The sequence below is a fragment of the Tenrec ecaudatus genome, chromosome 6 (genome assembly GCF_050624435.1).
Source record: "Tenrec ecaudatus isolate mTenEca1 chromosome 6, mTenEca1.hap1, whole genome shotgun sequence".
NCBI classification, from domain to species: Eukaryota; Metazoa; Chordata; class Mammalia; order Afrosoricida; family Tenrecidae; genus Tenrec; species Tenrec ecaudatus.
Genome location: NC_134535.1, coordinates 49,803,714 through 50,957,146, shown reverse-complemented (window position 1 = coordinate 50,957,146; position 1,153,433 = coordinate 49,803,714). Strand labels below are relative to the sequence as shown.

At 39.5% G+C, this 1,153,433-nt stretch overlaps 2 protein-coding genes, 1 long non-coding RNA gene, 2 other non-coding genes and 3 pseudogenes across 8 annotated transcripts; 4 read left to right on the top strand and 4 right to left on the bottom strand.

Annotated features, from left to right (window-relative positions):
* Positions 1–44,010: 44,010 nt before the first annotated feature.
* On the bottom strand, positions 44,011–44,319 carry LOC142450804 (U6 snRNA-associated Sm-like protein LSm3 pseudogene; annotated as a pseudogene).
* A 202,312-nt stretch (positions 44,320–246,631) lies between these two features.
* Positions 246,632–874,161, top strand: SYT1 (synaptotagmin 1). Of its 2 annotated transcripts, none has more exons than XM_075551237.1 (10): positions 246,632–246,964; positions 361,641–361,771; positions 612,360–612,542; positions 685,446–685,630; positions 691,394–691,507; positions 694,816–694,983; positions 697,541–697,708; positions 759,003–759,120; positions 864,670–864,803; positions 871,149–874,161. In XM_075551237.1, the coding sequence occupies exons 3-10, from the start codon at positions 612,377–612,379 to the stop codon at positions 871,353–871,355; spliced, it is 1,260 nt and encodes a 419-aa protein (XP_075407352.1). In that variant the 5' UTR covers positions 246,632–246,964; positions 361,641–361,771; positions 612,360–612,376; the 3' UTR covers positions 871,356–874,161. The 2 variants fall into 2 exon arrangements, with proteins under 2 accessions (XP_075407352.1, XP_075407351.1); XM_075551236.1 differs by having other exon boundaries at positions 691,385–691,507.
* LOC142450803 (GTPase NRas pseudogene) lies at positions 677,075–677,949 on the top strand (annotated as a pseudogene).
* On the bottom strand, positions 690,445–968,061 carry LOC142449908 (uncharacterized). The gene is made up of 5 exons (XR_012784895.1): positions 967,447–968,061; positions 939,198–939,300; positions 765,380–765,506; positions 703,412–703,453; positions 690,445–691,867 (listed from the first exon to the last, which is right to left on the bottom strand). It is a non-coding gene; the product is annotated as an uncharacterized LOC142449908 (long non-coding RNA).
* Positions 968,062–1,002,223: 34,162 nt separating this feature from the next.
* PAWR (pro-apoptotic WT1 regulator) lies at positions 1,002,224–1,122,396 on the bottom strand. 3 transcript variants are annotated; one of them, XM_075551232.1, is made up of 7 exons: positions 1,121,972–1,122,243; positions 1,120,809–1,121,470; positions 1,039,187–1,039,318; positions 1,024,159–1,024,193; positions 1,009,180–1,009,321; positions 1,005,372–1,005,476; positions 1,002,224–1,003,380 (listed from the first exon to the last, which is right to left on the bottom strand). In XM_075551232.1, the coding sequence occupies exons 2-7, from the start codon at positions 1,121,325–1,121,327 to the stop codon at positions 1,003,294–1,003,296; spliced, it is 1,020 nt and encodes a 339-aa protein (XP_075407347.1). In that variant the 5' UTR covers positions 1,121,328–1,121,470; positions 1,121,972–1,122,243; the 3' UTR covers positions 1,002,224–1,003,293. The 3 variants fall into 3 exon arrangements, with proteins under 3 accessions (XP_075407347.1, XP_075407350.1, XP_075407348.1); XM_075551235.1 differs by lacking the exon at positions 1,039,187–1,039,318 and having other exon boundaries at positions 1,121,972–1,122,396; XM_075551233.1 differs by lacking the exon at positions 1,121,972–1,122,243 and having other exon boundaries at positions 1,120,809–1,121,595.
* LOC142452173 (small nucleolar RNA SNORA28) lies at positions 1,031,120–1,031,245 on the bottom strand. The gene has a single exon (XR_012785208.1). It is a non-coding gene; the product is annotated as a small nucleolar RNA SNORA28 (small nucleolar RNA).
* LOC142452258 (small nucleolar RNA SNORA48) lies at positions 1,059,233–1,059,376 on the top strand. Its single transcript, XR_012785281.1, has one exon. It is a non-coding gene; the product is annotated as a small nucleolar RNA SNORA48 (small nucleolar RNA).
* LOC142450549 (large ribosomal subunit protein eL30 pseudogene) lies at positions 1,059,895–1,060,319 on the top strand (annotated as a pseudogene).
* Positions 1,122,397–1,153,433: the final 31,037 nt, after the last annotated feature.

The window sequence follows — 1,153,433 nt, the reverse complement described above, 5'->3', positions numbered from 1 at the left end:
AACTCCCCATTTTCAAAGAATTTCTTTCCAAAGACCATGGGAAAATAAAAAATTACAAATTTTACATACTGGCATGACTTGTGAAAAACTAAAGTAGAACGATAGGATAGAAAAAGTACTGTGGAAACTAGGACAGTTGCCCGGGTGGCTTGGAGAGGGCGAAGGTCCGAATGACATGAATGGGCCAAAGAGTGAGCCTAGCTTGGGAAGAAAGACCAGAAACATTGCCCATGCAGAGATACAATATATACCCTCTCACTACCGTTGAGTCAGTGTTGACTCATAGTGGCTCCCTGTCGGTTTCTGAGACTGTAACTGCTTATGGGAGTAGAAAGCCCAGCCTTTCTCCAGTGGAACTGCTGGTGGTTTCAACTGCTGACCATGCGGGTACCAACCCAATGCCTAACACTGCACCACCAGGACTCCTTATAATACATACAGTAACTTTAAGAAAAATCAGCAAGTCCAGCTTTGTAGAATCTTTAAAAATTTTATACTGGATAGAACTTGATACTTGGCCAGTTGACCGCCCCCTAAAGACATGTCCTAGATTTGTTCTGGGGGCAAGTATCTCTTCAATGTTCCATAACACAAACTTCTTCCCTGGCGTCTTGAATGTTGATGGCGATCTTCTGCTGCGCATGACATTGTTTGTATTTTTGCCTTTATGCTAATGTGATCGTATCCTTATGACGTTAGTGTAATTTGTTTTTCATTGTTTTCTGTGGGGTTTTCCAGCTGTGAAGGGCAGGAGGAGTGAACGTACAATAATAATAGCTGACACAAGGTGCTACAGGGAATGTAAGGTAGGGAGGGGAGACAAGGAGGGGAAGGAGAGTTTGGGAGTAAACGGTGAAGGTGGGAGTGGGGAGGGAGCACTGGAGCGGATCATGAGGGAATGGCTCCGTTTGGGGGGAATCAACCGTGCGAGTGGGCCTGGGATGCTCTAGGATGGCTGATGGGGATTGTACAATTCCCCCTTTATGTGTTTGAGTGGCGGAACCGTTCAATTCTGTGATATGTAAATTATGTGCCAATGTAACTCTTGAAAAACAAGCTTAAAAAGTGTGTAAGTGTGAATCTTATCATTTCTTAAAGTTGTTTGATTCAAGGTAGTTACTGTTTGGGTTGTTTTTCCTTAAACATTTAGTGATGCCTTATTCTTCCAGTATCTGTCCCTCTATAGCTAATATATAGAAACATGAGGCTGTCTGCTTCTGTTCAGAGTAAGGCTAAGAATTTGAAAGGAGGAATTCTACTCTACCCTGTAGGATTTCTGTGAGTCAGCACGATATGTTGATTGATCATATGAGGTAAAATTAGCGTTGGCTTACTAACAGCGTGGTCTGTGGTTCAAATCCACTCGCCGATCGGCAAGAGAAAGATGAAGCTGTTTGCTGCTGTCCAGATTTGCAGCTTCAAGAACCCTGTGTGGGGTCGCGATGAGGTGGACTTGATTTCGTGGTAGCAGTCGTAGTGATGCTATGGGCGCGCAGGTGGGAGAAGTGGAGAAGGAAAAAACAAAACACGTGAATGCAAGTAAAATTGCCAGAGCCTCGTACATTGGCGTCTCCGCCGATGCCAGCGCTATGTTGGGCCTTCAGTCTAATTCAGTAACACAGAGTTTCCTTTCCGCTGCCATGGCTACCACACTGTTTTAATCACTTTCAACTCATCTTGAAACCACCTTCCAACCTCTCTCTGTTCCCTGCTGAATCCATCACATTCTACAACTCCTGCTGGATTAATCACCGTGAAAGGAATTCAATCTGGTTGCTTTACTGGTAACCAACTGGGGCTACATTGGTTACAGAATAAAGTTGAAGGGTTATTTTAAACTTGATACTCAAATTTCTATACCCAATATGGCCCCAATATACTTTTTAAATTAGCTCTCATATTAAACCACCTCGCAATATGCCACCCATAACTGGGCTCAGAGTTCTACATCATCTAAAGTAATGTCTTCCTCCCACCAGTATAAATCTAAACAATGTTACTCAAATTGCAAATTCTTTCAAAATTTATTTTTATCAAAATTTTATTTTAAGTCTTTATTTCTCAGCACAGCGCACAATTACAATCTTCTCCTTCACATTGTTAATGGCATTTTTGGACTACTATTATATATGTTAATCTTTTACCAACCAAGGGTTATAGATATGTGATATAGATATATATGAGTATCTATGTATATTTGCTTATATTACAATTTAATATTTTATTTATATGTATCAACATATATCAATAAACATAAATTATAATATAAGAAATATACATATATACACTTATATTTATATACATATTTATCACCCCTGATTATTATAATATTATATGCATACAAAATAGTAGTACTAATTTTTCTACATGGTAAGAGACCATGGTGGTATTGTGGTAAAGTGCTTGACTGGTAACCTTGAGGAAAAGACTTGCGGTTTGTTTTCTTAAATATTTACAGCCTTGGAAAATTATTAGCACACACATGTACTTAATATGCATATGTTGATTGATGTATTAAGCACACATATAAAAATTTTAAACACATATAGTTCATGAATTTACTAATCAAATTGCTCTTGTTCTATTATTATTCATGGCTTAGCTTGTTTCTAATACTTTCCTATTTTTCTATCAATAAATATTGTTTAAAGTCTGTTTTGTATCTACTCTCTCTTATCATATATATACACACACACACACACACACTCACACACACACACACTCACACACACACACTCACACACACACACACACTCACACACACACACACACTCACACACACACTCACACACACACACTCACACACACACACACACTCACACACACACACTCACACACACACACACTCACACACTCACACACACACACACACTCACACACACACACACTCACACACACACACTCACTCACACACACACACTCACACACACACTCACACACACACACACTCACACACACACTCACACACACACACACACTCACACACACACACACTCACACACACACACACTCACACACACTCACACACACACACACTCACACACACACACTCACACACACACACTCACTCACTCACACACACACTCACACACACACACACTCACACACACACACTCACTCACACACACACACACACACACACTCACACACACACACACTCACACTCACACACACACACACACACACACACACACATGCCCAGACATCTACATAAGAAAGGGTTTCAGAAGCGTGTGGAAAGTTTTCATTGTGCTTTAGTTCCATTGTCCACAAACACTCTGAAGCCCTCGTGCAGTCTTTCTTTATATGTAACACGCGAGATGTTAAATAGCATGCTGCAGCACTGACTTGGAAATATGAGGATGGGCAGGTCACAAAATCGAAATGAAACAAATATACCAAAATGTGAAACGATTGTTTTATTTGGTATTTCCCACTCTATACATTTCTTCCTCACCCCACCTGCTCCATTTTCTTTTCCTGCCCTGAAATTCTATACACTTTTGCAGTCAGCGCCTCTTCTCTCTAACCCTTCCCCAAAGGATTCTGTGCCCTTCCACTTAAACGTCACGTCAGGCATCATTGAGGGACTTGCCTGGTGTTTCTGGTTTAATTTGAGCACTAGAAACAAACGTCTTTCAACAGAACCACTAGAAGGGGCGCGATTAGGCTGGAGGAGTGATGGCGTGCACCGCAGCCCTCGAGACCCTGGAAGAACAAGCAGGTCCATCGTCTCATCAGGAACATTATTTTGCTTTGGTCCAACGGTCCTGGGCTTCTCCAAAGAAGGCTTCAGTTGTCTTAACACGCCTTCCTAATGAGCTTCTATGATCATCTCGTGTCACTGAGACAGCCCATCAGGATTGCTCTATTGGACTCCCAACAGGCAGCTGCCATCACCTTGTGAGACTTCTTTGCCTTGAGGGTCACTGGTCCATCAGGTGCTCTCGGAAAGCACGGTTTTGCCTGGTCCTTTCTTGTGGGGGCACCCTGAAAGACTAAGACAAGTGCGTTGAGAGAGCTTGTCTCCAGCCAGGCACTGACTGCAGAGACCTGTCTGAACGCATGTGTTTACAGTCGGCTTGTGCATGTATGATTGGGAACGCCAGTAGCAATAGTCTTTCCTTATCCTGGTGTAAAGTCACATGCACCACCACCTATGACATACCATTAAGTATTCATTAAATCCAGTGCACTCTATATTTGTTACATAAAGATTTCTTGCATATGGGCATATTCATTTGTTTATTTCCTGTAGGTAATTTCCTGTTCGAAGATGGAATTGACTAGTTGCCACATAGACAGTGTAGAACATGAAAACACAAAATATAAAATATTTGCCATGGCTGTTTGAAGAAAAACATGTTGGCTGATGCTTCACTAAATGAAAGAAAACAGTGTAATGCTATTCTTTGTATAGCTCCTGAGACTCAGGTGTCTTGGGCTGCTTGATGTTCTTTTTGGCATTTCCATTTATTAAGTTGTAATAGGAGTTGGACACAAGAAACAGTCACTCAATGGAGCATTGTTCTGTTGTTTGAGACATGTGGTTTAAGATAAACTCTATCTTGCAAAGTGAAAACCGTTACAACGAGCTTTCAGAAGGTATAGACACTGAGCTTAATCCAGAATTATTTTCTTCCAAAGTTCCTTTGATTATGCAAGGCCTAATTAGCCAGCTAAATCATAACACGGAAAATGTGTTTGCTTTGCGAAATAAAATCAATTGCACAATTTATGTTCCCTGCAGCTGCTGCTTCCCATTTTTATAGAAGCAGATCCATTCCAGCTGTGGGTATGAACAGCTCTGCCTTCTCATTGATAGCTGAAATGGTTTATACTCATCAATACACAGGCCGACAACCACAGCTTGTAAGTTTCCTTTTTAAAAAAAAGCTGTGTATTTTGGAACTCAAAATTGACTAAATTTTACACACTATAGGTGTTTTGCAAGCCTGAAGAAATTCAGCAATATTCATGACTGAATATAAATATATCCATTTCAAGATTATTCATTTAATTTTGAATTTGAGGTATGATACTGTTTTATGCATTAAATAATGACACTGTATTTCTAACTATTAGACATTTAAAAACAATGATTTTTTCTTTTATAACATTAAGCAGCTAAAGAGAAGGTCAACTTTATTTTGAAAGAGACTCATTAATGAGTTAACAAGTGAACCCATTTGAGATTCTCAGTACATTTGAAAGAGTGCCATATTCAAAGAAACCCTGGAGATGTATTAGTTAATCCTTTTATTACTTGTGGGACATATATCGCCAACCAGCATTTTCAGCCTCTGGCATTTGGTGTTAAGCTTTGGGCTGCTAACCTCAAGGTCAGCAGTTCAAAACTATTACCCAATCCATAGGAAAAGATGAGACTTAATTCTCCTGTAAAGATTTATAGTCACAGAAAACCACAGAGGCAGTTCTGCTTGGCCCTGTAGGGTCATTACGAGTCAGCACTGACTCAATGGCAGTGAGTTGTTTTGGTTTTGGTTTTGCTGTTGCTTTGAGTTTTCAGGTTTCTTGAGAAGCTCCTATAAGAGCTGTATGTAGTACACTCTACCATCTGGTAGGAACCAATTTACCTGCCTGAGCTTGAAGAAATATGCCTCATTCCGCTAATTTTCCTACCAGAATCCACTGGGACCCAGGAAGAGGTTTCAAACAGATCTTAGAAAAATGGAATTGAAAGATAATGACATTTTCTCATGAATTTTTTGAAGCTCCCTTGTATGCATCCCATATAATCGTATTGATATAATTATTATATTATATAATATACAAGAATTATATTATAATACACTGTAATCTATATTATCTCAAACAAACAAAAAAGGAGGTCTTCCCTTGATTTTAGCATTACTGAAAAGGCATGGGAGGGATCAACAAAAACTCAAAGCAAAAAATATGAGAGGGTACCTCCCGAGACAGACTTTTTTAGAGTTATGTTTTTTTTTTTCTTTTGCACAATAAACTTGTCACCTTCAAAGTACTCTCCATTACCCTTAATACATTTGTCAAATCTGTGAATCCATTCTTGGAAATGTTTTTCAAGCTCATCTGTCTGGAAAGCTGGCAGCACCTCTCTTGTTTTTATCTTGACCTCTTCTAAGTCATCAAATCACTGTCCTTTTATGCATTCGAAGAAACAAAAAGTCACCCGGAGACAGCGCAGGTGAGTAAGGTGTGAAGGACAAGAGAGGCAGGCTGAGATGGCTGTGTGAGCAGGCACATTGCCTTGGTGGCAACACTAGTCCCCAGTCTGCCACTAACCAGGCCTTTTTGTCACACACTGTTCCACAATCTTTGAAGAATCTCTAAAGAGAAAGCTTAATTATTAGTCTGAACTGGTGGAATGAACGCCAAATGAATTACATGTCCTTATTTTTGTCCTTTGAGGAGGTTGGCCAACATGCAGAATGAGGTTTGTCATCAATGTTTCACCATTAAAAAAATCATTTTATTGGGGGCTTATAAAGCCCTTATCATAATCCATACAACCATCCTTTGTGTCAAGCACATTTGTACATTTGTTGCCATCATCATTCTCAAAACAGTTTCTTTCTACTTGAGCCCTTCGTATCAGCTCCTCATTTTCCCCTCCCTCTCCCACATTCCCTTCCTCAGAAACACTTGATAATTTATAAATTATTATTATTTTTTCATCTCTTACACTGTCTGATGTATCTCCCTTTACCCACTTTTCAGTTGTCTGTCCCACAGGGAGGAGGTTATATGTAGATCATTGTGATCCGTTCCCTCTATCTTCCCCACCTTCCCCTGCCCCTCCTGGTTTCTTTAATCTCATTATTGGTCCTGAGGGGTTTATCTGTCCTGGATTCCCTGTGTTTATGGCTTTTATCTGTACCAGTATACATCCTCTGATCTAGACAGATTTTTAAGGTAGAATTGGGATCATGATAGTGGGTGGGTTGGGGTAGGGAGGAAGCATTAAAGAACTAGAGGAAAGTTGCATGTTTCATAGGTGCTATACTGTACCCTGGTTGGCTGGTCTCTTCCCCTTGACCCTTCTGTAAGAGGATGTCCAGTTGCCTACAGATGGGCTTTGGGTCTCCACTTCGTACTCCCCCTGATTCACAATGATAGGATTTTTTGTTCTTTGATGCCTCAGCCTATCAAAACCTCATGATCACGTAGGCTGGGGTGCTTCTTCCATGTGGGCTTTGTTGCTTCTCAGGTAGATGGCCTCTTGTTCATCTTCAAGTCTTTAAGACCCCCAGATACTGTATCTTTTGATAGCCAGGCACCATCAGCTTTCATCACCACATTTGCTTACGCACCCACTTTGTCTTCAGCAATTGTGTTGGGAAGGTGAACATCATGGAATGCCACCTTAATCGAACAGTGTTCTTGCATGGAGGGAGTACTTGAGTGGAGGCCCAATGCCCCTATGCTACCTTAGTACTAAACCTATAAATATATGGGGAAATAGATCTATTTCCCCATCACCATGCATAAATATATTTATATATGTACATACCTATATTTAAACCTCTATAAGTGCCCTTTGCCTTCTACTTGTTTCCTCTATTTCCTTTTATTTTCCTCTTGTCCAACTGTCATGTTCAGCCTTCATTTGGGTTTCAGTAATTCCTCTTGGTTACACTGCCCTTGAGCAAGCCTACCAGGCCTCCTATGCCCCCCTTGCCATCCATTTTGGATCGCTGGTTGTTCCCTTGTCCATGGGCTTGTTAACATCCGCATCCTTTCCCCCGCCTCCTCCTCTCCCATGTCCCCCTCATGCCGTTGTTTTCTCCTCCAGGTTGTTTATCCTGTCTTATCTAACTAGACCTGCAGAGATAATAATATGCACACACACAAAGGACATAGCAAAACAAAGCAACAAAGGAAAACAAAACAACAGCAAAAGACCAATGACAAGAAAGAAAGAAAGAAAGAAAGAAAGAAAGAGAGAGAGAAAGAAAGAAGAAAAGAAAGAAAAGCCCGTAGTGAATTCAAGGACTGTTGGCCTTTAGGAGTGTTTTCTGGTCTAGTCTGATGGGGTGCCATGCCCTGGCCCCACAGTCTATTTTTGGTGCTCCCTGGGGACGACAGTGTTGTTAGGAGGTGGAGCCCTCTTGAGGACAGCGGGTTTGGTCATGGTAGAGCATGTATGCATAGGGCAACAGCTGAACTATTAGCTTTGAGTCAGTAATTTGTTCATTCTTTTCCATATATATATAAATATTATCTCTAGAAAATTGCCCAAGTTATCGTTTTCTAGGTTTTCACTCACTGTATTAATATGCCATCAGGATTGGATTAGGTAGGACATTGAGTGATAAGAAGCAGTCTCCGATTTGTGAAGACGTGAACTCTTGTCAAGGAAAAGAAAAGGCTAAAGAACCCCGTGTTGTGGAGCGTTACCAGAATCACACGGGGAACTTGGCTGATATATGTAATGCATCCTGTTTACAGAGCAGGACTCTGGATACAATCACTAATGTTTCCTATGTTTTGAGAAAGGAGACAGGTTGTTACATAAAAGGGAGGTCGGTGGATCAAATCCACCAGCCACTGCGTAGACCCTTCCTTGGGAGAAAGGTGAGGTTTTCTGCGACGTTAAGACTTACAGCCTCTGAAATCCTGTTCAGGATCACTGTGAATTGACTCAGCATGGATTAGGTTTGGTTTTGGAAATGGTATACTTCAGTAATAACAATTTATTATGAAAAGGACAAAGTAATAAAAAGAGGCCATATACTCACTTTAATAGTATGCAAATTTTTGAAAGTCTGATAGATTCTGGGCTTATGCATTAACATATGATTTTTATTTGTGCATGCAGCCATTATTTTTGAGCTTATGTGTTAATTTAAAATTTAATTAGAGAAGAATCTTCATATGGCCTCTCTTATAATGTCATCAGTCCCAATTTTGGAAATGTTCCTGAGTTTCTATCAGTATCTGAGTCATTCAGGCAAAGTTGTGAATTTGAGACAGAGAATCATCTGATGAAAATATCAGGGGTAGAAAAAAAACAGTGGTATTGATATATTTTCTAACGTGCTATTTGTTCTTCAAAATATCCATACCTCTAATTACACCATATACATAAAATAAAGAATTACAGGCTTCCCTGGCTGAGTGACTTGGGGTAAATCATTTCTGCTATAACTTCACAGGGTGCGTTTGCTTTTATTAAAATTTTTGAGACCCTACTCTCATTTCGGTTTTGTTTTACTTAGTTTTGTTTTATTTTGCCCTCTAGTCTCTGGAGTTATTTGGTCATAAAACATTTTCCTTAAGAAATGAATATTGGCATACCCTGGAGCCCAGTATTCCGAAGATACTTTGGGAGAACCCAAAACAGAGATCGGAAAGGTGAAGAACACAAAGGGTTGTACCTGCCAGTCTTTCAGAAGGTGACATTTCAGGCAGGTGCCAATGTGAGTTCACTGCACTGTTGAAAGGGGCCTGTGCACACAGAGCCTCACAGAAGGCAGCTGGGAGTCGAGCAGTGGTTCTGAACCCTCCGAGATGGGGGTACAACTGGGAGGCACCTCTGTGCTCAAGTATTTTCTGTACTCGTCAGGGAATTGCTCTCTGCTAAGAACCCGGAGGGCATAGTGGTTAAGGGGTGGGCTGCTAACTGCATGGTCAGCAGTTCGAAACCAAACTCTGCCCTTTTGGAGAAAGACAGGGCTTTCTATTCCCATCAAGAGTTCCAGTGTTGGAAACTCACCGCAGCAGTTCTTTCTTGTCCTACAGGGCATCAGCTTGCGGACAGCGAGTATTTTTGTCGTGTTTGTGTTTTAAGAGCCACCTACTCCCTACAGTAAGTCTTGAAGGACATCGTTTAACAATAAACAGTGAAAGACTACCTATGAACACATTTCTATGGTCCTTTGGTAATGCGATTAAACAATTATTTCTGGAAACATTAACATGTGTCTAACTCCGTGTTAAGGCTGGAGGTAGGAATATAATAATGGGAGGGCTTCAAAAGGCAATACCCTCCTGCATAGTACAGTCTATTGGAGCTCAAGTTCTGAGAACTAGGTTGACGAAAGCCTAAGTTTGACAGTGGGTGCTCTACCTCCAGTTTACTTGTCCATTTAATTCAGCTTCCACTGGCTTTTGCTGACCAATGGTTGGCAATGTAAAATGCTTTCCTCTCAGGCAATGTATTGGAGAGTAGATTGCTGGAACTTCACTGGCCAGCTAAGGGAGGGGCAGTGTCACCCTCAGGGACTTTACTAGGTGTACACTTGATGGAAACTGGGGTACCAGAGCCACAGGTTTCCGAGTTGGTCAGAAGGCCGCCAGAACCAATCTTGTAAGCTTTTCTGATCGGCACCAGTGTACAAATCCCACTCATGGTTCCTTCCCCACTCCTGTGGTCCAGCCTGCGACTAGGATAACTCAGTTCCCAACCAGACTCTGGGATGAATATCACAGATTAGCCATGTTACCATGAACCTTTTGCATGTCGTTAGAGCCTCACCTGATGGTCTCCTCTAGCTGGATGTCTTGTCCTGTCTTTCCTGTCCTGTCTTTGTCCTGTTTAAGGCTTCATAACAAGCTCACTACCATCAAGTCAATGATGACACGTAGTGACCCCATGTGGGTGTCCGAGACGGTAACTATTTATGGAAGTAGAAAGCCCAGTCTTTCTCCTGAGGAGCTGCTGTGGTTTCAAACTGCCGACCATGCAGACCCCAGCCAGCGTGTAGCCAGTATTCCACCAGGGCTCCCTAAGGCTTATTAAAGAGGTCTCCATAAAATTTATTCAAATTTGGAGACTTCTTTCACTCTAGAGCAATATAGTAAGTTCATCACAGTCACAAAGTGGACTTAGGGTTGCCAAGGCCAAAAAAACCCACTAAACTCATACCAGATCTACCCCTTTTTGGTTTCTGAGATTGTAAACCTACGACCTCAGAAAGCATCATTGTTCTTTCATGGAATGACTGGTGACTGAAAACTGCTGCCCAGCACACAACCCACAAGGTCACCAGCAAGTCATAAGAAGATAAACTAAATGCTGTATAAGTGGAATAATTAAAGGGCCATATAAATGGAGGGGATGAGAAATACATTCTGCTTATGGAAGACAGAAGTAGAAGGTAGCCCAAATTTCACAAAATAGGTGACATTTGAGCAAGGAACTAAAAATAATTTACTCTATAAAAATTGGTTTTAAGTAATCTGTTCTATAGTACAACCCCCCCCCCACTTTCAGTAGGGTCACAGACGGTCAGAAACAACTTTATCTGATACAGCTTTGTTCTACCCAAGGGCTCTTTGAGCAGCTTCTCTTGAAGATTTCCTAAGTGCACGAATGTGCTTATCAAATACTATACTTACGAATGTACTTGTCAATAAGACATAAATTGTAGCCTCAAGACTCTAACAGTCTAATGGGGGGTGCAAGATATGAAAGCAATAAAGTATATGTTATTATGTAATGAATGTTTCCAAAACTTTACATGACCTGATAATTTAACCATCATTATGGATGGTCACAGACATGTTGGTAGTGTTCCAATGCTAGGATACAGCGGTGAACAAAACATTCTGGTTGTTTTCTTCAGAGATCTATGTATTCTCATAGATTTTTATGGGGATCTGATTTAATATGTTAGACAAAGGTATAGACATAAATGTATTTGGAAGAAATTCATATATATATTACAAAAAAAGGTATGTAAGGATAGTTATAGAAATAGATACTAGTGGTGTCAACTTGATTTCGATTCTGACACATGGTGGCATCAAGTGCATCCATTGCTAAATGATCTCTCACAACAGGTCTCTAACAAAGGAGGAACGCGCTTACCCCTTTTGTTAAGTTATCCTACAGTGGGTCTCAAGCTTTGTACAGTGGTATAGTTTCAAACTTCAAAAGGATCATGATGAGTATCCTTGATAAAATGGCATGTTATACATATAAATATGTACGCTTATGCATAACAGGTTGTTTTCTTACTAACTGTCCTACTTTACTTGGCATTGGCAAATTTTTCTTGATGTGTTACTTATGCTTTGGATGTTTTATTAAATATCCAAAAGCCGATACTAGCTCATAGCTACCCTACGTAGGTTTCTAAGACTGTAAATCTTCATGCCAGGAGAAACACCTTTCTCCCTCAGGAGGGCTGGTTTGTTTGAACCAGCAACCTTATGGTTAGTAACCAGTGCTTCGCCCACAGTGCCAGCAGGGATCTTTTAGTAAAAACTAGGGTTCTTCTATTAAAAGATGGGAATGGGATTGGTAGACACAAACAATTTATATCATTTTTTCCCTTAAAATTTCGCACCTGCCTCAAGATGTCATTTTGAATTCTCCATTCTATTTTCCAAGGTTGTGTGGCCTGCACAGCCTCTGCTAGTGTGTTGTATGTATTTAAGTAAGGTAATTTTTAAAATTGAGCAATTAGCTGCAAACTCAGTAACATATGGTGAGGTGTGGGTACATTTTGAAAGAAATCAAAATGTGTATGCATACACGCACAAACCTTTCTTACAGTGTACAGAGCATTTTTCCTGGAAGCAGTCTAAAGCAAACCTGCTCAGTTTCATGAGTTCATCCTTGTGAAAAGTCATCTTATAAGCAATGACTCATTTATCCTTTGATTCGTAGCATTGCAAGAATGCCCTGAAAGGTCCATTGCTACTTCATAATTAAGGTGTGTTAACTACCTTGGGGGAATCCTACTCTTAAAGGTTATAGAAACACAATGTGATGTGGCAAAGTGCATGCTATCAGGTAACAGAAGCGTATTGAGTCGATGTTAACAAGCTTAGATCATATGTCATCTCATGACACATTCTGTAGAGCCATGTGTGGCTGTCTTCCAGCTTGGCCCTGTCTCTCTCCTGGCTCCCTCCACAGCTCAGCACAACCGCAGTGAGCACAGAAATAACCCCTGGGCTGTCACATTCTTTTTGTACTTTCTGTAACGAAGAAAATGACAATTCAAAAAAACATTAATCTGCTGATAATGTACCAGTGGCAAAAACAACAACAACAACTAAATGGTTCCGCTGAGAGACCATGTGATCCCTGCATTCTGGACTTCCTTGCCTACATTACTTTAAATACGCAAACGATATTTGGGGCTAAGGAGTAACACTGGATTCAAGCTAAGGAACTAGGGCTCAGTGTTGCTCTACAAGCATATGGAGCCAGTGATGATGTAGGAGACGCATTTGTGAAAGAGTGGGTGAGACTTTTACAGGCCTCAGGACGGTATATAGTCTCCGTCATGTACATAGACTATGCACCTTTGTTCAAAAGTTTATTACTGGAATGGAAAGCAGGCTGCAACCTAACAATAGCTCTTGGGGCACTGGAAGCTCATCTTTTCAAAAAGTCTGCTTCCCTCTCCTTTTCTTAGTTCTTTCTTTACTTGTTTTTACATTAATTTGTCCCTGTTACTTGATGAACAAAGTAGTGACCGTTCTATTCAGCTCCGTTTCATCACGCTCTTTCAGTCAGTGTTCTCAGAGGCTGAAAGGAGGCCTCCGAAACAACTGAGACATAGCCCCAAAGCAGCTGTTGATTATTAAATCCCCTCTTGTTCTTTGCTTATTAAGTTTCAATGTTAAAAGTATTCCATTGTGTCCCTCAGTAATATCCTAGTAACCCTTCATAAGTCTGCGTGTACAGAATTACAGACTTTCAGTTCTGGTCTGTTTTTAGACCAGAATTCGTTCTGGTCTCTGATGCAAACTAGATTCACTGAAAGAGGTACATAACACTTACCTACCTGGACCATTGAGAGGAAGGACTCTGCTAATGGGCAAAGAAAATATTTAGAAATATGCCTTGGGTGTTTACTAACAGAATGCTTTGACAGAAATTGTTGTAATTCTTCTTCATAGAGAATCTTTAAAGGATCATAGCTCAGAGATTATTAGATGATCAAAAAATGCAATTTGGATTATGAAATTACAAACATCTTCCTTGAGGAGTAAACAGGGAGTCATCCAAAGAAAAATGGAATCTCTGCAGAATTACTATTTTCAAGCAAGTATATGCAAACAATTTAGAAGGAGAATAAGGCCACACATGATTAAATCTCTGAATTTTAGGCTTGAAATTCTCTTTCCTTACAAACTGTGATTTTTAAGCAAGCTTTTTAAGCAGTAAAAGCATCTGGTTTTTCATCAATAGGAATAATGTAATTATCTCAAAGTGTTATTTGGTTATTAAATTACATAAAGTTTGTTCTTCAATTATCTCAGTGCCTGGTTTATCAGTCACAGGGAACCCTTGCGGTGCAGTGGATTTTGCATTGGCCTTTTAATGGCAAGGCCAGCAATTTGACCCTGCTAGCTGCTGGGCAGAAGGAAAATGAGGCTTTCTGCTCTGCTAAAGATTTACAGCCTTGGAAACCAGGAGGGGAAATTCTATTTTGTCCTATAGTGTAAGCAGAGCAAGTCAGAATCAACTCTGTGGCCGTGGGTTTGGTTTGATCAGTAACTTGATTTAAAATCAAAGGGGGTGATGGAGAGTGGCGGTAGAAAAGGCACTGGTCAAAGGATAAATTAACTTAAAGTAAAGTCAGGATAATTAAAACATGAATGGTTTTGAATTTTAAATATATTCTAAAAATAAGCACCTGACCTATAACGTCGCATCCTACTGTTCACTCTCCTAGTTTCATGTTCCCCGTGAGGCCTTTCCTGACCGCCCAGTGTAAGATTCTACCACTCTCTATTCTACTTCCTTTCTTGATTTTTTTCCACCTCACTAATCATCACCTCATGATTCACATGTATATATTTTTTGTGGTATTCCCTGTAATGAAAACTACTTGGAGACAAGGATTATGTTTTATTTTGGTCTTTACTGAATATCCAGCATCTAGACCATTCATTACCTGCCCCACAGAAATTGTGAACATTTTTTAATTGACTGGATGAATGAATGAATGAACAAAGGGAAGACAAACTTGCTTTGGAAATGTGATATCGACAGAAAGAAAATAGGACTAGTAACAGTGACATTTATCTTCTTCCATAATGAAGGACATTTTCAAAATGGAAAACATAGATAACTTATTAAAAAGTAAATGGATTTTTGTACCACTTGTAATCCCCAAGTTATGCTGGAGTAAAATAATCCCCCAAATTTCCCAGTTCAACGTGGGTCTTGGACACCTCTTAGCACAGTTTTGATAGGAGTATCAGCCTTTCAGGCACTTTCTATCTTGTGTTGCTTCTGCTTCAGCCGGCAGCGCTGAGTGTCAGAAAAGGAGAGCGGGAAGTTGCCAGGATTTTAATGGCCAGACTTTACAGCATGCATTATGGGTCTCCCCATCTCACCGGCCGAAATTCTGCCGCATGGTTCAGCAGAAACTGAGGCATAGCAGGTAACTGATGTCCTCAGTTCAGCTAGCTAGTCACCTGGCGAGTTGAGGGTCAACGCTCATCTCTTACCTCCGTGCCCGCCTGCCTTCACTACCTGCAGCCACTGTCGCAGCCCTCGACGCCGTTCACACAGCCACGGCTCTCACTCACCGGTGTGCTGTGCAAACCGATGGAAACTTTTAGCGACTTCCCTCTGCGATCTTTCAGGCGAGGCTGTCTTTCCTGGACTCCAGTGCTCTTCTCCCAAACGATTGTCCAGGGAAGCGCCGCGCTTCATTCCAGCTTCTGCTCACAAGTGCCTCTCTCGGCTTATAACTTCTGCGGACACAATTAGTTCAACGTCCTCGTTCTGTGAAAGTACTGTGTGCTATCCCTTAACAAAGTTTCTCAATTTGAATGAAAAGGAACAAATGAATGAGATGCTCTGTAAAACAGTTCCTTGTAGCTTTGGGGAAAGGCTTCTTTCCATCATTTCTTCACAGACCTTGAAAATAACGCAGTGTATTTTACATGCTCAGATAAGAAATAACGGAATCTGCTTCGTTTTGTACAGTTTCCCGGAAGTTGAAAATAGACATTGAGCCACGATTCTGGTAAAATGCTTTTGAAGGGATCCCTTTAAAATGCTACACTATTAGCATGATTTTTTCTAAGTTGATAATCTTTTTCCATGCCTACACCTTTCTCTGAAGTGTTACAGTGAACATTTGCTGTTTTGACTATTCAATGTGGAAATACACTTTTCATTTGGAGTAATCTTAGATGATTGGGAAGTAGGACATCAGCTGACACCACGAGAGCAGAAGTGACTATATTTCCTCTGGCCATCTGATGGATAATCATATCTTTCGTCTGGAAATTTGAAATTTGAAAAAGAATCATTCCGTAATCCTCAAGACTATACATGGGCAGCGCCGAGTAGCCGCCGGGTTTGTCAGTGGCCAGCAGTAGGAGGGCCCTTTCCCTCCTTGTTTAAACTCTTACTGGATAACCAAAGGCCAGACATCTCCGTGGCATGAAACAACAGTGTTTGCCTCTCACTCATGAATTTCATATTGGCTGAGGTTCATTGATCCAGAATGGGAATGGTTAGACTGCCATTAGAGCTTCAGGCCATGGCTAATATTAATTCTTCTCTAAAATTTTACATTTCTCTAAAAACAGTAGGTTATCTGGAGCATGCCCACCTATCCAGGCATATTCTAGTAGCATCATGTCCACGAAATGGGCATTGTCCAATCATGCCCATTAAAACATTTTCCCCAAGTCAAGCCACCTGATCAAACCCAAAGTTAAGAAATTGGGAAATGCACTTTGCCTATCACAAAAGTTTGGACATGGAAATGGAGACTTGAGATGGTAATATAATCTGCTATACGTTATTCTTAGCGCACCATGTCTGTGACTGAATCTCAGTTGAGCCTTAGCTCTCCTGTTGGAGATTGGTTTTCCCATTGATACCTTTCAGATAAACTTCTTTTCTTCTTAAGATAAACTAAAGTGATTTCTGCTCTTTAAAATTAAGAATTCCACAGAGGAAAATCATAAAGTTTTGACTATTATATTTCCATGATCTACAATAGTGCAAATGCTTATTAATATGTATTGAATAGTAGAATTTCAAATGGCATAGCAACATAGGAGAGAAGTGGAGTAAATACATGGTCTATCTGAGAATATCTGAATCTTGATGGTAAATCTCCAACAAACACTTTTTTTCGAGACACATTAACCGTTCTGTAAGTTATGATATTTTATAACTATAGTTTGCAAAGAACTCCCTCTTCATCAGAATATAAATCCCTTAGTGCTTTTTTGTTTCATTCCAAATTGTTAGTTTGGATTTTGTCAGTTATTTTATATCTCATTATAGTTAACAGTAATATGTTTTAAACTAAGTCTTTCAACAAAATACTCTCTTTCATTGGAAATAATGGTGTGTCTGATTTTCGGTTGGTTATTTTCCTACATAAAGTCGAGTTCGGAGGGCAGACCAAACCACAACCAGAGCTATGGCCCTCGAGTCAATTCCAACTCATAGGAACCCTAGAGAACAAGGTCAAAGCTTTCCCTTGGGTTTCTGAGGCGCAACATGTTTACAGGAAGATAACATTGTCTCAAAATACACTCATTAGTGAGAAATAATTGAGCTTTAAAGGATCATAATAACCTCTGCCCGCTCCCTCCAAACATACTATTCCAGAGGATATGCTAAATTATATAATTGGTGCATCATGAGTTTTAATATTGAAAAGAGTGCTCTTTTACCTCAAGGTTGACAATATAAATTAGACATCAATAGAAAGCTAGTTGACACAGAAGTACGGCCACTAAGACCTGGATAAAGAAGCTCGCTAACGTTCTGTGGGAGGCACGAGCAAGCCTGAGGTCAGTCAGGTGTGAATTGGTCGCAGTACTGCCCCTTATGGCCTGAAATTGGAGCCTGCAGAATAATGCACCTGCACCTCTTTGACTGCTGGAGGGGATTGAATGAAAGCACTACTGTCTATCCCAACAGAAAATGGCATTTAAAATACCTTGTAATGCAAGACAATGAGCTGAGATGATTCCAAGCTACTCCACTGCATGAGGGGCCACAGGATGGCCCTGAGGTCGGCTGACTCTGACTCCTCTCCCGCTCTAGCTGCCACTTGGCTGTAACTCAGCCCTCTATTTACTGGCAGTGTTAAAAGAGTGTGTTCGGGGTGTTTTTATTCCAAAAACTTTCGCTGAATTCCGGTCGAGATTTGTATTGGATGTCTGCAAAGCAAGCATGAAAGCAAGGGTTTGTCAGCTCTGGGAAAGAGTGAGGAACCGAAGCGCTACTAGAGTGACCCAGAGGCCTAAACTCAGCTAGCCCCCTCGGAAACAATGCTTCTGCTCCCAACTGTGAGAAGGTTACCTTTTCCTCTACACAAGCAATCCTTTGTGGCAAGTTATAACCATAGACGCTGTATCTGTTCAATTTGGGGGTTAGCTGGCTGAGACAGAAAGCACAAGCAATAGTAGTTAAACAAGGCAGGAGTTTCTCTCTCTCCAAATAATAATGAAATCTCATGGGTTACAGACTCGGACTGTTCCAGAGTCTCTTGACTGTAATCTTTTCACGAAGCAGATAACCAGCACCCCCCCCTCCCCCAAACCATTAGTGTCACCAGCGACCTGAGGCAGCTTTCTCTAATGTTTGTGCTGAGTTTGGGGAAAAGTCACTCCAGGAGGTAAAACCCGCTCTGGTTCCCTGATTAGGGCCTGACACGTTGGGCCATTCTCCCTGAAAAGCAAGAGCTGGAAATGCAGTGGAACACTTTGTGGGAAGACCAGGACCAGGAGGTCCAAATAAAGCACACAGGGTGAAACCTGAAACCAAAACACCAATAGCAAAGAGAGCCCAGTTGCTCAGCATGATTCAGCATATCAAACATTATAACATACCTAAAAGAAATCAAAGAAGGAAAAAAACACTTCAAATTGAGAAAAGAAACAAAAATAATGGTTGGCATAGAATTTCATTTTATCAGAATACTGATGTGCCCCAGGGGCTGGGGAGAACAGAAGTATTTTATTCCACTGATGTTGTTTAGATTTGTTAGATTATAATGATGATAAAAAAACAGATTTTTAAAATTCTCGACAGAGTATTGTTAATATCATAGGGTATGTTACTGTAGGTGAGATTAGTTTTAGGTTTATGAATTAGTCCTTAAGAATTTTAAATATGTATTTTAATATTATCAGAGACTAGCAGAAATAGTATGTTCATTAAAATGGAAACAATGTTATGAAATAAAGACATGCAGAAATGGAATAAAAATAAGTGAAAATAGAAAAGAGTAGTTAAAATTATTGGGAATGAAAAGTATAATGATTGACATAAAAGTTCTAAAAGGTTTAATACTAAACAAGTACCAAATTGCAATCTGGGGCTAAGCTAGTCAGTGCCAGAAAGTGCACAGAGGAACTGAATAGCTACTACTTGAATGTTACCTTGAAAACCTCCAATATACACCAATGTAATAAAATTAATTTCTATATGGTTTTTTGCCTTGGTTTTTGTGGAAGACATTTTGAGAGATTTGCGCCCTAAACTATGCGGAGTTATTTCTGCCCTATTTTTCGGAGGGTTTGTTACTCTTGCTTACGTTGATGGACGTGTCCTGGGTACCCTGTAAACTGCGTGGTTGATATTTTTTTCTGGCTCTGGGCTGCAGTCTGCCCTGTCATCTGGCATGCACCTTGCACAGATTGGGCAATAGGTTACTTACATAAAGGATCTGTGCCGACTATGCAGACCAAGCGTCTGCAGTTCACCAAGATGAATAGCTCATGCCTCAAAATGGACAAAGACGTGTGCATAAAGCATATACATCAGCCCTCCCAGACGAAAGACGCTGGAAGAAAAGCAACAGGAAGACGCAGAGGATAAAACGAGGAGAGGTGAAGCAAACATAGGCACAGAGCCCCTAAAGTAACAGGCATCAAGAGCTATGGAACAGAAGACCGCGCCAGTGCGAAGCCTGGAAGGGACAGATGCAGAACTAGGAGGAGCTGTGTCTGAAGGGACTGAGTGGAGCTTCTCCTGGGGGAGCTGAGAAAAGGCTGCGAGGGGTTGAGAGAGCTGTTCAGCACTGGAGAGGCTTTGCCTCTGTTTCCTGCTGGAGTTCTGTTCTGTTACATCCTTAATAAGCTACCCCACTGTAGGCATGGTCCACCACTCGAATTCTTGAACCCAGCAGAGAGGTAGACAGTGTCATGGGAGTGACAGAATCGGAGGAGGTTGGAGAGTGAAGGTATGGCTGACCCAACCTAATGGAAATCAGCTCCACACTGATACTGATGGCGACTCTCTTCCCTGACTCAGGTCGGGGGTGGGGGTGGGGGGCAATCTTGTGACACATCAGTTTTGCAATCTAATTCAAATTCTAGATTAAATGATTAGAGGAACTGGTGGGAATGTAATACTGACCTGTAAAATTGCAGAACTTAAAAAAACAAATGTTCAGATTAACAAATAATTCTAAGTAAATTCCAAGCAGGATCAGTCAATAAACAATTTTACTTCTGGACATGTACTGAAACCAAAGAATGTTAGAGATTTACAGACAAATCATAGAAAGCCATCAGTGCAAATTCTGCTTACAAACAAATGAATAATAATTAGACCATGACCGAGAACTCGTGGGTAGGCATCTTAAAGCGGTGAGACACGATCATAGTGAAATTGCAGTTTTGTAGCCTGGTAAATTATAAATTCTGGACACAGACAAAATAAAGATGTTTCCAGTAATACAAGACCTAAGAGAGATATAGGTCATAACAAAGAGTACACAGGAAACAATGTTAACCACATGAACTGAAAAACTGATTTTATAAATTAATTATAAAATCGTGATGAGAAGTTTTCTATTTAAACAGTAAACCAAGAATTTCTACCAAAATTACTAGAATGGTAACATAAAATAGATGCAAATATATCATCACAGTTTATAATTAAGCAAGTATGTTTCAAAAAGTAACAAAAGAATTGAAATTCAGTCCATAGCTTTCAGATAAGCAGAGGAAAAAGAGTTGGGGAAAGAGTAAAAAGTGTTATCAAACCACAACAAAGCAGGCAAAGTGAAGAAAGCAAAGACAGGAAAGTAAAGGAACACGTGCCAAACAATGGGCCGAAGGCTCCAGCAGAGTGACGGGCCCACCTTTGAAGCGTCAGATCGCTGTATCTAACAGTTCTTGGGAGTGCTTCCCCTGCTGCAGGACCTAAAGGCTCTAGACTTGCATAGCTTGGATTTGGTTAGAGGACAGACAGTAAGGGCACCGAGGTCACCTGAAGGACATCAGAGAAAGGGGGAGACTGTTGGAACTGAGTTTTAAAGGACGAATAGGACAAGGGAAGGAAATGCATTCTAGGGAGAAGGGAGAACAACGGTTAACAGAGAGGTCTGAATTAGGCGGGCGTGGTTGAGGACATTCATGAACTTCGGAGTATATGTAGAGCAAGAGGTAAGAAATGATACTGGAAAGGTAGCTGGAGTAATTCTACACCGTTCAGAAGTCAATGATGGAGGGAGCTTTAAAAAAATACAATGCCTGGCCCCCAACCAAGGCTAAATTTAAAACCCTGTGGGGCGGTGGGAAGGAAGATATGAACACTGATATTTTCTTTCTCTATTATGTGTGTGTGTGCACACACACACATACACGCATGCTTAAGCTCACTGCGGTGATTCTAATTGCAGTCATAGTTGAGAATCAGGGCCCCGGGCAAAATAGATGTAGGAAGCAAAAGGCATGATCAAATTTGTACTTGGGAAAGAACATTCTGGCAACAGTGCAGAAAATAAACTGGAGGTTGGCATAGCAGGAGGGAGAGAAGCAGTAAGACTGTTGCAGTAGTCCAGTCCGGAGATGATAAACTCTTAAAAAGTACTTTTCAAACCTTTATGCCTCTACATTAACGATCAAAAACAAATTATCTGAAGGGTCTTTACATGTTTCTCTTCATAGCTTCTTTTCTGTCAGTGTAGGTATTAATGCTGAATCAAATAAAAAAGATGGGCCTACAATACAAAGCACAGTTTTGATAGTAAAAATGAGCAGAAAAAACAGAGGGCTCCAAAAGTTCATGGAAACAAAGAATACAAATATAAAAGAAAAATGCCCAGGACTTTTTGTAGCCTCCTCTATATAGAAAATAGCAATATAAGTCAAAGTTAAACTCACTTATTAAATGATAGGTTCAAGTGCTCAGGTTAAATATCCACCTGCGTTCTACTTAAGTAGACAGTCTAGGAGAATCTGTAAACTAGGATAGCTATTCTTTCTGGAAGGTAACGATGTGTCATGCTGACCTTTATAACTTTATAATCCTTAGCACTGTGCACTCAGCAGTGCATGCAACACTGCAATTTGTAGGTACTCAAGCAATGCTGTTGTTTAAATAAGGAAAATAGCCAATAAATCAATGTGTGAAAATTTCAAGTCTACGGCACAAAAGATATAATAACTCAAAGGAGAATTACAAAACAAAGTTGTCAATCATCACAATGAAAGAGAATCATACTTAAAAGAAAACCCAGACCCACGGTCAATTCCCCGTCACCATGCCCCGCACAGGTTTCCAAGACTACACGTGCTCACAGCGATAGTCCACATCTTTTCTCTTCAGGACTGGCTGGTGGATTTGAACCTCCAGTATTATGGGTAATAGCTCACAGCACCACCAGGGAGAGCCTTACAGCAAAATGGAAATTGTGGGTCTTCTACTTGCTAGCTGTGTGATCATGAGGAAGGTATTTACTCTTTCGGGACCTACGCTTTTCTAAGTGTTCTGAGGATAAGCCTGTTTGGCAAATGCACTCATGAGGTCATTCTGATTCCCTTTCCTCCCACTATCTTATTAATAACATGGGGCTTCCAAACGTTTATGGAAATATACAATGTGAAACCATTGGTTTTTTCCCATGAACATTTGGAAGGCCCTGTGGTAGTTACATAATTTCCTGTCAACTTGATAAATGTAGGGGTGGGGTCTCTCCTGTCAATCAGGTCACAGCCTGATTATTCCCAAGCCTTGTAGGCATGGCCTTTTCAGAAGGATATTGGAAAGTTCCTCTATTTTTCCCTGGAGATGGATCTCTCTCTCTCTCTCTCTCTCTCTCTCTCTCTCTCTCTCTCTCTCTCTCTCTCTGCTTTCATTTTCAACTTGCTGAGCCTGCCAGGAGCCACTCCCTCTGCTTCAGCTTGCTGTTGAGGAACCACACTCAGAGAGCTGGAGGAGCCCCGCGGAGACCCACACCAGCGCTGAGAGGCTTCCAATGCCACTGGATCCACAAGACTTTGCATCCACCAGCCAGTGATTTTCCTGCATTTTGCATCATTGCAAGTAGTTACATGAGTCTGAAGAGGAATTTATGGACTAGTATCAAATGTATGGGCTAATATCGGACTTATGGACTTGAACTGGACTAGGCTGGGAAATGTTCTCAATATACAATTCCTCTTTGATATAAAACCCTCGTTTACACACATATGAGTGTCCCTGGATTTGTTTCTCTAGTCAACTCAGACTAACACAGACCCCCTGTGTTTTATCAAGAGGCCCTGTGCTCCTCGGTGACAGAGAACTTTGCTCATCTTTGTCACTTTGTCACAGCATGTGACAGTGTTTAGCACAAAGCCCACTCCCAATAAATAGTCTTTGAATTAAAGAAGAAGTAAGATACAGTTGTGAAGCAGATCAGATTTTGATACATACACATATAGCAAGATGGTGAAAGAGATACTGAGACAAAATACAGAGAGCAGAATGATGAGGCAGAGGGCTGGAAGAGAGTAAGAATGGGAGAAGAAGATGACTAAGTAAGACATTTAGTGGATCAGAGATCAGATAGGAAGTTTATATATTAACTGTGCATCAGCTAGATTATGAGAAATGTAGGCATTGCCGGGGATCCCAGGTGATGTCGCAGGTTAAACATTGGGCTCTTAACCTCAAGGTTTGCAGTTCAAAACCACTAGCGGCACTGCTGGAGCTAAAGGGAGCTTGCTTCTCCCATAAAGTTCTAGTCTCAGAAACCTGAAGGGCAGTTCTACCCTGTCCTATAGGGTAGCTATATGTCAGAATTAACCCCATGTCCATGAGAGACTACCCTGTAGATCATGGGAGCCTGAGAGTAAGTTTAACAGAAGTGTCACATACACTCTGGCTACAAAATTCAAGATTTCCCCCCAAACTTAGGTAGGATAAATTCAAGGTAGAATGTACTTTAAGTGCTGAGTATATGTAAGAAACATACTGTTATTATTAAAATTACCTATCCAGGCATCTATGAAATGATACAGTCCTCCTATGGCAAGAAAGGAAGCAGGACGCCTTAAGCGCCACTCCTATTACACAGTAGATTAGTAGAGCATTATAGGGTAGGACACAAAAGAACAGCACACTAACAAAAAAGAAACTTGAGGACTGAGAGGAGTTGGAGGAAAAAGTCATTCAATGTGAGATGCTTGCAGTACGCCCAAGCACAAATGCCCAGCGGACGTTTGGAGAGGTGGAGTTGGCTGAGTCCCTGCAATGAGGGAATGGCTACAGAGATGGGTACCAGATTAGCGTGAAGGTACCTCTTTGGACCCAAATGCACAAAGACGAGAATAGAATGCCAGAGTTTCACATGCTAAAAAACAAACTCTTCGCCACTAGGAGCCAGAGTAAAGGAGCACAACCATTGTATGTTTTACAGAATTCTGTGTTTTGTTTTGATGAGTAGGAACTTCAAGATGAAAACACTCCTCATTGGATTTATTTCATTCAATCATTGCAGAAAGAGCATTTGATCAGTGGTGTCTTCATATATACGTTTACTATTCCTATTATGTTACGCTTATCAGTGATTTACTTCCTTTGCCCCACATACTCATGTGGATTTTGTGCATTCAATTAGGTAAATTAGTAATGTTGTTCCCTATATTTATCCCAAGGGTCCTCTGTTGGAACAGTGGTTTACTCTTTGGGCTGCTAAGTTCAAGATCATCAGTTTGAAACCATCAATCACTCCAAGGGAGGAATATGAAACTTTCTATTCCCATAAAGGGTTACAGAATCCAAAATCCCCAAAGCAGTTGTGCTCTGGCCTTTATGGTCACTATGAGTTGGAATTGGCCCAATGGCTGTAAGATTTTGTTTTACTTTGTTTTCAGTATTTAGGGTACCTTATGTAGAATGGAAACAATTGTATATACATTTTACCAAGCACTAGACAAATAATTTTTGGATTTTCATTTTTGTGAAACCTTTATTTCAACCTGAGTTAATTTCATTTTATCCAAAAGTGTCACATTCAGCATTCTCACATTTGTGCCCTTGATTTAGATGAACTGCTAAGTGTTCCATTCTTTACAAATTAATCTCCAATTAAAAGATGACCCTGAGAATGTGAATGCTGATAATTTTAATCAAAGGCCAGGAAATGCCTCATTTCCTGAATTAAAAGATAATGGGATTTTCCCATTAACTTTTTGAAGGTACCTTGTAGTACTTGAATGTAGTCGAATTTTAGAGATTTCTAAATTTTGATTAAAATTTTTAATAAAAAGATATTCTAAAATAAAATTCAAAACTAACTGAAAACAACTGGATATTACTTTTAAAGGGCCTCAGACAGAAATGTATTTTCTGTGTATCATTTTATGTCTTCCCTGAAAATTAAATGCCTACATCCTCCCTAGGGGAATAGACTCTTGAGTCTATCATTGCTTTCTTTTCCTGCTCTTCCCTCACCCCCAGAAGATTGTTTCCTTTTTAAAATGAAAAACACTGAAAACTATAAAATAGTGGGTTTAGTTTCTTTTAAAGTAAAAAAGGAGTGGAAATTTTGAAGATTAAAGACACTGATTACACAATTCAGGGTGTGTCTGAAAGTTTCTTAAATTAAAAAAAATGGTAACAGGAGGAAGAGAGACTTTTTCCTATGGAGCGGACAGTGTGTACAGCCCCAGATGCATGGAAGACTGTCAGACTGAAAGCTGATTTCGACAAACACAGGCACTTGCTCAAATGCCAAGAGACTCTGCCAAGCTTCCCACAGTCGTGCTTTAGTTGACAGATGCTAAACAAAGCTCTCACTCTGTGACTGGCTATTGATATGCTTCATAAACACCTTTCTTCCTACAACCATGGGCAGAGAAAACCTGGAAGCCTTCTTTGCAATCTATCCATGACAAAACTGCCAGTCCTCGTCACAGGTCCTTACGCGTGTTTGTCCTTCAACTCTCAAACTATATGACACAATAGAACTTGTAGAACTCTGCTTCCACACATGCAAGCCAATGGTGAACCAGCAAATTAGATATCTGAAGAGAAGTAATAGAAACATGGGTTCAGGACTTCACAAATTCTGGTGTGCTGTGACAGGTCAGCTACTGCATAGCTCGTCATGAAGTTAGCTGGTCAAACCCCCCAGCCATTCTATAGGAGAAAAGAAGAGGCTGTGAGTCCCTTAAAGATTCCCCAAAATTTGATGGAGGGTCACTGTGAATCAGAATGGAACAGATGGTAGTGGGTTTGATTTGGGGTTTTGGTAGCAAGATAAAGGAGTGTTGGTGGCACAGTGGCTTAAGTGTGGGGCTTCTAAACACCAGGATGGCAGTTCAAACCCTCCCACTGTTTTATATGTGGAGAAAGATGAGGCTGTTTGCTCTTATAATTATAAGCCATTCTGGAAACCCTATGAAGCAGTTCTACTCTGTTCTATAGGTCACTATGCATGGGAATCCACTCAGCCGGAGTGGGTTTGGTAGCAAAACACCATTTGAGCGGGGCAAGAATAGTCAGAAACTAAGTCTAACTAAATGTCATTAGTGATTTTCATTATTGTGATGGGAACAGACAGATGCCTGGAGTCAAACATTGTTCTTACACGTATTTTGCAGTTTCCCATGATCCCCCCCACCTCCACCCCTGTGCTTGTACCTTTCATGTCCCGCCGCAGATGGTTCTCCCCGGGATGTCCAATTTGCTCTGAGTTTAATGGACTTTGAAAGTTCAGTGACGGTATTGAAGTAAGCGTCACTCCCTCACATTTCACCGGACGAAGGTAATGTTCTATAACAGAGTCTACTTTTAGCCAAGCACAAAGGGAAAAAACGGCTAGCCCAGACTTTAAAAGGAAGCCGCATGGACTGAGGACGAGTGAAGAGGGGTAGGGGAGTTGCACTTGCCCCTCACGGGGGCGCAGGTGGTCGGCACTCCTTGCTCTCAGGCCTGGCGGTGGAGCCCTGACATCACTTGCCTCGCACACCGCCCCATGGTTTTCTTAAATTTGTAAAACAGACATTTTTCGTTTTCTTTTCCAAGAAATGAAGTTTTAAAGGTCAGCTATGTTGGAGAGGATGGAAGGCTTCTTGGGTAGCTGTGTTTTGATAGATGACAAACAATCTGGTATTTTTGTCATTGAAATCTATTTCTTTTATTTAAAAAAAATCTTTTACTTCTACACTTCAGAAATGCTTGACGTCTGAGAAAACCCGAAGCTGCTGTGGGGTGCATTTAAAAGCTGAAGTCCACAAAAACCCTTCTGATTATTTTATATGATGGGTTTGATTAGCCATCGCCTGCCATTTCTAGCAATATGAGAAAGATCCTACAGTTAATTCTTTGTATGGAGTCTGTAAAATTCCTTATGGAAAAGGACTTGGTAGCATAGTTCCTGTTTGAGGAGTTTTGAGGGAGAATCAGACTTACAAAAAATAAACAAAGGATCGTCTCACGAGTGAATTAAGGGCAACTAACTTGTATTCCATAGCTATGTGAAGCATGATTAAAAAGCAAGATTGAGGCAGAAAGAATTGATCCAAATCCTGAGATAGCACTATTGAATATTTATCAAATGTCTCAACTTCCCACAAGACTGCACTGACTTTTTACCCTGGAAACGTCTCGATGTCTTATCACCAAGCTGCCTGGAATAAAAAGCTAGCGATAGTGCAGAGGCCAGACTTTTCCCTCTTCCCCCTGCCTTAACAACCTAAATTCCAGAATCCCTTTCTTTTCTGCCTTAAACTCTTCTGTTAACTTCACAACCAGCCCTTCTGCCCAGTCACCCAGTGGTCTACAAGACACGGTATTAATTCAGTGCCTTTTCATTTTCCCACCCAGAAGCTCACCCTAAAATTAACATTTCAAGAATTAGAGCAAGTTTGAAGTCTCCCACAAAGGTAAAGAAAAAGTGGACACTCTAAGCTGGCTAGGGAATCTTCATAGGAGCAGCCGTTTCTAGTCCACCCTCTTCAAACAACCTCAAGAAAGATTTTCATTACTAAGGACAAGAAGTGAAAGGATATCATTTTTGTCGCTGTGCTAATGATTGGAGAATTCCAAGCAAAGAGATAAAAAGTCTAATGCATGTGAACATTGCAACACTTCTGGGCTAAAATTGATACAAGGATACTAGAGGGAGAGAATTGATGTGGGTTGTTTTTCCTTTGAGAAGGCTAATTATTTCTCTCACTCTGCTTTCTCTGTTTCCCTTTGACTTCTATAAACAAACAAACAAACCCCTTTCTGCCATTGCATCTGCTACAACCCATAAGGACCCTACAGAAAGGAGCAGAACAACTACTTAGGATCACTAGGACTGTAAATCTTAAGGGGAACAGACAACCTCATCTTTCTTCTGAAGAGCTGCTGGTTGCTTTGAACCATAGACCTTGAGGTTATCAAGCTTCATAATTAATCCTCTGTATCACAGGGACTCATTACCTGCCTTCGTGCCTCCAAAACAGGATGATCCTAGGAGATATTTTTGCCCGTTAGATTTAAAAGAGAATGTTTGTCTAGTTTGTCCTTCTTTTGCTGATGCGCGTGTGTGTGTGTTTAAGAAGGCAAAATAAAAAAGGTTCACTTGGTCAAGTTTGTCTTGAGAGTCATAAATAAAACCTTTACTTAGAATGAAAATGATCTGTAATCAAAATTTTTCATGATTATTTTTCTTCCAGGGACTTCATGTAGAAGAGTGGTTAATCAGAAAGAAATCTAAATATTGTAATTTCATTTTACTTTTAGGCTTCACATGAAAATACTTATTTTGATGCTTACCTTGAGTTATCCTTAATTAGTTGTTTATAAACATTACTTCAATCAACCAACAGTATTTGACTCTTTCGCATAAGCAAATTATTCATTTAAGCTTGAGAGAAGATACAATAATTCTACCTAGAGTAAAATTATAGCATAGTTGGAAAGATTAAATATGTACATAAATAATAAAATGTGGTGTAGTGACTAAGTGCTAGACTACAATCCACATGGTCAGTAGTTCAAAACCATCAGCAGTCCCATTGGAGAAAGTAAACAGTTGCAGTCTCAGACACCACAGGAGTCACTAGTGAGCAGGATCGATTCAATGGCAGTGAGTTTTTTGAGAATGATAATCAGACCACTTAAAATGGAGTTGCCTGTGATTCATGGCACTCTTATGTGTGCCAGAGTAAAACTTTGCTCCCTAAGGTTTCCAGTGGTTGGCTTTTCTGAAAGCGACTGCCAGCCTTTATCTCGGAGGTGTGACAGATGCACTCAAACCTCCAGCTGATATCTCTATCAGAGGGATGAAGGATGCTGATAGAACGGTCAAGTCGGGAGAGGAAGAAGGGAGCAGGCACGTCTGGGAGAACACAAGTACTTGTCTGTTAGTAGAAAAAGGGGACCAACTCCAAATTGGGAAAACTGACTAAAAATATTTTAAAAGACTCTAAGGGGGAATATCCCTGGGAATATGTCAGTGGGTAGATAATCATTGACTTATTTAATCAATGTCCCATATGCTGTATTAAGATATATATTATTCCAGAAAACATGTGACTGACATTGTCAATGAATATTGTAAGTTCTTGCTGACACCAACCTACCAATGCTTATGTAAATAGAGTCCAGTACAAAAGGATTTATTCTGTACAATGTAAATAATTCAGATATTGTGCTATGTAGTTAGCCTACTGTGGCCTTATACCCCTCTCTCAACTGTATTTGGACAACAGAAAAGTGACTGAAAGGAGACATCGGACAGTGTAAGATATGACAAAATAATAATAATTTATAAATTATCAAGGGTTCCTGAGGGAGAGGGGAGTGGGGAGGGAGGAGGAAAATGAGCTGATACCAAGGGTTCAAGCAGAAAGCAGATTTTTTGAGAATGATGATGACAACAAATGTACAAATATTTTGACACAATGAATGTATATATGGATTGTGATAAGAGTTGTATGAGTCCCCAATAACATGATTTTTAAAAATTTAAACCTAAAAAAGTAACTCATAATACACTCTATGTATTCATTTATCATGTATGTAACATACTGAGAATAGCTTCTTTGAAAATAATAACATAGCCAATAGAGGTTAACTTATTGTTAAAAAAACACATATGTCAACTAAGTCCACATGGAAGAAGCACTCAGTCGCTGAAGGATTGTAAATCCTACAAATTTATGCCGAAGATAGGAATAGTATCAGAGCCTAAATTGTGAGAATCGGTTTGCAGAAGGCTATGGATGACAGTGACAGCCAAGATACATTTGTGAGAGAGTTCTACACAGGAAACAAGCCTCTAGTGATTTCCCTTTACTCACAATGGCACAATGGGCATGTGCTGGTAACAAAATAGAGTGGATTGGAAAGATGACTATAGAAAATCAAACTATAAATCTGACTTGAATGGTTAAAAATGGGTCAGTTTATCTCCTCCATGCACATTGGGCCAGATCTGGTTTTCAACATTGTGTGTGTGTGTGTGTGTGTGTGTGTGTGTGTGTGTGTGTTTCGTATTGGGGTTTGGATCCGATGTATTTTGTCATTGGGGCTGGCCCTCTAAAATTTTAGTTATATGCTTTTCTGTTTTTCGATATATGAAATCCTGGATTGATGAACTTACAGAAACAGCAAGTAGAATGGGGGTCCTTGGGGGGTAGAGTGGAGAGAAGGTAGGGGTAACAGGGAGCTAAGCTGAGATCAAAGGGTTCCAGAAGAAATAGAATGTTTTGAAACCGATTGTGGTAGCAATTATGCAACACTGCCTGATGTGATTAAACTATAATGACATGGTATCTGTATTAGCTCCCCGAAGAGTGGTTTTGGAAAAAATATATAGAAGAAGTTTATCCAGCCAGCCAGGCTCCAGAAAGTCTGGGATCCATGAGTATTTTAAATTCTGTTCTACATTTCCCCACGTTTTGATGATGATTCTTATATAGTATCTTGATCAAAATGATCAGTAATAGTAGTAGGCACCATATAATTCTTCTGACAGCATGAAAAAGGGGACAATTCATGGAGGCAATTAATCACAGATTCCAGATCCTCCTCCAATTAGTATTTCTCCTTCTTCCTCTTTTACTCCAGGGAATAAATTGTGCCTCAGATGGCTTCCAGTAAAATTTGAATCCCCTTGTGCACCGAGCTAGGAGGGAGAACAAAAAGACTACACATATTAATGCTGTTGTTGTTAGGTGTCATTGAATTGGTCCCACCCCATAGTGACCTTATGTACAAAAGAACGAAACGCTTCATGGTCCTTCATCATCCTCACAACTCTTCCTATGCCTGAGCCCATTGAGGCAGCCTTTGTGTCAACCCATTTTGTTAAGGTCCTTCCTCTCTTTCCCCGCTTTCACTTTACGAAACATGATGTCCTTCTCCAAGGACTGGTCTCTCTTAACAATATGTCCAAATGATGTAAGACAAAGTCTTGCCATCCTTGCCTCTAAGGAGCACTGTGGCCTTACTTCTTCCAATGAGGATAACTGTCCTTTAGCAGTCCATGGCACTTTCAATATTCTTTCCCTCCACCACAATTCAAGTGCATTGATTCTTCTATGGTCTTCCTTATTTAGTGTCCAACTTTCACAGGCATTTAATGCAAGGGAGAATATCATAGCTTGGGTCAAGCCCACCTTCTCAAGTAACATCCCTGCTCTTCAATACTTGAAAGAAGTCTTGTGTAGCAGATGTATGAATGCAATACATCTTTTGATATCTTGACTGCTGCTTCCATGAGCATTGATTGTGGGCCCAAGCAAGACAAAATCCTTGACAACTTCAACCATTACTCCATTGTCCATAATGTCACCTGCTGGTCCACTTGTGAAGATTTTGGTTTTCTTTACATTGAGTTGTAACCCTTACTGAAGGCTACAATCCTTGATCTTCATCAGCTAGGGCTTCAATTCTTCCTCACTTTCAACAAGCAGGGTTGTGTCATCTGCATGCCACAGATTATTAATATGCTTTCCTCCAATTGTAATTCCACATTGGTCTTTATATAAGCTAGCTTTTATGATGATTTTTCAGCATACAGTTTGAACAAAGAGTAATAGGATACAACCCAGATGCACACCTTTCCTGGTTTTAAATCATGTATCATTCTCTTGTTGTCGTCCCACAACTGCCTCTGGATTAGTGTACAAGTTATTCATGAGCCCAATGGCGTGTTTTGGAATCCTCATGCTTCTCAAGGTTATCCACAGCTTATTAAGGTCCACACAGTCGAATGTCTTTGCATAGTCAATGAAACAGAATTAAATATCTTTCTGGCATTCTCTTGAAACACAATTAAATATCTTTCTGGTTTTGAGTCAAGGTCATTTAACATCTGCAATGACATCCCTTGTTCCAGGTTCTCTTCTGATTCTGGCCTGAACTTCTAGCAGTTCCCTGTCAATGTACTGCTGCAACCATTGTTGGATGGTCTTCAGCAAAGTTTTACTTGCATGTGATATCAATGATGTCGTTCTATAGTTTGAGTGTTCTTTTGGGTCACCTTTGAAATGGGCACAAAGATGGATCTCTTCTAGTCAGCCGTCTTCCAAATTTCCTGGCACAGAAAGCTAAGTGCTTCCAGTGCTTCTTTAGCTTTCTGAAACACCTCAGTGGGCATTCCATCAATTTCTGGAGACTTATTTTTGGCTAATGCATTCAGGGCAGTTTGAATTTCTTACTTCAGCACCAAAAGCCGTCGTATCTGGGGTCTAAAACTTGTAGTTAAGCAAGCAACCACCTAACAGGGAAGCAACAAAGCCTGCATGGAAGAAGCACACCAGCATGTGTGATCATGAGGTGTTGGCAAGAAGAGAGATCAGAGGTTCAAACACAAACAATAAAATTGATTTGGAGAAACAGACAAAATGGAGACCCAACACCCACCTGTAAGATAATTGGACAGTCCCTCAAAGAAGGGCCATATGGGAGGGACGATATATCCAGGGTGTGGTATAACACTGGTGAAACATGTAGTTATCCTCTAGTTCTTTGATATTTCCTCTCCTTTCTATTATGGTCCCCGTTTAATCTCATTTAGCTTGTTAGATGTGTGAATATTCGTTTGTATAATGAAGATCACTTAAAGCATAAAATTCCAGATAAATAAACCCATCAGAAATAGTAATGGGAGCAACGATTCCCTGGGGGTACGGTAAAGGGGTGAGGCGATAGCAAAGATGACTGTATAACCCCACTTGAGGGGAACAAATAATGGAATTGTAGGGGAATGGATACAGTGGATGGTGTAAGATATGGAAAATAATAATAATTACTACGATTTATAATATAAGAATAAGGGTTCCTGGGAGGTAGGGGAGGGGAGGGAATGGAAGGGATAAAGGATAGCTGACGTCAAAGAGTTCAGGAAGAAAGAAAATGCTTTGAAAATGATGGTGGCAATAATTTTACAATTATGCTTGTTATAGTTGAATTATGGCTTGCTATAATATCTGCTAGAGCTCCTAAAAATGTTTTGCTTTGTTTTTTAAAAAGCCTTCCTCCGGGACTTTGTGGCTTTGTTCCCATTGTTGGCCCATTGCACTCCCCTCTTGGTTTGCCCCATGTGGGCAGGCCAGGGCCGCTGCCCCTCCCCGCCCTGTATCTGCAACTCTGTCCTCTGTGGAGGGCACGTCATGTCTCCAGCTGAGGCCAGCCCTGCAGTCCTCTCTGTGTTTGAGATGTTCTGAGCTCATGCCAGAGTAGCTGGTCTTCAGCGCCAGAGCTGTGCAATATGTACACTTCCCCTGTGCCCGTTCTGCTGTTTGAACTAACCTCAGTGGACTCAGGTTGTACTTACCCTTTTGTGCTTGGCTAACTTCACTCAGCATAGTATCCTCCAACTCTTTCCATGGGACAAAGTGCTTCATCGTTTCGTGACTCCCTTTGTGTATATACCAGACTTTTTAAATCCATTTGTCAATTGAAGTAAACTTAGGCTGTTTCCAGTTCTTTGCAATTGTGAACTGCACAGCAATGAACATTGGAGTGTAGAAGTCTGGTTGTGGCCTGTTATTTATTTCTTCTAGGTATATGTTCAGTAGTGGAATCGCTGGGTCATAAGGTAACTGGATTTCCATCTGTTTTAGGTATCACCAAATTGCTTTCCACGGTGACTGTATGTATCTACAAGGCCACCAGCAGGGAATGAGAGTTCCTATCTCATCCCTCCTCCTCCAACATTTGTTTCTTTCTGTTTTTATGAATTGGGCTAGCCCTCTGGGCATTGGTGGTATCTCATGGTTTTTTGATTTGTATTTCCCAGATGGCTAATGATTGAGACCATTTTCTCATATGTTTATTGGCCATTCAGGTTTCCCCTTTGTGAATCTTCTGTTCAAGTCTTTTGACTACCTCCTCAGTGAGCAATTAATTTTTTTTCTTATTGTAAGGTTACAGAATTCTGTAGATTTTAGTTATAAAACCTTTTTTGTTCTAATAATGTGGCAATGTGTGATACTCAGCTTTCTGACAAAATGGGTGTATAAGCCAATGTGATGAAGAGAGCTGATGCCACATTCCTCTTAGCTTCCCCTCTCCCATTCTGGGTGCCACAGGGCAGTGCCAGAGCTGGTGCCGATCTCCGTCCTTAGAAGGAGGAGTAAACTGTCTTCTACACACTCTAAATTCCACTTGTCCCTCTTACACACACACACACACACACACACTACAAAATCTCTGTATGTAGGTAGAGCATAGGCTTTCACCAAGGAGTAGAAGATCCCTGGACTTCAAATGATGCTACTTTTGACTCTGCAAGGCTTTCTAAAGCAAGGACGTGGTGAGCCAGGCAGCACGGTCAGAACAGAGAGCACAGGGAACAACAGGAAGCAGTGGAAAATGTCTTTTCTGATACATGTACTTGTCATTAACATTACTCTCTTGCTGTTCTTCTGCTTTTCAAGTGACCTTCAAAGAGAGAATGTATATTTATTTACAGTATTACATTTTACTGTATAAAAGCACAACTAGAGATTTTATAGATATGGATGGTCATACATATATGTGGGTCACTTAAAATTTACAGCTAAGCTGAAAAGCTTTAGAAAGTATTTTCTAATATGTATTTGTCCATTTTCATCTTAAGGCACCCTTATGGTCTTCTATAATAAGCACTGGGCTGGTAGACTCAAAATCAATGGTATAAACTCGCCAGTCATTATGTAAGAGTAAGATGAGACTATGCTCTTATAAAAATGTACAGTCTTGGAAATATCAAGGAGCAGTTCTATTCTCCTTATAAGTTTTTAAAAATTAATTACAGTCTCTAGTTATCAAAGAAGTAATATTTAACCAAAGTGCTTCAAATGAAAATAATCTGCCATAATATAATGAACAACTTCCAATGAATTTCTTTTGTCATCTTGATCGGGATGTTAAATATACAGCATATAAAAGATCAAGATACTTTGGACTATTTGTGCAAGCTAATGCTGATTTTCAACCCCAGAACCTTAAACTATGAAAACTAAAAAGTTGTCCACTGGCGGGAGGCTAATTTTTATTTAACTGCTACTGTTGATTATGTCCATTGTCCTCTTACCGTGATATCAGGGATGCATCGAGGAGTGGATGCTTTAAAAGTCTGTGACTGGCTTTGCAATTATTATAAAATAATTTCAGAGGAACCCTTGTGGTGCAATAATTGAAAGCTCAGCTGCTAACACAAAGGTCAGAGGTTCAAACCCACCAGCTGCTCCACAGGAGGAGGACTCTGCTTTACTAAGGATTTACATCCTTTGAAGTCCACTGAGTCTGTCCTCTCTGCCTTACAGAATTATTATGGTTCACAATCGATAACAACAGGTTTTATAACATTCATAAATTGTATAATAAATATATGTGAATATGTGTGCATTTATACACTGCAATGAAATGACTTGCTATGGCTCTTCTTTCCGTAGTCTTTATAAATTCTACCAAATGACTTGGTAAGAGCAGGCATTTAAAAATAAAGGTATGGAGGATTATAAAGAAGGGAGTGGTTGATTGTATTATTCCTCTGGGTCTAAAGTGAGCCCTCTTTGAAGCAGTGAGATAGAAAACCTCACAAAGTGCAAGAAATCAGAGCCAGGAGTGAAAACATGTCTGAGGTCTAAGACATATGTTTAGAGAGGAACCAAGGTCATAAAACAGAGATACATCACCAAGACCATGAGGCAGAACTACAGGTCTTCCAGCCCATGAAACAAGTCAAGCTATGCATGTGCCTTTGAGCAGGAGGCTGGTGTGGGTCAAGAGCACCTTCGGCCTCCCTCACAGGCACGCCACTGCTCTTTAACACTTTAAAGAGGCCTTGTGCAGCAGGTTTCCCCAGTGAAATGCATTGTTTGGTTTCTTGGTGTTGCTTCCATGGGTGTTGATTTTAGATCCAAATAAAATGAAATCCTGGACAACTTTAATCTTTCTCCATTTATTGTGATGGGGAGTTTTGCATAGTTGGCGTTCAGCCGTAATCCATATTGAAGCCTGTATCCTTGATCTTTTCCAGAAGGCACTTCAAGTCTCCTTCCTGGCTTGCATCAAGTCAAGGTATGCCACCTGCGTACCATAGATGGTTAATGGGACTTCCTCCAAATCGGATATGACATTCTTCATCTTGGAACCCAGCTCTAGAAATATTTGCTCACCTTGCAGACTGAAGAACTATGAAGAAAGGCTACAACCCGGTGCACATCCGTCCATTGTGCTTATTCAGTCTGCATGCGGAACAGATGATCTGAGGAGCCGCACCTCATGAAGAGGAAGGCAGCCTCATGATCGACAGATGGCTCATTAGCAATTTACATCGGTTGATGACACCACCTTGCTTTCTGAAGGTGAAGATGACGTACAGCAATTACTGATAACGATTCAACCCTAAAACTCACAAGAAAACAAAATCTTTCAAACTGCACAAATAAGCAACAGCAAGATAAGTGGAGAACATATTGATATTGATTTCATCTTTCTTGGATCCACAATCAACTCTCATGGAAGCAGAAGTCAAGAAATCAACTGGCATTGTAGAAAATCCCTTAAAAAACACCACATGAAAGTGTTAAAAACACAATGCTGCCCTTGAAATAGGTGTGCTTAGCTGGAGCCATGATACTTTCAATTGCCTCAGATGGATGTGAAAGATGGACAAGGGGTAAGGAAAAGTGAATAAGAATTTGTGCCTGTGAATTATGGGGTTGGTGAAGAACATTGAATGGACCTTGAACTACCAGAAAGACAAATAAATCTACCTTGGCCGAAGCACAGTCAGTGAGATCCTTAGAGGAAAGACATGTGCACACACTTTGGGCATGCTCTCAGGAGGGACAGTCCCTGGAGAAGGACATAGTCCCTGGCAAAGTAAGAAAAGAAGGCGCTCAAGGAGCTGAACTGACACGTGGCTGCATTGAAAGGCCCCCAAATAGCACTGACTGTGAGGGGGCAGGACTGAGCGGTGTTTCACTCTGTTGCTCAGAGGTTCCATGAGTCAGAATTGCGTTGGCCTAATAAAGACAATAACATTTACTAAGAAAATGAAATTTAGTCTCCTATGCCCATCATAGGAGTAGTAAGCTACTTAGGCTTCAGCAGGGACACATAGGAAACTGGATTTTGTTCTAGAAAAAAAAAAGACTTTGTCTGCAATCTGTAATTATACAAACCCAGTACACTGGTTTATATGTAGGGCTACTAACCTTTATCCTCCTTGTTGATTTAATCCTTTAGCCCAATGCTTAACCATAAAACAAATTATAAAATAAACATTTGGTGAACATGAGAATAGACATATTTTGTTTCCAAAGGTAAAGATATTGACCTGCTTACAAATTACCTTCTGAAACATGTTCTACATCATTAATACTTTGACTGTTACCAGCATTATGCTTTCAGAAATTTCCATCTCTCAGAAGAACTCTGCACAGAGAAGCTGAACATATTGTGCAGTCGTGTCCCGAGGGCCTAGCAAGCCACGCAGCTGTGAAAAGCTCTTCTCTTGAAGTGATTTGGGCTGAACTAGAAAAGTTTATTTAGGCTCATATATGAGATGATTCAGGAGGGAAGTCATTTGCAACCAATTGCCACCAGATAAGTTGGAAAATAGGTCTTGATACCTACTTCCAAGTCTTTCGATATTTGATGCTTCATGAAAACTAGGGAGTGTGGTTATGATATTTAGAAAGTAAAATATTCAACTATGTCTCACACAAATTTTAGACGCTTCTGATTGATGAACAAAGTAACTCCATTAGTTATAGTGACATCAAGAACCCAATGAAAATCAAATATATTTTGATGCTTCTTGAAGCTTCAAACAGCATAGCAGAGAATTAACCATGTGACTAACCAGAGGTAACTTCACAATTGACAGTTTTCCAAACAGGGAAGCCTTCCAAGAAGCCATCTGCCATGAGAAATATGTCTGTCACAATTAACAACTGAACCTAATGCTTGCTTTGAAACTAAAAGAAATAAGGAAATGCTTCAGCTTTCTACTGGAATTCTCTCCTGTGTTCAATTAAATTTTTATGTTATTGAATGCTCAGAGGGTACAATAACGAAGAGGTAGAGATATGTAAGTAAGTTATTAGGAAGAAAAGATCTTAAACTTAAGAAGCAAGTAACAATATTGAAACCCAGTGGACAGTATTATAATAAATAGAAGTATCTTAAATTTTCCTACTTCCTTAGGTCTTAATTCTTAAGTAATAATGCTCAAGCTTAAGAGAGGTAATGAGAATACATGCAGAAAACGTAAATGTGTCTGTGCTCCCAAGGCCATTTGCATGTTAGCAGAGGCTGAGGAACCTTGAGTCAAAATAATGGCCCTCTAGGGAATTACTGTGAGGCATGAGTGAGGACGAAGGAGGAGTCTATCGGAAGGTAGTGGATCCTGTTCCGCTACCTAAACGGATGATCGCTCCAGTTGCACTTAATGATGATCCCCAAACTGAAAGCAACTGCTTCTAATTGCCCACAGAACGAAGACTTATGTCATCCCAATTAAAAATAATAGCCAAAATGTCACTAACAAAATACTGTAGTTGCAGATACATCCTTTTATGTAATCTTCACAACACCCAAAACTCAGTTCCACAGAGTTCAGATTGCTGGCTAATAAATTTTAAAATATATATTATGAAGTGGAACTGCCTTCTTGGATAAAGAGGCCCAGTTCTCCGTGGTGATAGCGCTACATTTGAGGCTGAACGGAATGAACTTGTTTACTGAATGGAAAAGAACAGTAGCTAGTGCTATGAACTTGGAATGTGGGGAAGGATTCGCATAGAGAGAGCTAATATAATGAGAGGACATGAAGAAAGGAGTGAAAATTAAAGGAAACAAAAATATCCAGGGGTCCTCTAATAATTTATTGTGGCAAAAGAGAAAATTGCTTAAAATCACTGGTTTTCATATATAAATGTTTTATTTATTTTACTGAATTACTCTCCACAGCTATAGACCTGGAACTGGGAAAATTAAGAGTCTTAAAAAAAGAAAAAAGCCCATGTTTTGGGCCAAAACACTTGGCAAAGTATTATGTAATGGCTGACTGAAGAACTGGCGAGAGAGAGATTCTATTCCCCCTTTGGTACTTTTAATTAATGCATTTATTTATTTTTAATTTTACTAAATCATTTCATTGAGGGCTCTTACAGCTCATATAATGATCCATACATCCATGGGTCAAGCACATCTGGATATATGTTGCCAACATCCTTTTCAAAACATTTATTTCTACTTGATCCCTGGGTATCAGCTCCTCTTTTTTCCCTCCCTCCTTCACCCTCCCACCCCCATGAACTCTTGATAAATTATAAATTATTGCTATTTTCATATATTATACCATTCACTGTCTCCCTTCACCCATGTTTCTGCTGTTCATCACCCTGTTGGGTGTTTATATGTCAATCATTATGATCAGTGTATCCTTTCTCCCCAACCTTACCCTTACCCTCATGGTATTGCTACTCCCATTACTATTCCTGAGGGGGTTACCTGTCTTGGATTCTGTGTGTTGAGAGCTCTTATCTGTACCAGTGTACATGCCAGATATTTAAGGTAGAACTGGGGTCATGATAGTGTGTGTGTGTGTGTGTGTGTGTGTGTCCGTGTGTGGGGGAGGTGAGGGGTGGTGGTGGTATTAAATAGAGGAACATTGTATTTTTCATCAGTACTATACTGCACCCTGACTGGCTCTTCCCTTCCTGAGACCCTTCTGTGAAGGGATGTCCAATTGTCTACAGATGGGCTTTGGGTCTCCACTCTACCCTCCCTCACCCCCCCCCCATTCACATCGATGTGACTGTTTGTTTTGGGTCTTCTGATGCCTGATACCTGATACTGTCCACAGCTCGATCATACAGGCTGGTGTGCTGCTTTGCTTCCTTGCTTCCTAGCTAGATTAGTTGCCTGTTGATTTTCAAGTCTTTCTTTAAGACCCTAGATGCTATATTAGCTTTTTTCACCACATCTGCTAATGCACCCATTTTGTCTTCAGAGATTGTGTTGGGAAGGTGAGCATCACAGAATACCAGGTTATTAGAATAAAATATTCTTGCATTGAGGGAGGACTTGAGTAGAGGCCCAATGTCTATCTGCTATCTTAATACTTAACATATAAAATATATGTATATAGGCCTATATTCCTATCGTTATATATACATAGAAATATATCTACAGATGTACATGCCTATATTTATACCTCTATAAATGTCCTTTGCCTCCTAATACATTCCTCTATTTCCTTTACTTTCCTCCTGTCCTGCTATCATGTTCAATCTTCATTCAGCTCTCAGTAATTCCTCTTGGCTACATTGCACATGATCAAACCCCACCAGCCATTCTGTGCCCTTCTCTCTCTCAACTTTAGATCACTTGTTGATCTTTGACCCTTCCTTTCTCCCACCTTTCTGTCCTGTCCTCCCACTATCATCAGTCACATTGTTCTCTCCTTAGGATTGTTTATCCTGCCTATTTTGTATAGATAGACATGAAAAAAAGGTCTATGTACAGTTCCAGGTCTATTACTTGGCTCCCCTTGCTGTTCTGTTGTGCTCCCTTCGTGGTTTGCCCCAGTGTGAGGAGTTCAGACTGGGCACAATTCTTGTACTGTCTCCTGTGTTGTCCCCATAGCACTATGGGTCAGTGAGGAGACATCGTGTCTTGTGGGGGAGCCAGTCCTAAGGTCCTCTCTGAATATTGGCTGCTCTGAACAGGAATATTGTCCTCAGGGCTTGGTGGGTCAGGATGCAGTCCACTCTGAGAGAGAGATTCTGACATAAAACTCTTTCTCCATGCATAAATAAAAGTTCGTCATTAGGATCAAGCCCGTGAATTTGATTACTTCAACTACACTTTATAATATACTCTGATATTGACCATTAATGATATATAGCCACAGATATATATCTAGGATATATATATATATATATCCTAGAAAAGTGGAATATTAGAGTAGCTAGGCAAAGCACGATAAGGAGGGTTAGTAATAGAATGCTGACAAGGATCCATAAAATGCTGATGTACTCACAACTCTTCCTGTATTTGATACTCCACTTCGCTACCATATTCCTACATACACTCTGACTATCAGCTCTGACTTGAATGGTTGATAACATAACACCATAACGGAGCGATCAAAACAACTGATTCTGCTATGCCTTCTAGCAGCAGCACGGAGAGTTGTAGCAGGAAGCTTCATGCAGATTGGACACAAATTTATCTAGACAGGAGAGGGAAAAGTACATTAGGAAGTTGTGTCACAGTAGCTAAAACAAGATGCTCCCATGTTACCGCCACACATATCTAGATTCTGGGTAAATGTTAGCGCTCCATTAAATGATAACCTAATTAGTTAACACGATTATTGATATTACTCATTTTCTGTTGTTCATGCCAGGCTCTCGGAGGGATAATAAGCTTAGTTGCAAGCAGAGGAAGAAGAGGAGTTCTGAAGGTTAATGACACCGAGGGTAGCAGGAAAGGAAGCTGTTAGTTGTGGCACCAGCTGTGCATTTCCAGCGCAGGAGCATCTGTCTCCTGTCTGTACGCCTATGATGACTGCATTTGTCAAAGCAACCGCACCTAATGGACCGTGCCCCACGCCCAGTAGAAGGACGGCTCTTAGACAAAGTTGAAAGGAGCTCCTTGACTTCATAGAGAACTCATGCTTTTAAAACCTAGTTTCTTTATAGGTAGCCTGACCTTAGACCTTTCATTTCTCGCCTTCATCGAGTCTTACTACAAAGCTCTCAACAAATGTGAGTCTAGCTGTCCAGGGCGCGTCCATGGAGAGCCGCATCTATGACGGACTGCACAGATACAAAAGGGCTAAACCCCAGCTCCAGTGAGTTAGCCGATTACTGAAGGCTGGAAAATAAAACAGCCCAACTAGAGGGCAAAATCTCAATCTCGTTCAAGAAGGGAACGAAAAGTTACAGCCACAGAGCTAGAACTGAGCCAGGAGAGGTGACCTAGATGCCTCGTGGTACAGAACAGGTCAACTCCCTCAGCTCTAGTACTGGGACATCAGGAAACACCCGTTGTCTTTGAAATGATTCTTTTCCTACGTGTCAGGCAACGTGCGTGTCTGCTAACGAAAACGTTGGAGGGTATCTGCCCAGAGGCACCTTAAAAACAAGGCGGAAACCGAGAGCATCTCCGAGTCACCACGAGGTGCAACGACTCCACAGCTGCTGGACGGGGTCCCGCTGACGCCCGAAGCAGAATGCCATCACACTCTGCGTACTTCGTGAAGAAGGCACCCTATGTGGTGAAAGATAAATTCTGCAAAAGGCTTCATCGTTAACAACTATGGTACAATACTCCTACGTTGAAGTAGAATTGTTGCGGGAAAGCACCTATCCTAAGCTTCACTTACCAGCCCTGGAGCCTCGTCGGGTCTGCTGCCTGCCCTGCAGCCACCGGAAAATGCACCCAAGTGACCAACACTCCTTCTGGGTCCCCCCCAACCCCCTCCCCCCCATCCTAACCAGGTACATAACCCCCCACATGCAATCCTGGCTGCCTCCTTCCTTCAAGAGTTTGTCAATGTGAAGGGAAATGAAAGCTGTCTATAGAAGATGGCAAACTTCCTTATGCTGGTTTTAAAAAATCGTTTTATTGGCATATAACTCACATATACAATTTAATCATTCAACCATATTAAGAAGACTCGTGTAATCATCACCCGAATCAATTTAAGAACATCTTCTTCTTTGTAATATTCATTGTTGTTAGTGCCCAATTTTCCCTCAATCCTATCGCTAGTGATTTACCCCTCCTGGATTTCATATAGACAACATCATGCATAACAAAAACAAAGGGAAAATGACCCCAGAAAAACTTAAATGGAAAAGAAAGCAGAAAATATTAAAAAGCAAAACAGCTTTAAAATGGCTCAAAAGGGTATCAAATAATCAGGTTCACAGTGTAAGTTTCACGACAGAGAGCAAGCAGTTTTAGTGACAGAGTGAGTTCTGCCTGGGATGCTAATCACACACTCAGCAATTGAAAACAAAATAGAAAATGGTATAAATAAAATTCAATATTTTCTATATTCAGATAGTAAAATTTTCAATTTCATACTTTTTGTTGACTAGAATACAAATAAAAACATGTTACAGAGTAATTTTCCTAAGCAAAAAGAAAGTTAAGTCTATAAAAAGGTTTTTTTCTTTTCATTTTTGTGATTACATTTATTGGAAGGGTGGGGAAAAAATTAAAATGTCATTTGGTTTGGGGCAGCAGACCGACTTATTTCAGGAAAGGGCAAATCTTTGGTTACTTCTGAGCATCAAATCTTATGTAGGTTTCTCTTCGGAATACAGCCTCCATTCAGGAGGCTCCTCTCTTCCCCTCTGAACAGATGCTGGGTTTCAGCCAACTCTGAGCGGAGGAGCAACTAGCATAACACCGTCGCCCTGCACAAAGAGCATTGGAATATTCCGTTTCGTTGATTTATATATCTCTTCATCCGTCTCTTCATCAATTTCTATAGTAGTCACAGTTCCTTCCACATCTCCCAGTATCATATTTAAATGCTGATCATAAGCATGCAATCTTCCTCGAAGCTCTCGGTTATTTTGCATTTTCAAATCAATGTGTTCATCCAGGCTGAGCCGAATGAGATCCAGAGGCTCCTCTACCGTGTTGGTAGTTTGTTGCTGGTCCACATCGTCCGCCATGCTTCAAATGCCTATAAAAAGTTTTAAGAACACTATCCTTACTATTTTATTTATACAAGTGAAAAATAGGAATCAATATAAATATTTAGCAATATCAATTAGATAAGTGGCCTCTTAATACAATCTCATGTAACAACAACCACTGATGTTTATATTAATTCAACATAACAAAGCATGATAATACATTATATAAAATGCATGTGGCTATGGCAAATTTAAAAATACAGCACACAAGTTTTTATGAGTATCTTCAAAAGTTCATGGAAAAATTCCATTTATCTTTTGATTAAAAATTTCCACCCCTTTTTTGAAAGCCTCTTGTACAATAGCAACCAAAATCTAATATACTAGGAAGAAAAATCAAACACAATACATAGAAAAATAGTGCACCCACTGTCTTCATTATGACTACTTTTATATGATGAGAAAATAGATGTTTCAGTCTTTATCTCTTTAACTGAGTTGGTTTTTTTCTCATAATTTTTGATGATAGAAAATATCTGTCCTTTTATTTCAAAGAGTGGGGGAGAGAATTATATTCATAAAGAATAAGAGTGATTCATGCAATTATATTGACTATCAGCACTCGAAAAGTATCTTCTATTGCCTACTCAACAAATGCTTAATCATGAACTTCTGTGATATAATAAACAGCTCCTTAATCCTCATCAAATTATGGAGTCCTTATCTATCTCATTTTAACCTGGCTTTGTAACTTTCATATCTATGAAAAATTCATTTTCTAAACTTTTTAACAGTTAATGTAGGGCATCATCATCCTCAACCCTGTTCCATCATTCTCTCACGTTAGCACCACCTCCATCCATGATAAGAGCAACTCATTTCAAAGTATACAATGGAATCCAGACTTGACTCAGTATTTTCCATTTTCATTAACTCTGAAATAAATGATTACAGATGCAGCCCGTACTTCATATTTAGTTTTAGTCTAACCTTTTTAAAAAATCCTGATATTGTGGGCAAAAGAAATAAGCAAGGTTCTATGTAATGCCAGACTCAAATTTTATTTGACATGCCAAAATTGAACAACATTCCACCTGACTGTCACATACACAGCTAATGATCCAACACTCCTTTACTAAAGGTTCCCATTTATTTACTTGATTTTGTTTGAAAACTCAAATTTTTTCATACTTGTAAGTTTGTATCTGACTAAAATGCAGGTTACCCAAGTTGGCTTCTACCTTCTAAGCCTTCTGTGACCCAGATCGAAATCATATAAAAAGGAATATGGCTACTATTTTTTAGTCATGAAATTCCCAGTGTGTACTGTTTTATCTAACTGTAAAGTTGTCTGAAAAGTGTTAATGTGACTAAAACTACATAACTAATTTGTCATACCTGTCCACATTGAGAAGCAATCAATCTTGAGGCCTTTAAGCTTTAAATGTCTAGTACCCAATGCACATTCCCATTATTTCCTAATCAACCTTGTCAAACATGACTAATCACCTCTTACATGCAGAGACTGGATAGATCTTAACCTCAGAACATATAAATTGCACCCACTGCTCACTTATCACCATGACTAGGTTCTAAAGACAAGGTCATTATGCTAAAATTGTTTTAATGCAAAAGTGGAGGGTGACTATACCATATCACAAAAAGGAAGATGACCATATCATTACATATGAGCAAAATTACATAACTGCCAAATCACAGTTGTTAATGTGTTTTTAAAAAGTCAGATAGTTTTTTCACTATTGTCAAAAATGTTAGATGTCAAATAATTACATCGTTGATAAGTGAGGAATAGGGGTAGATCATACAATATACAATTATTGTAGGCTTATGTAATCCTATAGTAATTGTCTTATAATATGCAACCATCATATAACATACAAATATTGTAGAATAATTATAGGAGATGGGACAACTGAAACATCTGATGGAATTAAAAAGATTAAGGCTCAGAGACAAGTGCATGTGGGTGTTTAGTTCTTTGTTGTACCCTAGCATCTCCAGGGTTTTGTGAAGTCTTGTCTTTTTCTTGCTCAAGGTAAGCGATAGGAGAGAGAAGCAAGTACTAAGGTCCTAAGATTATACTTAATTCTGGCTTTAGAACCATGAAAGCAAGATCCTCCAGAGAACCAATACAAAAAGGTGGCTAAAAATCACATCTAACCCAATTCTTTCATTCTTTGCAAATGCCACCATCGTGAGCACGGCAAAGGGGTGTATTCAATAGAATGGTTTAGTGCAGTTTTTAACAAACTGATCAGGGAAACGCTGGATGAGGCAGAGAAGAGTGAGGATCCTTTAAGGAGTATGTCAGAGAGGATGAGGACACCAGAGCGATCCAGGCGCTCTCAGGAACCTTCCAATAGGCCCTCCTGTTTCTCTCAGGGGAAGATGGCCAGAGTTCATGCAGCATTTTCCGTCAGAGTCTCTAACCCAGTTAGCACTGTCTCTGGGCCTGGCCTTTTGTTTGTTTGCCTTAAGCCTGCGCTTGATTCACTTAGACAAGCAGCACCAGCCAGATTTTTGTCTTTCAAAATGTCTTCCTGCATTTTTCACTTATTAATACTATTAGTCTGCTCATATAAACATGTAAATTCCAAGATAAATTTAAACGTGCTACTTAAGCTAGGGTCTTATAATATTTAAATATATTTAAAACTCACAAGGTAAGATTTCAATTTAAAAGAATGGTAAGGGAAGATACTTTGTGAAGCAAAAAATCCTGAAAATAAGCAAGGAGCTTTGTGTTGGGAAGAACTTTAGGAGTTAAATGATGGAGACCTGGGTCAAAGCTCTCATAAGAGGCTTTTTTTAATCCCAGTAATCTCAAGCAAGTCATTTATTTTCAACTTCAATTTATTGCCCTTTACTTCTAGAGTATTGAATGATCTCCATGTTTCCATTACCTTTAAAATGTTATTGTTTTATGCTTCCAACCTGAATTATGAGTTTTTCAGCTTCTGTAGAGCTAATTAGCACCAATGACCCATGACATCACACAGCATTCACCAGTGGCACCTATCAATGACACCTTTCTCCAGCCAATATTCCCACAGAAAGTTGCAGTTTTCATCTGCGTGGAGACAGTTGTGGCTTGTGAAATGAGGTCTTGCTTAACTTTCTAGATCTTCTGTTTTAGGAACATGAATTCCTGACCTATAAGACAGGGAGATAACCGTTCTATTTTTCATAGACTTATTGTAAAGATTTATTAAATAGCATGTATTTTACACATAGACACTGTTGCATTAACGTCCACTGCGATACTTTTCACAATAGCTATAAGCTTGAAACAAGGTTGAAAGCAAAATATCCATCAACAAAGGAATGGGGGGAAACGTAGTATGTACATACCTATAAAGAGACAAAGTCTTGATGCATACCACAACATGGATGAACTTTAGAAACATCACTCTGAGCAAAGTAAGTCATATGCAAAAGGACAAATATATCATTTCATTTGTATGAAACAAACAAATAGTTTGCAAACAAAGATTATAAGTGGTTATGAGGAATAGGAGAAAACTGAGAAGGTTTATTTTCCTTAGGGGCACTTAGTGTTAATGGTGGCAGAATGATATAGAAAAAATAGGATAAATAGTGGTACCATTAGGAAAATGTAATCAATGGCAATGAATTGTACATGCAGAAATTGTTGAGATGTTTAAATGTGAGATATATATATATATATATATATATATATATATATATATATATATACCACAACAATAGCAACAAGAAGGTATTTTGGTAGTAGTATATCTGGAGAAGAAAAGAGTTTAATTTATGGTTTAGATAGAATTTCTATAGATCACTGGCTGTTCTTGCTCAAAACCCCAATAGTTATTGAACTAAACAGGAAATTATTACAATTTATTAAATCTAATAGTAATATTACATATCACAACAATAATAACAAAATGCCATTCCAACACATAGGGCAGAGTAGACTGGCCCCTTCAGGTTTTCAAGGCTTTAAATCTTGATAGGAGAAGTGTTTCTGTTCTCTCTCCTGCAGAAGATCAGCCGGTGGGTTTGAACTGCTCACTTTGCAGTGAGCGACTCAACATGTACCACTGGGCTCTTAACTATATATGTAACAGATCTATTCAATGATTTCTTTTTTTTAATTCTATTTTTCATGAATATTTTGAAGTTCCCCTTGTAGCTTCTTTTTCTACTCGACTCTCCGTTCTCCACCTATGTGCATTCCTGCATAGTAGAGATCATGCTCAAAATTGAATTTGCTCTAGTGTTTATGGTGGTTATCACATCGTAGAATTCCAATTTTTAAAATCATGGGAATGAGTAATACTCAAGAAGACATAGGTTAAGAAAAAATCAGGAAGGCCAGTTAAAGGCTAGTAAAGTCGTACAATAAAGTGTTTTGTTTTACTTTGTTTACTTAGAAAAGAGTGGTAGCAGTGAGAATCAGGTGATATGAAAGTATTTGAGGGATACTGACAAGCGGAATCCCAGTGCTCTTGGCCTAGATGAAATGAGAAGCAAGGAGGGAGAGGCATCAGGACAGCTTCTGGGCTTCTAGCTTGCCTTGGGTGGAAGGTTGTGTCATTTACAGAGATGAGTAGAGGTTTGGTACATATTAAGTCTGAGATACTGTGAGCTATCCAAATGTCAAACAGATGGTTGGAGAAGAGAATCTTGAGGCAATTTGAGAGTTCTAGAAATACAGCGTGCAGATTATAAATCATGAAAGTGCACGGTATTCCTGAAATAAAAAGGTATGGAAGGAGAAGGGAGCACAGAGAGGAGCCTGATACTTCCTAAAATGTTATGGTCTAGTTAAGAAAGGATTTAAGGGCACCTGACCCAACCCTTTAATTTTCAATCACCTCATATGCATGTGAAAGTTGGATAATTAACAAGAAAGATCAACGAATAATTGGTGCATTTGAATTATAGTGTTGGCAAAGAATATTGATTTTACCATGGACGCCAGAAGAGCAAACAAATCTTGTCATGGAAGAGGTACAGTTTGAATGCTCCTTAGAGGCAAGGATGGTGAGACTTCATCTCATCCACTTTGGACAGGTTATTAGAAGAGACCAGTCCCAGGAAAAGGACATCATCCTTGATAAAGCAGATTATCAGATAAAAAGAAGGCGACCCTTAATTAAAAGACTCCAACAAAGAGCGCAAACATAGGAACAGTGGTGAGGTTGGCTCAGGAGCAGACAGTGTTTTGTTCTGTTGTACATAGTCACTGTGCATCAGAACCTTCTGGACTAACAAGGACATTGGGTTTCTTAGCTACTATGTTTACCGGGCAGGATCATCAGGACTTTCCTTCAGAGCAATACTGAGTGGGTTCAAGTAAACCACCTGTGGGTTAGTCATCAAGCCTGAACTGCGTGAGCCTCCTAGGGGCCTTTGAAATACAAAGAAAGGTAGAATCTTAGTCCCCCATGGATACATGGGGGTTTAACAACAATAAGTCAAGGTAATTTTCATTCAGTGGCCTCAGGTGAGAGCGAGAGGGAAGAGTGGGGGAGTCACCGATTTGAGGAGAATGTTACAGAAGAAGAAAATGGACAAAGCTAAGCATTCCACGAAGAAAACAAAGTAAAATGGAAACAAAACTAAATGGGAAAACAAAAAAGGGAGCAATTTAAAAACTAATGAAGAAACATGGTCAGTCGAACAGACAAATGAAGTTGCCATCCACAAGCGTCCATCTGTAGTCTTTCAGAAACCTAAAGAAAGATGGATGGCTTGCTTCTGACAGCCTTGCTTTCTCTCTGCTCTTCCAATTCAATAAATGGACCTTACAATTATAAAGTCATATTTTGCTGAGAATCACTTTAGGTTTTTCCTTCCACGTCACTCTTTTACATTTGTATTTAGAAAGCTAAAGTGTCAGCATGAACAAAAACAGCAATAGCATCATACATGGAGCAGAAATATTAGCGTCACTCTCAGGGGAATTAGGAAGGCTGCGAGGCCAGGGATAGACATCTGTGTGTCGATGCTGATGCTTCTTGTCTTGCTCTGGCCACTCTGCAGATGCTAAGGAAGATGCAGACATCATGTTAAAATATTACCTGGCACCTCTGCATATGTGATGCCCTGCAAGCTCACTATTAGAAAGAACAATTCTGACTTACTAAAACCTCATCTTAAATTCTTTATGATTATGCCAATTAGAATGGATTCTTTGACTTTATATTTACTCCTTGAGGACTACAGAATGGTGCTACTCAAAAACATAGTAAGATTTTGACCCCAGGAAGGAATTCAAGACATCAGCTCTGAGATCCATACATCATTGCTGGTCCTTTCGAGTGGTTAGATAGCAGAGCAGGAATGTGTTTCAGAGAGATGGGTTAAACCTTTTTTGCTGTTTTTTGACTAATGTTTGCCATTTCTACTCCCTCTCCCTTTCCAGGAGCCTGCTCCTAGAGTTTAAGTGTTGAACACACTGAGTTGAAATTTCTGATCTTAATTTTTCTTCCCCTTCTCCAAGGGGGCAATGCCAGAGAAAATCAAAATGGCCAAAAGATGTAGGGGGCAAAAGCACGAAGCACAAGTTTGAATCCTTTTCAAAGCACTAATGATGGGATTTGTTTTAGCAGATGCCCACTGAAGGGGCAGATCATGTTTTCTTATTTGGCAAATTAGGCCATTTCCTTTCTTAGTTGACGACAAATAACCAGTCAAACTTTATGAGCTTCCTTTTATTTTGCAGCTGAAATTTGTAGAGCTCTGGACTTTGCTATGCTGCTTCCTAGAGACCAAAAGTAATTAGTCATGGTTTTCCAAAACCCAGACTCACAAGCTGAATATTAAATTAAGGTGACTGAATCTGCCCCCACAGTTTGGAAACTTAAGCAGCAGAACAGATAAAAAGGGAAAAGAAGTTCTGCTCGGTTGGGTAGATTAACAGCTAGCAGTGATGCTTGAATTCCAGGGTTGAGCTCTGCCATGTCCTTCTTATCTGTTTACCATAAATTCCATTTAAACCTGAAAGGCCCTAGGACACTGGTTCTCAACCTTCCTGATGCCCGGACCCTTTAATACAGTTCCTCGGGTTTGGTGACCCCCAACCATGAAATTATTTTTGTTGCTACTTCAGAACTGTTCATTGGCTACTGTTATGAATCTTAATGTAAATATCTGATATGCAGGATATATTTTCATTGTTACAAATTGAACATAATAAAAGTATAGTGATTAATCACAAAAACAATATGTAATTCTATATTGTGAAATATTTATTTCTAATTGCAAATAAGTGAAATGTTGTCTTGAAGCATGGTGCAGCGTGGGCAAACGTCTTTGTGCCGGATATCTGCATGTGGGCGGACCCGCCGGGAGACGAATCGAGGAGCGGTGTCTCGGTTCCTAAGACCATCGGAAATATGTGTTTTTCCATGGTCTTAGGCAACCCCTGTGAAAGGGTTGTTCTACTCCCAAAGAGGTCATGACCCACAGGTTGAGAACCACTGCTCTAGGAAAAAGTATCATTCCCTTTGTTTCTACATTTACCCCCAGCACCCCACACATCACCTGCTGCCTCCTTTTAAAATCTAATTCCCATCAAAGTGAAAGTGAGCTGATATTAGTGGGAGATGTCTAGAATAAACAAAGTTTCACCAAAGGAACACGTCTCTAAGAGAAAACGGGACCCATGCATATTTCAAGACAGCTGAGTTTTGAAGTGTTTTGCAAATATCCCTGTGTTAGACGGGGTTTTCTAGAGAAACAAAACCAGGACGCTTATGATTACATATATATCAGGATAGGTTTATACAGCAAAAAGGAATATTACAGCTAATTAGTCGACAGAGCAGTACAGAGGGCTCAGTCCAACTCACTCTCATGGAACAGTTAATGTACTGGAAGTCCTTCAACTCATGTGGCCTGCCGGGTGCAAGGTCAAGGTCATGGAAACTGACAGAGTAGTCATCCCTCAGGGAAGACTGGCAGCGTCTACCCGAAGGCAGCAGACAGCTGGGTGGGTCAGCAACAGTCAGTAGCACCGGAGCTTAGTGAAGCAGGCCCTGAGGGGATCTTGAGCTCAAGTAGTGCACGATGGACAGCGACCGGATTCACCAGCCTCAAACTCAAGTCATGTACACGCCAGCAGTGGGGCAGAGCAGATCTCAGAGGAGCTCCAAGCTCTATCAACACGATCCACTGGTTGGCTTGGTCCACAGGGAATGTAGCACATAGTTTGGGCAGAGGACTCGCTAAAGCAGCAGTATGCTGGTCTGATCACCAGGGAGCAAGAGAGACGGGGCGGGCCTGGCAGTCACTGATCTCTTTCGTTGCCCTCCAATCAAGCTGCAAGCTGATTGATCTCTGTCCACATGTTCCTGTTGGCCTAGTTGGCACAAAAAACCTATCACAATAAACCAAGTTGACACTTGTAAAATAATTCATTAGCCATATATAATGTCCAGACATTAATGAAATCACACTTACACCTAGCATCATACATCTGTCATTCATATAAATGAAAACACACCGAATCTCTTTGTATCTGGTATCTTGCACATGGACAAAGGAAAGATATTCAATAAACACATATAAAGAAGAAAAGCTAACAATCACAAACCTTGCGCTTGCAATTGATCACATGGCCATACTTTCTTCCACTACCCGTTCTGTGTTATCTTTGCCCTCAGCCAAGACCTCAGCTGGCCATGGTTCTTTGCCTGGTGGGGTGACCTAGATCTTTACTCCTGGGGGCTCTGGGTCATTAGACATCCTGTCACGATTGGGTTGCTGTAATTTACCATTTACTTTAATCCCAGGGCATGGTAGCACGAAGAGACGGCCTACGGGGTATCCTTGATTCCAAACATATTCTCCTTTCCCTTCCTTATGTAGCACCAGTCCAATTTCTCCTTGGTACTCGGGATCAATCACACCACTCAGTCCAGTGACACCCTTCTTTGTCTGTTCATCTGAAGGCATGAGGAGCTCAACGTGGTCAGGCGGGCAATCTTAGCTGCTAGTTCTTAGGAATCCATGCCGTGTTTCCAGCTGGGAGAGTTCCTTCCTTGGGGACTAGGACCTCCAGGCCTGAAGTGCATAGGGTTACTGGGACAGAAAGCAACAATGCTGCAAGGGATCATTAGGAATAATAGTGAGTGGTGCTATGCCAGCTTCCACCCCTTGGTTCCTGGACCCATGAACCCTGGCTATTGGAGACACAGCACCATATATTGACCGCTGGTTTAGAGCATATACAGCTTCCTGGAGAACATTGCCCCAGCCCCGCAAGTTGTTGCCACCTAGTTGGCACCGTAATTGTGTCTTTAGGAGCCCATTCCATCGTTCTATCAAGCCGGCTGCTTCAGGATGATGAGGAACATGATACAACCAGTGGATTCCATGGGGATGGGCCCATTGCCGCACTGTATTTGCTGTGTAGTGAGTTCCTTGATCTGAAGCAATGCTCTGTGGGATGCCGTGCCGGTGGATGAGGCATTCTGTAAGTCCACGAATAGTAGTTTTGGCAGAAGCATTGCATACAGGGAAGGCAAATTCATACCTAGAGTAGGTGTCTATTTCAGTAAGAACAAAATGCTGCCCCCTCCATGATGGAAGTGGTCCTATGTAATCAACCTGCCACCATGTTGCTGGTTGATCTCCCCAAGGAATGGTCCCATGTCTTGGACTCAGTCTTGGCTTCTGCTGCTGGCAAATGGGGCACTCAGCCATGGCAGTGGCCAAGTCAGCCCTGGTGTGAGCGGAGGTCCATGTTGCTGTGACCATGCATTACCTCCATCCCTGCCACCATGTCCACTTTGTTCGTGTGCCCATTGGACAGTGACAGGAGTGGCAGAGGAAAGAGGACTACTCTCCAGAGTGTGTGTCATCTTACCCACTTGATCGTTAAAATTCTCCTTTTCAGCGGTAACCCTTTGATGAGAGTTCACATGAGACATGATTATCTTTACTTTCTTGACCCATTCAGAGAGGTGTATCCACATATTCTCCCCCACACCTTCTTGTCACCAACTTTCCAAAAACATGTTCCTAATTCCCTGACCATCCAGCCAAGCCATTAGCCGCCATAGCCCATAGATCAATACACAGTCTCTCCCAGGTGTGTGTGCACCAGGTGCTGGCCCTTCCAGGGTGTGCACTCTCTCTAACCCAAGCTTTGCTTGCTTTTTCGGTTCAGAACCTCTTTGGTTCTGTGGACTCCTCATAAAGGCCCCTTTTCCATGTGGGGTTTCTGTGCTCCCCTGAAGTGGCCATTTTCGGTTGTGAACATTCTCAGGGTCCCTGCCACGCAGCCTGGCATGCTTTCCAGAGACAGAGTGTGCTACCTGAGACTGTGCTTTTACCTAAACTACCCTTTCCCTCACAGAAATGACTTGGATTTACAAAAGTGCTTCTGCCACATGAATTCTTTCAGCATTGAGAAGCAAGAACCAAGGGAAACCATCTCAGGAACCTTGCAGAAGCACATCCAGACGTTCCTTAGAAGCCAGAAGAGTGACGCTTTGGCTCAAGCACTTAAGAAGGGTTATCGGAAAGGACACTGGAGAAGGGCATAGGCTGGTGAGCTGGAGATCAGTGGAAATGGGAAGGCCCTGAATGACATGGATTGACACATCGGCTGCGCCGATGGGCCTGAACACAGCAGGAATTGTGAGCATGGCAAAAGACAGATGGTGTTTGGTTCCGTTGTGCACTGGGGCACTAGGAGTTAGTCGGAATGACTGCAAGGCACCTAACCATACTCATTTCCATCTGGAAAGTGAGAAGTCTACCGTGGAACTACTGTGCCTCTATTCATTCAGTTTTTCAATTCCTTAACCTTTTTTTAAAAAACATTTTATTAGGGACTCATACAACTCTTATCACAATCCATACATACATTAATTGTATAAAGCACATCTGTACATACTTTGCCCTAATCACTTTCAAAGCATTTGCTCTCCACTTAAGCCCTTTGCACCAGGTCCTCCCTTTTCCCCTTCCTCCCTGCTCCCCCCTCCCTCATGAGCTCTTGATAATTTATAAATTATTATTTTGTCATATCTTGCCCTGTCCGGGGTCTCCCTTAACCTTCTAACCAAAAACCAGCTTTTGGTAACTGACTCCCTAATATTTTCTATTCATTTATTATTTTTTATTTACATGGGGGCTAATTTTCTATCTTCATATGGTGACAATTAGATTGAAAATTTTAGAATTGTCTTCTTTATAAATTTATAACTTTTCTTTAGGAAGCTGCTACTATGCTGTGGTAAAGCTATGAAAGTTTTTCAACGCTGCAATTTAAATCATGCCGTTTCTTTGCAAATGTTGCTTTTTTCTAATCCCATAGAAAGTCATGAGTTTTTCTTATTCACTATGGGATAAAAAGTCTTGAAAATTCTTCTACATTTTAGCTGGTAGTGGAATTCTTGTTAATGGTTCTTTAAGGTAATTCAGGCTCTGTTAATTCCTAGTTTATGCAATATATATTCATAGCATCTTATTACTACTAACGAAAATCTTACCATATGAAATATGAAAAATTTCTTTAAACACACAAATTATTACTCTAAAAGTTTAGCCTTTCTAGACAAGAAAGAAACCATTGACATTTAATTCCTTTCTCTAAATGGGCCATTAATTTGTTAACTTCCAGTATAAGGCTGTGTAAAGTATCTCTGACACATCTTTTTTCCTGCTTACAATAATAATAATAAAATTTATAAGAGTAAAATATCATAACACCAAAATAGCTGAAGATTGAAAAAGCATTTTATTTTACCATAAGATTCACTTGTGAGATATTAAAGCCTCACGTGAATTTATTTTTAGTATTTTCAGTAAATGATGGCTATTATCTCTACTCTGGAACAAGCGCACATTTCAATAGTCAGAGATGCTGCCTTTATCGTTTGTATTAATCGTGTCAGATCACCCTACTGTAAGAAGTGAAACCCATGCCCACTTGATGATTATATTTCAATAGATTTCATCTTCTTTTTGTGACCACCACTTCCCTCTCTATTTGTATTAGAAAAAGGCATGGTTAAAGGAGTCCCACTGTGAAGAGAAAACAGGAAAAAGCTTTGCTACAAGGCAGGAGCTAATTCACTATTCTGTAGGGACTGATATTAATCTATCCTTCAATAAAAGCTAATGGTTCAATAGACCCAATGCACTCAGCTAATCTAAGAAGAAGTTGATGCTTGGGAACTGGGATTCAATCAAGTTTCATGCATAAGTGTTATTACAGCATATAAAATATACTTCTATGCCTATTTGACATAAAATATCACTAAAATTTCTTTTTTTAAATTAGCTAACCACTTTCACCTTGTCAACATTACATAAACCATTTGAAAATGTCGCAATTTTGGCTGAGGAGGTACTGCATATCAATTTGGGCATTAAAACAAATGATCTCGGCTAATGAGTCAAGGACAACAACACAGAAAAACTTCTGTCCAGTGAATCAGCCTTACACTACCGAAGCTCTTTAAAGAATTAAAAATGTTTAAGAAATACTATGTAAATAAACGTACTATGTAAAACAGCAGTCATATGCTATTTAGTATTCTGATATTCTAATACGAGAAAATAAATTTCCCCATGAAAAATATTTTTGCCAAACATTCCCAAGAGTAGGAGCAATTTCCTTTTTGTGTGACAAATGTGTTGGTTAAATAGATATCACATTATGAAATTATGAATCCAGTTATGAATTTCAAGTCCTGCCAGCAGACTAGCAATCAGGAGCAGAGAAAGCGACCAAGCTTAAGGAATCAGCCACAGAAAATTAAAAGAAAGTCAAAGCTCCTCTGTAGGTCACGGGCACAGTGGATTTGGCAGTACCGGTGACCCGTGCCACTCATGATGGTTATGCCCTCCTTGTATGCATTAGGATGATCAGCACAAAACAGAGGTCCCCAAATATCTGCTTTTCACTCGATCAGGTGTTATTTCTTTCAATGCTTGGTTTCTCCTAGTGAAAACAGAAACACCATAATGTTTAACAGTTTCAATTGCATTGTTAAAGTTTGAAAACGGGTTTTAGTTAGAAAATGCTTGCATATGCTTTTATTTGTATAGTTTCAACCTCAAAAACATCTACTTTGAATTGTATTTGGGATAATATTCTTCAAGTAGCAGGAAGAAGCTTAATTTGTAAAATTCCCTGACCCAATGACGTGTTAAATACAATCATATTTATGCATAGGCATGCAGGGGATTTTTAACATAAATTGCATGCATTGAATAAATATTTGTTTACTTTATGTCCTTTTCATAAATGTTTAAGTGTTCTCTAGCATGTAGGTGTTGCTATATGTTATTGGATTTTTTAATTAAATACTTTTATTAGGGGTTCTTACATCTCATATCACAATCCATGCATTCATTCATTGTGTCAAGCACATTTTCACCAATGCTGCCATCATCATTTTTTAATTTATTTATTAGTACTATATTTTAATCATTTTATTAAGGGCTCATACAGCTCTTTTAACAATCCATACATACATCATTTGTGTCCAGCACATTCGTACGTATGTTGCCATCATCATTCTCAAAACACCTGCTTTCTACTTGAGCCCTTGGTATCAGCTCCTCATTTTTCCCTTCCCTTCCCTCCCCACTCCTCCTTCCCCCAAAACCCTTGGTAATTTATAAATAATTATTATTTTTTCATATCTTACACCATCTGACATCTCCCTCACCCAGTTCTCTGCTGTCCGTCCTCCAGGGAGGAAGTTATATGTAGACCTTGTCATCTGTCATCCCTTTCGCCCCAACCTTCCCTCCACCCTCCTAATATCGCCACTCTCACCGCTGATCCTGAGGGGTTCATCTGTCCTGGATTCCCTGTATTTCCATTTCCTATCTGTGCATCTTCCGGTCCAGCCAGTTATGTAAGGTAGAATTGGGATCATGATAGTGGGGGCGGGGGGGGGAAACATTTAAGAACTAGAGGAAAATTGTATGTTTCATCATTGCACTCTGACTGCACTCTGACTGGCTCTTCACCTCCTCACAGTCCTTCTGCAAGGGGATGTCCAATTTCCCCCAGATGGGCCCTGGGTCCCCACTCTGCATGCCCCTTCATTCACAATGCTATGATTTTTTTTTTTGTCTTTGATGCCTGATACCTGGTCCCTTAGATGCCTTGTCATCTCACAGGCTAGTGTGCATTTTCCATGTGGGCTTTGTTGTTTCTCAGTTAGATGGCCCCTTGTTTATCTTCCAGCCTATGGGACCCCAGATTCTATATATTTTGACAACTGGACACCATCAGCTTTCTTCACCTCATTTGCCTATGCACCCGCTCTGTCTTCAGCATTCGTGTCAGGGTAGGCTGGTGTGCTTCTTCCTTGCAGGCTTTGTTATTGGATTTTTAATTGTTTATACTAAAACACAATTAATATTCATCTAAGCAGGTACAAAGTACAATATAAGTAAATTCTGTCTTTAAAATTAGATTCAGTCCTTAGAGTTGTGTCACTCATTAAACATTGTTTTAGAAGCTCTCTGCTACATCATCTATTTACTTATCATAAAACAAGAAGCAGCTCTTATGCTTTATAATTTAATGTGTGATTTAATGTGGCTTCTTGCAAAGGATAGAAATAGAAATAGTATCTTTACCAAAGCAAGCTTTGTTTGAAAAGTCTCAGATGGCTGAATTCATCTTCAGGCATTCATGACCTTTGAGAGATTTAGGAGTATGAAAAACATTTGATAGTCTTTTATTTTATATGATCAAATGTGTTTTTATTCCCTGAACAATTTAAAGAATCTGCTTTTACACTCATTACAAAATTTGTTCTTCTAAAGGAGAAAATCCACCGGATGTTTTGCAGCACGCTATCTACTTGACTTGGAGGTGAAGCTTCCCTTGTGCGAATCCTAAAAGGAAGCTGTGCAATTTCACAATTTGTTAATAATATCTAATATTTATTGATCACTGATCACCACTTGTCTGTCAGTTTGTCCTACTGTGTGTCTTACATGTTGCTGTGATGCTGAAAGATATGTCACTGGTGTTTCAAATTCAAGCAGGGTCACCCCAATAAAACCATTTATAACAGAGTTTATAGACTAAGAATAGATTATGAAGAAAGAATAGACTGTCCACTTTCTTCTGATAACCTTTGAATAACAGTGAAACATTGTCGGGTACTGAAAGCCTCACAAATGGAGGAACATTATCAGATGAGGCCCTCAGATCAGAAGGTACTCAAAATATGATTGAAAAAGAGTTGTTTTCTCAAAGTAGAATCAACCATGATGAAATAGGTGGAGTAAAGCCTTCAGGACATGACTCAAAATAAAAAGAAAAAGCTATAAACATCTATTAATAACTGGCAATTGGAAGGTACAAAGTATGAATTTAGGAGAGTTGGAAATCATCAGTAATGAAAGGGAATACATAAAGATCAATATTGTAGGCATTCATGGATTGGCATTTGCCATTTTCCATCACACAATCATATGATGTGGGAGGACAGACAATAGAAATGTAATTGCATTCATCAGCATAAAGGACATTTCAAGATCTGTCTGTCAAGTAAAATACAGTTTGTGCTAAGATAATATCTATCTGAACAGCAAAATATCCGGCCAACACAACTATTGCTCTTATTTATGCACCAATCGCTAAAGCTAGTGATGAAGTTGAAGAATTCAAACAATGTCTTAGGTCTTAAATTGATTGAACATGTGTTAGGCCAGGTTAACTAAAGAAACAAATTCAGAGACACTCATATATGTATTGGAAAGAGGTTTATATCAAAAAGTAATTGTATATTAAGAAAACATCCCAGCTCAGTATAGCTCAAGTCCATAAGTCTGATATTAGCCCATATGTGTGATACCAGTCTAGAAATCCCTCTTCAGACTCATATTGCACATACAATGATGCTGAATGCAGGAAGATCGGAGTCCAGTGAGTGAAAAGTCTTGTGGATCCAGTGGCAGTGGAAGCATCTCAGTGCTGGCATGATGCTCCTCCAGCTCTCTGAGGGTGGGTCCTCATGGCTTGTCAACAGGAAGGTGAAGCATAGAGAGAGAGAGAATGCCCTGCCTCCAGGGAGGGAGAGAGGCTGTGCCCTGATTGACAGACTAGACCCAACACCTTCATTCTATTTATCAAGTGGATATGAAATAGTGTAACCATCACAACATGCAATCTGGGTGCATTGATAATTATTGGCTTCTAGAATATAAAATTGGAAACAAAAATAATGAACAGTGGCTGGGAAATTAGACCTTACTGATAGAAATGAAGTTGGTGATCACATAATGGAATTGTGCAAAACCAGTGACGTTTTCATTGTTACCACCTTTTTCCAACAACACGAAAAAGCAACAGTACATGGGACTTCTCCAGATGGAATACATAGAAATAAAATTGGCCACATCTGTGGGAAGAGACGATGGAGAATTTCTATATCAGCACCTGAAAAAGGCCAGGGACTGACTGCGGAACAGTCCATTAATTGCTCAGATATAAGTTCTAGTTGAAGCTGAAGAAAACCAGTCAATGAAAGTCAAAATATAAACTTAAATATTTGCCACCTGAACTTTGAGAACATATCAAGAACATTAATAATGTAAGAACTGATGCATTGTGGGATAACATTAAGAACATCATACAGGAGCAAAAAAAAGGTCTTTAAAAAGAGAGGAAAGAAAGAAGAAATCAACGTGGATGCCAGGAGGGGCTCTAATAACTCATCTTAATCATAGAATAGTGAAGGCAAATGAATGATGATGCAAAAGAGCTGAACAGAAAATTACAAAGCAGCCCAAGAAGGCAAAATAAAATAATATAACAAAATCTGCAAAGACTTGGATTTGGAAAAACACTGAAAAAATATCAAACTGAAATAATAAGAAAAAACTGAAGAATTCAATCCTTGAAGTTTAATTTTGAAAGGTTCTATAGACAAAATATTGAATGATTCAAGAAGCATCAAAGGAAGTTGGAAGCAATACACAGAGTTATTGCGTTGAAAAGAACTAGTTGACGTTCAACCTTTACAAGAGGTAGTATATGACCATGAATCAATGGTACTGAAGGAAGAAGCCCACGCTGCACTGAAGACAGTAGCCAAAACCAAGGCTCCAGGAATTGATGGAATATAAATCAAAATGTTCCAACCAGGTGATGAACCATTGAAAGCACAGCACTTACTAGTCTATGCCAAGACATTTGGAGGACAGCTACCAGGCCAACTGACTGGAAGAGATCCATATTGTTCCCAATCCAACAAAAGATGACCCAACGGAATGCACAAATTATAGCTCAATATCATTGCTATCATATTCAAGTAAAACTTTGCTGAAGATCATTCAACAAAGGTTGCAGCAGTAGCTTGACAGGGAACTGTAAGAGGTTCAAGCTGGATTCAGGTGGATGTGGCATAAAGAAACAAGGGTTATCATTGCTGATGTCATATGGATCTTGGCTGAAAGCAGAGAATTCCAGAAAGAGGCTTACTTACCTGTGTTTCACTTACTATTCTAAGGCATCTGACTGTGTGAATCTTGACAAACTATAGAGAGGCTTGAGAAGAATGGGAATTCCGGAATTCTGCTCCCGCAGAACTTGTACATGATCAAGATGCAGTTATGGGAATGGAAAAGGGAACACTGCCTGGTTTGCGATCAGGAAAGGCGTGCGTCAGGGTTGAATCCTCTCGCCATCGTTATGCAGTCTGTATGCGGAGCAAATCCTCAGAGAAACTGGTTTACTGACAGAAGAATACCCTTAAACAAAAGGGTAGAACGTTTGCCTGCCGGCCATGAACTATACGCCACCTCCCTTATATGCATTTCATAAGAATCACTTCCAGAGAGGAGACCACACATCAGCTGGGGTCACTCCTTCAAGAAGGGGGAAGAGGGAGAAGATTATCCACTTGATGCTACACAACACTGAGAGAAGACTGCAACAAATTAACAGACCTTCCACAAGAATGACAGGAGAACCTTATGGGAAAATCAAGTTAAGACCAGGGGTGAGGAGGACTACATTTCAGAGCAGGCACTGATACTACTGTTGATGGGAGTGGTGGGTAAATGGGGAGGAGCAACCTCATATCGGGAAGGGATGCTAATAAATAACCACAGGAAACCAAAGGGGAGAATGAGCCGATTTTATGTCCTGGGTAGACACTATGAATATGTTTCTAAACAACCCTTGGTGAGCTGCACCATGCACTAAGCACTATGATAACTTGGACATTGGTCTTACAGGCAACATAGCCTCACCCAAGGGCCTTGGCCTTAGGCCTGAAATACTCCAAGGGGAGAGGAAGCAAAGGAAGGCCACCCCAAGGGGATAGAAATGGCAGCCATTGGACCTTGAGTGGGACCCCTTGCCAGATGAGTTTGAAAAACGTTTCCAAGAATAGAATCACAAATTTGACAAATGTATTAAGTGTAATGGGAATTACTTTGAAGGTGATAAAATATTTTGTAAAATAATTTAAATACATAACTTTGAAAAATCTGTTTTGGGGTATGCTCGCTTATGTTGTGTGCCTTAATGCTCTCCTTACATAAATATGACCAGCAAGGATCTGCACATATAAGGATTGATACAGGAAATTTTCCCTTAGCACAAACCCTCATCCTCAGTGTAAACAGATCTCATAACGAAACCTCTCTGTACAAAGCTGCCACAACGCATGGATGGCAGCTTACAGTGAACTGTACTTACATAGACTCCGCATAGCAACAGTATCTTAAGTTCTGTCATTGGATAATTATTGATGTTATCAAAGCAATTGTCTTATTCGCCAAGGGGATGATTGGCAAGGCATATCTTTTTTATTTCTTTGGGTTTTTTGCTTTTCTTCCTTTGTTTGTCTATCTGTTTTTGTTTTGTTGCTGCTAGTAGTGGTTTTTGTCATGCTATGACCACCAAACGATGGGTCTTTCATAACCCATGGATGAGCAGATGGAGTCTGGGATCCCACTTAATCATAGCCCCAATCCAAGAACAGATTGTTTTTATAACATGACCCTTCTTGACATTAACTTTCATGCAGAGGGCACTGAAGATAAGTGTGCTAGAGCGAAGTGTAATGAAGAATGCAGATGGTGCCCAACAATAAACTGGAATAGTGTCTGGGGTTTTAAAGGCTTTTAGTTTATAAAGAAGCCATCTAAGTCAGGTGCCAACTAAGTCACATCAAAAAAGTGCACCAACCTGTGTGATCCAAAGACGACAATAACAATATCTAAATAGAAAGGGGAAAGTATCAGAGATGAAATTCTGAACTCTCAATTTGTAGAAGACTATGGGGGATGGTTGGCACCTAAAATCTATCTGCAGAGAATCTGATTTAGCCTCTGGCAGATCCCCTCTAGCCACAGGTGAAAAATAAGAAAAGCTTTATTTTCGGACATATGTATTGTAAACTTGATTATGGCACATCAAACCATGGTATAATATGATACTTGGTCAGTTGACCTCCCTCTTGGTTCAACCTGAATTTTCTCTATGCTTACTTGTTCCAAGATAGAAATTTCTTCTCTGGGTTTTTTGGTGGTGGGGTTTTTTACCCTCTTACTTTTTATTTTGAATCTTTATATCATTGTTACTATTTTCTTCTTGCTATTTCATTTTGGTTTGGTTTTATTGTTGTTGTTGTTTCTATTGGGTTTCCCAGTGTGTGAAGCCTAGACGGAGTGGATGCATGAAGACAATAACTGATGTAGTGGTTTATCTGAGATGGGTTCTGTGAGGAGGGTGAGGGGACATAAGGGACATACAATGAATGGGAGGAACGTTAAAACTGATTATGATTATGTATATACAACTCGTTTTAAAGCAAATTTAACTCAGGGGGGGGGCCCAGAATGCAGCATCAGGATTGAAGGAAGACTTATTAATACCTTTAGACATGTAGATGAAACAAGCTTGCTTGCTAAAAGTAAGGAGGACTTGAAGCATTTGATAAGGAAGGTTAAAATTTTTAGTCTTCTCACATGGGTGCATAAGAAAAAGTGGTGAAGAGAGATGATGGTGCCCTGCTATCAAAAGATGTAGCATCTGGGGTTTTAAAGGCTTGAAAGTAACCAAGTGGCCGTCTAGGTCAGAAGCAACAAAGCCCACATGGAAGAAACACCCCAGCCTATGTGATCATGAGGTGTCGAAGGGATCAGGGATCAGGCATCAAAGAAAAAAAGAATCAAATCATTGTGAAGGGGAGGGAGTGCAGATTGAGGTTCTAAGACCCATCTGTAGGCAACTGGACATCCCTTACAGAAGGGTCGCAGGGAGGAGATGAGCCAGTCAAGGTGCAGTGTAGCAATGATAAAACATACAACTTTCCTCTAGTTCCTAAATGATTCCTAACCTCCCCCTCCCACCCCCCAATCACAAATCGAGCTAGACCAGAAGATGCACATTGGTACAGATAGGGACTGGAAACACAGGGAATCCAGGACCAGTGATCCCTTCAGGACCAGTGCTGAGAGTGGTGATACCGGGAGTGTGGACAGAGGGTGGGGTGGAAAGGGGGAATCAATTACCAGAATGTACATATAACCTTCTCCCTGGGGAATAGACAACAGAAAAGTGGGTGAATGGAGTGCGTAAGATATGACAAAATCATAATAATTTATATATTATCAAGGGTTGATGAGGGAGAGAGGGAAATGAGAAGCAGATACCAAGGACTCAAGCAGAAAGCAAATGTTTTGAGAATGCTGATGGCAACACATGTAAAAATATGCTTGACACGATGGATGGATGTATGGATTGTGATAAGAGTTGTACAAGCCCCCAATAAAATGAGTTTTAAACAAGAAGAACTTCAGTCTGCTATATCTAACATCATGATAAATGGAGAAAAGATTGGAGATGTCAAAGATTTCATATTGCTTCGAACCACACTCAGTGCTCATGGAAACATCAATCAAGAGATCAAAGGACACATTGTATTGGGAAAATCTCTGCACAGAACCTGTTTAAAGTGCTGAAAAGCAAGGATGTTTTTTGAAGACTAAGGTGTACCTGACCCAACCTATAGTATTTTCATTTTTCTCACATACACATGAAAGTTGGACATCAAATAAGAAAGACTGAAGAATTGACGCATTTGAATCATGGTGCTAGTGAAGAATACTGAAAATGGCATGATCTGCTGAAAGAACAAAGAAATGTGTCTTGGAAGAATCGCAGTCACAATGCTTCTTACGCTACTTTGGACGTGTTCCCAGGAGAGAGCAAGCGCTGGAAGAGGACACGAAGCGTGGTCAAGGGAAGAGCAGCAGAAAGAGGAAGTCCCTGGCCAAGCTGGCTGACAAGGTTGCTGCAACAACAGGCTCAACGAAGACAATGGCTATGAGGATGGAGCAGGACCAGGCAGTGTCCTTTCTGTTGTACATAGAATTACTGTGATTCAGGAACGTTTTAAAGTACACCACAACAATGGAATACTAAATTTGTGTCAATAATTTTTTCAGATGCTCTAGTATATAAATTTATATTATTTTTACAACTCATTCTATGAAGTAAATATTTTTATTATATTGGAAACTAAGTATACAAGATCAATAACTCATACAATTACTACTGGTGGTATAGTGGTTACAAGTTGGGTTGTGATCCCCATGGTCAACAGTTCCATACCACCAGTAGCTCCTCTGGAGAAAGACCAGGCTTTCTACTCCCAGAAACAGTTACAATCTAGGAAACCCACAGGCGGTCACTATGAGCCAACGCTGACTCAGTGACAATGAGTTTGAAGGTGTTCTTGTTGTTGCTTTAAGTGGCACTGAGGTCTCAATCAAGGCATTCTGACTCCAGCGCTTGCCTTTGTGAACACTGTAGTGTTTCTACGTTAAACATGTTTGTGTGTGCACGCACGCGCACACACACGCAGGGATAAAATTGAAAACTGATAGCTATATTTCAGATGATAACTTGTATTATTTACCCAAAATAAATAGCACGAAATGTCTTAGTGACAAGCCACAGTTGAATCATCCTTTTTCTTGAGGTGATGCCCCATACTCTGGTTTTCCTTTGTTTATTTACATACCTGTTCAGCTATGGAGTGTTGACCACAGACCAGGTCGCTACCGAGGATAAACCAAACTCACTGTCACTGAGTTGATGCGTTGTAACCCTACAGGGCAGCGTAGCACGGCCCCTGTGGGTGTCAGAACCTAGAAATCTTTCTGGACGTAGAAAACTCTATCTTTCTCCCATGGAGCAGCTGGTGGCTCCAAACTGCTGATCTTGGTTGGGGTTAGGAGCCTGGTCCATAACCCACTATACCACTAGGGTTCCTGTTTCACTGAGGTTACAGTTATGAAAAAGCAGACAGGAAGCCTGGCTATGTGGGGCTTCTAGTCTTATGGGGAAGATAGATAGTAAACAACACAAATAAAGTAAGTGGACAGCTAGATAGCAGTAAGTCTAGGAGAGATAAAAAGCAGGAAGGAGGGCTGAGTATTGGATGGGAAGGGATGCTAAAAGTTTGCATGGCTGCTCAGGAAGCCTTCTAGAAAGTAGACTTTCTACCTAATCCAAATGGGTCCTGCCAGGGAAGAGCCAATGCAAAGGCTGCAAAAGACGCAAATCTGTCCTATTCAAATTAACAACACAGCTTTGTGACTGAACTCATGCCAATTAAAGGGGAAATTGTAAAGCATTAACTGGAGGGCAAAAATTGCAGAGGGCGCTGTGAAGGTCCTTTGAAGTCATAGTATGAATGTGATCGTTGACTGTGGAGAAGATGGAGCAACTGGAGGGCCCTAACTAGAGGAGAGCCGTGGTCTGACTTTCCTTGAAGACACAGACACACATCCTAGCTTTTCTGTTGAACACAAACTCAGAGACCAGGTAGGAGGCTATTGTCTGTCAAATTGTTAAAAGGGATTAAACAAATGGGTGCTAATCATACCTCATCTGAATTGGTCAAATCTTTGTTGGTGGCACAGAGAAAATTTGAATGTGATTTGAATATTAATTTTGAAAATTTTCCAAGGAAGTTGGTGTAGTGCACCATGCACTAATCTCTTGAAAACTCTTTGAAAGAACAAAAGCAATACCAGCATTCTATTTCAAATGCATATACATGGAACTCAATAGTGGCAAAATCCATTAGACTTAGATTGAGGTTCTATGATTCAACATATGCTATCTATAATCCCAAGTATGATGGAGAGTTTAAATCAGGGGTCCTCAAACTTTTTAAACAGGGGGCCAGTTCACTGTCCCTTACACCCATCGGAGGGCTGGACTATAAAAAAAAACTGTGAGCAAATTCCTATGCACACTGCACATATCTTATTTTGAAGTGAAAAATGGGGCAAAAACACCCTTAGGGGTGGATAACTGTCCTCCGTGGGCCACATGTGGCCCGCGGGCCATAATTTGAGTCTGCCTGATGGGTGGGAGCATTCTGAAGACAATGGTGGGGCTAAGTAAACAATATAGTAATAATAAAGAAAGAAAGCCACCAAATTCACTTTCATTGAGCCAATTCCACGTAAGAGCCACCCTTTAGAACAGAGTAGAATTGCCCTTTCAGCTTCTAAGACTTAACTCTTTACTCGTCTTTCTCCTGTGGAGGTGCTGATGGTTCCAAAGTGCTAACCTATGCGTACACCATCACTTCTAACCCTAAAGATAAGTGGTACATTGTAGAGATCACAGGAGAGACAAGCACAGAAAAACATTTTGAGTTCCATAAAGGCATTCTGTGTAAAGATTCAACAATAAACTTCCATGAGCCACGGAAATGAACAGGATTGGAACTCTTTCATGGGAAGCCAAAATGTGAAGTTCCTATTGTGGCATCACCAACATTTGACAAGATGCCATGAGGAGATGACATTGAAAGACATTGAGTTTAAGAAAAACTGACAAGAGCGTGAGTCTGCTGTTCTGGATCCCTTGGAACTGCCCCATGGGAAGAGCTGAAGAAGCTAACTGGTGTATGAAGAGTAAGACAACGTTGAACCTTTCAGTTTATTGTATCGAAAGGACAACAGGGAAGCAGTCAATATTAATCTCTACCCCACGTTTGGGCCACATGTTGGCCTCAGTTACCCCAAACCTATGGGCATTGAGTAAATTACAACTCATAATGACTCTACATGGGGTATATAAGATTGTAAATCTTTATGGAAACAGAGATCCTCATCTTTCTGTCTATAAATATTAAAGGAAAGATTAAGAATAAATTCAGTATTAAATCAATGCAAAAAAGTTACAAGCAGGAAATACTTCATGCTTGTAAAATCTGGGAAATTTCAGAAAATTTTCTTTACTTTCAAGAAAGTTAACCATTTTGAAGATAATGTGCAAAAGATAAAATACATGATCAGTTAGAGAAGGAGCTGGCAGAGCACCGTTGGCGAGTCGATGACAACTCAGGCCAGGTGCAGAGGAGGCCTGTTCCAGAGCGTCTTCAACCTGTGACATTTCCAATAAATAGATCAAGTTAAAAGTAGATAAACTCATTCTGGAAGCAACAAAATGCTATTAGTGTTATTCACCAACAGGCTGGACAGATGGGAGAAGTACACAAAGAATGTTGAGGAAAGGGGGAAAGACATACAGCAGAGATGCATACAGCTGTTACAGAGGTCAATGGTGACTTGGCCCATAGACAGAGACAATCCTTTAAAAGACAATGGAGCAACACTTGTGAAATCAAATTAGCTTGAATGAGTTCATAAAGAACTATGTTATAAGGAAAACGAACACTTTTTGAGATTAAGGTTTATTTTGATGAAATAACTAAATCTTGGGTTAAAACATTAACAACAGCAGCAGAAACAGCAAGTACTTGGGGAAAATACTTACCAGGTCTCCGTCAGGCCTTACATCAGAGGCATCTTCAATATTGTGTGAATAACGTCAGAGAATAATTAAATTGTAGAAAGTAATATCTGCCAAGATGAGAAATTTAGTCATTTTATGTTAGTTTCTCCCAGCTGGCAGTTTCTTGGGCTAGTACTTTGATCAAAGACATTACTTTGAAGATTCATTTTATATATTAGCACATGAAAGTCTTGAAAAGTTCTACAACAAAATGTGTAACTTTTAGAAATCCATATCTTCCCCAAAACCTTTGACAGTAAAACCTTTTTTTGAGGAACAACTTTAAAACTCTATCGAACCAGAGTAACATTGTTTAAAAATGCTGCCCTAGATCACGTGACAAAAAGATGGACTTCGGTAAACGGTGTTCGGGGTCCTTGAGCCCTGCGCTTGGGAACAGAATGGATTGGCGTTTGCCAAGTGGAAAGCTGTCGAGCGAGCTACTGCCATCAGCCTGACTGGAAGAGGTGTGAGCCTGCAGAGTTATAAAGAAAGACTTGACAGAACTCTTTGCTTCCATCCATTGGCCTGAAATGTCCTGTTCTCTCCTCTCCAGTGTGAGTTTCTATGTGTTTTGCTGTTGTAGTTAGACTATTTAATAACTGCAATAAAGTGCTAGTATTTATTACTGGAGAAATTGTAAACACTGTACCCTATTTCTGCAGTCATCTAACGTCTTTTATTTGAATTGACATGAAACTTGTTCTCAACAGATTAGCTAGTTCCAAGGAATATCGTCGTTTTGATGTTAATACTTAGTGTTGGTAAGCTCTGCCTCTAAATAAACACCATTGTTTATTCTAAAATCTGGGTCAAGTTTCACTCTTTTAAAGACCAATGGAGTTCTGGTGGCACAATGATTGAGTACTGATTTGATATTTGGTGCACACCAGCTGCCGCTCTGGGAAGAAAGACCTGCTCTGGGGAAGAATAACCAAAATGGAATCTGAAAGTTGGAAGAAAAGATGGACGATGGGCATTTGGAAAGTAGAGCCTTGATAGAGACAATGCAGATCCCACAAGATAGAATTTTGAGAGGTTAATGTCTTATTAATTGAAAATACATTTTAATAACAAAAATGACAACTACATACATGGATATTACTAGATGGAACACATAAGAATCTAATCAACTACATTTGTGAAAAGAAATCATGGAAATCTCCCCAGAAGAATTTATTTCAGAAGACAACACTGAAGCTGCAGCTCAGGGAGAGGGACATGTCTAACCAGAGCACACAGGAGCAAATGAAGGGAGAGGAAGAGCAAGTGGAGCACATCCTGGCTCACCAAGCCTTGATGACAATATTCCTGCTCAGAGAAGCCAATCCACAGAGAATACTATATGACCGGCCCCACTATGAGACATGGCATCCCTCACTGACCCATAGCCCTATAGTGGATAACACTGAAGACACAGTGTGGAAATTCCACTGATCTGATCCCACCACACCGAGGCAAAACACTAAGGGCATGCAACAGAGCAGCAAGGGAACAAAGCAACGAAGTCCCCAGGGGATACCAAAAATAGACTTTGGGGCCAGGACTTGGTGCTCCAACAGACTCGACTGGAAAACACTCCTAAAGGCCAACAAACAGCCCTTGAACTAACTACAAGCTTTTCTTTCTTCTTGTTGTTTTGGTTTGTTTTTGTCATTGGTTTGTTGTTGTTTTGTTTTTGTTGCTTGGTTTTGCTCTATCTTGTTTTTGTGCATGTTATTATCTCTGTAGGTCTGTATTAATAAGACAGGCTGGATGAACAATCTGGAGAATAAAACAATGGGATCAACAGATCCAGGGGACATGGGAAAGGGTCTGCGAGGGAAAAGGTGGTGGTGTTAACAAACCCAGGGACAAGGAAACAACAAGTGATCCAAATCGGTGGTGAGGAGGGTGTAGGAGGCCTGGTAGTACCTGATCTAGAGTAATGAGATCAAGAGGAATTACTGTAACCAAATGAAGGCTGGGGATGATGGTGGGACAAGAGGAAAGTCAAAGAAAATAGAGGAAAGAGCTAGGAAGCAAAGGACATTTTAAGAGGTCTAAAAAAGGCATGTACATATGTAAATATATATATATATGGATGGGGAAATAGATTTATGTGCATATATTTATAGGTTTAGTATTAAGGTAGCAGATGGACATTGGGGCTCCACACAAGTACTCCCTCAATGCAGGAATACTTTGTTCTGTTAACCTGGCATTCCATGATGCTCACCTTCCCAACATGATCGCTGAAGATAAAGTGGGTGCATAAGTAAATTTGAAGAAAGCTGGTGGTGCCAGGCTATCAAAAGATATAGTGTCTGGGTTTTAAAGGCTTGAAGGTAAACAAGTGGCCATCTAGCTCAGAAGCAATGAAGCCCACATGGAAGAAGCACACCAGCCTGTGTGGTTACGGGGTACTGAAGGGATCAGTTATCAGGAATCAAAGAACAAAAATCATATCATTGTGTGCTCACCTCCCTGATAAGATCACTGAAGACAAATGGGTGCATAAGCAAATGTGGTGAAAAAAGCTGATGGTATCCAACTATCTAAAGATATAGCATCTGGGGTCCTAAAGGATTGAAGGTAAACAAGCAGGCATCTAGCTCAGAAGCAACACAGCCCACATAAAAGAAGCACACCAGCCTGTGTGATCATGAGGTGTTAAAGAGACAAGGTATCAGGAATCATCAGAACAAAAAAAAATCACATAATTGTGAATGAGGGGTGTGAGGAGTTGGAACCCAAAGCCCATCTGTAGGCAACTGGACATCCCCTTACAGCAGGGTCACAGGGAGGAGATGAGCCAGTCAGGGTGCAGTGTAGCAACGATGAAACATACAACTTTCCTCTAGTTCCTAAATGCTTCCCTACCTCACACACACACACTATCATGATCCCAGTTCTACCTTACAAATCTGGCTAGACCAGAGGATGTACAGTGGTACAGATAGGGACTGGAAACATGGGGAATCCAGAGCCAATGATACCTTCAGGACCAGTGGCAATACTGGAAGGGTAGAGGGAGGTTGGGGTAGAGAGGGGGAACTGATTACAAGGATCTACATATAACCTCCTCCCTGGGGGATGGACAACAGAAAAGTGGATGAAGGGAGATGTCAGACAGCGTAAGATACTACAAAATAATAATTTATAAATTATCAAGGGTTCATAAGGGAGGGGGAGCAGGGAGGGAGGGGGGAAATGAGGAGCTGATGCCAGGGGCTCAAGTAGAAAGCAAATGTTTTGAGAATGATGATGGTAACGAATGTACAAATGTGCTTTATACAATTGATGTATGTATGGATTGTGATAAGAGTTGTATGAGGCACCAATAAAATGATTAACAATTAAAAAATGAAAGCATGGAGAAACTCAATATTATCAGATATAACAAGGCCAATGGCTGACTTACAACTAACTGTTTACAAACAAGTTGAGGTTGAAATGGAAAAATATTAAAGCAGACACATGGGAGCCACAATATGACCTTGAGTGTATTCCAGCTAAACTTTAGAGACTATCTAAAGAATAAATTTCACACATCGAACAGAACAATTGTGGAATGTCATGGCAGGTATCATGCATGAAGAAACTAAAAGGGCATTAAAAAAGGAAAGAAGAGACCAATACAGGCATCAGGGGACAAAACCACTCTGAAACTTGCTCTTGTCTACAAAATAACAAAGTGAAAGAAAGAAAGGATGAAGTGAAACCGTTTCACAGAAGATTCCTCTTCAGAGACGTGAGGAGACTCAATAAAGCACCACTAAGACATGAAGGACCAGCGGCTGGAAAACCAGGAGAGATCATGCTTGGCATTTCTCAAGTGGAAAGAACTGAAGAGATAGATCAAGTTCAATTGAAATATTATGAGTTGTTGGGGGGGGGGCGCAGAGAATGACATGGGAAGCCTAAAGAGAAGGTAGAAGGTTGAAGAGTCACATGTACTACCAATAATTTGTCCATATTAAATCATTTCAGGAGATATTGAGCAACACTGTAACACACAATGTCCCATTACTATGTAACGACAGGATGCTTGGTAAATAGAGGGGCACGGGGAAAGGAGAGGAATATTTTCAATAAGATGATTGACAGAGTAGTTGCAACAATGGACTCGAACCTAACAATTGTGAAGACGACACACTGGGTAGGGTTTTGCTCTGTTTTGTGAAGTGTTGCTATGCGTCAGAGCCAACTAGAAGGCCACTAGCACAACCACATTGTATGCATGCAGATTTTGCTGACGGTAATACAAAGTCTCTTGCAGCAGTAGTTTGAAGGGGTGCTGCAGAAATTGAACCTAGATTCAGAAGAGGATGTAGAACAAGGGTACCATAGCTGCTATTAGATGAACCTTGAGTGGAATCAGAAAATACTAGAAAGATGTTGGCCTACACTTCATTGACCATACACTGCGAAGATCATAGCCATTTATGGATAATATTGAGAATGGGAATTCTAGAATACAGATTTGTGCACATGAGGATCCTGTACCTAGATTAAGAAGTACATACTCATATTTAAGTTGAACAATGCATAACTTAAAATGAGGAAAGGTGTGTGTGTCAAGGTTGTATCCTTTCCTTAAATAATCCAAGAAGTTAAACTATATCAAGAAAAATAAAGCATCAAACTTGGAGGAAGGCTCATTAAGAACCTGTGATAGACAGAAGACACAGCCTTGTTTGGCCAAAACAAAGAGGAATTGAGACACTTACTGATGAAGATAAAAGATTATAACCTCAACATAAAGGAAACAAAACTCTTCACAACTGTATCAATAAGCAATATTTCAATGACAGAGACAAAAATGAAGTTATCAAGAATTTCATTTTTACTCATATCCACAATCAATGTCCATGGAAGCAGCAGTCAGGAAATGAAACAACTTACTGCAATGGGAATATCTTCCAAAAACTTTCTTTAAAGCGTTAAAAAGAAGAAATGTAACTCTGAAGACTAAATGTGTTTGAACCAAGCCATGGTCTATTCAGTGGTCTCGCATGAAAACAGAACAATGAATAAGAAGGCAAGAGAAGAGCTGGTGCCTTTGAATGACAGTTTGGGTGGAGAAAAGTAGGTGTGCCGTGGAGTGTCAGAAGAATAAGCAAACCTGTCTGGAAGAAAACCAACCAGGATAGTCCTTAGAAGCAAGAATCCTGAAATTTTCTCTCAGACGCTTTGAGCATGCCATCCAGAGGGGCCAGTCCCTAAAGCAGCGGTTCTCAACCTGTGGGTCACAACCCCTTTGGGGGTCAAACAACTCTTTCACAGGGGTCACCGGATTCATAACAGTAACACAATTATAGTTATGAAGTAGCAATGAAAATAATGTTATGGTTGGGGGTCACCACAACATGAGGAGCTGTATTACAAGGTCGCGACATTAGGGAGGTTGAGAACCACTGCCCTAAAGAAAGACATGCTTTGTTAGAGAATCAGCCAAAAGAAAAGGATGACGCTCGCTGAGGTGGCTTGACGCAGCGGCCGCCACATGAACTGAAAAATATCAAAGATGATACAGCCCTGGCCGCACTCTGTTCTGCTAGACTTAATATCACTAAGTTGGCACCTGACAACAACTACGGAGAATAACCAGAGCAGGTGTGCTAGAGCGTCAGACACTTTGGTTTGCAAGGACTGCTTTACTACTGTACCACAAGAACTCCTGCAAAGTTCCCAGTGGAGGCAACCCAGTGGGACTGTCCGAGACGTGGGGTCAGCAGCCCTGGGAGGGTCGCAAATTGCATGTCCTGCTAAGCACAAGGTCAGCAGTTCAAACTCTACAGCTACTGGGCAGGAAAATGAGGTTTTCAGTTCATGTAAAGATCCGTAACTTCAGACACTCAAAGGGATGGTTGGACTCTGTCCTAAAGGGTCTTGATGAGACAGAATCAAATTAATCATGAGCTTTTATTTTAATTTTTGTTTTGTAGGGTCACTTCTATTTAAAGCAGATTTGACAGCACACAACTGTGAGAGACATATTCCAGACAGCAAAAAGCATGCTTCGCTGAATTACTTACTTCATGTTGAGAGAAAGTATTTTAGACTCCGTAATGTTTTTAACTGAATTTTAGCAAATAATGTTTGCATAGTCTAAAGGACAAATATTTTCTCCTGTTTTTAAATTTTATTTAGCTTTTTCTGCTTTTTTTCTCTCCCCAGATTTTTATAGCTTTAGGTTTTACATTGAAGTCTATTGACTTTTGAGTCAATATTTTGGGGCAGATTTAAGGGGTTTTTTGTTTCTTTTTTTTTTTGTTTGTTTGTTTGATATATGAGGAGTCAAAAGGTATTATAATTAGGTCCAGCTCATACATGCACAGGTTATACGAAGAACAAATTCTGTTTAGACATGTTCCTGTGATCACTTAATGACTGCAGACAAGTTCTTTCAGGAGTCTTGGCGGCACTCTCAGATATGTAGAGGGTTGCTGAACTGCAAGGTCAGATGTTCAAACCCACCGGTAGCTCCACAAGGAAAAAGATGAGGCTACATGCTCACATCAAGATTTACAGTCTCAGAAACCCGACTAGGGTCTATACATCAGAATCAGCTCGATGGCAATGAATTTGATTTTGGTTTATTCTTTAATATGTTACCCTGAAACTTCCATTACTTGCATTACATTTATGACAAAGTTAATTGTTTCTATTAGCATGAAAAACTGATAGTTCTACAAAATAACTTTGAATAAGAGATAGTAAGACCTACAGAGAAATTATCACCAATTGCTATAGTTCAAAATGAAATTCAATATTAAATTGTTGAATATCCTTGAGAAAATCAGTGGAGATCCTTGAGAGTTAAGTTATTAAATTCTGTAATATTTAAAAACTTCACAACCAGCAATTTCTTTTTTTAAAAATGTTTTATTAGGGGCTCATGCAACTCTTATCACAATCCATACATACATCGATTGTGTAAAGCACATCTGTACATTCATTGCCCTCATGATTTTCAAAGCATTTGCTCTCCAATTAAACCCTTTGCATCAGGTCCTCTTTATTTCCCCTCCCTCTTCCCTCCCCCTCCCTCTTCCCTCATGAGCCCTTGATAATTTATTATTATTTTGTCATATCTTTCCCTACCCGACGTCTCCCTTCACCCCCTTTTCTGCTGTCCGTCCCCCAGGGAGGAGGTCACATGTAGATCCTTGTAATCGGTTCCCTCTTTCCAACCCATTCTCCCTCTACCCTCCCAGTATCACCATTCACACCCCTGGCCCTGAAGGTATCATCCGCCCTGGATTCCCTGTGCCTCCAACAACTGGCTATTTCTTCCAAATAATTCTGTGTAGGAATTCTGCCTGCTGTTTGTTTATCTCCCAATTTAGTCATATGCCTTCCAAATGTTAGTAAGCTTTTGATTTGAGATGAAGTGGCTGCTTACCCAAATGACAGGTCTAAATTATATAGTGCAATAATTAATAAATATGCACTGATTTAGTCTCAAGGATTCAATTAGTAAATAAAATGCTTTTAGTAAAATAGTTATAATTTGGAGGAGTTCCCTGATTCTAAGGTGAGACAATAAGCAAACCTCTCCTTCGAAGTCTATTTTTAAATCTAAAGTGTTTCATTGTAAACCTGTTAATATTTAAGTTACTCACACACCTAGAAGGGAAGGTAAACTGCACCATTCTTTATAAACTGCTGTTGCTATTCATACACAAGAGTAAATAATTATGTGAATGGACTATAATGCATTTTATTAATAAATGCAGGACAAAATACTATTTATCATCTGCTTTTGTAGACACTACCTCCTTTGCTTTTAAAATGTCATCCATATTTAACAGACCGCATGGTTCTTGACATTTAGATTTTAAAAAACCCATCAAATTGTAGCTGAAGCTTTGACAACAGGAGCTAATTATCAAGGGACTGAAGAGTAACATTCCCTATCCCACCCCCCAAGCAGCAGGCTGCCGTAGAAGTGTGAATTATCAGTCATTTGTGATCCTCTGTAGCTAAGACTCTTATTCATTAATGCAGTTAACTCTTTCTTAAAGCATGTCCTTGGAAGTTTTCACAGAAAACTTTAAGATGAAAATTAGTTTATTAGACAGAATACTTTTACATAATTTCTAAGGCCTCAATGTACATCATATTGGAAAATCATGTAGGAAATCTTTCACAATACAAAACTTCCACAAAACAGACATCTAATGGAAATAATCACTTCCCCTTTTACAATGTATTAGAACAAGCATTATAAGTCCCCAATAAAATGATTTAAGAAAAAGCATTATAGTGCCTATTTTTGGTCTTTTAAATTTATCTTTTAAAAGTCCACTTTCAAAGCCTATATATCTACTTATCACATCAACATGGTTAGTTTACAAAGACAAGGTTTTTATGCAAAAATCAACATTACATTAAAATGAAGGATGATTACATCAGATCATAAAATGGAGAATGACATGCACAGTTTCTGTATCAACACAATCAAATATCCTGGGATGCCCATTTTTCTCAAGAATGTCCATAATTTATTATGATCCACATAATCAAATGCTTTGGCCCAGGCAATGAAATATAACTAAACATCTTTCTGGTATTCTCTACTGTCAGCAATGATCCATCTGCCATTCCGAGACCTTTTCTGAAGCCAGCCTGAACATCTGGTAGGTCTGGGTCAATGTTTTGATATAACTACTGTTCGATGACCATCAGCAATTTTTTATTTGCATGTGATATCAGTGATAGTGCTCTATAATTCGTGCATTCTGTTGTACTAACTTTGGGGGGAGGGAAACAAGTATGGATCTCTTTGAGTCAGTTGGCCAGGTAGCTGTCGTCCAAATTTCCTGGCCGAGATGAGTGCTTCCAGTGCTTCATATGCTGTTGAAACATTTCCATTGGTGTTCCATCCATTTCCGGAGCCTTGTTCTTGGCTAATGTCGCCAGTGTAGCTCGACCTTCCTTCAGAATCATTGGTTCTTGATCATGCGCTATCTCTTGAAGTGGTTGAATGTAAAGGCATTCTTTTTGGCACTGGGCATTATTTCCACTTTTTTTATGTTTCTTTCGTTGGTCGATATTTTGCCCATTGAGACTTTAAATATTGTAACTTGAAGCTTGTATTTTTTTCTTGACTTCTTTTAGTTTCAGTCATGCTGAGCATGTTTTATCTTCTTTGGCTAAGCTTTAGGATTTTGCACATTTCATTATATTCTATTTGTTGTCTAGAACTGAACTTTGAAATTCTCTGTTCATTTCTTCCATTTCCCTTCACTACTCTACAATTAAGAATAAATTGATGAGTCTCTTCTGACATGCACTTCAACCTTTTTTAAAATTTCTTTTTAGTGTCCTTTGTTTTCTTCATGTATGATGTTCCTGATGTCATCCCACAGCTCAGCAGGTCTTCTGTCATTAGTGTTTAATGTATCAATTCTGTTCTCTCGAAATGTTCTTAAAATTCATGTGGGAATAAGCTCAAACATGTACCTTGACCACAAGTCTAGTTTTCTTCAGTCTCAATCTGAACTTATGAGAAATTGGTGGCCTGTTGATCCCTGGCCTGATTTTAGCTGGTTCTTCCTCATATCTTGCCATAGATATATTCAATTTTATTTCTTTGCATTCCATCTGGAGAACTCCACATGTATCATCACTGTTTGCATTGTTGGGGAAAGGCATTCGCTATGAAGAAATCATTGGTCTTGCACAATTCTACCATGCGATCTCCAGCTTCATTTCTGTCACCAAGTTCCTATTTTCCAGACAATGTTCCTTCTTTTGTTTCCAATTTTTGCATTCCTATAACCAATAACTATTGCAGTTTTTATTAATTTGAGACTGAAGACATTGGTAGAATTCTTCAATTTCTTCATCACTAGCTTATAGTTATAATGGTTAGATTTCCTTGAGGTAGATAGATAGATGTAATCTTGTCAGAGACCACATTGAAATTCAAGGTAGATCTTGAAATGTCCTTATGAAGATAGCCGGGGCTTGCCCGCTTGAATTTGTCACCCACTGTGCAGTGACCCATCTGAATTTCTAACTCAAAATGGCCAACACCTGTGCAAGTCAGCTTACTGATTCTGAGAATGTCGATTTTTATGTGGTTCACTACATTTTTAATGACTTCAGTTTTCTTAGATTCATATTTTGTACATTACAAGGTCTGAAATCAGTGGAGGCAAGGCTGAAAGTGATCATTCACCTATGCTAAGAAATTTGGAGGACAGATGCTCAGCCAACAGATTCATAGAGATCCACAAATGTGTCCATTCTAAAGAAAGATGGTCCAACAGAGGGTGACATTACAGAGCCACATCATTTACATTGCATGCTACTGAAAGTTTCAGAATGTAAGTAAAAAAATATTGCAGTACTATATCAAAAGGAAACAAGCAGAAATTAAAGCCTGATTCTGAAGAGGACATGACATAGAAAGAAGGGTATCATTGTGCAGATGGTAGATGAATTATAGCTGAAAGCAAAGAGTGCTATAAAGATGGTTTCCTGCTTTTTACTAAAGACACAAGATGTGTAACTCTGCAGATTGTAAAACATTATGTATAACACTGGAAGGAGTGGAAATTTCAGAGCATTAATTGTCTTATATGAAACCTGTACATAGACCAAGAAGCAGTTGTTTGAACACCTAAGGAAATACGGCATGGTTTGAAATCAAACAATGTCTGTGTTATGTATCCTTTCACCATACTTATTCAATCTCTAATCCTAAGTGTATCTTCTGAGAAGCCGTGCTGCCTAAAAAGAACACGGCCTCGTGGTTTCGGGAGACTTGTTTAAACCTGGGATGTGCAGATGATGGCACCGCCTTGCTTGCCGAGAGTAAAGAGGACAGGGGCACGTACAGATGAAGATCAAAGACGACCGCCTTCTGTATGGGTTATATCCATCTAAAGAACACACGAAAATCCTCCAGACTGCACCAATAAGCAACATCACCATCAAAGTAGAAAGGAATGAGGTTGTCAATGAATGTTTTCTAATGAGCAACAATCGTGCCTGAGCTCTGCTCTGAAAACGGCACAATATGTTTTTCTTCAAAGATTGTAAACAAACTTGCCCTTTGCTCTGGAGAGAAACACTATCCTAATCTTTCCTTTTTATTTTTTTTTTGGTTTGTTTGCTTTTTGCCAGTTCATATCATGTAATCAAAAACAAAGCTAGTCAGTGTTTTCATTCCTAAGACAAGCACAAAATGAGAAACCCTTGGATAACTGCCTCCAAGTAACATTTTTAAAAATCATTTCATTGGAGGCTTGTACAACTCTTATCACAATCCATACATACTTTCATTGTATCAAGCACATTTGTATATTTGTTGCCATCCTCATTCTTAAAACATTTTCTTTCCACTTGAACCCATGGTATCAGCTCCTCATTTTTCTCCTCCCTCATGAACCCTTGATAATTTATAATTTTTTTTCATGTCTTACACTGCCCGTGTCTCCCTCCGCACACTTTTTTGTTGCCAGTCCCCCAGGGCAGGGGTTATATGTAAATCATTATGATCTGTTCCCACTTTCTCCCCTACCTTCCTCTTCCCCTCCTGGTATGGCTACTCTCATTATTGGATCTGAGGGGGTTATCTGTCCTGGATTCCCTGTGTTTTCAGTTCTTGTCTGTACCAGTGTACATCCTCTGGTCTAGCAAGATTTGTAAGTTAGTATTGGGATCATGACAGTAGGGGGTGGGGGAGAAGCATTAAAGATATAGAGGAAAGTTGTATGTTTCATTGTTGCTATCCTGTACCCTAACTGGCTTGTCTCCTCCCTGGGATCCTTCTGTAAGGGGATGTTCAGTTGCCTACAGATGAGCTTTGAGTCTCCACTCAGCACTCCCCATCATTCACAGTGATAATATTTTTTGTTTTTTGATGCCTGATACCTGATCCTATTGACACCAAGTAGTATTTTTTCATGATGTATCTTTATTTACTCTACATAGTAGCTCCTCTGAAGATGATTGGCAATGTGAATGACACTAATTATTTTATTCTCAGTATATTGAGTTAATGCATCAATTCACTTACCATAATTTGGACATTGTGTATAAAAATTCTCACATTCCTACATCAGGGGAAAGCTTATTTTTCTCAAGAGCATATAAACCAACAGTGTCTCTTTGGCTTAATAATTCTAATTTGTTCTACAGGGTCACTTAGGAAATGCAGTTAATCATCTTATTGCCATTGTTTAATGAAACTTTCAGAAATAGGAATACTGTATCTTTAAGATTACAAGTGGTCATCTATAATTAAAATAATGGATAGAAATGAGACTATTAAAGTCCACAGCCACGTGTTCCTTTGTTAACAAACCATACTTCTTAAAAGAGGTCTGCTAAAAATCTTTTCATTTGATTTAGGTATTGTATATGTGTACAACCAGAAGAATATTTCTTACTTTTAGGAAAATTCTGAGAAGCAGCTATGCACTGGGGAAATATTTAGTTCCAAAGAATTATACTAGAACCAAGCATATTTTAATGCGTTACACAAAAGTAGATAAAAAACCATTGCTGCAAAATGAAGCTTTATTAATCCAAATATAAAAACGCACATCCATTGCTTCTCAACACGTTTTCCATCTAGGTCTGTGCACTTCTGAAGGCTGTGTTACTGCCTCCCCACTTCTTCCCCCAAAGAGCTCTGTACACTTCAGTTTATACGATGTCGAAGAAGCAGTTTGGGCAGCTCCCTCAAATCTTCCTGCCTTTACAGGGAAAATACTCATTACCTACAACAAACTAAGTACTTATCTTCCTTCTAAGATAGACGGAATGCCCACAACTAAAGCAACATAGAGTTATTTACAACTAATGATCTGTTGTTGTGGTTGTGGTGTGAGGTAGCCTTGAGATAGCTCTGACTCGGCCACCTTTTGTGCAATGGAAATAAAGACTGCCCCGTCTCTTGTCATCCTCACAGTTGTTGTTGTTTGAGCTCAGTGCTTCAGCCACAGTGTCGATTCATCTTGTGAAGGGTCTTCCTTTGTTTCTATAACCCCCACTTTACCAAGCCTGCTGTCTTTTTCCAGGGACTTGTCTCTCTTGACAGCATGTCCACAGAACACAAGATGACATCTTACCACATCCTTGCTCCGAGGAAGCATGCTGGCTATGCTTCAGAGACACATTTGCTTTGTGCTGGTAGTCCATGGTACTTCCAGTATCCTTTAGTACCGCCATTATTCAAATGCACCAATTATTCTTTGCTCTTTCTCAGTCATTGTCCAACTCTCATATGCCTAAGTGACAACTCAATATACCATGGCTGGGGTCAAGTTCACCTTAGTCTTCGAAGGGACATCCTTGCTCTTCAATACTTTGAAGAGGTGCTATGCAGTAGGTTTGCTCAATGCAATCTTCCAGTTGCTTTCTTGACTGCTGCTGCTAAGAGGATTGATGGTGTATCCAAATAAAATTAATTCCTTGACAACTTCAATATTTCCTCTGCTTTCCATGGTGCTGTCTATTACTCCAGGTGTGAGGATTTTCTGCTTTCTTTCCATCGAGCTGCCAGCCATGCCGAAGGCCACGGTCTTTGATGTTCGCCAGCGAGTGCTTCGAGGCCACTTGTTTTCAGCAAGCACGGCTGTGTCAGCTACAGAATATTGCAGAGGCTTAGTAAGCCTTCCTCCAATCTTGATGCTGTGTTCTTCCTCATATAACCCAGTTGCTTGGATTATTTTCTCGGCATACATATTGACTATACAAATTCATTATAATGAAAGAATTTTAAATCATGCAGTATTCCCTGGCTCTGTTTGAATGTGTCTGTCTCTTGGTCTATGTATACATTCCACATAAACACAATACAGTATTGTGGAATTCCAATTCTTCTTGGTGTTAGCCATAGTTTGTTATGATCCATAACAGTGCTGAATGCCTTTGCATAGTCAATGAAACATAAGTAAATGTATTTCTGGTATTCTCTGCTTTCTGCTAAGGCTCTTCTGAGGTCAGAAATGATATACCTGGGGTGATAGCCTCGAATCATTAGCATCTCAGGAATCTGACTTAGATTTCTGACAATTTCTTTTTTTGTTGTTGTTCTGTTTTTATCTATTTATTTATTTATTAAAACATTTTGTTAGGGACTCATACAACTCTTATCACAATCCATACATACATCAACTGTGGAAAGCAGATCTGTACATTCTTTGCCCTCATAATTTTCAAAGCATTTGCTCTCCACTTAAGCCCTTGGCATCAGGTCCTCTTTTTTTTCCCACTTCCTCCCTGCTCCCCCCTCCCTCATGAGCCCTTGATAATTTATAAATTATTATTTTGTCATATCTTGCCCTGTCTGACATCTTCCTTCACCCCCTTTTCTGTTGTCCTTCCCCCAGGGAGGAGGTCATATGTAGATCATCGTAATCGGTTCCCTCTTTCCAACCCACTCACCCTCTACCCTCCCAGTATCGCCCCTCACACCCCTGGTCCTGAAGGTATCATCTGCTCTGGATTCCCTGTGCCTCCAGCTCCTATCTAGACCAGTGTACATCCTCTGCTCTATCCAGACCTGCAAGGTAGAATCCAGATGATGATAGCTGGAGGAGGGGGAAGCATTGAGGAACTGGAGGAAAGCTGTATTCTTCATCTGTGCTACGTCGCACCCTGACTGACTCATCGCCTCTTCTAGACCCCTCTGTGAGGGGATCTCCAGTGGCCTACAAATGGGCTTTGAGTCTCCACCCTGCACTCCCCTCTTCATTCACTATAGTAAGATATGACAACCTCTTGTACTGTTGCAATCAGTTTTGGATTATCTTCATCAAAATTTTATTTGTATGTGACATTAATGATATTATTAGATAATTTCTGCATTCAGTTGGGCCACCTTTCTTTGGAATTTTCACAAGCACGGCTCTCTTCCTGTCAGTTGGCCAGGTTGCTGTCTTCCAAATTCTTTCCATGGACGAGTGGGCGCTTCCAGGACTACATCACTTGCTGAGAATTTCAATTGTCATTCCATCATTCCAGGAGCCTTGATTCTCTCTAAAGCCCTCAGTGCAGCTTGGACTTCTTCCTTCAACACCGTCGGTTGATGAGCATATGCTACCTCTTGAAACGTTTGATAGTTGATCAATCTTTTCACTGTAGTAATTATTACGTATTCATATCCTCTTCTTTTGATATTATTCCATTTACTATGTGAATAGTTGACCTAATGACAAACATATGCACAATTTCTTATGCTGGATATTGTGAGAATCTTCACTATGACAGAAATGGAAAATGAGCTTGTTTCTTCTAATGGAAAGGCTGCAGGTACATTTCACCAGGGACAGCTCAGAAGCAAGGTCCGGCGATCACCCTCAGGAAAAACCAGCAATTAAAAACCCCGTGGAGCGCAGTTCCACTTTGATCCACAGGAATAGTCCTGAGTGTGAATGCACTCCACAGCAGCCACATACGACGAGCCTGTGATCATTCTGTGGAGACTGATGGGGCTGTGCGCAGCCAAGCTAACGTCCGCGATGGACGAGAGTGGTCTAGACTGTCATCACCCAGGGTCTCTTCTGTGTCTATGACAGTTCTCCAGAACACATTTAATCGCAAGTTGAGAGCAGTACATTTCTAGATCCAAGGCTGCTTGAAGATCGGGTTTGAATTATAAAGGCCTTATATATTGATCTATATGTTGCTGTTGTTTTCACCTGCAGGGTTGAGTTTTGGAAGTCGATTATAAAGCCTTTCTTGCTAGTCTGTCTTAATCTGAGAGTCTTCCTGAAAGCTGTGAACTGAGAGCAGTCTTGTTGGCATTTAAAATACCAGTGGAATAGCTTCCAGTATCAGCACCATAGACAAGCCTGGAGGCAATGCTGTTATTTTCTTAACTTAGTAAATGTAAGACGGGCTATTTCCCTTCTTTATGGTGTCCAATATGTCGCCTATAAATTTGACCCCAAAAGGCTTGTTGGACATTCCAATGTGCTGTTCTTTTTCTCCCTACGAACAATTTGCTGGTAGTCGTAACATCACTACAGCAGCTCTCTTTCCACTTAAATCCGGCCCCCTTTATCCTGTTCGGCATATATGGGAGGAGATAACCTCATAGGACCCAACTTGAAAAATAATTCCTATCTATAGAAAAGTCATATTTTCTGTATATCACTATCTTTATCACTACTTTTTTCTTTCTTATTCTTTTTTGTAACTATTCATCTAATTTTAGTAGTATCTCCTCAACTTCATGACACCAACTTTATTGTTTAATTATTTCAAGCTTTATGGTGTGAAGGCTGTAATTTTTTTAGTATAATTAGGTAAAATTTCAGCTATAACTGCTCTGTTGATGTCTAGAGCAGAGGAAGGGGACTCGGAGCACATCTACCAGTGATAAAATTATTTTTCTATTTAAGATGGAATTGAAAGTATAATTTTTGACCTTAACACTAAATGTATTTCATATTTCTCAACCCAGGATCTGCTAAAGAAAATATAGTTTTTGTTTTTGCCCATGATGCAACTGCACAATTTAAAATACGTTTCTAATCATCTGACTAAAACTGGGAAGTAAACCATCATTTTAATGAGAAGAGTATGGAATTTGGAATCATAAAAATTGAAACTTAAATCTTTGTCTCTCTGCTTATTATTTATGCATCAAGCTTTACACACTTTGATTTCATCATGATAAGATAGGAACAATGTTCATCGTTTTAGAATTGTTTTAAAACTTATACTATTACGTATTAAAAGACATCATGTTTGTTTCTTTGCCCTCAATAAATATTTTTTAAAACCTTGATATAATAATAAAATTATTGTCCATCCCATCCATATGATGAATTTTTCACCTTTGCTAATCAGTCACAACACACCAAGTTATTATTTAAATAAATGCAATGCAATTTAATTAAAATATATTTATATTACTGATATAATATAATTTGTATATATTTAATAATTTATACTCTTAAGTTATATAAATTTATATTAATTAAACAATGATGTTTAATTCTTGCACACAGACCTTTTTATTTCTCTGATATGGTTAGTATTTATATCTGCTTTCTTTAAATTTCCATGATAATTTGCTTTGCTTTTCTCAGTGAATCATTCCCTGAATTATCAGTAGGACTCCTGGAAAGTTTTATGTTCTTAATATCTAAATTTGTCCTTTGAAATATCTACATGAAAAAGTTCTTATTTTTTAAATTATTCTTCTCAGTGTCTCTTTTGAAATTTGCAACAGTTCTAAGAATTAGGTAATGAATCTATGAATACTTTAGACTTTAAAATAGAATTGTTATTGCTTTATGGTAATGTGGTAATGTCTCTGTATGCATATAAGAAATAGGTAAATTCTTGTGGTCTTCAGTTTTCTTCTGTGTAAACAACTCAAAAGTCAGTGGTCTTTCAGGTTAGTGCCTTCTGGGTCATGCATTCTAAAGAGTTGTTTTTAAAGCCATTCACTCACCAGTGTATGAAAATTAGGCCTTTCTCTTCAGCAGCCCAAAACTCCATTTTATGTTAGAATTAAATATTGGAAAGGGCTTCTTGTGTCTGTTCTGACATGTTAAGAACTGGGAAATTGTTATTTCCACCCTCACAACACAAAGCTGAATAATTGCAAAATGAAAGTTCTTAAATACATAAGAGAATTAGGGCTACAGGGCAAACACCTGTTTCTGAAGACAGAAGACACACACATAATCAGAAAACTATAATTTCCTGGGAGCTAAAACCATTGCCTGCACTAACGTTGGGTAGAAATTGAAATGGGCAGTTGACTGATTGCTGGACATTGGGGATTACAGTAGAAAATTTAAAAACTGTGGGAAACCCAGCCCTGGGGGATCCCCCACACGTTTGTAAATTTTACTTCCAGGAACGCAGCTAGGGCAAATAGATTGTCATTGTGAAGCTTGGATGACACAGATATCTCTAGAAGTTTTTGAATATCTGGCACACTCATAGTTTTGAAATTCTCTCTGGGGAAGAAAACCAATTGAAGCTTAAGCAAGGAGATGGAAGAGTAAAAGTTTTAGTTTGGCCTCAGCAAAACATCAGAAAACCACAAACCTGAAATGCGATCCCTTTTACTGTCACTGAAATGTTTCATAAAGTCACAGAATCTGATAGGCCTGATGGGATTGAAGTTTCTGTAGTGACCCATGATGGGACTGCCTTTGCCCCAAGAGCTCGTGGTCTGCTTGAAGGCAGAGCCGGTGCGAGAGGGAGCTTTGAGAAAATAAGGTCATGTGACCACAGAGAGGTTGACTCAAGTGCAGCAACTTGTCCTTTGAACTAGGTGTACTCATCTCGATTTCTGAATGCCTCAGAGGACCTCTCAGTTACATGGATGTACCCGATGTACCCCGCGAGTGTAACATTACAGAGCAATAAATACAGAGTAATGTGATTTTGTCGTATTGAATTTCTTGAATGTGCCTCTTCTAGCGATAGTTTTTGTGATTCCCACAAAATGCCTGGGTGGGACAATGCAAATAAAGTAATTGTGGCCCACTAAGGGGATGGAGCAGCATGCTCATAATGCAAATACGATGCAGGGAATAGATGGATGGGTGGGACCATGCAAATAGATGGATGGAACCCTAACCAGGAGATTGGAAAATCTGCCACCCCACTAGCCTTAAAAGGAGTTGTTTCCAGAAGAGAGGGGAGGAGACCTCTCAAACATCGAGAAGAAAATCCAGAACAGTGTATCTTTTTGGACCCAGAGATCTTGTGCTGAGAACCTTCCAGACCTAGGAACAGAGACAACTGTATTACAAGGTGGCATGTGAATGGTGGAAGTAAAATCATCAGACTGGGGCAAGATGTAATGGTGAGTTTCCTGCTCCATTCATTGAGGAGGCTATCATTGGTTTCCCACGCCACTGAGCGAGAGAGCCAGTCTTTGAGTGGGAGACTACGGGCACGAAGGGGGAAGGAGGTGCCTCTGGGCCTCTGCAAACACAACTCATTGCATTGGGTTGATGCTGATTCATACAACCCATAAACACGGTAGCACTGCCCCCGTGGGTTTACTAGGTTTACTGTGGAGCTGCTGACCTTGTGGATTTGCACTGTTGACCTGGTGCTTCACAGCCCTAAGTATAACCCTACAACACCAGGGTTCCTCTGGGCACCAGTTAGTGATACTAAACGGTTCTGCTGGAGCAGGGAAGAGGCCAGGGCAAGAGACAAAACTGGAAGGCTGCAGGGGCATTAGCTAAGGGGCTGAGAACCAAGAGAGAAAAAGTGGCTTTTCAGCACAGCTAAGAGCTCTCTTAATTGAAGACCTGTATCCTGAGTTTTTCCTAATACTGAATTGTAAACTCTTACTTCCATAATAACCCCATATTGTAACTATAGACGAGCGTTTCTCAACCTGTGGGTCATGACCCCTTTGGGGGTTAGAACAACCCTTTCACAGGAGTCACCTAAGACCATCAGAAAACACATTTCCAATGGTTTCAGGAACCAAGACACCACTCCTCTGTCTGTCTCCAGGTGGGTCCGCCCACCTGCTGATATGCCCACATACGAGTTCCCAGGGTGAAGACTATTTATTACCCATGCAACACCATGCTTTAAGACAAAATTTCATTTATTTGTCATTAGAAATAAATATTTCACAATATATAATTACATAGTGTTTTATGATTAATCACTATGCTTTAATTATGTTCAATTTGTAACAGTGAAAATACATTCTCCATATCAGATATTTACATTACGATTCATAACAGTAGCAAAATTACAGTTAAGAAGTAACAAAGAAAATGATTTTATGGTTAGGGGTCACCACAACATGAGGAAATGTATAAATGGTCATGGCATGATGAAGGGTGAGAACCACTGCTATCGACTGAGACCTGTGAGCCCATACAGAGTTGCTAAACCTAGCAGAGAAGTAGAGTGCTGTGGGCAGGATTGGTTTAGGGAAAAAAATAAACGTTGGAGATAAGAGTTGTGTCTGACTTCTAGCTCCTAGGAATGCTGTGGACTGTCCTTTAGTGTCCTCGCTCCTTGTGAAGTTAGATGAGAAGGGTAGATGCCATCATACTATTTTTACAGTAATTTTTGAGTTGGGAAATATCCTAGCGATTATTCCATAACTACAAAGCCCATTACTTAACTCCATTGTCTGAATACCCACCTACGTGTCCTTCTTTAATCAGTACCAACTACTATCAGGCAAATCAGTCTTATGAAGACCCTAGGTAGCAGTGTTCTGTATAGTTTTGAACAGTTGATTGTTTGATGTTTAGAGCACCAGGCCGTTCTTCCAAAGAGTTGCTATATGGATTTGAACCACCAAATTTCTCTTTACCATAAACCTTTTGGTTAATAGATAGATAGATACAACACGAAGAAATAAATTATTAGTCCACAGAGCAGTACAAATGGCTCAGTTCAACTCACTTCCATGAGACAATTAATACACTAGCAGTCCTTCAACTCATGAGGTCAAGGCAGGTCACCAACAGTCAGCCAGATGATGGGGCCCAACAGTAGCCAGTACAAGTGATGTATATACCAGCAGTGTGGTGAAGCAGGTCTCGAAGGAAACTCAAACTACAGTGTCACAGTCCATGTGTTGGGTGTTCCACAGGTAGTGTAGCTTACAAGTTGAGGCAGAGAACTAGCTAAGGAAGCCGCACACTGGCTGCATCATCAGAGAGCAAGAGACAGAAAGGTGAGGCTCTCCAAGGCATTTATCTCTTTGCCCTTCAATTAAATTACAAGCTTACTAATCCCACATGTGTTTATTGGCCAGTTGGCACAGTAAACCTACTCTGTCACACAGGCAAAACCTAAAACGTTTGTGTCTGGTGTCACAGGCACAGAAATGGACTGCAACTCTCTCCTTTCCTCTTCTTCAAATGAGGGTAATTCTCCAAAATAGCCTTACAGGGTGCTTGTGAGGCCTAACTGCGTGGTTGCATAGAGATTATCTAGAATGGTTTCTGACACAAAGAACTCAGTCAACATTCGTTGTTCTTGGTGTTAACTAAGCTGTGCTCTTTTGTAGTGCTCTCATTATAATGCTTTTTGATGAAAGGATAAATATACACAGCGTATTAAATCTTGTAATCCTTGAGCAAATAAATATTTTGATTAAAATTTAGGAAACTTTTGATCTTAGAAGCCTTTGTAGAGAATATTTCCTGTTTTGATTCGTACCAAAGAGGCATACTAGCAGAAACAACGCGGAAAATGAACTAATCAAATGACACAAACAGCACCGTGAAATGCAGGAGGCGCCTTTGCAATTCCCTGACTTCCCAAGCTTATTTTGCAAATGGAGGTACTGAAGGTCAGATAGAGTCATGGCAAAAGAAAGGCCTCAGGATGCAAATATTCAGATTCTACCCTAACCTTCGTTCACCACACCACATAGAAATACAGAGCGCTAAAGGGCATGTTTCATTCAGGAGGAGGTAAAAAGAGGTGCTGTAAAAACAACCAACCACAAACCTAGTCCTGTGTGAGAGTGAGAGATGGGGGTAGACTTTTTCTTGCTCTTTTCCTAGTTTTTTTTTTAAGACTTAAATGATTAATGCACTTGTTCACTAACTGAAAGTTGGGAGGTTTGGGTTTATCCAGAGGTGCCTCAGAAGAAAGTCCTGCCACTCAGTTGCTGTAACATCAGTCATTAAAGACCTATGGGCACAGTTCTACCCTGATTTATATGAATTACCATGAGTCAGAATTGACTCAGTCAGCCACTGTTTTATGTTTTTAGAAATCTAACCCAAATATTCAAAGTTATTGTTTATTTCCCTTGTCTCCTCTAAGCAGGATCTCTGTTGTTGCTATATATATTATTATAATTATTATTATTATATATATAATCTGAAGTCAGCAAGCTGTTTGTGCACTTCACACATGTGTGTCCACCCAAGTATAAGGTCTGGTGAAAATCGTTTCCACAGGGAAGTTGCTAGCCCATAAACTAGCAATGATTGGAAGGGATACAGTTATTTTAGCTTTATACAATATCAGCATATGTAGTATGAATTTTATAATAGTGAGTAGGTTGTATTTTGCTATTGATACCTAAACTTACACAGAATTCAAGTTTTATGATTTTACTCTTTGATTTGAAAACATTAAAGTTCTTATCAATCCCAGCTATCTTCTAAAAAGAGCATTTTCTTTTGTGCCCTAAAACCTAGAATCCACCTATTTGTCTCGTATCAGGAGACAAAATCGCATTGCCTTATTATTTTAATTTATTGTTTTCTGCTTCTTCATTCCTCAATAGGAAAATTGATTTTAAACTCCACACTAGGAAGAATCTACTAACAAAAGAAAAAGCATGATATCGAGTCTGTAGTAGATATTGAAGTTTATTATAGTACGAACAAGCACTATACAGCAATGATTTTCTTTATTTAGATTGTACATGGTCATAAACAAAAAATTGATTCCACACAAGTCTATTTATGGTTCTTATGAGTCCAGAGAGAGATTATGAAGTAGCTACTACCACAGTGCAAAGATTTCAAACGCAGTGTATTATTCATAATATATTACACTTTTGTCATCTCCAAGGAGCCTTTCAAAAAGAGCTTTTATTTATGGCAGGCTTACCTGCGCATTTTTTATTACAGTGTAACTGTCTTCCTCTTTATCAAACCTTTCAAAGGCAGTAAAACCTGAATTCACAAAACAATGTCATTGTTACTGTTTACTATGTAAAGTAATTTTAAAAAACAATAAAATTTTTATTCTTATATTTTATTCCTAAGTGCTCTGCATTCAAAGCAGAAAGGATGCTCAGCTCATATGCTGTTTACCACCATGCCAGATGTCCAAGCATTCAAATATTTGACTATTTCCGGGCAGTAGCGACATAGTTACACCCTCAGGCACTTGAGCATTGCCCCTACATTCTGGCCACTCTGTCGTGATTTCAAGTTCCAGAGCTCTCAAAGTAACACTTGAAATTGGAGAGTGCCCTAGGATTTTACTTTAGGTCTTCCTGATTGGTGAAATCCCAAACAAACCGAACACACTGCCATCAACTCAATCCCAACCCAAAGGACGGAGTAATACTGCCTCATCAGCTTTCTGAGGCTTTACATCTTTATGGGAGTGGGAAGCCTCATCTTAGTTATTCAGAGAGGCTGGTGGGTTCAAACTGCTGAACTTGAGGTAAGCAGATTAACATATAAACCATGATGCCACCAGGACCTCTTAAGCCTTGTTATGTATTTCAAATACTAAGGGATGTTGTGAGACAATTAAATATCCATTACAAATTGGTTTTGTTGTTGTTGTTAGAATTCTTGATAATGGTAGTTTCTAGATCTCCAGGTTCGTGACTTCCCAAAGCAGAGATGTACTGTGCCAGGCACAGAATGGGGGTTTCTGGGTTGGAGAAGTTTGTTGAGAGTCTCCTGCAAGTGAGAGAAACCGCTCAACCAGGCAGCAGCATATGGCTTCTCCGGTGCTTCTCGGTCGGCCTCCCCTGAAACCGCCTTTTACAATGATCACCCTGAAGAGACTGTTGGGGAACATGCAAGGGGGTGGCAAGGGTTTCTGGGAAATGTGGTCCCAAGATATCACACAGATTCCCTGCACCCTGAGGCCATATCTCCACCGTCATTCTCGTACCCTTCACGGTAGAGAAAGTTCATGAAGAAAATCTTGTTAACTAAACTCCAGAATGTGGGCTACGACCTCATCACCTTGGCCTACTTTCATTGACATAGTTCAGGTTATTTTTTGGACTGTTGGGGTTCTCGCTGCTCATAAATGATTCCCTACACACGATTAAAATAAACAAATAAACTCATGAGATCGGACACTGTTTCTGAGATTGTAACTCTTTACGAGAGTAGATAGCCTAGTCTTCCTCCTTTTAGCCACTGGGGGTTTCAAACTGCTGACCTTGGTGGTTTTGAATTGCACTTAGCAGCCCAACTCATAACCTCTATGCCAGGCGGTCTCCCTTTCAGACATAAACACCGCAGTTTATAGTGAAAATGACAGGATCTGGCATTAAGGCTCCCGGGATTCAAATCCTGGTTTAGATCATGATGGGAACATTGCCCAGAGCATCTGCTTTGGACACATCATTGGCGGAATCAGTCACTAACAGAAGATATCTTGTTAGGTGAGGTAGTGGACGTATGCGGGCAAGGGAAACCCTCAAGGAGAGAAATTGGCACCGTGTCCATAGCAATATATTCAAACATCCGTTCTCACAGGATGATGCAGCAAGCAGCATTTCAGTCTCTTGTACATAAGGTTGCCAGGAGTCAAAACCATGAATCAAATCTAACTGGACATGAGACCTTAGGTAACTTATTTACGCCTTTTCCTTATTAACCATCTTGTCATTTGACATTTTGCACTTACAATAGTAGAAAATGTATTACCTGGCTACTTTGCTCATAAACTAACTACTTCTGGCCATTGCTAAAGCCAAGGGGCTAGACTAACGCCGTGTTAACTTGGCTGAATCATTAGTCCAGCAATTTGGTGGTTACGTAATGATGCAATTTGGAGTCCTCTAATCATCGGATTGTCCTCTATTTTGTTATCTGACATGATCAGCTTCCATTTTTGCATAACATCTGTTTTCCATAGCATCCTGGTCTTTAGAACTTAACCATGTTGGTGTGTGTGTGTGTGTGTGCGTGCGTGTGTGTGTGAGCGTGCACATGTACACATGCACCTACTATGCTTATTTGACAGTCACTCTCTGCCTCCAAAAAGTATTTTCCATAAGCACTGTTATGTCCATTTTTACATATTACTTTAAAATTAGCATAGTGTAATTACAAAAGCACCTCCCCAGGGGAGGGGGCTATTGGCAAACAACCTGACACAGGCACATGTGAGTTTACACAAATATGTAGTGACTTTTCTACTTCCCATCTGTTAAATTTACGAAATTGTAAAGTATCTCATTGAGTTGTTATCACAATTAATATGGTGCACGAATAAAATGGCAGTGATAACTCCTGTTAAAAAGCTATCAGTTGTCGCCAATGTTTCCGTGGTCAGTGTTGTCACTGGGCCATGTCACTTCGCGGGTCCGAAAATCTCTGTGACTCATACACTTAGACTTTGCTTCCAGAAATTCTGTGCGACTGTGAGTGCGAAGCCTATCCTGGAACAAAGGCCTTGAAAATAAGGTCCCCTGCAGTCTATCGAACAAAATGTCAGTGTCAAATCATCTTTAATAAAATGGCCTAGAGGTATAACATCCCCAGTTGGTGAAGATGGCTTAGATTGGGCTACTGACCTGAACGGTTGGTAGTTCGAATTCACTCAGCAATGCCCTGCAAGAAAGGCCTGGCAGTCTGCTGCAGTGAGAGTGGTGCTGCTGGGTGCCCTGGAGCGGATTTGAACCCAGAGTCGCTCATCATGACAACATAGAACTGACTCAGAGGCTTTTCTTGGTTCTAATTTTTATGGAAGGAGGTCGCCGAGTCTTTTTCCCATTCAGCTCCTGTCTGGTTCCAATTGCCAACCTTTCTGTTAGCAGCTGAGTGCTTACACTATCGTGTACTAGGGCTTCTTTTCCTGAGACTGAGTTTAAAACAAAGATTATTTGAGAAACTGTAGCTGACATTTTCCCTGACTGATAATAGTTTGAACCACCCAGAAACACCTCAGTGAAATGGCCAGGCTACCTGCGTCCAAAAGGTCACGTACTTGAAACGCTGTGGAGTGCACTTTCCTCCGTCATCTCTCTATCCCGTCACCCAGGAGTCAGACTGACTGGCTGGCACCTGGAACTGGAAAACAAAAGTATGCCTAATAGCTAAAGAAGTGACTTACAAATGGTTTTGCTTTTAAATTTACAATATATATATTCCTGTAAATAAAGCAAGAAAAAGTAAAGTTGTTTTCAAACATATTTTTGTTTAGCGGCTATGGACACCAATTTCATTCAAGTTTATTTTCATATTTTATCTTGCATTCACAGGAAACCCCTCTTGTTGCACCCTTTTGAGTTTTGTCACTGGAAACAGTTCAAAAACAGGCAATCGCAGGATAGTCTTGCATTTCATTGAACCAGAAAAAAGAGCTTTAGTTTCACAGTGAAACTAAATAGAAGGAATTTCAGTTTAATCGTGAGAAAATTAATCACAATTTAAATAATAATCTTGTTTAAGTGGTTTTAAAATGAGAGAGGAAATACCCACAAATTACAAAAACTATCTATGGATTACTTGCATAAAAATATTTTACAAGTTTATATGACATCAAATTAATGTTTGAATAAAATGTATCTATATAATTAAATGTTTATTTAAATTAAATAAATTTAATAGCATAATAACTTTATCATTATAATACAGAGTTTTATTATCATACATATGTAACCCAATAATAAGCTATACATCTGTTATAATACATTATATTAATTTAAATTAATATTTTAATATAATCAAATTTTTTTGTCATTTTCTTTTTTTTTAAATTTTTTTTTTTAATTTTAACAATTTATTAGGGGCTCATACAATTCTTATCACAGTTCATACATATACATACATCAATTGTATAAAGCACATCTGTACAGTCCCTGCCCTAATCATTTTTTTCTCCTCTTTTCTTTTTTTACATTTTATTAGGGACCCATACAACTCTTATCACCATCCATACATATACATACATCAATTGTATAAAGCGCATCCATACATTCCCTGCCCCAATCATTCTCAAAGCATTTGCTCTCCACTTAAGCCCCTTGCATCAGGTCCTCTTTTTTTTTCCCCTCCCTCCCCTTTCCCCCCTCCCTCATGTGCCCTTGGTAATTTATACCTCGTTATTTTGTCATATCTTGCCCTATCCGGAGTCTCCCTTCCCCCCTTCTCTGCTGTCCCTCTCCCAGGGAAGAGGTCACATGTGGATCCTTGTAATCAGTTCCCCCCTTCCAACCCACTCACCCTCCACTCTCCCAGCATCGCCCCTCACACCCTTGGTCCTGAAGGTATCATCCACCCTGGATTCCCTGTACCTCCAGCCCTCATATGTACCATTGTACAGCCTCTGCCCTATCCAGTCCTGCAAGGTAGAATTCGGATCATGGTAGTTGGGGGGAGGAAGCATCCAGGATCTGGGGGAAAGCTGTGTTCTTCATCGGTACTACCTCGCACCCTAATTAACCCATCTCCTCTCCTAAACCCCTCTATGAGGGGATCTCCATTGGCCGGCACTTGGGCCTTGGGTCTCCACTCTGCACTTCCCCCTTCATTTAATATGGTATATATATACATATACATATACACATATATACACACACTTATATCGTTGTTGTTTTTTTTGCATGATGCCTTATCCTGTTCCCTTGGCACCTCGTGATCGCACTGGCCGGTGTGCTTCTTCCATGTGGGCTTTTTTGCTTCTGAGCTAGATGGCCGCTTGTTCACCTTCAAGCCTTTAAGACCCCAGACACTATCTCTTTTGATAGCCGGGCACCATCAGCTTTCTTCACCACATTTGCTTATGCACCCATTTGTCTTCAGCGATCCTATCATGGAGGTGTGCAGTCAATGATATGATTTTTTGTTCTTTGATGCCTGGTAACTGATCCCTTTGGGACCACTCGATCACACAGGCTGGTGTGTTCTTCCATGTGGACTTTGTTGCTTCTGAGCTAGATGGCCGCTTGTTTATCTTCAAGCCTTTAAGACCCCAGTCACTATCTCTTTTGATAGCCGGGCACCATCAGCTTTCTTCACCACATTTACTTGTTCACCCACTTTGGCTCCAGCCGTTGTGTCGGGAGAGTGAGCATCATAGAGTTCCAATTTAATAAAAGAAGGTATTCATGCATTGAGGGAGTGTTTGAGTAGAGGCCCAAGGCCCTTCCGCCACCTTAATACTTGACCTATAAATATAGACACATAGATCTATTTCCCCATCTTCCTATATATATTTGCATGTACATGTCTTTGTCTAGACCTCCATGAATGCCCTTTGACTCCTAGCTCTTTCCTCCATCTCCCTTGACTTTCCTCCTGCCCTACTACCATGCTTCATTGCCACCTGGGCTAGAGTCTACCTCTTCTCTAAGCAACCTTACCCTTGATCATTTCCCACCAGGCCTGCCACTCCCCCTTCTCTGCCATTTGGGGTCCCATGTTTTTCCCTTGTCCCTGGGTTTGTTAACACCACTTCCTTACCCCCCCTACCCCCCCACCCCAAGTCCCCCCGGAACTGTCGGTCCCGTTGTTTTTCCTCCAGATAGTTCATCCAGCCTGTCCTATTCAGACAGACCTGTGGAGTCACTAACATGCACGAAAACAAGACAGAGGAAAACAAAGCAACAGTATACAACCAGACAACAAAACAACAAAAACAAACCACTGACAAAGAACAGAACAAAACAGTTCACAAGAGAAAAGCTTGTAGTTAGTTCAGGGATCGTTTGCTGGCCTTTAGGAGCGTTTTCCAGTCCAGTCTGTTGGGGCACCACGCTCTGGCCCCAAAGTCCACTTTCAGCATTCCCTGGGGACCTTGCCACTCCATTCCCTTGCTGTTCCGCTGCACTCCCCCAGTGATTTGCCTCGGTCTGGTGGGATCAGGTCAGGTGCAATTCCCACACTGTGTCTCCGGTGCTGTCCCCTGTATCGCCCTTAGTCACTAAGGGGCATCATGTCTCATAGTAGGGCCAGCCATGTTGTTCTCTCTGTGGACTGGCTGCTCTACTCAGGAACATCATCATTTAATTTTAATAAAATTAAATGTTTTCTTGATAAAAAACAACCCATAAAAGTATAACAATTCATTTGATTCATACATAGCATAAACCTTTCTACAATGTCTCTAGCCATTGATCTGCTTTGCTATGCTGTAGTTGATATACCTTCTCTTTCCTTACTCGTTTTCCCAATTCTCTTCTGCCTCCACATTGCTGAACACTGGATAGTGGTCTATTCTATCTTTGGGAAAATCTTGACAACCAGAATTTCTGATGATGCTTAAAACTAATTCATATCTCTGTGATAAATATAAGATTTAATTAGGAGCAAGAGAACAAGTCTAAAGGGAAAATAATTGAATGTCAAGGTGAAAATCCTACTTTTTTTCCCCCGATTCTTTCTATTTTAGTTTTAATGCCAGAAACAGTTCAGCGAGAGAATGTCTGCTTTACAATAATTTGGGTTAATTATTTTGCTTCTCTGATTTAAAAAGAGAGAGTGATTAATTCACAAAATTAAATCAAAGCTAAATGCAAAGTTAGAGATCAGTCACTAATGCTGAATCCTCCCTGAAATGACCATCTCATTATATCTACCCATACCATAGAGATTAAGTGAAATAATTTCTTCTTCAGTTTAATGGGAATATTTAGTGAATCGTTTTTTAATGATTATTTGTGAAAAGAGCTCACCTCATGAAAGTGAGCAGGCTTAATGAGTCCTTTAAATAACTCCTCTGAATAAAGAAAGGCTAGCCGACCTGCAACTATGAAACTTTCCCAGTAAAATTAGTTGGTGAGGCCTCTTAAATTTCTGAAATATTTTGCATTTTGAAGATAAAATATTCTCTCAACTGCCAAAGTTCATCTTTATGCCAAGACAGTAAAGTGCTAAAATTAAATGCCATTCTCCTTTTAAGCAATTGAAAAGGAAAGCCATGCCAGCTTTCACCGAGTCAATTAGACAAAAAGACTTTGACATGAGAGAATCACAGAACAAAATCCCAAACAATAGCATGTGCAGTGTTAGTCTGTAATTCCTGGAAAAGCCACGACCAAAGGCAAAAACATGTTGTTGCATTTTAAGATGCTGTGGAATTTTTTTCAATTTACATAAAATGGATTAAAAGGCTTTGAAGTGTAGGTGGCTTTATTCAATAGCTTCTCTGTGAAAACAACCAAAGAGAGACAGACATCTTTGTAAACTGTACCTTTTCACAGACCTTCAGCAGTGAACAAGTGTAGTCTGCTCAGAGATTATGATTCACCAAGACCCGTGCTGTGGCTTGACCCTGCAGAATGCAGGAGCTATGGCGGTATCCTGGTGGTGAGGCCTCAGATGCTCTCTGCCCAGACTAATAACAGGTGGCCATGCAATGCAATCAGCAGGGTCCCTTGAGACTAAGGGAGGAGGAGCTACCTATGGCATTGCTTCATTATTCTTTGCACCATGGAGTCTCTCACCCTAATTTGATATCTGAAAACCAACGGGTAGAATGAAAGTATCAACTGCATCGTCTCAAAATATATGAGAAGAATTATTCCGTCTCAGCAGGAAATTAATCACTGGATCCTACTCAACTCCAGCCAGAAAGCATGGAGTTTGAGCAAAACAGACCAAGGGGCATGTTATAATTTCAGGAACTCTCAAAGATTGCCCTCATACAAAATAAAGTCACTGAGTAGCAAAAGCAGTGATTTTGATCTAGGTAGGATAGGCTATGAGAGTTTCTCATCTTAGAATTTGTTTCATCTTGTACATTCTTTATCCTTTGCAGGTCATCTCTGAGAGCATTGTCCATTAATTTGTTTATCGTCCTTAGCAACAGCATTCAATACTAGACATTTAAGTGAAAGGCATCATAAAAATATTTAGATTCCTGTCCTACCTATGATACATGCAAGTGTTTTAAATGATGCAATGAATCTCTTTGAGCCTCAAAATATTTTTATTAATCTCTAAAATAAGATCAGATCAGGTAAATCAGACCAGGTACTTTCTACCACCCTTCGTAGCTTCGAATCTCTGTAAGGTGTTTTGAGCCCACCGTGGTGGGTTTGCTGATCAATACGCTCCAAAGTCACCTTTTACTCCATGATGCTTGGGGTTGGGATTCTGCAGACAACATTTCTCCTTTGTGACTTAATTTCTTATCATATTCTCTCAATTAATGTTTCCATGGGGAGACCGCAAGACTGAAGGAAGGACGGGCCACTTGCTCTTTCCTGTTCATTTCTGTTCCATGAGCAATGTTCCAGTTACTGGTTCCAGGCCCCCTCTGCTTTCATCACTTACTGTTTGGGCCAGTTCCCTCTTCTTTTTTTTTCCCAGACTTTCCACTTCTGTTTGAGATATCTGATACCTGTTCAACTATTTTCCCATATTCAACTCCCCACTATAGTTTTCACTTCCCTGCTTGGGTCCAGACTGATACTTAGATCATGATGTGATGAATTATGTACAGAAAGGATATATGTACTGAAAGGACAGGTACCATGTTTAAATCATTTACCCTGTTCACTGCTAAATTTAAACAAAGTGTGCTCTCAATACATATTGACGGAAGGAATTAGACTTTTAGAGCTAGATCATCTTGTTTCAAATCCTTACTTGGCACTTGAAATTTCTGTGATCTTCAGAAAGTTCTCTAACCTCCTTGATTTGCAACCGCATCATCCAAAAGACAAAAAAGTAGGACATCCTTTTAATAATATTGGGTCACTTACCACTATTATGTCGAAAAACCTAGTGGGTTACATTTCTCTTCAGTGTTCCAGTGTGGCACAGGGGCAGTTGTGCCCAACCCTGTGAGGTCACCATGAGTCAGAATTGATTCCACGGCAGAGAGTTTGGGTTTTTGGTTTTTGTGTCCCCAGTATTTGGGAGACTGGCTCATGATCGTTCAATAAATTTGAGTTGATGGTTTAATAAGTAAGGTTGGGTATAATAAAAATGGCCAGCATGTGATATAACATTTTGAGTGATGCCTAATCCATGGTTTTATAAAATAAACAACTGTGAATAAATCTACTCCAGCATATGCCCACAATATGTGGAAGAGTAGTTCTCCGTGGGTTTCAATGGCTGACCTTTTGACAATGGATTACCAGCCCTTTTTCGAGGCGTTTCCAGGTGGACTACAACTGCCAGCGATTTAGTTAAAAGCAGAGCACATTACCAACTACTCCCTCCAGCCAGGCAATCCTGACACATAGTATTCACTCAACCACGTCAGTTATTACTGCATAGCCACTGGGAGCCGATACAGTCTTACTTGGAAAATGGGAAAAGCATAGGTTATAAAGGAATAGTTGGATTACCAATAGTCTGGAGACAACGTTAGTTGTCAAATGAATATCAAATGGACATAATCATGTTAAGCCCATTATTCTCTCAAAGGATGGTAAAAGGATAAAATATAATGCTAATAATATCAGGTGTAGATGTGACCCTACACATGGGAACATATTTATATTGTCTAAATCCTAGAAGGAATACAAATTATACTTCATATTTTGCGATAGTTTAGGTTAATACAAAATAAACACTAAACTTCTGATGTCTTTGCAGCTGATTTAGTCATGTCTTGATATTGATATGTATTCTTGAGCCCCACAGGGAGCCTGGTGGAACAGTGGTTACCCATTGGGCTGCAGTTGCAAGGTCAGCAGTTTGAAACCACCAACCTCTCCTAAGGAGGAAAAGGAAGATTTCTACTCCCGTAAACAGTTACAGTCTTGGAAACCCACTGGAGTAGCTCTCCCTGTCCTATAGGGTTGCTCTGGGTTGGCATCACCTCAATGGCAGTGAGCTGAGTTTACGTTTTGGAATAGGTACACTACATTTTGCCAGTAGACACATAAAGTGGTGTCAGGTTCCTGCAGACACCTGAACCAGAGACTCAATAGTCTTTCCGATGCTCATTCTGCATGTCTAACTGGTGACTGAATCCTTTTCATTCTATGCCTGTTTTTGAACCTTTTTACAACGCACTACCTTCTATTTTCACCCTAGCTCTAATTGCTGTAGTACATGATTCGTTCCAGGCTTCTGTAATGGACTTCTTCTTCTTCTCCGCCTCCTCCTCCTCTTCTTCTTCTTTTCTTAGAACAGACTTCTACTGATTTCCTAGCCCAGTTCTATTCTCCATAGAGCTGTCAGAATGATCCTTCTCAGACATAAACACAATCATATTATGCACTGCTCAATTTCTGTCGTTGTTGTGAGATGTCCTCAAATGGGTGTCGACTCATAGCAACCCTGTGTGCGACAGAACGAAACATGACCAGGTCCTGCACCATCCCCACATTGTTCTTATGTTGAGTCCATTGTCGCAGCCACTGTGTCCATCCGTCTTACTGAGGGCCTTCCTCCTCCCCACAGCCTTTCTCCTTCACTGAGGACAATGTCCTTCCACAGGGTCTGGCCTCCCCTGATGACATGTTCAAAGTATAAACACTGTGGTATAGTTGAATTGAAGTAAATTATAGGAATGTCTAAATCTAGACTTTAAAAACAAATAACATTTGCATATAAATACAAGTGGGAGGGAGGTTCAAAAAAGATCGTGACAGAATTCCATTAATTTTTAATTCCATGCTTCCCAGAACTGTTGAAGCTTCCTTGCTTAAATAATAATTAAAAATACAATTAAAAACATAACATTATAAGTTGTAAAGAACCGTGGGAAAAAGACAAAAGAACTAGTTTTTAAAAGGAGACAAATTACTAATTACTATTCCAGGACATATAAAAGACCCTTAGAGAAACCTTCAGAGATTCATTTAAAACAATAATTTAGATGTAAATGTAAGCAAAACATAATAGAGGGATTCTCAAGTAGGTTTGTGTCATTTCCATGTTTATAAAAAATCACTGCTACTGATTTACAGTCGTCTGGTACTATACTGATATGCAATAGTCAAAAGATACAAAATTGCTACATTATAGTAGAATTGAATACATTTTACAAATGTGATAATTGATATTCTCAACCTAACAAAAGTTATTTAAGTTAACTGAAGTCATTTGCAATTTCATAGCTGTCCAGTCAAATTCTCCTCATAGAACAGATTAGAACTGCTGCAGAGGATTTCCAGTGCTATAAATCTGTCTTTTATTTAAATTTCATTAATTTTGTTATTGTTGAGAATACACACAGTAGAACATATATTGTCATGTATGCATGTGTTCCCCCAACTAGGTGTCAACTTAGCTGGGTCATGATTCTTTTGATTTGGCAGTTATATAAAAATACAATCATCCTCCAGATGTGATCAGATAATTATTTGTAAGGGGATGAGGGTAGGATGCAGCATCATTAAGGGAGGTTTCAGAGTTGTGTGACCTACATTACCCTTTAGCTTACATGAGATAAAAGGGAGCGAGAAGCAAATACAGAGAGAGGAACTGACTTCCACAAAAGAGAAGAGGTAGGTGGGAGTAGATCACATGCTTTGGACCTGGGACCTCTATACTAGGAACCTTCTAGACCCCGGAAGGGAAGGGTTCTCAGACACATGGAGACTTCCAAGTAATGCCAGGTCCACAAACATTGAAAGGAAATAAGAACATATAGAAATTTTCCTGAGAGTCAGCATTCTGATTCAGACTTCTAGCTGCCTAAACCGGGACAGAATAAATATGTCTGTTAAGACTATTTACATGTGGTCTTTCTGTTACAGTAGCATTAGATAACTCAGCATGTACCAATTCACTAGGTTCTACCTGTACAATTCAGTGACATGGATCCCATTCTTCCAGTTATATAACCATTCTCGCCCTCCTCTTAGCTATTTCACTCCCTAACATACATGTATGTCCTTTTAATACATTGTTGTCTCTAGAAAATAGTTATCTCTTGGCTTTACCAACTTCCTTCATGATTAAATGGTATTTAAAATTCTAACCAGTTGTGGCTCAAAGGTGTAATTAAATGTAATAGTAAAAAAAGATCAGTTCTTCAGTTTTCTCATTGGTAAAGTAGATACTAAAAGGAAATACTATATGTTCATTGAAAAGATAAAATTATCTATGTAAACAAGTTAGATGAATTCCTGACTCACAGTAACAGTCAATAATATTAATTATTATCATTAACCTTAATAATAGAATATAATGCCTGACAAACTAGAAAATCATATGTGTGTGTTGTGTGTGTGTATATAGATAGATAGATAGATAGATAGATAGATAGATAGATAGATAGATAGATAGATAGATAGAACGCGCACCAGTCAGGGGTTAGTGTAGCAATGGTGAAACATGCAACTTTCCTATAGTTCTTAAATGCTTCCTCCTTCAAAACAATCCTGATAATAAGTCTAACTTACAAATCCGGCTAGACCAGAGGATGTACAGTGGTACAGATAGGAACCGAAATACAGGGAATCTAGGACAGATGATTCCTTCAGGACCAGTGATGAGAGCAGTGATACCGGGAGGGTTGAGGGAAGGTGGGGGGAAAAGGGGGAACCTATTACAAGGATCTACATATAACCTCCTCCCTGGGGGGTGGACAACAGAAAAGTGGGTGAAGGGAGACATTAGACAGTATAAGATATGATAAAATAATAATAATTTATAATTTAGCAAGGGTCTATGAGGGAGGAGGGAGTAGGGAGGGAGGGGAAAAATGAGGAACTGAGACAAAGGACTCAAGCAGAAAGCAAATGTGTTGAGAATGATGAGGGAAACAAATGTACAAAAGTGCTTGACACAATGGATGTATGAATGGATTGTGATGAGAGTTGTACAAGCCCCCAATAAAATGATTTTTAATTAAAAAATAATAAAACAACCAAGAAATAGAAAAAGTGAGACAAAATATGGCAATACTATTTTTCATTTTATGTTTTTTTATCATATTTACTGCTGTCTTGCTGTAAAGGAACCTGGTAGGACTGTGAGATGGGCTTGGGGGAAGTCACTACATGACTGTCCATTCAAAATGACCAGTTACTCTGCATGAGAAAGACAAGCTTGTCGGTTACCATAAATATTTACCATCTGGGAAACCCAATATTGGATCGTGTGGCTCAAAACAAGGTCAAAATAGGTACAATAGATGTGGATAAGGTACAAATAATAGATATTAGCTATAGAATTTTTGGTAAACTGTTTTTTTTTATAATACCTACTCAATTGGTAAACTTGAGGTGTTTCTGAATGCTCTGCACCCACCTTGTAAATTGTCAGCATTGTTTGGATCTGCATACATGTATTTATGGTTCAGAGTTGATCGCTAAGAGTGGAAATACTTGTCTGAAGATAAAAGAAAATGACCTGGAGAAGCAAAACACCATTTTGGAAAAACAAACAAACAAACAAACAAAGAAACAGGAGCTTTGGAATAGAACACAGATAATTGTTTGGATATACCCACTGGCATCGAGTAGATTCTGACACATAGCGAAGCTGTAAATCTTTACTGGAGGAGTAGGCAACCTTGACTTTCTTCTCTGGAGCAGCTAGTTGGTTTGAACACTGACCTAAGCATTAGTAGTTCAACATTTACCCTATAGATTCTACCACTTACCAACTGTGTGATCACAAATAAGTTAGTCGAAGTCATTACACAGAATTATTATACCACATAGGATTTGTCAATTTTGTACTGTTCTTGTGTGGATCATAAAAAATTATGGATAAAATTTCAAAGAATTGGAATTACAGAAGACTAAATATTGGTCATGCAGAATCTTTCCATAAACCAATATGTGGTAATTAAAACAGAATGTGAGCCTATTGTATGATCTAAAATCAGGAAAAAATATGTGATGGTATTGTATCCTTTTACCATACTTATTCAATCTCTGTGCTGAGCAAATTATCCAACAAGCTGACTATATAAAGCAAAACTTGGCATCAGGATTAGAAGAAGGCTCATTAAAATCCTTCTATATGCAAACACTGTGAGAAGAAAATAACAGGACCAACCGTCCTGGAGGGACATGAGAGTGTGGGAGGTAGGGGAAAGGAGGAGGTGTTGGCCAAACCAGGGACAAGGGAAAAGCAAGTGGTTCAAAACCAGTGCCAGGGAGGGGAAGGAAGGACTGGTAGGGAGTGACCAAGGTCGAGGTAACTGAGAGGAATTACTGAAACCAGAATGAAGGCTGAACATGGTAGTGGGACAGGAGGAAAGCATAAGGAAATAGAGGAAAGGAGTAGGACGCAAAGGGCATGCATAGAAGCCTAAATACAAACATGTACATATGTAAATATATTTATGATTATGGGGGAAATAGACCAATGTGCATATATTTATAGGTTCAGTAGTGGGGTAGCAGGTGGACATTGGGCCTCCTCGTGCACACTCCCTCAATACAATAGCACCTTGCCCAGCTAAACGGTCATTCCATGATACCCACCTTCCCGACATGATCACTGAAGACAGATGTGTGCATAAGCAAAGATGGTGAAGAAAGCTGATTGTGCCTGGCTATCAACATGATACAGTGTCTGGGGTCTTAAAGGCTTGAAGGCAAACAAATGGCCATCTAGCTCAGAAGCAACAAAGTGAATCTGAATGCCTATGTGACATTGTCAATAGTGGATTTTCAAGCTAAAACAAAAGTTTTAAAATCATCTATTTAAAAAATCAAATCTTGAATCAACCATAGTAGTGAATGAGCTATTGTTTCACTTTTTTATAGAAAATGGATTTACAAAATAAGAAATATGTCACCGAATTATGTAGAATCACATATTTCAGAAGTAGAGTGAGCCAATTAATAAATATAAATTGTATGTTATGGCTTCCATTTGTAGTCTCAAGCAACTTGGAAAAATAAAGCAAAAATTCTTTATTGGTATTTGTTTCCTCAATAAAAACTGACTTTGTATCTATTTTCGATCAAAATTCTGTGTTCTTTTCGTAAAAAGAGACCTCAAATTGCCTCAGCTTAGGCGTCTCTTTCCTAGATATCTTTATTATCCCTGATTACAGTTGAAAACACTGAAGCATAGAACTCAAAGTCAAATGGCTAGTAAATGTCAGCCCTGAATAATTGCTATCATGTGGTGAGTGTAATTTTGAATTAGAAAAAGCTCAACTGGGCACTGGGATGGACAAGAACACAATGAAATAGTTAATTCTAGTCTGTCTTGTGCACTGAAGAGGTGGAGGGATAGAAAGAGATTTGTAGAAGTTAAAAAGTAGAGTAAGGAGATATTCGGAGGAAGATTTCAGGAGACGTGGAGAAGCAACAGCAGAGAAGAAAAAAGTAAAATGTTATCACAGAAAGATGAATATAAATGGAGCTATAGAGAGAGGAGAAAAGATTCTGGTTTGACTGAACAATCTGTTCAGCTTCTGCCTCCAAAGAATAGCTGCCCACGTAAAAGTTTGTTTTTGAATAATATTGTGTGAAGAACATATGTGAAGGATCCAGTAAAAAATTATTATTTGGCTGCCTTAATGTTAGCTTACAGTTAGAAAAATAAGAAGCTTGAGCACCAAAGAGATGAAATAAAAACAATAATTATTCCCGGTCTAATAAAATGACCTTATTAATTGAAGTTTTAAGTTAAAGTTCCCAATATTTGAGAAAACTTTGTTTACACTAAGAAAATAAAAAATATTTGAACAACTACGAAGTTCAATAATACTCTCTTACAAGCTGCAGCACACCACCAAAACAATGGTAATCTAACGACAAGAACATATTTTATCTACTGTTTAATTAACTGTTCACCTATTTCTTCTATTTTATTCTTACCCTAATCAGTAGATACAAGATAGCTATCTTAGCCAAAGGCTGAGAAGTATCCAGAGAGATGTTTAGAGATCTGGTATTCATTCCCTCATTTATTCCTCATTCATTCATTCAAATGTGTGTGTGTGCACGTGCGCGCGCACGCACGCACTTGGAGCGCATATATATATTCCATACCAATTGGGCTCCAAGCATTATGCTTTGTGTTTAGGAGAAAGTGGTGAGCCAAGGCAGACACTATAGTGGCTCTTAAGAAATTTACAGAGTAACAGAAAGACAGATTCTAATCTAATAAAGGCATCAGTGCATATTTGAATACATTATGGAGGAAATTGTATGAAAGAAAGCCGAAAGGGAAGACATCCCTGAGAATGTGTATATATATCCAAAGAGTAGTGGTAGTGAGAGAAAATTCTAACAGAGGAAATTTGCCATGGTAAGAGCACTGTGATTTATCTTAAAACCAGCTATTGAAGGGTATAGGATAGATTGAAAAGGGGGTAATGTAAAGGATGAAAAATTAGTTATAGGGGTCCACTGAAGACAAATAATAATAGAGGATTAGGTGATAGTATGGGCAATGGAGAAAAATAGGAAGCAAGGTTTAGGAGCTAAAAATTAGAAGATGTAGTCATAAATTAGGCATGGGATGGATGGGGGTGTGTGGTAAATTTTCACAGCCAACTCTTATCATAGTTCCAGTTTGTGCTTCTGGCGAAATGATGGTTGTATTTATTGAGACAGCAAACAGCAGCGAGGACAGAGAGAGTGCATGTGGGAAAGAGAGGAGGGAGGCAGTGTAGGGTTATCTTGGGATCACGCCGGACTATTCCGAATAACTGTTGCTAAAACTGCACTACTCTTGGACTCAAGAACTTACACGAAATTCTAATTAGACCTCTAATGATAAATGACCACACAGGCATAAATCATTTAGTAGTGAGCAGTCTTTCATCATCTACAGAGATAATTTTATAATAGGGCCAAAGAAAAGTGTAGCAGCAAAAATTATATTTTGCACTTCCATTAGATGGTTTCTTCTGGTTCACATAATTACTAATTTGGTAGCAGATTGTACACAGAAATATGCAAACATATGTGAAAATACAAAGTTGGCTTTTAAAAATCTATGTTAGCTATGTTTGTCTTTACGTTGTTCCTAAGTAGCTTTCCTGGAAAATGGAGTCAGTTTACTGATCTCATATTCTAACATAATCTAAAACAGAGTAAGAAATGTCCACATAACAACAAAACAAAAATCTGGCTGCTTTTTCAGATTTGGCTATGAAGTTGTTTCTTTTCTTTTTTTTTAAAGTTATTTATTTTCTAAGACAAATATGAAAAGAAAAACATTCTTGTATATACAAGCAAACAATTTTTTAAATCTTTTTATTGGGGCTCATAAGGCTCTTATCACAGTCTGTACATACATCAATTGAGCAAAGCACCCTTATACATTCGTTGCACTCGTCACTCTCATAATTCACCTTCCACTTGGGTTCCTGGAATCAGCTCGGTTTCCCTTTTTTCCCCCCCACCCTCCTCCCTCCCCGATCCCACCCCTAGTCCCTTGATAGTTTATAAATAATTATTATATCTTATCTTACACTCCCCGGCGTCTCCCCTCACCCGCCTCCCCATTGCCCATCTCCCAGAGAGGAGGTTACACATAGCTCTCCGAGATCGGTTCTCCCTTTCTACACCCCCTTCCCTGCTGGTGTCGCCACTCCCACCGCTGGTGTTGAGGGGTTCGTCTGTCCTAGATTCCCTGTGCCTCCAGATCCCCACTGCACCGCTGTACATCCTCTGGTATAACCAGGTCCGCAAGGTAGAATTGGGGTCATGATGATTGGGAGGGGAGAAAGCATTCAGGAACTAGAGGAAGGTTTTTAGTTTCATTGTTTCAAGCAAACAATTTTATATCTCTAAAAAACCTTCCTTATATTAAAGGCATATAAAACAAATAGAAATTATGCATTTGTATTTAAGAGATTTCAACTCCTTTCTGAACATAATGTATTTAAATGCTAATGTACTTTCTTAAATATAATCCAACTATTACTGTGCTATAGTTTTCCAATTTTTTTTAGGTCTTTAATGTGAGTTTTTAAAAAAGGAATTGAATACAGGCCAGATTTTATTCCATCAACATGTTTTCCACATTTCTAATAATCCAATAACTCGTGAAATTTAAAAAATTAGAGTTTATTTCAGTTGACAAACTCAAATTCTAGAGAGCTGAAGCAAGATATGAAGCATAACACAGAATTTCCTGATCTTGCCAGATATTGAACTACCCTGTGTTTAAGCAAGTGTTAAATCCATTTCACTACAGTTGCAGTACAAAGGACACATGTGCTCTTCTCAAATAGCAGGTCATACATGAAGATAGTAAACATCTGAGACCACGAGCACACTATGTGCTCACACCCAGCTTGTGCATGGTCATTTCTCTCTCATGTAGCATGGCAAAGGACCTTTTGAACATGTTGAAAAGCAAGGTGGTAATTTTGAGGACTAAGGGGCACCTAACCCAAGCCAGAGTATTTTTCATCACCTCATACACATGTAAAAGTTGAATATTGAATATGGAAGACTAAGAAGAATATATGTGTTTGAATTATGGTACTAGCAAAGGATTTTGAAAGTACCAGGGACTGACAAAAGGACAGATCTGTCTTGTGTGTCGTGTACTTTAGACATGTTTTCAGTAGAGACCAGTCCCTGAAGAAAGGCATCATGCGTGGTGCAGTAGAAAGGCAGCAAAAAAAAAAAAAAAAAAACCCCAAACAAGTGGAAGGTCCTCAACAAGATGGATCGACACAATGCGATCAAATATAAGAACAGTTATGACGATGGCATAAGATTGGTGTGTCTCTGTGATAGTGGGACAGGAAGAAAGTAAATGGAAATAAAGGAAAGAACTAGGAAACAATGGACATTTATAGAGGTCTAAATGTACATATATAGGCATGTACATATGTGAATGCGTTTATATATCATATTAGGGAAATAGATCTATGTACATATATTAATATGTTAAGTATTAAGGTAGCAAATGAATACCGGGCCTCTATGCAAGTACTCCCTCAAGCAAGAACACATTGTTCTAATTACCCAGCATTCTGTGATGTTCACCTTCCCGACATGATTGCTGAAGACAAAATGGGTGAATAAGCAAATGTGAAAAAAGTTGATGGTGCCCAGCTATTGAAAGATATAGTGTCTGGGGTCTTAAAGGCTTGAAGATAAACAAGCAGCCATCTAGCTGAGAAGCAATAAAGCCCACATGGAAGAAGCACACCAGCCTGTGTGATCATGAAGTGTTAATGGGATCAGATATCAGGCATCAAAGACCCAGAACAAAAAATCATATCAATGTGAATGAGGGGGAGCCCCTCTGTAGACAATTGGACATCCCCTTACTGAAGGGTCACAAGGAATAGATGAGCCAGTCAGGGTGCAGTATAGCACTGACGAAACACACAACTTTCCTCTTGCTCTTTAATGCTTCCTCCTCCCCCTACTATCATGAACCGAATTCAACCTTACAAATCCAGCTAGACCAGAGCATGTACATGGGTACAGATAAGAGCTCTCAACACAGGGAATCCAGGACAGGTAAGCCCCGCAGGACCAATAATGAGAGGAGAGTAGCGATACCTGGTGGAGTAAGAAAAGGGAAACCGATCACAATGATTGACATATAACGCCCTACCAGGGGGACAAACAACAAAAATGGATGAAGGGAGACAGCGGTTGGTTGAAGACAGTGGTTCTCAACCTTCCTAATGCCGCAACTCTTTAATACAGTTCCTCATGTTGTGGTGAGAAAATTATATTCAATGCTACTTCATAACAGTCATTTTGCTACTGTTATGAATCAGGCAACCTCTGTGAAAGAGTCATTCGACCCCCAAAGAGGTCGCGACCCACAGGATGAGAACTGCTGGTAAGACATGAAAAAATAATTTATAAATTATTAAATGTCCATGAGGGAGGGATGAGGGAGCAGGGAATGCGCTGGTACCAAAAACTCAAGTAAAAGAAAATGTTTTGAGAATGATGATGGCAACATATGTACAAATGTGCTTGACACAATGGATGGACATACGGATTGTGATAAGAGCTGTAAGAGCCCTAATAAAATAATTTTTTAATTGGTGCTTTGTTCTGTTGTACACGGGGTCGCTATGAGTCAGAACCGATTCAGTAGCACCTAATAACAACATGCCAAAAAGTAAATAAACATGAATTCCTTTCTTCTTTTGAGGACACCTCATGGTACTTTGTCAATTTTTACAAATAATGTATGTTTTTATGTATAACCACAGAGATCAGTTAGCAGCTGAGTGCTGAGCTGTGGGGCCAGCAAGGACCCGTGAGAGAATAACAATGTCTGTGAAGAAGATAATCGAGGCCTTCAATATACCATTATAGTTAGAAAATAGATCTGTGAAATGTGTAACAACGTAGCACTCTGTAAGTGGGTATCACGAGGACTTATGAAAATGGCAAGGAGGTGAGATCTGACCTACTGGGACTTTGCGAAGAGGAAGGCGAGACAAACTCAGCAGCAGCAAAAGTTCAATTTTATGAGATGGGTCAGACACGCCTTCAGCCTCCAGTCTTCTCTCTGGCACTCTGTCCTTCTCAACTGGGTCCTGTAATTCATTGCGATGGCCACACAAAACTCACAGTTAGAGGATTTATTAGGGAAGGTATCAGGATCAGAAATGCTTAGGATACAATTATTTCCTTCAAGACAGTCTCTTCTCAGGCGTGCTTCTCCCTGGTACCTGGCTTCTCAACCACACAGACCTTGGGGGCTTCCCAGTTTGGGCAGTGTTCCAAAGCTGTCTTAGCACTGCCTCTACATGTCAAAACAACATACCACCCCGCTATAAGACTCAGTCAAAAGATGATAAAATCTAGTTCCGTGGGTCAGCAAATGAAGCTCCCCTCCATTGAATGCCGTACGGCATAAGCAAGCCTTCCCGTCAAAGACACTCAGCTTTATCTGCACTGTGGATCAGGAAGCCCACTGCTCCGTCTTGTGTGCTGCCTCTTGGCTCAGCTCCTGATGCTTCTCTGGTGTCACAGCTTTCAGTCCCTGCATCAAGGAGCTTCAATATGCAGGCATCTTAGTACAAAAATGTACTACATTCCTGGCTCTTTTTTCTTGATGGTAGTGAGACTCCTCCCCACCCCTGCCCAACATTTTATGAGATGGATCATTTTAGAACTAGTAGTATGTCCAAACTGACCAATTCCCATGTTAGTGTTCAAAGTATTTGCAATCACAATTCATCTTGTCAACAGCCTCTGTTGGTCTCAGTTATCTAGAAAACCAAAATCGGTGTGAGAGAGATGCAGAGAGAGACCGAGGCAGAGGAAGAGAGGGAGCTTTATAGCAACAAAAAAAAGGCTCATGCAGCGTTAAAAACGGACCCGTCCTTCTGAGTCTCCTTGGGCTGGCAGCTGAGAGGTGGAGGAATCCAAGGTAAGCACATTAGGTTTATGACCAGAGAGAAGAATGAACCTAGGTCCAAAGATCAGAGGTCAGGTTGATGATGACTCCAGGAATTTGCAAACAATATATAGGTTCAAGTCCAAAGAAGCAGAGGTCAATGAGCCAGAAGCAGGATCCTGACCCTGCAAAAATAAGTAAACATTCCCACAGTGTTCACATATATCGGAAACAGGTTATATCCCAAGAACACTTCCTTTCAACGCCCTTGTCAGAACTTTGACCTGAGTAATAGGGTTGCTCTCCACCCCAGTCTTCTTACAATTGCTTGGCTACAGATCCCATTATGGAATTGATTACATTTTGTTAGGTCACTCCATAGGGAATTACTAGGTCTTAATTGCTCAACCAGCAAAAGTCCTGGCCCTGCCAAGTTGACAGAAAACGTAACGATCACACCATCCCTCATGACGGAATTCTAACAGTTCCCCCCACTTTTTCTTAAGGAGACCCATCTCGGAAAGAGGAAACACACAAATTTTTCATAATATTACCCAGTTGTTTGGGGGAGTTTCAAGAACTATACCAAGTAATTCATCACACTATAAATACTATTCAAATTTTCAAATGTTAAAACAGCAATTATAAAACAAGACCTCATATTAGGCCAAAAAGATCACCTTAGAAAGCATGAATTTTAGTGGTTATATTCTTTGACCACACTAACACGACATTATGGTATAATTAAAAAGAAAAGATTAATTTAAAATAATTGTATTTGAGTTTTCTAAAGAAAAAAACCAGTGATACTCATGTATGTATGAAAACTTACTTTATAACAAATAATAAATCTATGTGAAAGAAGGAGTGTAATCCAGTTCCATTTAGATCACATGCTAGTTGGAGGCCCCATCTTCCTGGTCACGGAGCCACCCACCAATGAGACAGGAAGATGAAGAAGGAATCTGGGTGCAGAATCACAGGATTCAAGGTTGTCGGCAACATGGCAGGGCACCAACAGCTCCCAGGGTTGGCGAACCACATGGCCACCAGCCCCAGAAGGTAGGCAAAGGATGTAAGTTTACAGGAGGGAGATGGGCAGCAGGAGAGAGAAGAGTGCCCCTCAGAGGTGCTTCTAAAAAGGCCTCAGACCCGAGGATACCTCATCAGGCTTACCTTTCCACAGTGTAGCCAACTCGATACAAAACCGAACTGATCACAACAAGGCATTACAAAGCATAAAAATACAGTTTCCAATAAGTCTTCATTGCCAAAAATATGATGATGACCATAACTTCATTTTAGAATACTCCATATGGGACCCTATGCTATACTATTATCAACTGGGTCAGCACTGGACCAAGAGAGTCCAGTGGTAAAATCTATAGCAATGCTGCCCAATAGAACCTTTTGCAATGGTAAAAATGTCTACTATTATCAAGTAAATGCGGAGTCATAGTGACCCTATTCAAGTTTACAGGGACCGTAAATCTTTATAGGTGTAGTCTCATGTTTCTATAAGGTGGGTTTTAACTGCCAGCTTTGTGGTTAGAGGTCAACTGCCTAAACTACAGCGCCGCCAGGGCTCCTTCTGTATACATAGACTCAAATACACACCAAAGGAGTTCTCATGTGTATATCATATATGCAGATACATATACAGATATATAGCTCCTTTTGTGTGTGTATATCTACCCATACATATATGCACACATACATACAAATAGATACATATTTCCCTGTATATATATAATTGTGTGTGTATATATTGTGCACCTATGTGTGTGTATATCCTCTCCAGTCAAGTTGACACACAACCTTAAAGAGCCTCTTGTCTATATGAACACATATATATACACACACACACACACATGAATATATATACTTATATAAGGTATATATGTATGCATGGTCACACAAAAATCTCATTCTATATATAGCTAAATATAGATATATTTTTATATTTATATCAGTATACATGTATACTAATATATCAATATAGATATAGAGGTTGAGATGAATAGATATATCTATAATAAATATATATATAAAATTATAGCTCTATCTATCTACATATATATAGAGAGAGAGAGAAAGAGAGATCTATATATGCATGCAGAGAGAGAAATAGAGATTGGTTTGTCTCAAGGAAAAGGCTCACATTTTTTTAGAGCCAGATGTCAAGCTGGAGGCATAGTTTGACGCATGTAGCTGATGCACTCAAGAATGGCAGGCCGTATGGCTGGCTACTGAATTTAGATGAGGATGAATCTAAAGTCAACTTGTAAGCTGCCAGGGTACTGACTCACAGGCTGGAAAGGCTAACGAATCCCAGGATTTCAGGAAATACGGCAAGTTATTGGATCAAGTCCAAAGAACTAAAAGTTAGATGATGCCATACCACATGAAGGGTCCAGATTCAGTGAAAAGGGAAAAAAAAGCCATAACATTCATATATATTGGAGGTAGGTCTTATCCGTAATGAAAACTCCCTTTCCAGTGATTGGCTGTTCCTAGCAGATCTCATCATTGAAATTATTACATTATAAGTACATCACAAATACCAAACCAATGAAAATTATGGTCCAGCCAATATGACACACAACTTTAAAGATCACCCTTGGCTATAGTTACAAATGCTATTGATCACTTGAAATATGATTAATGACATTGAAGAGTTAAATTTATAATTTCATTTAATTTCAAAATAAATTTAAATACAGGTGGCTAATATATTAGAGAAATCAGGGTACTAACAAAATCTCAAATTTATAAAGAAAACAAAATTTGCCTATTATTAACCTATGTTTTTCTCTCATTTTAAAGCTATGTTAGTCAATTTAATAAAATAAAACATATGAGCTGTATATTAGCAAGGAACGACTGGTTTTAACAGTAAAATTTTTATGCAGAGTACACAAATCAAAAATATAGAATAAAAAAGTTAGACAAAGATTCAAGAAATTTGTAATAATGTCATTGTGTTAGCCTGGGTACATTAGAGAAACAAATCCACAGAAATTCATATATAAAAGAGAGTTTTAACCATCCAAACCCAGTGCTTCCCAAGCCCACAAGTCCAATATTAACCCATATGTCTGACACCAATCCACAAAGTCCTCCTCCATCTCACAAAACACCCACAATGATGCCAACTGCGGGAGGAAAGCCGAATTAGTGAGCGTGTAAGCATCTCAGTATTGGCAGGGCTGCTCCAGCACCCAGGGCTGCATCGGGGTAGGTCCATGTGGCTTCTCCTCAGGGATGTCTTGCAGGAAGTGAGCCTTGACAACTGAAGCAGGGAACTGGGTAAGGCAGCTTCACCCTGGTCTGACCATCACAAAGCAAGAGACCTGCGAACTAGAAAGGCGAGGCTCACTGAGCCATTTATCCCTCTGCCCTTTAGTTAAACCTACATGTGTTTATCAGCCAGGTTGGCACAATAAACTACCTCAGTCATTATTGCTAATGATGACATTTTCCATTTGAGAAATAAAGGGCAAAAACTTTCAATACTATTTAATGAGGTTTCCCTAGCAAATGGAAGTAGTTTCCTTCATGGAAGTAGTATACTAATTGTGTCTTAAATCATATAATGAAAAGGTCCAAGTTATTTGAGATTCGAATATTGAAACCCATAAAATTATCAATTCAAAATACACATATGGAGTATCAACTAATTACCAAATACTGTGCTATAGGACTGCTGTGTGTCAGCAGTGACTCAATGGGAGAGAGAGCTATGTTCTGAGGATACAAGAATGGTTGAATTTAATTAATTCCTCCCTCATTCTACATATCTGAATGTAATTAACTCTATTATTAAGACTTTTTGTGAACCTGCTCTTGATATGTTGGTATTTGAGTAATACATATAATCTAAAAGGAAATGCATTTTTACTTTTATATAAATAATAGTCCATTAGAACAAAGCTTCTTGAAGCCTTGGATTTTCTTTTGCTCTATATTGTATATGGTTGCTTGGAATAGAATGACAATTACTTCAATAAAATATTGAAGTATGCATTGAATAAATATATGAATTTAAATAAAATTTGAATTGAAGTAAAAAAGATACATTCAGTTCTTCAGTATCATTAGTGTATTTAAATAAAAAACAGAAATAAAGGGGGACAAAAAGGTAATTACAAATTTTTTGCAAAGTTGAATTATTATTGATATTAAATTATCTGATATATGTAAATAATGGTAATATAAACAATGTAAGTGTATATATAATTAGGTTTTCCTAGTAATGATCTACATATAAGACAAATCACTATCAGTTAGTCCAAAGAGATCATGCCAAATTTTAATAGGATGTTTGAGACATTAATGATTTTTTTAAAACATGTTAGCAAAAGGATATACATTTCAGGGGTTTCTACTTCTATTAATTATCAATTGTGTGGTTTTCAGGTAAAATTAACTGGAAAATCAATGGACATAATGATGTATTTAATATTACTTTTTGTTTAACAGTTTTAAAACAAAATTACTAAGTACACAGAATAGAACAAGAAGGAAAACATGGAGGACAAAAAAAACAAGTCATTTGAGAGTTAATGTTTTTCCATAATCATATATTCTTAAAGTGACAAACTTTTAGAGATCTAAAATTCAAGTGAATGCAGGATTCCTGTTCCCTAAAGTATAAGATAGAGCACATGCATGCATGTGGGAGTCGAGTTGATCTCCATTCCAACTCCCCTCTGTCAAGTACTAACTCTGTGACCTTTGTGTTCCCCTCACAAGTGGTGCCCCAACAAGAAACAAAAAAGTGCCGCCGAGAGGAGCTTTTCATAGTACACATTTGTCCTGCTAGGCAAGCATCAAATAACTCACTCTGAGTTAGTGTACCCAGTGGTTTTGCCTGGGAAGTTTCTCTCTCTAGTCACGGTAATTTTTTTCGTAAAAGTGGATGCACTCAAACATCATATTTTTGTGAAGGCTGACTTAAGAGAACAGTGTGCAGCTGTGAAATTTTGTTTCCTGCTCAGGAAAAATGCCAAAGAAACTTCTGTGACATTGAACACAGCTTACAAGGACAGGGCTATGGGAAAAACTGAAGTGTATGAGTGGTTTTCTCATAAGAAAAGAATATGAAATGTCGACTGATGACAAACCTCTTTCTGGACATCTATCAATTTCCCAATAGTGGGAAAATGTCAAAAAAAAATCCATGTACTTGTGCTCAAAGACTAACAACAGACTGTTGAAGAGATGGGAAAGTCATCTGACTATTTTGGAACTTGGTTCAGCATATGGTAATGGAAGATTTGCTGCAAAATTTGTGCCTCAGTATCAAGCATCAAAGAACAAAAATATCATATCCTTGTGAATGAGGGGAGTGCAGAGTGGAGACCCAAAGCCCATCTGTAGGCAACTGGACATCTGCTTGTGGGGAGGAGATGAGCCAGTCAGAGTGCAGGGTAGCAACAACATACAACTTTCCTCTAGTTCCCAAATGCTTCCTGAGTTAAAGTTTACTGTGCCAATTTGTCTGATAAATATATGTGGGGTTAATTGAAGGGCAGAGAGATAAATGGCTCGGTGAGCCTCCCCTTTCTAGTTCTCGGGTCTCTTGCTTTGTGATGGTCAGACCAGGGTTCAGCTGCCTTACCCAGTTCCCTACTTCAGCTTGCAAGGTTCACCTCCTGCAAGACATCCCTAAGGAGAAGCCACCTGGACCTACCCCGATGCAGCCCTGGGTGCTGGAGCAGCCATATGGAGACCCCTGCCAGCGCTAAGATGCTTACACATTCACTGATTCAGCTTTCCTCCTGCAGTCGGTGTGTGTGTTTTATGAGATGGAGGAGGACTTTGTGGATTGGTGTCAGACATATGGGTTAATGTTGGACTTGTGGGTTTGGGCAGCACTGGGTTGGGATGTTTCCTTGATGTGCACTTAACCTTTATATAAAACTCTGTCCTATACATGAGTTTCTGTGGATTTGTTTCTCTAAAGTACCCAGACTAAAACAATTCTGCACCACTACTATCATGATCCCAATTCTACCTTAAAAATCTGGCAAGACCAAAGGATGTATACTGGTAGAGATAGAAACTGGAAACGCAGGGAATCTAGGACAGATCAACACCTCAGGACAAGTGGTGGGAATAGCGATGCCAGGGGTGGGTGGTGTGGGGGTGTGTGGAAGGAAGGTGGGGTGGAAAGGGGGAACTGATCACAAGGATCTAAATATAACCTTCTCCCTGGGGATGGACAACAGAAAAGTGGGTGAAGGGAGACATCAGGCAGTGTAAGACATAACAAAATAATACTAATAATTTATAAATTATCAAGGTTGAAGGAGAGAGGGAGGGTGGGGGAGGGAGGAGAAAAATGAGAAGCTGATACCAAGAGCTCAAGTAGAAAGACAGTGTTTTGAGAATGATGATAGCAGCAAATGTACAAATGTGCTTGTCACAATGGATGGATGGATGGATTGTGATAAGAGTTGTACAAGCCCCCAATACAGTGATTAAAAAAAATTGTGCCTCAGGTTCTGACTGAGGAACCAGTAAAAAGAGTGTTGAGTGGAAGCATGTCATGCTTTGAAAAACAACTCCGAAGCAACTCAGATTTCTTTCGCACACATTTTCTCCATCATCACCGGTGACGAGACACGGCGCTATTCTGATGACACAGATGGCAAACGTCAATCAAGCCAGTGGAAGACGTCATCGTCACCTCATCCAAAAAAAAGCTCATCAAGTGAAATCAAAGATCAAGACAATGCTCACTTGCTTTTCAGATGTTAGGGAGATAGTGCATCTGAAGTTGGTTCCACCAGGTCAGACTGTTACTCAAGCTTTCCTTTTAGAGATTCTGAAAAGTTTGAGTAACAGTGAGAGATGAAAAAGTCCTGATTCATGGCAGAGAGAGGACTGGCTTTGCCAGCATGACAATACATCTGCTCATGCAGCCATCTCAGTGCACCAGTTTTTGACCAACAACACCATTTTTTTATGCCTCACTTGCCCCACTCACCTGTATCATCTGACCTTGCTTCGTGTGACTTCTTTTTGTTTCCATGAATGATGAGAGACATGAAAGGACAGCGATATGATGACATGGAAGAGGTGAAGAAAAAATTGAGGAAGGTGCCAGCCATCCAAACAGGTGAGTTTGAAAAATGTTTCTAAGAATGGAATCGCAGATTTGATAAATGTATAAAGTGGAATTGAGAGTACTTTGAAGGTGATAAGTTTGCTTTGTAAAAAAAATGTAAATAAATTACTTTGGAAAAAATTGTTTGTTTATGTAGCCCTTGTTCATGTTGATAGTATTTAACCAATATTTCTTCAATAAAATATTGATATAATTTATCAGTAGGCCTGGCACTGCGTCTGACTCCTACTCAGCACTGAATAAATGCAAATTCCAAAGTGGGTACCCGGAAACCTTGTGCAGTATCTCTACAGTTTTTGCACAATGTTGTCTCCCAGATTTGAAAGCATTTTGAATTACTATACCAGGACAGTTTTTTGTTTTGCTTTTCCCCCACATCTACCTCAAACTTCGTTATAAGCACATAGAAAGCAACACTGTTTATTGGGATATTTACAAACATGCTTAAAATCACAGAACCTCCTGCCTTTATCCATCCAATAAAAGTGCGACTCATTTCTGCCAAAGATTGATTATGGAAAAATAACGAAGAGAAATTTATACTCTGTTTAATAGAACTTTTTAGCATAAACTGATGAGATTTTTCCTTGTACATCAGATCCTGTGGCCTTCTCTAATATAAGTGAATTATATCAAATTATATTTTTTGCTCAGCAAAGTTCTATCTATACAGAACACTTTTGAAGAGCTTCCTCTTTGACCTTGACTGACTCTTGCACTATTCCTGTCACAGTCTTTGATTGATCACAGGAAAAAGTAGGTTGGGATGGAGAAATTAAAGATAAAATAGGGTTGGGAGAAAATCTGACCCAAATTTTACTTATAACCCAGGTTGTAAAAATGGAATGAAAAATTTTAAATGCCAAATATTCATTTTTGAAAATAGATTTCAATGAGGTAAGAACATGATGTGTGAACTTCTCACTGAGATGTAAGGAAAGGAAACTTTAATACTAAAAGAGTTACTAGGTGGTCTGCTACAAGCTCTTTCATCTCCCTCTCTAAGCATGTCACGGAGTCTTTGGGCCCAGGAGATTAAGTGTTTGGCTGCTAACCCAAAGGCTGGCAGTTTAAATCCACCAGCTGCTGCTGTAGAACCATGGGGCTGTCTGCTTCCAGAGAGAGTTACAGTCTGAGAAACTGTATGGACCTGTTCTACTCTGCCCTGTAGGGCTGCCATGACTCAGAATCGACTTGGTGGCAATGGCTTTGGTGGGTTTCAGTATGAGGATGACAGGAGGAGAAAGAAAAACCGACGGCAGGAAAGTGGGTTTTTCCTGTGGATGTGAGCTTTGGACTGGGGATGTGGGCTTGGATCTGAGGAAGGAAAAAGGGGGGTAGGGAGGGAGAGGGTATCTTCTATACTTGATTTTGAGATGGTCTGTTCCATTTTCATCTAAAGTTAAATTTTGTTTAAGACTGACAATATGGCCAGCCTTCATAATGCATTTTTCCCAAAAGCAGTGAACTTGAAGAACATTGCAGTGTTGGTTCATTCTACATGGCGGATAGCGTGACTGTATAATTAGAAGAACTGTGAAGAAAGCTTTCACACCTCTACTCTAGTTGAAGAAATAAACAGCTCCCGCAGATAAATCTTTAAAACATTAAAGGATTTAAAAAATAAGTGTTCTGTTGTGATTCATGCAGCCCATAATAAAGTAGGTTACATTTATTATTTAGCTATGTAGAAGGATACATGATTAAGGATCCACTTTCTTGGAGAAAGATAAGCTTATATCTAACTCGACTTATAACTAATATCAAAAGTCAATGATTAACACATAAAACTGTAATGCTCAGTCTTGTCTATATATCAACCACCTGGAGATCTCATACATGCACATTCACCTGCCCCACTTGTTTATGTTATAATTTAACAGGCCAGATCTAGGATTAGAAATACAATTTGTCAACAAATTCCTGAGTCTTGTACTCTTTTGATAAAGATGGCCTAAGGATCAAATGTTGAGAAACACTGAAGTTGAAAACAGTCTTCTTCATAAAATGAAGTCAAGGAATTATATCAGTATTTCAATTATAATGAGCATAAATCTTTACTTTATCTTAGAAAAAAATTAAATATCCTTGGAATACAGCTCCAATGCCACATTGAACAACCCTAAAAATAATTTTAATAGAGTATTTTTAATACTGGGGAACAATCTAATAATACAGAAACATAAAACTAGTCCACCATGGCAACTCTGAAATGTAAGGCATTAATCAGAAATCCAAGAAACTTGAAGTAAGCAGCCATTCCTGCTTCTACTTTGCCCAAATGAGAAGCATAGAAATAATAAGAAAAATCAGAATACAGTGATCTGGTTGTTGCTGGTTTCAGTTCCAACATGTAAAGAACAAGAAGCTCAAACTTCCATCCATATAACAACAACAAAAAAATCAATCATGACCTTGAACCCGTCAAAGAAATTGGGCTTCAGTGCAAACCAACACCTCAATATCTACAGAGAAAGACATGTACAATCACAGCTGAAATTTGCTACTTGAAATAGAAGCCGGGCACCATAAATGGACTGGTGGAACTCTAGCATAGTAATTGTGACAGGTTACTGGAGACTGAGTGTGGACTACCATGAGATTGAGACTCTTCTGAGGCCTGTACTCTTAGAGGGCCCTGCATTTGGAGAGCTTTCGTTCTAGGCACCTACTGGGTTCTCTTTTCGAAAGTCTGAGAACTGTTCTTAAATGTGCTCTGCAGAAGTGGGTGTAAACGTTGTGAGAGTACACCAGGAGCTCCTGTGAGGAACAAAAGCCTACTCTCCAGGGATCCATAATTTGGCAGGACTTTCTCGGAGTGGTAGAACCGGCACTAGACTACAGGAAAGGCGCTCTGATGGCTAGTGGGTTGTGCACTGAGACATTAACCACAAGGTCGGCAGCTTGAACCTGCCAGCCACTCTGCTGGAGAAAGATGAGGCCCATCTGTTGCCATAAAGACTTATAGGCTCCAATTTAGAAACCCAAAATGGTACTTCTATTCTGTCTAAAGGGTCTATATGAGTAGGGATTGATTCTATGGCAATAGGTTAGAGTCAGTGGTCTGTAAGTTAGTGTCCACTCTACAGCAACGATGCTAACTAGCCTAGTGATGGGCACTTTGAACTTATCCTGCAGCCCTCTAAAAGAAAAGCCTGGGAATATGATTCCACAAAGCCTTCAGCCAAGAAAAACCTATGGGGAAGCTCCACTCTCTGACTCTTATGATTTCCATGAGTCAGAACTGAGGCAATGACAACATAATGAGCTTGAGTTTTTTTTCAACTTAGCTCAGTGAAGGCCACCAATCTCACATGGCTTTGCTGGTGAATTCTACTAATTATTGAATCATTAACACCAAGTCTCCACAAACTTTTTCCAAAAGCAAAAGCAAAGAAAATACTTCTTAGTATATTCTTTAAGGTCATCATTGCCTTAATACCAAAACCAGATAATGGTATTACAAGAAAGGAAAAATTCAAGCCAGTATTGATCAAGTAGTGGTAGCTGGACTTCACAAAATCTGAGATTTATAGAGTCTAAATAAACAAGACTAGTTTGTCTATGAAGGAATAGCAGTTACATGTCAGGCTGCTAACTTCAAGGTCAACAGTTTAAAGCCACCAGCCACTTTGCAGGAAGTCTTTCTAATCCTCTAAAGAGTTATTTTTATTAGGTGTCATCCATTTGCACTCATAACAATCCTAAGCACAACAGGATGAAACACCTCTGGTCCTGCGCCATCCTCACAATTGTTCTTACGCTTGAACGCCTTGTTACAGGTGTTCTGTCAATCCATCTCTTCGAAGGCCTTCCCCTTTTTCAATGCTTCTCCACTTGCCAAGCATGAGACCCTTCTCCAGGGATGGGTCTCTGCTGACAACATGTACAAGGTACATGAGATGAAGTCTCGCCATCCTTGCTTCTGAAAAGCATTTTGACTGTATTTCTTCCAAGATAGATTTCTTAGTTTGTTTGCTTGGTTGGTTGGTTGGTTGGTTGGTTGGTTGGTTGGTTGGTTGGTTGGTTGGTTGGTTGGTAGTCCGTGGTATTCTCAGTACTCTTTAGCCACACTGTAATTCAAATGCGTTTATTTGTCTTTGGTCTTCCTTATTCAATGTCCGATTTTCATATGCATAGGAGGCAATATACCCTGGTTTGGTTTAGGCACACCTTCATCCTCTGAGTAACATCATTGCTTTTCAACACTTTAAAGAGATCTTATGCTGCAAATTTCCATTTGATCTTTTCGCTGCTGCTTCCATGAGCTTTGATTGTGGACACCTTCAATCTTCTCTCCATTGATCACCATGTTACTGATTGGTCCAGTTGTGACAATTTTCGTTTTCTTTACATTGCATTGCAATCCACACTGAAGGTGACAAACCTTGTATAACAGCGAGTGTTTCAAGTCTTTCTCGATTTCATCAATCAAGGTTGTGTCCTCTGTGTATTGCAGGTGGCTAATAAACCTTTCTACAATCTTGATACTGCATTCTTCACATAAGCCGTTTTCTTTGATTGTTTGCTCAGTGTACAGACTGAATAAGCATGGTGAGAGGAAGCAACTCGGATCCACACTTTTCCTCATGTTAAATCATGCACTATTCCTTTCTTTTGTTCTCACAAGTGCCTCTTGATCCATGTATAGGTGTCACAGTAGCGCAATGAAGTGTTCACCTTTTCCCATTCTTCTCAAGATTATCCCTAGTGTGTTATGATCCACACAGTTAATTCCTGGACACAGTCAAGAAACCATTAGTAAACATCTTTTTGCTATTCTCTGCTTTCAATCAAGATCTATCTGACACCCGCAACCATATCCTTAATTCCAAGTCCTCTACTGAAGCTGGCCTGAAGCTCCCTGTCCCTTTGAAGCGTGTCAGGCTTAGAAACTCACAGGGACAGTTTGCCCTGTCCTATGGGCTCACTGTGAGTCAGAAAGGGCTTGATGGCAGTGAGGTTGGGGGGCTTTATTGCTTACATACAATTAGGACACACATAAGATTTTAGAAATAGATTCTATTTGTGGGTTAGCATTTTATAACATTTACATGAGTAGAAAGTCTCGTCTTTATCCCACAGAGCATGTTATGGTTTCCAACTGCCTAGTGGTTAGCAGCCCAACCCAAAACCCACGACGCCCCCAGGGCTGCTAATTGGAGCATAGATAACGCTAAGCATCAGTAGCAGATCAGGAAGTTGCAAAAGTACAATCTCATGTGTTTTCAAAGTAAGTGAAAAACATTTTTAAGAAAGTTAAAAACTTTCTCCATGAACCAGGCATTCAGTTATGAGTTAATTATCTATAAACAAGTTTAATGCTGGAGGCTAAGCTGCAAATATTAGGCCAGAAGTTTTGCACACTCTTCCATTCCCTTTGGTATACATGTAAACCCATGTTACAGCACCAAATTACCTAAAAGATATTCTTTTTGACTAAGATAGAAACTATTTATTATCATTTTTAACTTCCTATTAAAACACTTGAGATTTTTATTTTACATCTTCTTGAACCGGTACTGATGATTAGCTTTATCTACACTCCACTTGGCAGCCCTAGTGGCGTCATGGGTTATGGGTTGGGCTGGTAACCACTAAGTAGGTGGTTCGAAACCACCAGCCACTCTGTGGGATAAAGATGAAGCTTTCTAATCTCATAAAGATTTACAGTTTCAGAAACTCACAGAGACAGTTCTACTCAGTCGATAGTGTCAATATGAGTCATAACCAACTTGATGGCAGGGAATATGCCCTGGCTAACAAAACAATAAATTTAAAAGAGAGACGTCTATTCATTCATTTGTTCATACATTCACTCAACAATAATTTATCATATATCTTTTGTGTGCCATGAGTGTTCTATTCGGAGGATAGACTATAAATAATGGTTTCATGAACTAATGGGGAAAACATAGTAAAAAAATTATATATTTACTCTATATACATAAAATATTGATATATTGAAATTCTCTGAAGACAACTAAAGGAGATTTTTCTTACCTTGGGCCAAAATTTCATAGAGGAAATATCCCTTGAGTTATTGTTTGATAATTGTCTATATACTTCCCACCCATCTCCCAAATCCAGAGGTGTCTTTATTCATTCCAGTAGGCACTTGAGTCAGCAAATACTCCTTGATACCTATTATACTTCATATATCCCAGAAAATAGTTAGAAAGCCTCATTTAGTCTCTTATTCAACATGTATTGTGGTACAACTGTATGCTTAACTCTATACATTTCTAAGATGAACTTAGTCATGTTTCCCATTCTGAAATAATAGTTTACTATAATGAGTGAAATGCAGTGAAAGGAACACTTAAAGCGCTGCAGTGTGGTAAGACACGCACAAAGCATCATGCAAACAGGAAGCACAAAACATAATCTTCCCCGAAGAACCAAAGGAGGAGGTCCCTGAAGGAGGTGTACACTCTAAGTCTGTGCTTTGCCTAGGATGTCAGAGTCAAAGTTTGAGGCGACAACTAAGCACCAGAATCGGGCAGAAAGAATATAGGTCTGGAGGACAGATGATAAAGTGGAGAGAGTGTGAGCGCTGAGAAAAAGAGCACGTGGGATAGGCCTGGAGCTGCGAGCGGTTTGTTGTACTCTTGCTTCAGGGAGAAAGCACTAAAGGAGGAAAGTAAAGCTAGAGAAAGAAGATTCCAGGTCATGGAGAGGCTTAGGACATGCTCTTGAACTTACGCTTTATTTTGTAGACAGTATGGAATCATGTGGATTTCAAGCCAGGTAATGATTTAGTCAGGCTCAGAACTTAAAGGTCTCTTCTTCTTCTCAAGAGTCTTGTGAAATTAAAAGTTAAAGAAAGATCTTCTTACAGGAGACATAGGCATGAAGAAATCAATGTTAGGCATCGTGCTAGTGCAAGGTAGAGATACTTAGAGCTCAAGGAGAGGAAAAATAAGCAAAACAAAACAGGGATCATTTTTATCTTAGTAAATTTCCCTTTTTTTTTCATGCATCCTTTTTTTCCCCAAAAAGAGTTGGGACTGTGAATTTTGAGTTCGGAAGCTGATCTTTAGAAAGCTCTATTTTAAGGGCTGGAACATTTCGAGAGCAAGATGTCTGCAGCAGGTTGGCATGTGTGGGAGGAGAGTGTGCGGATTCTGCATGACTAAGCAGGATCTCTCGGGTGGTCACAAGCAAAAGATGATCATTATAGACATTAGTCTTTCAGTTGTTTCTCTTACTGATTATGTGCCTTGGAGTTGGGATAATAAAATGCCTAACGCACGAAAGCACCTTCTTTTGAAGTTGCTACAGAGATCCTAAAAAAAATATAACTTTCTTCTTAGTGAACTAAGTGAAGCAAATTATAGTGAGGGCTACGAAGAAGAAAATTACATGTTGTCACCAATTTTGGCAATAGAATAATATTTTAATAAAAACTTTCCCTTTTAATTTTGTCAGTCACTTTCTTATGTGTTACTGTTGCGTAACTAACCGGCCCCATGGTCTAGACAGGCCCACATTAAAAGTTTTGTTCTTAGGCAAAGGTTCTCTAAGAGTGCCTATAGAATTTAATATTTCTCATCCAGTTACCCAAAATACAATGAAACTGGCATGCAATAAACTCAAATTTTTTATAAAGATCATTTTATTGGAGGCTCTTACAGCTCTTATAACAATCCATACACCAGTTGTATGAAACACATTTGTACACATGTACATTATATTCTAGACATTTACTTTCTATTAAGCCTTTGGTATCAGCTCTTCTTTTTTTCCCCTCCCTCCCCACCCCCACCATTGTGACCCCTTGATAAATACATTATTATTATTTTCATATCTCACACTGACCGCTGTCTCCCTTCCCCTGCCATTTATCTTGTTGATCCCCCGAGGGGCGTGGGGGAGGGGAGAGGAGGGTGGTTATGTGTCAATCATCTTAATCGGTTTCCCCTGCCTCCCCTCCTCTCCTACCTTCCCCCGACCCTTCTGGTATCCTACTCCCTTTCCTGTTCCTGGATTCCGTGTGGCATGGGCTCTTATCGCTTAGCAGTGCCAGTGCACATGCCCCGGTCTAGCCTGCAGTGAAAGGCAGAGCTGGAGTCATGATAGTGGGGGGTGGGGGGGGGTGAGTAAGCGTCAAGGAACCAAAGGAGTATTGTGTTTCATCGGTGCTTTACTTCATCCTGATTGACTCATCCCTTTCCTGTGACCCCTCTGTGAGGGGATGTGCCATTGTCAACAGAAGGGCTTTGGGTCTCTGTCTCGATCCCCTCTTACTCAAACTCAAATGTCTTGAGAAGAGAAAAATTGGAAGTCATAGGAGTGTACTGATCTCAAATTTCATGTCATATCATAATTCATAAAAAAAACAAAAACGTGTATTATATATAAATTGCTCCAGTCCTTGCCTCTGTCTGTCTCTAGTGGAAAAGAAGTACCTATGCTTTTCATTAACTGTACAGATTTTTCTGGTGCATCATGAAGTTTGAGAAACTGGAGAACAAATAATGAAAGCTTTCATATGCCAATTTGAATTATTCATGTATGTCAAGGAAAAGAATGCCTTTTCTGAATGCTTACGTGTACAGATTTTCTAATATGTGGGGTTTTCTCTTAAAGTATGCATTTCTTCTACAAGCTCTGAATATACAAAGACGTACCGGCTCATACCAGTTGCCACTGCATTCATTCCATTTCATGTCGATCTCATGTACATCAGCATAGAACTGTGCTCCCTAGTGCTCTCAAGCATTAATTTTTCAGAAGTGGAGCTACAGGTCCTTCATCTATCTGGTCCCTAAGCAGGTGAACATGTTAACTGCCTGCATCACCCAGGTACGCTGTTGGGCAGGTAGTAACCGGTATGTGTGATGAACCCAATACGGTAAAAGTGAAGTCGACGAGGGGTAGACATTCCTGAGGTAGACACTCCTGTGGTTTGATATGGGCTTGCTAAATGCAAACATTGCTGTGAGCGTGAGCGAGGGAATTGGAACTGCATTTTGTTTCTGTGGATGCAGAAAGCAGTATATCTGCTTGAGGGCTGTGCCACTGGATCAGAGGAACAGGAGCTAGAAGGTGTGCGGGGGGAATGAGATCGTGGCTGTGCAAATGATGCGAAAAGAGTTGCTTTATACTTTAAATTGAAACAAGTACATCGAAATGATACTGAAATAATCTATTCAGTGAGTATGCATAAATACAAGGTGCAAAAATATGATTCTAACAGAACAGCCATCACCTTTAAAATGATATTTCACTTCCCTAGAACTTTGGATAATATGCCTTTCCTATCTTTTCCTTAAATTTGTATATCCCCAAATAAACAAATATACCTTAAGAAAAAGACCTCACTCTTTTAGGTGTGAGTGCAATGAAAATTCAGACACACAGAAGTATACATAATTAGACCAAGTATATTAGAAATGATCGTACATGTAATATAGTGCTATGGAAATGCACTCCCCACCCCCAGTATTTAAAATACTCTAAGACATGCAGGGTAATTTCTATTTACATCTGCAGAAATAATGCATAAAACTCAACAACAAAGAGTATTTCAGTGTTTACGAGAATATGCATAGACCTGTGAAATCTGATTGGTTTAATGACCCCACAGTTGCCACGGTCCTATTTTTTACATAACTCATGAGGTTGACATGATCCTGGTTGAGCTGGCAAAGCACTATCAAATAGAAAGGACGGGTGAGTTTAAAAGGCCAGGATCCCCAGTCAACTCCTGCTCGGCTGAACAATCGGTCTGCTCTGTCAGATCTGTTTTTGGATATATGTCTCCCCAGGGCTACTGCCAACTTCTGGCCTCAGCTCTTCCAAGCCACTGTGCAATCTTCAAACAGATACAGTGGATATGTTTCTGAGTACACAGAAACAAAAGATGAAGCTTGAAACTTTTCGACATTTAAACGTGTCAGAATGATTTCCCCAAGGCCTGCACACGCTATCACTCTGGGCTGCAGTGAAACACAGCCCGTCATGTGTTTATACTGCAGTGGCCAGGAGCTAATGCACTGGCCCGAGTATTTGAAGCTTCTGAGGTAAAAGTCATGGCATAGTGTTCCCAGCATTAAAGTATAGTGAAAACCCTGGTTTAAAATCCTAGTTCTAATACTTTCTGTGGCCTTGGCTGTTGTCTCAGAGCTTTGCTGCTCATCTGAAAATGGTGATAGTAGTGATAGTAGTTTGTCATCTATATGTTCAGTTTTTCGCGTGTGACATAATTTACATAAAGTACTTGAAAACTATCTGAAGCTAACCATGTCTATGAGAATAAGAAATGTGCAGGGAGCATCCAGAATCATGCATTATAAATATATTTAGCAAGCATCTCTTTGTTGCAGTGGGGATGCTAAGTTCTGTAATATGTCAATAAAACATCTCCTTGTTGCAATGGGAATGCCAACTTCTATTAGACTTGTTTGGGAAAGACCCTCTGGTAGTACAAGTCGTTAAGCACTCAGCTGCTAACCAACAAGTGGACAGCGAGAGTCCGCCGGGCAGCTCGCAGGAGCCTCGAAATATGCTTCTGTTAAAAAAAAAAAAGCCAAGACAATCCTTTGGGGCATTTCTACTCTGTCACAAGAGTCAGAATCACCTTTGGGTCAGAATCACCTTGTCAGCACCAGAAACAGCTTTCCCAGGTGAAAAGAAACCTAAAGAGCCATTCTATTGTTTAATAAAAAATAATTTGAATGTTTATATCTCTGAAATGTTGAGGAGTACTTGAGGGAGCTTTAGAAACCTGCAGCTAGGGATGGTTGAGTTGCGGAGGAGTGAGAAAAAGGGGCGAGACTGTGTCATAGGGAAAGAGTATCAAGTAGCATTGAGAAATCACCCAAAAAACAACCTCTGTTTACAATATGGCAAAACGTCGCAAACCGCGCGATTCAGCTGTACTGAGAACTTAAGAGAAAGGAGCAAAAATAAGGTGTTAGATTACTTCAGGACTAGAGATTTGTTTGGTTATGTTTTTTTTTTCTTCTTTTAAGCTGATACAATAGATCAAAATGACACAAAGGGGGGAGGAGGAAAGACACAAAAAGTAAAGTGTGGTTGACATCGCAAAATATGAATTAAGAGAACTGTATATTAGAGCTTAACATTTAGATGCAGAATTTTGGAAAAATAAGTATTACCAATATTTAGCTATGTGTATGGGTGGTTTCAGTAAAGAGAGATGGCACCTGAGTTGCGATCAAGAATTCCAAGGCAAATATGAAGAAGAAAAAGTGTTTATTCAAATATATCTCAGTCACTCAAGATTATGTGGGACTAGTTATAGAGCGATATTCTCTGGGTCTACTGTAAAGTCCTCAATTCCTATAGACTTGAATAAGCTAGACTATAACAGTATCAAGCAAGGATGATAAGATATTATCAGTGGATATCATGGATATCAAAAGAGATCTCATGAAATGAAATATAACATCAGATGTAAATTGACAAAGGGTTAGAAATGCTAAATGAATGTTGAAATCACCACTATCATCATCACCACCAATAAAATGCATCATAAAAATGATAGAGAACTGGTCCATGATAGGAGGACTTGAGCTGAGAGGAGACAAGAGAAGTGAGCAAAGGCCACATAAAAGAGCAGGAATCAGCATGCTGTAAAGCAGCGGTGCTCCACCTGTGGGTCGCAACCCTTTTGGGGATCTGTCGGACAACCCTTTCACAAGGGTCGCCTGATTCATAACAGTAGCAAAATTACAGTGATGAATCAACAACGAAAATGATTTTATGGTTGGGGGGGTCACCACATGAGGAACTGTCTGAAAGGGTCGCAGCCTTAGGAAGGTATAAAGAAACTGAAGATGTGGGGACCTGCTTTATCAAGAGAGGATCATTCTAGAAGCTAAAGCAGAAAGAGCTAGAAAGCTAACAATGAAAAAAAAATGATGTAGGAAGAAGACATGCAGAATGAACCCATGCAGAGCAAACACATGCAGTAACAAACACACAATACTATTTGTCAACAAGGAAGTCACTGGAACCCTGGACTTAAGAAACTGAAATTAAACCAACTTTCTTCGAGACCTTAGAGGTCAGATCATCCTGTGCTATATACATATCTCATCCTTGAACGTCACTGCACCCACCAGGCCCTGAGGACAATGACCCAAATTAGAGCAGCCAGTCCACAGAGAAGACCACATGGCCAGCCCCACTGTGAGACATGATATCCCTCACTGACCCATGGCCCTGTGGGGGAAAGCACCAGAGACACAGTGTGGGAATTGCGCCCGACCCGATCCCACCACACCAAGTCAAAGCATTGGGGGAGTGCAGTGGAACAGCAAGGGAATGGAGCGGCAAGGTCCCCAGGGAATGCTGAAGGTGGACTTTGGGGCCAGGGCGTGGTGCCCCAACAGACTAGATTGGAAAACACTCCTAAAGGCCAACAAATGATTCGTGAACTAAGTATAAGCTTTTCTTTCTTGTTGTGTTTTGTTTTGTTCTTTGTCAGTGGTTTGTTGTTGTTGTTTTGTTGTATATTGTTGCTTGGTTTTGCTCTGTCTTGTTTTTGTGCATGTTATTATCTCTGCAGGTCTGTCTAAATAAGATAGGCTAGATGAACAAGTTGGAGGAGAAAACAATGAGACTGACGGTTCCTGGGGGAAATGGGAGAGGGGGAGGTGGGGGGTAAGGAAGTGGTGTTAACAAACCCAGGGACAAGGGAACAACAAGAAGATCCAAATTGGTGGTGAGGTGGGTGTGGCAGGCTTGATAGGGCATAATCAAGGGTAATGTAACAAAGAGGTATTGCTGAAACCCAGGTGGGGACAGAGCAAGATAGTGGGACAGGAGGAAAGTCAAGGGAAACAGGAAAGAGTAGGGAGGCAAAGGGCATTTATAGAGGTCTAGACAAAGACATGTACATATGCAAATATATATAGGAGGATGGGGAAATAGATCTATGTGCTTATATTTATAGGTTTAGTATTAAGGTGGCGGAAGACATTGGGTTTCTACTCAAGTACTCCCTCAATGCAAGAATACTTTCTTCTATTAAATTGGGATTCTGTGATGCTCACCCTCCCAACATAACCACTGAAGACAAAGCTGGTGAATAAGCAAATGTGGTGAAGAAAGCTGATGGTGCCCGGCTATCAAAGGATATAGCGCCTAGGGTCTTAGAGTCTTGAAGATAAACAAGTGGTCATCTAGTTCAGAAGCACCAAAGTCCACATGGAAGAACACACCAGCCTGTGTGATCATAAGGTTCCGAAGGATCAGTTATCAGGCATCAAAGAACAAAAAAATAATATCATTGGGTGCACACTTCCATGATACAATCGCTGAGGACAAATGGGTGCATAAGCAAATATGGTGAAGAAAGCTGATGGTGCCCGACTATCAAAAGAGATAACATTTGGTGTCTTAAAGGCTTGAAAGGTAAACAAGTGGCCATGTAGCTCAGAAGCAACAAAGCCCACATGGAAGAAACACACCAGTCTGTTCAATCATGAGGTGGCGAAGGGATCAGGTATAAGGCATCATCAGTTAAACAAACAAACAAAAAAAGTCTTACCATAGTGAATGAAGGGGGAAGTGCAGAGTGGAGACCCAAAGCCCATTTGTCAGCCACGGCCACTGGAGATCCCCTTGCAGAGGGGACTAGGGGAGGAGATGAGTCAGTCGTCAGTCAGGTTGCAATGTAGCACCGATGAAGAATACAGCTTTCCTTCAGTTCCTAAATGCTTCCTCCTCCCCCCCCTCCCCGCCAACTACCATGATCTGAATTCTGCCTTGCAAGTCTGGATAGAGCAGAGTTTGTACACTGGTGCAGATAGGAGCTGAAGTGACAGGGAATCCAGGGCAGATGATACCTTCAGGACCAGGGGTGTGTGTGGCGATACTGGGAGGGTAGAGGGAGAGTGGGTTAAAAGAGGGAACCGATTACAAGGATCTACATGTGACCACCTCCCTGGGGGACGGACAACAGAATAGTGGTGAAGGAAGACGTCAGACAGGGCAAGATATGACAAAATAATAATTTATAAATTATCAAGGGCTCATGGGGGAGGGAGGAGGGGGTAGCAGGAAGGGAGGAGAGACAAAAGAGGACCTGATGCAAAGGGCTTAAGTGGAGAGCAAATGCTTTGAAAATGATGAGGGCAAAGAATGTACAGATGTGCTTTACACAATTGATGTTTGCATGGATTGTGATAAGAGCCCCTAATGAAACATTTAAATAATAATAAAAAGAACATCACTGCAAATGCTGGCTTTTCATGAGGACTATGCGCTCTTGTCTCACACCTTATCTCGTTGTCCCACGTCTTGTCTCTTGGGCTTCCCTATATTATGATTGCTGGTTTCTCAAAGTACTCCAAATAAGGCTGCTTATTGGTATTAATTGATATGATATAGAGTCCAAAGGTATGTGATGTCACTTCAAAAGTCTTGAAAGAAAAGGGAACTAGATTCTACCTCATAACGGAAGCATGCAAAAACAAATTGTGAATATGCTTTTTAAATCCCCATACTGAGCTTCTGATATCTTTTAGCACTGAAGCCTCTAAGGACTAATCTCTTGGTATCTAGGCTATTTTCTGTGTATAATGTTCTAGTGTTATTAGACCAGGGGAAACATCAGCAATAGGAGAAGCCTTTAGAAGTTATGAAGCTGAAGAAGGATATAGGAGGAAGAAGGTAATGAAAGAAATTGTCAAGGACCACAGTACAATCTTGGCCAGTTTGAATTATATTATCTGGATATTCTAGATTCCATTCACACAAAGAGAAACTAAGCCTATAATGCAGATCAGTCCTTTACTTGGAAATGAATTAATCTTTCAACTCTGTGACTGTTCAATAAGGTCGAGGTAATTCCTTCTAGAAATCTTTGTTCCAGAACAATTCCCCAAATGCAAGTATAATAGAGGAAATAATTTGCATATATGCACACTGCCAAAAAGGAAAGCCCTGCAGCATGCTCTTAATCAATTAAATTATCATCAATAGGACAATTTTCCTGGAGAGGACTAAGATAAGGAATGTGAAGATGTGATAAATTGTCTTCAATGACTTGAAAACTAATTGAAGTGACAGTATTTACATTGAAAGAGAGTTGAGGAAGCATGGTTAAGCTGTACAATGTGCAAAGGGACAATCAATGGAATGGAAATTTTTGGGAGGAAATACTTAAAATGTAAAGACAATAGGGTTACTGGCAAGACAGGATTTTATAAATCCTTTTAGACACTGGCTATTTTATCTTAAGTTACTAAATCCTTCTCAACCACTACATTTCTAAACTACCACTGAATGGGCTTATGTTAAAAATTAAATCTGAATATTGTAATGACTGTTAGGATTCTAATATAGTATGAGGCACACTGTAGGTTTCAATTAATGTTAATTCCTTTTTAGCAATTGATTGATCTTCATCTTTAAACTGGAGAAGGGGAAAATGGGGATCTCTATAAAAGAGCACTATAGTTTGACATGAGATAGGGATCAGTAAATATTTTCTGTGAAAGGTAGAGAATATTTCTGACTTTGCAGGTGACATGGTCTCTGTCATAATCACTTCCCTCTGCCTTTGTATTCAAAGCAATCAGAGGCAGTACATAAATTACTGAGGTTCAACTATAAACTTTATTTTCAAAGACAGGCAAATTGGCCAGATTTTGACCTAACGACGTAAGTTGTCACCTTCTGTTCTAGGACAATAATCATGTTGTTGGTGGTGGTGGTGGTTGCCATCAAGTCAGATGTTACCCACAGTGACCCTATCCACAACCGAATGAGAAACTTCACAGTGCTGTGCCATCCTCACAATAGTGCCCATGTGGCAGCCACTGTGCCAATCCATCTCATTGAGGACTTCCTTGTTTTTTTTTGCTGCCCTTCCGCTTTACCAAATGATGCCTGTCTCCATGGTAGACGAAGTCTTGCCATCCTGGCCTCAAAGGAGTGCTCTGGCCTTACTGCTTCCAGTCCACACGCGTTTGTCCTTGACGCAGCCCAGGGTACGTTCAGTATTCTTTTACAGCACCACAATTCAAATGCCTCCATTCTGCAAAACTCTTCTTTATTCAGTCCCACTTCCACATGCATTCGAGGCAATGGAAAGTAACGTGGCTTGAGTCAAATGCACATTGGTCCTCAAAGTAACATCCTTGCTCTTCCACTTTCTACAGAGTCTTTGTGCAGCAGATTTACCTAATGCAACACTTATTTTGATCTCTTGGCGGCTGCTTTCATGAGCATTGATTATGGATTCAAGCAAGACAAAATCCTTGATAATTTCAAACTATTCTCCATATAACATGATGTTACCTATTGGTCCAGTTGTGAGGATTATGGTCTTCCTTACATTGAGTTACATGTAATCCGTACTTCAAGCTACAATCCTTGATCTTCATTAGCAAAGACTTCAATTCCTTCTCAATTTCAGCAAGCAAGGTTGTGTCATCTGCATACTATGGGTTGTTAATAAGCCCTTTTCCAGTCCTGATACCACACTCTTCTTCCTATAATCCAGTTTCTCTAATGATTTGCCCATCAAGCAGATTGAGCAAGTAAGGTGTGAGGATATGCCTTTCCTGATTTTAACCATGTAGTATTTTCTTACTCTGTTCACACAACTGCCTCTTGATCGAGATGCAAATTCTGAATGAGCACAACAAAGATAATAATCTTAATGGTTGTTCCGGAACAATCCAGAACAGAAGCCTTCAAAGGCATATTGATTAGATGATGGATTTGGGTAAGAGAGCATGTACGTTAAGATTGACAAGAAAACTGTTCACTAATAATGTAGGTCCTTGAACACCAAAAGTGACAGTTTGGAAGTTATTGTGAAAGCAAAGTGGCAACGTCTGAAAAAAGGTTACCTGCTTATCTATTATTAAATAGTAATATAACAAAATAAAGACCATTCCTAAGGAGAATGTGCTCTTTTTAAGGCAGTGACTATATGTTCTTGGTGTTCCCTGTGGATTCATACCTCTTTCTGTGTTGTCTTAGAGCAAATTGTTAGTTTCCTGATTCCTGCACCTGATGGCAGAGCTTCTAGCACATAAACAAGCTGACTGTTATCTGTTATTATACCTTTATCAGTGAGCATAGACTCTGGTTTTAAATATATGTAGTTAGAGTTACATATACATATGTACCTTCACATTTGTATATCAGCCAGCCAGCTTGTCGTGTTGTAGTGAGTTGCCTGTGGCTGAGATTTTAGAAGCTATCCCATCAGTATTTGAAAAATCAGCAGTATCACCAACCATAGTGAATAGACATTGGCAGAGTTTCCAGACTCAGAACAAACTAGGAAGTAAAAAGAGATACTCCCTTTGGGGGCTGGGGGAAGTCGCTGAAAGCATTATGAATAGCAGTAGAATGTCGCCTACTGTAGTGTCAGGAGAGGACTTGGAAGGCATTCAGAAGAAGACTGGGGAGAGCTGCTTCTTCAGAACAGAGTCAACTTTAATGAAATGGATGGAGCAAAACTTCAGGGACCTTCATTGGAAGATGACACATAATTCAACAAAATGAGGGGAAAAACAGCTGCAAATATCCATCAAAAAGTCAGTACAAGGAATATCCAAAGTAGGAATCTAGGAAAATTGGAAGTTGTCAAAAGGAAACAGCATGTACATAGATCAATATAATAGACATTAGTGAGTTAAATTGGCCATTTTTTTCATTTTAATAAATCATTTTATTGGCGGATCTTACAGCTCTTATAACAATCCATACATCAATTGTATCAAGCACATTTGTACATATGTGTACAAATGTATACATATTGCATCATCATTTCCAAACATTTTCTTTCTACTTGAGCCCTTGGTGTCAACTCCCCTTTTCCTCTCCCCCACTTATGAGACCTTGATAATTTATAAATTATTTCTATTTTTATATTTTACACCATTCACAGTATCCCATCACCCATGTTTCTATTATTCGTTCCCCTGAAAGGTGGGTGGGGTAGACGTCGATCATTGCAATGGGTTTCCTCTTTCTCCACCCCCGACCTTCATGTATTGTTAACTGATTATTGATCCTGAGGGGTTTTATCTGTCCTGGATTCTCTGTGTTGAGAGCTCTTATCCAAACCAGTGTACATGCTCTGATGTAGCCAGATTTTTAAGGTAGAACTTGGTGTCATGATAGTGGGGAGGGGGGGAAGCATTAAAGAACTAGAGGAATGTTGTGTGTTTCATCAGAACTATACTGCACCCTGGCTGGCTCATCCCTTCCTTGTGACCTTTCTGTGAGGGGATTTCCAATTGTCTAGAGATGGGCTTTGGGTCTCCATTCCAACTCCACTCTATGCATCAAAGTCGTTGTTTGATAGGAGTCTTCTGATGCCTGATATCTGATCACATCACCACCTCATGATCACATGGGTTGGCGTGCTTCTTCCATGTGGACTTTGTTACTTCCTTGCTAAATGCTCGTTTGTTTAACTTTAGGCTGCGTACCATCAGCTTTCTTCACCATATTTTGTTTTTGGTGACCGTGTCAGAAAGGTGAGCATCACAGAATGCCAGGTTATTAGAACAAAGTATTTTTGCATTGAGGGAGGACTTGAGTAGAGGTTCAGAGTCTGTCTGCTTCCTTAGTCTATTAATATATGTAGATAGACATATACCCCTAACATTATATATTAATTTATTAACATGCTTAAGTTTATACTTCTATAAATGTCTTTTGCCTTCTAGTTCTTTCCTGTTTCCTTTTACTTTCCTCCTGTCCCACTACCTTGTTTGACCTTCATCCAGTTCTCTGTACTGCCTCTCCGCTACATTGCACTTGTTCGAACTTCACCAGGCATCCGACGCCCTTTTGCCATCGATTTTAGATCTCTTGTTTTCCCTTGTCCAGGGATTTGTTGGTTCTGCCTCCTTTTCCCCAACCTCCTCCTCGCCCCTGTCCCCCCAGAACCATCGATCTAGTTGTTTTCTCCTTGGGTTCCTGCCTATCTTATATAGATAGACATCGAAAAACAAAAGAAGAAATAGCCTATGAATAGTTCCAGGTCTGTCTGCTAACCCTTATGAATGTTTTCCAATCGGGTCTGATGCAGTGCCAAGCCCTGCCTCCCGAGTCTGACGACTATTTTCAGAATTTCTCAGGGAAATTGGTGCTTTGCTCCCCTTGTTTCTCTATTGTGCTCCTTTTGTGTTATATCCTGGTGTGAGGGGAAGGGGGTTGCCTGGGCACAATTCCCACACTGTGTCTCTGGTGCCTGTGCCCCTCCCCCACTGCGCATTGTGCATCAATAAGGGAACTTATTGCACCAGGATGAAGTCAACTCGCTCGCGTGCTCTCGCTTGCTCTCTCTCTCTCTCCTCTCTCTCTTTTCTTCTCTTCTTGTGTAGGTCTGAGTTGACTAGAGAAACGAAACACAATATGCTATGCCTAACAACTGCAGTTAAGTGGACTCCTACATGATAATACTATGAATATATTTTCCCACCTATGAAAGTTTGTAAGCCTTTATCTACCCCATTTTGGGTATCCAATTTCTACACTGCCCACTTACATCAACCCAGTGCTCTGAAGAGACAATCATCTTCTTTGATGTGAAGAATCTTCTTTCCAGTTGGAACCTTGTGAAGATTGCATCCATAAGCAAAGTCAAATCAGGACAGGACATCCATAAAGTCAGCAGCAATATGCACCAGTTCAGAGGCTCAAAAATCTCCTCATCTAGTCGTCTTCTGGTCAGTTCAATGTGGGCTGCCTCACTTAGCTTCACCAGGGTGTCCATTGGCTGCCTTGCCTTTCGACCATGGGCCCCCTCACACATTCTCAACAACTCTATTTCCCTTGTGCTAGGTCATGAACTTAAGACCAGGCAAGTCTATTCACCTTCAAATGTCCTGAGCATTCAAGACACTGGGTGGGGCTTATCTTTTCACAGCCTTCTTTACAGGGGTGTCCTAACCCATTTATATTCCAGTTTAATGGCTGAAGGCAAATAGTCTCTATTTTTACTTCCCAATAATCATTTATATCAATCATTAGATCAATAATAATAAGCAGAAGAAATTGGTATAAACAAAGTAGAATCAGATCCTAAACTCAATTTTAAAACAGTCAAGTTCAACCTTTATCTAACTTATCTATATATTAATCCCTATCTAAACTATTACATTAATCCAAAATAAGGCCTTAGGTCTCTGGCTTCATTGCCTCAAGGGAGGGAGGGACCTTCTGTCAGACATTTTGACCTCAGTCAGCCATTTTCTCTAAGCAGCAAGGCCTCTGAGAAATTCAAGGGGTGATTTCACCTCCAGAACTCAAAATAATCACATTAATCATATTCATTTTTGCCATTTCAAACAGAAATAACCAAAGATAACAATTAAACAAAAAAATAAAAACTTTAACATCCCACATTCTTTGTAGCAAACAGCCCAGCATACTACATGGCCATATCTGACCTCTGACTAGCCAAAGAAGAAAAACTACCATGAGGCAGGGGTCAAACAAGCACCTAGTCTCCATCTTTATGTTTTGTTTCTCTAGCAACCCACTCTTGGTACCATAATGTGTTAGTCTGGGTTGACTAGAGAAACAAATTCATAGACACATATGTGTGTATAAGAAGAGTTTTGTATAAAAAGTAATTAAATATTAAGAAAACATCCCACTCCAGTCCAGATCAAGTCTGTATGACCGATATTAGCCCATATGCCTGATACCAGTGTATAAATTCCTGTTCAGACTCATGCAACACATACAATGATGCAGAATGCAGGAAGATCACAGGCCAATGGTGGAAAGTCTTGTGGATGCAGTGGCAGTAGAAGCATCTCAGGGCTGGTGTGGGTCTTCATGTGGCTCCTTCAGCTCCAGGACTCTGACCCTATCAGCGTAGCCCCAAATAGCTCGTGAGCAGGAATGTCTCACAGGGAGAGTCAAGCAGAGATTTTTTTTTTCTAGCCTCCCGTGAGCTATTTATCTCTTTTGTGCCTCCAAATAAGGTCATCAAGCTGAGACCTGAATGATAGGCTAGACGCCACTCCTTCACAAGTTGACGAATTATGTAACTGCCACAGACCACCCCTTATCAATTTGACACTTTTACACAACTCTTTAACCGTACATAATTTTTAACAAAACAATAATCAAAACATATCTGTACCTAACAGGATAAAACTAAAATGTATGCAACTCAATGTATGCCTAAGCTTCATTTAAACATAATATTCTATAAATGAACAATAAGGGGACATGGTGTCATGTGGTGGGACCAGCCTTATGGTCTTCACTGTGCATTGGCTGTTCCAAGCTGGAATGTCCTTTTGAAAGGCATGTCAACAGGAATGCCTCTCAGAGAGAGTCAAGCAGAGATTTAACTGGCCTCCAGTGAGCTATTTATCCTTTCATGCCTCCAAATGAGGTCATTAAGAATTGACCTGATTGACAGACTAGATCGCCCCCTTTCCAAGTTGACAGGAGATTATGTAACTGCAACACTTCTCTCTCTCTCATCTTATTTTGCTCCCATGTGGTCTAGGAAGATATGCCACCCCCCTTGGGCTGTATCTTCAATGTTGTCCTCTGTAGTGCATTCTTCTGGGAAGAGGGGGTCAACAGACCTCTCTGTTGGTTTAATGTTTCATGCCAGTATTATGCCCTCAAGACTTTGAGCACCAAGTGGACATCTAGTCCCTCATTCCCTTTCGTGTGGAGTCATAAACAGTATGTTTATTCACCCCATGGTGAATTAGTGCTCTGTTCTCCCCAATACCTTCGTTGTCCCCACCCTTTTTTCCCTGTCCCCTGCCACCCATTTTCCCCTTCCTTATGTTGATACACTGTATGCATCACTCAACTTGGTCTGTCCTCTGCCTGTGTGTTTATCCCTCAACCTCTAAATTATGTATTAAATAGTTTTTCTTCTGATCCAACTGAGTTGATTGGACCTACCTCAGTGGACTCATCTTGTACTTGTCCTTTTGTGCTTGGCTAACATCATGTGTTAGTCTGGGTACTTTAGAAAAACAAATCCACAGAAACTCATGTATAAGAGAAAGTTTTATATTAAGGTTAAGTGCACATCAAGAAAACGTCTCAACCCAGTGTTGCCCAAGCCCACAAGTCCAACATATCAACCCATATGTCCAACACCGATCTACAAAGTCCTCCTCCATCTCACAAAACAGATGCAATGATGCCAACTGTAGGAGGAAAGTCGAGTAAGTGAATGTGTAAGCATCTCAGTGCTGGCAGGGGTTTCCACATGGCTGCTCCAGCACCCAGAGCTGCATTAATGTAGGTCCATGCATCTTCTCCTCAGGGATGTCTTGCAGGAAGTGAGCCTGGCCAGCTAAAGCTGGGGACTGGCCATGGCAGCTGCACCCTGGTCCGACCATGAGAAAGTAAGAGACTCAAGAACTAAAAAGGCAAGGTTCACGGAGCCATTTATCCCTCCGTCCTTCAATTAACCCCACATGTACTTATTGGACAGGTTGGCATAGTAAACTACCTACCTCACTTCACTTAGCATTATTTTCTCCAACTCTTCCCATGAGACAATATGCTTCATGTGTTCATCTTTTAGGATGCATAATACTCCACTGTGTGTATGTGCCAGTTTTCTAATCCACTAGTCTATTGATGGAAATTTAGGTTGTCTCCAGATCTTTGCGATTGTGCATTGTGCCTCAATAAACATTCGAGCACAGATGACTGGTCGCAGTCTATTTCTTACTTCTTCTGGGGGTATATGCCAAATAGGGGGATTGCTGGATCATAAGGTAGCTCAATTTCCATTTGCTTTAGATATCACTATATTACTTTCCACTGTGGCTGTATGAATCTACCAGCAGTAGATGATAGTTGCTATGCTCTCTGATTTTTTGAACTGGATTATCCTCAGGTAAAGCAAGGCCTCCAACTTTATCCTTCTTCTTGAGTTCTCTGCTAATTCTGGGCTTGTTCCCTCTCCATATGAAGTTGGTAGTCAGTTTTTACTTTTGTATAAAGAAGGTACTTAGTATGTGTATTGGTATAGTGTTAAACTTATATAGTGTCTTGGGTAGGATTGACATCTTTGCTATATTGAGTCTTCCAATCCAAGAGCATGGGATACTCTTCCATTTGTGGAAGTCACTTTCAGTTTCTTGTAGTAGGTTTCTGTTGTTTTCCTCATACAAATCTTTTTTTACTTTTTAATTAGGTATATCCCTGGGTATTTCAATTTATGCTCGGCTATTGTGAAGGGCACTGCCTTCTTGATCTCCTCTTCTGTGGTCTTGTCTGATATACATTGCAATCCAGTAGATTTCTGTTTGGTGATTTTGTATCCAGCCACTCTTCCATATTCCACTACTGCTGTCAGCAGTCCTGTTGAGGAGCATTTGGAGTTTTCAATGTAGAGAATCCTGTCATCTGCAAATAACAATAGTTTCACCTCTTCCTCCTCCAGATGAATGCCTCTAATGTCTTTTTTGTTGTCTTGTGTTGTTAGCTAGGACCTCCAATACAATGTTGAATAGAAGTGGGGACAAAGGGCATCCTTGCCTGGTCCCCATTTTCAGTGGGATTATTTTTGTCTTTTCTCCATTGACTATGACGTTGGCTGTTGGTTTTTCATAGATAGCTTGTATTAACTTGAGGAATCCCCCTTCATTCCTATCTTCTTGAGATTTTAATTAGGAATGGGTATTGGATGTTGTCAAATGCTTTTTCTGTGTCTATGATATTATCACATTTTCTTCTAAATGTGATGGGTGATGTTGATGGACTTTCAGATGGTGAACCATCCCTGTATCCTTGGAATGAATCCTGGTCATGATGGATGATTTGTTTCATATACTGTTATATTCTATTGGCCAATATTTTGTTAAGGATTTTTGCATCAATGTTTATTAGAGATAACGGTCTGTAGTTCTCTATTCTTCTGGGTATCAGTGTTATGTTAGCTTGTTAGAATAAGTTTCAGAGTTTACTATCTTTTTAATGTTCCACAATAGTTTGTGTAGGATCAGTATCAGCTCTTCCCTGAATGCTTGGTATATTTCTCTTGTGAAGTCATCTGGCCTGGGAGTTTTTTCACTGGTAGTGTTTTGAAAACCATATCTGTTTCTTCTATTGCTATGGGTCTAATGAGGTTCTTGACTTCTATCTAGGATATTCGCAGGGGAGGGCTTTTTTTCCAAGTATTTGTCCTGGACTTCCAGGTTGTAGAATTAATTGGCATACAGAGTTTCATTGTAGTTTGTAATTATACTTTTAATCTCATTAGGGTCCATTGTGACTTCCCCTGATTCATCCCTCATCCTGGGTATTGATGTTTGCTCCTTTTTTTCCCTTGGGTAGGTTTGCCAGTCGTCTATATATTCTATTAATCTTGTTAAAGAACCAGCTTTTTTTGTTGTTGCTGCATTGAGTTTTTGCATTATTCTCTTGTCTTCCAACTCCTTTATCTCCATCCTGATTTCATTTATTTATTTATTTTCTTTTGGTATAGGAGGGATTGTTTCTGTTGACTTTGCTCTAGTTGCTGAAGATTTTGTGATAGTGTATCAGTCACAAGTTTCTCTTCCTTTTTCATATGTGCATTAATTACTATCAAACACCTTATGATAACTGCTTTTGCTGGGTACCATAGGTTTGGGTAGATTGTGTTCTCATTCTCAGTATTTTTTTAAAACTTCCTAATTTCCTCTCTAATTTGGGCCCATACCCACTCACTCTGCAGAAGATCATCATGCAATTTCCAATGGTTTGTCCTTGTGATTTTGATCATCCTTTCGCTTATCTACAGCTTTATGGTGTGGTGGTCTGAGAGGAAAGTCAGAGTGATCACTATGTGTTTGAATTTACTCAGGCTCGACATGTGCCCAGCATGTGGTCTATTTTTGAATAAGAGCCATACGCTCTTGAAAGAAGGTGACTATTTTTGCATTTGGGTGTAGAGCTCTATAAATGTCTAGCCAGTGAGTCACCTCATTGTGGTATTTAGCTCTGTAGCTTCCTTGTTGAGTTTCTTTCCTGGAGACCTTTCACTAATAACCATATATTAAAGTCACCTACTATGATTATTGAGTCTGTGCTTTCTGTTTTCAGTTTTTGAAGAACTTGTTTGACTAATTTCACATGTCTCTCATAAATAAATATATTTATTATATAATAGAGGTTATATATTTATTTAAATTATTTTATTTTTATATTATGTAATATAAATTAAATAAGTAAATATATTTATTATGCTCACTGTATTTTGATCTACTGATCCTTTTAGCATTACACAGTGACCAGCCTTATCTCTTATTTTGATTTGCACCTAGAGATCGATTTTGTCCAAGATTAGGATTGCAGCCCCTGCTTTGTTGTTGTTGTTGTTGTTGGCTTACTGGGTACATTTTACTTGCCTTTATTCTTAGCCTATTTTTGTCTGCAAGCTGAAGATTTGTCTCTTGCAAGCCAAGTTATGTTTTCTGAGCCAGGCTGAACGCCTTTTTGTTTTAATGGGCAAATTCATACTGTTGACACCCAGAGTTATTGCCACCAATGGTGGATTCCTTGTTTTCATCCCATACCTTTTGTGTTCAGTGTTATCCTATCTCCTCTTATGTGGGTGTTACCACATAACATTGTGCTAAGTATATGTGTGCGGGGGATGGGGCTTCATTCTTGCCTTCTATTTGCCATTGAGATGATGTTATCTTGGTGGTTGGTTTCAGCACATAGACTTCCAGGTGGGGTTGCACTATGTGGTGGTCTCCTATTTTTATTTGTACCCCTAGTTGGTAAATTTTGACCTTCTGACCACAGTGAGTTGGCAAGGATTTTTCACAATCTTGGGTATCTTATAAAATATTCTTTGAGTTTTTCCTTATCTGGGAAAACTCATCTTTCCATCTATCTTGATAGTTTTGTGGGATAGAGGATATTGGATTGGCATCATTCTCTTTCAACTTTCAGAAGATGTTACTCCACTCTTTCCTCCTCTTATGATATCTGCTGATAAATCTGAGCATATTCTTACCTAAGTACCATTGTTTGTGACTGTCTTTTTTCTACAGCTGCTCTTATGAGTTTTTCCTTTTCCTCAAAGTTGGATAACTTAACTATTATGTGCCTTTGTAATTTTGTCTTGGGGTTTAGTCAGCTTCCTGTATGATTGTCTGATTCTCATTCATTAAGTTGGGGAAGTTTTCTTCCAGTAATTCCCTCACTATTTTAGCTTTTGACTTCTTCACTGTGTCTTGTTCGGCTAGTCTTATTATTTGAATATTGTTCCTATTCATATCATCTGTCATTGACCTCGGGTTTTCCTCCATAACTTTGATTGTCTTGTTTAACTGTCTTTACAGTTTGTTGAAGTCTGCCTGGTTGTCCTCCACATCAATGGTATGATTCTCCATCTCTTCTAGTCTGTTTGTGAGGTCTGTTATCTTGGGTGTTTTTTTTTTCTTCTGTTACCTCGCCCCTTAACTCTTGTACCATCCTTTGGTGCCTGGACTTCATCCCATCGATTGTAGACTTCATCTCCTCAGTCTTTGTATGCTTATTCTTTATTGCTTTCCTCATCTCCTGCACAACTCCAATAAGCATTCTGTGGTTTCTTTTTGTGGCATATCAACATCTGTTTTTTTATGAGTGTCATTAGGTTAAGGACTACTTCCAAAATTTCATTTCTTACTTCTTTTCTTGTTAATGATGCTGAGGTAGGTGGCTGTTTTCATGTCATTTTGATGGTCCTTGGCACTATATTCCTGAAAGACATAGGTGCCCTGAGATTTCTCTTTGTGGGGCTGATAAGAGTGATTGTGGGGCCTACCTGTGGCCTACTGTGTTTGGCTATCAGGATATTACATAAAGGAGTTTCTGTGGCAGTTTGGCTACTGGCAGCAGTGAGGGAGCTCTGAAGATGGCCTGCAGCCAGCACCTGTGGCTGATTCTGGACCAGGCCAGGGCATGCCTAGGCTGGCCCAAACACCACAAATCTGGACCAGATGCTGCAAGATCACAGAGATACCATTGGAAATCCCCAGGGTCAGTTTCTGCCAGGCAGAGAGCCCACAGATCTACAGCAGTGGACCAGGAAAGACCTGGGGTCGGGGATGGGCTGGTAGAGACTCTATTCTGTCATGGTGTTTCCATTTCTAGGCCCCCGGGACCAGAAGTGACCTGACGAAGAAGTCATGAGTTCAGGACCGATTCATAAAAGGGCAGTGGTGTCTAGAATAGCCCTGTGGGACAATCTGCAGAGGAAAGTGGATGGGTTCTGACTGTGGCTTTAAGATCCATGGTCATTCACTGCAGAGGGATCTGGCTGCAGGCTAAAGGGTCATGGTTTGACTCCATGTAGTTATTGAAGTGTTCTGTTTGTCGCTGTTGGAGCCTCACACAGATAGCTTGTGGGCTCCAGCCTCAGTGGCTGCAGTTGGTGAGTGAAACCAAGGCACAGGCTCCTGAGCTACATGTGAGTGACAGGGGTAGGAGTGCATTCCAACCCCAGTAGGTACAGCCATGGCCTGGAGGTGTGTGAGTGGCTATACGCTGCGGACCTTGCCTCATGTGGACTATGGACCGGGTCTAGCTGCAGCCTCTTGGGCTACGGGCTGGCAGTGGGAGGGGACCAGGTGTGGGTGGCAGCATGTGGAAAGGAGGGGGCTGCTTATAGTGGCGAGTGTTGCAGGTGAACTTTGGGCAGAGCCAAGGGGCTCCTGAGCAAGGCTATATGTGGAGGGGTAGAGAGGTCAACTCCCTGGCCTAGTGAATACTATGAATTGCTACAGGAGTTAATTTACTTACCTGAATCCCCCACTTGGCCTCCTAATTGGTAAATTTACTGATCTTCATGGAGCTCTCAATGTAAGCTGCTTACCTGGGCGCCATCTTGCCGGAAGTCTGAATTGGCCATTTAGAATCAGACAGTCATATGGTTCACTGTTCTCATATTCATTATCAAAAAGAACATTCAGGATACATTTTGAAATGCAATTCTATATATACATGGAACACTGTTATTTAATTATGTGAATATTTTAATACAACTATTATTCCAATTGACACACCAATCACTAAAGTCAATGATGAAGAAACTGAAGAATTCTACCAATTTTCAATCTGAAATTGTTCAAGCATGTAGTCAAGATGCCTTGGTAATTACTGATTATTTCAATGTGAAAGTTGGAAACAAAAGAAGAAAGATCAGTATTAGAAAATATGACCAAGGTTATAAAAATGAAGATAGAGATTTCATGAACAACATAAATGTAGACTAAGCATGTAAACTTCATTAGATGGAATGCACAGGAATCAAACTAATTATAACTGTAAAAGAAGCCACTGAGAAGCTCAATATTATCAGCCAAAAAATGACCAGGTGCTTAGTGCAGAACAAACCATCAATTGCTCCTATGTAATTTAGGTTAAAACTGAAGAAAATTTAAAGAAATCCAAGAGAGCCAAAATATCATCTTGAATATATCTGTAAGTTACATGATTTGTTGTCAATTTGAGACTTACGTGTGAAAGGGTGGAGTTTAGCCTGTCAATCAGGTCACAGCTTGATGACCTCATTTGGAGGTGCTAAGAAGATAAATAGCTGGTTGGAGATAGGACACACAGGCTCACTCCTAGAAAGACATCCCTGTTGAGAAGACATATGGAGCTATACTAGAGTCCAGGAGCTGAAGGAACCACCTGCCAGCACTGAGATATTTGCAATGCCACTGGATGGACCCACAAGACTTCCCACACACTGACCTGTGATCTTCCTGTATTTCATGTCATTGCATGCGCTTTGTGAGTCTGAAGAGGACTTTATAATCAGTATTGAACATATGGGCTAATACCATACTTATGAACTTGATCTGGACTGGGCTGAGATGTTTTCTTAATGTACAATTTCTCTTTATATAAAGCTCTCTCAAGAGGCAGCATATGAACAAAAACTGAGATTATTGAAGGATGAAGTTCAAACGGCACTGAAGGCATTGAAAAAGCTCCAGGATTTACTCAACACCTGCTAAAATGTTTCAACAATCTGACACTGAGCAACTGAAAACACTCATTTGTCTATGGCAACAAATTTGGAAGACTTGGGCTATTACCTATTTGAGATCTATATCTGTGCTCATTTCAAAGGAAAGTGTGTCAGGCTGGGCTCTCTAGAGAAGGAAAATCAGTAATACTTGTATGTGTATGTATATAGAAAGATATTCATACCAAGAAATGACCTGCACAGTTGTAGAAATAGGTAAGTCCAGTTCCGTTCAAGTCCACAGATCAGGTATAAGCCAGAGGCTTCTCCTGACTGATATAGATGTGGAAGCTTATGCACTGGAAACAGAATGATGAAGGAGGAGGGCCATAGGCAGGTAGATGCAGCAGTAAAGTAATCTGAGGTTGACCAAATGCATTGAAGTTGTAGTCTGCTGACTATTCCCGGGATCAACAGGCAACAAAACAGGATGTAATCACACCTGATGCAGGATCCAGATCCAGCAGAAATCAAAGGAACAAGAGCTTCCAGTCCTGCTCTGGTTCTCTCTCGTATGTAAAATGCCACAGCCTGGAAGAGGTGTGATCAGACTGTGACATAACTGATAGGTAGTCTCCACCCCATCCTGCACCCAGGAGTGTCTAGTTGACAAAAACTCTAACCATCAGAGAAGGCATGTCAACAGAATGAGGAAATTATCAAACAATATCATTTATATCATCTGTAAGTGAAATCTCATTGAAAATAATTGAAAAATGGTTACAGCAAGACATCGATAGATAATTGCCAGAAATTCCATGAAGATTCAGAAAAGAAAGTGCAACAAGGGTTTTTATAGGTGAAAATATATATCTCTTAGCTGAAAGTATAGGATACAAAAGAGATGTTTACTTGTGTTTTATTGACTAAGCAAAACCATTTGACTAAGTGTATCATAAGAAATTAAAGATAGAATTGCAAAGAATAGGGAAATGAGAACACTTAATTGTGCTCATGTGGATCAGAAAGAGTATAGTGTGTGTCAGTGCTTTAACTTTTCCTCACATGTGTTCGATGTATAGCATCTTCAAATTTATTAATTCTGTAAATAATTCAAGAAACAGGGCTTTATGAAGAACAAGGAATCAGGATTGGAGGGAGACAGATTTAAAAACCTGCAAAATAACCCAGCCTTGCTTGCTGCAATTGAAGAGCACTTGAAGAACTTATTGACAAAAGCTCAAAGGCAGTAGCCTTAAATATGGATTACACCTCAACATTGTGAAAGATAAAAATTCTCCCACCTAGATCAATAAACAACATTATAACAAATAAAGAAAAGATTTATGTTGCCAAGGATTTGGTTTTACTTGGATCACAATCAACACCCATAGAAGCCGAAGTTAAGAAGTCAAATGATGTATTCCATCAGGTAAACTGGCTGTTAAAGACTTCTTTCACAAGAAGCAAAGCTGGAACTTTGAGGACTGAAGTATACCTGATCTAAGACAAAATATTTTCACTTGACTCATATACATGCAAAAGCTGGACTATTAATCAGGAACACCAAAGAGGAATTGATGCCTTTGAATTTTGATGTCAGTAATGAATATTGAATATACCATTGCCTGCCAGAAAAATTAATAAATCCATCATGGAAAAAGTACAGCTTGAATCTTCTTACAAGTAAGGTCAGGCAAGACCTCAGTTGAGGTTTTTGGATATATCAGAAGTGATCAGTCTCTGGAGAATGGCATTGTGCTGTGCTTGGTAAAGCAGAAGGTCCACACAAAAAAGAGGAAGACACTCAATCCAGTGACATGGTGACTTCAACAATAGCCTTAAACCCCACAACAATTATGACACTGATGCAGGACTGGGTTGCATTTTGTCCTACTGTACCTGGTGTCCGTTTGTCCTGTTATGAATTGTAACTGACCCTGACACTAGCAATAACAAAGTGAAGAACTAAAGATGGCTCCTTGGAAATTTTGATACTGATATCTGAATGTGTTTATTCTGTAATATGTAAATGCATAAATATAAAAAGGGGATTCAAAATTTTCATGAAAATTCTGAATTGAAATACAATGGAATTTCCCCACAAACTTTTAAAGCTCTCTTGTATACTTGTGTGCGTATATGAAACATTATACTATATGTTGCACTAGAGTTGATTTTTAACTCATAGCAATCCTGTAGAACAGAGTGGCTCTGTCTCGCAGTTTCCAAGGCCACAACGCAACATAAGAAAACTGCTGTGTTTCTCATAGCACATGGGTGGTCGGTTCAAATCATAGACCTTTCTGTTATCAGCCAAGCACTTAATCAGTGAGGCAAATTATAATGTCATTTATAATACATATGTATAATATATACATAATATAATGTATACATAATATATACATATGAATATAAATGCCTGCTGTCAGTTGCTAGAGGCTTTTAACTCATAGCAACTATATACACAACAGAGCAAAATACTGCCCAGCCTTGCACTATCCCCACAATCGTTGTTATGTTTGATGCTATGATTGAAGCCCTGGGATCTGCTTCTTTTTTGTTGCTTTTCTACTTTCAGAAGTATAATGTTCTTTTTCAGGAACTGGTCTCTCCAGACAACATGTCCAAATCTGCGAGGGTCTTGCTGGTCTTGCTAATAAGTAGTATCCTGGCTGTATTTCCTCCAAGATAAATGTGTTTGTTCTTCTAGCCATCCATGATTCTTTCAGCATTCTTCGCCAACACTGTAACTCAAGTGAATCACCTTTTCCCCAGTCTTCCTGACACATTGTCCAGCTTTCACATGTATATGAGGTGATTGAAAGTACCATCGCTTAGGCGAGGTCCACATTTCTTGTCAAAGTGTGAGAGCTTCACTTTTGAATACTTTAAGATGCCTTGCTGGTACATTTCCCAATGTAATGACTTGCTTGATTTCTTGACCACTGTTTTTGTGAGCGTGAATGTGGATGCAAGCAAGATGAAATGCTTGATCACTTCCGCCACTTTATCATGATGTTGTCGATTGTTCTAGTTGTAAGGAGCTTTGTTTTCTTTCCATGTAAATGTTACCTATAGAGGGCTGTATTCTTTGATTTTCACTGGTGGGTGATTCAAGTCCTATTGGCTTTTAGCAAGGTTGTGTCATCTGCATATCACGGTTTGCTATTGATCTTTCAATTCTGATGCCACATTCTTCTTCATGTACTGCACTGTCTCAGCTTATTTGTTCAGCATACAGATTCAATAAGTGTGATGAAAGGGTACAGCTCTGACTTGATGCATCCTTTTCCTGATTTAAAGCTGTGCAGTATGCCCTTGTTCTGTTCCAATGACTGCCATTTGGTCCTTGTACAGGTTCCACAGGAGTCCATTAAGTATTCTGAAATACCCATTGTTCAAAATATTATTCATTTTATTATCCACAGACTTGAATACTTTTACATAGTCAACAGAACACATGCCAAAAAAAATCAGCTTTCTGGTATTCTTTGCTTTCAGCCAATTTCCATCTGATATTAGCAATGATACCGTTTGTTTCATGTCTATCCAAATCTAACTTGAATTTTTGGCAGCTCTCTGTTGATGTATTATTGCAAACATTTAAAAATTATCTTCAGCATAATTTTACTTGCATGTGATATTAATGATATCAATGGTATTCTTGATAATTAATGCATTCTCTTGGGTCACATTTCTTTGGATTGTATAAAATATCTTTTAGTTGGTTTGCAAGGTAACTGTCTCCAAGATCCCTTGACACAGATTAGCTTGTAACACAGCTTCAGTGTCTTGAAACATATAAATGCCTAACTACAGTAAAGAATTAAGTAATAAATAACCATATAGAAAAGCCCTCTATGACTTCACAAAATCAAATTAGTCTTATGAAAGGGATAGTACATAAGGAGGCTTCAAAAAAGTTCGTGAAAATGGAGTTTTGGTTAACGACTATGGTTTCTAAAGGTATAACTGCTTTAGAAAGCCGTGGGTCCACGATCAGTGCTATGGAGCAGCGGTCACGAAGTCAAACACAGTATTACATCGAGCAAACCACTGTGCAAGGCCTTTGCACACATTCAAAAGCAAGAATGTGACTTTGAGGGCAAAAGTATACCCATCAAAACACAGTATCTTCAACCACTTCATCTGCATGGGAACATTTCATAATAAAGCAAAACAATAGAAGAATAAAGGCATGTGAATTGTGGTGCTAGCAAAGAATATTGAAAGTACCATGAAACATACAGAAGAACACAAAAATCTGTTCTCAAGGAAGGACAACTAGAATGGTCTTTATAGGAAGAATTTCAAGACTTCTTGTGTACTTTGTTAATGTTGTCAAGCGAGGCCTGTCTTGGTAAAAGTATACCATGTATTTTTTCCTATTCAAAAATTTGTAAATAATGCATTTATATGACTGGATAAATAAACTAGTAAATTATGAAGAGGTATAAAAATAACTCCAAAATAACAACCTCCTTTCTGGAAAAGCAAATGAGTTAGAAATCAGACCTGACCTTTTCCAGCTACAAAGAGAAGAGAGTCCAACTTCATACCAACCTAATGCCAATTGTCAGGAAGCAGAAGTTGGACATGCCTCCATCCTCTAACTTCTTTAACCTGCTCTGACAATAACCACCCCTCCCATAAAATTCCTTCTCTATGGAGTTTCGTTATCAGTTGCAAAGGCAACAGAAAACTCAAAGATAATACTCAGGATTATCAGGTTTATTACATGGTAACAAAATATTCAAATATAGTTCTTTTATCCACAGTCTTTCTCAGCTATGTTAGGGGGCATATCTCTCACAGTCTTCAGACTCTTAGCTATGCAGACAGTCCCTTGACCTCTGCCTTGCTCAAGCAAGTATTACAAACCTTCCAAACCAAACTCACAGTCATAGAGTTGATCCTGACTTACAGAGGCCCAAAGGGCACCCCATTTTGTAAGCCAGCCTTAAGCTCAGAGACATGCAGTTTTTCATGGGGATTGGGGAGCCCACCACTGTGCCTCATCGTCTTGGCCCTGCTCTTGTGCCCGATGTTATCATCTCAAGGTTGTTTCTCTACCATGTCTCCACATGGGGACCTTGAATACCCAGCACTCCTAGTTCTTCTTTCTTGCTGCTCATGAGGTTGTCTTTTCCTCCTTCTGAAATGACTCACTTCAGTGGAATAGAAAAAAACAGACCAAGTCCCTCCATCAGAGTTTCAGACACCCTGGTAGCCTGACCCCACCCAATCATTTGAGAGGAATTACAAAGATTAAGCAAAGAAGAGCCTTCCCCAGCCATTGCATTTTACTGCAAAACCAAAAATCCTCTCCTTGCAATGTCATCTGCTTACTAATGTGCTCTTTGGCCAAAGAGAGGTCTAGGAGCAGTCGTCTTCCAGAAAAATACTGAACGATGGCTTACAATTGACCTTTTTGATATTTATTATAGCTTAGTTGTCTTGCTTCCTACCTTTCTTTAGATTCTGAAATATTGAGACTATGCTAATTTCAGCAGGAACACTAAAGCTTCAACAACCCCACGGATGAGTGCATTTGCATAGTGTGAACTTTATATGGACTCAAATCCTCAGATGAAATGCCTCTGACATATTTTCAAATGAATGATGTCCATTTCTTACAAAATTAAGATAAAAATTAGAGGATTTGTTGTTGTTGTTGTTGTTGTTAATTTCATTAGTTATAAACCTTAAAGCACCATCTTGGTACACCAAAACATTTTTTTGAAATGTTGACTTCTGTGTATTTTATTCTTCATAGATCACCCTAAATGAGTAATTATTCATTTTAATTTTTTTCTTCATATATGACTTATAAACTTACAATTTTAAATATCACACATAAGAATGAGCCCATCTAGTTTGTAGAAAATAAATAACAATCCAATTAAGGGATATCATAAAGAGATAAAGATGGATATTAAAGATTTTAGTAGCTGAAGAAAGGTTTTTATCAACTTTTTCATCTGCACATGTCTATATTTAGAAAAGATGCTTCACATAAGGCTCAATATTTCAGAAAAACATAGTTGAGGCAGGAATGATAATTTGATTTAATAGCTGCTATTGCTGCTGCGTGTATTAAATAAATTATGGTGATTGCTCAACCATTTTTCCTTTTTCTCCTTGATGAGATGAATTATATGAATCTATTTCTTAAATTACAAGCAATCTCTGAATATATACTTTAATGTGGGGCATTTAAATTGGTCTTAACAAACAAACAGTAGTCATCAAGTTGATCCCAACTCCTGCTATCCTCATGTGTGTCAGAGACGAGCTGTGCTCTGTAGAGTTTTGAAGTACTCTGTTTGTTTGTGTGTTCTTTAAATGTTTTATTAGAGGCTCATACAACTCTTATCACAATCCATACATCCATCAATTGTGTAAAGCGCATCTTCAAGTACTCTGTTTTGAGTAGACAAAAAGCCTGGTTTCTGAGGTAACCCTTAGTGAACTTTTGATTAGAATGAACGTTTGTACCACACAAGAAGTTCTATTTAGCATTTTAAAACTACCCCAACTCACTGCCATCCAATCAATTCCAACTCAGAATTTCTGAGGCCGTAAATCTTTGTGGGAGTAGAAATCCTCATCTTTAACCCAAGAAGCAACTGGTGGTTTTAAAACAATGATCTCGCGATTGGCAATCCAACATTCATGTAACAGAACCACAGGGATCCTTAGTCAGCCATTTAGCATTAAACCCCAAACCCAAACCCGTTACCATGGAGTAAGTTCTGACACATAGCCACCCTCTGAATGCCCGCTCTGGTCTTCTGAGAATGGAAGCCTTGAAGGAAGCAGAACCCCCATCTTAATTCACAGAGTGGCTGGTGGGTTTGCCTGCCAACTGTGCAGTGATTAACCCAACTCTAACCCACTACCTGCCAAACTTGCCAGGGCTTCTCAATAGAGCATTAAATACCCCTAAATAAGATTGGTTTATAAATTTTATTTTTATTCCCTCTTGATGGGTTTTGGTCCTAGGTTAAGAGTCATAACATTAATTAAGAAACAAGTAAAATTGTTTTTCCCAGTTTGTAAACTTTTTCCTGAAATTTCTATAGTAGTGGTCTCATACAAAATGTATCCTTCTGTGTCACAAGTTTCACTCAGCATAATATCTTGTAGGTTTAGACATGTTATAAGGAGCTTCCCAGTCATTATTGTTCTTTCATGTGTCAAGTTTGAACTATTCATTCATTTTCATTTTTATACAATTGAGTATTTCATTCTTATAAAAGGTGATGTGACATAAAATAGCTAGCTTATTACAAGATAGCCTATAATAATTTAACAATACAATCTATGGGGTTTTGTCACAATGTATTACATAGAGAATGAATATTAAACATGTTCATATCCAACTGTTGTCTTTCAGAGATGGTGGCTCATTGACTTCAGACTCTTACTACTCCCTGACCCAAAGTTCCAAAGAGATTTTAAAATGGCTTGGTAAGGTTTTTGTTTGATTGTTTGCTTTTAACAGTTTTATTGGCATCTAATGGAACGGTGTTAAAAATGGTACAATTCAATAGCTCAATCATATCAAGAAAAGTTATACAATTATCACCCCACTCAAGCTTAGAACATTTTCCTCATTCTTATATTCATTGTCATTAGTTCATTTCAGTCCCCAACCTCCTTTGCCATAAACCCCAGAAAACATGAATCCAGTTACCATCTCTATAGATTTATCTATCCTAGATTTCACATGCAGAAAACATTCTTCCTTTGATGTGCACGTATACTTCCATACTCTGCTCTTGTGAATTAGGCTGTGATGAACATGCCTAATACTTGTGCTACAGCTTTTACTCTGTAGGCGGTGCCTGCAGCTGTGGAATTGCTGCTTCACATGGCAGTTCTTGTTTTTAAAGAAAATATCCGACTGTCTCTCACTTGGGCTGCATTAGTTTGCAGTCCCACCAGCAGAACATAAGGGTTCCAATCTCTCCACACCCACCCCAGCATTTGTGGCTTACTGACTAAACAAAAAATCAGAATCATATTTTTATTTGTAATTCAAATGCTAATAAGAATGCCTTGTGAGTTCCATTCATGTATTACGTTTACTCTGGTGAGCCTATGTTACAAATGAAAAGTTTTCATGATTTCCAATTACTTTGGCCAATTATGAAAGCAGTAGAATCAGCGGGTCTCTTAGGTACACATTCCAATAATTATTAACTTCATTATAAGGAAACATCTTCATACCTCATCTAAATCCTTAGTGCTTCAGTTCCCACCAATTGCTTTCTACATTATCCTCCATGAACTACAGTTGTTCTTTCAACATTTATTTTTCCTTTAGTAAGTTGTATTACACAGTATTTGAAAACCTAAGTTACAATCTCACCGAATCCTCAACTCTGTTAGTTTGTTGTTGTTTTTTTAATCATATGGTACTTATCAGGTGCTGAAATCTCAGAAAAGTTTTATTAGATTTTGTGTCAAACAAGATGGTGTGTCATAATCTTTTCAAATGCTTCAGTTAATCAATATATAAAATATCATATTTGGAAGCTTTTCTAAATGATAAGCATAACAGAGGAGTTGAATAATGTAGGCTGCAAAGGCTACCATGTTCTGGAATGTGTGCGCACAAAGTAAAAAGGAAAATCATTTCTCAAGTGTAGGTATGCTAGATTCGGGTGGCCTTGAAAACAACAACAAAAATACGGAGCAAAAGTCCTAACAGGGATCACTGACTGGAGTCATTTTAATGTGAAAATAAAATGAAACAAAATAAAGTAAATACAAATTATTAAGACATGGAATAGAAAGATAACCAATTACTAATGGAACATATTAAAGATTAGTCTTTTAATATAGTTCATACATTCATATCTTTCTTCTAAGTGACAAATAAGTAATGAGAGTTTAGAATTTACACATATGGAGAAAACATTGGTGAGATTTATGATATAAAACTTTAGACAAAATACATTTAATTTTAGCTTTCTAGGCAGGGTTGCATTCATTCCTTTAAAATTTTGATTCTATAATTTATATGAGCCTAGATTAGGCAGTAAGATATAATCTAGATGTCAATGTGTTTATCAGGTACTTCATTAAAGAGTCTCAGATTCATTTTATGATACATTTCTGGCTAGTTATACTTCATTTGAAAATTGTTGACCTTTTAAAAATTCTTTCATGTTCTTCTAAAGTGCCATAGAGTTGGTTCTAACTCATAGCAACCCAACACTGATTGGTTCTTCGTGCTATTAAAAAATTATTGTCATATATTTTAACCCATTGTAGCCACCATACCAGTCTATCTCATTGAGGGGTAGTTTCCTGTTCTCTGACCCTTGACTTTACCAACATGATATCTGTTCTGGGCTGAGTCCTCTAAAGAAGCAAAATCAGTGAATTTTTCATATGTATATATCAAAGATAAAAACTAAAATTTACTGTTATCGAGTCGATTCTGACTCATAGGAATCTTATGGAGCAGGGCAGAACTGCCCCTTCGAGTTTCTGAGACAGCAACTCTTTATGGGAGTAGACTCATCTTGTCCCCCTGGAGCTCACAGTGGTTTTGAACTGCTAGCCTTAAGGTTAGCAGCCCAACACATAACCATTACACCAACTGGGATACACATATATATAGACAGACAGACAGAGGAAAGTTTATGTCAAGGAAGTGGCTCACACAGTGCATGAAGCAGGAAAATTCCATTTCCATGGTTCATATATTAGGCTGGAGACTTCTCCTGCCTTGGAAAAAGCAGGAGCTGATGAACCCCAGATTAGGGTTGACAGGCTTCTGGTTATAGAGGAGAATGAATCCTACGCTGGCAGGTCAAGCTGCAGCTGCAGAGACATGTTGGCAGATAAGATGGCAGGCTAGGGGTGCCTCCAGGGTTTAGCAGTCATTATGGTAATCCATTGGCTAAAATCCAAACAACTGCAGGTCAATGAACCAGATTCAGGATCTAAACCAAGCAAAAAGAAAGCAATCCCCCACCTCCACCCCCCGCCACCCCCACAGAATATTTGTTTATATTGGAGCAGAACACTCCAGCAAGGAAATTTCATCAAGTGGAGCTGGGGGGGTTGGGGGGTTGGGGGAGGCACGTGGTCTTAACTGCCAAACCACTGAAACCCTAGCTCAGCCAGATTGACATAACCTCATGAATCACACTGTCCTTCTTCACAGAAGGGTCTCTCTTGACAACATATCCAAAGTACTTGCAATGAAGCCTCCCCATCGTCACGTCTGCACAGCATTCTGGCTGTGTTTCTTTCAGTAGTTTCTTCTCATTTTTACTCATGTCCCATCTGCAAATAAAGGCACTGGGCATTTTATTTTATCCCCATAATGAAGTAGACCCTGCTTTGAGGAAGCAGTTCCTCTGAATTTGTATTTTTAGTATTTTGAGAGCCGTCCAACTTGAGGAGTTCATGTCTGGCAATGTATCAGAAAAGGCCACACTGTCATTCATAAGGTTTTCAGTCTCCAATGTTTCTGAAGTGGACCACCCTTTCCTTCTTATTAGTTGACTCAGCTGGTGTTTGAAGTCCTGATGGCATGTCTTTGAGCAACACAGCAGCATACAAGTCACCCCAAACTATAAACGGACAGACTTGTGGTGATGTTTTTTCATATACTTCAAAAATATTTAAGTGTACTGATCAAAGACACATGGAATGCATTTGAATTACCATGATTTCTTCCAGTTCTCTTTTATCAACCAGTCATGTTTGAGAAAATTCCTAGTGGCACTTGGTCTAATACTTCAAATTATTTAGTAGTAAAAATAATTATGAACAAATATTATAATTTTACACTAAAAAGTAATTCAATAAAAGGAAGCTCTTGTGAAATGTGATTTCTGACTTAAAAGTTAAATGTGCTTAGAAAACTAATCTAATTTTTTATATATTAAAAATTCAGTGTTTTATTGTTATATACTCCCAACCAGCAGTTTCCATGTGGTTTAGATAACTAAATATAAGATCATTAGCCAGAGATAAGTATAAATAAAAACTTTTGTGTAATTTAGAATCAATCTGTAGATAATTACATAGCAAAGTAATAAAAATACTGACAACATGAAAATTATTTTCAACTTACGCCAAGAAGGACATGGTATGAAGTTTCAGCTTCAGATAATGATAGCTTTCATGGCTCACTTTCCTGAAGATAACAATAATTAAAGCTGAACCCAACAAACAAGCTCATGTAGTTGAAAGTGCTTGGAAACCCTGGTGGTAAAGTGCGCTAAAGGCTGGGCTTCAAACCACAAGGTCAGCAGTTGGAAAACAACAGCCACTTTGCCGGAGAAAGTATGGCTTTCTACTCCTGTAAAGAGATACAGCCTGAGAAAGTATGGTTTTCTACTCCTGTAAAGAGATACAGCCTGAGAAGCCCACAGGGACAGTGATATTCGGTCCTGTAGGGTCACTATGAGTCAATAGTAGTGAATTTGGATTTGGAGATAAATGCACGATAAAAGCTCCACAAGCAACTTGAAAAACTTGTGCTTGAAAAACTAACAGAAACAATGAAATTAGCATATTCCAAGTTTGTGTGTGACAACAGAGGGTGACAAGCTCCTGGCTTGAATTTTCAGATGATATTATTAGGAAAGATAAAAAAGTAATAAGTTAGGATCAAAATCATGTAAAGAAGAGACACATATATATTTCTCTAAATTCTTGATTAACAAAAAAATTATGCAAAAGCCGAGAGATAAAAACATCACAAAGAAGGGGGGCAGGGGCAAAAGGAACTCACAAGAAATTATAGCTAATGCCCAACACAGGGGATGAGGTTTGATTTAAATCCAGTCAAGTGTTACTTTTCAGAGGCACATACCAAAACTCTAACAATGCATACCACCACAAATCAGAAAACATGTGAAAAAATAGGATTCTATTTTCCCTATGCAGGAAAATAAGAAATAATAGAATTATGACCCAGAATGACCCAGGTATACTATCACTAGACTAGCGATCTGTAGGAGCTATCATACCTATAATTAAAAAGGAATATGCATAGTGAATGAAGAGAGAGCCAACCTCAGCAGAGAATATAAATTCTAGAGCTGAAGCGTAAGATGTATTACGTCCACACATATTGGTCGGGGTGGTTGACATAAGATTAGAGACAGCATAAAAGACTACTACTTCAAAATGTTTCCATTCTTAGTTGTTGTCGAGTCTGCTCCCAGTCAGAGCGACTCCGGGTACAACAGAAGAAAACACTGCTCGGTCTGACCCATCTTCACATTCGTTAGGTTTGAGCCCGCTGTTGCAGTCCATGTGTCAATCCATCTCAGCGACCCTATAGCTTTTGATAGCCAGGCACCATCAGCTTTCTTCACCACAAGTATATAACTCTTTAGGGAAGTCTACTTTTGCATTGCTTTTCACTGGAGGAACTGATGGGTTCTGACTGCCTACTCTTTAGTTGGAAGACAAGTGCTTTACCACTGTACCACTTGTCATCATCAAGTGAGTTCAAACCCGTGGTGATCCTATGCACAACAGAACAAAACCTTTCCCAGTCCTGTGCCATCCTCACAATTGTTCCTATGCCGAAGTTCATTGTTGCAAACACTGCATCAATCCATCTTGCTGAGGGCCTTCCTCTTTTTTACTGTCCCTCTAGTTTACCAAGCATCATGTCCTTCTCCAGAGACCAGATTCTCCTGAAAATATGAAGTCTTGCCATCCTTGCCTCTTGGGCACTCTCTGTTTGTACTTCTTCCCAAACAGATTAGTTAGTCCTTTTAGCACTCTGTGGTATTTTCCCACTAGACTGCCTTAATCAGATCAGGTTGTACTTTGTCTCTTGTAGACTTGTTTTATTTTTATCAACTTCAGCTTGAATCTGCATGTGAGCTATTGATAATCTGTTCACCAGTCATGCCCTGACCTCAGTCTGACTAATAATACTCGCTTCTCCATTATCTCTTTCCACAGATGTAGTTCATTTGATTCCTGCACCTTCTATGCATTAAGGTCATGTATCTATGCACCATCAATATTGTTGGGGAAAAATGGTGTTTGTGAGGATTAAATTGTTGGCCTGGCAAAATTATGTCACTGAATGTCTGGCTGATCTTCGATCACTAAGGCCATACTTAGCCTCAACTACTCATCCTTCTTCAAAGTTTCTAGCTGTTGCATTCCATTCACCAGTAATTACCAGTGTATCTTGATTTCATTTTTGCTCAATATCAGATGGAAGAAATGTGAAAATCTTCTATTTCTTATTTTCAATATTAGTAATTTGTGTGTTAATTAAAATAATAGTGATATTAATTTGGTATATATTTTAAGTTTATGGACAGCATTTACTTCTGGAAAATACTGGAATTTTCTTTTTAACAATTTGTGCAATCTCTTCTTTATTTCCTATTCTCTGGCATAGTAGACTATGATTATCTGATGCAAATACTAACAGTCCATTTGAGTTCACTAATGCCAAGGATATTCATCTTTCTGTATTCCATTTCATTTTTTGCAATTTCCAATTTTTCTAAATTTATTTTGTAATTCCATGTTCTACATAGTAATAAGTTAAAAAAAATTGCTTTTCTGTCAGTATCTCATACTGTGATGGCGTGCGTGGTGTTGAGATACTAAAACCTGTGTTATTGGATTTTCAAATACTAACAAGGTCATCTATGGTGGGAAGATATCAGCTGAACTTTCAGATTAAGACAAAGTAGTTAGAATAACCTGGTGATACAGTTTTGAAAAGGTGAAGAATATCGGCTGATATAGTGTCAGAAAATGAGCTCCTGAAATTAGAACACACTCAAAATATGATTGGGAAAAAACTGCTTCCTCAACATGAGTCAACCTTAATGAGGTGGATGGAGCAAAGTTTTCAAGACCTTCAGTTGCTGATATTGAATGAATCAAAATAAGATGATTCTTCTAGAATGGCTAAAATTACATTTTTTTCAATAAAAATTAATATTGTAAGGATGAGAACTTAAAAATGTCATACTTGACTGGAAATAATACAAAATAGTTGAAAAACACTTAGGAAATATATATTTGTATTTCCCAAAATAAATATTTCCTAAACATATAAATATACATATGCATATATGTGTGTGTTTTCTAAAATGTTTATGACACACTGGCAATATTTCAACAGCATAATTTGTTTAAATATCATTTTAGTTGTTTATTAAATTACTAAGTATTAAGTTTTATGAGGTTGTTTAATAAATGATGTTACATCCATATCATAGATGTAGTAAACTGTAACAATCCTAATGAAAGGACATGTGTGCATATATGTGCACATAGCACAAACTTAGAATGTTATGGGTACATTTTTAAGTTAAGCACAAACATATCACACAGAAAAATATACCTTTGTTCAGCACCTATATGTACCTCTCCACCATTTGTCTCTCAGTTTGTCGCACTGTGATGACTTGTGTGTTGCTGCAATAACTATGTCACTGGTATTTCTAATACCAGCAGGGTCACCCAAAGTGGACAAGTTTGGGAACTGAGGAGCTTCCAGACTAAGAACAGACAATGAAGAAGCACTTGGCACCCCACTTCGGAGTAAGAAGCTGCTAAAAACCTTCTGCAGAGATTCAAACCACAGTCAGGAGGAATGGAGTGTCATTCAATGTCAGAAAGGATCTGGTTAAATCCATCATGACAAACAATGCTCTCTGTGATGGGATTATATCTACCCACCTTCAGGGACATTCAATCAACACAACTATTACGCAAATTTACTTACCAACCACAAAAACTAGTGATAAAGAAATTGTAGAATTCTACCAACTTCAATCTGCAATTGATCAAATATATAATCAAGATTCATTGATAATTATCGGCAAGGAATACAAAAGTTGGAAATAAAGAGGGAGAAACAGTTGCTGGAAAATATGGACTTACGGATAGAAATGAAGTTGGAAGTTGCATGATGGAATTTGAAAAACCAATGACTTTTTCATAGCAAACACCTTTTTCAACAATACAAAGAGTGACCATCCATGGGGACTTCACCAGATAGAATACACAGAAATCAAATTGACTACCTATGTGGGAAGACGTTATGGAGATAATCAGTATCAGCCAATAAAGCCACGCCAAGGGTATATGGAGAAACAGACTATAAATTGCTCATATGTAAGGTCACGTCGAAGCTTAACAAAATGAAAACAAGTCCACAAGAGGCAAAATATGACCTTGACTCCAACTCATCTGCGTTTTGAGAACATCTCAAGAAGATTAGACACATTCAAGACTACTGACTGATGAATGATGGGAGAACATCAAGACCATCACTCATGAAGAAAACAAAAAGTCACTGAAAAGACAGGAAAGAAAGGAAAGATCAAAGTGGATATCAGAAGAGACTCTGGAATGTCCTATTATTCATAGAGTATCTAAAGCAAATGGAAAAAAGGTGAGGTCAAGGAGTTGAATAGAAATTTCGAAGGACAGCTCCCGAAGTCAAGGCCAAATATTATAATGAAATGTGCAAGGTCCTGGAATTAGAAAACCAAAAGGGGAAAACATCCTCAGCATATCTGAAGCTGAAAGAACTCAACGGGAAAAAAAAACAATGCTCAAATTGCAATTTTGAAAGATTCTATAGCCAATATATTGAATGATCCAGGATACACCAAGGGAAACTTGAACGAATACACAGTCATTTTATCTAAAAAGAATAATCAATATTCTATCATTTCAGGATATAGCATATAAGCAAGCACTAATTATGCTAAAGGAAGAAGTTCAAGCTGCCTGAATGAATTAGCCAAAAATAAGGCTCCAGGAATTGGTGGCATACCCACTGAAATGTTTCAGAAAGCTTGGAAAACAGCCATTTGGCCAATTTGACTGGACGAGAACCATATTTGTTCCCATTGCCAAGAAAGATGACCCAACAAAATGTTCAAACTATAGAACAATATCATTGATATCACACGCAAATAAAATTTGGTTAGAAGCATCCAACAACTGTTGTAGCAATACATTGACAGGAAACGGCCGGAAGTTCAGGATTCAGAACTCAGAATTCAGAGGAAGACATGGAACAAAGGATACCATTGCTGAGAATGCCAGAAAGATGTTTACTTGTGTTTCATTGACTATGCCAAGGCATTCGACTGTGTGGATCATAAAAAACTATGAATAAGAGTGAGATAAGAATGGGAAGTCCAGACTACTTCATTGTGCTGATGAGGAAATGGTACTTGGATCAGCTATGAGAACATAACAAGGGAATACTGCATGGTTTAACGTTAGGAAAGGTGTGGGACAGGACTGTATCCTCTCAAGCATACATGCACGTGTATGGAAGCTAGCAAATCATCAGAGGAGCTGGATTGTATGAAGATGAATGTGGAGTCAGAATTAGAGGAAGGCTTATTAACAAGCTGGATATGCAGGTGACACAGCCTTGCTTGCTAAAATTGAAGAGGAATTGAAGCACTTGCTGATGAAGATCAAGGATTTCAGTCTTTAGTATGGATTACAACTCCATGTAAGGAAGACAAAATCCTCACAACTGGTTGAATGGAAAACATCATGATAAGTGGAGGAAAGTTTGAAGTTGTCAAGGATTTCTTCTTGGTTGGATCCGCAAGCCATATTCTTGGAAGCAACAGTCAGAAGATTACCAGTATTGACAAATATACTGCACAAAATCTCTTTAAAGATGTTACTTTGAGGATTAAAATGAGCCTGACCTAAGGCATGGTATTTCCCATTGCATTATATGCAAGTGAATGCTGGACACTGAATAAGGAAGACGGTAGAAGAATAGATGCATTTGAAATGTCCTGCCAGAGAGGAGTATTGGAAGCACCATGGACTGCTAAAAGGACAAACCAATCTGTACAGGAAGAGGTAAGGCCAGAGTGCTGCATAGAGGCCAAAATGGCAAGACACTGTTTCACATCCTTTGGATGTATTGTCAGGAAAGACCAGGCCCTGCAGAAGGACATCAGTTTGGTAAAGTGAAGGGCAGTGACAAAAAGGAAGGCCCCCAACCACGGGCTCAGGCACAGGAACAATAGTGAGAATGGCACTGACCCTGCAGTGTTTCTTCTCTTGTGCATAGGGTCACTATGGGTCACTATGGGTCGCAGTGTTTCTTCTCTTGTGCATAGGGTCACTATGGGTCACTATGGGTCAGAGGCAACTCAAAGGCACCTAACAGCAGCATATGTCCATCCATCTATCTGTGTGAGACTATACCTAAAAATATATCAGTTAATCTAGAATTTGGTGGGGGTAAAGTATGATTTCATTGTCATTGTTTATTTTAAAGTTTCTTTAAACCAGCTTTTGTTTCTGTCGTGTTTTCTTAAAATTAGAATTTATTGACGATTTTAGGTGAGGCTTTACAAAGAAGGTTCCTATTTACAATTTTATACAAAGTGTTCTATGAAGTTGGTTACAATGTTCCCATTGTGGCAGCGTTCTGTTTGTTCCGCTTCCTTTGAGGCAACTTCCCTTCTTTTCCTGGCCTTCTCATCTGTCCTTTAGGATAAATGGTACCCATTTGATGGCATATAGTTAATTGCTTAAGAGAGACATTGTTCACGTTACATTGGTGATTTTATTATCAATCTATTATTTGGTTGAAAGTTGATCTCCAGTAGTGGATTCAGTTCTAGGTCAAAGTAGTATTATAAGGTGATAGCTTCAGGGATTCCACTTGTCTCCTATCAATTCAGTAGTTCTAGTCTTTTTATGAATTTGAGTTTGGTATACATCCCACCTCCTAAAACAGGATTTGTTTACCTGATCCAGTGCTAGGTAGTGGCAGCGAGACACCACATCACTCTTCTGATCTGAGATTAGAACAAGCTGTCGTTCAAAGGACATTTTGTCCTGTGCACCTCACTCTCCCCTGGGTTTTTGGTTTCCTTCATTCTCTTTTATTCCACATGAGTACAAATTAATAAGTGATGGTCACTCACAAGCTTTTAGGACTCCAGGCACTAATCAACAAATAGGGTGTAGAATATTAACTTTACAAACTGTGTTATGTCAATGGACTAATTCACGACATAAGATTATGGTCCCAAGCTCTTCAACCCAGTTAAACAATTCCATGATTTGTCTGAATATGTCCAGAAAGTCTCTACATCTCTTCTCCTTCAGTGCAGCACATACAAATATGCATTAACATATGCTTTTATTTACACTTAAATGTTGTGAGATGTATTCATGTCTACCTATAAGTATATGTGAATACATACCTACCTATGTAACCAAAAAATCATGTTATCACTGTTCTTGAACAATTGAATATATTGCAGCATTTAGCAAAGTTGTCCTCTTCTGGTACACTACGTAGTGTTTTCATTTACTTTAATCAAGTTGTGAATACTTCACATTTATTTGGTACTGTCTGAATCATCACCAAAAATAACAGTACTTAATATTTAGTAAGCGATTCCTCTTCCCGCCCCTCCCCCCACCATCTCTGGTAACCATCAAATATTTTTTCTGTGAGTCTATCTTCATTTTATAACAGTAGATCTGTACAAGATGTGTTCTTTGTGATTGACTTAATTTACTCAGCATAATGTCCTTCAGACTGATTCATATTGTTGTGTACAATTCCATTGTGGATTGTATGGATGTACCACCTACCATGCATCCACTGATGTACATTTTTGCTACTGTGAACAATAATACAATGAATATTTGTCTGTATAAGGCTGTTTGTGCCACTGTTCTTACAGATAGGAGTAGCATTTCTAAACCATGAATATTTCTATTTCCAGCTTTTAGAGAAAGCACAAAGCCATTTTCCATAGTGACAGCATTATTTTCCATTCCAACAGGACATGTGTAAGAGTTCTAATCTCCCCAAAGATCCACCTGTATTTAGTGTTTTCTGCTCCTATTGTTTTATCATTTCCATTTTGCTGTAGTGAGATGCTATATCATATTTTTTCATCTGTTGGCTATTATATCACCTTTGTGAAGTGTCTATTCATGCCTGTTACTCATTTTTATTGGGTTTTTGTCTTTTTCTTGTTGAGTTTATATCTATTTTTTTTAAAAGAACAATTCTTTTTGAGACAAATATTGTTGGGCAGTACAACAAACATGAAAATGAGGATTCGATTGATATCGTATATTTTTTATATCCCTTTCAAAAATTCTCAAGACTTGTTTTTTAAAAATAGGTGGTTTGTTCTCATCCATTACTAATTTTAAAACTGGGTATAGTAAGTACTACATAAAATTGCTGAATTAATGAATAAGCCTGCCCATGTATTGTTAGCAGCTAAAATGGTTTTATGAGAGACGATTCTGAAACAAAATTGTAAGAATTGAAGGGCTTTTGTTGTCTTCCTGTACTCGGAGCAGACTCAGGCTCATAGTGACCGGGCAAGCGGAGTCGAACGATCTGCCGTTTCCTAGGCTGAAATCTGTATGGGAGCAGAATAGCCAGATCTCTTCTCCCTTGAGCCAATTAGTGGGCTCAAAGCGACCAAGCATTTGGTTACCAATCAAGTGCTTGACCATTGGGACACTCAAAAACAAAACAAAACAACCCTCAAAAGCAAACTCACAGCCATCAGGCTATGCCAACTCATAGGAACCCTACAGGACAAGGTTGCACTGCCCGGGGGAGTTCCCAAGACTGGAACTCTTGACGGCAGTAACGAGCACGTGGTTTTGCCGCGGACCATCTTGTAGCGTCAAACTGCTGACCTGTTAGCAGCCCAACCACGGCTCCTTCGGAGTTCATAATCTCTTGTCAATGTCACAGTTCTTGTATTTTTCTTAAGTAACTTAATTAAAATACCTGGATCATACGATTTGACTCGCAGTCTCAAGAGAAGAGAAATGATGTTTCCTTTTCTCTGTTCTGGCGTTGAGCATGCATAATAAGCGGCTAAAGGCAGGTCCGTGGGTTGAGCCCACCGGTCATTCAAAGTGAGAAGGTAGAGATCATCGGTTCCTGTAAGGATGTTCAAGTCTTGGGAGCCCAGATAGGCAGTTTTAAGGTCGCTTTGAATCAGAATAGATTCGATGGTAGTGAGAGACGGAGATGAATTCTTCAAGAATATGTGTCTTCTTCAGCATTTATCTACATAAGAATGAAATAAGAAATCTACAGGACTGTCTTTATTAATATACACTCTTGGCCTAAACAAATACAGGTGTTCCTGCGTCTACGTGTGTGATGAAAAACTATTCTTCTTCATCAATTACCATGGATCTAAGCAATCACGCGTGTGCTCGTCCACACACACAGAAAAAATTGAGCCAGTTTCAGCAATCAAGTAGAAGAATTTGGTATTGAACTTCTAAACATCTAGTCTGCCATGATCACCCATCACGATTAAAATTAGAAATCTTTCAAGTGTCACTAATTTAAATAGAGCTTTTGTTGTTTTATAAGATCCAATGGACCATTCAGAATGGTTGACTCAATTTCTTTTCCCTTATCACTTCACGAATGATCTAATTCAGTCTTTCTAACACAGTTCTTTTAGGTTCCCACAGCCTGAGCAAAACAGGGTTGACATTTCAGGGGAATTTGAATAGAGTTTTAAAAAGAGAGAGAAAGAGAGAGTTCACTCGACTTTTGCTTAATCATTCTTATTAACGTGGATTTTTTTTTTAATGAAAATGAATTGCAGAGCAGTTGATAAATGTGCCTGCGGGTTGGAGATGTGAGCACTGAAGATGGATCTGTTGGCTTGGCTTGGCTTCCTGGTGCTGCTTTCGCAGAATTGAGGGCTGTATTTACAGCTGCTTTAAGCTATTAGTATGCAACTGAAAAATAAAATTTTACTTTCCTCGTCCTCAGGTTGTTCTAGCTAAATCACAAAGCTATAATTTTGTGTTTTAGTTATACCATTTCCATTTTATGTGTTCCATTTGTTAAGTTTATACAGTTTATGTCCGTTTTTAATCCCATGATAACTATCTCATTTTCTGGAACTTTTGAACTCATATTTTCCATAAGGGTTTTAAACTACATTTCTTTATAAAATTTTAAAATATTTTCTTTTGACCGGCCATGTGAAGATATTGGAAGTTAGTAATAATAATAAGGCTATTTCTATGGAAATGATATAGATATTATGGAATCAATCTGGGAATATGCTGAGCGATTCATGAACTGCTTGTTGAAATTCAATAAGCAGTTCTCATGAATACTTGGATTGAGGGATTTTGTTTAAAACCAGAGACATAAATACCATCAGTGGCAAATTCTATTCCATTGAATTCCAACTGGTTAAGAAACATCTCACTTTTTAAACTCATCCTAAGCCCAGTTACAACACTATGGAGATACAAGGTATAAACTTCAAGGTAATGAACTTCAGTTTGTGATTTGTAAGGTGATGCTCTGCACACAATTCCAGAGGTTTTTTTTTTTTAAGGTTTCATGGCATGGTATCTTCACTACAATCAACATATAGTCTGCAAGGTGATCTCCCAGAAGGTCAGCACCCATTGTGGTAGTCCTAGAAATTGTTGTCATTTTATTGTTGTGTATTATAAGTTGGTGTAAAGTAAGACACTCGGATGTTGTTGGAGAGGATAGTGCCAGGCACCTCACAGGAAAATGAAAAGAAAATTTCACTGCTGTACTCTTAGCGTGCATCTTTATTGGATCATAAATATATTTTTAATTACTCTTCTTGATCCAAGAGCCATTGAAGTAAACATCTCCCTACCATTATCCTAATATAAGTGAACAGCTTCTCAGTCCTGCCTTGATTTTTATAAAGAGAAGGACATTTAGAAATTTTTATGAAATCTAGTTTCTACTAACATTTTACTAGATTTGATCTCTCTAGTCTATTAAACATGTGTTGTCACACAGAGTTTGCAATATGGAATTGCAAACATATTAGCACAGTGTGCAATCTCTTTGCTCAGAAGGTATCCAGCATTCACAGTGAGCTGATTTTCAGAATTGTGCTGCACCAGCTCTCTAGGGAGATAAAGCTGCCAGTCCACCCTCCTGGCTCCCTTGGCAGAGAATAGGTGGGAGCAACAATCCACGTGGGTGGAATCGAAGAAATGGAAGAATAAAGTCGAGGAGGAGGGGAGGTGGCACAGGCTCAGCATGATGGAGTAAATGACGCAGCTTCTTTTCAACCGTGCTCTCTTCCGTTTTTAGACTGATGGTGTGCAAAGATTTCCCCTTCCTTTATAAATTAGCAAACATAATCCTTACTAAGCACCTGGCTGCCTTGCTTCTCGAGCGCATCGGTGTTTGTCTTTCATCTGTCATTTTAATACAAACTGTGAATGCCGTTTCACTGCTTTATGAGATTCACTAGGTGCCTACTGATATTTTTCCAAAGACAGAATGCTTAAAAATACATCTTTGGATCAAAACTTCAAGTATTGAAATACTAAAGGGGTGAAGGAAAGAATAAGCAAACAGCTAGGGGGGGGGAGCGGAAGGAAGTCATGGTCTACTTTCCAAAAGTAACATTGAAGACTCCTATTTCCCACACAGATGAAAAGAAATAAACAATTTCCTACGGAATTAAAAGAAATAATAGAGTATGCTAACAAAATGTTACACTTGCAGTTTTTCCTTTTCTATCTCCAAAAAGGTGGAAATGTAGAATACAGAAGGATTTGGTGGGACTTACAAAAATAGTTCAACTATACAAATATATTTTGGTCATTTGGGACAAGTATTGAAAATAATATTATATCCACATATCAGTAAGTTCTTTGCTTCAATAACATGAATATTTAAATCCCCTTTGGTTGTTATGTGAAGGCCAACCACCAGAGCTTCCGCATTGTTACAATTGGCTCTACACACATAATCTCCAAAGGCTACATCTTAAGCTTTGGGATAGACAATCAGCAGGTTATAAAGGTCCAATTTATGTACAACCCTTGTTCCTGAACCCACTCCCACCCCGACTTAATGCAAAGTCTAATGTACTAAATTTTTGAGGTAATGCAATGATCTGTAATAATAAATGAGTCCTACTTGCTACATGTGACTAAACATGTTTTGGGTTGACACAGTGGCTTCAACAATGGCCTTGAGCATAAGTACAATTGTGAGGCTGACTCAGGACTCGGCAGTGTTTTGTTCTGTTGTTCATAGGGCTGTAGGTAACCTACTCAATGGCACATAACAACAGCAAAGGATGTTTAGTGCATCGAGAAGTGTTTCTTTACTCTTTTATGCCCAGTAAGGTGCATCATATACCATGCACTGAGACAATCATTTGGCTAGCTGGCATTAGATATGAACCATATTTAACTTCTTCATTACAAACAAATTTGATTTGTAGATTGATTTAAGAGAACCCATTCACTACAGGCGGTTTCTACTGAATACACACAATCAGTGTTACTCATAACAACCCTGTGAGACTTTTCACACAGGAACGTGCAGCGACAATAATTTCAGATCTTATGTACATTCTCCATAAGATAATCACTTGTTTTTTCTTCATTACTTTAGCTGTCTATAAGAGAGGAAGATGTAAACACCTTAAAAGTTTCCATTTCTGTTGGGTTTTGAAAGCAATGAGGAGAGAGGCAGTTCAGGGGACCGCATATCTGACTCCCATAACATGAATCACAACCTCCTATCATCGAATGTACTCAGTTCCTCTTCCTCGTGAAAGCTCAAATACGCAAAGAGAAGGCAATGGCCATCTAGGAAAGATGGTAAATGAACAAATATGAATGGAAATGTTGATGTCTATATCGAACTTAAATAAACTAAAGTTAAACATACACATATAACTGTCAGGATACTTTGTAATTAAAAACAATTATGAAAACAAGTGATTAAAAGCAAGTATGAAATTAATAAAATACTAAATAATTAGACACTGGGGAAATTTTCAACTATGTGGATATTTCAGACTACTTTTGGAAATTCTTCATGGAAGGTGCCATTGCGTAGGTTACAACTCAAAGCAGAAACAATGAAATACTATCATTTCTTGCCCTATTCTCAAAATCTTTGCTATTTGAGCTCATTTTGAAGACCTACTCTCAATCAATACCTTCCTCTCTTTTGATCATCTTCTACTTGACCAAGTATGATGTCTTTCTGAAGAGACTGGTCCCTTGTGATAACATGTCTAGATTCATGAGACCAATTCTAAACACCCTTGCTTTTAAGGGATTTTGACTGTAATACTTCCAAGATAGATGGGTTCATTCTATAAAAAGAAAAAAAGATTTTAAAAACTGTAAATTAAGTAGAGGCTTACATGTGAGGTCAACTTTTTATTCAACAGTTTAAACTATTAATAACGCGCCTCTCCCTGCCCCCACCCCAACCACCACCACCAATAGTTTACCCTTGACCAGCTCCTTGATTTTACTTCTTTCTCTTGTGGACTACTAGCTTCTATTTTACCCACGTTAACACCTCACAATACTCTAGCCCATGACTTTGTTTTCCCTCCTTTGCCCTTCCCTCCCACCTGACAATTTCTTAAGTCTGTTTCCTTTGATATGAGAGCCTGTATCTTGAGTGGCCCCATATAATATTTGTCCTTTTGTGATTGGCTAATTTTGTTCAGCAATAATGTCTGTTAGGTGCATGTATGTAACGAGGTGCATGCTGATGTCATCAATGTTTTTTAGGGATGCAAGGTGTCCTACTCTGCGTCTATACACCGGCGTTTGTTTATTTCTTTTTCTGCTGATGGGCATTTAAGTTATTTCCATCTTCTTGCTTTTGTGAGCAGTGCTGAAATGAACATTGGTAAGCATATGTTTGTTCATAGTATGACTCATACTTGTTCAGGATATACCCAGCAAATGGATTGTACAGATTTCTATCCCCAGTTATTTGAGGAAGGGCCATATTACTTTCCATAGTGGTTGTACAAATTTACAGTTCCACCAGCATGTATGAGGGTTCGAATCACTCTAAAGCCTCTCCAGTGTTTGCTGTTGCACTTGGCGGTCACTGTCTGTGTAATGTAGTATCGCGTTATTGCTTTAATTTGTGTCTCCCAAAGAGCTAGTGATTGTGTGGCCATTTCTTTATATGTTTTATTGAATTTGGAAAACTGTCTGTTCTTGTCCTTATCTCACTTCTTAATTGGTTATTCATCTCGTTTTTATAGAGATGTTGCAGTTTTCTATAGGTTTTAGCGATTAGTGCCTTGTCCATTGAGTTGCTGCCAAAAATTTCCCCACTCTGTGGGTTTTTCTTTTACTCTTTTGATGAAGCCGTTTCGTGTGAATATGTGTAGTTTCCAATTATCTAAATTTCTACCTACTGGGTGTGTTTCCTTCATAATATTTGATGCCTTGCAATGGGGTCCTTAAGTTTGCCCCAATTGTCTGACTAGTAATCTTTATAGCTTTGTGATAGATGTTTAGGTATCTGATTCATTTGGGGCTTGGATTTTGTACATGAGTGGGTTATGAGTCGTGATTTATTCTTCCACAGGTGAAAATCCAATTTTTCCAGCACCCTTTGTTGAGGAGACTTTTAATATCTTTCTTGTTTAATATTTGTTGACCTTTTGTCTAATATCGGTTGTGCGTAGGTGGAAGAATTTATTTCTGGAATCAGTATTCTGTTCCATTGGTATATGTGTTTATCATTGAGCCACTACCATGATGTTTCAGCTGCTGTGTTTTGTAATAGGTTTGAGTTTGGGGAGTCCCAGGCTGCCTCCTTTGTTCTTTTTAGACTAGTCCATTCTTTTGGCAGTTCCTGGTATATTCAATACTCTTTGTTAACACAGTAATTCAAATGCATAAATTTTTATTGTTATTCATCATCTAGCCTTTACATGCATACATGGTGGTTTCAGATGTCTTGGAGTCAGGGGCACCTTAGTCTTCAATGTGATAACTTTTTTTTAACACCTTAAAAAAATCTGTTGCAGCAGATTACCTAATGCAAAATGTCTTTGGCTTTCATACTTTCTGCTTCCATGCACATTGATTGGGGATCCAAACAAGATGAAACTCTTTTTTAAAAATAGTCTTATTGGTATATAATTCACATATCATGAAATGTAATCATGCAATCACATTAAGAATATTTGTGCAGTTGTCATCACAATCGATTTCAGAAAACTTTCTTCTTGTACTCATTGTTAGCTCCCTATTTCTCCCTCCCCTGCCACAGCCCTAGGCATTGATCAATTCAGTTACTGTATTTGGATCTACCTACCCTGGATTTCCTATACAGAAAACCATACAAAATACAAACAGAAAGCAAATAAATAAATAAATAGCCTCAACAATGACTAGACACAAAACATAGAAAGACCTCAATTGAAAAGGAAACAAAGGACATCAAAAATGGAAACAACTTTAACATGGGCCAAAAGGGAGATCAAATGATAAGATAGTACATTTTAACCTAATGACATCTACCACAATCGACTTTGCATGGTTTCTGCCTGATAGCAAAGCAATTCACATCCCTTAACTATGATCATAGGGGATTCACCCGCAGCTCAGTCCACAGGGGGACCGTGCACATGGATGTGGGGCTCCTGCTGTCCTCCACAGCCTCTCCACCGCAGGTGTTCAGCATGTAAGCTGTGATGTCATTCCCTCCTTCAGATTGAATTTGCAAATTTCTAAAGACTATTATTTAGAATCATTGGATCATACAGGCTGGTGGGCTTCTTCCACGTGGATTTAGTTGATGCTTCACTTGGATGGCTGCCTGTTTTAAGAAAAACCTTTTAGATCCCAGATGCTATTATTTCTGATAGGCAGGAGAGCACTCAGATCTTCAGCGATCTCTTCATGAGGGCAAGCATAGAGAAGGCTCATGCTATAAGAACTAGTTGTTCCTAGATCGGGCTGTGCGAACACAAAATCTATTCATATAGACCATATATACTCGAGTATAAGTCGACACGAATATCAGCCGTGGCACCTAAATTTACCACATAAACTGCATTAAAATGTGCTGAAAAACTTGGCTTATTCTTGAGTATATACGATATATGATTTATATATGTCTGTATTTCACTTTAGAGACATCAATATCATTTTATGATAGAAAACATTATAAATCATGCCCCTGGGGCATTGATAACATCATTAATTTAGCCAAAAGGATGGAATTTAAAACACTTCAAGAAAGAAGAATTGTACAAATATAAGCCAGCTGTGAACTGTGATACATGAATATTGGCGTGCACAGATTAAACTCTTAACTGGCTGGACACTATTTACACAAACAATGGGGTTGGTTATAGGGCAAAACGCAATAACATTCAGAAAGGCAGAACCATGATTAATACATTTCATTAGAAAACAAGGAGCACATCACAATAGTAAATATATGATATTCCTGGGCCACTATTCTTTGGGCATCCGCAAAGCAAGAAATATGCCCCAAAGTCCCCAAACTGACAATCCCATAACTTTGGGGTAGCATTCATTTACTTCTCACATGAGGCAGTTTCAGCCTTAAATCCAAAGGAGTCTGTTGGTTTCTTAAACTTTCTACAGGGGAGTTTGAGCTGACTTAATGAGTTAACTTAATGAGGTTTTTCACATCTAGCTCGTCTGGTGTGGCCTATGAGGGGTGTTGTGCACCTCCAAAGGACAGAGTATGAAGTCTGTAGGGTGGATAGAAACTAAGGCAAAAGTGTCAAATTAGGAACGTAATACTTCGTGTTGGAATACGAACTCAAACTCACTGCAGTAGAAACGTGCTATAGTGACCCCATAGGACAGGGCAGAATTGCCTTTGCGAGTTGCTCAGGCTGTGACTCTTCATGGGAGTAGAAAGCCCTGTCTTTCTCCCGTGGGAGCAGCTGGTGGCTTTGAACCTTGCATATTGCAGCCCAACACGTAGTCACTATGCCACCAGGGATCCGTAAATGCTCTTTCTCCCATAGGTTGCTCCTTCCAGTTTATCCACCATCAGTAATGAGTAATGCAATCGCCTTCTCTGAGACATACATACCCCATTCCCAGATCTTGACTTGAATTTTCATTAGGGTTTGCTTCTCTCTCTTAAAGGAGTGTCTGGTGATTGAGGGTAGCCTTAGCACAATGTTGATGGCAGCAAATGAATGGTCTTCTCCCTCTCTCCCCATCTTGAATATAGACGGACCCCACACAAGGTGAGGTCTCCTCTGTCGACTTCTTCTTTAAAGATGCACATCTAAAGGAGTGATATATAATTCGTCGATGCAAAAATCAAAACCAAATTCACTGCCATCAGTCGATGCCCACTCACAGCGACCCTGGAGACAGGGTAGAGCTACCTCTGTGAGGTTTGGAGATGGTTACTGTTTATGGAAATAGAAAACACCATCTTTCATTCTTAAGAATGCCAGAGAGGCACTACAATGAAAATCTCGACAACTTCCATCTTTTCTCCATTTATAGTTGCTTATTGGTCTAGTTTTGAGGGTTTTGATATTCTTTATGTTGAGGACCAGCCCATTCTGAGGTGGTCAGGTTTGATCATCCTGAGTAAATGCTTAGACCCTTTGTTGCTTTCAGCAACGTTTTGTCATCTGAATATCACAGGTTGCTAAAGACCCTTTTCCTATCCTGTTGCATGTTCTTCATATGGTCTAGACATTTATTTGCTCAGCATACAAATTGAATAAGGATATAACCAAGGATGGTGTCTTTCTCAAGGAACTAGTTCCTCCTGCTAACATGCCCAAAGGCAAGAGACCAAGTCTCACCTCTCTGTGATTCTGAAGAGCCTTCTGACGGTATTTCTTCCAGGGCATATTTTTCCATTGTATTTTTTAAGCATTTCTTGTATTTAAACTATATGTGGTTGGTGGTGTTTCAGACCATCAGCTTTGTATTAAGCAAATTAAACTAGTAATAAGCCAGTAGTTTACCCATAACCTGCTCCTTGCTTTGCCTTCTCCCTTTTGTGGACTGTTATCTTCCATTTCATCCAAGTTATCACCCCTCAACCGTCTAGCCCATTGCTTTATTTTTCCTCCATTGCCCTCCACCAAAGGCAATCTCCAAACTCTATTCCTTTGAAATAAAAGTCTATATCTTGGTCTTGCTTTTTTCCCCCTTTATAATAGTGGTCTCATTTGCTTTCCTGAATTTAAATCAGGAAATATTCTATTCTTTTGTTTAAATTCCTGCTTTTAAATCTATGTACAGGTTCCCATGAACATAATTCTGTATTCTAAAACTCCCATTCTTTGCAACTTATCCTAGTTCATGATCAACACAGTCAAATGCCTTTGAGTAACCAACAACACGCTCCCAAACAAAAACATACAAATAAATATTTTCTGGTATTCTCTGCTTTCTATAAAAATCAGTCTGACATCAGCAATGGTGCACCTTTTTCACATCCTCTTTATAATGTAGCTTGAATTTCTGACAGGTTCTTATCCATATATTGCTAAAACTGGTTTTGCATCGCCTTCAGTAAAAATGTACTTGAGTGTGATTTTATGTTGATATCCAATAACTTCCTCATTCCGTTGAATAACCTTTGTGGGAACAGACCATATATGGAGCCCTTCTGGGTGCTTGGTCAGGTAGCTGGCTTCCAAATCTCTTTGCACAGATGAATTAGCACTTCCAGCATCACATCAATTTTTGAAACTTCCAGGAATTCATCAATTCCTGCAGCCGTGAGTTTCATCAATGACTTCAATATAGTTTGACCTTTTTTCTTTAATATCATCAATTGCTGAACGTACTCTAACCTCCTTATATGCTTGGGCATTGAGCAATTATTTTTGGTACAATGATTCTGGGATACCTTATATCTTCTATTCATACAGCCTGTGTAATTCACTATTGCCTATAGAAACCTGAAATTCTGAAACTCAAAGCTTGACTTTTTTCAATTCTTTCAGCTTGTGAAATGTCAAGATTTTTCTAATTCCTATACTTTGCATATTGCATTATAATACTTTATTTCATCTTTTTCTCTTTATTATTAATTGGTATTTAATACATATACCCAATCCTGGGTTTTATATTGGAAAATGGAAAAGCATATAACACAGCTTCAAGAGGGTGACCTCCATTGACATAACATCTTTGAGATACACTCTAATATGAACAAATAAAAACCAAACACCATAATATACACCAAAAATACAGAAAGTTTTGGAAACTAGATCAGGTCCTGCCTGTGTCATAGGGAGGATGGACTGACAAAGTTTTAGCTGCTCAAGTGAGATGTATGCCTTTTGTCTTTTATACTCCTCTCTCCCAAGCACTCTGTTGAGTGACCACTTTCCTTCCATCCCTATTTTAGCGAGGGGGAGTTCTCTGGAGGCTTATTTCCTATGCAATTCTACAAATGAATCTTGGGCTCACACTGTCATCCATCACCTCCTGAGCACTGGATTCTCACAATTAGGCTCTGATACTGAGCCATTTCTAGACCTCAAATTATATGCATTTCAAGCCTTCAGTGACTAATGATGGTGTGCTTCCTCCATGTAGATAGACTTAGTTGACATCTCATTTAGATGGCTACTTATTTGGAGATGAGCCTTTAAGACCCAAGACACTATTTTATATGGTAGCTGGGCACCATCTAAATTCTTCACCACAATTTGCTATAGCACCCTTATCTTCTGTGTTCCCTTCCTGAGGGTGAATATCAAGCAGGGTCATAAAGTAAGATCTATTCATTCTTTAGGTGGAGCTAGGATTTACCCCAAACCCCATTCCTGGATTTATGTTTTTGGTTTTTCCTTTTAATTGGTGTAACGGGAGTTAATACATATATTATCTCATTCCATAGTTCAATCATGTTAAACAGAATTATACAGTTTCTTCCATTATCAGTCTCCAAATATACTTTACCATCCTGGACTCCTTGACATCATCTCCCTCTTATCTCACCCCTCATTTCTCTCCTCCTTCCAAAACCCTTGTTCTAATTGCTTTCCCTATAGACTCAACATTCCTGTGTTTCATTTACCAACAACAAAACCAAATAACACAACTTCAAGAGGGTGACCCCCAATAGCAACACACTTCTGAAATACACCCTAATATGAACTAGAATAAGCAAAATAAAACAGAATGTCCTTCACAAGGTTGCTGGAATAATACATATCTTAATACAGCATATAGGGTGTTGATGTAGCAAGACTTTGCTTGTCTGCCAACCAACAGTACACCACTCTTGGTACAGCTGTATTCTGCTTCCTCAGACACCATGTGTTTTCCAACTTAAGCCCACAGGTGACAAGTGTGTCTGAAGTAGACTCCAGTTCACCCAGGGGACTTCCCACATGGACTCTCACCAATGCAGCCTCTGTCACATGCCATGTGCCCTGAAGACCCAGGATTCAGTGTCCCGCATTCCACAGCACCCAGTCTCAGTTCCCAGGATAGTCTCAGACACCCTAGTTCAATGTTACCCACCTGCTGCACACCACTAAAGATACTCCCAATCTAATGCCTCCAAAAGCATCCTCATTCACTCCTCCCTCCACCTGGGGGTCAGCTTCCCCTCACAGACATGCACCTATGTTCCCCCAAACATGACTGATCCCTCTCCCCTCTCCTGCACTGCCGCTCCATCAGTAAGCCTCATCCCTCTGACAGGGCCCCTTCCTTTCCAAGGGACCTCATCCAGATCCACATGGCAACTGCTCAGTAGAGCATCCCCACCTCCCCCACCCATTTGATCCCAGCACTGTACTTCCCTGGAGCGGACGATGAGTGGTTCATTGGCTCTCGTCTGACTCTTTACCAGGCTGTCTGGTCTTTCACCAGAAGACTGAATGGCCTGCACGCTTGAGCTTGTGTCCATTCAGCTGCTTGTTCCTACAGCAGTGGACTCAGACAGTACTTGTCCTTTTGTGCTCGACTAACTTCACTCAGCATAATGTCTTCCAGATCCCACCATGAGTTGAAGTGTTTCATGGTCTCATTGCTGTTTTTTAGAGATGCGTATGATTCCATTGAGGTACTTAGTTTATTGTGCCAGCCTGGCCGATAAACACATGTGGGATTAATTGAAGGGTGGAGAGATAAATGGCTCAGCGAGCCTCACCTTTCTTGTCTCTTGCTCTTTGATCATCGGATCAGTGTGTGGCTGCCTTGCTTGTTCTGTGCCTCAATTTGGAAACTACACTACGTGTGGGACCCATAACCTGTGGACTGTGTCCCTTTAATTTGAGCTTCCTATAAGCCCTTTTTAGGCACACAATTGGAATTTACATCTCTTGAGCTGGGGACTGACTCTGGGTGACCTGCCTTGCTGTTTGCTGCCTGTGCCAGGATAGCCTGAATTTCTCTACAGAGGACTACCTGGTGTCCCGCAAGACTTGAAGGATTGCCAGTGTCTCACAACTCTCTCTGCACTGAGTCAACTGTACTGCTTTATAATTTAACTGTTCATTTCTTGTATTATATATCTATCTACAAGGGAACACCCAGCTTTTCTAACACCTTTATTAAAGAGGGCATCTGCTTCCCATTTAATGTGTTTATGGACTGTCAAAATCAGTTACCTGGATTTGGATGTTTTCATTTTTGGGTTTTCTGTCCTGATCCATTGGTCTGATTATCTGTCATTATGCCAGTTCCAGGTTGTTTTGACAATTATGGCTATAGAGTTGGTTTTGAGGTCCGGTAGTGAAAAACTATCTACTTTGTTCTTCTTGAGGAGTTATTTGCCTATCCTGGGCTTCTACCCTTTCCGTATGAATTTGTTAATCAGTTTTTCCATATCCTGGAAGAATGATTCTGGAACTTGGATCAGGGTTGCATTGAATTTGTATATTGCTTTAGGTAGTATTGACATTTTCACACTAAGCAATCTTCTAAACCACAAACACGGAATATTCTTCCATCTGTGTAAAACCCTTTTGGTTTCTTGTAATAACATCCTGTAGTTTTTCATAAAACCTTTTGTTTTTTGGTTAGGTTTATTCCTAAGTATTTCAGCTTTTGTGTGGCTATTGCTAAGGGTACTGAATCTTTGATATCTTTTTCTGCATTCCTGTTACTGCTATAGAGGTATCCAATTGATTTTGGCTTGTTAATCTTGGATCATGTACTCTACTAAACTCCTCTATTGTTTCCAGCAATCCTATTGTGGACACCTTAGGATTCTCAATATATAAAATCTTATCGTCTGCAAATAGCAAAAGAATCACTTCTTCTTAACCCAATTGTACACCCTTGCTATCTTGCTATTGTCTTATGGAATTGGCTAGGACTTCAGCACAATGCTGAATAGAATTGGGAATAAGGGACATCTTCGTTGGGTGCCTTACTCAGTGGAAATGGTTTCAGCTTTACTCCATTGAGTATAATATTGGCTATTTTTTTTTTGTGAATGGCTTTTATTGCATTGAGGATTTTCCTTTCTAATCCTATCTTCTTGAGAGTCTTTATTAGGAATGGGTGTTAGATATTATCAGATGCTTTTTTTCTGCATCAATTGATGATATGGTTCTTGCCCTTTTTCTTGTTGATGTGGTGGATTACAATAATTATTCTTTAAATGTTGAACCATCCCTGCATCCCTGCTATTAATCCCACTTGTTCAGGATGCATTGTTTTTTTTTTTAATACATTGTTGAGTTCTACTGATTTCTGAGTTCTACAAGATTTGTTGTGAGAATTTTTACATCTATGTTTATGAGAGATATCAGTCTGTAATTCTTTATCCTTGTGAATTTTTGCCAGGTTTTGGTAGCAGAGTTATGCTGACTTCATGGAATGAGTTTGGGAGTCTGCTGTCCTTTTCAGTGTTTTGGAAAAGTTTGTGTAGGGTTGGTGTCAGCTCTTCTCTGAATACTTAGTAGAATTCTCCTGTGAAGCCATCTGGACTGGGTTGTTGTTGTTGTTTTAGTTGGGAGTTTTTTGATGACCTTATCTATTTCTTCTTTTGCTACTGGTCTGTTCAATTTCTTAATGTCCGTATGCATTAATTTAGGGAGAGAAAGATTTTCCAGGTATTTGTCCAACTCCTCCAAATTATTGAATTTGTTAGAATACAGTCTTTCGTAGAATTTTTATTTCATTAGGGTGTGTTGTGATTTCCTCTTTAATCCCTAATCCTAGATATTGGTGTCAGCTCCTTCTTTTCCTTTGTTAAGTTTGCAGTTTGTCCATTTTGTTGATCCTTTCAAAGAAGCAATTGTTTGCTTTGTTGATTTTTTCCATTGTTTCTCTGTTTTCGATTTCATTATTTCTGCTCTAATTTTTATGATTTCTTTTCTTTTGCTGTTGAAAGATTTATGCTCTGTTGACCCTGTTCTAATTGCTGGAGGTCCTGTTAGGTACTGAGCATGGTTCTCTCCTTTTTTGTCACGTGTGCATTAATTGCAATAAAGGGATCTCTGATAACTGCCTTTGCTGTGTCCATAGCTTTTGGAATGTTGTATTTTCATTCTCCTTGGTTTCTAGGAACTTCCTAATTTCCTCTTTAATTTGAGCTATTACCCATTCTTTTTTGAGAAGTGTGTTACTGATGCTCCAAGTGTTTGTTTGTTGTTGTTGTTGTTCTTTCTATTGTTGATTTCCATCTTTAGAGTGCCGTGGTCAGAGAAGATGATTTAAATGATCTCTATGCATTTAAATTTCCTCAAGCTTGCCTTATGTCCCTGCATGTGGTCTATTTTAGAATATGAGCCGTGCGTATTGGAGAATAGTGTTTTTTTTTGCTCTTTGGTTGGAGTCTCTGAAAATGTCTAGGATATCAAGTTGTTCAGCTCTTCAGTTTCTTTATTGACTTCCTTACCTGTTGATCTATCTTTCTTTGAGAGCAGTGTATTGAAATCACCCGTTATAATTGTTGATCCATTGATTTCTCTTTTCTTTGAGTATTTGGTTGATGAATTTCAAGGGTCTTTCGCTGGGTGCTCATATGTCTGTTATATTTATGGTATCTTGATCTATTGAACCCTTAAGCATTATGTAATGCCCATTCCTTGCCTCTCATTACATCGTGTACTTGCTGTCTATTTTGTCGGAGATCATACCATTAGCTTGATAAATTTTTCACTGTTCTTTGACTCTTAGTACATTTTTGTCTGAGAGTTTCAGATGTGTCTCCGGAAGGTAGCAGATTGATGGGTTTTGTTGTCTAATCCAGCGCTACCCTTTGTCTTCTGATAGGTGCATTTAAACATTTACATTCAGTGTAATTCAATTAAAATGTAGATTAGTTGCTCTCATCTCATACTATTTGTGTTTGACGTTTTTCTTTCTTCTCCTTTTATACGGTAGTGTGTGTTCGGTATTTATTCTTGTCATCGTTTCCCCATTGGATCTGTAATGTTCTGCATACTTCAGTGGTTGGTTTCTGGGTGGTGTTATACCTTGTGGTGGTCTCATGTTTGTGTGCTACAGTTGTTGGTTTTCTGCCCATAAAGAACTGGAAAGCATTTTTTGTAAAACTGGTTTTGTTTCTTTTATTTCTCCTTCAAATTTGATGGAGAGCTTTGCTAGATAAAGGATTCTTGGGTTTCAGCTGTTGTCTTTCAACTTTTGGAACACATTGCTCCAATTTCTTCTTTCCTACATGGTCTCTGCAAAGAGGTCTGGGTTTATTCTCATCTGTTTACCTTTAATTGTAACTGCTTTTTTTCTCTAGCTGCTCTCATAATTCTCTCCTTTTCTTTGAAATTTGGTAATTTAAAAAATTATTTTATTGGGGCTCTTACAGCTCTTATAACAATCCATACATCAATTGTATCAAGCATACTTATACATATGCTGCCATCATTATTTTCAAACATTTACTTTAATTTGACTACTATATGTCTTGATGTGTTTTCTAGGGGGGGTGTTTGATCTAATTGGTATTCTCTTTGCTTCCTGAATGGTTATTATCTCCTCCTTTGTGATATTGGGGAAATTTTCATCCAAGAATTTCCTTACTTTTAAACTCTAGACTTATTTATTTATTCTACATCAGGCACCCCAATAATTCAAATATCATTTCACTTCGTGGAATCCCACAGAATCCTCAGGCTTTCTTCAGATTTTTTTGCTTTTGTATTTTTCTCCGATTTGCTGTATTCTGCTTGGTTATCTTCGAGATCGCTGATTTGTTGTCCATTTCTTCCATTCTATTGGTAAAACCATTCATTTGTTCATATATTTCCACTACATCATTCTTAACTCCTGGATTTCTCTTCAGTGTGAGGATTCTAGTATCTTTATTTGTTCATCAGTTTTCAGTATTGATCCCTTGATTTCTTGTATGACCCTAAACACCATTCTCACATATTCTTTCTCTTGAAACTTAAGGGCTGCTTCTCTGTGTAAACCGTTGGATTTGGGTCATCTTCAGAAATTGACTTATTTCTCTAGATATTTTACAGTAGCTGCTGGTGTTGGCTGTTGCTTGTGTAGCATCCTGGTTGATCTGAAGGTAGTGTGCCATCTTCTGGAATGTGTAGGGGGGAAGGACTGGGTCTTTAGGTTAGGGAGGATCAGACAGGTTCTGGAAAACATATTGTGTGTAGATGAGGATGAAATCGTAGTTAGGTGAGTAGGATAATTAGGGTACAGGTGCTCAGGGGTAAGTTTTAAGTGGTGATATTAATTATAGGAAGCCTTCCCATTAAGTAAAGTAAATTTTACTGAGCTGGAGAAGAGGGTTGTGGGACATGTGATTCTACTTGGTAAATTAAAGGAGAGTGTGTGTTACTGAGGTGGAGGGACCAGGTTCCAGAGATGATAGTGGCTGGGGCAAGTGAGGGGTTTAATGAATCTAACAGAGTCCTTTATCAACCCTGTATAATATGTAGGGAGAGTGTAGTCTTTCCTTTATTGTGCTTATAACAGCGGATTCCTTCACAACTCAGAACTATCCATTCCTTGTGTGTGGTCCGAGGATGCAAAAGGGCTATCATAGTGGATGTTCAGGGAAGAGGAGCTTCCGATTGTCGGCGATCTGCTAAGGACCATGGGCCCCGGTTTCGCAGGCTACCTAGCCTGTAGTTGGAATGCTACCAAGAAATCTGGAAATGCCTGGTTCCATTTCCTATGGCAGGTAAGGAGTTTTGTTTGTCCTTTCTCAAAAGAACATAAGAACAAATCTAACAAACTCATGGAGCTTGCTGTACTGTGGGTTCCACCGTGCCCCTGTCCCACTGGTGCCGGATTCCCTCTCCAGAGAGCTGGAGCTATCTCTCTGCAGACTCCTGTCACACCTCTGCCACCACTGAAGAGAGCTGGTCTTGGCTAGGGACTATCCCCAATTGGAACTCCACTCCACAGGCTTCCCCACCTTTCAGTGTCCAGGGCCAACAGGAGTCCATGTGGGTGTCCGTGGGAGGTCCCTGAGGGATAGACTGTCCTGGGCCACCTCCCCACACTGGCGAACAGGAGTTTGGGGAGAAGGGGAAGAGGCTGGCAGTTGCCAATCTACTGGCAAGGGAGGCAAGGCGCAGGTGGGAAAAGTTAATGTCTGAGCGAGCTCCATGCAAAGGGACTACAGGTGCGACAAGCACAGCTGCGCTCTCAGAGGGAGAACACACAACCGAGAACCCCCAGGTGCTGCGAGACCCAGCCTAGTATCCTAGTCCCCCAACTTGGCCTCCTCTCCTGTAAATCTGATGGTCACACAGCGAGCTCTCCATGTGGGCGATTCTACATCGGTGCTACCTTCCTAGAGGTCTCTCTCTCTCTCTCTCTCTCTCTCTCTCTCTCTCTCTCTCTCTCTCTCTCTCTCTCATCTTGAGCTGCCATTGAAATCACTTCATTCCTTATACTTCATAATTTCTTCTACTCATGTTAGCTGTTCTGTATTCAAGAATAAGTTTCAGGGTTTCCTTTAGCATCTTTTGTATATGTGCGTGTATTCTTTCTTGTCTTTTTAAGTGAATGACCTGTTTTCTTCATTTCTTTCTTATTATTAATCATTGTCTTGGGCGGCTTTTTACAAATTTTATAAGAATCCATCATTCATATGTTGCCATCAACATTTCCCAAACCATTTCTTTCTACTTGAGCCCTTGCTATCAGCTCTTTTTTCCCCTCCTTTGCCCTCTCCCACCCCTGTGATTCCTTAATCAATTATATATTAGTATTGTTATTTTGTGTCATACACGGTCTGTTGTCTCCCTACCCCCACTTTTCTGATATTCATCTCTCTGGAGGGGTGGGGGACTGCTACCTTGTGATGGGTTTCCCCTTTCTCCCTTCCCCACCCCTATTGCGTTACCCTCATGATATTACTACTCCTACTACTGTTACAGAGGGGGTTATCTGTCCTGAATTCCATATGTCAAGAGCTCTTATCTGTACCAATGTGTGTACTCTGGTTGAGCCGGATTTGTAAGGTAGACCTGAGCCATGGTAGTGGGGGGAGGAAGCATTCAGGAACTAGAGGACGATGTGTGTTTTGCCGGTGCTATATTTCACCCTGTTTGAATCGTCCCTTCTTTATAACCCCTCCTGTAAGATATCCACCATCCATCCCACAACTTCTCTGGCCTGTAGTCACTAGTATGTATTCATCAAATCACTTCTTGAGATGCTCTCTAAACCTAGGTGGTATTATTCAAGGTCATACTTTGGCTATGATGAACTTGTTTTAATTTTCTTTAGCTTCAACTTGAACTTGCAAGGAGGAACCGATTCCACAATCAGTCACTAAGCTTTCCTATCATTTCTTACAATCAAACCAAAAGGGGAAAAAAATGGAAACTCACTGCCATAGAGTCAATAGCCACTCATAGCAACCCTATAAAACAGGGTAGAACTGCCCTGTGTGTTTCTGAGATTTTAACTCTTTATAGAAGTGGAAAGTACCATGTTTCTCCCTTGCAGAGGCTGGTGGTTTTGAACTACTGACCTTGCAATTAGCAGCCTAACTCATAACCACTAGGGTTTTTCCAGTTTCCTGTCTTTTTATCACAGTTACAGTCAATTGGATTCCTGTGTATTACATTGGGCAAGTTCCACTTTGATTGTCACCAGTTACAATATTTTAAAAAAGATACTCACAATGAATGGCACTCATTTAGAAAAGTTATATCTTGCAATCATTCTATCACCAAGGCCATATTTCCAATTAGTGATCCTCATTCATTTCCAATTGCACATTTCATTCACCAGTAATTATCAATGCATCTTCTTTGCATTTTTTGATCAATTTCAGAACACAGAAGTTGGTAAAAAATCTTTCATTTCTTTATATTTTGCTATAATTATTGGTATGTAAATTTGAGTAGTAATCATATTAGCTGGTCTTCCGTATTGGGTATTGATATTATCCGAACATGACAGCATTGTGCTTTTGGCTAGATCTTGACATCTTTCTGGGAATGAATGCAATTCTATTTCCCTCCAATTTGTCATTCCTAGTAAACCATTATTGTTGTTTTTGTTAGGTTCCATCAAGTCAGTTCCGACCCATAGCTATTGAATGCACAACAGAACAAAACACTGCCTGGTCCTGTGCCATCCTCACCATTGTTCCTATGACTGATCCTATTGTTGCAGCCTTGAGGTCAATCCATTTTGAAATCAATCTGTCTTTCAAGGAGATAGTAAATTATGTATTTATCCAATTAAAAATGACAATACTAGTTCAGTGCAGGGTACCAATGTTTAGGATAGTGATTTTTATGCATTACATGTTATGATGACTCCAAATTCTCATAGATTCATGCATTGTCATTCTGTCCCTATCATTAGTGAATGCTTTCAGTTGTTTCTTCTCCTTTTTAGTCATGTCGTAATATCAAAAGAAGGTTCTGAAAGCTCCCCATCCATGTCATTAATATCCACTCTACTCTGAGCAGTCAGCTCACCACCTGTCGTGCTGTAGCAGATTATAGTCTGCCAATATTCATAGCATTTTCACTGGCCAATTGTTCTAGCAGTAGCTCTTCAGTTCCTCCTTCTCAGTCTCTGTGTCAGGCCAGGTTGACTAAAAAAACAAAGCCAGGGGCACTCATATGTGTAAGAAAGAGCTTGATACCAAGCAGTAATTACATATCAAGAAAACATTCCAGCGTAGTCCCACTGAAGTCCATCAATCCAATACTAGTCCATAAGTCTCTCTTCAGACTCGTGCAGCCACATGCAATGATACAGAATGCAGGAAGATCACAGGCCAGTGACTGCGGAGTTGTGTGCATCCAATGGTGGTGGAGGCGTCACAGAGCTCTGGCAGGTCTCAGACTGACTCCCCAGGAGGAAGGTGAAGGCAGAGAGATAGAAGGGGCATTCCCAGTGCCCTCCTGATGAGAAACCCATTCCCATAAGGAGGCACCATCAGGCTGTGACCCGATTGACAGGTTGAATATCACCCCTATACTTTTATATATCTTCAAGTTGACACCAAGTTATGTAACTAGTACAGTCTGTCTTAGTCCAGATGTCTTGATGAAACCTACTCACCGTGAATGACCCGGCTGATACTGAAGAACTGGTGGCATTGCTTCCAGCATCACAGTAATATGCAAGAGACCCTGTATGACAGATTGACAAACACCTGGTAGAAGTGTGGGTGCCGCTACAACTAGTCTACTTTAGATGTCTTTTTATAAGTACATTTCAATGGTGTTCTAAAATCGGTGCTACGTAGCTAATATGAAACTAGCCTAATTCTAAAATTGTACTCCTGTTGCTGTTACTGCATGAATCTAGTTTCCAAAATAATTAAATTGCTCAATCGCTAGAAAAGTTATATTGAAAAAAACCCCATGAATAACATATTCACTAGGATTGCCATGTGACAATGTGCGAAGTAATGGATCCCAGTACCATATTTATGTTATAAAATTGTAGTTTCATTTGAGGAAAGAATTTGAGGAAGAATTTTCCCAATACAGACTAATGTTACTCTGTATATAATAATAGTTTAGCTCTTGGCATTTATTTTACTTATTTATACTTTTAACAGTAGACTGGGTTAGTTTACCTCCCTGAGCCTCAGTCGTCTCATCTGAAAGAAGGCATGAATCGGAGTGGCAGGTACTCAGGTTTTCCAGTACCCACTCTTACTGGGAGACTGCTGTACGGCAGTGTCTTTTAATTATTCATTTATTTACTTTAATCATTTTATTTGGGGCTCTTACAACTCTTGTTACAAACTATACATCAATTGTATCTGACATATTCATACATATATTCCATCATTCCTTTCTAGACATTTACTTTCCATTTTTAACCCTTGGGATCAGCTCCTTTTTTAAAAATCATTTTATTGGGGCTCATACAACTCTTATCACAATCCATTCCTACATCATTTGTGTAAAGCATATTTATACATTCGTTGCCCTCATCATTCATCATTCTCAAAATTCACTTTCCGCTAGGCTTCCTGGAATCTGCTCCTCATTTTTCTTTTTCTCCTCCCCCTCCCTCATGAACCCTTAATAATGTATAAATTATTATTTTATCTTATCTTACACAGCCCGGCGTCTCTCTTCACCCACTTTTCTGTTACCCATCCCCCAGAGAGGAGGTTACATTTGGATCCCGAGATCGGTTCCCACGTTTTAGCCCCCTCCCTCCCGGTATCTCCACTCTCACCGTTGGTCCTGAGGGGTTCATCCGTCCTAGATTCCCTGTGTTTCCAGATCCCAACTGCACCGCTGTGCATCCTCTGGTCTAACCAGGTTTGCAAGGTAGAATTGGGATCGTGATAGTTGCGGGAGGAAGCATGTAGAACTAGAGGAAGGTTGTGAGTTTCATTATTGTTACACGGAACCCTGAGTGACTCATCTCCTCCCCACTACCCCTCTGCAAGGGATGTCTAGTTGTCTACAGGTGGGCATTGGGTCCCCATCACACACTGCCCTCATTCATGATGATATGATTCCCGCCCCCCCCCCCCCCCCCCGCCGTTGTTGCTTCAAACCTGGTTTCCTCACCTCTTCATGATCACACATGTTGGTGTGATGCTTCCATGTCAGCTTCTCTTTTTTTTACCTTCCTCCTCCCGTCCCCTGATACCCCACAACCCTTGTGGCCTCCTGATAGATTTTAGATTGTTAATTATTTTCAAATCCCACACCAACCACAGTCTCCCTTCCCTCTGGTTTCTGTTGCTCTTCCCCCTGGCTGGGGGTGGTTATGTGGCATTCCTTGGGATCGGTGCCAGCTCTCGGCATTTAATGTCATTAAATCATCATGGGTTTTGGTAAAAGCTTGCTTGGTTGAAGGTCTATTTCTTCATATAAAAGAATTTAGTTTATCTAAATTCCTATAAGAATTAATTGGATTTCTTCAGATTCAGAAAATAAATTCTAGTTTTCAGATAGGTTAGCTATTTCAAAGGCAGTTTACATATCTTTTTAGCTTTCAGTCAGTTGGATTTTTTTTTTGGACAGTAGTAACATGGTTAAGATCATGGAGAATAAATTCAGGCACAGTTGTATTTAATTTCTGAGATAACTTCTCACTTATTTACTTGCTTTTTAGGCTTGGAAAAACCACCGTAAGTTGCCAAATTTTGATTTCCATTTTTATTAAGTGGAGCTGACAAAATCTTATCACGTAAATTTTTGGAGAGAATTTAATAATATAAATAAGTTATTTAAGGACAGTGTCTGCCTCATACGAGATGTCACTATTATTATAAATAAAAGTAAAGTTTAAATTGCAATGTATTAAAGTACACTTTTAGTAGTGATCATCAGATAAATTGCAAACTCACAATATCATCAAACTGTGGTGAGAAATTAACATTGCCTTTGTCCAAATTTGAAGTGTACCTAGGAACCAATATTATTAAATCTTGAAGGAAGATCTTTAACTGCTAAATTTATCATTTGAGCTGCCTGGGTATTGGTATAAAATCAGGAAACTTTCTGATTTTAAAAGAAACTAAGGTAATTTAAGATGTAAGGGAAATTAAGTCTAGTGAAACAAACAAATAGCAAGCAACAAATCTTATTTCCATGAAATGACCATTAAAATGACAGCAGTAGTTAAAATAAGATCTTCTGGTTGTTAATAGGACATGGTACCTACGGTAATTATTTCTATAGACACAATGTAACCGCGGAACTACTCCACGGAGTTTTCTAGGAGGCTCTGGAAAAAACCTGGAGAAGGTGACCTTGAACTGCCACTCTTTGGCTTAACCTTTGTACCACCAGTGCACCTACAAAATTTAGATCTCACTCTCTACCAGTAAAAAAATGTAAAAATATGGAGCGAAGAGGCAAGACTAAGTATTAAATATTCAATGTTTCTTACTGGAAGTTTATAATGGTCAAGTCAGTGGATCAAATATGATCTCAGGTAGTGCAGGATATTCTAAATATACCCTGAGCTTCGGCGGTGAAAAATACAGAATATGATTGAGTTTGCACCGCATCCAGGTCTCCACCAGACTCACCCAGGAATGAGTCGCAGCTATGCACTGATTGCTTAGAACCCCGCCAAGGCAGTGATTAAATAGCTCAGAGTTTGGACCTGAAGGGAACCTCAGTACTAATTCTCCTTCATGCTTAAATTAAGGCCCATGCTGGAGGAGATCCAGGCATTTCTGAGGGCTTAGGAGGACGGTCTTCGGTAAATCATCCAGAGGAACTGACGCCAAGAGGCTCTCCACTGAGTGGCTGAAGCACAGACTGGGGAGCTCTTGGGCTAATTTGTTTTTCATATACGGTGAATGTTTTCAAATATAAATTATTAATGGTACTTTAAAACTTGACAGAATAAAATGAATTTCAGTTAATCTACCCTCTAAGTGGTGTACAAAAGTAAACAACCCGCAAACCTAACTGTTTTTTTGCTCAACATATGACTAGGTTATATCTGTGAATAAAGCATTACACCTCCAGGCTATCGACTTTCATACTTAATTCTTATTTTAAGGCAGCTGATGAAATCATTACAATGATGCAAAAAGATATTTTCCAATCTGCTCAAAACGATGTATTTTAAGTTACTGGCCCTAGAGGGTGATAGTGGATGATATTTGGTTTCATTGGTTGAAGCTTAGTAGTTTTGTGTATCTTTGCTAGCAAATATGCAGAGAAAAATCTCAATTCTACAATCACTTTTGAGCAATTTCACAACAAATATGAGCTTCAAAAACATCCACCACATTAACTATGTTGGAAGCACTCAGCTCATCACTACTGTTAGGCATTACTCAAAGTGGGTGCCTTTTTAGGAGTTATAGGGACAAAATGCACTTATGTACGAAATGACTCTGATACATCGGATCCTGAACTGCTATGTGCACAGAATCCAAGACTGGTGGGCAGAGAAGTTATATGATTTGTAGTGCAAATAGTCTTATCATGGTGAAACCATCAGCAGCCTATTTAAAAATCCTCTTTCTTCTTTTGGGATGAGGAATATATAAAAGTTTACATTAATTAAAACCTTCCACATTAGTAAGTAACTATGTTTCCAGTTTGATTTGGATCAGGGGTCAGGGCCTTGATCGAGCGGCTCCATAGGACTAGCCTTGGACTTGAATTCAGATCAGGGTGCATATTCTGGAATCTACTTCCCAGCTGTCTCATTTGGGGCAAAGATTTAACTCCTCGGCATCTTGCTCTTCTCGTTTGATCAAACAGTTTGAAAGCTGTAAGGGATTTTTAAGACATAGGTAGAAGTGTTTCTTACATTCCCTTACCATGCCTCACCAAGGTAGTCAGTGAACACTGGTTGTACAGTAACATTGTTTATCCGTTTAAACCATACATTTGTATTTTACAAGTGGCTCATATACCTGTGATTGTCTTTAAAAATCAAATGATGTTCTATTATTGGATAAGAAGGAAAATATAAGCTAGAATAATATTGACAAGTAAAGCTTAAAAGAAAAGATTTGTCAGTGATTGGTAGAAACTATGGATTTCTTTTCTCCACCTGGTACAGTCATTTAAAGTTTTAAAATCGAATGACCGCTGTTTTACCTTTGTGATTCAGTATATTGGCCACCTTACAGTACAGAAATATAAGAATAAATATCTTATGAAATTGTAAATAAACCCCACAGATGTCTTCTCACTTGTTAATGTCTTTGAGCATCAGATTCATTGATACCCAACACTACAGCTGTATTGAAAATCATTCATTTATTTAAGGATTTTGCATGTTCTAGATCAAGTCCTGTTTCTGTTACATGATATTGTTTAACTTGAAAGGGCAAACTTTAGGAATAGAATATTTATTTTTAAAGAATTACAAAAAATAATTTCCATCCTTTTCGGAAACTCACCTTTCAGACATGAATGCTGAAGGCTAAAGGGGTATATATGTTGTTAGGTAAGCAGGACCCAGGATCTGCAGCTCTGAAAGAAAGGGGAACTGGACTCATTGTTTATAACGCATCCTTCTCTCTATTTACCAGGGAGATAGGAATCTCATCTATGTCAGGATCCCTGCTAGACTTGTGACTATATGTACATTTTTGTATTTGTGTGTGTTTATCTATGCGAGAGAAGCAGTACAGGCAATCTTATGTAGACTGGGACTGGACCTATGATTCCTGGGGGCGTATGGGAGGGGAGGAATGGGGGGAAGTTAGCAGAGAGTCAACAATGACAGGTACATGGGACAGGTACATGAGAATGGCAAATGTTCTAAAATTGACAGCAAGGAGGGTGTAGCTTTTCTGGTTGTGTTTGAATGATGGGTAAACTTAATAGTGGAGTAGGAGAAAAGGAAAAAGAGGGAAAATATATAAATATAACTGTATTTGTGCATGGAATGTCTATTATTTAAACTTAATTATACTAGTAAATTATAATATTGGAACTCAAAATATTACAAACTTTTTCACTTTTGGTCATTGCTTTTGTTGTTTTGTTTTCCTTTGTTGTTTTGTTTTGCGCTGTCTTGTTTTTGTGCTTTTTACTGTCTTTGCATGTCTATCTAGATAAGATAGGTGTGATAAACAATCCAGAAGAGAAAACAAAACAACAGGATGGTTCCAGAGGGACATGGGAGAGGGGGGGGTGGAGGGAAGGAAGGAGGTTGTCAACAAACCCAGGGACAAAGGAACAACAAGTGATCTAAAATTGATGGTGAGAAGGGCATAGGATGACCAATGGGCCTCATTCAAGGGCATTGTAGCTGAGAGGAGTTACTGAAACCCAAATGAAGGCTGAACATGATAGTGGGACAAGAGGAAAGTGAAAGGAAATAGAGGAAAGAACTAGGAGGCAAAGGATATTTATAGAGGTCTAAATAGAGTTGTGGACAGACATATTTATATATAATGATAGGGAAATATATCTCTGTACATAAATTTATGTTAAGTATTAAGGTACTAGGAGGATATTGGACCTCTACCTAAGTACTTCCTCAATTCAAGAAGACCTTTTTTCTAATAATCTGGCATTCTGTGATGCTCACTTTCCCTACATGATCGCTGAAAACAAAATGGATGCGTAAGCAAATGTAGCGAAGAAAGGTGATGGTGCCTGGCTATCAAAAGATATAGCATCTGGGGTCTTAAAGGCTTGAAAATAAACAAGCAACCATCTAGCTGAGAAGCAACAAAGCTCACATGGAAGAAGCACACCTGCCTATGTGATCGTGTGTTGGTAGGATCAGGTATAGACATAAAAAACCCAGAACAAAAAAATAATATCAATGTGAATAAGGGGGAGGGTGGAGTGGAGACCCAAAGCCCATCTGTAGATAATTGGACATCCCCTTACAGAAGGGTCACAAGGAAGAGACGAACCAGTCAGGGTATAGTATAGCACCCACGAAACATATAATTTTCCTCTAGTTTTTAAATGTTTTCTCCCACCAATTATCATGACCCCCAACTCTACCTAACAATTTGTATAGGCCAGAATATGTACACTGGTATAGATAAGGAAATCCAGGACAGATAAACCTCTCAAGACCAAGACTGAGAGTAGCAATAACAGTAGGAGAAGGGGAAGGTGTGGGGGGAAATGGGAACCCATCACAATGATCTACAATGATACCCTGCCCAGGGGGACAGACAATAGCAAAGTGGGTGAATGGAGACAGCAGCTGGTGGAAGACATGAAAATATATTTATAAATCATCAAGCATTCGTAAGGGAGGAAGGATGGGGAGGGAGGAAAATGAGTTGCTACCAAGGGCTCAAGTTGAAAGACTATATTTTTAGAATGATGATGGCAACATATGTACAAATGTGCTTGATACAATGGATTATATATACAGATTGTGATAAGATCTGTAATAGTCTCCAATAAAATGATTTTTAAAAAGAAATAAATAAAAGAGGAAAGAAGGAAAAAAAAGATAAATATATGTGTATTTGTATGTGGAATGCCTACCATTTATATTTAACTATAGTAATAAATTATAATATTGGAACTCAAAATATTATAAACTTTGCAAGTTAGGTTGGGATATAAGAACAATATACATTTTAAAGATCTACTTTAACTAAACTCATAAAAATTCAATATTAGTACATTAATGTGTTAATTGGGACTTTTCAATATATTATTCTCCTAGTCAAATTTGAGTTTTATTTTTATTTTGTGTCACTTGGCTTATTTATTTTAAAATACTATTTACTCATATGTCTGCTTTTTCAGGAGATACCTTGTATTTTTCCATTTTTATTCCTATTTATTCCACTATGTGATCTGCTTTACATAGTGCGAGAGTGAAAATTTTGTTTATTAAAGAAAAATGAAAGAAAGAAAAAGTGAGGAGTAAAGAGAGGGAAGAAAAAAAGAGACACTCATAATTATACCATAGCCTTTTTTATGGGTATCAAAATCTGTGGAAAGATATCATAAACAAGATATAAAATTTCTGTAATCATAAACACAATCCTACTTGAATGTAGCAGTGTGTATATATATGTATATAATAAATATTAGATGGTAATATATCACAATAGTTTTTCCACATTAGAAGGTGAAATGATATATATGTATCTACTTCCCCATATATCTCTGTAGTTTCCAAATTTTCTATAACAGCTACCTGCATCAACTTGATTCTGACCCATAGTGACTTTATAGGACAAAGTAGAATCTCTCCTGAAAGATTTTAAGACTAACTCTTTTCGGGAACAGATAGTTTTAACTTCTCCCTTTGTTGTGGCTGATGGATTTGAACCAATGACTTTCCAGCAACACTTTCTTATTAATAGGCATTCAGTGTTATGTATTTAAAATATTTATACCATATATTCATATTTTAAAGCCAAGACATTGTGTGGGGTTTTGTTTTTGTTTTAGGATAAGACATATTTAATTTATAACAATCTGATCTAGTGCCTATAGGAGATAACAGCATTAGCTCTCACTATTTTACCAATAATGGATTATACGCACCCTCCTTGTTTAGTAATACAAAGTGGGGGGATTAATTACTTACTCCACCATCTCCTAATTATGTCACCACATTAAAATTGCACATGTTGAATAGAAAAAGTAGTTATGAACTTTTAGTCAAATTTAGAGTATTTCAATATATAGAGAGCAATGTAAATAAATTTTATCTTAGAAAAGGTTGCTTTCACTACTGTTGGTGAGAGGGAAAGGCTTTTCTAAGGTTGATAGAGTATAGGATGGAATAATATTCTAATCTTCTCTTTTTAACCTTCATTTGGGCTTTAAATCAGTTCACCAAAGTTTTTCAATTTTTATATATTTTTTCCTTTCTGGAAGTAATAAATGTTGAAAGGTTTTGTGAAATACAAGTGCAGTTTGATACGTCAATAAAAAAAAGCTACAAAAGAGCATACCACACGGACAAGATCCAATTGAGCATGAGTTTTAACTATAATCTTAGCTGACATTTATCTAAAATTGTCTCCTACTTTGTCATCACACTATTACAGGAACAAGTTTGAGTGGCCCATAAATCAGAGTTCTCTAATTCTGTCTGAAAAATCAAGGCTGATATATTTAAATTTATCTGAAATCCCAAGGCCTTTAGAGAATGGGTTATTAAATAGAGATGTATGGCTCTCTGAGAGGTGGCAGACATACACTATGGTCTATAAAGCACTCCACTTGTGGGACTATTTTAACTTACCAAGGTGCTCTATCTCAGAATAAAAGGAACAAAGCAATCATTTCTATTGGCAAACGTGTCTTAAACTGACCCCGAGGAGCTTGTTACAAAAAAATCTAACTATATATTTACACGGAATCCTTAATCCAAGATTCCTACCCAGAAGGTTTAGAAATGGTTTACTCTCTCTCTATTACCAGTATATGACCGCAGATGTGGCTAGCTAAGTAGATTTTCTAGTCACTTGTATGGGGCAGTGACAGATTCCCGTCTCTCCATTTAAAACTCCAATAGCACTTCTCTCTCAGCATGTATGGATATAAGAGGAAAATGACATATAAATCCACATTAAGGCACTGCCATCCTTTAGTATACTCATACTTCTAAGTGTTTTATTTTTTATTTTAATTTAGGATCTTTAAATAGGGTTAGCAAAAACACCAAAGATTGCAAAACTCTAAGCATGACCTTAAGTCCTAAAAAAAAAAATCAGAAGTTTAATATAACTGATATGTCTATAACACCTTTTGATTGATGTATTCGATTTTGGGGTTTTGTTCTGAAAACCTTCTTATACAGGATTTTGTATAAAGAGTAAATTCAGTTACTTTTCAGTTTTATTTAATGCCTCAAAAATGTTTTGTAACTTCTGAGACTCCAGGTAAAAAATGTATTTCTGCCACTAATTATACTTTAAAAAATTCAATTCCTATTCTTTTGGAACAAAATGCTTTTATTTAACAAGGTTAACCAGAAAAGAACATATGTTGATGAGATATATATATCTTTTGTTATTTAAAATATTGGGGTAGGTCTGCCATGAATGTCTCTTATTAAAATAATTGTTTATAAATGGGTCTTCGATAAACTTAAGAATTATGCCAATTGCAGTAATCCTCCATAAATATGACAGCGCTTACAATCTGTGTTTTGTTGACACACCATTTCAGTGAAAGAACCTTTGTTGGTTCCCTTCGATTAGATTAATACAGGCTAAAAAAAAAGGGGCATATCCATAAATGGAGAAAACCACACACACACACACACACACACAAACACACCCCTGCTGGGGTTCTGATTTTACTAGTGTGTGCATCCTGTATCCGCAGTTAGTGAAGCAGGGTAGGGAATGCTGTCTTTGTTCTAACTTCAAAAAAGAAAAAACAATAGTAATTGATTATTACTCACTGAATATATCAAGATTTCCATTAAAAGAAGGCATGGAGTTGGAGATGAAGGGGGTGGGGAGGCTAGGAAAGAAAGAAGAGAAAGAGGAAGAAAATCGGAATCTCTTCAGCACATTCGAAAGTCAACTAATTAATGGAAAAGTGATGGCTTCATTGGAAAATAACCATTTTTATATAAATATAATTCTTTATACAGTGATCACCAAATGTTACTAGACATAAAGGGAAGTGGATTTAGCTTTATTTGAAGTACCATTTCAAGGCAAAACCAACTGCCATTCAGTGGATTTGAACTCATAGTAAGTCTATATAGGCTTTCCATGGCTGTAAACTTTTATAGAAATAGACTCACTTTTCTCAAGGGAGCCAGTTGTCAGGTTTGAACCACAGACCTTGCAGTTAGGGTCCCATGCTTACCCACTGCATCACCGTGGCTTCTTATTAAGTTTAAATTAAGTCCATCACTGTTTGTGTAATTATGCACATGAATAGTCAACAGAATCATTTTAACTTATTCTAAAAATCCAAATAGTACTCCCAAAATTTTGGAACATTTCCCTGAAAGTTGTATTTAAAACTTAAGACACATTTTATTGGATATTTCACTTGTATATTTTAAATTTTTTGAATGGTTCATAAGATGGTTCATAGAGCTCATCAATATTTTTATGCAGAAATATTTTAAAGTTAATATTCTTTTAAAATAAAAATATAGTTCAATATAGTGATATCAGCATTTAGTTAATGACCCAAATGACAGTGGTTAGAAGAAGACTGGTTGGGAAAGTAGATGAAATGAAACATGAATTAATAAGGTGTTTTCCCTGACAATGTTTGTAGTATACAAGAATCAAAAGAAAACACCAGTAAGAGCCATGAAGGAAAACATAGGAAAAGGAATTAAAACAAAGATGGCTGAAGTAGAGCAAAAGTGTAAACATGTCACTTCTGGGATTCCAAGTGTTATTCTAAAAGTTACAAGCATAACTACAGAGGCTTAGGTATTTGTATTAACAGATAACATACCAGGAGTCTTTGTAAATTATGTCTGCTGACAGCAATTTTAAAATATATATAATTAATGTGAAAGAGATGGGAAGGTTTAAGAGGAAAGGTATTCACTAAATGTTACAGTATCACCCAATGTATGTATGGAAAGAAAAGATAGAAGTCTTTCCAATGGAGATCTATGACAACCATGAACTCAAAGATGTCATCATTACTAGCAGTGATAGGACCTATCCTACTCCACTATTACCTCATTAACACAACAAAAGGAAATTGTTATTTCCAAATGCATACAATTTGTCTCCTGTTGGTACATGGTTATGAGGTACATATTTTCAATCATTTAAGACATTGTAACAAAAATCCAATCAAGTCATCAAGCATAGCATATGTTTTTAGGAACTATAAGGGGAACATAATAAAATTAATGGCTTTAAAATGAATTATAATGATATTTAAAGTTTATATTTAAGTAATATATGTTTATACATGTTATGTATTGACTTGTGACAAAATCTATGTTGAACTATGACCTGCTTCCAATATAAGTTTCCCTGGTGCTGTTCATAAGGTAGTATTAAAATAGAGTAGGTTCTAACCCTAATGACCATGGAGGTATAGAGAAAAGAGATTAGGCACAGAAGTACTAGCAGGGACTACCGTTCAATTACTATTATTATTCATTGATAACCTACGCTATCTCTACGCAACATACGTTTGTGTTGGAGTCGTCCCACTGGGTGTTTAACTATTCAGATTTCAACCAAACAGTCAGAATCCCACATTAAATGCAATATGAGGCTGTAGAAAAGGATGCAGGAGCAAACTCTTGGTGAATCAAACTCAATGCAAGTTTACTTTTCACTTATTATCCACATTCACTCAAGAAAAATTTCCTAGTCGTTGAGCAGTTGTTTTTGGTTTTGTTTGTGGTTTTTATAAGTTGTATGAACCAGAATTGAATAGAAAGCAACTCGTTTTATTTTTGGTTTTGTTGTTAACAAGCAAAGAAGATATCCCTATATCCCAGAGTTCCACTCCACCACTTTTTTTGTCATTTTATCAAATGGTAGTGGCTTGTGTGTTGCTAGACTACTGCACTACAACAGGCTATGTCATTAGGTTTCAGAGCTTCCAGACTGAAAACAGACTAAGAAGGAAAAAAAAATAAATGTTCACTTCTAAAGAATTAGCCATGAAAATCCTATGGATAGCATTGAAAAATTGTTACTTACTGAAAACCTACTGAATAGAAGCTGAACACTGTCAAGGTAGGTACCAGAGGATGAGCACCTGAGATCAAAAGGCACTCAAATGATGGAGGAAGAGCTGCCTTTTCAAAGTAAAATTAACCATTATGAACGGGGGAGCTGGGGGGGAGGAAAGCCTGTGGAGTAAATCCTTTCGGACCTTCATTTGCTGATGGGGCACCACTCATATGAAGACTAGCTGCAAACATCACATAATAATTTGAAATAGGAATTGTACAAAGTGTGAATCTAGGAAAAGTGGAAGTCATTACAAATAAAGTAGAACACGTAAAGATCGATAAGCTAGCTATTAGTGAGGTGAGACAGAATGCTATTGGTCATTCTGAATCAGAGAAGCATATGGTTCACTGTGCCATGATAACATAAATGATTGAAATGGCATAGCATTCATTTAAAATGACATTTCCAGATTTATCTTGAAGTGCAATGCTGTCTGTTATAGAATAATATCTATCCACAGCAAATAAATCCAATCAGTAGCACCAATAATTAAACTAGTGATACAAAAATTGTAGAATTCTGTCAACGTTATTAGTTTGAAATAGTCTCATATATGCATTTAAGATGCATTTATAATTATTGGCTATAGGAATGTAAAAATTGGAAACAACGAGGAAGACATGGTAGTTAGAAAACATGGTCATAGTGATAGGATCGAAGTTGGAGATCACATGAGAGAATTTTGCAATTTTAGGGACTTGTGCATAGAAAATACCTTTTCAACAACCCAAATGGAGCATGTGCACAGGAATTTCTCCGGATAGAATACATAATAATCAAATTGGAGACATCTGTGGGAAGAGATAATGGGAGAAGTTCAATATAGGCCGCTAAAACCAGGCCAGGGACCGGTGGTGGCACAAACTATCAATTTCTCATATGTAAGTTCAGATTGAAGCTAAAGAAAAATTTAAAAGTCCATGAGAGCCAAAATACAACATTCAAGATACCCACCTGAATTTTGAGAACATAGAAAAACAGATTTGATGCATTAAACACTAATTATACAAGACCCGATGAGCTGTGGGATGGAATCAAGAGCATCATACCTAAAGAAAGCAAAAAGTCATTAAAGAGACAGGAAAGAAATACAGGATCAGTATGGGTGTCAGAAGAGAGGCTAACTTTTGTTCTGGATCATAAAGTAGTACAACAAATGGAAGAAAGGATGATGACATCAAAGAATGATCCAAAATTTCAAAGAGCAGCTCAAGAAGACAAACTCAGATATTGTAATGAAATGTGCAAAGACCTAGACTTAGAAAACCAAAGAACATGTTCAATATATCTTAAACTGGGGGTGGGGGGAGGAAACAAACCTAGACAAATTCAAGCCTCTAGTGCAGCGGTTCTCAACCTGTGGGTCGTGACCCTTTTGGGGAGTCCAATGACCCTTTCACAGGGGTTGCCTAAGACCATCAGAGAACACATAAATATTTCACAATATATAATTACATATTGTTTTGTGATTAATCACTATGCTTTAATTATGTTCAATTTGTAACAGTGAAAATACATCCTGCAAATCAGATATTTATATTACAGTTCATAACAATAGCAAAATTACAGTGATGAAGTAGCAACAAAAATCATTTTATGGTTGGGGGTCACCACAACATGAAGAACTATATGAAAGGGTCGCAGCATGAGGAAGGTTGAGAACCACTGTGGTGGGATCATTGAATAATTATATGGGAAAAATATTGAATAATGCAGAAAGCATCGGAAACAGATGGGGAAAATCACTGCACCCAAAAGAACGAGTCAGCATTCAACCATTTCAACACTTAGCATATGCACAAAAATCAATGGTGCCCAAGGAAGATGTCCAGTCAGTACTGAAAATATTAATCAAAAACAAGGACCCAGGAATTGATGGAATACTAAATGAAATATTTCAACAAGTGGGTGTAGCAGTGGAAGCAGTCACTCATCTATGTCCACAAATTTGGAAGAAAACTACTTGGCAAATTACCTAAGAGATCCAAATGTCTTGGGGAGGGAGGGGGAAAAATGAGGACCTGATGCCAGGGGCTTAAGTGGAGAGCAAATGTTTTGAGAATGATGAGAGCAATGAATGTACAAATGTGCTTTACACAATTGATGTATGTATGGATAGTGATAAGAGTTGTATGAGCCCCTAATAAAATGATTTTTTAAAGGATAAACACCAAAAAAGAGAGAGAGATCCAGATTTCTACCTATTTCAAAGAGAGGTGACCCAACAAAATACTTATACTTTTGAACAATATCAGTGCTATAAGATGCGAGTAGAATTTTGCAGAAGGTCATCCCGAATGACTGCAACACTACACTTGCAGAGTGCTGCCAGGGGGTTAGCGGGATTCAGAAGAGGAGGAGGAACAAAAGATACAATGGCTGATGTCAGATGGATCTTGTATCAAAGCAGATAATACCAGAAAGATGTTTCTTGTGTTTCAAAGACTATGGAAAGGCATTCGACCGTGTGGGTCATAAAAAAACTCTGGATATTGTGGAGAAAAATGGGAATTTCAGAATACTTCATTGTGCTCATGCAGAACCTGTACATGGAACAAAAGGCAGTTGTGCAAACAGAACAAGGGGATACCACATAGTTTAAAATCAGGAAAAGTATGAATCAGGGTTGTATCATCTCATCATATATGTCCAATCTATATGCAAACAATCAGCGAAGCTGGCTTATATGAAGAAGGATGTGGCATCATGATCGAAGGAAGGCTTTCTAACAACTTGTGACATGCAGATGACACCAATTTCCTGGCTGAAAGTGAGGAGGACTTGAAGCACAGACTGACGAAGATCAAGGACTGCAGCTTTGGGGATGAATTACAAGTCAAAAATAAAAAAAGTTCCTCACAACTGCACCAATAGGTGACATCATGATCAATGGAGAAAGGTTAAGTGGTCAAGGATTTCATGGAAGCAGCAATCAAGAGATCAAAGGACACATTGCATTGGGTAAGTCTGCTGCTCAAGACCTCTTTAAAGTTTTGAAAAGCAAGGATGTTACTTTGAGGCGTGCCTGATTCAAGCCATGGCATTTTTCATTGCCTCATATGCATGTAAATTGGACATGGAATAAGTAAGACTGAAGAAGAAAGCCCATCCATTTGAACTCTGGCGATCTTGAAGAATATTGGATGTACCAAGGAGTGCCAAAAGAACCAACAGATTGCCTCGGGAAAGGACAGCCAGAACGCTCCTTAGAGGCAAAGATGGCGAGACTTCCTTTCATATCTTTGGTTATGTTTTCATACTTGGTAAAGTGGAGGGACAACAAAAAGAGGAAGACCCTTGACAGACAGGATGCACTGACAAGCTGGATCGACACAATGGCTGCACCAATGGCCTCAAACAGAAAACCAATTGCGAGGCATATGCAGGCTCGACCAGTGGTGTTTCGTTCTGTTGTACATTGCGTTGCTATGAGTTGGAACCAACCCAACCACGCCTGACAAGAAAACAACATAGTTCCGCCCCATTGTAGAGTCTATTTATCAGTTAGATAGAGAAAGGAGAGTGTGGGGAAACCCGTCATCTTTGTAAGCCTTAGCATATCTGGCATATAGCACTTTTACTTCTTTTTATTGGCTAAACCCCACTGATACAGTCACGTCTCCGTATAAAAGTCTAGAACATGTAGTGCAAAGAAGAGAAAATAAAGAGCAGTAAATAGATACCAGTCTCTGACATGTAAATGAATTCTATGTTATATTTTAACATTTCAATGCATTTCAATGAAAAGGATGCGTTTCTCTCTGGGAAAACATATATAGTACGGTCACAAAAGAAGAGGATGAATTAGGACTCATAGCCAGGCCCCATTCTACTTCAACCTTTAACAACTGAGAAAATAGACAAATCACTAAACCTCAGTGAAACACCATACTGAGGAGCTTTGAAACTGAATTATCTCTAAGATTAGCTGCAGCACTAAAACGCTATAATTATACTTTTGACAGTTTATGCACCGTACAAGAGCCACTTAATCAATTACACCAGTTAACTTGATGTTTGTGTATAATTCAGCCTCCTCCAACTGAATGTTGGCTCAATGGGTTACTAAACAAAGTGGCCATTTGGCAGTAAGGGACAATACTCATCAGCTCAGCAACACTCAATCATTTGCTGACCGAGCTGGACCAAATATAAGAACCTGATTTCCCAGCAACCACCATCCCTGGGCCTTCACTTCAATACTATACCAGAAGGGGTGCAGCCAACTCCATAGCCAATGTTGAGCTTATACTTCTACACACCGCCCATTGTGGATGATATGTAGAATGGACATGCCTTTAGATTTTCCTTCTCTGGCCGCTGTATTATTCCAGCCCAAGTAACCTGGAAATTTCTAGCCCTGGAAGTATATTTATCATTGTTTCCACCCAAAAAGTCCTGTTGTGGGAAGAAATAAAATTCAAAACTACGCAATTAATTGACTTTACCAGTTCCTGAACACCAGGAATCAGCTGGTATTGTAGAATACTAGAATTGTTACTTAAAATTAATTTATCTGTCAATGGGTGTCAAATTATTGAAGTTTGTATATTATCTATCCTACCACCATTTATCATTTGCCAGGTAATGACATGTATATTGCTGTGATTCTTGAAATGATGCCACCGGTATTTCAAATACCAAAAGGGTCCTCCATGGTAATGGGGCTTCAATGGATCTTTCAGACTAAAACAAACTAGAAAAGAAGGACTGGTTATCTAAAAATGTTTGTTGTTTTCAGCTGCCAATGAGTCTACTGTGAGTCATAACAACATTATATCCATCAGAAGCCTGGTTTTGCATTATCCTCCTAAGGAACAGTGTGCTTAAACCAGAACTATGGCTAATCCATAGCTGAGGATTGCTCAGGCCCTGGATGACTTAAAAAAACACGGTGTCCTACTGTAGAAAATTACTGATTCAAATAATGAGTCCAATGTAAGTCAGTTACACAATATGCTACAGTGGTTGATGACGTTTTCATTAACCCATTTTCAGAAGTAGATTATTGAGATTTTCTTTTGAAAATTAGCCAATGAAACTCTATGAATCACGAAAGAATATTGTTGCAGCCACCAAGCTTGGAAGGTATGTAAAATATACAGTAGCTGCAGCAATGGACACAAGCATAGTGATGATTTTAAAGGTGACACAGAATGGGGCAATGCTTCTTTCTGCTATACACAAGGTCAACCATGGTTGGAGCCAACTTGAATGCCAATTTGGATTCAGATGTTAGTGAAGCATATTGAACATATGATGGACTGCCAAAACAAGTAAATGTCTCTTGGAAGAAATCGAGCCAGAATGCTCCTTAGAAGTGGGCATGCAAAGAATTCATCACGTGTGCTTTGGATATGTTATTAAGAGAAGCCAGTCCCGGGGAGCAGAGGGCAACCAGGAGAGGAGGGGTGTTTAGCAATTACATTTGTTTGGTAAAATAGTTAGTCAGAGGAAAAGAGGAAGATTCTTGATAAGATGTGTTGATAGAGTGTCTGGAACTATGTCCTCAAATATAGCATCAATGGTAAGGACAGCACTGGATTGGGAAGTGTTTCCTCTGTTGTATGTTTTGTCGCTTTGAGTTGGTGCCAATGAAAGGGTACGTAGTATGAGAGTGCTTTGTGATTTAGAGAGATCTTATATGAAGGAGAATTGTCCCATGCTCTTTGCTGTTATGTTGTCAAGTGCTATTGACCCATAGTGACCTTGTGCATGAGAGAATGAACCACTGCCCAATCCTGTGCCGTCCTCACAATTATTCTTATACCTGAGCCCCTTGTTGCAGCCATATCGTCAACCCAGCTCATCGAGGGCCTTCCTCTTTATCAAGTAGCTGCCCGTCCACTTTTCCAAGCATGTTGTCCTCCTGCAGGCACTGATCTCTCCTGACAACATGGCCAAAGATATAAGAGGAAGTTTTCCCATCCTTGTCTCTATGGAGCACTCTGGCTATACTCCTTCTAAGACAACTCAGTTTGTCCTTCCAGAAGTTCACAGTACTTTAAATATTCCTCACCAGCACCAAAATTTAAATGCATCATTCTTTGGCCTTTCTTACTCATTGTTCAACTTTCACTTGCATACGAGGCAAAGGGAAATACCATGGCTTGGGCCAGGTATTCCATCATAACCCTCAAAGTAATATCCTTCCTTTTCAGGACTCTACAAAAGACTAGACCAACAGATTTATATAATGAAACACATCTTTGATCTCGTGACTGATATTTTCAGGAGCATTGTTTGTGGATCCAAGCAAGACAAAAATCTTTGACAACCTCAACTTTTTCTCTATTGATCATGTCACCTGCTGATCCAGTAGTGAGGATGCTGCTCTTCCTTACATGGAGCTTTAACCCACACTGAAGGATGAAATCCTTGCTCTTCATCAGCAAGTGTTTCAAGTCCTTCTCACTTTCAGCAGGCAAGGCTGTGTCATCTGAATATCCAAGTTGTTAACAAGCCTTCCTCCAACCCTCCAATCCTTATGCAGTAGTCTTCTTCATTTAAGCCACCTTCTCTGATTGTTTGCCCAGGGTACAGATTGAACGAGTGTGGGAAGGATACAACCCTGATGCACAGAGCTCCTGATTTTAATGCAGTATTCCATTGTTCTCTTCAAACAACTGCCTCCACATCTGTGTATAAGTCCCTCGTGAGCACAATGAAGTCTTCTGGAATTCTATTGCGTCAATGCAGACTCACGTTGTTGTCATATTTAGATACCATCAAGTCAGCTCGGACTCATCGGGGCCGTAAGTACAACACGATGAAACAATGACCTGTACTGTGCCGTCCCCACTATTGCTCTTGTGTCTGAGCCCGTTGATGTGTCAGTCCATCTTGTTGAGGGTCTTCCTCTTTTTTGCTGTCCTGCTACTTTATCAAGATGATGATCTTTTCCAGGGTCTCTCCTCATCTCTACTGACAACATGTGACAGAGTGACATCTTTGAGACAGAGTGGCATGTTTGCCTCTAAGGACCATTCTGGCTATACTTCTTAAAGATAGAATTGTTTATTCTTTGGCATTTCATAGTACTTTCAAAATTCTTCACCAGCACCTTAACTCAAATAATGCAGTGTTTTTTTGCAAGTCTTCTTTATTCAATGTCCAACTTTTACATGCATATGAGGCAACTGAAAACACCATGGCTTGAGGGAAGTGTACTTAAGTCCTCAGTGTCACATCCTTGCTTTCCAGCACTTTAAAGAAAGCTTATGCAGCAGATTTACCCAACACAATGCAGTACATCACTTGATCTCTCAACTGCTGCTTCCATGATCACTGATTATGCATTCAAGCAAGACAAAATCCTTGACAACTTCAATCTTTTCTCTGTTTATTATGATATTACCTACGGGTCCAGTTGTGAGGATTTTGGTTTTCTTTACATTGAGTGATAATCCACATGGACGTCTTCTATCTTCATCAGTAAGTGCTTTAAGTCTTTTGTCACTTTCAGCAAGCAACATCTATATTGAAGTACAATTCTGTCTATGATATGATTACATCTACCCCAATTCAAGGAAATCTAATCAATACAACTGTTATTCAAATGTATGCAACTACCAAGCTAATCAAAAATAAGTTGAAGAAATATACCAATTTTTATGTCTGAAATTGATCAAAGTGCAATCAAGATGCAGTGATAACGTCTGTGACTTGAATGCAAAAGTTAGAAACAAAGAGGGAGAATCAGTAGTTGGACAATATGGCCTTTGGTTATAGAAATGAAGCTGGCGATAGCATGATAGAGTTTTACAAGATCACCAACTTCTTCATCACAAATATTTTTTTAACAACACAAAGGCTATTAAAGACATGGACTTCTCCAAATGGAATATGCAGAAATCAAATTGACTATAACTTCTGGAAGAGAGGAAGAAGAAACTCAATGTCATTAACTAAAATGAAGACAGGGACTGACTGTGAAACAATTAATTGATCATATTTAAGCTGAGGTTGAAGCTTAAAAAAAGAAAACAAATCCACAAGAGCCAAACTATTCCACCTGAATTTGAAAACATCTCAAGAATAAGTTTGAAGCATGGAACACTAATGATAGAAGACCTGAAGAGCTGTAGGATGGCATCGAGAAAAGCAAAGGGTCACTAAAAAGTCAGGAAGAGAAAAAAAGACCAAGGTGGATGTCAGCAGAGACTCTGAAGCTTGCTTTTAATTGTATCATAGCTACAATGAAATTATGATGTCAAAGAGCTGAAGAGAAAATTTCAAAGAGCAATTCTAGGAGACAAAATAAAATATATAGTGACATGCAAAAAAACCTGGAGTTACCAAAAAAGGAAGAACCTGCTCAGCATATATTAAACTGAAAGAACTGAAGGAAAACCGAAGCCTGTGATGCAATACTGAAAGAGTCTAAGGACAAATGTTGAACGATGCAAGGAGCATCCAACGAAGATGCCAAGAACAGAGTCGCTGTACCAAAAAGAGCCGGTCCACATTCAACCATTTCACGAGGTAACCTATGAGCAAGAACCAATGGTGCTGAAGGTCGAGGTGCAAGCTGCACTGGATGCCATGTGTTAGCCACAAACAAGGCTTCGGGAATTGATGGAACATCAATGGAAAAGTTGCTACTTGGATTTATCGCAGTAAGGTGTTCGAGACAATGAATCTTTCCAGGTATAGATAGTCTCATCAGTTTTCCACGGATCATCTGGTGAAGCTGAACCACTGCCATTCCAGTTAGCAACCCAATGTCTAACCCACTGTGCCACCTGCGAGTCCTTCAGTAAACAAATGAATTCACTTATGCCTATAAGTGAATGAATGAATATAAAAAATAGATATTGGGTACTCATTATTATAATTATCCCAAATAAAGCCTAACATTTACAATACTCTTTCAAATTCTACGAAAATATTGCTATAAAGAATATATATATACTGCCATCAAGTCAATGCTGACTCATAATGAGCCTTTACACCTTTATGGGAGACAATCTTTCTCCCTCAGAATTGCTGGTGGATCTGAACCACTGAGCTTGTAGTTACCAGACATTGTTAACCAAAATCACAGCCACAAAGTCGATTCCAACTCATAGTAACCCTTAAGGACAGGGTCGAACTGCCGCTGTGAGTTCCTGAGACTGACTCTTTACACGTGTTGGAAGCCCCGTTTTTCTCCCTTGGATAGGCTGGTGGTTTCCGACTGCTGACCAACTCCCCCCAGACGGCTCCTTTCAAAAACCAACCTCAATGCCATCAAATAACTTTTGACTATTAGCAACTCTGGGGCTGAAGAGAAGCGCCCTTGTGGGTCCCTGGCTTGTAGATCCTTATGCGAGCAGAAAGGCTCATCTTCCTCCCACAGAGCAGCTGGTGGGTTTGAACTATTAACACTGACATGAACAACTCACGAAGGAAATGCACTCTAAAAATTCCATACTTAAAAAAAAAATTCTCCATTAATTTAAAAGTGTTTTCAAAAGCACTGTCTGAACATTTGGAGCTCTGTTTTGAAGATAACAAAAGGAGTTTTGACAAACTAAGGCTGGATTTAAATTTGATAAAGCTGTCAGTTACTTTCCAATTTGGTTGATGAAAAAATATTTAGACAGTAAATTCAAAGATCTTAATAACTATCAATGGAAAATTGTGTTTTTCCCCCAAATGTCCTTTGTACGTAGAAGTATGCGATGACGCAGAGGACTGCCGCTTTCTGTGTAAAGTGTCTGGAACTCAGTGAAGCAACGTCGAGAAGCAAGACAGCACCTATTGCAACTTTGTGATTCAGTGTTTCCATACTTGTCTCTATGTCAGATTCGAATGTTTGAAAACTATCAAAGCAGAATAATCATAATTGAACCCATTACATTGCAAGTCATAGAGAATTGCTTACTACTTGAATCAAGTGAGCTTTCCAATAAAATAGTAAATACAGTTCGTAAGCAAAAAGGAGCCCGACAGACATAGTGGGTTAAACTTAACTGAAAGGTCAGGAATTCAACCCCCTTAGCAGCGCCTAAAGAGAAAGATGAGGCAGTCCGCCTCCTTAAGCATCACGGCCTTTAAACCGTGCCCTGCAGGGTCCACATGAGCAGGACCCACTTGACAGCACTGGGTTCGGGATGCTTGCTGCCCAACAGCAACCATAATCTGTCAGGTTTTGGGATTCGCAAGATGATGTGAGACTAAGAGAATATGGGGAAGGTGATTTTTCTTTAGGGCCACATACAACACAGAACCTATGCTTATTAAACTTCTTTCTTATACAGAGGAGCTGGGTGTATTAATTTTCTGTGTGTGAGTTTATTGTAATTTTTTCAGTCATGCTAAATGTAGTAATTACTCCATTCTGCTGAACAGAGAATAGTATTGACTTTAGGGCCATTGTTCCTAAGTAAGTTTTGCCAAAAGGTCAATACATTCTTATCTTAAAAAATATTTGCATGTTTTCGATAAAGAAGGATAAATTAACATATGCAAATCTTAGAGCATTCCTTTGATTACTGATCTTCACTATCTGAACCTATTGTCTAATCTATTTAAGCAAGGTTTGTCCCTTTGTTTAAGGTCTAATAAGATTGCTAAGCAAGGACCTTTGCTTAGCAAGTTCCTTTGAGAATAAACCCCAGGGATGCTAGGCATAAATTTTCATCATTAGCTTTGTCTAGGCACGCTGTAAATTTCATTATAACCTCTCCTTGATAGAATAAGGGGTCTGGAATTTCCTTGCCAGGGAATTAGCTAACCTCTTTGCTTTGTTCCCAAGTAGAATCAGGCCTGACAACTGAGCTACTGAGGATCACTCAGACTTGAAGGTGTCAGCTGTCAGTCAGGGTCCAGCTAAGCATGGTCGGGCCTCACCATGCTTACAGGAAAACATAACGTAAGCACGACCTGACTTCAATGGCTTAGTCAGTCCCCTCAAATGTGGAGACCTCAAGGCAATGAGTTGATGGCACATATCCCGAGTCTAATGACAGCGTCCTGAAATATGAGAAACTGGGATGATTTTTCACCTTTGTACAACATATATTTCTCCAAGAGGGAGTATTCAAGGAACATGCTGAGTTGTTGTTGTTTTTTTATTGCTGGTTTTAGAAATCCATGGATTTCTATCTTATGGATGGCTTTATAAATCTAAATGCATTCTATAGGATTATTCTATGGAAAAGGTGAAAATGTAAACTAACAAATATTAATTACAAACTAAGATAATCTTTAAAGTCTATTACTTAGGCATCTAAATGAATAGAGAATATGATGTACAATTCTATTATTTATTTTCCTGAAAGAATAGGAAAATATAAACATATAGTTCTAAATCCCAAATTATATGGTTCCTGGGGTTGAGCCCACTAATCCATGACAATGTGATACAAACTGGCATTGGTCTAAACCTCTGAGAAGAAAAAAGCAAATATATAATGAATATTAGAATATAGAATACAGAATATTAGAATATAGAAATTCCAATGAATTTGTATTGGAAGAAAAGAGATTCCCCCTAAAATGAAACGATGCCATCAAATCAATTCTGACTCGTAGAGCGCCTCCTATAGGACAGTGTAGAACTGCACCCCAGTGACTACAAGGCTGGGATCTTGATGGGGGCATAATGCCCTGTCCTCTCTCAAGCAGCACGCGAGAGCTTCATCACTGCGCCACCAGGTCTCCTTAATATCTCCTAGCATCTTGAAACCTGGTGTGTGTGTGTGTGTGGTTGGGGTGGGCATGGGGGTTGGGGGGGCCTAGGATCTTGAAATTGGGAAGTTCAAGTGTAAATGGCTGAAATTTAGCTCATAAATACTATATAGCAAGTTCCTTCCTACAGGTTTTCAGTAAACCCACAATCCACAATTACTGCTTGGTTTCTTTCCTCTTTGCTCAGTGCACTTGCTTATTTTTCTTGAACATTCCCTAGTGACTGTAGACATTTTTCGTAAAGGGTGATTTTTCAATGAAATGTCATTTTGGCTTTGTGAGTGCCCTTAGTGGCGTGTACCAAATGACGCATTTCATTTGTGACCAGAGCCAAATTCAAATTTAATTTTCCAGAGGGGACAAGTTAATGTATAACCTATTGTGCCACCTGGCATCCTAAATTAAATTTCCTGAATGGCTTTCATTGAAAACAGAACCAGGTATATGGCTTTTGCAAAGGCATTTTCAACTGTCAACTGTGGCTCCCACTGCTTTTATAGTTTTTTAATTAATCCATTTTTTATCATTAATAAATAATAACTAGCCAGGATGCTTACTTTTGAAAATGCCAATTCGCTTTTTTAGCTCTATGGAATTTCACTGGCCTATACTCAAACAGTATAGGAATACTAAAAGCACCCATTTAAATTTCTATTATGTAGAAATGTTATACCTGTTCTTTGAACTTATGAATATTATGCTACAGTGAAATATTATTTTGAGATCCAAACCAATTTAATATCAAAGTCAAAATTCTTTCCAGGACACCGCAGCGTAGTTATGTATGTTTTGCTAAAAATTTTTCTAGACTATGTGAAAGTTAGAAAGCTTGAAAGAGTTTTTAGACCACTTCAAAATTGCATCTAGACAGACATCACATGTGGTTGTTCTTGTGGCTCTTGGTTACCGTGGAGTTGACCACTGATATAGACTTTTAAAATATGGTGAATCTTAATAAGATTCTGTACATATGGAATTCTGATTACCAGGATACTTACTATCCAGAGAAGTTTGGCATTTCACCATACCACCATTAAAGAAAGCTGTAATTATCTACAAATTAATGTGTCTCAAACTCAAACTCACTGGCATCGAACTGATGATGACTCACAGTGATCCTGTAGCACAGGGTAGACCTGCATCTGTGAGTTTTCCAGATTAACTGTATGGGGTCAAAGCCCCATCTTCCATCCATGGAATGGCTGGAGGTTTCGAACTGCTGACCTTGCAGTTAGCAGCCCAACCCATAACCACTATACCATCAGGGCCTCCAAATGTGTCCTATAACTCACCAATTTCACTCTAGCATCTCCCTGCTCATTTCTGTCCAAATAGTCAAATCTGCGCCAAAAGGTTTTACTAAACCTGAAATGAGCCATTTCAAATAGTCAACAATACATTTCAGAGTCTTTTAAAAATATTCAAAGGGTGAATTTATGAATGACATGTTTTCTTATTTATCCTTATTTTCGAAGCAGTTACTCTCGATCTTACTCAGAAATTAAGACTACAAATTTATTAAAGCAAGGTTCAAATCCGAAGTCTGCATTTCTTAGCAGAGTAAGTTTGAAAACTAGTTTAACATTTTGGGTCTATATCTATAAAATGGGTCATAATGCTAATACTAACCTCATTAAGTAATCATGAAAATTGGGCCATTTGATTTGTGTAAAATACTTCAAATAGTATATTCATGTAGTGAATACTAAAAAAAAGCATAAGTATGATTTTTAGTTGTTAAAGACTCAATAGTTAGAATGCTTGGCATGATAACTGAGCATCTGTCTAATAGTCGATTGCTATTGTATTTTCTTCAGACTCTAAGTAAAAATAATAGCTAAATTATTTTGGAAATTATACTATAGCAAAAGAAAAAAAACATATGATGTCTCTACCCAAGAACATGTACTATAAATGCCTAGACTCTAGGCCCTAGAGTATTTCTTCTCTATCTTTTTTGTTGGTGTTGTTCTTATTAGTTGCAACTTTATGGTGATGCAATATACCAAAACACCAATCTCTGCTTATCTTGGACCACCTTCACCTTGGCTGGCATACCCTAGGCCATTGCTGGGTCCACTGTGTGCTTGAGCCCCTCTCAATGTAGAGGGACTAGTACTCTTTCTGAGCATGGTCAGTTGTGATCTGTGGGGTATTTATAGGTTACCTTTTAGAAGAAAGACCTAGTCACATACTTCTAAATATCGACACGGCAATCGTTGTTTAACTCGCTGGATTTGGATATGTGATTAGGGAGATTGATTTCTAAAGGAAGACACAATGTCTGGGGAAGCAGAGGGTCAAAAGGGCATGAGAGGACCTTGGTGAGATTGCTTGGCACCACAACCACAACCGAGTTGAACATACTGGCAATTGTGAGGGTAAGGCAGAACTGGGCAATATTTCTTTCTGTTGTACATCAATTTACCATGAGTAGGAGACAACCCAATGGCGGCTAACTAGAACTATTTTCAAGTTCTAGAACAAGAACGATGGCAACTAACTAGTCGATTTGCACATCCTATTCCCAATCTGTCTTCGTCTGGAAGTTGTGTTGAAGCTGTGTGTGAAAACTCCACCATGGGTGATGGGGCTGGGATTTGACAGACTGGTGGCATAGCTTCCAGTGTCATAGCAGTATACAGTCTACCAGAGCGCAGCAAACTGATGGATGCCTTTTTGTATGACTTTTCAAGACAACTTACAGAAATTCCTTTTTTTTTTTTGTAATAGAAAATTAAACAAACCTCAAGTGCTCTGAGGTCAAAGTGTCATGCTTTGTTGTACCATACAAACCCAAAATTTCAATGTAAGAATCTGATCAGAAAAGCTTAACCTTGCCTCAATTAAAAAAAACGACTACCTAATTTCCATTAAACTTTCTCCTTGCAGAAGCTGAAAACATCCATATGAGTGAAATATCCCTGAAGGTAATGCCTATCGTCATTTTTGGGTTAAACAACAAGATTGATTTCACTTTATAGGAGTATATTTCCTGACATTTGTCGTATTACATTATTATCAAAGGTTGTAGTGCTGACTGTGGGAAATTCTCCAGAAAGGCTGACTGTAAGTGATTATGTAAACTTCTAAGTAAAGGCAACCTCTATTATGCAGTTTGACTGTCATAAATCCTGTGCAGGTTACCCTTGCTGAATATAACAGGTTTCTATCTATTAGGGTTTCATAGGAGAATTGGGATTGTTTTATAAATATGAAAATATATATGCATTCTATTTCCAATTATTTGAACCCAAATAGATTATTCAGTTAGACTAATGCCCATCACTATTGCTCATATTTTCTATTATTAATAGATGGTGATGACTTTGCTGAGAAATACGGACATAATGCTCTAACATGCTGGGTGAGAAAATTGCCCAGAGTAATCATACAACTCTCTGAACCTAGATCAATTGGTAAATTGAATATGCTCATTTTGCTATTGCTAATAAATGTTATATTGTGTTAATGAGTGCTTGCTCAAAACTGATTTTAGAATATGGCTTCAAATTGTTTCTGATTTTCAGTCATTGCTTTTTGTTAACTTAGAGAATGATAAATATTCCAACAACTTTTCAATCAAAAGTTTACATTCCCGAAATGTTTATGAGTTAATTTCCACCTCATTAAAATCTCCTTTCAAATATTTCCTACTTAGAAGATATTTCCAAAATCACCTTGTCTAAAAGAGATCCTCCCCACACCCCTCCATATCTATATCTTACCTTAAAGTTCTCCAGAACACATGCCATTGTTTGACCTGAACACCCAGGCTTTGGTTTATTTCTTACTCCTTCCTGAGTTGGAAAGTTAGTTCCACAGGCAAAGACTCTATTTCCCCTGTGCCTCCTTACCCTTGTTACAAAGACAGCTCTCACGTGGTGAAGAAATGAATCATAGCCTGATCTTTAATGATGAAAGTAAGCTAAATATTCTATACTAGGGAGCTAGCTAAATAACTATATATTCAAAACTCAAATCATTCTACAAATATTTTAAAGGATGGCTACACATTTCTTTGTAAAGAAATACTTTGCTTTCGGAATATCAAAGTAAGACTCAAAAGTACATATTCATAATATCACAATTTAGATTAGGTGCTCAATCTTATAGAACAAAGTTAAGCAAAAAGTCTTGCTACTAGAGTTCCCTTCAGACTCACCGGGGTTTATGTCGAATAGAATATGTTCAAACATGTCTGTAGTCAGAGGGTAAACGCCAACAATTGCTATCAGTAGTACATCTGTCTTAGTTTCGTTAGCATGCCTTCCAAAGCGGATACTTTTTGTACAATGGGAAAACCAAAACAAAGCTGCCCCATCGTTTCCCCAAGGCTATAATCTTCCAGAAAGCCAACTGTTCCATCTTCTATCTCCTAGAAGGCTGGTCAGTTTGATCTGACAACTTTTCCTTTAGTGGGCAAGTTCTTAACCACAGAACCACCAGACCTCCTGTCTGCTCATGAATTCACACAATTTAAAAATCCGAAATTGGCATTGTGAGTGCCAGGCTTCGGGCTTAGCTGCTCTCGTGTCAGCATTTAGCAGACTACCAGGTACCTTATCCGTCCTGTGGAGTAAGTGTGCCACATAGTCAGCATCGGAGTAAGAAAGAATGGGTAGGAAAGGCGAGTATGTGAATTTTTATGGTGACATTACCATGTAGTCAAACAGAGTGACACTGTCCTCTAGGGTTACAAAGGTTATACTAAAAGAAGCTACCTGACACACCTGTGTTTCACAGAGCGGCTCCTAGATTCAAATTAACCCCCTTGCCGGAATTGCTCAGTGCTGTAAGCCCTAGCCACCTGCACGTCTTTCGTTCTATAGTACCAACCCAAAGTCACTGCCCCCCAGGCGATGCCAACTCCTAGCCCCTCTGCGGGACAGAGTAGGACTGCATCCCGGTGACTTTCAGAGACGGTCACCCTTCTTTGTCCCGCAGCGCAGCTGGTGGTTTCCAACCGCTGGCCGTGATGAAAGTTAGCACTTCAGTGTGTAAACCCTATGCCGCCAGGGCCCCCTTTGATTGTGTGATACGCATCCATAAACATACCACGGACTCACTGCCACCAATTACATTCCCACCCATAGCCACCCTCTAGGAAGGTAGCGCTGCCCCAGGCCAAGATTAGAGCTCTTAAGAGAAGTAGAACCCCTCCTCCATCTCCCACAATGAAACCGGGCAAGCTCTATTACATATTGCAGGCAACAGAAATAGTGACAACAGTAAGCACGGTCGAGACCTGTGCTGTTCATTTAATTTATTGAACAGTCAATTGATATTTTCATTCAAAAGAAATGTGTTTCTTATTTACCAAGAATCTTTTTACTGTGTGAAAGACCCACATTAGGATAGATTAGCATAAAACAGCCAACAAAATACAGTGGCATTACTGGGGGTGGGGTGTGGCCTTGTAGACTGTACCACCTGACACTGTCACATGGTCTCCTGCACTGGAGGTGGGAGCGCTGGAGTTGTGGGACTGTGTAATGGGACACTCAGCTGGGTGTCGGGGCTGTGCCACTTGACAACCACGAGGTAGGGTTTGCAGGTTGTCTCCACCCATTGGGAAGAAGGGTGCCACCATGAGTCACTGACTAGTCATGCCACTGAAAGACGTATCCAATACACCTAAATCTCAACGTTAGATTTCTGACACAGTGCAATAAATGTCACCCTTTGGGTTACCAGCTCAACACTTAGGATAAAAGAGATCAAAAGTCGGCATACAGAGAACCAATATATCTTTATTGCAGATAAAGGTTGAATAGAAGATAGAATGCTAGAGTTAAAATTGCGTTGGTCATTGCACCACTAGAGTAGTACCCACTTATAAAGAGGTAGCTCTGCATTGGGCCAGTCACCACTGCAGAACCCAGCCCCAGAAGTGAGCTCTCAGTGGATCATCTTTGAAAGACAAAAACAAAAATTGCTTCCCCTGTAATACTAAAAAGTAAGGCACACAAGTCTAAATTTTGATGAGGAAGATGTACCAATACTAAGACCAAAGTATCCATGAATTATAAGGAAAGTGAGGTTCAAAAAGTTTTTCTAAATTTTCTGTTGAAAGATTTGAACTCACTCATTAATGATGACATTGATAACTGCTTATAATTAATACTTCATTACAGTTTGTGTTTATTTTTTAATGACAACAGCTTAGGCTTTGATTATAATTCTCCTATAATAATGTAGTGGAAGCTATCCAATGGCAGTCTATTAGATTTTTAAAATTAAATTAGCATGATGGTCTTTTAATGGATCTCTTAATAAACATTATGGGTGATCAAGAATATTGTGTGTCAAAATAATTCTCAATGACTGTTCTGACTTTGTATAGTAACAGCCCCCATAGTCATTGATCCTTGTCCTCGGAGAGATAACTCAAAATGCATTATTAATATATCTCTGTACTGTTAACAAGAACAGGGACAAAATGACATACACTAAGCTACATTTAACAATATTTAAAAAATAAGTTATTTAATTAAGTCTTCTAACATTTTCATTGTAATTCTTCAAATCAGTGCTCTTTCTCAATAAAATAGAAGATGTGAACTAACCTAATTTCAAAATGGCATTGCCTCTGGGTTGTACATTCTTAAGACCTTCATGTCCAACGAGTAGTTATGTCCCTTTGCTGTTGTGGGAGCAGCCAACTAGAAAACGTGAATTAGCGAAAGGCAGGAGAAACTCAACAATTTCATATGATTTGTGTCAAGAGATAAAATTGCTCAGCTGCTTGCTTAAGTGCTCCTAGGACCTAGCTCAAAGGCATGTCTGCAGGTGGCTGAGAAGTGTGTCCTATGTAGCTGCAGTAATGGGATTGGATTGCCTACTCTGGGAACACTGACTATATCATCCTCAAATTATCTGTTCATTACTAGACTCAAGATTATATTTTCCTCCCCCTGCTATCATGATCCGTAAGCACTGGATAGTTAATGTAAGAAAAATGCAAAGTATACCATGTTTTTAATTTAAATTTTTCATTATTTTTATTGCTCATGTAATATATGATCATTTAAAACTGCAACATATAGGTAAAGACAAGTATTTTAGGAAATTTTTTCCTGTAGTCCTACCACAATATAGGTTGCTAATCATTTAGTTCATAACCATTCACATTTGTTTCAATTGGGATATTTTATATGATATGATGTGTGATTATAAAACCCTATAACTATATTCTTCTTATATATCTTGTCAAATGTGTTCAAATATGACTATTTAAATAAATAAATATAAATTTAAATAAATCTTTTTATTGGGAGCACTTACCATTCTTATAACAATTCATACATCCATTGTGTCAAGCACATTTGTACATATGTTGCCATCATCATTTTCAAAACATTTTCTATCTACTTGAGCTCTTGGTATCAGCTCTTCTTTTTTTTAACCTCCCTCGTCCACCATTCCACCCTTATGAACCCTTGATAAATTATAAATTATTATTTTCTTTTAAAAAAATCATTTTATTGGGACCTCTTACAGATCATATCACAATCCATCCATCCATCCATTGTGTCAAGCACATTTGTACATATGCTGCCATCCTCATTTTCAAAGCATTTTCTTTCTACTTGAGCCCTGGGTGTCAGCTCATGCACCTCCCCCACCCTCTTTCCCTCATGATCCCTTGGTAATATATAAATTTTTTTTCTCATGTCTTACACCGACCATTGTCTCCCTTCACCCACTTTTCTGTTGTCCCTCCCCCGGGGGAGGGGTTTTATGTCAATCATTACAATCAGTTCCCAGTTTCTTCCTTGCCTTCCCCCTACCCTCATGGCATCACTACTCCCATTATTGTTCCTGAGAGGGTTATCTGTCCTGGATTCTGTGTTTTGAGAGCTTTTATCTGTATCAGTGTATATTATATGCTTTGGTCTAGCCAGATATGTAAGGTAGAACAGGAGTCATGATAGTGGGGGGGGGGGGAGCATTAAAGAACTAGAGGAATGTTGCATGTTTCATCAGTGCTATATTGCACCCTGTCTGGCTCACATCCCTTTCTTATGACCCTTCTGTGAGGAGATATCTGTCTACAGGTGGACTTTGGGTCTTCACTCTGCTCCCCCTCACTTGCATTGATATGGTTGTTTGTTTGGGGCCTTCTGATGCCTGATACCTGATCCTGTTGACACCCCATGATCACACAGACTGGTGTGCTTCTTCCATGTGGGCTTTGTTGCTTCTCGGCTAGATGGCTGCTTGTTTACCTGCAAGCACTTTCTTCACCACTTTTGCTCCTGTACCATTTTGTCTTCAGCGATTGGGTTGGAAAGGTGAGCATCACAGAATGCTCAGTTATTAAAACACAGTGTTCTTGCATTGAGAGAGTACTTGAATAGAGGTCCATTGTCTGTGTTCTCCTTAATACTAACATATAAATATATGTACATAAACCTATACCCCTATAGTTTTATATAAATATGTTTACATATGCATGTGCCTATATTTATACCACTATAAATGTCCTTTGCTTCGTAGTTCATTCCTCTATTTCCTTTTACTTTCATCCTGCTCCACTATCATGTTTATTCCGAAAGAACAAAATTAGGGTGTAAAAAGAACAAACAAGATGAAGAACAGAAGACCTAGAAGTTTTCCCTCAGCTTTAATTTATATAGTTCAGAGCTGCTGTGTTAGGGTTCTCTAAGGAAACAAAACCAGGACTCTTATGATTAGATAGATAAATAGATAGATAGATAGATAGTTAGATAGATAGATAGATAGATAGATACAGCATGAAAGAATATAACAGCTAATTAGTCCACACAGAACAGAGGGCTCTGTTCAACTCATTTCTGTGGAATAGTTAAAATACTGGAAGTCCTTCAACTCACAAGGGCCGCTGGGCCCAAGGTCAAGGAAGCGGACAGCTGAGTCTTCTGTAGTACAATACAGGCAGTCCTGCCACAGGCAGCAATCAGCAAGGTGAGTCACCAACAGTCAGCAATATGACAAGATCTGACATGCTCAAGCTCCAGCAATGTACACACCAGCAGCATGGCAAAGCAGATCTCAAAGAAACCTCAGGCTCTACTGACAAGATCCACAGGGTGGCAGTCCCACAGGTAGTGTAGCTCGTGAGCTGAGGCAGAGAACTAGCAGCTGCACACTGGTGTGATCACCAGAGAGCAATAGAGATATACGTGGGGCTTGCTGAGCCATTTATCTCTTTGCCCTCCATTCAAACTGCAACCTCATAAATCCCACATGTTCCTACGGACCAGCTTGGCACAATAAACCTACCTATCACAGGTTGCTTTGAGTTAGAATCAAGTTGGTGGCAGGTGTGGTTCATTTGTGCAGACAGAGGTAATGATGCTATCCACCCCCTTAAAGAGGTAGTCTTGCAAATCCACGGGGTTGCTATGACTCATAACTGACATGGAGGCAGTGAGTTTGGGTTCTGATTGTTTTCTGACGATGGAGGTCTGCACTGTGTCCTTCTAAAAATATATCAAACTTGAACATGGTGTCTAAAAAGAGCTTGGGTATAAGAATGTTTCTGTAAATTTCCTAACCAACTGTTAAATTTAGGCTGATTTTTATATTTTATAAAGTTGCTTTATTTTTAAATTGGCTCTAATAATTTTACTATGAATCCTATAGGATTTTAATTGTATAAAACCCTGTCATCTAAGAATAGAGATGGTTTTACTCTTTCCTTCCCATTTTGAAAGTTTTCCATTTCTTGAAATTGTCTATGTGCTTGGCATAACACTTCCAGTACTATACTGGACAGAGTTGAAAAAAGAGACTTTCTTGTTCTAGGCCCAATTTTAAAGGGAAAACTTTCAGTCTTTCACCATGAATAATGTCCATCTGGATTTTTAAAAAGCTTCCTTTTATCTTGTTATATAAGTGTCTTTCTCTTATTATTATTATGGAAAGATTATGGATTTTATGAGCTACTTTTTCTGTATATGCCAAGATTATGTTTCTTTTAAACTCCAATATTAACGTGGCAAATTGACTTAAAATATTTTTGGGGGGCCTCATACAACTCGTATCACAATCTACACATACATCCATTGTGTTAAGCACATTTGTACATTTGTTGCTATCATCATTCTCAAAACATTTGCTTTTTACTTGAGCCCTTGATATCAACTCCTCATTTTCCCCCTCCCTCCCCGCTCCCCCATCTCTCATAAACCCTTGATAATTTATAAATTATTATTATTTTGTCATACCTTATACTGTCTGACATCTCCCTTCACCTACTTTTCTGTTGTCTGTCCCCCAGGGAAAAGGTTATATGTAGATCCTTGTAATCGGTCCCCCCTTTCTACTCCACCTTCCCTCACCCTCCCAGTATCACCACTCTCAACACTGGTCCTGAGGGGTTCATCTGTCCTGGATTCTCTGTGTTTCCAGTTCCTATCTGTACCAGTGTACATCCTCTGGTCTAGCCTGATTTGTAAGGTAGAATTGGGATCATGATAGTGGGGGGAAGGGGGGAGGAAGCATTTAAAGAACTAGAGGAAAGTTATATGTTTCATTGTTGCTACCCTACATCCTAACTGGCTTGTTTCTTCCCCAAGACCCTTCTGTAAGGGAGTGTCCAGTTGCCTATAGATGGACTTTGGGTCTCGACTCTGTACTCCCCCTCATTTACAATGATATGATTTTTTTATTCTTTGATGCCTGGTAACTGATCCCTTCTACACCTCTTGGTCACACAGGCTGTTGTGCTTCCTCCATGTGGGCTTTGTTGCTTCTGAGCTAGATGGCCGCTTGTTTACCTGCAAACCTTTAAGACCCCAGATGTTATATCTTTTGATAGCTCGGAACCATCAGCTTTCTTCACCACATTTGCTTATGCACACATTTGTCTTCAGCGATTGTGTTGGGAAGGTGGGCACATGGACTTTTATATGTTGAAACACTGTTACTTTTGGGGGAGAAATTTCATTTTAATATACTATTCAACTGTGTTTGTCAGCATTTTGCTACTCTATTCATTATGAAGAGAAAGTAGTTTCTCTTCTTTTCAAAATGGGTCAGTTTTGGTGCCAGGAGATGACTCCCTCAGACTGGAAGGCACTCAAAATAAACAGGGGAAAAACTGCCTCCTGAAATTACAGTTGTCCTTCCTGACATGGATGACTCTGACAATGCTTTGGCGCACAATTCAAAAAGAAAAACACCATTGTAAGTACTGTGGAAGTTACATAATTTCATGTCAACTTGATAAATAAGTGTTGGGGTGGAGTCTAGCTTATTGATCAGGTCAAAGCCTGATGATGTCTCCTTGTGGGCATGACCTTCTCACGAGGATTCTGGAAACTTCCTCTCTCTCTGCTTTCTTCTTCCTGTTGACAAGTCATGCTGAGGCTTGCTTAGACCTGCAAGCAGTCCCTCTCTCTGCTTTCACCTCCCTGTTGACAAGCCATAGTCAGAAAGCTGGACATGCCAAGTGGAGACCCACACCAGGGCTGAGGTGCTCCCACCACCATTGGATTCACAAGACTTTGTAACCACCAGCATGTGATCCTCCTGCATTTTGCATCATTGCATGTGACTTCATGAGTCTAAAGAAGGATTTTTGGACTAGTATTGTACTTATGGGTTAATATTGGACTTATGGACTTTATCTGGACTAGGCTGGAATGGTTTCTTAATATATAATTACTCCTTCATATAAAGCTCTCTCACACTTATATGAGCAGCTCTGAATTTGTTTCACTAGTCAACCCAGCCTAATACAAGTACCTATTAATAATCAGAATATAGAATACTTAAAATATAAGTTTAGGAAAAATTTAATTGTCAAAATTGTAAGAAATTCATAAAGATTGACAACCTAGGCATTAATGACCTGAAGTAGACGGTTATTGGGCATTCAGATAAGTCAGTTTTATGGTTTACTATGCTGGGAATCACGAATGCAAGAATGGTGTCATATTTATTGTCACAAAGGACATTTCAAGATCTGTCTTGAATTATAATGTTTTCTTTGATAGGATAATATCCATATGCCTTTGAGGAAGGTAATACGACCAGTGAATATGATTATTCAAATTCATGTGCCAACCACTAAAACCCGTGATGAAAAATTAAAGAATTCTACAAACATCTTCTATCTCAAATTGTTCAAAGATGTAATCAAGATGCATTGGTATGTACTGATGAATGGAAGGAGAAATTTGGAAATAAAGAAGAAGCAGCAGTTTAGAAAGATGGCCTTGATGGCTGAAAAGAGGGAATATTGACTATGCAAAGATATTCAATTATGTGATTCATAACAATCTATGGATAATATTATGAAGAATGGTAATTCCATAGCATTTTAATTTGCTAGTGTAGAACCTGTTCATAGACCAAAAGACAGTTGTTCAAACAGCCAAAGGGATATTACATGTTTTAAAATCGGGATTGTATTCTTTCAACATATTTATTCAAAATTCATCAGTAGCTCCACAGAAGAAATATGTGAATGTCTGCTCTTATTTTTTACAGCCTTAAAAAATTCTATATATGATTGCTAAGCCAGAATCCATGAGATGCCAGTGGTTTTAATTCAATCTGTATGCTTAACAAATAATACAATATGTTGGACTCTGAAAAAGAAGGTGATATCAGATTTGGGGGAAAGCGCATTAACCTATGGTATTCAGGTGGGCAGTTGTGAGGCATTTACTGATGAAGATCAAAGATCAGAGCCTTTAGTGTAGATTGCAACTAAATGTAAACAATACAAAAAATCTTCATAGTCAGACCAGTAGACAACATCATGTTAAATGAGAAAATGATTGAAGTTGTTAAAGATTTCATTTTACTTGGATCCACAATCAACACACATGACAACAGCATTAAGAAAACCAAATGACATATTGTGTTGGGTAAAGCTGTGGTGTAAGATCTCTTTGAAATAAGAAAGAATGCCACCAGGGGTCTGGGGAAAATGTCTGTCCTTTTATTATTTATTTTTGTGTGTGTTTCTTATATGGTCTTTGTTGCTTTACTGCTTCATGATTACATTCTTTTATATTTTTCATTACACTACCTTATTGCACTTCCATTTGTTTATATATTTTAAGCTATTTTCTTAATGATTACCCTGAGGGTTACTATTTTGAATTTATATTTGTACACTCTAGCTTGAATTAATATCACTTAAGCTTCAGAAGTGTACAATTATGTTCCCATACCTGCCACTTTATGTTGTTATTGCCACAAATTAAGTCTTTGTATATTATTTACACATTTACATAGACTTATAATTATTATTTCATGCATTTCCCCTTGCACAATAGTGTAAATATCCTGAGTATCATTTCTTTGAAATAGAATTTGACAAGGTATTTTTACCTTATCTACGGAGCTGCAGTGGCCAAGCACTCACCTGCTAATGAGCAGCTCAGTAGGTGGAGCCCAACAGCTACTCTGAAGAAGGAGGAGGAGGAGCAGGAGGAGGAGGAGGAGGCAGTCTGCTTTAATAACATCACAGCCTTGGAATGTGTACTCTGTCCTATAGGGGGTGCTATTATTATTCTCTAATTGATAGTCTATTAGCAAGTTTGTGCTACTATTAATACAAGTTACTGAATGACTTCAGAAAAGATGGCAGACTAGGCAAACAAGCTATTCAGACCCTCTCTGACAAAAACAGGATAAACCAAATGAAACAATACAGATATAATCCTAAAACTCTGAGCTCTAAAGGAAAGGATACATAAGTAGTCTTAATACCCAGTGTAACAAGAAACTGCCTGAAAATACAGCCAACAAAGAAACCAATAGAGTGATGAGTTTTCAGCTCACCTGACACAATGTGGTTATTTTGAATTTTTGCAAGCAGTATTTCAATCAGGGCAGAAAGCTGATAGTCCACCTGGATTAGTACTACACCAGTACCACACCAGTGACCGGCAGCCAAAGGTGTGTGATTCTCCCCTTATTCTTCACATACTCCTGGTGACCAGAAGTCGACCTACCCAGAACCGCTCCCCCGATTGGAAATCTCTGCTTTACCTGAAGTTGAAAGTGCAACTTGATGGATTGAGTTCTGGACACATGCCAGACCCACAGTTGGAGGCAAGTACCCTCTACTTACTCAGGCTGATGGTGCACAGCATCCGATCCGGGCACCCCATGTACTTGGCCACCTAGGCCAATAGAGTCCACAGAGCCCTACCGTTTACCTTACACCCCACTACTTGGCTGACTGGCTGGCAAGAGAAGCAACTAGATGCTTGCTCCACTCAATTTTTGTCCTTTATATGTTTTTTCCTTTATTTATTTCACTTTGTCTTTTTTCTGTTTTATGGTTTCAGAAATGTTTTTCCTCTGTGGTTTTCTCTCTATTCCCTCTGTTTTATTTTTCCCTATACTGCTTTTGTTTTCCTGTCGAAATGGTTTTTTCACTTTATTATCCATTTTGGTTCTTTATTTGCTTTTATGTTTTATTATTTTTTTCATTTATTTATTTTTCTTTCCTTTATTGTTCCTTTATTCGAATGTACTACTCATAGAATAGAGCAAAAGCAACTGCTTTCATACAATCATCAGTTACATACAAATATAACAAAACTCTAATGTCTCAGAGAGAACAGAAAACCTCAGATCACACAAAGAAACAAGACAGTAACTCAAACAAATGACAAAGCCAGAAAAACTTTTGGAAGAAAAACATGGCACTAGAACTTCCTGCCAAAAACCAAATGAATAATATGAGTGCCTTCAAAAAGTTTAGGGACGATGGAATGTAAAAATAATGGAATTTTTCTCCAAATTTTTGACCTGCCCCCTGTCCTACCCTACTGCATGCATAGGCACCTTCAATAAATTGGGCCAAAGACTAATAAAACATCGATAAAACTCTAAAAAATTTCAAGGAAACAGTATAAGAACAAAGTAACAAAATAAATGGAAAGTAAGAAGTCATAGAAAAACAGAAACTATAAAACCAGTTATTAATACTAAGATTTCAGAAAAAGAAGACACATTGAAAGAGCAAGACAGAATTAGTGACAGTGAGCAAACCTCTGCTATACTGACCTGTAAGAGGAGCAATCAGTAAAGAAAGAACAACAACAACGAGGAGCAGGAGGAGAAGGAGAAAGCCTGGGAATTGTGAAGGACCATGGAGAGGAATAATACATATCGTCAGAACTCCGGAACACGAAACCGAGAGAATTGTGAAGATTTGTTGGAAGAAATCTCGAACATTATAAAAGACAAGAAGATATGCATTCAAGGAGGTCAATGAACCCCAAATAGGATAGACCTCAAGAGAAAATAACCAAGTGTGGCCGTTAGATTTTATGCCAACTTGATGGTACCTGTGTGGAGGTAGGGGTGGAATCCAACCTGTCAATCAGGAGGTAGCCTGGTGATGCTTCTTTAGGGGTGTGGCCTTTTTAGAAGACTCTCAGTGAGAACTTCTCTCTCACTTGCCCTTTACCTTCTGACTTGCTGGGATTCGGTGATTGCTTCCGGGGTGGCCCCATAGGTCCCCATGCTCCCACCAACCTTGCATCTGTGCAACTCTTCACCCACTGGCTTGTGATCCTCCAGCTTCCCGATTCCCCTCTTTATGTCCCTTGCCTGCAGCTAGACAAGTCTGAGGAGGGCTCCAGCTAGCACCTGACAGACATGAGCTGGCCTGGGCAGCAATGCTTTCTCGATGTAAAGTTATTTCTTATATATGAGTGCTCCTGGCTGGTTTCCATAGATAACCCAGCCTAACGCAGTTTGGTACTAAAAGACTTGTGTTCCAGAGAGACAAATTATAAGGATTAAGGGTGGATGTTTGTCTCATGGCAATGAGGTAGAGCTGAAACCTTGGTAGTACAGTGGTTATTGGTCGGGCTGCTAACTGTGAGTCAGCAGTTCAAAACCACCAGAAGCTCTTTTGGAGCAAGACAAGCCTTTCAACTCACATAAAAAATTATAGTCTTCTAGGTTCACAAGGGTGGTTATCCCCTGTCCTTTAAGGTCACCATAAGTAGAAATAAGCTGAAATTCAGCGATTTGGGATTTTGTTTGGATAGTCAGAGCAGGTCAGATATGGCCATGTAGTTAACTCAGTTGGTTTCTGGAAAGGAGATGGAAAGTACAACTTTTGAGTCTGAGAAGTTGTCTTTGATTATTCCTACCTGAAATGGCTGAAAGGAATGTAATGGATGTTAAATTGCAGTGCGGGGGTGGTGTGAGGAAGCAGCTTTTTTGAGTTCTCTGAGGCAAAGTTACTCAGTTTAGACAAAATGACTGCTAGAAGCCTAGGCCTGCTGGATGCACCCGCCATAAGTCAAGGCCAGATGTATATGAATGAGATTGTCTAATGAGATCATTTTTAAAGTAAATTGTTTAGGATCTGTCTTTTTAAAAGAAAATTATTAGGATTATATTGATTTATCCTACCTCCTGTTATTGACATAGTGTGTGATAGAATTTAATATTGGAACTTTTGATTAGAGAGACCTTGAAAGCCTGGCTGTCGTCAGCGTTTATAAATACAGTTGCTAAAAGGAGAATTAGGCATTTCCAGAGAGAAATGGCTTTTTGTTTGAAGCCAATGTAGATGGCTAACTCAGTACCTTGCATGTCAGGACACTTGCATTTGGAAAGACAAGCAACTAGAACTGTTGAAAAGCTAATTATAAAGTTAGTTTGGCTTTTTAAATTTTGAGCAAGAAGTTTGCCTGTGGATATTCCTGAACTGGGAAAACCAGTGCCTATTACAGAAACCCCCTCTAGGACTGACAGTTAAAGGGGGGCTGTTGACAGCCTGAAAGGCTCACTAGGTAGCCATCTGGATTCACTTGTTGAGTAGAAGTTGGGGAAATGCAGCAATGGAGAGTTGGGTTGAGTCTGGTCACTGATACATGTAGTGCTGATCTACAAGGACTAGATCAGAGAGACAAATGGGCTGGCTGATTGAGGTTTAGAGTTGTATGGACCCTGAGTCTATGGCAAGACCCAGACCGAGAGGGCAGGTTAGTGTTGACAACATGGGAAGGGGTCAGTGCTCTGAAGTGGAGGGACATGAATGTGAAACTCCTGAAGCACTCCTACAGCACCCATTGGCCTAGCTTGGAAGAGCTAGGTCTGAATTGACCAGAACCTAACTGAATGAAAAGAAACGTGTTTGACTCATTGCTTTCGGACTTGACAAATGGCCTGCTCCAGATTTGACTTTGCTTATGGATGCAAACACACAAGGTTAGCAAGAATGAAGAATTCACCTCAGAGAACATGCCTTTCTCTGTAGAGCACTGGATTGATAGAAATGAGCAGTTCAGAAATTGGATACCAAAATTGGGGGAGATAAAGGCATGAAGTGGTTGGCTTACAAAAGCTCACGGTGTTTTTTAGTCTCAAATATATGGAACAAGAGAGGATTCCTACTGAGTAATTTTATTGTTATCTACAGGATCTAGGGAAGAAAGTGCTGGTGGGATGAAAGATGTTCATAGGATTATAAGATTCAGGTGTAGGTTTTCACAAAATGGCAAGTTTTAGGCACAAAATATTTTTGTTTAGTTTCCTTATAGAATATCAGATGTTAATGGAGCTGGTGCATTTTCAGTTGCATGTGCTTAGTTGTGTGTTTTGTCATTTAATGTCTTTGTCTGGAGATTATGTATGGTTAGAGAGCTGTGCACAGGGTCAGGTTGTTGAGGGCTGGACTGCGGGGGTGGATGATAAGCCAACTTCATGGTACTTGTGTGGAGGTAGGAGTGGAGTCAATCAGGTAGCAGCCTGGTGATGCCTCCTTAGGTGGATGGCCTTTTTATAAGAGATATGGTGAGAACCCCTCTCTCTTTCCATTCACCCAGCTTGAATTTTATATTTAGGGGTAGCGTCAAGTGGGGAGCCAACCCTGGAAGCTGTCATACCCTTCTATGCTCCCACGGACTCTGTATCCACTCAACTGTGCACTCAGTGGCCTGTGATCGCCCTGCTTCCTGCTTCACCTCTCTGTGTCATGGTGTTGAAGCTGTGTGGGTCTGAAGGGGACATCAGCTAGCGCTGGACTCTGGGACTTGAGTCGGACTGGTCTGGGATGCCTTGTTGATACAAAATTATTTCTTAATATAAGGCTATTTCTTATACATATGGTTGTCACTGTACTTGTTTCTCTGGATAACTTGGTCTTACACACCAAAATATATCAATATTGAATTTCCAAACCAAAAGACAATAAAAACATCCTAAAAGCTTCTCATGAAAAACTAAAAATTACTTACAAAGAAGACCAATAAAACTAAGCAGAAACCATAAAAATAAGAAGGATGGGTTACATAAAACTCTGAGAGAAAAAAATGTCAGTGAGGAATTATATATCCTGCAACATTGTATTACAAACACAAAACACCAAAACCTTTAGGACAGAGCACACGTAGTAGTCAGATAACAATTTATAGGAATAAACATGCACATTAAGAAGAAGAAAGGATGGACATCAAAACCAAACATCTCCAACCATTAGAAAAAGAATAATAACAACAGCAAAAGTATTAGTCACTAGAATAAGAAATAAATATTAGAGAAAAACAGAACAACAGTATAAAGATTTAACCAGAGTAGAAGCTGATTATATGAAAGGGTTAATCAAATCAATAAACCACTAATACATCAAGCAAAAGTAAAGAAGGCAAGGATGCAAGTAACACAAAAAAGAAATGTAACGAGTGGTGTCACTTTAGATCTAGCCAAAATAAAGGGACACAACACTGGGCAAAATCTTACTCCAACAAATTTGAAAAATTAGAAGAAATTGAAGTGTTTATAGAAACACTACCTACCAACAATAACAGAGTGAGGTAGGAAATTTGTTCAGACCCGTAAGAAAGAGACAAACAGGTCATAAAAAATTACTCCCAACAGAACAGTCATGACTCAGACAAATTCACTGGTATGGTCTATCAAACATTCCAATTCTACTAAACTATTCCAGAATACAGAAAAGGGGGAAATTCTGAAACTCATTCGGTGAAGAGAACCCATTGCTGATACCTAATCCACACAAAAACATTCCCCCCCAAATAATATTTTAGATGAATATTGCTTATGAATACAGAGGCAAAACTTCTCACCCAAATCCTAGCCAATAACAACATATAAAAAATACTACTTCATGACCAAGTGTGAGCCCTGGTGACCACAAGGTCACCAGCCCTGCTAACCACAAGGTCAGCAGTTCAGAGCCACCAGAAGCTCCTCGGGTGAAAGATGAATCTTTCTACTCTCGTAAAGAGTTATAGTCTCAGAAACGCACAAGGGCAGTTTTACCCTGTCCTACAGGATTGGCATGAGTTGGCATCATCTCAATAGCAGCGAGCTTGTTTTTCTTTTATTTTTTTTATATAAAGATGGTTCAACATGAGAAAAACAGTCAATGTAATTCACCAGATAAAGAATCACATCATCATACCAAGCAACACACACTCTCTCTCACACACACACACACACACACAATTGGCTAATCCAGCACCCATTCCTAATAAAACAAAGTAGAAATAAAAGGGAAATTACACAACATAATTAAAAGAGGATACACAAAATCCATGACCAACATTTGTCTCTCAATGGTGAGTCCCTTTGGGAATGGGAATGGCGAAGGGTGCCTTCCCACCACTTCTCCTGACTGTTCCAGGAGGAGTCCAGCTCAGAGCAACGAGGTGAGAAGAAAACGCAGAAGGCAGCCAAAGTGCTAACGTGGCAAAAGCATCTGTTTGCAGATTATCTGATCCTATCCATAGAAAATCTATGTGTATAAATTTTGGAAAAGCAATCAACTTCACATGGAACAGACAAGACCCAGACAAGCCAAATAGTACCAAGAAGAAGAGAAGGGTGTCTCACAGTTCCCCTCTCAAAACTTATCCGCCTGTCCAAGTAGTCGAACAGCTAGGAGGAGGACATGGACCAATAGAAGATAATTGAGAACCCTGAATTAAATTCATTTCTCTATGGACAAGTGGTCTCTGACAAAGGGCATAAAGTCATTAAATGGGATTGTGAAATAGTCTTTTTCTGCCAAAAAATGCTACTCATATAACTGGATTTCTGTCCATTTGTGAAAATGAAACAGGACCTACATCTCACATCATGTATCAACAATCTCAAAATGAACCCAACATCAAAAGGTAAAGCCTAAAACTACCAAGATCATCAAAAAATAGATGAAGAAAAGCTTCTCACTCACTCACTGCCATCGAGTCAGTGCCGACTCACACAGACCTTCATGGACCGGTCTGAACTGCCCCTGTGAGTTTCAGAGACTTTATTTATTTAGTTCGTTTTGTTTGGGAAGGAGATCCATTTGGAGAGTTATAAATTAGCCCTGCACAGAGCACAGGAACTGGTCGACTTTTCCTTTTACTAAGCAGTATTTGGAAGGCTCCCTTCTATTTCTTAACTTCATAGAGGGGTGCTAAGCAGGAGGGAATGATCCCCTTTTTCAAGGAGTTGGTGATAATTTTACCAGTCTTGTTCCACACGTTTCACCACACAGGACACTGGAGGTGCTTAGGTATTTCATAAAGGTTCTTTGCTGAGAGTATTTTTGACACACCATTTCTTAATGCTTCTGCTCAGCTGGTAAAGTAGGCAAAACCTTCCCAGGGGAAGACTGAAGCACACGATGACTGTGGTCTCCAGTCACCTGCACTCTGTGTGGCTCTGAGATCCAGAGCAGCCACACTGGTTCCTGGACATGTGTGCACCTGATGGTTTAGCATGCAGACGATCAACCAGCCACTGTGGCATAAGAGTCAGCTCCCAGAGGAGACCACACTGGCCTTTAGGATGGTGGGACTCATGGGTTTGTGGATGTGACTTTCTGGTGTGCCAGGATCTCCTGCACACGGCACTCAAGCAGTCCAGCCAGGGTTACTACTTGGGATATCCCACGTGGTTCCAGTGGGTCCCTCAATAAAAGGCAGAGAGAGTAAGTGACCTTCCCCGTGTAAGTAGCCTCGTTAATGAAAATATCCTTCACCTGGCCCATCTCAGTCAAGGCAGTTCCTGAGGGGATCAGTGATTAATAGAGTCCCCCGATCCATCTTCACAAGATGAAGGTAACCAAGCAAGCCTAAGAGGGTTGGGAAGACGGCACATGGTGTTCTCGCAGGGTGCAGGTGGCCGTGGGAGCAAGCGCAGTGAGAGCTGAGGGCACTTAAGGCAGAACTCCTGGCAGGATGGACAGGAGTAGCAGCCCTATAAGGCCAGGTGGCCCCATGGCCACTGACGTCCTCCAACCACAGGAGATGGTTGGTTTCAAACAACTCTTCACGGGAGTAGAAAGCGCAATCTTCTTCCATGGCGGGGCTGATGGTTTTGAAAGCTTACCTTGCACTTAGCAGCCTGGTGTGCTAACACAGCACCCACAAGACTTATTGAGATCAGCTAGGGAAGCCTAATACGCTGCATAAATTTACATATAACTTTAACAATCAAAGATAAAGAGCCCCAAATGAGAGAATATAAACCAGAACTTAAATATCTTCCAATAGAGTAAACATTTAAATCACACTTAATATAATAATATTTTATAAATATACTATATAGTTAGTTAGATATGCATATTCAAGTATATACATACATGTGTAAGTGTGTGTGTCAACCAGGTAAGGATGAGAATTGTTTTCCAGAATCTCTGTGTATGATGGATGCTAACATACAGTTTGTCCAGAGTACCCTATGTGACCTGTAGGAGACAAACATGATAGCTAGAGTGTGGATTCACCCAAGGTCCCCATAGGTGGGTGTGGTTTCATGAAGAACCTGGCAGGTCTGCCACAGACACACAGAAACATTTGGTTTTTCTCCATTAACATGTCCACTGTTTCTTCCAAGCACCATTCCTGATCCATACTCAGATTCTTAACTGCAGCCTAGACAAGCAATAGGCACATAATCAACAACTTAACACAACCCTCTGTGAGTTCCTATTGTATTTTAGATTCTAACTATAAAGATTACCCAAACCTCTAACAATTTTGCAGAAAAAAATCAAATGAAAAAGTATTGTGAGATACTCAGAAGAAGTTTTTAATAAAAAGGATATAAAATGGGGCTTTCTTATGTTAATATGTTTAAAAAGGTATTACAATTGGGTCTTGAGGCAGTGTATAAAGAGATATTCATTGAAGATAATTTTGACAACAAAATATCCTCACGATAATAACCAGTGTGTTCTATATTTTAAAGTAAATACTTATCAACTATTGGAGATTTTAATACTCTACACTGATTATTTTCATCCTAGTTGTATGCAATATGAAGTTAATGAACAGATTAAATGCCACACAACATTTATAAATTACATCCTACACAACAGGATGTAAAATTAAAACTCTATATTTAATTTAAGTTTGAGTTTAAAAACATCTAATTGCATTAATGACAATTTATGGTTCATTTTTTAATGTGGTCAAATCTCTTCAGTTTAAAAGAAAGTATAAACAGAGGCTTGTTCAGCTAAGAAGCCCATACTTCAGCAAGAAAATAGAGACATATTGAAAAGAATAAAATAGTTATGACCATAATCTTCGTAGATGATGTGAGGCTCTTACTTCTTTCAACATGACTGTTTGCATTAGAGCCGACAAAATATTTAATTTTGATAAAAGGTTCAAGAAAGCTGCATCTTACAGTCACATTATTTAAATAAGATCAAATCACTGGAATCTCAATTTACATGAGATTTATATATGAGTTACTGTAGTCAACTCTTATCAATACATATCTAAACTATGGCTTTAGAAATAGGTAGCGAAGTTAAGTTCAGGCCACTCTGAACTTGCTTTAACCTCTATAATTATTGGTTCCTTGGTACTTACCCCTCTGAATTTCCTTTCAAAGCAATTCTTATTCTTTCTCATTGATCTCGTTCCAATCCATTCCAAAGTCCTATACTCTGATCTATTAGCTATATTTAGAATCTACACATCATGTGCTCAGCTGATGCCAGAAATGTTAGAATTTTCCTCTTTAACCTCACATCACACATTTTCATCTCTCAGAATTTTTTTCTTATTGTTGAACTGAAGCAGTAATCTTTGCCATGCTGTTCCAAGTTTGTTCATGCTTACTGGAATACTGAACCTAATCCTCCCTAGCCACTCCTTCTTGATACACTGTGATCGATGTGTTTCTCTGAAACTACCAATGTAAGCAAGACGGAGGAGGATGAGGAACAAGAAGGTGTTGCTTCAGCGGAACCAAGTTGCAATTCCTAACAGCGAGCTAGAACACAATGGACTGAATTTCTAAAGACTAAAACCATACACACACATACATAAAATCGTATATAACTAAAAGTTACTAATAAACGATTAATAAAATAAAATGATTAATAAAATATCATTCCAACTCTTTGAAAATTAAAAAGAAAAATACACCCACAAAATATCCATGAATAATCTGTGGTGGTGCAGTGGCTAAAGCAATACCTATCCAAATTGAAGAACTATATTGTAAGAGTCTTTTGAAGAATATTTTTATATGAAATGGGAAAATATTAACTCTCTGAAGTAGGAATATCAGGAAAAGCAGTTACATAACTCCCACTCTACTTGATCAAACTGTCTAACTAAATAACACCTATTGCAAGCCAGTCAGAAATGAGTTTAAATAGGTGAAGGAAGGAGAACAGGGCCACATTCACGAACACAACTGAGTGACTGCAACCATGGGCTCAAGCATAGGAACAATTGTATGGATGGCTCAGGAAGACTTTGTTACTATTTATATCCCATTAATTCCTTGAGACCAAGTAGGTTCCTCTAGCTTCACCTACCATATAAAATGGGGACACATATACAGGACAAATAATTGCATCTCAACTAAGCTATGACCATTGCAAGTGGTCACAAACCAAGATACTAGGGACTCATCCCCTCCTACTTCTGCTAAAAATCTTGCCTATCTGAAGGGCAAATATGCCTAAATTCGAACATTGTGTCTGATGGGGTAATGGTGAGAATCTTGTGTCCTTTTACATTTTTCTTTGGGTTCTGTATCCAAGAACTTATTTTCCTTCAGGGACCCACTCCTTCCATGGAGTTTATTTTAGAATTTGGTGGACTGAGAACAAGTTGATGAAGCTGCATATAAATGATTGTAGCAAACCTATATAATCCATTCTTCAAAGAGTCTTTCACACTTGTTCTAGAGTAGAGCAGACCTATCTGTGAGTTTGTTCCATCCTACTCTGAACACTAGGGACCATTTCAAAGTGAAATTTTGAAGTGGTGTCTTGAGTCTGCCAGACTTCTCTTCCAAATGATATTATTAAGACATTTTAGTTTATTGAAACCATAGAATGTGTCCTCTCTGTGGCTTCTGGTGGCACAGTAGTCAATCACTTGACTGCTAATGGACAGGTCAGTGGTTCAAATCCACCAGGTGCTCCAAGAGAGAAATATGGTGGTCAGCTTCTGTAATGGTCATAGCCTTGGGCAGGTGTATTCTATCTGTGGGGCAGGTGTATGCTAACCTTTAACATCACTACTATGGCCATGGGTAATTCAGTTAATCTCTCTGGATGCACGTTTCTCATAAATGGAATTGTGGAGTTGAACTAAGATTCTCCATATGTCCAATTAAATAGAAACCTTCTGATTTCAAAGGGAATTAATATAAAATTTAATGTTGCACTTGTTTTGTTAGCAAAGTAGTTTCTACCACAGTATATTCCTTGTATGAAAGAGAATTTGAAAAATATATCATATGTTTTCTCTCCAAGACCTTTGGCTAACATTAGTTCAAACTTCTTTTATTTTGCCCTGGAGACAGATTCACCTAAATAATATTTTCCTTGCTAACCTCAACAGCCAGACACAGTATATTACTTTTTGAGTCACTGCCTCCCTTTTCATTTCTGATATTTTCTTAGCCATAACTTTTAAGAAAAGGCTTTTGTAAAGCCATATTGAATACTGCTAGCTCTTTTTCTTTTCTTTGAAAACTGTAAAGTATTGTAGTTCAATTATGGGACTCTTGCTCTCTGCCCCAGAGACAGGACTCCCATGTGCATTCATTTTCTTCCTTCCTTCTCCCAATTCTAGATCTCTTTCATTAAACACACTGTGAGTGCTCAGGCTAAGAACCCATGTGGTTAATTTCTCTAGATCTCATTCATATACAGAAAGCCTTGACGCTTTTCCCTTATCAGTCAGCTATAAAATCAGGTAGCAGAATGCCAAGCTAACTCATATGGAGAGAGATAAGTAAAAGGAAGAGCAAATGAGCTAAAAGGTATTTTTATTAGAAAACAAAAATGTCAGTGCTCATGGACTTTTAATCACTAAATTAGATATTTCTTAATTTGAAAGAGTAATACAAATTAGAGTTAATGAAAAAGTAACATTTAAGTTCATGTTCGCTAAAAGTCAAATTATCAGCTCCTAGAAACTACTCTTAGATAAACACATGCAACATAGATGACTGTGGCCATCTTCTGAATGAGCCCTTCTTAAAATACACTCGTTTTCTTCTGATCTTAATCCTGAATACCGATATGGTATGCATCCACCCAGTCTCCTAGAAATCTGCGGTGAGAGAAAGCAACCATCGCACTGTCATTTAGTCGATTCTCACTGATACTGTCCCTCTGTGGATTTTCTAAGGCTGTAAAACTTCATGAGAACAGAGAGCCTCAACTTGCTTCTGCAGCGCAGCTGACCTCCTCGCTAGCAACCCAGCACGCACCTGGCAGCGCCGCCAACACTTCTTATCGTGGCCACAGCAGCTTTGATCATGGTAAGCAGTAGTTGTTGTAAATAAATAATAGTTGTTGGTAGGCGCTCTCGAGTAAGCGCCCACTCTTTGGGCTCCTAGGCACAAATAACATAATTAATATTTCCTATGCTTATAGTCGAGCTCATTGTGCCAGCCCTTGTACCAACCTGTCTTATTGGGGGTCTTCCTCTCTTTTGTGGCTCTTGTGCTTTCCAGGGACTGATCCCTCCTGATTGCATCTCCAACGTACATGCGATGAAGTCCCACCATCCTTGTGCCTAAGGAGCATTCTGCCAGTACTTCTTCCAAAACAGTCCTTTTGGCAGTCTATGTACTTTTGACATTCTTCACCAGAATCATAATTCAGATGCATGAGTTCTTCTTTGGTCTTCTTTATTCCATGTTCGCCTTTCACATGCATCTGTGTTCGGGTCAAGCACATCTCAGTCCTCAGAGTGTATTCTCGTTCATTAACACTTTAAGGAGGACTTGTGCAGGGATTTGCCCAGGAACTGCATGGGTCTTCGATTTCCTGACCACTACTTCCATGAGCATTGATTGTGGATAAAAAAATGAGGAAATCCTTGAAAATTAAAAAAAATGTTATCCATTTATTCTGATGTTATCTAGTGGTGAAGATTTGAGCTTTCTTTACACCGAGTAATAATCCATATTGAAAACTACAATCCTGTTCTTCATCAACAAGTGCTTTACGTCTTCATTTTCATCAAGCAAAGTTGCATCATCTGCACATAGCAGGTTGTCTTCTTCCAATCCTGATGTCAAATTCATAGTTAATATAATCCAGTTTTTTGGATGGTGAGTAGATATAAACCTGATGCACACATTTCCTGATTTTAAATCATGATCCCTGTATAAATGCAACATAAACACTCTGAAACATCCTGGAAATTCTATTCTTCGTAATGTTAGCCACATCCGTAGCTTATAATACACACAGTTGAATGCCTTTGAATAGTCAATAAAACACAAATAACATTTTTCTTGTACTCTCTACTGTCAGCCAATTTCCATCTGATAACATCCGTGATATTCCTTGTTTTAGGTCCTTTTCTGAATCACACTTGAATTCCTGGCAGTTCCCTATTCATGAATTACTGCGCCTATGTTGAATGGTCTTCAAGAAAATTTTTATTTTCATATATTAATGATACTGTTGGATAATTTCCACATCTTGTTGTGTCACCTTTTTGGGGTCATAAGTGCAAATATAGAGTTCTTCCAATTGGTTGCCCAAGTATCTCTCTTCCAAATTTCTTGACATAGGTTAATAAGTGCTTCCAGTGCCTCATAAGCTTGTTGAAACATTTCAATTGGTATTCAATATATTATTATCTCAATTCCTGGAGCTATATTTTTCATTAATACCTTCAGTATTGTTTGAAATTCTTTTTTCAGTACCATTGATTCTTGATCATATGCTACTTCTAGAAATGGTTGAATGTAGACTAGTGCTTTTTGGTAAAATGATACTGTTTATTCCTTATTTATTGATGCTTCCTTCATAGTTCAATATTTTGACTATAAAATTTATCAATGTTCCAACTTCAAACTTCATTTTTGTTCATTTTTCATAAATAATAACAATTATTAACTAAGACCCAACTATGTTAGGGACCACTTGTGGCACAGTGAGTTGAGTGTTGACGTGTGAATTTGACTGTGTGGATCATAACAAACTATGAGTAGCTTGAAAAGAATGGGAATTCAGGACAGTTGATTGTGCTCATGCAGACTTTGCACACGGGTCGAGGCAGTTGTGAAAACAAAACGCGGGAGTATGCATGGTTTAAAATCAGGAAAGGTATGCAACAGGGTTGTATCCTCTCCCCACACTTACTCACTGTGTATGTTGAGAAAATAATCACAGCAGTTGGCTTAAATGAAGAAGAATGTGGCATTCAGATTGGAGAAAGGCGTTTTGACAACCTGCAATATGCAGATGACGCAACCTTGCTAATTGAAAGCAAGGAAGCCTTGCCACACTTGCTGATAACGATCAAGGATTCAGCTGTCAGTATGGATTGCAACTCAATGTGAAGAACAGCAAAATCCTCACAACTGGACCAATAGGTAACATCTGAAATTAAGAATTTCCACGGTCAGTGCTTATGGAAGCAGGAGTGAAGAAATAACAAGAGGAGTTGGATTAGGTTGCAACTCTGCTGCACAGAACCTCTGTAGAGGATTGAAAAGCAAGGATGTTACTTTGAGGTCTAAGGTGTCCCTGGCCCAAGTCATGGTATTTAAATTGCCTCACATGCATGTGAAGAGTTGGACATTGAATAAGGAAGATCAAAGAAGAATGGATGCATTTGAATTGTAGTGCTGGGCATAAATATGGTAAGTATCATGGACTACTAAAAGGACAAACATCTGTCTTGGAAGAAGTATGGCCAGAATACTCTTTAGAGAAAAGGGTGACAGGACTTTTTTACATGTTTTTGATATGTTGTCAGGAAAGATAAGTTCATAGTTAAGGACATCATGTTTGGTAAAGGAGAAGGGCAGCAAAAAAGAGGAAGGCCGTCAATGAGCTTGATCGATATAGTGGCTGCAACAATTGGCTAAAGCATAGGAACAATTGTGAGGATGACCCAGTGTTTAGTTCTATTGTGCGTACGGTCATAGTGAGTCAGAGCACATTAGATGGTACTTAACAACAACAACAACAACAACTGAAACTTCTAAATATATACCTTCTCTTCCGAGGTACATGTTGCAGATATGAAAGTTGGGTTGAGGTGTTTGTGTATTTTCCAAGGCCACATAGCCAATTAGTGTTGAACTTGTGATTCTTACCATAAGCTCACCCTTTTATTTATGAATCCCTTATTGTAGAAAGAAAAAACATCTTAAGATAATGGTAGTAAAAGCATAAATAAGAAATAAAAAGATACAATCTAGAAATCAAATGAATAAAAATAGACAAATTTTAGAAAGGTTAGATTAAAACATTTAAATACTACTGGACTATATGTTATCTATTAATTATTAAGGTTACTAAAGGTATAAATATTAATGATATAGGAGAAAACCCCAAACCCAACTCACTGTCAGGGACTCAAAGTGACCCTATAGAACAGGACATAACTTTGCCTGTGGGTTTCTGAAACTGTAACTTCTTTACAGGAGCAGAAAACCCCCTCTTTCTCCTGAGGAGTGGCTGGCAGTTTGAACTGTTGACCTTGTAGCCCAACATATAATCACTATGCCACCAGGACTCCTAGTGATGTAGGAACCTTGATTAAACGGGATTCTTTAGTACTACTGACAAATTAAGATAAAAAGATTTCAATCAGTAGACAATATTTTTTTGGTATCTGTCTCATGAAAGTGCTATTTCATGGTCCACAGAAAACCTTGTCTAAGTTTGCACTTAATGAATTTCCAGTTTCTGAAATCCCTAATTCCCACTCTTGCCATAAGACACACTTTTCTGCTCAGTGCCCCAGACCAATTTAGTTTCTATTCTGATCCTGTAGCCTGACATAGATGGCAAAGGAAGCATTAAAGTGGTAAATAGATGAAACCATTGAAAGAGGAAGAAAGAAAATGATAACAATGAAATCTAGAGCTCAGTGGGAATGCGAAGAATTAGTTAAATATTTTTTAAGTAAAGAGAGAGGGAGGAAGAGAAACTAGTAACCGCACTGGTTAAAGACTGATCGTGAGAAAAACAGACGTCTAAGACTATATAAGCAGGCCATGGATGAAAGTAGCGGGGCAGTTCTACCCTGTCCTCTACCGCCACTGTCAACCAGAATCAGCTCCCTGCTGGTGAGTTTTTGAGAGCCCAAAGTCACAGGTTTCTGGATAAAAACCCACAAAACAGACGGATTTGATGCTTGCACTCAATTCTAGTGTCAGTCTAAGAACAGTTGGTTCCATGACATGGCCTCACTTGATACCTCATGAAGAGATCACTGAAGATAAGGGTGCCAGAGCAAAGAGGAGTGAAGAAACCAGATGGTATCTGACAGAAAGAAGAGTCTGGGTCTTAAAAACATGTCTTCAAACAAGCAGCAATCTAAGTGAAGTGGCAACCGAGTCCTGTATGATCAAGGATTGTAAATAATAAAATCCAAATCCACAGGAGGGAATGGCATAGGAGCTAAAATCCTTAACACAGTTTGCAGAAGGCTGCAGATGATAGTGTCAGCTAAACTCCATTTGCGAGCCCTCACATGGTTTGAGCCTCTGGTGAATTGCCTCTGACCATAGTCCAAGAAGGTGAATAGTCTTTCTATTTTCCAGAGATCACTGTACAGTCAGTGATGACAAATGCAGTTAGGTTAAAAGGGTAAGAACAGTCTCATCATTTGATCTACCTTTCGATCCATTTGAACTTTGTACTTGTTTTTACTATTTTCTGCTTCTTATTCCATTGAGGCTTTTTCTATGTTTTTTTTTAAACAATTTATTAGGGGCTCATACAACTCTTATCACAGTCCATACATATACATACATCAATTGTATAAAGCACATCTGTACATTCTTTTCCCTAATCATTTTTTTCTCCTCTTTTCTTTTTTTACATTTTATTAGGGGCTCATATAACTCTTATCACAATCCATGCATATACATACATCAATTGTATAAAGCACATCCATACATTCCCCGCCCCAATCATTCTCAAAGCATTTGCTCTCCACTTAAGCCCTTTGCATCAGGTCCTCTTTTTTTTTCCCCCTCCCTCCTATGTTTTGTTTTATGACATTGTTCTAGAGCTTTGTTGATTTGCTTCCTGTTTGTGTCTTGTTTGATTTTCTGTATCTGAAGCCCAGGATAGGTAAATCTATAGAGACAATTACTGGATTGATGCGTAACGAGGGGCACAGCTGTGGAGATTGGGGGAAATGGGTAGCTGACAACAATGAGTACATGAAGGAAAATGTTCGGAAATGGATTGTGGAGATGATTGTGCAACTCTTCTCAATATAATGGACTGATTGAATGCTGAAATGTGAATTATATACCAACAAAACTATTCTTAAAAATAATTCTTTTAAAGGACCAAAGAAAAGGAAAGTCAGAAGGAGAGAGAGGGCAATTAAATTTATCCTCTTTTTAATGGAGATGGATCTGAGATAAAGAGCAAAGAGGAACTATATATTATACCATTAGCAACAGAAGAATAGGATGTTGTTCAACCAGTAATATTAGTTGGAAATATTCCTTCATTCATTCATTGCCACATTTTGAGGAGAATGTAAGGCGAGATGATGAAACTTTTAGTGGTGCAGAATCTAAAGTCTATCACTAGGGTAGCTGCATAATTTCACGTCAACTAAAAAAAAATGTTGGGGTGGTGTCTAACCTGTCGATCATGTCACAGCCTGATGCTGCTTACTTGTGGGCGTGACCTTCTCACCAGGAGGGTGCTGGGAACCTCCCCCCTCTCTTTCTGCTTTCCCCTTCCTGTTGAAGAGAGACTTGGAGACCTGCACCAGCCCTTCTGACCCACAAAACTTCCCACCCACTGGCCCGAGATCTTCCTGCATTTTGCATCATTGCTTGCAGCTGAGTGAGTCTGAAGAGGGATTTAAGGATTAATATTGGGCTTAACGATTTGATCTCGACTGGGCTGGGATTTTTTTTGTTTGTTTTTGTTTTTTATATATAACTCCTTCTTGATATAAAGCTCTCATATGAATGTCTCTGCTTTCGTTTCTCTAGTCAACCTGGGCTAACACAAGCAACATTCAGTATGTATGTTTTCTTAGTATCCACAAATATAAATACTATTACTTCTAAAGTTAAAGACAACATACATGTAAAACCCATTTCCTATTTTAATTGTTAGCCTCCTTTGGGCAACTCCAGCGTAGCAACATCTGGTACTACTCATGTTGTCTGGGATTTTGAACACTGAGATAGAAACATTATTATGTAAGATGGGATGTGGGGAGGAAAAGAAATAATCTTAGAAGTATATGATAAAATCAGGACTTGCAAAAGAGACAACTTATCTGTATCATACTCAGTTTATTATAATCTAACATATTTTACTATTTTATATATGAAGCGATTGATGAATATGAATACCAAAGATTTTTCAGTATTAGAATGTAGGTAGTGAGTTTAGCATATTTATAGGATAAAGCTCTCTACTAGGTGGTAATTATAATCATCTCTCCTACAAATACATTTACTAAAGAACGAGAATACTGCTTCTTTTTCATTTTCACTTTCAACAAATACTTAAGAACATTTTAATACCAACATCTATTATCTGTTTACTAAATATCAAACTATATTAAAATAAATATCTGAAGATATTCTAGAAAATGGAAAAGGAATATTTACAGAGTTAAAATTTTAGGGTTCATTCTTTTGATGCCCCTTCCGATAAACGTAGCCAAAATAATGAGTATTCGCCACTTCGAAGCAGATGTTAATTTCAAAGTTGTGTCCTTTCCCCTTATACTCAGAGTACGGCATTAATCTTAAACATTACATAAATCGGAGAGATTTAATTAAAAACTTGAAGAAACGTGTTACCGTTAATTGAATTCTTGCTACAGTTACCTTTGCAAACCAATGTTAATAAAACTCCAGTTCAAAGTGGATGGGGTTGGGGAATTGAGATAGCTATTTATTTCCTTACCTGAGACGCCAACATAATCTGCTCAGTAAAATAAAGAACCCAATTAGTGGAGTTCTCATTCGCAGCTATTGATCAAGTTTACACACACTCCTAGGATTTGCCAAACAAAACCAATAAGAGAGTTAAAGGCCATTGGACAAGGTCAAGTGGAGTGAGAAGAGGAAACCACGCCTGGCACATCTGAAAGCCTTTCACCTGTGGAGCAGCTAATGGACTTGCTCCTCCGCAGGGCGGGGCTCCGCTCGCGCCCCCGCCCTGTTCGGCCTCCCTCCGCTTCACCTGGCTAAAAATTGCCAGGGCTTAGAGGCAATCCTCACCGGCTTGCTCCCGGGGGAAAGCTGCTTACTTCAGGGCAGAACTTCCCCGGGGAGGGAGCGAGAGGGGACCCCCGCCTCGTTGCCGCCGCGCCGACGGGACGGAAGACGGGCAGGGGGCGGCCAGAGGGAGCGTCCTCCACGACGGCGCGCGCCACGCGAGTCTGCAAACTTAGTGGCCGCTGCCGTGGAAACTCCGGGCGCACTCTCCGCCGCCCGCCTGGGTGGGGTCCGCCCCGCCTCGAGGAAGGCGCTTCCCCTGCGCCTCGGGACCCAGAAGTCCAGCCACCCGAGGACGCGTTCGTTCCCCACTTGCATCCCGAACCCCGCCCGAATCATCATCGGAGCCGTCGCCCGTGGCGCTGGGCCCCCTCCCTGGGGCTCAGCCGGAGGACACTTGCTCCGAACCCCGTCGGCTCCTCGCCGGGCGCCGCCTGCACAACTCCGCCGGGTCAACGACCACAGACAAACTTCTGCCTCGCCCTGCCCGCTCCCAGCTGGGCGAACCCCCCAACCCACCGGTAACCCCCCACACAGCGAAACTCCTAGGGCGCTGTTGCGGTCTGGGCATGCTCAGTACCGGCAGGTTTTGATGGAAAGTAAAAAAAAAAAAAAAAGCTTTGTATTATGCTGCCTCCTCCTTCGGTGCCCATGGCTTGCAGAACAGGTTGTGGGGCAGCCCTGCGCCTACCCAGAGGCTTGATCTGCCGCCGTTGGCCGTGTCTCCTTGGCATGTGTCCCCCCTCTTAGTGTCCCTCCTCCCCGGGCCCTCCCCAGCCCCCCGCCCCGGGTCCCAGTCCGCGGTGGGGATGGAGAGACACTCAGAACTGGGATGGGCGCTGCTGGCGGAGCGGATCCACCTATTATGAGTGTGCGTTGATTGGCTCCTGCGCCCAGCGTCCCCGCGGCCCAGCCAATCAGGGGCCCAGGGCTGGGAGCTGATGGGCGGCCGCCTCCTCGCGGGAGGGATTCCTGGAGAAGCTGCAGTGTGGGGATGCTTTAGCCCGAGAACTGCCCCCACTGTCTTTCCACCTTCTCCTCCTCCGGCGGCGGCGGCGGCAGTTAGCGGCGGCAACTTGAGGCTGCACCCCGGGCGAGCCCCGCAGGGTGCTGTGCAGCAGAGCCAGGGGCTCAGCGCCCCGAAGGGGTGTGTGTAGGGTGGGGGCGGCCAGCTGGGACCAGCTGGTGGCCCTGGGAAACCTCCCACACACCCACACCCACACACCCCTTTTGTGTTGCAGACTGCCCCTCCGGGAGCAAAGGCGTCAGGAGAAGGCGCGTGCCTCCCCCGGGCCCGTGCGGACGGCAGTGGGGACTGAGACCCGGCACCACCTCCCGGTTCTTCCTCCAGGTAAGGCAGCGCGGGACTGGCGGCGCGGCCACCTCAGCGGCGCCCGAGTGCTTGGTTTTCTTCTCGGTACACTTGGGTTTGGGTGGTTGGCGACTGGGAACTAGGAAGAGAGCCGCGGGTGGCCTATTGTGAGGGTTGTAATGCGACCACATGTGCCTCTCCTGGAACGGCACTTTGTACAACGCCCGTGATTTTGAGCCTGGAGTTGATGCTGGGTATCTCCCATCTTCTCACTCCCTCTTCTTTCCTCCCTTCTCTCTCCGCTGCCCCCAACCCCCAAGCCCCTCCTCTCTGTCTGTCACCCTTCTCCCATTCTAAACTGGGGCAGTGTATCTTTCTCCACCTTGGGCGTGGGGTGGGGTGGGGTGGGTGGGATCGCCTTTTCTGAGATGAAATTGAGGGGGGAGGGTGGTGGTGGTGAAGACAAGGGAAAGATTTCGTCTTGCCTAGTGGAGGGATAAAATAGAATACAATCAACGGGAAAATTAGAGTGCAGAAAGCAATTAACCGGAATAGGGGGGTAGACGAGCTCCCCAGCTCCGGGCTGCCTGAGGAGGGGAAGCATCAAGTTTGATTTGATCTCCTTGGAGTGGCTCCGTCTCTCACTTCTTTTCTTCAAATGGAACAAAAATAAACCCACCATCCAACCCACTTTCAGCTGCTTAATTGCTGTTGCTTGTAAGCGCTGGCCATCTGACTTCCCCTGATTCCATCTGTCCTGTGGGGCTCTTTGGTATTGCACAACACTGTTAATGTCTCAACTTTGAGGGGCTTTTGAGTCAAGAAATAAATTTTTAAAATAAGCATCACTTCGCTGAGACTCTCTGGAGTGGTCTGTAGGTTGATGAGATGGGCAAAATGTAAAGTTTCCAGACGTTTATAACCAATACCGATATTCTCAGGAGGTTTGGATTTCTACTTTGAGGAAGCTAATCTTCTATTTCGCTCTGTGTGCAGGTTGAAATTCACTTTGTCGAATATTTAGCCTTGGGGAAAATTAAGCAACCATTTAACTTTTACGTAAAAGCCACCTTTGTGCATGGATATTCAGTTCATTTTACTGTTCTACTGCCGACTTTATTTTTTCTGCCTAGCGTTCAAAGCCGTGCCTTCGCTTGTTTTCTTTCAGCATGATAGCATGCAATCGATGTAAACATGATGTTTATGCAATTCCAGCTCTCCTGTAGAAGGTACGTGGAGGCTCAGTTGTTCAAGAATCTCTTGCTCAACAAAGTTTAGAAAGTAACGGTAGGAAGAGAGCCTCAAATAAAAAATAAAATCGTATAGGGGAAATGTTGTGCTTGTGTCTTGTTTTAAGAAAGAGGGAAATTAAAAAACACACACCGAAAAAACAGGTGTCCCTGTGGCCTTCATAACAGGTCATGTAAACGGTACTTGGAAAGAGTCTTGAAGGTAGCTTCCATAATCTCTAATTCTTCCTTCAGTGATATAAGCTGTCTTTTCATATTACTCATCAGAGACAGCTAAGTTATTACTGTCTGGTGGGAGGAGAGAGAGCAGTGCCTGGTTAAATATAATGGGAAAGCATCCCAGGTCGGTCCTAAATAAGCCCTGAAAAGCCAACAGATGTTAGTAATCCAGATAAATTCTTTGTTGACCGTCAGGGGAAATGCTCGACCTCATCTTTTTATTCTTCCCTAGATGTCTATAGGGATGCGATAGGAGTGGGAATCCTTGTAACTCTTCCTGACCTTACGGACTTAGGGTACATAGCCCAGAAAGTCTTGTTTCCTCCACATATTTTTAGTGCTTATGTTTATACTTTAACTTGACTAAGAGTTGACTTTGTCATTAGTGCAATGTGTATTATTTCCTAAGCCATTTTCTGTTTGAGTCAGTTCTCTCTCCTACCTCAGCAGGCGCCCAGAGTCAAAATGCTAGGGCTTTGCCATGAAATGACTACAACCTTTTTTTTTTTTAATGTAGCATCACAGTTAAAATGCTCACTCCAGTTTTTAGAGACGCCACCTTTTGGTTACAAGGACAAAAGGACAAGCACTTAATTACCTCATGTGTATATACTACTGAACGAACAAGTTTAGACAGGAAGAGATGTACCAAAATGAAACCAACCACTTTCCATGACAGCAAGAGAAGGTTTTGTTTGCTTCTTTCTTCACTGTCTTAAGAAAAATACAAAAGTTTGGCCTCGATCTGAGGTATCTGTTTTTATGACTTTTTAATAAATGTTAATTATGGCAAACATCGGTACTAGAAATATACATGAGTGTTGAATTTCATATACATATGGGAATTTAAGCCTTTATATATTAGAAGTCAGAGCTAACACCAGTACATAGTGATGGACTGAGGAGAGGCTTTTACAAAGGACCCAAAAGAAGAAAGTAATGGCTTAAGAAATTATTGTCCTGTCACCTCACAGAAAACCTTCTAGCATGACAGTTCTATCTCTCCAATCGCTATCTCTTTAAAGGGGATCTTCATAAATCTCATTAAGGTTTCCAAGCAAATATATAGTTATATTTTGGGTTATTTTTACCAGAACTAAAGATTGCTATTATGCAGAAAAAAACTAAAATACTAATTTCACACACAATAAACACCAATAGGGATTTGTTTGAAAAATAGTCTTTAAACTTCATTTCATGAAAACACTAGTTATTCTATCTGGTCAGATTATTATCATATGAGTCTGATAAGGAAACCAGATGATGGATAGGTTGGTATTTGCATTGTAAGATTTGCATACCACACTTGATCCTAAGTGAAAAGAAGGCTAGAATATAATAACTTGTCTTAATTATTTTTGCAAAATGAACCAGAACAAAATAAATAAAATGCAAAACATGTTAACCATCTGAAACTTACTTTGAATTTTCAGATAGCCTAATAACATCTTGGACATAATATCACTTCATCTCATTTGATGTCAATGTATTCAATAAACTTAGAATGAAGTCACAGAATAGTAATCTTAAGGGCCACAGAATTAACATGGACATTTTTTGAGCCTGAGATGCTACTACTCATGTGATTTTGAGTTTGTGCAACAGCGGGGAGGAAATATTATTAGTTCTGAATTGGAGCTTAATTTTTTTTCCCTAACGGTAGTGATTAGATGATTTTTCAGGTGAGAGCAAAAATAAAAGTTTTATAACATAATGGAACAAATTTACTGTAATTTTACAGAAAATCAAGAATGCTGTTAGGCTTTCTGCCATAGGATAAAGGATTTTTCAAAATACTTTAAAAATTAAATATTGAATCCAGTTTTGATATATTTTTAAATGGTTTATTACTCATAAATAGATCTGTACCAATAGGTTAAGATGCTTGCTGGCTAAACTTGTTATCCAATGAAGTTGGTCAAAGCTATTAAAATAGCAATGAAATATAAAGCAGTTTAAATGAAATTTTAATTAGCATTTATATATTTAGAATACATTATATATCTTCTGAAAATATGTACATTTTAAGAAAATGAGTTTATAGACTAATAAACAGAATCAGATAGGTAGCGGAAACTCAAGGGTACTGGTGTCAAAAATACTATTCAAAGAAAGATAATGCTTTTGGCTGCTTTTAATGGGTCTTACTTGAAAAGCTAGAGCTACTCAGACATTATATTAATGGAGACATAGATCTTTTCTTTAATTAAGTTCTTCTGTGGATTTGGGAAGAATTAATTTTTATATAGATCATGGATAAAAAGATCTTCAATAGACAAAGGTGCATTCTTATATCACTATACAGGTAACAAATACATGTCTTCTTTTCTTTACATGATTTGGGCAGGACAGGATGCTAAGATTTTTGTCTTTCTAAAGCTTTCAGTGGTGTTTCTTTCGATGTTTACTTTAAGTGTAATGTTCTTAATATCTTACATACTTTAATGATATGATTATCATTCCTTTTGCAGGGAAAGGGAGGTGTTGATTGTGTTCTTTTCACTTATTTTCTTAAGGAAAGAAACGTTTTGGGTTTTTTGTTTGTTTTTTAATAATCGCTTTGTAATCTTGATTTATCTTTCTTTACAGAATGTGGCCATTTTTAAAGCAGGAATTGAATTTTTTCAGTGTAGATGAAACGGAACTTTTGCTTCAGCTTCTGAGTCTTTTAGGAGAGATCTTTAAGAGCTTTGGTGTTGACTAAAAGATAAACCGATAGCAGAGCATATGAATGTCATTACACTATATACTTGTATATTATCAAAACATAGTGAAAGGGGTGGTAGATGGATGGACATAGTGGCTGCAAGAGTAAACTCAAATGTAACAATTTTTTGGACCACAAACGACCAGGCAGGGTTTTGTTCTGTTGTGCAAGGTGAGGCTATGAGTCAAGCCATACGTTACGGTACCAAACAAGAACAACAGCGTTTATCAGTGGGGAAACGAACTTATTTTATGTTATATTTTTTAAAATGTTAATGTTCACTACTGGAAGTATGGGAGCAGACTGTTCTTGCCTGTATATCTGAATAAAACTAAATTTATTGTCCTATTAAAGAAAGAAAATATCTTACTTTAAATGTCCAGTGAGAAATACTGTCACGTTGTAGGTAGGAATAGTAAGCTTTGGGAATGTTCTTTCTGTGGTTTTATGATCACTTTAGAGGTCTGATTGCAGCCTCCTTTCAGAAGAACATATGTATTTCATTAATTTAAAAACAATATTTAAGAGTTTATTAACAAATCAGAACCTAACATAAAATGAAAAGAGTACATTTATGGTTATGTTGAGTATGAATGCTATGTGTCTGAAAATGCAAAAGTGATATTTTAAAACATTCAGTTCTGCAATAGCTATAATGTTTTTCTTTAGACAACTCAACAACGCTGTTAGAGAAGTAGTTCTGCCTATCTTTCAGATTGTGTTGTATCTGTTGGTTTCCATAGTTTAGCAGTATGCGAATGTGGCACAGGTCAAAGTTCATCTCCTGGGTTACTGTTGAAGTAGAAAAGAGTGCTCATGATGCTGTGGACTAGACCTTTGGCTGCTACCCACACGTCTCTCCCAGTGAAAACCCACCGGATGCTACAGCAAGATGAGATTATCTGATCCTGTAAAGATTGACAGCCTCAGAAACTCTGAGAAGCAGTTCCATTATGCCCCATAGCAGCGGTTCTCAACCCGTGGGTCGCGACCCCTTTGGGGGGCAAACGACCCTTTCACAGGAGTTGCCCGATTAATAACAGTAGTAAAATGACAGTTATGAAGTAGCAACGGAAATAGTTTTATGGTTGGGGGGTCACCACAATGTGAGGGACTGTAGGAAAGGGTTCAGGGATTAGGAAGGTGGAGGACCACTGCGCTATGCTAAGAGTCAGAACAGACATCAGCCCGTGGGTGGGTGTGTGGGTGTGTGGGTGGAGTCTTTGTTACAGAGCTCAACCGCTGACCAGAAAGATCGGGGTTTGAACCCACTGCTACTAAAGGAGCTCCGTGGGCTACGCTTTGAACTCCTAATTACCAATCCCTTGGCTTTCAAACTTCCCAGCCACCGTGTAGGTGACAAGATGAGCCCCTGCGCTGCACCTGTAAGGATTTGACAGCTTGGAAACCGCTCTGGGCCAGAGATGCACGCTGTGCTAGGGGGCACTATGATCCCGTGGCAGCCACTCCATGGCAGTGAGGTTGGGCAGTGAGGTTTTGCTTTGTTTTGTTCTCTGGCTGTAAGAGACATAGAAAGAAAATATTACTGGTCATTTCTGTAACTTTATGACATATAGTATTTTGAAATAGTAATTAAATGCATAGTTAGTCGTTTTGTTTAAGGAAGATCTCTGGAAATTGGAAGTAATAATGAATGTCTTTTACAATTTTTTTTTGTATGAAATGAGAACTGGGAAATTTCAATGTAAAATGGGAATCCCCTCTTTAAGCTTTTATAAGAATCTGGTGAAGCTATTTACTTAAGATGTCATTTCCGGGGGGCGGGGGGGGGGGGGCAGTAAAAAAAAAGATGTCATTTCCTAAATTCCTCAGAGCCTTTTGTATATTTTATAAATGATAACAGATTTCTACCAGGCTATTACAATCACACTACTTGCCACAAGAAGTTTAGTTAAGTAATCAAGAATTATAATGTGATTGATACAGCCAATAAATAAAATCCATGTATGATCCTGAAACATGGTCTTACTTTGCCCTAGTGAACCTGTTTCAACACTGGTGTGTTGCTTTAGAAATTCAAATGATATATAATTCTGAAATGCTCTTTTTTGATAAAGGGTATTAGATAACAAGTAAAAATATTTGTCTTTTTCCTGTAGTAGATGAAGACTTCTCTTATAAATTATTTCATTAACCAATTAAAGGGAAAGTGCTCGCATGCATTTTAACCCAAATGACATTGGATACTGTAAAAAGTGAAGCATTTGGGCAGTTTGCCCACACCCTCCTGAATGGGAGCCATTTTCCCCAGTCACATAGGAATAGAGGAAAAAGCAGACAAACTCACTTCCAACACCTGGCGACAGTTCCCCTGATCTGACCTCCAGGTTTCTTGGCCTCCTGTTTATCTGAGGTGGGTTTGCTCTGTGGACCAGGCTCTTGGTGAAGTAGTGCCCCATGCCTATATGGTGCCCTGTTACTCTGGGGAGGAAGCAAGTAATTGGTTTACTAATTGCTACTTTGAGATTTCTGGGATTATTTCTATCAACCTCAAGACAGACACACAAGGAAACATTACCTACTCAAAACCTGCAATACCAAACTTAATGTTAGCAATTTAAAAAATGTGATGTGATGCTGACTCTTAGATTGATTTATAAAATAGCTTTCCTGTCATGGCATCTTCTCCCTTTTATGAGGACTCAGGTGTGAATCCGCGTAGTGCTTTTACTTATTAGCTCCACAGAATAAAACTGAAATAATTGCTTAAAGACTTTGAAATCCTTTCATCAGCTTTACAACTTGAAAAACCCAATCTGGCCCTTTGCTATGGATACCTATAAGTATGTCCACCTCGTCATCGTCATCGCAGACGGGTGAGAACTGCTTTGTCAGTGCACGGTGCTTTTCGGCATTCCACTGTTGTGAAACATCCCATTCGAGTGCTTTTAGGATGGATTATTAAAAATCTATTTTTATTCCTAGCTTCGTGTGAGAGTCACTGCACGTGGAAACAGCAGAATGCCGTGCCAGCAGCTGGACAGAGTCACCCAAATGCTCATTGAGGGTGCTCTGTTCTCTTTCTGGGGGCGCTGTGAGGTGGGGGTCGGGGGAGACAGTGGAGTGTCTTTTTTTCCTCTGGAGGCTCCGTTCCTGAGTATTCTATCCAATGCAAACAGTGGGTAGGTCTGGGTTCATTACTGAAAACAAAATGGAAACCACTATCTGCTTTCTCCTGAGGGTAAAAATCATCTAGAAATAGCTTTGAGGCAAATTATTTAAAGGCCACGTAAGCAAGGACAAGTGGTATATCACGGACCAGTTACCCACAGCTGAGATCCCCTTGTAGTCAGGTTTCGAGTTAGCAAGGTTATTAGGAAGAAAAGTTGACAGTTTCTCGTGAGTAAAACAAGGTAGCAGCAAAGCAGTGAAATCTGTCTCTGACTTGCAGTGTCTGCCAGACCCTGGTTTACATGGCTGGCTTTCTGCCTAATCCCCAGCATGCTCATGAGATTGGAGGGCTGAATAAAGAGAACCACTGGGCATTACAGCATATTTTTGGAGCACCAGGGCCTTGTTTATAAATGGAAGAACAATCAACAGCCTTCTAAACCAATGTCTAGAATTCAGGGCTGCATGTTTTATGTTTAAATATCGTACATAAACCAGACTCTTCTCTTCCTAAAAGTGCTTGAGTTTGTCACCATGTATGCAGAAAATTCATGTATATTAAAACCTTAATTAACTGTGTGACATAATCAGTAATGCATCTATTTTTTCAGAGTTTTTATTAAATTATCTTAAATTTTAAAAGTCAAGCAATCACCTTGAGCTACATCTGAGTTTAATAATTCAAGAAAGTGACATTTCAACAAAAAGTCAACTCAACCTTTAATGGACCAAAACTGCTCTGCTTTTCAACTGTTAAAAAAGGATTTGATATGCAAGCTTCCTACGTTTCTTTCCAGGAGAATTGTAGATACTTTCTGAACCACTGTAAGACACCACAAAATGAATATTGATGATGGGACATTGTCGACTCCTTCAGGAGAAAGTGGAGTAGACAAGGTCTGTCATATCTTTGAGAGTTGTTTCATCATTTATAGATTGAACACACAGCAACAGATTTATTTCTCTTGACTTCTGGACTTTGAGGCCTGTACTTAGGCCGTGAAGCATATTACTACTCACTGCTTGAGTAGAGAGATTTGCTCGGTTCTCTTGCTATCTTCCTAAACGATCACTACCTGGAAGCTTGGGATCTCTGGCCCTGTCCAGCTACCTGCTAGCTGAATTTATTTTTTGTCAATGACCAAGAAAATTTAATTCCTAGTTTGTGAACATTTTAGCTTCGCTTCACAAAGCATGTGTATAGATAAACAAAGGAGCGACTTCTTTAATTATATATATAGCCAGTGCATTTGAATAGAATAGTCCATGATTTGAATTTTTTAAGATCTTACAAATAAAATCTAGTTTTCTAGTAATTTCTAGACCATCTGATTACAGGGTTAGCGTAATCATATTTAAAATCCAAAGACATGGCCTGCACTATTTAGTGCCATTTTTATTGTACTCTCGGGGTTTTAATAATCAAGTTAATATTTTCATGACAGTGTATAATGTATATTTTTAAATATATTATTGACTTATTTGATCTTGATAATGAAGTAATTTCTATTTTACAGTTACTAAAGTAGACTTATAAGGGAAGTTACTTGCCTATGATTATTCATTTACCAAGTCTTTTATTTTAAGGTTTATATTTTAAAAGGGAAAAAAGTAATGTAAAGTATGTTTAGTAGTCTTCTCAGTAGATAAGAACTAGTCTGTCATTACTTACCTAAAACAAAAGTAGCCATCTAACATCATGTCTGAATATTGGTTACATGGTCTTTATTCTCTCTTTGAAAAGATAAGTAAAAGTTATTATCATTATTTCTGTGGTTCTCATTCTGTAACTCAATTTGTTTCAAATTATCCAGAGTTTTCTAAAATATAAGAAAAATTACTCAGTGTGAGTCACTAGGAGAAATTAGACTTTAGCCATTGCTGTATCACTACGATAATAATTAAGTAACTTTATTGGGTTATTTACTTGTAGACCACTTATTTTTTTTCTTTTTAACATTTTATTAGGAACTCATACAACTCTTATCACAATCCATACATATATGCCCTCCACTTAAGCCCTTTGCATCAGGTCCTCTTTTTTTTCCCTCCATCCCCGTTCCCCCCTCCCTCATGAGCCCTTGATAATTTATAAATTATTATTTTGTCATATCTTGCCCAGTCTGACGTCTCCCTTCACCCCCTTTTCTGTTGTCCGTCCCCCAGGGAGGAGGTCACATGTAGATCCTTGTAATTGGTTCCCTCTTTTCCAACCCACTCACCCTCTACCCTCCCAGTATCCCTCACACCCCTGGTCCTGAAGGTATCATCCGCCATGGATTCCCTGTGCCTCCAGCTCCTATCTGCACCAGTGTACGTTCTCTGCTCTATCCAGACTTGCAAGATAGAATTCGGATCATGATAGTTGGCGGGAAGGAAGCATTTAGGAACTAGAGGAAAGCTGTATTCTTCATTGGTGCTACATCGCACCCTGACTGACTCATCTCCTCCCCTAGACCCCTCTTCAAGGGGATCTCCAGTGGCCGACAAATGGGCCTTGGGTCTCCACTCTGCAGTTCCCCCTTCATTCACTATGCTAAGGTTTTTTTTTTTTTTCTTTCTGATGATTCCTTATATCTGATCCCTTTGACACCTCGTGATCACACAGGCTGGTGTGTTTCTTCCATGTCGGCTTTGTTGCTTCTGAGCTACATAGCCGCTTGTTTACCTTCAAGCCATGACAGTGGGACAGGAGGAAAGTCAAGACCACTTATTTCTAAACCAGCTCCTAGGGCAGCACAGGGCTGTGATGAATAATAAGGGGTGTAGCTTTATCACTAGTTCTTTACCCCCCTCTCTGGTCCCCAGTAGTACTCAGACAATACCGTCACACTCTCAGCTGAACCAAGTATGAATGGGAATTGTTGGGTCTACTGATACATTTTTCTCTTCTACTCCAAAGTAAGAATGGATAAAAAAGACTATTTAAGAGAATAATACATCCAAACTTTAAGAAATTATATTCAAATCTCAATTATTCAACCCTAATGCCAATATTTTTAAGTGTTAAGAATCAAACACATTTAGGTGTGGTAGCCTACAATTATAAATATTTCTATGTGGATTGATATAAGGAAAGAGGAATTTTAATGGGAGAGGCCTATAGAAATAATGTAAGATTATCTGGAGCACAGGACAGAAATATATGGGTATTTTCAGGTGAACATATTTTCAGGTGAATCATAATGACTTTTGAAGTTCTTACAACATGCCATGCACTTTTCGTGTGCTTTTCATATGTTATCCTATGTAACATTCCTAATTACTCTATGGAATTAGCATCATGCTTCCATATTTTGAAATGAGAACCCTTTTTCAAAATTAAGTAACTCCCCCAGGGTCACACAACTATTACGTCAGTACCCAACCATAGGCAATAAAATCACTAAGCTCTTAAACTGGAGGAGAAGGATATATGTTGGCCAATAAGCAGAGGTGACCAGAAGAGACTGAAGAATCAGAGATGAACTTTACCACTTCATGTTGTGTGGCAATAAGATTATAATGGCAATGTTATAAAAACATGGAACTTGGAAACTTATAGATACTTACTCTGTCTTAATGAGTTTCAGGGAGATGTACCAATGAAGTTTTCATTCCTGTAGAGAAAGAGATGAAATTATGTTTGAAAATTGGCTAGAACCCCAATGCTATATGGCAGAACTGACTACCCTGCCCTTTCTGCTTTTTAGTAATCAGAAATATTTTCACTGGTTAAAATACCACCCAATTGCCTAGACACAACAGGGACTTGTGGAGCTTAGGTTCCCCAGAAGTTCAGAGAAAATACTGCTTTATTCACAGCAGGAAACAGGAAGCCGACTATATGATCAGGGCTAAGTCCTTCCAAATTCTCACTCCCATCTGAGGTTTACTTTGTCTTATTTGGTGCTAGGCTCGCTCTTTACAGTGATGAGCATGCTCCCTGTCAACTGTCTAAGCTATAATACTAGCAACCCCTCAGGAAAGGGTGTCTGTTTTACAAAGAGGTGCAGGACAACCTTGATGGGAGTAACTTGAGCCCATAACTACTTATTAGGAGTGGGATATTTCCCTAAGTCTGGGCCTCCTGGGTCTGCTTTCTTTTCCTCCCTTGCTTCTTCCTGCCTTCTTTCCTTTGTATTTCTTTTTTTTAATAGTTTTATTGGCAAATACGCTTCATGCGATTTAGTTGTTCATTCATATTAAAATGAGTTGTGCCATTAACACCACAATCAGTTTTAGAACATGCTCTTCTTGCACTCGTTCTTAGCTCCCCATTTCCCCCCAACTTCATCTGTCATGTCCCCAGGTAATTACTTACCCAGCTACTTTCTTCATAGGTTTACCTATCTTGGATTTCATATACAGAAAATCACATAAAGCACAACTGGAAGCAAACAAACCAACAAAAAAGTCAACAACAATGACTAGACAATAGACAAAACATGGAGAAACCTCAATAAAAGAGAAAGCAGAAAATATTAAAAGCTGGAACAACTTTAAAATAGGTCAGGAAGGAAATCACATGATAAGGTATATTTTAATCTAAGTGTATGTGCTCTAATCAACTATACGATGCTTTCTGTCTGTCTGGACTATGTTCAGAGGGGTTCACTGGAGGCTTAATCAATAAGGGACCCTGTAAATGGATTTTCGTGTTCCATTGGCATCCACAGCCCCCTGCAAAGGGAATGTTCACAATTTAAGCTCTGCTCCCATTCTCTCCTTTCGATTTGGATTTTATTATTTACAATCCTTGGGTCACACATGCTGCTGTGCTTCTTCCATCTAGACTTAGTTGACGCCTCACTTAGATGGCTGCTTGTTTGAAGACAAGCCTTTAAGACCCTAGACTATTATTTCTGATAGCCGGGCACCATCTGGTTTCTTCACCGCATTTGGCTTTAGCACCCATATGCAGTGATCTCTTCTTGACATAAGAACTAACTGTTCTTAGATTGGGGCTTGAATTAAGTAAAAGCCCCGAATATGCTCATATGTCTATGGTTTAATACATGTCTGTGATTACCTTTAGAGACATTATCATTTGATGATAGAGAACATTATAAATCATCCCTTTGAGGCATACGGTAATTCTATTGATAATCCCATTAATTTAGCCAATGGTATAGAATTTAAAACATTGCTGGGAACAGGAAATTATACAAGTATATACTGGCTTCAGACCGCAATACATGAACTGTTGACTTGTACAGATTAAATTCTTAAGTGACTGCACATTGTTGACATGAATAATGGGGTTTGGTGATAGGGAAAATTTTCAGTGACACTCATTTACAAAGGCAGAATGATATCTTCCTGACTAGTACATGTCATAAGAAAGCAAGGAGAGCATTAATATAGTACATATGTGGTTGTCCTGGGCCACCATTCATCGAGCCCCCTCAAAGCCAGCGATCCAAACTGAAGTCCAATGAGCGCCAAGTCCAGAACCATGGGACGGCAATTGTCCCTGCCTTTTCACATCCTGTGCCGTTCTTAGTTGAGGGATGAGAACCGGCATCATTAACTACAGTGAAAGAGCGTGCTGCTACTAGAGGAAGGCCAGTAATGACTTCATGGCAGGCAAAAGCCCCAGGCAATACAGAAACCTTCTGGTTTCAGAGCTGGGGAAATCTTCTAGAGGACCCCTACTGTTCCACACCAGAACCCCTGGCTTATAGGCCCTGGGAAGATCCCCGTGGTCCCAGGAAAGAGTCCATCGTAGTTGTGGAGGTGAGAATGGGGTCATGAAGCAGGGACCATTTACCAACAGGTGTGGTCATAGGAAATAGTCTAATAGCTGACATGACTACCCCAGTGTGAAAAGACTGAAGAGCAGAGGCTGATGAGTGAATGGAGTTTAAGCAGACTCTGTTTAGACCCATGTCTCATTTTCCTTTGCTTTCTAAGGAAAAGGGTGATAGCTATAGAATGTGACAATTCTTAGAGGGATTCTGTTCACTAAGCTAACTACGATCATCCAACAGAAGATATGTGCAAAGACACCTGTGTGGAAGCCAGAATTTGGGAATAAATTGGGCTATTTATTTCAAGGCATTTACAAAGTTTTATTTTACTACAAACTCAACATTATCAGTTTTTATGAGAGTATTCCATATTTTTCTACTTTACTAGACTCGACTGAAAAGGAATTACTTGGGAATAATTTATTTTTCAGTAAGTACTTGGACATTTCTAGTATATGTCAGACCCTGCTTCAGTTGCTCGGAATAAAAAAAGCTAACACTGCAAACAGATTTTCTGCATTCAAGGCATTTACATGGTAGGGAAGGAGAGAAAGTAATCGCAACATAACATAACGAAGATAATTTTAAATCGTAAAATAAACTAATGAGTACTCCAACAAATTGAGGATGTGGTCTGTTAATAACACTCTGGCCTCTACACACTTCAGTATTTTAGATATTTTATGTAAGTCGACTCATAAAATGCTTGCCCGTTTGCGAATGGTACATTTCACTTAGCATGACACTTTTTCAGGCCATGGCAGTTTTGAGACAGGTTTGAAACAAAGCAGGTCTGCGTTCATTTCCCAGCTGTGTTACTCTCTGAATGGGCGACTTTCCCTGGATGGAGCTCGGTCTCTACCAGGAGGGAGCGCCCAGTCCAGGGCTGCCGGCAGGCGCAGGGAAAGCCTGTACTGTGCGGTAACTGCCGGTAGCTTTCCGCTTAGCCGTCCGGGCTGTGTGGGGATGGTTCGTGTCCATGATGTCTAACCACATAAAAGCTGAACGTGTACATGACCACATGACAGGGACTACGTCTTAAATTGGCTTGGAACCACCCCAAGTCCTTGTGTCTTGGTCGAAGTTTAGTGCACAACATATGCCCCGCCCGCATTATTAGATATTTGTGTTATCACCAATTTTTATCAATTACATTTTTAGCAGTTGTATCATTTGCGTAGGGCTATTACAACAATCAGCTTTTCATCCCTATCCTTGAATTATGCGATGGATTTTATTACCACTCATCCTCCTGCCCCTCCCTCCTGCCCCTGGAGTCCACCGATGTGCTTTGTTCTGCGCACGCTGACACGCGGAGGCCTTTATTCCATTTGAAATTAGTTTTCCTATGTGGTGTGAGACATAGATGTTGTTTCCTTTTTCCGCATGTGGAAATCTAATTACTCCACCATCATTTAGTGATAGCAAACACCCTTGTAAAAATCACTTGACTATAGATGGCTGGGCTTATTTCTGGACTATTGGATTTCCATCAGTACAAGTGTATATTATCATTTGAAAGCAGTACGGGGCTGTTTTGGGTACAATCGCTGTGTGAAAAACCACACTCACTGCTGTTGAGTGGATTCTGACTCAGAGGAACCCTCTAGAGTTCCATTAAGTTCCATTTGAAGTGTGAGCCCTCCTTGATTCTTCTTTGAGCGTTGCTTTAGCTTTTGTTGTCCTCTTGCCATCCAATTGAAAGTTAAGAATTGGTTTTACTAATTTTATAGAGAAGGTTGTTGTAATTTCTATAGGAATTGAATCTATAGATTTCTTTGGGTAGAACTGACATCTTAACAATAGTGTCTTCTAATCCAGTTCATATCTGTGAGCATCTTTCCATTTACCTAAGTCTTCTTTGATCTCTTCCTATAGTGTTTTATAGTTCATACTTTATGAACCCTTCACATCTCTGATTAGACTAGAGTTAGATCCAAACACTGCAGAAAAATTTCATTATCATTTAATTCAATTATTCCATGAACTTTTGTAAAGTCCCTTCATATTCCTAGTATTTGGTTCTCTTGGATGCTATTGTAAATGGAATTGTTTCCTGAATTTCCATTTCAGATCTCTCACTGCTGCTGTATAGAAACCAAATTGATTTTTGTTTGTTGACCATGCACCCTGCAACTTTGCTGAATCCCTCTATTAACTTTAGAGATTTTCTTCCCTCTCTCTGGGAATTCCCATCTCTAGGGTCATATCCTATCCGGCATTCTTATCTCGAAAGAGTAACATTTTTGTTTATGGCATATACTCCTGAGCTGCTCTCTGCATTGTCGTCAAGTCAGGATCTTCTTTCTTCTGGTGCTGTCGTTTCCTAGGGATGGAGCATGTGACCCAACTCTAATTTTATTATTTTGAGTTTAAACCAACACCTTGGATTTCTATCACAGTAATGATTTTTTTCAGGGTAATTTCCTTTTGAGATAGATTTGATTATATTTTACAAAACGTTAATTTAGAATTTGAAGCAAAAGTAAATAAACACTGAAAATATCATGACACAAATAATTTTGTGTCGATTGTAATTTAGACAACACGGTTCCAAAGCACGAGCAGGAAATTGCTTTCCCTCTATCTACTTTCATATCCTGGTTTCCAGAAGTCAGTAACCCACTTCTACCTTGGTCACCCCATGGTGGTAGTAAGCTAGTTGCTTATGGTGGCATATTAACATTTGTACAATAAGCTGGAGCAGTAATGAAGTAATAATTAAACCGTCAATCCTCAATGGCACGCTCTTTCTCCTGGATGTTACATACTGAAGACAGCATGCTTTGAAAATGGAGTTTCCCTCACTGAAATATTCTGTTCAATACTGACACCATCTTTGTTTTGCTTTCCTTGTTTGTTAAATTATGGACTAAGGTCTTATGTAGGGTATATGTATATACACATATATTTATATGTGTGTGTACGTATCTCAGAGGGAGTGTGATAAACAATGTGGTATTGAGGGGATTGAAATGAATATGCTACAACTAAATTTCTTTAATTTTTTCATGTAAAACTGTTATTATGCTCTGTAAACTTCCACCTACATCACAGTAAAAAATAAAACAAAAACAAATACATGAACTTCCAGACATCCGAAACCGTGTGTGCTTGTTGGTAGAAGCATCCACTCTACCAGCCACATTGCCTAACACGTAATAGATATTGAATGAGTATGTGTTGAATGAATGAATGAATGTGGAGATGCATAGTTGTCATCTCTAATTTCAATAAATGCTTTCTTCTCTTATTTTAAGGAAATGTTGATTTATTATTCTCTGTAGAAAAGAAAAAGTAGAGTTTAGGTCTTGAGGGAGAATCGAAAGTTAAGTTTTCTATGGTAACTGGGCCAGGTCTAAACAAATTTAATCACTACATGTATGTGAGTGCTATCATTGGCAGATATTAACATTGTAAATGCAGAAATTTGTACAGTTATTTAAAAATGTTTATTATTCATGTATGAGAATGTGTACAGTTGTTCACATTACAGGAATGAATATTATCATTATAGGAATGAATATTATCATTTCCAAAATTCCTATAGATCTGTAAAAATTGGCAAATTATTGTGGTCGATAGGGATTTTGAGCAGTAATTAAAACTTTTATATCTTGGGAAGCTAAGTGGAATCTAAGTTAGAAATTTTTGAATACTTAACCATTTTAAAATGAGAAATGTATTTATAAATTCATATCTTATAGAAAAGGATATTGATGAGACTAAGTTGAATTGAAGGAAATCTTAAGTTTGATACAGAAAAAAACTTTAAATATATATTGTTAAAATTTTAACCGAGGGATTTTTATCCAATTAGTTTTGTGGTTTTTCAAAATCGTGGCATCACAGATATTTTAAAATTTCTTTTCCTGTTTTTTTGTTTTTTTTTTTGTAATGGGAACAGTCTGTGATCTTCCATCCTCTGGGTGTGAAAACACATTTTCAGAAAACTTCTGAAATAAGTACAGTGAAAAATAAATATTCTAGATAAAGATAAAATGGTAACACTGTGATAGAAATAGACTGATGTGATAATTTAAAAATATTTGATTATTATTTTTAAGAATAAATATGCTGAATATCTGTGAGATTATACACATACATGTGTGTATGTCTTTTTGTTGTTTAAACAACAATGGATTAAATTACAAAACCTAAGATTTCTTATTTATTGTCAGAATGTGAAAAAAAAATCAGAATAAGCGTAAGGGCTGTATGAGTGCCAGGTAACTCTTATATTCCGAGTGCTGCTCTAGTCGTAGTTAAAACTCAAAAATGCTCTATTAGTAAGTAGACTCTGGCTCATACCTCTCATATAGGAGAAGGTGGAACTCACCCCTGCGGGCTTCCGAGACAGTGACTGTTTACAGGAGGAAAAAGCCACATGGTTCTCCCACTAAGTGGCTGGTGGATTTGAACTACTGACTTGTGGTTAGCAGCCCAAAACACAACCCGCAACACCACTGAACACATTAAAAAAAGGAACAACAAAAAATCCAACTTTAGTGAATATTGCTAAATGAATCATCAGTGTTGATTTTTTACTATTGTTTCTCACTCATTTGCGTTTTCTTCAAAACTAACAAGGTAATAGGTGCCTTTGAAAAAGTCTTCATGAGTTCAAATTTATCTCATGTTTATCCAAGGTGAAATCTGACTCCCAGTCTTGTATCAGTCTGTAATTTTCTAGAACAAATCACCAGATAGCTTACTATTTAGTTCCAAACGAATATATATAAATTTAGATACCCATTTTGTGATAGGTAATTAAGAATAAAATTGTGCTAGATGATAAAACACTCCAGTCCCACTTTCACAGGACCACTATTTTGGTTTATCTGGGTTCATGCTACCTAGCTTTAAAACAGACAGTCATTCAGTCTCTTCACTGATTTTCTTCCACTTTCTCTTTTCTTCCTTCTCTGATTTCATCTAGTTTGAATCTATTTCGTTTCCACCATACTCAAAGCACCAAATGGTTCCTTTTCTCTTCCTTTGAGTTGATTCAGACTCATAACCACCCAATAGCAGAGAGCAGTAGCCCCACCAGGTTTCCAAGTCTGTAAATCTCTATGGAAGCAGACTGCCACCTTGGGCCACAACTGGTGGATGCAGACAAAACACTGACCTTTCCGTTGACAGCCAGGCACTTTCCCTGTTGCAAACCAAGGTGCCTTCTATTCAAGGTGCAGTGGACTTCTAGTCCTGAGAAACAGGTTTGTTTTTTCTTGTGTAAAATTTCAATATACAAGTAATCTCTCTATATATAAGTGATACTTTTAAGAAAAGGTATGGTTTGGGGCTAGCAAGGAACCATCTTTTCAAGGAAACATTTTAATTGGACTTTTAATTACAAAAGTAATCTAGGAAAGTATTAAATGTGTTCAAGAAAACGCCCAAAATGGGGATGAAGGTCATGTTTGAACAAGCATATAGCTGAAGAAGATAAGGGTCCGAGCTGCCCCAGAGGTGGGGCCACGCCTGTGGACTGAGGGGGCCTAGGGACCCACTGAAAGCATAGGTGGAAAGGTGGTGCAGACCAGGCTGTAGGACACAGAAAATCGGGGGGTTTTATTTTGGAAAAAAATGAGAATCCATTGGAGGGTTTTGAGCAGAGGTAACACATTCTACCTTTGATTTTCTTTTAAGGATCATTTTGAATAAAATATTCTTTAGGTAATAAGCGAGGTTGCCTTTCTAGAAATTAAAAAAAATCAAGACTTCCTATTTTAGAGAGAATGCAAATTAGTTTAAGAATAAAGAAAGGCCCATGAAACTACTTTCAGAGTTTAAGAAAAGCCTAAGACTATTATATATTGTGTAAGTGAATTGGTAGTTAAAAGGTATGATGGATATAATAAATCTGTTGGGGGAAAAACCAACCAAACAAAAGGCTTTGATGGATAAAGAGATGTTAGGTATTTGAGTTATGCCATTGAATGCCTTCCTGATTTAATGGTGTATTTAATCACGTGATTTGGGAATCTGACTAATCATTAGGCTGGAAGTCCATTTGATGGATGAAGTGTGAAGAAAGTATTTTTCCTTGTAATTTATCAGACAGTGGCCTCCAATGCCATTGTATTTTGGTATTGTTATATAGTTACTTATATACATTGTCCTACTTGCCAGTAGGAAGTATGTCTTCATTAACTTTATGTCCCCAAATAATATCTCACATGTATTTGATATCCAATAAAAACTTATTAATGGAAGGAAGGTCATGTGATTTTTTCCTACAATTTTGAAAAATAATTTCTATACTTTTGCTTTAGGAGAAATAGGCTATTGTTTCTTATTTGAGAGAGTTTATTATGTTTCTCAAAAGTGATGTTCTTTACATTGAAAATAAGGAGCAATTATACAATTATGCTTGATCTAATTGAATTATGGATTGTTATAATATTTGAAAGAGCTCCCAATAAAATGATTAAATATTTTTAAAATAAAAGAAATATAAATAAATAGGCTTGTCTTTTGACAATTTAAGACTGATTTCTATTTCTAAATAGGATTGCTTTTATACTTAGATTTGTACTTAGTTATCCTGAAGTTCTAATTAGTAATAAACTTCTTGTTAGATGAGAAAAGCTACATGCCTATTAATATCAATGCTAGTAGTCATAAATTAGTATATCTCTGATATAGAAGTATTTAAAAAATATATTTTTAGAAATAGGCTTTATTTATTTTTTTGCCCTTGTTTTGAGAAGACTATAGTTTAGACTATGTAAAGAGAGTGTATATAAATTGCCCATAGTTTAATTGATATTTTCCATTTACCTCTCTGGATATCATGTGTCCAATGCCCTTGGTAACCAGGAATATGCAACTCCATTTTATAACTCTTAATTAAACATATTCAAGTAACTGCCATAATAAAACACATTCAAGCTACTAAGATAATGCATGTAAACTGCTTACTTTAGGGCTAAGAGAAATATTAAGTGAGAATTATTTCTATTATGATTACAAATTTTTTAAATCTAGTTGTTCCCTTTTTGTAGTGCTTCAGAAACTATTTCTTCCAGCTACTTTCTGAAGTCCCTTTATTTTCAGCCCACCTCTGTCTAGTGATTGGTTAATATGTTTGGTAGCTTCTGAGTCATGGCTCATCAGGAAACCAAGGGTGTGATTTGCATGCCGGCATATCCTCCTCCTTCCTCCTGCTCACTGTCACTTCTATTTTTACTTTGGAGCACAAGGTTCTTTAAGGCATCTTGTAGTCTAAGGCTTCCACATCCACAGACTTACTCCCTACTTCTCTCTAAGAGATGTGTACTCAGTAACCAATCTTTACTGGGAAACTGGAGTTAGATTAATTCCTAAGGCCAAAGCTTTCATTGCCCTCTAAATCCCCTGCTCTATCTCTTCTTTGAACTATTATTAATTTTCTGTCTCTGTTCTTCGAATGGCTGATCAATTTGTGTTAACCATTCAAAATTAGATGAATATATATATATATATACAATCAATTGAAAAGCATATATTGAATCCCTACTTTGTTAGAGATTAGACTGTTTCTTAGTAGTAATTCTGGATCTCTTAACCAATATTCCCTAAAGAGTTTCAAAAATTTTTTTCTTTGTAAATTATGGCAAGATTGGTACATGGATTTGCATATGCATTTTCTGGGAAACTGTCAAAAGGTTGACTTCAAAGAGGTGGAAATTCACCTACCTAGATATAAAAAAAATGAATAAAATATATTCCTCTGTGTCTCTGCCTTTCTTTAGAGAAACAAAACCATGGCATGCACGTGTGTGTGTGTGTGAAATTTATATCAAGAAAATGTCTCATACAGTTGTAGAATTGGGCAGGACAAGTGCAAGAAGGTACCAAATGCCAGTCTGGAGGCTCCCCTAACTCAGCTTCAGGCTAGTGAACCTAAGAGCAACCTCTGGCTTTATAAATGATTGAATCTAAGGTCAGCAGGTCAGACTTATGGCTACCGTGGTTAATAAATTCAAGGTTGACCAGTCAGATAGCAGGATATTGATGACCTCCACATTTGGCAGGTGATAGATACAGCAGGCCATTGGTTCAAATTCAAACAAGCAGAGGTGAGTTAGTTGGATGTAGGTCCAGACCCAGCAGAAAGCACCCAAGCTTTCCACTGTCATCCATGTATATCAGAAGCAGACCACACCAATATGAAATTCCTTTCAATTGATTGCACCAGGTCTGTGATATGAGTATAAGGGTGTTGCATTCCACCCAACTTTTCTTACAGCAGATGAGGCTTCTATTATTGACGTGATTACGTTCGGCAGATCACATCACTGGAAATTACCAGGTCTTAACCACCAAACCAGTGAGATTCCTGGTCTAGCCCAGTTGTTACAAAAGTAAACTATCACTTTGTTTGAAGTGGTTGAATTGGAAGCAAAATAATCTTGATACTTATATATTTCCTCCTACTTGAACAATAGTCATCTTGTGGATTGGTTGAATTATATTATTGTGTATTTTTGCTTGTTTTTGTTTTATTTTGCTTTGCTTTCATTTATCACAGTGATTCTCAACTTTACTAATGCCGCAACCCTTTAATACAGTTCTTTGTGTTGTGTTGACCCTCAACCATAAAATTATTTTTGATGCTACTTCATAATTGTATTTTTGATACTGTTATGAATCATAATGTAAATATCTGAGATGCAAGTATATGTTTTCATTGTTACAAATGGAACATAATTAAAGCATAGTGATTAATTACAAAATAATATGTAATTATATATTATAAATATTTATTATGACAAATGAAATTTTGACTTGAAGCACGGTGTAGCATGGGCAACAGTCTTACTATAATAACAGTAAACTACATTTTGTGACAGTATGTGTAAAAAGCCAATGTCAGTGTGAAGGTTGAGCTAGCTTTCTCACCGAATCATAAATTCTCAGGGCAGTCTTTGCAAGAGCACACTAAAGATCACCACAACAAGTCTACTTCTGTACTTAGACTTGATGACCACCAAGCTGGAAAACCCTGTTTCACAAAGATGTGTTGTTGGTAATGGAAGAAGGTGCAACACAGTCTCAGACAGAATGGGATATGACTGCAAACACTTTATCCAGAATTTTGTAACTGGCATTGTAGAGAAATCAGTTCTCGCTGCATCACTGTTAGTAAGTTCAATGAACTCCTCTTGTGCTGTCTCAGGAACATCTTCAACTTTGTGAATGGGCTTTTGGCAAGTGAAAATGGAGTGTCAGGTAGATTTGGAAAATATGATGAAATCTCATCTGCAAGCATGAACAAGTGTTCTTTTACAGAAATTATCATCATCATCCTTTTATCTGGTTCAATGTCATGTTCCTCAAAGAAAGCAGATAAGGTAGGCAACATGTAAATTTTATTTTAATCCAATTTTTTTTTTTGCCAGAGCTCAAGTTTCATTTGGAATGATTGGACCTTTTCAGACAAATTGAGGCATGTTGCATTTGGTCCTTGCAGTAATAAATTTAACTCATTCAAGATGGCAACCAAGTAAGCTTTTTTCTGTAGTTCACTTTTATTGCTGAAAAGTGCTTCGAACTTCCGTCTTACTTTCTGACTAAAAAATGTTTTGAGTTCATCACGAAGCCCAAAAACACATTTTAAAACTTTTCGTCTCTACAACCATCTCATTTCAGTGTGAAATAGCAGAGCATTATTTGGCGCATCCAACTCATCGCACAGTTGCAAAAACAGTCAACTATTTAAAGTGATCGTTTTCCCCCTTTTCCCCTACCCTTCAGAAGGGATAAAGGGGGAACGGATCTAAATGATCAATACATCCATACACCCCTTTACAGGGGGAAGAACAACGGAAAACATCAGGGAAGGGAGACAGCGGTCAGTGTGAGATGAAAATTATAACAATGTACAATCTATCAGGGGTTATGAGGGTGGGGGAGGGAGGAAAAGCTGATGCCAAGGATTCAATAAAAAGTAAATGTCTAGAAATGATTGAAGGCAACATTTTTACAAACATGCCTGGCTCAATTGATATAAGGATTGTGATGAGTTGTACGAGCCCCCTATAAAAGGATTTAAATATGAAAAAAAAAATTTAAGTGCTCGCCTTTACAAAATTGACAGAACTTATGATGCTTTTCATTACTTATTGTAACTATTGTGGCAGCGTCTTCATTGCTAATATTTGTCGATGAATCATACAGTGAATTCTGATGATTTTTGGTGACTCATTCAGTAACAAACGTTGAAATCCAGATCGACATCCTAGCATAGCTGGAGCACCATCTGTGCAAACACCACAAACCTTTTCCTAAGAGATCTTATGTTCTTTCAGAAATGAACCAACTCTGTCAAATACATCACATGCTGTAGTTGTCATTTCAAGAGGTTTTCAAAAAAGAAACTCATCTTTAAAGTCACCATCATTAATATACCTCACGTAAACCAGTAACCTTGTACAGTTTGCAATGACTGTAGATTCATCAAGCTGGATGCTAAATACTGGAGTGGAGCAGATTTAATATCCTGGATTACCTGATCAAGAATATCGGTAGACATGTCATCTATTCTTCTGCTGACAGTGTCATTAGAGAAGGAAATTACACTCAATTATGTAACAAATTCATCTCTGATCATAACTTGAACAATGTCTCTGACTGCTGGCAACAGTAAATCCTCAGCAATGATGTGAAGTTCATGGCTCTGGTGAGTCTGAGGGCCACCAAATACAAAGCTTCTATGACTGCTACGTTTTGTTTGTGGTACTTGCCTCCAGTGTCAAGTTTGGCTTTTATTGAGTCCATCAGCTTTGCTTCTGACATGGTAGCTTTGCAGGCAAAGCTTGGATGCTTGCTATCGAAATGACATTTTAGTTTGTTCGATTTCATAGAGTAGGCTGACAGAACTTCACAAAAAATAACACATCGCAGCTTCTCAATTCCTGTTGTAATTATTGAGGTAAAACCATAATGTAAAAAATTCTCACTATATTTTCTTTTTTTAGCATTAATCTCTACACGATCCATTGTCATGAGCTGGTTTGCTAATGATATATAACAATATATTACTATATGTAATGATATATAACAATAGATAACAATAGCTTTAATAATACAAAAGATGATACATGGCATAGTTCAGTCTATACAGTTCATTAAATTTCCTATGACTTACCATTCTGTGTTGTTGTTTTTACATACCAGTTACTATCACAAAGGGGCAGTCTTCACATCAACCACAGCTGAATATAAAGTGACCAATTAGCATTCAGGTTAAGTTCCCATGGTGTTTGCAGTAGTTGATGATTTTACAGTACATGATTTTACATTGACCCGGTAATTATAATTCATGAAGTGTTGTTTTACCTCTCATACTGCTGCTTTCAACACATTTGCTGTTTTTGATGGAGTATCTGCTATCAACACAGTAGCTGCTCTCTACACATGTGAATGGTCCACATAAGTACATTATGGTGACAACCCCGTCACATACACCTGTATTTTCACAGGGTGTATGTGATGGGGTTGGTGTGATGATGTAATTACGACAGGTACTTGTATGTGAGCATATTTACATGTGGGCGGACCCGCCTGGAGCCGGATAGAGGAGCGGTGTCTCAGTTCCTAAGACCAACAGAAATAGTGTTTTCCGATGGACTTAGGTAACCCCTGTGAACTGCTGATCTATCAGGACATTTGGTACAAAATAGGATGTTGGTATGTAGTTATTCATTAAGATGTTAGTAAGATTTTATGAGGATGGCAATGATCAATAAGCACTGTTAAGTACTGCATTGTAAGGCCTAAATATGTATCAACTTGGCTAGGCCATCAATCTCAGAATTATGTAAGTATTCTCTATTTTGTGATCTTAAGTCATTATCCTTTGTGTTATAAATCCTAAACTTCATGATGTTAATGGGACAGAATCGGAGACAGCTATGTAAATGAGGCAAGAAACTATCCACAAAGTTAGGTTGTATCTGGTGTCAATCACTTTTAAGATTTATTTATTTATTAAAAGATCATTTTATTAGGCGCTCTTACAGTTCTTATAACAATACATACATTAATTGTATCAAGCATATTTGCATATATGCTGCCATCATTATTTTGTAAACATTTACTTTCTATTTCAGCCTTGGTGTCAGCTCTTCTTTTTTTCCATCCCTACCTCCCTCTTACCCTCATGACCTCTTGATAGTTTATAAATTATTGTTGTTTTCATGTCTTACACTGACAGCAGCCTCTCTTCCCCCACGGTTTCTGTTGTTCATCCCCCTGGTGGGGGGGGGGCGAGGCAGGTGTTATGTGTCAATGTGTCAATGTGTCAATGACTGTGATCAGTTAGTTTCCCCTCCCACCTTCCCCCTACCATCCTGGCATAGATAGTCCCATACTTGTTCCTGGATTCCATGTGGTGTGAGCTCTTCTCTGTACCTGTGTACATGCTCTGGTCTAGTGGTCTAGTTCACATTGAAAGCCAGGACTGGGGTCATGATAGTGGGGGATAATGAAGCCTCAAGGAACCAGAGGGGTAATGTGTGCTTCATCGGTGCTATATTGTGCCCTGGTTGTCTCATCTCTTCCTTGTGACCTTTTGTGAGGGGATATCCATTGTCTAACAGAAGTTAAACAAATGAGCGGACATCAGGACGAACTCATTACCACCTAGAAAGAAGAGCCCGTTGCAGAGGAAGACCAAGACACGTGGAGATCTCCCAGGAAGATGAAGCCCACACATGTTTGAGAAGCAAGGATCTTCCCACAGAGCTCCCAGAGAAGAAAGCCTCTGAGATTTGACACCCTGAATTTGATCTTCTCACCTCCTCAACTGTAAGAGAGCAATTTTCTGTTTCTTAAAGGTATTCATTTATGGTAATTTTGTTAGAGTTGCTCTAGATAGCTAAGATAGCCACTGATGAGCATTGTCATTTATGGCAACAACACACTCTTCTAGCGCCTTTCCTTTATTATTATAACAACACTGCCATTCATTTTCTACCCTCATTTGCCCTTCCTAGTTTTACAGATTAGGTTACAGGTTTAGAGGGGCTCAATGACTTAGGAGTAAGCTACTAGTAAATGGCTGTGTTGTAGGATAACAGGAAATGCTGTGAGAAATGTCTCTGGAAATCTGTGAACAATAGAATTGAGTTCAAGAAGATGGTCACCAATCACTGATTTAGTGATATTCATAAGCATGCCTCATCCTTCACTCATGCAGCGGCTGGTGGTTTCAAACTGCTGATTCTGTGAATTGCAGTCCAACATGTAACTAACTCATTATACCAACAAGCCATTTATGCTTTGTGCTATGCGTCCAGTAGTAACTAAATTGTAATTAAGTTGATCTGTTGATGGTTCTTGCAATAAAATGTTTACCAAGCTCTAGTCAAATCGAAAAAAGCCTCACTGCCATTGAGTCAATTCTTACTCATAGTGACCCCGTAGGTCAGAGTAGAATTGGCGCTGTGGGTTTCTGAGGCAATAACTTTATTCAGGAGCAGAAAGCTCCATCTTTCCCCCCAGGAGAGACTGATGAGTTCAAACTGATGACCTTACGGTTAGTTAGTAGCCCAAGTTGTAATTCACTAAATCAGCCAAGCTCCACTAGGATTCTGCAAATCAATGTATGACCCTCTATGTTGCAGTATGTACACATTACACAGAGGATAAGCATGAAAAAGAAAATCAATCCCTGAGAATTTGTCGGCAATAGCTACATAGAAATACAATTGACCACTTGTAAGTAACAAGTTACTTCCTACTACCTGTTCATAATGAGACTGGATGATTTTTTTTTTACTATGGCATGAAGTCAGAGAATCTCCAAAAATTGAGTGTAGACTCTGACTTTTCTCTTTCTAGAAACTTGACTTCTAGAAAGTACTTACCTTGCTAACTCAACTCACTGCCATGAGTCAATACTGGTTCACAGTGACCCAATAGGTCTGAGTAAACCTGCCTTTGTGGGTTTCTGAGACTAACTTTTTATAGAAGTAGAAAGCCTCATCTTGTACTCTGAAACCACCTGGTGGTTTCCAACAATGTTACCTGCTCAACTTATAACCACTACATGACCACTAACATAGCAAGATCCAAACAAAGGATTGTAGTGAAGTGTAAATAATTTTTTGATACCTTCTTTCAAGTAAGGAGTCGTGGTACCGTAGTGATTACATGTTGGGCTGCTGACTGTGAGTTCAGCAGTTCAAAACCCCCAGCTGGGCTGTGGGAGAAAGAGAAGGCTTCCCGTGCCTGAAAGGAGTTACAGTGTCAGAAACACACATGGGCAGTTCTACGCTCTCCTTTTGCTTCCGTGTTATGACTACAGTGCTTGGATCCACAACCAGTGCTCATGGAAGCAGCAGTCAAGAGATCAAATGACCCATTTCATTGGGCAAATCTGCTTAACAAGACCTCTAAGCATGTTGAAAAGCAAGGTTATTACTTTGACGACTAAGGGACATCTGACCCAAGCCATGATATTTTCATTTGCCTCATGTGGATGTGAAAGTTGGACACTGCATCAGGAAGAGTGAAGAGGAATCCTTGGATCTGAGTTATGGTGCTGGAGAAGGATCTTAAAAGGACCATGGACAGCTAAAAGAACGCACAACTTTGTCTTGGAAAAGCACACTCAGACTACTTCTTAGATGGAAGGATGGCCAGACTTTGGCTCCTGTCCTTTGAACATGCTGTCAGGAGAGACCAGTCCCTGGAGAAGAACATCATGGTTGGTAAAGAGAGGGGCAGTGTGAAAGAGGAAGGCCCTCAAAGAGGCAGGTTGACCAGAGGCCGCAACAGTGGGCTATATAGCCTAAGGACACCTGGTGCGGACGGCACAGGGCCCCGCAGTGTGCTTCTGCTGGGCACAGGGTGTGCAGAATCAGAAGCAACTTGGTGACATCAAACAAGGACAGCAATCTATCATATATCAATTCTTACATCAGGATTTTCTTTTTAGAATGTAGCATTCAGCAAAGTCCCTTGAAAAACAACTGTTTATTGACATAGTTATTCCTAAGGAAATTGACTATTTTATTTTTGAAACATGAGTTTTAAGGACAAAATGAGAAAAAAATCCAAATTCTTCTTAAAAAACAAATGATTACATTTATCATTGTAGAATTAAGTAATCAACATATTAAATAGTAAAAATATATTCTTATACTATGATGTTTATTCTATTAAGTGCTTAATGTAAAACCATCTTTGTTTTAGAATTGGCCTTTGCCTGCCTCCCACATAATAAACAGACTGAAAAATAGAAAGCACACACATTGGGTTGCTCAAACCCTGGCTTTGAATTTGAAAATTAAAATCTGTTATCATAGAAAAATTTTCATTTCTCTATAATTAATATATATTTAAATATTTAAAAGACTTTATTTCTATAAACATATGTCTTTGGTTGTCGCTGATCTGTATTGGTTAGTAAATCCAAAATTCTTTCAATAAAAGGAGACTTTTGAATAAAGAGGACACCTAACTGAATCAGAGTGACGGGTGGGTAGTTTTTGACTAAGGAGAGCTAATTTTAATTTGGCATTGAGGGCAGGGGTGGGACAGGTGCGTACTTCAATGTCGGCTTTGGCTGTGATGTTAACTGTTAGGATCAGGATGGGAAATTTCATGTGTGCTCTTCAAGATTCTCAATAAGGTACTGGAGATCAACAAAGATGATGTACAGTAGCTGCCCTGCACCGTAAAGGGGTATCGTGAATGTCATCAATCATCAAACCAAAGTGTTAGCTAATAACTCTTCCTTGGTATTTGTGAATTTAGGCTGACCAGAATGGGGAATGCCTTGAAGGCCATAGAAAGTGCCAACCAACAAAGACATAAGTGTTCAGTAGGTTGGACCACCAAAATGAATGCTTAGCGGAGTACAGGAATCCTGTAGCCAATTCCCAAGATGATCATGATAAAGAATGAAAAGTAAATCTTCCAGCCATTGTTGCTGCTCAAAGAAATGGAGAAAAAGTGCTCCAGAGAATGCAGAGCTCCAGAAGACACCCAGGAATGGTGCTATAATGCTGCGTGGGCACAGACTGGACTGGGCAAATGGAACCAGACAACAAATACACTACAAAAAGCTGAAAATCTTTGCCGCCATAAACTAGCAGAAGGATTGATGGGATTGAGATTTATAAGCAGCACTATTCATAGGGTCATACAGAACTTCAGAGACAGTTATTACATCTAAAGTCAACAGATGTGGGATTGCAAATTGGAAATGCAATTAAGATCTTTTCTGTTAACAGGGGTCAAATTTTCTTTGATTCATAGAAGGTAAAATTAACAATGCAGAGAGTACAGTTTAGACTTTCCAACTACAAGTTAAAAAATTTAACAATGTTAAATTTACTAACTGTGTACAAGAGCCAGAAGAGGAAAATCCACAATATATCTTCTAGTTTACAGTCCCCCGATCCTGAGCATCTCTTGCCAAACCACATTGTCCAACTCTGCGGAGAACAGCACATGAAAACAATGGAACTCTTTCAGGAATTTTCAGGTCACTATCCAGATATTAAAGTGACTATCTCACCACTGCCATCCCTGGACTGTCAGTTTGTCATATTGTAGCGGTTTGTGTGTTGTTATGATGCATGAAGCATGAAGCTATACACTGGTATTTCAAACGCCAGTAGGGTCACCCAAAGTGAACATTTCAGTGGAGTTTCCAGACTTAGAACAAATAATAAAAAATTACTTGTCTCCCCACTTTGAAGGAAGGAGCCCATCAAAATCTTATGCATAGCTTCTAAACACCGAGATACCGAAGGCCTAATGAGTGGAAACAAAGCCTTGTCAACATGGTGCTGGAGGATGGCCTCCATGGGTGGAGGGCACTCGGAATGCCACGGAGGCGGACCTATCTTCTCTGTGTGGGCTTGACCCCGGTGACATGAGCCTGGAAAAGGCCGCAGGTGTGGAGCCTTCAGGATCTTTATTTGCTGATGGGGCATGACTCAAGGAGGGAGAAAAGCTGCAAAAATGTGTTACTGATCCGAATTTGGAATGTGTGGAGTATGAATATAGGAAACTTGGAAATCATCAAGAATGAAAATGGAACACATAAAGGTTGATATCCTAGGCATTTATGAGCTGAAATGGACATCAAGAACATCATTCATAAAGAAAATAAAAGGTCATTAAAAAGAGGCAAGAAGAGATCAAAGTGAATGTCAGAAGAGAGTCTGAATCTTGCTCTTAATCATAGACTAGCTAGAGCAAATGGAATAAAGGACGAAGTCAAGGAGCTGAATAGAAAGCTTCAAAGAGCAGCTCAAGAAGACAAAGCCAAATATTATAATAAAAGGTGCAAGGACCTAGAATTAAAAAAACAAAGGGGAAGTATATGCTCAACATATCTGAAACGGAAAGAACTCAAGAAAAATTTCAAGCCCCAAGTTGCAATACTGAAAGATTCTATGGGCAAAATATTGAATGATGCAGGAAGCCCCAAAAGAAGATAGAAGAGATACACAGAGTCACTCTCCCAAAAAGAACTAGTCAACACTCTACCATTTTAGGAGGTAACAGATGAGCAAGAAGAAATGGTGCAAAAGGAAGAAGTTCAAGCTGTACTGAAAGCATTAGCCAAAAAAAAAAAAAAAGGCTCCAGAAAGTGATGGAATACTCAAGGAAATGTTTTATAAAGCTGAAGAAGCACTGGAAGCACTCCCTTGTTGATGGCTGGAAAATTTGAAGACAGCTACTTGACCAACTGACTACATGAGATTGATATTTAAACCCATTCCAAAGAAAGGTGACCCAGCAGAATGTTCACATTATTAAGTAATACCACTGATATAGCATGCAAGTAACTTTTGCTTAAGATCATCCGACAACAGTTGCAGCAGTCTATTAACAGAGCAGACAGAGGTTCAGGCTGGATTCCGAAGAGGACATGGAAGAAGGCATATCATTGCTGATGTCAGATGGATCTTAGTTCAAAGCAGAGAAGGCCAGAAAGATTACTTACTGTGTTTTATTGACTTAGCCACAGCATTTGACTCTGTGGATAATAATATACTTTTTATACCCTTGAGAAAAATGGGAATTCCAGAACTTTGGATGCCCTTGCGAAAAATGGGAATTCCAGAACTTTGTGCTCATGCAGAGCTTGCAACGCGGATCAAGAGGCAGCTAAAAGAACAGAATCAGGGAATCTTGCATGGATTAAAATCAGGAAAGGTGTGCAACCGGGTTGCATTTTCTCACCACACTTATTCAGGCTGTATGCTGAGCAAATTATTAGAGAAACCAGGTAATATGAGGAAGAATGTGGCATCAGGATTGGAGGAAGGTTTATTAACAACCAGAGATAGACAGATGGAACAACCTTCCTAGCTGAAAGTCAGGGAGACTTGAAACACTTGCTGATGAAGATCAAGGATTGCACCCGTCAGTATGCATTACAGCAAAATGTCAAGAAGACCAAAATCCTCACAAATGATCTAGTGGATTGGGTAAATCTGCAGCACAAGACCCCTTTAAAGTAGTGGAAAGCAACAATGTTAGTTTAAGGACGAAGCTGTTCTTGGCCATGGTATTTTCAATGGCCTCATATCCAGGTGAAAATTGGCCACTGATTAAAGAAAACCATAGGAGAATTTATACATTTGACTTGTAGTGCTAGAGGACCAACCAATCTGTCTTGAAAGAAGTGTGACTAGAGTGTTCCTTAGAAGGAAGACTTCTTACATACTGTGGACATGTCAGGAGAAATCAGTCCCTGGAGAAAAACACCATGTTTGGTCCAGTAGAGCGCAATGAAGGAGAGGAAGGCCATGGATGAGATGGATGGACACAATGGCTATAACGATGACCCAGGACTGGGCAATGTTTTAGTCTGCTGTGCATAAGTTCACTATGAGTCAGGACTAACTCAACAGGAACAACAACAACAACAAAGTCACAACAGAAAATCCCTCAGGAAATATTTCCAAAGCATGTCTACTATTGAGATCCTTAGAAGACTTAAAGCATAAACCAGGCATGTTGTCTGTCTTAGTTGTCTGTACAAATAGACTTGAGGGAAGATAGTGATTGTGCCAGTGGGATATTCACATAAGTTATGCTGTGATATCAAACCTTCTATTGTCATCTGCTCATTTGCCATCGATACAAACAGCAGCAAACAATCAACTCACATGCAGGCAGAAAGAGGAGGTAATTAGTCACCCAGAACAGCTACAGAACCACAATACAAAGTATATTCATATCATTGCAAAGCTTATTTCTGCTCACTGACTACTAAGCAAGACTTCTTAGCAAATGCTAATTTTCAAAGAATTTTCAAGTAGGCTTTCTACACTTTAGGAGATAAGGTCAAAGGAAAGTATTTCTTCCTTTCTGTTTATCATAATCAGGATTCGTGGTGGCATCTAAAGGACATGCTTTCTGGAGATATGAATTATTTATCATGATATAATACTTTCTGGCTCTAAAGAAAAATTTGTTTAGTCACAGTGATACATTTAATCCTTAATATGTATCATATTATTCAGAAAGGATAAACAATTGTTAAAAATTTTATGCAGTATCGATTCAATTTTTCTAGTGAAGCATAATCCTAACTTTCTTCACTAAGCCTCAGAGTCTTAGTGAAAATTAACCATCATTGAAAATGGAATCCCTATTTCACCACGAGGAAGCAACTGAAACTTTAAATAAATAAATCAAAATTGTCACAGAAAGTGGAAACATGCACATGAGCTTTACCGTTTGGGATATCTTTGGTGACATATATATATACACGTTTGTGTGCATATGTACATTTGTCAAAGCCAAATGGATACATCTATTCTCTGTGTCACATTTTACAATAGAATATTCTCATAGAGAATATGAAAAAATAAAATCAATAGTAATAGTAACTATGGCAAAAAGCCTTCTTAAATTTTAGTCCCTCTCTCGCTATGAGAGCTAAGTTGCAATTGCTTGTTGATATGCCCAGCTTGATTCCAAATTAAAGAGGCCTCTTGCTCCATAGGACCTTATGGGAAATGTAAATGACTTTGGACACCAAAAATACGAAAGGAAATGTAAGGACCGAAGGCAGGCTACATTATATAGTTAGCATGCGGTGGATGATTATTTGACCCTGGTACTTTTTCTTCAAATGCAACGTGAGGATAATAATACCAACTTCATCATACTGTGGGTCGATTTCTAGCACACGGTGACTTTGTGGAATGAAAGAATGAAGGAGAGCGTTGTTCCTTGAAACTCCACCAAGTCCCGTCATCATGCTGCTTTGCCTAAACATTTAGTATAACATTAGAATGGAATCTGTTCTTTGATGCCAGAATAATTTCAATTGCCTCTCTGAGTGGAGAACTGCTATTTCCAAGGTTGACCTACCCAGTAAATAAACAATGTCTTCAGGCAAAATCTAGAAATATAGAATAAAGAACTGAGTAAGAAACTACTTAGTGTACACCACAAAGGTAATATTTTAGTTAGCATTTTCTGAGTTAGACTCTTACCTTTGCACAATATTTAATATATGCTCAAACTTGAGCAAATTACTTACCTCCTCTGTTCCCTCATTTTTCTTACTTGTGAAAGGGGTTAACAATAACACCATTGGTAGACTTATTTTGAGGATTTAAATATGCCAGTATTCTTATGATAGTGGCTGGCAACAAATAGTAAAAAAATGTTAATCATTACAGGTACTATTTTTTTGTTATCCCCTCATTTATAGGCTATTTCTGTATGATGCCCAAATATTTTAATCAATTGGGAGTTGAGAAATTTGTCAAAATAATAGGTTGGTACCTGAACCTTACTTTCATTTTGGTTGCTTTGTCATTTTGTTAAAAACAACAACAACAACAACAACAAATAACGTAATCCCTATTCTCAAAACTCCCTTAGCCCTTTGATTGCCTCTGAGTCAGAGAAGCAGGATTTGAATGACTTTAATCTAGCTTGTCTTAGTAATAGACCCACAGTATATCAAGAAACAAATGCCGCTCTATGGCCCTACTTAAACAGAATTCATTATCCCCCCTCCCCCCCCCCCCCCGGACTGCATCGCAACTACAGATGAGAATGGCAGTTAGCCAGTGTGCCCTGCCAGCTGGCTGTCTTATGCCTTTGGGTTTTGGAGCATAGGAATGCAGCTATTTTTCACCCTGCAAGTCAATTGAAGCACATTTTACAATGAGGAAAAAACCTTTAAAACTAATTTCCCATCTAGTGAAGTGATGATATCTATGTCATAAAAGACTATCGCAATTTTCTTAATATACAGGTCATTGTAAATCTATTAATAGTCTGAAGTAATATAACTTTTAATATTAAAATGTTTCCCTTATCCATTTTTATTCATCTCAATATCGATTTAGGGAGTGCCTACAATATGCCTGGCACTAGCATTACCCTGAATCCTGTTCCTAGAGTGGGCTTTGAACTAAAATTTTGCAGTAATATGAGAGTTAAAGTCATAAAGTGTTGTAAAATCATTGAAACTTTGATGTTGAAAATATCAAATGTGAAGCTATTACTTCTTGATGTGGTACTTCTTTACATACTTCTCAAAGTGGTGTCTGCATCTCTCTAATTCTTTCACCAGTGATTCTGCATACTTTGAATTGCACATCAAAATGACAGTTTTGGCTACTTCTGTAAAGAGCTACAGTATCATAAACCCACAGGGGCAGTTCTACCCTGTCCTGTACGGGCACTAGGAGGCAGATCAACTCGACGGATATGAGTTGTAGCATTCAAATTGTGATGTTTTCAGTGTTCTTAGAGTCTTAGGAATAAGAGCATCCTAAAAAGACAAGATCAGGCTATAGGCACATCAGGTGAGGTTTGCCAGTGAAATCCTCATAGGTAGTCCTTGCTACCCTCAAAGAATAAGCAAATGCGTTGTCATGATCAGATATTAAAAAAAAACTCAAAACAAAATCGTAGGAGCAATTTTCCTGGCCTCTGTCTTACCAATGCAATTTCCAATTTTCATACCGTATATATTCATATATAAACCGAGTTTTTCAGCACATTTTAATGCAGTTTTTGTGGTAACATTAGGGCCTCGGCTGATACTCAGGTCAGCTTATACTTGAGTATATATGGTAAATCTTTTTCATAATAAGTCCCCATGATTATTCCATGTTTTTCAAGAAAATATTCCAAGACTACCTCTTTGATATCTCAAAATCTTTCAGCATAGCTTTCTGAACTGTCATTTTTGCCTTGAATTTAATTGGCACATTAGATTTTCTCTAAAGTCACTATTTTTTATTGGAGATTTTCTTGAAGTCACATTACTGAATAAGACAAGTGTTTTACTGAGAGAATGTGTCTGCAGTTACCCACCGATCACAGAGATTTAGCTTTTTAAAAATAATCCAGATTATTTCTGGGGTTCTCATGAGTATCTAGTGTACTCAACTTTGTCTTGTCTGCTACTGTATCCTCTAAGCTAGTATTAAAATATTGATTGTCTGACTGTCAATCCTCTAAGTAACATGGAGTACCAAAGGAATTAAGTTAATGATTTAAAGCTGCAAACTCTGAACAAACATATTTTTATTATTTAGAAAAGAACTGATATTCCCTAGATGTAACTTTTTCAGAAGATATCTATTATGTGTTAAATATATATGAACGTATTCTATGGTATAATTGAGGAGCTCTGGTGGCATTGTGAGTTACATGCTGGGCTGCCAACTACAAGTTCAGCAGTTCAAAACTACTAGCAACTCTATAGGAGAAAGATGAGGCTTTCTGCCTCCATAAAGAGTTCCAGTCTCATAAACCTACAGAAGCAGTTTTACTCTGTCCTGTAGGGTCGCTCTGAGTCTGTAACAACTCAATGGCAATGAATTTGATGGTAAAAGATGCACGCCCATATTTAATTGTGGGTGGTGATCAAGATATGCAATCCACTTCACTTAAAGGATTTTAAAATGAAATGTTGGAAATACAAACAATCTTCACCTAAGAGATTTTCCTCTTTTGCTTTTAGTTCTGATTCAAGAAAAATTTTGTCTTAGGAATTTAATGTAGCTCTTTTAAAATGTTCTGTTCTTTGTTTGATCTGCAAACTTAATATGATTGAATTTTCTGAGGCTGCCTCCCCCACTCTAATATACTTAGCCAAGATGCTTTGTAGTTTTTATCAATGTGTCTTAATGAAACTCCAAAATCATCTTAAAGCTAGATTTATTTAAAGGTAAAATAATATTCTTCCACTATGCAGGACCTTTGAAGGGAAGCCATTAATTCTCTTATATAATTGAATTTAGCTCCTCATATTTTATCTTAGGTCTTCTTAGGGATACAAATTAAGAAAATATATGAATAGACTTCTTATTTAATTTAAAATTTATTATTATCTTATAATTGTACTATGGTAAGACCAGACACAAATATGGCAAAATAGGTTAATCAAATAGGTTGTCATTGCAAGTTGCTAATCCATCTATAGATGTCGAGACTGATAAAGGCTATGAGCAAGGATAACTACATTTCCCTAGTTTCTAGAACCTTAAAAACAATTCAGTAGACAGATAAATGTTGCTGAAAAGATGTTCACCTACTTATTTTATCATTCAGCAAATATTAATTTAATTTGGACATTGGTAGGTACTCTTCTATTATTAGACATAAATTGGTGAACAAACCAGACAACACAACTGTTCTCATAGATCTTCTAGGGCAAGCAGACATTTTTAACACTTTCCTAAGTGAACATGGTGACATCAGGTAGGTGAAGTGTCAATAGAAACTGAAACAAGCTAGAGAGCCACTGAGCACTTTGGGTTCAGTTAGATCAAAGAGCCAAGGAAGTCTCATTTGAATTGAGAACTTCCTAACAAGTATTGGAGAATCCTGAGTCAGCTCCTCTTGGGAGAAGAGCAAGCTAAAGGCACCTTGGAGAACGTGGAGCTTGGGGAGAGTGAGGGGTGGAAAGAAGGTCCTTTTGACTAGAGCACGAGAGCTGGGAACGGAAGGAGACGCAGCTGGAGACAAAGTAGAACGGCGCTCTGTGAGACGCTTAGAGAGAGCGGAATGCCCTCCAAGTACAGTGCAGCGTACTGGATAGTGCCAAGTAGTTATTAGATCGCATTGACATTTGGAAAAAATGTTCCCTTATGTTAAAGAATATATGTGTAAACCTTATTGACGTTGATCCCTGTTCATGATGCATTCTTGTTTCTTAAACTTAATAGTATTAAATGCATATTTAAATTTTTGATGTGCTTTATAAGAACACTAAAAGGCAACTAAAATCATTTTACATATTTTAAAATTGAATGTAGGCATCTTAAAACAATTCCCTCCCAAACAGATAAACTTATTCCATAACTGATGAAGATGAAAGTGGGTTACAGAGTTTTTTGAGATTTTATTTTGGTGCAGTATTTTTCATTTTTAAAAATTTTCCAGACATGAATATCTGCCAAGCAAACCCTATATTTAAAACCCCAAGAAGTTCAAAAAGGATTGGAGAAAGCAAACGAAGTTCTTTTATATTTCAATATCCTCTGTAATTAACATTTGTCTCAGCATTAATACAACTAAGCTTTTGCCTGCTTTGGATTTTCATTTTAGTGGTTGAGAACATTATTATTTGTGTGAAAGGACAATCTAGCTGTTAAAAGTAACACAAGTGCAAATTGAAGGGTAATTGGAAGAGATAATTTACTGTTATGAAAACATGTCCAAATATTTCTTCGTGTAGTTGTCGATAAAATGGGAATGGTGAGGCCAATCCAATTCTCCTCCTTCAGCATCAACTGGTGTGGTTGAGAGTGTGGCTTCCACAGTGATTATGTGATCAAACCCCATATGTGATCAAACCCCATCTTTAAAAAGTGGACAATACTCATCATGGAAGAAATGTGGGCCCTGCTTCTTTACCTCCTCGTCTTTAGAAAGCATTTCAGCTATATGCTTTAGCCAATCCTTGTTCACTCTGATCACATATAATTACTTAGTATTGAAATTATGTGCGTAATCATGTCCCCGATTCTTAGAAAATGAAATTACATTTGCCTACACACATAGTAAATATCCAAGTAAGTGCAAGCTCAGCACATACTAATAGTCGACATGAAAGGAGTACTTAGGAACTGTATCCTTGCACCAGGAAATAGCCCATGGGAGCTTATATACTGCCGTGTTCTGCAGTGATTCTACTTTCTAACAGTGAAGCCAAATGGTGCAGGGGGCATGAGCTTGCAAACAAAGTGCAATGATGGAAGCGGAAAAATAAGTTTATCGTTAATTTATGAAGATTTTGCAATGAATGTCAGTATTATATTTTCCCCCAAAATTGTCTTTTTATACTGTACAAGACCTGAAGTTGGTGGGCCCCCAAATTCCCTAAGTAGATACAATAATATTAAAAACAGACAAGATATCTAAATTTATCTTTTTAATCTAATGTAAGGACAGGTCTATTAAATATAAAGAAATAGGTGATAATTGTTTATTTCACTGAGAAATCTTTGCTTTCCTCGATCCTGACCTTTTCAGGGAGAGAATAATCTCAGGCTCGTGGAGTTTGTTTAATGCTTTGAAGGACTCTTATAAGGTAATCCTAACAAAGGTCTGAAATACACATTTTAGATGTTACTTTAATTATATACAATATTCAGAGTCACTTGGGGAATTGTGCCATCATTTAGTGACCTTGAAATTCAGGCCCTACTAGTCAAATCCTACTAAAGTAATTCCAGAGATTGCGTTGGGTCAAAATATTCTATCAGATAAACTTGGGCAAATTTAGACAAGCCAATTCTAAACTGAAAGAATTGACAGTAGTCATTTATATTACAGCTACTAAAAATAAAAGCATGATAGATCAAGGCTGATAATGAAACATAACAACTTATATTATAAACTCTATTTTAAGGTAAATATAGATATATATTTTAAGTTTTATCTCCAAAGGATTAGAATGTTTAAATTTCATAAATGAAATATGAAATGGATTTTGTTTTTGAGTTTCTTAAAAATTCTTTTTGTTATTGCTAAAAGGGTTTTACAAATAGAAAAATTTTCAAAATTACTGAGTGTTAATAGTATTTTAGGATAGTCTGAACACTTAGATTATGTTGTTAGGTGTTAGCAACTTGGTTCTGAATCAGCATCCTTATGTACAGCATAACAGCACTCTAGCCAGCCTGTGCCGTCCTGGGAATTGCTGCTGTCGTTACAGCCGCGGTGTCAGTTCACCTGGTTGAGCGTCGTCCTTTTCCTCTGACACCGTGCCTTACCAACCGCGATGTGTTTCTCGAGGGACAGGTCCCCAGATTATGTGAGGCGCGGCATCACTAGTCTTACTTGAAAGACGCGTTTCGGCTATATTTCTCTAAAGGCAGAAGGTCGTTCTTCCGGAAGTCACAGCATAGTCAGTTCTCTGTCCAACTCCTTAATTCATAGGCACGAATTCTTCAGTTTTCTTTTTTTGTTGTCCAGCTTTCGCGTGCATCTGTGGTGATGGACAATACTGAGGCTTGGGTCATCTGTGCTGGTGGGTGAGGCACTGGGCTGTTAGCCTGTGGTCGGGGTTAGACCCACCCAGTATCCAGGGAGATGAAGATGCTGTCTGCACCCAGACATCGTTAGAGTCTGGGAAGCCATAGGCAGGGTCTCTCGATGGACTGGCAGCTGATTACTTAACAACTGTATCACCAGGGCTCCTTATAAATCCATAGAATTAATATGGAGATAGGCCATCAGTCTACCATCTCCAAAGCATATTTTATCACAGCAATTCTTACTATATTTGAGGTGGGAGACAAACTCCATTCATTTAGTTTCCTGTTACAGTATCACATGTTTTATATTTTCCAAATTGTCAAGTACATTAATATAAAACCAAATAACTACTATATTCCAATAAAAATACTTCAAAGAGTTATTTATCGTTCTTAAGTTGTTTCAGCTTTTTATATTTTCCTTTTTCTTTTTGATTAAGGTTTTCTAGGTTATGTCTAGTCATTGTTGGTTTTCTCTTTGTTTGTTACCCGCCTGTGTTTTGTAAGATTTTTTTTAAGAAAAGTATATTGATAGGGGTTTACCTATAGAGACAGTAATTAGACTGATAATGGCGTATGGGCATGGCAGAGCAGTTTGTGGGGAAGAAGAAAACATTCTGAAGTTGATTGCGATGATGACTGCATGAGTCTTAATATGACCCAAGGGGCAAATTGTATGCTATGTGAAGTATATATCAGTAAAACTATTTGAAAAAAGAGATCAGAATTCCAATATATTAATAGTTATAAACTTTCAACATTATTCTCTGGTTTTAACAAGACATAGTTTTAAAGCAAAATGGAAATACTAATGGAGAATATCTTTAATTAATTATATTTTTAGATAATATTTACATATAAATATTTGTGAGATTTCCAAGCAGCCATTTTGTATCAATGGTAGAATCCTAGTTAAGATTATGGTATGTAGATGAGCATTAAATATAATGAAGACACCTATGTGTGTGTGTATAGATAGATAGATATTTAAACTCTCAGAAATTAATTTGATGCAAGATAATATTGGTGCTTGACCTTTGAGAGAAAAATAAAATATTTAAAAGTTTAAATGGAATGAACTTTTTCCTTATAAAACTACTTTTTTTAATGAGCTGAATTTATTTAATAAATCATTTTATTAGGGCTCTTACAGCTCCTATAACAACCCATACATCAATTGTGTCAAGCACTTTTGTACATATGTAAAACTACATTTAATGGTTTAAAATTTTTAAATAGTTTTTTAGACTCAATGATCATTGGATTTTAGAATTAGACAGCCAATGGAGAGGGACTGAACAATCTCCCATCTGTAGACTAAACAATCTCTTGACTAAGATGTCTGCTGTTAGACTCACAAATGTTTTCCCAGTTCTTGCCTGAACACATCGAGTGTGTGCACTGATTAATTCATGCACTGGTTAATCTATGAGGCAACCTGTTCTTTCTGGATCACGTTAATATTGAAAAAAGTTTTCATATATCCAGTTCTGGGACGAAGAAATCAATGCATTTCCTTAACAGCACTACCAAACGGACTAGAGGGTTTCTCTTGGGCTTGCCCACGCTGCCTATTCTGTAAAAGAGGTAAAACGTTCCAAGGAAACAAAGCCTGCCCGTAGCATGTCTACATGCTCTCGGGTAACATAAAAAGAGATTAACTTGGTGTTCCTAACATTATCAGGTGTAAAAGTGCGTGTCGATGAGTTTCTTAGGAGGTTGGACTCTTGCTTCCGAAAATCAATAGTGATCTGTTAGTCGTTGAAGGAGGCGTAGTGATCAAAGCAGTACACTTAAATAGTTTTGCGCATTCGTTAAATATAAGCTTCACACATGATGCTACATTTAAATGTTATTTCTAAAGCAGAATTACACTCACTATACTAATGGGGAAATTGTGGCTTACAGAAGTTAGATAATAGCCCAAACCCCTCTGGCAATGCCTAAGTGGGAACGCAAGACTGTAAAGCCTAATAGAAATATATAGCTCTTCATAATCAGAGGTAAAAGACATAAGTTTAAAGAGTTACATGTATCTATATAAGACTATTATTAGTAATTAATATTCCGTATTTTTTGGTATACTGAAGTCATGGAGCTAAAATAAAGAATATTTAATTCATGAGAGGCAATGAAAAACCCTACAAAGAAATCAGGATCTAGGACACCAGAAGACACAAATTTCCCCTCTTTGTTTTACAAAAGCCTTAGTTGCCTTTGCAAATGGCTATTTGAATGTGGAATAAAACTACGTGTGAGTCTGGTAGTCCTGGCATGCAGTGTGAAGGTAAATGGTTCTTAGCTGACACTGGGTGAAAAAAAGAAAGAAAAGAATGTTCTGATTTGTAGCCCGTTGTCATGACTATTATCAAGTTAGCAGTATGGTGTCATAGACAACGGATGTGGGAAGAAAGGCATGCAGTCAACACTAGGGAGTCAATAGGCATATAAGTCCACCGCCATTGAGCGGCTCAATGAATGACACTCCTACACAGGATTTCCAAGGCTGTCATTTGTATAGGAGCAGATAGGTCTACCTTGTTCCATTGTTGAGTTTGAACTACTAACCATGTGATCTACACCCTAATGCCTAACCCACAGTGTCACTGTCATTGTTCCCTCACAATACTGAGAAAGACCAAGATACTTAATGTTAATTCCTACATGCATCCAGGAGTAATAAAAGTATACAGACTTGTAAAAATTAAGAACATGATATAAGATTCAGGAATAATATGAATTAACATTGTTAAAGCATTATTTTTTCTTATCTAGGATACTCTTATTTTTCTCCATTTTGTGTGTGTGTGTGTGTGTGTGATGTACCCTGTTCCTTGCTGAGTTAATGTTTTTGTACTTTTAAAAGTGAGAAGTGCGATTAAGGGTGAAGCAAATACCCTTCTACAATTCATTCAGAATATATTAACTTCATAGAAATGTAGTCATCATCACATAAAATAACACAAAACACGAAATAGCATAGTAAGAAGGAATGTTGAGTTCTGTATTCATTGTCATTAACTATAAATCAACAGTTTTCAGAATCCATACTGTTAATTTACAAATATGGTTTATTAATTTTTTATTAAAGGCAATTTTATATTAAAGGAATTAGCGATAGTCTCATTTACCACCTGCAATATGCATACTTTGCTTGCTGAAAGTGAAGAGAAATTAAAGCAATATTGACAAAGATCAAAGACTCTAGGCTTCAGGATGATTACAATTTCAACATAAGAAAAAATCATCTTCAAAACTGAACCCACAAGCAACCTCATGACAGAGTTTAAAAATACTGCATTTCTCCAGGACTTCCTTTGACCTGCACCGACAATGAACACCTATGGCAGTAACAGTGAAGAAATCAAATGACACAGTGCACTGAGCAAACCTGCAAATAAACAACCTTTAAAAGATTACAAAGTAAAGGGCTAAAATACCCAAATTATGGGATTTTCAAGGCTCTTCTCTGATATGTTCTCATATGCGCATGAACTCTGGACAGTGATAAGACAGACTGGACAGGGATTGATGTCTTTGAATGATAATTTGGACAAAGAATATTCGATATACTCTGGACTGGCAGAAGAAGAAACAAATCTGTCTTTGAAGAGATACAGCCAGGATGATCCTGAGAAGTGAAGGCAGTGAGACAGTTTCTCACGTATGTTGGTCATGGTGGAAGGGGAGGCCAGTTCCAGGGAAGGACATCAGGAGTGGTCAAGGAGACAAGGTGGATTGACAGTGACTGCAACCGTGGGCTCCGCCATCGCAGTGACTGTGACCATGGCGCAGGACTGAGCAGAGAGCGTTCACTCTGTTGCTTGTAGGATCACAGTGAGGGGGAAGAGACTCATCCTCACTGAACAACAAGCAACAAAGCTATATTTTGCAAAATTGAATAAGAAAATGGCCAGTTGATTTTCATTTGTTATGATTGCCGGAGAAGTGATTTTTGTAAAGATCTTTTCCATGAAAAAAGCGTATTCACCTTTCTGGTGGCTTTATTTACTGACATTCCACATGAAATGAGTGGTCTATATCGAAATACAATGTGTAAATATTGTAAAATGTGTGTATAATACATATTTCCTAAAAAACGCACTGTTACGGAGTTAACTCCAACCCAGAGACTCTGTCGGACCGGGCAGAACTGCTCCTGTGGGTTTCTGGAACTTTAATTTTTATGGGAGTAGAAAGCCCCCTTTGTCTCCAGTGGAGCAACTGCTGAGTTTGAATTGCCAACCTTGTAGTTTCCAGCCCAGGGCCTAACCCACTATGCCACCAGGGCTCCTTAAAGTACCTGCCGATGTCATAAAATAACTACCCAGTAACTCCTTTTCATTTTATTTTATCACTACTATCTCTGCAAGTTAGTATTTCAGGCTAGAAGATTTAGTAAACTGTAGAGGATCTCAGAAGAAATATTTACAATATGTAATTCTTTTTAAAAATTTAAGAAATGAGTCCATTTAGATATCAGAATGGCAACTCAATAGTTTTGATATTCGAGATGACAAATGTTAGAAATACTAAGTAGAGAGAATCCATGAATCTAAATGCTGAAGTTCTGCATTTGATTAATGGTGTATATTAACCTTAAAAATTATGAAAAGATGATAGTCAGTATGAAAATGCTATGATACTCAACTTATTCTACTTAGTGGTATTGACAACTTTCCTTATGGGAATATGTATAATATTACAATTATTTGGGGAATTTGTTGAGTATGGAAAAATTATAACTTTTACTGAAACTCTACTTGATTATCTTAGTTTACAGAAGAAACGATGTACTATTGGTATTTATTGCCGGATTGCTATGTGCTTTGTATTAAACAGCTACTTCGCTAAATTCATTATCCCTCAGAAAATATTACAAGAACATCATATGCAAATTAGGGAGCTGAAACATTCAGGGGTTAAATAAAGGTGAAGCAGTTTCCAAAATTAGAATAACCTTCTTCATGGCAATTGAATCACGTTTTCTATGGTAGTTTTAAGAGTTATTTTATTTTGGAAAAGTAAAATAGATGTTTTATAAATAATTTTTTATTAAACATTTGAAATTCATTTGCATTCTTTAACTTGGAAATATAATTACCTTGTCTTTTTAACAACTTTTTGAATTATAATGAAATAGTCATAAAATATGTCATTGCACATAAATAATCAAGAGAAAAAAATGTAAAATCCCTTTTACATGATTAAAGGGGAAGAGTTAAGGGATCAATATTTATTTTTCTTTGTCTAATATCCTTTGACTCTTAAGGAAAGTTTGCATAATGAAATAATGTAGCCTAGCAAATAATGTAGCAAAAATAAGATTAAAATCAGAAGAACAATGGTAATTCTTATGTCTCTAAAAGTAAGATAGTGTAAGACTAACAAAAAAGAGCAACCACTTTACTTTCAACTTAAAACCAGACTAAATAAACCTTATCAACTATCCCACAAGTATCACTGAATTGATTCTATCTTGTATCCACTCTGTAAACTCACTGCCATCAGTTGGATTCTAATTCATAGCAACTAATCAATGCTATAAGATAGAGTAAAACCATCCACAAGAATTTCAGAGACTTTAAATCTTTATGGAAACCAGCAGCCTTCTCTCCTGGAGAGCTTCGTGAGTTTGAACCACCAACCTTTTAATTGGCATTGGAATACTTAATCGGCTGCACCACCAGGGATAGTTTATTAACTAGAGCAGGAGCAAAGGTATTCCTTTAATAAAGGTGAAATATAATTTGTAAAAGACGTTCTGTTTGGGTCGGCATGAAATTGGTCCTATTGGGAAGGCTTTACATTTCTTTTTCTGTTTCCATGACAACTTTATGCCTCAGTGCATGTAAAACATTAATGATTATTTTGTGAAAAGCAGTTACTCTTCAAGTATCCTAATAGTTAGTTACTCAGCTTCTCTGGAGGAGCTAGTAATCATTCAGAGACTCCTTTATTGCTCCAGCTCTTTATAATGTAGAAGAAAAACCCTCAAATGAGCTAATGCAGATAAGAGCATTAGACACTCGGAACGTTTCTTCATATGAAGCATTATGTTGGCAACTAGATTATCACAGGTGCTAAGTTCTATTTATATAAACCCCCACATCATGGGCATCAGTTGATTCAGAATCATAGCAATGCTGTAGGACAGAGAAAACTGCCCCTTTGAGTTTCTGAGATTGCACATCTTTCTGAGAATACAACACATCAGCCTTTGACATCAAGCCCCCTGAAAGTGTGCTAACTTCACATCATAATGACCATAAGTAAATTACATGATATTTGAATTATTCACTTTTATGTGTCAGGATACTGTGACATGATCCTTCATGTTGTTTGCTTTAAAATATGTTTTTAGATTTATAGGGTAGCAGATTTTTTTTAAAGCATGCTTGTGCCAAGTTCACAACAGCATTTCCCAGCTGGTAGGATCTGAATGAAATCTGCTTGTGAAGGTCACTTTTAAAAAAGCATACAATGTTATTTTATGCAAAAATTATTTAATTAACACTTTTTAGAACTGGTTTAAAAGTTTGAAGAGTAAATAGCTCTTTTCCAAATAAAGAATTTTCTTAGCAATGGGTTGCCTACGGGTGCCCTGGCAGCATAGTAATTATGTTTTGGGCTGTTGACCACAAGGTAGTGAGTTTGAAACCACCAGTCACTCCACAGAAGAAAAGTGAGGCTTTCTATTCCTAAAAGGAGTTTCATTCTTGGAAACCCACAGGGACAGTTCTATCTAGGGTCAATATGGGAATTTACTCCATGGAAGCAAGCTTGGTTTTGGGTGACTGGGTTTCCTAAAACAAGTGACCGTACTTACAGGGGGGGGGGGGGGGGAATCTGTGTTGCTATTTTTGGCTAACTTCAACTTTTTTTTAAAGTAAAATAAGGCTACCATCACCAACTCAGAATGTTGAATTGGGTTGATTTCCTGTGTAATATACTAATAAATGAGAAGCTTGTAAAAGTAGATGTCTACCTTGGAATATAAAAACTAAAAAGAAATATAATTCATGTCTAGAGAATGATTAGGCTTGTAAGAGCGTAAATAGAAACATTGTTCACGTCTATTTCCAGAATTGCTGAGAGACTGGAAGAAAATAATTTAGCAAATTAAGAAATTAAAAAATGTATTTCAAAGAGGTAAATGGCTAATTTATAGAACTGTGGTGAGAGACAGGAAGGGCGACAGGAAGGGCGACAGAGTAAAACGGTCCACGCGGCTTGTATTTTAGAAACGAAGGACGATTTTGCCAACACTTGGGTCTATGTTGGAAGAAAATCATACTCTTCTACACACAGCTTTTTCAGGTGTAAACTTTGAGTCCACGTCTATCAAACGTTATCCCCTCCTTATTTCTGTAGCTTGTTAGTGCTTTCCGCACAAAGAGCCTTTCCCATCACCACACTTACCTTGCTACAATCCGTTGAACAGAATACAAGTCCAAATACTTTTGCTTTAATTAAATTGGTAACAGTTTCCATTTCTTCCCTGGAATCAATGAATCTGAACCTATGAGCTAGTTGCCAGGGATCTATTAGTGGACACAGAACCTGGGGCCCAGGGGGCTTCCACTCTGGAAAGGAAAGCATCGAGTAGTTATGACGTAACGAGTGCACTTTTGTCTAGTGCAAAGGAACCTGGTGGCATTGTGGTTGTGCGTTGCACAGGGATCCCCAGGGTCCGCAGTTTGAAACTATCAGAAGCTCCAGGGGGAAAGATGGAGCTTTCTACTCCTGTTATGGAGGGGCAGTTGTGCCGTATCCTGTGAGCTGGCCTTGACTCAGTGAGAGGGAGTTGGTTTTGGCTCCGGTGAGCACTAGGGAAGCCATGGAGATTTTCTACAATCCTAAGAATCTTTTCATAAAAATATTATCTCTTTTTCATTCCTGAAAAAAACCTGTTTTCTAGATTAAAAAAGAGGAAGTTTTTACATTGTTTTTAAGTAGTACAAGTCTTATGATTTGGCAAGGTGAAGTTTGTTAAATCGCTACCAATTGGCCTTTGTCCATCCCTTGACATCTTTTAGAGTAGGATGATTCAACAGCAGAAGTGACATTTCTAAAGCATAGTAAAGGGGAAAAGACAGGAAAGAGAGAAGGCAGCAAGGAAGAAGAGATAGATTCAATAAGTTAAAAAGATCTAAAATCTTTCTACAGTGCTTGTTATTTTTATAAACTGGTCTGAACTTTGGAAAGCTTCCTATGACATGCTTGATAGTGTCAACTGCCTCAAGTCCTGAACTCCTGGTCATGCCCAAATAATTGAGCCTTGTATTGTTACCTATCAATTTTTGAAACTTCCTTTCAAAGACCTATTTTTTCTAAAATGATTTAAAGCCTCAGAGTAGGAATGCGTTGGAAAAGAGTAAACACATCATTCTTGACGTTGTTATTATACATCATCTCAACTTGGGTTAGTTTTGCTCTGCTGTTTATTTTAATCTTAGTTTCCATCAAAAAACACACAGCACACATGCATGAACATTTGGAGACTTTTCAAAAGAAATGGCATTAGAGAAAAAAAGACAGTTGGCTTGCCCTACTTAAACTACTTCACAATGTAAAGTGCATTAGACTATGAGCATGTTGTAAATAACATGAAGACACTTTAGATTCTGATGTAGATTAATTATACATGCTGTAGTCTCCAGGGAATTTTGTTGTTGTTTTCTGATGGACCCCCCCCCCCCGCCCCGCAGGATTTGGGGACACTAATGAGATTTTTCTTCCCCGAGATAAGATAAAAATGGTATTTGTAATTTAGTGGTACTATCTTTATCATCTGTTTCAAGGAATTTGGAGAGATCCAAGCTCTAATATTAGTACACCCTTAAGTCGGTGAATAAAAATGGGTGGTGAATGAAGACATTTGTATATTTAGAAAACAATTGTAGAAAATGGGTCTTACAAAAGAAAAAGAAAAAACCCCATCTACTACCATAAGGCGATTGTGACTCATAGCAACCCTGTGGGACAAGACAGAATTGATCCCCAGGGGTTTGAGACTGTCAATCATTGTAAGAACAGACCATTATTCTTTCTCTTGCGGAGCAGCTGGTGGGTTTGAACTGCTAACCTTGCAGTTGGCAGTAAATCCACAGTGGATTTACTTATTGTCACTCATAGTTTGAAATGATTTTAAAATCTAAACTAAAAAAAATTAACCTCAAAATTTAGTCATATAAAGTCCCGGTGACTGATGCTGATATAGAATTTATTTATATATTCCTATTATAGAGAGAAGTTAGACTGTTAAAAGTACATTTCCTCATGAGAAACTGGAGTTCTTCAAACCTTCAACAACTACCATGAGCCAGGTGCCACGCACTTTTATGAGTGCCAAGCACATAAAGAGATTTTAAAAAGCTGTCTCCTGTAGGTCTGTAGTCCATAGTCGAGTGATGGTGGGCAAAGGGTGACAGAGAAAAGTTACAATATGTGGAACCACAAATGGTAAGTGGGGTTGGGGAAAGAAAAGGGTATGTGTGCATGTGTGTGTGCCAAGAGCTGCATGTAATAGTTGCCCAGATCCACAGCCAGAGCAGTGATGAGCGTCCAGAGAGTGAGGATGACTGGCAGTCTTGGGCTCTAATGGAAATGACAGTAAACAGAGGACTTGTCCTGCTTGTCTTGATGCAGGTAGTGATGAGACTGAAGGTGCAGTGTCAGAGGGAATGATGAGAGTCCTGCCAGGAGAAAGGAAAGTTCTGGACTCCGTCTTAACTTTGTCAGAGCTCAAGCTATCTCTAGATGATATTAATCATTTTGGCATGTCAACTAACATCTCATCACTGAAACATTGATTTCTGTGCCAATCCTGGCAGGCATGGCACTCTGTCTTGTGAATACAAAAAGGATTAAGACTTCAGAATTGCTTGTGGAATGTTTAAACTCTGACATGTTACTTACCCTAGTGGCATAACTCTTTGCTTTTGATGTAAATTAAAGAATGTAGTTCTATATTCAATGTATTAAAGAATATATTTTGGGCAAAATGTCGTCAGGAAGGAAATTTAACACTCATGGAAAACCTTGTGGTATTCCGAAACTGAGGTAGATGCTTCGTGTACATTACTTGATACAATCAAAGAAATGTTGTTCTGAGGTTGGTATTGATCTCACTGGTAAGCTACGAAGAAGGAAAGAAAGACTCGTGGAGCTAGCAGCGGCGGAACAGCAATGGAGTTCAGTTTCCCCTTCTTTTCGGTGCACAAAATACACCTTTGGGAAGAGGTTCATCTTGTAGATTGTCGGCAAATGTGATTGTGCTTAAAGATGAGACTTAGACACACTTGGAGTAGAGTTTTGTTTATAACCAAAGGACTTCCTATAGGTGGCAATACAGTGAATCGTACGATAATACAAGATAACTAGGCATTATTGGGGACATCATTTGGTCCTAGAGCAGGACCACGGGCTAGAACTTATCCAAGCAAAGGGAGCCCGTTTAGGTGGTCACCCTTAGAGGTTTACCTCTTCAAAGAAGTCCTTCTCTCCAGAAGTTGCATACTTTTTAGAGAATTAACTACTAACTTCTCCTTTCATATACTGATGGAAGTCTCAAAAGATAAGCTGTCTGAAAACAAAATATAAAATGCTAAGTGCAGTTAGGTCAAACACTGCTCTGCCTCCCAGTTATTACTGTCACAAAGCTACTTTTTATTTTGTCAAGTGAAATAAAAATGTAAGCTCGCCTGTGCCTTACAACTAGAAAAACACCATCCACACTACAACTTCTTCAGACATACTTGAAAGAAAGCGCTCAAGGTTCTGCTTTTACCAAAGTGAAGCCAATTCTCTGCTTTCTGCTTTAGAGGCAATGAGGAATCTCAATTACCTTTGGGAGTGGAAGGGAGAATAGCTTTTCTCCAACCTCTTCCTACAGGCTCCCTCGGATCTGGAATTGTTCAGCTGACAGCCTTCTCACTGTTAGGAAAACAGCAAATTTAAATTTTTGCCTAAAGTATGAAAATAATTGGGTTTGTTACCCAGACATTTCTGTGTCCATGCTGTATTTATGTTGGCAAAATATTGTTATGGCTATTGCTTTTTATTCATCTTCCTTTTTTCACACACAAGCAAACCTTTTTGTCTATGAACCACTCTCTCAAATTCATATGTCCACGTGTGTGTGTGTGTGTGTGTGTGTGTGATTCTGCCTCTGGAAAAGGAAAGCAAACGAGAGTTTTCAGAAAGGGGAGCCAAAGAATCTTAGGGCTTCGCTAGACGATGCTATCAACTCGGCCGCCCCTGGAACAGTTAACAGCAGACTGACATCGTCCCCGGCCCAGTGCTGTCTCCACTATTGTATGTGAGCCCATCGTGACAGCCCGGTAGCCAACCAACCCTCTTCTTTGGCGAGTCTCTACTTTGCCAGGCATGACTACGTGCTCCAGGGACTGGTCTCTTTTGATGGCCTGTCCAAAGTGCGTGTGGCAGAGTTTCTCCATTGTCGATTCCAAGGAGCTATCTGGGTGTGCTTCTTCCAGAACAAATGTGTTTCCTCTTCTGGCAGCCCATGATACAGTCATTCGGTACCAACACCCTACTGCAAACGTAGCCATCCTTTTCCACTCATTCAAGACAAATCACTCCTCCTTCCTTCGCTTCAGTTTCCTCAAATGCACCATTACCAGAATTCGATGACAATTTGATTTACTTATTCAACTAATAGTCAAGAAATTTCAAGCGTCTGGTTACAGAGTATCTTTTTTATTGCATTATTCTACTTGAAGTACCGGATTAAAACTTGTAGAATCTGAAGATTGATGAGTTTTTTTAGTACACAGTATATTATTTCTAAATATAATATTTAAAGGCACATGGCACCACTTCATAGATGCTAGAATCCTCCACTATAGACTATGTTAATTGTGATAATTGCATATCTCAACAATAGAAAACTGAACAAAACTCAGCAGTTAAAACTAGAGCAGAATCGGTGTCAATTATTCTGCCCTGCTGACCAGAATATAAAGCGCCCATGTCCTGTTTCCTAAGCACCATCCCTGCTTAATTCATTTTTTTTATTTCCAATTCGCCCTGAGGTGTAACATTCCTATTTCTGAATTTCTTCTGCAATCACAATGAGTAAAGAGACACTCGTGAGCAGGTTGGAGGCAGAGTCCTATTGTTTGCTGCCTTATGGAAAACAACCGATTCTTCCGACCAGTTGATTCTCCTCCCTGGTCCTCCTGGCACCTGGGTGTCGTGACTCCTCAGAAGGTTGATCAGATTCAAGGAACATGATCGCCATCACCCACTAGCACATCATTGATTTTCATATTCCAATTCAACTCACTATTGTATGCTAGCACCATTCCCATGTCCAGCAGATTAAAACTCTCTGCAGGACAAAGCATGTGGGACCTGTATTTTATGACACACTCTCTGCTCTTCCTCTATGTGACGGGTTTCTGCCCATCATTGTCAATCTTACTGGCATCGTGCCAAATAGTACATTACTCTTTTTTGAGTTTCGACGCAGATTCCATGTTTCTAAATTTAATACAGTTAATAAACAACATGTCAACCACAAACTCTGACCTCTCTGCCTGGTGACAGCAGCTTTACACTAAATATTCAGTGTCCCAATTCCCTATAATTCAATCTCTGCTTACTTACTTTAAGCCTAGATTAACTTTCTTGGACTCCAGATGCAAATCATAAGACTGCAAACGGTTTTTTTTCAGCCTCTTTCATAATTTCTGATTCCAGCTTGCAAACCTAGACATTTATCCCTATCCAGATCATACCACAAACATTTGTCTATTCATTTAGCTGTTTTTTATCGATTGCTTCTTTGGTGCTGAGATAGATAATTATATATATCTACATAATATATTTATTAATATAGATATCTTAAAAAAATTAAAACTCTGCCATCGAGCTGATGCAGACTCGTAGCAACCCTATAAGACAGAGTAGAACTGGCCTTTTGAATTTCCAAAACTATAACTGTTAACAAGATTAGAAAGCCCTGTCTTTTTTTGGTGGGGCAGCTGATGGATTTGAACTGCAGATCTTGATGCTAGCAGCTCAACACATAACCACTATGCCACCAGAGCACCATATATATATATATAATGAATATATTAAATACATATTACATGTAAATATACAGTGGATTAAATATGGATGTCTTCTAGCTTATACCACTAAAAATATGTAGGTGTTATTCATTGAACCCATTGGGAACCATTGGTGTATGGGCATAGATAAGCTTAGTTTAGGGCAAGTATTTATATCTGTAAAGAAATTATAGGAGATATGTCTTAGGTCATTGAATATATATAATTATATAATATATCATCTCTATTAACAAACACAGTGGGAGCAAAAGAGCTGCAGTTGTTGTTTTCATGAAAATTGTAGTCTAGAAATGGAAAGAGAGAGTGATTAAGTAAGATTACAAGAAGTCAAAAGTTGCAACCCTGGCAACGGTATTATATATGGTGAGAAATGCAGTTTTCTGAGAGATGACATCAGGAATATTGACTTGATAAGAGAAATCAGGCTTTCTGAGTAAGGGACACACATGCTACTATTTAAAAGAAAAATGAAACTAATATGAAAGTGAACACAGAACAATCTTGGCAATTCTTAGGAGAAAACAAAGGACATGAAATGGGCACTGAGTTCAGGGACTGCAGAAAAAGCATACTGTAACCAAAGGCCAAAAAAACAGAGATGATCAGATCATGTAGGCTTTTCAAGTCATGTTGAGATTTGTCAAAGAGCAATGGGAATCCAGTGAAAGTTGTTGTGTAAGTAAGTGGAATAATCAGGTTTTTATTTTTAAAGTATTGCCCAAGATCCAATGTTATCGGGATTGAAGATAAGGAAAGTGGATGTATTATACAAGGAGACTTAAAAGATCGGTATAAGAAAAAAAACCCTATTATCTTTTCATTCCACTTTTCCCAAGAAGGTTTGGAAGCCCTCGTCAGCAAATATTCGTGTGGCATCTAGATGAGTTTTCTAGTTTGTACAACTAAAAGGATATATGTGTTGTTCATTAAACCTGGTGAGTGTGTGTATGGAGGAGAAGCTTAGTTTAGGACAAGCATGTATGTTTGAAAAGAAATTATAGGAGCTATGTCTTCGAGGTAATTGAACATACTGGACTGAAGTTAGAGGAAATCATTTAGGCCTTAATTCAAATTATGATGTACAGAAGAGAGCCTAGGAATGCACCGTGAGACGCTCCGCTATTGATGATCTGTGAATATGAGCCTGTGAATAGCTGTAAAAAGAAGGAATACAATATAGCAAACCAATATTGACTGTATCTGTGGGAAGACTGGATGGAGAACCTCCATATCATCAGCCCAAACAAGCCACCGGGTCGACTGTGGAAGAGATCATCCAGCGATCATATGCAGGTTTAGGTTGAAGCTGAAGAAACTGAAAGCAAATGCATGAGGCAAAATACAACCTCGACTATTTCCCACCTGACTTAACACAACATCTCAAGAACAGATCTGACACCTTGAAAACTACAGACAGAAACATAACAAACAGTGGGGTTGGAAGGTTACATTTTAATTTTTCAATTGTTTCATACCTAGAATGAGTGCCGAGTCTGTTCTTGGTGGGTATTAATAGAGCATCTCAATTTTTCTCTTGAGATAGTGTAGGCAATTCTGTTGACTTCTCATGTAAAGTTCTTTGTGTGTGTGTGTGTGTGTCTTAGAATACTTAATTTTAAAGCACCAGATTCTAAATTTTAATTCTTTGTCTTTTATAAATATCTTATGTACGAATTGTTCTTGGATTTAAAAATGATTTTCAGCATTCTTATGTGGGATATAGTGCACTTACTGACCAGATGGAATATCCAATATTGAATGAGAATTAGCAGGGTAAATATGACTCCTCGCCTCAGTTGAGGGAACCCTTGCGCAGAGCTTTAAGTTTGAGAAGTTTTATTCTTCAAATAGCATGTATTAAATTGCTGGTTTAATGGCAATATTAGATACTTGATTTGTAGTTAAGTTGCTTTATTTTCTCTCTAGATATCATAACGATTTAAAATTTTCATATGCTTGGAAAATCACTTTGTTATGCTCATTTTACAGATGGTTAAATTTAAATGGAAAATAATTTCCAAGGATGATGATGGCTATGATTTTTATAAAATAAATTTTTTCTCTTTCCTCTTGAAAAATCTTTAAATAGTGCGTGAGCTTGGTTTATGCTTTGCTCTTTTGATGATCAAATCCTTTGTCACACTAACTTGAGCTAGTAAAATACATGTGATGTATGTGACCCTAAAATAAATAAGTTTATTGTATTTTGAATGTACTCTGAACTTGTGATGAAAATGCTGACCAAATTAGCCTTCCTCATCACTCGTCATGGATGTAGATTGGCAGTCCGTAACGATACCTCCATATCAAAAATATTGTTTGTTTCTGTAGTTCTCCCCAAACATGATGCCCTCATTCAGAAAATCATGTATGCAGGAAAGAGCATTGAATTTAGCCAATCTGTTCATCTCAGTTAGTTTCAGTTTTGTCATGTGGAGAATGTGGAAACTTTTCTACCACAAAATATAGGTGACTTTCTTAAATAAGATTGGTGGAATTTGTTTTAATGAATTTTTTTTAATGATGTATGAATTCAGTACCTAACAAAATTCCAAGGAAATAGATACAGAAAAAAAAGTTTTCAAAAGAAAACAAACAGACAAAAAGTTTTCAAACGTTTTGGAGAAAGGTTTGTGGGACTTTTACTTTGTAGATATGGGGACTGTAGTAAAGATATCCTCTCTGTGGGAGAGAAGAGGGAGGCTCTGCTGATACTGAAGTGTGAGTTGCATAACCGGGGGCCAGAACCACAAAGAAGAGAAATCCTATGACCTGATTTCCTCCCTGGAATCCGTTCTGGTAAAATGGGGTCTGAGCTCCTGCACCAGATGTGGAAACCAGCTGGGGATGCGTCCTCTCCACCTCAGCAGTTAAATGAGTTAGGCCTACTTTAACAGCGACCAATTATAGAGTAATTTGTTTGCTTTTTTCGATGTACATGTTACATATACAGTTCCCACTTCAATGTCCTCATTTACATAAGTTTAAATAGGCTTAGGAACAGCCCTGAGGCTGATTTGTGATGGCTTATGGGCCCTACACGCGCAGCTCAAATGCTGTACTAGAAACATTCCATATATAACATCGTTATGTTTATACCATGATAAAATCTTGGAACGCAACTGATGTATGAATGTTACATTGCATTCCATATCTTATCGTGCAGTCACTCATTTACTTGACCACCTTTTCTGAGACAGGTATAAAGTATATGTGGTTAGTTGTCGAGTCGATGCCAACTCATTGTGACCCAGACGTAAGTAGAATAGAACTCCAAAGGATTTTATGAAAGTGAGTTTTTGAAATTGTAAATTAGCTGGGGGTTACATTTCAGACCATTGGCTTTGTATTTAGCCGTTTAAACTATTCAGCTTCCTCGATGGATCACCTTTCCCCACTCCTTGTATCCTGACCCATCAGAGGCAGGCACATCACCAGCTCTGTCTTCTGAGGGGCTTCTGTGGGGGTCTCAACACCACCTTTAGGCTTACCGGTTGGCACCCCAGGATCCTCGCACTGATACAGAGTTTAACAAATCACCGTACCTGTTATCAATGTACTTGCAATGTAATTTTAAATATTAAAAATGTAAACATTTAATTATAAGTAAAGATTATGTAGTTGTCACATAATTAATTTGAAATCAATTCACTTCTGTAAAGGGAGCGATGATTTTTATCACTGATATTGAGAGTACACATTTTGGAGGAAATGCCTTTTGAGATGTGCCTTGAAATATGACTACTGAAATCTTGAAAAAGATCACAGGGAGGCGATTTAATATGAGCTATTGAGGATTTTAGAACAGGGAAATGACATCGTTACAGAGTTGCTTCCAGAACTGTGTGCCAAGTGCATTAGAGACTAGTCAATGCATTTATCACCAAAAGATGCACTTAGGGTATTTTAATAGGTCAGTGGTCCCCAAGATAACACGAAAATATTGTTTCAAACAGCAAATTTACTGGCTACTCCTCACAGATGTAAATCAACTTAATTTATACCAACTTAGTAGAAGTTTAGGCCCAGAAGAAACACAAAAATAATGCCAGATGATACGTATGCCCACAGTCAAGAACCACAGATAGAAGCAGTAAGCTTGCGGGCCTCCCTGAGGAAGATTGGGACCAAGGTAAAACAGCCTTAGGGGTAAAAATGAAAGAAATGTATAAATCACGTGGCAGGTGTTGTCATTGTGATTGCTACTAGTTGCTCGATAATCAAAATGACAGTGTTCGCAAATATTTGCATTTTGCAAAATACATCTCTGAAAGGGTTTTTGATATGACGTTGTGAGTCTATTTGTGGACATTTAATAGTTATTTTCCTGTGACATTTTCCCCATACTAACAGCATAACAAATAGTGCTTAAAGACAGTTCAAGAGTATTTCTTCCTTCTGTATATACTGAACAGAGATTTTTAAGTTAATCTCAGAATTTTAGCCATTTTAGAGTTACATGGCTGTCTAAAATTGCTTTGCTCACTATAGATATTTTCAAAAAGAAAGATCAGTCGCCAAGAAAAAACCTGGTGATGCTTAAACCGTTTTTAGGACTTTGCTATCTCTGTGATTTTATTGCATCAGCACAGATACTGTGATTTTGAAAGATTCGTTTAAAATAATGGGGTTTACTTATGCAATATTGACAGAGATGTTTCATTCTCGACTTCCATCAGGCGTTTCAGCACTGGTGAAAGGCAGTGTTAAACAGTCAGGCGTGTGAAAAGTGATGGGAAACAGCAAGAGAAGCACAGCCGTGGGCAACTGAGGGTTAAGTTGCTGGTTTTCTAAATGTAACTCAGCTCTACTGAATTGTAAAACCAAGTCGAATACTACTGAGAGGTAGGATTTTCTCCTATTTAATGTTATTGAAATGTCGAAATAAAATACCCAGCCAAACGTATGGATGCCTGTTTTAAAGCTCACCGGTCAGGTGGCCATGTAGTAGTGTAGTGGCTCTCACATTGCTGTCATGCTACAAGCTATATGTTGCTGATATTTCAGATGCAGCAGGGGCTCCCACGGTGGGCGGGTTTCAGCAGAGCTTCCAGGCTAAAACAGAGGAGAAGAAAGAGGCATTCCACTGAGGGATTAATCACTGGAAACCTTGTGAACAGGAGGGAATATTGTCAAGAATTCAAATCACCGGAGAAAAAAACAAGCAAAATCGCAGATGAAGTCAAGGGTAATAAAAATAATTGCAAACATGGTCATTCAGGGCCTTGCTGAGAATTCAGATTGGGTTATATTGAAAGCAACATTCATTTGATGACTTATCTTCTGCCGTATAATTTCAAAGTTTAATCTAGTTAAATTTATTTTTTCCTTTGATCCTATTCTTTCTTTTACTGTCAAGTAAATTTAGTTTTTCCTTAGTTATTGATATTTACTCTTGAACTACAATTTTCTTTTCAAATTATTGTACATATAAAATGAAGAGGCTATTTGTTAGTTGGCTAGCAGCAACTATTGAAGCTATCAAGACATCTTTTAATTAGTTCTAGAACTCTCTATTTGTATAAATTTGAATTTAATAAGTGGACAACCACTGTGTTTCATGTCTCATTTGTTTTTAAGAAGCATAAACTTGAAAACCTTTTCTTTCATCATTTTAAGCCATTTTCAAAGCAGTCACCACTGACCCTGCACTTTATTTGAAAGTTCTTTGTATACTGAGTTGAACTTTCTTTCCTCTATTTCCACCTATAGCTCAGTCCCTTTCGGCTATGCAGACTCAATCTAATTCCACACAGCAGGCTTTCAAGTGTTTGAAGACAGTGAGACCCATCCAGCTACATCTCTGCTCCTGGCGGTTTTCCATGAGCCATGCCTTTGATTTCTTTACCAACATGCAAAATCATGCCAGAATTTCTCTAGCTAGTGGTTTTTAATCTACTGAAAAGTTAGAAAATAAAACAGTGGATTAAACTAAGAAATACAGATGACACCACAGATGACAACCGCTTTGTTGCATTTATGTGAGTGTGTCCTTCGTTATGTTCTGGAGCAGGGCTAGGTACCCTACATACCGAGTCCTCCAGGGCAAGGAACACACTGATGTGAAGAGAGCCTTTCCTTTGCCATTGTCTCCATCCCAGGCAGGTTAGCTGCCAAAAGCCGCATCGCTGCTCGGGAAACTGCCAGCATCGGGCCACTCAGCCTGGATGTGTGTTTGCTTCTCTGCAAAGCCAGATCAGGACAGAGTTGCCTGATGGATGAAACGGAAAGCTTAGACTCTAGGATAGGAAAGCTGCCCTAGGGGCATGCGAACTGGTTACATTTTGGCCCCTTTTCAAGCCAGAGAGATACAACTCGTGGATGTATAGAAAAGACTGTAACTATCTCAAGTTACAGTTGTCCTGAACAACAGTGCAAATAACCTTCACGTGAGTGAATTAGGCACACATTCAATGTTCCGTCTAGACACAGCTCTCCCCAAAGAACAACACCAGCAAACCAACCCAACAAAAACAATATAGACAGGGGAATTTAGGGTAAAAAAAAACAGACTTTCATAAACAGCCGTCCTCAAGTAATTATTTATCATGGCAAGGAGAACTGATACAGCCTGAATGGTAAATGATTATAATATGGATGATCTTACATTCATACAAAAACATTTTATTCTAATGTAGTAATAATAAAGAAAAACCTTTAAGATCTTCATGAAGGTCATGAAACACTGAAAAGCAGAGCAAGCCAGTACCATCTAGTCAATTCTGACTAGAGCAACCCTGCGCGACCGGGCAGGACTGCCCGACATCTTTTCATACCTGAAATCTGTGCAGGAGCAGACAGCCTCAGCTTTCGCCTGTGGAAGAGCTGGTGGGTTTTAACCACCAATCTTCCAGTGTCAGTACTTAGCCATGCCAGCAAGGCTCCCTGTTTATGAGCTATTAATAAAAAATCAGGTTTCTGTTTTAAAACATGCAAATGACATAGTTGGAGAGATGGCATTGAAATGAAGGTATCTAGACAGAAAAAGAAAGAGTTTAAAATTTTAAAAGGATGCATAGCTAGATGGTAGAGTTGATTATTTCACTTTCTGCCTTTTAAAATACGCTACAAATAAAAGTTATTATTTTGTAAAACTATTATGATGTGTGTAAACGTAGACGTGGTAGGTTGGAACAGGAACAGGAACTTGAAAACGATGTATGTTGTGGAAGACTGTCGGAAAGCTCAGAATATGTGTATGGGGTTGGAGCCGAGCTTGGGCAAGCTGTCAGGGCACCAGATCCCAAAGGATGCCGCATGGCAAGGCAGGGGCTGGGTCAGGCAGGTCCAGGAAATAGTCTGCTTAGAATACGCTCACCCACCGACGCTTGACATGAAAGTTGTGTTGCAGCCATTTCACTCTTCAGCTGCTGCCGTTCTGAATAGCCACCAAGGCACTTCATTGTCTCCCGCTGCCAAGATACAAATTTGCGAGGTGAAGTGGGGTATATTATTAGCCAAATCACTCCTATGCCCAAGCCCAAACTGCGGCCCCCTGGCTTAAGTTCTCTGTTTTCCTTGGCTTCTGGTGGAAACGTGCCTCCTAATGAGATTTCTATTACTTCCTTCCAATAGAAAGGGTAGTGGATGCTAAGTATGTTAAATAAATCATCAATGCCCTGTACTTCAAAGGTTGGAATAGAATGAAAAATGATTCTGTCTGTACGCCTCTACTTTTAAAAGCAAACAAACAGAAACAACTCGAACCCATTACCATAACCGTTATCAAACTCAGAGCGTCTCTTCATAGGGTTTCCAAATGGATAAAGCTTGATGGAGGCAATGGCCTTGTCGTTCTCCCTGAGGGGCTCAGGGGCTTGAATCTCTGGCCTTGTGTGCTGTCAGCAGCCCAGCGTCTAACCCGCAGCACCAGATCCGTAGACTCCTTAGATTTCTGCATAGGTAATAGTATCTGTACGAGAAGATTTCGTTTTGTTTGTTATGGTGTTTATGATGCTAGACATTTTGGTTGTGTTGTATATGGCTCAGGCACCGTGGAGTTCCATTGGCCTAAGGCTCAACCATATGCTGGTTTATGGCACACTGCTTTCCTTGGGCCACGTCCTCATTGCCGCATGCTACAGCTTATCAAGAGTGTTTTCTGTTATTGTACAAGAAAGTTATAAATACTAAATGAGAAGGAATCATTAAACTCTCTGCCAAATCCCACTTAAAATTTATGTTTTAATTTTTCAGTGATATGTAGGAGCCAGTTGTTTTATTATTAATACACATGAAAGAAAACGTAAGGTAAATAGAGACTGCCGCTGTTATCATCAGGTGCCATTGAGTGGACTACGACTGGGAGCTGTCGGAATCAAAGCAGGGGCTAGTCCTGCACCATCATCAACATTGTTAGCTTTCCTGCAACTGTCATGTCATTTCATCTTCTTGAGGCCTTCTCGTTTCCGCTGACTCTGTTTTACCAAGAACGAGATCCTTTGGCAGTGGCTGGTCCCTCCTAATAATATGTCAGAGGTATGTGACATGAAGTCTTGCCAGCCTCACTTTTAAGGAGTAATCTAGTAGTAGTTGTTCCCAAAGAGATTTGCTTGTTAAGTTCAAATCCATGATTATCTTAATAACAGAGAAACTTCTCAGTAGGAAAATAATAACATTTTAAAGGGTGTTCTATGCACTTGAAAGTTTTGGGGTTTTTTTCAGACAACAAATCAAGTGATTGATGTAGTACCTGCCACTGGGTTGTTTAAGAGCTCATAGATAGTAATCAGCAAAAGCCAATGAAAGGGTAGAGTACACCGTTAAAAGAAAGCAAATTATTTATTGCATGGGCAAATCTGCTGTGCAAGACTTTAGACCTCTTCATGGGGTTAAAGAGCAAGCATGCCATTTGAAGACTGAGCAATGGCTGACTCAAGCCATGATCGTTTCAATAGCCTCAATGTGTATGAAAGCTGAACCCTGAATCAGAACCACTGCAGAAGTGTTGATGCATGTGCACTGTGGTGTCGGCAAAAATAATGTAAGTGCCACGGAGAAGCAGAAGAACAGACGGATCTGTTTGAAAGAAGTACAACCAGCATGCTCCTTAGTTGGTTATCATCAAGTGCCTCCAGTCCATGTCTTCTTCAGTGTCACCTGTGTATCACAAGCTATTAATAAACCGTCTCCCGATCCTGAGGTTGCATTCTTCTTAATTTAGTCCAGTTTTTCTGATTATTTTCTCAACCTACAGATTGAATAATTATCATGGAAAGATACAACCTTGACACCAAACTTTCCTGATTAGCTCACATTAATTCCCTTCCTTTCACCCAGTGTTTCTAATCAGCCTTCCTTTTGCCTTAATATCCAATTTTGCATCATATGATATGCAGATAATACAGCTTTGTTTGCTGAAAGTTAAGAAGACTTGAGGCACTTATTGATGAAGACCAGAGACTGCAGTCTGCAGCTTGAGTCAACATTGAGAAGACAAACAAACACAACCCTTCACAGCTGGACCAATAAGCAAAATGGTGATAAAAGGAAAAGATATTAAAGTTGTCAAGGATTTCATTTTATTGAAATCACAATCAACATCCATGAAACTAGGAGTCAAGATATCAAAAAACATATTGGATTGGGAAACTCTACTACAAAAGATATCATCTTTATAAAGTGTAAGAAAGTAAAGACGTCAAATTGAAAACTTAGGTATTCTTGACCTAAGACATGGTATTTTCAATTTCCTCCTATGCATATGAATGTTGAACACTGAGTACGGAAGATTGTAGAAGAATTAATGCATTTGGGTTATAGTGTTGACAAAGAATATTGGATATACCATGAACTTTTAGAAGAATGAATAATTTGTTCTGAAAGAAGTACAGCCATAAGCGTCCTTAAAGCAAAATAGCAAGGCTCCTTTTCACCTGTTTTGAACATGCTATCAGCAGGAACCAGTCCAGGAAGAAGAACATTTTGCTTGGTCGAGTGGAGACGAAGACCAAAGAGACGATCTTCCAGTGAGATCAGTTGCCACAGGGCTTCAGCAGTAGGCGACTGGAAAACAGTGGTTGTGAAGAGCAGCAACCATGCGCACTACCAAGTAGCAGGCTCTCCCCGAGACGGCCCGCTCTGTATCTGGAGCAGAGCAGATATGAAATAAGCCTAGTGCATCCTGAGGAGGAAACAGGGAAGGCCTCAAAGGTTACTGATATATTCGAGTATAAGCCAACCTGAATATAAGCTGAGGCACCTTAATTTATAAAAAACGGCATTTAAAAATGTGCTGAAAAAAAGGCTTATACATGAGTATATACAGTATGTTTCAAAAGCTATATGGGAGGATATTATTCCACTAGCAATATGAGGGCCAATTTTAATTCAAACAGGTTATCATTGATTGCTATACATGAAATAAATGTTTCCATAGTTACATATAAAAAAAGGTAGAGGTGGGGAGAGAAGATGAAAGAGTGAGCCAAGGACATCAAATAACCCTCTTCTTTATACAAGAAACTCAACTAGTTAATGTTAAAGGAATGATTGACTTTGAAAAACCATCATTATATACTTATTTAGATTTGGGATTGTCCAAAGTTACTAGACATAAAATAATTTCAGTTTTTTTAAAAGTATCACTAGAAAGTATAAAGTAATTTTATTATCATTTGAGCAATTATGCTGGTGAATATTCAAAATAGCCATTCAATGATTGGCTGATTCCAGAATTACAGATATTACTAAAAAAGAAAAAGAAAGAAATCAGAAATTCTCCTGAGATTGTTTTCAAGATCTGTGAACATTTCATTGACCATTCATTGGGATGAATGCCTGAACTTAAAAAAAAACATGTAGTGGTTCATAGAATGATTTAGATTATACTTACTTTCATCGATCTCACAGGAATTTTTAATTTGAATTTTTTTTAAGTTAATGTTCCTTTCTAATAGGAATACAGTTCAGCTTACCTGTATTAAGGTAAGGTAAGCTTGTCTTAGCATTTGACTAATGATCTTGCTGACAGCAGTTAAATAAAACTTATTACGTATCCCGGAAGCTGAGGAAATGAAATATGAAGAATAAGAAGTCTACCTTGTTATTACTTGTAGTGTATAAGAATCACAAGGAAAATATGAAGGAGAGGGGCAAGAAGAACAAGTGCAAAAGTAGAAGACACCAACATGAAGAAGACAGAGACGCGGAAGTAGAAAGAAAGACAAAAGGGCAAAGCGTATGTCATAAAGTATGACGACTAGGGTGCTGCCACTACTCTGACCCTCATAACCAGTGTTAGAGCCCAGGGCACGGCACCTCGCGACAACAGCTACGCGGTTCAGGCCAATACGTTAATGCCTTCCAAGCCACACAGTTCACACAAACGCTACTGAGCTTCATTCCTGAGCAATCTGCCTCCAGTTCCCATACTTCCTCAATTCCTGCACTATCAGTGGATTTTCTTTGGATCATCACATTATTCAGCTCAAGCAGTCATCTTATTTAGTAGTACGATTTCTTTAACACCTTGAACCAAGTAAATAAGTATACAAGGAAACATATTAAAATGTTGAAACACTTGAAGTTCTCAGTAATCTATTGCCTCCTGTAGTATATTTTCCTACTGGTCTATGAAGAATAGGAGTCAGCTCAAGAGGAGAGTTGTGAACGCGATTTAGGTTCCTTCTAAACACGATGACTATCCTTTCTGGAATAAATTCCTGAAAGCTTGTGCAAACCCTGGGAGCCATGTGGAGCGGCTGGACTCTGCCACGAGCAGCAGCACAAGTACTGGAGTACTTGCAAACACTGTCATCGATCACAAAATGCTACGGTGTTTACTTTGTCCACTTTCAGAATCACTGGCCTATGGCATTTCTTAAACAACAGAACATTGCTACTGCACATAGGATAACCATAATGCCTCTGCAGAAGTTATGTAGAGATTATACTAGGATCGGAACTCCCTTCAGTGGTGCCTGAAATGTGATGAAAATAACTTTCATTCTGTATGGAGATGTTAATTGGTAGATTGGAGGGAAACAGTCCGAGGCATGTCTGAAGAAATTAGTGGCTTACATGCTTAACTAATTCTGAAAGATAAGATCGAGTTTCTAGATCAAGTCATGCTCAGCAAAGGGCAGAGAAATCAAGAAGCATTATGTCATTGGGATAAAATTTATCATATTGCATTTTTAAAGAAAAAAATTTATATTTTGATGATGTCTAACATTGCTGACTCCCTCGTGAATTCTTCTGTGATGTGTGTACAACGTTTGTAATATGCGTACTTTAGTAATATTCTCTAGATATGTCAGCGACCAGATTTCCGTTCATGATTAAATGTATGTAAGACAATGTTTGCAACAAATTGGAGGCATCATTTTCATTGGGAGAATACATCTTTTTAGTAAAGCAACCTGTCCTTTCTTTTAGGAACCAGTATGAAAGTAATTGAATTCTATTTTAAAAATTAAAAACAAACATTTGATTTTACTTTAATCTTGTAACTAAGCAATGAGAGAAATAGGAATAACATTTATAGAGAACATTTCATATGAATCCTAAACATTTAAGGGAAGCAAATAGAGATGATATACCAATCTAAGAAATGTAATAACTCATAGGTATGAACAACATGTAATTTTGTTGTTAGCAATTTTCCTAAAAGGTGGTGACTCTTAGCTATCATTTCTGTCATCGAGATAATACCCAGAAACACATTTCCACCTCAATATCTTAGTAACAATACTATTTTTGAGTTGGTGAATTATTCGTTGTATATATTTAAAATGCCAATTTTACAATTTTGGAAAATATTTTAATTTGAAGGGAAAATTAATATATGTTCCTAGTATTCAGCTCCCTTATAAAATGGTTATTACCCAGATAAAGACATTTTAATATGTATGTAGGCTTACCAGAATTTTAAAAAGTAATACACAGACAGACCTTGGCTGCTTGATTAATACCAATTTTTCACTTATCAGGGAACGCATCTTTCTACTAAGAAAAAATAATTGTCCTCTCAAAGTGGATCCATAGGATTTAGAAGGGGGCTTCCAAAAGTTTGTGGAAAATAGAATTGAAAGACATTGGAATTCTTCTCTGGCCTTTTTGAAGCCCCTGGTGAGTTCTCTCCCTGTCACAGCCAGGCATTCCAAAGCCAGGCCTTTTCCTGCATCAGGATCCACTGTGCGCATTCTCCACTCTTACCCTGGGGGAGCAGAGGTTACACGTGTGGACGAAGACCTGCAAAGTCACGCATCCCAAACCTCACCAGCTGTTCCAGGGGCGATGAAGAAACCCACCAGACACTCTGTCCGAGAAAGATGTGATGAGTCAGGATCACCTGGATCATGACCGCCACCTGTCAGACCGTCTTTCTGTCCTCGCTGCTGGAGAACTTAGAGGGACTTCCAATGGCTATTACCAGGTGTCCTTGCAGCCCAACTACGCCTACATAGTAAGCCAAAAGGATTTTCTAGGGAGCATTTTTGATATTTGTTTCTTTCACTGAATGCGTGGCTTCAGCGTCCAAACAATGCAGCTATTCATTTTACCATAAGACTACCCTGGGTCGCGATGTTGTTTTGCCTCTCCCCTCTCTATTGAGGGGTGTTCTATTCTGTAAGCTGTAGCCACAGGATTTCACCTGGACTTATTCAGTCCTTTCTAAAATAACCTCTCCAACTATTTAGATATGTTTATAGCCAGCTGGCATTTTGCTTCACTTTGTTCAGAAGAAAAATACCTCTCATTTTTGTTTTCTTTTCCAGATGCAAGTGTTTACATGACAAGCAAAGCATTAATCAATGACTTCGCTTTGATTGTATTTATAGCAGATATCAGGATAATGTCAGGCCTCTGTTTCTAGAAAAGTTTGCCCCTCTCTTCTGTTTTGCGATTGCTGTGAGATGAAAGCCCCATCCATACTTTTTGTTTTGCCTGGCGTTTTTTAGAACAGCATACCCAGTCCACAGTTCTGTGGTTTTATTCCATGGCTCTTGTTTAGGCTTCTGCTAAAAGAAGAACAAAACTCTGGATTTCTCCACGCCTTATTTATCTTATCACTTTAATCTCCTTTCTCTGCGTCGTCTTCTTCTGAGAGTTGGGAGTATACATGTAAATAATACTAATTGGCACAAAATAAGAAATATTCTACTATTACGAGATGAAGGCAGGTGATGAGTTAGAAAGAGAATGTGTACCAGCAATAACAAACTGCAACAACAGAATGCTTGGACATGTTTGTTTCTTGGCTGGTCTTATTAGTAACTAATAAGGTCTTTAGATACTTCATTTTAAATTTGAACTATTGGACTAATAGTCACTCCAGTGGGGAATAATTTGCATAACCTATGTCCTATTATGTTTTACCTTTGAGTAACATCTTAGTTCTTACTCTCAGTCATTTCTAAAAGATGGAACAATTTGCAAATATGAATGACTATATAGTTAGTCCTACCCTTGCTTAGATTTAGTCATACCTTACTATGTTAAATGTATAATTTAATAAGCCCATAATCCGATTTAGCTTTATAAGAACAAATTCCCTATTGAAAAACCAAGATCTCTATCGATAGTTACGAATCATAGAAAAGTCTACAACTTCATTAAAAACAAAAAAACAGAAATAAAAATTTCAATATACATCCCAGGGATGTAAAAGATTCTTTGGCTGTGTTGTCAGGAGAGACCAGCCCTTGGAGAAGGGCATCTCACCTGGTAAAGGAGAGGTGCAGGAACGGGATGAAGACCCTCAGCAAGATGGACGGACATGGCGGCATCCAGCAGAGGGACAAATGTGAGGATGGCCCCGGGCAGGGCGTTGCTTCGTTCTGTTGCATACAGGTTGCTGTGAGTCCAAACTGACTCGGTGGCACCTGCCAGCACAAAGAAGTGGTATAAATATGTCCTCTTGTAGTCGCAAATTTTGCTACAATAAGTTGTGAATTATATCATATTTTATATGATACAGATATTTTTATATGATAAAGAATCACATCTCCTGGAGATGCCTCACAGGTATTATCTTACACTAGCTTGTATAGCTATTTTGTGGACCCAGTAACCAGAAACCAGTGTTTGATAGCTCTTCTGGTCAGTTGGAAATCTAGTGGAGGGTTTTAACCTGAAAGTATTTGTGCAAGAAATCCTGTAGCATAAAAAGGGAAATCATGTTTGTAAGAGAGAACTTTCTATCAAAGAACAATTGTTTATTGAGAAAACATCACAACCCAGTCCAGATCAAGCCCATCAGCCCGATATTAGCCCCTATGTCTGATTCTAGTGCATAAATTCCTCTTCAGACTCAAGATGCTAAATGCAGTAAGACCACAGGCCAGTGGGTGAAACGTCTTGTAGCAGCATCTCACTGCTGGTGTGGATCTCCACGTGGCTTCTCCTGCTCTCTGAGTGTCTCAACAGCATGAAAGTGAAGGAGAGAGAGAGAGAGAGAGAGAGAGAGAGAGAGAGAGAGAGAGAGAGAGAGAGAGAGAGAGAGAGAGAGAGAGAGAATGAATGAATTTCTTCCAGGAAGACAGAGAAGAAATTCCCAGATCCTCATGAGAAGGCTATGCTCATAAGGAGGCATCATTAGGCTGTCCTGACTGACAGGATATACTCACCCCTTCACTCATAATGCCTTCAAGTTGACATGAGATTATGTAACTACCACATGTGGAAAATAAAGTTATAATAAAGTTATCAATCTGAAAGTTTGTTGAAAGGATCAAAATGTCGCATTTGTGGAAACGTTTCATGAATTGCAAATACCAAGAGATATAGTAGTTATATGCATATAATTTTATATTGACTTTAAAATATAATTCAGAGACCTGTTGGCAGACAGACGTATCGAGCAGATCCATTGCAAACGGGAGGGCACAATCCTAGAGAGAACTGAGCAGAGAAGCTGCAGGTGGAGCAGGGAAAATGCAGCCATCTGAAGGCCGTTTCAGACCCGGTGACATAGTGCTGCCTCCTTCACTATGGGAGGGGAGTGAAGAGAGAGGACCATAGTAAACCACAAAGTCGGAAGTTGGGGAGCAGGGATTGAAGCATGGGCTGGGCGGGGATTACATAGGGCTAGACTTTCTGTTCCTGTAAAGATTCACAGTCTCAGAAACCCATGGGGAAGTTCTGACCCGTCCGATAGGGTAGCAATGAGTCAGACTGGACTTGGTGGCAGTGAATTTGAGTTCCAAATGACTAAGAGATTTTCAGGAATAATTAACTGAAGTATCACTAGCCTATGAAGTCCCAGGATGGCACTGAATTTGGAAAGGATGGTTAAAGTCTCTCACTCTCACAAAGTGATACCATAGGATAGGATGGACATATTTTCTAAAACGATCTAGTTATACAGTATAGTTATAGTTCTGGTCATGCCGTTGGTAAGCCCTGGACTGCTAACTGCAAGGTCAGTTTTTCAAACCCACTAGCTGCCCAGTGAAGCAGTCTAGCTAAAGGTTTACAGCCTCACAAACCTCATATAATGTCACTAAAGGCAGGAATCACCTGTATGGCTGTTGGCTTGGGGATGTGAGAATGAAGCTGGAGGTTGAACAGGAATGGGAAACACTTACACATAACTCAATGACATATACAAAATTTGATCTAATGAACATAATCCATGGCGTCATGGTTGCAGGTTACAATGAGCAATAGGGTGGGACCTAGGTATGAGTTTCCAAGTGAGACAATATAAGATTAGATCTCAGAGCTGTTGTAATCTTAAGCAAAATCATTTCTCTTTGATCTTTTTATTTTTGTCATCATTTAAATGAGAGTAAAAATAGAATCCTCTCATCAAACTATCAGAAGGAAAAATAATGTGTAACAATGTCAGACTGCTTAGATGCCCCAGAAATGCAAATGTTCTTGTGGTTGTTGGAAATGTCCCAGGCTTTGTACTTCATTGTACTTCACATTCAGAGGACCTGCTTCTGCCCTTGGAATTCAGAACTTCCACCATATCTGGAGAATTGAAGTTGACTACTTAAAAATGTGTGAACAAGGGGATGGGTGTGCTGCATATTTATATTTATTTTTCTCTTGGGAGTTATTGTTACAGTTTTCTTTTGAGATTTATAACAGACTTTCTCTAACTTCCTTACCAGCTCCTTTTGTTCTGTGACTCTTGCTGGCAAATCCTTCCTGTCAACAGAGATGGGCCGATTCATTTGATGCTGTCGGAGGAGAAAAGAGGCCCTTTGGGTGCAAAGTGTATCTGCCACACAGATGCCCTTTGTGATCGAGTGAGGCAGAGACTGAGCAGACCAGAAGGAAGTACTGTTGGCACTAGCAGAGTCTCTTCTCTGCCCCCGTCTCGCCCATCCATCTCTGAGCAGATAGCACGAGAGGCACCTGCTTCACAATTCTTAGTTTGACGACATGACAATGGCATGCCAATGACATGACAAGGGTGACTCTCTGCAAGATCATCCTGTGCAACGTGTTGACAGGTCTGTGCGGGACTCGGTGTTTTGGTGCGTCTACACTGCTCCTGCCCCCTACTGCAAGGTGCATTTTCTTTCAATTCTTCACAGTAGTTGGTTGATAAAGTCAGGTTTGGACTTGTTTTTGAAAAGTTGAGAGGTTAAATTTTGTTTTTCTCACAAATCTATAAATTCTCTATAATATAGTCAGAACATCCAAGTTGAGGTTTTTGTCTTACTTTATCTTGCCTATTTTTCTCCTAAGAACTTCTCCGTAAGAAAGCTATTAGGGAGTGCACCCTAGCCTGATCGTGGAGGTGGAGAAACACATGACCAATGCCTCAGTGTGCTCAGAAGGATTAGTACAGATCTTGGCAGTATTTATCTCATGGACGAATATTGAATGCTTATTCTGCTTCTTTTAAAAACCCTTTAAAGACATTTGTGCCTCCAAACTTATATATTGTCATACACTAAAAGCCACACCTCATTTGTAAAGGGTTGCTTGTTATAATGAGATTTATATTTAAACTCCTAGTTTTGGATATTTGGATTCGGATTTTATCAAAAAGGCAAAATCTACAGCAAATTAAATTTGAAGTGTGAAAATTTTAAAATGTATGTAAAGAATTAATATTGCCTAGGAATCACAGTTGATTCAATTTTATAGCCCCCGTTTATTTTGATCTAACTATCCCTGTAATTTTCATTTTGATTGCCTTGAGAGCACAAGATGAGAACTCTTCCAGAGCTAATTTAACTCATCAATTCTTGCCAATAAAATCAAAGATTATACAGCATTATCCAAACATTTCTTTCCCTTGCCTATGAAAGAGTCCATTCAATTCTGTTAAATTGGTTCATTTTATTCATCGCACAAATTAATGGCTAATAAACTCTTAAAACCTTTCTGAAACACAAAAACCCAGAAACTCTTACTCATGTAAAAATATCTTTTATAATCTGTACATAGAACAAATCTCTGTCACATGAAGATATATAAAATGATCAAGTTTATCAAACAATCTCTGTAAACTTGGTATCCTGGTAACCTTGGTAAGTTTTTGTTTGATTTAGCAGAAAGTCTGCAAGCAATTGCACAATAATTTCAACTTATATTTCCCCACTTTAGAGTAGTACCCATGTGAAGAAAGAGATAGGTCATAGATACTATCCTCATTACTTCCTACCATCTTGCTTCATACTCTGTTGTAATATTTATGGTTAGACAGATCTAAATGATTGATAGGAAACAATCTTGACTTTAATATACCAGGAAAGTTTACGTGGCAAGGAGCACATGCCCCATTGTTGACTTGAGGTAAAGGCATGCAGCCATGCTTTGTCTTTGCTCCACTCGCTACTCCGTTATTTCTGGAGAAACTGCCCTGGAGAGCTGCAAATACCTATAAGTTGAGTAGAAATGAAACAACTGCCCTGGTAACAGACAACAAAGAAAACATCTCTTAAATCATTAGGCATAATCATTAGGCATGGCTGGAAGAGAAACATCATCACACGCAACAGTGGTGGTCTTCATTCTTTTTTTGAACATAACCATCATAAGGGGATGTGGCTCTTCTACAAAGTTAGGTATATTGGAAGGGGAATCATGCTGTACACGGAAACAGAATAGCAGTAGTCATTATGCAAGCAATGTATCTTCTCCAAACTGGGATTAAAGAAGCAAAGGTGTGTATATATCATCTTATTCGAGACAGTATTTATAGATTCTCTTTATGCAGAACTTCTGAACACAAAAAATGCACAGTCTCTGGAAATTTCTTAATGTTATAATGCTGAAAATTCATTCAGAATAAAACAGCTGATAAGAATGTCAGTAAAAAGAGCTAACTGGATAATTTTTAATTCTCTGAAATCTGGGGCTCTCTAATATCTCTGTTTTGCACTGTTTAAGTAACTAGGTGTGATGTCCCAGGCCCTTCGGGAGGAGGAGATGTGACGGGTACTGTTGCGGCCGTCATTTGATGCTGCTCTTGTGCTGGACCGGTGAAGGCTCGGGAAGCTGAGGCAGCTAATCATCGATGTAAACATTTGGAATGAAGAGTTTTGAGCTACATTTGAAAGAGTTATAGCCAGAGCTCACTGTCACTTTTACGTTCCACTTTTCTTCACTTTTCCCCCTGAATTTCCTCCACCATTTCCATAGCAGCTAAATTCGTAAGGTTTCTCTTCTCCCCTTCTGCAACCTTTTTGGGGTCCCTGACTATTTCCTTCTCATTTAATACCACACTTCTTCTGAAACCAGGACCCCACCGGAAGACTGTCAGCGTCAGACGGCCAGAGGGGAGTAAGTCTTAATCACACCAATCCTCAGAAAGCCATATCGGAAGACTCACTTCTTCCTCTGGGTTTAATAGGATAAACAGCATAGGGAATAGGAATTGGGAAATGTGGCTCAACTGATAAGGATATCTCATCATTAAGTATGAATTAGCAGCTGTTCAGCAGGTTTGTGCCTGGCGTGGTTCCCTGCTGTTGTACTTCCTGTTTCATTCGTTCTGTGTATACATCACCGGAGATAATGACTCTTCATTTATTTGCACAGCTGCAAAGGGGGAAACACATCCTAAAGTGTACACATAGACTGAAGCACCCGAACACACTAATGAAGGAACAGAATAATTCACCAATAAAGGAAATGGTATGGAAGCTATGACTCATCACTCATGTTTTACTCAGAACACACATAAAATATAATCTTGAAAGAAGCCAACAGATTGGACCACAGGCTTATATCTAACCCCCCCGCCCCCCCAGTGTAACTTTCACAGGAGGAATGTTAAGGGCACGGCTGCGACCTGGTGTAGCTTGCACATCGGTTGCTTTGGGAGACCACAGTGAGGAGGAAACCTAGGAGAAGCTCTTAGAAATGTCCAGAAATCAGAGATCATCTACTTAAAAGTTGCTAAAGATGAGGGTGCAGAGGATAACAGTGTCTTATGGATCTGCTTCCTCAGGAGCTCAACCTTCATACAATTAGCGAAATGATACAGACCAAAGAGTACTTACTTTGTGCATTTGGCATGCCTTAAGGTCTACCACCGTTGTGTTGCTGATTTTCCTACCAAGGGGGCAGAGGAGAGGGGAGGACTTTTTAAATAAGTTTTACAAAATACAGCTAGTTCATAAAATGAGCTGTTAACTAGTGTAATGTAAAGAACGCATCTCAGGGGATACACATATCCCTCACTTAGCAACTATTGCCTGATGTGACCTTCTGTCAAGAGCAAAATGAAAATCTATTATCTGACTATTGTCTGCATTAAGTAAGGCAGTAAAGACTGCCAAGGGGTGGGGAGCAAGTACTGCTGGGTGAGTGCGTGTGCCCAACTGGCTAGGGGCAATATTCTGAGTGGCTGGCCAGTATTGCTGTCTTAAACTTGACAAGTGTGGAGATGATGAATATTGAGTTACGTAAGGATGGGGGCACCCTTTGTTTGTGATTTAGTGTGGTCACCCACAATTTTCATGTACTGCCAATTTTTGCATAATGACCCACTCTTTGGAAACTGGCCATGTCCACATAGAGTGGGTGTATTTCATTTAAATGTAAATGTGGTCTATGAGCTATTAAACAGGATGTGGATTTTCATACTTTGTTTTTCCAGACACCTGGGACCAAAGTTACCCTTTGAATTTGCACCGTAAGTTTCCAAACTTGAATCTTGCTGTTAGGCTTAAATTCCTTATTTTTACGGTTAAAAGACAAATGGTACCTCGAGCTTTGTCTGCAGCATTAATTTTCCTGTGAAGGCAGAGGGCGTTGGATTAGCAGGGGAGAGGGGAGGGTTTGGGAACATTTAGGTCGTGGCTTTGGAATCAGAGCGCTCAGCAGTTTCATGCTTTGTGGATAATTAAAATCGATACAAAATAATTACACAGTTAGAAGGATCTCCAAATCCTCAATCCAGTCCCTTGCCTCCAGGAGAGGCTCCCTCTAATCTAAACTGTCCTCCACACAGGCAGCCAGGGTGTTCGTACAAATGGGGGCTTTGCATGCGCGGTCTGCTCGTCCTAAAACCTTACGAATTTGGGCTGATATCTAGTGAAAACAAAACGATTGCTTTTCTAAGCATGAAACAGTCTCCGGATCACAAATGGGAAGGGATTTTTGTGAAAATGTCACTTTTTTAAAAAATGTTCTCTTATGTAGTTGTATCATTTTTAGTGCCTTATATGGTTTCCAAGATCCAGATCAATGCCTACTCCCTTCATAAGAGTTTGCCAATCTCGTTTCACACGGGTTATTCCAATCACGATCTCTTTTTCCTAAAAAGGTTGTGTTGTTGTTGTTGTTGTTGTGAAGTGCCCACGGGTTGATGTCGTAGCGATCGTACGTACAACAGAAAAGCACACCACCCGGTCCTCTGCCACCTGCACCCTTGATCCTATTCCTGAGCATGTGGGTGCAGCCACGGTGTCAGTCCACCTCAGCAAGGGCTCCCGCCGCTCACGGCCCTCCACTGTCCCACCCGTGAGGTCCTCCAGGGCCTGGTGTCTCCTGACAACCTATCCGAAGCATACCTCGAACGAGCATTCTGGAGGTACTTCATCCAAGACAGATTGGTTTGTTGTTTTGGTAGCTCATGGTACTTTCAATTCTATTTGCTAACACCATAGTTCAAATGCAATTTAAGAATTCTATCATCATCCTCAGTCTGAAATTGAAGAAACCTGCAATCATGATGCATTGATAATTATTGGCGATTCGAATGCAAAAGTTGGAAACAACAGTAGTTGGAAAATATGACCTTCATGATAGAAGCTAGAAATTGCATAGTAGAGTTTTGCAAAACCGACAACTTCTTCATAAGAGATACCTTTCAACAACACAAATGGTGACCATACGCATGGACTCCTCCAGATGGAACACACAGAAATCAAACTACATCTGTGGGAAGAGATGATGGAGAAGCTCAATATCAGCAGCTAAAAGCAGGCCAGAGGCTGGTGACTGTGATTGGTGACAAGTTCAGATTGAAGCTGAAGAAAATTAAAACAAGTCTACAAGAGCCAAAATTCAATCTTGAGTATATCTCCCTCAATTTGGGAACATATCAAGAAAAATAAGGCTCTTGAGTAGATCTCTAACTCAATAATATAGATAGGTGGTAGTGCAATAAGCTAATTGCTCTACTAAGAACAAAGACTAGAGGTTCAAACAAAACCAGAAGCAAGAACTGCCTGGTGATCTGCTTCTGAACGGTCCCCAGCCCGACAGCTTACGGAACAGTTCTCTGTACACTTAGGGTAGCCAGGAGTAGAAACCAGCTTAACGGTGTCCGGCTTGTTTTCTAATTTTATAACACAGGCCCTTATGTAATATGTTCTATAATGTTGATAACTACATAAATTATTAGCACTTTTCCTCCACCTTGAGTAGAAGTATTTACGTGCCACTTACTGAACCTAACACAACGTTCCTTATTTAGTCATTACTCAAGAAATGTTGGTAGATACCAATATATTTACTAAATATATTTGAAATGAATTATCTGGATTGTTCTGGTCTTAATATAATAGTGGGAACTCTTACACTCCTTGTAATCCTCACTCTTACTTCTCATTGTTCATTCCAGCTTTAAAGTTCCATTTATAGCTTACTGAGTTCAAATGTCAACACAACGTATTAGAAAATACATATTTCCAAGCCTTGGTTACTCTGTCACTTCCTTAAAGTAAAATTTAATGTGACCAAGTTATATATAAATAAAATAATATAAAATGTCCCGGGGAGCTCAATTTTATTTCAAATGTAATATAAATCAGTAGAAGTGATGTGCCAAGTTCTTAAGGACTACTTCAAGAATACTTTGCCTTTTCAAAAAATTCAACGTAGAAAACATATGAGCATCTTCAATAGAAATTTAAATGGTCATAGGGATATCTAATTTGTGTTCTGTGAAGATAAATGCAGCCTGATATATGCCATTCATAACATCCCTTCATAGAATCGTCTCACACACACACCTGTGTAATGCTCTAGAACAGCGGTTCTCAACCTGTGGGTCATGACCCCTTTGGGGGTTGAATTATTTTTTCACAGGGGTCACCCGATTCATAACAGTAGCAACATTATAGTTATGAAGTTGCAATTAAAGTAATTTTATGGTTGGGAGTCACCACAACATGAGGAACTGTATTACAGGGTTGCGGCATTTAGGAAGGGTGAGAACCACTGCTATAGAAGAAATAGCTGAATAAATTTCATTATTAGAGGAAATTCTAGAAAAATATTTCTGATTTAGCAGATTCACTACAAACTTTGAAAATATGTCATGTAACTCTAAAACAATGTATTTGTTAACATCAGGTCACGATCTAGAACAAGATCCTCCTCAAACATGTATTTCTATTTTACTCTACCTGTCAAGATACAAGATTTCTATTAATGGAAATATTTCCCTTGATTATTATTTCTACAACCAACAGCTTCTTTTTAACCCCTGTATTCCTGGCCTATACCCTCTGTTTCTTAAATGAATTAATAGATTCCAGAATAGTTTACCTACCAAGAAGCAAAGATAACACAAGTGTAAGCTGCTTCTTTCATCTCATGTGGGATGATGGGGTTGAAAGTAAGTTCCGCATTCTCCTTACTAACTACTTCCTCTCAAGTATCATCACTTTGCTCTCATGCAAAACCCACCCTTTTCGCTCTTGCCCCGAAGCTGTCTTCTAATCAGGGAGAACACGAATTCAGGTAGTTATTTTCGATGTGGCCCCAAAGGGAAAGCATTATTTTGTGCCTCAATGTCTTTGTGGGTAACTCATCAAGTCATCCTGCCCTCCTCACTCCCGCCCACATCAGCAACATCGGTAAAAGTCTAGGTGCAAAGAAGAGAGAAATGACCTCTCATTCAGGCCCTTCTTGTAATTTTCCCCTCTGCCCTTGGCTTCCATTCACTTGAACTCTGCTATGCCATTTGAATCTTCCAAAAGCACCACGTTGATCCAGGCAATCACTGCATCCCGGGGCACGTGTTCGACACCCACAACCTCTCACACCCTTTGTCTCTAGACATTTTTTATGACCTGTACAAGATTGTGATGGAGACAACAGTTATATAAAGATGTCTAATGTCAAATTTCAGGCCTCTGTCCACTTTCTCCAATTAAAGTAAGCAACAGCAACACATTCTTTTAAAATCGGACCTCCCAGGTATTCTTGACCTCCACATACTGAAATGCAGATTGTTTCCTCTGAACTTCTACAGAATTGTGTTACACTATAATAAAATTCGTATGAGTTGAAATCAAATTAAGGACATGTGAAAATAATCTTTGAAAGAACGTTTTGCTTTATTTTGTGGTTAGTTGTGTATTCACCTAAGCCATATTAATTCTCTGAAAAATGTGCCTAGGACATTGTTGTTAGTTCTGATTTTGATCGACCCTGTGTACAACCCTGTGTACAACCCTGTGCACAACCCTGTGCACAACAGAAAGCAGCCTGGGTCAGTCCTGCACTATCCTCACAATCGTTCTCTTTGGGCACATTGTTGCAGCCACCGTATCAATCCATCTCCTCAAAGTTCTTCCTGGGTTTTGCTGCCTATCTATTTTCCCAAGCACGATGTCCTTTCACAGGACTCGACTCTACTCTCCTAATGGCATGACCAAAGTATGTGACTCGCTTAGTGTCATAGTAATAGAAGGCATTCATTCAAAACTTGCTTCTAATTAAATCTTTAGGACTTATAATTTCATGTACTATAGTTTTTTTGTTGCAGTTTTTGTCTGTTTGTTTTTTGATCATTTTATTGGGGGCTCGTACAATTCTTATTAGAATCCATGCATATATCCATTGTATCAAGTACATTTGTTGCTTTCATCATTCGCAAAACATTTGCTTCCTACTTCAGCACTAGGTATCAATCAGTTCCTAATTTTCCCCCTCCCTCCCCGCTCCCCCCCTACTTCATGAACCCTTCATAATTCATAAGTTATTTTTTTGTCATATCTTATACTGTCCAATGTCTCCCTTCACCCATTTTTCTGCTGTCCATCCTCCAGGGAGGAGGTTATATGTAGATCCTTGTAATTGGTTCCCCCTTTCTACCCCACCTTCCCTCTACCCTCCCGGTATTGCCACTCTCACCACTGGTCCTGCCTGAAGAGATCATCTGTCCTGGGTTTCCTGTATTTCCAGGTCCTATCTGTACCAAAGTACGTCCTCTGGTATAGCCGGATTTATAGGGTAGAATTGGGATCATGACAGTGTGGGGAGGAAGCATTTAAGAACTAGAGGAAAGTTGTGTGTTTCATCATTGCTACCCTGCCACCCTGACTGGCTTGTGTCCTCCCCACAACCTGTCAGTAAGGGGGTGTCCAGTTGCCTACAGATGGGCTTTGGGTCTCCACTCTGCACTCACCCTCATTTACAACGATATGAATTTTTGTTCTTTGATGCCTGATACCTGATCCCTTCAACATCTCGTGGTCACACAGGCTGGTATGCTTCTTATGACATGTAATATGAAAATATTAGCTAACAAGGTGGCCTAAATTCTAAATGTGTTCTACAAAACACTGCTCAGGAAAAACTGACAAGTTATTAAGTTTTGCTTCCTATCTCAGCAACCCTGTGTTTCTCAGGCCTGGAGGTCCTGGTCCCAAAGGAAGGAACTCCTCTCCCACCCAGAAACACAGCATGGATTCCATTGAATTGGCAGCTGAGAATGCCCCCTGGCCACTTTGGGTTTCTCATCCCTTTGGATCAACAGATCAGGAAGGGTGTCACTGGACTGAGTGGTGTGATTGACCCTGATTACCAAGGAGAAATTGGACTGGTACTACATAATGGAGGTAAAGAAGAATATGTCTGGAATCCAGGAGATCCCATAGGCCGACTCTTAGTACTACCATGCCCTGTGATTAAAGTAAATGGTAAATTACAGCAACCCAATCCTGACAGGACTTATAATGACCCAGACCCCTTAGGAATGAAGGTCTGGATCACCCCGACATGCATAAAACCACAGCCAGCTGAGGTGCTTGCTGACAGCAAGTAATACAGAATGGGTAATAGAAGAAGGTGGTTCTACCTATTCAGTTACGACCACATGATCAATTGCAAAAGCGAAGTTTGTAATTGTCATTTTTAATGTATTTTTATGTGCTTATTGCATATCTTTCCTTTGTTCATGTATGATATATCAGATACAATTGGACTGAGTACATTTTCACTTATATGTATGATAGAAGATTGATGATAAGTATAAATATGATTTCATCAATGTTCATATATGCCTAAAGAATTGTACACAGGTGCCAAGTTGGCAAGGTGCCAAGTTGGTGGATTGAGGTAGTTCGTTTATTGTGCCAGCCTGGCTGATAAACATATGTGGGATTAATTGAAGGGAAGAGCGATAAATGTCTTGGCGAGCCTTGCCTTTTGAGTTCTCGGGTCTCTTGCTTTGTGATGGTCGGAGCAGGGTGCAGCTGCATTAGCAGTTCCCTGCTTCAGCTCGCTCGGCTGACTTCCTGCAAGACACCCCCAAGGAGAAGCCACATGGACCTACCTTGATTCCACACTGGATGCTGGAGCAGCCATGTGGAGACCCCTGAGATGCTTACACATTCACGGACTCGGCTTTCCTCCTGCAGTTGGCATCATTGCCTCTGATTTGTGAGATGGAGGAGAACTTTGTGGATTGGTGTTGGACCTATGGGTTAATGTTGGACTTGTGGGCTTGGGCAGCACTGGGTTGGGATGTTTTCTTGATGCACACTTTAACGCTTATATAAAACTCTCTCATATACATGAGTTTCTGTGGATTTGTTTCTCTAAAGTACCCAGGCGAATACAGTATCTAATAAACAGCAATGTACACTTTCCAGAAGCTCATCTCATTTTAGATCTATAAATGACTTAAAAACATTGAATAAATTAGCTTTTTTTGATAGACTCCAGAACTTTGAGACTATCTGAAAAGCTAACAGACACTTAACTTTTAGTGTGGCCAGATGTACATACATTACATGCTGAGGGAGGATGGCTCTTCTTATTATAAACTGGAACAGTAATCTTGGCGAGCACACCCCACCCCGCCATGTACTACAGGAATGATTTTGTTAGCTATTAAAGAGATTAATTACATTTGCCTTTTCCCTGGAGATGAAGATTAAGTAAAGAATGGGAATATATTTGATGAATAAGTTGCTATGAACAGCATAGCTTCTATTTAAAACATGGAATTAAGCTAATAACTCAGCCCCAGGACTTTAATTTTATTTGTGTACTATCTAAATGGACTTCACTTTAGGCATGTTTATTTGAGAGTTCAGAACACAAATTTAACAACAAATTTCCTTTAAAATATTGTATCCACATTGCCTGTTACCTAGTAGATAGTTAATAAAGATTCTAATTTTTTAATAACAGAAAAATGATTCCACTAAATACTTGTTTAAATAATTGGGTTTTTTTACTGCAACAACTAGTGTTTAAACTATCATATGATTAAGACATTAACAAAAGCTGTATTAAGTATATAATAGGAAAATTTAATTTATAATTAATTAAAAACGTATATTATTTAAAAGTGGCTTTTAATATGTTTGGTGAACTTTGCTAACAGTTGCGGCTAATATTTCATTATGATAAACAGAAATATATTTGTTGGCAGAGTACCTTTCCATAATAATAATCTAGATTAATAACTTATATACAAAGTACTTACAATGAATACAGAACAATTGTAAAGCAAGGGTGGTATTTTTGTGTTTTTAGTCTCCCTTTTAGTTTGGGACACAACTCAGCATTTGGATTTTATAATTTCCTAAAATCTGTAGCAGAGACAAATTTATAAAATAGAATTTTAGCAGCAGTTTCTGATTTTATATGCTAACGTCTGGAGACACATGCATGAAAAATGACTTCCATCACCTCACCACATTAGTTCCTCTTCCTGACAATTTCCTAGTAAATCAAATTAAAAAACAAAACACAATGATCTCTTATAGATGGGTGGCATAGAATTCAACTTAAATATAGCATAGCCATTCAACCGTTGGATTTGTTTCGGGGTCAATATGTAAATTTGAATGTGTAGGAATTATTTCCAGTCTTTGGGAATCAAATTGCAACTTGACATAATTGTCTTACCTTGTTTTGTGTCTGATGAGCTGGAAGACCATGGCTACTGATTTCCTTTAAGACATACATTTTTGTGTGTATTGGATGCGATATATGCACATATCAGTACACACATATATGATATATAGTTATTAGATGCGCTATATGTAGATTTGTTTTTCGTCATAGGTTTGCATGATTTCAGGTTAATCCAGGATGCGCTCCTGCAGATGGTCCCCAGGCGAACTCTCTCCTTTGCTTGGGCAGTGAGAGATCAGGAGCACTTAGGGGAACCCTCATGGAATCGGCACTCCTTGGGGCTAATCTATTCCCCTCACCTCTGTGCTTCACTAATCATGTGGGTTCCGGCAAAGTAGTTCAAAGATGCAAATCTAATGACATTAATGGTAAACCACTCCCTTTTGTGTAAAGAGAGTGAAGAATGGATAATGGGACTGAGACCACATTTGCTTTGTTCACTTTCCCGTAACAATAACACGGCTCTTGTAGCCTTCAATTAAACGGAACGCATATTTTCTTCACTGTAGCATTTTTATCCTTAACCTTTTTGTAGATATGAGAAGGCTTAAAAAAAACCCTGGATCAAAATACATGGTTTCTTTCTTAATGTTATCAGCTTAAAAAACTCTGGCTCAAAATATATGGTTTCTTTCTATTCTGTTTAAAAACATAACCATCAGCAACAACAAAAAGCAAGTCTATTTTTGTTGTTGATAAAAAGAACCTCTACCCTAATTTTTTATTTATCAAACACCACCATCAGAAATAAAGGAATAAATAACCATGATCTATCATAAGTATACTTACTAATTAACTCGGTGTGTATCTCTGTACTGCTATTTTATGTACATTAGCTTAGCAATAGATTCCAGAAGTTCCTCCTGTGATGCAACAGCACTCTCCTCTTGAGTGATTAAAAATAAGAGGACAGAGTATATTCTTCTGCATTTTCACTGTCCATTCCAATTGGTCATGGAAGCGATGCTCGAGGACAGAGTGTTTGCCAGCATTTAACTACAGGGACTGAAGGGAACAAGAGAGGCAAAGCCTCCATCCTCAAGGAGCTTAATATCTAGTAATATTTAATAAATGCAAGCATGTATGGACGACGCCTGGAGCTATTCTTAACACCAATTCTATCCTATGTTTCTTAGACTCCATAACCCTACATTATATAAAATAAGCAATAAACAGTTTTGATGTTCCATTTGCTTAAAAAATTTGAAAGTTAATAAAGATATATATTTTAGCTAAAATATCTCAGCTTTGGGTGGGCAAGGTAGGATTTGGCCAGGATGCGGTATAGAAGTGTTTGTTTTTATAAACCTATCTCTTCATTTAAAAGCTAGAAGGATTACTTTAGATCTCTCCATTGCCCAGCTGTTATATCACTCCAACCTTTATTTTCCAAAGCGCTTACTAAAATGCACTCACTGCATGACTTGGTATTCATTGTGATGGAGTATCACTACGATCTGCCGGGTGTTCTTTACTGGCCCTTCAAGATTTGCGCTGATTTTCCCCTGACTAGCTGAGTTTTTAGGTTCTTCTTTCGTTCTTTCTTACTCTAAAGTCCCAGGTTCCTGCCAAATAGTAGGAGTGTTGTGGAATTAAGAAGTGGCCTTTGCGAAGGGGCTTTGTATAGTGATGTCCCTCATGGTGCTGTTGGGTGCCACTGAGTCACCTTCAGTTCACAGCTGCACGTCATTTCCAGCATAAACTCTCGGCGGGAACAAGTTTCCCTATAGAGCTATGGCTCAAACCACGAACCTTCTTCTTCCCCTCTGGACACCCAAGTTCCGTGATGCCCCATTTGAGCTTCTCATAGGGGCACAACTGGGAAAAAAAGACAGAGGTAAAAAAGGAGGTTTCTTTTACATTGGGCATTTTTAACAGTGAAAGCTTTTGTTTCTGAAATAAGTCTTACATTTAGACTATATTGCACAACATAACTTAGAATTGGAAATCCAGTATCTGGTGAATTGAGGCTCTTCTGAAAGTCAAGCCAAACAATCTAAAATTGGAGTCATAAACGCTTCGTATTGGCTATAGAATTTGATTGATGAGACTGAACAGAGCCTGACAAAAGTCTGATGGACTCTAGATATAGAAAAAACAACAACAAAACATGTCATAGAAAATGGCAGCTGTGAAACTAAAATCTTAAAATATTTACTATCATTGCTATTGTACAGGCCGGTGACAGTCAGCATACAGAGCAGAAAAAGTCCGGACATAGGAGCATGTGCTGTGACAGGGCCAACAAATCAGTCTGGAGAGAGGTGTGGACAGAGTGCTCTGAGAGGCAAGGATGGCAAGACTCCCTCTGGCATGCTTAGGCCCTACTGTCAGAGAGACCAGTCTCTGGAGAAGGACGACATGCCTGGTAAAGTGGAGGGGCAGTGAAACAGAGCCCTCACTGACCGGATTGACAGGGGCTGCAAGGCAGGCCTCAGGCCAGGAGGGGGGCACCAGACCCGGAAGTGTTCCCTTCTGCAGTGGGAGCCTTGCTATGGGTCCTCACTGGCTCCATGGCACCTAACAACAACCAGCAATGTGTTTCGAAGGACAAAAGGGATTTTGTTTGTGAATTGGTTTGGTTTTGCTTCTATGTTTACCTCAAAGCATTGTTGTTTTTTTATGGGATTAATCGGGTTATGTGACTTGGTTGAGAAAAGTTTGGGCTTGTTCCAGGAGATACTGTTTAATAGAGTTTAGATGTTAAAGAAGTTGAATCTTTCTATATGATTAAGAGCAAAACGACTGAATTAATGTATCTTTTTTGAATATACAGAGTCTCATTAAAATCTTAATAAATATTTTAATTTAGTAATACCAGCTTGATATTTTTCAGGTAGATTTTTTCAAGATTATTAGGGAAATAGAAATAATCTATGTGAAATGAAGGATAAACTTAACAATAGTCATCTAAAATATACAATTATAATAGATGAAAGGTGCCACAGATCAGTTTAATCATTTAAGAAAGGAAAATATTGTGTCTCTGATAACTTTTCTTAAATCAGTAGTACTGTAAAATGAAAAATAAAAACATTCTCTATAATTACTGACATTTAATTTTATTATTTACTCAACTTTCTTTCTTTACTTCTAATCAAAATATACTTTAGGGAATGTATTATGTCACTTAAAAATTAAAATCCCCCTTGTAGGAAATACTTAAATCTGTGTAATGGCTGCTTTAAAACATGGATAATATACTGTGACAATTAATGTTCACAGTATTTAGCATAGCGCATAGACCATTGACTGTTGAAAAATACTATTATTAATGATAAACATACGAGAGATATAATATATTCCAATTGCTGGTCATTTTATGTCTATTCCTTACCATATAACTATATAAAATAAATCCAGAATAATTCTGTTTATTAATTTGGTACCACTGGGTAAAATTTGCATTCATTATATGTGTGTGTATATAGGACTATATGAATTTAATCAACCCAAGGCATGAAAAGTGGAGTTTGACGGGCAGTTTCTCAAGATTCTAATCTGGTCAAGAATTCATTTTCCTTTCATCTTATCACAGACATATGAGCATCTTAAATTAGACTGAACGTATTAGCATTATAAGTGAAATCCATTCCCTTCATATGCACTCTACCAAAAGCTAGATAACTACTTGCCTAGTGCCCTCATAGAGATGCTTCCATATCCCGCATGAATATTAAATGTAAGACATCTCCAGTTTTGGAGTGTGCAATACTGGGTCCTGACAGACTCCAAGTTAAACTCCTCTTTGCTAAACAGCAGAGGCCCTAAAATGTGCTGTTTTTCTTCTTTAAATCCATTGTGGTTGACTGGCTATCTTTATATTGATGGATTGTGATTGGCTACAGTGAAATCTCCATGCCAAAGGCAACAGTGAAAGGAAAGATATGATATATTCCTAGGCAAATAAGGGGACAGCTATGTCTAGAATTATTCAAATAAAAATGTAGAAAGAAAGTTTTAGTATTGTTTTATGAAGAATAGTTTGGAAATATACATTTTAATACAACATCTGTACAAATATTGATAACATATTTTCTAAAAAATCAAGATGGCTACATTAGTGATGAATGTAAAATGACATTCAGTATCTCTGTAAAGCAATGCCAATTTTTACATGGTTATGATAACATGACCCAAGAGTGTTCAATGCTTCAAGATCATTCCACTGAATGTAGAAGAGTGTAGGTGATCATAGAATAACATTTTAGATCAATGTTAAAACACTGAAATAATCTCCAGTGTGTGAGAGTTTAAGAACAGCCCTATCTTCTTTGTAATTCACTTTTAAGTGCTTGAATTCGGGACTGAGTGACAATGGCAGGTGTTTCTGAGTCATTGCTAGGGAAAACATCAAAGATGGGGAACAGCAAAAGAAATTTTCTCTAGAGGAAAGAAATTAAAGAGAACTGAATAAGGAAACTCCTTTCTTTGTTAGGCAACACAAAATACTTTCACATCGATGTTGTGACTATCCCAAACCAGTAAGCAAAGCAAAAGAAACTGGGAATACTAAGCTAATTCCTGCTCTTAAAAAAAAAAAAGTGTGTGTGTGTGGGGGGGGGGGGGACTGTGATATTATGGCCATGTAAATGAGGTCACCTGGGGTGGAGTCAACAGCAAGTGGGAAATCACATAGTGGTCCCATGTGCTTCTCAGGATTGTCAATGGCTGACATGTTTGAAGTAGATATAAAAAAAACTCACTGCCTTCGAGTCAGTGCAGACTCATAGAGACCCCAGTGGGTTTCTGAGATTCTCTGTTGACAGAAGTAGAAAACCCAGTCTTTCTCCCCAGGACTTGCTGGGGGTTTCAAACTGCCGACCATGCGGGTCGTAGCCCAACACATAACCACTATACACACCAAGCCCTGAGTCCAAGGGGCCATTGAGAGGGCTTGAACCTCCAAACTTTTTGGTTAGTAGCTGAGTACATTTACAGTTTACATCATTGGTAGGCCTACCAAGTTACTCTGAATCATCTAACATAACCTTTCGAATGTGAATTTGTGTCTAATTTTTAAGAACAGAGTAATATCTAAGTGAATATTATAATCAATGTTTGTATATAGCATAGCAATATGTTTTTATTTTCAAAATTAGAATGTCTTAGCATTTTAGTTAAGTTGTAATTCAAAGAAAATATTTTAAAACAAAATCTATAAAAAAACAAATATATAAAATCTTCCATGGGTTTATAGCTCCTGAAAAACAACTATCAGCTTAGTACAATTCCTCCTAGACTGTACTACATATATAAGAATGTACTTTTATCCAACAGGATTTTCCTGTAACACTTTTCCACACTCTACTTTTTAATGCAGGCGTGTAAGACATAAACATAATGCATCAAGACCTAGGGACTTACTTCATAATTTCCTATCACTAGAGCATATCATTTATATGTTATCACAGTGTCATTGAATTATTGATGCGCCCTAATTCTTTCAAACAATCCCCTTTGCAAAGGATAGTTTCTTCAATATAAGAATATAAGCATTTAGACAATAACCTTCTTTCTAGCGGAATGTACAGTTTGACACAGTTTCTATTAAGCTTCAGCGATAGGAAGGAACTGATTTCTGTGGCTATACAAATGGGCCAGATCCTTTTTCCTATGTTATTTGGGCGCTGGGAATCATGGGCATCATTTTACAGTAAGGTCAATGAATTTCAGAGAGGGAACCAAGGTCACTGAAAGATAGACACTAGTGTAATCTATATGATGTGATTCTTTTTTCTTGCCATGCTAACAAATTGAGAGAGGGAGACTCTCAGAGTACATGTGTGGGCTTAGATTTTGTAGTTTTTAGTCATACACTTTGCGTTTAAATAGTTTTCCTTAACTAATAGCCCTCTGGTCTTATTTTTAAAGGGAATTATGGAACAATTAAGTTGTTGTTTTCTTTTCCCCTTAACATCTAGCCGCTCAGAGCAAAATGGGGTAGCCAATGCGCTGTCACCTGGAGTACAATTTACTCATAATTTCAATAGGTATGGTAGGTTTCTGGATTTTAAAAAATAAATGCAAAGTGGCATCGCCCTTGGATATTGTGATCTAAAGTCTTTATATCTAATGTATTTGTTGACTGTGCTGCAAGGGGCCGGCTTGAGGAGGAAACAGGATAATTCTCCATGTAGATGGATATGCGCACTCCTTCCAGATTGTTACTTAAATCCCGACTCTCAAGCTAGGAATCAACTCTGCCTTGATGACTTTATTCTCGTCATTTTCATTATCCAGCCGCGTGTGTGCTTTTATATACAACAAACAGAAATGCTTCTCTTGGATAGAAAGGGCTCAGTCATGTCCCAGTTATTGATAAGACCATAATGGGACTGACACTTTCACCCATTCATGTAATTAAAGGAAAAGTCATCGAACAATGATATGCTAAAAATATGCCAAACCCCAGAGATATAAATATGTATTAGATATAGACCATTTCTTGAAACAATATCAAGGTAGTGGATATAAAACTGTTTTAGCAAAAATATGATATAAAAGGTGAATTAAAATAAAGGTGATTTAAAATAAAGGCTACTCCAGGGATAAATCGGGATTCCATTGGAGATGAGCTATGGTAATTGGCGATAATTCCATTTTTAGGGAAACAGTAATTGGCTATTTAATAATATAAAATATTTTGAGGTAATTGGGATATTCAAAGGGAAGAAAACCTCATTTAATCTGTGCTAGTTAACTGGTAATATCAGCTTGTAACTTTGTAAACAAATAAAATTTCTGAGTTATCAACAAAATAATATTTTCTCGATCTGCTTCATTACTCAATTCAGTGAAAAAGTCATTCAAACGAGCACTGGGCATCATGTAAACAGCCAGCCATACGAATGACCACATTGTTTCGTTTGTGGGAGTGGATGGTCACATCGTGGGTGCCTGGCCTAGGGATTTGGTCAGGTGCACGGCTGCTGGAGCTGAATGTCATTCAGGAGGCCTCTAGTGTCCGCATTGCTTCCTCTTCTAATGACCACACTCAGCAAGGGTCAGCTTGCCGAGGAGACTCCACTAATTAGCTTGGTCTGATCCAGCATCTGGTAACTGGTTGGTGGGATAAACAGCCAACGACTCCTGGAGGGAGAGAGAGGAAAGCAGTCTCCAGGCCATAAAGGCCAAAATGAAATTATGAACAGGAGACCCAGAGTCATGAGAAACTTGATTATTTACATTAGCCATGTCTGTAACAGTGCCTGGCACTGTGTCCTGGGCTCAAATGTACATAATGAGGATTTACACAAGCTCTGTGCTTCAGTTTGGCATCAGATTCATAATGCAATAAGATTTAGCATTTGTAAGCCTGTCTGCTTTGTCAAAAAAAGGCGAAGAACAATTTGATTTGTCCTGCTGCAGCAGACACTGGTGCAGGTGGTTTAAAAACAAAGAGTTTAATCAGGCAGGGTTTTACTTAAACTACGTGATGATTCATCATCCAGCCTCTGTTCGCTTCAATTGTGCCGCTCTGCGCTATTATTTACAGAATATTTAAAGAACCTGGACTACATGTGCCTCTGTCTTGGGTTCTATTGTACTATAAATTATAGCTCTAATTTGCTTCAAATTCAGCATGGACTGTCAGGATGCCATGAGTCATCCATATTCAACTGAATACTCCAAAGTAGCTATATGGAAAAGATTGTCACTCTTAATTTATTGGTAAGTCTGGAATATTCCTAGACCCCAGTTTTGTCATATGATAGCACTACAACATCATTCCACACCTACCATCTTTAATGTGAATTTTCCACAGGGTAAAATTAAATCACTGGGTTAGTCAGCACTCTAGATTTGAGTCTGTTAAAATCCATATTGTTAGAGAAGTTTGTTCAAGAGGACACATTCCTTCATCGTGAAAAGGGGCAACAACTGCTGTAGTCACTGCATAGAGTTCTGAGGTACTTTCTCTATCTGGAAATATTTTGTTCTTAAGCTGACAGAGCAAATCAGAATTCGATTAAAGAAAGAAAACTTAACCCTCAATCACACACATACACACACCATTAAACTAAAATATTTTACTTCTTATTCTTAACTCTAAGGAAATGTATGTTTTGTTCGCTTTCCTGCCGCATATGTCCTGGAAGCAGAGCAGCCAGTGTCCATCAGTGCATCCTTCGCCTTTAACCATGATGCAGACGCCAGAAAGCTGAGTGGTGGGAAGGGATGCACGCATGAATGAGGCTGGAAGATGAGTTATGTGACTAGACCAATGTGAAGCTGGTGGAAATGCAGAAAGAGAGTTTAAAAATAAGACACACCGCATCGTATGAAGATAGGGCTGAAAGAGCATGTGTGTATCCAGGCTAAGATTTTACCTCAAGACGAACGTATACCCTGCTCAGTACAGAAAAATCCCTTGATAGCGTGCTGCTATGGCCACCGGTACATGAATCTAGTCGACGTTTCGATGGAGCTTGTTCATCTTTTTGTTTCTAGCACAAACTCTAGCACATAAGTACTAACAAAAAGAGAAAAACTAAAAACAACAACCCCCCCCACACACACACACACTGCCTTTGTGAGTGAATTGAACCCATGTGGGTACAGTTTCATCACGATCAGATCCTAAACCATGTCTTTCCCAGTTAGAGGGAGTTGAAGTTATTCGCTGATAAAATCCTCCAGAAGCAACAACTGATAGAAGACAGGCAGCCAGAAAACAAACGTTGTAATCAAATTTTAAAATGCAAGTCATGGTGCAAGGTAAATACAAATATTTCTCTGCTAGAGGAAAAGGGTTTTGAAAGTTGTCATGAAAAATTCAGGAATAAAGTTGTTGGTACATGGACACACATTTGAATGGATTCAGGACTGAGAAGACTGTGTAGCAGGTGTTCTATTCGCCTGGCTTGCTTTGAGCACCTAGTTAGGGTTGGATTTTAAACCTATTCAGATTTCAAAAACAACAGTTACTGATATATCAATGTCTATTAACAGTTTCGATAGTTATAATTGAAGGTTGGTGACATGCAAGGAGATTATTCAGACTTATGAGGCAAAGATATTTAATAGAATTTTTAGACTGCTAGAGAATTGCAGAGGTGTCTCCTCTATCTGCTTCGTTTGTGGCCTGAGAGAAATAATGCATTAATCTGCAATTAGATCATGTCATCTTTCAGCATGTTTAGCTAAGGTGAAACGTGTAATTAGACATTTTAAATTGCATGTCACCTCCACCCACAGGCTTGACACATATTGTTTTTTCTTTGGTAGAGTTCTGTGTAAGGATTTACGAAGTATATCTGGAGTCACCTTGACAGTGAAAATAAGGTCGCTCCAAATTACACCTTCAGAATTAATCATTATATTTCATTATTTGTATACTCCAACTTAAATGAACATGCATTTATAAATAGTTTTTTTAAACATGAAGGTGGACATGAATTTTATTCTTTATTAATTCCCAAAAGTTATCTCTGAAGGTATGATCTAAATCATTAAATTATCAAAATGCCCAGTAAATAATAAATGTCATGTATACTCTTACATATATATGATTTTATATATGCAACTAAATTGTTCATCTATTATTTTTCTTATTGCAAGAATATACAGGAAGAGAGAACAATGAAATCAATTCAGTTTCCTCTGTTTTACAGTTAACTTAGACCATTTAAAAAAATGCATGTTCATTGTTACAAGCATTTTTGAATATATATCTTGCATTTGGCATTTTATAAAAAATTATTAGGTGAGTGAAATATAAAATAGATACTCATCTATTTGTATAAAATAATTAATAGTAAATATTGAAAATCTTTCTAAAATTTATAGACTCAATTAAAGTAATTTCTGCATTTTTATTTCAATGGCAATTAGGAACTAAAATCTATTTTTGGACATGGCATCATCTGGAGGACCTTGTGAAAAGGAAGTGATGATGGAACTTTTATTCAGTGCTTACAACAGTTTTGAAGGAAGGGAGCTGATTAAAATCTTGAACAGAACCTGGAAACTGAATGCATGTGCGGAGTTCCTACGCCTACTGAGAATTTCTTTTCAATTTTATAATTTCACCTTTTTGGTGATTTTTGAGATAACGGTTTATCTATGGTTCTTCCCCAAATACTCTGCAATAAAGGGATTATTATCAAGTCCTAGGTTGTTCCAGATAACAACAAAACACTGCACATAAGAGCTGCCACTTAAAAAATAAGAAATCAATAAACACCATAAATTAGTCTTTTTAATTTGTTTCACAAATCCAAATAGATCAGAGGTTTTTCTTTCACTTCTTTGCATTTGTTTGTCTCTTCCTGTTTATATGTCCCAATGCTACAATTCATACCTTCTCCGTATCAGGTATGTTCAGGTACATAGAAAAAATCGGCCAGAATCATCACTGTTTTCAACTATTGCGTTGTATTACTCAAATATCTAATTTTAAAGAAAGCACAAAATGTTCTCTCTCATTTTAACATGGTTTATTCAAATGTGGAAACCGTTAGATAGTCATTCATTATCTCCTGGGGGGGAGATGTGCAGAGCCTGAAATTATCTATAACGTAAGTGAGATTATTTTACATAACTACTTATTCTTATAATATACTGACTTAAAAATTTTATTCTGTCAATTGTAGCAAATGATTGTCAGTTTAGTCCATCTATTTTTGATAAACTACAGGAAAGCTTTTTAAAAATTATATATTGACTAGTATAATTTATGTTTTAAAGAAATCAGATAGTGTTCAAAATTGGACTCAGCTGGTAGATTTTAATAGACATAGTGTATAAATTAATTTAGGATAAAGTCACAAATAGCTACAAATGCAGTGTTTTACAGAGTTGTTGGAATGATGATCACGTTTAAGGGTCATTAAAATCAAAAGTTCCTTCCATACATAAGAACTCTTGTTTCATGCTGCTTCACGATGTGCTTTCATCTTGCTGTTGCTATTCTTGTCAAAAACGTGTGTTTAAGGATGGGCGCTGCGATCTCAAATTGTTAATGAGGGTCCAATCCTTCAGTAAAACATCCGTATGGAATGCAAAAAAGTTTTAGAGACACAATAATTCTGATGGATGATTCTTACAGAAAGCACCAACATACAGAAAAAGGGAAAAGGAATCGATTAGTCAAAGAAAGAAGTCTTCCTTTCATGACCGAGCCGCAGATATCAGGGCTTCTTAATGGAACGTGCTTTAAGGTAATAAAAAGATGATTGTGAGGCCAGCTCTATGAGGGAGAAAGAAACTCAGTGGAAAATTGAGATAACAGTGTGAAGTGCTTTTATGTCCTCTGGGGTGTAAGTGCATCAGAAGGTGTGCCGTGTTCAGGGATGCCGCCTGAAGTGATTGCCTTCCTTAGGAATACCGTCCTAAAAAGTTGGAACTGCAGATTCACTAAGAAAGAAAGATAGATCGATTACTGGTGGTTTTGAAAAGCTGGAGTAGGAAGGGAGTGCATTCTAGAATGCTTTTAAAATGTCATATAAATTCAAAGTCACTTAAGTATCTCACCACCATCACGTTGATGTCAACTCATAGCGAACCCATGGGATGGAGTAGAAACTCCCCCTCTGGGTTCATGGGAGTAGCAAGCCTCCTCTTGCTCCCCATGAAGCATATATAATTAAATTTATTTTACATAGATTCCATGTTTCTGTATGAGAGTCTGTGTGTTAGAGAAGAAAAAAAAGATTAAGTGGCCGTTGGGAGTTTTATCCTGGATGAGAAAAAAAGTGGTAAGAGGTTGTGTTAATTGCTTTGCATTTTGAGTCTGTTTAAACCTACTCTCATATTTATTTCTACTCTAGCTTTTCCAGATTTTTCTCTAAGCAAAAAATTTAAGTAACAGTATGAACCTTGGGAACTTTTACCTATTTTCCGTCTGCCACTTGAATGTATCCTGTGGTCTGGCAATGCTGTGCTCTGAGTTCGAGTCTTTAAGTGAACATTGTCTTGAATGAATAAATAAATATGCTTAATAATTTGGAAAAAAATCAACAGTATGAAGTAATATTTCCTAGCAAGTTTTCTATAAAGAAGTCAGTATCTTTAGCAACTAATTAACCCTTTGGTGAGGCAGACGTAAGGAAGAAATTTAATAACAGGCTCTCAGTCTCTCGCATATTGTGTTGGGTCTAACAGATGATGCCAGCATATATTAAAGCCAAGGCAGAGCAGCCGGATTGTTGCTACATGGAAAAGGGTGTCTGTGGTGCTCTGGGAGCCCTAGTAACGCGCGTCACTCAGCTCCGTGGACTTGGAGATGACTTCTGGGAGATGCATTTGGGATGAGGGAAACTTTTAAATTTCAAATGAAAATAATGGCATCAGGCCCCTCCCCCCTCGAAGGTTCTGCCATGATTATTCCTTTGTAACTAAAGATATTAGTTTATACTTAAAGTATAAGAGTTTCTATTATCCCAATATCCTGTGTGTGTAGACATTGATGATATAAAATATGAGTTAAAAGGCAACATAAAATGATTGGATATTCTATTTTTAACAGCCCAATATGGATCGATCTCTCTTGGATTTTGTTATTTGTTTAAGTGATGTCCCCTAACCCTAACCCCTGTAACTGTGGACTACTGTGCCATCAGCTCTGTCATATTGTGGTACCTTATATGTTGTTGCAATGCTGGGAGCTGGGCCACCAGGATTTCAAATACAAGCAGGGTCCCTTTGGGTGGACAGGTGTCAGAGGAGCTTCAGACTCTGATGGCCTAGAAAGAAGGGACTGGCAGTCTACTTCTAAAGAAGTTAGCCAGTTTAAACCTCATGACTAAGAGCAGAACAGTGTTGGAAGGTGAGCCCCTCATATTGGAAAGCACTCACAATGCAACTAGGGAAATCACACCTCAAAGTAGGTTTGATCTGACTGATGTGGATTGGGTAACATTTTTAGAACCTTCATCTGCTGAGGAGGCGCAATTAAAAATGAGAAAAAACAGATGCAAGCATCCATTAATAATCAGAGCACGGGATGCATATAGGATGAAGCTAGGAAACTAGAAATCAACAAAATTGAAATTAAATGCGTAAAGATTGATATCATGCATGCATTAGTGAGCTGAAATAAACTAGCATGGGTCATTTTGAAGCAGATAATCAAAGATGATGGTGACACATTCATCATTAAGAAGGGACTTGTCCTCGGGGAGGAGACGAGCCAATCAGGGTGCAATGTTCCTAAATGCTTCCTCTCCCCCACCTCCCCCCCCCCACTCTATCATGATCCCAATTCTACCTTAAAAATCTGGCTAGACCAGAGGATGGACACTGGTACAGATAGGAACTGGAAACAAAGGGAATCCAGGGCAGATGATTCCTTCAGGACCAGTGGTGTCAGTGGCGTTACTGGGAGGGCGGAGAGAGGGTGGATTGGAAAGGGGGAACAAGTTACAAGGATCTACATGTGACCTCCCCCTTGGGGACGGACAACAGAAAAGTGGGTGAAGGGAGACATCAAACAGTGCAAGATAAGACAAAATAATAATTTATAAATTATCAAGGGTTATATATAATGAGGGAGGGGGAGTGTGGAGAGAGGGGAAAATGAGGAACTGATGCCAGGGGCTTAGGTGGAGAGCAAATGTTTTGAGAATGATGAAGGCAATGAATGTACAAATGTGCTTTACACAATTAATGTATGTATGGATTGTGATAAGAGTTGTATGAGGCCCTAATAAAATGATTTTTTTTAAAAAAGAAGGGACATGTCAAGATCTATCCTGATAGACCATTGGCAGAATGGGTTACACATTGGGCTGCTAACCACAAAGTCAGCAGTTCAAAACCACTAGCCACTCTGTGGAAGATGAGACTTTCTACTCCGTAAATAATTACAGTTTTGGAAATCCATAAAGTCAGTGCCAGGCTGGCCTATAGAGTCGCTATGAGTCAGAAGCAACTCAATGGAAGTGAGTTTAGTATAAAGAATATCAGTTACCATGAATATTATTCCATGAACCATTACTGTCAAAATAAAAATATTCTAGATTTTTAAACTAACTTCTTAGTTCTAAAATTGATTAAACACAAAATCAAGATGGATTGAAAATTACTGGTGATTTAGTTGTAAAGTTGGAAACACAGGGAGATCAGTAGCAGTCTTAGAAATCCTGCTGGAGATCACATGGTCGGGTTTTGCAAGACCAATGACTTATTCATTCCAAATACCTTTTTTCAGCAATATAAATGACAGTTATACACGTGAATCTTGCTGGGTGAATAAAATAAGGATCAAAACAGCTACATCTTGGGAAATGCAAGATGGAAAAGCTCAGTATCATCAGTCAGTTCAAGGCCACTGGCACACTACAGCACAGACCATTAATTGTGTAATTTCAAATTAAAGCTGAAGAAAATTAAAACAAATCCACAAGAGAAAAACCAGATCCGTGTCTATATAGGACCTGAGCTAGAGACCATTTCAATAAGATATCTAACACACTGAGAACTAATGACTAGCCGTGTTGAGTGGTGCTACCAATGGCATCATGCAAAAATAAAAGGGCCATTAATAATATTGGAAAGAAAACAAACACAAAATCGATGGCAAAGAGACTCCGTGCCTGCTCTGGAGCAGAGAGTCACGTAGGTAAATATAAAATATCATGGAGTGAAGAGTGGAAGGGAAGATTTCAAAGGGAAACCTGAGGAGAGAAAGTACATATTATAAAGAATTGTGCAAAGACTTGGAGTTCAAAAACCAAAAGAACTTACATGCATTTTTCAAGGTGAAGGAACTATAGAATAAATCCAAACATTATGCATCTGTGTTGAAGCCTTCTACATACAACAGTATTGAATGATCCAGGAATCGTCAAAAGAAGATGGAAAGGAGACCTGGCTGGAGTCACTGTGAAGGCGGAGAACAATGGGCTGCCCTGCCGCCCTGTGAAGGGGAAGCCTATGATCAAGGGTCAATGAGTTGAAGCTAAAGAAGTACAAGCTAAAGAAGTACATTGTCAAAATACAAGTCTCCAGGAATTGATGGAATCCCAATTGAGATGTTTCAACAAATAGATACAATATTTGAAGCACTTGGAAAACAGTTAGCTACCTGACCAATCAACTGAAAGATATCTAGGTTTGTGATGTTTAGAAAGGTAGTTGACTCAACTGAATATATAAATTCTCAGACAATAATATTAATATCACAGACAGGTAAAATCTTGCTTAAGATAATTGAAAATATTTACATCAGCACACTGACAGCGAGCTGTCAGAAATTCAAGCTGTATTCAGGAAAGTGTATGGAATGAGTGGTATAATTTCTGGTGGATCTTGGATGAAAGCAGAGAATACTAAACAGATGCTTACCAGTATCAACTGTTTAAAGATATTGACTGTGGATCATAATGGATTATGAATAATCATACAAACAGTGGGAATGCCAAGACATTTTTGTGTGCTAATGGGGTCCTTGTGCATAGCCTAAGAGACCGTGGTTTGAGAAGAACAAGGGAATCCCGAGTTGGTTTATAATCAGAAAAAGTTGACGTTCCATTACTTATTCATCCTGAATGTTGAGCCAATAAGTAATATGAGAAGTTGGGTTGTATTAAGGAGAATGTGGCATGAGAATTAGCTGAATATACACATACAAAATGCAAAACACGTACAAAATGCAGTACGAATATGATACAACCTTGCTTGTGGAGCGTGAGGTGGGCTTGAAACAAAGGTAGATTAAAGGAAGAATTGTCACACAACATGAAGAAAACCTTGCTCTCACAACGCTACCAATAAGCATCACGATACAGAAAAAATGTCAAATTGTCCAGGATTTCATTTACTTGCTTATAATCAATGGCCACGGACCCAGCAGTGAAGAAACGTTTATTATATATTTCCTTGGGTAAATCTGCTGCTCAAGTTTGAACGAGCAAAGCTGTCACTGAGAGGACTGTGGTGGTGCCTGACCTGGGCCACAGGGGTTTCCCTCATGTGTGCACGGGGAAGCAGGACAGTGACTGAGCAAGACCAAAGAAGAACTCATGCCTTTGAAGGGTGCTGATGGTGGAGATACTGCGTGTGCCATGCAGGGCTAGAAGAAGAAACATGTCTATCTTGAAAGTGCAGTGAGAATGATTTTTGACACTTGGATGATGAGGTGTCATCTCGTGCACATCGGACATGCGTGAGGAGGAACTAGTCCCAGGAGAAAGCGACATCATGTTTGTTGAGGGTCAGAGAGAATGAAGAAAGCCCTCCGAGAATTGGATTGACAGTGACTGCAGTAATGGGCTCAGATGGAAACATGATTGTGAGGATGGTCCAAGACGGGGCAGTATTTTGTCATGTGGTAAACACCATTGATATGAGGCAGAACTGCCTTCATGACACTTATTGTCCACAACGAAAGCAACGCAATTCCATTTCAGAGAAGGGTTGTCTGTTCTGCTAGGCTAACAATCTCTGTATGAGGGTAGGGTGTTTTACATCGATGGCTTCTGAAACATAAAAGGAGCTGTGTAGGCACAGAAACAAAGAAATACAGATGGGAAAGATGGATGACATGTGAGTATTTTTAATCATTTTATTGGGGGATCGTACAACTCTTATCGCAATCCACACATACATCCATTGTGTCAAGCACATTTGTACATTTGTTGCTATCATCATTCTCAAAACATTTGCTTTCTACTTGAGCCCTTGGTATCAGGTCCTCATTTCCTCCCTCCCTCCCTTAACTCCCTTCCATCTGAACCCTTGATAATTTATAAAATATTATTATTTTTCATGCCTTGCACTGTTCGATGTCTCCCTTCACTCACTTTTCGGTTGCCTGTCCCCCAGAGAGGGGGTTTTATGTAGACCATTGTGATCGATTCCCCTTTTCTCCCCCACCTTGCCCTTACCCTCCTGGCATCCCTACTCTCATTATTGGTCCTGAGTTGTTCATCTGTCCTCGAGTCCCTGTGTTTCCAGCTCTTATCTGTACCAGTGTACATCCTCTGGTCTAGCAGGATTTGTAAGGTAGAATTGGGATCATGATAGTGGTAAGGGAGAAGCATTAAAGAACTAGAGGAAAAATGTATGTTTCATTGTTGTTATATTGCACCCTGACTGGCTTATCGTCTGTAATGGGATATCCAGTTGCCTACAGATGGGCTTTGGTCTCCATTCCACACTCTCCCTCAATCAAAATGATAGACTTTTTTTGTTCTTTGATGTCTGATACCTGATCCCATGGACACCTCGTGATCATACAGGCTGGTGTGCTTGTTCCATGTGGGCTTTGTTGCTTTCAGCTAGATGGCCACTTGTTTATCTTCAAGCCTTTAAGACCCCAGATGCTATATCTTTTGATAGCCGGGCTCCATCAGCTTTCTCTTTACCACATTTGCTTATGCACCCGCTTTGTCTTCAGCGATTGTGTTGGGAAGGTGAGCATCATGGAATGCCAGTTTAATAGAACAAAGTGTTCTTGCATTGAAGGAGTACTTGAGTAGAGGTCCAATGTCCATCTGCTACTTTAATACTAAACCTATAAATATATGCATACAGATCTATTTCCCCATCATCATATAAAAATATATTTACATATATCATGCCTGTACTTACACCTCTATAAATGCCCTTTACCTCCTAGTTCTTTCCTCTGTTTCCTTTTACTTTCCTCTATCCCACTCCCGTGTTCAGCCTTCATTTGGGTTTCAGGAATTCCTCCCAATTACTTTGCCCTTCATCAAGCTCCTAACAGGCCTCCTACACCCTGCTCACCATTGATTTTGCATCACTTGTTGTTCCTTTGTCCCTGGGTTTTTTAGCACCCATTTCCTTTTCCCCTACTTTCCCCTCTACCATGACCTCAGAACCATTGGTCTCATTGTTTTCTCCTCCAGCTTGTTTATCCCACCCAGCTTATCGAGGTAGACCTGAAGAGATAATAATATGTACAAAAAAACAAGACACAAAATAAAGCCACAAAGAAAAAAACCCACAAAACCCCCCAAAACAATGACCAAAAAGAGAGAAAAGCCTGTAAATAGTTCCAGGTTTGTTTGTTGACCTTTAGGAGTGTTTTCTTGTTGAGTCTGATGGGCACCAAGCCCTGACCCCAAAGTGTGTTTTGGGTAATCCCTGGGGACTTCATTGTTCTGCTCCCCTTGCTATTCTGTTGCACACCCTTAGTGTTTCACCTCAGTATGGTGGGGTCAGATCAGGTGCAATTCCCACACTGTGTCTCCAGTGTTGTCCCCGTAGGGCTATGGGTCAGCAAGGATGTCATGTGGGGCCAGCCCTATGGTCCTTTCTTTGTTTTGGCTTCTCTGAGTGGGAATATCATCCTCCGGGCTTGGTGGGTCAGGATGTGTTCCACTCTCTCTTCCTCTCCCTTCATTTGCTCCTGTGTTGTCTGTCCTCTGAAGTGAATTCTGTGAATATTTTAAGGGACCAAAGAAGGAGTCCTAAGAAGACTAGTATCTTCCCCCAATGAGACAGGAACACTCTCTACTAAAGTCAGCACCCTGAAGTCAGACTTCTAGCTCCTTGAACTGTCAGAAAACACATTGTTGTCTTCAAAGCCCTCCACGTGTGGTCGTCCTCTTTTGGCAACACTAAGAAACTACGACATTATATTAACCTTCTTTGAAGATGCTCATATGTCCATTCTACCTTCTGAAGAAGTATATTTATGTCTTCAAAATGTTCATTGTGTAGAGAATTAGTTTGTCTTCTGTTGTTTTTGCTATTTCATTTTGCTATTTTAAACTGTAAGCATGCTCTTAAATTGCGATCCAAGATTTCTCTGGGCAAGTTTCTGGTGACCGCATCAGATGCCCTTATGTCTTCATACAATGTGATTAGATCCACTCTACTCTTTGTCTTTATATAGAAGCTGTATTTATAACCATGTTTCTTGCACGAGTCTGCTCTTTCCCAAAACCATAAGTGAGAAGGTAGTTTTAGGCTCCTTTGCTTAATAATGGGCAGTCATTTCACCTTAGAAGTAGCAATCTGAGAACTATTTAGGTGGACAAATGCTTAGTACAGAAAAATAAAATCTTCCTTCCACAAAATATAAGAAGCATAATTGGGATAAAATTACTGCAGCCCTTTCTTTCTGCTTGATATGCCAATTTTGGGTAAAAGGAAATGACCATTTATAACCAGAAACTAAAGCTAATATTGGTACATTTTATTTCTTACTTTTATTGGGGGCTATCACAATCCATACATTCATCCAGTGTGATAAGCACATTTGCACATATGCCGCCATCATAATTTTCAAAGCATTCTCTTCCCACTTGAACTCCTGATATCAGCTCTCCATTTCTTCGCCCATCCTCCCCCACATGCACTCCCTCACAAACCCTTGATAAGTTATAGATTATTTTTTCCCATATTTTACATCATCCTCTGTCGCCCCTCAACATTTTTTTCCTCAATTGAGAGGAGAGTATTGAATGATTTTTTAAATTTTGTAATTTTTCTTCTCTCTTTGATTTTAAGCTGCGCTGGTTTGTGTCGGCTTGTTTACTTTGGGTCTTGGAGTCTGCTGTGAATGCTGCAGCATCGGGACTCCCTGCAGAAGTCTGGAGTGTTAGCTTAGTGAGGTTACTGCGATTGTAGACTGGATCAGACCCACATAGAAATGACTTCACACTTTGCTACAGACATAAAGGCATTGATACAAGGTAAAATACTCAGAATACTTAAGAACACACAGGAGGCACTCAGTAGCACAGTCATGCCACATGTCAATTATCTCTGCTTTCCTGAGTGAATCTACCTCACATTGACTAAGCTGTACAGAACTAACTCAAGGTTTACGATCTTGTACATAAACCAAGTGTGCCAATGATTGAACAGCACAGTTAGTTTTTAAATGTGTGTGTCTGTATGTGTGTGCATTAAAGATAATAGGCTAAGAGACAAAAGAAGTCATTTACTCATTACTTGCATGCGTTCTTAGTTTTACTATACACAGGATATTGTTAAAGCAAGCTGTCATTCACACTTTAGCTTGGTAATATGAGTTGAAGGAACAAAGGATTTAGTTAATTAGGGTTGGAAATAAATAGTTGTATAATTTAACACTTCCATTACTTATTTCCCTAAAATCTATCACTACTACACAAAGTGGTGGTTTGAAAACAATTATTTATAATCAAGCGACCCACTGCCCCCACTCCACCCTCAACTCCACCCCCCTCCCCAACCCATCCACACACACACACACACATACACACACACACACACACACGTAAGCTCTCTATAACTGTCTAAAGCTCTCTATAACTCTGCTTGGGTGCGCAAAGGCTTCTGGGCTGTGCTCTCTCTTATTGGCTCAGTCTACGGTGCCCCCTTCCGTCTTTTCCTTTCAGTAATTCATCTGAGCAGCCACTGCTCTCTCACCTTGAGCTGCTGTGCCTGGGAAACCGTTTTCCTTGAATGCTTTACTCCAGACCACGCCTATCCACCTTTTAATTGTAAGGAAATCTCAGCACGGTAGCTGGCGCAAAGTAACTGCTCATCAATGCATGAAGGATGAATGAATGAATGAATACATGTAGGATGAGTGGATATATTAATTAATAGTTCATTGAACGTGTATTTTTTCAGAACTTGTATAATACAGTGCATTATGAACCTTATTTATTAGTAGTAACTCCACTAGACTAGTTTAAATTACAAGAAAATCCAATTTCCATTTGAAGCTTTCTTTCTTTATATTTATATTAACATGTCTCCATTTGAGAAAGAGCCTTAGGATAATAGAGAAAAGAAGTTCTTTATCTGCTATCAGTTTCTTTTTATATTTAGGGTTAACATAATGATAAGGGGGAGATAGTACATTTCCCCTGTAGAATTCTACAAGAATCTGAATTCTACAAGAATCTGAGATGATATCCAAAACTTAGCTCTTCAAAAAAATGGAATCACCATTTGATACATGACTCTGATCTGAACTCATTGCATGTTTTAGATAACACCTAAAGTCAGTTATTTCCGAATTATTAACGTTTAAGAATAGACTACATAACGTTCATATTATTTCAAACATCTTTTATAGGAAGCAACATTCTTAGGGTTTTCCCAGGTGAGAAGCCTGAATCTTACTTGAACTCAGCCACTTGCCAAAAGCCAAACAGCTAATCAGTCATGGAGCTGACACTTGAGCCAAAATTGCTTTCATTGCCCTTTGAGGATCACTTAAAACTCTGTCTCTAGGAACACCTTCCTGGGTGAAATCTAGAAGATTATCAGCAAATATTCTCGAGTAAATGACTATCTTGAAGCCTCTAGTAGTGTGTGTGTGTGTGTGTGTGTGTGTGTGTGTGTGTCACAAGTCTGTTCTGTTGGGAGACAGACTTGGGTCCTGGGAAAAGATCAGCCATTGTTCAGCACGAACTGTGTTTTTCCGGTTGGTGATGGGTGTCAGTGTTTTACTCATTATCAGCCTCATGCAGCCCAGTGGACCTGTGTACCAGGGCTTCCTAGGCTGTAACCTTTATGGGAGTAGATCGCTAGATCTCTCACTTGTGGAGCTGCCGGGTGAATTTGAACCCCCATCCTTTCATCTAATAGCCAAGCATTCTTGCAGCCCCCAGTGCTCCTTAAACACCTAGGCGTAATTTAATTTTTAAAAGTGTTCCTACTTTATCTCATGCTAATTTGGAACACTGATATCAGTACCATTACCATCAGTTTATATAAAACTCAGAGCGTTTAAACCATTTTCTGAAGAAAAGGTAGGGAGTGCTAAAGTCACCATCCTGTTCCATGTCTGTCTAATTAATTATCAGTAAGAACTTAGAGACTTTCCACGACACCATGTTAGCATTTCCCTTTGCCTTGCAGCTTACGGAGTACTTCCTTCTTACTGTACAGTGTTAGTTTTTCCAGGATGCATGTAAAAATTTCCCATTGCATTATTTGTGTCAGATAAGGCAGACTACAAGTTAATTACAAGGTCAATCACCTATCAATTTATGTACAGAGCCTCTGCCTGAACCCAGGCTGCCTGCCAGCCCAGACTATTCATGCTTAGCTGCTAACCTAGAGCAGCTGAGAGGACTTTTAAATGTCTCACTCAGCAAAGCCCCTGCAGCAGCGAGTCTGTACCATGGAGCATTGGTTGCCAGGAGTTGCCAGGAGTCAGAATTAACAGTCATGCTTTTGTTTGTTTGTTTGTTCCAGTCTAAACTGAGAGATAAAATCTAAAGCTTCACCCCTGGGGAGTTATTCCACAGTATTACTATTTTATGCGATGCTAAGAATAGTACTTACCTTCTTACCCCTTCTATGTTACTTTCACACATAGAAAATACATATGAAAAATCAGTATACTTGTAATTATTCATTACAAAAGGCATGTTGATGAGTGAAGGAGCCCTGGGAGTATAGGGTTAAGTGCTGGCACACCGAACACTCTGAACATTATTTAACTTCCCACCATGTTACTGCAGAAATCCTTATTTTAGAACCATCAAGGATAAAGAAGTAAAGTATTCATTTATTTTGAGCATCAGTTTATAGGGGAAATGGTGTCGTTTTATTTTATCTTGTTGAAGTAGAGAAAGACAGATAATCTAACAAAATAGTCACTTTTTCTGAATTTTTCTCATGTTGCTTATGCTCAATTTAACAAATATGTATTAAGTGTATAGTGTCGGCAAAGTGAAAGGGAAAGATATGAAAGAGACTAGGGTATCATTTTTGCCCTTGAAGATGAATAATTGGATGGCAAGAGCAGACCTGTTTGCAATCAACTGCAGTACTGGGAAAGATGAAGTGAGTCCCCGGGATCTGATACGACGTGCTCCGGTCGTGTAGAGAGAGCAAGGTTAGAGGGCAGAGGAGTGTGGCGCTCAGATTGAAGTGGCGGGATATTAAAGGCAAGACATCAGTTATAGAGCTAAAGCACACATGGACAATAACAATGATAAGGACTGAAATAGCCAGGGGAGTGATAGAATAGAAGGGAAAAAACAGCAAGGACATTTCAAGAGACGAATCGATAATATGTGACAATCACATGTGGGTGTGGAAATGAGGAAGAGTCAGAGAGGAATTCAAGTTTTCTTATCTGATACTGAACCGGAGAACACAAAATTAAAAGAAGAAAGAAAAAAAAGTAAACAGTGACGGAAGGGTACATTTCATTGAAGTTGTTGGGCTGAATCTACCAGTGAGACGTCTAAGAGCAGATATAGTCAGTAAAAAATGTGGGGTCTGGAATACAAGAAAGAGGAAAGTATAAAGATCTGGTGTGAGGAGTTATCTGCATAGCAGAAATCTTGGAATTCACCGGAGTAAGTGCAAGACTGTACCAAAAGTGCTGAAAATAAAATCTAGGAGGATTAAGCACTCACGATTTTATAATGAATGAGACAGGAAGATAAAACAGGTGGAACAATTAAAAAAGGGTACCTTGACACAATGCCCAAGTTTTGAAACAATGAATGAGTGAGATGTTCAACAATCTGAATTATATAGAGTTACTGGGGATGGAGAATGAGGCGTTGGATATGACAATCAGGAGATACATGATGAGTGGAATGGGGGAAGCAAGAAGGCTAAGAATTCAGTCGATGCCCACAAGTTAAAGTAGGAAGGGTCCCTTCCTAGTGAAGGGGAGAGAGGTGAGTGGATGGTTAAAAGCCTAGGAAACATTATTATGTACTATGAGAAAATCTGAATATGTTTGAGACTGGTAGAGAGCACAAATAGCAAAGCAAGATTCTAAATAAAAATTCCAGAGATTTAGGGGTCTGTTGTTAGCTATAGGTTCTTGGTGATGCCCTGACAGCATATACAAAGTATTAAGTGTATATGAATGTTGCTGAGAGAACCACTAGAGTCTCATAAGGATACATATTCTTGCCTTGTCCCTGGGGGGAAAAACACCCAGAAATTGAAAGAACTCTAAAACATAAAGAAGGAATATTTTTTCTAGGCAGTGCTCAAGGGAAAAGGAGGAAATTAATTCAAGAGGATGTGCCATCTTACTGGAAAATTCATCTTTGGATTTCAATATGTTTCATGCATATTTAGTATATTTAAAAAGAGTAACATCATATAATTCTTAATTTACTTAGAATTCTGAAGAAGAAAAAGGAGACTTAAAGGATCTTCACCATATTACCCAGTATGTATCAGGAATGATATAAGGTGTCCAGGAACACTCAGGCAGAGTACCTAACCAGTTTTAATCACATTTCAACTGTGAATTCCGCAAAATCTTAGTGAATATCCCATCTAAAAGAAGGTAGTGAAGAATCCATTCATTTCATAAATGTATTTTACAGTGCCCATACAGGCCAGATATTGCCCAATATTCTTCTGTCATAGCACTACAAAACTAAAAAAAACCCAAAAACCTCACTAATATCAAATCAATTCTGACTCATAGCAGCCTATAAAACATAGCACAACTGCTCCTGTGGTTTCTGAAACTGTAAATCTTTTTGGAAATAGAAAGCTCTTCAAATTGCTGACTTGACAGTTTTTAGTCCCAAACACTCTACACACGTGCATTTATAACACAGGAGAAAGGAAATAAACAAGTGAACACATGAACGTACTCTATGATGACAGGTCATTCATTGCCTGTTATTAAAAGAAAATAAACAGAAGGAAAAAGTTCCATGGTAACAGAAAACTCCAAAAGAGGTGCCCTTTGAACCAAGAGCAGAATGAAGGCAGGGTCTGTCAGAGAGGCTCAGGAGGGGCGGAGGAAGAGCAAATGCAAAGGCCCTGAGCAAGAACAAGCTCTGCGCCGGAAGGAATGGCCAGTGTGGCCCGAGCCGACTGAGCAAGAAAGAGTGATAGGTAAGCACAGGAAGGTCCTTGTGAGTCACAGTAAGGACCTAGAATATGAATGAGTCAAGGGAGTCTCTTCTGACACTAATTTTGATCTTTTCTTTCTTTCCTGTCTTTTTTAATGACCTTACTTCATGAATGATGGTCCTGATGTCCTTCCACAGCTCATCGGGTCTCCGGTCATTAGTGCTTAATGTGTCAAATCCGTTCTTGAGATACTGTTGAAATTCAGGTGGGATAGGCTCAAGGTTATATTTTGGCTCCGGTGGATTTGTTTAACTTTTCTTCAGCTTCAATCTGAATTCACATATAAGCAATTGATGGTCTGTCCCACAGTCAGATCCTGGCCTGGCTTTAGCTGCAGATATGGAGCTTCTCCCTTGGACCTTCCCACAGATGTAGTCATTTTGATTTCTGGGTATTCCATCTGGAGAAGGCCATGTGTTTAGTCACCATTTGTGTGGTGGAAGAAGTATTTGCTATGAGCCGATCATTGATCTTACAAAATTCTCTCATGAACTCTTCAGCTTCATTTCTGTCACCAAGACTGTGTTTTCCACCAACGGTTCCTTCCTCTTTGTTTCCAACTTTTGCATTCCAATCTCTAACAATGTATCAAAGATTAAAAATTATATTGGATTTGCCAAAGATTAAGCAACTGGATGACGGACTTTATCTGTCTTGTTCCCCACTGTAGCTCTAGACCAGTAAGCATAACAGCCACGAGGTTTCTGTGGTGGTTGGGTGCCATCCAATTGGTTCTGCCCCATAATGACCCTTTGCCCATCAGAAGGAAACACTGTCTGGTCCAACGCATTCCCCAGGGTTGTTCCTATACGTGAGCCTGTTGTTGCAGTCACTGTGTCAACACATCTTACTGAGAGCCTTCTTCTCTTTCACTGTCCGTCTACTTTCCCGAGAATGATGTCCTTCTCCAGGGACTGATCCCTCCTGAAAATATGTCCAAAGTAGCAGGGACTAAGTCTCTCCACCCTTGCCTCTAAGGAGCGCTCTAGCTGTATTTCTTCCAAAACAGATTTGTTTTTCCTTTCGCAGTACATGGAACTTTCAATAGCCATCTATTTTTCTTTGTTTTTCCATATCAGTATTTAATTTCCACATGCATATTAGGCAATTAAAAAATCTTGCCTTGGGTCAGGCACATCTTAGTCCTCAAAGTAGGTACACAATAAATATATGTTGATAGAAAGGAGGGAAGAAATGTGGGAGGAAGAAAGGGACAGAAGGAGGGAGTATCTGAGGAGAAAGGAGAGGTCAATTAATAGAACAGTTTCACCTTCAAAATACAGGCAAAACAAACAAACAATCAACCTAGTAAAAATGGGCAGAGGACCAGAAGAGACAGGTCACAAGAAGGAATATTCAAATGAAAACAAGTGCATGAAAAGAGGAAGATATGGATCGAAAGTTCAATGTAATATCACTTCATATACCACCCCTTAGAATGCCAATGATAAAAAATAAAATAACTTTAAGGGGAAATGATACACGTTTGTGAGGTTATAATGAAACTGGAGCCCTTTCATTACTGATGGAAATGTGAAATGATACTGCCATTTGTTACTGCCAACAGAGTGGACATTCCTACACAAGTTGAACAAAGAACAAGCATAGATAAGATCTATGAGATCTATAATCTAGGCTGTATCATAGATATAGACCAAAAAACGGAGAGAGCGGAACTGGGAGAGAAATCTATATATTTGCTCCTAACAGCATTTTCCACAATAACTAGAAATTGGAAACAGTGGAAATCTCTATCAACAGAAGAAAGAATAAAAAAAGGTAGTATCTACATACAATGGAGTATCATGCAACCATAAAAAATGAAGTTTGGATGTATTCTCCCACCTGAGTGAGCCTTGAAAATATGCTGAGTGAAATAAGTCTATTGCACAAAGACAAATGCCATATGATCTCACTTACATAAAATAAGAAAATATATAAAAACCAAAGATTATTAATAATTACTTGGGGGAAAGGAGAGTATCTGGAAGTACTACGTATATGTTAATATTGGTAAGATATTTTAGAAAAGAGTACATTGTAATGGTGATGCATAGGAAAATATGCATTCAATGTCCTTGAATTGCAAATGTGAGATTTATTTTTAAATAAGGAAACTGAGGGTGATAAGCCAACTGGTCCTGGAGCTTACATTTGGACTCCGACTGTCTGAATGAGTCCTGGTGGGCAGTGGTTACACACTGGACTGTGGGCCCCAGGTTGCGAGGATGGGCAGGACTAGGTGACTTCCTAGGGAATAGTCCACAGAGTTACTATGTGGCAGAACAAATGGGACAGCACCTGACAACAACATAATCATAATCTATGCAAGGGGCTTAAAATTTTGTGGATAATTCCATTATCCTTTCATTGGCTTTGACCATGAAATTTTTAAAGCTCTCTCATATACAAATAAATTTACATACATACACATCTTCTGTACTTGTGTGGTTTTCCTACATCTGTTCTACAAACAACTTTTTTTTTTTTTGGTAGCACAGTTTGGCTCATAGATTACCCAAACTCCCACTGCAGTCAGCTGTCATTGCTGTGTCCTTACATGGTAATGAACATACTACCCCCACTGATCAATCCATCATCGTCCTAGAAAGGCTCCCAGCAAACTCGTTTATGCCGCACCCTAGACTAGATGCTCTTGCTAACCAAATGTATCTCACAAAGAAGTTCAAGCTTCTTTCAAATAATTTAAAATCAAAATAGAAAACAAATTTACAAAAGAAAGAGAAATTATTCAGGTGGCCTCACTTACAAAGGAATAATTAAACTGAAGGCAATCGAGTTGAACAAAACCAGCTTGTTAAAATTCATAGAGTATTCTATGCTGACTTTTAAGAAATAAGAATAATACTAAAAGGATGAAAGAAGATGCGTTGTATTGTGGATTGGATCAGACAAAAGAAGGAAGCTTTCAAATTCACTTCTGCTGAGCAGTTCACAGAGAGTTAGGTAAAATTTCAGGGATTTTATCTCACATTGATTAGTATGTAGAGGGATTTTTCCTGCACTTTTTGACAAACCATGTGGACAAGTCTTGATTTTAATAATGAAGACAACATGTTCATAAAGAACAAGAAACACTGCCCCCTCCCCCCCCAAGTATTTATATGCTGACTCTGCTTTTGCAGTGGTGGTTTGAGTTGGGACTACCTGTGGCCGCAGAGACAACATTAAGGAAATTATGTGGGGCCTGGGGCTGACCGGGAGTAGAAATGAATGAAAACTTCAGCTCCCTATCAGTTAGCTATGAGATTTGGGGCAAGGGCGTTTCTGTTTCTATCCATTTTTGTTTTTTCAAGGAAGGGAAACATTGACCCTATTAGAGAATCTGCTGAAAAATGCATAGACACAATTTTACATAAAAACTCATGGAGGTTGAAGAATTCTGGAAGCTGTAGCTCACACGTCAATAACACACTCAAATTCTATTGATTTCTAAAGCATTTTATGATTCTAATATTATATGCAACCCTCTAAAAAAATAAAAGTAAATAGAAAGATGCAAGTAAAAGCCTGCTTTACCTCTATTTTCCCCACTTTTTGCCTTTGCCTATTAGAGAACAGGATTCTTATATAAAAATCTTGTAAATTATTGAGACATAAGAAATATTCAAGCACAGTTATTATTTTAAATGTCCTTGGGAAATTTGCTGGTATAACATGTGGTTTGGTTTTACATAGAGTCAGCAATTGAGGTATCTCATCATAAGATAATTATTTCTCTTTTCTTTGCCAGGGTTCACTGAATCTGCTAAACTACAATGACACTATAAAGTTAATTTTCTATATTAAAGTAATACTTTAATTAGTCCTTGAAATTTAATGATGGAGCAATTGACATAAATAAATATAAATGAATAGTATCATAATCAAGTCATTTTAGCAGTTTTTTTGGTTGGAAAACCATTGCCATAAACTCATTCCTCTTTTCATATACCCCAAAAATAGAAAAATACATACATAACAGAGTCAAGAAAGCTACCACCAATAGCAAAATACAATAGAGATAAGCCTTAGTTTGAAACAAGCAAAAATTAACCAGAAAATATTAAAAACCAGATTAAGCTCAAGGTGTGTCAAAAGGACGATCTAGTGATAAGGTTTTAATTATTCAAGTCATTTTAATCTACTATATTTGTCTCTACAATACTGTTTGATAGCAAGGCCATTCCCATCCCTCATTTACGGTCAGAGGGAATTACTGGAGGCTTGTACTATGTCTAGATTCTGCACACGTGTACTGGGCTTCCACAGTTTACCAGCCTTCTACAAACACGAGTTTCACAGTTTCAGCTCTGGTCCCATTCCCTCCTTCAGATTTGGATTCTATTGGTTAGTCTTTGGATCACTCGTGTTGGTGTACTTCTTCTGGTGTGGCCTTAGTTGACATCTCACTTAGGTGGCTGCTTGTTTGAAAACAAGCATTTAAGGCCCCAGGCAATATTCCTTTGGATTAGCTGAGCACCATCTACTTCCTTCTCCGCACGTCACCCCTAGCTTCCATGTTTCCTTCCTGAGGCATTTATCGAGCAAGGTAAAGGCAATTCTTAAATTCTGAAATTTTAGGAAATATGTTATTGGAAGAAAATGATTGGTAAAGAATCATCTTAAGGCTTAAAAAGACAAAAATCCCTAATTCATTATAACCCTTAATACAATAAAATTATAATACATAATTTGGCTTGCAATATATTCTTTTAAATTCACCTAACAAAGGATTAGAGTCAATTCTCTGTATTTATCTCTAAATTGATAGCACTCGAGGGATTAAGAGATTATGAAAGTAACACAAGAATCTCTGAAAACGATTAAGCCTTTTCTCTATAATAATTATATGTAAAGTCTAAGAGAAGTACATCAGGGCAGAAATATTTGCTTCCAATTTAACCGCCTCTTATTTTACATATATTCTCAGTTTATCTGCTTTTATTTGTACTTTTTCTATAAATTTCAAAAACTCTGAAGACTCTTGATGGGGAAATATGAGAAGCATATTTCTATTAGTTGAACATGATCCACGTTACCATGCAAAGCTGGTCTTTCATAAAAGTAACTTTTAGGAAAGATTCGTATGAAATGATGGCTCACTTCTTGGAGAAAACTTCTTAATCTGTGCCTTTCCCTATTCTAAAATAACCTGTCATTTACTCGTACATCGTGACGCCTTGTTGAGCTAGGCGACTAGCTTAGACCCTCCTGATGCAGAAACGAATTAAACCGCACGAGTGCCAGTCCCCACGAGTATTTCAAGGGATGGGGGTAGAGAGAGGAAGAAACAAATAGGAAACACAAATATCAATAGTCAGATGATGTGAGCATTAGGATCAAAACCACGTCATCTCTAAATTCAGATCACAGAATGCTCCAACAACAGGGGTTCAGAAAAGTAGTGTATGGAAACAGTGTGATAGATTTCATTTTGAGCGTAGGTAGAAACCATTTTCAAAGAAAAGTAATGAGAAATGTGCCGTCATACCTTCCCTCAGACCCACCGCCACTACCACCAACTCCATATGGTGGAATTCGTTCCAACTCCCAGCAACCCGAGAGGGGGAGGAGGGCAGCTCTCAGGGTTTCCAAGGCTCCACCTAAATGGAAGTCTGCGAGAAGTTGGCCTGTTCGCACTTTCGGGTCCTTTTAGAACTTATTACAATTTAAATTATATAATGGTCGTGCGTGTGTGTGTGTGTGTGTCTTTTTATCAATTATCCCATTGTGTGTGTGTGTGTGTGTGTGTTTATCAATTATCCCATTGGGCCAGATGAAAGACCCTGCTTCTCTTTTTTGCCAGAGTGCTTCGGTCTCTTGCCCCCTGCCTGGTACTGAGGAGTTATTGAGCAGAGGATTTCTCAGAGAATCAAAGATTGAATTTCCATGCACACTGTTTTTGATTCACAGCCTGCAGTTTTATGCAGCGCATGGCCACGTGATTCTGGTGGGTGTTGGTAATATCCTTTCTGCAGCGTGCCTGGGCAAATCATTCTAGCTTCACATGTGGTTTTTAATCTTTGTTACACACTGTTCCGACCCCAGACACTGCTGGAAGTCTAGTGCTTGTTTGTAGGCTCAGAGGCCCACTGACAGATGGTTTTTAATCTCTGCTATTTGGCTTGCAGAATGGGTGTGTTATTGCTAACTCATGGCTTCTTTCTAACAGGTAGGGACTCATGCTCTGGTGACCTTTCGCTCGAAGGAATCAGATAACTTTGGGGATATCTTGCAGACAAGTTCAAAATGACTTCAGATGAAGTATTTGGAGAAAGGTTTAAAACGCTTTCTGGCAGGAAATGTTCCTTTATGCTTGGAATCAGAAAAGGGATTTTCATTGTGAAATACCACAATTTTGTAAACCAGGGCATAATCCCAAATTGCAGTAGATCTAATCCCAAATTGCAGTAGATCAGGACTTCATTGTTTGATCTCTTCGTAGCCAAGGTTCTGAAGAATGCACATGTGCACACGCACACACATCCACGCTATTCTTCACATTGTGTTTATTTCAAAGTAAGACATTGCCGTCATTCTTAAAGACCAGAGGACTCCCTCTTCGGTATCTGTTGTTGTTGTTGCTGGTCCTGAATCAGAGACCTCATGCACAATACCAAACATTGCTGAATCTTGTTCCAGCCTCACAAACCTTACTCTGTGTGAGACCATCCTTGCAGCCACACTGTTAGTTCACGGGGCTGATTCTTTTTTCACTGACCGTCTATTTTATCAAGCATGATTTCATTTTTGAGGGACTGGTCATTCCTGATAACATATCCAAAGTACCTGAGATGCAGTGTTGCCTCCTCCCTTCTAAGGAACATTCTGGCTGTACTTCCTCCAAGACAGATTATTTTATTTTTCTGACAGTACACAGTTCTGTCAATATTCTTTGCCAGCACCATACTTCAAATGCATCATTTCTTCTTCAGTCTTCTTTGTTCATTGTCCTTTCACTCGCATAGAAGGACATTGACTGTACTCCGGCTTGGGCAGGTTGCACTGTCTTCTTCAAAGTGACAGTCTTGTTCTTCAGCACTGTAAGCAGGCTTCTTGCAACAGATGTGCCCAATGCAGTATGTTGCTTGATTTCTTGACTGCTGTTTCCATAAGCAGTGACTCTGGATCCAAGAAAAATGAAATTCTTGACAACTTCAATCTCTTCTCCTTTTATCATGGCATTGTTCAGTGGTCTTCAGTGTTTAGTGCTTCCAAAATCTCCTTTTTGGCACTTCTCAATCATAATATGTTATTTTCTTATCTGCCTCGGGAGCACAGAACTATCAGTCTCAATACTTTCAGAGGCAAAGAACTATATCTTTCTATTCCAGGGCCTAGCCAACAAGATAAAAAACACATCGGCCTATAACCAACAGTGAATCTTCATTGAATTAATTTTCAGCTGATAAATAAGTACTTCCAATTCAAATCATCTGAGATGGATGTCACTAACCTGTGTCCATCCCAACCATGCAGAAATGTAACTTATAATCAAATAAAAGAGTAAAGCTATCTTTTACAGTTCCTGGTCTTTTAAACCAAGAATTAAGCTTTTCCAACCCCTCTAAACGTTCAGATCTTCCCACATGGATTTATGCCAGAACGATTCTCATCCATTAATTAGAAAATAGGACTGCTTAATAACTGCAAAGGAACTACAAAATTCTATTCCAAATATAATGAACACTATGGGGGATTAAGTGTTCACTTATCTCACAGTAGGAAAATTTGAATCCTCAAAGAACAGTTGTCACGTGAGCTTCCTCCTGAGAATTGAAGCCCAACCGTAAAGGGAGTGGACTGGCTTGATCCTCAGAGAACCACTGGAGCTAGCCTCCATCCTTCCGCGGCTCTGCAAGAGTCGGCTGGGGTATGAATTGTCCCTGCTGGGGTTTCCACATCCATGAGCCATGCTACTTTCTTTACTCACACACATGGTAGATAATCATATAATAAAACCTTTGTTCTTAAAATATCAACTATCAGAGAGTAAACTGGCGGTCAGGTGTGAAATAAAATGTATGTTCTTCATCGCCTTCATATAAAGTAGAATAATACTTTATAAATATAGGAAACAAAACCAAAAGAATAAACAAGGAAGAAAGCAATGAATAGAAAAGAAAGGAAGCCAGGAAGTGTGAGAGAATCGCAAGATCCAAGAAGGCAGGGAGGAAGGAAAGCATCCTGACATCGTACAGAGCGTGGCCACGTTTGGAATGCCTTTGCACATGCAGTATTTCAGTGTTCTTCCCGGGTAATAGCGACGCCTTCCCTTTTGATTAGCGCTGCTGACGCTGCTGTGGCTTACAAAGAAGATTCACAAATCAACGGTAGACTTAGTTTGCTTTTCAATGATGCTAAAAAGGTGGGGAACACTGCTGGAGAAGGATAGCACTCCAGTATCCTACCTGGAGTCTTGTTAACAAAACAAAGTGTGAATTGTTAGAGGTAATTCCCTGCTGTTGGTAATTCCACCGGGCACCCTCTGTGCCGGCACCTGCTACTTTTCCTCTGTACGCCTACGCCATTGATCAGGTGATGCTAGAAGAAATATGAAAAGGTTGCTTTTTACAATGCTTGTTCTTTTTTTTCTAATGTCAGCGTGATTCATACCTATTGGTTCTTAGCCTGGAGCAGCTACTACAACCAGCAATTGAGGTAGCTAGAGTAGGTGGTGCATAACGAATGGTCTGCAGAAGCAGGAGACTCTGGCCAGGCAACATTAAGGCAAGTGCAGAGTTAAAGGTCATGATTTTCATGGTTTCTTATTCTTTTTCTCAAGGGAAAACAAAAAAATATATCTACTAACTAGCAAGTGGTGACGTGACGAGTCCCTGGACTGCAGCTTCACGACCTAGCCCTCCCTTGACAACTGCTTATTTCCGAAAAGCCTGCTGGAACTGTCTGATTAAGGTATGTGAAGGCGAATAACAACTTCTCATAGAGTTTGTTGATGGTAACCTCCCCCCTCTTTCCATGTGATATGGAAAGGGATTATTTGTGCAGAAAAATGAAGAATGATAGTCTACTTTAAAAATGGCATTATGATATGAAAAGAAATCTTCGTATTTGTCACCTAGCTTGCAGCTAATGATGGCGTTCATGCCTATGAAGTGCTGGCTTCTTGTAGAACATTTGCTTTCTCCTATTCTCATTTTGTACTTCATCAAATCCAAAGTTGTCATGGTTCATTGTCTGGAGATGATCTTGAGCAGTCTTGCATTCGAAAAGAATATGTCCTGGCATCTGCCTCTGTGTTTTGTGGCCTGCTGTGCAGATGATGTTTTAGCAAGAGTGTTAAATGGGAGTGGGGTGGGAATGGGGACCCGGATTTTTTTCAGGGTCATATTCTTTTGGGCCATACAATCTCTTATTCTTTCATGTACATATGTCTAATCCAAAAAGTGAAGTACCTATATCACATTGTGACTACTACATATGTTAGAGTACATAAATGGAGTTGTAAAGTATCTGCTTGACTGTCTTAACTAATGAATTTCATCAAATTCAATTATCATTCTTAGACTCTTCATTAACCAATCAAATTGCTTCTGTGATCTAACTCATTTCTAATACTTTCACTAGGCATAAACATAGCTCTATGTAGTAAATTAGAAATGATTAAATTATCTCACTGATCTTTAGTTGGAGTATCACATTACTGAATTTTTTAATTTCCATCAATATTACTTTTATTGCTAATGAGAGAAGTAAACTTACAATATGAGAGGGTGTCTTAAAGACTTTATTTCACTGCTTGAATGTTGGTTATTTTTTAAGAAGTTGGCTATAATAGGTCAACAGTTGCAAAAAGATATAAAAATATTCCTAAGAACTTATCTACTTACTAAACAATCTTTCCAATAGATATGGATTATTTATAAAATTTATAAATCTGACTGAGCTATCTCAATATTAGCAATATCTCCTATCTCTCTTACAGTATGAGGGTATAGTATTACAGTTATTATTGTGGTAAGATGGTTCCCATAAAATGTCATAGTTTCTTTTCAAAAACCATAACGTGATTGGTTAAAATGAAAGAAGTTGTTAGGAAAAGGTATGCAGTCAGAAAAGAAAGTAATTTTGTCCCCTAGGAAATTATCGTCACAGAACTAATGCTTTTGAATCATTTTATAATGAAGGACGTGTGCTGGCAGTGTGATGCTCATCATTCGGCTCTTAAAATATTCTGATTTTGTTCTCTTATACTTTGATGTCTTTTTGAAAAAGATTTCATATTCTATTCCATAATCATTTTGTAAAAGATCTCACAATATGATCTGAAGCCATAGAAATACATATTCCTGGAGTCTCTCATTTAGCAAGCCTTGGGAAGCAGGCGGGGATTAGCATTTTAAATGTGCATACCACATAATGCTAATGTATTTCAAAATTTAAGAACCATTGCTCTACAGTAAGAGCAAGGAAGTAGCTAATAGGAGCAATTTTAAAACTATAGGAAAAAACTCATAGGATTTGATTCAATGGCAGTAAGTTTGGTTTGGTCTAGGCTTGTGGGTAAACTGACATCAAAAGTAAAATATTGAAAGCAATTAAATCTGAATTAAAAAACTTTCTACACATTTACATTTTCTGAGACTGCACCAAAAATGTATATACAATGTTTATTTTAATGAATTTTTTCATCAATATCCCTATTCTCTCTCACCACCTCCCTTCCCTGATTTCCCTACTCCCTCTTAAGGAAACTTCATCCTCCCTTTCACCCAAGTGTGCGTGATATTTAGACATTTAAAAGTTAGTGTTTAGTTACATGCATACCCATGTTCATAATAGCACTACTGTATATACTCGAATATAAGCCGACCCGAGTATAAGCCGAGGTACCTAATTCTTACCTGGGAAACCAGAAAAACTGATGGACTCGAGTATAAGCCTAGGGTGGAAAATGCAGAAGCTATTGGTGAGTTTCAGTAATCAAAACAAATGAAAATAAAATTACTGAAAATTGAGACATCAGTGGGATAATATATTTAAATATTTATTTTACTTAAAAAACATAAATAAAAGGACAACAAGTCATTTAACATTAGTAAACCAGCACAGTAAGAGGAAAATAGGTTCAACAAAAAAAATAAGGTATCAACAATGATACTTTAGGAGTACTATTCCCTGAGTTCAATCAGCAACCAAGCTAAAATGTAAAGTTAAAATCCTTCAAAACGGGATTCCTCATCATCATCCGTATCCCAGTGCAGAGCTTCAGCTGGTGTGAGGTCATCATAGACGCTGTCCTGACAGATCGCCGTCATCACCATCACTGCTGTCATTTTCATACAAAGCGCAGTCTTCACTGCCATCCACAGCATTACTAATACTACATTTCTGGAAGGCACGTCGCACCATGTCTTCTGGAATGTCTTCCCATTCATCTCGAACCCACTTTGCTATTAACTCTATGTCAGGCTTCATGAGATTTCCTCCTTTGGTTAGTTGGGCTTGACCAGATGACATCCATGCATGCCACTGACCCGTGTATAAGCCAAACCCCAGTTTGTCAGTACATTTTTTGTGCTGAAAACCTCGACTCATACACGATTATATACAGTATTCACAATAGCACACAGTGGAAACCAGCGAGGCCAGCAAGGCCCCCTCGGCTACACCATCTGCTGGAGAGCAACTCTTGTGACCCTCGCTTCTCATCGGTCCCAGAGGGGAGGTGGCAGCGTTCCTCCTTGATGTTGATGCAGCTGGACAGTTTAGGAGTTTAAGATCAAGGAGCCGCAGATCATATTCAATTTCAACTTATAAATACCAACCTGGGACTTGGAGCAACAATTAATAAGGAAAACAACTAGAATGCTCATCAAGATGAGTTTAAGCAACTTCTGACTGAACTGAACACGTCACGGCCACAAAGCAGTAGTCTTCTCAGACACCATGGAGGAGATATACTTTAGCTTTGAAGCAAACCTCCAAATTTCAATAACACACAGAAAAGTTCATTACATTAAATTTTTTAAAAAGGAAGGATCTATATCTCATAGCAAAACAGATCTTGGTGGCACTTGGGGGAAAAGATGAAGCAAGAAGGCTCCTAAGGCCAGAAGGGGGGCAAGGCTTCCAACAGGGTGACCATAAGTCAAGTATGAGCAGGGATTCCTGTCCCTGACGCCAGTGCAGAATGAAATATCCTTGACAACAACCTTCACCATCTAAGAATAGCTATCAAGTGGATGGCAGAGCCGAAGAACAAGCCACAAGCTTCACATCCCGATCATTCAGATCCCCCAATTAGATGGGGAAAGGGAAGGAAAAGAAACAATGGAACAAAAGATAGAAATGTAGAGACTAACACCTAGCTCACGACCCAGCAGGAAAAATAAACCCAAACAACTTCAAAAACAAGAAGAAAGAGAGAAAAAAAGAAAATCCTCACAAACAAGAACAGCCCAAGTGTCCAGCTAGGAAGGGACAGTTGAACAGCAGCAGCCTGGAGACCCAGGTTGTGATGAGAACTCAGAAACGTTGGCTGAGGATGAGAGGGCCAGCTGCAGCCAGCTGATGACCTGGAGCCATGCCCCAAAGGGAAAAAGAAAACGCTGAAATGGCAGATAGAGGCAGCAGTGGAACCTGAGCTACATGAAACACCAGTGCAGACGAAAGAAGACAGAAGAGGTGCCAAATCAATCCCCTCTCGCCAACGCCTTCCAACCACTAACGTGTCAGCATACATGACAACGGTCTTTGGCCTGAAGTCAGAGCTTAGTAAACTCATGACGGTTTTTTGCGTCTTTTAAAGTACAATTCTAAATGAATTAAAATTGTTCCTACACGTTTACATTTTCTGGGACTGCACAATGTATTTTTATATAATATTTATTCATTTTAATTAATTTTTTCATCAATTCCCCCATTCTCTCCTACCACCCCTCTTCCTGATTTCTCTACTCTCTTTATGACCCTCCCTCCTCCTTTCATGGCAGTGCTTGTCCATTATGGCACCTTCTTAGCACTTCTCCCTAATGATATCCCCAGAAGGACTTTTCAAAAATGTACCAAACTTTGGTTCTCATTAGAAAATAAACTTCTATTTAGACTCTAGGGGGGGGGGGCGGGGAGGAAACAGTCCAGCTGCCCAGTGGTAGAAGAATGGATCAATGAACTTTGGTCCGTAAATTAAAGAATAACTATGAATTGGTGAGACACTTCATGATATGGATGAACCTAGAGGCCATCGTGCTGAGTGAAATTATTCCATCACAAAATGACACTGCCACACAAGATCTCTTTACAGCGTTGGAAAGGTTGTTCCATTGAGAACTTCAGTGCCACTTACCCACGCCATAGTATTTTCAATCGCCTCGTATGCATGTGAAAGTTGGACATTGAATAAAGAAGACCGAAGAAGAATCAATGCATTTGAATTATGGTGCTGGAGAAGAATCTTGAAAGTACCGTGGACAGACAAAAAACCAAGCAAACAAAGAAATCTGTCCTGGAATAAGTATGACTGGAAAACTCCTTGAAAGCACTCAGAGCCCTTCTCATGTTATGAGTGAGCCACGTCCCTGGAGAAGGTCCTGCTGCTGGATGCAACGGAGGGGCAGTGCTCCGAACCGCTCTCCTGGGGATGGATCGACAGGGCGCTGCCACCTTTGCTCAAACACAACTGTTGTGAGGGTGGTGCAGGCCGGGGCAGCGTGCATTCCACGGCACTTAGCGAGATCGTGCGTACATTGTGTGTGCCTGGATCGGCTGTGCATACATTGTCCATACGTAGGTGCCAACAGCACCTAGCAACAACGACACTAGAACACCGGGCCGAGTCACCAGGGCTGCTTCTCTATAACAATACAAGGTGTTAAAAACATATTTTAAAAGACTCATGGTAATTTTCCCATCTGAGTATTACATTTTGTTTTACGAAACATTGTAAATAACTAGTTTATCTTTTAAGATTGCCAAGACCTAAAATCACAACTTCCTTAGAATTCCAATCTAAACATTTCTGTTGCTGGTCTACTGTGCAGATGTCTATAGGTTAGAACAACTAAGTTAAAACATTGTCAAGAGTGTTCTCCATATTTTTTATAAGTGACCATTTCTATACTATCTCTTCTCAGCAAAATAATTGTCTCACTTTTGCAAACAAGTTTGTCAATTTAAAATGCCAAACGGAAAGTAAATATACACCTGGATACGAAGGGACAAAGGGCTGTCTTCTGAAGCACGGACACACAGAACGCCGTGATTACCTCCGGCATCATAGGGAACATGAGTAGGACAGCTACAGAGGGTGCTTGGCCCATAAAATTAACTCTTGCTTTCTGAGTGGCAACTCCACTGAAGGATCGAAAAAGAAATATGGTCGGTTTGTAGGTTTTACAGGTTATAAAGTCAACATGCTGAAAATGGGGGGATGATTCAAATTGTTTCTCAAATCTATAAGAATCATCATTATTCAAAAGAAACAGTTAACTTTATGTTCTCCTAAAATGATTCTTTTAATTCTTGAACTATCATTAGATGATACTTTTGTAAAAATGTACCTCAGACAATTATATGTATACACACATGGAGCTCTAGTCCACTCAGCCATTCTTCAATGGTGTGGAACATTTATAAGTAATTTAGTGGCTAGCACGTCATCGTCCTTTCCCCCAGCGCACTTGTTAAATAGAGATAGTTGAGTTAGAGATTCTGGAAAAGACTGCTGAGGTAACAGGAGTAAATTTTTGCCTATTAGAGCATGGTCATAAAGAATATCATATCAAAAATGTCTTCGGAAAAGAAGGGCGCAAGATAATTCTAGCAGAAAGAATAGAACAAAAATCAAGTCCCTTGCGGTGCAGACACTGCCACGTGGTTAAATGCTGCACTGACAGGCCGTCTCAGCATGCGGAAACCAAGCCAAGAAACCAAATCCGCTGCCATCCAGGCAATTCTGACTGGTAGCAGCCATATATAGATTTTATAAGATTGTAAAGCTTTACAAGAACAGACAGCCTCATTTTCCTCGCATGAAACCACTGACCTTGAGATTAGCAACCTCACATCTAACTCATGAAGCCAGCATGGGGAAAGATCTCTGACTTCTCAGTGGGTTTGCTAGGGTTTCTTTACCCGGTTTCTAAGCAAAGACAGAGGAAGTACGAAGACAAATCCATGTCTATGGATATTTTCACTGTATCTTAGATTAGATAGAACAGCACAAGCAATGGCAATTACAACTCTTCACACCTCTGTGAGGATTCTGGACACAATTTATCAAGTTAATTAAAAATTCAGAGCAACACAATGGCATAGGCATTTTACTATCTTAGCTCTTGTTCTTGAAGCTCATGTGTTTATTTAGAAATATGATCATAATCTATGAAACAATAAAAGATAAAACTCAATGGGAAGATATTAGAAGGTTATATTTGTAGAAGAAACTTACTATATAAGAATTTATAAATATTTGCTATAAAATACTGCAGAAAATTAATGAGAATTTTTGACTTTTGTAGCTGGAGAGTCGGCAATGTATTTCTATTTAAAAGAAGCATCATTTGAGGTATTCAGATAGAAACTTAGCAAGAATAACCCCATGTATGATCACTTTGTTAGAGAGCTGAATTTAAATGTGAATCACGCAATTTAAAAATAATGTTAAGAATTAAAAGAGAGGTAGAATAGAAACATAAAAAGTCATTGATGATTTATGACAACACCTTATTTTTTAAACAAAGATAAAGATATTTTAAAAACTTAAAATCAGAAAAAAAGAAACATCCACTGTGGAATTAAAATAGAGGATTGGGGGAAAGCACTGCCCATAGGGATGGGAACGAGAGAAGTTGTTCAAATTGTAGGAAAAAGATGGATGAGATGATGTCTGCCAAAAAATATTTAGAAATCAGTTCTGGATTTATTTTTTAAAGACATCTATCTTTTTTGAAAACGAAATTAATACAGTCCTTCCTGGATATAGATAAATCATCTTTTGATATTCCAAAATTAAGTTATATTTATAAATAAGTGTTGAAACTGTATTTAGAAAGCTTAATGAAATAAACTTGAAAGTCTTCTGCAATATGGGAATAATTTATTGCTGGTTGATTTTTGTTATAATTATAGAGAAATTAGGTTTTTCAGATTCATAATAAGATTTTACAGACTGATTTAAGATCAGGAGACCTGGTGCTGCAATAAATAATTAAACTCCACTGCTAGCAAAGGTCTGTAGTTCGAATCCACCAGCTGCTGTGTCATAGAAAAGACTTGGGAATCTTTTTCCCTAAATATTACAGCCTATGAAACCTCAGGGCAGCTCTAGTCTGTCACACTGGGTCATTGGGAGCCCTCGTCAACTTGACAATTTACACAAATAAGCTCCACGTGACAAAGGATTTTCCTTACAAAATGTAGTGAAAAGAGTGAAACAAAAATTTTCAAAACTATCCATCTAATAAAGTTTCCATAGTTGGGAAATGTTCTATGAATCTATTTTTATTTAACAGCACCCCTGTCTTTCTCTTTATAAAAGAATTTTGAAACTGGAAAATACTGAAAAGATTTTCAGTAAAAAAGAAAATAGAAGGGAGAAAAAATTATATGCAGCATATTTTCAAACGTTCGCCTAATTTCAATTAGCTGAATGAATGCCCTATGTTTACTTAACCTTCTGGTTTTTATTATTCTGTGAACACACGGGATAATCTTTTCCATCAGTTTCTTATACAAAAGCAAAACATTCAAACTAAGGATCTACGTTTCTGTTTGTCTACTAAGAAAAATGGCTCTGGTGAATAGAGAAGATGTCTTATGTATGTATACTTGATTATATCAGCAATAATGTTTTGTGTTTATCATAAAGCTGAATTTCTATTGCTGTCATTTATTCCACTTTCTCTCTATATATTTCTAGCGTGCATTCAGTTTAGTTTGCAGATCTCTGATTCAAGACAGCCTATGACAGTTTAAATATACCCCTTATGTTTTCACAAAATTTTACTCATATTTTGTTTATTTTATTAATGAACAGTGATAACATTTCCCACTATAATTTTTACAGTTTTAGCTATTCCAGTGACAAAAATTTATTTTTGCCTATTATTTTTTTCATAAATTAAAATTTAAGTATATGCATTAATGAACAATTCCAGCAATATATAGTGGAGTAAAATTTTTTTTTTAAAACATTTTATTAGGGGCTCATACAACACTTATCACAATCCATACTTAGACATACATCAATTGTATAAAGCACATCTGTACATATTTTGCCCTAATCATTTTCTTTTTTTTTTTTTCTTTTTTTTTTCTTCTTTTACATTTTATTAGGGACTCCAACAACTCTTACCACAATCCATACATATACATACATCAATTGTACAAAGCACACCCATACACTCCCTGTCCCAATCTATTCTCCTTATTTTTTGTTGTTGTTTCTATATATGGAATTCATATTTCTCCTGTCAGGGAAAAATTACATTTCCATATTAAGAAAGCTTTTTCATTTATGTCCTACGACTATCTGTTTTAGCTCTTGGAATATAAATCACACGTTCAATTTATTGGGAGACTGAATTTTAGTTCGTGAAACGGAACAGAGATCTGTTTTTATGTCTCTCTGTAATAGGATTTGGGCCTGCAGTGAGTAGTCTCCCATATATACATGAAGGATTAGACCCATACCTTCCTTCTTTCCAAAAATGCCATCAGCCATGTTAAACTCTGAAAATAGGCGGACATGTTTCTGCTATTTCTTATTAAAAAGCAGTCACAATGCCAGACGGAGAAATACTAACATTTTATGAAGCATGACCATGAAATAATAAGGTTACTGGGGGGAAAAAAATCTCTTGAACTGAAGTTTTATCCAAATGGCTGTTGTCCTTCACCGTTGTCACCTTGGACAGATACATATTTAGTTTAGAGCTGCTGCTGTGCTCCGAGACGTTGTGAACACAGTTTGGAAGCTGTCCTCAGAGCCGGCGTGTGCACCGTGTGTCACTGCACGACATATGCCAGGAAGGCAGTGTGTTGTGAGCATTGCAATGGGGAAGCAGCCTTTGTGGGTCTGATACACAGTTATTGTAATGAGCCTGTAGTCTGTGTCCTCGTCAGATAAAATAAGCACTCCTCAAGCATATTTTTATTCAAAATGATGTGCTGTTGTTTTTATAAACACCATGATTTATCTATCAAGTCTGAAGAGAGCTTTGAGGCTGATGGGTCCACGAAGTCACCTTTCCGGTTAAGGACATCACAGGCTCTGCCTGTCATATATATTAGTTAGGTTCTTCCAAGTCACTTTAGACAAAAGAGAGAAAGGGAGAGCACAGTTGGAGGCTGAGTCAAGGAGAATATGGATACAACATTTGACTCACTTTTGTTACAGTGTTTGGTTATAGTCTGGTCCTGGACAGGGGTGGGGTCTGCACTGTGACCCAGGGCTATGCATGGCCTTCCCCTCCGACTCAGTATTGGGGTATCCAGTCTCGGTGGAGCCCACAGTACTCTGAATACTTAGTTGCCATGGGTATTCCTTTTTTACATGGGGTTCATAAAATAGAACCAATGAAAGATCTATAAAACCCATACCATCAAGTCCATTCTGAATCATGCCAACTCTATATGACAGGGCAGATCTGCTTCTTAGGGTTTCTGTGAATTTGGGGGAACAGAGAGTTTAATCTTCCTCCAGCAGAGCAGTCAGTGGGTTTGTACTACTCACCTTGTGATTAGGAGTCAAACACTTGCTCAACAGTATAGCATCTTTGGAACTGTGACCTTAAATAGCAGCATCCAACAGAGCAAGAGAACTGGGTAAAAACAATAAGGGCCTTCATAAAAGCTAGCTCTCTCGCTCTCCTCTTTCTTACAGCTAGGAAGAAAATCGTTGGCAGAAAATTACCGAGACTTCTCTAATATCTTGTTAGCCATAGCTGTCCATCCTGCAAAGAGGTGGCTATTACCTTGATTTGATAAGACAAGTGTGAGCCATTCCACTGATTGGCATTCTATCATAGGGGGGCGGGGGAGAAGATGCATCCGAATATCACCACTGTGCCTCCTCAGAAGTCATCGGTTTCTAGATGGCTTTTAAAAAGGACAGAATAGGATGGTTACTTCTAATGCATGCACACTGAACTCTCAATATTCCTTCCCTTTCCTCCAATACCCGTTTCATATGGCAGAGAGTTTAATCTTCCTCCAGCAGAGCAGTCAGTGGGTTTGAACTACTCACCTTGTGATTAGGAGTCAAACACTTACTCAACAGTACAGTGTCTCTTGAAAATTGGTTGCTTCAAAAATCAAATGAAACCCAATCCAATCATTTCTATTTTTCCCTATAGAAATGACATGGCCCCTGGAAAGTTTATTAGTTTAAGGGAAAATATAGGAAGAACTCTCCAAGTACCTTAACCATCTTAACACAGACCTATAGCATTGAGCCTTCATGACTCACATTAGTCTCTTCTTCGAAAGGCCTGAGGACTTTGGGATTTGTTGCCCATTCTGCCTGAAAGGTCTACCCAAGGTCAGCCACTTCTCATTGAGATCTTGATGCACATCCTGTCTTTGAGTGGCTTCGCTTGACCATTTTGTAGTCCGACTCCCACCTGGTCAGTCCATATGGGACTTGGCTTCTAATGCATAGAACTCATCACTACTGAACATTTTTCATAAATCTTTTGCTTGTATCTATGCGTTATTTAATCTCTTCTCCATATGGGGGTCAAAGACTTCATCTGCTTTCTTCTCCACAGCCTCCTAGGACTAATAGTATGCACTTTCAAGTAGACACTTAGTTGACATTCGTTGCTATTCCTTAGAGTCCACTTTGGAAATAACTGCATGTTCGGTGACAGTTTATATAGAAGCATTTTGTTAAAGCTTTCCTTTGTTGGATCTTTGCTGATGATAAAATGTAGATTCTGGTTTGTTGTAGTTAGTTACTGTCCTGTTGATTCTGACCCCGGGTGACCTCATGTCATGTAACATTGAACTTCCCCATAGGTTTTTCTTGCTGGTCATCTTAAAGGAAGCAGACCACAGGTCTACCGTGATACCATTAGGTAGTTTTAGGCACCAGCTTTTAGGTTAGGTATGGGTCACAAACTATGCCACCTGGAGACGTTAGAAGTAACTTATTTTTCTAGTGAAGTAACTTATTTTTCTAGTGATCATGATTGAGTTCCTCTCCTTCTCAGAGGGGATTTTGTTTCTCCTTTCCATATACAATTTCTACTTCAAACTCAAGCATGTAAGAAACACATGAATGAGCTCTCCTGGTCATAGTTATGAGTCTCAGAATGGACACTAAGCCCAAGCCGGATCCATTGTGAATTTTTTTATATGGCTGCAATGACTGTAAGTCCGTCCATGTGTATGTTTACTCATAGATGCTCTTAACTAATGTCTTCAGTATCTCTCCATGTGGGAAATGAATGCTGTGGAGAAGGCCTGCGAGATCACACCTTGTCTTTAATCTTTAAATTAATCATTTGCTTATGATCCATGAAACAAACAAAAACCTTTCTACTGACAAAAATGCACTCATATTGTGGGGTCTATGGGTCTAAAGGAAACAAAGCAGAATATAGTACAAAAAAGTTATCTTCATGGGATCTTTACTTTACCTGCCTGTTGACTACACTTTTATTCTTTACCAACTCTAATAATCTTTATTCCAATTTTTTTGAAAAAGGCAACAGTGCAAAACACAAGCATAGGGCATCTACATCATTTGCCTTTATGAATCATCTTGGAAAAAGTGTTTGATTGAGGTGTGTATCAGAGTTACATATGCTAAGTGGCATGCACCACATTAGATATTCTAATTGTTCAGATGAATAAAATGTTATCGGTGCTTTTGCGTGTCCACTGTCAAATGGAAAATGTAGGGAGGGCATGAGCTGGAATAAACAGAAAGGGTAACAGAAAGTTTCTAGAAACACATGACTCAGAGAAAGACTGACTTCTGAGAAAGAAAGAAAAGTCAACAGCTCCAGCCCAGGGACTCTGCTAGGAATCTAGTGAAATCAGTGGGACGCAGACAGCGATTACATGGGCTCAAGAGGGAAGATAAGCCTGTTAGAGTCTTAAGTGGGACAAGAAGAAAATTAGGAAAGCTTGGAAAATTTAAAGAAGAATGAAAGACCCTGGGCTCCAGAAAATAAAATTAATATTATTTATTTATCGGAGGGGGCTTTTAACAGGATTTGGACAGTAGCTTGCATGCTTGACAGTGGTAGAGGGGCTGTGAATGCTGTCATTCTCCTGCAACCTGTTAAGCGGGGTGAATAGGTATTAACTGATATTTGTACACGGAGACTCTCCCATATGCCAGGGGTTATGCTAGATGTAAATAAAGGACAAAGGACACTGTCCTCATAAAAGGTCAAAGTCCTTGGTGGGACATAGTAAATGTAATAAGTGATTTTTGTGGCGACTCCTCTATGCTTGTCATTTTTTCCTAACTTTTAAATACTAGGACCCAAGTGATCCATTGACATTTAAATCATGACTATCTAGTTCCCACTGTTCTTCCACATAGCAGCTTGGTTTCATTTGTTCTAGTGCAGAAAAGACAGAGCAAATTGAAATCTGAATGTTGTTTTTAAGTACAAACCCTTATCAGAGTCTGACATATCAGACTGTCTTGTGAGAAGTCCAAAATTCCGGTTCTTTCTTAAATGTAATTATCTGGCATATCCTACAGCACTCTGACTCCAGTCGGAATGCCACATTTCATTTTGTTCACGTATCTTTTGTGTGTGTCTTCTTGATATTGATAACGGTGGCTGGTGTAAGAGCTTATCTCTGTTTGATTCCAAAAATGTAATAAAGAAAATATAAAGTAACAGTTATGTGTACTAGACACTCAAGCGTCGTTCAAACTCTTGTGTTAAGCTAATATTGGAGGAAATATGGTGTGCAAGCTGCAACTCAATGTCACTCGTATCAAAGAGAAACACGAAGGTCAGGGGAAAGGGCTTCTTTGATAACTATGGAAGGAATGTGTTATTGAAAGAAGCTAAAGTCCTGTGAGAAGCCTTGTTTTCATTTTGAGGCTTGGATATCGCATTAGTATGTCCTTGTTTATTCTATGAGAGACTTTCAAACACTTGTATTGCTCTTTTTACTTCAGAAAAGACAGGTCCTTATTCTTCCCCGTCACTTTCTGCAGAGAAATGACATGAAACTTTGAGAGATGCAGGTTTTACTCCACATAGGTAACCTTATTTTTGTCAAAATGGAAGGGATACTTTGTATATATAAAACTTAAGAATCATTTGTGTGTGTGTGTGTGTGTGTATATATATATATATATAATGAAAACTTAAGATTCATTAGGTAACTCTTCCCTGATACCATTGCAGAGCTTTAATTTTTTAGACTTGGGAAAGGGAATCTTACAACATCTTCTAGAAATCCCTCCTTATTTCAGACTCAGATCCTTCGTTCTCTGTATTAAGCTTGTCTTTGCTTGTTTCTCCCTGAGAAATTTGTAATAGAGTATCCTGTATCTCTGGCCTACAGCCAATATGCGAAACATTATAACTAACTAATACAGACATTCAGAGATGGTGATCACAAGATAATTAATTTTGTTTCTTCTGGATTTTACAAATGAATTTAAAATTTGATTTGTACTTATTAAGGGGAAGAACTAATCATTCAGAATTACTTTAGGTAAAATGCATGTAAAGATTCAAATCAGAAACAAGAAATTTTTATTCAAGAAATATCTCAAATAATTTGACTTTAAACTGTGAAATGATTGGAATACCTTGGACATTCATCTTTGCCCCTCTCTGAACTCTTTCTTAGCTACCCAGTTGCCGTGACCGCAGCCCTATTTGCCGATTGTACAATGGACAGTTGCAAACGCACAGCAAAACAACTCCAGGGTTTTATAAAATCAGAGTGAACTGGATGGGGGATCTGTTTATCCCAAAGCGATTTGGCACTGTGCTTAACCCACTGAACCATCACGATTCTTCAGCCCTAGGAAGAAGTCACTTACAACAATTATTAATTTTTAATTTTGGTGGTGACATCTTACTGGGTCATAGAATCAAATTCATGGCTTGTAAGCAGTCTTTGGGGCAAGTAGAATAAAATCAAAACCCTAACTTACCTCAGAGTCAGGGACGATAAATACTGCCCTGTGAAACTGGGGTCTGGATTATGTTGTGTGGACCGAGCTGTGCTGTCTAAATACTTCCTCCATTGGACAAATTTTGCAAATGTTTAAAATTCCTATGTTTAAGGAGGTGGGCCATCCAGTTCAGCTTAGAATGAAACAAAATCTCCCCTCAAACAAAGAGCCATAGACCAGAATTCAGGAATGTTAGTAAGAAGCTGTACAGGAAAATCACCGGAGAGCCTTTTGGGCTGTTATCTGGTCTCATTAAGTAGCTGAACTCAAGTGCCACGTCTATGTGATGTCAAAAAACTCATATTTGTCCATTTAGTTGGATTCTTAGGGGAGAAAACAAAATGGATAAATGAACAAGTTTTCTGACAGTGGCTACAAATTTTAGTTAACAACTATTTTTTTCTGAAAATTCACAGTGGTGCTACGATTACTGCAGAGAGAATGCCCTGTCCCTTTCCTCCACATATTTGAATGATTGCACTCTGCTGTTGTTGTTGTTGTTAGCAGCCAGATGGCTACATTATGCTAATAAATCACCATGACTCAACGCAACCATTCGGATATCTATCTAATGGCTTAAAGCCTGTATTAGCATCTCTCTTTTTAAAAAAAAGTTTGAGAAACTGTCACATCTAAGTTTTCCCAGACCCCTATCTGTGAAGGACACATAATCATAGGAAAATATATATTCCTTATCAGAACAAGCAGGTGTGCTCAAATATTGCCCGAATTACATAATGGTTTGGGCATAGCATAACTTCTAAGAAAAGAGATCAGGGCTCAGATACTGGTATTTTATTTTCTTTGTGCTTTCCTTTCAAAATAATTATTTTCCATATCCCTGATGAAATTGGAACAAGTCATTGATCCAAGAATATTTGACGCCTTTGGCATTGGCTCTATACTGCTGTTTTATGCCTTGTTGACTGGCTGAAATTCGGCTGTACCCCTGGACCCGCTGGTGTTATTCTAGGCAGTTACCTGGCCACAGAACCCAGCTCTGACAAGACACCTCCACGCTCCTTTCCGTTTAGCCAAGCGTAGATGTAAACCAAAGAAAAGGAGCATATAGGTCGAACTGCATGAAACTGCTGAGAATGTCTATTCTGGGTTTCAGACTGAAATCACTGTGAAGGAGTAGCAGGATAGTTGCGTGCAGTAGACAATCCCATTTCTATATCTAGACGCTGAGTCCAGATGGAAATGGATACAGGCTAATGCTCTTCTATACTCCTGCATGGAACACATGTTTTATTAAGCTTCTGTGTTCAAAGAACTACATATAGGGTAAAGCCAAAGTTTTAATTAGCTTGCAGCATGTATTTTTCTTTTACAATTGGTAGTAGACCGCTAAAGGAGCCTGTGGCGGATTGTGTATGGAGCTGCTGACTCACAGGTTGGCAGCTTGAACCGACTAGCTGCCCTGTGAGAGCAAGATGAGGATTTTTGCAACCTCAGCTGTGTGTGTCAAAAGAAACATGACGAGGCCGAATTGGCTCCACAGCAGCGAATGTTCAGTGGCCCCCAGCTGCACATGGAGTTAGTTACACATGGCAGTTGGCGACAGATGCAGAGACCAATGCAGCGTCGGCGCCGGTCAAGACTTGTGGGCCCGGAAACCACAGGGCAGTGCGGGCTGCTCTGTTCTGCAGGGTCACTGTGCATCGGACCCCGCGAGTGTGTGCAGCCAACTGGAGAAAGTTACATGCTTTCACTGTTTCTACATGCGACCCAAAACTTAGTATGTCATCGAAGTGCTGGTTTCTTTCGAATATCTCCTCGGTCTGGTATACTTTCACCAAATTTCACCCTAGATTGCACCCATGTTTATTTCTACTGAATCGATTCTTCGTACAGATTTCGGGTTGATGTTAGTGTTGTCCAGTACTCCCCTCCCTTCAGTGGGAGGGTGGCCCAGCTGCATGAATTTAACACTTAACGTGGGTCAATGTCTGTAAGCTTTAACAAAGCTCTAGAGCAGCGGTTCTCAACCTGTGGATCGGGCCGAACGACCTTTCCACAGAGGTCGCATAATTCAAACGGCAGCAAACTTAGGAGGTAGCAAGGGACAGAATATCATGCTTGGGGGGTCAGCACAACGTGAGGGGCTGTGAAAGGTCCGCGGCATGAGGAAGGTTGAGAACCACTGCTGTAAGCCCAATGAAATACCACAGCCGTTCAGATACTACTGTTCCTTCAGAGTTGAGCAGAGGATAATGCCATGTGCCCTTTGGTCCTTATCAGTCCCGCCCTGCCGGGCTGTCCTGGCGATTTCTAGCTCTTTCACGGTTCCCTTACGTGTTGCATCATGGCATTTTTTGGTTTTGTTTGCTTGGAGGAGCCCTCTCTTGTGTGGCTGGTAGTTTCCGCTCTTGCTCCAGGCCTTCCTGAGAGTCTTTGCTCTGGTTCTTCAGCCGCCCATTCAGTGTGCTCACCATGCTGAGGCCCGCCAGTCGACACAGACTAGCGCAGGTGGGACTCTTGAACCGGTGCAGAGCCCAGCCCAATCGTCAGGGGCATTTCAACGACACGGACTCCTGGGCTCCACTCCCAAGATTCAGCTGAAATTGGTCTGCAGTGGGGTCTGGCCAGCATGATTTTAAAATGGCCATGTTGAGTCTAAAGCACACCGAAGCAGCTCACGGGGCTAGCTATCCGTCTTCTCTCCCGCCCGCTAGGCCTTCCTCTGGGATGGAACAAAACCGCACATGCCTCCTCACTGCCAGTTGCCCATTTTCATGATTACTTAGCTGCTACCGAAGAAGGGTGGATTATTTGCCCCAGCTCTGTCAGAGTTTCGATTACAACAGGTCGAGAAACAACAGCTGTATGTCATTCCTTGGTATCTGTGGAAAGATTCTTCTTCCCACTTGATAATTGGGCAGTTTTCCCCGGAGAGTAATTAACACTGTGTAAAGATGCAATCACCTGCAGCAGCTATGTAAGCATCTCCAGAGCTGTCTTTCCTAGTAGCAAAGTCACTGTATTGCGGCAGCGTTCTGCCAGCATATCTTAGAACATCAGTGTACTCAGCATTAGACGGAAGCATTGTGAGGCCAAATAACACAAAGAGATTAATTTCTATGAAATAGCTGCATCTGTTGGTTCCCTAAAGTAGATTAGTCTGGGAAAGACTACAGGTGATTTTCCTCAATCTCCTTTAACTCTGCCCAGTCCTGCAGTTGCTACTGAGGTTCACCAGAGGGGGTCAGGGAAGGGGCGGGCAGCGGGTTGGGGGTTGGGAAGAAAGAGAGAGAGTGCTGTTTGAATGTGCTCTGTTGCTCTTTCAGTTCAGTCTTCATTGACACTGGCAAAGATGTTCTTTAGTTTGGAAACACAGATGGCTTCCTTTTACCGTGCAATATTACCATATAGGGACTTCAAAATGTCCACAGAAAAATGGAATCAGAAGACAGTAGAATATTTTCATGATTTTTGAAGGCCTTCAGATACTTTTAGAGACCAAATTTATCTGCATTTTTTAACTGAACCTGTCCCTGTCAATTTCACGATGACTCCATGTTTATCTCAACTTATTATTTCAAAAATTATGAGTATACTTTTACCTTACCATTCTGCCTTTCTATATTTTAAGCGGATTGAAAGATGTTTGTTAACGTCTCTGTGACTCATACTTCAATATCTCGGTGCATGGAACTGTCAACTTTAAAATGTAAACTATAGTGAATTATAAAATTTGTCATTAGTAGTAATTTTCAATTAATAGAGAGTCTCTTAGTACTACCACTTGATCATCTCTGTAGTAATCACTTTAACTTAGGGAATTCTTACTAAGCACTGAGTTTTGCTAAGGCCAAGGTTGTTTCTAGGATTTCATAGAGGAACCTTGCAAAGGGACCTTTTCCCCCTTTTAATTTCCCGGCCCACGGTAGTGATTCCAATAAGGGCAAACTAGATTTCTGAAAAGTCTATTTTTTGTGCTTGGGGAAGAAGTCACAACGGTTACTGAAGGTTTTTTCCGAGTTTAATGATAAGTAGATATTCTTGAAGTTTCTAAAAAATTGGAGAGGTCACATTGACACTGTTACCTTGTCAATACCACATCAAATCATGTACAGACACTAACCTCAAACCAAAACACACTCGCTGCCATAGAGGCTGTGCGGTCTCATAGCAAGCCTATAGTGTGTGCTAGAATTGCCACTGTGAGTTTCTGCTGCTGTAACTCTTTGTGGGAGAAGAGAGGCTCATCTCTCTCCTGTGGAGAGGCTGGTGATTTTGAACTTCTTTCCTGCAGCTGGCAGCAGCCCAATGGATCACCACTGAGGCACCAGGGCTCCCTGTACACGGACCCCGTAGCCCAGTATGATCTAAGGAGGCCCGAACAAACAGTGCCGGGAATCAAGTCTGACTCCTCACAACTCTATCGGACAGAGTAGAACCGCCCTGAGGGTGTGAGGCTCTAAGCTGCAGACAGCCTCATCTTTCTTCAGCTGCTGGTTTCACCCTACTGACTGTGGGTTAACACCACAACTCCCGGCCCACTTTGCCAGCAGGGATGCCGAAGGAGCTATATCACACCCCATCACCCTGCTCCCTGCCCGAGGCCACCTACCTACCACCAGTTTGGCAAAATATGGCAATTGGTAGAAATAGAGATTGAATTATTCACGGGATAAGTACAGCCATGGTCACGTATTAAATAAGAATCTTTCAGCGACAAATTATGAAAGTCATCTGGATGTGCATAATCCACAAACAGACACTAGGCCTTCACAGAATCCAAGAGGCCTGCAGAGTTCCCACCCCAAGGAAGTAGATCCAATGACAGGACAGGAAAGTCAGTGGCCAGAATATGCTGTACATGCTTCTCAAAGTCGCCTGGACCTCAGAGCTTACATCTCTGTATCTCTCACTTCAGACTTCAAATTGACAAGTGGGTAATTTGATTTGGGGTAAGATGTCCGTCCCATATTAATTAGCCAGGAACAAAAACATAACCCCTTGGAGTATTTCTATGAATTAAGTGGGTAACTCTCAGATAAATTGGCCAGGACATATGACCCAATAGGTTTCCATTAGTCATTTACATAGAACGCTAGAAATAAAAAGGAGTGATAACCAAAATAGGGAAACAGACATCAGGTTACTCCCAAAGCCTCAGACCTTTCTATTGTGCCTGAATCGTCCTATATTCATGTCTGCTGGATCTGATGCATTGATAGACAATTTTGCATTTAAAATGAAATCATTGTAAAGCAGCATGAGCAAGCTTAGGAAGTGGCAATTGTTGCCTTTTCTCTTGAATTTCCAAGAGAACACTGTAAGAAGAGTGTGCACTGAGGCAATCCCCCTGTGGTTCTCCGGATCTGCATTTTACCTTAAATAGGTCACTTTACACTCACCTCCCCTCTTTGTGTTTTCCTGTCCTGAGTAGGAGAAAATGGAGTAGAGAGAGAGAGTGAGATAATGGGCGGTAATTGTGAGAGTTAAGGTTTGTGTCAACTCTGCTGGGCCCGGATTCTCTGTGGTTTGGCAGCTATAATCCTCCATGACCTGAACTAACCCCATGTAATTAACTCCACAATGGGATCTAGTGGGAGCATGCAGTCTTTTGTAAGAAGATTAGGGTGGGATGCAACACACTTCAGCCAAACTCCTGATGCAATTGAAAGGAAGTTTCCTTGGGGGTGCCCACCTCCTACATAAGTGGTCACTGTGGGGAAAGCTTTCTTTGATTTTTGCTAGGTCTACATCCTGCATCTGGCTCATCAACCTCTGGTCCTTTGAATCTGAGCAAACGATCTGCCATACTGCTTGCCAATCCTGGGAGCCATCAGTGAGCAGCCTGCATTCTGACCTCCTGATCGTGGATTCATTCCCCTACTGCCTTGCAAGCTTGACTTGCTGACACTGGAGGCATCTGCCTCATCAGCGGTCTGTGGTCTTCTTGCCAATCTTGCCCCCAAAGCTACTAGAATAAGAAATGTCCACCTTCATTCTATGATGCTCACCTTCCCAACACACTCGCTGAAAACAAAATGGGATCATAAGCAAATGTGGTGAAGAAGGCTGATGGTGCCCAGCTATCAAAAGATACAGTATCTGGGGTCTTTAAGACTTGAAGATAAACAAGCAGCCATCCAACTGAGAAGCACCAGAGCCCACATGGAAGAAGCACACAAGCCTGTGTGATCATGAGGTGTTGATTGGATCAGGTATCAGACATCAAAGACCCAGAGCAAAAAGTCATATCAATGTGCATAAGGCAGAGCACGGATTGGAGACCCAAAGCCCATCTGTAGACAATTGGACATCCCCTTACAGAAGGGTCACAAGGAAGAGATGAACCAGTCAGGTTGCAGAATCTGGGCTCCCCCAAATAATCTCTACTCTCTTGCTAGTTTGCTTGGTATTGAACTTATTGAAAAGGAAACTTATTTAAGTATGAGAAATAAAAACATTGACAGTGTTACAAATTATAGGCACATTTTATACTTAAAAGGGTGGGGTGGGGACAGAAATAAAACAAATAGCAAAAATAAGCAATCTAGTGATTGGTATTTAAATTAGGTGGAAGAAGAGGACAGGAGCAAACCAACTGCTGTGCAGTCGATGCCCCCGCTTGTCAGCACCGGGCGTTCCCACGTAGCCTGGTCCTGCTGCGGGACTGCAGCCGCGGCACGCTTTTGGAATCAGATTGGGAGGCGCTTGTGTGGATGTGCCTCTGGTTGTAGTCAAAGCACCAACTTTTAGGTTTGTAACTTGGTACCTGTTGGTAACAAGGACTCTAGTGGCAAGAGCATAGCAGCCCTGATTTCTCAATGAGGGGGGCAGGGGGACGGGGTAGATAAACATAAAATCTAACCTGGTTGCTGAAGGTACCTCTAAATTTGTGGATTCAGTAAAGCCCTTGTCTGAAGCCATGAATGCTTGTCAAGGAAGAGCGCTGACCACAGAGCAGCTCCAAGAGGCAAATATCTTGTCAACGGAATTGCAGTTCAATCGCCAGCACTTAGCCTTTGGCTGGAAGATAAAGACAAGGAAAATATTTTCTGAAAGGATATTAAATCACAAGTCAGTGTCATACCACTAAGAATGGTTTAGAAAGTGTGGGCAGTCACTGTGGAATCGCTGTGGCTATTGTTCTCTGCCTGGAGTTGTCCCCACCTCAGAGCAACCACGTGCTCCACAGATGGAAATGCCCCTGGCCCCGTGCCATCCCCTTGGCCTCTGTCTGCTGGACAATTGTGATCCAAAAGGTTTTATATTTAGTACACTGCCTGTCTTTCTTCTTTGTCTGTCTTAGCCTGGAGCTATGCTAAAACCTGCCAGTTTCATAGCAACATGCTAGTCTCCGTTAACCACTGCGTAATGGCGGTGCGAGAGGCTTGTTGGCTGGGAACGGAGCTAGTACTGCTGCGCAAAGGCAAGACTTGTGGCGCCGCGCCACCAAGGCTGCGGCTGTATGCTTAGCACAGTGTTCCTGAGCACGCCTCCTAGACTTAGACAGAATGGATTCACATCACTGCCCCTCCACTTTCTCTCATGGTGGGGCCGCTCCTAAATTCATATTTTTTTAAAACTTATCTGGCCTGTGTTTTCCTACCTGAAAAACTTGAGTTGCATGCAATATGAATTTCCTCATAAATTCATATTCGTAAGCATAAATTGGGTATGAAACATAAAGCATTTAGCACATCTCTCACACAATGAGCATTTAAATGTGACTGATACCCTGCAATCAGACAGAGCTTTATGCAAATTTCAATGACTAGTTGTTACGTGGCAGAAGATTTAGTATGGCAGAAACGTTCACTTGATGACAGTCATTACTTATAAAGGGATGGGTACGGTGAGGAAAGCGGTGCAAAGGCCCCTTTCTTTGCTAATCACATTGACATTCTAGAGCTGCTAGCAATGCCCTGGGACTGTAATAGGGCATAGTTCATTGCAATCCTGTGTTAGCAACTATTAATATAATTAATCGATCAATTAATAAACAAACAATAGAAAGCTCTGTCCGACCAAGCTCTTGTGGAAATGCGTGAGTGCTGTCGTGATTCCAACACTGTCATACTTCGAGAACACACACACAGCAGTGACTACGAGCCATTATGAGCTTCATTTACGATGCCTTTCCTAAGGAGGCAACGAGTGGTATGGAGCCAGCCTAAAGATGTGACTGCTAAAGGCAGATTCTTTTGTGTATTCATAGCTTCTTTGTCTAGGCATTACTGTTAAATGTGGTCATTTTTGGCACTTTTTCATATTTTCCCCTAAAAACGTTAGCTCTAGTGACAGAGTGAGTAGCACATTGGTTTGCTAACCACAAGGTTGGTGTGGTAGTTGCATAATCTTGTGTCTGTCTGGAACTTGAGAGGATTAAGAGTGAAGGGGTGGAGCCTAGTCTGTCAATAAGATCATAGCCAATGAGGCCTCTGTGTGGGCATGGCCTTCTCCAGAGAATTCTGGGAACTCCTGTATTTTCCTCCTTAGCGGCAGGTGACACTTTCTCTCTCTCCTCACACTCCTTAAAAAACTCTCTACGGACAAGACACATGGATCTATGATGATGGAACCAGAGCCCTGGAGCTGAAGGAGCCACATGGAGACCCCTGCCAGCACTGAGTTACAACACCACTGGATCCAAAGACTTTCTACCCATTGGCCTGTGATTGTCCTGCATTTGGCAACATCACATGTGTTTCATGAGTCCGAAGAGGACTTTATAGATTGGTATCGGACATATGGGCTAATGTTGAACTTATGGGCTTGAACTGGACTGGGTTAGGATGCCTTCTTAATGTACAATTACCCTTTGCATAAAACTCTCTCTTATATACATATGAGTCTCCCTGGATTTGTTTCTCTAGTCTACCTGAACTAACACAGTTGGTGATTCAAATCTGCCAGCTGGTCCAAGAGAGAAAGACAAGGTGCTCTGCTTTTATAAAGATTTACAATGGAAAGTTTTGCCCTACCACCGACCCCTACTGTTTGTGTGAATAGTGTCTAGTCACTAAACACTTTAATCTGTACAAGTCAACAATTCATGTATTACAGTTGACAATTCATATAGTTTCTGGTTTTTCAATGCTGTTTAAAATTCCCTACCATATAACACTATAAATGGGTAGTGGTTACACATTGGGCTGCTAACGGCAAAATTAGCAGTTTGAAACCACCAGCCAGCTCCACAAGAGAAAGATGAGTCTTTCTCCTCGTGTCAATATTTACAGTCGAGGAAACTCACAGAGATAGTTCTTCCCAGTGGTACAGGGTCACTGTGAGTCAACATTGACTCTGTGGCAATCACCATCGATGGCACTGTGGTGCTCCATGAGATAACTGATAATGTTCTCTAACATCGTAATGAAAACAATGTCTCTACAGCGAGCCAAACTCACTGCCATTGAGTCAGTACTGGGTCATAACAACCCTATAGGACAGGGTAGAACTGCTCCTGTGAGTTTCTAAGATTGTAAGTGTTTACAGACTAGAAAGGCCTGTTTATCTCCCAATAAGAAGCTGGTGGTTTTGAACTTGTGGACCACAGCCCAATGTATAACCACTGTACTACCAGAGCTGCCAAAGTGAACCAGGGATATATATGAATCATAAATATTTGAGTGGATTTGGGGGCTTGGGTTTCCTTCTAGCCACAATCTAAGAAAAATTAGTTCTTACGGCATTGCTTTGCTTGAGTCTGACCCTCATGAAGGGACCGCTGAGGACATGGGTGCTGTAGCAAATGTAGTGAAGAAGCTAGAGAGCGCCTGACTATGAAAAGAAATAGAATCTGGGGTCTTAAAGGCTTGTCTTCACACAAGTAGTCATCGAAATGAGGCATCAACTAAGTCCATACGGAAGAAGCACTCCAGCCTCTGTGATTCAAGGATTGGAAGTAATAGAATATAAATCCAAAGGAGAGAAAGGTATCAGAAGTTAAACTGTGCACATCTGGTTTACAGAAGGCCGTGGACGACATCAGAAGCCCATAATCTATTTGCAGGGTCTACACATGCATCCAGCCTCTGGTGAATTCCCTCCGATCAAAGTGGAGGGACGTGAATAGGCTTGTTATCAGCCAGCTAGCATTATAAAGTCGACAGTGGCAGATGTAGTTAGGTTAAAACAATATCTGATCATTTGATATCTGTTTTGACCTTTTTTAATGCTGTTTCATGTTTAAAAGGGGGTGAGAGGAAATACATGCGGATTAAGCTTCTAGTAAAATTTTTCTGACCATAGGCCAGGGATGCAGATGCCCTTGCTATCTTAACACCTTATCATTGGATCCATTTAAAATTTGTACTAATTTTTCATGTTTTTTGCTTTCTCTTTGAGGTTTTTATCTGTTTTACTTTGTTATTAGGTTTATTGTTGGTTTGTTTTTATATTTTTCTGTATAGGAAGTTCAGGATAGGCAAATCTATAGAGATAGTAACTGGATGAATGTTTCCTTGGGGTATGACCGTGGAGGTTGGGGGAAATTAAGAACTAATGACAAGTCCAGGAATGAAGAAAATGCTCTACAATTGATTGTGGTGATGATCGTCCAGCTACTCTTAATGTAACTGCATTAGTATTGAATTGTCGGATATGTGAATTATATGCCACTGAAGGCATTTTAAAAGGAGGTACAGCCTTTGATATCCACAGGGACAGTTATACTCGGTCCTTTAGATTTGCTATTTATCATTAACCTCAGAAAAACTCATCAGTAAAAGTCTGAAGTCCCGTGGCAGTGAATTTTTTGACTTGGTATTGATGATAGGCAGGATAACGATGGTGTTGATTGATTCTCAGAGTCGTCCACATGACACGTTCAATTCTGGTTTGTATTACTTTACATTTCCAGTACCTTATTCTGGCAGAAAGAGTCTGTCTTGCGGTGTCTCTCAGGACATATATGCCTAATAGAAACTAGAATTACAATAATTCCATTTTCAAAATGTGCACTTCGGTGGCACACAGAGGGTAGGATCTAGCACAGGACTCTTGTCCATTGCATTAGAAATTGTTCGGGAATCCGTTGCCGCCAGCAGCGAATGCACTCAGTGTTAGTGAGCAGGGGGAGCAATCAGTGAAATGTAGAAGCTAGTTAATATTCCTACTAAGAATTCATTACCTTCAACAGGAGGTGATTTGAGAGAAAAGGTTCTAATCACCACAGATTTAAAATAAGCACTTGCACTTACTGTGTGCCAGGCTTCCGATTATGCAAGTGAGGCATACTGACTATTCTAAAGGTATCAGTGAGGCTCACGGAAATGCGCACAATCTTTGCAATGTGAAATAAATGCAATAATTACTGACGGTAGATCATATTATATTAAATTGGGTTAGGGTATGTTAAAATATAGGTAAAAGAGCATTTTCAAAAAGGATTCACTGTTACTAAGCTGTGGTTCAGATGTAAGCAAAATGGAAAGTAGCATGCTTTGTTTAATGGATTTTGGTAAGCATGGGAAAGATTAACTTACTCCAACTTGCTTTTGGTATAAATGGTAGGAAAAAAACTTACTTTTTAAAATGTAACTCCTTAAATTTGAGTATTTGAAGCTCAATCTTTTTTTTTCTATTCTTTTTTTTTTAACAATTTATTAGGGGCTCATACAACTCTTATCACAGTCCCTACATATACATACATCAATTGTATAAAGCACATCTGTACATTCTTTGCCCTAATCATTTTTGTCTCTTCTTTTTTTACATTTTATTAGGGACTCATACAACTCTTATCACAATCCATACATATACATACATCAATTGTATAAAGCACATCCATACATTCTCTGCCCCAATCATTCTCAAAGCATTTGCTCTCCACTTAAGCTCTTTGCATCAGGTCCTCTTTTTTTTTCCCCCCTCCCTAAAGCTCAATCTTTACAGGAAAATTATTTTTTTTATTTCTGAATACAATACTGTTAAGGAAAGGTTGAATTCTCTGTCTTGATTATACATATTTTCCTAAAGTTAAAAATCTCCAGTCAGTGAGCTTGGATTCTGTTGGCTTGATCTTTTTTCCCCCCAAATAATTAATTTTCTTGTCCTTTTTTCATAAATTTAATATTATTATTAGTCCAAGTGGTTGGTACTTAATATCAACATCTGTTGGTCAAATATCTATGTATTAAGATGCTACATGAAATAGCAACTTGAATTATCAAAGATGCCTTTACTTATAAATAATAAGTAGATAAAAATTAAAAAACATATTAGATACATTTTTATAGAAATTAAAAAAAATAAATTACAAAAAACATCACTGCCATTGAGTTGATGCCAAGTCATAGCGACCCTATAGAATAGGGTAAAACTGCCCCTGTGACTGTTTGCAAGAGTAGACTGTAACTAATTTCAGGAGTAGAAAGCCCAATCTTTCTCCTAAGAAGCAGCTGGTGATTTTGAAGTGCAGATCTTGCAGTTAGCAGCCCAATGCTTAGCCACTATGTCACCAGGGCTCCTGATATTCATGGATTCTGAAAGCTCAACTTCCAATGTGCTTCGCCACCAGATCCTTTCCTGTGCATGGAGAGCCACTATTGTCTATGATATTAATCATAAATATCACAAGTTAACTTGACTGGACCAGAATTCTATGTGGTTTGGCAGTTAACATCTTCTAATTTCCATGACCTAATTTAACAATATAATCACTGCCAATATAAGCCTCCATAATGGGAAAAGATTAGGGGAAAACAAAAACATCCTTACTCAAGTCAAAGCCCTGGTACAATTAATAGCCTCTCAGGTGTGACCTGCTTCCTATATAAATGGATGCTGTGGAAAGGCTTGTTTTCTTTTTTTATAAATAGTATATATATAGTATGAGTAGTATATTTAACACTGTACAATATATAATGAAAAACTATATATGTCTTTGAGTCACTGGTTTTGCTTTTCTAGAGAACCTGGCCTAAGACACTGTTCTAGCTGGAGCAAAGCCCAGAGCTAAGGCACTGGGGATATTGCAGTTACTGCTTACACAAGTTATAGCCCCTCTATGTTAGCCAGTTCCCTTGTTTCAGAGATCATATTTGATGGACTCAGAGTATGATATTTTCCAAATACTTTGTACACCAAAAAGTTTACTTCAGTGAAAAGAAGTGATAGTGGCAATATTCTGGAGTTCCATTATTAACAGGTGACTCAGACCATATCAATGACAGATTCTACGATTATTTAAATGCAAAAAGCAATGCTTCATTCTTTGGTATAGTAGTGCAAATTTGAATCCTAAACTCTTCTAAGTATAAAGCTAGTGCAAAAAGACTATTTAAGGAGACAACAGAACTGACATTGAGAAGTCTAAATATGTTACACTCTTCTTCCTACACCCCACTGTTGGTTGGAAAGAGTGTGTGCTATTAGTGACTACAGAAAGGCTACAAGGGAATCAGCCAGCCACCATTATCTGACTAATTGCTTTGCGAAGTGCTTTTAGAAAAATTGAGGCTGAAAGGCACTCTATACTACCAATTTATAGTCTATTCTTAGTGTCAATGATGCCTGCGAAAAGAGCACATTGTAAAGTCTCTTTTTCAGGGGAAAATGTTTTTGTTAAAGTGACGCAGATTTTAAAAGACTTTTATATAAGGGGACAAAGTGATCATCTGTGGTTGGTTTTGATGGTTCATAGAGATTTATTTTAATTTTTTGAATGTTCTGAGTATGATTCTGATACATAAATAATATCTTTAATTAACATAGATGGGCAATGAATCAATCCCAAACAGATGGACATTAGCTTTAAAGATTTATACTATAACCAGTGTTGACAAGAACACATACACAACTGCACACACACACACATGCATGCACACACATACACATCTTAGCCCACACGAATGTTGGAGCTGTCCTGGCCCGGGGTGCTGTGAATTGGCCTGGCAACCTTAAGATGAACAGAAACCCAAAAAGGTAGTGCTACTGTCAACCATAGTGTCACTGTTAGTTCAAACCGACTAGATGGCAGTGGGTTGGTTGGTTGGACATAAATTAGTATTTCATATTTTGACCAAAATATAGAAACCCCTCTTCATCAAAATAACTGGTTCAAGTGAAAGATCATAAAAATATTATATATCTAAACATACAAATATGTGTATTTGATTTACACACCCTAAGCATTTTATGTTCATTTAAAAATATAAATGCTTGTCGAATCACTAATTTAGATGAAGTTAAAAACACGGTTTCGGATCAAAGCAGTTGTTTTCATTATTAACAATGAGACTTCTGATAAATGTTCTTGTGATTTTTCTTGGATCAGTGACATTCACAATGAATTTTCTAAGATTTTTACTGTAACATTTTTTAACACTTCCCATTTAAAAACAAAAAAAGCATCTGTTTTTTCTGATGTGAAGTTTATCCTGAGTGTTTGCTTCCACTGCAATTTTCTTCATCCCAATAAACTTGCCCTTTTTTGGGGGGGGGCACTTACTAAAAAAAGATGATGATGATGAGCATAGTACCTGAATTAATTTCAGTAGTTAGATGAACTAGGAGTTTTTTGCTTTGGGTAATGATTAGGCTGTATAATTTTGTTTTAAAGGTTTCTCTACTTTAATCACTTGCCTGATAAAATAACTAAAATATGCAGAGAGAGGAAAACTACCGATATGGAACACAGAAATGTTTGCAGAATTAAAAACAAATTTATTACCATTTTCACTGTTAAAAATAATGACAGAAATTAGATGTGTAAGTAAGTTTCAAGAGGATGAACCACATTAATAGAGGATATTCCTGACCTGGTCAAAAATATTATAAATTAAAAAGCATATGCTTACTGCATGCTTATTGTCATTATTGTTTATGGACAACTTACCCGAAGTTGAAATATTTGGGGCCGCATATGACACTGTGAGTGAGGGATGAAATATCCATATTTGGCTTTTTCTCTCATTTTCATGTTTTTTCATTATGAAGTAAGTTTTTGGTTAGGATAATGTCTCATCAATTTGCATTCTAAAAAGTTTTTTCTACTTAAGTAAATTTGACTTTTGACCCTCAATTTCAGTTTCCAGGTAGTAAGCTACCCAGAGAATGTTCTAATGCTGTTTCTTGAGAAGCCTTGAACTTTTGCCTCAGGTTTAGCAAATTTATAGTCCATATCTACTCTAACTATGAATCTAGCGTAACATCACTAAGAACACAAAACCCCACTATCATTGCCTTGGGGTCCTACCGGATTTCTTAGACTGGGAAAAGAGTGAGAAAACTGGAAGGTAAAAACAATGAGTTTGAACTGTTCATCATTTTGTTTGGAAAATAATTTAATGAAAGTTACAATAAAAACCACTGAACACACTGACCATATAGATCAGAATAAAATTGTATTGGATAGCCAAGGTTGTAATCTTTTCATAAACAATGTGCTACATTTTTCTCCCATGTGGGTTTGAACTGCTGATCTTTTTATTTTAACTACTGCAATACCAGAGCTATACTACTGAGCTTTAAATACCTATCGCTTGGATTAACATTAGTATGGAGCTTCCTTTGAAAATGAATGGGATGGGCTTACATTTAATACGATGGCTTCCACCCTCTACAGAGTGTCACAAATGGTCCAGAGCACCAAAATCACTGTCCTGCCACTGGAGTGGAACCCAGCACTTGTTTAGCAGAACGGATTCTGCAAGATCCCTTCAGAGAGAAAAGGAATGAGACAACAACAGCTCCGAAAGAGACTAGAGCAGGGGTGGGGGTGGGGGCGGCTTAGGAAAGGGGGGCTGCAGTCTCACAACTTGGAATTTGGCCCAGATAGTCAGGCCAAGCACTTCATTCCACTTTGGTCTTAAACATGATACTGCCTTTGACCCAACGAACGTTGTCATGCAATTGTTGGTTTCTATCACATAATACCTCCTGTTTCTAGTCCCACTGTAATTATTGGTATGGAAATGGCCCAGAAAGAACAATGTTACTGGAGGGCTTTTCCATTGTCTTCTATTACACCTGGGTTCCCAATTTCAGGTCTCCTTGTGGAAGACCACCCACCAGTCCTAATCAGTGTTACTCAGATTGCAGAGCATATGCAATTACAAACCCAAGGTGGCAGAGTGGTTGGATATAAACAAGATCACCTGATTCATTTTAAATATGGAAAGACACATTCTTAAGACATCACTGGCTGATTTGAATGATTTACAAAGACTCATTGAAGTCAAGTGAATAATGTACTCATACATGGATCTTATTATGTTTCATTAACAACTGTTGCATCCTGTCCCTGTTTACAGCAGTCTTTGGATCACACTTTAACGGTTTCCCAACTCCTCGGTGGCAATGATCATTCTGCAGGCAATGGCTCTACATATGTGTCCGTGTAGATTTAATCTTTCTTGTGAAGAAGTGTAATTAATTTTCCTAAGTGTGTGTCACCAACTCTAACTTTTGGTGGTGATGTAGCTTGCTTTCTTGATTTATAAGTTTCCTGGACAATTAATTCCATGTCAGTATACACAACTCTATAGAACCCTTTCTTTGATGAAGCAGAAAGCAGACTTTGAAGTGAGATTAGAGCTATTTTTCATCTTGCAGGTTTGAATCATAACTCACCCTAAAAGGATTAATTTCTTTTGTTCCATTTTAAAGCAACAATTGCAAGCAGCTTGAAAAGTCTCGGTTATGTGGAAAAACTGCCGTGACCAGAGCCCACAGTGAAACGGTTAGCCTTCACCTTTAGACAAACTATGGCCACACTAAGAATTCCATTTTCTAGGCTTCCAAAATATCCAAATTCCAAATGACACTGCTCTCTTTTTCTCATTCTTCTTATCTATTACTCTGATCAAAAAAGCCATGTCTGTGTATGTACATATAATCATAATGAATGAAATATTGTATATTCATTGTACTTTTATTTATAGTGATTAGAGTGAACTTTGCTAATTTACAAAATTTCATGACATAACATGTTTGGCAATTAAAAAGTGAGCTAAAATTTTATTGAAAACAAATAGATTACCATATATACTCTTACATAAGCCGTGTATATACTCGTGTATAAGCCGTGTATATATCGTATATACTCGTGTATAAGCCATGTATCAGCACATTTTTTGTGCTGAAAAACTGGGGTTTGGCTTATACATGGGTCAGTGGTACCCCAGCGAGGTGTAACATCTCACCGGTGATTGCCGTTCCTCCACTGGTCATTCAAAGCCCCGCTGACACTGCAGCGCTCTGAATGTTTGTTTATTTGCATCTAACCACTCAGAGTTGTCCTATGACGTGGACAGCTCCAATTCGCAGAAGTACCCGTAGTGATTCACTTATGGCCCGTAGCTGGACTGGTAAGAATGTGTCTGTGGCTGCGTTCCGTCTCTCCCCTCTGGTCTCTGTGTTAATTCACATCCTGCATTTCCCACCCTAGGCTTCTACTCGAGTCAGTTTTTCTGGTTTCCCAGGTAATAATTAGGTACTTCGGCTTATACTCGGGTTGGCTTCTATTTGAGTATACACGGTAGGTCATGTCTGTTCTGACTATAGGATCATATATGTATAGATACTGCCAAATGTGTGTGTAAAAATGATAATGTCTGTCAAGATAATTTTAACATTTAAGAAATTCAGCTAATTTTCATTGACTTCAGTATGTGTCTGCTATTTTCCATGAGTTGATCAGCACTTAGAACAGTATTATGGAATATTATATACAAGTTTTGCCATTAATACTGTATGAGGGAGAGTCAGAAAGTTATTAGAAAAATGAAGTTAAAAAATAAGGAAATTCCCTATGAACTTTTTGAAGCCTCCTCATATTATAATTTAACCTGGTTAGTGTAACTAATTAAAATTCACATCTCTTGTTCAGGCTGTTTTGTGTTTAGTTTGAACTTGATAAATAAAAATAATTGACATTGTTATTGGTTTGGGATATTTCAATAGGAAAGTAGAAATTATTAATTAAACACGGGATGAAAACAAGAAGATAACTTTTATGTAAATAAGGAAAGATTAATAATTTTGTGTCTAATATATCTCAGCTTCCTTTAAGGACCTTCTCTTAATTCACAATAACCTTATAAGAACTAATTTGTACTTTTAGGTAAAGAAAATGAAGCTAAAAGAGTTCAGTAACTGGCCATTGGTCACATAACTGTAAATGCTAGATAAATCTATCTCACTTTAAAATTCTTTCCACTGAATAAGAAAAATGTTTTGGTAAATGATATGCTAAATAAACTTGCAAAAGAGTACTCCTTAAAATCAGGAAGCTTAACTTTGATTATATACCATATATGCTCGTGGTCGTGGATAAGCCGAGTTTTCCTGCACATCTTAATGCAGTTTTGTGGTAAAATTAGGTGCCTTGGCTGATATTCGGGTTGGCCTATACTGGAGAACATATGGTAATGTCTCTACTTAAAAACTAGGATGCCCTAGAATATAACTAAAAGCCCATTCGATGACATTTTTAAATGATGATGGAATTCTTACTGAATGAACACAACAAACATTTCTGTTAGCCACCCAAATCCTAGCAAATAGCAGGCTTCCTATGTGACTATGCTAATTACCCTCCACCCATACCCAAAGAAGTCAGTCACACACCTTGTTTGCAGTAGCACAGCCAACACCACAAACTACAGGACAGCTATAGACTGTGAAAGGCAGCACGGCTGGCCTCACAGTATGTCTGACTGGGTCAAATGATATTTTAACACGCCAATTGTTTTCCAGATCATGACATTTAATGAACCACATTAATGAATGAAAAAAAAATCCCACAGAAATTAGAAACATGGCGCACATATCTAGAGTTCAATCCCAGACTTCTTTCTTTATTATTTCTGAATCTAGGGCAAGTTGTTTTTATCACTAATGTACCGTGTCTACATAGCTGAAATAGGAATAGTTGTGTTTACCTTAAGAACTGTCGCCTTAGTGAGTTAATACATATAGAAATGCTTGAAGTATTCGACTCAAAGGAAGCACTTTAAAGATGGCCAGTATTATCTCTGCTGGTACACTAGCATTACGGCTAGTGTACACCAGGCGCTGCTTCAGGTCCTAACCAGGAACTGCTCATAGTCACCCCCTTCATGGAGTTCACAGATTGGACAGATAGGCGCTGCAAAAGCAGGGGGCAGATAGTTTGCGAATGACTACAAACAGAATTCCCAAAGATTTCTCTTCTTCCCAGTCACTCCAAGTGGAGAACTAGTTTCCTGGCAGGGACGTATGTCCCCAGTCCAAACCCATATTCTCCAGCAGTCCTTACCACCGTGGAAGGCAATGGTGACTTACTGATTGTCAAGGGCAGGACTGTGGCTTAACGTCCCTGGTTGTTAGGAACGGTTTGCTCTCAACGATGATGCTATTGGTGATTCAAATCCACTCAGCACCGCCATGAAAGAAAGTCAAGGTCTGGCTTCTCTGTCAGGTCTACTCTGGAACACAGTGTCACCAGGAGTGGGCGGTGACTCAGCAGCAGTGGGTTTGGATTTTAGTTTTACTGTGTGGCCTCAGAAGCATTGAAGTTGACTACATTTACCCTTTGAGTTCGCTTATAGTGAAATGTTGTAGTGTGACTTAGGATACCAAGCCATCTGATCTGACTGTGAATAAAAAGTCTAGAAACGTTTTCTTGCCCAGGGCTCCCTTTAAAGAGAATCAAAACCTTAAGATTGACTCGCAGTCAATTTAGGGTTTCCACTAGGCCAGGAGCGATGACGTCAGGATGTCCTGGTTCCGCCGGGTCTACTTACAGATGTGTACGAAGATCACTTACGTAAGGCATGGGGGTTACATATGCGATTTTGTGTCATCGAGGCTTATGGTTAGCCACACAACATTTTGCCAACAGCTGGCATCTGTCTGACCAGAGCTGCCAAGGCCAAAGCAGAGCTGTTATACCAGGGTTGTGTTCCATTATAAGTTGTAATTGGTGTAAGAGGAGAAAAGTGAAAGCAGAAATGGCAGTGACCATGAATGAGATCCAAGCACCAGATGCTGTTTTTTGGAAACCCAGTCCTCTCCTGACAGAATGACATTGTAGGTCTGGGTGTTTGGTTTGGGTTTATCTTTTGGCGGAAAGTAGGGATGAGGGTTTGGTGCCATCTTCTGAGAGACCCTGAAATGACATCTGTTCCATCTGTTTTATTTACGACTGTGTGTGTGGGTGTGTTTCTTTTGTTTTGTGTTTGGAAATCTGGAATGTAGGATCATGAAATATTCATAGAGATATGTTTTCAGAAAGATCCACAGCTTTGCTTAGTGAGTGGATTCTAGTACCAGTTAAGAATTAAGAGCAGAGTCCTGAATACATTTCTACTTTTCCACCATCAGCCACCTCAAAGCCTATGGCAAAGTACATGACTGTCCTGATTAACTCCTGTGAGTGGAAAGTGATTAAGAAGTTTTGCATTGAATATTGACTTCAGTTTCCTTGTTTTGTACAGTTTGGGGTTTTGTTTTTTATTTTGCTTTTCAAAGTATACTTATTTTCTTTAAAAGAAGATTAAATATGCATACAGAAAAATATTCTTCTAAGGTGCTCTACCCAGTACCATTGCAGGTGGTGCAAAGTTCTAAATGTTTTCAATTTGAGATTATTCATAATTACCTGGTTGGCCATTTTTTAGCAGAAGGCCCGCTGCTGCTGACAAATGTGGCTGCCGGCCAGGAGAAACTGGGCAGAGAGGAGGTGCAAATCTCTCCTGGAAATTAGGAGAGGGGAAATGATGTGACTAAGTATAGCATCCATTTAACTAGGGCTGTAATTCAAGGCCTCTCTCAAGTGCCTTCTCCTGTTGATGCTTCTGTAATGACCCCCAGCCACCCTGACCGGCCTGTCCTCTGAGCTTCGACAGCTCAGTGTATACAGGGCATTATGTTGTTTGGAACTTCACATCACACTGTAGTCTGTACACCCACACGTAAGGTATAAGTTAGCCGTTTGCCGCAAGGAAACTCTTTTCCCTGAGCTGGGCTGTATTATATGATTGTGTATCTCTATTTTTCCTACTCGGCTTTATTACCTTTCCTGGAAGATTACGTCTGTCTCCTTCAGCAAGGCCTCTTAAATATCATGTTGCCAGGGCAGGAAATTGGGATTTGTACCCCAAGGCCCCCTGATGTTCAAGAGTCAAGGTTTTGCTTTCTCTTATTTTGACAGCTCAGCAGCAGCCAGGAGGTTGTAGAAGGTCAAAGTGAGGTGGGGAAGGAGAAAATGGGATATACTTGCACGTCTCTTTTTGTTACTTGTGGCAATTTTCTTCTCCTGGTGTCAAGGCAAGGCTCTGGCTAACATCGAGTTGAGTGGAGGTGGGGTTCCAGGCACATTAGAAAGGTAATGAAAGATTTTCAGTGCAAAAATATATCCAGGACAGAAAAGGCTTCTAGGCTGAGATCATAGTTTCAGAGACAAAGACCAGAGGTGTGAATAGGTCCATCTTTATTGATTCACAATTCAACTAACAAGTGCTTACTAGGTACCCGGAAGCATGTGGGTGTTCAACAATAAATAAATAGCTAGCCATGATTGCTTCCCTCAGAGAATTTAAGCTCTAGGAATGCTGGTAAAAGAAGAAAGTAAGTCCCATACATAAAATGGTTGCCGTGATGGGGAAAACACAAAGAGAGTGATGAATGATGAGCTACGTGGAAGAAAGAAAGGCGTAAGAATGATGGAGGAGCTCTGCGAGCTACTGGTCTGAGTTGAAGCCCAAGGAGTGGGGCCGCATGACAGGTCAGCATATCCTGAGGTTCCCAGGCCGAATGACTCGGATCTGTTTCATGAATAGAGAGGAAGAAACGATGACCGGAGTTTAGTGGAAGTTGGAGGGTGTTACATGAGGACAAATTATGGAGGAGTCTGCAGGACATGAAAAGTGGATGGATTTGATTCTCATTGTAGTGAGAAGTGCGTTGTTATTTTTAGCACTATGACTCAGTTTGCATTTTAAAAATTTATTCTGGAAGTTGGCAGAATTGCCGATGGAAAGCAAAAGTGGTGTTAGGAGAGTGCTCCACGACAAACGTAAGGTGGTTGAGGTCACAGTGGTGGCTGTAGGAATGGTCAGGGCTGGTCAGATGTGGGCCATTTGGGGGAAGCAGGATATTTGGTTTTGAGGACAAGAAAAGTGGAGAATCACAGGGTCTCCAACCGTAGGCGTGGGTGGATGCATAAGGTGCTACCAACACTTGTTCTGCCATCCCCGCGCATGCTCACTCTTGTTTGTCAATAGCCTTATCTCATCAGTTAATGCTTTTGTGATCAAGTAAGATTGTGGGAAGCATTATCATTCCACGTAGAAACTAATTCAAAATCTGAATTGTTCACCCTCAGTAAGTGTTGAACTTGCATGAAAATACCTCTTCATGTTACCCTGGATGGCTTTGGTTTGGCTGTTGTGAAATATACCAAGTCAAAATGACAAATGAGTTTTCAGCCCCTCAAGGTTGCAGTACTTTCCATGGGCATATAAGCATCTTTTTAAATATGTATGGGCTGTATCTTCTTACGATGAATGCTTTAAATGTTGGTATCTTTTTCTCTGCTATGTAGCAAGCATGCCTTGCATGTATGTGGGTTCCTTTGGTTACGGTTGGCCCTCCAGCCACTGCGCAAGGCCATTCCCTCTGTGGACTGTCTGCAGCACTGGTGGTCCTGCTCTGTGTCACCTTTGTCTGCCTCCTCGCTGTGGTGGAGCGTTAGCGAATCATGGCTAAACGCACACATCAAGTCCGTGTTCCCTTCTAGGCACTGTGATAAACATGTGCATGTTGTATCTCATTCAGTTGATTTAAGCACCCCGTGAGCTAAGGTGTTGTCATTATCCCGAATTAATAGATGAAGACTGAGCATTAGAAAGCTTAAAGCCGGTGCTTGCCACCACCCAGCGCTCAATCAAAACACCTGAATTACCAACACACAGCTTCTCTTCTGCAGTCTCCATTGCGCGTTGACACACAAAGATCTTTCTTGCTGAGACTTTAGTTTGTATAGGCTAACTAGCTATAAATTCTATTAAACTCTTCCTATTTTTGCCATTTTGAACTTTCCACATTCTGTAAACTGCATGTCTTCTTTGCTTTTTTTTTCACTACCAATATCAACTGTCTTTCTTTAACGCTGCTTTTCTTCCATTATCCCATGTTTCCCCAAACCCAGACTTGATGGTGTATTCTACAAAGACTTAGAGCTCAACACAGAAAGATAATTTCTCTATATCATGACAAACTTCCCACTCTGGCTTTCACAAGTCTGCCTCCTGCATTGGCAATATTGAGCTCCAACAATGTTTCCAAGATTTCTTTAGCTTGCATTCTAGTGTCCGAATGCAATACTGCTGTGTAGAATCTGAGCTCTGTACCAGAGATTTTATTTTTTATTTTTTGCTCTATGAGTGTTATGGCATCCCTATTACTGTAGGTTAATGTTTCTTTATACTGTTCGTTCAATATTTCCCTAGAAAGATTGAGAGGGAGGTTGAAAAATCAATAGAATTAGAATTGAAATGAGACTGTGGCAAGTTGAAAATTGGTGAGAAACAAATTGAATGTTGTTTTTTTTCCCCCATCCAAGTTCAAGATTAGCCTAGATATCTCCTGCTTCTCTAAGAAAATTCAAAGTGGGAAATGTTCCACACATCCATCTCTTGCTCTCCCACAGATTCCATTTACTACTAAGCAACCTCTCTTCTCGTTAAATGACTTCTCCTTCCTTCTGTATTGATAAGAGGGGACAAGCTAAAAGTAATAATATTTGCTTACTACCTTCTTTCGTTACAATAATTTTTGCTACTCTTTTTTGAAATAAAAATGAATTATATTTGAAACTCACATTTATGTAATTATTAAACTATTGTTTACTGTATTATATTCTTTATTGAATCTGTTTAATTCTTGATTTGCAATGTCAGTGCCTCTCATAATACCAGCAAGATCCCGAGATTCACTTGCTCTTTTTCACTCCTTACCCCAGAGAAGCTCTGGTTGGGTAGTGGGTTACATGTTGGGCTGATCGCTATAAGGTCGCTTGTTCAAAACCTCCAGTGTTTCTCTTGGATGAAGATGAGGTTTTTTGTTCTGGTTATGATTTACTCATTGACATCTAGTCAATTCTGACTCATAGCAGTCTTGTACGACAGAGTAGAACTGCCCCTATGGGTTTCTGAAACGGTAGTTATTGGTAGTAGAAACTCTCATTTTTCTCCCACAGAACAACTGGTGGTTCAGAACTCCCGAGCTGCAGCAACCCCCAGGGTAGTTGTCTCTGCCTGGATGGGATCACTGTGAGTCAGGTCAATTCAGTGTCAAGAAATGGCAATGAGCTTGCTTTTGTTTTTTGCATGTGATCTCCAAAGAGCTCTGGTCGCTTGGTGGGGTAGGAGTTGAGCCACTAACCTTCGTTTAATGGTTCAAACCCACCCGCCACTCTGTGGGAGCAAGATGAGACTTTCTGCTCCTGGAAAGACTTACTCTTCAACGTTGCCTTTTATTATCAGTATTTTTAGAAGATCATTTTTTATTTGCCTTTGGCAGTTGACATGAGAATCAATAAATTCAGCTCTGCAAAATTACATATAATATATATTACTGATAACAAAATACCCCCCCCCCCCAACACACACACACACACAAAGACTGTCAGGCATGCAGTTCATTGTAACTCTAAGTCTGTAACTGCCTGAAATGTCATTATTCCTCTCAGTCTGTGAAAACAAATTTCTCATAATGATACCTCCTCCAACAGTCACTTCCTTTAACACGCAATTAATTCCTGAGTAATTTTCTTCCAATAAAGTTACCTCATTCTCCAAGCCTATTTCATTTTACCTTCAAGGAAATGATGGAAGTGTTTTGAACTGGTGTCAGTGTTACAGAGATGGTTAGAAGTAGGTGAGTGGGGCCATTATCCCATCTAGTCTTAGGAAGTTTGACCAGAGTTTGATAACTTTTTGTGATTGTAGCCTAAGAAGTTGCATTAATAGTTTATAGGCTAGGATCTAACAGAAAATATTAAATAAAATAATATATTTTCACTAGTGAGGAGGACAAGGTGGAGGTGGAGGGGGTGGGACACAGCCTTTTCCTAATCCATGACAGCTGCTATGCCCTTATTCAAAGAAGCTCTAGTGGGGCTGTCGGGTAAGCATTGGGTTGCTGAATAGATCTGAACTTCAAATCTACTAGCAGCCCAGAGGGAGAAAGATGAGGCTGTCTGCTCCCCTAAAGAGTTACAGCCTCAGAAGCCCTATAAGTGGGAATTGACCCTATGGTCATGGTAGTGGTGGTGGTGGGTAGATGGTACAGTTACTCATTCAAAAAATATGTATTACATTCCTATTAGGCACCAGGTATTTTTATAGCTCTTAAAGGTGCTGTTGTGAATACAATAGACACATTCTCAGGTAGAGGAAACATAATTAATCAATTTACTATATAAAAAGTGCTATGTGATGTGTTTTGATTTGAAAATTTCAAAGAGGCATGTTAATTTATAGCAGAAACACCTCTCTAGTCAAGGAAATGCCATTTTACCAGAGACACAAAGAATGGGTAAGATTTAACCTTATCCTAGTGCTGAGGAAAGAAGTTTAAAACCACTGTGTGCTTGACTTCAGACAGCTTACAATATAGGGGTGGGGGTGCTCTGAGAGCCATTACTAGAAGTAGCTCAACTTCATGGGAAAGAAACTTGTAGACCAATAGGTCTCAAATTTGAACTAAAATTTTCCTCAGCATTAAAAATATACCTATGTCCAGTCACCACCTCCCAACTCAAAAGGCATAATCTGGGAATGGTCCTGTGTACCTGCCTGGATAAGGTCCCCACTTGACTTCTTTGGGATGCATTGCCTGAGATGAAACATGGGACACCCCAAGGAAGTCGGACAAGGCAGAATGAAGAGGTCCAGGATTTCCACGTTTGAGAACCCACAGGCAGTGATGGCTCAGGGAGGTGGACTGGACATAGAAAAGCAGGGCTCTGAAATTTTTAAATCCCAATTCAGTACAATTCTAGAAAACAGTCCCCAAACTCAGACTAGTGTTTTACTTTATATAAGAAAAATAAAATCTCCCTTCTTTGCCTAGCTCAGGAGGGGGGAACCACCCAGTCTGTGGGACGTACAACGTCCCTAAAATCATCACTACCAGCAAACACCACAGGTTCCATCAAAGAGAAGTTCCAGCAATCACATTAGGGCGGAGTTCTTGGAATGTTTGACCACTGTGGCCTGCAAATGATGTTATAAATGTCTAAATGGCCATGAGAAGAAAAAATGCTCCCAACCATGGTCTGAATCATTATAGAATGTAAGGCCTAAGCAGGAATGTTAAGTTATTAAATTTTTCTTCATATAAGATTAAGAGTACATCATTATATCAATTTTGTTTAAAAGAATCCTCATAATAATTCTAATACTATCATCATTAATAACTCCTATAGTTGGCATGATAGATTTTTCCTTAAATATAAATAATCTAAAATCTATACTAAAATATGATTGGAACATTTGATGCCATTTAGTGGGAATTTGTAACCGCTTAATATTATACCAATATAAGGTACAAATACATATATATTAACTTTGAAACCCTATCCAAAATGTTTGTATCAAATTTAGGCTAAAAATTTAGCTCACAATACATTCGGCAAGGAAATTTGGGCTACCCAAGTCTGCCTCCATTTTATATGTGTGTGTAATGTTGCCCTTCCATTTTTAATAACAATTAAGTGTCTAATATCTTTTCATTTGCTTTTTCTGTGTGATTTGTGCCTCACCGTTATTACAATCTCCTTGGAAATTTGTTTGATCGAATCGTTCTGTTGCTTGAAAATGTGCTCCTCTAACGATTACAACGAAGACAACCTTAGGGAGCAATTGTAAACTGTCCTTCCTGGGGAACTCATGGGTTGGCAAGGGACTTGGCTTGGGCTTTATCACTTGATGGTTTGCCAGTTGTTCGAGGAGCAGGCTCAGAGCCTACAGAGCCAAACGCATAAAAGGTCATGCATTGAAAATTTTTAGCCAAAAATAGATTATATTTGTCTTGTACCAACGTAATACAACCAGCAGATTTGTGTCCAATGGACCAGAAATAAATATCATAGTATCTGTTGGTTTAAATGAATCCAAAGTGCGCAGTTGTCAGAACACAAGTTCTACATGGAGGCTCTTTGATCAGAGGCTTATGTGAGTGACACAGTAATATTTCCATACTATTATGTTCATCCTCTATATCAATAATCACATATATAGCTAATATAGTCTGCTACTGTGTACATTTGCCAAGTGAGGCAAGACAGAATTATCTATACTTGGCAAATGGAAAATTTCAGGTTGGGGTAGGCTGGGTGCCTTTCCGAAGGTCACTCACTGAGTGTGTTGCAGATCTAAGACAAGAACACTGTGTAATGAGCCATGTTGTCTCCTTCGTGGAAAATAATTTATCAAGCACTTATCCCAAATAAAGATTAATTGTGTCAGAAGATAACTTTCCATTCATCAAAGCATGTTTACCCAATATGGCTGACATATTATTTGTGTATTACAACTTTAAATGAGGTGTATAATGAAACAAAATCCCCAAAATCATAACCAAAAGTTTCTTCCCTCTAATTACATCCGATGTTTTATTTCCTGTCCCTCGCACAACATCTGTGTGATAGGCACATGCAGTGATCTTCTCACACTCTAACGCCCACAGGGAAGCTAAACAGGGTAAGCCCAGGTGCCTCGACGCCTTGATCACACACTTGTTTTTTCTAGAATTAAGGCAGCATCTAGCATGTTTCCATAAGCATTAAGTTTTCTTTGGAGTTTGCCTTGTTCATATTTAAACAGCTGTTCTCGGCGCTACTGCTACTGCTGTCACATTGGTTGTAATTATATTTCAACCGGAAGCCATTGTCGCCTTTTTATTTCTAACTAAGCACAGGAGGGAGACTTAAACTAAGGAGAGGCCAGTTTTTCAGAAATAGGGCAATTGCTGATGTCAGAAACATTGTCCTGTGGCATATCTGCACATTAAAAAATGTAATTATAAATGCTTTCTGTAGCTTAATTTGGAATGGCTTTTGGAAATCAGTAAACATTGTTTCTAACACTGTCGTAGGGAGGCAGAGAAATTCTCGTGCATGCTTGGGATTTATATATCTATATTCTATTCAGCTTGTAAAAGTTTAATTAATGCTGCTTAAAATAAGCATACATTTGAGGCAATCATTAGTTTTTTATTGGAAAGGTAGTGTAGCATGGTCTATAAAGTCAATCCGTCTTGCATTCCTAGGATTTCGGGGGTGAAAAAGCTGTGTGGGGTGGTGGGGCTTTAGAGAACCGAAATGCATGAACTCCTAGTTCTGGAGGCTAGGAATCTGGGGTCTGGATGCTGGTCATTTTGATGCCTTCTCAAGATTGGAAGCGAGCCTGCTCTCTGGCCGGCTTCCCTTGTCGGCTAGCCCCAGGAATTCTATGGCTTGCAGCCATCCTGCTGCAGCCTCACAAGCAACCTTCTTCTGTGTCCTGTCTCCGAACAGCTTCTTCTTGGGGATCAGGATGTCATTCATGTTGGATGAGGACCACCCTCCTTTATTATAACCTCAGGCTAATCTCAATGATGACATCTTCAAAGATATCATTTCCAAGCAAGATCACAATCACAGGTACTATGCGTAGTACTTGAATGAATCCTTTGGAGGATACAGTTCAATACATAATACTGTCATAGGTCCAAATTGCATCATATAATACCCACTAGGACTTGAGTATTTAGAAGAGACTAGGCATGTGTCTGTCTTTTCTAGCTACTTCCAGACATGGGCAAAAAGTTTATTTTATTCACATCAATTCTAATATTTTCATCATCGACCTTTGAATGTAATTTTTATCCTGTAAGAAATTCTTGATGGGAATAAAGGAAAAAACTGACTCTAATATTTCACAAGAACAAAAAGTGATTTCTAAAAAGTGATTTTTCACAAAGTGATTTTAAGAAGATAGCATAAAGACAGCTAGCTAATAGCTGGGTGTTGCTCAGCTTCATGATACGTAGAGTTCCCATGAAAGGAAAATATTATTTCCAGTCAGGAAATTAGATTATTAGAGTGACAGTAGGGATATTTTGTACTTGTTTGTATTTGGTATTTATTTCTTGTCATGAAGTCATGCTAAATACTAATACTACCTAAATAACTGACCATAGACCTGACCTTCAATGAGTTCACAATCTAATGACATGTGACCAAAGAACGACAATGTAATGAAGTTTCTAACTGAAACATGTAAGAAAGAGCAAGTTAATAGCTAATATATGTGCGTGTTAATATATAGGGATAGAGACATAGATGTTGATTCACAAGACAATTGGAAGGATGGGGCCTATGGTCAATGTCTCTGACACTGAGAGCTAAAATACAAACAAGAATGACATATTTCAGAGAGGAGCCTTGAAAGTAGTCAGAACATGGTGTAGGAGTTGGGTGCCAAAGTTTGGAGGGAAAAAATTGCAAATGTAAAAATCAGGTTAAGTTGACAAAGATACTGTGTTCTCCAATAATCCATTTCAGAAGCACCCGTTGGGGATATTTACCCAGAAAATTGATATGATTAGATTGTGCTGTGATGAAATTACGCTGTCAGTAAGATAATAAAGGATTGAATTAATGCAAAGCATCGGAAAGTAGCCGTGGAGAGTCCGTCTGGAAGGCAGTGGCCCCAGCAGAAGGGATGAGCACACGGAGTTGGTTACAATGGACTTGATTTGCAGACTTCCTGTGTGGTGATGAGACAGAGAGCGAAAGAAGTAAAGACCAAGGTTTCTGCTCTGAATGTCAGAAATGAGAGGAGGTAGAATTTGGGGCAAGTGATACTGGTTTCCAAGGCTGATTTGTTTGTTTGTTTCCTTTATTATCAGAGAAGTTTCATAACTCGGGCGATCAAACTTGTGAATGAAGCCCCACTGCACTGAGGCTGCTGCTAATATTTGTTAGGTGTTATCCAATTGGTTGAGACTCAGGAAGCACACTGCCCACCACTGCACCATTCGCCCCATGGCTGCTCTGGGGGAGCCCATTGCTGCAGCCACTATGTCCGTCTGCCTTCTAGCATGCTTCCTCTTCGTTGGCTGACTCTTCATGCTACCAGACATGTTGTCTCAGGAATTGGGCCCTACTGAAAAGACGTCCAAAGATATATGAGACAAACTCTCTCTGTGCCGTCTTCTAGGGAACTTTCTGGCTGTACTTCTTCCCAGACAGATTGGTTAGACTTTCTGGCAGTCCATGGTATACTCAGTATTGTTCGTTGGGACCCTAATTCAAAGGTATCTATCTAGTTTTGTTCTCTCTTCCCTATTCTGGCCAGTCTTCTCATGCATTTGAAATGATGGAAAAATACCATGGCGTGGGTCGGGTACTCTTTAGATTTCAGACTGAGATCATTGCTGCAGATTTGTCTGTTTTGATACATTGTGTGATTACTTGACGGCTGCCTGCATGGATGTGAATCTAAGTTAATTGAAATCCTGGACAACTTCAATATTTTCTGCGCTTATCATGGTGTTGCTAATTGGTACAGTTGTGAGGAATTTTTCACTTCGCTCTATATTGAGGTTTACACTGAAGGCTGTAGTCTTTGATATCCATCATTAAGTGTGTCAAGCCCTCCTCCCTTTCAGCAAGCAAGCCCTGCCATCTGCATGTAGGTTGAATGAGTCTCCCACCAATCCTGACACGGCATTCGGCTTCACAGACTCTAGCTTCTCAGCATATTTGTTCAGTATCACAGATTCAAAGGTACATAGCAAGGAGAGAACTTTAACACACAAGTTTCCTGGTTATAAACCATGCAGTACCCCTCTTTTCTGGTTGTATGGCTACCTCTTGGGAATTGTAAAGATTCCACACGAGCAGTTTAGTGTCCTGGCACTGACACTCTTCACAGTGTTAATCATAAATCTTAATGATCCACACAATTGAATTGTCTTGCATAGCCAATAAAACACAAGTAACCATTTTCCCAGTGTTTTCTGCTTTCAGCCAAGATTCAGCCACTATCAGCTGTAATCTCCCTCATTCCATGAATGGATGTGTCTGGCTGACGTGGATTTCTAGCTGTTCACTGTCTAAGTATTGTTGCAACCAGTTGGAAAATCATCTTAAGCAGTGTTTTCCGTGAATGTGAAACTACTGGTAGAGTTCAGTAATCTCTGCCTTAGGTGGGGGCACTTTTCTTTAGACTCAGCACAAAAAATGATCTCGCCTGGTATGTTGGTTCTGAAACTCTTCTGGATTCCTTGGCACTGATAAGTGAATGCGTTCAGCATTGTATCCACTTTTTGAAGCAGTGGGGTGGAGTTCTGTCACTCCCTGGAGCCTGGTTTGTCACCATTGCTTTCGGTGCAACTTAGACTTCTTCCCTCAGTACCGGAAGTTCTTTCTTTTTTTTTTTTTAACATTTTATTAGGGGTTCTTATAACTCTTATCGCAATCCATACATATACATACATCAATTGTATAAAGCACATCTGTACATTCTTTGCCCTAATCATTTTCAAAGCATTTGCTCTCCACTTAAGCCCTTTGCATCAGGTCCACTTTTTTTCTTTCTTTTCTTTTTTTCCCCCTACCTACCCGCTCCCTCATGAGCCCTCGATAATTTATAGATTATTATTTTGTCTTATCTTGCCCTATCTGGCGTCTCCCTTCACCCCCTTCTCTGTTGTCCGTCCCCCAGGGGGGAGGTCACATGTAGATCCTTGTAATCAGTTTCCCCTTTCCAAACCACTCACCCTTTACTCTCCCAGTATCGCCCCTCACCTCCTGGTTCTGAAGGTGTCATCCACCCTGGATGCCCTGTGCCTCCATCTCCTATCTGCACCAGTGTACAACCTCTGCTCTATCCAGACTTGCAAGGTAGAATTCGGATCATGGTAGTTGGAGGGGAGGAAGCATCCAGGATCTGGGGGAAAGCTGTATTCTTCATCAGTGCTACATCGCACCCTGACTGACTCATCTCCTCCACTAGACCCATCTGTGAGGGGGTCTCCAGTGGCCGACAAATGGGCTTTGGGTCTCCACTCTGCACTTCCCCCTTCATTGACTATGGTAAGATTTTTTTTTTTTGGATGATGCCTTATCCCTGATCCCTTTGGCACCTCATGATCGCACAGGCTGGTGTGCTTCTTCCATGTGGGCTTTGTTGCTTCTGAGCAAGATGGCCACTTGTTCACCTTCAAGACTTTAAAACCCAGACACTATCTCTTTTGATAGCCGGGCACCATCAGCTTTCTTTGCCACATTTACTTATGCACCCGTTTGCCCTCGGCGATCGTATCATGGAGGTGATATGATTTTTTTGTCAATGATATGATTTTTTTGTTCTTTGATGCATGGTAACTGATCCCTTCGGGACCACGTGATCACACAGGCTGGTGTGTTCTTCCATGTGGGCTTTGTTGCTTCTGAGCTAGATGGCCGCTTGTTTATCTTCAAGCCTTTAAGACCCCAGACGCTATCTTTTTTGATAGCCGGATACCATCAGCTTTCTTCACCACATTTACTTGTTCACCTGCTTTGGCTTCAGCAGTTGTGTCAGGAGGGTGAGCATCATAGAATTCCAATTTAATAGAAGGTATTCATGTGTTGAGGGAGTGCTTCAGTAGAGGCCCAAGGTCCTTCCACCATCTTAATACTAAACCTATAAATATAGACACATAGATCTATTTCCCCATCCTCATATATATGTTTGCATGTACATGTCTTTGTCTAGACCTCTATAAATGCTCTTGGGCTCCTATCTCTTTCCTCTGTTTCCCTTGACTTTCCTCCTGCCCACTATCATGCTCCATCCCCACCTGGGTTACAGCTATACCTCTTCTTTACGTAACCTTACCCTTGATCATTCCCTACCAGGCCTGCCACTCCCCCCCTCACCACCAATTTTGATCCCATATTATTCCCTTGTCCCTGGGTTTGTTAACACCACTTCCTTACCCCCCCTCCCAGTACTGTAAGTTCTTAAGCTAATCCTGGGAACCTCTTGAAAGGGTTGAATGGGACCGATTTTTTTTCTGTACAGTGTTTTTTATATAGGTCCAAGCTGGGTTTTACAAAAGTTTCGGGGGGCGGGGGGCAATGCCATTTGACGGCTTAGAAATTCCTAAAGCAGGACTTTCCTCAAGGGAAAAATGCTCCTCAGGGGGATCATTACCTACAGCCAGTAAGAAAGATCCAACACTGTTCTATTTGATAGTTAAAGTATTTATTTAAAAGAATTTAGGAGATATATTTGCTAATCCAAGCAGGAATAGTATCCTGTTATGACCTAGACATGTTCTGACCTTCTTTCTGTAGCCCTTAAAATCAAGGGATAATGTTTATCTAAAAAATTATGACTAAGATTAAATGAAATAATAGAGGTGCATAGTCAGCACTTTGTACATGGAAACTAATTATCAAGTTTCTATTGAAAGTAGGGCATGTATCAGTCAAATTAAGGATTTGTTACACCTCAGTTTTATTTTCTCTGCATCTCCCTCCACTCTTTCATTCATTCATCATATCATTTTCCAGCCCCTGACCTCACTCTGGATAAGTCTCAGGGCTTTTAGTCTGACCCTCTTACTAGCGAGAGAAAATTACAAATAAATCTTCATTTTTATTTATTGCTTTATTTTATAACATATATGCACAATATTTCCTTTTCCTGTATTTTGTTTATCTCTTTACTAAGATCATTTCATTTGAGGGCTTGTCTTTAAGACATCTGTAGAAAATTGAAAGCATATTGTGTCACCTAAAATATAACTAGTTCAAATTACCATCAACAATTCCAGTGCTACATTTCAAATCCTGCCGTGGATATAATTATGTAAACCGATTGCATGTAGTGGATTATTATTGTAAGTACAATAAGTATGACATGCAGTTAAAACGAATGAACACCTTGTAACTCTGTGTCCATCTAACAAGCTAGCGTCTGTGTGGATGTACAGTATAATCAAGAGTAACCAACGGAAGAGGCATTGTTATTTTTCTTACTAAGCATTTCATTTATTCAACAAATATTTATTGAGCAGTAATCATCTGTTTAAATGGTATGTTGGCTGCTTTTAACTTTGCTTTGCAAAATAGCATTTAGGGGTATTATTATTTTAGAAATCGGGAAACATCCCACAGCATCATTTTTTACTAAGCACTTTTCATTTTAGAAAAAGAGAACATTGTTGTCCAGAGAAGCCATGTGTAGAATTTATAAGGGAATTCCAACAGAGTATTGATCAATCCTTGTTATAGGGATTAAGATGCTTTCACTTTCATAAACCAGTTAACCAGTGTTTCCTGTGATGCACAAATGCTCTGATTGTTTTTCCTTTCCACACCTCTACAGATTTCTTTTGTGTAAAATAGGCTACACCACAGGACACTTACCAGAAAGCTGATGCAAAACCTTATTTTGAGACAGAAAAGCAGTGCCGATTCACATGGCAAGAGAATGAGTACTGCATTCCAAGTTGATGAAGGTCTGATTCTTCAGATCTCAAACAGATTATTTGGATCACCCACTATCCTTCTCCTTGACCTTGGCACTACCAGCATGTGTGACCCCTGAAAGCAAATGAATTGCAACACTAAGGACATTCTTCATCAGTCTGAATTAGCAGTTTCTTAATGTATGGCTCTGTGATCATCAGTTTGTTTTCCAGTGTGTAATTTCTATCTCGCTAAATCAATTTGACCAGGAGGCATGCTGCAAATGTGACTCATTTCATCTGTGCCCGTGGTTAGCATTATGTCACTGCAATAAGACAACCTGGCAGATTTTTGAGCCTCGGATGTTGTCCATTTCAATTAACAGGACACCCAGGACAGTTCCCTGCCAGGCTAACAAAGCCTGTGTTGATTTGCCTCCTCTCTGAAGAAAGTATTATGTAACGTTTTAATATAATGTGAGATTATTTTATGCTTTTTTTTTCCTGCAGAAACAAAGATTTAGCAGGAAACCAGTACAAATAATGGAAAATAATAGATGCGCGCGAAATCTAAAAGAAGCGGAATTTCTTTTTCTTGCACATGATTGTATGTACTCCGAGGTTTCTTCCTAATTCAGTAGTCCTGTATAAAACAAACTTGAGAGATCCCTGCATCTGTATCACTGCTCTTGCCCGTTGTCCCCTGCCCCTGGCATTAGGCCTGGTTTTCCTGTGCCCTGGAAAGAAGGCACTTGGCGGGAAAATGCATCATTCTGCTATTTAAACCGTGCTTGCTCTGTGGGCCCTCTAAAGAAACCTGCAGTGTCCACTTTCCAGGCAATGGCTGCCCAAGGGCTGTCACACTGTTCCGAGCGCTCCGAACGGTGCGGGAAGGCTTGGTGCCGCCTTTCAGTGGTACTTTGATGGGATTTCAAACTCCGACCTTGTCTGATCCTCGGTCAACACCGGTGCGTGCTGAATCTTGAGTATAGCTGCGTGTGCGCGATCCTAGAGTTTCTCCGTGGTCTGCTTTCGACCCATCACTTTCTAAACCAGTTTTTCTAAGTCAACCTCCGAAAAGAAAACAAACTGAAGCGGAGCTCCTCTCGACTCTGGAAGCAGGCCCGCAAATCTCTAACGCGGGCACTCTTCAGCTGGACCATTTTGTCTGGTGACGCTTCGGCAACTCACCTCTGCAGCAGGCTCCACATTTAGCTGGGAGACAACTCAGTTATAAAATTGGTTTTGGACTATTGAGAAAAGAAATGGAGCTGGAGGGGAGAGATTCTATCATAAGCTCCATAAAACAGGAACTTTTTCTTCTGGAAAAGTACTAATTTATTGTCCTGTATCTGGAGAGCAGTCACTGTCAGAATGCACTGCAGTTTCCCTGCGTGCATGGTCACCCTCAATTAAAACTGTGTATATATCATTTTAATTGTAGATATAGATACAATTTTACTTGAAGGCATATATAGTATACATGTGCTCGTGTATCTAGAGAAAGGGAGAGTCTAAAACAATGCCTCCTGTTAGAAACACCCAGGGATGACTCCGAGTTGTTGCACTTAGGTTCTGTGGACTCGCAGGGACAGAGCCCGGAGAACATAACACTGCCCCCTCTGGTGCTGTCGTCACAGTGCTTGTCATCGGCGCGCACTCTCACAGCTCTGAGTCAGTCCATCTGGTTGCGGGTCTTCCTCATTTCGGGTGACCCTCGGCTTTACCAAGCCTGATGTCCTTTTATTAGGGCCCGGTCTTTTCTTTTCTTTTCGATCACTTTAATTGGGGCTCATACAACTTTTCTCACAGTCCATCCATCCATCCATCCATTGTGTAAAGCACATTTGTACATTCATTGCCCACATCATTCTCAAAACATCTGCTCTCCACTTTCCCCTCCCTCCTCACTCCCCTCTCCATGAACCCTTGATAATTTATAAATAATTATTTTGTCATATCTCGCCCTGTCCAACATCTCTCTTCACCCACTTTTCTGCTGTCCGTCCCCCAGGGAGGTTATAGGTAGATCCTTGTAATTGGTTCCCCGTTTTCAACCCACCCTCCCAGTATCGCCACTTGCACCACTGGTCCTAGGGATCATCCACCCTGGATTCCCCATGTTTCCATTTCCTATCTGTACCAGTGTATGTCCTCTGGTCTAGCCAGATTTGTAGGGTAGAATTGGGATCATAACAGTGGGGGACTGGAGGGGAGGAAGCATTTAGGAACTAGAGGAATGTTGTATGTTTCATCTTTGCTACATTGTACCCTGACTGGCTGTCTCCTCCATGCCACCCTTCCTTAAGGGGATGTCCAATTACCTATAGATGAGCTTTGGGTCTCCACTCCCCAATCCCCCTCATTCACAATGATATGATTTTTGTTCTGATGATGCCTGATACCCGATCCCTTTGACACCTCGTGATCACACAGGCTAGTATGCTTCTTCTATGTGAGCTTTGTTGCTTCTGCGCCAGATGGCTGCTTGTTTACCTTCAAGCCTTTAAGGCCCCAGATGCTGTATCTTTTGATAGCGGGGCACCATCAGCTTTCTTCACATTTGCTTATACACCCGCTTTGTCTTCATAGAATGCCAATTTAATAGAAGAAAGTATTCTTGCATTGAGGGAGTACTTGAGTGGAGGCCCAATGTCCTTCTGCTACCTTAATATTAAACCTATAAATATATGCACATAGATCTAGTTACCCATCCTCATACATAAATATTTTTACATATGTACATGCCTTTATTTAGACCTCTAAAAATATTCTTTGCCTCTTAGCTCTTTCCTCTATTTCCTTTGTCTTTCTTCTTGTCCCACTATCATGCTCAGTCTTCATTTGGGTTTCAGTAATTCCTCTTGGTTACATTACCCTTGATCACACTCTACCAGACCTCCTATACCCTCCTCACCACCGATCTGGATCACTTCTTGTTTCCTTCTCCCTGGGTTTGTTAATACCACTACTCTCCCCCACTTGCCCCTCTCCCACATGCCCCCGGAACTGTCTGTCCCGTTGTTTGCTCATCCAGCCTATCTTTTTAATACAGACCTGCAGAGATAATAACATGCACAAAAACAAGATAGAGCAAAACCAAGCAACATAATAAAGCAAAACAACAAACCAACGACAAAAACAAACCAAAACAACAAGAAGAAAGAAAAGCTTGTAGTTAGTTCAAGGGCAGTTTGTTGGCCTTTAGGAGTGTTTTCCAGTCGAGTCTGTTGGGGCACCAAGCCCTGACCCCAAAGTCTATTTTTGGTATCCCCTGGGGACTTCATTGCTTTGTTCCCTTGCTATTCGGTGGCATGCCCTTAGTGTTTTGCCTCAGTGTGGTGGGATCAGATCAGTGGAATTCCCACACTGTGTCTCCAGTGCTGTCCCCTATAGGGCTATGAGTCAGTGAGGGATGCTGTGTCTCATTGTGGGGCTGACCATGTGTTCTTCTCTGTGGATTGGCTGCTCTGAGTGGCAATTTTGTCCTCAAGGCTTGTTGGGCTAGGATGTGCTCCACTCTCTCTTCCTCCCCCTTTATTTGCTCCCGTGTGTCTCTCTCCTGGAGCTGCAGATTCAGTACTGTCCTCTGAAATAAATTCTTCTGGGGGGAGAGGCAGGTGTCCATGTAGTTGGGATTGGGGCTGGCCCCTCAGATCTCTCCACTGGTTCCCTACTCAATGCCGGCATGTTGCATTCACATCTTGGAGCACTGTGTTGGGGCAGGTCTTTTCTAATAGCGTGTACAAAATACATTCAACAAAGACGTACCATCCTTACTTCTAAGGACTTTTCTGCCTATACTTCTTCCAAAACAGATTTATTTTATCTTCTGGGAATACATGGTTCTTTCAATATTCTTTACAGGAAAACAGCAAGAAATAGCTTTACAGTTTGGGATGCTATGAGTCAGAATCAGCTCAAAGGCTGTGAATTTCCTTTTAGGGTTATCTATCTTGGAAACAGTAATGAAATTTAAAGAGCATCCACTGTTCCACTTCTATGGAGTGGAATCTTACACATAGCAAACCTATAGGAAAGAGTGTAGCTGCTCCTTATGTTTATAAGACTATAACTCTTTAGTTATATATAGCCTCATCTCTGTTCAGTGGATTAGCTGGTGGACTAGAACTACTGATATTGAAACTAGCAGCCCTACATTTAATCGCCATCACACCTTGTAAAGAGCAAATAATGCCCCCAAATCCTCGTAAAGTGAAAAGTGATGTATAATGCAATAAGTTAGCCCAATTTCAGAAGAAACTGCTCATGATGGAAGAGTTGACCAAAATTCATCATCTTCCCCCAATAAAGAAATTTGGCATTCAGTGGACTACGTACTGTAATGGTGGTGGTGGTGGTGTCAGGTGCTGTCGAGTTGGTTCTGACTCATATCAGCCGTATGTACAATGGAATGGAACACTGCCCGATCACATGCCATCCTCAGGATTGTTTCTATGTTTGAAGTCAGTGTTGCAGCCACTGTGTCAATCTATTTTTGAAGGCCTCTTTATTGCTGCCCCTAAACCTTGCCAAACATGATGTCCCTCACCAGTACCAGATCTCTCGTGACAGCATGTCTAAAGTACAGGAGAAGTCTCACCGTCCTTGCCTCTAAGGAACAATCTGACAGTACTTCATTCAAAGCAGATTTTATTTGTTCTTTTGGCATTTCATGGTAGTATTTTCTAAGTGGGAGCTTATAGAATTTAGAAGCATCTAAACCTAGGCTTTTAAGGCAAATTATTCATCATCGTTCATAGTTTTGCTTGAAGGGTATTTTATGTATTTTAATGCCACTTTAACTTTTTGGAAATAGTCTGAAATCATTATGTCCTTAATATACTTTTCTGGTAAAGTACATATTTTTGTTTGTGTGTTTCCCCAACCCTTTTCCACTGGAAAAGGAAAATTAAAATATACATTAACACAATATCATTGAACTTATAAACTAAACCTCATACATACTGACAATAAAATTATAGGGGCAATGGACAGATACTTGCATGAGGAAGGAAGAAAGGAAACAGGTGACCAAGCACAAAGCACTGTCTAATTTGTACTGAATTCTCCAAGCTAAATTTTATATACTGTTTTTTCCCACTGAATCTTCATGGTCATTCTGTGAAGAAGCATTGTCTCAATTTCCTACAGGCCAGACTGAGTCTCAGACAGCATAAATAATTCAACTAAGTCATAAATCTATTTACAGCCAAAGTGGAGAGTCAAACCCAAGTTCCTCTATATTTTTAAACGAATGCACGGACCTCCAGGTCAAAGTGTTTTCCAGGATGTTAGGAAAAGTCACTGGAACCAGATATTTAAATGTGACTCTTTTGCCTTAGTTTTAGCACAGGTCTACTAGCCGAGAAGAAAACAATAAGTGTTCAAACTCCCCAGTTCCAAAGTGAGAGGCTTATATCTACATACACTTTTTTTATTTTGACATGAATGTCCTTTATAATACTGAGGAAATTCCCCTTGATTCCCACTTTGCTGTAATTATTTTTTAAGAACCTTTTCTGGGGGTCCTTACAACTCATTTAACAGTTCATCCATCAATTGTATCATGCATATTTGTACATTTGTTGCCATCATCATTTCTAAATATTTACTTTCTATTCAGCTCTTGGTATTCGCTCCTCTTTTTCCATCCCTGCCCCCCTCTCTTTGCCACTCCCCATGACCCCCTGATAAATTATAAATTATTATAATTTTCCTATCTTACATCAACTGCTATCTCCCTTCACTCACATTTCTGTTGTTCATACACAAAACTTTACAAAGCAAATTTAAATTTTTGTTTGATAACCCCTCTCCTACCTAGAGGGAAGAAGTTGGAGAAGGCAGGGTGCTGGAAACTGATGGATTTCTCTGGCAGTAGAGATGTTGGTTTGCTTCATCTCATACGGGTCAGGGACAAAGTTTCTACCAAGAAACTTTAAGAATGGGACTTCAGAGAGTCCACGGGGCGATCTCTCCCAAGTGACACCTCTAGGCGACCCCGGCGGCTGTCTGTCATACACCAAGAAAGACTGAAAGCAGGCCGGGTGTTATGACTGGATCAGCCCTCAAATCAGGGGGCAAAACTCTAACAGGTGGATGGACCAAGAATAATGAGTCCTTCTTGGGGCAGGTACTGAAGAACCGTCCTGGGGTTGTTGTTAGTAACTTTTTTTGTTGTTGTTGCATTTTATTATTCTAGGCCTACATAAAGCTCAAAGAACACATATATATATTCTTAAACTCATTTGTCTATATATTGTTCCACTTTATCATTCTATACCTATCTATCCATCTGTCAAATTTTATCAAATATTTCGCTCCATGTACATGCTCACACATATTATGTGTTTCTGAATCATTTGCATGTAAAGGTAAACTTTTTTTTTAAAGGTATTAAAAGTTAGGGCTTCATACAGTCATAAGTGTGTCCCATATAAATTGTGTTTAAACAGGTCACTTGGACCAATGGCTGACTGAAGACATGTTCTTTCCGTCTTGGTCTTATTCTTACATTTAGTCTTAATCTCAAACTTGGCTTAGTCTCACTCTTGTCTCATTAGGGTGTTTCCAAAACCAGATTCAGTCAAAACAATGTGTTGAGATCTGCTCTCACAGTTAAATTCAAGGAGAGGTAAGCTTCGAAGGTTACAGCAATGGTTTTTGGGATGGATTTTAAAAACCACATGGCAATTAGCAGGGCTTCTGAGATGGGGAGTTGAAGGTAGTCAGCATCCACAGTGCCGAGGAGAAAAGTCACTGAATCCCATTTCTGGTCCTGATGGCGCAACTGCTTGTTCTTGAAGGGGAGCAGGAGACGTCCTCTGAGAATTTCATTAGGAACATATCCTGCCCATTCTACGGCCATCACCTTACTCTTTCACATTTTTTTTGTTCCCTAGAAAGCAGCACTATTTGTGGCCTTCAAAGATCCCAAAATTAATGTGGTAGAAATCAAACAGTGCACAGGATACTTTGGGGAAAAGGTTAGAGAGATGGAAACAACACCTTCAGAAGTGTATAGACCAAGATGGAAGGTATGTCAAGAAACCATGGCTTCATATACTCATAGTTTTATTTAACTTAGGTTTCTATGATATTGTAGGTATGCATTTTGACTTACCTTCATTTATAAGTGGAAGATTGTATGCCCCTTTATTCCTAATGATATCCCTGAGAATTTCCTGGGACTAAGGAAATGTTCTTCGATATTCACAGTACAGGCATTAAAATCAGAAAGTTTCACATTGGTACAATAATATTAATGTGTTAGGCTGAGTCGACTAGAGAAACAAATCCAGAGATACTCTTGTATGTGTGTAAGAAGGAGCTTTATATTAAGAAGCAATTATATATCAAGAGAACATCCCAGCCCCATCCCTATCAAGGCCACAAATCCAATGCTAGTCCATAAGTCTGACACTGTTCCATAAGTCCATCTTCAGACTCATGGTGTCATATGCAATGATGGAGAAGGCAGGAAGATCATTGGGAAATGGGTGCAAAGTCTTGCGGATCCAATGGTGATGGAAGCATCACAGAGCACTTGCATGTCTCAGCGAGGCTCCAGCAAGTTCTCCCGGTGACTCCATGGCAGGAAGGTGAAGGCAGAGAGTGTGGGGCGGTCCCCAGGACCCTCCTTAGGAGAAGGCCATGCCCACAGAAGGCATCATCAGGCTTTGACCTGATTGACAGGCTAACCTCCACCCTGTCACTTTTGTACTTTTAAGGTGACTCGAGATTATGTAACTACCACAATGACCTCATCCACAATGGTGGTTCTTTCAAAATCGCTCTAAAGGACTGCTGGAAGGGCATTTTGACCCCACTGAAAGGCAGAACTATTGATTTCCCAGGAGCAGAAGGAAGACATGTGGAGGACCAAATGGAGAAAAATGACTAGCCGTGGTAAGAAAACAGGGAGGAGAAACCTCCGTGGAGGAGGACCCTGTGAAAGCCAGAGAAACATGCTTCCGAGGAGAGCTGTGGCCCCTGGCACGCCAAAGCAGAGCTGCACCCTAGCTTTTGGCTCCCGTCTGAACCCCCTCTTTCTGTTACATAGCTACCTGCTGTGGTGGAGACAGAAGCAGCTTTGCAATGTGAGATTCTGCACTAGTTTGAAGCAGCAGCTGTAGTTCCTACACAAACTATCCTGAACTATCCCTTTGAGATTTAAGCATCGAAGGAAAGAGAAGTCCAAATATGTAGTCACTTACTCGAGGTCTGTGGCCTCATAGCTCCCACATTCAAGTGTGCTTTATTGTCTGATTAGAAACCACCTTCATCTGTTTTAAAAGAGTTAATTAACTTTATAGTAGCCTTCTATCGATCGAATCTAGATTAATGTATATGTTTTTCTTTCTTTCCTGTGTTTCTAAAATGTACTTGTTGCTGTTGATTCAGTTCCAGCAAAGAGGGACTCGGTCCTACTCCATCCCATGGTTGTTACCTTTGAGCTTAGCATTGTAGCCTCTGTGTGCATCAGCCCAGCGAGGGGCTTCCTCCTGCCTGCTGCCGCACTGTGTCAGCACCCTGCTCCTGTCCAGGCAGCGGCTCTCCTGCTAAAATGCTAACGCGCGTGAGAGGGAGTCCTCAAGGAACACACTGGCGCTATTTCCTCCAACAGAGATGTATTTGTTCTCTGTTCACGGTACTGTCAACATTCTTCGTCAGCGTCATAATTCAAACACATATATTCTCCATTCTTCCTTATTTGTTTTTCGGCTTACACACACACACACACACACACACACACACACACGGAAATTGAAGTGCCCTACATCACTTGACTCAGATGCACCTTGGTCCTCACTCTGACATCCTTGCTCTTCGACACTTTAGAGAACTTGGCTGCAAGTTTTCCTGATGTAGTGCCTGAAACCTTAACTGCTGCACCCATGAGCACTGATGTGAACACAAGTGAAATGAACTATGTGACGTCAGTCTTTCCGTTATCTATCTTGACGTCGTCTGTTGGTCCAGTTGTGAGGACTCGGCTTTTCTTTAAATTGAGTGCAACCCTTACTGAAAGATTACAGTCTTTGATTTTCATCAGCAAGTGCTTGAAGTCCTTTTGGCTCTTAACAAGCAACATTGCATCAACTGCATCAACCTGCATCGCAGGTTGCTAATGCACCTTCGACTGATCCTGATGACACATTCTTGATGTCTGGCCTCACAGATTATTTGCTCAGCATACAGATTCAATTGTAAAGTGCAAGGATACAATCACGATGCACACATTTCCTAATTTTAATGTTTTTTATTGAATTAAAATAAGTTTTACAGAGAAATTTCTAGATTCAAATATTATTAAACTTATAGCAAAATAAGTACTTACTATAATCTATTATTTCATTTCCAAAAAGAATACATTCTTCAATGAACTGAAATACTTCTTGCATTGTGATTGCTGTTTGACTGCAACGTTCCAAAAAGTAATTTATGGGCCCATGCCATTTATGCCAGATGTGTCACGTGGATTAATTTTTATTTCGGGGATCAAAGAAATCATGTGTCTGGGTTTAGAGGCTAAAGAATGACAGTAGATTATAAAACATTATTTGATAAACTGAACTGTGGGCTTTGTGTAATCATAGCAATAAAATTAACATTCCATTGGTGAATTTTAAAAATCATCGTACATTTCGGGCCTATTCTTTCTACAAGGAGTGTCTTGTTGGTGTGAAGAGTTAACACACTCAGCTGCTGACACGTGGTGATTTGAGCACCCAGAAGTGCTTCCAAAGGAAGGTCTAGCAACCGACTTCTCAGAGATCAGACCTGGAACGTTCCATGGGGAACGGTCCCTGGTAGGCTTGGTGTTACTGTGTGTCCAACCTGACTCAGTGGCAACAGACTTATCCTTTTAGAAAATGTTTAGACATTCTGACATGGACAATGTGACATCTTTATAGGAAAAATAAAGCAGATAACTCTTCCTCATTGGGTTGTTGGACATGACTACCCATTAGAAGAATCACATTTATCTTTTGGGAAAATTATGATAGCTATTAAGATAGTAATGGCATTAGAATCACTGGCGATGGTAGAACACTTTTGTTGATTTTCTGAATCAGCAAAAGGCTAGATTTTGTCCAGAAATACATAATACTGTAATCAGTAAAGAATAGTGAAGAAATTGGAACAGAAATCGAGTTCACCTTGGCCTCGCACAGTTTAAGTGCAGTATTTGAAAAAATACAGAGAGGGCAGGCATTTCGAGAAGACAATGATCCTGAAGAATTAGAGCACAGTGCTTGAGCTCATTTGCTTACCTAGCACACACTTGTTGGCCACCAATTCCATGCCAGACACCCTGCAATGTAGTGGTATAATACAGTACCAAGCTGGAAATAGCTCAACATCTCAGGAAAATAGGTAGCAAGTTTGATACATACTTAACTAGGAATGTTATTTTTACTTGGGAAAAAAAAGCCTTGCTGTCTCATCTCTTTGGACCCAGTGTGATGGTCTAGGACAGGGTAGAACTGCCCTTTGAGATTCTGAGGCTGTAAATCAATACATGAGCAGAGAGCCTCTCTTTCTGCCATGGAGTGCCTGACGCATTCCAAGTGCTGGCATTGTGGATGTAACCCCCTATGCCACCAGATCTCCTTAATGTTGTCGTCATCACTGCCATCAGGTCAATACTGATACACAGTGATCGTGCTGTGGGTTTCCAAGACTGCAATCATTTACGGGAGTAGAAAGCCCAATTGTTCTTCCTTGGAAATGCTGGTGGTTTTGAACTGTTGACCAGGCAGATCACAGCTCAACTTGTAACCACTGCACAACCAAGGCTCCTTAATATTATCTTTAAGTGCTGTTACATTCAGTAGACCTATATCGGCACCATATGATAGCATGTGACAGAATGGAATTGCCCCTATGGAATGTTCCAGGCTGTAATCTTTACAGGAGCTGTTCTCAAGATCTGTCTTATATGGAGCTGCTGGTAAGTTCGCACCACCCGCCTTTGGATTCGTGGCTGGATGGTAACCATCCCCTCACTACCAGACGCACTGCCATGGACACGATTCAGACCCATGGCAACCCTGGGGCTGCTTGGGCGAGGAACAGGGTCATGGATGGCTGCATTTGCAACCCAAACCCTAGGAACTGTGACTGAGAGTAGAAAGGGGGCATTCGTTAAAGAACAAGTCAGGGACTCACCTTCTGGGAACTACAGTCAAGAGAGGTTCTGGCATCAACAACCGCCAAGGCAAGTTCAACACGGTTGGCGACCACCTACTGCAGTGGTTTTTGTCTCTTCTGACTAATCCCAAACTGACTGCATAGCCCATATTGCTGCACAAGCCGAGTCACTGTGCTCAGCACTGGAAAACAGCAGCTATATTTTTATTCCAGAGTTTGTCTCAACAATGTGTTATTATAATGTATAATGCATCTTTTCCATTGGTTACATTGGTCACAACATTGGACTCAGCCATGCCAATGACCATGAGAATGACACAGAACTGGGCAGTGTCTATATATGTTCTTCATACGGTCATTATGAGTCAAAGCTTCCTCAATGAACTACAGATAACAATAACAACATCCATTTAATAATCAAATACTAACTTCTTGTCATAATATATTGTAAGTCCTTGGTTAGGAGCAGATCTTTGAGCAGTCTGTTCAATATTCGCTCATTAATCCATGTACTCATTCATTCATACAACAGATACTTATGAACAAACATAATGCAATGGGCTTTCTGGGTGACAGGGGGAAATGCACTTGACCCAAAGTGGCCCCACCCATACTCTGCTGTGTGTTATTGTCCAGGGTAGATGATATGGCAATGTTGGAGTTGGCATGATCATCACCTTTGCCAGTGGATGCTGCAATTACACTTTGATAGGTCTGACATACTAAAGTGTATGTGCTGGACTGGTTAAGGGATTATTTGGATCAGAAAATAGAGCTAAAGAATAAACCAGTCCAGCTCTCTTATCCTGTAGCTGCACAGTCTTTCTGATGTCCTGCTTGTGGGTTCTGGATTTTTATTTATTTTTAACAGACATGGAATAGTTGATATTTCATCTCGTATTTTTTTGACCTCCCACAGTCAATAGCAGAGCAGAAAATACTTATTTAAAATATTCTTTAGACAGATTGAATTTGTAAATTCATAAACTATAGCCCACACATGTGTATGCTAATTAACTCCTATGACCAAGTATATATCATTTTTAGATATACAAACTTCTATTTTACCATAGGCCATACTGACTTGTCTAGATGTATTCTGACATGAAACATATCTTAAACTTATGTCCAAAGTCAGTGTAATTGTCTCTTGGAAACAAAAATAATTATCTGAACCATCATTACTTTTACTTCAATGTAAATTATGAGCCTCATCAACCTGATTCCATTTCCTCTAAGATGGCTTTAAAACTTCTAAGCTCAAAGCCAAAACTATAATAATATCTGCTTGTTGAGCTTTACAGAAGCATTGGGAAGCCTGGAAATGATGCGTAGATTATATTGAACCTTGGTGTTTCTAATTCTCATTTTTAAGATCATGAGAAACTGAGTTTAATACCTTGCTTTGGGGATATCATCCTAAACTCACAAAACTAGATAGAGTAACCAGAAATATGTTTTGTGCTAACCTTCTTGCTTAATTGTAAGATGAAAATGGGATTGATTTCTAATGCACACACATAGAGCATGCATGCATGCATAGGTGTATACGGAGCCCCAGAACAATGCACAGACTTAGTACACTCAGCTGCTAACCAGACATAGGCGATTTCAGCTTATCCAGAGTTTCCTCAGAAGAAAAGTCTGGGTATCTACTTTTGGGAAAATCGCTTCTGAAAACTTATGCTGCAAAATTCTAGTCTGGCAACAATCGGGTCAGCATGAGTTAGGGTTGACTGGGGGACTCGGGCTTGTTTACTTTATGTAGATACACATACACATATATATCATACATGTATACATATATACACACATACACATATATACATCAGGATCCATGATGGCGCTGTGAGTTAGACATTGGGCTGGTTCAAACCTACCAACTGCTCTGAGGGGGAAAGATGAGATTGGGCCTGCAAAGATTTACAGTCTGGGAAACCCTATATGGTGATTATGAGTCAGAATCATCTTGGTGACCCTTTACCTTATGGTTTATTGGTTTCAGGGCTTGATCATACATCTACATGTTATGCACATACTTATCTACTACATTTACTTGTATATGTGGCTGTGGTTTTTTAATTCTGATATGCATGTAATGCATGACATAGATATGTAATGCATAAATATGTTTATAAAATACATGTCTGAGTGAGTGTGTAGCAGATAAGCAATAGCAACTCTGGACATTTCAATATAAATTTCTTTTTCAAGTAGCACACACTGTACCTGTCAAAGTGACCTTTTGAGAAGCTTGGCGATATTGCCAAACACATATTTGGAAATTTATTTTTATTGTGCTAAGGAAAAATAGATTACTCTTATACTTGAACATGTGAGTATTTTAAATTGAGTATTTCCATCAGTGCTGAAGATGAGATCTCAACGTATTTATCAAAGAAAGCCTTGTGAATATAAATGCTTTGGGGACCATATTAAAATATTACGTTATAAATCTTGATTTATTACTTTTATGCATCACTGATTTGAGTTCCTCATACTTTTTTAATGAAAGATTATGATTTAAGCATTCTAAATTGCTTTATTTGTGGTTCTAAGTTAACCTCCATGCAGTTTATATTCCTGTTTACACAATTTCAAGAAGGAAGAAAGTTATGAATTTGTTAAGAATAGATTTATGTCTGTTCCATGAACATTTCCCACATGCAGAGCTGGTAGTGTTTCCTGATGGAGGAGACTTTACTGTATGGGTTACAGAAACAAGGACACAAAGACTCAAAGTGACACTTAAATTCTGTGGTGTTTAGTGTGTTAGTATATTTCACACTTGAAACAAATTACCTTTTTTATCCATCTAACATGTTCTTTCCTGATAAGAAATTGCTATTCTGTAGCTAGAGTCAGGGAGGCCATAGAAAATAAAACATTGTCCTTTTCTTTTATTGGAAGCGCTTCATTTGCTGTTAGAATATGTTTAACATTAGTTCAAAATCTACCTGCCATTGGATACTGGCTTGTTTCCTTTTCATTGCCTTATTTAAAACACAAAAGGTGGGTTCTGAATCATAACAGCCCCACAGGACAGAGTGGACCTGCCTCACCGGTGATCCCAAGCCTTACTCTTGAAGGAAGCAGACCGCCACTTGGTTTGTCCATTGTTCCTGGGTTTCCTGGGTTCAAACTGCCAACCTTTGGCTTTGGGGCCAACAACTTTAGCCACTGTGCCACCAAGGATCCCGCCATCATTTACAGGCCACTTTGCATGACGCACACAATATTCGGATGCTTTCCTCTCACTTTGAAGGAACAGTCAAGCACGGCAGTTGGACCAGTTATGCTCCCTGGGTGCTGTTCGCCCACGAGCCCTTCCTCTATGGGAACATGACTGTCTTTCCCACTCTACTTTGCTTTCACCTCAACATCTTTCCCAAGAGGACTTTCTTGGCTACCTTATCAAAAATAGCCGGACCCACCTACCACCTACTTACGTATTTTAAGCCTAACCTACCTGTATTTTTCTTCATAATAATAGTTACCGCATGTAGTTTTAGTCAGGAGCTCTGGTGACACAATGGTTAAAGCACTTGGCTGATCACCCGAAGCTTAGCTTTCGAGGCCACCAGCCTCTGTGCACAAGAAAAAATGTGACAGTCTGCCTCGGTGACGATTTGTAGCCATAAACCCTGTGGTTGGTGGCTCCTTTCTTTGTTTCTGTACATTTTCTTCATATGAAATCCAAGCTAGGTGAATACATAACCTAATCTTAACCTGGATTAATGATTTCTTGGGGTCGGCAGTGGAGGTGGGGAGGAAAGGGAGAGCTGATAAAATGAGAACGAGAGAAGAAAATGTTCCAACATGAATTATGGCGAGGACCGTGCAATCTGGATGTGGTTGGACTCTTGAATTGTAAGATATGTGAGTTTTATGCCAGTAAAATGGTTTTAAAACTCAGGGGAAATTAGCTGTCGCCTAGAAACACCTTCAAGCCTCGGCTCAGAAATTAGGAGAAAAGGTCAAGATGAGGAAAATTGTTTGATTTGAAAATGAAATAAAATCCTGGCAAATGTACATAATCCTAAAGAAGATCGCGCTGTGGGGCAGGCCCACTCTGAGAACGGTCACTGGGAGGTGGTTCAGTTGAACGCAGCCGGTTGGGGTTTGAAGCTACGTTGGCTCATCTTTTCACCCAGACAGAGACAGGGAGGAGTCTGCTGCAATCACCTCTGTGAAGAGTGTCTGTCTACTAAGAGGTGCTCAAGACCAAAATCTTACACGGAATGTATAAAGTGGGTTCTAGGCCGTAAAAGTTTTAGACAAATGGCAACCGTACACGTTTGAAACCAATTTTTTATTAAATACGGTCACGCTGAAAGAACCTAAACAAAGAATCCATTTTATATTCACAGAAGTCATCAGACTATGTGTCAGTCTCGAATCTCAGTGCGATAGTCAAGTCCCATTATTAGCAGTTTAATGGGGATCCAGAATAAAGGTGAAAGGCCTAAATACGCTATATTCTAAATCCCATTTACATCAATTAACTTAAAGCTATCACATTGCATCATCTATCCTGGATTTGCTTTAAACCAGTGAAGACCAGTGGATCTGTGGAATTCACACCCAACACTGGCCCAGTTCTCATAGACTGAGAGCTTTATTTTGATGGATACATATTCATCTGTTTGTAGGCCATATGCATTTGAACTTGCCCATTTCTGTGGATAGACAGTAAGAAAGAATCAATAAAAATATCTATAGTTGCTTAGGATGGAGGTTCAAAAGAGGCATTTTGAATATGATAAACACTATAAAATGAGATTATTATTTGCTCATTCAAGTAATGTTGTAGAAATTGATGGTTAATGTTATCATCTCAAAGATGTCTCAATGATGAATGTGTTAGAAAACTTTGGGAAAATCATGCACTCTTCGTCGCCAAGCCACTCCAAATTTCCTTTCTCTTGAGTTAATATTTATGTTCTACTAGATCTGTCAGCTCTTATCAGATATTTCTCTACTCCAATAGAAAACATCGAAGCATAATCTCTCACCATTGTAAGTGCTGTAATAAACCGCATGGTCCTGGCTAGTCAAACATCCGTAAAGTGCAAAACACAAAATGACCAAAATAGATGATTCCTGATTGCTACTGAAAATTACTTTCCATAGAGAAAATTAGACCTCACACATTCATTGCAAGTCTTTGTGAGTATGATAAGGACAACGTCTCAGTCTGTGCTATGAACTTTTATACACAATACTCGTAGGAATAGGTCTGGCACATAGCAGACATTCAATACTCCTTGAATAAAACAATTGTAAGGTCCTAGATATGACCCTTCTCACATAGGTGCAGTTAATAAAGATAGTTCTTCTTGGTATAATTTATCCTTGTTATGCTAAATATGATATATATATATCTCCTTAGATATTTGAATAAAGTTAGCAGCCTGATAAATGTATAATTGGGCGGCAATTTTATTCTTTTTCCTTGATGAAAACCACACATCAATTGCTGGTCTTATCTCAAGAGCAATATGGTTGAAATGAAAATAAGAAATAGCAACTACTGCCATTCACAATGGAATAATAACAGTACTAATTTTTTTGGTCGGAGTGTTATTTCAAAAGCATCTTTCATGTTAACAATAGTCGAACACATTTTTGGTCTTGTATTCAGTGGATGGAACATTTTTCTGCAGGAAGCTCAACATGATGTATTTGGGGACCTTCTTTTGAAGTCCTTCATGATAGCCCCTCATTCTTAGGCGATCTGTATTGATGCACATATCAATTACGCTTTCAAACTTTTCAGTATCTCACCCGCGAGTATTATGGGCAGTGTAAATTGTTCTTGTTTTGTGGCCTTTGTTAAAGCATTAGGAGGTTGCATTGAAAGACTCAGAGAAAATTACTCCATATGTCAGCATTGACAGTAGAAATTGTTTCCTTTTCTTTTTTAATCTACCCAACTGTGGCAGTGTACTACATTATACAAATCAGTGGCAAAAAGCAAAGAAATAAAGAAATGACCAAATTGGTTCTGTTGATAGTTGGAGTGCTAGGGAAAAAATATTTTTGACCACTCCACAAAATAAACAACAGAAAGTGCAAATAAATATAATGTGAAACAAGCATGCTTTCTGTTCTCTTCCTTATGACAAGGTGATTAATTTAATGTCACTTAGTGATATTAAAATATTTTCCATGTATGTATTGCTATTGTCTAGCTAATGAAACTTGAACAGAGGTTTATTTATATAGAGGTGCTAAATGCAAACATAGGAGGTTACATGGTAATTGTATATTAATTAATTATGACTACAATAAATATTCCTTTAAGAAGTTCTATGTAGAGAAAGAGTTAGAACCAACTGTATGATCAAGTAATTGCTCCTCTTTTTCATTCAGCTATAGAAAGAAGGGTCACTTTATCTGTAGGTTGTTATTGCCAGCCAGTTGCATGGCATCACTTGTGATCAGTTTAAGCAGCAGTGTATTTAGTTCTTATGTTAAACTTGCATTGTTAGACATGCTTATGCACCGGCCCCCATGGGTGTAGACAGTGTCATAGAGAACACAGGGAATTTTGTGATTTTACGCAGGTAATGTCTTTCTTTTCCATGTAGCATGAGTTTCATTGTTTAGAAAATGTTTGTGAAAGACAAGAAAAAGTTCAGTTAAGCATTTATTAATGGTCTTTAAAACATTAAAATCCTCTGCATAGCCACAGTAATATAAACAGACTGATCCAGGTACAATGAAAGATGAAGACCAGTAGATTAGAATTGAGAACCCAGAAATACAACCAAGTATCTATAAATACCTAATGTTTGATAAAGGATTAAAACACATTAACTGGAAAAGAGACAGACTTTTCAACCAATAGTACTAGAAAAACTGGATCTTCACCTGCAGCAGAATGAAACAAACACGTCCCTCACACCACATCCAAAAATAAACCTAAGAGGGAGCAAAGACCCAAATATAAACCATACAATTATACAGAACACCAATAAAAAGTAGGGTCAGACTTAATTAAGGGTCTTAATAAATGTATACCCAACAAAATATAAAACATTAACATTGTAGAAGTAAAATAAAGAACTGGGACCTTCTAAAAATAAGACATTTATACACATCAAAAAAACGTCATCCAAAGACTCAACAGAGAACTAAGGAGATTGGCAAAAATATTCCGTAATAACACATCAACAAAGGGTTAACCTCCAAAATCGATAGAAAACTACATCTTAACAAGAGAACTACATCTAATAACTCAATCAAAAAACTGTCTCAAGACATGAAGAGAAAATCCACCAAAGACTACACCCAGATGGCCAACAACCATATGGAGAAATGTTCACAATAATTAGCATTGAGAGAAATACAATTAAAGCAACATTGAGACACCACCTGACACTGCCACTTTTAGCAAAATTCCTTAAAACAGAAAACAAGAAATGCTGGCGAGGATGCGGAGAGCTCAGCCTGCGCTCCCACTGCTGGGGGGGCTGTAGGATTGTCGCGGCACTGCGGAACCCAGTGTGGCGCTCCGCTCAGCAAACACAGCACCTATGACCCAGCAAGCTCTTTTCTGGTTATATAACCTAGAGCCATCAAGAGTACAAGACGAACAGACATATGCACACACGCAGTAGTTTCCATAATAGGAGAAAAACCACGGGAACCCTCAAACCCTAATTATAGAGGAATGGATAAGCAAGCCCCGCTCCCTTCATGCTGTGGGATATCGCGCAGTGCTACAGGACAGTGAGGAGTCTCGTGAACACCACGGGGCATGGACAAAGCCAGGTAATACTGTTGTTAGCAAGCTAGGTCAATCTTACAAGTATTTAGTGTCGTAGTATTAAGAGGAAATACAAAGAAAACTGTGGTTTATACGCAGAAACATAAGACTGACATAGGAGGAGGCCAGGGTTGGACAGGAGTAGGGAGTGGGGAGGGACAGGATGTTGAGGAGGAAGCGAAGGTTGGCGAGGAGAGAGCCACATGGAGGGTGTATTAGGAGTTTGTTGATGTCATTTGAAAAGGCCTGTGTAAACATATACAGTATGTTTCTTTAAACCCCCCCCCCCCTAAAAAAAATCCTTCCAGACGCCTTATACCTTAAATCTAAATAGTGGCTTGAGAAGCTAGGAGGAGGTGGGTGCGTGGCGGGGGAGTGGACTTGGAGTCTTTAGTGACAAGCAAGCTCATTTCAGAAAAGTGACATCAAGAAGTGTGATGAAACAATTCTTTGTTTATAGGTTCTTTCGGTGGCAAATGTGCCTTCAGTGACAGGGACTGGTCTCCAGCCAACATGGTCGAATGATGTAAGGCGGAGCCTTGCTATCCTCGCTTCTAAGGAGCACTCCAGCCAGACTTCTAAGACAGATCTGTTTGTTCTTTTTCAGTGGTCCATGGTACGTTCAGTAGTCTTTGTCAGCTCGACAATTCAAGCATATCGCTTCTTCTTCAGTCTTCCTTATTCAGTGTCCAACTTTCACATGTATATGAAGCAATTGAAAATACCATGGCTTGGGTCACACATATCTTAATCCTCAAAATAGCATCCTTGCTTTTCAATACTCTGAGGAGGTCTTCGCAGCAGATTTACCCAAAGGAACACAGCCTTTCATCACTTGCCTGCTGCTTCCACAAGCATTGATTATGGAGACAAACAGGACAAAATCCCTAACAACGTCATGCTTTTCTCCCTTTATCATGATGTTCTCTATTGGTCCAGCTGTGAGGATTTGGGTCTCCTTGCAATGAGCTGTGATCCACACTGAAGGTGGCAGTCCTCGGTCTTCATCAGCAAATGCTTCCAGTCCTCCTCACTTTCAGCACGCAAGATTGTGTCACCTGCCTATGGAGGCGGATGCCAAGCCTTCCTCCGATCCTGATGCTGCATTCTTCTTTATATGCTCCAACGACTCAGATAATTTGCTTAGCAAACAATCCGAATGAGTATGGTGAGAGCCTACAACACTGATGTACACCTCTCCTGACATTAAACATTACCATAGGATTAAGCAATAGCAAAGCAAATTTCAATGTGATGTATAATATGCTGTGAACTAGATATGAACAGTTATTTCGCAGGCACGGACACTTGTCTTCAGTTCTTTTGATGCCAAACAATAATTGAAATACTCGCATAGAATCTGAAAAACCTTTGTTGAGCTTTACATATTTCGAGAGATGGAACCTTGGCCTCACTTAACTAATTTGTATTCAGCTAGGTTTGAGCTTGCCATCACCCTCTGCCAACCAAGTTTACTATTCTTAATATAATTAGCATTTAAATGATTTCATTCTGTTGACATTTTAGTTCATGTTATGATTGTTAGTAAAATTAAAAATCCACATGTGGTAGATGGTTTTACATAGACTCCATTAAAGTCTGTTAAAATAAATTATTATATTATTATATTCTTGCTCTCCCTTATTTTGGAAAATTTGAAAGTGTTTATAGCAGAATTAATTTTTCTCCAAAATGATATAACCCTAAAATATAAATTAAAGGGAAATTACAGTGCTAGGGGATTATCTTAAATACTGCAATGACAACATTGCGAAATTCATCAAAACTCACTTGTTATATAGAATCCCATATGGATTTTTATTTTCATTCACTGTTTGGTCTCCTCTGAAGAATTTTATAAAAGAGGGCTAAAATCGAAAATCCAGACCCTAGTAATCTCTGGTTAAATTCATATCTTCCAAAATATCTGCTGGTTTTAAGGAATTAGTCTGCTCTTTATCTTGATCATATTCCATATTCAGTGAAAATTAGTTGCCATTCACATTAGACACATAAAGATCAAAAAGTGGAAGCTGAGAAAACAATTCTTCCACGCCATCGCCTCACTTGATCTCTCGTTATTCTAGTCTTTGTATCACTTCATGGGTGAGCTGAGACCTCCTTTCCAGTCAAGTGACAGAAAGAGTGTCAGCATTTTAAGTGAAAATGGGTTGAATGCTTCCCTCAATTCTCTAAGTCCCCAAATGCTTTCTGTAAAGAAAAATGTAGTAAGAGTTCATTGTGCATTCCCCAAGGATGAATATATACTCTTTTTAAAAACAATTTTATTGGCACATAAGCCCACATATCAGAAAATTCAACAGTTCAAGCATATCAAGAAGAATCATAACAACCACCAATTTTAGAGCTTTCCTTTTTTTCCACAGTTAAGTTTTCTTTAAAATGAGTTGTGTAATCACATTTCGTTTTAGTGCCCCCTCCCGACCTGGCATTCATTGTTTACTCCCTGAATCCTCTCCTAAATACAGAAAAATCCACATTCAGTATTTAATGTGAATTTTTGTATACTTATAATGGGTCACTTCAGAGAAACTTGAGGCTACCTATGTCCTTAGGATGTACAGCCTTGGAAACGCTATGCTTGTTGCTGTTGGTGGGGATGATGCTGTTTGGGTACCGTTGCTGTGCCTTAGAATGCACTCCACACCAGGGGGCTGGTTCTTGGTTTATAATACCGCTGCTTACCTCATAACTTATAGTTTCACTCCTATTTAATAGACTTTAGTTTAAAGATATTGTCTCCAATCCTTGTGGCCATGAAAACATACTTCCTGTGGAGTATGTCTGTTTGAGCTACGTATACTCACAGGCTTGGAAATTCAAAATAGATGGACTTAAAGGTTTTATGTTTCATATATACATATATTTCTACACACATGATACTACTATATTACATTTCAAATTATTTTTGGAATCTTTTTAATGTAGGAATCCCTTCTCTTCAGTCAAGACTTCTACTCATTCACTATCACCGAGTCAATTTTAACCCCTAGCAACCCTATAGGACAGGGTAGAACCATCCCTGTGGGTTTCTGAAATGGTAACTCTTTTTTTTGTTTGTTTTAATCATTTTATTGGGGCTCGTACAATGCTTATCACAATCCATACACACATCCATTGTGTCAAGCACATTTGTTGCCATCATCATTCTCAAAACATCTGCTTCCAAATAATCCCCTGGTATCAGCTCCTCATTTTCCTCCTCCTTCCCCATTCCCTTCTTCCTCATGAACCCTTGATAATTTATAAGTCATTATTATTTTGTCATATCTTAGACTGTCCAACATCTCCCTTCACCCACTTTCTACCCCACCTTCGCTTCACCCTCCAGGTATCACCACTCTCAGCACTGGTCCTGAAGGGATCATCTGCCCTGGATTCCCTGTGTTTTCAGTTCCTATCTGTACCAATCTACATTCTTCGGTCTAGCCAGATTTGTAAGGTAGAATTGGGATCAGGATAGTTGAGGGGTGTGGAGAGAAGCATTAAAGAACTAGAGGAAAGTTGTATGTTTCATCGTTGCTACACAGCACCCTGACTGCTTGTCTCCTCCCCATGACCCTTCTGTAAGGGGATGCCCAGTTGCCCACAAATGGCCTTCGGGTCCCCACTTTGTACTCCCCCTCATTCACAATGATGTGACTTTTGTTCCTTGATGCTTAATTCCTGATCCCCTCGATACCTTTTGATCACACAGACTGGTGTGCTTCTTCCATGTGGGCTTTGTTGCTTCTGAGCTAGATGGCCACTTGTTTACCTTCAAGCCTTCAAGACCCCAGACAGTATATATTTCTTCACCATATTTGCTTATGCACACATTTGTCTTTAGCGACTGTATTGGGAAGGAGAGCACACAATGATATGATTTTTCCTTCTTTGATGACTGAAACCTGATCCCTTAGACACCTTGTGATTGAAATGGTAACTCTTGATGAAAGTAGAAAGCCTCAGCTTTAGCCTTTGGAGTTGTTGGAAGTTTCGAACTCCTGACCCTGGGTTAGCAGCCCACTGTGTAACCACTACTCCACCAGGTCTCCCTAAAACTCCACAGTACTAATTCATTAAACAATCCACGAATGTCAAATATTTCTTGGAAAGGCTTTTTAAAAAAGATTTTATAAGATTATAACCTCAAAAATAAATACATTTTCTTACAAATGGAGCCATAAGCAACATCATGATAAATGTAAAAAATAATGATGCTGTCAATGATTTAATTTGCTTGGAGTCACAGACTCTGGAGAAGGACCTGATGCTTGGTAGAAGGTCAGTGAGAGAGGAAGACCCTTTGTAGATGGACTGGCACAGCGGCTGTATTGGTGAACTCAAGCAGTGCAGGTCTTGTGCGGGCACAGCACCAGTGGTTAGTTCTCTGGCGCAAAGGGCCAGAACTGGCTTGACAGCACCTAACAGCACGGTTCTTGCTCACCCGTGCTGAAGGAATTCATGTGGCAGAAGCACTTTTGCAAAACCAAGTAACTTTTATGAGGGAAAGGGAAGTTTCAGGTAATACAGCCTCAGACTCTACACACTATCTCTGGAAAGCATGCAAGACCACCTGGCAGGGGCTGTGGGAGAATTCATAGTGCAAGATGGCCACTTATAGGGGAGTGTGAAAAACCACATGGTATCCAGAACGAGAGAGAGAGAGAAAGAGAGAGAGAGAGAGAGAGAGAGAGAGAGAGAGAGAGAGAGAGAGATAAAGAGAGAGATAGATAGGTATGGGGGAACCTTTCCTCCACCCTGTAAGAGACAGCCACCTGAGAGGGCAGACTGCTATTCATCCCCTCCTATCCCTACTTGAAGCGGGGGAGGGGGGGAGGGGGGATGCGGAGGGTATGTGTGGTTGAGGATGTTGGCTGTTTTTAGTGGTTGAGTCCAGGCACATGTGTGGTGTAATGTTGCTGGTGCCTAGTATGTGTGCCCAGGCTGACCTTCACCTGTGTCTAGGTGACCTTGGTCTGCAATGCCCAGCTTTGGATTGTCCCCATAGGTGTCTCATGTGTGCCTGATTTCTTTCAGACCCCTTTGCTGCGGCCCGCCCGGATAGTTTTTGTTTAGTGTAGGCATTTGGTGGAGGCAGTCCCTCTATCTCTGATCTTCCTACCTATCAAGATTACAGTCAATCAAGTAACCCTTCCTTTGTAGAATATTGTGCACTATCATGCTCCCCATTTTGCAGAAGGCACGATATTCAGAAAATGCAGTTATTTAATATTTACTTAATAAGTGGCAGCAGAATTACTAGAATATTGCTTTTCCATCGTGCCCAAATCTATTAGAAACCTTGTTTCAAAAGAACAGGTTTAAAATTCTAAGAGCTCTGAATTTAGATCTTGTCATTATTTCTCCCTTATTCCAAAGTCATTGTGAGCTGGGTTTGCTCATACTTACATAGAGCTATGGAACACCTACTTCACCATGTCGTTGTGAAGAAGAATGTGGTAAGTGTATGCACTCTGCTGAAGGAAGCTCATTAAATAGCAATTACAATATTTTTTTAATGAGGCCACTGCTCCCAAAATAGACATACAATTTTCTACCATGAATCTTTGAACAGGAGCAATATTCATAGAAATATAAAAGTCTCAAATACCTGTGACCCCATCGGTATGGTTGTTCATAGAAAGGCACCTTCCTTCACTGGCCACTGGAAGTTCAGCTGGTCAACCCTGCAGCCGCTCTCGGGGAGAACTGTGGCAACTGGCTGGGGATTCCTGCACTTGGGACACCCCAGGGGGCAGTTCTTCTTTGTCATCCTGGGTGGACAGAAATGGAGTTTGAATGATCATATCTTAAAGAAAGAGGAAAGCGAACAATTTTTCCTCTACTGAACTAAACATGAGACTTCCTTATTTTCTGTTTTATTCCTAAAACTTTTCCCACGTGGATATAAAATAGAAGGAGCTAGGAGATGGGAGAACATTGAAAGTACCATGCACTGCCAAAGAACAACCAGACTGCTGCTTAGAGGCAAGATTTCCACTCATGTGCTTTGGACCGGTTGTTAGGAGAGACCAGCCCTAGAGAAAGACTTGCTTGGTGAAACAGAGGGACCGTGAAAGGACGGAAGGCCTTTGATGAGATGGGTTGACGCAGTGCTGAAAGAGTGGCGGCTCATTCAGAACCACCATTGCGAGGCTATCGCTGGACTGTTGGGCTCGTTTTATGACGCAGAGAGGGGCTATGCTACGGAACCACTGGCAGGCACCTAACAGCCTCAGCAGGAGACTGAAGGCCACTAGGCCAGCATTGCCCAGCTGACCCTGCACTTGCAGCGTGCAGCTCTGCCTCCGATTTCCATCAGGAACCTTGGTCCGTATCCCAACATTCCCTTTATTTGTTCAGTGACACTTTGCTGGGTTGAATTTGCAGAAAGGGGGGTTTACAGAAATAGTTTTTCCTCTGTCAGCTCCAAACCTATCTCGACAATCATTGTCCCACTCTCCCCATCAGGTTCTAAGAAACAACATCCTACTCGCTCACTTGTGCAGTTTATACAGCTACTTTTGAACACATTGCAATGATATTTGACTGGCTTCTCCTTTATACAAGGCCAGTAATTGTGGAAGAGTCTACTGTATCTAAGTACTCTTCACAGCCTCTAATTGCGGAGTAAAAACTCCTTATGAAATACAAAATTTCTTGAAATTGGGAATTTCTTGAAATTGGGCCAGTTCTTTTGCCTTCTCGCCTCCATTGCTTCCTCCAATTTTGTGACCCCTTCCTTTTGCCCAATACTTCCTGAGCACAGACCCCCATCCTCCAACCACCCTCCTCCAGCTCTGCTACAGGGGTACTTTCACAGAGGTGTTGCATTGAGCATCTAGTCTTGGAAGACGTGCTGCTCTGTCCTATGCTGAAATCAAGAGACTCAAGTGGCAAGTCTCTTTCAAGCAACAACTTCAAGGTTTCCTATTGTTTGAATATATTTTGGATAAAGAAATTAGGTCCTTTGACTCCGTATGGCAAATGTCCAAGTCCTTCTTACCCAAATTTTTGGAAGAGAATGCCAAGAATAAGTTGAAATAAGGGATCATTAAAGCCCATGGTCACCCACCAAACTTGATGATGCGAGTCATTTTTGACAGCTGCAAATAAACATTCCTCAGATGAAGTTAGAGTACTCCCATCCCCTCTCTACCACCTGATGAGTGCTTATGGAGTAGTTACTCATTTTAGTGCCCCTTTACTGTAGGGAAACACAAATAAATATCCTATGACCATGTCGTAACTTGCCAAGTCAAAACCGGCTGAGATTAAACTGGGGCACGTTACGAGATCACACATGTAAGTGGTCAATTGTGTGTGACTACCCTGCAAGTCTGTAGACAAGAAAAGACAGGAATCAATACTGGATTTGGAACACTTTATGGAGGTTGGATTGGAACACTTTATGGACCTATCCCGAGGAGGCCCGGTGCCATAGTGGTCAGCTGTTTGAAACCACCAGCCTCCCTGTGGGAGAAAGATGAGACTTTCAACTCCTTTAAAGAGTTATAGCCTCAGAAACCCACGAGGGCAGTTCTACTGTACAGGGTCAGAGAGACTGGATAACAGTCAATTTGTTTTTTTTTCTTTTTTTTTTTTGTGGATGGAAATGTCAAGGTGTCAACAGTTATGTGGGTAGGTCCCGAGTTATAAAGTATTCTATTGAATTAAAAAGCAATCCTAAGAGTTTCTTTGTCTTTCTATTCTCTAAGATGGGGACAAATCTAATTTGATAATATTTATATTAATTCCTGCTATTTTGTGTCTTCTTTCGACATTGTGAGTTTGTTTTTCCCTTTGGGAATTTTTAATGCAGAAACAGAAAGGGCGTAGATGCTCTGATTCTAATAAAAAGCAGGTAATCTACTCTATATCTGCAAGCCTACAGCAATAGTGCGTGTAAATCATACATCTAAGACCAGACATGCCCTTTTCCCTTCTGTAGCCTTCACTGGGACTCATTCCTGATGACTTGACCGGTCTGTTTTGCCTGTTACCCTTCATGCGCAATGCATGCAGGTTATGCTCTTTCGCACACATGCTCACAATTGTCCGTGTTGATCAACAGACCTGCAGCTAGAGCTACTTCGAGCCGACGGCACCTTTCTCCACCCTCTCCTTGCACAGCCCATGAAATTGAGGTCAACGTAGATTAAGAACGTTGCCTAAGGTCGCACACTACGTAGGGACAAAGTCAGAACTAGGATGATACGGCACTCAATTGGACACGTATCCATATGCAGTATCATTCCTTCAACATGTACTGATGTGGCGGTGCTAACTACCCTAGAGGCCGCAGCCAAACGGGCGCCCATTGGCCTGCCTTTGTTCCGACCACTCTCCTTCCGCTGGTCTCTCCCCCAGGGGTACAACGCACGGCGACTTTCCACTATACATATATATTTTTAATAGTTTCACATCTTCCTGCTTTGATAGTGCCCTTATCTTGACTCAGTTCCAATTAGCTTTACCAAGCTTCTCATTTAATTAATCCATCCCTCTCTCCAAGGTACAAACAGGCTCTCCTACTTAGTGCCAGTCTGCCTCATTATCCTCTCCCCATTCCAAAATAATGATTTTGAGCATAATGAAAATGTTAAACATGGTTGAACCAAGTATGTGAGTATTGTAATTCCGACTGCCAACAAATGTATTAGTATGTGTTGACTTCTGTAATAAGGGGTCACAACAGGAGAATGAGCTGCTCCTTCATGCCCACCAGCCCTTTTAAACTGTTCGTGAGTAAACATTTGCTCCATCATACTGGAGAGAGGCTTATCCACCTCATCCTCCTAAATGGCTGTCAATGCTCAGACACAGTGGAAGGAAATGGAAAAAATGCCTATGCCCGAATATGAGATAGAGTCTGTTGATCTTTCATGTTGTTTGTAGAACAGTGCATATTCTGTACTAATGTCCTCCCAGTCATGCCACTGACACCTGCAGTGATTGTTTACTCCTACTCCTTCTTCTATCTTCTGTTATCGATAAAGATGACTGTTTTTATCGTTATACACCGAGTAAAACAAAGTCAGTGTCATAAAAACAGGTGCATTCCCATGTAATGTTTTGTAGAGATACTGGAAAATGGAATTTTATTTTTATTTAATTTTGGAAGGTGGTTTTAGAGTCTGTTTGGGGGCAGTGTTTTGCTATGCTTGGTCTCTCAAATCACTTGCAAAAATGGTACAAGAGACTCCCTCCGGTGCCCATCTACCCTTTCTTTCCCTAGATTCATCCGCAGCCTACATTGAGTCAGTTATCCCCTGTGCATTCCTCTCTCCCTTTTCCTTCTCTCACTTCCTCCCTCCTCTTTCTACCTGAGACAAAGCAGGTCCCACTGTAAATGCTTCAGAGTGTGTGGACTGTATTTCCCAAGAACAAGGATATGTTCTTACATTACATAAAAAGTTATCAAATACAATCAGATACATCGCCCTCTTCCAAGTCATAGGCCATGTTCACGTTTTAGTCTTTGTCCCAGTAGTGTCTCTAATCGCTCATTTTCTCCTTTGCACCTAAGAGCTAATCCAGGATTGTACAAAGTGTTTAGTTGCCATGCAAAACTTTGGTTTTCTTCTTAAACACTTACATTCCATTAGGGATAACCTGGGTAGGGTGTCTTTTTCAAAGTAATCTCTACTTGCTGACTGCCTGCTGCTCCAAGAATAAGAATTTAAGCCAAAAACTATCTATTGAAATCCCTTATGATTGGTGATATGTGTACTGAAGAAATGGCCCATCAACCCCACCGATAACTATATACTAACTCTAAGTTTAGTGTTGAAATAAGAGGAAATCCAAGACAGAAAACTGTCAGTTCATCAATATTTTACAGTTTTGATATTTAAAACACAGAATTAAAACCACCCATTAAGAGTGCAGCCTATTTTTTTAAAAACCCAACTTGGCAGTTAGTGCTATACTGTCCTATAGGGTCACTGTGACTTGAGCTCTACTTGATGATGCATCCACAAGCAGTCTCCCCACCACACACACTCGTTAAAGAATTCATTTCATGACTATAAATACATAGACTGTTTAGTTCAACTATGAACCAAATCGAAGCAGCTTCTGTGTGTGAGAAAGTTGTACCAAGACAAAAGTACGAGCCCCTGTTTCAGGGAAACTGTGTAACTCATACCTCCAATACCAATTCCATTACTGAAAAGCCAGATAAATAACAGAAAGGGTACAAAATAATCCCATGCTCTCGTCACCATTTTTCCCTTCTACGATAAAGATGTATTTATACATAAAGGGGAGCAAAAGGAGCCAACAGGAAAGCCAAAGCCAATGAATGGTACACGCCCATATGTAGCACATAGATTGAAAATTAAAAATGTAAATAGTTTGTTGTCTTCTACAGTTTTGCCCATTCATCCTTGTGATGGCTATGCATGCAAAGCCAAAATGAAATCAACCCCCACAGATGGCTCAAGAAGTCACACGAATGGTTAATCCTTGTTCTCCGTCCCTTTGGGAAGCTTACTTGCCTCTTGGTAAATGATCATGTTCAACCTACATAGTATTCTGATTGTTTAAGTGGAAAGCCTTCTTTGTTTTCTGGCAGATTCCCCCCATCCCCATATTTCTTCTACAAGATCTTTTTGCCAGTCAGTTTGCCTTAATGGGGATGCCCACAGACTCTTGTATTTGGTTTTGTTTTAATAAGAACAGTTCCAGAACACTGGAACTATCTATTGAAACCTTATCTAAAATTGATCGTGGTTCAGAGTTGTATTTTAAGAGGCAGCCAGGCAAATCTAAGTGCATTTTCACATTGCTCTTTCTAAAGGATTTTACCAGAAAACAGTTGAGTTTCAAGTAGGAGTGGAATGAAAGCAGACCTTGGAGCCGAACAATTGAACAGATGCTGGAAATACAGCTGTCAGTTCAAATCGTTTCTGCTGAGCACTGGGGTGAGCCAGTAGCTACAGCTGCTGCCACGAGAATGCTTCTGTAGTTCTGTTGAAAACAGACACTGCAAGAACTCATAAAAAATAAGTTGCATGGCTAATATGAATCTTTCTTTAATATTTCATCTTTTCTTGGTTCTCATTTTAATTTTTTTGCAGGCTAAAAATGACGAAGACTTATATAATAAGGTACTTGTCCCTAGTACTGTGAATTTTTTCATTTATGAGTTGCTAACATGTCAAACCAAATCAGCAATTCTTGACATCTTTATTACATTAAAGCAATTCCTGATTTTGACTCTTGGGAAGGGTTTAATTTTCCAGCTCTCTAAACTAAAAATTGAACTTGTATGCAAATATATGCTATTACTTTTCTACTACCCATTGTGCTTAAAATATGTACATATATAATCTAGATAATATATATATTCTCCCTATATATAATGCATATCATATTTATTCACTCGAGTCCTGACTAACCAACTATTACAGATTTTTTTTTTCCATAAGAGATCCTTTCTTTCTAACCTCAATATGCCAGTTCATTTTAACAATGTCCAGTGAGTCTCAGTCAGACTTGGAGGTGCTGGGGGTGTTAGGTTCCATTCAGTCGGTTTGGGCCTATAGTTATCCTGTCTATGCTTAACAAAAGGAAACACTGCCTGGTCCTGAGGCCTCTTCACAATCGCAGTGATGCTTGAGCCCATTGTCGCAGCCTCTGGGTCAGCTCATCTCCTGGGGCCTTCTTCCCTTTCCCTGCCCCCTCCAGTTACCACTCAAGATGTCCTCCTGCCGAGCTGGATCCCTCCTGACAACATTTCCAAAGCACATGAGATGAAGTCGCTCCTTCCTGGCCTCCAAGGAGCACTCTGGTCATACTTCTTCCAAGACAGATGTTTGTCCTTTTGCCAGTCCGTGATACTGTCAATTGTCTTCACCAGCATAGTTTAAACACACCAGTTCTTCTTCCTTATTCACCGTCTAACTTTCATAGGCATATGAAGTAATTAAAAATATCGTGGCTTGGGCCAGGCGCACCTTAGTCCTCAAAGTAACAGTTGTGCTTCTTGATAATCTTAAGAGGTCTTGTGCAACAGATTCACCCAATGCAGCGCATCATTTGATCTCTTGACTGCTGCTTCTCTGAGCATTAATTGTTGATCCAAACAAGACAAAATCTTCGACAACTTTATTTTTTTCCCCCATTTATTAGGATGTTACTTAATTGTCTGGTTGTGAGGCTTTTGGTCTTCTTTACGTTGATTTTATAAAAAGAGTGAAGGCTGCAATCCTTGATTTTCTTCAGCAGGTACTTGTTAGTAGAAGAATGAAATCGTGGAGATTTCCATAAAGGGCTTCACAACTGGAGCTACAAAGCATATGTCCAGCTTTTAGTCACAAGGATGTTTGTTTAGAGGAAGCGACACAAACATACTCTCAAGGAGAGCTTACTTGTCCCCCTCCTTTTAGCCTCCTATGTAAACTGTCTCGGTCAGCAACTCTTTATACTAAACAGCTGTAGTTCCTACTTCTGCCTACGTCAGAGGTCCTTGCCTATCTGCCTTCTGGCTTGTCTTGGTGCCTGCCATCATTTTAGAGCACCTCTGCTTCCCTGATGATGCACCCCCATGTTAAAAACACATTCCATCCTGTCCATTCTGACTCTTAGCGACCCTATAAATGAGAGTCGCGTGGCCTCAGAGGCTCTCTAAGGTGATCAGCTTTCAGGAAAGATAGCACCACATCCTTTTCTCACCTGGCCCAGTTGCTGGTTTTGATCTAACCTGTAGATTAGTCAATGAGCACTTAGCCCCTGTGCCACCAGCACTCCTTCCCTGGATGGCCAATCCTTTGATGGACAAGTCTACAGGCATGGGATGGTGGGACTCAGCCACTTCCCACCGGTTTGACAGAACTAACACCTAATTGTTTGTTGACTTAGGTGAACTGGTTGTTAAAATGGCACTTGTAATCAGAGTTCGCTCTAAGGTGGGTGGCTGGGCAGTCATCCAATATGGAAATCACAAATTTACTTTTTTAACTATATTCATCTGTATAACAGCATGTTCTAACTGCCTATAATAATGCTCATTCCATCTAGCAATATAAAAAATTAGACACAAACATGCTTACAATGATTTCAGAAAACTTGTTATACTTTTCATGAAGTACTACATTTTTTGTAGAACTTCGTCACTTCAGTATACAGACATATAAAATAAAGAGAAAAAAGTGCCAACCAACCAGTAGAAAGAGAAAAAATCTCAGCCGATGATGCTCATGCAAAAGTGAAGAATATTGTAAGTGAGGATGCCAATGAAGAAGCAACATGGAAATATCTTTATATTGCTCTTTGTCAGGTCTAATTGTAAATTCTTTCATGAATATTTGAAAACACTTATAATCTAGCTATGTGCCCCCCTGTTATTTTTATTTAATCATTAAATACGTGAAATATTAAACTGCCTTTTGTTATATCATTTTTTACTGAAAACCATCAGTAGGGCAGTGATTATATACTCTATTATCTCTTAATAAGTTAGATCTGAAACCCTGAAAAATTAGGGGAAAAAACAACTCTCAAAATGTGTAAGAGATTAGGGTTAGGGTTAGGGTTAGGTTAGGGTTACGGTTAGGGTAAAAAACAAAACAAAACAAAAAAAAATGTGTAAGAGACCTGGAGACACCACGAAATCTAAGTGCTGCTGTCCCGAAACTCCCGTGGGAATTTTGTGTACTTAAAATGAAGGTAAATGAAAATGTTTACATTAATCTTTACCTAGGAAAATTTATATTTCTCCACAAGTTTATACATGAAAAGGTGTTCATACTTTTAATCAAAAGATCTGTACTTATCTTTAATAAATCTGTATTAATTTTAATTAAAATCTATCGACAGGTTTAAAGTAGGGTTAGCATGTCTGTATTTCAGCATGAGCTGTGGAGCCAACAGCCTGTTCAATTCCTAGCTCACAGTGTTAGCAACAACAATAAGCTGTGACCTGTGCATTGTGCTGTATCATAGAAATGTATTAAGTTATAGCTAGGAATTGATTTGCCTCTGAAAAATAAATAATTATATATAGTATAAGTATTTGCAACATTAGTGAAAAATATCAAATTCAAAAGTAACATGTATGTGTAATGTTGACTTATAATAAGCATATTGATACTTCATTTGGCACTATTTAATTTACTAACAATTGTGTATTTTTCTTTAATGGCTATTTAGTCTAATATGCCTTCTAACAGTATCTGTCGAGATTAATATTATTTTAAATTTCACATCAAAATACTTTAGTATAGAAGGCATAATTTACTTTTCATAAAATCAGTGTACAACCTTGTCACAGGATTTTGACCTACAACTTCTCAAGCCAACTTTAAAATCCTTATGTAAAAAGATAAGAAAGTATTTTGTATTTTAATATATATGCTATGTTTTCAGCAAATATATTAAATAACAAGAACAATAAAATATTTTTAAGAGTGTATAATCAATTAACCAGAAAAAATTATTTTTATCTTAGGGATAAAACACAAATCCTGAAAGCAAGAAAATAAAGAATAAAATACTCCAGAATTCTTCAGAGAACTGTGGGTACTTTAACGATGCAGTAACTATAATAGAGCAGCTGTAGTGCTAGAAGATTACACCAATGGATATTTAGAAATAGTCACTTTTCTTATTTTACAATATCAGAAATTAGCATAGTAAGCAAATGGAGCCTGCAAACTCAATTTCAGTTACCTGGTAAACTGGAAATCATCTTTCCTGTAATCCCTGTAGTTAAGAGGGGAAGGTAATCCTTGCGATACATCTCACTGAGAGAAATGTTTATTTGGGCTCATTATATCTCTTCATAAAACCATGTCATTTTAAGTTTCAAACAAGAAAAAGTATATTTGATAACATTTATCAAAGTACTTAATTTTTGTTTATGATAAAGAAATTCATTGCTAACAAAATTATAAACAGATTTTAAGTGTTTAATTGATCTGTTTCTACTCATTAAACCAGAATTATAAAAAGTAGGAACCATATGATTAAGAAAGCTCATTTACGTTTACTAAAACATTTTATTTTAACTATGAGATATATTTACATATTTAGCGATTTGGTAGTTATAACAGTTTTCTGAAATACAGAAATTATATTGAATAAATTTAAATACATTTCTATGTCATCATTTCTAAATAAAATCTGTGGGCTCATAAAGATTTCCTATATGAAAACAATGATAAGTTTTGAATATTTGAATATCATAAATAATAAAATACCAGATGAAATGCAAAATCCATGGTGAAGGCTAGCCCCTTTGAATCACTTTTTATGTATTTGTTTACTGGCATTTAATCCATGAACTAGTCAAGTTAATCATTCATTCATATTAAGAAGAGCTATACAATTATCACCACAATCGTTTTTAGGGCAGTTTTTTCATTCCTGTATTTACCATGATGATGAATCACTGTTAATACAGAGGTTGTTTTAAAATGGATATGTGTGGGTGTAGACTCCAAATAGATGGACTCAAGTTCAATAGAAAACATATAAGTTTAATATAAAAGAATAAATTAACATTTGATTATAAAAATCACATATAGTTGCAGTCCTTAAAAATCACAAAAATAGTCCTTAAAGAGCTTTAATACATAAGCCAACATTTAGGTTTTGAATGACTAGATAAAATGTATTGTGTCTATCAGATAATTACACCTTTTATTCAATCTACTATAAGAGAGTAGAGAAACAATTATATGTCTTCTTTCCTCTATGATTATTATTCATGGGCAAATTCACCTTATACACTTTACTTTTTTTGGCTGTCATTATGACCATATGCTTAAACATTTTCATTGTATATTTATAAAATCTAAATCACAAGATTTTCACTCCTTGAAAAATATCCCCCAGTTTAAAAAATAGGAACTCAAGATTATGTAAAAAACTCTGTTGGGTGGCAAACCAGACTGTGAAAATGTTTACAGAGTTCTGGGCTTAAGAAAGATCATTTAAGAATTGGGTTGTATAATATAAAACATCACAGCTAGTGTGAGTCATAAGAGCTGAAGACGAAGCAGTGCCTTTCGTACCTGGTTCTTCCTGTCATCTCCCGCCATCTTGGTATGGCGCAGACAACTAAGTCATCCAGCCGGTGCCTGGGCCCTCTCAACACCTCACAATTGAACCACAAGAAGACGTAGCTTAGTGAAGGTGTTTTTTGTTTTGTTCCTTATAATTGAGTTTTTAAACAGAGTTTTGGTTCTTTATATTACTCATTGGGAAAAGAAAAAAGAGTTCAATTTTTAAGTGAAAGACAGACTTGTAAGCTCTTCAGACAGGTCGGCTATGCACCACACACACTTGCCCCTCACACTCTCTGAGTCCTCTGACTGCCGCTTCACTGGGAGGAAAGCACAGGTGGCTCTGTTTCTGATCTGACGGATCGATAAGGAGTTCGGTCTATCATAGCGCGTGACATAACTTGTTTGAGTTGAACTATACTTTTCATAATTGTTTTTGAAATAGGATTTAGTGTGGTACACTGTGGAAGTATGATCATCCCAGTAGTGAGACCTTCTGTTCTTTGGGGAATCATTCTAAAGAAAATAATGTGTGTGTTTCCAAGAAATAAGCAGTGCCTCTTGCTGGCCATTTTGGGTGGGGGCCAGTTTTCTATGCTCACAGCTTTAGCACCAAAGAACATGCAAGACAAATGTCTCCACTCAAATAAAAATAAGTTAACAGTGTACTTTTATTCCTTAGAAAGTAAAGGCTTTTAGCACAGAAAAACCATACAAACTTCCTAAAATTTTGTTTCAAATCCATAGTTGAACAATGGGTAATTAAAGTATTATTTAATGCCTTAAAACATTATTTAAAACCTAGAGTATATTACATTCATGGTTCTAACAGGTGTTCTCCATAGCAAATATAATGAATGCAAAGGAAATTATATATTGGAAACTGTATTTTAAAATAATGTTTTTCCTATCGCCAAACACTCGATGGTCCTTTCAAGAATTCTACTAGCTTGCTCTCTCCGACTTTGATAACACCCAGCCCCTGGCCTTCAGTCAATTCCCACTGTTAGTGACTCAATAGAACAGGGTTGAACTGTCCCTCCCCCACCCCGGGGGGGGGGGGGTGTGGTTCCAAGCTGGTTAACAATATCTCCCCTTTCTTCCCAGCAGTGGCTTGGTGGTTTCAAGCTGCGGAGCTTGCAGTGAGGAACCAAATCAGAACCCACTATCCAAACCCAAACCAAACTCACTGTCCCGAGTCACTGCTGACTCAACGTGTCCCTCTGAGTTTCCAAGTTAGAAACTGTTTATGGGAGTAGAATGTCCTGTCTTTCCTGGTGGAGTTGCTTGTGATTTCAAACTGCTTAGCATGTGGACCAGAGCCCAAGCTCTAACCACTACCCCACCAGGAGCGTGATAATAACCCATGATGGTACCATAATGACGGCAAAATAGGTACATTTTAAACAAGTCAGATGCCCAGGGTCTTTTCAGTTTGGCCTTTTTTTGTTTTGTTTTTTTTTAATTACTCACATTATCACTGATTTTCTAAATCTTTAATTACTACTCGCAGTTCATGGTTTCATGTGACCTGTTACCAACAACCAGCATTTCGTAGCACAACAGAGAGAACAAAAAGGTTTCAATATAAAACACATTAGAAAGTAGATTTTGATCAAGAACAGATTTTGTTGACTAATTAGGGGAAAATTAATTTTGCAAATAACTCTCCTGATTTTCATTTAGTCAGACCTTTCCCAATTGGAAAACAAGTCCTTGAAGTAAATATGTGTGTGTGTGCACGCACATGTATAATAGTATTAGCCTAGAACAAGGCAAAAATGTAGAAGTTTCCTATTTCAATGATTTCATTTTATAGAGATTACATCATCTATTATTCTCATTAATAGAAAGCATAGTCAGTCACATCATTTACCCTAGCTTGCATATCTGGTGGCAGAACTGAAGAAAATTCAGTTTAACGAGTCATGTAGCCCTAAATTGCTTATATAAAAACAATGAGGGTATTGGACCTATTCAAGAACGCGTATCGCATTTCAACTTCTTCCAGTCCAAATGCTAAAGAACTGTATACAAATAAATTTTGTAATCCCTACAGTTCTAAAATAGATTTTGATATATCTCTTTGTAATAACATGTATCGTGGAATTAATTATTCTTTTAACGAGAGTTCAGGAAGCTCTCTTTGAATCTCGGGTTCATCCTAACCCCACCCTCAGAGGAGACCCCACCCCTCCCCAGAGCATAGGCCGAGTGAAGCAGTCAGTCAACTGGCAGCCCTGACACACACCCACCGGACAAACGGGATAGCACGAGGGACACGCACGCGTACACGTGCCCTCAACGACGGCTAGGTGCTTGCCTTTGAGCTTGTGTTTTCTCATCTGAAGCAGCAAAAAAAGTCTGCCCAGCCTATCCCCTAAGGAGGTCAAATTAGATATATGGTGATTACTGTAATAGTGCTACTGAATTATGAATTGTGGTTATTTTATTTATGTTATCCTTAATCCTGATCCGCTTTCACACATATAGACCTAAAAGATTTCTTTTTTAATGAACGATGTTAAAGGGGGTAAAAACAGAGCAATTTTAGGGCACTTATGTGATGTCTTTATTAGACACTTCCTCCATGCACACACCTCCCGATTCCAAAATAACCTCTCTGCCCTTGAGCCAATGCTGACTCATGGTGACGCCCTGTAGGTTTCCAGGACTGTAACTGTTGACAGGAGTAGAAAGCTGCTGACTCAGTGTGGTGCCCTGTGGGTTTCCGAGACTGTAAAGATTGGCAGGAGTAAAAAGCGCAGTCTTTCGATCGCTGAGCTGCGGTAATTTAGAACTGGCAATGATGTGAATCAAAGCCCGAGGCTTAACCACTACTCCACAGGGGCTCCTCTTTTTCGGTTTGGGGTACTAGGTATAGGATTAAATTTCATTTAATTATCAAAAGAACATTTACCTCCTATTTTATCATTGTTTAACAAATGACAAAAGAAAGATTTTAAGGTTTTACAATGTCAGCCTAATTATCAAGCAGTGGAGTTACAGCTGAAACTCAGATCTACCTGATTACCATGTTCCAAGTTATCACTCATAAATGAAACACATCATAATCAGCCAAGCCAAAAGATGTATCACTTTTCTCGATGAATAATGAGATCATAGGGGCAAGGATGCAGTAAAGAAGAGCATAACTGTAAAATATATATCATTTGCCTATGCAAAATATGTAACACATAGGTGATATTTCTTTTCTTATTTATTATCATCAATATGCTTTAGATTTATATCATATATATTTGCCCTTAGATTCTAAAATTAGGAAAATGTAGTGGTTAGACACATCAGATAGAAAATCTAATTAAAATAAAAAATGTATGGTGCCAATAGCTTAGTTCACTTAAAGGAAAAGGGCCATATTGATTTTGTTTGTAAAGTATATAACAGTGAAATGTGTGCTCATAATACATGATTCTTTGAATTTTATACCTATGACATCTAGAATTATTCCTTTAAAAATCTCCTTGGTGCAACTTTGAGAAATGATTTCTTCATATATTCTTCACCTTTATTCAACAAATTCTACTGAGAAATTACTGTATACATTCTGCCAGGTACTGAATCAATATAAAGCCCTTTTTCCAATCATGCAGCTTGTATTTTAGAGTAATTATAACTAGTAAAACATCCAGGAAGAGAATAAAGGTGCTGTTGGCCTACAGGCATTAGAATACCCTTTCAAGATGTATAATGATAAAATTTTTCAGAATATAACAAATATTAGTACCAATGAGAGATTCCTAATTACTGTTTAATTTGTTTTGGCAATAATGACTAAGCTATCGCAAATAGTAATATACTACCGACTATCACACAGAAAAGGCCTAACAGAGCAGTTGTGGACTGGACATGATTCTGGAGGTAAATTCAGTCCTAAACCTGTTATTACAAACACTATAAAACTGTCGTGAGATTTTATGCCAGTGCATCTCAAGGTGACACACTCTTCTTCAAAAAGAAATAAATATATTTCAATATATGGTATCTGAAATATGAATCACAAGATTATTCTTTCACCAAAGAAAATTTAGGCAACAATGTTGCCTTTTTCCCCTGTATTTTCCCCCTTCTAAAAGAAAGAAAGAATATGTATGGGACCCTCTTCATCTCAGTCTCTGGATGAATTCGTCTCACTCAAACCAAATTCACTGACATGAAGTATAGTGACTCCAGGACCAGAGAGAACTGCTCTTGTGGGTTCCTGAGACTGTTACTCTTTTTTTATTTTTAATCATTTTATTGGGGCTCATACCATTCTTATCACAATCTATACATCCATCCATTGTGTCAAGCACATTTGTACATTTGTTACCATCATTATTCTCCAAATACTTCTTTCTACTCGAGCCCTGGGGATCAGCTCCTCGTTTTCCCCTCCCTCCTACTCAGAGACTGTTCCTCTTGAAGGAAGCAGAAACCCGTTGAAATGCTGACCTAACCGTTACCAGCCCAACCCAGAAGTTGATCAGGTCTATGCCCAATATTTTAGCTTACTTTATTGTTCGAGCCACTCTGGCAAACACTCTAAAAATCTTTTTTATATACTGACAAGAATATCAATTTAATACCACTCTCTTCTTAATGTGAAACCTTTCTGGTTTTAAAATATAAGTGTATCCCAATCTTAATAACACTGCAATTCATGGTAAATGTCTTGTCATGTTTCTCCTTTGCTTAAGATTTGGTCATTCCTTAACTCAAGACAATTATCTTTCCTATTCCAAAACATAAACAATGTGGTTTACTGTATGCCTGATCGTATGTTTGAATAATTTAGTTTCCTCCATTCTTATGGTTTACCTGAATTGCTTAGTCCTGCTTTCATTTTTCAGCTTCAGAAGAATTCTGGCAAAGCCTACATTTAGGAATCTGTAAAAAATGTTTCAGGACTGAGAGAAAAATGTCTCTAAACTTGTGCTGAAAATACATTGGTTTTTTAACTCAATGATCCCCAAAAGTGATATTATATCAATATTTTGTAAATGAATTGTAAGAAATAATTTTAGAAATGGGTTTCATAAGTTTTTCAGTGCCTTTCCTTATTTATTTGTTTGTTTGCAGGCAACATTGACACAATTTACTATGACATGCCCTGGGAAGTTATTTACTTTATATTAAGTATCTGAACTATGAAAGATTTAACCTTAGGTTTCCCGTCTGTTTGAATTTCAAAATATTTCTTAATAATTTTTCAGAAGACGTTTTGTTTAAACTGTGGATTCACTTTGCTTTGTTCTTATTTCTTTTTTTTTTTCACCAAAACTATTTTATTGGAGCTAATAGAGATTTCTCCTCATTCCGTATTTCAATCACAACAAGCAGCTGCTATCACAGTCAGTTTCAAACGCCACAAATGATCACTTAGAACAGTCCATGCTCTCAACTATTAAAAGAATTGAACAATGATCAATATTTTTCTTAAAAGGCAATGCCAATAAAAGATCAATGTGTTTTAGAAGAAGCCGATTTCTTAAGGAAGCAGAACAACCATAAAAATGGAGGAAAACAGGCGATCTGAATTACAAAGAAAGTTATACTGCAGTTCACTCTCTGTCAATTTCATAAGACAGAAATTTAAAAAGAATGATTCAAAGAGCATCCTGAACCCTTATATTCACAGAATTGGAAATGGTCACAGAAAGAGTGAGAGGGAGACACGGAGCAAAATATTTTTCCAGTTTTCTTAATAATCTATTGACCCTGAAAAAAATATAAATGTAAAGCTAGAGTATCACACCACTTTATCTTTGTTTTAACCTTTGTCTCTCTTATAGCATTGCTTCCAATCTGATGTTCAGACACTGCCTTTTCTCTGAAGTGTTTGACTTCACAATTTCCAGCCCTATTTTCTATTTCATCAAAACGCCTCCGGGCAGCTGATATGCAGAAACTTCTAAGGAGAACATAATGTGGTCACAGTATGCTCACTGACCTTGAATCCCCTTGGAGCTAATCCCCACATCCAGACCGACACTGAGAATCAACAGTATCACTAACAAGCCCAGATGAACACCGAAACCATTTTAGGCAGTGTGGGGTCCTTACACACTCAGTAGGACTGAAAATACTTAACAAACAGAACCAAGACAGGTAGGGCGTGGCTTCTGGATGCGGCATTCCTTCCTTCGCCGCCCTGGAGGCAGTGCTTCTGCTCCATACTTCCTATCCCAGCTCCGGGCTTGCCTACATAGTGCCTGCAAGCTTTGCAGAGGATTTGCTGTGAGGCTTAGCATGAGCTCTAGCTGTGGGGAGAGGGCATGAAGATGCATATCAGCTATCTGTCCTTCTACTTCTCTGTAGTGTGGCTTAGTTAAAGCACATGCTTAAATAACAGGATTTGCCAACATTTGTATTTCTTTCAATTCCTTAAAAAGGAAAAGGTCCAACTATCTGTTCATACAGTCAATATTTAAGGCTCCACTCCTTTTAATTTTATTTTACCATCGCATACCATCAATAAAATAGCTGAAAAATCAGGTCAGGGAAACCAGCTCAGGAACTCAAGGTTCACTTTTCAATCATAAGTATTCAGCATAAATGAAATGTAATTTGTTTTCAATAAGAATCCCACTGATGAGGGTGAGGGAGTGGGGAGGGAGGGGGGGAAATGAGCTGATACCAAGGGCTCAAGTAGAAAGCAAATGTTTTGAGAATGATGATGACAATGAATGTACAAATGTGCATGACACAATGGATGGGCGTATGGATTGTGATAAGAGTTGTATGAGCCTCCAATGAAATGATTTATTCAAAAAAACAAAAGAATCCCACTGGGAAAGACGGCCAGAAGAATGGCTGAATCATTCTTGGAAAATTTACCACCAGAAAGCTTTTCACAAGTGCGGACAGCGAAGCTTAACTCATTTACTTTGACAACGTCATCAGGAAAGACCAGAGGCTAGAGGAGAAAGGGATGTTTGGTAAAGCAGCTGGTCAGCAAATGTGAGAGAGAGGCTCAATGCGATGCATTGGTGCCAGAGCCACAAAAATGGATTCAAAACCTACCCACGATCGTGAAGGTGGTACAGGGCAGGGGAAAGTTCCATTCGGTGCTGTGTAAACCTGGTGCTCTCAGACAGTCTTTAAACTCCTTTACTGGTGGGTGGGTGGAGAGTTTCCCTCTGCATGAGTGAGCTCCCCAAAGGGTTTGGGAAACCATCTCTGCGGCTTAGACTCTAGCCTGTACAGTGTTTGTCCTCAAGGCTGGTTGAACCACTGTGACAATTAGTAACCCCCAGCTTATCCTGGCTATGACTTATTAAAAGCTCTGTGTTTCTTTAGTTTTTCTGTGTATTAGGAGCTAGGGAGCTCTACTAGCATAGTGGGTATTAGCATAGTTGGCCTACTAACTTCAAGGTCAGCTGTTCAAAATTACCAGCTGCTCCTCAGGAGAAAGACATGGCTCATCATGGCTGAAGCTTAGTAAACGTTCTGTGTTCTTTGATTTTTCGTCACTAATGAGTCAGAATTGACTTGATGGCAGTGAGTTTCATTTTTCAAGGTTAGATTGTTCATGTCCCCAAACATTTCATTATAATATGTTTTCAATAGATGCTTCTTTAGCATTATAAAAATTTATAATTTATAAGTCCATGTGAAAGTCTGAAAGTACAATCTTTTTTCGTATATTTTCTAACCAAAGGAGGAGACACAAATATAGGAATGCAATGAGGTCATGATTTGTAGGACTTATCTTTTTTTTTTTCATCCTAAAATTAATCATGTGAAACTAGTTTAGCATAGGCAATCAGCAAAAGAAATAGATGGGTTTGAGATCATTTGGGCTCTCTGAGTCATAAATATGCTACATTTTAACATCTCAGGCTGGAATTAGACAGTCTTTATTTGATTATCTGATGTTTTTCTACATTAACTGTTGTTTAGAGATTTGTGAACCTAGGAAAAATTTTTAATTTTCTCATCTTCTAAAAAATAAATAGAATAATAGGGAGATGATTGTTATTCAAAATATAAATGTGAATTCATAGCCTTCAACTTCTCTAATACCATCACTTACCTTTTCATCTGTGTATTATGGTATGTTCTTATTCAAGGTACAGTGACTGAATCATATCTGCAAGAATGAAATGATATACTTATTTACTCTTTCCTATTTTCAGCCAGCATTCCTTATTTGATTGTGAATAAGTTTGTCCCAAACTATCATTTATTGAATGCAAGATATCCACACATATAGTTATAGCTCCTAATAAAAAAAACAAACTCACTGCCATCAAGTCAATTCCCACTCAGAGTGACCTCTAGCAGGATAGACCTGCCTCTATGGGTTTACAAGACTGTAACTCTTTACAGATGCAGAAAGCCTCGTTTTTCCCCTGAGGAGCAGCTGGTGGTTTTGAACTGCTGACCTTCCTGTTAGGAGTCCAGCTATGGCAATATCGCATAACCCACTATGCAGCCAGGGATTCTTAGCTTCTAGTACCCAGCCTTTATCTTCTAATCCATTAACCCTTACTCAGCAAGGTAGACATCAACACTGGTTTACAGATGAAGAAGCTGAGGTTCAGAAAGGTTCAATGATTTTAGAATTAGCGTGCAGCAGAGCTGGAATACGAGAGCAGTGTTTCTAGGTACATGGTGGTTCTTCTCTGCCACCTCACACTGGCCCTGTCTAACTGCCATTTGCATGGTGTTATACACTGGCGAGTCACAAATGAAGAGCACACTGTCTCCACCCTGACATGATTTACATTATGATGGAGAGGCTAGCCATGTTAAATTAAATTAGAATAAAATATGAGAATGGGAAGATAAGAAGTGCTTAGGAAAGCAGCAAATGAGTGTAACTTAACACTACCCAAAAAGGTTTCCAAAGGAAAAGATACTCCATTTTAATTTACATGAATTTTTCTGCACAGGTTTTGAGTAGTGAAAACTTTAGTTAACTATGTGGTTCGGTTGGTTAGAGTTGAAGTTGTAATGAAATCGTGACATTCACGATAAAATGTTCCAAGGTAACTGTAGACAAAGGAAAACCATTATTTAACTATTTTTGTTATTTTTTTCTTAGTCTCTCGTTCTTCAGAAGCTTTAGTAATTAAAATTGTAGTAACAAGAAATAATAAAAGATTAAGAAAAATAACACTTAAAGTTTATGCTCATTTATTTTTAATGTTCTTGCCTTCTAGAAATGATTAAAATGTGCGTGACCTTGTCTCCCATTCAGGATTATTGTATCACTCACGTTCTCCACAATGTGACCTCTAAGAGTATGTCGTTATATTCTGACTTGCTGGGTGAGGCACTAGAGCCGGCTATCCAAGGCCCATGTTGCTTTGAGTTTCTGTACTGAGGAAATTTCACAGTGCTGTCATGCTTCTGGTTAATACAGTTTTGTGTTTGCTTGGGAAAGACAATTCTGATAGTCTCCTATTGATTCAGATGTTTTCTGACAGTGGCTGCCTACCAGGTTTGCCTTCATTGACTTTTCAATGTTCTGTTACAAATAGCTTGCATGTACAATTTGATATTGAAGGGCAGAGCGGGTTCCCCACTGAGCGTGAAGTCGGAGCAGCCCCGAACCATGGGGTGGTGAGTGCTTATTATCATGCTCAAAATCACCCACTTATCCTGGACTGATGCTGTACCCTGAGTTGTGGTCTCTCTGGTACACGTGTTACTTCTCTTTGTATTGGGCTTCCAGACATGCCAACGCAGCTATTCTGTGAAAGATTTAAGCTATTCTCCTGCAGACTGGCACTTGGAATAGAACTCCACAGGTTCTTTCTTTTTGTCTTTTTCTTTTAGCACCTGGAAGAGACGATAACTTCAATCCCAAGCATTTACTTTGGTAGTGGAATTTGAAAGAAATATTTCTGTGGGGTTTTTCGAAAATTGTGGCTGGTTAAAAATGCCTATTGTGATTATAATACGAATAACTGCCTCTTTTAAATACCTAGCACTCTCCTTGCTGCTTTCTTAGTAATTTATTATATGTATTTTTTATCACAACTCTGAAAGATCACTATCATAATTCCAGTATTCAGAAGATGATGTTAAAACTCTTCAAGATTAAATAACTTACATAAGATAAAGACTACTTCTTTCTTATGGTAGTTGACTTTCAGTTATATAAAATGATGTAAGATTTGAAGGCCAGATTACTTAGCATTTCAGGTACAGACCTTTGACTTCATTCTTGTTTCCCATTCTTTCTCACTCCTTATTGGTCCATCTTAAAGCTCTGGGTTCAAGACCAGATTATGGCCATCCTTAAAATAAAATGTGGCCCATTTTTAGTTGACATTATTTTTCATCACAACAAACAAAGAAATTCAACCCAAATGCACTGCCATCAAGTCGATTGTGACTCAAACAAGATAGACTAGAAATGCGTCCCAGGGTTTCCCAGGCTGTCCAGAGTTCTGAAAGCAGAATGCCACATCTCTTTCCCAGGGTTCAGCTGATGGGTTCCAACCACTGGCTATTCTGTTAGTGGTCAAGTACGTTAACTACTGCACTACCGTGAAGTATAAGATAAAAAAGAGGAAAACAAACCAACAGATTTAGTAAAACATATTCTAATCTCCTATCCCACTGGGAATATCAACCCAACTACAAACTATTCTGGATAGCAGTCCTAATTTAGGCTCTAATCTTGAGTCAAGATTTTCAGCATTGCTTCTTGGGGTCTCTGTTCCCGAGGCTGAATGAGCTCCTCCCTCTCTGCGGTACCTCTAGAGCACCTAGGACATGCTGCTCCAGTGCCCATCTGACCTGCTACATATTTATGAAACCAGCCAGCCGCAAGAGAACCTAGCCACCCATATTCCCATGTGCACTCCTTCAGGGCAGCTGGCACTTGGAGCACAGTGCCTGTGGCAGAGGAAGTGACTGTGTTCAATCGTCCAATAGTGCATTCGTGGTGCCAGCACCGGGAGCCCTGCAGAAAGAATGTTTGTAGAAAGGAGGGAGGAAAGAGGAGACAGAGAGAGAGGAAGGTCAACTAGAGATGCAGGTAAAAATTACAATGCAGCCATTAATGACAGAACCGAAGACTAATTGCTTCTTTCAACAAATCCTTTAAGAAAATACCTCTCAGAGGACTTCAGAACGCAAAGATGAGGGGAAATGAGTATTAGAAGTCTGCCTTTGTTTTTTTCCTCTTAATTTGGAAAAGGACAGTATTACAAAACTATCTTCACTTCCATGAAGGAAAAAAAAACAGACTATTTGCTCACCTCTTAGCTATTAACTTTTAGGAATTGTCTTTTTGATAAAGTCTTTAAACAATGTCACAGATAAGCAAGAAGGCAAAAAATGTTAACCCCCAATCTCCGAATTACTACAAAGACTCCTAAAGAAGGCACTATCCACTACCTATGTGTGTGTATGTCTTCGTCTTTTCTTTTGGGCCTCTATGAGATTGGTTATGCTAATTCACACCACGGGTTCTGAGTGGAAAAGCCCACCCCTGTAAGTTCTGTTCTCATGTGAGATATCCTCATGTGAGTCCCTCTTTTATTTCTGCCCTTCTCCCCTGCCTTCCTCAAGCCACAGGACACCCCTTATTTTTCCATTTCTTCTAAGCTTGAGGAGTTGCATGTTGCCCTTCTGCTGTGCATTCCATTTAGTCAGCGAAGGCAGTGTGTACACCAGAGGTTGTGTTGTTCTACTTAAAGTTTGAACTTTAATTCCAGTTCTGATCATACCGAAGGGCAGAGGCCTTATCAAATATAGCTGAACTATTCTTTTTTCCTATCTCTCTGGTGAAGAAAACGAATATCCAAGTAACAATACTTAGCTGTCACTGCAGGCTATCTATGATAAACGATTGACTGAAAAATAAACCATCTTGAGAAGGACAGTAAATATGGTTTTAGAATATTTATTATACTATGTTGAAATCCTACTTAATAACTCCCTGATTTTCTGAGTCTGTTGAAATATACAGGCAGTTAAAATTATAAATGAGAAAGGGATCTTTATTAGTCTTAGTGTCTTTGAATGCAAAGAGGATGTTGTATGTGAATCGGCTTGAATTCCCCTTCTTCACACTATTGTATAGTCTAATTTTTAATGAGCAGAAAATTTAAAAGAGGAAAAAAGGAAGATAATTTGATGCCCTAGATAAAGAGTATCAAAAATTACAAATGAACAAAATAACCCCTCCAAAGATGGGAAAATAGATAATTTGCATAAATGGTTCAGGCTATAGCTGAGAGGGCAAAGCTACACACACACATTCATACCTATTCTCCTTTATGCATACACATCCGCACGCACAAAGACCCACACGCACACGTTCCCACTCACATCCCCCCTCCACACAGATGCACCAACTGCACCCTGCTCCCAACTCAGTAAGTGTTGGAGACAGGCACAAGACATATGAAACCACACAGGCCAGTAGTAAGTCTGGACTGGGAATAACTTCTCGGTCCTTGCAGTCTCTGAGGTGGTCCACAGCCGCCTGGGCGCTAGATAAACAACCAGCCCTCCAAAACTGGGTTGTTTTTTTTCACAGCGCTGCACCTTTATACACCAAGTTTCCAACATCATCCCTGAAAATGTACAACATCGTCTAGGTGCCGCTAGTTACTGTTTAATCTGTGATTCCCAAGCCAAATGCAATGACCTCGAGCCCGCGTCCCCAATGGGGAGAGAGCAAAGGCAGTGTATGGGAACCATGGACAACATTATGTTTTCTTGCCGAAACTTTTGTGAATTATTCTAATAATGATTCCAGGAAATGGGAGTCACCGCCCTTGATTAATGAGAAATAAATGCAATAATTTTGTAGCATACTTCATACAACTGCAGGTATATAGAAGCGGCTAACATTTGTTTAATGTGGAAAAGAAAAACAGATTTTTTTCTTTTTCTTGTAATGGATGATTTCTAGTTTTCTTGTTCACACAAACCAATATTTAATTGCTAAATCAGCAATTCTGTTTTCTAATACGATCACTTCTTCATGTCATATTCTAATTTGCCGCAATGTGGACTCTTACTCATAGGGAACTACGTACAGAAAACAAGAGAAATGTTATATGCTACCGGCACCAACCTCACCTGTGTACAGAAAACAAGAGAAATGTTATATGCTACCGGCACCAACCTCACCATCTCTGCTCCGTGGGAGCCTTGTGGCAGCCACTGAGTCCGTCCAGCGCATTGAGCGCATACACTTCTTTGTTATCAAAAACATTGTCCTCCTAACATTGTTTCCCGATGGCATGACCGAAGCAAGCGAGACAAAGTCTTATCCTCCCCGTCTCAAAGGGAGGACGGCAGGAGTCCTGAGGGCATTGGGCTGCTAATCACAAGGACAAGAGTCTGAAACCACGAGCTGCTCCACAGGAGAAAGTCAAGGCTTTCTACACCGTGAAAAGTTATAGTCTCTGTACCCACAGGGACCGCCCGGCCTTGTCCTGGAGGGTCACTATGAGTTGGAATGGGTTCCATGGAAATGACTTTGTTTTCATGTTGGTTTTGGTTTTTTTAAGATGATGCTGGCTGTATTTCCTCCGAGACGGATTTGTTCCTTCTCTTGGAATCCATGGTTTATTGAATTCTCTTCACCAACAACACACTGTGTCAATTCTTTTCACTATCCAGCTTTGGTCATCAAAATGAATCCACGCTAGGTCATTATTAAAATAAAGAAGAAGAATCTTTAAAATGCTTTACTTAGTGTACCTTAGAGAATGATTTTCTTTTAAGACTAAGGTCACTGGTAAGAATGACACCTTTTCAAAGAGCTTTCTACATATTTTGAAGCAGGCACCTAACAGGTGAACATAAGTGAAGTCGCAGAAGATGCTCTAGCCTCAGAGCCTTTATGACGTCAGGTTGTCGTGATTTCCAAGGAAAACACCAATACCATCTTTCCTTTCACCTTCTTTGATGTCCAAATGGCAGATGGGAAAAGTCAGGACCTGACCACTAAGTCCCGGGCTTTGAGAGGCACCTACAATTTCCCAGTTGTGTTAAGCCAGCAACCCCCCACCCCAGGATTAAACTGCCCTCCACTTAAAATTGGGACCCAGAAAATACAATAGCCTCAGACAACACAAACCAAGGAGAAACTGCGGCATTTTCCTCCAGAACTTCTGGGGGCAGCATTATGTCTACCTGCACAAAGACACAGCACTCCCCCATGCAGTCAGCTTAAAAGGGGAAGATGAGAGTAGATATCATCATTAGCACCCCTGCTGTACTTTGGATTATGTTCTTATTCATGTGAGTTGTACTTACAAAAAGCCAGGCCAGAAATGACCTTAGATTCGTTTATGAAGCCCAAACAGACTTGTCAAATCCAACCATGCAAAACAGCACACATTAACTCAACTTTCCCTCTGGTTTTGTGCCAAATGGAAGGGAGCCTCCAGTGGGCTAGACAGCTCTATTTCTTGCATTCAATCTCGGAGAATCCAATTAGCAAATCAAACTTTAAAAAGCTGTCTAAAATAATTAATTAGGTCATAATTACGCAGAAGCATATTTTATAGTGCACTGTAATCTAGTATCTGGTCTAAATACTTGAAAAGGGTATCAATTTCATTATTAAAGAATTAATTATAATTGGGTCTAATCCTTTGGTGGTAGAGGTTGAAAAAAATACACTGGGGATAAATCATTTATATATGCAAAGTGGGTAAATTCTTCCTGAGCTTAAGAGCACTAGTTGTATTTTAGAATTATTCATGCTTATAATAATAAACCTTTATTAAGATCCTATGAACATCACCCAACAAAAAACTACCTGTGTTAGTCTGGATACATTAGAGAAACAAATCCACAGAAACTCATATATATGAGAGAGTTTTGTATAAAGGGTAAGTGCACATCAAGAAAACATCCCAACCCAGTGCTGCCCAAGCCCACAAGTCCAACATTAACCCATATGTCTGACACCAATTTACAAAGTCCTCCTCCATCTCACAATAAAAGACTCAATGACTCTGACTGCAGGAGGAAAGCCGAGTCAGTGATCTTGAAAGCATCTCACCACTGGCGGGGGTTTCCACACGGCTGCTCCAGCACCTGGGGCTGCATCAGGGTAGGTCCATGTGGCTTCTCCTCAGGGATGTCTTGCAGGAAGTGAGCCTTGCCAGCTGAAGCAGAGAACTGGCGGAGACAGCTGCCTTCTGATCCGGCCATCACAAAGCAAGAGACCCGAGAACTAGAAAGGCGAGGCTCACGGAGTCACTTATCTCTCCACCCTTCAATTAACCCCACATTGGTACAATACACTTTAACTAACTCAATACCTATTCAGAAAACCTTTTAGGAGTACTGCGGGCAGAGAGAAATGAGGGCACTGGCCTGCCAACTGCAAGCTTCGCAGTTTGGAACCACCAGCCCCTCCATAGCAGAGAAATTGGGCTTTTCACTCACTTCCAATTATAGCCCAGTTCCAATTGGGCTTTTCACTCACTTCCACGGGGGCAGTCTGCTCTGTCCTGCAGGGTCACTATGTGGTGTGATTGACTTGATGGCAGTGAGTTTGTGTTTTTCGAGATTAGGAAAAACTCTTCTGTCTGAATTTATCTCATGTAGACAACTGACATTCATTTCTAGCCTAAACATTTTCTAAATCAATATATTAGCAAAGTAAAGGACAAGGGAAATTACCATGCTTCAGTCATGCGGTATATTATGACGTTCCATCCACATTCTCACTTGTAGTTGAACAATTGCATAATCATATATAACCTTGTGAGCGTTGCATTACCTTCTTTGTCTTCCTCCTCCTCCTCCTCTTCTAGTTTAACACATGGTGGCTCAAGGAGGTGGAATGGCTTTCGCAGTGAAAAAGGACAGGCCTCGGAAAGGAATTCAGGCCCGTCCAATGACCAATCGCCCTTTTATAAACCCATTTCAGTGGCTGTCGAAGTGGCCCTAGCAGCATGCATTTGAGGCTTCACGATCATCATGGAAATTTATTTTTGAATTCTGCCTTTTAATTTCAATAAAATTCAATAACCATCCAAATTTGCCTATGCTTAATAGTTTCAAATATAAAATAGCTATGCGGTGGTAATTAATACCTTTCATAGACGACTTCCATTGTTAGCCCCAGATCTCTGAGGTCGGATCCTCAAGGCCTCTGGAAGGTTTCCCCGTGAAGAGGCCACCTACACACAGCTCTTGCTCATAAAATGCTGCCCTGTGCTGCCATACAGATGAGCCCTGGTGATGCCGTGGTTACGGGTTTGGCGACAGTCCTCATGGTTTGAAACCACAGCAGCTCTGTGGGAGACAGACGGGACTTCTGTCCAGAGTTACAGCCTCAGAAACGCACAGAGGGTCCGTGTGAACGCGTATTAACGGGTGACAGCGATTTTAGTCTGGATGCTGTCAGAGGCTAATGTGTATTTGGAGGTGACTTGTCAGATTCTTGGTCATATTTGCTTATTTGTTTTCACAGCACTAGTGATCTCACGCCCCTAATGCTACAATACCAGTATGTGTAAAGAAATTCCTAATCATTACATCTAGAGTTAAGTTATACTGTAGGAAATTTTATTTAAGGGACTTAGGAACATGGAAGCATCTGAAATAAGAACAATTACTAGAACAAATGATTCTCAAAGAAAATTGTTCTTGCTGTTTTATGCATTTTAATAGTATAATCTATCTTTAACCAAGCCATTTAATTCCTTTTATGTATTGTTTACTTGCTTCAGGTTTAATGTATTAATGAATTATATGCATCCTAGTGTGGTCATATCTTTTTCCCTTTTATATGCTAATATAATCGTCTTTATTTAACGAATAGCTTTTTTCACCAAAATTTTAATACCAAAGTCAAAAGAGGTCAACCAGAAATGTAAAATGCAACTGGGTTTTTCAGTAAGGGAGAATTTCAATAACTTTCCATCAAAAATGTTAAATGAGAGATAATAAATTAAAGAAGAGAAAATATTAATATATCACATAAAAATATCACTACCTCATATACATACAGACAATGTAGCATTCCACCAATTACAGATGTATGAAAATGCATCTCTTCACTTAAAGTACACTATCCTCTAGAAACTAATCCTCAGTTTTATCAAAACTCAACAATGAAAATTCTCTCTGCCAACCACTCTTCAGTGAAACTTGTGGAGTGACAAGTTTGGGTATTTATTTTAAAAACAACATTAACCAAAGAGAAGTTAAGTTCCTTGAAAATAGATTTATCGTTGTGAGACAAAGCTTAGCTGAAAACAGAGGACGCCAGAAATACTTATACCTGGGTTGTATTGCCTACACTAAGGCACTCAGCTATGGGGATCCTAACGAATTATGGATAACGTTTCAAAGAAGGGGAACTGCAGATGGCTTCCGTGACCTCCTGTGGCATCTGCACATAGGCCACGAGGAAGCCATTTAGAAAGAATGTGGGGATGTCGCATGGTTTAAAACGAGGAAAGATATGCATAGACGTTATATCATTTCACTATACGCATTCAATCTCTAGGCTGAGCAAGTGAATCGGGAAGCTGGACTTCCAGAGGATGCAGCGTCAAGCTCATTAACAACTTGCACTCTGTAGAGGCCACAGCCTGTTTGCTAGAAATGAGGGCCTGAAATGCTCCCTGAGCAAGATCAGACGAACCTTCAGCGTGGATCACACCGTAACATAGAGGAACCCGAAACTCTCCCAACCAATTAGCAAAATCATGATCAACAAAGAAAACGCGGACGTTCTTACGGACTTCATTATGCTTGGATCCATGGGAGCAGCACCAAGGAAACAAAAAACATCTCACAATGGGCCAATCTGCTCAAACGTCCTTTCTGAAGTGTGAAAGGGCAAATATCCCACTCTGAGATCTAAGGCGCACCTGACACAAGCCATGGTCCTTCCTGTTGCCTCACATGCCTGTGAAAGATAGACAGTAAAGAAGAAAGTTTGGTGTTTGGATTGGAACGGTATTGCTGACGAAACGTATTTCAAATAGTATGGACTACCAGAGAACGAACAAATGCGTCTTGTAGAAAGAACAGTCAGGAAGCTCCGTAGAAGAAAGGATGCCAGACTTAACCTCAGATACTTTGGACCCGTTGTTAGGAGGGACCAGTCCCTGGGCATCCTGCTTGATAGAGAAAGGAGGCAGTGACAAAGAGGAAGCTCCTCCACGAGCTTGACGAACAGAGTGGCGCCTGGCTGGCCAGCTTTGCCTTCTCTTACGCATGGGAGCCAGCTTAAGGGCACCTCACAGCACCAACTAGACATCCTGATTCCTTCACCGCTGGGTCTGGGTACTGAGATTCTGTGATTTCTTTTGTAATGTTTAATTTTTGATGTTTACTGTAATATTCATTTAATTATAATTAAAAGGACCATTAAAATATTTCACCAGAATTCCAAACCAGTTGTCACTGAGCTGAATCTGACTGAAGCTGGTCCGATGTGTTGCGGGGTCAAGCTGCTTTCCAGCGTGTGCTCAACAGTGTAAACGTTAGAAACCGATCACGAGCCCTTTGTTGAGGTTCCTCTAGGTGGATTCAAACAGCGAACCTTTTGTTTAGCAGCCAAGCATGTAATCACTTGTGTCACTCAACATTTCATGCGTGACGGGGTCTAAACAGTTCTGTTATATCAAATAATGGCTTTTTAATACTATTTGTATATGACTTGCCATAGACAGAATAATACCTTAGGATGCCAGCCAATGAATAGATGATAAATACAGATATTTCCAAACATTAAAATTCTCTTCTGCCAACTCAGTTTACTTGGTTTACATAGTATTAAGTTTCTCTTTATTTTTAAGTAACTATTTATAATTGTTTTAAAATAAATTAATTGGGTGAACTAATTATCTTTACTTTCATCTCTTTCCAAAAATGCATGGTTTGAGATACAAAATGAAAATAGACATTAAATAGAGAGTGACACATTTAACTGTCTACCACATTAAGTAAATATCATCAAAACCAAACTCACTGTGGTTGAATCAATGCTATCTCAGTTACTCCCTGTGGGTTTCCACGACAGCAATTGTTTATGGAAGTAAAAAGCCCAGTCTTTCTCCTGAGCAGCTGCTGGTGGCTTTGAACTGCTGACCATGAGGATCACAGCCCAATGCATAAGCACTACATCACCCAGGCTCCCTACAAATAATGAATCAGAAAAATATGCATAGGGAAATGCTCCAATGTAACCCTGAACATAATAGCTCTCATAGCTATAAAATTTGAAATGCCTTCCATATCATCCTCTAAAATATTTTTTAAAAACTACTTACAGTGCCATCGAGAAAAAATAACACTTCTATTATAATTAGAGCCTATATTTGAAAGCTGTTTATAACCAATCCATGCTGTTTTATAGAAACATCATGGATCTGTGCAGAACGAGTGGCAAAGTGACTGAACAGACCTAGAATTCTGTGGACACGTCAGGGTAGGATAGCAGTGTGTCCAGCCTTACTGTTTGGGGCTTCAAAAGGATCATAGGCTTCCAGAAACCCTAACAACAACCCTGCGAGGCTATTGACAATTTATGGTGAAGAAAGTGCTTGTTGACTAATCTGCCTACAGCCAAAGAAAAATTCGAGTTCCCAGACAGATTTTCTTTATTTAGACCAATTGACTACTGGCATTGCTTTCGTTTTGTTTTTTAACTACCTTCTAAGGATTATTTGTTGGTGGTGGTGGTTTTTTTTACTTTCTTTTCAGCATGTCGCCTCATTGTCATGTGAAGCAATCCTTGCAGCTATACTTGTACTTGAGATTACACTTCTATTTTAAAATCTGCTGCCGTCACTAACAGGAACAGTGTTTGGAAAACTTTTCTCTCTCATTCTTTTTTTTCTTTTTCAGTTTAACAATTCCAGAAAACTAAACGAGAAAGTTTTATTCAAACAGATTGGTGAAGTTTAAATTAGTCCCCAAATATATAAGAGCTGAAGCGGATGAATAACTTTATCTATGTGAATAAGAATAGATAACTCAAATATAGTTTCCTCCCTCAAAAAACAGAAGTCTAAATATAAGTAGAGAGCTTGCCTGTCAAAAAGTACAATGCGTAGACTGAAGAGAGTAAGGGACTTGAAGCCCGATCTTTCCAAAGAAACTGTGCTGGGCTCTGCGTGGAAAACAGCATGGGATCATGCGAAGCCACGGGTGACTTTCAACTTGTGCTAGTGTTTCAGAGCTTCAAGTCCATGTTCAGTACTTGACAGTGCTGAAATGTAGAAAGCTCACCGGAAATACCGACTGTATTTCACCAGTAATGTTTTCATTTGTCCTCTCAACAATTTCCTACCTTCGGGACTAGGAATGCTTATGTGCTCTGAGGAGACATTAATAAATGGCATGGATCTTGGCTCACAGTATAAGAAAAGGATGCACATGTGGAATGGGGGTCACCACAAACTGAAGATAAGAAATTGAGGCTACGATAATTCCAGAAGAAAAGTAATCACTCTGGATAATGGTAATTATTTTAGATAAAATTGATCCCAAAAGAATGAATCTTCATTAAGTACCTTCTACAAGTTAACACAGGAGGCCCTGTGGCCTAGTGGGTGTGCTTTGGGCTATTATTCACAGCATACGGGGAGCAGTTCTAAACCACCGACTGCTTGTAGGGAGTGCAGGGACCATGAGTGATTTAACGTGACCTTTCTAGCCAAAATTAACTCCCAACCAAATGACCTTTTCCGGCATGGGCCTGGGTAGCAAGTGCGGGGAAGATATTGATAGGATTCACCTAAGAATTTGTGAACAAGATCCTGTGGAGTGCCATCCTACTGGGGATGAAATGAGGTCTCTGTGGAGCAGGAGAGGCGTTGACATGCCCTCCCAAAGTCAGGTGGACAGTGTGCCCTCGGCCCTGAGATCCCTGCTCAGTGAATCTCCTGATCCAGCAGACGCTGTGATATCAGAGAGCAGCCACAGAACCGAGAGCCAGGACCTGGGGCAGAGAGGTGGGGCTTCCAGACTTTGCAGCCAGTCAAACTCAATGTTTTGGGTCTGGAGGGTGCCTTGTGGAGTGGGGTGCCCTGAGCAGGTAATTCAGGGAGCTGGTTCACGGGGCCACAGAGTTCCAGCCGCCTGCCTCCAGATGGAGACTTGCAGCAGAGTGGCAAGCCCTTTGGGCCTTTTGTAAGGAGTCCGCACGAACTACTCTGTACCGAGTGGTTTTCACCTGCTGACCTCCTCAGCAGCCCGTTCTATCATTAACGTTGACCGTGAGTTCTGGTAGTAGAACCCGCCTGATAAAGCAGAGTGATGCTTTCAAGGAGAAAGCTCGTAGGCTAGAAACCCACCGGGCCGTTCTCTGTCCTATAGGTTTGTTATGAGTGTGAGATGAGCTAGACAGTGGTTCCCAACCCCTTCCTCCTGCCGCCACCCTTTCGTACAGTTCCTTATGTTGTGGTGACCCCCAACCGTAACATTATTTCCATAGCTACTTTGCTACTGTTATGAATCATAATGTAAATAGCTGACATGCAGGATGTACTAGACAACCCCTGTGGAGAGTGTTTGACGCCCATAGGGGTCGCGACCCACAGGTTGAGAACCGCTGGGCTAGCATCAGTTGCCAGTGAACAGACTGCAATTCCTGAGGAACCACACATGTTGACGGAGAACGGCACCCCATGGTTGTCAATGACTGAACTTCCAAAAGTAGAGAGGATTAGGTCACCGGTTCTCAACCTGTGGGTCGCGACCCCTTTGGGGGTTCAAATGACCCTTTCATAGGGGCTGCCCAATTCATAACAGTAGCAAAATTATTCTCATTATATGTGAAAAGATTTATCTCCTCTGAGCAAGGAAAAGGATAAACTAGATATAATTAGAAATTAAAGATTGGGATTAAAAAGAGCAAGCACTCTTTACTACACAGTAATAAAGAGGATATAGAATCCTTCCCACTAGGGACTTGTTTGAATAGGCTGATGAGATCTTATCCAGAGCTGGGGCACTGTGTAAATTACCTCCTGACATAACTATAGCAATAAGTTGATTATAGAAAATATTTTAAAACAGTATGTCACATTCGCAGAAATATTTATGTAAGATTCAGAAAATGTATCTTCATCCATGTATTATACATATATCTATAATGTGTGCCCAACCTGATGACAGAATCCTGGTGGTGCTACCTGGTGAGCATCGAGCTGCTCATAGTGTGGCCGGAGGTTCACCCCCAGCAGGCGCTCAGTGGAGAAGGATCAGATGAGACAGTCTGCTTCCATAAAGATTTACAAAGTGTCCAGAGTCCGGCGGAGGGGCTCCAGGAGCCAGCACACACATGATGGCAGTGGGTTGTTTTGCTTTATACAGTCTCTAAAAGTGGTGTGGAATTTTTTCAATATTTAGTTACCTTTACAGTTTTTACCTATTTTAGTTAATTCAGCAAATTCCAAACTGTCAAGAAAAATAAGACCTAGTAGCTATCATCAAGATTATTTCTTCTATACATGCTGTTTATATGAATATCGCTTTGCATGTATTGAAGATAAAGTAGGCCTTAAGTGATTTCACCATGATCAGAAGTATGAGATGGACAAGATATTTCAGAAAAATTGAAAAATTACTTCTTTCCTTATACAAATGCAGACTGAGAGCCAGCTGTGTGCCAGGCACGGATCAGGGCACTAAGAATACAGCTGTGGTTATAATGTTCCAAATTCCTGCCCTCAAAGAGGTTGAAATCTGGGTGTGGTGTGGGAGAGGCCATCGACCAGATAAAATGCAGGACTCCAATTAAGTTGCAGTCACAGATAAACAACAAATAGCAATTTTCAGTATAAGGCTCTCCCATGCAATATTTGTGACCCATGTTTTATGTGCATAATTATAAATAATAATATTTGGGGTATAAGCATGTCACATGGTATATCTAGGACATATTAACACTAAAAATTATTCATTGGTTATTGGAAGTTTCAAATTTGTCTAGGTGCTATACTTAAGTTGCTGTCTCAAGTAACTCAGAGGAGCCCTGGCAATACAGTGATAACTAGCTTAATTGCTAAAGAAAAGGCTAATAGTTTGACTCTCCCAGCGGCAAAAAAAGTGGGGAAAAAGCAATATACTTGCCTAACTGGATCCTATGGGGAAAATTCCACTCTGTCTATAAGATTGCTATGACTCAGCACTTAATGGTAATGAGTTTATGTGGGATATTTTTTTGATAACTCAAATAAAGGAGCTTAGAAAAAAAAGCCCAAAGTAGTATGCCACATAGTAAGAAGTGCTATGAAGAAATATAAAGCAGAGTTAGAACTGAGACTGCTGTAAAAGTGGGGGCACCATTACATGTCTATCACAGAGGAGTCATCTCCAGGAAGATGGCATTTAAGCTGAAACCAAAAGGCAGTGATTAGGCAAGTAGGCTGCTAACTGCAAGGTCGGCGGTTCAAACCATCAGAGGCTCCACAGAGGAGAAATGGGGCTTTCTGTTCCCTTAAAGAATTAGAGTCTCAGAAAACCAATGTGGTAGTTCTATCCCGACCCGTAGGGTCAGAGCTGCCTTGCTGGCAGTGAGGGTGGTGTTGTAGTTCATCACTATGTGGTGGAAGAGTTTACTAGGCTAAGAATCATCCAGGCTAAGGGAATAAATACCAAGGGCAAACCCCTAAGGCAGGAGGATGCTGAGCCTCTGGGGAACAGACTCCAGTGTGGCCGCAACAGAGGGGGAAGAGAGAAGGCCACCATTTGGTGTGGCCTCTCAGAATTTCCTACTAGAATAAGTTTCGGCATTAATAAATTTGTGAACGTCAGCTTTATATGTCTGTCTGTCTGTCTCTCTTGACTTTCACCTCTGCAACTCTCTAGACAGATCTCCATATAGTTTATTTGTAAACTAAACCCCACATAATGTCGGCTAAAAGGAAATATAATGAGAAACTGAGCCTTATTTACATCTGTGCTGTCAATTTTGATTATTTGACTATTTAAAAGGGTGTGCTTTCACTAGTTATTACCTTCTATCTATAAATAATAATGTATTCTAATCCCATACTGTTAGAATGTTTGCACATTATGCATATTTTGTAAAAGAGACCAAGACACGGGGAGCATTTTTATTTAATGAAACCTCTAATCAAATCCTGTGGATTTACTAGCAATTGGTTAACCTTCAAAATAACACCACATACCAGAACTCTAATGCCCCAATTTGTTAATCCCACTCTTTGTTTGAAAATTTGCCTCCATTTAACATCCTGTCCATGTATACTGCATCACTCCTGCCCCTGCAGCTGTCAGCCAAAACAGCTGCTTTCTGGGTGGCCCCAACTTGCAGATTCACCATTGTCCCCAATTTGAAGCACATTGATTTAAATAGCTCCACATGCAGATGACACTTGTGCATCATTGTGTTCTGCATCTTAATCTATTCTTTGCCTAATTCTCTGGCTCAGTAGCTTTCCCACACTCTAGCCCCTAGATTTTCTCTCCCATTCTCTTATTTCTTCTAGATAACCACTTATTCTCTGGAACCTGGTGACTGAGAGAGCTGTACCTGCTGATATTTTTTTGAATTGCAATAGCACAGTATTAATTACTGTTTGCTCTCTCTGACACCTAATTTTCAATTTTCACTTAGATGGGTCTGGTGACTGCTCTACTTCCTAGCAAGGTCATAGTTTGCTCTGTAGACTGAGTTTCCTACGAACACCAGCAGATGGATCTGCCAGTAGTGTCTACTCAAGCCCAATCATTAAAGGAAATTTCAGTTCCTTTTTGGCCCTTGTTGGGTTTTGTGGGTCCACGGTGTATGGGCTTAAGTTAGATTTATCCCTTATTCCCAGCCATGGGGCTATTATTATTGGAAAAATAAACCCAAACTAAATTTCATTTCACCTTGAAACTCCCAGACGAAAAATATAATTACAATTGTGCTATGTCTCAAGGACTTCTAATTAGATATTCCATATACATCTCGTTACATACTTTGAACAAGTACTGTGCTTGCAAAAAGTAGAGCCTTAATTGCTAAAGCATTTCTAATCTCTTCACCTTTACATACACTTGAAATAACCAGACCTGAGCTCTCCCCTCTCTATTCATCCAGTTCTTTACTGTCTAGCCCAAAGCAAGATTCCTAATTTTGTAAGTCTCTCTTCTTGATCTGTGGACCTGCCCTGTGTTTGTTACATTTCCATTGGCATTTCTTTCATTTTCTTCTTATGCCCACTAGAGTTTCTGTGTGTGCTAACCCAAAACCTGCCTCTCTGGCTCGTGATCGCACAGGCTGGTGTGCTTCTTCCATATGAGCTTTGTTGCTTCTCAGCTAGATGGCCGCTTGTTTACCTTCAAGCCTTTAAGACCCCAGATGCTATATATTTTGATAGCCAGGCACCATTAGCTTTCTTTACCACATTTGCTTATGCACCTGCTTTGTCTTCAGGATTGTGTCAGGAAGGTGAGCATCATGGATGTCAGTTTAATAGAACAAAGTATTCCCTCATTGAAGGAGTACCTGAATGGAGGCCCAATGTCTATCTGCTACCTTAATATTAAACCTATACACATATGCACATAGATCTATTTCTACATCCGCATATATAAATATATTTACATATGTACATGCCTTTATTTAGACCTCTATAAATGCTCTTTACCTCCTAGCTAAAAGAGCCCTTTTTCATATAGGAAAGCAGAGCTAGGTTGTTTGGGTCTCAAGATAATAACATAATTATCCTTTTAGCTGTAGAAAAGTGCTCTCCATATTTTAACGCTTATGTTCCAGCTCCCATTTGAACTTTTAGATGTGTGATCTCTATCTTAGTTTGGGTCTTAGTTTCATTCTTTGTAAGGATGTTACCTCTCTCATCTCCAATATCACCTACACCTTTTCTATCTGTGATGCAAATGTATCACATTTGATAGATTCTCTCTTCTTAATATAAAATTCAAGCCTATAAGATCAAGATAGAGCAAATATAATGGAAAAGGGCCAAAGGTTTGCCCTACCAAATATATAAAAATAATCATAGGAGGAATCTATGTCAATTAGAGTTAAATATATATTAAATGAACATAAATTATATCCCCTTGAAGAATAGTCAGATAGCTTCTTCAATAGATATATTACAACATGCTGGTTATTGTTAGTTTTATGCTTCCTGAGCATTTTTCCTCCTCTATTTTGGAGGTGAACATCTATGTTGACTTTGAAAACTGAGCAATGCAAATAAAGCATTGTGACCTCTGTTGCTCCGTTGTGACTTTTCCTTAGTGGATATTGTAAGGGTGGAAACTTCAGTGACTCGCTTTGTGATGAGCCAGTGTGAAGAGTGTGTGTATTGTAAAACCTCACACTGCGCCAAACCAAAAATCCAACCGGACGGCCCGCAAGCTGTTTCCAACTCACAACAAGCCTCCGCGGGAGTCCCGGGACTGCTGATCTTCACAAGAGCAGAAAGCCTTCTCTTTCTCCTTCCATCCCTCTGGGGACTTTGAACCTCCGACCTTTCAGTTAGGAAGGTGTCAGTTTGGGCTGGAACCTCAGATCTTTAGTCATTCTGATTATTATAAATATACTGTAAATTTAAAAATAAACACTGGATAGAAAAGATTTAACTTACCGTTCCAGCAAAGCAAAAATAAGACTAACAGCAAATTTGCACAATCTTTTAAGATCATAAAAACATATTCCAACTGAATTAGTTTTACCCTAAAGCAGATATTAACAGAAACTTCATTAAAAAATAAATAAATAAGCAGCTGAAACGATTCTATAGGTAGCATAGGATGTGTCAAAGGTCCCCGAATACAGCTATAAAAAGTTTATAACTTTATAAGAAGATTGATATATATTTCTGGGGTTGTTTATTAGGCTGTGGAGCAGAATATTTTATCTAGTTAGGTTTCAGTCACATTAATAGGGTTCATCATCTCTTTTAAATTAAAATCTTAATTTGAGCTAATAATCTAAGTTTTCACAAATGTATAAATAAATATTAGACTATGACAGAATAAATGACATTTTGAAATATCTGAATTGCTTTTTTCTTAATTATAGAAATGCCTCTAACAGCCATAGCAACTGTACAATATAGATATATCATGTTACAGACATAAAAATAAGTAATTATATTCTTTGAAAAGGCTACCAAGTGAAAATATATATTTGCAATTGATAACACTTTAAATAGGGTGAATTCATAGAACAGCCATAGCCCCTAAGGTGGTTGCTCCCAACAAGGGCAGATGTAGAACCAGATGTGGAGCCTTGGAAATCCAGCCAGCTCTCCTTTTCTGCTGACGCCGTGCGGACACCTGGGAACAAGGTCAGTCATTTCAGGAGGTCCCTGATTTCAGGTGAGAGATGATGAGAACCTAACATCCAAAGCACAACGTTTCCTTATTTCTTACATGAGAATCGTTACAAACCTTCACGTATGGAATGAATCTTGTGAAATCAAGCATCTGAGTGATGTTCAAGAATAATGTTTTTCATATCCACTGTTGGGTTCCTTGGGAAAGCAGCTTGAGAATTTGTCTATGAGGGGGCTTCCAGGAGTGTGGGTGGGAAAATTCCATTATCGTTCTCAATTAGTTCCAATTTTCCATGAATTATTTGAAGCACTCTTATATGGAAACTTCACTATTTATATAAAATTCAGTATCTATGGATTAAAAACAATGTATAAATTTATTCTTATATTACACCAAACATCTGGGCATCTTAGGTTATTGAATATTTGACAACTGCCAACCTCAATATAATGAACTGAGTATTAAATTTATTATCTAGATGATTTGACACCAAGGACAAACAGACTTAATGATTATTAATTAGTCTTCAGGTCCAAAGAGAGTTAGGGAAGTTTCTCTTGTGAACCATAAAGTGAAACCATTCATTACACTAAAACTGCCTTGTCCAAACCAGAACTTTAAAAATATCACTATTTACATGGGTGAGTTTGTTTACTTTCTTCAATCTGTAACGCCAAAATTCACAAAGGGATGATGGCATTTTCTGGTCTAAATATCATAAGTATAAGCTTGATGAAAAAGACTTTCAGGCTCCTTTCTAAATTGGCTGGACAGTAGATGATACATTGACTCTTTTATTTGAAGACATTAGATCTTTACATGCCACTCGGCCACGATACAGGCCTATCTGCTTGGTTGCCATAGCTCCAGAAGGACAACAAATCAAGTTGGTCACTTTCCTCTATCACTATGTTGTCAAAATAATCTGAGATGGTAAATGGTATAGGGAATTTAGTATGCTTGATAATGAACATGAGACTGAAAAGCAGCTATGGACACATCATAGCTCATTTGACTGTACTGCTCTTTAGATGGTACAAACCAATGGCTGTTGAGTCGATCCCAAGTCCCTGGAAGTGGTACCATCGGCCCGAATAAAATTCCTCCTCATCTGGTTTCCAAAATATTCTGTATTTTTTTGTTTTTTTTCCTATATACATCTCAGAGGCTTTATGTCACTAGAGATTCCCCTCTTGATGCTGTGTTACATGCTTTTCTGTTTTTCAGAATATGAAACAAGGGTTGATGAACCTATAGGGACAGCAAGTAGAATAAGGGGTTCAGAGGGGAGGGGGTACAGTAGAGGGGGGTATAAAAGGGAGATGATATCAAGGAGTCCACGGAGACAAAGATTGTTTGGAAGCTGATTGTGGTAGCAACTATACAATTCTACTTGACACAATTGAAATACAGAATGATATGATAAATGTATTAAATCCCAACTAAGTTAAAAAACAAACAAACAAAAACTCCAGAGGATTTCCTAGGCTGTAAATCTTTATGGGAGCAGAAAATCTCATGTGCTTCCCAAAGAGCAAGTCAATGGATACTGAATTGCTGGCATTGTAGTTATGTGCTCAATGCTTAACCCATGACACAGTCTCCATAGTTCCTATTAGTTATATATTTGATGAGTAGTTGATGGAAATGGATCCATAAAGTTTAGGACTGAGGCAACGTCATAAATAGACTGAAAGAGCTACATGTGTATAAGAAGTAATGTGTATGTATATGCATGCGTGTACATGTATACGTGTGTATGTGTGTGCATACAGGCACTGCTACTTCCTCTTCAGAGTCTTCACTCCTTTCCAACCAGAGAAGGCCATACACCTACATCCACTTTAAAACTTGCATCAAAAATTCTACAAAGAAAAATCATGTTACTAAATTTTTACCTACCCAATAGTCAATGGGTTTAAATTCACTTGACCTTCAAATTATCCTGAGATCTATTCCACTGCATCTGTTAACTGATTCTACTTTATTTCCATATTCCAACTTTTTCTCCGTAACAAAATTTAACTCTCCTTCTATAATCTGATTCTCTGATATATCATATTCCCTGTCAATTCTAACACCTCAGCCCAGATTTCTTTGGGAAAGTCTAAGATTTTAAGTGACAGCTTTACTTTTGAATTTTTTCAACTACAGTAGAAAATATGATCCTTCTTGTATGGTATGATAGCTAAGTACTTATTATGTGACCTTAAAACTTTACTTCTTTGTATATGGAAGTACAAAGTGGAAGTAAGATATGCTTCATAATTAATTTTTCCTACTAAAATCACTATACCCAAAATGTATATTATAGTACATTAGGTCTGGAATGCTTGTACATTAGAATGGTGGTACAGATTTAATACAGTTTGAAGGGGAGGATCTTTTAACCTTTCTGTAGACACAACCTCAAAGACATGATCTTTTATCTAACTTGGGCACTATTTTCGGCTCACATGGTTGCAGACCTTGAGGAACTAACAGAGTGGATCGGATTTCAGAGAATAAACCACTAGAAATAACACATACATATGCATGTGCCCCCACAATAAGAGCTACAAAGGGGGGGGAACTTTTTGGGATTAGAGAATGCCTAGTAGAAACTCTAAGGATGACAACTGAAAACTATCTCGCACGTAACCACCTACCTCATTAACAAATGCTTTGAAGGGAGCAAACTGAACCATGATGGAAAGCAGCAGGGAATTAAAGGAAGATGGTAGCTTGAATGTAGCCCTAATCTCCTTGCCCACCAGCTTCTAGTATCTCTACCACAAGGAGCTGCTGAGGCCTCAGCTCCTGCCGAGATCTTCGAAAGAGTTATTGCAAAATGGTTTGCTTCATGAGCCAAGCAAGAGGCCAGGGAGGAGTTGGGGAAATTCCGGGGGAGGGTCCCTGACGTTCTTCATGAATGTGATCTATTCTGGCAGAAGCCTGTCCTGAGGGGCGACGCTAGGAGCAAAGTCTGGGCACCAAAGTGTTCCCTGAAGGTTAAGGTCAACCAGACGCCTGGGCACTTGAGCAGTTTTAGGCGAAGGAAGCTTTTTTTTTTTTTTTTTTTTTAAGGCAAGACATAAAAACAAATAGTTGTTAATAGTTACAGACATTGAATAAAGTAGACTGAAGATACTTTTGTCTTGTGGTGCTGGAGAAGAATATTGAAAATTCCCTGCACTGCTGAAAAGACAAACCACTGTTCTTGGGAGAAGTAAAGCCAGAGTGCTCCGTCGGGGCCAGGATGATGAGACTAGTCTAATCTACTTTGAACGCTTTGTCGGGAGAGCCCAGTCCCTGGGGAAGGACATCATGTGAGGGTGAGGGGCAGCGAAGGAGAGGAAGGCTCTCAAGGAGCTGGGCTGATACCGTGGCTGCAACACTGGGCTCAGGCGAAGGGACCATTGTGCAGACGCGCAGGACCGGGCAGTGCTTGGTTCTGTTAGGCGGAGGGTCACTGAGGGTCGGAACCAGCTCGGTGACACGCAACAACAAGAGTTAGAGGCAGGGGTGGAAATACTGTTCCGTACGCAAGCCGCGCGCCCAGTGCTCATGAGAGTCTGTGAGTGGAAACACACAGAGACCTGCAGTTGAGCAAGTGTGAGAAGGAGACGGCAACTGTCCCCACAAATGCAGACAGCGGCTTAGCAGAGGGTAGTGCAGCCTGTGTCGCAAGCGTATCCTCAGGTGCGGTAAGGTCACAGCGGTGAGCACTCTTACATGTAGCTGAGCACCTACAGGACATCAATCACGGGGCGTGTGGGCTCAGACTCCTTGTCCTGGGGGACATCAAGATCAATCATGAAGGTGACTACATATGTCACAAAGGAGGTATGTCACGTGGTAGTTTGATGAGGAGCCACTGGCGTCTGTAAGGCTTCGGAGCAGCCCTGGAAAGGGGCAGCTATTGGTCTCCCCCTGCCTGCAGCGGCGAAGAAGAAAGGGAGTGAGTCAAACTGCCGGGAAACAGTCAGTCAAAGGACGCACCTACAGTGGGAACACCCTCCAGAGAGCGACCTGACGCCTGGCTCCCACTACCAACCGAGTAAAAGGTGCTGGATAGAGTAGGTGAAAATGTGGAACAAAACTTGAAACTCAGAAAAACCAGACTCCCTGGTCCAATCGAGGCTAATGGAGCAGACAAGATGATGGCTCTTACTATTCTTTCTGTGCCCTATTCACAATAAAACGGTTTAAAAATATATTAGCAAAAATGACCCTCTAGGATGAAATAAATACTCAGATTTTTTAAAAAATGAGAACGGAAAAATGGCCAAAAGCAACAGGCATTTCATTGAAAAAGAGAGTAGAAAAAAATTAAATAGATGTGAATAAGTGGTAATGCTCAGTGACATTGTAATATATAAATATAAGAAAACAGACCAAAATTGATAAACTTTATAATATCAGAAATTAGTGAAATGTGGCAGGGCGAGGATGCCCATTTAGGACGGCTACGAGTTTAAATCAGTGCTGTCATGTAGAAGAGCCTTTCAGAAATCCCTGGGTGCTCAGGATGGCTCCCTTGGTAATTCTGAAACATAGTAAAATATGTTTCAGTGTCTACACAGTAAAATAATTTTAAAAAATTATATATATAGCATAGTGTATATAGTTGTCCATATTTTTAAGATATTACAATGAGTGTAGGCACAGTGTAATTTTATCTGAGACGTTCAGGGTACGAAGGAATACAAGCTTTAGCTACATGTGCAACAGTGTGTTCTGAGAGAAGGATTGCTCACCTTGACACAAAAATGTCAGCAGGAGCATGCCAGCTTTGGTTTATTAGTGGAGCAGGCACCTTTGCATGTTACATTATTGTGTATTTGATGAGATCACAATGACAGAGGGAAATTTCTCAAACTAAAATGCAGTTTGGCAATCCGTGGGAGACGGAGCAGAGAGGGACTGAGTATCACAGAGAGGCAGAATAGGAGAGTACAGGTGTGTGTGATGTCCCACCCTGATTCCATCTCATGCCAGATTGAAACTTGGAGAGAGTTACTAAACCTTTTAAAGATGTAACATTCTCTTCCATATAGTGAAGATAATAATGGAGTCTATTTAGAATATTGTGATGAAGAAAAATGTACTCAGAGTATATATAAATAAAGCAGTTAGCATAAATGTTCTGAAAATGTCTGAAGGAATCATAGTCCGTTCATTCTTATAGATATTATCAAAATGTCCAAGCTAAATATATGATATCATGGAAGATGTTATGAGGGCAAATGGAATGACATTAAAGTTTAATAGCAACCACTAATTGATCATTCACGAGGCTTCAGGCACTTATGTAATTTGTCATAACTCTCAAAATAACCCTACCACAGCCTCTCTATTATCCCTGTGTAAGGAGACTCCGGTCTTAAAATGCTGAGTATTTTACCTAAAACTCTAAACTGGTGAGTCTTGAGTGCAACGTGAAGTCCACTTCCGCTGATTCCTGAGCGAAGTCTCTCACCAAAATAAAGCCCCCCAAGCTCACTGCCATCGATCCCGGCCTGACTCACAGCCACCCTGCCAGATGGGATGAACCGCCCCTGTGGGGTTCTGACACTGGAACTCTGTGAAGGAGTTCGAAGACCCATCTTTCTACTGGGGAAAGTTTGGGGGGGGTTCCACCTGCTGAGCACACAGTTCACAGCCCATCAGCCCATCGTGTAACCACCGTGGCACCAGGGCACCTCCTCTCCGTTACAGTGGTACTCAAACAGGGCTCAGGTGACTGAAGGCAGCTTGAAATGTTTGAGACCATGATTCAACACCATTCCCTCTCTGAATATTCACAGTGTCGTATATTGTTCCAATAAAACCTACGCATCTAGCCAATAAAGTTCCTGTGTCCCTTCACAAACTCTATCAAGATAAATCCTTTGAAATCTCCCATTACTTTGAAACAGCCCGTATAACCTGCTGAGCTGACCTCTGCCTTGAGTTTAACGGGCCCAGCAGATCCCCCAATAAGCCATTACTTTGATTGGACTTTTCGTAGGCGTCCTACCAAGTGGTACCACGAAGAGAACTTGTCTGTGGCCGTGCACTGTTCACAGAAACATGTTTAAATGGGGTAGTACTTATTTATTTAAAATAAACCAGTATACATTGGACCTGAAACCCCAGTAGGCACAGATTTGAACTTCCATTTAGACATCCATCCATTTTCCTACTGCCTGCAAAGATGTCTATTCTGTACTCCACAGGGAAGTAGAGGTGAAAACCATGAAGTGGCTCTACCGCTGTTTAGTGATAAACAGCTCTTTTCACAGCAGGAGTGAATAAGTATCGAGGCGTTAGTATCTTTGTTAGAAACTTGCTGCACTCCCATCCGTCTTGTGTCCTCCCTTCTAGAGATCTGCAGATTTCAGCGGCTGGACCATCACGGGCTACACTCAGGAAGCATCACAGTTGCTGCCCTGTAAAGATGATTCTGACAGCTTGGTTCTTTATGAACTATTTGTACACTGGCCTGCTCAGAATTTGAGCAAGTTGCCCACCGAAGCAGAAAAATCACCACCAGGCTTGTCAGATATTATTGGTGCAGTGTGCCTTTCTGTGTGCCTGGCTGCGCAGCTCCAAATGACATCTGACGTGGGTCTTCTCCCAAGGCTGTGGGGTGCTGTGTGCACTGGAAGCCAAGTTGAATGACTGACTAATGTGCGCCTGGATATTCTTGGTAGGCCTCCAGGCACTTCACATTCATTTATAAAATGCCTCCTTTCTACTTTAAATTCATTTTATAGTTCTTTCCAATCACCATCCTGATACTCTTTTTCCTTGATATTCTGACACGCTTGAAATAATGTGATAGGATGGAACTGAGGTATTAAAAACCACAGTTACAATGGTAAGAAACAAATGAGAAACAAAATAAAAACACAAATCTACAGCTGTGTGAGTTCACAATTCAGGCCTTTTCTAGCTTCCTGCTTCTAAATTATGTCTTTGTTTTGAAATAAGTTGTCAGAGTTATGTTTATAGAGCAACTAATTCATCTCCAAAACTTGTAATGTTACTGGTGGTTTTTTGATTTTCATTGCTAATGGTCATCCTTACATTCTGGCTTACTGGAGAACTCCGAAAACTGGACTCCCTTTATGGACGTCATTAACTAATGGTAATTAATTTAAATAGGCCACTTATTTGAATTCCATTTTAGCATATCAAACTGACCTTCCTTATTACATATATAATCATATTGCATATATAATCGAATGCCCATTTAGATAGAAATATTATCTATCACAATTTGTGTTGCTAGGTTATCTACTAACTCAAGTATTTAGTACCTACTCTGTAGATAAATCAAGAGGCAGTTGGGGAAACTAAACAAGGGACAGTTGCAGAGTTCAAAATCAAGAAAGGTGTGTGTCAGGACTGTGTGCTCTCTCTCACCATATGTATTCAATGTGGATGCTTAGCTAATAATCAGAGAAACTCCATTGTGTGAAGACTACCATATCAGGTTCAGAAGAAGGCTTATGAATGAATAGCCCTTTATATGCATGACAAGATAACCTGATGGTGTCATGGTTGTGCATTGGGCTGCAATCCACATGGTCAGCAGTTCAAAACCACTAGCCACTCTGAGAAAGATGGATTTTCAACTCCATCAACAGTGACAGTCTCAGAAACCCACGGGGAGGAGGGTCACCATAAACTGGCATCCACTCCAGGGCAGTGACACATGCAGATGGCACAACCTCGCTTGGTGAAAGTGAGGAGGACTTGTTGCTGATGAAGTTCAAGGATCGCTGCCTTCGGTATGGATTACAAATCAATGTAAACAAAACAAGAATCCTCACAACTAAACCAATAGGTAATCTCACGATAAATAGAGAAAACTTGAATTTTTCAAGTATTTCATCTTGTTTGGAACCACTGTCAATGCTCATGGAAGCCAGCAGTCAAGAGATCAAATGATGTATTGCATTGGATAAATCTGCACAAACCCCTCAGAGTATTGAACAGTAAGGATGTCACATTGGGGACCAAGGAATGCCTGACCCAAGCCATGGTATTTTCACTTACCTCACATGCATATGAAAGTTGGCCCTTGAATAAAGAAGATTGAAGAAGAACCTATGATTTTGAAATATGATGCTGGTGAAGAATATTGAAAGCACCGTGGAGTGCCAAAAGAACAAACTAAAAATGTTTAAACAAAAAAACAAAAGAGAGAGAGAGAGAAAAGATTTTCAAGAGAAAGCAAAAAAAAAAAAAAAAGAACAAACTAATCTGCTTAGAAGTACAGCTGGAATGCTCCTTAGAGGCAAGAATGGCAAGACGTCATCTCGTGTTAGGAGGAGAGACCAGCCCCAGGGAAAGACATGATGCTGGGTAAAGGGGAGGAGTAGTGAAGTAGAGGAAGAGATGGATTGCACAGGAGCCAGTAGTGTTTCCTTCTGTTTCGTTATGAGCCAGAATCAACTCAAGGCACCTCCACATGGGCCTGGCTGGCATCGGGAATTCAGAATTGAAGGGGACCCAGTTCTTGTGCTCAGAGAATTCTTAGTCTGATGGAAACAAACATTCAAATAGGAAATAACCAAAAATGTGTTAATTAAAGTCCAGTATTTGGCAGCGGTAACAGAAGGATCCTTGTTCACCTATGCTTGGGTGCTGAGAAAAGTTTCTTAAAAGCGAGTGATGTCTGAGTGTGATAAAAGAAGGTAAGATAGTAATAATCCGTGATAGAAAGTTCTATATCTGTCATATTTTAATCAAAATGATCTAAAAAAAGGAACTGAAACAGGGCAATTAAACCGCTTATAGAGTACTCAAAGATGTTCTCGTGTGGTACAAGTGACTGAGTGCTTGACTGCTACGTGAAGAGTCCATGGTTCAAAGCCAGAAGAAAAGTCAACAGGAAGGACCTCATGATCTGTGTCTGAAAGAGCCAGTCATCTACAACCTTGCAAAATACTGACATGCTTTGTACTGAAACGTTTATGGGCCTCCATGAGTTAGAATCCGTGGCAACTCATATGGTTTGCATTTTATATTTAAGTACCATTTTTGTGCCTTCAACTGGTTATTTTGCCTCCGTTAAAATCCCCTGAGGTCTTCAAACTGTTATCTTACATTTCAGGTAAGGGAACTAACAGTCACACTCAGTAACTATTGTTTGAATGAGATGCCTGAACAAATGCATATTGACTGCAAACTGCCTCCTGTGCCTCAATTTCCTTATCTGTAAAATATTTGTAATAATACCTGTGTCATGACATTATGGGAGAAATAAATGATATATTATAGCTTTCAAACTGAGAATGGTATTGGCCTCAAAATTACGGTTATAGAAGCTAACTAGGATTAATACTAGTAGTAATTTGGAGCACTGGAAAGCTGGCTCTCCGAATTGACAGTAAGGCTGGAGAGAATGGATACAGGAAAGAATCAAAGGAAAGACTTGGTAGAAAAGTGAAAGCATGGATTACATAGCAACTTGAAAATCATGGTAAGAATTTAGGATTCTAAATAAAACAGAGCATGATCTAACATGTGTTCAAAGAAAATGATGTATTCTCATTAGATTAAAGGAAGGCAAGGGTGGAGAAAGCAGATCAATGTGAAGGTTATTCAGATAAAAATGGCTTGGACCAGAATGTTGGAGTTGGGGGGAATGGAGGGTGACGGTGAGAACTGATCCACATGTGTTTTAAGGCATACTAGAAAAATCCCTGGATGGATTAAATGTGTAGTTTACAGGAGTCAGGCTGGTTCCCATGGTGTAGCCTAAGCAGACAGCTTGAAGCTTAGAGAAAGGGGGAGAGATTTGCTGGGAGAAATATTTGAAGTCGAAATGAAAAGTCCCACTTTAAATATGATAACACTTAATCAACTTATCTTACAAAAGACCAAGAAGTGGACTTGGGCTAGGAAAGGCAAACAGGTGGAAACAAGGAAGGGTCGTTAAAATAAAAACAAAACAAAAACTGTGTGGATCTCAATAAGAAAGAGCATGGAGAAGCAATCAGAATTAAAATGGGAGCTAGATGACCAGGGCTTGGAATAGAGGATAAACAACTGACAGAGCATTACTAGTTGAAGAGCAGCGGTTCAATGTTCAAAGCAAGTTCATTTGAACTAAACATCTTGGTATTTACTAGATTGCACTGAGTTTTGTGTTTCTGTGTGTTGCAGAGGAGGCTCTAAATTCCCATGTGTTTTGTTCATTTTTGTGCTGCCTCTACCTAGTAGGGTGCCTGCCACGTGGTCAGTACTCAATAATTGTTTGTGAACGTGAACTGGGAATTCGGCAGATGCCCAAATTGGAGCTCTGCTGAGATTATGGTTCTCCTAGCTGAGCTTGTCCACGTTTAAGTGGCTCGTGCTTGCAGGCGAATCAGTCTTGTTGAGTAGTTCGTTCCCAGGTATCTGCCTTGGCACCACAAAGAGATGGGACGCTTTATTTCCCACAGCTTGAAAACAACTTCTACAACCTGCCACTGCCTCATACCAGAGTCGAGAATAAGATTTCCATGTTTCTCATTCTGTTATATTTGATTTTCAAACTCCAAGTCAAATTGAACCCCAGTGCACTTGAAAAAAATACTGAGATGTTGTCTTGCCTTCCCTGTGCAGATTCATTTGTCTGAACCCTAGTTTACTCAAAACTCAGAGAAAAACACATCTGTATTGAAGCACTTGTGTGGCATTGATCGCTCCCTCTGCGATGATTACAACAACCACCACCGTGTAACAGCGTTAGAGTGAATCACCTCTGTAGCTGGTCCTGTGTGGCTAACACCCTCGTGAGACGGACAGATAGCCTAAGATGGGGCGCTGCTTTTCGCTTAGACTTGTCTATTCAACAAGAGTTTATTTACTACACCTCCTGCTTGCTTTTAGTAGGTGGTGTATTTCTTAAAGAGAGAAAAAATTCTGTTTTTTTCCACTTGAAAACATAATTTCTTTTTATTGTAGGAAAACTATTCCATTAAAAAAGTTTTTGCAATTCTGAGAATAGCTGTCACTTTAAGTTAGGACAAACTGCACATTTTGTAACAATAAATAAAACTAAAGGTGAAGGCTACCAACATATTTTTCTAGCCTTACTTACAGCCTAGAACATTCTAAGACATCTGGGCTTTCTTCTTCATCTTTTTTCTTCCTTAAAGTCCCATTAGTCTTACCTGAGAGGAGACAGCAAGCGGACGAGCGTTCCATTATGCATCTTACATATCCTTGCTGTCATGTCTCCTGACCCTCAATATGGAGGAACAGAGAACACTGGACTCCCAAGCAAGATTGGGGTCCATGGAAATCATAATTTCCTAGGTATAGAGCAATTGGACAAGGGTACAGGTACCTCTGCTCACAAGGACCTTTGAATCTAAGAGACAGGCCAGATAAACAAACTCTGCTAAGTGTTATGCATACTTTAATAGACAGTCAAGGGGAAAGGTTTTGTTGCTCTTCCTGGGGCAGCCAAGGAATAGGTTACATCAATAGCAATTCTATATCTATCCTCAAAGGATGAATAGTAATTTGCCAATGAAGGAAGCATTGTAGATTTTAAAAATGTAACTAAAAGGAACAGAGATATGCAATAATGGCCCATGTAGGGGGGAAATATTCAATGTGTATAGTAATTTAAGTTCATGTTGAACAGATAGCGGGAGATGGACACTGGTTGGGCAGCTGTAAAATGAGCTGGGCATTGGAAGCAGTTAGCGACATGAAATAGCTTGGATATTATATTTCAGCATAAAATCTATTGTCATATTTACAATGGGGTGGGACAAAGGCAAAGGTGCCAGGTAAGAGGCTGGGGCAGATTCAAGAGGCTTTTAGGAATCGGAATGCCCATCAGTTAAGCGCAAAGTAGAGAAGAGTTGAATGAGGGAAAGGGGGAAATACTGATACCTTTGACCAAAAGAAGAGAATAACAGATTTTGGCTGGGGTTTGGTTGGAGCAGGAATGATAATATATGTTACTTTGGAAGTGGCAAGTTTAAGTAGCTTTTGATAGGCGCTTCATGATAAACATAGGCAACCAGCTTGAAACCACAAGTCTGACTGTGACTGCTCAAGGTAGAACAGAGAGTGGAAAGTGACGTGGGATGAAGCAAGGCCATTCAAGGGACACCATGAGCACACACGACTCTCTTACATAGGCCTCTCAGTAAATTAATCTAAAGGGCATCATTCACACTTCTTGAGTCCCGCATGGATATGTCCCTTGGCTTGAAAAATTAAAACAATATGCTCTTATACTTTCATCCTGTAGAAACCCATGGCACTACCAGAATGATGCATTAGCCAGAGAGGGTTGGTATCATCTGCCCACGGAATTTAAACCTCAGGAGCTTTAGTAGTTAGGGATGGCTATAGAAATAATTTCTCCTTTTCTTATGAAAACCCACAGGAGCTATATCACTGAGAAATAGCATATAGCTCTGAAAGCCCCTTTGGAAAATCAAAATAGTCTTATAAAATAAAACTAAGATCTTTTGAAGCAAGGTTTTGCTCAGTCCTATTCAAGAAGGAAAACAGTTCTTTTGACTTTTTAGAAATGACCTGTTGCTTTCTTCTCCAAGGAGAGAACCAAAACAAACTCTAAAAGCTACAATTTTATTTTTAGTAAATATATTTTAAAAATCAACTATCAAGGACAGTAAGGTGGACTTCTCAAAGATACATTGCTTATTACTAACTATGGAAAACCCTTGTTCCTTCACCTCTTTAAGATGAAACTAGAGGTTCAGACACCTTTGTGCATTGTGTGTGTGTATCCACACAAACATACTTCCTGAAGTCCAACAGACATTCCATGATTTTGAACACTTTATTCTGTAATTCCCAAATGCTTTTTCAGTTGTTCACGTAAACTCTTGAGTCCTATGTTACATTTTTGTTATAATTTATTATATTTTTATACTATGTAGGAAATGATGAGTGTCATGTTCTTCTTGTTGTTTTTAACTTCCAATGCCTGTATGAATATGTTAATATGTAACTTTATGTATAAATCTGCATCTGTGAAAAGCTAAGCAACTTGCTCAAGGTCACATGCCTGGCAAGAGATAAAGTCCGTGTGTGAAATTCAGTCTTGCTGACACCAAATCCCCCATTTCTTCAATCACAACATCATCTTTGAGAGAGCTCAATGAAAGGTGGACCTAACTCTTTCTAAGTTACCTTGCATGTTTCCATTGCAGAATTAACATGGTACAATTTTGGTTTAGTCTGCCAGCAGGAAAAGTAAAAATGGGAAAGAATTGATAACAAGAACCTAATAACTATACCATGTCCAGTAGTGGGAACCCAATTAGTAGTGATTAATCTGTTAAACATAAGGAACCCTGATAGCTTAGTGGGTTGCTCATTGCACTGCTAACCACAGGTCAGCAGTTTGATACCGCCAGCAGCTACATGGGAGAAAGATGAGGTTCTCAGCTTCTGTAAAGATTTATACCCTGGAAACCCACAGAGACAGTGCTACTCTGTTCACAGGGTCACTATAATTCAGAATTGACTTGAGGCAATGAGTTGGGATTTCTTGTTTATTGGTCGGTCTTAAAATGGCCATACGAAGCAATATTATTTATATTACTGAATCTCAAAGAATATACTCTAATTTCATGTGATGAGGATGTGAGTTAAGCTAAATATTTAAATATTGTTTTGAAAGATATTCCTTTGCAGGGTCCACTTCCTCGTTTGAGGTCCTTGGGCTTTTAGTCTCACTGCGTCTTAAGCAGTCTGTGCTCTGTAACGAATGGCCCGGCTGAGGGAACCACATACTGGCAGTGGCCCCTGGCAGAACCTTTAGAGGGCTGAGGCTCTTTGGGAATTAATTGACAGCTACTAAAACAGATCTTATTTAAGCAAAACACGATCTCCAAATTGTTGCCTCTCCACATATTACCACTGTACTTAAAAGAATTGATCTATGTTCAACTACTTCAGAAGGTAGGGTATCATCAAGAAATTAGGCATTGAATTCAAGAGGACATTCAAGACACAGTCAACCAAATCAAAACCAAATGTGCTGCCTTTGAGTCAAATATGCCTTATAGTGGTCCTATAGAACAGAGTAGAATTCCTCCTTTGCATTGCCCAGGTTATCCATCTCTACAAGAGCAGAAAGCCTCATCTCTCTACCTTGGAGCAAATGGTGGATTCAAATGGCTGACCGTGTAGTCCGCAGCGCACACACCATGCCACCAGGCTTGTTAAGGTGATCCAATAGAACCTTGAAATCATATAAAAATATCATTACTACCATGCGTAAGTAATTTGTTCTAAATAAAGCACAAAAATGGTTGCAGCAAAACATTCATAAGGAACTGCCAGAAGTTCAAGCTCAACTCAAAATAGGACACAGAATGGTATCGTGACTGACAGCAGATGGATTTTGGCTGAAAATAGAAGATAACATATAGATATATGCTTATGCTTCATTAACTATGTACAAATTATGAATACTATAAAGAATGGGAATTTCAGAACACCAAATTATGCTCATGAGAAACCTGTATATAAACAGCCATTCATAAAACATAAGGGAATACTATATAGCTTAAAATCAGAAAGGGGGAACTGATTACAAGAATCTAAGTATAGCCTCCTCCCTGGGGGATGGACAGCAGAGAAGAAGGCGGGAAGAGACGTCGGACAGTGTAACATATGACAAAATAATAATTTATGAATGATGAAGGGTTAATGATGTAGGGGGTAGTGGAAGGGAGAGGGGAAAATGAGCAGCAGATATTAAGCTCTCAAGTAGAAGGCAAATGTTTTGAGAATGATGATGGCAATAAATGTACATATGTTCTTGACACAATGGATGGATGTATGGATTGTGATAAAAATTGCACAAGTGCCCAATAAAATGATTTTAAAAAATCAGGAAGTGTATGCACCAGAGTTGTACCTTCTCTCCATACTTATCCAATCTATATTCTGAGCAAATGATCAGAGAAGCTTGACTACAGAAAGAAAAATCACAGCATCAGTATTGAAGGAAAACTCACTGGCCATCTGTGATATGCAGAGCGCACAATCTTGCTTGCTGGAAGAGAAGAGGACTTGAACTACTTTCTAACGAAGGTCAAAGACTGCAGCCTTCTATATGGATTGCAACTCCAGGTTAAGGGAACAAACATCCTCACAACTTGGCCAAGAGACACCATCATAATAAGCAGAGAGAATTTCATTTTACTTGAATCCACAATCAGGCAGCCCTAAAGAAATCAATTAATATAGCTCATTGGACAATTTTACTGCGAAAAAAAAACACAACCAAAATAACTACTCTATAGAGTGTTCAAAAGCAAAGGTGTCAGTCTGAAGATTACAGTGCTGCTCTTGTGTGCAGCCACCTCATGAGAGTGTGAAGCTGGGCAGTCAGGAAGGAAGGCCTGGGTGAACTAACACCGTTGAAATATGGTATTGGCAAAGAATATTGAACTTATGTGGACTGCCAGAAAATTAAACAGTCTACATTGGAAGACGTGTGTCCAGAATGTTCCTGGACATATTATCAGAGGTGAGCAGTCCCGAGAGGGGGCCATCATGTTGGATAAAGTAGACCAGGAGTGAGACACACAAACCAGACATGGTGGGTAAGGAAGGCCCCTCAGTGAGGTCGGCTGCCACAGCGGCTGCTACAAGGGTTCAGCCATCACCACGGGGAGCGTGGCCGAGGACCAGGGGCGCTTGGTTCTGTGGTACACACAGTCACGTGAATGAGAACCAACTTGTCCCTGACAACAGTGTAATATCCTTTAATCCATCCCACCAACCAGAAACATGGGAATTCAAAAGTGATCACTTTGTCCACACAAAAGAGAATGTCTAACACAATAATGTTCTTTTGTTGGTTATGTGTGTGTGTGTTTTATTATTATTTATTCATCGCAACTGGGAGTTTTTAAAAATGAGATTTTGAATAAGCATATACTTAATTATCCTTTCGAGTATAAAAATTAATCATTTAAATCTATATAATTGTAAGGCATCTAGTTTGATATAAATATGTCTGAGATAGAATAGTGAGGAACTATTAAAAATCAGAAATATTCGGGGGATCATGAATTGATGGATAATAATGTGGTCCTTTTGTAAACATGAAGAAGGATTTTTAAACCTAATGTAGCTTGTCATTTCTAATTGAACACTAAGAAAACAAATACCTTGGAAATATTGAGGATCCTTTTTACTGAAACTGTCTGCCTTGAGGCAAACTCATGCATTTTAAAATAAAAGTTTTGTTCTTACCTACTCATTGCTATTGAGATGTCTGAGGCTCGTAGTTGTACCATAAGGCTGAGTAGAAGCTCTTATGGGTTCTGAGATTGTAAGTCTTTACAAGTGCAGTAGCTCCCATCTCTCTCCTCAGTAGCTATTGGTTTTGAACTGCTGATTTCGCTGTTAGCCACTCAATTTAAACGACACACCCACTGAGCTCTGATTATGAAAGTGGCTTGCTTATTGGAGTCAGTTAAAGATGGAACTTTTAAAGTGTGACCTTAAGATCTGGGTCCTACCCCCCATTTTCCAAATCTAATCTCAGCATGTGCATTTTCATTCAATACTGCATCCTCGTTATGCTGATGGGTACTCAATTTTTAGAATCACAAGTATTAGTAATTTCCGTAGAAACATACATTTCATCAAAGTGTCAAACAATTAATTAAATAATTTAGCATGGTTCTCCAACATTAGGATAAGAACGCATTACGCATTTGTTAAATGTTAACTAGAATTTTTAAATAGATTTTATCTTAAATGGTGATAAATAATTCTTGGTAACCACGTATTCCATGAAGTTCATGAAAACTAAATGAGTTCTCATAGCAGCTGTGCAAGGCACTGTGTCTATTTTCATTTTAAGTCGGGAATTGAAGGCAGAAAGAAATGGAATAACACACCAGAGGCCACGCAGCTGGGAAGTGGCAGAGCCAACTGGACTGCGTGCAAGCTAGCATCCTAAGTTTCGTCTTAACAAGCAAGTTATACTATTTCTTAAAAATTTGTTATTGAAATTGGCTTAACGAAGTCATGGTTATAGGAAACTTTCCTCAACCTACTCGTAGGTAGGAGTGAAGAGAAGGCAGGGGAAGAGAGGAAAGCGGAGAACAGGGAAAGACACCTGTAGAGAAGAGGGAGGAAGGAGGAGACGGGAGACAGGAGGAGAAAGAATGTGTTAAACAAGAAAACAAAGATGCATTCTCCTCCAATGTTTGAGATAGTACATATGTCAAAAATTAGAGAAATTGATTTGAGTTGGTTTGCAGAATGACTACATGCAGTAATGGTTGTTCTATTTCATTTAAATACCAATTAATCCAGACTTTTAAGTATACCTGTTTAATCCAGAAATTAGCTAGCTATCTCATAGTAATTGTTTCTTTCCATTTCAAATATGCTTTAATCCTTACATAGAAATCTTGTATTTTTCTATCACTTTTGTTCTATCAAGAAAAAAATCAAAACATATCTTGGTATTGACAAAGAAAATGAATTCTTCCAACAATAAAACAATGTAAGATGTAATCATCTAAATTTTGTTCTCTAATATGATTATGAACATGGAGCAGTAAACAGGTTATTTGTCGGTATTCTTACCACCTGAATTAATGGTATGAATCAGTGCATTAACCATATCATAACATCAAAGGAAAAGTGCTAAATACCACTTTTTCCATTTGCAGTTGCATTCTAGAAAGCATGATCCCCTAGATGTCTAGAAACGACCTTTGCATAACCGTGTTGCTCCTAGAGATGCCCGAGCATAAAATATGAAAAGAATTTTCTTAAATGTAGCCCCTCCTCCTTGGTCTTTGATTGTATTGTATGTCTGCTTCTTGAATTCCTCCTATGGCTTTCAATCGCATTATGAATAAAATACAAACCAGTGACTATGATATGGAACTCTGTGCATCTTTTACACGCACTCATTCTCTTCTTGGCTTTCCCTTGACATATCTCATTCTCGCTCTCAATTTCCTTCTCTCGTCTCTCCAGTTGCATGAGCCTCTTGCTGTTTGTGGTACATATCCACCTCTGAACAGACTCAGAGATGACCCGTGCTAATCCTCCATGCTGAAAGTGTCCCCATACTTGGGGGTTATTTTTAAAACAGGGTGCCTTGGAGATGCAGCCAATCCCAAGTCCATTGTCCTTCTTTATTCTCTTCCTGACACTTATGGATCCTTGAAATACTATGATGATACTTTTGTGTATTTTCTTTCTTTCCAACCAAAATGTAAGCTCCACTAGACTCTCCTGTGTTCAGACTATGTCCAGTGCCTGACACAAAACAAGTACTTATTGAAGGAATAATGCAAAACATTGCATTAACTTTATGCAACATAAATAAAATGGGTTTAAGGGCTTGTAATAATAAAGATGAGCCATTTCTAAATCAGTGCACTGTGGAAAAAGTGGACAACTGGTCTCTGAAATCAATTCCAAACCAATAGTTCACTCTTGTCCCTGAGTTTGTAAATTAAACAAAAATACATATTCCAAGCACATTTTCTAAGAAATTCAGGTAGGAAAAAAATTAATGTAAGAGAGTGCTTACAATGAAAAAACTTGATAAATTATATTTTTAAAGTTATTTTAAAATTTATTAATTTTATTCAAAACAACTGCCCTCTTGTTATTTTTAATTTTATTATAGGCTAATGTCAATGTAAAAGAGCTTTTGTTTTTCAGGAGTGTTATATGAAGGTTATTCTAAAGCCTATTATGTTACTTTCATTCCAAGGAGTTGCAATAATTTAATTAAATTAATTATGTATAGTTCTCTATATAACATTCATTTCTGAATGCACTAAAATATATAATGATTTTTTTTCATTTTAACAGAAGTTTATTGAGAAACTAGAAACTGTACAAATAGTGTTAAGCTGTTTATAATACTGGATAGGAGACTACACCTGCCCTCAAGAACCTTACAAACTAGAGAAGGAGATGTATTTAAAGACATGGAATAAACAAAGAAGATTGTAGAAAGTTACACATAATGTAGTCACAAAATACTAAGACAATCAAGAGAAGAGAGTGAATCATTACAATATGATTGTGGGTGGGAGAAAGGTGAGACAGCAGATGTCATTTACTTTCTTCAAAATGCTGACATTGAATTTGAACCTGGGAAGATTAGTAGACTACATGTTGGGCTGTTACCCACCAAACCAGTAGTTTGAAACTACCAGGTGCTTTGCAGGCTTTCCTGTTCTGGTAAAGAGTTGAAGTCTTGGCCATCCACAGTGGCAATTCTCCCTGTCCTGTAGAGTCACTAGGAATTGGAATCAACTTGATGGCAATGAGTTTGGTTGGCGTACGTAGAGGTTCCTTTATTTCTTTAAAAAAATTAATTTATTAAAGTGACGATTTTGTATATTTTGGGAACAAATATTAGTCTGGTTTGATTGTTACATTTGAAGAAGACTAGTGGGAAAGGAGTCTTCAACTGTATCAGTAGTTTAGGGTGAGTGGAATATGGAATACATGATTATACACAGATGAGAATTATTAAATTTTTAATCCAAGGAAGTGATGAATCAGAGTTAGACTTTAAATATTAATATAGCAGTTATTTATAGCAGTAATTTATGGGGAGTTTGGTATATTGGAGAGACAGAAGTAGGAAAATCAGCTAAAAACCAATTTGGTGTTCTACAGTAGACACCAACCAGAGAGAATCTGTGGGAGGCACCTCAGAGGGCAAAGTGACAGGATTTTGTGACTAATTAAATGAGTCCAGGTTTCACATCTGGAGCCTTAGAGACCAGCTGAAATTGAGGTGGTGATGGAAGGACTTGGTTTGGCTCCAAAGGAAATAACCCACCTTGGACATGCTGCTTTAAGCTGCCAGATAGCCAGCAAGGCAAGCAGGGAGAAATGTAGGAATAAAAAATAAGAGAAAAGTACTTCTTGGAAATGTAGGGTGGCGTGTCAACGTTCAGACTCTAGCCGATTGTCTGTGGTGTTGCCAAGAGAAAAATGTACGTAGAAGAAAAGAATGCCAAAGGTATAGTTTCATCGTCTACGGACATTTCACCCGCACGACCCCCATGGAGCAGGCTGGGAATGCGACAGGGAGGGGGTTGTTCAAAGCAGAGCCAGAGGAACACAGGGGACAGATGCTGCATTCCTAGTGCGGGGGATAAATAAATAACTGCTGAATACGCAACGCAAATACTTTAACTCGTACGATTTCCAGCTTACTGGATGCCGAACAACTGTTTAAAAATTGTTGATCATACTTTTCATTCATGATGCCAACTATATAATTATTGACCTTTTCTGTATATGTCTGGTTGGTTTATAAAACCCTTATAAAGTAGTCTCTTTTATAAATGTGCTTTTTCTAACAACTAGAATGAATCCCTGAGAGTTGTGAAATATTAAGGTGCAGGATGGCTACCTAAGAAATAGTTCCTGTTGACAGTGTAAAAAAACAAAAAGACTTCCTTTGCCACAATAGCTAAATGTGATCATTTTTCCCTTTAAATGGCTCACATCCTAAGATCATATTTAGACATGTATATTAAGTGAGGTGTTATCACAAAAGACTTATTAAAAAATTAAAGCAGATAAAGTTTTACCTGCAAATCCTTTAACCATAAGAAAAACGTATAGAAGCTAAACACTCCAAACCGCAAATCCTCGCGATCACTAAGTCATTTCTGTTTCATGGCAACCCTGCTTGGGGAGGGCTTCTGAGACTGATCTTCCTGGAGCACACTGTCTCCTCTTCTCCCTGTGCTCCCCCACCCTTATGTGAGCAGCCCATGCCTGTCCCCGGGTAACCAGAGCGCCTTAGAGAAAAGCCCAGTCAATATAAATGAAGATTATACACCTTATTTCATTTCACTGTTTGTTCATGTGTACGTATCACTTGCGTGATAGACCAAAATTTGGGTTAAGGGAACAAAAATGTTTTCCTTATTTTTCAAACCAGGCTTATTTATATAAAATATTGATAAAATAAATAGAACACTCACTTAAAAGATTGAAATATTATAACCAAGTATTAAATTATAATGAATTTAATAACACTAATAAAATTAATTGAGGACATAGAAAACAAATAAATTAATATATAAGAAAGAAATTATAATTTACCTTAAAAAACTCTAGGTGAGAGAGTTTACCAGTAAATTATTTTAAATTTAAATAACTTATTTATTAGAAAAATTTAAATGATTACCACTTTTTCCTAATGATTATAAAATGTAATTAATAGCAGAATAAACATAGTAAAAACACAGGGAATCTCAGATATGAATACAGATGGATCTAAAAATTAATGTATTAGAAAAGTAGTTCTAATATTCATATAAAATATAATCCATATGATAAAGCAGGGGAGTTTTTTTACTCTCAGAATAACAAAAGCATAACAAAATGTATAATTCATACTAGAAGCAGTACCATTAAAAGCAGAAACAAAGGATACTTATCTTTAATATTATTTTGAAATAAGAAAGTGTTTGTCAGAATAAGTATGCTTATTGGCATAGACTATCCGGAGTGGGTTGGAATTTAGATGTAAGATAAATATTTGAAAGCCAACAACTTGTGTTTGCATAAATTAAAACACAAACAATTTTTTTAAAATCCTAGCCATTAAGTTGAATCTGATGCATAACCACTCTATAAACAGTGTACAAAGCTGTAAATCTTTACAGAAGCAGAGAGCCTCAATTTCTTCCCAAAGAGCAGTTTGTTAGTTGGAAACACCTATCTTGCCTTTAGCAGTTCAATGGTTACCAGACAACCTCAGGCTTCTGATCACTAGACAGAAGATAGAAATAATTCATGATCAATTAAGAAAAACATAAAGCCCATACAGAAATACTCTTAAAATATTTGTGAAAACTACGGGATCTATATCCAAAAAATTGAAAAAACTTTGTTTAAAGATATTTTTTACAAAATAAGATAAATGTAATGAACTCCTCGCCTGAAGCTTAAATATTATGAAAACATGAATTGTCAGGTACATTTTTAGATTTAATACAATTTTAAACAATATCTCATTAGAATATTCTCTGTGAACTTCACAGCATGGTTCTTAAATTCATCTGGAATAATAAGAGTATAAGATGATTACATCAAACTGGCTTTTCTTAGAGGAAAAAATAATGATTTTCTGTAAACACGTAAAAGATAGAGATATTCTGTATTAATAACAGTACTAATCGGCTAGAGGTCATATTAAAAGAATTTTAATGAATGATAGAGGCTTAGAGAGATGAAAGAACTATTCAGGGAAGCAGAGACTAGAAGATGGAATGCCAGTGTCTTACCCTAGGCTAGACCACTTGCGTGTCACATCTCTAAAGAGGTCACATAGCTTACTTGAATCCAGAGCCCTTCGCTCACCTGTAAAGTAAAGGTGATACACTTGCAAAGTACAAATGACGTAACATATGGGAAAGGATTTTGAATAGTAATCCCTATTTACTATTTAAATTTAAAGCATTGTCATAGAAAAAAGTGTATATTTAATTTATAAACTTAGCTAATTCCCTTTTTAAAAGGATCCTAGTTTGACCATTACTTTTAGCCTTTTTTCTATAAAAACACTATAGTATTTCATAGAATGAATTCTTTATTATTGAGTCCTCAGGTGTGGTGGGCTTTCTGACATTGATTTTATAATTTTGCCCCCCCTAAAAAAACCCCAAAACATTGGGTGGATCACAGCCTGCCCTTCGCAGGGACTGGTAAATAGGGTGCATAAAACTACCCAATAGGGTTAAGTGTTTGGGAATTGATTGGTTCATATGTAAATTAAGTTAGTGTGCTCTAAGTAGAAGATTGGTCAGCCCATGGTCCTGACAGAGTTGGCTTATAAAATTTAAGACTGCGGGGACTTCATTAGCATCAGGAAAGGGGCTGGGGCTGATCGTGTCCTTTGAAGCTGCGGTCCCTGTGCTGAGCATCTAGACACAGGAGAAATGGCACGAAAGGGTACACAGCATCAAACAAATGGCGTCACAGTGCATCAGTAAAATCATCAGGAACCCCAAAACGGGAACAAGGCAGCTTCAGTGAGCAGAAGCTGACTTGAAGCTTGGGACAACTGACAGACTATGGTACCTCTGGGCATTTGTGAACGAGAAAGTCTTGTAACCCTTGCCCAATCAGGACAGAGGCCGAAAACTGGCTTGACAGTTGGCTTAGCTCCAGGAAGGCCCAAGGGGGGCTCAATCACAGAGGTCTGTGTGGGACGCAGCCTGTGGGGAATGGCCACAGGGAAGAGCTGCAAGCTGAGAGTCGGCCTAGTTGGCAGCTACCCTGATGAACAAAGTCAATCCTGTCTCCTGAGCAACAATATTTATAATTATTTCCACGGTGATCCCGATCCTAGGTTGCTACCTGCTACTTCCTCAGCAGACCATTTGGGGACTTCTGTGAGAATTTGCAGTGAATCACTGAATCTAAGGAAGGAAGGAAAGCTGAGGGAGGCGCTGCAGTTGGCGGGAGAGCTGATGCAGGGGTTCTAGCCACTTAGAAATGTTGGCCATGTGGTATAGTCTTTTAATCTCTGCCTAAGAGCAACCAGCACTGTGCTGGCTCATTTGTCTGTACAATAGGGAAGCTTTGTGCATCCAGTGTTGCTAGTTCCTGCTTTCTTATGGGCTCAACATTTTGCTTCCTCGGTGAAAATAAATCCCAACCACAAAGGCTTTTCTTGGCGTACATGATTTTTCATGCAGCAAATAATAAAAAATGTATCTATAGCAAAAGTTTCTCACTACTCACGCCATTTGACTTTTGCCAAGAATCCTCGATGAAGTAGAAGAGGTAAATAATTAATCATGTGATTAAAGATGTAGGAAAACACTTGGCATAGAAGTATTTTTTAAGCACCTAGGCTAAGTTTTGGTTAAATTACATTGCATCTGTGGCACTTCATTTCACCCTAAGTTAGGGTTGAGTAAGATGTTCTTCAACTCTGTCATTGAGTTTTCCATTTCATAGGGCAAAAAACGCTCTAAGAGAGTGACTGAAAACCTAAAATTATTTTCCAACTATGAGCAAAGGATTGAATGAAGACCTTGCACAAAAAAATCACTAGAGATTTAGGTCATTTTTTTTCCACTGGGATAAACAGGCACTGTCTCTAAATGTTTCCCTTGAACTTTCCCAGTGCTGAGGAACAAAGTAATGAAAATTCCTTTGAGAAGAAAAAGGCACTTTTCCTAAGTCCCACAGCAAAAAAGGGACTATAGAAATGTGGGGGGTTTTCTTTCTGTTTCTCTAAAGACTTTATGGAGTTTAGACTTCGTGAAGACATAATAAACTGGTTTATCTAGCCGGAAGCACAGAACAATCTAGAAAATATTTGATTTCAAATCCATGAATAGTTACATGTTCATTTCTGAATCTAGTTCTTGATATCAGAAGTTTGCATCTTAGTTACAACATTAATTCTTCACAAAGGGAGTCAGGTGTAGCCAATGTATATATTTTAACTATCACTGGATCCTCACAGAGCTTTAATGGAACACCTCAGGTAGTTCCTGATCAGCAGTGGATTTGAGGTACCATCTGTTTTACGGTTCTTATTTGTTTGTTTGTAGCCTCTTCATTAATAATAAGTACTAAATAGCAAATTCTGCAACACATCATTTGCTGAAGCTATCATTCTCATACTGAAAGACAAAGCTTAGATTTATGACGTTACTGATAATAAAACACAATAATAATAAAAACTAGGGGGGAAATGAGCTATTCTACTTGAGTCAGAACCTACTGACGATGAAGCCATCTGAACAGACGTCAATCATAAGGTGCAAGGACATGTATTAACTTGAAAAATAAAGTGTTAATTAAAATAAACATAAATATGCCTGTGAAAAAAATCATATATATATATATATATTTGGCCGTTAGCTTTTTCTCATGAAGTTTGAATAAGGGTGTACATTCATGAAACATTTCCTGAGTGCCAGATGATGTGCTAAGTATAAAACCCAAAACTAGTCCCTCTGACTCCGAGTCCGCCCGTAGGACAGACAGCTGCTCCCGGGGGTTTCTAGGACTGTACATCTGGATGGATGCAGACCGCCGCATCATTCTCCCCTAGAACTGTCGGTGGGCTCAAACTGATGACCTTCCAGTTAGCAGTCAAGTGCTTAACCCCTGCATGACCAAGGATCTTTGTGCAAAGAACAGACCTGTATGTGTTTCATTAATGATGATAGTCTCTCTACAATCAATACCATTGTTATTTTAAGACCAACTTTATTAAATGATTTCCAAGCCCACACAACTATAGACTGGTTGTGTTGGGTATGCACCTGCTGGTTGAACGATCCAAAGAGGATCTTCGCTACTCATCTTTAGTGCAGATCATGTTGATGTCGTTTCCATAAGGCTCACCATGAAAATGAAGGATGCACCAAACCTAAATCATCCACTCATAAAGTATACTACTAATTTCACTAAAAAGAAAATCCTTAAATGCCTGTTAGGTTTCTGGAACAGGTCACACCTGAGTTTTTGGCTTCACACGCTGAAAGAATTCACGCTGAAGTATGTTGTGTGATCCCAGTGGGTTTTTATGAAGGACAAGACAAGTTTCGGGTGTTACAGGCTCAAAAGGGTTCACAACTGGGCACAACCAACCACATGGAAAAGAGCCCCCACACAAGTGGAACTTGGGGGAAGCCCAGGAAGCCAGAAGTCCAAGAATCCTAGAGTCTAGGAGCATGTGGGCCCACAGGCTGTGCCTGCACAGGGAAGGGCGACCCTCTCTCTCCACCTGACTGACCAGGAACAGGCTCAGAGAGAGCAAGGCCTTCCCCCAGCCAGGATATTTCAAGTCTCTGGCTAGGGAGTTATGGTTGATGGTATTGGTGGATTCCATTGGCTGAGTTAGGCTCACCTGGGTGATGTGATAAGCCTGGGCCTAGTTTGGGCACCAAGGTGGACCTCCCACCTAACTCAGGGGCTTGAGTATGAGCATGCTCAACTTGTGGTCTTCATAGGTGTCTAGTGGCTGCCTGATGTCTTTTCAACCTCCTTTATGGGGGCCTTTGCAGGCATGGAAGGGACAACACACCCCCACCCACCACCCCACTCCCGTCCCTAACATGTCTCCATAATTTAGAGTACTATTCTTCACAAAGTTTTCAGCAGTGTGCTGTTTATCTTAAGAATGAAACTATATCAGAGTCGGCGGCTTACTTTGAGACTGTGGTCATCCTTTCATCCAACTACAAAGTTACTCACCATTCTTACTTCAGTTCCAATGCTTTTTCTCTTTTGTGTGCACACTTTTTGTCTCTAAGTTTATCCCAAAGGCCTTTGCTCATGTCCCCCCCTCCAGTAAGCCTTCCGATCTTCATACTTTATTAGGGGTCCTTCCTCCTATTGCTCCTTTCAAACATGTATTGTATTATAATATACCCTCACCTCCTCCAGGAAGTCTTCCTGTCCCCATGCTGCGTCTGGTAGCTACCCTTTCTCTTGTGTCGGTAGTTCTCTAAACCAGTTGACATCAAGTTCATTGTTAATTTATTTCATGTGTGGTAAAGCAGAACTCTGCTCCCAGAGTTTTCAATGGCTGGTTTTTCAGAGGTAGATAACTAGGCTTTTTTCTTCAGGGTGCCTCAGAATGGACTCAAACCAACAATCTGCAAGGTGGCCGATAAGAGCATGACGATGAGCATACCCAGGACTCCGACTATCCTTGTTGCCATAGCATTCATCACGTGAAGACTGTATTGTAATTCTGTCTGTACATGTTGATTTCTTCTAGATGGTCAGACCATTCCAAGCAGGGGTAATAAATCTTAATTCATCTTCATGTAGTCATAAATTTTAAAAATTAAAGGTGATTATTATTTATAGTTTCAGTGGCACTTAAGCCTGCCACTCAACACATGTACAAAAAATTGTTTAATGCACAATTGTATGCTATCACAAAACAGTTCAAAGTTCATGATATATTTTCTCATAAATTACCCCATTTATTTTTTAACTTAAGTCTCTGTAATGGGTGCTAATATTCTCATATTTTGAAAATATGAAAACTGAGACACAGAAAAGTTAGGCAACTCTTCCAAAGTTGCTAGCGCTATTTCATGTCTTCGTATCTGATTCCCAGCACTGTTCCCTTCACAACAGGAATTTGTTAGGCATCTCTGAGATACCAAGTTTCATGATCTAAAAGCTTTCACTACATTAAAGGAAAGATATGCTAGAGAATTTTTGTTCACTTTCCATTTCTGTTTAAGTGGACAAACTGCAAGCGCGACTGAATTGGGTAACTTTTGTCCAGAGTATGGTGGTGGTGAATAAATGAATCCTTGGCCTTGAGAGAGCTGACAGTTTAGCAGAAAGAATCAGAGAGGGCCACACATAACTAATGAAAGGCAAAAAGAGATGCTGCAAAGAGACTCAATAGTTCATTGAACAAGTCTTTGTTAAATAAGAGTGCGGGTGCAATGTGCAAGGCATATGCGATTTAAAAAGAGGAAACTGTAGACTCTCCAAAGAAACCGAACTCATTGGACAAAGAATGAATTTATGGAAGCGGTAGAATCTAAGGGGAAGATGGAAGAGCTGGGTGACCTTCAAGAGACAGGGTAAATGTGATCATCCTGAGAAGCCGCTAAGACTTAAAGAAAACCACAAGGTCAAAGCTTGTGTGTCATGTTAGGAGAGATCTGACTTAATTAGAGTGACAAGGAAATGAATGGATAGAAAGTAATAAGACTTTAAAGGCCAGCCTAAGGAATTTTTAAAATGTATTATTAATTAGGAGTTAATACATATACCGTATCATTCCATAGTTCAACCCTGTCAACAGAATTGTACAATTGCTACCACAATAATTAGATAATCCATAGCTCAGTTGAGAAGTTTTAAGTGGGAGAATGATATTATTGGAGCTGAGATTTTCATAGATTTATCTGCCAAATACATATAGAATGCAATGAAGAATCCAAAGCAGGAATCTAAACACTGAGTCAGCCCCAACTCCTAGAGACGCCATGGAACAGAGTAGAACTGCCCCATAGAGTTTCCCGGGCTGGGCTGTAAGCCTTTATGGAAACAGACTGCCACGTCCTACCTCAGAAGGGCTGGTGGGTTCAAACCACTGTCCTTTTTAGGTTAGCAGCCAAAGGTTCAACCAAAGGTGTCCAGGGCTTCTTAAAATAGGGATAATACTCAAGCACTTGGAGCTAAGAATGCTATAAAGTAGTGTCATGAAAATATTTAGGGGTTCTAAAATAAACAAAAGATTTTCATTTAATTCCCTAAAATAGATGAAAACAATTTTAAGAGCGAACTGATGGTTGAGTTTGCATACCAAATAAAATGCCTACTAGGGTGAGCGAATGCAACTCAGCGCGGTTAAATTCCATTTGTTATTCTTTTGAAACTCCACTCCCTTCGGCACTTGTAGAGAACTTCTGCATTAGACTGAAAACGAAGAAAAGATGAGCATGGAGCGCGCAGCAACTTTTCACGATTATTACAAGTGACATCTGAACTGGCAGAGTGCAGACAAAAGAAAGACATATAAATTAGACAAATAAAAGAGTTTCTTTAGGCTCAGCCACAAACACCAACAGAAGTATAAAGAGATAATGAACTTGTCTGCAGTAGCTGCTGCTGAATGAGTCAGCTCAGCTGGCTGTTCTAAAACTCTTTCCACAAAAAGATCAAGTCATTTTTGATGGCTGTTTTCAACATGAGCCATGTTTAGAGATAGATGCATTTTCCATACGTTAACTGAAACATTTCATAGGTTATAATGGCTTACTACTAAATACTGCTAATGATAATTTTAACAAAGGAAACTCCTTCATGCCTTGGATGACTGACTTACTTAACCTCATATTTTTATTAAATAAATAAGAAGATACTTGTCATAATCTTCTGTTGTTCAGTCTGGCACTTATGAATACAGAATAAACATTTATTCAATGATACATGTATTATACTAAAGAGATATGGTTTTCACTGCATCGTATAAGTTGGGCAAAAATTATTTGGGATACACGTTTCAGAAAATGAAGTAGAAAAGAAAAATTCAGCTCTGATTAAAATTGTGGAAATATGGCATATCTCTTGCTTTGCAGATATATAATACACATTATGATCTTAAGATCAGGGATATCCTACTTGTGAAAAAAGAACAAAAAACTAGTTTAACTGTCTTTACCCCAGCACTTTCCAAACTCAATTAACCGCACAGTCTACTTCCCTTTTAAGAATTGTATGCTAACTTTATGAAATCTCACCGGAGAACAAAGAAGACAACAGTAAACGTGGGGGAAAATATGCTGATTGCTAAAATTTACTTCCTAAATACAGCTGTTGGAATGTTCATATCAGCCAACCCATGGGGGGGCTCATTTTAACATAGGCATCCATAGGATTCCCATAAATCAAACCCCCAAAACACACACCACCACCACCACCCCTCACAATACTGATTCACAGAGAGCCTAAAGGACAGGGTAGAACTATCCTAACTGGATGGCAGCAGTTTCAACCTTCCTAATGCTGCGACCCTTTCATACGGTTCCTCATGGTGTGGTGACCCTCCAACCAAAAAATTATTTTCATTGCTATTTAATCACTGTAATTCTGCTACTGTTATGGATCAGGCAACCTCTGTAAAAGGGGTTGCGACCCATGGTTGAGGTCAGCTGCTCTATGGTAACTCTTTAATTGACCTTGCAATTAGTTACCCAATGCACAGCCACTCCACCACCAGGATCCTAGGATTCTCATTGCCTTATTTAATGCTGCCTCAGAAATAGTGGTTTCTCATGACTGTGTCTCCGCATCTCTGTTGACCACACTCATTCAACCAATGTCTTCTGTGTGCCACCCCCATGACAGGAAGGGCGGATGTGCTGGGGACAAAGGGAAGCTGGCTTGGATGCTCCTCACTTTCACTGCACACACGGTAGCTAGAAGAGACCAAAGAAGGTGTTCAACGTATGCTATTAAAGTAGATATTTTCTGCTGTGGCGTCACAGCTTAGGATGCCCATACTGCCTTGGTGGGTTACAAAAGTCTTTTAAGAAAATTGAAATCTGCAGAATATGTGTTGAGTATTGCAGGCCAGGTATTGGTGTGGGATCAATAAATTGTAGTGCTAGAAGGTGAAGGTTACAGATTAATATCATGAACATCAACCACAAGTAAAATCTTTCTCAAGATCGTCAACAGTCACAAAAGATGTTTGATGTGGAGCTGCCAAAGCTCCAGGATGGATTCAGAAGAGGTTGAACGTCATGGAATATCACTGGTGGTGTCACATGAATTGCAGCTGAAAGCAGAGCATATCAGAAAGATGTTTCCCTTGTGTGTTTCCTGTGTGGACCATAAGAAACTATGGATAACCTTGAGAAGCATGGGAATTCCAGGTCACAACACTGCGCTCATGCAAAACCTGTATGTGGATCACGAGGCAATTGTGCAAGCAGAACAAGGAAATACTGCCTGGTTTGGTGAGTGTCAGGATGCGTCCTCTCACCATACTTAGTACATCTTATACTGATCAAATGATTAAGCAGGGGTCCTCAAACTACAGCCTGAGGGCCACATGCGGCCCGCCAAGGACTTTTATCTGACCCGCCAGGTGTTTTTTCCCCGTTTTGTTTTTTACTTCAAAATAAGATATGTGTGTGAAGTGTGCATAGGAATTTGTCCATAGTTTAAAAAAAAACAAAAAAGTATAGTCTGGCCCCCCGACGGGTCTGAGGGACAGTAAACTGGCCCCGTTTTAAAAAGTTTGAGGACCCCTAGATTAGAGGAACTGGATTATCTACATGTGGTTTGTAAGAAGGCTTACAAACAAACTTCAGTATACAGACGACACAACCCTGCTTACTGAAAGTGAGGAGGACTTGAAGTACTTGCTGATGATGATCCGGAACTGCAGCCTTCAGTATAGATTACAATTAAATGTAAAGCAAACAAAAGTCCTCATAACTGGACCACTAAGTAATATCATGATGGAGAAAAGGTTGAAGTTGTCAAAGATATTTTTCTTGCTTGCATCTACAATTGATGCCTTTAGAAGCAGCAGTCAGGAGATAAAGGACACATTGCATTGAGTAGTCTGCTGCATGAAACCTCTTTGAATGTTGAAAAGGAAGGATGTCACTGTGGTGTGCCTGACCCGCGCCATGGTATTTTCAATGGCCTCCTATCCATGTGAATCTGGACATTGAATGAGGAAGACTGAAGAAGAATCAATGCATTCGGAGTACAATGCAGGTGAAGACTATTGACTGTGGACTGCCAAAAGAACAAATCCATCTGTGTTGGGGACGCATGCTCCTTGAAGCGAGCGCGGCAGGCTTCCTCTAGCGTGATGTGGGCATGTTATCAGGGAAGACTGGGCCTCTGGAGAAGGACATCATGCTGGCTGAAAACAGAGGGGCAGTGAACTAGAGGACGACCTTCCAAGAGAAGGGTTGAGCCAGTCACTGCAACCATGGGCTCAAACAACCATGAGGAAGGCATAGGGCTGGGCCCGTGTTTCCTTTCCCATCCACAGGCTCGCTGTGAGTTGAAACCAACTCAACAGTACCTAACAGCAGCAATTGGAACTTTTAGGAATAATTAAACTAGTAATGCATTTCACACATGCAATATAAAAAAATTGAGGGATAGTTCCTCCAACACTAATTTAGAAATGGGCCCCCCAAAGCTGACACTTCTAGGATTGTTCAGGAATGAGGCAAAGTGAGACCATGCCTTTTTAGAAGCTTTCCGCTCTGTTCCTTGATCTTAAAGCCACAGTGAATGCCTCTGAGGGCCAGAAGCTGGGCGAGCCTTCCCTAAGCTTTAAGGCCGCAGAGCAGAGGGCGGCGCAGCTGCCCTACAGCCTGGGAGCCCGTTTCTCTGAAGCTCTGCCAGCCCTGGAGACGTTTCTCCCAGCCACACAGGGCTACAGTCGTGTATGGAGAGCACTTCTTCGTGAGACAGAAGAGGATATTTGGAGCATTTTCACAAAATATGGAATGTGTTAGGATCTTGCTGACCAAGTCTGTATGAATGCTCACTTTCTGCCAAACAGTGGAAATATCGACATTTACACAAAATAACAGACACTGATTTGGCATCATTCTAAACAATGACAATTAGAATGTTAAGAAATGAAAAGCTGGCAACTGTTATTGTACATGGAAATTCCACATTTTTAATAGAGAATATTCATAGGGGGTTATGGATCATTTATCATTCTGACCAGACCTTCCCCACTCTTTTTCCTTTCAAGTTGAAAATGGTACAATTAATCTGTTATGCCTCATAAAATAGTAAATTACTGCCAATTACTGTAAATTCATAGTTGCATAAAATGCTTGTGTAGGACAGCACACTCCCCGTGGTCATCTTGAAATTTATTTTAGTATCATGAAATTATAACTGAAAGAACTTTCAAAACCACATCAAGGCCATTTCCCACACCTCTAGGCAGGACTAAGTTGCAAATTATTCCAGAAAAATAACTTCACAAATAGAAGATTCAATAAATTTTTTGTTAGCTACAGGGTTCAATTACACTTATATTGAGACATTATTTTCCAAAATGTTACATTTCAAAATACTGCTTTATGTTCATATTCAGTTAATTTCTCAAAAGGTCATATTCTACATCAACACTTAGAGTCTTTTGAAACACCATAACATGAATAAATCTATGACTTTACGTCATGGACTTTTGAAAGACTTTCATTTCATTGTCTTGGTATTGCTATTCTTTTTTTTAAAGTGTTATTGGCATATAATTCATATATCATACAAATCATGAGTTCAGTCATATTAAGGAGAGTTTACAGTCATTACCATCACCAGTTTTAGAACATTTCCTATTCTCTTGAACTCATTGTTATTAGCTCCCCATCTTTCCCCAATGTCCCCTGTCATGCCCCCAACAAACCACGATTCCATTTACTGTCTCTATGGAGTTCCTGTAGCGTTCCCCATAGAGTTGGTATTGCTATTTTCATTATGAGACAGTACCACTTCGTCAGCAATTCAAACTCACCTACTATTCTACAGGAGAAATAAAGGGCTTTCTGCTCCCATAAAGATTTATGCTCTACTCCAATAAAGATTTACATATAGAAACTTAAATGGCCAGGTCTAGTCTATCTTTATGATTGCTATGAGTCAGAGCTGACTCGATGCCAGTGAGTTGAGACATAATATCCATGATAATATCCATAATATTAACATTTACCTGTTAATTTGCCATACCATGGTGGCTTGCATGTTGCTGTGACACTAGAAGCCTGGCTATCAGTATTCTGAATTTTTTAACAACCTCTGTAAAGTGTTATAAAGCACAGATGTCAATGTTGGGAACTAAGGTGCATCAGACACAAACCAAAGTATTTTCAATTCCCCCATATGTGTGCAAAGCTAGACAGTGAATAAGGAAATCCAAGAATTGATGCCGTTGAATTAGTGCTGGCGAAGAATACTGAATATAATATGGACTACCAGAAGGACAAACAAATCTGTCTTTGGAAGAGTGTAGCTGGGATGCTCCTTAGAAGCCAGGATAGCATGACTTCATTGTTAGGAGGGAGCAGTCCCTGGAGAAGGACACCATGGTTGGCAAAGGAAAGGGTCAGGAGAGAAAGGGGAAGAGCGGCATGGCATGGATTGACCCAGTGGCTACAACAATAGGCCCAAACAGGACAATTGTGATGAAGATTCAGGACTTGGCAGTTTAATTCTGTTGTATAGAGGATCACTATGTACGTGAGTCAGAACTGACTGGACATCACCTACCAGTGGCAACAGATATAATATCAGAAAAGAACTTTAGGGGTAGTAAGGTAATCTAACCTTTGCACAAAATATTATGTTATTCCTTGAAAGCCATAAAGTAGACATGGATATTAGTAATTGGAAAGTTTTCCATTACAAATTCTTGCTGGGGTTGTGCAGAATGTCAGATATGCTCTACAAACCTGTAAGACAGTCGAAAGTTCTGCTTTTATCATTCAGTACAGCAGAGAGTCTTCTTTCCAGAGAATTCCCTTGCACAGCTCAGGGCTGCTTCACAGGTTTCTAGAATAGTTCTGAGACTCCATATTAGTTGTTTGATCAAATATTTATTGCTTTAAGTTCTAACAGCCTTCCTCTCTCTTGCACACACGGAGAGCCACGATGGTCAGATGGAAGACTGGTGATGTGAAAAGGTAGCATTCCATCTATGAAGCTAGAAAGATGCTGAAATGGGGTCTGATCTTGCAAACACGATTTACCCTCTCTGAGTTTCAGGTACCTTGTCATTGAAATGAGACTAGCATCACAGGCCGACTCCAGGTTATTAACATGATCCACTACTGTGTCTTGGTAGGTATGTCTGAACAGGTACATATTGTTCTTTTTAGAGTGTTTCTTTAGTTCAAGTAGAAGTCTGATGCCATTTCAGTCATTTAGAAGCTGGATATTTAGCAAGTGAAGATGACTGTGATGGGGAATTTTTTGTAGAATCGGGTTAGTTCAAATTGAAGATAAATTTACTTCGCATTAAAGGGTGAGTGGGAGTTGTCCATACATCCGTAGCCTGGCTGGAAGCTACTTATACAAGCCTTACAGGCTAGAGTAGGAATTAAGTGAGACAATCTTATAGAGGAAAACAACAGAAGACCAAGTAAGCGTGTCAGTCCATAGGAACTCAAGAGGTAGTCTTGAGTAATCATTGGACTGCTAGCCAACTACGTGGTCAGGTGTTCAAGGGCAAGGCTATCTGGTTCCATAAAGATTTACAGACATTGGTTTTTAGTACAGCAGTCCCTCCCATATTCTTTCCTACTCAACCCATCCCTTTCTGTGTGCTGCTCAGTGGGTTCTGACTTACAGGACAGCGCAGAAGTGCCCCATAAGGTTCCATGGAGGCAGAGCCGGAGCTTCTCCTGCAGAGCTTTTAGAGAGCTTGGACTCACTGGCCTTCGGTGGCAGCAGAGCTCTTTTCAAATCTCTTCGTCATTGCCCCATTTGAACCCCCAGAATGTGGACTACTTACTCTCTTGTTGCTTAAGCCATTCTCTTTCTTTCTACGAAATGGGAAGCCCACAAAGAGCAAGAAGAATGTCTTATTCATCATTGTGTCTCAAGGCCAACACAATCCAAGTTCTAAAACTAAAATTCTGGGTGGATCCATCCCTCCTCTCCTACTCTAGCGACAAGGGCAACTCAGACTATGCGTGCCTCTGAACGACAGGAGCAGTTCCTCAAATGGAGAAGCATCCTCGTGGGAAGTGACAGAAAATAAATATTAATGAGAAAAGGGGTACAAAATTTTAAAGCCATTCAGGTCTGAACTAAGGATATATTTTTGACATTATGAGTTGCTTATTGAAAGCCCAGTTATTGGAAAGATTAATCTGCCAGCAATACACAAAGATAGATCAGGGAACTACAGAAGACCCAATAAAAATCATTCATAGGCCAATTAAAGTCCCTTTTTCACTCCAGTTTTACTACAATTAAAATATAAAAGTTTTGCTTACACTCCTTGATGTCTTGACATGTATTGAGCAATACAATATTCTTAAGTGGGTTTCCCTTTTGCATTTTGCTGCTTTAATAGAATGCAGTCATTATCCATGTGGGTCCACAGTGCTCTGTGTTAAATCCACCAACTGCTGTTCTGCACATTCCCTCAGCCAATTTATTTCAATTTCAGAAGGAGCGACCAAGTCCACAGTGGGTGACTGCTGACGGCGGTTCCACACCATCACTCTTGGGGAGTAAACTCTTATCAAGCAAAAAGCTTCCACATGTGAGCAGGAATGATCAATCCCTGTCAGTGACAGCAGCTTCAGGCCTGGCAGACCCTAGCTTCTGCCCATGGGGCACAGAGCTCCATGCAGCTCACATGTCTCTAATCGAGAGCAGCTGTTCTGCAGGGTAAAGAGAGAAGGGAAAGGGAAACCCTGCACAAAACAATACAAGGAGCAGGAACTAGTTGCACAAAGAAAATTTTAGAATGCGCTATTAGCATATGAAGCGCTGGGTGGTCTTTCCTCGATGGTAGCCCAATATCAGAAGTGCTCGTGTGTGCTTTGCGGTGAGATCAGAGAACTGTTATCCTTTACAGTCATGGGGTTAGAACCTAGACGTTTGGTATTTTCCACAAACGATTGCCAGTTTAAAATAGCAATTTTACTAAGTATGCATGTGCTGAGCTGGCCGTGTAGGGGAGAAAAGTCATTGTACAGAGTAGGTAGAGGTGCCCCTTGTCCATTCAAACCTGTGTTCTTCAACTGCTTCTATACTAATTCCATCGAAGGTCGCTTTCTGCAAAGATGATCTAGCCCAGTGGTTCTCCACCTCCCTAATGCCACGGTCCTTTAATACAGTTGCTTATGTTGTGATGACCCCCTCCCCGACCATGAAATTATTTTCGTTGCTATTTCATAACTGTAATTTTGCTACTGTGATGAATCCAGCAACCTCTGTGAAAGGGTCGTTCGACCCCCAAAGTTGCCGGGACCCACAGGCTGAGAACCGCTGATCTAGCCTGTTATTGGACAAAGCCTTTGAATTTATAAATAGCATATTAGAATGGCTCATTAGGCAACATGTATACTTATGAATTATTGGCTATGCATTATAATTCTCTAGATGAAACTATAATTTTAAGAGGGAATTTGATATTTATATAAGTATATGTACAGAAGTCTATGAGACTATGTTTTTCAAAACCTGAATGGTACAGAATCATAAGTAGACATTCTTCAAGTGTAATATATATCCAATTTTTAATGGAAAATCCATTTCATTTAGGCTATATATAATACTCATATGTTGGTATTTGGTATAAAGACAAACAGCATGCACTCATTCTGTCTTGTTGTATAAAATGATAATCATCAAGTTCGCCACTGCCACCATGCTCTAAACAAACAGCACTAGTATAGAAATTAGGTGGAAAGAAACATGGACATTTACTGTATGTCAGTTTGAGTCCAAAGTGCATTTGTGTTTCTCTTTGTTTCACAATAGAAAGTGAATTTGTTACTATCTGAGTTTCAGGGATATTAATTAAATTGCCGACCGTTTCCTGTGGTACTCTCCATGGGCTTGTTCTGAGCACTGTTTTTTTTTATGGCACATAATTTCCCGGAGTGTTCTTGTCTCTGCATGGTTTCAGTCACCACTTAAATTATCTAATTTTCCAAAATCTGTTATCTTCCTCTGGAATCTTTTCTCTTAAACCTCAGACTCATATATACAACTGTCCACTGGACATCTCCTCTTCCATCCTACACACTTAATCCTCAAAACAGCCACTACTGAATGCCTGATTCTCTCTCTCCTATATCATTGGTACCACCATCCAGCAAGGGAAGAAAAGGGGTGGCCAACCACTACCATCAAGTCTGTGCCAACTGTAGCCACCCTGGCTAAGGTTTCTGAGGCTTTGTAAATCTTACTAGGAGCAGACAGTCTCATCTCTGTCTCAATTTGTAGCTGGCAGTGTTGAACCGCTGACCTTGTAATTAACAGTCCAGTGCTTATTCCACAGTTCCAGCAGGGTAGAAAGAGTTATTATTTTATCCCTTACCCTTAAAATCCTTCTTCAAATTTTATCTCCTCAGTGCTGTTCAATCATAAAAAATCTGCACCTATTCTGCCATCTCTGAATCATGTCTGTTATCATTAACTGTATAAATTATTTCTCCTACCAGATTCTCTTACCTTCAGTCTTAATCCTCTTTAATCTCTCCTCCTAAATAATCCTGTAGAAACCTATATAAATAACTCAAATAGTATCATGTCATTCCCCCCTTTTTAAAATTTTTATTTTATTTTATTGGGGGTTCTTACAGCTCTTATCACAGTCCATACATACATATAACCATTCTGTCAAACATTTTTACATATGTTGCTATTGTCTTTTTCAAAACATTTTCTTTCTGTTGAGCCCCTGGCATCAGCTCCTTGTTTTTCCTCTTCCCTCCCCAATGCCCCCTTCATAATTTATAAATTATTTTTTTCTTGTTTGACATCAACTGCTTTCTCATTTCACCCACTTTTCTGCTGTCCATCTCCCTGGGAGGGGGGCCATATGTCGATCATTGTGATTGGTTCCCCTTATTCCCCACCCACCCTGACCCTCCTAGTATCACTGTTCCACTTATTGATCCTGAAGGGTTTATCAGTTCTGGATTTCCTGTGTTTCAAACTCTTATCTGTACCAGTGTACATGCTCTGGTCTACTCAGATTGGTAAGATAGAATTGGGGTCATGATAGCAGGGGAGGGGGAAGCATTAAAGAACTAGAGCAAGGTTGTTTGTTTCATCAGTGCTGACTGGCTCTTCTCTTCCTTGTGGCCACTCTGACAGGGGGGTATGTAATTGACTACTGATGGGTTTTGAGTCTCCACTCTCTCCCCCTCATTCTCATTGATATGCTTTTTGTTTAGTTTGTTTTGGGTCTTTGATGCCTAATCCCATTGACACCTCATGATCACCCAGGCTGGTTTGTTTCTTCCATGTGGGCACTGTTGCTTCTCAGCTAGATGGCTGCTTGTTTATCTTCAAGATTTAAGAACTGAGATGCTATATCTTTTGATAGCCAGACACCATCAGCTTACTTGCTTATACACCCATTTTGTCTTCAGTGATCATGTCAAGGAAGGTGAGCATCACAGAGTGCCATGTTAGTAGAACAAATTGTTCTTGTGTTGAGGGGGTACTTGAGTGGAGGCCCAATGTCCATCTACTACCACAGAATTCTATAAATAAATATGTGTACATAGCTCAATTGCCCTGTCGTTGTATGTAAATATGTGTGTGTGTGTGTGTGTATATGTGTGTGTGTGTATATGCCTGTGTTTAGACCTCTATAACTGTCCTTTGCCTCCTAGTTCTTTCCTCTATTTCCTTTCATTTTCCTCCCATCCCATTATCATGTTCAGCCTTCATTCGGCTCTTGGTAATTCCTCTTTCTCTCTCTCTCTCTCTCTCTCTCTCTTTGTTTGTTTGGTTTTGATGTCTTAGTCATTCCCCATTTTAAAATCCATCAGGCACTCTCCATTTCCTGTAGAATAGACTCTGAGCTCCGTTCCGTAGTATACAAGGCTCTCCTAGATAAAGTCGCCCCCTTCACTGTTTAGAACCCCCCAGCCCTCATATATTTTTCTCATCATACATCATGGTGTTCTTTGGTCGGATCCCCTCAGTCTGGAAGCTCCTTCTCACTTTTTCTGATTCCTCTTGACTCTTTAAGTTCATTATATGTCACTATTTGCAGAAATCCTTCTCTGATCCAATCCTTCTACAAAATCAGAATAGAAGGGTCTTATATTTTGAAATTTGCTAGCAAAGTATTTAAATAGTTGACATCTTTGGTGTACGAGCTTAGTGAGCACAAATATAGGCTTGCAAATGAACTTGACAATCCTAGCACTTGCTGGAACGAACAGAGTGTTTCCAATCATTTTAAAGATCTTTTTACTTCCTGAATTAACTTGTAAGGATTTTTGTTGTTGTTGTTGTTATTGTTGTTTCCTAAGCCAAATTACTTAAATAGCTTTATTCTCCCCGTGAGTAAGGACGGAAGCTAATTAGGCGTTCTCCAAAGCACAGATGGGGAAATCTCATTTCCCTACCTCTTGCTTCAATCCCCAGCATAACCAGATGTAGCGAATGTCCCAGCTGCCTCTTAAAAGTCTGCTGAGGAGCAGCAGGATCCAAGAGAACAGGGCCAGGCAGCCAACCTTCATATGTGCCTCCAAAGGCCTCCCCAGAAGCAGTGAATTCAGATCCCCAACTCCCCAACCCACTCGACTGCTTATGGGAAATATCACTACACAAAGAAATTAGAGAAAAGCATTTAACCAAATCAGAACATCCTTATGTGGTGTTCTGAACTGAGTTGATTTGGGAGAAAAATAACAACTGTATATATAATTTTCAAAAATATGTTTTCCACCTTTGATCAGGATAGCTAGCTTTAGAGCAACTTCATGCTGTCTCTGTTTCTGACCATTTCTATATAGCAGTTAATTTTACCCACTCACAGGAGTCCCTGGGTGATGCAAAATGTCAAGTGCTTGGCAACGGACACAAAGTTTGGTGGTTCAAATCCACCTAGAGGCACAGTGGAAGAAAGACTTGGTGATCTCCTTCCCAAACCCGATGGAGTTTTGTTTTACTCTGATGCATGTGACGTCGACAGGATTTGGAACTGACCTGATGACTGACTTCTTGTTGTTGTTGTTGTTGTTTCAATTTGTCATCTACTCACAGTTAATAAACCATCTAAGAGAGCCTCATTTAACATTAAAACTGGACTTGGTGACATACACTTACGTGCAGAGCGTCTTCTGTGGCATCATTTTGTTTAGCTCCTTCACAAACATCAGCTAAGCAAATTCTAATCATCGGTGACCAGCACTCTGTATAAGAAATGTTTATCAAAAGGTAAGAAGCTGTCTCATCATGGGATGAAATTCCGAGGGAATTTTCTTATCATGGCCAGTTTACAGCTGGAAGGGAGTTTGATGCAAACCCCTTGCCTTGCAGCTGAGAGGCGGATGTGCAGTGCGGTGAGGTGACTTTACTGGTCATTGCACAGCCAGGGTCTGCCTTGAAATCCAAACCCTCTAAACGGGGGAAGCTCCTCTACGACCTGAAAATTCTTCCTTTTTTTCAACAAGCAATTATTTGGGAGTATAAGTCAGCATTCAAGTAATGAGTCACTGCTTAAAGCTGACAGAAATCATAGAGGTGTTGTTCTGAATGGGCCTGCATAGACGTCCAGGGCATCAGCCCCTTAGGTCACCTTGTGCTCGCTCTACAGATACGCTGGGTTTCAGGTCCTTCCTCTTCCCTCTGTCTTCTTGTCTTCTCTTCTAGCAAACTTATTCCTCAGCCAGGAAAATCCCTCTGCCCCATCCACCCGGCTCTTTGCCCTGCCTGACTCCAGGAAGGTGGAAATTGAGGTTAGCGCTCATAAATCAAGCTTCAGTCACCAGGCACCCCGGGCTTGGTTTGTGAGTGGTTCTGATCTGCAGAAATGGACAATTTCAGATGCTAGTTGTTTTCTTTGTGCATTTCATTTCATAATATATGAACCACTCTGAGTAAAATGTAGGGCAAACTTTCATGTGGCATCTCATGGGTAGCAAAAGAAAGTCGGCTGCTATTCAACATGGCTCTTTTTTTATGATTTCAGAACTGGAGCCTCGGAAATTATATATTTAATTTTGTCCTTTTGCCTCTGTCCACATTTGGGCCTAGTTAGGAGCCCTAGTGATAGAATGGGTGGCGAGTTGGTCTGCTAACAGCAAGGTAAGCAGTTGGAAACCACCAGCCGTGCTGCCAGAGAACGATGAGGCTCTCTACGCCCTTTAAGAGCCCCATCTCAGAAACCCCCAGGAGCAGCTCCAGCCTGTCCTCACAGGGCTGCTGCGAGTCAGAACAACTGGTCGTCAGTTTGTTTGTATTTACTTGTTTGTTTGTTTGTTTGTTTGTAATCACAGAGAAGGACCCCTAGTGACACGTGGTGAAGTTTTCAGCTGCTAAGGAAAAGCTCTTGCATTTTGTCTGGTAAAGAAAGGTTCCTGGCATGAAAACTGAAGCTGGTCCATTCCATCCTATACGACTGACTATAAATGATGACAAGGAAGTCTGAGTAACAGATGCACAAGTGCTTGATGCATAACTATTCAGGGTGGTGCTTTCTTTACCTAACGTCCTCAGTAATAAATTCTGAATTATTTTGAGAAAGATGTTTTGTACCTTTCCCAAATTGCTTGAGCCTCCAAGTTATAATTCTAACTATTAATTTGACTTGTTCGAGTTTTTTAAACAAATGATGACAATTCCTATAAGTGGGTGATTGTTAGTGCTCATCAACCTTAAGAGAAGCTTCACAGAAAAGGAAGCATTAGAATCAGATGAGCGCCTGCCTTTACAAGTGAGCTCTTTCCCCTTCCTGTGGAGACGTGCTCTGAAGTTCCTATAGAACACATATGCATCATTGACATATGACGCACTGAATAAAATCTATATGTTCAACTGTAATGGGCTTTGACCTTTAATCTACATGTATCTAACAGGCTCTAATATTGAGCAATACAAAAGCAAGTGGATTGCTGACAATGTCTAAAGTTCTGTTCTATCTAAAAATGAGTCTTATGTCGGCTTGCCTCAACATTGCATCCCTAAATTTGTGTCCAACTTTTTCAAAATTGTATAGCACTTATAGGGAAGGATTTTCAGCATCAACATGGTATAATGGGAAGAGCCATCCACGAGCAGTATGAGTACAGTCTCCACAATTTTCTTGCTCTGTGATCTTGGAAATAATACCCAACCTCTCAGCATATCCATCTCTCCTCTAAAAAATGAGAATTTTTATACCAACCTCGGAGAGGATCACAAGGAAGATAACATATAGAAAATCTAACAATATGAGTACCCAATAATAGACATAATAGCTTTATTATGCCCATTATGATCATCATCAAATAGTGCATTCTCAGAGACAGAGCAAGAGTGGGGGAAAAAAGACTGTCCAAGTGATCGTTGGATATGCATCGTCATTTCATACTTAGAGACTAGACAAGTATTTCCCTGCTCTTTTTGTTATGTTTTGTGTGGTGTGTGTACGTATATTTAGGTTACTGACCAAATAACTAGACCACAAAAGGTTGAAGAAGTTAGTTATTGAATAAACTAAGTGTCATTAAAATACTTATTTCATTGTAAATGAAGCCAAAGGGGGTGGAATCTGCTGGGTAAACCAGCGAGAAGGGAGAAGCAGACTTGAAAGGAGAAAAGTGAAAATACATGAGACAGTTCTCTATTCTTTATCCTTACACATAAGCAACTACAGTATTGGCCTAGGCATTCATTATTTTTCAAATTTCTGATGAAAAGTAATTCATTATATGTTTTGTATATCTTGTAGTACAGCATATTAGATTATCACAAAAGGTACATGAGTGGAATGTGTTTAAAAACTCTTAAGTGTAGAAAATAACATACCAGTTGACTTTTTCTTTTTTTCCTTCTTCAAATGGCAAGTCTCTGGTATTCTTCAGCAAACACTATAAAGCAACAGAAATGATCAGAATTCCAGTTTCTTTATGCAAAGATATAAATGTGAGCGCTGGCTCAGCCTGCTCTAATCTCAATATGCACGTGTTCACAGGTGTGCTACCTTCCTGATTCAGGGTTACTCACCCAGCAGTGCCCAGGGGCAAGCAGGACTTGCTACCCCTACCTCTAGACTTTGTTCCAAAGCCTGGGTCACAGAGGGCTTTCATGATTCCCCTCTGGGCAACAAGCCTCTCTGATCTTCATTCTTCAGAATATTTCTCACCATCGAAATGGCTATCTGTGTAGTGTCATTCTCAGCCCAAGGAAATGTAAGCTCAATGGGACCAGAGACTTCCTTTTGCTTGTGAGATACATAAGGAGGGGGTACTCAATATTATTTTCTAAATCTGTAAATGTTAAAAAAGACTGTGCTTTCTTTTAGAATGGCAAACACCCTGATTTGGTTTGAAAGTTGACCAAAAGTATTATCAGCACATTTACATAAAGAGACTCATTTTTTGCCAACTTTGATACGTAAAGATATTGGAATTAATTTGGTGAAAGTGGGTGTGTTTGGTTATGCCAGACAGGTACCCAAGCACAATTCACATATGCTGAAATCTTAAGTCATTCCAGTAAAAATATCCATTTTTGGATAATAGATTTATATGGCATCAAATGATTTCATTTTTTGTGTATATGTAGATATCTCAATTGGTATTGGTAAGAAGTATTTTCAGATCTGGAATAAAATAAAACCTCAAACAAAAGCAGCACAAAAACTCATTGCCATCAAATTGATTCCAATTCATCACAACCTTACAGGACAGACTAGAATTGCCCCTGTGCGTTTCCAAGACTGTAGCCCTATAAGAGGCAAGGAAACTTTACCTTTCTCCCATAGAGAGGCTGGTGGTTGTGAACTGCTTACCTTTAGGTTAGCAACCCACACCAAAACCCTGATGGCACCAGGGACATCCTCAATTTCTGATTTAAAAGATATAGTAGATTCTTAAAGTACAATTATATCATCTTTACTTATTAAGCGTAATAAGGGGATCTTATGAGGAATGAATGTTAGATGTTATAGAAAATGACATTGATTGTTGATTACATGATTATTAAATATTGATTAAATTCCATCATTAAAACTCAAAAAACATAATATATGTCATGGATAGATAGATATAGATAGATAGATAGATAGATAGATAGATAGATAAACTTGAATTGGTTTATGTGTTTCCTGTGTATCTTCTCAACAATGAAAGATTGGGCTTTCTATCCCCATAAAATTTCTAGTCTCAGCAACCCCTAAGGAGTTGGACTGAGTCAGAATTGACTCTATGACAGTGATGAGTTTGGCTTGGAATTTTATTTTCAACAATAAAATGTGTTATTATTGAAAGTTCAGTCATGTAAGAAATGAGATATCTTACCAAGAGAAAAATAATATGTGGATGTATAGGATTTACATGGTGAATAAGGAATGAGAAGCAGCGTGATTTATACTGTAAGATAGATGGGAAAATGCTTGAGTCCACAGCTTTGAAGTCTGGGCAAGCATACTTAGGCTCTGAGCCTATGCTCTGCAGACTGCAACATGTAGGACACTCAACACGAGCTAAACCCCGCACACTGCTCTAGAAATCCGATCATCTTGTTGTAGTTATATTTCAAAAGCCAGGGCTGTATTACAAAATAACAGGCACCATGAAAATGATTTTTTATGAAAAAACAAGACAACACTCAGCAGTTTCATGTTAGAGGACATTGTTCTAGGTCCTGACTCTGGTCTTCCTGATGATCTCTCCTCTTTCTGTTGTCTTTGCAAGCCTATCAGCAGAAAATTTCAGAAATATGCTGTCAACCAGATGACCTGAGAAATCATGATGCTTTGACACACAACACTTTCATAAATTTCACTGTTTTATCCGTGTATAATTTTTTTTGCTAAAATGAAATGTGCACATTATTACTTTAAGGCTCAGGACAGGCTGTGTGGGAGCTGCAGTGGAGAGTGGATCACAGTTTTCTGTAAGTGAGAGATACTCACGACAAGCCCAGATGATCCAGTGCTTCAGAGATGACTGGGAATGTTTCCCTTACGATTCAGTGCGAGAACACAGTCCCCTGGAAAGGGAGAGTCGCTATTGTAGGAATATCAATTGAAGAGTGCACTCACCATGGCTGCACTTCTCCAAAGAAGAATATTAATATACTCTGAGAGGAATTGCATTATAAAATCTGCTGGCTCACTCATCATATTTGAGTATTTTAATCTCATTAAATATGTAAAAAAGCACTTAATATTTGTAAGTATATTAAGAATGAAGACTGGTTGAGAACCCCTTAGTAAAGTGTGGAGGTTGACGTCAGGAGACCTAGGGACACCTGTTAGCAGCATGCATAACCAGAGAGAGGGAAATGACTTCTAATGTACGGAACATATATGTGGGAGGAAAGGCTGGCATCAAAGTCGCATGGCTTTGGATGGAATATAAACTAATACTAAATATGATTCAATTTTGTAGATTATAACCATTTACATAAACATACTACTACATAAATGGGTACCAACGTCTTCAAATGGAAATTACTCACTCAAAAAAACCTCAAATAACATTTTTAGATAAAATGTTGGATATCTATCTCTCACATTGAAATAAAAAAACCCTTTGTATAACCTTTTTCCTTTACTGATAAAAGCATAGCAAGTTTATTAAGATTCAGCAGGAATTCCAGGCTAGATAAGTATAGTCACCCAAGTGAATGTCTCTGTGCATTTGGAGGGTTCTGTCTCTGAGATGGAATGGGTTTTCAGAGTGAGCTTAAACGTGGTGACTATGGAAGTGTGACGAGAGCTTGAGAGTTTGAGGAGGCACGAAACCGAATAGAGGTTGTCATGGCTCTACCTAGGAGTGCCCGGGTGGCATGCTCAACCACTAGATGAAAGCTTGGAGGTTCAAACCCACGCAGAGGCACCTAGGAAAACAGGCTTGTGGATCTGCTTCAGACAGCAGATGAGGCCACTGTTCTACACAGGTTGGTTGCCCTGAGCTGGAGGAGAGTTGATGGTAATGAATCACAGCCACACTAGATCTATGCTAGGCTTTGCTTGAACGTGAATTTGGGAGGATAGAGACTAATGTGTGGGGTGGGGTGGGGTGGGGGATAGGTTAGTAAAATTGTATAAAAAGCCAATGAAGAAAAAGAACACTGAACTCAATGTACAGAAATATCCAAACTTCAATCTTGCATCAAGGTTCAATATAATAAAACATTGATAGGAATATGAAAGTCAAATGGAGTAGTTTGGGGAGGAAAAAAATATGAGTCCAATTTTAGATCACTAGCATTTAAAGAGACACCAACACATCCAATGTAATCCTCAATGCACAGAGAAGAATTTAAAAGAGAGCTTAGCTAGAACTGTGGATTTCAAAATCATCTTTGTCAATGGGTTGCAGGTTTCAGATACCAGAAATTAGCTGTTATTCTTGAATCTGGAAGTGTCAATCATGCTGGCAATTCTCTGCCTCTTTTTCTAGTAATATAACCACATTGATTTTACTGTAACTCAGTAAATTCCTTCAAATCCCTGGCACCATTTTTCATGTTGCAGGGACACAAGCCCAAATTTACCTCCACTTAAGTGTGAATTTTTTTAAGTGTTGTGTCTATGCAAACTGAATGATTACATTCTTCGTTACCTGAGCAATGTGGAAGCATGAAGAAAATAATAATAAAACATTTTCCCTGTCGATGCATGTAATTCGGGCTTACAAAAGCTTAGTTGAACCACTATTTAAAAAAATGAAGTGGCATTTTGTGGGTGGGGGTTGTTTATGGGATGTATGGATGGCGTCATCAAGATGACAAGGTAAATGCTCAGGAACACTTTTCTGAATGCCGGGAGAATTGACTAGGTATTCAGCAGAAACTAAAAGAAAATGCCAGAGTAACGATGAAGATTTTGCACTTTGTACACTCTGATGACTGGTACAAAACAAGATTTGATTGTGGCTTCATGAGAGTAAGCAGTCGAATTTTCAGACATTGACTATGATGAAATACTCTAGCATTTATGTCCCATTGAAGGCTTTAATATGCATGCTTTTAATGGTATGTTATTTGGTTAATGCATAGGTCTCATTTGTCACATTCCCTCCGTCGAAGCTACAATTTTTTCCCTTAACTTTCTTTCTTTGTCTTTGAAACATTACTGTAAGCTCTTCTCAGAAACTAATAAGTAAATAACAAGAGTTCAAGGAGCATTATCCTATACCTACAGAGGTCTAGGAATTATGAGAAATGTAAGACTGTGAAGAAATGATAACCTATTTGGGAAGCAACACTGGGCACTCATAAAAGATTACTTAGCAATGCATCCTGTGACATGAAAATCGTGGTTCTGATGAGAAGAGCACTCGCAGGATGCTGGCCTGTCCAGTGTAAAGGAATGAACGCCTTTACTTTCATGGCAGGCAGAGAGGAGCCCCTATAGAAATGGGGTGTTTATTCTCTAGGCAGAAGTAGAAAGATTAATGGTTTGGGAAGCACATTGGAGAAGATACATTTCTGAAAACTAAGGTCCTGGCAAAGGTAATTAAAATAAACTGCTAATTAGGCACTTCTTCTATCTGAACTAGGAAATTCTAATCGAAATGGCTAACTTTCTCTCCAAATCATGTCCTGAATTCTGAAAAGAATGTGGTTGAATCCAGCATAGTTTGGAAAATATGTCTATGTCTAGAAATAGTGAGGTTTTGAAATGAGCATTCAAATAAACATCATTTCGTCTTTCATATTATTTTTAAAATACTGCCATGGGGTCAATTCTGACTCATAACAACCTTGTGGGATGGGGTAGACAAACCTCGGGCATTCGATATGAACAAGCTGGGGAAAACTGTAGCCAATCACAAACAGCATTTTATTCTCCAAGAATTGTTTTGAGGTGTACATTACATCCGTCTCTCTAGTTTCTAGGATCCCTGAAGGCACTGTTAGGTAAGATTGGGCTGCTAGCCAAAAAGCCAACAGTTCAAATCCACCAGCTGCTCTGCAGGAGACCAACAAGGCTGCCCTGTCTTTTTTTTTTTTCAAAAGAAAGTCAACCAGACTTTAATGATACTTTTCATAAGACAATTCAAACTGGTGAAGCATAAAGGGGATGTGATTACAACTTAAAATGAAATTGGTCACCTGCACAGTTAAACGACCCTCCTGGAGTCACAAAGATGAGGTTTCATGGCAAATGATGAAAGCAGAGCAGAGCTGCAGCTCTCGATGGGCTGTCTGGATCCAACACTTCCAGTTGGAAGTGGGCTTCAGTGTGCCACCGCTGTGTGTCCCCCACCCCCCCGGCTCCTTGTGGGGCTGGGTGTGCCCATAGCTGCATCCCAGGAGCAGCCTTTGCCCCTGAGCCTTTCGGGGGCCAAGGCTGCCCTATCTTAAGCCGTGGAAACCTTATATGGTGTCCCTAGAGGTTATCGAGTAGAATGGAATCTACTTGATGGCAGTGCATTTGGTTTTGCTTACTGTGGTTTCACTATGTAATATCGAATAATAATATTCACATTCCTAATAAAAGTGGCTAGTATAACATATTAGCTAAAGTGTTTTTTTTCCCTGAAATACTATTATTTCTTCATGGTCAAAGATCCACCACATCTGTTAAACTAAAAGAACACCACTTGAATTAGATCGTTTTGATATAAAGGTAAAATCCTTTCTATTTAGAGAAAAATTGTGTTTCTTTGAGTTTTCATTAAATTTGATGGCATCTGATCAATTTTAAATATGGGTTTTGGTGTATATTAAAATTGATTTTCTTATTGGCTTTTAAATCTGCAAGTATTAGAATATAGGAAAAGAAAAATTATAAATCATGCTCATTATTCTGTTTGCTAGATGTAAATACTCACGTCTGTGAACAGAAAGCATTTGCCCTGAAATATCATTCCTGTGCCTTCCCCAGCACCCGTAATAGAAGCAGTTAAGCCCACCATTATCATTGATGGGGCAGAAGATATGTTGCTGACGTGGTGCTTCTTCTCCGGTCTTTCCCTTTTTTTGGTACATGGAGCTTTATACCCCATAGTGCATGAAGTGCCCATCACTGTGCACATTTGAGTAATGTGGCTCAAAGATACCAAATATATCTCCCAAGTCAGAGAATTTATCATAAGTGACAAAAGTTGGTTCAAACACTACAAATATCTCCCTTACACTATTTTTTAACCATCACTATGCTGCCTCCAAGATACCTATGACAATTATGAAAAGAGGGATAAATTATTGATCCCAGTTTATTTTGGTGTTGTATTTTTCAAAACATTTTCATGTATATTCTTTGATTTCCAATGAATAAAAATTGAAGTTAGCTTTAACTCTGTGAGCAATCTATCTACAGCTCCAGTATCATAGAAAGCCGTTTAAAATCATTCCTGACCTTTCCCAGTACTAGGATTTGAAGTGCATAGGAGATCCTGTTTTTATGTTGGCTATGGATATTTCTTTCTTTCTTCCCCATTCCCTTGCACAAATCTGCTTGCTGTCACATTGTTAGCATATATTTATTTCACTCCTGCAAGCAGTAATGCATAAAAATATGATCATAGATATTCATGTCAGTTCTCAAGACCCAACACATACAGATTTAACCATAGCGTCATTCATGAGTATTTATTTCACCATGACAAGAAGAACATAAATAATTAATATTGATTTTCTTGATCTTGCCTCTAACCCATAAGCCTCTCACTGGTACTGATTGATAGAGAAATACGTTCCCTCTGAAGCTCTGACATTTAAATATTTAACTTGTCTCAGAGCTCACGAAATATTACTGGGGACACAAAAAGGCCTGCTGCAAAAGCAGTAATTCAGACAGAAAACTTGAGAAATAAAGTAAAACTGAAAGAAAAAAAAGTTTCCTGGAAGATTTAGAAAAATCACCTTCTCAGCATCAAATTTATATTTTCAATCTTAGTAAAAGGGTAGTATCATTATTGCTTTCTAATAATTCTTGAATGATTTTCTTATCTTTTTCACATGAGATGATATCCATCATGGAGTCTATAAGTGACTCAAATGGTTAAACATTCAGCTACTAAACAAAGATTGGCAGTTCAAACCCACTCAGAGGCTGATTTGAAAAAAAAAATATTTCCGGGGATTTGTTTCGGAAAAGTCACACCATGGAAAATCCTATGGACTTCGATTCTCCCTGAGCACAAACTATGAGCAGTTGCTATTGCCATGGGCTGCAAACAACGTGATGGAAATTGAATGTAGTGATAATGGTTTACCAGCTGTTTCCAGCTCCCTGTCTTAATTTACAGCCAGACCACTCTCTCTCACTCCTTCCCTACCTCCCACCTCTATAATGATGGGCAGCTTACTTGTTACTTAATCTTAACTATAAAGTGGAGACAAACTACACAGGATTAAATAAGAATACATAAACACAACTCTTATCTAATTTATATTTATTTAACTTAGGCTTTCATCAGTATTATCTCCCATGTTCTGTAGCTTTGTGGTTCCAGAATCAATATTGAATACATCTCTGTTCTTAGTCCTGGGCCTCTTTCATAAGTCACTCATAGCATCTTTCTTGTTTCTCAGTTTGAGGCTGAAAGATTTCAGACTTGAATTTGGAAATAGGAATTACTACAGAGCTGAGAGCTGAGAAGTTGATCAAGCAGGCATAGGAGAGTCCCGCCACTCACAAAGACGAGTGAAAAGTGAACCTCTGTCCTGGACATTGCCAATACGAAATGAACTCCCTTTTCCTGCTTTGCTTCAATTTCCACTTCCAAGACTTACTTTAGACCATAATACCGAATGAATTCCCATGCTCCTATAATGTTTTTGTTTGTTTGTTTGTTTGTTTTAAGTTGCCATTAAGTCAGTCCCAACGTGTGGCCCCCCCATGTGTGGTAAAGAGAAATGACCCAATAGGGTTTTCACGGCTGTGACCTTTCAGAAGTGCACTGCGATGTCTTCCTGCTCAGGTGCCTTTGAGTTGGGTAGGAAGGATAGTATGTCAGTTAACAGTCAAGAACTTAGCCATTTGTACTACTCCATAATTACATTCGTCTCCTGAATTTGATTTTAAAAAGAAAAGAAAAACCTAATTATCGAGAGTTATCTGCCTACTTATTATAGATATAGAATCCTAACAATAATCTTTGACAGATAATACCTACATGTTTTCCTGTTATCTAGTGTTCCACCCTGTTACCAAATACTCAGATAGCCAGGTGCCTTCAAGTGGATGTTGGGCTCGTGGAGACGGCACGTGTCAGGGAGAACTCGGCTCCAGAGGGTTTCAGTGACTGTCGTTTTCAGGGGTGGTATCCAAGCCTTTTATCTGAGGCTCCTCTAGAAAGACTCATATGCTTCACCTTTTCGTTAGCCGTCAAGTGAACCAATGGCCAACCATTTGTACCACCCAGGAACTCTTAAGAATTAGACAACATCTCAACCAGTCCCTCTGCTAAAACAAAATTGTAGAGCAGGTTAGAGTGCTTGATGCTACCTGATTTGGATTGCTTCTTCCCTCGTGTCACTTTGGTTTATCCTAGGAGATAGAATTATGCCACCAGTAGGCTACTCAGTGAACAGAACGACCAGGTTGTTGAGCAGAATGAATGTGGAGATAATGTTGGAACACTCAGTTCCCACCTTGTGTACAAGGCAGAGCTGTGGCTGGTGCTTCCCTGTACGACGCATTTCAGGTGGGCTCAGATTGGCAGGAAAAGATCCATACAAATCAACTGAAAGTCCCTGATTTCTGTTAACAAGTATGCTGAAATTAACGGGAACCCAGTGGCTCAACACAGCGTGAGCAGATAGGCAGCATATGGCTTTTCTCTGGCCCCCGGGTTCCCTGAGGGGCACACAGCTGCCAAGGACGCGCCTCATCCAGAGAAGGCTCTGCTAGCATTGAGCACATCGCCAAGCGCTTGCTGTGAAACGAGTCTTTCAATACATAGGCACACGACAGCATTCCAGAGGAATTTAGGCGAAGAATCTATGCTTCTCCATTAAGGGAATGTCTACAACTCAGACGCTGCGTGTTCTGTAAACTCCACCCAAGGGAACCTCCCCTCTCTGGGCTGGAAAAGCAAGCTGATTTCCTCTACAGTGCATCTGCCTCTGGAGCAGACCGTTGGTGTCTCCAAAGCCATTTTCTAGCATAGCATCCCTTGATGTAGATTTTGACCACTTCTACCTAGTGGTTTTACCATACAATTTGGCTTGAAGATAATAATTAAAAATTAGAAGCCATAAAGGGCTAGCCAACCCCAAATGACTTGCTAACTGCCAACATGGAAGTGTGCCCAGGAAAGACCATGTTGAACAGAAAAGAACTGTTTCAGTTGAGACGGGTCCAATGTGCCAACCCACAAAAACACAAGCAAACAAATGATTGCTGTTTTAAGTGGCCCACCCCCTGGAGAACAGTAATCCTTTTTCTGAAATAGATTTAGTCTTTCCCATGTGCAAAGCTAAATAACTGGCAAGTTGAGGTCTCAGAGAGAATGGAGGAAATTGAACCAGGCTCTCCTTGGTAGACTGCTTAATTACCATGCAGAGTTCTACTGGTCTCCCCCATCAGTGTCATTTGAGATGCCTGTCGGATGCAGAATTGGGAGACGAGCCTTAGATTTACTAATGGCTAGCTAACTTTGAGGAGGAATTTCAGGAAATGTTTTTGCAAGATGTTAGATGACTCAGACATCTCCAGCTACAGCTGGGGCTTCATAGTTAAGGTTTGATAGCATTCTGATTGCACTAGTTCCTGTACGTAGTGAACTTCTGATGGTCCCCGAGGATGAGCTGTAACACAACAAACTTGATGGACTGCTTTGGAGTCAATGCTGTGGCTTTCAGAGACTAACTGTTTATGGGAACAGAAAGCCCAGTCTTTCTCCCAAGGACCTGATGATGGTCTCGAACTACAGGCCATGGGGGTCACAGCGTAATGTGTAACCGCTACAGCGCCAGCGCTCCTTGGGGATAATCCATAGGTTAAAATGTTGCTAGGCTTACTGTGACAACTTTCTTTTACCACGCTTAAAAAAAAAAGATTACATCTTTGTTTGTCGCCAGTGTTCTCTGGTCCCAACTCTCGCTGGAACTGGGCCTGCCTTTCGAGAGTGACCTGGGAACCAGGGCAGCCTGGTGTCAAGCGAGTAAACTTCCCAACTGCTCCGCCTGAAAAATACGTGTTAGGTGTTTCCTGTTTTCTACCTAGAACTTGGTAAAATTTGAGACTTTTTGGTCTATAGAAACAAGGATCATGCCATCTACTTTCATATATCAAACTTGCACATTGATACTCATCCAACAATATTTATTTCGCCCCTCTCTATTATGTCGATGCAACCTCATCTCTCCCTGCACTTGAGCCTTCTCTGATCAGATTCAATTTATACATTGGCATATACATTTATTTTTGTCTATGTTTCATTTTATTCCTGACTTAGTGTTGGAAATTTTATTTTGTAATATATTATAACAGTCTAAGTATTCCTTATTTCTTCAGAAGTAGCTTCTTGTGGAAATGCATAAACCATGCTTTTATTTTGTATTAGTTCTTAAATTTATTGTTTACTATTTAGATACATGATATATTAGCTATGATATTAGATAACTAGGATGCATTACTTAACTAAAGGACATAATTTTTTTCAATTATATCATAACATTTGAAAATATGAGCAATATATGCTTGTTAAATTCTCTTATATATCACAAAACTAGGTAATGAAACAAAATTGTGTCATAACATTACAAATGAAAGAGAGACCAAAATAATTGGCACAAATATGAAAATGTTAAAATAAAAAATGATCATTTGGATTTGGCAGGTCAGTATCTATGTTATAAAACATACAAATTGCTATTTAGAAATGGCCTACTTGTGAAGCTGAGTGCAGGGTGAGATATTCATTATTCTTCTGCCCTCCTGATTTTTTGCACCGATTGGTCCCATATTTTCTAAGGTGTATCCTGGGACCTTAAGAATACATTGCATTAAAATGCATAATTCATTGGGTTAAACAACTCATGCCATTGAGCTGGGGTTTCTATCTTTAAGGTTTTCTCAAAGTGCACCAGGACCCATTTTAGCTAGCTCCAGTTTGAGATACAGAATTAACACATTGTCTCTCGGGATTGCCCTTGAACGTGTTTGAGGAGCCAGCTGCTTTTTGTGAAGCATGAGCAGAACTGCAGTGGACTAGAGAGGAAATCTTTTCTAGGCACCATGAAGTAAACCTAGAGCTGTGCTACCTTGCTATCTCAAGGGAGAACCTCAGGAATTATCAGGAATTAAGTGATTAACTCAGAGATCGTTTGAGAACAGTATTTCACTCAGGGACCCACACACCTACACAAAATTCTCAAGTGCATCTGTAAGCTGCAGGTTACGATCCCACCTTGCTTCTAATACTTGGAGTTACCGCTGATTAAAAAGTTAAGACCCTTAACTTTCTTTTCTACTACTACTTCCAATTCACATTATTAATTTTTTATGGGTAGACTCTAAGTCACAGCATTTTCTGGAAATTACTAAAAATGAGATTAACTATATGGCTGTCTGGGGTAAGTAAACTGAAAATGTGTCCAAGAAAAGAAAAACAAACCGACCTTCATGGAGACTTAGCAATATGACTTTTTACTAATCTCACATGCCAGGAAACGGTCATTAAGATAAATGAAATACAATGTTTCCATTTGGCAAAATGCTTGGAGGCAGAGAAAAGTTTAATCAATCATATGAACGCGTTAGTAAAATGAGAAGTGAGAAACTATCAGCATATCACCATTTCATATGATCTTTCATTTGTCTTCTGAGCAACAGAATAAATGGTTGTCACTGCTTTTAATCACTTGAGAACCAGAATTTTTTAATATACTTCTATCACTTATGGTTGAATGTATGCATACATCCAAGATTTGTATTTGTGGGATTTATGTCAGCCACATGCTTGGAGGAGTATCACTTTTGTTTATAGAAAACACAAATAGACCTAGCAGGATGCGCTCACATCCCTCAAGTGCATTGTAAGGCAGGATGTCAAGGTAAAGTTGCCCTTAGGCAAGTGAGAAGCAGACACAATAATAAGACTTCAAACCCTCAATTGTCTTCAGGTAACCTCCTGGGTCTATGATGTTGATAAAATCTCATGTTAAAACAACAACAAAAAAGAAATGATTAGGTGTAAAGAGTAAAATGCAGTTTTCTTTGATGATACTCAAAATGGATTTTTAAAAAGAAACCCTGTAAAGATCTTTTCATGTTGCTAGGGACCATGGTTACCATAGGAACAGTAGTACTAGTAAGCATCACTTGCACACACAGGATACATAGCCTAGACAATAATTTAACCGAGGTTACAAACGTATGACTTATGTAAAATCCAGAATTAAAAAACACCCCTTTAAAGTCTATTGTATTAAAAATTCCAGGCACTTACAATGGTGTGTCTCAGACAGGTGCTACTTTACAAATACATCAAACATTACTATTCTTACAGTATTATTATGTTTAAGATGTCAGTGTATTTGAAACTGTTTCTATGCATGTTTTATGCCTAAGAAAGGTCTCTCTCTCTATCATATATATATATATCTTCTCTCTTACTTTGCCTTCTTTTGTTGCAGTGATATTGAAGGTTATGTCACTGGTATTTCAAACACAAATAGGATCACCCAAAGTTAGCATGTTTCAGCAGAGCCTCCAGATCAAGAACAGACTATGAAGAAGGAATAGGCTCTCCAGTTCTGAGAAATTAACCACTGAAAATCCTATGGATAGCATCAACATGTTGTCAGTTACTGAAAACATAAGAAATATGAGGGGGTACCCGGAAAAGAAGCCAAAACAGAATTTATTTATTTGGCCCTCCCCCTAAAGAAAATACTCTCTGCTACACTTAATAAATTTGTCAAATCTGCTATTCCATTCTTGTAAACATTTTCAAATGCATCTGTTTGGATAGCAGAACGCACCTCCCTCAGTTTTTTCTTCACCTCTTCTACATAATCAAATTGCTGCCCAGTCTTGTCCCTCTACATTTGCAGAAACAGAAAGAAGTTGCAGGGAGCAAGGTCAGGTCAGTAAGGTGCATGGGTCAAGATAGGCATGCTGTTTTTGCCCAAAAATGACACACTGAGATGGCTGCATGAGCAGCTACATTGTTGTGGTGGCAAAACCAGTCCCCCCTGTGACACAAATCAGGCCTTTTTGGTGGCACACTGTTAGTCAATCTTTTCAGAATCTCTAAATAGAAAGCTTGATTAACAGTCTGACTTTGTGGAAGGAACTACGAATGCACTACAAGTCAACATTTTCATCCATTCTGGAAGTTGATGTGATATCTAGAATGAGGTTTGTCATCGACCAACATTTCATCTATTTTGAAACAACAAAACCGCTTGAACACTTGAGTTTTTCCCAGAGTGCTGTCCTTGTAAGATGTGGTCAACATCACAACAGTTTCTGTGGCATTTTTCCCACCCAGGAAACAAAATTTCATACTCACATGCTGCTCTCTTAAATCAGCCATCACAAAGAGTGTGGTTTAAGGAAAATGGTTTTTACACAAACATTCACTGTCACCAGAGAGAACCTTACCAGGCAACACCACCGGGTGCACTAACTCAAAGCGGGTTGCTTGATGCTCAGTGTTAGTCCAGGTATACTAGGGAAACAAATTCATATACATGCAAATGTGTTTAAGAGAGAGATTTATATAAAGGGTAATTGTACATTAAGAAAGCCTCCCAAACCAGTCCAGTCCAAGCCCTTAAGTCTGATATTAGCCCATATGTCTGATAGGAATCTATAAAGTCATCTTCAGACTCATGAAACACATGCAATGATGCCAGATGATCACAGGCCAACAGGTAGAAAGTCTTTGGATCCAGTAGCGTTGTACGCATCTCAGTGTTGGAAGGGTCTCCACATGCCTCCTCCAGTCCCCAGAGTGCGGGTAGAAAGTCTTTGGATCCAGTAGCGTTGTACGCATCTCAGTGTTGGAAGGGTCTCCACGTGCCTCCACCAGTTCCCAGAGTGCGTGGTGCCATGTGTCTTGTCAGGTCTGGTCAGCAGAACGTCGTTTCAGGGACTGAGGTGAGAGTGTCTCCTGCCTCCAATGAGGAAAACAAACTGGAGTTCCCAGAATTCTCAGGAGAAGGCCATGGCCACACAGAGGACTCATTGGCTATGATCTGATTGACAGACTAGACTCCACCCCTTCACTCTTTATCCTTTCATTGACACCAGATTATATCATTACCACACTCGCCTAATGGGAAAAATGTGTACTCCAAAAGGTGCACCCAGCGGAGCTTTTTTCTGCTTTTTTGTTGGGAGGGGGTACCCCTTGTAGAAGCAGAATATTGTCAGGGATAGTGCCAGGTGACCAGCCCCTAAGGAGGAAGAGCTGTCTCCTTAAAATACAGGTGGCCATAGTCATATGGATGGAATAAAACCTGTGGAGGTAAAACCTTCAGGAATTTCATATGGTGATGAGGCCTGAGTCAAAAATGAGGGGGAAAATAGCTGCAAACATCAGTTAATAAGTGGACACTGGAATGTATATGAATCTAAGAAAATTAGAAATCATTAGAAATGAAATGGAACATATAAGGACCAATATTCTTGGTTTTAAGTGAGCTGAAAAGAACTGGAATTGGCCATTTTGAGTCAGAAACTCATATGGTTTACTAAGCCTGGAATGACCCAGTCAAGAAGGATGGCATTGCATTCACAGCCAAAAAGACATTTCAAGATCTATCTTAAATTACAATGTCTGTGATAGGATGTCTATCCAAATGCATGGAAATCCAATATAATTATTATTGAAATGTATAACCCTCTACTAAGATTAGTGATGAAGAAATTGAAGAATTTTACCAATGTCTTCAGCCTGAACTTGACCAAACATGCAATAAAGATGCATTGGTAATTATTGACAATTGGAATACAAAAGTTGGAAACAAGGAGGAAGAAAGACTATTTGGAAATGTTGTCCTTGGTGATGAGAACAAAGCTGGGGATTGCATGTTGAATTTTGCAGAATCAAGGATTGACACATGGCAAATCCCTTTTTCAACAACAGTGGAAGCAACTACACACGTGGACTTCTCCAGATGGGCGACTCAGAACCAACTGATGACATCTGCGGCAGGAAACAATGGAGAAGCTCAATGTCAGCCAGCTAAAACCACGACAGGAGCTAACTATGGAACCAACCGTCAATTGCTCACATGTAAGTTCATGTTGAAGTTTAATAAAAGTTAAGTCAACTCCTCGAGGGCCAAAATACTATCTTGAATTTGGAGAACATCTCAAGAACAGATACAATGCCCAAACACGAATGAGAGACGACCTGATGAACTGCAGGAGGACATTAAGAACACCATTCATGGAGAAACCAAAAGCCTATTGAAGAAAAGATTAAAGTGGATATAGAAGAGACTCTCAAACTTGTTTGAGCCATAGAGTAGCTCAGGTAGATGGAAGAAATGCTGAAATGAAAAAGCTGAATAGAAAATGTCACAGGGCAATTCAAGAAGACAAAGTAAAATGCTATAATGAAATGTGCAAAGACCAACAGTTAGAAAACCAAAAAGGAAGCACATACTCAGCATACCTTAAACCCAAAGAATGATAAAACATCAAGCCTCCAATCGTGATATTGAAAGATTCTTTGGGGAAAATATTGAAAGATGCAGGAAGCAGCAAAAGAAGATGGAAAGAATACTGTACTATAATAGTACTGTCACTGTATGGAACACTGTACTATAATAGTACTGTCACTGTATGGAATACTGTACTATAATAGTACTGTCACTGTATGGAACACTGTACTATAATAGTACTGTCACTGTATGGAATACTGTACTATAATAGTACTGTCACTGTATGGAACACTGTACTATAATAGTACTGTCACTGTATGGAACACTGTACTATAATAGTACTGTCACTGTATGGAATACTGTACTATAATAGTACTGTCACTGTATGGAATACTGTACTATAATAGTACTGTCACTGTATGGAATACTGTACTATAATAGTACTGTCACTGTATGGAATACTGTACTATAATAGTACTGTCACTGTATGGAATACTGTACTATAATAGTACTGTCACTGTATGGAACACTGTACTATAATAGTACTGTCACTGTATGGAATACTGTACTATAATAGTACTGTCACTGTATGGAATACTGTACTATAATAGTACTGTCACTGTATGGAATACTGTACTATAATAGTACTGTCACTGTATGGAATACTGTACTATAATAGTACTGTCACTGTATGGAATACTGTACTATAATAGTACTGTCACTGTATTGAATACTGTACTATAATAGTACTGTCACTGTATGGAATACTGTACTATAATAGTACTGTCACTGTATGGAATACTGTACTATAATAGTACTGTCACTGTATGGAATACTGTACTATAATAGTACTGTCACTGTATGGAATACTGTACTATAATAGTACTGTCACTGTATGGAATACTGTACTATAATAGTACTGTCACTGTATGGAATACTGTACTATAATAGTACTGTCACTGTATGGAACACTGTACTATAATAGTACTGTCACTGTATGGAATACTGTACTATAATAGTACTGTCACTGTATGGAACACTGTACTATAATAGCACTGTCACTGTATGGAACACTGTACTATAATAGCACTGTCACTGTATGGAATACTGTACTATAATAGTACTGTCACTGTATTGAACACTGTACTATAATAGTACTGTCACTGTATGGAATACTGTACTATAATAGTACTGTCACTGTATTGAATACTGTACTATAATAGTACTGTCACTGTATGGAATACTGTACTATAATAGTACTGTCACTGTATTGAATACTGTACTATAATAGTACTGTCACTGTATTGAATACTGTACTATAATAGTACTGTCACTGTATGGAATACTGTACTATAATAGTACTGTCACTGTATTGAATACTGTACTATAATAGTACTGTCACTGTATGGAATACTGTACTATAATAGTACTGTCACTGTATTGAATACTGTACTATAATAGTACTGTCACTGTATGGAATACTGTACTATAATAGTACTGTCACTGTATTGAATACTGTACTATAATAGTACTGTCACTGTATGGAATACTGTACTATAATAGTACTGTCACTGTATTGAATACTGTACTATAATAGTACTGTCACTGTATGGAATACTGTACTATAATAGTACTGTCACTGTATGGAATACTGTACTATAATAGTACTGTCACTGTATGGAATACTGTACTATAATAGTACTGTCACTGTATTGAATACTGTACTATAATAGTACTGTCACTGTATTGAATACTGTACTATAATAGTACTGTCACTGTATTGAATACTGTACTATAATAGTACTGTCACTGTATTGAATACTGTACTATAATAGTACTGTCACTGTATTGAATACTGTACTATAATAGTACTGTCACTGTATTGAATACTGTACTATAATAGTACTGTCACTGTATTGAATACTGTACTATAATAGTACTGTCACTGTACTAAAAGGAACCAGGCAAGAGTCTACATTTCAGGAGGTAGCATATGAAAAAGAACCAATGGTACTGAAGGAAGAAGTTTAAGCTCACTGAAATTATTAACCTAAAATAAGGCTCCAGGAGTTGATGGAACGCAAATTGAAATGGTGTAACAAGCTAATGGAGCATTGAAAGCATTCACTCATCTCTGCCAGGAAACTTAGAAGACAGATACTTGGCCCACTGAGTAGAAGAGATCCACATTATTCCTGTTCCAAAGAAAGGTGACACAACTGAATATTCGAGTTATAGAGGAATATCTTTGACATTACATGCAAGTAAAACCTGGCTGAAGATCATCCAAAAAGGGGTGCAGCAATATCCTGACGTGGGGCTGCCAGAAATGTAGACCCATTTCAGAAGAGGATCGGGACCAGTGGGCTGTTATTGCTGATGTCAGATGGATCTTGGCTGAAACCAAAGAGGACTGGAAAGATGTATCCTTGTGGTCCATGGACGCCTCCAAGACATACTGCTGTGTGGATCACAACAAACTATGGAGAGACTTGAGAAGAAGGGAAATTCTAAAACACTTCATTGTGCTCTTGTAGAACCTGCACATAAATTAAGCAGTTGTGCAAACAGGACAAAGGGATACATCAGGAAAGTGTGCACCAAAGTAGGATCCACTCACCAAACTCATGCAGTCTGCATGCTGAGCAAGTCGTTTGAGAAACTAGTTTATACGAAGGACACCATGTCAGATTTGGAGAGTCTTACTAACCACCTGCAGATGGACAACCATGCTTGCCAGAAATGAGAAGGAATTGAAGCACTTGCTGATGAAGATCAAGGATTGTAGCCCTCAGTATGACTCTGACTCAGTATAAAGAAAACAAAACCCCACAACTACACCGAAATGTGGCACCATGAGAAATGGAGAAAAGGTTGACGTTGTCAAGGATTTTGTCTTACTTGGATCCAGTCAATGCTCATGGAAGCAGCAGTCAAAAAATTCAAAGGAAATATTACATTGGTTAAGTCTACTGCACAATACCTCTTTAAAATGTTAAAATCAAGGATGTTACTTGGAAGACAAATGTGTGCCTGACCCAAACCACGGTATTTTCAATAGCCGCATGCATGTGAAAGTCGGACATTGACTAAGGAAGACTGAATGAGAATTGATGCATTTGAATTGTGGTGCTGGAGAAGAAGACTGAAAGTACCACAAACTACCAAAAGAGCAAACAAATCTATGTTGGAAGAAGTACAACCAAAATGTTCCTTAGAAGCACAGATGCCATGCTATCTGGAGAGACCCACCCCTGGAGGACATCACGCAGTGGGATAGAGGGAAGGCCTCCTTAGGTGCTTCGGCGCAGGGGCTGCCCTGACGGGGAGGCTGCGTTTCCTTCGTCGCACACACTGTTGCAGTGAGTGGAACCTGACTGGACAACACCTGCCAGCAACAACATCTACTCTCTGCTAAGACAGCGCTTCTCCGCCTTGCTCAGGCCACCACCCTTTCATACATTTTGAGTCATGCCACATTGGCATTGAAGGTCCCCAAACCTTTCCTTACGTCTCACGTCCTAAGGTAAATGTTCCCTTGAGGCAGCAGCTCTTCCCCGGTTGCAGTCTGAGTCTCTTCCAACATGAGGGACTTGTCTTCTGGCACTATATTAGGAAATGTTCAACTGCTACTCATAAAGATGTCAGTGGCTGATTTTCCAGAAACCCACCTCTTCCTTCTTTCTAGGCTGCCTTAGTCTGAAAGTTGCACTGAAACCTATCTATCATGGGTGATCCTACTGGTATTCGAATTGGTGGCTGCGTAGCTTCTAGCACCACCGCAACACATAGGCCAGCCAAGTACAAGAAACTGACAAGACTAGAGAATACTCGCTTCCATCGAGATCACAGCCAAGAAGACCTGTCACATGGGGTCGCACGGAGTCAAACCAACTTTACACACCTAACAACAATGATCTTTATAGAAGCAGCTCACCAGCCTCATTGTCCACTCTGCCTCCAGTGTGTGAATCAGTAGTTGATTAACTGTTGTGGTTAGTTGCCACTGAGTCCATTCCAGTCCATGGTCAACCCATGCGTCCAGACTACAACTGCTTCACGGGGTTCAGTATAAACCGCTAGCTCCACTCAGGGGTCATTAGACTCTGTTACCAGGACTTAAATGCAAAAGTTTATCAACTAATAATTGTTTTAATCTTACAATATAGTATTCAATACCATGCATGAGTACCTGTACTATTTAAATTGAACAGTCCCCCGTACACTGGAAGGTAAATATCTCACAAAGATACAACAGAAGCCTACCAAAAAAACCAAAAAACTGTACTTATGATGTTGCTGAAAGTTTATGAGATTTTTCACATGGAAGAATTTGAAGTATTAACGTTAGGAATTTTAACTTTTAGTATTTTTAAGTCATTATGTGTATGGGCTTCTTATTTGTAGTAGTAGCAATACATTCTAGCAGTAACATATAATTGGTCTGAAATAGGAACTTTTGATGCCACATCTGGAGAATGGAACAATGTGAACCACTACAGGTAGTAATTACTGGAGGTAATTGTAATGCAGCTTGAGTGGTAAACATTAATGGGAAAAAAAACATTTCCAAGCAAATAAAATCTCAAGCATCAAAAAGACAAAAAGTTTGTGATAAATGGTTCATTTAGGCATGCGGTGCTGTGTGGGCAAAATTGGATTGCAATCATAGCCATTTCAAAAAGTGAAAACATTAGAAGAAAAGAAAATTGGACACAAATGGCATGGAAATTATAGCCTTTAATCCATTCTGAAGAACCTTTTCTGAAGCATCATCATGAGTGGGCTGGAAACTCTTTCCAGTCCTCTGTTAAAACCCTTGTGAAAGCCCGGAGGAGATTATGCGAGAGAAATAATCAATTTGAGACAGACAATGGAAATATTCTCAGTGATCATCTTTTTTCCATAAAACTGTGAAAAATTAACTCCAATGTTAAATTGCTAACTGATTTTGCAATTGATGCTTTTAATTTCAGGAGATTCTTCCTCAGTCATCCTTGACCTGTCCAAAGGAAAGATCAGCTCATGGGCACACACTTAATAACAGCTAACAAGGCTTCCTGGTTGCGTTTCTTAGAGAATGCCAGGCTCCCCAGAATCATTCTGTGAATAGCAAAGCACACCTTGGGGCATAAACGGCAATATTCTATAGAAGCCGATCCTTGACTATTGTAAATTATGCAATTCAGATTCCAAAGGCATGCAGTGTGAGAGGACTGTATTTGCAAAAACTTAAATTAATTCCGACAGCTCTGAAACAATAATGATCATAGACTCGTTCAATCACTACTAACACATCTGTAATTTGATTCTAAAGCACTAATATTTGAAATTACCCATTTGCTTTTATTAATCACTTGTAATTAGTCATTTCTATAAGGTTTTTGACCTCGTTGTGTTAAATCCAGGTTTTTATATTAACTTTCTGATAATCATTTAAATTAACTCTGGTACATAAAAGAATTTTAGTCTATTAATTTTGAAAGAATGTTCCTTTCTGAAGTTAAGACTGTTTGGCAAGTAAGAAAATAACATTATATTTCAGTAAATAGAGCTTTATTCTTCTAAGACAGCTGTTCAAATCGGACCTGCCATTCCTGAAGCAAAACCTTGGTTTATTTTTTCATTTGATTTACCTTGATTAATTTGATTTTCATTAACGTTTTTTATTTGACCTTTTGAATTCTAGACCCCTTCTAGCCTAGACAGATGTTATTATGAAACAAGAATATGTCTGTTTATTTTAAATCTTTGAAAATGATTATTGGATTCATGACTTCTGAAAATAGTGCTTAAGAGATACCCATCTGAAGTTTCCAGTGAAATGACTGACATAGGGGATTTTCTTCTGTCTGAGATTTCCAATCAACTATGACTGATGTTAGAACTATAATACTTTTTAAATCCAAATGTCCTTTCTTTAAGTAAAAGTCTATTTATATGATTCCTTAGAAACTTTAATTGTTTTGAAAATGATGGCAACATATGTACAAATGTGCTTGACATGATGGATGGATGGATGGATGGATGGATGGATGGATGGATGGGTGGATGGATGGTGAGAAGAGCTGTACAAGCCCCGAATAAAATGATTTAAAAATAACTTTAATTATAATTTTTATTCCTTCTAATACAGTTAAGTAGCAAAACACAATTTTTGACATAGAATTTTTCTTGGATTATTGCAACATACAATGCATTTTTCAAACCTGAAAATAATGAAAATCTTTGCCTGGGCCTTTGAGGAACTTATAATTTAATGTAAAAGGTTAAGCAGTGACAAATAGGAAATAATATTATGAGTGCTATAAGGTATCTAGCATACTTCAGAGCATACTACACTAGAATATATATACTGTCCTTATGTATAAACTCCCTGTGTTAGGCTGGGTTCTACAGAGAAGCCAAACCAGTGATGCTTGTGATGTTACATAAAGAGAAGTTGCTATCAAGAAAAACGGTTGATCAGTTATAGGTGCCAGTAAGTACAGTCCAGAGAACCACACAGCAGGAAAATGAAGCAGGAGACTACAGGCTGATAAATGCAAAGTGTTGACAAAGTCTGCAACCTACTGATGGTTCCTGGGATTGGCAGGCAATATGGCAATCCAGCAGGTAGTCGATACACCAAATACAAAATCCAGACCCAGCAGAAGTAACAAGTTTTCCCATAGAGCCTATTTTTCAGGGAGCAAGCTACAGCCCCGAGGAGTCTTTCTTCCAATTCCATCAAGGCAGTGACCTGGTCAAGCAGGCTGCAGTGCACTACAATGACTGGCTTTGCTCACAGAGTTCATTAGGTTATGTTAGAGTGCACCATGGGGTTGATTACATTGTCTTAGGTCATATGATGGAGGATTGCTACCAAAAGCCCTAGTCCAGTTAAGTTCACACATAGCTATTACACTCCCCTAGCACACTTAATGTTTCCTGTTTAAAATATTCCACATTCTATATGGAATTTACATTTTTAAAATTTGTCTTCCTATTAAGCCATACCTTCTCTTTTGTTCACCAAGTTGATTTAGTGTCTTGCACTACTCCTGGCATACAATAACTCCTTTATAAATATTTGTCCATAATGAATAAGAGTAAACCAGTGAATAAATATATGCTATGTAAATTCGAGACTTTGGACCAACTTCGAATTATTGAAATTCCGTATTTACTAAGTTTGTTTTGGTACCTACCAATAAGAAGAGGAACTTGGACGTAGGTTTATGACGATTTAAGAAAATTAGAAAAAGTAACAAATCTTGTCATTTGAATATACAATTTTAGATTCATACTTGCTACTTAACAACCTCAAAAATTTATTGCCATCAAACAAATTCTGACTCATAGCAACCTTACAGAGTAGAATTGCCCCCTGTGAGTTTTCTGAGTGCTAAATCATTAAGGGAGTAGCAAGCCTCATCTGTCTTACTGCGGTGGATGAATTTGAACTGCTGACCTTAAGATTGTGGGAATTCCTTAACATCTGAGGATCATTAAGTTGAATCCCTTCATTAGAACACATAATATATCCAACTTAAATTTGATTCTAAAGCAAGCCAGCTATTAAAGGTTTTAAGTTAGAGAAACTACAGGTTCAGATAGATTTACAGCATGTATCACACCCATGTCAGTAAGTGCCGATATGTAACAAAACTAGAGGGAAGTCAACTAGGTAGGAGCGATGTAGTTAAAAGTCATTGTGCCACATCTAATGTTCTAAGTATGGTAAGGTTTTTACAACTTAAGAGATATTTAGGAAATAGACCTAGTTGGGCCCGTAGTCTAAATTCACAGGATGAAGGAAAAAGAGGAATCTCAGATGATTTTCAGTTTCTGGTTGGATCAGAGGCTGAGTGGAAGTATAGTGTCGACATTTGTACAAAAGCCTATGGGAGAGCATGCTGCCTAAAAAAATTATTTGGGAGCCAGTGATAGAGGATTAGTACATTGGTAGTATATTGGAAGTACATTGGTAAAGAAGATTAAGACATATTGGTAAAAATCATTCAGGAAATGTATATACAGTAAAAGAGCTAGAAAAGAAACTACATACACAGGCAGAGGAGTTTCGGTAAAAGCTGAAAAAGGTGAACAGGGAGCTAAGTAAAAAAAAAATAGAGAGTGATGTTATAGAAGAGAAAATTAATGGTAAAGAGAGATTAACCATGTCAGTTGTACTTAAGGGAACACATGTAAAATAAATTTTGGAAGACTTGAATCAAAAAATACTTTGCAAATAAAATAAAATTAGAAGACTGTGGATAATGAGATCTTAGATGACCAGTAGCCAGTTTTGTGATGTAAGAAGCCAGACTTCAACGAGTCCAAAAAGGAATTTTAGGTGATAAATTAAAAATAATGAACACAAAAATAATGAATAAAAATTTGCTGTTGGTTGTTGTTAGAAGCTGTCATGTGGATCCCACCTCATAGTGACCCTTTGTACAATAAAAGAAAACTCTGCCCTATCTGGTGCCATCTGCATAATTGTTAGGTTTGAGCTCATTCTTGCAGCCACTGTATCAAACTCAAATCCAACCCCAAGGCCTTCGTCTTTTTTACCAAGCGTTCACTGTACAGAGCAGGAGGACCTTCTCCACAGACACGTTTCCTTGGTAACATGCCCAAAGTATGTGAGACGTAGTCTCACCAGCCTTGCTTCTAAGGTGTGCTCGCTCATCGTTGTACCTCTTCCCAGGCAGATTTGTTTGCTCTTCTGGCGGTCCATGACCTTGTCAATATTCTTCACCATGCTTTGAATGCTCCGGTCATGCTCCGGTCTGTCCAACTTGCGCGTGCATTTGAGGCCATTTAAAATACCATAGCTTAGTCCTGAAAGTGACATCTTTATTCTCTTCACAAAAGTTTTGTGCAATACATGATTGAATTTCTTGACTGTTGCTTCCATGAGCATTGACTATATATTCATATGAAGCAAAATGCTTGAAAAATTTGATCTTTTTATTATTTATCATGATGTTTTTGATTGATCCATTTGTGGAGATTTTTATTTTCTTCACAACTGAGTTTATTTCATGTTGAAGGCTTCGGTATTTGGTTGTCATCAGCAAGTGCTTCAAGGTTGTTTTGTTGTTTTTGTTTGTTTGTTTGCTTTCAGCAAAACAGCATTGTCTTATCTGTGTATCACAGGTTACTAATAAGCCTCAGTCCTGATATCATATCCTTCTCCAAATAGTCTGCTTCTCAGACTATTTTCCCAGCATTCAGATTGAATAAGTATAGTGAACGCACACAACCACAACACAAATCTTTTTTTGATTTTAAGCCAATTCCTTTGTTCTGTCTGCCTGTTGGTCTATGTACAGCTTTCTGCATGAGCACTATTTAGTGTTACAGAATACTCTCTTTGTAATATTATCCATAGTCAAAAGCCTTTGCATAGACTATAAAATGCAAGTAAATAAAATTCGACTAGACATGGGATATAAAAAGGAAGAGGTTTAAATGCAGTTGACTATCAGGAATATTGGGTCTCTTGTTTTTACTACTGCATAAGGAAAATATATGAGCAATTCAAATGGAGAATGGTGGAGAGGCGAAGCAGACAGCGAGAATAGAATAAAGAAATAAAGAGAAGAATGATATTCTTTGGCAGCAGAAAGGCTGAGGGGCTAAAATGCAGACAGACACCTTCTTCTGTTGAAGTGCAAAGTGAGGAAAGTTAAAATCCACATGAAATCAGAATAATGTTTATCCCTGTAGGACAGAAAGAAACAAATGGAAAAAAAACAGGGAAATAATTGCTTCTTGGCCCTCTCTAAGAAAAAGGAATTGGGTGATTTGCGGGGGCTCATTTTGAAGCCAGTGGGTTAAGAAGTGAGTGTAGTAAACACTTGAAGAAAATGGCGGGAGAGGTCAATCAATAGAACAAATAGAAATATTACATAGAAGCAAAACTGAACTGTGCAAAAATATTATAGAAATATCTGCTCTCTGCAAGTTTCCTTTAGGCATAAACTATCGAAGTTGATTTATAAGTTGTGGTTTATAAAAAAGGGAGAGAAAATGGAAGTAAGCAATCATTTGGATTGAGGGGAAGCCATAAATGTCATTCTATCCTTACTTTCTTTCTTATTTATAAATAACTCAAGATTGAAAGGCAAAGTGTCTTACTCAAAACTAGTTAGTAAGACCATACTTGAATTCCTTTAGTACCAAATCAGAAGTTTTTAACTTCATCTGCTTCTTAATGTCAAACTTTATCTACATATAACAAAGACGTACTATGAGACCTATTTTACAAGATCAGCAGAGCACACCAGGCTTTGAAACCACATATGCTTGTAACTAAAAAGAAAACAGCAAAACACTGCATACAAATCAGAGAAAATGACAGATTGAAAAGCGTGTACGATGTGCCCATATCATTGGGAGAATCTCATGACATCTTTTTCAAGAAAATGACGTATCTCAAGAAACAGATTCATGGGACTGGGTTGTTTGGTTTTTGTCTTGATTTTTCTCCAATATTGTGTTTTAAACAAACAGAATAATTTCATGAATAGGTTATTTAGCTTCTGGGATGATATGATATCACCTGCCTTAAAAAAAAAACAACACTCCAAGGCTATATTTTTCCAGGGTAATCCTGCCTCGTGATTGTCTGTTGAACAGTATCTGCCTACCTAAATTCTACCATGAAATTGGCATTCCAAAAATGGCTTACAGATTGCAATTTTTTTGTTGTTCGGGTTTCATTAAATGCTTTTCCCCACATCCAGATTTTATGTGAGTGCTTGTGATATAACTTGCTTTTTCCACAGTCTAAAAACCTTTTTTTCTCCCTCAAAGAATGTGTTAGAGCTTAGGCAAGTAAAATTTCATTTTTTAAATCGATGAAGTATTTATCAGTTTGCACTGACAAGTTCTCAAACTCACAAAAAAATCTAAAGAATTTTCTTTAAAGAAAACTCCAACTATTAAAAATAGAGGAATTCAAAAAGTTTAAATTTGCAAAATGATGTGGGACTGTCAATTATAAAAGAAAAATCCAGGTTTTTTTAATATATTGAAAGAGGTTAGCTTTTTTAAAAATTATTTTATTGAGGGCTCATACAACTCTTATCACAATCCGTAAATACATCCATTGTGTCAAGCACATTTGTATATTTGTTTCCATCATCATTCTGAAAACATTTTCTTTCTACTTGAGCCCTTGGTATCAGTTCCTCATTTTCCCCCTTCCTCCACCACTCCCTACTTCACAAATCCTTGATAATTTATAAATTATTATTTTTTCATGTCGTACACTGACCAGTGTCTCCCTTCACCCACTTTTCTGTTGTCCATCCCCCACGGAGGATGTTATATGTAAATCATTCTAATTGGTTCCCCCTTTCTCCCCACCTACCCTTCGCCTCCTGGTATCACTGCTCTCATTATTGGTCCTTAGGGGGTTATCTGTCCTGGATACCCTGTGTCTCCAACTCTTATCTGTGCCAGTGTACATCCTCTGGTATAGCTGGATTTGTAAGGTAGAATTGGGATCATGATAGTAGGGTCGGGGGAAGCATTAAAGAACTAGAGGAAAGTTGTTTGTTTCATCATTGCATACGGCACCCTGACTGGCTTATCTCCTCCCCACGACCCTTCCGTAAGGGGATATCCAGTTGTCTACACATGGGCTTTGGGTCTCCACTCTGCACTCCATCCCTCATTCACAATCATATGATTTTTTTTGTTCTTTGATACCTGATACCTGATCCTATTGACACATCATGATCACACAGGCAGGTGTGCTTCTTCCATGTGGGCTTTGTTGCTTCTGAGCTAGAAGGCCGCTTGTTTACCTTCAAGTCTTTATGATCCCAGATACTATATCTTTTGATAGCCGGGCACCATCAGCTTTCTTCACCACATTTGTTTATGCACCTGCTTTGTCTTCAACGATCGTGTCGGGAAGGTGAGCATCACAGAATGCCAATTTAATAGAACAAAGTGTTCTTGCATTGAGGGAGTATGTGAGTAGAGGCCCAATGTCCATCTGCTACCTTAATACTAAACCTAGAAATATATCCACATAGAACTATTTCCTCATCATAGATAAATATATTTCTATATCTACATGCCTGTATTTAGACCTCTACAAATGTCCTTTGCCTTTAGTTCCTTCGAGAGGTTAGCGTTCCCAGTCATATTACTCTCCTGTTTCAATATAAGAAAACTCCAGCTTTGAAAAGTAAACTACATTAATTTGGAAAATAAATACATTTATTTACAAAAATCTATTTCCCAAATATTGGTCAATGACCAAACACCAAAGATGAATTAAAAGCATATTAAAATTGAGAGAACTTCGTGATGGTGAGAGAGATGGTGGCATGGTGCCACAAGGATGTATTAGATACTGGCTCAAGGTATAGAGATGAGCAAAATCATATATTTTCACAGGTTTCTCAGGTTTTGTCATCTGGATGTAGAAACTTAAAGCACGGTAGTCTTTATACTTTCTAGTATCAGTGGGCGATTAGTCATCCTAGATGCATGTGGTTTCCAATTTAACAATAAGTCTGTGTCACTGGTTAACTCCCATCTAGAAGTATGGATTCAAGGAGGATCCATTTGCTTAAAATGCTTTTAAAATCTATTCTATTTTACTGTCTATAAAAAATGATTAAGGAATCATTTTAATAGTTTGTTATCCAAATTAAGTCAGCATATATATGTGAAAGAATGAATATAAATAAAAGCTCAACTGAAAGACAACAGTCACACATTACATATAACTAGAAAAATGAACATAATATAAGACAGGATAATACTTTTTATATTCAATTTTCCTGTCATAGAAGAAAAAGGATTCAACCATGTAATGCGTCTCATCTTCCTTAAATTGAAATAATATTGTTTCCGAATGCTTTTACTTCAATGAGTAGACTTTACAGATGGGCATCCACTCTGGCATGTGAAACGTCAATTTGTCACCATGGTTTCTTGAGAAATTCACATTTTCATACACCTGTGCTTCAAATGAGTCCTTTTGATGGTGCTATTTCTCTCCTTAGCATCCAAGAACTCAGTTAGACAATCTGAAGTCCATAAATGAAGGATGATCAAATATTGGTCCACAAGGCATCAAAGATCTAAAAAAACCAAACTCACTGCCATCAAGTTGAATCCAATTCATGGTGAGCCTGTCAGGTGGGTAGAACTGCCCTTGTGGGTTTCTGAGACTGTCCCTCCGGGGAAGTAGAAAGTCTTCTCTTGCTCCCACAGACAGCAGGCTGGCCTGTGGATCGCAACCCGCAGCATACCATGATGCCCCAAGGCTCCATAAAAAAATACCAGCTAAAAATAAATAATATTGTCTCCCTGGTGGCAGAGTGGGTACATGTAGGACCTTAACCTTAATGGTAAAGTATCTGCAAAAGAATTTGAGCTATGACCCAAAAAGCCACTGTTTATTTTGGGGTTAATTAAATGTTAACTTAAATGATAATTAGCACTTCATGTCTGCACACTAAATCATTCTGAGTATACAAATAGGAATGCACACAATCTTGAAGACAACACCATGGCATGTCGTCGTTGCTGTTACAGGCCATCAAGTCTGCTCCAACTCATCATGGCCCACGGGCATCAGAATTGAACCCGGCCCATCATGGCCATCCTCACAACTGCTATGTTGGAATTTAGTGGTGCAGCTACTGAACCGAGCCATCCCTTTTTTGGTGGACTCTACTTTTTTCCAAGGATGATGTCCTTCTGCAGACCCTGATCCCTCCTGACCACAGGGCCAAAGCTGGGAGCAGAAATCGTGCCATCCTCACTTCTCAGGCAGCATTCTGTCTGTACTTCTTTCAAGACAAGTATGTTGTTCCCCCCAAAGTCCACTGTATTTTCAATATTCTTTCCCAACACTACAATCCACGGTCACAAGTTCTTCTCTGGTCCTCTTTGTTCATTGTCCAGCTTACCCATGCATATGAGGCAGTTAAAAAATACCATGACTTGGATCAGGCAAACCTTATTCCTCAAACTAACATCCTTGCTTTTCAGCAACTTTGCCCAATGCAATGTCTTGATTTTTTGGGCTATTGTTTGTTTCTATGTTGATTGTCCAAAGAAAATGAAATTTTTGACAACTTCTTTTTCTCTGTTATGATGTAGTCTATTTATTCAGTTGTGAGGATTTTGGTTTACCTTACATTGACTGGTAATGAATATTGAAGACTATTGTTCTTGATTTTCATTATCATGTGCTTCAAGTTTGCCTCATTTTCAGCAAGCAAAATTGTGTCATCTCTCTCTTGCTGGTTGTTAGTAAGCCTTCTTCCAATCCTGATGTCATATTCTGCATTTTATAGTCCAATTTCTCAGATTATTTGCCCAACATACAAAATGAATAAACATGGTCAAAGGGGACAACCTTTATGCAAGCCTTTCTTGGCTTTAAACCATGCAGCATTCATTTGTTCTATGTGAACAACTGTCTCTTGGTCTGTGTATGGGTTTCTGCATGAAAACAGGGAAGCCTCTGGTATTACCATTCTGCTCAATAATGTCTATACTTTGTTATGAACACACACACACAAAGAAAACTTCTTGTCTTATTTCTTGCTTTATGCCAAGGTCAATTTGAGGTCAGTAGTGGCATTCCCTAATCCCACATCCTCTTCTGAATGCAGCTGGAATTCTGTTAGGTTCATGTCAGTGTAGACACGGGAAGGTAAAAACTGTGACAAGATCACACAGCCCATGATACTTGGAGTTGGGCTATGTTGTTGTGCAATATGACTTTGTAGCCCATGCTCTAAACTACTCCATCATCCTGCCTCTCATGGGAAAGGTAGCAGAAAAGAGAGGGAGAGATTACCACATTTTTTACTCCACGTTGATGAGAAACAATCAGGGGAAATCCTGTGGAAGGATGCACTGAGTCAATGGGGACAATGTGGAGAGAAAGGAAGGACATTGAATGTGTGCTGTTTCACAGTTTCACCAGAGAACGTGTGAAGGTTAGTTCAGAAGGACACGCTGAGGGATTTGAGCCCTTGGAATAACATGCCTACAGAGGCTCTTATCTGCCCCCATGCCATGAAGGTATATTGCATCTTTAAGATACATTCCTTATTAAAAACATCTACCAAGAAACTTACACGTAAGCCAGGAAGTGCTCATGACAAAGCCCTGTGACTGTGGGACCATTAGTGCATTCTCCTGGGCCCAGAAGGTGCAGGATCTCATGAACAAGAGAACAAAAAGATCCACATTTGCCTAAAATCATGAGCCAACTTTAGAAAATAAAGGTATACTTATACCAAGCTAATAGAAAAATTAGAATTATCTATATAAAATATGGGATATCTTGCTGAAGAACTGTATTCATTGTCAACAAGAACGAAATCAATATAAAAGAGAGGAAAATAAAGCAAACATTGTAAACTAATGACTTTTTCATGGGCTTAAAATGCACACAAAGGAAGACACTTTTTTTACCAAAAGGATAATAAAATATTTAGACTAGTTACCATAGGGAGTAAATAGTCCGTGTCTCTGAATACCCGAAGACACTGACGTCCGTCCTTCTCTATGAAAAATTCAGATTTTCGAAGGTAGGGACTCTAAGGCACCGTCAGCCAGAGTCATCGCACCCAAGGTATCAGCGTTCCAAACATGTTTGGCTTCCTTTGTTGACATTTTATACTTTTAAAATAGAGTAAAACTTTCTTTTTTTCTAGACATCAGATTAAATGTATGTATTTTGTTAAAGCCCATGAATAATTTATAGTGTCCTAGATTCACAGGACAATATCTCGAAATAATACAAAATATTTTTAAAGCACTTTATATGTCAGGAGAGACAGTGTATGAAAGTTATGCCTCCATTAATACATTCTTCTATGCAATTAGTAATTCCTAGTTTAGCCTTTGAAAGTGGGCATTAAACTGGGCACAATAAACTTTTTTCTGGGAGACTAAAGCAGGGGGTGACTCCATTTCAGAGAGTACAAAACACAGAGAAATTCGTCTGTTGCCTCCAGGCCCCTTTAAAATAGCTCATTTCAAAGTTTCTGAGTACTTTTAGTAAATAATTTTAGATGGAAATTTGATAACAATTATATAACTTGAGTGGATGATGGAGTTTGCTCGTTAATCAATGTGATGTGTGTGAGTCATATAATCAGTCACTGTCCAAGCCTTTCAGAGGAATTACATATTAAAATTCATTTGAACATAATGTTTGGTTATTATACACCGACCACATAGCAAGTACCCTTTACCACATGTTTTATATGCATAACCTGATATGAAGAACAACCTTGGGCATGAAAGTACAGCTATACCCCTTTCCAAATGACAAAATCATGGCTCAAAAGAGTCTCACAGAGGTTATCTCAGTTAGATCTTAGTGCTTGCAATGAGTACACAAAGCTAGGTAGCCTCATTTACAGCAGAGAAAATTATTGGATACTCATTTCATACATAATGTGCTTGTATAGATAAAACTCATGTGTTTATTGCTTTTATATAAATTGCCCTAAAAAACTACATTTACCTCAAAATGCATGAAAAATGCAGGCTCTCCACTTTTCGTTTACTTGATTTAAAATAGTAAAAATAAAAGTCTCTGTCAGAGATGCAGGACTATCTATATTTTCTCTCTTGCATTGGTACAAGGAGTTGATGTTATTACCAGGTGATACTCCAATTAAACCAGACCCAGTGCCGTCAAGTTACTTCTGACTCACGGTGAGGCTTCTGAGGCTGTCCATCTTTCTGGTAGCACATAGTGAGAGCTTAATCCTGCATTGTGCCTGGGAGTTTGAACCACTGACTTTATGGTTAGCCCCTCAATGCTTACCCTGTAATGCTACAAGAGGTCCTTGGTGACATTTCTTAAGCAAACAAACCATGTAATGACAATGATATAATAAAAATACCTCCTTTAATATCAACTTCAGGACCACCGCTTTTTTGAAACTTCCTTTTCAAATAGAGGTAACCAGAAACCCTCCACTTTAAATCAATCCCTAAACACATCTAACTCTCTCTACATACCAAACTTGACAAAAAAATAATTGATCCATTTGGGCATGTAAAGATGTGCTTTTGGCTCAGAAACTTCCTGGGGAGGGTTGAGCATGCCAGGTAGGCTATTGTCCAGAAAAGGCAGTTACTTTTTCACGAAGGAGACAGTTATAGTACATTGGAATAGAGCTAGACGTAATGACAGTCCACCACGTGTCTCTCAGTTTGCCCTTCCATAGTGGCTGTGTTTTCCTGGTGCTGAAAGCTATGTCCCTGATATTTCAAATACCAGCACTCTGCCACAAGTGTCAGGGAAGCTTCCAGACTGAGAACAGACAACAAAGAAAGACCTGTCTCCCACTTCACTGTTTGGACAATAATAAACTGTGGATAACCTTGAGAAGAATGAGAATTCTACAACACTTCATTGTGCTCACACAGAACGGGGTACGTGGATAGATCCATGTGCGAGCCGAACGAGGGCATACTGCATGGTTGAAAATCTGGAAAGGTGTGTGTGTCAGAGTTGTAGCCTCTCACCATATTTGTTCTATCTGAATGTTGAACAAATCATCAGAGAAGCTGGATTCTCTGAAGAAGAGTGTGACTTCGGGATTGGAGGAAAGTTTAACAACCTGTGATATTCAGATGATACCAGCCAGCCTCCTGAAAATGAGGAGGAATTGAACAATTGCTGAGGAAGATCAAAGATTGTAGCCTTCAGTGTGGATTACATTGATCACAACTCAATATAAAGGAGACGCCAAGTTGACTGCCTGTAACATTTTTAGATGTTTACCTGTGGTTTATTGACTATGCAAAGCATTTAACCATGTGAATCATAACAAACTCTGGAAAACATGGAGAAAAATAGGAATTTCAGAACTTAATTGTGTCCGTGTGGAACCTGTACCCAACGACAATAGTCTAAACATAACAAAGGGATACTGAATGATTTAAAATCAGAAAGGCTTTGCATCAGGGTTGACTCCCTTAGTATTTATTTAATCTGTATACTGAGCAAATCATCCAAGAAATTAAACTCTAACGAGGTGAATTCAGCCTAAGTATTTGTCAAAGACTCAATAACAAGTATGATAGGCAGATGACACAACTTTGCTTGTTGAGACTGAAGAAGAGAAAGAATTCATTGAAGAAGATTAAATACTACATCCCCAGTGTAATGAAGTACAAAGCCTAATGTAAAGAAAATAAAAATCCCCGCAGTTGTACCAATTGACAGCATCGCCATGATAAATGGAGACAAATAGTCAATAATTTCATTTTACCTGGATCTACAATCAATGCCCATGGAAGCAGCAGTCAATAAATCAAACAACGAACTGCACTGGACAGATCTGCTGCAGAAGACATCTTTAACATGTGAAAGCACAAAGATGTTATTTTGAAGACTAAGGTCTGCCTCACCCCAAGCCACAGTATTGTCAGTGGCTTCATAACTCAAAGCACAACTCATGTAGCACGTATTGAGACATGACAATTTGTCCAGGAGATATTAACAAATTATGTAAGAATGGAATTTAAGGGTGTGAGGTAATTAAGTAAAGCAGGGGAAATATTGAGAAGAGGTTTTTATGCTATGCTGAGGGAGTTGAAATTTTGTACTACTGAGAATAGAAAAGATTTCTAAGTAGGTTCAGAAAAGTAAACAGGAAAGAACAGTATAGCACGGTGGATTCAGACAAATAATGGAAAAAAGTAAAATGTGGAAATTGGTTAGATTTAAGGATTATCCAAACGGGCAATATTGAGCAATATTTTTCAAAGACTTATTGTTGCTGACAAAGAAAGTATTGCAGAAAGACAATATGTGGAAATGACATGTATACCAGAAAAATAGAAAACCACTAACATGTTTCATCAAACATGAGGCACCCTTGACAGTAAGGAACATGAATTTAAGAAACACTGATAAAAATGTTTCCAATTAAATGATCCATCAGAAGGTACTTTCCAGTTTCACAGATATGCAGCTACAAGGGTGATCACATCTTTCAAACTATGAAACGGTACTGTAGTTTTTATCAGTGATTCCAGTCACGGAGTAGAGGAGAGCTTAAACTCATCGAACTAGTATTTATTGAGTGTGGTTATGTGGAACTATAAGAAAATATTGAGGATAAATAGTAGCAATTGAGAGGAAGAAGGAATAATGAGAATGCACTATTTAGCAACTAGAATGGCTGGGCCTTGGGCGACTATTGAAAGCAGGCAGTAATGGAGAGAACTAAGATGCCGAGGTGCCTGAGAAGGTAAGAAATGACTTTATGGCCAAAAGCTCAGAAGGGTACACTAAACTGTGGCATCATGAATTGTACTTTGGACACGCAAGAGAGAAATAAAAGTGGGGTTTACCTGTGAGGATGTACAGCGGGATACATTTGACTAGAGTGCCCATCCAAAAATGAGGTTATGGGGAGAGAGATTGATTTAAGAATCATTCCAGTGGTATGATCATAGAAACCGTAGTAGCGAGTAGAGCCACCTACCTGGTCAAGAGGTGATCATGGCTTGAACTCGGGGAGAGAATGAGGAAATGAAAGGAGGTGTGTGGTGATGACATGATGTCTTAGTTGTGGCCGTTGCTAGGTGCCATCATTTTACGCTGGCCTTTAGCACCAAAGCAAGCACAGCAACCTGTTTTTTAAATAACATTATTTCCATGTGTCTGTGTTATTTCTATGCACACAGAGAGTTAGCATACGCTTTGGTACTTGCATTTACACACAGGGTAAAAGTTAAAATGGATGCAGACATATGCTCGACTTCTGCCACTATTCAAGCCTTTTCATTCTCCGCACTCATCTTGGTTTTGAAAGTGCTGACTGGCAAGTGTAGATATACATTTGGTCATAAATTTTAAAACATTCTGTTTCTGTCCCTAGTCTTCAAGGAGATCTGGCCCATGTGCATCAATGCATTTCTTCCGTTGGAGCCTCGCCGTGCACACGCGGTTTTGGCTGCAGTATCAATTATGGTAGCAGCTCAGCCTGTTCAGGACTCACCACGTATAGCAAGCACAATGCCACGTGTGTTATACAAGCAAGGCATGTGTGTCACTGTGGTGCAGCATGGGTTCCATGGGGCTTTCGAACTAAAGTGAACTAGAAAGAAAGGCGCGGTGATCGACTTCTAACTAGCAGTCCACGCAAAGCCCGGGGGACACAAGGGCTAATCCCACTGTGGGCTGAGGGAAGACTGCACAGAAGCTAACATGTCCTGACGTAAAGATCATTTATAAGGATGTTTTTCTTTTCTTTCAGCAGTGTGATGCAGAAGGCCTTTTTATACACATATAACAACCCGGAAACAGAAACATTTTTCTAATCAGTTCTGTCTACAATACAAGTCTTGTCCTGAATTTTATTTTTCCGTGCTCCTAGGCAGACCACCTGACTCGTTTGAAGGAGTCAAGTCAATTCCCATTTGGTCAGTGACACTCCACAAAAAATTAAAAACCCAGTTTTTTGCTCTCCGGGGTATTACTTCTCATACGATACATAGGGGTTTCTTGTCTGTTCTCCTTACACAGCCAGTTTCCAGGCCTTTCTTTCATGGTGCCCCTGACGGACTTCAAACCACCAACCTTTGGGAGGTCCCTGCAAACCATTTGCACAACCCAGAAACATTCAGCGTCACCACTACCATCACCAAAACCAAGCCCCTGCTCAGTAGGAGGCCACAGGCCTAGGTAGCATCATACTTCGGTCCTGAACAGCAGGTCTCTACTTCTTCACTTTTTCAAAGTGCGACGATCAATTCATCAGACTGTTTGTCCATTTGTAACTTTGGCTAGGTGGTTCTTGCCTGTTCAACACACAGCCCGTTGTCTTCCATCGGGTTGTTGGTAATACTGTTGAACAGGAAAGGACCCTAGGCTGTGCCATTGGAGGTGGTTCTCTGTTGTTTGCACCATGACACCTAACTGATGACATGACACATCTGGACCATGTTTACATCCCCACTGCACTTCTAATTTTACAATTCTTTACACTTAAAACATACATACACTACCGTGCAAGGAAAAATACATAGTGTTATCACAAAGACATCATCAATAAATGGTCATTTTGAAGCAAGTGATTAATCACTGATATGGAAAATCCCACTGTAGATAACCACTTGATTTACAAATGAACATCACGACTTTAAGGCTCTGATGTACTTTTTTGACTTACTTTCATCAACTATTAATTCATCTGAGTGAAATGTTCCCTCGGTGACTACTTTTGTTTTACAAAAATACGAATCATATTTGTTCATTCAAGTATATGTACATCTACAGTACTCATACACACCAGGGTTTGCTCTCACACACTTAAGACCAAATTGTTTGCTCTCTTCCACGTCTTCTCCCATTCTTTCAGGATCTGTCAATTATATGCCTGATCAGAATCATCCGTAGCGGTCACTCAGTACCATCTAGCTCTCTGGTCTCAGGGGAGATGAAGTCATACTTTGTATAGACTACTAGTCCTATAAATTCGTTTATTCTCCCATTCTTTGGTTTCCTTCTTTCTCTTTTGTTCCTGATGAATAGAAACCAATCATTTTACTTTGATGGAGCGCAAGAATTCAATATCCCCATCAAACTAGGAAATTAAACCCAGAAAATATGTTATGGGAGCTATTTGGTTATATCTCAGAAGTCCCCCTAACTGTGCGTTCTGTGATAGATAAAAGTATAGATATATGCACACACGTACACATAGACTGGATAAGACTAGAGCAAAGCTTCTAAAACTGTGGACCCTGACCTCACATGGGGTCACATAACTTAATATGGGGTCACAAAAAATGGACAAAGTAGAAGTTTTTGTGCATACCACACGCATTTGAGTAATTCCAACTAAAATGCATAGCAAATCTAACGGGTTTCTGGCAGTGCTTCCTCATGCTGTAAATTTCCTGGGTGTAAAGGGTTAGAATAGAACAAGTTTAAGACATCTTGCACTGGAGGACTTGCCAAGATTGCCCTGAGATACTCTTTAAAGCTGGAACCCAAACTATCCCAAGGTCACCTTTTAGCTAAATAACAAACTAATAAGATGAGGAATTATTACCTGTGTGTATTGTGCTTCTTTAAATATAATCATCTATATGAGACCAAATGATCAACAAATACTCCAAAACACAGCAGAAGGTAATGGGCAAGAAAACACATGGAGAGAGGTAGATGGAGCTTGACCTCTGAAGCTGGAGAAGCCACTTGGAGACCCCTGCCAGCACTGAGATGCTACAATGCCAATGGACCCACAAGACCTCCCACCCACTCGCTTGTGATCATCCTGCACTTAGCCTCATTGCATGTGTTTCGTGAGGCTGAAGAGGACTTTATAGATTGGTATCGTACAAATGGCTAATATTGGACTTATGGACTTGATCTGGGCTGGGCTGGGATGTTTTCTCAATATTCAATTGCTCTCGTATATAAAGCTTTTTCTTATACACACACACAAAGTATTGAAATCAAATATGTCACTTTGTGGACTACAATGAGCTTGGCTCAAGCAGGGATATTTTCAGTCACCTCATGTATTTTTTAATGGACAATGAATAAGACAAAAGGCTATTAAAACAAGAAAATGGAACAACTGGAATGGAAATCACGAAAATGTTGAAAATGCAACCAATGTCTGGAGCAACTTGCACAGAAATCGTTTCACGAGAGCCAAAGTTGTGTAAACTTTCACTGAAAATACAATAAAGTATAATTTTTTAATTGTGATCAAGTCCATTTGAACACAGGCCATCCGTGTTATTATTGGGATAGAGGGAGGGAGTTATAACCGTTAATATCTGGAGCATGCCCAGAGAAACGACTAAAGCCTTGGTAATTACTGTTCTCAGTGGCTGCAATCCCTGTTGAACTCCTAACGTTCTCTTTGGGGATTTGATGTTTAACGATTTTTAAAATAATATGTCAAAATGTTAGTTTCTCATGAGAGGGCGCATGCAATAACAAGCATAATGGTTTGCTTTATCAAGTGGTGGATTCAAGTTAAATTTAGTTTTAAAACTAGTGAAGAAATAATTTAAGTTTTACATTTAATAAAAATGGTAAATGTGCAAAGGGCAACAGTGGATCCATCTGTTGCTATTGATGGAGATTTATTGCTTTTGTCCGAGATTTTGAAGTGAAATAAAAAGCAGAAATCTGGACAAGTTATTTTGGGGGCTATCATTACCCTTTGACAAAGGTGTGGGGTTCAATTTTTTATCAAAGCTTGGGAGGGGGTATCTTATAGAAACGGTCTTTGGGGAAAGGATGGGGAAAGCAAGTGTCATTTGGGGTGGCTTTTTGTTTTTCTTTAAAAAAAATTTTCTTGAAGATGTATCAAATTTGTGAAGAAATGCATTTATCCATAGCTAAATATTACCTAAATTTATTTATGGAAAGATTGCTCTGAAAGGCATTTTTACTGCACATATCTTTGGAATTGATTTTAACTCTGTTATTCTATGTCATTTATCGTTGAAAACTATAATTGAACAGCTAGAAAAATCTCCACTGATTAATTATATAGCTAACATGGCATTTAAATAGCCAAATGAATTACATATTTGTAGCTTGATAGGATTCTTCAAAAATAAGTGTTTTGTGAGCTGAGCAGTATCCCAACCCATATTTAAAATTGTGCTGGGAAAGTTGGTTCACTAAGCTACTATAACAGTTCTGGAGTTCTTGATGCTTCAAGGAAAGATTCAGTTGATGATATTACAAGGTGCTTGTTAGGTGAAGCCTCTCCTATTAAAATCTGTTTCATGAAAATTTATCCTTCAGGCCTAAGAAATTTATATTGATTGCAGTGAAAGATGGTAATTTGGAACAATTATTTATCCTTATAATAATTGAAGAGCTTTTACCATCAAGTACTTATTATCTGAGAACCTGACTCCCATCTCTAAATAAGGAAATATTAATCCACTTGTTTTTACTTCTTGTAACAAAATGTAATCGTTGGCCATCCTTTTCAAGGGGTAGTGGTGGAAATATGGTACGGACATTGAGCTATCAATGTTCTCCATTGCTTGTAACAATATATATTAAATTTATGCAATAGGAGGAGCACTAAAGTGTATTTTCTTTCAAACAATAAAATGCTTCAGCAACTTCAAAATAAAATCTAATTACAACTAAAAGCTCACCCACTGAATTAATCAAGTTTGTCGCACTGTTTCTCATGTTAACTCCCTACTTCTTCCACAAAAACATATTACTCTTTACAGAATATCATTATCTTTCCTTTCCCAACAAAAGTTCAGGCCGAAGATAATAATCAAAATTGAGTGTTATACTTGAGTCATTAATTTGGGCATTCAGAATTATAGTATACAAAATAAGTAATCAAACCTATAGAATAAAATTTACCTTGGTGTGTAATATGAGACTTAAAAGTTATGAGACCTAATTGCAAAACAAAATTTTGTTGCAAATAATTTTCAGAATGCAACAGAATTGTGAAATATAAAACAGTTGTCATAGTCTATAAAAACATCTGCTGTTCATTAATTTATAAAATTCATTTCTAGCCTAATAATTAGATTTCAGCACTAATAAATTTAGATATTTAAATATTATGTGTAGAATAAAATTCAATAGCTGCTTTTAATATGGTTCACTTTATATTGTATGTGGGAAAGACCAAGTTTTATACACAGTACCAGAATTATCTGGGAGATAAAGGTGATTTTCCAAAGAACCCCAGATTGTTCACAAAGTCTCCATGCAAATAATGCATACACACATATAGCTCACATACAACTTAAAAGAATCTTAATGCAAGGGGGTTCCATGGTTTGCAAAATATGTAAAATGTGTGTGTTAGTTGTTTAAAATTATGGGATAATAGGGTATTGAATAGACATAGGTGTTATTTCTTTTTCATACCAAATCATCTTAATTGGGGAATTACATATATTTTATCAGTCCATACATCCATTATATTAAGCGAACATGTACAATTGTTGGCATCAACAATTTCTGAACATTATCTTCTTGAGCCTTTGCGATGCTACTTCTTATGAACAAAATGTTATTTATTGTATTTTCCTAATCCCCTTGAAAAGTTTACTTCCCTTAAAAAACCATCACTAATAACATCCTTCTTTTCTAATTCTGAAATGCTATTGATATCAGAATAAGTATAAAAATTCCCACTTCCCTTGATCTTGTGAGGAACAAATAAGATCATCTTTATAAGGAATCAAGATGCTGTACAAATATTGGTTTGGTTTTAGGGATAAGACTTTTTTCAGAGCCATCTTTGGCACAGTGAAAGGAGCCTTAGACTTAGCATTGGAAACTCCTCGTTTAATTGTTTTGTTCTCTAGAGCAAATTATTTAAGTTTCAGTTATCTAAATCTCAGAATTTTACCTCTAAATCAAATATACTTGCTATCAGAGTGCTATTTTATTATAAATCATTTCAAACAAAATGAGAAATATAATCAAATGCTTTGTAAACAATGAAGCACAATACTCAAAAACTGTATTGTTACTAGAGTAAATATTGCTTAAACAATGTTTCAGTGACCAAATAGTAATCATTTAGTCTTTTTTAAAAAGCTGTTAAGAAAGACCTCTTGGGGGAATTTTGTTGAGTGAATGGTTTTAAAGCTGTATTAGAGTCTGTGTGGAGAGGGGCAGGACCCCTGGAGGACTGCAGTCCAGAAGGTGGGCAGTTGAAAAAGGACCAGGCAAGAAAGAGACAGGGCCTCCACCTCCCATGAAGAGCCAAAGTCTCGGAAATGCAGAGGGGCAGGTCTACTCAGCCCGATAGGGTGGCTATGAGTCGGCATTGACCTGATGACAGTGAGCTTGTTAATGTTGTCGCTGAGGCTTTTATGGAAAGGAGCAGAGAAATACCAGCCAGTGGCCTGGCTTTGAACATTTTATAGTAGCAGGAGTGGTCAGACATATTCTGGGTTTCTACAAAATATAATAAAAACTAAACCCAAAATAAAAATGCATCTGCATTTTAGGCCACTGTAGTGATTGAATCTGGCACATAGCATCAACACTAATTACCTTTAAGGATCCGCTTTGTACAAATATGCCGATAAAACGATAGAGATTGGAACTGAATGAAAATATGTATTAAAAAACATGATTTCCCTCATACATGCTACATTCTTCGGAAACATTAAAAGTTTTATACTATGAAGCATAAAATGCGTATTTAATGACGAGCAAGGAGGTCTTATTGAAACTTATTGAGCTCACTACAAATAAATTGATCTTAAGTATTTTCCTTTGTTTTTAAGTATTAAAAGAATAAATTTCATGGACCAAATATTTGTAGCTATACTTTTCTCAAAATCCCACTGGATTTAAACTTAAGAAAGAAAAATAAATAACATTATCACCTGAGAGATACACATGCACTAAGCTTTTGAACCTTTTTTTTAAAAAACAATATTTTAAACATTTTATTAGGGACTCATACAACTCTTTTCACAATCCATACATATATCAATTGTGTAAAGCACATCTGTACATTCTTTGCCCTCATCAATTTCAAAGCATTTTCTCTCCACTTAAGCCCTTTGCATCAAGTTCTCTTTTCCTCCCTGCTCCCCCCTCCCTCATGAGCCCTTGATAATTTATAAATTATTATTTTGTCATATCTTGCCCTGTCCCATGTCTCCCTTCACCCCCCTTTCTGTTGTCCATCCCCCAGGGAGGAGGTCACATGTAGATCCTTGTAATTGGTTCCCTATTTCCAACCCACTCACCCTCTACCCTCCCAGTATCACCCCTCACACCCCTGGTCCTGAAGGTATCATCCGCCCTGGATTCCCTGTGCATCCAGCTCCTATCTGCACCAGAGTACAACCTCTGCTCTATCCAGACTTGCAAGGTAGAATCCAGATCATGAAAGTTGGGGTGGGGGGGGTACTTTTTAACCTTCTAGTGATTGTTTTACACCATGAATTTAGTGTAGTCAGAATTAGGTTTACAGTTTTATTTGGTCCCGTAATGGATGACAGTTAGGAATCATTTCCTAAGGCCTATTCATTCCTCTGCATGTGAAGAAATTCCCAATCCATCAGGTGATTATAAGGACTCAGAATCGCAGTGAGTATCAGTGACCCAAACCGGGCCAGCAAATAGCAGAGCTCAAAATGTGGTTGTCCATGTTAGATGTCCTCAACTCAAATTCAACACAGAACAACCCTGTGTAACAGAGGAGAACTCCCCCATAGATTTTTCTAGGTTATGATCTTTACAGGAACAGATAACCAACTCTTTCTCCTGCAGGCCTCAAAATAGTTGTCAACTGTGCAGTAAGCCAGAAATCTGCATGTTTAATGAACTCAGAGAGTTATATTTTGTTATGGGAAAAATAAGAAACCCAAAACTCAATGACTCATCCCTCACAGAATACTGCTGGTTCTTACCAATGAATCACTAATATTTATAGAGCAAAGACATCTCCTTTTTTACATTTTAATTTTAAATGTACATTTAATTATTTTCTAATATAGTCACTGAGAAAAGGAACAGTATTTGTTATGGTTAGAAAATACCATGCAATTTCCTGAAATTCTTTTCATTGAAAGAATTGTTTCAGACCAGTTTCTCCCCTGAAATAGATGAGCTTGGATGCAGTGATTCTGGCATCCGAGGTAACAAGCACGTGCTGTTGAGGTCACACTCAGCTACTGTTACTGAATATTTATGAGAGCAAATGAAAAGAGGCAGCACTTTTCTATAGGTTGCCTTAATTAGAAGATAACATTTTCTAATTTAACTAGGACTCAGTGATAATTATCAACAATCAAGTTTCCAAAGCACTTTCCTGTATCATTTGGTCCATCAGTTCTCACATCTTTCAATATTCCTTTCAAGGTATCTTGAACTCTTGAGCAGCAATTTTCCCTGTTTGCAACAATCACCAGTAGAATTATTTTGTGAATGGGAAATTAAATGAGTTTTTCAGCAATGTAGATACTTTTAAATGAGAGTCCCAATGAAATTATGGATGAATCAAAGGACAGCAGGAAGTTTGTCATTTTGAACATTTGCAAATGTCTTCCTAAAAAGTGTCATCCTTTAGAACACTTTACAGATATTAACTCAGTAATACCAGTGCCTCGTTTTTTAAATGCTTTTCTTTATGGCGTAAAAAACATGACAGATGAAGAGTTAATAAAACAGTGTTTTCATCATTCTTGATTAACATAACCCAAATGCATCAGTTCTTATCAAAGTAATGCCTTTGCAGATCAACAGTTTAAAGAAGTCTTGGGTAGCAGATTTTTTTAGTTTTAATACACCATTTTATTGGGGGCTCTTACAGCCCTTATAACAATCCATACATCCATTGTACCAAGCACATTTGTATATAGGTTACCATTATCCTTTTTAAAACATTTTCTTTCTACTTGAGTCCTTGGTGTCAGCTCCTCTTTTTTCCCTTACCCTGATCCCACCACCCCATGAACCCTTGAAAAATTATAATTTATCATTATGTTCCTATCTTACACTGTGCACTGTCTCCCTTCACCCAGGTTTATTTTCTTATGATACGAAAGCCAAATGCACCTCTAGTAGTGCATGTGCATGATGCTAAGCCAAATGGGTAGACTACGCCATGTACACACGCCACCTGGACCTGCTGTCCCTCACAGCTCTTCCCCATTCTTCTATACTTGCCAAGACCCTGGTGCAGCAGACTTGACTAACGTATTAGGCCATTTGATTTATTGACTGCTGTTTCCATGAGCATTGATTATGGAGCCAAGCAAAATTAAATCATTAGCAACTTTAACCATTTATTCATTTATTATGATGTTGTCTGTTGATCCCATTGTCAGGATTTCATTTTCTTTGCATTGTCACAATCCACACTGAAGGCTGAGGTCTGATTTCATCAGCAAGTCCTTCAAGCCATCCTCCTATGCTCCAAGCCCTCCTCACTTTCAGCAGGCAAGGCTGTGTCATCTGGATATCAAAGGTTATTAATAAGCTATCCTCTAACCCTAATGCCAAACTCTTCTTCATACAATGCAGCTTCTTGGATTACATTCTCAGCATACAAATTTAAGCATTCATTTAAGTGTGAGGCAGTATCCCCTGGTTCTGTACAACCTATTGACTCTTGGAAGTATCTAACACATTACAAATGCTAAATAAATGCTACTTACTGCAGAATTTTTAAACTTAACTAGATACTTTATTTTTAAGGTGTCTTAATTTTTGCTATCACATCATGCAAATCTGCTTCTCTCTTGATTTTTGGAATAGAAAAAATACTGTAAGGACTGGAAAAAATTAATTATCCAAGTGGATAATTTCTAAAGAGATATAGAGATTGTGAAATGTACAACAGTACTTTAACACCTCCCCCTCCAGAGTTTTACAACTTTGTTGTAAAGGGGTTCTAAATGCTTTATGTTAGATATTTAAATTCCCTGTTTCCTTTCAAATATAAAATATGTAGACCAAATAGTCTATTTTTGGCATAGTGAGACTTCACTTTAAAATGCTTCCATTTTTCTTAGAAAAAAAATTTACTATGTAACATCATAAATTGAATATTAAACCTTCAAAATGATGTTGATATAGAAGCTAATTAATGAAGTTAAGATAAAAATTCTGCAAAAGCAAGCTTTGAACATTAGAAAATATTCATTAGAGCTATTTTGTATATTTTTGTCATTGTTTTTGGTATGTTGTTTGTTTTGATTTCTCTATTACCTCAGCTTTGTTTCTTTGTTCATTTGTTTGTTTTAGAGAATATGGTGAATATTTTTCGACAATTTAATATGCTATTTATAATGGTCTGACCTAAATTTATGAGCTAAAAAATATATCCATCTCATTCAGTGTTTGTCAATTTTCATATGAATTATAATTCAGCATTTGTAATCCTCTCAATTGGACCAATAGGCAAAATCATGATACTGGGAAGTTGTCCAGGGTAACTTGTCAAGGGTTTCATTTTGTGTGAATCCACAGTTAATGCTCATGAAAGCAGCAGCTAAAGAAGGAATCCAGTGGCATGTTGTTTTCAACAGATCGACTGTCCAAGACCTATTTTAAGTGTTGAAGAAGACTGTCACTTTGAAGACTAAGGTGTGCCTTACCCAAACCACAGTATTTTCAATCACCTCATATATGTATTAAAATTGGACAATCAATATGAAAGACTTCAGAAAAATTAAACATTGGAATTATGGTACTGGGGAAGAATATTAAAGATACCATGAGCTGACAGAAAAACCAACAAATTTGTCTTAGAATAAGTAGAGCCAGGATGTTCCTTAGAAGCCAGCTGGCAAGACTTTGTCTCATATACTTTGGACATGTTATCAGAAGAAACTAGCCCCAGGAAATGAAGATCATGCTTGGTAGAGGGATATGTTAAAGGAGGAAGACCATATCCACGGGATGGACTGACACAGTGGCTGCAACAATGGGCTCAGATATAACAACATGTGGAGGATGGGGCAGGACCAGGCGGTGTTTTGCTCTGTGTGCAGACAGCCGCTGTCATTCAGAGCCAACATGGTGGTACCTAACACTAACAACAAGAAGCAGCCTTGATTCAGGATGCTCTAATATTCTGCCACTGCTTTCAGTTATTATTTTCATAGAGAATGATGGTTTTATCTTTTGCCTAAGGCAGATTCTTCTTCCTTTGGAAGTGCTGCAATCATTTCAAAATAAAATGGGGATTCAAATTCTAAGGGAATTGCTCACATTGACATCATAGTTTAATGAAATGAATGTCTCCAGGTGCTACTGCAGGTAATACAGATCTGGCAGTATTCCTCCCTTCAGTAGTGGATTGCATCATAGAGCTTTCTGATTAAGATAGACTAGGAAGAAAGGCCTGGTGATCTCCTGAAAGTTCAACCAGTGATAAGCATGATAGATCACAATGGTTCAATCAATAGCCGATCATTGGGAAGGCACAGGACAGGCAGCATTTCATTTCTTCCGGCATGGGGTCAACATGATTCAGGGTAGTTAGACAGTTAAAAACAATAGAGATACAACAATAGAAAAGCAAATAAAATTATGTGGTGTCATTAAATAAATATTTCTAGCAAATATTATTAATGGCATCCATATACTTTGCCTCTAGAGACTAGAACCAATTGTGAATAGGCCAAGAACTCTAGCTGCTACAGTTGAAATCAATAGCTTTTTGGAAACAGTATTATTGGCTTCAATGTGTGGCCTCAATGAGACACCTATAATTTAGCTTTCAATTCAGATGCACAATGCTCCCCTGTGAGCATATGGGGCCTGCCCTGGTAGCACCATGTGCTCCGGGCAGAAGTATACATTCTCTCTGAAGTCAGCTAGAGAGTGTTCAAAATACCCCAGCCCAAAGAACCCAATTTCTTTTCCAGAATTCTCCAATGGGGCTCGACATTTCTTTCCTGGGAAGGCAAGAATAAAGACACCAAAAATTGGTAGTAGGAATTCCCTGTTTTCATTTCCCTTAGGGATTGCAGTGGATTTTCCCCTTCGTGTTATGGAAATATGAGGGATGAAAATAAGTGTTTCCATTCTAAAAAGCAACGTGTGAGGTTCAAAGAAAAAGAAAGAGCCTATTTGGTTGGAATTTCCCTGGAAATCATCTGAGATGGTATAGTATCTGAATTTCTGTACCTTAAAAGAGGAGACAAGCTAAGCAGACAAGATGAAAGACTGGGGGCAATCAGGAGAAGTCTGTTACAGAGTCCAGTAAAAATAATTGAAGAATTTCCCAGAATCAAAGATGACTCGTTAAACACTGGAGTGAATTTTTAATGAACCCAGTCAGTATGATTTGTGACTTTATTGACAGTTAGCAGGCAAAGCATAGAAACACAATAATCAACATTGTAAGCATATGCCGTGGCTATTTCAAGGGATGTGGAATTCTGTGAAGGTGATGCATCATTACAAGAGCTACTGCAGTGTTCAGCCTTGGTGGCTGGATCATTGAAGCCAACATGTCTCACAGACTGGAAGACGTGGAGAAAGGGAAGTATGAGGATTTGTAGAGGAAAGTAGAAGACAAAAGTTTTTAAAAGAATGTCTGATTTGGGAAGGAGAGCAATTCCCAGAAGTGGAACTCAAATTTATAATTTTGAAAGGCCCTAAAATCAAAGAAATACATTTGAGGACTGTCAGAGGATAATGGATGTTAAAATAACTAAGAGTGTTTGTACGGATTCTGGCAGTGTACAATATAAAACAGCTCATCTCACCCTGCACTCCAGGAGTTGCTGCTGACGCTATTGAAGAATTAAGTAGCATTAAGTACAGCAATATTTGTGACGGCAGTCCTATTGGGCTATGGTCTAGAACAGTGTTTACCCAAGTTCACAGTGCTTCCCCCTGGAGTGGGAGTGGGTGGGCCCAGGAAGGACCCATGGAGGCACCAAAAACAGATCCTTACACTGTATCTTGCATTATGGACTATTGTACAAATGGTTTTAATTCCCAGCAGGTCAATGAGTAATTTTGCCCCTGAAAAGCAGGTTGTGAGTCCAATAAAAGTGGGGACCTCTGGTCTAGAGATAAGTCGTTTTGAGGGACGAAGAAGATGTTGACCCATTCCCCAGACAGTACAGGAAAGTAGGGAAACTAGATTTCAGTTAACAAAGCTGAAAAGAGTTCTTTGAAGCTGATTTGAATATTAATATTTTTGTTAATCTAAAACAAGGAGCCCTGGTGGCCTCCTGGCTCATGAGTTGGGCTGCTAATCACAAGCTCCCTGGGGGAGAAAAAGGAGGCTTATGCCCAGCAAAGACTCACAACCTCAGAACCGCAGAGAGGCAGTTCTGCTCTCTCCATCCGGTCCCTAGGAGTCAGAGTTAACACTATGCCAGTTGCTTTGAGTTGGAGCATGGTCGCGTAAAATGCAGACCATCAAAGCATCCCAACTAATTAAGGGATAAAACTCACTGCCTTGGGAGTCAATTCTGCCTGAATGGCCCACTAGAGGGCAGGGTCGAACTGCTGCACGTGGCTGGTGGTGAGCTGCTGACCTTGGAATTAGCAGCCCCTAGGCCACCAGGGTCAGAGTGTAAAAGGTTTGCGAAAGAAGGGCCATGCACATAAGGAAGAGGAAATACTGCTGGCAAGCATTAAGAAAAAAGTGGTTTATGGAAGAGGTTTTCAGGAACAGTTAACAGCAGAGGAAAACTCACTCAAACTCACTGCTATCCAAGTAGAAAGTAGATGCTGACTCAGAGACCCTATGGGACAAGGTAGAAGTGCCCTCCTTGAGTTCCCAAAAGTGTGACTTTACAGGAATAAGAAAGTCCAGTTCCTTTCCCCAGGAGCGCCTGGTGGTTTCAAACTGTGGACCTGGGGGTAGCAGTCCAATGTAATAGCTCTATGAGCTCCCAGAATAGAGGAGGTGGCATAATTTAACTGTGTTCAGTCATTCGGAATGGTATTGCCAAGTCACTTTAGGATGTTAGAAAGATGATATTCTTTCAACACTTTATAATGTGGACTAGAAATTGGAGTCATCATATTGGAACTTGATGCTGACCCTGCGGGAGTTTTGAGACCTGGGCTGCCAATGCTTTAATGCAGTCATCATGCCATCCAGCGGCTCGTTCAGTTACTTTTACAGGAACTGCTCAGCACTCATTAAGAAAACCAAATGGACACAGAAAATCATCAAACACGAGAGAAATGAAAGTATAATACATAAAAATGATTCAGCACAGAGAATTAATTAAGACAAAGAAATCATCAGCACCATGAACCACCATACAAAAAGCATAACATAATTACAACGTTAAATCCATATATACCAAAAAAAATAATAGATGGTTTAAATGCACCAAGCAAGGGACAGGAGAGAGATAGGAGGGATTATAAGAAACAGGCCTAACAATTTGTTGCCTGTAAGAAACACCTTAAATATAGACATTTTAAAATACACAAGCATGAGAATGTTAATCTCTGATTAAATAGATTCTATTTAAACTCCATCATAAGAGGCAAGGAAGGAGACTATACAATGTTTAAGGAATCAACCCACCAAGAGGACACAACCATGACAAATATTTACATGTCCAATGACAAAGCTCCAAAATACACAAAGCAAACACTAACAGAATGAAAAGACAAACAAACAGCTCTAAAATAAAACTAGACACAGAGAGAACTCTGAAAAGGAAACCAGAAAAATGTTATTTAAAATAGACACCCTCCCACCCCCAAATAAAATAAGGACAAATCTGTCTTGGAAGAAGTACAAGCAGAATGCTCCTTAGAGGCAAAGATGACAGATTTAATCTCATGTACTTTGGACATGTTGTCAAGAGAGACTAGTCCCTGGAAAAGAGGGCAGGCTCTGTAAATGATGAATTGACAGAGGGCTGAACAATGGACTCAAGTATAGGATGGACTCTGAGGATGGTGCAGGACTAGAAAGTGTTTCATTCTGCTGTGCTTAGGGTGGCTATGAGTCGGAACCAACTCTATAGCTCCTAACAACAACCAACCACAGAGACGTAAAATAACTACAGCAAGAAAACAAAAGAGACCCACATAAACGGAAAACAGGTTCCCATGTTAATGGATAAGAAGACTTAACATTGTGAAAGTGTTCATATTAGTCAAAGCAACTTATAAGGGGATGTCCTGTTGCCTACAGATGGGTTTTGGGTCCCCACTCTGCACTCCCCCTCATTCACAATGACTTGATTTTTTTTTGTTCTTTGATGCCTGATACCTGATCTGTTTGATAGCTCATGATCACACAGGCTGGTATGCTTCCTCCATGTGGGCTGTGTTGCTTCTGAGCTAGATGGCCACTTGTTTATCTTCAAGCCTTTAAGACCCCAGATACTGTATCTTTTGATAGCCGAGTTGCAGGGAGGAGATGAGCCAGTCAGGGTGCAGTGTAGCAATGATGAAACATACAACTTTCCTCCAGTTCCTAAATGCTTCCTCCTCCTCCACCACCACCACCACCACCACCACCTACCACACACACTATCACGATCCCAATTCTACCTTACAAATCTGGCTAGACAAGAGAATGTACACTGGTACAGATGGGAACTGGAAACACATGGAATCCAGCACAGATGATCCCTTCAGGACCATGGTGAGAGTGGTGATACCTAGAGAGTGGAGGGAGGGTAGGGTTGAAAAGGGGAACCGACTACAGGGATCTACATATAGCCTCCTCTCTGGGGTACAGACAACAGAAAAGTGGGTGAAGGGAGACATCGGACAGTGTAAGGTATGACAAAATAATAATAATTTGTAAATTATCAAGGGTTCATGAGGGAGCAAGGAGGGAGGGGAAAAATGAGAAGATGATAACAAAGGCTCAAACAGAAAGCAAATGTTTTGAGAATGATGATGGCAACACATGTGATAACCCAGAAATAAATCCATCTACTATGGACAGTTGATCTTTGACAAAGGATTGAAGTCACTGTATAAGAAGTGTTCTAACAAATGGTCCAGATAAAAGTGGATAGCCATTTGCAGAGAAACGAGATAGAATTCATACCTAGTATCTTATGCAAAACTAACTCAAATTGGATCAAAGATCTAAATGTAAAATCTAAGACTGCAAAAATCAAAGAAGGAAAAATAAAAGCAAACCTCGAGGCTCTAATGCAGTGGTTCTCAACCTTCCTAATGCCGTGACACTTTCTTACAGTTTCTCATGTGGTGGTGACCCCCAACCATAAAATTCCCTTCTTTGCTACTTCCTAACTGTCATTTTACTACTGTTATAAATCGGGTGACCCCCGTGAAAGGGTCGTTTGACCCTCAAAGGGGCCACCGCCCATACGTTGAGAACTGCCATCAAACATAACTGAAAATGTACAAACAGAAGACACACTAAATGACTGGGAATTCCTACACACTAAATGCTGTGTCATCAAGTGACGGCTCCAGAACAGTAAAACGAGATCTCTGAGACTGAGAATAAAATTTTGGCAGCAACGTATTGGACAAAAGTCTAATCTCTATAATTTATAGACAACTTAAAATACCTCAACAACAACAAAACTATTTTTAAATGGGCAAAGGACATGAATAGACCTCCCTCCCCAGAAGACATCCAGACAGCCAACGCAAAACCAAGAGTTGCTTGTGACCATCAGCAAATCTAGAGATGCAAACAAAATTATAATGAGATACCATCTCACACCAGCAATAACATTAGTAATACATTTTTTTAAATTAGCAAACAACAAATATTGTGCAGGTTGTGAGCCCTTGGAACCCTCATCCACTGCTGGTAGAAATATAAAATGAGAAAACCACTCTAGAAAATTATATGGTGTTTGCTTAAAAAAGCTAGAAATTGAAATGCCATATGATACAGCAATTACACTCATAATATATATCCTAGAGAAATAACAGTGTGACGTGAATATCCATATGTGTGCCCATACCCGCTGCAGCATTGTTCACAAAACCAAAGGGATAAAAGCAACCTAAGTGCCCATCAAGAACCAATGGATTAACCATCTATGCTACATACACACAATGGTATTCTACCGAACATTAAAGAAAAAACATGACTATATTTCACAACTTTAATGAACCTGGAGAATATTATGGTGAATGAAATAAGTTAGTCAAAAAAAGAACAAATATATTGTTTGAGACCACTATCATTAAAAGTCAAGATAAGGTTTACATAGAGAAATATTTTTATGCTTATCAAGAATGTGAAGGAGTGACGGGAATTACTAACTATGTAGTAGACATGTGCTAACTTTGAAGGGAAAGACAATAGACAATGACCTAATCCTGTTTTGGTGAAGACTTAGTTTCAAATTGTCATCTAAATTACAACGAATAGTCTCTATTCAGGGCAAAAAATTATGTAGAAAACCAAAAACTTAAGGATGAACTATTAATTCAGATACCTAAAGGACAACATAAAGCACAGTGTTCATAATCTCAGAGCAGGAGAACTACATGGTATAAGGTTTCCATTGCCTACTCTGACTAGAATCATAATAAAAGGTACCGGATAAAGTAAGGTAAGAAAAAGGGAGGGAGAGAGAATAAAATTAGAATTCATAGAAAAGATAAGACATTCTGGTTTGATTGAAACTGATAGAACCTCTGCATCTATTGTCATTCGAGACCCATCCGATTTAGAGGTGAAGCCATCCTTTAGAGGTCACATTTCAATCACGTAACCCCCACGAGGAACATGTCGGCCGAACAATCAACTATGGGAGACCAGAAAGGCAGCATTTACCAAAACCAAAGCAGCAACAAGAGCTGAGCAGGAAGCGGAAGGAGTGGAGGGAACTCTGGCAAACGGAAAGGAAGAACCGAAGGAGAAACGGGGGTGTTGGCACCTTGTGCGTGTCGTTCCCAACATCACAAAGCAATCTGTATATGAATTTCTGGAGGGAAATGGATGTGAAAAAAATAAAAGCATATTTTACTTTGTAGTGAATATTCATCTGTGCGTAAGCAAGGATCCTGGGAAAGGGGTTTGATTTTGTTTTCAAGAATCAAATGAGAGGAATTTGATGTACTATCCACTCCTGAGATAATGGAGTTATACCCAGCTTGTTTTCTATATGTGTTATGCTCTGGGAAACATGATTTACTCTGTCTTCTATCGAAATTAATGCAATAAGAGCCATGAAATAATGGGACTTACACTGTATTCAATTGAAGTTCTAATAGAAACACGGTGGAAAATAGCATCTGTGACAAGGCCTGGGTGATGGTAGGAAAGTAATGGGCTGCTGTGGTTTCAATGGTGCCCGGGGTCCAATGTTTCGCAATAAGCTCATCGGTATAGTGATAATGCGATAAATATATCTGAGTTGACTTGTATTTAGTCTCAGCTTGGCTGTAAGGTCACATGGGTAAAGAGCTGAGAGACTTTCATTTAACCACTGACAAAGCAGAGTATAAATTAAGGTGATATTACCAGTGACTCTTCTTAGAAATTGTACAAATGTTATTGAATTTAAGGCACATGGCTGTAAAATAATATTTAAAAGAAAGTAATTTTAGAAATATCCCACTTGGGACACTCACATTTTGGGTGATAAAACTCTCCCTCTCTGAAAAAATCCACTACTTCAGTCTCCACAGATTAGCTTTAGGAGGGCCCTACTTTGATTATTTTCTATGGAATAAAGGCAAGAATGGAAGCAATCTTGTCATTGTTATTAGTTTGTATGTGGATTCACGATGAAGGATTTCATCCATGGAGGATCTAGGAAGATTTTGGGTTTACTGTTTTATCAGCAACATGATAACTCCTAATCACACTCAGCTTTGAAACTGATAGATTACTTAAAATTATTTCCATTTGAAGATGATTGATGTAATTTGTCATTTGATTATTTTCATATTCTTTGTCCTTACTGCTAAAACTCAGTTAAGAAGGTACAGAAGTGATTAAATTTTATACCACTGGCTAAATTAATGACCTGATCAGTTGAATTACCTTATGCCCCAGGGAGATGACTTATAATGTCCATTGTCATCAAATGATGATGAGGTCTCTGAAGCAAACCAGAAACCTATAAGCCATGAGCATGTGGATGGCGTGGGCCCACAGCTAATTCTAGCCTGAATCTAAGAACAAAGAGTGCTTGTGGCATGCCCTACTCGGTGCCCACCTTCATGAGACCACCACTGAAGACATGGTGCTACAGTAAAGTGTGGTGATGAAGCCTGATGGTGCTCTGCTATCAGAAATATTGGCATCTGGGCTCTTAAAGGCTTGTCTTAAAACAAGCAGCCTTCTAAGTGAGGCACCAACTAAGTCCACATGGAAGAAGTACACTAAACTCTGTGATCCAAGGATTGTAAACAATATAATCCATATCTGGAGGAGGGAATGGTATCAGCGCTTGCATTGTGAACATACAGTTTGCAGAAGGTTATGGATGACCAAGGAAGCCAACAATCTATCTGCAGAGTCCAGTCCATAGGTGGATTCAGTCTCCAGTGATTATCCTCTGATCGTACTCCAATAGGAACAGCCTTGCTATCAGATGGAGAGCATTGTAAAGTCAATTGTGGAAGAAGTCATTCGGTTAAAATGTAGGACCTTATCATTTAATCTCTCTTTTGGACCTATTTTTAATTGTTTCGGTGTTTCATATTTTCCAATTTATGTTTTATTGAAGTTTTTCTGTCTTTTGTTTAGTCATTGTTATTGTGTCTTTTGTTTGTTTGCTTGATTCCTGTCTCTGTTTTGTCTGATTTTCTGTATATGACACCCAGGATAAGTAGATGTATAGGGATAGTAACTGAATCGATAATTGCCTAGAGACATAATAGAAGAGGATAAGAAAATGGGGAGCTAGCAACAATGAGTACCAGAAAAAAAGTGTTCTGAAATTGATTGTGGTTATGATTGTGCTAATCCTCTTAATATGATTGAAGGATTAAATTGTATAATATGTGAAGTATAGGCCAATAAAAGCTTTTAAAGGTGGTGTTGCTACAAATGATGAATGTGTCCACAGATGCACAGTGTGCAGAAAGAAAACAGCCAGTGGTCTGATGCTACTCAGACTAAGTAGCAAATCTGGGAGTGAGCATCCTAATAGAAATGACTTCCACTTCATAAGAATCATTGCATCTGATTTTACTTGTGCAATTAAACACACACACACACACACACACACCACCCCCTGGGGGTATGGGATACTAACCCCTGCTCCACTGTAGAGAGAGGAAGCTTTCTACTTCTGTAAAGTTATAGCCTTTGAAACACAGTTCTACGCTACTCCTAGTGCTGAGTGGGAAAGGAGTCAATGGCGGTGATTGGGGGTTTTGCTTTTATACTACTTATCAAGATACCCTAGTGGTGCACTGGTAAAACTCTCAGCTACGAACTGAAAGGTTGGCAGTCTTAACTACCCTGGACTCCCCAGGAAAAGATGTGGCCCTTTTCTATTGTAAAGATTCGAAGCCTTAGAAACCCTCTGGGACAGATCTACTCGGTTCCATCCGCACTGACTCAATGGCAATCAGTTGCTTTTTGCTTTGGGTTTCGTTTGGTTTTGTTGTTGTTGTGTTTATACTTTTTAATCTAACAATATTAAATCCGTATTAGACAATTTCTAACTTAATCAGTCACTTTATTATCTGTTTTACACAGTACACTCCGGGTTGCTTTGTTGGTGTCTTTGAACTTTAGATTTTGGAAATAAAAAAACAACACCCTAAATGTATCAAAAAGTTAAAAGAATAGTACAATGAGGAGCCCAGCACCCTGACCTCCATCAAGGACACACCCAGGCAAGCCCACCAGAGGGGTACAGGTAATCCACTTTCCAAAGCACGCTACCTACTCTGTCTACACCCTTGATTAATGATCAAAAAGAATTCGGTGGAGGCTTAACCTGTAGGGAACCTGCAAGTGGATTTTGAGTTGTCACTAACATCGACAGCCTTTTGTAAACCAGGGTGCTCAGAAGTAAGCTCTAATACAGAAGTCTGATTTCTAGCACTGTCAATATACTGACACTTATTCTATCCTGCAATACATAGACTTCATTTCACAATTGTTGTATTAATAGAAATACTAATAACAAACCTACCATGTGAAGGTGAAGCGTTTTTTAGCTATTTGTTTTGTCCTTAGGAATCATGGTGACATAGATTTGATGCAAGGTCGGCAGTTCAAAACCACTACCTGTTCCTCAGGAGAAAGCAGGGCTTTCTACTGGCTAAAGAGTCCCAGTTTCAGAAACTCCCCCGGGTAGTTCTGCCCTGTCCTGAAGGAGGCAATTGGCAGGAGGCAGCGGGCACCATCAGTCAGCATTTGCTTGATGGCAGTGAGTTTTTTATGTTTTGTCCTTCAACTATCCATCAGTAAGGGAGTATCCTGAAATCAGTTATAGCGATACCATGTTATGACTTCATATCACTGCAGTTCATAATCTAGCAGGTTAAACATCCAACTACAATTTGCATTTGGATTTTTTTTCCTGAATATCAAGTCACAATGCTTATATGTGGGCATTTTACTTTTGTAATGCACAGCTTCTACAGATCAAATGATAGTGACAGGGTAACCAAAACTAGGATTTTACCAATGCCAATTGCATTCCTTTGTGTAGTCAAACAAAATATTCTCTCTGAAAATATCCAAAATTTAGAAACTGTGATAAACCTAGTGTTGTGAATAATAATCCCTAACATGCCCACTACCTGATTCCAAACTAAAATTAAAATCATAGAGTAGTAAAAGCCACTGAAGAACTAAAACATGACTAGCTAAACTAAGCAAGCAGAATATTTGAAAACTCTGGATTTTGTGATTGTTTTACTGTTGGGCTGAAAAACAAAACAAAACTTTCATAAACTAGAAATGTAGAGTCAGAAAACTATTTCGGATATTCATCTTCATGGATCATAGAAGAAAGTATTGAAGATTGAATACATTTCTGTTGTTAGGTGTCATCAGGTCATATCTGACTCGGCAATCCTATGTACAAAAGAACAAAGCATAGCACTAGCCTCACAATCAATACTATGGTTGAGCCCATTGTTTCCGCTAAGATTTTGTGTGTTATATTGTTACTGTTAAGAAAAATCCATTCTCTTGGATCACTTTTCTTTGGAATAAGAACCGAGAGGGAGACATCTCCTCCTTTTGGCTGTCCAGGTGGCTGTCTTCCATATTTCTTAACATAGATGCATGTGTGCATATTACATAGATGCATGTGTGCATATTACATCAGTTCCAAAAGCCTTGTTTTTACCCATACTTTAGTGCAGTTTGCATTTCTTCCTGAAATACCATCAGTGCATAATCATATTAATATTAAAATGTTTAATATTGACCACTTTTTTGTTCAATTGCTGTGAACTCCTCTCATCTCCTTTGGTTGCTTCCTGTGTTAATATTTATTCATAAAACAAAAATTATTTAATAAGGTTACTGAAACTCAAGGCTGGATTTTTTTTTTCAAGTTTGTTTAGCTTGAGAAATACTGAGTGTGTTCTTCCATGTGTTTTCAACTCCAGGGCTTTGCCCACTTTAGTCTCATATTGTATCTTGTCGTTTCAAGTCACTCTTGAAATCCTCTGTTCAGCTCTCTTGCTTCATTGTTTATCTTATTTTGTGTGTGCCATTTCTTCTGATATCCATTTAGCCTTTACTCTCTCTGGTTTTTGTCTTTTCATGTCCTTGATGCCATTCCACAAAGCGCCCACTCTTCGGTCACTAAAACTCAATGCATCAGTTGGACTCTTAAACGTATCCTAGAGATGATCTGTCAATTCAGGGGGTCTATCATCACACTTTGGCTCCTGTAGTCTTTTAAGATTTTCTTCAACATCAACTTGAACTTACATACTCGTGAGAAATATTTGGCACCTTCAAGGTGCCGCTGGTTGATTTGGACTGCCTACCTTGCAGCTGGTAGCCAAGTAGGTAATCATTTGCACCTGCGACCTCTACCCTGTAACTGAAGTGCTCTTTTATGGTGCTCCATCCTCCTTAACCTCACTGTGATATTTGGTAGCATTCACTGGGCTCGTTTATAAACTCCCAGTCTGTGATTTTCAGGACACACTTTGAATTCTTTTCTTCGGAATTGTCCTCTCTTCTTTGGAATTGTCCTCTCTTCTTTAATTACTTTGTTCCAACATTTAAAGCTGGGTTTATGAAAGTTCTTTCAGAAGCCCAATTTAAGTAACTTGCCACAAAAACAAGTTACAGAAACAACCATGAGGATATGGCTTCCAAACTGTGAAACAGCATAATGTTCATAGACCACTTACTGCATAAAGCCTAAGAGCCATAAGAGAAAAACGACACAAATATAGACAGGGCCAGACTACATGGCAAGTAGTAGCAAGAGTTTATTTCTTAAGCCCATAAAATCAACAGTTTTTACTGACAACAGAGATATGCACTATAATTGTAAAACATTTCCGCTAATTACTTTAATTCATAAACTAGAAGGTAGTCACATGAGTCATTATGAGAATTATATTTCATATGTCAGAAAACTAACAGGGAGATTGAGAGCAAGGCAACATTGGGGTGGGGTGAAAACAAATTCACTTATACTTTCCCATTCTTTTGAATAGTTAAACATTTTAGGTTTTAATATCAGCATTCTATCCAACTGTGACTAGATATGAACTGAGTCATTCTACAAAAGTCAGCCTCAGATAGGTTTCATAGCTTTACTATGTCAGCCACAGTGAATGCCACTGAACTTTTTAATACTTGAATTTAGTACCATATTAAATTCATTGAAAACCAAAATAATCGTTTTCTTTTCATCTAATGCAGTAAATGCCATTGTGTTACTATTTCTAAACTGTCTCATGTTGTTGTTTTTGTTGTTGTTGACCTTGCTCTATCTTTGTGATTGCTGGTGTGTTGGTTCCGTGTGTCCACACATCCCATGGAGGATTTTCTGCATTTTTGTTGGCCCTCTATTTTACCCAGCTTGTGGGCTTTCCTGATGGCATGTCCAAAGAAATCGTTATCCATAACTTGTTGTTATTTCTTCAAGCTTAAAGACTGCTAGCACTTTTAATTATTTAAATAGTTAGAACATAGTAGTTTGTTTCAGCTTTATTTACTAGCGGTCAAATTCCTGCTGACAACTGGGCTTTGTAGTAATCATTCAGAATAAACATGTTGTGTTCTTTTCCTCATTTAGGAAACATTTAATCACATGTCTAGTCCTTTAGTCAACAAATGCGTGTCGCATCCACCATGTGCGTACAAGTATTTTTACTAAGGTCACCACTACACAAACCCGTGTTCTCAGAGCATTCGCTCTCATCTGCGAGGCTTAAACTCTGCGGGATGCTGTGGTATGTGTAGCTTATACTCACCTCTGCTTGCAGTAAGTCGTGCTTTATAGGTATCGCCAGCTTTTAATGAACATTCAAAGATAGAGAAATACAAATATATTTTTCTTCGCTAAGAGAGAACTGATTTGTCTCAGTGCATCCTCCACACACGTGGATATTTTGCCCTATGGTGAGACATTGCCCTAAAGGAGCAATGTCTAGAGATATTTTTGATTATCACAACTTGGAGACAGGGGGTGGGGTTGAAGGCGTAGTGAATTATGCTTTGGATTGCTAACCACCAGGTCAGTAGTTCAAAACCATCAGCCGCTCCATGGGAGAAGGTCTAGGCTTTCTACTCCCATAAAAATTTACAGCTTCAGAAATGCACAGGGTCAGTTCTCCCCTGTGCTATCAGGTCACAAGGAGTCAGTGTTGATTCAATGACCATGAGTATGGAGTTGGGTTTAACAATGAATTATCTAGTCCAAATTGTCAATAGTGCCAACATGTGAAATATTACTCTAGACAAAAGAGTTTGACTCTCGGAGTAGAAAGCATGCTTCTCCCAGCCTCTACCCCAAACCCTAGTCATGTAGACCTTTTCAGCTCATTCTCTGACCCTTTCTTGTTCCTCACAAGGAAACATACAATGTCTGGTTGAGATCTGTCCACTTTATTTGTTCTCTAGGCTGTTCTGCTGTTCTCTAGGGTCAATCAGTGCTTTCAGAAATCTTTGCGGAAGCACTAGAGTAGTAAGTGATGTACCTGCTGGGCATAATTATAGGAAACCACTTTATTTTTTAAAGCTCATAACAAGAAGCACAAACATAGTCCACAAATTACACTTCCTTCCCAGTGTGTTTGTGCCCTCCGTCACTCACAGCAGGGACAAATCACAGTCACCACCAGCTGCCATGTTTTCTAGACACCTTTGTGAAGTATCAAAAGCAACAGACCTCCCAGGATGAGGAAACATTCTTCAGTTTGCCCACAGGAACAAGTACTTTTCCCAATGTCGTTGCTGCTGCGCTGCTCTACACTGTACAATCACTTATTATTTAATTCAGGATATAGAAAGTAGTCATCTCGGTGATTATGAGTATTACATTTCATATAGCAGAAAACTAACAAGGGTGCCGAAAGCAAAATTAGAGGAGGCGTGAAGTAAAAGCAAAATTAACTCTGCTTTCCTCTTCCTTTCAATGTTTCAACTTTGTAGGTTGTAATAGCATCATTATAGCTGTTTAGCTATGTGGCTAGATAGGAACTGAGTCACTCAACAGAAGTCAGCCTCGGGTAGGCTTAATAGCTTTTCTGTGTTGGCCACAGTGGAAAAATCACTTAACTTTTCAACACTTGAACTTAGCATTATACTAATTCAATGTGTTAGGTTAGTATCCTGTATGACAGTATTGAATTCAATAGCACCACTTGTTCTAAGATGACGTAGGTAAGGGTAGACACAGGTTAGGATCATTTTGAATTGTGTCACAAAATCTAGAGGACTCATGTAGGATAATCCTCAGACTGTGTCAGGGGCAAGAACTTCTGAAATGACCAAGTTAATCGTTTACCTCGTCATGGAACACAAGCCCTCTATTTCCAGTGCTTCTGAGACAAACATCTGAGAGATGTTCTTATAAAAATAAAATCTGCAACATTTTGGCCAACAAAAGTTTAAAGCTAGGAAATTTAAGAGATCATTTAGTTCTTATTAGATTTCATATAGTATACTTCTTTGTTCACTGAGCTCCTTCTAGTTTCATTTCCCAGAAAAGGATTGACTTATACTCAAGGAGCCATGATATTCAGATATCCTAAAATTTCCCGAGTCCTCCTTTGCATATTTGTATCCTTGAATTTTAAATGTCAGTGATAAAATCCTATTAAATCATATGCCATAAAATAATTTACGTTATCAATTCTAGACAGTAAAATTTCCACTTAATTAATTTTACCAACCAAGGATTTCATCTAGCTTGGATCTACAATGAATGCTCATAGAAGCAGCATTCAAAAAATTAAAGTGTATTGCATTGGGTAAATCTGCTACCAAAGACTCCCTTAGAGTGTTGAGCAGCAAGGATGTCACTTTGAGGAGCCCTGTGAGCCTGACCCATGTCATGGTATTTTCAATGGCTTCATTCATATACAGGTGAACGTTGGGCAATGAACAATAAAGACTGCAGAAGAATTGATGCATTTGCAAAGAGTGCTAAAAGTACCATGGACTGCCAGAATAACAGACAAATCTCTCTTGGAAGAAGTAGAGCCAGGAGGCCTCAAAAGCAAGCATAACACACATTGAAATCTCACTCATTTTGGATCAGGAAAGACAATTCCCTAAAGCCATCATCCTTGGTAAAGTAGAGGATCAGCAAGAAGCGGCGAAACCCTCGGTACAAGGGACTAACAGTGGTCCAGTCATGTGCTCCAGCTTGACCGTGACCCGGTTCAGGCTGGGACAGGGCCAGAGGGGTTGCACATAGGCCCACTATGAGTTAGAACCAACTCCATGGCACAAAGCTCCAAGTGAGTCCACACTGGCTACAGGGTCAATAATTGCTGATGTCAGAAAACGACGAAACAGTCCTCTTTTCAAACACCATGCCTTAATTGTAGGCTACACTCCCTCCTACAAGACTTCTCCTGAAATTGTAATTTGTCATCTACTAGGTCGTAAACAGTTAAAGACTGTGATTCATTTTCCTTTCACATGGATAATTAGTGAATGTCAAATTCATATTTTTTCATACCATACAAAAGGTAAAAATAGTCATGTTAAATACTTCACAAGCCCTTTTGCTGTAATGACCCACCGATTCCTGAAGATGGTGAACATAAATATTGTTTTATGCTCATAAATAGTATTAGTTTCCCTTCTCAAAAGATCAACTAATTTAGCTGCACTTGAAGTTTACTTAACATGTGACTTTTTTATGTGTAACTTCAGAATATTTAGCTACCTAGAGACAAAAAGGATAGTCCTCTAACATTATTTTATGTCTGCTTGGTTTGATATTTTTACTTATTATTTTTCCATATCCCTCTTATAGTACAATAGATCTCTACCCCCAAGCAGCTGCCATCTGGCTTGTTTTACATAATTTTCGTAGCCCATTGAAGTGGCAACAATAATAATATAGACATATTCTCCTTCTCTGATATATTGGACTCGATATATATATTGGAAGGATCCCAGGAACTGAGCCGAAAATAGCTTTTGAGGAGTCATTGAGGACGACAGTGGGAATAAACAGGGGGTCATAAGCAGCAGCTCTTCCGGGAGCTACGATAATTCTCCCATCATCTTGCCAAAGGTATGGTCCTGAAGCAGTGCTCTTAGCACCGCCACGTTCTCCTGCACTTTTGATGCCTGTCTGTCACTCGTATTTCAACAGCTGACAAGCACCTGGGATTTGATTCCTGCTGGAGTTCACAAATTCACATTAATTTTGGTAATTTCCCAATTGTAACAGTGAGAACGCTCCCCCATGTGGGGCGAACAGCTTTAAGATTTCCTTGCATATTCATGCATCACCCCATGTTATTTTTAGTTTCTAATGGAGAGAGCAGACAAGGCTTCATAAAAGATTAGTAGGAGTCCTCCAAAGAGCTTTCTCCCTGTTCTGATTTCTTTTTCTTTCCCCCGCCTCTTCCTGAGAGGGCAAGCAAAATGTCCCTTCAAAGAAGGCATATTTGGTCATGAACAAAAGAGACCTTCCAGAGACCACTAAAGGAGCTTACAGCTATATCAGAATGTCTCATTTTCATTCACTCAAGACAGCCTGCTATGTGCCCCTGTGAAGCGACTGTAAGGCACCTACTAATTACCACCGCCACTCAATTCTTGGTGTTTGTGACTTAAAGAGTACATCCAGTTTCATTATTTCCATATTTCACTGAGGAAGCTATCAGGACTTCAAGTGGGAATAAATGTATCTTAAAACACACACACACAGCCTCACCTATATGGCTCAGCGTAATCTTTTTCAATACCAAATAATTTATTGATACATATTGGTATCATACAACTTTTATATTTACTGTGCTTTTAAAAATAAAATTTTCTGTTCTATTTTTCTTATTTATTCAGATGTTTTAACAGTATTATATAGTGTGCCCTATACTACAAAGCCAAATATACCTGGAAATATTTTTACAATGGAGACATTCTACAAATGACCATTTCTTTTCCCATTTTAGTCCTTATGAAAAATGGATTTGAACTTATAAAAAATGTATCTGGAACATCTCAGTGCAAGATATTTTATTGGATCCTGGAATTCAGATCTATGATTTAAAAGCAATTTCTCCCTTGCTGAGAATGACCATGTCAAATTGATTTTTTCAGGACCAAGAAAGGGTGTAATTTGGATTTTGAAGCCCTGTCCTGTACTTTGGGTTGTCTTCACTTATGTTGGCTTATTTTACCCTGATCACATGCTCAGAAACAGGAAAGGCCTGTGTTATCACAACCTTCACACGTCTTGACTGTAGGCCAAGCTGTAAATAGGCTTTGTTTTTTCTTTATTCCACTTTTCCTTTTTTGTTACACATTTATTGCAGACTCATGACTTGCTAGCTAATACTTATTTTTCTATCTTGAAGACAAGGTCTTACTTATCTTCTAGCATTATCTCAAGAGAGATTTTCCATCCTTTCTTACTGCTTTTTGGAATAGAGGGTAAAGAGACAAAACAATCAACCCAAATGAATGAATCAATAAAGGTAGGTCTTCAAGTAAAAGATAGGTGAAATAGATGTCTGAAAAATTTGCATGGTGATTTTACAGGACAAGTGACTATTAACCTGTGGATTCCTGAGACTGTGACTCTTTCCAGGAATAGAAAGCACCCACTTTCCCCTAAGCAGTGGCTGGTGCTTTTGTGCCTGCTGACGATGGTTGGCAGCCAATGCACAACCACAACACCACCATGTATAATGATATGATTAGAAATTTTCCAAATTTCTCAAAATACAATGAGAAAGGAGAGCTCTTCACAGTGCTCTTCAGAAAATCAGAGTTCTGAGTGTTAAATAACTAACCCAGTTTTCAAAAGCTTGATTCTCAAGCTGAAATTACTTCTTACAGTCAGATTTTTTTTCTATGACAGTTTCAGGAACTTCTACAGCTAACTGCATAAAAAGTTGACGAGACTAAAAATCTAGTTTGGGGCTCCCACTAAATCCTGCCTCCAGCTTAAGAATATTTAATTCCTATATCATGGCCTTGCTTGATACCCAACTTCATGATACCATCACTGAAGATAAGGGTGCTACAGCAAAGTGTGGTAAAGAAAGCAGATGGTGCCTGGCTATCAGTCAAAATACTGTCTGTGGTCTTAACGGCTTCTCTTCAAACAAGCGGCCATCTAAGTGAGGAGCCAATTAAGTCTACACAGAAGAAGCACACCAGCTTGTGTGATCCAAAGATGACAATTACAAAATCCAAATATGATGAAGAGAAAAGTCTCAGAGCTAAAATCATGAACATTCAATTTGGAGAAGTCTATTGAGGACAGTGGGAGCCCCAAACCATCTGCAAAGTGTCTAGTCAGACTGAGCTGCTGGCAGATCTTCTCCAGCCAAGGCAAGAGACCTGAGCAGTCTTACCATCAGGCAGAGACCATTGTAATTCTGATTATTCAGGATCAAACTCTGTACCAGGCCAGTTTTCCTCCCTATAGACACAACCTGAATGAGTACTGGGTACAAGTATCTCTTAGACGGCCCATGACAGAAATTTCTTCCTTGGCTTTTCGAGCATTGATGGTGATCTTCTCCCTCTTACACATTATTTGTATTTTTGCCTTTATACAAATAGGATCTTATCCTTACCACCTTAGTGTGATTTGTCTTGCACTCTTTTCTGTGGGGGTTCCCAGCTCTGAAGCACAGAAGGAATGGACGTATGATGATAATGACTGATACAAGGTGTTGTAGGGAATGCAGGGGTGGGGTGGGCAATGGTGATTTCAGGAGTGAGCAGTGAGGGCAGGAGTGGGGAGCAAGCACTAGAACTGACAGTGATTTCCCAGCTCAGTTTAAAGGAGATGTGCCCACGGGGGTGGGGGTGAGGAAGCTCTATGATAGATGTAGTGGTACTTGTACAACTCCCCTTGATGTGATTGAATGATGAACTGTTCAATTGAATAATACGTGAATTGAGTGCCAATAAAAGTGTTGGGGGGGGGGGGATCCAAGTACAGTCTGTTTTGTCACTATCTATTTAAATCCCTTGATTTGGGATATTATCACACCTTCTTACATATTATTCTTCTATACTAAAAATAGAAAGCCCAAGTAGATTTTTTGTTACAATGACTTTGCAATAATGTGCTTGGATTTGAACTGGGACTCAATCACTCTACTAGTTGTATCGTCTTACACAAACTTGAATTGATCTAAACTTTAGCTTACTCAGTGATTAAATGGAGGTTATTGAAGTACCTACTACTGAAGGATTTATATCAAATGAGTTAAGCAGTTATCATTTAATAATTATGAGCTATTATTATTTGTTTCTAGGAACTAAATTGAAGTTATTAAGAATACATTAAGAACAAAACTGGAAAATACAAGAAACATGTTTCTTAAGTGTGCACATAACTGACACTTATTAAATGCATGTATGATGAGAGATTTATATGACTAGTGATGGTGGTAGAAATAGTCCTGATCTCTAACTCTGCATATATGGCAGATTTTTCTAATAAATTTTATTTATCAAGAAACTGTGCAAAAATCTAACTATTTTTCTGATCAAAGGTACACACAAAATTTTCTTCTGAAATGGGAGATTATAGCACATGATGGACTTGGGAATAAAGAAGACAGAATTTCCTATAATGAGCTTTCCTGCTAATAGAAATATTTGTAATTACAGTATGATATCCTGTAATTTCGCTGCTGGGCAATTAGCATTTTCTCTCTTCTTTCACTTCCTGATACATTTTTTATATGAGTACATGTGGGTTTTATTATGTCAAGATGATTAGGTTAAAACATTTGTTAAGATTGTGAGAAAATTTTAAAGAATTTTTTGGAGACCAAGTAAAAAGAAGGGTCTGATAAGTAATTTCTTTCTTCCATGCTGTCAGCAAACAGGTACTGGATACAGACTATGTTCCATAGCATCTCATTTCTGTCATCCTAGAAATCCGGGCATACTTGTTAGTCAAGTATATCAGATGGACATATATATGAATGACCACAACTCAAGACTCAATGTGATGACTGCCTAAACATGGCTTAAGTAGCAATGGCCAGTGAGAAAACGAGGGTGCTTCTACTTGAAACTATAAGAAAAGGTTCCTTTAAGAGATGACATTAGAATGGATCCCAATCTGGGGAAGGGGGTCTAATTCCACTGCAGAAAGGTTGGCTCTTGGAACAGTCCCAGCAGCCCTGCAGGAGAACCCTGACAACCTGCTCTGCTAAGACTACAGACTGGGAAACCCTCTGGCCCAACTTGACTGACAGCAACAAGCCCTCCCCTTTCCATGAATAACTAGCATCACCTTCCTGGGGCAACAGCTAATTTAGGATGACGCCTTAGCAAAACATAAAATCTAATAAGGGTACAAGGAAAAGAGGAAGAAATCTGCAGCAGAGGAATGCCTGAAGTACCTAGCAAGGATCGCAGGTGAGAAGGTAGAGGTATGTGTGATTTAGTGAAAATCAGATGGTGAAAGATAAGAAGAAGCAGGCTGCATGTTCATGAGGTAAACACAAAAGGACAGAAAATGTTTTGCAAAACCATCAGGCAAGGGTTGGTATGTCATTATTTGACACTCCCTTAATACCACCACTGTTGACATCATCAATACAAATCCAGTTTGTTCCTGAACAACATTCTGAAATTTAATAAGGAAGTTAATAAGAGAGTCATAATTAACACCATCATTTTTTTTCACATGTTCTGGAAAGTAAGATAAATTTTGGCTATGATGTGTTTTTTAGTATAAAAATGTAATATTCATAATTAATAGTTACCTTGAGATTTAAAATAAATGCTTGGTATGAAAACCATGGATTTCCAGTCTAACAAGTAATGTATTACATTGCTAGGAGACCAGTTTCTCCCATTTTCTGTAAACTTTTCTGTCAAACTCTGCTCCTACCTAATGTTCACTTTCCCAATATTTTAATGTTTTAAGTCTACATCAATTATTTCCTTTTTAACCTATTTAACCAGAAATAATATACTTCTCTTATGTTCTTTTGCCTAGTATAGGTGTTTTAGTTTGCACTATTTTCATTGTACTGGATGGTAAACTCTTTGAGAGTCAACTAGTAGATTTGACATCTTCATAGATCTATGACAATACCTTATATAAAAAGATTGCTTCAAAATTCATTTCTTGGGATTATTTCATTGTCCTTTACATTTCTTTCTTAAATTATTAGAAAACTAACAATTTGAGTCTCTTTCTGGTTGTAAATTGTTTGGGGTTATTGAAGTATTCTGCTGATTTTGACATTGTTTATAGGAAACTTGGACATTCGCATTTCTAACACGTCACCAGTGATGCAGCTGGTGGAGGTCCAGGAACCATTTCTCACATATTTACCCAGATATATACACAGATGCATCTATTTTTAAATTATCTCTTTGTTAGGAAGGGTTATTTCTTTTTATGGTACCTTGTGGCCGTGTGCATAATTCATCTAATTGCATAGATTAATCTGCACGTCCTTTCTTGGTATACAAGAGTACATATAACCACTTCTCTATAGAGATGTCTGACTGCACTATCCCAGCAAAACCAATTCTCAGTTACTGACAATGCTTGAAGTATTGAAGCCAAATTGTCAATACAATCCTGCCTAGGTGGATTTAATGGCAGGAAGACAGATTTTTAATTGGCATTTCAATAAGCTAATTTGCTGATTTTAATAACGCAAATTCCGTTAACCTTGGAACCCTGATTAAAACACAAATAAATAAAGAAATCCCTATTGTTAACTAAACCCATCTTGCATATTTATTGCTTTCCCTTTTAATTTGTAAGGGCATGTGACCCTATGCAATAAAATCTATTATTTTCTTGCTAGGTCTTTAATTTTGCCTTCTTGCATGTTATGTTAGATATATATCGCCGATATAACTTCAGTGGCAGCTTACCTACATTTGTAGAAAATACAAAAACCTTTGGAAAAAGCTTCCTCTTTTATTCTACCACTGATTTCTTATCTTTCCTACTTTTGCCAATAGTTATTGCAGAATAAAATTCTATTTTATTTTTTGATCAATCAAAACAATTTAGCTATATTCATTTTTAAATGAAATTTGGTACTTTCTTGGGTTGCATACTAAATTAAGCGTACCAACTATTTGGTGTCTACTTGATTTTTTTTAATTGTCATTTGCATAACCATGTACCTAAAAAGAGTGAAATCTCTGGCGGGGAGTGTGGTGGGGGATGGTGTTGACAGGGTGGGTGAAGAACACAATCCAAGTAACCTGGTGTTGGGGATTATAAAAATGTAGACATTCCTAAGGCCAAACTACAGAATCGCCATTAGGTTTTTGAACTATTGGAGGAAAGGGCTGAAGAGAGTACATGAAGTGGAATAAAGAAAGACTGACAGGGTCCCATGCCAAAGCAAACTGTCACCCTGAACCATTGCCTGGCTTTACCCGGTGGACTTAAGGCACTGAAGTGGGTTGCACAATGAAATAAAAAACAAAGAAAGACTGAAAAGTAAATATTTAAGTATAACACCGATTAAAATGTGTCGAAATCACAATTTTGTTGTGTGACCAACATTCGTTTGCAACCCAACCTTGGGAGACCTAAGGTAGAAAACATGAAAATCAGAGCTTCCATCAGGATAGTAGACACGGCAGATAAACCACCCAGAAGGTCTACAACAAAGACACGAGAGACAAAATGAAACAGATATAGATAATTATCCTGGAACTTGTAGCTTCAGAAGGAAGGATAGAGAAAGAGAATTGGATTGAAAACCAACTGGAATAAAAAGCTGAGCAAAGGTAGCAAGTGAGAAGAGAGGAGCAGGTGATTTGTCAGCTGGCCTGACTCAAACTTCAAATTCACTGTCGCTTATTAAAGTATGGCTTAAAACAACCCTGTAGGATAGAGCAGAACTGTGCCTATGTGTTTCAGAAGCTGCATATCTTTATAGGAGAAAAACGTCTTGTTTTTCTCCCACATAGTGACTGATACCTTTAAACCACCAACCTGTGGTCAGCAGTCTAATGCATAACCCAGAATGCCATCAATGTTCCTTCAGCTGACCTGGTGGATCATGGTAATTTTGAACTTTTGCAAGCAGTATTCCATGAGGACCACACACTGGTAGCTGGTTTGACTGGCTGAGGACTACACCAGTGGCAGGTAACCAGAAAGCAGCTCTACCTTCATGGCCCAGCCATACTTGCAATTCCTGTATCCCATCCATCAGGGCTAGAACTACCACCCACTCAAGTACAATTTTTTAAAATAAATCATTTTACTGGGGCTCTTGCAGCAATTATCACAATCCATACATACATCCATTGTGTCGAGTACATTTGTACACATTGCCATCATCATTTTCAAAACATTTTCTTTCTACTTGAACTCTTGATATCAGCTCCTCATTTCTCCCTCTCCCCCACCCTGCTTTCCTCTTGAACCCATGATATTTTTTTCGTGTCTTATACCAACCGTGGTCTCCCTTCCCCAACTTCTCTGTTGTCCTTCCCCCTGGGAAGGGGTTATATGTAGATCATTGTGATCAGTCTCCCCTTCCTCCCCCCACCTGCCTTGGGTGTTAACAAACCCAGGGACAATGGAATGACAAGTGATGTAAAATCGATGGCAAGGAAGGCATAGAATGCCTGGTGGGGCGTCATCCAGTACAGTCTTATCAATGATAGATAAGGCGAAAAATAGCTCAATGTACCTTCAACTGTATGACATGAACAGAAAACAGAAAAGTGTGTGCATACTCCCAACTGGAGACAAGTAATGAGCACTTAAGAACACATCAACATACAGTCAGTCACCAGTCATTAATCAAATACAAATAAATCAACACAACGGTCAGTGTCAATTCATGTAAAGAAACAAGATAGAATGGCTCAAAGAAGGGGCCAAAGCATAGAGCCAGGAAACATTTTTAAAGATTGGAACTACTTGATAAAGAAGTCAAAAGAATGATATGTAGATATTGGCAATGAATTGAAAGAAAGGTTTAAAAAGTTCAAGGAAATAAATTCAAGGAAAACACAAACAAAACTTGAGATTTCAGGAAAATACAACAAGAGCAAATTGATAAATAAATAATTAGAACCCATACAAAAAAACAAATAAAAATTCAGAAGATTAATATTTGGATCTCAGAAATGGAAGGTTAGCAGAGAAATGAATCAATAGAAGCCTGGATTAGTAAGATTGAGGGAAAAAAATCTCTCAATGGAAGACTGGATTCGTGAAATTGAAGACAAATCTCTCTCAGATTGAAGACTAGTCTGTTAGAGAAACTATCGGAGGGGAAATGAAATGAAGAAAGTTTGAGAATTATGTGGGACACTACACACATGTGATCAGAAAGCCAAAACAGAAAGAGGCCCCCAAAAAGCACAGATAAATTCTCCTAGGGCCTGTTGGAAGGAAACTCCTCTTATTTCATGAAAGATGAGAAGAGATGCAGTAAGAAGCTGAACGAACCCCAAACAAGATGGACTCCCTAAAGAAAATCTCAAGGACATTTAAAAATGACCATGTCATAATTGAAGTTTCCAAATCTAAATACAAAGGGGAAAGAATCTTGTACGTTGCTTTGGGAAAAATAGAAATCACCTACAAATGAGAACCAATACAACGAAGCTGCTCTGATTTAACAGCAGAATCTTGCAGGCAAGAAGGCAATGGGATGACACATCTACAACTCTGAAAGAAAAAGAGTGCCAACCAAGAATCAAATACCTAGCAAAAATTTCCCTCAAATTTAAAATATTTCCAAATTAAATTAGAACATTTTGAGATTAAAAAGAAATTAACATAAGTTTTAAAAACAGAACAATCTTACAAAAATATTAAAGGACATGCTTTAGGCAAAGAACCAGCAACAGCAGATAAGAACCACAGATGAATGCACAATGACAACATAAGCCAGATACAGAAGCATCCAAAGGAAAGCAAACTCACAAGACTGAAAATATAGAACCAAAGCACATTAAATAGAGACAATTGAAATGATTTTTTAAAAAGGGTAGTGGTGGTATAAAAACTATTATAGTTACAGAACTTCCAAATAGAGAGGCTATCAAGTAAATTTGAAAATAAGATATAGCTTTAAACCTTGGAATAAATTAATAAATTACAAGGTAACTTCAGTGAAAATTAGTAAACCTTACCAAAAATTTTTTAAAGGATCACTGTAGGATTGTCAAGCATTACAACAACAAAAAAGAAATGATAAGAAAATCACAAATAAAATAAACTCAGCACAGAAAATTACAGCATGTGAAACGAATAAGTCAGTAGCACCACCGAAAATAAAGACAAATCACTCAAAGAAGGATAAATGTTGTACCTTGTTATTGTTAGGGGCCACCGAATTAGTTCTGACTCACAGCCACCCTATGTACAACAGACCGAAACATTGTATGAGATTGCTATGATTAAAAAGTATAAGAAAGCTCTCACACATAAAAAACAGAGAAATGAGAAAACAGAGAAGAAACAGAAAACAGTGGGATAAAGGATAAAACACAGGGGGAAATACAATCAATGCCATGGGGGGGGGTTTGGAACAATTGTATCATAAAAAACTGATTTTGCTCTTTAAACTGTCACTCCATACAATTCAAAAATATATTTAAGATATGAAAATGTTATTACTTATTTTTTAATAAAGTCATCTAAAATTATAGAAGTCAAAGCTAACACTAGATGTTGAATAGCTCTATCTATGAATTTCATATACTAATGATCTCCATGCTTCTGGTAATATGAATTACATAAAATTGTGTTCACTGTTTACATTTTAAGATTACACATCCTGCTTATTCATTTAGTCGGCAAATATTTATTACACAATCTCTATGGATCAAGTATTAAGTGAAAAAAATTCAGTGGTGAATATATTATCCTTGCTCAGTCCAGTGCTAAGGCATAATGAGAAACAAGTAGCAGCAATTAGTAGGGGGTAAAAAACAGTGCTATGATACAATGTAGGAACAATTCCTGACCCTAATCAAAATATCAAAATACTCCTTTCAATTGTTGAGAACATTATTTTAGATTTTAATTTAAACTATACATGAAAACAGTGTAATCAATATGTCTTTTTTTCTTTTATAACAACTACAGAGGAGAAATGTGTCGCTCTAACCTTAGATGAAGCGGCTTTCCCTTTCAACCGTTGAGGTTGGGGGAGGGAGGTGAGCTTTATATAACTAATTGTCCTGTGATTGATTGATAGTTTCCCTCCTGTTGCTACAAACAGCCGGGATGACACGCATTGTACACACAACAGGAGGTAAGAGAGTCAATCAATTAAGGGAACATTAGTTCCAGTTTCTACAATTTATTTGAGGTTACAGATGAAATTGTCTGAAAATATTAAGAGGTTTAAAGAGCAGTGATGAAATCTAAAGAAAGAAATTTATATTCAGATTTTAGAGGCAGATGCTTAGCTGAGGCTGCTCTTCCACCAAGAGGCCATGTTAATGTAATAACAATTACAGCTTGGCAGCAATTAATAAATAGACTGTCAAAACCAGTCAAGTTGTATTCATGGTTTTGGAGGGCTGCTGATTTTAGCTTTGACATGATGTGGCGGAAGTATTCCTGAAAAAATTGATGTTATTAATTAATTTAGAATATGCAGTCTGTGACTCCCCCACTCTGGATCTTAGATTAGAAATTCTTGAAACTAAAGCTTCAGTACAATTGATATCTTCATTGCTGTCCAATTGGTGCAATTAATTGGTATTTTTATTTATAGAAATATGATATGCAGGCATTTCTGAGAATGATACACCTACATCCAAGAAGACATTAGTCAGCTTGGAATGGTTTAATTTGAGAGAAGCCTCAGTTCTTATATAATTCTATATTTAGTTTGTTGTTGTTGCAGTTTAAAATGTAGGGTAAGTATAGAAATCAGAGCAGACAGAGGGTAATGGCCCAATACTGAGTTAACTTGAAGTCAAAGCTTTTGCGGAATAAGCAGGGAGTCTGAGTCTGGCAAGAGATCAAGATTTCTCTGGTCCAGAGAGTAAAAAATCTAATGAATCTTTCGTTAAAAACTGTGAAAACCAGTACATTGCTTAATCACTCTAATACAAATGCTGTTTCTTTTCAAGCAAGATACACAAGAATTTTTAAAGCCATAATTCAATCTACTTTAGAGCTTGGAGATGCGCCTATCCCTATTCAATAATGATCAAAGCTACCTTAGTCCACAATGTAAATCCCCGATGAGTCTCATACTCCGGCTAGTTTGTTCAGGCATAGGAAAGGAATAAACTGAATAGTGATCTCAGTGCGTGCTTATATGTAGTATTTTAGCCCCAAACACATTCTAAGATAAATGCTCTAGAGTGACTCAGCTTTTCTCTCTCTGAGAAAGTTATGTATTTTAGAAGAGAGAAAGATTACTTTGATGAATGAGTAATTTCTCCAATGTCAGCCAAGAAGGAAGGAAGGCAAATAAAAACATCATTATCACTCAAAACAAACAAAAACACTGTGCTGCTAACCAGGAAAAGTAATTTCAAATATTAAATCTATTTCTAAATCAAAATAGAAAAGAATTTATCTTCTATGAGATTCCTTAAGCAATTCCATTAAAATATTTCAGAAATTTGTTGTAAAATTCCATTTGCAGTTTAATTCTAGGAACTAACTACAAGGAAAAGCGTATTGATAGTCTCAGCTCCTTGTCCTTGGTGTTTTTATCTTTATATCAACTTTCATGCTCTAATTAAGTTTACTAATCCCTCTAGTTAATGAATAAGTAAATCAGAACCAGGGGAGGAACTTACCAATGGAAAGAACAGTGGTTGAAAATTGTTAATTCAGAAGTGACCCACCAAAGAAGTTAATTCAGAAGGTACACCAAAGTGAATTTGTCAGTCTTGCTTTGTGTTCTTGTTAGTATTCTAATTTCTGTTTCATTATTCTTCATAAACCAGTGGTTCTCAATCTTCCTAATGTCGCAACCCTTTCATACAGTTAATGTGGTGGTGACCCCCCAAACATAAAATTACTTCTGTTGCTATTTCATAACTGCCATTTTGCTACTGTTATGAATCAGGTGACCCCTGTGAAAGGGTTGTTCAACCCCAAAGGCGTCGCGACCCACAGGTTGAGAACCGCTGGAGTAAACAGTTTCAGTTAATCTCTCTAGTCCTTTTGTTTCTTGAAGACACATTGATTTGACAGTAGCCATATATTTTGGTAATACATTTATTTTATGAAATACACAGGAAACCAATATTGTCTTGGCTTAAATTGTTTCTATATTTATATGATTTTACTAAAAATATTACAAGGCAATATGAGCCATCTCCAGTTATTAGAATTTTATGGCTCAATCAAGTTGAACACTGATTTTTATGTGTGTGTGTTTGCCTTCGGCAGTCGGATAAAATGGCTGCCGTTGAAAGTCAGGGTCCAGGGAGTGAAGCTATAGATAAATACGTAGAAAAACTCAATGTAAGCGTGAAGGAAGACGGAAGGAACATGAGAGAAGAAATTACAATGACTTGTTTCTCCCTCAATCCTACTCATAAAGATTATACTTGAAGTTAAGGACCCGGGTCCTTTTCTTTCCACTTGGTTGATAGTAGCAGAAGTCTCAGGCCTGAATGACTTACATAATGACATAATGAAGACAGTCCAGCATAAACCGTGGGAGTCTGGATGAGCATTTGGAATTATAAATCTTTGTTCGTTGACATTCTGATATCAGTTTTCAGGGTTCTATATCCAAGAAATCTCAAGGACAGTTGAGACTTCTGCTTTGTCTAAATTATTTTGAGCCTCTTCATTACTATGCCATTCTTATTCACCCCAGAATACTGTTTGCTCACTTGGGATTTTATTCCCTTTCTGATGATAGACACCTATAAAGTACTGCCTTAATAAGGTGAGAATTTCTATAGAGATGTTTCTTCTAATACCCTCTGAAAATCTTGTGTTTGCTGTCATGAATAACACTATGACTTTACAGCTAGATGCTCTCCTCTCACCATTGAACACTCTAGATTTGTTTTCTCCCTACCACCTGCCTTCTTTCTCTCCACTATCATTCAGCATTTTGTGATGAAAAGGATTCACTAACAATCTGTTCCCATTTTCTGTAGACTTTATCATCACTGAGGCTTGGAAACAGCTTCCATTCTTAAAGCAGAACATGCCCTATTGTCTCCACATATACCAGTGCATTCAGAAATGGAATTTAATCAGATCAAACATTCAAATCTCAAAATACTCCCAACCCCTACCCATGACACCACTGGAAGATAAAGAATTGTCATCAAATTCACTTTAATAATTAAGTTAACTCTTTAAACCCCTCACTCATAACTGTTTAAACAGTATTGCAGCCATTAATATGAATAAGACCCTATCCTAAAAATCCAGGGGTTTAATAATCTGGTGGGTGAAATGGACAAGCAGATAATCATAATATCTGGGGGCAAATATCAATCAATAAGATACTATCAGTCCAGTTCTTTTCTCTTTGTCATTGAAGGGCTGGGAAGGGAAGGGATGAGTTGTTTAACAAAAACCCAACCCGTTGCCATCGAGTGGATTCCAACTCATAGTGACCTCATAGGACAAAGTAGAACTGCCCCTGAGGCTCTCCCAGAAGACTGTCCCATCTCTCTCCGTCAGAGTGACTTGTACATTTGAACCACTGATCTTGTGATTAGTGATCCACCTTATAACCCACTATGCCACTTTGACTCCTTTGTTTAAGGGGGGTGACAAAGTCACTGCCATCAAGTCGATTGTGACTCCCAGTGACCCTGCAGGACAGGGCAGAACTGCCCCTCTGAGGTCTTGAGGCTGCAACTCTGAAGAGCATAGAAGGCCAACCGTTTCCCTGCAGAGCTGGCTGCTGGCCAGTGCGTAACCACTCTGCCACCAAGACCCCTTAATTGAGAAAAGAGGATGTGAAATATTTTCATTAAAATTATAAAGAAGATTTCTTCTCCCAGTGGCATATTAGCCACTGAGATTATTTATTCTACCTTCCAAAAGCAACTGAAATTATAGATGAAATAAAAAATAAATTATATGAAAGCACTGAGCAACTTAAAAGTACCTTAACCTAATCAGAAATTCTGAGACTGGCACACAGACACGTCACCAGTCAACACTATAAGGGAAGTGACTTGACTAAATGTTTCAAAATGGGGAATTGACCAGCTCTGTTAACCCACAGACTCCGGATAGGGAGAGATATGACAAAATAACAATCTATAAATTACCAAGGGTTCATGAGGGAGGGGGCAGTGGGGAGGGAGGGGGAAAAAATGGAGGACCTGATGCAAAGGGCTTAAGTGGAGAGCAAATGCTTTGAGAATGATTAGGGCAAAGAATGTACGGATGTGCTTTATACAATTGATGTATGTATATGTATGGATTGTGATAAGAGTTGTATGAGCCCCTAATAAAATGTAAAAAAACAAGAAAAAAGATAGAAAGTATTTTACAATTACAGTAGTCCTCCCTTATTCACTTTCACCATGGACAGTTTCTGTTAACCATGGCTATTAAATGGAAAATTCCAACAGTAAGAAATTCATAAATTTTAAATGACATGTCTTTCTAGTAGCGCAATGAAATCTCACAACATCGGCTCTGTCCACTCAAGTCATTCCTTTGTCCAGTATATCTGACACCTGCCCAATAGCTCCCGTACCAGATTGACAGTTCTGTACTATGGTCTTTGTTTTCCAGTGGCTTTTATTTCACTTCACCAGTGGCCCCAGAGCCCATGAGTAGTGATGCTGCCAATTAAGCCTACTGCCATCAAATCAGTCCATACTCATAGATGTAGAGTTTCTGAGACTGTAATTTTTAGCAGAGCGGAGAACTTCATCTTCCTCCCACTAAGTTGCTGGTAGGTTTGAACTGGGGACCTTTGAGTCTGTGGTCCAACACCTACCCAACAGTGCTACCAGGGTGCTTTAGAATATGCCACAAATAAGCCATGGTGTACTTTCTTTAAGTGAAAAAGTAGTTCTTGAGTAAAGAAAGGACCTCATGTATACAGGATTTGTTAGTATCCAAACTTTCAGGCATCCACTAGGGGGCTTAAAACATATCTTCTTTGGATAGGGAGGATTTTATTTAAATGCCAGATCTGAGAAAATTGCTACCCAAAAATGCATTTGAGAAATATTCCCTAGAAATAAGGGCAATCCATTTTCTCCAACAAACTGTCAAGTCATGTCTGCCTGGATAGTAATTCCAAGGGAGTAATTTATGAAAGGAGGATGTCCTTCTCACAGCCGCCATCCTGGAACCACTCTAGATAGAGATGCTAACATTGAATAATTGGGGTAACATTTAGGACCTGAAGACATTCAACTCTCCCTTGAAGAACTCCCATACTTCAGTTTGTGTTTACGAAGTGGCAGTACTTTGCAAGCTTCCTTACTTTCTTTTCCTCTTCCAAGCACAAAACTTTGACACAATCCTATTGATTTAGGCTTGATTGCAAAAGCCCCTGAGTAGTTTGCATGAGCAAAACCTCTGGTAAACAAGTGAAATTTTATTAAGTCATATCTCCTAAATTATTCTACATTTCACCTTCTATAAAGCAGGGCGACTTCTAGGTGATTGAAATCAACACTCATATTTTATTCATGCTATCAGAATACTTTTTATCTTAGTAGAAATATTACTTTATCTGTGCTATCCTACTCAGCTATGAATCTGTAATAGCAGGACTGCACTCTAAAAGGTTCAGCTACTTAAAGCCATATGCTTTAAAGAAAAGTAGTTGTATATTAATGGCACGGAAGGAAAAGTTTATTAACTTTTTTCACATCACAATAATGAAACAAACATTGGGATTCTAGTTATCAATATCATGGAGCCTCACAGGGTCCAAGAATGCGTTCTTTTTCGATAAGGTAGGCATGATTTCGATTTGGTACTTTTAAATTGTAATGATATGGTGTTTGGAGATTAAAGGTCATCTAACAACTTCCAAAGAGGACTTTGCAAGGGTCAGATAAAGGACTTTCTATCCTTTTTCAGTTTCCTTTAATATATCATGACACCAAATTATTAATAAGTTTGAATAAAAGACTAAAATATAAAAAAGAATTAAAATATAGATGAAATCATTCTGTCCATAATTAATGTCTATAAAGTGAAAAGGCAAGTTAGCTCTCGAGACCAGTCTGGCCAGCGAACCCAGCATGCCTGTGTCTGAGGCGCAGGAGAGCGTAATTATAGATCACACTCAGAAAGCAATCACTGACACTCAACGCTTCCATGAGAGAGCCAAAGGGCAAACTGAAGCACAGTCTTCAGTCTTACCATTGAACCACTGAGATGGAAATGCCAAAGTTATAAAGTCATAGAGGTTGTTATGATGATTCTGAAGTGTGAGAGGGTGACTGAAAGATACTGTGTAGGGTAGCTGCTCTTAACCTCGCGTTGTTACTGTTATCTGTCCAACGTCAATGTCTCTGGGCTTTTCTTCCTCGGAGAAAAACTAGGAAGTTTCTTCTAAGGGGTTTGCCACCACAACAAAGGGAGCCACACATGCAAGACAGTAGACAAGATGGTATGAAAACACAGTAAGCAAAGATTTAATAAGCAAAATATGCTTCAATCACTACATGGGTCACCCCATGATTTGAGGAAGCTGGCGATGCCTAGTGGTATGACACCGGATTTTATAGGGGTCTGGTAGCAGTACCCCCTTGGCTCTCCTCCTTCTCCATCTTGCTTTCCCATTGGCCTTTATTCTTTTATCCTGATTGATCCTTATTCCAGCATAGTGGTTAGTCTCATATGTAATCCATGGCTGGTGCACCTCATTATCATACCTGGCAGTCACTACATTATCATGTGGTATGGTGTTAGTCAATAGGTAATCTGGACAAGACCTCTGAAATGGACAATGTTGGGCCATTTCTGACAGTTCATCCAAATCTCTAATTGTCCTTGATATGATTGATGCAATGGATCAGGTGAGATCACTCAGGACATTTAGATCTCTTAGGTCATCCTGGCCCCTAGCTAACCCTAACAGTTAAAGTGGTTGTAATCTGGATTTACTAAGAGGAAAAATGAGATATGGAAAGTTTTCATTGATGTACTCCTAACTTTCTCAAAACCCAACTTGTAGGAGAAACAGAAAACAACCCATTTCCTACTAAGAGACCAAAGTAAAGAAGGAGGAAGAAAGAATATGGAGTTGGAATATGGGGTGTGGGGGCCCACTAAGAAACAAATGGACACATGAGGATCAGATCACACCATAGTCACAGTAGGAGTACTCACCTTTCAGAGATTGATGCCAACACATTGACTTCCCTAACTTATTTACAAAAGCATTCTACTGGCTCAAAGTATACTCACAGATCCCTCATTCACAATTGAGATTTATGATAAACACATCAGAAGGATGAGGATTCCATTTGAATGCAATAAACTAAATTGAGAACTTACTTGAACTTTTCAAACAAATCACAAAGCCAATTTTCTTGTATTTCAAATCAATTCTGTTTATATTTATCAAGCACATTAAGGTGCAGAGCACTGCACTTCAAAATAATTTACTGGATGGATGCAAAAGACAGTCCTGCTCTAGCCCTGACGCAAACGTAATGAATGTCTCCTCTTAGGCCAGTGGTTCTCAACCTCTTGGGGTCGAACGCCCCTTTCACGGGGTCAGCTGATTCATCACAGTAGCAAAATGACAGTTAGAAAGTAGCAACAAAAATAATTTTATGATTGGGGTCACCACAACTGCTTTAAAAGGTCACAGCATTAGGAAGGGTGAGAACCACTGTCTTAGATCCAGGGAGAACCAAAAACTAGGCAACTAAGGGGCACTAACAAGAAGTCAAGTTGATATCACACAAGAGAAAACTGGCCTATAGAAAAGGCCACTTCTAATTTCTTCCTGTGAAAATCGTATTATAAATCATGGTATATGGGCTAGACCATTTAGCAATATATTATTCCCATTACAAAAATGTACGATACAGTAGTTGTGTTAGGCAGGGTGCTCTGGAGAAACAAAACCAGGGCACATGATTAGATAGATGAGAGAGAGAGATAGTAGATTTATACAGCACGAAGGAATATAACAGCTAATTAGTCCACACAGCAGTACAGAGGGCTCAGTTCAACTCACTTCTGTGGAATATATTTGAAGTCCTTCAACTCACATGGGCTGCTGGGTCCAAGGTCAAGGAAGCAAACCACTGAGTCTTTCCTGGAGCAGTTCAGGCAATCTGCCCACAGGCAGCAAACAGTGGGGTGGGTCACCAACAGTCAGCAGCTCAGGAGCTTAGCGAAGCAGACCCGGATAGGATATCAAACTCAAGCAATGCAAAACGATCCACATGCCTCCCAAGCACAAGCAATGTGCACACCAGCAGCATGGCAAAGTGGGGCTTGAACCTCAAGCTCGAGCAACATGATCCACGGGCTGACTGTCCCACGGGTAACTCACAAGTTGAGGCGGAGAACTAGCTACAGCGGCTGCATGCTGGTCCGTTTCCCAGAGAGCAAGAGAGAGAGGCAGGCCTTGCCGAGCCATTTAGCTCTCTGTTCTCCAATCAAACTGCAACCTTATTAATCCCACATGTGACTATTGACCAGGTTAGCACAATAAACATACCTATCACAGTAGTCCTCGGTTTAATTCATATGGCAGTTCAACACCATTATGAAGGACATAATTCCTTACTAATTTTAGTTCTACTCCCCATAAAGCTTTATTAGTTTATTATTTTCCTTTATTAGTTTCCCCTGGGGCTTCAAGCAGTTCCAGGTGTCAACATGCAACCAAAGCTAACACTCCGCAGAAGATGTTGCTTCCTGTGTATATGAAAAGTTTGCATTGATGTCGGGCTAACTGCCTCAAAACTCAACTTGTTGGAAAAACAGAAAAAATACAATTCCCTGTAAGAGACAAAGTAAAGAAGAAGGAAGAAAAGGATAGAAGGGGAGAGAAGTTGGGGAGTGGGGATAATGCCCCACCAGTCACAAGAGGGTAGCTTCTTTTCAAATATTCATTCCAGTCCAATGCTAATTCACTTTAAGAGTTAAAAAAAAGTTTCCTAGAAGGCATCCAATAGATGTCCACTTACATCACTTGAAGTCCAAATTGAATCACATGCTCTAGCCTAACCCAACCACTGAAGAGATTACTCTGAATGATGATAGACTATTGATGATATACTTACAATCTAAAACTAAGGTAATCTCCTTAGAGAGGTAATTATCTGGGAAAAATAATATATATAAACAGTTTAATTATTAAAAAGAAGATAAAATGTAACTTGTGAAGCAGAAGGCTTAAATAAGTAATTAATTTAAAAGATTATGTTGGCTGTAAGGGAGAAAAATATAAAAAAAGCAAACTTACATTCAAAAGGTCCATACTAGTAATTCCATCCATTAATAAAAGAAAGGAGGGGAAAACTGTTAGGTTAACAAGAGACACAATGGTCTTTATATTTTATAAATTGTAGATATTATTGACTCATGTCTCAGGTTCCCAGATTAATTAGCGGGCACACAATACAAGGTAGAATTTTATGCTTTGTATTTGTCATATTTAGCATATAAATTTAGTTTCCAGCCCTGCTATGTTCAGATATTTTCATATCACTAGTTTTCTGTGTAGTGTGTTCTCTCAGTGCGGTCTCCCACCATTTCTACTAACGTACATAACTCTGGATTTTAAACATCTGTGTATGGCTGTGTCCCCACGCATACAGATGGTGAATGAACTACCTGAGAATTACTCAGGGCACCTAGTATCATGTCAGACACATTGTAGGCACTCAATTTAGTCATTTGCTCAATATTTGTCTCTTCATTTATTAGCCAGGCAGAATTCCATGGACTCTAGGGCTTGCCGGATTCCATCTAGATTTTGGCTCCAATATTCACTGACTAAACAACCTTGGACATGATTTCCCCTTTGAAATAGAGGGCTAATGATATTGTCTGACTCATGGGGATTATTTTGTAAGCATTGAGTGAGCCTGGATGTGCAAAGTGCTCATAACTATCCATGCCGAGTAGTGTGCTTAAATAAGTGTTGGTTATCTTTATTTATTAATTTACTATTTCTAGCTGGCAGACGGCAGCATTTTCCATCATCATATTTACCACAATCTGAGCTGTACACTGATTGATTGGAAAGCCCTGCTTCACTGTATGACAAAACAGTGACAGTTTGAACACCGTTTGATAAAAGAGGACTTTGGGTTGCGAGCTTAGATTTCCTCTCAAGTGCCGCCAGCTCAGAAACAGCAAGAGTTCAGAGCAGAATTTCAGCAAAACCCTAGAGAGTAGGAATTTCCAATTATTTATCCATTACTTCTATAGAAAACATTCTGAGAGCCAATTGGCTTAATACAGCTGAACTGTATGTTTTCAGTAACTGCCAAAAGCAACCAGTTTTTCTTACTTTACAGCCAGCAAAGAAAACTCGTTTCAATTAATATTGTATACAATGAGTGTGTTTTTGTGGTTGATTTCAACTCACAGGGATGCCGTGTACAAAACGAAAACGCTCCCTAGCCTTGGACTTTCGCTCAACCATCACCAATATTTGAGCCCATTGTTGCAGACACTGTCAACTCACCTCATTGAGCTGCTTCTTTGTCACCCACTCTCCACTTTACTAAGTATGATGTCCTTTTCAAAGGACTCGGCCCTCCTGCTAACATGCCCAAAATAGGTTAGACAAATCTTGCCATTCTTGCTTCCAAGGAGCATTCGGATAGTACTTATTCTAGCACAGATTTGTTTATCCTTCTGTCAATAAAAACATATATACTCATGTATCCATCTAGTTTTTCAGCCTATTTTTAATGCAGCTTTTGTGGTAAAATTAGGGGCCTCAGCTGATATTCGATTTGACTTATACTCGAGTATATACGGTACCAAACATTCTCCCGTAACTGATACAACTCTGTAAAACAGGGAAGAACTGTTCCTATGGGTTTTAAGATTAACTCTTTATTTCACTGCTTACACCCACAGTCACGGGTAGGTCTGAACTGTTGACCTTGGAGATCAAAGCCCAACATGAAACCATTATGCCACCAGGGTTCTATCCATGAAATATTCAATATTCTTCATCAGCACCATAATTGCAATCAGTCAATACTTCTTTGGTCTCCCTTATTGACCAACATTTGTAAACTTCTACAAGGCCATTGAAAATATCATGACTTGGATCAGGCACACTTTGATCCACTATGAATAGTCCCTGGGCATCATGTCAAATTAACCTGTAGAAAATTCTATTGCATCTCTATGTTTAACTTTTCTATCAAAAAGAAGAAAGGGAGGAAGGAAGAAAAGGAGGAAGAAAGGAAGGAAGGAAGGGGGGGAGGAAAGAAGGGAGGGAGGAAGGAAGGGAGGGAGGAAGGAAGGAAGGAAGGAATGGAGGGAGGGAGGGAGGGATGGGACTCTGACTTCATCGTTTTGAAAACACTACAAAGTACAGTTTTGAGCCTGCCTGTTTTTACTAAAGCAAGGCGAGCCCTATAAACTTAACGAGTCATAGACACTCGCCATTATTAGTCATTGTTAGGCCCACCAAGTCAGTTGTGACACTTAGCCAACCATGCACAACAGATGAAACACTGCACAGTAATTACCAATTAGTACTTTCTCCCCATTATTTTAAAGTTGGCGCCCTGGTGGTGCTATGGTTTGGAGCAGTGGTTTTCAACCTTCCTTGTACCGCAGCCCTTTCATACAGTTCCTTATATTGTAGTGACCCACAACCATAAAATTATTTTTGTTGCTACTTCATCATTGTAATTCTGCTACTGTTCTGAATTGTAATGTAAATATGATATGCAGGCTGGATTTTCATTGTTACAAATTGAACATAATTAAACAGAATTAAAGCATAGTGATTAATCACAAAACAATATGTCATTATATATTGTGAAATATTTATGTTTTTTCCGATGGTCTTAGACGACCCCTGTAAAAGGGTCGTTCAACCCCCCCCATAGGGGTCGCGACCCACAGGTTGAGAACCGCTGGTTTAGAGCATGTGACTGCTACCTCCAAGACTGGTGGTTCAAGCCGCCTACCGTTACGTGGGAGCAGGAAGAGGCTGTCTGCTCAGGTACAGATGCTCGGTCGCCGAAACCCTGTGGAGGGTGGCGGCCAGGAGCTGGAGTTGACTCAATGGCAGTCGGTTTGGTCTTATTTTGTACTTTAAAGTCGATAGCTTTGAAAACTGCAATAAAATAGTTCATCCGTTGAGAAATTAATTATTGACACCAAAATGTATTAAATTTGTGAATTTATTTTAAATAAGGTTTTATAAAGTATTTTAAAAACGGTTCTAATTGCATATATTTTAAGATTTACTCAATGGTAAGTGGAAAGCTTTGATATCACATAGGACCTCTTGGCTTTCTGTCTTGTTAGTATAGTAGTTCTGTTCATAGGATATGTAATGGGTTTATTATATTTATTTTCAGTCTTTTATTCCCTATGATGTAGGCCTGAGGGGGAAATAAAGTAGCAATAAATATAGTTTTCTCTTGGCTCATGGTTTCATTTTTATTTTACTTCGTTTTTCTGAAATTTATGTTCACTACAACTTCTAAGTGTAATATGATCATCTGGGAATGATACATTTTATAAAGTTTATTACATTCCAATGCATTGTTTGTGAACAATATGCTTGTGTTTGCTTAATTCTTCAGGATGCCTGTATTTCATGTACTCTGTCACCATAAGCCTGAGCCAACTCCACAGCAACTAGCAAGAAATGATGAGTTACAAGATGCACCATTGTTTGGTGCATTAAATACAATTAAAAATATGCTGCCAATTAAACTGTCATAAAGAGTTTTATAGGAGTCTAAATTTTGTTTTGTGTTTTTGCAAGATCTTTCAGAGCTATACAGACATTTTGGTGTGACATTTAAGCATGTAAAAGAGGAAAATAACAATGTAGTGTTTAATGAAGACCTATAAATCCGATCTCCCCTCAGAGTTGATGATGCCAGTGTTTCTTCTCAAAGTACTGCCCTTGGTGCCTACAAGGAGGTTGTGCCTCTCCTAAGAGAGGGCTCTGCTGTTTTCCACCAAATCTCCTCCCTGGCAGCTATGCGCTCGTCCTTTTAGATGTGATGTGATTATGTGACAGTGGAAGACTTTCCGACAACAATCCGGATTCAGATTACTTCCTCAACTGGCGTTGAGAAGATTTGCTGGAAGAAACACCGAAGAAAATGCAAACCACATTGTTTTGCGGTGCACAGGCAAACGCTCAATTTTCACACAAATAGCACATACTTTTTAAGAACCATGACTTCCCACCAAAACGACAAGTTATTTGTATACGTGCAGTATGCTATTATTTTAAAAATTAGCATAGGGCACTTGTAAAAACAACCTGTAGGGGGAGAGCACAATTGGGGTGTGGGTGGGTGCATAGCCCACCCACTATTTGAATAATTATATGATAACAACTCACTCTAGCAGACAATAACAGTAAGATCCCCTCAATTACAAGGCAACTTCTCTTTCAGAAAGGTAAAAAATGTAGGGACAAGGTGTGTGTATTCAGTTAACTGCTTGTAGTCATTCAAAACTCTTTTCAACTATGTATTAGTCTTTCTAGCATTTTCACAAGCCTACAAGAGGGGAGTCCCTTAGCATTCTATCATCAACTCTATCACTAATCCCCACAAGCGCATCTAGTTATGGATGAAAACAAAGCCGTAGTAACAGAATCTATCATCTCCGACTCTAAAATCAGATGTTCTAAAAGTTAACATGCCTAGTGTACCCACACATGATTCACTTCTTATATTCCTTGGTTATAAGGTACAAATACTCAGATTACCATAAAACATTAGTATTTCAAATTCAAATACTTAAACTCGAATGGGAAAACCAGGCTAGAGTACGTGGAGTATCTGCAGAGATGTTCTTGTACAGTGTTTATAGATGTCAGCTCAGGCCCCGCCGGATACTAACCCCATGACCATGAGTATGCTTCTTTCCCATTTACACATCAACTTACTCACATTATATCATATGATAAATTCCTGAATTAGAGCATATTATTGGCCTCACACATCTTTCATGCCAAACAGTGTCGTTGGTTTTGGCTCGTGAACTGCCCTTGAATTCGCATATGTTGTTAGGTACTATTGACTGGATTCCAACTCGGCTGACTCTGTGTAGAGCAAAACCTAACCTAGGTGATCTATCCTAACCCCATCTTAAATTCATTGTTATGCTTGAACCCGTTGTTTCAGCCACTGCATCAATTCATTTCATTGGTAGTCTTCTTTTTTAATGACCTTCAACTTCACCCAGCATGACATCCCCCTCCAATGATTAGTAGCTGATAACGTGTCCAACACTCCAAAAACCAAACTCATGCCAGGAATTGCTGCCAACTCATTGAGAACCTTTAAGACAGGATAGAGCTGCCCATGTAAGTGTCTGAGATTAACTTTTCACAGAAGTAGAGAGCCCTCTCTAAGTCCCACAGAGTAGTTTGTGGTTTTGAACTGCTGACTTGGCAGTTAAGAGCCCAATTTGAAACCACTATGCCGCCAGGGCTACTACCATCCTTATGTCTAAGGAGCATTTTAGCTGTACTTCTTCCAACATAGATTTGTTCATTTTCTGGCAGCCCATGGTATATTCCATTTTGTTCACTAACCCCACAATTTTAATTTTGGGGGTCTTCCTTATCCATCGCCGTGCTTTCATCTGTGTGTGTAATGACTGAAACCACCATGACTTGGGTCAGGCACACCTTAGTCCTCCGGGATCACTTTGCCTTCGGACACTGTGAAGGGGTCTTTGGCAGCAGATTCCCCCATCACTGTCTTTTATTTCTTGACTGCTGCTTCTGTGGGTTTTTATTGTGGACACCAATAAAGTAAAATCCTTGACGATCTTTAATCCTTCCTTCATTTACCATGATGATGCTTATTGATCCTGCTGTGAGGATTTTTTTAAATGTTGAAGTATTATCCCTACTGAATCTGCAGTCTTTGATCATCATCAGTGAGTGTTACAAATCTTCTTCACTTTCAACAAGCAAAGTGTGTTGTCTGCATATTAAAAGTTTAATGAGCCTTCCTCCAAGCCTTGTTAGATTCTTCAGATAATCTAACATTTTAAGTGCTGATGGACACCTTTCCTGATTTGCAACCTTGTAGTACACCTTTGTCCTCTTCAACAACTGCCTTTTGGTCCTTCCAGAGGTTCCACAATGAAGTGTTCTGAAATCCCCGCTTCCCAATGGTCACCGTAGTTTGTTAGGATCCACACAAATGAGTCTTTGAATAGTCCATGAAAGGCAGAAAACGTCTTTCTGGCATATATTATTTTCACCCAAGATTTGCTGACATCAACAATTTTATCCCTATTCTGTGTCCTATTCGGTATCTGGTTGAACCTTATGGAATTTCTCTGTCTGCAACTATTTTTGAAATATCATCAGCAAAAATTCTACTTACAAGTGATAGTACTGATAATGTCCAATAATTTCTGCATTCTCTCTGTTTTCCTTTCTTTGGAAGGGGGATGTATGTGGATAGCCAGGGAGCGATCTTTCAAATTTCTTGGCATAGGTAAGGGAGAACTTACTGTGACTAAATTTTTATCAGGGCACCTCATCTTTCTCGCCAGGGCAGCTGGTGGGTTTGGATTACCAACCTTTTTGTCAAGCAACTAGGGATCATATATTCTCTTTCTTTCCTCTTCTTTCCCCCATAGGAATTATCTCATTTAACTGGAGAAAATATACACCTCCACCCTGACATGTACACATCTGCATACAAGAAAGAGATTTTGATAATCTACTAATATTCCCTTATTGCACAGTGAATGGACTTTGGGCCTCTACTTAAGTCTTCCCTCAAAACAAGAACACTTTATTCTAATAACGTGGAACTGTGTGATACTCACCTTCCCGGCACAATTATGGAAGACAAAATGGGTGCATAAGCAAATGTTGTGAAGATAGCTGATGATGCCTGGATGTTAAAAGATACAGCATTTGGGATCTTAATGACTTGAAGTTAAACAAGTAACCATCTAGCAGGGAAGCAACATAGTCCACATAGAAGAAGCACACTAGCCTTTGTGATCATGAGGTGTCGACATCGACAGGATCAGGTATCAGAAGATCCAAAACAAGCAATCATATCATTGTGAAGGAAAGGGGTCAGAGTAGAGACCCAAAGCCCATCTGTAGGTGATTGAACATTCCTTCACGGAAGAGAGGACTCATCCAGGGTGCAGTTTAGTACTGACAAAGCACACACCATTCTAGTTCTTTAATGCTTCCTTCCCCCACTATCATGGCCCCAATTTGACCCCTCAAATCCTGCTAGTCCAGCTTAAGTACATTGGTAGAGATAAGAGCTTTCAACATCCAGAATTCAGGATAGATGTGCCCCTCAGAAACAGTACTGGGAGTAATGATTCCCGTCAGGGTACAGGAAGGGGGTGGGGAAGGAGAGGGAGGGGGGAGTGAGAGCAGTGATGGCTGCATAACCCCCTCGAGGGGGATGAGTAACAGAACTGTGGGTGAAGGGATACATCAGAAGGTATAAGATATTAAAAAGCAATAATATATATATGAAGCATTCACAAGGGTGTTAGGTTAGGGGAAGGAGGGAATAAAGGGAGCTGATGTCAGAGGACTTAAGTAGAAAGAAAATATTTTGAAAATAATGATGTCAGTATCTGTACAAGTTCGCTTAACATAATTGATTTAGGGATTGTAAGAATATCTGTAAACTCCCCCAATAAAAAATAATGTTTTAAATAACAAGGAGAGAAAGCAAAAAAAAGACCGATATCAAGAGACTTTGAAACTTGCTCTTGAACATACAGTAAGCTAAAGGGACTGGATGAAATGATGACGTAAAAGAGCTGAATAGAAAATGTCAAAGAGTAGCTGGAGAAGACAAAATAAAGTGTTTTACATAATGCAAAAAATCCATGGATTTGGGGGAAAGTAAATGAAACATTGATAGTGACTCATTTTTTCCCCAGAAAGCTTTCCCAGGTTGGGTTTCCTGGGAAGATGAGTCAGGTAGATGTTAAATGAGGAATACTTCGCATGTAAGGTCGTCAAGGAAATAGGTTTAGACAGAGATGCTGAACTGAGCTGCAGTTAGAAGAAACAATAGTTCATCCTATTGTGTTTTCATGAGAGTGGGATGAAATAAAGTAAAACAAACAAGCAAACAAAAAAGTTTCCCTTGAATGGACTCTACCTCACAGGCCCCCCCACAGTTGATAGAGCTTGGCGCCATACCGTGTCCCAGGGCTCATGGTCTGTGGTCATTCTGAGTGAGCTCCAACGTCAAACCATTTGGTTAGCAGTTGAGCCTGTAGCCATTTGCACCACCCAAGGTTTGGGCCTTTGAGATATGCCCCAAATGAGGCAAGGGGCTGGATGTACTACAATTCAATGCATGAGGGATGCCCCCTGGTGAAGGTGGCTTTATGCTGAGTGGGGTAAGGCCATTTAGCCAAGGCTGACGCTTTCTAAAGGACTGGCGGTTAGCTGCCAGAGACAGCAGTCTCAGAAACGGCAGGAAAGAACTGGGAGCCTCTTTCCTGAAAGAGATCTTTGGGGAGAAGAGATCTGCCACAGCATTGACAACAAAATTCAGCTACATCTCTAGTAAGTCACATGAAATTTTGATAGTATTAAATCACTTCAATTCCAATTGCAACATCAAAAATACAGTCCACTATCTCTCCAGACTGTTTAATAATTACTCCAAGCACAGTTATTTTCACGTTAGGCTTTTTGGTGTAGAATGTATGTATTTAGTCATCATAATTTTTTCAATATTTCTTTTACCTTCTCCTGTTTGCTACTTAATTTTGCATGGATTGTAAAAGATGGAAATAATGCTTTCTCTAAAAATCATTATGTTTATGCAGTATAGTAGACTCCCTCACTATATAATCCTAAAATATCCAAGAAATCTATATCAATTTGTGGACCCAGAGATAGACATAATTAAAATCACACTAAGAAGAATAAATATAATAGGACAGAGGGAGTTGTCATGGTAACCAACTCCTAATTTTCCCCATGTAATAGCACAAAATATTAACCTTTATGATACCTTGACAATTTTTTCCTAGAATGTATTTTCCCCAGTGGCCCTTTTGTTTACTCTCCTAAATATTTAGCCGAATCATTTATTCTTCAGATGTTGCTTCTTGCATTATATTTTAAGGTAGTTTTTAAAAAAATAACATTAAGAATTTAAATCTGTTCTGTACATCAGAAAGGAATGAGTTTTCTCAAGGGCAAAACAGGTACTTTCCAAGATTTGTCTGGTTTTTGGTTTTTTGTTTGGTAATTTAAAGCAATTCAGGCTTATAATATATCAATATTATTTACACAATATAGGTATAAGAAAATATACAAATATATATAAGAAAAGCTGAATTTTACCACTTGAAAAAATTGTAGCATATTTAAATACGTTTCCATCCTCTTTTCTATATACTTTTAATTTAAAGAAATAAAATTCAGTTTATAAAATCATAATCTGCATTTTTATCCAACTCTAACATGTTCCCAGGTTTATAAAAATTTACCTTTAGGATTATTTTAATAACATGATTTTATGGATTATTATCATTTCAGAAGTCTTTCTGTTACACAGTTTCCAGTACTTTTGGTATTATAAGTAGCTCTATCGTAGACATCCTTATACTGAACTGTTGTACACATCGATACTTGTCTCTTGTGAATTTCTAAAAGAATGAAGCCCTCTAAAGCTTTTCAATGTCCTCTCTTGGTTTCTCTTCTACAAAGCATTTCAATGGATGCTCCCTCCCAAGTACCCAGTTCCCTTCTCCTCACCTTCACCACCTGTGTTTAGCCCAATATATAAATAATAGATATCACTGCCATTTTAACGTTTGGGTCTTTGGTGATTTGAAAGCCTGAGCACTTTCTTGTGGGGAAGTAGGGTGTTTGCCTCCGTGAGGGGGAGGGGGGAATTCCTACATCTTCTCAGGGAATCTCTCATTGATGCCTTTTTTGCTGACTTTCTTTTACAAGTGAATTTATTTATCCAGTCGGCTATCTCTTGGTGTGTTCCAGGATCCTTAATTCCACTTCAGTGAACAAAATAACTACGTCTAACATTAAGTATGCTGTTTCTTCTTAGCAAGATGACTTCTGTTTTCCACTTACTAGTAAAACCTAGTTTTAAACCATAAACCTATTCAAAGCACTGATTTGTTTAGTAGACTTAAGTGTGATGATGAGCGTGGAAGAGCAGGAAGGACCTTCAAGTGGGTGACATCTGTGTGGGACACCCCAGTTCACCTCTCCAAGTGCCAGTGTCCCCTGGAAAATAATCTTCAATGGCTTTTCAGGGTTGTAATTATAGTTTAAAATTTACGGCACTCCTTGCTGTACGGTAGCTTAATAGTCTATCTTTACTTCTTATTAAGAAGCTCTGGAGGCCCTGTCCATTAAGTGGCAGGCTACTGACACAAAGTTGATGGTTCAAACCCATCAGTCACCCCTAGGAGAGAAGATAGGGGTGTCTGTGACTGGAAAGGTTTACAGCCTCCAACCAAGATATGAGTTGGAATTAACTCAATCCCAGTGGGTTTGTTTGGGGTTAGTTATTATCATTCTCTTTTGGCGTTATTATATTGCAACGTGCCCCCTTCTGTAGTGTTTTTCCAAACTGCAGGTTTCAAATCGCAGGGGGATTGTGAAAATCACATGCACAATTTGGAAGTAAAATTAGAATTTTTTAGAGAAAAAGAACTGAGTAGTGCTGAATATATCAGAGCACGTCACACATAATAAGGGCAATGATTTGAATAAGGAAGCTGTGTTTGGTGTATAGCAAATCGGCAGAGAATTATGTGTATGTAAAGTGATTTTCTTATTATAGATGGCAATAAAAAATTCTGTAAGAAAAAAAAGACTGTATTATGGAATCCATGTCCCTTAAAGTATATAAAGTTCCTTATGCTCTGGTGGCTTAAACACCTAGCTTCAAATACAAACGCCATAAATTATCACTGTTGATTTTGGGCCAAGTACTTAAACTTTCTGACTATGCCTTCATTTCCTCATTTGTGGAATGGAGCACTCATGCTTGTTTCTTGGGTTTAGTGTAAGATTATATGGCTAAGTAGATATCAATCGATAACTTAAACAGAATATATATATATACACTAGTATATAGATAAGTCATTCATAGTTAGCTGCCATTTTCTTAAGACTTGGCTAAAATATGAGCACTTTTCCTTGAGTCACCAATGTCACACACACTACGGCATAGGAGAGAAGACAATCACTAAATGTTAACTATTCAACAAAGGCCTTATTTATTCTTGCAGTATTTTAGGTCATTCAAGTTACATGTTAAATGCTTCATGTTCTATAATAAGCTGGTATAAGACATATCTAACAACCAACGTGACATAAGTACCCAGCCATCAGCATGGATGCAAGCTAAAAGCAATTCGTGTAGTGATGTGCCGGTAACCACTGAATAGAAGACAAGAAGTAATGCCCCATTGCAAAATTGAAAAAAAAATTGAACATAGTTAGGAATTATGCCTTTAATTTAATGCTAGAACTACTGTATCTAGCCATCTTTATTTTACTTAAAAATTCCTATTAAATCCCACAGTAAACCATAAGGTCTTAAATATCCTCAACTCATATATAGTGATAAGAATCAATGCATATGACCTACATGGTGCTTGTCATAGCAGAAGGACAAAGCTTCCTACAGTTTGTAAATTAACGCCTACTAATGTTCCATAAACATTTATAACTGTGTGTGCATGTATCTTTTAGTCTGCTTGTACACACAAAATCTAAACATTATTTTCAAAAACAATAATTTCCTCTAACTTGGGCCACTGAGTACAAAGGGGATTGTTAATATTTTTCAGGGAAATGAGTTCCTAAGAAAAGACAAATTAGAAAATCAGGATACATCTCTGGGGAATGATTTCAAATAAAATTAATAAAATGTTTGTACATTCTGGAAAATTCTAGGGCTGCCGAGTACTATTAGGATAAATGGTGGATGGATGAATGGACAGACAGACCAAACTGAGATGGTAGACATTGTGCTAAGTTCCTTGCATAGAATAGCTCACTGAATCCCTGTAATTCTGCCATTGAGGCCACGCTGGCTCAGAGCAAGCATACATCGGGTTTCTGTAAACGCTGATGGAAGCAGACAGCCTGTCTTTCTCCAGCAGCTAGTGAGTGTAGACCGCCCCCCATGCCACTGGCAGCCGGCGCTGAGGCCACAGCCCCCACAGGGCTCCTTTCAACAGTCATGGAGACCTGGCATACTTGGTGTGAATCTCCTTATTGTAGAAATTAAGAAAAGGAACAACAGAGAAGATCTCAGATCTTCTGCACCTTATTCTTTACTATTATATTAGTACCTGCAAGCAGAAAGGTCAAAGAGCCCCCAGCAGCACATTATTGAAGTGCTAGGATGTCCACTAAAATATTGCCACTTCCCACCCACACAGCTACTCCACGCATGAAAGACTAGGAACATGGGTCCTGTCAAGATTGCAGCCTAAACATCACATGGTGCAGCTCTAGTCTGTCACCTTGGGTTACCCTGGCTCAGAACTGAAGACTTGGTGGCACAATAGGTTACTCATTCGGCTGCCAACCATAAGGTCAGCAGTTCAAACCTGCCAGTTCCCTGCAGGAGACCTGTGAACCTGTATGCTCCTGGAATGATTTTCAGCCTTAGAAATCCACAGAGGCTGGCCTACTCCCCCCTAGAGGGGCACTGTCATTTATTTGCTATTGTTTTGCATGAGCCATAAGCAGACTTGACAGCACACAATGACAGTGGGGAATCAAAGGTTTAATCAATATTGAAATTAAAAGTGATTATCTGACCATTAGTGGTGGGAATGCAAAATAGTACAACTGCTGTGGGGGTGGGGACACATTTCCTCAAACATTAAAGGTATATATGACCTAGAAATCATAATCCTGGGTACACACTGAAAAGAATTGAAATCAGGAGTGCTAAGCGAGTCTATAAACTAGTGTTTGTTTCAGAGGTATTTACAACAGCCAAAAGGCGGAAAGAAACAACCTAAATGCTTCCCAAGAGATGCTGGAAGAGCAAAGTGTGATCGATGCAATTGCCCGTTACTCAGCCAGAAAGAGAGTGAAGCGCTGATACTCAACCTAAATGAACCTGAAAACATTTTCATATAGAAACCAGGCAAATGTATAGCTGCTCAAACTTGCTAATAGTTATGAGAGTGGGTAAAGAGGATGAAAAAAGAATGTCTGTTCATAGTGGTGGCAACGTTTGGGGAAAGGATGGAGCTGATAGTTAGTTGCACAACATGAAGAAGGTAACCATGGTCATAGATTTATACATAACAAAATGGTTGAATTTGCAAATGGTTTATTATGTGCACTTTTCCTATTATAAAAATAAAGATACAGAAAGAGTAATATAGAGAACTTCCCCCTATGAGTTTCTGAGGCTGTAACTCTGTATGGGGTCAGAACGGCGTATCTTTCCCCCACAGAGACTCTGATAGCTTCAAACTGCTTAATGTAGGTAACGCATAACAACTCTGCTACCAGGGCTTCAAGATTTATCTGGCAAGGGAAAATTGATTATTTAATGTATAAGCCTTAGCCTTGATCTCATTCCAGGAGGTTTAAAATCTCTAAACTTTGATTAAGACTATCATAAGAATCCCAAGCATCTGTGATCATTCTATTTTCAAAGGTGCTTTCCCCAAATATATGAGTATGCAAAATCAATTCACAAAAGTTTTGAATGTATAAAAGTCTCCTCTCTTTTGTTGGCAATCTCCATTTGTTTGCAGATCAAAAGGGCTTTATGGGTGTATCAACTTTCCTGCCAAGACTATGAAGTTCCTACTGTCCTTTTTGCTTTTATTTATTCCTGCTCAGTGTCATGCTGACTCTTTCATTAGCATAGCCTGAAATCTTAAATTACACAGTAAAATTATTAAAGTCCAGAGTAGTTTTACATTGGGGAATGGCTTCATTTTTACCTCTCTCGACAGCCGTCACTACATTTACAGAGCACTTACCTTATAAATTCACTAAGAAATCTTTAGCAAGGGCAGGCTCCTTAGACATGAAGATGTCAAGAGGTTAAATGCCTTGTCAAAATTCATTTTGCTAGTTAAAATGATTAGAATGCTTCTGATCTCAGGATTGAATTTTCATTGACTGGTTTAAGGAATAGGTCTATTGTTTTGAGGTTTATTTTAGGGATAGACTCTAAATAATTATTTAGCGAATCAAATAAGAAAATAAAATTAAATAGTGAGAATTCAACAGATAAGTTATGTGTTCATTAGCATCATCAGTGCCTTGATATATGTAATCAATCGCACCACATTTACAGTGTCTTACCTCCCAGCAAGACAAGTGAATTATTGATCAGAGTATTGTCTAAGGTAAATGTCAAAAAAAAAGTATGGCAGTTAAACCTACCATCAATAAATGAGATTCAAAAACCATTTTCTAAACCACATTCATGATACCTTAGTGCATCAATGTTTAAATAGGATAGTTTGTAGCCATCTTTGAAGTCCACTAACATTTTCAATGTATGGCATTATTTATCCACATTTCCAAGACAGATAGTTGATCTTTTTTTTTCCTTTTAGAAAACACAGGGTGTTTGGGGTTGAGATGTGTATGTTGTCAGGAAATGCTTTATATGCATTTAAGTCAGATATGGGCTAGTGGTTAAATCTGCGTGTCAAATAATGGGCTGTATAAATAACTAATAGATGGCAGTTACGTAGTATTGTTGGGAGAGAATGCTATGCAGCAACTGCATCTGGTCTTACCTTCTGGGGAGGACTCTCCACTGTGGCTCCATGAATATTTCATGAACCAACATAAAGTAATATGCTAATGACAGACTATTTACCCTGGGAGCAGGTGCACTCTCGGATGCGTTTTCATCTTTGGTATACCTTTGATGTGGGATCAGTTAAGCCATTTTGAATTGTTCTTTCTTTGCATCTCTGCCCTCCCAGATTCATCTGGACCAAAGATGGTGAGCGAGAGTCATCATGAGGCCCTGGCAGCTCCGCCAGTCACCACAGTTGCACCTGCTCTGGCGAATAATGCCACTGAGCCGGCCAGTCCCGGGGAAGGAAAAGAAGATGCGTTCTCTAAGCTGAAGGAGAAGTTTATGAATGAGTTGCATAAAATTCCATGTGAGTATTAAAGTATTATTAAAGTGAGAATGATTGGATGAGATGTAAAGAATGCAGCATTCTTCTTAATATCCTTTTTGATTTTTTATTCCTTGAATATCAATATTCCAATATAAAATGTTCCTGGAAATGGAATATTCTTTTGGTTAGTAAGTCTTTAAATCTACTTCATGAGTGGAAGCACAATGTAAAAGAAATGCATCTGGGTTTAATAGAGGTTCTGTAAAAATATCTTCTTTCCTGTTCATTTTCTCTCAAAACTATTAATGCTCGTAAGCTGCATTGTGTGTGTGTCTTCGATCTTTATGAAAATATTTCAGTCAGGATGATTCATAAGCAACAGCTAAAATTTGATTTCCCAATATTGGAATTTTGAGTTTATGGTAGTCAAATGCTTACATTTTTAAATATTTTTTTAAGTTTAAAAAAAATTATCTTTGTTGTCATTAGAAAAAAATCCATGCTTAAGTTTATTTGTATGAATGAAGCACTAAACCCAAATTATGTCATTTAATTTAAATTTTAAATTGCACCTCAGTCTTTTTATCTTCCCATTTCTTGTGGAACTAGTAAATCTAAAAGTACTGAGTAGGAAACAATATGTTGTCACCATTTCTGATTATTCTAATGAGTGATCTTCTAAAACCAAAACACTGAAGCTTCACACCAATGTCCATGAACCTAAGAAAGCTATTTTTAAAATGGATTTCTCTAATTATTATTTAATGCAATCCCTCGAATACTAAAGTGTCTTAAAACATAATCAGATATTTCATTCATTCAACAAATGTTTATTGAGCACCTGCTTTATACTAAGCTTTTCAAGTGCTAAGATCTTGTATTCTGCTTAAAAGTGGGTTGAACAAATCAACATAGAGGCAGCTATATACTATATATTGAGACAAATATAGGAGAAAGGCTAGAAGAGGGGTGAACGTGTAGGTAAAGGGCTGCTCTGGCTCTTTCGGGTGATCAGGCTTAGTTTCCTTGGGGAAAGTACCTGCAGAAGGCGGGGAGCAAACTACCATAAAATCTGAAAAATGTAGACAAAGACCACCTGGAGCAGCACGACACCACTGTGCTCCGAGTGGACTGTGCGGGGAGAGTAGCAGATAGTTGTCTTGGGCGAAGAAACAGTCCATGGTGTCCTGGCCTCGGGGGTGTTCTTAGCTCTTGTTCCGAGCTAACTAAAATTCTGTTGGAGGGTTCACAGCAAAGGTGTCATGTGATCTGAATGAGGTTTTGGAAAAAATCACTCCTATTGTGTTGAAAATGGATTGTAGATTGGAAAAGGACAGTCAGCCAACTGTTGGAATAACCCAGATAAGAAATGTGTAAGGTCTGTCAAAGAATTACTTCATAATAACAAGGAGAAACTAAACAATATAAGGAATCAAGTTATTTCTTATCCTTCAATTATTACCAATTTGTGGCATTTTCTTTCTTTCTTTTTTTACAAATAGAAGCTAATCTGACAGTCTCCTTTCACCAAAAATCAAAACTTAATCCCACTGTAATCAAGCCTATCCCAACTCATAATGACCCTAAGTGGGAGAGTATATAATTGTGTAGAATTTTATAAAAGGAAATGTTTGGGAGGAAAGAAATGTAACTCAAAGACTTATAGTAAACTGAAGCACAAGGTAATACTAAATGTAAGCATCTTTTACAATTTCACTAATTGCTACACAGCCAAAACAAACTTGTCTAAGAACCAACTCTAGAGAAACCCATCAAATTAGTCTCTGTGGCCATCTCATTAAATTCAGTAAGATTTCTTGTTGACCACATCCAAAAACAAACAACAACAACCCAAAAAAAAAAACAAACAAATCACTGCCATCAAGTCAATTCTGACTCATATTGTATGGTGCAAACAGCTTCAGCTCCCTCCCAAGGAGCAACTAGTGGGTTTGAACTACTGACCTTGTTGCTAGCAACCCAACTTGTTTCCTGCTACACCATCAGAGCCCCCTGGCTGCTAGCTAGCCCTCACTGCCCACGATCAAGGCAATTCTGACTCATAGTGAACCTTTCTGCCACAGTTGAACGGCCCCCTTTGCATCTTGGAGACTATGAAATCTTTAAGGAGGAAAGCCTCATCTTTCTGACAAGGAGCAGCTGGTGTTTTCATCTTCTGACCCGACAGCTTCCAGACTAGCGTGCACCAGCAGGGCGCCTCGCTCCTGGCACATTTGACAGCTTCTTTTCTTGTCCGCAGCCATAGCAAGTGAAAAGGATGAGGGTGGCTCGCTAGATGAGGACGCCCAATCTCAGTTCTCCTCCTTGTGCCCATGCCTATAAAGTTGGGGCTGGGAATATCACTTGGAGGTCATAGTTGCAAGGCAGAGATCAATTCATATAGCAGAGGTTCATATCACTTAACTGTTTATAAAAATGTTTGCTTTCAGAGACATCTGCTGTTGGGACCCAGAGAAGGCAATAAATACATTTCATTATTGATTAAATTACTCTTCTCCCTCCAAAAGAATTTAATTTCATGAGTGCAAGAAAATGCATCTGTTTTTTACACGCTGTACCCCCATAATTTAGGATGAATGAACATATGAATGTATTATGAGTTAATTTATATCCTGAACCACTCCTCCCTCTTAGGCTCTGAGGCTTTAAGATGCTGTCATACCAAAGCATCTAAAAACTTACAATTTCTGACACTCAGGAAAGCACCGTTTCACTATGTCCCTCACTCTGAAAAAGTGTTTCCATCTTATCGTGCCATCATCATCATCTTAGCCTCTCCTACCTGTCTTATCTTCTCGTTCCCCACTGACAGGGAAAAAAATTAACGGAAAACAAATGCCTATAAAATGCTTATTTTTCTCTTCCTTGCTTTACCTTCCCTGTCATTCCAGTCCTTCCCAAAGCACCATCCCTCCCACTGCCCATTCTTGGGAAGGCCACCAGAGTAGGTAGTCTGTCTGTTACCGTCCATGAAGATGTGCTTCTGACTAATCATCTCAAGTGGAGGGGCAGTGAAAAGACAGGCTCTTGACGAGATGGATCATCCCAGCGGCTGCAACAAAGGGCTCACAGAGAAGAACGCTTGGGAGCACGGAGCAGGACTGGGCAGGGTTGGTTCTGTTATACATTGGGTCGCTGTGAGTCAGAATGCCTTGAAGCACCCAAACACAGCACTGATCTAAAACAAGGCCGGGGACTTTGGAAAACCCCCATAAAGACATTGCAGTACTTTCTCTTGTTCCCTGTTTCCACAGAGACAAATAAGCGAAATACCTAAAATCTCTAAAACGTTATAGTAAATAAGTTTTTAAAAACCATGCCATAAATACAGGAGCACATTTTTATTAAAAATATGCCAAATGTGTAAATTGTACACCTTCACTTGAATCTGTCACCATTTTTTACTGCTTGCGTAATTGAAATTTGCAATGGGATCTGTACACAGGAAGCAACACTGAATAAAAATTAAATATATCCCTAAAATCCAATTCCTTTAGGAGCATATATTATACAAAGGTTATCACTTTTGACTTGACATAATATAGTACGACGCTAATGACAGGTAACAAATTAGAATATTAATCGATTCCGGTCTCTGAACTAAATCTTGGCTATCTGGCAGATGTGTTTTTTGAAAAATTGATAGCAAACAGCTTTAGTCTGTCACTTGAAATTCCCACTTGTAAGAAGAGCGGTGTCATGATGGCAAGGAGTGTGCATGTCATTAGTTGGGTAATCTGCACAGTCCAGCATGGGACATATTCAAACCAAATTGCCTGATGATATCATCCATAACACCACAGGGCTTAAAATAAAAAAAGGAAAGGAAATGGTAAATGCTGAGCATTTTTATCTTTCAGTTCATTCTGCACACTCTTATCTAAATGAAGCAGACAAGGCTTTCAGAATGTTTCTTTATTTGGCACCTTTGATTTCCTATGACTAGGGCCATGGTTGATTTGTAAAGCATGAGCGGGAGTCATCGGAAGAGCGGTGATGAAGGGTGTGATATTCATGAGCTTCTTGAAGTAGCGTGCACCTCTCCACAAGCACAGCAGCAAGCCCAGGAGCCCAAGCTCTGTCTTCATCCAGAATCAGAGCGTGTGGGACAGGAGGAATTGTCTCATTCATGGGGGAAAAGAATTAGACAAATGGTAGCAAACAGAATCTGGATGCTGAATGTATGAGTTCAAATCCCAATTCTACCACATACTCGTTATGTGACCTTGGCACAGAACTGGATCCTTCTTTGTAGTCGTTTCCTCCTGTATAAAAATGGTGTCGTGATTATGCATTGGGCTGTGATCCGCACTGTGGGCAGATAGCAATCACCAACAGCTCCACAAGCAAAAGATGAGGCTTTTTACTCCCAAACCCATTACAGGCGCAGAAACCCACGGACAGGTCAGTGGGAGTCCATACAGATTCAATGACTGTGAGGGTTTTTTGTCTGATTGTTTGGGCTTTTTTGGATAAAAATCGGGATGATAAAAATACATTATAGCGTTGTCAAGTTAAAGCTCAATGCATATGAGGTGCTTAGCAGAGTGTCTGGCACGAAGTACGGAAGTACGAATGTTGTAAGTGTTCACTATTTCTAAACTCAATCTGTGTTATTTTAACAAGTCTATTTAGAGACTAGAAACCCGCTATTCAGGTCACCTAGATTAATACAGTTCTTAAACTTTTTAAAAATATAAAGGTTCCGTTTATTCTTTAAACCAACTGTACCAGTGCCTGTATTAAGGAAGACAAACCCCCTCTTGGTGATCCCTTTTCCCATTTACCCCAATAATTTTCCTCTTTTTTCTCCTGTAATTGTATTTCTCACTTGGCAACCCCTTTGTAGCCCATGTGTTAGCTAATGTTTCACCATCCAAATGTGCCTGCGACACTGCTGTGCATGGTGGTTGTGTAAGAAGTACAGTTCAAACCTAGCAGTCACTTCGCAGAAGGAAGATATGGCGATCTTTGTCTAAAGCATTATAGCCTAGGACAGCCTATGGGCAGTTCTCTTTTGTCCTGTGGGGTAACGATTCAGCAATAACTCAATAGCAATTGCTTTGGTTTGTTTTAGGGTTGTTGGAGGTTTTTGCTTTGATATAATACATAGAATATTAAAAAATATTTACAATAAGCTGGGTCATTGTGTAAGACTGATTTAGAAGAAAGGCGTACTTTGAACATGGTTTAATTAGAGACCAGTCCCAAGAGAAGGATATCATGCTTGGTAAAATGAAGGGGCAGCAAAAGGAGGAAGATCTTTAACAAGGTGGATTGACGCGGTGGCTGCCACCAGGGGATCAATAGTGGGCATGGCACGGGACCAGGCAGGGTTTTGTTCAGCTCTGCAGATAGAGGGATACTGTGACTTGGGACCTAACAACATTATCAGCTTGCTATATGAAATGTAGACACCTAACAAAAGTACATACTACTCAAAAGTATATGTACATACTACTGATTTTGTTTTTCAAGAATTTAGTTTACATTCCTCCTTCAATTTTGTGTTCTTCTTGGAAGCCTATGATACAGAAAATCCCCCTCTAAGAAATTAATACTTTTAAAATGAACTAGCACGGAGAGATTTTCTCAACTCTTAGAGCAGGGGTAAAATGGATTGACAACAAGTACACAAGGCCACCAAGTGACCTGAGATCTCGGCCAAGTTTTTAAACCTTATTTAGGTTCATTCCATTAGTGTCTCAAAGAGAGTAAATGAAGACACATCTGCAAAATAAGATAAATGAATCCCATTTTGGACCTGTAAAAAAAGTAGCCCAGGAATTATTCTGTGCTGAAATATATACAAATACACCTTTTACATTGCTTTAAATGTCTATTTCTTATTACAGAGCAGTTTCAGGTCAAAAGCCACCCTGCGTTTTCACTGGGCACAGTCTGGCAACAAAGGCATTTAAATCTACAGAGAGAACAGGGAAATGAGAGAAGCAGAAACTGCTGTTTGCACTGCATTGCTGACCTGTCGGGTTGGTGTCAATTCCTATTTAGTTAGATAAAGACTTTAGAAGCAGAAACCAGAGGGAAACTGTGTGACATAGTTATATTTTTAGCACTTGGCTTCAGTTTTTGTTTTTGGTCTTCATATATGAGCATGCTATCATGAAGGGATTTGAACTTGATATCTTCTGAGTCCACATGCCTGCTCATCGACTGGTAGAGTGAACTTAGGTAACTTTGAAATAAGTATGAAGAAAACATTGGCTCGTTTAAAGGTGTTCTCACCAAGCAACACTTTCATCGAAAGTGCCACCCCAGAGAGATTCAAACCCCTTGATGCACTGCCTTTTTCTCTTCTGTGTTAAATTGCTTTCACACATGCAACTTTGAAAAAAAAGGGAGCAGTAAACTATAAAATAATGTAAATGTATTTGATTGGTAAAATGTAGTATGTACCTGTTCACAGAAACATGGAACTGACCCATGATCTCAGGCCAATAAGCTAAGGCTTGGAAGTAAAGTTTTATTTTAACAAGTTCACTCTGACAAACATTGAGATCAGATTATTAAATATCAGTAAATTCTTCTAGAGAATGTAAAGCATTGTTATTATTGTAATATAACTAAAAGCAAAACAAAAGCCAACCCTACAGTTGAGCGAGTCCCAACACACAGAAACCTATGTATATAGGATGTCTGAGACTGCACATCTCCACAGGAGCAGACAGCTTCATCTTTCTCCTCTAAGTAGCACTGTGGGTAGCAGCCAGTGCCTAGCCCACTACTCCACCAGAGCTCCTTCATTGTAGAAATGCTGAATTCCCTAACTGCTGTGGTACATGTCATCAGGCCAAAAGAGTTTAGACTTTGTTGAATTGCTTACATATTCAGTGTCTGCTCAAAAATGTGTTACTAAGATCAAGGGGGTGTTGCTTGCTACAAGACACATTATGTGTTGTAGTGATGAACAGCATGAACTCTAGAGTTGGTCTGCCTGGATTGAAAAATCCGGCTCTGCCATTACTAGGTGTATGCCCTTTAGCAAACCATTTAGTCTCTCTATAAAGATAGTGGTAGTACTGAACCAGATGTGGTATGAGTGGCTATTATATTGTAATACATATAATACTATACATCATATTATACATATGACATATTTTGATATATAATAACTGGGATATGATGTTGGCTATATTCAAAACTCAGAACCTTCCAATATATATTTATATAACAATTACTATGTGCTAACATATATATGACATTCTAAAGAATTAAACCAATGCGTATAATATTAATTTGACTCTGAGCCTCAGTAATAGTAAAGACTCAGAATTTTCTGCCAGAACTTGTACACTTCTCAATGTTTTAGCAAACCATAGGTGATTCTTTCTAGTATGATTTGATCTGGCGCTTACCTTCAACTGTTTACCTTTTACCATTTGTTCCAGTGGACTATCACTTTGTAGGGTGACTGAATGTATAATCCAGATCATTTCAGGTCTCTCCTTCCTGTGCTTAAAATTCTGTGTGTGACAATGTTCCACCATCTGGATGCCTTCTGTTCATCGACCCATTACCTCAGCCCTGCAAAACCCTGTTTGCCCCTTGCAATCCGTTCCTACGCTGCCCTTCAGAGTTAGTCTCTGAGGAAAGAGGGTGGGGACCCTGGCCGACCTCCTCTGGCTACGCAAAGGAGAAGGATAATCCAAGTCTACATGTGCCCAAGGATGAGGTCGGACCTACCTCCCACCTCCACTCTCCAACTTTCTTGACCAACCTTCCCGCACATGGCAATCCTTTCCCGCTTCTCTCTCCCTCTTCCATAATCCACTGCAATGGCCACAGAGAATTCACTGACAATACTCTCCTAATTGTGTGCGTTTGTTAGAGACATTAATAAGCTAGCCCAAGTCAGGATCTGAAAACAGTAAGAATGTTGTCCTTTGTCCATGGCAGGGTCTCTTCTCAGTTATCCCACTGACCTTGTCTCTTTCTAGTATCAGCTTCTCAGTCACACATCCCCTTGGCCTCTGCCCTCATCTGGCAAATATAACAAAGCTCCTTTTGCACGTAGGAGAGCACCCTGCTGTCCTTCCCAAAGGCAATCAGCATTGCTCATTCCACAGGCCAGGAAGTGCACTGCCGGTCTCTGGCTCCAGGGCCTCCCCCACTTGAGATGGAGATCTTGCACACCCTCTGCTGGTGGCTCTGGTTTCTTGCCGGTTGTGTGACTCCTCTTTCTGCTTCTCACGCGGCCTACTCTTACCCTGTAAAATGGCAAAACCTATCAGTCCCTTCGTTAGAGACCTCCATTTTTTTAGGTGCCTGGTCCAGCCAGTCCCCGGATGGGAGTTCAAGGACTGAGGACAGACGAGCCACAGCAAGTAACTTCCCGTCCCCACACTCTCCCTCTGTGTGCTCCACACGCACTTATGCTTTTTACCCGATACTTTACTTGGATGTTTGCATTTGCGCCTCAATACTATACAGGCTGCATGAGGCTGAGGACACGTGTCTTCTCAGCTTTATGTCTCAGCACAAAATCTGCCTCCTGGTAGCAGAATTACTACCGGTAGCACAAAGGAGCCCACGTCAATGTGACATTTGCGCTCCCTGAAAAGGTGGTGAAGGAGGGCCTATTAATGAAAGTCTACCCTTGATGTGCTGCTGACCCAAAGATGGAGAACTCCCCAGGCCCATTGTGCTCTGTGGCCTACCTCTAGCCACTTTACAGCCTATCTTTTATCCTTGTACCCTGATTCTCTGTTTCTTTCCCAGCCTTTGACCTTTCTTTCACTTGTCTTCCATCCTCTGTTTTTCAAACTCCCCCTCATTCACAATGATAAGATTTTTTGTTTGAACACTCTGCCTGATCAGATCAGGATGATGTCTGATACCTGATCCCTTCAACACCTCGTGATCACACAGGCTGGTGAGCTTCTTCCATGTGGGCTTTGTTGCTGCTGAGCTAGATGGCCGCTTATTTATCTTCAAGCCTTTAAGACCCCAGATGCTATCTCTTTTGATAGTCAGGCACCATCAGCTTTCTGCCCCACATTTGCTTATTCACCCGCTTTGTCTTCAGTGATTGTGTCCAGAAAGTGAGCATCATAGATAGTCAATTTAATAGAACAAAGTATTCTTGCATTGAGGGAGTCCTTGAGTAGAGGTCCAATACCTAAATACTAAACATATACATATATGCACATGATCTATTCCCCCATACTCATATATATATTTACATGTGTACAAGCCTTTATTTGGACCTCTACAAATGCCCTTTGTGTCCTAGCTCTTTCCTCTATTTCCTTTTACTTTCCTCTTGTCCCACTATCATGTTTCAGTAATTCCTCTTTTGGGTTTCAGTAATTCCTCTAGGTTACATTACCCTGGGTCATGCCCTACTAGGCCTCCTAAATCCTCCTCACCACTGACTTGAATCACTGTTGTTCCCTTGTCCCTGGGTTTGTTAACAGCACTTCCTTCCCCCCCCCCCCCGCTTGTCCCCCCGGAACTGTCGGTTCTGTTATTTTCTCCTCCAGATTGTTCATCCAGCCTATCTTATTTAGACAGACCTGCAGATATAATAACATGCACAAAAACAAGACAGAGCAAAACCAAGCAACAAATAAATAAAAAAACAAGCCAATGACAAAAACAAAACAAAACTAGAAAGAATAGCTTATAGTCAGTTGAAGGACTGATTGTTGTCCTTTAGGAGTGTTTTCCGGTTGAGTCTGATGGGGTGCCAGCCCTAGCCCCAAAGTCTATTTTTGGTATTCCCTGGGGACTTCATTGCTATGTTCCCCTTGCTGTTCTGTTGTTGTCCCTTGTAGAGCTTGGGTCAGTGAGGGACGTCATGTCTCATAGTGGGGCCCACCATATGGTCTTCTCTGTGCATTGGCTGCTCTGAGTTTAGTGGGCTAGGATGTGCTCCACTCTCTCTCCCTCCCCCTTCATTTGCTCCCGTGCGCTCTAATCAGACATGTCCCTCTCCCTGAGCTGCAGCTTCAGTGCTGTCCTCTGAAATAAATTCTTCTGGGGGGAGGGGCAGCTGTCCACCTAGTTGGGATTTGGGGCCAGCCACTCAGACGACTCTGTCCTCTGTTTCCTTTCCTCCCTGCATGTACTGAGTAAAACCAGTCCTGGTTTGGTTTCGCCCCTTTGGCTGGTGGCTACTCAAGGTGATTCTGAGGTGCGACACCAGCAGCCACCAAATTGGTGATGGAGGTAAACAGACCTCCTCACAAGCATTCTTATTCCAAAGTGGCCATCTGGAGCTTAGTACTAGTATCATCTTTCAATTCTAAAATACAGCATTATCCATGGAAATGCTCAGGAAACAAGCTGTATTTAGTTCATATGGTGATTGCTGTACAAAGAAAGAGAGCCGGAAATCCTGTGTTACAGAGGAATGTTTTACAATGGGCACTTTTGTCAAGTTCACGTTGGTGAGCAGCTGTTGATGGACTACGGCTCCTCTGTGTTTCCCTGCCTCACTTTACCAGCCACACAAAGCCCCAGAGCCTTTCAGCTCTTGTCATTGTTGATAACACCCCCACTGGTGAAGGTCATTGGAAGTGATGCTTCTAACTCCCTTTGCCAACCACCTTCTGCCCCCACAGACGATGGGAACTGCCCCATGTCACCTCACCTTTCTGCAGCTGTGTCAGCCAGCCGCCTTTCTTTTCCAGATCTGTTGGTGTGGCTGGAATCTGATTTAACTGGGTACCTTCCAGGTCTTCATCAGGGTGAAAACTGTTGTGCTATTTTGCATGAAATAGTCTTAAAGTATGAGACACCCTTATGACTGATGGGATAGGCCTGCACAGGTATGCCTCTATGATAGTTTAGGTTTAATAATCTCCAGAAAAGTTAGAACACTTGCATGACTTTACCAGTCCCTCAAAAACAGGAAAACATACAGCTGGCTTCCCAGAGTCAGTTGTGACAATATCTTCAGTTGTTGGTTGATGCAATCTTGCGTTTTTCTTGAAAAGGTCATACTGGCTCACTTGGTTTGGCCAGGCACTCCACCAGTGTAGATGGACCTATACATTCAAAGCATTCCACTCTTTTATGACATACTGGAGGGTATTATAAACTGGAGTCCATTATATGGCAACTGTGTTATGTTAAATATTTATTTTACTTATAAAAACTGCTAAAATGGTTTCTGGACCGTTTGTATTGGTTCTGCACCCATCAACAATGTAGGAGCGTTTCAGGTATTCCACATCTTGTTCACAGCAGGGATTGTCTGGCTTTTGCTTGGTTCTTTTACTGGATGTGAGAGGACATCTGTGATTTTAGGGGATTCATTTCTCTAATTACTCAAATTTCTAGAAAACATAAAGTATCTAATTTTTTACAAACCTGATGTAGATGTTTTCTAGAGATAAACCAAAACAATAACTATAAAAGAAGAACCCGCTAAACATGTGTTCCTCCAAAGTAAAGACCTCTGGTTTTAAGATGCAGCCATAAGCATATAAATCACAAGTCTTGAACTGTGAGAGACTATCCACAACATCTACAAGAAGGCTCCAAAAAGTTTATGGAATAAGCATATTTTGGGGGAAAAAAGTATGCATATATTTCAAAAACATTTTACATTAAAATAAATTCATACTGACTTCTTCTTTTAAAATATCTGAACAGGATCTAGTTGGAAGCACTAAGAACAATAAGATATCAATTTGAAAAGAGTTGAAAGAACAACATGAGTTCTGCTAAAAATGAAGGAAAAGCAAGTATCAATTTTATGATGAAGCTCGGGTAGAATAATGGTGAAATAATTTATGGGTTTTGAAGACTTTACAAATGAGCAGTTTATTTTAAGGGGAGAGAAGACAATGTTGAAGATGAAATCCACAGTGGCCAATCATCCACATCCATTTACTAGGACACAATCTTGTTTGTGCCCTAATTGAAGATGACCAATGGTAAACAGCAGAAATAGCCAACACCAACCACTTCTTAATTGGTGCACTTTACAAAATCATGACTGAAAAATTAAAGTGGAACAAACTTTCTGAGCCATGGGTGTCAAAACCATTGCACCCAGATCAGCGGCAGAGTGTTCAAACAATTTTTTTTAAGTGGGATCATTATCCTGCAGCATGTATTAGAAGAAATGTAACTAGATGTGATTCATGGCTTTTCCTGTATAATCTGAAGACAAAACATAATCAAAGCTGTAACTGCCGCGAGATTGAAGTGGACCAGTCAAAGCAAAAACAGGCCTATCATGAGGAAAGGTCACAGTATACATTTTTAGGATGATCAAGACATTTTGATTGTTGACTTTCTAGAGAGCTAATGAGCATCTGCTTAATATGAGAATGTTTTGAGAAACTGAGCCAAAACTTTAGCAGAAAAACTTCACCAGAGTCTTTCGCCACTAGGGCATTGGTCCTGCTCATTTCTCTTACCAAGCAAGGGCAATTTTTGTGTTTTGTAAGAAATCACTAAGCATACACCTTAAAGACCTATTTGGCCTCATCTTTTTGTATACTAATCCTAAAAAATATTAAAAGACACCCATTTTTCTCCAGTGGATAATATCAAAGAGACTGCATTGACACAGTTAAATTACCAGTTGCTTCTGGATGGACTGCATGACTGGTTTCATTGCTTTCAAAAGAGTTTTGGTTTTAGTAAAGCTTATTTGAGAAATAAAGTTTATATTTTTATTTTTAATATTTTAATTCTATTTCCACAAACTTTCTGAAGTTCCTTTGTATGTATAACAAAAAATACTTTCATATATATAATGTATATATATATATATATAAACTACATGCAATACAAAACTGAGAAAGGATTAAATAGTACAAACTTTTATTTATGGTAATGAAAAAGTTATGTAAATAGTGTGAATGGTTGGGCATTTGGGATGCAATTAATGCCACTGAACTCTATACTGTACTTATAATAGATAAACTGTACTTATAATAGATAAACTGATAAATTTTGTGTTATATGTACTTAGCTACAATAAAAATGGAAAAAGGAATAAATGGTAAAGACAAAAACAGGACTAGGATTTGAACAATCACATAAGACGCAAATGACTGAAAAACTTATTCAAAAATTATACACCTTTAGTAATTGGAGAAATTCAAATTAAAATTACCATGAAATTCCTTGTTTTAAACTCTCTCTAGAATCTGGGTCAGGGGTTCTAATGATTGAAATAGATATGAGGTCTCAAACTTGAGCCACAGTGGAAATAGGTTGTAGAGATGGGACTTGGATGAGGCCAAGGGAATTATTTACTAGCTGTATGTGTCTTAATACTCTGTGTATTCCATTTGCTGTTGAAATCTATTTCTAAACCCACACTTATAGGTTTCCTTTTGTGTTTTTTTCCCCGCAACAAACCACACAGACACAGACACCAGTGTCCTTCTACCTTAAGGGCTAAAACCCAGGCACTGTCTTTGATTATTCTCAAATTTTGTTCTCATTGCCCAACTAGTTAATAATTCCCCTAACCTCGCTGTTCAAATCCTGTCTCTGCTCCTATTCCCACGGATGCTCTACTTTGGGTCCTCATCTACATTACTTTTATTAGAGCCTCCTAAGCAGTCTTCCCACAACTATTTTCCACCTAAGTACATCCATTTCCATAAATTTTCCAGATAACTCTGACTGGAGTCCTGTCCTGAACATGCCAGTCCCTTGCTCTAAATTACTCCTTGTTTTGCTGATTTTTCAACTCCCTCATTTTCACACAAACCCTTTAAAATATAACACCTTTCCAATTTTGTTTGCTTTTCTTACAAATACATATATTGTAGTGTGAACTCAATTATTTACCATTCCATGGAAACATGTCTCCTGCATTTGTTCCTTAGTCTATATTTCAACATCTGAAATTCTCTTACACCTGACTATGTAACCCAAGATTCCTGATCGTAAAAGGCCAAGGCTCAATTGAAACACCAGATCTTCTGGAAAGCTATTCCTGAACATCCATCTCATTTTAATACTTGTATTATTAGAATCTTCCCAAGGAATAACCTTGGAGTTTGATTCATTCTGCAATACTCCAGACTACATGCTGTATTTCTTACAAAGAGTAGGTCATCAATAAATGTGTGTGGCATTGATGAAAGACTTGGTGTTGGGGTGCAAAATAGAATAATCATTCTGATCATCTAATAGGAAAGATAATGTGTACATGGAAGCAATAACATAAGAAGGCAATGCATGCCCAAACTGAAGAGATGCATAAAAGACATTACTTTTGGAACTGCTAATGTAATTTGGAATTAGGTTAGAGAAGACCATCAATATCCGGCAAAAGAATCTAGACTGCATTTAATAGTTAAAGAGGAGCCAGGACCATTCAAGATATTTAAACTTGGAAGTAGCATAATTCCAGCTTTGCTTTGGGAACATCAATCTGGCAGCAGTGTATAGGGAGAATAGATTGGGCCTGGAGAGAGCAGGAAGGAGGCAATTGAAGGGATACGAGAGGTAATGGAAGCCTGAATTGCTGTGGAAAAGAAGGTACAGATGTGACAGCCTCTGGGACATGCTGGTGACAGGCACTGTGACTGGATCTGAGTGTGGCAGGAAAGAGAAAATGAAAAATAATTCCCTGAAAGCTAGTGAACCATGCCAGGGTCATGCCCTGTGGAGAGTGGGGGATGCAAGCCAGGTTCCGCATTAGAAAATTGAGGTTTGCGAGCAGAGCACACATCAGGGTAGGCTATGAAAGTAGATCGATTCTGTAAGAATATAGAGAAGAAACAAGAGGACAGCTCATGGTCAATTCTTAACATTCAAAACTCACGGATGAGTAGAGAAACTGATGCAGTGAAAAGTGAGTAGAGGAAAAAGCAGAAGAGCCAAGGGGCACAGAAGCTAAGAGAGAATATTTAAGAAACAATAGTTTCTCAAAAAAAAAGTTTATTGAATGCACTGCTTAAAATTTGAATGAAACAAAGCTGATAGGAGCAGGCAACCACCCTTGTGTTTTCAGTCTACTGCGGCGGGGACAGCATTGTCCTCAGCATCATCACCATGACCAACACTTGAGTACTTAATACAGCAGCCATACAGATGTATACTACAGCCATCTATAGATTGACTGATAACTAAGCTGCTTTAACCCTTAAACAACCCTCCTAGGTAGACACATATGCACTCTATTTTATTAGAGTCCCAAAAGTTAAGCAAACATGAATACAAAACATAAAGAAATAAGTATTAAAGCAAGATACTTACAAACCAAGCACAAGAAAGGAGAAATAATATGGGAAAGATAGGAAAGAACTTGAGTAAGTTGTGTAGTATCTAAATTGTGCCTAAAATCAGAGATGACTTTGCATAACCTGAAAATTGGTTTGGAAAAAATAGCATTCTATAGACTGAACCGTGAATAAGAATACCGTTTTGCAATTATCCGTGAGGATCAGATTATAGGACACATTAAGTCGCATGGTTGGGAAAGAAAGCGTGCAGCCCCTTCTCTGACAGCCTTGCGTGCTTTGCTAATCAGCTCATAATTTATTCTGCAGCCATCAGCCGTGATGGGCTTTACGGAGAGTGAGATCCAACCTGATTTTCTCTTTTTATAGTGAGAAGAAATAATTAGGGACATAAGTAAGCATCCAGGCATGACACACGCCGCAAATAGATCCTGAAAAATTATTCCTGGGAACAAGCCAGGGACTCTTTAGTTCCCTTAAGCAGGTCTCCTGGCGGCACAGTGGTTAAGGCACGAAGCTGTCTGGCTGAATGGGTGGCAGTCAGAACCCACCCGCTATGCCACAGGGGAAATGTGACGAGGCTTCCAGCTTTGGGGACACCTCCCAAGACACTTCTCCTTCAGCTGATACAGTCACTCTGGGTTGTAATCAACTTTCCAGCAGAGGGATTGGTTTTGTGGTTTTAGGATGATTTTTGAGAGCCTTGGTTCATTAGAAAGTTGAAATGAGAAGTCAGCTGGCAAAGCACCGGGTGGATTCAGTGAGCAGGTGACGCCGGTGAGTTTGAACTGGGCTCTCCCGCCAGAGCACAAGCAGACACACAGCCTGGGCACTTACCAAAATGCACGGGGTTTGAGTGCATGCTGCGGTAACAAATGGAATGAGATCAAAGGAGAGACTGCCATCACCAGCCACAGAGCTACCTCCCTGTGGAACGTTCTCATTGCCGCCGTCTATTCACATTGCAGGTATTGTCACTATTGCCTTGTAAACTTTACAACAAAGTTATTTGTGAACGTAGGAAAGAAATTCATGACAGTCTACTGATAGTTGGAATGGAAGAAGCACTTCCTGGTACACTCCAATGATGAGTTCATGTTCACTTTGAAGTGTTGCTAAAACCACGTGCTGACCCGTCCACGCTATTTTTCCTACTCCACTAATCTATCTCTCCCCATCCTTGGACTCTTCTTGGCATGTTTATAAAACTTGCCAATGCCTTTCTATTTGTTGCATTCTTCTACATTCATCTAAATTCTGCAAAGCAGAGACAGACATTCTTGTCTCTCTTGTACCTATAGAGCAGTGGTTCTCAACTTTCCTAATGCTGCGACCCTTTCATACAGTTCCTCATGTGGTGGTGACCCCCAACCTTAACATTATTTTCATTGCTACTTCATAACTTTAATTTTGCTCCTGTTATGAATTGGGAGATCCCTGTTAGAGGGTCGTTTGACCCCCAACGGGGTCGCGATCCACCAGTTGAGAACTGTTGCTGTATAGGCACTAAATAATTGCTTTTTCCGCAGAATTAATATTGGAAGCTGCATTTCTGTGTGTATACATATGCAAAATGTTGGTTTAGAAAGAGATATTGTGCTAGTTTTCAATTTCTGCATCAAAATATCATCAGAATGCTAATGGCTGAAAGCATACACATGGATTATCTTCCAGCTTCTGTGGGGCAGGAAATAAGGCCCTGCTTTGCTAGGTACTCTTCTCAAGGTCTCATACGGTGTTGACCAAGTTACAGTTCTTACAGTTTCATCTAGCTCTTTGGAGCCTCATCTAAGTTCTTTCAAGTTCTCAACAAAATTCTCTCTCTCTCTCTCTCTCTCTTTCTGTCTCCCTCTCTCTCTCTCTCTCACGCGCGCGTGCACACACTCAGCAAGGTCTCAATCCCTCTATAAGGGCTTTCATCGTATTAAGTCAGGCCCACACAGGATACGCTCCGTTTACTAATTCCAATCAGCTGATTTGGTACTGGGCGTTGTCAGCAACATCTTTTCACTTTTGCCATATGATTTGAAGAGGGTCCCAGAACATTGTGGGGAAATGTCATTATCTTTTCATTTTCTTTTCCCAGGAACTTTTTAAAAGCTTGCCTTAATGCCCTGGAAGGACCCCTGCTAAGACAGTGGGTTTTTAATTGGGGTGCACACCCAAAGGTGACAGTGTGAACTAGCTAGCCACTTTTTGCGAGAAGGATGACACTGCCAACTCCTACAAAGATTGACAATCTTGAAAACCCAAAGGGGCAGTTCTGCCCTATCCTGCAGTGTCACTGAGTCAGAACTGACTCAATGCTGGTGGGGTTTCTATAGCTTTTACATTCACCCATCTCATTGACGGGGAGGGCATTCTACAGGGTGTGTGCACTGTGAAGAAATCTTGGGAGCTGACTTAGAATTCTTCCTACCACTCCTGTGTGTACGTGTGGAAGAGGAGAAAAGAGTTCTTTAGGAAAGTGTGCAAAAAAAGAAAGTGTGTGATTAACGTATGTGTGGATTGTGTATGAGCCCCTAATAAAATGATTTTTTTAAAAGAAAGAGTGATGGAGTTTTCCTTTTCTTTAATTAAGGATGACTTGAACTGCATATTGACGTTTAATGTTTTATAAAAGTGAAATATTTGAACAGGTAACTGTTATTCTAATTGCAGTCTATTCTTCTTTGGGGTCGTTCCGTTATAATCACGAACACCTGCATTTTCACAGGGCTAGTAGCAGCATGGGATAGTGGGTCCGTATGCCAGTGTATTCTTTGGCTTCCGAAGAATGTTGACGAGAGCTTAGAAGAGATGGCAGTGCGATATCAGTAACTCTCGCTCTAGGGTCCATCACAGGTTAGGTTATATTTTGGGGATGAAAATTAGTACACATCCACAGGTACCAGAATGCCTGCTCCAAGACAGTGAAAACATCATAGATCCCAGGGTGAAGCTATTGTCTTAATTTTGAACCTTTGCTTTTAAAACATCAATAAAGAGGAAGTTAATTTGCAGTTCTTAATTTAAACTCAGAAAGAAGGAAGAAGATATTTAATTACAATCTAGGGTACATGGGATTGATTTTGTTATTAGACACTAAGCTTCATGTATTCATTGTCTTAGAATGATTGTGCATCACAATGTTTTTCAATATGGACCTCTTCTTTATAAGAAAAATGTATCTGAAGAAATAAAAATATGATAAAAAGAAATAAGCATATGAAGGGAAACTTTATTTAATTTTTTCTTTATTATTAAATGTCCCACAAAGATCAGAGTCAAACTTCTCTCTTTTTGTTGGACTTAGGGTATTTACTTAATAATAAAGGATTTAACCTAACCATTACAATAATCTAACCATTATACCAATCTAACCATTATAATCTATCTAACCATTAGAGATAATCTATCAGATATAATCTATTAGATATAATCTATCAATAATCTAACCATTATACCAATTTAACCATTAGACTCTGACAGACCTTATACTCTGAAAGCCATTTCAGACATATGTAAGCGTCTCATCATTCCTGAATTGAGCTTCCTTCTGGATAAACTGAATTTTAAAAAATATTCAGAATCTTATTGTTAAAAATTAAACTGTTTTTTAAGCCAAAAAATAGACTCAGATTGAATTTTTAGCCATAAATTAAGACAGAAAAATTCAGTATTTACTAAAAATCTTTAAAGCTCATTTAATCATAAGCCACAAAAATGTCACTAGAATAACTAAAGTTAGGCTTACACATTGATATTCAACAATGGAAGATATTATGTGCATCACATTACTACTACAAAGAACTTGCTGGTTTTTCCTCCTACAGTGATAAGAGCAATGAGAAAATTCTATGGCAAAAGAGTCCAGAAAAATAACAATTTGTTGGATGCAGGTTTTTTCCCACGTTGGCAACTTTAGATATTTTTTTCAGAACATAAAAGTATCTTTAGATAACAGCATATACTGAGGAGAAAATAAGTGCTGTTAGTGGAAAGAAAAAACAAGTATATTCACATTAAGGAATTAGAAGTGTATTTTTATATATGAGAGGGCTGGCAAAATTTTCATGGAAAAATCCATTTTCTTTTAATTCCATTTTTAACACACTTTATGAAGCCCCCCTCTTATGTGCTAAAATACAAATTGTCTGGGAATCAGCTTGGTCTGTGTGAGTAAAAGACTCGACCCCCTTTCCCTGTCAGCACAGGGGCATCTCCCATCATCACTCTTGGGGGAAAAGAGTCATTTAACAAGGAGAAGGCTCAGGGGGACTAGGGAAACTAGAGCCTTCATCTGCTTACTATAATCTGCTTACTATACATCGTCCTTTGGGTTACTTAATGGTTTGTTCAATTATGTGAGAACAAGTAAAATCTATTTCCCCATGTGCTGAGATTATTGGAAAACAGAATTGTGCACAGTAAGCTCATTGTTTTAATACCCCAAACAAAACCAAATCTACAACCATTGGCTCCATTCAAACTCACAGTGACCCTTCATAGGGTTGGGGGGCTTGGGCTGGAAAGAGACTGTTTCATCTTTATCCTTTGCAGTTAGCACCCTAATACCTAACCCACAGGTCAATCAGAGTTCCTCTGTGCTGGTAATTACAGACTCCTTCAACAGTGCAATTCAGGATAGTCTTTATTATTCCCTGTTATCGACCATATATTTAATATGTACTCAATAAAGCACACTGTTCATTATCTCTTTAAAAGATCCTATTCTTTACAACAACTCTATGAAGTAGATACTGGTTGTTATCTCCAGTTTATGACCAAAGATATAAACCAGAGATTTCATAACCGAAGCCATTCAACTACTAACTAAGAGAGGCTATATTCATCCATGCAGATTCTCATCAGCTACGAAATGCTAACTCATTCCAAAATTCCACAAGGACTACGGTGTATTATGCTTCATCTATCTATAACCTATTTATGGTTTAATTTCCCATTCCTCTCCAAATTTGAACATAATCTTTTTTCTCTTTTTTTTTTTCCTTTCCTGCATTTCTCGCTCTCTGCATCGTGTTAAAGAGGATACCTTAAAATAGTCCCGTGCAACCACATGCTTTCTCATAGTTCAATGTCAAGCAGAGTATTTTTTTCAGGTTGTTGCAACTTTTGTGGTAAATTAAGAGAAGACTAATCACTAGATCCTGTTTATGATTCTATTTTAAAATAAAATCAGTACAGCAAGAATTAATTTGAGGAGATTGCTTGGGAAAAGTATAACTAAAGTCTCAGTTGAATTACAGAAAATCTCATCATCCTTTTTCCCTGTTCCAAACTCAGCAATCATGAAACTTTGTTATTGGCAAGGATACGGTTCTAAAGCTAAACCCACACCTGAATTGCACGAGCTATTTCTTTTAATGATAGGCTTTAACCGAAATGTTATTAAATGAAAAATATAGTTAACTGGGTGATCAAAGGGAGAAAACTGTAGATAGCATGACTGAAATAAAATATTGGAGAGAGAAAAGGAAAACTATATTTAGTGATGCTTGGAAGGTAGTTGATGTGAAAGAATTCTGTACACACTGTCAGAAAGCACAAGGAATTGGCTCCACATTTTACTCAGCTTCACGTGGGCTCGTAGACCACATTTTCAAATGTATTAAAAGCTGATCAATTATTCTCGGTTTCAGTCAGGACATTTGAAGGTACTTCAGTGAAGGACTTCACAGTGGCAATTACTGGCATTGATCTTTTCCTGACCTGTAACAAAGCTCTATCACTGGCTTTGCACATTGCTGAAGTCTCATTATCTTTACAATTTGCAAAGGTTTCCGTGTAGTTTGTCTTCGTTTCAGTTTTTCTTGTTTGGTAACCACGGTCCTCAAGAATCTTCCACGGGACATCATTCATGGTACCTCAGCATTTGCCTTCTCTCTCTTCACAGAAACTTTCAGTTGTTTACAATTCATCAGAAAGCATCCATAGTTGATCATAAAACTGAAGGGTATTATATTAACCTTCCTGTCTAAATTTTCACACATTTCAGTTTAGAACTTGAGCTAGAGAAACTCAAATTTTCATTTTCTTTTGAATAATTGTTCATGTCTCTGTTTTAAATTTTTCTTTCTCTCTGGCTTCTTCTTATGTTTCAAGAATGTGAAGAGCACCGGGAGAGTTATTCTTAACACTTACGTGTTGAAGCAGGTATTAGTCTTAGCCAGTGAAGGCAATTCCTAGTAGTTTTTTCCAGAATTGTAGCTATTGCATCAATAAGAGTTAGCATGAGCAACGATTCCCCCCTTAAGAACTACTGAAGTTACCATGTCTCTAGGTACAACCCATGCTTTAAAAAATAAAAAAATAATAGCATTGCTAGTGAATTGAAAACTTAAGGATAAACGTTTAACCCTGCTTTGACTTCATAAGTAAACATCACATATTTGTGTCAAATTTCATGAGAGGAAAGGTTGGAGAGGAAAGAAATATAAACTCAAAGAAATGTAGTAAAAAGAAAAAATACTACTAAAAGTAACTATCGTTTATAATTTGACTAATTCTTACACAGCTAAAAGAAACTGCTCAGGAAGTCCGGAGAAATCCCTCAAAATAGTCTCTGTCTCATTAAATTCAGTAGGATTTCACGTTGACCGTATCCAAGTACACCCAGTGCCAACAAGTTTGCTCTGATTCACAGTGTCGTTAGATAGGGTTCCGAGACTGTAAACCTCTATGACAGCAGATAGCCTCTTTTTTCTCCCATGGAGCAGCTGGTGGGTTTGAAGTGACCACCTTGCAGTTAGCAGCCTAATGCTGATCCCACTGTGCTACCAAAGCTCCTTAGTTGACCATTCAAAAACCATAAAACCAAACTCACTGTCATCCAGTTAATGCCAACTCATAGAGTCCTTATAAGACACAGTAGAACTGCTCCTGTGGGTTTCTGAGACTGTAATTCTAAGTAGATTTATTTAGTAGGGTAAACCAAAAAGTAAAGTTACTCATGCATGCATTGATTTAGTTCAAATAAAATGTGTTTAAACATATATCTAAGATTAGTGAGTAGCTGCAAACAAGTTCTCTTAGAAATATATTTATCTTGTTCTCATCAAGGTGTCTTAAAAAAATAGTTCCCGTTTTGAGCCATGGGAAAAATACAATTTTGAGGTCAGGACCAAATCCAAAATTCAACAAAATTCAAATGATCACATCTTTCCAAAAAACTTACTTGCATGCTGCTCCACAGCAGAAGGGAGGACAGTTTTTAGATGGATCAAGCATTTCAAGGAGCAATAATGGTTATCTACTGGTAAATTCATGAACAATCTTTACATCCTACTCTGGTGACTAGTAACTAGGGGTCCTAAGCAACCATCTCATAACCATCTCATCTTATGGCTCATAAGCAACCATCTACGGTGCAACTATTGGTCTCACACTGGTCAGAGGCAAAACTCATGATGAAATTAGTGGAGGCATTTGAAAACAATTGGTATAATGGGCCATGTGGACATTAGTCTCCACACCCCTGAGACCAGAAGAACTAGAGGGTGCCCATCTCCCACCCTCACCACCCCCGCTCTGAAACAGATCACATTAGAAGAGCAGGAAGAGAATGCGCAAACAAGGTGGGACAAAGCTCTAAATCATAACGAACGAGGACCTCGATTCCTGCTCAGACCCCTGAGACTCTGGCCTTTTAGTCACTGCAGATCTGGAAGAGAACTCTCTCCCAGTGGTTACATTTTCAGCCAAACAATAGACAAATTTCTAAAAGGAATAATAATACTAGAGAGAGATGCACACATTAGAACAAGCAGCCATTGGAAATCAAAAGCATAGAATTTACCGAAGCTCCGTAAGGTTAGATGAAAAAGAAGACTAGAACCAAGAAGTGTCGAGCAGAAGTGGGTAAAGTGATAGTTTTACATGGGTTTTGCAGTCGAGGAGATGATGCAAAATGTGTCATAATGGCTGAATGAAAAGCTGATCTTCTCTGTTGATCCTCACCTAATTCACAATAAAAAGTTTAAAGGGAAATAAGTTTTCAGGAAAGTCAAGAAGACCCAAAGAAAAAGATGAACCAAGAAAGGAGAGAGTGACAACCTTGAAGATGCCTACACTGTTAGAAAAACACTGCAGAATGACCATGGATGGAATAGTTACTAAAGTTAAGATCTCACACGATTGAGCAGTTCCCATTGTATGTGAACACCCAGGCCCCAGAAAACTTTCAGCTCAGTAGGTGCCCAGAGTGGCGTGTGAAGATCAGCTAGCTCAGAGAGGTGCTCTTTACGTCAGTCTTTCCAGCAAGAGCAAAGCTGATAAAGACGATCTCATGGAACGAACCTTAACTGGGAACGAGTCTTAAATTTACAAATACAATCCACAAAGCAGATCCGATCAAACCAATGGCTTCCAAGTCGATCTGCTGAGCCAGTTACATTCAAGGTCAGCTAGTTCAGAAGGTGATGGCAACCATGTTTGGAGATTTAAAAGGGATCATTCTGAGCAGATTTTCTCAAAGAACACAAGATGATTGTGGGAATAACCAAGATGCTTTAAGAAAATTTTAAAAGTGCAAGGTGAGAAAGAAGACCAGAAATGTGATGCCAAGGAACCTCCCCTTTCCCACCCTCCCCCTCCCCCTTGCTCCCCCTCCCCTCCACCCCAGTCCCACCCTCAACTGAACAATGTGCAGCTGCTTGTCCTTCAGGGGTAGCAAGGGCAATCCTATGAGAATTTTGTTGGGAAAGATTCCCCATCAACTCTGTAGCCCAGATCTTGCCCTTCAGATTTCTATAGGCTCCCTAAATTCAAAGAACATTGTAAAGGACATGAAGTCCTTTGAGAATGTCCAAACTGTCATGTTGTCCCGTTATAAATGGAAGAGCGGAATCATTCAGGCAAGGGTGACAGAGCTAGAACACCACTGTCATAAGTGCATAAACCTAGATGGAGAATCATTTGTGAAACAATACCTTCACATTTTCATATGTTTGTTTAATAAAAGAATAGCTTTTCATGCTGGGAGGGCTCCCATATACGTGATGAATGTTCCTAAAAGCCCCTGGACTTTCTGTCAGAACTGTGGCAAGCAACAATGCCACACCAGGGAAAGCGACACTGTGACAGGGGGCATAGTGGCAACGGCAGGCTAAGCCCGTTTTCCAGAAGAAGGCTGAAACTACAAAGAAGATTGTGTGGAGACTTGAATGTGTTGAGCCCAACGGCAGATCTAAGGGAAGGTTGGCTCTTAAGGAGGTGAACGCACTTTGAACAGGAAGGAGATAGGAAGAGAAAGGACAAGGTGATCCAATTCTAAGCATCATGGATTATTGACAAAGCCATAAAATTTTGATCTCACATTCACCTTTAGATTTTTTCTGAAATTCTGTCTCAACACCATTTTATGTACTCTCATAGATAAGATACCAAAAACACATCTGGAAGTCCTGGAAGTGTCAAAGAGTGGTTTTTTAAAAAGATTTCATTGAAACGTGAAGAGGATATAAAGCAGTAAGTTAACAAAGACTAGTTTGTCCTTGTTGCATTGTTTGTGTTTTATGCTGTGTGTGTGTTCGTGTGCATGTGAGAGAGAGAGAGAGAGAGTCAGTTCAGCAAAGGAAAAGACCACCAGCAACAGCACGGCTGTGACTTGAAGAGAGTGGAACTGAAGGCTGCAGATGAAGGCGCCCGATAGAGCAAGTCACTCATACTACAGTGTGGGACTGTGTGCTGTCCACACAGCACTTGACTGCATAGTGTTCTTAATATCAATCAAAAGCAGATTCATTCTCTTTTTTAAAAAAATAGGGAATTATTGAAGATTTTAATGAGATTATAATACGATTTTTAAATGATAGTTAATGGAAAACAAACAAAAGACTTAATGCAGGGTGGATTCTTAAGACCAGAAAACCTATTAGGAGTCAATTCCCCAAATGAAGATACTTGAGAGAACAGGAGACAATACTTTGTGGCACAATAATCATTTTAAACATGGAAATTGAAGTTGGCTAAGATGGAAAGTCTGGGGAAAGCTGAAAAATAAGGAGAAACTGAAGTATTTAGAGCATATACTCCATAAAGGGAAATGAAGATGGCCAGCACCACACTGAGGGGCCATTTGTCAAAGGAAATGACACGTAGACAAGATCTTCTAATTGGAGGAGCCTAATTAAGGATCCAGGTGCCTGTGTGGCATCAATGGTTTATATCTGAACCAACTCATCACGTTACCATGGAAGATGTCCTGGCCATCCACTGCCACAAAGAGTAGAGCCCAGAAAACCCTGTGGAGCTGAGTTCTTCTCTGTAACAGGTGGGTCGCCAGGAGTCAGAATTAATGCAAGAACAATGAATCCAGTTTTTCGGTTCAACTGAGAATAACTCAAGTATGTTGACCAAACCAGTAGCCTGACCAGAGCTTTCTGGATATAATTATTCTGGACGTGAAATACAAAAGGAATTTAAAAAGGGAAAGGCTGGAACACGGGCATCAGGTAGGAGGTGACCCAGATAACCCAGAGAAGGGTATGATAGTGGGTATCCACTGACCTGAATACTGGAAAGAAAAACTTAAATGAGAAACTCTGTCTAAAGCATAGCTTTTTATTCACACTGGGTGCTTATTTTTACCATCATCCTTTTGTTCACATCGTCTCCTTTTTTCCTGTTTGTGCTGCATGTACAAATTCTACACATTTTTCATGATATTAGCTTCATGAAGCTATTCCAATATTTATTTTTTTCTCTGAATTTCTACTTTTTTTACTTTGTCTCCAATGCACTTATTAATTATTTATGTAACCGAGTTATTTATGCATATATATTATCTGAAATAATATTACCTTAAGTTATTTCTCTCACCCTCATTCTACCTGGTGGCTGGAACTTGTTTCTTTTGAGGTGCTGCATGCTAGGAAGTGTTATAGAGATTTCTTGCTCCAAAATTTTTTAATTTGTTTAAATTCTAAGTTTCATAGGAGTTTGGGGACCATAAAGACATTTGCATTTATTGGTCAATGTATCATTTGTGGCCTTCCGGTGCATGGTTTTATAGAGGAGATGTTAAGACTTCAGGTAGATTATTTCAAAATCAAGAATAATTGGCACCTTTTTACATCCACAAGGCAAACACATTTCATCCTTACCATTTGCCAGCACATTTGATTCAATGCTGTTAGAGAAATACCAGAAGTTCTAAACCAGATAATAGGTACAACCGACAATATAGGGAGATACTTTCTTTTCTCATAAATCAACTTTACAACATAATCATTTCAACATTCTTGGCATAGAAATGCCATTTTATCATTGGACTATCAATGGAATAATGTGGACTAAAACCAGCAGAATCAATTATTGAAACTTCTCACTTTGAGAGAAAAAAGAGGACATCATTAAGGACAGTAGAAGGATCTACTTCTCACTGCCAATTGGGAAAGAAAACCATACATTGCCTTCACATTTGGTGGATGTTTTGCAACCTTCCACGCATTGGCAGTCAGTCACTCAACGTGTAATGATTGCCTGCTGTGTGCCAAATAGCCTGCCCTAAGCCACAGCATTGGCAGTGGAGGAGAATTACCACATAATGATGTTTACTGCGCAGAGACTGATACTCCGAATGTTCAGTTATTCAAGGAAAGAAGGCATATACACACAGAGAGAATTGGAGAACGCTTTTCCAGAGCGGGAATCAAAAATTCCAGACAACCTTCGTAAAAACCACCACCCCGCTGAGAGCATGTCAAGGGGAACACAGCGGAAAAGTACTAAGCCCTGAGCCCTCTGGGAATCTGAAAATATTTCTCTTGAGAAAGTGCATTTTTAACTTAGGTTTCCAGAAAATAATGATCAATAAAGATGTCATTAGAAAAATAGAGTAGAGGGGTATCCGGCAGGCTGAATAAAATGTTCAGAGTTCACTGAGGCGGAAGCACGCTCACTGATGAGGCTGGCATTGTAATTCAGTCCCATCAAGATGGCCCCCATTGAATTAGGTAAACTAGGCACACGAAAATTGGTCCTCTTTCAGTGCTATTTCTGAGGAAATCGTGAAAGTGAATTGTCTATTGACAGAGTCAAGGATATCATTTTATGAAGCAGAAGAGAGGGTCTAATAATAGGTGGATAAGAATAAGATGAAAGGAAACCAGTCATATTTTAATCAGTATTATTGCAGTTAGGTTCTGACGCATAGCAACCTGAGGCACAACAGAATGGGAAACACTGCCCAGTCCTGCCCTGTCTTTGCAATTCCAGAGCCTTGCTGCAGCCACTGTGCTAATCCATCTTGTTTTTGATCTTCTTGTCCATGGACGTTGCTCACCAGGATGTCCTTTCCCAGGAAATGCTCCCTGCAGATAATACGTCCAAAGTACATGAGGCCAAGTCTTGCTAACTTCACTTCTAAGAAGTATGCTGTTTCTTCTACAACAGATGTGTTCACTCTGGTGGCATTTCATTGCATGTATATCCAACATTCTCCTGCAACACCATTGATTAAATTGTATCAGTTCTTCTCTGGTCTTCCTTATTCATTGTTCAACTTTGACATGCATATGATTCCAGTTCCTTGGTCAGGTGGCTGTCTTCTAAATTTATTGGCATAGACTAGGGAGCTTTCCACATTGCACTGTCCATTAAGCATCTCAATTGGTATTCCACCAATTTCTGGATCCTTGTTTTTTTGGCCAAAGCTTTCAGTGCAGTTTGGACTTCTTCATCTGATACTGTTCTCTTGATTGCATGTTACCTCCTGAAACGGTTGAATGCCAACCCATTCTTTTGGAACAGTGAGTCTGTGCCCTCCTTCCACTTTATTTGTATCTTTCCCATGGATAACAAGATTAGATTTCCCAAAGAGAAATGTTATGTTAGAAGGAAACAAGGAATCAATAGAGGGATGAATTCATTTGGACAAGCATAGAATCACATTGCTAAAACTCCATTATAGAAATTTGAATAAAATGTTAAAGAGGAAAGTGACTCTCTAAATCAGAATAAGGCCAATAGACAACTAGTGCTCCTGAAAATCCCCAGACAAGAAATAGGTTGGGATCTAGAGGCTTTAATAACAATAACCACCAGGTTCTCAGTAATCATTCGTGGCAATGTCTCTACAAATGTCTTTACAATGTCTCCTAGTCTGAAAAGGGTCACAGGAGAAGGTCCTCGGGAGAGTGGGAAAAGTGGATCGGAACACGCGTCAGAAATCCAGGCTTATTGGTGGGACCAAGAGACTGAGGGGACCTTCAAAACTGTAGCCCTTAATCAGCCATCAAGTCTGGAACTAAATTCACCATTGTGTTAGAATAATTAACTATTGAAGATCAAACTGGAAGCATTTCCTAAGAGCAGAGGTTCGGGAGAAAGGAAGGGAACATTGAGCAGATTGAAATGGATAAGTGGAAATACAATGTGTATAAGTTGCTGATGCAAAACTGATGATCAGCTCTGTAAACTTTCACCTAAATCATGTTTAAAAATTTTTCTGAAATCCATCCAGGAAAGAAATGGCCGCTGGTGGGTCTCTGTTTTAAGGTACTTCCCAGTATAAAAATTCTGTGCCCCTGTACTCACAGATCCTTACTAATTAATAAAACTCCAGTTCACAAATGTATTCCTCATGCTCCCATCAGAAGCGTCTCTGGAAAATTCACTCTCCCAGTAAGTGCTCAGATAACTCAACTTCTCGAGTCCAGGATGAGTAGACATGAAATGGTTTTAAATCGCACAGTTCTCATGCACAACTTTGGTATATCTCTGGAGATACAGTACATGTCGTCTCTGACATGGTACTTAAAGAGAAAGTACTCCAATCAGTGACCTAACCAGGCCAAACAGTTGTCCTGGGGTTGATTCCAGCTCTTAGTGACCCCTGTGTATCAAAATAGCGCTGCGCGCCGGGGGTTTCCATGACTGGTTTGTCAGAAGTGATTGGCAGATCTTTCTCTGAATGGCCTCCAGCTTCCGATCTTTAGGTAGCGTCCCAGTGCAGAAATAGTTCACACTTCAGAGTGATAACAATTGGATCATTCCCTAAGTATTTGCCACAACTAGATAGTCTTTAAGCAAAAACAAATGCTCACTTTAGTTTTCAGCATGCTTTTAGTAGAATCTATCTCCAACTTGTATAAATGATCAGAGAAAATTTTGAGGGGGCGGAAGCCAATGAAGACATTGGCTTCTAGCAGTTGGGTCCTAAATCTCATATAAGGTCAACAGGAATCAAATTTGGTTTGTTTCTTGAATTTGGATTTTCTCCCCTTTTAATTTTTTTGCTTGGGCTTCTTTAGTACCTGCCATGTCCTATATAATGTTCTTAGTGCATACATCTATGTGTGCACGAAATACAATAGTGAAGACAGAAAACGGCCTGCACACATGTTGCCTTTTCTAGAGCCAGTATTAGTTATACTAGAGCCCAGCCTGAATACTATTCCAACTGATACAGCTTGGATCATCTGTCACCCCAGGAAGCAGTCCTTATGCTCCAAGGGAAGGAATACCCTAATTTTCCAGCCCTGATTATCTTGCTTTAAGGGAAGATGAAGTCAGTAACACTCAAACGACTTGATCAAAAATGAAACACCAGTAGCTTCCCAGAGAGGAATTAAGGTGTTTTATCAAGCAACAGATGTTAACCTGAGGGGTGGGGGGGTGGGGGGTATTTTAATTAAAACTTTGAAATCATAATTCAGCAAGCTGGCTGATATTCCTGGAAAACAAATAGAACTAGCTTAGAGATGATAAAAGGAAAAATTGAGTCAAATAACCTTCGAGAAATACCAAACTCGGATAACACCGAACTCCTTCACTTAGTTAATAAGTACTGGAAAAAACTAGCTTCCCAGTAAAAAGTAAGTTGGGCTTAGTCCTACTTTCATGGATCACAGCTCTCTGCAGTCGCAGTGAGAAAGAAGGCTATGTATGAAGTGAATTTGAACACCAACCAAGGAGATATCCCTAGGCTATGGTTCTTCTCTCCATGGCTGAGGGAAAGCGTGCTCTATCTTCTTTCATTTCCAAGGGAGTTAGGCTCAAGCTATCAGTGACTGAGGCCTTGGACTTCATAATTTGTAAAAATCTACTTTGCTCTTATGTGTCATTCATGAAAAACTTCCCCCTGTGTTTTTGTAAAATTGATGCAAATGTATTTTAATATGCTGACTTCAACTAACTTCATTCTAATTGGTATACTCCCTAATGGAGACTAATCTTATTTTTTCCAACAACGAGGGATATGGGAATTGTATATATTTTTTCTTAACTAGATATAGATATATTAGATAGGGAATTTGAAAATTTTGAAAAGCAAATCTTTGAGGTTAATTACCTGGCATTTGAGAATATAGGTTTTGCATACAAATGTGTAGGTTAAAATTAGAACTATAAAATTAATGTGCTATATGATACTGAACAAAAAACTTCTCTGAGACAGTTTTTTCTTATGAAACAATAACAGTACTCACACTGTAAGACTGTTAAATGTGTTAACCTGTATAGATTAAATTAGTTAACTTGTTAAAACTGAGAACAATGCCTTAGAGCATTCAACAACTACGAATTACCATCACCACAGCTAGGTTCAAGTTACTTCTGCTCTGATGAGCAGGATTCTTATCTGAAGCTGAAGCGCTGATAACAAGTATTTCTGATTCTCCTTCCTTCTAGACACATGATGGAATGACACTCTGTGATCCTCTTGTAGGGCTGTGACACTTTCACTGTGAGGGAGAGTGTTATGTGTCATTCTAGGCTAGATCATCGCATTACTGACATAAGACCCTTCAAAAGTCTTTCTTCCAGAAAAGAAACCAGCACTCTGTCAATAGACCTACTCCATCCACCCGGATTCTTGAGTAACTATAATAGTCAGAAGCTCTGCTGATCTGCAGTAGACCTATGTAGTAAAAGGGAAATAAGTCTTTATTTAAGTTCCCAAGACTTCAGATTGTTAGTGCAAGATAATCTAATGATTTATGGACTAAGACCGGCATATCCAGTAACCAAACAATAACACCAGTGCCACTGAGTCACTCCGACTCACACAGGCTCCACAGGACAGAGAGAACTGCTCCCATGGGCTTCTGAGGCTACGCAACTTTAGGAGAAAGAAAAGCCTTGTCGTTCTCTTGTGCAGTGGCTGTTGGATTTGAACTACAGGCATTTCATTGTCTAACCCACTGGATCACCAGGGTATTTAATGATCGAATATAAAATAAAGTCTAACAGGTCTAGCTTATTTGTTGAGACAGCAATTTCCCCTGGCCTTCTCTGCATGATTGACAGATCAGCAACAGCTCCAGACGCATCTTCTCAGCTAACAGTCCAACCAGGCAGAGGGAAGAGCAGGAAGGAGAAGGCAAATGGGTATAGTCCATCTGGACTATCTCTTTCTCAGGGAAGAAAACCTATCCCAGAAGTTCCTTACAGGTTTCTCTTTTGTCTCATTAGCTGTTATTGGATTCCATGCCTAACTTTAGACCAATCCATGACAAAGAAAAAGGAACCGCAAATCGGACTTAGTCAAATCATAATTCATTTACCAGATTTGTGGTCCATCAGGGCCTACCATTCTTAAACCCACTAATCTCTGCATGATCTTGGGGAGGGGGGATCGGTAATCTTTTAATAAGGATTAAGGGAAAAGGATGATTGTCTATATAAGCAGCCAACAATGTCATCCATAAGTTTAGGAACTTCATACAAGATGTATATCATAAAGAAGACTTCTGAAAACCCGATCAGCTGTTCTCACACACTATGCAGCAGATTCTAAGAGAGAATTTTAGGTGCATTCAAAAGACACTGAGCTATACCGGTAAATCTTTTTCCTTGAATAGGACTGTGGGGAATGTGAATTTCTAAATAGATTTGCTCAGGCATATTATTAGATGTACACCTAATAATTTCGTGTACAGTAACATATGTTAAGAGGATGTGTAACTGTGAATTAATTACCTCGACTATGATTACCCCAACTATAAGCAGTTCTTAATTAAAAACAGACCTTGAATACCGAAGGACTAGATGCTTACCTTCTCCTAAAGTGAGAGGTGTGAGCAGAAGTGAGCTTATCAAACGTTAAATGCTTTGAAAATGATGAGGGCAATGAATGTACAGATGTGCTTTACACGATTGATGTATGTTTGGATTGTGATAAGAGTTGTATGAGCCCCTAATAAAATGTTTTTTAAAAAAAGTGATGTGACCTGCTCAGCGACCCTGATGGTGTTGAAAATGACACCATTTGCAGTTTGAAAGCATGGGTTCCAGTAAAAAGCTAAACAGCAGTAAAAATCCTGTCTTCGGATGCACATTTTCTTCACTAATATTTACTATTTCAATTTTTAATAGTTCAGGTTTATTTAATTGCCTTTGCATATTGGAATGCAAGTAAATCCAGAGTTGCTAATAAAAGAAACCCCCCTGCCCCCCCCCCAACCAAAAAAATCTAGGCTTTACTGGCCTGCAGAAATGTGTAACTGCAGATTAAATTTTAAATATCCAGGGATTTTTTAAAAAGTATTTGTCATTGTGCTTGCTTTACAATGGCATTTTAAATTGTCATGCCCTAACTCTTTCCAGGAAAAAAAAACTAAAACACTTTTCCAATCCAAGTAATTTCTGAGATTTTGTGTTCGAGTCAGGAGGGTCCCCCTGAATGTCATAACCAAGTTCAATGATGGAATGGTAAATTTTCTCATGCCGATTTTAAGATTTCTAGAAGAGGTCAGTCAAACCACTGTTTATCAAGAGACCAAAAAGTTAGTCTCTTTCCAGAGAGCTGCCATCCAGTAAGCATTGGACTGCTAATCTCAGGGTTGGCTTCAATAAAGATGTACAGTCTCCAAAACCTCAGAATCCACTCAAGGGCATTGTGTTTCTTTCTTTCTTTTTTTTTAAGTTGTCCAAAAATTCACTAAAATAAGATTTTCTAAAATGTAATGATTTTTACAGAGGGAAATTGTTGCCTGTTCAAATTCATTAATTCAAGTTTCTCATTTGTCCTTCAATTGATTTTTATCTCTGAGAATCCATGTTCTAAAATTCATTTAAATAATATGAAAACATTCCCCTTTCCCTGTGTATATCCATGAATCAACTTTAACTTAAGACTCCTCAAATCATGCTTATGACTCTAAATTTTTAGTCCCGTTTCTAGTAGAGACTAACGTAGCTAACAAAAATATCTCCTAGCAACTTCCTTTTTGGTCTTCGCTGAATTGAATGACCTTGAACATTTAGAGTTCCACACACAGTTTGCTGAATTCAGGCTTAACCAATATTTAGTAGTGTGTATCAAAATTCCATTCTATCTGAGACTGAATAAAATGTATTTTAAATTCAAATAAGGCAGTAATTCACTGTCAAACTTTTACATAGGGGTAATATTAATTGAAATGTGGGAGAAAGCCAATCCATATTCTTATAATACTGAAGATAAGCACATTTGATTGTTGGAAACTTGCTTTGATGATTAGCTGTCAGTTATGAGGCTAAATGATGTGCTTGTCTCGTGGCTAATACGAACTGAATCTATTTATCCTCTTGCTGGTGTTTACTGCAATGAGGTCACACTTCTGGTGCAGAACAAAGCTGAAACCAGGCATATATCATCATAAGCTTCACTGTAACATTACTGTTAAGTGAACCAAGAAAGAAAGAAATGAATCTCACTATTAACCTCAGATTTCCTTGGAAATGGACTTTGGTATCCATATCCCTTCTTTATTCCAGATCATGACCTTGAACGTGAAAATCCCTTGCCATACATAGCAGGCCAGGAGAATAGAAAGAAAACTAACTCAGATGACTTGGGGTTCAGCACAAGCAATTCCAAATCCTTCCCTTTGATGCTTAGCACTTCATTTCCCAAAGGTCAGGCTACTAAGAGGAGAAAAAGATCAACTTCTTAGTTAAGAAAACAAAATTAAGCCGTTAACATCAAAAGAAATAATTTTACTTCTGCTGTGGAGATGAAAAGGAAATCTCATTCTCAGAAGGAAGTCAAAGCCCGCTTTTATTTTACATAATACTGTGGATCGTGCATTCAAGAACACTGAAGAATAATACTTTGGTTTATTTAGTTTGAAAATGATTGCAACTTTGTGTGGAACTACTGCCATCAGTCAATTCTGAACCCCACTGGGCAGAGTAGAACCCTGCTACTGTAGGATTTCTGACACTGGAAATCTTGACAGAAGCAGATAGGGAGTAAAGACCTCCCAGACATGGCATCTTGTCCACTTCCTAACAGTCCAAATGAAAAGAGATTGCCACCTCTGGACAAAGGTTGGGACCACCTAAGCAGTGTCACTTTTGTAAGCAATGGTTATCTTTTCAATGGGGTACAAGTAACTGCTGAGCTGCAACGAGCAAGCAGATGCTTTCAAGTTCTGGGCAGGTGAAATGTCTTTTTGATAGTATGAAACCAAGTCATGTATGATTTCATTACTACTGTACTGTGGTTTTGAAGATAGAATATTTTAACTCTAGTACGTGGAAGTTCAAAGAGCTGCTAAGACTTTGCTGTGATGCGTGCTAGGAATCTCTTAGGAATAAAATGTTAAATCTGAAAATTTCTTCAGAGGATACCCATGTGCAGCTAAACCACAGAGACCTGCACAGCATCAAAAATGAAAATTGTGTAGATATTATCTCCTGAGAAAAGAGAAAGACCTGCAAGAAAAGCTGGCCATCTGTGACCCCACTACACCAATGGTCTTTAGCTCATTGGTTGAGTAGAGAATATGAGTGGTTTCCAAAAAAGCCTGGACCTGCACCGGACAGAGGAGAGCATTCATAGGGTGCATTTTTCCTGCTAGGTGAGCATGGAGAAACTCACTTTGAGTTAGTGCACCCAGTAACATCAACTGGGAAGGTTCTCTCTGGTCACAGTGAATTATTTCCTAAAAGCAGCTTTGCTCAAACCTCTTTTTTTTTTTTTGGGGGGGGGGGGTGATGGCTGGTTTAAGAGAACAGCATGAGGCTATGAAATTTTATTTCTTCCTCAAGAAAAAAGTCACAGAAATTGTTGTGGTGTTGAACACAATTTACAAGGACAGTGCTGCAGGAAAACTCAAGTGTACTAGTAGTTATTTCAGAAAAGGTGAAATGTTGATTGATGACAAACCTCATTCAGGACATCCGTCAACTTCCAGAACGGAAGAAAATGTCAACTCCTAGGGCTTTTGGAGTTCATTCGACCAGGTCGGACTGTTAACCAAACTTTCTATTTGGAGGTTCTAAAAAAATAGTGTCACATTGTGCTTCAAAAAAGGCCTGATTTGTGGCAGACGGGGGATTGGCTTTGCCACCTATTTATTGGAAAGCTGATAGATAATCTGCTGTGTGCAAATTTTACAACCTTGCTTATGAAAATGAGGAGCGCTTGAAGCCCTGATTAGGATCAAGGATGGCAGCCTTCAGTGTGGATTGTGACTCGATGTACAGAAGTACCAAATCCTGACAACTGGACCAATAAGTAACACTATGATAAGTGGAGAGAACGTTGGAGCTGTCAAAGATTTTGTCTAGCTTAGACCCTCAGTCAATGCTCATGAAAGCAGGAGTCAAGAGAGCAGAAGATGCACTGCATTAGGTAAATCTGCTGCTCAAGACCTCTTCAGCGTATTGGGAGCAAAAATGTTACTCTGAGGAATAAGGTGTGCCTGACCAACCACACTATTTTCAATCACTTCAGATCCACGTGTAAGTTGCACACGGACTAAGGAAGACTGAAGAAAAAGCTACGTACTTGATTTGTAGTGATGGCGAAGAATATTGAAAATACCATGGACGGCGATAAGGGCAAACTGATCTTTATGGGAAGGAGTGAGGCCAGAGTGCTCCTCAGAAACAGGGATGGCAAGGCTTCATCTTACTTTGCACATCTCATACGGTCAAGTGGAGGGCCAGCGAAAAGGAAGGCCCTTGAAGTGGACGGACATTCGGGGCTGCGTCGATGGGCTAAGGCACTGGAGCCATTGCTTGGACAGTACAAGACCTTGCGGTGTCTCGTGCTGTTGTGCAAAAGGTCGCTGAGAGCTGGCACCAACTCTGTAACACCTAACAACCATGGTTCTTTAGAGATCCTGGCTGTATTGAGAGTAGCATACAATTCTTTAATGACCATAATCGATTTGCAATGAGTATACATTTTCCTCGTTTCAGAGAAAGAGAATTGAGACAATGGCCTCCAAACAACATTTATTGAAATTTTAAATTAGACATAGCCTACCTCAAAGTTTAAAATGAGGCATGTCAAATAAGACAAAGCGAAAAGAAGTAGAATGGCTTACTTCTGTGCCAGCTAGAGGCGCCTGGGTTGTGCTTGACTCCTCACTTGAATGTTGCTGGTTTGATCCCACCCAGAAGCACTGGGGTAGAAAAAACCAGTTATCTACCTCCACAAAGATTATAACCAAAACCAAACCCAACCTATAGGGTAGTTCTATTCTGCTGCACACTGTGAATCAGTATCAACTCAGTGGGAACTGGGCTGGTTTAGGGCAGCTATGCCTTAAAGGAGAAAGGGGGTTGGGGGAGAACCCTCAGGTTTAAACAGATGATTGTAAGGAGAAAATGAGACAAAGAATGCATGTGAATATACCTCTGTTCCTCAGCATGATTCAAAAAGCACATGTTTCTGTGTTTCCTACAGGCATTCAAAGCCAGGAAGACAGAAACTTGTTGAGTCTGATTGTCAAAAAGATGTCCTTTTGTTTTGATTTTTATTGTTTCCCACTTCAAATGTCCTTGGATAATTTTAGATACAGCACCGTTTTGACAAATCTCAGGGTACAACCTACAATTTACCTAGTATTGTTCTGTTCAATTGATTTAATTTTGATCAATTTTAGTCAGGTTCTCTGCGTTTCTTGGAAATTGGAAAGAATTCCAAACTAGTATCTTATCAGGATTGTTTGAAGTAAATAAGCTGTTACAGAAAGGCTATTTAATTTAATTTCAAAGATGGTCTTTTTCTGTTTTTTGTTTTTTAAGATTTTGTTGCTGCATAGTCCTTAGTAATAGGAACAGTCAAGGAATTACAGAAATCTCCTGTCAGAAGGAACAATTTACTAGTGATTAACTTCATATACAAGCACATCAAGATGCCTTTAGAAACAGAATAACAATGTGCTTCCTCAGAGAAATCACAGATGCCATGGAAGTTTCATTCTTACGTAAGGTCACTTTAACTGGGAATGCAAATTAGTGGAATCAAAATGACTAGAATGTGGCAATAGCTTTCCACTCTTCAATAATTCCAGCCCAGTTAACATTAAGTGTAAGACAAATCTGAATGTGTTTTGGGAACCTGTCCATCTGAACCGAAACCCTCCCAGTCTCTTACCCAGGATGGTGCTAAACAGTAACTTCCTCCCTCGGCCAGGTCTGGATTTTCTCCTGTGGCAGGGATACTACTTGAAACTCCTTAACTTCATATTTCCCACCTCTTCCTCTTCATCCATTGATCAGCATCTGTCCAAAGTCTAAGCTAAAACACTTCACTTCCTATTCTCAGAAACACATCGAGTTGCTGTGAGGGGTGGTTTGGTGGGTGTTTCACTTTGTATCTGAGTGCTAGACTATTTTTCTAAGGAAGAGTTTAAGATTCTGTTTTAATAGAAACATCTCACATTTTTCCTAGATCTGAGGAAATTCTATTAAAGTGGGATTTTTTTGTTACATTAATTGTACATATTTACTGTATTATAGTAACATATCTGACTGTATAGTATGATGAAAGGATAGACTTAACTTGAGGATCATGTACAGTTCCTGCTAATATGAGAAATTCTTCATGTATGCTGGAGTAATGGATTAGGTATTAGTCTGCTAACTGCAGGTTCAGCAGTTCCAAACCACCAGCAGCTCTACAACAGAAAGGGGAGGCATTTGACTCTCTTAAAAAAATTCTAATCTGAGAAACGACGCACAGGGGCATATCTTTTCTGTCCTATTGGGTCTCTATGAGTTGGAATCGACTTCAGTGACAGTAATTTTCTGTTTTTCAGTCACCATGAACTGCTAGGATCATCTCATTTAGGGAAAACTTGAGCCATCTAAAGAATACCTTCCCACACCTTGTCATTAATTTTATTATTTTAGCATAAAAATCATTCATATTCTATTGTCATAATAATATGCAGATTTGTCAAACAAGAGGACAGCTTAAGTGAGCATATTTTAGAACCAAATGCTTTGGAATGAGTTAAATGGGAATCCCCGAAAAGATCCTCATTTGTGAGGATCCAATTTGTGAAAAAGGATGCAATGAAGTTCAGGATGTTTGAGATGCGATTGCTGGGATGGGCTCCAAATCTAATGACAGGTGCTCTTATAAGAGAAGGAAAGTTATTTGAACATGGTGGTGGGGGTTCAAGTGCTGCAATCAGACCCAAGGAATAAATACCAGGAGCCACTGACAACTGATAATGGCTTCTGACAGGGACCTGCCTGAGTGCAGGCAGGATTCAGAAGAGGATGTGGAACAAGGGATATCACTGATGATCTCAGTTGGATCTTGGCTCAAAGCAGAGAATAGCAGAAAGATGTTTCCTTGTGTGTCACTGACTGTGCCTTCCACTGTGTGGCCATAATAAGCTGTGGATCACCTTGAGGAGGACGGGAATGCTGGAACACTTCACTGTGTTCATTCAGAACTTGTACGTAGATCAAGAGCAGTTGTTACCCCGTGGTTGAAAATCAGGAAAGGTATGTATCAGGGTTGTATCCTCTCACCATACTTGTTGAACCTGTGTGCTGAGCAAATCATCAGAGAAACTGGAGTATATGAAGAAGAGTGTGGCATCAGGATGGAAGACAGACTTAGTAATACCCTGTGATATGCAGATGATAGGACACTGCTTGCTGAAAGTGAAGAGGAAACACTTTCTGATGAAGCTCAAAGATTGTAACCTTGGATACAGATGACAATTCAGTGTAAGGAAGACCAAAATCCGCACAACTGGACGAATAGGCAACATCATGATAAATGGAGAAAGGGTTGAAGTGGTGAAGGATTTTGTTTTACTTAATCAATGCTCATGGAAGCAGCAATCAAGAGATCAAGACATATGGAGGTAGATAAATATGCTACATAAGACCTCTTTAGAGTATTGAAGAGCAAGGATGATTCTTTGAGGACGAAGGTGTACCTGGCCCACGCCATGGTATTCCCCATTGCATCGTCTGCATGGGAAAGTTAAATTGAACAAGGAAGACCACTGAAAAATAGATGTATTTGAATTGTAATGCTAGAGAATAATACTGAAAGTAGCATGGACTGCTAAACGGACAGACCAATCTGTAATGGAAGAAGTACAGCCAGAGTATTCCTTAGAGGCTAGGATGGCAAGACAACATCTTACATACTTTGACCATATTGTCAGGAGAGACCAGTCCCTGGAGAAGGACATCATGTTTATAAAGTCGAGGGGCAGCGAAAAAAGAGGAAGGCCCTTGAGCTGGATTGACCCCATGGCTGTAGCGTGGGCTCAGGCATGGGGGCACCTGGTAGGATAGCACATGACCATGTCTTCCTCTGTGTGCATAGGGTCGCTGTGGGTGGGCGCTGACTCGATGGCACCTAACAACAACAACATTCGTGACTGGTAGAGGCATGGAGGAATTTTTAGGGCTTGGGCACCTTAGAACTGTGAGAGGATGCATCTCGTTTGTTTTAAGCCACTAACTCTGGTCATTTGTCATGTTTGGCCTACAATGTGGGCGTGGAGCCCAGTAGGACACAAAGAAGTGATCATCAAGACAAAGCACAAAATTGTCCCTCACCTTTACTGTCTATGAGAGTTAGCAATCTGAAATCAGATGGAGTCTTTTCAAACTTCTCTTAGTGAATTTTTATGAATGAATTTTTAAAATTGAAAGATCTCTAACTCTTTACTCCAAATATTCTGTCTCTTCTACTGCAGTATGTCCATTTCCTCTCATTCTCCCTTCTTAGGAGGAAAAAGCCCTTTATGCTTTTAAGAGTCGAGTAGATCCCACTGTCTGAGACTTAACTGTACTTTTTTTATGGTGGATTAAATCCCAATGGCCTATTTTCTTTCTAATTGTAGAAATGACATTGGGTTTTTTGGGAGTAAAAAAGAGGAACATAGAGAATCCATGTTCACACAAAATCCAACAGGTTTCATCTACTTTTGTCTGGGGCATTAGCCATAAATGTTACTAAGGAATTATTTAGGATAGAAACATGACATTTTATCATAGGATTTTATGTCTTTTCTTTGTTGTATATGAGAATTGGCATTTATTAAAGTCATCTAAACACCAGGTTTTCATATATATCAGCTCATGTTATTCTCTGTTATTGAAGAAGCCTCAAAGATGAAAACACTCATGCCGTTTAAACTCAGGCCTCCCTGACATCAAACCTCTGGTACCTTCCTTATGCCATGATAAGTTTTCAGAGATTCACTATTATTGTTGCTTTTTTCATTATAAAATTTTGCAAACACTAAAAATCACATCTAAACATCGATTCTAATTTAAAATAAAATTTTATCATGAAAATAATGGTCCCATAGGCCTGCTGGCATAGTGAGTTACCCGTTGAGATGCTAACCACAAGGTCAGCACTTCAAAACCACCTGTAGCTCTGCAGGAGAAAATGAGACTGTCTACGATCATCATGATTTATAGTCTCAGAAACCTACAGGGGCAGTTCTTCCATTCTGTCTTACAGGGTCACTGCGAGTGGAAATCAACTTGATGACCACTGCCCAAACAAACATATTCTAATCTAAAAAGAAAAGAGGCTGGTGTTGCTTCACTGTGTGATCGTGATTGTTTCAGCCACTTCAGGAACTTTCCGTTGCTGCATATTGACCAGGTTTCTTCTGATCAGTTGTGTTGACACATCTTTCTCATTCTACTCCTAGTTTGTCCCCACCCCACCCCCAGAAGCCCACTTTGTTTTATAGCACAGTTGGATTTTTGCCCAGAAAGTTATAAACTGCTCAAAATAAATATTATTTATCTCAATTTTCTGAAGCAAAAGACATTTCCCCTTTCTACCGCCAACCTCATGCCTCTGCTCTGACATTCGCTAGCTGCAAGTGTTAGCGTCTGCTGTGGTAAAAGCCTTGGCGGGGATCGATGGGGCTGAGGGAAGGGTCAGCGCCAAGATCCCTGTACATGACCTATTCTAGAATCACGCCACCGGCCCCACACCACAGAGCTCACTGGTCCCTCAGGAGAGCTCGGGAGGCTGAACTTAGCCACTTTCCTATATGTATGGAGGAGATCTTGTCTAAGATTCTCACCCATACAACTCACACAGAAATCAGCTGATCCCCTTCTCAGCATGTAAGAAGAGGGAGGTACCCACTGCTTTCTCCCGCACTCCCCAGCAGTGGGGAGGCTGCAAGAGCTCTTGGACGCTTCTGGAAACGTACAACTTTCACGCTACTTACCAGCTCCCCTCCCTCCCCGTTTCACAAGCTAGACTGCTGCTCAGAGACAATGAGAAAACATGTCAAAGAACAAAATTGCTCCAAAACCGTTTACTCAACTCCATGTTCTCCTCACACTTGTCTTCTCAGAATAGCAAATCAGTATGAAGCACCCCAGAGAGGGAATTAGGAGTCAACGGCAAAAGGAAAGCCATGGAGTGTGCACCATTGTGTGCTTTAGGAAGGCCTGGGAGCAGTGCTCTCCGCACGGGGGGCAAGAAGGAACTGGTGCCTTTTCCTGTGAGTCCCTGCTCACTACTGCCCCCTGGACAATGTCCATAGAGTGCATTCCTAAATGTTCCATTTGTATGAAATTCATGAGTGGACTTCAAAGAACGCTGATTAAAGAAATGATAGTGTAATCAATGGCCATGTATATGTCAGTGGACTGCCCTTGGAGGGTCACTAGGATGCTGTTAAAATAAGAAGCAGCTCTCTCCATTCTTTGCTCTGTAACCCCCTCTCTTCCAGATCCTCCTTTTGGTGCTGTTTGATGTAAAAGATTCTGCTGTTTTCTCCCCTGTGCTAGTCAATATTTAATTTAAATTAAATACAACTTTTTCAGAAAAGCGTTTGACCCTTAACCAGAAATATTGTACCTACATTAGTGAACTGCATTCTCCATGTAAAAAATAGTCTTTCATTTAGCAGTAGTTACATAAACTTTAAACTTTTTTTAACATGGCTGACAGCCATTTGCCTAAATGAGTATTGTAGCTGCAATCATTTTTCAACAGCTTTTGTGAGGCCACAAGTATGGAGAGATAATTTTAGTTATTTTAGGCAATATCAGGATTTAGTGACTCCATAATAGTAAGCATTACTGAAGAGCAACCAGATTCTTGACTCTGGTGGTTACATAACAAAATGCTAACAAAAAACCCCAGAAATAAACAGCTATCCCTTCCAATAAGTTTCATAGCTTTTAATTCTTAAAGAAGATCTCTTTGCTGTATAAACATTTCTAACTCATTAAAATCCAAATTTTAGGTAATGTTGAAATTTTAGTTAAAGCTGCCGAATGAAAAACTATGACTCCTGAGCTTGTTTTCCTGAAAATTATAAGCAAAGGGAAGGGAAAATAAAGTTTCCTTGTAACTGAATGTGACATCTACATCGTTGCTATGGTTATTAGTTGCTGTCAACTTGGCTCCAACATACAGTGATTTTATGAATAATAGAAAGAAATGTCTAGTCCTACATCATCCTCACAATTGTTAAAACATTTGAGCCCATCACTGAAATGGTTTTAATATCTATGGTGATGGTTGAAACAATAAAAAGACAAAGTACGTACCTATTGCTGTCCAGTGACTTCTGGCTCATGGCAACCCCGTTGTGCTACCAAGGGGAATTGCTGCACAGGGCTGCTGGGCCGCTTGCCAAGGCTCCTTCCGGAGCTTCGCTGGGAGGTCCAAATTCCAAAAACCAACATTTATGTTGCAGTCAAGCTAAAACCTTTTATACCACAGAGAGAGAGAGATCTCCATAGATTTAAACTGTATCAGCATTGGTTTCCTTCAAACATAATTATCTGAGATTAAACCGCTATAAAGAGCTTACCAGTTTAAGTCACTGATCTTGAAATGGGGCCCTATGAAATTTCAAGGATCTTTGTTCAATAGTATCCTCTTCTGTATTTTAAACTTACCATTTATGAAGGAGGATGCTATTGCCTAAATTAAATAATCAGCTCAACTATTTGTAATTTTGCAAATGAAACATGGAATATAAATCTGAGGTTGGTTCTTAATACCAATAATCATTACAATTCAGTGTGTGTCTAAATAATTTTTGAATAATAAATACTAAATTCAATGTAACTATTTTAGTGACTTAAAATATTTAGTCCATTTTGAAAACTAAAGATAACTAGTATGGTAGTTACATAATCTGTTGTCAATTTGAGAGAATTAAGAATGAAGGGGTGGAGTCTAGCCTTTCAATCATTGTATAGCCAATGAAGTCTCTGTGGGGGCATGGCCTTCCCCTGAGGATTCTGGGAATTCCTGTATTTCCTCTTTGGGGGCAGCAGACACTCTTCCCTCTCGGCTCACTCTCTGGGAGACAGGTAACTACAGTAGTGCCTGGAGGTGGAGAAGCCACATGGAGACCCTTGCAGATGCTGAGATGCTTATAAGCCCCTGGACCACAAGACCTCCCCCCCACTGGCCTGTGACGTCCTGCATTCAGCATCATTGCATGTGTTTCGTGTGTCTGGAGAGGGCTTTACAGATTGGTATTGGACATAGGGGCTAAGATCGGACTTATGGACTTGATCTGGACTGGGCTGGGATGTTTTCTTACGATACAATGACTCTTTATATAAGGTTCTTTCATATACTTATTGGACAGTTTACCTGGATTTGTTTCTCTAGTCTACCCAGACAGACACACTAGCATCCTAGAGTGGTTAATGCATAGGCACTGTAGACTTTAGAGCATGTTTAAGCAAAGTCTGACACTTTTATAGTTAAAAAAAGTAAAAGGAAATGGATATCTTTACTGCTGTGGTAGAAGATTTGCCATAGCTATTGTTAGCCGGGTTCACCAATTATTGAGAAAACAGAGTAGTTCATGTTATCCTGCTTTCTTCCCTTAGGAAAAAATTAATTAGTGCTACTATTACTATATTTATTATTATTGATGTTATAGTTAATCTTGTCATGATGCTGCTAACATTGGTTAAATAATATAAATAGTTACAGGCTACCATAACTTCATAGGACAACTATTTACTCTCCCCCAAAGTTTGATTTTTTTGAGCAACTGGAGAACTACCAAAAATGCGTTGGCTTTTAATTTTTTGACACCAATCTTTGTCTTACAGTGTTACCCTGACATTCTGATATACTGCTGAGCCAGAACACATTGAGCATTTTGGGATTTGGTTCCACGTACAAAGTTGTTTGTTTTTAATCTATTATAGAGAGACTTTTTCAGAAAAGTTTTCAGCATTTTAAAGTTAAGAAATTTAGTCAAATTGCCTGGCAAATAACAGTATAAACCAGTGTATTTTGATTCCCTCCTCTGTGTTATCCGTTGTCCTATGTACTTCACATATTACAGATTTGCAAGTTATATATCATGTACAAGATTTCTATTATAATCTCCTCTCTCTATCCACCACCTCTTTTACAAATGGGGAGAGCTGAATGAACCTTATCAAGCTGATACAGTGGTGTAAGTGGCAGAGCTTAAAGTCAAAGTTTCTCGTGTTTGAAATTGTTCTCTTGTTGGTAACTAACAATCATATTATGTAACAACTAATTTTTACTAGTTTCCTTAAACTAAATCATCAAGCATTAGTCCCATTAAAATCATCCTGGGAGTAATATAGTAAGACATTTACAAAAGGAAACTGTCTTTAGCAGTAATGTAATAGTGAGTGAATGTCCATTTTTCAGCCTGGACACAGGAGCCCAGAGTGAGAGGACCCAGCAGGAATGTTGAATCTCAGAGGTCTAAGTCTGATTCCAACTTTGATAGAAACCATACTACAGAAACCTCGTTCCAGAGCCTCAACCTGTAATTGTTGACATGGTGCCCTCCTTACTGTTCCACCATTTGGTGTTCATGGTCACGTCAGCTGAGATGGGTGGGAAGGCCCCACGAAGCGAGAGAACTCTAGAAAGGATAACTAGGACTGGGAAGTATCCAGATGCTGACTGTGAAGTGAGGAAAGCCATTCCATGATATCTAATCCAACTTAACCAGAGTCCCTCAGAAGAAAGATAAAGTTAAAAGTTAGAAAAAATAATTGACAATACTCTTACTATCTTTCATAGTTTATCAAAAATAAAAAGGACAAAAACTTATACAGATTTCCTATGTGATCTGGAAAAGTTGACACATATCTGAAGTTTGATTAGGATTTGATTCATAGGAAAATAAGTCTTTGATTTTACAGGATGTCCTGTAAAACTATGTCCTTGGGATGTGTAAGCCATATTTCAAGAGGACTTTTGCTGCCTGTAATTATCCTTTTCTTTATTCAAAAAGCATCTACTTAATATTCACTGCCTGCCCAGCATAAATGATACTGCATGGAAGGCACAGGATAGGAAGAATACAGGAAACCTCCTCAAGTAGCTCTCAAAATTGCAGAGACAAGTGCCAACACTGCGAGTGAAGAAGAGGGAGTGTACAATAACACAAGATACAGAAGAGGGCATTGCTGTTGCCTTACCCCGGTGCTTATTTGAGGGAACTCTATTCAAAGGGCTTAAAGCAGTGGTTCTCGGCCTTCCTCATGTCACGATCCTTTAATAGAGTTCCTCATGTGGTGGTGACCCCCCCAACCATAAAATTATTTTCGTTGCTACTTCATAACTGTCATTTTGCTACTGTTATGAATCAGGCGACCCCTGTGACAGGGCCGTTCGACCCCCAGAAGGGTCGCATGGCCCAGGGTGAGGACCACTGGCTTAAAGAAAGGAATGACTCGTGTTGGCAGAGAAAGTAAAACTTCATTCAAAACGCATAGCTGTAAGAGCCTACCTAAACAAGCGAGGTTCTGGAAGGATCCAAATCATACTGTTTCCAGTTGCTGTGTTCAGAACTATAGAGCTCTAGGTGAAAGAGAGATGCAGGGGAGGGGAGGAGGTGGGGGCGGGGAAAGAGGTGAGTGCAGAGCCACTAATGATGGGTACTGGGAAACGGTAAAAGTTCTAAAATTGATGGCAAGGAGGTGTAGCTTTTCTGGTTGTGTTTGATCATTCAAATTGTATCTGAGAGGTGAACGATAGGTAAACATGATAGTAGGGCAGGAGGAAGGAGAAAAGAAAATGAGGAAAGAAGAAAAATATATTTATAGGTGTATGTATATAGATATGTGTTTATGTAAGTATAGGTATATTTGTTTATATATATATATGTAAACATAACAATGAAGCAGATGGACTTGGGGCCTCTACCTAAATTTTACCTAATGACAAGAACAGTTGGTTCTAGTAATGCGGCATTGTATGATACTCACCTTCCCTACATAATCACTGAAGACAAAATAGGTGCATAAGCAAATATGGTGAAGAAAGCTGATGGTGCCCGGTTATTAAAAGATATAGTGTCTGGGGATTTAAAGGTTTGTAGTTAAACAAACAGCCATCCATCAGGGAAGCAACAAAGTTCACATGGAAGAAACACACCAGCCTATGTGGTCACAGGGTCTCGAGAGGAAGAGCTGTGAGTAGTTAAAAACCAAGTAAACAAATCTATATGAAGGGGTGTGGATATAGTGGAGACCCAAAACCCACCTATAAGATAATTGGACAATCTATCTCTGAAGGGCCACATGGATGGGATGATATAACCAGGGTGCAGTATAGCACTGATGAAACATATTACTAACCTCTAGTTCTTTAATATTTCATTCCCTTACTAGTATGGTTTTTGTTTTACCTCATTATTCTTGTTAGACTTGTGTAAGTTCATTTGCATAATTAAGATTGTTCGATACATAAATGCCACTATAGATAATCCTTAAGAAACACAGAATTGTGCATGAATGGATACATTGAATGGTATAAGACGCAGCAAAAAAATAATAATTATAAGGGTTCCTGGGGGGTAGGGTAGGGAGTGAAGAGATAAAGGGAGAGCTGATATCAAGGACTTCAAGAACAAAGCAAATGCTTTGAAACTGATTATTGTAGCAATTGTACACTGATGTTTGATGTGATTGAACTATGGAATGCTATGATATCTGTAAAAGCTCCCAATAAAGTTATTTTTTTAAAAAAAGAAACACAACTCACTCACTCACTCATTCACACTCTCTCTCACTCACTCACTCACTCCCTCACTCTTTCACTCACTCCCTCACTCTTTCACTCACTCTCACTCAAACTCACACACTCTCACTTCACTCACTAACTCACTCTCTCACTCACTCACTATCTCACTCACTCTCTCACTCACTTACTCTCTCATTCACTCACTCATTCTCTCACTTACTAACTCACTCACTCACTCTCTCACTCACTCACTCTCTCACTCACTCACTCTCTCACTCACTCACTCACTCACTCACTCTCTCACTCACTTACTATCTCACTCACTCTCTCACTCACTTACTCTCTCACTCACTATCTCACTCACTCACTCTCTCACTCACTATCTCACTCACTCTCTCACTCACTATCTCACTCACTCACTCTCTCACTCACTATCTCACTCACTCTCTCACTCACTATCTCACTCACTCTCACTCAGTCACTCACTCACTCTCACTCAAACTCACACACTCTCACTTCACTCACTAACTCACTATCTCACTCACTCTCTCACTCACTTACTCTCTCATTCACTCACTCATTCTCTCACTTACCAACTCACTCACTCACTATCTCACTCACTCTCTCACTCACTTACTCTCTCACTCACTATCTCACTCACTCTCTCACTCACTTACTCTCTCACTCACTATCTCACTCACTCTCTCACTCACTAACTCACTCACTCACTCTCTCACTCACTCACTCACTCACTCTCTCACTCACTTACTATCTCACTCACTCTCTAACTCACTCTCTCACTCACTATCTCACTCACTCTCTCACTCACTATCTCACTCACTCTCACTCAGTCACTCACTCACTCTCACTCAAACTCACACACTCTCACTTCACTCACTAACTCACTCTCTCACTCACTCACTATCTCACTCACTCTCTCACTCACTTACTCTCTCATTCACTCACTCATTCTCTCACTTACTAACTCACTCACTCACTCTCTCACTCACTCACTCTCTCACTTACTAACTCACTCACTCACTCTCTCACTCACTCTCACTCACTTACTCTCTCACTCACTCTCTCACTCACTTACTCTCTCACTCACTATCTCACTCACTCTCTCACTCACTTACTCTCTCACTCACTATCTCACTCACTCTCTCACTCACTTACTCTCTCACTCACTATCTCACTCACTCACTCTCTCACTCACTATCTCACTCACTCTCTCACTCACTATCTCACTCACTCTCACTCAGTCACTCACTCACTCTCACTCAAACTCACACACTCTCACTTCACTCACTAACTCACTCTCTCACTCACTCACTCTCTCACTCACTTACTCTCACTCCCATTCACTCACTCATTCTCTTACTCACTAACTCACTCTCTCACTATCTTACTCACTCTCTCACTCACTTACTCTCTCATTCACTCACTCTCTCACTTACTAACTCTCACTCACTCTCTCACTCTCACTCACTCCTCTCTCACTTACTCACTGACTCACTCTCTCACTCCCTCTCTCACTCACTCACTCTCACTCACTCACTGACTCACTGTCTCAATATCTCACTCATTCACTCACTCTCTCACTCACTCACTATCTCACTCACTCTCACTCAGTCACTGACTCACTCTCTCGCTCACTCTCTCACCCACTCATGCACTATCTCACTCACTCACTCTCTCACTCACTCACTCACTATCTCACTCACTCACTATCTCACTCACTCTCTCAGTCACTGACTCACTCTCTCGCTCACTCTCTCACCCACTCATGCACTCTCTCACTCACTCACTCACTATCTCACTCACTCACTATCTCACTCACTCTCTCAGTCACTGACTCACTCTCTCGCTCACTCTCTCACCCACTCGTGCACTATCTCACTCACTCACACTATCTCACTCACTCACTCTCTCACTCAGTCACTGACTCACTTTCTCACTCACTCACTCTCTCACTCACTCACTCTCTCTCACTATCATACTCACTCACCCACTCTCACTCTCTCACTCACTCACTCTCTCATTCACTCACTCATTCACTATCTCACTCACTCACTCTCACTCACTCTTCACCCACTCTCACTATTTCACCCACTCTCACTATTTCACTCACTCTCACTATTTCACTCACTCTCTCACTCACTCACTCACTAAGTCTCATGGACTCACTAACTCACTCTCTCTCACTCACTCTGTCACTCACTCTCTCACTTACTGACTTGCTCTCTCACTCACTCACTCTCTCACTCACTCACTATCTCACACTCACTCACTATCTCACTCCCTCTCTCACTCACTCACTCTCACTCACTCACTCACTCACTCTCTCACTCACTATCTTACTCACTCTCACTCACTCTCTCTCACTTACTCACTTTCTCACCATCTCTCTCACTCCCTCACTCACTAACTGACTCTCTCAAGGACTCACTAACTCACTCTCTCTCACTCACTCTGTCACTAACTCTCTCACTTACTATCTGACTCACTCTCTCACTATCTCACTCACTCTCTCACTCACTAACTCACTCTCTATCTCACTCACTCTCTCACTCACTACCTCACTCTCTCACTGACTCACAAACTCTCTCTCACTCACTATCTCACACTCTCTCACACACAAAAAAGAAAAAACACACGTAATAAAGAAAAGTCACTTCAAATGAGACTGACCAGGGAAATCCTTACAAGGGCAAGACTAGGAAAGAAACCAGGGATTGTGGATATTGTGAAAGAGTGAAAATAAAAGTTTAACTGAATAGCCATACAACAAAGAAAAGAAATGATGCCACAAATTAAGAGTGAGAAAGATAAATATGCGTGCAGAGAAATTACAGTACGAGAAACTGAGAATACAACATTTGAGGGGAAAATTAATATGTTCAGTTGCAATCTGTTGGATAATCAAGAGAAAATGTCCTGTGGATCACTAGACAGGCATAGGCTTTGTTTTCACTGTTGTCCACTTGTCTCTTTGTACAGTAATGAAACTGATGAGCCTGACTCTTCCTTTCCTGATGAACAGGACTGAGGGCCTGCTCTTCTCCAGCCGGGCACAGCAGCCCCGCGATTCCTGTCATTGCAATCCCATCTGCCCAAGTTATGTGCAGTTCTAAAAATGTGCTCCGTGCTGCTAGACAAGCAAACAGACATCATAGAAAAATCCTTTCATAAGATGGGCACTAAGGCGGAGCTCATTCTTTGTTTCTCCAAATATTGTAAACTAACATGGGGAAGCAGAGGATGTAGCTGCCCCTGACATGGGACTCCTTTTATGGCCATTGAATTGAATCATAATAACATTATATTGCTTATACAAAGGGCAAATAGATTTAATTAAATATTGAATCATCCAAATGTTATAAACAGGTGTCATGACTGATTCATAGAATGTGTGTGTGTGTGTGTGTGTGTGTGTGTTGCACTGGGCAAATCTGCTGCCCATAACCTCATGTGCATGTGAAAGTTGGACATTGAATAAGGAACACCACAGAAGAATGGGTGCATTTAAATTATGGTGCTGGCCAGACCATTTAAAGTACCCTAGACTGGCAGAAGAACAACAGATCCGGCTTGGAAGAAGTACAGCCAGAGGGCACCTTGGAAGTGAGCATGGTGAGACTTCCTCTCATAAACTTTGGGCATGTTTTCAGAAGAGAACGGTCTCTGGTAAAGGACGGTAGACATAGTAAAGTGGAGAGGCAGTGAAAAAGAGGAAGACCTTCCATGAGATAGACTGACAGAGTGGCTGCCACCATAGGCTCCAGCATCACAATTGTGAGGATGGTGCAGGGCTGGATAGTGGGTTGTTGTCTTTCTTCTATTGTTTGTGAACCTAATTTGACAGCACCTAACAAGCAACTTCACAAACACATATGCACAAGTGTTTCTTTGCCAGCTGTAGAAACAGATTTAGGAAATGATTTCCCAAATTCAAAGTAAAACAAAACTCTAGATGGGTCAAATCCCAAGAGTGACATAATTTGAAGATTTCTAATATAAAAGTTAAGAATAAAGTTAGAGACAGGGAAGATTCTGAGGTATAACTTTTTAGTTCTGCACTGAGAAATCAGAACTCGAGAGAGGCATGCTGTGAATTTCATGGGATAAATGGGTTTCTCTTTAACCAGGAAATTGTGTTGTCCACAGTATGATTGAAACTGTTATGAACTTCCAAGGGCTTCAGAACTGATTTGCCTGTGAGTCGCCTTCACCTCTGCCCACTTCCCTGGGTGGGCTTTATGTTTACCAACACTCTTCTCCCTAGAGCCCCCAGAGAGCATGCTCCTCGGCTGAATGTGGTGCCTTATATAAATCCTCTGAGACGTTTGCAGGAGCTTATCTCGGTGCCTGAAGACCCATCATTTTCCATGTCAAATTTCAGACATTCCAATGTTATGAAGATACAGATGACTTTGCCTTATCATATAGAGCAGACGATTATTATTATAGACATTTGCTAAAATTATTTGATTAATGCATGTTGCAGATAAAATGGCTTTCTGTCAACTAACTTTTTTTATCAAGACTAATCATTGCATTCACTAAGGCACAGCAGCAACTGTAATAAGTCATCGCACAGGAGCTGTGAATTTGTTCCAGAGCTCAGCACATACTGAAAGAAGATCCAACAAATAGAGGTTTTAGCAGAAATTTATCATGTAGATTGTTGTGACTGTGTGATGCCAACAAGTAATGTAGTTTACTGAAGCTCTGTAAGTATATCGACAACTCTTTATCCAATTAAGAATTATAATTCAGAGAGCATATGAACAAGGTTGTTCAAATTTCCCACTTTTTAAAATTCTAATGTCTTTAAAAATTCTAAGAAAGCATATGTTTTATATGTGCTGAACACTAATCTGCTAAACAGACAGCCAACTTCTCCCCTACATTGTTATGCACCACAATCCATCTGCCCTAAGGAGCCATGTAGCTAGTTGACCTCAGTCAATAGCTTTAGGTCATTTCAAATGCACATATATACAGACGTGTCTTCCTTTTAGACAAAGGCGCACATGGAAACACTAAACTGTACCAAAGGGGAATACGGTAAGAGATATTCTTAAAAGTGTGATCTAGATGCAGTTTGGAGAAAGCCACATGGAATTATTACAAGGAATGGCTCTTCATGACTATGATAAAGGCTAATACAGAATTCCATAAATCTGTGTCATGTTAAATGAAAGCTTTGCTAACAACAGAGTCACTGGATGGTAAATTTAAAAGCGTCTAAAAAGCAAAGAAAAGAATGGAGAACAAAAGGAAGAAAAGAAAATAGGAGTGGAAGACAGAAGAGAAGCAGTGGTATGAGGTTGTGGGGAGAACACAGGCCACAGGAAAGAAAACAGCTCGAATCCCTAAATTCCACTTTTACTGTGCAACAGAGTTTCCAAGCTCACCTCTACACTCACCTCAAGCTCAAAGCCCCCATTATCTTCTTTCTCTAAACTGCCACTTATACAGCCCATCCTCCACAGAAGTTGGGATATGACTGTACTGGCTCCTGTCACTTTCTCACAGTTTTCTGGAAGGAGCCTCCATAAGTTCACCGAGAAATGGCCCCATCTCCTTTGGAGTCTCTTTCCCTAAGAACAGCCAGCACAGGTTATGCTCAGAGATTCTCAATTTTAAAAAAGATGAAAAAATAACCACACTAAACAATAAGAGATCCCTGTAATTATATTTGGTGAATTTTATGCCAATGGTTTTCCAAATGAGGTTTTAATTGGGGGTCCAATGGTCTTCCGGATCTAAAGAGGTATCAATGATTTTCACTAGCAGCAACACCCACACAATGGTGTACAAGCATATAGAGACATGCATGTCCACACACACAAATACCTCTAAAGAGTGCAGAGTTTTTGTTATACTTTATAAGGGCATATGATGGGCAAGATGTTTCGAGACACTAAAGTATGAGAAAAAATAACTTTCTCTAATACTTTTTCCCTAGTTAATAATGGGAAACATTCCATTTGACCTCTGACTGGCTGATTTCATCTTAAACCACATTCTGTATGACTTTTTTAACGTGATTTCCAATCTTGTGTTTAATGTTCTGTCTCCAGAGGTGGTAAACGAGTCTATTAACCCACATATTTCTAGAGTTGATTTGTTTTTGCTTTGTTTTGTTATCCTATTTGCGTTCTGTAATTAGAAAAAGCTTTTAAAATGTAAGGCTTAGTTTATTTGTTTTTTCTAATTTCTGAAAGCTGATTATCCCTGTGTTTTAAAAAATTATTCATAAATAGTCTCAAAAGAAGCACTTTAGAAATGTGGATTCTTTTATTTCTCTATTAGTAAATAGCAAAATAATTATTTTCATGTTATATTCTGCATCTTATATCAACATACAAGTCTGGGAAAAAGATGGGTCATTTGGGAAAAACTGAGAGTTGACAAAAAGCTTTTAGATTAAAGTAAATATGCAAATTGTTCATAAAACTGATTATCCAGAAATGAGCGCATTTGGTGAGGCCCTGATATGACAAACATAAAAATTACTTGATGTTGTTGCCGACTTTGTGAATGGCCATAGCAAGGATAGTTCCTCTGTCATCTCTGAGATTTCTGGCTGAACCATGATGGGTTGATACAGACGAGCATGCACAAACATCTATTTCCCAGAGAGGGAAACACAGCTCATCTTATAAAAACAACATAGATTTCTGATTTTTTCTTACAAGAATGAATGAAATGGAACTGAGAAATAAAACATAGCTTCCCTTAAACATACAACATGGTAAAATATAAAAACTGTTTCCCTAAATGCACCTTAAACCCAATGGGTAAATTCATTAAATTCTGCCAACCTTGGAAATTGCAATAAGACTGTGAGTGGGAATGAAAAATGTAAAAATCAGTGTGAAAGGATCCAGTAGCATATCTGAAGAAAAGTCAAATGAGATGGTGGTTGAGGAAAGGGTAAAGTGGGGGTCACATCGACCTCCTCTGGTTCCAATGCCACACACGGCCCAATGCCCTCAGAATGTCCTACAATTCTGACACTAGCCGACCTTCCCAAACCCTCTGTTTTTCACCTGAGGTTAAAAATTCCTGGCAATGGCCACACAGAATTCACAGACGGTATTCACAATTGTGGGGTTTATTCAAGAAGTTAACAGGTTGCAATTCAAGTGAGAAGTAATCAACATGCAGTTGTTCAGTGAGGAGACTCTTCTTTGTCATGCCTGCACACAAGACTCTCTCTGACTCTCAGCTCCTTGACCTAACCTTTGCCCTGCTTGGGAAATGTTACAAAGCCCTTTTGGGTTACCATTAATTGCCCAATGGGCTTGCCATTCTGTCAAAAGCCCCAGCCCAAAGATAATCTTTCCCAGCTCAGTGGGGCAGCAAACTCCCCCAATTAAATGCCTGGATGCACCTCGTTCTATATACCACCCTCTTGCCCATTGGCATTCAGCTTTATTATTTCTGTGTACCAGCAAGTCCACCGCTCTGTCTCGTGCTCTGTATTCTGGTTCTGCTGCTGCTATGCTTCTGTGCCTCCTCTGGTGTCAAAGGTGCTTCCTGGATTAAGGAGATTCCGTTCACAGGCATCTCAGGGTCCTGGACATTCTGCACTCCTGTCTCCTGATGCACTGGTAGTGAGATTCCCCTCCCTGGTCTGAGAAGGCTCCTTTTATACCCAGCAGGAGGGCCATCACAATGAACCCTGTTACCTGCCACGCACAGCTGAATCACATAATTCCATCTTTACCTACTCCTGTAGCCATTTATTTCAGAAGAATTAATATCAGACTAATGACAAAGATGTCCCAAATGTCAAACTCTTCCAAGATGATATTCTGCTCCAATCTCCCCCTGCCTCACTCCTCACTTGACTGTATTCCATCAAGCTCCTGGGTCCTGTGATTCACTGCCACTTCCCACGGAAACTTAGGAAACCTAGAGAAATGACTCATGTGGTAATATTAGGGTGCGGTTCAGTCCAAAATCTGAAGGTCAAGGAGAGGCAAGTGAAATGCAGGGTCCGGAGCCTGGAGCCAAAAATGTCCCAAAGTCACAAAAGGTCTTCTTGCTTCTACCAAAGCTCAGTGAGGAAATAGAAGTCAGGCTTTCCAGGTGATGATGATATCAGTTGTTCAGTGGTGTCTGTTCATATATGCCCCATCCAAAGAAACCAAAGATAGTGTCTTAAGTCACACTCTCTAGTACAGTAGTCTTAAAGTAAAGATGCTCCCAAGAAAACAAAAGTGTGGCTTTGTCTAAAGCCTCCACTGAATTACTCTAAAGATTCCCCTAAGGAAAGGCAGGTGAGTTGGTTCACATCCTCTACCAAGTTCTAATCTTAATCCTACCTTAATCCTGTCCATGAGTATAGTAGAGCAATACCTCTAATGGAATTATTTATTACCACAGGCATAGAGTCCAGGATTATTATACAGCACTAACACTACATCACATAAGGAATTGTGCTTAGAAGGGCCATATTAATTGACTACAACTCCTCCCCTACCTTCTCACCCAGACCCATAAGGGAAACACAGGATGTTTGGTAGGAATAGCAAAGGCTATTATTAATATGAGTCATAGTAAGTAATTCACTGCTTTGCAATGACGTATCTCAAGACTGTCCACTCAATTTCTACTTGAGCTCAAGAAGGTGCTGGGTGGATTTCTTTCATCCCCTTTAACATGAGCCCTGGTGGCAAACTGGAATACATGGTGGGCTGCTAACTGCAAGGTCAACAGTCGGAAAGCACCAGTCACTCTGCAGGAGAAAGATGAGAACTCCCACATGATAGTCTCTCCTCCTGTAGAGTCTCGGAAACCCACGGGAGCAGCTGGACCCTTCCCTACCTGCTCACTGGAGTCCCAGAAAGCAGGGAGGGTGAAGGGGCAGGGAGAGAAAAGTTCCTATTAGTACTCATAAAAACGCCACACCTCCCAGGAGGCAACCGGAGTGCTAGTTGGCCTCCACCCCTACAGACTCAAGTTGACATAAAATCTGACTGCTACGCGGCTCCCGTTCCATACCGTCTCTGAAGCAGATCTCTGTATGCTTTTCTTCACAATGTTCTATTTCAGACATTCTGTCAAGGCCCATAAGTGAAGTGTTTTCTTAAAAATTTATTTTTGTCAACACTTTCTGGAGTGAGGCGATGCTTTTCATGTCAAGAGTTGTGTTTTTAGTGTAGAAGGAATAGTTGCTAGTTAATGTCATCAATAATTATACCCCTGAAGCACGAGATTGATATGCAAGAGCCTATTAAGTCATGAAAATTCCAATTGGAAATGTTCTAAGTTCTGAGAGCCTGAGTGGAGCATACAGGAAAGGCTGGCTTCCTTCAAAGTAGTAAATACAATACCGAGGCTCTGACGCCAAGGGAAGTAAATAAGCTCCACGATTCTATAAACTGTACTTAGCACAACCCCAAGGAAAATGCCTGCTGCACAGTAAATGCTCAATAGTATGTATATAATTAAATAATACCTTTAAACTCTCTATTTATGGTTAGCTTCAGGGGAAATAGCCCCTCTTAATAAGGAAAAAATGTTTTCAACTTAAGTCTTGTACCAAAAATTGAATTCTAAGTAGTTCCAAATTATTTTTTATGTTTGTGTTAAATACCAGTGCTTCGTGCTATGAGTAATCTATAAGGATCTGAATTATTTTGGAGTGAATTTTGTGTATAGAAGGGAGTTTCATTAACACACGTTTGGCCCACATTTATATACATTTACAACTTTTTAAACATAATGCATTTTGGAGCACCAATCTAATAAAAACCACCCGATGTAATGTATATCATGGTTAATCTTTCCCACAGAGTAGGGAGAAAGGTCATATTAACAAATGTATCTATTGTTTTCATGTTAAAACAGCTGTCCCTCAACCCCAAGTGAGAATTCCCATTCCTAAAAACATTATATATATATATATATATATATATATATATATATATGCTTCAAAAAGCTTATGGGGGGAAATGGTATTAAAAGATAATGGAATTCTCCCATAAACCTTTTGTATGTAGCTACCTTGTAAACATTATTTCAGTGACTGGAGAGGAAAAAGAACATTATTAAATAGAAGGAACAGACTAAAACCAACCCAAACCACGGGGATAGTACTGGGCAGGGGACAATGAATGTCTCAGTCCGACCAGCAGAGCAAGAGATGAGTGGAAGGAACTAGTGAGAAACAAAGTAAGGACAGTGGGGCAGATGACAGTCTCTGACGGCTATGCACAAGACAGTGTAAATTCTGCTGTGGGAAATATTGCCTGGTTTCACCACATAAGGAAATAGGGGAGAAGCAAGATTGGTGGTAAAGAACATCGGACAGACACCTAACAATTGGGAAAGATGCAAAAGAAATGTGAAAGACGCCGATGGCAGAAATAGCGAGGTGGGCTAATCAATTGGATTTAGGAAGAGAAACCTCCACATGGTTCCACTGTCAACTGTCAGAAGCTAATAGAAGTGCTCAGAGACAAAAGCAATGTAATTGGCTGAGGGAACTGGTTTGGGAAAAAAGATTAAGTATTCACAGGAAGCATGCCATGTGTTGTTGGAAATAAAGAGCTAAAATGTAAAAGAGGGGGGCACGAAGGAATGACTGGCTTAAAAACTTAAATCGTGAGTGAGTATGAAGAGAAGCAAGGAGCTAAAAACCCACCATACTTAAATAGTTAAGAATGGGAAATGAAAGAGAGAAAGAAACCACAGGTGTAGAAGAAGACATTGTTGAATATAGTAATATGAAAATAAAATTTTGAGGTGTATGATCAAGATATTCTAATACCCAAGACAATGCCATTTGACTTTGATTTTTTTTAATAACCCATTGGTTATCTTTGAGAGGGTCTCGGGTGGAATGTTGTCATCACAAAATGGTTACAGAAAGGATAGAGAAAATGGGTGCATAAGAAGAAAAACTCAAGACTCAAACTCATAGCAACCCTACAGAACCGAGTGGAACAATTCCTTTGGCATCCAAGGCTATGCATTGTTATGGGAGCAGAAATCCTGATCTCTCTCCTTGTAGGAGTCGCTTGTAGATTCAAACTGCTGACCTTTCACAGCTCAAGCCATAACCCATGATGTCGCCAAACACCAGAAAACAGAGGACTATTCCGTATTATTGTTTCAGTTCCAGCATCGCCTATGCACAGCATATAGGACAAATCTCTTGAGGTCTGTATGAGTTTCCTACAGTACTGAAACAAATTACCACAATTTACTGCCATAAAACCGTAGTATTTTACAGTTCTCAGGGAAGAGGCCCAAAATGGGTTTCACAGAGCTGAAATCAAGCTCTTGGAAGCTTATATTCCTTTGGAGACTCATGTGGAATCTAACAAGTAGAAAAGATGCAAAAGAAATATGAAAGACATCGAAGGCAGAAATAGATTAAACTGCGGGGGATAGATAGAGGCCTTTCCGCCTCCTAGAGACTGCCTATCTCTGGATCCCCTTCTCCATCTCCCCAGTCAGCACCACAGCATCCTCAAATCTCTCTGCTTTTCCCCTCCAGCCTCCACAGTGACCGCATGGAGTCCCTTGGCCATGCCGATGGTGACAGCTGCTCCCTGAACGGTTAGGAGGCTCAAATTCATAGAGAGAACATGACTTTGTCACCTGGTTAGCATTTGGTGGCAACTTATTACATTAGACCCATGTGAATAATCCAAAATAGCTTCCACATATCAAAATCTGTAACTGAATCATATTGTCAAAGGCCTTTTGCCACATAGCAGTTCCAAAGATTGAAACATGGCCAATTTGGAGAAGTTCGTATTTGGCCTATCACAGGTCTAAGTAAGTCGTTTTCAGTGTACTTGTTTCTGCCTTAATTAATTCTTAAGTATCAGTTTACCTTTGGAACAAATATGTGAGGGATTAATTCATTAACTAGAAATGCAAATAGCATGTTTTATAATTTATTTTATTTTCATTGTTGTTGAAAATATACACAGCAGAACGTAGCTAATAACATTTTAATGGGGAGTCGTTATACTAGCCTATTATTTTCTGTTGAAAGGCCTTTAAGTTAAATGCTAAGATTCTTATTATAAAACTCCGTTTAATGATAGTTTGATAGCAATAAAAGTAAGCTGATAGCTTCCTGCCCGTAGCAATATTCTGATCAGCCTATTTTTGATAGGAAATATATTTCATATTAAAAAAAATCACTCTCAGCATCCTCTTGTGCTGTTATTTATTTGGTTCACTGGGTTTTTTTAATATAAAATGTTCTGTTAAAGAGAGCTCAAAGTTAGATGAGTTTTTTCTTGGTATATATTTATAATACATAATATTTTAAACTTAACCTTGAGACATATTGAATTTTTTCAAACTAGTCCATCTACAAAGTAGGGTTGGTTTTCTTTTTCTGTTAAATGGAACTAAAAAAGTAACTAAAAAAATTGCTGTGAAGATTAAATGAGATAATGCATGTAAAACTATAGCCCAATTCCTGTCCGATAATAAATCAGTCTTCAATACACTTCAGCTTAGTCGGAAAGATAGTCCATGAGACATGTTCACTACTAAGGTGACATGCTTTTATAAATTCTACAAGGGAATGATACTGTGGATATTGTTTTTTCTAAATGAATTTACCAAATATCAAATACTTGGTTGCTCTGTATAATTAAAATGCTTAATGTAGGCACTGAAATTTCACTTCATTAATTTAAAAAGTATCTGTTTCTTTATATTATTAACTTATCAGCCAGATTTTTATGAGTTGAAAAAGTCTCAAAAAAAGACAAAGAAAAAGTTGCTATAGACAAATGTTTATGATTTGCATCACCTGTTTTTAGAGAGAGAGCCTATCTTCCTTTATATGAAGAAAAACTCTTTTTTAACTCCAGTTCTTAGAAGATGCTCACAATTTCTGGAGATAAGTATTCTCTAACAAACATGGGGAACTTTGACTATTTAACAAAATTCTGTATAAAAGATAGATTTTGGAATTCAAACAAAATGAATAAACAGATAGTATATTTCACTTGGTGTTTAAGAGGCCAGTGGGGTTTCTCGGTGCTTTCGTCATGTCTCAGACTTCCTGTGGTCTTCTGCCTCAATTTCATTGCTGTCTTATTTGCCAGATTCTTCTCCAACCCAGGGTTCAGAAATTGCTTCAGCGCCAAAAGGGCCCATCAGAAAATGGTTGTCATTGAGTTGATGCCAACGCAGGGTGACCCCAGGAGTGTCGGAGTAGGGCTGTGCCCCATAGGGCTTTCAATGCTGCTTCCTCAGAGGTAGCTCACCAGGCTTTGCTTCCTAGGTGCATCTGGATGGACACTTTGGTTAACAGGCAAGCTCATTGATCATTTGCATCATCCAGGAATTCAAATTATAGCACAGATGAACCTACGAAACCACAGCCATCAAGTCCGTTTTGACTCAGCAGCCCTTGACAGGGTTCCTGTGCCTGTCATCTTTTTAATTACAGATACCTTCTACTTTCCCCTTCCAGCCAGCTGGCGCTTAGGTCCACAGGGCGAGCAGAATCACAGGGCACCCTTATAGAACAGTTTGTCATTATTCCACTTGTCAATATAAATGACATTTAGAGACAATAAAAATTTCCGTTTGCAATTAACTATTCCACAATAAGTAAACAATGTTTTCATGTCATCTAAAAATGCTACCACATTGCGAGAAAAGTCTGCTAATTATTCAAAATATTCAACATAGTATGTATGAAATTAAAATTAGGCTATCCAGAAGACGAACTGAAAGTAAATCTAGAAGGTAGTTATAGCACTTAAAAAAATAAAAGTCACAAAATAAGTTTTCTAATGGCTTTATTTTACCATCAAATTGCAGTATTTATAGTTTCTTCCAGCAATCCCATGTTCCCATTTCTTTATCTCCTTTTGATCAATAAAATTCCTGGGTTTTTCACTGTCTGTTTCCTTTTTGTAAACTTTCAAATCACCTCTCTCCTGGCCATGTAATTGAAGACTTTTATGTAGTTCTCTGTGAGACTTTCACAGAAGTCCTGCCAGGAAAATAACTTACAAGTTTCAAAATGATGAGTTATTATTAATGCTGTCTCACCTGCAATGAATATATAAACTCTCTCAGTAAAGCATGTCTGGGTTTTCAGCACATTGACAGAGGTATCAGTCATATCCTAATAACATTGATGACATACGCTTAGTTTGTTGCCACTGTGATTCACAGTTCTGATTTGCAGTGACTGTGTAGAGCCAGGAGAACTTCCCCATGGGATCTGGGTGCTTTGATCACTACCAGGAGAAGCACTGATCACACCGTGGTGAAATGCTTAGCTGCTAACCAGTAGCTTGGACTTCCCAGACTCTCTAGGGGAGAAAGATATAGAAGTTTATTTCTGTTAAGATTTACAGCTTGGTAGTGTTATCAGACAGCACTACTCTGTCCTATAACGCCCCCTGAGTGGGAATTTACTTGACGGCAATAGGTTCAGCTTTATTGTCCTTTTTTTTCTTCCACACACCGCTTTTCCACCCACCCACCTTTGACTCACTTAGTTCCCGACTAATAGCAAGCGCATTAAGTATTGCACCAGGAATTCTCTAATTTGCACTTTTTAGGATGAATAATTGATTAATCAGATTAGATGACAATAAGAAACCTACTTTTCAGCTGAGTTAGATAGTTCACACATACATTTCTTTGGCTGAAAGCACGATTTTAGATGTTATAATTTCATAAATCCTTAGGTCAACAGTTAATCCCCAATCATAACCTAAAGACATTGTATAATGAGTGTTGTGCATTATAAAGCTAAATGCTGAGGGATGCGAAAATTGTGGGTTTTCACAATTTTAAAGAGAGGTTAATTTTTAAGTGTCTTTACTTTATCAAAGTACTCCTGACTTGATGTTTCACAATCATCAGTACTAATGATGTTTATGTTGCCAGAAGGAAATAAGCACTTTTTCTTATCATTTCATTGCCCAGTGTCCTTTTCTAAAAAAATAACATAAACAAAATCTAATTACTTCTTCTGATTAATCTCAATAGCTATGGTGTGCATCATGAATAATGCCGTTTCAGTTAATTGGAAATCCTAATTTCCACAAGAGATTCTTTTATATATGCATATGGCATAAGGATACCAAGTGAGAAATTAAGTTTTCAAAATTGAACAGCTGTAATAAACAACTAAATGTTTAGCTGAGTGTAGTAATTTTAATTTATTAAACAGAGTATATAAACTGAAGCTTCCAGACCTTAAACAAAAGATACCACTCAATTTTCCTTTTAAGTCCCTTAACACTTCAACTGAACTCCATTCAATACTATGGTAGGCAGGGTTCTCTAGAGAAACAAAACCAGGCCACTTATGATGATAGATAGATAGATAGATAGATAGATAGATAGATAGATAGATAGATAGATAGATAGATAGATAGATAGATAGATTTATTCAGCAAACATATAGATATATATAGGTTTATTCAGCAAAAAGGAATATAGCAGCTAATTAGTCCACGTAGCAGTACAAAGGACTCAGTTCAAGTCACTTCCATGGAACAGTTAATATACTGGAAGTCCTTCAGTTCACCTGGGCTGCTGTGTCCAAGGTCAAGGAAGAGTTCCCTCAGGCAAGGCAGGCAGAGTCTTCCAACAGTCAGTCGCTGGGGAGCTTAGCCAAGTGGGCCCTGATGGGATCTGGAAGTGAAGCATGGTGACAGGATCCACCTGCCTCAAGCTCAAGCCATAAACACACCAGCAGCATCGACCAGCAAGTCTCGAAGGAGCCTCAAGCTCTAGCGACATGATCCATGGGTTGGCTTGGCTCACAGGTAGTATAACACACAGGTTGAGCCAGACAACTAGCTAAAGCAGCAACATGCTGGTCCAATCACCGGGGAGCAAGAGAGATGGGATGCTGGCTGTCTTTATTTTGGTTGTCCTCCAATCAAGCTGTGACCTGACCCAACTTCCCCATATGTTCCTATTGGCCTAGTTGGCACAATAAACCCAACTATCACAAATACATATATCTCTTTCTTTTCATATTAGTGTAAAAGTTGGATTTCTTATCTTATATCCTGAGATCTCTGCATTACAAATATTATCTAAACTTGGGCTTTGAATACAAAGAAGAAATGTTATTGGTTTTCATCAAGTCAGTCCTGATCCATGGAAACCCCCATGCAGGACCGAATGAGATGCTGCAAGGCTTCCTGGGATTTGGGAATAGGTCACATGGCCTTTCTTTCCTAATCTTAGTCTGAAAGCTGAAATTTAGTCAGTATTTTGGTTTTATTTGTTGTTAAATGTCATGGAGTTGGTCCCAACTTATAATGATCTAATGCAGAGCAAAACACTTCCTGGTCCTGCATCATTCTCACACTCGTTGATCTGTTTGAGCCCATTGTTGCAGCCACTGTGTCAATCCACATCCCTGACAGGCTTCCTTTTTTATTTTTCTCCTGACGCTCCATTTAACCAAGCATGATGTTCTTTTCCCGGGAGTGGATTCTTCTGATAACATAACCAAAGAGAGACAAAGTCTTTCATCCTTGCTTCCAAGGAGCATTCTTTCTGTACTTCTTCAAAAACAGATTTGTTTGTTCTTCTAGCAGGGCACAGTTTATTTTCAGTAATCTTTGCCAACCCTGTAATTCAAATGAGTCAATTCTGCATTTTTCCTTTTCATTGTCCAGCTTTCACATGTAAATGAGGCACTTGAAATCACCCTGGCTTGAGGGAGACTCACTTTAACCTTCAAAGTGACATTCTTGCTCTCCAACGCATTAAAGAGGTCATGTGCAGATTTGCCTAATACAGTGTTTGCTTTCTTGATTGATGCTTCCAAGAGCATTAATTGTGCATGTAAGCAAAATAAAATCCTGACAACTTAGATCTTCTCTGTTTATCACGATGCTACCTATTGGTGCAGGTGTGGGGATTTTTGCTTTCTTTACAATGAGTTTTAATCCATACTGAAGGTTGCAGTCCTTGACCTTCATCAAGTGTTTCAAGTCCTCCTCACTTTCACTAAACAAGATTATGTTTCCAGAAAATCACAGGTTTGTTAAAAAAAAAATTTTTTTAAACCTTCCGGCCGCTCCCTAGTGGAGGCTGTTCATGGCGGTTCCGGGGTCTCCCGCAGTTTTCCCGCTTGCGATACCGAAACCGTCCTGCGCTGAGGCGGCAGGGCTTGCTGTCTTTGCTGGTGTGAAATGACTGAGTACAAAATGGTGGTGGTTGGAGCAGGTGGTGTTGGGAAAAGTGCTCTGACAATCCACCTAATCCAGAACCACCTTGTAGACGAGTCTGACCCCACGATAGAGGATTCATACCGGAAGCAGGTGGTTTTCGATGGTGAGACCTGTCTGTTGGACATACTGGACACCACGGGACAAGAGTACAGCGCCATGAGAGACCAGCACATGAGGACAGGCGAGGGGTTTCTCTGTGTGCTTGCCATCAGTAACAGCTAATCATTTGTAGACATTAACCTCTACAGGGAGCAGATTAAACGAGTAAAAGACTCAGATGATGTACCTATGGTGCTGGTAGGAAACAAGTGTGATTCACCAACAAGGGCAGTTGTCACAAAACAAGCGCATGAACTGGCCAAAAGCTATGGGATTCCGTTCATTGAAACCTCAGCCAAGACCCAGCAGGGGGTTGAAGATGCCTTTTACACACTGGTAAGAGAAATTCGTCAGTACCGAATGAAAAAACTCAATAGCAGTGATGTTGGGGCTCAAGGTTGTATGGAGTTGCCATGTGTGGTGATGTAACAAGATACTTAGTAAGTTGTATCAGAAAAGAGCCACTCTCAAGCTGCACTGACACCTGGTCCTGACTTCCTTGGAGGAGGGTCCCTATTGCTGTCCTCTATCTTGCCAAGAAGCTCCTGTGTTTCCTACCTCTCAGTGTGTCAGTGAAATGTTCTCTGTTGGAGAAGTTCTCAGAATCACTACCTCCTCACGTGGCTGTCTGACCAGAGAAATGCCTAGTATTTCCCCCTCCCTGGGCCCCCCCCGCCACCCCTACCCCCCGCACACATACACCTTGGCCACCCCACATTTTCCATCTGAGAAGCCATTCCTGCTCTGAAACAGAATCCGACTGTAGACACGCAGTTCTGTTGAAAGCGGTTGTCTCGAGCGCTACAGTAAGCAGCTGCTGGAGAGGTGTTCTTTTCTTGTCTTTTACCGTTGAACTGGGAACTATGTTGGTTTTGGGAGAAATGTTATAAATTACTATTTTCAGAGGGAAAAAAAACTTCCAATTTTGAAGTGGAGTACTTTTTCATATATTTTAACTTCTCGGATTATTTGCTCAACGTAAAAATTAAATAAGTGTGAGGAGAGCATACAACCCCAATGCACAGCTTTCCTGATTTAAAAGTGTGCAGTATGCCTTTGTGCTGCTGGAATGGCTGCCTCTTGGTGAGCATACAGGTTCAGCAGGAGCACAATTAAGTGTTCTGGCATTCCCAATCCTCTCAACGTTATCCGTGGTTGTGATCCAAACAATGGAATGTCTTTGCTTTGTCCATTAAAACAAAAAAAGTAAAAGTCTTTCTGGTATTCTCTCCATTCAGCCAAGCTCCATCTGACATCAGTAATGATGTACCTTGTGCCACACCCTATTCCTAATCCAACTTGAACTTTTGGCAGCTCTCTGTTGATATACTGCTGCAACTGTTGTTGAATTATCTTCAGCAAAATTATATTTAATGTGACCTAATTATTTTGTTCTATCGTGTCCATGTTCTGTTGGGTCATCTCTCTTTGGAGTGGGAACAAATATGGGTCTCTTTCAGGAGACTAATCTCATAGCTGTCTTTAAAATCCTTGGGATGGACTAGTGAGTGCTTCCAGCCCTGCATCAGATTGGTGAAACATTTCAGTGGCATTCCATAAATTACTGGAGCATTGTTTTTAGCTCATACTTCCAGTACAGTTTGAACTTTCTTGGATATCATCAGTTCTTAGTCATATGCTACCCATGGCAATGGCTGAATGGCCACATGTCCTTTTTGGTACGGTGACTCCCTGTATTCCTTTTATCCTCTCTAGATGCTGACTACATTGTTCAATATTTTACCCATGTTGTTGTTAGGGGCCATCAAGTTGGTTCCAACTCATAGCAATCCGATGTACAAGAGAATGAACCACAACCTGGACCTGAACACCATCACCATTGCTCTCATGGCTGATCCCATTGTTGCAGCCACTGTGTCCATCCATCTTGTCAAGGGTCTTCCTTTTTTAATTCCCCTCTCCTTTAACAAGCATCATGTCCATCTCCAGTAACTAGTCTCTCCTGATAACATGTCCAAAATATATTATACAAAGTTTCACCATCCTTACTTCTCAGGAGCTTTCTGGCTGTTCTTCTTCCAACATAGATTTCTTTGTCCTTTTGGCCCTCCATAGTATTTCCAGTATTCTTCACCAGCACCATAATTCAAATGCATTTATTCTTATTCTTTAGTCTTATACAATGTCCAACTCTGACATTCATTTCAGGCAATTTAAAATACCATGACTTGAGTCAGGCCTGGATCAGGCACATCTTAGTCCTTAAAGTAATGTTCTTTTCAGACTCACAAAACACATGCAATGATGCTGAAGGAAGGAAGATCACAGGGCAGTGGGTGGAAAGTCTTGTGGATCCAGTGGCATTGTAAGCATATCGATGCTGGCAGGGTTCTCCATGAAGAGGAATTTATAGATTGGTATTGGACACATAGGCTAATATCAGGCTTATGGTCTTGATATGGACTGGGCTAGGATATTTTCTCAATATACAATTGCTCTTGTATATAAAGGTCTTTCCTAAACACACTCATACAAAAAATTAATGCCCTTGCTTTTCAACATTTTAAAGAACTCTTGTGCAGCAGATTTACCCAACACGATGCATACTTTTATCTCTTGTCTCCTGTTACCATGAGCATTGACTGTGGATCCAAACAAGACAAAAATCCTTGACAACTGCAATGTTTTTTGCTTTCTTGAGTTTTAATTGAGTTGCAATCCATACTGAAGGCTACAATCCTTGATCTTCATCTACAAGTGCTTCAATTCCACCTCACTTTCAGCAAGAAAAGTTGTATCATCTGCATATCAGGGGTTGGTAATAAGCCTTTCTTCTATTCTGATACCACACTCTTCTTCATATAATCCAGCTTCTCTGATGATTTGCTCTGCATACAGATTGAAGTAGTATAGTGAGAGGATACCACCCTGAAGCACACCTTTCCTGATTTTAAACCATACAGTATTCCTTTGTTCTGTTTGCACGACTTCCTCTGGATCCATGTACAGGTTCTACATGAGCACAATGAAGTGTTCTGAAATTACTACTCTTATCAAGGCTATCCATAGTTTGCTATGATCCATGCAGTCAAATGCTTGACATGGTCAATAAAACAAAATTAAACATTTTCCTGTTAGTCTTTGCTTTCAGCAAAGATCCATCTGACATCCACATCCTCATCTGAATCTTTGTTTCACATCCTCATCTTATTCCAGAGTGAACCCTGACACCTTCCTATCAATGTTCTACTGCAACATTTGCCAACCATCAGCAAAATTTTACTTGCATGTGATAGCAACGATTCTCTAATATGTGCATTGTTGGATCACCTTTCTTTGAAATGGGTACAAATATGGATCACTTTTAGTCAGTTAGCCAAGTAGCTGTCTTCAAATTTTCCCAGCATAAATGATTGAGTACTTCAGTGATTAATCAGCTTGTTGAAACTTTTCAATTGATATTCCATCAATTCCTGGAGCCTTAGCTTTTTGTTTTGTTTTGTTTTGTTTTGTTGGCTAATGCTTTCAGTATATCTTTTAACTTCTTCCTTCAGTATCATATGCTACCCCTTGAAATTATTGAATGTCAACTTGTTCTTTTTTGTATAGTGATTCTTGTATTTTCCATCTACTTTTGATACTTCCTGTATCATTCAATATTTTCCCCATAAAATATATGTATACATATACTTGCTTCCATAGAGTCAATTCTGACTAATAGTGAACCTATAGGGCAGGGCAGAATTGCCCCTGTGGATTTCCAAGACTGTAACTCTTTGCTGGAGTAGAAAGCCTCGTCTTTCTCCAGGTGTGCCCATAGAATCTCAATATTGCAACCTGAGGTTTGAATTTTTTCGTTGAAGGTATGCTGAGCATGTTGCACTTTTTAGATTTCCAACTCTAGGACTTTGCACATTTCATTATACTACTTTGTTGTCTCCAGCTGCTCTTTGAAGCCTTCTACATAGCTCGTTTGCTTCACTGTTCCTCCCATTTGCCTTAGCAATTAAAAGCGAGTTTCTAAGTCTCTTCTGACATTCACTTGGATCTTTTCTTTGTTGCTTGTCTTTTTGATAACATTTTTGCTTTCTTCATTTACGTTGTCCTTGATGTCATCTCACAGCTCATAGGGCCTTCTGTCATTACTGTTCAATGCATCAAACCTGTTCTTGAGATAATCTTGAATTTCAAGTGAGATATACTCAAGATCTCATTTTGTGAAATTGTTTAACGTTTTCCATCTTCAACCTGAACTTACAATTGATGGTCTTCTTCATAGTTGGCCCTTAGGTTTGGTTTAGCTGATATGGAACGTCTCTGTAATCCCTGTTGTTGAAAAAAGGTACTTGCAACAAAGGAGTCCTTGGTCTTGCAAACCTTGATCATTTTATCTCCAGCTTTGTTTCCATCATGATGGTTGTATTTTCCAACTACTGTTCTCTCCTCTTTGCTTCCAAATTTTGCATTCCAATCATAATTATCAATGCATCTTGATTTTACCAATTTTGACCAATAATTATTTGATCAGAGTTGATCAATATCACTCATAATGATCAATGCAATTTCATTTGATCAATTTCAGTCTGAAGAGGTTGGTAAGACTTCTTCGGTTTCTGCATCACTGATGTTAGTGGTTGGGGCAATTATTTTGACAGGGTTAGTTACGTTGACTGGTTTCTTTGTATGCAGATAGATAGTATCCTATCACAGACAGCATCATTCTGCAAGATAGATACTGAAATAGGGACGTGGAGGGATTTGGAAATCACCAAAGGACAAATATTGTATGAGTCCATTATTGTAAGGATAAACAACAAGGTGAAGGCAAACTCATGCTTTCAGGTCATGCCATCTGCTAACTAAGCTGCCAAATGACACAGAGAGAGCCTGACTCGTGCCCATGAACAGGACATCACCCTTTCTACATGTATATCTTGAAAACAACTTTGAAAATGGAGATCTCCCTTCAACCAGGATCAGATTTTCAAGATTAGGGGAAGGGAAGAAGACCATTTAGTTGCTGCCATGCAGAACTGTGTTGAGGTCCCCCAAGCCAGCAGATATTCCTACCAGAGTGATAAGCCATACTGATGGAAAAACCATGTCAAGAGGGGAGGAGAGCATACAGGTCTCACAGAAGACAAGTGAATTCCTGTTCGTAGAAATGTTCTTTTTGACAATGCATGTGACCCATTCCTCTTGAATCTGTCATTCCTGGGATGATCAACCATGTACGATATTCTCATCAAAATGGCCTGTACCAGTTCATTTCAGCTCACTGATGCCTAAAATATTGATGTTTATGTGTTTCATTTCCTTTTGATGACTTCTAATTTTCCTAGATTCATACTTCATATGTTCCTAGTTACAGTTATTAGCAGATGCTTGCAGTGTTTCTTCTTACTTTGAGTCATGGCCCATCAGTAAATGAAGCTCCTGAATGCTTTACTTCCTCAGGTAGCAGGCTTGAGTGTCTTCCCACCTGAAGGGCTCATCTTCGGGCATTATTTCTGACAGTGTTCTGCTACTATTCATCAGGTTTTTTGTAACTAACAATGTTTCACTGTAATCCCTAAGGTTTTCAGTGACTAATTCCTTAGAAGTGAACAGCCAATTCCTTCTTCATAATCTGTTCTAAATCTGAAAGCTTTGCAGAAATGTGTTCATTTTGTGTGACCTTGCTGGTAATTGACAAACCAATGACATAGCCTCCAGCAAATTTACAGACAGGTGGTAGGTTTCACTTGTAGAATCCTTCAATACTGAAAGTGGAGACTTACATTTTTAATTCACTTACTTCAGGTAGACATATACTGAGCATGTTCTTCCTTTGGGAGTTTTAACTACTGAGCTTTGCACATTTCATCATAATACTTTATCTTTCCAGGCAGCCTTCTGAAGTTTTCAGTTCAGCTCTTTTATTTCTCGCATTAACTTTAGCTATTTATGTCTCTTCTGACATTCACTTGGATCTTTTCTTTGTTTCCTGTTTTCTTCATGAATGACGTACTTGATGTTCTCCTGTAGCTCATCAAATCTTCTGCCATTAGTGTTCAATGTTGCAAATATATTCCTGAGATGCTCTCATATTGTGGACTTGTATTTATATATGAGCAATTGATGGTCTGTTCCACAGTCAGCCCCTAGCCTCATTTTTGGTTGTTAATATTGATCTTCATTGTGTCTTCCTGTAGATGTAGTCTGTTCTGTTACTGTGTTTGGGGGCTGGCGAGAAAACCTTTGTACAGTCAATATTTATATTGGTGACAAAAGGTATTGTACTGAAAAAGTCATTGCTTTTGGAAAGTTCTATCATGCTATCTCCAGCTTTGTTTCTATCACAGGGCCATAATTTCAAACTAGTATTCCTCTTTGCTTACAACTTTCAAATTCCAATTTCCGATAATTATCAGTGTATCTTGATTACTTGTTTGGTGAATTTCAGAGTGAGGAATTTGGTAGAATTGTTCAGTTTAATCATTAGCTTTAGTGTCTGGTGCATACACTTGAACAACAGCGATACTAACTGGACTTTCTCGTAGATATATAGGTATTATCCTATCACAGACAGCACTGTACTTCAAGATAGATCTTCAAACATTCCTTTTGAAAATGGATGTAATGCCATTTCTCTTCAGTTTGCCTTTCCCAGTGTAGTAAACCATTTGATGACCAACACCACTGCACTTTAAGTTCAACATTAACTGAGGCTATAGATCTTTATGCATTCCATGTCATTTTAACAACTTGCAAATTTCCTAGTTGCATGCTTCATACATTCCATTTTCCAATTATGTATAAATATTTGCAGCTGTTTCTTCTCATTTTGACTCATAATCCTCAGCAAAGGAAGACCCCCACATCTTTACACCACCCACATGATTATGGTCAGTTCTACTGTGTAGTGGCAGTTCTTCCCATGTCGGGTTTTGAGTCCTTCCAACATGAGGGACTCATCTTCCAGCACTATATCTGATACTTTTTCACTGTTATACATAACATGTTTGGTGGCTAAACTCTCAAATTGGACAGCCTATTTGTTCCATCTTTCAGTATCCGTCAGTATCTTAACAACATTTAAACCTTTACGACTTCTCAATGCACGTGTATTCACCAGCAATTGAACTCAGGACTCCTACATGGAGTCACCGTTAATCTAGCTCCGTGTGCTAGACAGGGTTGTCAGCGTCTTAGTATTTACTTTTCCCATCCTGGGGGGAAAGAATACTATTGTTACATTTGCTTTCTAGGAGAGGAAAGGAAAACTCAGCAGAGTTCAACAATTTGACCAGAGTCACGTAGCTTTAATATGGCCAAGCCAAAACCTGAATGAAAACCTGGTTCTAGAGCCTGAACACTGAACTGCTGCCCTACCTTTGAGGCTGTAAGTGGTTTCGTCTTCTCACGACTGACTCGAGTACCGAGTATTTCGTAACATCTACTAGTTATGATTCCATGGGTTTGTGTGTTTTGGTTTGGTTTGGGTATTTTTATTTGATTAATGTCTGTCTCTCGTCACTGATCAGAGCACATTTATAGAAACCTCTAATTAGATATATATGTAATAGCAGCTAGCATGTGTTAGTTTTTAGCATGTGCAAGCTACAGCATCTAGTTATTTTATCATCACAAAGACTCGATAAGGCACCTATAAATTTTGCTGCTCTACAGGTGTAGAAACTGAGACCCAAATCAGTTGGGTGATTTGCCCAAGGTCACGCCACTGGTAAGCAAATGGTGGACACAGGATTTTAACTCAAAGATCACAGATCTAGCTTGGAAAATCAAGGAAAGAAATAGAGAGGAAGCAGCATTTGAGATACAAGGAAGAACAAAATGGAATGGATTAAAATTAACCATCTAGTTAGAAGAAAATGCTTCGAAGCTATGCACAAGATTTGGAAGAAGTAAGACCAGAGTGCTCCTTAGAGGCAAACATGACAAGACTTCGTCTTACATAGTTTGGACATAAAGTCAGGAGAGACCGGCCCTGGAGGAAGACATCATGTCTGGTTTAGTGGAGGGGAGGTGAAAAAGCGGAAGGCCCTTGCTGAGGGTTGCTATGGGTTGGACCAAACTTGATGGCACTGAACATCAACAACAGTTAGAGGAAACAACACAGGTAGAGTAATGTTGACCAGGATGCCCGGAGCCTGGTATGTGCTCAATAAACTTGAATGAATAAATGAATATCTTTATTGCCAATGAGCTAGACATTTTTCTAAAACGAAGTCTCTTACTCTAACATCCGGTGTATTTTCTTTCCTTTCAGTGCCGTCGTGGGCCTTAATTGCCATAGCCATAGTTGCCGTTCTCTTAGTCCTGACCTGCTGCTTCTGCATCTGCAAGAAATGCTTGTTCAAAAAGAAAAACAAGAAGAAGGGAAAGGAAAAGGGAGGGAAGAATGCCATCAACATGAAAGATGTGAAAGACTTAGGGAAGACGATGAAAGATCAGGTAATGTATTCCGTTCATTATTTCTTCTTAGATTCTTTTGTTAAAAATGTATATATATAATTTATTGCTTTATGACAGATATGTAGAGAAACAAGGAACTTCTGGATAATGGTACTGCAATTTCTTTAGTAATTATCCATTTGGCAGGACTTTCCTGTCTCCTGAGCACATAGCTCAGAAAGGGGCATTCATGACCCATAGGGCTGTCATGATGAGTTCAGCATCAGAGTGGTAATGAATATGTTTAGTATATCTGTTTAGCCAATATTAATTGTATTTTGAAGTGCAGAACCAGAAGAAAATGTAATTGACGGTTCTCCCACTTGGGATCTTTTAAAATGTCCTTTTACTATTTGTAGTTAGTATCAAATGGCTGAGTACAATCATTTCTCCGTATCTACCTCAATAATTAGTCTTCAAGAATCATAGGTTACACTAGAGAAGGCAAAGAAGTTGGAGTTGGTCCTAAAGAACAAGGCAAGATTTTAAGGCAAAGATCTTCCTTCTGTATTTAGAGACAATCAATACCAGAATACTGGTTATAAAAGCTTTAAGCTTTTCCCAAAGTTTAAAGAATTTGTTAGGTTGACCTTTACAGTTATAAAATGTTTACTAAATTATTGGATGATTGCATTCAATATAATGTTAACTACCAATAATAATAATGGTTAAATGACTTTCCTTATTTTATAATCATATTTGCATTAGATATTTGGTTAAATAATATGAAATAAAATATAAATAAAGATTTATATAGAAATAACACTTCCCATTACATTATTCAAAGTTTGCTTATTCTCAAATAGTAACATATGCAAAGAGATTTTTAATTCCTCTTATTGTACTAATACCCAGTAGTTGGTTCTTAAATATATGACTCTGCTTGCTTAATTTTAGGAACAATTTAACCACGTATTATAACAAGCATTTGGAGTACAGTTGCCCAGTTTCTTAGTCGAGTATACGCAACACTGATCCTCACATCACAACTTGATTTGAAACTTTTTCTCGAAAGACACGGGAGGTTCTGTTGACAATGACCTGAAAAGGGCTCTGTTTCCATTCCTTGTCTTTTGCTCTGTTCCATGCAATGGAATGGCGGGGTGCCTTTACTCAGGCTCACGAAAGTTTTATCATGAGCTCAGAGTACTAAGGGGTAACTATTTCTTCCAGTTGCTAATCTACACGTCTACTAAGGATTCTTCTCTTCAATATTTAAGTACCAACTAAAATTTTAAATCACCTCTTGGCTTTACTGCAACATTTTACATAGACAGCAAGACCTGGTACAGAATTATTTAAGAAACTTATTAGGAGACTAAATATGAAAATAATCTTCTACATGACCAGAATAATATATATGTTAATTTCAGTTGTACCTGTGAGAGCAATAATTTAAGAATACAATACTATCATTTTTTTTACTATAGTGAAATTCAAATATGGTTCCCTTGTATCCTCCGAATAAGAATGAAAATTTTGAATTATGTGAAGTGTTATCTATAAGAATTTATTTCTATAGGATAAGACATTTCAATATTTATATTTTTATTTGTGGGGTTTGTTCTGTATAATGTAACACCGTAATTTATAGCATAGCAATGGTGTTTATTACCCCTGTTTTAACCTGGAAAAATGACCAAGATCTAAAGAGGAATAAATACACAGAAATGGTAGTAGTTAATTTCTCTTTGCTTGCCCATACCTTTAGATAAGGTGAGGGGGAAGCAGAGAAAATTAGTCAAACAGAGGAACACTAAAAAGTTCAGGACAGTTTATAATAACTACTGACTGTTTTATAAAGTATTAAGAATGTCAATCACTCAGGTGTCTATAATCATTTTAAGTAGATCACTTGATCTATACAAAATTTTAGTTTGGTGTTGTAGGTTATAAACAATTAAATATACATAATGAACTGAAATTGGGGCAAGTTAAAAGAGGCCCACTGATAAACACTTGTATAACAGCAATTTATGCTATTTTTGAAGACAAATAAAATAGTTAAAGGTGGATTCCATCATTTTATGCAGAAGGATGATTAATTAAAATATGCAAATTTTAAGACATTACATGATTATGTTATATATTATGCATGATTCCAATTCAAAAAAATACAACACCATGCAGAATTTTTCATATATTATATTTTGCAAATTAAGTTAAATATTGATGTGATTGTGCCAAAGACAATAGAGATACTCTATGCCCCTCTCATTTTGAAAATGAAGGCATTTTAGAAATTATTTCTGGAAATAAATTTCAAGGGCGACCAATAAATTATCATTGGAAGCCTTTAAGAATGCACACAAATTTTCATTTTTAATGTCATGGCCATATGTCTAAATAATCAGATTTTAAAACCAAGCAAGAGTTTTAAAGTATTCTACAATGTTAACTAAAAGAGGAGTGTACCTAAGATAGTGTACCTCAGATATATATGTAATTTTCATACCTTCAAATGTGAGAATTTGAACAGTACCAAGGAAAATAATTACCAGTTTGCTAAGACTTTGCACTGGAAAGGTCATTTCTCCAAGATTTTTTTTAACTAATGTCTGTGGATTCTTTAATTTCTATTTCTCCCTTTGTGTCCTCCTTGTCCGTCTTGTGTCCCGTGACGGTTCTGGACTGTCCCTTGCGGTAGGTTGCCTGTGCACATTAGACCGTTAGTCAACGCTCGGGCTCCATTGAGTGGCCTGGCAGCTGGGCCTCCACAGCTGAGGCTGGGCCATTCTGACACACATCAAGAGGCTGAACTAAACGGATATGGTTATAATAAAGCCTTCTCACTTGAAACTGTGCCAACATACAGTAAAGAGTGAAGTGTGCAAAAGCTCAAGCTTTAAGTGGCTGAGAACACAATGGCGCTTGTGTCCCTGTGCTATTTCTTCAGCATGTTTTGGGCATGTTTGGGTTTTTTTGTCCAAACAAATTCTAAATCTGAACAATGAGGCTCAGAGAGGATAAATGTTCCTTTGGATGACATTGAACCAAGCCCTACTTGAATGTCGAAGTGGGCCATAGGCATGTGCACTAAAATCATTGCAGTTTTAAACAAGGTCTGATGTTCTCCATGATGCTTTCTTTTTTTTTTTCACTGAAATATATCAAACTCTCAAAACTACTGGGTTTACAAGCTCTTTCTTCTGTATTTTGCTCCATGGGGAGAAAAATACAGCTCTTGAGATATTATAATAGCTACTGATTTAATGGGTTTGAAGCTAATGTGATGATACAGAAAATGTCTTGCTTAAATTCAGCCTTTGGGACAGGAATAGACTTAATCACTTGGTGATGAATAGTGGCACTGAGAAATTATCAAAATTTTAGCCCGATTTCATGCAGAATAATTGCAGAGATGGTCCTGTACCTTTTATTAGGGCAAAAACTACTTAGGGAGAAGGAGATTTAATATCTCAGCTATTTCAGATTGCACTGGGCTGAAACATGATATGTAAATTGTTAGTTCTGAACGAGACTTTTCAAAAAGTATTTACTCCACAAGGGTTGGTTTCGGGGATTTTTTTTTAGTATTCCGATAGCATGCTGTACAGATTTTTCAGATGAAACTGTGCATTGAATAGCCTGCTACTATTAAGAAAATTTAAATCTTACTGGGAGGTAATTTACCTAAGCTGTAATTTTCTAAGCACATCTTCTTTGTCAGTATTAAAGGCTTAACCACAGCTCAGGAGCCCTGGTGGCAGAGTGGTGAAGATTTGGGTGCTCACCCAAAGATTGGTGGTCTCAGCCCCCAGCTGCTCAGTGGAAGAAAGGTCCCAGGCGGGAAAGCCCCACAGGCAGTTCTCCTCTGTGCTACCTAGTTGTTGCGGGTTGGAATGGGCTAGTGCGTTTGGGTTTGGGGGTAAACTTAGAAAAGGTAATGAGATGCCATTGCCTCTGTTCTCTATTAAGATTACTGAGTTTCATGTCACTTTACTAGCTTCTGTTCCCTCTAGTGAATCCTCCCCCAACAAGTCAGAAAATTGATGCAAATCTTTAAAACTATATTGCTTCCTGCTTCTAGCTATCAGTGAATCAATATTTTAATATTCACAGAAATATCCTAGTAAAAGTAACTTTTCACATTAAATGTGGTATGGCTATCCATATTGGAAAAGGTTTCTACACAGATATCGTGGAACTTTCAATTCCAAAACCCACAGTAAGCTCCTAGGCACCCGAGGGGTAGTTGCTTACACTTGGGGCTGCTGACCACGAAGTCAGTGTTTCAAACCCATCAGCGACTCCCTGGGAGAAAGAAGAGGCTTTAGATAGGGGCAGTTCCACTCTGCTGCATAGGATCACTACCCATCAGAAGCAACACTTCGGCATGGCGTTTTGTGCCGGCTCCTGAGAAATTTCAAGCTAAACAAAGGGGGTGGTATTTCCACCCATAGGGCCATCTCTTGGCAGTGTGTTTGTGAAGCCGCTGCGTGATACCACTAAATCCCACTTAGTTTGAACCAAACTGAAGTTATCTAGGTGGAGCCCTATTGAAAAATCAGATTTAAAAAGAAACTAAATGCCATTTTGATGAACCTCCTAGGATCCTTGTGTAAGTGGATGTGTCCAAAGAAAAGCTCTGTCCTGAGAATGCAATGAACAGAGAAAAGCTGATGTAGTCTAGGTGCAGGAAGAGTGGGAGTAACTGGAATGTGATGGTGTGGATGCCTTTCTGCTTATTGTTGAGGGACAAGTCTGCAGGTTCTATCTAAACTTAAGGTTTCCTTTGTTTTTGCAGTGAGGTAGCTCAACTCACACCCACATACAGAGAGGGAGAGAGAAGAGACACCGTTATCAAAGACCAGAGGAAAGACAATCTTTGTAACTTATCTTTAAGCAACATGCTCGCATTTGTATGAAAATCCATTACATTTTTTAATAAAAAGAGGTGCACTTAAGTATATCTCCTGAAATGAGCTTTCTAATAATTTCAACGTGTGTCACACTTCAGCTTTAAATTCTAAAGAATATTCAATTGGCCAGGATATTTGTGGAAGGGAGAACTTCTCCGGTATATATGTTCCTTAAGGCAAAACGAATTTTTATACCAATCTGAGTATTGGACAAATTTCAAACAACTCTTTATCTTCTGATGTCAAGCAAATCTTTCTATCAGTTTAATTCAGCCTAGCTTTTTGTGGAGCTGTTACAACAGTGAAACAGTACACAAACTGGACGTGGGGTGAACTTTTCTCTAACCATTGCATTTGCTGGTGGCATGTTTTGTTTTTTCACACACAAAATATACCTATTTGCAAAACTGAGGGAATGACGCTTTTCTGAGAAATAATTACTCTTATTCTTCAGAGGAAATAAAGAAACAAAAGGCCATGCTCTCCTTATAACTAATGCCACTGCATGTAATAATATTGTCCTTGATGCTTAGCCTTTCTTTAAACTAAATGTGAAATCTGGCCAGGATAACAGCATGTGTATCACATTCTACTCTGAAAGCAGCTGTTTTATCAGAAACAAATTTAATATCAAGTTAACCTTTTTTACCCTCAACAACGTTACATTTTTGCTTGCAATTTTCTGAGGGGCTTCTGCCATTGCTTCCGGGCTGCTTGCTGACTGGGCGGGGTGTGGAGTTCCATACACAAATGGAATTTTTCAAATATGTCAGACAAACTGAGATTTCAGCATCTTAGTGCTTGCTTCAAACAGCTTCGAAGCAGGCTCCGTTTACTGTGGGCTTTGTTGAACATTCACGTGGATTCTCGTATGATCTCTCCCCTGATTTAGGCTCTCAAGGATGATGATGCTGAAACTGGACTGACTGACGGGGAAGAAAAAGAAGAGCCCAAAGAGGAGGAGAAACTGGGAAAACTTCAATATTCCCTGGATTATGACTTCCAGAATAACCAGGTCAGAGACAAGACAAAAAATAGGTCTTCTAATTCCATTACATTTTCAGAAATTACCAAGGAGAACTGGAAGCAAGATACTTCTTAAAACATTTCGTTTGCTGTGAAGGGAAAATGCAATTATCAAAGCTATTGATGAAATAATTTCTAAGTACAGGCAGTCCCCTACTTGCTAATTTAACTTCTGGTAATTAGAATTCACAGTATTCAACAGATTACATCTACTTATGGCACTTACAGCAAGCAAGCAGAATACAAATTAACTTGCGGCAGTCAGCCTCCTTCTGGGCTCTTCCAGCACAGCCACCCCAGCAGGCTCCCTCGGAATTCATGGACTTCACCCAGACAGGGCTTGGACACCCTTGGATCCAACATGTTTGTAATAAAAAAAGTGGAGAATAATCAAACATTGAAAAAATGACTAATGGACTATGATTTAAAGACAAGAAAAGTTTATACATTTTTACGGTACTGGTAGGGTACCGAATGAGAATGACATGGCATTTCCAAAAAGCAGAACAACCAGCAATTTGATTTCTAATGCCTCCAACTGCTGTCCACAATGTGACAGCGACGAGGCAATCCAACAAGCCTTCCTGCTTCCGTTTCTCAAAAAGTTACGAAGTGCCACATAGTTAGATGATATTATCAGCTATCTTTTTATCCATTGGCTCAAAGACAACTGTTAAACCTTTTTCCTAAGCAAAAAGAACTAGATCCATGACATTGAAGGAGATGTTGCTTTATCTTCTGAATCACAAAAGAAATGTAAAAGCTACATAAGAATTTGCAGAGTCAGCTAAATTAGAGATCAGGGGCTTAAGAATCCTCAGGACCCAGGGGAGACTAAGGAAGTTTTAAATCTCTTCTCCAGTTTCATTTACATTTGACTCACCTTTTTGGACAAGGAACAACTGACAAACGCAAAGTCAACAGTTACCACTAATGCAGCGCAGGGTGCCCTGCTGTCGTTCTTCAAATATGCTTCAGAAAGCTGTATGTTGGTGCATAGGTACAGCTTTATCAGTATGATTTGATTAAGGAATTGTATAGGTATATCATATCTACTAATTAAATATGGCATTTTGGAGTAATTTATCACTTTTATCAAAATTTGATCCTCAAAAATTGGTTGGAGCAAAATCACCTATTTTTATGTATTTCAGGGAAGTCAGGATCAATTTACAAACATAGCATTGTTTTCCTAGATATTTACCCTGCCTTTATATACGCATCCATTTTTTTCTCTATTTATTCATCCTATTCTGATACTCTCGTGTTTTCCTGCCGAACTCTAGTGATAACTCATTCTGGTTAGTCATAATTTTGAAACTTCTAAATTGGCAGTGATTACTAAAAGTAGTATTTTCTAGTTTCTATACCAAAATAAAATAATAGCATTATTTTTTATTTGCTTATATCTAATGGGAGTACATCTTCTAATCCCATTCTAGTAAACATTACAGATAAATTGTATTTTACTCAGAGGATCTTGAGGGTTCTGCCTGATTACTTTTTCTAATATCATACATTGATCTGTTTTCCAAAGATTCTCGACTAACTTGATGGCTTGTGAAGTAGGGAAGAGAAAGCCTCAAAAAGTCCACAGATACAGCTATCATTTAATACATGGAAGGCCACCCTTACAGACTCTAGATGAGCAGCCTTTGTAGGGGATAGAAATGTGATATCGATTACCTAGACAGGAGTCAAATGGATGTTGGAAGCAATTAATCTACTCTCCAACAACAAAGTATCCAAAAATCATTAAGAGATAAATGACCTACCTTTATAGAGGTCAAGCTACGTGTTATGCTTTTCCTGCCAACAAGGAAAAGTTGTTATAAGCATGAGTATGATTTGAAAATAGAATCCTGTGTATTAACACTGCTCTCCAAAAGAAAATGCCATATATCCATGTGGCAAACCACAAGCTAGACTACTAAGTCTACATTGACATATCTGCTGTGCGTTTCCTTTTGTTCTCTGATCGTCCTGCTGTGTTTGCGTGCCTGCAGGGCAGCACTCTCATCGCTAGAGCTGGATGGTGACGACACTAAGGAAATTTAAGAATTAAAATTGGGGTGGGGGGAATCATTCAGGTTATTTTGGGGTCCAGGTCAAAACTTAAACCAATTGGCCCAAATGCACCTAAAACCATGGCAAATAATTTTTACCCAAAAAATTGGTGGTGGTTTGTTTTTGTTTTTTAATGGAGGCAAATTGCTTTTACACTCTATTAGCTTAAGAAGAGACACACTAAAATTTTCAGGATGTAACGTGAAAGGTTCTGGTGTGGCTGCACTTACTAAGGAGTAAGAAGGCATGACAAGTTCATGGGAAAATTCCCTGAATTTTTTCATTCCGTCTTTCCATGAACTTTTTGAAGTCCCTTCAAGTATATGCCTTGAGCAACAACAAGAGAGTCTACTTTTGTATCCCAGATGGAGTTAAACAGCCAGCCTGATTCCCACAAAATATCTGACGACAGCACATCCAGAAAACCACTCGCAGCTGTTTTTCTTTTTCAAAATTATTGCCATCACTGGCGTAGACCTCACTGATCATAAGTCTAAGGAAACTGACTTGCAGCCATGCAAAGATTTCTTGTGTATCTGGAAACACTTAAGAAACGTAGTCACTGAACCCTAAACACCATAACCGTAATCTCACCTTCACTTGAGCTAGAATTACTATTCATTTGGTATCTTTAACTCCATGTCCTTTATTTAAACATAGAATATATAATAATAATTACACTAGATGTTTAAAAATATTAGGCAGCACACAAGTTATTCAATATGAAAGAAACTTGAAGATGTTATATTCTATATCAAAATGTTACCCAATTTCTAAGAAATTCTTTTTGAGCTTGTCTGAGGCGTCCATGTAGAATAAAATGCTCCTATGTTGTAATTGCAGACTTGTGATTGTTTAACGATTTATTCCCACTTACAAATCATGCCCAGGAAGGAAAAAATAATGCACAAGGGCTTTTAGCAACTAGAAAGTTATTTGATTGCAACCCTTTTGCAAATATGAATTCCATATTTAACTGTAATCAGCAACCTTTTAAAAGCTTCTTTTGTGCTTCAAGCTAGGCTGACTAAAGCCTGCATCTGTCAAAATTGGGTTTCAGAAGTCTATATAGCTTGCTTCATTTGCCTTCTGTGTTCAGATTCATGAGGGAATAAAAGTTCATTAAAAGCAGCAAGAGGGACGAATCACAATACACAGCATTGTGGGGGAGGGAATTAATCCTTTCCCAAAAAGTCCACCAGAGTTTGTGTTTGCTGTTTTCTTTCTCAGCTGCTCGTGGGCATCATCCAGGCAGCTGAGCTGCCGGCCTTGGATATGGGCGGCACCTCTGACCCCTATGTGAAAGTCTTCCTGCTGCCTGATAAAAAGAAGAAATTTGAGACGAAGGTTCACCGAAAGACCCTTAATCCTGTCTTCAATGAGCAATTTACTTTCAAGGTACTTTGTATTTTCTTAATACTTAATTTTATAAATCTCCTTCATGGGTGTTAAATGAAAAGGACTGATCTGAACCTCGCACATACATGGATTTGTGTATAAGCACCTATTTGGGTGTTCATAAATCAACCTCTTCAGATTACCTTCAAACCAAATAGGTTACAGTGAGGATTTTCCATTTCATTGAAATTCGGTCCGAGAAGGCTTTAGCTAGGTCCTCTCAGAAGGCAAGGCCATCAGGTTCACCTCTCTGCAGGGAGGTCACCTTTAAAAGTACCCTCGCTACAATTAAATCCAAGAAATAATAAATCATTGCTTGTCTGAGTTTCACAGATCCTGAAAATAAGCCCTGCCCCAGCTGTACTGTAATGTTGAATGGGCCCTCTAGAGATCACTCTGTAAAATGTGGTGTGTCCAGGGGTAAGCGGTGTACTCTAAAGCGGCAATTCTTATCAATAAAACAGTCGTGTGGAGGCGGCACCTATCGCTTTTCTGCATTTCTAGTTAGGGGTTTTGGTTTTGTGCTTTTTCCTTCTTGTCCTGGGGCTCTTCCCTGGTGTTCTTCGTCTTGCTGAGACACTTCAGTTGACACACAATAACGGAGAGGGAATCTGGCCAAATAATAGCACCGCAGGAGAGCGCGCCCTGCAGGCTTCAGTCCTCACTGCATACACGTGTTTTGCAGCTCCTGGCTTGAAATCATTCATAAAAACAATGGTTTTGGTACATACTGTTAACATGAAAAAAAAACATTTTTAATGTATTACTTAGAGCAATCCATGTCTGAAAAATGACATGTCTGTGAGTTTGCCAGCAGGCTAATTCAAAACCACCCTGTCCATCAGCCAGGCGAGTGACAGCTTGGGCCTCCTGTGGGCAAATATTCGGGTGTGAAGTAAGTGGATGAAGCTTAGGTCGTGAGTCATTTCCCCAAACCTCATTTCCAGTTTTATAATGGAGCAGTCATTCTGTTCACTCCAAAGAATTTGAGTGTTCAAGACAAAAGTGCCTAATTTATCTTCAGTACTCCAATTTAAAATCTGCATTTTTCTACACCCGGAGAGTCATTCAGCACAGCAGAAAGAAACACTCTAGAGATACTCAGTTTGTGAATGCCTGGTCACTGGGGTCCACATGCCACAGAGCAGTCAACAGAGTAAATAAGGGGGAAATTATACAAATGCTAATCATGATCATTTTATTTGATTTTATGTTCATCTTAATTTGGATCAGCAGTTTCTAGTCCACACAAACTTAAATTACATAGAATAGTGGTAGAGGGGCTGACTTTTGTTTTGAGATGTCTGTACATGATTTCTTCTTATATGGCTGTTTACATGTCTTATTATAGTTCTTACTACAGTGAGCCCTGTGAAAACCAAGTTTTCCACCTTTGACAGTCTTAACACTTCTCTCTCTCTCTCTCTCTCTCTCATTTTAGTGGAAAATATTTGAGTTTTCTATCTCTGACAGTTTCTGCCTTACCTAGGCTTCAGCTTTTGCAGGCTTTACTGTTATTGAAAATAATATACATATTTATTTGAAATAATATTTTATAAAATAATTAGATTCCAAAAGGCTGATAAATAAATGAAGAACACAAAAAACTGAAATATCTTTGACTTAAATAGTCCCTCTTCTTTTCTTTTTTTAATATACAGAGTCAATTAGGAAATGTTTGCTAGAGCCTAAGATGGCTTTACACTGATAAAATAAGAGGAAGTGTGTGAGGATTGATCAAGCCTCCAATATGAGTCTAAACAATTTCTTAATTAGGCATTTCTACCCAGGTTCTGAAGTGTAGCTTACTGGGATTGCACTGCTTTTCCTGAATATTAAAAATGTCACTAATAAACATCCCAACCCATAGTATCTGTCTCAGATGTATTTGAACAGCTGGAGAATTCATCAGTTCTTGGCCTTTTGCCACCGCTCATCTTAGTGCCATACCTAAAATGAACTTCAAGATCCATATTCTAATGCATTTTTTATATTCACAGCATCCATTTTCTAGTCAGTCCTTGTCAATCAGTAAATTATTTTAGGCAGTAGGCAAGTAAGGCACTTTGTGAATTTCATTTACATTCTTTCTGACTACTCCTATTCCATTTAATAAATCACTCTTCTATTAAACTATAGCATCCAAATAGCTCGGCAGAGCTAATGAAATATTTGGATCAAGTTATCTGTCCCCAAGTAAGTTATACCTTAACAATATAACTTAAAATATTCTAAATGAACACTCAAATGTAATTGGCTTATTTTATTAATCTTGAACCAGTTACAACATGACTAATAGTAGGATCCATTATTAGCAACACTAAAAGCTTCTAGAACTGTGGGGTAAGGTAATAAATCATTATGGTAAATTCTCATCTTCTCCCAAGTAATTTAAGTCTCATGCAGTAAAATTAAAAGACTCAATTTAAGGAAGCATCAAAAGCATAATTATCTCTCTGTTCTGTTAATCTAATATAAACATTAAGAGTATGTATAAGTAACATGTTTTGTAGCACTTTTCTGACCAGATATTTTGTCCTCATCTCTTTTAATTTAGGTGCCATACTCGGAATTGGGTGGCAAAACTCTGGTGATGGCTGTGTATGACTTTGACCGTTTCTCCAAGCATGACATCATTGGGGAATTTAAAGTCCCCATGAACACAGTGGATTTCGGCCATGTAACTGAGGAATGGCGCGACCTGCAAAGTGCTGAGAAGGAAGAGGTGAGAAAGCCGCTAGCATGTCTAATAGAGTAAGCTGCACTTGCCACTGCTGCTCACTTAGCATCCTACTGAGAGATGCTCCTGCGGAAGGCCTAGGTGGGCGACAGCTGGCGACAGCAGGAGAAAGCAGGTCAGGGGCTAGCGTAACCTCATTTAAAAGTACACAGGTCTTCTGGGTGCTATTTGAAAGAGAGATTTGTAAGCAGGATCTATAACAACTCCCCTCGGTACCTACACAGGTTTGTACACGTGCACACACACACACAACCTGTTTCTAAAAGCCCTCAAATATAACCAATAAAAAACAACCCAAAAAAGAACCGACTTCTTTAAAAGGACAGTGAAAAATCATCTTTTCTTTCCCATTTTTCCGCAGTCATTTTGTGTTTTCTACAGTGCTTACATTGCTATTAAATCTAAATAAAATGGCACTTTTTCCTTGATTATTTCTGTGCTTTGCAGACAGTTCATTGTTTCTCCTGAAAAGCCCAGATCATGATGGGTGAAACATCAAATGTAATTCAAAAAGGCTGATATTAAATCCATTTTTTTCAATGACTCACATTTGTATAGGATGCTGCACAATGCTTTGTTTTCCATTTTAATAGTTTAGGCCAGTATTTTTCTGTGATTTAAAAAGGGAAGGTCAATATACTTAGTGCATTTAAGCATCACAATAATCTATTTGATTTGATTAGGCTTCTGCCTGCCTGGCGCTGGCATTTTTCTGTGGGAATGTCTCCGCAGGCCCGTGCCAGAAAAGCAAGCAACCCAGAGCTTCTCTGAGTTGCAAAAATAATTCACACTCCATTCACTTTTGCCTCTTGACGGGGGGTCATAATTATCCAAGGAATTACAGAGGAGTTTAGTCCTCCAGGCTTCCAGTGCCTACGGGAGCCGGGTGATACAAGCAGTAAGCACAGTTAGCTGCTGATCCAAGGCTTCCTGGTTGGGCACCACCCAGCAGGACCTCGTGAGAAGGACTTGGCTCTCCAGCTCTGAAAACCATTCTACGGTGATGCACATGTGATTGCCATGGGTTTGAGTTAGCACTACAGCAATTGGGAATGAGATGCCAGGGGTTCCACAAAGCGTCATCACTTTGGGGCTGCCAGGGAAATCAAACCACATTGTGGTCAGTGACTACCAGACCAGCGGTTTCAGATGGGTGACCCACGCCTTCGGAGAAATGGGTTTCAACCAAGTCTATGCCCTGGGAATCCCTCAGTCTAAGGTCTTCTATGACCAAGCGGAAGCTGCCAACCGTATACTCCCAATGTAAGGAAGTGGGGCTTTAGAACAGGCTTATAAATTGGTATACTGAAATTTGATTTTGATGATGCTCTTCTAAGTTAATATTTAGTTTTACAAAATGAATTTTTTAAATCTTTTGATTGGGGCTCATACAACTCTTATCACAATCCATAATACATCAACTGAGTAAAGCACCCTTATACATTCGTTGCCCTCGTCATTCTCAAAATTCGCCTTCCACTTGGGTTCCTGGAATCAGCTTGTTTTACTTTTTTTCCTCCCCCTCCCTCCCAGCTCCCCCCTTCCCCCTGCTACCTTAATAGTTTATAAATAATTATTTTATCTTCTCTTACACTGCTTGGCATCTCCCCTCACCCACCTTCCCATTGCCCATCTCCCAGAGAGGAGGTTACACATAAATCCCCAAGATCGGTTCTCCCTTTCTATAGCCCCTTCCCTCCTGGTGTCGCCACTACCAGCACTGGTCCTGAGGGGTTCATCCATCCTAGATTCCCTGTGTTTCCAGATCCCTACTGCACCACTGTGCATCCTCTGGTCTAACCAGGTCCGCAAGGTAGAATTGGGATCATGATAATTGGGAGGGGAGGAAGAGTTCAAGAACTAGAGGAAGGTTTTGAGTTTCATTGTTGCTACACTGAACCCTGAGTGACTCATCTCCTCCCCACTACCTCTCTACAAGGGATGTCCAGCTGTCTACAGATAGGCATTGGGTCCCCATCATGCACTCCCCCCTCATTCACGGTGATGTGATTTCGCGCCCCCCCCCCACCTTTGTTGTTTGAGAACCTGGTCCCCTCTGCCCTTCACAATTACACATGTTGGTGTGCTACTTCTGTGTGGACTTTGTTGCTTCTGGGCTAGATGGCTGCTTGTTTACTTTCAAGCCTTTGTCCCCGGACGCTGTATCTCTCAATAGCAGGGCACCATTAGTCTTCTTCACCACACTTGCTTATGCACGCATTCGTCTTCAGCGTTTATGTGAGGAAGGTGATCACACAATGATTGTTTTTGTTCTTTGGTGTCTGCTACCTGGTCCGTTCAGCACCTTGTATTCGCTTAGGCTGTGTGCGTCTTCTCTGTGGGCTTTGTTGCTTCCGAGCTAGATAGCTGCTTGTTTGCCTTCAAGCCTTTAAGACCCCAGGTGCTATATCTTTTTGATAGCTGGGCACCATCAGCTTTCTTCACCACGTTTGCTTATACACGCGTCTGTCTTCAGTGATCATGTCGGGAAGGTGGGTATCATGGAATGACTGTTTAGCTGGGCAAGGTGCTATTGTATTGCAAGGTGCTATTGTATTGAAGTGTGCGTAAGGAGGCCCAATGTCCACCTGCTACTCTACTACTGAACCTATAAATATATGCACATAGGTCTATTTCCCCCATAATCATAAATATATTTACATATGTACATGTTTGTATTTAGGCTTCTATGCATGCCCTTTGCATCCTACTCCTTTCCTCTATTTCCTTATGCTTTCCTCTTGTCCCACTACCATGTTCAGCCTTCATTCTGGTTTCAGTAATTCCTCTCAGTTACCTTGCCCTTGGTCACTCCCTACCAGTCCTCCTATCCCCTCCCTCCACTGGTTTTGAACCACTCCCTCCCCTACCTCCCACACTCTCATGTCCCTCTGGGACCTTTCCTTATTTTCTTCTCTCATTGTTTATCCAGCCTATCTTATCTAGGTGGACCTGCTGATATAGTAATATGTGCATACAAATGCAGATAGCTTTGACAGCACCCAAGTGGCACATAGAACATGGCTTCGAAAGCAGCAACACTGACATGCTTATAGGCAAAAAAGCCACTAACATACAAAATTTACAAGGTAAAATTTTTTTTAAAAAGAAAAGACAAAACAAAAAGATAGCAAAAAAGGAAAAAAAGGTGTTAGTAGTTCAAGGTCTGTTTGTTGGCCTTTAGGAGTATTTTCCAGATGAGTCTTGTGGGGTACCACGTCCTGGCCCCAAAGTCCATCCTTTATACTCCCCTCGGGATCTGTGCTTTTTTGGTTGGTATGTATACATCCCTTCCAAAAATAAAAACAAATTAAAATAAAGTATATTTAGTTTTGTTTTTGGAAGAGATATATACACCAACACCAAAAGAAAATAAAAAAACAACTTCCTGCCATTGAGTTAATTCCAACTCACAGTGATTTGATAGTGCCTGGCGCTGTGGGTTTCCAGTACTTTAACTCTTGACAGGAGTAAAAAGCCTCATCTTTTTCCCACAACCAAAAGTAGGTCAAGGAAATGATCTGTTTATCTTGAGGCAGACATAGCTTAACTATAGATTTTCAAAAACTACCCGAACTAACATTGAGCCTTGAAACTTAATGATTTTTAAGTAGTTCTTCCCTGTGAATAAGTATCTAAATTTAGTCCAAGATGTGTATAAAAACAGAATTTGTCGAACATATTTCCATTCATTTAATAAAATAGTGTAATGTTTCATTTTATATTTTATTGAAATATTTGACTTCATATACATGCCTTGTGAGTTGGGGACAATGTGGAGCTATTAACAAGTTCACTAATAGTTCAATTTTCACTATTTGAGATTTTTTGTTTGTTGGTTAATTATCAGAATATGACTGACTTGTACTTGTGTGTTTCAATCAAGTGATATGGGGTTCCCAGGCTGTGCTGACTGGGTTACAGGAAAGTTGAGAAGTCTACTTATCTAAGCTAAAGGTGTGCCCAAGTGGCATAGCCCAACGCTGGAAATATAAAAACCTCCAGAAGTGTCTGGTTGGCCATGCCCTGCGACCTGCTTCCAGAAGGTCACACCTTGGAAACCTTTAGGGCAGTTCGACTCTGCGAAACTCAAGGTCCCAAGAAGTGGGGAGCCGGTGGGCAGTGGCTAGCAACAGTAACAGGGCCGTCAAGCAGTTTCCTCTTCGACTCTAGCCTGTGCTTGCCCCTTCTCTCTCATTCTTATACACCTGTCTTCGTTGTCTCCCCACCCATCTAGACTGTTGTCATCCAGCTTATTTAAAAATAACCATTGCTCTGTATTTATTTAAAACTACTATATTCCAGCACTCCGCTAGTGCGATACTTTCCCTGTCTAGTAATGCCTCAGTTTTCTTCCAAACTCGGGCCTTGCCTTGATTATTGCCAACTGATGATTTTCTAGAAAGTGCTTTCTTTAGGGTCAAACGCTTTGGGATTTCAACTCTACTAACCCATTTACTAGCTCTGAGACCTTGGACAGGCCACTTAACCTTGTTCACATTTGGTTTGTAATCTGTAAACCTGTCCCCTCCTTATCATCCACTCCTTGTCTCATGTACTGATTAAGTAGAATAGAATATCAAATACATAGATTAGAGTCTGGTAATATGATATGTTTACTAAATGATTTATCTTTTGCTTTCTTAGTCCATCATCTCATTCTCCTTCCTGTGTGTCCATCTACCTCTTTCTGTGTCTATACCTGTGCCATTCTTTTCCTATTATCAAGTCCCTTTCTAAGTGTTTAATGGGAAATCATAATCCTATAATTGTATTTTTTAAACTGTGATTCCTATCATCATTGATATACAGTCAGGTATAGTATTTACTTTCTCAGTTGAGTGGCTATTTCCCCTTAACACAATGTAAGAGAGCTCAAAAACAGATGTCTAGTTTACAGAGTGTTTCTAGATGACTAGACACCAGAAGGAACTTTCACAAAATAAATGAACTACCTCTCTAATTCTATTTCATATTTAAAGAATGACATTTTCATTGGTATGTGCACTGTCTTCCATGCTCCTCTCCATTAACTGCTGAAAATTATACTTGTGTGAATAAATTGAACTCTCCAATACTGTGACTTGAGTTCTCCTGATTTTAGAAAAAGTTTTTTGTATTTTACATGAGCTATTTTCTCCATAATTTTAGTTTTTCTTTCATCTAACAGTGTTAAATATTACTTTTAATGTCACAGCAAGTAGAAAGATAACAAAGAAAGTAATTTTTAAAAATGAATTCAAGAAGCAGCTTTGGTATCTAGACACTGAACTGCTAATCATGATAATTTGTCCATTTAGAATCTTGGATTTTGATAGAATGAAGTAGACTTTGTTGCCAGAAGTTTGAAAAAATACATATGTCATAAGATGATAAGGAAATTGCATAAAGGATTTTCTCTGCTTTAATGTAATGGTCATTGACATCAATTTAGAAAAGATCATGGTATAAGAGTTTTATCTGAAGGTTACCAAGCACCTGTCTTAAAAAAAAAAAAGTTTAGAAGCGAGAGCTAAGCTCCCACTGTGAGATTGATGAAAGAACAGCTCTGACTTGTGTTCCTCTAATTGACACAGTAGAAGCTGTCCCATTGGTTCCAGTTCCTTTGCCATTTATTATGCTGCTTGGTTGAAACTCCCCCCCACCCTTTTGAAACTGGGTTTGGAGACAATGCAACAGTTCTCTTACCTTTTCCCTTTAAAACAGATGTACCAGCAGGCTTCAAAATACCTGTGGAAAAATTTAAAAGAATGAAAATTTCACAAACTTTTAGAAGCGCCCTAGTAGATCCTCTGAGTTTCGAGAGGCGGCTAGATACAAAGCTGTTTGCTTTCTGAATGTTTTCCTTCTCGGCTAGAGTATCCGGAATCATCCTTTGTACTCAACCAGGAGGACAACTCGCCCATTTCAAAAGACTTCCAACCGGCAGTGTTAGAAGTCTACCCTCAGTGTGTTTATGCTGAGCATTTGAGATTTTCTTCTTTTATTTAATCACTCAACAAATGAATATTGAGCTCCTGTTATATGAGACCCACAAATCAAATCTGAAACTTGCCCATATACTTCTACAATAATCCATTAATTCAATGTTTTCACTTAATTCATTTAAATAGTACACGTAATATTGATGATTCCAGTTTTCCTTAATAAGTGTCCTCATAAATAATCGTTCCCAAAATTGTCTCATTCCTGAACTCTGGCAGTAGCTACCTACATCTTCAAAGCATTTAGACTCTCTTTTAGCATTTATTTTCTGATTTTAAATCTATATATTGCTACTTATTTCTAAAAGCACCCAAAAATCAGATACCAGCAGAAAACAATTGAGCCTTTTTGTTTTATTTTGTCTGGGTTTTTTTAAAATGTCCTGCCCAGATGCACTGCAAGCTCTCATGACTTTACTGGTACTGTTGTCTCCATAAGAAAATAAGTCTAACACTTCTGCTTTGTGTGAAATTAGTTAAAGAGTGATTTTTAAATGAGATTCTGCAATCCAGTGCAAATGGAAAAAAAATTGATTACTGAATTAAAACAAGTTGGGACATAATTTAATTAGTACCCAAGCAGAAGGGAAGAGAAACTACTTTGGTACTTTAATAGGAAATCAATTTTGCAGGAAAATTTCACATTTTTAAGCCTAATTAGAAAAACATTTACTTCACAGAAAGGCATTTGGAGAATACATATTTAATCAAATGGCAAAGTTTTTAGCTTGCACTGGTTAGTTACTGATACTTCTTTGGAATGGGTTAAAGTAGTCCTTTGGGCCTATGGCATCATTCAGGCCCAAGGATCATGGGAGAGCAGATGCTGTGTCTAAGTGTACTCAGCAGTCAGATCATGACTTGTGCCCCCTGAGAATCTCTGCACAACAAATCAATTCCCTGAATGGAAAGACTTAAGAACGGTTAACTGCTGGGACTTTAAACACACTCGCCAATGAGGACCTTCCCTGTCGCTCACAATCTCGTCCCTTAAAGAAATGCCACGAAGTTGTTCACTTAGACCCAGCAGAATCCACTAAGATTTGTTTTTATTTGTTTTATAGGAGGCTGGGTACCGTGTGCTTTATTGATGGTACATGACAAGGTTGGGCTCTCTGAGCCCCGCCCCTTCCTTCAGGGGGTCCGGATGGAACATCCTCAGTGTGTTGGGGGACTGACTTGGGGGCAGGCTCCCCAGCAGCCAAGAGCCTCTCTTCCTCCAGTGCTGTTGCTGGGCTGCTGGTCCAGGGGGCTCTTACTCCTTGGAGGCCACGTGGATCCTGAGGTCCCCCACTCTGCTGCTCCAGCCAAATCCACTGTCAGACCAGGAAATGAGCTTGACAGAGTGGTCGTTGAGGGCACTGCCAGCGCCAGCATCGAAGGTGGAAGAGTGGGGTCACTGTTGAGGTCACAGGAGACAACCTGGTCCTCGGTGTAGCCCAGGATGCCCTTTAGGGGACCTTCTGCCACCTGTTTCACCACCTTCTTGATGTCATGGTACTTGGCAGCTTTCTCCAGATGGCAGGTGAGATGGAGATATATTGGGGTGGGGACATGGAAGGGCATGCTAGTGAGTTTCCCTTCAGCTCTGGGATTACCTCGCCCACAGCCTGGGCAGCGCCAGTAGATGCGGGGATGATGTTCTGGGCAGCCCCATGGCCATCACGCCAGAGTTTCCCAGAGGGGCCATCTGTCCGTCCACGGTCTTCTGGGTGGCAGTGATGGCATAGACTGTGGTCATGAGTCCTTCCACGATGCCAAAATTGTCCTGGACGACCTTGGCCAGGGGGGCTAGCAGTTGGTGGTGCAGGAGCATTGCTGACAATCTTGAGGGAGTTGTCATACTTCTCGTGGTTCACGCCCATCACAAACATGGGGGCATCGGCAGAAAGGGCAGAGATGACTACGCTTTGGGCACCGCCCCTCTGGTGAGCCCCAGCCTACTCTCCGGTTCTAAAGACACCCGTGGACCCCACAACATACTCGGCACCAGCCTCACTCACCCCACTTGATGTTGGCGGGATCTCGCTCCTGGAAGATGGAGATGGCCTTTCCATTGATGATAAACTTCCTGTGCCATTGAACTTGCCGTGGGAGGAATCATACTGGAACATGTAGACCACATAGTTCAGGTCCATGAAGGGGCTGTTGATGGCAACAATCTCCACTCTGCCAGAGTGGAAAGCAGCCCTGGTAACTGAGTCCCTTCACTCCAACCTTCACCGCCATGTCTCCGGGGTGCGGAGACCAGAAAGATTCGGTTGCCCATTGCACCAGGAGGAGCAGAGAGTCGGTTTATTTACTTTTATGCGCTTACTTGTTCATTGTCTGTCTCCTTTCAAAACCGAACTGGAGATGATCACAGCAAATAGTGACCCTCAAGGGCAGAATTGAGTTTTCCCAGATTTCCAAGACCATAAATCTTTGCCAAGGAGACTGCCTTCCATCTCTTCTGCAGAGCAGCGGGGGACTCAAAGCCCCCATTTCGCCCACTGCACCATCAGCGCTATTTCCATCATGCAGGGAGCTGCCGTACCCCTTCCTTCCAGGGAATCCAGCGCAACCAGGAGGCATGTAAAAATGTATTTGTTAATAAATTAGTGATGAAACGTGCTCCTTCGACTGTACTGTGAGAAATGTTTAAAAACTCATTTTTAAAGTCCATACAAATAATGGCGAAATGAAGTCTGAAGTATCATGACAATCTATCAACAAAATGCTCTGTCACTAAGCAATGAAAATTATGTAGTACCTCTTTGATGTCTTACGGGTTTCTTTAAAAATAGAGGCAGTATAGATTTTCAGAAAAATACCTGTTGTTATTTTTGTTCAGAATGATGAATGTGTTGGTGGATTTTCTCATTTATGTTTTTATTTTTTATTTTTCTCTTGCCAGGACTTAGTATTTCTTTTCTCTCAGTGGCCCTCTTTTTTTTATGCTGTTTCTGTGATGCACATAAAGCTTGTGACTTTGCTTAATTTAGCTTTTGTTTAAAGTCAGATTTATCTCAAGCTGTGGAGTAAGATTCTGTTTGCAACATGGAAATTCACCCAGAGAGATAAAGATGCAGATCTAAAGCAATGTAAAGAATGTGGTGAAAAGCTAAGCCTATCCTAATAGATTTTTATTTTTAGCCAAACTTACAAGATAGTACATGTGGCGTAGTAGTATTGATTCATTGTATATTGCAGGCACTGAGGGCATACACCAGAGCAGCAGGGGGAGCAGAGTAATGAAATCCCCGGGGAATACCAAAAATAGACTTGGGAGACAGAGTGTGGCACCCCACCAGACTCAACTGGAAAACATTCCTAAAGACCAACAAACAGACCTTGAACTATTTATAGACTTTTCCATTTTTATCAGGGGCTTTCTATTTCTTGTTGTTATTTTGTTTTTGGTTTTTTGTTGTTATTGTTTGTTTGGTTTTGACTTCCTTTGTTGTTATATTTGGCTTTGCCTGGTTTTTGCACTTATTAATGTATCTACATGTCTATCTAGAAAGATATGTGAGATAAATAATTAGGAGATGAAAAGAATGGGACCAATGGGATACGGGAGAAGGGGCAGTAGGAGAAAGGTAGAGGAGGGGTGGGGAACCAACCCAGGGACAAGGGAACAACAAGTGAACTAAAATCAATAGAAGGAGGATCATAGGAGGTCTAGTGGGGCATGTAGCAGCAAGTAGTGGGGCAATGTAGCAGTGAGGAATTACTAATCCCCAATGAAGGTCAAACATTATGATGGGAAAAGAGGAAAGTAAAAGGAAATAGAGGAACCAGGAGGCAAAGGACATTTATAGAGGCCTAAATACAGGCATGTACATATCTAAAAATATATATAATGAGAGGGGAATAGAACTATGTACTTTAAAAAAATTTTTTAAAGAACTATGTACTCATATCTATGTGATAAGAATTAAGGTTGCAAATATTTGAAACAATTTAAGCCCTCTTGTTGAAGTCCTGCCCTATCCAGGAGGTATCAGATGATCAAGAAGTCATATCAGATCTCCCCAAGAGTTGGAGCGGGATTAAAAGTGACCCCCCAGTGAACGCTCTGCCTGCACTGGTTATGTTGTGGTGCTAACAGTAAAAAGCCAGGCACTCTTCCGAGTTCTCTTTTCAGTGTTTCTGTTTAAATCTTGGGGAAAAGGTACTTTTCAAATGCAGTATTTTTTGTTTTCCCCCACCCCCAAAAAATCAATAAACACTATTTTTGCAAAAAAAAAAAAGAATTAAGGTTGCAGATGGACATTGTGCCTTGACTCAAGTACTCCCTCAACACAAGAACACTTTATTCTAACAATCCGGCTTTCTGTGATGCTCACCTCCCCGATAAGATCGCTGAAGACAAATGAGTGCATAAGCAAATGTGAAGAAAGTTGATGGTGCCCTACTATCCAAACATATAGTGTCTGCGGCCTTAAAGGCTTGAAGATAAAAAAGCATCCATCTAGCTGAGAAGCAACAAAGCCCACACAGAAGAAGCATACCAGCCTGTGTGATCATGAGGTGTCGATGGGATCAGGTATCAAGTATTTAGGACCCAGAACAAAACCAAACCCAAGGTCAAGGGGGGTGGCATGAAGTGGAGACCCAATGCCCATCTGTAGACAACTGGACATCCCCTCACAGAGGGGTCACAGGGAAGAGATGAGCCAGTCAGGGTGCAGTATAGCACCAATGAAACACACAAACTTTCCTCTAGTTCTTTGGGGTTTCCTTCACCCCACTATCATAACCTCAATTCTACCTTACAAATTGGATTAGACCAGAGCATACACACTGCTACAGATATGAGCCCGCAGCACAGGGAATCCAGGATAGATAAACCCCTCAGGGTCAACAATGAGAGTAGAGATACCAGGAGGATTAGGGGAAAGCGGAGGAGAAAGAAGGAATCGATCACAAAGATCAACCTAGAACCCCCTCCCAGGGGGGAATAACAGAAAAGTGGATGAGAGGCGACAGAGGATGATGTAAGATATGGAAATAATAATCTACAACTTATCAAGGGTTTATGAGGGAGGGCAGGCAGGGGAAGGAGGGGCAAGAAATGGGGAGCTGATATCAGGACATAAAGTAGGAAGAGAATGCTTTGTAAATGATGATGGCGGCATATGTGTAAATGTGCTTGACACACTGGATGTATGGATTGTGATAAGAGATTTAAGAGCCCCCAATAAAAGTATTTTTAAAAATAAATAAATAGTCTTCTCAGCCCCAGAGAGGTGCTATAAACTCCATTGAAAGGCAAAAACTTGACCCGCAGAGTCTTTTTAAAACTTTATTTCATTTGTGGAATTTTAACATTCCGTGAATTTTCTTTGGAAAACCTGCAACTGGCTAATGCCTATTTGCTTTTCCCTCTAAATTACTAGAATGCATTGTCAATGTATGTGGTTGTTTGGTGGCCCTGAGTCAGCGACAACTCACAACACCCCGAGGCACAACCAAGCAAAGTGCTGCCCAGGCCTGCACCGCCCGCTCCTCCACCTGCCCCCTGTTATTTGCTCCAGCTTGTACCCTTCTCCAGAGACTGGCCCTTTCTGTTAACATGTCCAAAAACAGAAGACAAAGTTAGGCCATCATTGTGCTTAGGAGCAAGCTGACTATACTTCTTCCAACACAGATTTTTTTTCTTTTTCTAGCAGACCCCAGTATATGTTCCATATTCTTCACAAGGACAATTGCAAAGCATGGCCCTTTCTTCAATCTCCCTTATTCCTTGGCCATCTTTTGCATACACATACAGCAAATGAAAATACCATGTCTGGGGTCAGGTGGACCTTAGTAGTCAAAGTGACATCTTTGCTTTTAACACCGTAAAGAGGTCTCTTGCAGCAGATTTTCCCAATCCAAAATGTCAACATTGTAGATAGCTATAGCATTTTCGTTTCTTCCCAATAGTATTATCTCATAAATATTCAACATGAATTCACAATTAGGATATAAGGCTCTGAAATGCAAAGCTACTTATTAATACAAACATGTTATGATTCACTCATGAGTCCTGATGAATTTAATGAAGGCAGAGAGATTTGATTTTCATTTAAGAAAAAAATGAAAAAGTCTTTGTTAAATAAAATATAACACACACCCATCCATTCATTGAAAACATGTACTAAATATCTGTGATATCAGCAATGTAAAGATGCAAAGTATATAAAACATGTATGAAGAGAAATGATCAGTTGTGGTTAAATTATAACATATAGACAAAGTATTATTCATTTTGGTCAAGAAGAAAGTGTGTGGTCAAGAAAATTACATAGGTCAGTTGGAAAGGGTGAGCTAGTCTTTAAATCTGTGTAAAATTGAATAAACAGAAAAAAACGAAAAACTGCCTCCAAAGTAAAAGAAAAAACTGACTGAAATCAAGTCTATTCCAATTCATAGTGACTTTACAGGGCTGAGCAGAACTGTTTGTGTTGGTTTCGGAGTCTTTAAATCTAAATCTGGTGGATTTGAACTGCTGGCTTTGTGGTTAGCAGCCCAATCTCGAACTAAGAGCTAAGATATTCACTAGCATCTACCGTGTTAAGGACAGATAAAGGCTCAGGATGATATATAGAGAAAAAAATTATATTGGACAAAGTAGCTTAATGATACCTTGTGCCTTCAATGTAAGACTGATAAATCTAGATTCAGAATTCTGGATAGAGATTATATGATTTATTCCCTAATACAGGGTTAGAATAAGGTCAGGCCTACTTCCGTGCTAAGCACTCTAACTGCTTTCCTCACACTATCTTGTGTAATCTTTGGAGTAGTCTTACAAGGTAACTCTCTAGAACCCCATTTCATAATTTTAGATAAAACCATTTTCCAAAAAAAAGTGAACTGGTCTCACCAGGAAATCAGCCACAGAGTGAAGATTTGCACCCACCCAGATCGGTCTAACTTGCAAACCCATCTTCTCTCTGTTCTGCCGCCTAGTTGACTCGGTCAACTGTGAGGTCAAGTTCTTAATCCTCCTGTTGCTTTTCTATCACCCATGTCTAATCCTGTGCTTCAGTATCATTGAAGGCACTTAAATATCTTCAATTGGATGAACAACCTAATATGCAGTGAGAGTTTTATTTAACAAACATGTAGATGCCTTGTCACCTTTAAGAAAGTCATCTTTGATAGACTTATTCCAGTTGTAGGAAATCAGTCTGAAATATTTCTGATGCCCAATTCTTCTCTCCAAATTGCTCTCTCAGTGCCTGTTCTCTTTTGTGTGACCTCAGTAGTAAGTTCTCTTTGTCTTTAAAAGATAATTTTTTTGAAATGGTCAGCAAGCCAAAGACATTATATATTGGGGGTCAAATTGGGTAAAATAGTTTTTAGCCATCATGCTGAAGTAATAAGACTATGGTTCTTGTGAAGCATTTCCAAAGAAATGTGTCCAAAAAGTTTTGAATATTGTTATATTGACATAGATGTTCTCTATGGGGAAAACTCATTGGGAGATAAGAATTCTGATAGATGTCATGTTAAGAAGATCTAATAGTTTTGAAAGAAACCAGCATAGGGTTCTGGGTTTAGTTGATTTTTGTTTTTCATTTAAATAATGAAGAAAGTGAGAGTTTTCAGTTGAATTTTGAAGAAAAAAAAGACAGAAGTCATTAAGAAGCATGGATTCCACATATAAAAGTTGGCAGAGCAGAATGTGAGAAGTGGGGGTAGACAAGGTCATAGAAAACACTAGGAAAATGAGGGAAATGATAAAGAAGAGCCTTCTTGTCTATACTCGACTTTCTATTAGCACTGAGACAGTGAAGATGATTTTCATTCAGAAGCTATGTGATCAGTACAGGAGAATCTCATGCTCTATTTTGGTCTCATTTCCCTCACATTTGAGTTTGGGTTTTTAAAAATATAATCTCTTCTGTACAATTTGCCATACATATTGGAAGAATTCTGTCTTATTATCTTGTTTGGGGGATTCTTCAAATTAAATGTTTTTATGTTCTGCCTCACTCCTACCTACTTTAGAACAGGCCAAATGTTTGTATTGTGAAATCTTTAATCCTTTACAATCTGTTACTTTGCAATTAGATGACATGTCAATGATTGAGTTGTACTAGTTGTACTGAAAAATTAAGGGAGGAAAATGAGAACTCGCAGGACAAACAAGAACTTAAATACATAAAAGAGAAAAGAGAAAATAAACAACAACAAAAGATATATCAGGCCTTTAAAACTCAGGAACTGAAATTTAAATATTTAAGGATATACTGGTTTTGAATTCTGTCTATAAATGTTGGTCTCCTAAGTTTCCCCTGACAAATAAAACATAATCTGTGTCTTGTTTTAAACATGGCTCATCAGGCAGGAGTTCTTTGCAGGTATGGATAAAAGGCCTTAAATATTGCAAATTCATTTGACCCATTCATTCTTTCATTTATTCAACATATATTTAGTTAGTCGTTATGAGCCAAAGCCTACCCTAGCTTCTGAAATACATGGTGAACCAAATAAACCTTTAAAGCAAACCAAACCACAAACTAACCTCAGTGCCAACGAGTCATGCTGACTGAGAGTGATGCTATAGGATAGGGTACACTGACCCCGTGAGCTTCTGATACTCTGTTCACAGGAATAGAAAGCCCCATCTTTCTCCTGAGAAACAATTGCTGGTTTCTAACTGCTGGCCTTGCAGTTAGCTGCCCAATTCCTAACCACTACACCACCAGGGCTCCTCTTAAAGCACAGTCAAGTATAAATTAATGATAAAATGGCAATGAAGGGTGAATTAACGCTTTGGCTAAGGATTCAATTTGTTATGTGTCTAACCAGGACACCACTGATGTGTCGTCAGATAAATTAGTTAATCCTTCTTTAAAAATAGGATTAATACTATTCATTTCTAAGAGTTGTGATACCATCTAATGGAGGTCATCCACGTAAAGCATTTAGAACAGTGTTTGCACACGATAACTCTCAGCAAGTAATAGCTAAATTTATTATTCAAAACATTGATCAGAGGAGTCCTTATTTCAATGTCAACTGACACCAACATGGCTGTGACCACTGGGCTTTTACCCCTCTTTTTGTTAAGAGATTGGGACAAATTAAGAATTCCAAAGGCACTGTAACAAGTGGTTTTGTTGAAGGGAGGATTCTACCAGTCTCCTTGACTATTGTGTATCCGGTCCCATACAGTGAACACCCTAATACATACACATATACCTGCTCTCTATAAGTGTGTATGTGACCAAATAGTCTGAGAATCTGGATTACATGAGGAATTTGGCATCAGAATTGGAAAAAGGCATATTAACAACCTGCAATACGCAGAAGATACAGCCTTGCATGCTGAAAATGAGGAGGAATTAAAGCGCTTGCTGATGAAGATCAAGGATTGCAGCCTTCAGTGTGGATTACAACTCCATGTAAAAAAAAATCCTTACAACTGGACTGATAGGTAATGAAAAACAGAGACAAGATTGAAGTTGTCAAGGATTTTTGTCTTGCTTAAATCCAAACAATGCTACTGCGAGGACAGTCAGGAGCTCAAATGGTGTGTTATATTGGGCAAACAGGCTGCACAAGCCTCCTTACAGTGTCGCAAAGCAGGGAGGACACAGAGGACGCAGGTGTGCCTGACTCAAGCCACAGTATATCTACTGTTTTATATATATGTGAAAGTTGGACATTGAGTAAAGGAGACCGAGGAATCGAGGCAATTGGGTTGTGATGCTGACAAAAATTAGTCAAAGTACCAGCCCTGCCAAAAGAACAAACAGATCTGTCTGAGAAGAAGGACAGCCAGAATGCTTCTTGGAGGCCCAGACAACAAGACATAGTCTTACATACTTTGGGCCTGCTATCAGGAGAGACCAGTCCCAGGGAGAGTGTATTGTTAAGTGGACAGGCATCAAAAGGAGGAAACCCGTCCACGGGATGAACGGAGACCGGCATGAGCTCGAGCATCGGAGCAATTGTGGAGACAGAGATGGGCCCTGACCGGCGGCGTTTCCCCATCGTACAGGGGCACTGTCAGGTGGAACCGACCGATGACACCTAACACCCACAGGAGTGGTTGTGTAACCACATAAGCTTGTGCATGTAATGATGCCCTTTGAACTGCGTTCGCCAACTGTCTGACTACACGATACAAACGCCTTACAAATACAGGAAGTTGTACTCGTCACAGCAGTTTGCTTCTTGGAAAATTGTGGCATGAATCAAATGAATACGCAACTTGCAGTTGTCCCATAAACTCTTGAAGCCAGTTTTCTCACATACAAAATATGGTTGAAAACATATAAGGTGGATTTTAGATTTAAAGTGTTTAGACCTTTTTTAAAAAGTTGTTTTGCAAACATAGGTCTTCCAGGGCCTGAATTAATTTCTAAAATAATTTGAAATATTTAATATCCATTCAACTTCTGTATTATGTGGGGACAATAATCCATTGTTTAAAAGATCATGTAAAAGTTTCACAAGTAATTTTTCCTCTCACTTTAGGGCCATTAACAGTTTCAGACAGAACCTGTTCCCCCAATTCCTAGCTACCCTTCCTTCCAAGATAAATAGGACCTGAAGGCCAGGTGGAATGGCATCTCAAAATTTTGGAAAAGTTCATGGAAACATTGTCTGTCAGTCTACTTTATACAAAACAACTTTTGGAATTCAGCGTCTCCCAGTTAGCCTTATTTCTTCTCTTCTCTCCTTTATCTCTTTAGAAAAGGAGCTTAGGGAATAAGCCTACCTTCTGTGAAGGAGCTTCAAAATGTTCAAGGAAAAATCCCATTACCTTTCCATTCCAGTTTTCCAGAAACGCTTTAAACTCCACCCCTTCCCACACAGTATACTTTCCTCTATGATCAGTGATGTGAGCCGGTTCTGTGGTAGCAACAGTCTCACCTTTAAGGTGGGACGCCCAGATTTGATTCCTGACAGATTCATCGAACACACAGGCACTGCCTGTCTGCCAGTGGAGGCTTGCAAGTTGCTATGATGAGGGTTCTGCTGAGCTTCCACACTAAAAAACCCCTGGCATTCCAATTCATAGTGACCTTATAGGGCAGAGGAGAACTGTCCCTGTGGGTTTTTGAGAACATAACTCTTTACAGAAATATAAAGCCTCATCTTTCTCCTATGGAGTGGCTGGTGGTTTCGAACTGCTGACGTTGGGGTATCTCAATGTGCAGGCACTATGCCACCAAGACAGGACAGAACAGAAAATTGTTCTCTTGTGTCCTTTCTATGCCATAATTTGGAAGCAGACTTGCTAGCAGTAAACAAAAACCATACTAATACTAGATCATTAATAAGGCACAAGTATTATCCTCCTGAGATGGACAACACCATGACTGTGAACCAGAGATGTGAATCCAGGTGCCTGCAGATTTCTGGCTTTGAGAGCACCAGGGAATATTGGACAATGGGAGAAGTCAGAGAACAGCGAAGCCAGCCTGAACCAAACCATCTACTCACAACGTGAAAATGACAGATAACGACACTCTCAGAGGTGGCTCCTTTCATCCTAGAGTATGACTCTGCTCTGGGCAAAACCTCCTAAATCTACATATTTCTTTTCATGTGGAACAAGATTAGTTTGTATTTAAGAGCACAGTCCTGGGCCCTAGACTCAAGCATTAATAAATTAGGCACAAGGCCCCATGCCCGATGCTGGTAGAGAGAACTAGGAAATTTGGAAAGACCTCCACTCAATCTTTTCACTCTGTAAACACTCTGAAATGTGGTCAGAGGGTGCTGTTTGCCAAACTAGTTTTCAGTTTAAGTTATTTCTACATGAATAAATCAACATGCTGGCAAGGTGCATCCTCAAAGTTTAACTTTCTACCAGTGTTTAAAGGGAAGGGAAAAAAGAAAGGAAAGAAATACATTACGTATCTTTCAGGAGCCAGCATATGCCGGAATTGTCTGTTCTTAATTGCATCTCGATGTCAATACATAAAAATAGAGTGGGATTTGAATTTTAGAACAGGTAACTACTCAGGGGGTTTGTGTTTGATTTTTTTTGGCATAGTTTAAGTCCTAAATAGCGAGTGCAGAATACAATCTTTGAAATGTCTCCTAGACATAAAAGTCAATATCAACATTTCACTTGGAGCTGAGGAAGGCCACTCAGTTCTCAGTTCCAAGGACTCTCATCTGTGGTCTTGTTTATGTTGAGCCCATGTTTGGAAATGCCATGGAGACCCTGACCCCGCAGCTCCGCAGGACTGCCCATTGCACTTTGGGAGGGTTATTTTCTTGTTGTTGTTGATAGTTACTGGTTGTCTAGGTGCTTCATTTTGTTATAAAGCTTTCAAAGCTCTTTAACCTGGAAAGCCGAATAAAGTACAAATTTACCTTGAATCACATTGAAGTTCACATCTATTGAGTATTGATAGGAGCAAGTGACTGCACCGATTGTGTTATCTCCTTTGTTCCTACAGCCATCCTGGTGGAAGTACCTTTATTATTTCTAGTTTATAGACAAAGAAGTTCAAACTAATGGAAGTTGGCATTGCCTACGGCCACAGAGCTAATAAGGAAGAGGACTGAGATTCAGCCTTCAGCCTGACCCCAAAGACTCATCTATCATTCTAAAGTGCTTCTACTTCAGAAATAGGTTAGAGGGAGGGACTGTGCTGGGAACGATGCTGTCGTCTGAGAATCCATGTGCCCAGGGTCTACTCAATCGCTGGTTTTTTCTTAGACTCCCATTCCCCCAAGACCAGGGCGAAGAGAGGGCTGCAACTGCACGCTTTGATTCGACACCACTCCGTGTCGCAAGCCTTTGAGGTGCCCCAAAGCTTAGTAAGTCATTCCTCTGTGTCATGGATGCAGGTGGATGATCCATGTAGGGTTGATATGTTTCTGTTTGCACATCTTTCCACTCCCAGTCTATAGTGTTCTCCCTCATAGTCTATATTAGGTCCAGGAAGGAGGACATCAGCACGTTTGTCTCCTTCATCCCCGATGGGCAGAGAGTACAGCACTTGACCTCACGATTGTACCAAAAATGCCGAGGATCAAGGAAACATCCATTCTAATATTTTTCCAACAGTATTTAATAGATATACTTCAAAATAAGGAAAAAGTTAACCAAAATATGTTTATAGGCTGTGTTTTCTAGTCTCTTGTATTGCCAAAAACAATAGAAGCAGCTCCATATTAGCACCCTAGAGGAAAGGGATGGAGCTCTACAGAGATGCCCAATTGTTTGTCATAATGAAAATAATTTTTAGAGAGCCATAAATCTACCAGAAATGGAGGGTTCCCCTATAAGTTCCTACAACTTGAAATGCAACCCTGATCATCAACTTAGATTCCCATTTCAAATCTCTCTTTCAGAAAAGAAAGAGAGAATATGCATTCGATCTTCCCAAACCAGACAATAACGACATACATCCTCATTGGATCTTTCCCACAAACCCCAGCTTTGAACACTGCGAGGGGTGAGATGGCAGCACCTCTCCCTGGAGGGCTTGATGTCACTGTACATAAATAACTTCCACCAATTTCACACACACTTGATCCAAAGCAGTAAATATTTTTTATGTCAGGTCTGAAATGTAGCAGGATAACTAGCCTTTATTAAGTGATCAGTGGTTGTTATGTGAGATCATTTACTCTCAACACCTGGTCGCCTTCCGGAGATAGAACTGGCTTCCTTTCGCAGCAGGGCCCCTCTCACGTGATCCCTGGAGACCCTGATTCTCACCACCACTCTGATTCAACTTTTTCTCTGGCTGGTTTCTGTTCCCACTTCACAATGTTTGTAAGTTTACAGCTCTCATTGTATATCAATGCTTTGTGTGTGTGTGTGTGTGCAGGGGGGTATTTTACAAATTTAATTTAAATCTGAAATAACTCAATACGGTGACTGACTGTACTCTGACAACAAAACTGTTATAGACACCCTTAAGGCAGATTGGCACATGAGGAAACTGAGGCTCGCAGTTTAGAAATTCTCTTAAATCACATTCATTAGGAAACAGTGGCCATTAATTGAAAACAAATGCTTGCCTTCTTCTCAAGTTCACTTGGTTGTTGTTTTTCCATTCTTTTAGAGTAGGGACTGGATGCCCAATACCTAGCATCTGTTGGGAATTCAAGAATTGTTTCAAGAAACTTAGAAGAGTCCCTAGGAATCCGATGGAAGAAATTTAAGGTGTGTCTTAGCAAATGAATTAGGGTTTTACCCTAAGAAGTAGTTGTAACACAACTAAGCACAATTAGGGTTCTTGGGGACGGATATGCCATAGGCCACAAAATGGAACCTGGAAGTGGGAAAGTGCTGGGCCTTTTAACCAGGCTGGTTTAGACCAGAGCGCCGGTTTGAGCATTGGTTGGATGCCAGAGATAAACATTTACCAGGATGTATTGAGCAAGTCACCAGGGGATGGATTCATGGATGCACCCAGAACATAATCACAAGAATCACACTTTCTTTCACATCCTCCTGTTCAGCACCTAATGAATCCAATGTCCTGGGCTGGGACCGGGAGAAGAACCAGGCCGCCATGTCACATGACTCATGTTTCATTTCAACAGGAAGATAATGCTGGAGACATCTCTTCTAAGTGGCACGCGGAGCCATTTGCACAGCCATTAGTTAGAGTGCTGGGAACCTCGCAGGGAGAGTGCACTTGATTGCTTCTTTCCCAGCAGTAATGTCCTGACTGGCTATTTCCCAATGCCCCTCCCCAGCCAATGTTCTCTAAGAAAAAGCTTCAAGTATCTCCTTCCAGATAAAATCATGTGCACTTGCCTTCAGAACTGGAAAAGGTAATGGAGTGTCTGTTAAAGACAACTGTCAAACAAATGTAAATAGTGTAAGCAGTCATCTCCCTGTGAGTTAAAGACATAAGGTAAAGATAGTCAAACATCTTCTGAGATCATGAAAATTAACTTAAGGACTCTTCCATCCCCACCAGAAAGCTGCTATTGACATGATTCTTTATGCCTCATCTAACTTATTTTAAAATTTAGTTATTTTTTTACTTTCCCCAGTGATAAATGTAAATAAAACTTAGGTTACTTTTGCCCTTACAAGTCTAGCAGTGCATATTATTAACATTGACCTGGCTTTGCACAACCCTGTCGTGCTCTGGAGCCACCTGGCCCAACACGAGGTTCTGAACCAGCCTTTGCTTCCTCAAGCCCAGGTCTGTGGCATCTATCACAGCTTCCAAAGTGATTTTAAGTTTCATAGAAAAACCTGTATCTCTCTCTTTGAATGAGAAAACTGATTATTGAGCAACCATTAATCAAGAGGGAGGGGGGATTCACAAAGCACCCCCAAACTCACTGCCATCCAGTCGATGACAATGCACAGCGAACTGTGCACTGTAGAACTGTGCAGGTAGAACTGCCCCTGGGGGTTTCTGAGTCTGTAACTCTTTACAGGAATAGAAAGCCCCATCTTTCTTCTCGGAGTAGCTGATGGTTTTAAACTGCTGACCTCAGAGTTACCAGCCCAAAACTTAACCATCAGATCACCAGGGCTCCTTTACCAAGAGAAAAGTAGCATAATTTTTTTTTTAAGAAGAAACAGCTGAGAACAACCATTGAAATCCAAATTAACAGAAAGGCATTCAAATGGAGTAGCATGGAAGAAGTAACCCTCTTGGTGGTGATAAACATTGAAACCCAAATCTAAACTAGTATATCTGTCTGGAGAGTTTTTAAAATTAAGAGTTGGGGTGTGGTTTTACAGTCCTGCTTTAAAGCTAGAAAATAGACCATGTGATCTCTCAAGGATCTAGCAGGCCTGGGATTCATCAAAGGTATTTAAAAAGCAAAGGCCTGAAAAGGCAAAGACGAGGGCATCCATCTAAATCATGCTTCCTGATACCATCTCTCTTTTTAATTCTAATCTCTCCCTGCATTTTTATAGGACCCCTCACATGGACAGACTCTCTGTGATTAGTCTGACAAACAACAATAACAGTACGTAGGTTTTCAGACCTGTCCAAAGTAATCAATTTGTGACAGTGACAAATTGAGGATACTGCATCCTGAATCCATCAAGTACAACGATAGATTTGGAGAGCTGATTGAATAAAGTGGATTTCCATGTATCAGCCCCGATTAACTTTCTTAGGAAAAACTCTCAGTGAAAAGTCAGATAAATGCAATAAATTTTTTAATTACTTAGATTTCAACATTAAGACAAATAGATATGTATCTATTCCATTAGCCCTTAAATGAATTCATTTATTATAATTTGCCAAATACAATGAATGAGTAAAAGGAATTTGCATTAAAAATAAACTTTCTCTATCAGTTGTTTTTTTTTTAAAGTCATATAATGTTTACTTACCTACCAGGTTGCATTTTTGTTTGTTTTTTAGTGAAAAATCTTTTTTTGTAATGAAGGTGCATTATACAAAAAAAAAAATCTGCTCATAGATGTGAAATTCCACACCATAAGGAGTCCTTACAAGCACTAATGGTTTGAGCCTCTGTGGTCATGTCGAGCCACTGTAACCAGTTGTTGAGTTGATTCAGACCCACGGTGACCCCAAGTGAATCAGAGTGGAACTTGGAGCCACATGACTTTCAGTAACTGATTCCAAGAAGTAGATCACCAGGCCTTTTTGCCAAGGCACTTCTGGGCAGACTTGAACCTCTCACCTTGAGTTAACAGCCAAGCATAGTAACCATTTTCATCACCCAGAGACTCCTAAATGACTGCAGATATTCACTTTCATTCATCCCAACTTATCCTAATTTTAATTCCATACATTAAAGTGGGCTCAGTATTCAACTATAAGAAATGTGTTCTGATACTACTACTTTGTGGAATGTTAGGCAGAGGTTGGCCCTAATTATATGGAATAACACTTCATTATGCTGAGCAGAAAAAGCAGAATACAAGTTATCGCTACATCTGCATATATGTGTGTGCATATATATATACACATGTACTTTTGTTGTGGGCTTGTTAAAAGTATTTTCAAATAGACAATTTAAAGATCTATAAAAATGAGAATAATTTCCTTAGAATGCTAGTATCAGCATTTTATCTCTTTTTCGCCCATATGTGATATGTGGATAGGCCGACCTTCACACGCACACCTTGAATGGGTTTCCACTTTAATTTGGAGCTGGTGGGTTTTTCTTTCCCTTTCTTCAAATTAGTGTGCTCAAGAAATTGCCCAAATACTATTCCAGGGAAGTAGTTAGTATTTTCCCTTATGAAATTGGAAGATAGCAAGGTCAAAATTGATTTGACATTTAAGCTTAAGCACCTGCGGGGGTTCTGTGGGGCTTGAGGTGCGTAGCAGCACATACTGTGTGTCACTGAGTGAGTGAGACATTTGGTAAGGGCTAAAAATGTGTGACTGGAATCAAACATGACTAACAAAGATAATATGTGTATGTGCCATGTGTTTACATGCCTTACCAGAATGGAGCAAATGCATAAGTGAGGCCTGAGACTCAGGATTCATACAGCAGAAAAAAACATGGCTAGGAAGACCTTCAATATTCTTGAGATACCCTCTCACCAAAACATCCAAAGTGCTTCATGGAAGCTTGGACAAAAACTTGGATTTTTAATGCCAGTTGGGTTCCATTGTTAAAAAAAAAAAAATCAGATCAAGTCCATTCCGACCCATAGCAACCCTACAGAACAGAGTGGCAGTGCCCCAGTTTCCAAGGTTGTCATCTTTACAAGCAGACTGCCACATCCTCCTGTTCCCTTACCCCACTGCACCCCCAGGACTCCTCTTAAGTCACCATTCCATGGCTGTTCCCTTAGCCCACCGCAAGAAAGGCCACCACAGGAAACTCTGTAGTGGTGGGCAGGTTTTCTCTCTGGCAGCAAACCCTCCGAATCATCTGCTATAATATCCGAGTCCCATAGAGGAGCCCTAAGGGGCACGGCAAGATGGGGGCGGCCAGGCCTTTCATTCATTTCTACGAGACCTTTGCCTGCTTCTGCCCGACTCTCGCCGGTCGGTTTCATTTCTTAAATCACAGTTTGACATAATACACCTCCCCAGGTGGGGGGAAGCTCAAAGGCAAGGCTAGAGAGAAAAGAAGCACAGAAGAGTCTTGGTGGATCTGAAACAGCTAACCCTTGGATACTCAACAAGAACAATATGATATCATAATGTTACACCTCTAATTTCACACAAAAGGCAATTATTACCTAACTTATTTTTTAGCTTGTCTTTGCCTGCCATTGCCAGATCCCTGTCCATTGGTAAATGATTTTAGGAACACACCCAAAAAATGTATAAAATCATTTCCATGAGATCACTAGTTCATGGAAAACAGAGGAAAGCATTGTGCTTCCACGAAGACCCAGGCCTTCCTTTCGTATGCGCTTAGAGAGGCTGCAAGAGGCTCATGGGATAAGCAGGGTCTTTATGCCCTTCTATTCTACCTCTGCTAATCACAAACTATGTCATTAGTTCACCTCTGTGATCTTTCAGATCCTTATGGTCGAATAGAGAATATGAAACATCCTCGCAGCTGTGAAGGCAGAATAAGATGCTCTACATGGGCAGACCTAGAATGCGTAAGCATGCAATGAATCCGAGTTCTCTTCCCTGTTCTGCGAGGCTCATGGACTATGTAAAATATACATGATAAATTTAGGATTCTTGCACTTACTGTGTCTTTAAAAATACGAAACAATCCATGAAGCTCAAACCATACAGCATAAACTATTTTCTTAAAGTGTAGTCTAGCAAAATAGAACCACGATGTTCTTGTCATTTATCAAGAGATTAACTTCGTTTATCAAAAGATCAACTTGGCATAATTATTGAAACATTCAACTATCTTGACATCTTACGATGTCTGGTCATCTCAAATGCCTTTTATATCACATTACTTTTCCTCTCAATGTTGTAGTTGGACTCGTTACTCCAAGAGGCCTGTGACAAGCTATAGTTAATAAGTTTTCCATGGTGTCAAAAGTAATAATATTAACATGGCATTGTGAGTTAAATTAATTTTGTTTTGTGCACTGGCCTGCGTAAATGTGAATGACATTTCGAAATATGATCAGGCAGGAGCTGAGACAGAGCCAAATGGCAAAGCAGAATGAGATGCGGTCATTAGAGCGGAGCGGCCGGCTGTAAGCATTTGTGGGCGCAGGCAAAGGGGTGTGGGATATTACTACAGTGAACTTGGGTTCTCTATTTTGTTCTGTTTCAGTTGCTTTTGCCCTTTGGCGGTGGGGGGGTGGAGGGAAAATCTTGAGAAAATATTTTGTCTTTAGGAAAGTAGAGATGTTTGATATCCTGGCTCTGTTTGAAAATGAAAGAGTGCCTTCTTGCTAATCTCTAATTTCAAGAGCCTTCAGCCCACAGATTTTTTTTCCTCTGCCTGCAATAGGCAGCTGATTGGTAATAGCTTTTAAACTGATGACTGTGGAGTAGAATTTTCAACTCTTAATGGATGTGTTTATTTCAGAGACTTCAGATACACACACACAGACACACACACATCCTGCCAACAGCACAAAGAAAAACACTTTCTGAAAATAGTTAAAAGAAATGTGTTGAACCTCAAAGAAAAATATCTTTGGATGACTCGGGAAACAAATGATCAAAATGGCTGCTATAATATCTTATCGTTTTCTCTGTGAGCTCTAATAATAATTCAAATGTTGTAACCAGAAATCAAATTGTGAGGAAATGGAGATTTCTCTATTGAGAGGATCACTCTAGGAAAGAAGTAGATAATAGTCTGAAGGGAGTGTTTTACTCCTCTTGGAGTAGTGGGTTATGATTTGCATTTTTAACTTCAACGTCAGCAGTTTGAAACCACCTTGGGAGAAAGATGAGGCTTTCTACTCCTGTAAAGCTTTGCCGTCTCAGAATTCACAGGAGCATTTCTGCTCTATGCGATCGACTTGCTGTAAGTCAGGACGGATGCAATGGCAGTGAGTTTTGAGTTTGTACTTCTCCTATGAAAGGCTTGACAATTTTAGCTAAGTAATATCCCACAATCATATTTTCATTGTGTGTCATTGAGTTGATTTGATTACTAATAACTGCATATGACAGTGTAGACAAAAGGGCAGCAGTTTGAACTCACCAGCCGCTCCACAGAATGGAAAATCTGGCAGTCTACTCCCATAAACATTAAAGCCTGAGAGATCCATAAAAATAAGTCCATAGTTCTTCTTTATGACTATACCAGCACAGTTTTCTGTTTGCTCTATTTGGGAACACTGCTGACATACCATTAGAACACTTTAATTTGTATATGAAAACATGTAAAAGTTACTATATTTTAATAAGATTGATATTTCATTCTTGATTTTACATATTGTTTAATATCGACAACCATCCCACTTCTTATTAAAGTACTGTCATAGTCACTTTACAAAGAAAATATGAAGGAACCCTCCCAACACCACACTGGTAAATCAGAGTCCATATGTTAACTCAATCCATCTTACTCCAAATCTACACAAGAGTCCCAGTGACACAAACACCCTTGCTCTGAAATCCCTGGGTAGTGCAAATCATCAACACATTTAGCAACTAACCCAAAAGGTAGAGGTTAATAGCCATCCAACAAGGTCCCCAGAAGAAAAGTCTAATGATCTATTTCCAAAACATCAATCATTGAACAACTATGAAGCAATGCTCTAGTCTGACACACACACAGGGTGTCCCAGACTCAACTGGAGGGCAACTGGTACACTGGCATTTCCAACCATCAATCAAGTCTTTGTTGTGTACTAAGGACCTTCTATGAATTCTTCCAAATTTCATGGGAAATGTGCATTATGAAAAAAAAGCTGTGCATAGATTTCCATTTTAATTGGTACCAAATAAACTTTTATTAACCTGTGATAACATGATGGAATAGAATCTAACTTGAGTCACTCAGAGGAATAAGACATCAATTTGAAAAGAGTAACTATTAGAAAAACATGAATTCTGCTAAAATTTAAGTAAACATTTTATGGTAAATTTATGGTAAAATTTAGGTGCAGGAATGATGAGAGCATTGATGCGTCACCAAAAAAAACGTTATAGGAACAGTGCTCCTCCCCAAATCAGCAGTTTGCAAATGGATAACTTCTTTAAGGAAAAGATGAAATAATATTGAAGATGACCATTCACACAAATTTGGAAGGAAACGATCTTTTTTCATGCCTAATGAAAGAGGACAAGTGCTAAAAAGAAAAACAAAAGCCAATACCATAGACAGTTCGCTTGGTTCAGCTTACACAAGTCTGACTGAAAAATTAGTCGACCAAACTTTCTATGTGATGAGAGTGCCAAAACAGTTGCACCAGATCGACTTCAGCTAAGAGCAGAGCTTCCAGTGGAAATATTAAACAAACAGGATCAAAATCCTGAGGCTTTCTTGGAAGAATTGTAATAGGAGAGGAAACATGGTTTTACCAATAAGATCATGAGCATAAAGTACAATCGGAGCAATGGCTATCAGGACATGGAAGGAATCCAATCAAAGGAAAAGCAGAACCGGCGAGAGCAAAGGTCAAAGGTCAAGGCAACCATGACATTACATGAGCATTGTAAGAAAGTTAGCCAACAATTTAGCAGGAAAACACTGAGGAAAGTTTCACCTGAGAGTCCTTCTCCATCCTGATAACACTTGTGCTCATCCCTCTCCTCAAATGAGGGGAACTTTTTTTAGCTTTTCTTGTGTAAATCATTAGGTATCCAGCTTACAGTACTGATTTGACTCCTCTGACTTCTTTTGTTTTTTAATCTTAAAAAATCTTTCAACCTCACCAATTTTTCTTCAGCTACTAATACAAAAAAGACTGTATTGACATAATTAAAACAAGACTTTGAGTATGGCCAGTATGCTTACAGAATGTATTGATCTTGATGGACCTTACTTGAAGAAATAAAGTTTCTATTTTTGTTTATATTTGTTGTTGTTTTTCCACAGATTTTTAAAATCATTTTATTGGGAGTTATGTGGCTATTCCACAAATGTTTTTAAGCCCATCATATATCTTGTACCTATATGTTTAACACATCAACAAAAGAAACAGCTCCTCTGTAGAAGACTTCACTACATTGATCATTCAATTCAACAGAACGATCTATGGATTATTCTAGGCTGGGCCCTGGTGATACAGAGATGAATGAGACATTGTTTCTGCACTCAAAGCATTAATAGGCAATGAGGAAAGGATCATGCTCCTGAACATAGACTGTTCAGGAGAAATGAGCAATCAGAATGTGATTTGAATGAAAGGATAATGAGGAATTCTGTAAGTGGGGAATCAGGACTCATGGTCTCAGTATTTGGAAATTGTGCAGAAGAAAAAATGCCCAGACCTACTTGTCAACATGAGAGGAGAATGGTTGTTGGAGGGTAAAAAGAAGGATGTGAAACAGACAAACAAATAATAATGCTATTTTTAGGGCAATGAATGTGAACATTATTTTTCCTCTCATAGTTGGAAGCCTGGGATGGTAGGAAAGCTGCCAAGTGGCAGGATCAGCTCTGCACCACAGAAGGTAACCCTCCCAGGTGCTCTTGTCTCTGTTTAGGGTATTGCAGAGTCTGTGAAATTATATAGCAGTAAAGAGAAGATAACCCATATCTGAAAAAGACTTTATGATGTAGAATTTACAGAACTTTGTTGTTTTTAGTGGACTGAGGGGCAGAGAACCATTAGAAATGATTCTAGTTAAACTTTGTTGTCTGAGAAAGAGGGAAATTAAATTACAGAAAGAGAAATGGGAAAACATATGCTCTGTTCTAGTATATTGATTATAGCACAGTTCATTTCCATTTATGATCATATTAATAGTTTTCCCCCTTTATACCTTGTTTAACTTACATGTTTAGATAGAGCATTTAGTGTACTCCCACAAAGTACCATATTCACCATCAACTATTGTTAAGTATCGTCAAATCAGTGCTGACTCATAGTTTTGATTAGCTTGTTTTTTAGTCCACCACTTTTCTTGTTTAAACTACTCATAAACCGTTAAAGCCAAAGCTTTAGCATATCTTTTAAACAAAAAAACAAAAAAATAAGTTCCGCTTGAACTAACAGCCAAATGTAATAAAGCACTACAATTTATAAGTACAGATCCACTGAAGGGATTAAATGCAAATCAGTCTCATAACTTAGTAAATAGGCCAACTTACATAATGCATGTCCAAACCTCTTTAACTGTTTACATGGAGTAGAAAGCCTCTTCTTTCTCCAGCAGAACAGCTGGTGGTTTTGAACTGTAGACCTTTCAGATTGCAGCCTAAGACAAAACCACTATGCACCAAAGCCACTATATAAAATACTTGCATAGCTTTCCATTAGGAGCCCTGGTGGCACACTGGGTTGTGAATTGTGCTGCTAAGCATAAAGTTGGCAGTTCAAAACCACCAGCTGCTCTGCAATCGAGGTTGAGGTTTCTACCCCTCAAAGAGTGACAGTCTTGGAAACCCACAAGGGTCGTTCTGCTCTGTCCTATAGGTGAGAGCAGTGACAGTGACAATGAATTGAGATCTTTCCATTAAAAAAGAAAACTACAAGTATGACTGCCTGCTATGTGCAGTCATTGTCCTTAGCACCAGGTGAGCACAAGCACACAAAACATGAATAAAATATGATTTTTTAAATCATGCTTAATTGTATATGGATGGAAATGTCACTGCTAGTTAAATAATGACATCAGTAGCGTGCATTGAGCACTTGCCATGTGCTCAGCATTGTTCTAAGACTTTACATTTCATATCTCATCTCATCTAATCCTCACAACAACCAGTGGAGATAGGTACTATTCTTATCTCTAATTTATACCATAGGAAAATGAGGCCGGGAACTTTGCCAAGGTCACAGCTAAGAGGAGGGGACTTCAAAAAGTTGATGGAATATGAAATTGAAGATGTTCTAGAAGAGAAAAGAGAACCCCAAATAATACCATTTCAAATATATAATGAATAAATTCAAATATACTTTATAGACACAGTCATTAAGTCTTCAATAGGACAGAGACAAGGACAGATCATTCAGATGAGGGAGCGAATCTACATGAAGGCATAGTGATGTCCAGGTATCTCACCATCAGGTCACTAAGTGAGCCTTGGAGAACAGAGGAAATCGTCACAAAATCACAAGTGGTGACAGATCATCACTGAAATGGGCAAGGGACCGTGATCAGGATCCGTCCACTACTGTAGATGACACAAGTTTATAAGATTCGTTCAAGACCCTCTGACCAAGGCAGTCAAGGTCTGACTCATGACTGTGCAATACCAGTACTCTAGTCTCCATCAAGGAGACACCTAGGCAAGTCCCTGAAGATGTCCCTCCCTGGACAGGTTAGGGGAGTGGTCGTAATCCACTTTCAAGCACACCCTCGTTCTCACATTGCTGGTCTTTGAGAGGAAAAAGATCTCGATGGAGGCTCAATCCATGTGGATCCAAATGGATCTAGAGCCCTCACGGTAAACTGTAGCCTTCGGCAAACCTAGTGCTCAGAATCTAAGCTCTCCTAAAAGCCAACTGGAGTTTCAGATTTAGGTCTGACTTTAGATTTCAGCTATAAATCCTTACTATATGAATTCCTACTGTAGGGTCGCTGTGAGGTAGAATAAGCCTATGGCGGCAGTAGGCTTATATTCAGCTCAACAGATGCTTCACTGTGTCCTCTGACTTTTCCAAATCTTTGGCCACTTGAGAACAGAGACCATGGCACTTACCACTTGTTTGGAGAGGTGGTTACATTTTACATTTTTCTGCTGCACTATTGACAGTCAAAATAATCCCTCTCCTGCATTTATTTATCCCTTCATTGACAAAAAAAAAATCTTTCCTCCTACCTCTTTTATCTTATTTGACCTCATTAAATCCCTATGAGGAGAGAAGAATACATTTTATCATCCCTGCTGATTCATAGCAATGTAACACACCTCCTTTTAGCCAATCTATTTAACTCAGGCAACCTCCAAAGGTAAAGGAAAAGCAGGAAGCTTGTTTGGGACGTGCATCTGCTCCTCGGAGAAGCCTTTCCTCTCAGCAGGCCCGGGAAGACCTTGAGACGGTCATTCAGGAGTTGTAGCCTGCCGATTCCTGTGTATTCAGGAAGACATGCAAGCAACCACAAATTGCTGAGCAGACGATGCATGATATTAGAGAGGAAGAATCTGGCTGTGAACCAACCAACTTCCACGAGGGAAACCTTGCCATGCGGATTTTTTGTTCCGGTTCAGTATCTTGTGCTAACAGTGTCTAATTGACATAGCATTGGAGTACTGTTGATAGTGATGCTACGTGAAAAATTAGAAAACGTCAAAAGTTTTTGCCACAAAGAAGAAGAAAGATGGATTTTGGAGCTTACCAGACCTGTGCTCTGAAAACCGCCATGTAGACACCCACACCAGTTGAAATGCATTTAAAAAGTCATTTCATTTTTTTCACTCACAAAAATAGAGTTCTTGCTAACATGGCTGTGAGGATATGAAATAAGTTAGATGCACACGTCCCTGGCACCCAGAGGGTGCCTATGGTTATTAGTGTTGTTGTTGTCGTCCGGTGCCATCGAGTTGATTCCAATGCATAGCAACGCCATGGCCAACATTCCAAAGCACTACCCAGTCTTCCTCCATCCTTCCAATCGGTCTGTTCGGGCCCAGGATTGCAGCCACTGTGTCAAACCGGCACGTCTGGCGTTGCCTTTTGGTTTTGCTGTTCTACTGAAAACAAGCATTCTTGATCATCGCTATTTTATATTGGCCACTTGCCATGTACCTGAGTCTGTTCAATGTACTTTTGTGGATTAATGTATTTTATCCTCCCAACGGCATTTTTATTTAGATATTATTTTAATTATTACCATTTGGATGATGAGAACACTAGGGAGCACAAAGGTGAAGAATATCCACATGTCGAGATTTGAATTAAGTAATAAGCCAAGATTTGAATTTAGCATTCTAATTCTAGTCTTAGCTATGGCACTTTAAAAAAATGGCATTGTCATGGTAATACAAAGTTTGTTAAAGTAGAACTGTGCTCCATAGGGTGGTCCATGGCAGTTGTGTTTTGTTTGAAGTAAATTATCCTGTCCTTTGTCTGAGGTGCCTGTGGGTGGGTTTGAACTACCAACCTTTCAGTAAGTAGCTAAGTGTGTACCTGTTTGTACCACCCAGGGATTCCAGGGATAGCAATAAGTGCCTCTCAGATCATTTTTAGTAATGTCACATCTTTCAGGAATCAAGACTTAACCTCCCGATCACTTTGCTCCTTAATGTACCTTATTCATAAACTAGGAAACTATTTCTCAATGAACCCAGGGAAAATTACCTCAGATCAACCCTGAAGCCTTTTCAATTTTATCTTCATATTCAGTTGTTAAGTACTCTTAATTTATTATAGAAATGCTTCTTTCAAAAAGTTATCTCATTGATGTTACCTTCTCACTTAAAAGCAACATCATTGACTCATTTCTATCCCCTTAATATTTTCTGGGTACATTTGAAAGTCACATTTTACATTAGAACACTTTTAAAAAACATTTCTGGTTATTCCTCCTTTAAGTTTAAACCTACGAGACTCTTCTTTCTGAGCACATTCTGAAAGTACTGATATGATGCTTCCACTCCTTCACCCAAATGTTCTTGAATATTCTACTCTGACTACCTAAAGGCTCTTTTCCAATAAGAAAAATTACACACATTTGTTCAGCTTTAAGTACAAAAATGGGCCTTCTTGGATTGCTTATGTTCTTTCCTCCAGTTACAAGTTCTTGGGGTCTCACTGGTGATATTATTTAAATGTATATATGTAATTTTTAGTTTATCCACTTACTAAAGGGCTTCAAAAAGTGTGTGGAAAAAAAATGTCAATATCTTTCCATTCCATTTTTCCAAGAACTTTTTGATGGCCCCCTGTGTTGGCCAAGAATTAGCATGCATTTTAATAAAAGTGTAGATTATTTCAGACTCTCCACTTGTCCCTTTGTGAATTTTATTAAACAGAAGTTACTACTTTTCTGGGATAAATTCCCATAGAAAATCTTCTAATTACTTTAAAGCCCTCGGTTGATAAACATACTTTCATGAGATTTCATATGTGAAAGGATATCTTTTTAAAAAATCTATTTTAGATTTTCATTCTATAGCATGTTACATAGAGTAATAAACATTATCTAATGAAATTGACCAGAAACAGAATATTAATTTTCCAGAATCTTCCTTAAACTCCTCCATTAAAATGTGAAGTACAGACTTTATAGCCAGAAAGCCACTACAGATACAAAAGAAAATGACAATAAACAAAACTACTTTGTACTTTAAAATTCCTTGGGTTACAATTGCACAGCATATATTTTTTTAAATGTCTTCCAGTAGTCATTTCTCATAAAAATCTGTGCTATACTTTACATACCCAAAAATTCCTGGCATCTCAGCAGGGTTGCTCCAGCTGTCAGTCTGACTACATACAGAATGAGACAAATAAGTTACACCTATGAGTTTCCTTTGTCTGAAGATAATGGCTTTCACTCAAATTCACCTCGCATCCATTTGCAGATAAACTATATTTTTGCATGGTGCGGTTTTGTGCCAGCCACATTTCCATGCTAAGGACCATTGAATTCCCTAATGATGCACTGATTTTCTTAACAATGAACACCAGTGAACCTTCCCCAGGCAAAGCAGATGGAAACCAAATTGTTTCTGCAAAATGAACAATTTGTGAAATCTTTGCAAATTGAATTCCAAATATACTTAGAGATGATCTTGACTTCCTCTGTAACTCGGCCACAACATGCGATGTGCTTATGGCCAACATTGGAAATACACTAATTAGTTGTATAACCTTTAAGCAAATATGAATGAGAACAGAAGATCACTAAGGAACAAGAAAAAATAATAATAACCTCAGAAAGCGAAATCATTTGTAGAAGAGGCATCTTCATTAGGGATGCCTGAGATTAGACTAGATATTGTTAGAGATGTCCAGTTATTGACTAAATTGCTTCTCATTAACCTTATTTTATAAAGGAGGCAACTAAAGTTAAACCAATCTCTTCATGAGCTTCAAGTCAGTGTTGCTGCCAAAAATAAAAATCTGAATTCAACTTATCTATATGCTTATATTTGCTGCTGCACATATTCTCATCTGTGCTCAAAATCTGTATTATATGCACTGTACGTGGGAAATCTTTTGTTTCTGTAACCCCACAATCTGACAGCGGAATATGAGACTACCAAGCAGAGGCAGCATGCTTCCGGCACAAAAGAGAGGCTGCTTTCACCCTCGTTCCAAGTCAGAAAACCTCAACCTTCTCATAACATTCTATCTCCCCAAACCCAAGTACACCCTGTCAGGAGTCAACTCCAACTCATGCTGATCCTACCGAACAGAGAAGAACTGCTCCTAAGCATTTCTAGTTCATACTTTGTGGTACTTACATACTCTGGTGTCAATTTGAGACTATTAAGAATGAAGGGTGGAGTTTAGCCTGTCCATCAGGTTGCAGCTTGATGACCTCATTTGGAGGCGCTACAGAGATACAGTAAGTAACTCACTGCAGGTCAGATCCACACTCTCTGCTTCATCTTCCTGCTGACAAGCCACATGGAGTTACACCGATGGAGCCAGAGCCCTGGAATTGGAGGAGCCATGTGGAGACCCATGCCAGTGCTGAGATGCTTCCCTCACCACTGGATCCACAAGACTTTCCACCCACTGGCCTGTGATCTTATGGCATGCATTGTGTGAATCTAAAGAGGAATTGGCAGAGTGGTATTGGATATATGGGCTAATATCGGACTTGATCTGGACTGGGCTAGGATGTTTGCTTAAGATACAATTCTATTTATGTAAAACTCCCTCTTACACACATATGAGAGTCTCTGGATTTGTCTCTCTAGTCCACCAGATACACACACGCATCTTGACTGCAACAGACAAGTGTCATCGCTCTCCCATGAAACGGCTGGTAAGTTTGAACCACTGACCCTGAGGCCCGCAGTCCAACGGTTAACTTACCACACCAGTTTCAAAAAAGAAACCAACTTCGTTGTTTCAATTCTAAATTCTGATTCCTAGCTACACTAGGGCTCCTAATTCTATTTATCAAAAACACTGAATTCACTGCCACCAAGTTGGTGCCAACTCATAAGACATAGTAGAACTGCCCTCTCCTTATAGGAACAGAAAACCTTGTCCTTCATCTTTCTCCTACAGAGCAGCTGATGGTTTCAAATTGTTGACCTTATGGATCAAAGCCTGAAGTCTAACAACTACACCACCAGGACTTCCCTTGGATATGCCTGAACCACCACAGTCACAATTAGGCTTTGTCCCTATTCAGAAACACAGTTTCCACTGAGCTGTGAGACAGCAGTGAACCAAACTTTAAGGAGCACTTTTGCATCTCTATAGGATCCAGTCATGCAGTGTCTGAAAAGCAATGAGAGAAAGAAGTAGGACTACTCTTTGAAAGTGGTCATTCTACTGATGTTAAACCAGCAAGAAGAAGAATGTCAATACCTTTCTTTTATAGAAAAGTTTTAACATTTGAAAACTTTTTATGTTTGATTTCATTTTAGTCTCACAGATTCTTCATTATAAAAGGTAGTTTTCTTTCTATAAATAAAACTAGCAACATTTCTCTCCAACTACTAAACCACCTAAATTTCCAATACTTATACATAATTTTTAAAACCTACTCAGTACTCTCAAGATATAATTGCTTTTCCTTTGTCTCATTTACATTCTTTTTTAAAATTCACATTCTTATCATACCTAGTGTATCTTCCAATAATCTTTTTTTATTATCTATGACATTTTTAGTCTTAGAGACAATCTTTATCCTCAGAATCCTAGTTTCATAGTTTTCTTTTCTTCTAAGAAGATACAATTATCTTAAATTAAAAAGCATATAATCAGCTACATGCTAGAAACAGCTCTACATTATATTCCATCACAATTACGGTTTTCCCTTTTATTCCTCACAATGTGGACTAACTCACTCCAAACTTTTCTAATAACATAGGAAAAAAAGGGCTGCAATATCCCCTGTCTAGTGTCTTTTCTAAAGTGCCCTGATAATGTAGTAAGTAGGCGTTGGGTTGCTAACTCCAAGATCAGCAGTTCAAAACCACCAGGCACTCTGGAGGAGAAAGATGGGGCTTTCTACTCCCATAGAGAATAGGTTCTAGCCTTAGAAACTCACAGGGGCAGATTTCCCCTGCCCTATAGGGAAGCTGTGATTTACATCAACTCCAGGGCATTGAGTTTGTTTTTCTGTTTGTTTGTTTGTTTGTTTGTAGTGTCTTTCCCAATGCCACTTGTCAGTCAGTTTGTCATAGCGTTGTGGTTTGCTTATTCCTGTGATGATGGAAGCTATACCACTGACCTTTCCAATCAATACCAGATGGATTACTCATGGTAGACAGGCTTCATGGTTTCGGTCCACTATGCATTACCCATAGCAGACAGGTAGTAGAGCTTTCAGAGTAATACACATTAATAAGGATTTGGCATTCCTGTTTCTTTTTTTAGTATTAGATACTGAAAACCATAGGAATAGCATTGGATCTTTGTTAAATGAAGTGTCTTTTAGGTTAAAAGGCACTCGGAGCAAAACTGGAAAAGTAATGTCAGTCATAGTAGCTTGGATGGAGCAAAGCTTTTGAGACCTTCATTTGTTAATGAGTACAATTTTGAACAAGAAGAGATAGCTGCAAATACCCTTTATTAATCAGAATGTGGAATGTACTGTATATTAATCTAGAAAAATTAGAAGTCATCAAAAGCTGAAATAGAACACATGAAGCCTATTGTCCGAGGCAGTAATGAACTGAAATAGTCTGGCCGTGGCCATTTTGAATCAGATAACCATATGGGTTACCACAGTAGGAATGACTAGTTCAAGAAGGGTGGCGTCACATTCAGAGTCAAATACAACATTTCAAGATCTGCTGTCTGTGATAGGAAAATGGATTTATACCTACCAGCACATCCAGTTACCATAGCAAGTATTCAAATTGATACACCAACCACTGAAACTGATGAAGAGGTTGAACAATTCTTTCAATTTCTTCAGTCTTAAATTGATCCAATATGGAATCAAAATGTATAGGTAATTACAGATGAATAGAACTCAAAAGTTGAAGGGGGGGCGGGTGAGATAGGAAGAATCAATAGTTGGATAGCATGACCTTGGTAATAGAAACCAAGGTGAAGATGGAATAAAAAAATTGCGACACCAACAATAACTTCACTGCAAATAGCTTTCTCAATTTAAATGGTCACTACACAGGAATCAAACTGACTACATCTGTGAAATGATGACGGAGGTGATGGGGAAACTCAGCCTCATCAGCCAAAACAAGACCAGGCTCTGACTGTGGCACGAGCAACTGTTCCTTTTCAAGTTCAGATTGAAATTGAGGGAAATTCAAACCAGTCCACAAGAGCTGAATTACAACCTCAAGTATCTCCCAACCTTGAGTTTATGTAGAGACCATCCTCAAGAACAGATTGGACATGTTGAATCATAATGATTGAAACCAGATGAGTTTGGGGGTGATATCAAGAATATCGTATATGAAGAAAGCAAAGAGTATTTAGAAGACAGAAAAGACCAAAGTAGATGTCAGAGGAGACTCTGAAACTTACTCTTCAATGTAGAATAGCTGAAATTAATAGAAGAAATAATGACATAAAAGAGCTGAAAATAAATTTTCTCAGGACAGCTCAAAATAGACAAAGCATTACAATGAAATGTGCAAAGATCATAGTTAGAAAACAAAAAGGGAAATACACACTCAGTATTTCTCAGGCTAAAAGAACTGAAAAAGATTCAGGCCTCAAGTTGAAATCTTGCAATATCCTATGAGCTCAGTATTGAATGCTGCAGAAAGCACGACAAGAAGATAGAAGGAAGACACGGAGTCACTATCGCTGAAAGAAGTGGTCAGTGTTCAACCATTTCAAGGGGTAGAAAGCACAAGATCAAGAACCAATGACACTTACGGAACAAGTCCTAGCTACACTAAAGGCCTTAGTGAAAAGCAGGGCTCCAGGATTTAATTAAAATCTTTCAACAATCTCATGCATGGCTGGAATCACTTACTAGTCTTAAGAAATTTAGAACACAGCTACCTGGCCGACCAACTGCAAGGGATTCTTATTTCTGCCATTCCAGCAACAGGTGGTCCCACATGAAGCCAGAACTATTAAACAATATCATTAACATCACATACAACTTGTACGTTGCTGAAGATAATTTTACAATAGTTGCAGTAGTACATTGACAGGAGCTGCCAGAATTCAAGCCAGATTCAGAAGAGGACAAAGCATGAAGAGCATCACTACTGATGTCAGCTGGGTCTTGGCTGAAAGAAGATAGTACCAATGATGTTTACTTGTGTTCCACTCACTATACAACAGCCTGAGACTGGGTAAACCAAAAGAAACTAGAAAATATTAAGAAAAATTAGAATCCCAGAACATGAAATTTAGAGGCAGTCATTTGAACAGAGCCAGGCCATACTCTGCGGATCAAAATCAGGAAAGCTGTGCGGCAGGGTGCATAATTTCACCATATTTATTCAATCGACGTTAAGCAAAGGATCTGAGAAGCTCGACTCTACCAAGAACCCAGCATCAGAATCCGAGCAAGGCTTAACCACCTGATACACAGATGACCACTCTTGCTGAAATGGAGGAGGACTTAAAGGCACTTACTGATGAAGATCAATTACAGTGAATTACAACTCAATGTAAAGAAAACAAATATCTTCACAACTGAACCAATCAACAACGTCATGGTGAATGAAGGAAAGATTGAATTTGGCAAGAAATCCATTTTATTTGGATCCACAATCAACACTGATGAAAGCAGCACTCAAGAAATCAAATGATATATTACATTAGGCAAACCTGCTGCAAAAGAGCTTTTTAAAATGCAAGGTTAAAGTGAGACTGACCCCAGACATGGCATTTTCAAGCACATCATATGCCTACATAACTGGAACATTTGATGAGGAAAACTGGAAAAGAACTTAGGCATTTGAATTGTTGAGCAGGATATTGAAAGTACCATGGTGTGTTAGGCAGGGTTCTCTGGAGAAATAAAACCAGGCCACTTGTGATTATATATCTAAAAGGATAGGTTTGTATAGCGAAAAGGAATACAATAGCTAATTAATCCACACAGCAGTACAGAGGGCTCAGTCCAACTCACTCTCATGGGACAGTTAACATACTGAAGGTCCTTCAAACTCACACCTGCTGTTGGTCCAAGGTCAAGGAAGCAGGGAGGTACAGAGTCTGCTCCAAGGCAAGAAGAGCAGAGTCAGCTGCAGGCAGCAAACACAACAAGGTGGGGCAGCAACAGCAGAAGGACGAGATGTGGAGGCATAGCAGCGGCCAGCAGTTTGGCAAAGCAGGTGGAGATGGAGCTTCAAGTCAGCGATGCACAGCATGGCAACAAGATCCACCATGATCCACAGGTTGGCTGGGGCCACAGGTAGTACAGAGCAGCTAACTCGGGCAGAAGTTGACTGGTTTGATCCCCAGGGAGGAAGAAGAGGCTGGCCTCCGAGAGCTGCTTATCTGGGTCACCCTCCAATCAAGCTTCGACCTGATTGACCCCCCTAAACCCCGCCCACCCACATGTTCCTACTGGAGCCATGTTGGCACACAAAAAAACTATCACACATGGACAGTCAGAAGAACAAATACATCTGGAGGAAGTGCAACCAAACAGCTCCTCAAAAGTGAAGATGGGATACTTTGTCTAATGTACGTTATTGGAGGGGATTAGTCACTGGAAAAGAACACCATATTTGGTAAAGTATCAGGAAAAAATAAGATCTCTTTCAGATGGATTGAAACAAAAGCAGCAAGAATAGACCCAAACATAACAATTATGAGGACGGTACAAGATCGGACAGTGTTTCTTCTGTTGCACTTAGGACGCTGTCAGTGGGAGCTGACTCAAGCACATCCAGCAGTCATGATGATGCCTTTTCCACAGTAAGACGCAATCTTTCTTGCTCTGTGCTTTGTATTGATCTTTAGCCATATTCCAGATACGGTGTTAGGAAAAACTGATTAAAGCACAGGGCCTGTTTAATAAAAAGCAGCAGAGAGGGGTTGAAAAGATATCTATAATATAATGAGTGTATCCTTTGGAAAAGTGTTATGGAAACAGAGAGCGAGGGAAGATGAGTCTAATTCTATTGAGAATGCTTAGTTCAAGACTCACTAAAGACATAAGCATTGAGCATTGAATTGGGGTCCTATAGAAAACAAAAGAGAGGATGTGTCAGGCAGAAGAAACTGCATATTTTTTTAAAAAGGTAAAATCCTGATTATGTAAGTAATAGTTCTCCTTATTCTATGCCCTGCAATACCAATTGAATCTACTTTCATGTGGTAGTATATTGCTAAGTATGGAACTCCTTTAATATTTCCCATGCAATCCTTTGACCTTTTACTTCTTTGTGCCCAGAGCCTTTATCCTTTATCCCAACATCTTACAGCTCACGCCGATATGGTTTCAAAGATCTTTGTAAATGAGATCACCCTTTCTCCTAGTTTGTCAAAAAAGGCGTGTCTAACCGCTGTCTTTCCATTTCTATTGCTACGCCTTCCTTGTTCATGAGCACTGAAACCCCAGGAGCATTCACAAACCTGGTCTTTTTTCATTTCCACAGTACAGTCACGCTCACACACAGAGTTTACATCCCCCTGCTGTCCGTGCTATTCCTTTACTATTAATGAGGGGGTTCCTTTCTTCCGCCCCCCCTCCCATGCCTCTCTCCCTGTAACCTCCAAGTTAGTTCATCCAAGAGTGGCAAGTTCTTTCCTCATATTCAGAGTTTGCTTTATGGGAGTTTTCATTTGGCTCCTAGATTTTTGACACTCGTGTTTGTGTTACAGACAAGTATTCCTACTGAAGCAGTGCTTTCTCAATCTGCACGGTTTATTAAGGCGTACAGAGCTTTCCTTGGTCCCCTCTCTCTCCAATCTGTTCCTTCATCTTATATTCCTTTCTCTGGACTTGGAGTTGGACAGAACGTTTGTTATCCTCTTTTTTTAATTTTTTTGCTGTTCTTTACATTTCATTCTCTGGCCTCTTCCTTCTCCTCCCTCCTTTCTTGTCCCTTTAAACACAGGTCTCTCGTTGTAGGTAACAATGTTCCTTCATTCTGTAAAAGCCATCCTCTTAGGGCATTTTTATCACCAGCTATCGCGCTACCTGACTTTATTATTGTTAAGTGTCACCAAGGAGATTCTGACCAACTTTGATAAATTCCTGCTGCACCTTCACAGTTTGAAAGAATAATGAGTGTGTGATATTGATAATACTTTCCCCCCTTCAGTCCATAAATGTTTCTTCCACCCTAACCCTCCGCCCCTCCCACCCCCAAGTACACATTGACAATTTTTTCAGGGATCACCTAAACATACACTTGTCTTTCTTGCTGCGGAGCCTTAGGCTAGTTTGTTCTAATCCGAGACTTCTTATCTAGTACTCCGCCAATGCAATTTATCAGCACACATAAGGGACACCTCTGGGTGTCCCACCAAGAACATGGAGCACATTTCTGTTTTGAATTCAAAGCAATTCAAATGTAGCAGGCTCCACACCTTGTATTTCACATTTCGATGTCCCTTGCCTTATGGTAACTGTCTCTGTTCATAGAACTTTAATACACCGCTGTGGTTCCAACTCCTAGAGGCCCTACGTACAAAACAGGGAACACTGGCCAGGCCGACTCTCTCCCACGACTGTTGCTAGGTTTAAGTGCATTGTGACAGACACGGGGCCTCTCACCAACGTTGAGCATCTTCTTCTTTTTCATTGACCCTCTCCTGAGCATAATGTCCTTCTCCAGAGACTGGTCCCTCCTGATAGCATGCCTTAGCACCTGAGATGAATGGATCCTCCTTTCTAAGGAGCGTCGGGCTGTACTTCTGAGACAGATTTGTTGTTCTTTTGGCAGTCCCTGAAATATTCAACATTCTCTGCCAACCCCATAATTCAAATGCAGTAATTCATCCTATCTTCTTTATTCAGTGTCCAGCTTTGCATGAATAGGAAGTGATTGCAAATATCAAAGCTTGGGTCAGACCACCTTTGTTTGCAGAGTGACATCTTTGCTTTTCAACACCCTGCAGAGAGATGTGGCAGTGGATTTTCCCAATGAAATGCACCATTAGCTTTCTTGACGGTGCTTCATGGGCATCGATTGTGGAAAGGTTGTGAAAACGCCATTTGACCTGCCTGCCTGCTTCAGTCATGGGGAGAACTGGCAGTCTTTAGCTTCAGCCTGCGTGGGGAAGCGCTGCAGCTCCTCCTGCACATCCTGCTGAGACAGTCTACAAAATATATCCATTTTCTCTGTCATCTGAGGTTCACATCAAATTCTATCTGTGGATTTGAATTACTGCAAATATGTCTCCTGGGCCCTTCCCGGTTGAACTAATAATTAGGGTTTCAGCACATATTCCCTTGCCAGGCAACTGCTAGCATCCTTATGAAGTGAATCCACTACTCACGGGGGAAAGAGAGGGAGGGGAACTCGTTCAGAGCCCTCCCGCTGCCTCCTCACCCTTCCCAAGCAGTTGGATTTCCTTATCTTCTCTCTTCCTTCTGCTCTCTTTAGAACAGGAGAGAAAATAGATGGCAAGTCTTTTTTCCCTTATCTAGTCCCAATTTTTTCCTCCATTTCCTCCCTCTATTTTTCCTTCTGTCTTGAGTCCCCCCACACAATTCATCAGTTTTTCTCCTCTATCTTCCCTTTTTAAATCAAGGTCCTCATTTACTATCACACACGCCACAGACAGCAAAATCCAGCAAGGGAGAAGTCGAGTTGGACCCCTTTGATCTTTAGTGACTCTGCTTTGAAAATAGCTTTTCTGTCCTCATCAACTTCCAGACAAAACCCACACCCACTGCCACCAAGTTGATTATGAGAATGAATCATTCATTATAGGAACAGACAGCCTCATGGCTCTTCCACGGAGCAGCTGTTGAGTTTGAACTGCTGACCTTGTGGTAGCAGCCATGCTTATCTCTCAGTGCCACCAGACCTCCTTCCTTACCAGCTAAAAGGTTAGTACTATCCTTTTCAGTGGTGGTGGAAGACGTTCTCCTAGTACCATCATGAGCCAGCGAGAAGCAGCACTCAGGTCAGTGATGCCTTCAGCCTCTCCTCCTGTTTCACCCACTCCTCACAGGTGACAAGGAAAAAATCATCACTGGGGTAACAGCAACTCCATGGGAGTCTGCTTTATGACCCCCATGACCAAAAGCAAGGTGCCCTGGTGGCATAGTAGTTACGAGTTGGGTTGCTAACTGTGAGGTCAGAGGTTTGAAACCACCAGCAGCAGCTCAGGAGAAAAATGAGGCTTTCTACTACTATAAAGAGTAATAATATGGAAACCCACAAAGGGCAGTTCACCATGAGTCAGAATCGGCTCGATGGCAGTGAGTTTGGTGGTGATGGTGGTGCTTTTAAATATAGCCAAACAGAGAATGGTGTACTTAAGATAGCTTCTGAGCTTTCTCTGCTAAGACTCTTATTTCCCCTGTCCATTCTCTGAAGCCCTTGTTGAGATGCACCAGTAAATACACCTATGCAGTGACCCAACATCAGAACAGAAAGTCTTTGTAGTCATTACATATAGTTAGTGAAAAGCTGATGCTATTCCATCAGTAAGTCTGCATTAAAAAAACATGCACACACCCGCCTTTGGCACTTACAGAGCCCCTTTTCAGAGTTAAAAGTGCTCTCCAACAATTGTCTCACATTGTTTTTGAGGAATGCTCTCGGCTCAAAAGCTAATTCTCAGGCATTATATAAATGCTATATCCCTTATGCCTTGAGAAAATTTGTATTTTCATTTAGAAATATACATTGCCCATATATCAAAATAACTTGGTCGCCATATTTCCATTTCACCAGAGGCTAACTCGGATATCCACATCCAAATCATTATTTGGGAAGAGGCACTTTCTCCCAGAACCTCACCATCATGTGACGACAATAAAACAGAGTCCTAGAGATTGTGTCTGACCCAAAGGCAGTACCATTGGCAGAGGGAGGACAGGAAAGGGACAAAGCAATTAGGCAATGTTTGTCTGCAGGCACCGTTCACATATTTCTCTCCATTATTGTCCTCCCTCTTTCCATGAACTTACTGCAAGGGCAGTGAATTACTTAGTGTGGCTCTTCTACTCAGTTTCTAACTCCCACCAAACAACCTGCACGTGTCTGGTGAGAAATTTGCAGAGGCGCTAGATGGGGTAAAGATACTGATAAGATTCACCTGTAATTGTGAACAGGATTCCCTGCTTTGCCATCCTATAAACAAACAAACAAACAAACAAAATCACTGCCGTCGAGTCAATGCTGACTCATAGAGACCTCTCTGTGGGTTCCCAAGACTGTAACTGTTTACAGAAGCCCAGTCTTCCTCCAGTGAAGCTGCTGCTGACCATGTAACCACTACAACACCAGGGCTCCTGCTCTGCATAACAGGAGCCCTCTGAGAAGCCTGAGGAGGACTCTCATTACCAGCAAGAGCCAGGATCCATGTAGAGTGGAACTGTGATCTATGCACAGTGAACCTCCTGGACTCAAACAACAGCTACAACACCAGAGGAGCAGCAGCAAGAACAGGAGCCAGCGCATAGAACCTAGTGATGGGCGTCGCAGCGCGTGAAGCAAGTACAGCTGAGTACTCCTGTGCAGGAGACTGGCTTGTGGAATGGGCTGCCTCTGGGCCCTTAATTCAGGAAGCTGGGTTTGTTTATCAACAGAACTTGAATGCCTTCCAATTGAGGCTTATGGCAGAGTGGTATGCCCCATTGGGCATGTAAAAACAGACCTGAAAGAACTTTGTAACATGTTGTGATAAACAACTATCTTGAGTATTTCTCACTAGCATTACAACTTGATGTGTTAACCTGGGCAGACTAGAGAAACAAATTCATAGACACTCATATGTGTATAAGGAAGAGCTTTATATACAAGAGCAATTGTATATTGAGAAAAAAAACCTAGCCTAGTCCAGTTCAAGTTCATAAGTCCAATGTTAGCCTGTATGTCTGATACCAATCTATAGATTCCTATTCAGACTCACGCAACATATGCAATGATGCCAAATTCAGGAAGATTGCAGGCCAGTGTGTAGAAAGTCTTGTGGATCCAGTGGCAGTGGAAGCATCTCAGCACTGGCAGGGGTCTCCATGTGGTTCCTCCAGCTCCAGAGCTCTAGGGTAGCTCCACATGCCTAGTCATCAGGCCTCCAGAGAGGTCATCAAGCTGTGACTTGATTGACAGGCTCTGCAAGTTGACACCAGATTATATAACTACCACACTTGGTAACGTCCTTTATAAACCCTTTAATCATAAATTTTGTCTGTGAGCTCTGTGTGGCCATGGTCATGGACACTAAAACGCAAAGAGATAAAACAGAGAACATTAATTAAGACAACACACTTAAGCAATTGACCAAATACCTGGATTTTTACCTAGCCTTCTCCTAACTAAAGCCCCTCTCCAAGTTCTGGGACCATATCCACCATCAACCTAAATTTTTGCCTATTTCCACTTCCTTAGATAGATCTTCCACATTCAAAGAAACAACCAACTGGAATTTATTACTGTAATGGATCACCATGTCATCCACAAAAGGACAAAATAGTATTTCACATTATTGTAAAGAGACCCTTTAAAATCCACAATCTAACAGGAATGAATGAATGATGAAATTATATGTCCCTAGTCATAGTATGTACTTAGGACATCAACAAAGTAGGAGCACCAGCTTCCACAGCAAAGACACTAAGAGCCATGTAGACAAGGCTCGAGAAAATGCACGCCCTGCAATAGAAGGAAACTGAGGCACTCAGTGAAACTGATAGCAGCTTCAGAGCAGGAGAAGTGAGGTAGGCTGCTCCTGTGAAGCTTTACGATGTTGGAAACCCAAAGGGGCAGCTCCACTCTGGCCTGTGGGGTTGCTAGTCATGTAATTCACTTGGCAGTAGGTATGGTTTCAGGGTCCAAGGCTGTGCCAGCTCTAAACCCACTTCATGCAGGGTCATGACAGCGCTCATGAGCAAGCTTCTTTAAACTCTGAAGCCCCTATCCCCTCAGCCTCTTTGTTATCATCCGTCCCTGGCAGGCTCCTCCGTGTAATTAAATTTTCTTATCTCAGCAAGCCTCGTGGGATACTGTTTCTTTCTAATAAACAAGACGTGAGGATAGGCTGTTATGTCTAACTCTTCTTACATCCACTCAATCTGCAATAGGATCCAATGAGTGGTTACTGGACCAGAACAAAATTACATTAGACAAATGGTATTCATAGTGAGCAGGCCTCTGATCCATTGTAAGAGGACCGTCCTGTATCACCATGTCTGGTGATGAAACATCTCCAGCCAGAAAGGTCGGCAATGTTCTTTGCCATGACACAAAGCCAAGGGCCTGCTCTTGCACATGCCCTGATAAGCCATCAGTGGAAACTCCCGTCTCAGATGATACACTAAAGTGAGGACACAAGAACAATTCAACCAGTGCAGTACACTCAGTCATGTTACTGTTGAGCTGAAAATCATTTCCATGCAAAGTTATGTCCTAAGTTTTGTAAACAGTAAGATATTTCTATAATAAAAGCTCTATCAAGGCATCCTGGCACAAAGGAGACTTTGTGGCCCAGTGGTTAAAATGCTTAGCTGCTTACCAGAGCAACACATAAAGAAAGGGTTCACCATGTGAGGAGCAAGGAGTGGCGATGTACAGCCTTGGACACCAGTGAGGCAGTTCTACTCAGTTCTGCAGGGGTCTGCTGGTCAGAATGAACTCAGTGGTAGTGGATTTGGCATGGTTTCTAATTTTATTTTCCATTTCCCTTTTGTCAATTTCACTTAAGAATTTGATTGAGATCCTTGACTTGCAAAACAGTCCTTCCCCATAGAAAGCGGTCCCATCATTCCATCAATTATCTATCTCTGAATATGGGCGTTGAACAATTCCACAAGGAAATAAAACATCATCTCATAAACCATGTACATGATAACAATCACAGCTTCCTTTTTGACGATGGAACAATTTGGGCCGATCCTCACATTCCACTCTCTGTCATCAACCTCGGAAGAACATGCAGGGCCGCCAGCCCCAGGTGACACGTGATGGATCTGATTCCTGCACAAACAACCCAGCTGTGCCTTGTGTTTGTCCATGCTGTTTGTGATCGTGCTCAGTCCACTGGATGTCAGCAATGATCCAATGCACGAGGAAGCCTCAGCATAGAGGATTTAAGTGAGTGAGTACACGGGTCTGGCAGGGGCATTTCAGAATGAGTAACAGTCATGGAAATTTGTGAACCACCCACGACCAAGCATGCGGCAGCAAACAGAGTAGCTCCCGCTGCTCCTTGACTACCTCAGACCTGAAGCACAAAATTACACAGCTCAAATCAGTTTTAACTCATTCCTTTTCAGATATAAATGTATCCATGCCCAAATTCAAATGTGTTTCATCAAATTTACTTGCTTTATAAAATGCGTTTCTTTTCCATTGTTCAAATTTGTTTACTGTGGTAGAGATAAATTTTTTTAAGTGACATAATCTTACACACAGGTAAAATGCAACAATTAAATGAACCAACAACACACAAATTTACTGTCACTAAGTCGATGCCAACTCATCAGAATTTTATATGTGAAGTGCAAAAATGAATGCTTGTAGTGGATAAAAGGAGACGGATTTGTGGCTATCTAAAGACAATGCCAAGAATCAACTTCCTTTTTTAAATGTAAGAATCAGCAGAGATTTATTTTATTGGATGCTACAGTTTAGTGGTTGCAAACTTGTACCAACATCAAACCAAGCCCATGTCAGAGACCCCATTGTACCTCAGTGGGTTTCCAGGGGTCGATCTTTACAGGAACAGATAGCTCTTTCTCCAGCAGAGGGGCTGGTGGATTTGAACTGCTAACCTTGCAGTTGGGTTGAGAAGTCCATCACTCAGCTCATGCTCTGGCTTCTGAATTTGGTGTGGTTTTAATGGTATAGCTGTCTTCTGGATACAGTAAGTTCACTGCGAGGGATCTCAGCTTCAGAGGATGCAGAGAACACCCTCCTCTCCTGGCTCTTGCTGGTAATGAGATCCCTTCTCCCGCTTCTCAGAGGGCCTGCTGTATACACAGCAAAATGGCACTCCAGGGAATCCTGTTCACAATTACTCACAGGTGAATCTCATCCATCTCTTCCCCCACCTGTTTACAAGACCCATTCAGGGACAAGTCATTTGGTGGGAGTCAGAATGTGGTGAGAAGCACCTCATCAAATAATTCACCTCCCCTGCAGTCCTGGCACTGATGGTACTGAAATTACTAATAGAAATGTGAAGTAAAACTACAGCAGTAAAACATTTAATGACAGTGTGGAAAGTAAAACTATTTAAGAATCTGAAATTGTTGCATCTACAAAAAGACCCCAAATCATACTCACTGCCATAAATCCTACCCTGACTCCCCGCACCCTTACAGGAGAGAGGAGAACTGCCACTGTGGTTTTCCTAGATGGCAATTCTTTATCAAAGTCAAGAGCCGCATCTTTCTGCTGCAGAGCGGGGTGGTTTATAGCGCTCACACTGTGGCTCGCAGCTCAACGTGTAACTCACGCCACCACCAGGGCTCCTGGCTGCATCTGCAGACCCCATGAATAACAAATATAGGTCCTGTTTTGTGAAATAATGTTACTTCAAATTATATAAATTATTGGATTGAAAGAGGGCCAAGTAACTGCCAACATCGCAACAGACCATTTGAAATTTCTTGTCCAAAACTTTCGAATAGTAAATGAACTGGGTCCTGTAGTCAATATCTCTTTCTAGGGTGCAAACCCTGCGGCCATTTGCTCTCCATAGGTTGGCTCTGTATACTGGTTTGTTTACAAAATATTCAGTCCTAAGTCATTTAATTCTCAATCTTCTATAGATGGATTTACTGGGTGGTGCAACTTGAATACGACTGAGAAACATAAAAGCAATTCCATTCACTGAGATTCTACACATTTTTTGTCATATTTCTCCTGGAGACGTAGTTTTGGTAACTCATGAAGTGGCCCTCAAATTAATGATGCCAAAAGGAAATACCAGAAGAGAAGCTGCAATCAATGCAGAAAAATGCAAACACTAAAAAAATGTGTTTGTGTTGATGTGTAGGACAGAAGATTGCAGCATTTTCATTGGTGTGTTAGTCTGGGTTGACTAAAGAAATAAATCCAGAGAGGCACTCATATGTGTATTAGCAAGAGCTTTATACACAAGAGCAATTGAATATTGAGAAAACAACCCCACCCAGTCCAGGTCAAGTCCATAAGTCTGATATTAGCCATATGACCGATACCAATCCATAAAGTCCTCTTCAGACTCACAAAACACATGAAATTGTGCCAATGCAGGAAGATCACAGGCCAGTGGGCAGAAAGTCTTGTGGATCCAGTGGCAGTGGAAGCATCTCAGCATTGGCAGGGGTCTCTACCTGGCTCCTCCAGCTCAGGGCACTAGCATAGCTCCATGTGTCTTCTCAGCTGGAATGTCTCCCAGGGAGGCAGCATGTGTCCCACCTCCAGCGAGCTGTTTTTCTCCTTAGTGCCTCCATATTAGGTCGTCAAGCTGCGACCTGATTGACAAGCTAAACTCCACTCCTTCACTCTGAATCCTCTCAAATTGACAAGATTATGCAACTACCACAATCAAATAAGTCATGACTTCCAAGATTCAGAAGTAAATCACAAACATGTTCAATGTCTACCAGTCATCCATAGGGTATTCAATAACTTAAGAGAATATTTTGAAAATAACAAACAAAATACTGCCCCAAACTGATCATCAAGTTCACCATCATGGAAGCATTAATAGGAAACAAGTAAATGGCAAACGTGTTACAGAATTAACAAGTGCCATAGATCAATCTTGTATGACCATGTACTACATTGTCAGGGATACCAAGGAATCTTGCATTGAAAGTGAAAAGGTAAATGAGATTCTTTCAAAAAGGCTTTGCTTTGTGAAACAACATGAAGCTATCTGAAGAAGAATCCATGAAGAAATCCGTGCAGACTTATCCTGAAGACTGAAATGCAAACCTTCACAACAGAGGTTCTCAACCTTCCTAATTCCGTGACCCTTTTATACAGTTCCTCATGTTGTGGTGACCCCAACCATAACATTATTTTCGTTGCTATTTTATAACTGTCATTTTGCTACTGTTATAAACCAGGCAACCCCTGTGAAAGGGTCGTTCAACCCACAAAGGGGTCGCGACCCACAGTTGAGATCCACTGCTTCAGAGAAGTGAGACAATTCCATTCATATGTGAGGACTGCTCACAGATTCAAAAAGACAATTTTTACTCATAAGGACATGTATGATTCTGTAATAGAAGAAAAATATAATGCTTATTTTCCAATGTTAAAATTGCTTTACACATCCCTAACGTTAACAGCCACAAACTGCACAGTGTTGTCCCTCCAGAGACTCAGAGACCTTCCAAATACACCGATGTGAGAAAGACTTGATTCCTTATGTTTATTTTATATGGAAGTAAATCTTGTTCAGAAGTTTAATGAAATCATTCAATTTATAAAAGCAAAGAAAAGAAATACTTTTAATTACATTAATGATAAAAGATCTATCATAGTTTGTTGTTATATTCTGATCAATAGATTTCTCTTCTGACATCTTTTTCATTTCTTCATGTGTAATTATAGCATTTATTATGAAATAAGCATTAAAATTAGAGTCTGAGCCATTTAAAGTAAAATTGGTGAAAGTCAATTTTTCATTGTGGAACATCAGCAGAATTTTTAACTGATCACTGAAATCAGTGCACTGACTTATACCTTTGCTCCTGAATGTGTGAAATACTATCTTTATTGCAAAGTTGGTCTATAGTAAACATTTTAATGCAATGCCCCCACTAATAATTCTATGATCCACTCACCTCATAATACTAAAATGGCCACTTTTGTGTTCAGTCACTACACTGATCTCAATCCCTTGGCAAAGTGAGCGCCACATCGTGAAGTGATTGACCACACTTCACGTTGTCAAATCCTTCTCACAGAAACTGCCTGACCTCTTTATTTCAGATGCCACTATCTCTTTATATTGCCCCTAGCAAATCCTAAAATCTATCAGACCTCCTATTGTACATTATGTCTCTTGCTCATTGATTTTAACATATTTGTTGACTGCTTATCAATTTTATTTATAAACCACTATTATATGTCTACAACAGTGCCCAGTACATTACAGATGCTCAAGCCATATATGCTAAATTAATAATAAGCTAATTCCCTTATCTGGTGCTATTTCCAACAACTTATAATTTACTGGTTTTTATTTTTAGTATACATTTTGGTTTTCTATGTTATTTTTAAGCATATCACTATGCCTGCTTTTCTATTTGTTGTTATTTCCAATCGAGACACAAATGTAGTCTTAAAATATAAGCTAAAGATACCATTAAAATTTTTGAAGATCTAATTTTAAAGTGTGTGGGAAGCCGCAGCTCTCGCCGCCATTACAAGATGGCGCCGGGCAGTCAGGGTGGTGGCCCAGTTAAGTGGTAAACAACCACTTAGAGCATGCGCACTGCTTAGATGACGTAGTCATAACTCCACCCTGGAGTATGCTAATAAGGGTTCTGGCGAACGCACCAATCAATGCACAGCACGTCCCCATAGAGCGCATATAAGCAGCAGTAGTTTGGGGCTTCGGGGTCTTTTTCCGCATCTGCAAATCGAACCCGCATTAAACGCCTGTGGAAGAATCCTGTTGTGGCGCGGTCCTTCTTGCTGGCGAGACTGAGCGCGCGACAAAAGTGGAACTCCATTGTGAATTAAATGACATGAATTGTACACTTAGTTTAAGGTATCAAAGGATTTTGAGCATTGTCCTCGTGCCTAGCATGCTTGAGCTTCACTCTTAGGCCTCCTGCTGAGCACTCATATCTTAGCCACACTTACATGGGACGCCCACCTCGCACCACTAGTCCTTACGGCTGGGAATGTGGTTGCAAAGGGGACACTAAGAAGCTGTTTTACAAGGCATCTTCATGGCAAGTATGTTGGATTTAGAAAGACGGTGCATTTGGGGGAACTTGCATATCTGATCATGATGATTAGCGGTACAGAGCTCCATCTAACCCCTCTCCTCTCTTTACTTCTGCGGCTAGACCCTGGAAGGAGTCACCTCTCTCCTCCCTGCTCCCTACCAGGCGTGCCATTTCTCTTTCTTTTTTTTTAAATCATTTTATTAGGGACTGATACAACTTTTTTTTTATATAATTCCTCCATTTTTTTTTAACTCACTGACAGTTATGATTGTTTTTTTCCAGTCTAATAGTTTTTTCTTTAATGGAACGTCCGTTTATCCTGTTTCTTTCTTTCTTTCTTTCTTTCTTTAATGGTTCAGTGATTGTGTCAGGAAGATGAGCCTCATAGAATGCCAGTTTAATAGAACAAAGTATTCTTGCATTGAAGGGAGTAGTTGAGTGGAGGCCCAATGTCTATCTGCTACCTTAATACTAAACCTATAAATATATGCACATAGATCTATTTACCCATCCTCATATATAAATATATTTACATATGTGCATGCCTTTATTTAGACCTCTACAAATGTCCTTTGCCTCCTAGCTCTTTCCTCTATTTCCTTTGACTTTCCTCTTGTCCCACTATCGTGCTCAGCCCTCATTTGGGTTTCAGTAATTCTTCTCAGTTATATTACCCTACCAGGCCTCCTACACCCTCCTCACCACCGCTTTGGATCATTTGTTGTTCCCTTGTCCCTGGGTTTGTTAACACCACTACCTTTCCCCCCACCTCCCCCTCTCCCATGTCCCCCCGCAACTGTCGGTGCCGTTGGTTTCTCCTCCAGATTGTTCACCAGTTGTGCCATTTCTGTGGTGCTGTTAGCACAGTGTCTTGCTATTCTCTGTCTACACCTGTATCTTCACTCCACTCAGACCTGTGTAAGGTCAACTTAATCATCTGGGGGGTTATGGAGTATAGATTATTGACTGAAATGGTCTATGGTAGACCTCAATAATAATTTTTAATAAGGAATGAATGAATTCAAGCTGAGTGGACTATACTGCACCCTGACAAAATAAGTACTCTAATACATAGCATACTGTCTCATTCACCCGAACAATTTACTGTGCACTTGTATCCTAGGGAGACATCAGTCCTTTTCATTCCATAGCACGGTTTCACACTGTGACCATCTGGACCATTTGATGCAACTCTAACTCTGGCAGCATCTTCTGAGGTATGGGAGTAGTTGTGGGCATAAGATGAGTGTGATAGATAGTACCAACCACAGGATATATTCAACATCACCCATTCTCATTAAAATTTAAAACACGCCCTGGACCTTTTTATAACAGAAGAACGTTTTATTTGTTTTACAAATGGAGAATAGGAAAGTAGTCTGAATTGTCATTTTGAAAGCGTGTTGAACCTCCATTTTCTTATTTGGTGCCTCTAAAAAAGACTCCTAACCTCAGTGAAAAATGCCTTTACCCGTCAGCAGAGAACTTATCGCCAATTTAATACATAAATAGTTAAATAAATAAAATATATCACTCTAAAATGCCACAGCATTAAGACAATTTAGGTGCCTTTTGAAATTCGTTCAAAAGTCGAGCATTTCCAACAAACTTGTGAACTTAGCTCCATTTTACAAAGGTCACTAAAAGGAATCCCTTTTTAACCATAATATAACTGATAACACTACAGAGCTCATCAAATGAGAATTCATTTTAAATTGAGCTTTTAATTCATTTGCTGGTGATGACCTTTGTCCTGATACCTACAATGCTTTTCAAAGTATTGTTGCCATTGCTTATTAAGTCACTAATTTGTGTCTACTCTATTCAGGGGCTGCTTTGGAGAAAAATAATAATGAAATTATCAAGCTGCTCAGAACAAAGATACCTTCTGATTGTCAGCCCCATAGTCTAAAAGGGCAGGTTAATTTCTCTGAGTCTCACAGTGGGAACTTTCCAACACTAACTGGCAGTTTCCACCTAGTGATCAAGGCAATTGGCTAAAATAAATTATACATAAAGCTGAAATTTCTAATAGTAATAAGGCCCCTTCGTGCGATAATTACACCAGCAAAAGCACTCATCTGTTGGCTGCAAGTGTACAGGGTCTGGAAACTATCTTGTAAAAACTGCACCTCGAGAAATATTTGCATTTCTCGTTTCATGACAAAGCTAACTTGGCAATGTCCACAGTAGTAGATATAAAAGGGAATGTAAAAATATATGCATTAGTTGTTTTGTTGATTAAATTAGAGACACCACTGATTAAGCAATAATGTTGCTGCTGTTTATAAAGAAAAAGATGGCTGAGGTTTTTCATTTACATTCAATCAACAATTTAGAAGTCCTTCTCATGTGCCTGGAGTTGTGCATATGAAGTACAGTCCCTCATCTCCTCCTGGAGTTTAGGTGAGGAAAACTCACAGACACCAAGTAAATAAGGGGAACTAGCCGCTACACATCATACATAGTACTGGCATTAGGCAATGGTTACTAGGTATTCGTGGGGGCAAGAATAGAAAAGAGGTTCTTTACTATAGACAAGGATTTGAACAAGGGATTCATGGTTAGGAAAACTGCACTGAGCAAACGTGAATAAAAATATTGTGAAAGGATGTCTCAACTAAGCAAAGATCTGGTGACGGAAAAGAATATACATGTTCTGATGAACCACCCTGTCTGATTGAGGTTTCATAACTGAGTTCTTCGTTCTCAACATCATGCTCATCTGAAGAGACCCTGTCTCCAAGGATATGAGGGAAGTCTACATCCTATGACTCCTAGACATGAGAATGTAAACTCTGATCCCTGTTGCCCAGATTAAAACATCACTAATGAACCATCCCAGCTCTAAAGTTCCCCGTAGAATCAGCTGAGCTCTTTGAAGTGACATCACAGCCTAACTTCTCCATCTGTTCAATCCTGCTTCCTTACTTCCCCGTAGGCATTGACTACAGGGTTCTGCCCATTAAACATCCTCTTTATAAATCTCTTTTCTAAAATCTGCTTCCCAGGGAACTTTGCTTATGACAGTAGAGTATATTGAGGGGAGAAACCTGACTATATTAAAGTGTAGGGAATCTGTTTTTTTATTTCAATAAAAATATTGAATTAATGAAGAATAAGGGCGGAGATTTGATACCAAGGGCTCAATAAAAAGTAAATGTTGATAAGAGCCCCCCAATAAAATGATTAATAAACTTAAAAAAAAAAAAAAAAAAAGTAAATGTTGAGGAAAATAATGATGACAACTTATGTACCAATATGCTTGATACAATTGATGTATGGATTGTTATAAGAGCTGTAAGAGCCCCCAATAAAATGATCTTTTAATAAAGATAAATAAATGAGGCAGAAGTGCCCTAGACTGTATCATGCACTAATCTCATGTTGGGGACACAGAAGTGACAAGTCTCTTCTCTCACAGAGCTGATATTCTGGTAAGGCACATTTAAGTTAACATCATAGATAATATCAATACTATAATATGGAAAAGAGATAATATAAGATGCAGGAAGCAAAGTCAGAGAATCGGCAAGGATTATGTTAAGGAATGCATGGGGCCTTTTTTATGTAGAGTTCTATGGAAATCCTAACAAGGTGACATATGAAGAGTTTGTGTAAACGAACAGAACAATCATGGCAGTGTCTTAGAGAAGAGTATTGTATCATAGGAAGAATAACAAATGCAAAGGCCCCAGAGTGAAAAGGTGGTGGTCCATTTTCGAAAGACCAGGAGCGTTGTAAGATTCTGGGGATGCTGGCAGGAGTCAAGGAAGTGTCAAATCATATAAGGCATTTTAGTCTATGGAATCTAGATTATTCTCAGTGAAACAGGGATTTAATTGAGGGATTTGAGGGTATCCCATGACCAGATTTACATTTTGAAAGAATCCGTCTGCCTTCTACAAGGGGCTACCAGAAAAAAATGGGATTTTCTATCAAAGCTATATATTTAAATTTTTTTACAAAACAACCTTAACATCATCCAAGTACTCTCCATTACATTTGTCAAATCTGTGATTCCATTGTTAGAAACATTTTTTCAAACTCATCTGTTTGGATGGCTGACAACACCTCCCTCGTTTTTTGCTTCTCCTCTTCTATGACATCAAACTGCTAACCTATCATGTCCACCTTCATTCACTGAAACAAAAAGAAGTCACATTGAGCTAGGTCAGTTGAGTCAGGTGCATGAGGTAATAGAGGCATGCTGTTTTTTTGCCCAAACAAAAACTGAGATGCCTGCATGAGCAGGTGCACTGTCGTGATGGCAAAACTAATCCCTCATCTGCCACAAATCAGACCTGTTTTGTCACATACTGTTATATAATCTTTTTAGAACCTGTAAATAGGAAGCTTGATTAATAATCTGACCTGGTGGAATGAACCCCAAATGCATTTATCCCCCTCACAAGAAAATGAATGAGCATCAGTTTTGGGGGATACCTCCTCATATTTGTTATCTATGAGTCTCAATATCTTTATTTTTAAAATCAATATTACAGTACCTATTTCACAGACTGTGGTGGAAAAAATCAATTGGGATTGTTAATGATCAGAAATGTAGATCTGGATATTTTTCTTTGCCTTTTGTAAATTTTCTGAGAATTTTTTCTCTTCTCATTATGATACACCACACCCACCAAAGAAAAATACTTTAATGAGAAAATCTTGTATTCTATCATTTTTGAGAAATAAATGAAATGTTTAACATCAAATGTTTGTATCAATCATCATTGAAAGTAATGTGTAAAAACAACGAAATAATGGTATGAAAATGGCCATGTAAAACTTTCAGCATTTTCCCACTAGTCTATGTAGATGACAAGAGATTGGTAAAACCTTTACAGGCTAAATAGGGTCTATTTTAGACTCTAAGAACAGACATAGTGCATTTTTAGGAAATGACAGAGCCGTCAGTCCTGTCATAGATGTTCTATCTGCAGGTGACAAGAGCACTCTCCTGTGGTACATTTCCTGGCTCCTCTTGTTTTGCATGAGCTTCAGATTCCCACATCATCTTTAATGTCAGAAAGCACTTTGCAGTCATGTTTGTATTCACCCAAATCATTTAGCAAGGTTTGAATTTGCATGTAATAAGAGAAAGTTGTTTCAATTCTCAAACTTTGTTCTAAATAATTATTTCTAAGTAATTAGTAAGGCTGACTTTTTTAAGCATGAGAAAGGCATAAATGTATATATCTGATAGTAACAACTCGGGAAATTTAGCAAATAAAACTAAACTAAAATATCATTTAATATTTTCATTAATTTTCCATAGATAATGTGATTTTCTTATTAAAGCCTATGAAATCCAAGGGTGAAGAAACAGTATTAGCTTACATATAGCTTGTAGATGCTGAAGTAATAAAATTTGAAAACACTGAAACATAAATATAATAAGTATATAAATGCATATTTAACTTGGCATAGCACATATGGTAACTATGAGCAAATAATATTTCATGTGTTTAAGTTCTTAAATTATAAAATTAAATGTAGCTCTCTATAAAATGTAAACATTTGCAGGTTTCCATATCTCTCTATTTTCCTAAAGAATCATTTTGACTTTTTCTTGCAAACACCTGCCTTTTCCCACAGCCCGTAGCTTTACAACTGTAGGTTACTTCTTATTTTCCTCCCACTTGAGGCATGGTTTTCCAAATGGATAAGGGCTCTCTTGTGACACTAAATGATATATTTAAAATATCTAAAAAATTTCCTAGATATCAGAAGATTAAATAACAAAATATTCCTGGAAGAAATATTGGTTATGACACCTCAGAGTTTAAAGCACTAAGAGGCTCTTAATTGTGGGATGAGATTATGGACCATAAAGAGAGGTGTCAGTTAGGAAGGTGCAATCCTGTCTAAAATGCCTACTTAGACCTGGTAAGAAGACCCGGATTCTGCAACACAGTGATTCCCCTGGGAGACTCGTGTGAAGAACAGACAGCTCCTGCACAGAGAACCCTCATCCTAATGAGCATTGTTGAACAATGATTTTGTTCACTTACATTTCTCTTGTCTCACAAAGTTCAACTGAATTTGCCCATACTTTGTATTCATTTCTGTGATAGTGACTCCCATTTCCTATTTTCAGAGACTATGAAAAGCAATTTATTCCACCAGATTCTCCTGATGTGTAAATTAATTCCTAGGGGTGAATAGGCATGTCAGGTGAATTTGGCACATTATAAGTAACTCTTTATTATCCAACTAATGAGAGGGGGCTATGGCCTAGATCATTCAAAATAGGGAGTATTATCTAAAATTTTCATTGACTTAGTATTGAAAATGTATGCAGAATGATAATATAGGTAATGATCCTGTTTTCAAGAAGTGTACAGTCTTGTAGGAGACGTAAGGCCTGTATAGAACATGACCCAACAAAAGTCCTCAGTGACCCCAGACACAGGTGCATAAGATTCTGCAAGAACACAAGAACTAGAGCTACAAACAGATGTGGCGACACTTACCAAAGAAGGGCTACTGAGACACCATTTTCTATAAATACCCATACCAATTCTATTAATTAACATTTGTGGAACACTCACACTTCATTCAGCAACAGCAGAATACACATGTTTCTCAAGTTCGTGTGGAATATTTCCCAACATAAACCATAGTAGGCCATAAAACACAAATAATCAAAGTTATGAGTAAAATTATGTGAAGAAGTATCTCCCACCTCCATGAAATTAAGCTAGAAATTAATAGCTTAAGATAGTTAGAAAGTCCCAACATATCTAGAGAGTAAACAGCACATTTCTAAATAAAAAGTGAGCCAAAGAAGAAATCTTTTTGAACGTTAAGAAATATCTTGAACTAAGTGAAAAAGGAAAAGGCAGAAAATAAAGCTTTGTGTGATACATCGCAGCCATGCTTTGAGGGAAAAGTCTATTATTGAATGCTTATTTCAGTAAAGAAGAAAGATACGGAATCAATTACTAAACATCAAATTGAGGAAACAAGGAAAAAGAAAATTTAATCATAAGTAAGCAAGAGGAGTAAATTATCAATATCAAAATCAGTTTTTTTTTTTAAAAGCAGGAAATAATAGAAAAACTTAAAACCAAAAGCTGGTTCTTTGAGAAGATGAGAAGATTGCTTTTCTCGTCTGCTCACTGGCACGGAGTCAGTGCTGAGTCATGGTGACCCTGTAGCACAGGCAGGGACTCACTCTGGGTTCTGAGAGTGTCAGTCTTCACAGGACTAGAAAGCCTCATCTTTCTCCCAGGGAGCACCTGGTGGTTCCACATAACCCAAACCCATGTCGATAGCATGAATCCTAGAGCAAGTAGACACTTTTAGTTTTTGGTAAAAGAACCTAACCAAATAATTATATTAATTTAAATTATTAAACTGTACCCTGTCAGTAATTTCCATATATGGACGCTTGGGCTGACAGCATATATGAGACAAATTATATGTAAAACAAAATGCAGTCATAATTAGAACGTATCTTATAAGGGTCTTCAAAGATGGCCTGCATTCCTATGTTGAAGAAGGACTGTACAGAAGTCTGTGGAAATCTGGCATAACCACTGCCCCTTTTTGAAATCAGGATTCACAATATCAGGGAAGAGTCACTAAGAAATGAATCTTGATTTTTCAGGAAATAAAGAATTCCCTGTCAGAATTCATTCTGGTCTTCAGTATCTGGAAAAGGTTTAGTGAACCACATAGCTGTGCTCTCTTGCATGTTCATGTTCATGAATATGAAGGCATACTCTACCTATGGTGAACAATGGTGTGCACTTCATTCGTAAACCTAGAGTAAGACTCAAGGTGAGGTAGCTGCGTTCAAAATGTAAATCAAGAACAGCACAAAATTGATTCCTGTAAGTCAGAAGTTAGAAGTACCTCTCCTCTCCAACCTTTTTATCAGTTCTGACATAAGCCGTCCTTTCTTTTCCATGGCATTTTCCACTTCTCACCTGGGTTCCACCAACCTTTTCAATGGCTACCCAGAACTTACAGACCATACTCGCGTTAAGCGGTTTATTAAGGAAGCAGTAGGGTACAACTTGGGCTAGGGATCGCGAAACACGGAGGCCAAGCCTCCCGTCTTCCACTCTTCTCCACCATGTAGGTCTCCTCCCAGCGCCCTCACTGCCTGCTCCACCACTGGGCTCCTTCCCAGCCCTTCAGTGCTATCACCCTGACACCCGTCACAACTCTTTTAGGAGGTCTTCACCTCCTTATCTCCGCTTCTTCTCATGTCTCCCTTCTTCCTTCGACCTCCTCCTTGCACTTCTTTCTGTCTCCAAAATCCCTGCCAAGCTGGCTGCTTAAATACACAATTTCAAGGCACAGACTCCTGCCACAACAGCAAACTAACCAGTGCCTCTTGGTAGGACACATACACTTCATTTGCATAGAAAGCTACAACTCACCTTATTTACATAGTCTCTTGTCCAAGTCCTGCAAGGTGCATATCACTCATAGGGTAAGCTACAGGGCCAAACTCGAAGTCCCGATCCAAACTGTTACAGCCTGCCCAGAAAAAAACTGTCAACTTGGACAAAAGTAACAAGCTCTCTAAGGTCTAAAACTAAGATAATAAGATATGACAAAATAATAATAATTTATTAATTATGAAGGGTTCGTGAGGGAGGGGCAGGGAAATGAGGAGCTGATATTAAGGGCTCAAGGAGAAAGCAAATGTTTTGAAAATGATGATGGCAACAAATGTATACATGTGTTTGACACAATGGAGGTATATATGGATTGTGATAAGAATTGTACAAGCCCCCAATAAAATGATTTTTTTAAAGAAAGAAATTGAATTAGTTGTACGAGTCCCCAATAAATGATTTTTAAAAAACAGGACAAAAGAAACTTCTAAAAGTACAGGGGCAAAATCTCTCCAACTGTTTTTCCAAAAGTCAATGAAAAGACCACATAACAGAACTCCTCTCAACACAATTAGGCATGCTTGATGTTACCTCGGTAAATGAAACACCACTGAGTGCCAATGGGACTAGGAGTTTACAAACTCTTACAGTCATAAGCTTTCCACTTGAGGAATTTTCAGTGTACCTGTATATATGTGTGAACTAAGAAGGTCTGGTGGTGCTGAGAGATAAGCTTCGGATTGCTAATCATGAGATCGGTGGTTCAAAGCCAGGCTGAAACCCTACACAGGGTCTCTGTGAAATGGAAACATCTCAATAGAGATGAGTTGAATTTTTGAGGTTTTCTTTACCATGCTGACCTTTATTTGAAAATGTATTCATACCTTCTCATTTATTTTTATAGCAAGAGAAACTGGGAGACATCTGCTTCTCCCTTCGCTATGTACCTACTGCCGGTAAACTGACTGTTGTCATTCTGGAGGCGAAGAACCTGAAGAAGATGGATGTGGGTGGCTTATCTGGTAAGTCTGTGATGTCTATTGATTGTCTTAATGCTATTCATCATGGATACCAAATGCATAGCACAGCCGCTGTGACAGCCCACGCCTTATTGATCACAGTTCTCTTTCCTACGGAGCTTGGAAGCAGTCTCAAAGCTCATCACAGCCCAGTGCCCCAGGAAGTTACTCTCAATCTATTGCGATTGACACATAAGAGAAGACCTATTTTCCTGCTTCATAAGCAAAGCATCAAGTCTCACTTTGGGCCACTGATATCTGACAATTTTTGTTTCTCTTCTTAAAGGCAATGCCTGTGACAAGTTCTAGTTTTAATGAGTTTGGGTTTGGGCTTGGTTGTTTTGATTGCTGCTATTGTTGTTGGTCTATGTTCATCTACGCTGTAAAAAAGTGTTTTCTGAGATTCACTAGGTATTTTAAGTATAATAGTTTTTTCCAACATGATTTGTATTAAGGATTCGCATTTCAGTATATGACTAAAGTTCTGTGTGTGAATCCTCGTGGCGATGCATTTCTTTTCTCGATAATTTTTGTCGGAGGTGGGGGAGACTTTTGCATAAAAATGTCTATTGATCCCAACCTTCGTGATACCTGAGTAAAGTACACGCATATCTCAGAGCTAATGAAGGTTTGGCTCCAGATCACTGCAATAGGTGAATCCCGCAATAAAACATGGCTTCTATGATTGGCCAATGCATGAAAGTCAGGTTTATGCTCTACTGTAATTTATGGCACGTGCTGTAGCATTATGAAAAAGTTTGAAATATTGTGAGATTTACCAAAATGTGACACAATGACATGAAGTAAGTACACACTGTTGGAAAATGGTGCCTCTAGAGTAGATTAAAGCAAGGTTGCCGCAAACCTTAAATATCTAAAAAAAAACATGCAAGATTTATGAAGCACAATTAAATGTGGGATAACCTGGACACTCCTCTTCCACAGCAAGGTCAGCCCATGGAGTTGAGGCTTCCACGGTTGAACGTAATAGTTTTTTCCCCTCTCTATGTCATTAATCCAATTAGTTTTCTGTAATTTTAGGACATAAAATAAAGCATGAGGAATGCTCATGCTATGTCCCTAGGTCATTAGAAGTAGACCACAGTGATTGCTTGTGGCTGCAGAATTTGACTCAACAATTCCAACTACTGAGTATTTTCTCTAATAAGAAAATTGCCAACTTTTAAAAGTTACCTTAATACAGCATAGTGATTTTATATTTTAAAGCAAAATAGCTAAGAAGCTGCTAAAGCCCGGTTTCCAGTTTACAGGAGTGCTGATTTGTCAACCCCATTCACCTAGTGCCTCAGTTTGATCTCCTTACAAATAAGCCACCTAGGGAAGCTTCATTAATTCTTTCGTGCCACTATGACTCGATATAATACTTTACTGTTTTTGTTGTCAGAAAGCATAATGGAGCAAATTTAAAGAAGTAAACAGTTGTATCGAAAGATGTAATCAGTTTTCATGTACCTATATGTGATAAAAATATAGAACCATTTTTAACTGCAAAAACAGTTTGCTCTCAGATTACAGCATCATATCCTGAAGCAAGGACTCTACTATTTCATGGATTCCATTGCATCTTCTTTTACTTGCTTTATTCCAAATTCCCGTGGTAAGCATCCCCTCATTACCCTGTACCTAGTACCTCTGTGTTCTTCCTCCCAATTCATCTATGCCCTTCTCCAGAGTTCCAGAAGATGTACCATGAAGCCTATCAAACCTCAGGGCCCCTCCTCCTAGGACTCTCCCAAGGCCCTTAGAATGAATACCCCTGGTTCTAGAAAGGTGTTAGCCCTGTTCATTGTCTCTTTTCATACTGACTTCCGGAGAACCAATCTCCTTTTGTTCAGAGGTATCAGAAGGCCTGCAAGCATCTTTAGGATCTGGTAGAGAAAATGTGAATTTCACTGCATTTGTTGCTCCTGTAAAGATTGAAAGCCTCAGAAACCCCGGGAGCAGTTCTGGTCTTCCCAGTAGTGTCTCTCTGAATGAAAACTGACCCAAGAGCAGCGGGTGGAGTGCTGTTTATTATGGCTTGCAGTCCTGTTCATACCCAGTTAGGTTATTGCTACCAACCCCAGGGAAGGGCAGGGTTCCCGACCACTCCTACCCACTCCACCACGGTGACATAGAGGGAAAAACTAGAGGCCATGCCTGATATCGTGCTGATTGTTTTATATTATTTTTTTCAATAACAAAAACTCTTAAAACAATATTGCCTCTTGACCCACATAACCTGGGGGCATCTTTGCATTTAAATGACCTGAGATTAAAAGTTATTATTATCGTTTAATTATTAAATACTAAATATTAAATAAGGATATTTTAAGGTTACTTATCTTTAATGAGTCCTAGCCTTAAGGGTTCTCTGTTGCCTGTTGACTTAAGTCATAATCACTGATGTCCCAAACACATGATGCAATTCGCGATCCGTTCAACAAATATGGATTGTGTCCCTATGGGGTTTCAGGCACTGTTCTTAGCATTAAGCTTACATCAATGAACAAAACAGCCAAAGACTTTGGAGAAAGTTAAAACTGGGGAGTACAATAATGTTTGCTAAGCCTACTGCCATCCAGTAGCTGTCAATTCATAGTGACCCCATAGGAAAGAGTAGAACTACTCCACACAGTCTCCGTGACTCTAGGTCTGCGCAAGAGCAGAGAGCCTCACCTTTCTCCCAAGGAGTAGAGTTGGTGGGTTTGAACTGCCAACCCTGCAGTTAACAGCCCAGTGCTTAAACCTAGTGTGCCACCAGGGATCTCCTTAGGGGATAGGAAGGGAATATAATTTTAAATGTGCAGTCAAGGATAGTCTCATAAATACATGACAATTCTGCAATGGCCTGAAAGAAGTGGAGCAGTGAGCCATGGTTGCCTGGGGGGAAGGAGAAGTTTAAGTGAAGGAATTCCATATTGCCTTTTCTGATCCATTCCAGCAGAAGAAATTTTAGCTTTTTTAAATGCCAATAGCAGTTTGTTTATATTCTCCAACATCACTGTCCTCACTAGACTGTTATATATTTATATCTCCTACAATGTCCTTACTGACTTGTAGCAATGAACATAACTGCTGAATGAATAATGAATTATTTACAAAGGAGCTGTGACCTAAAAAAATGAAGTCTTGCATTTCAAATTGTTCAACCTACTTACCATCAAAACAACTTTAAGCATTTGGATGGTCTGTCTCAGAGTAAGTTGACCTGTGCCCGAGAAGATCGAAACTGCATAACAAGAGCATCCCAGGTAATCCAATGTATACCACCTTTCCTAGTAATGGCTCAATTAATTGGAAGAAAAGGAGTTTTTGGCTGGTTCGGATGCCACTCTGCCACTAACTAGTTGTTTGACGTTGGACGGGTTACTTAGCTTTTGTAAGTTCCAGGTGCATTATCTTTAAGTGGGAGTGAGAACCTTAATAAGATTATTGTGAAAAGTAAATAAGAGCACATTGTATCGGCACACCTAATGGCACAGTAAACATTCTTGTTATTATATTAATAAATGTATCAACTATTAGGCTAGATATACAAAATATGAAAGCAACCAATGGATATTTTAATCAATTGACTGGTTCAGTGTGGGGTGGTATTGAACTTCCCGGCACATGGCTCACAGTCCAACCACCAGGGCTCCACAGACAGATTGGAATATTTGGGGGAAGGTCACCAGGGAAGAGCAACTCATCCACCTCAAGTCTCAGGTAGTTTTCATGTAGAAACCTGAATGGGCAGAGGCTGGCCATCTTTGCGGTACTATTTATCAAGGTGTGGAATTTCGCCTGTGTACATCAGAATCATGCTGAACGCACATTAAAATTTAATCTCTCAGAGATTACCTCAGATCGGTTTATAACTGAATCTCTAGCAGTTCACAACTGAAAATCACATTTTAATCAAGCCTACACCATGTTATTTTTATGTATCTTAAATCTAAAAACCAGTTTGGGAGGTATAAATATTACACTATCACTTTAGCTGAGGCCCAGTACAGGCCACGGTCTAAGTTAGATCATTTTGGGCAGCAATATAAAATATACTCTTTTCTCAGGTATGTTCTATTTCTTCATCACTGCAGTGCCCGCTTTCCTGAAAGGCACCCACCTTTCTAAACGGTTCTCCTTTTCCTTCTGTCTCTTCCCCTGAAAGTCATAGATAGTCCTTTGTATATTCTGGAACCTTTTCCTAATATCCTTCCATGGCCCTGCACTGCTGCTGAAAGCATGACAGAAACTACTCCAAACTCAATCGATTTGTATAAAAGCCACTAGTGTGGGAACTTAGCCGATGTATAAAGCAGCAAAAACTTATTTGAGCCAATTAGATAAGGATATGCAAATTAATTGACCATAACATCAGGGTCAAGCAATAATATGCAAATAAACTGGTTATCTTATTGAGCTAATGGGACAGGGATATGCATAAGTTGGCTGTGATGTCAGAAGCCTTCATCATAATTTTAGGCTTGAATGTTCCAATATAAAATTAATTCTGAGATACTTGATAATGCTTAATTATCATATTAATCAGCTCATCTGAATCCCCAAGATGTAGATAAATTGATGTAGGAAAAATGACAAATCTTGAAACAAGATCATCTTAGAAATTAAATTCTTATATTAAAAAAGGGATAGCCAAGTCTCATGCAAGATGAGATGAAGGTACAATTATAGTCCCAAAGAATGGATAGCAGTGCTTTGCTGGAATGATTAATAGGTGGTTTACAGATCTGAAAGGAGCAAATCTGGGATAGAAGGCAAATAATATGAAACCGAGAAATATGAGTGTTGGCCTCAAAAATGTATTAGTTCAGAACAATTGCCCCCAAACCCCTAAGTAGGCAGATACACAGGCAATCATTCAGCAATCATCACTTGAGTGCCCACTCTGTGTTTGTTACAGGGGTGTACAAGTAATAACAACCGCACCCCCTTTCACACAACAATGGGTGCCAGCCATCATGCTCAATACTTCATATATGCTAACTGAGATCATCCACTCAGCCCCAGAGGTAGATACATTTGTAATGCTATTTCATTGTGGTAAGTGAGGCCTAGAATGTCAACGAACTTACCCAGGGTCATAGAACTATTAACTGGCTGAGCAAGATAAACGTCAACCTAAACACCAAGTCTACAGACTCTATGAATAAAACATGACACCTAAGTCCTTATCCTTTTTCACCAGGTTCAACTCGGAGAGATAGTAACTAACTACAAGTTACAATTTGAAAGATGCTAAAAAGTTTATGTGATTCCAAATATCTTATAACTAAAGTTCATCATAGAAGCCACTCATATCAATTAATTGGTTGCTGTGTTTTTAACTTCTCGAACAGATTAGACAGCCAAAACAGGGTCAATAAATCATAAGACCAGACACCAAATATCAACTGATTATTGCACTGCTAAAAAGGAACTTCTTGGTTTCTTTCACACCGACTGGCATGTTATTTTAGTGGCCCTAGCACGCTGAAGAGGATGTTTATGGTTCTGCTATAGTGTGGGAGAGGAGAAGGGATACTGTCAGAACAAAGAGGAGGAAAGATGAAGTCTAAGGGATTTAGCAGCGTACAAAAAGCTTCACCTACTCTCCAGTTTTATCGAGCATTGTCTGGGGAGTGCGTGAAGTTACTGGGGAGAAGCAGTGCTTGCAGTAGGATGCCATAGGGCAAAAGCTTGTTGTTAAGTGTCTTTGAACAGGCTCCCAGAAACACCAGGCATAAAAGCTTTACTAGTCCTTAAAATACCAACTCACTCTGTGGCTCAAAAGTACATATTTAAATATTAAACTTGAAGAAACTAGAATCTCAATAGACAGCTCTACCTGAAACATGGAGCTGAGCTAAAAAATCTTAACAAGAGAAACTTGCAGATGAAGAACTGGCAATAGGGGGCTTCAAGTAGGTGTGTGCTATAACATTCTTACTACTCACCTTGAAAATCTCTTATTTTGAAAGTACTCTCATTGTTTTCAGTCACTGAAGCTCAGTGGATTAATAAAGAGGTCGTATTAGGTTTGGTAACCCAAAAAGGCTGAAGATCTTTACTACAGGCAAGCTTAAAGAAAAATATACTGAAATGAATAAACAGCCTTTACAGTTGAATAGAATATGAGAGTAAATTATAAACTAGGAAAAAGTTATGTAGAACCATCTACTGAAGACATTCGCCAAGATACAGATATATAAGAAAGGTTAAATGCAAGATTTTGTAATTACACTGGGGACGGGGAGGATGGTGGGAAATGACTCACCTTTGTCCAAAGGGAAAGCGTATCCACTATCGGCGTGCACGTCGTGATGAGGCGCCACCTGAAGGAACTCGGCGTGATAGCAGATCCACTCTGCCAGAGGAGGGCGGCCCCATAAAAGGTGAAGGCACTGCGTGAACAGACAGGAAGAGATCACTAGAACGCTGTAATATAGAAAAGGAACCTGAGCAGGGATATGAATAAATTCTGAAAATGATAAAAGGTGAAGCTAGAGCAATGCCAACCTGATTATCACTGCCTGTGATACTAGGTTAGAAAGTGACCTTGATGTTTGAAAGAGAATAGGTCAACAGAAGGACCTTTCCAGGTGATCCAATGGTTTCTTCCTACGAAAACAATCCTTGTCATTTTTGCTTTGCTACTTCATACTTGGGTAATATGTCTCTGAAGTTTATTGTTCTAAGAGGTGGAAGAGACTTCAATAAAATGTTGAGATAAACGTATATGTCTATTTTGAGTTATAGGCTTACAGGGGAACACCTGTGACCTTTACGGTATGTTATCATGCGTGGGTTATCATACATTGTATCCATGGGCAACAACACAAAACAGACCCCCCAGCTGCGTGACCCACTAATACAATTTAGAATGGCAGCATCTGCACAGCTGAGCGTGCACTTTCTGTCTCCAGCATGCAGGATCAAGCCAATGGCAAGTTCCACTTTCCTTTCAATTCCAAAGAAGGAAAGTCAGCATGACTAATAGGTCACAGCAGGATTAAATGCATGTTTTTAAAATTGGTGGGATTCCAACCAAAAATCTTATTATCTATGTTTATTAAAGAGCATTTCAACATTATTTTGTCTTAATCTTCCAACTGATTTGATCCATTTTTTTCACTTAACTAAACTATTTTTGGTATCATAGTATAAGTAATCTTATAAATGATACAGGATCTGAAGAATAAAGAAAACCAAAAAGAGTAGAAAATGTAACTCTTGGAATGATCGATACAGCTGTCATTTTAAGTAGAATGTTTCTTCCTCTCTCCTTTATCTCCCTCGCCGCTTCCATGGTGACAGCGGAGACCAATGTTTCCCAGAGATGAGGAAGGATAATAACCCCCACATGCAGCCATCACTCAGGCCACTCTTCAGTGGCAGCCGTAGGACAGGTTCTGGGGAAGAGTTAAAGACCAAGAAGGATGCCGTAGCCACATCTTTTTTGCCATGCATGAACAGATGAGGCAATGATGTGGCATCTCAGCTGTACACGGTTTTATAGGCAAGATCCTTATCAATGGGAGTCAAGACACCAGTAAGCTGCTCACGCCGGAACCACTAATGGACTAACTTTCATTGCATGTCTTCTCAATGAGCCCTAGAAAACTAGGAGGTTTCCCATTTTATTTTCCTCCGCAATAAATGCTTTTTAATCTATTTACTTACTCGGGCAATTTACTTTATAACTTAAAAAATGTCATACGAAACACGTTTACTTTACATCTTCAGGAAAAACAATGTGGGTGATTGACTAAAGAAACTGGTAGATTTTAAACTACTGATTTCAGCCAACAATCTGACAATGTGATTAATTAGGAAGCAGGAAAAGAACCGAGGGCACACTTAGCGACAGCCCACTCTCAGAGCCAGTGCAGTGCGTATGCGTGTGGAAAAGGGACATTCTCTGTGATGGGCCAATAGCACAGCTGTCACTTGTGGACAATTTTATGAACTCTTCTGACCTGATGAGGGAAGGAAACAAATGTTTTCACAAACAGCACTGTGTTTTGATATCTCCCTAATTTTTTTAATTTTAAAATTATAGCAACGTTCAAATATAAAGTTACTACTCCTAAATTCATTTGAAAACTTAAAGTAAGAAATGAAAGTCCCTTACCAAACTGTGTAATCCCGTCCCAATCCTCATAGATCATTAATAGTCCTAACAGAACAATTTGAAATTTCATATCCTTCCATATTCTCGTTTATTCTTTCATTATGTTGTACACACACATGCAAATAGTTATGCATTTTTTAAAATATCAGATTATGCTGAACATATTTTGTGCGTTTGTTGTTCTCATTTCAGCAGTGGATGATGAAGATCCTTCCCAGTGGTCTGCAAAGATCTGCCATTACTTATATTGGTTGAGTTATATTCCTTTGTTTGAATGGATCATAATATATTTAGTAATTCCCTTATTACTAAAGCTCTGCGGGAAACTATTGAGCGTCTCTGCAGAACTTAAAACGAAACCTAGGTAAAGAGAAATACAACATGCACAATCCTGACTACAATACAGATGGCAGGTCTCTCCAGGTTAATCATAGCATAGACATGAGGAGACTTCAAAAAGCTTATGGGAAAGTCTATTATCTTTTCATTCCATTTTTCCACAAACTTTTGGAAGGCCCCTCTCCTAGAGAAAACGCAAGAAGCTGACGGAAAGCATGGCCTCACATGGAGCGAAGTGCTGAGAGCCCTGTACTACAGCGTTCCCACATGTCCATCAGAGAAGGAGAGCAAGGGAAAGCGCCCATGCCCTCAGTGTCCTAAACTTGCTGGGTGATTCATCGCCACTGCTTCCTGTTGCTGAGGGATAAGATGTTACATTTATGCAGCATCTTTGTGCGCCTAAATAAGAAAGGATTTTAAAGTAAGATGCAATTACCCAAGTTCAAAACCTAAAATTTTCTTGCTTAAAAAGACAACCTAAACTGATTGCAAAGAGCACCCAAGGAAAAAACATTGGGTCATTAGTGTGTAGATTTTCAGATTTTCATCAACTATATTTACAGGAGTCTGAATCCATTAAAATACTCAATCTAGCAACATTGATATGATCATAAACTGAAGTTATCTATAGCAGTTGCTAAAAGCCACAATTATAGATAACTTTCAAAACCAACATTTTTAGAGAATTTAGCAATGTCTAGACTTGACAAACCCATTTAGGTAAAGGTGCTTATATGAAGAGGTGCCAACTCAAGGAGAATGTCTAGAACAAGCCCTTGAAAGCTATAGCCCCCCCTTCACATGCAACAAAAACACCATAAATGAAACTAGCCTAAAGTGCTCTGTACCTTAAACTGAAGCTTCAGTTTACAAACATTAAAAAATTATTCTAATTGTAACTGAAAGGCACATTCCTGTTTTTAGAAGACTTCACCGAACATTTTTAAAAATAGTTTAGTGGCAGAGATTTTAAAAGGAGCAGTGAATGCTTATGAATTATGCAAGTCTGAACTTTCATTTTAATAACTTCATTAAAATATAAAAACCTTAAAAGCCTCCCAACAGGAATTTAACTTTATAGAAATGCTTTGTACATGCCCTGACCTTGCCAAGAGGCACACCTAAGGCATGATTTAACAGTTATTACAGGGCAAAGCCTAATAATAAATACAAAACTCAAAATGTCAGCATTTGGCCTTGCCTCATTGGTCTCCAGTGGAGTAGAAATTCAACTTGAAGAAGACCCTTTTCTGAGAGACAGCAGGGAGCCCCAGAAAGAGACTAGCATTGGAAAACCTGGGGCTGAGACCTTTAACCTTTCTGATACACCGTTTGTTCATCTACAAAACTGGGAAACTAATGACAGCAGCTTTATTGGGAAAACACACGAGATAATATTCAATGGACGCTCTACATTGGAGAAACAGAAATAGATAGCTACTGTCAACTCATGACTCTTATGTCCAACAGAACAAAATTTTTCCTGATCTGTATCGTCTTCATGATTGTCAAAATGTAGAATGCATTTTTAGAGTGTTGTATCACTCCATCACCTCAAGGCTCTCCCTTGTTGTCTTCCTTAAACTTGCTATCTTCCTCTTGTATCCACACCAAGTAAGCAATGTTCTGTTGTGATCCATGCTTTTATTAGCTAATTATCCAAGGTGGATCTCCAGACCTTTTTTCCTAGTCTGTCTGTGTCTTAAAGCTCTACTCAAACACCATGGGGAACCCTGATGGTATTTAAACATCTAGCAATATAGTTTCCAACATCATCGCATTAGACACGGCACCACAATACAGCAAACTGACAAATGGTGGCTATTATTAATGCTGATTATTAATTAGCAAAAGACGGTACTTACCCAACTTTCTGTTTCCTACCATATCCTTGTTGCAAGAGTATGTGTCCCTTTATGGATTATATAAATTGTGTGTGTGTGTGTTTAAATAGTGCTTTGTCATTAGACTAACTTATGATGATCTCTGGAGCCAATCAGTAATTTTGCATCCCTTAATCTGTTTCTGTTTAAGCACAAGGTACAGTTGATTTTGTGAAGACTAATGACCAGTGGTGTATCTCTACCACCTTATAAAAGATCTCTAAGTTGCTTATTTGAATTTCTCTTCCAAGGACTTCTTTTATAACATGCCCAAGACAGTTGGGGCTAATTGGGCCAACAAATATGAGTAAGGAAGAAAAAGAGAGCCTTTTCGTCCTAATTATCAAGTTACTGCCTGGTTGCTGGACAAACTCCCTCTGTAAAATGAAACACCACAAGACGGCACCTGCTGTTGCTATGTTAATTGGACTGGATATGGCAAGGCCTGATCCCAAGGCAACCCCCTACTTGTCTTTTCAAATAATTGTGCCCTAGCACATGAACACAATGTGAGTCAGCATTGTTTGCTCCTTGTTGGTGCATAATTGTGTGGTCAAGACGCCAACTTTCACATCACACTACAAATTCTCAAATTACAACAAATGAAATCAACACTAAACACAATAGAAGTCCCAGGTAAGCCCCCACATCCTTTCCACCAGCCGTCCTTGGACCTGCTTCCGCTTATTTCCCTCCAGCTAAAATATCCTTTTCTAAGGAAATTTCTGCCCAACCTGGCATTTTTTAAAAATCAAAAACAGGCTGCTTGGATCGTTCCCCTGCTCTGCGGCCTCCAGCTTAATTAGGAGAATCGCTCCACTTGCTGATAGGGAAAGGAGCTCGCTTAAGAGTTCATAAGAAATGGGAAAAATCATGGCATTGAGTCTTCCGGCAGAGATGATTCCTCTGCTACCTTACGTGTTCTTTAACTAATTGCTGAATTTGCCCATGTCAGTGACTTTGAACCGAGCCTCTCTCACACAACTAGCCAGCCTGAACCCAAGGTTAAACCAATTGCCTAGAAAACATTTTCTGTGAAGCTGTAAGCCTGAACACTATCTATAATCCAAACACCGGAGCTAAGAACAGCAGAGCTTCACAGTCTCTGGCAGATAAAAACATGAAATCAGGAGATACATTCCAGTCTAAGCCTCAAAGGATGCTTCCCAAACCTATGGGGATATTAGGGCTCTTTTAGTCCTGTTTTGCTTTATGGAGAAAATAAAAGGATCTTTTGTATTCATTTGGTCTGATATAGAATTGAATGATTGTGCAAATATAGCCCAAATTTAAAGAGAAAAATATTATTTTCAAGCTAAGCATACACGAGTTGAAAAATACCACTGTCATCCCGTCTACGCAGGACAGAGTAGAGCTGCTCCGGAGGGTGTACAACACCATAAATGTTTAAGGAAGCAGACAACCCTCATGAGTCTTCCATGGAGTAGCCAGTGGCTTCAAACCACTGACCTTGTAGCTAGTTAGTAGTCCAACAATTAACCCATTCTACCACCATGACACCTAGATACTGACCATATACTGTAAATCAAGCTTTAAAAGCAACTTGCCCAGACTCTATGATAGCATATACAGGTGTTCATTCTGATAATTGTCACTCAAATTAGTCCAGGCATCTTTAATGATATGCAAGAGGAACTAGCTATTAAATGTACTAGAACATAATATATGCTTGCAAACAACTAATCAGTATTCCAGCGCCTCCGCTCTGCTCCGCCACCCCACCACCCCAATTTGGATGGGGAAGTGGGCAAAGACATTTCCTTTCATGTCAGTTTGACTGCTATTGGTATGGGTGGTTCTTGTCAGTGCCTCTCTAACTTTCCATTAACTCTCAACATGATTTAATCTGAAATGTAAAACAGCAGGGAAATCTCATTACCAACGGAGATTATTCCTTTCAAAGAGGAGACTCCCGAAACAGAGCTCGTATATGCAACACAGGGAGATCAGGAATATTGCATTCATTTCTGGGAACCTGCTTAGAAAAGGGACATTAACTTCCTAAAGCAAATCCTGAGGAGAATCAGGTCCATGCAGAGGGCAGAGACAGCATCAGCTGAGGAGCTGCTCGAGGAGCTGGAGATGCTTAACCTGCAAAAAAAAGGCCTTGGCAATTGCCTGCTAATAGGCAGGGCAAGAACTGAACCTAGCCTTGTTAGCTATGAACATCTGAACTGCGGTCCATTACTGTAAGTAATCAAGGTCCATACTTTGAGTCTTTAAACTACAGTTCCTGCGCAAAAAACAGGTAAACTGCCTAGACATTTTGCATACAGAATACTATTTTACCCACCAATCTCTTATAGTATATAAGAACTTAAACTAATTAATAACAATCATCATCATGACCAGACTAAAGGTAACATTGGAACATAGAGTAGAACAAAGAATATCTGTGGCAAATTTGTACCCACCAAGAGGCATTATTTTTTCTTTGAAAACAAAATCAGAATGGAACACAGCCACTGCTAACAATAATAATAGTCAATGCTTTCTGTGCTAGAAATTTACAAGTGTGATTCTGCTTAATCTTAATCACACCCCTCCGAGGTAGGTGTTAATATTGCCATACACAAATGAGAAACCTGAGGCTTGGCAGAGATCAGGGACTTGCTCACAGGGGAATCGATGGCAAGCCAGTGATCTTCACTGGGCTCCTGTCTGTTACCAAAGCCTGGCTGCGTAACCTCTGTCTAGACCAGTGGTTCTCAACCTGTGGGTCACGACCCTTTCAGGGGGGGTCAAACGACCCTTTCACAGGGTCGCCTGATTCATAACAGTAGCAAAATGACAGTTATGAAGTAGCAACAAAAATAATTTTATGGTTGGGGGGTCACTACAACATGAGGAACTGTATTAAAGGATCACGGCACTAGGAGGGTTGAGAACCACTGGTCTAGACTGTGCATCTAGACTGTATCATTTAAACTGGCCAGAATCCCCATCCTGTAGAAGCCTCAACTCCAGAAGATAATAAATATTTTTGAGCTCTAAAATTATCATCAGTTGACTCACGATTAATATCCTCTCTAGATTATTTGGACAAAGTAACAAAATAAACTGAGCCTGCAAACGCCAACACACACGAATCCCCTTGACTTCATAGGGAAGCAGCAAATGCCCGAATAGGACTGGGGGTAGGGGGAGGGCTGCTTTTTTTCCTTCTCCCCTATGCTTCTTATCTGTCCCAGAACATAATATCCTAAAGGATTTGTGTTCTTTTCAGCCTTTAGGAGGGAAAAAAAACAGGAAAGTATTTTTACAAGTTTACCTAAGATCCAAGAAGAGTGGCCATGAAACAGTGTTTGTGAGTCCCCTACAGCATGCATAAAGCAAAGAGGCAATGAATTCCTGGGCTGTTTCCATCGCGTGCAATCATTTTGGAAATCATGCCACAGAGGTATATGTTAAAAAGCTGCATAGCACCGTGCCTTTTTCTTTCCCTTTTCCCGCCTCCTTTTTTTTAATTTGTCCAACAGTCAGGAAAAAAAGCAAACGCAAAAATAAACACGCAAGCAAACAAAAGAAGCAGGCATAACAGAACATTCAAGTGTTTGCTTCTTTGGTAGAGCCCCTCAGGGCCACCGTTTCCAATGCCTTACCTTCGCACCGTCCACAGTTTACAGCTCACTGACTAAAATCTTTGTCTATGCTATGTGCCTTCTCTCACTTTTGAACGGGGGGTTCTTGAGTTATTGGGTTGCCAAGCACTCTGACTGTGTTCCTTCTTCTGCGCCCTCAGTGGACGCTGGAGCAATCCTTTCTCGTGATTGTGGCACTTTCTCTTTGAATTCATTTTACAAAAAGCTCTACTTCATTCACTTTTGCGTATCCATCACCTACCATTACCTTACCCATCGTAGACCACCACCACCATCCAAACAGAAAGACTTGCCTTTCCGATACATGGGCGCCTCTGGGATTCAGAGTAGAACAACCCTCCACAGAGTTGACCATGACTGCAATCCATTAGAAGTGAATTGCCAGGACATTCTTCCAAGGCACCTTGGGGTGAAGTTGAACCACCAACCTGTTGAGTTGTAGCCAACCCCACATAAGGGTTGAAATGAATAAGATGGCCAACACATCCTAGGTCCCCAGCATTGGCATACAGTATGAATTGAACTACATTGAGTCAGGACAAAGGAAACTGAACTAAACAGACTATACAAAAGCATTCATTTGCCACAATAAAATGTTCTTGGTTTATAATTTGTATACAAATTGATTAGCACAGCCTAACTATGAAGTGATATACGCCTACTGACTGATAATTCTTGGATTACTTATTGTGTTACCATGAAAAGTATAGCGCTGACCTTCTGGGTCTAAACATTGTAATTAATTCTTTAAGCTGAGGCATAATGGTGGACACAGCCTAAATCACTGTACATCTGAAGACTGAGAAATGAAAAACAGATTTGGGAAGGTCAACGGTGTTTTGGGAAAAGCAAAGGGGCGCAGAAAGCGGCACGCACTGACACTCTTGCCCACACAGGAATCCCCATCCAGCGAGGAGAGCTGACCTTTCCTTTATCAAACTAAGCCACCTTCTTGATGGAGGGGGTCCCAGGAGGAGAGGAAGTCTAGTCAGGAGCAGCCCCTCACCCAACGCCTCCATTTCTGTTGTCTCCAATCTCTAAAAACCTGTCTATCAGGATGCATCGTGTTCTCCTCTGAGCTAACCGTGCATCAGACACTCGAGGCGCAGGCGGTATCCTCCATCATGTAGCCTGCAGTCAATCACGAAAAGGAGACCAAATGAACGAGTATGCAAAAAATAATAATAATAAATAACTATACATCCTCGGTGGAAAAATCAACAGCTGGAGAAAGGAAAAAGGTCTCCTCTTCCACAAAAGATATAGAATCTGGTTTGAGGAGTTGCTAGCGACTCTTTTCTGAAAATCAAATCCCTTGCATCAAACAAGGAACTAGTTATAAGCCAGATCAATGTTGTAAAAGTTTTGAGGGTGAGGGATATTCCTTTGTACAATCCGGTACCTTGATTCCTTTTGTCCCATGATGAACCCAGCTTATCTCCAAAATTTTGATGACATTCATACTAAAGATCTGGGAGCAAATGTACCCCCATCAGGAAAATTGGTGGGAAAAGGAGCTAAAATGCTAGCTGTTAACCCGTCAGCAGACCAAATCTACTGGCTGCTCTGCAGGGAGAAGATGAGACTCTGCTTCCAGGATGATTGAAAGCCTTGGAAACCGATGGGGCAGTTCTAGTCTGTCCCAAAGGTCACTCTGAGTGGAAGCCAAGTTAAAATAGGAGGTTTGGCTTTTTGATTGGGTTCCCCATTATGGTTGCTTCTACAACGATTTTGTTATAAAATGGTTGTAGTTTATAACTATGTTATATCTCCTAATGTGATAATATAAAGTGGGCATTATAAAGTTTCTTTAAAATAGAAATGTTTACAAGAACATAAATAAGATCAACATAGTTAAATGATTTTATTTATGAATAATAAAAATATTCTCTTTAAAATATTATTACATTAGTAAATATGCTCCATTATTTTTAGACATTGGTTTTACTTTATTTTAGTGAAACCACAATATTCAACATACATAATGCAGACTGAGTATGTGATTTATAGTAAATATCAGGAAAGCTTGGGCACTGTGTCTGACTCATGCTCAAACAGGGCATCTTCTGGATCTTTACTTCCAATCTTAGTAAATATCCAGTCCTTTGTTTTCAGAAGAAAAAAAGAAATAGAAAGTAGTCATTCTAATGTTTTCTTTCAGCATTCCCTGGGGAATGTGTAACCCCATGGGGACCACAGTGGACTAAGTGTTTCAGGTCCATTCTGGTTCACAGGAACCCTTTAAAGACACAGGAGAATGTCCTCCGCAGGGTTTGCCAGGCTGTCAATCCTCACAGAAGCAGACCGTCGATCTTTCTCTTTCAAGCAGCTGGTAGGTTTGGACCACTGCTGACCCTTCAGTTAGCAAGTGCACCCACTAGTGCCTTGGGGAAAGTCCCAGTGAGCTATTGCAGGAAAGCCTGGTATTAAAAGTCTTACAGACCATGCCTGAACTCTGATACACGGCATTGCCATGAATCAACCCAATTGCAATTAACTCCTAGCTGGTTCCTTTAATGCACTGATGTCACAATTGGAAATACTCATTTAATTGCTAGCTTTTTATATTTTTTAACTGATATCTCATTTACTCAAAGCAACATGTCATCATCAATATTCCCCAAGTACCTAGAATGATGTCTGATCTACAGCAGATACAGAAAAGTAGCTAGTGAAAAGATGGGCGGGGGGGAACGATCAGGGAAAAATCCCTTCTCATTCTGTGAATGTCCATGCTTCCTTCTTGCTTTGCCAAAGTATGTTGACTCATTTAGAACCTAGGACATTGACACAAGGTGTTGGGGGAGGGAGAAGGGTGGGAATGATCCCCGGGCATCTATTTTAACCACAGTACATTTTTCTTCAAAGAGTTCCAATAACATTTCATTTTGATACCACTTTTCACTGTACTGAGATACAGTTCCTCCACTAAATTTTCTTAATCTAATTAATTCTATGCTTTATAGTATAATAAATTCACAGTGAAGCACAATCTTTCTGATGCACAGTTCTGTTGGCTAACTCAACTTCAACTTGGAGCTAGGGTCATGACTATCCTTAGTGATCCAAGTGGTTATGTAAGTTGTCGTTCCAATGTCCTGCCTGTTTCACCACCCAATATAACGTCACATTATAAAGCATCCCTTCCCTCAATAGCTATCTATTGAGCACTTACTTTGTCTCAAAATAACAACAAAAGAATCACTGCCAAGTCAATTCCAACTCATAATGACCCTATAAGATAAAGTACAACCCCTCAGTGAGGGTCACAAAACTGTAATATCCTAAAAGTTTTACTGGCACTTCCTCCACATCTCATACAATTCAACAACTCAATATCAAGAAGAGTTGTACAATAATTACTACAATTTTAGAGCATTTTATTCTTCCTTATACTCCTTGTTATTCATGTAATTATTTTTCAATTGTGGCAAAAATATACAAAAACAATTCTCCAATTCAACAACTTCTACATGTATATTTCAGTGCCATTGATTATACTCACTTATCAATATTCACTTATCATACACTTCCATAGTTAACTTGTTTTTAAAAAGAGTAGTATATACATCATCATAATCTGTTCTAATGCTCCCTCCTCCCTCCCAGTCACTGTTTGCTCCCCGTTCCTGATAAACCATTGTATCAGTTATTTTCTCTATGAATCTACTCTTTCTAAACTAGGAAATCTAACAAACAAAAATCAAAAACAAAATGAAATGGAAAGAAGAAAATAATAATATAAAAAGAAAGCATAAGAAAGAAAAGGCCACCAACATTTTAAAAGCCAGAGAGTAAATTTCTGTTGTGGAACAAGCAAGAGGTACTTGAACATAAGGCAAATTCAGATTGGATCAAGAGGGAAGTCGAGTGACCAAATATCATACCATACCATGGTTCAATTCACCATTCTCTAGTTTACAGTCGTCTCTGTCTGATGATAAAGCTGGTTGAATCCCTTGCTTGTGGCTAGAGGGGATCTGCCAGAGGCTTAATCTGACCGCAGATGGATTTGGGCTCCTACTCGCCTCCATAGCCGTCTACAGATTGGATGTTCACAATTTAAACTCTGATGCTTTCCCCTTCATCATATTTGTATTTTGTTATCATCATCTTCAGATCACACAGGATGATGTGTTTCTTTGCTGTGGACTTAGATGCTGCCTCACTTAAATAGCTGCCTGTTTGAATGCAAGCCTTTGAGATCCCAGACACTATTCCAATTGCTAGCACGGCACCATCTGCTTTCTTCACCACACTTTGCTGTAGTACTTTTATCTTCAGTGATCTCATCATGAAGGCAGGGGTCAAGCAGGGCCATGTTATCAGAACTAACTGTTCTGGGATTGGGGCTAGAATTAACTGGGAGCCCAGAATCCATATGCTTGTCCATGGGTTATGAATGAAGGCTGTAATCTTTATGCTACATCTTTCTTCAGCAGAGCAGCTGGCGAGTAACCACTGCTCTGTTATTAAATCCTTTCCTGCTTTAGATATTTAGGTAACATATTTTAAAACATGTTGCTTGCTAACTTGCTTAATTATTAACCATCAATTCATTTTTCCCTATCATACATAGGATCATTGGTGGCATAATGGGTTACTAGTCAGACTACTAAATGCAAAGTCAGCAGTTCAAATCCACACCCCTCCGTGGAACAAAGAGGCTTTCCCTCCCATAAAGAGTTAGTCTATACATATGTAAATATATTTATATATAATAAGAGGGTACTAGATCTATGTAAATTATATCTGTATGCTAAGAATTAAAGTTGCAGATGACATTGGGCCTCAACTCAAGTACTCCCTCAACACAAGAACGCTTTGTTCTATTAATCCGGCATTCTGTGATGCTCACCCTCCCAACATGATTGCTGAAGACAAAATGGGTACATAAGCAAATGTGGTGAAGAAAGCTGATGGTGCTGGCTATCAAATGATATAGCACCTGAGGTCTTAAAGACTTGGAGATAAACAAGCAGCCATCTAGCTGAGAAGTAACAAAGTCCACATTTAAGAAGCACACCAGCCCGTGGGCTCATGAGGTGTCGATGGGATCAGGTATCAGGCATCAAAGACCCAGAACAAAAAATCCTATCGATGTGAATGAGGGGAAGAGTGGAGTGGAGACCCATAGCCCATCTGTAGACAATTAGCTATCTCCTCACAGAAGGGTTACAAAAAGAAATGAGCCAGTCAGGGTGCAGTGTCGCACCAATGAAACATACAATTTTCCTCTAGTTCTTTAATGCTTCCTTCCCCCCTATCATGACCTCAATTCTACCTTACAAATTGGATTAGACCAGAACATGCACACTGCTACAGATAAGAGCCCTCAACACAAGGAATCCAGGATAGATAAACCTCTCGGGGCCAATAACGAGAGTAGGGATACCAGGAGGATTAGGGAAAGGCGGGGGTAGAAAAAGGGGAATAGATCACAAGGATCAACAGATAACCCTCTCCCAGGGGGATAAACAACAGAAAAGTGGGTGAAGGGCAACAGAAGACGATGCAAGATATGAAAATAATAATCTACAACTTATCAAGGGTCCATGAGGGAGGGCAGGTGAGGAAGGGAGGGGGGAAATGAGGAGCTGATATCAAGGGCTCAGGTAGAAAGAAAATGCTTTGAAAATGGTGATGGCAGCATATGTGCAAATGTGATTGACACAATGGATGAATGTATGGATTGTTATAAGAGATGTAAGTGCCCCCAATAAGAGTATTTAATATATATTTTTAACTTTTTAAGAGTTACAGTAACAAAAACCCACAGGGGCAGTGCTACTCTGTCCTACATGGTCACTCTGAGTCAGAATCAACTCCCTAAGGCCTGTGAGTTTGCGTTTTTGAGGTACCTTTGGGTTAGGAACCCTGGGGGTGCTGTGGGTTTCACTGTAGACTGCTAACCTGCTAAGTCAGCACTTTGAAACCACTGACTGCTCTACAGGAGAAAGATGTAGCCGTTTGCTTCCGTAAACATTTTGACTTGAAAAATCTATGAGGCTGTTCTCGCCAGTCCTAGTGGATCAGCATGAGTCAGAACTGACTCCACCGATGAGAAATAACACCTGTGCTTCAGTAAAATATAAAACTCAGAGGATTACTTACAGACTTAAATGATACCTGCAGTTTCTGTCTTCTATTTTCAAGAGACTTTATTAGCATCTTGAAATCCAGCCTCACATATGACAGCATGCAAATTATGGAGGAAATTTAGACCTTGGCCATATTGACTTCATCATAGAAACACCTTAGTGTCCTTTCTCCCTTTTAGTTATAGCATCTTTGGAGACTAATTATAAATTGAGAATATCCAGCATGCTAAAATGATGTACAACATATTCAACATATTCAGCCTGCTATTTAGAAAAGCCCTGTAGTTTTTCTCAGGTTTTCCCCTAATGACTATTCTACTCATACTTTATCATCTCTCCAGTCTTAACTAAAATTTAAACAGAAGATAGTCCATGTGAGAAAGAGAGAGTTTAATTATATTCCTTAAATATGAGCTATTGTCATGAACATTCTTGCCAAGTTAGAAGAAATCTCCTGGGATTTTTTTTAATTTGCAGTTACTGATTGTTAGCCAAATATAATGTGTGTGTATTCAGTAGTATAAATATACACCTATTAATGTATCTATTTTATCCATATAAATTATTTTAGAATTTTTCTTTTGTTCAAAACCCTAAAGGATAATTTAGTATTCAATGAAATATATACATAATTTAAAAGCTTTCAATATTCAAATGGGCACATAGAAATATACAAAAATAGTTGTTGAATTAAGAGTAAACCCAATTTAAGGGGACCTGGTGATGTAGTGGCTACGTGGGTCACTCGTTTGAAGCCATCAGTGGCCGTGCAAGAGGAAGACGAGGCTTTGTACTTCTGTGAAGAAGCAAAGTCTCGAAACCCACAAAATCAGTTCTCGTGGGATTGCTGTCAGCAGCACAGACCTGATAGTAACAAGTTTGGTTTTTTAAACCCCACTTAATATTTCTTACTCCTTCTTTTCTTTCACTTATAGCTTTGCTCCTTTATTTATTACAAAATGTATTTGTTGAGTACATACTATATGATATTGAAGCCCTCGTGGCAGAGTGGTTAAGTGCTCTGATTGGCAGGTTCACCCACCGAGAGAGAAAAGGCAGCCCATTGAGGTAAAGATTCACGACCTGGGAAACCCTCTGAGACAGTTCGACTCTCTCCTCCTGGATCGCTGTTGGTCAGGATGTAATTTGGCAAGCAGAGGGCTAAGGTTTGGGGTGCTATGTGCTACATAAGGGACCTTGGTGACACAGTGAGCTAAGCTGGGGGCTGCTGACCACAAGTTGGTGGTGCACACCCATCAGCCACTTTAGGGGAGAACATTGTGAAAACTGAATCTTAGAAACCCTAAGAAGTAGTTCTACTCTGTCCAGCAGGCTCCCGGTGGTTTAGAGTTGTCTGCATGGCGTGAGGTTTGCGGTATTATTTTTCCTTTATGTTTTGTGTTGTTTTGTTGACATTATATGCTGTGCAGTTCTAGGAGCTAAGGATTCAGCAATGAAGGAAATAAGTAAAAACGGTGCCGAATGGTACTGATATTCCAAAGGTAAGAGAAATAAGTTAAAAGTGTTTTAGAAAGTGGTACAGGCTTGGAAGAAAAATAAATCAAAAATGTTGACAGAAATTGATCGAATTCTAAAGATGCGTTTTAAAGAAGAACCAACAGGATGTGCTTCTAGGTATAAAAAAGAGTGAAAAACCAAGGACAGTCTATTGTTTTTGCCCTGGACAGTGGAAGAAAGGAATTGCCAGGCACCACGTTTGGAGAATTCTGCAATAAAGCAAGTTCAAGGTGAATAGATATCATGGGCTTAGTCTGGGACATATGACATTTATAATACCAATTAGAAAAGCAAATTGAGAAGTCTTGAGTGAGAATCAACTTAATAGCAACTTTTTTTTAATATGCAGTCATTGACCAAGGTTATCTTAACCAATGCTACAAAAGTCACTTCTTTTTCATCTCAACCATGACAGTTTACTCATTTGTTTACTTCTAATACATATGAAAATTGTTGGCAATTATATCTTTATCTCCTTTTCATACTATCTTGTTGCTCAAAAACACTTAACCATGAAAATCAAGGCTTTAAATCTTAGTTTACCCTCATCCTCATATGTAATTCTCATGCTAGATTTTTCTGTCCTTCCTTATGCCCCATCCTCTGCTTAAACTCTTAGTATCTCGGTGATCAAATTAAAATTGCACTTTCCCTCCCTCGCTAGAAGATTCTCAAAGTTAAAATCCTTCATGAAATCCAGACCCTCCAACACCAGCTTCCTCATGCATGCTTTTCTGCTAGACTAGATAGACCTAAAACCTGGAGAAGTACCACCAGTAGGACCTTCTTGGAAGGATTTTCCATCACCATTATGTAATATGTGGCACATAAATATTACCTCTTAAAACACGGGAAACACCATTTCAGTTCTTGCTGCCAACAGAATAGATTGCACTGCCTACCCAAGTCAATGGGCAAAAATGGGTTGAAGATGGAATGAAGACTCAACTGAAGTTCATTGCGTTTCCTCCAAGATTCTTTATTAAAAGCAAGTCTGGAGCTTTCACACCCGACTGAGGCCAAAAGGGCAATTCACTTGCCCCAGTGGCCGTAAAGGCAAACAAAGCATGGCTCCGAATTGGCAAACACTTTTGGTGAAAGAGCAGTCAACTCAAATTCCTGCCAAGAACAAAAGTATAAAGATTGGAATCCAGACCAGCAGGGACTAACTCAAGTAACATACTAGAATATCCACACAAGGGTCCAGCCTGCAAGCTCTACTAAGAGAGGTGCTAACCATCATAACTACAAGCAACTGTTAGATGAGTTTACATTCCAGATGAAGAATATGTTTACATCAGGGGCCTGTATGGAGAACCTTGGAAATTTGTGGAACTCATGATGGTGACATCCTAAATCTTTATATATATATAATTTTATTAGGGCCTCTTACAGCTCTTACCACAATCTATACATTCATCCATTGTGTCAAGCACATTTGTACATATGCTGCCATCATCATTTTCAAAACATTCTACTTGATATCAGCTCATTTTTCCCCTCCGCCACCCTCCCTCCACCCCTCATGAACCCTTGATAATTTATAATAATTAAGAAAATTCCCCGTCTTATACTAACCACTGTCTCCCTTCACCCACTTTTCTGTTGTCCGTCTCCCTAGGAAGGGGTTATATGTAGATTATTGTGATTGGTTCCCCTTTCTCCCCTCACTTTCCCCTTTCCCTCCTGGTATCTCTATTCTCATTGGTCCTGAGGGATTCATCTGTCCTGCATTCCCTATGTTGGGAGCTCTTATCTGTACCCATGTGCATGCTCTGGTCTAGCCAGATTTTTAAGACAGAATTGGGATCATGACAAAGAAGGGAAGAAGCATTAAAGAACTAGAGCAAAGTTGTATATTTTATCAGTGCTATACTGCACCCTGGCTGGTTCATCGGCATCCTAAATCTATGAAAAAATAAGACTATGTTTGAAAACAGGGTGCTGGCTCAAAGTATTTCTTTTTAAAATAGAGGTGGGATTAGGGGTCTGCTGCCCTCTGTCGTCCATGGTGATTTCCTCTTGTGGAAGGAAGCACATTTAAATTCTAGTGTTCCTGTCATGTTCTTGACAATTTACATCCTCATTTTTCCTTTCTGAGATAATGGTTTGGTGAATGGTCCTCAGACCCAATAAGCATATCAGCAGAGGGTTTTTTTAGCAAGTTAATCAAAATGCAGGAGAGACAATGGGATATGGTTGAAATAACAAATCACTTGATTACTTAATTAGCTTAGCAAGGAAGCCACAAAATGAAACCCTGTCCCTTAAAAAAAAAGTAAAAAGCCTCTATTGAAAATACTTTCTGGTTAATGACATATGCATTTTCAAAGAATGAGTAACATTGGCCTTTGGAAGGTTACCAAAAGGTTCCAGCGATGTGCCATTTTAAGGACCCTTCCCAGACCATGAAATGCATGTGGGTTTTGTTAGTCATCTTAACAGCTCCAAGAGCCATTTAACCCTACAATCATGTACTAACACTACATAAACTTTCCTGATATTTTATGGAAAGCCCTATTGGCTGAAATTCATGGATCTTTATATTTTGTCGTGTGCTTCAAAAGGTTTGTGCAAAACAGAATGTAAAGAAAATGAAATTTTTGCACAAATTTTAACCCCCCCTCAAACAACCATCTAATAAAACTCTTAACATTGCTACACATGTCTACTAACAGGATAATAAATTACCAAAAATGGAATATAGTAATAAAAATAATATTGCTAAGGGCTTATTATCTTCCATTCACTGTCCTTAATATTTTACAAGCATTGTCATGAATCGAGCATGATTTGTCCCATTGAACAGATACGAAAACTGACCTTTTGGAACTTGAAAAAAGGTGTATAGAGTGCATTGAGCAAGTCAGTGATCAAATGTACATCTTATAACTCCCTTTCGATCATGTTTCCTGGATTAGTAATCTAATACCCCTTCTCAGAAACAATTTGACTTTTGGATTCTCCTAGAATTGATCTATTCTACTTAAAGGGTATACTTAATTTGCTATGAAAATTATTCAAGGAGTTTAAATCAGTCTTAGGCGTTCTTTCAACACTTCTTCAATTCACCCCACCAACCTGCCCCCCCTAAAAAAGATTAAATATTCATAAAGTAACAGCACCTGTCACTTAGATCACTGGAGAGAACAGTAACAGCAGGAACTAATTAGCATAGTCTGAAAGACAGACAGGGCCGAGAGTTCAGAGACACTCTGGCAAAGATGCGGTTTGAAAGGTGTTCCTGCAGCACATTTATACCTTATTCTTTCAATCAGCAAATATATCACACCGCTGTCAGTGTCTAGGATTAAGCAAGTACTTTCCTGAAAGCGAAGAGGGCTTGTTTAGCAAGACTGAAAGAAGCCTTTATTGCAAGTGCCCAAGTAGAACTTGACACAAGCTCTGCTCCTCCATGCTGCTACCTTCTGGAAATGAATAATCCTACCTTCTTCCCTCCCATAATCCCACATGTCCTGGGCCTGCTTGAACTATGACCACCCATAGTACCCACCACCCTAACATTGATTCTAACTCATAGCACCCTCTCTCTATAGGGTTCTGAGACCATACATCTTTAGGAGAGCAGCAGGCCTTGGCTTCAGCAGGCCAGCACTTACCCACAGCACCACCAGGGCTACTCAATTCAAGGTATCACCAAAACCAAGCCCATGGCCATCAAGTCGATGCCAACTCCTAGCAGCCCCATAGGCCAAGGTAGACCTTCTTCTGTAAGGTTCTGAGACTTAAAAACTTAACAAGTATCAAGGATGGCTCAGAAAGCTACCTCCATGAAAGCAGATTCCATCAGTATGTAACAGTATATGGTCTGAGAAAATGAACAGCTACTGCCCATGCAGGCCACACTGGCAAGGATGCCCACAATGGTAGTCAAGAAGAAGAGAACGCCGCAGGGGAGAGGGTGGCTTTTCCCTGGAAAGAACACTATGACCTGTGCCCCCTGGGCCAGATCTTGCAGGTCCTTGGTTTTGAATGTCCCTGTAAAGCCTGTTCTTTCATCTAAATAGTAATAGCTGCTACCCTATTGAGAACCTACTATGTACAACATGCCATGTTGAATGAAGCACCTGACAACCTTTGCCTCATTGAATGCTCATGGAAAGCACCTAGGACCTTTACCAAGAATTTACACTGGAAGTAATGAGGCCATAGAAACTGAACATCTAACATTGCTACGCTCTTAGCCATATACTCACAGGATTTCCTAGTTTTTATTTCTTGAAAATTGAAGATCAATGTCCTGTATTGAGCTACACTATTGTTAGTCTGAATTCCCTGGTTTGTACTTTTAAACATAACAGTTACACTCCTTTAAAAACGTGTAACTGCTGCGTTTCTTTTCCCCTCTCTAAAGGAGCCCGTCCTCTGCTCAAAGACAAAAGTGTGTGTGGAAACTGTACAACTCTGTGTTTGGGACTGTCTCCAGTTCCCATGGAAGGGCTCACTGTCAAACAGATCTCCTTGAGGAAGATAAAAGGACCACCCTGATTACAGAGTGCAGAGCAACAAAAGCCAAGGTCCAGTTAAGGGCTTTTCATTGAGATGCAGAAGCATCTCTGAATACTTATTCCAGCATGGTAGGGGTTTCCAAGGATTTGAATTCTGAATTTCTGTTAGAATAACATCTGCCAAGTACAAGCCCTGAATGTAATACCTGTCCCTGTAGAGAAAAACGAGGAGCTTACCATGCAGGTCTTTGTCAAGATAAAACCTACACCTGTCTTCAGGCTAAAGATTTAGGTACCCTTGGATGGAAAGTCAGGTCAGCTGTGGGAGGGGCAGGGCGCGTGGTTGAGCTACAAACTGCTTGGGAGCGGGCTGGTTTTAAGTTAGCATGGCAAAAAAAAACACAGACAATGAGAAGCTTTTACACTAATAGTTTGTGTGTCTTGTTATGATACGGTTATCCAGCTGAGAAGTCTTTTTCCCCCCCTCCACTTCTATGGACATGAACAGATAAAATAATCAACACTAATTACAGAGTATTAGAATGATTTCTGGGCTTCGCCTCACAGGGGCGTGTATCTGGGCTGGGTAATTACTTCTCTGACAGATTTTTATGTGAGAATGAAGGACGATGAGCCTTGTTCATTGCCTGCTGATGAGACCATGGGGGAGGAAGGTCAGAAACAGGCTTATTAAGGCCATTTTATTCAACATGGCTTTCAATCAGTTGTCAAGGTATCCAGCTCAGTTAAAGAAATGCTGCTTATGAAAATGACACCGTGATTCTCAGCCGTGGGAGTCTGTTATTTTACGGATGTGACTCAGTGCTAAAAGATGGTTCTCAGGTTGAAGAGGAATCCATTGGGGTGGGGCAGGGGTGGTGGTGAATGATGCCTTTGCGTAGAGTTTGCTAAAGTTTATGCCTTGTGCATAAAAAGGGGACTCTTCATATATATAATTATACTGACATTCCCTGAAAGATTATTCCCCCCTCTACTAATTCAGATTCAAATCCCTACACTGTTCTGGATAATGTTTAAAAGATGGTCTGAGCTCAGGTAATTTATTTCCAGTGTACACAAACACCTGTACTCTTCTCCCACATAATCTTGGAATGCCTGCCTCTGACACTCCTACCTTAATTGACTTTGCCAGAAAAAAAGGAAAATGGTATGGGGGAAAACACACACACACACAGAGTTGCCATACAGTCAATTCCAACTCACGGTAACCCATTTGTGGCAGAGTAGGGCTGCGTTCCATGGGATTCAGTGGCTGATGTTTCAAGAGTAGGTGGCCAGGTCTTTCTTCCTAGCACATTTAGGTGGGCTTCAAACATCCAACCACTGTTCAACTAGCCTCTGAGCCAGCAACCAGGGACTCCTGCAGTTTGTATTTGTTGCTGTCGCGTGGGTTCCGGCTCATAATGACCTCCTGTGTAGCTGAACATTGCACAGTCTTGGCCATCCTTACCATCTTTTATATCTCGGGACTGTTGTTACAGTGATCATGGCAAAATAGTCTATCAGGGACTGGCGGAGGGGAGGGAAGATTATTTAGAGAGGAAAGGAAGCAAATAAAACCTAAATAAAGCTATTTTAAAAATTCTAATGTACACATGAACCACCCTTCTTGAAAGGCTTCACCTTATTACAATAATAATCCACAACTAGGTTCTGTTAGTCTGCTATGTAGACAGGAATTCTGACGGAAGACAGGGTTATCCCTTATAATTGATGCCAAAAGGTATAAACTTCAAATCCAAGTCAGAGTAGAAATCCTTGGTTGCTGTCTTCACTTGAAGTGATTTAAACTTGCCTGTCTTAATGATACAGTCAGGGATGTTGCTTTCCTGGTGATGGTGGTCGTGGTGGTGGTGGTGGTGTGGTGGTGGTGGTGGTGTGGTGGTGGTGGTGGTGGTGGTGGTGGTGGTGGTGGTGGTGGTGGTGGTGGTGGTGGTGGTGGTGATCATGGTGGTGGTGGTTGGTGTGGTGGTGGTGGATGGTGTGGTGGTGGTGGTTAGTGTGGTGGTGGTAGTGGTGGTGGTGGTTGGTGTGGTGGTGATGGTGGTGGTGGTGGTGGTTGGTGTGGTGGTGGTGGTTGGTGTGGTGGTGGTGGTAGGTGTAGTGGTGCTTGTTGGTGTGGTGGTGCTGGTGGTGGTGTGGTGGTGGTTGGTGTGGTGGTGGTGGTGGTGGTTGGGTACCATCAAGTCACTTCAGCCTCACAGCAACTCCACTTACTACAGAATGGAAATCATTACTATACAGTACAGAAAATGTTCTCCCCGTTAATCTGCATAGTGTTAGGGGACTATAAAGAATAAATCTAGAACCAATCGCTATGTGTCCTATCAATACTCTGTGGGGTACCAGCCCCCACAATTGAATGGGTCCAAGGGGCGGTTTTGTAATAGAGGGGTAAAATTAAAGAGACTTCTGACAAGATAAGGCATGCAATTGCTCACCTCCCAGACATCCATGATCTCAGCAGCCAGGTCCACATAGATTCAAAATGGTAGGCACTAGGGGTACACACATGTGACAAGATGGGAAGACCCTAGATTCAAGATGGCAACCTAATTTTGGTCCTCCTTGAGTTGGCTTGACCTTGTCTTTGGGCTCTTCTTAAGGGAAACAATCTACTATCTTTATCAGTAGGGAGTGAGCCCTCCTTAGGGTGGGACAGACTATAGAGTCTATTGCTCTAGATGGCTCATACCTTCAGGTAGGTAACCTCTAAGCAGTTGACCTCCAAGTGTATAGACATCAACCATGTGTTAGCAGGCAGCATCTTAGGTTTGGCATATAATATGGTGGGACAACCTGAGGAGTAATCTGCCTGTATTGCATAATACTCTATGTAAAATCTATCCATATCTGATATAGCTGTGGAAATGTTTATTTTGTATTTCATTGTAATAAAACCCATTGCCATCAGGTTGGTTCTGACTCATAACAATCCTAAAAATATAGGGTCTCCAAGGCTGCAAATCTTTATGGGATCTGACAGCCTCATCTGTCTCTCATGGAACAGCTGGTGGGTTTGAACCACTGACCTTGAGGTTAGTAATCCAAAGCTTACCCAACAGCTTCACAGTCCTTAAACCTTGTGTAAAGAAGGCATGCACATTTCCTCCCTATACTATATCTTATCCTGATCAATATGACACAATAGCAAAATAAATTCAATATGGTACAGTTGTCTATTAAGATAATTAGGTTGTTGTTGTTTTTAAATAAAAGGTGTTTTCCATTTTTTAACAAAAAGACAGAGAACTCTTTTCTTCTCTAATTACCTATTATGTATATTTTGTTGTCAATTGAAGGATGTACGATGTTAGACACACAAAGGAATAGCTAAAATTTATAAGGTTTGCTTGCTTGTAGGAGCCCTGGTGGCACTGTGGATAAAGCATGCTGCTACTAAGCAAAAGCTGGCAAGAGCTCCAACCCACCAGCTACTCTGTGAGCAACGGTAGCCATCTGGCTTCCATCAGAGTCCACGGCCTTGGAAACCCTTGGAAACCGCTGTTCTCCATTCTATGGCGCTGGCTTGATTGCTTTGGGGTTTTTTGTTTGGCTGGTTTTTGGTTGTTGTTGCAACGGCTTTCAAATTCTTTTATCTTATGAAAGAATGGATCCCTAGGCTACTCAGAGACACATGAAGATCAATTAAAAAAAAAAACTACCTACAGGAAGTTTCACACAGCACTTGTCTGTACTTAATTGTGTAAAGCACCTGTGCTTTTCTAAAAGATGAAAATCCTTCTTTATCTTTATTATTCTGATGAGCTAACAGGATGCATTCATCTCTAGAACACTAGAAAAGGTAAATTGTGATAAATGACTTCCAAGTAAGTAACTGCTCCTTGCCCACATCTATTATTTGGAAATTCTCTGGGATGTGAGGATTTTTGCTACTCAACTAGAAAATGTACCTTCCTCTGGAGAATTTAATATTGAGGGTAGACTGAGAGGTGATCGTTTTTAATCCGGAAGATTTCCTATCAATAAAGAAAACTGAATTTTAGCAGTTGGAGCAAATTCTCCATATGCATCATGTTGTTATCTTTCACTAAATGTCAGACATATTCCGCCGACACATCAACTGAAGGGAAGTGCCCATCTTTGAAAAGACCCAGCAGATGTGCAGATCTCAGCAGATGATTCATTCTAACCACTCATCAGATATATGCTCATTGCCATTGCTTACGTAAATATTTTATGATGCATATATTGATATATGCTGATAATATAAAATTGCATGTGATTAGGTTTATAGGCAAATATTATCTTTAGTCAACCTCCTCTGTGTCTATGATTCTCTAACTCTTGGGCATCAAAGATAAGATGAACTGAATACGTTAGTAATAAAGTAGAAACTCATCATTTGCAAGAGCCTGCAATTTGCAAGTGTAACCTATATCTAGACTACAAATACAAAATGTACAATATTCGACTTAACTGTGGCATGTGAAATGTATGCAAGTTCAACAACAATGAAGTGTCATAGCTTTCTAATGCTGACCATATTAAGTCACAGATCAAAGCTGCGGTCCTGAGATTAATGAGACGACTGGGGCACACGGTGGCTCACACTGCATCCCAAGGTCTGGAGCACCTTGTCCTTCCAGCAGCAATGATGAGTTGAATGCATAATTCTATCATTCCAAATTTTGAATAAAAGCATATCAGCAAACAAGAATGAAAGCTGATTTGGTATTATTGGCAGATGAGAGATCATCACTTAAGAGATGATAGGTTTAATTGGCTTTTTACTGAATTACATGGACGTTGTGTTTCTAAGCTCGTTACATAGGTATTTAATACCCAAACCCTTGAATTATTGTTTAAGCATTTACTCTTTTCTGGTACTGGTTATTACCACAATGCAATTTATTATAAACAGCTTCTTGTGAGGAGAGGGCTTTGGGCTTCACTGTGAACAAACTGCTATCCAAAAAAAAATTTTTTTTCTAGACCCTACATAGGTAAGGCCTCTATCAGTTACAGGAAATAAATTCTCAGGTATAAATTTTGTTGTTGATTTTTAATCTACTTGTGGATACTCAATCAAGGTTTATGTATATTCATCAATTTTTTGTCAGGGCTGATTAAGCAGGAAAACATAACTTGATCTTTATCCTCATCCCCCCAAAAATGACACCCACAATTAAAATCATGATACCAAAATTACTTGAGGCAGAGTGCTAGGATTTATAAGTCAATAATGGTGTTAGAGCAAAGTTTTAAATTAGACTACTGTTGTATATTCAGGCACTTAGGGTTTTATGAATAGATTGGTCATAGACCAAAGTCATGAGTTTGGCAGGAGAGGCAGACAACCACTTTGGATACAAAATTACTTACCTGTTGCTGTTTTGTTGTTTTTCTAATTCAGAAAAATATGGTCTTCGTATGAAACCAAGGAAATAAAGCCATAAACCTAAAGTGCACTGGTGTCTTAGGTAAGAAGAAACAGAGCTTTGTAAGACCTCCTAAAATGACTTCTTTGCCTGCTTCTGTGAGCTGGATAAAGAAATCTATCCTTAGTGAACAAAGTAGGAAAAGCATGCAGTCAAAAGGAGAGCAAACAGCTATGCAACCCAAGGTTGGCCCAAGATAGAAAGTGGGTGTGTGTGGGCCCAGTAGTGACAGTGAAGGTCATTGCCATGCTGTCTGATAATTGCTCCAGTGCTGCCAGATCTGCGAGTTAATCCCCAGGCTGGAATTGACTCTTTCAAGCCTGTCACTCTGTTATCACCCCAGTGGTGAAAAGGAGCGCAGTGCTCAGCAGCTAAGTGAAACATTGGGACTCCAAACCAGCCCATTGGGAGTCCAAACCCAGTCCAAACATCGGGAGAAAGGCCTGGGGTCTACTGCTGGGAAAATGCCCCAAAGCCAAAATGGCCAGGGCGCTGCTTCCCGCTCACAGGGGTGATTCGAAGGGTGGAATCTTCTAAAGGAAAGATTGCCCTACTTTTCTCCCCCAAAGCACCTGGTGGGTTCAATCCCACAACCTCTGGGTTAGCAGCTAAGACTTAAACCACTGGATGTCTGGGGCTCCTGCCATAAGGATTAAAAGCCAAGGAAACACTATAGGAAGGAAAGTGCTACCACAAATCAGAATCTAGTCAATGGCAAAAAAATAAAAATATAAATGAAAAAAATTAAAAAAGAATCTAGCACCTAGCAACCACAAGACTGCTGGACAAAAGGATTGTAAGCCACACCCAATGAAAAGTCCCTCATCCCCCTCCAGTGCAGAAACGCCCTGGCTCCTAACAAAAATATATACTTGTATAAATAATACATTTCCCACAATAACAACAAAAATAAAAGATGCCTTCGTCAATCGCCACATTTTTGCCCCTGTCATTGGCATTCCCGTCCCCTACTTTTTATTCATTTGTTTCCTGTCTCTTGGAGTATCATGCTTCAAATGCTTTCATTAAAAGGCAAACAAAACCCCTGCATTCTTGGTATTCCTCACTGTCTGAGGCTGTAAAGACATATTACAACCAGAATGTCTATAGCCTAAAAATGGTTTACAAAACACCCCAGTCCCCCCCCCCCATTTTCAGACGGCCCCTCCTGCACTCTGTGGGCTGTGGTGCCCCAGCGGCCTTCTCACAAGCGTGCACTTTCCCAACCGCTCCTCCTCCATGTCCCTGCTGGCCTTCTTGTCCCCAGCTGGACTTGCTGCTGCTAGCTGCAGTGTGCTATCATGTCGACTGGTCGCACAGCTCCCTGCTGCTCAGAGTAGAATGGCCCCCAGGGTTTCCTAGTTTACTTGGTACCCACTGGGCCACTACCCTCTGGTTAGCAGGGAACCCACAAGAGCAGTCCTACCCTATCCTCCAGTGTCGCCATCAGTCAAAACTGACTTGATGGCAGGACGTTTGGATGTTGCCTGAAGCAGCTCAGGTGGGGTAGTGGTTATGAGTTGGCTGCTGCTAACCGCAGAATTAGGACTTCAAAACCACCAGCCACTCCAGGGCAGAAAGACAGTGCTTTCTACTCCTGCCACTGCTGTGAAGAGTTACTGCGGGGAAACCCACGTGGGCCAGTCTAGCTTGTCCTATAGGGTTGCTATGAGTCGGAATGGATTGATGGCAGCGAGTTTGGACTCTACTGAAATAGATTACCAGGTCTTTCAGCCTCTCTGGTGACCTTTCCAATCATTTTAACACCAGCGCCCCTGTGTCCACAATACTGCAATTTGCTCACCCTTGATATTTCTCTAAACATTAAGTAACCTCACGTGCCTGAGAGGCATTCTATTGAAAGAATAGCCCATTTCCTAAAGACACTCCATGATGTCATTCTGAGCACACCTGACATGAAGATGTCTTCCCAGTGACCTGCCTGTAGGGGAGAAACCATATTTCTGCAAATCACTATCAGGGTGAATAGCTTCACCTGTCTTTATTCTCATTTATCTCCATTTACCTCTGTATTCAGTATTACCACTACCTCCATCCTCTCTGACCAGGTCCTTGCTCTTTGAATATTGTTATCTAATTGGTCAGCTTCAGAAGGGAAGTTGTTTTACACAAAGTACACACTTTGTTGTGGAGAAAGAGTTAGCCCTGAGGGAAAACAGAGGCCCAGAGAAGGAACTAGAAATTTAGTGATCATAAGTCAAGGCCATCGCTTTTTTTCACTTTACTGATGTTTAATGAAAACGGCACAAAGGTGAGTTCTAGACTCAATTCCACTAATATTAGACTCCTCTTAACTGATGGGCAAGTCACTTAACTTGTCCAGGCAGCAGTCTTTCAAAGAGTTAAACTATTTGACATCGAAGGTCCCTTCCATCTCTATATCAATGACTCGAATTACCTTTTTATTAAATGAGATTTCAGGGGGAAAAACTATCAAATGAAACCACTGTGAAGACTAACAAAATTATAGTTAAATAACTTTTCAAATATGAAAGTATTAAAATGTCAACTGTGTAGACATTTCTAGAATATATCTAGTCAGTCAAAATCACTGTTTACTAATTCTTTCTATTCTTCATTGTATATATATTTGATTATGGGTGCTATACAAAATTGGTTTTTTATGTAGGTGCATTCTGTTGGGAATGTTTAGAAGTTGTTTACAATATCAGTACATTCGTAACAAATGCCCATCACAAGGAAAGAGGATTAAATATCCCTGAGATGTCCATTAACCTGCCTTAAAAATTTCTGAGATACCTAATTTTGTATCAGTTCAGACTACCTATTGCATGTGTCTTGTTGCCAGTTGTCATCGACTCAATTCAGCCGCATGGCGACCCCGGAGTTGCAGAGTAGGCCTGTGCCCATAGGGTTTTCCAGGCTGGGACCTTTCAGAAACTACTGATCAGTCTGTTCCTTCAAGATATCTTTGTGGCTTTGAACGAGCTACCTTTCAGTTAGTAGATGAGTGCTTAACTATTTCAGTAGCCAGGGACTCAAATAGATATATTTTTTAACTTTTAGGAAGAGAATTTTTTATGATATCAGCATTTATTTTTAAGTGATATATTTAATCCAAAGTCAGTGATGCCTCATGAAAACCATTAGGTTGTGATATATGCTACCAAGTGTTGTTTTTTTTTTAAGTTAAAACAAACTGACCTCTGCATCCAGTGTTCTACAGTAGTTACATTTTCTGCCACTATATTGCACGGATATTTAAACCTGAATGTAGATATGGCTCCCAGGGGCTATCGATCAAACTGAGTCGTGAAATATCTGCAGGATCTTTGTAATACGTTACTAGTTCTTCAGTTACCACCATTCAACATTAGTGCCTGTATCTATGTCCTTTTTTGTCACAACGTGCAAGTACACACACTGTTTTTCAAAAGAAGACAGCTAAAGGGAAGGAATTACATGCTTGAAACACTATACATTTTTGTGGTTTAAATTTCATGGGGGGGGGTCCTTGTTTTGTTTTAAGAAAATTTATGGATGAAGCAGTCTCTTTAAAGCCCAATTTTCAGGGTTAAGTAATTACACAAAGACACAATATACATAGTAAATGATTGAGTGCTCTTTTCTCAGCCTGTCACACATTCCTGAACACGGCTATTTAACTAATAAACTCTAAAGCAACCCATCTTTATCATGGATGTGTATCCATGATGATAGAAACTGCCATATCACAGCAGTGGAGGATTTGCTCAGGAGATTTATTTCACTTGTCTGTACACGCCATGATCTCATCTACTAGCAACAGGATTTTATACCATCAAGTTGGTCTCATCCAGATCTATAAATCATCACCAGACATTAAAACAAAGAGATATGAATTACTGACTCAACAGTCACTTTCAAAAGGCTGTAGAATATCTAATTAATCAAATCTTATAGCAACACATGTCCATCAGAATTTGCTCTATAAGACACACAAGGAATTCTAGCACAACCTATCAATACTTTTCCTTGTATCACATTCTTTGATAAACTTAACAAGTCTGAAATTAAATGATACAGACTGTATTAATAAGATTTTTAGCTAATAAGAAAATTATTTCAGAAACTATCATTTGGTAAGTGATTCATAGGAATCGGGTGCTGTGCTAAATGTTTTACAGAGTCAATCATGTAGCCCATCACAGTAACCTTATCAGGTAAGTACTGTAAGTGTGATCATTTGACAGATGAGGATACTGAGACTTGAAAGTTTAATGTTCCCATAATTCTAGATTGCAGATATAATTCAAATCATGAGATTCTGACCCTTACTTACACTACACTCTAGCAGTATATTTATATTCAGGTTTCTTTTACTGTGTAGCTATACAATGCTGATATCGTATTTTAGTGATTGAAGAAATTTAAATCTCAATTCTACCACAAACAATGCCATGCAATATTAAATGTAGTTCTGGAACTAGCTTAGAGTGTTTAACTTGACGTAGGCCCCACTGCAGTTCATTCTGAGCATTCCGAGCACAGCATGTGACTAGGAGTAAGATAACAGGCAATGCTTTGCAGAGAGTCAGGCACTAGACCCAGATGGTTAAAGTGTTGCCAGGTGCCTTCGGGTCAGTTCGGACTCAGGAGACCCTCTGTACAGCAGCAGAAGGAAACCCTGCCCAGGCCCGCACCTCCTCCCCATCGTGATGTTTCAACTCACAGTTGCAATCACTGTGTCCATCCATCTTGGGGGGGCCTTCTGCTCTTGTGCTGCCCCTCTACTTTACCAAACATGATTTAAAGTAGTGTTTTGTAAGTAGCCCACTGCTCTTTTCTCTTCTGTTCCTTAAAACTGCAGGTGTTCAGGATGACCCTAGTAATTCTGATTCAGTAGCATGGAGGTAGGGTCCCAACTGTCTGCATATTAATAGCCACTAGCTACTTTAAAAGAGCACTGGTGACACAGTTGGCATCGTGGTTGCATGTTGGACTACTAACTGCAAGGTCAGCAGTTTGAAACCACTAGCATTCCTCAGGAAATGGTTACAGTCTTAGACACTCACATGGCCAGTTGTACTCTGTCCTATAGGGTTCTTATGAGTGGAAAGCAACTGACTGGCATTGAATGAAAGGGAGGGAGGGAGGGAGGGAGGGAGGGAGGGAGGGAGGGAGGGAAAGAGGGAAGGAGGATACAGTTTATTCTGGAATGGAGTGCTAAACATAAGATCAGCAGTTGTCAGCTCCAATAAGCATTGGAAGTCTTAGAAACCCCGAGGAACACTTATACTCTGCCATATAGGATTCATTATGAGTCAGAATTGATTCATTAACAATGGAGTTTTTTTTTAAGCTACTTTAATTCAGAGTTTCTGAGGACTCCCTCTTTGAGAATCATTACCTCAAAATATATAATAATAATAAAGGACAACAGTGGTTTTCAAAACCAACATTAAAAGAAGCATTCAGAATTTCCTTCTCAGTTCCAATATGTATAGATCTTGGGGTGCCTGAATCATATTGCTTAAAATTTTTGAAACTCTCTAGGAATTGAGAAACCTAATTTAATAAAGGATGACACAGTCCATAGGCCATTAGCACCAAAGCATATATTAGGAAGATGGCCAAGAGCTAAAGTGGCCCATTTTCATTATTTTCTGAATGTGGAAAAGATGTTGCCAAGAGCAAAGAAAAGAGGACATTATCTTCTGTAATCATTGAAATAGAGTCTTTAGTCGATCCCCCCAACAGTTTTGAGTAGACAGTAAGAATTACACATGATTACACCACTTACCATACAGAGCATGATTTTTTTTAAAGTGATGGATTTATTATCTTCAGGTTGTTTGCTTTGTGGCGATCAGAAGCCAAAGAATTTTAAAATACCAAGAAATACAAACCTGCCTGAAAATGCAAGATAATGGTAGAAAGGTTGAGGTCAGAACTGAAACAGCAGCCTTGCCAGTTACATGGCAAATATCAATCGATTATCAGCTCGCTAATCCACGACCATTTTAAACTCTTACTGACACTGCACTTCATCTGTGATGGACATAGTGTCACAAAAATACTCTTTGAAGAATGGGTGAGCAAGGACAGACACAATATGAGAACCTTCTCTGACTCCTTGTTTGTCACAGAAAAAGCGGTTTAGCTATTGTGTGTGTGAAAGAGAGTACCTCCCTGACCGCAGTATTTTCAGACTGTTTAAAATATGTCTGAAACAATCTCAATAGGTACCTTTCCCTGGGAATATACATTGGACAATTGAAGAGGAAATAATAATTACAAAGCACTTTCTAGAAAGCATTTTAGTTTCATCGCTTACCTACAGAAAACACATCAATTTTTGTCATTATGAAAATCTACATGTATAGGAAAAAGAATGAAGAAATATAGAGATTTCATAGCATTTGTAACAAGATTGTCAGATGTAGAAAGATTATACAAAGACATGTAAGTGATACGATTGATGCATAAACAATATACTGTGATATAATAATAATTTCAAGGACATACATCCATAGGTGGGTTCTTCTGTAGTTCATTTGTTAAACAGCAGTATCTAGTGTGTGTGACAGGGTCATGAGATGAGAGATCAAGTTGTGTAGGCTGTGTATTATATCATTGTGTAATTATTTAGCAAATGAAAACAGGAAAGAGGATATTTCTTTACCCCCCCATTGAACTCCACGTGTGGTATACAATTTACCCAAACTATAAGAGAGGTAGAGGAAGCCATACAGGAAAAAAATTTATTTTTTTAATTAAGAGAGGGATAAACCAATTTAAGTAGATCTCAAATTAAGTAAATGCCAAGAACTTAAAACACAAATTAAGTAGATGTCCAAAGAATGTGTGTGAATAATGCACATAAGATGATCAAGAATCCATTCAGTTTAATCAAGAGTAACTGGCTCTGCTGAAAGGAAATCTAGTCTGTTCGGTCTACCTATGTTTAGATAGATGATCCACATTTCTTAAGACTTTTCTGCCAGCCGTCCTCAAACCTTCTCCTGTTTCCTCCCTTTCCTGAGAGGAACAAAGATGAGCAGCAACTCAGTATTTATCCCTCTACCAGGCTCTCCCATCCCTGAGCGGTTCTATTCTGGGAGCGTGAGAACCAGATACAGCTGCCGTTGCAATGCACAGCTGGTTTTACTAACCCGGAAGCTATAGCAGAGACTGCACTGAAGAGGTGGTACCTATTATTTGGCTGCCAGCTGCTCTGATGCGTTGACATCTGGTCACGTGCATTATTAAAAAGCAGACAAATGCATAACCTGTTCACATAGCCCAGATAGCTCAGTGATAACAGCCGGGTAAATGCTAGGGGTATGCAGCTAGGTATTAACTTGAATTTCAGTGGACCAGGAGATAAGGATGTGATTTGGGATATCAGCAAGGCAGTTGTCAAAATGGAAATAATATTGCTTTTACTGGAACAAGAAAAAGCGAACCCAGTGAAAATGCAACTAAAAACTACAGGAAGAAGCTCAGCGTGCTAGGCTTAATTTGTGTAGGCAATTGATCAACACTGATGAAGATGGATTGCTGTGACAGCATATAAAACAGAATCTGCATGTTGATTCAGTATGCATAGAGGAACCCACTTAAATTCACAAAGAACAATACCAATCAGAAGCTGATGATACAAAACCTACCTTTTATTGTTATAGCTCATATTAGAAGTTGACACATTTCAGAATTTGTACATTTTTAAATGTTTGACTATTAAGATGGAAATTGATCTATTTAACTTCTTTCATGTTAAATAAACTTGCTATCTCCCACATCAATAAAATATGATATCTAATTAGAACTGGTCAAAACAGGTTTCCCCTCTAAATTCAAAAATCTTGTTGCTGTTGTCGTTAGGTACCTTCGAGTGGGTTTGACACGGACAGGCCTTCTGTTCAGAAGTAGATGCTGTCCAGTTCTCGGTCATGAACCCAGCTCTTGCCAGGGTTGAGCTCATTGTTGCAGCCACTGTGTCAATCATCCCATGGAGGGCCATCCACTTTTTTGTTGACCCTCTGTTTACCAACATCATGTCCTCCAGTGATTATCATCCTTCTGAGCGTAAGTCCAAACACATAAATGACTAGCCATTCTTGCTTCTGAAGAGCTATTTGTAATTCTTCCAAGACAGATTTGTTCATTTTTCAGGCAATCCCTGGAATATCCAATATTCTTCACCAACACCATAATCCAACGGCATCAATACTTCTTTAGTCTTCCTGATTCATTGTGCATCTTTTGCATGTATATCAGGTGATATAAAATATCATGCCTAGGCTACCTACAGTAAACAATTGCAATCTCAGAGCCCCACTATGAGTTGTAATAGACCCGATGGTAGTGAGTTTGGAGTTTGGGTTTGGGGTCATGTTTACCTTAAGTTCTCAAGGTGATATCTTTGCTTTTTAACATTTAAAGAGGTCTTTTGCAACAATTTTGTCCCTTACAGTATGTGATTTGATCTTTTTTTTTATCTTTTTATTGGGGCTCATAAGGCTCTTATCACAATCTGTACATACATCAAATGAGCAAAGCACCCTTATACATTCGTTGCACTCGTCACTCTCATAATTCACCTTCCACTTGGGTTCCTGGAATCAGCTCGGTTTCCCTTTTTTTCCCCCCATCCCCCTCCCTCCCCGATCCCACCCCTGGACCCTTGATAGTTTATAAATAATTATTATATCTTATCTTACACTCCCCGGGTGATTTGATCTTTTAACTGCTGCTTTCATGGGTGTTTTGTGGATCCAAGTAAAATTAAAGCCTTGAAAAATTCAAACTTTTCATTTCAAAGGCTATAGTTTATGATCTGTTTCAGTAAGTACTTCAAGTGTTCCTCTAGTCCAGCAATCGAGGTATATCATATGCATATCACGGTTTGTTAATAAGTGCCCAGGTCCCCTGAGTCGCTCCCTTCCCGCCATGGCCCTGAACACCAGCGATCAGGTTTGGGGTTTTGTTTTTCATATACATAAGCAAGGATTTCTGTAATAAATAATTCACATTTATTGAACACAGGTACTGTGTGCCATGCATGGTGCCTCGCCATATGAGTTAGTAACATTATAATCCATTCCACAAACTAGGAACTTGGATGGAGTTAGTGACCAGACGGTTCAGACTGGAGGGAAAAGGGTCAGGTCCGAACCCAGGCAGTAAGATTCTAGAGCACATACTTATAAACGCAGCATTATTTGTAATTGTCTCCATCAAACTATTTAATATTTCAATAAATAGGTGACACCATCATTCATGAAAGAAATAAAAGGGAATGCAACACACTGTCAACAACGTAAATGTTCAATAATAGCGAAATAGAGCATGATGTTTTTACACGTAATAGGGGACAGGGGAAATCAGTCATCTGGGAAATTTTGATGCATGGGGAAACTGTGTCAGAACTGAAAAATATGTGGTATCATTATTCTGTATTATTGTTATTGTAAAAGCGAAAGTCCTAATAGGGGGCATCATGCTAGCACAGTTTTTCTATTTTAATTTAATTGTCATAGTCCAAATATCCAAAAAGTCTAAAAAGATACACGGTGCTCACTTCCACTTTATCTCAGATCTGGTTGGTTCCCTTTCCCACTCCAAAACAAGTCAACAATATTTCTGGTTTCATCGATCACAATGATCTACATATAACCCCTTCCCCGGGGGAAGAACAACAGAAAAGTGGGTGAAGGGAGAGAGCGGTCAGTTTAAGACATGAAAAAAAGTAATAATTTATAAACTAACAAGGGTTCATGAGGAAGGGAGGGTGGGAGAGGAGGAAAATGTGCTGATAGCAAGGGCTCAAGTAGAAAGATGTTTTAGAAATGATGATGACAAGAAATGTACAAATGTGCTTGACACAGTGGATGTATGGATGGGTTGTGATAAGAGTTGTAAGAGCCCACAGTGAAATGATTTAGATATACATATATATTTATACTTATATACCTGGTTTCTTGCTTGGCCTTCCAGATGCAATCTGTAGTCCTTTTCCTCCTTCTTTTTAACACAACTAATAGTGCACTGCCGACGTTTTCTGGCCACTTGCTTTTGTCACCTACTATGTCTCCAAGATCGTTCTTGTAATTACCCCTTCTCTTCCATAGCTGCGGAGTGTTCCGGAGTACCGCTTTCCTCAAATTGATTTAACAAATGTCATACTATTTGGCATTTAAATTGCTTCCAGCCCTTTGCAATTACCAAAAAGAAAAAGTAAGAAAGGAAGAGCTGCCGTGATCAATTGCTAAAAGATTATCTCTAGAAAATGTTGTTAAATGTAAAACATTAGGTCCAAAAGCCTAGCCATGTGAAAATGTAATAGATGCTGCCTATTTGACCCGAAGAGGCCAGCATCACTGTGTGATTAGGCCTTCGAACCAAAGAACCTGGTCTGTCCCTCCACTTGTCTGTCAGCTTTTGGGAAAGGCGACACTCTTTGGACCCACTATTTTTCCAATTGCAGAACACAGCTCATATATATCAATGATTTCAGTGGTCAAGAAAAGAGAGTCAAAGAAGCTACACCATGCAATGAGTATGAATTAATTGATCAGGGAAGGTAGGGTGATAGGTCACCTCTACAGTCTCTATCTTTCCTGTCTTTTCTGGTCTATTCCTTGATTTTGCTGCAATGAGCAGGGTGGCTTTTATTTTTAAATCATTTTATTGGGAGCTCTCACAGATATCATAACATTCCATAGTTCAATCACTTTAAGCAGTGTTGTACAGTTATTACCACAATCAGTTTCAAAACATTTTCTTTCTTCTTGAACTCCTTGATATACAATTATCCCCTCCCTCCGCCACCATACCCCCCCTAGGAATCCTTATTCCTTTTTAATTTTTATTTTTCTATATTTTTTTGTCTTTTGTTGGTTTGTTTTTTGTTTTTTCCCATATAGAGTTGAACGACCCTTTCACAGGGGTCACCTAAGACCATTTACATTATGATTCATAACAGTAGAAAATTACAGTTATGAAGTAGCAACAAAAATAATTTTATGTTTGGGGATCAGCACAACATGAGGAACAGTATTAGAGGGTAGTGGGATTAGGAAGATTGAGAATCACTGTCTTACACCATCCAATATATCCATTCACATACAATTCTGTTATTTGATTTCATTGAGTTGGGTTATACAGTCATCAATTCTACTAGTTCCCCTTTACCCCCTTCTCCCCACCCCCTCTCTTTCTATGCTTTAAGAGACCCATTACTCCTGTTACTGTTTCTGATGATTATCTAGCTTGACTTTCATGTACTGAGTGATCTTAAATATACAAATAAACATATGCAAATCTAACATGATTAATGAGATAAAATAAATAGAAACCACAGTAGTAAGAGGAGGAAATATTAAAGAACTAGAAGATAATTGTATGTGCCATATTGCACAAGGGCACTATCACATGTTCCACGTGGCCCTCCTGAGAAAGACTGTATCATTCCCTTACAAGTGGGTTTTGGGTCTCCATTGCATCTATACTCCTTCACATGGAGATGGTTGTATGTTTAGTACTTCTGCTACCTCTTCTCAATGATACCTCATGATCACACAGGCTGGTGTGCTTCTTCATTGTAGACTTTGTTGCTTCCCTGCTAGATGGCCGCTTGTTTAGTTACAAGTCTTTAAAACACCAGACACTATATCTTTTGATAGCCGGGCACCACCAGCTTTCTTCACCACATTTGCTTATGCACTCATTTTGTCTTCAGCGATCATGTCAGGAAGTCCACGTTATTAGAACAAAAACATTTTCGTACTAAGGTAAGATTTAAGTAGAGGCCCTAAGTCCACCCACTTCCTTGTTTCATTTGCATATATATATACATATATAAACACTCTTTTTTTCTTTCCTCTCTTTTACCGCTCCTACCCCACTCTTATGCTTACCCATCATTCACCTCTCAGTAATTCCTCTCAGATACATTTCAATTGATCAAACATAACCAGAAACTCTACACCCTCCTCACCATCAATTTTAGAACACTTGCTATTCCCCTGTACCTGTTGGCTCCCCACTCACCTTCTACCTTCCTCCCCTTCCATACCCCCCAGGAACCATCAGTCCAGGCACCATCTCCATAAGATTGCCTATTCTGCCTATCTTGTATAGATAAACAGCAAAATAAATACATAAATACAGATAGAGTAGATGATTATTTCTCTGTTGAGTAGAGAGAAGGACGTGTTATAAACCATCAGGCCTGTCCCCCTTTCTTTCAGGGCTGCACATCCCGGGTCCTGCTTACCTCATAACACATGCACCCATTTAGTCTTCAGCATTTGTGTCCAAAAGGCACACATCTTAGAAGTCCCCATTGCTATTCCAGCAGTCAGGGATGGATCAGTCTAATGCACCCCACCCCACCCCAGTTACACCTTTAGACTATCAGTGTGACCCCCTTTTGAGTAATCCCCACCAGTTCAGATGGGGTACCAAGTTATGCCTCCCAAGTCAGAAGTCTACATTCCGATTCCTCAGGGACTTCATAGCTTCACTGCCATTACTGGTCTGTTTCAAACTCACCTCTTGATTTCCTCTGCTCTTGGCTTGCCCCCATGTGGGCAGGACAGATTGGCCGCTCTCCCCGAGCTGTATCTTCAGTGCTGTCCTCCACAGCTCTGTCCTCTAGGGAGAGGACATCACATCTCAAGCTGAGGCTGGCCCTGCAGTCATCTCTGGAAAGACCTGCTCCGAACAGGAACATCTCCCTCAAGGATTTGCATGTGGAATAAGGCCTACTCTCTCTCTCTCTCTCTCTCTCCTGTGGAGATATAAACAATACACTCCCCTTGGGTTGGTAGTGCCCTGACCCCTCCTTGCCATTGTTTTTCTTCCCCCACTCTTCTGTGGATCTTAAAGGTATATGGTGGGGGGGGGGCACAAGAGAGGGAGATGGCTTTCAGCACAAGTGCTATCTGTGATGACATTTGAATCATTGAGTTTGGCCTGGCTCATGCTAAAATATCTGGTCCTGTTCTCAGTCAGGGATCTGTGTGTTGTGTGCATTTTCCCTCATGCCTGTTCTGCTGTTTGAACTTAACTCAGTGGTCTGGTTTGTACTTGACCTTTTGTGCTTGGATTTTTTTCCATTTCAATAGAACTAGCTTTATTTCTTTATGTTTTAAAGAAAAGCACTCATCTAAAAGCAAATACAGATCTATACCAAAGAGTGGATATGGCCTGGGACTTACAAAGACGCTTTCATTATCAATGGTGTCGGCACAGTCAGGAAAACAGTGCTTCCGGGGCTGCCTGTGTGAGTCATCTCCAGGTGTATGTTCACTGAACGCAGGTGCTCTCCTGAGCAATCAGGGTGAGCAACAACAGAGAAAAGGTAGCCAGGAGTTGCTTGCAGAGAAGAATTTTAGAGGCAACTTGGAGAATAACCTGTAATTGTCTACATCCTTGAAAGGTGGTGATTTGATCCTGAGGACGCAATTATCATGGTGTGTTGTTCTGTTCCAGTTGACGAGCAAGAATCTAAACAGCTTTCAGATGATATTCAGGAATTGCAATTGCTGAATCGGGGGTTCATCAAAAAATAATAATGCTTCAAAAAGGAAATTCCCAAAATAAATCAGGTATTTCAGAGAAAAACAAGTGTTTGATGAACTGAAATTGTTCCTGACTGCTTTGAAAGAAGTACAAGAAAGTCTGAAAGAAAAAAAGTGTGAATTCTCCAGAGAAGCTAAAAAATTATAAAGAGAGAAGGAAAGATACAGTCCAGAAGCTTAAAACTTCCAGGCAAGAAGTGATGGAAAAAACATGAAACTTACTAAGATGTGCTGCTGACTATCTGCGTTCATGGCAGCTGGAGATGTGTTATATCAAAATAAATAAATAAATAACAAGATGTTGCAGATAATAGGGGGAAACTAGCTGGTGTCTTAAAGGAGAGCCTGAACTTTGAAGACCAAATTAAGAGTAAAGGGTCAGAACTGCAGAAATTAAACGCCAAAGAAAACTCATTGCAAAGACTGATGACTGTGCAGAAGGAAAAACTTGCCACACTACAATTCAAAGCAAATAAGAAACATGAGGCTGTCAAACAGTACAAATACACAGTAATTGAGGGCTGCAATTAACTTCCAGGAAAAAAGAGGTGCCGTCAATGAGCGAGTGGTCACAATTTATCAAGACTCCCAGAAATTTAAATTTCTATAAGGCTCGCAGGTACCACCTCGCCTACTGGCCGGTCTACTACCAAGCCCTGCTGCTGGCCTTGCTGGTGACGGTGGTCCAGCCAATGCTCGAGGTGAAGCCCACCTTCATGCCCAGGCGGATCACGTTGGTCAGCACCTACCACTACTATAGCAGCTCCAGGGTCAACAAGTTGCTGGGCTACTGGCCACTGGTCCCCATGGATAAGGCCGTGGAGAGGACTGTGTATAGCTTTCATCACCTGCACAAGGTCTAACTGAGCTCAGGCTCCACCTGCCTGGGAGCTGAAAACACACCTGGCCCTGCTGTGAGCCACCTAGGGTCTGACACAACTGCTCTCTGTGTCTCTCTCTCAATGGATCTCTATCTCGGGATGCGGGCACCTCCTTCCTTCCCATTCCCTCTCTCCTCTCAGACTCCTTAGCACGCACAAAGGTCACTTCTGCAGTTGCCCCCTAATCCTTGTTGGTGGCCTTGTTTACACATTCATGTCAGTTGAGCTGATTCAGACTCATAGTGCCATTATGTGATAGGACAAAGCTGCCCGTAGGGTTTTCAAGGCTGCAAATCTTTACAGAAGCAGGATGCCCCATCTTTCCTCTGCAGAATGGCCTGTGGGCTTGAACTGCCAGCCTTGCAGGGAGTAGCTAAGCATGTAACCACTGCACCACCAGGGCTCCTCTGTTCTAGTAAAGATAGATAAATAAGCCTGGGAGAAAGGAAAAAATGGTCAAATAACCTCACAGGCCCTTGGGTGGCTCAACAAGTGGGCACTCTGCTACTCTCTGGAAGGCTGGCGCTTCTAACGCAGCCAGCAGTGCCTCGGAGGCCGGGCCTGGTGACCTGCTTGAGAATCTATGGAGCTGTGCTGTCTGCACACATGGCGTCTCTGTGAATTGGAATCGCCTTGGTGGGGACTGACACCCATTCCAACACCAAGAGAATTTCACCAAGGTAATGGTAAAGTGCTTTAAGGAAGACAGAAAGAATAATAGAGAGAAGGAATCCAGGTAAGGATGAATTTAGCTGTGGTAGAGGGGGAGCCCTTTCAAAGGGAAGCATTTAAAAGCCTAGAGGGAGAATGTTTCAAGTCTCTCTCTCTCTCTCTCTCTCTCACTCACACACACACACACACACACACACACACACACGCTGAGGTCCAGTGATGAAAAAGGAGGAATCTCCAGGAGGCTGATATGGCCATAGCTTAGTACACTGAAGGAGGGGGCAGGGGTTAAGAAGTTGGCAGGAGCCACTTGTACAGAGAGCCGGGGTCCGTGGGAAGGATTTGTTTTTGTCCCAGTTCAGCTGGAGCTCCAGTTTTCAAGGTTTTTCAATGAAAGGATGACAGTGATGAGATCCTTCTGCTATAGGGATGCACTTGTGGCTGCTGTGTGGATGATGCCTGGGGCAGGCATAACAATTAGAGGCAAGAAACCAAATTAGGAGACCCCTGCTGGAGTGGGATGATGATGACCTCCTTCTGGGAAGATTCTAAGGGCACCTCTAAAATGTCACAAGTATTGTGTTTCCTTCACTATCCCTCGAGGTCAAAAACTCCATACTACAAACCTTCCACATAAAATAATAATAATAAATTAATGTGATTCATATTCAAATGAATGACCCTGCTACATTTTTCTTAGTATATGTGATCTAATTTACTCAGCTTTAAATCTCAGAGAAAGTTTACAAAATGCATATTGGAGAGATGGCAATAGTAGATTAAAATGATAAATCTGACTTGAACGATTAAACCCTTGATCTCTCCTCTGATACACTTAGAGTTTGATCTGGTTTTTAATATTTTCTGTGGGTTTTTTTCATGTTGGGGTTTATCTTTGTTCTCTTTAGTCATCGTGGGTAGCCTTCTTTGTTATATATGAATCTTTGTTATGTAGTTTACATGTTATGTAATTTATATATTTTTTGGTGTATGAAACCCAGGACAGATGAACCTAGAGAGACAACTAGAATAAGGGCTCCCGGGGGTATGGTGGGAAAGTGGGGGTAAGGGGGTGAGGAGGAGCTGATAGCAAGGAATTCAAGAAGAAAGAAAATGTTTTGAAATGCTGTTGGTAGCAATTGTACTATACTACTTGATGTGATTGAACTATGAAATGCTATGGTACCTAGATTAGCTCCAAATAAAATGGTTGGGGGAGTTTACAAAATACCGTTAAATGTAAATTCTTTATTATTATGTGAACCTGATAGATCCTGAGAGTTTTTTTTACATCTCGGGCCATTGCGGTCATTCTCTTAATCTTGTTACTGAGTGAGGTTAGGACTGGGAGCCACAATTTCCCTTTAAAAAGAGGGAGAGAGAGAATAATAAGCTACCTGCCTTGGTTATTGGTGATGATCAAATGAGATAATATACCAGGGAAAGCCAAAAGTATTGCTTTAGCATTCCAGTTCATATACAAAAGGGGCTTATTAGAAACCAAAACTTGTTTAAATATGTCTCTGTGATCCATGGATGGCTACGGGCAAGTTCTCTCAGTAACAAACTCTTGCACATCTCATTAGGGAGCTGCTAGACAAGGTCCGATCAAAACAGTGACCTCCAAGGAGCATTGCAGGACCAGGCTAGTTCAAGGTAGAGGGGCCAGCTCAAACGTTCGTGGCAACTCTTTTTCAGGGATCCCAATGGGTATTCTTGATAGATTTTTTATTAAGTACACAAAATGATTTCAGGAGTTTGTAAGAAAGAAAGGTTTGAAGAAGATGGAAAAGTAGGTTGTTGAGACAAAGTCCAGGAAGGTTATGCCAAAAATTGGTTTCGCCATCGCAACAATGCACCTGCTTGTCTTTCAAGTTTAACCAGGGCCTTCCCTATAGGAGTTTCGTTGGAAAACCTGACCCCATCCAGCCCTGATATTGCCTCTTTCAGGCTTTTGTGTGGTGGTTCTTAAAAAGAACACAATATTAGTGCCCCGAGGATGTCAAAGCTGCCAGTCGGGTGTGGTGTATAACAGAGTGCAGCATTCTTTGGGAGTGGGCTAGCGGGGTGGAGAGTCTGCCTTCACAATACATAGACCCAGAGGGAGGCTATGTGGAGGACCAGTGGTTTCACAGCTTGGATTTTTTGTTCAGTCAAGGTTCTTATGATTTTGTAGTGATACTCCCAACTGAACCCTTGCATGCATACTATCTAGAACAAAGGCCAGTCTATAATATCTAGAACAAAATGCCATTCCTCTCGCCTGTAAAGCAAGAGTTCCTACAGCGACCAGCAGGAGCTCTGGAGGTTAAGCACTCAGCTGCTAATCAAAGGGCACTGTGGGGAGAAGCTGTGGCCTCCTGCTTTCATACGGATGGAGATGCTGGAAACTCTCGATCCAGGTCTGAGCAGTCAGCTGGGTGGCAGTGGGAATAGGTTCACTATGAGTTTGTACTCAGTGGTGCTGCTAATGGACTGGTTGAAGGTTCAAGTCCAACCAAAAGCACCTTGAAAGTAAGGCCCAGATAACTACATCATCCATAGGGAAACCCCCCTGAGGCACACTTCTGCTCTCTGTCCCCATATATCAATGTCAATTCAACAGCAACCTCTTTCATATCTTTGTTTTTCAGACCAGCAGTTAAAAACATGTCAGGTCAGTGCTGGCTCTCATTGCTGGCTCTCGTGAACCTTGAATAAACCTCTTCAGTTTTTAATATCTGCTACCTCATCTGTAAAGGAGACATAAATCCACCTGGCTAATCCACTTTTCATTGCTGCCATGGGATATATCAAGATACTTTGAAAAGTAATAATGTTAGCGAGGGCAAATGTAATAGTGGTGATGAAGGTGATAATAACAATATTAATGAGAATCAAGTCAATTATCAGCTGTCATACATGTGAAACATCAAGAATATGCTAACCTATTCCCATAATTCTTTCACTTGGTATTCATGAAGCCAGCAATGTAAAACCCCTAGCTGGTATAGCCTGAGCGAATTTTGAATAAAGGCTTTTTCTGAGTTCTCTTGTTGGCTAGTACGCTTCTGTAAAATATCTGAATTTCACTAAGACAGGAGCTCTCCAGATGGAGGGGAAAATTATATTAAAATTGACTGTACATAATTAAACATATTAAAGAAGAACGAAATTAAGAAGGTAATTGTGTAGGTCCAGAGCATTGCACACAATGTTCCAGGAGTTTTGGAACTTCAGAACCCTTGGACAGAACCTTCCTGGCAGTGGGGTTTACACTCGATGCCTCACCAGCTCAGATCATAGGAACTGTTTCCCTGAAAAGTTCCCATCCTCTACACACATCCCCTGAACAACTCCTCTTTCAGCCTCCTTTCTAGAACTGTAATACCACATGTGACCAGTAGGTGTGGCCATCTAAACATGTGCAATTTTCCAACCTGAGCATAAATTATTTCAAGGTTTCAAAGTTTAGAAGATAAGGTCACGGTTTCAAATTCAGTTGCAATGTCTTGTTTCATTTTTGTTTCAGTGGTTACCTAGGACAGATCCATTCAGAATGTTCTCATTTCTGCTCTTCAGCTAATTCAAAGTAAACTGAAAAACACCACTCTTGGCTGGGCGGCCTAAGCAGCTGACTTTCACAGGTGTTTCCTTTGTGCTGCAAACTGAAAAGGCCCCCTCAGTGCAATCACATTGGTGCCAGAGGCAGGAAAAGACTCCAACAAAAGATGGCAAACTCAGTAAAGCTTATGGCTCCCCAAGAACTGTTTTGATGTAGAGATCTCTGTGAAAGCTCATTAAATCCTCACTATGTGAGGCTGGGCATAAGGGGGAACCAAATGAAGAGAATAAGATACCATATTCACCCATACTGACATACGAGTAAGTCACTCGCAAAATCAGAATACTCCAAGGAGATCCGATGTAAGGATAGGCAAGGCTGGAACTAGTCCTTCCATTCAACCCCCTGATGAGAATTTGCCTTTCACCTCAGATATTAGGAGTCCTGGTGGCATAGGGGCTAACACTATGGTCCGAAGTGCAAAACTAATAGTCCCTCCTCATGAGCAGGAGGAGGGTTTCTACTCCCTGAGGTAGAAGCTCACAAGAGCAGTTCTAATCTGGCCTCTAGGGTCACTATGAATCAGAATCAATCAATGCCAGTGAGTTGAGAGTCATCTAGATATAGCTATGATTTGACTAAGACACTCCCACCCCGGTGGTTCTTATGTATACATTTCGCTAAAATGTAGATTCAGATTCACTGTGTCCTGGGTAGAAATGATAATTCTGGGCTGTGAGTTGAACCGGAATGAACTGGTTCAAAGTCCTGATAATAAGACCTGAATTCGCTCTGCTACTTAGACCATAGTCCAAAATTAGCATTAGCAGTTGTATGCTTCAGATATAGTCGGTTTGTCATAACCTTGACCACACACAAAACTATTAAAAAAGGAATGCCAAGCATGAGTCCTACGACAGAGAGGCAGTTGAATCATTCAGAAGCAAAATGCAGTCCCCAGGACCCAGAAATATGCAATGTGAAGTATTAAAATAAGTGGATACAGTAAAGAGATTAGCTAATTGGCATTTCTGAGAAAAATTAGTAAGACTGGTTCTCCCAGGGCTTTTGCTTTCTGGAAAATATATTTTAAAAGCCCCTCCCCAGGAACCCTTATTATTATATAATCTATATATTTATTTGTTTGTTTTCATATCTTATGTATCCATTCACCTACAATTCTGTTATTCACTCCCATCAGATGGAGTGATATAGTCTTCATTGCTATTCCCCCTTACTCCCTTCTCTTCCCATACCTTCAGAGAATCATTACTCCCATTACTGTTTCTGAAGGGTTTATCTAGCTTGGATTTCATGCATCTAACAATCTTAATTATATAAATGAATATACACAGGTCTAACAAGATTAATGAGGTAAAACTAAGACCAGAAGAGTTAGGGGAGGAAATACTAAAGAATAAAGGATAGTTATATGGTTCATCAGTGCTATACAGCACTATGGATATATCATCTCTTCCATGTGTCCCTTCTGTGAGGGGCTGTCCAATTATCTTACAGGTGGGGTTTGGGTCTCCACTTTGTTTATGCTCCTTCACTTCAATTTGGCTGCTTGTTTTTGAACTTCTAATACCTTTTACCATTGACACCTCATGATCACACAGGCCAGTGTGCTTCCATGTGGGCTTTGTTGCTTCCTTGCTAGATGGCCAGTTGTTTAACTTCAACCCTTTAAGACCCCAGATGCTATATATTTTAATAGCCAGGCACCATCAGCTTTCTTCACCACATTTGCTTATGCACCCATTTTTTCTTCAGCAATCATGTCGGGAAGGTGATTATCATACGCCTTATTTAGAACAAACCATTCTTATGCTGAGGTGAGATTTAACTAGAGACCCAAAGTCCACCTGCTTCCTTATTATATTTACATAAATATGTGTACATAGACAAATACACCTATCTTTATATAATTACATTTGTGCATATTAATATTTAGACTGATATATAATTTCCTTTGTTGTTCTTTCCTCTTCTTTTTTCTTTCCTTCTGCTCCTTCTCCTTCTCCTTCTTCCCTTTCTCTTTCTTCCCCTTACCCTTCTCCTTCTTCTCCTTCTTCCCCTTCCCCTTTTCCTTCTTCCCTTTCTCTTTCTTCCCCTTCCCCTTCTCCTTCTTCTCCTTCTTCCCCTTCCCCTTTTCCTTCTTCCCTTTCTTTCTTCCCCTTCCCCTTTTCCTTCTTCCCTTTCTCTTTCTTCCACTTCCCCTTCTCCTTCTTCCCCTTCCCCTTTTCCTTCTTCCCTTTCTTTCTTCCCCTTCCCCTTTTCCTTCTTCCCTTTCTCTTTCTTCCACTTCCCCTTCTCCTTCTTCTCCTTCTTCCCCTTCCCCTTTTCCTTCTTCCCTTTCTCTTTCTTCCCCTTCCCCTTCTTCTCCTTCTTCCCCTTCCCCTTCTCCTTCTTCCCTTTCTCTTTCTTCCCCTTCTCCTTTTCCTTCTTCTTCTTCCTCCCCTTCTCCTTCTTCACCTTCTTCTTCTTTATCATGATGTATGCATCATTGGGTTGAGTCTGACTTGCCAGAGTATCTGGTCCTCAGCCCAGGAACTGTGCAATACATACATTTGCCCCTATGCCTGTTCAATTGTTTGAACTTACCTCCGTGGACTCAGGTTGTACTTGTCCTTTTGTGCTTGGCTAAATTCACTCAGCATACTATCCTCCAACTCTTTCCATGAGATGAGGTACCACATAGTTTCGTCACTGTTTTCTAGGGGTGAGTAGCACTCCATTAAAACATACATTTCTTGGGACAGTGATTCTCAAAAAGGTGATCCATGACAGCAGCATCAATGTCATTTGAGGATTTGTTTTTGAAATATAAAACCTTCTGGATCCAGATGATTCCGCTACAGGCTAACACAGAGAACCACTGTCTTGGAAATGGCTTGACTACAAGACATTATCCAAATATTGTGTAACGTTGTATGCTTTAAATATAATAAGTTAAGGCATATTTTATAAGTGGTCCTTGGTTCCATTTTACTTTCATAAATTAGAAAAAAAAAAGCCAGACTGCCTGACACAATCACTTAAAACATAAGCAAATGTGGTGAAGAAAGCTGATGGTGTCAGGCTACCAAAAGATATAGTCTGGGGTATTAAAGATTTGAAGATAAACAAGGGCTATCTAGCTGAGAAGCAATAAAACCCACATGGAGGAAGCACACCAGCCTGTGTAATTATGAGGTGTCGATGGGATCAGGTGTCAGGCATCAAAGACCCAGAACAAAAAATCATATCTATGTGAATGAGGAGGAGGGTGGAGTAGAGACCCCAAGCCCATCTGTAAATAATTAAATATCCCCTTACAGAGCAGTCACAAGGAGGAGATGAGCCAGTCAGGGTGCAGTATAGCACCAGCAAAACATACTTTTCTCTAATTCTTTAATGCTCCTTCCCATTACCATGACCCCAATTCTACCTTACAAATCCAACTAGACCACAGCTTATACACTGATGAAGATAATAGCTCACAACACAGGGAATCCAGGACAGATAAACCCCTTGGGACCAATAATAATGAGAATAGTAATTCCAGAAGGGTAGGGGGAAGGTGGAGAAAGAAAGGGGGAACCGATCAAAACAACAAAAAAGTGGGTGAAGGGAGACACAGATCAGTGTAAGACATGGAAAAAATAATTTATAAATTATCAAGGGTTCATGAGGGAAGAAGGGTGGTGGAGAGAAGGAAAAATGAGCTGATACCAAGGGCTCAAGTAGAAAGAAAATATTTTGAAAATGATGTTGGCAACATATGTAAAAAAATGCTTGACACAATTGATGGATATATAGATTATAATGAGAGCTGTAAGAGCTCCCAATAAAACAAAAGCCAGAGCCCCAAGGAAAAACACAAGAGCTACAACCCAAGAGAACTTGACTTCTGAGTAACACATTTCACAGAGTGAAAGCAAGAGTGTATCTGCCTAGAAGCCAAATCCCACTTTTCCAGCACCACATGTGTCTCAATCCAAATCACTGTATTATCAATTCCCTCGCCAGGTTTTTAGGGTAAGAGGAAGAAGTGCTGTATGTGCCACCACTGCCAAGCTGGGGGCTAGGTCAGATCTGCCCAGCAAAAGGACACAGCATGTGGCACTGCGCAGTCAGCCCAATGCCTTAGCCCACCACCACAAGTTTGGAGGCCCCAGACACCCAGATTTCTGACTATGAGGCTGCAAAATTGGGGTTTCCTCATTACCCTTTTAGGATCTTAAGGCATAAGCACAGGGTTCCCACTTACTGGATCCCACGACTCTGTAGACTTCAAGAATTCTTTATAAGGGCTCACAAACTCACCAAAAGCAATAGACTAGCAATTGTACAACCCCTAGGACTAGGGAAGGTCTGGGAGCACCCCTGAGACCAGTTTCCATGTTAAAAAGTCTCCATGTATTCTTCCTCCACCATCATCAAGTCAGTTCGGACCCATAGCGACCCTGTAGTTGTTCAGTCTGTCCGGCGTCAGGATTGGAGGGAGGCTTATTCGGAACCTGTGATGTGCATTTGGCACCTTGCTTGCTGAACGTAAGGAGGAATTGAAGTACTTGCTGATGATGATCAAGGATCGCAGGCTTCAGTATGGATTGCAACTCAATGTAAAGAAAGCAAAAATCCTCAAAACAGAACCAATAGTTACGATCATGTTACATGGAAAAAAGAATGAAGCTGTCAAGGATTTTGTCTTGCTTGAATCCACAATGAATGCCCAGGGAAGCAGAAGTGAAGAAATCAAATGATGCACTGAATTGGGTAAATTGGCTGCACAAAACTTCTTTTATGTGTTGAAGAGCAACAATGTTACTTGGAGGACTAAGGTGCCCCTAACCCAGTAGTTCTCAACCTGTGGGTGGCGACCCCTTTGGAGGTCGAACGACTCTTTCACAGGGGTCACTCAATTCATAAGAGTAGCAAAATTATAGTGATGAAGTAGCCACAAAAATAATTTTATGGGTAACTGTATGAAAGGGTCGCGGCATTAGGAAGGTGGAGACCCACTGCCCTAACCCAAGCCATGGGATTTTCAGTCAACCTCATAGTCATGTGGAAGTTGAACACTGAATAAGAAAAACTAAAGAAAGTCAAGGCCTTTGAATTATATGCTGGCAAAGAATATTGGAAGTGCCGTGGACTGCTAAACGAACACACAAACCTGTCTGGGAAGAAGGACGGCCAGGTGCCCCTTAGAAGTAAGAGTGGTGAGACTTTGTCTCAGGTACTCTGGTCATATTATCCAGAGAGACATTGGAAAAGGAAACTCTGCTTGGTAAAGTAGAGAGGCAGTAAGAAACGAGGAAGAACCTCCACAAATGCATTGAAACAGTGGCCTCAATGATACAACGGCACAGTGGAACTTAACGATTGGTTATGTATGTAACAGGTGGGCTTGCATTCTACTGTACCTACTACGGTTGCTTAAGTCAGACCCAAATCAATTGCCCCTAACAACCATAACACCTGCTTCCCAAATGCATCAACCAGAAAGCCAAAGGAGCATCCGTTTCCAGAACTTTCATTTTATTCAATTTTTTATTGAAATTATTTTTCATTGAAGAGGTATGATTGATTGAATCATGCCCCTTTGATGAGTGATACGAAGCGGTGGGTCTTTCTGACTTGACCAGCCCCAACCTATACCACTCATTAGCATAAACCCTCAGGTATTCTGCAAGTCTTATCAAAGACACTTCAAGTGACTGGGGAATTCCAAAGATTGCGAAGTTCTCTCGTAGAAACTAAGGACAGAAAACCAAACTCTTCGGGTAAACGTAACCCCTTAAGCCCACAGGATCAACTGTCCCAGCATTTGAATCACTCACTGCCTGTCTGGATGATGGCTTCTTTTCCAAATAACAAACATAAAATGGACATCAATTACCTTCCTCATGTCCCATGAGTGGCAGGCTAATTATGCTGGCTGAACTTAGTAAGATCCATTCTACTCTCCTTATTAAAAACAAAACCTAGAAATGTGAGTGTAAAAGCAACCACTATGAGGCAATGATTGAATTTATGTTATGCTAGATTTTTCCCCACCCCGCAAGAAAACTGCTTTCTGCACTCTCACAGTATTTGCTTTTGCAATACACAGAATAATACCAGATTTTGTTTTTTGGGGTTTTTAAAAAATTATTTCCTCCTAATCAAATGAAATCTGCAATAGAAAAGCCAGTAAACAAGCCTTTATCCATGCCCTTTACAGAATTTATACCAGAGCAGCTGCAAGAAAAACAGAAATTGAGTTCAACAGAGTTATTACCAAACCTCAGTGCATGGTCAGATCTGCAAACAAGAGTACACATCGCCTTGCTGAGAGTGGTGATACTGGGAGGGTGGAGGGAGGGTGGGGTGGAAAGGGGGACCGATTACAAGGATCTACATACGGCCCCCTCCCTGGGGGATGGACAACAGAAAAATGGATGAAGGGAGATGTCGGACAGTGTAAGACATGACAAAATAACAATAATTTATAAATTATCAAGGGTTCATGAGGGAGAGGAGGAGTAGGGAGGGAGGGGAAAAATGAGGAGGTGATACCAAGGGCTCAAATAGAAAGCAAATGTTTTGAAAATGATGGCAACAAATGTACAAAAGTGCTTGACACAATGGATGTATGAATCTATGGATTGTGATAAGAGTAGTGTGAGCCCCCAATAAAATGATTGAATAAATAAATAACGTACACATCACCAATTTATCTGGAGAATTAGCTTCAGTCAAGACATGTGTGCTGTGCACATTGCATGGCGGTCAGGTACATGCCACTAATGGTGCAGCTTGTGTCCAGGCTTCCCTAACATGACTTTCTGAGCACCATGCACAGCGCATGAGACACTGTATAATACAACCAGTTCTAATAGCCATAATCATACATTTTACACTTTAAGAAACTCCAAGGTTTTCAGGAGAAAAAAATTCTTTGTAGATAGCTCCTATTGTTTTATACTCACATTCAAGGAAAGAAATATTGTTGTGTTACCCTTGGGTCTCGGTGTATCCCTTTGTGAAATTCTGGCATGAACTGACACTGTGAAATTAATATATTTGGGCAGGCCCTGTGTGAATGAAGTTTCAAAATACTTGCAAGTTTATTATGGAATAAAGAACATCCTCACACTGAGTATGTATATATCATTGAGTCATTGATGTAGAAATTGATGTTGGTCTGGTGTCACATGAATAAGGGCAGTCTCTGGCGGGAAGCTAGTGCCCTTTTAAAAATTATAGCAAAATATATAGAAAACTCTCCATTTTTATTTCTTAAGTGTACAATTCAGTGACACTCATTATATCTGCCTTATGGTACAAACCACCATTTCTATCCATTTGCAAATGTTGTAATCCTCCTAAACTGAATCTCAGTACCCCTTAAGCCATAAGTCTACATTCCCCTCCCATCAACCCCAGGTTACCAGTGTACACATTTCCTGTTGTAACCATGTCATATAAATGGAATCATACAGTCTGTGCCCCTTCTGAGTCTGACTTATTTCACATAGCATCCGGTTTCCTGGTTCAGCCATATGGTTGTATATATGCATCGGCATGTCATTTTTCTTATGACTGGATGTTCATTGTGATATTACACCACATTTGTATCTGTTGATAGACACCTACTGGTAGGTTGCACCCAACTTTGGATTATTATGAATAATGCTGCCATGAGCCTTTTGTTTACACGCAGTCTTGTGTTAGACGCAGTCTCTGTGTCCTTGGTTTCAATTCTTTTGGACATATATATAGGAATTGAATTTATAAATAATATGATCATTTTATGTTTAATTTTTAGAGAAACCACCAACTTACATCCCACCAACAATAAATAAGGGCTCTGATTTCTCTACATTTCCAAAACATGTTCTTTCCCATTGTTTCTGTTAATAGTCATACCAGTAGTTGATGGATTAGGCTGTTAATCGCATGGCCAGTGCTCCAAACCCACCAGCTTCTCACAGGGAGAAAGATGAGGCTGTCCACTCTAAGGGCAGTGCTCCTCTGTTTTATAGAGTGATGTACTGGTGTGGAATCTATGCCTGTGGATTTGGGTTGTTTTCTTTTCTTCTTCTTCTTTTTTTTTTTTTTTTTGGTTTAATGACTCAGGGAGGAGAAAAATATATGGCAGTCTGTGTCCATAAACACTCAAACTCACCACTGTTGAATCAATTTTCACTCATAGTGCTTCTTAGGATTTCTGAGGCTGGAAACTTTACAAGAGCAAAATGTTTCATTTCTTTCCCAGGAAGCAACTGCAGGGTTCAAAGGGCTGCCACTGCAGGTGGCAACCCAACATATAACCCACTGTGCCTCCCTGAGCCTTCCAGCCTTGGAAACCTCATGACAGTTCTGCGCTGCCCTATCATGTCACTGTGTGGCTTTGGCAACGAGTTTGGCTTTGAAATGACTAAACTGATTTTCCACCACTTGTCAGTCTGTCATATGATGCTCTGTGTAATTGGATTATAGCTATCTGCCTTCAAGGAAATCCAATCAAGACAACAATTATTCAACTTTATGTATCAACCACTTAAGCTAGTGATGCAACACTGAAGAATTCTACCAATGATTTCAGTTGGAAATCGATCAAACATGCAATCAAGATGCATTGATAATAGTTGGTGATTGGAATGCAGAAGTTGAAAACAAAGAGGAAGGAACAGTAGTCGGATAATATGGACTTGCTGATAGAAATGAAGCTGGAGATTGCATGATACAATTTTGCAAACCCAGTGACTTTTCACAGCAAACACTTTTTTCCAACAACCTTAAATACATAGTAATCAAGTTGACTGTATCTGTGGGAAGACATAATGGAGAAGCTAATTAACAACAGCGAAATCAGCAGACACAATGGAGAAGCTAAAAACCAGACCAGAGGCCAACTGTGGAACAGACCAGCAATTACTCATATGTAAGTTCAGGATAAAGCTAAAAAATATTAAAACAAGTCCACAGTAGCCAAAATATGACCTTGAATCATTCCCACCAGAATTTCAAGAATAGATATAATGCACTAAACACTAATGACAGGAAACCTGATGAGCTTCATTCATGAAGAAAGAAAATGGTAATTAAAAAGACAGGAATGATAAACAATATCAAAGTAGATGTTGGAAGAAACTCTGAAACTTGCTCTTAGTTGTAAGAGCAGCTAAAAAGGATGAAGTCAAGGAGCTGAATAGAACATTTCAAAGGACAGCTCCAGAAGGCAAGGCAAAATATTGTAGTGACATGCACAAGGACCTAGAAATAGAAGACCAATGGGGAAAAACAGGCTTAGCATATCTGAAATGGAAAGAACTCAAGAAGAAATTCAAGCCTTGAATTACAATTTTGAAATATTCTGTAGGCAAAATATTGAATGATGCAGGAAGCATCAAAAGAAGGTGGAAAGAATAAACAGAGTCACTGTCCCAGCAAGAACTTGTCAACAGTCGACCACTTCAGGAGGTAGCATATGAGCTGAAGGAAGAAGTTCAAGCTGCACTGAATGTATTAGCCAAAAAGAAGGCTCCAGGAATTGACGGAATGAAGACCCATTGAAATGTTTCAGAAAGCTAAAGCAGCACTGGAAGCACTCACTCATCTGTGGCAGGAAATTTGGGTGACAGCTACCTTGGCGAGTGACTGGCAGAGATTCATATTTGTGCCCATTCTAAAGAAAGGTGACCCAACAGAATGTTCAAACTATAGAATGATATTGATATCACACACAAATAAATTTTTACAGAAGATTATCCAACAATGGTTACAGCAGGACATTGACAAGAACCAGCCAGAAGTTCAGGCAGGATTCAGAAGAGGACTTGGAACAAGGGATATCATTGCTGATGTCTCTTGACTCAATGCAAAGAACACCAGAAAGATTGTGTTTCGTTGACTGTGCAAAGACATTTAGCCATGTGGACGTAATAAACTGTGGATAGCTTTGAGAAGCATGGAACACTTCACTGTGCTCATGAGGAACTTGTACTTTGATCAAGAGGTTGCAGTGTGAAGAGAGCAGGGAATACTGCCTGGTTTAAAATCAGGAAAGGTGTGCATCAGGGTTGTATCCTCTCACCAATCATGTTCGATCTATATGCTGAGCAAAGCATCAGGGAAGCTGGATTATTTGAAGAAAACTACAGCATTAGAATTGGAGGAAGGCTTCTGAACAACCTGTGATATGTAGATGACACAACCTTGCTTGTTGAAAGTGAGGAGGTGATGAAGATCACCTGATGAAGAGCAAGAATTACAGGTTTCAGTGTGGATTAAAACTCAATGTAAGGAAGGCCCAAATCCTCACAACTAGACCAATAGGTAACATCATGATCAATGGAGCAAAGGTTGAATTTGTCAAGGAGTTTGTCTTGTTTGGATCCAGTCACTGCTCCTTAAAGCAGCAGTTAAGAAATCCAAAGACATATTACTTTAGGTGAAACTGCTTCATGAGACCTCTTGAGAGTATTGCAGACCAAGGACGTTTCTTTGAGGACGAAGGTGCGCCTGACCAAAGCCACAGTATGCTCCATCACATCATATGCATGTGAAAGTTGGGCAGTGAATAAGGAAGAGCACTGAAGAATTGATGCGTTTTAATTGTGGGGCTGGAGAAAAATATAGAAAGTAACCATGGACTAAAAGGATAAACTGACCTGAACTATAAGAAGTAAAGCCAGGAAAGGATGGCAAGACTTCATTTAACAGACGTTGGACATCTGTCAGGAGAGACCAGTCCCTGAGAAGGACATCATGTTTGGTAAAATGGAGGGGCAGCAAAAAAGAGGAAGGTCTTCAATGAGAAGACTGACACGGGGACTGCACCATTGGGCGCAGACAGAGGAACAATTGTGAGGAGGGCACAGGGCAGTGTTTTGTTCTGCTGTGAATAGGGTCACTGTGGGTTGGAGCTGATTTGATGGCACCCAACAACATAACAACAGCAAACTGGCTTTGGAAGCTTTTCACATGCCTACTGACACTTTGTAGGGAGTATATGAGAGGTGTAAACGCTAGAGTAGTCTAAACAACCGGCAATATCCTACCTCTTTTATCATGAAGGCTCATACCACATTGGTGAGGTGGACCTTTGTTTCACATAAACTCATAACCATTTGAACCTGTCTTATGAACTGATTTCCCTTTTAAGATTATCCCTCATGCAAAATCTAAAGTAACTTTACTCAGATTGACATTAAAAAATCACTGCACTAATTACTGTTAACAAATTACCCCAGGAGGGGAGGGGAGGGGAAGCTCCAGTGATAACTGGAAAGAGTGAGTCATGGAGGAGAAAGAAAATCAACAAATGTCCTGTCTGTCAAGCGCTATCGTATGTCATCCCCTTTGTACTCACGAGAGAAGTGAATTCGTCTAGGGTCAGATAGTTGGTTATGTGCTAATGTTAACACAACTCATATCCCAGTTACTTAGCTGCTCTCTAAAGTTGCTTCCCAATCACTAACTAGGAAGCCACAAGGACCTGGAAAGATAGCTTTCATTTGTGATACTGTTGGGATAGCTCTGATTGTCCCACTGTCAGAAATGCAAATCCAAAGCTCTGGGAAGGTCCAGCATCTTGTGTGTGTGTCACTGCCATCCTAGTTCTTACCTCACTTGTAGGTGAGATGTACCTCCTTTTAGATGTCCTCTCATCTGACAAGCCATCGTCTTCAATCCCATTTCCAACTCACACTGGCCTCTAAAACTGGCCACTGCCAAATGTGGCTCTTCCACATCAGGTTGAAGCCAAATGCTTGGAAGCTATTCCTGACCCCACCCCCACCCCATCCCGGAATCTGTTTGTCTGGGTATTCTACTTGAATGTAAGATATGGAAAGCAGAACTTATGGTCGGTTCATTCTGGTGAGTCTTAGTAGCAGCTCCAAAGTCCCTTGGAGGTGCTGCCACTTGCATCTCAATATTTCCATAAGTACCACCTGAGGATCTTGTTAACCTGCGGGTTCGGATTCATTGTATCTGGGCTGGGAGGGCCAATTGTCAGCAACTGGTGGAACCTGATAAAGTGGTAGGAGGCCCTGCTTTGGAAAAGGCAGTTTGGAATGAAGCATTCTGAGCAGGAGGTGGCGTCAGTGGCCAGGCATTTTGCCGCCCTTTCTCATTTCTGCTAACCGAGGGCAGTCCCTTTTGTATTCATTTTTAATCCCTGACTGCAAGGCCAGTCTCACCACAGCCACAGCAGCTAAGTACAGTGCCCAAGCTCCCAGACGTTGCGGAGCCTCACAACTATTATTAAAGCACCAGAAAGTGCTCGAATTTCATAAACAGGGTGGGGGGCTGTGGCTCCCTCTCCTTACAGAGAGGAGGAGGAGGCCTCCTGAAGGTAAACACACTCCTCCTTAACCTGGCATTAGTGGGTTTACTGGGTTAAAGAACAGGAATGTGAGCTCGGGGTTGCATGCCTGCTAAAAGTTTGAGCAAGTAATTCAGCAGATTTGATTCAGTCTCTTAGTCAAAAGAGTAAGGAGTCTTCACAAACTTGAGTAAGGGTCAAAGGAGGTAATAGCCAGGAAAAGCATTGCTGGTGGAATCAGACCATTCCCCTGAATGTCTGCTCGCACCTCTAAATTTCTCAGATCCCCTTTTTTTCTCTTTATTTATTTCACCCAGGTGATACGGCCAGAGGCAGCTTGACCATGGGTCTATTGCTTCTCTGCTGATTATAATTTCCCAGAGAGTTATGGCACACAAATTACTTTATAATAGCTCTAAATTCTTTGCTTCATCCTGGGTCTAAAATTATGTTCTTACCCATGCTCCTGTCATCTGTTGTCATGATTTATGAAACCACCATTCTCTGATCTTATTTCGTACCTCTGCCTCCTTTAAAACTTATGAGACATGTCTGCAAGGTCAAATTTCTCATCATTACAGCATTGCGCTCTCAGGTGTAATCATTACTGTCTTAATAAAGCAGGCAGTTAGTTCCGCAATGGTCTGTTTAATCCACTAGATAATTGCTCGGCCTCCCCTAAACGACCATAACCATCGTCCTGTCCCTTGCTAGGATTCCGGAATCTCTGTGTTGTGGTTTGAAACATCTATTACGTTGGCACATGTATTAATTAAAAATGTCTTCCTAGCCAAGTATGCGATATATCAAGTGCTGTGTATAAATAAGGAAAATATGATGAATCATAACCAATTTCTCTTGGAGTGAAAACTGGGTAACCAGAAAGATTTCTGATAACGACCCTACGCTTACAGATGCTTTGCAGAGGTGGGGCGGGGGCGGGGGGGCATCTGAAAGTGCAGGCATTGCAAGAAAGAGTGTGAGATTATGGTAGAAGGGCTATGAGCCATGCAGCCATGTCAAAACTCTAATGTACCTACTGAAGAAGGTAAAGCTATGTCCTCTGACATTGCTTCATTTGTGTGTGACCCAGAGTAAGTTTAATGGGAAGCAACATTAGACAGAACAAGGCTCTTGGATCCAAATGACCACAAGGTATATAGAAAACTTCAGCACAGATTTATTAGAGAGTGGAATAGTGCAAGACCATAATCTGAAGCCAGTCCTCAGTTTTATCATTTATTTTTCAGCCTTGATCATTTTTTCTGCACTCATTGGGCTTGAAGACACAGACATTCCCTGTTGATTAGCTCGTCTTGGCAGTGGATTTCTGCTACACGTTTTGATTCCTAATATGGTAGCAGCAGAGGGTTTTGTATGAGTTCCAGCAAGTTTCTCTGAGCTCGTGGAATGCAGAGAGGAAAGAATCAGACAGAGATGAAAACATGCACATTTGCATTGATAAAGAGAGAAAAGAAGGAGGAGGTGTCTCCTTAAAAAAAAAGTTTTGTTTTATTTTTAACATTGGCCACTTTCATTTCTAATCATGTCTTAACATCTGAAGAACAAGGAAAAAAATAATAGTTATTTTGTTTTCCCTTATACAGAAAAACATTTCAAAAAACCATTTAGAAATGCTGGAGTGTCTCTAAACTGCAAAATAAAAAATAACCATTAAAATTTAGTATCATCATCGTCAAGAATCAAATCCTTGGAGCACTTATCGCACTGACCTGTAAATCGCCACCGAATGATGAAATCTGAGAAAGTAAGATCCCCATCCCTAGAAAGAACCCTGGTGATGCAGTGGTGAATCACTAGCTGAGAACCAAAAGGCTGGTCGTGTGAACCCGCCAGCTGGCCCCTGGAAGAAGATGTGGCGGCCTATTTCTGTAAACATGACAGTCTTGACACAACAGAGTCCACAGACAGTTGTCCACACCCTACTCCGATGGGCTGCGACGAGCGGCTTAAAAGCCTACGAGTGGACACCTAAGGGAGAACACAGGGTGTGGCTCTGCCCAGAGCAAACGAGAGTGAGGGAATCCAGGTGGCAATGAAACAATTGGCCCAAAGAACTAGTGGGCCACGCAAAGCTTGGCATCGGTGACCCCAGAACTAGATGGTGCCCAGCCATGACACCAAACTGCTATGACAGGAACGACATCAGAAGTCCCTGGATATAATGGGAGAAAAATATGGAAGAAAATTCAAAATCAGACAAAAGACAGAGCTTACTGGTCACACAGAGTCTAATGGAACCCCTAAAACCAGAGCCATTCATCACCATTCAGGCATAGAACTGACCTTGAGATCAAAAGGGTACCATTGGTACAAGGATGAAGTTCGCAAGGCAGGAAGGGAAAAGAAGTGAGGTGAGTGTTGCTCGTTGAAAGGATTACAGTCAATGGCAGGAAACAAAGTATGTATGAGTTGTTGAGGGGAACACTCATGCTCTGTAAACTTTCACTCGGGTCACAGTAAAAACTCACTGCCGTCAAGCGGGTGCAGACTCACAGTGACCCTCTAGGACAGAGTAGAATTGCCCTGTGGGTTTCCAAGACTGTAATCCTTTACAGGAGTAGAAAGCCCTGTCTTTCTCCCTTGGTACAACAGGTGGTTTCAAACTGGTGACCTGTCGGATCACAGCCCAGTGGGTAAACACCATGCCACCAGGGTTCCTGTCTGGCAGCTGTTACCCTCATAGTGGTTATGGAAGCAAGCCCCCATTACAAACAAGACCCGTGTCTAAGTGTGCTTTTCCGCAGAACCTGCAGCTAAATTGGAGCAGGTGCAGAGGGCTCTTATTTAGTCTTACTTCTGTGCAAGAAAAGACACGAGGCTTCTCGATGATTTAAAAGCTATGCGTGCATCGAGTCAGGGTGCCTGTGATGAATGCGGTGTGTGTGGGTAGGAGTTGCTTCAATCCTTTCAAACTGAGGGAAATTTTACATCATTCTAAAGGGCAAGTACGAGTAGTTCTGAAGTCAGACATTCATTGGTAACCCAGGAATTTAGTGCCTCAACTTCTGAGGTTGTTTCCATCTTGAGCATATCTGTTGCTGCATCAAAAAAAATTGACTAAGGAGAGAGTCAGAAGTACAAGAAATTCAACATATTACAGATGACAGCACTGGTTTTGCAATTCTTCAAGAATTTTCTATTTCTGAACAATGAGTTCTACAAGCCCTTCCCTTGTAAGGGTTCTAATGTGTTAGCAACAGCCCCAACATGACAGCAGTGGCTTGGTCAGGCCCTGGATTAATAACCAATAACTGAACACTTCAAACCCCCAGCATGCTAAATGAAACACAGGCACTTGTCTGCAGTATGAGAGAGTGTGAAGACAACAGCTCAGAGCTAGATGAGGCTGCCGTCTCTCACTAAGAATGTAGCTGCTATTGTGCTTCTGTTGCCACGTCATGTGGTGTCTGTGTCCTGGACCTACGTGTCAGTTAGTCAAAACACATATAAGAGAAGGAAAAGGGGGCAATCGGGGTGAACCACTTCCCTTTCACTGAAATTCTTAAAATCCCTGGAAGTACTTCCACTTACATCTGAAAGGACAGAATCCAATCATGGGACCACAGTCAGTTGGGAAAGGTAGTTTTTTTTTTTTTCATTCAGGGTTGCAGTGTCCCTGGTTAAAAACCTGGAATGCTAAAATGAAATGAAGAGGCCCTGGCAGTGCAGTGGTTAAAGCACTCCACTTCAAAAGGTCAGCAGTTCAAACACACTAGCCACCTCAGAGAGAAAATACGTGGCAATCTTGTTTCCACCAAAATTAAGATTTGAAATCTGATGAGACAGTTCTAGCCCGTCATATAAAGTTGAGAGAAGTCAGACTTGACTGGCTGACCATGGCATTCAGAGGACCGGGTGAACTAGATAAGGGAAGTGCACACACACGTGGGCAAGTTCACAGAGCTGCCGTCACTGCCAGTGCCATAACCACTGAGCTTCCCAGATGTCTTTCTGAACCTAACTAGAGATGGCCTTTCAGTTTAACTGAAGTTCTCTCTATCTAATGTAACAATCCCAAATGCAGAATATTAGAGCATAAAGGTTTGAAACCATAAAACGCACCACACTCAATAAGTGTTCATTTGTTGATTTGGGGGTGCATATTTCCAGAACGATTTGTGTACCCATGAATGTATACACCTATTCTTAATAAAGTTGAAACTTAGCAAGCCTACTCACTTGTAACCTAATTTTTAATTTAACATATTATAAATATGTCTGCATGTATATAATAAATTTCAACATTATTTTTCAATAGCTGTGGGCTAATGTTGTGAAATACATTTAATTGATGTCCTGTTGTTAAACATTTTGGTCACTTCAAGTTTTTCTATGCTATAGATCACAGTGCAATTATTTCTTTGTCACTAAATCTTTGCCCATATCAAGTACCATCCTTGAAAAATGAAATTTTTGATCAAAGAACAAGTATAGTTCATATGCCAAATTCTCCTCCAGAGCAACTGGTCAAGCTCTTCATTGTCATACTCTTTGGACAGCAATGGGTATTACTTACCTTTTCAAAGTACTGGCCAATTTGATAGACAAAAATGTTAGGGCCTTCATTTTTCACTTCAATTATTTATCATTATTGAATTGTTGAAGGCAAACATTTCCCCTGCCTTTTCAACTGTTGTAACAAGAGATGATCAGAGAGAAAGAGGCTCCTGGACTCAAATTTGGAATACTAACTTCAGCCTGAAAGGAACAACTCTCTCGTGCCTCTGATCAATCATGTGAGCTAACTCCTGAAAGGCAGCAGCAAAGGAAAGTTTTCCTTCCATTTCAAGAGCCAATCAAGGAAGATGTCATGTGATCACTCCAGTAAGGTACTCTAGATTTTTCATCCAGTGTTTACAAAAGAAACCACTGTGTGGTCACAACTGGTGTTGTGTTGAGCTTGAAGGACACTGCTTCTTTTGTGACATGTGGGTTTTCCCTTTGAGTTGACGGTCATGCTCTTGTCTCAACTCCTTTGAGTTGACTGTCATGCTCTTGTCTCAACAGAGTGATAAGTAAAAATAGACCAAGGGACTTAAATTTAATTAGGAATTCTGGTCAGTGAACCACAAGATCTGTGTCTTCTACTACCTTTATAACAAATGGGCTATCTCCCATCTAAAGTTGTACTTCAACTGAAAACAACTTTGTACCTCTAAATATCTAATGATGTGTCATACTTGACTACATTTGAAACCAAGGTGATATGAAGTAAGGAATCAGATCACAATATGCCAGTCATTTCTGGATGTTTCCTAAATAGAGAATTTCAAATATCTTAGGAGCACACTATCTATGGATGGGATTGATATGTTTTCTAGCTTCTATGTTACATAAATCACTCTGGAGTATTTTATTCTCTGAGGCTTCTTAATTCTTTCCTCAGGTTAAAATGCCAATTAGTAAGTGGAGAGTTAATCTAGCAGGTAGTTTGAACACTATAGGATAATTCCCTACTTGACCAGAAAGATACGATTTCAGATAATCACATGCCTAAATACCAAGGAACAATTGAAGAGAAAAAAAAAATCAAATCCATCCCCTACCAGCAAAACCAAACTTAAATACTGAGCAACAACCATCTCCTTTTCTCTGTGGGCCTACCAATTATTTCTCACATATGCAAAGAAGATAAATGTGCATTTTTGCTTAGCATTTAAAGCTAGGCTTGACTCAGTGACTCTCCTGGAGCACAGCCCAGTGAAAATTGTGGGAACAATAGCGCAGGACACTGAGGTAAAGCATCCTTGGATGCTCCCCTTCTTCAGTTGTCTTGCTGAGGCTTCTTCTCTTCCCTCCCCCTCTCTCTCATTCTGGGAGAAGCAATCAGAGTCAAGCCTCATTAACTGAAAATACAAAGGAAGGGGGAAACGAAGATGGGTTCATTGCATTCTGGATTTGTGGTATAAGAATGAATACATTGTGCATTCCAGGGAGGCAAATAGTTATATAAAGCTAGATTGTGGTGTATATCAGGAAGTAGCAGCACAGGAGAGTTTTGACTCGTGTGTGTGTGTGTGTGTGTTACAGAGTTTTTGCCTTTATAATCAATACTACAGTAAGCCTCTATGTACATGTGTTTTTTAGTACATTGACAAATTCACCCCTCTAGAGTGAACTCATATAAATAGAATTACTGAGCAGAATGGAATAGATATTTTAAATATTGTTCAATGCTACCAAATGGCCCTCCCAAGTAGTTGCTCCAATTTGTAGTCAATGAGAAAGATGACCTTTATTTCAAAGGATTTCCTTGTAGAGATTTCTGAGCTGGGCCGACACGCAGAACTGGTCCAGCTAGCTTAAGTTTCAAGGGCCTCCTATCTACTGAAACTACGATTCCAGACATGGATGTTAAAAGGTTGTGCATTCTCTGAGCTTTTGGTGGTTCAAAGCATCTTGTGTTGACAGTACAGCTGGGCTGTGAAGCAGCCTAGCCTTTTCTACAGTAAGAATTTCCTGACTTTAAATTGCTATCCCTGGGCTTCCATTCCAAGCCCAAAGAAATGTTAGTGAGAAAGCAAGCAGTGAGAGAGAGGGCACCATGAAGGCCAAGTCAGAGGGGCTGTTGGCAGGAAGGCAACCAGAAAGAAGCAAAGTAGAGAAACACATTCAGGAAATGGAATAAGCCCTGGGTCACAGTCACATAGAAGAAAAGACGCCTTAGGGGAATTCCCTTGGGGAAATATCCAAGGGGCTGATGGCAGAGAGCATTCAGCCCCTTTACCATTTTCATGTCATACTCATTTGCTGCTCAAAAATGTGCAAGTTCACCTTCATTGACATTTTAACTGTTTATATGTAAACCCTCTTCTAAGAGTTTTGGATTTATGCTAACGCTTCAGTATAATCGGTATAATTTCAGTGTAATTTCACAGGTTACAAAGATATGATTGATAGAGAAATGACAGCACTGGTGATGCAATTGTAGGCTTTGTTAAATGTCCTCTTAAAACTCTGTTAATATACTAAATCACAAACACAATTCACGTCATTGATACAGAAAAAGAGAAAGACTGAAATCAATTGTTATTTGCTAAGAGAACTGAACTATTGTGTCACATTAGCTCACAAACCATTTTCTACTTTTGAAGAAAAGTTTGAGAAACTCTAGTATAGATGTACTATTGATGAAGAAACAAGTATAAGAAGCTTAATACACTCTTAAAAATTATTAAATTCAAGGAAATGTGAAAGAATACTTTGTTGGTTAGTAAGGAAATCATTTGAGTCCCTGTAAGTTATAACTTGCAAAATACAAAAAAGCATAACATGTATGTATATGTGTGCATGCCTTCTCTTTCTATTCATATTTCCTATATTATTCCACAGCAATTTGATATTTTTAATTATTCTACAGCTTTTCTCTTGTCAATCAGGAAAGCGCCCATGTAGTATCATTTGAGGCCACACAAACATAATGGAAACATGGACATTTTCATTCAGTTTCTAAAATATGCCATCAATATCTGTCTTTATCTTTTCATGTTTTTTTAAATTTATTGTGAAGAATCTTGGTGGCACTCTGGGTTAGGGGCTGAGTTGCTGATTTGAAAGGTCAGTAGTTCAAATCCACCCGCTGTCCCATGAAAGATGTGGCTGTCTGTTCCTCTAAAGATTCACAGCCTCGAAAACCCTCTAGGCTTCTTAGGAGTTGGAATCAACTGGATGGCAGTGCGCGTCAGGGGTGTGATCTAGATTTGGTTTTTTTTTTATTCTGGGGTGTGCAGTGAACACACTCTGCTGACTGAAAAGGTGGCACTTCCAAGTTTACCCAGAGGTCTCTTGGAAGAAAGCCCTGGTGCCCTCCTTCTAAGATGTGGCCATTGAAACTCCTACAGAGCACAGTGCAACGGACGCACACAAGGTTGCTATGAATCAAAATCAGCTGGAGTCAAATGATGGGAAATTTGAGATTTCTGTTTATATCACGTTTCTTCTCCCAGGAGAACACAATGTGGTTTTTCAAAGGATTTTAAAAGATATAAGAGAGAACTTCAAAAACTTCCTGGAAGGAATGGTATCAGAGCTTAAAATGGGAACACCCCGTTTGCAGAAGGCTGTGGATAGCAGGGGAAGCCTAAGTCTCATTTGCAGGGTTCTCCTATGGAGGAAGCCTCTGATGAATCCCGTCTGACCGTAGTACAGGGCTGAGGACACCCAACCAGTTAGAAAAGAGTCAAGACAGTCCTCGGGAGATGGATTGACACAGTGGCTGCAACAGTGGGCTCAGACAGAGGAACAACTGCGGGGACGGCACAGGACCAGGCAGTGTTTCGTTCGGTGCTGCACAGGGTCGCTGTGGGTCAGAACCAACTCTGTGGCACCTCACAACAACAGTTAGGGTAACATGTAACGCCGACCCTGTGATCTCTCAGTTGACCCATTTTAAAGTTTTGAATTTTTTTTCCTTTTCAATTGAGGTTTTTCTGTTTTTGTCTAGTCGTTGTTGGGTTTTTAATTTTTGTTTTCATATAGATTCTTTAATAAAAGAAAATACTTCCAGAGAATAATACTTTTCCATCATAAATATATTCATAATATCTTTAAAATTGATCTTACAAGAATAAATACTGAAACATCTAAACCAGTTTTACAGGTTTCCTTGAATGCGCTGTTACCTTCCTACAGCAACCAGTTAATTAGCACATATTTGACTTATCAACTTTAATTTTTGTCAACACTTAGCATTTTTAAAAATTATTCTTAAAAGTATTTAGTTACTTTCCAAAAGAGGTGATCTATGGTAATAACAGATTGCCAATTAAAGCAATGGAATGTGAAAAGCTTTCACTTTAGTCTGTTAACTAAAAGATTCTAGTTTTAGAAGACTTGACGGGAGAAACTTGTTGTATATGTCACTCAAAAGATTCTCTCTTGTTCAGACAGTAGAAACAATGATGTTGAAATAGTCATAAGGAATACTGTTTGGAAATAATATCACATCCTAGAGATGTGAACATTAAAATGCTTAAATATGCCATATATTTGCATACAAAAGGATATTTTAATATCAATAAATTATTTTTATTTCCTAATTGCAATTATTAACGTAAAATATTTTTGTACATGTGTAGGTGTCCTTTTTTTAATCATTTTATTGGGACTCATACAACTCTTATCACCATACATACATCAATTGTGTCAAGCACATTTGTACATTCATTGCCCTCATCATTCTCAAACATTTACTTTCTACTTGGGCTCTTGGAATCAGATCCTCATTTTTTCTTTTTTTTTCTCTCCTTCCCCGTTTCCTCCTCCCTTATGAATTCTTGATAATTTATAAATTATTATTATTTTGTCATATCTTACACTGCCCGAAGTCTCCCTTCACCTACTTTACTGTTGTCCACACCCCGGAGGAGGTTATATGTAGATCTTTTTGCAGAGGGATAGCGGGGAGGGTGCAGTGTAGCATCGATGAAATGCACAACTCTCTGCTAATCCTTTAATGCCTTCTTCTCCACCGGCCCCCCACTCTCATGATCCCAATTCTACCTTTCAAACCTGGTTAGACCAGATGGTACAGATAGGAACTGGAAATACAGGGAATCCCGGACAGATAACACCTCAGGACCAGTGGTGAGAGTGGTAACACCGGGAGGACAGAGGGAAGGTGGGGTAGAAAGGGGGAACAGATGACAAGGATCTACATATAACCTCCTCCCTGGGATCTAATTACCTAGGAGCATGGCAAGGGAGGTTGGAGGAAATTGGGAGAGGAAAACAAAGATGAGAAAGAAGAAAAGGTTCTGAAATTGGGTGTGGTGATTACACAACCCTTCTTAATACGATTCAACAATTAAATTGCGTGATCTGTGAAGTATATGCTAATAAAACTATTTTAGAAGAAAATTAATATTGTGAAAGAGGGGGGGAAAGATCATGGATTTTTCCATATGCTTTTCCAAAGCCCTCACTCATCTGAATGCTTAGGCGGGCAAGATTTGTTGCTCATGCTTCCTCAATAGCTCCTTGATGTCTCCTCTGCCCGCTTTCCAAGAGCAGAGCCTTAGTCTAGACCCTTGCCAACTCTCTAGTGACAGCAATATTCTCCCAAAGCCCAGACCCTTGGCTCCGCCTCAAGCTCTTCCTATCCTCCACACTACTGCCAATGGCATCTTCCTGAAGTATTTCATTATGCCCTTCTCCTTTAAATCTCGCATTGGTTTTAATTGGCTTCTCACTGCTTTCATGATGAAATCCAGATTCCTTCAGAGGCTCTACAAGTCCTTTCAAGACAAGGCCCAGGCCTGCCTCTCCAAAGAGCATTCCTTCTTGCTAGTTCACCCTCGGTGCAGGTCATCGTAACCCCATCTTTGTTTGTACATTGAAGCCTTTGTAGATGCTGTTGCCTCACTCGTTCTGTCGCCCTCCAGCCTCCAACGTGGACAACCCTTCATTCATCTTCTAAAAGAGCGCTACTCAATCCTTTATGGGCATAGGAATCTCTTAATAGCTTGTTACAATGGCGGTCTAGGAGGCAGGGCCCTTGGAGTTGGCATTTCTAACAAGTTCTCAGGAAATACTAAAGCTGGTTAACCGGCAAGGCTGTAAAGCCTTTCCCTACTAGCCTGGCCTCTCTGTAGAACTCCTCACTACAAAGCTCTCCAACACACACAAAGCGTCCTGTAACTTGTACATAGGGTACACATGGGTCGTCACATGCGAGTGCGCCTCCTGTAGATAGCAGAGAGTCTTGGGTATGTAGACTTTATCCTAACCACCTGAGGATTTGCTGAGAGCTTGAAATGTGAGTCCCAGCACTAACATCAGACCATAAATGTAGGAGGATTTAATGAACTTCTTTTGAGCAAAAATCAGCTAAAAGTTTATATCAAAGCCTGGATAACCATCTGACAAGTGGTTGTTGAAGATCTCTGTGCTAGGTAGATGTCTATCGAGGTTCACAGCTCTCAACTGCATGTTGGTTTCTCTGCTTCCTCTTCCTACCAATGTCTCCTATGCTTTGGGGTTTTGTTGTTCTTGTTATTGGTGGTCTTTCTGGAATGAGTAGATTTATTATTCTTTCTGCCAGTGAGTCAGTCTAGAGGCTGGCCCAGAGTCTGCAGACCACAGCATTGCAAGACTGTACAGAAGTAGATTCCCTGTACAGCCTCCCTGAGTCACTTCATCAGTCCCATTGCATAACTCAACTCTGCTGGTTTCCAAACACCTGGCCTTGCACAAAAGAAGAGAGGAGGAGCCAAGACACAGTGAATAATCCCCAGCTAAGTGAGTGGGCAGGGAGTGGCACATCAAAGACGTCTGCAGATCTGAGTGGAGAGAGAAACTTATTTAAAAACAACTGTCCAAGGTTTCTTCTAGCAAGTACAAACACCACCGGTGGACCAGCAGTCCACCCAGTTACTCCCAACTGGGGTAACCAGCAGCCCCAAAGTACAGACGTGTGACAGGGTTACACTCAATACTGAATGTACATTAGAATCACCTGGGAAGTGCTAATGTAGAAAATATACACATCTAGGACCCTTCGCCAGACCAACTGATTCAGAATCTCTCAGGGAAACCCCCAAAGCTCAATATTTTTTAATGTTTCTCGTGTGACTATAATGTGCCACCAGGGTTGATGGCTACTGATGCAGGATTGTCACCCTCATTGGATGCTGTAAGGACCCCCAAAGTTACCACGCAGCCTAATCTAAGTATTTCCACTAACTAGTCACTAAATCTGATCCATGACATGCCAAATGAGACCAATGCAGGGAGTTTTGCAGCATACACTAATGATTCTATATTGGAGGATTTTCTTTCTTTTTGCCCACATTTCTCATCAAGGGTTTATTGTTAAGAAACTGATAACTTGAGAGAGAGTATGAGAAGGTATAACCTAGAAGATACATTCATTTGAAAAAGAGGATTCCAATTTAGTTTGATTTTATTCTTCCGATTCTTAATACTCACCTTGCTTTCATTCTCCCTGAGCCCATCAGCCGTAGGGGTGCCCTATAGCATCCAGTAGGAGGTCAGCTGGGGTCCTATTGGCTAGCCACAAAAGGTTTGAAATAATGGGATTCAGTTATATGTATAAGCCGAGAATCCTTGACTACAGGCAGTGTATTGTGCTTCCAGATGTGAAGGGGCACAATTACATGAATGGTATTATACTCCATATAGTTTAAATATTTATTTCTTACTTTAAATGCTGTGTATGTATCCTCCTCTAGCTTTTCTCTCCATATTTGTTTTTCAAGTACACCCGAGTTGATTCGTGTTGTAACTTTAATTTGCTAATTTTCATTGCGTTCTATAGCACAAATATGCCCGAACTGACTTATATGTTCTTTTGTTGATTTTTTTGTTTTGGTCCAATTTCTTGCTCCACACAGTATGCAATAAAGAACAGTCCTATGCATGTTACTTTACACAACTGTGGGAAAGTATCTCTCGAATGTTTACATAAAAGTAGCATCGCTGGGGTTTAGGGCAGGTCCAGCCAGCTTCAGCTCTCCAAGATTTTACCAAGTTACACCCAAGCCTGCCGTCCATGAGAAGTCCTGTGTTCAAATCCTTGCCAGTGTTGTTAGCACATCAGACTTGTAAATGCTTGGCCATTTTCACTGGCGGATTTTTCCTCAAAGGTCCTGAAGAGGGCAGCAAATCCTGGTGGTTGCCGTTTCTTTTTAGGATGCATTCCAGTTTATGGGTCCCTCCTTCCTGTGCTCTTTCAGGTCCCTTGACCTTTTCTTAGTCAAGTTACTCCTCAACCCACTCTCTCACCTCAGCCAGCTCCTTGGCAATATCTTAGGAGAACAAATATAACACTATCTAAATGCTAAGAGCTCCCTCCTGCTTCTACACTCCACATTCCTGGCACATTTCTTCTGAAGGGAAGGTGGGGAACTAGGAACAAGTCAATCGAGAAATATTTTTCCCTAGTTCAAAGCAGGGTAGAGAGAGAGGTTGGGCATGAAGGGGTGGTATGGAGTCTAATTAGAAGGCATTGCTCACTGTCATAAACTGTGTTTATGTCAATTGGGGAAATGCTGAGATGTAGGGAAAGGTCTTGCAAAGGTAGGAGTGGCTTTGTTTTTCTTCTGGAATGGAAGGTATTTAACACCTTTGCCTACAGGGTTACATGGTTCCTGGTTCCCTAAGAAAGAAAAACAGTGTTGAGTTCCGAAATGCCTCCTCCTATTTCACTCATTTCTCACTGATCTGAAGTTCAGCCACGTCCAGCGTTCTGTGGTGGGTATGGAGTCTTCAGGGACACATTCCTTCAAACACAGCCATGTGAAAGTGAGCTGTACTTCCTGATTTGAAATGGTTGCTCTAAGAATTTACTGTTAGTTTTTCCAAAGTGGCCCTACAGCCACCACTCTGCTAGGAGTACCTCTGCCTTCCAGAGACCATATTTTATGATTTCCTTTATCTATAAAATTTCATTCTTTTTTTTTTTTGGAATGGGGATGATAATAGACAAGCACTATGAACTGCTTTTGAGTTCTTGCTAAATCTTTTCCCTCTCCAATATGATAGCTCAATCTTCCACAGATTTTCTGTCAACTATTTTTCAGCAAAATATCAATAGGTATTCTGAGGAAAACTCATTCCAAGCAAATGATTGGGTTGAAGAATGCCACTTCCAAGACAAATGAGGTTTCTCTATTGCAAAAGACCCGTGAAATCGTTGGAAGGTGGAGGTGCAACCACAATTCTTTGTCATGGTCTGTTTCAAAGGATTAGAATTCAAAGAACATATTTGGGGAAAGACTAAAATAGATCATCTAACCGTCTCACCCGGAGACCAAACATTCGCAAACCCCCATTACATATCACCCTTGACTGGGCGTCTGTCATGCTACAATGTCTGTCTTCACATTGCTCTTCTGGTGGTTGGTGTTGTGGTGACATTTGAGGCCAATGTCCTTTTTGCTTCCTTGTTACCTCTCCCTCTCCCTCTGCTTAAATGCCTGAGAATTTTCTTTATCTTTGAATTTCCATTGTTCAACCAAGGATCTGTTTGTAGGGTTGGGCTTTCTGTCATCAAAATCCCTAGAATATGGTATGCTCTTTCCAGCTGTAGATGTTGATTCCTCTTCCTGCATGATGCAGTTCCTATCCTATCACAGCCTTTCTTTGTGGGACATCAATTTTCCTTTTGTTAGATGCTTGAGCTCCTAATCTAATCTAATGCCTTTGATCCCCTTCTCTGTACAAGCCTTTTGTGTGGGCCAATAATTTTATTTGCAGACGTGTGTATTTTGTTCCTGACTGCGTCGCCCACTATTCTCGAACACTGTTTTTGTCCTGAAGCTCCCCTCTCTGTTGTCCTATCACAGTCCCATCTTTGAGCCCAGGTTTTTCTGACTGCATGTTCACATTAATTTGATTCATACTACAAAGCACTTCTGAGGAAGTTTGTTTTGTTCTCTGGGTTGTGATTTCTTTGAAAGTCTGGGTTTTAGCATTCTTTAGCATGCTAGTTCCTTCCTTTTAAAGGTTGATTGGTTTTGTTTGTTTTATTTGGGGGTGCTTAGTATAATTGAGTATTTGCCGCTGTTTCCCCTCCCCCATCTAGTTCCTACCTGAACAGCTCTGTCCAGACAGACGTCTTTTTTTCTGATCTAGCGTAGCAACAACTAGACTTCATTTCCATTGGCTCTAATTTCTTTTTCCTGCACTGTGGCTTGGGCCTTTCTTGCAGTCTAAGAGGGTGTGTGGGGGGAGGGGTTGGGGAAGGGGGCCGTGAAGGAGAAAGAGGGAAGGGAAAACTCAGCTGAAGTTGTAGGATTCTGTGATTTAGAACATATGGGTTCTGCTATCTCTGCTAGCATTTCCTGGATGTTTTATTGGCAAAAGAGATCAAAATCCTTTTTCTTGAGTCGTCCTTTGACTTCCGTGAAAAAATCTGAAGGCCACTTTTACCCCATAGTCATTTCATTACCCCTCAGCCAAACAACAACCAACCCACTGCCATCCTAGCAAGTCTGATGGATAGAGACACTATGAAAGGTCTCTGAAACCCAAGTCTTTACAGAAACAGACTGCCTCATCTTCCTCCCACAGAGGAGCTGATGGGTGTGAACAGCCAACCCTGTGCTCAGCAGTTCAGAGCCAGAGCCAGAGCCAGGAGAGGTGGGACAAGCTGAATAACCACCCAGTTTGATGCTCTCTGCACTTGAGGCCAATCATGTGGTTAGCATATTTCACCTATTCACCAAGTAGACTTCAGACGGACAGAAGGGAGGTGTGACTTGCTGGTGTGATGGCCACATTATTAGAGTGTGCTTTTCTCCCATTTGGTTGTGTGTAAAGCAGCAACTGGTATTTCTTGTTGGGGACACTGAGTAGTCATTAGATGAGGAACTGTCCATAATCGGCTTCACTCTATCATCTCCAGCTGGCGGCCTCAAGTGCTCCTAGCTCTAATTACAAGAACCTGCCATATGGCCTACAGATAGGAGTGCCAGGAAATAGAAGGCGCTTCAGAAAGTTCGTGTATCTTCCCATTCCATCTTTCCACGCACTTTTTTAAAGTCCATTGGAAGTCCCTCCCTCAAATCCCTAAAGCTGAGGTGATGTGTCTGAGTTGTGTGCCAATCTAGTCTCTTGCCCTCAGCTAAGAAAATATTTCAGGGAGTTAAACTTCGTAGTACTTTTAAAAGTTGGTTAGTCTTATCCCTGGACACTGGGAAAAAGTAATTCTTTCATATCTAGGAAACACATTTGTCAGAAGAATTCTGCAAGTGTGTGGAAATTCTTCAAGTGTGTCCAAGATTGCTGCTGCTCGATCCCATAAGGATCCAAACCTGAACATGTCAAAGGGGCTACATATCAGGACAGGCAGAGAGAGGGGTCAGAAGAAGTGCCTATGCCTTGACTTACTTCAAGATAGGCTGGGCCCTGCATTAGTACTACTACAAGTCCCGGGAAGCTAGTTCTATTTGCTTAGCCTAAAAACCTAAAAGGCAATAAAGCAGTGCAGTGACATTTAGAGAATACAGAAAAAGATTGAGCATTATGTACAAATGTCCCCCAAACAAATCATACTTAATTCAGATTATGAAGAGTATTTGACAAATGCTATACTTAGCAGGGAATCTGAATGGCACCAGGTTGAGTTTTCCCGGGTCACTGTCTTGCCTCTAATGTAATTTCTCCTCATCCAGAAATGTCCGCCTTAAACAGTGGCTTTGAGGGCTGGTTACCATGGAGATGATTATCAGTATTATGATGACCTATTTAGAGGAATTTCTGCATTTCCAGAAAACAAATAACCACAAAGAGAGAGGCGTACAAATGAGAATGATGCACTTTCCCTGAAGGAGGGAATACTACTGAGAAAGTGTGAGTGTGTGTGTGTGTGTGTGTGTGTGTGTGTGTGGTTTGGGGGTGGGGAGGTTCATAGCTAGGGTTCTCAAAGAGTCTGGTGAAATGCCACTTGTCCTCAAGCGCTCTAGGAGAGGACCACAGTGAGCACAGTCTTCCTCCTCCCCTACAATCTGAAATGCACAGCCATGGTTGTATTGATTCTCAGATGTTAACTTAGTTTCTATTGGCACCGTTTCTGTTCTTGTTCACACTCTGTCTTCTGAATGTTTGTTTTGCTGTGTTTGTGAGGAGTATGGGAGGGTGAAGGAAGGGGGATGGGGAGGACCAGTCTTTGCAAGCCAATGGATTGACCACGAATACTTCCGGAATAAATTATGACTACTGATTTCCTCAGAATTATGCCAAAATGTCCACATTCTAATCTCTATTTGCTCTTGCAGTTTTATGTGAAATTTATTAGGATTGCATGCATATCTGGCTTTTATGAGTTTCAATACTTTCCATGAATCATTGTCCTGTTTCTTATAAAAGACATTGATGCTTCAGCTGTACATTTTTTAAAAGAAATTTGGGGTACTTAACTTCATGCACCTGTAAACAATTCCAGTGATGAAAGTTAGACCTTTACGTTGAGGTAGAAATAACACTATAAGCCAAGTGTTGCCCAAAATGTGTCAGACAAAATTTTCTCCTTAGCCTAACAAAGTCCTATTTTATATCATTTTACGTGTGTTCTTATTGTTTTCATGTGCATTCATTCCTTTTCCAATTCGTAGCTCTTGCCCATTGAATTTCCTCCAAAATAGGGGCCCCAAGGCAAGCCTGTTGCTTTCAAGTAGATTCTGACTCCCTGTCATGACTCCACAGCAGCGCACAGGTAGGCCTGTTCCATTGGGTTTCCAAAGCTGTAATCTTTTCAGAAGCCGACGATCACTCCTCTCCAGAGCAGCGCTGGTGGGTTCGATCTTGCAGTTAGCAACCTAGCACTTAAGTCACTGTGTTCTGGGTCTTTGTTCCTCTCCCCTCCACAGACATGCATCTATGTTCCCCCTGAACTTGACTGTTCCCTTTCTGGTGCCGCCCCTCGCATCAGTTAACCTCGTCCTTCTGACAGGACCACCTCCCTTTCTGGGTGAACTCACCCCAGATACCACTCAGCAGACAGCAAGACCCACTCCCCCATCCTTTTCTCCTATCACCTAGCAAAGTGCTATGCATAGAGCAAAAAAAAAAAATGTTAAACCTGATTCCTCATAAAATTTTCCCTCTAAGAACTTTCAAATGCTCTTTAATAGTGCTTTCAGGCTCAACTTTCCTCTATTCATGTTCACAATGGCCTTCCAGGACAATTATCAAGGATTCTGTCTTTCATAACCACATATAATCTACTTCTTGCAAAACTTACTGGATCAAGATCATTCAACTCCTTTGGGCTCTATTTTTAATTTCTGTATCATGTCTTATTGTTGTGTCTGAAATCTCAATGCTCAAAAGTGAGAGCTAACATCAAATGTATAGTCCACCCCCACCCCACCCCTCCCCAAGCACAACTCGGGATTCACCACTGTCGCTGAGCCCAAGGCTCCTGCTACGCTAGAGCCACCACCAGCTTCCTCCAGCATGAATTTCCACTGTGATGAGATCCAGGAGATTGCAGGCGGGCTGTGTCTGGAATTGGAGGGGAAGCTGGTCTGGAAGTGGAGGGGAAGCTGGTCAGTGGGACCGAAGGTAACATCAATGACTCCCTCATGGGTGGTAACACCTCAGCTGAAGGCCCTGATGGTGATGCAGCAGAAAGCACTGTGGTCACTGGTGTTGACATTATCATGAACCACCAACCGCAGGAAACCAGCTTCACAAAAGAAGCTTACAAGAAGTACATCAAAGACTACATGAAATCAATCAAAGGCAAACTTGAAGAGCAGAAACCAGAAAGAGTGAAACCTTTTCTGACAGGGACCGCAGAACAAATCAAGCACATCCTTATGAGTTTCAAAAACTACCAGTTCTTCACTGTAGGAAACATGAAACAGATAGCGTGGTCGCTCACCTGGACTACCAAGAGGATGACGTGACCCCATCTATGCTCTTCTGGAAGGATGACATACAGATGGAGAAATGTTAGCACCGTGGGCAACTCACAGATCCACTGCCTGTCATCCTACCAGCTACTGACCTTCATCCGCACAACAGAACTTAGAAAAATGAGCTGATGTTATCTTGAGCTCTTCACTTACTTGTGACCTTGATTTCTTTATAAAGCAGACCCCCCCTTTTTAAAAAAAAAAAAACAACAAACAAACATGTGTAGGTTGTCTGAAAATAAAAATGCATTTAAACTCACTTGATAATGTCCCTTATTTGAACATAAGAAAACTAAACCCCGCTGCAGTATTCCTGGAGAAGCTAGAGTCAAGTTGTTGGCCATGACAGGGCTCCACAGGGTGTGAGGCTATCTGCACATGACTGCTGAAGCTACATGGGGATCGGAACAGAAACACACGAATCCACGGTCTTAATGTGGTCCTAAAAATGGAACAGATTATCAAAAGAATAAAGAGACGAATGCAATTCAGAAAAACATATATTACTTCTCCCACTAATTTCTTTAGACTATCCTGACATGTTCACAATCCCATTGTAAACAATTTATTTCTTTTCTATTTAACTGAATATTTTTGAGAGGGTAATGCATGGATATTGTCATTGACTGTGTAAAATGTTGGTCTCTCCCTAGCCCACAGAGTTGAATTTGAACTCACTCACTCAAACTGACTGCTCTTGAGTCAATTCTGACTCATAGCAACTCTACAATACAGGGTAAACTGCCCCTGCGTGTTTCCAAGACGGTAACTATTTACAACAGTAGAAAGCCTCAATTTTCACCCAAGGAGTAGCTAGTGGTTTTTGAACTGCTGATCTGTCAGTTAGCAGTGCAATACATAACCCACTACCCCACCCGCGCTCCTTCTGTGTTTGAACAAGCTTGCCTAAAAACAGCTAATGTTACTTGATGCCATGTGGCCTTTGATTCATTTAGAGCATTTCCTAAAAGAGGCATTAGAAACAGAAAGAGCTTCTCCATTTAATTCAGAAGCCATAAATGGTAGCTTGTCTTAGAACATGATGTCTACCCTTTTATTCATTTATTTAATAAAGATATCTAACTGTCCCTATAAAGAGCCCTTTGGACTGAGAAACAAGTTGTAGCTTGTCTGAAGTATATTCACATACAACTTTGCTTGATAAGAATTAATACTTTTGAAATAAGATTTAGAGCCTTAATCACCCAGAATATTTTGAGACAAGATTCAAAATCAGATCTGTAGCCCTCCCTACCAATTCCCTAAATCAATTCACTTTGTACTCTCCTTGGGTGCATTTTCCAGGCAAATCATGAGCTTGCTTTAAATAATTTCTCTGTATCTAATCTTCAGTCCTAGAGGTGACAGTGCTTAGCAGTGAGCACTAGCAACCTCTCCCAGCCCAAAGCTACATTTGGAAGAAGAGAACAGAGTATTCTAACCCCACCCACATCACAGGCAGTCATTTAAGGGGGAGTCGAAGATGGGGGACACATTTCTCACAGCCTTTCTCGAAATAAACTGCTTCACAAACAGCATAATTGTACAAAGAATCATGTGGAATAGCTCTTCTAAAGAAAAAAGACCCCATGGCTTTAATCTCCTCTTCTCTGAGAAAACGTGTGTCTTTAAGTGCTAGTGATGTAGTTCAAAACATCAACTGCCCTCAGTCTTATGAGGTTATATGATGGTGATAACCTAACCCTGCACGCCTGCAAATCTGCTCACTCCAAGAAGCTGTGGGGAAAATGATAAGGCCACATAAGAGGAACATTTCTAACAATTCTGAAAAATGTCTTGTAAGTGGAACAATATTAACTCACTACAACCATTCTTGGAGCAATTCTTATCAAGCTTTATTTAATCGCCTAGAGTATTTCTGATGAGAAGCTCAGGGGAAAGACCGCTGGGTAAATCCAGTGTTTTCACCCAATCCCAGCAGTCATCCTCTTAGAGTTTAGTGAAAAGAATATGCCTGCAAGATGTCCAGGGACAGCTTCCATGTAGCAATGCCCACGAAGCCCTGCCAGATTTAGAACCCATGCTGAACATGAGTGCTCAGAGACTAAGCCATTACTCATGTAAGACTGAGCACATATTCATGCAAGGATTGTTGATTAAGGGATATCATGTGCCATCAAGTCCTCTGTTAGCGCTGAGGTTAGGACAGGGGAAACAAACAGAAACTGCCCTTGCCCTCTCGAAGCTTAGAACTTGACAGAGAAAAAAGTAAATTCATCAAATAATCACAGTATTTTTAGGATTATAAAAGGAGAAACTGCCTTGGAATGAGGTGTCAAAAAAAAGGTTTCCATAAACAAGTGAAGTCAGAGCTGAGCTAAATTTAAAAGGGGTGGGTGGGGTTGAGGGCATGAGGAAAGGATGCTCCAAGCTTAAAGCCCAAAGAATGATGGAACACAATCTACTGAAGGTGCTAGGAGACCAGTGTGTGTGGATCAAAGACAGCAAGTACCCGTGTCTGGAGAGACAAAACTGGAGCGGTTGTGAGGAGCCGGATCCTGAAGGATCTAGTAAGCAATTAAGAATGGTAAGATTGAAATGCTACTTAAGAAATGTGAGACTAAAAATGCGAGTCAACCAGGCTAGCAGGACATCCTCCAGGGACACCTCGCCCAACTCTCCATTCAAGACCATGCTGGTCCAACGTTCCTTCCAAAGTGGCCTTGGAGTAACTGTAAGATGTGCGAGGGTCTCTCTCCCAGATATGACCCCTACATTTACTTCACGTCCAGGGGTGGCTACAGAGCAGCTGGTGGGAAGGACTGGCGAGTGGTACTTGGGTGTGAGGGCTGGAAGGTCCCCACATGGGGATGTGGACTTTCCCATGGTGAGTGCTAGGGCTGACAATGAGAAGAGAAAGGGGACAGGCCCAGTCCAGAAGCTATCTCTCCTACAGGCTGACCCTGTAGAACCTCTAATGGGACCCTGTAAAGGGTCCCATTGTAGACCCTCTAAGAAGGCTGAGCATTCTGAAGTCTAATCTGGATTTCCTGGTCATTCTAAAAATAACAAAAAACAAAACCATTGCCATCAAGCCCACTCTGACTCATGCAGCCCTCTGTATGGGCTCTAAAGCTGTAACTCTTTATGGGAGCAGAGCACCTCCTCTGTATTCCTTGGGTATGAACCAGAAACCTTATGGTTGGCCGTTCAACACTTACCCAGAAAGACATACATAAAGACCTTTCTTGTTAATTATGAAGGTACACTTGTCCTTAATTTATAACATCTGTTTAGACAAATAGTATGTGGATTTGCCTTTGTAATTTTGCATGGACCCTGCAAGGTACCAGATAAGTCTGATAGTAAAGGCAAGTCATAGCCTGTGGCTAAAAAGTATGCATATCACATGGAATTCTATTTTATTCAAACCATCTTAAGATATATGGACTACCCCCCAGAAGAATTCATTTCAGAAGACAGCACTGAAGCTATACGGCTCAGGGAGAGGGATATCTGTCTGATCACAGAACACAGGAGCAAACGAAGGGGGAAGAAGAGAAAGTGGAGCATATCCTGGCCCACCAAGCTCTGAGGATGATATTCCTGCTCAGAGCAGCCAATGCACACAGAGGAGCATAGGGCTGGCCCCACTATGAGACATGACATCCTTCACTGACCCATAGCACTTCTGGGGCACAACACTGGAGACACAGTGCAGTGCAGGAATTGCGCCAGATCTGACCACACCACACCAAGGCAAAAGGCTAAGGGCATGCAACAGAACAGCAAGGGGAGCAGAACAATGAAGTCCCCAGGGATTACCAAAAATAGACTGTGGGGCCAGGACATGGCACCCCATCAGACTTGGCCAGGAAACACTCCTAAAGGTCAATAAACAAACCTGGAACTATCTATAGGCTTTCCTCTTTTTTCTTTTGTCATTTTGTTGTTATTTTGGGGGGTTTTTTTGTTGTTGTTGCTTTGTTTTACTCTGTCTTGTTTTTTGAGCATATTATTATCTTTGCAGGCCTATCTAGATAAGATAGGTGGGATAAATAATCTGGAGGAGAAAACAATGAGACCAACAGTTGGTTCCAGGGGGACATGGGAGAAGGGGAGGTAGGGGAAAGGAAGTGGGTGTTAACAAACCCAGGGAGACTAGGGAACAACTAGTGGTCCAAAATTGGTGGTGAGGAGTGTATAACAAGCCTAGTAGGGCTTGATCAAGGGCAATGTAACCAAGAGGAATTACTGAAACCCAAATGAAGGCTGAACATGATAGTGGGACAAGAGGAAAGTAAAAGGAAATAGAGGAAAGAACTAGGTGGCAAAGGTCATTTATAGGCATGTACATATGTAAATATATTTATATAGGATGAGGGGGGTATATATCTATGTGCATATATTTATAGGTTTGGTATTAAGGTAGCAGATGGACGTTGGACCTCTACTCAAGTACTCCCTCAATGCAAGAACACTTTGTTCTATCAAACTGGCATTCCATGATGCTGGCCTTCCCGACATGATTGCTGAAGACAATGTGGGTGCATAAGCAAGTATGGTGAAGAAAGCTGATGGTACCCCAGCTATCAAAATATTTAGCATCTGGGGTCTTAAAGGCTTGAAGATAAACAAGCGGCCATCTAGCTGAGAAGCAACAAAGCCCACATAGAAGAAGCACACAAGCCTTCGTGACCACAAGGTGTCGATAGGATCAAGTATCAGGCATCAAAGAACAACAACAAAAAAAAAACATATTGTGAATGAGGGGGAGTGCAGAGTGGAGACCCAAAGTCCATCTGTGGGCAACTGGACATCCCCTTACAGAAGAGTTGTGGGGAGGAGACGAGCCAATCAGGGTGTAGTATAGCACCGATAAAACATACAACTTTCCTCTACTTCTTTAATGCTCTCCCCCACCACCACTATCATGATCCCAATTCTCCCTTACAAATCTAGCTAGACCAGAGCATGTACATGTGTTACAAATAAGAGCTGGATACACAGATAATCCAGGACAGATAAACCCCTCAGGACCAATATTGTGAGTAGCCATACCAAGAGGGTAAGGGGAAGTTGAGGAGAGAAGGGGAGAACCGATCACAATGTTCTACCTGTAACCTCCTCCCAGGGGAATGGACAACAGAAAAGTGGGTGAAGCAAGACATCGGACAGTGTAAAATATGACAAAATAATAATAATTTATAAATTATCAAGGGTTTGGGAGGGAGGGAGGGAGGGGCAAGGAAGGAAAGAATGAGGACCTGATACCAAGGACTCAAGTAGAAAGAAAATGTTTTGAGAATGATGATGACAACAAATATACAAATGTGCTTGACACAATGTATGGATGTATGGATTGTGATAAGAGTTGTACGAGCCCCCAATAAAATGATTTTTAAAATTAAAAATATATATGAATAAGTTTTAATCACATTAGAATTTATATTATGAATAGAAAGTCTGAAAATAGCCAAAGGATGAAAGGTTCAAAGGCAGACTATCTAGTGATAGTTATACCTCTCTACATACGCATAGTGTTTTATATCTGTGTGTTGAGGTACGAGAAGACAGGGTAGGAGATCTGGCGATTTTTAGAATTAAGATCGGTTCTCTTTGTGGAACTTGCTTGGATTCCCTCATTCAAAGCAAACTTTTATAACTAAGTCAAGGGATTTCCTGATCTGAATTTGTCTCCCAGTTGTTATTGTTAGATGGCATGAGTCAGTTCCAACTCAATAGTGGCCCTATGGTCAACAGAAAGAAATACCACCCAGCCCTGTGCCAGCCTCACAAATATTCTTATATGTGAGCCCATTGTTGCAGCCACTGTGTTAATCCTCTTGCCAAATGGCTTGCTCTCTTTTTCTGCCCCTCTACTGGACCAACCATGATGTCCTTCTCCAGGGACTGGTATTTCTTGATAACATGTCCAGAGTACATGAGACCATGTCTCACCTCCCTTGCTTCTAAAGGATATTCTGGCTGTACTTCTTCCAAGACAGATTTGTTTGTTCTTTTTTGCCATGGCACTGTCTTTTGATATTTTTTGTAACTCCATAATTCAAATGCATTGATTCTTCTTTGATCTTCTTTATTCAGTGTCCAACTTTGACATGCATATGAGGCAACTGAAAATACCATGGCTCAAGTCAGGCATACTTTCATCCTCAATGGTTGATTCTGGATTCAAGCAAGATGAAATCCTTGACAACTTCAATAATTTCTCCCTTTATCATGTTGTTACTTATTAGTCCAGTTGTGATGACTTTTGTTTTCTTTATATTCAGTTGAATCCATACTCAGGGTTGCAATCCTTGATCTTCGTCAGCAAGTGCTTCAAGTCCTCTTCACTTTCAACAAGCAAGGTTGTATAAGCTGCAGATCACAAGTTGTTAATAAGCTTTCCTCCAGTCCTGATGCCACATTTTTCTTCATGTAAGCCAGCTTCTCTGATGATTCTCTGATAATCAAGGATATAGGTTGAATAAAGATAGTGAGAGGATGTAACCCCCTTCTCACACCATTTCTGATTTTAAAACAAGACAGATTTTCTCTTGTTCTGTTCTCACAACTGCCTCTTGATCTACATACAGGCTCCGCAGGTGCACAATGAAGTGTTTTGAAATTCCCGTTTTTCTCAAGGCTATATCTATAGTGTTACGGTACAGCCAGTCAAATCTCTCCCAATACATATCTCCCAATTATTGGTATAGCAATCACTTAGCAAGAAAATACAGTCTTATCCTATATTTCCAACTAAAAATATATACTGTATATACTCATGTATAAGTCACATTTTCCGGCACATTTTTAATGCAGTTTTTGTGGTAAGATTAGGTCCCTTGGCTGATATTTGGGTCGGCTTATACTCGAATATATATGGTATATGGGTTGATTAAGATTTAACTTTTCAGGAATTTATATCTTCTCAATCAAACTACAAGTGTTTTGAAGAACAAGCTGGGTTCTATAATTAATTTAAGGAGCCCTGGTGGCACTGTGGGTTAGGCATTGGACTATGACCCCCAAGGTTGACAGTTCAAGCCTATATGTGACTGGCTCCAGTGGAGAAAAATCAGGCTGTCTGCTCTTATAAAGATTTACAGCCTTGGAAACTCTTTAAAGGGTTGTTATGAGTTGACATTGAGTGGGTGGCAATGGATACAGTGTTCTGTATCCACTCACTCTTTTACAGACCCTTGTTATTCTCAATATATACTTGAGAATATACATAACTGGTGTATTCAGTCACTTCACAAATATTTGCTGAATCTCTACATGTATCAGGTTGTTTCCAACATGAGGCTACTGAGCTGAACGCTATCCTGACTGAAAGATTACATATCTAGCACGCATTAGGTACTCAGTTAATGAGTGCATTAAGACAAATGAATTAACCACTTAAGCTATTTCATACGTTTAGTCATCAAGGTGTAATATGTCAGCCTGGAAGAATGTCCGTGAGTCAGATAAAAAAGAAATGCAAGACCTGCCCTAGCACCTGACCACTGGGCCATCCCTGTTGTCCTTTTGCTTGTGGCTCTGCAGTTTTGCAAAGAATTAAACCATTTTGTAGAAACCAACTTTTCTATACAAACTCCTCCTTTCACTTCTTCCTGATTCAGAGACAAAAATTCCTTATGTCTATCAATTCCAGTGAACTCACTGTATAAACAATAGCATTATTGTGAGTTTTTATTGAGATGTGAAATGCTGATCTGTAGTGATTGACTCTAATCGCAACTCTGCTTCATAAAAAGCAGTAAAATCACCACAGAATTATATTACTGCATGTCATTTTCCTACATGCAGTCCAATATTGGAGCCATAGTTTACTTTTATTTTCTCCTTACAATATTGCAAGAAAACCTGATTACTAAGGTAGAAGTTGATCTCCCAGCAAAGCTACTTATCTTCTTGACATGCAGTGTGCCAGCTGACTTCAAACAGCGCTTCCCGGCTCTTCTGGAATGGAGCCGTATTTGGCCGTCAGTGAAGAGCAAAATGAAACCTCCCTGGAAGGATAAGGGAGTCAACATTCAAATGAAGAAACCCAATAGCAAGCCAACCAGGGAGGGCAAAGAGGCTGGTTTTTTCCTGTTTAGCTTTGTTTAAAAAAAAAAGCAGAACATGTATTATTCATACTGTAAAATCTCAAACCAAAGGTAGGAAGAATAGTTATCAACAAGATTATGAGTCTTAACACACACTGTCTCTTTTTCAAAAGGAGAAACTATCTGCTCCTAGGTCCACAGACTTAACAATGTCACTTGAGGACAAGGAGAAGGGCAGCAAGGGAGAAGAAGCTACCCCCTTCCCTCAATTTTTTTTATCTTTCTTAAGAGTAAGAACCCTGATATAGTTCCAAATAAGATACACTCAGGACCAATCCCTTGATCCTGGGAGAGACAACAAGGCTTTGGACCAATTCTACAAACCACCCAAAGTGAAAAATTATTTAAGAGATTTCTCCATTTTTTCCAGAATTATTTCTAAATTTCCCTTACTTGTCCTAAGATAATCTCAGCCCTTAAACATCCTAATACATACATGGTAGAATGGTTATGAGGAATGGTTAGGAGACACACAACTGTCTTAAAATAAGTCTATGCAAGGAATCAGAAACTAATTAAAGCAAAGCTGACTCTGATTAAACCAACTCAAGAACTGGCTGAGCCTCTGGTGAGCCATTATGAGTGGGAGTTCCAATCCCACTTGGGCATGGTCTGTAGTAAGAGCACCCCCATTCTCACATTACACCTCATTGTGTATCGTGTTGGGTTGTCTGAAAACTGCCTAAGTGAATAAGGATTAGTATCCACTTGTCATATTTACATATACTCTAAACTCCTAGCAGTGGTATCAAGTAATGATGCTATCAGTGTCGCTTCAAGTAGCAATGATTAATAATAGTGTAAAAATAAACGATATCCCTGCTCAGAGCAGCCAATGCACAGAGAAGACCATAGGGCCAGCCCCACTATGATATATGACGTCCCTCACTGACCGATAGTGCTATGGGGAACAACACTGGAGACACAGTACAGTGTGGGAATTGTGCCCAATCTGACTGCACCACACCAAGGCAAAACGCTAAGAGCATGCAACAGAACAGCAAGGGAGCACAGCAATGAAGTCCCCAGGGAATACCAAAAATTGACTTTGTGGCCATGGTGCGGTGCCCATCAGACTGATCGTAAAATATTCCCAAAAATCAACAAACAGACTTGGAACTTTTTATAGACTTCTTTTGTTATTGTTTTTGTTGTTTTGTTGCTTTGTTTTGCTCTGTCTTGTTTTTTGTGCATATTATTATCTCTGGAGGTCTATCTAGATAAGCTAGACAGGATAAGCAATCTTTAGGAAAAAAATACAACAGACCAACATTTCTGGGGGGCCATGGGAGAGGGGGAGGCGAGGGAAAGAAAGTAGGTGTTAACAAACCCAGGGACAAGGGAACAACTAGTGATCCAAAATCGAGGGCGAGGAGAGTGTAAGAGGCCTGGTAGGGCTTGATCAAGGGCACCGTAACCAAGAGGAATTACTAAAACCCAAATGAAGGTTGAACATGATAGTAGGACAAGAAAAAAATAAAAGGAAAAAGAGAAAAGAACTGGGAGGCAAAGGGCATTTATAGAGGCCTAATACAGGTATGTACATATGTAAGTCAATTTATATGACAATATGAAATAGATCTATGTACATATATTTATAGGTTTGGTATTAAGGTATCAGGTGGTCATTGGGCCTCTACTCAAGTACTCCCTTCAACACAAGAACACTTTGTTCTATTAACCTGGCATTCCATGATTCCTTCCCAACACAATCACTGAAGACAAAGCAGGTGCATAAGCAAATGTGGTGAAGAAAGCTGATGGTGCCCGGCTATCAAAAGATATAGCAGCTGGGGTTTTAAAGGCTTGAAGATAAACAAGGGGCCATCTAGCTGAGAAGCAACAAAGCCCACATGGAAGAAGCACACCAACCTGTGTGATCATGAGGTGTCGAGGGATCAGGGATCGGGCATCAAAGAACAAAAAATAATATCATTGTGAATGAGGGGGAGTGCAGAGTGGAGACCCAAAGTCCATCTGTAGGCAATTGGACATTCCCTTACAGAAGGTTCGCGGGGAGGAGACCAGCCAGTCAGGGTGCAGTATAGCAACAACGAAACATACAACTTTCCCCTAGTTCAGTTCTCAACCTTCCTTTAATAGAGTTCCTCATGTTGTGGTGACCACCCAACCATAAAATTATTTTCGTTACTACTTCATAACTGTCATTGTGCTACTGTTGTGAACAGGGCAACTCTTGTGAAAGGGTCGTTCGACCCCCAAAGGGGTCACTACCTACAGGTTGAGAACCGCTGTTCTAGTTCTTTAATGCTTCCTCCTGCCCACTATCATGACTCCAATTCTCCCTTATGAAACTGGCTGGACCAGAGCATGTACACGGGTACTGATTAAGAGCTGGAAAAACAGAGAATCCAAGACAGATAAACCCCTCAGGACTAACATTGAGAGTAGTCATACCAGGAGGGGAAGGTGGGGGAAGAAAAGGGGAACTGATCACAATGATCTCCATTTAACCCCCTCCCAGGGGGGACAGACAACAGAAAATGAGGTGAAGGAAGACATCGGTCAGTGTAAGACATGAAAAAAAGAATAATAATTTATAAATTATCAAGGGTTCATGAGGAAGTAAGAGGAGGGAGGGAGGAAAAATGAGAAGCTGATACCAAGGGCTCAAGTAGAAAGAAAATGTTTTGAGAATGATGATGGCGACAAATGTGCTTGACACAATGGATGGATGGATGGTGATAAGAGTTATACAAGCCCCCATCAAAAGTATTTTTTTTAATTCAGACAAACTTGTAACATATATTTACACCTAAAAAATAGTGTAAAAATGAATGTTTCACAAATGACCTCTGGCATAGCAAGCCAAAATCTTCAGCATACATACACAGGCACTTACACGCACATGCGCGCGTGTGCACACCAGCACACGCACGCACACACACACACACACACACACAAGAAACTCACCACTTAGCATTTTGTTTGCTTTGCTGAATTATATGAATTTTTTATCAACCCATATAAACAGTTTATACTTGATGATTCCACTAAACTCTTTGCATTCATCCAGAAAGAGCCAAACATAATTATTAATCCTACCCTCATGTTTGCCCTTCCCAAAAAGACTTTACAAAGTTCAGGAGAAAGAGATTTGGATTACAGATAAAGGATTTCACCTTAAAAAGCAAACAGAAGAGATTCAAGTTATAGAAACACAAAGCGCTCCTTCTACTCCTCAGTGTGCAGCTCAAGCCTGTACTGTGCTAGTCTACCTGCCTGTGCCCATGCCCGCTGTGCACTCTTCTCCACCTCTGTGCATGCGCACATTCCTACAGTTTGTCAAGGTACCAGGGCAGACCCATCTAGTCCGCGTGGCCATGTTAGCAGTGGTGGCTGAAGTTTGGTGGTTTCCCTACCCAACGCCCATCAGCAGGAATGCTTTCCATTTAGTTTGCAATAGTATTTTTTCACTTATGTTTCCTTGCTTCCTCGAAGCACTGTGCCACCATTAGTGAATTAGATCAGTCTTCACTATTTTATGATGTCTCATTAAAATGGGAATGAGTTGTCTCTGTGAGTAGTCACTTTATCTTCTACCAAACATTGCACTGAACTAAAGTAAATTCATTTTTAAGTTGAATGCTCACACAGAAAATTTCCCAGAATATATTTTAATGCTACATCTTTACTATACATGAATCATTTTAAATGATAAAGATTCATCAGCTCTTTAATGTACTCTTTTATAAGTACTTAAATTATTTATAAAGACCCCCATAAGTAAATATATTGCAACTGCAGGGATGGAAATGGGAAATTGTTTGCTCCGAGGACCCTATTACAGTTTAATTATTTGTATACTATTAAGTGATTGGCTAACTGTGAAATAAGACTTACGCTGTAAGTGCACAAGAAAATGCTGCGGTTACAAAGAAACTCTTATTTATAACTCTTAACTCTGCCATCTCCACTACTGCCAAGCCACTTTCTATGAGTTCAAGGGCTTGAGTCTCATTTCCAGGAATCTTATCTGAAGTGGGAAGTAGACATCCTCTTCAAATAAGAATATGCACACTACCAAGTTTAGACAGAGGTGGAATGCTAGAAGCTCTCCATTTGAGAAACTATTTAAACATTGCTTAGTTGCCTCCCAACTTCCATTCTCCCTTCTCATGGTAAGGGCCTTCAGACTCTTGTTGAAGAGCCACTTGGTATGTTCTTCCACTGCCAGCTGTGCTTAACATACAAGTGGGCCTACCCTCAGCTCCAAAGGGAGGTCCCCCTGCTCCTTAGGACTGGCTCTGGGATGAATACCTAACTCAGGCTTAAGCCAGTCTAACTCGTCACCACAGGAATTAATATTGAGCCAGCATTGTTAATTCTATATTAGATAGGGCACTGACTGGGGGGCAATAACAAAGTGGCTCAAAAATTTATTTATTTCTTCAAAAAGAAATTTATATCTCCTCAGGCCCATAGGTAGGTGGTTAGTCTTGTTTTTCTATTGTGCTACTAGAGCAGAGGTTCTCAACCTGTGGGTTGTGACCCCTTCAGGGGTTCAAATGACCCTTTCACAGGGATCGCCCAATTCATAACAGTAGCAAAATGACAAGTTTGAAGTAGCGGCGAAAATAATGTTATGGTTGGGGGGTCACCACATGAGGAACTGTATTAAAGGGTCACGGCATTAGGAAGGTTGAGAACCACTGCTCTAGAGTATCACACTTATATTGTAAGGTAGATGCTAATTCACCATCCTTCTACCACAAATGTGTTTCAGGTACAAGAACAGAGAAAGGAAGGACAAGTACCTTCTTTCTAAGACAGGGTTTATCAACCTATATTCTGATCTTTGGGGCTCACGATTTCTTTTCTGGACAACCCCTGAGTGGTCTAAATGGTTAACACACCAAAGTGGTTGGCAGTTCACTGAAAGTGCTTTACAAGAAAGACCTGACACTCTACTTCTGGAGAGTCAGCTATTGAAACCCCAATGAGCACGATTTTGTTTGGACACACATCGGGTCACTGTGAGATGGAGGCAACTCAATGGAAACCTTTAGTTAAAAAGTATTTGCTGTGTGGGGGGGGGGACATATCCTCTACAGGATAAGCTGTTTAAATAGCACCCCCATCCACCAAGTTCTGGCAAAGATCCATCCAAACATTGTTAAATATCCGCTAGGAGACAAAGACCCCCAGTTCAGAACCATCCTTTTAAAAATATGACAGAGAGATTACACAGGACACTTTCATTTGTATTCAATAGCCACCACAAACTCACTCAGCCACACTGAGTTGTTAGGAATATATGAAGAAATATTTGTAGCTTGGTTACTGTATGCCAAAATCCTATTGCTAGAAGAACATGGATTTTAGGGAAGAACAATTTATGATCTTTGCTACAAAGTCCAATTTCTAGGCCTATCCATCATGTAAGCTTTGCAATGTACACCATTTTGAAATAGGTTTTCAGCCACTTGAAGCTCAGAGCCCTAACTGATACACATATGACTTTCCCTGTCCAACAGTACAGGGTGAAATTTAGAGTGTTTCCATTGAAAAGACATGAAAGGAATATTTAACTGATTGTAGGAAACAGCTGAATTGACAGGGGCAATTCTTTTTTTAAAATCATTTTATTGGGGACTCGTACAACTTTTATCACAATCCATACATACATCCATTGTGTCTAGCACATTTGTGTATTTGTTGTTATCATCACTCTCAAAACATTTGCTTTCTACTTGAGCCCTTGCTATCAGCTTATTCTTTTCTCTTCCCTTCCATCCCTGGCCCTCCCTCCCTCATGAACCCTTGATAATTTATAAATTATTATTTTGTTGTCTTACACTGACGTTTCCCTTCACCCACTTTTCTGTTGTCCACCCCCCAGGGAGGGATTATATGTAGATCCTTATAATCAGTTCCCCCTTTCTACCCCACCTTCCCTCCACCATCCCGGTATCGTCTCTCTCACCACTGGTTCTGAAGGGTTCATCTGCCCTGGATTCCCTGTATTTCTAGTTCCTATCTATATCAGTGTACATCCTCTGGTCTAGCCAGATTTGTAAGGTAGAACTGGGATCATGTTAGTGGGGGGGGGGGAGTATTAAAGAATAAGAAGAAAGTTGTTTGTTTCATCATTGCAACACTGCACCCTGACTGGCCTGTCTCCTCCCAATGACTCTTCTGTAAGGGCATGTCCAATTGCCTACAGATGAGCTTTGGGTCCCCGCTCCCCACCATTCACAATGTTATGACTTTTTGTTCTTTAATGCTTGATACCGGATCCCTTCCATACCTTGTGATCACACAGGCTGGTGTGCTTATTCCATGTGGGCTTTGTTGCCTCTGAGCCAGATGGCCGCTTGTTTACCTTCAAGCCCTCAAAACCCCATATGCTATATCTTTTGATAGCTGGACACCATCAGCTTTCTTCACATTTGCTTATGCACCTGCTTTGTCTTCAAAGTGTCCTTACTTTGAGGAGTACTTGAGTGGAGGCCCAATGTCCATCTGCTACTTTAATACTAAATCTATAAATATATGTGCAAAGATCTACTTCCCAATCATCATATATATATTTACATATGTGCATGCCCGTATTTAGACCTCTATAAATGCCCTTTGCCTCCTATTTCTTTCCTCTATTTCCTTTTACTTTCTTCTTGTCCCACCATCATGTTCAGCTTTCATTTGGGTTTCAGTCATTCCACTCGGTTATTCTTCCCTTGGTCAAACCCTACCAAGCTTCCTACACTCTTCTCACCATCAATTTTGGATCACTAGTTGTTCCCTTGTCCCTGGGTTTGTTAGCAACACTTACTTTCCCCTACCTCACCCTCTCCCATATCCCCCTGGAACGTCCGTTTTCTCCTCCAGATTGTCTATCCCACCTATCTTATCTAGATAGACCTGCAGAGATAATAATATGCACAAAAACAAGACAGAGCAAAACAACAACAAACCAACTGTGGGGGGGGGAGAAAAGCCTGTAAAAAGTTCCAAGTCTGTTTGTTGACCTTTAGGAGTATTTTCCAGTCCAGTCTGATGGGGTGCCACACCCTGGCCCCAAAGTCTATTTTTGGTATTCCCTCAGGACTTCCTTGCTCTGCTCCCCTTGCTGTTCTGTTGCACGCCCTTAGTGTTTTGCCTTGGTGTGGTGGAGTCAGATCAGGCACAATTCTCCAGTGTAGTCCCTGTAGGACTATGGGTCAGTGAGGGACATCGTGTTTCCTAGTGGGGCCTTCCCTATGGTCCTCTCTGTGCATTGGCTCAGAGCTTGGTGGGCCAGCATATGCTCCACTCTCTCTCCCTCCCCCTTCATTTGCTCCCCTGTGCTCTGATTAGACATGTCCCTTTTCCTGAGCTGTAGATTCAGTGCTATCCTCTGATGTAAATTCTTCTGGGGGAGGTGGTGGGGGAGGGAGGTGCCTGTCCACATAGTTGGGATTTGGGAGAGCCAATTGGAGCAATTTCTTACCAAGAATATGTCTTTGATGAAATGGAGAGGCTTTGGTCACAAGGTTCATAGTTAGTACAGTAGTTAAGAAAGAGGACAGTGTAATTATGTGAAATTGGCAAAATGAAAACTGCAGGCATCCTGCGTTATTCAGCTTTGAACTGATGCTTTCTAGTTCTCATTGTAAGCAAAAAGAAAAAAAAATGCCTTTAGTGGTGCCTTTATATCTCACACAAAAGATCACTGCTTACGGCTGGCTGTTTTGCAATTATATTTCTATGAAGTTAGCATAATTTGACACTAGAACTGCCTAAGGGAAGAAGGGAATGACAATGTTCTAGGATATGATATTAGACTATGGAATAGTAATGGAGGAAATTCCCATTTTACACATAAATAGCCTTCTGAAAATTCATCTTCAAGCTGATTTCTCTGAACTCAGAACATATTTTCCCATAGGGATGTTGTTTTTATGCGAGTACATTGCTGCCAAAGTTCTCCAAGAACCGACCCAAAAGAGATGTGTATTGAGCAAGGCTGAAAGGGAAATGCTGCAGGGCAGAGGAGAGGGTCCCTCACTTGTGCCTGAGAAAATCATCAGTAAAAATCTTCAGCTCAGAGTGGAGAAAGCAAGAGAGTACATTTTATTTTACAAGTCCATTCAAAAACACAAACTTTCAAATCCTCTATGAGGAACAGTGATTGTTGTCTATGAATAGTAAACAATAGGTTTTATAGACCAAAAAACAAACTCACTGCAGAGATGAGTCAAATAATTATGCATTGACTGTGAATACCATGCTGGAACTTAAGGATATTAGTAAGTAAGCCACTAAAGTTGCTAATGGGAAGTAGAATATGATCAAATGAGAAATAGTTTGATCAGAGACATGGCAAGAGAAATTGGATTTCTGACCTTGGTGTCTTGGATTAGGCAGAGAAAACTATCAGACATACAACATACATGCAACATATGAGACATACAACAGGAAGTGAATCTGGCAGGATGTGCAGGCTAACTGCTTGAGAGGTAGAGAAGGAATCAAAGATGATCCCAGATTGTCTGACTTTGTTGTCCAGAACATGGAAATGATGGCAGAGAAAAGGTTTGAAGGGAAAGAAGTGAGCTTAGGCGGTTTTCAACTCACAAATAAGAAGAGTGAGGGTGGTTGCAGCATATACGCTGCCTGCATGTTTCTGCAAAGCTTGCCCACTGTGCCCCTGCAGTTGAAATGAAATCACTGAATGCACTTGGTACTTGGTTCCAAAGTCTCCTTCAACAGTTATATTCTTTTCAGGGTTGTATAGCTACATGTTGGGGCTGTGCCCAGCACAGTAGGATTGGTGAAGACATTGGTCCCAGAACCAGACACTTTAGTCAGAAAGTGCTTTGCAGAGAGAGCCAATAATATTGGAAGCATAAGGTTGCTTTGTAGGATGCCTGGGAAAAGCAGTGTAGAGGAAAAAAACCTATTACCTGTGTGTTGAATTAATTTCAAGTGTGATTAGGCTCATAAAATATGTCCTTGACAGGTTCAGGCAAATGGAGGGATAGGGGAAAATAAAGGAGGGTCGGCTCCTGCTTTAGAAGAATGAGGACTGGTTCATCGGGGAGAGTGCCGTAGCACTGCCAGATGACGTATCAAGAGTTATCTGGTAGAGAGAACATCAGGGTTTCTTTTGTTCGCCACCCTCATTTCTATTACCTCCAATGTCAGTTGCAGTGTTCCAGCCAAGCAGGCCTTTGTAAAGCACAGTATGGATACAGAAGGGCAGGATTTGACCCAATGGGCAGGGCTTGACCCAAATGGCGTATAGGTGTAGGAAATCAAGAACAATGCTTGTTTTTGTTGTTAGGTGCCATCAAGTCAATTCCAACACATAGTGACTCTGTGTACAACAGAACAAAACACTGCCTAGTCCTGTGTCATCCTCACAATTGTTCCTATGCCTGAGTCCACTGGTGAAGCCACTGTGTCAGTCCATCTTGTTGAAGACCTTCCCATTTTTGTTGCCCCTCTACTTTACCAAGCATGAAGTCCTTATTCAGGGCAGGTCTCTCCTGATGACATGTTCAAAGTACCTGAGACAAAGTCTTGCCATCCTTGCCTCTAAGTAGCATCATAGGTGTACTTCCAAAACAGATTCACTTGTTCTTTTGGCAATCCATGGAACATTCAATCTTCCTCATCAACGCCATAATTCAAATGTGTCGATTCTTCTTCAGTCTTCCTTATTCAATATCCAACTTTCCCATGAATTATGAGGCAACTGAAAATACCATGCCTTAGGTCAGGCGCACCTTAGTCCTTAAAGTAACTTCCTTGCTTTTCAACACCTTAAAGAGGTCTTGTGCAACAGATTTGCCTAATGCAATATGTCTATTGATCTCTTGACTGCGGCTTCCATGGCGTTGCTTAGATTGGGACATAAAGAGAATGGGACATTTACCACAGGTTGTTTACTCCCTGGATTATAGTCCGATGAGGTTGCTCAGGCAGTGGGACTGCTTTTCAACCTTCACGACTTCTCACAGACTGAAGCTGACCAAGTCATCATAAAGCCAGGCAAAAAGACCTATATTGTAAACTGTGAAACTGGCCACTGAGACCAAAGCATCCGTATGGTCACCATCCTGGGGTCCTCTGCAATCTCGTTAGCATAACCGAGTCAGTGCTTCCAAGTCCTCAATGCTTTGATTCCAAAGAACAATAAATTGTTTGGCAAATCAAATAATAGGTTTTAGACAATGATTTCCTTACTCACCCTGGATAAAGGAGTAAAGAAAGGACGTTCTATCCCTACATGAAGCCAGAAGGAAGAAATCAAACTATAAAATTGTCTTCTGCTAGAAAAGAGTTAACAGAAAAAAAGTAATGGTAGGGCATATTAATATCACCCTTACTCAATTACCAGTAGCTTCTACCCCAACCTCCACGGCAACCAGAACTGAGGGATTCCTTTTCTCCACTTCTTCATTTATTTTTGCATTAGAAAAGCAGATGTTCCACACATTTTATGTCTGAGTGTATCGACATTAGCTGGCCTTACAAACAGTAAAACTATGACCTTCTGCCGAAAAGTCGATTGCAACCCTTTAGGACAGAGTAAAACTTCCAAATAGGACTTCCAAAGATGTTGTCTAACTTTTTATGGTGACTGGGTAAAGGTTTACAGAGCAGGCCATCAGTTTTATATTCAACAATTGATACACATTTTGCTGAATCTCATTTATTATAAACCCTTCAAAATACCATCAACCTATCCCACTTCCCCCTTGTAGCTCCTGGTTGTATTCCAAGGTTTTTATGGAAGCAGATTGCCACATACAATGGGGTACCCCCCCAAAAAAAATATACTCATTTGTTTTTGTTTTGTTTATGTAAGGGGATAGTGCATCTGGAATTCATTCTACCAGGTCACACTGTTAATCAAGCTTTCTATTTATAGGTTCTGAAAAGTTGCATTAACAGTGTGTAACAAAAAGGCCTGATTTATGGCAAACAGGGGACTGGTTTTCCCACCACAACAATGCACCTGTTTACACAGCCATCTCAGTGTGCCAGGTCTGGGCCACACACAAAAAAAGTATGTCTCTCGTTCCCCATGCACCTGACTCACCTGACCTCACTCTGTGTGACTTCTTTTTGTTTCCACAAATGAAGAGATACATAAAAGGACAGCGATTTGACGACATAGAAGAGGTGAAGATAAAAAAGAGGGAGATGTTGTCAGTCATCCAAACAGATGAGTTTGAAAATGTTTCCAAGAATGAAATCGCAGATTTGACAAATGTGTTAAGTGTAATATAGAGTACTTTGAAGGTGATTAGGTTGTTTTGTTTAGAAAAATTAAATACATAGCTTTTTGGGGGGGAATTCCATTTGGGGGGATCACCCCCTCATCTTTCTCCATGGAGCCAGTAATGGCTTTAAACCACTGACCTTTCAGTTAGCAGCCAAGTGTTTTAACCATTGTACCAGTACCACCAATCTGAGAAAGAAGGGTCAGTAAATCATAGTAGGACTCATATTAATCAAATGCTTCGGGAATAATATTTCACATAGAACTCTGAGTTCTGAACTTTTCAGCTATGTACAATTTGATTTATTGACTTCAAGAGCCAAAGACTATAGGGTATTGAATTAGTTTCTCATCACCCACTCTGAGACCACCATCTGAAGGAGTCATGAAAGAGCCTCTTTCTTTCCTCTTTATCTCATACATGATTAAAATTACTTAAAGTAGGTATGCTTCTTTCTGGAAATAATTCTAACACATGGGACAACTTGGCTCACGTTTGCAGCAAATTAGAAAACTTTCCCATTTGCTAATTGCCAGCTCCAATCCAGCGATGAGATTTGAGAACGTAAGGTTCATAGTTGTTGAGTTAGCTGTTAGCCCTATCTCAAAACTATACTGATATTCAAGAATAATAAAAATGTGGCAAGCACATTTTGAAGTACCATACACTAATTCAATTTTACCTGCACAAGTCTATGATAAAGATATTATCATTTTTATCATGTCAGTGTTGAGGAAATTGAGGCACAAGAAGATTAAGGAACATGTCCAAGACCACCCAGCTAGTGAGTGGCAAAGCCATGATTCAAGTTATTCTAGCTCCAGAGTCTGTACTGGTAAATACCGTACCAACTCTTCTCTTCAACACAGCCAAAGAGCAGTGGGTTTGGGATTGGAGCACCCTAGTTTGAATCATACAAAAACCAACTTTTCTGAAAGCTAGTGTCTTTGCTGGGATTGCTATACAGAATAAAGGAGACAATTTAAGTATTTTTAAATATATATGGCACATACAGTCATCCCTTGGTTTCCACAGGGCCAGGGTGAGGGGAAGGGCAGCAGATCAGTTGCAGAACACCAAAATCTGTGGATGCTCGAGTTCCTTATATAACATGGTGTCGTTTCTGCATATAACCTATGCACATCTTCTCTTATACTTTAAATATTTCTAGATTATTTATACCTAATGCTATGTAAATCGCACTTTCCCACTCCCCATATCCTTTGAGCGGTTGCTTTAAGCACTTAGTTACTCCTTTCTCCCCAATATTTTCAATCCTTGCAGACACAGAGGACCAACTGTACATATAAGGTAACTACGACTGCAAAGAGCTCTAGTATTTTATCCTACTCACCACAGTGGTGAACATTAGGAACAACACCACAAAAACTTGTTATATTGGAAAAGATTTTTCAGTATATCAAATTTCAAGGGTGATTTCATTACAGTATCTTGAAACTTCTCCAAATTATATCAGCTATTATAAAAGAAAGATAATGAAAAAGTCCAATGAGGCTCATTTTAAACAAAAAGAAATTGCAACCTCAGGAATAACATTCAACTGTCCAAACTGAGATGATGAATCTGCATCCCTTGTACCTGCAGTATACTTATTATTGGAAATGAAGAACCTTCTTTCAAGGTGAAAAGTTAGTCATACACTAGTGAAAAATGCTAGGAAGACATCAGCAAAGGGATCTTCCTTCCTAACAAGATTTTAAAAACAAAGCCTTCTCTCTTTTTTTTTGGGGGGGGGGCGTACATTAAAGAAATAAAGAGACGGAAGAATTCTGAATCTTGTGTGCCTGTCTCAATGGTAACAAGGATTATCTAAATAATGAAGAAAGGTGATCTGTCTTTTAATGCACTGGTTTTGGTAAATAAAGTAATTCTACATGAAGATACTGGATTTTTTAGCTGGTGTATCTCCCTGTGCTGTTTACATGTTTTCACAAACTTAATAGATGCTTGGATGCCACACATAATATCCAATCGCTGTATTCAGGGAAAGTGACACCAACAGTCGTGACTCTCATTACAATCTACTTTGTCATTTCCATAAAATTGTGCCCTGTATGCAATCACCAGGATTTCTAAGCCACCAGAGGCTCAGATCTGCTAAAGACAGATCATTTGTTTGCTGAAGAGAATTACCTTAATCTGCAAAGCAGGACACATTAAATTATAGTCCTATACTGCAGAAGAAATTATTCTTGCTTTACAAAAATGTGTGTTTAAAACACATGTGGGACTCATAATCCAGTGGGTATACCTCCAGTTTAGAGGACTCAGTCAGTAATTAGGAAATCAGTAGAAGTTCTAAATCCTAGGGAAAAAAATTAATGAGCTATCCAAGGACTCAGGGCTACCTCCATTGAGGAAAGAGTTCAGGACAAGACTTCAATGCAATGAAAGACCCAGAGGACATGGAAGAAATCAAGGAATGAGTAAAATGGGGAAGGTAGGCTAAGATTTTGGCTTGCTGGGCCAAGATGAGGTAAAATATGCCCACTTTGTTTCAAGCACAAAAGCTGAAAAAGAAAACTATGCCTGAGTGACAACTGGTCTAGGTTCTGATGTAGATGGAAACTTTACCTGCAGAGAAAGAAAAGCAGGTACTTTACCAGCTTTGGTACTTGTGCTGAATCTGCAAAGGGCAAGCACTAACACTACCCATTCACAGCAAACGGAAATTGCCCTTCTCCCAACTCTTTGAGTTTTCTTTTAATATGGTGACATTGTAAAGTACCTCTGAATCACTAGCAAAAGTGAGTTTCTGCTAATAAACAAAACCGATGAGCAGGCTCGTTTCCCATGCACCCCAGGGCCTTTGTGCATGTCTATTTCTTCTGACTGGCACAAGTAACCACCACATCTTCAAATGTTCATGGAGAACGTTCTTGATCATCCTTCCAAAGTTACCCTGTTCTCCCTAAGTTGTTAATTACATCACATCAGGCTTCTTATCAAAATCTGGAAGTCTCTTGTAGGTTTTTTTTTGCTCAAATGATAAATGTAGAAGGATTTTTCTTATCATTCAATGAATCTCAAAATCTACAGAATTGTAAAGTTGAGTGAACAAATAATGTGCTTTTCATGAGAAGACCTATTCCTTATGTTGATGGCAGTTTCAACATACAAATAAAAGCCCATGAATGGGCTTTAATCTATGCAAAGGAACAAGCAGAGTCATGACCACTTTTAAGAATGGAAGTGAGTGAGACAGGGAAGCTAGGTTCCTAAATCCAGATTACACAGGAGCACAATGAAGTGTTCTGGAATTCCCATTCTTTCTGTGTTATCCACAGTTTGTTATGATCCACACACTCAAATGCTTTTTCATAATTCATAAAACACAAGTAAACCCCTTTCTGGTATTCTCTGCTTGCAGCCTTGGCCTTGTTTTGGCTGATTCTATTGCGCTTCTCCTTTTCCTCTTCCCACAAATGTAGTCACCTTGATCCTTGCATATCCCATTTGGTGAGGTACTGGTGTATAATTTCATAACTTTGACCAAAATGTATTTGCAATGAAGAAATCGTTAGCTTGGGAACATTCTATTGTGGGGTCTTCAGCTTCATTTCTGTCACCAAGGCTCTATTTTTCAAGCATTGATCCTTCCTCTTTGTTTCAAACTTTCACTTTCCAATCACTTTAAGTTGGAGAAATGCTGGCGTGTTCGCCTTCCATTTTGGCTTCCTAATGCCAGGTGTTTGCACATTTCATTAGAATGCTTTACTTTGTCTTCTAAAACTGCCCTTAAAAAAAGTTCTGTTCAGACTGGATAGAGCAGAGGTTGTACACTGGTGCATATGGGAGCTGGAGGCACAGGGAATCCAGGGTGGATGATGCCTTCAGGACCAGGTGTGTGAGGGGCGATACTGGGAGAGTAGAGGGTGAGTGGGTTGGAAAGCGGGAACTCATTACAAGGATCCACATGTGATCTCCTCCCTGGGAGACGGACGGCAGTGAAGCGGGGGAAAGGAGACTCCGGATAGGGCAAGATATGACAAAATAACAATCTGTGGATTATCAAGGGCTCATGAGGGAGGGAGGAGCGGGGAGGGAGGGGGAAAAAAAGAGGACCTGATGCTAAGGGCTTAAGTGGAGCGCAAATGCTTTGAAAATGATTATGGAAAAGAATGTACAGATGTGCTTTATACAATTAATGTATGTATATGTGTGGATTGTGATAAGAGTTGTATGAGCCCCTAATAAAATGTTAAAAAAAAAAAGTTCTGTTCAGCGTCACTATTGCTTTCATTAACTTTAGCTACTCTACATTCAAGTCTCTGAGTCTCTTCTGACATTTGAATTATAAATGCATCTTGATTACATGTTTGATCAATTTTGGAATGAAGAAGGTGGTAGAATTCATTTCTTCAACACTGGTTTTAACAGTTTGAATGTAAATGTGAATAAGAAGTGTATTAACTGGACTTCTTTGTAGGTGTACAGATATCATCCTATTACAAAGAGCATTGCACTTCACGCCGGCTCTGGAAGGCCTCTTGTTTGACAATAAATGTGACATCTTTTCTAATAAATGTTCTTATTCCTGGCATCTTAAACCATAGGATTATCTAACTCAGAATGGCTCTTGCCAGTCCATTTTAGTTTAATGTCTAGGACTTCATGTGGTCTTTACGTGATCTTGATGTGGTCCATTTCATTTTTGACAACTTTTAATTTTCCTAATTTCATGCTTCATACATTCCACATTACAATTATTCTTAGGTATTTGTACTTGTTTCTTCTCATTTTGAGTTGCTCTCCGTCAGCAAATGAAGGTCTCAAAAGCTCTACATCATCCACACCATTAAGATCGAGTCTGCTTTGAGGAGGCAGCTCTTCCTGAGTTGACCTGTGAATGCCTTCAAACCTGAGGATCTCATCTCCTGGCACTAATAAGGGACAGAGTTCTGCTGCTATTCACAAAGTTGTCGGTGGACAACCTTTTCCGTATCCCTAGCCTGCTCTTAGTCTGGAAGTTCTTCTGAAACCTATTCACCCTGATTGGCGCTGCTGGTATTTGAAGTATCAGTGACATAGCCTCCAGTATCAAAGCAACATGTAAGCCACCACGGTCGACAAACTGACAGATGAGTCGTGAGTTTAAATAGGCACTGGCAAATGTTATATATCAAAGAGTTTTACAAAGAGCTAATTTACCACTGCTCATTTCTTCCAAACTCAACTGTAAATATTAAGTCATTAGACAAAAGAACTGTCCCATAATTGAGTCTTTCATTACAAAAATTTCTTGGAGATAAAAAATAGAATACATGCTATACATTATTTACCTATTGTAAATTGTTGGTCTCCTCATAAACTTAATTGTGATCTAAATACAGATTCTGGATTGATCCCTAATAGCTTTGCTTTTGTTTTCCAGATCCTTATGTGAAGATTCATCTGATGCAGAATGGAAAGAGGCTGAAGAAGAAAAAGACAACCATTAAAAAGAACACACTTAACCCCTATTACAATGAGTCATTCAGCTTTGAAGTTCCTTTTGAGCAAATCCAGGTAATGTCGAAGATAAGTTTGTCTTTCCAGAAATTTCATTCCTTCAGACCACAGAAAGCAAACACACAATCCTTATAAAACATTAGTAAGGACTGCCATTCTTGTTTCCTTGAATATTTGATGTTCAAGTTACATCAAAAGAGAAGCGATAAAAAGGTGTGCTAGTGCACCAGCCAGAAGCAGCTGCACCTTCTATTCAGTAGAAATAGGTAGGAAAAAGAAAATCAACAGACAAGATTACTAACTAAAAAGTACATCTACAAAAGTTAAAAGGCCAATAGAAAATGAGCATTTATTACTCCCAGGTCATATTATATCCTTCTCATTATATCTTTATAGCCAACAATAGAAATGGGATAAATATACATTGTTGTTGTTAGGTATCATCAAGTCGGTTCCAACCCATAGCAACCTTGTGCACAACCGAGCCCAAATTGATGTTTCTGAATGTTTAAATTCAATTTTCTATGTCTGAGTTTAAATTCTTGTTTGTATAAATATGAAACACTAATTTGCTAGAGAATAATTATTATGAAAGGAACTATTCTACTAAAAGACCTTGTGCTAAGATGGTCACAATAGGATATTACATGTAATCACAATGACAGCATGTATCCTATTATTTAGAGATTTTTAGAAAACTATTTAAATTTTCTCAACTATTTATAATGAAACTGTCAGAATCAGAAGTTCATATCAAATAATTACAGGCTACTTCTTAGTAATCTCTAATAGGTATCAGAGAGGTCAAACTATTTGAAGCAATTTATTTTATTTTTGCATTTGATTAAATAATTTATGTGAGTCTACTTTTTTTAAGTATAAAAGTATACCCATGAATTAGAGGGAAAATGAAAGATACACATATAAAACCAGAGCACGGAATGTGAATTTCCAGAATTTTAAGTCAGCAAATATTGTTCAGTTGCAGATTTCTGCTTTTAGTATATTCTTACAGTATGATATGAGGAAACTACAGGACCCTTCATTAGAAAGGCTAATATAAGTATTTTTATTGTGTGCCTAAGTCCATGTTAAGTACTCTATATCCATAATCTCATTTACTCCTCACCTTATGAGAGGAATCATTATCTCGATTTTGTAGATAATATCAAAATCCCTGTCAAGTGATGTCTCGTCTGCTGACTTTCTTTTCCTACTTATTTCAATGAACTAGAATATGCCCACTGCTTCTGACTGGTGAGCTAGTACCCCTAGTTGACCATTTCCTTCCTGGTATAACTTGAGCATCAAATACGCACATGAAGCACTGGGAAGAGTGCTACATATATAGGAACACTAGATAAATAACCCTAGTCATTATTATGTTGTTTATTTTTCAAATTACTATTTGTATTCATTTTCTAAAGTTTCTGCAACAAATTTCCACAAACTGGGTGGCTTAAAACCAGAGAAATCTATTTTCTCACAGTTCTACAGTCTAGAAGTACAATCCAGGCATTAGAAAGGCTTCTTTCTCTTTCTCTCTCTCTCTCTCTCTCTCTCTCTCTCTCTCTCTCTCTCTCTCTCTCTCTCTCTCTCTCTCTCTCTCTGTCTGTAAATGAAAATATGCTTCATGCCTTTTTCTTGGTTTTTCCCAATCCTTCGTGATCCTTGACTTTTAAATGTATCATTCTAATTGTTCCCTGTGTATGTGTGTGTGTCTCATCTCATATTCTCATAAAGACACCAGTCATACCGGATTAGGGCCAAGCCGAAATGGCCTCATACTAACTCTATTACATCTCCAAAGATCTCATTTCCAAACAAAACCACTTTCACTGGTACTAGAGGCTAAGTTTTCAGTATATCTAGGAGAAGGACACATAATAACCCATAATAACTTTGACCCATAATAACTTTTGATGAAAAAAATAATCTAGCAATAAGATAAAAGCAATGTTTAGATCAGCATTATATAATAGAGCATTCCGCAATGATAGAAATGTCCAATATGGTAGCTGCTAGTGGCAGGTGACTAATGGGCACTAGAAATGGGGCTAGTATGAATGAGGAACTGAGCTGTAAAGTTCATGTAATTTTATTTAAATTCATATAGCCAAGTGTAATTCACAATCATTTTTAATCCCACCACTCTCAAATTTCCTTTCTATAAAACCTTTTTTAAATATACCTTTATGTGTGGGCAAGTTGTACATGCTATTTACTTTGAACAGCTGTTATGTAAATAACTGACATTGAGGAGAACTCTGCTTCCCTTTTCCCAGGCACATGTTCACTCACCTGGACCACTGAATGCACTAGCATACCCTACGACATCTCATTTTCTCCAGCAATTTTTTTGTAATATTTTTTCAGTGATCTTTTTTTTTTGCATTTTAAGACCCTTTCCCTATGGAAACTAGCACTTCCTGGCATCCTCTTTTTACTTCTTCAGAATAATATAAAGCAAGATATTGAGATGAAAAATTCTATTGTGAGGCCGCTTCTCCTTGGGACAATAATTCTGTATCTTTTTTTAAATAAATGTTCTTTTTCCACTATAAATGGCAGCAGATGCAAACATGTTGAACGTGAAGCACATTAAGATGAGGGCAGTGTTTTGGAGAAGAGAACATTGGAGTACATTAAACCAAAACCAATCCCAGGGTCACTGAGTAAATCACAACACACTATCAATGCAATAAGACAGTAAAATTGCTCCTTGGAACTTCGGAGGCTGTAAGTCTTTATGAGAGGAGACATCTTCATCTCTGCCAAAGAGCAACTAGTGGGTTTAAACCTTGTGACTTGCAGCCCGTTGTCTACACCACACCACCGTCGGGGCTCACTGGGGTTCTGTTCTGAGCACATTAGACATGGAAATAAGGAGCATTTGACTACTTTCTTCCTTTTCTGCTAATCCACCCCCCACCCACATACCCACCTCAATACACCCCACCCCAACTCCACTCCTGATTCTTTACCTAATCTTTAATTTTTTTATAAACCAATTTAGTATTTTATACACGAACATAAGAGTTTAAATTTCTCTCATCCTGAGGCTATAGGTTTATCTGACTGCATTGTGTCTTTCTTCATCCCTACAAAATGAAACAAGCAAAATATACTTATTTTTTTCTAAAGCATAAAGAAGGGTTTCAACCTCCAAATGTACACCTGGAAAAAATAATTCAAGGTCTTCACAAGGGTATTTCTTCAGGGGTGCTAATAATCAATGCATTCCAACAAGAAATAAGCACAGCATATTCCAAACTGAAATCCCTATTACCTTTGTGCATAATTCCCTCCCTCATTCCTCTTCCTTGCTCTCTATGATGGCATCCTTATATATTTGGTTAGGAAAGTCCTGAAAGCCAAGGCAATCCTGGATTCAGCCCCAAACAATATCCAGGAGTTATGTGATTCCCTTGATCCTGAAAGCAATCCAATGCTACAGTAGCGAAGACAGGAACGTCTATCCTTTGTTGTAGTGTGTTGCATTGTGCATTCTAAATTCCACTCTCAGAAGTGTTCGTCCTCTCTGTTCTGAAAGTGGAGTATATCGATGGCATATCTCTGCAGATTGAGGCAACAGCACAAATCCAAAGTCCACTCAGCAAAGGACAGTGATTCTGCTGGATCTTCATTGGTCCCTGGATTTCATAATGATTTCTTCTGCTCCTTTAACTCTAGCCACCAGCTCTTACACACTCTGCTTTATTTAAAATTCTTCCTTTATCCTTGTACTCAAGTTCTAAATCATATATTTTTTTAATCATTTTATTGGGGACTCATACAACAATTATCACAATCCATACATACATCCATTGTGTCAAGCATTTTTATATATTTGTTTCCCTCATCATTCTCAAAACATTTCCTTTCTACTTGAGTCCTTGGTATCAACTATCCAAACAAATTTATTATTTAGGAAGCAGAACTAAAACATGCTTTTAGAAATGGTTCTTTCATACTATACCGGTACAGATTTTCTTCCAGGCAGTGTCTTAAGTTATCTAGTGCAGCTGTGAGAGAAATACCACAAGGGGGTGGCTTTAGCAGACAGAAATTTATTTTTTCATGGTTTCCCATTGTCATGAGGTAGATTCGATTCATTGTGATCCCACAGGGTAGAATAGAGCTAAATCATAGGACTTCTAGACAGTAATCTTTATGGAAGCAGACCATCAATCTTACTCCAACCAGCATCTCCTGGGTCTGAGCCACCCACCTTTCCTTAGCACCACCGTGGCAATATCTTATTGTCTAGGCACCTGATGTCTGGATTTAGGGAGCTAGCTCCAGGGCAACATGTCCTCTCTGTAACCTCTGGAGGAAAGTCTTGTTTCCTTTGAACAGAAGCTCCTGGTCTATCTTCACACAATTTCTCTTCCATTTGCCTGCTCATTTGTTTAATCTCTTTTACATCGCAGAAGAGATTGATTCAAAGCACACCTACAATAATCCTGCCTCAGTAATGTAACAAAGACAAACCTTTCTCTAATCATTAAGGCCTAATGGGATTATAACAGGTTATAGAGGTTAAGATTCACAACACATATTTGGGAGAGATCCAATTCAATCCATAATATGCAGATTCGTATTTCAAAAGGTAAATTATTTCAAAACTCTCACCACCAAAAGGAAGCACAATCTTATAATCTTATGTGGCCTAAAAGGTCATTTCCATGAACTGGTGCCAGATATGCAGTGGTGGTGGTGGTGGTTGCCACATGCCCTCGAAATGTTTCTTGACAAAATATATGAAACAAAATAATTATCTTTCTTTTGTAACTACTTTTTAACTTGTAACTACTGAGTTGTCACATTTTATATTCACAATAACCATGGTTGTTAAGTGAAAGTATCAGTTTTAGGGAAAATTCTGGCTTAGAATAGAATTGCTGAATCTGATGGCTTTGGGAATTATAGCCAGAAAAAAAAAAAAAGAATGGTCTTAGCATCAGTACCAGAAATTTCATGCCTGAATCAGAAATGGATTTAAAGGTTAATTCAAGTTGACACAAGTAGCATGACATAGTTTTTATCAAGATCCCTGGAGCAAAGCTGCTGTCACTCATCCTCTCTGTGACTTTGGGCAAGTTACTTAAGCCCCCTGAGCATTAGCAAACTCATCTGTAAAATGCCTATATGACATATATTTATACGATCTATCATGACGATTGAGGTATTGTTAGGTATTATTGATTCCGTTCTGATTCAAAGACCCTATGCACTACAAAACAAACACTGCCTAGTCCTGTGCCATCCTCACAGTTGATTTTATATTTGATCCAATGGTTGAAGCCACTGTTCAACACATGATGTGGAGGGGCTTCTGTTTCGCTTACCCTCTTAACCAAGTACAATGCCCTGCTTCTGGAACTGGATCCTTCTGAACACATATCCAAAGTATGTGAGACAAACAGCCCACCATCCCTGCTGCCAAGAAGCCATCTGGCTGTACTACTTCCAAAATAGATTTACCATATACACTCATGTATAAGCTGAGTTTTTGAGCACATTCTTTATGCAGTTTTTATGGTAAAATTAGGTGCCTCAACTGATATTCTGATGAGCTTATATTCAAATGCATAAGGTACTTGTTCTTCCAGCGGTCGATGGTATAGTCACTGTTCTTAAATAACACCATAGTTCAAATACATCAGTTTGTCCCTGATCTTTCCTGGTCATTGTTTCATTTTCACATGCATCCAAAGCTATTAAAACGCCAAGGTGTAGTTCAGGTACACTCAGTCCTCAGCGTGACTCCTTTGCTCTTTTAACTTTGCACTTTAAAGAGCCTGACTGCGGCAGATTTGCCCAAACTAGTACGTCATTTGATTTCTTGACTGCTGCTTCCATGAGAGTTGGTTGTGGATCCAGGTAAAATGAAATCTTTACCAACTCAGTGTTTTCTCCATTTATCATGATGTTGTTTATTGATCTGGGTTGCGAACATTTTTGTTTTCTTTACATTGAGGTGTAATCCAACTGAAGGCAATAGCCTTTGATCTTCATCAGTAAATACTTCAATAACTCCTTCCTTTTGGCAAACTGGGTTGTATCATCTGCTTATTTCCTTCCCATAGTCCAGGTTCTTGACTTATTTCCCCAGCATACAGATTGAGAAAGTAGGGTAAAAGGATACAGCTCTGAGGTACATGAGACTGAGATAAAAGACTTAGAATAGCTCTGTAAAAAAAAGGAGAGAGAATAATAATAGCAAATATGTCATTAAAAATTGTGAGTATTTTGATGGCAATGATGTAACAATGGCTAAATAGGCATTGGGCTCATGTTTCCAGATGCGAGCCATTTCTCAACTCCAGTAATTGGAAGTTGAGTCTTTTCTTCTCAAGAAAGCTGGGTGGTTCATGTTTCTTCTGTGTCCTTTTTCAGAAAGTGCAAGTGGTGGTAACTGTTTTGGACTATGACAAGATTGGCAAGAATGATGCCATCGGCAAGGTCTTTGTGGGCTACAACAGCACGGGCGCGGAGCTGCGACACTGGTCAGACATGCTGGCCAACCCCCGGCGACCCATTGCCCAGTGGCACACCCTACAGGTAGAGGAGGAGGTTGACGCCATGCTGGCTGTCAAGAAGTAAAGGGAAGAAAAAGCCTTTCTGCGTTTGCCCACATAGTGCTCTTTAGCCAGTATCTGTAAATACCTCAGTGATATGGGTCCTTTCGTTTTTTCCAGCCACGCATTCCTAACATAATTCAGTGGTACTTCAGATCCTGTTTTAATTTGCACAAATTTAAATGTAGAGAGTCCCTGAGCCCCCTTCATCATATCACTGCCCTCAAATCTACTCTTCTTTTAAGCAATATGATGTGTAGATAGAGCATGACTGAAGTTATTTATGGTATCACACCGTTGTATATACCAGTATGCTAAAGATTTATTTCTAGTTTGTGTATTTGTATGTTGTAAGCGTTTCCTAATCTGTGTATATCTAGATGTTTTTAATAAGATGTTCTATTTTAAACTATGTAAATTGACCGAGATATAGGAAAGCTGATAATATATTATATGGTAAATATCGTATCGTCTGCATTCCAGCAAAAATACCAACTTGTAAGGCACTAGCACAGTTAAACAGAGATCTTAAAGGACAACTTAAACCTGAGCTTTCAATTGAATCATTTGAGTACCAAAATATACTGACACCACATAGTTGGTATGTGAATCCAATTTTGTAGAATTCTTTCCGAGGCAAATTAGCATGAGCTGAGCAGCATCCGGGCTGGCCTCAAGGAAGCAAAGCCACAAACCAGAACAGCGTCTGTCTGTACATATTTACAAAGCTAAAACCATGGCTTCTCTCTGACACTCGAGGAAGCAACTGAACTGGAGTCAGTGATTTCATGTTATTGTATCTAGACTAGCACCGTGATGGCGTTTCCAGTGTGAATGTGTGCGTGCGTGCGAGAGTATGTGTGCATACTTGTACATTTGTTTGGGGCTAGGGAGTGGGAAGAAGCTGAGGGGAGAAGTCAGCATTTCTGAGATTTTGCCTATTTAAAAAAGTAAAAAAAGGACTCTCCGTTATCACCTTTATATAAATTGTGCAGCCTGTGAATTCTATTCCAGATTTCACACTGCGGATAATTCTTAAAGGTTTGCACATTAGTCTTTATAACAAAATATTTTATTATACAAAACCAGATCAGAAGGAATGCAGAATATTTTTAACACAGCAATCTGTGCTTCTTACACAAAATTACTTTGTGGTAAACAGTATTGTAATCCCATCAAAAAATGAAAAAAGAATTAGCCATAGTTCTGAATGCACTTCAATTAAGCCAAAACAGACAGCTAGTGATCTTTTTATATGCTCTTTTTACTTAAATAAGTTTTAATTTGTCCTTTAAAAACAAAAGGTGAAACAAAACTAAGAACAAGTTCTAGAAAACTGAAGAAACCTCTTACATATACTAGATGCTCGATTTAGGAGGAGTTTTTAAATGTTTTCAATGTTATTCTGTAGTAAATGGCACTATTATGAAGCTACTAGTCATTCCATACAAGTCTTAAATGACTGCTCTGTGTAACACTGTGATGCCGTGTGTGCTTAGAAACCTAGTTTCCTCAGTGGATAGCACTCAACCTATTCCGTAGTGATCTTGTAACAATACTGCCATTCCCTCTAATGCACTGCCCAAGGTGTGTGTAGCACAAACAGTTCTCATTACAAAGGACCAATTCAGAACTGGGAAGCTATGCATAGGACATGAAAGATACATAGAATGGGGTGGAACACACAGCATTTTGTCAAGCACTGTGCAATATTCCTTATTTTCCCCACTAGGGTAGGCAACCACTTTATGGAAGGGAAGCTTATTATATACCACACCACATCTAGTGCTTTTTCCTCACTTGCTTCTGTGACCCTGTTTCACTCAGTGGCCACCGAGAGAGTAGTGATGCTCTGAAGGAAAGGTTTACCTTCACAGATACCAAAACAAGCTGGAGGAAAACTAAGCATTGATATCATGTTCAGACTTTAAGATATCACAACACATTAAAAACAATAATAAATAAAAAACTCAAAAGAGAATTCGTAAAGGGCTGGCAGTAGGCTTCAGACAGGGGTTGACTGTTTCTTGTCATTATCCTTTCCTCCTCAAAGAAGAGGCAAACCCTTTGGTCTCTCAGTCCAGTTGCGGCAAACCCTTTTGAACTGGGACACATACAAAGAACAAAAGATGTGTGGGCATCTTTTTTTTTTCCCAACATAGAGAATAGGAAATGTACAAGTCATGGCATGAGATTAAATAGTGGTTTTAACAGAACCATTCAAATAAGACTCCAATTTAAATGTGCAAACCCTATGAAACGGAGGGTCTTGATTGACTTTTTAAAAATTCTGAATACCAGAAACTGAAATCTAATTTCATTGTCTTCAGCTTTAAGTTCACACCAAACACCACTTTTAATCAAGTGGGCTCAAGCTGCTGAGGACATATCACTTCTTGCATTAAAGCACTATTAATGCATTCTCTTGCAACACTGCCAGACATGGGATTGTCACCATAGAGTTAGTTGGTACTATGCCATCTTTCATGAGTCAGTGACTGAACCTGACACAAGACTGAGACTCATCCTCAGATGAGCCCCATGTACCTTTCTGACAAAGCTGTGTGAAGTATTAGAATCAATGCTCTAGAAAGATCCTAGTTGCCTTTGTGTATATTTACTGCCTGCTTGAGTGCTTTTGTGTGTGGATTTTCTCTGTACCTTGTAGAAATGTTGGGGTGTTATCTTCTGCCATATGGCTCGTGACCCGCGAGCCAACTACTTTAGCTGTATTTTGCCTTCATTTTTAATGAGGTGGTTTAAATTGCGTTTCACTTTGTGTAGTGAATTCCACAGTAGTTTTCTGATTGTTGTTAAAAATGACAACATATTACATGGATATTCAATAAAAATGTTTTATTTCCTGTTGATGTTGCCGTCTTTCAACTCTTTTTCTTACCTGAGCCTCGTGATGAGTCTGTGGCCTGTGGACTTTGGAAAAGCTTGCACTGAATATCAGTCTCTGAGTCCTGTGTATGAGGAAGGGGAAACAAGACCCAGAGAGGATTTGGCCGTGATGGCTGAGTGTGTCTGGGCAGGTCACTCTGAATGTGTGTTTCTCGGTTCTTGTTTATGCTCCACTCCGCTGGCACACACTTGGGCTTTCAGCTTTGTCTAAATTGTGTTTTCCAGGGTTTTCACTTCAGAGTTTAACTCAGTCACATAGCTTCTGTCTAGGATGGCACTGAAAACAAGATTTTTTAAATCCCATTTTCAGAGAAAAGCATGACGGACACATCAAATTCCTTACCTACTGTAGTAGCTTGGAGAAATGTGTAAACATCTTTCCTCCATTGAGTTAGGCATTTATCCAGTGCCGACTGTTTACCATGCTTTCCCTCAACACTGGAAATGCAAGCAGTGTAACAAGGTACATTGCCCCAAAGGAGCCCAGAGTCTTACAACACACCGTGATGTAAACTTAAAAGCAAGTGTCCTCACACACAGATAGCTCCCCAAGTTTACGCTATGTGTCCTAGTGAAAAGGGTAGCATATGGGATCTTAAAGGTCCATGAGTGGCCATCTAAGATACAACTATTTGTCTCTATTTGTCAGGAGGAGGTGAATAGGAAAGTATCCAAAAGCTCAGAGAAGAAATGGACCTCGAGACATGCAGGAGAGCCAACAGGCATGACCTCATCTGCTTGCCACTGCTGACCTTTCTGACACAAGCCACAGCACATGCTTTGGTTTGAATGGAAGCAAAACGCAAAGCAAACTGAAATTCTTAAAACGGGCAGACTGACTGGATGGAGCACTAAGATCAGGGGCTCCTGAGACTCTTGTCCTGGCATGCTATTTAAGCCTAGAGCAAAGCTAGCTCAAGATCATCTTTCAGCAGAAGAAGAGAGTGGCACAAAAAATAAAGGACACTATCTGTAGTTCAGCACTCTACTGAAAAAAACATCTGTATGCGCTCGAAGGCAACCCTTGCTCCAAGCAAAGCTGAGATGGTAAGGGGCCTGGGAAGCGGAGTGCTGGAAACAGGAGAACCAGAATACATCTCACGAGACTGTTGACACAATGTGAAGACTGCCACCGACATGTTTACATGTTCACAACCCAATCTTCATGGATGTCATGGTCTGCCACCCTCTGCCCCACTTCAGCATGAGCCATTTATCCTCCAGTTGCTAGAATCATCACTTACTGACACAGCTGTTCCTATGCCCTCAATCAAGTGAAACTACCTCATTTAGGTATACACCCTCTTCCTCCCCTAGTGCAGGGGTGGGACAAAGAGTCAGGGAAAAATATCTCTGTGGGGCTTTCACAGCTTCTTAGTCCCAAGGGTTGAAAGCGATTTAGCAATTACACTGCAATTAAAAGTTGGCCTCATGCCCAGCTAATTTTCCTCATGACTTTCAACACTCCTTATAAAAAAATTGTATATGCACAGCTCTATTTCACAGTCTTATTTGGCAGGGCTCTCAGCTTCTCAGATTATAACACTACTCTTTGGGACAGGATTTATGAAGAACCAGCACCCATCTGTCAGTGTGTTGTACCGTGGTGACTTGCATATTGCTATGATACCAGAAGCCATACCATTAGTACTTCAAATACGAGCAAGATCACCCACAGTGGGCAGCTTTCAGATGAAGACACACGAGGTAGAAAAGCCTAGCAAAACGCTTCTGGAAATTAGCCAGTGAAAATCTTATGAGTCACAACTGGACAGTATCTGAGACTGCAGATATTACAGCAAGGTGAGCATCCTAGACTGGAAGGACCTCAGAATAGGCAATGACTACACCAAACCAAGCAACCATGGGGAAGAGGATGCACGACCTGGCCATGTGTGATGTTGGACCTGAGATCATGGTAAGTTACACAGTAAGTTAGAATCTACTGAACAGAAACAAATAACAATACCAAGAGAGTTTACTAGAGAAAAAAATACCAAAGTCCTAAAGGAACTGGTCGAATGATCCAAACCAGGAAGCAGGCTAGATGCTGCAAAATGATCCTGTTTGTCAAGACTTTGAATTTACTCATGATAGGGTATTGGGAAGTTCACAGTTTTTTAAGCCAGCTCTATTAATCACTGCCAAATGAGGACATAGGAAATGGGCCAAACCAGGCCCAACAGCCAGGTAAAAGACCACTCTTAGAAAGCAGTTGGCAAAGAGTTCTTCTCAGTGAAAACTGAGAAAATGAAACATAAGGACCAACAATCTTAGGTGTGTAGGGGAGTGATGGGGGCTGGGAGTGTAAATAAGCATTATAAATGCATAGTATTCATTTTCAATGGGGATAATTTTGTTTTACTTAAACTGCTATTGATATTAACACCAAACCTAGTGAAGAATACTGCTGAACAAATTCTGGGGATGAAAAAGTCACACCTCCAATATCTGTTTTCTCAAAAGGCTTGTAGGTCTAAGGCATTGCCCTTAGGATATTTACTAGACGTATTAAGTACACAAAATCATGGAACTTCTGGGAAGATGGCGATGGATTAACACATACCAGAGGGGCTCCTCGGAAATCAGCCCAGAAGAGTTACTAAGAGGGAAATTCAACACTGCTGGATCACAGGAGGAGCATCATAAAGAGAAGTAGGCAGAGATCTACAAGGTTTTGAGGGACTGCGGGCTTTTGGCTTACCACAGTGGAGGCCGACTAGAGTTTGACCTTAGCCCCGCGGCTGTCTCGGCCGGAGCTGGGACCATTTGGAGCCAGTGCAGGGGCTTTATATCATCATAGCCACAGCTTGCTGCCACCTGAGGGATTAAACCCTTTAAGCCCTATGGGCAGGGGGCAGGGCTCAGCTATATTGTTACTTTTGTTTCCCCCTCTTCACTCTATCCCCCTCCCCACACACACACAGTCTCAACGGGCTAAGTTTTTATTCTTTTTTCTTCTTTTTGTCTCTTCCCTGTTCTCTCGCATGCCACTGCCCACCTCCAGACCACTCCCCTTAGCCTAGGGCATTTATGCCTGACCCCAAGCCAGTTAGGTGAGTTCCACCTGTGCAACCTAGCCCAAGGCAGGGGGAAACCCAGCCAACCTCCACCAGGGGATACTCCACCCAATTTCTTACCAGGGAATTCCTGCCTGTGTGGCTGGGGGAGCTCCTATTTCTCCTCTGTTGAACCACGTGACTGAGGGAACTTTCTCCTGCCTACCTTAGTGCCTCACATGGCCTAAGACAGCTTGGCTAACACTCGACAACATTCCAAACTGCTGGAAGAACCTCTTCCCAACCTCCGCAGTGATCTACCTGGCCAGGGCAACTCCTCCCACCATTCACAGTGTTCTGCATCAAAGCAGGCAACCCACCAGCCTTCTGAGGCACTTCCTTTGAGAATGAAGCAACAGGAGGATAAAGTGGTAGGCTAATTCCATAGTGAAATTAGCTGCAGGCAGTTTGAAGAAGTATTCCTACGAGTCTCCCAGAGAGAGCCAGTGGTCTTCGACTCCCTGGAAAATGGCACCTGGCTCCTCTAAAACAACGCAATGCAAACAGCAATCAGCCCCAAAGCCCTCAACGAAAAAACAAGAGAAACAAAAGGCAATGGCAGAAGATGTCCTGAACATAACGACATCAGTATGCTGTGTGGAGTCATACAAATTTTGAGGGAAACAATACAGAAAAAGGATGAAATGATAAAAGGAGATAAAGTCCATACACCAAAGGGAAATACAAGAGCTTATGGAGAAGATAACAAAAAAAAAAAACAATAGCAGACACACAGACCTTGAGAATTGACTGGAGGAAGCAGAGAACAGTACCAGTGACTTGGAGGACAGCCAAGCAGACTTTAACAAACGTGAACAAAAATCTAATAAGATCATCAGAGAAGCTGAAGAAAACCTAAGAGCTATGTCCGATGCTATGAATAGAAACAACATTAGAATTATTGGATTACTGGAGGAAGACAACAAAAAAGTCATCTGTAATAACAGTAAGAGAATTCTTGGAGTAAAACTTCCCCAGCTTAATGAATAAAAACCAGGCAACCATTCAGGAGGCTGACACAACACCAGCTAGACTGAATCCCAAGAAGAAGCTACCAAGGCACATAACAGTTAAGCTATCCAGCTTTGAAGAAAAGGAGCAAATCATGACAGCAGTTAGGGTAAAATAAGCAATTACATATAAATGTTCCTAAATAAGAATATGCTCAGACCTATCATCAGAAACCATGAAGAAAAGGAGAGAGTGAAGTACCATATTCCAAAAATTAAAGGAAAACAACGCAAACCCAAGAATATACTACCCAGCTAAATTATTGATCAAGATAGATGGAGAAGTAAGAGTCTTTCCAGACAAGGGAAAACTCAAAGAATACGCTAAAAGAAACCCAGACCTACAAAAGATCCTTGCCAACCCAGTACAGACAGAAAAACAATACTTACCAAGCATAAATAAGAGACTGACACATTGAACAAACTCACCCAGAAGGCAACAAAGAGAAAACAGACCCCAAGATAACATTGGCTTAAGAATGGAAAGAAGTCAAGAATGATACACGCACACACACATGCACAACACACTAATAAGAAAGGAAGGTAGGACAACATCCAACACAAAAGGTATAAGATGACATCACAGAGTCCACAGATGGAGATAATAACCCTGAATATCATTAAGCATTAAAAGACTGAGGCTAGCAGACTGGCTTCGAAAACACAATCCATCAATCTGCTGCCTACAAAAGACCCATATCAAGGCTACAAAGACAGGTTGAGAATCAAAGGCTGGAGAAAGGCATACAAACAAACAGCGATACAAAAAGGCAGGGGTTGCAATCCTAATCTCAGATAAAACTGACCTCAAAGGGCAAACCATAAAAAGAGATAAGGAGGGACACTTATAATGCTCAAGGGGACGGTAGACAAAGAACCACTAAGCATTGTAAATATATATTCCCCAAATGAGAGACCCGCTGAATACATGAACCAAACACTCCAAAAGATGAAAAAAGAAATCACAGCCTCAACGATTATAGTGGGTGACTTCAATACACCACTCTCTGAGAAATATCACCGGGAAATAAACTCAAAAAGGAGGTTAGAGATCTAAATACTACAATTGGACAATGTGACTAATAGATATTTACAGAGCTTTTCATACAAATACAATAAATTCACATTCTTTTCAGGTCCTCATGCTACATATTCAAAGATAGACCACATGCTGAGACATAAGGCAGATCTACATAAATTTAAGCACATATCATACAGACCTCTCTCTCTCTGACCACTGTGCCATAAAGCTGGAAATCAACAGAAGGAAGATGAATAGTTATTGGAGGATGAATGAATAACTATTGTAAAAGGAGTGCTTACTGGCACAGATAGAGATGAAATTAAGAAATTTCTAGAAAGAAACCAATGAGAATGAGAACACAATGAACCAAAAATTATGGGACACACCAAAGGCAGTTATCAGAGGAAATTTCATCGCAATACATGCACACCTGAAAAACGAAGAGAGCCTCATGATTGATATGCTGGCACAAAATTTACAAAAACTAGAGCAGAGTCAGCAGGACAATCCTACTAATAGTTAAAGAAAGGAAGTGATAAAAATCAGGGCTGAGATTCAGGAGAGGGAAAATAAGAAAACTATGGAAAAAATAGTGCTGCTAAAAGTTGGTTCTTTGAAAGGATAAACAGAATCGACAGACCACTGGCAAACCTAACCAAAGAAAGGAAGGGACAAATTTCAATAGTAAGAATGGACAACAGACCCTAATGAAATCAAAAGGATAATAACACAGTACTACGAAGGATTGCACTCCAATGAATTCAACAACTTGGAAGACATGGACAAAGTCTTGGAAAAACAATCCCTCCCTAGACTACCTCAAAGGACATCAAGAATCTCAACAGACCCATAGCAACAGAAGAAATAGACATAGTTATCAAGGGATTAACAACAAAAATATCCCCTGCATAAGATGGCTTCACAGGAGAATTCTACCAAGCATTTAGGGACAAACTAACACCAATTCTATACAAACTCTTCGAGAACATAAAAAAAGATGGCAAACTCCCGAACTCCTTCTATGAAGCTACTATAACTGATACCAAAACCGGGCAAGGATCCCACAAGAATCGAGAACTACAGACCAATATCCCTAATGAACACTGATGCAAAAATCCTTAACAAAATACTAACCAATAGAATACAAAAATATATAAACAAATAATTCACCATGACCAAGTGATCTCATACCAGGGATACAGGGATGGTTCAATGTATGAAAGACCATTAGTATCATTCGCCACATTGACATGAAAAATTATAAGAGTCACATGATAATATCGATATATGCAGAAAAAACATTCGACAACATCTAACACCAATTCCTGCTTAAGAAACTTGAGAAGATAGGTATGGATGGAAAATTCCTCAAGACAATACAAGCTATATATGAAAAACAACAGCCAACGTGGTAGTCAATGGAGAAAAGACTAACACAATCAGTGTCAGTCAGGGTACTTTAGAGAAACAAATCCACAGAAACTCATGTTTAAGAGAGAGTTTTACATAAAGGTTAAGTGTGTATCAAGAAAACATCCCAACTCAGTGCTGCCCAAGTCCACAAGACCAACATTAACTCATTTGTCCAACACCAATCCACAAAGTCCTCCTCCATCTCACAAAACATACGCAATGATGCCAACTTCAGGAGGAAAGCAGAATCAGTGAATGTGTAAGCATCTCAGCACTGGCAGGGGTCTCCACATGGCTGCTCCAGCACCCAGGGGTGCATCAGGGTAGGTCCATGTGGCTTCTCCACAGGGATGTCTTGCAGGAAGTCAGCCTTGCAAGCTGAAGCAGGGAACTGCTAATGCAGCTGCACCCTGGTGCGATCATCACAAAGCAAGAGACCCGAGAACTTGAAAGATCAGACTCAATGAGCCATTTATCCCTCCGCCCTTCAATTAACCCCACATGCGCTTATTGGCCAGGTTGGCACAATAAACTAACTCACAATCCCACTGAAAAATGGGATCATCCAAGGATGGCCCTTATCCCCACTCTTATTTATTATCGTACTGGAGGTTTTAGCTAACAGCATAAGTCAAAGAAAAGACATCAAAGGTATTCATCTGGGGAAGAAAGAGGTGAAACTATCGTTATGTGCAGATGATATGATTTTATACATGGAAAATCCCAAAAGTTCCACAAGGGGAGTACTGAAAGCAATAGAGGAGTTTGGCAGAGTGACAGGATACAAGATCAACAAACAGAAGTCCATCAGACTGCTATACACATAGGATAAGACCACAGAAAAGGAGATCCAAAAGGTGGTACCCTTCACAATAGCCTAAATACAAATTGAAATATCTAGGGATATACCTGAATAAAAGAACAAAAGATCTATATGAGTAAAACTACAGAACACTATTACAAAAAACCAACAGCAACCTCAACAAATGGAAGAATATCCCATTCTCGTGGACTGGAAGACTCAATATACTCAAGATGTCAGTTCTGCTCAAGGCATTATATAAGTTTAATGCAATCTCAATACAATTACCCTCATCTTTCTTCAAAGAAATGGAAAAACTGATTACCAACTTCATATAGAGAAGGAACAAGCCCAGAATTAGCAGAGAACTCCTCAAGAAGAAGGACAGTGGAAAGGCTCGCTTTACCCTGACTTTAGCACATACTATACAGCTACAGCTGTCAAAACTGCATGGTATTGGTATAATGACAGATACTCAGATCAATGGAAAAGAACTGAAAACCCAGAAATAAAATCATCAGCATACAGACAACTGATCTTTGATAAGGGCCAAAAATTTTTCAAATGGGAAGCAGATGCCCTCTTCTACAAGTGGTGCTGGAAAAATGGATAACTACCTGCAGAAAAATGAAGCAAGACCTTTATCTCACTCTATGCACAAGAATAAACTCAAGGTGGATCACAGACCTTGAAGTAAAACCCCAAACTACTAGGGTCATCAATGAGGGAATTGGGACCAATTTGAGAACTTTGGCACAGGGAATACATAGGCTATCAGAAATAGGAAAGGACACAAACACAGAGGAGGCACAAATTGACAAGTGGAATATACTGAAGATAAAACACCTGTGTACATCGAAAGAATTCAGAGTAATAAGAGAGTCCACGGACTCAGAAAACATCTTTAGCAATGACACACCAGATTAAGGCCTTTTTACTAAATCTACAATACTCTGCTAGCTTCCAAAAAGATAAAAACTAATTGCCAACTGAGGCAATGGGTAAAGGACCTGAACAAAAGTTTCACAGGGGCAGAAATTCAAATGTCCAATAAACATATGGGAAAATGTTCCAGACCTTTAGCCATAAGAGAAATGCAAATTAAAACAACAATGAGATACCACCTAACACCCTCAAATTTAGCCCAATTTAAAAAATCAGAGAGCAACAAGTGTTGGAGGGGCTGTGCAGAAACAGGAACTCTCATCCACTGCTGGTGGACTTTTAGGTTTGTACAGCCACTATGGAAATCAATCTGGAGATTTCTAACAGATGGAAACCGAGTTAGCCTATGACCCAGCAATCCCCCTACTGGGCATATACCCAGAAGAGGCAAGAACAAATGACAGCCAAACATTTGTGCTCCAATGTTCATCATGGCACAGTTCATAATTGCAAGGAGTTGGAAACAACCCAAATTTCCATCAACAGATGAGTGGATTAAAAAACTGTGGTACATACATACAATGGAGTACTATGCATCGCTAAAAAGTAGTGATGAATATATGAAGCACATCGCCACATGGAAAAAACTGGAGGAAATCATGCTAAGCAAAGTAAGCCAAGCACAAAAGGGAAAGTACAACATGAGTCCGCTGAGGGAAGCGTTAAAAAAAAAAAAAAAGCAAAAGTGGCATAGGGAAAAAGCTGCTGTATACAAACATTCCTGGGGTGAGGACCAGGTAGTATGGCAGGGACCAGATCAAATCCAGGGACACATATGGTAGCCAACTAAAAAGGAGGCAGGGAAAAGAAAAAATATTAAAAAGAAATGGGTAGCAGGGGATCAGGGTACTAATCCACCCAATGGGAGGGTATTATTTATATCTCCACAGGGAAAGAGGGACTAGACTTAAACAGGGTGCACCAAGATGTGAATGCAATATGCCAGCATGGAGTTGGGAACCAGTGGAGAGGTCTGAGGGGCTGGCCCCAATCCCAACTATGTGGACAGCTGCCCCTCCCCTCAGAAGAACTTATTTCAAAAGAAACACTGAAGCTGCCTTTCAGGGAGAGGGACATGTCTGACCAGAGCACCAGCAGCAAATGAAGGGGGAGGAAGAGAGAGTGGAGCGCAACCTGGCTCACCAAGCCCTAAGGATGATATTCCCACTCAGAGCAGCCAATCCACAGAGAAGACCATATGGCCGGCTACACTATGAGACACGAACCCCTTCATTTAGCCTGCTGCCAAACAGTGCTTCTTTCATGATTGCGCCACCATATTCCCCAGCTCTGATACACCCCAATATATTGAAAGCAGGAACTCAACCAGATAGTTACACATCATCGGCATTATCCACAATAACCAAAAGGTAGAAATAACCCAAGTGTCTATCAACAGATGAACGGATGGGATGTGGTACATACAAACACTAGAATATTATTCAACCATAAAGCAGAATGAAGTCCTGATTCGTTATGACATGGTTGAAACTTGACAGTGCTAAGTAGCATGAAATAAGCCAGACATAGAAGGGCAAATATTTTATGACCTCACTTTCAGCTTATGCTTAATCAATGTCACTAATGTATATACTTAAAAGCGGTTTGAATAGAAATTTTTATGTTGTATATATTTTCACACACACAAACAAAATGCCCAGACCGGTCTTACCTGCTTGAGTCAATAACCCCACTTCAAGTAGTCACTGTGCACTGACAATGCAGTGTACACTTTGGCCAAACCTAAGTGTGACCCTCCTAACTCTGACTCTCCAATCAGAGTCACAGAGAGGGGGCAAGAAGAGCTACACCGGCCTCCGAAAACAATAATCCAAGTGCTATTTTCTAGGAAAGTGGATCCTGGGCAGACAAACACAGAAGACATATGGTCTTCGCTCTTCACTTCCCCCACTCACCCCTTCGGCCCCACAAAGAGGGTCATTAAAGACACGAACTCAGGCCACAGCAGCAAACTGCTCCTATTGGACACTATTGGAAAAGGACCTTATAAAAGCATGCATCGTTTTTCAGTTAGCTAAAAATATCCATTTACCTTTCCTATTTCGTGCTAAGAAAATCAATCAACTGCAATATATCTCAAACAACCTTTTTGTTGAAAGCACGGAGACCTTACCACAAATTTTAGATTCCAAAATTCATAAAAATATATTAATACTATCGAAACATAACAGGGAAATGGGAAGGAGAAAAATCACTCAAATCCAACTTGTTTTTGTAAACCTGCTGAAATGTTGGCCCATTTACATCTACTTTTTCAGTAGTTTTCCTCATAAACTCACTGCCGTGAAGTATGCTGACTCATAGCACCCCTATGGGACAGAGAAATGCTGCTCAATAGTAGGGGTTTCAAGACTATAAATATTTATGGAAGCCAACATCCTCATCTTTCTCCTTTAAAGTAGCTGGTGAGTTTGAACCACTCACCTTACAGTTTACCCAATGTATAACCCATTACATCATCAGGACACCTTAGTTTTAATGTACATAAAATTTAGCATCAACTTATGACCTAATGTAAATAGTAATTTTTTATTACCACATAGTATTTATAATTTTTACTTTAAATGGTGACCTGACTTTTACTTAGGTAGAAAAACAAGAAATCAGATCATGCCTTTCAGAAAGAATTATCTGGAGTCTTAAAACAAGCAGCAACCTAAATGAGATGTCAGCTAAGTCCACATGGAAGACTCATACTTGACTCTTGTTCTAGATACACAATTCTCTAAAAATGCTACATGCCTCTTCCATGCCTTCACTAACGCTGTCACCTCTAACTGAAAATTCCTGACAAATCACACATATCGATGAGTGAAATAAAAAGGAAGAGAAGGTTTGGGGGAAGGAGCCTATTGTCAAGTTGATTGCCACTCATAGTGACACAGCCTAAAATTTCAGGCCAAGTTAATCATTTCTTTCCCTGTGTTCCTCTAGCCCACATGTGGCTCCTTCTGTTCTTGTTCTGTTTACCTTGATCCTTAGGCAAACAATAATGCTCTTACAATAGGTGAAAGAATTACTACTGTCCCTGAACACACTTGTGTTGAAGAATTTTGCTTTTAATTCCAGGGAAGAACAACAAATTTCAGAATTTATAAATAATGCTTCCTCCAGTGTGATGTGTGAGATAGAGAGATGATTTAGAAATTACAGAAAGGAATTGGAATATGGGTCCCTGGATCATATTCTGTTACTGTCATGGTTGTCTCATTTTCTCACATTTCCCTAAAATAGGTGTTGCTAGGCTTCTCACTGCCAACTCCCAGGCCCAGGTGACTCAAATTAGGCTGATTTAGGACAGTAATTTATGGGCTGAGTGACTTGCTAACCTTTGCTTTGTCTCCAGCCAGGATGATCACAGCTCTTGTCTGATGGCCAGGAAAGGAACACAACCAAGGAAAATGCCACCAGGCCTCTGGTGGCTCCCTGCCTAAGAAGCCATTGTGACTTCATAATCCCCCAGCTCTGTATGTTCCCGTTTCTCAACCTTCCTAATGCCAGGGCCCTTTCATCATGTTCCTCATGTTGTGGGGACCCCCCAATCATAAAATTGTTTTCATTGCTACTTCATAACTGTAATTTTGCTACTGTGATGAATCGGGCAACCCCTGTGAAAGAGTCATTCAACTCCCAAAGGGGTCAGGACCCACAGTTTGAGAACCGCTGATGTATATCATCTCTATGTATTTACTTGGCACTCAGACCTCAGTGCTAAAGTCTTCAGTTGGGCGGGCTCACTTGAGGCCCATTCTATTAGTGGCCACACAAAAAAAACAACAATGCAAGTGAAACCAGCCTTCCCAGAACTACAAATCAAACCTCTCTGGCCATCCTACTGATTTGAAACAAATGTGCTCCGTTTTAAAAGTCAGCTCCAACATAAATTCTTCCCCTCTTATTCCCTCTCTGGCCAATCTATTACCTCTCCCCCTGTTCCCACTCACCCACTCCCAATCCACAGCTTTATTCCTCCAGAGGGCCCCCATTTTTCAAAACGCTGGGCTCTAAGAATGGAGGTGGAGGTAGAGCGAATAGTATCCATGGTCGTTATATAATCGTCAGTTTAAAGATTAAGTGTGTAGGGGTGGAGTCTAGCCTGTCAATCAGGCCATAGCCAATGAGGGCTCTTGTGTGGGCACGGCCTTCTGCTGAGAATTCTGGGAAAGCTGGGACTTCCTCCTTGGAGGTGGGAAACGCCCTCTCTCACTACTTCACTCCCTGGGAGGCACTGCAGCTGACAAGCCACATGGAACTACCCTAGTGCCCTGAGCTGGAGAGGTCACATGGACCTACCCTGATGCAACCAGACCTCTGAAGCCAGAGAAGCCACTCAGAGACCCCTGCCAGTGCTGAGATGCTCACAACCCAACTGGATCCCAAAACTTTTTACTCACGGGCCTGTGATCATCTTGCATTTGGCATCATTGCATGTGTTTTCTGAGTCTGAAGAGGATTTTATAGATTGGTATCAGACATATGGACTGGACTGGGTTGAGATGCTTTCTCAATGTTCAATTACCCTTTATATAAAACTTTCTCTTTTATACATATGAGTGTATCCATGAATTTGTTTCTCTAGTATACCCAGACTAACACAGTATCTGATGTGCCTTTCCTTGCTCCTAGATGTAGGTCTTCCTTGTCCTATGCCGCTTTGTGCTACTTTGTGAACTAATGAGAACTGTGATATCCAATGTGGTGACCAGTGACTCCTGGACACTTGAAACATAGCTAGTCAAACTGGATGTTCTGGAAGTTAAAATACAGACCAGTTTTTCAAGACTAAGTATGAACAAAGACTTCAAAATAGCTCACTAGTAATTTTTTTAACTTCACCATGAAATGACCATTTGAGGGCTGCCATTAACAAATTACCACAAATTCAGTGGCTTCACACAGCATATACTGTTCTTTAGTTCAAACAGTTCTCCCACAGGTTTCAATGGGCTAAAACCAAGGTATTAGCGGACTGTATTCCTTCTGAAGGCTCTTGAAAACGATCCAAGTTCTTACCTTTTCCAGCTTCTCAATGCTACCCATATGCCTTGGTTCACGACGACGTTCTTATTCCATCTTCAAAGGTAGCAATGGCTCCTATCTCTGGTCTTTCCTTAGACCGCACATCTCTTTCCGACCACTACTGGGGAAAGGATCTTCAGATTTAAGAATGTCTTTGATTAAATTGGGCCCACCTGTGTAATCCAGGAAATTCTCTCCATCAGCAAGGGTCCCTAACATATTCCATTTCCAGGAGACTGGGGCCATTACTGAGCCTACCAGATCAGGTTCAATAAACATATCATTATAATTAATTTCATATGGTTTTTACTTTTCTTAACATAACTACAAAATTTTTTTAACTACAGATGTCATTCACATCTTTGATTTACATTACATTTTGATGAGACAGTACTACATTAGAAATTAAGAAAAACAAAGGTTTGCCAAAAGTTATCAAGCAAGTCAGTGATGTTGCAGACAACTTACAAGTGCTACGGGGCTCGGCCTTCAGCCCTTTCTTCACTCTACACTCACCCTCTAAGAGAGCTCCTCCTGCCTAATGAATTTGATGTTACTCAAGCACTGATGACTACAATTTTTTTCTCTCTCCTCAGACCTTTCCCTTTTCTCATCTATCTAACGGCCTATCCCATGTTTCCTCTTGGTTGCCTATGAGGTTATCTCTAATTTAATATGTGTCAAACTAAACACTGGCTATTTCTCAGCACTCTCCGACTCTCTACGTCAGCCTACTGCTCATGTTTTTCCCACCCTGGTGAGGTCAAAAATGTCAGAAGCAAACTTTTTTCTGTCCTGATGCACATCCAATAGATCAGCCCAGCTTCTGAACTCTATCGAGTATCTACTCTCAAAGAGGAACGTGGAGGGTGCAATAGTTTAGCACTCAGCTGCTAACAGAAAACTTGGACTTCAAACCCACCAGCCAGTTCACAGGAGAAATATGTTACAGTCTGCTTCCAATAGAAATGACAGCCAAAGAGACCCTAAGGAGTTCTACTTTGTCACATGCAGTCACTATAAGCCAGAACCTACTCGAGGGCACATAGCTCTGAACACCTCCACTCCTCCCTATGAGCCAAGCCAACATAGTCTCTCACCACAATTAAAGAAACAGCCTAACTGCTAAAGCCCTTCTCTTTTTCCATCTATTTTTGATACAGAAGCCAAAGTTATGTTAAAATTTATAGATCATATCAATATTCATCCTGTCATTTTTAAATGGTTTTCCATCTCACCTGGAAGGAAAACCAAACTCCTACCTTCTTATACAAGTTCCTACATCAGCGGTTCTCAATCTGTGGTTCGTGACCCCTTTGGGGGGCGAACGACCCTTTCACGGGGGTCACCCAATTCATAACAGTAGCAAAATAACAGCGATGAAGTAGCAACAAAAATAATTTTATTGGTCGGGGGTCACCACAACATGAACTGTATTAAAGGGTCTTGGCATTAGGAAGGTTGAGAACCACTGCCCTACATGATCTCCAACACCACTCTCGCTTAGCTCACTCCTCTCCAATCATACATCCCTTTTCACTATTCCTCATACGTGCAAAACCTACCCCAACTCTGGATCCATGCGCTTGTTTCCTTCTCTCTACCAAAACAAAACCCTTGCCCTATTTCTTCACTCCCTTTACATCCTTGATAAATATCATCCTAGCAGAGTCCCTAGCCCATCGCCCTCTCTCTCTCTCTACCCTGTTTTCTCTTTCTTCATAACACATCACCATCTGATATTCTAAAAATGGTCTCATTTGTCTGCTTACTGGACATCCCTCCTCAAAGGCATATATCCATGAGTGCTGAGATTTTCTTCTGCTTTGTTCATTCCTGTATTGATAACAGTGCCTTGTGTATAGTCAGCATTCAACAAATACTACATGGATAGATATAGAAGCTATTTGACTCAGAAAAAAATTAGAAATATTACAATGAACAATTAAGAATAACCTATATGTGCTTGACACAATGGATGGATGGATTGTGATAAGAGTTGTATGAGCCCCCAATAAAATGATTTTTAAAAATAATAATCTATATAATCACATACCTTCAATATTAGTTTTTAATGCTGCATTATTTTTTCTGATAGATTTAAAAAGGCATTTTTCAAGACTTATCAACCATGCTAGCTAATATTCAGTTGAGAATCTTATCCATCAAAGAGCTAGTGGTTTCAATTCCCAGTTGCCCTTTTGCCATTCAAAATCAGTTTTTCTTACACAGATAATGGTTTAAATCTAGCCTTCAGAACTGACAAAAGTAAAAAATGCAGATAATTGCTGTTACAATAAATGGAAATGCAACAAAAATTACCAATTTTTCCAGCTCATTTAACCCCTAATCAACTGTCAAGCAAAACATACTTCCCAACTGACAGCCTTAGTCAGCAAACTGAAGAGCCTGCATTTCTCAGACTCCTATGACATCTCAAGTCCCAGAAAGCCAACTAACTGCTTATCTTTGTGCAAAATGGGGTGTAGAGGCACTATATCTCCTTATTATTGTACAACTCTATTTCCTTATTTTTCTGGTGCTGTTGACCTCCACTTTCAAATTGTAATTTTTCTCAAAATGTTCAGATACCAGATGTTTATAACTTTGAAGTGAAATCTTTCTTAGGTTTATTTTTCTTAAAATCAGATTGTCCTTGTCATCTACAAACAGCACATGCACATTCAAAAGAATCTTACAAAGTCTCAACAGCCTTTTCTTCTTGTCTCTACAAAACTCTGAGTTAATGCCTATATTTTTGCCCAAGGGTTTTACCAGTTTTATGACCCTTAAAGACATTTTTAAAAAGTAGTAGAAACTATTCTGAGTCACTTACAAATTATAAGGATATTGGAATGAAGATGAGTATCCTAAGTAAATATAATTAATAAGTTGAAAATATGCACAAAATTAATGAGTAGACATTCCAAATCAAATGAAAACTAAGTTTTTATAAGATTTTTACACTAATCATTTTTTAAACATTGTTTATTGTAAGTTAGGTGGTAGTTTATATTTCAAAATATCAGCTTTATAATCAATAGTCCAAACCACTAACCAAACCCTCCAATAATCCACACTCCCACCCATCTACTCACCCCCGCCCCTTGGATCACCATCTCCTATTTTACCCAAGTCAACACCCAACAACAGTCCAGCCCATGGCCCCAGCCCCACCACCCTGCCTTCCCCCACCCCTGGGCAACCTCCAAAATCTATTCCCTTTAGTATGATTATTTTTATTGCTTTTTGTTTTTCCCAATCATATCAGTGATCTCATATATTTGTCCTTTTGTGATTAGCCAATTTCACTCAGTGTAATATTCTCCAGGTCCATCCATGTTATGAAATGCTTAATGATTTCATCGTTTGTCATTCCATTGTGTGCATGTACTAGAGTTTCGTTATCCTTTCTTCTACTGATGGACATTTGTGTTGTTTCCAACTTCTTTCTATTATGAACAGTGCTACAATTAATATGGATATGCACATGTATCTGTTATGACACTTACTTCTTTAGAGTATACTAGAGCGTACCACCCCAACACCCCCCCCCACCCCAGCAACAACAAACCAGAACTGTGGTGGACAGAGCAGAGCTTTCATGGTACATATTTTTACCACTAAGTGAGCATCAAGCAACTCACTCTGAGTTAGGGCACCCAGTGGCATCACCTGGGAAGGTTCCCTCTGGTCACAGTGAATTTTTTCATAAAAGTACTTTCACTCAAACCTCGTTTTTTTGTGATGGCCAATTTAAGAGAACAGCATGTGGCTGTGAAATATTGTTTCCTGCTTAAGAAAAATGCCGCAGAAACTGTTGTGATGTTGAACACAGCTTACAAGACCAGTACTGTGGGAAAAACTCAAGTTTACAAGTGTTTCTCTTGTTTCAAAAAAGGTGAAATGTCAATTGATGACAGACCTCGCTCTGGATGTCCATCAACTTCCTGAGTGGGTGAAATATTGACTCATAGTGTATTGGGAGGTTATTCCATCAGGTCAGATTGTTAATACAGCTTTCTATTTAAAGTTTCTGAAAAGTTTGGGTGACAGTGTGCAACAAAAAAGGCCTGATTTGTGGCAGACAGGAGACTGGTTTTCCCACCATGACAATGTACCTGCTCATGCAGGCATCTCAGAGCACCGATTTTGGGCAAATAACAGCATGCCTCTCTTGCCCCACACACCTTACTCACCTGACTTCACTCCATGTGACTTCTTTTGTTTCCATGAATGAAGAGAGACATGAAAGGACCGGGACTTGGTGACACAGAGAGGTGAAAAATAAAACAAGGGAGTTGCTATCAGACATCCCAACAGATGAGTTTGAAAAGTGTTTCCAAGTGTGGAATTGTAGATTTGACAAGTGTATTAAGTGCAGTGGAGAGTACTTTAAAAGTGAAAAGATTGTTTTGTAAAAAAATAAATTCAATACATATCTTTGAAAACAAATTCTGATTTGGGGGGATACCCCGATATAACCAACAGAGATCTGTGGATCATATAGAAGGTCTATTCCCAGTTGTTTGAAGTAATGCCTTATCTTTATCCCCAGTGGCCATACATATTTATAGACCCACCCGCAGAATGCGGAGGGTCTCAAAGGCAAGATGTAAAGGTACACCAGGCTCATGAAAAGAAACTTTCTTTTAGTATTTTTCTCCTTTTATGAAAGGGAAAAATGAAAAGTCAGAAATTTCCCAGAAGAATTCTTCCTATAGATCATTGCCTGGGCTAGGTCCTTGAGCATTCCTTGTTTCTGAGGATATGGGTAAAAACAACATCTAGCTTTTATATCCTTTGAACTGGATGTAGTAAAGAGAAAAGGTGATTGGAAATGGATACTGAGAAAACACAGGCCATTAATGTTATTGTTACACGCCATTGAGTCCCAAAATCCTACTTCTAGGGATATAGCCTAAGAAAACAACAGCATCTATTAATGGGGTAGTTATATGAGGACATTTATCAGAGAATTGTTTATAATAAGCAGTGGATCCCAAGCACAAAATGGCAGCAAATACTTGACTACTTGCTGACCCAGCCACCCTAACAATGTATATAGAAAGTAGAGAGAGAACAAGTTTGTGATGAACACTAATGCGCCATCTCATTAAACTCTGTCCCAAGGGTCCAAGCAATCTTCTTGAAGATATCTCTACTGAATATGATACTGCAAGGAAGGAGTCCCTGGAAGAGTTTGCCCCCTGGGCAGAACCAGGAAGGGGAAGAACAGTGTTGAGTTAAAAGCCTGAGGCTTCAGAATTGCAGGTGCCAGCAGATGGCCTCCTACATTATTTTGTTCCATGTGGAAGGTACTTGGGGACATTTCTAGGGAATCTTCATGTGAGGGAGTCATTTAGGAAAATTACTGGAAGGCACATGGAAAGCAAGAGTCAGAATTTGTTTTCCAGTTAATGTCTCCACCAATGAGATTTAGAAATAACTTCACCCCCAGCCCCACCCCACAGCGTGACTCCATTGAGCAATATAATCTAGTGCTTTAAACATTCATTTCAGGAATCCAAAACCCCTATAGGATTTAACTTCTATTTGGTTTATAAATTCTTCCCCCATGGTTCTTAAGTGGTTGTTGTTTTTCTTTCTATGACATTCAGTTATTGTTTTTACCGATTTTCCTTTTAGTTGTTGCTAACAAATTGCTACTCGAGTTGATTTGGGGAGTATTTGGAAGAGTGGGTGTATATATTTTTTTCTTTTTCATTTAGAATATTTTAATATTATGTTTTGACATTTCAAAGTACATAAGATGAAATGAAAGTGCATATATTGGGAAGAAACTGTAAAACTGTATATTGGGAAGAAACTGCATATATTGGGACAAACTGTCAGTGTTCTTTCCTTAAAACTTAAAGTAATTCTTGATATGCTACTCATTTCCGCCTGATGGCATCCCAATTAAACATCCAAAAAAAAAAGAGCATGTTCTCAAACTGAGTTTTTTGGGAGGAAGGACTTTTTTCTTTCATTAATTATTTTATTTTAAGAATTAATTAGTACTAAAAAGTGCTAGGCATGGTTTTAGGCACTGAGTTTATAGTCTAAGAAAAAGAAACACAATTTGTTCCAAAAATAATTTTAGCAGCTGAGATTGTGTTTTGTTTCTGTAGCTCCTGCTCTCATAATTTCCAGGAAGAGGACACTGGATCCAAGTTTGTTTTACTGATGGCTCAATGCCTCAGCCACCGGTATCTTTCCTCCAGCTAATGGGTTCCCAAACTTGGTCTACCACCCCTTTTGCAGAAAAATAAATTACTCTGTACCACACTCGCAATTAAAAACTTTTGGACTATAGCCTATAGTCCAGGGTAAGATGTCTTAAGTATCTACTTTTGCAGCCCCTAAACCATCCTAGCACCCCATAGGGGGACAGTAGGGGCCACTTTGGGAAACACTGCGCTTGCCACTGAAACCCTCTGAGGCATTACCTCTTCAGCCATCCTTCCTCCATCCAGTCTTTCAAACTCACCTACCCATGTGAAGTTACCCTTCCTTCTTGGCCAAACAGGAAAGCAAGCCATACTAACACCTCTCTGCAAGATGGAGGAGCTGCAAAAAGAAATTGGAGGCTGGTCCATAATTCACTCCCTTTTTTAAAGAGGTATTGTGGTTCTTTTGATGACCCCGTAGGAGTTTATTTCTCAGAGTGAAAGACTTACGGAACAGGTGTGTGTTATAACAAATAACACAAAACAGGAAAAGAAAAATATGATTGCTTTTAAAGAAAGAAATGCCTGTGTATAAGAGAGAAAAAGAAGGAAGAAATAGTTCCTATTGTTTTGTTATTATTCAAAACAGTTTTAGAATTCCTTTTCAAATTATATTCAGAGAAAATATACTAAAAATAGATTCAGCTTTGTTTAAGTCAATGCAATTTTTGGACAGCTGTGAAGGGAAGAATTTATTTTGGTCAACCACATGAAAAAGTTCTACTCAATATTTCTCAAATTGGAATTCCTTGGGAAGTATTTTATCCTTTTGTGTGTGTGTGTGTGTGTGTGCGTGCGTGCATATGCGTATGTGTAAAAGAGCAGAAAATGTCCCATTATTTTGTTATTGTTCACATTTTTAGAATTCCTTTTACAATTATATTCATAGAAAATATCCTAAATTTAGATACAAATTTTTAAGTAAATACATTTTTTGGGATATAGCCGAGATGGAAAGAATTTACTTTGGCCAAATGATAAAGTTCTACTCAACATTTCTCAAATTGGGATTTCTTGTATACTAATCTGGTTTTTTTAAAAGCCAACATGCTCTCCAGTCAAATATGTTTAGGACATAGCCTATCACCTCCCTCTGGAACTTCACAAAGAACATTTCTATAATATTTTTGGCTTTTTTTCTCAATTAATCTAAATCCCCAAGTAATTGACTCAGAACTCTATTGTGTAAAATACTGCCTATTAACATCTCACCACTACTTTTCTGTCAGTTGTCTTACTGCAGTAGCTTGTGTGTTGCGGTGATGCAAGAAGCTATGTCACTGGTGTTTCAAAGGCCATCAGGGTCACCCAAAGTGAACAAGTTACAATAGACCTTCCAGACTAAGAACAGAATAGGCTACCCTCCCAGGGGCCCAGGGGAATGGACAACAGATAAGTGGGTGAAGGGAGTCAGTGTAAGACATGAAAAAACAATTAATAGTTAATAAATTATCAGGGGTTCATGAATGAGAGAGGGTGGGGGATGATACCAAGAACTCAAGTAAAAAGAAAATATTTTGAAAATGATGATGGCAACAAATGTGCAAGTGTGCTTGACACAATGGATGGATGGATGAATGGGTGGATGGATGGACAGATGGACGGACGGATGGATGGATGGATGGATGGATTGTTCTAAGAGTTGAACAAGCCCCCAATAAAATTATTTTTTAAATAACAGAATAAAAAGGAATCAGGTGCACATTTCAGAGGAAGCAGCTGTTGACAGCTTCATGCATAGCATGGGGAGATCAGAGCCTTCAGGCTTAATGAGTAGAAGCAGAACAGTTGGAGATAGGTCCAAAGGATGGGCCCTTCAGGTTGGAAGGTACTCAAAAGGTGACTGAGGAAGAGGAGTTACCTTCTCAAAATAAAGGCAAGCTGATATTTAAATTATATGTCAACAAAACTGTTGGGGGGGAGATTTTTTTTAAATAAAGTCAATCATGGTGATATGAATTGTGGTGGTATGAAGCGTGTGGGAGAGGAGACTTCAGGATCTTCATTTGCTAATAGGGCACAACTCAGGGTGAGGAGAAACAGCTATAAAAACTACTAATAATCAGAATTAAATGTATGACACGAGAAGAATTGGAAGTCGTTCAAAATGAAATGGAACACATAATGATCATATCCTAGGCATTTGTGAGCTGACATGGGCTGGAACTGGCCATTTTGAATCAGCAAACCTTATGGTGTACTATGCCAGGAAAGACAGAATCAAGGAGAATGGTGTTGTCAAATGCACTCTCAAAAAGGACATCTCAAGATCTATCTTGAACTACCGTGCTATCTATGTTAAGATTATACCTAGCACCTTCAAAGAAATCCAATTAATACAACTGTTATTCAAGTGTGTGCTCCAACCATGAAAGCTGGTGATGAAGAAATTGAAGAATTCTACAAATAGCTTCAATCAGAAATTGATTGAATGTGCAATCAAAATGCATTGATAATTATTGGTGATTGAAATGCAAAAGTTGTAAACAAAGGAACAGAAGTTGATAAATATGATCTTGAGGATAGAAACACTGAGATCACAAGATAAAATTTTACAAAGCCAGTGATTTGTCCATAGCAAATACCCTTTTAAGCAACACAAAGAGTGACTATGCACATGGACTTCTCCATGACAGAATACACAGAAATCAAACTGAGTGCATCAAATGATGGAGAAAATCAGTATCAGCTAAAACCAGGCTAAAGGCTGAATGTGGACCAGACCACCATTGTTCATATGTAACTTCAGACTGAAGCTAAAAAAAAACCCAATTTTTTTAACAATTCCAAAAGAACTAATATACAACTTTGAACCTACCCCACCTGAATTTCACAAGAACAGATTTGATGCATTGAACACTAATGGCAAAAAACCTCATGAGCTGTGGGAGGACTTCAAGAACAACATTAATGAAGAAAGCAAAAAGCCATAAAAAACAGTGAAGACATGATCAAATGGATCTCAGAAGAGACATGAAACTTGCTCTTAATCATAGAGTAGCTAAAGTAAATGGAAAAAATTAATTTGAAGAGTTAAACAGAAAATTTCAAAGGGCATTTGAAGAAGACTAAGTAAAATATAATGAAATGTACAAGGGACCTAGAGTTAAAAAAAAAAAAAAAAAGAATGCCCATGCTCAACATATCTGAAGCTAAAAGAACTAAAGAGAAAATTTAAGCCTCAAGTTGCAATATGGAAAGATTCTGAAATGGTAAATACTGAATGATGCGGGAAGCATCAAAAAGATGGAAAGAATACACAGTCACTGTACCAAAAAGAACTAGTAGACATTCCACCATTTCAGGAAGTAACACATAAGAAAGGACCAATGGTGTCAAAGGAAGAAGTTCAAGCTGCACTGAAAGCATTAGCCAAAAACAAGGCTCCAGAAATTGATGGACTGACTACCCACTGAAATGTTTCAACAAACTGATGAATTTCTATTTCAAGAAATTTAGAAGACAGTTGGTCAACGGACTGGGAAAGATCCATATGGTGCCCATTCTAAAGAAAGGTGACCCAATAGAATGCTTAAATTATAGAACAATGTCATTGATATCACATAAAGGTAAATTTTGCTTAAGATCATCCACCAACAGTTGCAGAAATACATTGACAGGGAGCAGCCACAGGTTCAGGTCAGATTCAGAAGAGGACATGGAACAAGGGATATCATTGATGATGGATCTTGGCTGAAAGAAGAAATTATGAGGAAGATGTTGTGTTCGTCTTGGTTGACTAGAGAAACAAATCCAGAGACACTCATATGTGTATAATAAAGTTTTATATCAAAGAGTAATTATATATTATAAGCCTTGATGAATGAATACACTGCCTGAAGTTCAGAAACTGGTGGAAGAAGACTATAAAATCGCCACTGATGAGCTATCTACTGAAGTTGGGATCTCAGTTGGCTCAACGTTTTCAAATTAAGTGAATATCTTAAGCCTGAGCAAGCTTTTAGCTCAATGCATGGCAAATGTTGTACAGAGTTAAGCTAGCTCAGAGTTGATCATTCCTTGGGATTTTTAAGAATGAAAGAAGCTGATGAAGACACTTTAATGGAATGAATTTTAACCAAGGGCATATCTTGAATTTACCAAAACAATCCAGACAATAAAGCCCAATCAAAACAGTGGTTGCTTTTTTTTTCTTAATCATTTTATTGGGGGCTCATACAACTCTTATCACAATCCATTGTATGTCAAGCACATTTGTACATTTACTGCCATCATCATTCTCAAAACGCTTACTTTCTACTTAAGCCCTTGGTATCAGCTCATTTTCTCTCCCCTCCTTCCCCCTCCCCCCTCCCACATGAACCCTTGATACTTTATAAATTATTTTGTCATGTCTTACACTGTCCGACATCTCCCTCCCTTCACCCACTTTTCTGTTGTCCATACCCCAGGGAGGAGGTTATATATAGATCCTTATAATCAGTTCTTCCTTTCCACTCCACCTTCCTTCCACCCTCCAGTATTGCCACTCTTACCACTGGTCCTGAAGGGATCATCTGTCCTGGATTCCCTGTTTCCAGTTCCTATCTGTACCAATGTACATCCTCTGGTCTAGCCAGATTTGTAAGGTAGAATTGGGATCATGATAGTGGAGGGGAGGACATATTTAAGAATTAGAGGAAAGTTGTATGCTTCATCGTTGCTACACTACACCCTGACTGGTTCGTCTCCTCCCCATGACCCTTCTGTAAGGGGATGTCCAGTTGCCTACAGATGGGTTTGGGTCCCGAATCTGCACTCGCCCTCGCTTACAATGATATGATTTTTTTGTTATTTGATGCCTGATACCTGATCCCTTCAACACCTGGTAGTCAAACAGGCTGGTGTGCTTCTTCCATGTGGGCTTTGTTGCTTCTGAACTAGATGGCCACTGTTTACCTTCAAGCTCTCAAGACCCCAGACACTGTATCTATTGATAGCCGGGACACCATCAGCTTTCTTCTCCACATTTGCTTGTGCACACATTTGTCCTCAGTAATCATGTCGGGAAGGTGTGCATTATGGAATGCCAATTTAATAGAACAAAGTGTTCTTGCACTGAGGAAGTACTTTAGTGGAGGTCCAATGTCCATCTGCTGCCTTAATACTAACCCTATAAATATATACACATAGCTCTATTTCTCCATCATCCTATATATATTTACATATGTATACATGCCTGTATTTAGACTTCTATAAATGCCCTTTGCCTCCTAGTTCTTTCCTCTATTCCCTTTTACTTCCCTCTTGTCCCACTATCATACTCAGCCTTCATTTGGTTTCAGTAATTTCTCTCAGTTACATTGCCCTTGGTCAATCCCTACCAGGCTTCTCACACCTCCTTGCCACTAATTTTGGATCACTTGTTCCCTTGGCCCTGGGTTGGTCAACACCACCTCCTTTCCCCAACTTCCAGGTCCCCCTGGAACCATGGGTCCCGTTTGTTTTCTCCTCCAGAGTGTTCATCCAGCCTGTCCTATCTAGATAGATCTGCAAAGATAGTAATATGTACACAAAAACAAAACAGAGCAAGACAAAGGGATAAAAGAAAACACAATGACAACCAAGAATATGACCAAAAGTAAATAAACACACAAAATTTAAAAACCTGTAAATAATTCAGTCTGTTTGTTGACCTCTACGAGTGTCCTCCAGTAGAGTCTGATGGCGTGCCACACCGTGGCCCCAAAACCTATCCTTTGCACTCCTTCAGGAGCTCCCTGCTCTGCTCCCCCTGTTGCTCTGCCGCCCACCTTAGTGTTTTGCCTCAGTGTTATCCCCCCGTAGTGCCATGGGTCAATGAAGGACATCGTGTATCCGTGGGATCAGCCACATGGTCCACTCTGTGCATTGATTGTTCGGAGCGAGGATATCGTCCTCCAGACCTGGTGGGCCAGGATGTGCTCCACTCACTCTTTCTCCCCATTTATTTGCTCCTGTGTGCTCTGATCAGACATGTCCCTCTCCCTGAGCTGCAGATTCAGTGCTGTCCTCTAAAGTTAATTCTTCTGCAGCAGTTGTCCACATAGTTGGGATTGGGGCCAAGCCCCCAGACCCCTCCACTGGCTGCCCACTCCATGCCGGCATGTTACATTGACATCCCAGGACACTGGGTTGAAGTTTGGTCCCTCTTTCCCTGTGGAGATATAAACAATACCTTCCCCTTGGGTGAGTTAGTGCCCTATTCACATATCTATCTAGTGCCCACCACACATATCTCATCTCCAGCCCTCCTTTTTAGTTGGCTTCCATAAGTACCCCTGGATTTGGTCTGGCCCCTGCTCCAGGAATGTTGTGGCTTTTGGGGTTTTTTTTGAAAAATAAATTTTTATTGGGGCTCGTAATCCATACATACATCCATTGTGTCAAGCACATTTGTACATTTGTTGCCATTATCATTCACAAAACATTTGCTTTCTCTTTTTTCTTCAACATTTTATTAGGGACTCATACAACTCTTATCACAATCCAAACATACATCAATTGTGTAACGCTAATCTGTGGTAGCTTTTGCCCTATGCCCCTTTTGCATTTTTTTAAGCTTACCTCAGAGGACTCATGTTGTACTTGTCCTTTTGTGCTTGACTTAATTCACTTAAGATTTCCTCTAGTTCTTCCCATACAGCAATATTCTTCATGCATTCATCACTGCTTTTCAGCTATGCATAGTACTCCGTTGTATGTATGTACCACAGTTTTTTAATCCATTCATCAGTTGATGGAAATTTAGGTTGTTTCCAACTCCTTGCAATTGTGAACTGTGCCGCAATGAACACAAATATAGATATCTGGCCATGGTTTGTTTCTTGCCTCTTCTGGGTACGTGCTCAGTATGGGGATTGCTAGGTCATATAGTAGCTCAATTTCCAACTGTTTTAGCTATCGCCAGATCGATTTCCATAGTGGTTGTATATACCTACAGGTCCACCAGCAGTGAATGAGAGTTCCTATCTCCCACAGCCCCTCCAACACTTGTTGCTTTCTGATTTTTTGAATTGGGCTATCTTTGAGGGTGCTAGGTGGTATCTCATTGTTGTTTTAATTTGAATTTCTCTTATGGCTAATGATCGGGATCATTTTCTCATACAAAACAGTGGCTTCTGAGGGGATCTACTGGGAAGTTAAACCCAAGCACAGAAAGTTGTGGTGGCTGAGTTCTAGGATTCCAACATTCTGATTGTTTTCAAAGGACACAGGGCAACAGTAGAACTTATTGTGAAAAAGCCTGGAAGAAATTGAAAACTGTATTGATGAAAAGAGCCAGGAAACTTATGCTGAGGCTTTTTGTTTTTTCTCATCACGACAGTGCATCTGTTCATTCCTCAAGGGCAGCAGGGCTGTCCTACAGAAACTCCATTAAAAACCTTAGCCCATCCACCCTATTGCCCTGATCTTGGCCCTTCAGGTTTCTTTTTGTTTTTGAAACTCAAAGAACATTTAAAGGAAATATGATTTGAATCCCTCAAGGATGCCAAAACTGTCCATTTCATGTGGTGGAGTACAGAATTCTCTAGTGCACCAGTCCGCAACCTGTGGATCTAGACCCCTTTGGGGGTCGAACAACCTTTTCACATGGGTTGCCCAATTCATACAGTTATGAAGTAACAACAAAAATAATTTTACAGTTGGGGGGGTCACCACAACATGAGAAACTGTTTCAATGGGTCCTGGCATTAGGCGGTTTGAGAACCACTTCTCTAGAGGGTTTAAGAATGCACTGCTATTGAGTCAATTCTGATATATACAACCCTATAGGACAAGGTAAAACTGTTTTTGTGGGTAGGTAAAACTGTTTTTGTGGGTTGCCAAAACTGTAACTCTTTACAGTAGTAAGCTCGCTCTTTTTCCAGTGGAGCGACTGGTTGTTTCAAACTGCTGACCTTGAGGGTAGCAGTCATAGACATAATACACCAGAGGTTAAGGAGATAGAAAAACAATCTTCAGAATTGTGTAGACCTAGAGGGAGGATATGTCAATAGCTTCAAATTTTGAAGTATTTAAGAAAAGTTTGTATTAGTTTGCAGCAATGTTTTTACTTTGTCTTGCACATTTATATTCAAAAAAATTTTATGTAAATAAATTTTAGGGTTAGTTTTATTTCACCTTTATGAAAACTTCAAACACTCTTAAGTATTATAACCACAAGTTGGGATGCTACTTTTACTTTGTTCTCGTTGCATGGAGAAAATATGGCTTTATTCCATTTCCAGCACAACTGAACTTGGGAATGCTCGTAAATGCATCACTCTATAATATGTGACAAAATGGAGATAAAAATTGCCGAGTATTATCATCATCTTGATGTCATTGTAGTCTTTTTCTCCTCTTTAGACACAGATTCACTGACTGGGAAGAGAGATACAATTGAACTCTGTAAGTCTACACAAGAATGGAAGGGTAATAGCCCAAACCCCTCTCAAAGTTCTATTGAAGGTGGGCTGCTTTACTGCTATAGAAAATTGTCCTGCAATTTTCCAAGGTAACTATAGAGACTTGAAATTTTTATCTGCGAAGAAGTGATGAGACAGAAACCAGGCTCGTTTAGAAAGTTTCACCTGATTGTAAAGGGGCCAGATCAAGCCGAGATTTGGACATTTCAGTGCATATTAGTCCTTCATAATTACAAATGGTATCCAGTAGACTATTGAAGCTGCTTTTCAAAGGGCTTCTAAATAACCTGCCATCTGTAGAGATATCAAGGAAAGTATCTGCTGTGATAGTCACCTGAGAAAAATTACAGAGTATGTGGTGCTAAGTTTTGCATGCTTAAGAAACAACAATAATCATTGTCCTAAGTAGTAATTAATTCACCCAAAAGGGCTCAGAGCAATTAGTAAATTTTTAAAAAGTATTCTGTGCCTAATAATTGGGTTTTTGGTTTTGGGGGTTTTTTTGCCTATTAATTATTAGTGCTAATTTAGATACAAGCTGAGAATTTTTTTTAAATGTGTGTTACAAAAGTCAAAACCAAACTCAGTGCCATCAAGTTGATTCTGACTTACAACAACCGTATAAAACTTCCCTTTTAGTTTTTGAGGCCATATTTCAAGACTATAACTTGTTAAAAGAGTAGAAAGCCTCATCTTTCTTCCTCAGAGTGGCTGGTGGTTTCACACTAATACAATTCCATTAACAATCCACTGGGTAACCCACTAAGCTATCAGGGTTCCATGACAAAAGTATATAACCTTCAAAATGTTACACATGAATAGGAAATATGGCACCTATACAAAATGGCTCCCAAAAGTACATGGAAAAATAGAATTAAAGGTATTCATCTGGGGAAAGTAGAGGTGAAACTACCGTTATTTGCAGATTATATGATTTTATATATGGAAAATCCCAAAAGTTCCACAAGGGGAGTACTGGAAGCAATAGAGGAGTTTGGCAGAGTGACAGAACACAAGATCAACAAACAGAAGTCCATCGGACTGTTATACACATCGGATAAGACCACAGAAGAGGAGATCAAAAAGGTGGTACCCTTCACAATAGCCAAATACAAATAGAAATATCTAGGGATATGCCTGACTAAAAAAAGCAAAAGATCTATATGGGGAAAACTATAGAACACTATTACAAGAAACCAAGGTTGACCTCAACAAGTGGAAGAATATCTCATGCTCGTGGATTGGAAGACTCAATATAGTCAAGATGTCAGTTCTGCCAAAGGCACTATATAAGTTTAATGCAATCCCAATACAATTACCCTCATCTTTCTTTAAAAAAATGGAAAAACTGATTATCAACTTCATATGGAGAGGGAAGAAGCCCAGAATTAGCAGAGAACTCCTCAAGAAGAAGGACACAGTGGGAGGGCTTACTTTACCCAACTTTAGCACATACTATACAGCAACAATTGTCAAAACTGCATGGTATTGGTACAATGACAGATACTCAGACCAATGGAAAAGAACTGAAAACCCAGAAATAAAAGCATCAGCATACAGACAACTGATCTTTGATAAGGGCCCATATAATATCCCAAGATAAAAAGATGCCCTCTTCAACCAATGGTGCTGGAAAAATGGATATTTACCTGCAGAAAAATTAAGCAGGACCCTTATCTCACTGCATGCACAAGAATAAACTCAAGGTGGATCACATACCTTGAAGTTAAACTCCAAACTATTAGGGCCATCAATGAGGGAATTGGGACCAATTTGAGAACTTTGGCACAGGGAACACATAGGCTATCAGAAATAGGAAAGGACACAAACACAGAGGAGGCACAAATTGACAAATGGGATATACTGAAGATAAAGCACCTGTGTACATCGGAAGAATTCACCAAGGGAGTAATAAGAGGACTGGGGAAACATCTTTAGCAATGACACATCAGACAAAGGCCTTATTACTGAAATCTACAATACTCTGCTAGCTTTCAAAAAGAAAAAAAACTAATTGCCCACTTGAGAGGTGGGCAAAGAACTTGAACAGAAGTTTCACAGGGGCAGAAATCTGAATGGCCAATAAACATGAGAAAATTGTCCCGATCTTTAGCCATAAGAGAAATGCAAATTAAAACAACAATGAGGTACCACCTAATACCCTCAAAGTAGCTCAATTCAAAAAATCAGAAAGCAACAAGTGTTGGAGGGGCTGTGGGGAGACAGGAACTCTCATCCACTGCTGGTGGACTTGTAAATATGTATGACTACTATGGAAATCGATCTGGTGATATCTAAAACAGATGGAAATCGAGTTACCATACGACCCAGCAATCCCCCTACTGGGCTTATCCCCAGAAGAGGCAAGAAACAAACCAAGGGCAGACATCTGTGCTCCAATGTTCATTGAGGCACAGTTCACAATTGCAAGGAGTTAGAAGCAACCCAAATTTCATCAACTGATGATTGGATTAAAAAACTGTGGTATATACATACAATGGAATGCTGTGCATCACTAGAAAGCAGTGATGAATGTATGAAGCACATTGCTGTATGGGAAGAACTGGAGGAAATCAGGCTAAGTGGAGTAAGTCAAGAACAAAAGGACAAGTACAACATGAATCCGCTGAGGTAAGCGTAAAAAAAAATGTAAAAGGGACATAGGGAAAAAGCTACTGTATACAAACATTCTTGGGGTGAGGACCATGTAGTATGGCAGGGACTAGATCAAATGCAGGGATGCACATGATAGACAACTGGGGAGGAGGTGGGGAAAGGAAAAAAAATGATGAAACTAAGGAAAAAATGGGTAGCAGGGACACGGGGTGCTAACCCACCGAAGGAGAGGGTACTGTTTGTATCTCTACAGGGAAAGAGGAAACAGACTTCAACCCAGTGCACCAAGGCGTAAATGCAACATTCCGGTGTGGAGTAGGGAACCAGTGGAGAGGTCTGGGGGGCTGGCCCCAGTTCCAAAATTCTAAGTGAACAGCTGCTTCTTCCCCCAGAAGAATTTATTTCAAAGGACGGCACTGAATCTGCAGCTTTGGGAGAAGGATATATTTGATAGGAGCACATGGGAGCAATTGAAGGGGGAGTAGGAGAAAGTAGAGCACATCCTAGCCCACCAGGCCTTGAGGACGATGACCCCAATTAGAGCAGGCAGTCCACAGAGAGGACCATATATATGGTCAGCCCCACTATGAGACAAGACGCCCCTCACTGACCCATGACCCTGTGAGAGACAGCACCAGAGACAGTGTGGGAATTGCACCCAATCTGATCCTGCCACACCAAGGCAAAGCATTGGGGGAGTGCAGCAGAACAGCAAGGGAATGGAGTGGCAAGGTCCCCAGGAAATGCTGAAGGTGGACTTTGGGGCTAGGATATGTTGCCCCAACAGACTAGACTGGAAAACACTCCTAAAGGCCAACAAATGATCCTTGAACTAACTACAAGCTTTTCTTTCTTGTATTGTTTTGTTCTTTGTCAGTGGTTTGTTGTATATTGTTGCTTGGTTTTGCTATGTCTTGTTTTTGTGCATATTATTATCTCCACAGGTCTGTCTAAATAAGATAGGCTGGATGAACAATCTGGAGGAGAAAACATTGGGACCGACAGTTCTGGGGGAACAAGGGATAGGGGGAGGTTTGGGGAAAGAAAGAGGTGTTAACAAACTCAGGGACAAGGGAACAACAAGTGTTCCAAATTGGTGGTGAAGTGGGTGTGGGAAGCCTGGTAGTGCATGATCAAGGGTAATGTAACAAAGAGGAAGTGCTGAAACCCAGGTGGGGATGGAGCATGATACCCTTCAGGACCAGTGGTGAGAGTGGTGATACTGGGAGGGTAGAGGAAGAAAGGGTTGGAAAGAGGGAACAGATTACAAGGATCTAACCTGTGACCTCCTCCCTGGGGGACGGACAACAGAAAAGTGGGTGAAGGGAGACATTGGACAGGGCAAGATATGACAAAATAATAATTTATAAATTATCGAAGACTCATGAGGGAAAGGGGAGCGGGGAGGGGGGTGGGAAATGAGGACCTGATGCCAGGGGCGTAAGTGGAGAGCAAATGTTTTGAGAATGATGAGGGTAATGAATGCACAGATGTGCTTTACACAATTCATGTATAGATGAATTGTGATAAGAGTTGTATGAGCCCCTAATAAAGTGATTTAAAAAAAAAGAAAAAATTCAAAGGCAATTGTTAAATAAAAAAGATGTTGATATAGAAAAAGCAATTGCATCCAAAAAACAGAATTAAAAAACAATGAAATTTTTTCACAAACTTTTTGAAGCCCCACTATGTAAGGGAAAATGATATACTGATTAAACTTTACCCAAGTGATACAGCCCACAAGACTATTGAATTCAAAGGAATAGAGAACGTTGGTTAAGAGATAGCAAAAGTTGAAAAGCAAGCAACCAAATCGATGTGAAGGGGCATGATGTAGTGGGGACCCAAAGCCTACCTGCGAGATACTAGGCCAGTCACTCTCAGAAGGGCTGCACAGAGGGAGATCCACCCAGGGAGTGGCAGAGCACTGATGAACCACATAAATATCCTCTAGTTCTTTAGTATTTCCTCCCTTACTATTATGGTTTTTATTTGTTTTACCTCATTAATCATGAGATTTGCATATTCATTTGTATATTTAAGATCATTCGGTACATGAAAGCCAAGATGGATAACCCTTCAGAAACGGTTATAGGTTCCCTGCAAGTACTGGAAGAGGGGGAAGGGGGAATAGAGAGGTGATAACATTGATGAGTATATAACCCCACTCAATGGGATCAAACAACAGAATTGTATGTGAATGGATAAGATATGGATTGTGTAAGATATGGCAAAAAAAACCTACAAAAAACCTATTATAGGGAAGTAAAAATAAGGGTTGTGGCGGTGGGGATAAAGAGGAGCAGATATCAAAGAATTCAGGAAGAAAACGTTTTGAAACTGTTTGTGGTAGCTATTGTACAATACTGATGTGACTGAACCATGGAATGTTATGATATCCATAAGTGTTCCTACTAAAATAATTTTTAAAAATAAAGAAATTTATAAACAGAAGTGGGCTTGAATCCCTTTTCCATTGCACTCCACCTTATGCCTTTTGGCATATTATAGAAACTATGCCTCAGTTTTTCTCATCTGTAAAATGGATTTGATAATTGTCTCTACTTTATAAGGTTGTTATAAGAGTTAAATACGATGAAACCCAACCCACTGTCATCAAGTCAGTTCTGAATCAAAATTATCCTATATAGGATTTCTAAGACTGTAAAACTTCATAAAGGAAACATCATTATCCTTCCTCAGAGGAGCTGGTGGGTTTGAACCTCTGACCTTGAGGTTTGCAGCCCAATGCCCAGCCCAAAGCATCAGTTGGGCTCCTTAAATACAACAATGCAATTAAAATGTGCAGACTGAGTCTAGCAAAAAATACTTTTACCATAAGTATTATTTATGAGCAATAATTTTTAGAAAGAGTTATAACTGACCACCGAGTCTTCAACTACACTGACAGTCTTTAAAAGAAATCAGTAGTGAAGGATATAATTTAATAGAGGACTAGGCAAAATAATAACGGAACAAATGAACCAACATGAGTAACTTATACAGAAATAAGAAAGCAATGCATAGGACATCTTTTGGAATAAATTTGAATGAAACTGAGCAGTAGTTCTTAACCTTTAAAATTAATACTGCAATAGAACAAAAATCAAGGAGCATGAGCAGCATGTTCATAAATTAGGGCATAAAATTAGTAAACAAGCATATGGAAAAATATTCAATCTTACTAAGAATTTTTTAAATGCAAATTGAAGCACAGTAAGAGGAAGATAGACTCAAGCTGGTGGGTTAAGCACACAAATCTAATGACTCTCTCACTCCCCAACCCCAAAAATGATAGGAATGATGTAAAGAAAACAGAACAAAATACTACCAGCAGGCGAGAAATGTTATGAAATTCCTGTGCTATAAGTATCACATTGCACTGGATTAGTGGAGCAAGCCAAAAAGAGTGTACAGGGGAAATAATAAAAATTAAAAGCACTATAGTGATACGAGTCATTCTAGAAATTATCTGAGTTCACAAGTAATTATAACATGGAAGAGCTGGGGTGATTCATTGGGGGGTCATTAGGCAGCTACTGTCATAGATATATCCCAAAATCTCATTAGTTTAACACAATAAAAGTTGTTTCCCTCATTCAAACTGGATGCAGTTAATAGTCATTTGGGGAGGATTTGAGGAGGAAGGGAACTGTGACATGATGTCATTTAGGCTGGTGGAAGTCTCTAACAAAATAGGACTTCAAGCATGGTCCTGCATGGATCATCGTCAGCAGAGATGTTTCTTTGAACTTATCTAAGTTCCCTTCCGTCAGTGAAACCATCCAGAATGGGCAGTGTCATCCAGGTAGGCCCTCTAGGAATCAATTGATTCCAGTAGGGTTTCAGTCCAGTTTCTCCACTTCAGCGTACTCTACAACCTGGCACCCTCCTACAAGGTGCTGAGCAGAATCAAGACATTCCAGGACTCCCCTCTCTAGGTTCAATGTGGGGCTCCATGGTGAGACCTTTGTTCCATGAGGGCAGCTGGGCAAGTAGAGCATTTTAGAATTATGTCTTTTTAACAATATTCATTTGCAAGCTGTTATATATTTTAAAAAATCATAAATGGAAGGAAAAAAAGTAGAAGACATAACTCACAAAACACTGTGATAGAAAGATTGGAAATGAAAATTTGATCAAGTCAACAAATGACAAGAAAGTAGATTTTCTCAAGACACAAGACAATCATGGGGGCTTATGAAATTTTAAGAAAATGGAAAACTGCATGGGTGGGAAAAAAAAAAACCTGGGGAAGTTTCTCCAAGAAATTTATTTTTCCCACCATTACAGTGAGCCTGTTCATTCCTCCAGGGTAGCAAAAGTTGCTCACAAGAATGTTGTTGGGAAACCTTTCCCCATCTGCCAAACAGCCCTCATCTTGCCCCGCCAGATAGCTTTTTGTTTTTGAAACAAAAAGCATTGTAAAGAGGCATGAATTGAGTTTCTTGAGTATACCACAACTGGGTCATTTGACATGGCTTTAACTTAAAGAATGAAGACGTCCTTGGGGTCAGTATAGAGATGAAAGCACCATCTACAGACCTGTATTGACCTAGACAGAGTATGTACCGAAACAACAGCTTCACATTTTGGTAATTTTGTTCAATAAAGGTTTCTTTCTTTTTAAAAAATCATTTTATTGGGGACTTTTAAAACACTTCTCACAATCCATACATCCATCGTGTCCAGAACATTTGCACATTTGTTGCCATCATCTTTTTTGTCTTAAAAAAATTTTTAGGGGCTCATACAACTCTTATCGCAATCCATACATATACATAAATCAATTGTATAAAGCACATCTGTACATTCTTTGCCCTAATCATTTTTGAAGCATTTGCTCTCCACTTAAGCACTTTGTATCAGGTCCTCTTTTTTCCCCTCCCTCCCCGCTTTCCCTTCCCTCATGAGCCCTTGATAATTTATAAATTATTATTTTGTCATATCTTGCCCTATCCGGCATCTCCCTTCACCCCCTTTTCTGTTGTCCGTCCCCCAGGGAGGAGGTCACATGTAGATCCTTGTAATCGCAGATTTGACAAATGTATTAAGTGTAATGGAGAATACTTTGAAGGTGATATGGTTGTTTTAAAAAAAAACATTTCAATACATCGCTTTGAGAAGAAGAAATTTCAGGGGTTGTTTTTTTTTTGAGGGGGGGTACCCTCGCATGTTCTAAATGGCTCCTCTGCACGGTTTTTTATTTGTTAGAAAACACGGAAGTTGAGATGTTTCTCGAGACGGTAAAAGTGTGTCACCTTGCTGTGGAGTGGAGCAGACTTGGCTTGTTTCCTGGCTGGTGTGCCTCGGTCAGCAGAGGAGGCTTGCTTGTGTTGTTTATCATGGTGCCCAGGGTGCAGCGCAGCTTGCAGACTAAGACAGGTTAGGGAGACCGACTGGTGATCTACTCCTAAATTTCCATCACTGGAAACCTTGGTGATCTCAACAGCCGGCTCTGCAGTTGATCGTGGGGTTTCACTGAGTCTGGGGTTATGAGACACATGCCATGACGCCAAATGCAGAAGATCATAGGACAGTGGGTAGAAAGTCTTTGGGTCCAGTGGCGTTGTAAGCATCTCAGCGCTGGCAGGGGTCTCTTTGTGGCTTCTCCAGCTTCCGAGATCTGGTTGCGTCCATGTGACTTGTCTTCTGCAATGTCTCCCCGCCATCATCATTCTTAAAACATTTGTTTTCTACTTCAGACCTTGGTATCAACTCCTCATATTTCCCCACCCTCCCCAATACCCCCTCACTCATGGACCATTGATAACTTATAAATTATTGTGTCATATCTTACACTGCCTGACATCTCCCTTCACCCACTTTTCTGTTGTCCATCCCCCAGGAATGGGTTGTATGTAGGTCCCTGTAACCGGTTCCCCCTCTCTACCCCACCCTCCCTCCACCCTCCTGGTACTGCCACTCTCACCACTAGTCCTAAAGGGGTCATCTGTCCGGGATTCGCTGTGTTTCCAGTTCCTATTTGTACCAGTGTACATCCTTTGGTCTAGCCTGATTTTTAAGGTAGAATTGGGATCATGATAATGGGGGAGGCTGGGGGCAGGGAGGGAGCATTTAAGAACGAGGAAAGTTTTATGTTTCATCGTTGCTACATTACACCCTGACTGGCTCATCTCCTCCCCACAACCCTCCAGTAAGGGGATGTCTCTTGTCCACAGATGAGCTTTGGGTCCCCAATCTGCACTCCCCCTCATTCACAATGATAAGATTTTGTTTCCTTGATGCCTGATAACTGATCCCTTCGACACCTTGTGATCACACAGGCTGGTATGTTTCTTCCATGTGAACTTTGTTGCTTCTCAGCTAGATAACCGCTTGTTTACCTTCAAGCCTTTAAGACCCTAGATGCTGTATCTTTTGATAGCAGGGCACCATCAGCTTTCTCCACCACATTTGCTTATGCACCTATTTATCTTCAGCAATCATATCGGGAAGGTGAGCACACAATAATATGATTTTTCTTCTTTGATGCCTGAAACCTGATCCCTTCGACACCTTCTGATCACACAGGCTGGTGTGCTTCTTCGAATGTGGGCTTGATTGCTTCTCAGCTAGATGGCTGCCTGTTTACCTTCAAGCCTTTAAGACCCCAGACACTATACCTTTTGATAGCTGGGCACCATCAGCTTTCTTCACCACATTTGCTTATGCATCCTTTTGTCTTCAGTGATTGTGTTGGGAAGGTGGGCATCATGGAATGCCAGGTTTAATAGTACAGTGTTCTTGCATTGAGGGAGTACTTGCGTGGAGGCCCAATGTCCATCTGCTACCTTAATACTAAACCTATAAATATAGGCACACAGATCTATTTCCCCATCCTCATATAAAAATTAATTTACATATGTACATGCCTTTATTTAGACCTCTATAAAAACCCTGTAGCTCCTAGTTCTCTCCTCTATTTCCTTTTACTTTCCTCTTGTCCCACTATTATACTCAGCCTTCCTTTGGGTTTCAGTATTTCCTCTCGGTTACAGTACCCTTGATCAAGCCCTATCAGGCCTCTTACACCCTCCTTGTCACCAATTTGGATCACTTGTTCCCTTGTCCCTGAGTTTGTTAGCACCATTTCCTTTCCTTTCCCCCACCTCCCCCTCTCCCAAGTCCCCCTGGAACCGTAGGTCAGTTGTTTTCTCCTCCAGATCGTTTATCCAGATATTCTCCCTTCTTGATTTGCTCCATTTGGGGGGGATTCAGACCACGCTGCTTCCCACCATGTGGACCCAGAAATGTCCTCTGTCTCAGTCTGCTCCAGTAAAAGGACAGCATGACACTGCGGTTGTCGTTTGCCCTGTCCCCTCTGTGTCTCATTAGCTCCATGCACGGATGTCATCCTCCAGGTCTGATGTGCCTGTGTGGGGTCCACTTCAGCTCTCTTTCTCTTCCTCCCTCCAGGGCTGCCTCCGTGTGGGTGTGGCATGCTGGCCCCTCTCCCCACCCGGTAGGTTCAGTTCTGCTCTCTGCCACACCCACTTCCCAGGAAGAGGTCAGTTTGGCTCTGGCAGGGGTCAGCCCTGAAGCTCTCTCTTTTCATGCCTCCTTCCATGTGGCCACGCTGTCCTCGTGGTTTGGTGCATCATGGTAGGGTCTGCATGCCCACTCCTGATTCTGTGGAGACAAGACCAGTACTCTCCCCAAGGGCGAATTAGTGTCCTGCTCCCTCCATCATCATTTCACTTTCAACCCTCCCTCCCTCCTATTCCCATTATTGTGTTAGATCAACATGTACCTCCTTGGGTTTGGTCCAATCTCCTCCAAATTACCTTTATCTCAACCCAAATGTTATGATACAGGTGGCTTCTCTTCTATACCTACCATGCTGATTACATTTACCTCAGGAGACTCGCTGTACTTCTCCTTTTGTGATTGGCTGACTTCACTCAGCATAATTTCCTCCAACTCTTCCCATGAAAAGACAAATTTCATGTGCTCATCAGTACTTTTTAGTGATGCATAATACTCCATTGTGTGTATGTGCCAGCCTTTACTGATCCATTCGGCTACGCATGGAAATTTAGATAGTTCCCAACTCTTGGCGATTGTGAATTGTGCTGCAATGAATATTGGAGTGCATACAACTGGTCATGGTTTATTTCTTACCTCTTCTGGGTCTACACACAGCAGAGGGATAGCTGGATCATAAGGTAGTTCAGTTTCCATCTTTTTTAAGTATCACCAGATCGCTTTTCATAGTGGCTGTACATATCTACAAGACCACCAGAAATGTAGGAAAGTTCCTATCGCACCACATACCCTCCAACATTTATTTTTCTGCTTTTCTGATTTGTGCTAGACGCAAAGGTGTTAGATGGTATCTCATGGTTGTTTTGATTTGCATTTCTCTGATGGCTAATGATTTTCTCATATGTTTATTGGTCATACGGGTTTCCTCCCTTCAATAAAGGTTTCTATGATTTTGTAGGAATACTTTTTAACCTATCCTTGTACATGTGTTAGGAAACTTAAGACTTCAGAGATAGAAACTAGAATACAAAAAAGTACCATATATACTCATGTATAAGCCTAGTATTTCAGCACATTTTTAAAAACATTTTATTAGGGGCTCATACAACTCTTATCACAACCCATACATATACATACATCAATTGTATAAAGCACATCTGTACATTCTTTGCCCTAGTCATTTTTTCTTTTCTTTTTTTACATTTTATTAGGGGCTCATACAACTCTTATCACAATCCACACATATACATACATCAATTGTATAAAGCACATCCTTACATTCTTTGCCCTAATCACTCTCAAAGCATTTGCTCTCCACTTAAGCCCTCCGCATCAGGTCCTCTTTTTTTTCCCCTCCCCCCTCCCTCATGAGCCCTTGATAATCCACAGATTGTTATTTTGTCATATCTTGCCCTATCCGGAGTCTCCCTTCGCCCCCCTTCTCTGCCGTCCATCTCCCTGGGAGGAGGTCACATGCAGATCATTGTAATCAGTTCCCCCCTTCCAACCCACTAGCCCTCCACTCTCCCAGTATCACCCCTCACACCCCTGGTCCTGAAGGTATCGTCCACCCTGGGTTCCCTGTGCCTCCAGCTCCCATATACACCAGTGTACAACCTCTGCCCTATCCAGTCCTGCAAGGTAGAATTCGGATCATGGTAGTTGTGGGGAGGAAGCATCCAGGATCTGGGGGAAAGCTGTGTTCTTCATCGGTACTACAGCGCACCCTGATTGACCCATCTCCTCTCCTAAACCCCTCTATGAGGGGATCTCCATTGGCCGACATTTGGGCCTCAGGTCTCCACACTGCACTTCCCCCTTCATTCACTATGGTGTGTGTGTGTGTATTCAGCACATTTTTAAGCAGTTTTGTGGTAAAATTAGGTGCCTTGGCTGGTATTTGGGTTGGCTTAGACTCGAGTATATATGGTATGCGTGCTTTATGAGGCAACTGCTTATATTCTGAAAGCTGCCTCAGAAGCAGGAGCTGCCATTCCCTTCCTCTCACCTTTGCCACCAGCAGACTGCTCAAGTCACTAAAAAAAAAAAATAGCAGAAAATAGTTTGTATTTACTTGTATCTTAAAGAAATGAAGTTCCAAATAACTTAGAATTGTTTAAACAGAAAATCAAAACTAAATTAGTAAACCAATTGTAAAGTACCAAAAAGAACACTACATATCAAAAGCCTTTAATGTAGCCAAAGCAATACTTAGGAAATTTGATATTCTAAACTACATAGATCGAAAATTTTTAAAAAGTCTACACAATGGAAAACTAATGAAGAAGGAACAGCAAGATTAGTACAAAGGAAAAAGAAAATAAAAGCAAGAAAAATTAAATATGAAAAATGGATAATTAACAAAGTTATAAGCTGATGTTCTGAAAATAACAAAGAAATCAACTTTTGGAAATCTGATAAAATAAACACACAAACCATGACAAAATAAGAAAATAGAGCTTACTGAAATTATATAAGTAGGGAGATGAAATTGCAAAAATGTAAGAGAATAGCAAGTAAATATTGCATCAATACATTCAAATAGATCAATTGAATGCTTACCTAAGAAGATATATTCCCAACATTCACTTAAGAAGAAAGAGATCTAAATAATTCAATTAACTCAAAAGACATTTTAAAAAGCGGTTAACTAACCAAAAAAAGTCACAGGCACAAATAATTTTGTTCCAAAATTTTTCCAAACTTTCAGAGCCTTAAGAAACAAAGAACACTATCTAATTTATTCAATGGAATTTGCATAATTGTTAGACCACACACTCATACGCAAATGTTGAAGTCCGATTTCATTTATGTCAATAAGTGCAATAAATGGAAATAAAATACTAACAAAGAAAATCTACTAAAACTTTAATATAATACTGCTCCACCAAGCAGTTTGGACACAGAAAACAGGGTTGTTTCAACAGTAGGGAATCCATTTGTATAATCATATCCTCTAACTCCTCAATCATTTTGTTTCTTCTGATTTTAAAATTTTATGTTTTAGGAAAATAAGATTTTGAAAACAGAGCCATTTTTTTCATAAGGGATTATATTTCTTAATTATAGTCTATATAAATAAGGATCTCTGGCTATGCAATGGTTACATGCTGGGCAGCTAACCAAGAAGTTGACGATGCAAACACACTCTATGGCTCTGGGAGAAAGAAGAAGAGATCTGCTTCCCTAAAGAATGCCAAACAAAAAAACTTACTACCATCGAGTCAGGGTTGACTCACAGAGAACCCCTCCTGTGGGTTTCTAAGATGATAACTGTTTATAAGAGGAAAAAATCTAGTCTTTCTCCTGTGGGGTGATTGGTGGTTTTGAACTGCTGACTATGAAGATCACAGCCCAATATGTAACCTCTATACCACCAGGGCCTGCTTACTGTCTATGAAACCCTATAAGGCAGTTTTACTATCACATGGGATGCTTTCAGTCAGAATCAACTGGATGACAAACAACTGGTTGTCATCCTTCTCTGAGGTGCGTTTTTTCCTCTGGCTACTGTCAAGGTTATTCTTGCTGGTTCAAGCAACATTATGAAAAGGGGGTATGAGTGGAGGGAGAGTGGGGTGGAAAGGGGGAACTGATTACAAGGATCTACATATAACCTCCTCCCTGGGGGGTGGACAACAGAAAAGCGGGTGAAGGGAGACGTTGGGCAGTGTAAAATATGACAAAATAATAATTTATAAATTATCAAGGGTCATGAGGGGGGAGAGCGGGGAGGGAGGGGAAAAATGAGCTGATGCCAGGGGCTTACATGGAGAGCAAATGTTTTGAGAATGATGGGAGCAATGAATGTACAAATGTGCTTTACACAATTGATGTATGTATGGATTATGATAAGAGTTGTATAAGGCCCTAATAAAACAATTTTTTAAAAGGTCGTGTGATTTCATTCATGTTATGTGTGTTCAGGACTTATGGAACTTTTTAGATATGTGGGTGCTGTAAGTATCATAACATTTTGAAAATTCAGTCTCTATTTTTTTTTCCTAAGGAGCTTTGGTGGCATAGTGGGTTATATGATAGGCTGTTAACCACAAGGTCAGTGCTTTGAACCCACCAGTCCATGGGAGAAAGAAGAGACTTTCTGCTTCTGTAAAAATGTATAGCCTCAGAAACCTAAAGGAAGCTCTCTGCTGTCCTGTAAGGTCATTCTGAGTCAAAATTGACTTGATGGAGTGAGTTTACTTTGGGGGATGGGGGGAATTAAATTTTTTTTCAATTTACACACACACACATTTCTCAAGAAACCAATTATATAGTCTTTCATCTGTTTTACACTGTACCACTGATTATGACAATCTGTGTTTAGTTGTTGGTTTTCTTTCCCTGTACTTTTTTTTATATTTTATTGGGAGCTCTTATAAATATTATAACAATCCATAGTTGGATTAAACCAAGTACAATTGGGCAATTGCTGCCAGCATCAGTTTCAAAACAAGTTCTTAAAATTTTCAATATCAGCTCCCCTTTATCCTCTCCCTCCTCCACCCTACCCCCCAGAAACCCTTGTTATTATGTATTATCGATCTATAATCTATTCATTTGCCATATCTTACATCATCCAGTGTATCCATTAACCTACCATTGTGTTATCTGGTCCCCTCGAGTGGGGTTATATAGCCATAATTGCTTTCAGTTCCCCCTCCCCCCCTCCTCCCATACCCTCAAGGAATCATTACTCCCATTACTATTTATCTATCTTGGATTTCATGTATCAAATGATCTTAATTATACAAATGAACACACACAGGTCTCACAAGATTAATGAGGTAAAACTAAAACCATAATAGTAAGGGGAGGAAATAATAAAGAACTAGAGGATAATTATGTGCTTCATTGGTGCTATACTATACTTGGGCAGTATCATCCCTTCCATATGTCCCTTCTGTGAGGCACCGTCCAATTATTTTACAGGTGGGTTTGGGGTCTCCACTTTGTTTACTCTTCTTATGTCAATTTGGTTGCTTCTTTTTGAAGAAGATACCTATTCCCGTCGACCCCTCATCATCACACAGGCTAGTGTACTTCTTCCATGCAGGGTTTGTTGTTTCCCTGTTAGATGGCCGCTGTTTATCTTCAAGTCTTTAAGACCCCAGATGCTATATCTTTTAATAGCCGGGCACCATCAGCTTGCTTCGCCACATTTGCTTATGCACCCATTTTTTCTTCAGTCATCATGGGAAAGTGAGTATCATACATTATCACATCATTTGGACGAACTGTTCTTGGACTGAAGTAAAATTTAAGTAGACACCCAAAGTCCATCTGCTTTCTTGTTGTAAATATATACATACATATATATGTGTGTGTGTGTGTATAGATACACACAGAGAGAAATACTTATTTATATATATTTATATCATTACATTTATATATCTATATTTATATGTATATATATAAATTTTACTTTCTTGTTCTTTCCTTTTCTGTTTTTATTCTGCCTGCCCCACTATCATGTTTACCCATTATTCACCTCTCAATAATTCCTCTCCAATACATTTCATTTGATCAAACATGACCAAGAACACTACCCCCTCATCATCATCAATTTTAGATCCCTTGTTATTCCCCTGTCCCTGTCATTTTTGGCTCATCCCTCCCCTCCCCCTGCCTCCTTCTCTCCCATATCCCGCCACCCCCTTCCCTGGAACCATCAGTACCATTGCTGTCTCCTTGAGATTGCTTGTCCTGCCTATCTTATATAGATCAACACCAAAAGAAAAAAGACATCATACAAATAGTTCCAAGTGTAACTGTTGTCCTGACCCATAGTAGATGAGTATCCCTCTATTAGATAGTTAGCAGGCCCTGACATAACCCATCGGTTCATTCCCCTTTTCTTTCAGGGATTCACATTCCAGGGCCCACTTACTTAACAGCACTTATACCCTTTAAGTCCTCAGTATTCGTGTCCAAGGGGCACACACCTTCTACAAGACCCCACTGTTCTTTTGTAGTGAAGGATGGAGCACAGTCTAGTGCCCCACCCCCCACCCCATTACCCCTTTAGGCTTTCAGTGTAGGCCCCTGTGAATATCCCCCAACCAGTTCAGATGAGGTGTCAAGCACTACCCCCAACCCAAGACAGATGTCTGCTATTGAGATTTGTCAGGGAATTTGTGTCTTTGCTCCCATTTCTGGTGTGTTGCACTCCCCTCTTGATTTTCCCCCATGTGGATGGGTCAAACTGGACACACTCCCCCAAACTCTATCTTTAGTGCTGTTCTCTGAAGCACTGTCATCTAGGGTGGGGATATCATGTCTCAAGGTGGGACTTGCCCTGCAGTCTTCTCTGTGAATAAGCTGCTCTGAGCACAAACATTGCCCTCAAGGCTTGGCACACCAGAATGAAGTCTGCTCTCTCTCCCCTTTCCTGTGGAGACATAAGCATTACTCTCCCCTTGGGTGAATTAGTGCCCTGTTCCCCACTGCCACTTTTTTTGCCATCTTGTACTTTTTATAAAAAATGATTTCTATTATTCTCCAGTGCCTAAACTGATGTTAATTCCATGCAATCTGGTTTGTTTTCTTTTGTTTTTCATTTCAGAATTCATCATCTTCATCTCCTGAAGTATCTTTGAGGTCCTTTATATATAACTTCCATTGGTTTTTTCCAACATACTTATAGTAAAAACTTTAATGTTTCTTTCATTGTCACTTAGGGGTCTGTTTCTATTGATCAAGTTTTCTCCTAGCTATAGATAATACTATACTAGTCCTTTGACTGCTTAGTAATTATTTTATTAGATGCCAGATAGTGTGATTTTTGCAGTTGATTGCTGGACCTCGTTGTACCCCTTTAAGTAAGGTTGAATATCTGACAGACAGATAATTTATTGGGAGTCAGTTGGATATTTTCAAGACTTGCTTTTAAGCTCTCATAGGGTATGAGATGAGACCTGGACTATTTATTAGACTAGGGCTGATCTAGTTTCGATAATAAGGTAATATACTCCTTCGGTGGCACAGTTTCTATTACTAGCTGAAAGATTAGTCATTCTAACCTACCAAGAGGTGTTTTATAAGACTTGGTACTTTGCTTCTGAAAGGTCACAGCCTTGAACTCTATGGAGTAGTTCTATTCTGCACTCATGGGGTCGTTGTGAGCTAGAATCAATGTAGTAAGCAGTCAATAACCACCAATGGAATGCTTTTTGGAGCACTCTACAACATGTTGGATATAATCTGGTATTTCCTATAAAACTAGTTTCAGTTTCATTTGAGCTCCAACAATTGATCTTTTGTCTCCTGTCTGACAGTTGTTTTTCTGACCTCAGATAATTTCCTTTTACACATATACAGATCACTACTCAGCCAAAAACTCCTCTTCTTTTCTGTTCTCGCACTGGCTCTTGCTCCCTCTCCTATGGTACTCTGACCTACTTCTTGGCACTTACATCTTACCAAATTCTGTCCAATTTCTATCTCCCCAATTAAGTGTGCAAGGTCTTATCTGGGTTCCCTTATCTGTTCTGGAGGTTTGACACTACTGCCAGGCTGTAAACTGGTGCAGTGACGGAGCTCTCCCTACCCTGCTCATTATACAAACTCGGAAACTGTTGTCTAATAAAATTTTTCCACCTTTTTAGTTGTTTATAGTGAAAAGTTAACTCTTATTAATTTGCATTTCTCTGATGATGATGTATTAGCCAAAAAATATGCATTTCAAATTTTTGAAGAAATGGTATCATTTCTCTCAAAAAAATTTTATAAACTTGTAGTCCATCAAAAGTTTTATAGAAAGCCTTTTATTCCCCACATTCATGCAATACTTAGGGTACCAATCTTAAAATATTGGATGATAGTGATCAGAATAGGAAACATACCGGTAAATGCCTTACGAAAATATGAAACCATGTTTAACCTAACAGAAAATTTCCAAGTACAAAAATAGGGGGGAAAGCAACTTAGTAGAAATAAAGGATACACACAAAGAGAAAATATCAAAAATATTAAGCTAATCAGAGAAAATAATGCATTCATACACAAAAATAAAAAGCTAGTTTCAAAAGGAATTTCCAGATCTAAGAATTCTCTCATAATTTAAAAATGTGTTCACAAAAGCAAATATATTTAAAGTGATAAGGAAATTCAATTTAATTGCTCACAAAAATATATGAGAAATAAGAGAAAAAGAGCCCAATTAAGAAATACAATCACTAATTAATAAGTGCTCCAGAAAGAGAGAAACCTAAAGTGGAGAAATTATCAACAAACTCATTAAAAACTGAGATACTACATTAAAAGTGTGCTCTGAGTACCCTGTTGGCACAGTGGACTGCAAATTAAGCTGCTAAACATAACACCAGTGGTTTGAACCCACCAGTTGCTCCTGTGAAGAAAGATAGGCTACCTGTTCCTAGAAAGATTTAAAGTCTCAGAAACCCAAAGGAGCAGTTCTACTCTATTCCTATGGGGTTGTTATGACTTGGAATCAACTTGATGGCAGTGAATTTAGTTTTGAGACTGAGTGATCAGAAAAATGGTTGAAAAACAAAAAAATATCAGGATGAAGAACATTATTGTGAAATTTCAAAACACATGAGATGTATAGAAGATTTTAAAGATTTCTAGAGATAGACAGGAGAAATCCATATACAGAATATGAAATAAAAATTATTTCAAACATCCAGCAGCTACACTGGCAGAGGGAAGACAATAAAGAAATGGCTTCATACAACAGCCTGTATGGCCACAAGGTGTCGAAGGGACCAGGTATCAGGCATCAAAGAACAAAAAATCATATCAGTGTGTGCCCACCTTCCCGATATGATCACTAAAATCAAATGTGTGCATAAGCAAATGTGGTGAAGAAAGCTGATGGTGCCCGGCTATCAAAAGATATAGCATCTGGGGTCTTAAAGGCTTGAAGATAAACAAGCAGCCATCTAGCTGAAAAGCAACAAAGCCCACATGGAAGAAGCACACCAGCCTGTGTGACCACGAGGTGTTGAAGGGATCAGGTATCAGGCACCAAAGAACAAAAAATCATATCATTGTAAATGAAGGGGAGTGTAGAGTGGAGACTGAAAGCCCATCTGTAGGCAACTGGACACCCCCTTACAGAAGGGTCTCGGGGAGGAGACGAACTAGTCAGGGTACAAGGTAGCAATGATGAAACATACAAGTTTCTTCTAGTTCTTAAATGCTTCCTCCCCCTTCCCCTACACTATCATGGTCCCAATTCTACCTTACAAGTCTGGCTGGATCAGAGGATGTGCACTGGCACAGAAAGGACTGGAAACACAGCGAATCCAGGACAGATGATCCCTTCAACCAGTGGTAAGAATGGTGATACCAGGAGGGTGGAGGGAAGGTGAGGTAGAAAGGGGAAACTGATTACAAGGATGTACATATGACCCCCTCTCTGGGGGGTGGACAACAGTAAAGAGGGTGAAGGGAGATGTCAGACAGTGTAAGATAGAACAAAATAATAATAATAATTTATAAATAATCAAGGATTCATGGGTGGCTAGGAATGGGGGAAATGAGCTGAGATCAAGGGCTCAAGTAGAAAGCAAATATTTGGAGGATGATGGCAACAAATGTACAAATGTGCTTGACACAATAGATGTATGTATGGATTGTGTTAAGAGTTGTATGAGCTCCCAATAAAATGATTTTTAAATGGCTTCAAAGTGATAATCAATCTTAAAGTTTGTACACTGCTAAATAAGTTTGAAAGTAGAATATAGACATTTTTCTGGAGACATTCATGAGTGAAAAATTCAGACATTCATAAGCTAAAGATAAATAAATCTATATCACACTACCCTATCGTCAATTAAAATTAATTAATGTACACCACCAAAATGAGACTATCTATTTGCACAATTCTTTTTCATATCATTTTACTACTGAATTGTATGATAAGTGAGTTATGTCGATAATATTGCTTTTTTTAAAATCTTTAAAAATTAGGAACTATACAAAAAAAGAAGAAAACATGGAATTTATGAAAATAGGAAATACAATACAAAAATGTAGCATATGATCAAAGACCTCAAGATAAATAGGTACACTACAGGGCAATCAGACTGAATGTTGTTCCTCAAAGGGCTAATATATTGAGTACTGTCATTAGCAAGCTCTTCCTGATATAATTTTAATTGAAGGACTGAAAGCCCAATAAAATCGAGTGCAACCTCTCATGTGTATTTGGCTTATGTGAGACTTTGTTCTCTATTCCGTAGCCCAATGGAATATACTCACTTCTCCAAGAGAAATGTTTTGTTTTGTACTGTTATTGAAAGTTTTAGATATGTTGTTGTTGCTGGGGCCAATCAAGTAATGCCAACTCAGAGAGACTCTGTGGATGACAGAGTGAAACACTGCTTGGGCCTGCACCATCCTGACAATGTTTGCTAGATGTTACAATCACTGAGTAAATCCATCTTGTCAAGGACCTTCCTTCTACTTTCCCAAGCATATTGTCCTTCTACAGGGACTGTTTTCTCCTGATAAAATCTAACGTATGTGAGAAGTCTCAACACCCTTCCTTCTAAAAAGCATTCTAGCTGTACTTCTCAGACATATTTGTTTGATCTTTTGGCAATCTGAGGTACTTTCAGTATTCTTTACCAGCACCATAATTCAAATGGATCGATTCTTCTTCAGTCTTCCTTGGTCAATGTTCATTTTCACATGTATATGAGGCAATTGCATGTATATGAAAATACCATGGTTTGTGCCGGGTCCACCTTGTCCTCAAAGTGATTTCTTTGCTTTGCAACACTTTAAAGAGGTCTTGTGCAGCAGATTTACCCAATACAATGCTATGCTGCCTTAATTATTGTTCACGATTTAAACTTACTAGGTTCTAATAGCCAATGCCATGGCTACACAGAACTCAAAGATGAAATTCATGATTAAAGAGTTTATTAAGGAAGTTAAAAATGTGTAATGCCAGTAAGAAATGCTCTGAGTTGAGTTGTTTATCAGGACATGTTGCAAAGTTCTAGTAAGTCTGCTAATAAATGTCCAAAGGGCATACCACTAGGCTATAAGCCTCAACTCTAAGGCATTCAGCTTAAGCGTCAGGGGTCAGCAAACCCAGCTCTCTGAATCAAGTGTCCAGAGGCACCCACTGCACAAGCCAGCCAAGCTCTCAGCTTTACTTGCTCTGTGGGTTGAGGAGTTCATCACTCTGGTCCACACTCTGCCTCCTGGCTCTGCTGCTGCTGCTCTGATGCTGTAGTTATCAAATGAATCAAGGAGGTTCCCTGTGCAGGGACCTCAGATCTAGAGGACCTGCTCCTCTCCTGCCTCTTACTGGTCATGAGATCCCTCCCGCTGCTTCTCAAAGGGCTGACAATAAATACAACAGGATGGCACTCCAGGGGATCCTAGTCGCCATTCCTCACCAGTGAATCATATCAGTATCCCCATCTCTTACCAGACCCAAGCAAGGAAAGGTCTTTGGTGGGAGCTAGACTAGCCACATTAAATAACTCACTACCCTGACAAGTGCAGCATTTGATTTCTCTTTTTTTTTTAAATCATTTTATTGAGGGCTCGTACAATGCTTATCACAATCCATCCATCCATCCATCCATCCATCCATTGTGTCAAGCACATTTATATATTTGCTGCCATCATTATTTTCAAAGCATTTTCTTTCTACTTGAGCCATTGGTATCAACTTCTCATTTTCCTCCCTCCCTCCACCACCCTCCCTTCCTCATGAACCCTTGATAATTTATAAATTATCATTTTTTCATGTCTTACACCAACCAATGTCTCCATTCACCCACTTTTCTGTTATCCTTCCCCCTGGGAGGGGGTTATATGTCGATCATTGTGATCAGGTTCCCCTTTCTCCCCCCACCTTCCCCTTACCCTCCTGATATCACTACTCTAGATATTAGTCCTAAGGAATTTATCTGTCCTGGATTCCCTGTGTTTCCAGCTCTTATCTGTCCCAGTGTACATCCTCTGGTCTAGCTGGATTGGTAAGGTAGAATTAGGGTCATAATAGTGGAGGGGAGGAAGCATTAAAGAACTACATGAAAGGCGTATGCTTCAATGGAGCTGTACTGCACCCTGACAGGCTCAAATTTTATTTCTTGACTGCATCCATGAACACTGATTGTGGATCTAAGCAAAACAAAATTCTTCATAATTTCAATCTTTTCCCCATTTATCATGTTACTTATTGGTCCACTTGTGAGAATTTTTGTTTATATTGAATTAAAATATTGAAAGTTGCAGCCCTTGATCTTCGTCAGCAAGTCCTCCTCACTATCAGCAAGGAAGGTTGTGTTAATTGCATATAGAAGGTTACTGGTGAACCTTCCAATCCTTATACTGCATGCTTCTTCATATGAACCAGTTTCTTGGATTATTTGCTCAAAAATAGATTGAAATAAGTATGGTGAGACGATACAACCCTGATGCACAACTTTTCCTGATTTTTAAACCATGCAGTAGTGAACTTAAAATCAGAAAATATATTGTAGTCTTTGCCACCCCTATTGCCACCCCTCTCTTTAAAACGTTTTTAAACTTCGGGTTACTGAGTTCAGGCTATGTGACCCAGTGATTTTAAGTTGTTTAAGGAGTATATTTTTCATCTAATAATAGTAATATTATCCATCCCTTGGAAGATGAGTTTTACTATTTAGTTTCTCAGAATTATGCAATATATTGCTCAACAAGGTGCATGTGTAGGTATTGAAACTATAAACAGTAACACTATACTGTTTACAGCTTTCAGGAGTAACCAGTTCCTAAAGAAAGACATCATGCTTGCTAAAATAGAAGTCAGCAAAAGAGAGGAAGACTCTCAACAAAATGGATTGCAACAGCGACTGAAACAAGGAGCTCAAGCACAGCAATGATGGAGGGGTTGGTGCAAGGCAGTCTTTGGTTTAGTTGTACACAAGAACACTGTGAGTCAAATCCAACTTCCTGGCCCCAACAATTCTAACATTCCAAACACAGAACTAGGACAGAAATTCCTCTGGAAGCAAAAACAAATACAATTAGAGATAAACACAAACATCTTTTACAACGTTTATGTTGTAAAAGTGTTGGCAAGGTTTTGATTTGCTGGTGTATATTCAAGTTTATTTCATATTTATTCTTTAAAACATATATAGGTGTCTTATAGACTCACCTTTCACAATAAAAAAGTAAAAATATTCAAAAAATAAAAATACAGCAACACAATAATGTTCATAATTGGAAAAGTAGGCTGTAAAGTTGAATGCATACTATGATTACAACTGTGTGCATTATATGACTAGGGGGAAAGAATGCAAGGCAGTTAGACCCAAATGAGAACAATAAATGATAGTTGAAAACTTCTGGGTGATTTTTTCAACAAACCCAACAATTTTCAAGAGACTTCAAATGCATTATCCCAGTTAGTATTCATTATTCTGTGAGTCAAAGGCTTTTACAATCCTCATAAGTGGGGAAGCAGAGGCTTACAGGGTTTTAAACCATTTTTAAGACTCTCACAGTCAAAGAATAATGGACCTGGACTCAAGCCTGGGTCTTCTAATTTTAACCCTTTTGCTCTTCCCACTATGCATAAAACCCTAATTAAGTGAGAAGCTCACCAAGTCTGCTTCATCTGTAAATAACATTAAATATAATAAAGAACTTTGTACAGTGCCCAACACATAGTGTTTAGTAACTGTTAAATAATATTAATGTTAATATCAAGGACTGATGAGAGTTAAGTTTGATTGAATTCAACTAAAACTCACTGCCATCAAATTGATTCTGACTCATAGTGACCCTATGTTCAACTAGGCATTATATATATAAGCTAATTGTCCAACAGTGACAAATAAAGTCAGGACCCTATGGAACGATGGAGGTATTTATGGAATGTTATAAGAACAGAGAAATGGAAAACTTGAGTCAGAACCAATTAGTGAAGACAGTTAGGAAAGGCTCCCTCTAGGAGATGTTGCATACCCTGAGATGCACAATTGAGCTGGAAAGGATTCCCGGAGAACTATGTCCATGCCATGCCCTCAGCCCTGTGAGAAATAATGATGCCAATTTGAGTAAAGGCAAGAATATTACTGTAACCAGGGCTTAATATTATCAAATTAAAAAGGTCTATAAGGACTATTTTTGCTAAATCAAAGGAAAAAAAGACAAAAGACCATGTGTTTGGGCAATGAAAAGGCATCTAGTATCAGAAAAATTTGAACATGTAGTAGATATTGGGTGATATTATAGAATTGTTCATTTTGTTATGTGTGATAATTATATGATGGGAGTGTTTTTTTAATGTCTCTTTCTTGTAGACGTATAGTTCAATTTCCATAGTTACCCTAATGTCCACAATAGGCTAACCAAAGGAACAGGATGAGACAGGGCGGACAGAATTACAATTGGAAAAAGAATGATCATAAAAAAAAATAAGTATAAGATTATTCTTCTGAATTCTCAGAATAATCGTATGCTTATATATATATATTACAGTTTCCATAATAAAAAATTTTTATTAAAAAAATTCTAGTAATCTTGAAGGAAGGCATTTCTGACAAATGTTTTGAGGTGAAGACAGATTACCAAGACCAACAAGTGCATGGTGGTGAAAAAGGAAGACAGTGAAGGCAGGAATGTTATTCTTCGCTCCATGGCATAGAAGGTTGAGGAAAAGGAGATAGAGATGAATTCTTAGACATAATAAAAATAAGCAGTTTGGCTAATTATAAGAGAAAGCTAATCACATTTGCAATTCTAATGGAAGAGGTCCATAGAGGGGAAAACATTGAAAAAGTAAACAAGAAGCTGAATGATAGATTAGAATCCCAGAAGACCACCATAGGTCAGTCTTAGGGGGGACATGATACACTATTGTTAGGTGCCACCCGACTGGCTTTGAATCATAGCAATACTATGCACAACAGAATGAAACACTGTCCAGTCCTGTACCTGGCTCACAATTGCTCTCAGGTTCAAGCCCGTTGTTGCAGCCACTGTGCCAAAGCATTGAGGGTCTTCCTCTTTTTAATGAGTCTCTGCTTTGCCCAACAGGATGGCTTTCTCCAAGGACTGGTCCCTCCTAACAAAAGACCTAAAGGAAGATGTGGGACCATCCTAGTTTTTCTTTTATTTTTAAAATCATTTTACTGGGGGCTCGTACACCTCTTATAACATTGTGTCTAACACATTTGTACATATTGCCATCATTTTCAAAACATTTTCTTTCTACTTGAGCCCTTAATATAGCTCATTTCTCCCTCCCCAGCCTGCCCTCCCTCATAAACCCCTGATCATTTATAATTTTTTTCATGTCTTACACTAACCAATGTGTCCATTCAGCCTCTTTTATGTTGTCCAACTCCCATTATGATTGGTTCCCCCTTTCTCCCCACACCTTCCCCTTCCCCTCCTGATATCACTACTCTCATTATTGTTCCTGAGGGGTTTTTCTGGCCTGGATTCCCTGTGTTTCCAGCTCTTATCTGTACCAGTGTACATGCTCTGGTCTAGCTGGATTTGTAAGGAAGAATTGGGGTCATGCTGGTGGGGTGGGGGGGAAGCATTAAAGAACTAGAGGAAAGTTATGTGTTTCATTACTGCTATACTGCACCCTGACTGGCTCATCAGCTCTTCCTTGTGACCCCTGTAAGAAGATGTCCAATTGTCTATAGAAGGGCTTTGGATCTCCACTCCACACTCCCCCTCATCCGATTAGACTGGAAAACACTCCTAAAGGTCAACAAATAGACCTAGAACTATTTATAGCCTTTTCTTTTTTGTTATTGGTTTTGTTGCTATTTTGTTTTCTTTTGTTGCTTTGTTTTGCTTTGTCTTGTTTTGTGCTTCCTTTTGTCTCTGCATTTCTATCTAGATAAGATAGGTAGGATAAACAATCCAAAGAAAACAATAGGACCGATGGTTGGGGTGGTGGGGGACACAGGAGAGGTGGAAGCAGGGGAAAGGAAAGGGGGTGTCAACCAACCCAGGGACAAGTGATCTAAAATCGATGGTGAGGAGGGTATAAAATGCCTGGTGGGGCTTGATTAAGGGTAAAGTAACTTATTAGAGGAATTACTGAAACCCCAATGAAAGCCGAACATGATAGTGGAACAAGAGGAAAGTAAAAGGAAATAGAGGAAAGGACTAGGAGGCAAAGGACATTTATAGAGGTCTAAATACAGGCATGTACATGTGTAAATATATTTCTATATAACAAGGAAATATATGTATGTATATATATTTATATGTTAAGTATTAAGGTAGCAAACGGACATTGGGCCTCTTCTCAAGTACTCCCTCAATGCAAGAACACTTTGATCTAATAACCTAGCATTCAGTGATGCTCACCTTCCTGACATGTTGCTGAAGACAAAATGAGTAAACAAATGTGGTGAAGAAAACTGATGGTGTCCGGCTATCAAAAGATATAGCGCCTGGGATCTTAAAGGTAAACAAGTGGCCATGTAGCTAAGAAGCTACAAAGCCCACATGGAAGAAGCACACCAGCCTGTGTGATTGTGTGGTGCCAATGGAATCAGGTATCAGGCATCAAAGACCCAGAACAAAAAAAAATCACATCTTAGTTTCTAAAGAGCATTCTTGTACTTCTTCCAGCACAGGTTTGTTTGTTCTCCTTACAGTGCGTGGTATATTAAATATTCTTCACTAACACTATAATTCAAAGATACTAATTCTTCTTCAGTCTTCCTTACTCATTGTCCAACATTCACATGCATATGAAGCTATTAAAAATACCATGACAAGTCAGGCACACTTTATTCCACAAGGTGTTATCTTTTAATAGTTTTAAAGTGGTCTTTTACAGCAGATTTGTCCAATAGAATACCCCTTTTGATTTCTTGACTGCTGTCCCCGTGAGTGTTTATTGTGCATCAGAGTAAAATTAATTCCTTGATAATTTCAGTCTTTTCCCCTTTTATAATGATGTTGCTTATTTGTCTAGTTGTGTGGTTTTATTGGTTTGTCTGCTTTTTTATCCTGAGATTTAATCCATAATGAAGGCTGTAGATTATTTTTAATCTTCATCAGTAAGTGCTTCATGTCTACTTAACTTTCAGCAAGCCAGGTTGGAAATTCTGCATAGCACAGGTGATTAATGAGTATTCCATGATGGAGTTATGTTCTTCAGATAGTCCGCTTCTTGAGTTATTTGCTCAGCACACAGATGGAGTAAGTATAGAGACAGGAGGCGGACTTAACACACATTTTATCCTGACTCTAAACCATCTAGGTTATAAACAAACTCTAAGTCCAGCTCTTTTCACATTTCATTATAATTCTTTTACTTGTAGGGGACAAAAGAGACTCCAAATCTCTATAATTTATAGAGATACATTTATTAAGTTTTAAACTGGACAACGACAAATCATCGGATGAGAGAAACCATTGGCAGGCAATGGCATAACAATGGCATCCAAGGATCTATCTACAGAAAAATGCCCAAAGAATTAGGGCATGGATTACAAAGGAAACTATCACAAATGCATGATTGGCAGCAGATAGCCCCATCACAGTTGTAGACAGGACTAAAGAAGCAAGAATAGGACCATGATTGAGATTCACACATTATGCCAGACAGAATTCACATGATTGTTCAAGGGTACCTATGTATGACCAAGGGAGTCAAGATGTGACTCCTGACTATGTGACCCTCACTCACTGCCAATGAGTCAATTCCAACTCATAGTAGCAGACCCTCCTCACAGTATAGAGAAGAACTGCCTGTGTGGGTTTCTGAGACTATACATTTTTATGGCAGTACAAAGCCTCATCTTTCTCCTGCAGAGTGGCTTATGGTTTTAAACTGCTAACTGTGCTTTTAGCAACCCGACACAGAACGCACCCTGCCATTAGAGCTCCTGCTGTAGTTGTAGTCGTCATTGTTAGGTGCTATTGAGTTGCTTTATGGTACTTTCAATATTGTTCTCCAACACTTATAAGAAGGACTCCTAATATGCCAATTTCCATCAAGGACAAGTTTGTTTGTTTGTTTTTTAATAATTAAAAATGGGTTTTTAGTTTTACTAATGAAAATTTCTCTACATAAATCAATTGGGATCAAAGGCTTTAAAAATAATATCATTATAAAAGCACAACTTTGATTGCTTATTTTGTTCTTTTTAAAAATCATTTTATTGGGGGTTTGTACAACTTATCACAATCCATACAAACACCCATTGTATCAAGCACATTTGGACATTTGTTGCCATCATAATTCTCCAAACATTTTCTTTCTACTTGAGCCCTTGATATTGGCTTCTAATTTTTCCCCTCCCTCACGAACCCTTGATAATTTATATTTTTTCCATGTCTTCAACTGTCCAATGTCTCCCTTCATCCACTTTTCTGTTGTCCATCCCCCAGGAAGGGGTTATATGTAGATCATTGTGATCGGTTCCCCCTTTCTACCCTACCTTCCCCTTACCCTTCCAGTATAGCTACTCTCACTATTGGTCCTGAGAGGTTCATCTGTCCTGGATTCCCTGTGTTTCCAGCTCTTATATGTACCAGTGTACGTCCTCTGGCCTAGCTGCATTTGTATAGTAGAATTGGGATCATGATAGTGGGGGAGAGGAAGCATTAAAGAACTAGAGGAAAGTTGTATGTTTCATCAGTGCTACACTGTACCCTGACTGAATTGCAAGGACAAGTTCTTAAAGTGAGATTGCCACCCACCCTCTAAGCTGGCTAGAGGAGTAATCATTACCCACTTTCTAACGCACTTTCCTTGGAGCAAGGCTGTTTACATTGCTCATTAATTATCAGAAATAATTTAATGGAGGCTGACTCTATGGAGGGACGCAACATGGATTTAGGGCTTCCACTGTAAACCATAGTGTTCAGAATTGTGAATTCTAATAATAAAAACTTCTTGAGCTGCCCTTTGAAATGTTCTGTTGAGCTTTTACTTTGTCATTTTTTCAAGGCGATTTAGCAAGAGCCAATCAGAGTTTCTTCTGACCACATTTGGTCTTTCTTAATTCCTGTTTTTGCAGTAAATTTTTGCTTTCTTCATGTACAATGTTCTTGATGTCATCCCACAGATCATCTGGTCTTTGGTCACTAGTGTCAAGGACTCAAAAAGATTCTTGAGATGGTCTCTAAATTCAGGCAGGATGTACTCTCAAGGTTATACTTTGGATCTATTGGACTTGTAATTTTCTTCAGCTCCAACTTGAACTTGCATATGGATGGTCTGTTATGCAGTCAGCCCCTAACTTTGTTCTGACTGATGAGACTGAACATCTCCAGGATCTATAGCACTCCTGACAGGTTGGGTTCTTACTCTTTTCAAAAAGACAGTAATCATCATTCTTATGCCTGTAATAGAGATATATTAATGCACAGGCACTGGAAAGCATGGGATAACAACAGTTGGACAAAAGAGTGGGAGAAGAAACAGGTACAAAAAGCATACATGAGTATAGCTAGATATTCAGAGTGGTCTGCCACTGAAAAGAAGTTCATTGGATGGATTAAGTCATTAATATACAGCAGCCCTGCTGCTTCATAACTACATCCCATCAGATTCCAGCATATATCACCCTCATAGTTGCAGGCCTTGAGTTTAGAAGAGGAGGGTGGTCTGGCCCAGGTGTGATTAGTGATCTAAAAGATCTGTATTAATATGAGCTCAGCCTGAGGTGAGAGAGACAGAGAGAGAGAAAGATGTCTATTTCAGGTAAATTCAAGTCCCAGTTTCAACAATCCCTGAATCTCTGAACCTGGGTCAATTTGGGGGGTGTAGGGTGGGGTAGGAGGTTTCAAATAACAAGAAGCTTCTTGGATGCTTCCTCCCCCCAACTACCATGATCCGAATTCTACCTTGCAGGGCTGGATAGGGCAGAGGCTGTACACTGGTACATATGAGGGCTGGAGGTACAGGGAATCCAGGGTGGATGATACCTTCAGGGCCAAGGGTGTGAGGGGCGATGCTGGGAGAGTGGAGGGTGAGTGGGTTGGAAAGGGGGAACTGATTACAAGGATCCACATGTGACCTCCTCCCTGGGAGAGGGACAGCAGAGAAGGGGGGAGAGGGAGACTCCGGATAGGGCAAGATATGACAAAATAACGATGTATAAATTACCAAGGGCACATGAGGGAGCGGAGAAAGGGGAGGGAGGGGGAAAAAAAAAGAGGACCTGATGCAAGGGGCTTAAGTGGAGAGCAAATGCTTTGAGAATGATTGGGGCAGGGAATGTATGGATGTGCTTTATACAATTGATGTATGTATATGTATGGATTGTGATAAGAGTTGTATGAGTCCCTAATAAAATGTAAAAAAAGAAAAGAGGAGAAAAAAATGATTAGGGCAAAGACTGTACAGATGTGCTTTATACAATTGATGTATGTATATGTATGAACTGTGATAAGAGTTGTATGAGCCCCAATAAATTGTTAAAAAATTAAATTAAATAAATAAATAAAAATAAATAGTAACTCACTAACATAGTAATGCAGAACTTTGGGCTTATTACATCTCAATAACTCAATTTACATAATTACACTTAATTCAGTCCGTGGTGGAAGATTATTCTACATAAAAAGAAATTTCATACAAGTCAGTGATAACTCTGCTGAGTAAAGACCCTAAAGAGGTAAGCATATAAGCGCCACAACAGACAGACAAATATGCACTCCTGTGTTCATCACAGCACTGTTCACAATCACAAGGGGTTAGAAAGAGCCCAAATGCCCATCAGTAGAAGACTGGGTAAAGAAACTTTGATACATACACACAATGAAATACTACACATCAATAAAGTAAATAAAAGAATGATGAAACTACAAAGCACCTTGTGACATAGATGGGCCTGGAGAACATTATGCTGAGTCAAGTTAGCCAATGAGGAAAGGACAGACACTGTATGAGGCCACTACCATAAGAATGAAACCAAGACAAAAATATGGAGGGTCTCAAGGGAGAGGATCGAGGATGGGAAGTTGAAGCAATGGTTTACAGGTGTTGGTTTGGGAGAAAGGGAGAAGAGAGATCCATAAGAGGGAGAGGAGAAACCAGGGGAGAGGGAAGAGAGAGAATGGGAGGGTGGAGGGCAGTGTGGTTTGAACTGTTGAATGCAGAGTTGATGGTCTGAAATGTAAACCCCTCACCTGTGTCACAATAAAAATTTCATTACAAAGAAAAGAAGAAAAAAAATTATTCCACATCATTATCCAAAGGGAGAAAAAAGAATTTCAATGAAAGGAATAAAATGATCCCTCTGCTCCATACAAACCAAAGAAGCACTTTCCACCTTTTCCTACATCCTTCCTACCGGGTATCTGAAGCAACACCATTGAGTGACAATAACCAGCAATTGTCAGGGAACTAGAATTTGACTAGAACAAATCATTTTCTTAACAATGCTAGGTGAGAAGCGAGAACTATCTGCTGCACTGTTTAGTTGCCTTCAAAGGATGTCATTAAAATTTCTTCTTCCATTCACTACTTGAGATGCAAAGCCTGGAATGGTTCAGTAGGTGCTAGTACAGACACTCTAATTAGAGTCGCTGTAACTAGGGTTTCTGCCCATCGATATGCTAAGTTATGTGAATGCCATGAATAGCAAAATGGAGTGGCAAGTGTTTCAGATAGGCCTTTTGAGCTGAATCCATATTCTGCCTCTAATTAAAGCAACAAAGATTCCCTACATAAAAACCTCCCATTTCTGATTCTCCATACAGCTGCTGGCGACTCTTCCTTGACACCACCTCACCCAGTCTTCTGGGAAAACTGCATTCCTCTGTGCTTTCTTTCTCCCTGGGACCCATCCATTTCCCCTCACCAGGAATCTTCACTGACAACACCTGGAAAGCTGAGTTATTCTCAAAGAACAGCTTGCTCAGTGCCAGGCTTCATCAGTCTTTCCCAGGGGTTATTGATCACAGGAAGAGGGGCTGTTGAGGTGAATCCTGATTGAGCGCCCTCATGTCCTCCTCCTGTGTGCAGCTGGATGGCACACTGAGCAAAGGAAATTGTTTCACACCCTGCATACTGTTCACCAGTAGAGAACTTGGAAAATGCCACACCAGCCATTAATAATTAATATCCATTCAGTGTCTTTGAAAGGCAGATTCCTCCAAAATGTAAAAAAATATTGAATTGGTCTATGTTTTTCTCTGAATATTCGCAACAACAATGATATTTTTAAAAGAATGCTTCTTCTAACTGTCAGAGAAGAGTAACTATATAGCAAAACTTTGTTATAGTAGCTTCAACTACCTTAATATCAGAACTCAACATGAAAACAGGTAGCTTCCTAAATTTAGTCATGCTCTTATACCTCATGGTTCTCTGCCCTTCTTCCACCCTACTGGACTTGACCTTCCAGGGAGGTTCATTTATAAGTGACTCAAGGCACATCCACTCACTCAGCAAATGTCTATAACTACCTGTCGTGCATCAGGCAAAGTGGTAAACAAATCAGAATCACTGGAAGCAAACAGAATTTGATTTTGAAAGAATTGCATTGCAATAACATTAATTATTAATTTTTACCTTTTAAAGTTATCCCATGCATAAGACTTGTTAAATTTTTGCAGAGTATGAATATTAGCAGAAGTGACCTTGTGAAAAAGAGAAGCACAGGTGCCAAATGTTAGGAAGCGTAAAGGAAGAAGGACTAAGAAAAAGATAGAGATCCAGGTAGACCTCATTTGGTTGTATTTCACCTTATTGCACTTCACAGATACTGATTCTTTTTATCAACTGAAGGTTTGTGACAACCCTGCATCGAGCAAATCTATCAGCACCATTTTCCAAAAAGCCTGAGGCTCACTTCATGTCTCTATGTCACATTTTGGTAATTCTTACAACAGTTCAAACTTTTTCATAATGTTTTTGTACTCTTCCAAAACTCACAGCAATCAAGTCAATGTTGACTCATAGTGACACCCTGTGGGTTTCCGAGACTAGCTGCTTACAGGAGTAGAAAGCGCAGTCTTTCTCCCACAAAGCTGCTGGTGGTTTCAAACTGCCAACCATGCAAATCATAGCCCAGCGCATAACCACGACACTCTATTGCACCCTTAGTAACCTACAATATAGTGTAAACAAAACTTTTATATGATCTGGGAAAAAAAAGTGACTAGCTTTCTTGAGATATTTGCTTTACTGAGGCAGTGTGGAACTAAACTCTGCAAGTTATATATATATCTGTTCTTCCTAAAGTCAGTGGTGTAATAAAGACAAGTATAAATGTATTAAAGCTGCTGAGCTAACCATAGACATTATTGATGCCTGCTCTATTGTCACCTCCACCCAACACTGTATTTTCCTTGTGGGCAAAACCCAGATTTTATCCATGTGTCCACATTTGTCTTTGAGAACCATGTGCTCCTGGACGGTAAAAAAGGAAATCCTGGTGAAGCTAACTGTGGTAACTCCCAATCCTTTGGCAGTCTTTAGTGGTAGACACAGGAGAAAACATTTGTGTGAGGCTTCTGGGAAAGACATCACAAAGAAAAAACTTCTCATATTCTTTTCAACACCAATATGAATTAACTAGAATAAGAAGACCTTTCTTGGGACATCTTACTGTGAGAAAACACATTTTCCTTATTTTAAAATAGTTTCATTTATTTTTATTACTAGCCATTGAAAGCATCTTAACATATGATAACTCACTTAGAAGCTTAAAATGGTGGTTTAATTATATTGGAAGGAAGAAAAGTGGAAGGAGGAGGAAATACAAGTTAATTCAATGTTAGTATAATCACAAACAGAAAATAGTTAATATACTCATATAGGTTTAAGAAACCCTAATGGCATAATGGATTACTCACTGGGCTGCTAACCACAAGGTCAGCAGTTCAAACCCATCAACAGATTGGAACAAGAAAAATGAGATTATCTGCTCCTACAAAGGTTTACAAAAGGAGAAATTCTACTTTATCCTATATGTAGGGTTGCTATGTGTCAAAATAGACCCAATAGCAGTGGGTTTGGCTTGGGTTGTATATGAATGTGTAGGTATTTGTGCACATCTGTATCTATCAGTCTGTCTTTTTTTTAAATCATTTTATTGGGGGCTAATACAACTCTTATCACAATCCACACATACATCCATTGTGTCAAGCACATTTGTACATCTGTTTCCCTCATCATTCTCAACACATTTGCTTTCTACTTGAGCCCTTGGCATCAGTCCCTCATGTTCCCCCCTCCCACCTGCTCCCCCCTCCCAGCCTGTCTTTATACAGTAATATCTGTGAGAGCTAGAACAAGAGGATTGTCTTGTTTTTCCAGGTCTCAAAAGATTCCACCGTTGACCAGGGCAGTTTTACCCCTTTTCTACTGCTCCTTCATGGGAAAAATGCTTGAGTTGTCATTCTCCAGCAGATTTCTGCCTCACATAGGCTCTGGCTGTCCCTGGCTTTACTGTTGTTGATTGATTATATATATGTATATATTGCAATAAGATATATATTACCATAAGATATATATATAACCATAAGATATATACATAACCATAAGATATATATTTTATCATAAGATATATATATATATGAATATTACCATAAGAGACAGAAGTAGTTACCAGGAGACAGCGTTAAGAGTAGAAAATTGAACATACAACTTTCCTCTAGTTCCTAAATGCTTCCTCTTCCCCCACTATCATGATCCCAACTCTACCTTACAAATCTGGCTAGACCAGAGGATGTACAGTGGTACAGATAGGAACTGGAAACACAGGGAATCCAGGGCGGATGATCCCTTCAGGACCAGTGGTGTGAGTAGCGATAATGGGAGGGTAGAGGGAGGGTGGGTTGGAAAGGGGAACCGATTACAAGATGTACATGTGACCATCCTCCTGTGGGATGGACAACAGAAAAGTAGGTGAAGGGAGACACCAGATAGGGCAAGATATGACAAAATAATAATTTATAAACTATCAAGTGCTCATGAGGGACGGGGAGCAGGGAGGGAGGGGGAAAAAGTGAGGAGCTGATGCCAGGGGCTTAGGTGGAGAGCAAATATTTTGAGAACGATGAGGGCAATGAATGTACAAATGTGCTTTACACAATTGATGTATGTATGGATTGTGATAAGAGTTGTATGAGCCCCTAATAAAACAATTAGAAAATAATAATAATAAAGTAAGCACACAGGGATAATGTTCTATTAAAAAAAAAGAGTAGAAAATTGGACAAGAGATGAAGAAAGGAGGAGCAGGTACATATTGATTTCATTGTATATCATTTTGCACTGTTTTACTTTTTAAATATATACATATATTATTTCCATAATATTTTAAATTTTTACCTAAAAAAGAAAATTCATTTCAAAACTAGAAATTAATCTCAGACATTAGAGAGAAAATTAAGAATTTTTCTATAGACATGAATCTGTAGACTCGAGAGAGAAAATAAGAGTTTTGCTCTGAGTTGAATCAACAAGTTAATCTGAACTCTCTTCATCCAGGAAGTTCCAAGGACACCGCTGTGTTCTTTGTCCTGCTGGTGCTGCAGTGCTCTCTCTGTGTAAGTGTCCCTTCCCCTCAGGGCAGTGAAAGGGTCTGAAAGCACTAAGAGATAAGGGAGTTTGGAAGGCAAAAGAAAGAAAAATTTCCCACTTCCTCTCCACGCACTTGCTCTCTCCCCATCCTATCCCTCAATAATGAATAATACCCAGATTCTTAGCTTCCATTTTGTTAAAACAGCAATTATATGAGTTGGATAACTAAGCATATTCAATTTCTCTCACTGAGATAATACACCAAAATGTTCCCATTTGGTTTCACTCTTAAAAACAAGAGAAAATTGGCTTGGTTGTTCTGACAGTCTCCTCAGGGATATAAACAAGATCATACGTCACACTGGATCACCCACATCTCTCTGACACTGGTGACTAAAAAGTACCAATGGTCTAATTTGAACCACCAGCACAGCTGTACATCAGCAAGGGCATTCCGCTTCAATAAATCTTAAAACCTACGACGCTGTAAGTGTGTTCCCAGGAGGGTAGAGTTACTGAAACAAGTTCTAGGGAGAAGACAATCCTGTAATTCCAAAGTCCAATAGAAATAAATATTTATTTCCAACCTTGTTCATGTATGATGTCCCATTGAACACATGGTCAATAGGCCATTTCCTTTAAGCTGTTTTCCAGGAACACAAGTCATACAGAGTGGTTTAATCAGCTAAAACCCTATCCTGAATCTAGTAAAGTCTTCTAAAAATTAACCTGGCAGTACTTTCTACAATATTAAATATGTATTAACCTAGCCATGAAATGCTAGGACTAAATCCCTGTAGAAATAAAACAAACAGTTTTTTTTTCCAATCACAAAATCAGTTGATATGGCAAAAGACCAACAAACAAAAAAAGCTCCAAAAACTTAGAAAACAATCTCAAAGCCAAAAGCAGACTGAACAAATAATGATATATCTATTCTATGAAATCACATGCAGCTTCTAAAACTGAATTGACCTCCAATAAAATGATCCTTAAAGAAAAAAACTGAATTTAAAATAAAACTGAGGTAGAGCTCCATGAATTGCTATAAAAAAATCCATGTTATCTTGTTCTATTAAAAAAACAAGGTGTGGAAGCATATGTTCAATACTAGTCCATTTTTACAAAAAGACAGTGTGTGTGTGTGTACTATCCATATAATAATAACTGGGAATGACTTGAAGGGCACGAGTATACCTCAAATTGTTAATGATGATCAACTCAAGGCACAGGATTGAAGAAATGTTTTACTTTATATACTTGTCAATGTTTTAAATTGTTAAACCAATCATGCATAATTTTTCACTAAGGGAAAAACAAACTAACATTGATTTACTAGGTAAGAGTCCTGGTGGCGTAGTGGGTTACTCACTGAACTGCTAAACATAAGGTCAGTAGTTCAAAACCCTATCTGTTCCCAAGAAGAAAGACAAGGCTTTCTGTTGCCTTGAATATTTACTGTCTCAGAAACTCACAAAGGTAGTTCGACTTACTCTGTCCTCCAGGGCTGCGATGCGTCAGAATTGACGAGATGTCAGTGAGTGAGGGGTGGGATGTGAGCAGTCATCAGGTCCTTTTCCAAGACCATGTACAATACTAGAATTTAATAGAAATGAACAGTTTTTCAAAATTTCCAGGTAAAACAGATTGTAACCATCTCCTATAAATATATCATAATAATAGTTTGGTGTTCCACTTACAAATGCTTACTTAATCTGCCAGTAAGAACTAGTCCGTTTTATAGATGAGAAAACTAATGAACTTAAACAAGATAACATAAATCTAGTAAGTAATCTAGCAAGGCTTCCAAACCCATCTAACTGGAAAGTGTGTGTTATCCATAGGACTATACCATACCTATTATGTACAAGCTTCCAAATTAAACGAGTCACTTCGTTTCAAATTCTATTACATTTGTAAATGGAAACAGGAGAGGTCTAAAAACTGTACATACAGAGCTGTTTTTAAAAAGTCAAAAGATATAGGGTTTCATAGACCTTAACAAAATCTTCATCTTCCACTCACCAGGCTCATCTCCTAATATCAACGGCTGTCAATGAACCACCATCTCCTCTGGGTTCTACAGTCACATTTCTCCAGCCCGAAGATGTACTTTTAACATACTTTTTAAGAATTTTCTGTTGCTGGAAAGTGCCATCAAGTTGGTTCTGATCCATAGTGACCCCACATACAGAAGAGTGAGACACCGCCCAATCCTATGCCACCCTAACAATCATTCTTACGTTTGAGCCCACTGTTGCAGCCACTATGTCAATCCATCTTGTTAAGGGTCTTCCCCACTTTTTTTGCTGCCTCTCTGCTAGTCTCTCCTGACAACATGTCCAAAGTATATGAGACAAAGTCTCACCATTGTTGCCTCTAAAGAGTACTCTGGTCTTACTTCTTCCAAGAATTTTTAAAGTCATTACAAATTCCCTAGACTTTCCTAGCTCTAAAATTGGAGCAGATATCTTCAATGCTGAAGATTGCATAGCATCTAAAAATTTTCATTCACATCTCCCAATATCCTATAGAGGCAACTGTATTTGGGGTTCTAAAGAGGGTTAAGACTAGGCTTGGCAGGGGAGCAACAACTGATCCACCAAAATTAGTGGCAAGGAGAGTATGAGAGGCCTGGTAGGGATTCAACAGGGGCAATGTAACTGAGAGAAATTACTGAAACCCAAATGAAGGCTGAGCATGGTAGTGGGATAAGAGGAAAGTAAAAGGAAATAGAGCAAAGAACTAGGAGAAAAAGGTTATTTATAGAGGTCTAAATACAGGCATGTACATATGCAAATATATTTATATAGGATGGTAGAGAACTAGGTCTATGTGCATATATGTATAGGTTTAGTATTAAGGCAACAGATGGACATTGGACCTCCACTCAAGTACTTACTCAATGTAAGAACACGTTGTTTTATTAATTGGCATTCCATGATGCACACCTTCCCGACACTATCGCTGAAGACAAATGTGTGCATAAGCAAATGTGGTAAAGAAAGCTGATGGTGCCCGGCTATCAAAAAGAGACAGTGTCTTGGGTCTTAAAGGCTTGAAGATAAGTAAGCAGCCATCTAGCTCAGAAGCAACAAAGCCCACATGGAAGAAGCACACCTGTGCGGAGAAGTCAAACACTTACAGACATCCTCCCCAGGGTAGTTAGTCACCAGACTACAGGGTAGGTCTCTAGGGCAGTTAGTCAACCAGACTGTATGGCAGGCCTCACCCCCTGCTACTGGGGACAATAAACCATTCCTCCTTGAGGCCTGCGACCAAGCGTTCTCACCCTACCAATAACGATCTCTATCAGTTGAGTCAGGGAACAGGCCAAACTGACTCTGTGACATCCAAAGTTGTTATCCGCCCATCTTATCACATGTATACCCCCAATCCTTCCTCTTACTATTGCATGTATATCCCTAGACCACCCCCTCTCATTACTGTATTACCTATGGCACAACCCCTCCCTGTGATGTATGTACTCACCTGTAATTAGGAGCCTTGCACGTCCCTGGAGAATATAAAAAGCCTGGGCTAACATTACAGACTCTCTCCCTCCACATGGACCATCGAGTGGGGCTGAGGTGAGCATGCTACCATGAATCGTGTCTGACTCCATTTATTTCAATACTTCTATTTCTCATGCTCTCTATAACTTTACTATGATCTTTACCTGTAACAATTGCGCCTACCGGACCCATAATGATGTGTTAGGAGCTGGCTTCCCCTGACACACACCAGTCTGAGTGACCACCAGGTGTTGAAGGGATCAGGTATTAGGCATCAAAGAACAAAAACTCATGTCATTGTAAATGAGGGTGAGTTCAGAGTAGAGACTCAAAGCCCATCTGTAGGCAACTGGACACCCCCTTACAAAAGGGTTTTGGGGAGGAGATGAGCCGGTCAGGATGCAGAGTAGCAATGATGAAACATAAACTTTCCTCTAGTTCTTAAATGCTTCCTCCCCGCACTAACATGATCACAATTCTACCTCACAAACGTGGCTAGACCAGAGTATGTACATTGGTACAGATAGCAACTGGAAACACAGGGAATCCAGGAGAGATAACCCCTTCAGGACCAGTGGTGAGAGTGGCGATACCTGGAGGGTGAAGGGAAGGTGGGGTAGAAAGGGGGAATCAATTACAAGGATCTACATATAACCTCCTCCCTGGGAGATGGACAACAGAAAAGTGGGTGAAGGGAAATGTAAGACAGTCTAAGATATGAAAAAATAATAATAATTTATGAATTATGAAGGATTCATGAGGGAGGGGGCAGTGGGGAGAGGGGGAAAATGAGGAGCTGATACTAAGAGCTCAAGTAAAAAGCAAATGTTTTGAGAATGATGATGGCAACAAATGTACAGATGTGTTTGACACAATGCAGGTATGTATGGATTGTGATAAGAATTGTGCGAGCCCCCAATAAAATGATTTTTTTTTAAAAAAAGGCTAGACTTGGTCCACCTAAGATGAGCAGAAATGATCAGCATTTTATCTGAAGCTAATCTTTTTTGGGGGGGGGGAATATTCAGTAATAATACATCACATAAAGGGTTAATCTCCAAAGTCTATAAAAAATTACAACATCCTAACAATAAAAATTAAAATAACCCGATCAAAAAATGGGCACAAGACATGAAGACACAATTTACCAAAGATGACATCCAGGTGGTCAATAACCATATGAAGAAATGAACTTGAGTTTGAATTAATTAGCAATAAGAGAAATCAATGCAAATTAAAACAATGAGAGACCACCCCACTTAAACACTTATAATGCCTGGAGAGTGGAGAGAATGTGGGGTAGAAAGGGGGAACTAATTATAAGAATCTATGTATAGCCTCCTCCTCGGGGGAGGGACAGCAGAGAAAAAGGCAGGGAGAGACGTCGGACGGTATAACACATGACAAAATAATAATAATATACGAATGATGAAGGGTTCATGAGGTAGGGGAGTGGGGAGGAAGGGGGAAAATGAGCAGCAGATATTAAGGGCTCAAGTAGAAAGCAAATGTTTTGAGTATGATGATAGCAACAAACGTACATATGTTCTTGGCACAAGGGATGTATGTATGGATCGTGACAAGAATTGTACGAGCCCCAATAAAATGACTCAAAAAGAAAAGAATGTAATTTATTCACAGAATAAGCACTCCCCCCACCCCCTGGGGATATGCTGGGATAACCATCATTAGTGTTCTAAAGTCAATGAGGCATATCAGATCTTTTTTGTTTTGTTTTAATCTTTTTATTGGGGCTCATAAGGCTCCTATCACAGTCCATACATACATCAATTGAGCAAAGCACCCTTATATATTCGTTGCACTCGTCATTCTCATAATTCACCCTCCACTTGGGTTCCTGGAATCAGCTCGGTTTCCCTTTTTTCCCCCCCATCCCCCACCCTCCCCGATCCCACCCCTGGTCCCTTGATAGTTTATAAATAATTATTATATCTTATCTTACACTCCCCGGCATCTCCCCTCGCCCGCCTCCCCATTGCCCATCCCCCAGAGAGGAGGCTACACATAGATCTCCGAGATCGGTTCTCCCTTTCTACACCCCCTTCCCCCCTGGTGTCGCCACTCCCACCGCTGGTGTTGAGGGGTTCATCTGTCCTAGATTCCCTGTGCCTCCAGATCTCCACTGCACCACTGTACATCCTCTGGTATAACCAGGTCCGCAAGGCAAGGTAGAATTGGGGTCATGATGATTGGGAGGGGAGGAAGCGTTCAGGAACTAGAGGAAGGTTTTGAGTTTCATTTGAAGCTAATCTTTTGAAGGCAAAAACCATCCCTCAAACAAATGCCACGTGTGGGCAAGATACCATCTTTTGGATCCCACTCCATGAGCAGGAGCAGATGACAAACGCTGAGTCGCTCAGTGATGAACACCAGTCAGACGCTGCTCTCGGGAAAGTGCTGATGCAGGACTCAGGCAGCCATGCTGATCTTGCTGAGTCACTTTGAAAAACTTCACTCTCTTGCTCTGGATCCTACATCTAACTTGCCTCCACCTTCTTATGACTTCAACTAGCAGCCTTCCACTTAACCTGATTCACCAGCTTCTCAGATTCATGAATTAACAGCTCAATTTGGTGTAAATGAGGAGAATCCCCCAGACAAACATCCTGTGACAGTTCATGAGTTCTGTGAGACCCGGCAGCAAATTGTGGAATCCTGGGACATGAGGGTGAAAACTAAATAGTGGATGAGGGTTTCTATCAGGGAGAATGGAGTGGTATAATATTTGGGAAAAGTAAGTTTTTGAGGTGTGTTTAATTTCCACCTATTTGGAACTAGCTTTGTATTAATCCTTATAAAAGAATTTTTTTGAACAAGCATACCTAACTCCTTCTAATCCTGTGGCAAAATAACCATGAGGGTAGGAGCTGCATGTGTTTTATACATCTAACAAGCAGAATATGGGCTGTCATACTGAGGTACTCAATAAATATTTGTTGAAAAAAATGTAAGATCAGCTAAATGACCACAAATTATTTTTGTTCTTTTTCCTGATGACATTATGTAACTGTTATAAAATAGAAATAAGAAATCTGTATCATCTCCTTTTTATCTATTTTTAATTTTCCTACCAGGATTTGCTGCTACTTGAGTCATATTATCTATATACCATACAAGATACTTTGGCCAAGAGAGAAAAAAACAACTTCTTTCCAGAAAACAAAAACCTTCAGAATTAAAGGGGTGTGTGTTGTGTGGCGGGGGGTTACAAAACAAAAAGTGTACTAAAGGTATGAATAAAGGGTGAGATGGAAAGGGTTCCTTTAACCCTGGCAGGAATCCTTGCCTGAATAAGTATTCATAAGTCACAAGTTCACAGGTTCCAAAAATGCTAACCACTTCTCACTTGTCCTATTACAACTGCAGTCTAAGCCCTAAACCAGAAGTTGCCCTATCGCTACTCTGGTCTCATTTGTCCTATTCACTTCATAGCAGGAAATTAACTTTTAAAATTACATGAGACCACATATCTTCCCTGCACAAAACACGTCACTGCAACACGAATAAACTGCAAACTCCTTACCATGGTTTACAAGCCCCCTGTGGCCCAGCTTCTGCCTTCCTCTTCAGCTTCCTCCACCCTGCACCCTTAATCACCACATTCCAATCCAAGTCCTTGTTGCTATCTGCCAGAAGAGTGAGCAAATCTATGTTGGCAGAAGTACAGCCAGAATATTCCTTAGACATGAGGATGATAGTGGTTAGATAGTAGTGTAGTGGTTGGAAGGTGGGCTTTTAACTGCAAAGTCAGCAGTTTGATATTGTGAAGGAGAGAGGGCTTACTACTCCTGTATAGAATTGCAGGCTCAGAAACTCACAGGAACAGTTCTACCCTATCCTATAGTCGCTATGAGGTGGCACTGACTCGATGGCAGTGAGTTGTTGTCATTGTATGATAGACTTAAGTTGACTTAAGTGGATCAGGAGAGGCTTTTCTGAAGGTAACATGAATTAAAGTTTCAATGTTGGGAAGAGAGCAGCCATTTGACAAGCTGTGGGGAGGGGTGTCAGGAATGCAGTTGCTCACTCTCCTCGCATCATTCAGACTTTAATTCATATATTAACTTCAGAAAAGTCTCTCCTGACCAACTTAAGTCAATGTCGATCAGACTAAATGTGTTACTCTGGGTAGACTAAAGAAACAAATCTAGAGACGCTCATATGTATATAAGAGTGAGTTTTATATCAAAGAAAAATTGTATGTTAATAAAACTGCCCAGCCCAGTCCAGATCAAGTCCATAAGTCTGATAGTAGCCCATATGCCCTATACTAGTCTATTAATTCCTCTTCAGAGTCAGGCAACACATGCAATGATGCTGAATGCAGGAAGACCACAGGCCTGTGGGTAGAAAATCTTGTGGATCTAGTGGTGATGAAAGCATCTCCAGAAATCTGGCTGTCATCAATGTGGCTCCCTGTGGCTTGTCATCAGGAATGTGCAGCCGAGAGTGTGTCCCCTCTCCAGTAAGCCATTTATCTTTGTTGTGCCTCCAAATGAGATCATCAAGCTTTGACATGAGTGACAGGCTAAACTCCACCCCTTCACTCTTAACACCCTCAAGTTGACAGGAGATTATGTAACTACCACACTAACCCAAAAAAAATAATAATAAAACAAAACCCTCTACCATCAAGTCAATGCCAATTCATAGTGACCCTATAGGACAGGGCAGAACTGCCCCGGCAGAACAATAACTCTCTAGAGAAGCAGAAAATCTCATGTTTCTCCCATGGAGCAGCTGGTGGTTTCTAACTGCTGACCTTTCAATCAGCAGCCAAATACATAACCACTGGGGCTCCTATCATACCAATACTACCCTATTTTATCTTTTCCACAGCTGTAGGCTTAGTCTTCAACTACAGTGGAAGGTTCTTAAGGTCAAGAACAAATCTGTTTTGGTCTTTTCTCTAACCTTTGTGTGGGAAGCCGTAGCTCTTGCCGCCATTACAAGATGGCGCCGGGCAGTCAGGGCGGTGGCCCAGTTAAGTGGTAAACAACCACTTAGAGCATGTGCACTGCTTAGATGACGTAGTCATAACTCCACCCTGGAGTATGCTAATAAGGGTTCTGGCGAACGCACCAATCAATGCACAGCACGTCCCCATAGAGCGCATATAAGCAGCAGTAGTTTGGGGCTTCGGGGTCTTTTTCCGCATCTGCAAATCGAACCCGCATTAAACGCCTGTGGAAGAATCCTGTTGTGGCGCATCCTTCTTGCTGGCGAGACTGAGAGCGCGACACCTTTGGACTAAAACAATTCCTAGAACAAGGGTGAGTCAAAAGGTATTGATACAAAATCATATAAATTTCCATTAAACAAGCATATCAAAGTGTGAAGTTACTATTTCTGGCAATCTCCTCTAAGTCTATACACTTCTGAAGTCAGTGTTTGTTTTACACTTCCCCAAAAGAATTCTGCATTTTCCCCCCATTCATACCAGGACAAAATGAGTTTGGGCATCCTCAAGGGATTAAAGTCATTTAAATGCTCTTACATATTGGGCTGCTAACTGCAGTCAGCAGTTTGAAACCACCAGTTGTGGCTTGAGACAAAGATGAGGCTGTCTACTTCCATAAAGAGTAACAACTCAAAAACCCATGAGGACAATTCTACCCTGTCATTATGAGACCAAATCAAGTCAATGAGGGGGGGTGGGGGGTGGGTGTGTGTGTGTGTGTGTGTGTGTGTGTGTGCGTGTGTGCGCGCGCGCACGCGCGCGCGCGCTCTTTAGGAATTTTTTTAAAAGTCTAAAGGGGTAAGATTAGAAGTTTAGGGTAGGTGAATAGATATATTCTTTTGATAGAAAAAAATCTTTCAGTGAAACTTTCTGGGTCTTTTTCTCACCAATGTAATTTTCAATTTTCTCAAAACTTCCTAATAAGCCACTTACTCACTGTCATTCAACTCATAGCAATCCTAGAGGACAGAGTAGAAGGGTTCCCTAGGGTTTCCAAACCTGTAAATCTTTACAGGAGTAAACAGCCTTATCTCTCTTCTGTGGAATGGCTGATGGGTTTGAACTGCCAACTCTGAAGTTAGTGGCCCAACAGCTAACTTATATCTCCACCAGGGCTCCTTCATAATAAACTCATAACTATCCTGTGTCAAGAAACTATCAAGTTTACCCCTGGAGAATTGAAAATAAACAGTCACCGATCTGGCCTCTCTGCCTTGATTTTAATTGGCCCATACAATCTCCTCAGATGCCGCTATCAGACCTTATTATGAGTAATATTTTTTGAAGGCCCCCTAATAAAACTAAGCATCTTACTCAGAAAACTTGTCTGCAGACATCCACGGATCACAGAACCATATTTAAACATAGTTTGTTTGGAATAAACCTGTGCATGTATGGACTGAAACGCTAGTAGAAATGCATTTTGACCTATGCCATTTGTCAACTGTGTATGAAACACAAGCAAAGAGGTTCTCCTTTTCCAAATAGGAGATTAAGTATTGTGTCAGAATTAGCACACTTGAGAGGCATTATTCTGAAAACAAACACTTTACCTCTTTGAGAGTAATATTTCAGACCACTGTGTGATAAGATTGGTATCCCAAAGAAAAGAAATGGCTTGTCATGAGGAGGCACCACAGGTAGTTCATCTTTCACTCTCACTGGATTAAGATCTAAAAGTCTAATTTCAACAGCCTGAGATCTTCAAACTAAACTTGATGAGTTATTTTCTCACTCCAGTCGATTGACAAATAGAAACTCCTGGTCAATTCTCGCCATCATTTACTCAATCTTTGATCTTAGAGTTTTGCTTGCTTCATCTTAGTGTTGTTACAGCTCCACTTTGTGGAAAATCAGGGAAGACAGGTATGAGCACTGCAAAAAATTTGGAAAAGGTGCATAAGAGATTGAATTCTGTGAAAACCACATGCAAGGGTCTGGGGATTTACAAGCATGCAAGCAGCCATCAAAGTTACAACTACTAGTCTCTACTCATCAGGAGCAAAACAGTAAGAAAGCAGTCAAAAGCTCAGAGAAGATCTATGTTGACATGAGCCATGATTTCATCTATCCTGAGACCAGAGTAACTAGAGGGTGCTCACCTTCCACTTATCACAACTCTGACCACAATAAATTATCCCAAATAGAGGGCGAGGAAGTATAAAGCAGAACTCACATTCTTTAAAAATAAAAATAATTTACCAGAAAAGTGGAAGAGTGGAGAACAGAGGACTCCTTGAGATGCCCTTTAAACCTTGAAATGAAACTATCACCTGATAGTACCTCTTACTGAATAGCAGAAAGGCACAAAAGTAAAGGACATTGCCAAAAGCATCAATGTTGTACTTAAAAACCATCTGTATAAGACCAAAAAGTGAATAGTTACATAACAAACAAGGTGAGAAGATAAGGGTGGAGAAACTAGAGTACAGGATGGAACAAACAAAACACAATCAGAGAGAATGTCAACACAGAGATAAATATAAGTGACACTAAGCAACATGTGCAGGTATTGTCAAACAAGAACCAAAAACTCGGTAAGATACTTAAAAAAATTTTTTTATTTCATGCATAAAGTATTAGAATGTTGAAGAATATTTTATTCTTATGTAGATAGGCTAAGGCAACCTCTAAAAATTAAATATGACTCAAAGGTCAATATAAGTTTCAGAATTCACTTGCTCTCCTTCTCTGTCTTCTCATCTCTTTCTTTTCCACAGTGGACTTAAAACTGTTCCGCTATTTCCTCTTTTAAGAATCACATCTCTATCAGCAGGCATTGTGACATATAAAAAAATCACAAATTCAAAGATCAGACCTAGACATGAAACAAGAGAGAAAATTATTTCCTAGATCTAGACATACAATGATGAAGTCACGGATGGGAGCAGAGGTGACCCTGCCTGTTTAGAAAAGTGAAAGCATATTCTTCACTAACTAGCACCCTTTGACCTCTGATTAGGGAATAGAGATCCTTCGTGAGGCTGCAAATAGTTATGAGCAACATCAAATCAAGACCTCATCAAGGTGCAACTGGCTCAGCTTTCAGATCAGGTAACAGTTGCAAAAAATGAGTTAATGCTCTCTTTCAGGAAAGTCAAGAAATATTTGAACATTTTCTGGCATTTAAAATATTGAGATTTTATCTCATGTTTGACTTCAAGTAGCACAACACACTCACTACAACAGCGACACAGTTTCCGCCACTTTACCACATACATTTTAAAACTAGTTCCAATAGATTATTGATCAGTATCGTATTAATTTTCCCTTCCCCAGCTCTGAGTTGAATTTCAGTTCTATAATCTCTTAGGTTTTTCACTGGACTTAAACATTAGAAAGCTTCCATCCTTGTTGAAATTAGAAACTAGGCAAAGCTTATCTTTAGTGACCCAAGATAAACTCTTCATCTCTATGCAACTCCATGCTTCTGCCTCTCTTTAGGTCTCAAGTTCTTTCCCTATCAAAACAGTCTCTAAAGAAGTGATTTGAATTCCTTAGCACTTTCGCAAACATCTGCTGGAAGCTTCAAGGTTGACCTTTCTCAAAGGGCTATGGGGACAAATAGGAATACATTCTTTGAACTGTGTTTGCAAGAATAAGGAAACAGGTAGGGACACTAGAGGGGGGTTTCTCTGAACCTGTGAAACTGCCTGCTTTCCCTCCATTGTGGTTAGATCAATTCAGTTTTAAAAATTCCAACATAGGCTTTGCCCTCAAGTACTGCACAGCTCACAGATAAACAAATAATTTTTATTCATGAAGTCATTACAGGAATATTTAAAGGATAAAATTAGTACAAAACAAGAAAGACTTTTACAGAGGAGGCAATGACTAAGCTTTGTTTTGAAAGATGATTAAAAATGTATCAGGCTGATGAGGATAAGGGATATTTTAATGAAATTAAGCAACTAAAGTTAAGGTGAAAGCATTTTATTAGTTCTATGGTTTGACTTCCTTCCCTGTCCAGTCCCTGCCCTTTCTGAGAAGATTCTGATTTTGTTATTCTTTTTGTTAAGTGTGTAGAGTCAGTTCTAAGTCATAGTGACCCTCTGTACAACAAAATGAAACACTACCTGTCTGGTCCTCACAACTGTTTATTTTTTAGCCCATTGATGCACCCATTGTGTGTCAATCCATCTTGTTGAAGGTCTTCCTCGTTTTCACTGCCCACTACTTTACCAAGCATGATGTCCCTCTCCAGAGACTGTTCTCTCCCGACAACATGTCCAAAGTTTGTGAGATAACACCATCCTTAACTCTAAGGAGGATTCTGGCTATATTTCTTCCAAGACAGATTTGTTTATTCTTTTGATAATCCAAGGTATTTTCAAGTCTTTGCCAGCACCACAATTCAAACACACATCAATTCTTCTTTAGTCTTCCTTATTCAATGTCCAACTTTCCCATGCATATGTGGCCATTAAAAATACCATGGATTAGGTCAGGCACACCTGACCTACCTAGCCTTATGAGTGCTCAGTTTTAGAACATATATAAAGAAAATTACTAATGGCTAGTCATTGTGTAGAATATAATGATGAGTACGACAGAGATGGTCCCAAACTCAGAGAAATTTACAGTGAATAAATGAACTTAGACAGGAACACATGCAAACAGCATGAAAGAGTAAAGATTGACAGGACAAAGGGGAAAGGTGGTATGAACTGGGTATGTAGCTGTAAAACAAGTCAGCCCCTAACTTCCAAAATAACAGTACACGGTAGATCACTTTAAATCTTATCTATATGTGATGTCAGTGTCACAAAGTTCCACCTAACTTAGAGAAGACTGGGCTAAGTTAAAGTTCAAAAATCCACTGCCATGGAGTTGATTCTGATCTAAGTATGTTAGTCTGGGTAGACTAGAGAATCAAATCCAAGGACACACATATGTGTATAAGAAAGAGATTTATATACAAGAGCAATCGAACATTGAGAAAACATCCCGGCCCAGTGCAGATCAAGTCCATAAGTCCGACATTAGCCCATATGTCCAACAGCAACCCATAAAGTCCTCTTCAGACTCACAAAACACATGCAATGACGCCGAATGTAGGATAATCACAAGCCCATGGGTAGAAAATCTTTGGATCCAGTGGTGTTGTAAGCATCTCAGTGCTTGCAGGGGTCTCTCTGGCTTTTCCAGCTTCAGAGATCTTGTCAGCTGCCATGTCTCCCAAAGAGTAGCAGAGAGAGGGAGAATAGTGTCTTCTGCCTCTAAGGAGGAAGTACCAGATTTCCCAGAATTCTCAGGAGAAGGCCATGCCCACACAGAAGTCTCACTGGCTATCTCCAGATTGACAGCCTAGACTCCACTCCTACACTCTTAATCCTTAAATTGACACCAGATTAGGTGACTACCACACTTAGTATCTGTATACAGGGTTTCCAAGACCATACCTTTTCACGGCACAGACAGCCTCATCTCTCTCCTGTGGAGCAGCTGGTAGATTTGAAGCACTAAACTTGGGGTTAGCAACCCAACTCGCTCCTGAACAACTGGTGGGTTTGAGTTGCCAAACTTGTGGTTAGCAGCCCAATGCTTACCCGTAGTATAAACAGGACTCCTTTAGATAGAAGGGGCTGCCTTTAAGCCTGCCCCAAACTTACACTACCAATGTAATGAATAAACTGAACTTACAAGGATCAGGCTATCCTAGCCCTTAGTGTTTTGTTTCTGTGTGGTGGGATCAGATCGGACGGAATTCCCACACTGTGTCTCCAGTGTTGCCCCTTTAAGGTTATGGGTCAGCAAGGGATGTCGTGTCTCATAGTGGAGCAAGCCATATGGTCCTCTTTGTGGATTGGCTGCTGAGCGGGAATATTGTCCTAAAGGGTTGGTGGGCCAGGTTGTGCTCCACTCTCTTCCTCCCCCTTCATTTGCTCCCATGTGCTCTGATCAAACATGTCCCTCTCCTGGAGTTGCAGATTCAGTGCTGTCCTCTGAAATAAATTCTTCTGGGGGAAGGAGCAGCTGTCCACGTACTGAAATAAATTCTTCTTGGAGGAGGGGCAGCTGTCCACGTAGTTGGGATTGGGGCTGGCCCCTCAGACCTCTCCACCGGTTCCCTACTCCATGCCGGCATGTTGCATTCACATCTTGGAGCACTCCTCATAGTGACCTTAGAGGACAGGGTAGAACTGCCCCTGTGGGTTTCTGAGACTGTCACTCTTTACAGGAGCAGAGAGCCTCATCTGGTGGCTTTGCACTGCTAACCCCTGTGGTCAGCAGCCCAATGCATAAACCACTAGCCCAGAGGGTTAACTACTTCCTAGTTTGCTCTCACCACACAACCCATCCTACTTAAAAATAGTAAGATAAACCTAAATGTCCTGCTTTCTTTCATAATCATGCCTCTGCTGCAGGGGACAGCATATCCTTGTCATCTGGTTGCCTTGGAGACATCAATTCTATTCCATACTTTCTTGATGTAGAGCTGCATATAAAGATCACTCTTAAGTATTTGGGAAATCCCCCAGTCGGGGCAGAGTTCTCTGTATGCCTGTCAGTAGCTGTCCTTGCTCAGACCAGCCTTCATCCAGCTAGCAGTATGAAGGCCAATTAGAATAAAGATAGCTGACTTTGCTGTGCCTGCAAATGGTGACAAATGTCCCTTCACCTGTGGCTAGATCAGACAGCTCTAGTCCTCAGTGCTGAGAATTTGAGCTTGTTAGGAAGCCTCTGACCCAGGTGGCCTGACATCCAGCCGATTGTTGTAGGCAATTGTGAGGTGAATAATATGTTTTTTTGTAAGGCTGAACAATTCTACCAGTAAGAGTAAGTGTTCTCTAAAGCCCTGGTGTTTTCTGTGCTTCAGAGGGGAAGTCTCATCCCTTTGGCTTTTAAAACAGTACAGACAAGACTTGAATTTGTTACTTTTTTTTTAAGTTTTCTGGAGTGTGGAAGGCTTATGTTATGATGGTATCTCAAGTCTAATCACATGCCCTCATGTATCCCCATGTAAAGAGCCCTCCTATAAAATGAATGTATTAACAAGAAAAGAAAGCAATCACACTAACATTGAGATTTTCATTATATTAAAAAAAAACCCTCAGATTATCTCACCTAATCTGTCATTTTTCTGAGACAAAGAATCTGTTCTCATTCATTCATTCATTCACTCTTGCAAAACCAGACAAGATTCATTCCAGGTCAACATCTATCACAGTATGATCCAAGGACCAGCAGCACCATCATCACCTGGGAACTTCCTAAAAATGAGTCTTGGACTGAATCTCACAACTACTTCATCAGAAACCCTGGGGGTAGGGTCCATGAATTTGTATTCAAATAAAACCTCCATCAAGGGGACTTCCGGGAAGATGGCAAAGGAGTGACACATACCAGAGGGACTCTGCAGAATCCAGCCCAGGAGAGTTGCTCAGAGTGAAATTCAACGCCACTGGATCGCAGGAGGTGCATCATAAAGATAAATAGGCACAGATCCACGGGGTTTTGAGGGGCTGGGGGCTGTTGGCTTACCTCAGTGGAAGCCGGCTGGGGCTCGACTCTAGCCCAGCTGCTGGATCTGCCGGAGCCAGGACCATTTGGAGCCTGTAGCAGGGCTTGGTCTCAGCACAGCCACAGTTTTCCCCTACCTGCCTCAGGGCAGGGACAGGACGCTTGCGGCTCCACTGGCAGGGATGGGGTTCAGCTACATTGTTGCTTCTGTTTGCGTCTCTGCTCTATATTCCCACACAGCCTTGGAGGGCTGCCCAGGGGCTTTTTCAAGGCACAGCTACAGCCGCACCCCGTGGTCTGAGCAGGGACTAAACCCAAACCCCCACAGCTCCATAGGCAGGGATCAAGCTTCAGCTACACTGCGGCGTCTGTTAACATCTCTGCTCTTTGTCCCCCCACTTCTCTGGGGGCTGTTCAGCAGCTTTCTTGCCACTCTTCTTGGGGCTCAGCTGCGGACTACCCCTGGGGGTTGGGGCAGGAAGTAAGCCCTTGCAGGTCCACAGGCAGGGAGTGGGACTCAGCTACATAGTTTCTTTTGCTTCCCTTGCTTCCCTGCACCCCTGCACAGTCTAGTCTCACTTTTTGATTTTTCTCCCCCCCCCTTGTTCCTGCCCTGCTCTCTCACACTCCATTGCGGACTTACGGGGCACTCCCATTGCCCTAGGGCATTTGTGCCTGGGTCACACCCAGCTAGGTGAGCTCCACCCTGCATAGATAGCCCAAGGCTAGGGTAAGGCCTGCTTGCTCTCCAGGGATACTCCTCAGACTTCTCACCAGGGAGTTCCTGCCTGTGTACCTGGGGACTTAAGGCAGCTCAGCCAACACTTATCAATATTCAAACCAATAGCAGGAAATTCAGCCCAGCCTCTGCAACACTGGGGCAGGCAGTCGACCTGCCATCTGGGGCACTCCCCTGATAGGGAAGCCACAGGAAGATAAAGTGGTAGGTTAATCCTGTAGCAAAATCAGCTGTAGGCAGATCAAAGAAGCATTCCTATAAGTCTTCCAGAGAGAGACTAGAAAATGGCACCTGGTCCCTCAAAAACAACTCAACGCAAACAGCCATCACCCCCAACAACCTCAATGAAAAAACAGGAGAAACAAAAGACAAAGGCAGAAGATGCCCTGAACATAGCAAAATACATAGAAGAAGCAGACATTGAGATGCCATACAAAGAAACTCTCAAAATGCTGCTTGGAGCCATGCAGGATATGAGGGAAACAATACAGAAAAAGGATGAAACGATAGAGGAGATAAAAGACATACACCAAAGGGCAATACAAGAGCTTAAGGAGGAGATAACGAAAAACAATAGCAGAATCATGAAGTCCCCATGGCACATATTCGAAGATAGACCACATGCTGGGGCATAAGGCAAATCTACATAAATTTAAGCACATTGAAATAATACAGATCTCTCTCTCTCTGACCACTGTGCCATAAGACTGGAAATCAACAAAAGGAAGACAAAGAAAATAAGAACAAATAATTGGAGGATGAATAACTCTCTACTGCAAAAGGAGTGCATACTGGTGCAGATCCGAGACGAAATCAGGAAATTTCTAGAAACCAACGAAAATGAGCACACGACGTACCAAAACTTATGGGACACAGCAAAGGCAGTCATCAGAGGAAGGTTCATAGCAATACAAGCACACCTAAGAAAGGAAGAGAGACTCATGATGGAGACGCTGACACAAAATTTACAAAAACTAGAGCAGAGTCAGCAGGACAACCCTACTAATAGCAAAAGAAAAGAAATTATAAAAATCAGGGCTGAGATTCAGGAGAGGGAAAATAAAAAAACTATGGAAAAAATTAATATCGCTAAAAGTTGGTTCTTTGAAAGGATAAACAGGATCGATAGACCATTGGCAAACCTAACCAAAGAAAGAAGGGAACAAATCTCAATAGCAAGAATAAGGGATGAAAGAGGGGTCATTACAACAGACCCTAATGAAATCAAAAGGATAGTTACACAATACTATGAAGGATTGTACTCCAATGAATTCAACAATTTGGAAGACATGGACAAAATCCTGGAAAAACAATCCCTCCCTAGACTATCCTCGGTAGACAACAAGAATCTCAACAGACCCATAGCAATAGAAGAAATAGAAAAGGTTATCAAGGGATTACCAACAAAAAAAATCCCCTGGACCAGATGGTGACACTGGAGAATTCTACCAAGCATTCAGGGAAGAACTAATACCAATCCTACACAAACTTTTCCAGAACATAGAAAAAGATGGCAAACTCCCAAACTCCTTCTATGAAGCTAGTATAACTCTGATACCCAATCCGGGCAAGGATCCCACAAGAATCGAGAACTACAGACCAATATCCCTAATGAACATTGATGCAAAAATCCTTAACAAAATACTAGCCAACAGAATACAAAAGTATATAAAACAAATAATTCACCATGACCAAGTGGGATTCATACCAGGGATGCAGGGATGGTTCAACATACAAAAGACCATTAGTATTATTCGTCACATTGACATGAAAAAGTATAAGAATCACATGATAATATCAATAGACGCAGAAAAAGCATTCGACAACATCCAACACCAATCCCTGTTTAAGACACTAGCAAAGATAAGAATGGAAGGAAAGTTCCTCAAGACAATACAAGCTATATATGGAAAACCAACAGCCAAAGTGGTAGTCTATGGAGAAAAGACTAACACAATCCCACTGAAAAAGGGGACCAGACAAGGATGCCCCTTGTCCCCACTCCTATTTAATATCGTGCTGGAGGTTTTAGCTAACAGCATAAGGCAAAGAAATGACATCAAAGGTATTCATCTGGGGAAGGAAGAGGTGAAACTATCGTTATTTGCAGATCATATGATTTTATATATGGAAAATCCCAAAAGATCCACAAGGGGAGTACTGGAAGCAATAGAGGAGTTAGGCAGAGTGGCAGGATACAAGATCAACAAACAGAAGTCCATCAGACTGTTATATACATCAGATAAGACCACAGAAGAAGAGATCAAAAAGGTGGTAACCTTCACAATAGCCAAACACAAATTGAAATATCTAGGGATACACCTGACTGAAAAAACAAAAGATCTATATAGGGAAAACTATAGAACACTATTACAAGAAACCAAACGCGACCTCAACAAATGGAAGAATATTCCATGCTCTTGGATTGGGAGACTTAATATAGTTAAGATATCAGTTCTGCCAAAAGCACTATGTAAGTTTAATGCTATCCCGATACAATTACCATAATCTTTCTTCATAGAAATGGAAAAACTGATTACCAACTTCATATGGAGAGGGAAGAAGCCCAGAATTAGCAGAGAACTCCTCAAGAAGAAGGACACCGTGGGAGGGCTTGCTTTACCTGACTTTGGCACATACTATGCAGCCACAGTTCTCAAAACTGCATGGTATTGGTACAATGACAGATACTCAGACCAATGGAAAAGAACTGAAAACCCAGAAATAAAAGCATCAGCATACACACAGCTGATCTTTGACAAGGGCCCCAAAAATATCAAATGGGAAGCAGATGCCCTCTTTAACAAGTAGTGCTGGAAAAAATGAATATCAACATGCAGAAAAATGAAGCAAAACCCTTATCTCACTCCATGCACAAGAATAAACTCAAGGTGGATCACAGACCTTGAAGTTAAACCCCAAACTATTAGGGCCATCAATGAGGGAATTGGGACCAACTTGAGAACTTTGGCGCAGGGAATACACAGACTATCAGAAATAGGGAAGGACACAAACACAAATGAGGCACAAATTGACAAATGGGATATACTGAAGATAAAACACTTGTGTACATCTAAAGAATTAATCAAGAGAGTAATAAGAGAGTCCACAGACTGGGAAAACATCTTTAGCAATGACACATCAGACAAAGGCCTTATTACTAAAATTTACAATACTCTGCTAGATCCCAAAAAGAAAAAAAATAATAGCCCACTTGAAAGGTGGGCAAAGGACTTGAACAGAAATTTTACAGGTACAGAAATCTGAATGGCCAACAAACATATGAGAAAATGTTCCCGATCTTTAGCCATAAGAGAAATGCAAATTAAAACAACAATGAGGTACCACCTGACACCCTCAAAGGTAGCCCAATTCAAAAAATCAGAAAGCAACAAGTGTTGGAGGGGCTGTGGGGAGACAGGAACTCTCATCCACGGCTGGTGGGACTGTAAGTACGTACAGCCAATATGTAAATCAATCTGGCGATATCTAAAACAGATGGAAAAAGAGTTACCATATGACCCAGCAATCCCCCTACTGGGCATATACCCAGAAGAGGCAAGAAACAAACCAAGACCAGACATCTGTGCTCCAATGTTCATTGCGGCACAATTCACAATTGCAAGGAGTTGGAAGCAACCCAAATTTCCATCAACTGACGATTGGATTAAAAAACTGTGGTATATACATACAATGGAGTACTACGCATCACTAAAAAGCAGTGATGAACGTATGAGGCACATAGCGGCATGGGAAGAACTGGAGGAAATCATGCTAAGCGAGGTAAGTCAGGCACAAAAGGACAAGTACAACATGAGCCTGCTGAGGTAAGAATTTAAAATTTTTTTAAAAAGCAAAAGTGGCATAGGGGAAAAAGCTACTGTATACAAACATTTTTGGGGTGAAGACTGTGTAGTATGGCAGAGACCAGACCAAAACCAGGGATGCACATGGTAGACAATGGTGGAGGAGTGGGGGGGGAAGGAAAACAAAAGGATGAATATAAGGAAGAAAAAGGTAGTGGTGGCATGGGGCACTAATTCACCCAAGGGGAGGGTATTGTTTATATCTCCACAGGGAAAGTGGGACCAGACTTCAACCCAGTGCCGCAAGGTGTGAATGCAATATCCCGGCGTGGAGTAGGGAACCAGTGGAGACGTCTGGGAGGCTGGCCCCAGCACCATAAATGAAGTGGATTCCTGCCCCTCCCCTGAAAAGAATTTGTTCCAAAGGACTACATTGACTCTGCAGCTCCGAGAGATGGACATATCTGATCAGAGCACACGGGAGCAGATGAAGGGGCAGGAGGAGAGAGTGGAACACAGCCTGGCCCACCAGGCCGTGAGGAGGATGTTCCTGAGTAGAGCAGCCAGTCCACAGAGAGAACAACATGGCTGGCCCCACTATGAGACATGATGCCCCTGAGTGGCTAAGGGCGATACTGGGGACAGCACTGGAGACACAGTGTGGGAATTGTACCTGACCTGATCCCACCACACCGAGGCAAAGCACTGGGGGAGTGCAACAGAACAGCAAGGGAATGGAGTGGCAAGGTCCCCAGGGAATGCTGAAAGTGGACTTTGGGGCCAGGGTGTGGTGCCCCAACAGACTGGACTGGAAAACGCTCCTAAGGGCCAGCAAACGATCCCTGAACTAACTACAAGCTTTTCTCTTGTGAAGTGTTCTGTTTTGTTCTTTGTCAGTGGTTTGTTTTTGTTGTTTTGTTGTCTGGTTGTATACTGTTGCTTTGTGTTCCTCTGTCTTGTTTTCGTGCATGTTAGTGTCTCCACAGGTCTGTCTGAATAGGACAGGCTGGATGAACTATCTGGAGGAAAAACAACAGTACCGACAGTTCCGGGGGGACTTTGGGTGGGGGGGTAGGTGGGGTAAGGAAGTGGTGTTAACAAACACAGGGACAAGGGAACAACATGGGACGCCAAATGGTAGAGAGGGGGTAATGGCAGGCCTGGTGGGGAATGATCAAGGATAAGGTTGCGTACAGAAGAGGTATACTCTAGCCCAGGTGGAGACGAAGCATGGTAGTAGGGCAGGAGGAAAGTCAAGGGAGACGGAGGAAAGAGCTAGGAGTCAAAGAGCATTTATGGAATCTAGACAAAGACATGTACATGCAAATATATATAGGAGGATGGGGAAATAGATCGATGTGTCTATATTTATAGGTTAAGCATTAAGGTGGCAGAAGGGCCTTGGGCCTCTACTCAAACACTCCCTCAATGCATGAATACTTTCTTTTATTAAATTGGAATTCTATGATGCTCACTCTCCCGACACAACGGCTGGAGCCAAAGTGGGTGAATAAGTAAATGTGGTGAAGAAAGTTGATGGTGCCCGGCTATCAAAAGAGATAGTGACTGGGGTGGTAAAGGCTTGAAGATAAACAATAGGCCATCTAGCTCAGAAGCAACAAAGTCCACATGGAAGAACACACCAGCCTGTGTGATCGAGTGGTCCCAAAGGGATCAGTTACCAGGCATCAAAGAACAAAAAAATCAGATCATTGACTGCACACCTCCATGATAGGATCGCTGAAGACAAATGGGTGCATAAGCAAATGCGGTGAAGAAAGCTGATGGTGCCCGGCTATCAAAAGAGATAGTGTCTGGGGTCTTAAAGGCTTGAAGGTGAACAAGCGGCCATCTAGCTCAGAAGCAAAAAAGCCCACATGGAAGAAGCACACCAGCCAGTGCGATCACGAGGTGCCAAAGGGACCAGGTATAAGGCATCATGCAAAAAAAAAAAAGATATATGTGTGTATATATATGTGTGTGTGTGTGTATGTATATATGTGTGCATGTGTGTGTGTGTGTGTGTGTGTGTGTATATATATACCATATTGAATGATGCTGGGAGAGTGGAGGGCGAGTGGGTTGGAAAGGGGGAACTGATTACAAGGATCCACATGTGACCTCCTCCCTGGGAGAGGGACGGCAGGGAATGGGGGGAAGGGAGACTCCGGATAGGGCAAGATATGACAAAATAACGATGTTTAAATTACCAAGGACACATGAGAGAGGGGGGAGCGGGGAGGGAGGGAAAAAAAAAAAGAGGACCTGATGCAAAGGGCTTAGGTGGAGAGCAAATGCTTTGAGAATGATTGGGGCAGGGAATGTATACATGTGTTTATACAATTGATGTATGTATATGTATGGACTGTGTTAAGAGTTGTATGAGCCCCTAATAAATTGTTTAAATAAATGAATAAATAAATAAAATAAAACCTCCATCAGGTAGGAGACACCAAAGAACAAAAATCATCATTGTGTGATCACCTTCCCCAAATAAACGCTGAAGACGAACATATGCATTAAGTGTGGTGAAGAAGGCTGATGGTGTCCAGCTATTGAGAGATATAGCATCTGGAGACTTATAAAGGTTTGAAAGTAAACAAGCGGCCATCTAACCCAGAAGCAACAAAGCCCACATGGAAGCAGCACACCAACATGTGTGATCATGAAGGGCCAAGGGGACCAGGTTTCAAGCACCAAAGGCGGGAGGGAAAATCTTATCATTGTGAATGAGGGGAGTGCATGATGGGGACCCAATGCCCATCTGTAGACAACTGGACATCCCTTGCAGAGGGGTAGTGGGGAGGAGATGAGTCACTCAGGGTTCAGTGTAGCAATAATGAAACTCACAACCTTCCTCTAGTTCTTAAATGCTTCCTTCCTCCCAACTATCATGACCCTAATTCTGCCTTGCAAACGTGGTTAGACCAGAGGATGCACAGCAGTACAGTTGGGATCTGGAAACACAGGGAATCTAGGACAGATGAACCCCTCAGGACCAACGGTGAGAGTGGTGATATAACCTCCTCTCTGGTGGATGGGCATGGGAAACGTGAAAGTGGGTGAAGGAGACACCTGGAAGTGTAAGATAAAATAATAATTTATAAATTATTAAGGGTTCATGAGGGAGGGGGGTGCTAGGAGCTGGAGGGAAAAAATGAAAATGAGCTGATTCCAGGAACCGTAGCGCAAGGCAAATTTTAATAATGATGAGGGCAACGAATGTATAAGGATGCTTTACTCAATTGATGTATGTATGGATTGTGATAAGAGTTGTATGAACCCCAATAAAATGATTTTAAAATAATAAAAAAAATAAAACCTCCAAGTTATCCTAATGAGTATTTTGGCCCTATGCAACACAACCAGAATGTATGAAGCAGAACTATTTAGTTTAAAGGAGCTCTGGTAATGCAGTGGTTATTTGTTAGGCTGTGATCTGAATAGTTGGCAGTTCAAAACCACCTGCAACTTTACAGGAGAAATAATGGTCTTTCTACTCCTATTAGCAGTTACAGTCTTGAAAACTCACACAGGGTCACTATGAGTCAGCACCGATAGCCGCAAGTGTTTTTTGTTTTAATTTAGTTTAAGGCTCTAGTCAGCTAACCCAAAGCTCATTTGTTCCAGCCTAGCAGCTGTTCCACTGGAGAAAAATGTAGCAGTTTGCTTCCATAAAGACTTCCAGTCTTTTTTTTTATTTTAATAAATCATTTTATGGGGGACTCTTACAACTCATAACAATTCCATATATCAACTGTATCAATCACACATGCACATATGTTGTCATCATCATCTAAGACTTAATAGTCTTAATGATATTAAGATATTATAAAAAGACGTACAATTTGGGGGAGTCCTATGAGGCATTCACTCTGTCCTAGAGGGTTACTATGAGTACTCATCAACAAGTCGGTAACAGGTAGGTAGACTTTAGTTTAAACCAAACAGAGAATCTATGGGTCCACACAACTGAAAAGTTCAGAGTGTAATTAGGAGTGGCTCAATCTAGCCAATCAAATACTGTGATGCAGTCGCTGGCCTTTTCTTGCTTTGCTTCCTTTGGTGTGTCTGTCATTGTCAGTCAGCTTCTTCCCTCTTGGCTGCTTTCTAGAAAAGCATCTATCTGCTTACAACATCACAACTTTACACATTGCAAACTGAACCAAACTCCCTGCCATCAAGCTGATGTTAAGTAAGATGTGCAGGAGTTGAGTCTTGTTGATTCAGGTCTTCCTGGCCCACAGCCCTTCTCTGTCCCAATCAGGGGTGTAGTCAGGGATACAAAGAATTCTGACTGACCAGGTCCTCAGACACATGGTCCAATAGGGTCTACTCCACCAACCCACACAAATTGGGATGGATAGATTCCCAAGGAAAATGGGAGTGGTTCTGAAGAAGAGTGAATAAATACAAACCAGTCAAAACCTCTGATAGGCACCACAAGTAACATTCATATTAACATACAGTAGTAGAAGCTGACTAATTTTCATACATTCTCTGCCATACTGGCCCTATCTAGTCAGGTATAAAATCCTGTCTGATTTTATTTAAAATGCTTCATCTGTCTCCCCCCCCCCCCCATTTAAATGTAGCATCTTCCTAAAAGTTCTTATTGATGACAGTCTTTATTCCCTCAAAATTCTTCTGGATACTTCCTCCAGAATAATCTGGGAAGAATACTACTTTCATGTTAATTTTAATTTTCCCCACTCAGTGGCTCCAAAACTCCATCAACTGGACATTCATCTGCTCAAGTGTCCATACCTTGCGCCTAGACTGGCGATGTGTCTTATCCGCCCACTTCTCTCCGACAAACTCCTCAGCTGGTGGCCCTGTGTCTTGATCACAGCACACCCACATGCATTTCAGCCAAGACGTTCCCCGTGACTGAACTCCATTCCCTTCAGCCTACCCAAATCCTGCCCAGCTTCAAAAACAAGTTCAAATTCTGCCACTTCCATGGGAAATCTTTTGTGTGCTCCAACCCTCTAATGAACTTTCTCATAAACTCCCACAGCATTTGGTGCCCTTCATTAGATTTGTCTTAGTCAGCGATTATTGTGTTGCAAAAGAAACCATCTGTGTTCTTTGAAATAAATGGGGATTGCGGTAAGGATTCAGAGGAATTTTCACATACCACAATTGCAGGCAGATTAAGAAAGCCCCAAGTTTGAAAGGCTGTATGGATTAGTCAAGAACATGAATTCCTTATGCTTCAACATGGATGGATCTATACACTTTATCCACATTCCTCAAATGATCCCCATCAAGTATCTGATTACTGAGTTTAGAAGAAGCTGCATGTGCTCAGTGCAGCACTTCTCTCCCTTCTCCGGGTATTTTCTGTAGAAAGCACTCAAAGATTGGTTCCTATGACAGAGAAAAATTAGAGTGGAGGGAGGGGTAGCCAACACCAATGTTTTCCAACTATGCCTCCAAAAAGATGGGTGATTTGGGGGTGAAATAAGTAAGCCAGTTGTTACTTTAGGACTAATGTTTTCTCTAAGCATTAGCTTCATCAGTGTTAAGGTAAACACTTGTATCTTCATCTGCCTGACTAAATTGTCTCCCAATTGGTTTGGAACTCAGGAGAAGAAAGGGATATTGTTACTGGTCAAATTAAAATTTAAGTAATAAAATCAGCTTTCATCTCTTCTCTATCTGGGGCTGCATATGTACTACCACTGCTGTAAATCCACTCCAATTCTTCTCCCTCTGTAAATGAACTTCTTTCTAACTTGGAATTCTGTATGGAATTGGGTGTTACCATAAGAGACAGGCTGCTTCTCTCACAAATTTATTCCATATTTCTTTTTCAACAACGAAACACCCAAATTCTAGCTAGATGCCTGGTGGCCCTGAATTTCATGTAAGTTTGATGATGTAAGTTCTAGCCAATGGAACATCAGTGGAAGAACTATGCACAACTTCCAGGAGAAGTGCTAACAGAGGACAGAGTTTGTCCTATTTCTTTCTTCCTGCTACTTTCAATGCAGCCGCAATGTCTGTAACTGGGGCATCCATTTCGTACCATGAAGTAGTCATATGCTAGAGCTAGTTCATACAGACTTGTGAGTTTAACTTGTGGTTAAGCATTCAGGAATTTTTGCAAATGGTTGTTAAATCTTTAATAGTTTGAATTAGCCACAGTGAGAGTATTTACATCATAGATATCAGGAAAATGCTACAAATATTTTTTTCCCTATCAGTTTACTAGCACACTTCTAAATAGTAGCTACACCCACAGAGAGGCGAGGCGAACACAAGGAAACTATACTCAGTACTAGACCTGTCCTAAAGGACAAGAACTAACTTCCCCTGTGAGTTTCGGTGGCTGTAACTCTCTTTACAAGTGTAGAAAGCCCTGTCTTTTTCCCACAGAGTAGCTGGTGGTTGTGAATTGCTGACCTTGCAGTGAGCCATCCACCGCATCACCACTCTGCTATCAGGGCTCCTTGGACCCTACACTAGGCAAGTAAAAAGTCTATGTAGATTTCAGTTCCTATACCAGGAAAGCTGGTCTGAGAGAGCAGACTAGCAGCCTCACACCCTACCCTCCAACATTTAGGATTACTATATGATACTATGTGAGCCTTTCTGGAGGTCAGTAGGGGAGAGGGGGAGGGGGAGGGGAGAGGAGGAGGGGGAGGGAGAGAGAATGTACTACTGAGCCACTGCTATCGAGTAGGGGAGAGGTAGGTGTGTGTGTGTGTGTGTGTGTGTGTGTGTGTGTGTGTGTGTATTTACTACTGAGCCACTGCCATCGAGTAGGGGAGAGGTGTGTGTGTGTGTGTATTTACTACTGAGCCACTGCCATCGAGTCAATTCTGACTCATAACCACCCCATAGGGCAATAGAGCAAGGTAGAAGCTTCCCTGAGTGTCTGAGATGATAATTCTATGCAGGAGTACAAAGCCTTGTCTCCTCCCAACGAGAGGCTGGTGGTTTCCAACTACTGACTTTGCAGTTAGCAGCCCAATGCATAAACACAATACCACCAGGGCTCCTCTCTTATATATATATATATTTTTTGTTTTTATAATATATATTACTTGTAAATATATTTTTACTTCCAAAATGAGCACCACTGAGAATCAAGATTTCAGTGAGACCATTTTAATAAGTTGGAAATGACACAAGTTATGGTATTGAGCTGAGCAATCATGAAGGGAGCCCATTACCCAGAGAGTGTACAGAGCACAGGCAGTAGCAATTACGGGAAAACAAAGTCCTTTTATGTTTCTACCCCAACAAAGGAAAGATTCTGAATGTAAATGTTCATGTGTCCTGAATGTGAGCTGAAGCAATGCCTCTCAGTTTTCATGGAGACAAGAGTGGAGCATGGTGGTAGTAGGAGGTGGCTTCAGTGTGTGAGTGTACTATTAAGTCTCCATCAAGGAGCCCTGGTAGTGTAGCGACTATGCATGGGGCTGCTAACTAACAAAGTCCACAGTTGAAAACCACCAATTGCTCTGAGGAAGAAAGATCGGGCTTTCTACTCATTTAAAGAGCTCCAGTCTAGGAAACTCACAGCGGCAGTCCTCCCCTGTCCTATATGAGTGAACATCACTTGATGGCACTGAGTATCAAAAGTCAAACATAACAAATGGGGGCCTCAAATTGCCAGATTAAGTCCCAACCAACCAAATCATGTTCCTATTTTAAGGTTCAGATGTTGTCTTTATGATGGGGGATTTGATGTGTTATCCTCAAGGAGTCCTCTCGGTGCTGTTGATGAATATGCATTGGATTGCTAAATCTAAGGCTGCTAGTTCAAACCCATGAAGCTGTCTGTTCACATAAAGATTTACTGCATTATGCTTTCAAAGTAGCAGCCATCTAAGTGAGATGTCAACTAAGTCCACATGGAAGAAGCACACCTGCCTGCATGATCCAAGGATTGAAAATAATATAATCCAACTCTGAAGGGAATGGTATCAGTTCAAATTGTGAGCACCTGGTTTGCAGAAGGCTGTGGACACCAGTGGAAGCCCAAAAGCCATTTGCAGGATCTACAAATAGATTTAGCCTTTGATGAATCCCCGCTGACTATAATCAAGGGATGGGAATAGCCTGGTTATCAGACAGAGAGTATTGTAAAGGTAAGGTAGATGTAGTTAAAAATGTAACAATTTATCTCCCTTTTGACCCATTTAAAAGTTGTTTTGGTTAAAAAAAATGCATTTGCCTCAGGGGAATTCCCTCTGACCAGAGACAAGGGATGTGAATAGGAGGGAAAAAAATTTTCACACCTAATCTTGTGATTTTACTTTTGATCCATTTTAAAGTTGTCCTAGTTTTTATTTATTATTATTTTAAAATCATTTTATTAAGGGCTCATACAACTCTTATCACAATCCATACATCCATCAATTGTGTCAAGTGAATCTGTACATGTTACCATCATCATTCTCAAAACATTTGCTTTCTACTTGAGCCCTTAATATCAGCTCCTCGTTTTTACTGTCCTACTTTTAAATATTTTCTGCTTTCTTTTCAATTGAAGTTGTCTGTTTTACTGTATTGTTTTTTGTTGTGGTTGTTTGTTTTTTCATGGTTTTTTCTGTATATAAAATTCAGTAACTGGATTAATGTTTTCTTAGAGGTATAGCAGGGGAGTTAGGGGGAGTTAGGGAGCTACTGGGTGCAAGAAAGAAGATAATGTTCTAAAATTGATTGTGGAAATGATTGTATAACTCTACTTGATACGATTGAACTATTGGCTTTTAATAGTATGTGGATTATGTTCTGATAAAACTGTTTAGGACATAAAGAAGACTTAACGGCCTTCGGGGTTTCTGAGGGTACGGACTCCGCGATGGGTTTCCTTAGTGGTGGGTCGGGGGATGTTATACGCAGAACAGTGCTTTTAGTGCAAAGCATTCAAAACCCACCGAATCAAACCACTGATGCTGACAGAGGCAGACAAACTCTGTTCATAGCCTGAGTAAAGATCCTAATTACCGTAGTCTCCCCCTTTTAACGAACCATACGCCAGGAGAAGTTCCTGAGCCTGTCAGCGCTAGGAACCGCGCACTAGGCGGGAGGGAAGCCCAGCTCACAGAGCGGCGTGCAGCCCAAGGTTGCGGCGCCGGCGTCACCTCAGCTCCACAACTGGACCCAGGAAGCACCCGCGCTCACTGCCACCCGGTCGATTCCACCTCAAAGCCACCCCTGACCAACAATGCCTCTGGGTTTCTCCGACTTTAACTCTTCACGAGTGGAAAGCCTCACCTTTCCTCCTAGAAGCAGCTGGTGGTTCCGAACCGCAGAACTTCCGGTTAGCCGCCCAGTTTGCAACCCCCTTGGCCGCCAGGGCTCCCAGCGACCCTCTCGGGCAGGCAGCTTTCGGAGGCTCTCACCCCCGACGGACGTGGAAGGCTGGCTCCAGAGGCCCAGAATTCAGCGTCGCCAAGGACGGGCCACAGAGAGGTCGAGAGCCGCCTGTTCCACTGTTTTCAAGCTGTACAATAAAGACGTCCCACCTCGAGGCTTGGAGTTCAGTAATGTCTCCACTCTGGAGGGCGTTGCCTTGGGTTAGGTTTAGCGTTTGTTTACCGAAACCCACCTCCCGACCCCGAGGCCTCGGCTCCCAGAGACGCGTCAGGGCCAGCTCCGGTCCTCGGCCCTGGGAGGCGCGCCCCGCCCCCGCGCTGGCAGCCTCGCGCCGCGCACGCGCTTCCGGTGCGCGCCGGGTTCCCGCCTTCCGGCCGGATTCCCGCCTTCTGGCCGGCGGGGCGACCCCCACACGCGGGGCGCTGGGCAGGCGCACCTGGGGACCTAGGGCCTCGTCCTCCTCACGGGGAGGCCCGGGAGAAGTTCAGTGCCTGGGACAGACGGAAGACACACACACCCCACCCCCAGCCCTTTCGGAAGCGGCGCCGGTGCTCTGCTCGAAGCTTCGAGCTGGGCGGCCGGGTAGTGACCTACCTAGGAATGGAATGTGGGCCGGCAAAGGGAACCGGGCACAAACGCGGCCCAGGACAAAGCCTACATGCAGATTGTTTTTGTTTTGTTTAAGCTCGTGGAACCCTGGAAGAAATTTTTTCATTGGGGCCCTCACGGGCCAACGCCAGAAGTTGACTGGAGCCTCGGTCACGGAGATGAGGCAAAAACCCTCCTTCCTCTCCTTGTTCTCTCTCTCCTGTTTCCCTCCCTCCTCCTCCCTCTCTTTCTCATGTAAATTTGGGGGTTAATTCAGGTCCTTTTTTTTTTTTCAAACTAGGGATGACAGTGGGTTGGGTTTGGGGTACATTTATAGTTTATTCGTTCTGCTCCGGGGAAGAGTCGTCGTGTCTTCCTGCCCTGCCGCAGAGATGGGGTCTCCGTGAGCGGGCGGGACGCTGTGCGGGTAGCCGTCGTTTATTCTGGTAACCACAGACAGACCACTAGAGGGCAATGCCAGCACGAGTTCTCGAAGGCCCTGGGCAGCATGTTTCCGGACTTCTTCTATCATCCTCATGGGGAATATACAACACCCCAAAGCCATCACAGCACCACGCGGCCTGAATCCACAGGCCAGGATGTCTGCCCTTAGCCGAAACAGCACAGCCTACGGTGGCAGGGAGTTCAGCAGTGCGGCCTGTCCTTGAGCTGTTTTGCCTGCATTTTCAAAATTCTCCCTAATCCTGTCTCTTAAGGACACCTTGTTGAGAGGACAGTGCCCCCAAGAGCAAAGTGAGCCTTGCAAAGAAATGAGCTCAATAACCCAGTGTAGCCTGTTTGTGCAAATTCCGTTTTGTTTTCATTTTCAAATTGCAAATGTTTGGTTAGGGCGGAAGCCATCGGTGAATCGATCGGCCACTTAATGCAGCAAATAAATGCACGCGGGTACTGAGAGCTACATGCTTCCCTGCTTAAAGCCCTAGGAATAGGGCTTCGAGGAGAGAGTGGGAGTAGGGCAAAATGGGCCCTGGTTGGTGTGCCAAAGGAAGCAAAGTTGGTCCACCGTTTGGGCTTTTTTGGCAGAACATTCCTGCCAGTGGTTCCACACGTGCCCCTGGGCATCGATCCTGCACACTTCCACAGGACTAGGCTAGTGTAGGAGTTCTCCAGATTCCTCTTTAAAAAGCCCTGCACACTAACCTCCTGACTGAAGACCTGCATAGTGACTAAAGAAATAAAGGCTACAGACAAAACAGATTTTTCGTGGACATGGGTTTCGCTGCCTCTAGCACTGGGGCTGTGCTTCCTCAAAGTACTGATACCTGCTGACACCAGCCTCATCCTCCATTATCAGCAGGGGCAGATAAGGGAAGGGAAACATTTCAGGCAGAAAGATTTCTGGAATTTTCCTACAGTGCTGAAATAGCACAGAGTTCAAGTGGACCATATTTGGACAAAGATTGCTATGTTATTTTTTTCTATCTTTTGTATTTTCACTGCTATATCATAACATTAACACTCTTTACCCAAGGCCCGTGCTATTTACCTAAGACTGTTCCAAAAATTCTTCTTTCCCATCCTCTCCCCTTATGAACACATTCTATGCTTCTGAAGAGAAAAATAAAACAGAGGAAAAGTAAATAAATTACATTAAATTTTAAAAATTAAATAAAAACAGAGGGAAAGTTTACTGAAATTAAGTGCAGTGGGGGCTGTAACTCAGCAAATCCTACTCAGGCATTTGCTGGGTGAGGATAGAGCCAAAAACCAGTCTCAATGGTTGAAAGCTTACTTTTTCTTTTTTTTTCAAAGCTTACATTTCTACAGAAGGCTCCCAGGATTGGGCCAACACCATCTTTCTCAGTAGGTAACGTTAGAAAAAAGGACAGAAAAGCAAACTAGAAGTAGAGTGTTGGGATATGCAGAATGAATAGAAGAAAATGCTCCGTAAGGACTCATGACAGCAAATCCTGGCCTGGTGGGACATTGACTGCGAGGAGCCATGGGTTCAAGAGATTGGCAGAAGACCCCTGCAGCTCACTCACTGTCTCACCCCCAGGAACATTACCTAGAACCACCTCGGCCTTTTCTCTTATAGGCACCTTGTTGACAGGACTGCACCCCAGAAAACCCGAGAGCAAGCATGTCGTCTCTGCCAGTTCACCTTTGTAAATCCAAGATTCTGGCACATTGGGCTCAACTGAAAGCCAACTGAAAGCCAAACTCACTGCCAAGGAGTCGATGCTGACTCATTGTGACCCTACAGGACAGGAGAGACCTGCCCCGTGGGTTTCCAAGACTGTAACTAGGAAAGGATAAATAGGTAAGCCCTCATCTCCCCCCACCCACTTGCATTGCTAAATAGAGTTATCTCAGAACATGCCAACTTGGCTTCAATCTCTGTTACTCTAAATGTATAATTGATGTGGCCCGTCTGTTTCCAGGAAAGGGTATTTAGTAGTTTCTTCTTCTCTACTTTCAGAATGAATGGCTTTCTCATTAGGCATTGTTCACATGTTCACAGAAAATGTGTTTGGAATAGAAAGACTCCCCAGAAACACAGCTTAAGATGCCAGCTGAGTTGAGTATGTTCTGCCCACTTCTGAGCTCGTTAAATGGGGACTGGTGCTGTTCTCCATGTAGGGAGCATCTCAGGTAACCAGTAACGCCATGGTGCCATCTACTTAGTGTGGTTATGAAATCCTGTGGCACTCTGGTAAACTGTGCTGCGCCCTGGCACTCATATGATCTCTGCCTGCTCCAGTCACTCTATTTCCTAGATTAATAAAAGCAAAGCAATTAAAGAAACCTTGGGTCTTCTCGCCCACTGGGCGGATACTTACTGAGCACGTATTCAATGTGCCAGGAGCTGTGATGCCCCCATAAACAAGATGAGCACAGTCTGCCTTCACAGAGCTTATCAGGAACTAGTAAGAAGGTAATTGTGTCACACCCCCTAGAATGGCTGCAATAACAATAATAGTAATGAAAGAGAAAATGAAAACTGTTGGCAAGGATGTAGAGAAATTGGAACTTTCATCCATTGCTGAAGGGGAAGCATGGTGATACAGCTAATGATGCAAAACAAGGTTGGCAGTGCTTCAAAAAGATAAGCACATGGCCCAGCAATTCCATTTCCAGGTGCACACACAAGTGAGCTGGAAATATGTGGTTATATAAAAGCTTACACATAACTGTCCAGAGCAGCAGCATTCATAACAGCCCCAAGGTGAAAGCAACCCAAATGAATAGCAGCTGGTGAATCAACAAACACTAAGTGGTAAATCAACACAAAGAAACATTGTCGTTACTGTTGCCAAGTCAGCTCCTGCTCGTGATGCTCGTAGACAACAACAAAAACCACTGCCAGCCCTGCACAATCTCCATGATCATTAATTAGATGCTCCTGTCCATGGTGTATTTTGAGTGCCTTCCTAGGGCACTCTGCCAGCACTCTGAGAGGATAGTCTGTTTTCATCCTAGGGTCCTCACCTGGTCTTTTTGTCTTGTCTTAGTCTAGCAGCGCCACTGAAACCTGTCCACCCTAAGTGAGCCTGTTGGTATCTTAAAATACAGGCAGCCTACCTTCCAGCCCTCTAGCAATATGCACAGTGAGCCCAGGGGGCAGACTAGGCCTGTAATTGCCATAGAAGCAGAGCACCAGGTCTTTTTTTTCCATGGAGCTGTTCAGTAGGTTCAAATCGCAGCCAGGGGACTTAAAGCAGAGAACTTGGAAGATAAGTGGAAGTGCCAGGGAGTTTCTCTTAGAAAGACTTATCAGTGCTGAATGTTCGTTCTCACCTATGAGGGGGATGAGTCTTTTGTGCCTCTGGGAAAAGAGCAAGTCTTCCTTCTGGGCTGAAATGTGGTATTTGTGGTGGTAATGGAGAGAAGTAAAGCTAGGGAGATAAGGAGCTAATTAATGAGTCATGTTAAAGAATCTGGACTATGTCCTCCTTGTAAAAGGAAACTTTTGAAAGAGTTAAGCATGGAACAAGATCCAAGTTGCTCTTCTGAAAGAGCAAATGCAGTGTGGAGAATGGATTGGAAGTGAAGCAAAGTTATTGTGCTAATTAATACAAGCCAGAATTGACCAAATAGGGAGAACTGGAGGGTAGCGAGGAAAATGCTCTCTGTAATGCTCTGCCAACCAACCACAACAGTACTGGATACAACCAGGAAGCAAGTAGTGGTTTCACAGGGCAAACGTATCGGTGGTAAGTACAGAAGCTGCTAACACACATCCCGAAAGACCCAATTCCTGTTGTTGAATTACGCTTTACATTCTATCGTTTCTAGACCAGGACTCCCTTTCCAGAGCACCATGGCCATTCCAGGTCCCGTCATGTGCAATGCATTGTCCACAATGCAAAAAGGCCTTGGGTTTCAGCACTTCATTCAATTTTCAGTCCTGTCATTCCAAGAGTTACTGTCTCTGGAAACCCACCGGGGCAGTTCTACCCTGTACTATAGGGTTGCTATGAGTCAGCATTAACTGGATAGCAATGACTGTTGTTTGTTTGTTTGTTTTTCCTTTTGTTTTTTACATGACTGGCACTTAACCTCTGATCTATCTCCTCAAAGAGAGCGTGACAAAACTCAAAGGCTAGTGCTGAGGTTTATGTATAGATACATATGTAAAATAGCCTATTGTGTCTGCTATGTAATAGGCATTAGTAAATGCAGTTTCTATGGAATTGTATCTGTAGTTATAACTACAGTCATAATTCTTCCATGCAAAAAAGACATCAAAGTATGAGTAATTAACCCTGAGGCTTGGTATTGAAAATATTTTATTGCGCTAAGGAAAGACTCTTCCACCATCATCTCAGAAATATATGTTTGCCCAGCTGACAAATGTTAAGTAATTTCCAACTATGGCTTCTTAAATACTTTTAAAACCAAATGTATTTTAATTCCTAAAAGGAATGATCTGAGAGTCCCTCTGACAAGTCTTCAAACCAGGCTTGTTTACGCTCCAACAGCAAGGCCAGCGTTCCAGGTAAAGGCCCTCCTTCCTAGAACTCAGAATTACTCCTAGGCAGCAGAGCGTATCAAGTTTGAAGCACGGAACAAATGGAATGCTGTCTGCAATGATAATGTGCAGAGAGAAAAACAGCTCCTGTAAAAACATCGCAGGCCACGTATTAGAAAGAAACATTTAAATAAGCAGCCTCCTACAGCTTTCCAGGCACAAGTATATCTGCTTCAGTTTGTATCCAGAAAGAAACATACTTTAAAAGCAATCAAGGGTAGAGAGTTAAAAACTGTTTTCAAACCTTCCCTGGATATGATTGCTCTGAGCACTAAGCCCCACGTCTTTACTGTCCTGCTTTGCCGTCCACCAGGCTGCAGCTCCCACCTGATAAAATGCCATTTTAATAAAGATCTCATCAAGTGACCAATTCTCCAAGATCTCTGGAAAGATCACACACAGACTTTATATCTTCCATGTACTGAAAAATGTTTACTTCCCTCTCTCTTTCCCACTGTGACGTAAAATTTCTCCCTGGAGGGATCTCAGCCCTCATATTAATTATTTTTCTTCGTTGATCACAACAGAAAAACCAGTACCAGTACTGGTGCTGCAGTGGGTTTCAGAAAGCACAAGGTGGCAGAAGCAGACTAGGAATACAAACCCAGACAAGGTCCAGGCCAACCTGAGCAGCTTGGAAAACTGCTGCAATCCTTGTATTACCATATTTCTAATAACAAGAAATAAATATCTAAACATTAGCCAGTAATCTTGTCTATTATAAAAATAAACATGCTCAAGAAAGAATATTGGAAAATTATGAAAAGTGGAGAGAGGAGACTTCTAGCACTCAAATTCAGACATAGTTTTCTTTTTCCAAATATGGTTACTGGTTATGATCATACTAAATAAAGCAACTTTAGATCCTCCCTTTAAATTTTAATAATGGCACACTCTCAAACCTTAAGCATTCATATTTTTTTGTGTCATCAAAGATTTAAGACATCTGCATGTGTCCATGTTTTTAGAAACTCCTTATTGATCTGTGATTAGGCTATGACCTCTTTAGCCATTTTCCTATTAGCAATGATTACTTTCAGCTAAATGTCAATAGTATTTCAGAAAGTGTACATCTTTAAGATGCCATTACTAAAACAAAGCCAGTCATCGGAGAGAATCCGAACCAAACCAATTAAATGGCAACCGTTTTTGTGTAGTCCAAAGCAGATAATGAAATCATGTATATTTTTCCACCCAAACAGCATTAACTCTAAGGTCTTTGTAATTCCAATACAGCAGTTTGCTTTTGCAATGTGAAAATATAACTAATGTATCAATGAATCTGCATGGAGACTGTGCAAACTTACACCAAAAACACAGTACAATGTTATTAAATAGTAATAAACCACCATGTTGTTAGTTGCCACCAAGATGATTCTGGCTCATAGAATATGTTGCTTCTTGGGGTGAATCTTCATTTTTTTACATTTACATTTACACTATATATACTATTTTATACATAGAAAATATTATATAACAAAATAATTCTTTAAAGTACCAAAATATGACTGCAACCGCCAAAAGGCATTTTCACTGTAGAAGTTGGCCACTAACTAAATTTACTGCTCTTGGAAAACTAAGCAAAGCCATAATTCATTTACTGTTTTGGCATTCTTAACCTGAGTTCTGAAAAGAACTGCGTCAAATCTTTTGGTCTACCGAGAGTCTGTCTTAGGTGAAAACAATGCATTCTCCTCTTAAGGGATCAGGTGAATGCAGCCTTCAACAGCAGGCAACCCTAAGGATCCTTAGAAACCTGCTCTCACACTGAGAAAAGTCCATACTCTGTCTTCGTATTTCAGGACCTCAGTGCCTATCTTTACATCACAGGACAAAATTAGAAGTGATGACTCCCTCTCAAATTTGCTTTCATAATGAGGAAAACACTGACTTCTACTGGAGAGGACATTTAATTGTCAGGAACAAATACTGCATTCCAGAAACTCCTTGATGGTGAGTCTTCTCTCCTTTTAAGAACTGTGGAGGCAATCACAGGAAATTCTCTTTCAGAAACAATCCCATCCCAGGCTCTGACTCTCCAGGACACAGTCAGAATTTGGAATCAAAGGCCTCTCCGTCTGGTAAAGCTCTGTTACTCCTTGCTGGCTTCTTCCTCCCCAGTAACTTTGAAGAAACTTCCCCCTCCCCCCCCCCTTTTTTTCAAATGCCCTCAGCCGGTTCAGACAGGGGATTTCCTGAACTCAGCATCAAGGTTAAATCATCAATGGTCCAACTATGTTTCCAGTTACAAATCACTGAAGTTAGGAGGAGGTTCCCCTTGAAGAAAGTATTAGTGCAGGACCTCTCTGCACTCCTTCAACATCTCTTCTTAGGACGAGGTAAGAAACTCAAGACTGAGTCTGGATAATCTGACCATAAACCTGCTGCCAGAAGCTTCTTTGTGCACTTCTGTTTACTAGAGTGTCCTAGAGATCGAGTTTATCCATTATTACAGCCTTCACAAAGAAAAGGCAGGAAGTACATTAAGTATCCATCCACATTTTAAAAAGCTGGTAATTCTCATTTGGAAAACTGAAAAACAAACACCAACTATTATAATGACTGGAGAAATCTAAGTCCCTTTGCTGAATCTTATTCCCAAAGCATCTAATAAAAATCATTTGTTTGGGCCCATTCCTTACAGAAACTGCTTATCATTAACATAAGAATAGCTCCCCCTTGATGTTTGTTTCTCCTCTCTATTTTTTCCCAGATAGATTAAATGAAAATAAGAACAGCCAGGCCTAATTTTACTTTAATCCAAGCCACACACTAGGAATCCCATTCCAAGTCATGTTTAATTTACTGACTTCCTTGGGTCCCAACTAAATGACCTACTGGAATTCATGAAAAAAGGTCACAGAATGAGATTACAGGCCAAAAAAAGAATGTGAAAAACACAAGCAAGCCTGAAAACAAATGGGGCAGAGGCATGACTTCGTTAAAATACATCTATTGTGGAATGTGAACATTAAAAGATCAAGCCTTTTCTAAGGAAAATCAGCCAACAGAGAAGTAGATGTATTTGCCGTCGCTCATCATTATTTCACTCATCTGACAACATTTGGCACCATATATTAGACCGGTGAGATCCGCCACATTTATGGAGCTCAGCAATTGTTAGTACGGACACTTCAAAAGAGTGTTTGGTTTTCTGGTCTCCAGTTTTGTACTGGGACTATTCCCATCGTCTTCCCCCATTTCTAGTATTCTTTCTAAAATACCATAAAGTCTGGGAATAGAAGCTTTACTATTTAATCTGCTTTTATCTTTTTTATAATTTGGAGGTTGAATTAGCCCCTCTCCCCCTTTAACATTTGTAACAGCCTTTTCATTCTTTTAATCCAAACAATTTTAGACTTTTTGTTGAAGTAAAGATTTTTCACTAAAGGATAGTTAATTTGATGTGCTTACATAATGAAAGGATTAATAGTAGTAATAACTGCATATAATTTCATACTATAGTTAAACAACTCATATTGTCATAGTTTGTGTTATATCATAGTATTTTTGATCCCAAAAATGCCCTCCTGAGAGAGGAAAAATATAGTAAGTATTCTGCAGGTTGGGAAATAAAGGTGGTAAGGCAGGGAAAGTCCTGTGCTGAAAATCATTCAATAAAAGTGGGGAATCCCAACCTGAAGAGTACTGGATCAGTGTTCTTTTTACTCTTTTTCAATTTTAGTTCAGTTTAAAACATAAGCTTTTGTCTGTGTTTTGCTGATGATTGGAACTTGGTTGTGCCACATATCTCTAGAATCCCTCTGCATGATTCAGAGGATTCCTGCTCAGTCTGAACATCCTTGCTATGCATTACATTAACAATACATGTATCCCAGCTGGTATGAAAACAAAACTAAACACATGATAACACCAGATGATAAATACACCAGACTTCCATAAATAGAACAAAAATGTCCACTGTTTAATTAATGCAGGTCATCGGAAGGAGGGGCGGGGGAGTGAGGAAAACTCTTTTTAGCTTTTATTTCAGCATTATTTAGCTTCATCACCTTGGTAAATATTATGCCTCAGTTGTACACACTATAAAATGGACATTAAAATTGTTTACTAAGCAACATAGAACCAGTAATTGTCAAATATGTGACACAGTACAGAGTTACTGGTTTATAAATTGTGAAAACAGGGAAAAAGCATTTTTCAGTTTCATTTAATGGGACAGCGTAAGGGAGATGGCACTACTGCAGTGGAGGTTCTTGTTTAATAACTAGAATGGTATGTTCACATTCAGTGAATTCCGTACATTCCTTTTACTAACCCTTTGGACCATGAATCTAAAATTATGTAGGCATTCCCCCACCCCTTTTAAATGGATAGGGAAATGTGGTTTGTGAAAATTACACAATAAGTTGGTAACAGGATCAAAGGTCAAAATTTCTGATTGACATCCTAACCATGACAGGAGTATTAGGTTACACCTTTGCTAACAAGACAAACCTGGGACACTCACCCTAATACCAACACACTAGTCTGAGCCTTAGTTTATCCTTCATTTTTATCCTGTTCTCATGCTAGATTTTTAAAAAATAATTTTATTGGGGGCTCTTACAGCTTCATCTTTTTTTAAAAAAACTGATTTCATTTTGTTATTGAAATACACATGTTCAATATACACCAACTCAACAATTTCTGTTGGTATAATTCAGTGATTCTGATTGCATTCCTCAAGCTATGCACTCCTCTCATCCTCCTTTCCCAAATCATTCCCCATCAGTTTACCTAAACTCACTGCCCGCCCCCCCCCCAACTTAACTTCCTGTCTAGCCTGTGTCAAGTTGCTGTTGTCATCTAATACCATAGCAATAGTTTGTGTTGTTTTGTTTTTAAAGCGCACAATGCTCAAGAAAGACACTCCACCAATTAAGCAAACTTCTTGTTTGGTTTAAGTCTGACTTTGGAGGATATTTTTGGTTTAGGGCTTAACAATGATCTCAGGGAAATCGTTCCAAAGGTTCACCCAGCCTCAATGGCTCCCAAAAGTCTAGATTCCAGGAGAGTTTGAAATTCTGTTCTGCATTTTCACTCCTTAATCAGGTGTCCTGCTTTCTCTTCTACTGCTTTTGCCTAGTAAAGAAAGTTGTAAAGAACAGAACAGAGCATCTAGATAATCCACAAACCAGAAACCCCTGACCCTGACTAAACCAATGGATCTTGTTAACTAAGTAGATTTCTTTGCAAATGGGAATGAGTTTTCTTAAATTATAGAATGTCTCAGGATATTGTGATAGGGTGGGATGAAAGAGGCAGTTAAAATATTATTTTTGTGAAATTTCCTTTAGTCAACTTCACAAATTACAAATAAAATTATGGAAGTTAATTTTCAAAAAGGTAAAGAAAAAAATGATACCTTTGGGAATTTTGTCCTTAGGGCAAAATAGTAAAAATCATCAAAAATCTTTCAGAAAGGTAACCTAGTCATCCTAAGAAATTTATAAACTGACATTACTTGAGAAGACGTATTGAACACATATAGGTACAGCCCTTACATATTAAAGAGAAATGTATGGAATGAGTAGATGAAACACAAGTGGAAAGAATAAGACCAGCATTTATCATATGACAGGTATTGGTGTAGGCATTCTAGCTACTGCGATGTTACTTAATCCTTAAAAACGGCATGGTCTAAAAAGGTCTCCCTGTTCTTTAAGGAATGAGGGTCTTATGTGTTCCAGAGCCTTAGCTAAGTAGTAGTTGAGTGTAGTGGTTGGGCTGTGATCTGCAAGGTGGGCAGTTCAAAACCACCAGCCTCTCTGAGGGAAATAGAGCTTTCTACTCCCATAAACAATTACTGTCTCAGAAGTTCACAGGGGAGGGGGAAGCAGTTCTACCCTGTCCTACTGGCATTGATCCAACAGTAGTGAGTTTTAGTTTTTTTTCCCTGTATGTGTTCACATTACGCCTACTCTTTATGTATAAAACTATTGAAGACAGTTTATTTGAATATTGCTATATTACTATGAGGGTGTCCTGTCCAATGAAGAATTAGGTTCCCTGGAATCCATTCCCTCGTGTGTGCAGAACTGAGCTGTGCTCCCAGGTTTGCTGAGGCTGTCTCTTGGAAATAGACTGCCTGGTCTTTGTTCCACAGAACCTCAGGGTGAACTCTACCCGCCAACATTTTGGTTTCATTTGCACCACCCAGAGATCTGCCCCCAAAATAGTAGAGCTTCAATGACTACTTTTCACATTTGAGATACATAAGAATCTCTAGCAGATCTTGTTTAAAACAGCAGTTTCTCAGACCCCACGTGCCAAAAATTTAGACTTTGTATGTCTGGGGTGGATCTAGTTATGAATTCAGATATTTAACAAGATTTTCTTATGTGCCAAATATGGTAACCTCCAGTGGCCATCAAGTTAACCCCAGTTTCTGGCAACCCCATGTGCTGTGGCATAAAACAGGACTCTGGAGGGGTATCCAAAGCTGTGATCTTTCAGAAGCAGACTGCCAGACCTTTCTTGTGAGGTCCTTCTGGGTGGGTTCCAACGGGCAACCTTTCCATTAAGAACTTAGTGCTTGACCATTTGTGCCACCTAGTGCTTCTTCCTTCTGTGATTGTTATTGCTGTTGTGCATTCAGTCTCACCAGGGGCACCATGGGAGCACACTGGAGCTGCACTCTATTGCTTCTTTTCCTTTTGTTTATTTTTAATGTGTGAGAGTTTTGTATCAAGAAGTAATTAAATATCAAGCAAACACCCCAGCCCAGTCCAGATCAAGTCCATAGTTTTATCGTGGCTGCATCTCCAGGGCTCTGGGTGCGATCAGCATGGGTTAAAGTGGCTCATCAACAGGAAGGTGAATCAGAGAGAGAGAGGGAGGTTCCCAGGACCCTCATTAAGAGAAGGCCACTGTGTTGGTCTGGGTTGACTAGAGAAACAAATCTAGGGACACACGTAAGAGCAAAGCAATGGTCTAGTACTAGTCAGAAGCAATATGGCCTTAGGCCTCTGGCTGCATTGCCTCAGGCCAGGGCCAGGTCTCCTGTCAACCATTTTGACTAAGCTGCATGGTCTCTGCCAGAGAAAAGTTCAAGGGTCCATTTTGCCCCCTTATGTCAAAATTTACATCAATCACATTCACTTTTGCCATTTCAAACAAATAACCGAAGACAATAACTAAAGAAAAAAACAAAACTTTAACTTTCCATATTCTCTCCAGAAAACAACCCTGTCAACTGCATGGCCATACCTGACCTTCAGCTAACCAAAGAAGAAAGACTGTCAGACAAGCATCCACTCTTCAGCTTCATGATTTGTTTCTCTAGTACCCCGCGCCCAAGGGACCATAATGTGTTAGACCAACTTGACTAGAGAAATAAATCCGGGGACACTTGTATATGTATGAGAGAGCTTTTATATCAAGAAGTAATTATATATCAAGCAAACATCCCAGCCCAGTCCAGATCAAGTCCATAAGTCTGACACTAGTCCAAAAATCCCTTTTCAGATTTATACAGCCACATGCAATGGTGCAGAATGCAGGAAGATCACAGGCCGGTGGGTGCAAAGTCTTGTAGATCCAACGGTGGTGGGCACTCTGGCTGCCATCAGCATGGCTCCAAGTGGCTGATCAACCAGAAGGTTAAACATAAAGCTGTCACTTCTTTTCAGAGGCAGATTGCAAAGCCTTACTCAAAGACACCTCTGGGTGGATATGAACCTTTCAGTTAGTAGTCCACTCAAAGACAGCTCCCTTATGTGACAAGGTGTTACCAACTCCATTTTATAGAAAATGAAGGAATTATGAGGCTATAAAATAACTACAATATAAAGCAAGAGATAAGAATTGGAGTTAGGCTAGTATAGCAATCAAGAATTCTTGTTCACTTATTTGATCATTCTTACATTCACCTATTCAGTAGATATTGAAATACCCCTCACTATGAGTTCTCAAAAAATGTATTCAGACCACAAATACCAATGATTTCTATGCCATTTGCTGACAGTGCTGAAATCCCTGCTGCCAGTGCAGTCCTGGGGACATGAACAAGGGGGAGAATCCAGAAACAAAAGAAATGGCCTTTTTTGACTCCTGAACATGGAACACTTCTTTATTTTTGGACACTGAATTTTTTCCAGGGGCAGAATACTATTTTTAAAGGTGACATTTCTTTTACTATCTAGTCTGCCATCTTTTAACTGTTAAGAAAATCATCTATCTCATTAAATCCACACTTCCTTTGATAACACCCTCCAATTTAAATGGAGGTCCAAAATATCTTCAGCTGAAAAGGCTACCATCCTTTTCGATTTTTCTCACCAGCCTCACTCATAGAAGAAAAACAAATTTCCTACTAGCTTTGAACGTAATTTAAACAAAAGAACAAACTTTATGATCCAAAATTTTCAGATAATCACAAAAAGTTCACCCATACAGAAGCGATAGCCGGGCCTGTAAGAGTCAATATGATAGATGAAGAGAAAAATACAGTACAAAGGAATTAGCCCATGTGGACAATTACAAATTCATATAGAAAACTGGGCAAATAAAATGGCTATTCCAATTAGGTCATAAAGCAGACATTACTTTCAAACTTGTGTAGCTTAATAGGAAAATGGCTTGTTGTAGACCCTTTCAGTGCCTCTGTGGCCTCTGCCACAGTGACAGAGAACTCATCGCTAATACCAAACTATAATTGATATCTTACCTTACACTGCCTTAGAGTAAGCTTCCTAGATCAACAAAAAACGCTTCTTGTTATACAGGAGTAAGGCAGTAAACTGACAACCATTTGCTTTGATGTTTCCTGTTCACTCCTATCAGGACATAACCTGTCACCAGTAATCAGCTACACTGGAAAAAAAAAAAGGACTCGCTGCCAACCTGCATGAATTCACAGTGATTCACCTTGTTTACTTAGTTTTCCATATCATCTGGGCTAATGAGACTGACCTGAAATATATTTGTTCAGGAGCCCAGGCAAAGGCACTTTAAGGCATTTGTTTCCTTCCTTTTCCTTTTTGGTAGAAACCCAGGTTCAGAATTGGGTCTGAAGATTTGAGAGGGAGAGAAAACTAACTGGGACATGCGCTGAGCTTCTCAAGTAAACTCAACTCAAGAAGTTTCCTTCTGAAATCCACCTTACTCAACCCAAGCCTTTGCTCCGGGCTTTTGAGTGGCACGATTTACCAGAGGCCAGCCCTGGTCGCACAATGGTTTAAGCACGTGAGTCAGCTGAAAGTTTGGTGGCTCTACCCATGCTTGGCCCCAGGGAGAATAATGTGTCAATCTGCTTTGATGAATGTTGCAGCCTTGGAACAATTCTGTCCGTATTATAATGTCGCTATGAGCTGAAACCATGGTATGAGTTGGAATTAACTGGACGGCAACGTGTTGGTGGGTTGGTGGGCTGGTTATAGATTACGAGCATTGGTGGCATATTGGGTCACAAGTCAGAATGAACAGCATAGAGATTATACCACATCTGTATCATGCCATACAGCATTCTTTTTTAAAATCATTTTATTGAGGGCTCTTACAATTCTTCTAACAATCCATAAATCAAGCATGTGTACGTATGTTGCCATCATTAATTTCTAAGCACTTTCTATTTGAGCCCTTGGTGTCAGCTCCTTTTTTCTCGCCCTCTCCCCCTCCCCCCTGCATTCTTTTAAAGACAGAACTCTATTTCACTTGGACTTCTGAGGACAAAGAACCATCCTAGAAATATAAGACCAGATGGCAGATTTTTTACAAATCCAGATGTTTCCTGATAATTTTTTTTTCAGGAAAGAGATCCATTACAATCTCAACTTAATTGGTACAAATCACATTATAAAAGTGTTTTGTTAATTCTTCTCCACATCATAGCTCCAACAGGAGTTGTGTCTTCGTTTTATATACATCATCTCATTTATTCTTTACAATGACAGTCAAGTCGTGGTGTCCTTGTTACAGATGAGCAAGGTGTAAAGTAACTAGTCCAAAGTCACCGAGCTAATAGGAGTAGTGGTCCTCGTCATCGTCAAATGCTAGTACTCAAACTTTGGCAGGTGGTGTCCAGTGAAAGAGCCTTCCCTGAAGCACTCAGGTGTAATAACTCACGGCTCATCAGCAGTTGACTCTACTTTTCTATTTACTTTTGACTGGTCCCAATCCTCTCCCCTCCCCCCAATCTGGTCAAACCTTGCCTCAAACAGCAGAGTGAAAAAAATAACCCGTCTGCCAAGTCCTTTAAGGACTGAATCTCTTTCTCCTCTTAGGTTAGGTAAATCCTATTCTTATAATGTAAGCTATCTGAGGATAGAGTCAGCTTGCTTCATTTATTTCCAGAGACTCCAGGTGATTCTGGTACATGGTGGAAGGGGTGCGGGGTAGGGACTACTATATTTAAAGAAACAACTGCATGCAACTATTGTTTGTTAACATTGATCCTAATCACATCCTACAGAGGCAAGGCTAAAATCAAATGAGTGGTCATTCTCAATTTCCCTCTGCTGAGAAAATAATTTTTATAACCTCCTATATCTCATAGTTTTATATTCATTTATAATTTCTAGCCTTCCTTCTAAACAGACCTGGGTTGCAGGCTTGTCTTATTAATGGTCAGACATTTCAATTTCCAGGTGCTTGCAGCTGGAGGCAAGATATCTGATTTAGTTTCTATCACACCATGCGACTTTTGAGTAAATAAAACACCACTCAAGAGTTTTATTTCCCAGTCCACATAGAGATAACTAGCTTTTTAAGTCAGTCAGGATGATGTTCTAAGTCCATTTGAGCCAAAGTAAGAGAATTTTTTCAAATGACCTGGGGAGCGGAAACAGCTCTTACCAATGCACGTTGTTATTGTTAGTTTTAAGACTTTCTTTTTATTAAAGAATAAAAGGCTAGATGCAACTCTAAGTTTATAAGTGAATCAGAAGTACACCAAGTCTGGATTTAATTCTCCCATGAATGTCCTTCACAAATGAAATACAGTTTTAGGCAAGAATTTTAGCAAAAGAGCAGTGCCTTAGTCTGTTCCCAATAAAGAAGAAGAAGAAGCAGCAGGGTAAAAGAATGAGGATTTCACCATAGCGGGTATGTTTCTCAAGTAATTAGATACCAATATCTTGTAAAGTATACTGTGCTTAGTTCCACCTCAATTGCAGGGCTCAGAAGGGAAATACACACACACACACACACACACACAGGAATAAATAATTGCATTTACCTCTAAGTGAGAATTTTAAGAGCTATAAGGATACAGATATTTGGGGATCCATTATAAAGTTAAGCACAAGGGAGGAGCGGGGAGGGAGGGGGAAACAAAAGAGGACCTGATACAGAGAGCTTAAGTGGAGAGCGAATGCTTTGAGAATGATTGGGGCGGGGAATGTATGGATGTGCTTTATACAATTGATGTATGTATATGTATGGATTGTGATAAGAATTGTATGAGCCCCTAATAAAATGTAAAAAAAAAAAAAGGTAAGCACAGAAATTATCTGTGAATACTTACCAATATTGAAGAGAATCGGAATGTACTAAACAATATGGAGTTTCAACCACAGAGACAAACTATCATTAGACATTAAGAACATGACTTCTGGCAAAACTAAAATTGCATAATGCATATATTAATGGAAACATGAAATTACGCACCAAACCCTCAATCCTTCCCCTTCTCCAGATAAGGCCAATAACATAGACCTATCAACATGATTTTTAAAACACAAATTATCGCATAGACTGAGGCTAACATTTCTGTCAGAAAATAAATGGGGTCCAATTCCTATCTTTGGAAAGACCAAAGGATATTTAACTCTCATCAACATTGTGTCAATTCTGTCTTACCAGGTTACTAAAAAATAAAATAGTGTGAGCTAGGAGATGTCTATCTTATTTCATGGCTATATTCCTAGCACCTAAAACAGCACTCAACTCGAAGCAGGCACACAATAAGTAATTGTGGAAAATACCGGATGCAAAACACAGACCTCTAAGCCTCCACTAGTTTCTACATGCTGGAAGAATGCAGTGGACTCTCATTTTTGATGATGGTTTTGGCGCGAGTAGAGGAAGAGTGTTGCCAACATTACCAGGTGCCTCCACAGACGATGACTGCCTGCAACAGAACTTGATTCTCAAGCATTGCAGGACCTCTGGGTGGCGGCTCAGTCAGTCACACCTTGACTGTAGTCATCATCAACACTCTTGCCTCACAAGCAGCTCTGGATACTTCACAATGGCTACAGAAACTCTCATTCAAATGTGACTGGAGATGAAGTCTCTATTAAAACTGTTATTGTAAGTTTGGGTCAAAGGTTAATGAGAAGGGGGAATGACAGTCAATTTGGCACTACTTTTCTATCATGAATTTTTAAAAATTATAATAGTTTTATTGATATATCTTAAACAATCTCTCATGAATTTAATATAGTCTAACTTATTTATAGCTCTAATTTCTCTTCATATTCAACTCTCCATACAATTTAATGTTGTGGTTACATCCTTATTTGAACACCTTTTACAACTAAAAACAAAATAGGTTAAGTTTTAAATCAACTTACTAAAGTTCCTAACAAGCAAGAATGGGCTTAAAGTTTCGAAGAAAAAAAATCAAGATATAGATAACTACTACCTGTATTTTATGGGCAAATTAGAAAAGTGGGGTGGGAATAAACGGCCGTCATACTCTTGACAGTCACTCTGACTTCATTAGCTACCATATTCCTTAGAGTCACCTGAAAACGCTTAAATCCGAAAATGTCCTTATCTCCTTTATAGTTAAAAAGAGCTTCATAAATGCCACTGCTCTCATCGTAGATGGTTACCCAGACTTTAATTCTCTAAGAATGGTCGCTCTTAATTCCAGGTCACATAGAAGATGAAACTAAATCATCTTACTCTAGAAAACATGATACTCTCAAGGATCAAGAGGACACAGGATCACTTGAAGACGCTCCCACTGACCAAAGCTGAGCCTACTCAGAACAACAACAAAACTCATTAGAATAGAATAAAATATATCTGACATGCAAACAAACTCATGGCTTATCTGTAGAGATTGGTAGGTCTCTGATCTTTTATGGTAAATTTGGTGAATAAATGAAAAGAATCATATGTAATCCATTCTTCCTTATATTTTAGGAAAAACTAGTAATTGATGAACAAGCTTAAAAGAATTGCAATTATTAATATGAAACAATAGAATTAGAGAACCATCAGGCTGCACTCATCAACTGTTACTAGGCTGCTAAAACCATTCCAGAAGTGTGGATGGGGAACAGGAAAGTTTAAAAAGCATCTAAACCTAATCGGTCTTAACACTGAAAGTGGGACTGACTTTATGCACCTTCTGAAGTGATTCAGTAGAAAATACATGCCATCTATGAATTACTGTTAAACCCCCACCAAACCAAAAAACCAAACTCACTGCCAATTAGTTCTATTACCACAAAAAGGACACAAATGGACTGAGGCCCAGGAAGTTTCCACATTCAAACTTCAATATCCCTAACAGAGACACACTATCCCACCACACCCTTCACCAACAAGGAAGCTCGTGAAACTTCCATTGAAGTCTCATTCCACAGGCATTATTAAATGAGTCATGCTTCAACCCTCTCCCCTAAACTTTGGCTGGTACCATTTGTGGGGCATTCTGGCCTAGCAGCCCCTACTCAAGAGGCACCTTATGAGTATAAACTCTAAGGTGTGAGCTGGAGGACAACCTAAAGGCACAATCACTGGGGAAAATTCCAGGGCTTTAGAGGTACTCTCTCAGGAACCAAGGGCAAAACCAAATTCTTTGGGGAAAGTCTTTGCGCCAAGCCTTGACAGCTCTCCGGCCCCAGTTGGCTCCCGCCCAGCTTTCCTCCTCCTTGTTCTCCAATGAATCTTGCACGTTTGCTCCTCAAATAGCAGGTGCTTGTAAGAAATCTGCATTAGTTTTGTTACATAACATTGTGGCTATATTCTGAAACTCTTGCCTAGTATGCCCAGCTATCAAAATATACAGCGACTGGGATCTCAAAGGCTTGAAGTTTAAAAAGCGGCCAGCAAGCAGAGAAGCAACAAGCCCACACAGAGGAAGCACACCAGCCTGTGTGATCATGAGGAGTGAATGGGATCGGGTAACAGGAATCAGAAGACCCCAAATAAACAAATTGTTGAGAAGGAAGGGGACCAGAGAGCTCATCTGTATACGATGGGACATCCACTCACAGATGGGTCATACAGAAGACATGAGTCAACCAGGGCGCCATACAGCTCTGATAAACACACTATTCCTCTGGTTCCTTGAGGCTTCCTCACCCTCCAGTCATGACCCCAGTGCTGCCTTTCACTGCGGGCTGGACCGGAGCATGTGCACAGGTACAGATAAGAGCCCACAGCACACGGAATCCAGGTCAGATAAACGCCTCCGGAACAGAAGTGGGAGCAGCAAGACCGGGAGGGTAGGGGAAAGGTGGCGAGGAGGAGGAGGAAGAGGGAACCGATCACAAAGATCGACACATAACCACACTCCCCTCCCTCTAGGGGAAGGAACAAAGGAAACCATGGGGGAAGGGAGGCAGCGGTTGGTGTAATATATGAAAAATAAGAATAATTTATAATTTACCAAGGGGTCACAAAAGTAGGAGGGAGAAAGGGGAAGAAAAGCTGATATCAAGGGCTCAACTAGAAATGTGTAGAAAATAATGATGGCAACATACGTACAAATATGTTTGATACAACTGATGTACGGATAGGTATAAGAGCTTTTAGAGCCCCAATAAAGTGATGTTAAACAAAACAAACTCTTGCCTAGTAGAGATAATTATTGGCGTTTTACAGGTGAAAAAATGCTGATTTAAATTGAGTTTAAAACATCCTACCCGGGAAGGTTGAGAAAATTGACAAGGTTTGACAGTTATCGAAGGTGGGTGATGGATAATGGACTCATTTAACTATATACTGTATTTTTTACATCATTCTGGAACTTTCCTAAGTAAAAAGTGAAAAATACCTAACCAATAATCTTCAAAACTGCCACAGTCACTAAAGACAAGAGAAACTTGTCGCATCCACAAGGAGCTGCAGGGGACATGTTGAGTGAATGCAATGCAGCATCCTTGAACTGTCGAGGATGTGGGGGAAAACGAAGGCATTCTGCATAAAGCAAGGACTTTAATCAAAATAAGTAATATTGTATCGACATTGGTTCCTTGCCTGTGACAAATGCCCTGTACTAAGGTTAACATGTTAAAAGGGCGACTGTGTGTTTTGTGTGGCTAAGCAAGTTCTGAAAACCATTTTAAAAAAAGTTTTATTGCAGTTTAAGGAGCCTAGTGGCGTAGTGGTTCTGAGTTGGACTGTTCCTGGCAAGGTCAGCAGTTCAAAACCACGAGCTGCTCCGCGGGAGGAAAACTGGGCTTTCTGCTCCAGGAGAGTTCTGTGCTAGGAAACTCTGGGGGAGTTCTACACCATGTGTAGCTATGAGTCGGTATCGACTGGGTGGCAGTGAGTTGCTGTGGTTTGGCCCGGTGTAAGCTATTGTACCACTTTCAGAATAACTGCAGATCTAAACCTTTTCCCCAAAATTTAAGTGAAAAATTTTTTTCCTTGTTTTTGTTTTTAAATTAATCATTTCATCGGGGGCTCTTACCGGTCTTATTACAATCTATACATCTATTGTATCAAGCACATTTGTGCATATGTTGCCATCATTTACCTTTTTTTTAAAAAAATCATTTTATTGGGGACTCATACAACTATTATCACCATATATACATCCATGTGTCAAGCAAATTTGTTGCCATCATCATTCTCAAAATATTTTCTTTCTACTTGAGCCCTTGGTATCAGATCCTTTTTCCCTCTCTCCCCTCCCCTCCTCCTTCGCAAACCCTTGATAAATTAGTTTTCGTATCTTACACTGTCTGCTGTCTCCCTTCACCCATGCAGCTGTTGTTCAATCTCCTTGCAAGTGGGGGGAGGGGGGAATTTAATGACCTCAGCATGTAAGGAAGATACCAAAACAATGTAGTTTTTAAATTACCTTTCTTTTTCTTGATTGGGATGCAGTATTGTGGATTTCTACCCATTGATCCATTCGCTAAAATAGAAAATGCCATTGATGCTGAGTTTGTAGAAGGCAAACTTGAGGATTCGATTCCCCTGTGGACCACTCTATAGAGTGTATCCATGAAAACATATAGAACTGACTTTTAACTAGAACAACTGATTCATCTTTGTCAATTAAAAAAATTGACAAAAATGCATTTATTGTTACCAAGAGCCTTCAGGCAATAGAGATAAACCTCACGGGGGTGGGGGCGGGGGAAGCTTTTATTCCACAGACTCTTGGATTTGAGAACTGACTCACATTCCAACGATAATAAACACTCAACTAGTTGGTTTGTGTCATGCTGCCAATCTCGCTGCTGAGGCTTTCCTGATACCATCTTTTGCAATGTAAGCAACAAAGAGAAGGTTCATTTTTTTTAGAGACAAGTTCATGTTGTGATCATCCTATAATGTCCAAAAAGAAAACCTCAAGAACTCGCCTTAAAAATGGAACTGCACAATGCAGGCGCTGCAGGCTTTGACTTGCAGGAGAATCACCGGGAAGACGTGTCAAAGCACAGACGGGGCTCACGCGCAAAGCTTCTGATTCAGTAGGTCCTGGACAGGTCCCAGGAATCAGAGTATGTGAGAGGTTTCTGAGAGAAGCCAATGTTGCTAGTCTGGGGGCATCACACTGAGAGCCACTAGCAATGGATTTAGCAGAACAATGACTATGGCCTAACAGCAAGCAGAATGTGCAGAGCTTTGTGTCCTTGAGCAAACTACTTAACCTCCATCTCTACCTCACATAGGTTTAAAAGAACAAAATGAAATAATGTGCAACATATATAGCTAAGGAATTACCAATTACTATTTTTTTATTTGCTTGCACCTTTATTTTTTTTAATCACTTATTGGGGGCTCGTACAATTCTTTTCACAATCCATACATCCATCCATCGTGTAAAAGACATTTGTTGCCATCATCATTCTCAAAACATTTGCTTTCTACTTGAGCCCTTGATATCAGCTCATTTTCCTCCTCCTTCCCTGATCCCACTTCCCTCATGAACCCTTGCCAATTCATAAATTATTATTTTGTCATATCTTACACTGTCCAATGTCTCCCGTCACCCACTTTTATGTTGTCCACCCATCAGGGAGGTGATTATATATAGATCCTTGTAATTGGTTCTCCCTTTCTATCCCATCTTCCCTACACCCTCCAGGCATCCTCACTCTCACCACTGGTCCTGAAGGGATCATCTGCCCTGGAATCCCTGTTTCCAGTTACCAATTTCTATTTTTATGCTATACTGCACTAGGGCTATGCTCAAATTGTTACCTAAGCAAGTCATTCTGATTAGATGAACTCTTACAGTATATTGATCTTAAGAGGGTTAGCAAAAAGCAGAGGAAGGAGACCCAGGCCCCAGAGAAGGAATGGACTGCAGGTCTAATTGCTACACGTACTATTACATCCATTGCCATGAGCCTGGAAGAGGAGAGTCCCAGCTACCATTTCTGAACATATTCATCAAGGACCCAATAGATGGACCCACATCAAACAGAGGGAAATTGGAAAAGAATTTAAACTCTTAAGGAAAGTAGATTTACTGGACCAGCTGGGTCTAGGGGTACTCCCCCTACCCTGATTTTTTGCCCTGAGATATCTTTAGTCCTGGGACTGAAATTAACCCTTAAAGTCACCTTCAAACATGTTTTGCCAAATTAGTGCAGAAGGTTCATCTCGAGGAGAGTACTCTTTTAAGGAAGTATTATTATTGTATAAGATCAAAATGACACACCCAAGTCGAAAATGGAGGAGGAGGTTAGGGGACAGTCTGAAAAGGAATGGCAGTGAAGCATTATGGGCAGGGGTAGCTAGAATGGTGGTGCAAACCGGAAAGCATGTGAGCCACGTCTTTGGACGAGGAGCCCTGGGAGTACAGTGGGTTACGGCAGAGCTCAAACCCCGAGCTGCTCCAGGGCACAGAGATGAGGCCTGCTGCTCGTCTGTAACATTAGTCTCAGAAACCTCGGTCCTGTCCCGTGGCGATGCGTCAGAGCTGACGCGACAGCCTGAGTTTTCATGTCACTGGCCTGTTCGTGCAGAAAATGTGGAGTTTTTATTATATATGTATATAAAATCACACACACAAACCCAAAGTCAGGAGAAACCAGAGGCACTTTTTCAGTTATGTGAAAAGTCCCAGTGGACATTTCTGAAGGGCCCAGTACTTACTCCATTGCATTTCCACTGGCCAGTGGCCACATACTTCACTAATAAAAGATCGGGACTTTTTTTTCTTTAAATGAGGGGCTGCTTGCTGTTCTGAAGCAACCATACATGAAATTTTAAATCTGCTACGGATGCTAGTTTTCCAACTCTTCTTACAGAACCAAGTGAATGTATTATTACCAAAGGTAATTTATAGACCCCAAACACTTGGATTTCTGGTATCTTTGACCAAAACCCTTGTTTAGACTTCTTTCCTACAAAAACAATTAAACCAGACACCTTGCTTTTGTTTCCTTAAAGTTAAAATGCCCACTGACAATAGTCTACCTTTGTTTAACCAAACTAAATAATGTACATTTAAAAAGAAAACAACCCTGGAGAGATGATAATAATGTAATATAAAGATTATGAATTCTATGTCCCATGGTATGTCTAAACAAGGACAGCAACCGATGACATGTGAATATAATTACAGGTTGGAATTGTAATTTATACTGAACACATTTTAAAGTGAAAAACATGTAGTAATCAAATGCTCACTTTCTCTCTCACACGCTTAAAGTGAAAGTTCAACTTAGCTTTCTAAAAGCGCTCGTATTCAAAAAGCTTTCCTGCTTTCCTTCATGCTGCTCCACTAGCTAACACCAAACACAGAGTTTCTTTGCTTTGTTAAAAGTACTTTGATTTAGGCACAGGGGTTCTTTTGAAAGTAACACTCTTGTTTCACAATTAAGAGTCATTTTGCTTTCTAGTTTCCTTTTTTTTTCCTTCCCATTTCCTTGTTACCGTCCCCAGGGCAGAATCAAAATAAATGATTGTAAATGAAATTACATCTGGTCCTATTCCTTTCACAGGAAGGGCAGACTGCTTTCCAAAGGTTGACCACGAAGAGAAGGTAATCTCTTGCAGAGGGGAAGAAGAGAAACCGGAGAAATGAGATTAAGAAAATATGTGGATAGTTTATAGCTGTCAATAGACTTGCATGCATGTGTACACACACAAAGAATTTTATCTATGGGGGAGAGATTTGATAGAGGTCTAAGATAAAGAATAAAGAGTTCGCTTTCAACTAAGAATGTGGGACCTTACGAATTTTTTTTCAATAGGCTTGCTAATGGAGTGTGCTCTTATATAAGGACTTGAGACATTATCTAAACAGACTGACTAAAGGATGCTTGTTAACTTGTTAGATATGTATGACATTACTGAGAGGATGAATGTAGAGTTCTGGAAGTCAGGAAGACTGATTAGCTTGTGTAGGTGTACAAAGAATGGCACATTAGACAGAGTTTGTAAACCATTTACTAAAGGAACAAAAAGACTGGATTTTTACATTCCCAACACCCTACTTATCTTTCTCAAACTAAGGATCTGAAATTCTTTGAACACCATCAGATTTAGTGCATGATCGTTACACTTTTAAAATTCAAAAGCTCTGCAATTTTGAAACACAAGAGGGGACATTTTTCAGACAGTGGAACATGTGTCCACTTTCCCAAGAAACTTCATCATTACTATATTCAGATCCCATAACTATTTTTTTGTATGTAAAATATTCCTTGTAAAATATCATAACAAGTACAGATTTTAAAGGTGATGCATATTGTGGCTATACAGAACAAAAAATAAGTTAAAATGCTAGCCTATCCCTTCAACTTCAAAATGAAACTCTTGGTGAAGGCTTTACATACACTACAGGTAGGAAATGTCAGTCAGCTGCTGTGGAAAAACAAATGAAATTTACTTTTCTGTTGAGTAGCGCTATTATTTTACAAGTACATTAAATCTATATAAACTATTCTGCAATGAGAAACTCTGATGTGTGAAATGATAACAATTGTCTGCACAATAAAATCAATAAAATATCCAAATGTCTTCCCACAAATATCTGGAGTAGCTGAGCTAGCTAATTTTATTTTTCAACAAAGCAGTATGTTTTCATTTTCATACAGTCTTTGCTTGTAGCAGCAGCAGTGGCTCAGGCTTAAAAAAACGTAATAAAACCCCTAAGTAGCATTGCCTCATTGTTCCAGAAGCAAGTCCAGCAAAGAAAACACACCTATGAACTAGGGAAAAGAAACACACACACCAGCACATTAAAAAAAATGATAATGCATACACAAATAGTAACTCAAATCCATATTTCAATGTGATCAACAGTCCGGTGTATCTGACATACACAGAGCCGCCCTCGCTCAGCATAACAGAACCAACACTGCCCAGTCCTGCAGCACCCTCACACAGTGATGTCCAAACCCAGTGAGTGTCGCAAACACTGTTGATCCGTCTCCGGGAACATCTTCCTCGTATTTGCGGACACGACCAAGCCTGGTGTCCTTTTTCAAGGACTAGTTTCTCTTGATAACACGTCCATAGTACGTGATAAGAAATCTCCCGACCCCCACTTCTAAGGAGCATTCTGGCTCCAAAAAACATGTGTTTGTTCTTCTGGTAGTTCTTTGGTAGTGTTCACCAACATCATCATGAATATGCATGAATTCTCTGGCCAGCTTTCACATGCATCTGCACCACATTCCCCAAGGCCCTAAGTCCCTTGATTTCTTCACTGCGGCCTCCAGGAGCTTTGACTGTGGATTCAAGTACAATGGCAACTTCAATCTATCTTTGTTTCCCATGAAGATGCCTACTGGCCCAGCCGGGAGGATTTTCATTTTCCTCACCCTGAGTTGTAATCCATACGGAAGTCTACAGTCTTTGCTCTTCATTGTAAGTGCTTCAATTCCTCTTGAATTTTTGCAAGCAAAGTTGTGTTATCTGTATATTGCATGTTAAAGAGCCAGCGTCAGGGCTGGAGGAAGGCTTTTTTTTTTTTTTTTTACCATTTTGCTACTATAATTCCTAATGCATAAGTAATCACCTAAGAGTAAGATACTTCCCACAATGCATCAGTATTTTCAATAAATGCTACAGCAAATTAAACAGTAACTATTAACTAGACCCAAAAGATAAAAACTCACTCTCATCAATCCCAACTCACAGTGACCTTCTGCAGTTGTTTCTGTAGCTTTTTACTTAAGCAGATAGCTTTATTTTTCTCCTCAGTGTGGCTGGTGGATTTGAATCACTACCTTGGGGTCCACAGATCAATATTTAGCCCACAGTGCCACTATGATGCCACCAGACCTAAAGAGCAATGACCGTATCATTATTTTTTTTTAAAAAGGAAAGAAAATTAAGCCTTGTTAGTAAACTATAAAAGTGAAGTATTCTTACTAGTGTTGAAGTTCATACATACAAAGGCCTATTACAAACAAAACACGTGTAAGAAATCAGTGGACCACTTCAGACCAGCTGTCGCAGTAATATTCACTTACCTTAGGCTCTTAAAATTTAAATCTCATGCCACTGAGTTCACTAGAACTGCCACTGGGGGTTTCTGAAGCTGTAAATCTTTACACTAACAGAAAGCCTCATCTTTCTCCTGTCCAGTGGCTGGTGGTTTTTGAACTACTGATCTTGTAGGTAGCAGCCTAATTTGTAAACTGCTACACCATCAGGGCAACTTTAGTCTCTTTAGGGTGCCTTAACAAATGATTCTTTCATACCAGGGGATAAAACACAAGTTTGAGGCCAAAGCTAATATCGAATTTCTAAAACTCATGTGGACATCTGAAATCACTGAAGCTTTGTAACAAGCTTATAGGAATGCGGCCCTACAGAAAAACAATTTTCAGGTCGATGAAACAATTATTTAAAAATCATTTTACTGGGGCCTCATACAGCTCTTATCACAACCCATACATCCGTTGTGTCAAGCACATTTGCACACATGTTGACATCATCATTCTCAAAAGATTTTCTACTTGAGCCCTTGGTATCAGCTCATTTTCCCTCCTTCCCTCATGAACCCTTGATAATGTATAAATTATTTTTTCATGTCTTACGCTGTCCGATGCCTCCCATGAACCCTTCTGCCGTCCATCACCCTGGGAGTGGGTTATATGTAGATTATTGTGATCAGTGCCCTCTTGCTCCCCCACCTTCCCCTCCTGGTATTGCCACTCTCATTATAGCCCTGAGTAGTTTATCTGTAGTTTATCCAGCTCTTATCTGTACCCGTGTACATGCTCCGGCCCAGCCAGAATTGTAAGGTAAATTTGGGATCATGATAGTGTGTGTGTGTGTGTGTGGGGTAAGCATTAAAGAATTAGAGGAAAGTTGTATGTTTCATCGGTCCTATAACTACGCCGACTGGCTTGTCTCTTCCTTGTGACCCTTCTGTAAGGGGATGTCCAATTATTTACAGATGGGCTTTGGGTCTCCCTCAGTCACAATGATATGATTTTTTGTTCTGAGTCTTTGAGGCGTGAAACTTGATCCCATCGACACCTCATGATCACGCAAGCTGGAGTGCTTCTTCCATGTGGACTTTGTTGCTTCTCAGCTAGATGGCCACTTGTTTATTTTCAAGCCTTTAAGACCCCAGAGGCTATATTTTTTGATAGCTGGGCCCCATCAGCGTTCTTCCCCATATTTGCTTATGCACCCATTTTGTCTTCAACGATTGTGTCAGAAAGCTGAGCCTCATGGAATGCCAGGTTATTAGAACAAAGTGTTCTTGTGTTGAGGGAATACTTGAGTCGAAACCCAATGTCCGTCCGCTACCTTAATACCTAACATATAAAGATGTACACAGATCTATTTTCCTTTCAGTATATGTAAATATATTTATGTGTACATGCCGGTGTTTAGACCTCTATGAATATTCTTTGCCTCCTAATCCTTTCCTCTTATTTTCTTTTACTTTCCTCTTCCCCCACTATCATATTCGGCCTTTATTCAGGTTTCAGTGAGTCTTCTGTTACATTGCCCTTGGATCAAACATTATAAAGGTCAGGGAGCCCTCAAAGATGAGACAAGGAAGACTGTCAACCTCAAAGAATAAAGAAAATGTGACTGAAGTCCAGAAACTGTAGAATACCATATGATTGCCACTGATGCTCTCCCTCACTGCTGAATTTGGGGTCTCACGTGATTTAGTATTTTCAATTTTATGTGACCATCCTGACCTTGGCAAGCTTTAGTCTGGAGGCATGCCAAAGCTCTGCAGGAATATCAGCCAACTCAAACAGCTCATCTTTCCATCAGGCTTCTAAGCAAGATTAAAGCAAATGAAGATGATGTTATGGAAAGTCATAAAGACTTACCAATGTGATCCAGGGAGCAGCGTCTACTCAAAGCACCGGCTTCTGAGGGGATCCATTGGGCAAGTTAAACACAAGGCATAGAGGTCAACTCAAAAAGTTATGGTCTGGTGACATCTTTCCAGAAACTTTTTGTTCCTTGACCAAAGTTCTTTGGTTCTAGTACAAATGTGTTGTTTTTTTTTAACAATTTATTGGGGCTCATACAATTCTTATCACAGTTCATACATATACATACATCAATTGTATAAAGCACATCTGTACAGTCTTTGCCCTAATCATTTTTTTCTTTTCTTTTTTTACATTTTATTAGGGACTCATACAACTCTTATCACAATCCATAAATATACATACATCAATTGTATAAAGCACATCCATACATTCCCTGCCCCGATCATTCTCAAGGCATTTGCTCTCCACTTAAGCCCCTTGCATCAGGTCCTCTTTTTTTTTTCCCCTCCCTCCCCTTTCCCCCCTCCCTCATGTGCTCTTGGTAATTTATACCTCGTTATTTTGTCATATCTTGCCCTATCCGGAGTCTCCCTTCCCCCCTTCTCTGCTGTCCCTCTCCCAGGGAAGAGGTCACATGTGGATCCTTGTAATCAGTTCCCCCTTTCCAACCCACTCACCCTCCACTCTCCCAGCATCGTCCCTCACACCCTTGGTCCTGAAGGTATCATCCACCCTGGATTCCCTGTACCTCCAGCCCCCATATGTACCAGTGTACAGCCTCTGCCCTATCTAGCCCTGCAAGGTAGAATTCGGATCATGGTAGTTGGGGGGAGGAAGCATCCAGGATCTGGGGGAAAGCTGTGTTCTTCATCGGTACTACCTCGCACCCTAATTAACCCATCTCCTCTCCTAAACCCCTCAAATGTGCTTTTTACAATTGATGTATGGATTGTGATGAGTTGTATGAGCCCCAATAAAATGATTTTTTTGAAAAGTGAGTGTCCTTTCTACTCAAGTTCGGCAGCCAGCGTTAGTTATGAATGACACTCTCGTGCTGTGGGGTGAGGTGCTCTGCTCTTCTCGTTGGAGGAGAGAGTTCAGAGAAACAGGTTATCGGGAAAGGAAGGGTGGGAGAACCAGTTAATTACAGACTATATATGAGGTTTATGTTTCAACATCCTGTGGCAATGTTTCTTATAACCTAAGGGGAGGAATATTGGGAAAGCTGTGGAATTTACAAGGTACACAGGGCTAAGCATGTTGGGGGGTTGGTCATAAGAATTTTGTTGGAAAACTGATAATTAGGTTTTATATCAACTTGGGTGGGCCAGGATTCGCTCATGGTATGATCTAACAGTGTAGTCAACTACATGATGGTATTTTCTGTTAAAAGCAGTCAGGCATTTGTGGGAAAAATATGCTAGAGTACCCACTCCTTTAGTATGGATTAAGACTCAATGTAAAGAAATCGTCAAGGATTGTCTTGCTAGGCTCCACAATCAATGCTCATGCAAGCAGCAGTTAAGAGATCAAAAGAGGTGCTGCACTTGGTAAATCTGCTGCACAAAACCTTTCAAAGAGTACTGAAAGGAAAGGATGCTATTTTGAGAACTAAGGTGTACCTGACCTCTTTCTGGCATTTTCCAATGCCTCAGCTGCAGATTAAAGTTGGACACTGAATAAGGAAGACAGAAACATTGATGCATTTCAATGATGGTGCTGGGGAAGAATGTTGAAGTACCAAGGACTGCTAAAAGGACAAACCCATCTTAGAAAAACTAAGGCCAGGGTACACCTTAGTGGAAAGGATGGCAAGATTTTGTCTCACATACTTTGGTCATATTGTCAGGAGATACCAGCCCCTGGTGAAGGACATCAGCCTTAGTAAAGTGGAGGGACAGTGCAAAGAGGTCCATCCTCAATGGACTGGCACCCTGGCTGCAATAGGCTCAGGCACAGGAGCAGTTCCAGGGCTGGTGCAGGACTGTGCACACAGCGTTTCATTCTGTTGTGCATAGGGTTGCTATGGGTCAGAACCAACTTGATGGCACTTAACAGCCTACTCCTAAATCTGGTCACAGCCTTGGTAGGATGGAGGGAGGTTTTATTAAAGGTATGCTCTACGTACGATCCGTGCAGACTGAGAGTGTGCAGAAGCTAGCTCACCTCAACTGCGGGATCTAGATCCTGCACCTGGTTCATCAATCTCTTGTTATATTGCTTGTGGACCCTAGAAGCCACCAGATTCAATCAGCTCTGCATCCTCCTGCTTCCTGTTTACCAGCCCCTGAAGCTATCTGAGTCAGGAGAAGCCTCCAGCTGACATCTGACCCACAGACGTAAACTGACTTATATTTACTCACCTATCTAACTGTGTGAGCCATTTCTCGATATCTTCCTAAATACAGACACACATATTACTGATTTTGCTTTCCTAGAGAACCCAGCCTAACAGACACTATACCCCTCCCCCACCCTATAGTCCTATCTTGCCCTTCACACTTGTTTCCAGAACTGAAAGAACATTTAAAAGCAATGCAATTTGAGTCCTAGCATGCAAACACTGCTGTTTTGACAATGGTGCAAATTGAAAAGCAGTATTTTCTAAGGGAGGGTTAGAGAGTTGGGCATACTGTCATTAAAATAAATATACCTGGGTAGAGGCTTTGTTGAGAATAGCTTAATATTTTACAGCAATATTTTACTTACCCTCTTAATCAAATTAGGCAGGCTAATGTTAGTAAATAAGATTGTACTTTCTGCTAATGGCACATACCATATGAAGATTAGTCAATGAAAGTATTGGTCCAAGCCTTTTGTTAAAAAAAACATCTGTAATACCAATAGTATAGAAGCGTAAATTAAAAAACTGCTGCAAAATAGTAAGCTACTTTAGATAAAAATCATCAAAATGTAAAGCTACTGGATTTTCAACACGTTCCTCCTATCTAGGTCTATACACTTGTGAAGATGGTATTTCCAACTCTCTTCTATTAACTGAAAGGTCAGTGGTTTGAATCCACCTGCTGCTTCTTGGAAGATGAGGCAGTAGGTTCAGTAAAGATTTATAGCCCAATTCAACTCTGTCCTCTAGGTCGAAATGAGCCAGAATCTGGGGCAGTGGGGAATTGTTAGATTTTGTATCAGTTTAGGTGGGTCGGGATGATCAGTGGTTTGGCAGTTAGGACCTAGTGATCCTCGATGTCATGCACTACCATGTAATCAACTCCACATAAAGTCTGCTTCGAGCACCCAATCAATTGTGAGATTAGGGTGGCATGCAAACCTCTTTCTCAGGTCACAACCCCAACACAACTGAAAGGTTTTCTTGGAGGTGTGGTCTAACTCCTATAAAGTGGATTCTGTGGGGATCGCACTTGCTTTCTTGTGGGGTCTGGATTCTGCATCTGGCGCATTGACCTCCAGGTTCTTTAGACTTGCGCCAATGGCCTGCTGTATGGATGAGGGGGAGCCCAATATACATCTGGAAGCGCCACACAAGACAGACGCCTCCGGTGATTTCCCTTTACAACAGAGGGACGGAAAGGCACTGGTTATCAAATGGAGTGCACTGGAGAGATGACTATAGATCAAAATGATAAACCTACTTGAAAAGTTAAATCCTTGTCACTTGATCCCCTCTCTGATGCACAGTGGCCCGACTTGGCTTTCAATGTTTTGTTTTGTTTGGGGATGTGTTTTTTTTTCATATTGTGGGTTATCTCAGATGTATTTTATCATTGGATGGTAACCCCCTGGAATTTTTGTTACGCGTTTTTCTGTTTGGTTTTGTAATATGAAACCCAGGATTGATGAACCTACAGAGACAGTGAGTAGAATAGGGATTGGTTCCTGGGGAATACAGTTTGGGTGAGGGGGGGGCGAGTGTTTAAAGGGAAGCTGCTATCAAAGAGTTCAAGAAAGAAGAGAATGTTTCTGAAACTGACTGCCATGGCAACTGTACATGACTGCCTGACTTGGCTGAACTATGGAATGATACCTGTATTAACTCCCAATAAAAGGGTTTGAGGGAAAAACAAAAACATAGCTTCTTGTAGTTGCCCCTGATGCAACCTTTTTATCTTTTAAACCAACTGAGCAAGTGTGGGAATGCTAATGTACTACACAAATAAATTCCCTTAAATTTAGAAACACACCATCAAAAACTTCTCTTCTCTTTGAAATTAACTGTAGTAAAATTAAATCACCAACAATTCTATAAAAAGGGGACAATTATTTCAATAATTTTCAAGTTAATGAATATCAGAAACCAGGGAGGCAATTTTATGTTTCCGTAAAATACACGATTGTTTTGAAAATGATCTCATGAACACATTATAACTTTGGATGTGTTTTATTATTCCAGATTACCAAGACGTGTAAGAAATAATACATCTGAAGAGAACTAGTAATTTCACAAACACTAGTACTTTATTGACAATAGCCAAGTTTTCTAAGGTAGCAATTATTTCATTTACTTGAAAAAGAAAGAAAAACTCAACACTTTCATAAATCTTACGGAGAAATCTGACCAGGTTATACTTTTCCCCAACATTTGGTGTGACAGCTCTATGTGAAATAAATAATGTATTTTATAGGGGAAAGGAAGCACATGACATGCATTTTTGCCTCAGTTATTGTCTCTTGTATTTGCACTAGGTTCACGGAAAAAAACAATAACAACAAAAAAACACTGCTGGAAATGTTGCCAGTAATTGGAGAAGAGAAAAATAAAAACAGCTGTCTTTCATAGGTATAATTTTAAATATCCCTTTATCTACCACGTGGATTAAATATATGATTAAAATTAATTCTGTTTTCTCTAACTGAAGAACCAATCCACTTGAAGACACTGGGTGACAGATCACCCACCACAGGCTGTACACATCAGTGTTTAAGAAGGAATCCCTTTATCCAGTAATATTTCAACGATTCCAAGTTTGGTGATCTAATCTGGAACTCCTATTGAGTAGTTTGCCTGAAAGCTTCAAAAGTCCTGGAAATATGCACTTGAACTTTTGAAGCCCATCTCTCATATATGTATGAACATATGAAAATTGTTCTAGAACCAGACTAATTATTAAATAAACTCTCAAAAGGGGAAAATAACTAGTAGGCAAAATTATGTTACTTAAAAAGAAACAAGCAAAAACAAAATAAACCACAGCTATCATGTCACTTGCAACTCAAAGAAGCCCTGTCTATCTACAGTTTCTAAAGCTTTAATTCTTTATGGTGCAGACTGCCTTGTTTTTCTCCCTCAAGCAACTGGTGGGTTTGAACCTCTGACCTTGAGGTTAATAGCCCAACGCATAATTCTCAGAACCACCAGGGCCCCGTAAGCCAATTCCAGAGCCTTCATATATAGGAGAAAAGAGGTAATATCAGTTATTTCAGATTCACCACATGATTACCTTTATGCATTTCAGATTTCTACGTTCTCAATCTAGCCCTATCAAGGGTTAAAGTTGGAGAATTCTTTTTAAGCACCCACCCCCCCATGGATTCTGATGTTTAGCCATGCTCAAAATTTCTTGAACAATTAAAGGGTTTGAAAAGCAGTGTCAGTAGGGTACCCCAAATGGGTTTTAATATGTCCAAGTCGCTCTGTACATAAACTGGATATTATCAGTACATGATTTAATATCCAAACATCAGCAAACATTTTTTTAATACTAGGGTTTTTTTAAAGGTGGGATCAGACGCAGCATACAAATTGTAACAGAAAACAACCACAAATACTAATGATATTTAATAGAAGATGATTTTTTTATAATTCATCAAAAATAACTTTTAAAAGCTCCACTGGTGCGGGGGGAAGAATCCCCTAAATCTGGGATAGGAAAATCATCTCTTAAATGAGTGAAAATAAATGCCAGAGTGTTATTCTCAGAGTCAGAAACTGGCACCCTATTTTAGGACTAGTTCTGCTTATGTATTGTTTCAATAAATGCTTTTAATGTGTGTAAATGTTGTTTTTGATTTTTAATGCATATAACATACATAATATCATCAGCAACATGAATTTTTCCTTATACACAGAAATTATATAAACTTTCCAGGTCTGAACAATAACCAACTTTAAAAATATTTTATGTTCCTTAATAAACAGTACCTACAGTAGAAATTTTACAGTAAAATTACAATTGTTTTTAAAAAGCTGAAGTGATTTTAATATTCAAATTCAAAACAGTAAATTTTCATTTACTATAGCACAATTCAAGTATTAAAAATTATACTTAGCCAACTAATACATATTAAGTGACCCTTTCTAATAGCTTTCCTTTCCAAAAATAACTGCTACATCATAGCATGAATCTGACTCTAAATCACTTAAAGTAAGTAAAGAATAAATGACAGCAGACAGACTTCTTTGAGTAAGACATAAACAGATAAAAAGTTGTCCACATCAGTAATAAGGTTTGCAAGTAACTCACCCCTCAAACATATGGATTCATGTAAACAAAGACTATGTATATTGCTTTAGGGAGAAAATGCACTACCAAAGATAAAATGTATTTAAATGGTTATGACTTTAAATCATATATTATCTGAATACCACACAGAACCACAGAAGTCATAAACTTTTAGTAACTGTCACTTATTTGTGGAATAAAACGTGACTACTTTGTTTGAAGCTAATCATGAAAAAGAATTATTCTGAAAATAAACACCCATCACTTTTCTAGAAATAAATATACATACTTTTTTTAATGCATTCTATCATAGGAATATTGTCCTAGCTTTGACCATAACATTCAATCAGTAGTTTTAAAGTACTTTCCACACTGTGTCTTGAATCTTCTACCTTGTCAGCTGCCCAACAACCTTCAAGAGAGTTTTATTTTCTTGTTTTAGTTGTTCATTTTCATCTTCTATGTCATCTAGGTCCTTAAGGGGGAAAAAAGCAAATAGGATTATGAGATTTTTAAACATAAGACAAATATTCTGAAGGATATACAAACACCATTAATTATGTATCCTAAAACAACCTGTTATCAAGTATTAATTTTTAAACAGGCAAATTCTGAAGTAACTTCAGGTAAAAGGTGCTCTGCATGAAAGGAGCAGCCATTATTCAACATGGCATTGTCACCAAGAGCAAGTGAGGGCCAGCTTTGGCCAGATCGTTCCATTTCCCAAGACAAGCCAGGAATTGGTATTGTGAATCTCCCAATTTTTAATCATTACTCGTTAAAAATCAACTCCCACCTGGCCAAGCCCCACAAATGGCAGGTTAACAAAACATGCATGTTAACTCAGACTCTATTAAAGGTCCCAGGTTACAACTTTAAGTTAATCTGTACATCAAGAGCTACCATTACAGGTTCTGAATATACACTCCTACCTTTAATAAGTATATGTGGGGTGAGCATCTAAGCAGACTATAGAAATGAGGCATGTAGAAGGAGCGGATCAGGAGCACACACAAGTTGATCTAGCTTAATTTTTATGTTATGCTTTTTAAAATCAAAGCTTATGTGTGGCAAAGATTTTGGAGCTTAAAAACCAAACTGAAAATCACCAAACTAGCTAATAATCGTCTAGCTTTAAAATACACATCCCAGCTCTATGGTCCCCATACTCTAGTAGTATATCAGCCATTTAACACATTTAATTATGAGAAATAGTATTTCAAAACAGACTATTAACGAATACTGGGAAAACGATAAAAATTTCACTGCAATTTAAAATTCCAAAACTTGAATGCAATCAGTATGAATTATAAGTATATTATATAAAAGCAGTATTCAAAAGTATAGTGCTTTTGAACTAGGTAATGATTTTATGATTTTGCAAAGCTAGAATTTGCATTTACTCACAAACTAAATGGAAGACGTTGGGGAACCAAACTGTTGAGACAACAATAAAAAATACAAGATTCCTAAAACTATGGTAATGGAAATCTAGTTAAGATTTAGAATTGAATAAAATACATTCATACATCAGTATTAAAGTGTAAACCCAGAAAGTCAAGGGTTTTATTATTTTTAATGCCCACAGCAACTAATACAGGAAGCATGTATCACAGATTTTTAAAAATCTGAATTCATTAAATCACATTTTAATATCAATATATGAATGCCTGTATTTTGAAAAGTGAAAGGTAGTGTATAATAGTCAACTATTATATACTATTAAAACTATAAAATATATAGGCCATATACTAGCTCAGCTGATTATTATGTAATTTATTACACCTGATCTAGAGAATATTATATCAACTATGAGTCTGTTTCCTAGTCAACAATCTGTAAGCTAGTGTCTTAGAGCTTTATGAGAATGAAGTTTTTCTTCTTTCCTGGTTAGAGTTACGGTTGGGTAGGGATCTGCTCCTTTTTACCCGGAAGCAAATGTTTCCTTTCCTTCAGCCTACTAAAAATCCTTCTAAAGTGCTCTTCTCACCACCACTACACTTGAGTCACCAATGACACCTGCTTCTTAAGCAGCAAATTCTGGGACTCAAAGACAAAGCAAGAACTACAAAGAGGAATTAATTCTGAGAGTAGGGTATGGTCAAACCTAAAGCTGGTGACAAAAGTCTAACTAGGGGGAAAATGATGAAAATAAGATAAGAAATCTGAGATTTCTTAGAGAGAGAAAGTAACAACTTTAATTCTTCGTTGAGGAAACTGGGCCACGCTATCTGTATTTCCAACTAACAAAATATAGAACAAACTCATCAGTCAACCCCAAAATTAATACAAATAAGTGCTTAAATCTGAAAAATGGTCAGATGAAATCAGCTGGAATAAATATTTCTTACTATCACAAATTAACTATATCGCTAACAAAAAGCAGAGTAATTCAATTTTGTAATGTCTCATATATTTTCTTCTATTTAACAAAGAAACCATAACACCAAAATGAGAAATACTTACTCTGTTTAACAAATTAATTTCTTCTTTGAGTTTTCCAATCATTTCTTCTTTATCTTGCATCAGTCTCACAAGTCGTAAGTTTTCTTGCCTTTCTCTTACTATTTCCTAGTAGACAGAATTATAATGCAATCATTGTGATGCAGCTGATTATTGATCATCTTTAAATGGCATGCATCTAATATTGATGAAGTAATCTTAGAAATTATGAAGATTTTCAGTGAACTTTTTAAGGTATTTAGTGAGGGGGACCCCCCCTTCCCCTCCCACTCCACCCACCCGCCTGGCAAGGGAATCAAGGGGGAATATAGAAGTTGTAAAAAGGGTTCTGGATTTATGCAGATTTACGCACATCTTTAACAAATTCCCTTGGTAACTTTTATCACTACAATTAACTAAGAGGCTCATTATTATATGTATAATAGACTGTGAGAAAATTTAAATTAAATATATAAGGATTTAGAAAAGCAGAAAATTAAGGTCTTCAATTTTGCCTCAGGTTATACTGTTCAGTGACAATGAACAAAATGAAAGAATTTTATTAGATTACCAACATTAAAACTCAAAAACAAAGCAAAATAAGAACGCAATACTTAAAAGAAATCTAGTTTAGAATCCAAAGCCATGGGCTGGGTCAGCCATCTTGGGGACAAAGAGCAGCCAAACCGAAAGGACTTGGCTATTTTTTCACTACTCTAACAAAAAAGCAGCAAGTTATCTGTATTTATTAGCTACTACCAACTCCCAGAATCCCCAGATTATAAACAGATGCTTCTTTAAGTGGAATTTGAGTTGTAACAGGTGGGTATGGTTAATGAATCTGTAGTGCAAGAAAGGAGACCTGATGGCACAGGGGACAAGGCAGGCAGTTCAAACCCACCAACTCTTCCGCAGGAGACAGACAGACACCACCCGCTGATGTGAGAGCACACAGACCCAGACTGCGAGGGAGCATTCCAGTGTGCCCTAAAAGGTCGCTATGCCTTGGAAGCACCTCAATGCTTGGGGTCTGTTGTTTTAATGCGAGAAAAGGTTGGATGCCGTTTCAATTTATTTAAAAGCGATACGGGCAGCAAGCCAAGGAAAGTGATAAAGAATTGTTATCATTAAGGATTAGTTCAAATATTTCAATTAAGAGCACTTGCAGGAGTTGTCCTGAGTCAAACCCTGGGGCTGCCTTCAGTGCTGCATGCAAACCTTTGTCAACTCCAGGGGCTTTTCTTTCTGACCATCCCCATGAAAACTTTACATCACCTGTTCTTTAAAGAGTTGAATGAAATAGCAACTCCAGGTAGAAAATAGTGCAATAGCTTACATATAGCCTAAAATAATGGTAATGTTATATAAAATTACTATCTATTTGAAATGCAAAATAATTTCACGTCAGAAAAAAAACACACCATTTTCAAAATCTTTAAGTAATATAGTACCACTCCCAATTTTAGAGTGAAGGTCAATGGAACCTGATACTTAATTTCATGCCACAATTTGAGTTGTTCTCAAAGATAATTAAAAACAAGCTTATTCATACACACAATTGGTTCTAACACCAATCATGACCTAACGCAGAATAGAAAATAAAGTCTAGAAACTATTGAAAATTAATTCACAACAGTATATATAGGAGGAGGTTCCAAAAAGTTTGTGGAAAAATTAAGACACTGGTACTTTTCCTCAATCATTTTGAAACTCTCTAATTGAGGGTTTCACCCACCATAAGAGCCCCAGTGGTGTGTGTGTAGTGGTTGCTCATGGGATGTGATCCGCGTGGTTGACAGTGTAAAACCACCCGCTTGCTCCACAGGCTGAAGACCGGGCCACTCCCATAAACAGTTACAATCTCAGAAACCCGCGGGAGTTCACTATACAGAGCACACCCTCTATAGCATGGAAGTTTTGTTTGTTTGTGGGTGGTTTAATTGCCACCTTAGACTTATAACCACTTTAAAGGGAGAGGCTGTTTTCCAATAAAATAGAACACTTAAGCAGAATGGGAATGCCCATTAAATAAAGCATGATACATACAGTGAGTGATACCTTGATTGTTGAACTCAATTTGTTCCAAATTTGTTTGAACATTGAAAAGTTAGAGAACTGAATATATTTTCCCCATTCGAAATAATGGAAAAGTAAATAATTGGTTCTAAGGCTCCAAAATTATACATATACTTTCGTCTCTTCAGGATTCAAATCACTATGCAGCCATTTAGCCTTCTCACATAACACTGTCTTGGATAGGCTGTTGGCATCAAGTTTTTCTGACTTACACAAATTAACAGTAACTTTTCAACTACTTCCAATGATTTGAGTTTTTTGTTTCATGGTAAACAATTTCATACCTTTTGCTACATTAACCCCTTTAATAACATCCCCCTCCCCACCCCTCCGCCAAAAAAAAAGTTGACAATGTGGACTTAACCACATGTTGTGTTCTGCCACCAATCAAGACAAGTAACTACCTGATCCAAATTTCGCAATGATTTCTTTCTTTAACTCTACAGTGATTCTCATTTCCTCTAGGTCTAGGTTTTACTGTTGGTATCACTAGCTTTGAGTCATGGTTATGACATTTTACTCAAATAAAGCACACACACACACACACGCAGAAAGGCACAATGACGGATGTTGTAACACACTAGCACAAGCAGGATATGCTAAGCCAAGAGCAGTATGTAGACTGAACCGTGAGTCACCCCTTTGCGCCCAAGGTGAAAATCGAAGCGTGACTCACTCTTGCCAGTACAGGGTTTTTCCAGTCGATTTTCAGCTAGACTATCAAGCAAAGTTCCGAACACCAAGTAGGTTATGTTCTAACTTTGTTGTTCCAGGAGTGGAAAGTTCAAGCTTGGAACTGTTCGACAACCGAGGCATCACTGTGCAAGAATTGGCTTCATTACTAAAGCTTTAGCATCAACAGAAGTAAACAGGAATATATAAAAGAAATCAGAATATGTCCAGTCATTATTGTCTAGCTACTAAGTGATTTAAAGATGTTGTTTAAGAAGTCCTGGTGGCATATTGGGTTATGAATTGGGTGTTCATTGAAAGGTCAGTAGTTCAAAGCCACGAGCGGTTCTCCCAGAGAAAGATGAGGCTTTCTATTCCATAATATTTAGTCTCAAAAACCCACAGGGTAGTTCAGTTCTACTCTGTCCTACACCTACAGGTCACTCTGAGTCAGAACCGACTTGATGGCACTGAGTTGTTTGTTTTTTTTAAAACTAATCTCGCAGGGCTAGAATGGCCCCTGGGAGTTACCTGAAATTTTTACCTTTTTATGGGAGCCAGACAACCTCCCTTTCCTCCCACGGTTGGGGGTTTGGTGGATTTGAATCACTGACATGCTGTCCACCAGCTCAGCGCGCAGACCCTCGGCATTACCAAGGCTTCTCCTACTGAGTTTGTTTTTAAGAAACCTTGAAAGCGCAGTGGTTAGCACTTGGCTGCTAACTAAAAGGTTGGCAGTTTGAATCCACCTGCCACTCTACAGGAAAGATGTGGCTATTTGCCTCTAAAGACTGCAGCCTTGGAAACCCCGTAAGGCAGTCCTGGTGTCACGCAGGGTTAATGTGAGTCAGAACTGACTCAACAGCAAAGGGTAAGTTGACTGTAAACATAAATAAATACAGATTAGCATGACTCAGTCTCCCACTGGACTAGAGTCTGTCATTCTTGTTCTACTTCTTGGCACTTTCGACCCTGAGCATTTCAATAGCTTTCCCCCCTTTCCTTGCAGTTGCTGTGGAAGTGAGGGGGAGAAAATTCCCGTAACATTTTTATCAGAAAATCTTAAATCATGTATAATTCGTACCTTTTCAAGATCTTCAATTTTCTTTTCCAATGTGCTACTTGAGACTAAATTACCAGAAGCATTTGCATCCCTGTTGTATCTATTGAACCCACTTCTATCTGGTCGGGAATATCTACTTGAGGCATCTTCTTCGGTGGTTGTGCTATGGAAAAAAATATATGTTTTATAAAAATTCCTATTATTCAGTGAGAAGGATGCCAAGAAAATTTTCTATTCACCTTAAACAATGAACATTCCTCTGAGGTGACATGGTTATGGTAGACAACTTATTTACAAATGTAGCAGTTAATAATTATTCCAACACAATGGGGGAGGAGTGTGTGAGAAAAAGAACATTAATTTCAACCGGAATCGACTGAGATCTTGCCAAGTATCAGACATGAAGAAGATGGATCAGCAAACACAGGCATGGTCCCTGCTCAGAGAACTTTCAATTTATCAGAGTATCTAACCAATTTTTTTAAAAGCTAAAACATTAGTTAATAAAGTTTAGTACTATAAGAATTAACCCAGGAATCCTAATCTAAAATATCTGTGTTAAGGAACCACTTTTTCTCTTCTGACATGTTTATTTTGTAAAATAAAAATAAACTGGGACAACACAGAGAGGAAAAAAGGCCATATAAAATAGAAGTTTTTTCTTAGTCTCAAATCCATGATATTACATTTTGATGAATATAATCAGAACATAGGAAAAGCACTACATAAAACTGCTATCGTACTCATACTGTTCATAATCCCATAATCCTAATTTAACCAAAAGTAGGCATGGAATGGCAATTCCTCATAAACACCTATTCACAAACTTTATGCCAATAGTTGGTTTTTAATATAATACACAAGCTAATTTCCCATATTAGTTAATTCATCAATAGATTACAAATTACCCCGAAACTTAATGCCATACAACACATTTCTTACCTCAAGTTTCTGTTGGCTGCAGTTAAGAAATCGCTTTCACCATGTTTCAGTACCAGGGCTACAGCCATCTGAAGCCTTGACTTTGGCTGGACAATTTGTTTCTAAGCTCACTCACATGGCTGATGGCAAAAGGAACCAGCTCCTCACTCTGTCAGCGAGAGCCTCCATGTCCCCTATGTAGGCCTCATTCATGGGCTCATACACTCATCAAAGCAAGTGCCCCTCAAAAACAAGTGATCTGAGAGGAAAAAGTGAACCTAAACTAAAGCTGCAGTCTGTCATAACCTAATCATAAAGGTGGCAGATTATAATTTCTGCTGTATTTTACTGGTCATAAAGATCAAACTTGGTGCAATGTGGGAGGGAATTATAAATAACAGGAGGCGGAAGGTAAGGTTTATAATACATGGACGGCGACTTCCAGCTTGTTAATGTATTGAATACAGGCTGAACATCTATTAGTTTGTTTAATAGCACTCATAAATAATAGGGAAACTAGTCTCACAGAAGCATATTGATAGGAATAGGAGAGATTTTAAATGAACTTCCACAGGCTCAGATTATTTATTTTCAACTTATATTCAGAATGCAGGATATGACACTTCTCTTTTTTTGGGGGGGGGGGCAGGCACCATTTATTTATTTAAGGTGGAATTTTAAAAAATCATTTCATTGGGGTCTCACATACAACTCTTACCAAAATCCATACATCCATCCATTGTGTCAAGTACATTTGTTGCCATCATCATTCTCAAAACATTTACTTTCTACTTAAGCCCTTGCTATCAGCTCAACACTTAATATGTCTTCAATTCTTTTTATTGATAATTCCAGTGATTTATTCATGTTATTCAAGTTAAATCTAAAATAAATCTTGATTTAAAGAAATAGGTTCTTTATCTATGAATTTACTACACGAGTTTTTTTTCTTTTCATGAAAACAAAAATTCAAAGTGTTTGTTGTGTGGTATTTAATTATAATTGTTCACTAATGTACAATTTCAAGATCACCACTTATGTCACTGACAGTTATCACACTGTGAGACACCTAACAACCTGTAAAAATATTTCCCCTAAATTTTTAACTTCCACCAAAAAAACTTCTTATCATTCTTTCCTTGAGTACAATTGGAAATAGAAAAACATCAAACTAGGAAAATTAAAAGAATCTTTTTTTATAGCAGAATACATTAGAGATGAGAACAACTTGACGCTCAGGGACTGGTTTGGAGGCTATTGTAATCATCTCTGTAAAAGATGATGCTACCCTGGAGCTTGGCATGGTGATAACTCAGACTCGGTAGGGCTTGGTGATTGGGTGTTGGTGGGGTGGTAAGAGTCATAAATGGTGCACATATTTTTAGCTGTGGGCATTGGTGGGTTTAAGTCCAACTTCTGGAACCCATCAGGTTTCCTAAGTTTGCTTTTAAATATGCTGACGTTAGGATGTTTCCAAGATATTTAAAAGTAGATGTCTAATAGTGGTTGGTTATACCAATATGAAATAATGATTTGTAGTCATCAGATGTGAACAGTTAGCAACAGAGGCCACTGAAATAAATGAACTTTTTTGCACAGATACACAGTGCTTAAGACAGTGTTTCCAGAGAGACATAATCAGCTATGCCCTTGACTCTCAGTAAAAAGGTTGGCAGTTAAAGTTGGCCAAAGGTGCTTCAAATGATAGGCTAAGGCAATCTGCTTGGAAAAAATGCTACAAATTCTACTCCACATACAAGGGGTCATTATGTGCCAGAAATGATCAGCAACTAACAGAGTGAGCTAATTAACTCTGACAGAAAGAGGTATAAGAAAGGAAGAACTACAAACACGACTGGGACGTACAGACTGAAAGGTAAAAACAAAGCCAAGGGAACAAAGACCCACTGAAACCACACTGTATTTCAGATGAGCATTAGAACCCTCTTAAAACTTAGCTCCTATAACCCATCCCTGCCAAGTCTAATCATCTGCATTAACCAAGAGATCATTCAAGCAAAAACTACAATGTTGACAGTGATATACATCCAAAACCCTAAAAATATGGCACATTAATAGTTTTGTATTTGCTTGATAAACAAGCTTAAAATGACATTTAAAAGAAGCTCAACAATTTAAAAATCCACCACGTTGGGTTTGTTATAATTGTGAAGAATGGTGTTACTTGATCTTATTGCCAAATTTAGCTCTGCTGATTCTAAAAACAATATTTCAACCTATCTAAAGGTCAGATAGGGACACTAAAAAATACCCAGAGTAAAAGAAAGATTGTTTCATTAACTCTAAAAAGTTTGTAACGTTCTACTTAGGAATGTCAACATAAATCTCTAATAATAGATTGTAGAAAGAACCCTTCCTCTGCCTTTAGCCACAAAGATATTAATGATAATATTCAGAAAAGGGAAAGAAATAAATAGTATCATAAAATATAGGACCACCCATTACTGGAAGTTTTTCCACCCTCTGGGAATTTTCGCATCTTTTATGGGAAGACATATCCAGTGGCTAGGAGGTGTAATGTTGGGGGAAAACACTGTAATTCTAAAACTATCAAGAGAAGATTACTAGCACTATGGGATTACAGCTAAAAAAAATTTTCCGTGTAAATAGATATCAATTACCTTAGCAATTGGAAGAAATTTGATACTCATGGTTAAAACTGAACATAAAAAATGGGCACCAAACATTTAAAAGTACCAGATAAATCATGAAATTCCTGAACAACCAACAAGTACATGATAATAATCCTTCATACTTTCTGTATTATTCACCATTTTGTCTCAGGCTTCACTCCTGAAAACACTGTCCTGTGATCATCTTGATCGTCTACCTTTAAACACACATGGATACACAATTACTCACTAAAGAACGGGGCAAATGTAAATGACTGTACCAATAATCCCACCAACCCAGAGAGAACTACCACTAGCCCTGCTGGTATGGTGGATTACAAACTGGGCTGCTAACTTCAAGGTCAGTAGTTCAACCATCAGCCACTCTGAGCTAGAAAGATTAGGCTTGGAAAAAGTACTGCGAAATCTACTCCACATAAAAGGAGTCATTATGTGCTGGAACTGATGTCAGAGTAACTATCAGCAACTAACAGGGCGAGCTAATTAACTCTGACAGGAACAGAAAAAAGAAAGGAAGAAACCCTCAGGGGCAGATATACTCTGTCCTGTAGGGCGTCTATGTGTTGGCACCCACTTAATGGCATCGTGAGCTTAGAGTTCTGGAAGTATATTTTATGTCACAGATCTCTTTGAAACTCTCATGTATAAGTACAGATGTTCACCCAGAAAATTAATATTACTTTCTTTCACACAGAATTTTAACTGTGATTTATAAAACCTACTGACTTTAGGTTAAGAATTCTGAGTTGATATTAACGATACTTTCTCTTCCATATACTCTTTCCATATTTCTCCCCCATATATTCTTTCCTTCTCCCATAATTTTGAAATATAATTGATACTTTTCAACAGGATAATTTTTATTAACTATACATAGTGATGTTATAGTTGATAAGGTTAACTCACTAACCATATGCTGTATGTTATAGTTGATATAGTTAGTTCATTGCTCATTTTTAAATGGTTCCTGCTACAAGATTTCATTTATGTAAAAAATTTCTCTTTTTTGGTTTAATATTTTATTTTTAACAGTTTTATTGGCATATAACTCACAAGTTCAATAATATTCAAAGGAGTTAGACAATCATCTCCACAATCAACTTTAGAATATTTGCTTCTTTCTTGCTACCAGCTTCCCATTTCTCCCCAACCTCCTCCACCAGATATCATTACTGCATTCACTATCTCTATCACTTTAATTATCCGGGATTTCACCTACAGAAAAGCAAAGGAGAAAAAAAATACAAAAAAACCCCAAATAAATGGGGAAAAAAAACAAACCCTTACTGTACTCTGCATGACAGCAACGTTATTCACGTGCCTGGTCTATCTATGGTCAGAGGGGATTCACTAGATGCTTAATCCATGTGGGGATTTGGGGTTCCCACTTTCATCCATAGCAGTCTGCAAACTGCATGTTCTCGATTTCAGTTCTGATACCATTCCCTCCTTTGAGCTTGAATTCATACTCATTTCTGGTATATTAAATGTACTCAATAATTTTTTTTAAATTGTGTTGGGGGCTCTGACAGCTCTTATAACAATCCACGCATCAGTTGTATCAAACTGTACTCAATAATTCTAAAGAGATCAAATATAAGAATTATCAAATATCACATAAGAGCTACATAAGTCAGAGGTGGGTGTGGATGGGGAAATTTTTCTGGATGTCATTCATATATCCACTAAGATCAGCTAAAAAATCACATACTCCTTATGATCTTAGCATGGGACACGAAGCACAGTGCCCTGTACCTAGAATGACCCAATAAATATTTGGCACACACCATCCATTTTCTTATAAAATTTCCAACTAAGTGATCTGAAGAATGCCCGTGTTTTAAGAATAAATAGGGATCTCAGAAAAACCTGTACACAAATTTCTCATAGCAACATTACCCATAATATTGCATGAGCGCAAACAATTAAATATCCATCAAGTGATGAACAGCTATAAAAATTACAGTAAACGCACACAATGGATTATTACTCAGCCAAGTTGTTGTTACTGTTGGGTGCCCCACCACTGAGTCAATTTGGACACATAGCAACTGTTAAATACAAAAGAATGAAACCCTGCCCAGTCTAGTGCCATCCTCACTGGGGCAGTTACATAATCTTCTGTTAACTTGAGCAAAGGGGTGGAGTCTAGCCCGTCAATCAGGTAGGTCATAGCCAATGGTGCCTCTGTGTGAGCATGGTCTTCTCCTGAGGATTCTGGGAACTCGTCTTCCTCCCTGGAGACAGGACACACACACTCTGCTTCACATTCTGTTGACAAGTCACATAAGCTATGCTGATGGCAGCTAGAGCCCTGGAGCTGGAGGAACCACATGGAGAGCCAGGCCAGTGCTGAGATGCTTCCACAAGACTTTCCACCAACTGGCTTGTGATCTTCCTGCTTTCCGCATCATTGCATGTGCTGCGTGAGTCTGTAGAAGAACTTATGGACTAGTATCAGACATATGGGCTAATATCAAACTTAAGGACTTGATCTGGATTGGGCCAGGATATTTTCTTACTAAATAAACAATTACTCTTGGATATAAAACTTTCTCTTACACAGTCTCTGGATTTGTTTCTCTAGTCAACCCAGACTAACAAACTTACAATTGTTATGTTTGAGCCCATTTTTGCAGCCACTGTATCAATTCATCTTAGTTTCAGTACAACTAAGATGAGTTCCTTCAGGGCCCTTGTTTACCAAGCATGAGGTCCTTTTCCAGGAACTGAGCCCTTCTGACAACATATCCAAAGCAAGTGAGATGGAAGTAGAATCATCTTTACTTCTAAGGAGCATTGTGGCTGTACTTCTTCTAAGGCAGATGTTTGTTCTTTTGGCAATCTAAAGTACTTTCAAAATTCTTCCCCAACACTTGCTACCAGCTGCTCCTCGAAAGAAAGATGAGGCTTTCTGCTATGGTAAAGATTTTCCTCCTTGGGAAGCCAAAGGGTCAGGTACGCTGTCCTACAGGGTTGTGATTTGAGTAAGAATTTTATTTCTTGACTGTTTTTCCCATGGAGGTTGATTGTGGACCCAAGTAAAATGAAATATTGGCCTTCAATCTTTTCTCCATCGTATGTTGATTATTGGTCCAATTATGAGGATTCTTTTTTTTAATGAGGATTCTTATATTTTTTATATTAATTGTGATCCATACCGAAGGCTATATTCTTTGATCTCCATCAATAAGTGCTCCAATTTTAGCAAGCAAGGTTGTGTCATCAACATATTGAGCCTACCTTCAATCCTCATGCTGTATTCTTCTTTAAATAGCCCAGTTTCTTGGATTATTTGCTCAGCATACAGACTGCATAAAGATGGTGAAAAGATACAGCAGTGACCCATGCCTTACCAGATTTTAAGCCATGCAATATCCCTTTGCTCTGTTTGAATGGCTGCCTCGTAATCTTATGCACAGGTTCCACAGAGCACAATGAACTGTTCTTCCCAATGTTATTCAAAACTTGTTCTGACCCACAGTTAAATGTTTTCATAACACACAAACACCTTTCTGGTATTACCTGCACTCAGCCAAAATCCATGTGATATCAGGAGTGATAACCCTAATTCTATGTCTTCTTCTGAATCTGCTTGGGTTTCTGGCACCACCCCATACATGTTCTGCTGCTTCCACTTGTAAATGATCTTCAGCAAGATTTTACTCGCATGTGGTATTAATGATATAATTTCCACATCTACTGGGTCACTTTTCTTTGACATGGTACAAATATAGATCTCTTCTAACAAGGTAGCTGTCTTCCAAAATTTTTGGCATGAGCTTGCTGAAACATTTCAACTAGTGTTCTGTCAATTCCTGAAGCTTTGTTTTCTGATAAGGCTTTCCGTTCAATCAGTTCTTAGTCATATGCCACCTCTTGAAATGGCTGGGTACAGACCAATTATTTATTTATTTTGTGGTGTGGGTGGGTGTGTATGGGGGAGGGTTGCTGCTTCTAGCATCAGCCAGTAGTTTGCACCTACACTCCTTCAATATTGCAATTCAAGGCCTGAATCATTTCATTTCCCTGAACTTGAGAAATTCTGAGCAAAGACCATCCTTTTTTCTTTTCTAGCTCGAGTCTTTAGACCTTTTTTTTTTTACTGGCATATAAATCATATGCCATAAATTCAATGGTTTAAATACATTTTCACATTTCATTATAATATTTCAATGTCTTCTTGAGAGTCCCTTTGACATTTCCTATTCTGCTCTTTTAATTCACCATTCTTTGTATTTGCTTTAGCTCCTCTACATTCATTTGCCAGTTTCAGAGTCTCTTCTGGTATCCACTTTGGTTTCTTCTTTTTAATGTTTTCTTCATGCATGATCTTCTTCATGTCATCCTACAACTCGTCAGGTCTCCCTTCATTAGCATTTAATGTGTCAATTAAGTTCTTAAAATATTCTCTGAATTCCAGTGATGTAAACTCCATGATGTATTTTAGCTCTTGGGGACTTATGTTAATTCTCTTCAGCTTCAGCTTGAACCTGCATGAGTAATCCAGTCTGTTCTACAGTTAGCCCCTCACCTTGTCTTAATGTGGGTCTCTTCCCAAAGAGAGTCAATTAGATTCTTATGTATTCCATCTGGTGAAGCCAATTTGTATAGTTGCTATGTATATTGTTGAAAACAAGTGTTTGCAATGAAGAACTCACTGGTCTTGCGAAATTCTATCATGCAATCTGCAGCTTCGTTGTTGTCTTAAAGGACATATTTTCCAACAACTATTCTTTGCTCACGGTCTCCAACTTTTACATTCCAAAAACCAGTAATTATCAATGCATCTTGATCACATGTTGAAAGGATTTCAGAATGAATAAGTTGGTAGAATCCTTCAATTACTTTATCACAAGCTTTGGTGGTCGGTGTGTAAATTTGGTTAATAGTTGTATTATGTGTTCTTCCTTATAGGTGCATATATCCTATCACAAGAAATGCTATACTTTTTAGATTTTGAAATGTCCTTTTTGATGATAAATGAGATGCTGTTCCTCTCAAGTTTGTCATTCTTAACACAATAAATCAAATGACTGTCCCATTAACAATGGCCAATACAACAAGTTCCTCTCAGTTCATTAATGGCTAAGATATTGGTCTTTATGTGTTCCATTTCATTTCTGATAATGTCCTAATTTCCCAGATTCATACTTTGTACAAATTCATGTTCTGACTACTAAAGGGTGTTTGCAAATGTTTCTTCTCATTTTAGGTCATGCCCCATCAGCAGGTCTCGAATGCTTTGCTCCATCCATATTTTCAGAATAAGCAAATTGTAGAGGCAGAAAGCAAACTGGTCGTCTCAAAAGGATGGGAGATGGGATGATGAGTGACTGCTTCAAGACAAAAAACTTTTTGTAACAGATAGTGGTTGTGATGGTTTACAAAAAAATAAATGAATCAGCTACATAAATGAGTAACTCCCATGAAGTTTACTCTGACGCCTGGTAAAAATTATATATATATATATATATATATAAAACAAATGTTGGCTCAACCTGCATCATCCTCACAATTGCTTGCATGTTCAATTTCATGACGATACATGAAAAGAAACAACATTTACTGACAAAATATCAATATCTTTCTAACCTCAGATAAGTCACAAAACTGGTCTTAGAAGAAAATTGTTATTCTTAAGGAAAATCATGATCATATTTTATCCAAATAAAGAACTTACAGGTCCCTAAAGAAGCTGTTACAGTGAAGGTTTCTGGTATATTTAAACAACACTTGATTGAAAAAGAGGGAAAAGGAGAGACCATTCAATTGATATCAGCCATTCTTTATGCAACTTAAGATTAAATAAAAGCAGAATATACCTGTGTCATGTTAAGTGAGAGGCAGACTAGAAACAAAATGTATGTCCATCAGTCACAATAAAAATTCTGGCCTCTCTGGGGTCTTGAGGGCTGGAGGGTAGGCAGGTGGCCATATGGCTCAGAGGCAGCGGGGCCCACGTGAAGGAGGTGCACTGGTCTGTGTGACCACAAGGTGTCGAGGGGATCAGGTGTCTGACATCAAAGAATAAAAAATAATATATCCTTTGTGCCCACCTTCCCAATACAATCGCTAAAGACAAATGTGTGCATAAGCAAATGTGGTGAAGAAAGCTGATGGTGCCCAGCTATCAAAAGATATAGTGGCTGAGGTCTTAAAGGCTTGAAGGTAAACAAGTAGTCATCTAGCTCAGAAGCAACAAAGCCCACATGGAAGAAGCACACAAGTCTGTGTGATCACAAGGTGTCAAAGAGATTTGGTATCAGGCACCAAAAAACAAAAGATCATATCATTGTAAATGAGTGAGAGTGTGGATTGGAGTCCCAGAGTTCATGTCGGCAACTGTACATCCCTTACAGAGGGGTCGTGGGGAGGAGACGAGCCAGTCAGGGTGCAGTGTAGCAACAATGGGGCATACAGCTTTCCTCTAGTTCTTGGATGCTTCCCCCACCCCACCCTGTCATGGTCCCAATTCTACCTTAAAATCCAGCTAGACCAGAGAATGCACACTGGTACCATATAGGAGCCGGTAACACAGGAAATCCAGGACAGATGATCCCTTCAGGAGTAGTGGTGAGAGTGGCGATAATGGTGGGGGGGGGCCACAGGTGCAAGGGGGGGTGCTGTAGAAAGGGGGAACTGATTATACAGATCTGCGTATAACCTCCTCCCTGAGGGATGAACAACAGAGGTGGGTTAAGGGAGACCGCAGATAGGTGATAACAGTTTGTAGATTATCAAGGGTTCAGGAGGAAGGGGGGGAGCAGGGAGGGAGGGGAAGGGAAAATGAGGGTCTGATACCAAGGACTCAGGTAGAGGGCAAATGTTTTGAGAGTGATGGGGGCAACATGCACTTGACATACACTGGGTGTGTGTATGGATTGTAATGTGAGTTGTGTGAGCCCCCAATAGAATGATTTTTTTTTTAAGTCTGGCCTCTGCCTATAGTTGAATGATGTGAATAGCCTTGCTATCAAAGAAAAAAGAGCATTGTAAGATTGATTATGACAGAGTCAGGTTAAAATACAATCATTTCATCTCCCTTTTAACTTATTCTAACACTGTTTCAGTTTTTAACATTTTTGGCTTTCTTTTTAGTTCAAGTTCTATGTTTTGGCTGCTAGTCAGTGTTTGTTTATTTATTTATTTGGTTGGTTGGCTGCTTCCTATCTGGCTTTGTAACATTCTCTGTATATGAAATCCATTATAGGTAGGTCTATAAGACAGTAACTGGATCAATAAATTTCCTAGGGGCATGGAGGAGAAGGTGGAGGGTAACTGGGGAACTAACAATAATGAACATACTTTGTGTACATGTTGTCAGGAAAGACCAATCTCTGAAGAAGGACCATCATGCTTGGTAAAGCAGAGGGACAACTGCAGAGGGAAAGGCCCACAAAGGGCTGGATTGATACTTTGCAACAATGAGCTCAGGCATAGGGACAATTGTCAAGCTGCTACAGGACTGGGCAATGTTTCCTTGGGCTGTGCATAGGGTCACTACTGGTTGCAACCAACTAGATGGCACCGAACAACAATGAGAGCGAGAAGAAAATGTTCTCAAAATAATTGTGGTGATGACTGCACAAATGTTTAATATGACAGAAAAATTAAATTATATATGAAGCATATGGTAATAAAATTTTAAAAGCTTCAAAAATAAATAAGAGAATTAAAACATTAATGATTGATTTAAATAGTAGGAATAAAGGTGGGTTTTTCTAAATCCAAATTTCTACATTTCTTTAGTCTTTAATAGTATTACTGTTGTTGTTATTATTATTATAAATTTTATTGGGGGCTCGTCCAAGTCTTATCACAAGCCAGATATCCATCCATTGTGTCAAACTTATTTGTTGCCATCATCATTCTCAAAACATTTGCTTTCTACTTGGGTCCTTGGTATCAGCTCCTCATTTCTTCCCCTCCTCCCCACTCCCTCATGAACCCTTATATTATTGTTTTTAAAATGAAGAAAAGAATTTCTTTTTAATTGTACAGAAATCCTACCCTAATCAGTTTCAGTAATTGTATAGAATTATAAAGGACGAAAGGTCTTGAAAAAGCTATTTGAATTATAGTTATAAAATCATAACTTGAAACATTACTGAAGTGATACAGGGTTATAACTCTACAGTTTAGCCAAGATAATTCCTTCTTAGCACTCATATCCTGATTTGTCCATTTTCTTAATAAGAACAAAAACTTACATTTGCTTTTTTATAAATTCAGCTAATGTGCGCATAAGGAATGTGGCATAATAAAAGGTTCACTGAACTAAAGCCAGATTCCTCATCTGGGAAAGAAGGTCTGTGTGCCCAACGAAGCTATTGTTGAGTCCACATAGCAATATGTGAAGGCACTTTGCAAACAAATGAAAGGCTATACAAATGCAACCTATTGTGTTACCTGGGAGGCAGGATTTCAGAGCGCTTATTACAAAATAATTAATACTGCACTAAGCACATTTGTGAAACCAAAACAATCAGTTAATTACTATGTAAGAACAATAAAACCTAACTTGTTTCCCAGGTTTTAAAATCAGTGTCATACCTGATGGATGAGTTACTTGTTTAAAATGAGAAAGGCTAAGTGACATAATCATGGCTAACCTGGCCTTTTTCAAAGCATTCACAAGAGTTTCACCTATTTTTTTACTTTTTCTTCCTCTTTTATAATTTTAAGCAATGCATTATAAACTTAACCAAAGAATTCTATTAAGAAAATTACACATTGGGAGGAAAATACCCCCAAACAATAAACACAGTTGTGTAACACCTATTAATAAAATGATTCTTCCTCAAATCTTGTGATTCAGAAATCCTACAACCCTCCAAACAGTTCCCTAAAGTTATTTAAAACTTTTTAAAATAAAAGCCATAAAACCCTGAAGACCAGTGGTGAGAGTGGTGATACCGGGAGGGAAGGTAGGGTAGAAAGAGGGAACCAATCACAAGGATCTACATATAACCTCCTCCCTGGGGGACGGGCAACAGAAAAGTGGGTGAAGGTAGACTCCGAGAAGTGTTAAGATAAAATAATAATTTATAAATTATCAAGGGTTCATGAAGGAGGGGGCAGTGTGGAGGGAGGAGGGGGGGAAAAGGAAAATGAGCTGATTCCAGGAACCCAAGCGGAAAGTGAGTTTTGAGAACGATGAGGGCAATGACTGTATAAGTGTGCTTTACACAACTGATGTATGTGTGGATTGTGATGAGTTGTAAGAGCCCCAATAAAATGATTTAAAAAAAAAAAAAAAGAAAAGCCATAGAGTATATAGATTAGCTGTTGCTCTAAAGAGCTGAGAAAAACACAATTCACTGCCATTGAGTCCATGCCGACTCATAGTTGCACCTGTGGAAGCCTTTGGGTAGTGCTCCAGAAGTACATTCTAGGCATATGAATGCTAGGGAAAATTAATATTTAACTCAAATCGTAAAAGCACATTTTCAAACCAGTAATCTTCTGAGTGCTTAAACCTTGTAAACATTTTAGGAATTACTTCTAGCAGCTCATATATATAGTTGTATTTTGCTTTACTGAAAATACTTCCTAGCATATGATGCCAAATGTCTGCCCTTTAGTTCATCTCTATGAGCCTCACTTGTCACCAGACACCTTCACAAGCACACATCCATTCTCCAGCCATTGTAACAACTTGCTGGAAGATTAACGAAAGTAATGAACTGACTATGTAAAACCTAGCAAATTCATACTAAATAAGGCATTTAAAATTTCAGATACAGATCCTAAGAGGTCATTTTGCTTTTTAAAAAGTATTAAAAGCTATCAGTTGCTGTGAATTAGTGAATCATGATCAGAAATTCAAACATTTTCCTTTTTTAAATCAGTACTGAAATGGGCTACCTTCTTAAAGCTGAAAGATGTCTTTAAAAAAAGTAAAATTAGTTATGTCTTATTTTGGTTTTAAGGCTTTAAAAATTTTTTTAAATCTGTCGATTTTGGTAAAAGTGGGAGGGCAAAGTTCTATTAATCATATTAACCATTAGCCAATGTTTGATCTTCTATTTTGCTACTGCCTTCTTTTGTTTAAGTAGCCAACCTAATTTGAGCCATTTCTTTTTTTGGGGAATCGGAATGATTTCCCTGTGTGCACACAAAATTGTTGCTCATAAAACAACCTTATGTTTCCATTCTTTGTGTTTTGATTATTTTTTAACAAAATTAACAAACTACATGCTTAGACTGTGGGGGGCGGGGGGGTGGGGGGGGGAAAGGTTAAGGACAAGGACCCAAATATGCCACAAGTGGAATAATGTTCTCAAAGACTTAAAAATAAAAATGTATGCTAAGGGGAACAATTTTCCTTCTTGATTTAACAAATTGATAAAAAAAACACAACTGGCTCATACTTGTAAGAAAATTATTCCCCTTTGATTCTAATCACAGAACATAAATCTGAAAAGTGCTCTTTTAAAAGATTCTGTATTTACTAAGAATTAGGTACATGTGATTGATATAACACACCTGACATGTAACCACAGTTTATCTTTATTCCTCAAAGCAAAAGCTGTTTAACAAGCAACGTATAAATGTTAGCAACTTAAAAGAATGATCGGCTTCCTCATATGTATACCACAATTACTCAAAAATTGAAAATATACTCCATATCAGCAGTTAACATAGCAAAGTTTTTCTGTCTACTAGGTACTGTTCTAAATATTTACTAATATAGTTGGGAAGCATATAAGCTTAGTGAAGTTGGAGGTGTGCTGATGTCCGGTTGCCTGGATTTAAATATGAACTACTTTTGATTACCTCTGTAATCACGGGGAAATTACTCTATCTAAACTCTTTTCTCCTCTGTCGAATAAAGTTTATTGTACCCATTTTATAACGTAACTGTGAGAATGGAGTAAGGTCTCGATGTAGAATCCCTTAAGCATAAGAAGCACTCAGTAAGACTTACTACTACCTTATGATTTGATTTTTTAATAGTGTGAGCACATGAATTTGCAACCTTTTTGGCCTTAGCAAGGAAGAGAGAGCTGTATTTATTCTCCAGACATTTCCACTAACAACTATTCATACCTACTAGTGGTTTTCTTCCTACACATTCACATAAACAACCAGTTTCTCTGACAGTGATGCTACTCATTGCATACGTGGTAACCGTGTATTTTCAATGCTTAAACACATGAGGGAACAATATGCTAAATTTTCATTTTGCTAAATTAAATCAATCAGACTCATGAAAATAATATTGTGGGCAGTTTTCAAAGACTAGAATAACACATGGCAACAGAGGGTAAACACCTGTGCTCTTTTGGGGAGCACAATATTAAGGCTTCTTACCTTTAAAAAGAACAGCATGAAGCAGTTCTAGTTAGTTCTGCCAAGATCACATGGACATACACTAATGTCTATATGATGTAGTAAATTGTAACTTAGAGAGTCTTACCTTTTATATCTGCCTGCAACTGTTCTAGATGGCTCCTGTAAAGAGAAAATTGTAAGGTATTAGTTTCAATGTGTGTGCAAGCACATAAACTACTGATTATATAAAAAACAGTTGACACAGAATATCTCTACATTGGAAAAAATTGACTTAATTTTTTAAAATCTTTAAAAAATTGTTTTAAATTAAAAAGTAGGGCTATCACCACTACTTTTAAAAAGTTCCTATTACAGTTCAAACAAAACATGCAAGACTTTCCATATGATTTTTTTTGGAGGGGGTCAATACTATTAATTTTTTTAAAAGGAAAGGAAATTTCAGGGAAAAAATGTACAAGTACAGTATCTTTAATAAACCATCCAAATAAAAATCCTTCGAAAATCTGTGAGCAAAAAACACGCACAAACATTATAATCTTTATAACGTGTACATAGGTAGGTTTAAATTTAAAAAATTTTTAAATGCACATATGGAAAATCCTTTGTGGATTTAATGTGGAATTTTAATATATTTTCATATTCATAACAGCATGTTACTTACTTAAATATACTTTTAACCTTTAAATTTTTTAAGTATGTCTTATTTTCTCTATAAAATCTAAGCTTTTAAATCAAAGAGTACATACTAAACATATATTGACAAAAGCTTAGAAATAACATCCTTAATAAAGTATAGATACAGAAAATCACAAGCAAAAACTTTTGCATTGAGTTTTTTATCTGCCTGTCATTAGTGTAGATGATGAGACAGCTAAATCCTTTAAGTGCTAATGACTTCTCTGAAGCTGTGCAATTCAAGTTAGGGGCCCAATGCCAACAGTCGAGAGTTAGGTTCCTAAAAGTGAAACAATGAGAGCAAAGAGACGCTTTTCTTGGAGATTCTATGGTCAAACGGGGTCCACAGAACCTTAACCATGTAAAGAATAACTTATAAATATAGGACAGCAGAGTTTGGGGTCTCTGTAATAAATGCCCTTTCCTCTAAAACCAATGCTTTCATTAAGTTTTAAATGAGAACATTACTTCCTAGTCTCTCTTCTATTTCCCATAGAATCAAAAACTATAAAAAGTATGTCAAGAGGGTAGTATCAGACTGTCTGGATTCAAACTCAATCTATATAAAAAAAACCAAACTCACTGCCATGGAGTCAATTCTGGCTCATGGGAACTCTACAGGACAGAGAAAACTACCCCTGTGCACTTCAAACACTCTACACCTTAGTGGGAGCAGATTGTTCTCCTTCCAAGGAGCAGCTGGTGGTTTTAAACTCATAACCTTCTGGTTAGCAGCCCAATTCATAACTCATCAAGCCACCAGGGCTCCAAAAGTCCAACTTTACTACTGACTATGTGACATTAGGCAACATATTGGACCTTGGTTTTCTTATCTGTAATATGGGGAAAATATTCTTATTTCAGCGATATAAGCAATTGACTGAGCTAAAAGTACTTATTACAGTAGCTAACATATCAAAGATTCAGTACCTTTTATTGTAGAAAATGTTAATATGAATACGAAAAACAGCAAATCTGCTCAGTTGTGCTTAACCTAGAAATAATATTAATATGGTTCCCCAAATGTCTTTAGGTTTCTAGTAAGACCCAGAGAATTATTTTTCTATGAACACCTGTTAAAATGTATGCATTAATTCTAAGTGCATCTAGGATAAGAAATTCTTTCATAATTCTTTTAGAGGCCAGGTTTTTTTTTTAAAACAAATTCTTGCTAACAGTAGTATGGTAAATTTGTAAATTACCATTTCTTTTTAGTCCCCTGTAGTAGTTACATAATTTCACATCAACGTGAAGATATATAAGTATGTAGGGGTGGTATTCAACCTGTCAATCAGGTGATAGCCTGGCGGGGCCTTCTTATAGGTATGGCCTTCTAATAAGGAGGGTCCTGGGACCTCTCCTCTCTCTGACCTCACCTTCCTGCTGGCTGACCCTGATTGCTGCTAGAGCTACCACTGGATCCACAAGACTTTGCACCCACTGGCCTGTGATCTTCCTGCATATTGCATCATTGCGCGTGACTGCATAAGTCTGAAGAGGGACTTAAGCACTAGAATTGGACTTAATAACTTATGGACTTGAGTTGGACTGGACTGTTTTCCTGGTATATATATATCTACTTCATGATATAAAGCATATATATGTGTGTGTCTCACTGGATTTGTTTCTCTAGTCAATCCGGTCTAACGCAACTCCAAACATGAAAAAAATCAGTCATTCAAATGGCACCAATGAAAAGAGAAAGAATGAAGTTAGTAGGCAATTTGAGATTAAATTGAGTAGCTAACATAGAATGAGTTCTTATAACAATTAGGCAAGACCAATATATTCCTAGTAAAATCAAAGCATTAGCCAAGGGTGTCCTTATTAAAAAATATTTGGAAAAACTAGTAGTTAATCATTTGAGTCATTCAGCCAAGCCTAGGGGTTGATTTATCTATTTCTACCCTAACAATGTTCAAACTGTTCCAATGAGTTTACATCTCAAATATTAGGAACCGAACTGAGGTCTGAGACAGAAATATTAACTGAGAGTGCTAAATGCCTTCAGATATAGAAATAATTGCATTAAAGATTTAATACTTTACTTGGTAAAACAAACATATAAAACCAAAACTATAAAATATGATATATCTGGTGACGGACAATATACTTTATACAGTGCAGTCTTTATATTATTTTGAAAGCATAATAGGTAAAGTGCTTACCCTGAAATGTAAACAAACTGGAAATTACTATTATGCTTATCTCAAAGTGTATTTTATTTATTTGTTAGCTTTATCTTTCTATTATTTTTAATCATTTTATTGGGGGGCTCATATAGCTCTTATCACGATTCACACATCCATCGTGTCAAGCACATTTGTTGCCATCATTTTCAAAACATTTTCTTGCTACTTGAGCCCTTGGTATCAGCTTCTCTACCCTTCCCTCTCCTCCCCACCCCCCAAACCCTTGATAATTTATAAATTATTATTTTTTTCATGTCTTACACTCACCGATGTCTCCTTTCACCCATACTTTTCTGTTGTCCGTCCCCCTGGGAGGGGATTATATACAGATCACTGTGATCGGTTTCCCCTTTCTCCCCTACCTTCCCCTCCTGGTATGGCTACTCTCATTATTGGTCCTGAGGGGTTTATCTTAGATTCCCTGTTTCCAGCTCTTCTCTGTACCCATGTACATGCTCTGGCCTACCCAGATTTGTAAGTAGGATTGGGGTCATGAGAGTTGGGGGTAGGAGGCATTAAAGAACTAGAGGAAAGTTGTATGTTTCATTGGCGCTGTACTGCACTGACTGGCTCACCTTTTCCTTGTGACCCTTCTGTAAGGGAATGTGCAATTATCTACAGATGGGCTTTGGGTCCTACCCTGTATTCCCCCTCATTCACATTGATATGTTTTTTTGTTCTGGGTCTTTGATCCCATCAACATGCCATGATCACACAGGCTGGTGTGCTTCTTTCATGTGGACTTTGTTGCTTCTCAGCTAGATGGCCACATGTTTATCTTCAAGCCTTTAAGACCCCAGACGCTGTATCTTTTGGTAGCTGGGCACCATCAGCTGTCTTCACATTTGCTTATGCACTCACTTTGTCTTCAGTGATCGTGTCAGGAAGCTGAGCATCATAGAATACCAGGTTATTAGAACAAAATGTTCCTGCTTTGAGGGAGTACTTGAGTAAAGGCCCAATGTCCATCTGTTCCTTAATACTTAATATATGAGTATATTTACATATCTACATGCCTGTATTTAGACCTCTATAAATGCCCTTTGCCTCTTAGTTCTTTCCTCTATTTCCCTTTACTTTCCTCCAATCCCACTGTTATGTTCAGTCTTCATTCTGGTTTCAGTAATTCCTGTTACATTGCCTGCCCGTGATCAAGCCCTACCAGGCATCCTACACTCTCCTCACCATCGATTTTAGATCACTTGTTGTTCCCTGTCCCTGTTCACACCCACTTCCTTTCCCCCACCTCCCCCTGTCCTATGTCTTCCACCCACCCCCAACCATCAGTCTGTTGTTTTCTCCTCTGGATTGTTTATCCTGCCTATCTTGTCTAGATAGACATACAGAGACAATAATGAGCACAAAAACAAGACAGAACAAAACAACATAAGAAAACAAAACAAGAACTCATTGACAAAAAAATTAAAAACAAGAAAAGCCTATAAATAGTTCCAGGTCTGTTTGTTGACCTTTAGGAGTGTTTTCCAGTTGAGTCTGACAGGTGTCACACCCTGGCCCCAAAGTCTATTTTTGGTAATCCCCAGGGGACTTATTTCATTGCTGTGCTCCCCGTGCTGCTGTTTCATGCCCTTAGCATTTTGTCCTGGTGTGCTAAGGTCAGGGAGGGACGCCGTGTCTCGTGATGGAGCCAGCACTACGGCCCTCTCTGTGCACAGGCTGCTCTGAGCAGGGATATCATCCTCGGGGCTTGGTGGAGTGTAATTTATTAAATACAGTGATACAAATTCATATGGCACTTTCTCCATAACTGTTAAACAGTTTTAGACTAACATATTTTAAGGTTTTCATTTATAAAATCCTCACAACTTACCTTATTGAATTAAAAGTTATATGTAAGACATATACCTAAAATGCTGAGTATCTAATATATATTAGAAAATGCTCATGAGAATGCCAACATGCTCAAAATAAAGTTCCAAAATATCCTATCAGTTATATTAAAAATATTTCAAAACATCTCATATCAGCTTGACTGCCCAGCCTAATTCTTACTGGAAAATGGAGTAGAAAGATCTGCTAAGTGGCTGTCCTTATTGAATTTAATATGATTTGTGGGTTAGTAATGTACCAAATGCTTTAGAATAAATAACCTGGCAGCAAGAAGCATTTCTGAAGCTCAAGTAAGCATTTCCATAGTGAAATTTGCTAACATGGGGGTAACTTTTACTAAAATACATTTAGAGTAAAATTTTAATGCATACAGATATGATAGAGGTAGTTTTTCTGCAACACTAAACTATAGTGGCATAAATCAATTCTAAACTTTAATTCTACTATAAATAGCTGAAAGTCAGTATTAGACAAGTTCCTACTTACGTGTTTTAATAGTAATATCAATTTTCTGTTTCCTGTCTATGAAAATCTATACATGGTAAGTAAATAGTCACTTGAAACAAACCTCCGAGTATGTTTTACATAGTATTTTCTATACAGCTAGCATGGCACAACCGGTACAATAGCAACTGTGACATACTGAACCAAATCATTCTGTGTTAAATGTCAAAGATGTATAAACAATTAGAATTCAAGCAATTTCTTAGTTCTATGCTTCACATTTCAATAGTTAAGATTTTGAAGCACACAGACAACACTTAACCTTTTTCTTTATTGATGGATTTGTACATGGCTTTTTAAAGAAAGGTTTTGTACTCTGTAGCTGTATGTTAGCTCCCCTGTTAGTTCTAATAATTGAGTTATATATCTTTTTAAAATCGTTTTATTAGGAGCTCATACAAGTTACATATCTTAGCAATGAATATTTCCTAAACCTATAGGCTAAACTTTGAGTACTAACATTAGTAACAATGCTATTAGAGATTGATAGCAGCAGTAGCCAATTTTCAAAATTGATAGTTACAGGTGGAGTTTAAGGTGATGTTTATACCTTCCACCCAAACATGCAAATAGGGTATGTCTTGAGTTAGAAATATTAGATACGCAACTGTAGTTTTAAAGAAGAAATGCTTCATGCCCTTAAAATAACAAAATTTTATGGTCACAAATTCCAACTTAGATTTGTTAACTATAAATTTGTGCTCCTGAAGATTTCCAAGCAATTGGTGGCAAGTGAGTTATTTCTAAATAAAGGATAAAACATGTACCAGCGCCACGGAAACTACTTGTAAAAAGTGCAATTGCGAAGACTGAAAATGGTCTTAAAAGTTTAAAAAGATTATGTAATTAAGTCTTCCAAAGCCCCAAAGTGTATTATACAACTGATTCAAATACTTTTCCTGAAATAATCTTCCTTGCAATGGAATAGTTTCTATTACTAAAGGGAGGAGGGGAGACCTATGTTGAAAAATGTTGGCAAGACACAAACTGCTTGTATTAAGTTTAAATAAACCATTCTCCTTCATTCAAGCTTAGAACAGTCAATAAGGAAGTCCCATGAACATTGTCTTCACAGGTGCAACGGCAGATCAGAACTTGTATGAACCCACATAAAGGCATAAGTGAAATGTGATCAGTCAAATAAAAGCCCTGTAGGATATAGCAAAATAATACTGAAGCTACTCCAGTTAGCTAATTATCAAGTCAAGAATCTGTTTGACAGCAACTGGTTTGGGGAGAGGCAGACTGGATGGGAGGTACATAAAGAGATTGGGAAGGATGATTCCCCAATAGCAATTAACAAATGTAGGGTTCAGATCTTAAATTCAAAATAGCACTTCAGTAAAAAGATCAAGGGCTCCTTAAGAGAGATAGATGGCTGATTGATTCTAAGGCTATGACAGAAAAAGTCTTTTATGATAATTTATTATGCCATAAAACAAGGACATGCTCCCATAATTGTGAGACTATATCAAAAGGACATAAAATTTTGAATGGCATTCCCAAAGGACATATTGGAGACAATTTGACTAACAAAGTAATGATGGTATGAGACAGCATTAATGTAAAAATAAGTAAATAACCAACCCCATTGCTGTTGACTTGACTTCAATTCAGGGGACGACATGATTGCAGAGTAGTAAAAGCACAAGATTTTCAAGACTGAGTTTGGGGGAGCAGTTTAACAGAATTTTCTCCCAAAAGGTCTCTGGGTGGGCTCAAAACATTAACCTTTTAGTTAAAAGTGTGTGGTACTTCAGCAACTACAGAAGCAGAACAATGACAAAATATTAAAGAACAAATTAGGTTACACAGTAAAAGGTATTAAGGCTAACAAACCAAGTGACCTTTTTTTTTTTTTGGCTTGTTCAAGTCTACATAACGGCTAGTGTCACTGAGGAGAGAACACCGGAATAGGTTAGACTTTTTTGCTGTAGCAAGCACAAATTGTGACAGACGGTTTTGATCATCTGCCACAGAGTGTTGCTTGTGCCAAGTGACCTTAACACGAGGTGATATCCTAGATTATCCGTTAAGCTCAATATAGTCACAACAGTCTGTAAAAGTGAGACAGCAGAAGAGAGAGCTGGAGGGATATGGCTATAGAAGAAAGAATGGAACAATGCAATGTGAGGACTCGGCCCGCATTGCTGGATTTTGAGAAAGGAAGGTCAAGGAAATACAACGAGCAACTAGAAGCTGGAAAGGCAAGAAAATAAATTTCTCCTACAGTCTACAAGAAGAAATTCAGTTCTGATTTTAGTTAATTAAGACTTGTTTGGCATTTCTTACAGGAAAAAACTGTAAGATAATTTGTGGTGCTTGAAAACATCAAGTTGTGTGGCAAATTCTGCCGCTGACAATAGAAAATTAAGATAGTAACAGGGATAAAATGGGAAGCCAATATGGATGGATGGATGGATGTTGTTCACTGTCATCAAGTCAATTCTCCCTCATAGTGATCCTATAGAATCCTGTAGCACTGCCCTTGTGGGTTTCCAAGATTGTAAAGCAGTGAGTCCCAGCCTTCCTAATGCCGTAACCCTTTAATACAGTTCCGCATGCTGTGGTGACCCCAACCATAAAATTATTTTTGTTGCTACTTCATAACTGTAATTTTGCTGTTATGAACGTCATGTAAATATCTGATATGCAGGATATATTTTCATTGTTACAAATTGAACATAATTAAAGCACAGTATTAATCACAAAACAATGTGTAATTATATATTATGAAATATTTATTTTTAATTACAAATAAATGAAATTTTGTCTTGAAGCATGGTGCAGCATCTGAACAGTCTTCACGTTGGTACTCGTATGTGGGCGTATCTTCATGTGGGTGGGCCCGCCTGGAGATGGATAGAGGAGCCGTGTCTCAGTTCCTAAGACCATCGGAATTATGTTTTCCGATGGTCTTAGGCAACCCCTTGAAAGGGTCATTTGACCCCCAAAGAGGTTGTGACCCACAGGTTGAGAAACACTGCTGTAAAGGCTAGAGAGCCTCATCTTCCTCCCACAGCACGGTTGGTCATTTTTAATTGCTAATCTTCCAGTTAGCAGCCCAGTAGGAAATGTAGGTAGGTAGGTAGAAAATTGGGTGGGGGCTGGGGTATATACAAAATTCAGAGTACTTATCTACAAAATACTTAGAGGGAAAAGTATAATGTTACAGTTGAATTATACTCAATTAATATGGCCCTTCCCACCATCATTTTTCAATTGATATATTAAAAACCTGGATTTTATACACCTGTGGCTGTGGTCCCATTTTTGAGGGCATATCTGGCTAATGAACAGGAATGAGATACAGTTGAGATATGACCTTAGTAGGTATGAATCGCACCACACTGTTTAATAGTTATCTTGATTAATATTACTTAACAATAGATGAAAGGAATTATATGCTACATCTGAGAGGAGAAAGAAAACTTTTTCTGGAATGGCTTGGGCAAAAGCCTGGCTGGTAAGATCAGTAGGAAGTCAATGCCGAGTGGGAAAATCTTGCTAGAGGGCCCAAGTTATATAAGCACATATAAGGTACAGTCCAGATTGTTACATTTGGGAGAAATGTGAATGCAATGTAACTCCCACCAAATGACCTTTCCCTACGTGCATCTGGTAGGAAGGTGAGAAAAGATATTGATAGGATTCATCTGTAAGTAATTATGAGCACAATTCCCTGAAATCCCATTCCACTGCATATAAAATTAGTCCACTGAGAAGCAGGGAGTGTGATCCCATCACTGGCAAGAGCCAGAAGTAGAGTGGATTTTCTGGCCCCAGCATCTGGTTTACCTCTGACTTTCGACCAAACTGCACCCACCACCACATCAAGGCATTTCCTTCCACTTCTGTGAGTTCTGTGGGACACTGCAGTGATGGGTCAAATTTACTTTAGTCCTAAAAGTGACATCTTACTTTTGAGCACTGTAAAGAGGTCTTTTGCAGTGATCTACCTAATGTAATGTATTTTTTTTACAGAAGAAACTCTACCCCTTCACTTTAAAAAAAAATCATTTTATTGGGGTCTCGTGCAACTCTTACCACAATCCATACATACATCCATTCTATCAAGCACATTTGTACATTTGTTGCCATCATCATTCTCAAAACATTTTCTTTCTACTCGAGCCCTTAGTATCAACTTCTCATTTCCCCTCCCTCCCTCATGAACCCTTAGTAATTTATAAATTATTATTTTTTTCATGTCTTACACTGACCTTTATCTCCCTTCACCCACTTTTCTGTTGTCCATCCCCCTGGGAAGGGGTTATATGTTGATCGGTTTCCTCTATCTCCCACCACCTTCCCCTTACCCTCCTGGTATGGCTGCCATGGAAGACAGCCCAACACATCATCACAGGTCCGGCAGGTGCAATTGTACAGCGATAAGTAGTAAAGATTATAGTAAAGTCATAGAGAGCATGAGAGCTAGAAGAGCGAGAGAAATACTGGAGGCAGACACGTTTCATGGTGGCAGTGCTCACCTCCACCCCACTTGGTGGTCCACGTGGAGAGAGAGATATTTAATGCTAACCAAGGCTTTCATATTCTCTGGGGACATGCAAGCCCCTTAATTACAGGAGGACATATGTCACAGGAAGGGGTTGTGCTATAGGTAATGCAGTAATGGGAGGGGGTGATCGAGGGGTAACCACACAATAGGAAGAGGGGTTGGGAGTATACATGTGGCAAGATGGGCGGATCCTCTGTACAGGATGGCAGCCTAACTTTGGATGTCACAGAGCAGGTTTGACATTATCAGTAGGGTGTGAACTCCACCTATAGGAATCAAATCAATGACTGTGGGCCTGTCCATAGTCCTTGAACAGCAGGGAATGGGTCTACCATGTAATGTGGCAACTAACTGCCTTCAGGAAGGATGTCTGTAAGCACCTGACATCCCCCCACAGTATGGCTACTCTCAATATTGGTCCTGAGGGGTGTATCTGTCCTGGATTTCCTGCTCTTATCTGTAACCTGAGTACATGCTCTGGTCTAGTCATATACTGTAAGGTAAAACTGGGGTCATGAGAGTTGGGGGGAGGGAGGGGCAAGGAGGAAGCACTAAAGAACTAGAGGAAAGTTGTTATGTTTCATCATTGCTATACTGCACCCTGACTGGTTCATCTCCTCCCCGACATGATTTTCTTGACTATTCTTGACTATTGCCTTCATTGGTGTTGATTGTAGATCCAAATAAAATTAAATCATGGACAATGGTCAACTTTATCTTTAATCTTCATCAGTTAAGTGTTTCAAGTTGTCTTCACTTTCAGTAAGCAAGGCTGTGTCTGTCATCTGTGTATCACAGGTTATTAAATGAGATTTCCTTATTGTGATGTCATATCCTTCATATATAGTCCAGCTTCTCAGATTATTTGCTCATAATATATATGGTAAAAATGTAAGAGTGGAGGCATACAAACCTACCTCACACCTCACTGACTTTAGGTCGTGCAGTACTCCTAGGTTCTCTTCAAACAATACGATCATGGGCTATGTACAAATTCTGCATGAGTACATTAAAACGTTCTGTAATTCCTATTTCTCACAGCACTATCCATAGTTCTTTTTTGCGAACCAATCAATGCCTTTAGTCAGTAAAGCACAGAGAAACATCTTTCTCTGAAGAAGGAGGCTGTCTGCTCCTGTAAAGGTTTACAGTCTCAGAAAGTTCTACTCTGTCCTCTATGGTCATTGTTACAAAATCGAATAAACCGTGAATAGGGAGGTAAACATATTTCTGGTATTCTTTACTTTCAGCCAACATCTACCTATCATTAGTAATTGATGATATCCCTTGTTGTACCCCCTGTTCTCAGTCAAGCCTGAATTTCTGGTAGTTCCCTGTCAAAGTGCTACTACAAGCATTTTTGAGTGATTGGTCTTCAGCAAAATTCTCCTTGCATATGGTGCTATTTTCCCCCTCCCCAACAGTTTTACTGGCATATAATTAAGGTATCATACAATTCAATCGTTCAATTATATTCAGGAGACTTGTACAATCATTTCACACTTTTAGAATATTTCCCCTTCCATGGTACAATCGCTTTCAAAATGAGTTGTGCATTCACAATCAGTACAAGTGCTCCCTCCCCGCTCCTTCCTTATTTATTCCTGAAATCCCCTTTCCCTCCCTATCATTGGCCCCGCACCACCACGCCCCCACCCCCTACATCCCTCTATCAACCCATATTATCACTATGCATCCACTCCTCCTGTGCTTCACAGCTGGGAGATCAAACAGAAATAAAAAACAAAATTGAAATAAGGAGGTAAAAAGAAAATAATAATAATTTAAAGACAAAAATACAAATAATAATTGAGAAAGAAATGACTCCCATCAACATTCAAAAAGCCAGGGAAGAAATTCCTGTCATGGAAAAATAAGATGCTAGCACCTAGAACAAATTATGGTCGAGTCTATAGGGAGGTCAACTGGGCAATTATCAAGTTCAGTTCACCATAATCAAAATTACAATGGTCTCTGCTTGATAGTAAGGCTGTTCATGACTCTTGTCTGTAGCTACAGCAGATCTGCCAGCTAGATACTCTGCAGATGGGTTTTGGGCTGCCACTATCCACCACAACTTTCTACAAATTTATCTGATACTTTTCCCTTTGCTATATTCGAATTTTGTAACTATCATCTTTGCATCACACAAACTGGTATGCTTCTTCCATGTGGACTTAGTTGTCTCCTTGCTTAGATGGCTGCTTGTCTGAATACAAGCCTTTAAGACCCCAGACACTATTCCAATTGATAGCTGGGCACCTTCTACTTTATTCACCACACACTGCTATAATGCTCTCATGAAGGTGAATACTGAGCAGGGCCAGAACTAACAATTCTTGAACTGGAACTAGAATTAAGTGAGAGTCCAGATTTCATCTGCTTGTCCATGAGGTTGGCACATCTCAGGTATATTCTGGTGGTTGGAATATAACAAAATAAAAACCCTGTAAGACCAACTGCATCAGTAGTAGCCATAAGCCAACCAGCAAACACACGCACAAACACACGCACACACATTTTAATGATATTTTCAGAACTCCAGAAACTGTTGTTTACTCAGAGTTGCACCACTGGCTTTTAAAGTATATTTTATTATGATATCACTTTGTAAGGAATTTAAAAATAATACACCTTGTTCCCAGAATAATGATGAAAAATAACGAAATATAAACCTATGTATTGATTTACAAGGTAATGAATACATCTGGCAGACAAGAGTAAAATATTTCACCTAATTAGTGGGAGCCCTTAGCGGCACTGTCAGGGACTTCTGGCACGGTGGCAGTTTGGACCTTTGATTCCAAAGAGAAAAAGTGCCTTGGAAATGCTATAAAGCATAGCTAAGAATTGGAATCCTCTCAGGGGCAGTGGTTGTAATTCTGGTTAGTGGAAATGCAAACTTTACTTATTCTCTCTTCATTGTGGCTGACATACTGAAGTTAAGATTCATACAGTGATGTAGGTTTAACTATTCTCTAAGCCTAAAATGCTGTCACTCTAAGTAGGAGGCGTCCTGGTGGCACCGTAGTTAAGCACTCAGGTTCTAACTGAAATGTCAGTGGTTGAATCCAGCAGCCACACAGTGGGATATAGATGTGGCAGTATGCTTCCCTAAAGAGTACAGCCTTGAAAACCCTTTCTAGCATTTCTATTCTGTCCCACAGGGTCTCTAAGTCTCCATCGACTCAATAGGAATGGCCTTGGGTTTGATAGATAGTATCATCACAATTTCTAAGACATTATTAGAAGCTGTAATGTCTTATGACTCATAGCATTCACACTAAAATGCTTTCACTACTTTGCAAATCAAGACAGGTTTATATTAGGGGGTACCCCAAAAGCCCAGAATTGCACTGGGTAGAGCGGAGATTTCACTGTTCACATTTTTCCTGCAGGGCAAGCATCAAGCAACTTACTCTGAGTTAGTGTACTCAGTGGCGCCACATTGCCTGGGAAGGTTCTCTCTCATCACTGAATTTTTTCATGAAAGCAGTTTCACTCGAACCTCCTTTGTTGTGAGTTGATTTCAGAAAGCAGCTACAGAGACTGGTGATGTTGAACACAACTTACAAGGACAGTGCTATAAGAAAAACTCAAGTGTACGAGTGGTTTTCTAGTTTCCAAAAAGGTGAAATGTCAATAGATGACAAACCTCATTCTGGACATCTGTCAACTTCCCTACCAGACAAAAATGTTGACTCATAGTGCATTTGGAATTCGTTCCATCAGGTCAAACTATTAACCAAGCTTTCTATTTAGAGGTTCTGAAAAGAACCCCCAACAGTATACCACCAGAAAGGCCTGGTTTGTGGCAGATGGGGGAATGATTTTGCCGCCATGACAATACACCTGCTCATGCAGCTATCTCAAAGTGGCAGCTTTTGGCAAAAACAGCATGCCTCTCTTTCCCCATACACCTTACTCACCTGACCTTGTTCCATGAAACTTTTTTTTTTTGTTTCCACGAATGAAGAGAGACATGAAAAGGCAGCAATTTGAAGACAGAAAAGAGGAAGAAAAAAACAAGGGAGCTGCTGTCAGCCATTCAAAGAGTTTGAAAAATGCTTCCAGGAATGGAATCACAGATTTGACAAATGTATTAAATGTAACAGAGAGTACTTTGATGGTGATACAGAAACCATAACTTTGGGGTGAAATTTATGGGTTTGGGGGCAGTATCAGTAAGATGGAAACAAGGGACAGTATCAGTACGATGGAGACTGCTCTAAAACACCTTATAAAATGGTATCATCATAAAATGCGTTTATAAAGCTAGCACTGAAATTCAAAATTGTATTCCCAGATATCTCATATTATCAACAAGAAAACTTACAATTACATTATATCAATCCCAAATTATAGTTTACATGAGTAATGTCATTTATTTTAAGGGATGCCTATTATCATTAGCTCCCTCTGTTCTATGCCACAAGAGCCCAAAATAACAAATTTGAAATACAAGTACACTTTCTTTTTTAATTTACAATTTAATGGAAAAATAGTTGTATCTGACAACTTATAATTCTCTGATTTTAATATTATTTGAACTGAAGAAACTTATTAACACTTTTTTTTGCTACAAAACTTAATACAAATACCACTCTAGACTTATGTACTCACTTAAAATTGTTAATTCTTACTTTTCTAAAAGCAAGAATAACTATTCTTGCTTATTTTAACAATTAATATGGCTTACACTTGCCTCATCAGTCACTAAATATCGAATGATCAAATATTAAGGAAAACTTTTAAGATGAAGAAGTCAGTGTAAAACCCATAGGAAAATACGTAGATCTATCTGTTCCAATGAGGCTAGAAAAAACATTAAACAGCTCTTCTTCACAGAAGAGGAGACATGGGACTAAACGCTCTGCAGAGCACATTAAAATCTTTCAAGTGACATCCATGATCTTGAACACTGAGTCACAAGGATTATTATGTCATAACTTGTCTTTAACTCAAAACACAAAGAGTTTTGGGATTAGGGAATTTCACTGCCGTCTTTGTCATGAGTCTATTATTTCAGAAGCAAATCAAATCACAACTCTTTACAGAAGGCATCTCTTTGTCGGTTTGAAAAGTCAGTTAGTGTTCAAGTACTTAAACTTATGGCCCCATACACGCCATCTCTGACCCCAGTCTAACTGGAAAAGTCTATGGAGGTTCCCAGAAGTTTATCAGAACTCTCATTCTGTGATGCCTTGAAGATATGATCACATAATCTCCACTATCTCCTTTATGACTATCTCTACACTGGTCCTGGGCGGGGTGGGGGAGTGGTTCCAGAAACTGCCCCTCCTATCCTGAAGTCTATTTTGGGGAATCCTCAGGGGCTTTATTTATGGCTTTGCTTTGTACCCATTGCTGATCTGTTATGCTCCCTCATGCTGACATTTTAAAATACTCACTTGTAGCAGGTAAGAAGTGCTTGGATCCAATAAGCTTACAGCTTCATTCTGCATTGTATTCTGTTGTGTAATTGCATCTTCTCGTTTCCTCTCTTTTTGCCCTGCTTCATCATCTTCATATTCGTCTAACCCCTGAGATAAAGAAAAATTTCCACATACAATTAATAGAGTAGTCAGATAGTATGTGATGATATGACTTAGAGCAGTAAAGGAATATTAGTTGAGCACTTAGATGGCTTATGCAATAAAGGTGTTCCTATAAGTAATCTGGACAATTATTTCCTATAAACAAAATCATTTTCTAATCACTAGGAGAAAGGTCACAGAAACTCAATCATCTGCCTAACATCTGTACCTCCATATATATACTCATGCCAGTAAAACTTTTCTCTTAGCTCTGCTTATCAGTAACAGGGTTTTCTTAAGAGCCCTGCTAGCATAGTGTTGTGCTAACCCTTTTAGGAGAAAGAGGAAATTTTCTATTCCTATAAAGAGGGAGTCTCAGAAACTGTCATCATCAAAATTTCTAAGCAATCATTAGACACCATAGGGCAACCCATAGGGCAATTCTGTCCTGTCCAAAAGGCTACCCTATTCTACAGATAGCTATGCATCAGTATTGACTCAATGCAGTGAGGTTTTCATGAAAGGGGTTTCTTAAACAAAGGGTTGATTCAGTGTTCATTGTTCATTCATCAAGTAAAATGATTACCTTAAAAAGCACTCTGTGGAATATAACACAGGACATGTGTAGATTAAGACCTGAATAATTAAGTTCATTGGTACAATGCTTACTTTCTATAGAGGAGACCCAAGTTGGAGTTTCATTCAGTACATCTCTAAGAACAGTTAGTACCTATCCAACTATGGAGGTTTGAGAATTGCTATGATAATGAACAGGTTTTCAATGAAGCTCCCAGAAAGGCCTGGTTATTTGAAAATATCAGCCAGTATACAGATTACAATGGTCTGATCGGTTGTGCATTGGGTCACCAAGAGTCATGAGACAATTCAAGAACATGATACCTATACAGGCGACATAATGAAAGATACTTTTCTACTTTGATAGCACCTATGAGAACACAATAAAAGCTTGTAATTTAAAGGATAGGTATAATTTGGACTTACAGAAATAGAGAAAAGGGGAAAAAATTTCAACTGGATGTTTAAAGGAAATATTGTTGAAAAGCTGAATCAATACCACCAATTAGCACTTATCTAAATTTTCAAATGGGGAAAAAAATCATAAACAAAATAAAAATTCTCCCCATGAAAACATTTGAGAAGGAATGTCTGTTCCTTGCAGCCAAACACATTCCTAACGAATGCACTGAGTGTCCTAGAAGATTCTATGGGATGAATGGACCAAAGCAAAGTATGGTAGAAAAGGCAAGAGGATTTACACAAATTGTGTAGAGCAGAAAAAGACCAACCACTGTGCAAATCCGGAAGAGTCACTGCACTGTCCACAGATGGGAGTACATAGAAGGGGAAGGGCTAGCTTGATGAACAACACATTTGTAGATACAAAAGTCACGGTAAAAAAACATGCACCTCGGTAAAAAAACATGCACCTCAGAGAGCTTGGAATCAAGTGGAAAAAAAAAAAAGCTGGGTAAAGTAAGAGGGACACATTGGAGACATAAGCAGGCCAAGATTTTCAGAGCATGTTCAGATTCTTCTATGGTAACGTACCACAAATACTTGAGTATAAGTCGACCCAAGTAACAGCTGAGGCACCTAATTTTACCACAAAAACTTCATTTAAAATGTGCTGGAAAAACTCAACTTATACATGAGTATATACAGTAACTAACTGTGTGTACATGTGTCACCTGGCCCTCATTATGTCACATCACTGGAGTTGGATCTTGGGAAATGGTAGTAAGGAACATTATGATACTGCTACTGTATAATAAATTGTCCTTAACTGATTCAGACATTTAGTATCTTCTAAAAAAAATCCATGACTACAGTAGGTTAACAGGTTAGCTTGCTAGCAGAGTAAGAACTCAGTCTCTTCATAGTTTTGAAAGAGGTGAGAATTGGAAAGGCATATGCTCTGTGATCACAAAGGAACATGAATAGTAAATAGTCTGATAAATTTCTACTGTACATACAGAAGGCAGTATAATAAATGATACACGTTTTTAGAAAATTAGTACATGATCAAATCTCTATTGGAAAAAAGAACCTTGATATGTTGATATAAAGATTCACAGGCGACACCGCGCTCACCCACCACACTCTTCTCCCTTTCTCCACCCGCCTGCTCGTCCTCGCCCACCATGGCCACCATAGGCTTTGATGAATACATAAAGGAACTAGGAGTGGGAATGGCTCTTCAAAAAAATGGGTGTGATGGCCAAGCCTGACTGTGCCATCACTTGTGATAGCAAAACCCTCACCGTGAAAACGGAGAGCACTTTGAAAACCACAGTTCGCGTGTAACCTGGGAGAAAAGTTTGAGGAAACCACAGCTGACAGCAGAAAAACTCAAGACTGTCTGCAACTTCACAGATGGTGTTTTGGTTCAACACCAGGATTGGGGTGGGAAGGAGAGCAGAATAACAAGAAAATTGGAAAATGGAAAATTAGTGGTGGAATGTGTTATGAACAATGTCACCTATGAAAAAGAATAAAAATTCCATCATCACTTGGACAAAATTTAGCTGTGAGAAGGAACAAGCTCAGTTCAATGAGCAAATCTCCGTACTGCTTTGTTGTTGTTGTTGTTATATTCCATTACTTCGATCACACACATTTTACATGCAACTATTTCCAAGTATTGATTTGATTAGGATCATCCCTTTGATGAATAAATCAATGTGTTTGTGCTAATACCAAAAAAAAAAAAAAAAAGATTCAGAGGGAACAAAAGTGAAGAGACAAGATGAACTAATAGGCAATGTGGTCCTATGAAAAACAAATATATCAAGGAACATGGACTCAATATAAAAAATGTAGTACAAATATTTAGCAATTAGGCCTGATTTAGAAAAATAACATTTCTTACAACTATCTTAAAACTCAATTTCAAAAGTTATTTCAAAGTGAAAGCAAACACTGATCCCACAATCAACATTATTAACATCTTTTAAAATATACTTCAATATAAATTAATACATTATATTAACATATTAATATTACATAATTATTAACATCTTTCTGAAGCACTAGCTGATATAATTAGGTAAGAAGGATAAAATATTTCTATATCACAAAGAAAGCAAAATTACTGTCTTTTCAGGTAACAGGATCTTGCCATGAAATAACCTAAGACTATTTTAAAATGAAAGTTACTTAAGGTGGTTTTTTCAATAATGTAAAAATAAATAGCATCCCCAAGCAACAGCAATATCAGAATATATAATTTATAAAATTACCACAAACAAAGGAAAAAAACAGGTAGTACCCATATGATGAAAACATCTTTACAGAGGGCTACAAATTTAAACCAATGCTCCAATTGAGAGAAGCTACTGTTTTGTGAAGCTATCGATAAGACATCCAACAAAAATTTAATGATCAAATTCCTAAGATGATTAATTTATAGAGGTGGCTTATTTGAGATAATAAACACCTAAAATATCCAGTACAATTAATCTTAAAACAGTGATGACAGCACTCTAACATTAAATGTACAAAAGTACAATAATGAATACTGTAGGACAATGGTCTAAGAGAAAGAAATCATTATTATCATTTATATTTAGTCCACTGGATACGGCTTTTCAAAATGAAATTAAAACAGATTTTTCTCTTCTTTTAAATTTTATTTTATTGGGAGCTCATAAAATTCTTACCACAATCCATACATACATCCATGCATTATGTCAAGCACATTTGTATGTTTGTTGCTATCATCATTCTCAGAACATTTGCTTTCTACTTGATTCCTTGGTATCAGCTTCTCATTTTCTCCCCTCCCTTCCTGCTCCCCTCTCCCTCATGAACCCCTTAATAGTTTATAAATTATTATTATTTTGTCATATGTTATATTGTCCAATGTCTCCTTTTACCCACTTTTCTGTTGTCCATCCCCCAGAGAGGAGGTTATGTGTAGGTCCTTGTAATCGGTTCCCCGGATATTATTTTTTAATAACAGCCATCATGAATTCTTCAAAAACTAATGCTGTTACAAGGGGTCAACCATTTAATACAAGGTAAGGGCTGAGAAGCAAGCAATTTAAGGTATGAAAATAATAAACCCACTGCCATGGAGTTGATCCAACCCATAGCAACCCTATACAGGGCTTCTGAGGCTGTAACTATTTTTGGGAACAGAAAATCTCATCTTGCCCTCAGAGCTACAGGTGGGGTTGAACAGTTGTGGTTAGCAATCTATGGCTTATGAGAAACCAACACTAGGGCTCCACTCTTCTATTTTGTGGAAATAATCATTTCACATTTTCCTATGTCTGGACTGAAAAAACTCTGCCCAGAGAATCTCAAGTCAGTTTCTGAAGCTAGGATTTTTAAGTCAGAGTAATGTAGTTGTTAGGCAAAATTTGAAAGAGTTACCAATAAGGATTGGGATCCTGTTTTCTTTCTTTTTTAATCATTTTCTTGGGGGCTCGTACAACTCTACCTCAATCCATACATACATCCATTGTGTCAAGTACATTTGTAGCCATCATCATTCTCAAAACATTTGCTTTCTACTTGAGCCTTTGGTATCAGCTCATTTCCCCCTCCCTCCCCCACTCTCTCTACCTCTCTCAATCTGGATAATTTATAATTATTATTTTGTCCATGTCTTACACCGTCCCACATCTCTCGTCATTCACTCTTCTGTTGTCTCTCCCCTAGGGAAGGGGTTATATGTAGAAAATTGTGATCGGTTCCACCTTTGTACCAAACCTTCCCTCCACCCTCCCGGTATCACCACTCGCACCACTGGTCCTGAGAGGTTCATCGGTCCTGAATTGCCTGTGTTTCCGGTTCCTATCTGTACCAGTGTACTTCCTCTGTTCTAGCCCGATTTGTAAGGCAGAATTGGGATCATGATAACTGGGGGGACGGGTGGAAGAGGAGAGGAAGCATTAAAGAACTAGAGGAAAGTTGTAAGTTTCATCGTTGCTACACTGCATCCTGACTGGCTGGTCTCCTCCCTGTGACCCTTTTGTAAGGGGATTTCCAGTTGCCTACAGATGGGCGGTGGGTCCCACTCCATACTCCCCCTCATTCACAATACGATTTTTTTGTCCTTTGATGTCTGTTACCTGATCCCATTGACACCTCGTAATCACACAGGCTGGTGGGCTTCTTCTATGAGGGCTTTGTTGCTACTCAGCTAGATGGCCGCTTGTTTACATTCAAGCCTTTAAGACCCCAGATGCTATATTTTTGATAGTTGGGCACCATCAGCTTTCTTCACCACATTTTCTTATGCACCCGCTTTGTCTTGAGCGATCTGGTAGGGAAGGTGAGCACCATGGAATGCCAGTTAAATAGAACAAAGTGCTCTTGCATTTAGGAAGTACTTGAGTGGAGGCCCATTGTCCATCTGCTACCTTAATACTAAAACCTATAAATATATGCATGTAGATCTATTTCCCCATCATCCTATATATATTTACATATGTACATGCCAGTATTTAGACCTTTGCCTCCTAGTTCTTTCCTCTATTTCCTTTTACTTTCTTCTTGTCCCACTATCTTGCTCAGCCTTCATTTGGGTTTCAGTAATTCCTCTCGGTTATATTGCCCTTGATCAAGCTCTACCAGGCCTCCAACACCCTCCTGCCACCAATTTTGGAATACTTGTTGTTCCCTTGTCCATAGGTTTGTTAACATCCTCTTCCTTCCCCTGGCTTCACCCTCTCCCATGTCCCCTGGAACCTTCAGTCCCATTGTTTTCTCCTCCAAATTGTTTATCTGCTGTTTTATTTTTCATTTCATTTTCTGAGTCCTAATTTCTCAACACTAACTCTCCTTCCTCCAACTCATTCAATAAATATTTACCATTTTAAAAGTGCAGCTTAAAAAATAAAGCAATACTTTAAGTAAATGTTGGTAAATGAATGCATGAATTACTCAATGAAACAAATCAGGTAGATGGGACTATGGTACCTCAAGTTGAAGTCCTGAAAGCTCTGCCACAGGACCACTATTAGCCCCACAGACCTGATGTCATGCCTGTGCTGAGTCTACTTCACATCCCCAGTAGCTTTTCCAACAGGGATTAGCTGATGAATCACAACAGTTCTTTTAGCCACAAGCATCCCACAAATTCCTTAAGCTATTTTATGTAACCAGGATAAATACAACGAGGGAACAATTTGAAGGAAAGGGTGAGAAAAATAAGGATGAAAACAGAAAGTACCAAGTTGAAGAATAAGAGAGTAAAGGCATTTTCTACTTCTATCTCCCACCATGATGAATAATTCTTTTATTATACTATTGGATGAAACCTTTGGAATGGGGGTACAAATAAGTACTGACAAAAGACTGTCAGGGTCAGTAGTGTGAAAACCACTACAGGAGAAAGAAGGGGCTTTCGACTCCCATAAATAGTTAGTCTCAGAATCTCACTGGGCAGTACCCCCCTGTCCTCTAGGGTCACAGCGAGTTGGTATCAACGAGTGATGGCAGTGAGTTTGGGTTGTTTTTTAAGGTTATATTCTTCTAACTTTGGAACCATAGAGGAGGTTTTTATTTTTGTTTTCTATTTTCACACCCTAGAGAAATCTGTCCAAGTTAAAAATATATATCTGTTATCATTTTAAGATGGCGTGGTGCCACAGTGGTTATAGTGCTCAGATGCTAACTAAAAGGTGAGCAAATCAATCTACTAGCTGCACCATGGGAGACAGTCGTGGCCATCTGTTTTCCTAAATCTATAAACCCTGGATAGCATAAGCAGTGCCAAATCAAATCAAACTCACGACCATCAGGTTGATGCTAATTCATAGCAACTCTATGGGGAAGGGGTAGAATGACCTCTGAGCGTTTGAGACTCTAACTCTTCGTAGTTCTCCTTTAGTAACTGGTGGTTATGAACTTCTGACCTTACTGTTAGCAGCCCAATGCTAACCACTAGAAAATAGACACTACACATTTCATTACATTTACATCCTAAGTATATATAAAGAGTCACTAAATAGCTGAGAAAATAACAAACCTAAAGGAACTTATGGGAAAAAAGGCATAAACAAAAGATTTCCCAGTTGTTTGGGTTCAGTTAGTATTCATGGAGACCCTCGGTGTTTCAGAGTGGAACTGCAATCCACAGAGTTCTCAATAGCTGATTTTTCAGAACCAGAGTGCCAGGTCTTTCTTCCAATGTCCCTCTGAGTGGATGTGAAACTGTATGTGTTGATCAGCTGAATATGTTGATCCCTGGCACCACTGAGGTACTCTTGACCATGTAAAAAAATGCTCAGGCAGCACAGCTCTTGCTATTCGGCGTCATCACACTGACTCTGACACACAGTAAGGCCATGTAACAGTGTGCACTTTCCCCAAAGGTCTTTCGAGGCTGTAATCTTTCCAGAAGCAGACTGCCAGGTCCACTGAATGCGTTTAAAGTGCTAGCCTGTCAGTTAACAACAAAGTTTAATTGTGCTAGAAGCCTACTAAACATATGAAAAGATGCAGTGTACTGAAATGTTTCGTCATATCCATTATATGTTGGCAAAAAGCACAAATATGTCTTATTTTGAGAAAATAGGTAATGGCATGCTGAAGGGAATACAGTGTAGTGTAATCCCTATGGAAAGAAATTTGTCAAAACCTACCAAGTTGACCTACCAAGTACCCAAAACATCTACATTAAATTCTTAAAAAGAGAGAAAATTAAACCCAAAAGCAAGAGTGAAAATTAATGAAATTCAAAGTGGGCTCTTTGAGATGATCGACAAAATTAAAAACCTCTAGCCAGTCTGATTACGGGGAGAAAGGGGAAAAAACTAAAATTTACTTAGTGACAGATGACATGATCTGCATAGAAAGTCTTACTCAAAAACAGCCTGTCCCTCTGAGTTTCCAAACTATAACTTTTTACGGGAATAGGAAACCCCACCTATCTCAGGAGGAGTGGCTGGTGGTTTCAAACTGCTGAACTTTGTGGACTGGTGTTGGACATATGGGTTAATGTTGGATTTGTGGGTTTGAGGAGCACTGGGTGTTTTCTTGATGTGCACTTAACCTTTATATAAAACTCTCTTAGACATGAGTTTCTGTGGATTTGTTTCACTAAAGTACCCAGACTAACACACATGCCCACCAATTGGTGTATGGATAAACAAATCATGGTAATGAAAGCTACCCAGGAACAAAGTAAATAATCTCAAAATCACTATGCTCCATGAAAGACACTACAAAGTAAGGGCTATATAGTCTGATGGCTTTACATAAAATTCTATAAATGGCAAAACCATAGAAATGGAAATTTTATGTAAAGCCATTGTGATTTAAGCTGGTTTTGTGGGGTGGTGGTAGTTTATCCTACACTAAACAAAAATTAGCTAGCCATGCCATAATAAAGGAGTTTGAAAGGAATTAGGCACACATTAGATACCTATGGGGATAATCCAAAACTGGGCATGCGCAGACTAGGTCACTAGGCAGAGGTGAAGGTCAACTTGGGGTAGCACACGAGACACCAGCAATATTACATCACACTCGTGCCTGAATTCAGCCAATAAGAATGGTCACTATCCTCTCAACCACACCATGCACACCCCTACCCCAAGGGGGGTTAAGAGAGGATAAATAGCACAGACTGAGGGCAGGACTGTCTTTCCCGTCAGAGGGCCGGATATCACCTGTGTACACCCTGCGCACAGGTGCCCGTGCCCCCGCCCCTCTCTCTTAAGAGCTCTTCTTCCCTTTTCATTTCAGGCATTCTTTTGGCTCCATGGCCTCCTCTTGTTCCTGTACTCCTTTCACGTAGTTTTTCGCACTCCCTCAAACGAGGCCAGCTTTAGTCACAAACTCTAGTGTGGTCCCCTGCTGGGTCTTGCATGCTTTCCAGAGATGGTGTGTACTGAGGCTTTACTACCCAAAACTTCCCTTTCCCTTACGAAAGTGACTTCGATGTATAAAAGTGCTTTTGTACATGAATTCTTTCAGCATTGAGAAGCAAAAACATGGGAAACCATTCCAGAAGCCTAACAGTTGTTTGCCAGGTGCCAGGAGTGGGGTGAGGGAGCTGACTGGAAAGTGGTGGAGCCGGTGAATGATGGAAATGTACTTTTATCTTGATTCTCAAGGTATTTTACACCAGGCTTAGTACATTTGTTCAAACTCATATAATTATATTACAACAAAGTGGCAATTTCAAACAGCAAAATGTTCCTCTATGTAAATGAAACCTCCAGAATATTATACTTATCAAAAAGGGAGATATTCATGTGAGAAAAGGAATAAATCTTAGACTTTAAAGGAAACAAAGAAAAAGGACTGAACCAGATTTGGATTAAACCTCTAGATCCCACCTTCTAATTAGTTTCAGAAAATAATAAGAGCAGTAGAACATGCCAAGTAGCACCACAGAATGCAATTATGAAAGTCTACATTACGGACATGAAGCAAGGGTTAGCAGACGTTAGAAGGCCAAAGAACATATCTTTTAGATTTAAGGGGCCACATAAGATCTCTGTTGCATCTTGTTTTATTTATATAACCCTTAAAAATTTTAAACCATTCTTAGCTTTCTATCACACAAAAGCAAGCTTCTGCCAACATTTTGGTATGACGAACAAACAGCCCAGTTTTGCTAACAAAGTGCAAAAAGAAAACTGGAGGGGGACAGGTTAAGGCAGAAAGATGATGTCTACATTTCAAGCTTAAAGGATATATGAATCAATAGCTATGTATTACTCTTCATTTTTCTAGGAATTAAAATATACGTATCATTTAAGAAATAGTTTAAGAAAATTTGGAGGTTGTTTTTAGGCATGATAATAGTATTATGATTCCTCTATTTAATTTTTTAACTTAAATCATTTTATTGGGGCTCATACAACTATTATCACAACCCATACATACATCAATTGTGTAAAGCACACTAAGACATTCATTGGAATGTCTAAGCACTTGGGTTCCTGGAATCAATTTGTTTTCTTTTCCCTCCCCCTCCCTCCTCCCTCATGAACCCTTAATATTTTATAAATTATTATCTTATCTTACACTGACTGGCGTCTCACTTCATCCACTGTCCTGTTGCCCATCCCACAGAGAGGAAGTTATATGTAGATCCCTGAGATCAGTTCCCCCTTTCTACCCCACCTTCCCTTCCGGTATCATCACTCTCACCGTTGGGCCTGAGGGGTTCATCTGTCCTAGATTCCCTGTTTTCAGATCCTATCTGTACTGCTGTGCATCCTCTGGTCTAACCAGGTTTGCAAGGTAGAATTGGGATCACTGAAGACAGACGTGTGCATAAGCAAACGTGGTGAAGAAAACTGATGGTGCCCTGCTATCAAAAGATATAGCGCTGTCTAGAGTCTTAAAGGCTTGAAGACAAACAAGTGGCCATCTAGCTTGGAAGCAACAAAGCTCACAGAGAAGCACATAAGCCTAAGTGAACACGAGGTGTTGAAGGGATCAGGTAGCAGACACCAAAGAACAAAAACCATCATTGTGTGATCACCTTCCCACATAAACGCTGAAGATGAATGTGTGCATAAGTAAGTGTGGTGAAGAAGGCAGATGGTGCCCAGCTACTGAGAGATATAACGTCTGGGGACTTAAAGGCTTGAAAGTCAACAAGCGGCCATCTAGCCCAGAAGCAACAAAGCCCACATGGAAGCAGCACACCAACATGTGTGATCATGAAGGGCCGAGTGGACCAGGTTTCAATGAGGGGAGCATATAATGGGGACCCAATGCCCATCTGTAGACAACTGGACATCCCTTGAAGAGGGATCCTGGGGAGGAGATGAGTCACTCAGGGTTCAGTGTAGCAATAATGAAACTTACAACCTTCCTTTAGGTCTCAAATGATTCCTTTATGTTTTAAAGATACACACTGCAAAATTGCACTATGTCATCTGCACATTAAAAATTGGAATGTGGTGTATGAGCCCCTAATAAAATGTAAAAAAAAAATTGGAATGTGGCTTACTTCAAAATAACACAAAATGAAGGTGTGGAATGAGTGGTACAAATATAACTGATGGGCTCCTGGGTATAGAGGGGGTTTTATTATATCATTCTTCCTACTTTTACTTATTGCTTAAACTTCTGAAGTAGAATTTTAAAGCTGAATTTACCTATGCATTGACTAAATAATGAAATAAGAATTTTTAATTCTAAGTAGTAGAGTTCTGCCTCTGGAGAATGAAACAGTATGATAATATTTGAAATTTGCATTTTCAAAGCAAGATATTAGGAAACAGTAAATTTAAAAGAATGTTAGCAATTTAATATAAAGTGAAAAATACATACATGTAAAGGCACGGTTTTTAAATTTTATTTTCTTTATAATCATTCAAATGTGTTAAGATTATAAAATCATAAAATAAAAAAATTGTAAGATTTTAGAATCAGAGACCTAGATATAAGCCCCTTAGTTTAGCACTTCAAATATTAGTTCTTGGTACTGAGTATTTTCTAGACATAGGGCACAACTAAGCACTAATGTCTATTATTTCATATAATTCTCCAAAAACCTTAGGAGGCACTATGAGATACGACATCCCTCACTGACGCATAGCCCTATAGGGGACAACACTGGGGTCACAGGGTGGGAACTGCACACAATCTGATCCCACCACACAGAGGCAAAACACTAAGGACAACAAGACAGCAAGGGGAACAGAGCAACAAAGTCCCCAGGGAACACCAAAAATAGACTTTGGGGCCAGGGCTTGGCACCCCATGAGACTCTCCCAGAAAACACTCCTAAAGGCCAACAAACAGTCTTTAAACTAACTACAGGCTTTTCTTTGTTGGTGGTGGTGGTTTTGGGTCATTGGCCTTTTGGTGTTGTTTTTTCTTTTGTTGCTTTGTTTTGCTCTGCCTTGTTTCTTTGCATGTTATGATCTCCATAGGTCTGTCTAAATAAGATAGGCTGGATGAACAATCTGTAGGAAAAAGCAACCGGACCAACGGTTCCAAGGGGACATGGAAGAGGGGGAGGTGAGGGGAAAGGTAGTGGCAGTAACAAACCCAGGGACAAGGGAACAAGTGATCCAAATTGGTGGTGAGGAGGGTGTAGGAGAACTGGTAGGGCGTGATCAAGGATAATGTAACTGAGAGGAATTACTGAAACCCAAATGAAGGCTGAGCATGATAGTGGGACAAGAAAGTAAAAGGAAATAGAGGAAAGAACAAGGAGGCAAAGAGCATTTACAGAGGTCTAAATCAAGGCATGTACACATGTAAATATATTTTTATATGAGGATGGGGAAATAGATCTATGTGCATAAATCTACAGGTTTAGTATTAAGGTAGCAGTTGGACATTGGGTCTGCACTCAAGTACTCCCTCAATGCAAGAATACTTTGTTCTATTTTACTGACATTGCATGATGCTCACCTTCCCAACACAATCTCTGAAGACAAAGCGGGTGCATAAGCAAACGTGATGAAGAAAGCTGATGGAGCCTGGCTAAAGATATAGCATCTCGGGTCTTAAAGGCTTGAATGTAAACAAGCGCCCATCTAGCTGAGAAGCAACAAAGCCCCTATGAAAGCAGCTCACCAGCCTGTGTGATCAGGAGGTGTCAAAGGGATCAGGTATCTGGCATCAAAGAACAAAAACTCAAATCACTGTGAATGAAGGGCAGTGCAGATTGGGGACCCAAGACCCATCTGTAGGCAAATGGACATCCAGGCATCAAAGAACAAAACATCAAATCATTATGAATGAGGGGGAATGCAGATTGGGACCCAAGACCCATCTGTAGGCAACTGGACATCGCCTTACAGAAGGGTTGAGGGGAGGAGACGAGCCAGTCAGGGTGCAGTGTAGCAACAATAAAATATACAACTTTCCTCTAGTTCAGGCGTCCTCAAACTTTTTAAACAGGGTCAGTTCACTGTCCCTCAGATCCATTAGAGGGTCGGATTATAGTTCCAAAAAAAAAACTATGCATAGGATGTAGCGGGAAGAAAGCACTGCCATGTCTGCAGTGTCCTGAGCCACCGTGTCTCAAAATCAGCACAAGCTCTCTAGCAGAGGCCAGTTCCAGGAACCTCACCCAACACCGGGAAAACAGACAGTGCAGCAGGGGCTCCCAAGTCCCCGCTCCCTACACAGGTAGACCAATGCTCTGGCCGGTCAGCCAAAGCTGGAGACTCAAGGCACTGAAAGTGGAAGAAGCAATCTGATTGGTCCAAGAAAGGAAGGGGAGAGGGGGAGACATGTCAAATGAACAGAACCTGTCGAAAGAGAGTTCTCTCGTGCCCTTGATGCAGTCATGGAGGATCTCTCTGGAGAGGACAGCAGATTGGGCAGCCGGGCTCCCTCCCTCAAGACAGGTCTCACTGCCTGGACATACACCAATGGATTCGAAGTGCTTGGAGACTGAGAGGAATGGAGAAGAATAGGTGTCGTCCCTTTCCTGTGCTAGGAAAATCCCTACAGCTTTTTTTTCCCTGAATGAGGTTTTCATTGTTGTGTGCGTGTGTGATTGAGAGCTCGCGTGGAACAATCTTTGAAAAATGGCCTGTAGCACCCAACAGCTGTCTCAGAAGGTGAAAGCCACGAAATGGGGCAGATGGACGGGCAGGGGGGCTTGCCCGGGTGGGCTCCCACTGGTGCTGGTTTTGGGAACTGCTCTGTGGCACACAGCAGTCTTGCTGGTGACTCAGAATTGGGTTCCTGACCTTTCCTTTCTCCACCCCAGATCAACCACGCTGATATGCCTGGCTCAGCCCGAAGGAGGAGGGCGGTGAGTTTCCTGCTCTAGTGGACACTGGAATCCCTCTGCAGGATGGCAGGCCGATGTCCACTGAGCAGCCAGCATGGCTGGCATTTTGATCCCAGTGGAATGAAGGCTGCATTTGAACTCAGTCCCAGGGATGATTTGTAGACAGAGCTAAAACAAGTCCCTTTTGCAATCTCCCGACGTGGGAGAGATGCACCCCGAGCAAGAACGCAAGACAAGCGAGGGGCTGGCTGGACTAGCCTGTTCACTATCTGAGTCACAGTCACCTACCCCATACTTCTTGTCCCTGGGGCCTAACTCCACTCCACTTATGGAAGAACAGGGGGGTGGGACAGAAAGGGGTTGTAAAAAGTTCCCCCTCTGCTCTCCACAAGCTCCACTTTCCCTGTCCCGGTGGCAGGTCAGGAGAGAGACGTGGCCCGAAGAAGAGGTGTGGACAGGCCCAGGAGGCAGCTCAAGTGCAGAGCTGGAAGCGCTGGCCATAGTCCAAGTGCTGGGAGGTGTAGGAGAAGCAAAAAAACCCAAACACCCCCCGCACAAAAAAACCAACTATGAACAAATTCCTATGCACACTGCGCATATCTTATATTGAAGTAAAAAAGGGGGGTGGGCAAAACACCTGGCAGACCGGGTAAAATGTCCTTGGTGAGCCGCATGTGACCCACGATCCTAGTTTGAGAACCCCTGCTCTAGTTCTTTAATGCTTCCCACCACACTATCATGATCCTAATTCTACCTTACAAAACTGGCTAGACCAGAAGATGTACAGTTACAGATAGGAACTGGAAACACAGGGAATCCAGGACAGATGATCTCTTCAGGACCAGTGCTGAGAGTACCTATACCGGGAGGGTGGGGTAGAAGGGGAGAACCAATTACAAGGATCTACATATAACCTCCTCCTTAGGGGTTGTACAACAGAAAAGTGAGTGAAGGAATACATCAAACAGTGTAAGATATGACAAAATAATTATTTATAAATTGTCAAGGGTTCATGTGGGAGGGGAGAGCGGGGAGGGAGGGGAAAAATGAGGACCTGTTACCAAGGGCTCAAGTAGAAAGGAAATGTTTTGAGAATGATGATGGCAACAAATGTACAAATGTGGTTGACACAATGGATATATGTATAGATTGTGATAAGAGTTGTATGAGCCCCCAATAAAATGATTAAATAAAAAATTAAAACAAAAAATTCTTAGGAGACATGTACCACTTTGTAGGTGGAAACTGAGGATTAGAACTGAGCAAGAGGTTTAGGGACATAAAGTTGCGAGGAGTGCAGTCAGAGCTCTACACTACGTAGTGTAACTCCAAATCTGGAATGTAAAAGAGTTGTAGCCCAAATAATCTGAGTTGATGATTGATCACTGCTCTTTATATCTCTGCATGTATTCACTTTTGCCTTTTAATTTTTTTAAAATATATTTTAAGAGGCTATTAAGCAAAGTTCTAACAGGTCTCATTTCCATATTTATCTTGGCCATTGACTGATAAATTTCCCTAAATTATTTTATTCATTATGCAGACTTTAATCTGACCTAATACTCTATTCTTCTTCTCCCTTTCAAATCAATCCATTGTGACCTCTGGAATTCCTGCTCAGGGGTTAAACCATTTTGCCTAACTCAGATGCAGAATGAAACCTATCCAAAAAACCCTGAAAAGATCCTCTCCTTAACTGGTTCTCCTAACTGGAAGCTAGATGTTTTTAATTTCTCTCATGCCATCTGACTACCTACCTCCCTGGGCGACCAAGGCTTTCTCCCCTTAGGCCAAAATGTTCAAGACCCAAAGGTGTCAGAGTCAGTACCACTTCCTAGGAAACATTTTGGAATTTGGGGAGAAGCATTTCAAGACAGAGGATAAATACTGATTTATATAGCAGAAGCCTGGAATGTTAGATATCTTGCAATTTGCAAAAACTGTTTTACATAATAAGGAACTAACAACACCCCATGATTTTACTATTAATTCTGGGTAGTCATATCTAGATCATCACAGAGATGAAAAAAATCTGTTTATAATTATCTGAAATCTAAGCACATTTTAAAGAGCCTGGTGACACAATGGTTAAGCATTCAGTTGCCAGCTTGAATTCACTTCACAGCTTGGTGGTATAAAGTCCTTACAGTCTGTTTCCATAAAGATTTCCAACCAAACCAACCCCAATTTCTTCTAGGTGAGTTTCTCAGGTTGTTAAGTCTTTATGTGGAACAGAGAGCCTCATGTTTCTCATGAGGAGTGGCTGGTGGGTTTGAACTGGTGGTTTAGCACAGTCCAACACTTACTGATAAGGGCCCCTTTTCCATAAATATTACAGGCTAAGAAAATTTAAAGGACAGTTGTACAATCACATGTCGTCACAATGAGTGGACAATCAGGTCTGCTCTCCAACAACCACATTTTACCTGTAGAAATGAACTGGTGGGTGAGGGGGAGTTGCAAATGACTGGTTACATGTACACTTACCAGAAGGCACCCTGACAGCACAACGGTTAATGCCTGGCTGTTAATCATGAGGTCTGAAGTTTGAACCCACCCAGCAGTTCTGAGGAAGAACAACCAGGCAATGCTTCTGTAAAGATTTGGGCACAGAAAGCCTATGGGGTCATTCTACTCTGCCTCCCAGGTCTCCACGGGCAAGCAGACACAAACACGTTAACAACAAAAACATCACCAAAACTGATGGAAAAAACAGAACTGGAGGAGAAAGAGTGCCAGCTTTTAAAATATACACGACCTTTTCAAGAAAGAAAACTACCTATGAATCCAGGGAGTGAAAGTTTTTGTAATGGTATAAAAAGTTGATCACTGTTTTGGAAAATGTCACACTGCCATGCTATTTGTTCATGGTACTTGAGTCATTAAAAACATCCTTTTTATCAGTCTTTAAAAAAACCTCTGAAACCACCATATTTATTATTCCATTTTTATCACTCTAAAGAAAGACCTTGTTGAAGCAATAGGCTTCGCCATCACAGTATTAACATCACTACAGTACTTCAAAGTCCTTATCACAAAACATGACATACAGTTGTCGATGTCCCTTGTTATCAGAGTAGGACTGATTTTTGGATCCCCACAAATCCAAAAGCTGCGGATGTCTAAGTCTTTATATAAAATGGCACATTTATATGCAACCTACAGAGGCCCTCTCCTACACTTTAAATCAGGGTCGCTCACACTTTTTCAGCATGTGAGAGCTACTTATAAAATGATAAGTCAAAATTATCTACCAGCTACAAAAATGCAACACATACTTATATTTGTTTATTACATTTATTCATAACTGCATTGAGAACTCTTTATATGTATAATGTATGTTTATGTACCTTGCATAACCGCATGAGTCCATATTGCACAACACAACACAATTAACTATGTACATTTTTTGTCATGACCTGAGTTTACTCTGATGACTTGCACAGAATGGAATGAGACAGGGATTCCTAGTCCGGACAGTAGCTGCTGACAACCAGCCTCAAGCACACTTCCAAATGATCATCAGTCGTGGTGGAACGGTACTGGGACTTAATGATCTTTATATGAGAAAAGGCTGACTGACTCACATAAATAAACAGAACTGAATAATGCAGTCAAGGAGGTAGCACATTTTTTCAAGCTTTAGTACTTTTCCTCTGGGAGTAAGTTCCAGAACTGTTCATGCACTCTGGACTTCAGCTGAATGTCGGCTTGTAGTGTCAAAATCGCCCATTCCGTATGAAAGTGATACGTTTTTGTCTTCTTACTTGGTTCAGCTCCCCCACTCATTTTAATGTTTCTTATGTTTAAGAAAAAAAAAACAAGGTCTAAAAATTGGCGACAACTTAGCTTGTCAGTTTTGCTGCACTTAGCATAGTTGTTTGCACATGCGTTTGACACCTAAGACTGCATCTGACTGGCTGCACTGTATATCGATTAAGTGATGGGATTGATAGGTTTACATCTATTTTTTTAATGCCATGCGATCTACCCACACTACATTTGCAATCTATTAGAAAATTGCGATCGACGTATTGAGTATCCCTGCTTTCAATAATGCATGTGGTGGGATAACTGTACTCATAGATAGATGCTCAATAAACGTTTGTAGAACTAACTACATTGCTGAACTAAGTATTAAATGTCCCATCGATGTAACATTCCATACAATAAAACATCAATTAGCACAAGCTCATTTAACTGATAATGAGAACTCAGAATAGGACTGTTGCACAGGGCTTCTTGTGGCACAATTAAGGAAGAGACCGCCACATCTTTCTCCCTCAGGGGCTGGTGGAATCACACTGTTGACCTTTCATTTAGTAGTCGACCACTTAACCAGTGCATCACGAGGACGCTCCCACCAAGTGAATTCCTATTCCTAGTGACCCTAAAAGGCAGAATAGAGCTGTTCCTTAGGGTTTCTGAGACTATAATATCTAGGGAATAGATAACCTCATCCTTTTCTACAGGAAGAGCTGGTGAGCTAGAACCCCTGACCTTATAGTTGGCAGCCTAATGCTTAACAAGCTGCACCACCAGACTCCTTTATTAAATGAAGCATCAAATTGCTATAATGTAGAGATATCTATCAAGCTCTAACACTGAAGAGACAGAAAATTATTTCATATGAAACAAAGAGCTACAAACTAAAATGAAATGCAAATTTAATTGTATTATCATACAGTAAAACATGTAAGTGGAGCTATAAAATTATGATTTCATCTTATAAGACAACTAATCAATTTTAGAAAAAGCTGTTTCAGGAGAAAACAACTATACAGGGTAATCCCTCAAAACCTAAATTGTGCTGGGCTGGGCAGAACTTCCATAGTCAACATTGTTCCTGCCAGGTGAGCAATGGAGCAACTCGTTCCGAGTTAGTGCAGCCAGTGGTGTCACCTGGGAAGGTTGTTTCTGGTCACAGTGAATACTTTCATAAAAGCCATTTCCCTTGAACCTCGTTTTGTTGTTGTTTTGGTTTTTTTTGGTGATGGCTGATATGAGAGACCAGCATGCAGGTGGGAAATTTTGTTCCTGCTTGGGAAAAATGCTACAGAAACTGTTGTAATGCTGAACATAGTTTACAAAGACAGAGCTATGGGAAAAACTCAAGTGTATGAGTGGTTTTCTCATTTCATAAAAAGGTGAAATGTTGATCAATGACAAACCTTATTCTGGATGTCTATCAACTTCCTGAAGGGACGAAAGTGTTGACTCATAGTGCATTTGGAGTTCATTCCACCAGGTCACACAATTAATCAAGCTTTCTATTTAGAGATTCTGAAAGGAACTTCTAACAGTGTGTGACAAAAAAAGCCTGATTTGTGGCAGATGGGGGAATGGTTTTGCTACGATGATAATGCACCTGTTCACTTGTGCCAGTTTTTGACAAAAAACAGCCTGCCTCTTGCCCCGCACACCTTACTCACCTGACCTTGCTCCGTGAGACTTTTTTTGTTTTGAGAATGAAGGGGACATGAAAGGACAGTGTTTTGATGACTTAGAAGAGGTGAAGAAAAAAACAAGGGAGGTGCTATCAGCCATCCAAAGAGTTTGGAAAAATGTTTCCATGAATGGACTCCCAGATTTGACAGATGTATTAAGTGTAATGGAGAGTACTTTGAAAGTGAAATGGTTGTTTTGTAAAAAAAAAAAATTAATACATAGCTTTCAAAAAATTCTAGTTGGGGGGGCTACCCCCTCATATATGCTCTGTGAGGAGATTTTAAAAAAACCTGTGTATTTAGTGGCTGCAACAAATGGGCTCAGGCACAGGAACAATTGTGAGGATGGAGCAGGGTTGGGCAGTGCTTTGTTCTATTGTGCATAAGGGTCGTCTTGTACCAACACAATGGCACCTAACAGCAGCAGCAATTTGAGATAGCACAGTAAAAAACAAATGTATATGCGTGCCTTTATTTTCAAAATGAAAACTACTATATCCATGAAAGGCATTAGAGGAACTAAAATGGATTTTACTCTTCATCTTCTGCAGTGGGACCATATAATGCTATCAGTACTGCTGCTGCTTGATCTGATTTGCTCTCCAGTCATACTTTTTCATAGTACTGTGAACCGGCTTCAAGCAAACAAAAGTGGAATCTGACTTAATTGAGGATGGCAAAAAAAAAAAAAAAAGTAAGAAAGAGCATGACACTTGCACAAAAGAGATGAACCGTGCTCTGTAACACTTGTCTCCACTCCCCCCACCGTCCGCCCCCCCTTGGCTATGGGCAAAGAGACACCTGATTGGTGGTGGTGCTCTTATATCAGTCAGGGACAGAACCAACTTGAAGTCCTTTGTTCATCCTAGCTTGATGCCTGGATTGTGGCCAGAGCTGTTTCATACCTAGGGCACATTTTAAAAAAAAGAAAAAGAAAAAACACTTGTCTCTTTTCTGAAGCAAAATCAATATATATTTCTTCCAAGTCAACCTCTCAGCTATTTTCACTACCCAGAGAACTCTAAATAATATCTGCATAACACCTTGGGAGGTAGGTCAAAGTCATAGTTTGGTTAAGGTTCCACATGCAAAGCACAAAGGTCTGTGCCAATGGATTCTAGCTTACTCTCTGTAAAGCTCAACTTCAGGATTCCTTTTCCTTCATAAACAACTATCTGGCAGCTTCAAAAATTTTGTTTAAACTTCCTTGTCTCCACAGCTTCTGTGCACATCATCCAACCCAACCCACATGCCCAGGGGATAGGGGTACACTCACACTCAGTAGGGGGAAGAATTTAATTTAAACAGTATGTACATCATTCACACCAATACCCACTTCCATTTCAAGAGCTTTTCCTCTCAAAAAATAAAAACTTAGCCTTTCTCCCTTCCAGGTCATCTTGGCGGCTGCTCTTGGTTGGGGGCCGTCCGCACCTAAGACAGGAAGATGGTGGCCGCAAAGAAGACAAAAAAGTCGCTGGAGTCCATCAACTGGAGGCTCCAACTCGTTATGGAAAGTGGGAAGTACGTGCTGGGCTACAAGCAGACGCTGATGATGATCAGGCAAGGCAAAGCGAATCTAGTCATCCTGGCCAACAACTGCCCGGCCTGGAGGAAGTCAGAAATCGAGTACTACGCCATGTTGGCCAAAGCCAGTGTCCATCACTACAGCAGCCACGTCGAGTTGGGCACGGCGTGCGGCAAGTCCTACAGTGTGTGCACGCTGGCCACCATCGACCTTGGTGATTCTGACATCATTAGAAGCATGCCAGAACAGACTTGGAAAAAAATAAATCCTGCAATATTTTTCTTTAATAAAACTGGCCAGAGTTTGTTTTTAAAAAGTAAAATAAAAACTTAAAATTTTTAAAAAATGACAAAAAACCTTGATATCTATATAAAACAAACCAAAACATCCCTTGAACATAGACCAGCACTTAGCACATGTAACCCTTTATTCTGAGCCCTACCCTCTCCTACTTTTCTCATCCCTCAACCCAACTACTCAAAGAGATGATTCGATTATCTCTTCTTCATCCCTACTTCAGGTCTGATTTTTCCTGAAATCATTTAAATCCTAATTAGACAATCCAACCTTCAAGACTCACAGAGGTTCTGCTTCCTCAAGCTTAATCGTGGAGTCCCAATTCCCTGTCATGAAGAAGAAAAAGGACACTTGGAAGGGATCGATTCCCTAATTTATATTAGTTTAATCCTAGATTAGTTTGGGTGGGAGATTAAGGAGAATAACGAAACTGTATACACTATCGTATGGGAGTGACTAGATACTAAAAAGTTTTAAAAATAACTAAAAATATAATCTTTTTTAAAATACTATTATTGGGGGCTGTTACATCTCTTATCCCAATCCATGCATTCTTCCAGTGTCCAGCACAGTTGCACGTATGCCGCCGTCATCATTCTCAAAGCCTTCTCTTCCTCTCCCTCAGGAACCCTTGGTTATATATTATTATTCTCATATGCTACATCGCCCTCCATCGCTCCTACCCCACTTTTCCATTAATCGTCCCTGTGGGAGAGGGTTCTAAGTTGATCCTTCTGATGGATTCCTCCCTTCTCCCCCCACTCTTCCCAAATCCTCCTGGTATCTATACTCTCATTGTTGACCCTGAGGGGTTTAACTGTCCTGGATTCTCTGTGTTGCGGGCTCTTATCTGTAGCAGTGCGCATGTCTGGTCTAATCCAATCTGTCAGGTAGAATTGAGGTCTTGACAGCAGAGGGAAGAAGCACCAAAGAACTAGAGGAAAGTTGTGTGTTTCATCGGTGCTGTACTGCACCCTGACTGGCTCATCTCTTCCCTGTGACCCCTCTGAGGGGATGTCCAATCTTAATTACATCTAATTATCATACAACAAAATGACATTTTGCTTTAACTGAATTGATACTACTTTAACTTTCATTGTTATTGCTGCTGCGTGCTGACTCATAGTGACCCTATGTTCAAAAGAATAAAATATTACCCACTCCTTCACCATCCTCATAAATTGTTATAACTGAACCCAGTTGTAGTCACTGTGCAAATGCCTTCTCATTGAAAATCTCCCACATTTTTGCCAAAACTCTACCTTAGCAAGCATGGTGTCCTAGGGACATATCTCTCTTGATAACTTGTTCAAAGTATGCGACACAGATCTCCCCCATTCTCACCTCTAAGGAACATTCTGGCTATACACCTTCCAAGACAGATTTGTTTGTTCTAGCAGTCCATGGCAATTTTAATATTCTTTGCCAATATCATAATTCAAGGCATCAACTCTTCAATCAACCTTATTCATTGTCCAGCTTTCACAGCATATGAGACAACTGAAAAGAGTATGTATAGCTTAGGTTAGGCACACATTTGTCCTCAAAGTGACATCTCTGCTTTTAACATTTTTAAATAGCTCTTTTGTAGCCCAATGCAATATATCTTGATTTCTTGACTGCTGCTTCCATGGGCATTGATTGTCGATACAAGTTATGTAAAATGCTTGACAACTGCAATGCATTCTCTATCATTTATATTGAGGTGTAATTCATAATGAAGGCTGTAGCAGTCTTTCCTCTTCCTCAATGTTTCATATTTCCATGGCTTTAAGCAAACAAGATTATTTGCCTAACACAGGCTGTTAATGAGTCTTCCTCCAATCCTGATGCCACACTCAGATAGTCCTCTTCTTAGAATATTTGCTCAGCATACAAAATGAGTAAGTATAGTGAAAGAATATCCCAATACATATTTTCCTGATTTTAAACCATGTAGTAACTCCTTGCTCTGTTAAAATTACTACCTCTTAGTCTACAGACAGTTTCTTCATGAGCATAATTACATTTTCTGGAATTCTCCTTCAGTGTTATCCATAATTTGCTGTTCCATGCAGTTGAATGAATGTCTTTGCAATCAGTAAAACATGGGCAAGTTTCTGGTATTCTCTGCTTTGAGTCAAGAGCCATCTGACAATATCAATGATATCTCTCATTCTAAATAAATTGACACAATGGTAGAGGGGACAGTTGTTCAACAAAGTTTTTTTAATACAGTTATTTTAAAACAGGATAACCAAAAAGAGCTTTTCATTAAAAACTATAATTAGTTATTGTAGGAGTTAAAAATTGTTTATAGCACATGAAAGTATGCTTATTTTTAGTTTTTCTATATCCTTACATTATAATTAAATCCACATTTCCTGTCACAAAGGAAAATCTCGCTTTCTCGCAATTTCACACTATTTTCTATGCTGCTTAAGAACAAGATCCACTGTTTTGTATTCACAAGCATATAGTAACTATTCAAATGGCCAAGAAAAAAAAAAGGAAGGGGTGGTAGGATGAGGTTAGAGAAGGAATATGTTAAGACAGCAATTTAGGGGACATCTTATCTTTTGTTCAGTTGCTTCCTAGTCTGCTACCCAGAAGATTTGAAGCAAAGTACTTCACATTCAAAAACCTATAAAAATACAGACAGTAAGTTTAAAGTATAATAAGCTGGAGTTTATCCTTGGTTTCATGCCACAACTTAGAAAAGAAGAACGAATATCTTCTAAAATATCTAGCACCTCCTGAGTGAGAATGTAAATTGTGAAAGCAGAAGCAGGCATAATTTAAAAGATTGCTCTAAACTTATGGGACCTATATAACAACTATGATAGCCACTGCATATCTTCAAAAGTCAAATGATTCTGTTTCAACAAGAAATACTTGCAAAAATCTAGTTAAGAAAAATAAAAGCTTCCCCAAAACACTGCATGTTCATACAATACCTCCTCTGAATCCTAGGCATTCAGAAAGTACTGGACAGATTCATGAAGGGTTTGTTTATATTTGTGGCTCTAATCTACAAAGGGAAAAGTGAGAGCACAAATTAAGATTTTTCTTGGTAATGTTGTCCATTAATGCTAGATAAAAAGCATTAATCTTAAATGATTATCGGCTTTTCAACTGTTAAAGAATATGAAAATTGTTCATAGCAACAACAACATCCAAACGTCTGGTTGGAACCCTAAACATGTGGATCTTTCTATGGCAAGCCTGAATAGCATGAACAAACATAGATCACTTCTAGTGTATTTTTTGTGCTGATGCTCTGCAATAAATTCAGATAATTTGGTATGAAAGCAACTACTCTAGCAATGCAGATATGTCAAATCGAATATTAAACAAGTCATTTGGAAGAAAAACCACCTCTTTGATACAAATGTGCTTATTATGTGGTTTCTTTTCTTTGTAATTGAAATTTAAGATTTGTTTAAATTATACAAATCCTGTATCATTAGATCTCAGTTTATTTTTAAAAGATCCAGAGTTCGTGACCTCATACATCAGTACTAAACAGAACTTTTCAATGAGAAATAAAGAAAACAAAATGTCTACATATTTGGTTCATTTTGTCTTATTCGGCATTTACTGAAAAGTACTCTTGTGCAGCATATTTTTACAAAGCCTTTGAAAGAATGATAATAATATGTCTTTCCCATTACATAGTTCAGATCAAATTATATGCCTACCAATTATGACCATGAAGTATTCATTTACATACCTGCCTTCAAGTGTTCAGAACACGTTTACTGTTGATTAAATCACTTAAGTAAAAGACTTAAATATGGCACTGTTGTGGGCACTACGCTACAAAAATTCCACTTGTCCACATGTTAGTTGTTTTCCCGTCCCCTTTATCAAATAGACAGTATTTAAATCGTGCCTTTCTCCAGAAAGTATAAAGAAATGGAAAAACCTTTCACTTACACCAAAAATTCACTTTAAAGGCTGCAATTTTTGTTGCTTTATTCTGCTTTTTTACAACGTATTGCACTTTACACACTGAACACTCAAAGTAAAGAGAACTTAATTAAAGTCTACAGAAACTAAGATTTTAAATCTTCTTAGATTCCAAGTAGTTTCATTTATACTTTTTAATAATTCTTCAATAACGATAGTAGTTACCAAATAAGGTTCGAAATGCAAACACTAGAAACCAGTGGTATGATTCAGAGTTTTAACAAGTAGTTTGCTGCCCAAATGACCATTTTAAGTATAAAAACTGATATATCTAAAAGTAGTTTATTATTTCAACATGATCAGAACACTGACTGATATGTTTAAAACTGATGAATGTATATATAAAAAAGTAAGGAATGTCAATCTGTGATTTCCACAATGGCCACTGGCCTCCCACCTTAGAAAGAATCCTGACTACAAATGCCATTATAACAAGTAGTTTGCTGAGCTCAACAGAAAATTGGTATCGATTCTGCCGAACTGGTGCGAGTCTGTGGAATCCCATCACTACTTTAAACTCTTGAGATATTTTAAAGTTTCTATATCAGCCACATATTTCTGACATTGGGGCAAACGTGCACCATTAGCTCAAAAAGGGTAAAATGGTTCTACATCTCTTTTGATGTCATCATATAGCTGCAAAACTGGGCCTCTGTGATTTAAAAGGGGGAAAAAAGCCATGTACATTTAAAAAAAATCAATGCTGAACAGAAAATGAGGGCAGTGGTTCCAATTGGATGCTAAGGTTTAAGACGGTGTACGGTACCCCAGAAGATGCACACATCAAACTAAAAAGAAATTTCGGTAATTTTAAAAGGAAATAAAAATAGATCTTCCTTAAATGCGTAAGCATTATTAAATTAGCAATAAGCTGTAGCTGTCAGAACGTAAGGAGTCCTGGTGGCATGCCAGGTTTCAGACTCCCCAGTCTCTTCCCGGGAGAAAGATGAAGCTAACGATTCCTGTATGGATTTAAAGTCCTGGAAATTCTATGGGTTACAATTGACTGAATGGCAGTGGATTTGGTTTTTAGTTAGAATCGGAAGGAAAGAGGACACCAACATTAAATTGAGAATCTTTGGAGAAGAGTATAAATTGAAACATCAAGAACAGCAGTAATAACACTAATAAAACACTATCAAGCTACTTAAGTTTATGAAGAAAAGATAACATAAAAGTTATTGTATACTCTAAACTAACAAAGAAAACCCTCACTGTCATTGAGTCAATTCGGCTCCTAAGTGACTCAAAAGGATAGGGTGAAACTGAACTGCCCCTGTGAGCTTCTGAGGCTGTAACTCTTTACAGGAGTAAAAAGCCTAGTCTTTCTCCCTCGGAGATGCTGGTGTTTGAACTTCTGACTTCCAGTAAACAGCCCAATGAGTAAATATGCCTCCAAGGCCCCTGTGTATTCCATGACAATCCATATACATATATCTGAAGCCCTAACCTTTTCAAAATAGCACTCTCTCTCCTATTGCCTAATAGAAATCTAGCTCTCTTACCTAGAGTCTGCTAATCTCTCAAGAGAAACCGTTCCTTAGTCATCATTTGGGCCTGCACAAATGTGATGTCTTCTTTCAGCACAAAGTCACTAACATCATAACTTCCCAAATTCTTTGAAAAGATTAACATAAGGCTTGTTGACAGCATATATAATTCGATAACAATAGCCAACAAAATTTTGTTAAAAATACTTTTACAACTATTGCCTTAATACCCTTGTTGTTGTTTTTAATACCCTTTTATCTCAAATATAATGTGGTCTTATAGAAGTTTGAAGGCCCACTGAGCCAACTAAATGCTGATCTGGTTATAACAATTCAGAGGCAGCATCCTTGAGTAAACAAAAGCCCAGGATCTGAATTGAGTCCAGGGTTCTGCTACCATGTAACCCTGAGCAAGTTCTTCCACAAACAGTCTCCATTAAGTCAACTCTAACTCCTGAAGTGTGTCTGAGTACACAGTATTCTACAGGGTTTTCAATGGTTGACATTCAAAAGTAGATCACCAAGACTTAAATCTTAGTTTTTCAGGCTTTCTGACTTTCTGTCAGCAGCTGAACACATTGACTGTTTGCAACACCGGGGACTCACAAATAGGAAAAAAAGGTACTTTTATATAACCATAGAAGTTAATGATGCTAAATGTAATTTTCTTATTAAAGCACTCAAAAATTATTTGCTATACAAACATAACTTAATGATACACCATTGTCAATAATGGGTGAAGCAATAAATGGAATTACCGTATATACTCGAATATACGCAGACCTGAGTATAAGCCGAGGTACCTCATTATTACCTGGGAAACCAGAAAAACTGATTGACTCGAGTATAAGCCTAGGGTGGGAAATGCAGGATGTGAATTAACACAGAGACCAGAGGGGAGAGACAGAGAGCAGCCACAGACACATCCTTACCAGTTCAGCTGTTGGTGTAAGCGAATCACTACGGGTGCTTCTGCGAATTGGAGCCATCCAAGTCATAGGATTGGTTAGATGTGAGTAAACAAACATTCAAAGCCCTGCAGTGTCAGCGGGGCTTTGAATGAACAGCGGAGGAACGGCAATCATCCTCGAGATGTTACACCTCGTTGGTGTACCAAGGACCTGTGTATAAGTCAAACCCCAGTTTTCCAGCACATTTTTTGTGCTGAAAACTAGGCTTATACGAGTATATACGGTAATCTCTTTCCGCAGGGAACTTGCATTCTAGTAGAGAAAATGTATTTTATCTCTATTGTCTTCCATTAAAAATATATTTAGCACATACAAACAAAAGAAAAATCCTAAAGATCACAGAATTAAAGATGACAAATACATTTTGGAGTATAGAAAGCACAGGTACAATAGCTGATTTAACAGAACACAATAAACATATGTGTTAACCAGAAAAGGAAGAGGAAAAAATTAAACTATGCCAAAGAATTAGAGGTGTTAAGGCAAAGGAAGCGGAGCAGGAATAGTTGGTGTAAAGTCTACACAAGGAGAGGTAAATAATCAGCCCATCACCCCCTCTGCCCAAGAATGTCACCCTACATTCCCTGTCAGGCAACTATCCCCCGTCTCCATGGAGATGGTTTACTCTCTGTAAGATGGTTTACTGAATCAAAGAGGTGCCTGACTCTAAGACACCAGCTATTAGAGAAAAGGGTACAGATAAGGACAACACTGGAAATAAGGAATGAATATTACATGCAAAAGGGTGGGACCTCTAGCCCCCTTCCTTCACTTAGTTCTCAAAACATTAAAATAAAAAGATATAATAAATACCCACTATATTTTCAGACATAGCAGACTTGCTATATATATTAAGTATAATAGTTCCTATTCACCAAAGTGACATATTTCATTATTAAAGAAAATTATTTATTCCAAGCTTTAGAAAAAGAAAAAAGGAAGAAGGGAATTATTTTCCAACAGAAGCTAGATAATTGTCCTATCCAGGAAGTGTTTTTGTTGTTGTTTTGTTTTTTAAACAATTTATTAGGGGCTCATACAACTCTTATCACAGTCCATACATATACATACATCAATTGTATAAAGCACATCTGTACATTCTTTGCCCTAATCATTTTCTTTTTTTTCCTCCTCTTTTCTTTTTTTACATTTTATTAGGGACTCATACAACTCTTATCACAATCCATACATATACATACATCAATTGTATAAAGCACATCCATACATTCCCTGCCCCAATCATTCTCAAAGCATTTGCTCTCCACTTAAGCCCTTTGCATCAGGTCCTCTTTTTTTTTCCCTCCCTCCCCGCTCCCCCCTCCCTCATGTGCCCTTTGTAATTTATACATCGTTATTTTGTCATATCTTGCTCTATCCAGAGTCTCCCTTCCCCCCCCTTCTCTGCCGTCCATCTCCCAGGGAGGAGGTCACATGTGGATCCGTGTAATCAGTTCCCCCTTTCAAACCCACTCACCCTCCACTCTCCCAGCATCGCCCCTCACACCCCTGGTCCTGAAGGTATCATCCACCCTGGATTCCCTGTGCTTCCAGCCCTCATATGTACCAGTGTACAACATCTGCCCTATCCAGCCCGCTATCCAGGAAGTTTTGAATGTGGCTATAGATATCAATGCAATACAAATTTACACTGTACACACAAAAAAAGGTTATTTCAATATACATTAAGAAAAATATAACTAGCATGCTAGAGCTACAGTCTCACAGAATAATATGGCTTACCACAGAATAAATTTGTTGGTTTTTTTTAATCAAGTAAGTATTAGCATAGACACATGGCAGTGGTAAATAAACGTGTAAACTCTGAAAAGGAGTCCTGCTGAGGTAGTGGTTTTATGTGGGGCTGCTAATCACAAGGTCAGTAGGTCAAAGTCACCAGCTGCTCCCTTGGGAGAAAGACGGGTTTTCTATTCCTGTGAAAAGTTTAGTCTCAGAAGCCCACAGGGACAGTTCTACCCTGCCCTATAAAGTCACTGTGAGTTAGATTCAACTGATAGCAGGGAAGTGAGTGACTTAAACTGTGAAGGACACTACTACAGAGACATAGACTAAATTGGCTGGTGAAATTAAAGCCTGAAAAACTAAGATTCCTTCAAACTCCAATGATTCCTTCACGTGAGACCATTTTCCTAATAGGCACACTTTAGGAACCAACTGTTTCTGGATTTATGTTAGCATAATCTACACTGACCATGGAGATTCTTTCTCTGGAACATTTTACCAAGATAAGGAGACAATGATAAAGCTAGTCCAATAAACTAAGATATTTTGGGGTTCTAAAGACTACTGTGGATAAGATTTTAAAGTGACCTAGCAGAACGCTGGTGGCACTGTAAATAAGGTAAGGTGGATTGTGAACCTATCAATTTGGCAGTTCAAACCCACCAACCTTGAGAACGATGCCTACTCCATCAGCCTTGGAAACCCCATGTAGAGTTGCTAGGAGTCAGAATCAACTCCACAGCAGTGATTTGGTGTTGTGTGTGTGTTTGTGTGTGTGTGTGTTTTAACCATTTACTGAGTTTCTACTATGTGCCATGTACCACATTACTCAAAACAATAGTCTTTAAATAACACTTTCTTACAGACGTAGAGTCTTTATGAATTAGGTAAGCATTCTATGATCCTAGTTGGGAGGTGGGGGCTGAAGAGGAAAAATGTGCAAACTATAGAAAAAAGCCTTTTATGACTCAGTATCACAACTAAATTCTGAATAATCAGTTTTGAACATGCTTAACTTAAAAATCTTTATAAATCTACTAAGTAAATAAAAAGACTAGCAACTACTAGGTAAACAAATGGCCCATAGATTGGATTTATAACATTTAGCATTCCGAGAAGGGACTGTGTTCAGAAAAACCTTAAAATTTGATAGAACTCAACAAGCTCATCTTTAGGTGAACTTTGGATTTCACAACATTGCTAATTCGGAGTCAATGAAGAATCACACAGCAAAAGACAAATGCCCTAACTTCCTAAATGGTCACATATCTACTTCTGTCAGAAGCTACTGGGCAATCCAACAACACTAACCACTCTGGCCATCCTAGCTTTATAGTTCCATGGTCTGGGCCCTTAAAAATCAAAGAAAAAAAATCCTCTAAGTTCCCAGAAATCTTTCCACACTTACACTATCATAATAAGTAGTAATTTTGTGAAACTGAAAGAGAATCTGCTATTCATGCTTGTTAAATGTGCTTTTAATTTTTCTGACTACTAAAGGCTATAATAATGTCACTTGGAAAACAGAAGGCTGAGTGAGCATCTGAGGGTAAAATGGAATGTTTTCACAGGCACAGTTGGTAAATACCACTGGTTCCAGTTGAACATTTTTCCCTAGCAGAAAGTCAATTACAATTTAACTTAAAATATCTCCTTGTTACACAGGGAAATGGGAGGCCATATTATCTGTTATTATTTAACATAAAAATCAAGGTCTGAACTAATACTTTATCAACATCCATTCTTTTTCTACTGTGTTTCCAACTCTGAGGCCACATCCAGAGATAAGCTTACCTTACTTCGTCAACAAGCTCAGATGTCAGTTGTCTGATTCTACGAAAGGCATATTTTTATACCCTACATTTTCATTATGCAGTTAATATTTAAATTATAAAGCAATATATATATAAGTATTCTAAGAACAACATTGTAGGTAGGGTCTGACCCCAAATTTGAATGTCAAAACACTCCTCCATTTTTATCAGGACGAAGCCACGTGTATAAGCTTATGTGATGAAAAGAAAGAAGTGACTGCACACGAGCACATTCTACGTTAAGAAATCTATCAATAAAGTTTCCTGTAGGTTAAATAAATGACCTTGAACAGAAAGGACTAATGACTAGGAAATTCCTAAAGCATAATCATATAAAATAAAATTTTAAATATCATATTAATTAATTTAAACTACATTTTCCCTTCACACTTAAACTTTTACTCTCTGTGATTAAGTGTGTGTGTGTGTGTGTGCAAGTGCATGTGGGTGCACGCGAAGAGGAGAGGACAATGGGGGACATGAATAGGCAATTCAGAAAATAAAAGGAAAAAAAACAACCATTTAGGAAGTACATATACACATGTACAAACTTAAAAGAAAGCAAATTACAACGAAAAGATTGGTTGAAATATACCTGATTTTGATGGTGACCGGCTATCAAAAGATATAGCATCTGGGGTCTTAAAGGCTTGAAGGTAAACAAGCGGCCATGTAACTCAGAAGCAACAAAGCCCACATGGAACAAGCACACCAGCCTGTGCGATCAAGAGGTGTCGGAGGGATCAGGTGTCAGGCATCATCAGAACAAAAACTCTTACCATAGTGAATGAGGGGGGTAGTGCGGAGTGGAGACCCAAAGCCCATTTGTAGGCCACTGAACATCCCCTTACAGAGGGGTCTCGGGGAGGAGACGAGCCAGTCAGGGTGCGATGTAGCAATGATGAAAAATACAATTTTCCTCTAGTTCCTAAATGCTTCCTCCCACCCCCCACCCCCACTATCATGATCCCAATTCTACCTTACAAATCTGGCTAGACCAGAAGATGCACACTGGTACAGATAGGAATTGGAAACACAGGGAATCCAGGGCGGGTGATCCCTTCAGGACCAGTGGCTTGAGTGGCGATACTGGGAAGGTAGAAGGAAGGTGGGTTGGGAAGGGGGAACCAGTTACAAAGATCTGCATGTGACCTCCTCCCTGGAGGACGGACAACAGAAAAGTGGGTGAAGGGAGAAGCCGGACAGTGCAAGATATGACTAAATAATAACTTATAAATTATCAAGGGTTCAGGAGGGAATGTGGAGCGGGGAGGGAGGGGGAAAAAGGAGCTGATGTCAGGGGCTTAGGTGGAGAGCAAATGTTTTAAGAATGATGAGGGCAATGAATGTACAAATGTGCTTTACACAATTGATGTATATATGGATTGTGGTAAGAGTTGTATGAGCCCCTAATAAAATGATTTAAAAACAACAAAACATATACCTATGATTTATAAATTGCATTTGACGTTTTCCCTTACAAGACTGAACCCTGAATCCCAAATCTTTTATATATCTCAAATAACTCTCCAAACCTAGCTGCCTCATCAGGTATTTCAACAGGGATCTGGTCAGAAGAACATCAGACTATCATAACAACAATGGACAGCCAAAGCCTCAAATAGCAAGATGGAAATCAATGGAACCAGTGTTTAAGTCCCTAAGTTGCTTATAGTAAAATCCTCAACTATTCAACATTGAAAACATGTGATACAAAAGAAAGAAAAAAGTAGTAAAATTCAAATATTTAATTTACTCAGTACTAGTAGAAAGGCAATAAAAAGAGGAAGATTTCGCAGGACATAATTGACACAGTGGCTGCAACAATGGGCTCAAGCTAACAATTGTGAGACTGGAATAAGACTTGGCAGGGCAGTGTTTCGTTCCACTGTACAGAGTTGCTAGGAGTTGGGACCTATTCAATGGGACCCAACAAGAATGACAACAAAAAGACACACGTTGGCTTAATATACCTTGTAATACCTCTCACAACCTGATGACATGCAGGATCCGAACTGATTAAAGAAAGGCTATGGATACAAGTCACTTTAAAGTTGTTGTAGGAAAAAGACTCAGAGTTGTGATTATGTAGAGTATGCTTTAAAAAAAATCCTTGGAAAGAGTTCAGTCATAAAAGATAATATATGGACCATCACGTCCTTACTCATTTTACAGTCTTTATATTAACCTCTTCCTGAAATGTATTTATAAAGAATGCATATTCTGGAGCAAATCTTTTCATCAATCACCTCGTGAAAACCTTTGGCAGGGACACTGTACATTCCTGAGAGGATTTACATTAGTTTGTGAGGTACTGAAACCTGGCTTATAAACAAGAATTAAATTAGGTTTAAGATTTGAAAAAGAGTTTCTTTTTAAAAGAACTTCATTCATATGTTGTGCCCTGAGTTTTCACATTTTGCTAGTCATTGTCAATAAAGGAACAAAGTATAGCAGTGAGTTAAAATAATCTACTGGTAGTTGTCTACACATTATTCTGCTTGCTCTTTCTCCAACAACAATGTGCTTTTCTCCTTTTAGCAAAAATGGACTAAATTAAATATTTCAGCAGGAGGAAAGCCTTTTTCAAGTACATCATTTAAAATTTTTAACTGCTCTGTTCATAATGAAGAGCAGGCATATGCTACTAGAAAGCAGAATTATGATTGATGCAATCTTTGACTTCCTTAGGCATTTTTTAATTGAGCCTCTTCAGTGCCTTAAAAAAAGTAACCCCTTTCTTTCAAATTTTTGTTTATGAAATGTTTAACAGATTATTTTAATTGTAGGTAAAAGTAACAATATTTGATCTGGTAACTTTTAAGTTAGGTGTAAAATACACGAGTCACTTTAAAGGATCTCTACTTAAAAGTGTGGTGAAATGTAGCAAATCAACCACTTTTAGAGGCACTATCTGAATAATATGAAATCTTTAAACAGTAAACAAGACAACTGTTAAAGGCTGAAAAACCAAGGTGCAAAGAATAAAAAAAATAGTTCCTAAAGTTCAGGAGTGCAGCCTTTACTTTGAGTCACAACTCAACGTAAACCAACTGTGGTGGAGTGAAATATGAGCATTCTATCCAAATCTCTGTAACGCCCACCAAATGATTAGGAGGGACTATGCAAATAGTAACATTGATAGAGGGTATTAGCAGCAGCAGAGAAAAAAATAATAATACCATTTAGAAGAGCATGTCCAAGAGCTCTGTCTGAAGTGGCGGAGGCTGCTAAGATCAGATTCACGAGAAACTGGCATGGAGGCTCAGAGGAACAACACTAAGATTATAGGGTACTGAAACTGAGACAGGCAGGCAAAAGCCAAGGGTCCAGGTGGCTGAGAGACTGAAGACTAGAGAGAGACCTGGCTGCTAGCAGAGGAAAGGTGTTGCTGTGGACAAATTACTGTATCCACACCGTTTGTTGATTCTGACATATGGTAACCCATTAATTTCCTAATAACTCCCCCCTTAATTTTGTGTTTTATCTATGAGTTCTGTGTGGCCACTACCACAAATTATTGAACTCAGCATTGAAGACTGTTGTGGAACAGTTGGTAACAGAATAGGTAAATAAATGATGGAGTGTGGAGGCACTAGGGAAGCCCATATCTGACTCCTGCCTTGTGGCAATAGGGAAGCCAGAAGTCAGATATGGGCAGCATACTCTTTATTGCACCAACCACAAATCAAACTCACTGCTACTGAGTCTATTCCAACTCATAGCAATCCTATAGGGCTGGGTAGAACTGCTGAAGTGAGTATCTGCGACTCTTTAAAGCAGCCGTTCTCAACCTGTGGGTCATGACCCCTTTGAGGATCAAATGACCCTTTCATAGGGGTCGCTCAATTCATAACAGTAGCAAAATTACAGTTATGAAGTAGCAACAAAAAATAATTTTATGGTCGGGGGGGGGGGGGGTCGAGGGGGTCGCCACAACATGAAGAAGTGTATGAAAGGGTCCTGGCATTAGGACGGTTGAGAACCACTGCTTTAGAGGAAGCAGAAAGCCTCGTCTTTCTCCCCCATAGAGGCAAATGGTTTCAAAATGTTAACCTTGTGGTTAGCAGCTCAACATCTAACCACTATGCCACCAGGGCTCCTATGTATTTAAAAAAAGAAGAAGAAACTCTGCAACTGGAACTATAGACAACATCATGAGATTGATTGTCAAGGATTTCCTCTTGCTTGGATCTACAACTAATGCTCATCAAAGCAGGAGTCAAGAAGTCAAATAAACAAAAGGCAATCTGCTACACAAACTCCCTTTAAAGTATTATTATAGAGCTAGGATGCCACTTTGAGAACTAAGGTACACCTGAGCTAGCATGGTATTTTCAACTACTTCATATGTATGTGAAAGTTGGACAGTGAATAAGGAAGGCAGAAGAGTAACTGATTTATTTAAAGTATGGTTTGGGTGAAGAGTATTAAAAGTACCATGAAGTGCCAGAAGAGCAAATCAGTTTTGGAAGAAGTATAGCCAAAATGCTCTTTAGAATGGGAATGGCCAGACGTCGTCTCACATACTTTAGACATGTTATTAAGAGAAACAAGGACATAATGCTTGGTAAAGTAGAAGGTCAACAAAAAAAGAAAACTCTTCTGTGGTAGTTACATAATCTGTTGTCAATTTGAGACTTAAGAGTGAAGGGGTGGAGTTTAGTCTGTTAGTCAGGTTGCAGCTTGATGACCTCATTTGGAGGCACTAAGGAGATAAATAGCTCGTTGGAGGCAAGACACTCACTCTCCCTAGGAGACATGCTTGCTGACAAGACACATGGAGCTACGCTAGAGCTCTGGAGCTTAAGGAGCCATGGGGAGAACCCTGTCAGCGCTGAGATGCCTCTACCGCCACTGGATCCATAAGACTTTCCTTTCCACCCACTGGTCTGTGATCTTTCTGCAATTGGCATCATTGCATGTGTTTCCTGAGTCTGAAGAGGAATTTATAGATTGTTATAGGACATATGGGCTAATACCGGACTTATGGACTTGATCTGGACTGGGCGGGGATGTTTACTCAATGTTCAATTGCTCTTGTATATAAAGCTTTCTTATACACTAATGAGTCTCCCTGGGTTTGTTTCTCTAGTCCACCCAGACTAACACACTACCATCAGATGAACTGATGTGTGGTGGTTTCAATAATGGGCTCCAACATAACAATTGTGCAAATGTTGCTGGACCAGACGGAAAACGGAGAACTCATGAGTCAGAACCAACTCAAAGGTACCTAAGAACAATCAAGCAGGGAGAACTCAATGGTGCTGAAAGAATATTTAGGAACCATCAATCAAGAAAGCAAATGATGTATTGGGAAAATCTGCTGCAAAAATCTTTAAATGTTAAAAAACAAAGGACTAAGATGTGTCTGACCCAATCCAGGGTATTTTCAATCACTTCATACATATGTGAAGAATATCAAGTATACTCTGAACAGCCAAAAGAATGAACAGATTTGTTTTGGAAAAAACTCTGCCAGAAAAACTCCTTATATGTGAGGACAGTGTGACTTCATTTTGTTTCCTCCTGTAAATCACTGGACTAAGGCTCTTGAGTGACTTAGCATCCCTTATTAGTACTGGAAAGTTGCTCAAAAATCCTAGTTCTGGGTAAACTTCATGGGAGGAGTTACAAATTGGGGACTGGGGACTGCTAGCACTTGAGTAAGTAACAATGAAGTAATTATGGCCTAGCCAAGTTGACCAATAATTTGGGGGGACACAGTTAAAACCATTATTTACAGGTAGTAGCGATTGCTATTGTCATCAGTGTAAAATGTCTGAAAATGACATAGCTAATAAATGAATAGTATATAGGTACAAGCCTAGGTTAGTAGCCACTTCCAAGGAGCGTGTTCCCAATTACACAGCTTGTGCCCCTGAAACTTCTTTAACAATAGTTAGCAAGTTAAGATATTGGCAATTACATAATAATGCAGTCATCCTTCATTCTGGGTTCCGATATGGTCATCAACCCTTTTTGAATACAACCGATTTTTGCATTATGATCTGGTCTTTGGAACCTAACCACATTGATGAGGAGTGGGTGTACTTTCAAGATTATAACCCAAAACCCTTACGGAGCAGTTCTACACTAACATATTGGGTCCCCATGGGTCTGGGAGCAACTTGATGGCAGCCAACACCAAACAGTATTACCCAGGTGCAAGCACTGCTGCTGTACTAAGAGAAAAAGAGAGACCAGGGGAAAAAAAGTGAAGAGAAACACAGGGTTGCTTTTAATAGCTTAGTGTTTCTATTAGCTTTGTAATGCATTGCCGAGAAGCCTGCTAGAAATACAGAATTTCATGCCTCTCTCCAGATTCTTTCCACATAAATTTGCCTTTTAACAAAAGCCAAAAATTATTTGAAAGCACATTAAAGTCTGAGGTGAATAAACTCAAAGTATCTACCCTTGCCAAACTGGCACCCCCAGAATAGCCTCAAGCCTAATGTTAGCAAGGCCTGGCTCCTGTCGATAACTTATAGTCAATACATAGCTTTTACTTCTGTTTATGCCACCATTCTCCAAACAGTTACGTTTGTGAAGAAAAGCAATCTCAAAATCGGAACAAGAACTTTTACTTCTATAATTTCAGACCAAAGTGAGAGAGAAGACATGGCCTATATGAAGCATCGGATCTTAATCCTAGCAGTGCTTCTTTCTGCATTGGAGCACTGTCATGAGTTAGGGCCTGACTCCAGCAGCAAAAACAACAACAAAGTGAGTGATATGGTGGCCTGAGGACGTGTAGTTGTAATAAGGATGAAAAAGAAAGTGGGTGAATTATAGTAATTATCTAGTAATTAAAATGAACAACGTGTTGATTGACTGGGATGTAAGGGTACAGCAGAAAAGTAAGAAACTCATGTCCATTTGGAACATTCATGTCAATAATTTGGGAAAACTAGCTTAGTGGTAGTACTACCAACAAATTCAGGAACAAAAGAACAGTCAAGTTTTTCAGGAGAAATCTTTGCATGTTTAGGATAAAGCAGAAATATTCAGTAGTCAGATTGGCACACGGATTGCCAGAGTGCTAAAGGGTTCTCCATTTCTAGAGTTAAGCTAAATGCTGACCAGTACATGCACGTGAAGAAATATCCCTAAGTTGGAGAAAGAACCACCTAAAACAACTAGAGGAAACAAACCTGAGCAAAGCTCATACATGCAACAACATGCATGAATCAAAAGATGATTATGAGTGAAGCCACATTAAAGAGTATATTCTATATGATTAAATTTTTTGTAAAATTCTAGACAATACAATGTAATCTGCTCTGATAGAAAGCAGATGGATGGTTACAAGGAAGAAACTAAACTTTTGGTGGTGATAAATATGTTCAATATTGTGACTAAAAGAATTCCTGATGATACTTGGATTTAGCACTCAGCTGGTAACCAAAAGGTTGGCAGTTCAAACCTACCAGTAGATCCATGAAAAATAAGGCTTGCCAATCTGCTCCCATAAAGATTGAAAACCAACAAAAAAAACCTCCCTCCCCCAGAGTCCATTCCACTCATATAGCACCCCTACAGGAAAAGAGTAGAACTTCCCCCTATAACTTTCTGACCCAGTAACTCTATGGGAATAGAAAGCTTTGTCTTTCTCCAGTGGACCAGCTGGTGGTTTTGAACTGTTGACCTTTCTGTTAGCAGCCCAACAAGTAACCACTATACCACCAGGGCTTCTCCTATAAGTAATACTTTACAGTATTGGAAATCTTTTGCGGCAGTTCTACTCTACCCTAGAGGACAGCACTAAGTCAGAATCAACTCCACAATTATGGGAGTGGGTTGAGATTGCTTGAGAAATCATAGACAGATTCAAAAGACAATCGACAATAGGTTCATAAAGAACATAAAGAAACAGACACATTTAAGAAAATAATAAAGCAAGAAGTTTGTGAAGGAGTAGCCAAAGAATTAAGAGTAACAACTTAGGAGTTTATGACATTATTGAAGTAAACTTTTGGTGGTGAAGAAAATATTAATCTACGACGTCAAATGTAAAAGGCCTAAAAAAAACCCTATGTATAATATAGGAAGGATTATCACGTAGGTAGTATGGTGTGGAGGATAGAGAATCAAGGCACAGTGTGCTCATCCTTTAGTCAATGATTTATGTCAGTTTATCTAGAACAAGGGTGGGGAACGTCTGGTCTACGGTTCGCATAAGGTCCAAGAAATCATCAACACCTGTTAATATCACACACCTCACACCAAAGAGAAGCCATTCTAGCCATCACATGAGGGGTGAGTTAATGAAATGGTTCGACCAGTATGGCTCAGGCATGATGTTATAAATATGCAAATGGTCCTTGGCAGAGAAAGGTGTTCCCAATCCCTGACCTACAAATACTAGAAAATCTAGTGAAAGTTTTATCCTGTTTTGGTAGTTAGGAAAACCCCAGATGCCAACAAATTATTACAACTAGCATTGGTACCCTTCTGAATAATATGCTATCTTCATCATAAGTAGCAGTAATTAACTGTCCTTAATAGAATCTTTAAAGGAAATTAACCCAGAGTCTATCTAGGAGTTATTAATGAATGTACTCATTAAACACGAGGAAAATCAACTTGGAGGTCTATCTCTCCATCAAAACTTAATAGGAAAGAAAATATTTGACATTCTTCCAGCTTTTGTTTCTTAATAAGTCATAGTTTTTTATGTTTCTCCAATCAGCCAGCCAAGAGAGAAACACTTTGGTCTTGTGTTAAAAATTAAAATTTATGTTTACATACAGATGCACCTCATCAGCAAACATAAGAATTTAATTAAACTTAGTGAATAATCATCAAAAGAAATGCAGATTTATGTTATGTAACATTAAGATTCCAAGACGATAAACTAATCAACATTCAAAACTAAATTAAAGCAGTAACAATTCTTATTTGCTTATTTAAATCTCTAGATTCAATTTGCTAAATATTCCAAAATGATAAAACCAAATTTTAAGAACAGTCAATATTTGACTATTTGTCCTACTGATTCTTACATATAAGAGAGTATCAAACAGTTCGTGGGGAAAATGGACTTAATAGATAATAATATTTCTCTATACATTTTTTCAACAAATAATTTTGAAGTCCCCTTCTCTGTTTAAAGAAGAAATGGAAAGACCCCTATAATATTTTATATCAGGGCACTATAGACACTGGACAAAAAAGGGAAAACATAGTCACTTAATGTCACAGACATGGACAGGCTTTGTTTTAGTCATTAAAACACTGTCCCTGCCCTCTACCTTCTATCTCAGCAGCCCAATCCCCAATTATTCAGAAGTACATGACTACAGAAAGTACTAGTTCACATATTGTATGTGCTAATCAATTTCTCAGTAAGACTAAAATATTAACAAAAACTTTTCCATAAATCCCATTTATGAACTGCTGTTCCTGTTGTTAGGTGCCACTGAATCTGCTCCCACCTATAATGGCCTCATGTGCCATACTCACAACTGTCACCGTCTGAGCGCTTTGCTATAACCACTGTGTCAATCTGTCAAACTAAGAGCCTTTCTATTTCTCCATGATCCTTTTTTTTTTTTTAATCAAAATGTCCTTTCTAGGGACTAATCTTTCCTTACCACATGCCCAAAGTATATCAGACAAAGAGTCACCATCTTAAACTTCTAAGGAGCATTCTGGTTGTATTACCTCCAAGACAGCTGTGTTTGATTTTCAGCCAGACCTCTATATTCTCAAAATTCTTCACCAACACAATAATGAAAACATGTCCATCACTTTCTTATCTTCCTTACGCACTGTCCAGCTTTCATGTGTATATGCGGTAGATGGAAACACCAGGCTGGGTCAGGCTTGCATCAGCGTTGTATCCTTTCACCACGCTCACCCATTTGTGTGGAATAAATAATACCAGAAGCTCAACTATGTGAAAAAGAATTCAACATCAGTATTGAGGAAGGCTTATTAACAACCTTTAATATGCGGATGAGATAACCTTGCTTGCTGAAAGCAAAGTAAATCACTTACCTATGATCAGTATGAATTACAACTCAATGTAAAGATAACAGAAATACACCTGGGCTAAGAGACATAATGAAAACCATAAAAATGATTAAATTTGTCAGATTTTACTTCAATCCAAAATCAATATTGATGGAAGAAGTGGTTAAAAAACAAAACAACAAATGGGTAAATTTGTTTCACAAAACCTTTTAAACTGTGAAGAGCAAAGATGCTGCCTTGAGGACTAAGGTGTGCCTGATCTAAGCCAGGTTTTTCTAACTCACAGTAACCCTGCATACAATAGAAACATTGCCCACTCCTGTACCATCCTCACAGTGGTTGCTATGTTTGAGCTCATTTTGTAGCCACTGTAGATCAATCCATCTCTCTGAAGGGCTGCCTTTTTTTCTTTTGGCTCACCATCTACTTTAGAAGCATGATGTCCTTTCTCCTGGGAGTAGTCTCTCCAGACATATCCAAAATACATGGATGATCCTTCCTCCCTTCTAAGGAGATTTTAGATCTGTGCACACTTATATATGTAGTTGCTCAGAATATCTACTGGATCCTCATACAATTAAAAAGGAAAGTAAGACAGAGTACCTTGAAACTACACATTAAAAATCTTACTAACGATAAAAATAGAACACTATTAAAAGCTTTAGACGTTGGAACTAAGTTGGTCTGTAAATTTTTACCTAAAACATTAAAAAAGAATATGTACCTAACATCAAGTGAGAGAAGAAGAATATTCCAAATAGAGACTGTTTAATTTAGAGTACTCAAGAACTGAGTCACTTGACATGACTAAAATGGCTAACAGGGAGGGCTGAATCAGACTCCATTTTGTTCAAGGCCTCTGCTTCTGTTTTTTTAGAGTATGTGACCCATGACCACATTCCTGACCAAGATAACTTGTTCTGCAGCATTCTGAGGTGGCCCACCAAGAATGCTCTAAGAAATAAAAAGAAGGAGCTCCAGGAACTTATGGCTAAGGCTGAATACCCTAGTCAATAAAAATTCTTGATACAGGAGGGTGGGTGGAAGGTGAGGGAGAAAGGGTGAAGAGATTACAAGGACCTACATATAACCTCCTCCCTGGGGTACGAACAGCAGAGAAGTCGGTGATGGGAGACGTTGGATAGTATAAGATATGACAAAATAATAATACTTTAAAAATTATCAAGGGTTAATGGGGGAGAGGTGAGCGTGGAGGGGAAAAACATGAGGAGCTGATACCAAGGGCTCAAATAGAAAGCAAATGTTTTGAGACTGATGAGGGAAACAAATGTGCAAATGTGCTTGACACAATGGATGGATGGAAAGATTGTGATAAGAGTTATACGAGCCCCCAATAAAATGATTTTTTAAATTCTTGATAAATGAGTCTTATGAATAGCAATCAATGAAATAACCGCCCCTCTTCCCATCTTTGTGCAAACTTCTGCCAAATGCATAAGACATGTGTGCTTAAGCTCCTTCCTTCAAATACCATTTTGAGTGTCCATTTTAACACTTCCCAATTTGCCAATCTTTTGAAATAAAACATTTATTTTGCTCTGAGTAAAACTTTTTTAAAAATGAAAAAACCTTTTACACAATTATTCTGTGAATCATCCTGTTTACAGCACTTTTTTAGTTTCTATTTTTTATTGTAACAAAAGAAATCATTTCTGTTTAAATGATTATATACTCCTCCCAAAGTAGTTTTATAAACTGTCCAAAAGACTAGAGAGGGGAAGGGAAATGTGAAAGAGAGAGAGAAGGTTCCCTCTTCTTAACTAATTTTATAGTAAGGAAAATACTGACAGCAATGTACTCTTCACCTTGTTTAGGGCTAGCCCTGTGTTAATATTCTGGGAGGCAAAAGGAGCCATTAATGGGGTATTAGAGGCAAATATATCATAGACTTAAGGTCATACGTGAAAATACTTAGATTTGAAATCTTCAGCCTCTACACTCTGCAACTATAGTGACAACCTCTCCCTCGAGTAACTGCTGCGTTCAAACTGCTGACCCTGTTTGTACACAGGGGCACTCCACAGGGCTGCGATTACAGTAGGCAGCCGAGACTGGTGGAATGAACCAAGTCATGATTGACCAGAGGAAGTGACAGAAACAAGAGACTTCACAGGTAATACAAAATGGGAGGTGTGGGGGGAGGGATTTCAAAATTTTAATGGAAAAAAAAATCCAGTATCCTTTAATCCCATTTTCCCCCAAAAACTTTTGAAGCCCCTCGTGTGTGTGTGTGTGTGTGTGTGTGTGTGTGTCCCGCCCCACCCCACCCACAGGTAAATGTTATGGTGGACTGGCAAGAAGCTGGCCCTTTCCTAACACTGATAAGGCAGAGAATGAAAGAAATTTTTACATACCAAATGAGAATTCAAGATGGCAGGCAGAAATGAGCACTAGAAGTTTAGCCAGAATGCACTAAAGAAAGGAGAGAGGAGAATGAAAGAAATCAGATTAAAAATCAGTTCCTGATGATGACCTTCACACACAAAAACCACCACTACCATCTCACAAGATGAAAACACCTTTCTCTGTTACTACTTTCATTGCAGCCTGTAACAGAGATTCTCAAACTAAGCACACATCAGGAAAATCCCAGAGAACTGTTGAACAGGTCTAGGGTAGGTCTGTTTCTGTAGAAGCCTTGATGATGTAGTAGTTACCTACTAAATGGCTAGCCACAAGGTGAGCAGTTCGAAATCACCAACACTCATTGAGAGAAAGACAAGGCTTTCTACTCCTGTCAAGAGTTAGTCTCAGAAACCCACAGGGACAGTTCAAGCCAGTCGTATAGGGTCCCTATGGGTGGGTATCAATTGGATGGTAAAGAGAGAGTGAGAGCAAGTTCCCAAGTAATGACACTGCCAGACCCTAAAACAGATTTTAAGAAAACACTGTCCAATACTTACCCTATTCATCTGTAGTAAACGATATTATATTCATGCCACTTATGGTCACTTATTTAATGTACTATAAGCCGAGTTTTTCAGCACATTTTTAATGCAGTTTTTATGGTTAAATTGGGTGCCTTGGCTGATATTTGGATTGGCTTATACTCGAGTATATATGGCAATGTCTTTTGAGATGGAGGGATTGTGTCAAACCAATCACTGTACGGCTATCACACAAAGCCAAACCCATGGCATCTGAGTCTATTTCAATTCATGGTGACCCTATAGGGCACAGTAAAAATGTGCCAAAAGTTTCCAAAGCTGTAAATCTTTACAGAAACAGACTGCCTAGTTCGTTTTCAGCTAGCCATCCAAGCTTAATCCACAGCACCACCACTGGTTCCTGGTATGCCATACACCTACTGACACTGAGTAAACTCCATAGTCTCCAAAAACTACTTACTGAGTAAAGACCACTGTAAAAAGCATGGACTGTACATATAACCAAAGTAAACCTAGAGTGGGCAGGGGGAGGCACTAAAAAGAGAAAAGTAACAAAATTGAAAGCAAAGGCACAATACAAAAATACAAACATCTGAAGCAAAAACTGCCTTTAATGAAAACAATAGCAAGGCATTAATTTGAATCATAAAGAGGCCACAAGGCAGGAAAATGTGTCTTCAATAAGGAAGAGAAAACAAAAAAGTTATTGAAGAAAAATTAGTAAAATTTGTATAAGACCATTAAAAGATATTATTTTAAATGGAAAATATGGTGAATTAAAGTGGAAACGATCATCTACTATGCTTACAGTGCCATATATATTGTATTAGCAACATCATCATTAAAATTCATTGAGTACATGAGTCAAGCAATACATTAGCAGTCAAACAAACAATGCCTGCAGGTAGATAAATTCTTTGCATTTTTACAGATAAGCAAATCAAGGAGGCTCTCATATCTTTTAAATACCTCATTCTTTCAAAACCTTTCAACCTCTTATGTAATTCCCATTAAATCAGTGTTGTTGTTGCTGTTGTTACAGTTTAACTTTGTGGTTGTTTTTAACCTATCATTAAACTAGCACCTTGCATACAAAGGACCTTGGAAGTCAAGAGTGTAACAGTATAAGTAAAAACAATATACTCAACCTAAACCATAACTAAATCCATTGGCTAAGATTCCAACTCATAGGGACCATACAGGACAGAGTAGAACTGTCCATAAGATTTCCAAGACTAAAGCAGATTGCTACATCTTTTGCTGGTGGAGCAGTTTGTGAGACTGAACCACTGCCCTTTCAGTCAGCAGCTAAGCACACAAACCACTGTACCAACTAGTGAATACAGACACCAAAAACCAAACACACTGGAACTGAGTCAATTCTGACTCAGAGATCCTGCAAGACAGTGTGAAACTGCCCCCTGTGTGTTTCCAACACTGGAAATTTTTACGAGGGCACAGAAAGCCTCATCTTTCTTCCAAGGAATAGCTAGTGGATTTGAACTTCCGATCTTAAGGTTAGCAGCCTAACATGTAACCCACTACACCACCAGAAGCCCATAAAGAAAATAGCACATTGAGTCTAAATACCAGAAACATTAATTTTCTTCATATATAAAATGGGAATAACAATAACCAAACCAACACATAGAGCAAAAGAATGTCTAACCATCAAAACTTACCTTAGATCACCATCAGTATAATTATTAACCCACATTTTAGCAGTTTAGTTTTATTCAACAATTAGTAATCAGAACTGACTTGGGATCTGTAATTGATTCTATCTCTGATATGTATTTGGCAAATTTGGTTCTCTTACACACTACGAGCTCATGTGGCACTGTGGATTGAACACTGGCCTGCTAACCACTGGTCAGTAATTCAAACCCACCTGTTGCTCTTCTTCTAAAGAAAGATGGGACTATCTGCATTCCAGTAAAGATCTCTCAAACTCACTACTGTGGGTTTCTAAAACTGTAAAAGTTTATAAGAGTAGAAAGCCCAGTCTTTCTCCCTGGAGCGGCTGGTGTTTTGAACTGACACTGATGAGAATCAGTCAAACACATAACTACTACATCACCAGGGAACCATAGTAGATTTACAGCCTCAGGGTCACTCTGAGACAGCATCAATTTGATGGCAATCGAGAGGGTTTTTTTGGTGGAAAAAATCCAAGGCAACTACAAAGAAGCTCATCAGTTCTACTCATCAAAATGAAAAATAAGAAAAGCATAGATTCAGTAAACACAAAATCAACACACAAGAATGCACTTGCGGAAAATGTCAGCACACAAATTGAAGCAATGGGGAAATGGAAGAGCTGGCATCCAAGTTAGATTTACCAACCTGGAACACCTCCTGCCAGACCAGAAAACTGGGAGGGAAGGTAAAGGAGACTGAGATGTGAAGTCCTGAAATTAGAATCAGGGTACTAGGGTTTGTCCTGAACCCCGTTTTTTTTTATTTGCACAGTGCTAGACTTGGGGGCTCCGGCTGAGCAGCTACCAGCACCCTAGTTCGCAGCGAATACTCATTTTCCCATACTCACCCCTCCAAAGGGGACATAATCCCAGACTCAAGGAAAACCTCTGAAAGCTTGTCACAGGACTACACACCAGAGTTCTCCACTCCACAGCTCAGGCTATGACTTGAACTCATAGCCTGGGGGTCGGGTCAGCAGATAGCCACAGATTTGGAGCAAATGAAAAGACGCCAGGAAATTTACCTGAATCAAATTGGTGTGTGGCAGAAAATAAGCAGATAGTTATAGTCCAAGGGTAAGGTGACCAGATTTTAACATGGGTAAAGCAAGACACCATTGACCGGGGGGGTGGGGGGGTGGGATTCTTCATTAAAAATTCGGTCTAAAACCAGGGATGTACATGGTAGACAATGGTGGAGGAGGGGGGGAAAGGAAAACAAAAGGATGAATACAAGGAAGAAAAGGGTAGTGGGGGCATGGGGCATTACTCCACAAAAGGGGAGGGTATTGTTTATATCTACACAGGGAAAGTGGGACCAGACTTCAACCCAGTGCCGCAAGGTGTGAATGCAATATCCCGGCGTGGAGTAGGGAACCAGTGGAGATGTCTGGGAGGCTGGCCCCAGCACCATAAATTAAATGGATTCCTGCCGCTCCCCGGAAAAGAATTTGTTTCAAAGGACTACATTGACTCTGCAGCTCCGGGAGATGGACATATCTGATCAGAGCACACGGGAGCAGACGAAGGGGCAGGAGGAGAGAGTGGAGCACAGCCTGGCCCACCAGGCCGTGAGGATGATGTTCCTGAGTAGAGCAGCCAGTCCACAGAGAGAACAACATGGCTGGCCCCACTATGAGACATGATGCCCCTCAGTGACTAAGGGCGATACAGGGGACAGCACCGGAGACACAGTGTGGGAATTGCACCTGACCTGATCCCACCACACGGAGGCAAATCACTGGGGAGTGCAGCGGAACAGCAAGGGAATGGAGTGGCAAGGTCCCCAGGGAATGCTGAAAGTGGACTTTGGGGCCAGGGCGTGGTGCCTCAACAGACTGGACTGGAAAACGCTCCTAAGGGCCAGCAAACGATCCCTGAACTAACTACAAGTTTTTCTCTTGTGAACTGTTTTGTTCTGTTCTTTGTCAGTGGTTTGTTTTTGTTGTTTTGTTGTCTGGTTGTATACTGTTGCTTTGTTTTCCTCTGTCTTGTTTTCGTGCATGTTAGTGTCTCCACAGGTCTGTCTAAATAGGACAGGCTGGATGAACTATCTGGAGGAAAAACAACGGGACCGACAGTTCCGGGGGGGACTTGGGGTAGGGGGGTAGGGGGGCTAAGGAAGTGGTGTTAACAAACACAGGGACAAGGGAAAAACATGGGACCCCAAATGGTAGAGGGGGGGAGTGGCAGGGCTGGTGGGAAATGATCAAGGGTAAGGTTGCTTAGAGAAGAGGTATACTCTAGCCCAGGTGGCGATGAAGCATGGTAGTAGGGCAGAAGGAAAGTCAAGGGAGATGGAGGAAAGAGCTAGGAGTCAAATGGCATTTATGGAGGTCTAGACAAAAACATGTACTTGCAAATATATATAGGAGGATGGGGAAATAGATCTATGTGTCTATATTTATAGGTTAAGTATTAAGGTGGCGGAAGGACCTTGGGCCTCTACTTAAACACTCCCTCAATGCATGAATACTTTCTTTTATTAAATTGGAACTCTATGATACTCACTCTCCCGACACAACTGCTGGAGCCAAAGTGGGTGAACAAGTAAATGTGGTGAAGAAAGCTGATGGTGCCCGGCTATCAAAAGAGATAGTGACTGGGGTCTTAAAGGCTTGAAGATAAACAAGCGGCCATCTAGTTCAGAAGCAACAAAGTCCACATGGAAGAACACACCAGCCTGTGTGATCGAGTGGTCCCGAAGGGATCAGTTACCAGGCATCAAAGAACAAAAAATCATATCATTGACTGCACACCTCCATGATAGGATCGCTAAGACAAATGGGTGCATAAGCAAATGTGGTGAAGAAAGCTGATGGTGCCCGGCTATCAAAAGAGATAGTGTCTGGGGTCTTAAAGGCTTGAAGGTGAACAAGCGGCTATCTAGCACAGAAGCAAAAAAGCCCACCTGGAAGAAGCACACCGGCCAGTGCGATCACGAGGTGCCAAGGGACCAGGTATAAGGCATCATGCAAAAAAAAAAAAACGACGATATAAGTGTGTGTATGTATGTGTATATGTATATATATACCATATTAAATGAAGGGGGAAGTGCAGAGTGGAGACCCAAGGCCCAAGTGTCGGCCAATGGAGATCCCCTCATAGAGGGGTTGGGTTAATTAGGGTGTGAGGTAGTACCGATGAAGAACACAGCTTTCCCACAGATTCTGGATGCTTCCTCCCCCCAACTACCAAGATCCGAGTTCTACATTGCAGGGCTGGATAGGGCAGAGGTTGTACACTGGTACATATGAAGGCTGGAGGTACAGGGAATCCAGGGTGGATGATACCTTCAGGACCAAGGGTGTGAGGGGCGATGCTGGGAGAGTGGAGGGTGAGTGGGTTGGAAAGGGGGATTACAAGGATCCACATGTGACCTCTTCCCTGGGAGAGGGACAGCAGAGAAGGGGGGGAAGGGAGACTCCGGATAGGGCAAGATATGACAAAATAACGATATATAAATTACCAAGGGCACATGAGGGAGGGGGGGAAAGGGGAGGGAGGGGAAAAAAAAAGAGGACCTGATGCAAGGGGCTTAAGTGGAGAGCAAATGCTTTGAGAATGATTGGGGCAGGGACTGTGGGGATGTGCTTTATACAATTGATGTATGTATATGTATGGATTGTGATAAGAGTTGTATGAGTCCCTAATAAAATGTAAAAAACGAAAAGAGGAGAAAAAAATGATTAGGGCAAAGACTGTACAGATGTGCTTTATACAATTGATGTATGTATATGTATGAACTGTGATAAGAGTTGTATGAGCCCAATAAATTGTTTAAAAAAATAACAGTTAAAAAAAATTTTTTGGTCTATATGGAGCAAAAATTTTTCATAGAATGTAAAAATAGTATTGTAATATATTTTTAATTTTAATATAAGTACAATTTACAAATATGATACATTAAAATTGTGTATAGTATTATTTTATTCTTTGGCTTATTTCTCATTTAAGTGAATTTTTTTAGTAGATTGCCGTCGTTTAAAAGGTCATGAAATTTTTCACAAGCATTTGTTAAATTATAATTCACACCATAAAATGGCATTCAAAGTCTCAACACTTAAGTGTGATTTTTCTGATGTCCACACTGTATGTACTGTAGAAAAAAAAACACATTCAGTCACGGCTTTAGTTCCTGGTAAGGACAGCATGTATTCCACAATTTTTAGTGCATTATTGTATAAAACATGGTTGTTTCAAAATAATGAAATATTTCTAACCATTTGATTTCTATTGTGATTTTTGCTGATGCTCAAGATTTAACCTTTTCCTTATCAATATATTTTTAAATAATGATACCTCATTAAAAAGATCATTTTCAGAAAATTGCTATATGGGAAATTTTGAGTAATATGATCGAATGATTTTGCACATCATTCCAATTAAGTTCCTGTTTTAATGTAACCCAATGAAAATATTCAATAAAATTGTAATGTACAGTCCACTCTTCTAAATGATCTATACAGTTACTATACAACTTTTTAACGTGATTCATGATACCTGCACAATTTATTGCACCTTGTTGTTCTAGCTGGCTTATACTATTACAGATAAAGGAAGAAAATTATTTTCTAACAGCTCTTGACACTGAAATTTTAAATTAACTTCATTTGCTACATCGATGACCGAAATTTTGTCACCTTCCGTAAGTTTTATAGCATCCTGAAATTGTGTACAAACTCTAGCCAAATTTTTAAAGATTCTTTTTCAAAAAACTCTTCTAAAATTCTAGGAGACTTATCCTGTGATAGAAAGAATTTCCAAGGACAGTATATTTTCAAAATTCTTTAGACAGCTGGCAAAAGAGTCTACAAGAGCATTTTACTGTATCCAAGTATTTTCTGATATTCAACTTCCGAAGTTTCACAAAATTCTTTAAGAATTTCAATGTGCAGTGTATATATACAGATATAAGAATATATTTTAATAACAATTATTTTCCACAACTACGGGCAACAAATCAGCTGTTTGAATAGCGTTATGTATAATGTGCGCTGCACAACCAACAATGTTTTGATTAAGGTTTTTGTTCAATTTATTAAAGATATTATTTGGACCTCTTCTCGCTTTTCCTCCAAAATTTGCGTTCATGTTGTCTGCACAATATGCAATCATTTTATGCTTTAAATTGTTTTTTCATAAATATTAATAATGGAACTGAAAATTATTTCAGAAGTTTTGCCGGGCACAGAAATGAAATCTAAAGTTCTAATTTTTATTCCAGTTTCCCAATCAAATAATCTAATAGTGGTTGGAAATAACTTATCTCCTTATGATTAGATTCATCTGAATATATGGATATAAAATTAAATTTTTCTAGATTTTTGTTTTAATTCTGAAAATGCAAATGGGGAAAGCAAATTACACCACATTACACAATTGCCTCGGATTTTGATCTAGTACAGGCACATTTTTTGTTGATTAATTTTTTGACAACTTGTGATGTACAGTCCATTGATCTGAATGACTGTGATTAATAGCATGAAAAGACATAAGTCCTGCTAATGCTAATTTCTTGTTGTTTTCTGAAAAAATTCCTGTATTTTGGAGGAAAATGCAGCAGTATTTAAGTATCTTTTATGTTTCTGTGTCTCCAAGTGCTTTGAAATATTCTTCCGGCCGTGTGAAATAGAAAATTCACCATTACATTTCTCACATTTTACCATGTAATCGCTTTTGGTTTTTTTAATAAAAGGAAATTCACTTCTTAGGATCATCATGATTTGCATCCTCTTTTCTTACTCATTATGTTAAAAATCTAATAAAAAATTATAAATTACCGTATATACTCGAATATAAACCAACCCGAGTATAAGCCGAGGTACCTAATTATTACCTGGGAAACCAGAAAAATTGATTGACTCAAGTATAAGCTAGGGTGGAAAATGCAGAAGCTATTGGTGAGTTTCAATCATCAAAACAAATGAAAATAAAATTACTAAAAATTGAGACATCAGTGGGGTAATGTATTTAAATATTTATTTTAAATAAAACATAAATAAAAGGACAAGTCATTTAACATTAGTAAATCAGCACAGTAAGTAGAAAATAGGTTCAACAAAAACAATAAGGTATCAACAATGATACCTTAAAAGTTATTATTCCCTGAGCTCAATCAGCAACCAAGCTAAAATTAAAGAGTTAAAATCCTTCAAAATTGGATTCCTCATCATCATCCATATCCCAATGCAGAGCTTCAGCTGGTGTGAGGTCGTTGTAGACGCTGTCCTCACCGTCATCACCATCGCTGCTGTCATTTTCATACAAAGTGCAGTCTTCACTGCCATCCACAGCATGACTAACACTACATTTCTGGAAGGCACGTCGCACCATGTCTTCTGGAATGTCTTCCCATGCATCTCGAACCCACTTTGCTATTAACTCTATGTCAGGCTTCATGAGATTTACTCCTTTTGTTAGTCAGGCCTGACCAGATGACATCCATTCACGCCACATCCTTCGCATGTCTTTAAAGGCTTATTCAAAGATATAGGTCATAGGAAGGCTCTGATAGGTTAGATGTGAGTAAACAAACATTCAAAGCCCTGCAGTGTCATGGGGCTTTGAATGAACAACAGAGAAATGGCAATCAACAGTGAGATAATGGGGATGGGGGCCAGCAAGATGTTACACCTCTCTGTGGTATCACTGACCCATGTATAAGCCGAACCCCAGGTTTTCAGCACATTTTTTGTGCTGAAAAACATGGCTAACACACGAGTATATAAGGTATATTATAAATTATCATACACCTATTCCTTAAAAACACAGCAAGTAGGTACATAATTACATGAACGTATTTTGTTAGTTTATAAAGTAAATTAATTTGGTTATAAAGTAACTATATTTTAAATTTTAATCCTATATTTCTTTATAAATACTAATACTAACTTGTATTATTTTTTTCTCTGAATTTGCCGGAATGTAAGTCATGTCACTGTCAACGCCGGAGCTAAACTTTTTGCCACCACTATAAAACATAAATAATATGACTACTGTCTGATAGATTCAAGAAAATTTAAGTATTTATGAAATAAATTACCTAAATTATCTGAATAGCTCATTTGTTGACATCACTTGTTTAGCACTAGCACACAGTACGATGTGTATCATCTGAGACAGTTACAAAATGTTTTCGTTGTTGCCAATGCCAAAAAATGCCATTGTTCATTAAGTCCAAACAATGGTGGTCGAATTCTAACAACTGATCAACAATGAGAGCTTTGATAAGCAGTTCTCGATAATCAGTTCTTAACAATCATTTGTTATTAAAGTTTAACATTATAAAATTAACAAAAATAATATAAAACTCATATCCTGGAGAAATAGCCACATGGCAGCCAAAAACCTTATGTCATGTAAAAGCAGGTCTGGTTACCTTATCCAAGGTGCAAACCTCTCTGATAAGCTAGATCTCCTCACCTGGGGGTCAGTATGACAGCCCCCAAATCAAGGCACCCCTTAAACCAAATTTTCTTGGTAAATTTGCAAATCCCAGGATCATTGTATAACTCCAGACAGCTGGTAGAATGTGTCCTTTAACATACATTAGCATAATAAAGGAGCCCCATGCTAAGGAATGCCAGAAGTTAGCTACAGAGCCCAGAGGCTTTCAACATAACAAAGATCCCCTGGAGCAAGCCTCAGTTTCAGAATACCTAATTGAATTCCAGCTGGACAAGGGTAAAAAAATGAAGAAAAAAACACCCTCTGAGCTATTAGCACAAGCTATGACAACTGGAGCTACTGTTTGCCCTCACTGATCCTACATGCAGCTGGGAGGGTCCTGCCTGTCCTCAGTGTGACTGGGTGACCCCATAACTGTCCTGGGGCCCTACACGGGGCTGAGGGAAAACCCACCCAACCCCTCTGCAGTTGCCTAAAGCACAAGGCAGCTAGCTATGCCAGTGATCTCCAGCACTCAACAATGCTGCAGGACCACTGACTGGCCTCCATCCAGTGTGATCTTGCCTTCAAGGGTAATTCCGCCCAGCATCTGTGGGGCCCTACACCAAGAGGGCACACCACTATGCTACCTTGAGGCAGGGTTGGAACTCCACTAGTCCTACAGTCAGGTGATCAAGCCTCTTTTCTTCTCTCTTCAGTCTCTCTCTCTTTTATCATTTCCACCGCAGTCCATCTCAACAGGCCCAGTTTTGTTTTCTACGTTACTTTCTTTTTTCATCTTTTTCTCTCTTTCACTGATTTTCTCCCTTTCTTTTCACACATCACTGCTGGCTTCCCGGCCACTACCCTCTGTCTGGAGCAACTCCGCCAAACAGCAAGGGGAATTCTAGTCTACTCTCCACCCAAGGAAGCTGTGCCAGCCCTGTCCAGCACTCCACGCTGCTGTGAAAACCTAATCTGGCCTCAATTCTACCCAGCACTGGTGGGACACTGCACTACAAGGGCACACCAACATGCCACCTTGGGACAGGGATTATTACCACCACCACCACCCCCAACGTTCAGGTGATCAGGGATCAGATATCTCTTTACTCTTTATTTTTTTCACCTGTCTTTCCCACCACAGTCAAATCTTGGCGAGCACAGTTGTGTTTTTCCCCTTCATGCTTTTTCTTTCTTCTCTCCCTTTTTTTCACATCTTTTCTGTTTCTCTCCTCTCCCTCTTTCCTTCCACATGCCACTGCTGGTTTCCAGCCCCCAACACTCTGCCTAGGGCACCTCCGCCCACCCAATAGGGAGAGCTCCAGACTGCCCCCTGTGACAGTGCTGCACTTGACATGAAGCAGTGCTACACACAGCACAGCATGGAGGCTCAGCTATCTCTTTATTTTTTCTTTTTTTGTTTTTCTTATCTTCTTTTTTCCTCTTCAAGCTCTTCTCTCTTTCACGCCAGTCACAGAAGATTCGGTTTTTCGTTAATGCAGTTTTCTATTTTTGACACTTTGTTTTTATTTTTGTTTTGTCTTTGCATTTTTTGTTAGTTTTATTGCCCTTGTTTTTGTTTTCTCCTCTCAACTAAAAAGCAGAAAAGATGACAATGCCAGAAAAAGTCATGAACCTAATGATGTGCAGACACTGATCTGACACAGAAATTTTCAGAATGCTGCTTGTGGTTATACAGAATGTGAGGGAAGCAATACAGAAAAAGGATAAAATGATAAAGGCAATGCACTACCACAAAGGGAAACCCAGACTTAAAGGATGAAATAACAAAACCCAATAGCAAGTTAACAGATGGTGCAAACAGACTTGAAGTGGGAAAGAATCACACCAGTGACCTTGAGCAGGGGTGTCAAACTCAATTAAAGCACTGGCCATTTGGTGCAACAGGCAAGAGTCACATGGGGCACATCACACTTAAAAATTTTGTTAAATTTATGTTTTGAAATGAGGATTCAGGAACATGGATAGGATAATTAAAATGCTATGTAATTGCTTTTATTTAAACACTTATTTTATTTCATGTATTTATAAAACAAAAATTATTCTTTTTAACCTGAAACTTGCCAGCGCTTTCCTCCAACAAGTTTACACTTAACTCTTATGTTGTTACTGGAAAATAGAACTAAGTAACTAATAAAAACACAAAATGTTGGGCAGCTGAGAAATGTGATGCCCAATCGTAATGGCTTCCCTCTAAAAATGTTAATTAGTGCTGCCTCTAGGTATGATTCATAATAGCTCAACCCAGAGTGCTCTTTTTAACCTTTTCACTATTAGGATCTGTTTACATTACTTGACACTGAGAGTGGCAGACCTACCTATCACTTCCAAATGTCACTGAAACTGAGTCAGCGCATTTGTACACTTCCACACACCCCCAGGAAAGGCACTAGGCCGCTTGTATACTTGTCCTCAGTGGTTAAAGGGTTAACGAGGTAATTGTGTATACATTATTGCCTCAGTGTCCCCTAAGCACTATTTTCTTCATAACAATTTTTTCTATTTTATTTCAGAGCATTGACACAAAAAATTAACTAGAGGGCCACATGCAGCCCATGCAAGTCTGACACCACTGAGCTAACAGATAAGCAAACAGACCTAACTAAACAAATGAGAAAAGCAGTCAAATAAGATAATCAGAGAAGCTGAAGAAAACCTGAGAGCCATGTCTGATGCTATGAAGAGAAATACTAGAATAATAGGACTACCAGAACAAGACACAACAAAGAAGTCAACAGCGAAAATAGCAAGGGAATTCTTAGAGGAAAACTTCCCCAGCTTAATCAATGAAGTTCAGGCAACCAATCAGAAGACCGAAAGAACATTAGCCAGACTGAACGCCCAAGAAGTCACCAAGACATATAAGTTATATTATCCAACTATGATGGAAAAGGAGAAAATCGTAAGACCAGCTAGGGAAAAACAAATAGTCATTTATAAAGGTACCCCAATAAAAACATGTTCAGATCTATTAGCAGACGTGATAAAGAAGAGGAGGGAGTGGAATAACATATTCCAAAAATTGAATGAAAATAACGCAAACCCAAGAATACTGTACCAAGCCAAATTATAGATTAAGATATGGAGAAGTGCTCACTTCAACAGCACATGCACTTATAGTGGGAATGATACAGAGAAGATAGATGGAGAAGACTCTTCCCAGACAAGGAAAAATGCAAAGAATACATTAAAAGAAACCCAGCCCTACAAAAGATAGGTGTCGACCCAGTATGAGCAAATCAACACTCACCAAGCGCAAATAGGAGACCATCACATAGAACAAATCCACTCAAAGAATGATAAAAAGGAAACATCCTTCAAGATAGCATTGGCTCAAAAGTGGAAAAAAGGCAAGGATGAACGACACATACACACAACACAAACTGTTAAGAAATGTAGGCAGAAAAGCAGCCAACACAACGGTACAAGATGACAGCTAAGAGTCCATTGATGGATGTAATAACAATGAATATCAACAGGCTGAATTCAGGCATTAAAAGGCAGAGTTTAACAGACTGGCTCAGAAAACATAACCTATCGATCTGCTGTCTACAGGATAAACAACTCAAGCCTGCAGAAAAAACTTGGTTGAGAATTGAAGGCTGGAGAAAAATATACCAAGCAAATGGCAATGCAAAAAAAAAAAAAAACTATGGTAGCAATGTTAATATCTCACAAAATTGATCTCAAAGAACAAGCCACAAGAGACGAAGAGGAGCATTATATAACGCTCAAGGGGACAGTGAACACGTTAAATATATACATGCCCAAAGAGAGACTTACAAAATTGATAAATCAAACACTCCAAAAGATGAAAAAGAAATCATGGGCCCAGCAATTATAATAGGTGACATTAATACACCATTCTGAAAAATACAAATGACAAAGAAAGAAACTTAACAAGGAGGCTACAGATCAAAACAGCACAACTGGACAACTTGACCTGATAGATCTATTCCACCCAAATACAATGTAAGATAAGACAAAAAAGTAGTAATTTATAAATTATCAAGGGTCCATGAGGAAGGAGAAAAATGAGGTGGTGATATCAAGGGCTCAAGTAGAAAGCAAATGTTTTGAGAAGGTTGAGTGCAACAAATATATAAATATGCTTGACAAAAGGGATGTAGGTCTAGATTGTGATGTAGGAAACTCCAATGAAATGATTTTTTTTAAGTGTTTAGAAAATGATGATGGCAATATATGTAAAATTATGCTTGAAACAATTCATGTATGGAAGGTTACTAGAGATGTAAGAATCCCCAATAAAATGATTTTTTAAATAAAATTTTTTTAAAAGGAGTGGATATTGGCCCAGATCAGCGATGAAATCAGGAATTTTCTATAAACCAATCAGTATGAAAATACGATGTCCCAAAACCTTTGGGACAAAGCAAAGACATTTATCAGAGAAAGCATGATAGCAATACACGCACCCATGAAAAGAAGTGAGACTGATGGTTGATATGCTGGCACAAAACTTACACCAATTAAAGCAGAGTCAACAGGACAATCCCACTAATAGCAAAAGGAAAGAAATAATAAAAATCAGAGATTATACAGGAGAGGGAAAACAAGAAAACTGTGGGAAAAATTAATGTAGGTAAAAGTTGTTTCTTTGAAAGGATTAACATAATTGATAGACCACTGGAAAAGCTAACCAAAGAAAGGTACAAATTTCAATAGCAAGGATGAGGTATCAAACGGAACATTACAATTAATCCAACTGAAATCAAAAGGATAATTACACAGTATTATGAAGGCCTGTACTCTTAATGAATTCAACAACTTGGAACACATGAACAAACGCTTGGAAAAACAATCCCTCCCTAAACTATCCCAGATGGACGTCAATGTCCTCAACAGGCCCATAGCAATAGAAGAAATAGACTAGGTTATCGGGGGGAAAAACAAAAAAATCCCCTGGACATATGACTTCACAGAATTCTACCAATGTTCATCACAGCACAGTTCACAATTGCAAGGAGTTAGAAACAACCCAAATTTCCATCAAGAGATGAATGGATCAAAAAACTGTGGTACATACATACAACGGAGCACTACGCATCCCTAAACATCAACGATGAACCCATGAGGCACATCACCGCATGGGAAGAACTGGAGGAAATTATGGTAATTAAGCGAAGTAAGCCAACCACAAATGGACAAGTATAACAAGAATCCACTGAGATAAGCTTTAAAAAAAATGGGGCATAAGGGAAAAGCTACTATATACATACATCCCTAGGATGAGGTCCAGCAAATATGGCAGGGGCCAGAACCAATCCAGGGATACATATGGGCAGCCAATTAAATAAGAGGGGGAAAGAAGGATATAAAAGACATGGGTAGGGAAGAGCAGGGCACTAACCCATGGGGGGGGGGGGGGGAGATGAGGGGGGTATTGTTTATATCTCCACAGGAGAGGGAGAGAGAAACCAGGCTTCAACCCAATACACCAATGTGTAAATACAACATACCAGCATATTCCAGGAAACCAATAGAGAGGTCTGCAGGGTCGGCCCCAATCCCAACTATGGTGACACCCCCCAACGAGAATGCACTTCAGAGGACAGCACTGGGGCTACAGCTTGGGGAGAGGAGCAAGCTTGATTAGAGAGCACATGGGAGAAATGAAAAGGGATGGAGAGGGAGGGGATAACATTCTGGCCCACCGAGCCCCAAGGAATATATTCCTGCTTGGAGCAAAAGACAACACACAGAGAGGAACATAGGGCCAGCCCCACCTTAAGACATGACATCCCTCACTAAACCATAGCACTGTGCAGGAACTGTGCATAATCTGACCCCATCACACTGGGTCGAAACACTAAGGGCACGCAACAGAGCATCAAGGGGAGCAAAGTGATGAAATCCCTAGGGAATACCAAAAATACACTTTGGAGACAGAGTGTGGCACCCCATCAGACTCGACTGGAAAGCACTTGTACAGGCGAATAGAGACCTTGAACTATTTATAGGCTTTTCTATTTTTGTCAGTGGCTTTCTTTTTGTTATTTTTTGTTTTGTTTTGTGTTTTGTTATTGCTTTGTTGGTTTTGACTTCCTTCGTTGTTTTATTTGGCTTTGCCTGGTTTCTGCAATTATTAATGTAGCTGCATGTCTGAACAAGATAGGCGGGATCTAGACATGAAGATACATGGTTCCAGGGGGATAAGGGAGAAGGGGAGGTGGGAGAAAGAAAATGGGGGTGGACCAATCCAGGGACAAGGGATCAACAGTGTAAAATCAATGTAAGGAAGGTCATAGGATGTCTAGTGGTGCTTAATCAAGGGCATTGTAGCACCGAGGAATTACTAGACCTGAATGAAGTCTGAACATGATGGTGGGACAAAAGGAAAGTAAAAGAGAACAGAGGAAGAACCAGGAGACAAAGGACATTTATAGAGGCCTAAATACAGGCATGCACATGTGTAAATATATATAATGAGAGGAGACTAGAACTATGTACTCATATCTACATATCAAGAATTAAGGTTGCAGATAGATGGACATTGTGCCCTGACTCAAGTTCTCCCTCAACACAAGTATACTTTGTTCTAACAATCCAGCATTCTGTGATGCTCACCTTCCCTACCTGATCACTCAAGACAAAATGGGCGCATAAGCAAATGTGGAAGAAAGCTGATGGTGCCTGGCTATCTCTTAAGAGGATGGATGAACCCCTAAACTCTTAACCATTGATTTAAAACTAGCCCCTGTAATTCTTCTTAAATGAAACAATAGTTTATCTCTATCTCAGCTAGTAATGAATGTCTGCCTTGAGCATTGTGCTCTTTTAGTGCTATATATAAGAGATTCCAGAAAGTCTGGAGTCTATGATAATTAAAAATTTTGTTTGGCATTTCTCCTTTTTGATCAAGATTGAATCTTTAATTGAAGTGTGCAGTAATGGTCGGTGGTTGTCACTTAGTTCTGGTCTCACAGTGAAGACAGTTGTTCATGGAAGCAATTAGCCACAGACTGCATTTCTGTTCCTGACTCCTACTGTTCTGCTGCTCCAGGTGAAGAGAGACCAACTCTCCTGCCTTGGGATGGTCACTGGCACACTGAAGATCCCCAACAATGAAAGGAAGTATTTAATTTCTAAACTAAGATGTTTCCACAGAATGAAATGAGCGTTACAAATAAGAATTCCAGTCCAAAATAGGACTTTTCAGATAATTTTTTTAAGTACCAACCTTGTTTTAAATATATTTTTGTTAACAGCCTGCAACTTTCAACCTGTAAGTACTACTGAAATTCTAATCTGTAAAACATTTTTTCTCGGGACCAAAGCCAACAAGAGATTAACTGCAAAAGAGATTTCTTTGCTAACATTTTATTCCACTTGGTTTCATTTCCTTCCATCCTTCAACTCACATCTTTCTCTTTTAACTCTCACATTAAATAACTATTTAAACTGTCAACTATTTTAAGATCTATAGATAGTTGCCTTAATAAACTTGTCTTAAGAGATTTCTATTGTAAAAATTCCAGAATTCAATTTGAAAATTGTGAAGTACAGGAAAATTGATTTCATATTTCATCTCAAGTATACAAAAGTGAAGAATTAGAATATACTGTCATTCAATTTGTGCTTAAGAACAAGAATTAAAATTTTATTATGCCTAATTAATCTACTGCTTACACAACTAAAACAAACATTTCCTCTCCGTAGACTTCATTCCATTCCAAGTCTTAGTCTCTGGATTTTATCATTTATGACAGCTTACAACTAACTCCCTGCTTTGCTTAACGAGTGCTCAAAATCTAGAACCAATTTTGAAAACAGATCAGACCGTTCAGTTTTCTAAAATCAAACTGCAGCACAACAGCATCTCATACCAATTCTATATTTTTCTTTCCACAGCATAATCAGTAATCTATCTCACCATATAGTCTTAAACTACATAGTTATTATCTTAACATTTATAGCATATCTATAAGAAAGCAGACATGTGAAAGCATTAGATAACTTGAAAGCTTCCGATTCTTTTTAGACTCCTCAGATTCTTAAGGAGATTGGAATGTAATTTAATCTACTACTATAATAAGCAGCCTGTAACATACAAGCAAGCAATAGCTTAATAATTTAAGAAGGCAACTCAAATATACTAATGGAGGCACGTGGGTCCCTAGTGGGTGTCTCTAATAAGAAATGGTTTCAGTTAGCACAAAGGAGCTAGTGGCGCTCTCTCTCTGAAATACAGTAAGCTATCTTCCTAAAAAAAGACAAATCACGTATTTAAGCTTTATCTGTACAAGCTTCAAGATCCTATCAGAGATTGTGTCAGGTCTAAAGGTCTAAACTCTTTATCATAACCAGATGCTACGCCTTTTTTCACTCTCACCCACTCAAGAGGATACAACAGTTTCCAGTGCATATATGACATGGTAATATTGGAAAAACCTAAAAGGTAAGATATGAGAATTCAGTTGTCTTCTTTTAAATGGAATAATGAAGAGATTAAGAAAATATAAAGCAATGCTACTTTTCTTTTTTGTTTTGGACAAGTTCTTTTTTTTTTTTCCCCGCCTCCCGCTCCCTCCCAAGTTCTTTTTTTTTAAAGTGACAAATATACAATGAGTCTCATTGTTTTTAAACATATAGTTATTTAAAAAACATTATTTCTAAACTTTTGGTTTCTATTTCCAACTTGGTAAATGTCAATAGATAGAATGGTATTTACATGTACATCTACTGCTATTAAAGGATAAATGATGAATGCAGAGACTAATGGTATTACAAAACTTTTTGGAGTCCTCAATAATGTTTAAGAATATAGATGAATTTTGTTACTAAAAAGTTTAAGGATGGATGGTTATCTAGGCAATTTAGCAATACCTTCTAACATCACAGAAAGATTCAAAATCCAAACTAGAAAATTCATTGCTATTAAGTCAATTCCAACTCTTAGCTACCTATAGAACAGAGTAGAATAGAACTAACCCTTTGGGTTTCTGAGACTATAGCTTTGTTGGTTGTAGACAATCTGTTCTTTCTCCCATGAAGTCACTTGTGGATTTAACTGCTGATCTTGGGTTAACAGCTCTATTTGTAGTCCACTATGGCACACTTTTACTCTTCCTACTGGAAATACAGAACACCATCTATCATGTATGCAAACTAAAAAATTAATTTGATCAGAACTCTAGTTTGAATGCTAATATAGCAATTTACAGTTAAGTACAAGGTTTAAAGGATTACATTAAATAATGACACAAGGATATAATCAGCAAATCCCAACCGTGATAACCAATATAGGAATAAAGCTACCAGCTTTATTCAACAAATAAACTATAAAAAATTTTTACAGGAAAACGTATAAATCAAAAGGCTAGGAGACATATAAACAAAATGCAATTACAGACTTCACCTGGACAAAGCATAAAACACTAAGAAAGCAAGCAGTCATACCACGGAAGGTGTGGGGAGAAAGGGTGAAACCCATCATAATGATCTATCTATAACCCCCTCCCAGGGGGATGGACAACATAAAAGTAGACATTTGTCAGTGTAAGACATGAAAAAATAATATAATTTATAAATTATCAAGGGTTCATGAGGGAGGGAGGGTCGGGGAGGGAAGGGAAGGGAAAAGAATGAGAAGCTGATAGCAAGGGCTCAAGTAGAAAGCAAATGTTTTCAGAATGACGATGGCAACAAATGTACAAATGTGCTTGACACAATGGATGGATGGATGGATTGTGATGAGTTGTACGAGTCCTCAATAAAATGATTTTTAAAAACCCACCAAGAAAGACTATGACAATTTTGAACAGTGACTGCATATTTGATGTTAAGAAATTATTGTTTACATGTGATATTGTTATTATCTGAAAAAGCAAAGTCCCTGTCACTTATAAATTCACACTACATGCAAATGAATTTTATCAAAGAGAAAGCAAAATATGCTATACTGCTTAATAGTAACATTTTTCAGATTTACAGTTCCTTCCCTTTGTCTGGGTGCCATTTGTTAACTTATGGGTGCACAAAACAACAAAGACATGTTTGAAATAAGAAAAAAAATAAGTGGTTAATATAACACTCTTGCTGTAACAGTGCAAAAATTCATTGCTCTTATTCCATTTAAGGAATCTAAATAATTGTAGTTACAAAGTTTAAAATAACTAAAAATGGATAGTATACAAGCAAAGTCTAAAAGAAAAAGGCAGAGATAGTGACCTGATGTCACAGTGGTTAAAAGTATTTAACTGGTAACCCAAAGGTCAGCAATTTGAACTCCCTAGAGTAGTTGGCTTCCTTAAAGATTTACACCTTGGAAACTCCATTGGGGAAGTTCTGCTTGATCACATAGGTTCACTCTGAATTGACATTCAACTCAATGGCATTGAGTTTGGATTTTGGTAAGGCCCAGACCTTCTGACCCCTGTACTGTTGCAATGCAGTTAAATCCCAGCACCTAAAGTTATCGATCTGAAACAAAAATTACATCACGTTCCACCCCTGTCTACAACCAATCAGTAGGTCCCCAATATACACAGAATGAAAGCCAGTACCTACCAGTATGATACCTGACCTGTGCCCTGCCTACTGTAGTATTCAATCTCATTGTCTTCATGCTACTATGTAATTTTTCCCCTCATGTTGAATATGTTAAGAAGCTGCCTACCCTCAAGACCTTCCCAATCTATTAATGAGTGACTTCTTCCCAAAATTCAGATCTCAACTCTCAAATGTCTTGCTTCAGAGGCTTGCCCTGATAACCCTAAAATGCCTCCAAATGCCGCAGAAGTCACCCCAACTCTACAGTGCATTATAGTACTGTATTCACTTCACAAAGTCTACCACTAGGTTTACTGTCTGCCTGGAGTTAGATACAAATCTATCAATAAGAATCCATTTTGTTAACTCACTTGCATATGTCACAAAATATTGTATTTTTACTCTCAAAAACTCCAAAACAGATATAACAGTAAGAAGCCCTGGTGGTGCAGTGGGTAAGCACTTAACTACTAGCAAAAAGTTGGCAGTTCAAACTCACCAGGCACCGTGTAGCATAAAGAAATGGCAGTCTCCTTTATCTTCCATAAAGATTTACAGCCTTGGTAAGGCAATGGAGCAGCTCTACTCTGTCCTACAGTGTCTCTGAGTCAGAACCAATTTGATGGCTATGGGTATACCAAAGTAGACAAAATAGTACAATGAATTCTCATTGTCCATCACCATCATTTCAGAAATTATCAACTTCATTGACCCTTCACCTTATTTAGAAGCAAATCTCATATATATTTAACATACATCTAAATATTCCAGCATATAAACTTTCAAATGACTCCTTTAAAATGCATCCACAGTATTTTTATCACTACTAAAATGATGAACATATCCAGTCAGAAGTCAATATGGGGTTGCTATAGGTGGGAATCAACTCAATAACACATTCCAACAACATAATCAATGTACTCTTTCTGTCAAGCTCTGCCAATAGGATCAGCCAGACAGAAGCTGCTTGGCTGCAAAAGCGGAAAGTAACTTGTTCCCTCAGGTTTGCTTCATGTGATTTCCTGTTTTCTTCATGTGCCTGTCACTTTCACCCCAGTCTCACTTCTTTACTTTGGCAAAGCTCACTCAGGTGGCAGCAGTTAAAAACAGCGTGGAGTGGCCTTTCCATGTTCCCAGCCACTCCAGCACCATCTAAGGCTTCTTGCCTTAGAGTTCCTCTTCCACAGAGACCCAATGCAAGTCAGAGTGGTCCTTTCCCAAAAGTCTGAGGAGCTTAAGCTTCATCAGGCCATTTGTCTAAGGGAAATTTTAATCACTTCAACACTAGCCCGTTGTTCTTTAGACCTAGGTGCTTTCTGTAGTCGTTACCATGGAATTCAAGTGTCTCACTACCCTCACCCCCAACCCCGGTTTTTTGCTTTGACACTTAGTACACAATCCTTTATGAGTTAGCACTTCTGTTTATGAAATTCTCTCAGATTAACTGGTATGGTTTATGACTCCTAACTGGAGGCTGAGTGCTGACTGATTATAAATTGAAAATATAATTTGTGAGTGTAGCTCCCAAGATTATTAATAAAGATAAATATTACTAGAAGCTTTAAAAAATTATATTTATATAGGTTTTGCCAACTAAAAAAACCAAAAAAACTACCATTGGCTTTCACATTTTAATTTTCTTATACCAGATATAAAAAATTTAAGTCTCTAACATAATTACAGCTACTTTAACTTTAGCTTTCTATAGATGAATCATGAAATGCCAGTTCCAGTTGATTATCATTACCTCAACCAAAAAACTCATGTCATGTAGTCAATTCCAACTCACAGTGACCCCACAGAACAAAGTAGAATTACCCATGTGGGTTTCCAAGACTAAATTTACAACACAGAAAGCTTCATCTTTCTCATGTGGAACAGCTGGTGGGTTCGGACTGCTGGCCTGTGTTTTGCAGCCCAATGCACTAACCAACTATGCCTTCATTTTAAAATAAATAAGATCTCTGATCGACTTTTATCATCCTCTCATATCTACTCTTTATCTCAGAATAAGCAGGATGAGGGAAAGAAAAAAGGAGAGTCTTAGCTTAGGGGGCAACCAAGTTTCTAGTGGTGGTAGAATTTGGAAACACTGGGAATGGTTGCATGTGTCTATGATAAATCTCACTGAATTATACATGCAAAAATGTTGAATTAGCAAGTAATTTGCTATATTTTTATCACATAAAACAAAAAATGTTACCCAAGTCAGTAAAAAAATAGTTTGTTCTAATAATGTGGCAATGCATGATACTCATCTTCCCAACACGATCACTGAAGACTAAATGGGTGCATAAGCAAATCTGGTGAAGAAAGCTGATAGTGCTCAGCTAGTGTCTGGAGTCTTAAAGATTTGAAGTTAAACAACCGGTCTACTAGCAGAGAATCACTAAAGCCCACATGGAAATATCATGCCAGCCTGTGTGATCATGAGATGTTGAAGGCAATAGGTATCAGAAGTTCAAAAACAAGCAATTAAACTGATGTGAAGAAACATAGGCAAAGTGGAGCCTCAAAACCCACCTGAAAAATAGACAGTCCCTCACAGAAGGGCCACACGGAAGGGAAGATATATCCAGGATCAGTAGAACACTTATGAAATACATAATTATCCACTAGTTCTTTAAAATTTCCTTCTCCCTTTGTTATGGCCTTAGTTTTCCATCTCTAATCTTGCTAAACCTGCGTACGTATATTGGTACAAAATCTTTTGATGCATGAAATTCAACATAGACAAATCCCTCAGAAACAGTAAGGGAAGTAATGACTGCCTGAGGATATGGGAAAGAGTCGGGGGAGTAGGGAAGGGGAACTGATAAAAGCAATGGAGACTGTATAACCCACTCAAAGGGGACATCAGAATTTTAGGTGAATGGACATAAGGGATGGTGTAGGTTATGGCAATAAATAAACAAACAAATAAATAATATATATTAAGGGTTCAGGGGGGTGGTACACTGGGGGAGGAAGGGGTAAAGGGGAACTGATATCAAGGAGTTCAAGAAGAAAGAAAATGCATCAAAATGATGATGGCAGAAATTATACAATTATGCTTGATCTAATGAAACTATGGATTGTAATAATACCTGTAAGAGTCCCAATAAAAGGTTTAAAAAAAGTGTATAGATCTAGAGAATGTTAATATATACAACTTCACATTTGAAATTATTGTTTAATAAAGTTTTCCACACTTATGGGGGAAAAAAACAAATTGGAAGCACCAAAAATAAATATATAATGAAGAGTAGAGACAAGGGGGACGTTAGCAAATAATTCCTCAAACTAGATTTCCGGTATGGCATACCCACCACCTCCCACATGTCTTACTGGCCTCACAGATAACCACCACATTTCCAATTGCCTAGTAGACATATGAGCATAGGATAATATGGAAAATATGCATCAGAATCAACAAGAATGTTCTGATTGTTTCATATAAATATCTCCTAATTCATTTGCATGTCCTGTTTTTCCTTCCTCCAATCTAGTCTACACAGAACTGTGAAATAAATGATATGGTCAAAATCCTACTCGCATTATGTGAACACCTGGTCTGTTCTTCCTAGCCTGACAGCTCATGCCAAACTCTTCAGCCTAGGTTTCAAGGCTCTTCCCAATTCTCCCCGATTTCACCTACTATGACTTCAAAAGAGGAGCTCTGGTGGCGTAGTGAGTTATGCCTCTCTGCAGGAGAAAGACAAGGCTTTCTACTCCTGTAAAGAATTACAGTCTCACGGGGGCCACTCTACGCTGTGTATAGGGTCGCCAGGGGTCAGAATTAACTAGACGGCAGTGAGTTTGGGTTTATGGTTTTGGTTATTTCATTGAATGAACCCTCCTATTCCAACCAGTTCACACACACACACACACACACACACACACACACTTTGTGCCACTGCCCAGTCTGTGTTCTCCATGTGATATATGACACTCCTCTTCATCTAGCTCTTATCAGTCCTTCAAGATGAGGCTGAAATCTCGGTGAAACTGCCTGTATCATTGGGCTTCTTTCACTTCTTCACACTAACAATGAGGCATAACACTTTCACATTTCACTATACTTACTTTAAAAAAAAGTTCCGGAATTTTCATATATAATCTTGACTAGAATCTTATTCCAACTGACAGGTACCTGACAGGACAGAGTAAGACTGTTCCTATGGTGTCTGGGGCTGTACATCTGTACAGGATCAGAGAGCCTATCTTTCTCCTGTAGAACAGCTGGTAGGCTTGAACTGCTGGCCTTGAGGTTTGCAGTCCAACATTTAACAGACTACCTCACTATGGCTCCTTTTCATTGTTATATGGTGAGAAATCTACCTGTCCAAGGGGAGTGAGGAGGGTGGGAATCAACACTTGTTTTCAAAAAAAATAATAAAATAATATTTGACATAATCAATGAGTTCAAAATAAAAATGGAAGAAAACATGTTAAGCTGCTAGAGTGAGAAGGAAATATTTTTAGAAATTCAACACTTGATATGTGAGAAATGGTTGAAAGGCAATGTCCATCCTTTACTACCTATACTCCAAGTGAACTGAGAAAACCTAAGACTAAAATAAACATCTGCTCTTTTTCAAATTAAGTACAAGGAGCACTATGGCTTTCCTCCAACCTTTGCCCAAGCAGTCATTATTAAGATACTCTTACATGAACATTCCCAACTCTAGTCACTATCTGCTTCCTATCCCTTTTCCATCTTATTACTTATCTTCCCAAACCAACAAACATCTTACACAGATAAATATGGATGACAATATACACTAAATGCAGATGCGTATATATGTATAGGCATACGTGTTAATACTACACTTTTTTCAGAAAACACAAATGTGTTCCAATATAACTATTATGAAGAAAAGTAAAAAATATAGTCCATCTAAGTCCACACACTTCTGAAAGTGTTATTTCCATCTCACTAAACTTACTCCCAGAGAATTCTGAAATGTTCAATTTACACCACATCAAAAGTGGCAGTTTTGGCATCCTGGTAGGATTCAAATCATGTTCTTTTTACACTGTTTTGAGTCTGCCACCAAAAATAAGCCTCAAGAAGAGAGCTGTAGGGTAGGTGACACAAGGCTTCCCTACAGAATTCTCCTTGCTATCCTCAAAGAATGAAGCACTACACATTTTTGTAATAGAAAAAAAATTCCTCAGTGCAGGTTTCCTGGACCTTTTCTTCATCAAAACAGTTTTCAATTTTTCTTGAACTTCTTCATAATAAGCCCCCATAATCGTCCTTTGTCCTTCAAGAAAATAAATCAAGATGGCCCCTTTGGGATTCCAAAACACAAAGGCATTAACTTTCTGAACTGATTTCTCTACTTGAATCAATTACCGTATATACTTGAAATATAAGCCAACCCAAATATCAGTCGAGGCACCTAATTTTACCACAAAAACTGCCTTAAAAATGTGCTGAAAAACTCGACTTATACATGAGTATATACGGTAGTCTGACAGAGTCTCTCAGAAGATACCGTTTTGATTGGATCTTTTCTATTTGAAGAACTTGTCTTCAGTCATCTACAGATCACACAGACACGTTTAAACACATTTTGTCTGCAAGCAACCAGTGCATGTGATAACTAAAATCCTAGTAGCAATATTTTCATTTTTTAACTTACCTTCCTACTAGGGAACAAGTTGAGCATAACTGAAAATTTCACATCTGCGTGCATGCATGCGCACACATAACCCACTGCCATTGAGTTTGTTCCTACTCACAGCTACCTTATATAGTTTCTGAGGTTATAAATCTTTATGGGAGCAAATAGACTCATCTTTCACCCATGAAGTGGCTGTGGGTTTCAGTGTCCTTGTGGTTAGCAGCGCAATAGGGAAGTCACCGCACTACAGAGCTCCTATCTACAGGAAAATATGCAAAATGTACACACTTCAAGCTTGTTAGTAGCTCAATTCTCTGCACGTGTAAAAGCCACACTCTTCCACAGCTGGCATTACATCTTCAGTCAGGTTTAGGCAGCTTTGTCCCACTTCACAATACCACGCATGCAGCAATCCTTCCAGTGCTCACTTAGACAAACAAATGTCAATGTTTTCACAAGGAAAAGTGCTGTTTTATTATAACACTGAATGCATTTCTTACCTATTTAGCATGTATTCAATTAATATTGCTGTTACAGGTTTTTCTTTTTTTTACATCACACTGACAAAATCTGAAATGTTTTTTCTTGAACTCCATATTCCCATATGCTCTATGTATAATTCTGCATATTATGAAATTTCAGTAACCTGTATGTTGCACTATAGCACATACATACACTTCTATTACCGCATCTGACCACTAATTCCCCATCAAAAGCAAAGGCTAAGGACAAAGTAAAAGACAAAAACCAAGTCACACACAAAACCTGAAGATCCTAGGTACCTATCAGACTATGAATGACATACTTTTTTTTAATTGAAGAATGCCTCAGTAAATAAATAAATGAAAAAAAATTAAACAGTTGTTTATTTTAAGAGAATGCTGTGGATTAGGTAATGCAATGCTAACTGCAAAGTCAGCAGTTCAAACCCACCAGCCCTTTCACAGTAGAAAGATGAGGCTGTCTGCTCCCACGAAAGATTTAGTCTCAGAAACCTTGTGTAGTCAAATGAGTTGGAATCAACTCAATGGCAGTGGGTTTTTTGTTTTGGCCAATCCAAAGCCACATCATAAGATAGAGAAGCAATGGTCCTTTCCCAATGAAGTATGCTTAGGCATTTATTAGCATATAGCAAAAACATCTCCATCCCTATTTCTGAGGATGAATAAGATCATAAAAATACTCTTGGTAGGTGTTTAGATATACACACTAAGTTATATTTATATTGTGGGTCTATTTTCTCTCTATATGTAGAAAATATAATAGAAATATAATACAGTTTATATTTATGGTTATATATATTTGATTTGGATTGCTTTTTGCCTCAAGAAATCTTGTCAAAAATTCAAAACCTAAAAGCAATTTGATTATTTCCACTAATATTTACATTCTTCATATATCTCAAGTACCATCCTGAATGCTAATTATTTTCTTCCTGAGACTTTTTAAATACTATTAAAAATAATGTGCAATAAATTCCAAAAGTAATACAAAATCACTTCATACTTTATATAACTGGGAAATTTCTCCAACAGCTAGAATTAAGGTCATTTATAAATCTGAGGCTAAGCATAGTTTTATTTTTTTTATTTTGGGGGGGTTATTTTAATCATTTTATTGGGGGCTTGTACAATTCTTACACAATCCACACATACATCCACTGTGTCAAGCACATTTGTACATTTTAGCATTTTTTAAAGCATAGTTTTAAATGGTAAATATTAAAGGTTAATTTTATTACAAAACATGTTTTCATTTTTATTTATTTAGTGTAGTGTAGAGAGAGAGAACCTACAGCCAAATTGTATACCTTCAAATCTGTCTTCTCAATTCAGCAAAACCCTCACACAATACTACTCAATTTCGGAATACAGCTGGCCTTTATCTTTAAATTTAACTATATAAAAAATTATTAAACAATACATGTAGCCCATGAAAATTTAGTGAGCACAATTTCTAAAACATTATTATTACATGGTAAAATACGAAGTTCATTAGTCAATTCACCTCCTGAAGCTGTTTCCTACCTTTGAAATGTGTAGATTTGGTTTTAGAAATAAATATTCTTACTATTTCATCCAGATATGGTGCTCACTATAATTTTAAGTAGCCTACGGTGAATGCACAGATGGCTCAAGCATCATTCTATATAACTCTTTGTAAAAATAATTCAAATATCATACTAAGAGCCCTGGAGGCTCAGGAGCTCAAGTGATCCACTGCCAACCCAAAGGCTGATGGTTCGAACTCATCAGCAGTAGAACTATGCAGGACAAAGATGGGGCAGATAACTTCCATAAAGATTACAGGCTTGGAAACCCTAAATGAGACGTTTACTCTGTCCTTTAGGTCTGCATGTGTCAGAATCAAAATCAACTCAATCAGTGTATTTGGGTACATGATTATAAACACAAATATAGAAGACTTCAACTGAAGTTTGCCTTAGCAATAACAAAATGTAACCAATCTACTAAATCCATTGCCATTAGTCAATTCTGACTCATACGGATCACGTCAGAACTACTCCTCAGGGATTACAAGACTATAAATTCTTGTAGGAGCATACAGACTCATCTTTTTCCTGTGCAGTCGCAGGTGTGCTTGAGCCACCACTTTTGGGTTAGCAGCCCTCCAATGTTCGTTCATACCATAGCACAATAAAGTCTCCTAAAATAAAGTGTAAGAGTGAATAGGTTAGTAGGAATATGTTTGCCCTCCAAATCATAGTGAGTCTATACAATAAAGTAGAACTGCACTACAGATTTCCCAGGTTGTAAATCTATGGAAGTAGACTGCCTCATCTTTCTCTCCCAGAGCAGTTGGTGACTTTGAACGTTGGCTAGCAGCCCAACATTCAGTGCACAGCACCAGCAGTGCTTTCTTTGTCTACAAGGTAATCTAATAGTACAAAACATATCCATTCCTATTTTTGAAATATGAATAAATTATATATATACATCAAACCAAACTTACAACCACTAAGTCAATTTCAACTCAGAGGCCCTAAAGGACAGAATAGAACTGCCCTTATGGGTTTCCAAGCCTGCAAATATTTTTGAGGAAAATGAGACTCAATGGGATGTGTAGATTATTACTGACATCTACACAATATTGTAACTTGCAAGCCGTTTAACAGTGGAATGTAATCTTTTTTAAAAAACATTTTATTAGGGACTCATATAACTCATCACAATCCATACATACATCAATTGTATAAAGCACATCTGTACATTCTTTTCCCTCATCATTTTCAAAGCATTTGCTCTCCACTTAAGCCCTTTGTATCAATTCCTCCTTTTTTCCCCTCCTTCTCCGCTCCCCCTTCCCTCATGCGCCCTCGATAATTTATAAATTATTATTTTGTCATAGCTTTCCCTGTCCGGCGTCTCCCTTCACCCCCTTTTGTGTTGTCCATCCCCCAGGGAGGAGGTCACATGTAGATCCTTGTCATCGGTTCCCTCTTTCCAACCCCCTCTCCTCTACCCTCCCAGTATCGCCCCTCACACCCCTGTTCCTGAATGTATCATCCACCCTGGATTCCCTGTGCCTCCAGCTCCTATCTGCACCAGAGTACATCCTCTGCTCTATCCAGACTTGCAAGGTAGAATTCGGATCATGGTAGTTGGGGGGAAGGAAGCATTTAAGGACTGGAGGAAAGCTGTATTCTTCGGTGCTACATCACACCCTGACTGACTCATCTCCTCCCCTGGACCACTCTGTGAGGGGGGAATGTAATCTTATACCATTATTAGGAAACCCTGGTTGGGACCCACAAGCAACTCCTTTAGAAAAATGGTGTGGCAGTCATTTTCAGAAAAGAAACAATCTTATAGATTTACTAGGAGTAGGAATCAAATGTAGGGCAATGAGTTGAGTAGTAGTTTCACACACATTATTTTATTTGATTTCTGTAACAATTCTGTTAGCTAATTGGTGTCAATTTCATTTGACATGTCCGCAAACCAGTATAAAGCATTTAAATCAGTGCTTCCTTAACTTTCATTCAAGGACAATGTCTTAAGCTACCAAGTGCTGTCAAAACAAAAATGTCACAATCAGTTGACCTTAAAGAAACGAAATTATTTTTCAGAAGGCTGGAAGTCCCACTTCAGGACATGGCACTAAGCCAACTAGCTTTGTCTATTTCAGCTTCTAGTTATCAGGTGCCATCAAGTCAATTTTAAACTCATAGCAACCTCAGATGACAGAGTATAACTGTCCCATACAGTTTTCTAGGCTGTAATCTTTAACGGAGCAGAGCATCAGCCCATCCAGAGCCATTGATGGGTTCAAACCAACACATTTTAAGTTACTGAGTCTCTAAGGCTCCTTTTAGCTTCTAAGTTGCTGTTAGGTGCCCCATCCAGTTGGTCCTGATTCAGAGCAACCCTATGTCCAACAGAGCAAACCACTGCGCACGGTCCTGCACCAGCAACCCTGGGCCTTCCAGAGCTTGTGGATACCTCCTGCTATACATATTGCCCTCGGTATGTCTCTTGTTATCTAATTCAGTCCTGTTATAACTCATAAGTCAGTGGGATTTAGGATCCACCCAATATTGGTATTTTTAAAACATATTTAAAAATCCTCTTTTTCCAGACCTGGTCATATTTACAGTACAATGGTGAGGATTTTAACACAGTGTTTTGGTTTGTTTGGGGATAGGGAGGGAAGGGTCCAAAAGTCAATCAAGCATGTTTTTAAAATGCAGTTCCTCAGGTAACTCTTCAGAAACTGAAAAGAAGCCTCAGAACTGCATTTTAAAATAAATGATGCAACTGTTTCACTGGGTTATCACTGTGTGTAGCACTGGGTCCTCTTCCCATATTTTTAGGGCTCTAAATATCAGAACCAAGACTACAAAGTGGTATAAAACTCAATTTTTTAATTCTGAATCAATCCCTCCAAATGTTTAGATTATGGAACTTTGCAAATCTCCATGAAACATATATTAAAATATAAATAAATTGTAAGTGTTTTCAATTAACTTAAATACCTCTTGTACTACATACACTCTAAAAGGAATCCTAGTAGCCCTAAAATGTCAGCTAACTGAACCCAAGCATTACTCGATGGGTAGAGAAACTTGCTCATCTATTTCCAAACTGATTACAGGCTAGAAAACCCTATGGGGCTGCTGTGTCACAGAGGGTGGCTATCAGTCAGACTCTATTCCACGGCAACTAACAACAACATATTGAATTCCAAAGCCACTAAAACAGCACTGCCATTGGATTGCTTCTGACTCTATCAGTCCAAGAGGAAGTGCAGAACTGCTCTGTAGGGTTTCCCATGCTGTAAAGTCTTTAGGAAACAGCCTTGTTCTCTCACAGAGCAGCTGGTACATCTGTACTACACACCTTGCAGTTAACAGTCCAATGCATAAAGAAATATACACTTGAGGAGATTCTAGAAGAATTTCATTTTCTCTGTGAATTTTGAGAAAAACTGTTATTAAATGATTTAGAGCCAGGATCCTCATTGTTTGAGTACCTTTATTCTTTACCGAGCAGAAAACTTAAAACGTAAACCACCACAGGTTTTAGGCAGATAATGAAAGCATGAAAGTACTTAGAGCACAACCATATGCATTTCATAAAACCTAATCCAAGTTTATGAAATGTGAATTATAACTCAATTTTTTAAAAGAAAAAAAATCACGTAGCTATTTTCGAGCCCTAATAAAGGCTACTAATTTTAAACTTCTATAACATTGCATTTGCATTACCATTAAATAGTATAACTGTTTTCTGGCCTACATCACAATGATTAAAAACCAATACTGAAATCATGAAGAGCATTCACACGTCACCACCAGCATGACAATGATTTTAAATAGCAATTTGGATACTACTGCCTATGTTTATTTGCATTCCAATTTTTCTGAAGTCCTAATTTATCTAACTTCTATAACAGATCTGTTATCAAATTTGGCATTATGTGGTTAGCTGATGCTAGATCAACTTGAATTCCTGGCAACCCATATGTGCCGAGGAGAACAGCTCCATCACCAGACTTTCCCCCTGAAGGGCCTATGGGTGGGTTTGAACTGCCAACCTTTCAACAAGTAGGAGAGTACTGACATGTTTACATTACCCAGGGCCTTCAACTCAACCCAAAAAGCCACACTCAGAGCCATCAAGTAGATTCAAACTCACAGAAACCCTGTCCCTGTGGATTTTCAAGACTTTAAGAGTAGAACGCACAGAAAATCATATCATTGTGTGCTCACCTTCCCGATACAATCTCTAAAGACAAACGGGTGCATAAGCAAATATGGTGAAGAAAGCTGATGGTGCCCCGGCTATCAAAAGATATAGTATCGGGGGTCTTAAAGGCTTGAAGGTAAACAAGCGGCCATCTACCTCAGAAGCAGGCACCAAAGAACAAAAAAATCATATCACTGTGAATGAGAGGAAGTGCAGATTGCAGACCCAAAGTCCAACTGTAGGCAACTGGATATGCCCTTACAGAAGGGTGGCAGGAAGGAAACGAGCCAGTCAGGGTACAGTGTAGCAATGATGAAGCATGCAACTTTCCTCGAGTTCTTAATTGCTTCCTCCCCTCGGCTATCATGATCCCAATTCTACCTTACAAATCTGGTTAGACCAGAGGACATACACTGGTACAGATAGGAACTGGAAACACAAGGAATCCAGGACAGATGATCCCTTCAGAACCAGTGGTAACAGTGGCAACACCAGGAGGGTGGAGGGACGGTGGGGTAGAAAGGGGGAACCAATTACAAGGATCTACATATAACCTCCTCCCTGAGAGGACAGACAACGGAAAAGTGGGTGAAGGGAGACGTCAAATGGTGTAATATATGACAAAATAATAATAATTTATAAATTATCAAGGGTTCATGAGGGAGGGGGAAGTGAAGGAAGGGGAAAAAATGAGAAGCTGATACCAAGGGCTCAAGTAGAAAGCCAATGTTTTGAGAATAATGGCAACAAATGTGCTTGACACAATGGATGTATGTATGGATTGTGATAAGAGTTGTATGAGTCCCTAATAAAATGTTTAAGAAAAAAAAGAAAGCAAATGTTTTGTGAATGATAATGGCAACAAATGTGCTTGACACAATGGGATGTATGTATGGATTGTGGTAAGAGTTGTACAAGCCTCCAATACAATGATCTTTAAAAAAAAAAAGAGAAACCTTTCTCCCAGGACCTCTGATTAGCATCCAATATTTTACCACTAAAATAATCTCTGTAGGAGGGGTCTTCAAAAGGCTTGTGGGAAAATTCAATCGTCTTTTAATTCTATTTTTCTGCCAACTTTTGAAGCCCCTATGCTTTCTGAAACTAAGTATATGGTATGGAAGATAATGAAGCATGGTGAGGTTTGTTAGCACCGAATTATAAATACAGACCTATCTCCTCTAGGCTTCTTACCACATGCTCAGAAATGACCCAACAGCAAGTATCTCTCTGCCCCATTTTTTCATAGGGGTATAGTAAGAATTAACGGAATCAATAGTATACAGAGTGCTTACAATAGTGTCTGAGGAATAAAAGCAGAACAAAAATGCCATCTACTTTAATTATATAATTATTGTTTTACAGGAAAAAGCATCTCACCTCAGACAACTCATTACAAATCCTGAGCATGTTAAAATGTCAATTTACTTTATCAATGAGCTCAACCACTTAGGAAAGTGGAGCTGAAGATATTAAGCAGAATCTGTGTTTACAGTGTGTCTCCCCCATTCACTCCCTTCACAAGCTTAATTTTCTCCAACTCTGAATCACTATTAGCTCCTTTTTTGACTCATCGCATAGAAAGGTAGAAAGTCTGGAACATAATGGGCATACCAAAGGTATTTCTTAATCTACCTGGATTTGTTTTACCAGTTTACTAAGTAGAACTTGTCCTACATAATATTCAATAAATATGCTGAATAATTATGGCTCAAACTGTGTTCATTTAAGTTCTTGATATGTTTAATGCTCTTTTACTATCCTAAATGTTGTAACCCAACCTTGACAGAAAACAACATATCTACCTTTATTTAACTACAAAGATCTACATTATCTAACTCCCAACCCAAAAGACTTGCATTTTATTGAGCACTACATGTTCAAAAATCTTGCTGAGCAAACTAAGAGAAGGTGAGAAACCTTTGGGTGTACAAATTTGACCTTAATTTCTATGCAAATCTCATATTTTCACTACTTTCCTTAATCAGATGTTAAAATTAAAATAACCTCTACTTAAAAACTCAGAATAATAATCTCAATAATGCAAAGTAAATTCTTAAAAACTGTACTTTCCCTTTATGTTAAGTACACATAAAGAAGCACAAAGACCTTTCAAAACAGCTTTCTCATTTACTTTCCATATGATCTTGAGTCAATTAAGCAGTCTTAAGCCTCAGTTTTTTCCTCCGGAAATGGGAATAAGAGAAGCTCTAACAACCACATGGGATTGGTATGAAGATTGAGACAGCACAAATTACATTAGCAAACAGTATTTACTAGGAAAATAGTATGTTTTCAAAAAAAAAAGGAAATAGTATGTTTCCACGTCACTGATTTAAAACTTAAAAAAATTATTTAAATCAAAATTTCAGTGCCATTTACCTCAAACGATTGAAAGGTTTTATTTTCTATGGTAGCCATTTTCATTGGCCCATTCATGCATGTCTACTCAATAAGAGTATCTCAAGAACTCTGAGGACAGGTGTGATTCTGCAGGCAGCCTTCCTTGAATTAGGGACCCTGCTCAGGACACTAGACTATCACAGTACTGTTCACATTTCCTTATACAGAAGGGGCTTGAAAATGTTTGTGGAATAATCCCTGTATCTTTCAAACCCACCTTTACATAAACTTTCTGAGTTAAGAGCCCCTATGGGCAAGCGTTGTGTTTTATTCATCCCCTGTGTCCCAAGAATGCAATCCAATAGTCCCTAACCCTAACACGGGGATTACACATGGGAACTTACAAAAATATTAATGCCTGGGTCCCATCCCAGATCCATTAAATCATAATGGGTGGGCGGGGACACCATCAACTTGGGCAGGGGAATTTTTCAAAGATCTACTTATTACTGTGCTACCAGTGTTAACCGCTGCATTCTGACATTTAACATACTATGTGAATACACACACAAAAGAAACCTCACTCATTGCTGCTGAGTTCACTGCAATTCAGCAACCCTATCACACAGAGCAGAGCTAACTCCACAGGGTTTCCAAAGCTAGTCTTTACTGAAGCAGACTGCCAAATTTTTCTCCTTCCAAGCAGCTGGTGGGGTTAACTGCTGATCTCTTGGTTAACAACCAGTATTTAACCATTACACCACCAAGGATCCTTCACTACACAGGGGTATGTGTAAGAGTATGTATGTATGCATAAACATATGCAATAATATATAAGCATGGAAATGCATACGAGGGAACTTCAAAAGTTCATGGAAAAATCCCCTATTTTTCAATTGCTTACCCATGAATTTTTTTGAAGCCCCTCATAAGTATTGCTCAGTTCATGACCCTCATCCCTCAATAGTTCTGCCCAGTCCAATCATTTCTTCCTTTTAAACACATGCTATATCTAATAAACATTGGTTACATGCTGCCTTACGATGGTTTTTACACTGTTAGCTCAATACATAACTTTTTTCATATAATTATGCCTCATCACGCTTCCTAGATTACAGTCTTGCTTCTTGATAATATACCCTGGCTTATTTTTATTTTCTCTAAAGTACTTAGGATGGTGCCTTAAATTAAAGACATGTAATAAACTTCTGACTGATCTGATAAAAGTACAAAAAAATTACTAGAAGTATGTCACTTCCAAATTATACAATTTGGGCTATTACGGAGAAAACAGAAAAGTGAAAAACTAAGGGAAAACTATTTTAAAATATCCCTAATCTAACATTAAGAACTATAATTTATCTCATTAGAGATGATCTGTACATTTGTACATTATTCAGTCATAATACATAGCTTTCCAACCGCGCCACTCATTTTCAATTCTTGAACTACTTTCATGCTAAAACTATCTTCCAATTCATTTTGGTATCCTTAGCTGTTGTTAGGTATATTTTTAATGATTTTCTCTTTTTTTAATGATTTTCTAACACTTTGTAATTAGTTAATGAGTTAATGAAAGTCACATATTTGTTTAATAAACACTCTTGAAATAATTTAATATTAATCATCTTCTAAAATAGGCTGTACATACACGCTGCATGCTTACCTATCAACATAAGTTTGGTCAGAAATCCTGCATTAAAATGAGTCAATAGTATAATACTATTCTACTCGTAAATATTCAGATTATGGGCAAATTTTCATACCTGCAAAGTTTGTAAACTGCAGTGACATTTTAAAGCAAAAGAGCTAAGTTGTAATATACAAGAAACTCCACAACAGTTATTTTCACTGTAGAAATTACGAAAAATTGTACACAATTCTACAGGAGCAGAATTCAGGAAGAAAATGGTGCACTTCAATATTTTTGCATCATACGTTTTGCCATCATTAAAGTAAGTCAAAACACGAAAATTGTTTGTAAAACACTGAATATGGAGAGGCATTCAGAGTGCGGCTGTTCATTAGGTATGTGGCAAACATTACCATGTTGCTATTGGGTCAGAACTTATGAAGCAGAGAGAGCCATAGTTACCAATAAAGAAAGCAATTCTCATCTCCATATTCAATAAAAACGGATCAAATGTCACAGACAAAAGTGGTATCCTGGGTTGTTTTTAAGGAAGATTAAATTTAGGAGTTGCCAACACCCAAAGGAAAAACATTCCAGAGTATTAGACTCAATTGTAGTGAGGAGCCATCTACATTCTCAGCACTGTTCCCTTATCCACGCAGGAATATTAACAAAGGATGCTTCTCAGGTTCTCACAAGATACGCCCTACTTATTTACCACAATAAATATTGTCCTGGTTATAAAAAAAATTTTTTTAAACCTTGAAATAATTTTAGTACACACAAAAGATTGAAATGTATTATCTACCAGGATAGTTACCAAAATAAGGTCCCTGTCAGAGACTGAGGAAAAGACTGAAAATGAAAAATTCCAGTTATTTTTATAACTAGAGGAATGTAAGCCTTTACCTTCAGTATGCCCTTAACCTTCATATTTTCAACTAAAAAAACTCAAAACCTAGAAATATGATTACCACTCATATGAATTCCTTTTAAAGCAATTTAATGAATAACAGATCTTTTATCAAGTAGCAAACCACAGAAGACAGTTTTGGTAGTTGATAAAAATCTCTCTGAAACTGATACGAAAACACATCCTGCAATGAAGAACCTCTGATTTTTAAGTAAATCATTTTAATTGCAAACGTGTTTTCATTGTGAATGTTCTCATTTAAAACCACAAATAAGATATGCAAATTCTTAATAATTACTTGTTAAGTGTTAAAAAGTAAATCACAAGGCCACACGTAAAAAAACTATAAAACGTAGTCAATGAGAAAAAAAGCAGTAGAGACTTTAGGTGAAAGGAGGTAAAGGTGAGTCAATTAAAGAAACCAGTATACTACTAATCAAATCCTATTATCTATTTGGAGTTGCTTTAATTTGATGAGGGTACGGAGTCATATACCAAGTAAAGGGTTGTACAAGTCAGTGTAATGAGAAGATGCTGCTGCCTGTGGAAAGGTTTAAGACCCTTCAAAATCATGCCCTGCCCCCCACCCCAAAACCCTACTATAAATGTTTTTGAAATTACACAGAATGAAACACTTAAATAAGAAAGCTCTTCAAAGACAAAAGAACTATGGGGTTGTACTGTGTCCCTTCAGGCCTAAATAGTACTTTTTAAAAAAGTGCGTTGGCAAACACTATTTCCAAAAATAATGCCTTATGGCCTATATATGAAAACAGTAGAATGTTATTAGACCCGTACTATCCTAAATATTACTCAAACCAAACCCCACCTCTGCTGGAGAACACTACTTCCTCCCCCCAAAAGTTAATTAACTATATGAAACAGTGCAAACACTGATTTGGGTGTACTTGTCTTGGATCCACCGCAAACAAAAGTCTGGGATATTGCCAAAGTCGCCTCTGCTCCTTTGCAGGTGCCATTAAACATGGTCTCCGGAGTAACACGAGATAAGCAATCGGATAACCAGACAGACACGTGGGAAACTTGGTATGTCCTCATCACCATTCCATCCCTGTTGCTAACTGATAGCGCGGGCACGCACAGGCCCGGGGAAGCCAGCCCTGGTGCCACAAAACTGTCTTCCCACCACGGAAAAGCAGCCGCGGTCCCAGCGCCCGGGTGCGGATGTGCGAGCAGCACGTGTCCTGCCGAGCAAACTTCCCGGGAAGTGCGTGCCGCGGAGGCAGACCTCCATCTGCCCGCGCCTGCAGCGGGCGGCGCAGGGCCGTACGTCCCGCCGGACCCGAGGGGCCGCGCCGCGCGCCCGGGCTCACCTCGGTGGCGGGGATGTTGACCACGCCGGTGGAGCGCCGCTTCTCCCGCAGCTTCCTCTTCTCGATCTGCCCCTTGCCTTTCCGGGCGCTGGGGCCCGAGCTCTTGCCCTTCTCGGGGGCGCCGTCCCGCGGCTCCTCGTCGCCCCGAGAGGGGGGAGCCCCCGAGGCGGGGGCAGGGGCGGCGGCGGCGGCGGCGACCGGGGGCTCCTCCTCGGGCCGCCGCGGCCCCGGGCCCGCCCGCCCCGGAGCGGCGGGGCCGCCGGCACAGTTCACGCCCCCCGGGCCCGCGGCGGCAGGTGCGGCCGCGCCGGCCGGGAGGTTGTTGTTGAGCTCGTTGGCCATGGCTGCCGCCGAGGTGACCAGCACCCCCAGGGGCTTCCCGGCCGAGTCGCCCGCGGCCGGGCCCGGGGGGTTCTGCTTGGCGCGCATCTTCTCGCGCTTCGCCTTCCACTCCTCCAGGAAGTCCGTGGTGGTGCTGGTGCTGCTGCTGCTGCTGCTCCGGTAGCCACCGGTCGCCATATTCCCAGCGGGGCTCTCACCTCAGGCCGCCCACCCCGGCTCCGACCGCCTCGCCTCGCCTCTTCCTTCCCGCGGCGCAGGGGACTCGGGAGAACGACCCCCCCGGCGTAGGGGCAGCCGCGGCTCCCCCGGTGATGGCAGGTCTGGCGGGGGGACACAGAGGGAAGGGAGTCGTGAGGTCCTCGCCCGGGCCGGGGTCTCTCCTCGCCGCCACTCCCCTGAGGGCGCCCGGCCCGCCGGCTCCCCGCCCAGCGAAGTTTCTGGGACGCACCTACCGCGGGCTCGCTCCCAGCGGCGCCCAGCGCCCGACCGCGGCGGCGGCGGGAGGGGAGGGAGGGGAGGGGCTGGGAGCGATGACCCCACCCCCGGGGGCCCTGCCCCCCAGGTCGGAGCCCGCAGCGGGGGGCGCCGCGCCCAGACCCCGCCACCTGTCGGCCCGCCCGGCCCGCCCGGCCCGCTCGGCGGCCGCCTCCCGTCCGAGGGAAAAGTTCCCAGCGCCGACTCGGGGACGGGGCACCGAGCGCCTCTCGGAGCCGCGCTCGCACGGCGGCCGCGGCGACCCGAGCCCTCACGCCGGCGCTCCCGCCGAGCCCGAGACGGGGCCGGCGCTCCGCCCGAGCGCGGGCAGCCGGGCAGCTGCTTACCTCCGAAGAGCTGGGGTGGCGAGCCCGGAGCGGGAGGCGGGTGCCCAGGTGTGCCCCGGCGGCCGCGCGGCTCCCGAGCGGCGGGCAAACTCCGCCCGGCGCTCACGGCTTCCCAGGGATAGGGAGGGACGAGGGAGGGACCGAGGGAGGGAAAAGGCGAGGGGCGGGATGGGAGCCGAACGGCGCCGAAGTTGGGGCGGAAAGGGCCGAGCGGCTCGCGAGGGGGGCGCGGCGCGGGCGGCCCGGGAGGGTCGTGCCGGCCGACGCCCCGCCTCTGGCGCTCAGGTGCGCGGCGCCGCCTCCGGCCCGTCGCTGCCTCCCGCCCAGCGCTCCGCGCGGCCGCCGGCGGGGCGCACCGCACATTCCTGCGCTCGCCGCCTCGGGGCGTCCGGCCTCCCGGCGCCTCCGACGCCCAGACGAAGGCGGCCCTCCACGCCCTGCGCGCTGCTCCTGGCCGCCTCTCCTCCTGCCTCGCAGGACTCTTCCTTTTAAGTACAAGACCACGGTTTTCTAGGGAAAAGTCTGCGTTGCTGCTGGCTGAGAGCGAAAGTGCAATCAACGGGTGGTGATTCAGATCCTGGGCAGTCTGCATGGGAAATACCCACGCGTCCCTTTTCCTGGTCATTGTCCCGCTTCTTACAGGCAGTGGACTCCAAATCTCACTGCCGTCCAGTCCTGCTCCACTCAGAGGGACGCCCGTTGGGTTTCCGAGACTTCACTGTTTACGGGAGTAGAAAGCCCGGCCCGGCCGTGGACAGGAAGAACAGCAGCGACAAAACCAACACCCTCTTCCGAAGAGTAGACAGTTCCTCATAAAAGGCTGCCTTAAAAAACAACTACGTCCAAACATTGCCATCGAGTAAATGCTGATTCTTAAACCGGAAAGCCAGCTCGCGGCCATCAAGTGGGCCCTGTGAGTTTCTGCTGCTGTACCGCTACAGAAGCAGAAAGCTGCGTCTTCCTCCTGCGGAGCGAGTGGACGGTTTTCCCTGGCCAAAAGGAGGGCTTTAAATTGCGCTAGTAGGGTTCACCCTCATGGCCGACCCCAAGGTTGGTGGTTTGAATCTACCCACGTTCTCAGGGAAGAGCCGACCTGGCTGTCACTGTAGCCCTATGAAGGGTTCTACTTTCGTCTCTGCCGTCCCCGTGAGTCGATGGCAACTAACAACTATTTTAGGTTTGAAAGAGAAAATGATAACTCGCTTATAAAATGTATTGGCTAACCCAGTGCTTGGACAGTTCCTGTTTCATGTTCCTTGTCTCGACACCTCCTCTTTCTCAAATCAAAACTCACTGCCCTAAACCAACTCGACTCACAGCGACCTGTGTCGGACAGGGTAGAGCTGTTCCTGCGAGTTTCCCAGACCACAACTCTTTACAGCAGTACAAAGCATCCTCTCCCTTCAGGTGACTGGGAGTTTCAAACTGGTGACTTTATGGTTAGCAGCCCAACACATAACCACTAAGCCACCTCTTTACAGAAAGAGAATTTAGTAGCAAGGCTTCCTACACTGACAAAAGTATGAAAGCTGCATTGATGATTTGAGAGAAGCCAGAGTGGTGACTGCCACTTATTTTTCCATCCTTAACATGCCAAAGGATAAATCTGATTTTCAGATGCAAAATCATTAAGGATTTCTGTATCAGGACTAACCGAGCTGTCTGGCACCTGGGGATCTGACCTCACACTAACCAAGGAGTGCCAGAGCACACCATGGTGGTGAGCTTCAAATGCCAGGTCACCATTTTGTGAGAGAGCTTGAGAGCCTTGACTCACACTCTGACTTAAAAAATTCCTTCCTTCCAGCTGCGCCTGTGTTGCCCAGGTGGCACAGGGTGGGAGGGTCTATGCTGGAGGCAGGAATGGGAATAAAGTGAGGAACATGCTATTTATTTCTCAGAGGGAAAGTCTCAGTTTGGGGTTTTGCTTTGAGGTAAACAGATGAGCAACGGGGAGAGCACTCTGGAATACTCCTTGGCAAAAGAAAGATCTGTTAGGGAATAGATTTAAAAGGCTGGGTGACTGATTTCCTAACTGGTACCACACCTAAAACAACACATTTCAAGATTCATTATTTTGTCTTCTGAGTTTTAAAGAGGGTGAGGGATGAGGCGTGGGTATTGAACATATTCACAATATTTAATTTCTCCAAAACCCGACTTTCTTTACTACAACACCAGCGATAGCTCCATATGCTTTTGAGCAGTTACAAAAATCAAGTGGCACCACATAACGCCTGTAAGGAAAGTCCCCTCAGTAAGCATAGTCCCTTTTCCGATTAATAGTATATCGACCAGAGCCATGAGTCCCTAAAAAGGAGAGTCAAGGAAAGGCAGGCAAATAAGATATTACTGAATATGATAGTAACTTGAACACGACAAGCAATGAAGTAGGACAACACGTATGCCACCTAAGCTCAGGACTACATCGGCTAGACCAGTTCTTAGTACTCAGGGACTCTGTGGAGTCCAGAATGTTGGGCACTGCTGACTTGTGAGGCTTTGGATAAGTTGCTCAACCTTTGTGCCTTTGTTTACTTACATATAAAATGGGGATAATCATTCTTCCTACACTGCAGAAGTGTTGTGAGAGTGCCTGTGGTTTTAGATAAGAGGCTGACTGTACCCGGGTAATTATTAGAGCCCTACTAATACAGCAGTTGAGGGCCCAGCTGTGCACAAAGGGTGGCGATGAATCACAATCCATTCTATGCAGTGGGGACCGTAGGAGTCCTGGGTGAAATAGATTATTGAAGTATCACATAGTTATTATTTTATTGTCACTCTGCCTTTACCTTACCATCCTCAATATCCCCAAAGATATATTTCATCCAGCCTGTTTCCAGCATTGCATCAAGGTATTTATAACTGAGTCAGTTCTAAATTGCACAATGTTTGCATATCCTCAGTCTTGGTTCTAATGAAAGAATGAGCTTGGTTTCTCAACATCAGCAATATTGACTTCTGTGGGCAGGTAATTCTTTGTTGTGGAAGGTTGTCCTGTGCAATGTAGAATGTTCAGCAGCATCCTTGGTCTCAACCCACTCGGTCCTAGTAACATACTCCCCCCAGCTTGTGACAACCAAAATTGTCTCCTGACCAAGCTACCCTAAAATAGCTAATGTTGGGGGCCCACTTGACCTGAACTAAGGAAATAGGATGACGCTAAGTAAAATAAATACAAAATTAATATATCAGAATGATACTTATTCTAAATATTAAGTCAATATTTACCAGGCAGTAAATTAGCTATGAGGTAAAATAGCCAGTTGGTACATGTTGAAATAATTAATAGCACATTGGGAAATAGCTATTTTGTCATCAGTGTAAATACTTCTGGAGGATATGCAGTCTAGCCTCTCTTTTAAAAAATCAAACTGACACATACCTTAAAAAGTCAAATGCTTTAGTTCTCCAAGAATTACAACAAAAACACCACACTTATCTCCCTACTTTCCTGCTTCCAGAACTTTGAACTCTTAGCGTCATATTTAGTTTTGTAAATATACTTATCTACTCTTTTTCATCTTCATTTTTTCAGTCATCTTTTATTGACCATACTATAAAAATAATTAGTACTATACACCAAATGCATATTACACCAAATTCCCATTTATTTTAAATTTCATTTATATTGCAAAGGTTCAGAGCTGAACCATGTTGTGCATGTACTAGGATTGCTTTTCTTCCTTCTGCCCTTTTCTTTCTCATTTAAGAAAACGGAGGCTTTCTACTCTCGGAAACCCAAAGAGGCAGCGCTAGCCTATCCAATAGAGTCACTGAGAGTCAGAATCCGCTCGATGGCAGAGTGAATGTTTCTCACTTTAACAGCTATCTTTCTCTATTCGCACAGCTATTTCTTTTTCCTGGAGTTAAAATCTACCTTTTAAAAACCATTTGTTTATTTTTCTGGATTGGTGCTGGGTTCCAGTGAGTGAGTAGATTGCAGCTCAGATCAACCCTGTGTGACAGAGAACTGCCCTCTGGGGGTTTCTAGGCTGCAGTTTTGACGGGCACAGGTCAGCAGGTCTTTTCTCCCATGGAGTCACTGGATAACTTGAAACGACCAACCTTTAGCTTAGCAGCTGAGGTGTTAACCATTGTGCCACCAGGGCTGTTTCTACATGAGCCACGAATTGGGTAAATGAGTAGTGTGGTTTCTCTGCTTCTTGGGAGCATTCTTCCCAGAGTGTTCCATCTTCTGCTCTAGTCTTGACTGGCTGTTTTCTAACGCATTGCTCAGGAGTCATCCTGGGGATTCCTTTCCCTGTATGGGTCCCTTGTTTTCTAAATCTATCTTTTATACTTTCTTGTTTTTCCCTCTCCCATTAGGTAGAATACATCCTCAGTATATATACGTCAGGAGTAAGGGAATACATTCTTGGAGACCTTGAATGTTGGGAAATGTTTTTCTCTCTCTCATTTGACTGGTGGTTTAAGCGAGTGCTGAACACTGGGTTGGAAATCATTTTCTTCAGGACGAAGGCATTGCTGTGGTCTTGAGTTTCCAGGCTTGCTGTTGAGCAGATCAGGGCCATCCTGGTTCTTCTGTATATTCTCTCTCACATTTTTGGATCTACTTACCCAGATCTTCTGAAATATCTTGAAGATATACACTGATTTGGTCTTTTTCTTCTTCCATTTCTTATGTTAGGCACTCAGACCCCAAACCACTGCCATTGAGATGGTTCCAACACAGTAAAACTGGCTGTCCGAGGCTGGGAATCTTTATGGGAGCAGAAAACCTCATCTTCCTTGTACTTCTAATTTTAGGAATATTTCCTCCATATAGCATATCAATCTTTCTATTAAAATATATTTCAACCATCTCTTCTCACCCTCCCACCCCAAGAACCCTGGCTTGTCAAAATGTCTTTTTTTACAGTATCTTATTGTGTCACAGTTTGTCTCTTTTCTCCCGAGGAAAACGTATCTAATTTTAACTTGTCTTATGCTGGTGTTCTGCACTATGTCTCTTGACTGTAAGTTCCTTGTTCCTTTCTCCTTTTATTCAGTCTTTATCCTCCATCTTAGAGGATTTCGTTACCAGTCTGCTGTTCGTTCATAATTGAGATTGAAGCATTGAAGAGCTGATCAGAGTAGGATGACCTCCTTTGGAGGTGCGACAGAGATGAATGGCTCTCTGGAGGTAGGCTCCTTTCTCTCTCTCCCTGGTGGTGGGACCGGTGTGCTGCCTTAGCCAGCTGCCCTGGCTCATTGCTTGTGAGCCAAGTCAACCCATGGACCTGCAGTATATTCACTGACCCACAAAAGTGAGTTGCACTGAGCTCTCTGTACTGCTGTGTGGACTAATTTGCTGATATGTTCCTTTTTGCTATGTAAACTCATAGTCCAGATTCTAAAAGCTTCTGTTCTCTCCTCTAGTAATAGAGCTGCCGAAAACCAAAGCCAGAGTCTCACCACATGAGTATCTGAATTACAGTGTCAGCTGAATTGTAGGGCTAGAACAGTGTCTGATATTAAAGTAAGGGCATTAATCAGAAAGAAATGGGACCCTGAAACATGGGGCGAGAACATACAGCCTGATGATCAGGAAGATGAGGATATTGAGCCCTACTGTGTAATTGTGCCACCCCAGTCGATAGCTCCACCCCTCCCACCTGAGGGGATTAATCCACTGTCAGTAAAACAATTCACACTTGCGCAGGCTAACCAAACTGTGCGTGCTGAAATGTCAGGTGGGGCTGCATCTGGAGCACTGACTGTGGGAGATGCCTTACAAGGTATTGCTGAGAGCCCCCAGGAAACACGCCCACCACCCGTTGTGTTTCCTCTAGACCTGTAACTAGATTTAAATCTCAGAAGACTCCTAAAGGGAGTACAGCTAGTGAGTCGGGAAGAAGTGTGCTCTACTCAAAGACCTACTCGAGTTTTTAATGTGCACAAGCAGAAGCCCAGGGATGTGCTTGTGTCCATATCTCTTCTGTTGTATTTTCTGTAGACTGTTTGCCAAGATATAGCTCAGTATATCTGAAATTAGTATTAAGAGCAGCTGTATTTTTCCTTTGCAACTTTTTAAAAATCATAGTAAAACTATGAACTATATAGCTAATGAGTTTTTCCTTCATTCAATTGGCTGCAGGTGATTTGGGGGCCACATTTGTGGCTTTTCTCTGGCAGGTTTAGGCTTTGTGCTTGAAGCTTATACAACTTTGTATACCCTCTTTAGGAAAAACAAGGGAAGAAAATATTTAGGATGAGCAATAAATTAGAAAACACTGAAATTAAAAAAAACTTTATTGTGAAATAGATGAAGGTTTATAGACTACATAATCAATTTTACATTCAAAAACTCTTCAAATGTCTCCGTTTCTGTAATTTTTTTCTCCCATCTCCCTCTTCTTGAATACTGTCTTTCCCATTTTTCAAGTTAAAATCCTTCTCACCCTTCCACCCCTAGTAACCAAAGTTTGTTTCATTTAGTGTGAAAAAAAACAAAACCTTTAACTTATAAGAGCAACTTCCTGCAATACTTGACTTTTTGTGTTTGACTAATTTCACTCAGCATGATGTCCTACAGATTCATGTATGTTACAAGGTGTTGGCACGTGTTCATTGTTACTCTTTAATGCTCGGTAGTATTCCACTTTTGCTATTAGCAATAGTGCAGCAGGGAACACTGGCATGCATATTATCTCTTCATGCTATGGTCCTTATTACTTTACAGTATATGCCAACTAAGGGACTGCTGAGTTAAAAGCTATTTCTCTTCCCAATTTTTGAGGCCACACCATACTGCTTTCCCGTGGTTGTACTATTTTACTGTTCAACCAGTAGTGCATGAGGGCTTCACTCTCCCTGCACACTTTCCAACACTTAAGAACTGTGAATTTTTACAAATGAACAAATACCAAATTTTATACATTAACAAATCCAGATTTTTGTAATAGTGTTCTCAGTATTTTATTAATAATTCGGATGCATAAAAATATGACTCGCATATAGATGTATCCACTGTTTGTAGTACAAATATATGTTAGTCCTGGTTAGGTGTCGGATGCCGACTGAAAGGTTTGGAACCCCCTGCCACCCTCAGGAAAAAGATGTGGAAGTCTGCTTCCTTAAAGATGATATTCTCGGAAACGGTGTGAGGTAATTCTACCCTGTCCTACAGAGTTGCTAGGAGTTGGAATTGACTCAATTGCAACAGGTTATACTGTAATTCCCCAAATTATTGTTATCGAGTCAGTCCAACTCACAGTAACCCTGTAAAACAGGGCAGACCTGCAGATAGACCTGTCTCAAAGGTTTCCAAGCCTTGAAAGAAGTAAATTGTTACATATTTCTTCTGCCTAGTCACTTGGTCCTCGTGGCTGGTGGGTTGGAACTGCCAAGCTTTGGTTAGCAAACACTCAACAACTGCACTCCCAGGGCTGCTTGGCTATCCCATACAGCTCCTACTGCTCACTGCTTGTGAGTCACTTCCAACTCAAAGCAACCCGATAGGCCAGAGTAGACTACTTCCAAGGATTTCCAAGACTAAATCTTCACAGGAACAGACAGCCTTATCCGCCCCAGCTTCCCCAATTATGGTAAATACCTATTAGCACCCACTGCACAAGTCAGCTCCGTGCACAAAAGCACTCAGATGTACTTGCCCAGTGAGTGAGGAAGTCTAACATTCTGATCCATGCTCTGGCTCCTGGTTCTGATACTGCTCGTCTGAGGTTACAGCAGTCTTCCTGATCCAGGAGGTTCACTGCACAGGGATCTCAAGTTCTGAGGACATACTCCACTCCCGGCAATTGCTGGTCATGTGATCCCTCTTCTTGCTTCTCAGGGAGCTCATTTTATATGCAGCTGGATGACATTCCAGAGAATCCTGTTCACAATTACTCACAGGTGAACCCTATCAGTACCTTCACTCACCTTTTTGCCAGACCCATGCAAACAAAAGTCGGGAGTTAGCAACTTTGGCTAGGAAAGCCACATTAAATAAGTCACTGCCCCCACAGAGGGTGTACCTGAAGTCACACCCTTTGTCCCTCGTGAGTGTGGTCTGCAGAAGGTAAAAATCAAGCCTCCATCAGTGAGTTCTCTTCCCAACTGAGCATGTGCAGACTAGTACTGTAACACCTATGACAAACACCAATTAAATGCCAATTACCACCCCAAAGACTACCAGCCCAGGACTCAGGGAAACAGCTTAACAGGAATTGCAATGTGCATTTTGGCCTGGGTAAATGAGTTCTCATGGTATAGTGGGTCATGTTCTGATTTGCTAACCATAAAGTCAGCAATTCGAGCCCACAGGCCACTCAGCAGGAGACAGATGATGCTGTCTGCTTCTGTCAAGATTTAAAGTCCCCAAACACAAAGGGCCCTTTCTACTTTGTCCTACAAGGTTACTGGGCGTCAACATCAGCATCAACCATTGATGGGAGTGGGGTTGGTTTGGGGTTTGGTAAACAATCAAGACCTGCTGTTATGTTCAGAAGTTTATCCTTTTTGCTCAGGATCCTGCATCGGGCTTGCCTCGTGCCTAACCTGAGACTTTACGTTTCAGCCTATCACCTGACCTGACTTCAGCAACTTCTGCAGCCTCATGGATGAGGGGGAGTCTTCAGATAGACATCTGGACTTTGGATTTGGGCCTACAACTTAAGATCTGGGGCTTACCAGCCCCACAATCAAATAGCCATTTCCTTAATAGTTCTGTGACACAGTGCAGCGAATTGCAAACTTCTGGGACCTGAGGGAATATTTTAAGGTGGGGCGGGGGGGGGGGAGTGCGCGCGGCTGGGAATGGTGGTTGATATTAGTTTGGAAGAGGAGTATAGCATTTTGAAGAAGGTGGAGACTTAAACTTCACCTCGTTGAGACTCATGCTCATTTTTGCCGTTGGAATCAGAATGGTGCCACTTGTAATAGCCTAGGCTACTGGAAAATGTGTTTTTTTTGGGGAAAAAAGGAATGATAGAATGAAAAACCTTTGTTTTCTGCATCAGATAAAAACCATGGATTAAAGCAGCTATTTTGTGAAAATCATTTGCCCAAGACACAGGTATTTATGAGCTATATCACTAGTACATGTAGCTCTAACTCTTGAGGAATGGAGTCCTTGGATGCATATGGCAGAGCAGAGTGATAAGGAAAGGGCAAGACAGGCAGCTCTTTGGTTCTGTTCTTAGTCGTAGCTGCAACGGCCCGGGAAGTGAATGTGGGGGTCAATTGTAGCACTCCCCCAAGGCAGCTCCAGTTTGGTCAGAGTTAGGACGGCATGTCCAGGCTGATTCAGAAAGGGAAAATTACATTAGGACAACAGAACATGGTTCTCTAATCACTGGTCCCCAAGGAGGTAATCTGGGAGTGGAAGAGCCAAAAACTAAAAAACTGCTGTCATCAGACAGTATAGTGAAAAGGAGTTGCTTCATTTTGTAGCTCAGTAGTTGTTGTTGATCAGAATTGGCAGCTGCCTGAGGAACAGTTACTGGTTTATGAGAGTGACTAATTTAGGGACAGTGTCTTCGGTTTGAGGAGTTCTGGTAGCATAGTAGGTTTATGTGTTGGGCTGCTAACCTCAAGGTCAGAAGTTCTAAACCACCACTGCTCTGTGGGACAAAGAAATAGCTTTCTACTTCCATGAATAGGTACAGTCTCAGAAACAGGGGCAGTTCTACTCTGTCCTACAGGGTCACTATACGTGAGAATTGACTCGATGGCAGTGAGTTTGTTTTTGTTGTTATATTTTGAATGTTACCAAATGGAAGAGTATGCTTGGGTGGATACAAGACCCATAGTTTTCTATGAGTCAGTCACAAATGGTAGTACTAGATGCAACTGCATGGAAGGTTAACACAGGGGTGTGGGGTGGGGGGAGGTGCAGACAGCCAACCTGGTGGACCTGATAAATCTTGCTGTGAGATCTGTTTACTCCTGGAAGGGAAACTGTTCCCCTCTCTCACTATACTCAATGGAACACTCTAGAAGAAACAGCTCAAGTGCTGTTGATGGAAGCAGTGCTAGAATGGCTTTAGGGTGATCATGGTATCAACCATGGCTCTGCCCCTTACACGTAGTCATGACAAGTATGGTAAGCAAGGGAGCCCCTTCTATAAGGACCCCCATGTAACCTTACTACTGCAAAACAAAACAACAATTGGAGAAGTCATGTCAGATTTGTTGGTACAGCTTCCCTGTATGGGTTTTACAGATGCAAGAAATGTAAGAGGTAATTCATAGGAGAATGGGAAGTGAAATTGGGAAAAACCTTATTCCAATAGGAAAGAGATTTTTAGATGGTTACTGAGAAATGGGATGAATATAGTAAATATTGGTGGAATTGATACAAAGATCCTAATACAACACTATAGGAAGTTGGGATGACCAATGGGAAATGTTGCTGGTTCCCCAATGTTAAGAATAAGCAAGTCAATTTTACTTACCCCAGCCAGGAGGAATTTAGTGATGGGAATTTCCACCTGGGACCATTTGCAAAAGAGGCTCAGCTAGTGATCAAGATTAGGATTGGGGGTGGGTGGGGATGGGGCATGGAGGAAAGGCAGGGTTCCTAGTTGGGAATCAAAACCATATGCCAGGGGTCCTCAAACTATGGCCCCGGGCCACATGCGGCCCGCCGAGGATATTTATCCAAGACGCCGGATGTTTTTATCCCGTTTTCTTTTTTACTTCAAAATAAGATATGTACAGTGTGCATAGGAATTTGTTCATAGTTTTTTTTAAAACTATAGTCCGGCCCTCCAACGGGTCTGAGGGACAGTGAATTGGCCCCCAGTCTAAAAAGTTTGAGGACCCCTGCCATATGCAATATGTGAGGAAAATGGCCTGGCGGTGGGTAAGAGACATCTTGGAGCTCAATGTACTGTAATCTCAATATTTGTCATGAAAATATTGAAGGGGTTTAAGATTAGATTCGGGAGAATAGGGATGCAGTAACTGGTAATAAAGTGAAAGTTTGGATGAGTGTTGGGAGATTTGAACAGATCTTTATGAAGTAGTGAATCTCTCTAACCTGAATGTATTATTAGTAAGGACAGAATGTCTCATTGGGGATTACTACCTCCGGATGATATTTTAATATTGAAAGAGTATAAATCTGCCCTTTGGCCAATATTAATTGGACATGCTAAATGGGAACCATTAGAATTGTCTGAACCTACTCAGATTGATAATATGAAACAGTATAGGCTATCTGGTGGACAAAAGGAGATTACTGCTGTGATTAAAGACATGCTAAATGTTAGTGTTTGTGCCAATAAATTCTCTGTATAACAGTCCTGTAGGGCCTGTGAAAAGGCAAATGACCCAACAGTATTCTATTGAGGCCTGAATAAAATAGTTCAACCTGCAATGTCAGCCGTTCCACACACTGTATCAACGGTACAGAGCGTACAATAGGCTAATGGAGACTAGTGCTCAGTCACTGATCTTACAGATGTTTTTCCTCCATCCCAATCTCCCGAACGGGTCAGATGCAGCTTGCTTTCATGTGGGAAGCATCCCATTATACTTTCAACATGTTGTCTCAGATTACCTGAATTCTGGAAAAGTCAGACTTTTGGGACAGCTCTACCTCATTGGGACTAATCCTGCATTAATCTTTCTAAAAGAAATTATTTTTACAATAATGACATTAGCTCTCGGGCATCTTCCTTTCCACCTCTATTTATGTCCAATTCTTGATGATACCATCAATAAAGATACCTGCCATTTCCAATACCATTTTAAAATCTATCGATTCTCCCAGCCTTTCATTGTCAATCATTCCTTTTTCTTACTCAGCTTAAAGTTTATTAGTAACCTCTTCTGCATTTACACTTGCACCTGAATAACTAAATAAATTGAATTAAAAACAATATGGCATGTTTACTGTGGTAATTACATAATCTCGTGTCAACTTGAGATGATTAAGAGTGAAGGGGTGGAATTTAGCCTGTCAATCAGGTCGCAGGTTGACCTCATTTAGAGGCACTATGGAGATAAATAGCTCACTGAAGGCCAGACCAAGACTCTCTCTGCTTTGTATTCCTGATGACAAAACACATGGAGCTATGCTGATAAGACACATGGAGTTACACTGATGGAACCAGTGTAGCTGGAGCTGGGGGAGTCACGTGGAGACCCATGCCAGTGCTGAGATGCTTCCACAACCACTGGATCCACACGACTTTTCACCCACTGGTCTGTGATCTTTCTGCTCAGCATCATTGTATGTGTTGCATGAGTCTGAAGAGAAATGTATAGATTGGTATCGGCCATATGGGCTAATAACGGACTTATGGGCTTGCTCTGGACTGGGCTGGGATGATTTCTTAATATACAATTGCTCTTTTATTTGAAACTCTTTCTTATACATATCTGAGTCTCCCTGAATTTGTTTCCCTAGTCTACCCAGACTAACACATTTACTAACATTACTGTAAATCGCAACTGCACAGTTCACACTGTCTGGCAGTGCAACCACCCTAGTAAGCTTGCTTGCTTGTGCTCCCAAATGATGAGTTTCTGTCAGTCCTTGGGCCTTCAGTGCCACCTCCTCCTAACTTTAGTGTCAGTTGATAAAATTTGCCCTCGGGTTTCCTTGACTCAGGAGGATCGATCAGAGTGGAGGTCATCTTCCCATGACAGCTCTTTTCCACATTCCTGCATAGGATCTACTCCGGCTTCTTATTTTTCTCCTCTCCTCAAAGCAGTTTTCCCATCAATGTCTTTCCATTTTCAAGGACATTGCTGTCATACAATAGACTAGTTCTTTTCTGCATAATGATCGTCTTCTCTGGAATCACACCCTTCAACATATAAATACACTCTATTATATTCCCTCTGAATGAATTTTCTATTATCCACTTTAACAAATTACCACAAGTTTAGTAGCATAAGCAATTCAGATTTATTATTTTAGCGTTCTGTAGGGTGAATGTCCAATAAAGATCTCACTAGGCCAAAACCAAGGGGCTGGCAGGGCTGCATTACTTTCTGGAGGATCTAGAAACCCACTACATCTAATCAACTCCAACACAGAATGACCATGTAAAACAGAGTAGAACTGCCCCTTGGGGTTCCTCAGGTTTTAAATCCTTAGGGAGCAGATAGCCTCATCTTTCTTCCAAGGAGCCACTTGGGGTGGGGGGGCGGAAGGGGGAGGCTGTGCCATGCTTAGCAGCATAGGATAGTCTCTCCACCACGCAGCTCCTTTCTGGCAGTTACAGGGCCCTTTCCCGATTTTGAAGACTGCTCAGATTTCTGTTTGTTTCAAGGCAAGCAAAGGTACACCTTTCTGTGCCTTCCCCTCACAGTCGCGTCTCCCGATTTTCTCTTCTGCCTCTCCCACTTTTTTTTTCTGCCGCTCCCACTTTTAAGGACTTTTGTGATTGCTTTGGGCCCACCAAGATAATCCAGGAGAATCTCTCTTTCTTAAGGTTCATTCATTAATCACCTTGATTCATATCCACAGGTGCAAAGGATTAGGATGTGAACATCTTTGTGGGGCCCTTCTTCTGCCTACTATACCCACTTAAATAAAAATAATTCCCTTGACTCCAGACTCCCTTGTAGTCAATGTTTCATTCTCTGTTCACAGTCAAAACCCTTGGAAGAATTATCTTTAGTCACTGTTGCTACTTCCAAAATGACCATGCTTTATTTAATAAATTCCTATGGGCTTTGGTTCTCACCACTCCCCGGGCCACTCACCACTCTGGTAAAATGTTAACAGCCTCCCTATTGCCAAACCAGTGCTCAGATCATTTGTTTAGTTTGGTTTTCTTTTTATCCTTGATACTTCAGCATCATTAGGCACAAATAATGACCCCTTTCTCCTTTAAACCTAATTTAGTACAACTTTTTTGTCATCCTTTCCTGATTGTCCAACTTTTTAGTTTGATTTTTAAAACTTACAACCGTTAACAAAACTGGATTTGCTCCAAGTTGTATTGGAGCAATCTAAAATGTCCTCATTTTTTTCTTTTCAGACAAAAGCCAGTAAATTGGAGAAAACTTGATAAGGTCACATAGTTTGGAAATATTTGAACTGGTTTGTGGCTTCAGGCAAAGTAAGAAGACTGAAGTCACGTTAATTTCAAAAGCTATTATCCCCTCTAGAACCACTGATCTTTCTCTAAAATCTGGTCACAGACCACTTAACTACCTTCTAAGCCATTCTCCTTTAGCAAACAAACAACTGGATAAAATTGCTGATGTCTCTCCTTTATTGTTCTTTATTTGTACCAGCTTGAGTGTGACCAGCGTCTCCTTTATTCTTCTCTATGTGGACACTGTGGTCTGCCATCAAGAAGTACAGGCAGACCTTGTTTATAGCACTTCACTTTATTGTACTTTGCAGATATTGCTTTTCTTAAAAAAAAATTGAAGGTCTGTGGCAGCCTTGCATGGAGCAAGATTATCAGCAAAAATTTTTCAACCACATATGTGCATTTTTTGTCTCTGTGTCACATTTTGATTAGTCTCACAATATTTTAAACTTTTTCATGATGCTATTACACACTTAATAGACTACAGTATAGTGTATATTTTATATGTAGCGCATGTAAAAGGTTGAGCTTTTACTGATTGCAAGCTTTGCTTTATTTTGTTGGTCTCTGTAAGCAAGCCCGCAATCTCTCCCAGGGATACCTATAGTGCTATCGTTCTAGTCCTGTTTCAGAAACATTACAAGTCATTCTCATGGTCAAGTGGTGAAAAAAAAAAAAAAGAAGTCTTTGTCAAGAAAAACTTAGTGTAAAAAGACTGTTTGGGTTCTCCGGGCACAGAGGGAGTGCCAGAGAGGTGCAGCTCGACACCTGTCTTTGCTGGAGATGCCCCATACATTGTCAGTACTTGCTTTAGCATCAACACAAGCTGAACTGTGCAGCAATGATGAGAGGTGGCTTGTCGACTACTGTGAACATTACTGACTTTATCAGGGCTTGGTTCTGACACCAGCCTTTTCAAGAAAAATGTGTCTAGAAAAGAGATCAAAGGAAAAAGTGCATCTCCATTGGTGATGTAATGGACCATTACACACAGCTCACTGCCTTTTTCAGGGAGCAACTCTTATAAGGTGATTGAAATTCATGCATAAACACCACTTGTTTGTTGCTTTGCTTTAAGAGGAAAGTTTGCCTGCTCAGAAAAATTTAACAGAAGTTTGTTCATGGTTTTGTTACCAAGCAGTTATTTTTGACAATGTTACAAAGGTAAACATGGCACTCAAGCTTCCACACAAACCATTATAACAGCAAAACCAAGCCCAACTGTGGAGTTGAGAGCACCTCATAGTGACCCTCTAGACAGAGTAGGTAGAACTGTCTCACAGGCTTCCAGGGCTGTAAATCTTTACAGAAGTGTTGTATTGGAATTGCCAATCTTTTGCTTAGCAGCCCCACTCTTAGCCATTTTAACACTTGGGCTCCTTACAAAGCATTATGGATGCTGCTGAAAGAAACCCTACCGACTCAGCCACTTTTTTCAGGCAATAGAGATAAGGTAAGCAATTATGCAAAAATTTCCACTATGAAGGAAGGATTTTCTGTGAACTGTAGGAAAGCTTATTATCTCCCCAAGAAATCTTCTGAAGCTAAAAATATCACATGATCCTTTTGAATATTATGTTATTCAGGTAAAACATGAATTTATCATCATTTTTTCCTCCCACAGAAAACTTCGAACTCATCAAAGATGGTTCCATTTATCTACAGAAAATGGATGATGAGACATGTATCTAACTCAGATCTGGACTATGGATCTATGTGAGTCACTGTTTTCAGTATTTCTTGCCATAGGGGCAGAAATTTAAATGAATTGGATGACAGATGACACATCCAATTAACAAGAGTGTACCCCTCCAAAACAGAATTTTTTTCCAAAGCTATGTATTAAAATGTTTTTACAAAACAACCTTCAAAGTACTTTCCATTACACTTAATACACTTGTCAAATATGCGATCCCAATCTTGGAAACATTTTTCAAACTCATCTGTTTGGTGGCTGACAGCACCTCTCTTGTTTTTTTCTTCACCTCTTTTAAGTCATCAAATCACTGTCCTTTCATGTCCCTCTTCATTTGCGGGAACAAAAGAAGTCACATGAATCAAGCGAGGTCAGGTGAATAAGGTGAGTGGGACATGAGAGGCATGCTATTTTTTACCAAAAACTGGCACACTGGGATGGCTGTGTGAACAGGTGCATTGTCGTGGTGGCAAAACCAGTCCCCTTTCTACCACAAATCAGGCCTTTTTTGTCCCACAGTGTTACACAAATCTTTTCACAAATCTTGATTTGTCTGACCTGGTGGAACAAACTCCAAATATACTATGACACTTTCATCCCTGCAGGAAGTTGATGGACGTCCAGAATAAGGTTAGTCATCACCCAACATTTCACCTTTTTTGAAACTAGAAAACCACTCATGCACTTGAGTGTTTCCAATAGCGCTGTCCTTGTAAGCTGTGTTCAACATCACAACAGTTTCTGTGGCATTTTTCCTGAGCAGGAGACAATTTCACAGCCGCATGCTGTTCTTTTAAATTGGCCATCACAAAGAATGAGGTTCAAGCGAAACTGCTTTTACAAAAAAATTCACTGTGACCAGAGAGAACCTTTCCATGCGACACCACTAGTGCACTAACTCACAGCGAGTTCCTAGATGCTCGCCTAGTACAGTTCTGGTTTTTTGGGTGTATCCCTTAGTATATTCAAGTAAAAATTTTTTTAACCCTTCTCATTAGGATTTATTATTATTGAAGTTATATCTTATTAATATACTTATATTTTGATAAAATTAATAAAGATAATACATTTGATAATATTTATAGAGATCATTAATTGTTTATTACAGATTGGAATCAAGTCAATGGCAGTGAATTTGAGTTTTTTTGACAGATTGGACGCCTTGCTCTGCCACAAATCAAGCCTTTTTTTGTCGTACACTGTTAAAGGGCACTCTTCAGAGTTTCTAGCTCGATAAAACAAATTTGATACATTTTACCCAATATATCAAAATTTGATAAAACAGGATTGTGCTTAAATATTATCATCTTTTTGGCCGGAACTGCCATCTTGCAGTGACCTGCCCAAATGACCATCACAAGGGAAAGAGGAGGGACAGCGCGACGTGTCCTCCAGGCCCTTCAGGAAGCATGGCCACATACATGCGGGTCGACAAAGGTGACACCGTGGACGCCAAGGGGATGCCGCATAAATGCGACCACGGCAAAACCGGACCGTCTACAGCGTGCCCAGCGCGCCGGCACTGCTGTCAACAATGTCAGCACTTAGAGCCGGGGCAGCTTCCTGAAGCGGGAAGGAGCAGGACCAGAAGGAGGAGGGCACCTGGGCGCAGCTGACATGCCAGCCTGACCCCCGAAGAGAGGCCCACTTGGTGGGGACCAGTGGGAAGGAGCCCAAGCTGCCGGAGCCCATCCCCTATGAGTTCATGGCCCAGGCTGGGGGGAAAACAACAGTTGAGTCAACTGAGGCCTAGGGAGGTTAAGTGATTTATCTAGGGTCAGGCAGCTGGCATATGATAAAGTCACATATATTCAGTATTCTTTTGATTCCAGAGCCCATCCCTTTGTTCTACATCAAATGAATACATTTTGATGCACTAAAATATGAGAAGTAAGGTATTGCAGTTTAATACTAAATTTGTTTTGATTTTATCATAACCAGTAAAAGGTTGAGAATCACTGGGATATTAGGGGGAAAAAAACCCATAATTTAAGTTCCTGAAGTGCTGCTTTTCTTTTTGCACCCCACTGTCTGGAACGCAGCGGGGTGCTCAATAAATGTTTGCCAATGGCACAATCAGGCTGATTGTCTTGAGGTTGCCTGGGAAGGCATCCCACTGAAGTGCTCATTGGGGTGGGGAAAGTATTCCTGTCTCTGCACCACGGGCAGGGTTTGATCCTCAGCTTTGTAGTCACAACTCTGATTTCATCAGCAAAAGAAGAGCACAGTATGCCAGCTAGACAAAGGCATATTGATGGAGCTCAGGAGTCTGAGGCCTGATCGTCAAATAACTGCTGCTTTTTAATGGAAAAAAAAATATATATATAGGAATGTTCAAGTCATCCCGGCCAGCAAGTGTGTTCCAAGAAGGCAGACCCACAAGGGAGAAAGCCTAACTGCGAGCTGACTTGGTAAATATGGAAAATGAACAACAGGGGTTAATTAGAGGAATCCAGTGTTTATTGGCCTCAGCTGAGAAAGCCTGCCTGAGGCTGCATCTTCACAAATGAGGCTAGCCCTGCCAAAGGGAATGGAGCAGAAAGGCTCCCCCCAGACCTTTGCATTCCTACTTTGTTTGCTCAAGAGGCTGGCCCCTGCCACTGATGGGTGCATTCTTTCTTTGGATATGGTAATGATCTTTATCTAGTTCTGGACACATTTTATTAGGCTGCTTCTTCAGGTAATTTTAATAATTCTTCAAAATCCATTATTTGAAAATTTAAAAGTTTAATTCTACAAGGGCAATTTATTGGGAGGATCTTAGTACACTAGTACTAGTAGGCTAGGATCAGTACATTGGCATATATCTGTGTATGAATGACTATTTTCTAAAGTCACATAAAATGTATGCAGTTCTTTTATCTCCTCTTAAATATTGTTTCTAATGCTAAAGTCAATCTATAAACCACATGAAGAAAGGAATTATAGCCACTCACTGTAAACATTTTGGGAGAACACCTACTACATCCCGGGCTTGTATTATGTAAGTTCTTAGTAATGTAATACAGTTAGGAAGGATAGTTCTCACCTCCAATACATCACCACGATCCTTTGCTCTTGAGTCAATTCAGACTCACAGCGATCCTACAGGACAGAACAGATCCGCTCCATCGAGTTTCCAGAAGCAGACTAACCACATCTGTAACCCCCAGAGCTGCTGGTGGATTCAAACCACTGATCAATGGGTTGGCAGCCAAGCATTTTACCCAGTACACAGTCAACACTCAAAGCATATCAGTAAATGCATGTGGTGATGGGGAATTTCTGAATCCAGCTCTTCTACCCACGTCTCTGTAACTCCCACCAAATGATTGCGGGGGACTGTACAAACAGGGAGCCATGGTGGTGTAGTTGGGGTTACGTGTTGGGCTGCTAACCACAGAGTGAGCAGTTCGAAACCATCGGCTGCTCCATAGAAGAAAGATGAGACTTCCTACTCTAAAGAGTAACAACCTTGGAAACCCACAGGGCAAGTCTACTCTCCTATAGGGTCTCTATGAGTCAGAATTAATCGATGGCCATGAATTCCATTTTTCAGTTTCTACAGATAGGCTGTGTGAAACAGTAATCGAAGCAATTGATCAGTTTCAGTTACCATTCTCCTGGCTATAAGAGAGCGATCTCAGAAGCAGGAACAGCTCATTCCCAGGGCCATCAAGGAGGGAAAGCCACCACTGATGCATGTTCAAGACCCCTGCCTGAAGTGGCAGAGGCAGCAGCAGCGCCAAAGCTGGCTGTACTGCTGTGCCCCTCAGTCTGAGAGGGGGAGGGGGGCAGCAGGTGGGCTTGCAGGCGCACAGAGGCAGAGGCCAAGGAGCCACAAGGCTAAGAGGCTGAGGTCTTGGCTGCTGGCTGAGGAGAGCAGTTGCTGTGGAACAATAACAATAGCCTTCATGTTTTCTGATCCAGGCTTGTGGCAACCTGTTAACTTCCCTAATAAAACCCCTGAATCATGAGTATTGTCTATTGATCCTGACAACTGGACCAAGAGGTTACACCATGATTAATGGGGAAAAGATTGAAGTTGTCATAGATTTCGTCTCCCTTACATCCACAATGCTCATGGGCGCAGCAGTTGAGATCAAAAGGTGTGTTGCTTTAGGTGAATCTGCTGCACAAGACTCCCTTTGAGTGTTGAAAAGCAAGGATATTACTTAAAGACTAACATGCACCTGACCCAGACCATGGTATTTTCCCTTGTTCCATGTGCATGTGGATGTTGGACACTGTATAGGACCAAAGAATCGATGCATTTGAATGGTGGTGCTGGAGAAGAACATTGAAAGTACGGTAGTATGGCATGGGAGCAAAGGTAGCGATGTGGACTAAGCATGCGCAGAATCCATGCAATGTCTTGGAACTACATATCCCAGAAACTCTTGCTACATCCAGCAGAACTTCCTAACAGTCTCTTCTGTGCAAATATTTAAAAGCCTGGTTTTATGGTGGGGAGGCAGAAAAGCACCGGAGAGTCAGTAACCAGTATCCAGACTGCATGACTGCATACAGTCTGATGAGGTGATTTCTATCCCTCTCTTGAGAGACAATAAAATTTCTCTAGGTGGAATTCTTACCTCTCAAAGTAATTCTTTATTTTGGGAAGGCAAAAACCTGAAGCTCTGGTACCAATACCATGGACTGCCAAAAGGACAGACAAGTCTGTCTTGGAAGAAGCATGCCCAGAGGGATCCTTAGAGGCAAGGATGGCAAGAGTTCGTCTTACATACTTTAGACATGTTGTCAGGAGGGACTAGTACCTGGAGAAGGACATCATGCTTGGTAAAGTGAGGGACAGCAAATGAGGGGAAGGCCCTCACGGAGATGGATCGACACAGTGGCTGCAACAATGGCTCAAGCACAAGAAGAATTCATTGTGAGGCTGGCACAGGACTAGGCAGGGTTTCGTTGCATTGTGGACGGGGTCACTATAAGTTGGAACCAGCTCAATGGCACTTAGCATTGTGCGTTCTGTGTAGCCACTGCCGCAGATTATCGAGTAGAGTGCCATGGGAAGACTAGCTGGTGTCAGCGTCCAAGGCAAATGGAGGGTTAGAGTCATGTCTGACCCCTGCTCGACTGCAATCAAACTTGAGTTTGTGTTGGAGATGGATTCTTCTCCCTTGTGGAGCCAGAGGAGATCAGAGAGAGCGTCCATACTGGTTACTCACATGTAAACAACAGCAGACACCTAAAATAATTTCTTTTTAAAAATGTAAACGAACTGATGGCATTTATTTCTAAATTAAAATATAAACAAATATATAAACGAATTGCTATGGGAACTACAGCAAGAGGAAGAGACGGCTTCCGCGAGATGGAATAGGAGCCTTTTAACTAGACAAGGTAGGGAATGTATTTCAACAATGGGACCCCTTGTGGAAAACCATGAAGATGTACAAGTACACACAAGAAACAAAGAAGATGGTGCGGCTGAAGACAGACTTGCTGAAGGGGATTCTGGCACACAGCTAAGGCTACTAACAGTCTCTGGATTATGAACAGGTCCTGGTTCTAAATCTATCTTTAAGTCAAATTTGTACATAAGTCAGAATAATTAGGTATAGTTTGTATGTATGTATGTAATATCACGAAGTCAAATCTTTGTCTCCTATCACGTGGGTTCTGACCCACAGCGACACTGGGTAAAGTTTCGAGGCTGCAGATCTGCACAGCTGATAGCCGCAGCACTCTCCCGTGGGGCAGCTGGTAAGTTCAGACAGACAGCCTTCCAGTTAGCAGCCCAATGTCTGTAACCCACTGGGCCACCAGTGGCAGTAGTCTACCTTTCTATGCATGAAAAACAAACACTGCCAACACTAGGGTGCAGTGAATTACAAGGGGGTAACCACCCCCAAAACAATTTTTTTCCAAAGCTATGTATTTAAAATTTGTTTACAAAACCTTATCACCTTCAAAGTACTGCTCATCACACTTAATACAGTTGTCAAATGTGTGATTCGATTCTTGGAAACATTTTTCAAACTCATTTGTTTGGATGGCTGACAGCAACTCCCTCATTTTTTTTCTTCATCTCTTCTATGTCATCAATCACTGTCCTTTTATGTTTGTTTTCATTTGCGGAAACAAAAAGAAGTCACATGGAGCGAGCTCAGGTGAGTACAGTGCACAGGGCAAGAGAGGTATCCTGTTTTTTCGCAAAAAAAACCTGGCGCATTGAGCTGTGTGAGCAGGTACATTGTCGTGGCTTACAGTGACATAACTAGGGTTGGTATCATCCAGAGCAGTAATTCATGACATCACCCAGCACCCTGGGACCTCCCCCCATACAAAATAATAACAGAAAACTTAGTAATGTTTATTATTTTAATCACAGAATAGTATGTGATAACTATGCTTTTAAGTTGCTTAAATATTTCTTAGATGATATGGATACTAACGACAAAACTTTTTAAAAATCAACAATGAATTGCCAATTATTAGTAATTAAGTGGAAGCCTTTTTTATTTTTCTCCTTAGTTACTATTTCATTCTTGAACAAGTCGTGATATACATTCATAAATACCAATTACCCCAATAATATACCTAAAATGTCAGAAAAGTGGATAACATCAGTGACTATAAAAACACCGGCATCAGCAGAAATCGCAGCCTGTGCCTATAGTGTGAGCATACAAAACCGCGTGAAAGCATCGTTGTAATTACGCGACAATGAAAGTACTGACAGCGTATTACCCACACCCACTGCCCTCATGTCAATTCCCACCCTCTTGGACAGAGTTGAACCTTTGGGTTTCCAGGACCAAATGTGTTTACAAGAGCAGGCAGCCTCATCTTTCTTCCATGAAAAGGTTGGTGGATTTGAACCATGAACCTCAAAGTTAGGATACCAACCTTCACTGTGCCACTAGGCCACTTTGTTTGTAGGTGCTGTCAAGACGGTTCTGCCTCAGATCGATCCCAGGTACAACAGAATAAAACTCGGTCTGGTCCGATGCCATCATCACAATCACAGCTCCTTGCTGCCACTTTGTCAGTGCATCGGTGGAAGATCTTCCTAGTTTCCCCTGACCCTCTACTTTAACAAGCGTGGGGTCCTTTGTGTGTGGTGATGAATGAGCAACTCTTTATTATATTTGAACAAATGAATTGTATCACACACAAAGTATATGACAGTGAAACAGTTAACATTTTTTTTTCATGAGTTAAAATTGCATTGGATGGAAAAGAAAGAGGAAGGGTTTACCAGGATAAGTGCCATTGCCAAACACATCAGGGAGGTAAAAAGGTGTACAGACTGCCCTTCCTCCAGCCTTCTCAGTTCTGCACTGAGGGTGCTGCTCACACCCCCTACAGTGCAGAGGGCCGACCATGGAATTCTCTGGCCCCAAACATCCACAGTGCCAAGATTGAGAAACCTCAGCTGTCAAAAAACACCTTTGCCATAAAACTGCTAAGGTAAATACAAAGCTTCTTGGTTGGCCCATGTCCAAAATTCACAATTGGTGGATCAGCTGAGGTATTGGTACATGCCAAGAAATTCCTGACCACCACACGCCCCTGACCCCTGATGAAGGTTCCAAACCAACCTCAGATTCCTAACTCCTCTGTTCAATTGAAATGTTATACTAAACTTTGAACATTTTAATGGTTTCATCCTTTCTCACCAAAAATTGTCAACTGCCCTTAAACTAGGTTTCTTAACTGTATTCCACCAAGGGTGACATCCTCCTCTAGCACCATGTCCGAAATGAAGAAATGTCAGAAACTTGAAAGGAAGGCTCACCATTCTCACTGCTAAGAAGAATTCTGGCACAGCAAGGGGAGCAGAGCAACAAAGTCCCCAGGGAACACCAAAAATAGACTGTAGGGCCAGGGCTTGCCACCCCATGAGACTCAACCGGAAAACACTTCTAAAGGCCAACAAACAGTTCTTGAACTAACTACAGGCTTTCTTTTATGTTGTTTTTTGTGTATGTCATTGGCTTTTTGGTGGTTTTGTTTTGTTTTCTTTTGTTGCTTTGTTTTGCTCTGTCTTGTTTTTGTGCACATTATTATCTCCACAGGTCTGTCTAAATAAGATAGGCTAGATGAATAATCTGGAGGAGAAAACAACATGACCCACGGTTCCGGGGGAACATGGGAGAGGGAGAGGTGGGGGGAAAGAAAGTGGTGGTAACAAAAACATGGACAAGGGAGCAACAAGTGATCCAAATCGGTAATGAGGAGGGTGTAGGAGGCCTGGAAGGGTATGATCAAGGGTAATGTAACCGAGGGGAACTACTGAAACCCAAATGAAGGCTGCACATGAGAGTGGGACAAGAGGAAGGTCAAAGGAAATAGAGGAAAGAGCTAGGAAGCAACGGGCATTTATAGAGGTCTAAATAAAGGCATGTAGATATGTAAATATATTTATATACGAAGATGGGGAAATAGATGTATGTACATATATTTATAGGCTTAGTATTAAGGTAGCAGATGGACATCGGGCCTCCACTCAAGTACTCCTGCAATGCAAGAATACTTTGCTCTATTTCACTGGCATTGCATGATGCTCACCTCCCCGACAATTGTTGAAGACAAAGCAGATGCATAAGCAAATGTGGTGAAGAAAGCTGATAGTGCCTGGCTATCAAAAGATATAGTGCCTAGGGTCTTAAAGGCTTGAAGGTAAACAAGCGGCCGTCTAGCTCAGAAGCAACAAAGCCCGCATGGAAGAAGTACACCAGCCTGTGTGATCATGAGATATCAAAGGGATCAGGTATCAGGCATCAAAGAACAAAAAAATCACATCATTGTGAATGAGGGGGAGTGCAGAGTGCAGACCCAAAGCCCATCTGCAGGCAACTGGACATCCCCCTTACAGAAGGGTTTCAGGGAGGAGACAAGCCAGTCAGAGTACAGTATAGCACTGATGAAACATACAACTTTACTTCCTAAATGCTTCCTCCCCCCACCACTCATGAGTTCAGTTCTACCTTACAAAAATGATTAGACCAGAGGATGTACACTGGTACAGATAGGAACTGGAAACACGGAATCAGGACAGATGATCCTTTCAGGGATCACCAGTGCTAAGAGTGGCAGTACTGGGGGGCTGGAGGTAGGGTGGGGTGGCAAGGGGGAACCGATTGCAAGGATTTGCACATAACCTCCTCCCTGGGGAATGGAGAACAGAAAAGTAGATGAAGTGCGACGTTGGATAGTGTAAGATATGACTAAATAAATTTATAAATTATCAAGGGTTCATGAGGCAGGGGGAGGGAGGGGGAAATGAGTTGATAACAAGGGCTGAAGTAGAAAGCAAATGTTTTAAGAATGATGATGGCAACAAATATATAAACGTGCTTGACACAATGGATATTTGTATGGATTGTGATAAGAGTTGTATGAGGCCCCAGTAAAATGACCCCTCTCCCCCCCGCAAAAAAAAAAGAAGCATTCTGGCTGGACTTCTTCTAAGCAGATAGGTTCTTTCTTCTGCCAGTACTCCTCACCAGCACCATCATTCAAATGCTTCCTTTCTTCTCAGTCTTTCTTGTTCACTGCGCAGCTCCCACCCATGGGTGCCCTGCTGGTGTCATAACCTCCAGAGTCAGAGCATCGGGAAAACTACCACCGTGTGGCAAGCAGAAAGACAAATGGTGGCATAACTAAGTAGAGTGGTGTTTAAAAGAAGCAGCACATTCCTACTGAACACTGCACATTTTATAAACTGTCATGTTGGTGTTACCCTCTCTGACCTTGTCAACCTGGTTCAGTCCACAACCCTCATGTGCCCCACCCCCCTAGGGATGCCACTGTTGTTTCATAACTTAATTACAAGTTGCATATCATCAGCTGTTGGTCCCCAGGAACTGTCTGCATGTGGTGCTTCAGGGTGAAAGGCACCAGGAACTTCTCATGTCCTTGAATATCTTTTCTTTCTACTGCAGGTATAGCATTTTGTGTGTGTTTGTGCATATTTGTCTCCTGGGATACTTATTCTCTGTCTCAAATTTTCTATTTAAAAGTTAGTTTTTAATACATAAGTCATGTCTACGGTATAATATTCAACAGCTATAAAAGCAAACACTGAACAATAAAGTTCTTCCCACCTCTGAGAAGCAGCCATGCAGTTCTTTTCTAACCCCGGGACCAAGTCCTCTTGTCTGCATATCTTTCCAGAGGGTTTTGAGATAAAGCAGGTGTGTGTGTATGTGCATAATTTTAAAAGAAAAAGTAGAATGCTATTTCATCTTACTTTCTTTACTTTAACATAGTTCTTGTAGGCCTTCCAATAGTCATTATTCATTCATCTTAAAAGTATTTATCGAATATCCACCATGTTCCAGCTACTCCCATGTGCTGCGAATAAAACAGTGGAAAAAATAAGCCAAATATTTGTACTCTTGGAGCTTACATTCTATTGATGGAGTGCAAGAAATAATGAAAGGGGGGGGGCGGGAAGCAAGCAATGCAGTATGTAGAGCATGTGAAATCTTAAACGCTGTGGAGAAAAATAAAGTGGGGCGAGAGTAGAAGTTGGAGAATCACAGCAGGGATCCAAGAGCACTGTCTTGGTCCTTGATTCATCCCCTAGCACTCTGTCAGATTAGAGTATCATTACTTGTGTAATCATTCCCCTGCTGATGCACATTTCTGTTATTTTTTAATCCTTTGCTCTTCTGGTGAAGCAATCCTTGCACATATGACATTTGGCATATCTAAGGGTATATTCAGAGGAGGATATGGAAGAATAGATAACCTTTGTGAACTCAGTGGATCTGGGCGGAAAGCCGAGAATATCTGAAAGAGGTTTACTAGTGTCTCATTGACTGTGCAAAGGCGTTCGACTGTGTAGACAACAAATGGGATAGCGTTGCAAAGAGTGGGAATTCTAGAACAATTAATGTTGCTCATGTGGAAACTGTATCTAGACAAGGAAGGGGTCATTCAAATAGAACAATGAATACTGCATGATGTAAAATCACAGAAGGTGTGTGGCATCCTTGCATACTTCCGTCATACTTACTCAATCTGTGTGCTGAGCAGCTGGACTACATGAGAAGCATGTAGCATCAGGATTGAGGAAGACTTGTTAACACCCAGAAATAGACAGATGCCATGGCCCTTTTTGCTTTAAGCTGAGGATTTGACGCACTAACTGATGAAGATCAGACTGTAGCTTCAGTGTGGACTACATCTCAATATAAAGAAAGCAAATGTGCTTACAACTGAGCCAATAGGCATCATGCTAAATTAAGAAAAGATTGAAGTTGTCAAGGATTTTACATGGATCCCATGGAAGCAGCAGTCAAGAGATGGAATGAGCTGTTGTGACAACCTTTATACAATGTTACACAGAAAAGGTGTTTTCTGGGCGAAGGCGCTCCAGATCCACTGATGGTCTGTTCCCTGGCCTTCTGTGTGTGTGAGAGGTGACGATGAAGAAGGAAGACTGTGGGAAAGAATTGATGCATTTAGATTTTAGTTTGGCAACGAATATTGAATATACCATGAACTTCTCGGAAAACGAACCACTCTGGTTGAAAAGATATAGCGCTGGATTATCCTTTAGAAGTGAGGATGGTAAAATTTGCCGCACATATTTTGGACATGTCATTAACAGCAATCATTCATTCCCTGGAGAAGGATATCATGCCTAGTAAAGCAGCAACAGAATGGACGACCCTCAATAAGCTGCCTCGACACAGAGGCTGGAAGGATGGGCTCACATTGAGCAGCTGGTGTGGGCAGCACAGACCAGGATTAGGCAGTGTTTCATTGTGTTGCTCACAGGGGCATTCTGAGTGGGAACTGGCACCTAACAAGATCCATCTGTTAAGTGCTTAGAAGTGGTATGACCATCTTACAGGGTCTGCACCATTTTAATTTAACAGATGTATGTTGGGCAACATCCTCACCAAGATAAGATGTATGATCTGTTTGCCTATCTGATGACTCAAATGGGAAATTGTATTAAAAGTTTAACTTGTAATTTCATGATTGAAGTTGAATTTCTTCTCATGGATTTAAATGTCATTTTAATTTTCTGTTTACCGTATATTTCAGCCTGGAGCCAGGTGGTGGAGCAGTTACACATTGGGCTGCTAACTACAAGGTCAGCAGTTCAAAACGACAAGCTGCTCCAAGGGAGAAAAATGAGACTTTCTACTTCTGTGAACTTACAGTCTCAGAAACGCAAAGGGGAAATTCTACCCTTTCCTATCGGGTGGCCATGAGTCAGACTGGACTCCAGGGTAATTAATTTGGTTTGAGTGTGTATGTGAGAGTGTGTGAGTATGAGTATGTGTGAGCGTGTGTGTGTGATGTATACACTTCAGCCAGTGTTTTATTGTGGTTTTTGTTTGTTTTCTACACTTTTTATTTGTAGAAACTCTGCTTTGTACAGAATGTCGTCCTTTATCTCAGATTTGGGTTGCAGATATTTTACTCAGTTTGTCAGTTCTGTTTTGACTGTGTTTACAACAGATGGCTTTTATGATAAAGAAAATGTAACCATCTTTTTTATGGCTTTGGAAATCCTGGGTTTTCTTCTAGTGCTTTTATGATTTGCCTCAAACCTTTAACTGTTTGGCTCATCTGGAATCCATTCTGTCTAAGAGATTAAGTCCAAAGTTTTTTTTCCTAGCTGGTTATCCAGTTGACCCAACACCATTTTGTAGAAAATTTTCTATTTTGACATTCAGTTTTTTGATGTGCCAAATTCTAATAAATATTTTAGGCCAATTTAGATTTTTATTCAAATCCTTTGATTGACTTAATTTGTTCTACAAACATGGATTATACTCCACTGCCAGGCACTGTTCTACACAAGCTTTAGTACCACATGTTTACATGTGTTAGCTGCAATGTGTCTTACTGTCTCATAGAAAATATAACACTATTATCTTGTTGTTTTAAAAGTTTTTGTTTGCATGTTTTCTATTTGAACATTAGAATCCATTTGTCTAGTCATCCCTCTCCCTCCCCCCTCAAATGTTTCTAATTGCAATCAAATGACATTTAGAAGTAAATTTAAAGAGAATTGTACAACTTGACCTGGATCCACAATCAATATTCGTCACCATGTTCCTGTTGTTTGGTGCCATTGAATCCATTCTGACTCATAATCACCATATACAAAACAGAACGCCATGCCGCCCAGTCCCGCAACATTCTCCCCTTCGTTGTCATGAGCCCTCTGTGTTGCAGCGACTGTGTTAATCCAGTTTGTCAAAAGTCTTCCTGTTTGTCGCTGACCCTCTATTCTGCTGGACAGGATGTCTTTTCCCAGGGAGGTCTCTCTCGATTCTCTTGCCATTCGTCACCAAGCACCGGCATTCAAATGTATCCGTTCTTCTTTGAGCTTCCTCGGTCACTGTCCAACTTCCACATGCACATGAGGTGACTGAAAAGGTTGTGGCTTGGGTCAAGCCAACCTTCGTCCTCAAAGTGACAGCCCTGCTTTTCAGCATTTTAAAGGGGTGAGATACCCAATGCAGTGCATTCTATGAGTTCTCGACTGCTGCTTCCATGAACTTTAATTGTGGATCCCAGCAAGATAAAATCCTTGACAGCATTGATCCAGTTGTGAGAATTTTTGTTTTCTTTACATTAAATTATAACCCATAATCCATAATGCAGACTTCAGACTTGATCTTCCTCAGCAAGTACTTCAAATCTTCTTCAGCAAGCAAAGTGGTGTCAATTGAATGTATTTACATTGTTAATAAACCTCCTAATGCCACATTCTTCTTCATATAATACAGCTTCTCAGATTGTTTGCTGAGCAAGACTGAAAAAGTATGGTAAGAAGATACAGCGCTGAAACACACTTTTCCTGCTTTTAAGCCATAAAGTAGTCCCTTGTTTTGTGTAAATGTCTGCTATGTACAGACTCTGCATAGGCACAGTGACGTCCTCGTCCCCTCTCCTGAGTGCTTGCCATAGCTTGATGCACCCAGACCCATGACGATGCGTAGTCAACTGAAAACAAGTAAACAACTTTTGGGTGTTCTCTTTCTTCAGTAGAGATCCAGCCAGCATCAGCAATGATATCTAACCCTTCCTTGCTCTATATCATTTCCTAAATTTGTCTCAGATGTGTGACAGCTCCATGTAACAGACTTCCATAACATTTTAAAGATTTAATTAATTTACATATTTTGATGGCTCCCCCAACATACAATTCACATATCATACATTTCACTAGTCCAATCACACTCATAAGACTTGTGGAATCATAAGCCACTGTCCATTCCAGGATAGTTCTTCTTTGGACTCATTGTTAGTTCTCCATTTCCCATCTACCTCTCCTGCCGTGTCCCCTCGAAGCTAGTAAGCTTGTTTTCTCTAGGCTAACCTATCCAGGGTTTCCTATATAGAAAACACAACACAAATGGCCGAACAACAATGACAGAATGAAACAGAAAAAAAACTTTGATCCAAAACAAAATCGAAAATATTAAAAACTGGAACAACTTCACAATGGATCGAGAGGGAGATCAATGACATGGTGTCATACTTTGCCCTCACTACGACCGCAGTCAAACCACTCTGCAATATGCTCTGATAACCAGGCCTTGCCCATGCCTTGTCCATCATCAGAGGGGACTTGCCTGAGGCAAGTGGGTCCCCCACTTGGGGGACCCTGGTGTAGTGGCTATGCATTGAGCTGCCAACTACACAGTCAACAGTTGAAACCACCAGCCAACTTCTCCGGAGCAAGAGGAGGCTTTCTGCCAACTTAAAGCGTTACCCTCTCAGAAGCTCACACAGTTTACCCTGCATGTTGTCAGTTGGGCCCTTTTATCCATCTGGAGCCAGTGATGGCTATGAGAGCTGGCTTTGTCAAAATGCCTGCCTCACTTTTCTTTCTGACCTTCACAAGGCTAACTGGGTTGAGTAGCTGCTACCCATCTGGTCTCATTCTCCAGCACGGACTCTGAACGTGTTCACAGGCACAAGGAGGGTTCCCAGGAGAGCAAGTGTGAAAACAGGCACAATCTCTCGAGACTAGATTTAGAACTGATACAATGTCTTTTCTGTATTCTAGTGTCCAAATCAAGTAACAAGGTAAGCCAGATACAAGAGACAAGGAAATTGATTTTACTTTCTAAGGGAATTGTTGCAGAGCCAATTGTACCCAAATGTACTGCCATTGATTCACTGCAGGCTCATAGCTACCCCTGTGGGTCTCCGAGACTGCAACTGTTAGAAGGAGTGGAAAGCCTAGTCTCTCTCCAGGAGAGCTGCTGGCAGTTTTGAACTGCCAACCATGTGAATCACAGCCCAGCATGTAACCACTGCTCCACCAGGGCTCCTAATTTTATGAAAAGACACAGATAAAGAACACAGTGATATACTGTGTCCAGTTTTGCATTTTGCACACCCATACATTATATTTATATCATTATAAATAGAATTATGTATATACATGATCATTATCTTTCCTTTTCATGTTCCATATATGCCTAAAACTTAGAATATACAAAGATAAATTATTTAACTTTCTATCAAAATTGTTCTGCCTGTTTTTTTTCTTACTTCAATGGCATCTCCATTCATCTTACTCAGAAATCTGAGAATTATTTTGAAGTATTCTCTTTTACTTTGTATCCAAGTTACTGTCACCAAATTCTATACTTTTACCTCTCTTTTATGCAAGGTTCTCTAAAGAAGCAAACTCATAATATTTACATATGCATACAGAGAGAAAATTATATCAGGAAAATGGCTTACAGGGCTGCAGAAGCAGGGAAGTTCAAATCCAGGCAGGTTCCAAATGTGGGTCATATGTCAAGTTGGAGGT

Coding starts and splice junctions, on each gene's coding strand:
- SYT1 (XM_075551236.1), top strand. CDS start 612,377: ATGGTGAGCGAGAGTCATCATGAGGCCCTGGCAGCTCCGCCAGTCACC. Junction 612,543..685,445: donor TGAGTTGCATAAAATTCCAT/GTGAGTATTAAA, acceptor CTTTCCTTTCAG/TGCCGTCGTGGGCCTTAATT. Junction 691,508..694,815: donor ATGACTTCCAGAATAACCAG/GTCAGAGACAAG, acceptor TTTCTTTCTCAG/CTGCTCGTGGGCATCATCCA.
- PAWR (XM_075551232.1), bottom strand. CDS start 1,121,327: ATGGCGACCGGTGGCTACCGGAGCAGCAGCAGCAGCAGCACCAGCACC. Junction 1,024,194..1,039,186: donor GCACTTCTTACCTGCTACAA/GTGAGTATTTTA, acceptor TTCTCTTTACAG/GAGCCATCTAGAACAGTTGC. Junction 1,009,322..1,024,158: donor GTTGCAGGCAGATATAAAAG/GTAAGACTCTCT, acceptor TTTTTTCCATAG/CACAACCACCGAAGAAGATG.